Here is a 1,146,503-nt window from a genome sequence, read left to right on the forward strand (position 1 = left end):
TGCTTTCAATAGGTGAGATCTTTTTTCTCTCTCCAGATGGGAATATTGCTTACTTTTTGGAGGAATGGGCCAAATATATTTTTATCTGAGGGGAAGAAAAGAATATGCCTTTCTTAAAACTTGGTTTTAGGTGTTTCTCAACCTCCCAGCATTCTGGGAACACAAATTTGTGTTGTCCTATATTGACCTAGATTGATATATCCATGTGCAATTTTTATTGAGTACTAAACAACATAGAAGAAATGACAGTGTTTAGTGGGGGAGATTTCACACCAGATTTAGGGGCTTGAAGAAACTAAAAGCACCACCTTATCATTGTCACTCAGAGCTAACATTGATTATTGAGTCCTTACTATTTTCCAGTTAGCATAAGTTCCTTTGCAAAAATTCTCATTTGAACTGATAATCAAAATGAGAGACTGAGGCAAAAGTCTCAATCGATGGAGGTTTATTACACTAGTTTTAGGGCGCATTTGGGAAAACATTAGCCACAGGCACATCTGTGGCTGTTTTCTTGAAGAGGTTTTCAGGAGGTTTAGAATTTATATATTTCTTTAAAGGAAGACATGCATGCAGGAAGGGGGGAAGGTAAGGCGAATGGTTATATTCTCTTGAGACTTTAGTTAGTGCCCAGTAAATCTACATTTTACAGAGTTAAGATGAAGGTTTGAAGAGAAAAAAAGGAGAAAAGAATGAATCAATTATGCAATTGTCTCTGGTAGGTGAAGGAGATGACTGATGTTGTCTTGTCCTTGTTCTGCACCTGGAAGATAAGCTTGTAAGCAACATAATCAGTGTGGAATCAAACGGCTTTAGTTTTAGGAGCTAGACTTAGACGGTAGACCTAAAGTAACAATTGACATGTCCTTGTTTATAGGAGGCCAGCAAAGAGTTTACTTATGAATGATGTGTGAGGCCAGTCCTTCCCAGATGCCTGAGGCCTTTTATGTTTCTCTGAATAACATTAATAACAGCTATTCATTTGGAAGACAGTGTTGCAAGATGGTTGCTGCAAATCCAGGTGTTACAACCAGACACAGTAACATCTAAAAAATGGCTCTTACCACTGATCTAGAAGTTACACATTTGTCATTTTAAGTCAGTTCTTTCCAGTGTGGAAGAAAATACTTTTTAGAAAGAAACATTTTCTACAAGCCCTGCAGCCTCTCCCTTATATGGCATTGTCCAGAACTGAGTCATATGCCCATCCCTAAACAAGTCACGGTAACAGGAATTGAGGCCACTGGGATTACTCAGGCCAAACAGGAGTCAGCAACAGAGTTGAAACTGAGTCATGAGGGGAAGTGACAGCTATGCCCCCCTTGGTCTGCCAACAAGGAAGGTAGGTAATAACGTTGGGTAGATAACCAATAGTGTCCACTATATGTTCCCATTTTCCAGATGTGGAATCTAGGCTCACCAGTAGGTGATAAAGATTTGCAACATATTTGATGCCAAAGTTTGATCCTAGTGACTACCTCTTCTAACCTGAGAAGTCTGCTTTGTACTAACTAGATCTGAACTATTCAGTACAGGTCTCATCCAATTTTAACAGGATATTTTTCAGAACAGTGCAGCAACTCCGAAATGTTTTTAGTATAAAGTCCTCTTATTAATGATAGCAACGGCATCTACATATGTTTGAAAACAATGCCATATTGATGCTGGAGATACGTTGTTTTCATTTGTAGACAATGCATGGCCAGCAAATGAGTTCATATTCACCTTGCAGTAACTCCACGGCTTCCTTGGACTCCTGTTCAGCCACATGAGACTCTGTGCATAAGTTCCTTCCCTTCTTTCTCATCTATAGAATGAGGATAATAAGACCTAGTTTGAAAAATTGTTGGAAGGACTAAGACAAAAGTGTAGGTACAGAGCTTAATATGATAACTGATCCATTGTCATGTTTAATGAATAATCTTGAAGACCTTGCAGAGTAGATTGCGACACTGGACCACATTTTCAAAAACTTTTCCAGGAAAACTAATTGGTAGCCAACGAAATCATTGACATCTACAGGGTCATTGTGATAATACATGTATTGAGTTCACCCTGTGCTCTTACACAGATAGGATATTTCAACTTTTATTGAATAGGGTGAAATAGGGTATTTCAATTTTTATTAACCGTTTCTAGGGAAACAGTTTGTGTAAGAGCACAGGGTCAAGAAAATATAAGAAGCAGAATTTCATCCAGTGCATTCTATATACAACATGATTGATAAAATTGTGAAATGAAATGAGGAAATATTTCAGACAAGGGCTATGCCTGAACCAAAACCAAAAATAAGTTTTAAAAGTTTTGTTGATTCTACTTAATTTACTCACCAGACAACATTTTTAAGAGCACAAGATTTAATATGTTCTCAAAGTTTCCAGATTATTGCTGACCTTTGTGGAAGAAGCCAATTCATTTATCTTATTTTTGAAAATAACAAAGTTTCTATTTAATGATGTTTTACCATTTTGATTTCTAATTAATTTCCTGGTCTGGTCCTTAAGGGGAAAAGTTGTTACAATTATATCAAGAGATTTAAAAATGGCATATTTACCACTAGAAAATTTCTAAATATCTTTTTTCTTTTAAGATGAACCATTACTGGTTGAATTTTAAAATTACAAAAGATGGTTCTATAATATTACAGGCTTTCCCATTGTGTTGGTAAATTTCTAGCTGCAGCATAATCTTCATATAATGTCATATTCTATAAACCCCTGCTAAAGAGTAAGATCTATTGCTTTCTACATCCTGCTGAGAAAGCAAGTTAAACTGATTTCACATGTGGAGGAGCCTGCTGAACTCATTTTCCTGCTTAGAAGCATGGAGGGGAAGTGGAAGGAGCGGAAAAAGAAAAGGACTTTCCCCTTTAAAATAAATTCCAGCTCACCTGTAAGCCAAACCAAATAAAGACAGTATAGGGATTAAAGCCGTGGCCTCTAGCGTCACAAGAAAAAAAAATACGTATATATTTAAATGTAATGTTGGTTCTTCAGTTGTGAAAAAGTTACCATAGTGATGTAAGACATTAACAACAGAGGAATCTGGGTGAGAGGTATAGAGACTCTGTACTATCTTTGCAACTTTTTGGTAAACCTAAACCTATTCTCAAATGAAAAGCTTACTATTTTAAAAAAAAAAAAAAAAAGACTTGGGTATAACTTTTGGCTTTGCCTGGTGCAAGCTTGTATTAACCATGAACAAATTACTTATCTCCTCTAAGCCTTGATTTTAGCCAACCATAAAGTGCTTATACAGAGCCTCACTCAAAAAGCTGTTGTGAGGATTAAAGGAATTAGTGAAGTGCTTGGCACAATGCTCATCATCAAGTTAGTATCTGTAAATTAGTTGTTCTCATGACTGTGCCCACCACAGGACTGAGCACTTCAGTACTCAAGGGAGGGCATGGTCCCTTCAATCCACCCTGTCTTGATTCCCTAGTACTGTTGATAGCACAGTCATCTTCACAAACACCTAGGCTCTAAATCCCTTCTGGCACTTCTCAGTAGGTCCTGGAAGCATGGGGGTGTCATATTCTCAATCTTGTCGCCTCTTTATTTCTACCACATCTACCCTGGTTCTGGCCTTGTTCCTTGCCTGACTGTCCTTGGACACTGTCCTCCTGTTTCCTTGGCTGTTTCCTCTGTTCCTCCAAGTCCTCCTATAATATGGCTTCCCTAATCTCTCTAAATCATGTTACCAAAATTTCAACAACTCTCCATTTTCTATGAACCAAATTTTGAATTCTTTGGCTTTGACATCCAAGACCATCCATGATCTAGCCTCAATTTACCTATCTCACTATTCTTCATGTACTCTTTTTTTTTTTTTTTTAGAGGGAGTTTCGTTTTTTTCATCCAGGCTGGAGTACAATGGCACAATCTCGGCTCACTGCAACCTCTGCCCCGTGGGTTCAAGCAATTCTCCTGCCTCAGCCTCCCGAGTAGCTGGGATTATAGGCGCCCACGACCACACCTGGCTAATTTTTATATTTTTAGTAGAGACGGGGTTTCACCATATTGACTAGGCTGGTCTCAAACCCCTGACCTCAGGTGACGCGCCCACCTTAGCCTCCCAAAGTGCTGGGATTACAGGCATGAGCCACCGTGCCCGGCCTTCACATACTTTTAAATCTGGTTTACCTGAATCTTTAGGTAATCATATGCCTAAACCTTAATAATAGCAAACACTGAGGCCCAGACAGGCTACAGAAATAGCTAAGTCACAGAGCTAATGGCAAAGCAGACTTTAGGTCCTTGATGGCATTCTAAGTTTACACTTTGGAAGGACCCAACATCTACCAACATATAACAATAATGGAAAAAGTATATAGAGAAAAAAGACATTTAAAACACAAAATGTCCCTAAGGACTTGAAAAGTAAGGTACTACCTGTTCTGTATCTAAAAGTAGTAAAGGTAGGCCTGGTGCAGTGGCTCATGCCTGTAATCCTAGCACTTTGGGAAGCTGAGGTGGGTGGATCACTTGAGGTCAGGAGTTCGAGACCAGCCTGGCCAATATGGTGAAACCCCGTCTCTACTAAAAATACAAAAATTAGCTGGGAGTGGTGGTGCGTGCCTTTAGTCCCAGCTACTCAGGAGGCTGAGGCAGGAGAATCACTTGAACCCGGAGGCAGAGGTTGCAGTGAGCCAAGATTGCATCACTGCACTCCAGCCTGGGAGACAGTGAGACTTGGCTTAAAAAAAAAAAAAAAAAAAGAAAAGTAGTAAAGGTGGCCAGGAGTTTCTGCAGAATAACAAGGACTAAAAGCATCCAACTGAGGAAAGGAACAAAGGACAAGCTTGCTGTCTAAAGTAGTAGTCCAGGTAGGGGTTCCTTACCTCAGGGAGGCTGAAAAAGCTACACTCTCCACCTGAGGCCACAAGTTATATTATTAAAACTATGTATCTAGAGAGCCTAGAGCTTAAAGGCAGAGCTTTGCAGCCAGAAACTGGGCCAAGCTGCCTGCTGGCTCAGTGACTAGCTTTAGAATAGCTCCAGTAGATCAGAAATCACCTACGTAAGACCCAGTCTTGGACTGGGGACTATATGGAGCCCATATGGAGGCAACCAAAAGAATTAGAGTGGTGGGAGAGAACTCAGAAGGAGAAAAAAAACCTTCTTCACTGTTAGACTGCAAGTTAGACTGCAAGCCAAAATTCCACACACGGGGGAAACTAATTCTGTGTAAGGCAAAAACAAACAAACAAAAAGCAACAATTTGGATACGAACTCACTCCCAAGTGACATGATAAATTACTCTAGAAGTAACTTTAAGAATTTCTTAGTCTTTAAAAATATAAATAAATAGAATCTATTAGAAAACAAGATTACTAAACAGGTAGAAATTTTACAAAAACTGTAGGTGTAAAAACGCCAACTAGAAATCCCAGAAGTGAAATTTCAAAACTCAATAAATTAAATAAACAAAGACAGAATTGGCAAACTGGAAGACAGTACTTCCAGTGAAAAAAGACCTCCACAAAGTAGCACAGAAAAATAAAAGTATACAAAAGAACAATGAAGAGAAACGAGGATGGGGCTATGTCTAAGAGAAGTTCCAGAAGTAGGAAACAGAAGCAATGGTGGAGTTAGAGTGGCTTCCTTCTAATCTTTACCCAAACGTTACCATCTCAGCATGACCAACCCTCACTATTCTATTTAAATTTGTAATCACTCCCTCTTTACTCCTCTTTTTACCCTTACCCTGCCCTTATTTTCTCCATAGCACTTACCAACTTCTAACATACTACATAAGTTATGTGTATTTACTGTCTCCCCGGACTAGAGTGTGAATCATGAAGGTAGAAACTCATGTTTTGATAAGCACTATATCACCCTAGAACATTAACAATCGGTTGTTGACACCTCATAAATATTTGTTTAATGAATAGCTATTGGCTGAGCATTTTTCATAATCGAAGAAAAGTGGTAAGTCCTCAGCTTGAAGGTGAACAGCAAAGATCTAAAAAAAAGTTATAACACATTATTGTCACAATTAGGGCAACTTGAATATAGAATGTATGTATGTTGGCTGGGCACAGTGGCTCACGCCTGTAATCTCAACACTTTCGAAGGCTAAGGTGGGAGGATTGCTTGAGCCCAGGAGTTTGAGACCAGCCCAGGCAACATAGCGAGACACTGTGTCTACAAAAATATTTAAAAATTAGCCAAGTGCAGTGCTGTGTACCTGTAGTCCCAGCTATTCAAGAGGCTGAGTGGGGAGGATCATTTGAACCCAACAGTTGAAGGCTCGGTTCAGTTGCAGTGATTTGAGTAACTGCTCTTCAGCCTGGGTGACAGAGCAAGATCCCATCTCCTAAATAAAAAAAATTTTTTAAGTGTATATGTATACAAATATTTATCAATATTCAGTGTCCTAAATACGACAATTGTATTTAAGAAATAAAATGTTTTTGTTCTTAGAAAATGTATGCTGAAGTATTTAGGAAGGAATACTCAGGGTGTCTGCAAATAATCATGGTTAAGGAAAAATGTTTTTATATACATATACATACTATGTACATGCATATGTATGTATATTTACAGACAAATGTAAAACAAACGTAGAAAGTAAACAATTGGTAAATCTAAATGCAGGGTATATAGGTGTTTATTTTCTATAGATTATGAAGATTTTCAGTATAAAAAGTTGGGGAAAATAAAGAAAAAATTAGTAAATACACAGAAAAGAGATTACTCCAGTACGTAACAAATAAATAAAAATAAGGAAATTTCTGGAGATGCTGGAGTGAAGAAGCTCCCCTGCCCCCCCCCCCCAAAAAAAATAACTACAAAACTGAAAAAAGAACAAAAACAACCATTTCAGGGCTCCAAAAATCAGCTAAAGGGAAACAAGCAAAATTGAGAAGCTGCTGAACTCTGGAAGATCAGTGAGACTCTGAGGCGTTCTTACCAGGGGCTGCTCCCATTCCTCTCCCCAGCTTGATCAGTGAGGTAGTGCTAACAGTGTAGGAATGACGGTGAACATTAGCAGCTTCTCTGCTACAGTGGGCTCACTTGATTTGGAGTAGAGGGAAAGGAGCCCATGCCCAGTAGTAGGGTTAGTTAAAAACGGTAAAGTTAGAGGGACAAAAACAGGGAAGATGCATAGCTCTGCTAGTCTGAGATTGCAGTCCCATTTGGGGCAAGAGATGGGCAGACTAATTTTTAAATTAACAGGAAGAAAGTCTAGAAATGAGGGGCTAAATAAGCTCTCCACACATCTCCGCTGGAGTGGGAGGCTGTGTGCATATGTAGGGAAAACCTAAGAAGGCCCATGCCCACCACATATCCCTGAACTAATGAGGATGTGCACATGAGCAGGAAGACCTGGAAGCGCTCAGAGGGAAGCAAAGTGGAGGAAGACTGGAAAACTGCCTGAACATTGAATGCACAGACACATCAGCAGAGGATAAAGACCTACTGACTCAAGGTTTTTCAATACAACCTTTAACCAATAATTGAATAATCATTAAGCAATACAGATGCATAGAAATCCCCTAAAATTACCAGCTAAAAACTAGAAATGCAAATTAAAACAACAGTGGAGAAATCAGCAGGCACACACCATAGAGGATTTTGCAGATAAAGTCTAAGCAAATAATGAAACAACACAACAATAATAATAAACCAGCAATAACAACCCCAGGGGAACAAATACCAAATCCAGAGTTGCTACAATATGTTACATAAAATTTCCAGTTTTCAACAAATTTATAGGGTATGTAAAGAAACAGAAAGTCTGATTTATATCAAAGAAAAAAGCCATCAAGAAAAACTATGCATGTGCTTGGATGTTGAATAAAGACTAAAAGTCACAAAAGGACAAATACTGCATGATTTCACTTACATGAGATTTCTAAAACAGTCAAACTCACAGAAACAGAATAGAAGGGGGGTTGTCAGGGGAAATGGGGAGTTACTGTTCAACAGGTATAATGTTCTAGTTACTCAAGACGAAAAAGTTATAGAGATCTGATGTAAAACACTGTATGTATAGTTAACAACACTGTATTGTGCACTTAAAAATTTGTTAAGAGTATATCTTACCTTCTTGTGTTCTTACCAGATAAAAAATATTTACCAGAAAAATATATGGAAAAGAAAAAAAAATGATGAAAATATGATGACAATGACTCAACAGGGAATATTGTCTTATAGTTGCTATTTTAAAATACTCATGTTTTTCCTGACGAAAACGAGCAATGGGGAAAGGATCTCCTATTCACTAAACGGTGCTGGGAGAACTAGCTAGCCATATGCAGAAAACTGAAACTGGACCCCTTCCTTACACCTTATACAAAAATTAACTCAAGATGGATTAAAGACTTAAATATAAAACCCAAAACCATAAAAACCCTAGAAGAAAACCTAGGCAATACCATTCAGGACATAGGCATGGGCAAAGACTTCATGACAAAAACGCCAAAAGCAATTGCAGCAAAAGCCAGAATTGACAAATGGGATCTAATTAAGCTAAAGAGCTTCTGCACAGCAAAATAAACTATCATCAGAGTGAACAGGCAACCTACAGAATGGGAGAAAACTTTTGCAATCTACCCATCTGACAAAGGTCTAATATCCAGATTTACAAGGAACTTAAACATACTTACAAGAAACAAACAACCCCATCAAAAAGTGGGCAAAGGACATGAACAGACACTTCTAAAAAGGAGACATTTATGTGACCAACAAACGTATGAAAAAAGCTCAACATCACTGGTCATTAGAGAAATGCAAATCAAAACCACAATGAGATACCATCTCACGCCAGTCATCTCACGTGATTATTAAAAAGTCAGGAAACAATAGTTGCTGGCGAGGTTGAGAAGAAATAGGAATGCTTTTCCACTGTTGGTGGGAATGTAAATTAGTTCAACCATTGTGGAAGACAGTATGGCAATTCCTCAAGGATCTAGAAAGAGAAATACCATACCATCTGACCAGGCAATCCCATTACTAGGTATATAGTCAAAGGATTATGAATCAATCTGCTATAAAGACACACGCACATGTATGTTTACTGCAGCACTATTTACAATAGCAAAGACATGGAACCAACTCAAACGCCCATTAATGATAGACTAGATAAAGAAAATGTGGTACATATACACCATGGAATACTATGCAGCCGTAAAAAAGAATGAGATCATGTCCTTTGCAAGGGACATGGATGAAGCTGGAAGCCATCATCCTCAGCAAACTACCACAGGAACAGAAAACAAAACACTGCATGTTCTCACTCATAAGTGGGAGCTGAACATTGGGAACACATGGACACGGAGAGGGGAACAACACACACCAGGGCCTGTTGGGGGTTTGGGGTGAGGGGAGGGAACTTAAGAGGACGGGTCAACAGGTGCAGCAAACCACCATGGCACACATATACCTAGGTAACAAATCTGCACGTTCTGCACATGTATTTTTTTTTTTTTTTTAGAGTAAAGGAAAAAAAAAGAATACATGATCAATGATGAATCTCTGGTTAAAAAAAAAGTCGTGTTTTTAATTCTTTAAACATTTTACCTTAATTTTTAAAACATATTTGTAATAGCTGCTTTGTAGCTATTTTAAAACAAGTAACTATTAAAGAGCCAAATGTGGCCAGGTCTGGTGGCTCATGCTTATAATTTCAGCACTTTGGGAGGCCAGGAGTTTGAGATCAGCCTGGGCAACATGGTGAGATCCCTTACCTATAATTTTTTTAAAAAAATTAGCCAGGCATGGTGGCATACACCTGTAGTCCTAGCTACTTGGGAGGCTGAGCGGGGAGGATCACTTAAGCCCAGGAGTTCAAGGCTGCTATGACTGCACCACTGCACTCCAGCCTGGGAGACAGAGTGATATACTGTCTAAAAAAAAAAAATATATATATATATATATATACACACACATATATTTTATATATATACATACATATTTTATATATATACATATATATTTTTTATATATATATTTATATATATATATATATATATATATATATAAAAATAATGATGTTTTTGTATCCGTTAACCAACCACTCTAGTATAGTAGGGTAACTATAGTTAACAATAATTTGTTGTAAAGTTCAAAATTGCTGGAGGAATTGGCAGGTTCCCAATATAAAGAAGGGGTGACTGTTTGGGGTGATGGATGTCCCAGTTGCCCTGGTCGATCATTACACATTGCATGCAGGTATCAAAATATGTCTATCCCCAAAATATGTACAACTATTATGCATCAATTTAAAAAGAGCCAAATGAAAATTCTAGAGTCAGAAAGTTCAATAGCTGAAATGAAAATTCCTAGATAAGCTAAACAGCAGAATTGAGATGGCAGAAGGATCAGGAAACTTGCACATAGATTAATAAAATTATCCAATATGAAAAACAATAATGATTAAAGAAGAATGCACAGTGCCTCAAAGACCTGTGACACAATGGTAAGCATATTAATGTATATGAAAGCCCCAGAAAGAGGAAACAAGGGCAGAAAAAAATAATTGAAGAAATAATGGCCAAAAAACTGCCTAAATTTTATTAAAAGGATAAATCTAGAAATCCTAGAAGCTCAACAGACTCTAAGTAGGATAAACACAAATTCAGACCTAGACACACCATGCTCAGACTCTTGAAAGCCAAAGAGAAAATCTTAAAAACAGTATAAGAAAAACAATTCATCATATATAAAGACCAATAGGATTAACAGTTGACCTTTCATCATGAATAGTGGTGACCATAAGGCAGTGGAATGACATATTCAAAATGCTGGAGGAAAAAAGTCAACCAAGAACTCTAAATATATCACATACTGTCCTTCAAATATAAATTTGAAATATATTCCAAAATCAACAAAGACTGAGAGAATTTGTTGCTGGCATACTTGCCTTACTTGGAATACTAAAGGAAGTGGAATACAGATGAAAGGAAATGACAACAGACCTGGCAACTAGAATCCATGGGAACAAAGAAGGAGCAGCAGAAACGATTACTACGTTGGTAAATATAAAGAACTATAAATATACACTTCTTCTTCTATTAAATTCTTTAGAAGACATATTGCTTTATTGTATAAAGCAATAATTATAACACTGTAATATATACATATATATATATATACACACATACATATGTAAGACATAACAGCACAAAGGAGGGGCAAGGAAATGAAGCTAAACTGGGGCAAAGTTGCTATATTGTACCAGAAGTTAGTCAATATTCATGTGAAGTAGGCTGTAGTAAATTAAGATACCTATGATAATAAGTAGAGACACCATTTAGAAAAATAGCTAAAAAAAAAAAAAAAGGTTAAAAAAACTAAAATGGTACCCTCATAAATATTTGTTTAATGCAGAAGAAGGCAATAAAAGAGCAATTCAATAACGAAAGATACATAGTAACCAAATAGCAAAATGGAAAATGCAAACCTAACAAAATTGTAGTAAATTTTAATGCACCTAAAAACTCCAATCAAAGCTTCTCTGACAAAAAAAAAAAAAAGCAACATCCAGCACTATACTGTCTTCCAGAGACTCACTTCAAATTAAAAGATACAAATAGGTTAAAAGGAAAAAACCAGAAAGACATGCCATGCAAACAGTAATCATAAGAGAGCTGGAGTGGCTGAATTAATTATAGACACAATGGACTTTAAAACAAGAAATACAGTAGATACAAAGAGGGATATTTTAAAATAATAAAGGGCCAATTCATCTGAAAGGCATAGCAGATATAAAGGTATATATACCCAACAACAAAACTTCAAAATACATGAAGCAAGAACTGACAGAATTGAAAGAAAAAAGTTTAACAATTACAGCCAGAGATTACAATATCTCACTCTTAATAACCAGTTGAACAAATAGGAATAAAATCAGCAAGGCTATAGCAGACTTGAACAATGCTATCAACCAACTTGAACTGACATTTTTGAACACTCCATCAAAAAAGAGCAGAATATACATTCTTTTCAGGTGCATGTGAAACATTCCAGGATAGGCCATATGCCAGGCCATAAAACAAGTCTCAAGAAATTTAAAAGGATGGAAATCATTCAAAGTATATTATCTGAAAACAAGTAAATTAAAAATAAATAAGAAAGAAACTTTGAAAATCTTCAATTCTTAGAAATGAAGTAACATACTTCTAAATAATCTGTGGGTCAAAAGAAAAATCGCAAGGGAAGTTTGAAAATATTTTGAACTAAATGAAAACAACAATACAACATACCAAAACATATGAGGTGCAACTTAAACAGTGCTTAGAAATTCAGAGCTTTATACATCTATATCAATAGAGAACAGTTTCATATCAATAATCTAAACTTTCACTTTAAGAATAGATGAAGGGCCAGGCGTGGTGGCTCATGCCTGTAATCCCAGCACTTTGGGAGGCTGAGGTGGGCGGATCACTTGAGGTCAGGAGTTTAAGAACAGCCTTGCCAATATGGTGAAACCATGTCTCTGCTAAAAATACAAAAATTAGCTGGGCATGGCGGCACACACCTGTAGTCCCAGCTACTCGGGAGGCTGAGGCAGGAGAATTGCTTGAACCCGGGAGACGGAGGTTGCAATGAGCCAAGATCGTGCCACTGCGCTCCAGCCTGGTGACAGAGCAAGTCTCCATCTCAAAAATAAATAAATTTTTAAAAAAAGAACAAAGAACAGTTAATGAGACATAAAGCAAACAGAAGGAAGAGGGAAAAATCAATGAAATTGGAAATAGAAAAACAAGAGAAAAGAGAAGAACCCAAAAGTTATTTGGGGGAAAACAAATCAACAAATCTGATAAACCTTTAGATAGACTAAGAAAAAAATGAGATGACACAGAATACCAAAATCAGGAATGAAAGGGGGACATCATTATCAAGCCTACTGAAATTAAAGGATTATGAGAATACTATGGCCAACTGTGTCAACAAATTAGACAATTTAGATAAAATAGCCAAATTCCTCAAAAACCAAAAACTACCAAAACTGACTAAAGAAAAAATGGAAATGATGAATAGCTCTATAACAAGAAAATACATTACTTAAAATCCACACTTCTGCACCACCCCCACCACCAGCCCAGGCTAGATGCCTTCACCTAGTAAACTCCATCCAATATATAAAGAAGAAATAATACCAATGCTACACCAATTCTTTCAGAAAACAGAGGCAAGGGAACACTTTCCAACTCATCCTATGGGACTGGTATTACCCTTTTACCAAAGCAAGACAGAGAGCATGGGAAAACAAGAGACCAATATCTCTCATGAACATACACATGAAAATCTTTAACAAAGTATAAAATAAAATAAAAATCCAGCAACATTAAAAAAAGGACTAAATATCATGACAAAGTGAGATTTATGTGATCATGATATCTACAGGGCTCCTGCCTCCCTTTTGTTCTGCCATGACCTTTCAAACCAATGTACATCACTAGTCATAGTTTGGCTGTGTAGCCCCTTGGTTTGCACACTAATAAGTGGATACCTTCATATTTATCATAATAGAATTAGGTTACTTTGTCATACACCCTATACCACACCCTATCTCCAACCAATTGGATATAGGATGTATGACATAAAGTAACTTAATCCTATTGAGATTATGAGTATCAAAAAAGATTAAGGATACTCTAAAAGTAGCAGAAAGCAAGAGGACTTCCAATTTCAACCTTAATGTTGAAGAGTTTAAATAATTGACATGGATTTTGAACCAAGTGGAAAAGGTAGGTGAGCAATGAGCCTAGATTCTAAGTTTACTAAAAACAAGGGCTTAAAACGATCAAGCACCAACCAGATCCATAGGGAGCATAAACTTGGCTGGTTTAGAGTTTTTTTCTAGAGTGAGAGATGACAGCCTAACTGTTGGAGAAGGAGCATTGTATCTTCATAATACAAGTGAGACTTTCACAAGATGGTTTGTTCCTTACTATGGCTGTGTGTGAATTCAAGCACTGAAGTCCAGGGTCAATTTTTAGACTTATTTATCCCTGGTCAAGAGTTAAGGTGACAGAGCTTTCCAAGCCCAAAAAGTTTTCTTTCTAGGTTCTTGCTTTTAGAGATGGTTATCAGGAGGAGGATGCATCTTGCCATCTCCCCATCACCACCTAAGTTATCTGGCTCTGGGTGGAAAAATACACTAGATTAACCACCAAATACAATCCATAATATAATAGGTGTTGGAGATGTGAGAGAAAGCTATAGTTAACTGTTTTCGGAAGCACTTGCATACAGCTAAATGTTCACACCCATCGCTAGGGATCTGAAAAAGAATTCACCTAAAAACAATGATATTTAGGTAGTCATTCATTTCTGCAAGTATTCTTCAGTTTAGAATTATAACCTTTAACCTAGAGCATTAATTAGCCAGTTCTGCACTATAAATGAATGTAAAAATCTAATCGTTTTACATTTTTTGCTACATGACAAAACTTATCTCAATTTTTCAAAAGGTCGTATTTCAGATGAAAAAACAAATGTGAAGCCATAAAAAAGACAAAGTTTTTGGATGTCACAGGTGATCTGAAATTATACAAGTAAGAACTAAAAAAATTCAGACTAATATTTAAATAATAAAACTAGGATACAGCTATGTATTTTGTAGTAAACCCTGGAAAACCTCTAACTGAAAAAAAGATCAAAATTTTGAGTAGATATTTCTAGGAAAAGTATATGTAGATTAAGTTTATAGCCTCATTAAACATGACTAATTTCAAAAACTAAATCTGACTAATACATACAAATAATCAAAATTTATGTTTTTTTCTGGGTGAATTTCAAACATGATGCCAATATGACATTTCTGTATTGTGAACTACAAAATAATTCATAACAATTCTACAGACCATATGCAAGTTTATTTAAATAAGTTAACACTGCAGAGTGAGTTAATTTATAAGTATAAAAATAGATGGTTTAGAAATCAAAAATAAGCACCACACAAAAGCAGATTATACATACACCATCAGGCCTTTGGAATATTAAGGCAGCATAAATATCTCAAGCAATTTTAGAAGAATGCTTTACTTATATAACAGATGTTATTAAAACATCTCAAAAGAGGCAGGGCTCACAGTTTTTTTCAGTATGAGGTCTTCCCTTCCATTTTTGTTAATATATTAATGATTCTTCTTAAATACTGTACCATAATTAGTCTAGATTAACAAATGGGCTATCAAAGCCACTATCTTGTTGGCTAGATAGCGGAACAATTAATTTTCTTGAAGGCTGCTGACACACTGAAGATGGTAATGTACTGCTCAGTTTTTTGAAATCTGACTTTAATCTATCAGCCTTACGATGAGATGGGTGTCCACAATTCACACTGATCTTTCCTGGCTCCAAATACATGGTTTCTTCTGACAGGTATGGAGTTTGATCACGCTGACATTTCATTGTTTGACAAATCATATTACTTTTCTCTGTGTCTGAAAGATAACCAGATGGTGAAAACTGTTTGGAATTAACAGATTCACTTGGTATTTCCAAAGTTCCTTGTGGCCTACCATGTACAAATGATGCTTCACGACTGTCAAAGGATAAGGTTGCACTGCTGGAAGGCCAGCCCAAGCAATCACTAAGGTCCCCTCCATCTTTTACTGGAGGTTCCTGAACATCCAAACCTTGACTTTTCTCAGATGCAGCATTTTCACTTTCCATTAGTGGATTGCATTTATATACTTTTAAACCAAGTCTTTCATTAGAATCACGAAAGGTTATATGCATGCATCCTGATTCAGAAGGACCAGGGGTACATCTAGGTGAGGGTTTATTTCCTAAGGTTCCAAGAAAGGGGTATGCAGCTGAATGCAGAAGTGATTCAGAACCATTATCACTGAGTAAGTCTTTCTTCTTGTGCAAACCAAAGCCTCCTTCACCTTCGCAAGGAACAAACTCAGGAGAAACATTCCTTGGCAAACTGTTTAGGTGCTTGCAACTACCATCTCCAAACTGGAATTCCAAATGTGTCTCTTTGGATCCCACATGCTTTATGCTCTGATGCTCTGAGTTCTCTAACAGCCTTTTTAAGTTACAAGCTGCCCTCCTCTTGGGAGCTTGTTCACACAGACTTCTGGTGATGGTGTTTACACTATTTGATTTGCTTTCAATACAACATGGTATTTTCTGATTCACATCATTTCTTTTTGATTTTTCAACAGTAATCAGCATCTCTGAAGTTAGGGGCAGTGCTATTATGTGCAAGGAAACACGAAATTAAGAGAAAATTAATATTTAAAGGGAAGATTCATCCTTGAACAAAAAAATAAAAAAAATTAAAAATAAGAAAAAATTTATGTTTTTATACTGAATTCCCAAAGAATGCTTATATACTGTAATAATTCTTAAAGAAAATACATCAATGCTGGACATTTAAAAATATTCTTTTACATATATCCACTAGATAAAGCTTGGTAATTTTGTTACTAAAATCTGACATATAATTATTATTGCTATCCATCTGACCTATCATTTTCTGCAATAGATGTTATAGCAATTTCAAGATCCAGCCACAATGTTTTCAATCCCGCCCTGATTCTGATGTTAAGAATGGAGTTTCTGACAAGTTCGCTCAAAGAACCCCACCCACCCAATACCTACACAAACACTTCTAGAATAGCTAAATAGACTTTCTGATTTAATTACCTAAGACACTAAATCTGATCAAAGACAAAGCAGCCACATAGCATGAAATTAGAGGCATTGTATCTCAGAGTAGAAAGCCCTAGAGTCCATGAAAAGGATTTGCTTCTCTGCTGGGGACATTATTTGCACACTGTTGCCCCAGATCTAGAAAACTATTTTCTTGTTATATGTTACTGCCTTTTCATACCTAAGGTTCACATCACCATTCCAAAATTTATACAAATAATCTTTGGCTTGTACATGAGGTATGTTTACCAACATCAGACTCATGGACCCCTGAACAATCTCAGCTTCAAGTTTTCCAGAGGTTCAAGAACCCCATTTCCCCACTGATATGTTAAAAATCTCCCAGTGTGATTGGGAATTTACCAGACTTTTGCATGTATTTCTATCAGCTCTTGCTTTATATAAAGCTGTATTATCTACAGAAAGAAAACAATTATAGTTTCTTGGGAGACTATTCCATTATTATTATGAACTATCAGCTTTGTCCCTTTTAATGCTAACTCTAATGTATCTAATCTTTTATTTACCTCTATAATTTATCTAATATCAACACTGCATTTGCTTGGTATATCATTCTCCATCCCCTGATTTTTAATTTTAGATGTTCTTCTTGTAAAAATAGCAAATTTCCACATTTTAAAAAACCCTGTTTGAAAGTTGTGGTCTTTTAATAACTGAGTTTAACCTACTTATATTTAGTGTGATTGTTGATGTTTCAAACTACTATTATGTCCTACTTACCCATGCTTTCTAGGTTTTTTTCCTCTTTCCTGATTTTGTTAGATTGAAAATGTTTTTTCCAAAGCTGTTCCTTTACCAGTTTTAAAGTTATATGTTTTATGTCTTTGTTGGTTACTCTTACTTTTTTTTTTTTTTTTTTTTTTTTGAGACAGGATCTGCTCTGTTTCCCAGGCTGGAGTGCAGTGGTGCGATCACAGCTCACTGCAGCCTTGACCTCCCGGACTCAAGTGATCCTCCCATCTCAGCCTCCCAAGGCATGTCGGCTCCCAGTTCCTGCTTGATATGGCTAGCCACCTGGAGCACTGCCCTGCTCCCAGATTCTTTGTTCTTGTTGTTGTTGCCCAGCTCAATATTGAGGTTGGGGAAGGGAGGGGAGAAGAAGAAATAAAGAGAGGATTAACCCTCTTTATCTGGTTGCTGTTGGTTTAGAACACCAACTAATTACCCCATTCATATCCCCTAGGCCCTCTATTTCTCCTGGAACATATCACCCTCATATGTGGAACAGTTTTGATATTGCTCCTAATTGCAATTGTCATCTCCTGGTGGTTTTGAACTGAGGTTTCTATCTTCCATCCTATACTGTCTTCTTTCTCTCAGGGATTTCTTGTAGCTTCTGGTCTATCCACTGCAACTTTTTTTTTTTTTTTTTTCTTGAGACAGGGCCTCACTCTGTCACCCAGGCTGGAGTACAGTGGCACAATCATAGCTTATTGCAACCTCAAATTCCTGGGATCAAGGGATCCTCCCACCTCAGCCTCCCAAAGTGCTGGGATTACAGGTGTGAGCCATCATGCCTGGCCCACTGCAACTTTTTAAAACCCACTTGTAATTTCTTCTTTTTCTCATTCTTTATTTGCTGTTTAAAATCTTTTCTATCATTTCGAGGGATGGAAGCAGCAATAGGAAGCTGATGGGCCTGCTCAGTTTGCCTACTTAAATTGGAAACTGTGTACTCTTTTTGTGTAAACTTCTAGTTTAAGTAAAACATACACAACTTCACAAATTAACTCTCACTCCTTACCTTCCCTGCCTTTTTCATACTGAGAATATTAAATAGCTAAAGAAGAAGAGATAGAAAAACCATTTGGTGACTCACTTTTGACATACCTGACTGTGTAGTTTTGCTCTGGGACTTACTAGAAATAGGGGTTTCCAATAATTTTGCCATTGTAGCAAGTTTGCTAGCAGCATTCATAATCTTTTTCTCAGCCCTGTGGGGAATTCCAGAATATTAAAAATATAGTTTAAAGGAAAAAATGAGTTGCCTTAGCCCCACGGTTTCTGTTTTCCTGTTGGCTCTGCCAACATTTAGGGTAGCACAGCCATAAACCTCTCTTAACCCCCTATGGCTGATCATGTAGAAATAGTTAATTTAGTGGTTAAGGAAAATGCTTTAAAAATGACAACATGTTGTCCTGGTAATCTCAGGACACATTGTTCAGACTGAACTCACCCTTCTTTTCCATCATCCTGCAAAATCTGTTGGAGGCAAATCAAATAATATTTGCGCATCTTTCGGGCGGTTTCTTGACGTTCTCGCAGTACCTCTGCTTTTACCATTTCTGCAGCTCGTTCCTTACTCTCCTGAATATAACGAAGCATGTCACCTATAGGGAAGTGAGAAAATGCCCACAGAATGTATGTTTATTAGCACTTTTTCAGAAACAGGAGGGGCAGACTTCAGATCAATTTTCTGGTAGATGAAGTGATTTTCAGTATAGTTTAAACATTATACTTTCCACAGTCATTAAAATGGAATATTTTAGATCATCATTTTGGTAGACTCAAATGAGAAGTACTCTATAAGTTCTTTCGGAATGATGACAGCTACATATAGTAAGGAAACACGGCATATTCCCCAGCTAAATTTTGTCATATTCTAAAACACTTAGCGAAGAAAATACTGTAAATATGAGGTACAAAAACTTACTATTTCAATTGTACATTATGTCCAGTTAGGAAAAGAGAAAAATAAAATATAGAGAAAGGGTTAAGCAGAAAGAAAGGAAAAAGCAAACACAAAGACAGAAGAAAAGGAGGCAGTATGAGCTGGAGAGACTCATTCTTCTCTCGTGCTCTGAAAATTTACGTTCCATTATTTATTGAAAATTCTTTCAGCAGCACTTTTTGAGCATCTAACTAAATATAATATTACAATTCATAAGAGATATGTACAAAATGAGACTACAAGGAGGGTGATGGGACTTATAGTTGGCCTCTGAAATTTACATACAAACATAGCCCACAGCTTTCAAGTTCTTTTTTTTTTTTTTTAACTCAATATATCTTTGATTAGGACTACTATTAGCTAAGGCTAACTTTTTTTTTTTTTTTTAATAAACCCAAGACTACATCCTACATCTAGAATTTCACCATCTCTGTTATATTAAGGATACCAATTCATACAGGAATCTCCCTCTTAATGTCAGTAAGCATCTGAAAATTAGTGGTTCTATGCAAAAATACTAACTGGGAGACTATTTTTCATTATTTGAAATGGAAAATGAAATGGAGTACATGTCAACACAAAACCTCCAACCAACTTTCTAAAAAATAACTAAAACATAATATACACACATACATACAAGTTATCACGTTAGGATGAAAACATGCTTAAAATTCCACTTCCAATTAATACATTATCAACAAAAAGTTGCTTTGCTTGTAGCAATATGCCCTTTATTAGCACCAGTAACAATGGAGAAGCAAATTCCCTTATTAATACCGAATGAGCTTTGCAGAACATCTACACGTGATTCTGAATCTATCAATTATATTTGAAACTTCAGACTTTTCCTGCTCTTTTTGTTAAAAAGAAATGTAATTTTAGGAGGTTAATATACATTTTTCCTATATAAACACTGCTTATTGTTTTGGGACATATATCCCTTCTATGCATATTATAATTAAAACCAAGAAGTATTCAAAACAGGGAAAACACACATCAGGAGAATGCTCTACAGGATATGCTGGCACAACCTGGTACTGACAAGGACTTGATAAATTTATAGCTATGAGAAATAATAACCAGAAACAACAGAACAATTGCTAACTAGATCCACTTCCACAGTCCTTAAAAGTTTATGGTAGGAGGCTGGACGCAGTGGCTCACGCCCGTAATCCCAGCAGCTTGCGAGGCCGAAGCGGGTGGATCACCTGAGGTCAGGAGTTCGAGATCAGCCTGGAAAACATGGTGAAACCCTGTCTCTACTAAAAATACAAAAATTAGCTGGGTGTGGTGACGCATGTCTGTAATCCCAGCTACTCAGGAGGCTGAGGCCAGAAAATCGCTTGAATCCAGGAGGCGGAGGTTGCAGTGAGTCGAGACTGCACCACTGAATTCCAGCCTGGTTGACAGAGTGAGATTCCGTCTCAAAAAAAAAAAGTTTATGGTAAGAAGTAATAGTTAATTGCTCATTTAAAACCCATGTGACATTTTCTTTACTACAAATTTGTTAAGTTGTAAGATTGTTAACTTTTCAGTTTAATACTAGTGTCCAAAAAGAAACAAGAAAATCAACAATATAAACATAAGACTATTCTCACATCACTTCCAAAAGATATTATTTGGGCAAAATGATCAATGACTACATAATTTTGAAAAGGCATCAATAATCTCTTTTAAGATTGGAGAAAAAGATAATTTGGAAAATTCCCTAAAAGTACTACTGCTGGTAAACTCTGAGTTTACTTTAACAGTGATAATAAAAAAGGCCCAAGCCATCCTTAAAATCTTCGGAATCTCTTAGGGACTTACGTTTAATTTTTTTTACAGCTTTAATGTACTGCCCACGAAGTTCTTCCAAGGCTCCTCCACTGCATGGCAGGCAAGCATTTTCAATGGCCCCTGCTGACAATGACCTAAAAAACAAACCAAAGATTACAAAAACAGAAATGGTAAGTGAAAAATTTCATTTGAAAAATATATATGTATCCATATACTCTAATAAAGTTAACTGAGAAGTGCTAAAAATCTCATATAGAACAATCTCCACTATACAGTTATTTAAAATAGGGGAAAAATGGAAACGACATAAATATTACGGTTGCTTCAATAAATAATGGTAAATCCACATGAAAATTTATGCAGGTATTGAAAAACATATGTAGGAGAATATCTAATAACACAGAGAAATGCTTAGTAATATTAATAAAAAGTTACAAAATACCTTATACTATAGCCTCAATTTTAAAAACACATTGTGCACGTGGAGTATGTGTAGAAAGAGGCTTAAATGATATAAAACAAGAGGTCACTAGAGGGTATCTTCAGGAAATAAGGTTTTGGGGGATTTTCTTCTTTTTTATACTTTTTGCTGTGTAACAAAAAAATTGATACTTAAAAAAATTTAAAGATACTTGTACTTAGATTTCTTTAAAACAGCACTTTAAAATAGTAAAAGTATACCTTGGTGGTGTTTTACAAAGCGTTCGCAGTTCTTCCAATTTATTCTTCATGTCGTTGTTTTCTTCTATTAATTCTTCAACAACTTTATTATTCTCTTCTATAACAGAAAGTTTATAGTATATGACAGTTAAAAATTTTTTAAGCCTTCTTTTCCCTTAAGTTCCCAATACAAATGTCTATACAAGACACTGTAATTTCCAGTCGCTCTTCTGTAACGTTCATTCCCTTAGAAACCCTACTCAGACCATTCCCTTGCTCTGTTTTCTCAGCGCTTAAAATCTGTATCCCATCTTCTTCTTGCTTCGGGTTACACACTGTTCTGGAATTGGGTTTCAACTGTTTCAGATGCCTGTGTTTTGTTTTCCAACTGTGCTGAAGCTCTGTAGAAACCTACTAGGTTTTCTAACTCCATGTTAGATCCTGGTATGGATCCTGGTAGACAGTTTATGCTCATATAAATGATCATTGAACATGCACCTCAATATAAAACAAAAAGAAAATTAACCTTAAGTAGGTGTCTTTTTCAGAAATAATGTAAGATTTTCAATTCTTTGAACTGTGTGTGTGTGTGTGTGTGTGTGTGTGTGTGTGTATGTGTGCAACAAGGCTGTTTATTTCACCTGGGTGCAGGCGGGCTGAGTCCCAAAAGAGAGTCAGCAAAGGGTGATGGGATTATCATTAGTTCTTATAGGTTTTGGGATAGGCAATGGAGTTAAGAGCAATGTTTTGGGGGCAGGGGGTGGATCTCACAAAGTACATTCTCAAGGGTGGGGAGAATTACAAAGAACCTTCTTAAGGGTGGGGGAGATTATAATTCTTTGAGCTTTTGAAAAGAGGATGAGGAAACTGATAAGAGTCCATATGGTATGAAGGAAAACACATGAATTTCAGAGTCAGAGACATCAGTTTACATTCTAACTCTGCTGCTTACAAGGTGGATAAGCCTAGGAAAAATTAACCTTTCTGAACCTTTCTTCACATGTTAACTTACAGATTATAATAGAAATAAAACAACAAACGCACAACACCTACACAAGGCCTGGAAATACCAATATAAATGTGAACATGGCATCTCGTGTTTCCTATGATGCCACCCTCTCAACACACCGTAAGTTGAGGAACAAAATTACTCTATTCCCCCTGGTGATGGATGTAACTTTTTGTTTTAAACAACTCACTCCCACCCCATCTATTTTTCAATAAACGCTACCAAGAGAGTGGAAAAACAGAATTTAAGAAACAAAGAAGCAATCTCAATAACAAAGATATAATAACCTACTAAAGTTATATTAAGAAAAAATTTCAATTAAACTATTGACTTAAATTCTGACCCAGACCCTTTGTATCAAGCATTGTTTTGAGTGATATATCAACTTTCTTTGATTATTTGCAAGTCTACCAGTTCTAGAAGATATCAGCTTCAAAAAGCACTGTGTAGAATGGTATGGTGCTAAATATTTATAAATAATGTTTATTTATAAATAATAATCATATCCAACTGCCTTTGTCACCATATTCTGTAAAACAAATTGTTTTGGTTTTCATCATATTTTAACACACCTATGTTTTAAATATATCTACAGTTGGACAAATAACTAATTTACTCTCCTGGCCTCTACAAAAGAGCTAAGTAATCACAAAATGAATTGCAGTTGTTAAATTTTTAATCTCAAAATTCTTAAAACCCTTTCCGGTCTTAAAGTAATTATTATCTATCTCTTAGTAATAAGTACTAAAAGTAATAAGTGCCTTACTAATAAGCAGTCGGTGGTAGTTACATATGGCTTCTCTTAGCACTATTTCCCGAGTTGTGCTATGATGCCAGGTGTTGTGCTAAGTGCTGGAACAGGACTTGATCCATATTGCTATAAAGACTACACTCCAAAGGGAAGTACAGACAGCAAATAATTACAAGGATGGTGAATGTTATAAAAAGCCTAGGAACTATGGGGAGTGTATAACAGGAGGACTAAACAGGTCTGCAGTGGTTAGGAAAGCCTCCCTGAGGAAGTAATGTATTAGGGAAAAGATGAGAAGGAGTTAGCCAGCCAAATGAGATCAGGATGTTTTGGCGAAGGGAGAAAACAATGAAATCCATGCTATGGCTCTACTGAGAGAAATTAAGAGAGCTGGGGGAAGACAAGTTTGGAGGGGCTGGCAGGCGCTGCATCAAGATCTTTTCAAACCCCGTTAAACTAAGTGTTTTTGGTTTTATACTGAAGGCCACGGCAAGCCACTGAAGAGCTTTAAACAAGAGTGTCATGTTTCAATTCACTTTTTAAAAAGGTTGCTCCAGCTACCCTACGGAGAATGGATTAGAAGGGCTAGACTAGACGCATAAAGAGTCAGGGGATTATTGCCAGTGTCCAGGCAAGAGAAAGAAGTGGATGTACAAAATAAACTTATTAACCTGGTCTTTTCTGAATGACACCATTATTTAGGACCCTGGCATTTTGTTTTTTGTCCATTTAAACATTTATTATCTGGTATGTGGTGGGCACCATGGCTATTAGGATGAACAAGATATGGCATATTCCTTCTCCTCAGAAAATTCTTGGAGAATTTGGAGAAGGTATCCGACAAGTGACCAAACAATTACAATACAGAATGGTAATGGTGATAACAGAGGAAGAGCCAATGCTACAGGGCCGCACAAGAGCAGCCCACTTCACCCTGACTAGGGAAAATCAAGGAGAGCTTTGCAGATAAAGCATCTTCTGAATTGAATCCTAAAGGACGAAAGTAAGACTAAAAAGAATGTTGGGAAAAAGTACAAGACATAATACAAACATCATATGCAATGAAGGTCCAGCAGTAAAAGAAATAGGACCAGCTCAGGAATCGGAAGCATTTCAAACGTAAAGAGTATAGCATATAGGCTATAAGCAATAGTGAAAGGTAAGAAGAGGGAGTAGCGATCTAAGCCCCAAAACTTCCCTTCTTCAGAGGGGCACTGGGAAATGGTAGACAATATCCCTTTCCAAATACCTCATAGCATTGTGATGAATGGACTAGAAGGAGGCCAGTCCAGACCCTCACGCCCTTGTTTATGCCTTTTCCCTCTATCTCAAACGCTGTTCTCCTTGGCAAACACCTCTATTTTTCAAGGCTTAGTCAAACCTTTCTTAACTTTAATAAGAGGTAGAATTAACAATCCTCTTTCTTAGGAAAACACTGCCAACAGCATTCAACATTTAATTATTTGTTAATCTGTTTTTAGATCTCCTCACTTAACCAACAGCTTCTTGAAGGAAGGGAACACATCTCCACCAGAACTGGAATTTTGTTTGATTTATTCACTGTTGCATCCCCAGTGCTTAGAAGCCTGCTTGATGCATACTGGGCCCTCAATATCTGTTCAATCAAGAAAGGAAGACAAGAATGTGACTTTTTATCAGAGCCGAAATCTTCCTCTTTTGAGTTTTGTAATAAGAATTTGATTAGTAAAAATAAGATCCAAATTAGTTTACATTAATCCCAAAAGAGGATCAGTGCACACATTAACTAAAATGTCACATTTGAACATTTCAACAAGGATCAAAGAAATTCATATTGGTAGCAGTGCTACTTTAAATGCTAACCTCCAATTTTTTCCACTACAGCTTTGTGCTTCCTTTCTAAATGCTGAACATGCCTACAGCATTTCTCCAGTTTTCCTCTCAGATCTTGACATTCCTGCTTTGCCTTTTCAAGTTCTTGGAAGCAGTGTCCACAGCATAAATCCTTAATTTCAAGGATCTTTTTCTTATCTGCAAAAATTAAATGATAGAAAACTTTTATATCAGTTTAGACCAAGAACTATCAATTAAAAAAAAAAAAAGAAACAAAAGCAGATGACTCACGACTAAAGGCTACAGCACGACTGAAAGAGTGTGATGCTTAAGCTACAGAGACATGGGTTTACATACTGTTCCTACCGCTTACTCGCTGTGTGACTTGGAGCATATTACTTAACTTGTCTAAAGCACTACTGGATACTATTATCTACTTTAAAAATAGTCATGAAACCTATTGCTCTGCATCTTGGTATTGAATACCATTCCCTACTAAAAAGAGTCAAGGATCTTCAAGAAATGGCTGACTCCAGTACTGGGAGAGGGTATATACAAAATAAGACTGAAATATCTTCCTATGCCAGAAAGTAAGAAAGTACTCAAAAATACAGGCATGTCACAAGGACATAGGGGCCAGTTTGAAGGAGCTCCACTAGCTGCATCTGGGACAATTTGAGCACTAACGAAATATAGTAATGAATTATAAAGTATTAAAAATAGGAATTTATGACTTATACCAATAATTTTATGAATGGTAGGTAGGTAGGTGGGTTGGTAAGTAGGTAGGTAGATGGATCAATGGACAGAGAGATAAAATTAATACACAAATAAGAGGAAAGGATTCTTGATTCAACATGCTTAGTGCCAACTGGGATAAATAGAGGGAGGAAGTTGGAAGAATTATAATTTCACAACCACCATAGTAAAGACTGGATCAAGCAAGAATCATCAATGGTTGCCAAATATAAGAGAAGGTTTTTATGAGGGGAAGATATTTGCATGGTCTTAAAAAGTGTCTCCCACAGATTGCTTATCAGTTGCAAGGGTGAAAAAAAAAAAAGACAGTAATTATATAGTGAAGAAATTACACAACATTTTCACCAGGTAATGAAAAGTAACCTCACCAATAAGACACATGGACACCACAATTTTTAGATGTAACAACATATCACCCTTGCAGTGCTCCAGCTGAGAAAACACAACCTGAATCAACCATGAAGAAACACCAGACAAACCCCAAATGAGAAAAGTTCTGTTAAAAAAAAGTGAAGGTGGAAGCAGAGAATATTTCTCAAAAATGTCAATGTCATGAAAGACAAACAGAGGCTGTGGAAATGTTCTAGATTAAAGGAGGCTAAAGATACATTACAACTAAATGTAACAGCTGATCCTAGACAAACCTCTGTACCGGAGGGGAAAAAAAAATGCTATAAGACATTATTGGGTCAATTGACAAAATTAGAATACAACAGTAGATTAATACAATACTTTAATGTTAAATTTACTGTACTAAGGTTAAACAAGAAAATATTCCTGTTCCTGGAAAATACAGTCTGAAGTACTTAGCCATAAAAGTCACAACGTATATATAACTTACCCTCCAATGATTCATAAAAAAATGAAATATTCACATACACATATATACATAAGAGCATAAAATGGAGTAAAATGTTAACAATAGGTGTATCTCATTAAAGGGTACATGAATGTTCTTCGCAACTATTCTTATTTTTGCTATTTTTCTATACATTTGAAATTATTTCCAAGTTTAAAAAATGATTTAAAACTTTTAGAAGACGTAAATATATAAGAACTGTTTGGCACAGTAGCTGGCACAGAGCAAGTACACGATAAATAACAGACATTGTCATTAGTAATATATAAAATTTATAAAATTAAAATATACAAAAATGATTAAAAAGTAGACTATTAATATAAGTGATATAATAAAGCAGGAATACAAGTTAGCACAGGCTCAGGGGCCAAAATGTTACTGTAAAGTCATTGATCCAGCAAAATTATTCTTAGCTCTCTCCTGACAGTTTAGTTTAAGTGGTGCCATTTATGTTAATGAGCATTAAAGGATTAATGAAACATCACAATGGTACCATAAATCGCATTTATATTTTTCATCTAGGATACTGTTGTAAAATTGGAACTCATGCAAATACCACTAAGAGAACAGATAACTCATAGTATATTCATACATTGAAATACTATGTAGCAATGAAAATGAATGAACTAGAGCTATTGCATCAACACAGACAAATCTTAGTAGCATGCTGTTAAATGGGAAAAAAGCAAGTTACAAAGAATGTGAGTATTAAACCATTTTTATAACGTTAAAACATAAAAAGGCAACAACTTTTTGAGGGTACGTACACATAATTAAAACATTAAAAAAGACAGTAATTTTTGAAAATCAGAATATTTGTTAGCTCAGACTGGGGAGAAGCTGCAGGCATAGAACTGTGGTCAATAGCATTGGTGATGTTCTGTGCCTTAAGCTGAATAATGGGTTCCTGGTTGCTAGGCTTCATAACTTACAGATGCATACATATATTCTTTGAATGAACTAAGTATTTCATAATTAATGTTTTAAGTACTTTAAATAATAATGAGATATTAGGAGAATATAACCAAACATCGAACAGTGGTACTCTCTGGTGGTAGGATTTTAAAGGACTTTATCACTTAATACATGTTTTGTATTATTTAATCCTTTCTAATGAATTTATTAATGTGTTTGTTTTTAAGGGAAAAAAGACTAAAGAAAAATATTTTTATAGTCTGATTTGTCTTTGGCCAAAACTAATTGCTTTTATATTTATAGGACTTCCTAAAGCTAAATAACATCCAAAACTTGTTTCTACCCATTCATTTCACAGATTAAGATAGAATTCTCAGGCTATTCCAAATAGGACATAAAAAGTACGATGCAAAATACAAATTAAGGTAATATTATCATCCACTGAATTGGCAGTAAGATATTCTCAGCCACCTAGAACCTAGAAGTAGGGGAAAAGGGTTTGTGAACAATGAGAAAGGCAGAGATGGTATAGGCAGAGATTCTCTAAGATTCTGTTAACATTGCCTTCTGAATTAGAAATGTGTGGCAACTAACGTTATTTACTTAGTAGGTATGACTGGCCTTGGCAATTATTAGTTCTTTTCCAGGTTACATTGGAAACAGCAAATAAGCAGCAGAGAGAGGCTGTTGTGTATTTGTGTGGGGAGGAAAGGAGCAGGCTGAAAAGGGTCAAGAGGCTAAAAGGGATGGGAGCTAATAAAGGATTTGCAAATTTCTAGCTCAAGAATCTCCATGAATAGGCAATATAAGTCCTATACTCCTCAGTAAGCTCTGAATACAAGGGGCTGTACTACAGTACAAGAATTCTTTTGTCATGATGAAGAGTCTAAGTCATTAAGGAAAAGTTATACTATTAATTCATCACTCTGCCATACGTTGGAAAGGAAGAGATTAAAAACACTGCCCATGCCCTCAGAAAAACTCACAAATCAATTAGAAAACATTTAATACATTTCAGAAAGATTTCCATTAAAAAGTGATTGAAATTAGTTTCAGTAATTTGAATGAAAAAGTCTATTACTTGGCAATTCTCTGATGTGAAACCCTTGATTTCAGGGAATAAGAAGATGACTTCTCTGTTAAAACTCTCATGATTCTCCTTGTAACAAGAATCAGTTGTGAATGGAGGGAAAACCATAAATAGAAGAAAAGGGCCTTAATCAACTCTCTTCTCTAAATACAAAATGAAATCTAGGAAGAGGAGACATTAAGTCAGACGATTATTACACATTTGTTCACATCTATGATCTCCTTTTATCCTCAAAGCGACCCTTCAGAAGGGTGATTATGGATGCTACAAAGACTGATGGGAACAAAATCCAATTACCAGCTTCTGCTTCTGTTTCTTGTAAGGCCAAGGGCTGAGCATGGTGTCCAGCAGCAGGTCCAGGGTCTCCTCGGCCAGTGCCCCGGCAGGCAGAATCCTTAGAGAGCTCGGCCATATTTCTCTGAAATAAAGTATCTTCAAAGTTAATGCATAGTAAAAATCTTTATACAATTTTATATTTAAAGTGCTAATATTAAAAATACAAAGAGAAAACACTACCTGAAAAAAATCTTGCCTGAACTATCTATCGCCAATATTTTTCTTAGGGTGTTACATAAGTACTGTCACTGTACTAGGAACTAGCTTCCTATAAAACTTTCCAAATTAGAACACTGTCTGACAGGCGACTGGTGGGCAGCTATGAGACAGACAGAAGATATGGTTTGCACATTATATATGTGAATTTGAGATTTTTCAATAGTTTACGTGATTAAACCACATGAAAGACAATATAAAATCAGAATTGTTCTTGAAAATTTAGAACATTTTTACTACAGCAAGGAACAAGTTAATTAGCAAGTATAATGCTAACCCTCTGCCTCCCATGAATTGAAAATAACAGTTAAAAATCATTTTAAATTTATATAGTACTTCATATGATTCTAAATACTTTAACATACACAGTAATTTTGTAAGGAAGGCCAGCTGAATGCCAAAGTTAAGGACAGAAACTGAGGCTTAGCTAAATTAAACATCTTGCACAAGACCATTTCTTCACTAATATTTATTGAACGTTTTTATGTTCCAGTCCTTGTCACAGCAATACAGCTACTAAATCACTGGATTTTTCATTTTTGGTTTTTGTTTTGAGATGGAGTCTTGCTCTGTTGGCCAGGCTGAAGGGCATTGGCACGATCTCAGCTCACTGCAACCTCCACCTCCCAGTTCAAGCGATTCTCCTGCCTCAGCCCTCGTGATCCGCCCGCCTTGGCCTCCCAAAGTACTGGGATTACAGGCATGAGCCACCACACTCGGCCAAATCAATGGATTTTTATGGTAATGTTTTCAGATTTAAGATGACTACTAAATCGGAAAGGAACAGAATAGGTGGTACTGAGAAAGTAGTCTTATTGATTATTTAAAACATATTATATATACCTGATTCTAGAAGCCTTGATTTTGATTATGAGAAACCATTTAATCGACTGTCAGAAAACCTACTTACAATGTCCAACAGAAGCAGAGGTTAGCAATTATAGAGAAGAGGCAATCAAGAAGCTATGGGTTTGAGGAAAAGCTGAACCAAAATGCAGTCAGTGTTTCCAGTTTTTACTCAAAACTGGGGAAGAAAAGTCAAGATGACAGAAAAGGGAGAAAAACAACAACCTTTTTGTCTCAGTTTTAACTTGACTTTGATGGTAACACAAACAACACAACACACATCTTTAAGTTTGCTTGAAAATTTTGTTCCATTTGATATTTATCTGTTATGAACTACTGTATTAATATATTTTGATAAGGCATTCATTTTCTTGAAAGCTGTATTTTTCATTCATTGCATCCTCTCCATTTAAAAACTTTTGATTGTCTCAGTTATTTTAATGAGGACTTGGTTTTATATATTAATAAACCATTTTTTGTTTTAATTTCCATGAACAATTTTTAAAACTAGAGATTTAATAAATTATAAATTATAGTTCCTCACATTTACAGCACCTATGTAACAAATTTAAAATCACTGCTCTATAATCATAGCTTTACCTCAAGGTCCTGAGTGAAGATAGCTCGAAAACGGCAGAAGGTCAAGTATTACTTCTATGACAAATTCCAGATTAGGCATTTCAAAGCCATCCTTTTCTCAGGAATGGAATCTGACCCACCCAACAAAAGCTGTAAACATCTAAATTCTTAGCCAGATTATGTGATTCTGTCTCCATAGACGTATGAGCCTCATTAAGTCACACAGATGATCTTATACTGCTTGCACAATTATAAGCCCTGTAAAAAGACTCCAGGGTTGATTTTATATGTATATATTAATGGTAGGAGAAAGGTGTCATAGTTTCTTGATTTTTATAACAGATTTTATAACTGTTATAAAAATCGAAACATGCTTACAAACGAAAGCATGTAAACATGATTTTCCCATCATTTCTCATCTCCAAATCTGCTATAATTTTACGTTTTCTCCAAGTTATTTTAATTATTTTCTCCAAAAAATCTCAATTAAGTGTGAAGCAGTATTCATGGGAAGGGATCTTGCCCAGTAATTTTTACATTGAAGGCAACTACTCAGTAGCAACATCTTTGTGAAGTCAAGGATAAAAATATCAACTGGGGTGAAGTAGGATGGAGTGAGCTGATCTTTCAGGTCCCTTCTGGCTCTAAAATTCTATACTGTTTCAAATGCAGGACCCAGAAAGGCTAAGCTGTGCCATGCATATCCTACCCAAACCCAAGGAATTAGGCCGGGGATTTGTATTTTATTTTTCCAGTGAGCAACTATGTGATTGCCCAATATAATAATCTAGTTATCATCGAATATGGAACTGAAACTCAAGGTTATTTTTTCTAGTTTATAACTCTCCCAAGTAGGTATTAATACCAAATGCTCAAGCCTGGCCTTGAAACTCTTTAATCACAATATTTTGATGGAACTTCACTCTTAAGTCTCAACTCTATTAGACAAACTTTATAATACTGGCTTTTTTTTTCCTGCCTCTAATTCCAAATGTTGAAATTGGCTAATCAGCATGCTCAGAATATCATTCTGGATCTTTCATGCATACCTAATTGCTTTGATCATAAGGTAGCAAGACTTTGGTTTTATTGAAACTTTCATACAAATTAAAAGCTGGTCTCAGAGAGTACTTATATAACTAAGAGAATATAATTAATTCTATATGCACATATATAGTACATCCAGAAACTGGGCTTCAGAGTTTTATGCGAGTGAGTCATATTTATTTGCTTGTTTCTATATCAATACTCTTTGTACTTGGTTGGCATTTTTTTGCCTAAATGAGACATAAATTTATTGAGGGCAATAAATAGGCTTCCAAACTCTTTACAAGCTTTTAAGAAACTCTTATTATGCATATTTCATGAAGTGGTCAGGCCCAGAAAACAGAATTTTGAAAAAAAAAATTTCAGTTTCTGAAATCTCAGGCCCTTAGAAAGAACAGCATATATTCTTTATTTTATTTTAAGTTCTGGGATACATGTGCTGAACGTGAAGGTTTACTACATAGGTATACATGTGCCATGGTGGTTTGCTGCACCTATCAACCTGTCATCTAGGTTTTAGGCCCCGCATGCATTAAGGTATTTGTCCTAAATATTCTTTAGGAAAAAGATATTTAGAGGCTAAAAGCTTGTCTTGTATTTGTGACACTATGAAGTAGTAAAGTTTTTTGGCAACAAAACATGCAAACCTTTGGATTTCGCTACAGAAAGTTTTTTAAACCACTAACAAAAACATAAGACTTACATCTACTAAAATTTAAAACGAAAAAAGGAAAAAACACTATATACAACTTCTATAATCATTCTTGGTGTTCAATACCTTCTCTCACTCTCAGGAACATACCTTTTTCCATTCTGGGTCAGTGTTTTCTATAAGCAGAGGAAGTGTATCTTGAAATGCCTTCTGTATGCAGCCCTTTAGTTTTTCAAAATATTGCACAGACATCCATTTTGAAGAACAAGTCGACATGATTTCCAAAAGCTGCTTATCCTCAGAATCACTGATGTGCTCCTTTTGGGTATCACTTAAAAGAACCCCAAGTACAGTCAGGATGTCTTCCTCATACTGATAGATTTCCAGTTGGATCCGCCTGGCTTCCTGCATAGTCCATTCTCTACGACTCTGGTCTAGACAAGTTTGTAATTCTGTCTCCTTCTGAAGAAGTAGTTCAGTTTTTTGTTTCATAAAGTCTTCTTTAGCTGCCGCAAGCACCTCATTAATTTTATTTCGGTGATCATCTAAAAATTGCCGGTAATCTTGCTCATTTTGTTCTTGGATTCTGTGGATTTCTTCTTGCTTTTCTTTGTTCCATTCACTCCGAGCCTTAGCTAACTCAGCCCTGATGACCACAGGGACTTCTTCGTTCTTTAACTCGAGTTCCCGCTGAAGAGAATGAATCTTCTCCTCCAATTCCTTTCCAGGAAGTGTATTTTTCTTCATATTTTCAAGCTCACTCTTCCATTTCTCTTTAGCTTCAGAAACAGCAAATGATATCTAAAGAGCATAACAACATGCATTTTAAAAGTCTTTATGATTCTCCTCCTTCGCAAAAAAATTAAAGTAACTATTTGGGTTAACCTCTAAAGCTAGGAAATGTAAAATCAAAATTAAAAGGAAACGTGATTTTAGATAAGACATTATTCTAAAAACTATACTTACACTATACTTAAACTGGTCAAAATATATACATAAATATGTGTTTATGTGTATGTATAGACACATAAATATGTGTTTATGTGTATGTATAGACACATAAACACTCACACATATAATTTATATAATTAGCCAAAACTAATGTGAGAAAAAATTTCATATTAGTTTTTTTAATACAGATACAATCTCAAATTTTATCTGTGCCCCCAACAAATTAAGTATCTTTTACCTAAAGCAAAAGCGGACTCATAAGGATTTTTTACTATTACTTAGGAATATAGCACACACCTGCATAATTACTTGCTGATAAGTGTAACTGTATTTTAATGCACTTTTAGTGGCTAGAACAGTTCATTAAAGGACAATACCAAACAGAAAAAGTCATTTTTCATTAGTCTAATTTGTTTGTATAACAGAATAATAGAACTAGTGGATCACAGAAAAAAACAGATAGTAGTACATAACCAAAAACTAATAGTGAAATCAAAAAACCTAAGCTCCAATCCTGACACCAATTTGCAGAGGAAGCCTAGCACAGGTGCTTAACAGAACAGAATTTGGAGACAAACTGCTGGAATTAACTTACCAGCTGAGGAACTAAAGGCCCATTCCTCAACTTCTTTGAGCCTCAATTTCCTCATCTATAAAATGGGGATAATTACAATGCCAATTTGATAGCATCCTTTAGGATTAAATGACATAAGGACATAATCCATTTAAAGTACTTAGCCCAGAGCCTGGCAGATGATAAGAACTCAATAAATGTTATGTAGTTATTACTTTTGGATGCATGGCCTTGCAAAAGTCACTTAATCTCTTTGGCACTAACATCTTCACCCATATAAAGGAGTAGAGTAGATAATGGCCTTGAGTCCCTTTCACTTTTAATATTCCTGACTGAATTCCTAACTGAATTCAAAGAAGGCACAAGGACACAATAGTGTCAAAAGACAGAAATGGGCATCTCCAAAGGCTTGGCCTAGACAATGGTAGTTACCATTAATCAATACTATATATATGGCTGGGATGATGGGATAGAGTATCTACTAAATAAATTTTCTGCTAAAGGAACCCAGTATCTAAGGTGAGCTTTACAAAAGAATTCACTGCAAAATTCCTTTGCTACCAGCAGAATAATTCAGTAGTGATTTGAAACATGTTTAAATAGTGTTTTTAGAGAAAACAGGTCATGTTGCAATGGATGCCTGGAAGTCATTCCCAGGTGACTTGGATAGAGGTGATGGATTCCACGGAATTTTTATGACCTGCCCAACCTTACCAAAATGTGCATTTTCTCATGTGAAGTTTTACAAAGAGAATTTGACAGCATTCATCAACTCAGTGGTTCCCAAACTTTGCTGCACATTGGAATCACCTGAGGAGCTTTTAAAAATCCTGATGCCCAGGCCAGGGCCCATACAAAACAAAGTTTAAGGGTAGGGGGCCAGGCAACAGTATTTTTTAAAGATCCTCAAGTTATTCCAATGTGCAGCAAAGTTTGGGAACCACTGAACCAACTTAACTACTTCTGAATTCTAAAAACTGTCTTCACACTGTCACAGATCTCAACTAAGCACTCTAATCTTAAAATAACTCTATAGCCAATGCTATGGAACTGGCCCTTTCTGGACCTCTTTTGGTTTGGAGGAAGGATGCACAACATGTTGACATTATTGTTTGTGGCTGACATAATTATCTGGAATAGTGCTACTTACATCCAAGTGTAGTCCAAAGACCAGCTGGGAGCCTGTTAGAAATGCAAATTCCAGCCAGGTGTGGTGACTCCCACCTGTAATCCCAGCACTTTGGGAGGCCGAGGTGGGCAAGAACATCTGAGATCAGGAGTTCAAGACCAGCCTGGCCAACATGGTGAAACCTCATCTCTACTAAAAATACAAAAATTAGCCGGGCGAGGTAGCGGGCACCTATAATCCCAGCTACTTGGGAGGCAGAGGCAGGAGAATCACTTGAACCCAGGAGGCAGAGGTTGCAGTGAGCTGAGATTGTGCCACTGCACTCCAGCCTGGGAAACACAGCGAGACTCTATCTCGGGGAAAAAAAAAAAAAGGCAAATACCCAGGACACCCTCCAGACCTACTATATCATTATCTCTAGGAGGAAAGCCCAGATAGCTATGCTTTAACAAACCCTGCAAGTGATTCTCAGGCCTGCTGAAGTTTGAGAAGCAACAAAAACACTTTTCTCTCATTTCTATATGTCTGCATTCACAAACATACAGCCGTCTATGTTCTTATGAAAAGATCTCTTGGCCTGTTTTATTTTCTATATTGTACTCAACTTTACTATTCTACTTGACTTCTGATCTCTGAGACACATATCCTCACAATCATATTGTTTCTTCTCTCTCTCCCTCTTAAATTTCCTTTTAAAATATTTCAGACATACTAAAAAGTATAGAGAATAATTTATCATGTTTTATCCATTTTTCTTATTTTTATTATTCCCTTTACTTTTTTACTACAAAAACAAAACATATTTCAACCTATTACTTTATCTTTGCTATTGGATATGTTGCCTCGAAATTGAGTTGTTATTATGGTACAGATCTGAAATCTTCAATTTTCTTTTAATTTTTCTACACTTTTATTTAAAAATGTTTAACTCCTTCCTTAACCTAGAGTTTATTGTGATACACGTTGGGTAAACTTAATTTTTCCAAAGTGTTACCTGGCTATCATAAGACTATTATGAAATAATTCCTCATTCCTCATTAAATTTAAATTTAATAAATTTAAAACAATTTATTAAGCTTTTATTTATAGTAGGGCCTACCTCTGAAATCTGTATTGCACTGAATTAAACTGAATTCTATTTTTGTGACTCAATACAGTCTGAGTTGTTGCTTTCCAATATATTCCATTATGTGTTAGGGCTTGACTATAATTTTTCCAGAACATTAAAAAACGTCGTCCTTTTATTTTTCCAAAAACATTTTATAGAATTATTTTGTCAACTTCAAATACATTCAGTTTGTTGGCATTTTGATTAGAATTGGTTTAAACCAGTAATTAAGTTGGAAGAGTACACATGGTTATAATATCTGTATTTTCCAGTCAAGAAACATGACATTTCTGGAAAGGAGAACTGGCTATTTACCAAGAAGAATGTTACAAGACTACTAACACAACAGAGAAAACAATCTTGAAGCATGTGAAAGGATATTGTATAGCTAATAATAAACAAATATATACCTGTTCTCAATTTCATCTAAAGATAGGGCAAGATAAGAATGGGAGTTATTAAATAGTTTCTAAGTTATCCTCATAGGAAGATACATTCCTTCTCTGAGAACAACTTGATGATGACAAGAACACTTACTAGGCTTTGAGCTATTGCTTAACATGCATCAACATGTTTATCCTTCAACAATTCTATGAGTAGGTAAAAATTCCAAGGACGGAGATAAGAGAAGGGGTCAGGCAAGAGGACCTCCTGAAGTGTCTTTGCAGAAGAGCTCTTACCCTTTTGTTCACAGAGACCTCATGCTGTTCTTCCCACTTTTTCTGTTCTGCCCTCACAAGTGCTTGATACTCTGCCAGCTCTGGTAGTTCTCCCAGCCATCGCTGACGAGCATTTTGCACAGCTATTTCTACCTGTAGGACATTGCAAAAGAAAGAGGTAAAGGGGAGTATAAAACTTAAAAAAGACCCCATTTTGAAACAGCAATTATCATTTCAGTATTTTATACTGTATATCACTACATAATAAAGTCAAACTGACTTCAAGTACCCTACCTATCCCAAACAGTGGATTCTAATCCTTTTGTTGTAAACTTCCCATAGCATCCCATACAAATGCCACAGAGGAAGTGGGAATCTGTGAATGTTTGATGATCAGTACTATCTTAGAAAGTGTCATACGAGGTACCAATTACCATTTCCAACAACTCCTATTTATCCTGGGAAAAAGGAGAAGGCCTCCTGGAGGGCTGCTTGGTGCCAACTGCTGTCTAATCACTACACCCACCACCTTCCTGACTCCTCATGCTCTACCCATGTGCATGAACACATACACTGATCTAGTTTAGAGCCCTACACCTGTGAACTTTCCTACTGTCGAGAATGAGTTTATACTAAAGAATGAGGGTGATACCTCTGAAGGGAAAAAATTAAGACTTGATTAATTATGAGGGTCATCTGGTTGTAAATCTGCCACTAGTTACCAAAAGATTATGTTAAATAATTTTACCCTATTCCTTTATTTTAAAATATACACAGATATGCAGATATATGTATATATACGTACATACAACACAAAAGCAGGGTTGATATAAGAGGCTGTATTTCTCGTTAAAGTGCTAAATATGTCAATGTGTAAACTCTATCTATGTACAAATTCCAAGGAGTTAACAAATGGGGAAAAGATAAAGCTCCTGTAGAAATTTATCTACTTAAAAAGTTATTATGAAACATTTCCTTTCTGCTGTATTATGCTATTTAAGATTAATAATTTCATAAATACCAAAGCAGCACCTTTAAACTCAACTTTTTGTCTGTGGAACGTTTTCTTAACTCTTTTGAAACCCCCTTCAGTAAACATTTCGGTAAACTAACTGAAGATAACCTTGGCACCATTACATATATTTGCCTGTATTTCCAGACTTTAAGGGTGCCCTGTAAAATCACGTAGAACAATGTAACAAATAAGCAGAATTTCAAGTATTTATCAAAAGTAGAGTGTATTTTCAAAAACTTTACATTGAGTGCTATCTTGTTTAAGAGTTTATAATAAGTAATAAAATTAAAATGATAACTACATAACGGATGTATCAAAGTCCAAGGAACTCTTGAGGCTAGAAACCCTGTCAGGTAGTCTGTGAGGTCAAAACTTTTTCCAAAATAATATTAAGACACTATCTGTTTTATTGCTGTTCTCTCATGCACAGTTCTCCAAAAGCTGCATGCTGTGATCATGTCATTGTTCTGACAGCCAGTGGAATGTGTGCTTGGGTATTTTTGTTTTTTAAAAATTTCTCAGATTTTCCAATAGTGTAAATATAAACCACACAAACAGAAGCTCTTTAGAGTACCCAATTTTTAAATTTTTTAAAATTGTAAAGGAGTCCTGGGACCAAAAATTTTGAGAATCACTGTAATAGGTAAGAGAGATATAACAGATAACTCATCTTTATTCTGTCACAATAGGCTGTACTTTTCTCAGTATGACATTTCTTTCAAATCAAGTAACTGTGTCAGTTAAAAGCTAGTTTTGTGAGTGCCTCAAAGGAAAGGTATTGGCACCACTTTTGGGCAGCTGATGGGAATGATAGATAAAGTTCCATTTAAGGGCACGCCTGCAGATCCAACTGCATCAAGGCTCAACATAATGTTGTTAAATACCTTATGCGCTTAGGTTTACTCATCTATAACCACCTTAGTGGAATATTTTCTATAAAATTAGATATGAAAGATTCATAATTAAAACTGTGATTCATTCAGATGTAAAAAGCACCCTCTTTAACCTTGGGCATCTTAATGCTTAGACTAATCTCAAAGGAGCAAATATTTTGTAAACCGAAAGAATATACAGAAAAACCGAGGAGTGACAGCTTTATGACAGAAATATTATGAAGAAAAATTTAGGAACATGACAGGTTTTCTATCCTAGAAATGCACAAAATCTTAAAAGTATAAATTATGAACGAGTTCAATGATAGCATTTTATGAGTTTTCATTAAGAGACAGGCAGTTCCAATAAATTTACTAGAATAAACCTGCCTTTTACCTGTTTGGTAATATTTTCACAATGTTTGAGTTCCAATTCAATTTCGAGTTTCTTCATAGCCCCCTTGATGGCTATGTCCTTCTCTTGTTCTAAGTTTTGCTGGATTGTGCACTTCTGCTCTTCTATCATGATTGCCATCTCTTTCTTGGAAATAACATCACTGGTGGTTACTTGGTCAGTTTGGCTGCCACAATCTGAGGTCTTCTTTTTCATTGCCTTTATAGTTTGATCCAGCTTAGACTGCCACTCCTTTTCAAGCTGTTGAGTGAGTTTTTCTTTGATCTGTTTTCAGAAGAAAAATCACAGAAGAAAAATTTTCAAATAAGTAAAAACTAGAATTAAAGGCTAGCCAGAAAAACAACCACAGCTGTGTTTGAAAACCATCTAGATATTGTTGTAGTAATTATAAAAGGTTTAGAAATTTTGTCAATTAAAATACACTCTCAAGTAAAACTTGAAAGTTACTCTTTGAACTTAACTATACAACAAAAATCACATGAAAGATTTAAGTATGTTGTGTAAAGTCAGGATATCTTGCTCTTAATATGCAACCTTCTGGAATCTTTCCTATTGCCACTACAAAGACGGCAGGATTTAAAAAAAAAAAAAAATTACAGTTAATGTGTTTTGCCATCAACACCATGCTCTCCACAAAGGATGGAGGAAATCTAATTAACGAACCAAAACCTGAACAATCTAAAAAATAGTTTAACTCACTTGAACACATTAGAATCTTATTTGTTATAATGTTAAATTTTACTAAGTAGACTACATTCAAAAGGGAGGCAGTATTATTGGAAGAACATCTTAATGATTTTTCCACTTTAACAGTACAGTGAGGTGGAGCTAAACACAGTCTTAGGCAAAACTATGTAACAGCACAATTTGGTTTTCCCTTTTTCTGTTCACCACCTGGGTATCTGAAGTTCTCCAACTGTTTCCCTGGCTACCAGATCAATAGCAATTAATAGCCATTTTGTAGATAAAATAATCTAGTTGAGGCCAGGTGCAGTGGCTCATGCCTGTATTCCCAGCACTTTGGGAGGCTGAGGCAGGCGGATCACCTGAGGTCAGGAGTTCAAGATCAGCCTGGCCAACATGGCAAAACCCCATCTCTACTAAAAATATAAAAATTAGCTGGGTGTGGTGGCGCTTGCCTGTAATCCCAGCTCCTCAGGAGGCTGAGGCAGGAGAATTGCTTGAACCCGGGAGGCAGAGGTTGCAGTGAGCCGAGATCACACCACTGCACTCCAGCCTGGAGACAGAGCGAGGCTCCGTCTCAAAAAAGGAAAAAAAAAATTTAGTTTAAATAAGCTTGAGAATTTTTTTTTGTTTTCATTTCTAAATAAGCTTTTAGGATCATACTTTGTTCCCTAGCTTGCTAGGGAACTATTAGCATTTCCTAATCTCATTTGCTATTTAAGTAATAGAGGTAACAAATTATGTGCTTCTGAGACTGCCCATTACTTCTTTGTTTCTAATCCATGGTATGGCTTATTTGTTAGTTATAAATATTAGTCTAGAGTTATAATCATTCCACAATATGAAATCAGATCATGGTTTCATTTTGAGGAATCAAAGAAGTGCCCATAAAACTTGTTATATCCTGAGTTGGGTCGAAAAGTCAAGAGGTGGCTAAATTCCTAAAAATAAAACGGGTGTGGTAACTGCTAATAGCTCAATTCCGAAAGGTAAAATGGGCAATTATGTAAGTGCCTGGCAAATAAAAATTACGTATCTGGTTCAGGAAGAATTGTCTCTGAAGTTAGTACCACATTTTAAAAATGTGGTGACCAGAAAGAAATTTTAATCCACACCTCTTTCTGTTCCTTATCCCAATGTGCTTTGGCTAAGATCACTTCACTTTCAACTTGCTGTTTAATATCAGTTTCTTGATCTTTCAGCCACTTGCTCTTTTGCATCATAAGTGTATCTTGGTACTTTTTTTCAAGGTCCACCTGCAGTTTGCTTACAGCTGTCTCTTTAAACAAAATTCAAATAAATATCTCTCTACAACACTAACAGTCTCCAAGTTAAAACATATGAACTTGTTGTGCATGGCTTGGATAGCAAAAAAAATCCCTCTAACTTCTAAAATGCACATACCTGACTCATATTACAATTGTATAAATAAGCCTTAATGTGTACAGAAATGGCATCAGGAATGGGAATGTTGACCATCTTTGCCTTGTCTGCAAATTCATAGCCTTCACTGATTACTACCCAACCTGAAGGATTCTGTGTACGTGACTTTTTCCCCCTTTCTCTCAATGAGCCAGGTTAACATGTGAGGAAAGTTCTCTGTGCTACTAAAAGCTTTAAAACTTGGAATTGAGCTCCTATTTAACCTGCAACCTGACTCAGCAAGTGTTTCAGAAAACAACGCATGAAACATAAAAAAACACCCTTTAACTCTTATTGTTACCTGACTCATATATTCTGTATCCAGGTTAAGTTCCCTACCTAAAGCTAAGCTGCAGTAAAATGGCTTATGTCCTGCATGGAAGAGCTACCCCAAAAGTGCCCTCACTTGTTCTAGAGTTTAGTAAGATTCTCCCATGTATGTGAAACATCTCCTTTAAAAAAAAAAAAAAGGTGTATTTTTGCCTGCCTCTGAAGAATGTGAGAAGATTAAATAGTCTCCTAAATATAAAGATGTTTCAGTTCTGACTGGCTTATACTACTAAGAGCTTATATAATTCTATAGTAAAAAACTAATGAATTCCCAGAGAGGGAAGAAATTAAACTTCTAATGCTTTAAGTACACTGGCCCTTTAAGTGAGGGGTGGGCTTGGGGGAGGAGTGTAACCACAAAAGGATAGCAAAAGGGAGCGTTTTAGGGTGATAAAACTGTTCTGTATCCTGATAAACCTATAAATGTGTTAAAGGTTTATAGAACTATAAGCCCAGTGGTGGGAGGAAGTCAATTTTACTGTATAACAATGAAAAGTTTTTTTAAATTATACTTTAAATTTTGGGATACACGTGCAAAATTTAACCTCTAAATTTGTTTTTGAAGGATCAAATAGCAGTTTAACTTTTCTTCTTGGACTTGTGTACAAACACTCATGAGCCAAAATATCAGTCAGTAGCAGATATTAATTGTAACTGACCCATTATATGAGATCAAATTTTATAGTCAAATTGATTCTAGTAAAAGTATCAGAAAATATTCCTGAAATGATCTCTTTGAGAAAATTCCTCTTATGTTCTTGCCAATTTTTATACATATAAAAGAATCACACTAGTGATTTCCCTATTTTAATTTTTAAAACATTACTGAAAGCTAAGTCCTCAATTTCAAGGAAATATAAGATCCTGTCTCACTTTTATACTGCCATCCCTACCTAAAACAGCTCCCTTTAGAAGTTCTTTTTCCACTAGATGATATGTATACATGGCACGTTTTTCACCATATTAATCTATTCAACAATAATCAAGATATTGAATGAACTGAATTCCTTGCCTCCTCTTTACTATTCTTTTTAAGTGTGTGGTAGTAATAGCTTGCTTTAACATAACTTATTCAAAAACCTCTGTATAGAACATTTATTGAAGCATTTAAAAATATTTTCTAATCTTGAGGCAGACAGCTTTCAAACTGTGGTTTGCTGCTGGTCCAAAGTGTGAAGGACAGTCAGGCCTGTTAAGGCGCTGGGACAGGACGGGGAAGAAAAGAGGTGTGACTGTTTACATGTGATTTTACTCCTGGACACTCACCAAGGGTGACTCAGAAGAATCAGGCAGAGTTGGAGAATCTACTCTAGCCCCTCCAGCTTCCCTGAAGGAGGTCATACGAAGATGCTGACCTTGCTGTCCATATCCTCCATATCATCACTTTCCCTATCATGAGACCAACATTCAAATTCCTACTCTTCTCCCCAGAAGAATAAAATGACAATGAGGTAGTGAGAAAGAAATGGATCCAAGAAAAAGGGCTCTGAAGGAATGCTCTGTGCAGTGCTCACAGGACTACATAGGGTTTCCTGAACAGTCAACACTGAAAATGAGGATCTGTGATTTTCAGATTTAAAGTGACACTGATCCTTTTTTTTTTTTTTTCTGCCCTTTAGAATAAATCTGCAAGAAAAAAAAATTCACTTTCTCCTATCTATATGCCATTGTACACTAAGGTTTTAATAATCATTTCAGTATTTACTGTATTTTATTTGTGAGCTATATGACTGTGATACAGCCAAAAGCAAAGAGAACCTATGAATACCTTCCTTATTCACTTCTCTAGAACAAGTGTATTCGTTTAAATGATAATACTGAGGCTTAAAGAGTGAAAGGATGTCGATACAACATAAACTTGTACTGTACCTTCTCCTGAGTCTGTTGCTCCTTTTCAATGGTCTTCCTGAGAGTCGATTCTAGATTATCCTTCTCTCTGCACACTTCTAGGTAACATTCCTGCACAGCAGTCATCTCCTTATTCAACTTATCCAACTCAGACCTTGGATACACAAAACCAGCAACTAAATGATTTAACCACAAAAAAATACAAGAGCTGCATAACAAACAATTTTCCTCTAAATTACGGAATAGGGGAATGTAGTCTCTACAGCTTAAAAGGCAGCTAAACTCTTTATTCTCACCTCAGTTGCAAATGAGTTCTCTCATAAGCCTCAAAGAGCTGCTGCTTCTCCAAAGCATGCTTCGCTAATAGGCTTTCACGTATTTGAGTTTTCATGGCTTCATGGTGCTGCTGATAAGTCCTCTCACACCTGGAAACAGAGCGGAATCAAAGGCAATTCCCAGTCTCACTACAAACACCAAAATGAATCGGCTTCCTTCGTGCCTCCTCACCTCTTCCCTCTAATGCAAATTATAATTGAGGTCAGATTACTTTTCCCCAACCGAAAGTGGTAATAATTAATTAACAGCCAACAATCTTATGAGAATCTTCAAAATTTTCTTTCTTCAAATGTTTCTAGAGAACAATTAGAAACTTGGATGTGAGACTGCCCCAGTCCTTCAAACAGAGACAGTAATCTATGTTGAGGACTTCTGTTTATAAAAAATTAATGGCAATAATTGAGGGTGTGGCTCCAAAATTTCAAGTCATCTATATTAAACACAAATACTAGCAGTCCCCAACTCACAAGTAAGTTATGTTCCAGAAGTCTGTTTCCAAGTTTATGATTTGGTATTTGGAAGACATATTCCCTCTCACAGACTTTTTTATTTATAAAGAATAGTTTCCCAGACGAGTCTTTAAAAAAAAATTAAGCTATAATATTTCAGTGAACTACAGTTTCAATGATACTATAGAACCCAACCCACTACATAACACTGTCTCTATGGAAAATGTGTTCCAAATTCTAATTTGAGAAGCCAGGGACTCATCTCTGCCAATCCAAGATCTCAACAGGGTAGAATTCACTCATTTTGAATCTTTTTGTCACAGGGAAGGGCAGGGACTTAGACGGGAAGGGTACCCAGGAGACAGTCGTCAGGCATCTATGTAGACCTTACCTATCCACAGCTTCTTGTCTGTCATGGTCAAAATCTTGTACCATTTGTCTCATTTGATTACATAAGTCTTGATTTGTATTTCTCAGTTTTTCTTCAGTTTCTTTAAGTTCCTAGACACAAAAGAATATACTTAGTACTTAGAGAAAATAAACATCATTTTCACTGATTAATTTTATCTTTTTAAAAATATTTTCTATGCTTTCTCTCTCTCCTATAACAGTATTTGACATTATTTTTACAATTCTGCAAACAAAAAAGTCTCTTCACGCTTTGATAAGAACACAGATTCAGTTATTTAACAAGTAGCTTTCTGACAGGACTAAACGTTTAAATTTTGTATTTACTTTGAAATATATAAAATGAAAATATTTAACCAGAGAAGTATTGGCTAGCTGATGCCTTAAAATAAGTCTCAGAATTCAATAATCTTCAGCAACCATCTAAATAAGCAAAGTTTTACTTCTGGGTCAAGAGCTGGCTAAGGAGGAAAGAATACCTCTGTCAGCCATGCTACAATAGAGAAAGAGAACTGGAACTACACTAACTTACCTTCCAATGAAACTACTAACCAACAGTTCACTAGCAAAGGGAAGTAACTGGAACTCAGAATCACCTACTAATATACTTGTCTACTAACTCACATTGCCTCTTTATTTGCAAAAACTCTATTATATCCTTTGTATTTAATGAGGAAATAAAAATTCTCATAAAATATAAAAAATATTTTTAATCACCTGATTTTGTTGTTGTAAAACTTGAATTTCATTTTTAAGCAGCAGAATATCATCTCTGACAATATCAGAAGTAGAAGACTCAGGCCATAATTGATTCTTTGGTTTTTCTGAGGTATCTGTTTTAGTCTGAATATTAAATAGTCAAAAGTTTTTCAAGTTTTAAAAAATTCTAAGTTTCACTTTGAAATAATCCCATACTTTAAAAAAATTGCAAACGGTACAAATAATCTCCATATAGCTTTTACTCATCTTCCCCCAACATAACTGCAGCACAATGATCAAAACTAGTAAATTAACACAGATGCAATACTATCAAGTAATCTACAGACCTTATACAAATGTCTCCAATTTGCCCCAAATGTCTGTTTTCTGGTCCAAGATCAAATCCATGATTCTGAGTGGCATTTAGTTGTCATGTTTCATTAGTCTCCTCCAATCTAGGACAGCTTTTCAGTCTTTCAAACCCATGATGTTTTCTAAGAATACTAACCCGTTATTTTGTAGGAAGTTCCTCAATTTGGAGTTTTTAGGTTTATTAAAATCAGGTTATGCATCTTTGGCATGCATGTCAAGAACTGATATGTGCTCTTTGCAGGAGACACATAATATCACTATGTCTCACCACTGGTAATAATCAGTTGAAGGTGGGATCTGTCATCTCCATTGCAAACTTACTGTTTTTTGTTTTATAATAAATGATAAGTATCTTATAGGATACTTTGAGACAATGCAAATATCCTATTTCTCATCATATGTTCTCCTACTAAGATCAAGCATTTATCCTATTTCTGTATGTATTCATTTATGTCAGCATTCACTCATGGACATATATTTTATTCAATACACACAATTTTTAAGACTCATGATAGACTTTGGCGAATTGCTTTCCAGAAATGCCATCCAAATGTATACTGTCAGGTAGTACATGGGTCTGCCCATCTCTCTTTGCATCCAATGGCAGTGATTATCTTTAAATAATTATCTTTGATGGGAAAAGAATATCTAACAATCGCTTTCATGTGTGTTTCTTGTTTGTGTCCACCACCAAAGTGGAACCTCTTATATACCTTCATTGTTCATTTGTTTTTCCATCTTCCCAGATTTATCTGTTTATATAACTTTGCATATTTTCCTCTGAGTGTTTTCCTTATCTACTTTTCTTTTTATGCATTGATGGGGGTTACAAAGATTTTAAAAATACATCTACTCCATTTCACTTGTTGTGTACCTGGACTCTGAGCTCTTTGCCACAACACAGTGGCTCATCCCTGTAATCCGAGCACTTTGGGAGGTGAAGGTGGGCAGATCACTTGAGCCCACAGCTGAAGTAACTTTGAGAAAAATCAGAGTTTAGATATAGACTACCGAGAATTCACTATGGCAACAGAGTAGCTGGACAAAAAGAATACTCAAAGATGAGATAGTTATTCCTTCGATCTAGTGATCAACTAGACTACAGAGGGAAATGGAAAGGCTAAAAAACAACACAATGCGTGACCACTATCGACTGCTACACATGATAAAGTGTATCTGTATAGCAAATGCCATTAGCAACTTTAATACAGAACAAAGAAAGCACCAAGATATCTGAGCTAAGGTTCAGACTCAAAATCAGGTTTCTAGTATCCTAAATCTTAGAGCACTCCCACCAAAATGCTTAAACTAATAAACTCTAATGTCTTAATACAAATTGAGAAACAAGCTTTCATTCCCATCCTTTTAAAGAAATGTAGGGCAACGATGAAAACAGCTTGATTTAAAGATGTTAAATGTGCAGGGGGCAGGGCAGGGAGGAGTCTCTCTCATTTGTTGTTAATATTAAAATCTATGTTTTAGTCATCAAATGTAGTTACTCAGGAGAGAGAATCAGGCTGGAAACGATTTTGATAGCAAAAACACTGTTTTTCCAAAATATAAATTAGCCACAATTAAAATTCCACAATAATTAGCAAAGAACATTATACATACCTTAGCAGAACTGTTCTAATGAACACAACTCCTAGTTTAAAAGAATAGGAGATAAAACAGTACTAAAGAAGGAAGTAAACAATTATCTCCACCCAGGAGGAAAAGGAGTACACTACCCACATTCCTTTTCCCTCTTCTTTTCCTTTTCTTAGTTATTAGGTGTTTTATATATTATTTTCTATTGGGAGTATAGATGGCTGATGATTTGTGAAATATGGAAGGGTAAAAAAAAGGATCTATAAAGGAGAGCAGCCCTAAAGATCTCTGTGATAGCATGATCTTACAGAAATATCTTTGACTTACTTATTAGTCATGTGTTTAGTTTCAATTTGTCTGAAATTGGCTCTGTAAAGTCAAAAGTGTCACAAAGTGCTCCAGCTTCATTTTCCAAACTGAAGAATACAGAGGTGGATTTCAATGACTGACATAACCAGATTTTGTGCCTTTCCCATCTGTACCACCACCACTATATAATATCTGTACCATCATCACTATATAATTAACGTCCTCATATAGAATGACTTTTGTTGTAAGAACATGGGCCCGGAAAATCTCATAGAAAATACTAAAGGATTTCTATGGAGGATTTATTTTAACTAGATTTTAGAGCACTGTTGGTAAAAACCAATCTTAAAGAAATGCAGATTCCTTGTTACAGAGAACACTTCCTTGTATTTATGGTAAAGGAATTTTACCTAATTGGTATCTCATTTACTAGGTGCCAAGAGTAACCAGAAAAAACATACAGATGCTTTTCAACTTACAATGGGTTTATCGCCTAATAAAACCATTATAAGTTGAAAATATCATTAAGTCAAAAATGCATTTAATGCATCTAACCTATTAAAACCATAGCTTAGCCTGGCCTACCTTAAATGTGTTCAGAACACTTACAATAGCCGACAGTTGGGCAAAGTCATCTAATGCAAAGCTTCTTTTATAATAAACTGTTGAATATCTCATGAAATTTATTGAACACTGTACTGAAAGTGAAAAACAGAACTGTTTTACAGGTACTTGAAATATGGCTTCTACTGAATGCATATAACTTTTCCACCACTGTAAAGTCTAAAAATTGTAAGTCAAACCATCCTAAGTCAGGGACTGTCAGTATCCCTTTAAAAATGGTATTTCCTTCTTTAAACTTTACTTCTAAAAATGTCAAATAAACTCCTGAAAGCCAAAGGTTTATTAATTTAAAAAAGTGTAAAAGGGCTGGATGTGGTGATTCACACCTGTAATCCAACACCTTGAGAAGTTGAGGTGGGAGGATCGCTTGAGCCCAGGAGTTTGAGACCAGCCTGGGCAACATTGCGGGAACCTGTCTCTACAAAAAATTTAAAAATTAGCCAGGCATAGTGGCGTGTGCCTGTGGTCCCAGCTACTCAGGAGGCTGAGGTGGGAGCATTGCTTTAGCATGGGAGGTCGAGGCTACAGGGAGCCATGTTTCCACCACTGCCCTCCAGCCTGGGAGACAGAGTGAGGCTCTGTCTCAAAAAAAAAAAAAAAAAAAAAGTGTAAAAGTTTTCTTTATTGAGCCTTTTAAAAATGATTTTTTAACTCTATAGGCTTTACAGACCTCAACCTCAATGCTTTTTTCATCCTTCTTCACTTGGTGGAGATCTTCAATTTTCTTATGACAGTCTTTGAGGTCATTTTGTAACTGAGACACCAGACGACGCTTCATTGAGTTGCTACCCAGCAAACGCTGTACTTCTGCCTTTAACTTCAGAATGAACTCATCTTTTGAAAGCTCTTCATTTGGATCTTCTTGTTGTACAATGCTAATGGAGAAATTGTGATTTTTAACATTAAATCAAGTAATAAATCAGACATGGCTATTCCCTAAAAGCACTGACCACAGTGGTGAACATGTTTTGTAACCTATACAATTATATACTAGTATTTCAAAACAATTTTAAATGTTGTCATACACAAGGATTATCACCTTTGCCATGTCTCTATATACAGAAATACGTTTATTCACAGGAAGAGCCTTCTCAAGCTTAGTCCTGCTGCTCACTGTAAGTAGCTTAGAAATGGGAACTTTGACATAATTTACATTTGTGTTATTGGAAAACTGCATGCTGTATATACATGCCCTTTATGACTCTAACAGAAACAACATAAATATTAAGGAAGAAAAGAATATAAACACTAGCCATCCTAACCAACAATTTCTGTTATTTTTTTCAACTTACTAAAACACAAGTCTGGGTGACTATCTGAGTAACTAGAAAAACACAAAAATAAAACCATGCTAATTTTAAACCCAATTTTAGTTTCAATAGATTTAAAGATTGAGAGATTATCTGCTTCCTTGCCATAATGAATTAACAAGACTAACTTTATCTTCCTCCTTAAAAACTAGCAAACCAAATAAAGAAAATAAAATAATAATTTTCAATCACTAGACAACAGGCAGCACAGGCCCGGGATTCCTGAGAAAAGGAAAACAAACAAGGTGAGCTCTAAGATTACCCCAGCTTTCTGCCTGGAGAGTGTCCACGCCATAGCACAGGGAGGTGAAACCCAAACAGAGCCCAGTAATCTCACTGAGTTTCAGAGAAAGAATTCAGAGTTTGGGGAGGCCAGAGTGGCTAGAATATGAAGGGAAGAAATACTGGGGAAAAAGAAGCTGCACAGAAAAAGAGCTCTGGAGATCTGTTATGTATGTGTGGCTAGGGAAAAAAACACAGGAAATGAATAAGGCTGGGAGTATGTTGTGTTTCAATGAGCCATAATGCAAAGACTTCCTAATTTAAAAGGCATCAAATAATACCTTAGTAGTGGGGTTAAATTAGCCCCAGATTAAAGCCTTTTCTAAACCTGATGTAGTAAAGCCTATAAAGAAAGCCTTGAAAGGATCAAACTGATTCCAAGTAACTTGTGTGTCACAGAAAAAGTTAAACAGTATTTTTAAAAATATAGTAATATCCGGCATCCAAAACAAAATTCAAAATGTCTAGCATTCAATCAAAATTTATCAGGCATACAAAGAAGTAGGAAAAAAACATGAACCATACCAGGAGAAAAACCAATCAATAGAAACTAACCCATCAATGACACAGACAATAGAATTAATATATTTCATATGTTCTGGAAGGTTAAGGAAGATATGAACATGTGGAAGAAAATGGAAGATACAGAAAAGACCCAAATTAAACTTATAGAAAAAATTATAATATCTGAAATGTAAAATATACTGGATGGGGTTAATAGCATATTTAAAACTGTAGAAGAAAAGATCAGTGAACATATAGATATAGCAATAAAACTATAAAATTAAAAACAAAGAGAAAAAAGACTAAAACAGAAATACCCAGAACATATTACATTTTCCAACATGTGTAACTGAAGTCCCAGAAGAGAAGAGGGATGGAAAACATATTTTAAAAAAAAAATGGCCAAATTTTTCCTAATTTGATGAAAATGAAAACCCAACAAAACCCAGAAGTTTGGTGAATCTCAAGCAGAAGAAACACAAAGAAAACCAGCATACATTACACCAATGTCAGATTGCTGAAACCCAGTGATAAAGAGAGAGTGTAGGAAGACTCCCGGAGAGAAGAGAACCAGAGAAAGGAATCCTGAATTCTGTGTATAAATTTGTACAAGCCTCAGTCTAAGCCCTGAACTATGCATGTACAGGGCAACCCTCAAACCAGCATATCAAAGATTTTAAAAACTTAACAGAAATTTAAACCACACATTCAAGTCTCACAATGACTAACCCCCAAGGGATGCATACACAGGTTGGATTCAAAGCAATGTGGCAAAGGCTTGGAGAACCGAACTGAGATTTAAAACACTCATACAAATTCACAATGTCTAGTATATAATCTAAAATTACTTGACATGCAACTAACCAGAAAAATGTGGCCAATTCTTAAAAGAGAATCAACAAATGATCCAAATGCTGGAACTGTCACTAAAAGAGTTTTATAAGTTTAAAGTAGCTATTATATCTCTGCTTTATGAAGTAAAGATACCTTAAGTCAATGAAAAAACAGGAATTCTTAACAGAGAAAGAAAAGTGATACAAGAAGAAAATAGAAATGTTGTTAAGTAAACAAAAGTTAAAAAAAAAAAACACAAAACCTTCACTAGATAGGCTCAATAGAGTATAGAGGACAAGAAAAAAAGGAGTGAACTTGAAAATAGTCCAGTAGCAATTATGCAAAATAAAAAGGGAAAAACTATAGAAAAAAATGAACAGAGCCTCAAGAAACTGTAGTATAATATCAAAAAATCTAACATACATGTAACTGGAGACCCAAAAGGAGAGAACAAAGACACAGAGACAGAAAAGGTATTTAAGGAGATTAATGGTTGACATTTTCACAAATTTGGTGAAAGACATAATAAATTTATATATTCAAGAAGCTCAGAGAACCCAAAATGAGATAAACTAAAATAAAAACACACCTAAACATATCATAATCAAAGTACCAAAAACTAAATATAAAGAAAAAAATTCTTAAAGCAGCAAGAGAAAAAACTACACATTACTGACAGAAACACTAATTCAAATAACAATGAATTTCTTCACAGAAACCATTGAGTCCAGAAAGAGTGGACTAACATAGCTTTAATGTGCTGAAATAGAAGAACAATTGGTCAGGAATTGTATAATAAACAAATATAAGGATATTTTCATAACAGGAAACAGACTGTCAGCAGCAGACATGCTTGAGAAGAAATGGTAAAGAAAATTCACAGAAGATCATATTGTACGATTCTATTTATATGAAATGCACAGAGCAGTCAAATCCATAGAGACAGGAAGCAGATTAGTAGATTAGTTGTCTGGAGCTGTGGAGGCAGGAAGAGGTAATGGGAATGACTGGTAATAGGCATGGAGTTTCTTTGGGGGGATGTTGAAATGCTCTAAAATTAGGTGTGGTGATGACTGCACAGTTCTGTGAATATACGTAAAACCACTGAGCTGTATTCTTTAAGTGGGTGGCTTTTATGGTATGTGCAATAATATCTCAATAAAACAGTAAAAAAAAAAAAGAAAAAGAAAACCCAAACACCTAATGTATGAGTTTTGTTTATATGAAGGCAAATCTAATAATCTGTAGTGCTTAGGTGTGAATAACTGGGTATTAAAAAGCTAAGAGAAAAAAACAGAAAATGATTGCCCTAATAGATAAGATAGTAGTTAGCCTCAAGATTACAATAAGAAAGAATATGGGCAGCTCGTGGCAATATTTACTTCTTGACCTGGGTGGTGGTCCCACAAATATTCACTTTCAAAGAATTCATTAAGCTATATATTTATGTTCCATGTTCTTTATATGGTATATTTCACAATTTGAAAGATTTAAAAAGCAAAATAAAACTATAGAAAGTCCTAGAGAAATACCTTATTTTTAAATATCAAGAAACCATAAATGAAAACAGTGACAGATCTAACCATATAAAAATTATAAACAGGAAAAGTGATAACTCTCAATACTGGCTAGGTTACCAAAAAATAGGGACAGCCTCAGGACGTGGGTAATAATGTAAACTTTAGGGATGTTTAGTAATATGCATCAAAACCCTCAAATAAGTGCACACCCTTTAGCAAGACAATTATTCCACTTCTTTAGGAAGTAATCAAAGATGTAAATAAAGACTTGACTACAAGGATGCTTATAACAATGATATTGCATTATTTATAGTAAAACTTTTAAACAGCGATTTAGTAGCTAAACTGGTTCATTCATCTACATAGTCACTAAAAGTAATATATAAAAATATTCACTGATATTCAAAGATTTCAGAATATACTAGTAAAATGACATTATAAAGAAATATTATCAATATTATTTTATATTTTAGAAACATACAAAACAGGTGATGTGGAAGTTTTATACTGAAATATTATAGTGGTTTTCTTCATGGGAAGTAAGGTGAGATTATTGGTGATTTATATTTTCTTCTTTTTTAGTCCATATTTTCTAATTTTTTCATATTGGAGGATTAAGTTACTTTTGGAAAGAAATAAACAGTTGACAGTATCTGCCCTTAAGATGAGGTGATGAAAGTCTCTGTGGTCTTTCTCCACAAAACCCATGAGAAAAACAGAATCATAAGAAAAACGTCATATTCCAATAGAGAGCCTTCCTACAAAATACTTGACCAGTATTCCTTACGACTGTCAAGGTCATCAAAAACAAGTAAAGTCAAGAGAAATCTAAGGAAACATGACCCCTAAATGTAATGGGGTAGCCTGGTTGGGATCCCAGAACAGAAAAAGTATGTTAAATAAAAACCAAGGGCATGTAAATAAACCCTGGATGTTAATTAATAATAATATACCAATATTGGCTCATTAATTGTAACAAATGTACCATACTAACATAAGGTATTAGTAGGGAAAAATGGGTGCAGCATATCGTATATAGGAACTCTGCATAATATAAATTTTTCTGTAAATTAAAAACTGTTCCAAAAATATTTTTTTAAAAAACCTATATTAGAAACAAAAATAATACCTGAGTTAAAATGTTTACTGTTCTTCAGTTTTAGATGATTCCAAATAAAATCTTAGAATATTTGTGTGTGTGTGTGTGTGTGTGTGTGTGTGTGTGTGTGTGTGTGTATGGGTGTGTGAGACAGAGAAAATGAATAAACTATTAGGTAGGCTTTTTAATGTTATAAAAGGAGCTTTTGCAATACAAAATGCAACTTTTGTATATGTAATATATATATATAGTGTAAGTAGTCTGTCTATATACATAGATCTCATTTAAACCACTTCTATTTCCACTGAAGTAGAAAATATAAATTATAAGAAATATAAAATATTTTACGATATAACTTCCTGTGCTATAAGACATGGTGAACTAACCTTAAGCAGAATGATTATTTTGCTCGGTTAACAAATTATGCATCCCCAATTTCTCTTCTTACTGAATGCTGACCACTGAAATAGCACATCCTGTACTCCTAGAGGGAGCCAAGTCAGAGAGAGAGAGAAAGTGCTTGCTAAAATAATTTTCTCTTCTTTGCTCAAAGGGGAAAAAAATCAGTGGTGGTGACCAATCCTGAAAAAGGCTCACTACTGAGCCCTATGGAAGTCAGTTCTCCTAAATCCAAATAAACTGTAGTCCCTTATGAAGCCTGCTGAGAAGACCAAAGGGAAAAGGCATTCCACTTGTTAAATGTTTATTATTTGAGCTTAGCGGCCAACTATAATAAGGGAGAGAGGAAGCTGTCTGCAAGCTGCATGCAGATTTAGCTACTCAAATTCCATGAATGTAAAATAAAACACTGAGGCTAAACCCTTAAAATTTACTAGGCAGTAGCTTGAGGGAGGAGGTAGTTGGTAATAAAAGCTTGTAGCCACCAATATTTGGGTCAGTGATTTGAAAGCAGCCCAAGTCAACAAAGAACTAAAATTCCCAACACAGGAAAATTATTGCTTCCTCTTATTCTAGGAATCACAGTAGACCAGGGGAAAGAGACAAATATCTTCTCTCCTTTATCTCCTTTCAATTTGATCTGAGTATAATTGCTTTTAGTTTTCCACGAAGCCAAAATATCATCTAATAAACTGCTGGGTGGGATGTTTCTTCGCTTATCTTGTGCTTCACTGGATGTCTTTTTGCCAAGCCTCAGTGACTAATCACAATGTGCTTTATTCTTCACTTTCCCACTGAATGCATCCATCATTCCTTTTACTATAATAATGATGTGGTGTCTCCGGTTTATTATCTATAGGAATGTGCTTTAAGATGAGTACAGGAGGCCGGGCGCGGTGGCTGAAGCCTGTAATCCCAGCACTTTGGGAGGCCGAGGTGGGAGGATCACCTGAGGTCGGGAGTTCAGACCAACATGGAGAAACTCCGTCTCTACAAAAAATACAAAATTAGCCGGGCATGGTGGCGCATGCCTGTATTCCCAGCTACGCAGGAGAATTGCTTAAACCTGGGAGGCGGAGGTTGCAGTGAGCCGAGATCACGCCATTGCACTCCAGCCTGGGCAACAAAAGCAAAACTCCATCTCAAAAAAAAAAAAAAAAAGATAAGTACAGGATTTTGGCTATGAGCACTAAGTAAATAGAAAGTGTAAAGGTAGCAGAATATGTTTTAATAGACGTCATGAAGAAGTAACTATTTGAAAAGATAAACATACATAATGTATTATTTATCCAATTCCCAGACCAACTATAGCAGAAACTAAAAGTAATCACAAATTGGAGAAAAATCTTTTTTGGCATGAACTACATCTTTAATCCTCAAAAATAAAAGACATGAAGAAAGGAGTTTAAGGCAAAAAGGTTTAACTGACATGTAAATATGAACAGACAGACAACCGAGCCTTTCTTAGGAGTTTGGGTTCAAGTACTGGTTCTGCTACTAATTGTCTGCCTTACTGAGCAAAGGAGTTCACTCTGGTTTTTCCAGCTCTCACATGTTAATATTGGTTTTGATATTTTTCACAAGGTTGAGAATCAAGAACATTTTACAAGGTATGTGTTGAATTAATATAAAATTCATGTGACTTAATATAAAATCTGATCAGTGATATGTTTTAATCAACCATCTACTGAATAACAATAGTAACAGCCATCATTTATCAACTGCCTAATATATGTTACAACGTGTTACCTGAGGCCTTTTATATTCATATTTTAATCCTCAGTTTAACCTCCAAGGGATTTTAAGCTTGATAAGAAAACAGGCTCAGAAAAGCTAAGAAATTTGCCCAAGCTCACAAAGCTAGTAATAAAATGGCAAAACTATTATTCAAAACAATCTGGATCTAAAGCCCACGCTCTTTCCACTAGCCCCTTAGAATTAATCTGGCATTAGCAGGAAATGAGACATTCACAGCAGTGAATTTTCCAGGTGACTATGTTAACATTTTATGTAAATCTGTCTAAAAAAGATATAATGCACTTCGTTTTTTGCTTTAATTTACTAACCAAACTGGAAGCCTTTCTTTGACAACTTGGGATCATAACTGTGGACATTTTGATGTGGCTCAAACATATGTAAATGTGTAGAGCTATTTGCTGTGATACTCAGCAACTCCAGCCTGTTGGGTTTCCACAGTTTTCTCCTTGCTAAGGCTGAGCTGCTGGCCGAAGGATGGATACTGTCTTTCCCAACCCTTGCCCTAGCCCTCTGCAGTCAGTTAGGAAATGAGACAATTCATGGAGTACAAATAAATCTAAGTCAATATGGTCCTGGGATAAGAACTTCAAGGTGGCTCCTACTAAATACATCATATAATCCAGTTCTGATATTTTCTTCTTTGCTTCCTTCTGGATAGTAATGCTGTGATTTCTAGGGATAAGAGTCCCTGAAGACAGACCTCTAGATAAATGGAGCCTTACTAAACTAGAATAATACCATCTTCTTTCACAGTATCACCTGATCACTTTATATTTCAACTTACTGAATCTCATCTTACTGTTCTTAAAATGAGATCACAGTATCAAAATACATAACTTCTAAAACCTATCGTAGAGCAAACTTTTCAGGACATTTATATATTTGTATTTAGTTATGTAATACCTGAAATACAACATGTATTAAACACTCTCAGGAAACTATAATTCAACAATGATGACAAACTCCATCTTAAACTATAAACAAAAGGGTGGTGGTAAGGGCCAAACGCATCCAAAAATCTTTTCTTAACCTAAATACAATCTCTTCCAAACACCGTATCTCTCTTCCCTATCCAAAACCAGCACAGGAAATGTGTAAATCCCACCTCTAAACATCAAACATAACATTGAATTCATAGCACTTAGTTGTTTCCAAGAATGTTTCTTTCTCCCTGACCAGAAAACATGTAAGCTCCCTGTGGGAAGGACAGTTCCTATCTCATCTTTTGTACTCTATTCCCAGAGCCTTGTATAGCACCTTCCATGCAGCAAGTGCTTCTAAAGTCCTTTAAGTGTTTAATTCTCCTTCTACAACCACCACTATTCCCTCCCCAGTCAGTCTCTGGCAGGAGTGATAAAATACTTCCTTCTAGGAGATTGCTAAAATATCTGTATTAAGCAGTAATATAAAAGACAGAATCTCTAAAAGTAAGGTCATAGTAAGGTTTCTAGGAAAAATTAATGTATATTTTTCATATTATCACTGATAAATGCAAGGTATCTGCATTCAATATACAGTGTTAACATATGAAAATAATACACTCTCACCTTAAAACAGATACCATGCATCATCAGTATTACTAATGTTGGTTCTTCTACAGTAAACTAAAATATTCTTTCCATACCTGGGAACTTTGGATTTTTTCCAGTTGACCTTTTTAATACCCAAATCCACATATGATTCAGTGAGTTCTATATTTAATTCTCCTTCTGAGTCACTTGGATGTATTCCTAGTTTTGCAGCAGATTCATAGAGAGAAATTTCATCTTTTAGTTCTGTTAATTCTTCCTACAACACAAAATTATTAAAAATAATTTTCATTATTTTCCTATACAAAGAAATCAGTCATTCTATGTTTCAAAATTTGTTTTAATGATCAACAGAAGGCAAAAAAACTTCTTCAAATATATTATTAGTATACATTATACTTTATAAAGGTCGGCATATATCAGGTTTTCAAGTAAAGCCTAAATGAATAAATGAACGAGAAAACAAACATAAGGATTTCCTCTCACATCTCTGTCTCTTAGATTTTGTCCTCCATGGAAAGTGGTGTGTTCCTTGGGCTTAAATGCTGATGGCGGTGCTTTCTGGCTTACTAGAGTACAGGAGTACTCTAGAGTAAAGTACGCTAATTTGCCAAGAACAGGTTGTACTTTAGCCTGCCAGTGGTGAAAAGGTGGAGGTAATAATGGAACTCTTCTCCCTTATTTTCCTCCCCCTCCAGTGGAAAATGTAAACAGCACTGAAGGAGGATATGAGAGAATTGCAGCAAAATTCAACATTCCCCACCCCCGTAGATGAACTGATCTCTGGGATACACCCAAAGATGAAAGGGCATGCCACGTGGAGGAGGTGGCAGGCAGACTGGCAGGAAGTGCAGGGCCTTGGCTCTGCAATTAGACAGACCTGAGTTTGACTTGCCAACTGTGTGAAGGAGATGGTGAACAACTCCCATGGGCTGGTTTGAAGGTGGTCCAACCACCTCTATTATACAGAGAAACCCAAGATTCAAAAAGGTGATGTAACTACTGCCTAATTCAGATACCTACAGAGTCTCTTCCAAGTGGCAACACTCACTTGCAAAGCCTTGTTCATGTTTTCACTCATAGCATGTGCCTTCTGTGCTTGCTGCAGCTGGAACTGTAGCTGAGCCACCTCTTGTACTGACCCTGCAGAGGAAAGAACCACAGGATATACTGAAAAAATGTAAGGGGACAAAGTACTTATGATCTACAGAAGACCTGAATCCACTGAGGCTACAGAAAGTAAAGTTCTGCTTTATTACTATTTTCTCTTTAGAATACATAGAGCCCATGGGACCCAGAAGGCATAGGTCTGGGCCAGACATTTCCCAGATTTAGTATGGCATCCCATATGACCTTGGGCAGTTAAAGGCATGGGCTACTATGACCTTTTTATGAATCAAATCAGCCACATTTACAGACCTTAACATGCCGGAAGTCCTTTAAGAGGAGCATAACACTCCAACTCATGGAAAGTCAAAGAAAAAATTCTTTGGAACCCATTTCTCCCCTGCAATAAGAAAACTATGCCGTAGTGCCTTTAACTTCTTTGTAGATGCTTTTCTATCCAGCATCCCCACCTCCACATGTAAATGAAGTGTATTAGGGTTATAATTCTGAAACTTTAGAAACCTAATATTTTAAATGTACTGGGCAAGGTGGTGGGGGGACTATTCCCAATTTAAAAGGGACATTATTAGGTTTCAAAAGAAAATGACCATCTGGGAAATGATTAAGTGAAGCAATGATGGCATAAAGAAAATAATATTTTCAAAGCATTTAACAGCCAGGAAAAAGGCTCACCAAGTAATGCCAAATGAAAATAAAGGCTATAAAACTAAACAGGGAGGGGCCCTTAATAAAGCATAATCCAAATTTTGCCCCCTATCAAGACACATATACACATACATTTAGGCAGTCTTTGACTTTAGTATTTTCAGCTTTTGAATAGCCCACCCTTTCACATATTGTACCAACAGTCTAAATTACCTTTCATATGCCAAAGTGTGACTTTCATATATCAGTTAATGAATAACTGTTGACCTGTTTTCACAATGTGAGCTACTTACCAGCAAACAGGGAAGTTTTATCTATATAGCAGTGTTTGTACAAACGTGATCATTTCATTTTATTTTATTGTTCTTTGCTCTAATATCATTTTATAAAAATTAATAATAAAACAACTGCTGAAACTAAAATGATAGGAAGCATATGTCCCAAACTTAATACTATAAAGACCATATTAGAAATCTGAAGCATGACAAAAATGTAACTCTCTGGCCTCAACTGACTAGGTAAGTCACTATTCCATTATGACGGGAAAAATATGAGAGAAGTTATACAAAGGCTAGAACTATAGGATCAAATATTGGGCCTAAAAAAGCAAAATACAATGGGATTTTATAATCATTTTTAGTTTTCAGGGATAGAAATTACCTTATAATGTATTTTATTGTTCAATTTTTGCATGTTCAGCTTTAGTATGTTTTCAGAAATGCATTACATAAAGAAGCAGGACATTGTCTATGTGTGTACATTCATTTCATTTGAAAGAAATACATTCAAATGCTAACAATAATTATCTCAGTAGTAGAATTATGGTTATTTTTATTTGGTACTTTATACTGGTCTCCAGCTTCCAAATTATTTAGTAAAAACAAACTAAACCTTTATATATATTTTTTTTATATTTGTGTGTATATACACACATATATAAAAATATATATATATTTCTTTTTTTAAAGAAATTTATTGCTGATTGTGTTTTCTGTCCCTTCTGGATTTTTACAATTCATGGATCCTACTACATTCTTTCTGCATATTGAATCAACCTTCTGGGGAGACAGTGGCCCTACCAGACACCTACCAGACTGCAACAAGTGGGCACACTGCTTTTGACTCTCCTCTAGACTTCTTGTCAACCTATTAATGATCTCAGTCTTTTCTAACTTGATTGCTTCTTGATTCCTTTCCAGTTGTTTCACGTGATCTTTCAAACGAGAGCAAATGTCTTCCTAAATAGAAAAAAGTTCAGGAAGTCATTTTCATAAAGAGTTTTAATAAAGAGTAAACTAAAAATTATGATACATAATTAGATTTGATGTCAAACACAAGATCATCACATGGTAGCATCACCTCTTTTACAAGGTAAAGTGCACAGAACTGGGAGTCAAGAGCCTGGGTGAAGCTTCAACTCTTCAGTCTGTTTCTTCTTTTGTAATTATGCTAATAAAGGTTGAATTAGGTGGCTTCTAAAGTCTCCTTCGACTCTATATTCACAAGACAATGAGTTATTCAAAAATTAGATTTTATTCAAGCCAAAGAAAATTTATTACATTCCTATACGTATTTTATATTGTCAGTATACGTGTATGTATATATATTTAGGCAGACTACTTTGAATCTTGCAATTTGTATCCCAAAACAGTAAGGATATAGATAAACACATGAAAACTCACTGTATTCTAAGCAGCCAAAAGTTCATTCCATTAAGAGCAGCCAAAAATAATCTTTCCCTCCTCTGAAATTCTTTTAAACTTGATCTATTTCTCTCTTATCTTTCTCCACCTTTTAGATGTCTTATTTCTCTTAATAACCCCCTTGAAGGTGCTTCTGCAGTGCCTTAGACATATCAAGTGCTGTAAGAAACACTTGAAAAATAAATGACAAAGAAAAATAGGGTAAATGTGTATGTGCATGTGCGTAACTATATGGGATTACATAAAATATAGAGCGTGTATGCAATATACTCAAGTTTCTTCCAAAAGAAAATATGTTTGGGTGTAATGAATCACGGGAGTCCCGAGTCCAGGTAGAACAAATACACTGTCGAAATCATCACCTCTCTTTCAAAAAAGGCTACACAGGCTGAATTCCAGGCAAATGGCAGAGCGTGGGACAGGCAGAGGAGTGAATTAAGTTAATTAACTGAAATTACCCGAGAAAACCTAAAGAAAATAAGAAATAAGAAGAATACTGAGAAAGGGCTTTGAAGTAGGGAAAAGGCCTTAGGCTTTTGCTGCCTGATCCGTAGTATAACCTAAAGCCCAATAATACCTTAAGGACACTAACACAAGGTACATTCCATAAGAGCACTAACACAGAAGTACCTTGAAGCAAAAAGACTCTGAAGTCTCCCATTTTAGCTTAAAAATCCATGTGAATTTTGTATTCTATTTCATAATGAAGCTGTGTTTGCGTTAAAATTTTTCTACTAAATTTTTGAGCAAAATGAAGCTTCTGGAAACTAGTCCATGTTTATTCAGCACTGCAAACCTCCTGGCACACTGCTGCTAATTCCAGGCCAGCTTGAGAAACCTGGTTCTAAAGTGCCAAAGTAACGTGGCAAACACAATGAATGAGCTCATATCAATGACAGCATGACAGTAATGACAGCAAGAAGGGGTGGGGAGACAGCTAATATTTATATTCTGGGGAGGTCACAATAGTGTTAACAAGGGACTGGGAACTAGCAAACAAAGTTAAAGAAAATGTAGGTATAAAAAAATTGTAAAGAAAAGGCAGACTCTGCCAATAATTTGATTATATGTAACAATCAATTAAACTATGGTATATCCTGTTGACAAGTTCAGGGAAACAGATCATACTCATAAAACTTTAAAGTTTTAATACCAAAAATCAAAAAAGATTGAGTAGTTTAATGTTTGCCATGATTAGCTTGAGTACTTCAAGACTGATACGGGCAGACATTTTTCAAGACTGAGTGTAATGATAAAGAGATGACGGCTGAACTCCAGCCTGGGCAACAGAGCGAGACTCCATCTCCAAAAAAAAAAAAAAAAAAAAAAAGAGACAGAGATGATAGAGATGACAGCTGAATCTGTGGGAGGGAAAAGAACTGGACAGGGTTCTAGCACACAGGAAAATGAGCACTGGACCACACACAGAGAAGTCTGTGGGAGTCTCTAAGTCTGTGGGAGTCTCTAAGCCAACAGAAAGTGTTCAAAGTGGAGCCTTTAAATATAACATTAAAGAAAAGGTAGAAGGTTATGACATAGAAACCAAAGTCCATGACTTCACCAAAAGCTGAAGATTTCAAGGAGACAGAAGGAAAAAAGTAATATACCAACAAGGAGATAATCAGAGATCTTAACATGACACTTCTATGAATGGGAGGAGGTAAAAGCCAGTTTGGTGGACACAGTCCAGGAGATAGTTTACTAGGAGAGAATTATGACATTGGAGGAACACTATGAGTTCCATGAAGCCCATTTCTTTCACCTTTTCTGTCTTACTAAAAAAATTCAAGGGAAAATCAGCCAAAAAAAAAAGAACTATTATAATATGTTGTGAGTGCATACAATCTTTTCTACCCAGAAAAGCTGGTGTCTTAAGAAAAACACTAATAATTTTACAATCCATAAATTTCTCAAAATATACTAGTCACAGACATTTTGTTTTTAATTTCAGATTCAGGGGATATGTGTACAGGTGTGTTACATGGATATGTGGCATGATGCTGAGGTCTGGGCTTCTGTTAGCCTCTTTGGAATCACCACTTTGCAAAGCAGCTATGCAATTATATGCAGAGCCTAACATCAGTGCCATGCTCTGTTAAAAAAATAATAATAAAACAAAGTAAAAATAGGCAAAGAACGTAACAGTGGGAAAAGACCTTAACACCTTCAATTTATGGGTTCAGGGGTCTGAAGCCCACCCAGCGCAGAATCAAGAATTTGTTCTGACTTTACTGTAGAGTTCTTCTATTGAAGAGGGTGGGGCAGTGGACAACAGAGAATGCAGTGGGCACAGGGGTAGAAAACACTAGAAATTCCTTCCAATCCATCTCTAATGAAACTGCATTTAAGTCAAAAGAGAATGGAGACCCCCAACCCAATAAGGAAAAGCCACCAGGATCCACTCTTCTCTAGTCATCCAAGAAGGGCTACTGTCCAAGTCCAACTAACTTCAATGTTACCCTGTGTTTGGCCAAAACTAACTTTAAAATAAAATAAAATAAAAATTTATGAAGCTACATCTCAAATTCTATTTGTTTAAATATTCTATAAAGTAGACTTTTCAATAATTTGGTATAGCCTTTTTTTTTTTTTTTTTTTTTTCTGGAAAAAGAGTCTCACTCTGTTACCCAGGCTGGAGTGCAGTGGTGCAATCATGGCTCACTGCAGCCTCGACCTCCTGAGCTCAAGCGATCCTCCCACCTCAGCCTCCCAAGTAGCTGGGACTACAGGCGCATGCCACCATGCCCAGCTAATTTTTTTTTTTTTTTTGGTAAAGACAAGGATTCACTATTTTGCCCAGGCTAGTCTTGAACTCATGGGCTCAAGTGATCCACCTGCCTCAACCTGCCGAAGTGCTGGGATTACAGGCATGAGCCACCATAACTGGCCTTCATCTTTCCCTACTCCTATATATCTTCCACATTGATCAAATTCACAATTTTTTTATATAAAATAAATACATAATGAAATAGATATAATAAAAATGCATATAAATACAAGTAAAAATAAAATAAAATTATAAACAATTATTGCCAGTAATGCAGTCTTATATAGTTCTACCTAAAAGCATGGAAAAATTAGAGGCAGCTATATAGGTCAGAAATAACCCAAATCAGCATGAATTTTAAGTATGGTGAAATTTTCCATACCCTCACATCTGATTTTTCTTCTCTCCTTCCCTTAAGTTAAATCAATTTTGAAATTACATTAAGAAAAATGAATTCTGAAATGTTATTCACTCAAGTGATTACCTAGAGTTATGGAGCACAAGCAAACTCACCACCTGACTCACATTTAGCTTTCAATATTTTATTCCCCCTTGAGTGAAAATAGTAAAAATTCACTGTGCAATATGCTCAAGATTCAAATCTCATTAAGTCTAGATCAGACTGCTTTCTTATTTTATAAATTGTACTGTCCTCAAAATTTACTCTCCTCCCAAGAATCATTTCTCAACAGACTGTATTGACAGGTGAATTACCAAATGCTGGGAGACTCAAGTAAGGCTTTCTACTGGTTAAGCTTCCAAGGTAACCTCTCAAGTTCTAGCCAGCCGCCGGCAGACTCATTTGTTCTGGTCTGGATTTATTCTAGGACCATATAAACAACATACACAAATACCCCACAAATAAAGGACAAGTAATGTGAAAGTTGAAAAAGTACTAATAATCGTATAAAAAGTAGGGTTTCCAAAAGTATACCTTTAGGATGTATTCTCAGATTAAAATATCACTGCTTTTTTTTTTTTTTTGGTGAGACGGAGTCTAGCTCTGTTGCCCAGGGTGGAGTGCAGTGGTGCGATCTCAGCTCACTGCAACCTCTGCCTCCTGGGTTCAAGCGATTCTCCTGCCTCAGCCTCCCAAGTAGCTGGGATTACAGGCATGCACCACTGCGCCCAGCTAATTTTTTTTTTTTTTTTTTGTATTTTTAGTACAGACGGGGGTTTCACCAACTTGGCCAGGTTGGTCTTGAACTCCTGACCTCAGGTGATCTGCCTGCCTTGGCCTCCCAAAGTGCTGGGGTTACAGGTGTGAGCCACTGCACCCGGCCAATATCACTGGCTTTTAAGTTTCACTCACCTCACACACAATCTAACATTTACTACAAACATCCAAGACTTCTATATGATGAACCATAAAATATCGGTTACAAAACATAACCAGCTTTACTTGTTGATAACAGTTGCTCATTTGAAATCATCCCAACCTGTTCTTTAAGTGCGGTGACTGTGGCATCCAAATTCTTTTGTAAGGACAATACTTGCTCTTCGTACTTCTTTGTGAGGCCCATAACAATGCTCTCATGCTGTTCTCTAGCTCGTTGAAGTGATTCAGAATGATGAAGGTCCACCAGCTGCTGCTTCAAGCTTTCCAGAGCCATTTCAGTTGTTCTGGACTTCTTGATCATCTAGTAAATACACACAGGATATCCACGTTTAAAATATACACAGAGTATTTTAGCTCTGTGCTGTCTATAAACTTTTACCTTTACTATAAACTAAAACTCAAGCATGTTTTAATGAGAGCAGAGAAGGGGTCTCCACTCATCATGGCTCAAGCTCCTTAAAACTTCCCTAGCTGGGACCCTCCAGGCCCATAGTTGTTGGAAACAATGTTCTCTGAGAAAACACATTTGGTAGATACCTGAGGGGAGTGAAAGAGGATTTTGCGCAGCATGATGGATGTGGCTATCAGGCACGGAATCTGCTGATGCCATGATGGCCCCAGTGCTGTTTGCATTGCTCTATGACCGAAGTGTGGGGTAACCCAATTGTTAGGTCATAGAAAAATGACAACTGTTCCTTGAAAGACTGATGAAACCTGCCAATGGTCACTTACTAAAAACAAAGTTTTCAAAGCTATAACTGCACAGTTGGTATTGTAGGCAAAATCATAGCCCTCCAAAATGACCATGTCCTAATCCCCAAAACCTGTGAATAAGTTATATTACATGGCAAGGGAAAATTAAGATTGTATGTGGAATTAATATTGCTAATTAGATTGCCTTAAAATAAGGTGAGTAGCCTGGATTATCCAGGTGGGCCCAATGTAACCACAGGGTCCATAAATGAGGAAAACTAACGCAGAAAAGTCAGAACCAGAGAGACTCAATCAGCCATTCATTGCTGGCTTTGAAGATGGAAATGGGCCACAAGCTAAGGAACACAGGTGGCCTCTAGAAGTTGGAAATAGCAAGAAAATGGATTCTCCCCTAAAGCCTCCGGAAAGCAATGCAGCCTTGCTGACACCCTGATTTTAGCCTAGTGAGATCCATATCAGACTTCTGACCTCCAGAACTGTGAGATAAATTTGTGTTGTTTTAAACCACTGAATTTGTGGTCATCTGTTACAGCAGCAATAGGAAATTAATACACTTGGTGATTCTGCTGCTTACATAAAAAGATTACAAAATTATAACCTTTTACTACATAAAAGCAACTTAACTTTTTAATCTAATAACTATTGGTTTTCAAAAAGTTAAAAATAATCTACATTACATACAAAAATTAAAATTTCAAGAGAATTATTCTTCATTCTATTCCAGAGATTGCCTATTTATTCCAATACTGCTTTCATTGCTAAGAGTTCCATCCTTTGAATGACACAGATAATTTGTGCCAGGCAGGGTTCTAAGCACTAAGGACATAATGACCAAACAGAAAAGGTCTAAGCTCTTACTACTTTCTAGTGGGAAGAGACAATAAATAACAAGTAAACAAATGAGATCATTTCAGATAGTTATAGAGTAATAGAATATGGCATGATGAAGGTGAGCTGGAGGATGGAGCTATGGGCTACCTTACATATAAAGTGAATAGCAAGTCCTCTGAAAAGGTAACTGTTTTTAGCTAAGACCTGAAGGATGAGGAGGAGCCAGACATGAGACAACACTGTTTAAACTCTTTCATTAAACCATCCTCAGACTTAGCTACAAGTCTCACTCAAAATCAAGCTCATTATTTCATAGTCACTTTCATTTTTTTTTTCTTCAGACAAGTCTCGCTCTCGTCCCCCAGGCTGGAGTGCAATGGCGCGATCTCAGCTCACTGCAACCTACGCCTCCTGGGTTCAAGCGATTCTCCTGTCTCAGCCTCCTGAGTAGCTGGGATTACAGGTGTCTGCCACCATGCCCAGCTAATTTTTGTACTTTTAGTAGAGATGGGGTTTCACAATGTTGGCCAGGCTGGTCTCGAACTCCTGACCTCAGGTGATTCGACCGCCTCGGCTTCCCAAAGTGCTGGGATTACAGGCGTGAGCCACTGCGCCCGGCCATCACTTTCATTTTTAACCCTGCCCCCTGCCAAAAAATGAATCAACCACCACCAGGCTTAGCTACCAATGACTTATGACTATTTCCAAAAATCAAATGGCTATCTCATTAATCAAAGAATGTGAACGTGTCACCACTTTACACTCAAGTTTAAAGAACAGTTCTCCAAATGGAGAAGCAGCAGGAAAAATAAAAATAAAAACTTCTCGGGATACCAATTCTGAAGCAAACTATTGCAGTCAGGAAATTTAAGTTCTAATGCTTTGTCAATAACTTCAAAGTTCTTCTAAATTTAGTCCTACCCTACAAAAAGTTTTGTTAAATAACTAAACTTTTAACTTTTTTACCATACATAAGTTAAAATAGGTACCTGTTCTTCATTGACTTTTAATGCTTGTATTTGAGTCTCCAGTGCTTTTATTTGAGCTTCAAGCTGTATCTCTCTTTCTTTTCCATTCTGAAAGAGTTTCTGTGATTCTCGAAGGCTGAGAGTCAAACCATCCTTTTCATCTATGGTATTAAAAATGTTTATATAAATAATGCTCCTGTAGAGGGACCCCAATGTCACGATCCCTATCAGATATCACATCTGTATCATATATAAATGTTGTTGAATTAAATTTAATTCGGAAAAATGAGCCTTAGTTGATTTAGAGAAAACCAAATAAAGAATTTACTTACTTACTTATTTATTTATTTTGAGACAGGGTCTCACTCCATCGCCCAGGCTGGAGTACAGTGGCACAATCTTGACTCACTACAACCTCAGCCTCCAGAGTAGCTGGGATTACAGGCACCTGCCACTACTCTCAAATAATTTTTATATTTTTAGTAGAGATGGGGTTTCACTATATTGGCCAGGCTGGTCTCGAACTCCTAACCTCAAGTGATCCACCCACCTTGGCCTCCCAAAGTGCTGGGATTACAGGCGTGAGCCACCTCACCCAGCCCCAAATAAATAAATTATTTAATATTAAAAATTTAAAAAAAAAACCTGACACCAAAAAAATTTTTTTAGAGAAGCAAAACTATTTCCTTTAAAACTATTATTGCATCCCTTTCGGGGACAAACCCCTGCTAATCGAAGAAGTTATCTGAGGACTAATTATCCTACAAATACTTGCAATGAACTCTTTTTTTTGAAACAGAGTCTCGCTCTCTCGCCAAGCTGGAGGGCAGAGGTGCAATCTCGGCTCACTGCAAGCTCCGCCTCCCAGGTTCACGCCATTCTCCTGCCTCAGCCTCCCGAGTAGCTGGGACTACTGGCGCCACCACCACACCCAGCTAATTTTTTGTATTTTTAGTAGAGATGGGGTTTCACCGTGTTAGCCAGGATGATCTCGATCTCCTGACCTCGTGACCCGCCCGCCTTGACCTCCCAAAGTGGTGGGATTAAAGGCGTGAGCCACTGTGCCCGACCCACTTGGAATGAACTCTTAAATTCACCTAATGTTAAATTCTTCCCACATACTTTGCTATAACAGCTCACAAGTTCTTCTCTCAAAATAGTTATGAGCATTACACAAAGAGACATTTTTACCATCAATTAAATTTGAAATGAGCTAGAGTTCAATCACAAAATTATTCTGCAAATGAAAGTTCAATGTGGACCAAAACTAGAGAAAGCACAAGGAGTAAGCAATTATAATTTGAATCTGTATTTACTCTATGTGTTTATCCCAGACATGGCACTTCACAATCACTAACTCTTATTTGGATTAAAACGTTTATGCTAATTTGTAGCCTCAGAAAACGCTGCAGTGCAAACTAAACACAAATCACTCTGAAAGTTGGAATACTTCATCCAGAGTAATGACATAAGGAATCAGACATAAGGAATCAACAACTTTTTAGGACAGAATGCCATCAGTACAGTTAAATAATGATCAATGATTCTAAAAGCCTAAGTGAGAAAAGGGAAAATATGGGGACTCCAAAATAGATTGTCTTTTTTTTTTTTTGAGACGGAGTCTCACTCTGTCACCCAGCCTGAAGTGCAGTGGTGCTTTCTCGGCTCACTGCAACCTCCGCCTGCAGGTTCAGGTGATTCTCCTTCTCCTGCCTCAGCCTCCCAAGTAGATGGGATTACAGGTGCCTGCCACTATGCCCGGCTAATTTTTGTATTTTTAGTAGAGACAGGGTTTCACCATGTTGGCCAGGGCTGGTTTTGAACTCCTGATCTCAAGTGATCCGCCCACCTCAGCCTCCCAAAGTGCTGGGATTACGGGCGTAAGCCACCACACCTGGTCTCCAAAACAGCGTGTTCCAACGAGAAGTAATCCAAGGCCAACACTCAGAAATCCTGGGTTTTGTTTTGCTATGCCTCACTCACTATGAGCCCTCTAACCAAGTGTTTTTACTCTCTAAGCTTCGTATGTAATCTGAGGTTATTGGAAACAAGATATCTAGCTCAGTGTACCTCATAAATGACAGCATCCAGCATCTTACCTTTTATTATTACAAGCTGGTGGTTCAGATATCGAATTTGACGTTCACTTTCATTTAACTTTTCAATTAAGTTCTCCAGTTGTCTCTCTTTTGCTTTGTTAAGAACCTGAAGTTGAATAATCTTCATATTTTCTACAGAGTCTGGGAATTAAAGACAATTTATCAGATAAAAACATACCAAAATATAAATTTACAGTCATTTAAAGCAGTGTTTTTCAAACTGTGACTACAACTTTTTAGAGCATCATGAAATCAATTCAGTGAATTGTGACTAGGATTAAAAAAGAGAGAGAGAATATATCAGAGTGCATCATGTAGTAAGAAACAGTCTTATTTTGTGAAACTTGTTTCATTTATATATACCTGTTCATATAGATACATGTTGCAGACCATATCACAATGTAAAAAAATATAGTTCTTACAGTGGGTCACTGCTAGAAAAGTTTGAAAGTCACTGGTTTAAGTTATAACCCTGAATCACTAACTACCATTTTAGCCAGTTAAAAATCAGTATATAACAACTGCAATGAAATAAAGTAATATGCTGTCAGAAAATTAAAAACAAAACAAGTACATCAGCTTCTATAAAATCATTTTTAAAGAAAATTTCTAGACAGCCTCAAAATATTTTATTTTAGGCAGGAGTGGGGAAAATATTATATTTATATTGATGCTGGCACATAACTGAATTAATTAGCTAGTGAATAGATTAATCAAGAATTTTGGGGAGGGAGCAGGGGAGAAGGGTTGAAAAACTATCCATTGGGTACTATGTTCACTATTTGGGTGATGGGTTCACTAGAAGCCAAACCCCAGCATTATTTAATATATCCATATAACAAACCTGCAAATCTACTCCACAAATATATAATTAAAAAAAAAATTTTGAAGTCTTCTTTTAGAAACAATTAGTCATTTGGGGACCACTTTAAAAAGAGAGAAAAAAATGGAAAACAGGATTGGTAGGTAAGCTTCAACTACATAATGATAAATATTCTTCACTTACTACTAGAACAATGTTTCTGTTAGCTTACAATCAGAAATAAATGCATTTACTGAGTTTTAACCACTTGCTAACTAAATAATTCTGTCCTCTTTTTAAAAAGAGATCTGGTTAAATAAAGAAAATTAAAGACTGAAAAGTTTATACAAGTCAAACTCCTCATAGGTCTTATAGTAGAGCTAGCCCCATCTCCAAATTTTTTTAACTACTGTTGCTAAGAAACTGTAATCACTAAATTGGCACTACCATTAAGTTATTTAATTAACTTCCAAATGTCAAATTTAGACAAATGTGTAACTGACTCAACTTGAAGAAGTGCAGACTGTTAAGAAAGGTAAGGAAAGGTTTTTATATGCAGAAAGACCAGGAGATACAAATATAACTTTATAAGGGAACTAAAAGAGTAAACACTAAGGAGATGTCAGGCCACTGCTGTGAGGTTCATTTACTCAACCTAAAACCAGTTATGTCATATACACTGTGCACTTCCTCATTCCACAAAAAACTTAAGAACAAAGAGAGGCTATCCTCATATTTGCTGTTGACTCCCTCAGGGGAAAATGAATTCTGGGCCTCCCCCTGTAACTACCCTGCCGTCCCAGTGTACGATGGAAGCAACAATATGAAGTCACAACCCAAAAGTCCAGTTTTCTCTTTGGTATAGCCCAGGTAAGCCAGAATATCCAGTATGACTTTTCTCCTACTAATTAAAGGGAAACAAAAAGTAAAACAAAAACACTTGCTGCCACACTCTAGAATTACACTGGCTCTTCAATATGCACAATAATTAGAAGCTATTTAGTATGCCAGACAGTATGACAAGAGTAATTCAGTACAGTCACTATACGGGTTTATATTTTGGGATTTTTGTTTTTTGATACTAGCATTTCATCTCAGAATTCTCTAGTACCTATAAACACTTTTTTCATTCTGATATTTATATACATACTATACAAAAAAAACTGGCAAATGCCGCATGACTGAACCTGATATCTAAGTAATTCTGAATATAAAGTAATTTATATCAGAGTTGACTAAAAACGGTAAAATCAAAAGAAAAAAGTTGATGATAGTGCTGATGTATTAAATTACACTTCTATATAGTCAAAAATCTGAGATTGAAAACTATGTTTCACTTTCCAAATTAGGCTTCAGTCAAAAAAATATATAAAGTTCATAAAAAGTCTTTTAAAATTTTTTTAAATTTCAAATAAGTCCAGGTATCCTGTATGATAGGCAAGGATACTTAACACTATACAAATGAGGAGAAAAGGCTTAACAAACTAGAATGACTGAAATATAAAGTTGGGAAAATGTCTTTAACTTTTCATTATGAAAAATTTCAAATATATAAGAAAGTAAAGAGAATAATATGGTGAATCTCCACGAACTCATCTCCCAGATTCAACAATTATGAACTCATGGCCAATTTGGCCACATCTATATTCCCACCCAACATTACCCCTCAACAGCCTATTATTTTAAAGTAAATCCTAGACTTCATGTCAGTTTATTCATAAATACTCTAGTATATATCTCTAAAAATAAGGGCTCTTTGAAATATCAAGCACAATTCTACTGTCATACTTAAAAAATAATAATTCTTGAACGTGCTCAAATATTCACTGTGTATTCAAATTTCCCCAATTATGTGGTATTAAAAAATAAATATAAACTTGATACCTACTCTCATTAGCTCCTAAAAATTGTTGTTGCAGGCCTTCGAATGTGTCACTTCCTGCTATCTCCTGGGCTGGTGAGCCATTATTCTGGGCAGAACACTGATAAGGTTTATATGTCACTTTATTATACGGTTCCAAACCTTGACAACTGGGACCCTGTGATAACAAATGAAACTGACAATTAAGATTTGGCCTTTTCTTCCAAAATTATCTGAATTAGACACCTAAATTAACGTTATGTTACAGAACTTACTTTTGGTACAGTTCAAAGTTGTTTTTATATACACACACACACACACACACACACACACATATATATATCTGCTCAAAAGTAGCACTTATTGTTATTTAACACTATTAATTGAAAATCTGCAATACATAATTTATAGACACCTAAATTCTACTTTTGAGCACACAATGAAGGCAATTTTATAAATAAAACCCAAGAATTCCAATAAGATTATATACAAATATTTTATTACAAATGATTTAGATTATGCCAACATCTTGGGAATATAAAAATGCACATATTCAATAACATGAACACGGACTACGGTGCCTCATATCTAATAAATAGTCAGTAACTCTTATGGGATGAATAATAACATTCTACGGAGATAGAATTAAGAGAAAATAACCACTTAACAGCCCTAAAAAATCCATCCTGTCATTGCGTGACACAGACTAGCTGTTGAGGTATTTGCTGTCATCGAGAAATTCTAAGAAGCAACTAACTATATCCTGAGGTCTTACTTCATTAAACTCACCCCCAGGAAAAACAAGGTTTTTTGGTTTTTCCTTCACATTCATCCTGTCTACTGTTATATCACCATACAAAACAGCAGCTTTGACGTGTTTAACCTAAAATTTGTTATGGGTGGTGAGCAAGAAAACTGAGGAAATTAAATGTTGCCACCTACACAGAATTACTGCTTTAAAAACTACAATAAGAGACCTGAACATAGCTTCTCACTGAAGCACAGTGCAGTGGTAGAAGCAGCAGTAAACAAGGATAGTTATTCTTTGGCAGACTGAGCTTTTAATGTTTAATCAACTGTGTCCAAAGAGCCTCTATTTTAAACTTCTGACTTAAGATCATGATTGTATTAGACTGTAAACAGAAAATACCATGACTAATTCACCATGAACCTGAATAAGTGCCCTCTCAGAACTTCGTGTGGTTAAATCATCTTACCATTGTACTCACATACATTTCCTGAACATGCACAAACATCACGCAAATGCGTGTGCACACACACAAGTTCTTGAAAGTCAAGTTTTTACAATACCTGAAAATGGTTCCATTGAGGATCTGAAAATTTAATTACATTGGTTGCTTGGTTATTAAATTCCTGCTTCTGACCATTGGTATATGGCCTAAAGTTTTCAGGAAGGTGATATAAATCAGTCTGTTCACATTTACTCGGAGGGCTATAACCACTTCCACCTTCATCTCCACCTTCTTCAGGATGGTACACAGGATGTCGGTCTTCAGTTTTACTTGTATTTTCTTCCCAGATATTACCACATTTTTCTCCAGCATATAAATTCTTAATTTCATTATAGCCCTATTAGATAAGAAGAGTAAAACAAAAGCACGAAGATCCAGTCCCACCCTCATCAAAGTTATCATCACACCAGATACTTACATTTACACTTTGAGATTTGGGCAGCATTTGCTCATTCCAGCTCATCTCCAATTGCTCAGGATGATGTGGTCTTGAGAAAAAGGAATACTTTCGATTTAAAGCCTATCATTTATTTGTACATAGATAACACAAAGAACCCCAAGATTTTAACATTTTTCCTTCCAACCTTCACCCAAAATTTTAAGAATCAATTTATAATTTTATAATCATGTAATTATTAATCTTCATCAAAAGAAAAAGACTTATAGAATTGCAATATACAAGTGAAAGTGACTTCAGGTGCTTACTGTCCGTCTGTGCCATCCTCGCTGCAGTCCGAATACTGGAGCTCCGGAGAGGAGAGGTCGTCATCCAGCATGTCATGGGGAAGGTCTGTGAGTAACTGCTGCAACTGAGTCAAAAGGTCTGCATCAATATCATACCAACTTAAACACAAGACACCAAGCCAAAGCTGCCTTGGAACGAGTGGTTTTTTACTGTAGAGGTCAAAGAAGTTCATAATTCCCTCCTTTAATTAACTTCTTAAGTTCCACACAAATTATATTCATCATTTCACTTGGGGAAAGGGGAATGCATAATTTTAGGATTTATATCAGAAGGCTTTTTTTTTTCTTTTTTTTTTTTAAACGAAGATCTCAGATTTAAATACACATAGAGCAGAATTTAAAAACTTTTTTATGGAAACACAGCAAGTCACAATAATGGTACAATCAATGCATTATGTTATCACAGGGCAGGCAGACTAAGTCTCAGAATCCTGTTTTACCAGTAATCAGACCTTGGAGAATTGACAATTAGACATCCCACAGGGAATGTGAGTAGCCAGATGCACTCTGGCCAGGTGATGAGAACAGCAGCAGCAGCAGGTGGCCTAGAAGCCCTTAAATGCTCTGATAATGTAGAAACCCATGGGAGTCACTAATTAGTAGAGAGCCATCTATTTCCAAAGATGAAAAGATACACAATACTCTGCTCTCATACAACATCTGAGTAAAAGAAGAGTTGGAGGACTGTTTTCTATAGATAGCACATGCAAAAGCATGACACTACATCTGACATTAAATATTTGATTTCTCTCTCCTATTATTTTCTAGAAAAAAATCAGTTTTAGCATTCTGCTTATTACATAAACTAGATAGATAAAATTAATTCATTCAAATTTCAAACATGATAAAAAGATGAATAAATCAGCTAGTCTGCTAGACATAATTCAATAACTTTTAGGATTTCAATAACTATCTGCTATTGTCTTTCTTCAAAACCCAATATAATAATATTACCCTAATAATCCCAATATAATATATTTCTTAAATTATGTAACAATTAGAAGATCAAATATTATGTTACTAAATACTTTTTAGGGAAACTGTTTCTAATTACTTCTCTTTAAGAAACTAAGCACCAGTTTAATTAACAACTTGATTACATCCCTCCAAAGGACATAAATCAAACCCCATAACATTATGCAAGTGGATTTTAAAGACCTTAAATACTTTGTAAAACCTTTCAGGAAAAAAAAAAATGAGATGCTCCCTGGTCTATAGCATTTTTTTTTCCACTTTACCTGTCATTAGTACAAAAGAAATGGAATGTGTCCATAAAACATATCTGAGTATTATGTTAAGAATTACCAAAAAAAAAGTTTCTTAAACAAAATATGTATAGTAAAAGTTAAATAAATATATTTTATGGAAGGTCTGAAAGGAATGCCCCAAATTCTTAACTGAGCTTCGGTGAAATAAAATTTGGGAATGGGAATAGAGTATGTTGGAGGTGGGTGGGAATACTTCCTCACTCTGTATTTATTTCTCATATTCATTGGATGGACTTTTTTTTTAAGGTTTTCTCAATCCATTTGTCTTCTAAAGACGCAACAAGAGAAAGATAATTTCTTCAATGAAAAGTTATCTTCATCTTTAAATCTGTTTAACACTAACATTAACACGTAAGACCCTCATTTATTGCTCACCTCCACATGCAAGGTATTTGAAAAATCATTTTAAGAATTAGCCATATCAGAGTTGACAGAGATATAAAAAAACAAGAAATACAAAAGACACAACATGAAAAACAAAACAGAACACATCAACATATTTGTATACAACATGCCTCAAATGAAAGGTAGCAAAGCAATTCTACAAAGACACAAATGCGCTAGAGAAAAAAATCGCATCTATGAGGTCTTTTAAAAGTAGCACCACTTGTTGTCTATAATTATGCATCACTGCTTTAAGGAAAAAGACTACCCCCACATGTTACACAAGGAAAAATAAAACAAATCTTTTATACTTAACATTAAGTAAAGACTCCTGAACAGAAAGAATATTTTCTTCTAAACCTTCAGTGAGGTTCAAGTACATAGCCTTAAAATTCAGGGGCGCCTTGACAGGGACATCTGAAGAGTACATTTCTTTCCCCGCACAAAAACAAAAAACTACATAATAATTCAGCTGTTATTATAGCTTTGTGACACCACAAAATTGGCATCCACAGAGAAAAATTAATTTGAGTATAAGCAATCAGCTAATCAAAATGCTTCTGGATCCATACATAAACATCAACTAGCAAAATCATCCCTATAGTATTTAGGGTCTTGCAAGATATTTTACATATATGCTAACATTTTAAAATTTATCTTCAAAAAATGTATCCATCAAGTTCTTTGGCATAGCTGGGTCATATTCCCTGGCTTCTTCTGTAAGTTTCAGGGCAGAGAAAAGCTAAATGAAGTCCTCCTAAATAAGGCCATTCAGGAACAAAATCCCACCTCCAGTGTTTCCATTTCCCAGGATCAAAGTGTGCCCTCCTCATATACATTGTCAAATTGCCCTTTGGTCACTGAACTCTGTGCAATAAAACACAAAATTGCCATATCTAGTTATGCATGTTACCAAATAGAGAAATTTAGAAACTATAAATTTTCCTCATTAAAGATCTATCAAACTTCCAAATACAGATTCAAGAACAGAAATAACAATCCTTATAAGTGATAAGATTTAATACCACTCATTAATTTAAAATTCATCAGACTGCTTTTTGGCGGCAAGCAGCAATCTCAATAGGATATTACTGTGTATTAACCGAGTTTAAAAATTTAACAGACACCTTCCCTGTAAGAAAGATAATCTGCCACTCTAAGGCCTCAGTTTAAATAAATTCAGAATCATTCTATAAACTCCCCTCCCTTTCTACTTCACATGTTTCTTTCTTAAAAAAAAAAAAAAAGCATTTTACTCAAAGAACTTTCTTAACAAAACACTTTGCAATAACCCATGTAGAACATACAAAAGCCTACATTCAGGGGCAAATGTAAAACAGAGAACATGTAAACCTTTTGTTAGGATTTTCAACTTAAATTAACTAAACAGATCATCTTCAGAACCTATAATCCTCAATATTCATGAAGGCAAGAGGCCTCAAGTTACCAACCATACAATAATCTTCTCCCAAGAGAAAGAGTAGCAAATGGAACACCTAACGGTCATATTCCCTTTAAACAGGTGACCTCTTAGTACGCTTCTAAAAAGATTCTGATATTTTCAAATATGAATTATTAAATAATGCTTTCATGGATACACGCTAAATGTAAACAAATACTAGCTTTACAACTCCCTCTAGTGGAAACAAAACATCAAAATGCTTCCGCAATTACATCAAACAAGGCAGTTAAAAAGTGGAAGAAAGGCTATGCAATGGAAACCTTGCCTCTAAAATACATGATGCTGAGCTCAATGGAGCTTTATTATTCTGTTAGAGAAGTACTGCTATAAAAACCAAGTCAGTATTGCCAGGTGCAAGTTTCTGTCTGCCACCTGCTACCTAAACCATCTACCTTTCTAATCGAGATCATTTTCAAATATGTCATCACTAAATGACCCATCAACACTAAATGATCCATCATCAGCAAATATTATATTGATATCATAGATTACCAAGCATTTCTGCCCCAAATCACCAGCTCCAGAATATATACACACATAAACAGATAATTTTACTATCTAGAACCAACAACAATCACAGAGCTACTTCTGGTGACATTGCAGAAAGTACATGCCTACTCCAGCTGACTGTGAGAGTCCAAATGGCAATCTTCTTTAAGCTGTGGCTTTACCAACAATTAAGAGGCTTATAATAAGCATGACTATGACAAAAAGACCTTTATCTGGGGCTGGGCGCAGTGGCCAGCACTTTGGGAGGCCGAGGCAGTCGGAACACCTGAGGGCAGGAGTTCAAGACCAGCCTGGCCAACATGGCAAAACCCTGTCTCTACTAAAAATAAAAAAAAAATTAGCCAGGCATGGTGGCGCATGCCTCTAATCCCAGCTACTTGGGAGGCTGAGGCAGGAGAATCGCTTGAACCTGGGAGGCAGCATCAGCCAAGATCCCACGATTGCACTCCAGCATGGGCAACAGAGCGAGATGCCATCTCAAAAAAAAAAAAAAAAAAGAACTATATCACTGTAATATCCGACTGTGGAATCACAAGTATAGTGACTTTAGGTGAAAAGTATTTTTGCAAAGTCACATTGTTACATTATGAATGAGTTAATACAATAGCTTCTGAATTATTTTCTGGGACAGCTTTATAAAGAAAAGTTTGCTCTGGATGAGATCTCCTTCTTAGCAAGAAGGACAAGTATTATCAGCAGCTCTCAAGTGGTACAATCAGAAAGTAATGTCCCCCAGCTAGGAGAAACATAAGTAATGTGTGACAAATAATTGATATTAACTGACATGATACATATCTCTATGATGTCATCACCCTCACTGATCTGCGCCCTAATCTGCTCTGTCGACGATTTTTAAGAGATGGAGTTTCAGTTGAAACACTGTGAGAAGCTGTGGTTTATGTACCGTTCTACTATGCCTTTATGCCTTGACCCACAGTGGGCCAACTTTTACTAATGTACCATTAAGAGTTGTAGCACTTTAGAAATAGATTATAGGACTTTTCTACAAAATTCTTGTTGTTTTTGTTTTTTTTTTTTTTTTTTTTGCAAAATATGGGTATATTCGTGATGGTCTCTGGCTTGAGATCCACTGGTCTAAATATCCTCTAAATATTGAATAACATATTTACTAAATCCTTTCCTTTTTCTGAATGTTAAAGACACTTTCTCCATTTGATCTTTAATGCAAACAATGGAGAGAATAGAAATGGAAAAAGCAAAATCATAATTGTAAAGCTGCTCATTAGGATGGCATGAAGGTTGGAATGGTGTATTCATTGGGATATGGGCACATGTGGACAAAATCCCAACTGGCATCAAAACAACAAAATTAAACACAGCTTGGAAAAACATGCTGTATTAGCAACTGGCCTTTCATCCTAGACAGTGAAAATCAGGACTATCCAACCATGTACCAAGAGAGGCTCTCACAAACCGTTAGCAGGGTAGACTCTGAGTCAGATGTGGTATGCCTGGTAAGCCTTCTAGCACATCATCAGGGATAAAGGCATTCCTCCCACATCAGCAAATTGAACACAAAGTGATTCACTAAGTAGAGAAAGCAATATGCATTAGCCCACTGCTAACAGTTATAACCTAGCCGCAATCCCAAAGCCGCAGTCCCAAAGCTACCAATCAGGTAGACAGGAAGAAACAGCTTTTTTTCTTTAATCTCTTAAGGCTGTGAACCATTTGGCTATTGCTGGGTCAGGAAGACTGAGACAGTCAAAAAACCTAGATATGCATGCAAGCTTGGGTTTGACCACCCAATTTATTACTTTAACTTGTAGTGACAAAGTATACATACAGCTGAAGATTTGTGAACAGTTCCAAAGTTTGTTACTAAAATTTGAACCTCTCTAGCCTCTCATCTCACTTTTTCCCTTGCAGCAATTATTTTTTAAAGTAAAAATATTTTTATTAACATGAAGTTTTTTACAAATTTAACCATAATCATCATGTTAGAGTCAATTCAGCTATATATCCTTCCACTCTGCTAGAAATACTCATTCTTAGATACTTGATCTTTCAAGAACAACTTTTCCCCTGAAATTCCCTATCCCAGCATACAATCTATCACAGAGGTGATCCCAAATAGCTGTTTTCTATATTATCTAGAATTAATTGCCTCCTTAACTAGCATCCCCTCTAAAATTTTAACCACACAATATACTGGCAGTAAGCTCTAACACCCTACCTATCTCTCTAATATATTTCTCAATGAAAAATCACCTGTCAAAATATTTTTTCTTCTTTACAGTAGTGATTACTTAAACTGACCTTCTCAAGAATCCCAGTGGCTAAACCCCAGCCAACTATCCAAGCCCAGTCATGAAAACCTCATGCTGCAGGTTCAAAGTAACAGAAAATCCTCATTCCCATCCTTGCCACAACAATTGTTGTGAGGGGCCCTGCCAAAATCCGGAAACCCTCACCAGGGTCATAAACTCAAATGCCCTCAGGGCCCTGGCAGAGAATTTACCAGAGTGAAGCAGGCAGGTCTGAGTGCATAAGCCCATGTCTGTGTGAGAAGTGGGGACTGTGGCCAGCTGGGGAAGGAGAGCCACTCCTCAGTTCCAGCCCGCCTGCTGCCATGTGCAAATACAGGCCAGGTGTGGCCAGGGCTTTGGATGTTTTTTAGATAAGCCAGAGACTTTGCAGTGCTGCATAAAATTTTCCCATCTTCAAATACAGATTCAATTTTTTAAAAGCACTGTGCAACCAAACAATACCTGTCTGAACCAAATCCAGCAAGTTGCCAGTTTTCTATCACTGCCTTAATTCTACCACCAGCCACATAAGCAATGGTCAACTGACCCTATTCCTTGCTTCCTGTTACTACTAATGGTCCCCAACAACTATTAAAAAAGATTTCTTCACATGTTAGAAAACGGGTCATATAAAAAAATAGCGTCAGGACAAAAGAAGCCTTTTATCACAGACAATCAAGAAATTTGACTTACACTAAAAACAACCAAAACAACTACATTGACTTCCACCAATAACACTATTACTGCTGCTATTACTATTGCCACCATTTACTCAACATTTGCTATGTGCCAAGAACTCTGCTAAACACTTTATATATAAATAATATGGTCTCTCCCTTTTATTCCTTTCCTTCTATAATCTATTCACCATGCCATCTTCTGAAAGATCTTCAAAAATATGATATCACTTTTCCCTGCTTAAAATCCTCCACTGGCTTCCCATTGCTCTTAGAATAAAATACAAACACCTTATCATGGCTTTCCATGATCTGACACCCACATCCACCACCCAACACTGGCTCATATATACCCAATACCATGGCCTTCTGGCTGCTGCACATGATCTGTGGCATACACGGGGTCTCTTCCCAACTTCCCAGCTTACACTCATTGGTGTTTTGGCCTAGACTGCTCTTCCTCAGGCTTCTGCATGGCTGGTTCCTTCTCATGAGTCAAGTCTCAGCTCAAATATTGCCTCCTCCCACAGACCTTCCCTCACCACCCCATCTACAGCAATCCCCTACCAATTGCTTTCATAGCACTCCAGTTTGTTTCCCTGTCATTTATCAATGATAAATTATCACTCACTCAAATTACTTTACTCACTTGTTTACTTGTTTATTGTCTGCCTCCTCTAGGATGTAAACTACCCAAAGCAAAGAGCCTTGTCAGACTTGTTCATGGCAATGTTACAAGCACCTAGAAACTAACCTTCCACTTCCAAAGCCAACCATTACCTCCTAAATGAAAAGAAAAATTTAACCATTTATGTGACGGTATTATTCACAGTTGTGTTTTATTCTTGTCTCAAAAACAGAAGCATTCCACTTATTCACCTTTTCAGTCTAAATAGCAAGCAGATTTTAGGGTTGTTTTGTTTTTTAAAAAAAAAAAAAATCCAAATCCCTTCAAAATGACACAAGATGATATAATTTTGATCAAGAAATAAAACTTGTTAAAGATTAGGTTTAGTGTCTCTTTTTTTTTTAACAACTTACCTCTTTCTCTCTTTCATAGTCCTCTTTGTCATACTCCTCATCTTCATTTTGCACTGGTAGTGCCACACTGCCAAAGTCTAATGACATGGTCCTCCTGTGGGAAGAGAAAGATGTTTGGTTTCTGAATACCCCATAAAATCTCCCCAGAACAAACTACATAAGAGATGCCATACATACACAAAGTGAAAAGACAGAAACAGACTGGGAGAAAATATGTATAACTCAGTTATGGCCAATACAAATAACTGTGATTCATAGAAAATAGCTATATGACAGCAATTCATGGAAAAGAAAAAATGCAAATAGGTAATAAAACTATGAATAGACCTTTCTAGTGGTCTGAAAAGTATAAAACAGTAAGATTTTTGCCCACATGAAAAATAAGATGACAATAATAATAAACTAGAAATGTGCCAAATGTAAAAATCTTAAGCTCAAACAAAATTTCAAATGTGATATATTAAACATGGCACAGGCAGTACCCTATTGCCTCATTTTTTTTAATATCAGAAATCCAAATATCATGCTTTACAAGAAGAGGGCCTCTAAATCATGAGTGAATGACTGAATGACTGCTACTCTGAAACCATTTACAATTCAGTAAATGCCATAGAGCGCACAACAAAATATAAGTCTTAAATGTCCTCCTCTTAAGCTTGATAAAATCAGGTTCTGGCAATAAACTCGGGAAAAACAGAAGTGAAAGCTGTGAAGCTCCACCACTGTGGACTTCCAATTCCAAAAGCAACAGCAAGAGTTCCCTGGGGAGCAGTCACTGCTGCAGGGCAGAAGCAGCAGCAGGAAATGGGTTTTCAACTACTTACATTCAAAAAAGCTGCTGCTGATTTAAATTATACTTAGCGATCCTGACACTATACATAAACTCCTCAGAACTTCAAAGCTCTGAACAATCCCAACAAAAAAAAAGCAGACAGGTGTTATCAATTACCTGGCTTAACACTGCCCTCCATTCAGTCCACTGTTGTTCATGCCAATGAAACGCACTTGGATGTGAGCCTGAGCCACAACTCATTCACTACACCTTTCAAGCTCTAAAATGTCATTAAATTGGAAGTAAAATCAGAAGCATGGAGATCCAGCAATCCAAATGCATTTTACCATACAGAACTTAGCTCCCTCGTCTTAACAGATACGAACTATATCACAAACTTTTGTGGAAGCCAATAGCTCTAGAGCAGACAATATCCCATTTCATCAGATCTAAGATGTCTTTGATTCTATGATGCAGTTCCATTTGTAGCAGTAGGAACAAGATGTAGCCAATCAAATTATGACATAACATTAATTTTAGGAAGCAGTCTATGTTGTAGATATTAAAATGTGAAAAGAAAATATGCAAGCTAGAATAGATGAATATGGTATTAAAGATTAACACACATATGAACTTCAGTGGTGAAAATCCCCCATGAGAAGTTTTTGTTTTTTGGCCTGAGTTATGTTTCTTGGCCAACCTCTAATTTGCAGTCTACCTTCTAATTCCTTCCTCTCTGGTCCCTACACCCAACCCGTCCCTTTTAACTCATATCAACTCAGACTCTTTACCTCAACTTAAAACCCTCCAGCCTCTGCTTCTCAGACCACACCTACTCCTTTCTACCCTTGTGCCAGGGCTAAAGGGGGGAAGAGACATGCATATCGAGGAAAATAAATCTAAGTCTATCTATAAGAATCCTTTTCTATGTCAACATAAGACGAAGACATGAGTATGATAAAGAGCCTGTAACATGAAATGGTGAGGAAAAAACACACAATCTCATGTCTCTAGTTTTTTTCCACTATGCAAATAGACTTAATAGTCTACAGAACACTATATATAATGAAAATACTAGCCCAATTAAATCCCATGTCCTTAAAAGAGATGAAATTAAGCTGGACCTTAAAGAAATTCCTGAATCCTCCAGGCAGAAAAAATCCTTTCTGCTTCTGAATTCTGTCTTCTACCTTTCTTTCATTTAAATATAAATACAAGACAAAATATGGAATTTGGGTTAATTTCTCCTTCATTAAGTTAGAGAAGAGAGGTTTGTTCCAATCCTTTATTAACCTGCCATCAACTGATGTTGATTATTGAAAAAGAACATTAAGATTTATAAGAGCCTATTGCTAAAAATGTAGCTACTAATATTTTAAATAGAGAGCTACTTTTCTCAGATAGAGAATACTTACGGTTTTGTTTTTAAAGAGAATGTAAAATATCAAAGTATATATCTTTAATGTTATTTTAAATCCAAAACATGTCATTAAAGAAGACATCTAAAAATACCTGAAAAAAACAAAATCTCCCCCACTGAAGAAGGTATAAGTTTTCCTTATCAGAACTATAAACTACAAAAGACTTTAAGAAATGATTTCAGACATAAAGGGAAATCTGATCAACTTAATGTGGTTAAAAACATATATAGTAAAAAGGTAATACATATTTTAAATGAAACTTAAAATAAAAGCTAATACCTTAACTTATTAATCACCAACCATTATCACTGCTACCAGAGACTTTAGTATAATATTCAGAACAACAAAAGAGACTTCTTTTAAAAAAAAAAAAAAGCAAGATATTAAACCCAAAAGCCATAAAGAAAAATGTGATGGAAACCTAACCACAAAAAATAAAATTTTGTTTAAGGCAAAAGACATCATTAACGAGTCAAATATTATGTATGAAAAAATACATCAATAACAAAGTCAAGAAAAATAAGAATGAGAAAAATATTTGCAAAGCACCTGACGAAGTCCCAATATAAAATTATTACAAAGAAATGAGAAAAAGACAATCCAATATAAAATTGGGCGACTGACATGACAATTTACTTTAAAAAGTGTAAATCAATTAGTTTGAAAAGATGCTTAAGCTCGTGATGTTTCAAAGAAGTGTCATTTAAACAATATGCCATTTTCAACCACTAGATTGGAAAAAAAAAAAAAAAAAAACTTGTTATCACCAGTGGTGACTATTTTGTATTTTGTATGGCTCATGAGTTGCTGGTGAAAATATCAACTGCTAAACCATCTTGAAAACTATCAATATTAATATATCGAAAATTAACATTTACACTAGTAAAATTATTTTGAATTAATTTGTCAATACTATGCCACTAGTAAAAATAATGAAAATTTTCTATATCTATTGACTCAAGGCTGACCACTTAAGAAATCAAGATGCAGATTAAGTAAACAGTACGTTTTGGTTTTCTTCTTCAATAGCAGTCTGGTAGACTTTCTTCCTAGATAACTTTTTCTGAACCCTTAACAAGACTATAAAAAGTATGTCCTGTTGTTACACTCAGATGGATGCTCTGACCCAGCATTCCTTTTGTTGTCCCCCATTGTTTTCTCTGCCCTCCTTACAACAAAACCAATGGGTGTTTATTTGGACAAAAGATTACAAAGCAAAAGTAGCATTGTTTTTGCTTCATCTAATAAACTATAAGCACTCCAAAGGCAGAATTAAAATGTATCTGCCCACTTGCACATGGTAGGCACATAACAAATATTTGTTGACTGAATATGATATAGGCATGTTACCTTATACGAATTCATTATTTCAATAAAATTTTATTGAATACCCACTGTGTTCCAGATCATATCCTAGATGCATCTAAGACATGGTACCAGCCAGGAGGAACTCACTGTCTCTGCTCATCCTCTGTTAGATAGAGCCACTGATATAAACAGTTACAATAACATAGTGTAATAAATTCCGTAGTAGATGAAAGTACAAAGCACAAATTAACTTTTCCTAAGAAGAAAGGATAGTTTAGAGAAGTTTCACAGAAAAAAAGAGCCTTTAGATTAGAAATAAATCTTAAAGGACACAATATGGCTATAAGTGGCTCTAAGAATGAGGGCACTCATTCAGACAACCTGGGCTCAATTCTGGCTCTTCTATTTATCAGCAGTGCAATCTTGAGCAAACTGCTTCTGCTTCTACGTTAAAGAAATGGGGGTAAAAACAACACCTACTTCAAAGATTGATTCTGAGGATTCACAAGATAATACATGAAAAGTAATTAGCACTATGTACCAATCAATACATTCTAGTTTTTTTACTATTATGACATTATTACTGATGAACAGGAGTCTGCCAGCTACCGAAGAGGTTAAGGGAATAAAGAGGATTCCGCATATCTGAGAAAAGGTGAATGTGCAGTCTATGAGAAACGTCACTTCAAATAATGCAACCTCCTATGGAACAAAAATGCCACCCTCCTTCAAGACGCCCTACCAAGCCTGTTCCCCCATGGAGTTGGCCACTCCTTTGCACTTTCAGACTGTATTTCTTATGCTTTTCTTATGGCTTCAACTTCAGCTTCTCTTTAGTTGAGTGCATTCACATGTCTAGGGAGTGCACGTTCATTGTCACGCACTATGAAGGTATAAGGTGATAATAGGCTTAAATCAGACTCGAGTTCATGACTACGATATAGAAAGGGTTATAAATCCCCACAAAAGGGGTTTCTAAGAATTGCACTGGGAGTTGGGAAATTCTACTTACTTGCTGACATAACTCGCCTTCTAGAATGGAAACAGCCAGAGCACATAGCCCGCTTTAGACTTGCAACACCTGGTGGAAGCACCCTATTCAATCATTCGACAATTTACCAAGCACTGCTCAAGATTACAAAGTTTAACAGGACATGATGGAGGGAAAGAAAATAGACATATAAACAAATCATCACAACATCTTGTGATCAGTGCTAATGACAGCACTTTGGACAAATTGATTCAAGTTGCCCAGAGAGCGGAGCGAGTAATGCTAATACACAATCATCATCCACAGGCTGAGCGAATGACCTTGAGGAACTGTTTGGCGTCAGCTACGGCACTACAAACATGACCAAAGTCGCACGGGGCCCAGGATGCCCGGGGCTGCTGGCTTTGGGTGCCAGCGTCACTTGTACTCGGTCAACACACGTGCACAGAGCACCTACTGTGAGCCAGGCGTGACGCCAGGGTGACCAAGGCGGGGTCCGCAGAGTAGGGTCTAGGGGCGACCCCAGCAGCCTGGAAACGAGGCGGGCTTCCCATATGTCACTTCTAAGTAAGATATTGGAGGAATGAAGAGGTCTAAATGACACGTTAAAGGTAAAAGCTGAGCCCGCAACATGCGGGCAGTCCACCACCGCGGGATTTGGGGAGGGGGAAGGTCAGCCCCCCAGGAACCCTCAGCCAGCATCCCGAGGACCCCGCAACTCCTCTAATCCAAGGTCCAAGCCCACCCGTGAATCAGAACTCACCGGAACTCACCGGAGGCCACGGAGGCTGTTACCGCGAGGAAGCTCTAGTCCTGGCGGAAGACCAACTTCCAGCAAATCTCCTTACCCTGGCTCTAGTCCACTAGCGCCTTCCTAGTCACAACCGAACTCACGGGGCGGAGGCCCTTAAGGAGCAATCGCCTCCTTCAATCGCCGACTAGAAGCTCGCCCGGTGGGCGGAGCCGTGCCGGCTAGGGGCGGAGCGAGGAGGCAGAAGTCTCCGCCTTCCTCAAGCTTGGTTGAGAAGTCCGCCTGCTGTTGCAAAGTACGGCTGTTTGAAAGCGGGCGCCAGAGGTGGCGGGAAGCTCCCCCTGTGCGCCCATTGGTGAATTCGAGAGCCAATTACGAGGAAGTTACCCTGGAGGGGGCGGGCTGATCAGTTGCCTAGAGACGCCGAAGCGATTCACCCGCTACCTTCTCCCAGGGTGCAGCGGTCTTACGGGGACCCTTTGCCCGTTTGGTACCGGAGACTGCAAAGGTGACTCGTGCCTCCTGCGCTTCAGCACACAGAATCCTGCAGATTCCCCACCGAACTCTTGCCTTAGAAGTTTTTTACATTTGCCCTTCTTGTTTTCTAAGGCGCCTGCTTCCCCATTACTTAACAGCCTTAGATATTTTGCTTTGTCTTCTACCTTACTAGGTGCCGCTTTGTTTACATTTTTGCTTCTTTAATTACTGATAAGATGGCACATTTTTCCACGTGTCTATTCACTACTCTAATTTCCTCGGGTGTGAGTGTTCTTGTCACTTAGGCGTATATTATTAACCTGCCCCTAAAGACAGCGCCACCCAGTCCTCAGTAAAGCCCAGTACTGTGTCTATCTTCTCTGGCTGAAAGGGTTCCAGTGAATAATCAAGGAATTGGTGGCGGCAGGTTCACATATCCTTTCAACCCTTTCCCATGTGTACTGGCATGGAGTAAAATGCCAGTTCGAGGCTCTTCATAATGTGGCTAGTTTTCCTTTGCTACTTCACCGTCCACCCCCATGATGCCTACACTGACCCCTGTAATCCCATAAACTGTTACAGGGTTTGGCAAATAACAGGTAATTTAATCCACTGTAATAGAATGAATGAAATCACAGGCTGAGCTAACAATGGTTCCCAGAGCGCTTTTTTTCTTTCACCTGCTGTGAAAGCTGTTTCTTCCACCTGCATTGCCTCTACCTTACTTCTCCTGCTACTTAGTTTTCAAGATAGACTAGCACCTCCTTTGAAGCCTTTCATGACACACACTCCCTCACTTCGCAAAAATGATCTTTCCTACCTCTGTACACAGTGTATTCTATATATCCTATTATAGTTCTTATATCTACTGTAAGTTTTTGTGTGTCTGTTACACTCAATACAATGTGAATATCTTGAAGTACTCACTTTACTTCTTGGGTATCTAACATGACCCTGGTAGGCACTCAAAACAATTATGTTAAATTAGTAAATGAATAAATGAACAAATAGATGAAGATTTTGGCAGGGTGTGGGCAGAAAAAGCAAATAAAAGGCCTTCAAGTAAATGGCATCTGTTGAATCTGAGCCAAGGCATCTTAGTGAGAATTAAATGCACTTTTCACTTTTCACATCCCACTGAAGTCGATTGGCAAACTGTATGTTGCATTCTCTGCTGAGGGTTATGATGGAGTGCTGCAGCAAGAATGTCAGGTGATCCCCACGCACAAACAACTGTTTCTTAGAAGGAAGAAAGCATAAAAGGTGTCAGGGGAAGCACATGAGGAGGCAGTGTTTATAATCCCTTACACAGTGCTTTACAAATTGGTAAGTTCTTTCACGAGCATTGTCTCATTTGGTTCTCACTACAACACTGTGGGGGGTTAGGACAGGTATTCCTACCCCATTTTCCAGTTGAAGAAACTTACATAAAAATAAATCAAATGACTTGTCCAAGGCTACACAGCTAATACAAGGGAGACAGAATCTGAAGCCAGGTCCTTTATCTCCAAACCCAGAGCTCTTCACTACATACAAAATATTTTAGTGAGACTAGAATATACGTGACAAAGAGGGAAAATAAAGAATAAGTCAGCCTCCCATCCTGCCATGCCTCTAAAAATGGTTTTTGGTGGAGTTATGGATATATTCAACTAAATTTCTTTGACCACTTATCCTGTTTAAGTCCTGGTCTAGGTGCAGGGTAGGACCCCATGCTCAAGGTACCAACACTCTGAGTTACAAGACGCTTACATAGAAAGATAAATAATAACAAAAATTGTTTACTAAGTGTAATAAGAGTAGAATAGGCAATAATTCTAGGGAAAGTGAACACCTAAAGATGAATCTATCAAGGCAGGTTCAAGGAAGAAGAGAAGGAGAGAGCTCAACAGGTCAGTTGATTAGCATGAGTGCAATTTGAAGTCCAGACCAGCAAAAGTGCAGGAATCTTACATTTAGAGGTAAGTCTGGAGAAGAAGGCAGGAAGGAGGTAGTCCATAGAAGAGCTTTAAGCCTGGGAGAATAGGAAAGGCATTCTACAGAGGTCAGGTAATGGTGTGCACAAGGAATGAATCTAACATCCAAAGAAACACAAGCAGACAGAGGCATTCTGGGATAACAAAGGCAAGTGCGGGGGAAGAAAGTAAAACTGCCAAAGATCTCAAATGATGGACAAAAGATTATTTGTGAAACGTTGGCTCGATGTTTACCTTGCATGTTTTAAATGGGCACACCTATGAGCTGGGTGAGACATTTCAAGAGAAAATGTCATTGTTGATGAGATGGGGTCCCTCCCACTAACAAGCATTTATAAAGGTAAAGCTAAACCATCATTTCTCCTTTTTCCTCCTTTTTGGTGTCAAAGCTATCAGGTCAAAGCAATGCCACCACAGGAGTGCTATCCAAAGTGCTATCATCAAGGAGTACTATCTTCAAAGGAACACAGAACTTAGAGTAAGAAGATCTGAGTTCAAGTCCCAGTTCTCCTACCTACTAGCATTGTCCATAACAATTTAACACTCAAAAGCCTCAAAGTCCTTATCTGAAAATAGGGATGATAATACCCACTTCTCAGGATTGTAGCCAAAAAAAAAATGAGATGAGATTGTGTGAAACAGCTTTTAAATGTAAAAACATTATTTTCCATTGTGTTTCTATATACTATGGCTTATTGGATTAGAATACACACTGGGGTCTGAGGTAGTAAGGAAAAACCAGGAAGGTGTTCTGGGAGTGGATGGCAGAGAAAGACAAGGGTGAATGTGTGCCAAGGGCAACAGGAGCTTATGGGATGGGACAAAGAGTCTACACAAAGGATATGGCTTCATGAGAACAGAACAAAAATAGGAAGTGCTAGAGATGGAACAGGAGTACTTGTAAAGAACCAAGGAAGATCAGACCATTATTCAACAGTATTTTGGGAACACCTACTTTGTGCCAAACACTGTGCTGGGATCATTTAATATTGACATGTGGATCAAAATGCCCACTCTGCTCAAGTCCCTTCTCACAGAATCTGCTCCTGCTCACAGTCATTATGACCTCACCACCATCACCATCCTACCACCCACGGTCCTGGCCAGACTTGACTGAAATCAAAGGGGAACACTAGACCCAAGCTGGGCCAATCGTATTCCCTTCCCAGATAACTAAGATTCCACAAAACTGAGCAAGGTGGTAGCCATACAGAGGAGAAGCAGACTTTTATTACACTTGCCTGTATTTTATGGGAAATATGCTTCCTCCATAACTGTGTCATATACATGGTAGACCCTAGACTGAAGATCATGAACTTTTGCCACTGAAAGCCATGGATCTGTCTGGTTCCTGTACTTTGAAAAGCCAGACAGTTTAGCTTTTCCTTACATTCTGTGATAACTAAACCTTAAAAATTTTTGACTTGAGCTGGCTTGGGTCATTGTAGAGGTTGAATCCTGTTCCCTAAAATTTCATGTCCACCTAGAACTTCAAAATGTGACTTTATTTGGAAATATGGTTTCTGCTGATACAATTGTTTAATATGAGCTCATTTGGGATTAAACTTAGGTAAAGCTAAACCATCATTTTCTCCCTTTTCCTCTTTTTTGGTGTCAAAGCTATCAGGTTAAAGCAATGTCATCACAGAAGTGCTATCTGCCCTAAGTCTAATGACTGGTGTCTTTATAAGAAGAAGAGAGGACACAAAGAGACACATAGGGAGAAGACAGCCATGTGAAGGTAAAGGTGGTGATTGGGGTTAGATTGCCATAGGCCAAGGAACGTCTGGGGCCACCAGATGCTGGAAGAGACAAGAAAGGATTTTTCCCTAGAGCCTTTGGAGGGAGCATGGCCCTGCCAACATCTTGATTTCAGACTTCTAGCTTCCAGAACTGTGAGAGAATAAACTTCTGTTGTTTGTGGTACTAGTTACAGCAGCCCTAAGAAGTTAATAAAGGTAGGTCTACATTCTTGGCAACCAAACATTCATGACTAAGATATATTTTTAGTGATTATATTTGAAAAGTGTAGACCAGTGATACTCCAAATAGGGCCATGGCCCACTGGTATACCTCATTTGTGTTAAACGATACAAATGCCCAAGGTATTTCTTCAATTATCATAGGAGAATAATTTGTAGATTTTTATTTTTACATACAACTAGAAATCCACCAAGTAAGATATAGGAAGTTACTAACGTTAAGAATTTGTAAATTAAAATGAGTGCATTATTCGGGTTTATCAAGAATGATCATCATTTAGATGTGCACTATTACAAAGCTGTTGCTCATGCACAGTTGAAGGTAATTGGAATTCCCAGTTTTGGAAGGAGGATGTTAATAGCACCATTCCCCCAGGAAGTCATGGTCTTTACGAGCTGTTATTACTGCTTATTTATTAACTATGTTTGTTTGGCTTCATCAATATCAAGTAAGTTTATTGTGAGTTGTTTGGTTAAACCAACTCTATATAGTGTTAACTGCTTTAAATATTTTCACTTTTTCTATAGCGACTTTAAAATAACATACATTTGGGTGGGGCGCTGTGGCTCATGTCTGTAATCCCAGCACTTTGGGAGGCCGAGGCTGGCGGATCACCTGAGGCCAGGAGTTTGAGACCAGCCCAGGCAACATGGCAAAAATAGAAAGATTAGCCAGGCGTGGTGGCACACGCCTGTAGTCCCAGCTACTTGAGAGACTGAGGGAGGAGAATCACTTGAACCTGGGAGGCGGAGGCTGCAGTGAGCTGAGATCAGCCACTGCACTCCAGCCTGGGCAACAGAGCGAGAGTCCGTCTCAAAAAACTAAATAAATAAATTAAATAATAGACATTTAGAGGTTCAAGTTCTTATTACTAAAACAATCAACTTGTAATTCCTCTGAAATTTGCTTATACTTTATGAAAATATGCTGGCTGTGAATTTTTTCTGCTTAAATATTTATCAAGGCAAGTGTGAAAAATTACTTGTTTTTTGAAAAATAGGGCAGTATTTAGGAATATAAAATCATATGCATGAGATCATACTCCTCTCTTAAAAGTAAGTAAATAGGCCGGGCACGGTGGCTCATGCCTGTAATCCCAGCACTTTGGGAGGCCGAGGAGGGCGGATCACAAGGTCAGGAGATCAAGACTATCCTGGTATTAATGCGGTGAAACCCTGTCTCTACTAAAAATACAAAAAATAAAAATAAAAATAAATTAGCCGGGCATGGTGGCAGGCACCTGTAGTCCCAGCTACTCGGGAGGCTGAGGCAAGAGAATGGTGTGAACCTGGGAGGCGAAGCCTGCAGTGAGCCAAGATCGTGCCACTGCACTCCAGCCTGGGCGACAGAGGGAGACTCTTGTCTCAAAAAAAAAAAAAAAGTAAGTAAATAATTCCTATTGTTCCTCTCCAGTTCTCTGTTGTCACCAAGTTCTTTTCTCCCTGCCCAAGAAAGAGACGGGCTGGATGAAAGTTAGGTCTTTTGCTACTTTGATCAAAAGAGTGTAAGCCCCAATGGCTTGGATTTCATGTTTAGGCTTTTTAATCACAGGCTTTTAATCACCACAGGCTTTTAATCAGAAACCAGTAAAAGCTGTCAGAAGTGATACTGACCATTTTTAAAGATCCAAAGCTGCAATAATTATATTTGAATGTGGAATTAAGACCCACCCAAATGGCAAGAGAAGCTCAGGCCATTCCATTTTTGTTTCTTAAAACATTCAGCAGATTAAAAAAGAAAGATGTATCAAAACAAGATTATAAAATTGGTGTATATTTTAAATGCTTACATAGTGTGTTCAATCCATATTGACAAAATACAGCATAATAGAATGATGCCATTCATAAGAAAATGTATAATTTATTAGCATTTATAAATTTGTATGCATTCATATTTATTAAAAATTTTAATGCATTTGAATACTTAGACTAATCCAGTAATGGAATACATGGTGGAAGTTATTTGATCTGAGGTTGGATTCCCAGATGAAAAGTCATACAGATGATTTTTTAAGGGCTTTCAGAAGAAACCAGTAAGGAAGTGAAGAAAAGGGTAAAGCTAGGAGAAGAGGCCACGTAAGGGTATGATTTCAGAAGTACCAGCCCCCACCCTGATCCTGAACTTTGGAATGTAACAGATGCGAAGGAACTGAGCTTTCGCACTCTTGTATGAGTGATGGTGCGAGGTGTAAACTCACAGGCCGTTCTGGTTCTTGGTGACCCAAAGCAGCTTCACTAGCCTGCATCTGTTCTCAGAATGAACAGTGACACAGAAGCAAAACACACAGAAACCAGGGGAGGGGTAGACAGAAGTGGTTTGAGGGACTCCAGGGGGTCTGGACAAAGCACTGGCTATATCTCCTACAACATCCTTGTTTGCCATCCTTTGATCTTATCAGCGTATCTCTGGAAATAATATCAGATATTTACATTTGAGGCCCTTCAAGAATGTAACCTCATGCAGCTCCTCCAATTGACCCTCCTAGTCCTAGCATGATGGGACCCAGGACTACCAAGATGATCTTATCACCATGTTCTGTGGATATACTATATTCAGTGGAGCTGCCAAGTGTTAAAGTAGAAATTTGCCTAAAGTCTCTTGATATATCTAGGTTTTACCCCTAAACTTTATTAAACTTTTTCATTTTGGGAAAATTATAGACTCACATGGAAGAAATGAGATCTCCTGTAAGCTTTACCCAGTTTCCACCAATAATATCTTACAAAACTATACTACAACATCATAACCAGGATATCCATATTAATACAGTCAAGATAGAAAACAATTCTGCCACCAAAAGGATCCCTCATGTTGTCCTTTTATAATTGCACCCACTTCCCTCCCACCTACTAACTCCCTCCTTAACCCCTGTCTTAGTCCGCTGGGGCTGCTATAACAAAGTACCATAAACTGAATGGCTTATAAACAACAACAATTTATTTCTTCTAGTTCTGGAGAGTAGGAAGTTCAAGATCAAGGCACCAGCAGATTTGGTGTCTGATGGGGGCCCATTTATTGGCTCATAGAAGGCACCTTCTTACTGCGTCTTCACATGACAGAAATGCTAAGGGAGCTCTCTGAGGCCTCTTTTATAGGGGCACTAATTTAATTACTTTACAAAGGCCCCACCTTCTAATATGATCACATTGATGATTAGGTTTCAGCATATGAATCTTAGGGGGATACAAACATTCAGACCATAGCAACCCCAATCTGTTCTTTATTTCTATAATTTTATTGTTTCCAAAATGTTTATATATGTGTGTATATATATATATATATATATATACATATAGCATAGAACCTTTCGGTACTGGCATTTTTCAGTCTTCTAATTCTCTGGAGATTCATCCAAGTTGTTGCGTCTCTCAATGCTTCCTCCTTTTTAGTGATGAATAGTGTTCCATGGTATGGATATACCACAGTTTGTTTAATCATTCACCCATGGAAGGATCTGGGTTGTCTCCAGTTTTTGGTTATTATGAACAAAGCTGTTATGAACATTCCTGTACAAGTTTTAGTGTGAACATAGGGATTCATTTTTTTGTGATCAATACCCAGGAGTGCAGTTGCTGGGTTGAATGTTAGTTGCACGTGCAGTTTTTTAATAAACTGCCAGACTTTTCCAGAGTGGCTGTACTATTTCATGTCCCTACCAGGATTGTATGTGGGATCTACTTTCTCTTCTCATGGCTGGCATTTCGTGGTGTTGATATTTTCCATTTTACCCAATTCTGATAGGTGTGTGGTGATATCTCATTATGGTTTTAATTTCCTTACTGGCAAATGATATCAAACATATTTTTATGTGCTTATTTGCCACCTGTATACCTTCTTCAGTGAAATCTGTGTTCATATATTTTGCCCACTTTCTATTGTCTTTTTTCCTTTTTTTTTTTGAGACGAAGTGTTGCTCTGTTGCCCAAGCTGGAGTGCAGTGGTATGATCTCGGCTCACTGCAACCTCTGCCTCCTGGGTTCAAGAGATTCTGCTGCCTCAGCCTCCAGAGTAGCTGGAATTACAGGCATGCACCACCATGCCTGGCTAATTTTTGTATTTTTAGTAGAGACAGGGTTTCACCATGTTGGCCAGGCTGGTCTTGAACTCCTGACCTCAAATGATCCACCCACCTCAGCCTCCCAAAGTGTTGGGATTACAGGCTGAACCACTGTGCCCAGCCTCTGTTGTATTTTTTCTAACTGTTGACTTTTGAGAGTTTTTAACTACATTCTAGATTTTTGTTCTTTGTCAGATATGTGGTTTGCAAATATTGTCTCTCAGTCTATGGTTTGCCCTTCATCCTCTCAACAGAGTTTTACACAGAGCAAAAATCTGTAATTTTTTTTTTTTTTTTTTTTTTTTTTGAGACAGAGTCTTGCTCTTTTGCCAAGGCTGGAGTGCAATGGCGTGATCTTGGCTCACTGCAACCTCCGCCTCCTAGGTTCAAGTGATTCTCATGCCTCAGCCTCCCAAGTAGCTGGGATTACAGGCTCACACCACCATGCCCGGCTAATTTTTGGTATTTTTAGTAGAGATGGGGTTTCGCCATGTTGCCCAGGCTGGTCTCCAACTTCTGAGCTCAGGCAATCAGCCCACCTCGGCCTCCTAAAGTGCTAGGATTACAGGCGTGAGCCACTGCGCCCGGCCAAAAATCTGTAATTTTGAAGTCCACTGTACCAGTGTTTCCTTTTATGGATCATGTTAAGTCTAATAAGCTTTTGCATAGTTCTATATCCTGAAGATTTTCTCTTAGGTTTTTTCCTAAAAGTGTTATAGTTTTACATCTTACATTGAAGTCCACAATCTACTTAAGGTTTCTGTAAAGTGTGAGGTTCATTTTGCCGAAAGATACTCAAGTATTCCAGCACTGTGTTAGTCAGGGTTCTCTAAAGAGACAGAACTAATAGGATATATGTATATATGAAGGGGAGTTTATTAAGGAGAACTGACTCACACGATCATAAGGTGAAGTACCATGATAGGCCGTCTGCCAGCTGAAGAGCAAGGAAGCCAGTCCGCGTCCCAAAATCTCAAAAGTAGGGAAGCTGACAGTGCAGACTTCAGTCTGTGGCCAAAGGCCCACGAGCCCCTGGCAAACTACTGGTGTTAAGTCCAAAAGTCCAAAAGCTGAAGAACATGGAGTCTGGTGTTCAAGGGCAGGAAGCATCCAGCATGGGAGAAAAGATGAAGGCCAGAAAACTCAACAAGTCAAGTTCTTCCACCTTCTTCTGTCTGCTTTATTCTAGCTGCCTGGCAGTTGATTAGATGGTGCCCACCCAGATTGAGGGTGGGTCTGCCTCTCCCTGTCCACTGATTAAAATATTAATCTCCTTTGGCAACACTCTCACAGACACACCCAGGAACGATAGTTTTCATCCTTCAATCCAATCAAGTTGACACTCAGTATTAACCATCACAAGTGCCATTTGTTGAAATGACTAACCTTTATCTATTGAGTTGCTTTGCATCTTTGTCAAAAATCAGTTGGACATATTTGAGTGGTCTGTTTCTGGGTTCTCCATCTTGTTCCATTGGCCTATATATCTATTCCTCCACCAACGTCAATACAGTCTTTAAAATGATATAATAAGTCTTAAAATCAGGTAAGATGACTCCTCCCACCTTGTTCTTTTTAAAAATTGTTTTAGCTATTCTAGTTCTTCTGCCTTTCCACATACATTTTAGAATAATCTTGTCTATATCTACAAAAATCTTGCTGAAAGTTTGACAGGAATTGCATGAAGTCTGTGTACCAATTTGGGGAGAGTTGACATCTTTCTTATGTTGAAGTTTGTGATGCATGAACACAGTATGCCTCTCCATTTATTAGATCTTCTTTCATTTCCTTCATCAGCATTCTGTCATTTGCAGTGTGCATCTTGTACGTATTTTGTTAGGTTTACATGCATGTCCTTTTTAGCAGCTGTAAATAGTATTGCATTTTAAATTTTGTGTCTATATACTCATTGTTAATATATAGAAATGCAATTTAATTTTGTATGTTTATCTTGTATCCTCTAAGCTTTGCTAAACTTAGTTCTAGGAGGGATTTTTTTGGTCATTTTCTGCATTTGGGGATTTTGAGAGTTTTTGTAGATCCTTGGAATTTTGCACATAAACAATCATGTTATCTGCAAATAGGGACAGTTTTATTTCTTCTTTTCTGATCTTTAAATAAAATACCTTTTATTTCCTTTTCCTGTCTTACTGCACTATCTAGAACTTCCAGTACTATATTGACAAGAATAGTGGTAATAGATATCATTGCCTTGCTCCTGATTTTAGGGGGAAATGACTCAGGCCATGACTTTAAGTATAATGTTAGTTAGCTGTAGGTTCTTTGTAGATTTTTTTTTTTAAGACAGGGTCTCACTTTATTGTCCAGGCTGGAATGCCAGGGCACAGCTATGGCTCACTGCAGCCTTGGCCTCCCAGGCTCAGGTGATCCTCCCATGTCTGCCTCCTGAGTAGCTGGGACTACAGGTGCACATCACCACATCCAGCTAATATTTTAAAAATTTTCTGTAGAGATGGGGTTTTGCCATGCTGCCCAGGCTGGTCTCAAACTCCTGAGCTCAAGCAACTGCCTGCCTTGGCCTCCCAAACTGTTGGGATTACGGGTGTGAGCCACCAAGCATAGCCTCTGTAGGTCTTTATTTATTTTTAGTTTACTAAGAATTTTTATCATAAATCGATGTTGAATTGCATCAAATGCATTTTCTGCATCAATTGATATCATGTGGTTTTTCTTCTTTAGCTTCTTAATATAGTGGATTACAGTGATTGATTTTCAAACATTGAACCAACCTTGTATTCCTTGAATTAACCTTACTTAGTCATATTATGGTGCATAATTCTTTTTATATATTGGGGAATAATCCTTGCTAATATTTTGTTAATGATTTTTAATCATATTCACAGAGATTTCATCAGTAGTTTTCTTTTTTTGTGCTGTTTTTGTCTGGTTTTGATGTCAGAGTAATTTTACCTTCAAAATATGAATTAAGAAGTATTCCCTTCTCTTCCATTTTCTGGAAGCAATTGTATAGTATTAATGTTATTTCTTCAAATGATAGAATTCTCCAGTGAAACATCTGAGCCTGGAATTTCTTTGGGGGAGGTAATTGTGAATTCAGTTTCATAATAGTTATAAGGTTATTCCAATAATCAATTTCATATTGGCTAAATTGTGGTAGTTTGTACTTTTTGAGGAACTGGTCTATTTCATCCAAGTTGTTGTCAAATTTATATGTGTAGAACTGTGTGTTGCATTCCCCTATTATTCTTTTGATGTTTTCAGAGTCTGTAGTGATAAATTCTCTTTCATTCACAGACTAAAACAGTTTGTCCCATTAGTAAGACTATGGCAAACTACAGACAATTCATTTTTAACACTAATATGTCGATACTTAAATATTTTCCACAGATGCAGATGGTATATTTCATATATGTTTGACATAGTGATTTCATATTATAATTTTTGTCGGTCTATAATTCCAATCATAAAAGGTAACAGGGTCAGGTTCATTACTTTTCCATATATAATTACAAGTAATAAAATGGCAAAATTAGTAGAAGGAATTGCAAAAAACATGAAGGTGGGATTAAAAGTATCTCTGTAAGACTGAAATGCATTGGAGATTGGTCTTGAGCAAAATAACCAATGCTTCAAAATATAGCTTGAGTTTTAATAATAACAAGTTGCTATTTTTGCTGTAATTCATTTATGGTTACCTGAGAATCTGGACTTATTTCTCTGCAAATTAGCTTTGCCTTACTGGCTAACCCAAAGCCTCTCTAATGCTTTTAGAAGCTTGACTCTCTTCAAAGTCCTCTGTGCTAGATGTACTCCATTTATTTGCCCTTCCAGATCTTCCCCTCTAGTCTTTTCCATCCCCCTCTGTTCCCAGGAGGCTGACCTCCAGAACTGCATCAAGGAGCTCCCTTGCTCTCTGTCTTCAAGTTGCTTGGGCCAGTGGAGAATCCCAGCAGGAGACAGATAGGGGGAGCAGAAAAATGTTGGGTTATGAATGCCCCTCACTGCCTCTTAGTTGAGTCAGCAGGGCTGATTGCATTCCTCCACTACAGGCCACAGCTCCTAAAAGGCAGCCCTTGCACACAGCTCCCTCCCCAGATTCTGTTAGCTGTTCTTTCCCTTTCTCCCTTAATTGGCCCCAGGGCACTGCATTCTCCCTCCTGATTTCCCTAAACTCTGCCCACACCTTTGTAAATAGTCCCTTTATTAAACTCACCTTGAATTATGCAGTTTGATTAAGCCAATGTGTTTCCCTGATACATTTTACAAATGACAGTTTCCAAATCCCAAACATCAGACATATTCTGTCAATTGTCACAAAGCAATAATCATTTATTTTTTAAAGTCGTTTACAGGTATTTATAGGCAAATGGATTTCCACTTTAAGACAGATAAAGAATGTGAGATTAAAATAGCATGCAGACATTCCTTTTATTGTTTCCTTTTGTTTTAACTGTGTCTGTGGTATTTTTAAGTGCTGTATTTAACTACTATACTATTACAGTCAAATACTGATTATCCATGTGTACTGCTGACACCATTTACAGTCATTGCATCTATTTGTATCAGAAACTCTTGCTACCAAGTTAATACTCTGCTCAGCTAGACTGAGACCACAGCCCTGCTCTGTCTCTGATAAAAGTGGTTAGACTACCCATACATTTCTACTATCTGTACTCATGCTGATCCCCTTTTTAAGGACAAATGATCAAGACCTAAGGTATATGGAAAACTGGTGAAAAATACATTAATTCTAGTTGTATAAGAGGAAACAAATCCATCTAAAAAATTAATGGCAGTAGAAATAAAAATCATAAGCCTTTACAGTAAAATATTAGAGTTCAGTATGCTTGGTTTCTAATGATTTCTATCCAAAAGAAGTTTTATTTAAAACTTAGCAAATATATCACAATCACAAAGACTAAGTTGTATCTACATAGCCAAAATGAAATGGAGTTAAGGCAATATCCAGATAACTCAAGATTAAAAAACAAAAAACAAAAAACATTTTTCTTGCAAAGGCAAGAAAGAATTAGTTTTCTGCTACTCAAACCAAATCCACTTTTATCATCATTCCCTATATTCCAAAGTTTCAATATTTTAGACCGAATGGTTTGGAGTCTAAACTATGTGAATGTTGATCTCAGGTGTGCCATTCATTCTGTGAGTATGGACACAGACTATAGAGGAAAAGCTTAATTTTTTTACCTTAACTATACAGACTGGTTATCAATAATGACCTCTAACAAATGAAAAACTTGCTTTTTAGAGACTCATACTATAAGTTAGGACTGAAGTAGTCCTCCGAATTCACCTAGCCCATTTAGCTCATTTTATTGCCAAGGAAACTGGAACCCAAACAGATTCAGCAACTTGCTGAAGGTCACACTGATAAGACTCAGCGTAATTCTTTTCTGTACACCATGCTTAATCACTCTGTTAGTTTACCAGTTGGTCTACATGTGGAAAATCTTTCCAAGTGCTTCATTCAATATGTTTTTTTTTTCCTTCTGATTTTGTCTGATCATATCTACACAAGGTGCTAAGGATATATGTAGGTGAGAAACTATGATTCAGTGTCAGCCAATCAAGAAGAAATTTTCCTGTAATTTCAAATAGATTCTGTACTTTTTACTAAGAATGAAACCAATTTGAACAGTAAATATGAAGAATACTGGTTTTGTTTGCCCTCTTTTAAATACATGCACTCACGAGGTTTTTTTTGTTTTTTGTTTTTTGTTTTCTTAGCAGGAAGAGGGGGAGAATATAATGAAATCAGAAATGACTGATAGATTTGGCCTCTTCAGCTTGTCACATGCTGTATTTAAACAGTCTGAATAGCAAACACTGAGAAATGCTAGGCCAGAGGATTTGGGCCCCAATCCTTTTAACCAGCAAATGGGACAGTCCAATGAAACAGACAGCCATGTTAGTGGCTTTTGATTTGATTCCACTGACGTACACGCGGTTCGAATTCAATGTCATATTTATTTTAACATTGCAGTGAAAAATGCTACTAAACAGAAAATGTAATAAAGTCAATAAGGCTCAAGAAAATTGCTCATTTTTTGTAACAAGAAAAGCTTTTTTTTTTGGCAAATGGTTCTGTAGTCATAGAACATGAAGATACTTAGAATTAATCTCCCAATATGAAAATGTCCCCCAAATTATCAAGTTGAAAGGCACATACCACTGCCCCAGCAGTTCATTCAAGTTGTCGTTAGCATGTGAAATTTTAGTTGTGCTTTTAGCTTGTTATCAATGCAATATGGCCTTAAAAAGTGACATCCGTGCATACATATAATTTCTTTTAAAATGACCAACCCTCTTCCTCTTTTCTGATTTTCATTTCTGAAGACCAATTTTTGTTAGTTCTTCATTTTATAGAGGACCTGGTCCATGATGGTCTCAGAAAGATGCACTTCACAGTTTGTGCTCTATTTTATCTACAAACAAAGTTTAAATTATCTTTGTGTCCTAATACAAAATGGGTTTCTTGAAATATCAGTGTGATGGTGCTTCAATACTGTCATTTGTTGGAATGCAAAAGTGCTGGATTATTCTCTTTTCTCACTGGTTGTTTAAGGCTTACTTCGCTTCCAGAGGAGATGATTGGCAAACTGTTATCCATATGGTATCTGATAAGGTGGCCGACATTATCAAATACATGATCCTTGGTCCTCACCTTGAAAAAGAAGTACAAATATATTTAGGTTAAATTATAGTAGTTCTCCTGAAAGATATAAATAATCAGGGGGAAAATGCCAGATATAACCCTAAAGTAGATACTTTGCTGAAAAAAGAAAAGGTACTTTTTTTTTTTTTTTTTTTTTTTTTGAGACAGAGTCTCACTCTGTGGCCCAGGCTAGAGTGTAGTGGCATGATCTCGACTCACTGCAACCTCTGCCTCCTGGGTTCAAGCAATTCTAGTGCCTCAGCCCGAGTAACTGGGACTACAGGCACGTGCCACCATGCCTGGCTAATTTTTTTTATTTTAGTAGAGATGGCATTTCACCATGTTGCCCAGGCTAGTCTCGAACTCCTGAAAGCCAATGCCCACCTTGGCTTCCCAAAGGGCTAGGAGAAAAGGTGCTTTTAAACTCTGTAGTCCCTAGTCAACAATTTTCTCATTCCTCATTACCATTTTAAAGCAACCATTCCCATAAGTTAGGAAAATGGTAGGCACTTGTCACCCAATCCAAATTTGCAATCAGCCTCTTTGCAGTATTATTGTTTGGTATATTCTATGTCACTATCTCTATAACTATTTAACTGGTTTGTATACAAGCATGAATCCCAGGATTGTAATTATCTTCTGTTAACCAGAGTGCTTCCATATCACCTTGTCTTTGTCAGAAGCAGGCCTTTCTGGAGAAGTTCTACCTCCTACCTCTCTTTGGAGGCTCAGCATTCCTGTCTTCTCCAAGAAGCCTCCTCAGACCTTCCTAATAGGCATTCATGTCTCCTTCCCACAGACTTCATAGTAGCTGATTCACAGATATTTGTTGTATGGAACTTACTGTCTGCGTGCCAAAGAAATTCAATTTTCTTATGGCATGCCTTCTATGGAATTCCCTTCCTAGTACCCTATGCATAGACAGAAGCTGTACATTACTATCCATTGTGGCTCCACCAGCTTGGTGGCCTGGTTATACACGTGCTCCTGTTTGGAGAGTGGCTAGGAACCATCCAGGAAAGGGGAAGGCATGCAACAAGGCAGCACCTTGTTATGTATTTCTGCCAGCTCTCCTACAAGGGATTCCTGGAGTTCTGTCTAGATGTTGGTTTTTGCCATATTAAAATCATGCATAATTACTGCAATAATTAACACAATTTGAATATGGACTATGACTTAGATAGTATTGTACAAATGTTAAGTTTCCTGATTTTGATCTTTGTACTATGGCTATGGAAGAGAATATCTCTGTTCTTAGGAAATACACATTCAAGGATTTGCAGAAAAGGACATAATGGCACCAATTTGCTCTGAAATGGCTCCAAACCTCAAAAAGGTTTTCATCTCCCCCATCTCATTCCCATCCCACACCAAATCAGCTGACCAATCCTGCCATTCTATGTTCTTAATGCTAAGTCACTCTGCCTTCTTCTTTGTATTTCTTCTGCCTCCATTCTGCCTCAGGCTTTCACTACTTTTTACCTAGAAGCCTCTAATTACTCTCTCTGTCCCTGGTATTTCCCCTTCTCTTTAATCAATCCTGTACACAAGTGTGAAATTAATCTTTCAAGTACAGAGATTGTAAACAGGCCACTCTGGCCAAATGCCCCACATGCTTTAGTTTGCTAGGGGCTAGGATAGGGAGGAGAGGTTATGCACAGAGAGTTTCAACTATTTTGAATTAAAACTAGGGAGAGTTCCTATAAAACTCTGGTTTTATGACTTATTTGAAAAAAATAAAATCTGGTCCCACTGGGCCTCTGCTCTGCACGACAGCATTTGGTTGGAGCTGAGTGGTGACTGCCCCCTTACACAGGGTATGTGCCTTTTTTAACACAGCCCACTGTACCTTATGCTCGCTCTATCCCCTGCCCAGCTTTATTCACTGACAGTACTGGCCTAGCCCTGCAGACACTGTGTTTGTAACCTCACCCACACAAGATTTGTCACTGTGGTAAGAAACATATAACATGAGATCTGTTATATATGTGTGTGTGTGTGTGTATATATATATATATATCTGTTATGTAACAGTTAATACTGTACTAAACACTTAACAGATTTTTAAGTGTACAGTACAGTATTGTTAACTGTTAAGTACAATGTTATACAGCAGATCTCTGGAACTTTTTCATCTTGCATGACTGAAACTTTATACCCATCAAACAGCAACTACCCACTTCCTTGAGAACATTGTAGCATAGGACAGGATTTCCCTCTTTTCTATGGTTGTTCTATGGTGTTCCACTATATGGATATATCATATTTTCTTTATCCATTCATCGTTTAGTGGATCTTTGTTTTCACCTCTTGACTATTGTGAATAATGCTGCAATAAACATGGGAGTGCAAATATCTTTTCAAGATCCTGCTTTCAGTTCTTTTGGATAATTACCCAGAAGTGAGGTTGCTAGATCATATGGTAGTTTTATTTTTAATTTTTCGAGAAATCTCCAAACTGTGTTCCATAGAGGCTGTACAATTTTACACACTCACCAATAATGCACCAGGGCCCCAATTCTTCATATCCTTGCAAACACCTGTTATTTTCTTCCTCTTTTTTTTTTTAAAAATAATAGCCATCTTAACAAGTGTGAGGTATTATCTCACTGTGGTTTTGATTTGCATTTTCCTGATGATTAATGATGTTGAGCATGTTTTCATATACCCGTTGGTCATTTTTTTGTCTTTTTGGAGAAATCTCTATTCATTCAAGTCCTTTGCCTATGTTTTCATTGGTTGCTTTTATTTTTTTGCTATCGAGTTGTAGGAGTTCCTTATATATTTTGGATATTAACTCAGATATATTGTTTGCAAATAGTTTCTCTCATTCTGTAGGTTGCCTTTTCACTAAGCTGATTGTTTTCTTTGCTGTGCAGAAGCTTTTTAGTTTAATGTAATGCCACTTCTCTAGTGTCCCTTTTGTTGCCTGTGGAAATACCAGTTTTCCTTCTGCCTCTAGTTTCATTCCACTGATACTTGGTATGATGTCAGCCTCTTAAATTTGTCAAGACTTGTCTTGCTATCTAACATAATCTATTCTGAAGAATGTTTTGTGTGCACTTGAGAAGAATATGTATTCTGTTGCTGTTGGATGGAATGTTCTGTATATGTATGTTAGATCCACTTGGTCCACAGTGTTGTTCAAGTTCTTTTTTTCCTCATTGATCTGTCTGGTATTCTATCCATTATTGAAAGTGGGGCATTAAAACCCCCTACTATTATTGTTTTGCTGTCTATTTCCCCCTTTAGTTCTGTCAATGTTTGCTTCATATATTTGGGTACCCTGATGTGCATATATATTTATAATTATTATATCTTCCTGAAGAATTGATCCTTTTATCATTATATCATGTCCTTCTTTGTCTCTTTTGACATTTTGACTTAAAGTTTATTTTGTCTGATATAAGTATGACCACTCCTGCCCTCTTTTGGTTATCATTTTCATGGAATATCTTTTTCTAAACTTTCACTTTCAACCTACGTGTGTCCTTAAATCTAAAATGAGTCCTTGCCAGGCATGGTGGCTCATGCCTGTAATCCCAACACTTTGGGAGGCCAAGGCAGGTGGATCACCTGAGGTCAGGAGTTTGAGACCAGACTGGTGGACATGGTGAAACCTCGTCTCCACTAAAAATATATAAATTAGCTGGGCATGATGGCACACCCCTGTGGTCCCAGCTACTTGGGAGGCTGAGGCAGGAGAATCACTTGAACCCAGGAGGCGGAGGTTGTAGTGAGCTGAGATTGTGCCACTGCACTCCAGCCTAGGCAATAGAGCGAGACTCTCAAAAAATAAATAAACAAAATAAAGTGAGTTTCTTATAGATAGCATGTAGTTGGATCTTGTTTTTTTTAAATCAATTCAGCCACTCTATGCTTTTTGATTAGAGAATTTAATATATTTACATTTAAAGTAGTTAATACTAGAGAAGAACTATTACCATTGTATTGTTTCCTGTCTTAAAGCTTTTTTTGGTCCTGTTTCTCCTTTCTTGCTGTCTTCCTTTGTGTTTCACTGATTTTTCATAGTGAATAGGCTTTAATTCCTTTATCATTTTGTTTTGTGTATCTTCTAGAAGTATTTTCCTTGTGGTTACCATGGGGCTCACATAAAACACAGCTATAACAATCTATTTTAAACTGATAACAACTTAACCTCAATCACATACAAATACTCTACACTGTTATTTCTTCACACACAATTTTATGTTATTGATGTCACCAATTACATTTTTAAATTTTGTGTATTCATTAACATATTTTATAGTTATATAGTTACTGTAGCATAATAACATTTTGGTTAACAACAGACTGCATATACAATGGTGATCCCATAAGATTATAATGAAGCTGAAAAATTCCTGTTGCCTAATGCAATTGTCCTGAAGAATTGACTAATGAGTTGTTGGAACTGAAACAGGAAGGCATAGCTGAAGAGGAGGCAAAAGGAAAGGAAAGTGCAGGCAAAGAAAAAGAAGAAGAATCCCCCCAAAAATTAACAATAAAGAGTTTAGCAGAAGCTTTTTCAGACCTTAACAAGCTTTTTGAAAAAGACTAAAAACATGGACCCCCAACACCAAAAGGTTTTCATTAATAGAAAAGAATGCTCATGTTGCATTATCTGCGTACGAGCAAATCTATGATGAAAAAAGAAACAAAGCAAGCAAATCTCCAAGGTCATATTTCTGAAAATAGTGACACTTTCTCAAGAGACTCAAGCAGGTCCTTTAGGAGATATTTTATAATAAGGCATTGTTATCATAGGGGATGACAACTCCATGCAAGTTATTGCCCCCTAAAGACTGTGGAACAATATGTGGAGATAGAAGACAGTGATATTGATGATCCTGCCCCTGTCTAGTGCTAGCCTAATGTCTGTGTTTCTGTCTCTATTTTTAATAACAACAAAAAAGTTTAAAAGTGAAAAATATAAATAAAAAATTTTAAAATAGGAAAAACCATATAGAATAAGGATATAAAGAAAGAAGATATTTTTGTACAGCTCTATAACCTATATTTTAAGCTAAGTGTTATTACAAAAAAAGTCAAAAGAGTAAAATAATTTAAATGTTTACAAAGTAAAAAAATTACAGTAAACTCAAGTTAATTTATTATTGAAGAAAGAAAATTAAAAAAAAAAACAGTGTGGTCTAAGTGCATAGTGTTTATAAAGTATGCAGTAGTGTGCAGTAATGTCGTAGGTCTTTACATTTGCTCACCACTCACCCGCTGGCTCATCTGGAGCAATTTCCAGTCCTGCAAGCTTCATTCACAGTGAATGTTCTACATAGGTGTACCATTTCAAATCTTTTATATCCTATTTCACCGCACCTTTTCTATGTTTACACACACAAATATTTACCATTGTGTTACAGTTGTCTACAGTATTCAGTACACTAACGTGCTGTATAGGTTTGCAACCTACAAGCAATAGGCTATACCATATAGCCTAGGTGTGTAGTAGGCTATACTATCTAGGTTTGTGTACATATATTCAAAAATGTTTGCACAATGAAAAAAAATCATCTAGCAGTGTATTTCTCATAACATTTCCCCATTGTTAAGTGATATATGACTTATTTTTCATATTTTTGTCTTTTAACTTCTATAACCAGAATTAAAAGTTATTTACACACTGCCATTATAATATTACAGTATTCTGTGTTTTTCTATACATTTACCTTTACCAGCAAGCTTTGTACTTTCATATGCTTTCATGTTACTGTTTGGTATCCTTTTGTTTCAACTTGAAGGACTTTAGCATTTCTTGAAAGGCAGATCTAGTGGTAACAAACTCCTCATCTTTTGTTTATCTCAGAAAGTCTATATTTCTCTTTCATTTTTAAAGGATGGTTTTGGCCAGGAATGGTGGCTCACACCTATAATCCCAGCACTTTGGGAGGCCGAGGCAGGTGGATAACCTGAGGTATGGAGTTCAAGACCAGCCTGGCCAACATGGCAAAACCCCGTCTCTACTCAAAATACAAAAAATCAGCCAGGTGTGGTGGCGGGCACCTGTAATCCTAGCTACTTGGGAGGCTGAGGCAGGAGAATCACTTGAACCTGGGAGGCAGAGGTTGGCAGTGAACCGAGATGGTGCCATTGCACTCCAGCCTGGGCGACAAGAGTGAAATGTGGTCTCAAAAGAAGAAGATGAAAAAAAGAAAGGATGGTTTTGGCAGATAGAGTAGTCTTGGTTGGCAGTCTTTTTTCTTTTAGCATTTTGAATATATTGAACCCACTGATAGTCTTGTGGGGGTTATGATAAATGTGCTGATAGTCTTATGGAGGCTCTCAGGTACATAATGAGTCTCTTCTCTTGCTGCTTTCAAAATTCTCTATTTTTGACAATTTGATTATAATGTATCATGATGTGAATGTCTTAGGGTTCCTCATAGTTGGAGTCCATTGGTCTTCTTGAATCTGATGTTCATTTTCGTCCCTTACTTGGGAAGATTCAGACATTATTTCTTTAAATAAGCTTTCTGCCCCCTTTCCCTCTCCTTCTTCTCCTTCACTCTCTTCTCCATTTTGAACTCCAATAATGCATAAACTGGTCTGCTTGATGGTGTATCACAAATCCCTTAGGCTTTCTTCACTTTTTAAAATTATTATTTTTGTTGTTGTTCCTTTTTCTGAAGAATTTCAAATGACTTCTCTTTGAGTTTGCTGTTTTTTTTCTTCTGCTTAATCAAGTCTGCTGTTGAACACCTCTAGTGAGTTTTTCAGTTCAGTTATTGTATTCTTCAGGTCTAAAATTTCTGTATGCCTCTTTTTAATATTTTCTTTCTCTCTGTTGATATTCTGACTTTGTTCATGGATGGTATTATTGAGCTCATAGAGCATCTTTATTATACTTATTTTGAATTCTTTGTCAGTTAATTCATATGCCTCTGTTTCTTTAGGATCTGTTTCTAGAGATTTATTTTGTTTGTTTGTTTGGGCCATGTATCCCTGATTCTTTTTGAGTTTCATAACTTTGTGTTGGGATCTATGCATTTGAAAAACAGCCACCTCTCCCTTTCCTTACAAACTGGCTTCATACAAGGGAAGAATCATACCAACCAGCCCAAGTAGAGATTCTGGGGGTCTCCAAAACCTTCTGTGAGGGGATGTTACTTTTCTGGGCCTGTGTGTTCAATTTTTCAATTACAGAGGTTTGCCGTTTTTCAGGAACTTATAATCTCTTGCTCCTTCTGATGTCTGTGGAACTGCAAGTTCTCTGGTTCTATAGCAGCAAGCCACCACACTCTTCCTTGTTCTCCATGGTCACAGGCATCCAAGGTATGCCAGCTTCCTTTCAGTGCCCCAAGTGGCAGGACAGATAACTGGTTCATCAGGCATCCCTCCAAAAAGCTGGAATTCTGGACACACTTCACTCCCCTCCCTCCCTTCTGAAGGAGAACCTTCAAGTTGTGTACTTTCTCCTATTTGTACTGAGGAGTGCCAGCTGCAGCAAGCTATCCTGTGCTCTTCTTTGTTCTCAGTGGCTCCCGGCATCCAAAATATGGCAGTACCATGAGCACTCCATGTGAAGTGAGACAGAAACCAGTCCCTCAGGCAACCCACTGAAAAGCCAGACATGGCATGCAAGCTCTACTCTTCTCTTTCCCCCATTCCCCCAAGGGAGAGGTCATGAGACATGGAATTCCTTCCTGCCACTGAGCTATGCTGATTTGGGGAAGGAGATGATGCAGATAAAGTGAAATTGTTCTTCTTACCTGTTTCAATATGACTGTTTTCAGCTCTATGCTCACCTGAGGTACTGCAACTTTTGAAGTGAATTCTGTGGTTCTCATAAAGGTATTTTGGTCAATATAGGGTTGTTAATTCTGTGTTTCTGTTGGGGGAACAAGGGCTGGGACTTCCTATTCTGCCATCTTGCTGATGTCACCACTCACATGGGCTTTGATTGCATCATTTGTCTCAAAACTGCCAATGCCTCTCCACTGCCTGGCAAATTAGGCATTTCTGCCCCATATTGATGGCTCTAACTTACCTTTCCCAGGATAATTTTCTGTCTACAGGCATCCTTTGCTACTGTCATTCATCTTCTATTGGCTTAATATCATTCTATTACTCTGTCTGCACCTATGGTTCCTTCTCTATACTACAAATGTCCCCCTTTTGAAATCTTGCCTTCTTTCAAGGTCTGCTTTACATGATGGACCCTATAAGAAGCCTTCTCAGTTTGCCTCAACCAGAATGACCTCTCTGTTCTGAGAAACACCATAATGCTTTGGTTGAACCATTCTTATCTCATTCAGCTTTATATTATAATTATTTAAGCACCTGTTTTATGAAATTATCAGCACTCTGAGAGCAAGGACTATGTATGTGATACTGAACAACAAACAGCCGCAAATTCCTTTACTTCTATATAGCAGGTATTCATTTAATTCATTGAATTGAATTGAAAAGGGCAGAAAGAGGCTGTCCTCTGCTTGATACTCCAGGGTGGCCTCCTACTCTAACCCCTCCACTACCCTCTAGTTAGCATGTCCTGCTCCAGCTGGAAGGTTCCAGAAAAAGCAAATACTTAGCCTTGAGCACTATTCAATACCAGGTTTTGGAAATCATTCAGGGTATGCTTAATAGAACAACATCTTGTGAAACCTCTAATGAGAAGTCAATGATACCTTGCCTTCAGGATCCACCAGAAGAAGATGTTTTGCTTGGCCTCCCTGTAGTCCACTCAGCACATATTGGCCAGGGGATGTTGCACTCTCTCGAACCAAAAAGTCCCCATCCTTTACCAAGAGGCTCTCTGCCGCCTTCCTGCTCAGCTTGCCATGATAGCATTCTTCACTCCACAGCTGCTGCTTAATGTGTGGCAAAGAATGTGAGCTGGCAGGCTGGGCTGTGGCACCCGGCTGAACAGTTTCTGGTGCCTCTGAGGTCAGAACACAAAGAGAGACATCATCGAGTTACCTCTTCATCCGTCCATTCATTCATTCATTTATTCACTCAGCAAATATAACCTGAGGTCCTACTGTGTGCCAGGCATTGTTTAAATAATACTGCTTGGGGAACAGATGAGGTTTTTGTTTTCAGAACTCCCAACAGGCTTTAATTTAATGGTAGATCCAAACATTGCCTTTGGCTTCTGTTACCAGGGAAGCCTTGCCCAGGTGCAGGAGTTTTTCTTTCAGATGGGAAATGGAACAGACCCATGAGAACAGCTTTTATAACTGCAGAGAGAGGCTCTTTATGTCCTAGGGGTTGCATGTTAAAGAGAAAAAGGCTTATGCTGTACCTGGAATACAAATAATTTCCACAGTGTTTCCAAACCTTTGAAAATAGCCATAATAACTTCAGGCCATCCCCACTTTTTAGCATTTAGCTCTTGTCCCACCTTTTTAAAACCAAATTATTAGTGTGTGTCTAGTCATTCTTCTGACCCAAAACTTCAAAACTTTGCTAAACCTCACAGCATTCCTACTAAAGGACTACTTTGTTGTTTGTGTCATTCACCTGCCTGGACAAAAAGAGTTGATGAGGTAAAAGAAGACAAATCATCAGGGAGGAACAGCCCAAAGCAGCTCCCCAAGGCGCTGCCGAATAAGTGTTGTCCAGAGCTGAGAGCACTGGGGATGGGACAGGACCTCCAGTTAGCAGTTTATAGTACTATCCACACTCATAATAGTGATAATAGTTACTGCATAGTTCTCATTTATCAAGTGTGATAGAAACTGCTAAATGCTTTATATACATTACGTTGTTTAACTCTCAAAATTAGACAGGCAAGGAAATGAATCTTTAGAAAGGGTGGCCGGACAGGATGGCTCATGCCTGTTATCCCAGCACTTTGGGAGGCCAAGGCAGGTGGATTACCTGAGCTCAGGAGTTAAGAGACCAGCCTGGGAAACATGGTGAAATCCTCTCTCTACAAAAAATACAAACAAACAAACAAAAAAAAAAGCCAGGCATAGTGGCACGTGCCTGCAGTCCCAGCTACTTGGGGGGCCGAGACAAGAGAATCGCTTAAACCAGGGAGGCAGAGGTTGCAATGAGCCAAGATCGCGCCACTGCACTCCAGCCTGGGCGACAGTGAGACCCTGCCTCAAACAAACAAAAAGGAAGGTTAAGGGACTTAAATTTGCACTGCTAATAGTTGGTAGATCTGAAATTCGAAACAAGGTCATCTGACTCCAAAGCCTAGATTCTTAATTACTAAACTCTAAGGCCCTTGCCTTAGATGTGAAAAACTTTCTTTTAGTAGAATCTAGCCACTCTGCTGCAGTAGTACCCACAGAGGTCCCTAGCAGGTAGCAAGGCTAATCTTATTTGGGGTAGCCTTCAGCATCTCCAGAACTAATAATGTAAAATTCTTATGTCTGAAACCAGGTTCTTATGTCTGAAATTTGTATGTTTAATAAGGCAAATTTAACCAGGAAAATAACCATAGAAACTAGACTTTGTTTTTTTTTTTTTTTTTAAATACAAAGCATCTTTTAAATAGAAACCAGTCTTTATCTTTATAAATACAAAGAAGTGTTTATGTGTCCTTAGGTAAGGGTCTTGCAAATGAGAAATTATCTTGACTATGAGTTTGTATGACTACAATTTACACATGATCATTCCATGAAGTCACTGGTGTAGGCAACCAGTGTCCTGTAACTGTAATTCAATTCTACTATTAATACGTTATAGTTTTGTCCCTACTGGAGGGCTTCTTTCTGCACACAGTTATAATGCAGTATTCACAAACAGATCTTTTAAAAAATATCATTAATCTAAATCTAATGGCTGGAAACACTCTCTTCCACAATCAAATCTTTCTATTGTTGCCAGAAATAGCCTGACAAAATGTATGCAGATTTGATGAATAATACTTGTAACTGGCCTTAGTGCTGCCTGCTTTCAGGCATGATGGATAACTTCTAATGAGTAGCTATGTGTGTGTCTGTGTGTGTGGAAAAAGTGTGTGAGTGTGGGAGGAATGCATGCACGCAGTGTGTGTGGGTATACACATCTTAATGCGTGATGGCTTTTGGTCTATTCTGAGATTATGGTGAAGAGCTTTTGGACAAAGACAAAACAATAGAAAAACAGACATTATATCATCTTGAAAAGAGGCAACGGATCGTGGGCCAACCAGAGGAAATGGACAATGTTTCCCTAACAGTTTCCCAAATTAGCAGAAGGACAAGATACTCCGCTGGGAGATTTCAATCATCCAAACATTTGCTGAAAATCTGATTCTGCCAGAATAGATGATAATTTGTTTATTTTGTTTAATTTTAAAAGTTACACATACTAGCTTTTTAAAATCTAGGAAAGAGAAAAACAAATAAAATTAATCACCTATGGTCTCATCACTAAATAAAACCACTCAACACTGTGGTACATTATCCATTATCTTGCTCCTTTTCTAACGCATAAGTTGACTTTGACAATAATAATTATAATCTAAATATGGTTATTTATATATAATTTATGTATAATATTTAATAAATTGTTGAATTGATATAATCATATTTTCTCAGAAGAAGTAGTGAAGGTTAAGGAAGTAATAAGGAAGGCCAATCTAGATTTAATTGAAACCATAAAAAAGTGATAGGAATTATGGAAGAAAGTAATTATATCATCTTGGAGTTCCTATTGACACTTAAAGACATATTGTTCACAATCAGACCTTCAAGAAGGTACAGTATAGATATGGCTATCCACACCCAAGTGGATCTAATGGGCAAAACCTCTAAAAGGGAAAATACAGTTTAAGGAAGAGAAAAAAATCTAACATGCAAAATCTGGATTAAATAATTGAAAGTAATCTCAATGAGAAAGAAAGGATGAGACATTTAAAGACACCAATATGAACTGTAAAGATGGCACACTGATGAATCCCATTTTTAAAAAGCACCTGTAAAACAATTTTTATAGTATTAATTATTATTTTAGCAAAGCACTGGAAAAATTGATATGTCCATCAATAAGGGACTGATTACATAAATCATGACGCATTCATACAATAGAATACTGTAGAGCAATTTAAAATAGTGAAGATTGTGTGTTTATATAGACAAATTTCTAAAAGAGAAGAGTAAAATAAGGAAGTATATAAGGGGATTATTATAACTGAGAGCTGAAACAAGAAGTGGAGCATTGTCTTGTTTGACATCAGCTGAGAATGTGCACATTGGGTGACTGAAAATTTTTGTTGCTCCATGCATGGCCACAAATGACACAAAAGGACCATGAGTATTGATTTTGGAGTTACAACTAAATTTTAGCAAGTAAGCTAATTCTCAAATATGGAATCTCTGAATACTGACAGTTGTCTGTATACTGTTTATTAGTATGGATTATTGGGTGTATGAAAACTCTAAAAAATGCATTTGCATTGACAGGAAAAATATGTTCATTTACACGAAGTATCTAAAAATTTGTTAGAAAAACATGTTAACATGAAATATTAAGCATAAATGAGAGAGAGAGATTCAGATAGTGCCCAGAGAAAAATTATTTGTAATGTAAAGGAAGAATTAAATGTCTGTTAAACATGTTACAAATGCATAGCAATTAGTATATAGTAATTAAGATGTTGGTTGAGAAAAAGCAAGTGGCCTAATAGAAAAAACATAATAAAGATCCCAGAAACAAATTCACATATATACGAAGAGCTTGATATAATAGAAAGTAGCATCAGGGAAAAGAGGAGACTACTCAGTCAATAGTGTTTGGAAAATTGACAAACATGGATAAAATTAAGTTAGATCCCCAACCTCACATAATCTATAAAGGTCAAGGGGAATAAATATTTTATTATGAAAATAAAACTATGAAGCCAGTATTTAAAAAATATAATAGATGTTGGATAAAAAAGAGAAAATTTAATCCAAAGCAAGTAGAAGGAAAACATAATAAAAATAAAATGGAAATCAATGAAATAGAAAACAAAAAACAACAGAGAAAATTAAACCAAAACCTGGGCACATTGGAAAGATCAATAAAATTAATAAACCTAAAAGAGGACTGATCAAGTAAAAAGGAGAAAATTACCAATAACAGGTAAGAGAGAAGGGATATCACTATGGATGTTTTAGGCAATAAAAAGACAATGAAGGAATATTGTGGAAAACTTCATATGGAACTGCTTCTAAGCTAATAAAATGGAATCCTGCTAAGTTTTCAAGGAAACTACGTTGCCAAAGAAATCACAATCCCTTCTGGTCCACGGCTTTTGGACTCTGAAGCAAGGCGAAGCCCCCAAGAAAGGCACTTTCTCCAATATCTACTTTAAGTATGCACATGGAGAACAATGGTAGGAACAACCCAGATGGCGTCATCTGGATCCACAGATGACAGTGGACACCAAAAGTCCTTTCCTAAAGCTGAACCAGGATCCAAGCAAATCGCTTTCTCCACTTCCAGCTCATGTAGTCTTCACAACTCTAGCCTGGCCAGATCTGGTCATCATTGTGGACCAGTGACTGCTGTCCCATGCTGTTGCATTCCTCCCTTTTGTGAATGTGAGTTTCTACTGCAATTATCTTATTCCTTTTCCCCCACTAATTTGGGGTATGGAGGGTGGCAGACAACTTGGCAGATAATAAGAATCTTCATCTAATCTTAGATGCTGTAATCGTATAAGTACTTGCAAAGTCTTCCTTGGGGAGAGGTCAAATATGTTCTATGTGAAAAGTAAAGCTCACGAATATCTGAGTGGCAGATAGGTGTACTGTGGCAGAGACAGTTAGTCATCTACCAATATCTATCCTCCCTTTAATTACATTACAGAACTCCTAAGTTTAGCTGGGCACCCAGCTAGAGTAATTTTTCTAGCCTTCCTTGCAGCTAGGTGTGGCCACATGTCTATGGTCTGCTAATGGCAGGTGAAAAGAAATGATGTCTGCCACTTCTGGGTCATGTCCTTTAAAGAAATATATCTGTGCTCCTCTTGCTTTTCTCCTTTCCCACTAGCTGAATGCAAATGTGATGATGAGGGCCCAAGCAGCCACTTTGGACCACAGATGGAAACCAAATGTTGAGAATGAGAAAGCTACCCTACCAATCCCGTGGCACTAATCTTTGAGCTTTTAGGTAAAAGAAATAAATGTCAGCCCTTTTTACACTACAGCATTTGGCGGGGTGGCGGGGGGTGGAGGGCGGTATTTGTTATGGCAACTGAGACAGAAACTACAATAAATCAAAACAAAAATTAGTACCAGAACTCATGGAATGTTTCTGCCATGTTTGGTGAGAATGAAGATTGTGTCAGAACCTTTTTTCTGTTGGTAGTGTGACAGGATGAACTGAGGAGCCCTACGAGCATGCCTGAGAGATATTAGGTTAGTAACTCTGGATTTGTTTTTATTTGGTTTGGTTATACTGAATTATCAAAAGTTTTTTTTTTTCTGGCTAAGGGAGGCTAAGTATGCCTAAAGAAGCTAAAGACGATTTTTGAGGGAGGAAGGAAGAAAATAGAAGGATCCATTATGGTGGAAGGTTAAAGGTGCAGTTAAGACATTTTATTAAAAAGTATGTATAAAGCTATCCCCACTCCATCTCTTTATTACTAGACAGGTGCTTTAACCAGCTAAGCCACGAAGCCTCCCGCATCTCTTTATTAAATGTTCTTAAATCAACATAATTTAAGGTTTTGGAGTTGGATTTGTTTTGGAGGGAGCAATGTTGAATTTAACCTCAAGAGGGCAGCAAGGAGCCCAAGAGCACTATGGTACATTAATTCCTAATAGGAAATAAAGAGGGAGATCGTACCAAAGGCCTAAATTATTAATATGTTGCCACCAAAGCAGGGAAAGGGAGAAAGGTGGGGAAAAAAGGCTAGAGTCAGAGAAAATACATTTTGACATTACAATTTTGGACAAGGCAGACTTTATTTACTTTCAATGAATGATAGAAATTTTGTTATGTATTAATTTTGCCATTTCATATTATTGAATTGCCTATGACAAAAGGCAAAGTTCCTTTGCTTGGATTATGAATAATTTTAACTTTGAAGACTAAATTATAAAGGAACTGGAGTTGTGAATCAAAGTATATTGCAGATCACCTAATTTGGGCCACCCACTAAATAAGTTCTCTGATAATATGTGTGGCTCTGAAGAGTCCGTGAAATGAAAGGTATCAAGAATATAGTCTTATAAAATCTAAGGTCCAGAAAGGGTTTTTTCCCAAAAACTTGTAACAAACATTACCTATCCACACAGGACATTTCCCATTGCACAGCTGAGTAAGCTTAACAGCAAAAATCTGAATTTGTTTCACATCTCATCACGCGTCACATAAGATGTCCTCTGTGGTAGCCACAGAGATGCACTGCCCAGATCTCCCTTCAAGGAAGCACCATTGCCCCAGGTGTCAGCAGTCAGCCTGCAGCTGACCAGCCCTTCTGGCTCTGCCTCAGCGGCCCAGGGTTTGACCTTCCTGGTGTGGCCCACATCCCAAGACTGAGATAAATGGGGCTATATAGGCTCAGCCATTTGGGCCCAATGTAGGACAACTCCGACAGACCACATGGGCTTTTTGGTGTTGGCTGAGGCTTTGTCAGGCCTGTGTTGCAGTCCCATTTCCCACTCCGGCCAATCCTACTTCCTCTCCATTGCTTCCTGATATTGATCCTCTTACAGACCCTGCCTGCCAAGCTTCATCTTAGCATCTGCTTCCAGAGAATCCAGCTTGGTTGGATAGGGTGTCAGGAGTGATCTGAGAAAGTCAGCATAAAGAGGGATCACTTGTCACCTGGCTGACAATAAGGACCCCTGGTTCTTAATCTAGACAGTTAAGACGGTCTGCTGAGATCCAGGCTCAACAAAATCTTTTAAATTTTGTCTTGCATTGTAGCCACACTAACTGGAAAGCTGTCTTTGGCAGTTCTGGAGAAATCTCCTGGACTATTAAAAGGATTTTCTCAGTGACTGGCTCTCCATCATTGGAGCAAACCAAATTTGACACCATGCCAATCTCTGAACAAAACAAGCTTCAATATTTTATGAAAAGCATTTTTTGTTTATTTTTCAGTTGATTATAGGCTTTTGGCTTGTTTTATTTTTATTTATGTTCCTGTTTATGCATTTACCCCTGATAGTAATTTGGCAGGAAAGATGTTTGTCTTATTGTATTTTACCCACAGTACATGGGTGAAGAAAGGAGCCAACTTATTTTAGTGCTTTATAGATGACTTATTAAGGGGTTTTGAAATGAATAAAATTAATGCTATCCCTAACAGAAACAGTAGCCACTGTGACTCATGCAAATAAACAAATTCAAAATTATCTCCTGGCCTTGACAGCCCTTCTTTCAGCAAAAGTACATAGTAGAAATCAAAAGTTGGAAGTAAATTTAAAGTATTTGAAAGGATTATTCAAAATCAACATTTCTAAACCTTGAAACCTAAAACAACTCCACAAAGGTCTAATCGATATTAACTATGGTGAAGGATGGAGGTAAAGAAAGAAAACTCAATCCCTGAAAATGAGACCAAGAAAATAGCCTTCTTGAAATGTGAGATAGTACAATTAGTTAAATAGTAGCCCTCAAAAAGATAAATTCAAGGCCGGGCATGGTGGTGCCTGTAATCCCAATGCTTTGAGAGGCCGAGGCAGGCAGATGGCGCGGGCCCAGGAGTTTGAGACCAGCCTGGGCAAATATGATGATACCCTGTCTTTACAAAAAATACAAAAATTAGCTGGGCATGTTGTTGCATGCCTGTAGTCCCAGCTGCTCAGGAGGCTGAGATGAGAGGATCGCTTGAGCCTGGGAGGCAGAGGTTGCAGTGACCCGTGATCATGCCACTGTACCCCAGCCTGGGTGACAGAGTGAGACCCTGACTCAAAAAAAAAAAAAAAAAAAGAAGATAAATTCAAGCCCTAATCCCTGGTAACTGAACATGACCTAATTTGGCAAAAGGGTCTTTACAGATGTAACTAAATTAAGGATCTTGAGATGAGATTAGTCTCATCTCATCCAATCATTTCATCTCCTCCTAAATCCAGTGACTGTTGTCCTGTAAGAGGAAGGAGAGGGAGATCAAGAAATAGAGACACAGGGGCAGTCAATATGAAGACAGTTGCTGAGATTAGAGTGATGTGTCTATAAGCCAAGGGACATCAAGAATTGCCAGCAGCCACCAGAAGCTAGGAGAGATGCATAAAATGGATTCTCTTCCAGAGGTCCTAGAAGGAACCAACCCTGCTGACACTTTGATTTTGGACTTCTGGCCTCCAGACCCGTGAAAGAATAAATTTGTTTGTGGTAATTTGTTAAAACAGCCCTAAGAAATGAATACAGACAGTGAGTAGCTACTTACTTCCGCAGTGCCATGGGCTCCCCAGTGGTTGGGCTGAGCTTTGATTTCCAGCAGAGCCAAGTGTACTTTGAAGAGCCTGCGTATTAATGTAGCAGGGGTCATCGAAGAGATCCACTCGGCACGTGTGCTTCAATAATGAAGTATCTCGCTCGGACTGCACCCCTCTTGGATGGACATTACCTGTAGTGATTAGTAGTGATCAATGCATTATGTTTTTTCTTTGTAAATAGTAAACAAAATCATGTTTGAGTCTAGAATTGATAGAAATCTAAAGGCCATGCCCCACCCTGTACAATGATTGAACACTTAACTTTTAGGTTTGACCTGGAAAATCAAAATAAGCACCAGTCTCTGAGGGAAAGCCACCCTTTCACTGGGCTTCTTTCCCTTCTCAGGCCCAGCCCCCAGCTGATCAATTTCATCAACAGCAGACAGAAGACAAGCAGGAAGATCCAAAGAGGACTGACCGCTGTGGAAGAAAGAGGGCTGATAGTCTCAGCAAACAGCACAAACCCGCACTCAACACTGCTCAGAGGGGTTGCCCAGGAATCAGGAAAACACACATGTCATATTGAACTTGATTATCTATAATTAAACTCCTTTTCAAAACTGATTAATTTTAAATCCTTATTTCCTGTGAACTAAATTAATTTATAAATAAGAAATGAATGAATGAATACAATAAAATTCTTAAGAGTAGGAAGTCTGGCTTCTCTCTATGCTCAAAGTTTGCACTTGCCAACCTCAGCCTTGCACCAATTGCTGATGTTTAATTCTGTTATTCAATGAAAAGAACTCAAGCCTCAGGTTATCTCCTCCTCCTCTATTAATCTGTCCTCTCCCCTTCCATTCTATTCTACACATTGTAGCCCAAATAATCTTTTAAAAACTGCAAATCCAGTCATATTTCTCAGAGGTTTCACACCTCTTCAATTGCTTCCCATGCTCTTTAACAAGCTGTAGGCCTTGCTCTGTCTACCCAGCTACTCTTCTTCCTTTCTCCTCCCCAGCCTCTGTCTGGGGTCACACTGGCCTTCCTGCAGTATGAGCTCACATCAAAAGGCTGTCTCCTCTAATTAACATGCTCTTCCCTCCTTTTCTCCATCACTGTCATCCTTCAGATATTAACTTAAACATCTCTTTCTTTAGGAAGGCCTTCCCTGACTTTCCAGACCAGAATAGATCTCTGCTTTCCCAGCAGTTTGCACTTGACCTCTGATATGGTTTGGCTGTGTCCCCGCCCAAATCTCACCTTGAATTGTAATAATCCCCATGTGTCAAGGGCAGGGCCAGGTGGAGATAACTAAATCATGGGGGCAGTTTTCCCTATACTGTTCTCCTTGTAGTGAATGAGTCTCAGATCTGATGGTTTTATAAATGGGAGTTCCCCTGCACAGCTCTTTTGCATGCTGCCATGTAAGATGTGCCTTTGCTTCTCCTTTGCCTTCTGCCATGATTGTGAGGCCTCCCCAGCCATGTGGAAATGTGAGTCCATTAAATCTCTTTCCTTTATAAATTATCCAGTCTTGGGTATGTCTTTATTAGCAGCATGAGAACAGATGAATACAACCTCCAAAGTCCATATCATGCGAGTAATTCATTCTATTATTTATGTTCTATCTTATTATTTAGTTAAACAGAATATGTGCTAGCCACATAGCTAGCCATATGTGCTCACGGTCATCATGAGGCTGCACCTGAACTAGTGACATTCCATTGCCATAATGTAAGACAATATTAGTCCTTCTATTGCTTTAGTCATTAAACCTTTTCAGTGTGGTCCAAGGACCAACCACATACTGAATTTCACATCAGGGTGAATAATGCTATGATACTTGTAACTCATAGTATGGAAACTAAGAATACATCAAGCAGGAGAAGCCCAGTCAGAAGTCTGCAGTCTTACCACCTGCTTCTCCTTTACTCCTTGTCTGTCAGCTGTTACATGTCATCTTGTCATGTGTCATACTCTGTATGGGGGGTATCCTAAAACAGGAGTGAGGTTTCTACAGAGGGAGGAGTTGACAGGGTGCCTCATTTGTTTTGTACATTTTGCCACCTATAAGATAGTTTCCATTTGCTTAGTTAAGTGGATTTATAAGTTATATTATCTAGTTTAAACTAAACTTGCTTTTACAAATGGAAAGTGGCTAAAAGATTACTGCAAAGAAATGAAGGATTAAGGATAATTCTTTTAGTACAAGCTTCTCCTTAGCTGCATTACGAGCTTATAAACAAGAATGATCTAATCAGATCAGAGCTCTGGCCCCTCAAATGTTCAAATTATCACGAATTAAATGTAGATTTACATCTACTTTCTTTTTCAATAAATGCTCTAAATGCATACTAGACCTTGAGATATTATCTAATGATAGCATCCAGCTGTTGTAATTAGCAAGTCTTTGTAAAAAATGTTTATCATCTACTCTAACTTTAAATTTTCCTATATTTGTGTGTTTTATGATATACACATATTAATATATTAGCACATGTGTGTACAACTTATATATTACTAAATAACCATTTCTGTAGGAGTGCCTGCTCATAAAAATTTACTGAAAGTGAAATATAATCAAAAGTGCTTGAAAGTGGCTAAGTCAGTTTTTTTTTTTTAAGTTGATATCTCACCCTGTCACCCAGGCTTAAGTGCACTGATGAAAACACAGCTTACTGCAGCCTCGAACTCCTAGGTTAAAGTGATCCTCCCGCCTCAGCCTCTGGAGTCACTGGGATTACAGGTGTGAGCTACTGGGCCTGGCTAGAGGTCAGCTTTTAAATTCATATGGACCTGAGTTCAAATCCCTGGGGTATCTCTTACTATCTGAGCGGTCTGGGATGAGTTAATTAACCTCTCTAAGACTCAGTTTTCATATCTGTAAAATGTGGGTGCCTAGCATAAAATACTGTTGTGAGGACTAAGTGAAATAATGTTGGTGAGACACTGAGCATAGTGCCTGCCTTATAGCAGGTATTCGATAAATAGTTCCCACTGATGCTCAGTTATTATTTAGTCATTGATGCTGGGCCTCCATACATGATGCTTATCTCTTACTGCAATATCCTCCCCCTCCTTTACTTAATTCTTATTTGTCCTTCAAGATTCTGCTCTGAAGCCATCTTTTGCAGGAAGCCTTCCCCTGAATCCTTCCCTCCCTAAGGTCGGGAATGGTGCCCGATTCATGATATACTGCAAGAATCTGTTTACTTCTGTCTTCCCCCTTGAGACTGCAAATTCCTCGTGTCCTTGAGGAAAGACTAGAACCCATCTAATTTGTGTATCTTCTGCATCTTCAGTGCTTGGGATGAAGCAGGTGCTCAAAAGAAAAATGTTTATCAGCTGATTGGACAAATAACTGCATGTCTATCCAATCTTCCTTTGTTGGCATATTTAACCCCACCACGTTTTGAAGACTGGATCAATCCATAGCATAGGGTGCTAATGCATCTGCCCCTCACAAAGCGTTAGCCTGAGCTAACCACATCAATTTTACCATCCCGTAGGATGACACCAAAAACATAGGTGTTTATATCTAGCCTCTCTTGAAAACTGCCACCTTTAAGTGCACAACAGAGTACCGAAAAGAAAAGAAAGAAACGGCCATTCCTTTTTTTTTTCATATGGGCCATCATATTTAAGTTGGTAATGTTGCCTTAAATTAAAAAAAAAAAAAAGCCCACCCCAGACCCAAATTTAAAATCATTCTAGGCTGAAGTGTATGGTTCACGAGGGCTTAGATACACATGCCAGCTAGTATGCCTTCCAAAAGTTCTTTGTGCCAAGTATTACTCCAAGACCCTATCCAACTTTCCTAAGAGAAGATTTGTAGAGGAAAATAAATACATACACAGTATATACACTGTAAGTAACAACGTTTTAAAGTGTAAGCCCTTAGGGTTTGTGGGAACTTAATGTCTTTTTGATTAAAAATATCAACATTTCAATTTTAACTGGAAGGTCAGGGAAACATTATTCTATTTTGCTAATTATTGTTTTCCATGAGGGAATTTTTCCATAAGTATGAAGGATAGGGATCTTTTCTATGTTTAGTGATAAATACAATTAACTCTTTCAACAACCAGAGGCTACTGCAGTATTTATAATACACTGGAATTCAAGTTTGAAGTCAATATTTTAATAAATGGATGTCTTGGTAGGTTATTGAAAATATTTCTATAGGTATCTCTCAAATGCCTATATATGAATCTCTGGGAAAAGCCACAAAAACTATGTATTTGCTATTCTGGCAACTGCTATTAAATTGCTCATTGGTCAAGAATTTCAGATTACTTTAAAAACATATGCCCACGTAGGCCAGGCACGGTGGGTCACGCCTATAATCCCAGCACTTTGGGAGGCCAAGGCGGGCAGATCACCTGAGGTTGGGAGTTCGAGACCAACCTGACCAACATGGAGAAACCCCGTCTCTATTAAAAATACAAAATTAGCCGGGCATGGTGGCACATGCCTGTAATCCCAGCTACTCGGGAGGCTGAGGCAGGAGAATCGCTTGAACCCAGGAGGCAGAGATTGCTGTGAGCCAAGATGGCGCCATTGCACTCCAGCCAAGGCAACAAGAGCAAAAGTCCGTCTAAAACAAAAAACAAAAAAAAAACACAAATGCCCAAGTAATCACAGACAGGTCTCAAGATAGGATTACCTGATTTATAGGTGCCTAGGGATGAAAAGACACTAGTAGGAAACTCTCTCCTGCCACAGTAGGAGGGACCTTACTTGTCATGGCCACTGGGACATGGGTTGAGTCCTTCTGTCCCACCATGGTTTTAGTAGCTAAGGTTTGGAGAGATAGCCTCTGAGCATTCTGGTTCCTCACTGGAACTCAGAAATGGCTTTTTTATGGAAACAATATTGTAATTCAGTGATTTACGGGAGAGCAAAGTATCTAGGTGGAGGACTTTCCTTAACTGCAAACACCATCTCACCTCCTCAAGATTCTGAAGTTCCCAGTTACAATCATTACCTTAGAGCCACCATTAAGAAAGGGAGTATCCAATAGAACTTTCCATTGTTTTATCTGTCATTACAAAATATACATTTAAGCTTCAATATAGGCAAACCAGAATAGTAGAATATAGTATACTTGTCTAAGAGTTAACCATCATGGCTAGGATTAATTCTATAAAAATATACCCCAGGCTCCAAACAAACTTTTATTAAAGTCTGTTAATGTGTTTGAATCTTCTTACAGTGGCTTAGGGAAATATATATGTAAATAAGAATAAGGGGTTATATTGTTTGTTGGTTTAAAGAAGAAATAAAACTAAGATAATCTGAAACAATAAATTGAATTATATGGCAAGACTACACTTGCAAAAAAAACTTGAATAAACATTGAAATACTTTCATATCCATTAATTCCTTCATAAATTTATGTTTTTGGAGATGGGTGTTTTAAGAATTTTTTTTTTTTAATTAATCAAGTTGAGAACTCTTGGGGGAAAAAGAAGAAGGGAAACCATGTCCCCTTTTTCTAGTGGTAGTATTGTGATTTAGCCCATTCAACATAATTCTAGAAATGTCCATTTCTAGACTTTCATTCAGTGAGTTCCCTTCAGAAGCTGGGTTATTGAGGACAGGAGGGATGTGGCTATGCTGACTATTTAATGGAGAGGAGGGAAACAAGCTGGGAAGGGAGGTATTTGGGCAGGACTGAACATTTTGAAGATCCTTAGGACGCTGTTGTAGGTTCGACACTCATCTTTCTCTCTTTACTCCTGAGCTCTCTCTGCCCCAGTGATCTGGGAACAGGTCCTGGCACGCTTAGTTCTGGTGCACATTTATCTTCTCTCTCTTCTTTCCCCTGCTCTCTCTCCCTCTCTCCCTATGTCCCTTTCCTACTTCCTTCCTACCTCCCTCTCTGTGCCTGGATAATTCCCACTCATCCTTCAGGCCTTGGTTTGATTGTCACTTCCTTAGGGAGAGCCTCTACAGCTCCCCGAATTAAGTTAGGCTTCCCCATTATTTGTTCCCATAACATCTTGGGCTTTGAAGCACTCTTCATATTTGTAGGCATTTGTTCAAGGTGTGTCTTCCTGGCTAAACTGCCAACTACAAGAGTGCCAGTTGTGTCTCTAGCTCTAGCACCTAGCACAGTGCCTGACTCATGGGAAGTCTTCAATAAGTAGTCATTAAATAAAGTGTTGAATAAATGAAGAATATATGAATGAGATAAAATAGGACATGGAGGTATTTCCAAGTGAGCTTCAGTACAGGGGAGAACATGGCTGCAATACCACAAGGCACGCGTGGTACATTCCTGACTATTAAATCCTTAGGTTAAGAACCTCCAGGATGACGGAAAGGAGAGAGGAAGGAAATATGGCTGCCAGAGAGCATAACTTTTAAGAGATTCTTACTTGCCATTAATTTAATTTGTTTAGTAATATTATTAAAGATTGGTCTGGAATTTTAAATAACTTTAAAGAATATCATGGAATTTTAATTTCTGTCATAAGAAGGCATGTTTTTACAGAACTTAAAATACTGCCTTAGGCCCGGCATGGTGGTTCACGCCTGTGATCCCAGCACTTTGGAAGGCCAAGGCAGGCAGATCACTTGAGGTCAGGAGTTTGAAGCCAGCCTGACCAACATGGCAAAACCCTGTTTCTACTAAAAATACAAACATTAGCTGGGCATGGTGGTGGGTGCCTGTAGTCTCAGCTACTCAGGAGGCTGAGACAGGAGAATCGCCTGAACCCGGAAGGCTGAGGTTGCAGTGAGCTGAGATTGCGCCATTGCACTCCAGCCTGAGCCATAGAGTGAGACTCTGTCTCAAAAAAAATAAATAAATAAATAAATAAAATAAAATAAAATAAAATAAAATGCTGCCTTAGTTCACTACTCTGTTTACAAGATAGAGGAAGGTGGTAATCATACCTATACTAGAAAGAATAAATCTTCATGTATCCTTCACTATATAAAACATAATAAAATTAATATATTACATTGGTGTAATTCCATAAGAAATAAAAAGGTATCCTTGAAGTGACTACCTTGTAGATGGCAAGTTCCTGCTAATTTAATTTGAGTCCTTAAATATGGTTATCCATCTGTATTCTCCACTGCATTATTTATACAGTTCAGTCATCTCCCCCTCTAAAACGGCAAAAGTTTCCTTCCTGCAGAAATAAATATGCTCAACAACTAATAGGAATTAAAATAACTAACTCATAATATAACATGTTTTAATTAAAATATATTTCCAGTCTGATAGTTGATGTTGTGGAAAAGTTTTGTCCAACATCAATGATCACATGCAGTAATAAAACATTTAATACTCTGGCAAGTATGGGGTGGACAAGCTCCTAATTGAGATTCTCACATTTCAGACATCCTTTTGTTCCCTTTGCCAAGCCAGAATAAAGATTTTATCTTAATCCTAATGGATCTGACAGGCATCAATTTTCACATTAGCTTACTCCTGATCTTCTTTGAAGTGGAACTCCCTTGGGTTTCGAGCAGAGGAAGCACCTTTCCAGAGAGAGAGCTTTCATGATGTCAAGGCAGTAAAAGACTCCATAAAGCAAAACCATCAGCATGGCAGATCACACAAGAGCAAGGGAGAACCATGAGTCTTCCTAGTGACACATATGCAACATTCTGGGCCTCTCTGAGAAGCCTACAGCCAAAGGATTATGCGTTTAGTGGTAGATACTTGACTTTTCAATGAAGTGTTTAAGAGCAAGGGCCACATATGTCCATAGGACTTACAAGGAATAAGGAGGGTGGCAGATGGAGAAGGGCATTGTACCTACCTATTGCCCTGCTTTGTTCTAAACAGTTCTCATATACACTGCTGCACTTGGAGTTTCCAGGCTGCATGAACAACAAATTATGAAACATTTACAAACATAGTACACATTTATAAACTTAAAAGAAAAAATTAATAATACTCCCAGAAGAATATAGCAGACTTCACTTTCTGACACAGGAAATGTTTGACAGGTAAGAAAAGAAAACTGATATTTGGAGTGAACAGAGTACACTCTTCATAGTTCATCGCCTTGGAGCTGCAGAGTTGGTTCTGATTGGGCTGGGGGGTTCTAAAGGCTACGTGTCCTGTGTCCTGAGGGTTACTGCTTCTGCTTGAGAAGTCGCATTCCAGAACTCAATCTAAGTCTCAGCCAGAAAGTGATTTTCAGGACATTGCTATAAACATTGGCCATGTAGCCAACCTCTATCTAACTTTGAATTGGTAGATTGGATCTCTACCCTACTCAGGTTTATGCCAGGCTCACGTCTCACCCTTGAAAATCTCATCCAGAGAGCTTCGATCATCCCTGTACACACAACTCTTGTCAGCAATATACTCAGGGGAGGGATCCACTTGATGCCTTTGAGACGGGCAGTGTCTTTAAAAAGATTAGTTTGGCAGCACTGTGCAGGAGGGTTTGAGGGAATGAGATTGGAGTCAGGAAACAGTCTTTCAGAATCATTAGGCAAGTGAGGACCAGGACTTAGAAAGAGGCAGTAGAAGTGGAAAAGTTTGGATAGACTCAAAACATATTTTCATGGTAGAATCCTGGGTCTTGAAGACTGAACTGATATGGGGCCCAAAGTGTGAGAAAAACAGAAGATTGTAGATTAATGAAAGATTGTCAGTGCCATCAATAAACATGAGTAAATCAGTAGAGGAATCAAGTTTGGAGTCAGGGAGAAAATGCTGAGTTCAACCTTGATATAGATAAGCAATGTAGTGCAATGTGGCATTACAGCTAGAGAGATACATAAAAGCCAAAGACAGAGAAGGTAGAGGAAGTGTGTACACAGGTGGCCTTCCAGAAGCAAGATAAAGGCCAAGGGTAGAGCCTAGGAGAGTGCTAATGTGGTGGTAGGGCAGGGCTTGTGTTTTTATTGGAGGAGATGAAATAAATGATAACATAAAAAGAAAAGGTACGACTTACTTTGAAACATATCAAAAATAAGATGGATCAATGGATGATTATCAGCTACATATGTAATAAAGCAAATATAATAAAATGTTAATTGTAGAATTGAGATGGCGAGTGAGTGTTCATTGTATAATTCTTTCAAATAGTCTATGTGTTTAAAAATACTCATAATAAAATGTTGGAAAATGTGAAAAAATGAAAGGAAAGCAGCAACTAAAGATGCAGAAAGAGAATGATAAGGTGGAAATGTTTTGGAAGCTTACAGAAGAGGTCTCAAAAAATAAGAGGTAGGGCCAGGCATGGTGGCTCACGCTTGTAATCTCAGCAATTTGGGAGGCCAAGGTGGGCAGATCACCTGAGGTCAGGAGTTTGAGACCAGCCTGGCCAACATGGCGAAACCCTGTCTCTACTAAAAATAGAAAAATTAGCCAGGCATGGTGGCATGCACCTGTAATCCCAGCTACTTGGGAGCCTGAGGCAGGAGAATTGCTTGAACCTGGGAGGCGGAGGTTGCAGTGAGCCGAGATCATGCCACTGCACTCCAGCCTGGGTGACAGAGTGAGACGATGTCTCAATAAATAAATAAATAAAATAAAAATAAAAAATAAAAAAATTAAGAGGTGGAAGTCTTAGCCAGAGCAATCAGGCAAGAGAAAGAGATAAAAAATACATACAAATAGGAAAAGAATAAGTCTATTTTTCTTCACTGACTATATAATTCTATACCTAGAAAACACTAGACTCTGCCAAAAGGCTCCTGGAACTGATAAACTTCAATGAAGTTTCGCGACACAAAAGCAATGTACAAAAATCAGTAGCATTTCTATACACCAATAACATTCAAACTGAGAGCCAAATCAAGAACACAATTTCACTTACAATAGCCACCAAAATATAATAAAATAAAATACCTAGGAATACATCTAACTAAGGAGGTTAAAAATCTCTACAAGGAGAACAAGAAAACACTGCTGAAAGAAATCACAGATGACACAAATGAAAAAGCATTCCATGCTTATGGATTGGAAGAATCAATATCATAAAAATGGCCATACTAGCCAAAGCAATCTACAGATCCAGTGCTATTCCAATAAAACATCAACATCATTTTCCCCAGAATTAGAAAAAACTATCCTAAAACAGTTGGTTCATATGGAACCAAAAAATGAGCCCAAATAGCCAAAGCAATCCTAAGCAAAAAGAACAAAGCCAGAGGCATCACATTATCTGACTTCAAGCTACACTATAAGGCTACAGTAACCAAAACAGCATGGTACTGGCACAAAACCACAAACATAGACTAATGGAACAGAATAAAGAACCCAGAAATAAAGCTGCACACCTGCAGCCATTTGATCTTTGACAAAGTCAACAAAAATAAGCAATAGGGAAAATACTCCCTATTCAATAAGTGGTGCTGGGATAGCTGGCTAGCCATATGCAAAAGAATGAAACTGGGCCCTTACTTTTCACCATATACAAGATGGATTAAATATATAAATGTAAGACCTCAAATTGTAAGAATCCTAGAAGAAAACCTAGGAAATCTATTCTGGACATCAGCCTTCAGAAAGAATTTGTGACTACATCCTCAAAAGCAATTGCAACAAAAATAAAAATGGACAAGTGGGACCTAAATAAAGAGCTTCTAAGCACAGCAAAAGAAACTATCAACAGAGTAAATAGACAATCTACAGAATGGGAGAAAATGTTCACAAACACTATGCATCCAAAAAGGTCTAATATGTAGAATCTATAAGAAACTTAATTCAACAAGCAAAAAACAACCCCATTAAAAAGTGGGCAAATTTCATGAACAGACATTTCTCAAAAGAACACATACAAGCAGCCAACAAACATATGAAAAGATGCTCAACATCACTAATCATCAGAGAAGTGCAAATCAAAACCACAACGAGATACCATCTCACACCAGTCAGAATGACTATCATTAAAAAGGCAAAAATACAGACGCTGGCGAGGCTGCAGAGAAAGGGGAATGCTCATGCACTGTTGGTAGGAATGTAAACTAGTCCAGTCACCATGAAAAGCAGTTTGGAGAGTTCTCAAAGGACTTAAAACAGCACTGCCATTTGACCCAGCAATCCCAACTACTGGGTATACACCCAAAGGAAAATAAATTGTTCTATCAAAAAGACACATGCATTTGTATGTTCATCGCAGCAGTATTCACAATAGCAAAGACATGGAATCAATCTAGGTGCCCATCAATGGTGGATTGGATAAAGAAAATGTGGTACATATACACCATGGAATACTATGCAGCCACAAAAAAGAATAAAATCACGTCCTTTGCAACAACATGGATGCTGCTGGAGGCCATTATCCTAAGTGAATTGACACAGGAACAGAAAACCAAATACCACATGTTCTCACTTAGAAGTAGGAGCTAAATATTGGGTACTCATGGAATAAAGATGGCAACAATTGACACTGGGGACCACTAAAAGGAGGAGGGAAAGAAGGGGGCAAAGGCTGAAAAGCTATCTGTTACTATGCTCACTACCTGGGTGATGGGATCATTTGTATCTCAAACCTCAGCATCATGTAATATATTGATGTAAAAAACCTGCACACAGACTCCCGGAATCTAAAATAAAAATTGAATTTAGTACACATGGACGCAAAGAAGGAAACAACAGACACACTGGGGCCTATGTGAGGGTGAAGGGTGGGAGGAGGGTGAGGATTTAAAAACTACCTACGAGGTATTATGCTGATTACCTGGGTGACAAAATTATCTGTATGCCAAACCCCCATGATAAACAATTTACCCTTGTTAACAAACCTGCACATGTACCCCTTGAGCCTAAAATAAAAGGTGGAAAGAAAAAACTAAAACAAAAATAAAATAAAAGTTAAAATTATAAAAATAACAACAACAAAAAAGAAGAGGGGTCAAACATTATAAACAGACACAGAATACTGAAGAAGGAAATAGATTTAGCAATTAAACCACTGGTGACCATTGTACAAGTAACTTCCATCAGATTGTCAAGCAGAGTTCAGATCTTCCAGTATAGTGCACATGGTAATACAAAGACAGGGACAATGCTTTCTAGAAGTTTGTGGGTGAAAGGAAGATGACAAGGAGGTGGAACATTATTAGGTTGGGTTGAGGGAGTCCAGGTTTTTTGCAGGCAAAAGGAACCAGTAGAGAAAGAGTGAAGATTGAGACAGAGGTTACTGGACAGAACTAGGACACAGAGTTGGCAGGAGAGGATTGGATGAGAAGCACAGGGAAAAGATTAGCTTTGGAGATAGTTGCTAAGGAAGAGAAGCAAGGAGAACATGGGCAGACTTAGAGCTGTGGAGGGGTGAAGCTGAGGATAACATGTTGGATTGCCTCAGTCTTCCCAGTGAAGTGAGATATGAGATCATCTGCTGAGGCTACAATTGGGGGATTAGGAGTAAAAATGATCTAATGCAGCCTCTGACAGTTATTCACTCTCTGGCTCTGTATTTGAGGAATACAGGACTTTCTCTAAACTAGCATTTGGAAATCCTCAAAGTAAATGCTCTAGTGATAAGGGCAGAATTGCATTTCTGGTTCCAACAACAATAAAACATTACATACCAAATAGCACAACTTTTCACACCGTATGGGGCAGTAAGCCATTTGTTCCGTGGCTTGAACTTTGATCCGCATATCTGAAACACCACCTACTGGTGGCTGCTTCCCTGGAATTTCATTGTAATATTCATGATCTTCTCTCTCCTCAGCATGGCTATCAATATGCACCTCCTCACTGTGAAGGAAAAAAGAATCCTCAAGAGGCTGGGCGAAAATTCAAATACTGTAAGGGATGCAAGGGCATCAGAACCAAGCAAATCATCCTGAAAAACTTTGCATTCATGTTTTCAGTTTATAGCTGTGCTTAAGTGATGTTAAACATCTGGATGGAAGCAGCCAGATGGTTGAGTTGTTTAGCTTTCTGTAGACAAAATGGGGTAAGCCAATAGAAAGTGCCAAGGGTGATGCTTTTGTGTCTCCTCCAGTGATAAAAATAATGACAATAACAATATATGAACTCCCTAAATGTAAGACATTTTTGTCATAAGATCATAAAAATACAAAGTATTCTTGAGTATCTCCAGCACACTTTGATTGTTCCATTTTGGAAATGTTTTGCCCAGATAAAATTTAAATATTGTTCTTTGGGTACAGGGCCTGTCCCAGTTTATTAAACCAAGATGAAACAAAAAAAAAAAAATAAGAGAGCTATGGCCAGTTATCTTGTCTGCACAGAACTAGAGGAGTATAAGGGATTAATAAAGAAATATTAGAACCATATGTGGCAAGTGGGTAGATTTATATAAACATGGAATTGTTTTTAAAATTGAAACAGGGCAAGACAAACAAACAAACAAACAGACTTTTCTTCCAAATTGGAATCAGGGAAAGTTTCTTACTGAAAAAAAAAAAAAAAAAAAAGAATAAATCAAGTCTATTTGGATTGAACTGATTCAACTGACAACTCACACAGTTTTGTTGGGTTCATTACGTGTCAATAAAATGATAGCACTAAGACAGAAGTGCTATCCTGGGAAAAATTCAGCATCAAGGCCTCCTGGTAACACCCTCTCCTTTGCTACCCTAAACGACATCTTAAAAGGAGATCTCCAAACCTGGTATTTGTTGATACACAAAGTGACATACCAGAGGAAAATGCATTTTAAAGTACCCAAGAGTTTTGTTTCTCCAGCATGAATTGTGTGAGCCAGAGGCATCACTGCATTCCACACTTGGTGGAGTCTGACAGGCCTGAAAGGGTTCAGCTTTCATTGCAGACTTTCTGTGCCTTAGAACAACCAAATCCTTGGGTCCCGTCGTGTTCCACTCTAACCACAGTTTAGCTGGAGCCTATCTATTTACATTGCAAACCAACTGGCAGGAATTCCTACAAGAGACATTTGATTCTTATTTTGCTCTTTGTTCTTGCTGTTTTTTTTTTTAACTGATATGCAAAGGATCTGGGGTTGATACAAATCTGAGTTTATTGATGTTTATTATTTTGATTTCAATTAATTAATTCAAAGCTCTTTATAGTGCTAAAATAATAGAGATAATCTATTCTTATTTTTAGCAAAAAGGGATCTCTTTTAATCTTGTTACAAAGCAAGAGGATATAACTGGATAAATATGAATGGAAGGAAAATATTATTTTGTACTGAGACTGTCTTTTTGTAAGAAAAAAATTACTAATTTTATTAGTTCATTTTAAAATGCCACATTAATATTATATATACACACACAAATAAATAAATATATACAGATAAATGCACACATATATATATTGTCAAATTATTGTAAAACTCTTGGCTGACCTTTCACAAGAAGTATTCAAAGAAGGATTTTTCAAGTACTGTTTAAACCGGAGTTCAAAAGCCTGCCCTATGGTACTTATGACGTCTTGGGCCATTCCATTGTGGCATTCCAATATGTGACAGGCTGCAAGAGGACGTACAAAAAATAATATTATAATAAATTTTTAGAAAGAGAAGATTACATAAAATCAAAGTGCTTCAAAACCATGAACTGATAATTGAATAAAAGGGAGCAGGACTACAATACTTCACATTTCACATGAATCGAAGAGAAGAAACATTCAAATTTTACATCAAAATATATCCAACACTTACAAACTGGGGGCTCAAGGCAGGGATTTGGGGGGGCCACATTTTTATAAAAGTACACTGATTTGACTAATAATGTGACTAATGTTTAACTGCTAGCTCTTGAATTCAATATAGATGATGCTTAGGGCACTAATCTACACAGAGGGCGAAGTTTGAGGTTTCATCTTTGTCATCTTTGCATGGTATGTTACGGAAGATTGAAAAAATATGACTTTCTAAATCCCTTCCAAAAGTGGGGAATGAGCTGTTGGTAAAGATAGGGACTTTGGAATACCCCCTGGCTGTCACCCTTTTTTCCTGTCATTGCTATTACAAAGCACTGAAAAGTACAGCAATCCCCATCTTTGAAATCCCACTAAAAAACTGTCTTCAATAAGCATCAAAATCAGCATTGGGTGAAGGTGTCATTACTAGAAGATATGAGAGTTTATATTAGATACTTTTTCTGAGACACAGTTACCGGGAAGGCACCAGTTTTCACACAAAAATAAACAAGTTGGCGCGCGGGCAGGCATCCGACTATCACAAATGAGTAAGCAAATCTGCTGCTGCCACTGAAAAGAGGAGCTTGTGGTTAGGGACTGTAAATTAATCTCCCTACCATATGTAACATCATTCCTGCCTTGGTTAGAATATGGCCTTGCAATATGAAGATATAATTGATTGAAGTTTCCTAACGATGACCTAGAAAGAGTCCTAAGGATGGCTTAAAGACAGAGGCAATAAGTCTCATGACGAATTTTTACAAAGGAACATTGGGATAACCAGAAGAATTGAGAGATGAGGAAAAGCCCAATAACAGTTTAATATACACAAGAGTGTTGTAAAAACTGTCAGCTATTTTCTGAGAAAAGGAAAGCAGGGGAGAGGCAATGGGCTTAAAGGAGTGCATGGAGAATCAGATTAAATACCAGGGAAAGTATCTTGGGTCTCAGCATTTTGAAAACAAACCTGGAACACATTACTAAAAGGGATATCTGAGGAGATGAAAGACAGCCATCTTTATGGACTGGTTTAACTATGCTAACTTGGAAGCATGATTTTATGCTTTGCATTGTCTTGGAAAAAATTCATATTTATTTGAAGTAAAAGGCCATTCATTCACATCTAATAGAATTTGTAAGCTGATAACAGTAAGTTATAACAGAACCTATAACAGTGTTTCTTAGCCTTATGTTAATAACCATCTCAAGGAATCTCAGATATTCTCATTCCAAAACTAATTTGACTTTTATTTAAAAATTTTGTCTGAACACGTTTGAAAGGGGTGTGTGGGTGTGTGTGTGTGTGTGTGTGTGTGTGAGATGGTGGTATGGTGGTATTACTAAATCAAACAATGCTAAGGTGTCAAATCATTCTTATAAAGTTGCCCCTTTAAAGTACAAATTGGATCTTGAAATAGACTTAGGAGCTAATTCCAGTTTTGAAACCCACTTAAGAATATATATAAATTTATATCTTTCCTACCAAAGGAAAATATTTGGTCTATATTTAGACTGCCATTTTATATTGTTCCTATATTTTTCTCCACAGTAGCTTTACATAGTGACCAACAGATAGAAAATGCTCTAAACATATTTGTTGAATGAATAAATACTGATTTCTCTGAATCATATGAATAGTTCTACCGTATGAAATTGTCTTTGAGTTTTTTGAAGTGAGAATTGCAGTAAGTCCCTGCAATGGGACATGTTCTTATAGCTACTAGGTGACATAAATCACTTCTTTGGTCATTTGTGGAAATAGTCTCCTCCTTGCTAGTCAGGCTTCATATCCTGAGACCTAAAAAGTACCCTTGGAGATGTATCCTCCAGTTGAGCCAAGAGAAGCTGTGTTACATTATAAGAAAAGGTAATTCACTAGTCCCAGATACTTGGGAAGCTTAAAGGAGGGAGGAGGGAGGTTCACTTGAGCCCAGGGGTTGCAGACTCTAGTGTACTGTGATCACACCTGTGAATAAGCACTGCACCCCAGCCTAGGCAACATAGTAAGACCCTGTCTCTAAAAAAGAAAGAAAGGAAGAAAGAGAGAGAGAGCTTACATAATATCAAATATGGCTTAAATGATAAAATATCTCCTAACACTAACATGCTAGCAACCTAACCAAATAAATACTTTTTTTTAAAAGAAAAGGTAATCCTTTTGTTTTTAATCTCATAAATTCCCAGTCCAATTAAAAATGAAGTCAAGGCCAGGTGCAGTGGCTCACGCCTGTAATCCCAGTACTTTGGGAGGCTGAGGCAGGTGGATCACTTGAGGTCAGGAGTTCATGGCCAACATGGTGAAACCCCATCTCTACTAAAAATACAAAAAAATTGGCTGGGCATGGTGGCAGGTGCCTGTAATCTCAGTTACTTGGGAGGCTGAGACAGGAAAATCACTTGAACCCGGGAGGCGGAGGTTGCAGTGGGCCAAGATGGCACCATGGCACTGCAGTGTGGGTGACAAGAGTGAAACTCCATCTCAAAAATAAAAATAATAATAATAAAAATAAAAATGAAGTCAAAATAGAGAGTCATATCAAAATGGAAACAACAATTTTTGCAATTTTATTTTTCCTTAGGATTGAGGAGATGTTGAGAGATAAAGATGAGGAAGATAATGAAAGAAGCAGGATACTTAAGCCTAAATAAATAAATAAGAAAAGCTAAATTGTACTTCCAGTGAGGGAGATGAGAGAATAGGATGTTTAAAAGAACTCCGTGAAAAGATTCAGATCTGAGTTCAAGTTCCAATTATGCCACTACGTACGTGACCTTGAACAAGTCACTTTATGGCAAGGTCCTCGTCTGCCAAGACAATGCCCTGAGTCATCTTTGAAGTCCCTTTTTGTTTTATAGAAATCCTATTCTTCCTCTGTCACAGAAGCTCAAAGTCTCTGAGGAACAGGGCAGCATGTGGGTACACAGAAATGAATGAATCAATCAGACACATCACCCAGCCTCTAACGCTTCTGGTGTACCTCTAGAATGTTTTACTTATCTCAACTTTTCTGATTCTGATGCTTTGAGGTTTGGGTCCTGTTCATAGGCCGATGCTATCAACATAATTTTCTGCTTTTCTTTGGATTAGCCTATTACTACCATATTACTTTATTTATTATAGAGACAGGTGTCTCACTATATTGGTCAGACTGGACTTGAATTCCTGGGCTCAAGTGATCCTCCTGCTTCAGCCTCCCAAGTAGCTGGGACTACAGGCATGCCCCAACACACCCAGCTTGAGGAGACTGGACAAAAACAAAAGAACAAACAGTGGTGTCTGTCTGTCTCCAGGCAAGATGCAACAGCAGACAAACAGACTGACCCCATGCAGATGTTCTGCCCAGTCTCACCACCTTCAGGAAGCACATGTACTTTCACAGTTCCGTTGTTGCCTTTCACAGACATGCTATGTTGCTCTGTGGAAATGGTCTTTTTTAGGTTGGTCGTGGGACAGGATAGAGGTGGGCCTTGAATCACATATAAATATGCCCATTTCCCAGGATTAGAACCAATTCCAAAAGCTTGGCCAAGAATTGCCCAATTTTCAGCTAAAGGGAAAGAAGAAAGACGAGTAACTATACATAAAAAGAGCCAAGTCACAAAAAAAAGAGGGTGCCTTTTCAGGGATATGGTAACTTTGTTACCAAGGCCTGAGCTTTGCTTTCCATGTCTGGAATCAGATGAAAGTCTGGATTTTTTTCATCCCACCTGTAGCAGGATGGGCTCACACTTCCAGCCCTGGGTATCAAGTACTACACTAAGATTCAAAAGAACCTGAGATACATATTCACCTGTCTTTTTTATTTGGTTATTGAATTAGGTAGTCATAAACAAGAGGATTACAACTATTATTAAAGGATAACAGACACTTCTTTACTAGTTTTATATTTGTTTTTAATACACAGTTGTTTTGCTTTGTTTCTGTCTTTTCCTTTTATACTTAGAAAACTAGAAATTCAAAAGTTCAGCTTTTCAGGTCAACCACCAGATGGTGCTATGGGATCAAAGCAGGGAGTCCTCCATACTTAAGGAAGAAACAGCCTCAAAGAGGCAAGCCAGTATTCAGTTCATAGCTAACTAATACCACCAGGACAGTCGTACGCATAATTTATAACTATAAACATAAATAAAAATAAGTGGATTAATTTAAGTTGGTTTTACTGGTTTTGGGTTTTTTTTTTTTTTTAAACTTTCTTCAGAGACCCAGAAGCATGGCCTTCCTATATCCAGGTAGTCCAGGCAGTCCAGTCCTCTTCACAGACTAGATTCAGAGAAAATATTAAAACATTCCTGGACTGCCACACATTTGGAGTAAGACAATGTGGATTTCCTCATTCACAGCAATTACAGAAGCAGGGTGTATTAATCACTAACTAAACTCAAAACATTCTTACTGGAACTTACCCTTTCTACAGAAAAGGCCTTTGATAAAATGAAGAGTTCACTAAAGGGTCCTAGCCAAGATGGGAAAAGTGGAAACTGCCCTGATTTAAATGCACTAATGCTAAAAGCGAATCAAGCAAAAGGAAGTGTGGGAAGCTCTGGGATTGTCAGCATGAAGCCCAGCCTCCTCTGCTCATCTCCACTTCCTGTCAACTATACTCTCCTCCTCATCCCTGCAATCTGGCTCCTGCCTTTATAGGTGTACAGAAATTGAGCTTTCCAGAGTGACCAGCGGCCTGTTAATTGCTGGGCGGAATAGCATCTTCCCACCCTCATGCCCCTTAACTCCTTTTCAGTGTGTGACCATCTGAGATGTCTCCTTCAGAAGAAACTTGCTCTTCCCCTCTGTTAGGTAATACTCATTTCTGGATTTCCTCCCGTCCCCGGACTACTCCTTAGGCAAGTCACTGTCTCCTGTGGCTTCTCCCACTCCCTGACATCCTTAGCCCTCTTCTTTCTGGGTTCTGCTAAGAAGTTGCAGTTTTTTTCTGCACCCGCAAGCCTGGCCTGTCTCCCTCCCCTCCCTGCCAGCCACACCCCCAGCCCCACCCCCAGCCCCAGACCTACTCTCTGGGCTTCTCTTGTCTGCCATTTTCTCCTGGATGAACCAAACTTGCTAGTTAATTTTATAACATCATCTTTCTGATTTCATTATTTTAAAGCATTTATTCAAGGGTTTTGGATATTTTTTCTTTTTATAAATGTAATAAATATTCACTGTAAGAGTTTTAGAAAACAAAAAGGCACCAAGAAGAAATAAAATTTACAGAAAATTTCACTATCCAGTGGTTTTCTCAATAACCACTAGGAACATTTTGCCATATGTCTTTCCTATCTTTTTATAACCTGTATCTACCCAGAAAAGTCACCTGAGATTATACTATGCACAATCTTCATAATGTTTTTTGCATTAACAGCATTGTGAATATTTTTCCCATATAATTACTTATTTTTCTACAATTAGCTTTAATTGCTGACCATAGTACATTCTGAGTTTATTTAATCTGCTACTTATGAATACTAAATTAATTTTGTCTTATGATATAAATAATATACAAAAATGATCTATATTGCTTAATCTTTGTACATATCCTAATTATTTCCTCAGAAATAAAACTACTGGTTCAAAGGCATTTACATTTTTAAGATGTTTGATGCAAATGATCAAATTGCTCTTTAAAATATTTGAATCTAAACTCTTTATCAGCAGTGTTCAAGAATAACTACTACTCCAAACCACATTTTATCTTTTTTCAATGTTTGAAATTTGGAGATGAAATATGATGTCTAATTATAATTTGTGTGTCTTTGATTGCTAGTAAGGCTAAACTTTTTTATTTTCCAAATGTTTCTTGGTGCCTTGCCGTGTTCTTTTGTGTGCTCAGGACGTAGAATCTGTCCATCCACTTATTGGCTGGGTAATCTTAGGAAAACCGCCTTATTTTTCTCACCTCCAGTGTTTTCTTCTATTAAAAAAAAAGGAATGATATGTTTACATACTCCCTAGGGCTGCTGTGAGGATGAAATGAGATAATGCAGACGGAGTACTGAAAATGCCTGGCACATAGTAAGCATGCAATAAATGGTGGCCATTTTTCTTTGCCTATTTTTTTTTACTGGATTATTTGTTTGTTTGTTCTATTTATGAGAATTTCTGTTTCTTTAGTGGCAACACCACTCCACATCACACAGAATAGTAATAATAGCTACCATTTATTGCCTAGGTGCTATAAGCCAGGTATTGAAACATTTGCATTGCATATGATATCGCATTAAATCCTCAGGAACATCTGATTCCTATTTCTCCATCAATCTAAATATCTAAATAGTCATCAAGTACTATTAGTTCACAAATTTGATCCAAACTGTTCCTTCCTCCTCCAGTGCCATTTAGAACATTACACTGCTGCCTGGGACTAATGAGATGTCCTCTAAATTGAACTGTATAATTCCAGGTGGCTTTTCTGCTTTCCAATACCAATACCACTTTCTTTTTTTTTTTTTGACAGAGTCTTGCTCTGTCGCCCAGGCTGGAGTGCAGTGGCGTGATCTCGGCTCACTGCAAGCTCCGCCTCCCGGGTTCACACCATTCTCCCAGGCGTGAGCCACCGCGCCCGGCCTCCAATACCACTTTTAAAGACACAACTGCCAGAAAAATGATCATTTAGTAATTTCAGAATAGCAAAACATAATAATATTTTTAAAGCTCAAAATATTTGATGGCTCCAGTGACCTCCTGGACAGTATTCAAAGCCCCCCACGATCTGTCTCTGGTCTATCTTTTCAGCTGTGGGACCCCTACTTCCACTCTTTCCTTTCTCTGCAAACCCGCCTTTACACGCACATTCGCACACCCTGCAAACACTTGGCTGTAAGCTCTCATTACACTGCTCTTTCACCTGTGTCTTTTTTGACTTACTCCACAAATCCCAAGCATCTACTATGTTTTAGGCACTGTTCTCTAGACATCCCTCTTTCTCTATGCACATCTTATGGATTATGTTTCTCCCTCCTTCTCCCTCCTACTAAATGATAATACCATGGTGGGATTTTCCTTCCATAATCATTAATAATTATTTGTGTATTCAAAAGCTGTGTCATCACCTCTTTGCGGGTACTGTCAGTCCAAGGCTTCAGGTTGGGGGAAAAGATTTAGCGCTAGAGGAGTGTGTGCAAGCAGGAGGTATGTTGAGAACACAGTGTCTTCTCACAGAGATTTTTATAGCCAAGCTATATGAGAGAGAACGAGGAGATCAGAAAAGGAGGAAGAAGTGATAGAGACATATTAACTTTTAAAGCCAAGAAAACTACCCTATGTTACTAAGTTATCTTCTTGGACACACCCATTTTCCTATAGGAAAGAAAGATGTAATGAGGGAGGAAAGAAAACTATGCTTTCCATGTGTTATGCAGATGTTATTATTCCCACTTAAAAGACAAGGAAATCAAGGTTTGAGGTTGTGAAACAATCTGCCTGACATCATACAGTGAGATGATGAAATAATTATGATTCCAACCCAGTCTTTCTGACTCCAGCATCCATCTTATTTCCTATACACAGGCTGATGGCTAAAGAAAGAAAAAACTGAAACCTTGATTTGGACTGTTTCTATCCCTCACCTCCCAACCAGGACCTCGCTCAACAGTTCTCATGAATGCCTTCTCGAAATCCCCATGCCAGGATCCCCAGGGGTCCTCTTCAAGCAGCTCAGCTCTGACAAATGACTCAGGCACCAGAAGAGGGGCTTTCAAAGTGAATGTGCTGCATCATAATTTTCTCTGTCTCTCCTGTTTCACTTACGCAAAGGAAGAGCTTTGCAAGCATGTGGGTCCTTCTTGGCCGTTACCCTTAGCAACAACATTAATCTTTGAACTCTTCACCATCATTTACTTAAGAGCAATGACATGCCCAGAGATATTCTGTGACTGATGGCAAAGTTACTAAACATCTAGATTTCCTGATGTATTTTTTTCTTCCTTTCACCCTGTCATTTCCACGTTAAGACAAAAAGTGTTGTTGTTCAGAAGCCTTCCCAGAAATAGCAAGAAGTTATTATTTAGGGAAGTTCAGGCAGGGATTAGAAGAAGCTGCCCTTTTCTGGTATCCTTTGTTGCACCCTGTTCCTACATTTCCACTGCCCCATTCACTAGTTCCTGTCTCTCCTGCTCACTCTTTGACCATGATTCATTCTTCTTATGTAGTTTAGAGTGGGTCAGTTTTAGTGGAGTATTTCACAGTGTTTATCCTCTGTTCCTTCCTTTTCGTCTTTTTGCTGCCACATTCTTTTGGCAAACATTTGCTGAGGATCTACTACGTGCCAGGCTCTATGCCAGCAGCTGGGCTTCATCATTTCATTTCTGACAATCACAATAGCTTCCAAATGGATATCCCCGCCTTAAGTTTCTCCCTGAATCCATCTACTACATCCTGCTGCCAAACCAATCTGTCTAAACTCTTCTTTGTAAACAGTACTCTCCACCCATCTGCCCATGGGATTAAGTCCCTACTTATTAGCTCTCTCGTATCTGTCCTATAGATGCCTTTTAGACTTTTACATTGTGAGGTCCAGGGTGTTCTATTTATTTACTCCCCAGCATCCCATGTGCATTTCCACCTCGGTGTCTTATAGCTCTCTAAATTTTCAAGTCCTACTCCATGTCCACTTAATAAATGTTTGGGGGCAAACTCCATCCCTGGGACAGCGAGGATGTGGCCCAACTAATATGTTGCAGTTAAGGCAGAGAACCAACCTAACACTTCTCCCTAAGAGGAGTCTGAATGTCCCAGCATTAGGGATGAGAAGCAATACTAACCATGTGACCTTGCTAAATCCTGAAACAAGAATTCCCGTCAAATCACTCTTCCATTCACTCAGTCATTCAATAAAATAGTTTCTGAGTATCACCTATATGCTAGGCATCGTGATGAGTGCTAGGGAACAACAGCAAGTAAGAGAAACAGATTCCTGCCCTCATGAAGATTTTAGCCTAGTAGAAAGGACACATTAAACATACAAACAAGTGCAATACGTGAGTAAATAAAATATTAGGTTGGTGCAAAAGTAATCGCAGTTTTTGCCATTGAAAGTAATGGCAAACTGTGATTACTTCTGCACTAGCCTATAATAGAAATGTGGAGTGTTAATGAAAAGAGAAATAAGTGTTGTGATGCAGCAAGGTAGGAGATGCTACTGCAGACAGGACGTGCTGTCAAAGAAGGTCTCTGAAGAAGAGGCGTTTAAGCTGAAATCCATATGATGAAGTCAAGCATTCAAAGAGATACTACAGGCTCTTGAACAGCAAGTACACAGACACACAGACACACACACACACACACACACACACACACACAGACACACACACACCCCAAAGCCAATGCAGGCCAATAACCTCACTCCTCACTGGCTTTGATCTTACATGTAATTCATTTGTCCAGTGGGGATGTGACAGCCAGCCCCCTATCATAACCATAATAGCTTCTCTTTTGAGTACACAAATAGCTAAGCCTTTGGTTTGTGGATCTTTAAAATGATTTAAATTTCATCTACATAGTTTTTCTACTTTGCTCTGCTAACGGCGATTTATTTCCAACTCAAATTTGCATAATATTTCTAGAATCCTATATCACCCTAGTGATACTCATCACTCTGTACATTGAAAATAACTGTTGGTTACTTTTTAGAGTTGGTATATACCAGCTCTTTAAAAAAATCTGTAAGTTGCTTTCCATACCTCGTTGATTAACTGGATCTTTAGCTACGTAGGCAACATAGTCTGTAGTATCCTATAAAAAAGGGAAAATGACTGTATTTAAAATGGATGAACTGTACTGTTGAAAGAAACATATATTTCGGACATGATACTGAGGCAAGGACTTAAATACAAATGTTTTTTAATTAAAGAGACAAGAAAAGCATTGTAAAACGGAACACAAACAAATATACACTATATAGTTTAACAATTATGGAGTCAATGTTCTCTGTCCCTCGGGAAAAGAATCAGAAAATTAAAAATTTAGAGGCAGACTGTCATTAAGAATAAAAGAGAAAGCAGATAGGGAATATGTTAGGACATATTCTTTAAAAATGGCTAGAGACTATGATGCTGTCCTAGGTTGAAAGTTGAAATATCAGGGATTACGCAATCACAAACGTGACATAAACTAAGATAGGGTATCATGATTTCCTGTTGTCCAAACATATACCATATACATCAGAAAGTATTGGATTTTGTGGTTGTTAGCTTGCTTGTCTGCAGTGCAAGTTAACTTAAGGGATAATAAAGTGAAAATACCAGGAATTTATGTGATCAATATACAGAAAAGAAAAATCATTTATAAAAAAGACAACCCCTGAAAAACTTAAGAAGTTCAAAAAGAGATGCACTGCTGACTTCGTAAAAACAAACCAACAAAACGCCACTTGGTAATTCCAGCTTTTATTGAAAACAGTAAGCTGATGAATGATAAGGTTTTAATAATTAAAGATGCTTTTTGTTATCTAAGTTCTTGGGAAAAAAATACACACAATGCCATTTGCAGATTAGAAGTATGATTCTCTAGAGGGAAGATGCAATCAACTGGCAGGAAATAAAAGCCCATATTTGTAATACCCTCAAGGACAATCACTTAATAACCCACAATGAATCACACAGGAAGTGGATCTCAGGGTCAGCATAACTCGTCTTGGGCAATTAAAAAAAATAATAACACATACCTAAGTAAGTTTCTCTTATGCAAAAAGAAAAAAGGTTTTAAATATCCTCTAAATAAATAAGGCCATATCCTTGGGCTTTGTTTTATATGAATTTAGAAGGAAAGCCACAATTGCTGGGGACTTTGCCACTCTTATTCAAGTGAAGAGGTGGTCTGATGCCAGCCACGCTGTCTGATAGGTCCAATTATGGGAAAGAGGCTGTGAGACCTCTCCAGACCTCAGTTTCCTCATCTTCAAAACAGCCTCCAACATTGGTATGGTTCTAAAATTCTATAGCTGTAAACATTTGGGAGAATTTACAGAATGCTAAAAGTAAAGCACAAATAGCAGGGGAAAATATGTTTAAATGTATTTAATTTTTGACATACTCACAATGCATTTTTTAAGTGGAGAAAGTATATATAGTTATAGAGGCATTAACAACAACTGTTTTCAGGGCTGACAGATGGAAAACAACTGTTTTTGCAAAGAGAGTAAAAATGAGGGTGAGAAAGGCCAAGAGATGAGAAGACTATTCATTATTTTTGAAATTTTGGAGGCAATCTTGTAGAAAGATTACTATGTTGGACCACAGGGACTTTTAAGTCAACTTCCTACCCTTGTACACAGTTCGCTGTGAAGCTGTAAACGATCTCAGTTAGTATCCTAAAACAAATATGGGCATGTGTTAGCAATTGTGGTAGTAGTTACTTCTTGTGACTGTGTGCCAGGCACTGTGCTAACACTAACCACGTATCATTTCACTTAATTCCCACAACACTGTCAGACAATAGGGATTATCTTCCATTTACATATGAGGACTCTGGAGTTTAGGGAGTTTAAATAAGTCATGTCTACTTGACTCCAAAGCCTGGCAGTACATCATACTGCCTCCCTGACCTGATGGTAAAACTTCATAGAGACGATTTCTAATGCCAATGCTTAGGGTGGCTCCAGACTTCTATTTTACCAGACAGGTGCTTTAACCAACTAAGCCATGGCACCGCCGCCAGATTTCTACTTTAAATTAGAATCAACAGGCTTTCTCACCAGCTTTAGAGAGCACAGAGGTGCTCTCAATGCAGCAGGTACAAACTTTCCCATAGTGGCCACAAATTATTTAATGTTTGTTTTTGATAGGAACAGTGCTTTGGTCAATTTAAAGAACTAAAGGCACATGAAGAGAGTATGAAAAAATTAAGATTCTGGAGAACAATAACAGAAATCATTCAGGGCATGCCTTGAGTAAATGAGTGTTTGCACACCAATTCTAACATGATGACAACCCTTGAGAAATTTAGGGCAAATGCCAATGATTATTTTTCACACTACATGTATAAACACTACTTTAAATCTCTTAAGAAAAGTATTTGAGTTCCTTCATGGATGACTGAGCTAGGAAGAAGAGAAAGTGCTGGTATTTTTTCAGCCTGGATTCAGTTGACCCTCTCTGCCAGCCACCATCCTTGGTGTTGCTATTGAGGCCAGATTACAAGGCTGGATGGAAAAGAGTCCAGATAGGCTCTTGGGCTCAAATAGCAGCTGCTAAGCACCAGACACCTTGTATGTCCCTTGTTTGCTAATGGGAATTCACAATTAGGCATCTGTGGAATTTCTTGGGGAAAAGGTAGAACTCTTAACATTTGGTTTACTTTTAAAAATGGCAGCATCATGGAACTAATATATAATAGTTATTTGAAAATAACTATACCCCAGGCTAAAAGATGAGGAAGTAGTAATGCTTAAAGGGGAAATTGAATATCCATTAATTAGAAAACAAGGGTTTGAAATCCTGTAAAGGCTGCTTTTCTTCCATGTGCTTCATGAGCCAAGATCGTGCCACTGCACTCCAGCCTGAGTGACAAGAGTGAGACGCCATCTCAAAAAAAAAAAAAAAAAAAGCATGTCTTGGTTTGACATGCTTAAATACTTTGGGTCATTGGTAGCCAATGTGAAGACAAGTAATTATTGAAGTGTTTTTAAGAATTGGCTAATTTAAATAGCATTTAGCTATATATTTTATACACAGGTAAGTTACACCAACACCCAAGTGGAAGAACCTGCTTAAATACTTTAGATGCCATTAAATGAAGCAATGATTACAGAGTAACTTCAGAACTTTACTTCCTTTTAGGATATACAATTATTTCTCCCCCATTGAATATTTAGCAAAAAGTTTAAAACAAATGAAAACTACCATGGTATCAGCTGCCAGATTTAGTTTTTAGCATCCTCTATATCTTTCTTGGGTTTCTAGGTTATCGTCCTATCATTTATGACTCTACATTTTATTCCTCAATTACAGGTGAAAACTAAATGTGGTGGATAGAAAACAATCGTTAAACTGAATTTTATTGGTTCGTTCCTGAAGGATATAATCTTTTAAAACAATGCTTTGCAGAGAAGAAGGTAATACATTCTGAGTAAGAACAAGGTCTGTGTATGTTCCCCCTGTTTTCTTGACATGACTGATGTTTAACCATTATGAAAGTCATACTCCATCCTCATCTAACCTTTCATCAAAACATATGGAAGGTTAGAAGAGGAAAGAGTACAATAAAAAGACCGATAATGTCACAGAGTGGCAAAAGTATTCTTCTACTCCCTCAGTTTAAACAGATTTGCTTCTTTCTCAGTGGCAGGCTCCCTAGCTTCAAAGCCCCTCTCCTTTTGCTGTGGTCCAGAAATGGTGCAGTAGGGAGTGAAGTAATGACACTCCATTCTGCAAAGTAGGCTTGGAGAAATCCTGTACAATTTCTGGGAAATGAGTACCACACGACCCCGTCTTGGTAGAGAAGAACTACAAGTTCTCTCTCCCCAGTTCAGCATTTCTTCCATGAGTTCCTGCAAACCTGGTTGCTCATTCCAGATTAGACTTAGTTGACTTGGTTGATATATCAAGTCCGGTTGATTAGTAAAGTGTGCCAGAAACTCTGTGTTGAGAAGAATTCTAAGGAAGGATTGAGCAACACATGTATGACATACTTGCTTTTCATGACCTAGATATTATCAACAAGAAGCTTATTAGATGATAACTCCATGGCTAATAACACAATGGAGCACTACTAGCTCATCTACTAATCCAAGTATTTTAAAATTTAATAATAGGAAATTTTTGCCTAAAGCAAGTATTTTATTATCTGCTACATGTAGCTATTCACAGACTGTAATAGTATGTTAGGAAAAGACATGTAGTGGCTAATATGGTTTATGTAAAAGTTATTTTATTTTTTATCATCCAGCCCCAAATGTCAAGAAGTTATTTTAACTCATAAAAAGAACTTTTGTGAATCCATACTTACAGGATCCCCTCCAGAGGCAAATGAAATAGACTGCATATGATGATTTGCAATAATCTGAAAAACATAAACATATATGCTAATATAAATTAATCGTTATTTCTAGTTACATACAGTCTAACAGTAATAGACATACATTTGTTTGTTTTGTTTTTGCCTGATCAGCATCCCTTTGAAAACCACCCAACCTACACTCTATAATAATCTAATTTAAACCACGAGATTCTGATGATTTTGTGATGCCCATCTCACTGCCCTTGCCCACCCAGGTGGAACATTATCTAGGGCTAGCCAATCAGAAAATACCATCTCTCTGGATACAGCAGAGCCAATCAATGTCTTTTGGCAAGAACTGAAATGAATAATAGGAGAGAAAGCATCTCTCTCTGCCATTAAAAACTATGTAAGCCCAAAGCTTCTAGGGGCCATATTACGCTGCCATGTGAGAAAAGTCTGCTGGAATATGAAGCTTTTCTTCTGATGAAAAACAGAACTGAGAACTAAAAATACGAAAAAAGTCTGGTGGTAACATTTGTTTCATCACTTTAACCAATATATTTCACCCTCTCCCTTTATATTTTTGTTTCTTTTTGCAAAAGTTAGTTTGAATTTGATTTCAGTCATTCACTACTAAATGTATCCTGAGTAAGGCACTAACATTAAGACTCCTAATATGAGTGAGAATCGCCAAGTAAACTGCATTAATTAGCTAAGAAGACTGTCTTCTATTTGAGAGTCTAGGATTGCTTGTTTGCAAACCACAGTCTAATGACCATTTGCACAGACATATTTGTCATGCTATTTTGAAGGTTCATTAAAACTCCAACTATGCACCTATTGACTAATCCTGTTTTCAAAATTGTGTGACAGAATCTACAAAAGCTGATTATATAAGATGACCAAGCAATTTTATTTCTAGATGTATATCCAACACAACTGTGTAAATATGTGCAACAAAAAATATTCTCAAAGAAGACAGTAACTGCCCTGTTCATAACAGCCCTAAATTGGAAACAATTCCAATAATGACTATTGTAATATTCAAATGGCGGCATACTATATAGCAGCAACATGTTTGCTGAGCAAAAGAAGTCTAACACAAAGAATATATACTGCATGGCTTAATTTATATGAAGTTCAAAACTAGGCAAAATTATGGTATTTGAAATCAGAATAGTGGTTATTTCTGGAGCACAGGAAGAAGGGGCAAAAGATTTTCTGGGATTGCTGGAGTTTCTTGATCTGAGTATTGGTTATACAACTGTTCATTTTGTGATAATTATTATGGACTTATTATCTGTGTACTTGTCTACATTTATATTTCAGTAAAAACAAAGTCAATATACAAAGATCAATGTCATTCCCATATATCAACAACAGTCGGCCAGGCGCAGTGGCTCACGCCTGTAATCCCAGCACTTTGGGAGGCCAAGGTGGGCGGATCATGAGGTCAGGAGATCAAGACCACCCTAGCTAACACAGTGAAATCCCATCTCTACTAAAAATACAAAAAATTAGCTGGGCGTGGTGGGCACCTGTAGTCCCCGCTACTCGGGAGGCTGAGGCAGGAGAATGGTGTGAACTCAGGAGGCGGAGCTTGCAGTGAGCCGAGATCACGCCACTGCACCAGCCTGGGCTACAGAGCGAGACTCCATCTCAAAAAAAAAAAAGAAAAATAGCCAATTAGACACTGTATTTCGGGGAGAAAGGTACACTTTGTAAGAGTACTTTAGTATAAAACTAATAAGAATCATGTAATGCTTTTTGGAAAACTTCATTGAAGAGTATATAAATAAGACCTGAACAAGTAGAAAGATATATATCACTTTCATGGATGAGAAGATGGTATTACAAAGGTGTCAATCCTACCCCAGATTAATTTATAAATTCCATGCAATTCCAATAAAAATGCTTCTAAAATTCATACGGAAGAATAAATGTGCAAGAAGAGCTAAAGCAAATTTTAAAAGAACAAATGCTTAAGAATTCCCTTATCAGATAACAAGAAATATTATAATATCATATTCAAGATGCTCCTAAATTCATATGAAAGAATAAATGCACAAGAAGAGTTAGCACAGTTTTTTAAAGAACAAAGACGAAATATTCCTGATCAAACCGCAAGATATAAAACTGTAGAAATGTCGCAAGAATTCAAAGTCTAAAAATAGACTCATGTATTTAAGAACTTTTAGTCTATGATAAATCTGACACCAAGCAGCAGTCAGCCAGAAATTATGTGTCCATGGTGAGGAGAACTAGAGCAGGGGCTCCCGACTCCTCTGGCCACAGACCAGTACCAGTCCGTGGCCTGTTAGGAACCAGGCTGCACAGCAGGAGGTGAGCAGTGGATGAGCAAGAGAAGCTTCATGTGTATGTATGTACTGCTGCTCCCCGTTGCTCACATTACTGAGTTCTGCCTCCTGTCAGATCAGCGGCGACATTAGATTCTCATAGGAAAATGAACCCTATTGTGAACTACGCATACGAGGGATCTAGGTTGCATGCTCGTTATGAGAATCTAATGCTTGATGATCTGAGGTAGAGCTGAGGTGGTGACGCTAGTGCTGGGGAGTGGCTGCAAATACAGATTAACAATCGCAGAGAGCTTTGACTACACAGAGACCATAATAAATCAATTGCTTGCAGACTCATATCAAAACTCTATCAGTAAGTAGCAAGTGACACTTAAGTTGCATCTGGTGGCAGGCTACATAGTGGCAAGTGAGTTGATGTACTTCAGTTGTACAGCTGCAGCTGATGGCAGGCTTTAAGTCTGAATCCGACGATTTTAGTTTGTGCCTGGCCCACCCATTATTTTATTTACCACTTCCATCCATGTCTCTTTCCTGCACCGTGCACTTTCTCAGTCACAGTTTTGGTAAGCCCATAAGCTAACCCTAGCCAAAATGAGTAAAAAACAAACTTCACTGGAGAGGTTCTTTGAAAAGGGGGAAAGATCCAGTGATGAGACTGCAGAAGACTTTAAGACTGCCAACAAAAAGAAAGCTGCATTTGAAAATACCAAGAGTCCTACTTAAAATACCAGTTCCTTGCAACAGGTGATTCACATTATCCAAGCTTGCTTTGTATAATATGTAGCAAGCGGCTATCTAACAAAGCCATGAAGCCTTCTAAACTGCTTTGTCACATGGAGACCACGCACCCTGCATTAATACACCCTGCATTAACACTAAGCCTTTGGAGTTTTTCAAAAGAAAACAATGTGAACGCAAAGAATAGAAGCAATTATTGAAGGCCACCACTTCATCAGATGTGTTTGCACTGAGAGCATCATTCTTAGTGGCTAACCACATTGCTAAAGCTAAGAAGCCCTTTACTATTGGTGAAGAGTTGATCCTGCCTGCTGCTAAGGACATTTGTCATGAACTTTCAGGAGAGGCTGCAGTTCAAAAGGTGGCATGTGTTCCTCTTTTGGCTAACACCACAACTAGATGAACTGATGAAATATCAGAGGATAATGAGGCACAATTGTTAGAAAGGAACAATGCTTTTTTGTGTGTGATATATTTTTCAGGAGGATGTGAATGAGGATATGTTATATGTTATATGCACTTTTGTTGCCAACCAGCACCACAGCTGCAGAACTATTCAAGTCTTTGAATGATTACATATCAGGAAAGTGGAATCAGTCATTTTGCATCGGTATATGCACGGGTGGAGCAGCTGCCATGACTGGATGGCATTTTGGTTTCACTACTCAGGTCAAAGAGGTCGCTTCTGAATGTGAGTCTATGCACCGTGTCATCCATAGAGAAATGATGGCTAGTCGGAAAATGTCACCTGAACTTAACAACATTTTGCAGTATGTGACTAAAATTATCAACTATATTATACATGCCCTTAACTCACATCTGTTTGTGCAGCTCTGTGAGGAGATGGATGCAGAGCACACACGTCTTCTCTTACACACAGTAGTGAGATGGCTTTCTAAAGGTAGATCACTGGCCAGAGTTTTTGAGTTAAGAGAGCTGCTTCAGAGATTTCTTTTTAGAAAAACAGTCACCATTGGCGGCACATTTCAGTGACAGAGAATGGGTCACAAAAAAACTTGCTTACTTGTGTGACACATTCAACCTGCTCAGCGAACTCTGTCACTTCAGGGACGAACAACAACTGTGTTCAACTTGGCAGATAAGGTGGCTGCATTCAAAGCCAAACTGGAATTATGCAGGTGACAAATGAACACTGGGATTTCTGACATTTCAAACATTAGCAGAGATTTTGAAAGACACTGAGCCAGGGTCTTCTTTCTCCCAGCTGGTGCATGATCACCTATCTCAGCTTTCAATATTTTGAGCATTACTTCCTGTATTAGTCAGGGTTCTCTAGAAGGACAGAACTAATGGAATATATATATATACACACACATACGTATATACACATACACACATACATATACACATATATGTATATATATGTAAAGGGGAGTTCATTAACTCACACTATCACAAGGTCCCACAATAGGCTGTCTGCAGGCTGAGGAGAAAGGAGAGCCAGTTCGAGTTCTAAAACTGAAGAACTTGGGAGTCCAATGTTTGAGGGCAGGAAGCATCCAACACAGGAGAAAGATTTAGGCTGGGAAGCTAGGCCAGTCTCTCTTTTCACATTTTTCTGTCTGCTTATATTCTAGCCAAACTGGCAGCTGATTAGATTGTGCCCAACCAGATTAAGGGTGGGCCTGCCTTTCACAGCCCACTGACTCAAATGTTAATCTCCTTTGGCAACACCCTCACAGACACACCAAGGATCAATAGTTGTATCCTTCAATCCAATCAAGTTGACACTCAGTATTAACCATCACACTTCTCATCCACAAAAGACGGAATGGATCTGTGACCCATTTGTGAATAAGCCAGGTGAATCCACTTTGTCCACGCTAGAAGAGGATCAACTGCTTGATATTGCAAATGACGGTGGCCTTAAAAGTGTGTTTGAGACAACTTCAAATCTCCATACGTTCTCGATTAAAGTCAAGGTGGAACATCCTGAGATTGCCACAAAAGCCTCCTTCCATTTTCAACATCCTATCTTTGTGAGGCAGGATTTTCCACAGTAACAGCAACCAAAATGAGATTACAAAATAGACCGCACATAAGGAACACACCTCAGGTGTCACTGTGTCTCATCACCCCCAGATGGGACCATCTAGTTGCAGGAAAACAAGCTCAGGGCTCCCACTGATTCTACATTATGGTGAGTTGTATAATTCTACATAACTACAATGTAATAACAATAGAAACAAAGTACAGACTAAATGAAATGTGCTTGAATCCTGTGAGTATACAGTCATATAATTCATATAAGTATATACAACTTAAAAGCTGAGGCTTTTAAGTTGAAGGTAAAAACAGGTAAAACATGTTTTTAAAAAACACACAAAATAGTATTTTGCTATGAATACATAAAGACACATGTAAATGCAAATAAAAAGAATTTAAAGAATACACACCGCATTGCTAATAGTGGAAAGATAACTCCCAGACGAAAAGAAATGGGACCAAGTATTTCTTCACTATAACTAAAAAAAAAAAAAAAAGTACAATATATGTTGTTTGTGAATTTAACTTTTTAAATGACAACACTAAAAGGACACAATGGATTAGTTCTTAATATGCTGATCTGTGGTTATGGATGTTGTCTGGTTTGGAGACGTGGATTTAGAAGTCATCAGTACATCGGTAAATTGCCTAGGGGAGGAGGAAGAAGGGGGCGAAGGAGCATTAAATGTTACGAAGGCCATGTAAGGTTATTTTCCGGTTTGCAGCATTACAAACAGCAGTAAGGTTAAGTAACACAGAAACTGTTACGCTCTTGCACGCAGGGTCCCTACATACGAAGTTCGAATCGATGGAAACGTAGCTCAAAAACCGACGCCAACACCCCGGGTAAAACATTGAGCTACTCCAACCACAGTGGCGCGCCAAGCAGGAGGCGGTACCTGAGGACCACGCCTGCGCGCGGGGTTACGCAAGCGCGCAGCCTTTGGGCACGCGCACGAACGCACGGCCGCGCAGCATCTATCTTGCTGGAAGCTTTTTCCGAGAGGTTGAGCGGTTTGCACAATGTCGGAAATGGCTGAGTTGTCCGAGCTGTATGAAGAGAGCAGTGACCTGCAGATGGATGTGATGCCTGGCGAGGGTGACCTTCCGCAGATGGAGGTAGGCAGCGGGAGCCGGGAGCTATCCCTGCGTCCCTCCCGCAACGGGGCCCAGCCACAGCTCGAGGAGGAAGGCCCAATGGAGGAGGAGGAGGCCCAGCCAATGGCGGCGCCAGAGGGGAAACGGAGCCTTGCTAACGGGCCCAACGCTGGGGAGCAGCCAGGCCAGGTGGCGGGCGCAGACTTCGAGAGCGAGGACGAGGGCGAGGAATTTGATGACTGGGAGGACGACTACGACTATCCCGAAGAGGAGCAGCTTAGTGGTGCCGGCTACAGAGTATCAGCCGCTCTTGAAGAAGCCGACAAGATGTTTCTGAGAACAAGAGAACCAGCCCTGGATGGCGGGTTTCAGATGCATTATGAGAAGACCCCGTTTGATCAGTTAGCTTTTATCGAAGAGCTTTTTTCACTGATGGTTGTCAATCGTCTGACCGAAGAACTCGGCTGTGATGAGATTATTGATAGAGAGTAGTTACATGCTGTTAAAAGAGGAGGAAACTACTTGAGGAGGGACCCAACTTTCCGCTATCTTTTGGGTTCATTCCAGATAGTTTTGTGCCATTGAAAAACTTGACCTTCAAAAAAATTTGTTTTTCAGAATAGAAGACAATAGGACAGTGACTGCACAGTTGTGAAAAAGGAAGAGAATCATTAAAGAAAAAGAAAGATTTTAAGACCGTTGAAATCTGTTATCAAGAATGCCCTAAAACACCTATGGCTTTGACTTTGCTGATCCAGATTATTTTCCTTGCATTGGGGAAAATCTATTTCATATTTGTTTGCTGTAAAGATGGTTTTGCAAGAATAAGTCATGACCAAGACAAACTGTCAATACAAGAGCCGACTGATACTAATTATATAATGAGAAAAAAATGTATCCAACTAGGACACGTATCTTTTGAGTTATTTGGACTGAACGCTTAAGAAAACTTGGAAAATTCTATTTTGTGATCTAGTCAAGCCACAGTTATCAAAGGCTACATTTTCAGTGTAAGATAATTGGAGTATTCTTCATTATTCCAAAAGGATGAGTAAACTCAAATATGTATCACGTGTGCTCTGTATCTTAAGATGTGTTTCCAAGAACATCTGAAATTTTGTTTGTACATGTATCTTGATCATTTATAAAGCCACTGTGATCTATAAATCAAGAAAATCCATTGTCATAACCATTTTTAAAAGTCAAAAATTAAGACATCCTTAATTAAAAAGTTTCAAATCTAGACACTAAATGTGTGTGAATGTACAAAGAAAAACCATTGCTCATGCTGTTATATACTAGAGAAATTTTGTTTTGCTTGCTGTTTTAACTTGACAGGTGAAAGACTTTAGTTGAACTTCATATTGTAAGAACTGTTAATAAAAGTTGTCAAGTAAAAAGTCCTATATCTAAAAAGACTTTATGAACAGTTATTCTATCAACTTATAAAGGTTTTAAAACTGCCCAGAAATTACGTTGGTATCTGAAGTTTCCCTCTGTCTCCTCCTCTAATTAAGCTTGTTATTTGTTATGCACCAGCATTGGAGATAATAAAAGTTCTTGTTCTGTGTATTTTGTTTGGCTAATAGTATTGCATACATACTTTCTCTGTATACTACTTTCTATTGTATGTGTTAACCAGTATTAAGGAAAAATGATCCAGCTTCAGCTATCTAATTCACAAATTAATTTCTGGAAATTAAACTTTGTAAATTAAGTGTTTGCCTTTAAGAATTTGCTGGTCTGGGAAAACCTGCCCTATCAATGAGTATGTTGCCGTGGTTACCTTACTAAGATGCTGAAGTTCTAGGAGAGTAATGATTACATCAGAAGGCTAGGTTCAGCAAAATGAGTATATCAGCAGGTTTTATCATGATCAGTAAAAAGGTTCCAAATGCTTCTGCTCCATTATAGCAGTAAAGAACGAATATCCAATGCAACAGGACAATTCAGAGCCTTATTTATTTTATGGTCATCCTGTCTTTTGGGGAGAGAGATCTGTAAAAGATAGGACTGTGACAAGGCTGATCAGAATTGCTCAGACACTAGCTGGGTTGGGAGGGAGAGATGGTGGAAGTAAAATGTTGGTGCTTAGACTTCTTAATCCTACTGCCTCTTCCACTGCTTTCTCAATTAGCCTGTAGCTACGGTCAGATGAGTGTGGATAGATAATTAATTGCATGCATGATGTAAATTAGTGTGGGTGGGGGTATGCTAGTGCACAATAAACTGGCTGGTTTTATTTACCTCCAGATCTTTATCTTTACCAGGAAAGTTTATCTTTACTAGGAAAGATAAACTCTTGAAAAAAAAAATCTGAGGTCCACAAACTAGAAGGTTGTGATTCTGTTTCTCTCTGGGACTGAGTAGGGCACAAGAGGTGGGGGTGGGAAACACTATTGCATCTGAAGGCCCATCTTGGGGAGAAAAACCTGGGCTCTGCAATTGGCTCGGTTGTTTTTCAGTCTTAAAAATAGGGAGTAAGCTGAGAGACAATGAAAATTATAAATACTTGTATTTATTGAGGATAGAAAATTAACATTTTAACACCCCTTTTAGGGGTGTAAAATTATTTGTATTTCTTTTACATGCAGTTACCACAGACAGACTACTTGGTTAAAATTTGGGTTCTACTATTTATTAGCTCAGTAACTGGGAAATTAATCTCTCTGGCTCAGGTCCTAAACTGAAAATAGGAACAATTGGATGTACCTTACAAATTGTGAGGACTAAATGACGATGTGTGTGAGTGTGTGTGTGTGTGTGTGTGTATCTTCATTTAAGGGAGCTAGAGAAAGGAGTTCTGGGGAAATTCTAACTGATTTTGCAAGGTAGGGGATTTAAAGAAGCTTTTGAGTACACGGTGTGATTAGGGAGAGTTTTCCAAATTTATCCATACGTATTATAAATGTTCACTTAGATCAGATATCCCATGTTGGCTGTCTTCAGGCCACAGATCTATTTTGTTTGGTTCATTCTTATAATTTTAAGAGACCAACATCTCAGTACAGAGACAGCAGCTAAAAATCTAGATTCTTACCTTTTTATTATTTTTTTTTTAAAGTAAAAGATCTGGGAGCCTTTGACCTATAGACCTATGTAGCCAACAAACAAACAAAAAAAAAAGCAAAAAAAAAAAAAAAAACCATCTGATTCACCTTTAGACAAGGAAGGTATTCTGTTTGCCAAGTTCCTCAGTGTTGTCTCCCCAACGTAGAGGCCAGGTAGCACTTGACATTTATCATTGGGCCCGCACCATTGTTTTTTCTTGTGCTTGCACAGCTTGCATTACCTACTTGGCCTCTAAATATCTCAAGTTGCCTGTCCTTGTAGAGACTAAAGGATGTCTCAATTTTTGCCTGTTTTACCTTAACTCTATTACCCTTCTGAATTCAGTACCTGTTAGAGTTGTAGAAATCAGTAAAGAACTAGTGGGAGTGTGAGCAACTGAGACTCTCTGACTTTGCTTGAGGCCCTAAAATACTATATTAAAGTATGTCAATAAAGTCTGTTGCTTGAATTTTAAAACAAGGAAATACCTATAACTTACCCTTGCAAAAATATATTTTCCCATCCTGAAATATGGTAATATTTAAAAATTGCAAGCATTGCATGTTTAATATTTTCTGCCTCTGGAGGTTTGTAAAATATTTTCTGGGAATGAATTGTTATATTCTTGATGTTCTCAGTGGCCAAAGATAAATGTGAACTATCTGTTCCATAAATGCTATCATCTATGAATATATCCATAAATTTGAATCTTTGTTTTCAGTCCAAAGTATACCTTAGAAATTAAGTGGGGATGGAGAAGGCATTAGTATTTGTTTGTATTTATTTTAGAACTTCCAGTGGTAGCGTTAAGGATTTAATTAATCCTTTTCTTGTGCTGTATCCACAAGGTCTCTCATCTTTGCTGCCTTCAATTCTTAAACATTTTAGTTGCCTTTCTCATGGGACATAAAGCTTCTTGAGTTGAGGCCTCTACAGTGGCACATCTCTCCCCCATACCCCGAAGCCATTTCCCCTAGGCCTGCAGAGAAGCTCAAAATAGTTATTAAAAATCAGCCCTCAGGTCTGAGATAAATGAGATCTTAACTTTGGTCCCCACTCTAGCAGTGGGCTGAATACAACCCCATTCCATGCCACCAGTGCAGAAAAGCTATGGATTACTTTCAAAGGCACATCATTTTACTATAGTTACTGGTAATGAAAACCACCCGTTATCCTCACCTCTGTTTTGCCTGAAAGATTATGGATGGGTAGTAATACTTTGCCCTAAAGAAGGGTACTGAAGGGGAAAGAGAGGCTGAGAATAAACTCTGCCCCACCACATACACCACAATCCCATTCATAAATTCCTCATTCATTTCAGACACCCCACAGAAAGGGCCATCTTAAAAAATGATCATTAGATTCTACCCAAAAGGCTGTCATTATGATGGCTTCAGCTTTGCCTACTCTTCCTCCCTTACAAAACTCTGAGATAATCCGAGGGCTCCTCTACTTAGTGAGATCTCATAACTAAAAGCATTGAGCTTGCGTGGTACCATCCATGTGAATGAAAACTAAAAATAAATTTTGCATCTACATATGTATTGAAGTCAAAATGTCAGAATGACTGAATGAATGTTTCACCACCCACATGTGTTGTGTCTTCCAAGTGCAGCCCAAAATGTTATGCTGTCATGATACCAATGGTATCACCACTCTTGGAAGATCAATCAGGACCCAACTAGACAAGAACTTATTTGTAACTGTTTCATATTAACACTTTTCCTCTAAGGTGTTGTATAATACTGCTTAAACACTGTATTTTATTCTGTTTTTTAATTTAGAAAATAAAATAGCCCTCAAAACCTGTACTTATATGTTACTGATAATTTTATAATCTTATAATATGCTCTTCCTATGAAGTACTGAGTATATGAAAAGGTCTCTGAGAATATTTGAGTAAATAATAATAATAGGTATCATGTGACTGGCACATGCTATATAATTTACATCTATTATCTCATTTAATCCTCTAAACAGCCCTGTGAGACACTTAAAATCCATCCCCTCAGAAACCTTATAAATAAGTACCATAATCCTCATTTCACTGATAAGGAAAACTGAAGCCCAGAGTAGTAGAGTCATTTGCTAGTAAGTTGCAAAGCCAGCATTTCAACCTCATAAGTAACCTCAGACTTTTAGCATGTTATTATTGCTAAGTACATATTAAACCTTGATCAACAGCACTCCATATGGTAAAACCTTAAGTGTAAAGAAACTTGGATCACAACATATTAGACAAAGAGGAAAATCAGATCCTAACACACGTACATAACCTGATAGAAGGAATTTCGTTTAAAAAATTAAAAGCAAGCCAAACAAAATGTCCTGGTTTAGGTACATATTTAGCCCAATGCCTACGTATCTTCTACATTTGCTTCAGCAATGCTGTTCTTTGAGAAATGAGGTTCACAATGAAAACGTAGGCACACCACAGTACAATAAATTATTAAGGAAGAAAACATTATCTTTTTACAATAACATTTTAGAAAGCTTCTCAACCACAAGAATTGGAAGAAAATATTTTCTGCTTAAATTTCAGTTCGCTAGAACATTAACCCCAACCTTTCCCCTTTGTTGCTCATCTGCACCCTGGCCCAACACACAGTCTGTTAGTTGTGATAACGGAATTGCTATCCATTTGGGGAGAGTTGGTGGAGACATCAATGATCTATTCAATGATATGAGTTGCTAAATGGTATTTTCTATGTTCTTTGCATCTTAGTTCTTCATTCAAAGCCAGTTAGGTAGGGACACCTATGTAGGTGGTTACATGCCCCAGTGATGGGTTAGTAATGCTGTTGTTCTAATGATTGTGATGCATAAATCTTCAGCAGATTTTTCCCTTGTGCTGTATTAAGTTGTAGGCATACTCTGTCTAAAACTTTATTCTTTTCATTATCCCCAGGCTTCTCTGGAAAAATAGATATGTTTATCTATAAATGACATTTGTGATCTTACCTGTTGGTTGTCAAGATTCATCAATGTGAGACTGCATGTTGAGATGGTCAGTTTTATATTCATTCCTGAAAACTGAAGATTACTTTTGCCAAGAACTGTTGATAGGAACTTAACTGGAGGCTTTAAAAATTAAAGAAGAAAAACAAAACACTGTTAGGAATTTTGTTACAGAATAAATGTTAATGTTTTTTAAATGTTAAAAATGAGTCAAAGTCCAAACTCTTCCTCTTTATTTTACTTTACGTAAATCAAATGAAAGGGAATGGTTTTTATTAAATAAACTTTTTTTTTTTAAATTAGGATGCAGCAAATTCTTTATTAAGTAGTGAAATTTAGGCCCTCAGAACTTTCTCATAGTTTCTCTCCTCCCCAGGTGCTGGGAGTGGGCTCCTGCTTTAATGTAAACAAATTCCTGTGAGAGTTTAGACCAGCTGAACTCTTGAGTCCTTTTCAATACTACAAATCTAAAAAAAGAAAAATTTGACAATCCACTGAATCTAATGCCACAGAAGGCATTGATGAACTCTCCAATTACGTAACTGCTTCCTTCTCTGAAGCCATCCCTGTTCCTCCCTCACCTTTCCCTTGCCAGAGTTAAAAAGTCCTCCCTACTAGTCTAATTGTTACCTTCAAATAACCATGATGCCTGAAATTCTACCACTGGGCACTCTTTTAGGTTAAACCATTGTTTTCAGAAGGTCCCCAATTGTTAAAATGAACAAATATTACTAGGAAGGGGTTAGCCCATTCCACATTAACTCATTAATAAAGATGATTTACCAGAAATTACTAATAAAGATTTAGAGGAAGATCCTGAGGAAAGGGACATGTTTTGATAAAAGTCAAAATTCTGGACCAGGCATTTCTCAAGGAGAAGAGGTGTGGGGGTTTGGTGAAGAATCATGAGAGCAGGGGGTACCCAGCAATTATGAAGAAAAGCACTGGGGTCATATGTCAGGAAAAAGGTACCAACAAGGGGGCGAGAGGCTGGGCTGGCAGATTTCCTCAGGCAGAAATGCCACTTACCAACTGATGACCTTAGACAAATAAACTTTCTAAGCCTCAAATTCCTTTTATATAAAATGTGGGGGAAAAACAGTAGCCACCTCATAAGGGCTGTTGTGAAGATTAAATAATAACTAGAGAACATTTAGCACAGTATTTGGCTGGTTACATGAGAGCTGTTAGTTAGTATTATTATTACTTATTTTTGCCCTTCCTAACATTAAAAATTCTAAGAAATAATTTGAGAGATTTGAATGCTTTGATGGATGCTTGGATTAAGTCCTGAAATCCTCTACTGGAAAGTGGACCAGATGATGGAAATCAGTGATTCCTCAGCATATGAATCAATACTTTGAGGCAATCAATGAAAACACAATTTGTTTCTTTCCTAGTTTTGCTTTTATATTACTCTCATTTGATTCATTCTGGAGCCATACCAAACTGTTAAACACACACTGTTGAAATTTAATGTACAGTTTTATTTTTAATTCCAAGCACATTCTAAAATGTAGTGCAAACAATGTGAGGAAGGAGCCCTACACCTTACAGCTATCACCACATCATAAAGCTGACTCTTGGTCTACTTTCTTTGCTTCTTACACAGCTCTGGGCAAAGCGAGCCACACAATTCAGGGATTTTGTGTACCCCACAGTGATTTTATTTAATAGCAAGTTGCTCATTTCCTTCTCTAGAGTTTCTTTTCCATGCTAGTTTTAAAAATATTACGAGGCTGGGTGCAGTGGCTCATGCCTGTAATCCCAGCACTTTGGGAGGCCGAGGTGAGCAGATCACGAAGTCAGGAGTTCGAGACCAGCTTGACCAACATGGTGAAACCCCGTCTCTACTAAAAACACAAAAATTAGCCAGGCGTGGTGGCGCGTGCCTGTTATCCCAGCTACTCAGGAGGCTGAGGTAGGAGAATCACTCGAACCTCGGAGGCGGAGGTCACAGTGAGCCAAGATTGGGCCACTGCATTCCAGCCTGGGCGACAGAGCAAGACTGTCTCAAAAAATATATATATATATATTATTATTATGAAATACAAATTAAATTATAACACTATCTCATAGTCGAAAAGCATTTTGTTATCTGTAAGAACTTTTACGTAAATCACCTTAATTTTGTTCTCACCATAACCTTAATCTCGTGAGAAATGCCCAAAATGTATTTATTGTATAGGAGACAAAGTCTTTCATGCCATTATTAGAAGTGTCCTAATAGTTAAAAGACCCATGGAAGAGAAAGGAGTGGAAAGCACATGGGATGGGCAGTGAGGCAACTGGAATTTAAGTCCCAGGTGTGATCCTAACTTGTCAAGGGACCTTAGACAACTCCGGAACCCCTCAATGTTTTCGTTTTCAAAACAGGAGTAATAATACTATCACTTCCATTCTTCTACCTCTAGCCATGGGAGGTCTTAGGAGAATCAAATTGAGTATTAATAATAAAGTATATGGAAATGCATAGTATACAGCGAAGTGCTAACAAACTGTAGTGATTGTAATTACTACTTTTAAAATGAATTCTGGCAATTTTGCTATAGGATTTCTCCTTCAAGAAAGAGGTAGGGGAGAAACTGTAGACCCTGGCCTTGGGAGAGGTCATTATGGGAATGAGAGGGGAAGGGAACAGAAAGAGGAGGCTGAGGATGGGATACTGACCAACTATTACTAAAGAGTGGAGGCAGGCCTAGCAGAGGTGCTTATCCACATTTTACAAACGAGAAAAGTATTAAGATAGGGAAACATTAATTGACTGTATCTGGGTCAATTTATTGGTACTGACATAGCAGCCTAGCTCTTCTTACTCTATGTCGCATAGTCTCTCAGCAACCCCCAGTTCTTTCGGTTATTCATTAACTTTTAGACTTCAAAACTCATGGGAGATCACATAAATGAATAAATCATTTATCCATTAGCACTCCAAACTGCTAATGATGCAGTATCTAACAGATCTAAAGGAATCAAACAAAGATCTGACTATATTCAACTGTTCCTAAATCGTTTTTGGCTCCCTCCCCCCAGGGCAGATGCTTGGCAAGGAAGCAGATAACATCGTGATTAAGTGTGTAAATGCTGGAGCCAGACTGCTTGGGCTTGACCTAGCTCCTCCATGCACTGACTGGGTCACTAAGCAAGTTACTTAACCTCTCAGGGCCCCAGTTTCCTCACCTGTAAAATGAGGATAAATAATAACACTAGGGGCTAGGTTTTTTGTGATGATTAACAAAGTATAAAAACCACAGCATACCAAAACTTATGGGATGCAGTGAAAACAGTGAGTGCTAGGAGGAAAAACCATAGATATAAAATAAACACTTTTATTTAAAAAGCAGAAGGGTCTCAAGTCAAAAACCTAACATTGTAACTTAAGGAACTAGAAAAAAACAAAACCCAGAGCTAGCAGAAGGAAGGAAATCATAAAGATTAGAACACAGATAAAATAAATGGAAAATAGGAAAATAGATAAAATTAATTAAACCAAAAGTTGGTTCTCCCAAAAGATCAACAAAACTGACAAACCTTTAGCTAGATGAACTAAGGCAAAAAAGAGAAAAGACTCAAATTACTAAAATCAGAAATGAAAGTGAAGACATTATTACCAATTCTACAGAAATAAAAAGGATTGTAAGAGACTAATGTGAACAATTGTATGCCAACTAATTGGAGAACCTAGATGAAATGGACAAATTCCTAGAATACCTATCAAGATGAAATCATAAAGAAACTGAAAATGTGAATAGGCTTGGTGAGAATATGGAGAAATTAGAACCCTTGTGCATTATTGGTGGGAATGTAAAATGGTACAGCTGCTGTAGAAAACAGTATGGCAGTTCCTAAAAAAACTAAAAAATAGAATAACCACATGATCTAGCCATTCTACTTCTGGGTATATACCCAAAATAATTGAAAGGAAGGTCTCTAAAAGATTTTGTAACTCATGTTCATAGCAGCATTATTCATAATAGCTAAGCTGTGGAAGCAACCCGGTGTCCATCTACAGATGAATAGATAAGCAAAATGTGGTATATACATACAATGCAAAATTATTCAGCCGTAAAAAGGAAGTAAATTCTGACATCTGCTATGACATGGACGAACCTTGAGGACATTATGCTAAGTGAATTAAGCCAGTCATAAAAGGACCAATACTGTATGATTCCACTCATATGAAGTACCTAGAGTACTCAAAATCATAGACACAGAAAGAAGAACTGTGGTTGCCAGGGGCCGGGGAGATAGGGGACTGGGGAGTTCTTGTTTAATGTGTAGAGTTTCAGTTTTGCAAGATGAAAAGAGTTCTAAAGATGGATAATGGCGATGGCTGCACAAAAATACGAATGTACTTAATACCACTGAACTGTACACTTAAAAAGGGTTAAGATGAGGCTGGGAGTGGTGGCTCACACCTATAATCCCACCACTTTGGGAGGCTGAGGTGGGCAGATCACTTGAGGCCAGGGAGTTAGAGACCAGCCTGGCCAAAATGGCAAAACCTCATTTCTACTAAAAATACAAAAATCAGCCAGGCATGATGGCACATGATTGCAATCCCAATCTACTCGGGAGGCTGAGGCATTGAGAATCATTTGAACCCCCAGGAGGCAGAGGTTGCAGTGAGCCACTGCACTCCAGCCTGGGTGACAGAGTGAAACTGTCTCAAAAAAAAAAAAAAAAGTTAAGATGTTAAATTTTATGTTATGGATATTTTACCACAATAAAGTGGAGAGAAAAGAAAAGAAAAAAGCCTAAAGTGCTGGAAAGAGTCCCTGGCTCATATTAAGTACTCAATACATGCTAGCTATTGAAGGAAACTAGCTGCTTTTCTGTTTTTCTCTGCAAGTGTACTTTCCGGATAGATGATAGCCAGGTTTGCTCTGTTTTATTTTGGGATGGGGAATCCCTCTCCTTAAATGAGAATATCTTGCCTGTTAGCTGGAATCATCCAGTCTCAAAGCATCCTAATCAGAAATTATGAGAAGCAGGAAGAAGTTAGAGATTACTCTGGAACCATGGGTTCTGTGAAAGAAACTAGTCATAGGGAGTCCTTGATAGAATTTAAGAGCCATTTGTCAGAATGTTTCATACCGGGTGGGTTCTCTAGGTGACACTGGCTTCAGCCCTATGTAATATAATGAAGAATGATAACCAAAAATGGGGAAGAATGGTATAGAAATAGAGCCCTAAACTGGGAATCTGAAGACTTGGCTTCTACAGCTGGCTCTGACCTTAATCATCCTAGTGACTCAGGCAAATATCATCTCTTGTCTCAGACTCAGTTTAGTAGCTGGCAAAATGAAAAGGTTAGACCGGAAGATCTCTTAAAAAAACCCTTCTCCACCGGGTGCGGTGGCTCACGCCTGTGGCCCCAGCACTTTGGGAGGCCGAGGCGGGCGGATCATGAGGTCAGGAGATCGAGACCATCCTGGCTAACACAATGAAACCCCGTCTCTACTAAAAATACAAAAAATTAGCCGGGCGTGGTGGTGGGCTCCTGTGGTCCCAGCTACTCGGGGGGCTGAGGCAGGAGAATGGCTTGAATCCGGGAGGCAGAGCTTGCAGTGAGCCAAGATCGCACCATTGCACTCCAGCCTGGGCAACAGAGCGAGATTCCATCTCAAAAACAAAACAAAACAAAACAAAACCAAAAAACCCTTCCCTTAAACAGTCTGCAATTCTATATGATGTATATAATTATCTCAAGAGCTTTTGCATTGGCCCTTTGGACTTTTCAAACCAACAAAATATTCTAGGGCTCATAGCTTAATAGCAATAATACTAGCTACCATTAATACAGAAAGGGTAATAGATGCCAGACGCTGTGGTAGGTAGTATGTAGACATCACTTCATTTATTTCTTACATAACCCTATAAAGTAAGTGCTATTTTCTCCCATTTTACAGATGAGTAAACCAAGGATCCAAGAGGTTAAGTGACTTGTCCAAGAGTACACCATTTGTAGGTGGCTGAGGCAGGACTTCAATCCGAGTCCGTCTAACATCAAAACTTTTGCTTTCTTTCCACAGGGAAAGCTACTCTACCCATGTGCTATTACCTCACCTTTACCACTATCCATATTTATACTAGAAAATAGGCCAGGAAACCTAAAAAGTCTAAAAGTTATAATGCAGAATACACACATTATAAAATGTGGAAATTGGAAGGCACTAAACTGGCCATTTAGTGAAACTCCCTAACTCCACAGGAAATAAGAACAGAGTCTCAGCAAGATGAGCTCCCATGCTCACTGGTCAGCAAGAGCCAAGGCTGGCACCCTACATTTCTGACATAAAGCCCAGGGGCTTTCTCCCCTCTGCAGCTGGAGGTATCACCACGTCAGACAGTGTCAGGCAACTCAGAAAGATTTGAGGGACAAGAGCAGCTTTGAGTACAGCTCTGATATCATGCCACCTAATAAAGGCCAGGCTGGACCTTGGGTCATACGGTGGGATGAACTAACAGCGATTTTCATACTATCTTTGCCATAATTAGGGAAACATAAACAAGAAAAGCACATCAACATTTACCTTTCGCTTTTTAATGGCTCCATTTGCCCCGGGGACAGCTTCACACAGGCGACTTATTGCTTCCCTAAAGAACAGAAACCATATAAAGACTTAGCATACTACCTCCACACAGTAAGTGTTTAAGAAATGTTAGAAATTATCACAACCAAAAAGTATACATACATAATAGTGAGTCCGACACAAATGGTATTCTTCCAGCCCCACAGGAGGAAATGCTGTACTTACTCCTTCTGCAGGAAAACCTAGCAGCACCCTAATACTGAGCAATTGCTTTACAACAAGGAGCTCTACTATTCACTTTTTTCATCTCTGTTTTTCCTTGGGTTTTCAGATTTTGTTTTTTGTGTTGTTGATTTTTAACCAAAAAGGAGGGGCAGGGCATTGTCATCTGGAAATACTTCACAGTTTTATCTTTAGCAAAATCATCTCTGTAATGTTATGAATAAAAAGCTTCATAGTATCTCAGAACTAAAGACAATTAAATACAAAAAGAACCTGACACTAGAGGAAATTTAAAAGGATCGGGAGAACGTTGAACTTCAAGGTGGTCTCAAATGGAGTTTTATTGACTAGGTTGCTGCTGCAAGCCATTGAGCTTTCATGTAATTTCACAGAAGAAAAGAAATCAATATCAAATTTCCTCCTTTGCTTACTTTTCTGCCCTTCCTATATATTGCACTTCCTGAGAGAAAGGCACCGCTAAAATAAGTAGTTGCTCCTTAATGGAAGTGGTGAAGGAACTGGCGCCCTCCTTTCCAGAAATGCAGTTATAACTAAAAGGTTTTGTCTCTGGGACTCTGAGCATTCATAACTGCCCAAGCTTTCACTCTGTGTAATTTGAACCTTAGCCTTGTGGCTTTGAACACATATATTAAACGTCTCACAAGACAAATGGAAATCTCTTCTGGATTCCCCAGAGATCATTGTTTAAATTAATAAACTGTATTCTCTCACACACACACACACACACCCCAACACACATACACACGCAACATTGTATTATAGTTTTTATAAATATTATATTTCACAATAATATTTTCTATAGTTTAGATTCCCAAAGGAAGTGGGGAGAGGTCAGAGAGAGGAATGCAGACCCATTTTTGTTTTGTTTTGTTTTTGTTTTAAGACGGAGTCTCGCTCTGTCGCCCAGGCTGGAGTGCGGTGGCGCCATCTTGGCTCACTGCAAGCTCCGCCTCCCGGGTTCACGCCGTTCTCCTGCCTCAGCCTCCCGAGTAGGTGGGACAACAGGCGCCCACCAACACGGTCGGCTAATTTTTTTGTATTTTTAGTAGAGATGGGGTTTCACCGTGTTAGCCAGGATGGTCTCGATCTCCTGACCTCGTTATCCGCCCGCCTCGGCCTCCTAAAGTGCTGGGACTACAGGCGTGAGCCACCGCGCCCGGCCATGCAGACCGATTTTTAAAACTACAGCTATGATATTTTGTAGTGCAGAGCGATGTTCTTCTAGAAAATACTTTTGAAAGATAAGCAGAATTCCCAAAGATTCTAGGCATTATTTCGCACTTATAATGTATGTTTTAGCTCACATCATTTTTTCTATATAAATGAAACTCTTCTTCAAGGTATTATCTTGTCTGATTTTTGCATAATCATCTGCAATCAAAGGATAGAATGGATCTTTGGTTAGCATATATTCTCAGGATTTCATATTTATTGTTTCTCTAGGATTCTATCCTTTGTTCTCTGGAGTCAAATAGAAGGATAACACAGATAGTTGGGCCCTCTGGCTTGGTTGGTTGATTGACGTTTTGAGTCATCTTAATGATTACTCAATAATTGATAAGACTCATTATTAATCCAAATTGGCACTGATACTGCCAAAATAGCTAGTCGAGGCACCCCACTCTATTGACAGTATTTAATAAAGAGGCATTATAATATAGGGCAGATCCTTTACTCCATGAGAGTGATTTGGATGTTTTGGTCTAAAAATACAAAAAATTAGCCAGGCGTGGTGGCAGGCACCAGTAATCCCAGCTACTTGGGAGGCTGATGCAGGAGAATCGCTTGAAGCCGAGAGGCGGAGGTTGCAGTGAGCTGAGATCGCGCCATTGCACTCCAGCCTGGGCAAAAAGAGCAAAACTCCGTCTCAAAAAAAAAAAAAAACCAAAAAAAAGTTGACTATAAATGATGTGAACTTAAAGTAAAAACAAAGGTGGATATTGATGCTGCCAAATATAATGACAACAATAATAAAAATATAACAATAATTATATGCCAAATATAGTAACTTTTTGCTAGAAGTTGTTACTTTTATATAGCATCTGGTAATTTCACAAACTGTTTTCCCACACATTTGTTTTCTTGATTCTCACACCAATTATCAATATCTTCTACCAAAAAGTAATGCAGTGAATTTAAGTTGAAGGAATAATTTACAGCATGAATACCTCTCAAGGAGGTTTTGAAAGGATGAACCTTCCTGGCAGGGAGGGGATTGGAAATTCTAGACAGACAGAAGAACATAGGTGAAGACACCAAAACACAAAGTATCATGATATGAGAGGAATTACAGGTACTTTGATATTGCCGGAGTATAACATATGGTAGTACAAGAGTGAATATTAACTAAGCGATAAGAGTCTAAAAACTGTTTCTGTGAAGTGCCAGATGGTAAATATTTCAGGCTTTGCTCTTTTGCAAGTACTCAACTCTGCCATTGTAGCACAAAAAGCAGCCTTAGACAATATGTAGACAAGTGAGCATGGCTGTGTTCCAATAAAACTTTATTTATAGAAACTGACGGCTGGCCAGATTTGGCCCATGGGCCATAGTTTGTTGACCCCTGGATCCGATAATTCACACAAAAGGAGAGAGAAACCATTCGGCTTTTTAAGACGGGAAAATATTCACATTCATTATAATTTTAAAATTGAAAATTAAAACAAGATACTTCACTCATATTAAATTAGGAAAAAAGATACAAAACCCAGTGTTGGAAAAGATGGGAAATGTTCTGCTTTAGGCATATTTATCCATTGCCAGGGGCCTTGGTTAGTATTAATAGAATCTTTCTAGAGAGTAATTTGGTAAAAGTTGACAAATGTCAAAATTTATCAGAGCACAGGCGGGGCGTGGTGGCACACATTTGTAGTCCCAGCTACTTGGAAGGATTGCTTGAGCCCAGGAGTTCAAGGCTGCAGTGCCACTACACTCCCGCCTGGGTGACAGAGCGAGACCCTGTCTCTAAAAACAATTTGTTTAAATAATTTATTACAGCCTTTGACAAGGTGGGGAGAAGCCTGTATTGGGATAGCATTGAGTATATAAGTAAAAGAAACACTTCAAGTAAGAAACCAACCCAAAGTCTTGTGATATAGAGATAAAACATATCAAAATAAATATTGCCACTCGCACTATAGAAATATGAAGAAGTCTATATAAATTAGTGTGAAAAAGTAGAACTTGCAACAGTATGTACACATTGGTAGCAGCTATACAAAATTAATCCTGTGTCAATAGTAATATAGAAAGAGCTTATAAACTATGGCTTGGTTTTAGGTGCTTTTTTTGTGGTTTGCTATTTTGTTTCTGATTCTACTGATGTTTAGATATAAACAAGGTAAACAGTGTTATGTTTTACTTTCATTGTGCACTTGATTGGATAAGTAATCCTTTAAAATATTGAAAATAATGCAAAGTAAGTTCCTTCAGCAGGAGTTTTGCTAGTGTGAGGCAAAGGTGTTGAGATGTGAAGGCACATCAAAGATGTCCCAATGGAGAGGTGACACCCATAGAGAGATGGGACAATGTTCCTGTTATGGATACTAACAGATGTTCTTTATTTCTCTCTCTGCTCCCATTCCAGCTTAGCTTTTAACCCCTCCATCTTTGTAGCCACTAAATCCAGATTTCCTTTTTCAGTTTTTTAAGTAGAGTTACCTGTTTCTATTCCCAAAAGTTTCATAAAGACAAAAAATCTTGAGCGCGTTTAGTAATGCCTTTTAGAATGGTACACCTTGCAGTAGCGGGGAGCCCGAGTTTCAGTGAAAGAACAGCCCCTATTTATATTTATTTATTTAATTTTTGCTTTTGTAGAGATGGGGTCTCACTCTGTTGCCCAGGTTGGAGTGCAGTGGTGCGATCATAGCTCACTGCAGCCTCAACCTCCTTGGGCTCAAGCAATCCTCCCCCCTCAACCTCCCATGTGGCTGGGACCACTGCAACTGGCAAGCACCACCACAATTAGCTAATCTTTTCTTTTCCTTTTTTATTTTTTGTAGAGACAGGGTCTCCCTATGTTGCCTGGGTTGGTCTTGAACTCCTGGGCTCAAGTGAGACTCCCACCTCAGCCTCCCAAAGTGCTGGGATTAAAGGTGTGAGCCACCGCTCCTGGCCAGCCCCTATTTACTGAGCACTCTTTTATGGTCAGGCCCAGAAGTGAGCACCTTATGTACATCATTTCACTGAGTCGTAACAGTATCATTCCAAAGTATGGACTTTACCCTCATTTTACCAATGAGGATAATAAAGTTCAAATAATTTAAATAACTGTACAAATAAGGCAATTGACAGTGAGAGAGACAGAATGCAAATCCAGTTCTGACTTCAAAACCCACAAGCACTGGGGAGGAACCACGTTGCCAGATGGATGAAAAGGAGGGAGTCTTAGGCTCTAGAGACTAGGGGAAGTAGTATGTTGAGTGTCCTTCCCTTGCTCACTCCCCTAACATAGTGAGGGGTGGCTCTTCAGCCAATCGTTAACACCAGCGTGGCTGGTAAACTACCCAGGCAAAAGGACAAAGTGGTAGGGGCTGACTCTAGAAAAGGCTTACTCGGATGCCCCTGCCCTTCCCCAGCCCTCTGCTGTCTATGAGCTGGCTGCCACCTCCTGGAAGAAATGAGCATCTGGAGCCAGGCTCTGCCCACCTGGGCAAACACATATGAGTGTGCACTATGAGCGTGCACTCACGTGCTCACTGAGAACTGTATATTTGAGGCATGTGAGGCTTTACAGAGCGCCCAAAATCTCTTGATGTACAAAACTCCGCTCAAAAGAAAAAAAGGGGAAAACTTGTGCTTATGAACTTGCTTTAAAAAGTAATTATTAGCCAGGCACAGTGGCTCATGCCTGTAATCCCACCACTTAAGGAGGCTGAGGCAGGAGGATCCCTCGAGTCCAAGACTTCAAGACCAACTGAACAACACAGTGAGACCTTGTGTCCACAAAAATATATATATTTTTAAGTTGCCAGGCACAGCAGTGCACACCTGTGGCCACAGCTACCCAGGAGCCCGATGCAGGAGGATTGCTTGAGCCTAGGAGTTCAAGGCTGCAGCGAACTAGGATCACATCACTGCACTCCAGTCTGGGCGACAGAGCAAGACCCTGTCTCAAAAAAAAGTAGTTATTAATTTTTTGAATTGGAGACTCTAAGATGAGCCATGCCTCTCTCCAGTAAAAGACCTATTTGTACAAACTTTCTTTCTTTTCTTTCTTTTTTTTTTTTTATTTTTTGAGACAGAGTCTTGCTCTGTCGGCCAGGCTGGAGTTCAATGGCATGATCTCGGCTCACTGCAATCTCCGCCTCCAGGGTTCAAGCGATTCTCCTGCCTCAGCCTCCCAAGTAGCTGGAATTACAGGTGCCTGCCACCACGCCCAGCTAATTTTTGTATTTTTAGTAGAGATGGGGTTTTGCCACATTGGCCAGGCTGGTCTCAAACTCCTGACCTCAGGTGATCTGCCCGCCTGGCCTTTCAAAGTGCTGGGATTACAGACATGAGCCACCACGCCCAGCCTGTACAAACTTTTCTATTCCATTTAAGAAGGTCCACTCCTCACCCCAAAGCTCCCCAAAACATTCTGTGTACCTCTTAGAAATCACAGATCCCAGGTTAACAATTATTGCTTTAAATTAACCTCTCAAATTCCACTTGCCTTGCTGATAGCAGCGTTAACAAATCTCCTGAAATCCCAGCAACGAAAGGCAGATAGATGCCTACATTTTGTTGCTTTTGTTCACAAAGATCTTTTCTTCCCCTGCTACTGGGACCAAGACATTAACTGTAACATTTTCAAGAACAAATAGTACTTTCAGTGCTTTTCTGGAGTCTCAGCCACACGCTTGGGCCAACTTTACAAATGCCGAGGAAAAAGAAAAAGAAAACAGAGTTGAGAGCGATTTCTCCTGGGGCCCAGGGGGTCCCCGCCATTCTTGCAGCCCAAGCAGCCGCACTCTTGCAGAACCTTTTTGGAGCTGAGTGGCGGTGAGACTTTCTCCAGCTAGCAATCATTCAGCAAGTGTCTGCTCTTAGAGGAGCAGAAATTTTGGGGTTTCAATGGCTAAAGATTTCCATCTTGGGAGCCTGTATTAGAAAGAAAGAGAAACGCCCCAGAGCACCAACAGTGGCCACTTTGTTTATTGTTTCGCCACATGAGAGAGAAGGGGAGAAGTGGGCTGATGTAAGAGAATGAGAATGCCGTTGAAGATTTGCTTTTAAGCGTATAAAACCCTGCCTATGCCATAAGACCAAAAAAAAGATATTTTGTCTGTCTTAACAGAGTCCAAACTAATCATCCAAACAAAGCTACCTTTCTTCACCAACTCCTGGCCACTACAACACTTAAGTTATAATTCATCTGTGTCTTTAACCCTTAAACAGTCAAGCTCCTCTGGAAGCAATGTCGCCTCACACACACATGCACACACACACACACTTTTTTTTTTTTTTTAAGTTTGGAAGGCAATATCACAATCCAAGACAAAGGGGAGCATTTAATGGGAGGAGAGGCTGTGCGGCAGATTTTTTCTGGTGAATGTCAAGATGTAGTTCTTCAGTAAATAGGAAAGCCAGGAAATGTGCAACATGAAACCAGGCGAAGGGGCCCAGCTGGAATGATTAAAAGGCAATGATCCCCACATCCCCCACCTTCTGACACACAAACACACACACACACACACACACACACACATCTATAGTCACATATGCAGTGAAGGAGTAGTTCCAGTTTTGTCCCTGCAAATAGGAATGAGAATAAAATTTTAATCACAGCAAGAGCCTTTCCAAAATAAAAAGTCAACGATACTCAGCCAAAACAAATTCACCTGCATTTCCCAAAGGACTTTCTTTCACTTTGCATCTCCAACGTTAAGTCCTTAAAGAAATCAGTTAACAAAGTCTAAGGGACATGTTGCGCCCTAAATGTCTCGGATTGCCTTCTTATTATGAATGAAGAGACTCTGAGTAATTCAGACTGCACATCCATGTGGTATTATGCTGTTCTCATTGTTCTAGGGAAACCAGTACCATCTTTTTTTAAATCTTTGCCTCCAGGACAGCAAGGCTCAGTGATCTATGTGTTCAATTTTGTCCAGCTTAGTGAAATTAAAGACATCCAAGAATTTGTGAAAGCCCTCAGACAGGACACTTTAGAACAGGAGCCTGCCTCTGTGGCGATAAGCACACAATGAATGCAGTCAATGCCCATAGACCAGTTGAAAATGGAAAGCCTCAAACTTTGTGCTATTATCAAGGGGCATCACTCGTGCACTCTAGGAGGGTGAACTCAGCTCATAAAATACATCCTTTCACTTTAGAAACAGGCACCTCGAGTCCCAGGATGGTCAAATAAAACCTTTGAGTACTGCCCACAGCATTTATCCCCACACTGACTGAGTGTACCACTCTGTTCACCTGAATTGTACTTAAAGTCTGATTCTAAAGTACATTTGCTAGCCAATCCAGCTCAGCAACCATAGGAAATGGGTTTATCTGTCTACTTCTTGATTCTGCCCTTTGGCTCTGATGCAAATGTGAATTCATTAATCACACTGGAATGAGGTGAAAGACCCTCTTGTCTAGAGTATCACATCTCCCCTATAAATCTCACTAGTTAACGGACATTAAGTGCTGGGTTTTTCCTGTCCCCACAGAGATTTCCTGTAATACAATCATGTATCTCAAAATTCAAACATCTACACCCACAAACTGATGGCTTATAGGCTTTATAAGTGGTTAAAGAAATGACAATAAGAAATAGAGTTGGTTTCATATAAAATACATGGGAATTTATAAATTCAAAAGATTGTTCTCCTTTAGGGTAAACTGGGCTTCTTTAAAACAACTCTGTTTTTGACAAAACATTCAAAATATTATGAAGGTGTGTCTTTTGGAGTTAAAGAGTGCACTGATGCATAATGTGGTCACTTAAAAGCCAAAGCTCATTAAAAAAAAAAAAAAAAAAAAAAAACGAAAACAGGTCTTACTTAGTCACCCACTTTATTCACTCAAGCTCACTCTAAACAATGAATATCTGCTTCCAAAAATTCTTCAGAGAATACTTGGAATTTTAAAGATATTTAAAACAGTTTGGCCAGGTGTGGTGGCTCACACCTATAATCTTTGCACTTTGGGAGGCCAAGGTAGGCGGATCACTTGAGGTCAAGAGTTTGAGACCAGCCTGGCCAACATCGTGAAACCCCATCTGTAGTAAAAATACAAAAATTAGCTGGGCATGGTGGTGCACACCTGTAATACCAGCTACTAGGGAGGCTGAAGCAGGAGAATTACTTGAACCGGGAGGTAGAGGTTGCAGTGAGCCAAGATTGTGCCATTGCACTCCAGCCTGGGTGACAGAGCAACCCTCCATCTCAATAAATAAATAAATGAATAAATAAATAAATAAATAAATAAACAAACAGTAAAACAGTTTGTCATACAGGTGTCTATACTATTGAGCAAGACAGCAATTGGTGTAATGAATATATTACTTCTACCACTGTTTTTTTCTTTTAAATAACTCTCGTTCTTTTAAAGGCTATTTGGCATATATGTTGTAAATTTTATTGGGAATTCCATTTTTTTAAATGTGTGTGCACCTCTGGAAGGAATGAACAACTGGTCTAGCCAGTTAATCCACCTTGACAAATAATAGTAGGACAACTTCAGCTTCCACATCCACGGAGAGTACACCATTTAGGTAAGCGGTGATCAAACTGTAAAGTTCTTAAGAATCAACTGGGTGCTGGTTAAAATACAGATTTCAAGGACTGTTCCTAGAGGTTTTGATTCTGAGGTGAGGCCTAGGAATCTACAGTTTAACAAACCTTCCAAGTGATTCTGATACAGAGTTCATGAACCACACAGCTGATTAAAATTACTTGGACTCGTTGCATAGAGTAACAGGTTCTGTGCTCTATAGCTTAGACCAGATGGTTGTGTTAGTGCACGTTAAGGAATCAGGTCACCTATTCCTAGAGGCTAGGCTAGGGAAGGTTACACTGCCTATACGTTTGATGATATTCCGTTCTGGGGAATTTTGTTTTCAATGTAGTCACTCTATATTCTGGGATAGATATTTGGTATAATCCTCTCTTCTCCTCTCTGCCTCCCCCATCCTCATCTCCTAAAGAAGAAGGGCTTTATGGCCGAGCACAGTGGCTCACACCTGTAATCCCAGCACTTTGGAAGGGCGAGGTGGGAGGATGACCTGAAATCAGGAGTTCAAGACCAGCCTGGCCAACATGGTGAAACCCCATCTCTACAAAAAATACAAAAATAGCCGTGAGTGGTGGTGGGCACCTGTAGTCCTAGCTACTCAGGAGGCTGAGGCAGGAGAATCGCCTGAACCTGGGAGGCAGAGGTTGCAGTAAGCTGAGATCGTGCTACTGCACTCCTGCCTGGGCTACAGAGTGAGATTTCATCTCAAAAAAAAAAAAAAAAAAAAAAGAAGGGCTTTTACCAGAGGGCACATGGAGGTCCTGAACATCTTTGCTTACATCACCCCTTGCACACACAAGCAGTGAGAGAGTGGCCTGCATTCTCTCTCTTATCTGGAGGCAGCAAGGTCATTCTGGAGGCAGCAAGATCTAATCCATTTGCCCCTCAAATGCATTCAACACTCTAGGCAGTGGTTCTCAGCCTTGGCTGCACATTGGACTACACCACCAAGAATGTTACGAAGTTCTGAAGACTGGGTCTCAGCTCCAGAGATGGTGAATTAATTGGTGCAGGACAGGGCTTGGGGGTCAGAAGTTTTAAGATCTCTTCCAAATGCTTCCAACAAGGCTAAGGTTGAGAATCACTCTAGCAGCAGTTGGCAAACTTTTTCTGAAAAGGGCCAGGTAGGAAATATTTTAGGCTTTGCAGGTTATATAGTTTCTGTTACAGCTACTTAATTCTGCTGTTGTAGCTAGAAAAACAGCCATAGGCAATACATAAACAAATGGCTGTGCTTGTGTGCCAGTAACACTTATGGACACTGAAATTTGAATTCCATATGATTTTCATGTGTCACAAAATACTCTTTCGGGGTGTTTTTTCCAACCATTTAAAAAATGTCAAAACCATTCTTGGCTGACAAGGTGGCAAAATCGAAATCAGGTAGCAGATGGGATTTGGCCTGCAGGCTCCTGTTCTCTGACTCTTGCTCTAAAGCAAACCAGAAACAAATGTAAGAGGCTTTGGGGTCATGGTCAGTTATTAGCTTGTGCATGGTGCAAAGCTTATTAGAGTGCAATCTTTTGCAAGGATTGTTTATACATATTTTGAACTTTGTCTTGTTCGGTTTCTTGGTACAGGAAGTTGGGTATTATAAGAAAGGGGTCTTTCCGTATGTCAGTATAAGAATTATGGGACTCCCTTTATGCTGTAAATCATTGTTTTTCCATTCTTTTATTCTAACAGCACTCAGTAGAGGCAGATGGAAACAAATTATTTTTTCCTTTTAATTATCATCTAACCTTCATTAAGTGATACTATGTACATGAAACAGTGCAAAGTGTTTGGGCAGGCAATACAGAAATAAACAAAAGCGCAAAATTATAGTAACTGTTCAAATTTGATGGCTTTATCTATAACTCTACTTTCTTATGATAGTAGAAAGTGAGGAAAAGCTAGTTAGGTAGACTCTGCAGTTAGACAGCCAGAGTTCAAAATCTAGTTGTCTCTTACAATCTCTGTCACCCTGAACAAGTTTTTAAAGCTCTCTATGTCTCAATTCCTTAAATATAAAAAGTAAGAATAATAATAGTGCTTTGAACAATACCTCAGTAAATGCTAGCCATTATTATTGCTTTATCCTTATAATGGCTATCTACTTTAAGAACTGGGTCTAGGCCGGGTGCAGTGGCTTATGCCTGTAATCCCAGCACTTTGGGAGGCCGAGGCAGGCGGATTGCCTGAGCTCAGGAGTTTGAGAGCAGCCTGTGCAACATGGCAAAACCCTGTCTCTACAAAAAATACAAAAGTTAGCCAGGTGTGTTTGCTTGCACCTGTAGTCCCAGCTACTTGGGGAGGCTGAGGTGGGAGGATTGCTTGAGCCCGGGAGGTCAAGGCTGCAATTAACTGAGATTGTGCCACTGCACTCCAGCCTGGGCAAGGAAGTGAGACCGTGTCTCAGAAAAAAAAAAAAAAAAAGAACTGGGTCTAACCTAATTTGTACAACACCTAGTACCCAGCAAAGTATTCTGTGTGTTATAACTGAAATGCTATAGTTAATATGTTATATAGTAGGTCAAATTATGTCTATCATGTGTATAGCAATGGATAGTACAAGTTTCTATAAAGGCAGAATACATGTCTGGCTTTCTTCAGATATTGCATGGTACCTAGTAGGCTGCCTTGGAAATACAATGTATTCAATATATGAATGTTAGGTAGTGCTATGTCGTCAAAACAAAGTGTAACCCTTGTCTCCCTATATAAATCCAATCCCCCTTCAGGACAGAGGTACTCATTCCTCCAGTTGCTGGAATGCTCACTTCTCATGGATCATAGCTGAGTTCCTTCCGCAGAAATTGTGCTCTCTAGGGGAAGTTGCCTTGCCCATGTTATGTCCCCTCCCCCGCGGCAGCAGGCATCCAACGACCTGATTGGTCAATATGGGGTTCCAAGGCCTGGTCCCCGTACCTCAATACGGGGCGACTCTGAAGTGCCATCCTAGCTCCAGAACTGCCCATGGAGTCTGCTGTGACTTCATTGCTTTTCAGCCTCTCCCTCTGCCAGGCCCTGCTTCCCTCACTCCCTTGACAGTTGATTTCAAGAGCCCTCCCAGTAAACCTTTCGCATTCAACTCTCCATCTCAGAACATGTTTCAATATCCAGCCTGAGACCTGCTAACAAGCTGCTGCCAGAGTTATGCCCCCTGAAACTTGCATACACTTAACTAGATGATGTCTTTCAAGAACCTATTTTGTCACAGACAACAGTGAAAAAAATCATTTTCAGAGAATTTCTCATAAGAGACACAGATGATCTGGATCAAAAACACCCACTTTTTAATTGTTCAAACATAACACTACAGTACACATTTCCTAAAGTAAGTGCAGTTCTCAAAAACTACAACTCAATCACATATAATTAAAGGGACCAGAGCTGTGAACTTACTCTAAAAGGCATTTCTCAGCTTCCCTACTGAGAACACCAGCAGGAAATGGAATAAATCTGCCTGGCAGGTAGAGAGATGCACCAATTGTCCTGCATTTACTTTGGCCACAAAGCTCTCATTTTACCAATGAAAAGACTATCTCTGGATGAGATTAGTTTTTGATGAGTTTTGGGTACCTCCCATCTAGCTCACTCTTCCCAAAAGGAATTATATCATTATTTTTTTTCTAGCTATTTAGGATGTAGCATAGTTAAAACTCACTGCTCTCACATTCCCTGATATTCCCATTTTCCTTTCTTAAAAGCAAAAACAAAACAACAATTAAAACTTGCAGATGCTTTGGGAGATTTTCTGGGGAACCACCTGCTCAAAAATAAGGAGCCTCCATGTAGTCTGTGGTCCAAATTACGTGGAGACCTCATTTTAAAATCACTGGATAGGCTTCCCTTGCACATGCGGGCCTCAAAGTGCAGTCCTCGGACCAGCAGCATTAGCATCGTCTGGAACTCATTAGACATGCAAATTATTGAATCAAAAAACTCTGGGGCTGGGGTCCAATATTACGTGTTTGTTTGTTTGTTTGTTTCAGAGACAAGGGCTCACTATGTTGCCCAGGCTGGAGTGCAGTGGCTATTCACAAGTGTGTGATCATCACACACTACAGCCTCAAACTCCTGAGCTCAAGTAATCCTCCCATCTCAGCCTCCCAAGTAGCTGGGACTACAGGTGCATGCCACCAACCCCAGCTAACATTCTCTGTTTTAACAAGCCTTTGCATACTAAAGTTTGAGAACTACTATCTCACACATTTTTTTTCTCCTTAGAAATCACAAAAGGACATTAAAGTATCTTTTCCTACAGATTTATGAGTATCTTTATGAAGCCCTTCCAGAGAGAACTCACAAACAAGGAATCTGGCATCTTAAACCCAGGATTAAACATTTCCTTATTCTGTCCCTTCTGGCTTTCAGCACTTCCCCAAGATTTGTTCCTTAAAATTATTCCACTTTGGTTGACCCATAATGCACAAGAGGCAGGGCAGATCTGATTTCCAGTTCTACCACCTATTGACTTGCTAGATGACCTTGGTAAATTTTTTAATTTCTCTAAGTCTCAATATTCTTATGGACAAAACAGGGTTAATAGTAATATCTATTTTATAAATGTTAAATTTTGTGATGACAAAGTTGATAAGTCACTATAAATTAATAATAAACTGCTATTTCAACAGCCTGCTAATAGTTGAAACCATGTTTGATCTTTTCAACTAGAAAGAGGTTAAGGCTCATCCAGTTCACATGATTGAGAAATCCTTCCCTTCATCTGAATCAACATGTGGACCCCAAGGGTGTCTGATCCAAATGAGTATCTTCACAGAATTTATTTTTATTCCTTTGTTCAAAAATATACCTGGCTGGGCACAGTGGCTCACACCTGTAATCCCAGCACTTTGGGAGGCTAAGGTGGGAGGATTGCTTGAGGCCTGGAGTTTGAGACCAGCCTGGGCAATATAGCAAGACCCCATCTCCACAAGAAAAAAAAAATGTAATTAGCCAGATGTGGTGGTGTATGACTGTGGTCCTAGCTACTTGGGAGGCTGAAGCAGGAGGATCACTTGAGCCCAGGAGTTTGAGACTGCAAGGAGCTTTGATCATGCCACTGCACTCCAGCCTGGGTTACAGGATCTGGGTTACAGTATGAGATCCTGTCTCTAAACACAACACACACGTATACACACACACACACAGACACAACACACACACACACACACACACACGGATGGCACCCATAAGCCAAACAGTCTCCTGTTGAGCCAGGGACCTGACCTAATTGTCCAAGAGCTTCTTGTTTTGGAATTTGGCCAGGTTTAGCATGTCAAATCCTATGTTTTAGATTCTCTAGGTCTTTTCTGCTTTTCTCTAACCAGCAGTGACCATGGAAAGTTCAAGACCTCCAGGGTCATCTCAAGATCTGTGATCCAGGCCTGAGAAGCCTAGAAACTTTTCCATTATTCGATAAATAATTTTCAACCCAACTATGTTCTAGAAACTGTGGCTCTGAATCCTTCCAGCTGCAGGGACTGGGCTTCTGAGGAAAACCTTCAAGCCCAAAAATGATGGATGATGGAGCCCTTGTGGTTGCTCCACTGAAAAAAGACCTTAGGGAACCCAATTCCTTCCAGGCCAGACATCCTCCAGGGCACACTCTGAGCTTTCTCAGGAGGCTGTCATTCGACTGCAGCTTCTGTGCTTCCCAGAACAATGGTTCAAAAGGCCTATTCTTACTTGCATTGTAAAATGATTAAGACTAGAGGCTGGCCACTGTATCTATCAAAATCAAAATTAGAAATCCAGGCTTAAGGAAAGCAAAAAGGGGCCACCAAACAGAGATACTAGAATGTATTGTCATCTGACTCTGCATAATAAAGAAGGCCTGGGAAGAAATCACTGGAGAAAGCTATTTCATTCAGCAATCAGAGCTAAAAATACACATGCATAGGCTTTCACATTCATGTGTTTTAATCTCTGAATTAATTTGTTTCTCTTCAAACACTTGAAGCCATTCATTACCATGTATATTTCAACATGGACAGATATATAACTATTCTTGCTTAGGCTAGTGAATGTGTATATATTGCCTGATTGAGGAGCTGTGTTTGTGTAATAATATCTGCACATCTGTATGTTTCTATAGATTTATATGGATAAATTAGCAGGCCATGCTTTTAGCCGCAACATATTTTTAGAAACCACTTCATAATGTAGATCATATTTTCCATGGAAAAGATGCTATAATTGGGAGTTTCATTCCTGACCAAGGACTCCTCAGCAAATGAAATATAGAAACTGCCAACAGCTTGTCATGGAACGAAAACTATGACTATTTTATATACCTCTATAAATATCTAAAACACTAAAACAATGCCCTAAGTCCTAAAAAAGGGGCCTAAATATATACAGTACCTATACATGGAGTCTCAAAGTTTAGAAATGTTTAACCACCACATAAAAATACAGCTCAATTGAACTATGTTCTACAATTAACTCACTGCTATAATAACATCAAACATTTGATTAACAATTTTGCAAATATTAGATTTTAGTAGAGCATATTTAGGGATAATTTAAATAGTCCAAAGAAATTGATCTAATGTCTTCTTTTCCTTTTGAGGTGGAAATCTACTTTTTACTGTATCTACTACCTTCATTTTACAAGCTGATTTTTCTTGTCCACCTGATTTTCCACCTGATTTTTCTTGTCCTTGTCCTTCCCCCATTTCCCCCTACTCTTCCCCTCTCCTACTCCCCCATCTCATCCCCTTTTCCCTACCCACTCCCCTTCTCAATACAGGATTACCATGGAACTACCATATTGCCACAATACAGTGCTGTCCTGGTTAAAGATGTCTAGTCCAGGGTTAAGCCTCAGTCGCCATATTTACTGGAAATTATTATTTGGAACTAAGAGAACCAGAGATGGGGGCGTCCCTGCACTCCTGCTGCCAAAGCCTCAGAAGACCTGGCCCCTGTCCTTTATTAGTTTGATTGTTTACTGCTCCTCAGGTTCCATGAGCTGCCCCAATATCCTTTTAAGGAATTCCCCTTTTTGCGTAAGCTAGGCAATCATTTTCTGTTACTTAAAACCCAGAAGTAAATATGCCTAGGGCAAGCAGATGAACTGAAAATTATTCCCTCTATCTTAAGGCTCAAATCAAAGCAATTACTGCTCAGACTCAATGACCTACAAAATGTGCCCAACAAGTGGCAAAAACATGTTACAAATTAATATGCACTACAGGATCTCACTTTAGTTTTTAAACATGCAATTAGAAAAACCATACGTCAAACTGTTACTATGGGTTATCTCCAGTGATTTGCCTTTTTTAAAAGTTTATTCTACTTACCAATTTCTACAATAAGCCAGATTTACTTTTCATAATCAGAAAAGAAATGCAAAAAAAATTAAGAATTAGATGTGGCCCAGAGGATTGACCTTACCAATGATAATGGTCATGGTGATGTGTGATTTCTTTCTTTTTTTTTTTCTTTCCCTTTTTTTTTGAGACAGAGTTGTGCTCTGTCTCCCAGGCTGGAGTGCAGTGGCGCTAGCTCAGCTCACTGCAACTGCTGCCTCCTGGGTTCAAGCGATTCTCCTCTCAGCCTTCCCAGTAGCTGAGATTACAGGCATGCACCATCATGCCCGGCTAATTTTTGTATTTTTTTAAAGTCTGTGTTTTTTTTCCCATCAGTTATTGGGTACAGGTGGTATTTGGTTACATGAGTAAGGTCTTTAGTGGTGGTTTGTGAGATTTTGATGCGCCCATCACCCGAGCAGTATACACTGCACCATACTTATAGTTTTCTATCTCTCATCCCCTCCCACTCTTCCCCCCAATTCCCCAAAGTCCATTGCATCATTCTCATGCCTTTGTGTCCTCATAACTTAGCTCCCACTTAACAGTGAGAACCTACAATGTTTGGTTTTCCATTCCTGAGTTACTTCACTTAGAATAATAGTCTCCAGTCTCATCCAGGTCACTGCAAATGCTGTTAATTCATTCCTTTTTATGACTTTTTTTCAATCCATATATATATATATATATATATATATATGATGGAATACTACACAGTCATAAAAAGGAATGCATGAATATATATATATGTATATATATGGTATATATATGTGTGTGTATATATATGGTATATATATGTGTGTATATATATATGGTGTATATATATATGTATATATACCACAGTTTCTTTATCCACTTGTTGATTGATGGGCATTTGTGTTGGTTCCATGATTTTGCAGTTGTGCTGCTATAAACCTGTGTGTGCAAGCACCTTTTTCGAATAATGACTTCTTTTCCTCTGGGTAGATAGAAGGGAAAGTTGAGGCTCAGAGAGGTAAGTGGCCATTCTAAGAACACCAGTAGATACCCAGTAGTGGGATTGCTGGATCAAATGGTAGTTCTACTTTTAGTTCTTTAAGGAATCTCCACACTGTTTTCCATAGTGGCTGTACTAGTTTACATTCCCATCAGCAGTGTAGACGTGTTCCCTCTTCACCACATCCACGCCAACATCTGTTTTTTGATTTTTTGATTATGGCCATTCTTGCAGGAGTGAGGTGGTATTGCATTGTGGTTTTGATTTGCATTTCCCTGATCATTAGTGATGTTGAGCATTTTTTCATATGTTTGTTGGCCATTTGTATATCTTCTTTTGAGAAGTGTCTATTCATGTCCTTAGCCCACTTTTTGATGGGATTGTTTGTTTTCTTTCTTACTGATTTGTTTAAGTTCGTTGTAGATTCTGGATATTAGTCCTTTGTCAGATGTATAGATTGTGAAGATTTTCTCCTACTCTGTGGGTTGTCTGTTTACTCTGCTGACTGTTCCTTTTGCCATGCAAAAGCTCTTCAGTTTAATTAGGTCCCAGCTATTTATCTTTGTTTTTATTGCATTTGCTTTTGGGTTCTTGGTTATGAAATCCTTGCCTAAGCCAATGTCTAGAAGAGTTTTTCCAATGTTATCTTCTAGCATTTTTATAGTTTCAGGTCTTAGGTTTAAATCCTTAATCCATCTTGAGTGGATTTTTGTATGAGGTGAGTGATGAGGATCCAGTTTCATTCTCCTACATGTGGCTAGCCAGTTATCCCAGCACCATTTGTTGAAAAGGGTGTCCTTTCCCCACTTTATGTTTTTGTTTGCTTTGTTGAAGATCAGTTGGCTGTAAGTATTTGGATTTATTTCTGGGTTTATTCTGTTCCGTAGGTGTATGTGCCTAGTTTTGTACTAGTACCACACTGTTTTGGTGACTATGGCACTATAGTATAGTTTGAAATCAGGTAATGTGATGCCTCCAGATTTGTTCTTTTTGTTTAGTGTTGCTTTTGCTATGTGGGCTCTTTTTTCGTTCCATAGGAATTTTAGAATTGTTTTTCTAAATCTGTGAAGAATGATGGTGGTATTTTGATGGGAACTGCATTGAATTTGTAGATTGCTTTTAGCAGTATGGTCATTTTCACAATACTGATTCTGCCCATCCATGAGCATGGGATGTGTTTCCATTTGTTTGTGTCATCTATGATTTCTTTCAGCATTGTTTTGTAGTCTTCCTTGTAGAGGTCTTTTGACTCTTTTGTTAGGTATATTCCTAGGATTATTTTTTTTCACTATTGTAAAAGGGGTTGAGTTCTTGATTTAATTCTCTGCTTGGTCGCTGTTGATGTATAGAAGAGCTACTGATCTGTGTACATTAATCTTGTATCCAGAAACTTTGCTGAATTCTTTAATCAGTTCTAGGAGCTTTCTGGAGGAGTCTTTAAGGTTTTCAAGGTAAACGATCATATCTCATATCGTCAGCAAGCAGTGACAGTTTGACTTCCTCTTTACTGATTTGGATGCTGTTTCTTTCTTTCTCTTGTCTGATTGCTCCGGCTAGGACTTCTACTACTATGTTGAAGAGGAATAGTGAGAGTGGGCATCTTTGTCTTGTTCCAGTTCTCAGAGGGAATGTTTTCAACGTTTCCCTATTCAGTATTATGTTGGCTGTGGGTCTGTCATAGATGGCTTTTATTACATTAAGGTGTGTCCTTTGTATGCCTATTTTGCTGAGAGTTTTAATGATAAAGCATTGCTGGATTTTGACAAATGTCTTTTCTGCATCTACTGAAATGATCGTGTGATTTTTGTTTTTAATTTTATTTATGTGGTGTATCACATTTATTGATTTGTGTATGCTAAACTATCCCGCATCCCTGGTATGAAACCCACTTGATCATGGTGGATTATCTTTTTTGATATGTTGTCGGATTCAGTTAGCTAGTATTTTGTTAAGGAGTTTAGCATCTATGTTCATCAAGGATATTGGTCTGTAGTTTTCTTTTTTGGTTATGTCCTTTTCTGGTTTTGGTATTAGGGTGATGCTGGCTTCATAGAATGAATTAAGGAGGTATGCTTCTTTCTCTATCTCGTGGAATAATGTCAAAAGGATTGGTACCAACTCTTCTTCGAATGTCTGGTAGAATTCTGCTGTGAATCCATCTGGTCCTGGAGGTTTTTTTTGTTGTTGGCAATTTTTAAGTTACCATTTCAATCTCGCTGCTTGTTATTGGTCTGTTCAGGGTATCTAATTCTTCCTGATTTAAGCTAGGAGGGTTGTATTTTTCCAGGAATGTATCCATCTCTTCTAGGTTTTCTAGTTTATGTGCATAAAGGTGCTCATAGTAGCCTTGAATGATCTTTTGTATTTCAGTGGTGTCAGCTGTAATATCTCCTGTTTTGTTTGTTAGTGAGGTTATTTGGATTTTCTCTCTTCTTTTCTTGGTTAATCTTGCTAATCTTTTCTTGGTTAATCTTGGTTAGTCTATCAATTTTATTTATCTTTTCAAAGAACCATCTTTTTGTTTCATTTATCTTTTGTATTGGTTTTTTTGTTTCTTTGTCTCAATTTCATTTAGTTCTGCTCTGATCTTGGTTATTTCCTTTCCTCTGCTGGGTTTGGGTTTGGTTTGTTGTTGTTTCTCTAGTTCCTTGAGGTGTAACTTTAGATTGTCTGTTTGTGTGCTCTTTCAGTCTTTTTGATGTAGACATTTAGGGCTATGAACTTTCCTCTTAGCACTGCCTTAGCTGTATCCCAGAGGTTTTGATGGATTGTGTCATTATTGTTGTTCAGTTCAAAGAATTTTTAAATTTCCATCTTGATTTCGTTTTTGACCCAAATGCTCATTCAGGAGCAGGTTATTTAATTTCCATGTATTTGCAGGGTTTTGAAGGTTCCTTTTGGAGTTGATTTCCAGTTTTATTCCGCTGTGGTCTGAGAGAGTGCTTGATATAATTTCAACTTTCTTAAATTTTTTGAGGCTTGTTTTATGGTCTATCACGTGGTCTATCTTGGAGAAAATTCCATGTGCTGTTGAATAGAATGTGTATTCTGCAGTTGCTGCATGAAATGTTCTGTATATATCTGTTCAGTCCATTTGTTCCAAGATATAGTTTAAATCCATTGTTTCTTTGTTGACTCTCTGTCTTGATGATCTGTCTAGTGCTGTCAGTGCAGTATTGAAGTCTCCCACTATTATTGTGTTGCTGTTTATCTCATTTCTTAGGTCTATTAGTAATTGTTTTATAAATTTGGGAGCTCCAGTGTTAGGTTCATATATGTTTAGGATTGTGCTATTTTCCTGTTGGACAAGGCCTTTTACATTATATAATGTCCCTCGTTGTCTCTTTTACTGCTGTTGCTTTAAGGTTTATTTTGTCTGATATAAGAATAGCTACCCCTGCTCGCTGTTGGCATCCATTTGCATGAAATGCTTTTTTCCTACCCTACCTGTTACTTTATGTGAGTCCTTATGTGTTAGGTGAGTCTCCTAAAGGCAGCAGATATTTGGTTGGTGAGTTCTTATCCATTCTGCAGTTGTGTGTCTTTTAAGTGGAGCATTTAGGCCATTTACATTCAATGTTAGTATTGAAATGTGAGGTTTAGATTGAAGAGCATTCATCGTGCTCTTTGTTGCCTGTGTACTTTCGTTTTTTTTTGTTGTTGTTTTTGCTTTTTAACTTGTATTTCTGTTTTATAGGTCCTGTGTGATTTATGCTTTAAAGAAGTTCTGTTTTGATGTGTTTCCAGGATTTGTTTCAAGATTTAGAGCTCTTTTTAGCAGTCCTTGTAGTGGTGATGCGGTAATGGTGAATTCTCTCAGCATTTGTTTGTCTGAAAAAGACTGTATCTTTCCTTCATGTATGATGCTTAGTTTCACTGCATACAAAATTATTGGCTGATAATTGTTTTGTTTGAGGAGGCTGAAGATAGGGCCCCAATCCCTTCTAGCTTGTAGGGTTTCTGCTGAGAAATCTTCTGTTACTCTAATAGGTTTTCCTTTATAGGTTACCTGGTGCTTCTGTCTCACAGCTCTTAAGATTCTTTCCTTTGTCTTAACTTTGACAATGTGCCTAGGCAAAGATGTTTTTGTGATTAATTCCCCAGGTGTTCTTTGTGCTTCTTATATTTGGATGTCTACGTCTCTAGCAAGACCAGGGAAGTTTTCCTTGATTATTCCCCCAAATATGTCTTCCAAGCTTTTGGAATTCTCTTCTTCCTCAGGAACACCGATTATTCTTAGATTTGGTCATTTAACATAATCCCAGACTTCTTGGAGGCTTCACTCATATTTTCTTATTCTTTTTTCTGTGTCTTGGTTGGATTGGGTTAATTAGAAGACCTTGTCTTCGAGCTCTGAATTTCTTTCTTCTACTTGTTCAATTCTATCGTTGAGACTTTCCAGAGCATTTCACATTTCTAAAAGTGTGTCCATAGTTTCCTGAATTTTTATTGTTTCTTTTTCTTTAAGCTATCTACTTCCTTGAATATTTCTCTCTTCACTTCTTGTATCATTTTCTGGATTTCCTTGTATTGGGCTTCACTCTTCTCTGGTCCCTCCCTGATTAGCTTAATAACTAACATCCTGAATTCTTTTTCAGGTAAACCATGGATTTCTTCTTCATTTGGATCAATTGCTGGTGAACTAGTGTGATTTTTGGGTGGTGTTGAAGAGACTTGTTTTGTCATATTACCAGCGTTGGTTTTCTGGTTACTTCTTATTTGGGTAGGCTCTGTCAGAGGGAAGGTCTAGGGCTGAAGGCTGTTGTTCAGATTCTTTTGTCCCACACGGTGTTCCCTTGATGTAGTTCTCTCCCCCTTTTCCTATGGATGTGGCTTCCTGTGAGCCGAACTGCAGTGATTGTTGTCTCTTCTTCGTCTAGCCACCCAGTGGGTCTACCTGGCTCTGGGCTGGTTCTGGGGGTTGTCTACACAGAGTCCTGTGATGTGAACTGTCTACAGGTCTCTCAGCTGTGGATACCAGTGCCTGTTCCACTGGAGGGGGCAGGGGGCAGGGGCGGGTGCAGTGGACTCCATGGGGGTCCTTAGCTTTGGTGGTTTGATGCTCTATTTTTGGGCTGGTTGGCCTCCTGCCAGGAGGTGGCACTTTCCAGAGAGCATCAGCTATAGTAGTATGGAGAGGAGCCCTCAGTGTGTGGGGCCCTAGAACTCCCAAGATTATATGCCCTTTGTCTTCTGCTACCAGGGTGGGTAGGGAAGGACCATCAGGTGGGGGTGGGGCTAGGCATGTCTGAGCTCTGACTCTCCTTGGGCAGGTCTTGATGTGGCTGCTGTGGGGGATGGGGGTGGGGTTCCCAGGTCACTAGAGCTGTGTACCTAGAAGGATTATGGCTTCCTCTGCTGAGTCATGTTGGTTGTCAGGGAAGTCAGGGAAAGCTGGCAGTCACAGGCCTCATCAAGCTCCCATGCAAACCAAAGGTCCAGTTTAACTTCCACCATGCTCTCCCCAATAGCCCCCAGTCCATTTCTAGATGGAGAGCGACAGGGGCTTGAAAACCTGCCCCAGCTCCAGGCTACCTGCCTCCCAGCTGCAAAAGTAAAGGTCTTGGTTCTTTCCCTACATGTGGAGTCTGAGCACAGGATTTGTGCCCTCCCCCAAGTTCTGGCCAGGAGGCTTCTCACCCCCTTCAAATTGTCACAAAGTCCAACTAGAGAATTCCTTCTCCCTGTGGAGTTTTAACCCCTGTTCCTCTGGTCACCCTCCCGATGGATCCCTGTGGTTCCAGGCAGGAATGGCCTGCTAGGGGGCCCAGTGAGCTCCCAGGGCCTTTCTACTGCTTCCTCTACCCTAGTATTTCATTCAGCTCTCCAAACTGACTCAGCTCCAGGTAAAGTTGGAAACTTCTCCCGCAAACAGACCTTCAGCTTCTCCAGTGGGTGTGTTTGTTCAGGAGAGGAGGGTCTCCCTTTCCACTTCCGCATCTGGGGCACTCACAGTTTTGGGGGTTCTCCTGGGTCCTGCAGGAGCAATCTGCTTCCTTCAGAGGGTCTGTGGGTCCTCTCGGGATTGCTGGTTTTCAATTCTTGTAGTTTTGGTAGAGACAGGGTTTCACCATGTTGCCCAGGCTGGTCTCACACTCCTGGGCTCAAGGGAACCGTCTGCCTCGGCCTCCCAAAGTGTTGGGATTACAGGCATAAGCCACTGCACCCGGCGCGACGTTGTGCTTTTTAAAGACTTGAGCCTTTTGCTTGATTGTCTCCCACATTAGTTCATTCACAGCCCACAAGAACCGTTTCTTAGTTTCAATCCAAAGCAATCTCACTAGGAAACATTAAGTGTGGTAGGGATTTGGAGTATGAGTACATGGGTTTGAGTCCCCGCAAAACAGCTGTGTGGTCTTAGAATGGCTACTTACCTCTCTGAGCCTCAACTTTCCCTTCTTTAAAAGGGGAAATCACTCCTTTCGAGGTGATTTTGTGGTTGCAGAAGCTCTGTGCAGTGTTAACAAACATTAGCTATTATTAGCTACTCTTTCATTGTCTTGTTCTGCTGCAGCTCCTCTCTGCCAGTGTGGCTTTTGGTTGCAATTCGCTGTCAAGAAATTAGAAGAGGCCACTACACACTCCTTACCAAATTCTCTTTGCTGTATGACCTGCTAGAAACTTAAGCCCTGAAGCCTCAATTATCCTTTTCTTATTTGCTTTGCGCCCTTTTTAAAGAATAAAAGGTATACAATATTGAATACTTCAGTACTCCAGAAATATAACTCATCTGGTAACTGCAGTTTTAAATATATATAATAAATATACATAATACAAAATTTACCATTTTAATAATTTTTAAGCATACAGCTCAGTGGCATTAAGCAGATTCACATTGTTGTGCAACTATCACCGCCATCCATCTCCAGAACAGAACTTTTTCTATCTTCCCCAACTGAAACTCTATAAGCATTAAACAGTAACTCCCCCTACTGCCTGACAGCTACCATTCTACTTCCTGTCTTTGGATTTGACTGCTGTAGGTACCCCATATAAGAGGAATTATGCGTACGATTGTATATCTTCTTCAGAGAAACATCTGTTCAAGTCTTCTGCCCATTTTTTCAATAGGGTTCTTTTTTTGTTGTTGAGTAATAGGAGTTCTTTACATATTATGGATATTAATTCCTTATCCTTATCAGATATATGATTTTCAAATATTTTTCCCATTCCGTGGGTTGCCTTAGCAGCTTTATTTCTTGACTTTACACCTGTTCATTCAAACAAACAGTAACTATGTGCCTGCTATGTGAAAGACATCATGCTAATGACAGAGCAAAAAGGTACAATTGACTTTCATACCCTCTCTGTCTGCATTTGACTTTGTCATGCTATCAGAACCATTCCCAACTGATTGGAAATTATTTTTTTTTAAATGATTAGATCTTTGAAGGCTTCTAAAAGGAATTTAGTTGGCTATTTCAATTATCTCAAGTATCTGAAAAGGGAGATCTTAGATTGGGCAAAACTGGAGAGCAGTGAAACCTGAAACTAGAAGAGGTGGTCAATGTGCACACACTCACATACACAACATCAGACTTCCAGCAAAGGCTTCCTGACATCTGCACGTGTGTGAAAGGAAATCATCCTTCCACTGACACCAGTGCTCACTGAGGGGAGATCAACTTTGGATGTTATGTTTTATTGCATGGTTTATTGTTCTAATCAGCTGATAAAGGCCATGAACCTTGACCCTGGGACAGCAGACCACTGCGGGGGTCTTAACACCCTTTCCTGACCAATGAACAATGCAACCTGTTTTAACCAACCGTGGACATTCTGCCTTAGCTACAGTGCTTGTTTTCAATCCTTAGCATAATCACTATAAATTAGAACTTAAAACTCCTGATTTTTTTCTCCTTAGCACTTTTCTCAGTAAAGTTCTTCACTGGGGAGTGTTCCCTTGTCTGCTAAATTAATAGACTTGGCCTTTTATCCCCCTCTCTGGTGGTCTTTATTTCACATGACATGTGGCTGCAATCCTACTCCTAACTGCAACAAGTCAACACAGAATCCGCATACCATATGCTGTTAAACTACTCTAAGGCTTAGCAGAGATACTCTCACTTATCCATGCATTGCTGTAACTAATCCTGTTCCTACAATCCTCAGAAAATTTAGACAAATGCCAGACTGTTTTCAAACATATCTTAATTTAGCTACCTAATATACAGATATTTGACCTCTCCAGAATGCTTTTCCTTCTAGTGTTGACGTTTCTTGAAAACCACATGTACAGGACTTTATGTAATTGTTCGGATGCATCTTGAATCTGCTTTGCAGCTGATGGTTGCTCACATACACACGCACACACACACACACCCCCAAAAGTATGCATTTGTCATTAAAGGCATTTGTCACTGCCTTTAATGTCCTGCTGAAGCACAATAATCAAAATTTTCAACATAGTGAATGAAATTTGCAGAATCACTGCTCAGGAGCAATAACATTATACACAGGAAATTAATCCAATTACAATATCTTCTGAATGATGATCTCTGTTTCCTTGTTGCTTTAGCTAGTACCACATCACCCAGAGAGCCTCCTTACTGTCTATAGCATCAGTTCCAAAAAAAAGAAAAACACTACTCAGGGTTTCTTCCTTCACAGAATGGAATGGGACAGATACACCACGAGGCACAGGTAGAGATCAGCTAGAGAAAATGAATCCGAAGCCAGGACCTCAAAAGGGAGCACTCGCCACCCATTCTTTAACAGTTCCCCATTTTCCTTCACAGACCCCCAGGGTGGCAATCACACAAAGGAGGAAAACCCACTCCAAGCCACTGCTTCTTAGTTGCCCTGTAAGCCTGGCTTGGGCAGATCCTGTGCTGGGAGCCTGGCTGATTTTATTACTGAATACAAGTTACATGTGTAAGGCACTAAATATCAGAAAAGTACAGAGTAGTAAGACAGTGATCTGGAGGTCCCTCCTGCCAATGGTGTGCTCCGCCCCTTGGGGTGAATTATGTACTGTGGTGATGAACTAAATGTTCCCTTTGCAATTTCCTTAGGTATCAAAATGTATTCTGTTCTTCAGGGTTGAAAGGCAAGCCCTTTCTCACCAGCTCCACTTACTGGGTTTACCCTGATGTGTCTATTCCTCTTTCAGCGTTTGAGGCAGGTTCCCACCTAGACACAAAGAGGTAGCCATCCTTAGAGGAGAAGGAAGATTTTTTTTTCTTCTTTACTTGATGTGGATGCTTACTCAAGGGAAGGAAGCTGAGCTTTAAGTTTTAGTGACCTGATTTCTTGTGTGTGTGTGTGAGATTCCTGATTTAGGTCAGGTGTTTTTGTTGTTGTTATTGTTTTATTTTCTTTAACTGTGTTTTTAAAAACATAAGGAGAACATTTTTATAGGAGAGATTAAGTAGCAATGTCATTCTTAGCATGATCTTCATTTTCTCTCTTCTCTTGTTTCCTTTTGATACCGTTCCAGACATTTTAAAGACAACTGCGGCTAGGAATCTTTATTTTCCTAATGATCTTGTTTCTCTTCATTATCAGTAAAAACTCCTCTTTTGCCCTTTTGCATGAATATTCTATTATTAAAAATGGAGATCTGGTCCAGAATCAGTCAAGGGGATGAATGCCTGGGTAAGAATTAGTGGAGGAACAACAGTAAAAGCCATTCAATTGGCTCCCCCAGGGACTAAATCTAGAGTCAAGGTAGAGAAGCAAGATGAGAGCTTTGAAAGGGGTGACATCAGGGGAATGGCTGAGAAAGTCAATGGCCTGTTGTCCTTTTATTTTCCTCTGCTCTTATCTGAGTACTTTCTGTGTTCTAAGTCTGTGGATTCAGCCCTCAAATGGTTGGCAGAAAGGTCCCTCTAAAGGCAAGAATTCTGCTCCATCTTTCTCCTTTGTTTCAAAGGCTGACTCTTAATCATGGCTCCTCCTTTTATTATCAGGAATTTCATGTTTCTGTCTCCCTGATATTTGGAATCTAGAGATGGTGAGATATTTACAGTGGGTGAGACATCAGCCTCCAATTGTTTGTATCTGTAGCGGTAATTACTTACACCAGTTTGTCAGCATTCACACCTGAATTATTCTATGTTTGGTGGTATGTCAATGTCTAGAGATAGCTATGATCACACAAAATACAGTTTTTTCTTATGAAATCCTAACTTGGTCCATGGAAATTTTTTTTGAAAAAACACAACAAAAGATCCCATCCACCTCCCTCCCACCCAACTCCCCCATATGTTAACTGGATGGAAATATTTGATTTGAGTGTTGTATCCATAGGACATTCTCTCACCTTGACTTTAAACTGGCTCATTCAATAATGCGTGTTTCTCAAGGCCATAAGGACCACTTTCTCAACAACCTCTATTTCCCACCCAACTTCCCAAATACTGTTCTTCCTTCTAATTTTTCCTTTTTTGTCATTCTCTCTTCTTTCAACTGCAATGTATTTTTGATGTTCAACCACTATTCAGGTTGTTTTGTTACCGATTGTCTTAGATGTTATCATTAAACATTACTGTTGAATCGTTTCCATTTTTTTCTTTAAATTTTTTTATGTTTATAAAGTCTTTTCATTTAGCTCATAGTCCTATTTAGTTCAAGACCTACAATTTCAAAGAAGAGTTTCAAAGATCACCCTCTCTTTCAGCAATATGTGAGCTCCTGAGAAAAAAATGTGAAAGTAATTTATTTCCATACAAAACGTTATTTGAAACACCAAGGAATTCATCATTAAAAGGAAGTCAGAGGTGAATTCTGCAATATAATTTTTCTGTTCAGCAAATTTTGATTTTTTGCTAATTCTTTAAAGTGAGAGATAATCTATTTTATATCTTCTCTCTTTTTTTAAATTTACCCTTCTTTGACGGGGTTTTTCCTCCTCCCTTCTGGGTCAGGGAGTCCCAGGTCTGCTCTCACACCCAAGTAGCTGCAAGTCACAGCATTTCAAATTCAACAAGCCCCAGGGAAATAGTTCAAGAAGCTGGGATGGGGACAGGATTTTGAAGTAAAGGACTGATGTCTGGCCCTGGCACTTGGAAATCAGCCTCACTGCTTTCAAGACCCACCATGGATAAGGTCCCCAGTCTACTGGTGGCTGGAATCTCCAGACTTCAAGTAGGACCACTTGACACCATAGGACATTTTAAAATTTGATCCTCCCCTCCAGTCAGCCTTTCCCTCTCCTGAGCTGACCGTTGAATGTTTTTGCATCCACTCTTGGGAGAAGATGCACACCCTCTCACACTCTTAAAAATTTATTTTAATTTTTTTCTTTTTTTTTTTTTTTTTTAGAGATGGGGTCTTGCTCTGTCACCCAGGCTGGAGTTCAGTGGTGTGGTCACAATTCACTGCAGCTTTGATCTTCCAGGCTCAGGTGATCCTCCCACCTTGGCCTGTCGCATATCTGGGACTACAGGCTTGCACTACTATGCTTTATTTTTGGTAGAGATGGGATTTCACTATGTTGCTCAGGCTGCTTTCAAACTCCAAGACTCAAATGATTCTCTCACCTTGGCCTCCCAAAGTGCTGGGACTACAGGTGTGAGCCACCATGCCCGACCTCTCTCACAAACTCCCTGCCCGAATGTTGCCGCAATGGACCCATGATGTCCGTGGCCATCTTCCCTCTGCCTTCAGCTTTCTTCTCTCACATACTTTCATGGCTGGATCCCTTACCTTATTCAGGCCCTAGCTCAAATGTCCTCTCCTTAGATAGGACTTCCTGACCACCAGATCTAAAAATAAAAGACCACCACCCTCGAGCTTCCATAACTGCTTAGAACACAATCAGCCATGCCTGAATCATGTATAGACACATCTACAAGAAACAATATCCAGATGCCATACCAGACATCTTCCCCTGGGTGTGTATGTTAGATATAACTGAATCCTCGAAGCAGAGGGGGAAAAAAAACAACAGTTCACCTTTTACTATTTACAAAATAATAGGGAAATATAGACTTACGAGTTTACGGAGTTTTGTTTTCTTTTTTTCTGAGACGGAGTCTGGCTCTGTCACCCAGGCTGGAGTGCAGTGGCGCCATCTTGGCTCACTGCAAGCTCCGCCTCCCGGGTTCACGCCATTCTCTTGCCTCAGCCTCCTGAGTAGCTGGGACTACAGGCACCTGCCACCACGCCTGGCTAATTTTTTTTTTTTTTTTTTTTTTTGTATTTTTAGTAGAGATGGGGTTTCACTGTGTTAGCCAGGATGGTCTCAATCTCCTGACCTCATGATCCGCCCGCCTCGGCCTCCCAAAGTGCTGGGATTACAGGCGTGAGCCACTGCGCCCGGCATGGGAATTCCAATTACCTTCAACTGTGCATGAGCAGGAGCTTTGTAATATTGCACATCCAAATGATGAATGATCATTCTTGATAAACCCAAATAATGCACTCATTTTAATTTGCAAATTCTTAACATTAGTAACTTCCTATATCTTACTTGGTGGGTTTCTAGTTGTATGTAAAAATAAAAATCTACAAATTATTCTGCCCGCCTCGGCCTCCCAAAGTACTGGGATTACAGGCTTGAGCCACTGCGCCCAGACAGAGATTTTTTTAAGTAGATAAAAATAGATAAATGGCTGGGAAAAGGGGGTATCAATTAGTACAAATAGACTGCATAGCCATCCAGCAATACATATCAAAAGCCTTTAAAACATTTATGTTGTTTGAGCTAGTGATCCTAATTCTAGAATTTGTCCTTTGGAAATATAATCAAGATATATATATGATGTTAAACACAGCATTACTTATAATGATGAAAAATAGAAGAGACGAGGCATGGGGGATCATGCCTGTAATCCCTGCACTTTGGAAGGCTGAGGTGGGAGGATCCCATGAGCCCAGAAGTTCAAGATCAGCCTGGCCAACATATCGAGACCCTGTCTCTATATATGAAGAAGAAGAAGGAGGAGAAGGAGAAGGAGAAGGAGAAGAGGAGGAGGAGGAGCAGGAAGAGGAGGAGGAGGAGCAGGAAGAGGAGGAGGAGGAGCAGGAAGAGGAGGAGGAGAAGAGAATGTTATGCAGTCATTAAAATTTTAGAAAAACAAGCCATATGTCTATTGACTGATGGATGAATAGACAAAATGTAGTATAGACATACAATAGAGAGTAGTATTGAGCCTTAAAAAGGAATGAAATTCTGACACATGCTACAACATGAATTAATCTTGAATACATTGTGCTAAAGGAAATAAGCCAGACAGAAAAGGACAAATACTGTATGTTTCCACTTTTATGAGGTACCTAGACCAGTCAAATTAATAGACACAAAAAGTAGAACAGTGGTTGCCAGGGGTTGGGGAGGAAGAGGAAATGGGAAGTTATCGGGGTTTTTTTTTTTCCTTTGAGATGGAGTTTTGCTCTTGTTGCCCAGTCTGGAGTGCAATGGTGTGATCTCGGCTCACAGCAACCTCCGCCTCCCGGGTTCAAGCAATTCTCCTGCCTCAGCCTCCCAAGTAGCTGGGATTACAGGTATGTGCCACAATGCCTGGCTAATTTTGTATTTTTTTTAGTAGAAACAGGGTTTCACCATGTTGATCAGGTGATCTCAAACTCCTGACCTCAAGTGATCCATCTGCCTCAGCCTCCCAGTGCTGGGATTACAGGCGTGAGCCACCACACCCAGCCAGAAGTTACTGTTTAATGGGTACAGAGTTTAATGCGTACAGATTTTCCATCTTTGGGAAGATGAAAAAGTTCTGCAGATGGATGGTGACGATAGTTGCACAACAATGTGAATGTGCTGAATGCCACTGAACTATACACTTATAAATGATTAAAATAGTAAATCTCGTTATGTATATTTTACCATGATAAAACATGCTTTAGAATCTTTAGCAACAGGAAATGGCTCAATATGGGAGACTTAGTATATAATATTGTTCAGATTTTGTGTAAAATTCTTTGTAAGCTCATGTATAGAGAAAAATACTGGAAAGGGATTTCAAACACAGACTGTTAATAGACACCCTCTCTAGGTAAGATTGTGAGTAATTTTCTCTTTCATACTTTTCTGTACTTTCCAAATCGTCTAAGTAAACATGCAATATTTTATAACTAGAAAATAAAATAAAATTTAAAAACCCACCACCTAAATCTCTATCCTCATTCCCTGCTTTTTTGATGCAATAAATAAGCACTTCTTCCTATCTGAAAGTATATTGCTTATTTATCTGTTTCCTTGCCTATAGTCTGTTTCCCCAGCAACAATGTAAATTCCATGAGGGAAGAGGCTTTGTCTTATTCACTGCTTGATCCTTAATGCTTGAACAGTTTCAGGCACTTTATGAGTACTCCATAAACATTCGAGTGAAAGAGAAAGAATCAATGAATGAATGGGTGAATGAATAGAAGATTAGTCATCCTCAGTGTCTTAGTCCATTCCTGCTGCTATAACAAAATACCCCAGACTGGGTAATGAATAAATAATAGAAATGTATTTCTTACACTTCTTGAGGCTGAGAAGTCCAAGATCAAGGCACCAGTAGATCTGATGTGTGATAAAGGCTCACGCTGCTTCTTAGCCGGGTTCTTCTTGCTGCATCCTCACATGCTCCCTTGCACCTCTTTTATAAGATCACTAATCCCACTCATGAGGGCTCTGGCCAATGAGTTAATCCCCTCCTAAAGGCCCTGCCTCTTAATACTTTCACACTGGGAATTAAGTTTCAATACATAAATGTTGAGGGGACATATTCAGACCATAGCTCTCAGGTTAGGACAGTGGGAATTCCTTTGTTCTGTGCCCACCTGGGGTATCAGCCCTCTTTTTCTCATCTGTAGCTTGCTCAGGATTGGAAGAAAAATTGTCTCAAGATTAAGAATCATCAAAATGGAGTAAACCCTGAAATATGTCCATCAAAGTAGGGCTAACAGTTTGGAAAGTAGTCTAGATACCATGTCACTTGAAGAGTAATTGAAGGCACTGAAAAAGGGGAGAAGAAATGTAGCTGCTTGCAAATACTGAAGTGTAGTCAGGTGGAACCATGAATTTATTCAATAAATATCCACTGAGCCTCTGCCATGTGCCAGTGACTGACGTAGGTACCAAGAGTACAAAAAACAGGATTATATAATGTTTGACTCCAGAGGAAATACCAAGGATAGGTTGAGAGAAGTTTGGAAAGGCAGATTTGAATGCATCATAAGGCAGAGAATCCAAATCAGCATTTCCTAAGGCACATTTCATGGAACCCTAGGATGTACATTTCTGTTATATGAGAAAAGGATCCAAGGCCCAATAAGTTTAGAAAATCTTGTGGTAAGGCTGGGTGTAGTGGCTCACGCCTTAATTCCAGAACTTTGGGAGTCCAAGGCAGGTGGATCACCTGAGGTCAGGAGTTCAAGACCAGCCTGGCCAACATAGTGAAACCCCATCTCTACTAAAAATACAAAATTAGCTGGGCGTGGTGGCGGGCACCTGTAGTCTCGGCTCCTCGGGAGGCGGAGGCAGGAGAATTGCTTGAACCTGGGAGGCGGGGGTTGCAGTGAGCCGAGATTGCACCACTCCAGCCTGGGAGACAGAGTGAGACTCTGTCTCAAAAAAAAAGAAAAGAAAAAAGAAAAAGAAGATTTTGAGGGGTAGAGTTTTTTTCAACTATAGCAGCACAGGACTGCTCAGTCTTCTTTTTCTTTTTCTTTTTTTTTTTTAAGAGTCAGGGTCTTGCTGTCACCCACACAGGAGTGTATTGGCACAATCATCTCTCACTGAAGCCTTGAACTCCTGGGCTCAAGTGATCCTCCAGCCTCAGCCTCCTGAGTAGCTGGGGCTACTGGCATGTGCTCCCATGCCTGGCTATGTTCTTTTTACTTTTGTAGAGATGGAGTCTCACTATGTTGCCCTGGCTGGTCTCAAACTCCTGGCCTCAAGCAATCCTCCAACCTCAGCCTCCTGAGTTGCTGGGATTACAAGCATGAGCCACTGCACCAGGCTCAGAGTCTTCAATATACTATTGTATACTGTAGTCTCCTAAAGAGTGATGTGGCTCCTTTCGCTACATTTTCTGACCGCAGGATACTTCTTTTTCTAGGCCTAGAATTTCATGGGATGAGCATTAGGGAGAGTTATTCTCTACATGACAACATTCACCTTCAGAACAGGAGGCCTGCAAGCACAGATCTATTGTGGCATGCCCCTGAGACACACCTTGGCACCACATCCAATGGATGCCCAAGTCTTCATTCTGAACCACCCATATCGACCCAGTCCTCTCACCTCATCTCCCTCACTTCACAATTTTTCCAGTTGCCAGTCTGCACTCACTCCTTCTTTCCATCCTTGCTTTGGGCTTAGCTTTAATGAACCATGCCTTGTATTTCTGCTTCTGACTTGAGCTCCACATAACAGGGATTCTGATTTCTTCCTCTAAGCTCCCTGGGGTCACCCTGGGTAAAGCTTCCTTGGTTCCACTGTTCCATACAGCTCATTGTACATAGAGGAGGGAGACCCAGACAAGGAGTAAGCAAGTTCTCACATCAGGAAGAGCTTGGGGAAAGCTTGGGCTTTCTCATGTTGAAAGTCTTACTTGGTCTTATTTTCTGCTACCTCTTTGACAGGTCTGATCTTGTAATGGCTTCCTGCCAGGCATAATTTTAAATACTTTTGGTACCTGGGAAACCAGCTATTTCTGTAGACTGTATTATCTTATTCATCCTCACATGAAACACAGATGCACTGCCACACAGTTGAGAAATCTTTCACACGATGAGATCAAGCCACTCATTGAAGGTCACTGGGCGAGACTTCTACGCTCCAGTCACTTGAATAAAAGTGCATAATGAATTGGAATGTTTGCATAAAATTCCTGTGAGAGAAATTATTGTGACTTTAAACCATACTGCTCAAAGCCCCTCCCATTTTTGGCTTCTTACCTTGTAACTTGGGTTCTCATTCCAAAATCCAGTGATCTCATTGATTGCAGCACTTCAATACAGCCCATGTACTAGAATAAGAAGAAAAAAAAGAAGAAGTAGGACAAAAATTCCAAGAAGCTGTCTCTTAGCTTCACAGCAACTTCCCGGGAAGCATCTCAAATCAGCTTCTGCTATAAAGTTACATTTGCATCCTCTGCCTACCACTGTTATTTCTGACTATTAATGGACACATGCCTAAAGGTTCAATTCAATTACAAAACACCAGTTAAATCCAAACCATAATATAGATAACGCAAGTAACAAAGACAAATGTGGGTTCAGTGGTTAAGAGCATGGGCTCTGGGGCCAAATCATGTGAATTTGCATCCTGGCTCTGCTACTTCTTAGTTATGGAAACTGAACCTCAGCAAGTTAACTTCTGTGCCTCACAGTTTTGTCACTGGTAAAATGGGGATACAATAGGAATTGTTAGGAGAGTGAAAGTATTTCCTACATGTAAATAAAGCTTTTAGAACAACGCCTGGTACATACAAAGGCCCAAATAGTAGAGGAAGCAAAAATAAATGTGAGATAAAGAATACAGGAATGTCAAATCTTCTAAGTGGATAGAACAAGCATATAAAGGCATAGAATACCAAACTTAGTAATATAAGATCTTATCATCCTTTGCAGCTGATTTAAATATTAAGGGGGTTCTTGAAAGGACAAAAGTCATGTGCTGTATCAGTGATTAGTATGGTTAGCTTGAACACCATGTATTGCAAAAGGAATTGTGACTTATAAAGCTGAAAGATGGTTTATATTTAGTGTGGCAGCAGTGAGGATCCATAGCAGGCTGCTGGCAACAGCATGATGCGATTAGATCTGTGTTGGAGGAGGCTTAAGTCAGCGGCAGTATGAAGGTGGGTTAATGGTGAGGGAATAAGTTAGGATGATCCTGTGGAGAGGGAAGTAATGACAGCCTACACTGAAGAGGGATGGTGTCGATAGGAAGGACGGGACAGATTCAGGTGACATCATGGAAACAGATACTACAGAATTCGGCAGTTGATTTGATACGGAGAATAAGAGAGAAGGATGAGTCAAGGATGACTCACTCAGACGTTTCTAGCCAGGGTAGCAGAGGGAACAGTGATGCCATCAACAGAAACAGGAAAGCCAGGAGAAGGGAAGATGATGAATTGGTTTGGGAGCCGTTGACTTAAGGCACTGGTGGGGTATCCAGGAAATAACAGGCTGGCAGCTGAAAATTAGATTCTGGAGTCCTGAGAGGATTCAGCCTAGGGACGTGGACTTAGTAGTCTTCTGTGTAGCTTTGCCAGGTGAGGCTGTGAGAGTCAATCCTCCCAGAAGAGCTTTGGTTGAGGAGGGAGAGTGCTTCTTTGAGAATTGCCTTAGAAATATTACTAGAGCTAAGAGGTCCAATTGAAAGTGATCTGTTGTCTCCTTGGAAATGATATGCTCCCTGTTTAGCTTTCCTTTGGAGGCTTTCCAGCCGCTCTATGCTTGGGAATGGCAAAAACACTGTCAAAAGATGTCAGGAGCTGGTGGGGAGGGGCACCTACGCAGACACTTCTTGTATAATAGTATTTCTTTTTTTTTTTTTCTTTTGAGATGGAGTCTCACTCTGTCACCCAGGCTGGAGTGCAGTGGCACGATCTTGGCTCACTGCAACCGCTGCCTCCCAAATTCAAGCAATTCTCCTGCCTCAGCCTTTTGAGTAGCTGGGATTACAGGCCCATGCCACTGCACCTGGCTAATTTTTGTATTTTTAGTAGAGGTGGGGTTTCACCATGTTGGCCAGGCTGGTCTTAAACTCCTGACCTGAAAAAATCTTTCCACTTCGGCCTCCCAAATTGCTGGGATTACAGGCATGAGCCACTGCGTCCTGCTGTATAATAGTATTTCTGAGCAGATTGTGCAGACAGAACTCCTTGATGCACTGAGTGCTGCCTGGAGCCTGGTGCTGGGAAGAGCATGCTGGCCAGGACAATAACCCTGCCAGTCTCATCCAGACTCCTGTTAGTCACACTCAGTTACACTCCTCTTGGGATCTCTAGTACTGAAACATTTTGGATATTTTACTCTGTCCCCATCACACCTAACTTCCCAAGCCTTGGGTACCTTAAGGAAGTGGTGTCTAGAGATTTCTCTTCAACTGTAAGTGTTATTAAGAGAAGAAAGCGCTCTCCCTCTCCCTCTCCCTCTCCCTCTCCCTCTCCCTCTCCCTCTCCCTCTCCCTCTCCCTCTCCCTCTCCCTCTCCCTCTCCCTCTCCCTCCTCTCCCTCTCCCTCTCCCTCTCCTTTCTTCGGTCTCCCTCTCCTTTTTTCGGTCTCCCACTGTTATCGAAGCTGGACTGTACTGCCATGATCTCGGCTCGCTGCAACCTCCCTGCCTCGGGCTCCTGTGACTCTCCTGCCTCGGCCTGCCGAGTGCCTGGGATTGCAGGCGCGCGCCGCCACGCCTGAATGGTTTTTGTATTTTTGGTGGAGACGGGGTTTCGCCGTGTTGACCGGGCTGGTCTCCAGCTCCTGGCCTCGAGTGATCTGCCTGCCTCGGCCTCCCGAGGTGCTGGGATTGCAGACGGAGTCTCGCTAACTCAATGCTCAATGGTGCTCAGGCTGGAGTGCAGTGGTGTGATCTCGGCTCGCTGCAACCTCCACCTACCAGCCTCCTGCCTTGGCCTCTTAAAGTGCTAAGATTACAGCCTCTGCCCCGCCGCCACCCCGTCTAGGAAGTGAGGAGCATCTCTGCCTGGCCGCCCATCGTCTGGGATGTGAGGAGCCCCTCTGCCCGGCCGCCCTATCTGGGAAGTGAGGAGCGCCTCTGCCTGGCCACCCTGTCTAGGAGGTGAGGAGCGCCTCTGCCTGGCCGCCACCCCGTCTGGGAGGAAGTGAGGAGCGTCTCTGCCCGGCTGCCCCGTCTGGGAAATGAGGAGCACCTCTGCCCGGCCGCCCCGTCTGGGAGGTGAGGAGCGCCTCTGCCCGGCTGCCACCCCGTCAGGGAGGAAGTGAGGAGCGCCTCTGCCCGGCTGCCCCGTCTGGGAGATGAGGAGCACCTCTGCCCGGCCGCCCCGTCTGGGAGGTGAGGAGCGCCTCTGCCTGGCCGCCACCCCGTCTGGGAGGAAGTGAGGAGCACCTCTGCCCGGTTGCCCCATCTGGGAAGTGAGGAGCGCCTCTGCCTGGCCGCCCCGTCTGGGAAGTGAGGAGCGCCTCTGCCCGGCCGCCCCGTCTGGGAAGTGAGGAGCGCCTCTGCCCGGCTGCCACCCCATATGGGAAGTGAGGAGCGCCTCTGCCCAGCCGCCCCGTCTGGGAGGTGAGGAGTGCCTCTGCCCGGCCGCCCCGTCTGGGAGGTGAGGAGCGCCTCTGCCTGGCCGCCACCCCGTCTGGGAGGAAGTGAGGAGCACCTCTGCCCAGCTGCCCCATCTGGGAAGTGAGGAGCGCCTCTGCCCGGCTGCCACCCCCTATGGGAAGTGAGGAGCGCCTCTGCCCGGCCGCCCACTCTGGGAAGTGAGGAGCACCTCTGCCCAGCCGCCCACTCTGGGAGGTGAGGAGCGCCTCTGCCTGGCCACTCCGTCTGGGAAGGGAGGAGCGCCTCTGCCCGGCCGCCCCGTCTGGGAGGTGAGGAGTGCCTCTGCCCGGCCGCCACCCCGTCTGGGAGGAAGTGAGGAGCACCTCTGCCCGGCCGCCCTGTCTGGGAAGTGAGGAGCGCCTCTGCCTGGCCGCCACCCCGTCTGGGAGGAAGTGAGGAGCGCCTCTGCCCGGCCGCCACCCCATATGGGAAGTGAGGAGCACCTCTGCCTGACCACTCCGTCTGGGAGGTGAGGAGCGCCTCTGCCCGGCCGCCCCGTCTGGGAGGTGAGGAGTGCCTCTGCCCGGCCGTCACCCCGTCTGGGAGGAAGTGAGGAGCACCTCTGCCCGGCTGCCCCGTCTGGGAGATGAGGAGCACCTCTGCCCGGCCGCCCCGTCTGGGAGATGAGGAGCACCTCTGCCCGGCCTCCCCGTCTGGGAGATGAGGACCACCTCTGCCCGGCCGCCCCGTCTGGGAGGTGAGGAGCGCCTCTGCCCGGCCGTCACCCCGTCTGGGAGGAAGTGAGGAGCACCTCTGCCCAGCTGCCCCGTCTGGGAGATGAGGAGCACCTCTGCCCGGCCGCCCCGTCTGGGAGGTGAGGAGCGCCTCTGCCCGGCCGTCACCCCGTCTGGGAGGAAGTGAGGAGCACCTCTGCCCGGTTGCCCCATCTGGGAGATGAGGAGCACCTCTGCCCGGCCGCCCCGTCTGGGAGGTGAGGAGTGCCTCTGCCCGGCTGCCACCCCGTCTGGGAGGAAGTGAGGAGCACCTCTGCCCGGCCGCCCCCTCTGGGAAGTGAGGAGCGCCTCTGCCTGGCCGCCACCCCATCTGGGAGGAAGTGAGGAGCGCCTCTGCCTGGCTGCCCCATCTGGGAAGGGAGGTGCGCCTCTGCCCAGCCGCCACACCGTCTGGGAAGTGAGGAGCGCCTCTGCCTGGCCGCCACCCCGTCTGGGAGAAAGTGAGGAGCGCCTCTGCCCGGCCGCCCCCTCTGGGAAGTGAGGAGCGCCTCTGCCCGGCCGCCCCCTCTGGGAAGTGAGGAGCGCCTCTGCTCGGCCGCCCCGTCTGGGAAGTGAGGAGCGCCTCTGCCCGGCCGCCCCATCTGGGAGGTGAGGAGCGCCTCTGCCCGGCTGCCACCCGGTCTGGGAGGAAGTGAGGAGCACCTCTGCCCGGGCGGCCCCGTCTGGGAAGCGAGGAGCGCCTCTGCCCGGGCGGCCCGTCTGGGAAGCGAGGAGCGCCTCTGCCCGGGCGGCCCTGTCTGGGAAGCGAGGAGCGCCTCTGCCCGGGCGGCCCCGTCGGGGAAGTGAGGAGCGCCTCTGCCCGGCCGCCCTGTCTGGGACGTGAGAAGCGCCTCTGCCCGGCCACCCTGTCTGGGAGGTGTACCCAACAGCTCCGAAGAGACAGCGACCATCGGGAGCGGGCCATGAGGACGATGGCGGTTTTGTTGAAGAGAAGGCGGGGAAGTGTGGGGAAAGGAAGGAGAGGTCAGATTGTTGCTGTGTCTGTGTAGAAAGAGGTGGGCATAGGAGACTCCATTTTGTTCTGACTAGGAGAAATTCTTCTGCCTTGGGATGCTGTTGATCTATGGCCTTTCCCCCAGCCCCCTGCTCTCTGAAACATATGCTGTGTCAACTCAGGGTTAAATGGATTAAGGGTGGTGCAAGATTGCTTTGTTAAACAGATGCTTGAAGGCAGCATGCTCTTTAAGAGTCATCACCACTCCCTAATCTCAAGTACCCAGGGGCACAAACACTGCAGAAGGCCGCAGGGTCCTCTGCCTAGGAAAACCAGAGACCTTTGTTCATGTGTTTATCTGCTGACCTTCTCTCCACGATTATCCTATGACCCTGCCATATCCCCCTCTCCGAGAAACACCCAAGAATCATCAATAAATACTTCATAAATTAAAAAAAATAAATAAATAAAAAAAAAAATAATAATAATCTTAAAAAATTAGCTAAGCATGGTGGTGCACCCTATAGTCCCAGCTACTTAGGAGGCTGAGGTAGGAGGATTGCTAGAATCCAGGAGTTCAAGGCTGCAGTGAGCCACGATCATATCACTTCACTCCAACTTGGGTGATAGAGCGAGACCCTGCCTCTAAAACAAACAAAGAAATAGACACTAACAGGACCCAGCTTATCTTCACGTGTACAGGATGAGAGGAGGCTAGAAATCGTCCCACTGCCAACCCTGAGATGAATGCATATTTGACTTCTTCCTCTACTCTACGTTTACTTTATCTTACATAAACTGCAGATTTACTGAGCATGAGACAAATACAGAATTGGCTGTTCCTCCACTCCATCCTTTTCACATACAACATGTGGATTCAGTGAGAAATAATCAAAGCCTTAAAAGACTGTAACCACTTACCTAATTTTTTTCTACTCTCCCCTTTTGTTTTGTTTCCTCCTTCCCCATCCAGCCTGCTTTCTCCTCTTTAAAAACTGAACCCCCTCAAAACCCTTTTTGAAAAAAGTGCGAGCCACAGATTCTACTGCGGGTTGTTTTTTTTTTTCCCAGACACTTTCTCAACCTTGACAAAACAAACCTCTAAATTGATGGAGACCTATCCCAGATACTCTTTTTGGTTTATAAGACCCAGTTGGCATGATTTTGTCAAGTGCATGCATCAACTATCACGCAGCAGTTGTGCTCCTGATTATACCTTTCAAGGAATTTTCTCACAGGTCCCCATGAGGACATGTTGGAGGATGTTCATTAAAGTGTGTGAGTGAAGTCCTTGTTGTGTGAGGTGAAAAGGAATTGGAGACAATCCAAAACTGGAGTAAATATGTACTAAGTGATAGATGAACCACCCTGGAGCACTATGCAGCAATTAGAAACAACAGATTAGATATACAAAGAGCAGCTTGGACGAATATTAAAAACGTAGTGCCAAGTGAAAAAAGAAATGAAACTAATAAAACAATATCATAGACATAAATTAATAATATATACACAAAACAGTCTTTTTTTTTACAATAACGTGTTTCAAAATGTATATTAAACACATTAAAATGGTTGCCTATGAAAGAGAGGAGAATGGAATTGCTGAAAGGAGATAAAACTGAATATACAGATAAATTTCAAAAAGCAAAAGAGAGTCTTTGCATTGATGATAATGTGTCAGAAACTGAGAAAGTTGTTAACTCTCTGAATTCAAGGTGAAAGGAGAAATAAAGGAAGGAAGAAAGGAAGGAAGGAAAGAAGGAAGGGAGGAAAGAAGGAAGGAAAGAAGGAGAAAGAAAGCAGGAAGCAAACCCTGAGCTGTGCTCCTTTTAATAAAACTGTGCTTCCTTTAAAAAAAAAAAAAAAAAAGAGAAGAAAGCTAGATATAGGAAGTAGGTTAGAAAGCCCATCTCAGAATTGTCAAGACAGGAAATTCCAAGTATCCAAGCTCCACGTCCAGGTGGCATGAAAAGATTGCCCATATGTCTTCACTGACTGCTCTGGCTTTTGGTGCCTTCCAGCACCCTCTTCCACCCCAAAGCCTAGGTCTTGCGTCCCTATATCCTGCACTCCTGGCCCTGGAAAGAGTGGACTCCCCACACAGGCTGGGGAGCAGGCCTGGATCCCCTCCAATACCCCCAGGAGGCCTTGTTGGTGAGGAGGTGGGTATCATCTTTCCCTTTAGCTGTAAATCACCGATTGAAGACAAGGTGATACCACCTGGCCTATCAGTGCACACTTTTTGAAAAGGTGACCAAGCACCTACATTTTTCACACTCCACCGCGGTGGTTCTTCAAAACTGTATATCGGATCATGTTCCTCCACCACGTGAAACCCCTGGCATCTATGATCAAAACAAGCTCGTTACTATAAACCCCTAGACCCTGGGTTTCCTGGCCCCAGCTCACCCCTTCAGCTTCATCAGTGTCACTGTCCCCTTACACACTTTGCTGTCACATTGGCCTCCTTTCTACTCCTCAAATACACCCCAGCGCTTCCCTGCACTTGACATTCTGTCCGCCTGGCTCTCCTACACTGTTCTGCAGGACAAACCCCTTCTCATCTTTCAGGTTTCAGTTCAAATGACACACCTCAGAGGCCCCCTCCCACCCTTCATCTCAGCCCCTATTCATCACTGACTGATTATTGGTTTACTTGTTAATTTGCTTGTCTAGTACCTCTTTTTATTCCCTTGGCTATAACCACCATAAGAGTAAAGATCACAATCACCGCCATATTCCCTGCAACAGTGCCTAGGATCTGGTGGGCACTCAATAAACACTTGTTGAAAGAATGAATGAAGCATCTTTTGTTCAATTCTATTGTACCTTTACAATGAGTGGGGGCTGGGTGGAGCCGAGGGACGGAGGGAGGTGAAGGCTTGGCTGGTCTCTCCACCCAGGAGTACAAGAGCACCAAGGACTCAGCCTCAGGTGCTACAGGCCAGAACGATGTCTTTGCAAGGTTTCTAGATTTTTCAGCAATTACTTCATGTTTGTTATTTTTGTTGTTCTTCATTTTGGAGTGGCAACACACATCCTAGACCGAGGAGGTTTTGTAGTGAAGTGGGAAGCTGGCAAGAATGTGCCCTACTTCTCAGGCGGGCTATAAGCTATGGGTGAGAACAGCCCTGGATGATAGAATTGACAGTGGGCACTTTAAAAGGAAAGGAGAGTAGGTTGCGTGTCTGAACAGGAGGGGGACAAAGGGACAAACAGAAACAGCTGGAACAAGGACACACAAGGCTGATCAAGTTTGAGGCCCACATGAGGAGAGTGTCAAAGTGAAGGCTATTCTCAGCCCAGTTATTAAATAAGTTGCCATTCATTTTGGTTATCAATGAGGAGAGGAATTTTTAGTGTCTTGGGGGTGAGAGGAACTCCTCCAAGATTTCGTTCTTAATCACATTTCATGGTTATAACCACCTTATCTGCTTCGGACTAAGGCAAGCCCAAGCATTGCTTCGGGATCCCCTTCCCTTCGTGTGAACCTCTGTTTTGATTCATACACTTGTCTGTCAGCTATGGCACAGGTGACTCCTGCAAGCCTCAGTATGATACAACAGAAGTTTCTGGAAAAACATGAGTCATAGCCTGAGATGATTGACAATGAGGACAAGTCCCCTTCCACTGTGGGCATGTGTTGAGAAAACCACGACTGATTTTTGCCACAGTTACCCCAAAGTCAAGAATGGAGTGGGTCTTCCCATTGACTCACACAATCCATTTCACTTAAAAACAACCTCGGTGAGGAAGCGGGGAAGGGGCGGTGCATAAAAATACTCTGTCCACTTCTTTCTTTAGGTGTTTGATGACTGCATAAGCAGATAGTGGCTGAATATCAAGACCCGAGAGAGGAGAGGTTTAGTTTGTTAGCTATAAACTGGAGATGACAATACTTCTCATTCATGTATTAAATGTGGATCTGCATAAGACATGGACTCTGTTCTTAAGAAACCTGGCCCCATTCAGATAGGACAACCATGAAAAGAGATGACTTATCTTTTCTTTTTATGAGGTTAGTCATTGTTGCTAACTTTATTTAAGATATGAGGAAATTGAAGCCTATTAAAGAGAAGTGCCTGGCTCAGTTTCATTTATTCACTGGTACTGAATCAGGGTTTATTCTAGAGTCTTCAGAGCATTGCTAGGACCCTGTATAACAGAAAAAGTGAAAAGAGGAGTTATCCTGCTGGCTGCCACTATCCTCCCTTTGGTCTACCCAGGAACACGGTGACACAGTGTCGAGACGGGGGACCACAATGGTAACAGCAGATGTGAATCCAAACTGCTCTGGGAACTGCAGGAGGTGAGACAGAGGACACTCCCTAATTCCCCACCCTGCGGTGAGGAGAGGACACTGAAGACCTTTATTTGGAGCCATACAGGAATGGTGGGAAAGCAGCGGAGCTCAGTGGTGCTCAGACAACCTGCCCATTCAGCCCCCGGCATAGGTTTACCTAACTCCCAGCTCGTTTCCTCCCTTTATGCCCCAAGGCAGTCATAATATTTTTGTACTGTCTGAGCTTCAACCACTTGCTCCCAGGGAGAGGTGAACAGCCTATTTATGGCCATGTGTATCTTGGGCTTTGCTCTCCAGAGAAGAAATTACTGGGATTTTCAGAGAAAAGGAATGATAGTTACTTATGGGAAGTCTCATCCTAACTCTCTTACAGAATGATGACTACAAGCACATTACATAAAGAAAAAAAGATACATATTCTCACACTCTTAGAAATAAGGTCTGCAGGATAATAAGAAACTAACAGTGGTTGCCTTTAGAAATGGGAGAGAGGCAGGTTTTTACTTTTTACTTTATGCTTTTGTACTGTTTATACAAATAAGTGTAAACATACTTATTTTTTAAAATAAGTAATAGTATTAGTTTAGATTTGAAAAATAAAATAAGCAAAGCTCACCACTTCACCTGTAGGAACCACAGTTTTATTAACTAGGGTGAAATCTCTTTTTATACGTTGCTTATTCCTTTTCTCAGAATATACCTGCATCTTGGCTAGGAGTATGGGAGAATATTGTTCAAGAGAAGTTTAAGGCACAGGCCCTGCACTTGATAAGTTTATAATAAGAGTGCTAAGACAAGGAAGAAAATCACTTCCCAGCTACTCAGGAGGCTGAGGCAGGAGGATCACTTGAGCCCAGGAGTTTGAGGCTGCAGTCAGCTATGATCACGCTATTGCACCCAGCCTGGGGGACAGAGCGAGCCCCTGTCTCTAAATAAAAAATAAATAGTTAATGAATTAAAAACAAACACTGAAGAACAGTATATAATCAACTATGGTATAAAGAGGGTCTGACCTTCATGCAATAAATGTTCAACAATGGTAGAGGCTACCAAAATGGCAGGAAAACACAGCAGGATATTTCTGCCACCTTTAAATAATTTTTAGTCTTTCCTATTTAAAAAAAAATGGGAGAGTAAGAAACAGGGACATTACCTTCACAACCTTGAAACATTGTCTTACTTTCTTCCTTTCACTCATGCCTCAACTCACAATAGTAAAGTTTCTGGCCTCAACACTCTAGTGAAACTGCCTGAGCAAACCAACTACTTCCTCAAAGTTCCTTTAGTGAACGATTTTTGTTTTCCTACTCACCTATCGGGGTCACCTACCACTGTTGACCTTTACTCAACCTCTTCATTTTCCTCTGAACCTCTCTTCTTTAGCTTTCCTGAGAACATTTTCTCCAATTCCTCATCTTTCTTCTCAGACTATTCGTTCTCAGTCTCCTTTGCTAGTTTCTTATTTTTTAAAAACAATGGTTCCTTCTCTTCTCTCCCTATACCAGTGGTTCCTTCTCTTCTCTCCCTATACCAGTGGTTCCTTCTCTTCTCTCCCTATACCAGTGGTTCTCAACCCTGACTGCATATTAGAATCACTTGAGAAGTATTAAAAATTCTGATTCCTAGGTTCTACTCTACTCTAATAAAATCAGTCTCTAGCACGTACACTTCTTTGCTTTCAATTACTACCTCATGCTCATGCCACACACATTTTTAGCCCAGGTTTTCTCCCACCTTCAGATGTGTATTGGCACATGAATATTCTAATTGCATCTCAAATTGAATACATTCAAATTATTCCTCTATTTTCATTTCTGATCTAAACCAATAGTATCACTATCTACCTAATTACATAAATCAGAAAAGTCAACTCTTACTTTTTCTTCAAATCCATCCCTTCAATCTCCCTATCATCGTCATAACTTCCCTGTCTTCTTCCCTGAACTCTGCACACTACCCCCAGCATTTACTACCCAAGTTTAGGCACATTCTTTCTCTCAATTGCAATACTGGGGTCTCACATCATATTCATGGGCGAAGCATATGAATTCAACTGCATCCATTTGGCAGACAGAAAGCGAGATATTAGCCCCTTTGTTATCTCCTCAGTCTTTCAACCCTACCTGCCAGAGAGTAGGGTAACTATCTGCCCCAGAGAAAGAGTATCTGAATTTATGGAGAGTTAAATAATGTCTTGTGTTTCTGTTTGCAATAATAAATGTCTTGTGTTTCTGTTTGCATTTCTAGAGACATACTCTGCCCCAAAGAAAGAGTATCTCTCCATAAATGCAAACAGAAACACAAGACATTGATTCTGACAATTGATCGTCCAGATGCGCGGGTGTTGGAGATTTCAAGGATGATCCAGTGTATTCTTTATTCTGAGTTTTATTCTACTGTTGACTTTAGAATATGGTCCTCCCTAAGATGGGGTTTCTGGTGTCCCACCTTTTGAATCTGTCTTTCCCAGTGCAGCCAGCACGTTACTAAAACACACATATGGCATGTAATCATTCTGTCCTATCCCCCAATCATTCTCACTTAAAACACTCCCAAGACCCCCATCCTTAAAGCAGAGCTTCCCAAACTTGAGAGAACTTCAGAATCACCAGGGAAACTTGCAAATCAGATTTTAAAAATAAAATTCCCGGGCTCTGAGAGATTCTTCTTCAGTAAGACTGTGAAACTGCATTTTGATAAGCACTCAGTTCCTTCTACTACAGGTTGTCCAGGAATCACACTTTGGAGAAAACACCAGTCTTCAGGAAAAGATCCAGCTTTCTTAGAATGATGTACAGGGCCTCTCATGATTTGGCTCCTTCTGAACTCTTTAGCCTTTTCCTCCCCGCTTTTGCCCTCTCATTTTGCACTCTAGTCATTTGCCTGAACTCACCATGCTTCAAAATTCAGAACAAACCCTTCCTTTGCTCCTTCCTCTTGAAATGTCCTTCTTATCCATGTCCATCTGATTAACACCTACTCATCATTCACAAGGAAATGCAGTCACTTCTTTTATGAGATCTCTCCTCTTCTTCCCTATCCCTACCTGCACCCTTGATCTTCTTTGGGCCCTCTTCTATATTCTGTATGAACTTCTAGCAGATCTTTAATAAAACTTCCTTTGCTAATATGGAACTACTTCTTTGTCAATGTGTCTGTATCTCTTTTATAGCAAGAATGGTGTCTGTTTCTTCTTTGTATCCTCTGTGTAAAGCCTGGATCAACAATATTCTTGAGATGAGCAAGTAAGATAAGGCTTGAGGTAACTTTTAAGAAAGAATGGGATATGCATATAAAAACAATCACATTAAGTACTTAAATAATATTAACTGCTCTTTCAAGTTGAATCTCATCTAACTTAGATTTCCCAAAAGAATAATCATAAAGGCCAAAAACTCAATGCTTAATAATAAAGATATTAATGAGTAAAGTAAACTAGATATAAGAAAGTAGCTAGATTAGGACAAACTTGGAACCATACGGCCTGCAAAAAGAACAAGGCCCAAACCAATCATTCCAGTCCCTCGTTACCATTTGGGAAACTAGACCCTGTGATTTTTCAAAAGAGGTCAGAAATCACACTTTATTTATAAGTTTTCCTAATTTTTAATTCCAGCAAGTCACAATGAACAATCCAAAATGAAATTAGGAAAATAATTTCATTTGTAATATGTGATCAAAAAGAATAAGATACTTATGAATAAATCTGATAGGATAAGCTTACACTTTGAAAACTGAAAAACATTGTTGAAGGAAATTTAAGAAAAGTGAAATAAATGGAAAAAACATCCCATGTTCATGGATCAGAAGAGTTAATAATGTTAAGATAGTAATACTCCCAAAAGCTGATCTAAAACTTCAACAGAATCCCTATCAAAATCTCAGATGGCTTCTTTGTAGAAACTGACAAACTGATCCTAAAATTCATGTCTAACTTCAAATTCATGTGTAATTTCCTAAAATTCATGTGTAATTTCAAAATAATCAGCACAATCTTGAAAAAGAACAAAGTTAGAGAATCCACATGTCCCAATTTCAAAACTTACTGCTCAGCTACACAATCAAGATAATGTGGTACTAGCATAATGGTAGACATATAGATTAGTAGAATAGAACTGAGTCCAAAAGTAAACCCCTGCATTTACTGTTAATTGAATTTTGACAAAGGTGACAAAAGAATTCAATGGAAAAATGACATTGTTTTCAACCGATGGCACCAGAGCAATTGTATATAGAAGTTGGACCTCTATCTCATACCATAAGCAAAACATAAACTCAGAATGGTTACAAGACCTAAATATAAAAGCTAAAACTGTAAAACTCCTTAAAGGAAACAGTCATAATCACAGGACCTCAGAATAGGCAATGGTTTCTTAGATATGACACCAAAAGCATCAGCAACCAAAGGAAATAAATATATAGGTTGGACTTCATAAAAATTAAATTCTTTTGTGCTTCAAATGACACAAAGAAGAAAGTGAAAAAAACCACTCAGAGAATGGGAGAAAATATTTGCGTATGATATATCTGCTAAGAAACTCGCATCTAAAATATATTAAAAAACTCTTACAACCCAATGATAAAAAGACAACCCAATTTAAAAATGGGCAAAAGATCTGAACAGACATTTCTCCAAGAAATATATACAAATAGATAATAAGCACATGAAAAGATGTTCAATATAATTTACGATTGGGAAATGCAAATCAAAGCCACAGTGAGGTACAACTTCACACCCTCTGGAATGGCTATAATTTAAAATACAAACCAGCAAAGTGAAAATAAATGTTGGTGAACATGTGAAGAAACTGGAACCATCATCCATTGCTGGTGGGAATGCAAAATGGTAACACCACTAGGGGAAACAGCTTGGCAGTTCCTCAAGCAGTTAAACAGAGTTACCTGTATGACCAAGCAATTCCACTCCTAGAAATACACCCAATAAAATTGAAAGCATATGTCCACACAAAAACTTGCACCTAAATGTTCATAGCAGCATTATTTATAATAGCCAAAAGGTAGAAATAACCCAAATGTCCATCAACTGATGAATGGACAAATAAAAGGTAGTATATCATGCAATGGAATAGTATTTGGCAATAAAAAGCGATGAAGTATTGATACATGCTACAGCATGAATGAACTTTGAAAATATTAATTCTAAGTGAAAAAAGACAATCATAAAAGACCGATTTTATTTTATTTATGTGAAATGTCCAGAACAGACAAATTTGTAGAGCTAGAAAGTAGGGCTATGTGGTTTTGGGGAATGGAGTGTGACCTCTAACGGGTACAAGGTTTCTTTAGGGGTTGATAAAAATGTTCTATAATTGGTGATAGTTGCACAACTCTGTGAATATACTAAAAAACCATTGAATTGTATACTTTAAATGGGTGAATTATATGGTATGTGAATTACATATCAATAAAGCAATTACCAAGAAGCAACAACAACGAAAGGAATCCAAACAAGCAATATCTGCAGGCAGTGTGTGATCCTTGATATAAACTATTCAGGAAATATGTATGAATGGATGAATAACGGATAAATGAATGAGGCATCAGCAGTTACTACAGTTTTTTGAAATATTCTGTAGCCTTGAGGTGGAGTTCATTGCTCTTCCTTTGGTGTCACAGAACACCTTGGTCACGCCCCTAGGTTGCAGTCACCCTGTGGTGCTGCAATTTATCTGTTCCAGTATCTATGCCTCCTGCTGGACTATGGGCTTCTCAAGGGCAGGGAGTGAGTCTTAGTCATCATTATGCCCAGCACCTCTTACAGTGCAATTAAATTATGTATTTGAATGAACTAGCCAAGAAATGATGTTCAGGAAGTCTCAAAATAACCTGCATCCTAACTGGACCATTTGTAATGTGTTCCTTCTTAAAGGGGTATATTGTCAATTAAAATAATCCTGAAGTTAAGCTGGCCGAAGCCCTCCTTGTGCCAGGTTTGAGTTAGAATGTGGGTCGTGTAAGAAGGGAATGGAAAATCCTTCCCCTTTTAGTGTAACACCAATCAAATGAAAACCAGGGCAGGGTTTTGAAGCAGTGGGAGTAGGGGATCTCCTGCCCTGGAATAGGGAAGCAAGTTTAGAGAGAGCTCAGTGAGACGGACAGAGAGATGAGCTGCTTGGAACACACCTTGAAGGAGGAGGTGCAAGTGGTCTTGGCAAAAACTGACTTTTCTTAGGAATAATCTTATAGCACCTTTGAATGCTATAATAATAGCATTATATAATAATATGTATATTATAATCTATAGCATCAAGGAGCATAGAGCTGCTAACACTTTCCATTTCTTCACTATTCTCTGTCCTCTTATTTGCTTTTCTACAGAGCACTTACTGCTGAAATTATTATGTATTTGTTGGCTATCTGTCTCCCCTACTAGAAGATTAGTAGCAGAGAACAGGGAGTGTTGTATCCCCAACACCTGGAACATAGTAGACCCTCCAAATATATTTTGGTTGATTGAATTGAATATATATTTTTAAAATACAAACATCTATTTTTGCTGAAAGCTCCTCCTTCTGCTCCGGGTTTAAAAGCCTGAAAATCTGGATTTGTTCAGTCATTCACATTGGAGACTCAACAACCAGGAAATTTCAACCCTGTAAGTCATTAGTCACTATAACGATGGAACCTTCTAACAGTAAGTTGTGTGTTCTGTTTGCTCTTACAAAAGGCAGATCTCCTTTCTCCAGGGTTCCTGCCCAAGTCAAAAGGCAGGGTTGTGAAGTGAGCAAGGCCTTTCACTTGGCCCAATCCATCTCCTTCGATGTCTTTCCCTGCTAAAGTGGACTCCACCCCAGCAGATGGAGAGAGTCTCCATTGTCTCCATCCCCAAGATTCTATTCCCAGTCCGCCTAAAGTAAGCTGAACCAAGCTTGTACCTGCTTCCCCTTTGCCTTCTGCCATGATTGTAAGTTTCCTGAGACCTCCCCAGCCATGGCTCCTGTACAGCCTGCAGAACTGTGAGTCAATTAAACCTCTTTTCTTTATAAATGACCCAGTCTTGGGTAGTTCTTTATAACAATGTGAGAACAGACTAATACACTGGGAAATGAGCTGCCTACAATTGTCCAAAGAAATCTTTCAATTTCTCTGAAAAAAGCACTGGTCATCTGTGGGCAAGGAAAGTATGACAACCATCTGCATCCCATGAGGCAGCTATGCACTGTCTCATTCCAACAGTCCTACTCCCATTGAAAATCCCTTACACAGGGGAATTTCTTTGAACTAAGAGAGGTTTCATCTCTGCCTACAGACTTGAGCACAGACAAAGTCACCCAGCTGGAGGTCATCCCTGTGGCAAAAACTATACTGATAGCATTTGGAGAGCTATGACTTCTCCTAGGAATAACTTTGCACCAATGTGTTGGGAGACACAAATGGCTCTTTCTTCTGCTAGGCATGGCCAGAAAAGTTGTGCTATGTGATTCATCATGTGCCTTTGCACAAATAGAGATGTATATTCTGTTTAGTCTCAAAAGTATTATATCATTTGATCCTCATAATGAAACTGTGATGAGACCTGAATAGGTAGGTGATCTCCTTTTTTATTTTTATTTTTGTAGAGATGGGGTCTCATTATGTTGCCCAGGTGATCTCAAACTCCTCACTTCAAGTGAATTCTCTCACCTTGGCCTCCCAAAAACCTGGGATTACAGGTCTGAGCCACCACGCCTGGCCCTGATTTCCATTTTTACAGATGGAAAAACTGATTCTCAGAGGTTCAATGCTGTGCTCAAGAGCCACAGGGCTGATTAATGGAGAAGAACCCAGATCTTTTGATGTTTAAAGCTGCTGTTCCATGTCATCTCTCCGATCCTGACCTAAAGAAGTTTATCATCTAGGGGAGACTCATGCCTTGCATATATTATATATAGAAGATAGTACTCTATCACACAGACACATAGATAGATAGATAGATAGGTAGATAGATAGATAGATAAATGATATACATATAGATCTATCTATCCATATCATGAAGAGAAAGAGAAGTGGTAAGGCCAGACACCCCCTGTATGTAGCAAATGTTTTACATTATCTAATAACTTATAGGGACTTGACAAAAGATTGCTGATCCAATACCTAAGACTGTAAGTATTGTGCTCAGTTTTATACTGTGTCAGCCATTCTGTGCTCTCTGAAAACAGGAATTGCTTTGTACAAAGGTGAATTCTCCTTGACCAAAATATTCCCAATATATTCTTTGCAGAAATTCCTTGAGGGCTTGTATTTTATATTCAATTTTAATGTTGTTATTGAGATCTAAAAGTTGCAACCAATAGCTTTAACCCAAGTCTTTTGCGGGGAGGAGCAAGTGTTGGCACTGTAGCCAAGCCTCCTAAGAAACTTTTAAGATCTTTATCACCATGTAGGCCTAATCCTAGGAAACCAGGAATGCTTCTCTCTGTTGTTGGAGAAAGTCTTCAACCTGGTGGGACTGGTTCTCCGTAATGAAAATGAGAATTGGAATACTGGCTTGCAAAAGCTGACCCTACTCAGATTAAGATGCTTTTGTAATAGCAATTGACTACTCTCTCCTGATAGATCCAGCAAAATCCCAGGTTGTGTCAAAGTATTAATACATTCAGAAGAGAAGAAGCCTTAACAATGCAACTTACAGGAAGAACAACTGAATAATTGATCCCAGCAGCCGTTTAACTGGAGACCTATGGTTTAAAAAGGCAAGCTTTCTCCTGTTCCCTGGAAGGCCCTTATTCCTCTGAACACTTTATCCTCTATTATTTTCATTTCTCTATTTCCCTCACTCCTTTCTTTTATATTGTGGGAGTCATTAGTGCTGTTCCACAAATATTTCCAATTCTTCACCTTCCCAGCACAGAGTAGCGTTGCACTTCTCCTGCCCCTTTGAAGTTGGGTACAGCACCTGATTCGGCCAATGATATCACTGTGGGAGTGATTTGTCACATGTCCTTTCTCTTGCAATTGGGGAGGCACAGATAGACAGCCACCTTCAGCTTTTTTGCTGAGTGAGAATAACATACAGCAGATGCCCCCAGCCAATGTGCTACGGACCATGACATGAGCAAGAAGTAAACCTTTTTGTCTAAGCCACTGAGATGTTGGCATTACTTGTTAACACAGAATGACCTGCCCTATCCTGACTGATACAATAACCATGAGAGGGGAGAAAGAATATGGCATAGAGTCTAGGAGCATGGGCTTTGAGAGTCAGAAGGGCCTGGGTTTGAATCTCAGCTTTACACATACTGGCTGTGAAACCTTGGACAAATAACTTTAATTCTCGAAGCCTCAGTTTCCTCATCCATAAAACAAGAACAATAGTTTATGTGTTTCATAGGGTTATTGTGAGGATCCAATCAGGTAATGCATGTGTGGTGCTAAGCACAGTGACTGGCACATACAAAGGTCTCAGCATATGTTCATCATTACAGTGGGATGACTATACTGCTGTTCCTGATTGTCTTCAGTTCTCCCTGCCTTCGTATGGGGAGCTGATAAACAAGCCTCAATTACTGTGCAGGGACCTCAATCAATGGCGCTCCATAGGCATGTGATGAGCACTGGGATGCAAGGGGCTATGGGAGTGTGTCAGAGAGGCTCCAGACCAGCCTCAGGGAATCAGGGAAGAAGGGTCAGAGGAAGGATGCTGGGGCGAGTTATGAAGGGCAGGCAACGAGAGGTGATGGTGGAGGAATTTCCAGACAATGGGCACAGCATGTGCAAGAGGTAAGGGCAAAAATAAGGGGTGGTCCAAAAATACCAAATACTTCAATATGACTAATGTCCAGGGGTATGGCTGAGATATCAGCAGGGGCCACATTACATTAATCATCCAATTAACCATCTGCCCACACAATTCAATGAGCTCTTAGAGGGCAGCAGCTGGTTCTCATTTTCCCTTTTGTTCTTGGAGTCCAGCACAATATGTGACACACAGTAGGCTCTCAATACACTATGCTGAATGTCTGAGGACTATAACCAAGTTTCAGGCCACCCTCGCTTAGATGTGATGCCAATTTCTTCTTATTCTTTCATGAGTTTCCCAACTACACTTCCACCCAGCCCACTTCTCAGACCCAAATAAATAAAAGCTAAAAATACAGCTCAGGTCATGAATCATAAATGAGATGGAAGAGCAGTGACTCACAGAACTTAATCTGCTTCCCAGGAGAGTCTTGCTGGATGTCCTTTGCTCTGAAAGGTTAGGCAAAAAGCCAGGATCATAGCTGTGCAGACAAAGCTAATCTAAAGACTAGGCCTGCCATTGGAAGCCCGTCTGGTATTCCAAGGCTCTCAGGCAGAGATGCCAAGAGGCGGCAGCCCTGTGCACCCCATCATGGGGCAGCAGAGGGATGGGCCCAGACACAGATGCTGACAAGGTTGCTCTAGGTGTCTGCTAAGAACACCTTAAGCACAGGGCCCTGTCAATTTTCTCAGTGGCCCAACATGTCCACCATCAAGTTGGTTATGGTTACTGCTGTGGCCAAGGCAATGCCCTTGCAGGATGGTTTAGTGAATGACCTACCAATTATATTTTGTATTCTTGTCTAGTTAAGTTGAGAATATGATCTAACCTAATAGTGACACTGTGTTTATGGTCTCTCCTGCCAACACAAAATCCACTTACAATTGAACATTTTTGGGATATTGTGACCTTCATTCTCAATTATAAGTTCCTCAACAAAATTAAATAATTATATGCTACACCCTAAAATCACACAAATCTGACTCAGCTTTGAGTACCTAGGACGTCGAGTTTTGATTTAATTAAATATTTATTGGAGGAACTCTGTGTATTCACAAATGAGAGCATCTGCAAATACTGCCACAAGGTAGACAAACAGCAGCTCCATCAAACCCTTTCTTCTACTCCATTTTCCGTTTGACTCAGCAGTGTCAAAGGCCAAAATTTTTGTCATCAGTTGTCATGTCTGGTCAAAGTTGATGTTCCTAGTAGCAGCATCAGTATGATTGTGGTTTCAATCTTCCCAGCGCTCTAGGACTTTGCATGTCCAATGTGTGGTCATGTCTGGAGACCATGTGGGCAAAGAACCTCATTGATGTCACTCTCCCTCTATGTCACAGCACTGAAGTCCTAAATGAATGATCAATGTTCGTTATACTGAAACCATGACTCACATTTGTCATTCTCCCACATGGTGATAAACTGCTGAATTATGCTGTATTAGTTTTCAGCTTTTATGACTTCTTTGAAAAAGCAGCAGTCAACAATACAGCTTTGCAGAAATGCAGCTCAAATGTTAATCATTTCTCATTATACTTCTTTTTACATGAAACACAAGAGTTGTCTGTACCTCGAGCAGTGAATTCTGACTCCTGATAACATGACTAAAAGCACACCAGGGCTCGAAGGGACCTTAGAGATGATCCATTCCAACTCCTCTACCTTTTGTGGATAAAAAATTAAATGGCTTATCTGATGTCACTCAGCATTTAAAGGGAAGGCAGAGAACAGTCTACTAAAGACACAAAAGTCAGAGTTGTACAAAGTGAATCAGAAGATTATAAGACAGCAGCAGTCAAGGGTACACAGAGCTCCATGGAGGAAGAAGTTGTTGACTGAATTCAGGGCAGTGGAGAAGGTCAATAGGCTAAGGAACTGGAAAATGTTCACAGGAGTTTGGCAACTGTTGGCTTTTGTGGAACAATATCAGTGGAGTAGTCAACGTAGAAGCCAGGTAGCAAGAGATTTAAAATTTGATATGGAGATGAGGCAGTGAACCGGTAAGCATAGTGCTTTTGTTTTTGTTTTGAGAAATTGGTATTTTAACAAGAGGGGCAAGATAAGCTTAGGGGAGGGTGTTATTTTAAGGGTAGAACAGATTTGAGCATGTTTATTCATAGAAAGTTTGATAGTAACAGGAGAGAAGAGAAATAATGGCGAGATCACAGTTCCTGGGGAGGCAGGAGTGAAGACTACCCATGAAATGTGAAAGACCTGATTCAAATAAAGTATTTTAATTATGAATCAGATTCTCTCAAGCATTCAAATCAAGTAACTTTGAAAGTTGAAGATACAGTTGCCCTTTTCACATGTCTGGATACCTTTTGGGGAATCTCCTTTTGGTGTTAATTTAAGGGGTACAAGTGCAGTTTTGTTTCATGGATATACCGGGTAGTGGTGAAGTCTGGGCATTTACTGTAACTATCACTCAAATAGTTCACATTGTATTCATTAAGTAATTTTTTATCCTTCACCTCCTTCACACCCTCCCACCTTTCTGAGTCTCCAATGTCTATCAATTTCAACTCTATGCCCACGTGTACATATTATTTCATTCTCATTTATAAATGAGAACATGCAGTATTTGACTCATATTCTTATAAATAATCAGGATTGAGCCTAATTTTATGTAAATGGCAATGCCATGAAGATGGACAGCAGCAGGATCCTGTGACTTCAGTAACTGTAGGGTTGCTTCAGGATTACATCACAGGGTCATCATGATCAGAGCTAGAACAAGGTGACCTGTTAGTATTTTTTTTAAAAAAACAAAAACTCTAGATTCATAAAAACTTTGTGATGGACGACACTATTTGTCTCAACCCCTTTATTTTCAAAGCATTTAAGTGACTTGAACAAGATCACCCCGCAGCACAAAACTCTAAGCAAGCATAGAAATTTGCTAAGCTATTCGATCACAAACATCAGGTTCCCATTAAAATCGAACATAGATTTTTGAATCAAACTCAAATAACGCCGTTATAACTTAAATAACCAACACCTTCAGGATGCAATGTAAATAGGATCCTAGATTCAAGTTGCTTATTTTATAGCTTATTTTCTTTAAAAAAAAAAAAAACACACTCAGCATTTTTAGCTAAGGAGAAAAAAAGAGCACAGGGAGATCTCTATTTTCCTTTAAAGTCTGCTAGCATGAGTGGATTATTATTAATTATTGGTTATTATTATCCAATTATTTTTTACATTGCTTGAAGGTCTCATGATAATCAATTATTATTATTGGTTTTTACATTAAGTAATGACTTTCTAGAAGGATACATAGATTGATGTAAGTAATCAAAAAGTTAGGCATGCTGAAGTAAGAGTCTAGGAGCAGGGAGAGGTCAGTTGGTTACAGCTAATAAGAAGTGTAGTTCAGGCTTGAGATTTTTGTAGAAGTTAGGCAGCTTCTTTTCTTGCCCAGTCACTGACTACACACCCAACCTTCAACCATTGCCCTGAATTCCCCTGACCAATGGCATTCATGAGTACATCAATGGAAACCAAGTGTAGGTGATACCATGCTGGCTCTAAGCCAGCCATTCCCATAATACCTAAAGAGGGTCTGCTGATAGCATCACTTCCTTTAACATTCTTCTGAAATTCCATATCCTCCAGAAAGTCGCACTGAATAACTGAGATAGACAATTCAGCCATTACCAAAAACATTCCTCTCAATAATCTTTATGTATGTGGGTAAAAACACCCAACATCTACTCCTTTAGCAAATTTTCCATCTACAATCCAATGTTACTAATAGTCCTCATGCTGCACATTAGATCTCTAGACCTATTCATCCTATGTAACTGCAAGTTTGGGCCCCTTGACCTATACTTCACCATTTTCTCCTGCTCCCTGGCCCTTGTAACCCCTGTTCTACTCTCTGCCTCTATATATTCCACCTTTACAAGATTCCACATATAAGTGAAATCCTGCAGTAGTTTTCTTTCTATATCTGGCTTATTTCACTTAGAATAATGTTCTCTAGGTTCATCCATGTTGTCACAAATGACAAGATTACCTTCTTTTTTAAGGCTGAATAATATTTCATAGTATATATACCACAATTTCTTTATCCATTCATCCATCAGTGGACACTTTGGTTGTTTCCATATCTTGACTACTGTGAATAATGCTACAATGAACATGGGGGTGCAGATAGCTCTACAAAATGCTGATTTCATTTCCTTTGGGTATATACCCAGCAATAGGATTGCTGGGTCATATGACAGTTCTACTTTGAATTTTTTGAAGAACCTCCATATTGTTTTCCATTATGATTGTGCCAGTTTACATTCCCACAAAGAGTGCACAAAAGTTCCCTGTTCACACCTTCACTTATTGTCTCTTGTCTTTTTGATAATAGCCCTCTTAACAGGTGTGAGATGATATCCCATATAGTTTTGGTTTGCATTTCCCTGATGATCAGTAATAGTTTTCCTTGAAGTCCTACCCAATAACATCCTCTCACATCTCCTTGGGCCCCTGGCTTCCACTGAAGCTGACAAATGGCAGTTTTTAAGCTGCGTACATTGGGGATCTGTTAGTATGGAAGAAAGAGGGAAAGGAAAAGGAACAAAAGGTGTAGGTAGGACACCCAGAGTCTCTGCCTTGGCCGAGCACCTTTTTATATAGCTGTTGGCCATTTTTATGTCTTCTTCAGAAAAAGGTCTATTTATTTTTCAACAATCTAAGCCTACAAACTTTCAAGTGGTAAAAGGATGGGCTCTTGCAAAGCTCTGCCCAGCTCTGTGTGCAACACCATGTGGTGTCCACCTCTGTTGCATCCATCTTAAAGCATGAGAGCCTAGGCAGCCAGGGCAGAGACTCTGGGTGTCCTACCTACATCTTTTGTTCCTTGTCCTTTCCCTCTTTCTTCCTTACCAACAGATCCCCAATGTACCTAGTTTAAAAACTGCCATTTCTCAGTTTCCCTGGAAGCCAGGAGCCCAAGGAGATGTGAGAGGATGTTATTGGGTAGGACTTCAAGGAAAACTATTTAAAAGGGAGCTGACTCAGCCAGGAGGTACACCATTTGTATTTGCCATTCCTTCTTCCTGCTGCTTGGAAAATGGGTATGATGCTGGGTGCTCTAGCAGCCTTGTTGCAATCTTGAATGAGCCCAAAGATGGAAGCCATGTGTTAAGGATGGCCAAACAGAAAGCTGGAAGGATCCTGGGTTATTGATGACTGAATCCATGGCTAACCTACCTAACATGAACAAAAAGGGGAACCTCTATCTTGTTTAAACTCCAGTTATTTGAGTTTTGTAGTGATATAATCTGAAGTGATAAGGGGGTTCTTTTAAACTGTGCTTTCAGATGGCAGCTGAGGAGTCAGGGTTCCTCTGCAGCCCTCTTCCTACCAAAAAAGAGCTCTGTAAAAAGGTTTCTTACTCGAATCAGTTCAGCAGCTCTTAAACAGACTTTCCTATATGTCAGCAAAAGTAACGTTTTAATCCCCATTATCTGAAAGCAGAGTCTTTGTACAATAACACCTTACTGAAAGTATTACACCTAACAACTTCAAATGTCTTAAGCATGGCTAAGAATACAAAAATATGCACCCAAAAACATCTAAAAATACTACTAAGTCAACACTAATGTTTATGCTTATGTTTTTCTCTTAGGAGAGCAACCCAGTCTTTCATTCAGAGCCCATTTACCCTTGGTTTCGATAACAGTGGTAACAGGTTGTCCTCTCCAGAGCTCAAGAGCCCAGATTGAAATGTTGGGTCCTCCCAGAGACAGACTCACTCTGAAAAGCAAAAAGTGATAGCTGACTGAACAAAAGAAATCTGATAAAGTATAAAAATATAGACAGATAAGTTCAAAAAGCTCAACCACTTGGGAACCCAGACTTCAGGGGCAACCAACCATTGCATTCCATGACTGTTAGAATGAAGGCTCCATTTCCATCAGAAAAAAAAAAGGAGATTGAATTCCAATCAGTATCCGCTTCTGGGTGTACACCCAAGAAAGTTGAAAACACATGTCTACACAAAAACTTACCCATGAATGTTCATTATAGCACTATTCATAATAGCCCAAAAGTAGAGACAACCCGAAGGTCCAGTAACTGGTGAATGGATAACAAAATGTGGTATTGCCGTACAATGGACTATTATACTGGAATAAAAAGAAAGGAAGAACTGACACATGCTACAACATGATGAATCTTGAAAACACTTGCTCAGTGACAGGAACCAGACACAAAAGACCACATATTATATGATTCCATTTATAAGAAATAGCCAGAAAACACAAATCCACAGAGACAGGAAGTAGATTAGTCTCTGCCAGTGGTTGGAGGGGAAGAAGAGGGAGTGACTGCTAATGGTTACAGGGTTTCTTTTTGGAGTGCTAAAAATTTTTTAAAACTAGACAATGGTGATGGTTGCACAATTTTGTGGCTATATGAAAAACAATTGAATTGTACACTTAAAGAGTGAATTTTACAGTATGTGAATTATAGCTCAATAAAACTGTTATAAAAATAAACCATAGATCTAGAAAAAAACCTGACATTTACCTCCCAAAATTTTTTTTCAAACAGTATCATCTGTCTATGAAGAGAAGGAAGCATATAATCTTCATTATACAGAGGTTTCCATGTAAAATACTACATTTTTAGAAGACTGACATCTAAAGGGAGAAGCTTCAATTATCTGAAAAAGTCAATGATTGCCTAGTGATGTCAACTAAATGAGCTTTACTGTGTCAAGATTCTTACTGGTGAGCGTTGACAATGTCTGTGGGCATCTTATTCAGAAGAAATAGCTCCCTTCTCCCTCTTATCACTTAAACGGGTGATGACTCACAGAGTTTCTGCTCTTTCACTTGCTTAGAGTTGCTCAGTGTGTGTAGGAAGCATTAACTCACTAGCAGGTGAGCCACCTCAAACCTTTTTGGAAGTCAGCAGGGTATAAATCATAAATAAATATATTACCCATGACTGTGCACATTATGCTTCCTGGAGGCCTCCAGAATCAATACTCACTCCTTGCCAGGGCCCAGGGGCCTCCCACAGCAATGCCCACGTCCTTTCTCATCCTTCCTCTTCCTTCTCCCTCCTCTCTTTCTCCTCCCCCTTTCCTCTCCCTCTCCTCTTCCTCCTTCTTTTCTTAAGTGACAGCCTAGTTGTAAAATCGGATTCTTACATTTTCTGAAGAGAAATTTGGAGATTTATCACACATTCCAGGCCAGAATCTCTTTCACTTGTTTCATGTTGAGATTTTCACTGGATGGCTGTTCCCCATTCCTTGCTTATCTTTCTTGCTCTCTGGGCAATGCATTTGGAACATTCTCTCCCCAGAACATTCCTATCACTGGACTAGGCACAATGATATGGTACTTGCCTTTATTTCACAGAACTTTGCAACTTATTGCTGCTTGTTATAAAAGATAAAAAAATTCAAGATTTAGTATTGAGTAAGAGTTTCTTTGTTTGTAAGTGAACAGCAGATATCTATTTCAGATGGATTAACATTTTTTTAAACTCACCTCTGCATTTGAAAGGGTTGAGAAGAGACACTTGACATAACTTAGACAGGTCCTGAGAGTCCGGCATATGTAAATAGGCTGTGTGAGCTCCTGTGAGCTATAGATAATGCTTATGCTAGGGGGGTTTAGGGGATGAGGCTTCAGTTAGAGCTACTCTGAAAAGTTTTAGTCTTTTATTTCAAACTGTCAGTATTTCCAAGATACATATTTTTTCAAATCAAAAACTATTTCTAAGTATGTCTTCATTTGGCCAAAATGAGTATCTTTAACATTATCTCAGAAGCCAAAAGAAAATCAGCATGAAAACAGATCAGCCTCTGGCCAGGGTCCTCCAGCACCTCTGGGTCTTGTCTTTCAATAGAGGAATGGCTAGAAGTGTGACCCCTTCTCCAAGACACTCTCCTGCCACTGATGGATCAACAGGTACTGACATGCAAGGGTGCCCTGATCCACAAGAGAGAAAAAAACACACATTGCAGACCACCATGTACAGTATAATTTTCATCTGTGTCAACGATTATATTTGTGTGTATATACAAATATGCAACACTTAGGAAAAAAGTCTGAAAGAATACAAAAAAAGTTGTTAATAGTGCAATTACCCCTCAAAAAGTCATTGCTTGTCATCCCTTTTTCTTGTCCTGACTCCTCTATTTAAAAAATACAAGTGAGAGAACAATCTCATTCACCAGGATCCTGGAGGCCTTTGAGTCCCTAGAAGCATTGGGTAAATAAGAGCTAAAATATATCCACTTTGTGGGTAAAGTATCTTGGTTTTTGCCAGCGTATTTCTGATAGTTAACGTCATCACACCTGAGAAAGATATGTATTTTTTCCAAATGACGAACAAAAGCTATTGAAAAAAATTACACCTGCTTTTATAACACCCTTTATTATAATTTGTTTAATGTTTACAGAATGCTATGGAGATGCAAAGGGCCCTCTAGAAGATTGATGTTGTTATCAAGAAAAACAAAAATCAAGGCATCTTCACTTAGTCTTCAGCTGATAAAAACGTTGACAGCAGTGGGAGAAACTCAAAACTCACATGTTTTGGCTTTCTTTATAAAGGGAAAGGCCATAGATGAGTTTCTAAATTTAAACCTCCATCCCCAGAGACACCCTTCTAGTTGCTGATTCAGTTTCATCTCATGAATACACAGGGTCTTGGATAGGATTCTGCATGGGCAGCCAAGATATCTGTTGTATTCCTAGCTGTGTTTTTTATTTCTAGGTTGCCCTGGGACACTCTCTATATATCATTTTCCCTGAACAGAAACCATTTTGAGAGTAAGTACAACAATATTCGTTAAATGCTCTCTGCTCTTCAGGGGCAAGATGTTGTTGTCAAGTTTAGTAGGAAAACAATTGAATGTAAAATGGACTCATTGATTAAAGCTATACAACAAAGCATTTACATGTGAGGACAAAAATAGGAAACGCATTGTGAGACATATCAACAAATCGTGTTGCTGAATTGTTAACACAAAATTCAATACCATAAAACTCTGCTGACTGATCCCCAGTTGACAACTTGCTGCATGAAGCCAGCAGGCTACCAGTATGTCCACACTTGTGGCTGTGAGTATTTGAATTGTGGGCTTACCAAGAATTCTGCTATGTTTGTGCCATTGTAATTGCTGTATATGGTACCTGTATATCGCAATTGTAATTGCCATTGAAATCACATAATTTAAGCAGATATTAAACACACTGGGCTGGGCGAAGTGGCTCACGCCTGTAATCCCAACGCTTTGGAAGGCCGAGGCAGGAGAATTACTTGAGCCCTGGAGTTTGAGACCAGCCTGGGCAACATAGCAAGGCCCAGCCTCTACAGAAATTTTAAAAATTAGCTAAACCTGTTGGTGTTTGCCTGGAGTCCCAGCTACTTGGGAGGCTTAGGTGGGAGGATGGCTTGAGCCTGGGAGGTTGAGGCTGCAGTGAACCGTGATTGCACCACTGTATCCCAGCCTGGGTGACAGAGCGAGACCTTGTCTCAAAAAAGAAAAATCACACACCTCCCTCTCATCTAGATGACTCTGCCACCTCAAACTCAACATGTTGGGAATGGAACTTCATCCGTTCCCTCTCAACACTGCTTGTCCTTCTGTAGTCCTGTGTCTTCCACTGGCATCTCTCCCATCCCATCCTAGGCCACGTACCTCAAAACCTTAGGCACGTTGGCCATGCACGGTGGCTCATGCCCATAATCCCAGCACTTTGGGAGGCTGAGGTGGGCAGATCACGAGGTCAGGAGATCAAGACCATCCTGGCTAACACGGTGAAACCCCGTCTCTACTAAAAATACAAAAAATTAGCTGGGCGTGGTGGTGGGCGCCTGTAGTCCCAGCTACTTGGGAGGCTGAGGCAGGAGAATGGCATTAACCCGTGAGGCAGAGCTTGCAGTGAGCCTAGATCATGCCACTGCACTCCAGCCTGGGCGACAGAGCGAGACTCCATCTCAAAAAAAAAAAAAAAACCTTAGGCAGGCTGGACTGAATTCTACCCTCTCCCCTTTCCCTCTTTATCCAATTATTCTTCCACGATATCTCTATCTCTTTACGTCATTGCCTGTATCAAGACCCTGATACAAACACTTCTCACCTTGACTATTGCTGTAATCTACTCTTAATGGGCTTCCCCACCTCAAGGCACTTCGTATGCCAGCACAAATCCTCAAGCCTCTGCTCAGACACCCTAACTTAAGCTGATGCTTAAGACTTGTTATAATCTGGATCGAATCTCAGCATTATTACCCACCATTCTTTTCCAGCAGCCTTTACTCTGGCCCAACTAAAATCGGTGCCCTCCCTTGCAGATAACCTATAATTCCTTATCTATGTTCCCTCATCTACAATACCTTAAAAAAATTATGTATATGTAAAGTAATATAATTTTATATAAATGTAAATTAATAGATGTAAGTGTAAATTATGTAATATTTATATATTATAATTAGTATATTAATAATTTTATAATGTATACAAGTTATAAATTATACATATAATTTATATAATATATTAATATGCAGATTATATAGTATATAATTTTAAATATATAAAATATGAAATATGAAATGATATACAAAATAACATATTAATATTATTAAAATATTTAGTATTAATAAATAATATAAATATAATACTATAAATATATTTATTAACATACAATAAACAAAATATATTTTTATAATATAGTAAATACATAATTATATAATAATATGTGTTTATTTTATATAATTGTATATATTATTTTATATTATATAATTGTATTTATATTATTATATATAAAATTTATATATTATTGAATTTCATATATATTTTAGATAATATATAAAATTACACATATATATATTCCCTATGGTTAAACTTCTAACCGATCATTAGGGACCATCTCAGAGGCCATCTCCCTAGGAAGCTTTCCTTGACTACTCAGCTAGAAGACATCTCTACCAGATAGAAGACATATCTACTTCATCACACTGATGTATATGACTGTTTCTATAGGCATATATCATTTTCTACCTTGTATTATGATTATTGATCTCCTAGTTTCAAATGAAAGCTATAATAGCAGAGTTTCCCAACCTGTGTTTCACAGAATATTAACTCCATGAGAAGCTGATCAAATAAGTTTTAAAATGCTGCATACTAGAGCCCCCACCTTAGAAACTGCAGTGGGGATGGAGGGAAATGGGAGTGTGTGAGGAATGTCATAAAGGTGGAATTGACAGTTTGTGATAAGAGGAGGCTGCATGCAGCAAGACAGAGTGAGTGGTCTAGAATGTCCCCCAGACTTCTGACTTGGACAACAGGGAGGCACCATTCACTGAGTGGGCGGAGGTGACAGTGGAGGTGTGGGATATCCACTGGTGTGCTTGGGTCGCGATGATTGGCGTTAATATCCTGGAGGAGGGTAGGAGTAGGAAGACAAAAGACCAAGCCCTGTGGTTCTTTCTCAGTTCTCATCTTCCTTGAACCCTCCACAAGGTTTTGACATGGTTTTGACCAACCTCTCTCTCCTGGAAACTCTCTCCACCCTCTCCCTAGGTGACCTGTCCTCTCTTCATCCTGCTTCTCATATTGTCCATTCCCTTCCTCCCTTTCCATAGAACACCTAAATCCTAAATCCTGCTCTACCCTCTCCTTGTGGCAGCCTTGTCCATTCCACGGGGCTTGATGACAACAACAACAAAAATAATTTCTCCCCAGTCCTAACTATTCTATTTTTTGCTGGAGATTTCCACCTGGATGCTTTGGGGTCACCTTGAACACAGCAGGTGTACAATGGGACTCATCCCCAGCCCCATCCTTCCTGCCCCCTCACTTTCCTGCCTGTGACCCATTTCCGAAGGGGTGAGAAGCTGGTGGCTTCTTCCTCCCTTAGGTGTCCCATCTTTCCCCTCTCTTCCTAGTGCCACTGCCTTCGTTACCACTCTGTTTCTTCTGGTTGCCTTTCTCCAGGCTCCCTCCTCTTGCATCCTCTCTGAGCATTACAGCCCATGTAATCTTCCTAAAGCATATCTCTGCATTTGTCATTCCTCCATTTAAAAAAAAAACCCCAGTGGCTTTCTGTTGAAAACCCAACTTTTCAGGTACTATACAATCTTGTTGTATCAGTCCATCTTATTTTCCCTCTGATTTCCTACATATGCCTCTTGCACTGTTCAACCAAGTCAAATCACTTACTGCTCCCCAAATACATCCTCCGCTTTCCCACCTCCATGCCTTCACTTTGCCTAGGATGTTCTCTCTCCATCTCAGCCTATGGAAACTCTACCCATTTCTTAAAACTCAGGTAAGATACCTCTTCCTCCATGAAACTTTCTCTAATCATCTCAGATGGAAGGTGTGCCCTTTCTTCTCTGAACTCCCATAATCCTTCATTGGTATCACTTTGGTTTCATTTATTATAACCTAACATTTATTACAGTAACGTGTGTGGACATCTTGGCTTTACTTTCCTACTACACCTCCTCATGCAAGAATTATTTCTCATTCACATAATGTAGTGGAAAGACCACTGGCCTGGGAGTAAGGAGATGTGAAATTTAGTCTTTGCGCTGCTGACGATGAGCCCTGTGACCTTGGAGAGCTTAACTCACCATGAAACAGAACTTTGTAGTCTAATGTATCAGATGAGTTCTGAGTCCAGGGTTAAAGGAACCAAGCTGAGAGGGACGTGGGAGGGACGACGGCCTTTGAAGGAGCTAGGATTGGCATTAGGTTAAAAAAGATTAAGTTTGAATTATGCATTTTACCACTTCCCAATAAATGATTCATATATATAATAAATTATTTTCTGATGATATTAAGGGTAAAAATCCAGTTTCTGGGGTTGTCCTTAAAGCACATGGGTTTTTCAAGTCTCCTGCCTTCTGGAATGTCAACCCCTCTAACTAGAGGAAGTTTTAAACCCCAAGACAGGCTCTGCTCTTAAAATTTACTTGTAAATTAGTTGTTAAAAATCTTAATGCATTTCCCTGTGAAAATGAAGGTACTAGTAACAGTAGGACACCATGATTAAGATACAAAGCTATCTGCACAGCAAAAGAAACTATCAACAGAGTAAATAGACAACCTACAGAATGGGAGAAAAGTTTTGCAAACTATGCATCCAACAAAGGTCTAGTACTCACCATCTATAAGGAACTTAAACAAATTTACAAGAAAAAAACAAACCCATTGAAAAGTGGGCAAAGGACATGAACAGACACTTCTCAAAAGAAGTGTCCAACTATCCGTGTGACCATCTATCATATGAAAAAGGCTCAACATCACTGATCGTTAGAACAATGCAAATCAAAACCACACACCATCTCACACCAGTCAGAACGGTTATTAAAATGTCAAAAAATAACAGATGCTGGTGAGATTGTGGAGAAAAGGGAATGCTTATACACTGTTGGTGGGAGTGTAAATTAGTTCAACCATTGTGGAAGACAGTGTGGTAATTCTTTAAAGATCTAAAGACAGAAATACCATTTGACTCAGCAATCCCATTACTGGGTATATACCCAAAGGAATATAAATCGTTCTATTATAAAGACACATGCACATGTATGTTCACTGCAGCACTATTCACAATAGCAAAGACATGGAATCAACCTAAATGAAGACCAGTGATAGACTGGATAAAGAAAATGTGGTACATATATACCATGGAATACTATACAGCCATAAAAATGAATGAGATCATGTCTTTTGCAGGAACATGGATGGAGCTGGAGGCCATTATCCTTAGCAAACTAACGCATGAACAGAAAACCAAATACTGCATGTTCTCACTTACAAGTGGGAACTAAATGATGAGAACACATGGACATATAGAGGGAGAACAACACACATTGGGGTCTATCAGAGGGTGGAGGATGGGAGGAGGGAGAGGATCAGGAAAAATAACTAATGGGTACCAGGCTTAATACCTGGGTGATGAAATAATCTGTACAACAACCCCCCATGACACAAGTTTACCTATGTAACATGTACCCCTGAACTTAAAATAAAAGTTAAAAACAAAAACAAAAACAAAAAACACTGTGTAAAGCAAACTACAGTAGCGGAGTTGACATGTTGGACTCCCATTTCAATACTGATGCTTGCTACTTATAAGCACCAAGGCCAGATAATGGGCCTCTCTTGGTGTCAGTTTCCTCTCCATCTACCCACTCCACAGGGTCATTGTGAGGTAATTGATGCAAGCTTCCTGCAACATACACAGAGCTCAACAAATCATAGCTATTATGTTAATGAGAATGTGATGTTATGTTCCCACATTTCCAAATAAATGCTAATAAAATCTCATATTTCTATCCCCCTCCACAGAAAAAAGAAAGTAAGCTAGCCTGTCGATGTCATTTAGCCCAAGTGCTCCTGGGTTAAGGTAGAATCTGTCCTAATGTGGACATCCTTGATGTACGAGTGGCTCATAGCAACATATGGCTCATGTGGCCCACCCTCATCCCATGAATTGAAATCCTGATATGGAAGCCACAGGAATATTGTTTGGGTGGAAAGTGGTGTGAACTATAATTTTTAGAGAATCTGTATATTTAAAAGAGGGGAAAGAATAAAATGAGAAGATTTAGAAGTGGCTTAGATTCGATTTACAGGAATCACTGAGCAGTTGTTTATTTTTCCATTTAATATTGCCTCCTAATCTACATCCCGGGTTCATACACTTCATCCCACTGGCTCACGGTTTCTCAGCCTCAGCACTTCTGACATGTTGGACCTCACAATTCTGTGTTGTGGGAGCTGCCCTGGGCCTTGCAGGCTGTTTAGCTGCATCCTGCCCTCCAGCCACTAAAAGCCAGTAGCATTCACCTCCCCTCCCAGTTATGACAATTAAAAATGTCTCCAGACATTACCAAATGTCCCTTGAGTGGCAAAATAATCCCCCTTTGAGAACCATTGCTCTGACTGGACTCAGCAGAGGTTCCCAAATCTTCTCTGCCACAGAATCACATAAGGAGTTTGCCAAAAATGCAGGTTTCTGGGCCCCAGCCTCAGACATTCTGGTCCAGTAAGTCCAAGATGGGGACTGGGAATCTGCATTTTAACAAGCATTTTTAACTGATACAGGTGGTCCTCAGCAAACTTTGGGAAACACTACAATAAAGAGTCAATGAAGTAAATAAACATCTTTCCAAAATGCAGATGCTTTTCGCTTTGCTGCACTGGAGGAGCAGGGGACTAGCGGATAAACATTAGGCAGCTTTAGAGAAGAAGGCAGGCAGGCCCTCCCTGGTGAGCAGCACAAGGCAAGACTTAGGGAAGAAAGTTCTGCCAGGGTGGCGCTGCTGGCCAGGAGAAAGTATGCTAAAGGAATGTGGGGAAATGCCAAAACCAAGTTTAGTCTATCCTGAGTTTTTGGCCCAGAGGCACCCCTAGGCTATTGAAAATCCATTCTCTTCCCTTCACTTGGGACCTACTATAAGACAGGCTTTGTGCTAAGCTTTTTACATACAGTTTGTTATTTTATCCTCTCCCTAACTGTATGAGAAGGCTTATCAAGTTTTAGTTTTATTTCTCTGAGAAATTTCATGTCTCAAAGAACTGATGTACAAATTAACTCTTCACCCGCAATCTCTTCATGAAATGGGAACAGCCTGTACTAATCCTAGAGTTCTACTACCCTTAAAAACTCTTTGCAACATTGTTAGAATGAGAAAAAGCTCCATGAGTTGAGAAGGCAGGATCCCTCTCTTGGGTCTCATGGAGCCCCCAGTACTCTGTCCCTTTACATAAAAGAAAGACATCCCAGTATGTTTACCCAGGAAGAGGACATTCTCAGCTTCTTTCCCGCATATTCTGAAGTGGAAAATGAAAGACAAAGGGACTAGCAACGTCTTCACATTCCAAAGCCACAGGTGGGTGTGCAAACCTAGCCACCTTGAGGTGCAGACAGATGATGTAAGTGAGTGAAGCTGGGTAGGAGGGGGGTGTGGGGCAGCCTGTGTGCATCATTTAGATCACTCTCCTGGTGATGGAACTGTCATATTGGGATCCAGGCTTGGTTCGGTCCCTCCATATGATAACACCGTATTGGCTTCAGAGTAATATGAACATGGAAATGAGAGGAAGCCATAATGGGGAAATGACCCTAAGGTCATTAAGGTTGTAGCAAATGAATGAAATGGGAGCCAGTCCATGCATGTGGTAACAAGTCCTGGCCCAACATGGACACACTGCCATCCATGGGGACCTCCTTAATCAAAAGGTTGAAACTGGCCAAGCCAGTCCTCTTTGGTCTCCTTGCCACCCTTCTATGCTCCCTCTTTTCTTCTCACTGCTATTTTCAGACAATTTGCCCATTAGAAAGAAGTTTTCGTAATTATCTTTCTAAAAAGCACACCCAGCATTTTAATCATGTAGAGGCATTTGGTGTAGCACATTTATTTCAGGGAGTGGGGGAAGATGAGGCAAGGTGGAGGTAGAAAATAGAGGGCTGTACACAGAACTGGGAGCTCTTGTCTGGGCTCCACCACTGGTAGATGTGTGGCTGGGGGCAAGTCACTTCACATGTCTGAGCCTTAGTTTCCTCAGCTGCAAAATGAAGTGTGTGGACTCACTGATCTCTAAGACTTTCTTGCAGTTAAGGCTCTAGTGTCCAGGGGCAAGAAAGGACTGGACCAATCAAGGGATATGTGAAGGTCTAGAGAGAAGAACAGGGGAACGGGTCAAACCTGCCAGGCTTTCTCTAAGTTCCAGCAGAATCTACTTCCACATCTACTCGAAGAAAGAAATAGGAAGGAAAATATAATACCCTTAATGCCAAGTCATCAGTTTTAGCTGGAATTATTTCCTCCCATCCATACTACCTCCCTCTCAACCACCAATAACTTAGAAAAGAAGGAAATTTACAGAGGCAGAAAGCCATGTCCCTTTGTTGTGGGTACCTGAGTGACCCAGGTCTGGCTTCATTGTGTAAACCATGGGACTGTCTCTCCAGGAGTCTCCTGGAGTTACAAATCTCCCTCTTTCAAGGTTAGAGTTACCAGGCTATGTGTGTGGCAAGGCCTTTTTCTCTTGGCTCTTTTGTCCAGAGAAAATAGAGATGGCTTAATTTCTGTCACTCCTGCAGTCCTCCTGTTGGACACCAAGTCCAGTCAGGCCTAGCTGGCCAGACACGTAAGGAATGCCATGTTCCCACAATCCCATCCACTATCGTTCACCTCTTCCAACCCTGGCCTGCCCCCGAACTAGCCCACCCTTCACTCCTCCCTGGAATCCTACTCTTGGATGCTGTTCTAACACCCTCCATCTCTCTAAAACTTACTGCCTCCACCCATGCCAGTATAACACCCTCCTTTCTGCCTTACTGGTGAAGCCAGCTCAGTGTTAGTAAGAGGGTGCTAAAATAGAAGTGAATGCATCCCTGAAGGACATTCTTTCTCTTCTCTGCTAACATAAAGTGGATAAACATTATTTCCTCAAGGTAACTCTTTCTAACCAAAAGAGATCCTAATAGTAAGGGGTTTCAAACAGGTAGGAAAGAAGACCTGGAGTCTCAGGATTTTAAGCAGCATTTTGTTCAAACTTCTTCTTTTTTTCTTTTCCTTTTTTCTTTTCTTTTTCTTTTTCTTTTTTTTTTTTTTTTTTTGAGACAGAGTCTCGCTCTGTCGCCCAGGCTGCAGTGTAGTGGCATGATCTCAGCTCACTACAACCTCCACTTCCCAGGTTCAAGCAATCCTCCCACCTCAGCCTCCCAAGTAGCTGGGAGTACAGGTGCACACAAACATGCCCGGCTAATCTGTGTATTTCTAGTAGAGATGAGGTTTCACCATGTTGGCCAGGCTGGTCTCGAACTCCTGACCTCAAGTGATCTGCATGCCTCAGCCTCCCTAAGTGCTGGGGTTACAGGCATGAGCCACTGTGCCTGGCTGAAACTTCTTTCAAATATGAGAAAATGAGGCCCGCAGAGGTGAAGTGACCCACCCAAGATCACACAGCTTAGTGGCAGAGCCATTACTTTAATACAAGTCTCCAAACTCCTAGACCTGTACTCTCCTGTGGAAAAGCTACTTGAGGTAGACATAACACTGTGGTACTGTGGACTACATCTAGGCTACACAACAGATGATTGATGATACTAGTTTACTGAATCAGTGATAAGATACCTTAGACAGGAAAAGATGGATGGTAAGAGTATACTGTGGGATTTATAAAGGAAGAAAAGAAAATCTTCCAACACAAATTTCTATTTGCACACAAAGCTGATAAGTTTGATACCCAAGAAGGCCTATGTGAGCAAACACATTGCAATAAATGTTCTTGGGGACTGTTTTAGGTTGAATTATATCCACCAAAAAAGATATGTCCAAGTCTGAACCCTCAGAACCTGTGAGTGTGACCTTCTTTGGAAATAGAGTCTTTGCAAATGTCATCAAGTGAAGATGAGATTATATTAGATGAGAGTGAGCCCTAATCCAATGACTGATGTTCTTATAAAAAAGAGGGAAATTTGGCCATGGACACACAGAGAGAATGCACGTGAAGACAGAGGCAGAGATTGGAGTGATGCATCTACAAGCCAAGGAGCACCAAGAATTGCTGGCAACTGCCAAAAGCTGGAAGAGACAAGGAAGAGCTCTAAGATTCCTCCCCTAGAGCTTTTAGAGATAGTGTGACTTGGCTGATATCTTGATTTCAGACGTCCAGCCTCAAGAACTGTGAGAGAATTGATTTCTATAGTAGTAAGCCACGCAGTTTGTGGGATTTGTTACAGAAGCCCTAGGAAACTAATGCGATCTGGGAAACAGTTGGCTGGGCTGGGCTGAAGTGAAGAGACTGAAGTCATGCAAATGCATATCACAAGGCAAGTTCCATGGGCTGGTCCTATGATGAGGCTATCCTGCACAGTGTGGCCTTTCATCTACGCTACTCCATTCCCATACTTCAGAGACTGCCTGTCTTGCTTGGAGGCAAGTGAGAGGTTGGGAAGTGGAGGAACATTGGAGTGAGACCCACCTGGTTAGGAATCCTCAGTCTGCTACTTACTAGTTGTGAAGTATCCTGTGGATCACAGACACCTGGGCTCTCAGTGTCCTCACCTGGAGAACACGGCCTTCCTCAGGGGGTTGTGGTGAGGGCCACTGCAGTTACCTGCCAAAGCTCGTCCAGGTTGGTTTCTTTGCCTCTGCTTTATTAAGTCTTTGAGCCAGGTTGAGAGTTGGAAAGGAAACTGACATTTTAAACATCTCTCGTGTGAGAAAGGAACCCTACATTCATTAAATACTGGTGCTGCGAGGGGGCTTTCAAGCCAATTCTCTCATTTTAAAGAGGAGAACACTGTCACATTGTAGACTTTCCACATTCCCCACTATGTTGGGCACCTGGGAGACCTTTAAGTGAATGTCTGCTGATGGATGAATGGACCTGGAAAGGCCTCTAAAGAAAGGAGACTTAGTCTTATGGGGAGAATGAAGTCACATTTGACACCATTTAATGGGCTTTGCTCACCTCACTACTTTGCCCAGACTGGGATCTCACTGTCCTATTTCTGGCTCAATATCTTTCAAAGAATGGTTTGCTAGGCCCCCTTCCCTGAGAGACCTTCGGGGGGCCCAAAGTCTGAGCTTAAATTAAAGTTACTCAAAACAGGTGGTCAGGATTCATAAAGTGTTTTCAGCTGTATCATTGATTCTACACTCATAAGACCAAATGAAGAACCATTTTTTAAAAATAATATTTAACCCAAAGTCAACTCTAGCTTAGCGCAGATGGAAAATATAGTCCCTATCATAAAGAGAAAAGATGCAAGAAAACAAAATAAAGAGTAGCTATAACAATCCCACATTTTACCCAAGAGGAATATACCTTCCATTCCCACCCAAGCTACTGCCTTTTTCACTTACCCCACTTTAATGCTCTCCATAGCACTTAATGCCATCTGAAATAGTATATTTTTTCATTGATTCAGTTGAACCTATCTCCACTCACTAAAATATTTCACAATGATTCAGACCTGGTCTCTTTTGTTTACTGATGCTTAGAACTGATTCGTTTTGTTCATGGACGTCCAGTGCCTAGAACAGTTCCTGCTGCATGATTGATTCATGATACATATTTGTTGAATAAATGGATGAATGGATTAGCAAATAAGTTGGGGCAGGGAGAGGAGCAGTCACATGATATGGATAAGAAGGTAGAATATGAAGTGGCGTTTTTCCTGTAAAATTTGCCCCTAAATCCACCAGCCCTGTGTCAACTAGCCATTAAGATCATCTTTCTCTCAGTTCTCTCCTCTGAATCCATTATTACCAAGCAAGGTTTGATTTGAAATTTTTTATGTGCTTTTTCCTACAGATGGGAATACAGAGCTCACAACTTTGGTTCATTTGGTATGATATTTTTACTGTAAATTAATAGCTTAGCATTTCATTTTTCAAAATTGGTTCACATCTCAAAAGAATTCTGAGGAACAGAACAACAACCAGGATGGAAACCTGTGGTGAAGACAGATAAGAATGGCACACAGGAGATTTGGGCTCTAGATCTCACTCTGCTTTACCTCATCTGCGTGGCCTTTGAAAAACCTGGGGTTTGGTTTCACCATAAAGGAATTGACCTTGATAACTTCTGAGTCTTCCATCTTTCAAAGTTAGGATTCTATAAAACTTAATAAGTAAGTTCTTTCATGTATTTTGACTTCATAAGAGATGTCATTAGCTTGTATTGGACATCATGGATATTGGCAATCTTGTGAGGTTCATTTGGGTCATGGGGTCGGCACTTTTTCTGGAGTCAGTGATTATTGCCATGAAAAGACAGATGGTGCCCCCGTTAAAAATCTAAAACGCCAGAGGAGGCACTCCCTAGGGAAACTGGAGATCACACAGCAACTCTTTTCACATTTAAAATTGTACAGGTGTGTGGGTATGGGGAGGTTGCAGGAGGTACAAGAGGAAAGGAAAGCTGAGGCAGAGGCTAGAGGATGTGTAGGTGATCGTAAGACAGGTGCAGAGAGCCCAGGTTTGGAGAGTCACTCGTTTTCCCATGAGGGCCTGGCACACACCTAATCTTGACAAATGAGAATATGCCCATGAACTTTTAGTAGAAACATGAAAATATTTCCATTATGTGCCATGTCACTGTGGGGGAGGGCGAGAGCTGCATGTCCCATACATTTATCTGCTGTAGAGGTTTTAGTTACCCATTTGCCAGGACTGCCCAAGCCTGCTCTCTGTAACCCTTCCAGTGTTTATTATTTGAACTTCCCTGAGATCCTAATTGTCTGTAATACAGTTCTTGGGCTAGCTCTCTATACCTTCAGATCAGACATCTCACCTGAGTGCTAGTCTTATATGACTGTCTACCTACATATTAGCATTATTTAGAAATCATTACATTAAATTTAATATGTCAAAAACAAACTTAAAATGAGTCCATTTCCTAATTTACTCTGCGTCAGTCATTGGCATCACTGATGTCATTCTGAGACTTCAATTTGAAAGTTTTTTTTTTTCACCCTTTACAACCCTCCATCAATAATCATTCACAACCCCAATAAACAACAATGGTAACAAACTAATCAATCTACCCACTGCTCCATAAATGTTCACTATTCTATTAGTTATATTATGATCTGAAATGATCTGCTTAATCTCCTAGGGTTGTTGAGGCTTCTCTCATTCTTCTCTCATGGAATGCGTTACCATTCACCTCCTTTCTCTCCTCTCCAGCTTAATCAGTGTTCTCATTCCCTCATACCTAAACTCTCAGCGTATCTTTTTTACTGCCCTCCAAGTCTCTAATATTTCCCTGCTTCAATCCATGTCAAATAAATCAACTGACTGGTCTTTTAAAAATTACTTTCAGCAAGTCATGCCCTACAAACCTAGGAGGGTTCTCATTTACCAATCAGAGTATTTACAATCTCCTCATTTGGCATTTAAGAGCTTCAGTCAACTTCGGTCTCCCAAGCTACCTGTGATCTCTATTTGTCTTTATTCAACTCATACTTGTTTGAGTACTACAAGCCAGCCCCTCCCTCAGTCACCCACTATTCTCCAGCATTCCCCTTCCTCTTCCATAAGGCCCAGTGTGTGATGCTCCCCTGCAGCCACCACAGTGACTTTGCTCCTAGTCTTGGCCTACCAGGAATCTCCTGCTTTCTGCCAACCCAGATCTGACATTTTTTCCAAGATTCATCTTCTCCTGAGGGTTCCCCATGTGAATGAATCCCAGATCACATAATCTTTCCTTTTTTCTGAATTCCCTCAGCATTCTCATATTAGCTATCTATTGCTAGGTATTATTATCTTAGTATTTCGCGTGTATTCATTGATCTCATTGAAATCTGAGCTCCAAAAGGGAACAGGCCAAATCTTCATTTGCCCAAATCTTGACCAAGCAAGGACAGATACAAGGCCAGTAAGGACCTTGATTTTGCCCATAGCTCATGGACAAGGCCTACTTGCTGCAGCGTAGGCAGTAAAGGCAATAAATGTGCACCGGAGAGCTAAGACTAGCTCCTAGCACAAGGTTAGAGACTCGGACATGTTTTGAGAAGTGTTTGTTAAATGCTGAAATAAATTTTTAAAGAATAATTCAAGCCCCTTACACACCATGTGTTTCTATAGCACAGAAATCTTTACTGTATTCATCCAAAATACAATGGCCACTATAACCTACCAGGTCTCCATCACTGATCAGATTTGAAGTCCTTGACTCTTTTTGGCCAGAATACTAGGTCCAGTGGGGACAAAGTGGTGCCATCAACTGCCTCTATCAGAACTTGCCTCTACACCTGCCAAGTACCCACAAGTTCATGTCCTACAAGTTAGCACTAGTTCATGTCCTTGAACCAAAGGCTGCCTGACTCCAGTACAAGTTAGATAGTTGTAGGGACATTTGTAAACCCAGCTCCCCTCCGCCTTGGTCCAGTTGTATCATGTCCTGTCCAAACACAGAACCCAGGCAGGTAACGTTAGACCCCTTTCAGAAAGCAGAGAAGATGCCCCCTTCCACGGAAGTTCTCAGAAAGAGTGCAGAGAGGAAAATGGACTTACCCTCACACAGTAGTTCATGCCCTTCCCCAACAGGTGCTGTAGAAAGTGCCTGTCCTGCCTGCTCCTAAGGGGTGGCTCCCCAGGGCCAGGAAGCGGGCACGAATCAGCGGTTAGGGCGGTTGCCCTGTGGCCCACCAGGTCCTGCTGCGGTGGAGGTGCAGTTCCGGACCTACTTCGACTGGTTTCTGGGGAAGAGGGGCCGCTGGAACCTGGGTCCCTGCTTTCCTGGAGCTTCAGCCGAGGCACCTCTTTGGTACCCAGGCAAAAGTTTTTCAGACTCAGCAAAGTGACCGGGTTGGCCAGCTTCATGCTTGCCATGCGGGGTATCAAGGTGCACAATGGGGTGGGGCTCTCCTGCGACGGCAAGGTGGCATCTTCAGCCGGCAGGTGAGGTGCCAGGGCGGGGTGGGGAAGCTGCGGCGAGCCCTTGTTCCCGACCGAGCCTCCGGAGCTACCTTCTTCCAAGGACGTGATCGACTCGTTCCGAAAGCGGCTGTACTTGGCCCTGTGCAGCATGCCGGGGTGCCCGAAGAGTCCTACATACAGCACGAGTCCTGCCAGGCTGTCCTGGCCGCGTTCTCGCATAGCCTTGGCAGTGCTGAAACAGGATACTGTTGCATAAATCGCCTCGTCGTCTGGTAGATAAACGGTGCAGACATCAAATGCCTCAACGCCCGATGCAACTCGCAGCAGCCACCTCTCCAACTCTGCTCTCGAGCTCGCCCACCTCGGCTCCTGGCCCCTTAAGGGTGACAGCCCATGGGGGAAACGCCTCCCCTGCTCTGATTTCAGCCCCTCCCTGGCCCAGGCAGAGGCACCAGTGTTCTCGCCTTGGAATCCTTGTCGGGAGAGCCTAGACCCAGGCTCCCGGCGGCGCGGGTCGCTCACGGCCAACTCTTAGGCACAGAACCCGGGCGAGCGCCGGTCAGGGGGGGCCGCTGCATCACTAGCCTTGCAGGAGCCTAGTAGAAATATTTAGCACCCGACTCCCACCCTCACCCCAGCCTTCTGTTCTGCACACAGGAACTTTCGAACCTGCTCCCTTCGGCTCCCACAGGGCGGGGCAAATGACTGACCTATTAACCCTTTATTTGTTCCAGTGATTGTTCATTTAAAAAGGAAAAAAAAAATGTATTTATGAACCAAAGGCCCTTCTGCCTGGGTTCGTTGATTCCAAAGGCTGCCCTCTCTTGGAAGATCTTGTCTTGCATCCCGTTCTGGGCCACCAGCCAGGAGTACTACTGACGGGCGCTGCTCCGCATTGTTTCACTGACTTGTGATGGGTCCGTGTTCCTCAGATACCCTCCCAGCCTGTCTACCCTCGCTCAGAGCTTCCCTCCCTCCTGGACTCCTCTCGAAGCTTTTCTCAGAAGCCCATTTGCAGCCGAAAGCTGAGATGTGCAGGATGATACGCAGCGTGTTGAAATTTTTATGAATGAACTTTGCCGAATGAATTTCTCTCTGTGTGTGCAAGCTAATAAATCTGTGAATGAAGCTGAGAATAGCTGTAATTGACTGACGGTCTCAGAGGTGCTTGGTTTTTATCCAATCAGGAGGCAGCTTGATGACTCATACACCATAAATATACTAAACTAGTAGCCGAGAGAAATAAAGCTAGCGGGAGAGGAGGGACATATTTTATATTGTGGTATCTGATGAATGAGTTAAAAGGAAAGGCAATCTTTACTACAGATCATTAGCCGGGGAGCAGCAGGTTAAAAGATCTATTTTCATTCTTGTTGAGATGGCCGGGAGGGCAGAGCAGAAGAGCTGAAAATTAGACCCATTGTTCCAGGGATATTAGGACATATGGTTCACAACTGCTGTGGGAAGCCATGATGCATTTTTCTTAGAAACATAGTTCTTTTTTTATTGATTGTTGGTTCCATCTTCCGTCTGGTGCGACTTCCTGTACCTATCAAATGCATACTGAAGACATGATGACAACTGCAAAGGCTTAGCACACAGGAAGCCAAAACCAGAGCTGGGGAAAGGAAATGCAGGTTCTTCAGGAATGGAGAAGAGGAAACTGCTGAAACACTGGGGGTGTGGGGTGTCGGGGTGGGGTGGAAATCACACATAGGAAGAGATGAAGAACGCTCAGAAAAGATTGCATTACTCCGTGGCTCAAGGCTTTGACATCTGAAATTGTTCATTAATTAAAAAATTAAGACAAACTGGCAACCAAAGGAATCAAGGGTGCCACCTTTATCATCTTATTGACCCTAACGCTGGATTAGGCTTATGTATATTCATGACTTTGGGAGCCTGAGCTCCCTTGGGATCCAAACACAGGTTCTGACTTAAATGGTTAAGAGTGACCAGTGAAAGCGGCATCCTCCTCCCAAGCTCCCTGGTCCCCCAGGGAAATAACGCACCTATCACATCCTGTCTGCCAAGCCTGTTCAGGCATTTCCTTCCCTGGAAAGGCCTTTCTGCATCTTCATAAATCTTCCCTTCAACCCTTGTTGACCTCCTTTTCCCTCCCCTACATCTCCTCCTGGCAAAACTGAGGAAAGTAGCTAAATCAGTTGGACCCCACATCCCTGGGGCTGAGGAGACAGGCTCTGGGCAAGAATATTTACCTCTCATTCCTCCTCATTCCTCATCTGCTTTCTTCCTCTCATTTTTCTTGCCTTCCCCTGGGTCCCTGGGTCCCTGCCTTGCTTCTGCTATGCTGTGATGACCTCATCACATGCTTCCTTTAGAAAGTTACTTTACCTCTCCGTGCCTGAATGTCCTCATATGTTGGCAGCAGCCATCTAATGGGGTTGTTATGAGGGCTTATGAGGCCCAATGCTCTGTACAGTGCCCATCTCACTAAGTACATGTGGGCAGTATGAAAAAATGGCCATTGGAACCAGAGCTACCTCCCCTTGAAGCTCATATTCTTACCCCTCACACTGCAGAGTTTACATCATTCTAGGCAACTAAAAAGAAAAATTAGTACAAAGTGGGAGAAGCCAAGAAAGTCAACATTGTTCAAAGAAAACAATTTTTTAAATCAGGTGGGCCTGGAGAAGGCTGGAAAGGAGAGGGGCCTGCCTGGCTGATAGGAATCCTTACGGAGGTCTCATGACTGCAGGATGGGGTGTCCAGGGGAGCCAGCTCATCTAGGTAGGCACCATGCTGGCCAGACTCCAGGAGCTCAGACCAGCCTACATTCATCAGAAAGTGTGAGTCCTGGGAGGGTTGGGGGTTGCGAAGTGGGACTAGGTAAGGTAAGAAAGCAGTCATGGCCATTGTGGGATCCTTCTCTTCCCAAAGCCTGGAGACCTTGGCTGTCCTGGGTAGCTCTGCCACAGCATTTTATGAGGGTGAAAGAGACCAGATCTGCAACTGGAAAGTGGGAAATAGCCTCTAGGCTAAGCCTGCCCAGCTGGACCACTCTCTCAGTCCTAACAGCCCAAGAAAAGGCTCATTGATTGAATTGCTTTTCATTCTAGGTAGATAGGTGGGTAAGGCAGATAGTTTGCTTTTTCCAAGGCATTAGAACATCCTCTTCAATTTGTAATGATTAAAATAATATTAATAAGAGCTACTATTTGTGGAACACCTGACAGTTTACCTACATTCTGGTTCAATTATTATAACAAATTGTGGAGGCTTAGAGTATGTTCCTCACTGCCTTACAGATATGAAAATGAGGCTGAGAGAAAGGGCAGTGACTTGTTCAAGGTGCTCCAGCTGTTGAACAATGATCCTGGGATCCCTCTGGGCCTGACTGCAAAGCCTATGCTGGCAGCCACTGTACTCTGCTGCCTCCCAGGGGACCAGAGAGCTCAAGTCTAGTTTCCAGGCCTATGATGGCTACAGGGCATCTTACTGCTTCCTAAAGCTCTGAGAAATGACTGGACAGGAAGATGAGCTGGGGATTTTTGGAGGTTCTAGGGTTGTTGGGAAGCCTACCCCTGAGCTGGCCCTCACAGATCAATGAGATCAGGGCTGGCAGAATATTTTCCTATCTATGGTTTTCTTGTATCTACCCCTCCAAAACCCCCAGGGAAAGTGTATTTAGCCCAAAGATCATTTATCAGAAGATAATACCAGACTAGATGTCTCAGGAAACCTTTGTAACTGGGCCACTAGCTACAAGCAGTATGCACTCAGCAGCAAAATGTAATTGGATGAACATTAATCTGGGAATTCCAGAACCAGCTGTGGGATTTTGAGTAAGTTATGTAACGTCTCTGAGACTTAGGTTTTGTATGTGTAAAATGTGTGCAATAATAATAATATCTGCTGAGCACTAACTCTAGATCAGGTCCTGAACTAAGTGCTTCACATTTAAGTCCCCCAGCAAGTGTATGCAGCAGGCTATCTGTCATTTACTGACTTGCCCAAGTCACATAACCAGGGAGTGGTACTTGTGGTGTAGAACCGAGCACTGACTCACTCCAAACTATGCCCTTAACCACTGTGATATGATGCAGTGTATATGAACCTAACTCCTACTGCATGCTCGATAAATGTTAGTTCTTGCTCCTTTCTCCTCCTTGGAAAGCATACCTATAAAATTCACCCTAAATACCTCACAAGGAAAAACATGAATAATAGATAAGAAAAACCATTATTGTCATTAAAACATCTAAGAACCATGAACGCCTCATCATTGCCCTTGGAAAACAGAGTTCTGCTTAGACCCCAGTGGTATGCCTCCTTTACTTTGAGACATCCCTCCTCCAAAGGCACCTGCTAGGAAACAACCTGTCAGCTTCTCAAGAGACAACCTGTGCTGGCTGAGCTTCTTGAGTAGAACAGGCACTTTCAAGGGAGACCTGGGTCAGGCTGGGCCATGCTACAATTAGCCAGGTCCAGGAGGAGGAGAGAAGAGAACCTGGCAAAAATGCCAACCCAGCTTTTGAAGATGACCCAATATGGAATTCGGGGTAGAGGAAGGTTGTGCTAGAGGATATGGGGAAGAGGAGAGAGAACAAGGCAGAAACACAATAACCCTGGGGGGCTGTAGGCCAATTGCTACTTTGGAACAAAGTGGAGCAGGTGGCTTCTGAGTGCTACAGCACAAGGACTCTTACTCCATCCCTCCACTATAATTTCTACCATAAAGCAGACCTACTAGCGAAGGATTTTCACTGAGCAATACCCACAATGAGTCTAACAGCCCATCAGGTGGGAATGAAAACATTGCTGAAGCTCTATTTTGGGGAAAAAATTCCACAAGAAAATATTTATATAAAGTTCTTGGTAGAGACCAAAATATCATTTTCAGGATGAGGAAATGAGATGGTGAAGAAGAATTGTATCTCTGAGAGTAAGGGCCTAGCCTCACAAAAATGAAGGCAGGATCATATCCCCCAAAGTTGTCATTAACTCTGGGAATAATCACCTTTTGCTTCCTGAACCCAATGTTTTCTGTTTTTTCACAGTCTCCAGCCCTGTAGGTCAACAGTTTTCTGATGGTTGCTGTTGATCTCACACTCCTAGAACTAGGACCAGCTAAAAAAATGTACAGGAAAACGGATATTTTCCTATCTGTTGAAAAGAAAATAATGTACCTAGGAAGGCTATGTAAAGAGTTAGACAGCATGCAGATGAAAAGTGGATGAATTACTTAGGGTCAGGTTCAGTTGAAAATAAGATAAAAATTAAAAATTACAATAGATTAAATAGAAAGTTTATTACTCTGGAGGTGGGAAATCCAGAGGCAGTGTCAGCTCTTGGCCATCCCTAAAGTATAGTCCTTCTCCTCATAGCCCAAAATGGCTGATGGAGCTCCAGATATTTCATCTGTAATCCAGGCAGCAAAACGGATGAAAGGACAAAGAACGATATGCCCTCTCTCTTTAAAGAAACATTCTGGATTCCCCATACAATGTTTTAATTTATATCACATTAGCCAGAACTTAATCACATGCTGTACCTAGCTGTAAAAGAAGATAAAGTCTTCTTCATCTGAGAATGAAAAAGTCTTTTGTCTGGGTGCATGGTTGCTGCACAGAAAATCACAGTTCTGTTACTGGGGGGAAGAAGATAAAAACAGATATTATCTGCCATGGTAATATTTTTAGAAGACCTTCTACTTTATTAAACTTAAACCTAGCATAGGATTAAAATGTTCTTGGCCAATGTGGTCCAATTTCCCCCTTTTTCGTACATGCAAACACACACACTCACACACACACACACACACACACACACACACGATGCTTATAAATGACCCATGTAAAAACAGGCACTGTCAGAATAGAAGCTTACCTCTGCAGAGCCAGGGGGCTGATGGGGAGTCTCTAGGCCTCTGAAAGGTGGTCAGGTGCTTCCAGGGGCCAGCAGCTAGAAGCAACAGAAAGTGCAGCCAGGCCATGTCAGATGGCAGGCCAAGTAGTTAATTGGGGCCAGGAATATTTTATAAGGAGTAAGTGGGTGTTAAAGTGGTCCAAGTACAATCATCAGTTGGCTGATTCAGGAGCAGAATCTCCACTCTAATTGTGACTGGCAAGAGAAAAAGGCAAAGATAGAGTCCTGATAGGCTGAAACTCTGGCACTATGAACTGGCTAATCCAATCCTCATTTCCAACTTTCTTTTCCTTTGCCCACCTCCACCAGGAAAAGCTAAGTACTCTCCTTCTCAGGCTTCCTTGCAACTGCGGGGAATAGGGGCATTTGATACAGTTCTGATCTATGAGATGCAAGTGAAAATATGATGGGGACTTCTGGGAAAACATCTACTTCCTAATTAAAGGGGCAGATAAAACTGGAGCCCACTCTCTTCACCCCATGTCTTCTTGTCTTGAATGTGGATATGATAGCTACAGTTATGGTAGCCATACTGCAACCATGAAGGAAAGACCAACCAAATTATGAAGCCAATGCTTTGACATTGTTGAATCCCTGAACCAAGACCAGCAATCACCTCTAGATTTGTTATATGGGAAAAATGAACCTCAATAGTTCAAACAACTCAAGCAGCTCTTAGCCGTTAGTTATTACTTACAGTCCAACACATTGCTACCTGACACAAATACAGCGGCAAGAACAGGATCATAAGAAGAGCAGGGCCTCTAGGCATGAGACAGAAGCACAGTTACGAGAGGAGATTATAGAATCAGGTGGGGAAAGTCCAAAAGCAGTCAGATCAACCTGGGTTCAACTCTGGATGTTGACAGTATGGTAAGCAGACTAAGCACTCCCAAAGATGTCCATACCCTAATCCCGGGAACATGACAAAAGAAACTTTTCAGATGTGATTAAGATTACAGACCTTGAGATGGGGGAATTATCTGCGTGGGCCCAATCTAAACACACAAGTCCTTCAATGCAGAGAACATTTCCTTGTTGTGGTAAGAGCTAGGAAATTTGAGATATAAAAAAATGGAGGAAAAATTTGAAGCGTGAGAAGGATTCACCCTACTGTTACTGCCTTTGGAGATGGAGGAAGGTGCTATGAAGACAGGGTCCTCAGCTGACAGCCAACAAAGAAACAGGGATCTCAGACATAGAGCTGTAAATAATTTAATTCTGCTAAAAGTCTGAATAAGCAAGAAACCAGATTCTTCTCTAAAGTCTCCAGAAAGAAATGTAGCCCTGCCAATACTTTGATTTAAGCAGGTGATTGGAGAGACCTGTGTCAAACATCTACCCCAACCCTTACAGTAGCAAGATAATAAATGTGTGTTGTTTAAACTAAGCTGGTGATAATTTGTTATGGCAGCCATTGAAAACTAATACAGATTTTGGCACCACAAGTGAAGTACTACTATAACAAATATAAAATGTGAAGTGGTTTCAAAATTGGGCGATAGGCAGTGGCTGGAAAAATTTTGAGGAGCATGACCAGAAAAGGCTAAATTAAGATCAATATCACTGTAATTGCCAAACTGCCCAACACAATCTATAGATTCAATGCTATTCCTATCAAACTACTAACATCATTTTTCCCAGAATTAGAAAAAACTATTCTAAAATTCATATGAAACCAAAAAGGAGCCCAAATAGCCAAGCAACCGTAAGCAAAAAGAACAGAGTTACTCAACTTCAAACTATACTACAAGACTACAGTAACCAAAACAGCATGGTACTGGTACAGAAACACACACATAGATCAATGGAACAGAATAGAGAACCCAGAAATAAAGCCACACACCTACAGCCATCTGATCTTTAACAAAGTTGACAAAAACAAGCAATGGGGAAAGGACTCCCTGTTTAATAAATGATGCTGGGATAGCTGGCCAGCCATAAGCAGAAGAAAGAAACTAGACCCCTACCTTTCACCATATACAAAAATTAACTCAAGATAGATTAAAGATTTACATTTAACACTTCAAACCATAAGCATCCTAGGAAACACCATTCTGGACATCAACCTTGGGAAAGAATTTATAACTGAGCGCTCAAAAACAATTGCAACAAAAAGAAAGATGGACAAGTGGGACCTAGTTAAAGAGCTTCTGCACAGCAAAACAAACTATCAACAGAGTAAACAGACAACCTACAGAATGGGAGAAAATATTTGAAAACTATGCATCTGACAGAAGTCTAATATGCAGAATCTATAACTTAAGCAATTGAACAAGCAAAAAAAAAAATCCATACAACTCTATTAAAAAGTGGGCAAAGACATTAACAGACATTTCTCAAAAGAAGACATACAAGCAGCCAAAAAACATGAAAGGATGCTCAATGTCACTAATCATCAGAGAAATGCAAATCAAAACCACAATGAGATACCACTCACACCAGTCAGAATGGCTATTATTAAAAAGTCAAAAAACAACAGATGTTGGCATGACTGCAGAGAAAAGGGAATGCTTATACACTGTTGGTGGGAATGTAAATTAGTTCAACCACTGTGAAAAGCAGTTTGGAGATTTCTCAAAGAACTTTAAACAGAACTACCATTTGATCCAGCAATCTCATTACTGGGTATGTATCCAAAAGAAAATAAAACATTCTACCGAAAAGACACATGCAGTCATATCTTCATTGCAGCACTATTCACCATAGCAAACCTAGTTTTCTTTAACTAGGTCCCACTTGTCCATAGCAAAGACATTAAATCTACCTAGGTGCCCATCAATGGCAGATTAAAGAAAATGTCATATAAATACACCATGGAATATTATGCTGCCATCAAAAAAGACAAAATCATGTCCCTTGCGTTGACATAGGTGAAACTGGAGGTCGTTTTCGTAAGTGAATTGACGCAGGAACAGAAAACCAAATACTGCATGTTCTCACTTATAAGCGGTAGCTAAACATCGGGTGCTCACGGACATAAATATGGCAAAAATAGATACTGGAGACTACTGGGGGAGAAGCCAGGAGTGAGGCAAGGGTTGAAAAACTAACTACAGGACCTAGAAGTAGCTTCTCCGTTCCCTCTCGAATCTCTGCCTGGTTCAGCCTGCCTGCCTCCACTCCTGCCTCCACCATGTCCATCAGGGTGACCCAGAAGTCCTACAAGGTGTCCACCTCTGGCCCCCAGGCCTCCTAATGGGATCATTAGTACCCCAAACCTTAGCATCATGCAATATACCCTTATAACAACCCTGCACATATACCCCCTGAATATAAAGGTTACAAAAATTATTGACTAAGCTTGTTGAGCTTCTCCCGATTGGGCAGCATCAGCTTCCCAGATGTCCTGGGCACCAGTATAGGTCTGTGTGGAGGCTATGCGGGGCCAGCGTATGGGAGGCATCACAGCCGTCACAGTCAACCAGAACCTGCTGACCCCCCTTAACCTGGAAGTAGACCCCAACATGCAGGGCATGCACACCCGGGAGAAAGAGCAGATCAAGACCCTCAACAAGTCTGCCTCCTTCGTTGACAAGGTACTGTTCCTGGAGCAGCAGAACAAGATGCTGGAGACCAACTGGAGCCTCCTGCAGCAGCAGAAGAGGGCTCGAAGCAACATGGACAACATGTTGGAGAGCTACATCAACAACCTTCTGCGGCAGCTAGAGATCCTGGGCCAGGAGAAGCTGAAACTGGAGGCGGAGCTTGGCAACATGCAGGGGCTCTGCATGTCTTTCTTGAAGGAGGACCTCAAGAAAAAGTACGAGGATGAGATCAATAAGCCTACAGAGATGGAGAATGAATTTGTCCTCATCAAGAAGGATGTGGATGACGCTTACAAGGTAGAGCTAGAGTTTCGCCTGGAGGGGCTGACTGAGGAGATCAACTTCCTCAGGCAGCTGTATGAAGAGGAGATCCCAGAGCTGCAGTCCCAGATCTTGGACACATCTGTGGTGCTGTCCATGGACAACAGCCGCTCCCTGGACATGGACAGCATCATTGCGGAGGTCAAGGCGCAGTACTAGGAGATCGCCAAATGCAGCCGGCCCGAGGCTAAGATTATGTACCAGATCAAGTATGAGGAGCTACAGACACTGGCTGGGAAACACTGGGATGACCGGCGTCGTACAAAGACGAAGATTTCTGAGATGAACCGGAACATCAGCCGGCTCTAGGCTGAGATTGAGGGCCTGCCTCAAAGGCCAGAGCGGAGGGCTTCCCTGGAGTCCGCCATCGCAGATGCTGAGCAGCGCCGGGAGCTGGCCGTTAAGGATGCCAACGCTAAGCTGTCCTAGCTGGAGGCTGCCCAGCAGCGGGCCAAGCAGGACATGGCACATGGCACGGCAGCTGCCTGAGTATCAGGAGCTGATGAACGGCAAGCTGGTCCTGGACATCGAGATCGCCACCTACAGGAAGCTGCTGGAGGGCAAGGGGAGCCGGCTGGAGTCTGGGATGCAGAATATGAGTATCCATAAGAAGACCACCAGTGGCTATGCAGGTGAGCCAAGCTCGGCCTACCGGAGCGTCACAAGCCTTGACCTCAGCTAAGGCCTGGGACTCCAGCTTTGGCTCTGGCCGGGCCTCCAGCTCTTTCAGCCGCACCAGCTCCATCAGAGCCGTGGTTGTGAAGACGATCAAGACCCGCGATGGGAAGCTGGTGTCCGAGTCCTCTGATGTCCTGCCCAAGTGAATGGCCACGGCAGTCCCGCCCAGCCTACCCCTCCTGCCGCTGCCGCAGAGCCTGAGAGGGAGGCCGCTGTGCAGGGGAGCACAGGGAACAGGAGGCCCACCTGAGGCTCAGCCCGGGCCCTCAGCCCACCCGTGGGGAAGTTTCCTGCCTGGGGGACTTGTCTTGCCCATGCCTCCAATTACAAAACAATTCCATTTTTTTTTTCCAAAATAAAACCTCAGCTAGCTCTGCAAAAAAATAAAAATAAAAAAACTATGGGGTACTATGCTTAGTACCTAGGTGATGGGATCATTAGTACCCCAAACCTTAACATCGTGCAATATACTCTTATAACAAGCCTGCACATGTACCCCCGAATATAAAAGTTAAAAAAAAATTATTGACTAAGCTTGTTAAACAATGCTTCAGTATTACACTGAAAGGACATGCTGTCTACCTTTTTGCCTTATTCTTAAATTTTTAGTGATGTTTAAAAACCTATCACTAAAGGAGACCAAAATGAGGGAATTTCAGGCACCAGTCAATAGACGTATATGGATAGATACATACAAGTAGATATATTAGCATTCTAATATATAATTCTCCCCTAGAAACCACCCATATGAATGACTTTGTTGATAAAGCAAATAATGAAATTAGAGAGGAACTTTCCTGAAAGGCTAATTCCATCTGATGAGCTCAGTGGTTTTTCAATCAAAAATAAAATTTGACCAACTGGGTGTAGTCTGGTGATCCAAGTGTAGCCAAGACTTTCATTTGCTTTTCAGTTAGGTTTTCTCTTGGTAGAATCACACTGGCAATGTGGTTAGACAGAAGCAATCTGCAATAAGAAAAAGCCACTGAGAGCAGACAGACTTGAATTTGATTCTAACCATTCCATCAGCTGATAGTCTCTAAACCTTGGCTTCCTCACCTGCAAATGGGTAACTCTTAAGTATCAAAAACAATGGAGTGCTGTGCCCAAACCACTGATTATCTGTAAAAATGTTTTCTCCAGTTTATATAGAAATAGTAATAATCTTAAAATACATGGGGGAAAAGGAGGACCTTATAGTGAAGTTCTATTTAAATAGTGCTTTTTTAAAAAAAAATTGAAATTGTCCTTCCTATTTTCTGTGTGTGGTAAAATGTCTTTTCTGTTATGAAGTAATGGCAAACATGGATACTAGGCAGCTTTTTAAATGGCTCTACCTGGCAAAACATAAGTTAGCAACCCTATTTCTATCTCCAAATGATTTTGGATATGCTCTGGGAATCACTGTAAGGGAGTCTGTGGATTTACTTTGTGAACTACAAATACGTGTACGAAGTGAGCTATTATTACCGTAGTCTCCCAAAGTGCCGTTGCTTGTGTAGTGATGAAAATATCGTCCAGCTGGCCCTAAAGATGCCTAAAGAACCCACACTAAAAAAAAAATGCTTTTTCCCGGGAGACTAACCGGAACAGGCCTCTCACAGAGAGACAGGTCAGGGTCTGCCTCTGGGGTAAGCCCCAGACTTCTTTTTAAGAAGAGGAATTTTATCTTACAAGACTTTTGCTTTTAGTGGGAAAAGGGAATACCATGGTAGGATTCTTTCTTTATAGAGACTAAGGAACCTCTCTGGCTTAAGAGTAAGTGATGAGAGGGAGGAATGCAGTTTGCTGCAGGAAAGCAGGGATAAGAGAAGGGAGGATCTAGAGCAAATTTGGGAAACTGTGTGGGGCTGGTGGAGCTGGAAATGGCCAGAAGGGGCAACACAGTAGTGTTTGTGGGCTGGGAGAGCCCAGGACTTCTGTCATGATAAATAGTGCTGAAATAATCCCGCGGAGCCTGGTTAGCTTCTTGAGCTGACCACATGTTTTAAATTTCTTTTTTTCATTTTGCATAGAAGTACTTCATTGATAGATAAGTTACAAAGATAAGTCAGATATGAAAACTAAATTCATCCATATCCTAATTTAGCCACAATCCTTATTCACATTTTAGAGACAAAAACCACCTCAGGCTGCTTTTCCCCATACGTATTTTTTTTCATACAAAAACAACATAATATTGTGCATACGGTTGTCCACCTGCTTTTTTTTTTTAACAAAAAAAAATCTCCATATCGCTGAATATACGATGTTACTTTAACGCCTATATAGTACCATTGTGCAAATGTGGCATAATTTAATAAATCGGAGAGGGGGGGACTTAGATTCCTACACACACACACAATAGGACAGTGATAGCCATTGTTGCTAAATCCTTCCATACAAAATGCTAATTGCAGACGCCAGATAGCGGATATATAGGTGTCTATTGTACCATTCTTCCAACTTTTTAGCATGATTGCAATTTTTCATAGATTTGGCTGAAGAAGTTTTTTTTGACATATCCTCTCACAGATGCCAATCTAATTATCTCAGAATGAGCTCTCAGAATGAGCTCCCAGAGGTAATATTGCCGGGCCCCGGGCTGCCTGTTTTTCGTCTGAAAGGCGGGCGGCGGATGAGTTTCCCGGATGAGCTCCGGCTGTGTGGGCTCCCCGCGGGCAGGCGCAGCGCCCCCTTGGTGCGGCGGCGGGAGCTGCAGGCCGCCGGCTCCGCGGCCGCCCCGGGCTGTGCCCTTCTCGGGAAGCCCCGCCGGGCTGCGGGGAGAGCGTCTGGTCCGCGCTTTCGCACGGTCTCCCTGAAAAAGACCAGCGGAGCACCAGGCTGCCAGGCGCACAGCATCAAAGCTGCGGGCGCCCCGAGAAGAAAAGGGCCAGTGTGCATTCCGTGAAACTCCAAAGCCCTTCTCCAGGCACAGCGACTCAGGGGGAGGGGAGAGGGGGCTGGAACTGCGCTTTCACAGTGTGGGCAGTCAGGCCCCGGGTGCCCCGCCGGGACAATAGGGCCTCAGTGATGGATACTAGGCTGCCCGGGGGCCTGGTGGGAGCATAAAGGGAAGCTGTGTCTCCGCAGCACTCAAGTTCACCTTTGTCTTCGGAGTCCAAGTCAAAGAAGGCTAAAGAAGGAGCCTGCAGGCTCTCCTCGCTCGTAATGGGTCTGGTCGATAGGAAGGGCCAAGTTCTTTCCCCAAGATGCTGGGAATTCAGATGAAAATAGAAATGGGCTTGCCTGCTAGCTAGGACAGCGGTCAGTGTTTCTATCGAGAGCTGAGTCCTCTGGCCAGGACCTACGAGGAGGGGGACGCCAGTACAAATTACTGGAGCCAGCGGTCCGGAAGGCGCCTATGCACACGTGTTGTATAGCAATGCGAACTTGCCCTGGTTGGGGAGAAGTAGCGGGTGGGAGGTGGGCAAGTTTCTTCCTACCAACTATCCGCTGTCCAGACTCCTCTGCTGCCTCTTCCCAGAGAGAGAGGCCGCCCTGTATTCTGGCTGATAGCAGCAGCCCACTGATCAGTGGTGGAAGGTGATTTAGGCTACGGTCCTTACACTTGGCCTTGGCCGTTTTCTCCTGGAGTTGACACAAGGTCGGCTGGCTGGGGTCAGGTCTCTATTGCCACTTAAGGGAAAACAAAACCTGGCTCTTGGCTGAATTGCCTAAATAATGCCAATGGCTTGCACCAGACAGAGGAGTAGCTGTGATTGAAGAGCAATTCACAACCCCTGCCCCGCAACACACGCACATCCACACAACCCAGTTGTACATCAATTTCCTAATCCTTCTCTTTGTTATAGAGGGTCAAGATAGTTAACAACAACAACAAACAATCAAACCAAACAAATAAACTAACACACAAACTTTTTTTTTTTAACTTTTATTTTAGGTTCCGGAGTACATGTGCAGGTTTGTTATATAGGTAAATTGCTTGTCATGGGGTTTGCTGTACTGATTATTTCATCACCCTGGTAATAAGCATGGTACCCAGTAGGTAGTTTTTTTAAATTTTCTCCCCTTTCTCCCCCTTCCCTCCCCCCCTCCCCGGGCAGGCCCTGGTGTCTTTTCTGTTTTTGTTTTTTGGGTTTTGGTTTTTGTTTTTTTTTTTTGAGACGGAGTCTCGCTCTGTCGCCCAGGCTGGAGTGCAGTGGCGCTATCTCGGCTCACTGCAAGCTCCGCCTCCCGAGTTCACGCCATTCTCCTGCCTCAGCCTCCAGAGTAGCTGGGACTACAGGTGCCCGCCACCACGCCCGGCTAATTTTTTTGTATTTTTAGTAGAGACGGGGTTTCACCGTGTTAGCCAGGATGGTGTCGATCTCCTGACCTTGTGATGTGCCCGCCTCGGCGTCCCAAAGTGCTGGGATTACAGGCGTGAGCCACCGCGCCCGGCCTGTTTCCTTCTTTATGTCCATGTGTACTCAATGTTTAGCTCCCACTTATAAGTGAGAACATGCAGTATTTGTTATTTCTGTTCCTGCGTTGGTTCTTTTAGGATTATGGCCTTCAGCTTCGTCCATGTTGCTGCAAAGGACCTGATCTCGTTCTTTTTTATGGCTGTGTAGTATTTCATGGTGTATATATACCACATTTTCTTTATCCAGTCCACCATCGATGGGCATTTAGGTTGATTCCATGACTTTGCTATTGAACACACAGACTTTGAACTCTTGATCTGAGTTTTATCCTGACTTTACCACTTACTATGACTTTGGACAACTAACTTAACCTCATTCAATTGTGTTAGTTTGTGAAGTGAGCATATGAAATCTGCCTTATAGAGTTGCTGTGACAATCAAAAGAGAAAGCATACTGAACATTCCTAGCATGATAGTAAGCTTTCAAACAAAGGTACCTATTTATTTGTTTTTCAGATAAAGGTATTTTTTATTTGTTTTAAAAAATTTGATTATTCCTAATATTGTTCCAAATGGATTTGAGGCTACTTACACAAATACAGAGAGTATTATGACGTAATAAATGAATACTTTCAAGTTTTGTTCTGGATACTTCTGAGTTCTTTTCATTATTTACAACAAGAATGTATTATTCTTCCATTAACTTATGAAATAAATGAATGTAAGAAGCAACTGATGAGAAAAAAACAAGAAGGAAATTAAGGTGAAAGTAGTGGTGACAGTATTACTATGAAGTGTTTCACAGAAGGGCAAGTAAACTTTCTAGAAGTTTAGGCTGTCAGTTTAATTCTGAGCTCCCAAGCAAACATGTCAAACAGGGGAACATGATCAGTTTCATAATTCATGCTGTTCACTGATGAAGCCAAACCTGTTTCTCAGGGTCACAAGCTATTTCTTTGGAAATCTCTTTTGAAAGTTTTTGTGAAAATAAACACTGCAAGAGAGATTAATTTAAACAGTTAATTGAGGAGAACCCCGGAAAGAAAATCTTGGGTAAAATACCTGTGCTCAATGCCTTTAGGTGAAGGTGGAGGGTGGAGATTTAGGACATAGTAGCTATATTAGTCTGCTTAGACTTCCATGACAAAGTGACACAGGCTGGGTGGCTTTAACCACAGAAATTCATTTTCTTACTGTTCTGGAGGCTGGAGTCCAAGATCAAGGTGCCAGGGTTGGTTCCTGGTGAGGCCTTTCTTCCTGGCTTGCAGATGGCCACCTTCTGGCTGTGTCCTCACATGAACTGTCTTCTGAGCGTGCTTAGAGAGAGAGAATTCTGGTGTCTCCTCTTATAAGGACACTGGTCCTGTCATATTAGGGCTCCATCCTTATGATCTCATTTAATCTTAATTATCTCCTTGAAGGGCCTATTTCCAAATACAGTTACATTGGAGGTGGGAGCTTAAACATATGAATGGAGGCAGGGGACACAATTCAGTTCATAACAGGAGCCAAAGTGGGGAGGGAGGAGTGTCACTAGAACATAGGGAAGGAGAGCAGTCCAGACCTGCCATGAGGACCTTATTTCCTCAGGACACAGCCTAATTCTACCTGGTAAAGAATGTGGAGCTAAGAGGCTCTCTGTCACAGGGTGAAACTTGGGCAGTCTGACAAGGGACCAACATGTGGCATCGCTGCATGTCAATGTGAGGACCCTACTGACCAAATCCCTGGCTCGGAAGCAAATGACCTCTGTGAACTCGGGCCAGTCACTTAAATGCTCACAGGCTCAGTTTCCTTATCGGTAAAATGGTGCTGATAATACCTACCTAGTTTACCTCAGAAGGTAGAAAATTGAGCTACAGTGAGGAGTAGCTGTAATGAGAAGTAATTCCCAGTCTCTCCTGGCCCCCCCCCCAACTGTATATAAATATTATATATAAATGTTATGTACAACAAATGAAATGGTGGATGTCAGAAGTGCTGGGTAGACTAGAACCTGCCATGTAAATTAGATGTAAAGGATATTTTCAACAATGCCACCGATGACAGCAGTGGAAGCTATACACTCAGCATCTTGTCAGTTCCACACCCTCCTTGGCTGCGGGTGTGAGAGGCGTTGCCTGGCCAAGGTCAGCATTCATCACAGCTGTGGCAATGGGAGGCCCCCCAAGAGGACTTCCCTGTGATCTCTGGGCTGAAAAGAGACCTTCTTCCCCTCCATGCAGGCCCAACTACTTCTACCTCTGCTCATAGTCTCTTCCTCTCTACACTCCAATCTCCCTCACAAACTGAGATGTTGGGAAGGCAAGAGCAGATGGAGATGGAACCTCACATCCTCTTGAACCAGATCAGGTCCCAAGCCAGGCACATCCCTTTCTCTCTATCATGGCTGTGAATGAATAATCAGATGTGTAGTGAGACTTTGAGGTCTGTCCAGCCACGGGGATAGAAGCTCCTCGAGGACCAGAGCTGCCATCTCTGCTCTGGCCCAGGGTGTAGCACAGAGGCTCGGGCACAAGAGGGCTCAGCACACATCTGAAGAAGAGCCTGGGAAGAAGCTCACTGAGCCTTGATTTTCTCTTCTGTGAAAAGCGGGTAACACAGTTCTCAGAGGGAGTTTGAGCATTCAGTGAGAGGATGCGTGTAAAACATCAACTACAAGGCCTGGCACGTGGCCGTTCTCATGTCATTGGAAGGCTTGCCTTCTCGATGTGCCACCTGGGTGCCTTGTACATGTTTCTACAGAGGCATTCGTTCTGTACAGTTCTGAAAATCACCGTTTATTGAATGTCTATCATGTGCCAGGCACTGTTTTAAGTGCTGTGCATTATTTCACTCGATCCTCACAACTCTATATTATTATTCCTATTTTACAGATGAGGCAGCTGATGCTCACGGCAAGTTGAATAACTCATTCAAGATGAGATTGGACCCCAAGAATGTCTTACCTGCAGGTAAGAGTCTATGCTCTTACTCTGTTTGTGAACGACTTCCCAACCATTCTGCTGTAATAAATATAACATATAAAAATATTTAGTATAACATAAATATACAAATAAATAAATTTGTTTGTTTAGATCTCCTTCTCCAACCTTAAGTTGTAAACACATTTTAAGGGCCAACACCTCTTTTCTCCAGTACCCAGGACAGTATCTGGCACATAGTAGGCATACAGTAAGTAGCCACCATTTATTGGACATGCTATGTGCTAAACATGTCACAGACACTCTCTCACTTATGTATTAGGAATCATTATGTCCATTTGTCAGATGAGAAAACTAAAGCCCAGAGAGGTTTTGTCACATGTACCTGATCAATACTAAGTCTGTCCTAGATCTGCCTGACTGCAGAGTGCCTGTGCACTTAACTGTAAGATACATCGCCCACCTTCCACCCAAATGAGCATTATTGATCCTTTCGGAATGCAGCTCCACATGGGCTGAAGTGGAAAATACATATGTTTAAGAGGATAAAAGCTGTCTTTCATTTGTGTTTATGCACATGCACAAATACACACATATAGATGTATTTCCATACACATATCTACTGTTGGGACGTGCATAGATGGGCTCTGGAAGGCTGCATCTTCAGGGAGCTGCCTTTGGGGAACGAAGCAGAGAAGCAGGAAAGGGACTTGCTTTTCATTGTACATCTTTTGGTATCTTTGGAATTATGAACCATGTGTAGATATTGTCTATTCAAGAACAATAAAAAATTTTCAAAAGACTGCTATATGTTTGGTGGAAAAGATACTGGATCCAAGAGACTCGGGTTCTGATCTTGCCTCTGCCACTGGATACATTTGAAGAATAATCAGATTTATTTTCAGTTTCTTTGTCCATAAAATGGGTATAAGAATCACTTCTCTTACCTCCTTCACAGGGCCACATGAGATCATTTACACAAAAGCATTTTTCAAGGTGTGAACAGCCTTGCACATGAAATATGTTATTATACCATAGTGGTATCATTAAGGTCAATTCCTTGATCCACTCACTCTGGCAGCCTGAGGACCTCGTAAAGAGCAGCATGGCTTTGAGCAAGATGATGGGTGTTTCCAGGTTAGAAAAGAGGTTTGGAGGCTTATCAGACATCTGTGGACAGAGGGCCATGGAGCACCAGTGCTACATCTTTCGACAAAGTGTTTGCATTTCCTTTTCCATCACCATCACACACCTACAAAGAGCAGTCTCTCTCCTCTTGAGAGTTAAGAACATTCTGGTCAGATGGCCAGAGGCGGGGCAGCTCCTTTCCAACGAGTGGAGATAAACATGGTGAGGATGGGAGACATGTGCTGGTGTTTGGTGGTGCTGCCAATTGCTGATTTCTGCTTGGGAGAAGGAAGATTCCAGGTGCAGAGAAACTGCAGCATCTGCAGTTATCGTGGGGTGGCAAAGTTTGGCAATCTCTGCCTCAAGAGTTCTATGACCTCAACTCAGCAAGCACAGCTATTTTAGCCAGAAAACAAAGCTTCTCTTAGCGAATGTGTTTCGCAAAAGTAGAATTGGGCGTTGGAAGGAGCCCGAGGGGAATTCTAGTTTCTGAGTCTCAGGTTGCAGGGACAAGAGCACAGCCTGGGGATTGGTGGATCTGGAATCCCAGCCCTAATATGCCTCCACAAAGCTAAGTGGCCTTGGCCAGGTCCCTTCACTTCCCTGGGCCTCAGTTTCCCCATCTGTAAATGAGGGGCTTGGACTGAATCATCTTTACGATTCTCTCCGTATTAAAGATCCCCTAACCTGGGACCTCTGTGTTGGGGAAACATGCTGCCTGCCCTGTGTCTCTATTTGACAGACTTGCAGAGTGTGCTGTGTTTTCTTATCCCTGTCACTGCATCTGGAGGCCATAGCCAGGAGATCGTCTGTTCTGAGACATCAACACCCCAGCAGGGGAAAGTGCTGCTGACCTGCCTTTGCACCGGGAAACCTTGATCCTTGATTCTCACACTGCCCCACTGGGGGGGAGTTTGGGTAAGAGAAAGACCGTGTGTGTGTGTGTGTGTGTGTGTGTGTGTGTGTATTTATATGTGTGAGTAGGAGTGGCCACGTAATTGGAAATGTGTACTTATTTTCCTGAATTATACACTTTTCTCCTAGAAACAAGGGGAATTCAACAACAGTTTCAGTGTATGAAGCTGAAACGCATTTGCAGCAGCATAGTTTCCTATAACTGTGGGTTTTTCCTATCATTTCAGCTCCAATATGACTTATGGTTAAGGGTTTCTAGGGCTTAGCTTGGGAATATAATGAGCACTTTAATATGGCTACTCTGGGATAATGTTCCATGTTTCAAGCAATTTAAGAACTCTCAGTACACAGCCATGTGTGAGATGGGGCAGCCTGTGTGTCTGTCAACTCTGCCAGGACACTAACTCAACCGTGGCCCAGAATCAGCATCAATCAACACTGATTTGATTAAAATATAATAGAGGGTCCTCAGTTTGTGGCTTAGTAAGTCTCCCTATGTCTTTCAACAGTAATCTTAAGGGAGCTTCTTCTTTGTAGACAGGGGCTTTGTGTTCCATTCTTTCCAGAATTATAGGAGCTGCTCAGGCATTTCCAAGCCCCTGTCCAGTGATTCTCCTGAGGGACTTGGTTCCAGGGCAGCCATTCCTTGGGAGGTGGCTGGAGTATCCTGCAGAGGCTTTCTTGTGTCTGCTTCAGAGATGCTACTCAGCAGGGCAGGCAGCTGGACTCCATGTCACAGTGTCTTAGAAAACTCAGTCCCCGCCACCTTTGCTTGATTCAATTGTGTGATAGGGCCAGACCACTGAATTCCTTTGGCCTCCTGTTCGCACTTGAGTTGTGCTTTTCTTGGAGTGTTCGCTGAGCAGCCCTTGCCAGAGGTGCCTCCCTGCCCTTTTGCTCCTCACACGCCTGCCCACATGATGGGAGGAAACAAGTGGGAGACATGGGAGGAGGTACTGGCACGTGATCAGAAGCTCCAGGTCAAACTCTCTTCATTCTCTTCCCCAGGCGGTTGAAAAAAACACTTTTTTAAAATAAGGCCTATTGTATCAGGAAGACCTGGATGTCTCTGGCTAAGCCAACTCTGGAACATTAGAGAATGTATAAACATGTGCCAGAAACAGAAGTCAAGAGCATTTGATAACTCACCATATGAACACATGCCCACCTTCTTGGGGCCATGAACCTATACGGGACTAATGCAGTCTCACAGGATTGAGTTAGTGCAGGGCCTCTCAACCTCTGCACTGTTGACATTTCAAGCCAAATAGTTCTTTCTTGTGGGGTGGGGTCGCTGTCTTGTGTACCGTAAGGTGCTTAGCAGTATCTCTGGTCTTCACCTGCTAGATGACAAGTAGCCCCTTCTTCAGTTGTGACAATCAAAACTGTTTCCAGATGTTGCCAAATGTCCCCTGCGGGTGAAATTGCCGCTGGTTGAGAATCTGCGAGTTACAGCAGTCCAGGTATTCCTTGTGTGCCTCATCCTCCTGGACCTTCAGAGTTTAAGCAACATATATTTTGTTGCACATTACCTGAAAAACTAGTTCCCCAGGATGTTCATAGTTCCTGCACAGAAAAAGTGCTCTGTGACTAAATTTGGAGAACTCTGTGTGCCATGGTCCAACATGTTGAGGAAATGCAGCCTGATATATAATAAATCCTTCCTTCATGGAGAGTCAGAATACATTAGGATATTGGAGGCCATAAAATGTCTGACAGTAAGGAAACCTGTTCAACACTGCCTGACCCAGATGTTGCTTTTTCTTAGCCAAAGATGACTTTAGAGATTCCTCTTTTAAAAGCCAGACACTCCAAACCATTTGAGCCAAGCTCTCTCAGTCCCAAGTCCAAAATTCCCAAAGAAAAAACCCACTGGCCCAGCACAGATCAACTGTTTCAGGATTTCCAGACTTATCAATGGTTTCGGGGTCACTTAACTGGCTGCTCCTGTTGCAATTAAGAGATTATATCGCTGGTGGGTGTGTGAGGCATAAAGTGTTGTTCCCCAAAGAATGGATGTACTAACCAGACAAAACAACAGATGCCTAGTTAATAATACTTTAGTACTGATTTCCTTTTAAAGTTCTTTTTTTCTTTCTTTATGCTTTTTTTCTAAATGCCTGAGCAGTTTCATCATCTTGATTCGTGTTCAGATTTCTTGGAAGCTGGTGGCAACTAACCTAAATTGCTGCAAAAGTTACAAGTACATGGAAACATTTTTTAAATTCTGGAATTAAAAGAGACAGTTTGTTTTGTCAATATTTCCACAGACTGGGCTACTGTAGGGGCCACTGCAGCTGGCCAAGCTGAAGTTGGCCGTGGATACAGGTCCAGAGCTTTCACTATATTGTATTCCAGATAGTTGCCCCTGTGCTACCATTTATAGGTTTGTTACCATGAATTGGCAGGTGAAAAATAGTGTTTGAAGAGGTGAAGCAGCCCTGAACAGACCAGGGGCACCACGATCAGCTTACTTAATTTCTATTCCGAGCAAGGAATGCCATTACTTTAAATACTGTGTTCTGGTTGCTAAGGAAACCAAATAAGTGGGTTGCTAACACAATCTTAGAACTTTCTATGAAGATTAAAGCACTTTTCTCTAGCTAAAGAGCAGATGGGAGAGTCATAGATGGAACCCATATTTCTCACTACTTGGGGGAGGGTTAGGCCAGGGAAAAGATGAAGGAAGAGTTTTTCATTCGTGGGAAGAAAATAAAATCTGTAGCTCTTGGCTATTTAACAAATAGTTGTTATTTGCTAAATCAATCAAGATAGGGGTTTAAATCTGGCTTCCAGTTCCATTTCCACTACTAATACTTTTTCTGTTTGTTAATTTATTGAAGTCAGTGCAAAATCTGCGAAGTCAGTTATGGGATAGAAAATAGTTGCGTTTTAGTTGTTCCATTCCTTTTGGTTATTCTTATAAAATATTTTAAGTACATAAAAAGCTCTACACAATTAAGGAAAAGTAGTGTTGATTAAAGCACAGCATGGGCTAAAACAAATGCAAAGTGGTCAGTCTTGCTTTGTTACTTTCATAGCCTCTCTACTTTCTGCATACCTGCATACTGCACACCTGTGCCACTCTGCTTTCTCTGGCCTCCAGTTCAAATTTTAGTGGAGGGTGGTGGGGGGGGAGGGTTGGAACGGGAAGAACTAAGGTGATCAGCCTAATTGCCATGACCCATTCTGGGGACAGGACCCATCCAGGCCACTTTGAGGGTGCTGGCAGTCTTTGGCTATGGTAGCCTTAGAAAGTGCCCAGCTCACATCCAACTCATGACCATCCTTGACCAAAAAATGGCTGCACTGTTTCTCTAAGGAGCCAAGTTCTGATTCATCCAGTACATCCCCTGATAGAAGAGGAAATCAAGAACCAGAGATTCAAGGGACTTGCCCAATATTAGAGAATAGAGAAACAAGAATTCAGGCCTTCCCAAACCCCAGTACTGTCAAAAGCATCCAGGCTTGCTTCTGGTGGTGCTCCTCCTATGCATCTGCATGCCTTCTACCACTGGGCAGAGCTTAGTACGTTTTTTAATATGTAAAACCACAACAAATGTATCATCTCTGGAGATAAAAGAACTGGGGGCGGGAATCACCTGAGTGTAAAATATTGGACATCATCTCAATTTTAGAGGTTGGCCACAGAATAAATATCTCAGGCTTTGCAGGCCATATGGTCTCTCACCTCTGCATTGTAGCACTGAAGCAACCATGGACAATATGTAAATAATGTGTGGCTGTGTTCTAACAAAACTTTGTTTACAAAAAGAGGGTGCTGGGCAGCGTTGGCCCACAGGCTATAAGGCAATAGTTTGCTGATCAGTTTGCTGATCACCTTATCTAAAAGATTACATCATTTAATTGTTATACTTTATTAGGAAAAGAGAAAATTAAGGAAATAGTTTTATCTTTCTTGGTCATCATGGTGTTTGAGTATTTGTAAAATAGGAATACAGTAATTTCTTACCTTTCTAATTACAGATGTTACAGGATTTGTTAGAAGCTCACCATTTTCCTTACAATATTGGCTTCAAGAAGGGGGAAGCAAGGAAAAGGAACAATGAGAGGGATGATGACCTCTACTATTTCTGTGATTGAGAAGCCAATATTTTAAAAGTTTTCTCTCATTTCTCTTTATCCAGAACTAACAAACATTAACTGCTTTAATTTCAATTCAATACTCCATTCTTAAGCTGAGGGTTTACAAGGCAATGAAATTCTCTAACTCAGTTAAACAGAGAGAAGACTGAGAAGCAAAGGGTGAAAACAATTACCTGGAGAAATCTGCACAATGAAGTGTAGGAACCCGCCTTACTCACATCACTCATCCCCTGGTAGATAAGAATGCAACTGACACTGCCTCCCATCAGAGGCCTACCACAGGAATGCTATAGCTATTATCTGTTCCCTCTGGGTAATTCAAAGCCATGGCTACATGAAGCACTCATTCCTTCCACAGAAACCTATTACGCCAGCCTCCAAAACCATAGCACACCAGATCACAATTCCATTCTTTGGTTGGTTCCTCAGCAATTACATAAAGAACATCATGCTCAGCCAGAAGCTCCAAATTTCATGCAGCTCATTATCTTATTTGCTCCAATCATCTGCTTCCAACTGAAACCTTAGATACAGGTACAGCCGGTTTATAGTTGCACAATTATCCAACCCATTTCTGCAAGAGTAAGGGTCACCTTGCTTGCCACATGGTTGCTAAATAATTACTCAAAGTGTCAAAATGGAAGGACTGGGAAGGGAGAAATACAGAGATTGAGACTGGGTCCAGAACTGAAACATCTCCCATTTCGCAAACCATACTCTGGCTCTGCAATCCACAAGGCTGCCATTGATGCCTAATATATAAGCCAAGTGTAATCTTCCATGACAGTAACATCACAAGAACCCAAATCAAGCCAAAAGTACTGACTGAACTGCTAATCTAGAAATTTCACATGACCTATTCAACATGTCTAAATGTTCTCTCTAAAATGAAATGATACCCATAGGCATGGTTCCCAGTTCTGAGCTTAGACTCAACTAAGCACCTTTAATGGCAAGGCCCATAGTTCAGGTTACTTCTCTTTCACCGTTTCCTGCTTTAAAAAAGTATTAATATTACATGTAGCTTTTGACTGTTTTTGGGTGCGATGCACACTCTCTTCTGGTCAGTTAGGAGAAAAACTGATCACTATTGGAAAAAATTAGGCAGTTGTACATGTACTGGTTAAAAAGGAAGTATCTGATACAACCGATGAGGCATCCTCCTCTTTGTGATCACCAAAAAGTTCATTTCTTTGTTATGAAAATTAGTATCCTATTTTCTGACAGATGAATGTACTCTTTTTCAGATTCCCTACATCTCACTGTGACATAGTGAGAAGTTCTGGGGCTACTTACGGAAAGCGCGATGAGGTGAGGCCCAATAACTTTAGTCTCCAGGGCCCTCTTCAGTCCTCCTGTTCCACATTCCCGAAGACACCGGAAGGTGAAGGAAGCATGTTTGCTTTGCACACCCTGTGCACATTGTACCAAGACATAACAAAGTACAGTGATCGGGGCATGGGCTTTGGTGTGGGGCTGGGTTAACATCTCCATGACTCTCCCATCATCTGAAAAGCGAGAAATAGTAACCAAAATCTACTTCACAGGACTGTTTTAAGGATTAAGTGACTTAATACTTGGAAGACTTAGAACAGTGCCCAGCACAGAGGAACTAATATAAAAAGGTGAAGGAATCTATAGAAGCCTTCTCCTAATACCAGGATGGTCTCTGGCTAAACGCCTGGGCCCATGCCACAGATCACACCAACCATCCCAGATGGAGATTTTTATTCTTAACTCCTTTGTGCCGATTTTACAGCCTTTTTTGGCAACCCCATATGACCACCAATCAATACTCAAGCTGCACCCTTTTTTCTGTCTTCTACATGTGGGGAGTCATGAACTCTTTAAGTATCTCTTCTGAAAGGACAGATTTCATTTCAATAATCATTTTATTAGTACAGAAGAATCCCCACTAGTATTTACATAGTGCAAAAAAGCTGTTATTACCCCCCAAATGTGATATAACAATTATCCTTCATACAGCAAAAGATGAAAATCCCTTCATGTTATAACTCACACTAATTTTGCTAGTTTTTTATTAGAGCATTACAATTAAGACATTAAATTATAAACTTACGTGGTATATTTAGAAATTAAATTATAAAATAATACAAATACTTTCAAGGTGTGATGTGCCAACAAAGTTTAAATTTTTCTCATTAGGATTCAGATTTCAGATTAGGCAAACAGTTTGGTTGATTCTGTGATGTATGTAAAGGTTGGAAGGGATGAGGGAGGAGGAAGATGTCTGTAAATAAATTATTTCACAGAATTTTTTTAAATCAAAAAAAGATAAAAATTTTTAAATGGGTTGATGTTCTAACCTGTTGGCCCAACATACAGAAAATACATGACAAGGGTGTTTTTTTTTTTAAGCAAACAGCAGCTTTACAAACAGTAATACTTCTTTATACATATATTAAAGTAACAATGTGTTAAGATTGAACAGTTTCATGTTAAAGAGTTGAAAATGAGTGTAGCATTCACTACTCATTTGCACATTTCGATTCCCACCCCTCCCTCCTCCCCCAGCTTATTTAGAAATCAGACAAGTACATATTTGGATATTAATTTCTCAGTATTTAAACTATGTGAATTCCTTTTGACTAATTCTTTTCCAAATACTGGAATCATATAAAATACCATCTCTGCAAAAACGACCTCCAGTCAAAGCCAGTAAAAACTTCTCAATGTATAACACACATTACTTTTCCATGTTTAGTCAAAAGAAATATATTACATCATTTACAAACATATTTAAACCAAAAATTAAGCTAATATGAACATTTGTCTTTTGAGAAGTAATCTTCACAGCAAACAAACCTACTGAAGCAGAAATCTAACTTTGGGAGTGTAATTCATATTTTAGTTAATATACTTACAGACTGAAATAGAAATCTATTATTAATTATTGCCAGTAAAACCACCTCTACACATTAAGAAAAAAAAATCACTATGTTTTTTATTTCTTGTGATGATGAACCAACGCTTACTCTTCCCACTGGATCTCTTTATAGGTCTTCAAAGAGCCAACCATGCCCACTTCAAAAAATATATAAAAGCTTTCCTAATTTTCACAACTCCTCCAAAGCCTGTAATTCAATATTCCAAAATTCAAAGGAAACAAGTTATAAAGACATTATTAATATTTATTTAAGCATGCTCTCAAAATGGTAACATTTCCTTTAATAATTCTTGGGTTGTCCTCTAGAGGTGACCTGTCTCATAAAAAGGCTATGGTCCCTTGGTTTTGCTGGCAGAAGAGGTACTGCATATGCGAGAGCATTTACTGAACATATAAATAAACACTTCTGAAGTCTATAGCAAAACTAAAAGTTACCAGTGTTCCGAAGATTTCCTCAACTTCTCTTTTGATACAAATGTCAAAAATCCAAAATGACAATTCATGTTCAGAAGAGATATAAAATATAAGAAACCTGTGAAAAGCCATCATCTCAAGGTCAAGAGTTATCTGAATCACTGACATCGAGCAAAGGAAATTTACACCATAAAAAGTATGAACAGTTTTTAAATTCACTTTTAAGACTGTCAGTAGTTCAAAACCTCTATCATTTCTTCAAACCAATGAACACTTCCAAATGTGTAGAGACAGTAAGATCTGCCATGTATAAATCCATGAGTACTATTTCAGAGGCTTCATTCCTTACCTGCTGTGTTCCTTTAAATATTGGATATTTAGTGCCTAGGAAGTCTATCCTGGAGAACAGTTTAGACAGGACAGTATGAGAATGTCCCCTTTTAGCACAATAATAAAGTTGATTGACTAACATTTTCTACACAGCAATCCTCCTAAACTTTCACAATTCACAAATACTAAATCATCAACCAAGAATCCAATCTCTCCAGTAATTAAATGCCAGCATTATAAAACATCAAAACTAGCACAGTAGTCCCAATGAGTTCAGTAAAGAATCTGCCCAATTCTTCTGTCCTGCCTCTGTGAGGCAAAGCCCTGCCCCAGATAATCAGGGCAGGGAAAATACCCCTTCCTTCTCAGTTTTGTGCCTGCTTATGGAAGCTTGTAAGTGGAAAACTGGCACACACACACGGATGTGTGGATGTGTGCATGTGTGTGTGGGGGGTGGGGGGGGACAGTTGGGGGTGGTGGGGAGTTGGATGGAAGACAAAAAAATTACATAGTTTGTTATTCTTCCACCATTACATAAACTTGTAAAGTCACTGAAGTCCAGGTGGTGACTGACCAGCAAATAAAACATTTAGCTCATTTATTGTCTCCTAAGCAGGTATACAAACTCCTAGAGAAGGGCAGAGATAAATAATAGTGAATAGAGAATTAATACCTACATATCTGTGTACTCTAAATCATCTAATAGTTTCAGCACAATTAGAACAACTTTCTCTTATCTTCTAAAACTTCCTCATCTAAGCCTTGATTATCAGGATGCATGTCACAAGTTGTGCAAAGTTCCTTTCCTTGACCTCCTGACAGTAACTATGGTCATTGCTATGTGGAAGGTGCTCAAGGCTAGGTGCAAAATAGGTATTTTTTAAAAGCTGAAACAGTTTTGCACTCAGGACAAGTTTGGATACTCAATCAAATCCATATCTCAAATCAAGAGTCCTGAACCAGAAGCATGCAAGAGAACACACCAGTATAAGACTTTGTTTCTGCAGAGTTTACATGTAAGTGCAGCAGTCATACAATCGGTTACAGTTATTCACCTGTCAAAATGTGCCTAGCTTTTTGTAAATAAGTCTATGTACAAGAGCATTCCTGAGGTAAGTAAGAAGCAAATATGAGACAGAACCTGGAGGTCCTATCATGGGTGACTGTTCACTATTATAGACAGCATCTATCACTTTCCACAAATGAGGCTAGCTAGCTATAATCTAAGATGGTGGCTCCACTGCTAGCTGAAGTTTTGAAGGCTCTGTTTTAGCCCATCCCAACACTAATTAATTACAATAATCAGTGACTTCTGACTAAACATTTGTGGACCACATAAAAGTTGCATTGATTTTTTAACATACAACACTGGTGGACTTAGTTACCCTCAGCCTTTCATTTAGTTTTCTGACTCCACCCCCAGTTCTTTTTTAAAGAAGCCCAAACAGCTTTTTGGTCAAATTAGAGTAGAGGAGGTGGAGTCCTGAAGCAAACACTGATAACTGCTTCTATCCTTAGAACCTTGTTCTTTAACTTTCAAAATGACTTTTAAGTAAGCATTTGAAATTTATTTTCTTTAAGATCTGGTCTTCTTTTTATCATTATTTTTGATTACAAAATAAGCTGAAACAGATCTGAATTTTCCACACAGTTCTTAGAAAGACACTTAGATGCTAATTAAAAGCTAAGCTATGGATCATAACAAGTAAAAGCTACAAAAATATTTGTTGGGAATTAAATACGTATATTAAATACTGGACAGTGCAAAATGTTGAGATGAAGCATAAAAGGTAATGGCTGCAACCCTTCCACAGCTGGAGATAGAGAGCCGACATTTCCTGAGTTACGTAGTTTGAGTTGCGTAATTAGAATCAGAGTGCTCTTTGTTGAGCGAGCTGCAGTTGCTGGACTTCTGCTGCCCAGGACTGGCCTGCTGGTCAGCAGTCCATGCCTCACTGTCCATCCCTGGCTCCAGCACCTCAGGCGCCTCTGCTTCCTCTTCTCCACTTTGCTCTACATTGTCTTCCTCAGAACCATTAAGGGTTTTTCCAAGCTGAAGGGTTTCCATAGTTCTCTGGGTCTCTGAGACCCAAGACTCAATTCTACTATTGAGCTGCACTTCTACAGATATGGGTTCATGAGTATAATCTTCCTCCTCCTCCTCATCTTCTTCTTCTTCTTCTTCAAGCATGCCAGGTACAAGAGTGCTGGTGGTGCTGGTGATGGAGGAATTCAAAAGATCTCGGCAACTGCCATCCAAAGAGCCAGTCTCTGTACTCTGCTGTGAGGCCCATTCCAGGTCATCTGGCTTCACTTCCTCTTTATCACTTGCTGTGGATTTCCCAGCACTTGTAGCTGAGGTAGTACTGCCTGTAGCCACTAATGACGGCTGCTTACCAATTGGGGGTGTGTCAAATGGAAGTTTACTAGGTTTTTCAGAAGTGCTGTGCTTACAGGATACCTCTTTCTCATTTTCTGATGCTTCCAGTCCATCTGAAGTTTCCACCATGTTTCTCCAATTTGTTTCTACAAGTATCAAGCAGATTTTTTAAAAACCAGAACACTGTTTCAAAATCATGCAACTCTTTAAAAACTCCCCAAAAAGAAAGAACAACAAAATATATAAATTTGTTGGCTTAGAAACTGACTGGAAAAACTACAAAGTTAGTTTATTTAGTACTAGTTTGAGACAGAGAGAGAGAGAAAGTGTGTGTGTGTGTGTGTGTGTGTGTGTGTGTGTGTGTGTGTGTGTGTGTGTGTGTTTCAGATGGGGTCTTTCTCTGTCTTTTAGGCTGGAATGCAGTAGCATGATCTTGGCTCACTGCAGCCTTGACCTCCTGGGCTCAAGCTATCCTCCTATCTTGGGCTCCCTAAATGCTGAGATTACAGGTGTGAGCCACTGTGCCCAACCTAATTTAAATGTTATAAAGGGAAAATAATTCCCAAAAATGTACATTCAAGATAAAGAAACAGGGAGGTAAGAATAAGTATATTAATGCTTCAGAATGCAAGAGATCTTATACCAATAGGAGCTCACTGGCATTCATAAATAAAATCCATATATTCATGAAAATCAATGAACTGCCTAACTTTTTGGTAGCCTAGAGGTGTACTGGGCTCAAGGACCCACAACCCAAGAGATAGAAGAGCCAAGATGTCCAGCAATAATAATTCTGATTTCATGTGTCTGTACCATGCTCACTCAGCAAGTTATTTAAATTATCTTTTGGCCTGTAATGGGACATGTGTTTCCAATTATAAGCAAAGAATCCATCCATGCGTTTCTAACATCTGTGAAAGGTTGTTTTATAATATATATATAGCTTGGCTTACCAAGTGATTTTGGAGGACAAAAAAAGTATTATATACTACAGTGATGACAAACTAAATTATTTCTCATGATAGGAAATCAGTTGAAGGCAAAAAACGTACCAAGAATCAGTAAAGATCTCTCACCCCTGTATTTTTTCAAATTTTTTTAAAAAATAAAAATTCTATCATATTGACATTACAGCTACTATTTGCAGTTAGTAGGTATAATATTGTAATCAAGTTGTAGCAAACCTATTCACATTAGTATGTTCAATATGGTCACCATCTATGGACTATATATTGACATAGAACATGTTTTGGGCACTTCAAGTCACGATACATTGTTTGGGAAAAAATTTCTTTCCTGAAGCTACTTTAGTGTAGAATGAGTCCTTTCCACTGTCATTTCTACCTCATGGAAAAAAAAAAAAATCACCTCCTCCTATATTCTCATTCTCAGCTAATGACATTATCATTTACACAATCTCAAAGCAGAAGAAACCTTATAGTAACACTTGATCCTACTTTTCTCTCTTATTAATATTATATCCCTTTAGTCCACTGAATTAATCACTATACCATGACACCTGTAGCTCAAAAACTACTAAATCTGTTTACTACTGCCTTAGCTCAGGCCTTCTTTTTCTTGCTGTTCATTTGTTAACATCTTCCTAACCAGTTTTGTGAACTGATTATATCATTGTCTAACTGGCTTTTTATCACCCTAGGATAGAATCCAAAATCCTTGGCGTGGCACAGCAAAGCCCTTCATGATCTGGCCCTTATCTATCATTCTGGTCCTATTTCATTCTGACCCTGCGCCATGGGCTACACACTCCATGCTCAGTGTCATCTAAATTCTCACTGTTCCCTAAAGTTGGAACATAAGCTATACTCTTTCTGTAGATGTGTTTTCCTCCTTTCCCCTTCAGACTCCTATTCATCTTGATAACCACTCTTAAATGTTAGTTCCTTCATGAAGTTTTTCCTGACTCCTGACAGGCAATCGCTAACCTGAACTCCCACAGTACTTTTTACATATCCAGTCAAAAGCCTTGTTTTGTGTTGGCTGTTTCACCTTCCTCATCCCTCCTCACTTCCACTCCAGCTCATCTCTGTGTCCCTATGACTGGTATATAGTAAGTGCTGGGAAAAAAAAAAAAAAACAGTCTAGTAAGTGAAATTTTTCCCACATATATTTAATTATGAAAAAAACTCTGAAACGCATAAAATGTTTAAAAATTTTAGATGCACATTAACATTTCAACAGTTTTTTTTTCTAAAGAGAAATCCAAGACCCCGAGATTAACTGATTACACCTAAAACCTTTAGGCAGAGTATAGAAAAACCAAGGCTTCAATCTTTGAACACTTTGAATCTGGTGCTTTCTGAAAACACCTCAATCTCTGAGACTTTCGTTTTATACTACTTGTGTTTATATGTGCCCATATGAATATTATTTGTTACTCTGTCATCTGCCCAAACCCACAGCTTTATAGGTTTCTCTTATGGCTTGCCTTTGAGATGTGGCATTTCACTATATAGAGAGGATCGTGCTCATTTACAATGTTAGCACCTTCCCTTTATCTTCTTAATTTTCAACTAGTATCACTCCTGCAAAAGAAACATGTCTGCCTCTAAACCAGTATCACCCATCCCTGGCCAACAGTTTCCTAAGGGCCCACAACAACTTGTTAATTGCCTCTGCTCTGGAGCTTTACTGAAAGCATTTCAAACATCTAACTACAATCACAGACAGGGAGGCCAGGAAGGGGAATATGGGAAGAAAATGAGGACTTGGTTTTTTTACATGTTAAATTTTAGGTGGCAACAAGCTATTTGATAACCTTCCAGAGAAAAGAAAAAAAGAACGAACAAAGAACCAAATGAAAGAAGGTGGCTATACTATTTAAAATTTTAAAAAAAGAAGAAAGGAAGTTACATAGGGAAAACAAATCATAAACTAAACCAAGAAAGAGAACTAAAGAGCTCAAAGTATTATAGAAATAAGGCAAAGAAACTACTGAGATGTAGACTTCAATAAATAAAAGTTAAACATTAAATACTATTTTTTAGTCTGTATCTCTTCTTGATTACAATCAGACTTTACTTAAGGCAAATATCATGTTTAGGTTTTATAAGCTTAGAGTGAATAATATTCAGGTCTGTAGTTTACTTAGTAAATACAACATTTAAAGTTTTTTTTAATTTATTTTTTTCTTTTTAAGACTAGTGAAGTGCAGTAGTGAGAAGGGGGGAAAGAGCAGAACAAGGAGACTGATCTATAACTGACTGTGAACAAATTAGATAACTCACTACCTTCAGACCAGCCCTTAGGAAACATAAAATTTTAGTAACTGAGCATAAAGTATTGGAATAAAACTTCCTAATGTTTAGTTAGTGATAGGTCACAAGTATGGTGTGTTTTGCTTTTTAAAGCCCCTGAGGCTTTTATAAAGATTTGGAACTGTGATTAAATTCCGGGGTGTCATAAGAAGTCTCAGTCCCAAATATTCTCCTGATTTTTAATGAACATGTTTAATGCAATGTTTTAAACCAAATTTCGAGCAACATTTGAATAATCAAGAATAAAGATAAAAAAAGGTAGAATAGGAAGTCATTTAAATCATCTCATGGTTTAAGTCATTTAAAAGAGTATTCAACAACTTACCATATTCCTTTTCATTTACTTCAGAGATCGGTTCAGAAATAACACTGCAGAAAGAAATGGCACTTGCTGCAGAGGGATTCCGAGAATGTCCCATGTGGTGTGGTACCTTCTTCACATTCTTTAAGGCTTCCTCAGCCTGCTCCTGTTCCATTGCTGCAACCATATCTTTATATGCTTTCCTGGCTTCCTCAGTGAGTTCTACTAATTTATTAAACAGGCTCTGAAAAGAAAGAGTATTTTGATTAATCCATTTTTTGGTTACACTTTTTATTCCTATTATGGATAATAAATATCTCTACTGTTTGTTTCAGGGTCAGACACAATTTCAATGAGGACAAAAAATCCAAATGGTATGCAAACCACAGAACCTTATGAAATTACTCTGTAACTTACATTTACTGTTTATTTAATTCTCGCAAGTCTGAGGAAATGTCTTGATTCCAACACTAGCCACTAAATGTGATATATTAAAAGTTCCTACAATATTCAACAAGTGCACTCTTCCTTTAGTGTCTGCCACTACAGAGGGTACAAAGATGACTGAACATCAACTCTACTCTCAAGGAACCTTCTGTGTGGCTGGAAAAAGATGGTAAGAGACACCTATAATCCAAGGCATAACACCTTACATGCCTTGAGAGGTGTAAAGTGTTATGGCTTTAGATGAGGCATCAACTCTAAACTGCTGGGCATCACTGAGGAAGTCATGAAGGGAAGATGACATCAGCATTGGCCTTGAAAAAGGTACAATTTTGAGGGGTGAAATAAGGGCCTTCAAAGCCAAATATGCAAAATCATTAATAAAGCTACAGACATAAGAAAAGTATAAGGCTTGTTAGGGGAGCAGTAAAGAATTTTATCTGGGTTAGAATATAAGGGAATGAGTGTATTCTGAGTGATGTTCAGGAATGTAGAAGAAGATGGCAGTCTCCATAGGAATTAAATTTTTCTGTAATGTTTACTTTTTGGAAGAACTAGACGAAGACCAAAAGTAAGTTGGTGATAATATGGAGAGCTAGGACCTTGAAGATGATGAAAAGATAACACAAGATAGAAAAAGCATGACTACTGGGCCAAATGCAAACTAGAATATAGAGCTTGGAAGCAGAATATGGAGCTAAAAAACCAGATGTTCTTTCATTGCTGAAACAAAAATAGGAACAAAATAAACAATTTCCGTGAAGTGGTAGGTACACTGAGCATATTCACATCTAACGAGATGGCAAAATTCGGCTGGGCACAGTGGCTCATGCCTGTAATCCCAGCACTTTGGGAGGCCAAGGCAAGTGGATCACCTGAGGTCAGGAGTTCGAGACCAGCCTGACCAACATGGAGAAACACCATCTCTACTAAAAATACAAAATTAGCTGGGCGTGGTGGTGCATGCCTGTAATCCTAGCTACTCAGGAGGCTGAGGCAGGAGAATCGCTTGAAACCGGGAGGTGGAGGTTGCGGTGAGCCGAGATCATGCCATTGCACTCCAGCCTGGGCAACAAGAGTGAAACTCCGCCTCAAAAAAAAAAATAATAAGATGGCAAAATTCATATAGCATTAAAGTTGCACTTCAATAACCATGATACCTAATGATGTCCAAAGATTTAAGTTTCTACAGCCACCAGAAGGCCAATCTATATGACTTTTAGTTATGCCATAATTCTACAGCATCGCATTCCTGTTAAATGTCCAATTTAGTATCACAATGCAACATACTCACAACATTAAGAATTTCAAAGAATTAAACATAACCTGGACATTTTTGAGAATCTGTTTAATTTTATACTAAGTATAAACCTTGAGATGAAAGCATGGCAAAAGTGCTACATTGCTGTAGAATAATAAGTCTCTGAAGATTCATCTCAAGAGGGAAAAATATAAGTAGCATCCTTCATCCAGCTGCATTTTAAATTGTTTAAAATAGCAGGTATAATATAGGATGCTGCTAACTGTATTGATTTTTGAAGAGTGGTGGGTGTTACCTACTAGTAGTGTAAAAAAATATCATCAGGATTTATTATTTTTAAAAAGGAGGAAGGACAGATTCTGTTAAAAACGAAAAACAACAGCCCCTATGTGGTTACATGTAACAGGCTTGACAAATATTTGCAGTGTTTAACAAACCATGCACTGAAGTGAAAACAATAAAAAGAAAATATGCAAATGGATATGTGAGTTTAACATTGGTTTTACAATATAAAAGAAAGAAAGAAATTGTTAGGAATAAAAGAATATAAGGAAAGAGAAGAAAAACTGAAGAGAGATGCTAGGATCAAGGAATAAAAGCCTTGAATGTGAGGGTAAAGATTGGAAACTTAATTCCAAGATTAGTTGTATCAGATGGTAACAGTAACAGGTGCACTACCATTCATTGTGAATAGACATACTTGGTAATATACCAAGCTGATCTGGAACTCCTGGCCTCAAGTACTCCTCCCACCTCAGCCTCCCGAGTTACTGGGCTAACAGGCATGAGGCACCAAGAAATTCTCACATACAGTCTAGCATAGTGGGCAGATATACATCTATCTCACAATATCATTCAACAAACATATATTGCCTGCTTATACTCAAGTAATGTGAAAGGTGTCAGGAATATAAAGACAAGGGAAGGGGCCTATCACCAAGGAATTCACAGTTAAAGGGAAAGAAACATACGTAACCTACAGCAAGGCAGTGTGCTATGCTAAACGTGACAAAAGCACGGGCTATTGTGGGAGCACAAATATTATTTATATGCTCATAAAGCCGGTGGGTAGAGAATTTCATGGGTGGTGGGAAAGAAACAGAATGGACAGGAGAATGTAGGATATGCAAACATGGTGACTGGATAGACACATACACAAAAATAGTGTGGTTGGGAAAAATAGTCTGTCAATGATATCACAAAGTACTTCAGAATCAACTTTGTTAAAAAACAGTCTTAAACACTACAGTTGATGAGCATTACTCTAAATTGATAACCATTATATTATCAGCTCCTATAGATAAAGATCTATATTAGCAGATTGCCAAAGAGATAATGGTTGATAGTATCACGGGTACGATGATTGTGACAATTGGTTTAGAAATTTCATTTTCTAAAGGAAAATCCCTTCCAATTAAAGGATTCTTTTGTCTCCTGATTCCTAGTAGCACAAAATATACCAGACCAGCCCTTAGGAAATATAAAATACCCATCTAGAGACTGAAGAAATTACATTACATAATATCAGATATCTTTAACCAGCAGTAAAACAAATTACCAAGTACTATGCAGTTGAGCCCGGAAGAAAAAAACCACTTTGGCAGAAATAGGAACTAAAACCTTTTCAAAATGCTTTAGGATTAATCTACATAAATCTTTTCCACCACTAAAAGAGGAAATGTAATACTCAAAAAATTTCCACTCATTCTTTGAGGGTTGTCAACTCACTCCTTCAAATGCTTAAACATAACACTGGCATATGTCAATTGAAAAATGTGCTATCTGGGGGATGTGCTGGAGAGCAAGAGTGTGTGTCTTCTAAATTCTTACCTCAGCACCAAAGTAGTTGAAGATTCCCACTACGCTAACAGGAACCAGCTTGTTCACACAGCGTCCTAGAGCTTTCCTTCCAAGGGCAAACACAAAAGGAATTTCTTGTTCCCGTGCCATGGCTATAACATTATAGAGAGCCTCATCCAGACCACCTGTGAAAATCAACACATGCAGATGCCTTTAGTTGTTGCCTACATGGAGCTAATTGCACACCCGATAGCTAAAGCATAAAACATCGCAGCAGCAAAGAATTCTATGAACACTTGTAGCACTTAACGCTGTTACACACATTATCCTATTTGATTTTACACTATATATGGAAGTATATATGTATTTTATTTCTCCCCTATTAAATTCCAAATTCCCTCAAATCCAGTATTTTTCTTTCTCCATAGGGATTAGCACAGCAGCAATCAAACTGCAATTCAACAAATATTTATAATAAAGAAATTAATTAAAATTGTTAATAGTGGCTGACCTGCAAATGTTTCAGCTCAAGAAAAGATCTCTCACAATGCAACGAGATCGATTACACATTACTGGTCTCACTGATATTCCTCGCCATGCATATGCCTACTACTACAACCTGCTTTGTCTACTACAGTCACCTAAAGTTGCCCATCAAAAAGGACAAATAAGGATGCATGATGTAGCTCAAAGTACTTGTGTGCTGGTTTGCCTAAGTGCCTCTAAATGAAACTGCTGGTTTCTCAGAGACAAATCACCACCATAAAATTTTAAAAGCAGAATATATTTGCAGAAGAAATACATTCTGGCTAGACCTCCATCTGATCACAACAGAAGGGACAGTTGGTGGGCCAAACTGAAATCTTCCACTGGTGTTCATACATGAGGAATTTTATTTACAATCCAGTCTCAATTCTACTACTTAATTTCAGATATTGAAAGACTGCATTTTCTTTTCTCATGCTCCAATATTCTGTTTTATACCTAAACTCTGATGAGAAAGACATATGGCTTCCACTTTATATTCACTGTATATCCCACAGCTATACTATCAAAACACTTCAAAAGCAAAAAGCGCATACCTTTTGACTGGATTTTTTCACAGTTTGGAGAAATTATAACACACTTGATCTTGTTTAACTTCATATGTTTGGTAACTTCTCTTAGACCCATAACGAGTCGTCTCCTTGCTTTTGCTCTTACAGGATCTTTTTGGTAGATGCGTTCCTGGAAACTGACAAGCTCTTGGAGAAGAAGAGTCACACATTCATCAATCTCTTTACAAAGAACCTGATTACAATACCTGTAAAAAAAAAAACCAAAATGGGTAACTCCATCCTAATTTTTTTCCCTATAGTTATAAAACTACATTAAGAAAATATCTCTAAGAGAAAATATATACGGTAAGAAGTTTTCATGAAAAGTCTTTTAAAGAAGTGTTTAAAACTTCTTAAATCCTTCAGTCATTTACAAAAACAGAAGAGTGATACAGATATTCCTTGTTTCTGCATTTCAAATAGATTTTTTTAAGTATTCAACAAATGCTTGCTTTTATTATGATACTGGTTTTATTTATCACTTTATCCCCATCACCTAGAAAAAGGCACATACCAAACACTCAAAAATATCTGATAAATTAACAAATGTATTTGTTGTCTTCCACATTTTTTTTTTTTTTTAATTATCCTTTAAGTTCTGGGATACAGGTGCAGAACATGCAGGTTTGTTACATACGTATACACGTGTCATGGTGGTTTGCTGCACCCATCAACCCGTCATCTACATTAGGTATTTCTTCTAATGCTATCCCTCCCCTAGCCCCCCATCCCCTGACAGGCCCCAGTGTGTGATGTTCCCCTCCCCGTGTCCATGTGTTCTAATTGTTCAACTCCCACTTACGCATGAAAACATGCAGTGTTTGATTTTCTGTTCCTGTGTTAGTTTGCTGAGAATCATGGTTTCCAGCTTCATCCATGTCCCTGCAAAGAACATGAACTCATCCTTTTTTATGGCTAGATAGTATTCCATGGTGTGTATGTGCCACATTTTCTTTATCCAGTCTATCATTGATGAGCATTTGGGTTGGTTCCAAGTCTTTGCTATTGTGAATAGTGCTGCAATAAACACATGTGTGGCTCCCTCTCCCTCTCCCCCTCCCCCTCCCCCTCCCCCTCCCCCTCCCCCTCCCCCTCCCCCTCCCCCTCCCTCTCCCCTTTTTTCGGTCTCCCTCTGTTATCGAAGCTGGACTGTACTGCCGTGATCTCGGCTCGCTGCAACCTCCCTGCCTCGGGCTCCTGTGATTCTCCTGCCTCGGCCTGCCGAGTGCCTGGGATTGCAGGCGCGCGCCGCCACACCTGAATGGTTTTTGTATTTTTGGTGGAGACGGGGTTTCGCCGTGTTGACCGGGCTGGTCTCCAGCTCCTGGCCTCAAGTGATCTGCCCGCCTCAGCCTCCCGAGGTGCTGGGATTGCAGACGGAGTCTCGCTAACTCAACGCTCAATGGTGCTCAGGCTGGAGTGCAGTGGTGTGATCTCGGCTCGCTGCAACCTCCACCTACCAGCCTCCTGCCTTGGCCTCTTAAAGTGCTAAGATTACAGCCTCTGCCCCGCCGCCACCCCGTCTAGGAAGTGAGGAGCGTCTCTGCCTGGCCGCCCATCGTCTGGGATATGAGGAGCCCCTCTGCCCGGCCGCCCTATCTGGGAAGTGAGGAGCGCCTCTGCCCGGCCGCCCATCGTCTGGGAGGTGAGGAGCGCCTCTGCCCGGCTGCCACCCCGTCTGGGAGGAAGTGAGGAGCGCCTCTGCCCGGCTGCCCCGTCTGGGAGATGAGGAGCACCTCTGCCCGGCCGCCCCGTCTGGGAGGTGAGGAGCGCCTCTGCCCGGCCGCCACCCCGTCTGGGAGGAAGTGAGGAGCGCCTCTGCCCGGCTGCCCTGTCTGGGAGATGAGGAGCACCTCTGCCCGGCCGCCCCGTCTGGGAGGTGAGGAGCGCCTCTGCCCGGCCGCCACCCCGTCTGGGAGGAAGTGAGGAGCGCCTCTGCCCGGCCGCCCCGTCTGGGAAGTGAGGAGCGCCTCTGCCTGGCCTCCACCCCGTCTGGGAAGAAGTGAGGAGCGCCTCTGCCCGGTTGCCCCATCTGGGAAGTGAGGAGCGCCTCTGCCTGGCCGCCACCCCGTCTGGGAAGTGAGGAGCGCCTCTGCCCGGCTGCCACCCCATGTGGGAAGTGAGGAGCGCCTCTGCCCAGCCACCCCTTCTGGGAGGTGAGGAGCGCCTCTGCCCGGCCGCCCCGCCTGGGAGGTGAGGAGCGCCTCTGCCCGGCCGCCCCGCCTGGGAGGTGAGGAGCGCCTCTGCCTGGCCACCACCCCGTCTGGGAGGAAGTGAGGAGCACCTCTGCCCAGCTGCCCCATCTGGGAAGTGAGGAGCGCCTCTGCCCGGCTGCCACCCCCTATGGGAAGTGATGAGCGCCTCTGCCCGGCCGCCCACTCTGGGAAGTGAGGAGCGCCTCTGCCCGGCCGCCCACTCTGGGAGGTGAGGAGTGCCTCTGCCCGGCCGCCCCGTCAGGGAGGTGAGGAGCGCCTCTGCCTGGCCGCCACCCCATCTGGGAGGAAGTGAGGAGCATCTCTGCCCAGCTGCCCCATCTGGGAAGTGAGGAGCGCCTCTGCCCGGCTGCCACCCCCTATGGGAAGTGAGGAGCGCCTCTGCCCGGCCGCCCACTCTGGGAGGTGAGGAGTGCCTCTGCCCGGCCGCCCCGTCTGGGAGGTGAGGAGCGCCTCTGCCTGGCCGCCACCCCGTCTGGGAGGAAGTGAGGAGCGCCTCTGCCCGGCCGCCCACTCTGGGAAGTGAGGAGCGCCTCTGCCCGGCCGCCCACTCTGGGAAGTGAGGAGCGCCTCTGCCCGGCCGCCCACTCTGGGAGGTGAGGAGCGCCTCTGCCTGGCCACTCCGTCTGGGAAGGGAGGAGCGCCTCTGCCTGGCCGCCCCGTCTGGGAGGTGAGGAGCACCTCTGCCCGGCCGCCACCCCGTCTGGGAGGAAGTGAGGAGCACCTCTGCCCGGCCGCCCCGTCTGGGAAGTGAGGAGCGCCTCTGCCTGGCCTCCACCCCGTCTGGGAGGAAGTGAGGAGCACCTCTGCCCGGCCGCCCCGTCTGGGAGGTGAGGAGCGCCTCTGCCTGGCCGCCACCCCGTCTGGGAGGAAGTGAGGAGCGCCTCTGCCCGGCTGCCCCATCTGGGAAGTGAGGAGCGCCTCTGCCCGGCCGCCACCCCATATGGGAAGTGAGGAGCGCCTCTGCCTGACCACTCCGTCTGGGAGGTGAGGAGCGCCTCTGCCCGGCCGCCCCGTCTGGGAGGTGAGGAGTGCCTCTGCCCGGCCGTCACCCCGTCTGGGAGGAAGTGTGGAGCACCTCTGCCCGGCTGCCCCGTCTGGGAGATGAGGAGCACCTCTGCCCGGCCGCCCCGTCTGGGAGATGAGGAACACCTCTGCCCGGCTGCCCCGTCTGGGAGGTGAGGAGTGCCTCTGCCCGGCTGCCACCCCGTCTGGGAGGAAGTGAGGAGCACCTCTGCCCGGCCGCCCCCTCTGGGAAGTGAGGAGCGCCTCTGCCTGGCCGCCACCCCGTCTGGGAGGAAGTGGGGAGCGCCTCTGCCTGGCTGCCCCATCTGGGAAGGGAGGAGCGCCTCTGCCCAGCCGCCACACCGTCTGGGAAGTGAGGAGCGCCTCTGCCCGGCCGCCCCCTCTGGGAGGTGAGGAGTGCCTCTGCCCGGCCGCCCCGTCTGGGAGGTGAGGAGCACCTCTGCCCGGCTGCCACCCGGTCTGGGAGGAAGTGAGGAGCGCCTCTGCCCGGGCGGCCCCGTCTGGGAAGTGAGGAGCACCTCTGCCCGGGCAGCCCCGTCTGGGAAGCGAGGAGCGCCTCTGCCCGGGCGGCCCCTTCTGGGAAGCGAGGAGCGCCTCTGCCCGGGCGGCCCCGTCGGGGAAGTGAGGAGCGCCTCTGCCCGGCCGCCCCGTCTGGGATGTGAGGAGCGCCTCTACCCGGCTGCCCATCGTCTGGGATGTGAGGAGAGCCTCTGCCCGGCCGCCCCGTCTGGGAGGAGAGGAGCGCCTCTGCCCGGGCGGCCCCGTCTGGGAAGCGAGGAGCGCCTCTGCCCGGCCGCCCTGTCTGGGACGTGAGGAGCGCCTCTGCCTGGCTGCCCTGTCTGGGAGGTGTACCCAACAGCTCCAAAGAGACAGCGACCATCGGGAGCGGGCCATGAGGACGATGGCGGTTTTGTTGAAGAGAAGGGGAGGAAGTGTGGGGAAAGGAAGGAGAGATCAGATTGTTGCTGTGTCTGTGTAGAATGGGGTGGGCATAGGAGACTCCATTTTGTTCTGACTAGGAGAAATTCTTCTGCCTTGGGGTGCTGTTGATCTATGGCCTTTCCCCCAGCCCCGTGCTCTCTGAAACATGTGCTGTGTCAACTTAGGGTTAAATGGATTAAGGGCGGTGCAAGATGTGCTTTGTTAAACAGATGCTTGAAGGCAGCATGCCCTTTAAGAGTCATCACCACTCCCTAATCTCAAGTACCCAGGGGCACAAACACTGCAGAAGGCCACAGGGACCTCTGCCTAGGAAAACCAGAGACCTTTGTTCATGTGTTTATCTCCTGACCTTCTCTCCACTATTATCCTATGACCCTCCCATATCCCCCTCTCCGAGAAACACCCAAGAACGATCAATAAATACTTCATAAATTTAAAAAAAAAAAAAATAAAAAAAATAAACACATGTGTGCATGTCTCTTTATAGCAGCATGCTTTAGAATCCTTTGGGTATATACCCAGTAATGGGACTGCTGGGCCAAATGGTTCTGATTCTAGATCCTTGAGGAATCGACACACTGTCTTCCACAATGGTTGAACTAATTTACACTCACACCAACAGTGTAAAAGCATTCCTATTTCTCCGCATCCTCTCCAGCGTCTGTTGCTTCCTGACTTTTTAATGATTGCCATTCTAACTGGCATGAGATGGTATCTCATTGTGGTTTCGATTTGCATTTCTCTAATGACCAGTGATGATGAGTTTTTCATACGTTTCTTGACCGCATAAACGTCTTCTTTTGAGAAGTGTCTGTTCGTATCCTTCACCCACTTTTTGATGGGGTTGTTTTTTCTTGTAAATTTGTTTAAGTTCTTTGTAGATTCTGGATATTACCCCTTGGTCAGATGGATAGACTGCAAAAACTTTCTCCCATTGTATAGGATGCCTGTTCACTCTGATGATAAGTTTCTTCTGCTGTGCAGAAGCTCTTTAGTTTAACTAGATCCCATTTGTCAATTTTGGCTTTTGTTGCCATTGCTTTTGGTGTTTTAGTCATGAAGTCTTTGTCCATGCCTATGTCCTGAATGGTATTGCCTAGGTTTTCTTCCAGGGTTTTTATGGTTTTAGGTTTTATGTTTAAGCCATTAATTCATCTTGAGTTAATTTTTGTATAAGGTAAAAGAAAGGGGCCCCATTTCAGTTTTCTGCATATGGCTAGCCAGTTTTCCCAACACCATTTATTAAATAAGGAATCCTTTCCCCATTGCTTGTTTTTGTCAGATTTGTCAAAGATCAGATGGTTGTAGATGTGTGGAGTTATTTCTGAGGCCTCTGGTCTGTTCCATCGGTCTATGTATCTGTTTTGGTACCAGTACCATGTTGTTTTGGTTACTGTAGCCTTGTAAAGTTTGAAGTCAGGTAGTGTAATGCCTCCAGCTTTGTTCGTTTTGCTTAGGATTGTCTTGGCTATATGGGCTCTTTTTTGGTTCCATATGAAGTTTAAAGTAGTTTTTTCTAATTCTGTGAAGAAAGTCAATGGTAGCTTGATGGGGATAGCACTGAATCTATAAATTACTTTGGGCAGTATGGCCATTTTCACAATATTGATTCTTCCTATCCGTGAGCATGGAATGTTTTTCAATTTGTGTCCTCTCTTATTTCCTTCAGCAGTGGTTTGTAGTTCTCTTTGAAGAGTTCCTTCACATCCCTTGTAAGTTGGATTCCTAGGTATTTTATTCTCTTTGTGGCAATTGTGAATGGGAGGTCACTCATTATTTGGCTATTATTGGTGTATAGGAATGCTTGTGATTTTTGCACATTGATTTTGTAGCCTGAGACTTTGCTGAAGTTGCTTATCAGCTTAAGGAGATTTGGGGATGAGATGATGGAGTTTTCAAAATATACCATCATGTCATCTGCAAACAGAGACAATTTGACTTCCTCTCTATCTGAATACCCTTTATTTCTTTATCTTGCCTGATTGCCCTGGCCAGAACTTCCAACACTATGTTGAATAGGAGCGGTGAGAGAGGGCATCCTTGTCTTGTGCTGGTTTTCAAAGGGAATGCTTCCAGCTTTTGCCCATTCAGTATGATATTGGCTGTGGGTTTGTCATAAATAGCTCTTATTATTTTGAGATACATTCCATCAATACCTAGTTTATTGAGAGTTTTTAGCATGAAGGGCTGTTGAATTTTATCGAGGGCCTTTTCTGCATCTATTGAGATAATCATGTGAGTTTTATCATTGGATATGTTTATGTGATGGATTACGTTTACTGATCTGCATATGGTAAACCAGCCTTGCATCCAAGAGATGAAGCCGACTTGATCATGGTGGATAAGCTTTTTGATGTGCTGCTGGATTCGGTTTGCCAGTATTTTATTGAGGATTTCTGCATCGATGTTCATCAGGGATATTGGCCTGAAATTTTCTTTTTTTGTTGTGTCTCTGCCAGGTTTTGGTATCAGGATGATGCTGGCCTCATAAAATGAGTTAGGTAGGAGTCCCTCTTTTTCTATTGTTTGGAATAGTTTCAGAAGGAATGGTACCAGCTCCTCTGTAACTCTGGCAAAATTCGGCTGTGAATCTGACTGGTTCCAGGCTTTTTTGGTTGGTAGGCTATTAGTTACTGCCTCAATTTCAGAACTTGTTATTGGTCTATTCAGGGATTCGACTTCTTCCTGGTTTAGTCTTGGGAGGGTGTATGTGTCCAGGAATTTATCCATTTCTTCTAGATTTTCTTGTTTATTTGTATAGAGGTGTTTATAGTATTCTCTGATGGCAGTTTGTATTTCTGTGGGATCAGTTGTGATCTCCCCTTTATCATTTTTTATTGTGTCTATTTGATTCTTCTCTCTTTTCTATTAGTCTGACTAGCGGTCTATTTTGTTAATCTTTTCAAAAAACCAGCTCCTAGATTCACTGATTGTTTGAAGGGTTTTTTGTGTCTCTATCTCCTTCAGTTCTGCTCTGATCTTAGTTATTTCTTGTCTTCTGCTAGCTTTTGAATGTGTTTGCTCTTGCTTCTCTAGTTCTTTTAGTTGTGATGTAAGGGTGTTGATTTTAGATCTTTCCCACTTTCTACTGTGGGCATTTAGTGCTATAAATTTCCCTCTAAACACTGCTTTAGCTGTGTCCCAGAGATTCTAGTACGTTGTGTCTTTGTTCTCATTGGTTTCAAAGAACTTATTTATCTCTGCCTTAATTTCATTATTTACCCAGTAGTCACTCAGGAACAGGTTGTTCAGTTTGCACGTAGTTGTGCAGTTTTGAGTGAGTTTCTTAATCCTGAGTTCTAATTTGATTGCACTTTGTTTGAGAGACTGTTCCATTCTTCTGCATTTGCTGAGGAGTGTTTTATGTCCAATTATGTGGTCAATTTTAGAATAAGTGCAATGTGGTGCTGAGAATGTATATTCTGTGATTTGGGGTGGAGAGTTCTGTAGATGTCTAACAGGTCTGCTTGGTCCAGAGCTGAGTTCAAGTCCTGAATATCCTTATTAATTTTCTGTCTCGTTGATGTCTAATATTGACAGTGGGGTGTTAAAGTCTCCCACTACCGGCTGGGCGCAGTGGCTCACGCCTGTAATCCCAGCACTTTGTGAGACTAAGGCAGGTGGATCACCTGAGGTCACAACTTTGAGATCAGCCTGGCCAACATGGTGAAACCCTGTCTCTACTAAAAATACAAAAGTTAGCCAGGCATGGTGGCACAGGCCTGTAGTCCCACCTACTCAGGAGGCTGAAGCAGGAGAATCGCTTGAACTCAGGAGGTGGAGGTTGCAATAAGCCGAGATCGCGCCACTGCACTCCAGCCTGGGTGACAGAGCCAGACTCCATCTCAAAAAAAAAGTCTCCCACTATTGTTGTGTGGGAGCCTAAGTCTCTTTGTAGGTCTCTAAGGACTTGCTTTATGAATCTCGGTGCTCTTGTATTGGGTGCATATATATTTGAGATAGTTACCTCATCTTGATGCATTGATCCCTTTACCATTATGTAATGCCCTTCTTTGTCTCTTTTGATCTTCATTGGTTTAAAGTCTGTTTTGTCAGAGACTAGAATTGCAACCCCTGCTTTTTTTTTTTTTTTTTTTTGCTTTCCATTTGCTTGGTAAATATTCCTCCATCCTTTTATTTTGAGCCTATGTGTGTCTTTGCACATGAGATGGGTCTCCTGAATACAGGACACCAATGGGTCTTGACTCTTTATCCAATTTGACAGTCTGTGTCTTTTAATTGGGGCATTTAGCCCATTCACATTTACAGTTAATATTGTTATGTGTGAATCTGATCCTGTCATTATGATGCTAGCTGGTTATTTTGCCCCTTAGTTGATGCAGTTTCTTCATAGTGTTGATGGTCTTTACAATTTGGTATGTTTTTGCAGTGGCCGGTACTGGTTTTTCCTTTCCATATTTAGTGCTTCCTTCAGGAGCTCTTGTAAGGCAGGCCTGGTGGTGACAAAATCTCTCAGCATTTACTTGTCTGTATAGGATTTTATTTCTCCTTTGTTTATGAAGCTTAGTTTGGCTGAATTTGAAATTCTGGGTTGAAAATTCTTTTCTTTAAGAATGTTGAATATTGGCCCCACTCTCTTCTGGCTTGTAGGGTTTCTGCAGAGAGATCCGCTGTTAGACTGATGGACTTACCTTTCTGGGTAACCCGACCTTTCTCTCTGGCTGCCTTTAACATTTTTTCCTTCATTTCAACCTTGGTGAATCTGATGCTTTGTCTCTTGGGTTTGTTCTTCTCAAGGAGTATCTTTGTGGTGTTCTCTGTATTTCCTGAATTTGAATGTTGGCCTGTCCTGCTAGGTTGGGGAAGTTCTCCTGGATAATATCTTGAAGAGTGTTTTCCAACTTGGTTCCATTCTCCTCGTCACTTTCAGGTACACCAATCTAACGTAGGTTTGGTCTTTTCATATAGACCCATATTTCTTGGAGGCTTTGTTCGTTCCTTTTCATTATTTTTTCTCTAATCTTGTCTTCACGATTTATTTCATTAATTTGATCTTCAATCACTGATATCCTTTCTTCCGCTTGATCGATTCAGCTATTGATACTTGCGTATGCTTCACGAAGTTCTCGTGCTGTTTTTCAGCTCCATCAGGTAATTTATTATGTTCTTCTCTAAACTGGTTATTCTAGTTAGCAATTCCTCTAACCTTTTTTCAAGGTTCTTAGCTTCCCTGCATTGAATTAGAACATACTCCTTTAGCTCGGAGGAGTTTGTTATTACCCACCTTCTGAAGCCTACTTCCGTCAATTTGTCAAACTCATTCTCCGTCCAGTTTTGTTCCCTTGCTGGCAAGGAGTTGTGATCCTTTGGAGGAGAAGAGGCATTCTGGTTTTTGGAATTTTCAGCCTTTTGGCGCTGGTTTTTCCTCATCTTCGTGGATTTATCTACCTTTGGTCTTTGATATTGGTGACCCTCGGGGGGGGTTTTGCATGGACATCCTTTTTGTTGATGTTGATGCTATTCCTTTCTGCTTGTTAGTTTTCCTTCTAACAGTCAGGTCCCTCTGCTGCAGGTCTGCTGGAGTTTGCTGGAGGTCCACTCCAGATCCTTTTTGCCTGGGTATCACCAGCGGAGGCTACAGAACAGCAAAGATTCCTGCCTGTTCCTTCCTCTGGAGCTTCATCCCAGAGGGGTACCCACCAAATGCCAGTGGAGCTCTCCTGTATGAGGAGTCTGTCAACCCCTGCTGGGAGGTATCTCCTATTCAGGAGGCACAGGGGTCAGGGACCCACTTGAGGAGGCAGTCTGTCCCTTAGCAGAGCTCGAGCGCTGTGCTGGGAGATCCGCTGCTCCTTTCAGAGCCAGCAGACAGGAACATTTAACTCTGCTGAACCTGCGTCCACAGCTGCCCCTTCCCCAAGATGCTCTGTCCCAGGCAGATGGGAGTTTTATCTGTAAGCCCATGACCAGGGCTGCTGTCTTTCTTTCAGAGATGCCTGCCCAGAGAGGAGGAATCTAAAGAGGCAGTCTGGCTACAGCGGCTTTGCCGAGCTCGATTCAGATAGATTTTATGTAAAGGATAGGTTAACCTAAGGTAAGGACTATCAGAATTACTAATTATTAAATTCCTAAGGATATAAACCAAATGACAACCTGCTATTAGATAAAAACAAATATAATGATTTTGGTAAAGAGTTACTAAAGATGCTTCTAGTAGGAAATATATACAATTTCTAACTGAATGTCCTATTACCAACAATTCCTCCTCTGGGCTTGGACAGATTTCTGGGCACTGGCTTTCTCAGTCATAAAAGTAAGGAGCTAGGTAAAATGGCCTCAAGGGTCCCTAGAGCTCCGAAAATTTATGGCTATGGAGGATGAACTCAATAATTAAACTGAAGCCAAAACCAAAGAGGTCATGAGGTAAAAATCACATGCCTTTACATCAGACAAAGCAAATGAGTAGGGCTCTCTGAGATTATGTATGACTATAATGTGAGAAACAGAAAGTCAGAAGCGTGAGGCCACTACAGTACCTAATTTCTGGGATAAAGAAGTCTTCTAAGTATATACTTCTCCTGTATACTCTTTCCATCTTTTCTAGTAATCACCCCTCATGTCTACCATAAGCAGGTACTTAATAGGGAGAATTGGTGTTTCTTATCTATGAATAACCAACACAAGCAAATTTCTACTTTTATACTATATAGTGGGAAAATCTGTGCCTGTTCTTCTTTAGTGCAAAAAAATTTGCAGGGGAATTTTTTGTATTTCTGTGAAAAATAGTTAAATAAGTACAAGAATGACACTACTTCAGAAGAATATACATAAATGCAGAGACTGAGGAACATTTAACTGTCAAAAGTGTGCGAAATTGAAGAATGCAATCAAAGACTAGAACATCCCAAAATGCAATTTTCTTCATTCTTTTTTTCCCTTTTTCCTTCAAGCTGTTCATTTCATACATACGTAACATTTTATCCCCCAAGTGTTTCATTTGCTCCACATCTGTGATTTGACATTTAATTAACTTTCCAAAGCTAGGAAAGAAGTATTTGTTCAAAAACAATGGTATAAGGAAAAGGAACAGAATAAACCAATGTAATTTGGACTCACATAGATTATACTTTCACCCTGGGATTCTTTCATATGTCATTTTTAAAGGTAAAATTAATTCATCAACATAAATGTTAAAATCTTAAAATCCTTCACAGCAACAACTGTTAAAGCTATTCACAGATGGGGTATCATATTCTGAGATCCCCCAGTTATCTCAATTTAAGAACTTAGAAATATTTGCACAAATAGCTTTATGTAATAGGTTCACTTCATATAATACGGTCTTAGAAACCTATTAATTGGTTAGAATGATCTTTTGAAGGGCCAATAATATAAACAAAAAAGCAAAAGCATTTGTAGGAGGAAAACAGATAGTATTAATATATAAGATATTAAGAGTCTAGATTTCTAGAACAGAAATACTATCTGATATAAAGAGAATATACTTACTGTCAAATCACTCTCACGTGAATACTAACAGCTGACAGAAGGCAATGCTTTAAATAATAAACCCAACTGTTAAACAAAATCCAAAAGGAGTTAAAGATCTCTGGTCTTTTGTCTGCTTGACTCACTGAGTAACAATGACAATACTAAATTCAGAACTACAATCAAGATCCTTAAACTATTCAACCTCAATAATAAGTATAAAACTTACTCTCTAAATCTTTTGCTGTGGATTTTGGTTATTGTTGAAGATGCCATTGGACTGCCTATTCCAGAACTAGCAGGAGAGCCTTGTGACACAGGTGTCATACAGTATGGAGAGTTCTGACTTGCTGGAGAGAGTGAAGTATCACTGGGCATGCTTAGTCCAGTATCTGTGGAGATGTGGAGTGAAGGGAAAAAATTTAGAAACTTCAAATGCTGAAAAGCTCTACGTTGATCAATGCAATTTAGAATGGCCGTTGTCTTTTGGGTCATTTCCAAATTTTCCAGAAGCTAATAAGGTGGGCATTTTTCATATCACAAATAAACATGTTCCATACACTACAAAAATTAAATTCTCCTATTGTCTGCTGAAGTATATTTATATTCTTAGCCAGGTGAGGTGGTGCATGCCTGTGGTCCCAGCTACTCGGGAGGGTGAGGCGAGAAAATCGCTTGAATCTGGGAGTTTGAGGTCAGCCTGAGAAACACTGTGAGACTTCCATCTCTTTAAAAAAAAAAACATTCCCTCTCTCTCTCAAAAGTTAAGCATAGCCCAGAAGTCTCCACAGGGATGAAGAAGAATATACATTATCTAAAACATGTATTCCTAGAGAATTTAAATTAAAGAGAAAAAATCTGCACCTCTTAGGCCGGGCGTGGTGGCTTATGCCTGTAATCCCAGCACTTTGGGAGGCCAAGGCAGAAGATTACTTGAGGTCCAGGGTTCAAGACCAGTCTGGCCAACATGGTGAAACCCCATCTCTACTAAAAATACAAATAAATTAGCCGGGCGTGGTGGCACATGCCTGTAGTCCCAGCTACTCGGGAGGCTAAGGCAGGAGAATTGCTTGAACCCGGGAGGTGGCGGTTGCAGTGAGCCAAGATCGCGCCACTGCACTCCAGCCTGGGCAACAACAGAGACTCTGTCTCACACACACACACACACACACACACACACACACACAAATCTATACCTCTTTCCAGATCACATTACTCACTTCTTCATTTCTAGTTTTCCATCTATTTCTTAGAAATCTTTTTTTTTTTAAACAATCTAAAACTTCCCATTATTGCTGGCAATGACAAATTCTACCTCACCCTCTCCATACCACTCCTGATTCTCCAGGCACCACCCCAGTTTCTCTCTTATTTGGTCTTTGCTTCTGTGTTCAAGAAGCCACATTATTAAATGCCATTTCTTAACTCTACTGTCTCCTTCGTTTCGTTATTGCTTCTTTCCTAAACAGCTAAACTCAGGAAATTAGTTTGTATTTGTATATCTAGTCCATTAATTAGCAAAGTTACACATGTGTTTCTTTTGGGTTTTTTTGTTTGTTTGTTTCTGATACAGGGTCTCCCTTTGTCATCCAGGCTGGAGTGCAGTGGCATGATCTCCACTCATTGCAGCCTCAACCTCCTGGGCTCAACCAATCCTCCCACTTCAGTCCCCCAAGTAGCTTAGACTATAAGTATGAGCCACCATGCCCAGCTAATTCTTGTATTTTTTTGTAGAGACAGGGTTTTGCCTTGTTGCCCAGGCTGGTCTCAAACTCCTGAGCTCAAGTGATCTGCCCATCTTGGCTTCCCAAAGTGTCAGGATTATAGGCGTGAGCCACTGCGCCCAGCCCACATGTATCTTCTCACCTTCCTACTGGGCTGTAAGCGCTTCAACAGCAGGACCTGTCTACTATATATCTTTATTACATTCCCCAACCTCCTCCTGCCACTCTAGTTACTAAAATACATGGGGTAAGCATTCAGTAAACATTTGCTGAATGAATGGATGGATGATTACACCTAAAAACATGGGGAATCATTAAATTGAGAATAAAAGAGAACCCTAAACAAACATGTCCCCGGTGAACAATCCTTAGGAATCAACTCATTTTTCTAAAAACAATGAAACATTGTTGCTTAATCTATGTGTAAACCAGATTTAAATGTGTTGCAGAAAGTTGGGCAATAAAGATATACTAGCAGAAAAATCTTTCTTCTATGGTGGTATAAATATTAGAAGAAATCTGCGGTTTTGCTAAGTTACCAACTGGAATCATATGTGTTGCTACTTACTGTACGACACTGAATCTTACTGACCAACTAGATTCTGTTTTGCAATTGCATTCATTGTGACATATGTATTAATTCCATGAAAGCAAGAAAATCAACAAAAATGACTCAATGAAAAGTAGCCCTAAAAAGAAAGATAGCCGACAGTATTCTGGATGTAAAAGAAAACAAAATGAAAATACTTGTGACAATTCCAGAGATCTCATGCATTCATGACATCTTAATTTTGAGAGTTCACTACAAATTCAGGATTTAAGCCTCAAAAATGTCATAGGCCTCCTATATAACACCTGTCCCCTTCTCTTTAACCATCTCCCTACAAAAGCATCTTTAAAAGAAACCACTCTAAAAAATAAAGAGATTTATGTAAAATATGGAGCACGTTTTCCAATCAGGAGCATTAACTAGTGATAGCTTACATATCTATTAAAATATTTCAGACCATTCCATGAGAAGAGGAGAAAGGGGGAGCTTCCTTACCTTCCTGGGAAACAATCTCCTGTGGCAAATCATCAATAAAATCTAAGTGCATTTCTGTTGGTTCCTCGGATCCCAAAAGATTGTGGTCCACAGTTAAGCGCCCCTTCTTTTCCTCTCTTTCTTTTAAAATAACCTAAAAGTCATTACACTAGTCTTTAATTACTGATTACTCTTCAACTATGTACAAATGATGACAATATACATTATAACACAGGTATGGTAGTTCACTTAAACATGAACATGAGAAGTTTGGCTAACTGGCAAAAAGGCAAATGTAATTTCAGACACTATAAGTTGAAGGAAGTACTGCATACAAAATAAAGAAAAGCAATTATGTTATAGAATATACAGCTATCAAACCATATCTGATGCTTTCAATCCTAGGTGGCAAACTAGAGTTTCCAAAAAAAAAAAAGGGTAAATTAAAAAGTTTGGAACCCAGGTCATACAGTTACATTTGATTGACATTCTACAGTTTTCAGTTATTTGGACATGAATTATCTCATTTTGACCCTTTTAACAATAGTGAGTTAAATCAAATATGATCCCCAATTTATAGATGAGAAAGATGAGAGTAAAATGGTTGCCTAAAATGATATGTGTAGCAAGCACTGAAGTTAGTACTGAAATCCAGGGCTTCTGATTCCTGGAGTCTAATGTTTTGGGATACTACATATTTAACTTTTTTTTTAACCTTATAGAAATAATTCATTTTCCAGGGCCCTGTTCTACACAGAAAGATAGTCATGATACTGATGATATCCTGAGCTTCAAATTAACACATTATCGTCAAGATTCACGTGTATGAATACTTCTCACAACAATCTGTTGGCTAAGACACAACAACCTACTTTTATAAAACAGATTAAAATCCTTATTCATCCTATAAAATAAATATCCCATCAGATTTCGGTTTACCTTTTTAAGTGCTGTGGGTCGTTTTAGTTTTGCAATTTCCTTCTCTTTTCCTTTTTTTGCTTTAGAAGAAGCAATGTCCACAGAATTAAAGGATGTCAAACAGGGCTGACTTTTGGTTAAAGGTTTTCTATTAGTAGAGTCTTTAGTGTGAAAAGAAGCTGCAGTAACCACTAAAAACAAAGAGGAACATTAGTTTCACCATTAGGGTCAATCCCACATACTTTCAAAATTTCCAATAACTACAAAAACAAGAACATCCCCCTCCCATGGAAAAAACGACATCATAACAGTAGGAGCACTACACATGGATAGGCAGTGTCCCTCAGATACAGCTTTTACCTATCCTTTAGAGACTAAGCCAATGCAATTAACCAATTTAGAGGTCCATTATAGGGATAAATAGTTAGTTCTACTCTTCTGTACAACTCTCAAACATGGCAATTCCTTGCAACTGCTCTTCAGTCAGAACCATTCTACCTTTGAAACTTCACAATGCTGCACCCCTTCTTATTCCTACTGAATCTGCTATTTGTCCTTATGTAAGATATCTTATCTATCACTTCTCTCCTTATTTCAGTTGGTCAGTAAAGAATGATTTTACCCACTCAGCTGCACTCAGCCTCATTCAGTAATTATTATTTTTTATTTATTTATTTATTTTGAGATGGAGTCTACTCTGTCGCCCAGGCTGCAGTGCAGTGGCACAATCTCGGCTCACTGAAACCTCTGCCTCCTGGGTTCAAGCAATTCTCCTGCCTCAGCCTCCCGAGTAGCTGGGATTATAGGCACGTGCCACCACGCCCAGCTAATTTTGGTATTTTTAGTAGAGACAGGGTTTCACCATGTTGGCCAGGATGGTCTCGATCTCTTGACCTTGTGATCCGCCCGCACTGGCCTCCCAAAGTGCTGGGATTACAGGCGTGAGCCACTACACCCGGCCTCAGTAATTCTTTTATGTCTGGTTGATACCCTCAGTTTCCACTGGCTTCTTCCAATCCTTTACTATACCTAAATCCCCAACCTCAATCCTCCCACTCTAGCAGAGCTTTCCTGCCACTTCCCTGAGAAGATGCTATCCAATATAAACTTACAAACCACCTGAAAGGAGGTGGCAGACATCCTTACTCCTGTCCAAGGCTCACCAACTGTCTTTATTCTTAATATCCCATCTCAGTTCCTCTAAGATCTAACTCTATTCCTATACCCTTGCATCTTTCGAGTTCCTCCCTGACCCTTGACTTTTTTCTTGATCCCCTAATAAGATGCTAAAATCTTCTATCTAAAAAAAAGAAAGGGTTTTTTAAAAAGGCACACCAACTAAACCCTTCCCTTGACTGACTTCCCTTCAAGCTAAGGTGCCACCATTCCCCTTTCCTTCCCTATTAAACTTCGAAACAGTTTTTCTCTCATTATCACTTTTCAAATCATTACAATTTGACCTCTGCCCAACCCATTCTCTTGAAACGTATTGTCAAGGTCACACATAATCTTGCAATTGCCAAATACAATTCTCTGACTCTTCACTCTACTCTAGCTTTCTTCAGCATTTGGTACCAAGGACTACATCCTTTTCCTCAAAATTCTATCCTTGCCTTCTGTAACATTACACTCCTTTATTTTTCTTATTCTTTCTCAAATCTATGTTTCTTGTTCTTCCTCGTCTTATCCTTTAAATGTGAGCATTCCACAAGGCTTTGTCTGTGAACATCTTTTTCCCAATTTTTCTTTCCCGCAACAATCTGATTTCCACAACTTCAACAATCTTCTGTATTTGAAACTCACTGTCTTGTAACCTAAACTATACATTCGTAACTATATGCTAAATAGGAACCACCAGAATCTCCCATGCTAGCATTTAAAATACAACAGGCAGCATCTGCTCTTCCCTTATCACCACCACAGTCATCCAAGACAGAGTCTGGAGTCATCACTGACCTGTTTCCAGATCCATCATTTCCCTATAATTCTTTTTCATCATGATCAGTCTCATCCTTTTCTTGAACATGTGTATATATGGGTGTATATATATTAAAAAAGACATATCATTATATATAAAACAATATATAGCTATATAATTTACAGTAATTATATAATCATATTAACATTTAGCAACTGCTAAATATATACGTTTATTTATGTATATTAACAGTATATGTATAAATATATAAATGTATGTATTTAGCAGTATATACTGTATATATGTATATAATACAGACTATATATACTGTATATATGTACACATATAAACATATATATTAACAGTTGCTAAATTAATCAAAGTTGTAACAATAAGCCATCTGAAGTATCACAGGTTAACAATCTTGTCTCCATAATAATATTAAACATTTATTGAGTGATTATAACCCAGATACTCTAAGCACTTTACACATATCATCTCATCTAATTCTCAAGACAATCCTGAAGTAGGTACTCTCATATTAATGTGAGGAAACTGAAGCACAGGAAGGTTAAGTAACTTGCCAATGAAACACATTGAAGAACAGGATTCAAACAAAGGCAACTTGATTCCAGGGCCCCTGCTTTTAGCTACTAGGCCATACCGCCTCCAGAACACTGCTAACTCTCAGTTTTATTCCCTATTTTTACTCTTAAGTGAGAGATTACTGCCACTCTGCCCATCTCAACATGCAACTCTAAAGCTTTATATACATTCAGTACTATTTGTAATAATAGTTATTACAAATAACTATTGTAATAACAAAGGTTGATAGTGGATTGGTAACTAAATAGGTTTAAACATTTTGCACACAGGTTAAAATTATACACTGTAATATATCTTTCTGTCTAATAAGTAATAGTCCCTTCACATAGGATCAGAAGAAACACAAAATTCAATTTTGCCCCTCAACATCGGTGCTGGTGCCGTACATTGGTACCTTTCCTGTTCCTTTGTTCTATTCCTCACCCTCTAAAAAAAGACTATGAAAAGAAATGAGGGAACACAGAAAAGCTGAGCTCTAAATCTGACAAGGTTTGTTAAAATAGAAATTACTGTTTCAGTAGAAAGCCAGATCATTTTCTCATATACACACACACACAATCTGATCAAAACCCTTGTATGCAACTGAGTTTTAAACTGGATAATTTAAGAGAGCCAGATTACTTGTGATTTTTTTATTTCAATCTTTGAAAAAGAAAAAAATTTGGGTGAGTCAAAATGCTTGTCAACTGACACTTATGCAGAGATCTAAAGAACCTGAGGGAAGCAAACTATGCTGATACCTGGGGAAAGAGCATCCCAGGAAAAGGGAATAGCAAGCCCACAGATACTGAGCTAGGATCATGCTGGGTGTGTCTGAGGACTGCTAATGTGGCTGGAGCAGAGTGTGTTAGGAGAGAATGGTGATGAAGGCAAAAAGGTAATAGGGTCAGCTAAAAATATGGCTTTAGTTAGGAATCTGGCTTCATGCCAAGTGAAATGAAGCACTATTAGAAGATTCTGAGCAGTGAAGTGATATAATCCAGCTTACATTTTAAAAAGGTCACTCCTTTTAACACAGACGAGGGGTTGTGAAGAGGGAAAAGTAGGTAGTAGTAAGGAGGCTACTCAGTCCAGTATGATACGATAATGGGGGCTACTGTGGTGGCAGGAAATCTGGTGAGTAGTTAGAGTATGGATACGTTTTGCAGGCAGGACAGACAGGATATGTTAAAGGACTAGGTGTGGAAAGGAGCATGGACAATTTTAAGGCTTGTGGTTTAAAGCTGACTTAAAATACACACACACACACACACATACATATATATACATATATAAAATTTTAAAAATTTCGATTAACAACATCTAACATATATTACCAGAGACAAACAGCAAATTGCTCAGACTAATGATATCACCTGTATATGACAGAGGTCTGGTGTTAGTAATTTGCCGTGCTTTCATTGCTTGCTGTTGTTTTTCCAGAGCAGCTAACATGTCCCCTAAATCTAGCTGCACAGGTGTTTTATTCTTTTTTCCAGCTGCTTTTGATAAAGCTTCCTATAAAATAAATATAAAAAATTAATTTTTTTGTTACAGTATGAAACTGTAGCATTTTAAGATGACTATATTTATCACTCCTTCTATCTATTCCACCAAACCTAGCAAGTCAACTATCACATTTGTTCATAAAAATGAATATGTACCTGTAATTTTTTTTGCTCCATACTTATTTCTGAATATTCTTGAGCTGTGGCAAGGGCTGCTGCTAAAGCTTTCTTCTTCTGACTTTTTGCACGTTTAGGAACTGAGGTGGTAATGGGAATTGGAGTCTGAACTATATTGATTGGTGAGTTTTCAGGTAAATCATCCAACTATGATAACCAGAAAAAAAACATTTGTTAGTGATCCCATAAAAGTCAATCATAAGGAAAAAGGATCCAGAATGTGGGATGTTCTGCAGTACAACCGAACTAGACTCTTCAAAGAATTCAATGTCATAAAGAACAGGATTTGACAGTGGGACCATTTCAGACTGGGAAATAATAAAGGGACAAAACAGCTTAATGCAGTGGGTGATGGCTGCCTGGATCCTTCCATGAAATAAAACAAAATACATCCAAAGTAAAATTTTGCAACAGTTGGGAAAATTTCAGTACAGACTGTATGTTGTATGATGGTATTTAATTAACGGTATTTTAGTAATAGAACTGTGGATTTCATAGGGAATTATCTTTGTTCAGGCTATGCTGGAAAGAAATATTAAAGATAGGTACTAAACACCATCTCCTGCACACTCTGCTGCTCCATGTGCCTTTACACTTATCTTTAATATTTCCCTTCAACATAGCCATTGTTCAAATGATGTTATATTTTGCTTTTCTTTTTAAAGAGTTACTTACTACTTTAGAAGATAGCTTTTGTTGAATATTCTCATCCTTAGCATTTCCATTCTCATTTAGTTCTTGAAACCCATCTTCATCCTGAAATATTTCACATTTTAAGTAAAAAGAGTTCAAGGCAAACTCCTAAAAAAAACTTTTTATAATGCTTAGAAGTATTGAAAAATGAGGAAGTTATTTCTTGTATTCTACTACTGAATTATTCAAAGTCGGTCTTGAAATGTCATTTCTCACATGCTAAAACATAAACAATTTAATTATTCAAGGATGGGGGCGTATCCACACATCTCCATTTTTTGGATTTCTGCACCTACTATTTCATTTTTATTAATAATTCTACCTTCAGATGGGTGGGTAATTGAAAAGAAATTCAAACTGGGTTTTATCACATTCAGATAATTTGAAAAAGTGTTTAATAGACAGCTTCATGTAAACTTTATTAATATATTCCTTGTTCTGCATTACTCCACACGATTGTCAATAAGGTTAAAAAAAATCTTTTCCATTGAAATTAATTTATTAATATCTTCCTTTATCCTGAAAATTATATCTAATATCTTTAAATATAAGTACAGAACCAATAGTACAGTTGAGTACATGTACTACAATTGCCAGATCTGGATATACTGAAACTATTCTTGATAGAATAACTGAGATATACTCTCAAGTCCTTTGGCTCAATTACTAAACTTATCTAACATATTATTGATTTTTTTTTTTTTTGAGATGGAGTTTCCCTATTGTTGCCCAGGCTAGAGTGCAATGGCACAATCTCGGCTCACTGCAACCTCCGCCTCCTGGGTTCAAGCAATTCTCCTGCCTCAGCCTCCCAATTAGCTGGGATTACAGGGACCCGCCACCATGCCCAGTTAACTTTTTGTATTTTTAGTAGAGATGGGGTTTCACCACATTGGCCAGGCTGGTCTCGAACTCCTGACCTCAAGTGATCCGCCCGTCTCGGCCTCCCAAAGTGCTGGGATTACAGGCATTAGCCACCACGCCCAGCATATTATTGATTTCTATCCTCTGACCTCAAGCAAGTTTTCCAGTTTAATCTCCCATCTATTAACTCATTTAATAGAATTTATGATCCAACCACAATGAGTTACTCAAATGAGTTACCAGAGATGTGTGGTGAAAAACATCTTGACACATACAAATTCTACTTGTTTTTTAAATTCTTTTCAAATGTTACCTACCCTGCCACAAACCCAAAGTGACCTGTCTCTGCGCTCAACTCTAACCACACTCAACTAAGTATTAGGTGTGTATATGCCTATGTTCTCCTACTACACAGCAACTTTCCCAAAGATAGCAGGTCTATTCACCTTAATGTATCATTCAGAGCACCGTAAACTGCACACATATACTAGACCACCAGTAAGAATCTGTTAGATGAGTAACAGTGCAATTAGGATATTAACTGTCTATCAGAGAAAGTAAAACATTTTTCTTCCTTCTCTAAAATTCTCCTGGCTGGCAGCACAACTTAACTGACTGAACTACTCAAATCTGAAAAGCCTTTCAAATGGATTGAATAACAACAAAAATTAAGTGAAAAAGCTCCATACTAAATAAAGTCCACATGAAATCAAGTTCTACCTCTATACATTACCTCAAAATGATGAACACACAGGACAAAAATTTATAAAAATAAACATCAGTAAAATTAATGTTAGATTAAATATATATAACCAAGACAAAAACGAGTTAATACTTCTGAGTAACTTATAATTTAATACTAGAATCACATGTTAAGACATAAAAAGTACTCATAATGTTCACAATGTAACAAATTAATTTTTTAATGGGAACATTTCCTATAACAGCTTACAAATAGAGTTTGAAAAAAATACCTCAAAATATAAAGACTCAGAATTTGGATCGCTTCTATGGGATTGACTAGAGCTTAAATGCTTATTATCTGGTCTCTTTTGCAAATTCTGTCTTCTTTCTGAGGAAGTACTGTGTCCTCGGCATCTGAATCCAACCTAAGTAAACCCCAGAGGGGAAAAAAAATCTAATTATTTTTAAATAAATGTTTCACTCAAGTATATAACATACTGGCAGAAAAGTACACCCAAGTGTACAACTCAATAAATTTTCACCAAGTGCATCACTTATTTTAAAGATCAAGTTTCTGACAAGTAAGGTAAGTATAAGAAAAACAGAAAAATGAGACAATTAATGCACATTGCTTTTTTCCCCTTGACATGAATATTAGCATCTTTATTCACAAAAGTGAAAACAGGAAACAAACCAGATGTTCTACAGTGAGTGAACAGTTAAACTAACTGTGGCATATCCAGATCATAGTATAGAAGTCTGTATCAACCACAAAAAGGAATAAACTACAGTATTGATAAACTCAACAACCAGAAAACCACGGAAGTGAAAAAGGCCAATCCCAAAAAGACTGTATGAAGGCATACAAAATTATTGAAACAACAAAATTAGAAAGGGAGAATAGATCAGTGGATTCTAGGGGATAAGGAGCAGTTGGTGTGGCTATGAAAGCCAACAGGAGGGTCCTTGTGATGATGGATCTGTTCTGCATCTTGACTGTATCAAGGCCAATATCTGGGTGTGATATTGCACTATAGTTTTGCAAGATGTTACCACAAGGGGGAAATTGCATATTACTTACTTACTTATTTTTTTGAGAGATGTGATCTTGCTCTGATGCCCAGGCTGGAGTGCAGTGGCTTGATCATAGCTCACTACAGCCTGAACACCTAGGCTCGAGTGATTCTCTTGCCTCAGCCTCCCAAGTAGCTGGAACTACAAGCACATGCCACCACACCCAGCTAATTGTTTTATTTGTATTTTTGTAGAGACAGGGGTCTCGCTATGTTGCCCAGGCTGGTCTCGAACTGCTGACTTCAAGCAGTCTTCCCACATTGGCCTCTCAAAGTACTGAGATTAAGGCATGAGTCACATGCCTGGCCTTTTACATTACTTTTTCAGTAGGATCTTACTCTGTCACCCAGGCAGGAGTGCAGTAGTGCGATCACGGCTCACTGCAGCCTCAACCTCCTGGGCGCAAGTGATTCTTTCACCTCAGCCTCCCAAATAGCTAGGATCACAGGTGTGCACCACCACACCCAGCTAATTTTTTTTTATTTTCTGTAGAAGCAGGGTCTACCTATATTGTCCAGGCTGGTCTAGAACTCCTGGGCTCAAGGGATCCTCCTGCCTCGCCTCCCAAAGTGCTGGGATTACAGCCATGATTCACCGTGCCCAGCTACTCTTTAATTTAACTACTGTAAATCTTCTGATACTTGTAGTTTTTTTTTTATAAAATAGATAAAACAATTAGGAGAATTATTTAATACAAATCTTGTTTCCAAGATTTAAGAGAATAAGCTTTTACTCAATCACATAAATTAGTATTACTATCGTATGTTATGGACCAAAATGTTTCTGTCTCCCAAAATTCATGTATTAAAATCCCAATACTCCCTCCGCCCATGAGATGGTATTTGAAAGTGCGTCCTCTGGGAGGTGATTAAGTTATGAGGGCAGAGCCATCACAAATGGGATTAGTGACCTCATATAAGAAACCCCAGAGACCTCCTTCACCCCTTCTACCACACAAGGACAAAGCTAGAAGACAGCCACCTATGAACCAGGAAGCAGGCCCTTACCAGACATTGAATTTGCCAGTGCCTTGGACTTCCCACCCTCTAGAACTGAGAGAAATAAACTTCTGTTGTTTATAAGTCACTGAGTCTATAGCATTATCTTACAGCAGCCAAAACAGACCAAAAAATCCCATTAACAAATATGCAAAATGTTCAACTGTCATATGGGCAAGAAAAAAAAATTAAGCATTCTAAGACTCTAACACATTTCAAGTTACCTCTCTTAAGTACCAAATGCAGCTAACAGTAAATGCCTCTCTTAACCAGGACACTTAAAATATATGAAAAGTATAATCTTCAGTAACAGCTACTCCAAAATTCTAACAACTGCGAATTGGAAGCAGACCTGGAGAGAAGGTGCTGGTACACAGGCCTTGGATTCTGAAATCAAACAGATGCACACAAAGACCTGGAACCACCTGAATTCTCACGCTTGCTGTTGTAAACCAGAATTAGTATACGTGCATTAATGGTGTTACAAACAGTAAAACAATTTCCTTTAAAAACAAACGCAACCTGATTCTTACACTTCGAGACATAAAGCACCAGGATGAAATTAAAACCCCCAAACTAATGGTCCCAACAAAGTTCATGTGAGCCAATTGTGCAAGTATTCCAATAAACTCATGAACGAATCAATAACCTCATGACATTGAAATACTTTTTGTCAGTTCTTCTAAGAAAGAGTTTTGTTGATAGAAAGAGGGTATACTGAACAAAACAAAGCAGAAGCTACAGCTTTGAATATATATTAACATTCTTAAATGAGTAGCACAAAATTAATTTAAAAATTTGAAGTTTTCATACCCCATTTACAATAAAAAGGAAAAAAATATTAGGAATTGCCACTAAGAATATGTACAAACCTATTTAAAGAAAACTTTACAACACTTCCATTTATTTGATTGATTGACTAACTGCTTAACTGAGACAGGGTCTCATTCTGTCGCCCAGGCTGGAGTGCAGTGGTGCCATCATAGCTCACTGTAACCTCAAACTCCTGGGCTCAAGCGCTCCTCCCACCTCAGCCTCCCAAGTAGCTAGGACTATGGGTGCATGCCACCATGCCTGCCTTACACCACTTCTAAAGAACACAAAAAAGTGACTCAAGCCAGGTGCAGTGGCTCACACCTGTAATCCCAGCACTTTGGGAGGCCGAAGCGGGTGGATCGCTTGAGGTCAGGGGTTCGAGACCAGTCTGGCCAACATGGTGAAACCTGCTCTCTACTGAAATACAAAAATTAGCCACGTGTGGTAGCAGGCACCTGTAATCTCAGCTATTTGGGAGGAGGCTGAGGCAGGAGAATCACTTGAACCCAGGAGGAGGAGGTTGTAGTGAGCTAAGATTGTGCCACTGTACTCCAGCCTGGGCAACAGACCAAGACTCCGTCTCAAAAAAAAAAAAAAAAAAAGAATAAAAAATAGGAAGACATACTGTTTTTGCATAGAAAGATGACACATCATAAAGGTAGCTGATTCTCTCTAAGTTTACAGATTAATTTAAACACCAATGGAACAGAATAGAAAGTCCACAAATGGATTCCAATATATTTGGGAATTTAATAAGTGATAAAGGTAATTAAAGTCAGTGAAGAAGAGATCAACTTTTCAACAAATGGTGCTGGAAGATTTTAAAAAGTCACTTCAAAATTACAAAGTAGGCTCATATCTCACATCATATACCAAGAAAAACTCCAAATGGAATAAAGATTTAAATGTAAAAAGCAAGGCCATAAATACACTAGAGGAAAAAACAAGTAAAATTCCTTCACAGCTTTAGAGTAGGGGCAAAGCTTTTCCAACTATGATTTAAAACCCTTTAGAAGCCATCAAAAAAAAAGAACCAATAAATTCAATTTATAAATATAAACTTCTTAATGTTATTTAAAAAATAAACTGTGCATGGCAATAACCATGATACTAATAAGCAAAATAAAAAATAAAAAGGAAAACCTAGCAAAATATTTGCAACTTGTATTACATATTAAAGACTCCAAGTAACTTTAGGAATTTGATAAAAACTTGATCAAACTGATTTTAAAATGTACCCCCAAAAAAGAAAGAAATAGATCAAGATTCAAAAAATGAGCAAAGGATAGGACCAGGTAAGTTCACAGGAAAAGAAGTAAATACAAATGCTCCTTAAACACATCGAAGAATGATCAACTACATTAAGACATAATTTTTATCTAACTGGCATACACCCAAAATCCTGAAAACACACTATATCTGAAGCCGTATGAAACTAGGCACTTTCCACATTGTTGTTGAGGATGCGAACTGATACAATCTGGTGATATTTACCAAAACAACAGATGAATTTACCTTCTGACTCAGCAGTCCCTAACTAGAAACTGATTCTATACATACACATTTCTAAATGACACAGCAGCATGTCTATAACAGCAACAGTTTGCAAACAACTCAAGTGTCCACTGGTAAGACTACAGAAATCAACAAGATTGTATCCACACAATACTACGAGTTGTCTAAAAGGAAAAAGTGTGGAAGCCCTTTACGTAGTAATATGGAAATTATGAAAATGTCTCCAAGATACACTGTTAAGTGAGCAAAGCAGAGAACAGAGTAGATATGCTCTTTTATGTAAAGAAAGAAGAAAAATAAGATATATACTTCTATTCACTTACAATGAAATGAAAAAACTCTGGAAGACTACAAGAAATTACTCAAAGTGGGAGAGGTATGGGGGAGAGGAGAAGTCAAGGAGAAGCAGAGGTGAAATGAGACTTTTACGTTGTATATAATCTTTTTTTAAAAATCTCTTTTACTTTTCAACCTATTCCGTAAAATAAAGCCATTTTAAAAGATTTCAACTTTTTGGATTCTTTCTATCATTTAAAATTAGACCTATACCAGACTAAAGAAATGATCTATATTACCCAATGTTAAAACACTGGGAAGGATGTTTAAAACTCCTGTAATTAAACAGCATGGTATAGGTGCAAAAATATGATAAACTGAACAAAACAAGTAGCCCCAAAATAACATATAAGAAATCAGTAGGCTGGGTGCCATGGCTCACCCCTGTAATCCCAACACTTTGGGAGGCCGAGATGGGTGGATCACGAGGTCAGGAGTTCGAGACCAGCCTGGCCAACATGGTGAAACCCTGTTTCTACTAAAAATACAAAAATTACCCAGACTTGGTGGCAGGCACCTGTAATCCCAGCTACTCAGGAGGCTGAGGCAGGAGAATCACTTGAACCCGGGAGGCGGAGGTTGCAGTGAGCTAAGATCGTGCCACTGCATTCCAGCCTGGGCAACAGGAGCGAGACTCTGTCTCAAAAAAAAAAAAAAGAAAGAAAGAAATCAGCAAATCACTAAAATGGAAACACAGACCAGGGAAAGAATGTTAGGACAACTGGTTAACTACTTTGAAAATTTTGTTTTACCATGGATCAAAATAAATCTCAGATAAAAATGTCCTGAAATATTATATTATAACAAGTAGCAGAACACACAGGTCAGTATTTATTTGATTTCTAAAAGATGTTTAGAGCCTAAAAACAATCAGAAATTGCAAACAGGGAAAAACATTTTGACTTAAAAAGATTCTGCATCTCAAAAATCAAATCAAAAATCAAACACACACACAAGTAAAGTACAAGGATAACAAAGCATCAGAAGTAGAAAGCAAATACATTGTCAAACATGTGGCTCCAGTTCTTTGGTGCCATATATATTTGCAAAGTTTTCTTTTTTGTTCTTTTAACATTCTCATCAAGTTTTGAGAAAGAGATAAAATGTTTTTCATCTCAGTATTATTTCCTCTCTAGTGAGCTACTGATACCAAAACCAATAGTACTGAAACCGTAAACATGGGTAGGACTAGCAATTACAGTCTCAGCAGAAAATTTCAGCCCATATGTAAATATTAGGTAGAATTCATTTATCTAATCTACATAAATGATTCCCCTTTTAGCTCTTTTGTTTTTAATCAAATGAAGTTAGACTGCCTCACAAGCTTGCCATAAATGATTTATTTTTGCAATAACCACAGGGAAGAGTGAATTATTTTTTTTTTGACAGCCTAATTAATGTTAAGGTACATATGAAGTACAGGTTGAGTTATTCCTTATCTGAAATGCTTGGGACCAAAAGTGTTTTGAATTTCAGACTTTTTCAGATTCTGGAATATCTGCATATACATACTGAGGTATCTTGGGGATGGGATCCAAGACTAAACACGAAATTGACTTGTGTTTCACATATACCTTATACACATAGCCGGAAGGTAATTTCATACAGTATTTTAAATAACTGTGTGCATTAAACAAAGTTGTGTTAAGTACTTATGTGTAAAATTTTCTACTTGTGGCGTCATGGCACTAAAAAAGTTTCATATTTTTCAATTAAAAAATGGGCAAATGATTTGAACAGTCATTTCTCAAGAGAAGGCATACATGAAAAAATGCTCAGCATCACTAATCATCAGGGAAATGCATATCAAAACCATAATGAGGTATTTTCTCATCTCAGAATGCCTATTCTCAAAAAGACAACAACAACAAAAAAATGCTGGTATGCTGGTGAGGATGCAGAGAAAAGGAAACTCATATACACACTGATCTTGGGAATGTAAATTAGTACGACCACTACAGAAAATAGTATAGTTTCCTCAAAAACTAAAAAAGAACTACCATATGATCCAGCAATCCCACGACCAGATCCAAAGAAAAGGCCATCAGTATGTTAAAGAGATATCTGCCTGTCTTCTTTATTGCAGCATTATTCACAATAGCCAAGATATGAAATCAACTTAAGTGTCCATCAGCAGATGAATGGATGAAGAAATGTGGTATATATACACAATGGAATACTATTCAGCCATAAAAAGAACAAAATCCTGTCATTCACAGCAACATGGATGAGCCTAGAGGACAATATGTTAAGTGAAATAAGCAAGGCACAGAAAGATAAATAACCCACATTGTCACTCACATGTGGAAGCTAAAAAAGTTGATCTTACAAGTAGAGAGTAGAATAGTGGTTACCAGAGGCTGGGAAGGGTTGAGATAGAGGGACAGGGAGAGGTTGGTCAACAAATGCAAAATTACAGTTATATAGAGGGAATAAATTCTAGTGTTCTATAGCCCTGGTAGAGTGACTACAGTTAACAATAATTTAATGTTTATTTTCAAATAGGGGACAAGATTCTGAATGTTCCCAAAACAAAGAAATGATCTATATTTGAGATGATGGATATGTTAATCACCCTGATTTGATCATTACACATTATATACATATATCAATATATCACACTATACTTTATAACTATGTACAGTTATCATGTGTCGACTAAAAAGAAAAAAGTTTCAGATGCTCTACAATCCCAAACTCAAATCCAAAATGCTCTAAAATCTGAAACTTTTTTCTTGGATGCTCAACCTGTATTTCATTCCAGGGAGGCAAAGGAACAGGCAAAGAGTTAGTATATTTAACCCATTAGTAACTTGCTCCTATTTAAGTTTATTCACAGATGAACATGTCCATATAGTCATATGATAGTTTTAATTCCTTAAATAGAGTTAAGGAATCCAAGAAGGCCATTTAAAAAATGAAAAGGAAAAATAATGACCATTAAACAACTCCCTGATTTTATAGCCAACCAAAGCAGGAAGATAGAGTTATGGGTAGTTCATGGCAGTGCACAGCCTGCTCTACTGTACTGCAGTTACACCTTGTTCCTCTGGGCCTCAGGAAACTGCTCTGTCTGACTACCTCATGGCAAGCCATCACTATGGCACTGCCATTAGCACAAAAGGGTATTTACAGTCAAGTAAAGACACGTGGACAAGGCTACAATCCTTAAGATCAAAGAATCAATATTTAAAGCACAAAATGCTTTTGAATTTTTATGTGAGAAAAAGACATGGCAAATGAAACAGGATTAAAGGGCATCCTTTTTTAACATTATAAAATATTTAAATATACAGAAATGTAGAAAAATGGTACCATATATACCCACTCAACACTTTGCCATTTGTTTCATTATTTAAGTTTATTAGCTAAGCCATTTTAAAGTTACACATGATAGTTCACTTCCAAATCACTCAATGTGCATATCCACTACACCACTGTAACTAACAAATCTAAAATGACTCATCTCATACCTAATCAATTTTCTCCAACCTAATTCGAATTACCTGTGAATTATTTCTTTGTTCAGTTTGCCTTCCACCTCTAGAAAATGTCTGATTTTTTTCCATCCAAGGTTTTTTCTGAGTTGCCTGGCAAGTTACATTGGACCAATTTACACCACCTATAACAAATGAAATTTTAAATTATAATTTACTTATAAAAGATAGGAAAACCTAAATTGACCTGCCTTCACATAATGAAATTCAGTCACTAGAAATGTAATAGTGAAAATTTTTCTATAAACCTTTTTTTTTTTTTTTGAGACAGTGTTTCACTCTTCTTGCCCAGGCTGGAGTGCAGTGGCGAGATCTTGGCTCACTGCAACCTCCGCCTCCCGGGTTCAAGCAATTCTCCTGCCTCAGCCTCCCAAGTAGCTGGGATTACAGGCGCTCACCACCACCTCCAGCTAACTTTTTTGTATTTTTAGTAGAGATTGGGTTTCATCATGTTGGCCAGGCTGGTCTCGAACTCCTGACCTCAGGTGATCCACCCACCTTGGCCTCCCAAAGTTCTGGGATTAGGGGCGTGAGCCACCTCACCCGGCCCTATAAACTTCTAAGCAGTACTACAGCTCTTAGTAATGCAAGTGTCCTCTTACAGAATATCTCCAGCTGGCATTTTCTCAAGCTGATCAGCAAAACTGTACTTTCAAATTACCTTGAATCTCTGGAAGACTTCTAAGTTTTTTTTGCAGTACCAGCAAGCCTCATGCTTAAAAGGAAAACTCTGATATGGACAAAGTAGAAAGTATAGCAAAAACACAATGCAGAAAACAAGTACCTGCACACATAGATGATTCCACATGCTAAAAAAAGAAACAAAAAGACAATTATACTCTACTTGAGAACCAACATTATGTACTTTGCTAAATGTTTTATAATTTATCCTAGTGTGAAGCATGCATATCACAATATTATCATACTTCTTCATAAATGAATATTTTTATTAATAAAATACAAAATACATTTGTAACTATCCTATTACTACAGGAATTGTTAATGAAAACAGATACTTAAGCTTTAGCAGAGGACGCAAAATAATAATACTGATATCAATGACCAATAAAGAAATCAAGACGATGTCACATACATTCATGGTCCCGGAATCAGGATTTCTCAAAGCCCCTGCTGCAGGCTGGTTGTTGCTGTGTTTGGGACTGCAGTAACCACTATCACTGTCAATGTCGGCTTCACTAGCCCCCTGCTCACTAGAAGATTCAGCAGCCGGGTGGGATGCTCTTCTTCTCCTGCCCTTGGACTTCCAGAGCATTGTTGCAGTGGTCTCTGAGAGAGACTTGTTAGCGATATCTGATGGGAAATCTACAAAGGCAAGGAAAGTTTGACAATTCTTTGTGATGAACAAACTGATAAATTCTCATTAAATCATCATCAAGATTGTAAGAAAATAGATACCAAACTTCATAAATGAAGAAATAGGTGACAACTTTTTGAAAAGGTCATTAAAAGGTAAGATGTTCCTGGTAAGCTGGTTTATAATGTTTTTTGTTTCTCTTGAGGCAGGGTCTCAGTCTGTTTTCCAGGCTGGAGGGCAGTGGCGCAATCTTGGCTCACTGCAACCTTTGCCTCCCAGGCTCAAGCAATCCTTCTACCTCAGCCTCCCAAGTAGCTGGTACTACAGGCACGCACCACCACCACACCGGGGTTATTTTTTGTAGAGACAGGGTTTTGCCATGTTGCCCAGGCTGGTCTCAAACTTCTGAGCTCAAGTGATCCACCCGACTTGACCTCCCAAAATGCTGGGATTACAGGCATGAGCTACCTCGCCCATCCTATATGTTTTTATTATGAAAATAGAATAAAATATATCACTAAAATACTAAAACCATCATCAACCATTTAGGAAAGAGAATATCGTCAATCTTTTGAAGGTTGCTGCGTGCTCCCCTCCACTACTATACCGTTTTCTTACCCAGAGCTTACCATCTATTCTGAATTCTGTGCATATCATTCCCTCACTTTTCTTTATAGATTTACCATGGATTTCTGTATTTCTAAAACCCAAATCATATAATTTTCCAGTTTCTAACTTTATTTTAAAACGCCACTTTGTCCATGTGACTTTTCACCCCTCCCACACCTCAACACTGGCTTTCAGATTCTGGTGCATGTGATATAATTCATTAATGCCACTGGAATCTAGAATGCCTTTACATGAATATACCACAGTGTACGTATCCTTTGTACCACTGATGAGACACCTGAGTTGTTTTGGACTTTTGCTACTAAGAACAATAGTACTGTTGACATTGATACACACACATATGAATGTGTATATATGCATATGTAAGTTTCTCTAAGGTAAATACTGCCAGAACTTAGGGGATGCACATATCCAACTTTACCTGATGCCAAATCATTTTCAAAGGTACTTAATAGACAGTTATACTTCAACAGTAGTATATACCCCCAATGATCCATATATTCATTAAATACATTATCATCCAGACTGTACCTAATCTGTTGATTATAAAATGGTGGCTCATTGTGGGTTTTAATTTGTATGTACCTGCTTAATAATAAGGCTGATCTTTTTTTGTTTGTTTGTTTTTTGCCTTTAGCCACAAGTGTTTTCCCTTCTGAGAAATTTTTATTAATATTATTTTTGAATTATCTGACTTCTGCCATTTTTCTACTGAGTTGTATTTCTTATTTACTTCACAAATTATAATTGTAGCAAGACATTCCAAAAAAACAAAAAACAAGACTTTCTTTGAACAAACTACAAGTTTTCCTTTTTCCACATTTCTGCCCACTCATAATTTTTATACAACACTGATACAATTTTCAGTTGTGCTCTGCTTAATATGATGTCATGTTATGACAAGTCATCATAATTATAAGATGACTCCATATTATTCCACTGAGTGGGTGTCCTGTACTTAGAGTAGTATCCAAGCAGGACTTGTTACCTGCTACTAGTGGACACTATGAAAGCTTCAGTACTTTTGCTGCACTGCTGCAATATGCATCTTTAATCAAATACCCCCTCTCTTTCTAGGGGGAGGCTCCATTTGGATACATTCATAGGAATGAGATGACTGGGTCCAAAGAAAAATTCCCATATTCCCACAAAATTGTTTAGCCTGCTAGCACAGTGTTCCACGGGCCCCAAGGACAGGGTGGGATCATTCTCTTATTAATTCATATTAATTCTTCATATATCTCATACTAATCCTTTGTCAGTTATATACATGGTAAAAGTCTTTTCCAAGTTGGGGATTATTCTTTCACTTACTTTTAATAAGTAGAAATTCTTAATTTTAGAAATAGTTCCTTCCCTGCAGTCATAAAGTTATCTGCCTATATTTCTTCTACCATTGGGTTTCCCTAAGTCCTTAATCAATCTGAAATAGATCTGCATGGGGCATAAATCAGTAATGCTATCTCTGTCATCTTCCATATACATGTTTTCATACACATGTGGGGTCTGTTTCTGGGCTCTCTGTTCTGTTCCTGGGCTCTCTGTTCTGTTCAACTTTTGTATACTGCATTGACAAAATAAACCTATAGGAATTAAGATGGCTTTATAAGTTTCCATATCTAGAGGAAAAGTTCTTTTCCAGGGATGTCTTGGGTCTTCTGAGACCACTGTTCCTTTATTTTAGAATTAGTTTATCAAGTTTCCCCAAAATTACTTTGAACACGATATTTAGGTTTTTTCTTAATGTCCCATAATAAAGACTTATCATTTTCTTTTTTTTTTTTTTTTCCTTTTGAGAGTCTTTCTCGATTGCCAGGCTGGAGTGCAGTGATGGGATCTCAGCTCACTGCAACCTCCGCCTCCCAGGTTCAAGTGATTCTCCTACCTCAGCCTCCCAGATAGCTAGACTACAGGCACGTGCCACCACACAGAGCTGATTTTTATATTTTTTAGTAGAGATGGGGTTTCACCATACTGGCCAGGGTGGTCTCGAACTCCTGGCCTCAAGTGATCTGTCTGCCTCGGCCTCCCAAAATGCTGGGATTACAGGCATGAGCCACCACGCCCAGCCTAGTCTTACCATTTTCTGCCTATACATCCCATATGTCTTCTCTAAGATTTCTAGACTCTCTTTTTCAGTGTTATTGTTAATGACATCTTTTTTTTAAATTTTGTGGGTGGCAAACTGAAATGCAATTAACTTTTGTATATTATATTAGATCCAGCCATCTTATTAAACTTTTATTAAATAATGAGCTTGTGTTCAAATGTAAAAATCTGTTACAAATGGAAAGACATTCCTAATAAACTATAATATTTCATTCTATCTCTGATTGATACCAATTAATCCTCAGAAATTAAAAACTTAACTGAAGAATAAAAATACTGATAGAATTAAAATCCTCGGATTTGAAAACTAAAAACAAAAATACTAATAGGATGTATAATATATAATATTCTATTCAAATTTCACCTTCATCTTTTCATTTTCTAATTCCTATGCCTTAGAAAGAATGTCTTTGTGGTTAAAATAATAAGCAACGTAAAGAAGTAAGGATATTTTAAAGCCTTCCCAGGGTTAAAAGCACATAGAAATGGGTCACTATGACTAGAGACAACCAAACCAGAAAACCTCGTAATATACTACATTATGATTCTTTCCCATAGTCTGTTAATCTCAAAGCTTCATGCCTTTATGCTTTAACCACACAATGACTGTACCATCAGCAAGACTTTTTAAACTGATTTTCAGATCCTTTCTCTGCTCCTAATGGATCTAAGCAACCGTAAAAAGATATATAGATCTCCAAAAGAAAGGGTATAATCTAAATGAAAAAAGTATAAGCCATCTTATTCATTTCAACTCAGACTTCATTTGAATGGAGGCTGTACAGAGATAAAAAAGCTAATTGTGCCTTTGAACAGATCTTGGCCTTGGATCACAAACAAAGATTTTTTACTAGTGTCAGTGACTATCGGTGAGAGGAGATAAACATCTACTCTGCAGATAGTTTCTGTACTGAGATCAAAGATACAAACTGAAATTTCATAATATAAACTATAAAAAATAACACGTAAGAATATTAATTCTTGTCTATTACCAAGTGAAAGCTTTTTTATTTAATGCCTATACAGTCCTCTAAAAATTTTTGACAAAATGATATTTGACTAGTTCAAAATTTGTACTTGTTTAACATGATATACATGACACACATAGGTTTGGTTCAGATCTATGCTAAAATATGGCATAGAAAACTTCCTAAGTTCTTTCTACAAAGATATACAGGATATTAGGATGTTTTATAAAGGGCTTTAATCTAGTTATAAAAACATGTACAATTTTAATTTTAACCAAAATGAGTTTTTCAAATTTCTATAGTATCTGCAAAATTCCATCTCTGGTTTCTGAAATGCTCCATTATTACAAAAGGAAAGGACATCTTAAACCCGCCCAAAATTGTACATAAGGCCAGCAAGCAAATTGAAAGAACATAAAGGACATAGATTGCTTTATCCTTCCTAGAGAATTTCACAAAGTGGCAGGACAAATGAAAGGATGAAAGTCTACAATTCTGACAAGTGGTTCAGACCACAATTATAAAGTGAATGAATGAAAACAGATAAAAATCAGTGATGCACATCTAAGAACCCTTGCCTTACCAGTTTGCTGTGAAGCATCTACCAGAAGCACAATTTTTGATCGACTATCAGGACCTGCTGCATTTGTTTCTTTCTGAGTAGCTACATTTTTCACCAGCGGCCTTTTGCTTTTTATGTGCTGTTGTAAAAGCTGTTGCTGATTTAAAAACAAACAAACAAACAAAAAACACACAACTATTCAATGTACTAAACATCATAAAATACACATCTAAAATAAACATTATAAAATACACATCCTAAGTGTATATTCAAAATTCTTGGCTTCCATGAGGAAATAGTATTAGGATTTCATGAAATACCTGCAGCAAAGCATAATAGGCTAAATAATGTATTATACACATATATATACACTTTTTCAAATAACAATTAACACAAGTATGATTAATAAATGAATTCATTTTTAACTGCTACTTGTATTTTTTATTTTCTCAGTCAAAAAATAATTAATAGCAGGGGTATAATAATGTCATATAAGGGGTTGTAAATTTCTTTAAAAGGGTAGTAACTTATCCCAAAGTAAATTTTAGTTTCAGAAAAGCAATGACATGAAAAATGGTTTCTGCTTCAGCGTTCAAAAAGAAAATATAAAAAAGCTGATCCTGGCAGGGCACAGTGGTTTACACCTATAATCCCAAACTCCTGGGCTCCTAGGCTGAAAGATCACTTGAGGTCAGGAGTTCGGGACCAGCCTGGGCAACATAGAGACCCCCGATCGCTACAAAAAAAAAAACAACAAAAAACAAACAAACAAACAAAAAAAAACAACAAAGGCATCGGTAGTCTTAGCTACCCAGGAAGCTAAGGCAGGAGGATCACTTGAGCCCAGGAGTTTGAGATTGCAGTGAGCAATGATTGCTCCACTGTACTCCAGCCGGGCTGACACAGCAAGACCCTGTCAATCAATCAATCAATATTAATAAACTGATCTCTTCCTTTACTTTTCAAAATGTAAGTATTCATCACTTAATAGCAACTTACACAATAGAACTCTGAATTTATTTAACTTCTTGAACGTCCTAAATTGAAGTGCTGGGAATGTATTCTAAGAAATCATGTTCCTTAAACATCTGTAAATTATATACTACTATCTTATTTCCAACACTTTTTTTTCATTCTGAGTTCCTGAAAGGATATTTCTTGACCATGAATGTTTCCATGAACAAAAACTAAAAGCTTTTTAAAGCAATCTCTGCTGCTTGTATTTCAATTTTTAGAAATTATATGAGGAGGCAGCAAAGACTTCATTGAAGAAGTTGGGCTAATGGAATCTAGGGAAAGTATCAACTCCTTGATGATGTACTCATAAGATATGTCTAAGATGTCCCTCTTCTATCAGCTCAAAAGTGCCAACTAGAAGCACGCTCTTTCTTCCCATTAGCTTTGACAATAAGGCTTCAACTGTAAAATAGCCTTTTAAGTTAAAAAGTTAACTAAAATTAAACCTTAATTCTCTTGTGATTCAAAGCCTTCATTTTTCTTTCTTTTTTTTTTTTTAACTTAGTCAAGAGGCTGGTACTGAATAAGTGGTTTCACATATTTATCTTTCATTTTCTTCAGTCCTAGGAGACCCTTGCTCATATAAAAGTAAAGTACCTCTTAAATAACAAAGTGCTATTCCTACTAAAAATTCACAGATTAGAAACAATAAAGTTGAAGGGATCTAATGAACCACAAATGTTCTTTTCCATAATGTCTCCAGCTAACTTTTGAAGATTGAAAGTATATCTTTTGGGTTTTTGTTTTTTTTTTTTGAGACAGGGTGTCACTCTGTCACCTAGGCTGGAGTGTAGTGGTGCTATCTCAGTTCACTGCAGTCTTGATCTCCGGGACTCAAGTGATCTTCCCACCTCAGCCCCCAAGTAGCTGGAGCTACAGGCATGCACTAACATACCCAGCTAATTTTTGTATTTTTGGTAGAGATGGGGTTTCGCATGTTGCCCAGACTGGTCTCAAACTCCTGGGCTCAAGTGACTAGCCTGCCTCGGCCTCCCAAAGTTCTGGGATTATAGGTGTGCGCCACTGTACCTGGCCCATTGAAATATCTTGAAGTGCATTAGCCATTCAACACAGCTAGCACAAGATACACACTAATCACTTACGAATGTTAGTGTCACCAAGCAATTTTTATCACTAAACTTATTTGTAAATATTTCTGCCTTATGTTATGTAAAACGCTCTAAAGGAATGTGAAAATGATTGTAAATCATATCACAATTAAGAATGAGGAACAAACAACACAAAGAAAATTATTTTAAGAATTACATACCCTTTACCATTTTACAATAGTGAACAATATGTTTTACAGTAAATTCAGCATTAATGGTCAATCAACCCAAGTAGCAAATTACTTATACTAATATAAGTAATATCAAATTTAAAAGCCAATCAAGACCAGACACTTACTTTTGGGACCACTGATCCTCTGTTACTGTTTCTGCTTCGATGGCTGGACAATGGGAAGACCTGTCCAAGCTGACTTGGACGCTCAGTGCATTCTGTGGTGATAGCATTTACAGTATTTGCAGCCTGAAAGGTGTTGGAGTAAGGTGTAGGAAAAGGATGATAGAAACCCATAACCTGGGCACATGGTGCTGGCATCAGCTGATAATACGTATACTCTGTAGAAACAGGTGGCTGAGCAGATATAATGGGGTAGGCAAAGTATGGTCCAGTAGGGTTTGGATTGGGTTGTTGCCATCGTATATCATTGTTATATAAAGGAAACTGTCTGCAAAACAAAATCAAAGAAGAACAAATCTATTGACAAGTCTAAAAATACCACTAAAGCAAAATCTCTTAACTTATACTAATAAAAGACAAAACAGTACAGAACAGTGGCTTCATGATAATTTTGGGAAAGGAGAGAAAACTATCATCATCTTATAAATTTCTTTGCTATAGAGATCATTATGTACATGCAGTAACAATGTAAATGACAGTATAAATTAACCCAACCTGATGGTTTTACAGTATTCCACATACCAGCATTGTCTGTAACTCTGCCTTCAAATTCCTCAAGATATTTCTGCCTAAAAGTTAAACACCTAACTAATGTATCTACCAACAATGGCAGTCCAAAGTTCCCATTCAAGGTACACAATTGTGACAGCCTTCTGTAAAGAACAGAGTAAAGTGAACATTGTGTAAGGTGATCTTTACATAGGGTGATTTAATTCCTCATTTTCAGCTCAATCCCAGAGCCTCCTACTCCTCCTCTCATACTCCCCTAATCACTTGGCCAAGTCCAAGTGATTTTTCCTGGCTCCCCTCCCGGCAATAGAAGCAGGCTCTGGGTCCAAGGGAAGGAAAAGAGGCAAATCTGCCCACTGACATCTTCAGCAGCAGAGCTTCTTCTAATGCAGTTCATATAAAACACTAGCAGAATTCTTCCTGTCCCAGCAGCCCCTCGCCAAATCAATATGGGGTCCTAGGGACTAGGGAGTTGAAGCAGAGGGCTTTTCCTCATTACTCCCATGACAAAGCAAAACAGTAAAATGTTCACGGCCATATTCCTAAAAATATTTTTTAAATAATCTGTTGGCCGGTTTACTCATGAATGCTCAAAGATTATTTGGTAAACCAAGAAAATCAATTAAGTTTATCATACTGTATACTTGGCCATTTTTTCAAATAGAAAAAAAGTATTATTAAATTTAGTTTCATGAATCAGTTTGCACATTATCCAATATAGGCAAAGATATTTAATATCATGCTAACTTCAATTGAAAATGATTCCTTAGTTTCTACTATTTGTCTAACCCTCAAGACTCTTGATTAAGAGCCTCAGAATATTTACTTGAACACTTAATATTTGAGTAGTTTAATGGCCTTATATACCATACATCCACAATTTCTCAAAGAATGTGCACTGGCACACTAATGTGCAACAGTGGTTTATAGATGGGTGGAAATATTGATTGACTCAGCCCTCAGGAATGACAGAACCTATAGCCAGTTACCAGCTGCCTCATCCATTTATAGTCCTAGAAAAACGAAATTTTCTGTGTGACATAACTTGAAAAAGGCTGAAAGTACTTTTATACAGCAATAAAATAAACTATACCAATGAAGTGCTAATCACTCAGACAGTGTAAGCAGGGTTAGAATGGCTATCACGACTATCATAAGTAACACCCTAACCACTAGGTTACACATGACCCAACTGCGGGCAATTTTGCTAAATCATCCTGTAACTATAGCACGGACATAAATTTAAACTAAAATCTGAGTCTAGAAATACTAATATATGCTAACCATGACAGCTTCAAAGTTAAGGACTATTGCTTGGTATTTTCTTTTACACCAGAGACTGTCTTGGCAACTATGAGATTAGACGTTCAATCTCAAAAAAAAAAAGTTTTTGTTCACCTCTGAATATTTTATTTCTCCCTTTGAGCTGACTTACTTCAAATAAATTTCAATGACTTACTGAAGGAGACATAGCCTAAGAATTCAATTTTCTCTTAGAAAAAATGAGAAACTAATCCATATTAACAATTTCCAAATTTCAGTATTGTTTTATTTACTCCTCTTAATAGAGAAATGGTTAAAGTCTAAAAGTTGCAAAAGAAAAATATTAAGTGCACTTTGCCAGCTTTTATAGCCACCCCCACAAAAAAGAAAATAAAAATAAACAAATTACCTATTGGACTGGTTTTCCTGCACAAATGGGTAACAAGTAATCAGGTAGCTGGGAATTGGAGTTGGTTCTACACCAGAAACACTTCCATTATCATTTGGGAGAGCCATAGGGATCATAAATGTATCAGGACTCTTCTTCTGGGGAATAAATGGCTCTACCTCAGCTGACAGCTTGACATTCTTCAAAGAGAAAGTAGAATACATTAATAACAAATGAGCAAGCAACTTCCTACAAATTCAAAATTTAACAACAGAAGAGTCAGTCCTTATAAACGGTAATTAGGTCTCTTCTCAGCATTCATAAAACATCCAAAAGGAAGAGCAATGTCAATTTTAAAATAACTGAATAATGATCAAGTTATTTAGACAAAGCCATCAAATAAGGAAAATAAACCAAATGTTACATTTCAATGTAATTAAAGCTGTTAAAACAGTCAAGAGAACACAGAAGTTATACCCCAAGGTCTAAAAATAAAGTTGGTAGTAAGAGATGTAGCTCTTCAGACAAAACAATGTGTTTTTACCTCATTTTGTTGGGGGAAAAAATTGAACAAAATTATGAAGGATAATATTACTCTATATTTGTTTCAATAGTCTTAAAAGTTGTCTATTTCTGTTCACTTCTGGAAATTAGATCAGTATCATTAAAAGAAAAATGTCTAAGATTAAAAAATTCTTAACATTAGGAAGAAAAAATGTGCACAGTTAAACTGGGGAAAATATGAGTACTTCAGTTTCCCAGTACACATGTGAGTAAACAAAAGTAATCCAAGATATGTAATCCATTTTAGTTTGCTTTGTATCTTTTCTTACAAGAAATCTATAGAGATTTAAAAGACATAAAAAAAAACCTGTAGTATTTAGGGATGCACATATGGGCAACAAAACTATAAAGAAATGTAAATAAAATCCATAAGTCAGGATAGGAATTATTCTTAGCAAAGAGAGTTGTGATTAAGAGGAATCTGGAGAGCTTCCAGGGTGCCTGGCAAAGTTTTATATCCTAACCAGGATAAAATTTACAAGGTGTTTGTCCTGTAACAATTCATCAAGCTGTACATTGGTTTTATGCAGTTTCTATATGTTATAGTTAACAACAAATTTAACATTTTAAATTATTTTTTGAAATCGTTAAGTACATTCTGTAAAAAATCATATAAATATTATAATATCAAATGATATGAAACATGTTTTAATGAAACCAGTAAGTGAAATGCAAGCTAATGTTTCTAACTACTGTAAAAAATTACCTTAAAAGCCATGGTCCTAGCCAGAACTTTTCCCCAACAAACCCACTAGGGTGATATTTATTAGAGGCTCCCACCAAAACATAGTTGTAAGAATAAATTTCATGTTTCTCACAAAAGCAGCTAGTAAGGAATCCAAGTAAAAAATCTGAAGACGAGATATGCTCATTTGTTTCAGAAAAATTAAGTTCTCTAAAAAGTTCATTGTAAATATTCATAAATGCTTGTTAAAAGGAAAGGGGCGGGGATGGTAAAATCTGAACTGTCCAGCAGTATTAATTCAGTATCCTTCCTCCCTACCTGATTTGAGGTTTACATTTGTACTATTAACCAAATCAGAAGTAGATATACTATAATAATAATACAAATATTAGTGAACTGAAGTTGGTTTCTTAAAGATTAACATAAGAGGCAAAAATATCTTCAAACTCTAATGATACAAGCTAGTAATTTTCACTCTGTGATATTCATTAGAACCCAAACTCACTTATATAGGACACAATATATCAAAACAATAAATATTTCCCCAATTAGGAAAAAGAAAAGCCGACTTACAGCAATAATGCAAAGATAATGGAAGCTTGCTTTATACAGTTCACACATACATGCATAAGAAAAGAAACTGAAATAACGGTTTAACTGCACTAAAAATGTAATCTTTAGGATTTCTTTTTTTTTTTTTAGACAGGGTCTCGCTCTGTCACGGGGTGGAGGTGGGGGTGGGGTGCAGTGGTGTGATCATGGCTCATTGCAGCCTCAATCTCCTGGACTCAAGTGATCCTCCCACCTCAGCCTCCCAAGTAGTTAGGACTACAGGCGCACATCACCATACGCAGCAAACTTTTTAATGCAGAGATGGGGTTTTGCCACGTTTCCCAGACTGGTCTTGAACTCCTGGGCTCAAGTGATCCTCCCACCTCAGCCTCCCAAAGTGCTGGGATTACAGGCATGAGCCTGGCCAGGATTTCTTTTAAAGAAACAAAAAGTTCTTTACAACATATGAGAACTCACTGAGCAGTTTTATAAATCTGAGCTAGTAGACATTTTTTTCAGCAAGGTATATGGGTACATCAAATTATCAGTCTTAACCATACTAATATAATTATAAATAAATAATTTTAAAACAACACTTTTTCTGACCTCTCCCCCCAAAAAATATCAACTCACAAATTACTTTGATAGCAATAAGTTCAAATTCTTGCTCAGGTCAAAAGTTGCAAAAAATTTTTACACCCCACTTCATTTGTACTTTATAGAAAGTTTTATAAACTTTGGCAACCTGTTTAAAAGGTATTATGTATAATTCAAAACTAATGTCTGCACATATACACAGTATGTGCCTTTATTAAAGTTTGTATTGGTTTCTATTCTAAGTGCAATTCTAGTTATCAGAGTTCAACAATAAAACTCACAAACACTAAAATGATCCTTTGTTTTTAGCACACACAAAAAAAAGAGAGAGAGAGAAGCTGCTATAGTCAACAGCTGCACAAACAGAAGATGTCACTAGTAGGAACAGACTGGCAAACTTTCTCCTATAGCTACAACTCTGTATGGTTTCAAAAACTGTTTATTGTGACTTTGGGGCCTTCAGTAATATACATCAAAATGCAGCATCTGTTGTTCTCAGGACTGAAAAGGAGTGTTAAGATCCCAAACTATTCTTAAAAGTCCACATAATAAAGCCCATAAAATTAACATGTTAAATAAATAAATTCTGGCAGTATTTTAATTATATTAGTATAGAAATAAAAAAAAAAAAGCCTTGCACAGTGAACAACAAAATGTATGAAAAAACTAGACTAGACATATTATAGAACGTTATTCCTCAGTTTGAATTTCTGTGTTTAGTCTCTCTACTTTTGCCAAGATCTATTTTTTAGGAATAAGAACTTTCATAGCAGGGAGTTGTCTTCATAAAGGAAATAAATATGGAATAAATGTAAACTACACTTAACAAAGTCTAATCATTCTTGTATTATTTGCTTCACAAAAAAGCAGGGCTATCTACATAGCAAAACTATCTTCATCTTTCAGAAATTATTTCAGAATTTTCCAAATTAATGAAAAAAATCATAGTCCCAGAATCATCTTTGTAAAAATATTTAAGCAGTTTCATGTTCACTTTTTATTTTGTGTATATTAAGGCAAATGTCTATAAACAAAATGCCTTTGATGTAAATAATCTAGAAAGCTCAAGACTCTGTCAGAGTATGAAACAAAAATGTTATTTAAGAGTTTATTAGACAAATGTATTCAGATCATTGAGAGCCTATAAAATTCAACAAACGTGCATTTAGCATACATTCCGGAAAGAGCACTGTGCTGGACTGGGTTAGGGAAAATAGGCAAACATTACCACAAAGCACACGTCGGCAGAGAATGTACACTAAATTCCTCAGAGATGGAACCTCCAGATGAATGCAAATAATTTTCCCAGATTAAGCAATAAAAAACTGACACCCACTTAAAATCAAAACTGAAGTTGGAACATAACGAGATACTCTCCCACAGTGAAACTCCAGAGTATGTACCACACACCCACAGAAAAAACATGACCATGGAAACCCTCCATATTCTTTCTATGTTAAGGTAAAAATAGAATATCTCAAACTTTAAGATATTTTACATCTCATGGCAAAAGATAAAATAAATGTCCTCTGAAGGGAAAAATGATGAATGCTTAAGAGATAACTACTAGCTGTGCTGTTTTTTTGATTAAAATGCCAAAACAAAACACAGTACTTACATGTGTAAGTTTCACAGACTCCCGACAATAATGAGGAAGAAAAATCAAAGCATTTAACGTAGATTCTGCCCATACTGGGCAGAGTGCTTTGCTACCCATACTTTTCCTTTTTAAAAAACAGACCAAATCTAATATTTTTTAAATCTGATGGTTACTTTTTTTAAAAACCAGCTTTCTAGATTTAATATTAGTTTCTGAATTATCTACTACTTTGTTTTTAACTTATTATTTTCTCTTTTGATTTGATGGAGTTTCCCCTCTAACTTCTTGCCTTGGATGCTTAATTTTCATTCTCCTTGTAAACTGTTTAACAATGAAGGCATTTATGACTATGCATTTGCCTCAGAGTACAGCTTCAGCCACATTCCATAGGTTTTTTGTTTGTTTGTTTTAGAGATGGGGTCCCACTATGTTGTCCAGGCTGGAGTACAGTGGATATTCACAGGCGTGATCTCACTGCTGATCAGCACCAGAGTTTCTACATGCTTCATTTCTGACCTGGGCCAGTTCACCCTTCCTTAGGCAACCTGGAGTTTCCCCACTCCAGGGAGGTTATCATATTGATGCTGAACTTAGTGCAGATACCTGATCCACATAGCACACTACAGTCCAGAACACCTAGCTAGGGTCAAGCGATGCCCCTGCCTTAGCCTCCTTAGCAGCTGGGACTACAGGTGTACACCACCATGCTGGGCCCCATAGGTTTTTCATATGTGGTATTTTATTATTAACACATTTTTAATAACCTATCATATTATTTTTTATTCTTTTTTGACCTAAGAGCTTGAAAATGTCTTTTTGGCCAGGTGCAGTGGCTCATGCCTGTAATCCCAGCACTTTGGGAGGCCGATGTGGGTGGATCACCTGAGGTCAGAAGTTTGAGACCAGCCTGGCCAACATGGTGAAACCCCGTCTCTACTAAAAATACAAAAATTAGCTGAGTGTGGTGGTGCACACCTGTAATCCCAGCTTCGGGAGGCTGAGGCAGGAGAACTGCTTGAACTGGGAAGGCGAGGTTGTAGTGAGCTGAGACAGTACCATTGCACTCCAGCCTGGGCGACAGAGTGAGACTCTGTCTCAAAAAGAAAAAACAGAAAATGTCTTTTTAAATTTCCAAATGCTATTTCCCTAAATGTATATATTAATACTTTCTTTTTATTATGAACATATTATTTTTTAAATCTGGTAAGACAGGTCATTTACTTATATCTTTACGTAAGGGCCAACTATACGTATTACTGAATAATAAACATTTAAAATAACTTATTTAGAATACATTTCATTTGGAGTACTGACATTATTTAAAGTTTATAAATTACTTAAAGGAAACAATGAAAAGCTAGACAATTTTCTATCCTTATTGATAAAAAGCATGTTGCATGAAATCATATGTTTCATTAGTTTTTCCAAAAATTAAAGACATTAATAACTAGTAATTTTATAAATTCTTTTAAAAGAACTATCTAATGCTAATATACTAAAAATTAAGCCAACATTTAAATTATTTGTGATAACAGAAAAGAGACTGTTAACCTCAAGTGTTCTGTCACTTCTAAGCCCATTATTTTTAAAAATCTCAATAAATTTCCTAAAAATAGAAACAGTAAGCCTTTATAAGCAAAATGAACTCCATGATTTATTCTTCATATCTCATAATGCAATTTTTTTTTAGGGGAAAAAATGCATTATATACCAAGCAACACATATTCTTAGAACATTTAACTCTGGCAGTTAAAATTAAGCTAGCTATTTTGATTAAATACAGAGAATACTCTATAAAAAGTGCTGAAAGAGGATACTCCTGAGATTTTCTTCTAGATGTAACATTCTTTCAAATAATCATTACTGCAATTAAGATTATCCATCTAGCACTGTATTCCCAGTAACTTACTTTTTACAATCTTGATCAGCACACATACAATTTACCTTTTTTATAAAAGATTTTATATATTAAAAAAAGGTAATTCACAAGAACAAGAACATGAATGCCTTCAGGCAAAAACAAGTTTTTTTTTTTAAAGTTACACTTGTAAAGTACACAAGGATTTAATTAGGTTAAGATAAAATGCAGAAAGTCTATATTAAGTACTACTTTTTAAAAACCAAACTTCTCTGAATTGCTAACTACTACAATACTATAATGAGTAAGTTTTAATGCTGTAGGCATCTAGAGAAATTCTGAGTATGTCAACACTGGTCTAAAGGGAAAAAAACATTCTGTGAGGAAAAATGTAAATTGACACATATTACATATACTTTTCAATGACTTTAATCTACCTAAATTCACTTCAATAGTAGAAACACAGAAGTATAATCCAAATATACTGGAAAAGCCATTACATGACTCTATGGTATAAAGAATCAAGAATTCCACAAAATTGAGAAGTCTCAGTTCCCAATCTACTATTAAGTTAATGGTTCTTAGCCGTCCTTTGAGAATACGATGAAAATAATGGATTCTTGCCCTAGAAAAAGGCATATAAAGAAGCATACTCCTTCCAGGTCATTCATGGACCCCTGCATTAACTGCCTATCGCATAAACGAGGTGAAGACATCACTTTTCTATATATATTTTCTGAGTGTATAGGGGAGTGGAGGATTTTCAAATTATTCTTTCATTTAGGGTTAGGCTGGGGAAGAGTGAAGAGGTATTGGAAGAAAAAAAAGTCAACAGAAAACCTTCTTCCATGTTTTTTTCCTAGTTCTTAAATTTGTACAAGGTTTTAATAAGTCGTGGACTTTGGAAAGATGTGGGATGAAAGAGGAAAAGGCTCTCTAGTTTAAATAATTTGCTCACAGCACTTGCTGCTAGGATAATCACAAACAGCTATGCTAAAAATTACCATCTAAATAGTTAATTATATTTCCTCTAGGATAAAAGGAACTCTAAGTATACATAAGGTAGCATTACTGGTTTTAGTCCTGGCATCCTAGTGAAGGAACAAAATGTTGAACCCTTTCATTAGTAACACACATACAAGGAAATGATTCAAGGAAAATTCGTATTCATTTGTCAGGCTTTGAAATCTCAGGTATTTATGATAGATACCTTCAAAAATGTTTTTAAATTAAACTAGATATAGGCTGTATACAGAATACTTCTGGGTCACATAAATGCCTACGTGTATTTGCCAAGAGACTCCATATCAATTTCTCTTTGGTAATTCCATGTATTGTTTTATAAAACTCATTTGTGTCTTCAGAGTTATATTCACATAAAGCTTTTTTTTAAAAAAAATAAGTCTTTTGTAAAAACAAGTATACACAACTACGAAGCTGTGCTTTGCCTGCTAAGAGTCTGATTTCAAAATACAAACCGGCTTCAACTACATATAGACACATACAGGAATTTGGGAAATCTTATCACATTAATTCAGGTGCTAGTTATCCAACTGTAAAATTAATAGGCAGAAATTACTAGCCTCTCTTCTTCCGTCATCTAGTCATCAATGGGCAAGGCCTTCGAAGAAGGGAATAGAGAGTGAATAAACTTGGACTTCAAATTAAGTCGTTTCGCAGAGATCTTAAGAGTGGAAAATACTGGAGGGGAAACTATTGTTTTCGATTACTTTTAACACTGTTATTATCCCTGCCTGCTACCACCTACTAGCATGGATAATCAGGAATCTGATGCAAATAAAAACAAAACAGAACACTAATAGGACTACTTTGTGAATATGAAAACGGGTTCGAAAATAAGCTTATGCTTTACACCCTTAAAACAGAAGCTGGCTTTAAAAAAAAAAACCCCCACGAATTACAATTCTTTGCAAAATAACTGGATAAAAGGACAAGGGGAAATCGTAGTATCGTTTCTTAAAAGAAACACCTCCGTAAAACCACTGCAAAAACAATGCTTCGCTCCATTGAACACAGATCTAAAAGGCCCGTGACTCCCCTTCATCTGTAGTTACCACACATTCTCTTAGTCTTTCTGGGTGAGAAGCCTTCAAACGCCTTTCCACCTTGAAAACACATTCCAGAGCTGAAGGGAATGGGGGAAGCGGGGAGACTGCTGGAAGTTATAAGCCCTCCTCCCAGGAGAGCAGGGACAACTTGGAGCCTTCTGACCCCTTCACCAAGCCGGGGAGAAGCGGCAACGGCGAGCCCTCCGCCTGGGAAGTAATCAGGGTTGGAAAAGCCCCCAAGTCCCAGGCAGCAGCTGGAACAATGAAGGAGAGCCGGGAGCTGCCAGGCTCCCAGGTGAAGGGGTCTGCGATCGCAGGACCGGCCCCCGGTCCCCACGTTCGGAGACCTGGGCCTGGCCTGTGAGGAAGCGGCGACCCCAACCCCCGGCTCGGCGGGCCCAGCCCAAACCCGCGTACCTGCTCTGTGGGGGCTCGGTCCATGATGCCTGCAGCCGCAAGGGGCCCGCGCTAGTCGGTGTAAACAGCGCCTCGGGCCGCTTTCTCCATGGCCCCCCGCTCGGGTCCAGACTGGGTTCCGGACCTCCGCCCCTATCTGGCTGGCCGCGACACCGATTCGGCTACGCCACTGGTTGAGGAGGCGGCTCCAGCTCCGGGAGATGGAGGAGGCGGTGGCAGCTTCGGGGAGGGATCATCTGGGACGGAAGCCGAGGAGGGCCCGAATGGGCTGGAGGCGTAGTTAGAAATGGAGGCGCACGGAAGGAAAAGGAGTGGGGGAGGAGGCAGAGAGGGGCAGTGGGCGGAGTGACAGCAAATGGCCTCAGCAAGGATAGGAGGAACCCGGCCTGGCCTGGAGGCTAAGGCCAGGTGGAGGCGCCCAGGAGCAGGTGCCCCGAACCACAAGCCACCCCTGCGACTGTTAAACGAGAAGTGTCAGACCACTTGGGACCCAGGTCTCCCGGGACCTCAAAGACCTCTTCAGGATCTGAAACCACCTCTTAGTGATGTTGGAAAAGCTTTCATCTGCCCACCGTACATCTGCTCCTTCCTTATGTTACGCAAATAAAGGGAGTCATGACTAGAAAGGAATGAGAATATTCTGAAAATAATGGAGTCTTGCCCTAGAAAAATGCATATGTAAAACGCATACACAGAATGACTGGAAGAGGCCCGCTAGGAAGCTCTCCACAAATATTTATTGATGAGTTAATTCATTATCCAGGTTCATGCCCACCTCTAGGCTCACATCCAGGCTGACCTCGCCCATCTCAGAACTCCTAATTTTATGCAGGATCTGTATAACACCACCCAACGGGTAATTATTTTATCTTCAGATCCTTAGCTCCTTAAGGGCAGAGATTGTCTTGAAACTGGGCACTACCGTTAGCATGGCAAATTTCTTCTGGGCATCTCCTTAGACACACCCTCCAACACCCACACCCTCCGTGAAGATTCAACCAACCGCGGATAGAAATATTTTGGGGAAAAAAGAAATAACAAGTATAACAATAAAATACAAGTAATACAGTTTAACAACTGCTTATACAGCATTTACATTGTATTAGGTATTATAAGTAATCTAGAGATGAGATTTAAAGTATATGGGAGGATGTGCATGGATTATATGCAAATACTACACCATTTTATATAAGGATCTTTAGCACTCATGGATTTTGGTATCAGCAGGGATCCCGGAGCCAATATCCCCCTGGGATACTTAGGGACAACTGTATAAGCTAAATTACACTTAAGTGAAGGAAGAGTTGAGGTGGCTGCTGTTTGGGGCACTTGTGTGGAGATTCACAGCCAGGAATGGGAAAGAGATTTTAAGAAATTTGCTTTGTCATGCTTCAGGAGATATCAGTAAAGACTAATTGCCTTTTTAATTAGTCTAGGTTATTAGTCTTGTTATTAGACTCCAATATGAGGCTTGTTATGTGAAGGCCCCTTGCTGTACTTATGTTGATACAGGTTGGGTATCTCTAATTGGAAACTATGAAATCCCAAACCCTCCTGAATCCCAAATGTTCCAAAATTAGAAACTTTCTGAGCACAAACATGACATTTAAGGATAATTTTCATTGGAACATTTCAGATTTTGGACTTTCAGATTAGAGATGCCCAACCAGTAAGTATAATGCAAATCTTCCAAAATCCAAAATCTGAAACACTTATGGTTTCAAGTATGTCAGATAAGGGACATTCAACCTGTATTATATATTGGCCTGCTGAAAGGAGCTATATTGTGTCAGTGAGACTTATATCAAGGCTGGCAATAGAAACATCTTGAAAGGAGAAACATTTATATTTACACATTTATATTTACATTTAAATATATTTATTTAATTTTAGTAAATTTTCTGCCTCCTCAAATTTAATATAAATGCATGTGTATTTGAACTGCAAATGTATGTAACATTTGTACATATATGTGCAATTAACGTAATGTTAGGTCCCTAGTGCCTATCACACACCTAACTGTGATTCAATGAATGCTGAATGAATTTAGGGTTGGTTGCTCAGAAAAACTAAGTTATTTATAAGGAGTAGTTATGTAAACTAACAGATGACCGTCCTCCTTCACGACTGAAAGATAAAATAACTCTGAATTTTCAGATTGTCTTCCTACTGGTGGTCTATAGCCATAATATACCCTCATCCGAGTAAAAAGATAATAGCAATGCACTCATAAAAATACTATAGTACTTTTGCTTTTCTTCCTTCTTCTGAGGAATGATCTGAGGAAATTTAAATATAGGATTCCCAAGGATCTTTCCACATTATAGAATTTTTATGACTGTAAAATTGTTTTCATTAAGAATCTTCTATGTACAAGACATTCATTAAAATTATAAGAACAGAATCATAAGAATTATGAGAACAGAAATGTCACAATGCCCTTCTCATTTAATGTAATCTTTAAAAAGATGGCAATAGCTAGTAGATAAAAAATTAAAATCTATGAAAAAAAGTAAGGCATTTTAAAAATACTACATTTTACAGATGATATAAATGAATGCAAATTATTTTATTCACCAATAAATATTTAATGTGCAGGGTACTATGCTAAATACTAGAGGTACAGCAGTTTATGAGACACCTTGAGGGCTGAGACCATGTTTGTCTTGTGGGCAAGACATGCATAGAAGAAGTCTTTATGAGATGAGTGTAATGAAAAAGTAAGTACAATAGGTGCTACCATGGTAAGGGATGGAAGGTCAGGGAAGGCGTATTTGAGTAAATAGCATCTACAAAAAGACCTGAAGGGTGAGTAGGAGTTATGATCAGTAAAGGAGAAGAAGTAGGAAAATTGTTTCAAGAAGAGGAAATGGCACATGTTAGCATTCTGAGGAAAGAGAAAATTCAGCCTTTAGTACTCACACAAGCTCATCCCTTGGGATGAGGGTTCAGAATGTGAGGGATAATCCAATAGATGAAGGCCTCTGAGAAGCTCGGAGGGGATAGGATACAAATACCAGGGGCAAGAAATAGGCCTTTGATGGGAGTAGGGGCATGTTATCTACTGTAACAGAAGAAAGGAAGAAAAGATCAATATGGCTACAGATTATATACATTTATAAGTTGGGTGCCAAAAGTTGAGGGAATGCCTAATGGCTTCTGTTTTCTCAGTGATGTAGGAGGCAAGGTTACCTGCTGACAATAAAGAGAGGTGGAGTTGTGGTGACTAGGCACTTGTCAAAATTCAGCAAACATATAGTTAAGTTATGTACATGTCATTATATGTACATTTTTATCTCAAAAGAAAAAACTATAACCAAATATTGAATTCTAGCTTTAACAAACGCATACACCTATGTAATTCAAATCTCTATCAAAACATAGAATGTCACCATTACCTCCAGTGACATTGAAAACTTCTCTACTTATATCAAATGCTTGTCTTATACATTGTTGTTATTCTTACTACCTATACCAAAGCCTAGCATGCAGCAGGTGCTCCACAAATATTTATTGAATAAATGAACTGTAATATTATATTAAATCAGGATTCTTTCATCCGGGGTTGGGGTTTTGTTAGGCATGTGCATTTTATTGAAGGAGCAGGATTCACTAGGGTGCAAGTAGAATTATTATTTATTGTCCTGTACCTTCAAATTCTCTGAAGACTATTTCTTTTTCTGCCTTGGATGAAATCTCATGAAGGTCACACAAACTTTATTCCACGTCAAAACTTCTCCTTTTCCCCAGCTCAGTCCTGCTTCAAGCTGGAAGCCTGCAGTGAAGGACGCGGCTTGGTCCACTTCAGTTTTGTTTTCTACATTTTATATCTCCACCTCCTCTACCTTAAACACTCTGATTAGGCTTTTAGATTTCTCCAGGTTTGGACTGTGAGGGGGAGGATGGCAGAGCTTCTCAGATGTTTAATTACTACTTTCCTGCATGTTTACATGCAGCAAAGTCATCTCAGAGCAATCACTTATGACCCTAGCCCTCAGCCCTTGGGCTTCTGAGGGTTTAAATATCAGCTTGATCAATTTGGGGAACAGCAAGCCAGCCTTATTTGCTGGATTCCCTTTTAAAATGGCTTTAGGCAGAATTCCTGGGATCCCATCAATCCCTGGGATCATTTTGCTACACTTGATTTATCATGTAACTATCCATCCCTCCATCCCTTTATCCAGCTATTAATTTGTCTTATGTTGGGGGCATGTCAAAGTAGATTACAGACTTCAGTACACTTTGCCCTGGGAAAAATTTATATAGATACACTAGGCAAAAATGCAGCTTGTTCCCACTGTTTCTCTCAGGTCCTTGTATTCTACCACACTCCAGGCAACATGTATCAAGTTCTCCAAGTGTTTCCCAGAAAGCTTTTCTCACATAGCTTGAGGTAAGGGGAAGCATCTCCTTTTGCCCATGGGAGGTGTGGATATGTATAAGGTATACAAAACAGTACCCTTCATGAGTCATTGTATTAGTCTGTTTTCACGCTGCTAATAAAGACATACCTGAGACTGGGCAATCTACAAAAGGAAGAGGTTTAATGGACTTGCAGTTCCACCAGGCTGTGGAGGCCTCACAATCACAGTGGAAGGTGAAAGGCACATCTCACATGGTGGCAGACAAGAGAACAGAATGAGACCCAAGTGAAAGGGGTTTCCCCTTATAAAACCATCAGATCTCATGAGACTTATTCACTACCATGAGAACGGTATGAGGGAAACTGCCCCATAATTTAATTATCTCCCACTTTGTCCCTCCCACAACACAAGGGAATTATGGGAGCTACAATTCAAGATGAGATTTGGGTGGGAACACAGCAAACCATATCATTCTGCCCCAGCCTTTCCGAAATCTCATGTCCTCACATTTCAAAACCAATTGTGCCTTCCCAACAGTCCCCCAAAGTCTTAACTCATTTCAGCATTAACTCAAAAGTCCACAGTCCAAAGTCTCATTTGAGACAAGGCAAGTCCCTTCTGCCTATGATCCTGTAAAATCAAAAGCAAGTTAGTTACTTCCTAGATATAATGGGGGTACAGTCATTGGGTAAATATACCCATTCCAAGTGGGAGAAATTGGCCAAAACAAAGGGGCTACATGTCTCATGGAAGTCTGAAATCCGGCAGGGTAGTCAAATCTTGAAGCTCCAAAATGATCTCCTTTGACTCCATGTCTCACATCTAGGTCATGCTGATGGAAGAAGTGGGTTTCCATGGTCTTGGGCAACTCTTCCCCTGTGGCTTTGCAGGGTACAGCCTCCCTCTCAGCTGCTTTCATGGGCTGGTGTTGTGTCTGCGGCTTTTCCAGGAGCAGAGTGCAAGCTGTCAGTGGATCTACCATTCGGGGGTCTGGAGGAAGGTGGCACTCTTCTCATAGCTCCACTAGGCAGTGCCCCAGTGGGGACTCTGTGTGGGGTCGCCCACCCCACATTTCCCTTCCACACTGTCCTAGCAGAGGTTCTCCATGAATGCCCTGCCCTTGCAGCAAACTTCTGCCTGGACATCCAGGCATTTCCATACATCCTCTGAAATCTAGGCAGAGGTTCCCAAACCTCAATTCTTGACTCCTGTGCACCCACAGGCTCAATACCACATGGAAGCTGCCAAATCTTGGGGCTTACACCCTCTGAAGCCACGGCTTGAGCTGTACCTTGGTCCCTTTTAGCCATGGCTGGAGCGGCTGGGATGCAGGGCACAAAGTCCCTAGGAGGAAGAAATGGATTACCTTAGATGGTTGACCACTGAAGAGGTGATATCTGATGTGAGATTAGAGAAATACAAAAAGATAGGGGAAAGACAAGCAAAGGCCTCAGGAGGGGAAACTCTTAAATTGTGGAAACAGAAAGGAGAGACCAGTGTGAACAGTGAATGGTAGGAGGGGGAGAGTAGTATGGACAATAGATAGAATGGAAGACTAGACCAGGCCAGATTTTGTACTAATTTGCAAGCCATGGTAAATAATTTGGATTTAACTTTAAGTCAAAAAGCCATTTGGAGAATTTTAAAGAAGTGCACTGAATTCACATTTTGTCTGAATGCTGAATAGCGAAATGTTAAAATTAATACTTCTGGGATATAACAACACATCTAAATGACTATTGAAAAACTGGATTATTATTACAATTTTATTATTAAAAGGTTTAGTAGTGTTCAAAGAGAAACTTTAGGCAAATTAAATTTAAGAATTTAATTAAGCAAAGAATGATTTGCCAATTGAGCAGATCCCCACAACCAGAATAGACTCAGAGAGACTCTGGGGTTCCCACATGATCCAATCATACTTATAGAAATTGAGGTACAGAAAATGGAAGTGGGGTACAGAAACAGCTGGATTGGTTACAGCTTGGTACTTGTCTTATTTGAATATGGTTTGAACAGTTGGCCACCTATGATTGGCTGAAACTGCGTGATTAGTACAAGAGTAAGTTATAGCCTGTTTACACATCCAGTTAGGTGACAGTTTACTATATGTGTAAGGAGGCAGCTTTAACTTAATTTACAATTCATCCTTTTGGTCACCCTCTCAGTATAGACAAAACTGATCTGTTTTGGGATTGATCTGCTTCCATAATGTTTCAGTTTGATTATGTAGCATTTAGCATGAGTGACTCCATGTTGGTTTGGTCTGGTCTGTTGGGGCCTACTGCAGGAGCTCTGTCTAGAACACTGGCTTCCCATAATTTTGATTAATAATTTCCCCCTTTTGCTCAAGTTCTCATCTAAGTGAGTGTAACCAAAATTTAGGGTTTAGCACTACTCCCCGTTGCCACCATTTTGGATTTCTAGTCACAGCACATCATTCATAGGTTACAGTGTCTTCATGATCATTCATTTCTTTGAGTTTTTGTCATTCCAATAAAAGGGAGATCATTTGACATTCTACAGATGGCAATATGCAAGCATTTAAAATTTTGGAGAAAATACAGTGCACCAGGGATACAACTCTTATGGTTATCAGAAGGATAATATCAAGAGTTAGGAGTATGCTCCCTAGCCAGAGTCCTCATGAACTAAGCCAACTAAAATCAAATAGATCTGCAAATGAGCCTGATAAAGAATCTTGTTTTAACCAACCAGGCTGTTTGTTAATCCCCTGCAAGTGAGTCTTTATAAAACCTGATGTATTCATACAACAAGAAGTGTCAGTAATTGCACAGATCCTTCCCTGTTCAGTCAAAAATAATCTAGAGTAATTCAGTCATCTAGCACAACTTTAGCAAGATAATTTTTAAGTTTGTCGTGCAACCATAGCCTTTGCAGTAAAATCTTCTATAAAGTCTACTACAAGGAACACATTTCTAATCATTGTCTGATTTATATTTACGGCATGCCACAGAAAAGAAAACCTAACAATGATGCCCATCCAGAAAGGTGAAGTCCTCCTGGCAATGTTCTCTTTAACCTATGATGTATGCTAAGAAGAGTGGACCAAGGTTCTGTTTTTGACTGTTAGTGGAGCAACAAAGGTACCATTAAAATTCCTAGTCCAGCTGGCCACAGTGGCTCATGCCTGTAATCCCAGCACTTGGGGAGGCCAAGGCATGAGGATCGCTTGAGCCAAGTAGTTCAAGATCAACCTGGGCAACATAGTGAGACCTCACCTCTACAAAAAAATAAATAAATGAAAAAAATTAAAAAAAAATAGCCAGATGTACTTAATGCGTGCCTGTAGTCCCAGGTACTCAGGAGGCTGAGGTGGGAAGATTGTTTGAGCCTGGGAGGTCAAGGCTGCAGTAAGCTATGATTACATCACTCCACTCCAGCATGGATGACAGAGTGAGATCCTGTCTCTAAAAAAAAAATCCCTAGCCACATTGGCCCCTCATCTTCCATTTCTTAAGGCAGGGGTTCCCAACCCCTGGACCATGAACTTGTACCAACTAGGGGCCTGTTAGAAACTGGGTCGCACAGCAGGAAGTGAGCAGTGGGTGAGCAAGCATTACTGCCTGAGCTCCGCCTCCTTTCAGGTCAGTGGCAGCATTAGATTCTCATAGGAATGAGAACTGCACTGTGAACTGCACATGCGAAGGATCTAGGTTGCACACTCCTTATGAGAACTGAATGCCCAATAATCTGGGGTGGAACAGTTTCATTCCAAAACCATCACCACTACCACTCAACACCCCCAGTCCATGGAAAAATTGTCTTCCACGAAACCAGTCCCTGGTGCCAAAAAGGTTCGGGACCACTGCATTAAAGCATAAGGTTTCCCCTGTATAAAGTTAGCTGTAAAATCCTCCACACATAAAAGTATACCCTATGGGTACACCCAAAGCACCTTTTCCAGTTCTATTGTTCATAGAGGCATAAGCAAGAAGATGTAAGCACCACAGGATGGCAGGTCCTTGATCCATGATCTTGAGAAAGTTCTTCATGTCTAGGATTCTGTCTGCTTCTGGGGAGAAAATTCCCAGTTAACTTTACCTTAAGGTCTCCAATAGGTATACAGTAGCAGTCCCCAACCTTTTTGGCACCAGGGGCTGGTTTTGTGGAAGACAATTTTTCCATGAACCTAGGGGTGGGGAATGATTTTGGGATGATTCAAGCGCATTACATTTATTGTGTACTTTATTTCTGTTATTATTACATTGTAATATATAATGAAATAATTATACAACTCACCATAACATAGAATCAGTGGGAGCCTTGAGCTTGTTTTCCTGCAACTAAACCAGGGGTCCCCAACCCCAGGCTGTGGACAGGTACAGTCTGTGGCCTGTTAGGAACCAGGCTGCACAGCAGGAGGTGAGCAGCAGACAAGCAAGCTCAGATTAGTAACAGCATTAGATTCTCATAGCAGAGTGAACCTTATTGTGAACTGCCCATGGGAGGGATCTAGGTTGTATGCTCCTTATGAGAATCTAATGCCTGGTGATCTGAGGTGGAACAGTTTCATCTCAAAACCATCCGCCCCTTCCTCTCCTCCCCCATCCATGGAAAAATTGTCTTCCATGAAACCAGTCCCTGATGCCCAAAAGGTGGGGACCATTGAATTAGACAGTTCTATCTGGGGGTGATGGGGGACAGTAACAGATCATCAGGCATTAGATTCTCATAAGGAGCATGCAACCTAGATCCCTCATGTGCACAGTTCACAATAGGCTTCTCGCTCCTATGAGAATCTAATGCTGCTGCTGATCTGACAGGAGGTGGAGCTCAAGTGGTAATGCCAGAGATGGGGAGCAGCTGTAAATACAGATGAAGCTTCACTTGCTTGCCCACTGCTCACCTCCTGTTGTACAGCCTGGTTCCTAACAGGCCATGGACCAGTACCTGTTAGGGGGACCCCTGGTATACAGTCCTGAGTCTGGAAGGGCTGTTTAGAGTTATGAGACTATGGATACAAGGTTTGTGGTCCCAAAGTTTTGCTGCAGTGTGTGTGGCAAGGGCAGTCTTTCTCTTCACTTCCAGAAGACCCAATATCTCGGTTCTATATCATCAATGTTTTAATTATCCTGAGTCAATGGGTCATTAAAATTTCCTTTGCCTGACTAAAATACACTTTGGCATAATGCATTAAAGCCTTGCGGCAATTAGTCATATCAGAGTATAGGAATGGAAGAGATATAATGTTCTATTATTAGGGGGATAGGCCTTCCAGTGACTGTTTCATAAGGGGTCAACTTATGTTTTCCTCTGGAAGTGGATCTGATTGCCATCAATCTTCAATACTTTGGATCAAGGCAATCCAGTCGATTCATTTAGCTTTGCCTAATGCTATCATACTTTATTTAACTGTTCTACAACCTGTCCAGTGAAACAAGTACCTCCATCACTGGAGATTTCTTCAGAATTCCCAATGAGGGAAACACATTTTAAAATAACCTTTTAGCTACTGTTATAGCATTGGCCTTCTTGCATGGGAAAGCTTCTATACAATCAGAAAATGTGCATAGAAAATGGCAATTGAATGAAATGCCCTCATAAATGTTTAAAAGGCTCATCATGTAGCAGAAATGTACCTCAAATTTTGATATTTTCCCTTAATTATGAATTTGACAAACTAAACATTGATCATAAGCCATTTTAGCAGTTTAGAATAGTCACCACAGACACACACACACACACACACACACATATAATTTGAATCATTTTACCTCTTTTCCTAATGAGTCATAGGGTAAACAGCTTTTAATAATGGAAGCTATAAGGACTCAGGAAGGGCCAGGCAGCCATCCAGGCTCTCCATGAGTCCACACTTAACATTGAATTTTTATCATTCTTAAATAGCAATTTTGTTGCACAGCACTGTTTGTTAAATCTGTTATCATAGGTAATTTGCCTTGGGCCGTGGAGTTCATTTAAGTTGAATTTCTTAACAATTTCAGTACTGGCTCATTTTGCATAACATTTGGCAAAATTTTTTCTTGATATTCAATCAATTCTTGTCCTGCTTGGGTTAGCAGTTTTATGAATCAGTCAGTCTCTTCATGAGAGTTCTAGGAATTCCTACCCAGTCCAAATTATATGATCCTAAAGTTATCAGAACCCTGTATTCAAGAGTGCTTCTCAGGGTCCTTTCCATCCTTTCCATGAGCCTCCTTGAAGGCGCAATACTCTAGGATTTTAGTTGCTTTTAAATAGCTTTCAGAAAATGCACCAGAATTAAGCAATTAACTGGAAGCAAGACTTAAAATGGTCATGGTTAAAGATACAATTGACAAGGAAATTTGGCTATTTCTGTGACCTACAATAATTAAACATACTAACTATAACTACGACTGATAACATATACCAAGACATATCAGAATTTTAGGAGTCTCATACAATTTTAGAACATATATTAATAACATATCCTTAAAAATATAACATGAGAAGGTTAAACATCATTTCTTATTTGGCAGTAGTCAAACTTCAGAAGCTTAAATAATGCAGGAACAATTTCTTAGCATTACTAGTGTTCCTACAGTCATGATACTGCACATTGCAATTATAAATATTAAAGTCCACTATTAACCAAAGTCAGAGGAGGAACAAGATTATTTTTGGCTAGCTCTGCTAGTATAGGATACTTCTGATAGTGATGTCATCGTCTGTTATTAAGCTTCCCTTCCTTTCTAATAGAAACTAAGTTTTATCTGCTTTTCTGCTGCTGGACTTGAAGATTTGGCCAATGGACATGATTCCATTTCATTGAAGCCCCCTAGAAACTGAAGTTTGTGCTGTGCTTGAAGAAGATGCTTTGTGGATATTTTCAGATGCACACCTAAGATTGTTACTCTCATTTAAAATTTTAATTTCTAATATGTGTTTATTTCTGCATGCCTTTTATTATTAATTAAATTGTATGAATATTAGTGGTTCAAAAGGATGTAATTTTCTTTCTAAATTTATGTAGCCCATCTTTTGCATAATTGTATTAATTTTCAATTATTTTCTTACCTAACTACTTGAAAGTTCTACATTTTTGCATAAAATTAAAAATTTTCACAATTACCTTTATTACTGAAGTTTATATTAAACAATTAATAGAATTTCAACAGAGGAAATACATCCAAAATGCTTACCTATATTTGAAAGTGCGTATTCATATATTAACACTAACTCTGACTAACATACTTTGTTCTTATAATTTACATAGTTATGCTGATTAGATATAATGGTTACCCAGTAAGATCACCTGATGGGGAGGCCATACCCAGTTTAGACTTGCCAGAAGGTGAAATAGAAATTTGACAATATGACCTTCCAAAGGCCAATGCTGAAGGTGAAACTGAAAAGCAAATTTTGGCCAAATGCTGAGGCCAGGGCACAGCTGAACTGGAGTATGTATCTCTCATTATTTGCAGGAGAGTAACATGATCGAATGGCAAGAGGGTGGTTAGGGTGACAGAACAGACCATAGAATCAAACCTGAGTAAAGATAGTATGAATCAAAATTACTAGAGATAATATCTTTATGTTTTCAGCATATAAGATGAATTCACCAAAATTCCTATAAACTAGTGGCAAACTGATAAGAAAAAAGATTCCATTGATAATATAAGTGTTATGATGGAAAGAATACTACTAGACTAAGACTTGATAACTTGGGTTTAAATTTTATCTATACCCATTTCAGGCCATGTGCCCTCAAAAGTCGCTTAAGCTTCCCTGGGCCTCAGTTTCCTCATCTGCACAATGCACGGGGTTGTTGAGGGGTTCGAGTTGAGGTAATGAATGCAAGAACACATTGCAAGCCCTAGAGGAGTGGTTCTCAATCTGTGGCACTTTTAAAGCTAGAATATTCAGTCCCCTCTTAGACCGATTAAGTCTGAATCTCTAGAGCAGATAATCTCCCAATCAGCCATAGTCAGCCATAAAATTTTAAGTCAGATCATGTCACTCCTCTCTTCCAAGGAGCTCCAGTGGAGCTTCTCGTCTCAGAGTAAAAGCCCAAGTCCTTAGAGTGGCCATTGAAGTCCCTATGATCAAGCCCCTACCGTGCCTCTGGCCTTAATTCCTATTCCTCACTCACTTGCTATTCACTTGCTCACTCCTTGCTGTTCCCTTGTCATTCTAAGCACACTCTCATCTTGAGATCCCTTGGCCTTGCTGCTTCCACTGGCAGGAACACTCTTCCACCAGTTAACCCACATGGCTCAAGCCCTCACTTCAGGCCTTTTCTTAAATGTGACCTTGGAGTGAGGCCTTTTCTTACCACCTTCTTTAAAGCAGCATGCAATACAGAGTGATATAATGGACTATGGAGACTCAGAAGGAGGAAGGTAGAAGAGGGGGTGAGGGATTTAAAAAACTACATACTGGGTATAATGTACACTACTTGGGTGATGTGTGCACTGAAATCTCAGGCTTCACCACTATATAATTCATCCATGTAACCAAAAACCACTTGTACCCCTCAAAGCTATTGAAATTTTTAAAACAGAAAAAAGAAAAAAAAAACAGCATGCAAACACGCACACTCCCTCTCCTTTCCAGCTTTTTCTCCATAGCACTTATCATCATCTAAAATGCTGTATATTTGTCTGTTTTGTTTATTGACTGTCATTTTTATCTCAAATATAAACTCCAGGAAGGCAGGGATTTTGTTTGTTTGTTGTGCCCACTGCTCAATGTTTCCAGTGCTTGGAACACTGCCTAGCACAGAGCAAGCCCTCAGAACACATTTATTATTGCTATTCCAAATGGAAGCTCTGAGCATGCACCTTATTCAATCTACAAACTTCATTGGTGGCTCACTGCCTATCCCAAATGTATTCTGTGCTTTCCCACCTCCCTGACTTTGTTCACACATTTTTTTTTTCTACTTAGTGTGTCTTTTTTATATTGAAAATCATTTCCTCCATTTCCTGGGTGAAACAGATCCTCCTCAAAATTCCTCTAGCTTGTTGTGCCATATCCTGCCTGAAATTATTTGTGTACTGTGTATAATTATTTATGTAATTATTTCCTTTCTAAGAGCATACACTCCTTGAGAAATTACTCAACAGTGTTTTTTGAATGAACAAATGAGCTTGCCTTTAGAGCTGAGTCAGACGTTTACCAGAAAAAGGAAGACAGGTAATTAAATGGTGGATTTAAATGGAAAACTCCCTAGCTCCTTTGAGAATATTAGACGCAGGTAAGTAAAATGAAAACAGAAGACAATAACATCAAAAAATGATTTTTGGATGGTAAGATCAACTACATAATTAGCTGTTTTGTAACAATCTAGTTTAGGTAAGAGCGAGTTGAAAAAGAATGAATAAATGCATAAATGGACTTGGAGAACTAGATAAAAATTGGACATGACATTCATTTTTATGGCAGTGAGGTCTTCAGACCATTCCAACTAAAAATAGGAAATAACTTCCCAGATTTATTATGATGTCCTTGAGATTGTTTTCTTTTTTATTTTTGAGACAGTGTCTCATTCTGTCACCCAGGCTGGAGTGCAGTGGCACAATCTTAGCTCAAGACTGTGAGCCAAGATTGGCTCACTGCAACCTCGTAGGCCCGAGGGATTCTCCTGCCTCAGCTTCCCAGTAGCTGGAACTACAGGCTCATACCACCACACTGGGTTAAATTTTGTATTTTGGTAAAGACAGGGTTTTGTAATGTTGCCCAGGCGTTCTCAAACTTCTGAGCTCAAGTGATCCACCAGCCTCGGCCCCTCAAAGTGCTGGGATTAGAGGCATGAGCCACTGTGCCTGGCCTATCATATTATTTTCATGAACTATTCCAGATCTCAGTCTTTCTCTAGAGGATGCTGTCTTATGATAGTGAAAGCTATGAATCTTTGATAGTCCCCCTTCATTTAGAAGTACTATAAAATCTGAAATTGAAAAATATCCTTCAAAACTCAATGTTTTCTGGCCAGGCATGGTGGCTCATGCCTGTAATCCCAGCACTTTGGGTGGCCTAGGCTGGCAGATCACTTGAGGCCAGGAGTTCTAGACCAGCCTGGCCAACATGGTGAAACCCCGTCTCTATTTTTAATATTTAAAAAAAAAACGCAATTTTTTTTACTCTGTCTTTAGAAACCTTTGCAAACAAGCTATCTAGATTTTTCATGTCAGTGACTCATATCCACAGCTCCCCAAACCTAACATTCTTTCTGGAATGTCCTTTCTGAACCAGTAGGCGCTTTCTTCATCAGCAGGCCCTGATTCTTAGAATCAAAATGTATGAAGCTCAACCTGTGAATGTGTAATTCTTGTTAACCTTGATGTGTCATCAAGTTTCCTTAAGGCTTCCAATGATAAGCAAGATATTGCCAGTCTCAGAGGGAAAATAACAAGTGCTAAATAACTAAAACTAGCAGAGATACCATCTCTGAAAACATTCCTGCTTCAAAGAATGCCGTGACAGGAGGTATACATTATAGATGACAGAATTTGTTTTTTTTTAATTAAAGAAAGAGTTTTAAACGTTTTTGCATAAATAACATCAGAGCAAAAATAGCACAATAAAAAGAAAGAAAATCCACCAACTTTCTAACATAAGAAAAATATTTCTTGGTTTCTCGTCATCTATGTGCGTGTGACATGATTTTTAATCTGTGTGACCAGGAGGTTCTCAGGCCTGTTGTGCAATGGAGTGTCTGCCCATTCTCTAGAAATAGGGTAGGAAGAAATCACTGCCCCCTGCTCTGGGGCCTGTATAAATGAGGTGTGGAAGCTTACGAAGAGCCTAAAATAGTCAAGGGGAATATGAGAGATGAGGCCCAGAACTAACCTGAAGGTATGTATCACTTGGCTTGATGCATGATGTGGGAGCTCCAGAAATCCATCACTGACTCTAAAACAGAACAGGGTATATCCACGAGAATATCATTTCCGTCCATTTAAAGGATAGCTGGAATCTTCATGTTGACAATTATTATCAACTCAATCCTCCCTTGCCAAACTATCTAGGCCCTGTGTTATCTGGGTCCTGTGGGTAGAAGGTAGTATAAGATAAACATTGAGGGAAATAAGAAATTATTTATAATAATATAAAACCCTAAAATTGTTTTGGAGATAGAGAGAAGGGCACCAATACTATCCTGTGGGGTTTTAATCTCAAAAGACCCGTCAATACAAAAGTCAATCAGAAACTATACCTACTTATAAAACCCCGGCCTCTTCTCCAGTCCATCCTTAATCAGAGTTGGCAGAACTCTTAAGGAAGACAACTGTTGCAATCCCGGTCTTGTTGCTTCTGGCTGATCTGCCCTGCTTCTTCACATTGACTTGTAACAGGCAGGCCATTCACTTGCCAGCTGACTGTGGGGTCTCCAGATTCCCAGTTGTGCCAAACTCTAACAGGTTATAATTCACAGTCTTTGAACTGGTCAAGTTCTCTAAAAGAAATAATAGGAACTACAGCCCCTGGCCATCAAGAACAATGAATGATAAGAGGCTGTTCACAATGACCTCTTACCAAGTAGTAATAATAGCTTACACTGATTGTTCCAGAAACAGTGCTGAGCCCTTTACAGAAAACATTTCATTCAACCTTCACAAGCACCCTTGGGGTAAAAGGTACTGTCTTTTTTTTCTCCAGAAGGAGAAACTGAGACTTATATATGTTATATACATGATATAATTACCACGTATATATGGTAATTAGCTTACACAAAATTCCTGTATAGATAGAAGCGGCAGAGCTGGAATTTGAATACAGCAAGCAAAAGAACTTGTACATAAGGAAACAACTCCTTCCTGTTGGTGAGACTAATACAGGAGACACTTCATAGTTCAGCTTGGAGCTCACAGGCTATTAGGTCCTGGGCAAGGCCTCCTAAATGGTGCATCTCATCACATGTGCCCTGAGTTATACTGTTTGCTCCTCACACCAGCCAGAAATGCCCTGGCGTAGAAAATAACCACAAACCTAGTGAAGGTGAAATGGGAAAATTTCCCTTGTCCCCCTTGCAGGGCATGCGATGGGAGTGTGGCCCGCTTCTTCAGTGGCCCCCTGCTCAAATCTCTAGGGGAGCATACAGACGGCCAGGCTGGGGGGCTACAACCCTACGGCAGTGTATAGGGGTGAATGTTTAAAGCCGAAGCCCCAGTGGGTGTGTGTTACCATGTGCTCTTCTAGTTTAGCTGTCCATAGACAGCTTGTGTTAGTCAGCTCAATGAGACCCCTGCCTTATGGCAAGAACAGAGGGCTTTCTGTATCCCAGCGTTCTTGCTTTGGTGTACCGGAAGAATTGGATCATGTGTGGGCTTGGAGAATTAGTGCAAGGTTTTATTGAGTAGAAGTAGCTCTCAGCAAATTGGGGAGCCAAAAGGGAGATGGTTTTCCCCTGGATTTGGGCCACGCGGCAGCCCCCGCTCTCCTCGGACTGCCCCAGCCAAACTCCTCTCCGTTCTGCCAGTCCATAGCCCGCCCATGTGCCGTCTGTCATGTGCTCTTCCACCAGCATGCTCCCCTCCACGTCCTCTTGCAGTCCACCTGCTTGTGTCTTCTTCAAACAACGTGTTCCTCTCGACGTCCAGCGGCTTGTGTGACTGCCTGCTATGGTCTTGTCCTGGGCCTCATCTTTCACATTCCCCTTGACTATTTTAGGGCTCTTCCTAAGCTTCCCACCTCATTTTTACAGGCCCCAGAGCAGGGGAGAGTGACTTCTTCCTACTCCATTTCTAGAGAATGGGCAGACACTCCATTGCACAATAAGCCTGAGAACCTCCAGGTCACACAGATTATAGGCACAGGATGGGGGCATGGTGGGCCAGCGTGGTCTTGGGAAATGCAACATTTGGGCACGAAGGCAGGAGTGCCTGTCCTCACCAAGGTTCGTGACCACCGGCAGGTAGGCAGAGCCCTAGCCGGGGACCTGCCCTTCCCTTCCCAGCACTTCCCCACCCCGCTTCCATATCAAAGTGATCCGTCTGGGACAGAAAAGGGAACTAAGCCTCCAGGGGAAAGGTCCTTGTGGCAAGTTCGCAACCCGATTACTGTATGGGGAAATGATTTTGGATGTCCCAATCAGCTGGGATTAGAGAAGAGCAGCTGCTGCTTCAGCAAAGCTGCTTCACAGATACAGATGTCCCTATGTCTGTTCATATATTTTCCCAGGGCCCAAGAAAATCTAGTGTCTCCTTTGCAGGCAATAAATGTGTCCATTGCAAATGATGGTAAGACAGGGTGTTTGTCAGGAGGAAAGCACAGGGACAAGGAATATGCAGAGGAAATAAAGAAAGGAGAGGAGAAATAAGAGCGATAAGGGAGAGGAAACAAAAGAGAGACCACATAGGGCAAAGCCCTGTGTGTGAAGCTCTTCGTTTCTCAACATACCCGTTACCAACCAAAGCCTGACTGCAGCACCAGCACCAGGGAGGTGTTCTGATAGAATCACTCACATGCTGACCCTTCTCTGCTGCTCTGTCCCGGCCCATCAAGTTTCTCCTTCTTTCTCTCCTGCTCTTCCTTCCCATTTTGCCACTCTCTTTCCCTTTTCCATCTCCCAATCATTTACTTTTTTCTTCTCTATTTTCTCACTCTGTAAATGCTCAACTCAGAAATAGGCAGCACTGAAAAAGCTGCTAGCCCTGGCTGTGGCGTGTGGCTCATTACTATGTTGTTGTACTAGGAAATGGACTGAGTGAAATAAAGCAAGTCCGAAGCATTCAGCCCCCTTATTCTCATTGAGGTCAGGTCCTAGGTCAGAATTTGAAAACATCCTAACACTTTCAATTGTATAACTCAGTCCTGAAGTCCTTGCCTACTCCATCCAGTTCCCTGTGACAGCCTTTGATCTTTATCACATGTAACATTTTGCAATCCCACCGCTGCAGGGGAAATATGTTTGCATGCAATGGGATTCAGTGCTGTTACACTGATTTCTTTTGAGATCTTTGCTGGTGTTTGGGCACTTTCATGTTCTCGAAATTGTATATATTGGTGTGATTAGTTTGGACTCTGTTTCAAGATCATTAAGATAATCTCTTTACTGCTGGAGGAAAGTATGTTTTGAGGGAGTATATTCAGAGGGAAAAGATGCAATGCCTTTATAAATAAAATTGCACAGCATTAGGTGGTGAAAATTCACTTTCTAGCATTATTAGGAAGTCATTCATTCATTGGACACATACTTAAATATATCAGAAGTTATATATGCTATGAATAAAAATAAAACATGGTAAAGGGATAGAAAATGGAGGGGAGGCTAGTTTAGATAAGGTGGACAGGGATGGCCTTCCTGAAAAAGAAACATTTAAATAGAGCCCTGAAAAAAGTAAGGTAGTGAGCCATGAAAACATCTGCGGAAGAGTGATGTTCCAGGTGGAAAGAACAGCAGATGTGCTGACCCTGAGATGGAAATGAGCTAGATGAGTTTGAAGAATAGCAAGAGGGCCAGTCAAGTTAAAATAGACTCAGGAAAAAAGCAATACTTGTGAGGTCACAAAGGTATGCAGAGCCTTATAGGCTATATTTCATAGTTGTGAATGTCTTGTAAATGTGATGAGAAATCGCTGGAGGATTTGAGCAGGAGAATGACATGATCTGTTTTATGTTTTATAAAGATTACTCTGGCCTCTGATTAAATAATAGACATAAGAGTGCAGGGAGAGAAGCAGGAAAGCAGGGAGAGAAGCAGGAAGGCTGTTAAAGTAGCCAAAGTAAGAGAGGATAAGAACTGTCAGGGTTGGGATATATTTTATAAATAGAAACAAGAGACTCACTCTGACTTCGTTTCCTTTAATTGGGTCAAATCTTGTGGCATCTCCTTCACCAAGGTTGCTGTTCACCAGCAAGACCTCATCACTGCACTCATTCACTTTAAAACTAGACAGGTATATTTCTGCATTAGAAAAATATGATGATGCTTTGGGTGTGAGGGAAAGAGAAGATTCAAAGTCACCCCCAGGTTTTTAGCCTGAGCAATAGGTGAACGATGGAGCCATTTACTGAGATTGGAAAAGTTTGGGAGGAAGGTAGTAAATCCAGTGCTCAGTGTTGAACATATTAAGTTTGAGATGGCCTAAGACATCCAAGTGGAGATACCAAGTAGGCAGTTGTAAAGCAATTCTGAAGCTCGTTGAGAGGTGCTATTTACTAACTAAAACACAAAATAAATTCAGCCCCTGGCGAGGGCACTGCACTCTATCTGGCAGAGCCCTGTTCTCTGTTTCAATTCTACAGGTCAGGGACTGTTAGATGAGATGTCGAGGGATCACCTGGTTTATGGAGTTCATAATCATATCCTCTGATACTGCCTCTTGAGCAATTAAAATCTGACATTTAAGAAGTGCTCCTTGACAGGCATGGTGGCTTACATTTGTAATCCTAGCAGTTTTGTAGGCTGAGGCGGGTGGATGGCTTGAGACCAAGAGTTTTGAGACCAGCCAGGGTAATGTGGTGAAACCTCATCTCTACAAAAAATACCAAAAAAATTAGCCAGGCATGGTGATGAGCACCTGTAGTCCCAGCTACTTGGGAGGCTGAGGTGGGAGGATCATATGAGACAAGGAGGTTGAGGCTGCAGTGAGCTGTGTTCATGCCACTGCACTCCAGACTGTGTAGCAGAGTAGGACCCTGTCTCAACAACAACAACAACAAAAAGAAGGGCCTGAACTAGTGAGGTTATGTGCTCCTTAAATATTGTCCCTAACCTAGGCAGAAACTCTGGACAACAGAGGCAGCTGAACACAAGGAACGCATGTTCCATAATATCTGCAGATCAGTTTCAGGCATCTTAACCTTTTTCAGAGGATGTGGTGAGTCACAGGTTTAAAGATATGGAGTGTTGATTCTGAATGAGGAAAGGCCACCTTGAAAGAGCATGCTATTCAAATGCTGATGGATGGAAGCCCAGAACTTATGTGGTAGGGTCACATCATCTGACATGATGATCTGGATTCTTGACAGCGCACTGAGATCCAAGAGTTGCATCATACTCAGAAAAACTGAGGATATATGCCTTAGGATACTTTAGAATATAAAACAGGATAAGTGAACAAATGAAGCATAGCATGACATTTCAATAATCAATACAAGCTTTGCTCACAATATTTTTTCATGAGATGTTTTGCCAGAATTACCAAATTAGCCAAAACTCCTTTAACATTATAATGCTCACATAGCTGATCTTGCAAGGACTCCTTTGTGAAGAGAGTACCACCTATCCTTTCTAGAGATAACACCTTTTGAGAAGGAACAAGAGACCTGGGTACACAGCATCTGTACCATGAAAAAGTCTGATTGAAGAAGGTGTCAGTAGATTTCTCATGGTATTTCTCCAGACATTGAAAGCTTATAAGGCTCACTCTGAGTCTGACTTTGTCTCCTTTAACTTGGTCAAGTCTGTTTGGCATCTCCTCCACCAAGGTTGCTGTTCACCAGCAAGACCCTGTCATTGCGCTCATTCACTTGAAAACTAGACAGGTATATCTCTGCAATTAGAAAAATATGCAAAAATCTTGCTTATCTTATCAAACAAGGTCTCTTTAAATCAGTTGCATGTACTACCATGAACTGTGTCATTTGTGTCCTTGGCATTATTAACAAGAGGCATAGGCTTTCAATCAGTGAGATTAGAGTTTTGAATTCAGCCTGCCACTTATTGCTCTGGTGGGTAAAGTTGGGTTACTGTAAGATTAGAATGATAATAGTACCAACCTCATAATGTTGTTATAAGAATTAATTGAGTTAATACCTTCAGAAAGATTAGTAGAGTATCTAGAATATAGTAAACACAATAAATGTTAGCTATTATTATGACAATGATGAACATTGTTAATTTAAAGCCCATTGGAAAAGAGACTGTTGGAACTATAGACCCGATACAAATAAGATACTTAAGCAGACCCTTCATCAAGTTTCTGCAGTCAGTTAACACTATACTATTTGTAATTTTAGAGAATGAAGTTTGGTATAAATCTTGGCCCAGTTCAAGGTTGTCAGTGACTTTTTTTTTATTGAGGTGAAATTCACATAACACAATATTAACTTTTTTTTCGAGACAGGGTCTTGCTCTGTCACCCAGGCTGGAGTGTGGTGGTGCAATCATGGTTCACCGCAGCCTCAACCTCCCGGGCTCAAGTGATCCCCCTGCTTCAGCCTCCCAAATAGCTGGGACTACAGGTATTCACCACTGTGCATGGCTAATAGAATTAACCATTTTGAAGTGTACAATTCAGTAGCATTTAGCACATTCACAATGTTTTGCAACCATCATCACTATCTAGTTCCTGACCAATTTCATCACCCCTGAGGAAGACCCCCTATCCTTTAAGCAGTCACTCTCCATTCCTCTCTCTTCCAAGCCCCTGGCAACCACCAAACTGCTTTCTGTCTCCATGGATTTACCTATTCTGGATATTTCATGTAAATGGAATAATACCATATGCAACGTTTCGTTTCTAGCTTCTTTCATGTAGAATGATTTATTATCAAAGATGAAGCTGCAGACTCCCAAAAGAATCTCCATCCCTTCATCTCTGATAGGCTTGGAATTTTCCAGTGCTTCTAGTGGAGACTCTGATCTCCAGGATCTCAGATTCTGTCCTCTGTTAATAAAGTACTTGAATCAACAGTGGATGGATTCTGGGAAAGCTTCAGGCAGTTCTAAATTATTTGAATATATCAAGTATCTGAGACAAATGATGCCCTTTAGATCTATAGATCTTGGCAATCATGCAGTTCAACCCTGTCATTTTATAGAGAAGGACTTTGAGGCATAATATTATTTTCTTTGTCTACTGTAAGACACATACAACCATTGATGCACTTATTTTAAAAAGTTCCTCTTATGAGGTTGTATAATGTCCTAGTGCCTAATGAAAGACACAGTCCCCAACTTCAAGCTGCCTATAGTCCACTGGAGGAAAAAAGACAAATGATCAGATATTAAAATGCAATATAGGGAGGTCACTTCCAAGATGGCTGAATAGGAACAGCTCTGATCTACAGCTCCCAGCGAAATCAATGCAGAAGACGGGTGATTTCTGCATTTCCAACTGAGGTACCTGGTCCATCTTATTGGAACTGGCTGGACGGTGGGTGCAGCCCATGGAGGGTGAGCCAAAGCAGGGCGGGGCATCACCTCACCCAGGAAGGGCAAGGGGTTGGGGGATTTCCCTTTCCTAGCCAAGGGAAGCCATAAGTGACTGTACCTGGAGAGGCGGTACACTCCTCCCCAAATACTGCAATTTTCCCATGGTCTTCGCAACCACCAGACCAGGAGATCCCCTCCTGTGCCTGGCATGGCAGGTCCCATGCCCACGGAGCCTTGCTCACTGCTAGCGCAGCAGTCTGAGATCAACCTGGGATGTGGGAACTTGGTGGTGGGAGGGGTGTCCACCATTGCTGAGGCTTGAGTAGGCGGCTCTATGCTCACAGTGTAAACAAAGTGGCAGGGAAGCTCAAACTGGGCAGAGCTCACTGCAGATCAGCAAGGCCTACTGCCTCTCTAGATTCCATCTCTGGGAGCAGGGCATATCTGAACAAAAGGCAGCAGACAGCTTCTCCACTTAAACATCCCTGCCTGACAGCTCTGAGGAGAGCAGTGGTTCTCCCAGCATGATGTTTGAGCTCCGATAATGGACAGATTGCTTCCTCAAGTGGTTCCCTTACCCCCATGTAGCCTGACAGGGAGACACTTCCCAGTAGGGGTGGACAGACACCTCATACAAGCAGGTGCCCCTCTGGGACAAAACTTCCAGAGGAAGGGTCAGGCAGCAATATTTGCTGTTCTGCAGCTTCTGCTGGTGATACCCAGACAAACAGGGTCTGGAGTGGACCTCCAGCAAACTCCAGCAGACCTGCAGCTGTGGGGCCTGTCTGTTAGAAGGAAAACTAACAAACAGAAAGGAATAGCATCAACATCAACAATAAGCACATCCACACCAAAACCCCATTTGTAGGTCACCAACATCGAAGACTAAAGGTAGATAAAATGACAAAGATGGGGAGAAACCAGAGCAGAAAGGCTGAAAATTCCAAAAATCAGAATGTCTCTTCTCCTTCAAAAGAACACAACTCCTTGCCAGCAAGGGAACAAAACTGGATGGAAAATGAGTTTGATAAGTTGACAGAAGTAGGCTTCAGAAGGTCGGTAATAACAAACCTCTGAGCTAAAGGAGCATGTTCTAACCCATTGCAAGGAAGCTAAAAACCTTGAAAAAAGGTTAGAGGAATAGCTACCTAGAATAACCAGTGTAGAGAAGAGCTTAAATGACCTGATGGAGCTGAACGCTACAGTACAAGAACTTTGGGAAGCACATATAAGCTTCAATAGCCGATTCAATCTAGTGAAAGAAAGGATATCAGTGATTGAAGATCAAATTAGTGAAATAAAGTGAGAAGACAAGATTAGAGGAAAAAGAGTGAAAACAAACAATCAAAGCCCCCAAGAAATATGGGACTATGTGAAAAGACCAAATCTACATTTGATTGGTGTACCTGAAAGTGATGGGGAGAGTGGAACCAAGTTGGAAAACACTCTTCAGGATATTGTCCAGAAATTCCCCAATGTAGCAGGACAGGCCGACATTCAACTTCAGAAAATATAGAGAAAACCACAAAGATACTCCTTGAGAAGAGCAACCCCAAGACACATAATCATCAGATTCACCAAGGTTGAAATGAAGGAAAAAATGTTAAAGGCACCTAGAGAGAAAGGTTGGGTTACCCACAAAGGGAAGCCCATCAGACTAACAGTGGATCTCTCTGCAGACTAACAGTAGATCTCTCTACAAGCAAGAAGAGAGTGGGGGCCAATATTCAACATCCTTAAAGAAAAGAATTTTCAACCCAGAATTTCATATCCAGCCAAACTAAGCTTCATAAGTGAAGGAGAAATAAAATCCTTTACAGAGAAGCAAATGCTGAGAGATTTTGTCTCCACCAGGCCTGCCTTATAAGAGCTCCTGAAGGAAGCACTAAATATGGATAGGAAGAACCGGTACCAGCCACTATGAAAACATGCCATATTGTAAAGACCATCAACGCTATGAAGAAACTGCATTAATTAACCAGCTAGCATCATAATGACAGGATCAAATTCACACATAACAATATTAACCTTAAATGTAAATGGGCTAAATGCCCAAATTAAAAGACACAGACTGGCAAATTGGATAAAGAGTCAAGACCCATCAGTGTGCTGTATTCAGGAGACCCATCTCACATGCAAAGACACACATAGGCTCAAACTAAAGGGATGGAGGAAGATCTACCAAGGAAATGGAAAACAAAAAAAAGCAGGGGTTGCAGTCCTGGTCTCTGATAAAACAGACTTTAAACCAACAAAGATCAAAAGAGACAAAGAAGGCCATTACATAATGGTAAAGGAATCAATGCAACAAGAGCTAACTATCCTAAATATATATGCACCCAATACAGGAGCACCCAGATTCATAAAGCAAGTTCTTAGAGATCTACAAAAAGACTTAGACTCCCACAAAATAATAATGGGAGACTTTAACACCCCACTGTCAATATTAGACAGATCAACAAGACAGAAAATTAACAAGGATATTCAGGACTTGAACTCAGCTCTGGACCAAGTGGACCTAATAGACATCTACAGAACTCTCCATCTGAAATCAACAGAATATACATTCTTCTCAGTACCACATTGCACTCATTCTGAAATTGACCACATAATTGGAAGTAAAGTAATCCTCAGCAAATGTAAAAGAACAGAAATCACAACAAACTGTCTCTCAGACCACAGTGCAATCAAACTAGAACTCAGGATTGAGAAATTCCCTCAAAACCGCACAACTACATGGAAACTGAACAACCTGCTCCTGAATGACTACTGGGTAAATAACGAAATGAAGGCACAAATGAAGACGTTCTTTGAAACCAATGAGAACAAACACACAACATACCAGAATCTCTGGGACACATTTAAAGTAGTGTGTAGAGGGAAATTTATAGCACTAAATGCCCACAAGAGAAAGCAGGAGAGATCTAAAATCAACACCCTAACATCACAATTAAAAGAACTAGAGAAGCAAGAGGAAACACATTCAAAAGCTAGCAGAAGGCAAGAAATAACTAAGACCAGAGCAGAGCTAAAGGAGATAGAGACACAAAAAACCCTTCAAAAAATTAATGAATCCAGGAGCTGGTTTTTTGAAAAGATCAACAAAATAGATAGACTGCTAGCAAGACTAATAAAGAAGAAAAGAGAGAAGAATTAGATGCAATAAAAAATGATAAAGGGGATATCACCACCAATCCCACAGAAATACAAACTACCATCAGAGAATATTAGAAACACTTCTACACAAATAAACTAGAAAATCTAGAAGAAATGGATAAATTCCTGGACACATACACTCTCCCAAGACTAAACCAGGATGAAGTTGAATCTCTGAATAGACTAATAATGGGTTTTGAAATTGAGGGAATAATTAAAGCCTACCAACAAAAAAAGTCCAGGACCAGATGGATTCACAGCTGAATTCTACCAGACGTACAAAGAGGAGCTGGTACCATTCCTTCTGAAACTATTCCAATCAATAGAAAAAGAGGGAATCCTCCCTAACTCATTTTACGAGGCCAGCATCATTCTGATGACAAAACCTGGCAGAGGCACAACAAAAAGAAAATTTCGGGCCAATATCCCTGATGAACATCGATGCAAAAATCCTCAATAAAGCACTGGCAAACTGAATCCAGCAGTACATCGAAAAGCTTATCCACCAAGACGAAGTTGGCTTCATCCCTGGGATGCAAGGCTGGTTCAACATACACAAATCAATAAATGTAATCCATCATATAAACAGAACAAACAACAAAAACCACGATTATCTCAATAGATGCAGAAGAGGCCTTCAACAAAATTCAACATAAAAACTCTCAATAAACTAGGTATCGATGGAACGTATCTCAACACAATAAGAGCTATTTATGACAAACCCACAGCTAATATCATACTGAATGGGCAAAAACTGGAAGCATTCCCTTTAAAAACCGGCACAAGGCAAGGATGCCCCCTCTCACCACTCCTATTCAACATAGTATGGGAAGTTGTAGCCAGGGCAATCAGGCAAGAGAAAGAAATAAAGGATATTCAAATAGGAAGAGAGGAAGTCAAATTGTCTCTGTTTGCAGATGACATGATTGTATATTTAGAAAACCCCATAGTCTCAGTCCCAAATCTCCTTAAGCTGATAAGCAACTTCAATAAAGTCTCAGGATACAAAATCAATGTGCAAAAATCACAAGCATTCCTATACACCAATAGTCTCTGACAAACAGAGAGCCAAATGATGAGTGAACTCCCATTCACAATTGCTACAAAGAGAATAAAATACCTAGGTATACAAGTTACCAAGGATATGAAGGACCTCTTCAAGGAGAACTACAAACCACTGCTCAAGGAAATAAGAGAGGACACAAACAAATGGAAAAACATTCCATGCTCATAGATAGGAAGAATCAGTATCATGAAAATGGCCTTACTACCCAAAGTAATTTATAGATTCAATGCTATCCCTATCAAGCTACCACTGACTTTCTTCACAGAATTGGAAAAAACTACTTTACACTTCTTATGGAACCAAAAAAGAGCCCCCATAGCCAAGACAATTCTGGGCAAGAAGAGCAAAGCTCGAGGCATCACGCTGCCTGACTTCGAACTTTACTACAAGGCTACAGTAACTAAAACAGCATGGCACTGGTACCAAAACAGATATATAGACTAATGGAACAGAACGGAGGCCTCAGAAATAACACCACACACCTACAACCATCTGATCTTTGACAAACCTGACACACACAAGCAATGGGGAGAAGATTCCCTATTTAATAAATGGTGTTGGGAAATCAGGCAAGAGAAAGAAATAAAGAGTATTCAAATAGGAAGAGAGGAAGTCAAATTGTCTCTGCAGAGACAGATTGTCTCTGTTTGCAGGCTAGCCATACACAGAAAACTGAAACTGAACCCCTTCCTTACGCCTTATAAAAAAATCAACTCAAGATGGATCAAAGACTTAAACGTAAGACCTAGGACCATAAAAATCCTAGAAGAAGGCCGGGCACGGTGGCTCACACCTGTAATCCCAGCACTTTGGGAGGCCAAGGTGGGAGGATTACAAGGTCAAGAGATTGAGACCATCCTGGCTAACATGGTGAAACCCTGTCTCTACTAAACATACAAAAAAATTAGCTGGGCGTGGTGGTGGGTGCCTGTAGTCCAGCTACTTGGGAGACTGAGGCAGGAGAATGGTGTGAACCCGGGAGGCAGAGCTTGCAGTGAGCAGAGATCGCGCCACTGCACTCCAGCCTGGGTGACAGAGCGAGACTCTGTCTTAAAAAAAAAAAAAAAAAATCCAAGAAGAAAACCTGGGCAATACCATTCAGGACACAGACATGGGCAAAGACTTCATGTGTAAAACACCAAAAGCAATGGCAACAAAAGCCAAAATAGACAAATGGGATCTAATTAAACTAAAGAACTTCTGCACAGCAAAAGATACTATCATCAGAGTGAACATGCAATCTACAGAATGGGAGAAAATTTTTGCAATCTATTCATCTGACAAAGGGCTAATATCCAGAATCTACAAGGAACTTAAACAAATGTACAAGAAAAAAGCAAACAACCCCATCAAAAAAATTGGCAAAGGATATGAACAGACACTTCTCAAAAGAAAACATTTATGTAGCCAATAGACATATGAAAAAATGCTCATCATTACTGGTCATTAGAGAAATGCAAATCAAAACCACAATGAAATACCATCTCATGCCAGTTCGAATGGTGATCATTAAAAAGTCAGGAAACAACAGATGCTGGAAAGGTTGTAGAAAAATAGGAACGCTTTTACACTGTTTGTGGGAGTGTAAATTAGTTCAACCATTGTGGAAGACAGTGTGGCAATTCTGCAAGAATCTAGAACTAGAAATACCATTTGACCCAGCAATCCCATTACTGGGCATATACCCAAAGGATTATAAATCATTCTACGATAAAGACACATGCACACGTATGTTTATTGCGGCACTATTCACAATAGCAAAGACTTGGAACCAACCCAAATGTCCATCAATGATAGACTGAATTAAGAAAATGTGGCACATACACACCGTGGAATACTATGCAGCCATAAAAAGGATGAGCTCATGTCCTTTGCAGGGACATGGATGAAGCTGGAAACCATCATTCTCAGCAAACTATCACAAGATCAGAAAACCAAACACTGCATGTTCTCACTCGTAAGTGGGTGTTGAACAATCAGAACACATGGACACAGGGAGGGGAACATCACACATCGGGGCCTGTGGGAGGTGGGGGGGTAGGGGAGGGATAACATTAGGAGAAATACCTAATGTAGGTGATTGGTTGATGGGTGCAGCAAACCACCATGGCACATGTATACCTATGCAACAAAACTGCATGTTTTGCACATGTAACCAAGAACTTAAGTATAATAATAATAATTTTAAAAATGTGATATAATAGGTGCTGTGACTGAATGACGCACAGGGTGCCATGAGAGCACATGTAAGCTATCCAGCCCCGTGGGACGCATTGTAGGGACAGTCCTCATACAGATGGTCCCAACACATGATGGTTTTTATGATAGCACAAAAGCAATAGGGATTCAGCAGAAATTATACTTTGAATTTTAATTTTTGATCTTTTCCTGGGCTAGCGATAATCAGTATTATACTCTTACATGGGATATTCAACACTTTATTACAAAATAGGCTTTGTGTTAGATGATTATGCTCAGCTGTAGGCTAATGTAAGTGTTCTGAGCACATTTAAGGCAGGCTGGGCTAAACTATGATGTTCGGGAGGTTAGGTATATGAAATGCATTTTTGACTTAGAATATTCTCTACTCATGATGGATAGATTAGGATGTACTCTAAGTGAAAGAGCATCTGTGCTCTATCTGCCTTCCACAAAATAACAAGTTATTGCATTGCTAGTGGAAAAGCAAATTTTATGCGTCACAAAGCAATATTGTTTAGAATGTGAAACAGTTGCTGGCTTCAGAGACTGTGCTAATTTATTATCAGAAAAAGAAAGCACTGTTACCTTAGGTGTTACATTGCTTGTTTCTGTTTGGACACCAATGCCATGTGGCATTAAGGTACAGATTGTTCCTAAAGATAATGTTTCCTGTTGAATGGAACTACACAGACACTGACCAGGAAATCCTTGCTGGTATTGTGGGAGTTATTCTTTCTGACTAAACTCTAACAGCTTAAACTCACCACGTACTCTGGGGGTATTCTATTCTAAGAGTAAACATGGTCTCTTAATTACATTCTGTCTCAATTCTTTGCCACAACCATGACTGTACCCCCATTGTTTGCAACACACAAGTGTTGTCACACTTGACCTTGTCATCTATGCTCAATATCAGTCCCTAGCTGGATATCAGCTGATAGTACTACAAGTCCTCCAGCTTTATGGGCACACCCATTTTCATAATAGCAAGTAAAAATGGCTCTGAGCACCATCTCTCATCTCTCTTCTTCCTCAGGGACTCCTGGGGCTTTCATTTCTCCTAGTCCCTTCTTCTGACATCCTGCTTTTGCTGAATTATTGATTCTTGCTCTTGGTCTCACCTTCTGTATGTGTTTCTCCTTTTCTGTACCACATCACCACATGTTGGACACTTCTGATCTCCACTTCGCAAAATACTATTGACTAAGCAATATCAGAATACTTGGAGACGATTCAATGGTTTCTATTGCAGAAAAGGAAAGCAAATAATTTAAAATTGAATATTTCAGTGAGCTCCAAAGTCCTTTTGTCCACTTATCTCTAGTCATTTTTCTTCCCCATTTCTATTTTTTTCTCCCCTAATTTTCCCCAGAACTCAAGTGTCCTCCCACTTTATTATTATGCAGAGCTCAGTACCTTTTGATTCTACCTCAAACTCTGCTAACTTTTGTACTCACCAAAATGGCCTCGTAAATAAATAGCCATTTGCTTTGGAACACTACACTTGAACAGCACAAAGCACCTGTAGAGTCTTTACAACTTGTCCTTGCTTTAGCAAGATTCAATGATCAGGCAGTGGTTCTTACAGTCCCCCAACCAACAGCATTGGCATCCCCTGGGAACTCGGTAGAATTTCAAGGTCTCAGGTCCCACCATAGACCTACTGATTGCAAAGCCATCCACAAGCCCTTCAGGTGATCCTGATGCATGCTAAAGCTTGAGAATCCCTGACTTAGGCAAACTTTGAGTTTATATATTTGTAATATGCACATGTATAGAGATCCACTTCATTTTTAATGGTTGTATGAATTTAATGATTCCATACTCATGGACATTTAGGTTGCTTCCAATTTTTTTTTTTTTTTTGAGATGGAGTCTCGCTCTATCACCCAGGTGGGAGTGCAGTGGTGTGTTCTTGGCTCACTGCAACCTCTGCCTCCCAGGTTCAAGTGATTCTCCCACCTCAGCCTCCCAAGTAGCTGGGACTACAGGATCCTGCCACCACACCCGGCTAATTTTAACCAGGCTGGTCTCAAACTCCTGATCTCAAATGATCCACCTACCTCGGCCTCCCAAAGCGTTGAGATTACAGCCAACTTCCAATTTTAATACATGAACAAATACTAGAAGGGTACGTGGAAAAATAAAAACAATTATGAAAAGATCTAGCTATTTTTTAGATAATTTTTTTTCTTAAAAAATTCCTCCAATGTTACAATATTGTTTTAACAACAAATACAAATTGGAAGAGAGAACAATGTTAGGTGAACTAAAGAAGGGAGGGAGGGATGGATTCTCCGTAAAGGGTAAAGGGAGCCCACTGCAGTAGGCTGGAATAGCCATGAGGCCAGAGACCATGTCCAATGTGCTTACTTCTATATGCCCAGTGTCTTCAATGGTGCCTGACACAGAATAGGTACTTAGAAAATATTAAATGAATAAATGGATGAATCAAATGCTGCTAAGACTTCAGCTCCTATGTCTGGATTTGCCACAGTTCATGCTCTAGGACTTGAGCTTTTTGACTACCCAGGGCTATAACTGGGGCTCTACTTTGTGCCCACATCTCAATTGGGAAGACACTCATGATAGTAGTGCAGTAAGGAGCTGGGTATGCATTTCAGCACAAACCTTTATTAGTTTCTTTCTCCCAAAAGACCCTACCTATGACAAATCAGTAGGCAGGGTCAATAATCTGGTTCTACAGCAACTGAATAATGGAAGATATTAAGGAATTAATTTTTATTTAGTTTGAACAATGGCATAGTAATTATATGTCTATTTTAAAAGAGTCTAGGATTTGCTTCAAAATCATCTGGATCGGGGAGTTGATGAGTTGGCGTAGAGATGAAATAAGATAGGCCATCAGTTGATAATTGCTGAGGCTGGGAAAATGAAAACATTTTCAAGTACATGGGGGCTTATAATGAATATATTGAATATATACATATATTTATTTATAAGGAATAGAATAATGATTGTATTATTATTTAAAAAAAAACTTCAAGTCAGCAGCAGGTGCTCTCCCAATGAGCACAGCACAGCTGTCACACCTGCCACCAACTCCTGGGTACATGTCTCTTGTTCCTTTTGGTTACAGTAGAAGAACACTCTGGATCCCAATCTTTCTTACATTTTGACGCACTTAGTGACATCAGTTATCTCTTTCTCTCCTGCATCAATGTCTACCTCTCCTCTGGAGTTTTATACTCAGACTTTAAATGTAACTCAATTATCTTCCATATTAAAAATCAAATAAACATCCCGTCCCCTCAGCTCAGACACTTCCTCCAGCGATTGCTTGATTTTTCTTTTATCCAGAACAGCCAAACTTATCAAAAGAGTTACCTATTTTTCTCTCTACATTTCTTTGCTCCTGCCTCAATCTACTGGAGTCTGGCTCTGTCCTCACCATTCAACCTTAATGGCTGTTGTCATAAAATTTCATGTGCATATTTCAGGTGTAAAATAGCAGCTCTAGCCCAAATACTTCTCCTTAAAGAGACTCTAGTATTCAAAACTCACTGACTTCTCTATTTGGATATTCTATGGTTCTATTCAGACTCAGCACTGTATTTCCAAACAGATCTGTTTGTCTTCCTCCCAACCTGTGGTCCTTTCAGTGAACCACCAATTGCCCAAATAAAAAACACCCTGGCAATATTTTGCTTTGTTTTGTTGTAAACAGCTTTACTGAGGTATAAATTATAGACCACAATAAACTGCACATATTTACTGATTTGCTTTTCTGTCAGTATAGATTAATTTGCAGTTTTCAGAATTTCGTATAAATGGAGTCATGTAGCATGTATTTTTTTGTCTGGTTTCTTTCACTACGCGTAATTATTTTGAGATTCATCCATGTTGATGTGTGTATTAATAGTTCATTCCTTTTTATTAGCATGTAGCATACCATTATATGGATATACCACAATTTGTTTATTCATTTGCCTGTTGATGGCCATTTGAGTCATTTCTAGGTTTTGTCTATTGCAATTAAAACTACTATTTCACGTACAAGCCTTGGTATGTACATATGATTTCATTTCTCTTGGTTAAATTTGCAGGAGCCAAATGTCTAGGTCACATGGTAGGTATGATTTTGTGTTAACTTTTAAAGAAACTTCTGGGTGTTACTCTTGACTTTTTGTGGCGGTCCTAGTTGGCTGCCTTCCCAACAACCATCTCATATTCCATCCCCTACTTTGCACTGTCTCTTCCACTGCGGAAGTGGAAAAGGTGACATTTGCTTTCCCAGAACCCTTTGCATCTGTGGCCAGGGCATGTGGCTCCACTTGGCTGCGGAGACTTGAAGAAAACTCCGCTGGGTGTGAGGGGTCGGGAGGGAGGTTCTGGGAAGCCACGAGGGAATGTAGCAGAAGGACTCCCTAGCACTCCTCTAACGGCGCCCTTCCCTGTAAAGGGTGGTGTCTTGGAACCAAGGGGACATTCCCACGCGGAGCTTGTGGCCCCCATCCACACCACTCTCCTTGTACCCAGGACGCAGAACTCCTTAGGCTCATCGCCCCGACCCCTGCCAGGGGCTCAGAGGGCCTCTTCCAGTCCTTTTCCCAACCGACGGCACGCCCCGCCGCTAGCGTGCTTATCCCTGGACACAGACGGTGGCCAATTGCAGGAGGAGATGCGCTAGGGTGGCCACACGCATGCGTGTAAGGTCCCGAATGGCGCAGGTTGCTGCACCGTGTGGAGAAAGTTTTGGGAGAGCTCTGCTTATACCCTTAGGAGCAGAAAGTCTGCTTCTGACACCAGAAAGTGAAACATATTCTGAGGCTACGAGGGGCACAGCACTGCCGGCATGCTGAGAATTGTCCTTAGAAACACCTTGGAATCCCCCAAACCTTCCCTTCCAACAGCTTTGCCTCTGGTTTATATCATTTTTGTTTTGTTTTTAGAGTCAGAGTCTCCCTCTGTCACCCAGGCTGGAGTGCAGTGACACGATCATAGCTCACTGCAGCCTCAAACTCCTGAGATCAAGCGATCCTCCCACCTCAGCCTCCCGTGTAGCTTAAACCACAGGCCCTCTCCCCCATGCCAGGCTAATTTTCTTTTTAAATTTTTCTGTAGAGACAGGGTCTTGCTCGGTTGTCCAGGCTGGTCTTGAGCTTCTGTTCCTTGCACTGCAAAGCGTCCTGACTAATACTCCCTCCCTCCCTTCCTCCCTTCCTCCCTTCCTCCCTTCCTCCCTTCCTCCCTTCTTCCCTTCCTCCCTTCCTCCCTTCCTCTCTTCCTCCCTTTCTCCTTTTCTTTCTCTTTCTCTCTCTTTCTTTCTTTCTTTCTTTTCTTTCTTTCTTTCTTCTCACTTCTTTTAGCCAATCACCAAGTCCTTTCATTCCTATCTCCTTAATAGTCGTCAAATCTGTCCACTGTTCTCAACCCCTCTGCCCTTATCTCAGGGCAGACCACTGTTATCTTCGCCTGAATTACCACCGATTCTGAAGGTTACTCTCACAGCGCAGACCTAGAGTCACTGGGTTCAAATGCCAACTTGCTCCTTATGAGCTTAGTGACTTCTCTGTGCCTAAGTTAAAAGTGCTTTTCTGCCAAGATTATTGTGAAGACAAAATGCAATAAAATACATGGAGCATTTAGCACAGTTCTGGTTTTTAAAAATGTTTTTTTTTTCTTTTTTCTAACTTCCATATAATCATGTGCATTGATTTTTTTGTTTAGAAAACCTTTACTTCTACTTACAAAAAAAAAAAAAAAAAATTAAGTGTAAAACAGCCTTAGGCAGGTCCTCCAGGAGATATTCTGTAAGGCATTGCTATCACAGGAGATGACAGCTTCATGCGTCATCTGCCCTTGAAGACCATCCAGTGGGACAAGACGTGGAAGTGGAAGATGGTGATATTGATAATTCTGACCCTGTGTAGGCCTAAGCTAACGTGTATGTTTGTGTCTTTGTTTGTAATGAAAAAGCTTAAAAACTTAAAAAAATTAAAAAATGTAAAAGTAGAAAAAAGCCTACAGAATAAAGATATAAAGAAAGAAAATACTTTTGTACAGCCATACAATGTTTGTGTTTTAAGATAAGTGTTATTACACAAGAGTCAAAAAGTTGAAAAAAGTTTAGTTTTTATATAAAATAAAAAAATTTACATTGAGCTGAGGTTAATTTATTACTGAAGAAAGAAAAAATTTTGCGTAAATTTAATGTAGCCTAAGTGTACGGTAGTTTATAAAATCTATAATTTCCTAGGCCTTCTCATTTACTTACTACTCACTTACTGACTCACCCTCCTAGATCCAATCATAATAAGTGTCCTATACAGGTGTATCATTTTTTATCTTCTATACCATATTTTTACTGTACTTTCCTATGTTTAGACACACAAATACTTATTATTGTGTTACAATTGCCTATGGTATTCAGAACAGTAACATGTTGTATAGGTTTGTAGCTGAAGAGCAATAGGCTATACCGTATAGTCCTGGAGTGTAGTAGCTATACCATCTAGGTTTGTGTAAGTACACACCATGCTGTTTGCACAGTAAAAAAATTACCTAATAATGCATTTCTCAGAACATATCCCTACTATTAAGAGGTCCATGACCATATACATATTTTGTATATCTAATATATGTATAAACATTAGGAACCTAAGCACAACCCACTGAAATGAGTCAATTTGACACTCATTTGCTTCCTATGTGCTACGGTGGTGGGAATGTGGCTGTGGAGAAATCATCCCTGCCTTTGTAGAGGCAGACATTAAACAAATAATTATACAATACTAATAATAATTATTATTATTTATATACCACTGATGAAGTGCTATGGAGCTCAGGATCTTCCATAAGAAAGTAAAATTTAAGGTGATGCCTGAAGACCAAGGAGGAGTTAACTCAATAAAAAGGCTCTTCAAAGAGCCTAGGGCCCAGAGGGAACAGTGTTCCAAGACCCTAAGGCAGAAAGGAGAGGAGGTGCAGGCAGACCAGGCTAGTTGGAATACAGTGAGTAAAGGTGATAAGATTCAGGGGGGAGAGAGTGAGCAGAGGGACAACCATACAGGGTTGGAAGCCACAATTATGGTTGGAGGCTGCGTCCTAAGAACAGTGGGAAACCATTGAAAGATATTAAGTAGGCAACTGATGTGGTCAGGTTTGAATTGAAAAAAAAAAAACAACTCTCTCTGGCTGTCATGTAAGTGAATGGATCAGAAGGGACAATCTGAAAGTGGCTTGACCAGGGAGGAGAGTATTGCTATATTCCAGGTAAGGTAAATAGAAAATGCAAAATACTTAGCTCTTTGTAGACATACTCCACGTGGCTATGGGCAATGCGGAAGTGGCAAAAGAAAGAGGAAAAGCATCTGGAAATGGCAGGAAATATGAGCAGACAGTTTATGGCATGATAAAGCTGAATAAATTGATATAGATTTTGATACTAATGCTTTTTTAATAATACCACTTTTGTAACAATGATAAGTAATAATAAAACAATAACCATAGTAGCTTAATATTTATTGAGTACTTACCATGTGCTAGATAACTGTTCTATGCTCTTTATATAAATTAATTCATTTCATCCTTGTTCCAGTTATTTGTTGCTTCTTAACAAACCACCTTGCAATTTAGTGCTTAAAACAACCACAATATATATTTTGCTCCCAAATCTGCAGCTTGGGCAAAGCTTAGGGGTTGAGGGGAGTTCACTGCTACTCCACTTGGTGTCAAAGTATAACAAAGTCTGACTTCCAGCTTAAAGTCTGAGAGCTGGAATCTCTGAATCTTGCTCACACACATGCCTGTGATTGATACCAACTGTGTGCATTCTTCTACTATTACACTCAACACACTATATTGCAATGTTTTGTTTAAATGTCTGGTTCTCTGCTAGACCTTAAGCTCCTCCAAAACATGAAATAAGTCTTATTTATCTTTGTATCACCACTGTTTGGGGCACCATCCACACAGTGGGTGCTACACAAATGTTTATAGAGTAATGAACAAATGAATAATTCTGATCTTCACTAATAGAATATTTTCCTTCCCCAAACGCTTACAGGAAATTCTCCATCTTCTATTTGAACACTCATAGTGACTGGATTTTTATAACTTTGCAAAGCTACTATTTCATTAGGAAGTTTTCCTTGATCCTCAGCCAAAATCTGCTTTTGCATAACTTTTACTCAGTTGTTGTAGTTAGGATTCATAGAACCGCACAGCATGAGTCTAAGTTAACTTCCGTAAGACATCCACTCCCTCTAAGCTAAATACCCTAGTTCCCATTTCTGGGCCTCATGGATATGGTTTCCATGATTACCTCACTCTAGATGCATTCTCAGATTGTCATTGTGGTTCACAGAGGTCCAGAACAAAATGCCTGGGGAAATATTAATGGTGAGCCTGTGGACAAAGGAACAAAGTGGGAGAGAAAACCATTCTGAAACCATCATAAGCAAGTGAGCTAAAAAAGGAAGTGCAGGATGGGAGTGTGGATCGAGGACAGGATGAGTGGGAGACCAAATTCTGTCATGGACCTTCTCTGGATAGGCTGCCTCTCTGTTGAGAAGTGGAAGGAGAATGTCTAAGAAAGTAATCTGAGGCACTGACTGAGTGGAAGTGGAGAAGGAAAAACAGCAAAAGTGGGGAGGTCATTGAAACCCAGTTGCCCACTTCTATCTGAAAATAACCTTTTCCAAAGCACAGTTTATACTGATCATGTACGTAAGAATCTCATAACCCGCGGGTTAACATGCAATGCCGGAGCTCAGCTCCGTAACTATGGAATGTGCATTCTTCACAAACTCTAAGGTAATTCTTAAGTGTGTTGAAAATCTTGTTTTAAAGAATGAGGTAAGGTGGGAACTACTCATATGCAGGTTTAGAAGACTGTTTTTGAAATTTTATGTTTTGGAAAGCAAAAGACTCTCATGTTCTTTAGAAATGTCCTGGAAATATAAAAAGCCCCAGCTTAAATGTTCCGTAAGTTCCAGCACATAGGTCCTTATCCCAACCCATAAGGGCCTGAAAAACAATTTAAAAAGAGCTGCCTTTGTCAAAAGATCCTATCACAATAACTCTTAGAGTAAGGCCTCCCATCCGTAACCCCTCCGGCCCTCCCCCAGAAAAATAAGCAGTTGAAGAATTCAAACTCATGATACATTTTTTCCATTCCAAGTCCACAGTTTTATAGAAGTATTAAATCCTTTCTCCTTTTCTACTGATGGATTTGAAGACAGATTTTACGATAAATTTTTAGTTAAATAATGAGCAAAAAATGTGATGTATAGTTGTAGCAAATACTCTTTTTGCTTAGAATTAGAAAGAAGCTAAAATAAAATTTAGGCAAAAAATATGGTTTGTGCTCTTTTAGGAAAATGTTTTAAGTACACTTACGGAGTGTCCTGGGTAGATATCAGTGCATATTTTTTTAATGAAGTTGCAACAAGTGAAAATCTAACACTATTACACAAAAATATAAGGACAAACTTTTCATATGTGAAAAGATTTTGCCTTAATAAAATAATTCAGCAGTAGCATTTCTTTAAATTTCTTCTCTGACCCTTAGCCTATCTCCCCAAAGCATTTATTTACAGAGCAGAAGGAAGATCAATGAGAAACAGATTCTTTTAATGAGATAATGTCAAGTGAAGAGCAGGCTGAAATGGGGAGAAGGCATTGGTGATAATTTTACCACAAGTTATTGGGGGGGAAAAATGGATTTAAAGTGGATTCACCTACAGCCTTTCAGAAGCACTGCTTTAAACAGAAACACAGACTACTGCACTCACTCACTGACTCTTCAAATGTTTATTAAGATCACCTATTGTATTTCAACTGGAGATATAGAAGTTGCCAAGACAGACACAGTTCTTCCCTTCAAGATAGAGTTCATAATACCAGGGATCAAGGCATTTAGTTATAATTGTGATAAATATTATAAAGGAAAAGTGCAAAATGCTTTGAGAATAATTTATCATCATTACAATATTGAGCTAGAGGTTAATCTTAAATGAGGGGACAAATTTAAACAATTTTTCCCAGGCTTCAATGTGGGCTTTCTTCTTTAAGTTTTTGAAAATGATTTGGGAGAGTGATTTTTCAAAACATGTATTGTGGGCTAAAGGTAAAACAGGGAGTGAGTCCTGTCAATTGTTTGCAGTCAGCTACAACTCGAACTCCTTGTTCTGCTCTTTCCCCACCTCTCACTGCTGCACTTGACTAGTAAAAAACAACCACCACCACCACCACCACCATCTATTGTGTGTCAAAGCCTGGATGTAAAACTCAGATGAAGAGATGACTTACTGCTTTCCAGTGACTTTGCTTTGCTGGTGTAATTTCCTACAAGATCCTTCTCTGAGGGCAAGGACATTCACATTTACTGAGTGCTGATTCTTTTGGAGGAATTGGATCAATTTTGCTCAGCAATCCTAAGATGGGTATATTTGCAAATGAGAAAACGGAGGCTCAGAAAGACAAAATAATACATTTCAAGTCAGCTGCGCCTGTTCCTGTCACTACACTAAGCTAGAAAATGGAGGAGGGGAGAGGGTGACAAATAAAACACAAGTTTCACCAACAATTAGTTTATTGTTAGCAAAGCTAATGGGTTGAGCCAAACTTAATTAGAGCCAACAAAATGCCGCCTTTTTATCAAAAGTAAACGCAGGGTCTATAGATGAAAGAATAACTGGAGTTTCTTGAGCGAGAAATAGTAGTTGAGATTTTGTGTGAAAAATAGCTTCTAATAAAATTAGATTGTACCAAAATGCATGAGGAGACTGAGCATTGCACTCAAGCACTTTTTAAGATGTTTATTTTACCTTCAGCAAAGTTTGTAATAGATAACGAGGTAAGACTGTAGAGAATTTATTTTGTGAAATAGAAGAAATTGTGCAATGTCAGTTTACACAACCAAGTTAAAGTTTTTAATTCTAAGCAAGGAATGAGGGGAAAAGCTAAAGTAATTAGACCAGAGAAATTCTAGAAAACTAGAGATAAGCTGAATATATAGTGTTAGTTAACAAACAGTAATGTGAAAGATCAAGATTTGCTTCCTCCTGGATAATCAATCAAGAACAGAAAGCAACTACCAAGATTGGTAAATTCTAGTCTTAGCTCTGCTACATCTACCCAATGAAGACCAGATACATGTCAGTTAATCAAAAAAGTTTGAAGATTGTATAAACATTCAAAACAATTGGTGAGAGTCAATTCATTTTAAATTCAAACCCACCAGGGCCTCATTATTCAAGGTGACCCACAGGTAGGTAGGCTGTGGTGGAAACAGACTGAGATTCACCTTGAAATTTTATTCTCCACCAAACTGTCACCGTTTTTATTTAACTTATTGTGCCTTTATCAATAGAAGTGAGGAAATGCTAAGTACATATTTGTATACATAGAAGTATATATTATATATTATTAATATGTTGTAGAAAAATATATATATTTGCACAACATTATAACAAAGGTTCACTTCTATATACAAAAGAATACAGTTTTAGAGAGTCTTCAACAATACTATTCTGTTGAACTGGCTACAAGAAATTCTTTTCAATGATAATTTTGCTAGCAAATTATCTTACAAAAGACTGATTTTTCTGTATAAACATGCCTGATGATGATGAGCTCATCACCATTCTTTTATTCTACTACCAAGTAGCAATGACCTGTTACTCTTCCTCCTTTCTCCACTAAACATCTCAGTCACTTCCTAATCAAAAGCAGATCTAAACTCTTAAGCCATTCACCAAACAAAATAATATTGTAAAAGGCTTAGACAATTAAAAGAGAAAATAATTTAAGATTAAATTTCATATAGGACATAACCTACTTTCTTCTGTATAATTTAATATCTTTAATTTATTTACTAGATATCATATCACGTCTGCTGAGCCTCTAGTTCCTATCAACTTGTGTAAGAATTCTAGTAATTCACCCAGAACAATAGAATCCTAGTTCAGTAAAACAATGTGTATATTATTTTAAATATACACGACATATTTCTGAAAACATTTAAATGAATTTGAGTTCGTGTGCCTCATGTAGTCTTTTCTTTCCTTTTGACATGGACTCTCCTGATTGCCTTTTCAATTCTCCTTCAACAAAAAGTAAGAAATGAATAGCAGAAGGAGGTAATTGATGATGGACTTTTAAATATCCCAGAAAGCAGCAGTCTACATAATTTCTTTTTCTTTTTTTTTTTTTTTTTTTGAGATGGAGTCTTACTCTGTCGCCCAGACTAGAGGGCAGTGGTGTGGTCTCGACTCACTGCAAACTCTGCCTCCTGGGCTCAAGCGATTCTCCTGTGTCAGCCTTCCAAGTAGCTGGGATCACAAGTGCACGCCCACGCCCGGCTAATTTTTGTATTTTTAGTAGAGACAGAGTTTCGCCATGTTGGCCATGCTGGTCTCGAACCCTTGACCCCAGGTGATCCATCCACCTCGGCCTCCCAAAGTGCTGAGATTGCAGGGATGGGCCACCGCGCCAGCCCAGTCTACGTAACTTTTAAACAGATGCCCATGAATAAGAATGGCTCTTCAATGTGACAACACTCAATCAGAACACTTTCTGTTCAGTACGGAATGATAAATTAATTGATTTAAAATGATCAGATTACTAATAAGTATAATAATGATTAAATTATTGACTTACACCAGAATTTTAGGTGGTTTGCAAAAATACATAAAATACCCATGACAGAGTTGTAACAAATAAATATAGTGAAAAAAATAATAAAGCCCGCCGTGAGATTAGTACATGTGCCTTAAGGTCCTACATACTTGCCAGAGCTGGGTCACAAACGTGAGTCTGATCTTTCTTACGACTGAGGGGCCAGAGTCAGTTACCCGATTCACAGGATCTGTGAGACAGAAACTGGTGAAACACAGCCACTCAGATCTGCCTGGGAGGCTGACACTTCGCTTGAATCAGATGTGATAGGTTGACTGAATGACCCTCAGTCAACATTGGGAAATGTCAGTGATCCAAGACCAAATGTTCTATGCCATGGCAGCACAGCTGAGATAACACTGGTGGGGAGCATTTTTTTTTTCTTTTTTGTGAAACGAAGTCTTGCTTTTTCGCCCAGGCTAGAATGCAATGGTACAATCTCAACTTGCTGCAACCTCCCCATACCAGGTTCAAGGGAGGATATCATTTGGGTGACAAGGATTCTCCTGCCTTAGCCTCCTGAGTAGCTGGGATTACAGGTGCCCGCCACCACGCACAGCTAATTTTGTTTTGTATTTTTAGTAGAGACGGGGTTTCGCCGTGTTGGCCAGGTTGGTCTCAAACTCCTGACCTCAGGTGATCCGCCCGCCTTGGCCTCCCAAAGTGCTGGGATTACAGGCGTGAGCCACTGCGCCCAGCTGGGAGCATTTTTAAAGCAAGTTTTATCAAATTACAAAAGTGAACACATAAGAAAATTCTCCATAAACATCCATAGAAAACCTAACCATCAGCAATAGATTTGTTGGTGAGGCTTTTAAATTGTTTGTCAAAGGTATCCCTGGGTAGGTATCTGAATGAAATCCTTGCTGAATGCAGTCATTAAGTTTCAGCCAGTGGTATTTTGAGAGATAGCTACCAAAATGGACCACTTTGGCCTTGGAATAATTAGCAGTGCTATGCAAGCATAGCCCTGCCTAGCATCTCATGACAGAACCAGTTCATAGGCAACCAAAGAAAATGTTATCTCCTGTCTTCCATAGCTGGATACCCATGCTGAAGGAACAACAGCCTACCACTTTGAGGTGGGTGCAAGAAGCTGTGTGTGGTTGCTGGGTATGTTAGTGTTAAGCCCGCATTCAGAAGAGATAACATGTACAAGTTACAGCCCTGAGGAGTGGAGAGACAAGAAGCTGAGGAGGGGAGTTACAATCACAGGCATTGTGTTGAGCTCAATGCTATGTGTGACTTCTTATGGTGCTTGGTATAACAGATTTTGTGGGGGTGCTATGAAAAAGCTTTTCATCCTTCGAAATAATTAAATAAAAAGGAGGATGGTCTGGCACGCTGTATAACTCTGGGGAATTTGTCTGCTCTGGAAAAAAGCAGGCAATGTCCTGAAAATAGGACATTGACTACGATATGACTTATGAAATGTTAAGGATTTTCTTAAATTCCACTTTAAGGAATTTGCAAATCCTCAGTTTATAATTTTAAACAATGACATTGAAGTAGGATGGACAAATGCCTTCAAATTTTTAATTTAAAGAGGTGGCATGGGAGATGAAGTAAGGAAGACCCTAATAATGTAGGACAAAGAACTAAAGGAAGAGGAAAGAATGCTTCTTTTTACCATGTCTAAGGCCTAACCAAGAATACAGTTTAAAAAGATGCAAGACTCAGAACTGAATATTTTGTTTGCTTGTTTTGAATATGCTTTGGGTGGAAGAATTCTAGAACTTAACTTGCTATTTTTTTCTTATTTTAGTTAATGGTTCCAATACTTATTTAAGTATGTATGTATTGGTGAACCTGAGTTACTTTCCCTCCTCTATGGTCAGGAAGGAAAGGATTGCTTTAAAAAAATTCAAACAGGGCTGACTATTGGGAGGTCACACCTGTAATCCCAACACTTTGGGAGGTCGAGGCAGAAGGGTCGCTTGAGCCCAGGAGTTCGAGACCAGCCTGGGCAACAAACTGAGACACCCCCCACCACATCTGTACATTAAAAAAAAAAAGAAAATAGCCAGGCTTGGTGGTGTACACCTGTGGCCTCAGCTGCAAGGGAGACTGAGGCAGGAGGATCACTTGAACCTGGGGGGTCAAGGTTGCAGTGAGCCATGTTTGCACCACTGCACTCCAGCCTGGGCAACGGAGGGAGACACTGTCTAAAAAAAAAAATACAAATCAAACAGATGATGTCCATGGTTATGTTTTTCCAGTAGTAAAAATACCATCCCTAGCTACAGCGTATCTTAAACTGTGTCATGTGATGCTCTGGGTTGATTGATTTCTTAGCTGGGCTAAAACTAAATATGGCTTTGTTGTAAAACAGATTCTTTCACAGTCCAGCAGGCATTTGCTGTAAGACTTTTATTTAATAATCTGCACACAACCTTAAGTTCAAAGTAACGTGGATAAATAAAAGTCAAAAAAATTTTCAACATTGGCCGGGCGCGGTGGCTCATGCCTGTAGTCCCAGAACTTTGGGAGGCCAAGGCAGGTGGATCACCTGAGGTCAGGAGTTTGAGACCAGCCTGGCCAGTATGGTGAAACACCGTTTCCACTAAAAATACAAAAAATTAGCCAGGCTTGATAGTGGGAGCCTATAATCTCAGCTACTTGAGAGGCTGAGGCAGAAAATCACTTGAACCCGGGAGGCAGAGGTTGCAGTGAGCCAAGATCGTGCCACTGCACTCCAGCCTGGGCAACAAGAGTGAAACCCTGTCTCAAAAAAAAAAAAAAAAAAAATTGTTTTCAACATTAAAAGAAATGCTTAAGTTAAAAAGATTATAAATGTTTCATCCTTTTTTTTTTTTTTTTTTTTTTGAGGTGGGGTCTCACTCTGTCACCTAGGCTGGAGTTCAGTGGCAAGATCTCGGCTCACTGCAACTTCCACCTCCTGGTCTCAAGCGATTCTCCTGCCTCAGCCTCCCGAGTAGCTGGGATTACAAGTGCGTGCCACCACACCCGGCTAATTTTTGTATTTTTAGCAGAGATGAGGTTTTGCCCTTTTGTCTAGGCTGGCCTCAAACACCTGACCTCAAGTGGTCTGCCTGCCTCAGCCTCCCAAAGTGCTGGGATTACAAGTGTGAGCCCCCTCTCCCGGCCTTCATTAGTTTTTTAAATGTCTTTTATCAGATTAACTACATACTTTGATTTTAATTTGTTATATTTCCATAATTTTACTGATATGTAGCAATAATTAGGCCATAATCAGTTCACTTACTCAAAAATATTTGTGGAGGGTCTATTATATATAAGCCACCATGCTGGCCTTGAAAAGCAGGGTTGGGTGCTGGGGTAATGGTTAGCTTATTTTCCTTAAATCATAAGGAGTTAGATAGTAACACAACTGCTACAAAAAAAATCTCTTATGCAAAGGTTGCCATTTACAGAGCAGCCCATTCCTCTGCCTATAGCAGTAATTAAAATAAGTTATTTCTCATTATAGCCCAATATCTACTTCCCACTGGGCTCCTAATTTTAACTTTTAAAGCAACACCTTGCAAAGCCAATTTCTCTTTCTCTGAATACATTTTAAATACTTGAAAACAGCTATTTTCTCCCCGCTAAGTCTTCTCTCATCTACACTAAAAATTCCAAGTGATGCAAAATTTTTTGGAACCCAATATAAAATTTTATATCAATTACTGCTAAATTTTACTTTATTGCTTTCATCAGCTAGCCCACTTTATGGAAATATTTAAATATTTATTCTAGATTCAGTGTATTAGACACCTAAGTTTATCTGCCTGCCTTTGAAATATACTGAGAAAACATTTAAGAATTTTAACAGTAGGAGTCATCTTTCTTTTCCAGTTTAAAATAATAAAAAAAAATAGGATAGTGAAGATAAAATTATTTAATCTATTTAAAAAATGTCTCAGCTGGGCATGGTGGCTCATGGCTGAAATCCCAGCACTTTGGAAGGCCAAGGCCAGAGAATCACTTGAGGCCAGGGGTTTGAGACCAGCCTGGTCAACATAGTGAGACCCCATCTCTACAAAACATTAAAACAATTAGCTGGACTTGGTGTTGCATACCTGTAGTCCCAGCTACTTGGGAGGTTGAGACTGAAGGATGGCTTAAGCCCAGGAGCTCAAGGCTGCAGTGAGCCATGATTGGTCCACTGTACTCCATCCCGATGGACAGAGTGAGATCCTGTCTTAAATAAATAAATAAACATTTCTCATGTGAACTCATCTGAAGTATTTAACTTTTATTTTTAAATGACACATAAAAGTCATATATACGCACACGTGTTTTGTTTTTTAAGTATCTGAAACACATGTTTTTTATTCTAATAAGATAATGTAAGTAGTGACAGATATTTTACTGTCTAAAAATATTTCCAGAATAATCAGATTAAGCTCATGAATTAGAGATGATTTCTTGTAACTTCATAAACATTAGTTTGGTTTGTCAAATAATAAAATAAGTTCAATTTTTCAGTGATACAAACTTGAAATATGCTATATTATGGCTTTAAATAAAACCTCCAAATATATATATAATATATATTATATATTTTATATATTTATATATTATTTTATACATATATATATACACACACACACACATTTTTTTTTGAGTCATGGTCTTGCTCTGTCACCGAGGCTGGAGTGCGGTAGCATGATCATAGGTTGCTACAGCCTTGAACTCCTGAGGCACGAGCCTCTAGCTTTTCCCCCCCCTTCCCCTCCCCTCTCCTTCCCTTCCCTCCCCTTCCCTTCCCTTCCTTCCTAGAGACAAGGCCTCACTAGTTGACCAGGCTGGTCTCAAACACCCGGCCTCAAGTGATCCTCCTGCCTCCACCTCCCAAAGTGTTAGGATTGCAGGAGTGAGCCACTATGCTCAGTCCATCTATCTTTAGGTTGTGAAGAGTATGCTTTAGGATTTTTCCAAACAATACTAATACACTTTTTTTTTTTTTTTTTTGAGACACGGTCTCACTCTGTCACCCAGGCTGGAATGCAGTGGTGTGATCTCGGCTCACTGCAGCCTCGACCTCCCAGGCTCACATGATACTCCCACCTCAGCCTCCTGAGTAGCTGGGACTACAGGCACTCACCACCATGACCAGTTAGTTTTTGTATTTTTTGCAGAGACGGGGTTTCACCATGTTGGCCAGGCTGGTCTTGAACTCCTGAGCTCAAGCTATCCATCTGCCTTGGTCTTCCAAAGTGCTGGGATTACAGGTGTGAGCCACTGTGCCTGGCCAGAAGCACTTTTAAAATAAGCAGATTAGGTTACATAATCTCCAAGGTCACTTCTAGTTAAAAAAAATAAACAACAGAGAAATATTTTCTTATCAATTGAGCTACACTTTCATTGGAGAGTTGGTGTACTCTATTTTAAAAAATGCTTTTAAATGATGATTCTGGAATTTTCATATGAAAACAATTCTGTTACAACATGAATAACTGTTATCTATGAATACTTGGTTAAACCTTATCAAAATATCAGAAGAATCTGCTAAAACTCTCAATGTAATATACGAGCTGCTGCTCTTCAGAAAGACAACAGATAAAGACATTTTGATATTTGTCGTTATTTGATTTTGATTTTGTACTGTAAGACACACTTCAAATGTGCTAGAAAAAACATTGCTGAAGTTATAGAACATTTTGCAGCTCTCAGCTTGATAAATAGCAGGAAGTAGAAAGAAGTTAGCACTCACCTTCTCTTTCCAAGACTCTGTCACCAAGCACTCCTCCTCCCTACACTCTTCCAGCCTGCCTCTCAAGAGAAGCCATCCAGAGCTTCCTTAGGTACAATGCTACTTTCTTCCAGTTCTACCTTCCACACAGGCCCCCTTTGTGTTCCCTGAATGAATGCTTCCTTCTTGGGATCATACCCAGACACAAAGCTGTCATCAGAGAGTAGACCAGGATCTTCCCCAGTTTTGTCTCTCAAATGACCAGTACGCTGGTATTTAATGAATGTGACAATGATTTGGGACCACTAGTGTTATACCTGTGCCTTAGCTATTCATGTTTGCTACTTTTGAGGGGAGTTGGTGCTGTTGCTCCTGAAAACTGAAATGTGGAAGGATCCAGAGACTACTTAACTAGATCTGCCCAAGTACTGAACCCCTCAGGCCCTCCCAAACTGCTGCTCAGCTTTGGCCTGGCTCCAGAGGGGCAGGCCAGACCTGGTTCTCCTCTAAATCCAGGCATCTCTGGGAAAAGAAATCCAGATTAGGATCCAGTTTGTTTCAAAGGAATCTTGAGGAGAGATGAGAACCAGGTCTTCTCTAGAGTCAGGTTTGGGTTTGCTTCTGAAAAGCCTGGTGCTGGACTACAAGGCTAAGACGTGGTGTGTGATTCTGGCTCTGCCACTGATGTGCCCTTGGATAAGTCACTGCTTCTCTGGGATTTAGTTTTTTCATTTGCAAAATGATAGTTCAGTTTTCATGACTCCTTCCATTGCACCATCTGCTCATTTCAAGCAGATCAAAATCTACCTGCTGAGCCAGAACTGAATAAACCACCCCATACCAGACCCTACCTCCTTTCCCAATGCTGGAGGACAAGGTAACATTTGTCCTTCATGTTAAGCTGGTTATGTCCACATAAATGTTTTTATTTGTGTCTGTATTATTTGCATTTGTATTATTTTGCTACTCTCCTTGCAGATAAGATACTGTTGAATTCACTCCAGCTCACTTGGTACAAGATATTCCTTTAAGAGGGAGAGAATAGCAGCTGTATTTGGTATTTTCACAAAGAAAATATTTTCCAGTAGAAGAGGCCAAGATGTGAGAAGATAAGTCAGGTTGTCCTACATAGCTATCATCTCCAATTGACTTTTTTAAATATATAATTGAAAAAACAGACAAAAACTCTGAACAAGAACAACAAAAGGTAACTTTATTTGATCCCTTATGCCCCTGCTATTTTTTCTCTTCTTTTAGCTCTTACAAGCACCCTAAGTTTTCATATTTCCCTGGATTCCTTTTGTCACAGGAAACAAGCACGTCTCACAGAGCAAGTTCTCTGAGCTGAGCTGAATGTGTTGTCTCTCCAGAATAATTCATCATTAAAAACCACAGAATGGCATCTCTTGACAGGCAAAGAAACATTAGAATATAAATTGTTAGAAAAAAATCATTCTCCCCTTTCTCTTACACTGCTGTTAGCATTTTAATTGCTGCTAAACATTTTTTCTTTGCTTAGGCTTTTTCTATGTGTATAATGTATGGATTCCACAACTTGGTTTTCCACAGACTTTTTTTTTTTTTTTTTTTTTTGAGATGAAGTCTCACTCTGTAACCCAGGCTGGAGTGCAGTGGTGCGATCTCAGCTCACTGCAACCTCTGCCTCCTGGGTTCACATGATTCTTGTGCCTCAGCCTCCTGATTAGCCACCATGCCTGGCTAATTTTTATATTTTTAGTAGAGACGAGGTTTTACCATGTTGGCCAGGCTGGTTTTGAACTTCTAGACCTCAGGTGATCCACCCACCTCAGCTTCCAAAAGTGTTGGGATTACAGGTGTGAGCCACCGCGCCCGACCATTCCACAGCCTTTAATGCCTATGCCCTAAACCCTCCAGCGACAAGTAGCACGTTTTCTTAACCACCATTTCTCTTTCTTAACCCTGGGAGTTGGGTATCTCAGGGTAGCTTGACGGTTAGATGAAGCAATAGAATGATACGGAGGAATCAGTTCTCACTGTTGAAACCTTATGTTCACTGGGAGGCAGATACGGTAGAGATTTTGAACATGGGGAGAAGTTCATAGGCCCCCATCCTCTAGATATTAAAGAGTAGCCAATCATGGTCAGTTTCTCTTTTCTTTCTTTTTAAAAACTAAAAATAGCTTTATTGAGATATAATTCACATATAATACAATTTACCTATTGAAAGGGTACAATTCAGTGATATCTAGTATAGTCACTGAGTTTGTGCAGCCATCACCATAGTCAATTTTACAACATTCATGGTCAATTTCTACGAGTGATGAGAAAGCGAATACCTTTATTTCACATGGCATTTGAAATCAGTACCCACTCATTACCTTTATACAATTGTTTATTTAAAATGACGTTTCTCACACCAAGACTGATGGGTTAACACCCTCTAACTCCAGTCCTACCTCTGGATAGGTAGGAAGGTTAACTAGAGTTCCTATATACCAACACACACAGTTCCTTAGGGTCAACATGTGACAGAGCATTTAGCAAACAGTCTTTGTCCTAGGGCTGGGTTCACTTCTGGTTCCTGGTGCTGTGTTTCGATCTACCTTTGTTTCTGCCAGGAGTTGGGAGAGCTGATGACTTCTTTCTGCTTCAGACCCTTTGGCTTCCAGACTCCAGCCCGCTCTTGACTACAGGTGACCCACTGACACCCTGGAGCGTGCTCTATTGCTTTGGCCACCTTTTCTAGGGCTCTTGGCCTTGTTCCTGACCTCTTGCTGCACTGGAGTCCTCACCCTCTGTTGCAGATCCCAGTCCCTGACACTGGCGTGGCCTTCTCACCAGAGCAAGCAGGCCCAGCCAATCAGTTTCATTCTATTGTAACCCTTGCTCTATTTTGAAATCATGAGTGATTCTCAGCACTTCAGCAGGGCTCACTTCACCAACTGAAGATAAGGAAGCCCCTATTACCAAGGTCATGTTTCTAAATTCAAGACTTGCAAGATAGACTGAGAACCAGAAATAAACTAGATTGGAAAATCTAGTTTAGCCTTAGTGATTTTTTTTGTACAAATATATTCAGCATGTGTTATTTATAAAATTGAAATGTCCAGCAATAGAGGGTAGTTGAATGAATTATAATACATCCCCATGATGAAATATTACTCAGCAATTGATATTTATCAAAAGGCTTAGATGAAGAAGGTAAACGCTTATCATATAATAGTCAGAAAATCAGGATATAAAATTGCACACAGAGAATGATATCGACTATGTAAAACACACACATTTTTAAAAAAAAGACCAGAAAGAAATAGCTAATTTTTAATCTCTGGATAGGTATTATTTTCTTTTTTATGCTTTCCTGTACTTTCTGAGTATGCATTCCTTTTACAAGCAGAAAAAAGGTAATATTAACTTTTTTAAAAAACTATTTTAGGCTAAGTGTTATGACTCACACCTGTAATTCCAGTGCTTTGGGAGGCCAAGTTGGGAGGACTGCTTGAGCCCAGGTGTTTGGAAACCAGCCTAGGCAATATAGCAAGACTCCTGTCTATAGAAAAAAAAGTTTTTTTCAAATTAGCCAGGCACACACCTATAGCTACTGGGGAGGCTGAAGCGGGAGGCTCGCTTGAGCCCAGGAGATCAGGGATACAGTGAGCTATGATCACTCCATTGCACTCCAGCCTGGGCAACAGAGTGAGGCTCTATCATAAAATTCACTCATTTCAAGTGTACAAATCAATGTTGTTGGTTTTTTTTTTTTTCTTTTGGAGACAGAATCTTGCTCTGTCACCCAGGCTGGAGTGCAGTGGTGTCATCTCAGCTCACTGCACCCTTCGCCTCCTGGGTTCAAGCGATTCTTATGCCTCAGCCTCCTAAGTAGCTAGGATTACAGGTGCACACCACCACCTTTGGCTAATTTTTTTGTATTTTTAGTAAAGACAGGGTTCACCATGTTAGCCAGGCTGGTCTCGAATTTTTGACCTCAAGTGATCCGCCCGCCTTGGCTTCCCAAAGTGCTGGGATTACAGGCGTGAGCCACTGCACCTGGCCAAATCAATGGTTTTTAATAACTCTACCAAGAGGCACAGCCATCATCATAAATCAGTTTTATAACATTCTCTTCACCCCAGTAAGAATCCTCATGTTCATTTATAGTTAATGCTCCTCCCCCTCAGCCACAGCACCAAGCAACCACTAATCTACTTTCTGTCTCTATTACTTTTCTGAACATTTTATGTAATAGAGTCATACAACACGTGGTTATTTGTGTCTGGCTTATTTCACTTAACATAGTGTTTTTGAGGTTCATCCAGGTAGCATGTATCAATTTATTTTCTTTTATCTCTCTGTATTCTATCATATAAACAAACTACATTTTATCTATTCATTCCTCCATTGATGGACATTTGGGTTGTTTCTATTTGGTGGCCATTATGAATAATACTGTTATGAACATTTGTGTACAAGTTTCTGCGTGTACATATGTTTCCATTTCTCGTTTGTAGATACTCAGGTGTGAAACATTGGGTCATACAGCAACTTTGTGTTTAACTTTTTGAGAAACTGCCAAACTGTTTTCCGAAGTGGCTACATTAACATTTTTTTCTGGCCCTTTTCTGTAAGTATATATTAGCTTCTAGAACTCCACCCTAGAACTTAAAGTACGCCTCTTGGCCTTTAGATAGACAGCTGGATCTGGCTTTTTCATCCTTTTCTCAGCAGATTTAGCTGGTGACCGAGGAGACAGACTATTACAAAAGTTATAACCATACTTGTATTGGCCCAAGACATCACCTGACAAATTATTGATGATTCTTGTGCATCCTTCATATTTCCTTAAGCTCCCAATAAACAACAGACCCTTTGCTTGGCTTTTCCGGGCTATGAAAATTTCTATCATAAAGAATTTGAGTGTTCAAGAAGGAAGTATACCTTTAGCCTAGTTGTCTGCCCCTTTGGAAATTTTTTATAGTTATCCAATAGGCAGCCTCACCTTGAAAGACTCTAGTTTACTGTAGATAGAATCTAATCATCAACAATCTAATGAATGTTGACTACATGCCCAGCACTCTGCTAGGAGCTGTGGATTGCAGAAAATTAATCCTATGTTGTCTTTGCCCTCAAGAAAGTTACAATTTGGCTGGGAAGATTAAAAAAAAAACAAGCACATGTTAAACAGAACAATTGATGTCTGATCAGATACTATGGCTTGGGATAGTAAACCAGAAAAATTAAATCAGACAGGAAAAGGAAGGCAGAGGCCCTGGGATTCATTTAATTTGTTTTTCTTGAACAGTCAGGCACTGTTCTAGTCACTGGAGACATAGCAATGAACAAAGTTGACAAAATCTCTACCCTCAGAGAGCTTACATTCTAAGGACATGAAAATAAGAAAAAATAAAGTAAAATAAATAGTATGACAGATGGTGGCCATGGAAAAATAAAGCAGAAAGTGGGATGTGTGTGTGCAAATTAAAATAGGTTGGTCAGGGACCATGTCTCTTAGAAGGTGATATATATGAGCAAATGGCTGAAGAAATGAAGGAAGCAGTCATGTGGCTGTCCAGGGGAAACAGTATTCCAGACCCAGAAAACAGCAAGTGCAACAGCCTGAGGAGGGATGTGCCTGGCAGGCTGGAGAAACTGCAAGAAGACGAATATGGCAGGGGCGAAATGAACAAGAAAGTAAGTAGTAGGTGATCAAGTCAGAAAGACGATGGGAGAACTTTTTGGGCAGGGCCTTGGGGGCCATTTTAAGAATATGATCTTCTACTCTGAGTGACATGGGAATCCAGTGGGAGGTTTTGGACAGGGGAGTAAGATATTTGGACATGCTTTAATAGAATCACTTGGCAGCTGTGCTAGGAGTAGACTGAAGATAAACGGAAGGGGAAAGGCACAGAGACCAACTGGGAGGCTGTTGAAATAATCTATTGGCATGGTCTTATTTTGAAGCAGGAACCACCACGAACAAAAGGTAGTATTCAGGAAACACTGAAGAGCCATACTTGACTGCAGAGAATGCCAAGTTGGAGATGAGGGGTAACTATGGTAGGATTGGATTTGGTAGGGGGTATAAAGCGGTCTAGAGTCAGAAAAATAGGGAGTTACCCTAGTATATTAGTCTGGTAGGGTTGCCACAAGAAAATAACGTAGACTGGATGCTTTAAACAACAGAAACTTATTTTTTCACAGTCCTGGAGGCTAGAAGTTCCATATCAAGGTGCCAACTAATTTAGTCCCTGGTGAAGGCTCTCTTCTTGGCTTATAGATAATTGCTTCTTGCTGTGTCTTCACAAGGCCTTTCCTCTGTGCTGGCATAAAGAGAAAAAACTCTGGTCTGTCTTTCTTTTCTTACAAGGGCACCGATACTATTGGATTGGGAACCTACTCTTACTACCTCATTTAATCTTAATTACCTTCTTAGAGACCCTATCTCCAAATACATTCCCATTAAGGGTTAGGGCTTCAACATATGAATTTGGTGGGGGTAGGGGGAGCAACATAATTCAGCTCATAATATGTAGGTTATCAATTAGAGAATTTTGGGGAGACAAATCTGATATTGGCTACTAGGATGAATTGAAAGAGAAAAGCTTAGGGGACTAATCTGGAAGCTCTATGTAAGGATCAAGATAAGAGATGTTGCAGGCCTTGACTAGGGCACAGGTTAGCTAGTGAGGGACAGAGAGAGCCTTAGAGAAATTCCCTAGCTCTACTACCACATTTCTGTTATAGAAAAGGAATTTTGTATCTTTATTAGCAGTTATTTATCACATTTATTGAACATATACCAGAGCATATATCAGAGAGTGAATTGGGCACACAAATATACCATTTGCTCATCCATACACATACACACCAAGACACTCCGCTATATGTACTTTCACTCACCCTTCCCCACTTGCACATGCCTGTGAGCATCTATGAAACAGTATTTCAAGGATGCAAATGCAGAAGAAAAAGAACATGCTTACAACATAAGTTTGTGAGAGAAAAGACTGGGTAGATAGGAAGGAGAATCGGAAGTATGACAGTTAAGAGAGAGAATTGAGATTCAGATTGCTGAAGCCCAGGAGAAGACTCATGACCAGGTAAGGTGAGTTTCTCTGTAACATATTCTACTACCGAGTTATACTAATTTTCCACTATTTTGTGGATGTAGGTCATACTAAAAGCCAGTGTTTTGTAAACAGGCATATGTGGCATACAGAGTTGATATTCATTTGATGGTTATCTTTGTTCCAGTTTAAGAAAGAGACCACCTGGCCGACGTGAACTCCCTGCTTTCAGTTTAATAGGCAGTGTCTGCTGACCCTTCTTGTACTAGGGTGGTCTGAGCTGAATGAGGACAGGGCTTTCTAGAAGTGAGATTCAAAAGAAACAAAAGGTAAAGGCAATATGCTGTTTAAGCTAACGCTGCAGATGTGCTGAGTAGGGTGCACCAACAGTGCAAGGGCAATAGGTGGAAAGAGAAGGGACAAAATACTGCACAGGAGAAGCTAGGTAGCACAGAGGTTAGCATATGGCCTCTGGAGTTACACTAATCTTGGTCTCAAGCTCAGCTTCTCCACTTAGTGATGTGGTCTTGAACACATTATTTAACCTTTGTGTGCCTTTGTTTTGTTAACAGAAAGGAAATCAGAAAAGAACAGTTATTTACCTCATAGGTTGCAGTGAAGATTAAATGACATACCAAAAGCATTCATCATAGCTTGGCACACAGTAGGCCTGAAAATTAACTGGTGGAAGTTGTTTTTCTAAAAGCCAAAAGTGGAAACATTTGCAGTGCTAAAAATAATAAGCATTAAGCTTTCCGTTTATAAATCTAACTAGATTATAGGTCTTGAGAATGGTGGGAGTATCTTGGTCAAAAAAGTTTTTGTGAAACATCCCACTGGTAAAATGAGTTTTCTCACAATCCCAGTCTTTGTGAGACTGAATATGGAATGCCACAGAACTAGACAGGAATCTCACTCCAAGTTTGCTGACCACCAGATGCACGATGACATTTTCCCAAGATATTTACTAGGTTTTTTTTCCTCCAAATAATGAGTCATTATTGTAAGATATTGTTTATTGTAAAACTCTTGTGTTCCTTCCATACACACTAAAACAAAAGGTCACTTTAAACGCACATTATGTTGTAGTCAAGAATAAAAGAATACAATGTTGTGAAATGTCATACTGTATGATGGACCCTGACTTGCTGTGCCTTCTTTATATCAATTTAAAATATACACATTAGACACAAAGCAAGTGGCAGAACATTTAGTTGGACCCCACTTATGTAAAAATTGTATTTTTTTATATGCAGAGAGTTTCTGGAAGGACAGAAAATAATCTACTGATAATGATTATATCTAAGGTCAAGATTCTTTTACTTTCTCTTTTTTTTTGAGACAGAGTTTCACTGTTGTTGCCCTGGCTGGAGTTCGATGGCGCAATCTCGGCTCACCGCAACCTCTGCCTCCCGGGTTCAAGCGATTCTCCTGCCTCAGCCTCCCAAGTAGCTGGGATTACAGGCATACACACCTGGCTAATTTTGTATTTTTAGCAGAGACAGGGTTTCTCCATGTCGGTCAGGTGGGTCTCGAACTCCCGACCTCAGGTGATCCACCTGCCTCAGCCTCCCAAAGTGCTGGGATTACAGGCATGAGCCACCGCGCCTGGCCTGATTCTTTTGCTTTTCATGATATATCCTGTGTACCTTGAGTTTTTTAACAATGGACATGTATTATTTGCAGAATAATTTTCTAAGCCATATGAAAATGCATACAGAAAAAAAAATTACACTGCCAGATTAATAGTAGGCCTCAAAACTACAGAAATAATTTAAGGAGAAGGCATAAGAAATGTCATCTGAGATTGTCTTTCAAGATAAAAGACAAACATGACAGATAAAAAATAAATATATGTGTGTGCACGTAACTATTAAAACATTATGACACGCCGGGTTTAGTGGCTCACGCCTGTAATCCCAGCACTTTGGGAGGCTGAGGTGGGCGGATCACCTGAGGTCAGGAGTTCGAGACCAGCTTGATCAACATGGGGAAACCCCGTCTCTACTGAAAATACAAAATTAGCCGGGCATGGTGGCACATGCCTGTAATCCCAGCTACTCGGGAGGCTGAGGAAGGAGAATCGCTTGAACCCGGGAAGCAGAGGTTGCAGTGAGCCAAAATCATGCCATTGCACTCCAGCCTGGGCAACAAGAGCGAAACTCTGTCTCTAAAACAAAAAAACAAAAAAACAAAAAACAAAACAAAAAAAACCACATTATGACACCTACAGGCTAATTCATGTAGAGAACCAGGATCTCTTCATGGGTAATACCATGAAGAATTACCTCCAAGTATTCCCAGGGTTATTCCATAAATGTGGGGGTTTGACCTACAGCATTTTCACTAAAATGAAGGAACCCAGTGGAGCTCAATCCAGAAGAAACTTCTGACTCAGAGATTCTAGCCACATTTAGTATCTGGATGTATCTACGCTGCTACACCCAATTCTGCTCAGTGTTTTTCCTTCACTGAGTCAGAATAATGACTCTAGGGCTGTAGCTGTATCATAGTAGTAATGGAACCCCCATCCCTATATTGACTGAAAGCACATTTCTAAGTACTTTGCTTTTTGTCCTGTGCCCTCATTCCGACTCTTGGATATTACAACAGAAAACCCAAATAACTTGCTCATAATTAAATGTCATGCACTCTTACACAAAAATGGACATTTAACTAGTGAAAAATTAAAATATCTTGGTAAGAAGTCTCTTGATACGGGGTTATAGTCATAAGTGACCTAAACCAGAGAATGAAGTCACTAAGAGACCTCCCAAAAGCTTCAAACTAAGGTAAGAAAAGCATTCTAAAAATTAAGGAAAAACCTTCCAAAAATAGGAGTCTTGATGAAGACAAGACAAAATGCCATTTTATTGACAGAGTCCTCTCTAAGTTATGGAGATTGTTATAACCTCCCCTGCAGGTGTCTTCAGTAAATATTTTGCTCTACAAAATGAAATAATCCAAAAACTTGTAGCTTCTCTGCCCAAAAAACGATCATTTTTAACTGCTCTATGGACAGTGAGTGAACCTATATATATGGGTAGCATGAGAAGAGTTTATGGAGTGTGAAGCTTTACTTTGTTCAGGCTTACAGAAAGAAATCACTGGCCAACATAAATTTCCTGCTTTCAACTAACATGACAGTGTCTGTTATATCCTTTCTTATGGTCTGGGCTAAATGAGGAAAGGACTCTTTGCAAAGGAGATTCAAAAGGAAGTTGCAAAAATATGTCTTCTGTCACTGTGAATCTGTAGGTCTCATCTGGGTTTCTTTGTATTTTTCAAAACCATCTTATAATCTATTCCTCTATGCCTGATTTCCCAGATAGAAGCACTATAAAAAACCAAATGCTTGCACTGGGCACGGTGGCCCAAGCATATAGTCTCAGCACTTTGAAAGGCTGAGGTGGGAGGATTGCTTGAGGCTAGGAGTTTGAGACCAGCCTGGGCAACATAGTGAGATCCCATCTCTAAAAAAAAAAAAAAGAAAAAAAAAATACAAACACTAGCCAGGTGTGGTGGTGTGCACCTATAGTTTCAGCTACTTGGGAAACTGAGTTGGGAGGATTTCTTGAGGCTGGGAGGCCGAGGTCACAGTGAGCCATGATCATGCCACTGCACTCCAGCCTGGGCAACAGAGTGAGACCTTGTCTCAAAGGAAAAAAAAAAAAAAAAAGAATAAGAAGTAAAAAAACCAAACCCTTAAATATATTGATTCAAAGTCACAGGAAAGAGGAAACTGGCTGGATTCTGTCCCTGGCACAAGTATAAAATACACATTATTGACAAGTACCTGGAGAAAAAACAGGATAGAAGACTCATGGTAAGATTATTGAATTGTTTGGATTAGTTTTAGCTTTTGACTATTATAACAAATGTTCCAGAGTTCATCTAAGCCAAGCTATCTGCCCAGCCTTCACCCCCTTTTTTTTTTCTGCATTATAAGCAAATAAGGCATAATGGTGGTGGTGATGGCAGACCCCAAACCTGTGTCACTGGAGACAAGGAGAGAGAGCTGGGACTCTGTTAAAGAAAAGTGTGTAACAGGGCAAGGGAATAGCCTACCAGGGAAAGGTGAGAAACAAGTAAGGAAAGAAGGGAGGTGTCCTTTTACTTGGGTTAAGATAGCATAATGTAGGCTGGGCATGGGGGCTCACGCCTATAATCCCAGCACTATGGGAGGCTGAGGCGGGTGGATCACCTGAGGTTGGGAGTTCGAGACCAGCCCGACCAACATGGAGAAACCCCATCTCTACTAAAAAAAAAATAAATACAAAATTAGATGGGCATGGTGGTGCATGTCTGTAATCCCAGCTATTCGGGAGGCTGAGGCAGGAGAATCACTTGAATCCAGGAGGCGGAGGTTGCGGTGAGCTGAGATCAAGCCATTGCACTCCAGCCTAGGCAACAAGAGTGAAACTCCGTCTTAAAAAAAACAAAAACAAACAAACAAAAAACCAGATAGCACAATATAGAAGACGCATTAAAGTGGGGGCTTTAGGCAGCTAGCTGTGAGAAACCACGGAACGTCACTTTGTTGAAAATGTTAGATCATTTTCTGCAACGAATGGCATTCAAACTCCATATAGTACCACACCTTCAAATCTGACATTATATAAAATCTGACTTTCAGCTCCCAGCTGGAAGTTTAATGCATACCTGGATTAGTTGTACACTTGACTCTCATTGTTTGCAGATTTCATATTTGAGAATTCACCTACTCATTAAAATGTATTTGTAACCAGAAAATCAATATTTCTGGTGCTTTCACAGTCATTCATGAACATACATTTGCAAGGACTAATGAAAAATGTGAGTAACCCAAAGTGCACATGCTGAGCTGGGACTGATTCTCTGTCTTCTAGTTTCAGCTCTCAGAATATACACAACTGTTCTTCTTGCAACCTATTTAGTGCCAGTTTTTCCATTTTTGGGCTTTGTGTTGGTGACTTTGCTGTTTAATGGCCCTCAAAACATAGTGCTGAAGTGCTGTGTAGTGTTCCTAAGGGCAGGAAGGCTGTATCTTATGGAGAAAATATGTGTGTTAGGTAAGCTATGTTCAGGCATGAGTTATAGTGCTGTTGGCCATGAGGTCAACCTTAATGAATCAATAATATACATTAAATAAGTTGTTTTTAAACAGAAACACACACAAAAGTATGTATGACTGATTGACAAATTGGCTCAAAGGAATTTCCCGTAAATGTTGGAAAATAACTTCATGGATAGGGATATTTGTTTCCTAGGACTGCTAGAACAAACTACCACAAACCTGGTAGCTTAAAACAACAGAAATTTATTCTCTCACAGTTCTGGAGCCAGAAGTCTAAAATCAAGGTGCTGGCAAGGTTATATTTTCTTTGAAGGCTTTAGAGGGGAAGTTCTTCCTTGCCTTTCTCCTACCTTCTGGTGTTTCTTGGCTCTTGGTTTCTTGGCTTATGGCAGCAAAACTCCAATCTCTGGTTCTGTCTTCACTTTGACCTCTTCTCTGTGTGTCTGTGTCCAAATCTTCCTCTCCTTTCTCTTATAAAGAAATCAATCATTGAATTTAGAGCCCATCCTAAATCCAGGATGCTTTCATCTTAAGATCTTTAATTACATCTGCAAAGACGCTGCTTCCAAATGAGGTCACATTCTGAGGTCTTAGTATACATGAATTTTGGGGTGACATTATTCAACTCACTACAATGGGCTTAATAATGGATTACACATAGCTAAGTGACAATACAAAACCAATATAAATTTAATAATGGATTACACATAGCTAAGTGACAATATTAAAAAAAGGCAAATGAAAATCCAAAATAAAGCACATAAAGGCAAAAAAAAAAACAAAACCCCAAAAAAATAAAAATTAAGGTTAGAGACACGGATATAATGAAAAGGTCTAATATATGCTTATTTGGAGTTTCAGAAAAAAAGAAGAGAGAAAATGTGGCAGAAGCAATACCCAAGGAGACAATATCTGATATTCTGCTATAACTGGTGAGAGATATCAATCTGTAGATTCAAGAGACCCAAAGGATGCCAAGAGGATGCATTTTTAAAAGTCCACATCTAGGTACATCACAGTAAAATTGTGGGAAACCAAAGACAAAGAGAACATCTTCAAAGCAGCTAAAGATAAAAAGACAGTTAATTTTCAAAGGCAAAACAATTATATTGACAGTTGACTCCTCAAAAGAAACAATAAAAACCACAAGATAGTAAAATATTTTCGATGTGCTGAAGGAAATAATAGCACACTTAGATTTATATACCCAGTGAAAATATTCTTCAAAAATGAAGATGAAATAAAGACATTTTCAGACCAATAAGTACCAGAAGAATTTATTATCAGCAGATCTATATAAGGAAAATACCAAAGAGGATTTTCATATAGTTTTGAGCAAATTTACTATAATTTAATTTAAAAATGATTCAATTCAAGAAACTAGAAAAGGAGCCACAGAATATATATTTAAAGAAATGAGAATAAAGGAAGTCATACAGATCAGGGCAAAAATCAGTAAGAGAACAAAAAACATAATAAAGATGAGCCCCAAACTGGAAATTTAGAAAGACTAATAAGATAGACATAATAAACAAATACAGAACAAAAAAGGGGAATAATCATAAATATAATGGATATTAAAAATAAAAAGAATATCACAAACTATATTCTAATAAATTTGAAGACTGATATAAATTAGGTATATTTCTGAAAACAAATAAAATGCCAAAACAGCACAAGATAAGTTTTTGAAAGGATGAATAATCATTAAAGAAACTGCAAGATTAATTTAAAAATCTTACTATCTCTGAAATGTCTTAGTCCAAACAGCATTACAAGTGAGTTCTTTCAAGAACATATTATACATATTATATGTATACATATTATACATATATATACATATATTATACATATAATACAATGTATGTGTACGCTACATATTATATGTATTATAACAATGTATATTATATATTGTTATAATAAACAGAAAGAATGAAAGCTGCCTATTCATTTTATGATGTAAAATAACCTCGATAACTAAACCAATTAAAGATGGTCCAAGAAGAGAAAATTATAGCCCAATTTTACTTAAAATCATAGGTGGCAAACCTCTAAATAAAATGTTGGCTATTAAATGCAAAATTGTATTCAAAAGGAAGATATAATCATCAGTCTGAGTTTGTCCCAGAATATTGGGATGATTTAACATCATGTAACTCACTATGTGAACACACATGTTCATCTTATTAGGTCTAGGAATATTTTATATAGCTCATAAAACCTATTTATGATTTTTAAAGAGATTTTAGAAGACAAAAAACAGAAGAGAATTTTTGTAATTTAAAGAATGGTAACTCCTCAAAACTGAAAACGAACTTCTCGCCTACTGGAGAAACTTGAGATGCTTATAAATAAATAAATGTGTGTGTTTGTATTTTTGACATGATTATCCACATTAAAAACACAGGTGATTGGGAGGCTGAGGTGGGCGGATCATGAGGTCAGGAGATCGAGACCATCCTGGCTAACATGGTAAAACCCCGTCTCTACTAAAAATACAAAAAATTAGCTGGGCGTGGTGGCATGTACCTGTAATCCAAGATACTTGGGAGGCTGAGGCAGGAGAATCGCTTGAACCCAGGGGGCGGAGGTTGCAGTGAGCCAAGATCACACTGCTGCACTCCAGCCCGGGCGACAGAGTGAGACTCCGTCTCAAACACACACATACACACGTGAATCAAAGACCAACTATTGATAAATAAGGTTCAGCAAGGTGGGTAAACATAAAAACCAGTATGCAAATTATCAATATCATTCTTCTATTTCAATAATAGCCAACTAGAAAATATTTTAGAAAATAACAGATCACAAGCTATAAAGATTTTGAAATTAATACAACAAAGAATGCTCAAAATCTTTATAGTGAAAAAAACTAAAAACAAGAGTCACATAAAAGTCACATAAAAGGAAACAAATCTATCTCTGAATTTAATGTAATTCCAATTAAAACTCCACAGTACCTTAAAGAAACTTGACAAACCGATGGCAAAATTGATACAGAAAAATAAAGATAAAGATACATGAATACTAAAATAAATTTCAAAATGAGCAGAAAATTGGGTGGGGAGATTCTCCTGTAATGAAGACATCACTCAGCTCAGTAATAAAAACACAATGTGGCACTGGTGAGGAAACAAATAGAACTAGACTAGAGAACACAGAAATATACCCCTTGTCTTTGTAGAAATGGTAGTTAAAAAAGGTAGCATCACAAATCAGTGGGGAATAATAATTTAGTAGATGAAATTGAGAAAATGTGCTTCATTACAAAGAAATGAAAAGCTTGATGCTTACCTTAAATCATACACCATAATAAACTCCAAATAAAGATCTAAATATACAAGGGAAACTACAAAACAACACTTCTGTGTTGGAAAAGATTTCTTAAATGAGTTCTTAAAAAGTATGGGTGATGAGGAGGAAAAAGGATAGACTTATCATTAGAATGAAAGTTTTATGTTCAATAAGGACATAAGAGACAATGCTTCAGAGAATAGTTGCAAATCTAAAATAAGACAGATAGGAGTTTAATATCTAGAATACACAAATGACCTGACATAGATCAGTAAAAATAAGCCGATAACAGATTGTGAAGAGTAGACAGTCCATAGAAGGGGACAACTAAATGGCTAATAAATGTACAAAGAGAGTACAAGCTCATCAGTAATAAAAATGTGCATTTAAAATAACAATAAGATACCAAAGTTAGATATTATCAAGGGCTGTCAAGGATAAAAGAAAACTGGAACCCTTATGCACTACTGGTGGGAACATAAATGATACAGCCATTTTGATGAGTTATCTGGCAGTACTTGTTGAAATTAAGTACTATGCCCTAAGACCCAGTATTTCCAGATACACATGCCAGAATAAGTTTTGCACAGGTACATAAGGAGATAAGGATAAAGTGTTCATCACAGAATTATTTATGTAGTAAGGATTTGGAAGGAACCTCCATAGATGTCTATTACAGGATAAATACGTAAATTGTGGCATGCATATGAGATATAAGTGACAAAATAACAGTCAGAAGTAATAAACCAGATTTAAAAATCACATGGATAAAAGCATAGTCTAAAAAGGTACTGAGAGTGTTAAAGGGACGGGTTCAAGAGGACTGAGTAGAGGCATTTGATACTTATCTCCTCCACAAAGAAGAACCAAAATAGCAAGTAGATAATCACACTTTGAATGGATAATCTAAGAAAGAAAACTAGAATTCAACAGAGAAGTAACAGGAAACACCTAAGGCAAAGGAGAGGGAATCAAGGCAGCCTGCTCAGCTAGGATTGGCTGGTAGCCTAAAGAGGCTGCTCAATGTGGAGAAAGGGTAAGTGAGAGACAGAGAGACGACCCGTGGTCCACATTCCTATGGAGGACTCCCACAGTCCTAGACAAAGGAAGAGTCCCTTACCTTCGCAGGCCCTGAGACTAACATAGGGAACTGCCTGGAGACCATACCACACAACACCCTTGCTCCAAAGAGGAAACTCATGCTAGGTCCCACGCATCCCTATGAGTCCTAAGTAGCTACAACATGGCAGGATACTGAGAGCTCAGTCTCCACCAGGCTGCATCCTGCCACGGGGCCCAACAGTCTCTGCATCTCCACATTCCTGGAGTCCCAGTGACATGCCCTGCCTACAGCCACTGCCACTGCCACTGCTGGCTACTGCTGCCAGGGCTGAAGTGGGAGCCATTGGCAATAATCCTGTTGTCCCCAGAAGCAGGGCTGTGGCATATTTATGAGTGCCATGAGGACAGGCTATCCTATCCACAGCCACACTCTAAGGCCAAATCATGTGCTACCCAGCCACCTGCTTTCTGCTGGCTACCAATAAAAGCAACCCTGCCATCCCCACAGGAGCCTGGGGATCACTCTGCCTCGGCCAACAATAGCCAATGCCCACATGTACCACTGAGGGACCTGAGGACAGGTCTGCCCAGCCTAGCTCCACCCTCTGGCCAGTGCCTGAGAATGTCATCTGGGGCCTGGGATCACCCTGCCTCATCCATCATCATTGGCACCTGAGCACTCTCCCCAGGGTCCTAAGGATGGGACCACCCAACCTGCCACTACCACCACAGCTGGCACCCACCTGAATGCATCACCTGAGGGCCTGAGTACCTGCTGCAGCCACCTCCAACACCAGTGTGAACCACTTGGGAGCCAGGGAGCTGTTCTGTCACTACCACTGCCATTGTTCACATACCACCCACTGCCTAGGAGCTCAACAACCTGCCCACACACCAGGCCACCAATGCCACTGCTGGCACCCAAGCAAGGTGGTGGAAGGCCCAAGAAGTGACCCACCTGAAGCAACTAACACAAGTGCCAGTGCATGCTGTCCTGGGGCCCAAGGACAGGCAGGTCCAGCCTTCCATGGTCACCAATGGGGCCAGTGGAGTAGTCTACCTGGTGTCTCTGTTCCCAGTAAAATTTCACCAGAGCCTCCACTAACAACCACACCCTAAGCCACTGAGGAAATCACATACATACACCACAGATGGTGTTTATAGCCAAATAAATCATACAGACCCTATAGTACTGCTCACACTCATAATCAAAGCCAAAGTGTCCTACCCAACAAACATTATAGATACATCATCAGGAAAAAGTCCTCCTCTAAGAGGAAGAAGTGACTATTATGCCAGATGCACAGATATCAATGTAAGGACACAGAAACACGAAAAAGCAAAGACATATGACACCTGCAAAGGAACATAATAATTCCCCAACAACAGATCCCAATGAAAAAGAAATTTATGAAATCCCAGAAAGAGAATTCAAAATGATGATATTAAAAGTATCAGTGAGATACAGAGGGACACAGATAAGCAATATAAAGAATAAGAAAAACAATTCAGGATATGAATGAGAAATTTAGCCAAGAGATAGGTATCATAAAAAAGAACTAAACAAAAATTATTGAAGAATTCATTGAATGAAATAAAAAATACAATTAAAAGCTTCCACAATAGACTAGAACAAGCAGAAGAAAGAATTTCAGAACTTGAAGACAAGTCTTTTGAAATAACCCAATTTATTTTTTTAAGGAATAAAAAAGAATGAACAAAGCATACATGACACATGGGACTCCACAAAGCAATCAAATATTCAAAATTTCAGTGTCCCAGAAGGTGAAGAGTCAGCCAAAGGGATACAAAACCTATTTCACAAGATAATAGCTAAAAACTTCCCATCTAGCAAGAGATTTACACATACAGATTCAGAAAGCTTAGAGATCCCCAAACAGATACAATTCAAAAAATCTCCACACATTATAGTCAAACTGTCAAAGTGAAAAACAATGAGATAATTCTAACAGCAGCAAGAGAAAGCATCTGGTCACGTATAAGGGAATCTCCATCAGACTAACAGTAGATTCTCAGCAGTAACCAGGAGAAAATTCGATGATATATAAGTGCTGCAAGAAAAATAACCATCAGCCAAGGATACTATACCCAGCAAAGTTATCCTTCATAAATGAAGGAAAAATAAAGTCTTACCCAGACAAGCAAAAGCTGAGGGAATCCATCACCACTAGATTGGTCCTACAAGATGTGCTCTGAAGGTCATTATGTTGACAAAGGGATCAATTCAGCAATAGGATAGGACAATTCTAAACATATATGTACCCAACACCTAAGCACTCATATATATAAAGCAAATATTATTAGATCTAAAAGGAGAGATGAGATAGACTCTAATATAATAATAGTTGAGGACATCAACACATCACTCTCAGCATTACCCAGATCATATAGACAGAAAATTAACAAAGAAACATTGGATTTAAAGTGCACTATAGACCAAATGGACATAACAGACCTACACAGAACAATTCATCCAACAGCTCCAGAATACACATTCTTCTCATCAGCACATGGAACATTTTTCAGGATAGACCATATGCTAGGACACAAAGCAAGTCTTAACAATTTTTTAAAAGTAGAAATCGTATCAAGTATTTTCTCAGACCACAGTGAAATAAAACCAGGTATCAATAACAAAAGGAATTTTAAAAATTGTACAAATATATAAAAAGTAAACAACATGCTCCTCAATGACCACTGGGTCAAGAAAGAAATTAAGGAGAAAAATTTAAAAAGCTCTTGAAACAGATGAAAATCGAACACAACATACCAAAAGCTATGGGATACAGCAAAAGCACTGCCAAGAGGAAATTTTGTAGCAATAAATGTGTACATCAAAGAAGAAAGATTTCAATAAACAATCCAATGATGTACCTCAAAGAACTGTAAAAGCAAGAACAAGCAAACCCAAAAGTTAATAGGAGAGAAATAATAAAGATTAGAGAACTAAACAAAATAGAGCATAAAAATATATAGAATCAATAAAACAAAAATTTTACTTTTTGAAAAGACAAAATCAATACACTATTAGCTAGACTAATCAAGAAAAAAAAAGAAGACAGAAGACTCAAACAAAATTAGAAAAGAAAATGAAGACATTACAACTGATATCCACAAAAACACAGAAGATTGTCAGAGATTATCATGAACAAACTGGGAAACATAGAGGAAATGGATAAATTCCTGGACATACACAATCTACCAAGATTGAATCAGGAAAAAATAGAAAACCTGAATAGACTGATAATGAGTAATAAATCAGTAATAAAAAGTCTCCCAACAACAACAAAAAAAACCCATGACTGAATGGCTTCATTGCTGAATTCTACCAAATTTCCAAAAAAAGAACACCAATTTTTTTTCAAACTATTCCAAAAAATTGAGGAGGGTATGGTATTCTTATTTATTTATTTATTTTTTTGAGACCAAATCTCATTCTGTTCCCCAGGCTGGAGTGCAGTGGCATGATTTTATATATATATATATATATTTTTTTTTTTTTAGCCCGAGTCTCGCTCTGTCACCAAGGCTGGAGTGAAATGGTGTGATCTCAGCTCACTGCAGCCTCCGCCTGCTGGGTTCAAGCAATCCTCCTGCCTCAGCCTCTCATGTGGCTAGGATTACTGGCGCATGCCGCCACGCTCAGCTAATTTGAATTTTTAGTAGAGATGGGGTTTCACCATGTTGGCCAGGCTGGTCTCTAACTCCTAACCTCAGGTGATCCACCCGCCTCGGCCTCCCAAAGTGTTGGGATTACAGGCGTGAGCCACCATGCCTGGCTGAGGAGGGTATTCTTTTTAACTCATTCTATGAGGCTAGCATCATCCTGATATTACAACCAGAAGAGGATACAACAAAACAAGAAAACTACAGGCCAATATCCCTGATAAACACAGACACAAAAGTCCTCAAGAAAATACTAGCAAACCAAATCCAACAGCACATCCAAAAGATAATACACGATTAGCAAATGGGGTTTATCCCAGGGATGAAAGGATGGTATAACATATGCAGATCCATAAGAGTGAAACATCACATCAACAGAATGAACGATAAAACCATATGATCATCTCAAAAGACACAGAAAAAGCATTTGATAATATTTCACATCCCTTTATGACAAAAGTTCTGAAGAAATTGGGTACAGAAGGAAAGTATCTCAACATAATAAAGACCATATATGACAAACCCACAGCTTACATCATACTGAATGGGGAAAAATGGAAAGCTTTTTATTTAAAAACTGGAACACGATAAGCATGCCTACTTTCACCACTGTCATTCAACATAGTACTAGAAGTTTTACCACAGCAGTTAGGCAAGAGAAAAAAATAAAAGATATCCAAACTCAAAGAGAGGAAGTCAACTTGTCCTTGTTTGCAGACAGCATGATACTATACATAGAAAAACTTAAGACTCCACCAGAAAACTCTTAGAACTGATAAATGAATTTAGTAAAGTTGCAAGATACAAAATGAACTTTAAAAATCACTAGTGTATCTATACACCAGTAACAAACTCTGAAAAAGAAATCAACCAAGCAATCCTATTTACAATAGGTATAAAAATAAAATAAAATAAAATACATACGGATAAATTTCACCAAGTAGGCGAAAGACCTTTTCAAGGAAAACTACAAAACACTGATGAAAGAAATTGAGAGAACTTATTGAAAGACATCCATTCTTATGGATTAAAGAATATTGTTAAAATGACCATACTACACAAAGCACCTACAGATTCAATGCAGTCCTTATCAAAATGCCACTGTCATTTTCACAGAAATAGAAAAAACAATCCTAACATTCACTTGAAACCAAAGAGCTCAAATAGCCAAAGCAATCCTGAGCAAAAACAAAAACCACCAAAGCTAGAGGCATTATACTACCTGACCTCAAAAATATTACAAGGCTATAGCAACCAAAGCAGCATGGCATTGGTAAAAAACAGACACAATGACCAATGAAACAAAATAAGGAACTCAGAAATAAATCCACATGTTGGGAAAAGAATACTCTGTTAAGTAAGTGGTGCTGGGAAAATTGGATATCCATACGCAGAAGAATGACACTGGACCTCTATCTCTCACCATACACAAAAATCTACTCAACGTGGATTAAAGACTTAAAACATACCACATGCAATTATAAAAGTACTAGAGGAAAACATAGGGGAAATGATTCAGGGGATTGGCATAGGTAAAGATTTTATGGTTAAGGCTTTGAAAGCATAGGCAACAAAAACAAAAATACACAAATGGGATTATATTAAACTAGGAAGCTTCTGCATGACAAGGAAACCATCAACAGAGTGAAAAGACAACTGTTGAATGGGAGAAAATATATGCAAACTATTCATCCAACAAGGGACTAATATCCAGAATACATAAGGAACTCAACTAAACAGTACAAAAAAAAAATAATCCCATTAAAAAGTAGTCAAAGGATATGAATAGACATTTCTTAAAAGACATTCAAATGGCCAACAGGTACATGAAATAATGCACAACATCACTAAACACCAAAGAAATGCAAATCAAAACCACAATGACATATCATCTTACACCAGTTAAAATGGTTATTATCAAAAAGACAAAAATAACAGATGCTGGGAAGGATGGAGAAAAAGGAACTCTTATACACTGTTGATAGGAATGTGAGTCAGTACAGCCATTATGGAAAACAGTATGGTGATTTCTCAAAGAACTAAAAAGAGAACTATCATATGTTCCAGCAATCCCACTACTGAATATTTATCAAAAGGAAAAAAAAATCAGTATATCAAAGGGATACTTGCACCCTGTGTTTATTGTAGGATGATTCACAACAGCAAAGATATGAAAAGAACCCATGTCTATCAACAGATGAACGAATAAAGAAAATGTGGTGTGTACACACACACACGAATACTATTCAGCCATAGAAAATAATGAAATCCTTGTCAATTTGCCACAACATGGATGGAACCAGAGGTCATTATGTTAAGTGAAATAAGCCAGGCACAGAAAGACAAATATCATATGTTCTTACTCACATGTGAGGGCTAAAAAAGTTGATGTAATGGAGATAGAGACAAGAATGATAGATACCAGAGGCTGAGAAGGGTGTGTATGTGGGGTGGTTGAAGAAAGGTTGGTTAATGGGTATAAATACATAGTTAGAAGGAATAAATTCTAATGTTCGATAGCGGAGTAGTGTGACTATGTATTGTATATTTTAAAATAGCTAGAAGATAGGACTGAAAATGTTCCCAACACATAGAAATGATAAATTCTCAAGGTGAAGGATACCCTACACAGCCAGATTTGATAATTACACATCCTACGCATGTAAAAAATATTACACATGCCCCATAAATATGTACAAGTATTATTTATCAATAAAATTTGTCATTTATAAAAATTAAAGGCCAGGCACGGTGGCTCACGCCTGTAATCCCAGCACTTTGGGAGGCCGAGGAAGGTGGATCACCTGAGGTCAGGAGTTCGAGACCAGCCTGGCCAACATGGTGAAACCCCGTCTCTACTAAAAATGCAAAAATTAGCCTAGTGTGGTGGCCGATGCCTGTAATTCCAGCTACTCAGGAGGCTGAGGTAGAAGAATCACTTGAACCCAGGAGGAGGAGGTTGCAGTGAGCCAAGATTGCGCCACTGCACTCCAGCCTGTGTGACAGAGCGAGACTCCTTCTCAAAAAAAAGTTAAAAATAGGCATATGTATATTATTTTTTCAAAATATACACATAACTAAATACATGGAAAGTAAACTGAAAAGACATGCTATTATGCCAGGTGACAAGGATTATGAGTTTCTCTGTTCTATATACCTGAGGTTAAAAAGAATCACTCAAGTAAAAAAAAATGAAGCCCAGAGAGATTAAGTGGCAAGATCTCAATTCTTAGTCAACCATATAATGCAGGTCGCCTGTTTCCTAGGTCTTTCTACTCTACCACACTCCTCTTTCCTGGGAAGCTGAAAGTGGCATCTATTAAGATAGCAACCTTGGGCACAGTGGCTCATGACTGTAACCCCAGCACTTTGGGAGGCCGAGGCGGGTGGATCACCTGAGGTCAGGAGTTCGAGACCAGCCTGACCAATATGGTGAAACCCCATCTCTACTAAAAATACAAAAATTAGCCAGGTGTGATGACAGATGCCTATAATCCTAGCTACTTGGGAGGCTGAGACAGGAGACTTGCTTGAATCCAGGAGGCGGAGGTTGCAGTGAGCAGAGATTGTGTCACTGCACTCCAGCCTGGGTGACGGAGTAAGACTCTTTAAAAAAAAAAAAAAAAAAGATAGCAACCTATTGCTAGAATTCATTATTTTTTCCACAGAAGCACAATCTCACTCAATTGTTCCCTGATTGTCTATTGAGGAGAAATGGCCATTACTTCTGAGATATGATTGCCTGTAAATTTAATTATTCTTGCTTCATGAGCATTCAAATATGTAAAGCCAAGTATGTACTTTCAGATATTAAGTTGGCACAAAAGTAACTGCAGTTTTTTCCATTACCTTCAATGGCAAAACCTGCAATTACATTTGCACCAACCTAATAAAACATGGTAATTTTAGATGTATTGTTATTCCACTGTGAATTTGACATTACTCAAAATATAATCTTTCAATGTTGTTTATATTTGAACTGGTTTGTTTCTTCTAGACAAACCCAAACTTTTCTATAATTCATGATTTTTATATTAACATCTAGCTATAATGATATTCTGAGATATCACAAAAATTGATAAACCAAAAGGGCTTTGTTTACACATAAAAAATTCATTCTTCATCAAGGAAAAATCGACTGCTTTTGTGGGGACATACAAATATTAGGTAAAGCCACGGATTTCAACAATTTTATAGTTAATAGGCATCAAAGAAAAACTTTAAAGTTAAATGCTTATAAATATACAGTGTTGGGCCAGGCACAGTGGCTCACTCCTGTAATCCCAGCACTTTGAGAGGCTGAGCCAGGCAGATAACCTGAGGCTAGGAGTTCAAGACAAGCCTGGCCAACATGGTGAAACCCCGTCTCTACTAAAAATTGAAAAATTAGCTGGGCATGGTGGCACACACCTGTAATCCCAGCCACTTGGGAGGCTGAGGCAGGAGAATCGCTTGAACCAGGGAGGTGGAGGCTGCAGTGAGCCGAGATCGCGCCACTGCACTTCAGCCTAGGCAACAAGAGCGAGACTCCATCTGAAAAATAATAATAATAATAAAATATATATAAATACACACACACACAGTGTTGGAAAGGAAACAAACTGGTTTTAAAATACTTTATAGGAAGAGACATTTTATAGAAAGCTGTTTGTTATTAATGTCTGGAGTTATAGTTGGCTTTATTTCAAAATTTCCTAAGTTATTCTACTTAACATTCAGAAGATGGAAAAAAGAACCAACTTTCAGGTAAGGACAAATACTGCATAATCATTTATGTGAGGTATCTAAAATAGTCAAACTCACTGAAGCAAAGAATAAAATGGTTACCAGGGGCTGGGGGTTGGTGAAATGGGGAGATGCTAATTAATTAGTATAAAGTCAGTTACGCAAGATGAAAACGTTCTAGAGGTCTGCTGCGTAACATTGTGCCTGTAGTTAACAATACTCTATTGTACACTTAAAAATCTCATGTTTAGTGTTCCTACTACCACCACAACCACCAAAAAAAGGACTTTAAAAAAAACCTTTAGGCTGGGCGCAGCAGCTCACGCCTATAATCCCAGCACTTTGGGAGGCAGAGGCAGGCAGATCACGAGGTCAGGAGAGTAATTTCATTTAAATAGTCATCCTTAATTTCTCACTATAAATTAAAGGTTTTTTTGTTTGTTTTGTTTTGTTTTTTGAGACAGTTTTGCTATTGTTGCCCAGTCTGGAGTGCAGCAGCACGATCTTGGCTCACTGCAACCTCTGCCTCCCGGATTCAAATGATTCTCCTGCCTCAGCCTCCCAAGTAGCCGAGACTACAGGTGTGCACCACCACGCCCAGCTAATTTTTGTATTTTTAGTAGAGATGGGGTTTCTCCATGTTGGCCAGAACCTGCTTATAAATATACAGTGCTTACATATAAATGCTTATACATATATAGATATATAAATGCTTATAAATATATGCATGTATATTTATATACATATATGCAGAACCTGGCCAACATGGAGAAACCCTGTCTCTACTAAAAATAAAAAAATTAGCTGGGAGTGGTGGTGCACACCTGTAGTCTTGGCTACTTGGGAGGCTGAGGCAGGAGAATCGTTTGAATCCGGGAGGCAGAGGTTGCAGTGAGCCAAGATTGTGCTACTACACTCCAGACTGGGCAACAATAGCGAAACTGTCTCAAAAAACAAAACAAAACAAACAAAAAAATCTTTAATTTATAGTGAGAAATTAAGGATGACTATTTAAATTAAATTACTCATAGTTAAATAGAAGAGCTGGAACATCTCCATCATTCCACTGAAAATGCTTATTAACATTACCAAAGACTTGCATCTTGCTAAAGCCTAGGGCCCTTCTCTGCCCTTATTTAACCTCTCAGCAGCATTCAGTTAATACTTACTGTTTGAAATGCCCGTTTCTGTGACACCACTCTCATTTATTTCCAAGCTCCTTGTCCACTGTTTCTTTTACCAAAAAATACTTTCTTAGTCTTCTCATTTCATTTAATCATACCACTGTCTACCAGTTACTCAGTAACAAATCCAAGAGCCATCCTTGATGTTTCTCTCCTTCATGACCCCCAATTTCAACTCATAAGCAAATCCTTGTCAGCTTTATCCTGATCTTACCCACTTCTCCTGTCCTAGTCCAAAAATCTCCATCATCTTTCATCCAGACTTCTGCAATGGACTCCCACTGTCTCCCAGCCCACATCCTTTTCCCATACCGTAATTTTTCCACATAATAGCCAGTACCATCTTTTAAATTTCCAGTCTTCCCAGTGTATTTAGAATAAAATCTCAGCTAATTACCTCTAAGACTACACATAATCTGGTCCCCGCCCACTTCTAAAGTCTTAACATCATACCCTGCCTCGTTTGAATCTGAGATACCCATCCCTACGAAGATGCACTTAACCTCTGCCTGAACTGCTCTTCCTCTAGATCTGCATGTCCAGCTTCTTTCCTCATTTAAGTGTGAAATAAACTTTAATTGATAAAATTTTTCTCTAAAATTAACTTGTGTATCTGCCTCTCCCCACACAGCTAAGCTCTTTGAGCACAAGGATAATTTATTCCATATGGTATTCTTTAACTTTAGAATGGTCCCTAGCACATGGTAGGCACAATAAATACCTGTCTCAACAGATTAAGGGGTTAGAGAAAGGATATAATCCTTTTAGTATTCTAGCATGTTTGAATTCCTTTCTTTACCTGTTGGTGGTAAAGATGGTAATAATGACAGTGACTTAAGTTTTAACAACCAACCCTACCTTACCCGATTAGTACATTAGTTTATTATCTATATTTAGTCCCAAAACTTTTTGAGACAAGGTCTCACTGTCACCCAGGCTGGACTATAGTGGCATGATCATGGCTCACTACAGCCTCAACCTCCGTGGGCTCAGGTGATCCTCCCACAATAGCTCTGGAGAAGCTGGGACTACGACCCATACCATCATGCTGGCCAATTTTTATATTTTTTTGTAGAGATGGGGTTTCGCCATGTTGCCCAGGCTGGTTTCAAACTCCTGGGCTCAAGTGATTTGCCCACCTTGGTCTCCCAAAGTGCTGGGATTACAGAAGTGAGCCACCTTGCCTGGCCACAAAACTTATTTTTTGAGTTAGGTAACTCTTCTTCAGTTGAAGACCACTAACCTACAGTGGTTCATAATCCGAAGCTTAAAATAGGTTTCTGCAAAGAAAGAAAAAAAATTTCATTCATTACTCTAAAAATTGAGAGTTGGGAATATAAAACTATTAAGTACCACAAATAAAATAACTCAAATGTCAGATGTATATTGCTTATGTAGTTTCTTGCTAGGCTAATGCTATCAACATAATACCACCTACCACTGCTGTGTGAAATGCAGCTGAAATAGAAGTAGCTAATCTGTTTCACTCCTCTTCTACTCCCACAACTTGGAAGGCCAAAGGATTTGCAATGACAATTTGCAGTGACATTAGTTTTAGACACTTACATTGGAACCCTGGTTATATGGCTATTACTCTGAAAGTTCTTTTGACTTTCAAAAGCTGTCTGATTGCGTTATCACTGTACTTTGAGATTAGGGTGGTCCATTCCACAAGGTGAATGTTACATCTGAGAACATTATTTTTGGATATATAATAAATTCACAAGTGGTTTCTTAGACGTTGCAGTCCTTAAATAGTTCATTTTAAAGCACCATAACAAGGCTTACAAAGCTTGGGAGAGAATATTTCTTACCCCATGTCTTTCCTTGGCTTAATTTCCTGCTTTAAAGTGTTTAATTTTATACTGAAGGAATAATTCCTAAGAGACATTTGTTTGCAACATGAATTGTTCCAGGTCAGATAATTAAACAGCTCAGGAGAGACCAGCTCCTCCATGAATGCTTCAAAGCATATAAAAAGGTAATCTTAAACATGGAAAATACTAAAATCCTTTCAAACCAAATGAACAAGATTTTCAGTACTTTAGAGAAGCATTCTTAAAACATTCAACAGATATTTCACAGAAGTATACATTTTTGAAGTACTAGATCAAGCATATATATTATAAAGTTACTGTGCTGATCTTGAGCATTGTAACTAATGTAACACAGTAAATACTTAAGAAGTAGATTATGTACTTTTTTTTACCAATAAGGAATGTGCACTTCCAGATAAGTAAAAAAAACCCTTGAGTATTTAAGCCTTACAGCATCTTATGACACATCCTGTACATATAATCAGTTCTCAATTACTAATTGGTGGAACTGACCATTTCAGGCAGACATCCTGTTACATTCCTAATCACCTACTACTTCCTTCCCACCTAGTGTTAGATCAAGGAATTTGTTACCTTTTATATTAGCTTATGATAAAATGGAGAAAGTTTATAATGCAACCAATTACGTAACACATTGCAAAACCAAACAACTTTCTATTTTCCATGTCATTGCTCCATTTCTTGAAATATATTTTAATTTTCTTCAGTGTTATTTAAAATAGATGCATAAAAATTTATTACTGTCATAAACAGTAAGGGATAGGCAAACATTTGAACAGAAATTAGGTACTCAACACTTGGCATTAACATGTTGCTAATAAGCATGCCAAAACTTTTGACAACTTCATGGGATGACGCTAGAGATTACTTTTTCTACTCTCTAAACTCCCATAAAATGGATGTACAATAAAACAACCTTTAGCAATTAATTTTAAAATGCCCTTACTTCAGAATTAAAAAATTACTCTGTATTATGTAAATTTGGACAGTCTTCCACATGAAACCTAGTCATAACACGCAAGTTACTGGTACACTGGTAATTCTTTTCATGGCATATGACATTTGCCTGTGTCAGAAATAAGTGATATTAAGTAAAATAGAAAACTGGAAAATTACTGTGATAAACTGGTGATGAATTTTGTACTCCCACAAGTATGTTTCACTTATTACATATGTATACATATGCACACAAAAAAGTTTTGGCCAGCTATTCATGTGGAAATTCTCAGCAAAGTTTGTAACTTTGCCAACATGGAACAAAGTTGCCCCTGAATAGTAAGTATTTAAGAAATAATTTTTTCTTTTTTCCTGTCACAGGGTTTTAAGGTAGACTTGGCATATACCTTTGATGCCATAATATTTTTAACTACTACAGGTAGTTTAGATATTATTATATGTGACACTAAAAAAGTAAAATTTTAGAGAACCACACAGTGGTTTCTTCTGAGACATTACCTAAGACAAATCTCCTTAAAATTCAAAAGCAAGTAAGTGATGCTAAATTTCAGCATTTTGAGAAACATGTAGAATCACTAGTTGACAGTTTAAATTTGTGATGCTTAATATAACACAAATCCTCCAAACGGCATTTAAACTCACATCTTAATGGCCCAAGAAGTTACTATAAATTTAATAATCTCGAGTTAAAGAGAACCTCCAATTTGTCTTCGTTACGAAATTTCTGCCAAATTCCTGCTTAAAACTGTATCAGGCCGGGCGCGGTAGCTCATGCCTGTAATCCCAGCACTATGAGAGGCCAAGGCGGTGGATCACCTGAGGTCAGGAGTTTGAGACCAGCCTGGCCAACATGGTGAAATCTCATCTCTACTAAAAATACAAAAATTAGCTGGGCTTGGTGGCAGGTGTCTGTAATCCCAGCTACTAGGGAGGTTGAGGCAGGAGAATCACTTGAACCCGGGAGGTGGAGGTGGCAGTGAACTGAGATTGCGCCACTGCACTCCAGCCTGGGTGACAAGAGCGAAACTGTTTCCAAAAAAAGCAAAAACAAAAACAAAAAAACCGTATCAAACAAATATAAATAGGATGCTGATTTGGGGGGGGAAAAAAAACCTAAACAATGAAAACAAAAAGAAAACCTCCAGAAAAAGAAAAAAAGAGGAAAATTTTAATTTTGATCACATAAATGAAGACCAAATGCCTTTTGTGTCACGTTCTGAAACCCGATACTCCATCTCTTGTTCTGGATAGTGTTCTTAAACACTTTGAAACAAAATAGTTAAATGTCAAATTCCTTTTTTTGTTATATACTTCAGTTCAAAATGTTTATCTTCTTCAAAATGCTAGAAATATTTAGTCATAAATCCCATACGAAGAATGAAACTCCCAGCTTTACTTGTGTATGTTCAAGCCTCACTTCAAAAATCTAAATCAAAAGAGAAATTTTCAGGTTTAAAAGTGACTAAAATAATATTTTTTAAAATCCTTAGTAAATTAATGATTACAGATCTCTGAGCTTCTTAAAAAGAGGTAAAGGGAATCCACTAGGCAAATAATTTTTTGTCTTATGGACTAACTGCCTCACCCATAGATTTAGACTGACACTGACAACACAAAAGTATACATACCTGTGTTTACTGAAGAATTATAACTATTGATTAAAAAAGAAAATTTCCCACAAAATTTCTACCATCATGGATATTTTAAATATTAAGAATAAGTTTTTCAGTCTAAGACAAACCTAAGTCTTACATAAGGTAACAAACAGTACCACCCACAGTATAGCTCATTTAAAATAGGCCTCACTTAAATATTAGGTTCTCAGTTTTCTTGAAAGATGTATCAGCCTGTAGTTAGAAGGGACTCATGTAATGAGAGCATTACTTAGTACATATATACTTATCTTTAAAAAGAAATCTTATGTTACATTAAGATGTAGAGAAAAGTATTTAATCAACTTTAATGTAAGAGCAAGAGTGAGTAATGGAAATCCAGCTCTTGTAGTAGACAGCATCTACTTGTGGCAGCCAAAGATTTCTTTGCAGTAACTTTTAGCTACGTTTAGGGATAAAAAGAAAAATGAGATGAACACATTACAATATGACGTAAACCACTGGTATGGCTTTCACAAAAGTGGAAAATATTTAATCAGTGAATAAATGCTACAAATTTGCCAATCGATTTTTAACTTCCCCTAAATTTATATTTTGATAAGAAATCTCTAAGATTTCGACTCTACAATATTTGATGCACAAAAACACAGAAAAATGTTTTAAGGGAAGAATAAATTATTTTAAGTTAGTCAGACTGTTAAGATATATTTAAAAACCTGTATTCCAGAACAAAAGTCACAGATGACTAACAGAAAAAAAAGAACGCACCTATATCTGGGTAAACAAAGCTATGTAATACACAATTACAATAAATTATTATGGTATAACTTTGGATACTGTTATATATTTAGCCCAGTTTTCCAAATAAGTGCATGCTTTCTCTCTAGAAAGTGGAAGATGCACTATTGTACAAAGCAAAGATAGCACAGGAGAACTGGGCACTGTAAGAATTGGAGGATAAAGGTTAAATCATTTCATTCAAATCTCTGAATTCTAATTCCATCAACTCAAAGTTAAGAAGGGCTTTAGCTTTCAAGGGTTATCACATGCATACATATTTGAATACAGGCACAAAAACTCATCATTTTTATTTGGATAACAAAGGGTCTCCAAATTATATTGAAAAATAAATCCTAATTAATATCACTCTTGTAAAAAAAGTTTAGCACACTTTTCACAAATGATTTATGTAAAAGAGAAGAAAATACACATAATTTTATAATATCTTAAACTCTTTTATTCCCTACCATAGACATTTTGTCTTTTGTTTTCTTTCCATTTTCTACAATTTCCAACTTGTACCTGTGTTTAATACTGCTTTAGTCTGCTAAAGACATTAACTGATTGCTTTTCTAAATCTAAGGATTATATATTTTTAGTATAAATATATATCACATATTTTCGTAAAATTTTGACAAAACCGAATAAGCATGCCTTGTTTTAAGTCCATGCTCCTTCCACTGTTTATAAAATCTGATTTAATGATCAAAAAATTCTTGGTTGTCACTCTTCTGTAACCACAATCTTCCTTCTGAACTGCCACCCAGTTTTTACATAATAATAACAAGCAATAGAAAAACCAAAGAAATTATGTTAATCTTAGTTCTTCCTTTCGACACTATAAAATAATGCGAACTTTTTAAAAAATGAAACAAATACATCCAAAACTCAATACATTCAAATGAGCTGAGTTCCTTTAAGGTAGTTACCTTGGAAGGCCACAGTTCATTCTCCTAAGTATACTGCCACTGCTCAAAAAACCTTTAAAACTCTTTTGGGATTGCTTTCAAAGCCAGTTATATACTTTCTGCATTACCTCAAAGTTAGGTGGAAGTTTTGGAAACTTTCATTTGGTGCCAAATAATGGTAACTAAAAATAATCAAGCTTCCTAATACTATATTTTTTAAAACAATGTATAATCATAAAATTTAGTGTGTGTGACAAATTAACTTTGAATGCAATTCTAAAAGAGTAAACTCAGCAGGTTTTGGGCAATGGTAGATTGCTGGCATTAGGAAATAACCTTCCAGCATGATCACTATGCAGAGTAACATTCATTTAGCTGTCTATGTTCTGGCATATTCGTTTAAAGTGAACATTCTGAGAGTTAGTATTCTTTTGAAAAGGAATATCACTCTTTAAAAAAAAAGAATGTTATTCCTTTAAAACATCACTGTCATAACTATGCACGTGTTTTGTTAGAAAGTAGTTCTCCTTACTCTATCAATAAAGACTACTTTTAAAAACTTGAAAGCAAATAACCAACTTATTTGCCCCCAGGCTTTTTAAAATCATTAACTGAAGATAAAATAATTTGAAATTTCAAAGGTACTAAAAAACAAAACAACTCCAAATGTAATAAAAACACATCAAGAACCAAACTACAATTTCTGAGCTGCACTGTTTATTTTGCTGCTTGAAACCTAAGTGACAGTATGCCACTATAATTATGGGGTTTCGTCTAAACCTTTACTACACTGCAGGTACAGAAATATACGGACACATTTTTAGAGAATTGACATTTTGCAAAATGCAGCAAACATTTTAATTTATACATGAGAAAAGGAAGTGTTCAAAAGGGTATGCATTTCAAGTTATTGCAGGTTATTTGTGAATTTCTGCAGGTAAAACATGTTTAAATTTAACCAACAGTAGCGTGTCAGTGTATTTAAAATCATGACAAAAATCTTCTCTCTGGTCATGTTGCCCATGACAAATTACTATGATGTTGTATGTATAGGGCAAGATGTCAATACAGCATAAATCCCATGGTATTTTGGTTTTCTTCTGGAGATTAAAGCTGTTTTTCTTGGGATAAATGCAGCAGCAAAACACAAACCAGTTGATCAAAAAAGCACTTCTGCCATAACTCCAATAATTTTCAGGACACATCAACCGACAGTAGTTTTGCCATTCCCAGTTCTTTTAAGGATTACATCTCTGCACTGTTGCCTTAAGGACGTCTGTAAAAGCTTGTTCTCTGTTAAGCCAGTTTACTGACTACGGCCTGGTTGAGAGAATTTAGTTGGTTGGTCCATTTATCTAGTGCAGTATATCGTGCACCACCCCTCTTCTGATGATCCAGTTCAAGGAGTTGGTTGACTTGATCAATTCGGCCATGAATAGTGCTAGAAATAAATAAATAAGATGTGTCTACAAAAGACTTTCATCAAGCACAGTTTCTGGACTAATGTTTCATAAAATACAGTATCAACAAATGCCAAAAAAAAAAAAGCAGCTGCCTACATTAAATGAGTTCAGTGTTAGTTCTAACTTCACTGTGTTATTCAAACTCTAGATAGAAACCAGATTTCAGATACTTTTCATCAGTTTCACTGAAAGAACCATAAGGCAAAGATTTATCCGATTAATCAAAGGCAAATATCACCTGTGAAGCTTTAAACAATGTACTGTTTTTAAGTAAGATATAATTTCAAAAATGTTATGTACCACATACCCTATACTTAAAAACATACATAAATACTATTCATTAAATAATTCTTTGGCTGTATATAATAAGAAATCCTTCTGAAAAATCATTTAGAACTTTTTCTGAGATGTGTTCAATATGCTCATTCATCAAAAACCATCACACATACATATATATCTCTTCTAATAGAAAACCATACCCGAGGGTGCTTTTTATGAATAATCAAGAATCCAATGGTTACCTTTGTCACTATTATTCAAAACTTATGGTACCAAATATTTTGTGATAAAAAATAGTAAAGTACTTACTTATCCAATATGCACTGCACCAGCAAGCTCTCCACATCAGCTACATCTATGTTTAACTCCTAAGACAAAAGACTTGTTATATACTAATTAACATTTTAAAGACTTCATAATTTTACATGATCATTCTAATTTTAATTCATTTCTATCACTTAAAGGAAAATTAGTGAAGAGAAGATAAGATTTTTAAACATATTTCATTATCACTTCAAAATATATCCGAGAACACAGGTGTGATAAAGACTTAAATTTTTAACTTCTGAAGCACATTCCTACAATTTTATTGTGGTTGAAGTTAACCCTTCATCAATTACATATTTTGGCCACTACTCTCCCCTACAATTTTCTCTGAGGCTGAAAGAATCTTTAAAAACAAATATAGTGATTCCTAATTTCTTTGTTACAATGTTAAGGTTCTTTTCTGTTAACTCAATTTATGCCAAGAAAACAGAAAAATTCACATTAAAAGTAAAGCCCAGTCCCAGCTACTCAGGAGGCTGAGGTAGGAGGACTGCCTGAGGTCAGTAGTTCAAGACTACAGTGTGCCACACTGTGCCTGTGAATAGCCACTGTACTCCAGTCTGGGCTATACAGCAAGACCCTGTCTCTTAAAAACATAAATAAAAAATTAAAAGTAAAGCCCTTAAGTTATGTTTAATTTAAAAAATATATTATTATAATAAAATGTTACCAAGTTAGAGTGACTCTTAAATGGAAGACTGGTATACTGCATTTATAACTATAAATTATAAACATCATTAAAATCTATGATTTTAATCTTTATAAGAAGCATTTGTTTGTAATATAAGAATGTAAGAATTTTTTTGTAATATAAGAAGCATTTGTTTGACAGTGGCAAAGAAAGTAATAGAATCCAGTTGGCAGAAAGAAACAGATATAAGTACCTTAGAAATAAAAGGAATATGTATTCTTGTGTAAGGCTTAATTAATTTTATAAGCACTTGTGTTCTGATGTTTCGCAAAAGCTCTGAAAGACAAAAAATTAAAATAACATTTAACAGTTTGTATGATATCTTTATGGATCATTATGTACTCCTAATTATCTTTTCAAAATATATCTTCCTGCTTGGCAAGGATATAAAGTGTTTAGATTTTAAAATACCTGGGTCAATGGATGTACAGTATGATCAGTTGCTGCCTATCCCATAATCTCTTGTTCCCACCTACTTGATTTTGTTGACGTTGAGACTCTACTAAAATATTATTTTGCCTTCTCAATATTACACTACTTATCATTTCCTCAACAGTTAATATCTTTAAAGAAGCTCTGATTTATACCTGCCAGCCAAGTTCCTTGTTTTAGACTCTCTCAAAACCTAGAGTACTATATTTTATATAATGCTTTTACAACTTCCTCCAGTTTTGTCTGTACAATAGTTCTTAAAATTTTTTAAAACCAGGTTGAAATTCATGTACAAAGATTCTACATTTTTCTATATCTATAAACTGCAGTATCATTCCAGGTTCATGTACGAACTTTTAAAATGTCTGTTGATTAAAAGAGAAAGGAAGATGGGGAACAGAACATTACTTCTGATGCATCTGAAATTTAGTTCCAAATGGTCATTTAAAAACCTTCAAATAGCTCCATAATAGGTGGGAAAATTGGAGCTATAAAAGATGTCCAAGAACAAAGAGATGATTGTAGTCTTTGGTAATTCAATATAACTTGCTAAAAATCTCATTCACTTACTGGTATGAAACCTTCACAATGTTACCTTATCTTTCATAGTACATACATCTTAGCATTATCTATAGCAGGATATTTTCATAGCTTTTGTTATTTGTCAAAAATAAACCCTAAAAATTAACTTTGAACCTAAGCATCAATAATAAACATGCAACAGCATCTATATTAGATTTTTTAAAAAAGGGACAGTTACCTTAAAATGGACATTATATATAAACTTGACTATATTAATATGAAATTGGCCAATTTCTTTAAAAGAGCTTCATAATTTTAAGGAATATCCCATCCAATGAGAGCATTTAGAAACATATCTAAACTTTGCAACAGACAGAAAGAAAACAGCTTAATGCCATGCAGCTTCATTAAGAAGCATTTGTTTGACAGTGGCAAAGAAAGTAATAGAATCCAGTTGGCAGAAAGAACATACCTTCAATGTGTTCTCTTATGAAAGGATCATCCATGATGTTGCTGTGATTTGTTTTTAGAATCTTTTCAAATTCAGTGATGTCATTATTCTGATAGGCACTAATAGAAAAATAAAAAGTGTAAATTATGTCAAACATGAAGAAGTTATGTATTAAATCACATAATCCAAAGATCCTGTTTCTCAATTTTCATATGCAAAAATCTAAATAATATTATACTTTCTGTCATGGAAATCACAGTTAAACAAGCACACATAACCTTCCGCCAAAAAAATATAAATTTCCTTTTCATGCTTTTGGTTTTTTAAAAGAAAGATTAAATAAATCTTCTTTTGGGGTTATATATTTATACATAGTTAATTAAAATCACCTCAATATCTTCTGTTAAAAGTTGGCAATAAAACATTTAACAACTATTTAATGTTTGATGTTTTCATATGAAATTGTGCATTTAACTCCTAATTGTTCATAATGAAAGGAACCAGGTTTCATGTACACTACATGAAGAAGTGTAGCCTTGTCCTTCAAATAAGAAAGTATATCCTCTGTGTAGGTTATTCAGAAAATGCAGCTTCCTAATTTTTATCTTCTAGAAAGCTACCAGCAACTGTCAAAATTTTCAAAAGGAACATTTCTCAATCCCCTGTTGCCGAAGGCCAAAGACTGATTTATATTCATAATTCTCTGAGGTATCTAGTATCTCCTCTTGAAATAATTCTGTAAAGCTCTATGGGAATTGCCAAAGGTGCTGAAAAGGAAGAATCCAACCTTCTGGATATGGCACCACTGTCTGCTTTATATATAAGACATTATCATCAGCTATACTGCACGCCCTCTGCTAGTGCTTCCATCTGTTGGGTCCCAGTGTAACTTCATGTTAGGGGCATGTGATTCAAGTGCTTCAACAGGAATTATTTTCCTCTAGTCTCCTGGCAACTGACTAGGAAGATAAAATTAGGAAGCATTACTTTCTTACCTACCCCAAATACATTGCTGTAATATACTATAGGAGGACATATTCAAGCATTGAAAACACTTGCACAAACATTTGTTTTATATTTGTATACATACATATTTTAATTGTAAGACATTCTTCTATTTCTTAAGTGGGGTTTCAAAAAAAACAACTTATACAAAATTGTGGGACACCATGCCTCACATCATATGGGTCAAAATTTACCATTAAAATAAGTTTTGAGTTCTAATACAGTGGCTTCGCTGGAGTAGTTGGATACAATAAATTTATAAATATCATTATATATTCTGATATAGGTCAGATAAAGGTCTGACAAATCAGTCCTTTAACCAATTTTAATGTACTTGGCCAATTTAATTTATATAAAATATCAATGTCTAGGGTAAAGCTTTTCCTCAATATTTCTTAGAGTTTTAAAAGTGTAAACTGCTGCTTAGCAATTTAACATTATAAACAACTTTGGTTCTTAGTTAATGTGACCAAATGTGAATGAAATAAACTATCTGAAATAAAGATGACATTTCCTTTAATAATGAAAAGCAACCTAATTCAAAAAACAAAATGAAGAAGTAAACAATAAAGAAACTGATTTAATGTGGTAACTTAAGGTTTTTAATTCCAAACTGTTCTTAGTCCCCCTAAAAAAAAAAAGTTTTTATTATTTTTATAGCCAAAATTAAGGTTAAGGTTTCTTTAAAAAAAGTTAAATGAGGACATTTTACACAGGAACTTTAGTATCACAAAATAAGCTATCTTCTCCAAGTATATACAATTTATATGTAGGTGACCCATAGTGTGCAGTCTAATAGTATTTTCTGTTAAATGAAAAAGTACTATAAATAGAACTTCTGGTCACCTATTTACATATATCTGCAAAAAAAAAAAAAAAAGTCCTGCTTCATGTCCCTAACTACATTTTTCCAGCTGTGGTAAAACTTAGCTGTACAACTTAAAATAAAAGACTTGAAGAAACTTAGTAAATTTCTTATACTTTTTTAATGAATAAAATCCACAAAAACCCTGGGTTCCATTTATTCTATGCCTGGAGGAAAGTTTCTCTTACTCACTAATTCCTTTTGCAAAAATGGGCCTTTTCTTCTAGGTTTTTTGTTTGGTCTTATCTTCCATAATTTTGTCAAATATTAATCGACTATGGTAGGTTCTTCAGTGGTTAACCATCATCACATCTTTCTCCACAGAATCATTCAATAAATCTTGGGTTTCTTACCAGTACGACCCTTCTGTCACCCCACACTCCACCTCAGAAAATTATCCATTGTAAACTTTTTTTTTTTTTTGAGACGGAGTCTTGCTCTATCACCTAGGCTGGAGTTCAGTGGCGCAATCTCGGCTCACTGCAAGTTCTGCCTCCCGGGTTCACGCCATTCTCCTGCCTCAGCCTCCCGAGTAGCTGGGACTACAGGTGCTCGCCACCACGCCCGGCTAATTTTTTGTATTTTTAGTAGAGACGGGGTTTCACCGTGTTAGCCAGGATGGTCTCGATCTCCTGATCTCGTGATCCACCTGCCTCGGCCTCCCAAAGTGCTGGGATTACAGGCGTGAGCCACCACGCCCAGCCTATCCATTGTAAACATTTTTAAAAACATTTTCATCTTGTCACTGAGAAAATATATGAGTAAAAAAATATGCTTATGCCGTCTTGTCTTACTGAAAATTCTTGACTCATCTTGGACTAGTTCGTAATTTCATTCTGGATTAAGAGAGGTATAGGCAGTATCATTGTGAAATAATGTTTTAAGACATCCACAATCAGTTTTCCACTGAAAGACACAGGAGTGTGCGTGCGTGCACAGACAGACAGACACACACACGGATAATAGGAAAACTAAGTAGTAGATACTTTATAAAATCTTGTGGCTACAGAAAACAGTGTAATAAATAACTTCAGAAGATAAAAATTCTACAAACTTTTCTAAGAAAATACAAAAGGGCAAATGTTGAATATTAACTGAGTTCTGAAAAGTTTTATCTCTCTCTCCTTTATGAACTGCTTTCAGGAAATTTACCTTAACTGAAATACAAAATCTTACCTTACTAAATTCGTCATTGCTAAAATTTCTGGATCATTTTTGTACGGCTTGGCCTAAATCCGGTAAAGAAAAAAATTAACTAAGTATATGTACAAAGAAACAACATTTTAAAAAAAGAAATAACATTTATTTCCAGATAGCTGATAAGAGAAATTAACAATTAAAACACACGTACCTCCTGTGAGTCAAATGGATTTATTCCCGATTTCATAAGCATATTTGCTAAGACCAAATATTTTAAGCAAGTGGTTCGTCTTGGACTTCCAGATTCATCATAATTCTTGAAGGCTTCAAAAAAGTCAGTGTGTGCCTTTTCAAATTCACCTTCCCTCAAGTGCATTTTACCACCACATTCTGTGAAGAATAAGACATGAGAAAGTAGGACATTTTCAGTTCTGTAATAACAAAACTGACCACCTCATAAATGCCAAATGAAAACTATTTTAGTGCCTTTCAGTTTTTAAATTCTATAACTTGAATAGTACTGGCCTCAAGGTATACACTGAAGTTCTAAAAAGCAAAAGTTTAATTAAAAACTTTGATATCTCCCCATGCCACTACCCACCCTCTCCAAACCAAACTTGCCTCTGATAACTCCCATAATCAGTGGATGAGGGATGGCAGACTTGATGTGAAGTGACTGTTCATAGAGTGCTTTAAGTTTTTTGTTATTTTTCTGTGCTGTGTACATTTGAATTTCCAAAGCATATATTTCTAATAACTGTGTACCTTTTTTCAGATCATCTTCTCCATCATCAGTCTAGGAAAGCAAATATTTAACTTTAGACAAGATAGAATTCAGACAGTAATTCTTATTTGCATTAGCCTGGAAATCTTACATTTATAATACTATTTCCATGTGACAACACAATACAAATTTTAACTGGGAGCTACAGTACTAAGAATACCACTTGTAATGGCCAAAAAGAAACTAATACATCCTTTCTACTTTTTAGTTATGAGATAAGGAAAAAGTAGCCAAAGGTTTTTTGTATAGTAGTCCTTCCTTATCCACAGGGAATATATTCCAAGACCTCCAGTGGATGCCTGAAACTATGTATAGTAGTATGTTTTTTCCTATATAGTAAGTCCTCATTTAACATTGTCGATAGGTTCTTGGAAACCATGACCTTAAGCAAAACAATGTACAATGAAATCATTTTTTCCCCTCATCAATGTGGTGTTGAACAAAACAACATTAAATCACAGTTTCTAAGAACCTATTAACAATGTTAAATGAAAACTTACTGTACATACATACCTATGATTAAGTTTAATTTATAAATCAGGTACAGTGAGACATTAACAATAACTGATCATAAAATAGAACACATAACAATATACTATAATAAAAGTTATGTGAATGTGATCTCTCTCTCTCAAAATATCTTATTTTCAGACCACAGGAAATAAGCTGACCACAGGAAACTGAAATTGAAGAAAGCAATCTGTGCATAAGGGTTGGGAGGACTGCTGTACGTATGAAATGTTTTAATGTTTATGTTTTTATCTAAGAGATCTATTATTGTCTTCCCCAAATGTTCACAACTGCTTTAGAACCACTTATTCAATTAAAAAGCCCTTCCTAAGTCCCTTCCACATGCCAGGCACTGGGTCTATCATGGGAAAATACAAAGTTAAAAAAGCCAAGGTTCTTGGTCTCAAAAAGTTCACACTCTAGTAGATTAATCTGTCAGTAGATAAATTACAATATAAGTGACAATGACTAGGTGAAGCATAAATCAAGTGCCTAGGAGAATTAAATAGGGACTAACTTTCCTAGAGGACGTCACAGGAATCACAAAAACGTGCTGACATTTGAGCATGACTTTAAAGTTGACCAACAGCCCACGAAATGTGGGCCATGAAAAATAGCAATATGATCAACAGGAAGATATTCATAAATATCTCACACTGACATACACTAAGCCAAAATTTATTGGGTCTTCAAACTTAAAATTCTGTTTAATTATTCACTAATCAATCATAACCAGAGTAAAACATACAATATACAAAACAATTTATACATCTAGAGTATCCTGCATCTTTCCCTGAACATACTTCCATCAAAGTACTAAGTAATATAATGCTGATAGCATTTACCATCCTGATAGCATTTTTATGTTCTTATAGCAAAACTTCTTCAAAGGGTTTTCTCAAATTCCTTATATACATACTAAAAGACCCTCCACCATTCAGAGATGGCTGCTCCAGCATTTCCATTTCATAGGGAACTGAACCTCCAGTTGATAATGCATCAGACTAAAGCATCCTAACAATGTGTAGATAAGAAATAATTCCTAAGTGACTAATCCGCTCTACAAAACAAAACTATTGAATATCTGCAGGTGATTCATTTAGAACAGTTTCTTGATCGTTTCTCCCATTCACAGAAATGACACATATATCATTAAAACAATACTACATGGTGGCAAGCGTGGGGAGGGGTTGAAAAAAAATAGTACGTGGCATTGGAAGAGTTTAAAAATATTTAAAGCAGTATTCCCACATTCAATTTAAACTAGTATTAAGTGATGCATTTGGTTAAGACAAAAAAGGGAATATAAAATGAAAGCCTGGTTAAAAAGTTATAGAGCCATTCTGTCCTGACCACATGGCTTTTCAAATTTAAAGTAATTAATTACAGAAAATAAAGAACTCAGTACCTCTGTCACAATAGCCATACTTCAAATGCTTGATAGCTACACATAGCTGGTGCTACCATATTTGATAACAGATATAGAACATTCCCAGTATCACTTAAAGTTCTGTTGGACAATGCTGCTAGGATTCATATAAATTGGAATATAAAAATATCTTTATTACACGTTTATAATATCCTGGCTCTGTTTTCATAGGGTATATAACTAAATATCAATATAATGGTAAGTATTACAATAGACCTGTTTGTTTATTGATACTGGTACCTCATTAGACAAAGAATAAAGATTGAGGGGCCAGGCATGGTGGCCCACACCTGTAATCCCAGCACTTTGGGTGGCTGAGGCGGGTGATCGCTTGAGCTCAGGAGTTCAAGACTAGCCTGGGCAAGATGGCAAAACCCCACCTCTACAAAAAAATACAAAAAATTAGCTGGGCACGGTGGTGTGCACTTGTAGTTCCAGCTACTTAGGAGGCTGAGGTGGGAAGACTGCTTCAGCCCAGGAGGCAGAGGTTGCAGTGAGCCAAGATCGCACCACTGCACTCTCCAACCCAGGTGACAGAGCCATACCCTCTCTCTCAAAAAAAAAGGTAATTTTATAACTTATTTTCTAAATTTTATTTTTTGGATAATGCTTAAACATCCCTAAACAATATTTTGAATATAATTATTGCTTATACTTTTTTTATTATGAAGAAATATTCAGAAAAAAATAAGGGAAAGCTACCTGGCACGACTGATGTAACTGGCGTAAAATTTTTTGAAGCTTTCCATATTCCTCTCGTTCTAAATATAATTTTCCAAGCTGCAAGAAAGCAAACTTATTAAAATCAAGATTTCAACAGAAGATGTGTATCTTTAGGAGACTTTATTAAAAACACCCACCCACTTTTCAAAAGAAAAGTGTAAGTATTATAATTGTTACCTTTGTGTTTGTCTTAAACCACAGTCTATCATTCTTAGCATCTTTCAAAGCTTCCAGTGTTGTTTCATAGAATTCCTGCAGTAAATCCATCTGACATAAAAAATCAGAATTCTATAATTGTAAACAGCAAATTTGTACCTGTTAATAAAGTTAATTTGAACAAACTAAAAGTGCATCTTTGAACTTTAATACACATAAGATACACTATCTGTATCTTACTGAATGTCTTCTACAGTCCAAAAAATTAACAAACTGAAGCAAAATACAGACCAAATTTATAAGTGCCATGATCTGTTGTTTTATAGAACCCAGAAAATATTTCCCCATATAAACATAGTGCTGTAAGTTTTCATGCTGTAATAGTAAAAACGTTTGGCCTTCCCAATCTAATAATTCATTCTGTATTTTACTTTTTAAAAAGCTAGTCAAGTAAAGCAGTGGGAGTGGAGAAGGAACACAGTAATCTGTAACTGGTTGTGCTCAATTAGCTGTAAATACCACTCCACTCAGATCAGCCACTCATTTTGTATTAACAGCAGTAAATGAAATGTACATAGAACTAGTTGTATTATTACTAACAGTGTATATCTTATTCACTCAACTCTTATTTGGAGCCTACAATGTGGCAAACACTAAGCATGCTGGTGAAGAAACAAAGAATAAGCTCCTTCCCTCAAAATTCTTCTATAAATGTGACTAAGTAACTCAACTGCATAGCTTTTAAGTCACTGGTAAACCATGGAGGTGGGTGGAGAGAAAAGTCTAGTATAATTTTAGCTATGTCTAATCACCACCAAATCACCAATCTGTGTGGCATTTTTTCATGGAAATCATTATTTGTTTTACATCTTGTTAAGTTCCCCTGCCCACCCTCTTCCCCCTGCTTCTGGCTTTGCCTTTGTTTGAATATCTAATTCTCTGCTTAACAGGATCAAGAAGAGGACTGTACGCGCAGGAAAATTTCACATTTTCAGAAAACACTATTTATGCATGACTGCTGATGGCATATTGAATAGAACAGAGTACCACCCACCCAATATCTGTTGTTACTTTCAAAAGACAAAAACCTTACATATAACCACACACAGAGCATGCAGTCCTGAAGTTTCAAAATCACTCGATTCCCTCTCCCTGCTCCAATTACTGGCATAATATTTACAAACAGCATACAAAATATGTTTTGATGACACTCGTTTTTAAGAGTTGGAAAACATTTTCCCACTTTAGGAAAGCTCCATGATATATAGCTTAACTCTAGAATTAGTGTCGTTAAGTGTTAATATTCTAACAAAACATGTAAGTTTACCTTCCTCTATTGGCATTACATAAAATTTAAATGTAAAGAGTACAAACTGCCTGAAAAAAATGACATCTAGTAGAAAAGACATTAAATGAGGCTGATTCTGATGTGAACATTCTTTGATTATGAGTACAAAAAGTATCAAATATTCTAAGAAATACTAAATGATATAGAGACTATATCTTGTACTCAAATATCACAGAGTAAGAGGACGAAAAACTAAAACTGAGGACTATACTGCTTACACGGATAAGGACAAATGATCCAATTAAAAATTATCTTAGCAAAAAAATATATAAAATAATCATTGGTTTTCTTAACAACCAAAATCTAGACTCATAATGAAAGCACTATCACTCCCAATACCTTCTTTAGTTTCTTTCATCAGTAGCTCTTCTTTCATTATCCACCCATCCTTTGCAGAAGCATTTACTGAGCACCTGTTGAGTAATGCCAAACACTAACTGATAAGAGCACAGGCACTTCTCAAAGATTTTAATATAACCAAATCCACACAAATAACCTGTGATTCTGTGTATTTAACACCTCAGAATGGCTAGCTAAAGTGCTAATGGAGTTTATTAGAGGGACCTGTGGTAGCAACTGTATAGGAGTCTAACATAAGCCTGAAAAGTTGTTTACAGATTTTAGTATCTGAAGGTATTATTTAAAGAGATCAAGCTGGAGTTATTACCTTTTACTATTATATGATCAGTAATATAACCAGGAAAATAGTACTTATCATTTTTAAAGCATACTAATAACTAGCGTTAACTACTTAAATAGAAGCTCTAGGCCTTTCCATCTATAAAGAACAAAGCCCTTACTATAAATAATAAACACATTGATCGTCCCAAGAGGGGAAAATTGAGTCTAACCTGTTTAGAAGTAGAGATATAATCAAGAATAGAATTAATGGATTTTTCAGAATAATTTCTTGTGACTGCACTCCGAATATAGGTCAATAGCTGTTTATATCTATTCATCATTTCTGGAAAGTTTGTCTGTGAGAAAAGAAAAATGAATTATCAGATGCAAATTTAGGTACTAAAATATGTACACATGATTAAGGTTATAGAATACACTACTACATAATGAAATGTAGTTCATATAGTTCCTAATATAGTTTTGTAAAAGAGGAACTATGTATGACAGGAACATTATAATTATCTTAAATTTGAAATGACTAGATTACTCAAACCAAATGTATAAAGTTAGCTTATGAAACAAGTACAACTGCTAAATTTTCCAAATTTCAGAAATTGTCATTGCACAACATATTTAAATCATAAAACCTACTAAAATATTCATAAGCCAAAACATACAAATAAAATCCAAGTTTTTTCTTTTTTTTGAGACAGAGTTTCGCTCTTGTTGCCCAGGCTGGAGTGCATGGCGCGATCTCGGCTCACCGTAACCTCCGCCTCCCAGGTTCAAGCGATTCTCCTGCCTCAGCCTCCCAAGTAGCTGGGATTACAGGCATGTGCCACCACACCCGGCTAATTTTGTATTTTTTTTTTTTTTTAGTAGGGTCAGGGTTTCTCCATGTTGGTCAGGCTGGTCTTAAACTCCCGATCGCAGGTGATCTGCCCGCCTTGGCCTCCCAAAGCGCTGGAATTACAGGTGTGAGCCACTGCACTCGGCCAAAATCCAAGCTTTCAAATGCCTTGGGTACCTGCTATGCAGGATATTAGCTATATTCTCCCCTGTAATTTTATCCCTTCCTCAGGAAGCTCTGCAATAAGAGTTACCTGTTTCTTTTCTCCCTACAACTGGCTGGTTATATATAAAATGTGAAATTAAACAATTTTTTCAAGCCTCAATACTCGTTTCAAGTCAAGAAAAGACCCCCCATCTAAGGTTCTACTCAATAGTAGATATAGTTAATGTTGTTATTCCTTGTATTTGTACTATTGAGGTTGTTCCAGGAAACAGGAAAGGTCTAAAAAATAAAGGAGTACTGAGACTTATTCTGGGAGAGGTTTACCATTCCTAAGTATATCCTGTAAGTCAATTTATGTCTAACCTTATAACCTGCATCCACAATCCTCATAATCTGCAATTGCTGTTAACCTCTCTTTTTACTGAGTTCTATTTTCTTTTTTTTTTTTTTAATCAAAGACATGAAGCATTGGTAGATACAAATGCTTCTTTCCTTGACTAATTGAACATATGTATTTATTAGGGTGAGGAATAAACTAATAATGCTGTAATTATCTTGCTTATGACAATACATTCTGCCCTGAGGCACAGCACGAAGAACAAGAAAACTTGAGAACAATCCCTGAAACCTTCTAACCAAGAATTGAATTACAATAAAGAAAACTGCAGAGGTGGATGGGACAAAAAAAAAAGGATAGAACTATGGGAAAAAAAAAAAAAAATATATATATATATATATATATACATATTAAAAAAACACTTCTGTTTCCAAGTTTCATGTGGGGGTAAATGATAGGTAACATCCTGTCAATGAGCTGCTAAATCCACATTACAGTACATATCTTGCAGCAAAAGGGAAATCAGAGAAATACGACTATCCTAACTTTGAAGCTGTATCTTGGCACTGAAATAGGAGTTTTGCAAAAAGTTACAGTTTTTGGCTGGGCTTGGTGGCTTGCTCCTGTAATCCCAGACCTTTGAGAGGCCATGAGCATTGCTTAAGTCCAGGAGTTTGAGACCAGCCTGAGCAACATGGTGAAACCCCGTCTTTACAAAAAACACAAAAATTAGTCAGGTGTGGTGACATGCGCCTGTAGTCCCACCTACTTGGAGGCTGAGGCAGGAGGATAGCTTGAGCCCGGGAGGCAGAGGTTGCAGTGATGCAGTGAATCAAGACTGCGCCACTGCACTCCAGCCTGGGCAACAGAGCAAGACTTCATCTCAAAAGAAAAAAAAAAAATTAGTTTTGAATTTATCTCATGTTATAATAATTTATAGCTCATTTAAAAAACAATTACATTCTAATTAAAGACTGAAGGAAGAGTAGGTAAATTGGTCCCAGAGCAGTTGATAGTGAACCCTTCCACCTTTTTACTATCTAAAATCACTACACATAACATAGGTCCTACTCTGAGTCCAATCAGAAAACGAGAGGGGCAGGTACAGAAGCTGAAATCACTCTTGTGAACCATACCTTATTCACAGATGCTGCTACAGCAAACAAAAGGTAGACAAGGTAGACAAAATAACATAAAATGCAAAAAACCCTCTCCGTTCCTTTCCACTCTGCTCAAGGTAAAATGGCAAAACCAAGTCTTAAGGGTAGCACAGTGTTCAAATGGACTCGAAACCACTGCTAGTACGTTAAAATAGCAGATTTCTATAGGGACTCTTGGTATTATCTCAAATCACAGAACCTACAAGTTAAACATTCAGCTCCTAATGGCACTATAATTGTTTAATCACAAATTTCTGTCCCTTGAAACACTTGGTGCTTCTTCCACAGCCTTCTAAGTTACTAATCCGAATACAGTAAATGTTTGTGTTTAATATTCTTGCAAACAGAAAATGGAAAGAAAGCACGGGGCTCTGGGCAACATAGAAATGTTTTGAGAGTATCAGAGCAGTAGGAGTAGAAAGGGTAAATATATATAATGTAGATAATTTTCATTCTTTAACTAGATTTAAGTGCAACATACAATATACTTAATAACATTTAACATGTTTTGAATTGTTCTGATATATTTTGGGGAAGAAATGAACAAAACCATTTTGTCAACAGCTTCTGTAGGAGATGCTATGGAGTGCCCCTCCTATTAAAGGTGAGATAAACAATACCAGAATGACAGTACCTCAAAAAGAAGAGGTACAAGATTAGTAGAAGTTAACCTGGATACAAGTAATAGTTAGATGGGATAGAGAAGCTAATGGGGAGGTGGAGGAAACATATCATATGGGAAAAACAAAAATAGGGGAAAAAGAAAGTGGTAACATATCAGCTATTCTTCAATTTGCCATAGTTCCTGAACCTTCCAACTGCTTCACTCCCTGCTCATCTGAGCTTCAACTTTATCTTTCTCTCAAAAGTTCTTCTCCTTTAGTGATCTAAGATTCATGTTTGTACCTAGTCCTATCATCTCCTGATCCTTTTTCCCTCCACTTCTACCCTGTATTCTTTACCAGTTTAAAGAAACCGAGGAATGACATTTTGAGTATAATGTCATAATTCCAGTTTCTCTAGAATAAGTTATGAGTTCATTCAATAAAATATTTGAGCACCAACCAAATGACAGCCACCATTATAGGTTCTAAGATTATAATAACGAATAAAACAAAGTCCTGCTCTCATGGAGCTTACAATTTACTTGGGGGGAGGGGTGGTGTGAAGAGGGGCAATAAATAATAGATCACATGGTGACATATGCAAAGAAAAAGAGCAAAGAAGAAATTTAAGTGACGATGGGAAGAATGCTATTTTATATCAGGTGGTCATGGGAAGGCCATCCTGATAAGTGGTGCCATTGAGCAGAGACCTGAATCAAATGAAGAAAAAACCCATATGGTTATATCAGAGAAGAGCTTCTGAGGCAGAGGAAACAGCAGGTGCAAGCCTTTACACAGGACTGTGCTTGGGATGACTTGAGGAACAGCAAGAAGGCCAGTGATGGAGCAAATAAAAACAGCAGCAAAGGATGAGCTTACATAGGGACTTGTAGGTCATGGTAAGAATTTTGGATTTTACTGAGGGGGATGGGGACCACTAGAAGATATGGAGCAAAAGAATGGCATAATCTGACTTACATTTTAAAAGGATCACTCTGCTACTGTGGAGAACTGTAGCAGGGTAAGGATGAAAGTAAGGAGACCAGTGAAGAGGCTATCGCAATAATCCAGGTAAGAAATCGTGGTGCCTTGGACCAGAGTAGCAGAGGTAGAAATGGTAAACGCAGTCATACTGGATATAAAGCCATGTGGATTTGCCAATGGATTTGTGGGGTAACAGACAATGAGAAGAGTTAAGCATAATGCTAATATTTTGGCCCTAGTCAATGGAAGAGTAACTCTTTATAATAAACAGGAGAATTTTAAAACTCCAAAGTAAACACTAATCCTTTGTGGAAAAGCCAGTCTATTAATAATGCAGCCCTGGCTGGGCGCAGTGGCTCACGCCTGTAATCCCAGCACTTTGGGAGGCCGAGGCAGGCAGACCACGAGGTCAAGAGATCGAGACCATCCTGGCTAACATGGTGAAAGCCTGTTTCTTCTAAAAACACAAAAACTTAGCTGGGCATGGTGGCACGTGCCTGTAGTTCCAGCTACTCAGGAGGCTGAGGCAGGAGAATCGCTTGAACCCAGGAGGCAGAGGTTGCAGTGAACCAAGATTGCACCACTGCACTCCAGCCTGGGTGACAGAGCAGGACAAAAAAAAAAAAAAAAAAAGCCAAATACTGTAAATGCATCTAAAAGAATAAGTTTTCTTAAATAGAAAACTTCTGTATCCTATGAAGAATCTTTTTTTTTACTTAGTATTACTATAGTCTCAACTGCAAAGCAGACTAAATATAAAAACACATCCAAAGAAGTACTTTAGAAAAGTAGATATAATAGTACTTTGTCGTGAGGAGGTTTTTACCTACAAAATTTATTAGCTTAATTCCCCTCAAAACAAATCTTACCAACTTGAAGTTAATCTTAATCATTTGTTTCAGTGCTTTAAATCCCCATTCTCCTTTTTCACCTTCAAGTTCCAAAACCTAAAAAGAGGAAGAAATTTTTAGTTTATCTTAATATTAACACATTATTTTCTAATGATGTCCAATGTGTAAGTATTGAATTAATTTTACACTATATGCATAAAAAACATTTCCCCAAGGATACCACCATTTCTTAATGTCATTTTTCAGTCTTTAAAAAAAAACAAGTTGTAAGATGCCTACATAAGGATAAGCAAGCTTAAAGTTCCTTCATCAGAAAAATTAAGAGCCACTTCTTGATTATTATACAGTTTCTGAAATATTTTTTCCCCTGAATAACCAACCTATGGTAAAAATAATCTGTAAGTGTATCAGTAAGTCAAGAAATCAAGCTATTCATAATAATGAAACCACAACTGTGTGATTTACCCCTAAAAGAAACAAGATTGCAGTGATAATACCTACTGACCATCATGTTGGTGGTTCTTCTGCCAGAACCATCCCAGTTTTTCAGGACAATGGCCCTGCTCCATAGACAGCTTGATTGGAAAAAACATCTGGATAACCCTTTTGAAACACTTGCTTGTGCTGCCCAATGCTAACTGATAGGATAATTAAGTATTCAAAACACATTTCTGAGATAAAATCACCTGGGACTTATTTGTTCTAGCATATCATTAAAAAAAATTAACACATACAATCAAATGGAAAAGAATATAAACCTTTTGGAAACTGCTTAATGCGGCTTTTGGGTCATCTTCTTTTAATGCTTTGGAATTATAGTACTGATTTTCCAAATCCACATTTGGCTCGGAGTTACTATCTTCAGAGTATTCCTGTGTTGGAAAGAAAGAAATATTAAAAGAAAAAAAAAAAAGAAACCCACACATAGCAATGTAAAAAGTGAATGCTGTTAGGACAGAAAAACCACATATTTTTACAAAACAAAACAACCTTGAATACATACGTAAAATGCCACTGATATTCAACTGTTATATAAAACCAGGGGTTGAAGAGAGGAGGAGGGAGGAGTCAAAATCAAGTGTATAGCAGAGTATAATCATTTCTTTCTTTCAGATGAAAGCTAAAATTTCTATAGAATCAACATAAAAGAAGAATGCAAAGACCTAATATTGGTTAATGACCCCAATTCTGTAGTGGTTAAGCTTTCGTCAGTCATGAAATCTGAGGGAAACCTAATGTAGATGTGTTCTAATTATTAATCTTTGGTTCTGTAATCTAATTTTTCTATTCCCCAAGTCTAAATTTCATTATTGTAACATGGTTTAAAACTAGCTAGGATGGTAATCTACACATGGCAAAGTCATCTAGCACTAAATATAATTATGTTAATAAGAATACTTGCCTTATTTGCACTATACAACAGCTGTTTATACTAATGTTAACTTAATCAGCTTTATAACAAATCAAAATAAATAAAACAAAATGGATTTATATAATTTTATGAGACTTTCCATTACATGAGTTCAATTCTTAGTGGAAAAAAACAAGGCAGAAGGGAAAACTGGAATAAAACAACTATTTTGTGGAGCAGTATAAACAAGAGTGTTACACAGTTCCAGGACATTCAATCTAATAATGAGGATTACAAAATACACATGGACTGGTATAATGGAAATTATTTTCTTATGAGTCATAAGATAATTTCCTTCTCAGCTTTAAGTCATTACAAAGGGCAAGTTTATATCAAATTAAGAATAGTACCTGGAAACAAACACAAAAGGACAAGAATAGTTTTATAGTTATTTCTAAATCCAAATACAGATAACAAATTTCTTTATGAGATATTTATGAAAAATTCTGTTACAGTCTCATAAAAGCACAGGAGTGAAGAAAGGTATGCTGTGTATAATAAGTTACTCGAAAGCTCAAAAATACATTAACACAAGATGAATTTTTTCAGTAATCAAGAGTGGCTTTGTAATGTGCGCCCTCTGGAGGATAATTCCTTCCTCGCGTGAAGACCTGAGTCTGTCAGTCTTACAGATTTAAGACCTGGAATTCCATTATGTTTAACATATGAAAATCACTTGGAACACTTCTTTTAAGGACAAGATGAAACTAGGTGGTAAATAAGTTTCATAATTATTCATTTACTTCTTAACCCTTGTAATCTAGGCTTGACTACAAAGAAACTGATCAAGCTAAAAAAAGAAAAATTAGTAAAGAATGAATAAGCCAACCATACACGGAATGATGCTGTGACAGTGATAGCTTCAAATCTGGGTTTTGAAAGATAAATGGAAGTTTGCCCGCTAGACAAAACAGGAGAGGGTAAACAGAATAGTACACGTAGTAACAGCATAAACAATGGAAGGTAACTATTTGCTGGAACATAAAAATCCTTATTGACTCTACCTTCAAAATAAATCTCTAATCTATCTACTCCCAAACCCCCTGCCTATCACCCTACCCTACCCAACTACTTTCATCTCTCCACAAACTTTAACAGCCTTCTCATTCTCCTTTTTTAAGTTCTAATATCCTCATGGTTAAGCAGGTGAAATAATTTTCACAAAACGTAAATTTTCTTATTCCTCTCCTCAAAAATGGTTCCTATTCCTCTTAAAATCAAGAGCAAAATCAGCAAAACTTGACTCCTGTGTCCAACCTTATCTCCTATCAAGTTCTCCCTCATTCACTTTGCCATCCTGGCCTTAACTCAATGGCCTTAACTCAACAAGTGCCAAATTCTTCCACTTTTATGTGCTATTTCTATATCTTTCCACCTCTACCTCTACCTCTCTTCAACTAGTTAACTACTGCGTATCATTTCAGATCTCAGTCTAAGGGTATTCTTTAGGGAAGACTTGGAGTAAAGAATCACAGCTATAAAACCTACTCTATGCCTTTGGAAATCAGCTCTTTTCTAATTGTCTTATTAAGTTGGAACAAATATAAACAGATTTACCATATATGATTTATCATACAATAACTAAAATAAAAACTTCACTTAACACTGTTAAATAAGATAGAGGAACAGCTCGCTGAACCAGAAAATTACTTTTTTTTGCAACCCAAACCTTCAGAATGCAGCCTTGAACCTGGAAGTAAAATGAAAAGTACTTCTGATTTACATTGATCTCAAAGTAAAAATTCAGAGTCCATTTATTTTTGGTTTCTTGGCTCAAAACAAATTAGAAAAAACAATTAGGTCAGGTTTTGAGAAGAGGAAAGTAGAAGCTGAAAGGTATACATGACAACAGTAGGACTAGTGTTTTGGAGCTTCCTAGCAAATGAGAAACAGTATTTTAGAAAGGGAAGAGATTAACTTCAATTATCTGGAAATTACTGAACCAATTATAACATTGTTAAAAACAGGATCCTTGACATTTCCTATCATATGTCACACAGTGTCTTGTCATTCAGTCATGGAATACTTATAATAAGAGTAGTTACTTGTAACTTCTGGGACCTGATAGATTTCAGATAGAGATTTCTAAACTTCAGATGTTACAACTCCAAAAAAAAAAAAATCACAATGACTGAGAAAAGATTTGATTCAGCCCTCTACATTTTGTGACTACATTCTTTTGGTTTTTCATATCATACGGATTAAGAAATGACATGTATAATGTTTTTGCATAACTGCAATTCAACTCTTAAACAAATGTTATTGCTAAAATATATAAATACATGAGAATTGGCAGAACTGATGTTCTACTGATTGACTATAAATAGACAGTTCCTTGTTATGATCTGCAACGCCATGTTCGTAGGCTTGAACCAGCCATCATGACATCACTAACCCATCATTTGCACCCCACTGAATCAATTATCACAAGCTGTGCACTACTGCAAATTATTCTTCAGTTATTACACAGGCATAATTTTTCAAACTAATGTTTTGAAGTCTTTGGAAGAATAATTCTATTGTTTAGGTGCTTCTACTATTTATACTCAAAAATCATGATCTTTAATATATGCCAGCAATTAATTATTGCTCACACAAATCCAAACTAACAACCCTTCCCCTCAAGGTATTCATGGTCTATTAAGGAACAGATATGCAAACAAAACCGTAATATAATATAATATAATATAATATAAGCAATAATAGACACGCATACTAAGTCCACTGGCATTTCAAAAAGGAGTAATCAACTACTTCTGAGTTAGAGGAAGGAAAGATACCCAAGTCAGGTATAAAAGTATGAATAGGAATCGCCAGCAATGAGGAAGGGCAGCTGAAATAAAGCAATTAACATGCAAATGCAAGGAAGCTTGAAACAGTATGAATAAGTTTGGGCTGAAGCACAGGATGTTATGTAAAGGGCTGATGAAAGATGAACTGGTATTAAACAGAGGAACAGGACAACAGAAGACTTGCAAGGAGATTAGATCCAATAAAGAGCCTCTAAAGGATTTTACAAGGAAATAGTCAGATTTGTGTTTCTGGAAGAGTACTCTGGTAGCAATGAGGAGCCCATTGGATAATCTTAAAAGTCTGGCCAGGAGCTGTGAAGGCCTGATCCCAAGAAGCAGAATAAGGAGAAAAGGTAGGGGACACAATAAATGATGGAATAAACACAGAAGATGTTAAACAATGTTAAGGATGTAAAATAAAAGTGCCCATATGGGCACAAGATAAAGGAAAATAAAGTTATCCATAATGACTATCAAAGGCTTAGTAACACATGATGCCATTACTCAGAATAGGAAATCTAGAAGTATTGAGTAAGTATTGCTAAACTGAATTAGTTACGTCAAATGAAAAAGAGATAATAATTTGTAAAAGTGTAAATGTTTTTTAACAGAAGAGAAAGTGAAATTTTAATTATGAAAAACAAGCACTTGTTTTACAAGAACAGTTGTAAAAGGGATTAAAAATAAAAAAAACCCCTAAAGTTCAATAATAGTTCCAACCTACTCATGTCCTGTTATTTCCCCCAAGCAATTTGTGATCCATCCACACAACCAAAATCTACTCTTTCTCAAACATGCCACACAATTTTAAATCTCTGCCTTGGCATAAACTGCTCTTTTTGCTAGAATTCTAAACCACTTTCCCTCCTAACAAACTTTCTGCTTTTCTCCTAAGATACTCCCCTGCCCTAATACTGCTGCAAAATGTGTTCATCAACTCATCTTAGCATCACTCTTCTTAGCAAACTAAATTTTTTTTCTCAGTCATGCTTCCATATGACATGCATCTCTCTAACATAGAGCTTTGTATGTTAAAACAGCCCAAATTGTGAACTTCTCAGGAGCAGGAACTTTCTTACTCATCTGTGTATTCCGAGAGCCTGGGATATTACAAAATGCTTATAAGTGTTTGGTGAGTTAAAATAAAAGGTGGGTAAACATTCCAAAATAACACAACACAGAGCAGCCAGGGTCAATTTTGACTATATCTGGAATATAGCTACTGCTGAACAGGATCAGTTCCATAGCTCATTTACTTACTCTTGTATCTATTGCCAATAGAAGTCCTAAGAAATAGAAGTCCTTTAGGAAAACATTATTAGGAAAATCTATTGCCAATAGAAGTCCTTTAGGAAAACAATACTCACCATTAACAATGCTTTCTGAGCCTTGTCTAACAGCTGTACCATATGTTGGCACACTAAAAGGTACAGGGCAGTGTTTCATTATCCTTAAAAACCAGACACGATTCAAATCCTAGGTAGCCATTTATGGTTTAGCTACTGATAAAGTTATCCATTTAAAAAAATTCACACAAGTTAATGGGTGCTGATTTGTTAACTATGGAGTAAATTAGAATTAAAAAACAAAATAAAACAAAAAAAGCTGTCTGCTGGGCACGGTGGCTCACGCCTGTAATCCCAGCACTTTGGGAGGCGGAGGCAGGTGGATCACCTGAGGTCAGGAGTTCGAGACCAGCCTGACCAACATGGAGAAACCCTGTCTCTACTAAAAATACAAAAAATTAGCTGGGCATGGTGGCGCATGCCTGTAATCCCAGCCACTTGGGAGGCTGAGGCATGAGAATCACGCCACTGCACTCCAGCCTGGGCAACAGAGTACGACTGTCTCCAAAAAAAAAAAAAAAAAAAAAAAAAATTAAAACCATTGATAATTTATTTGCAGACATTTTTCTATATTTTTCTCACCTAACAAAATTGGGATAATATGGATTATACCATCTTTGATATTTTTTGAACTTAACATTTATACTGAATACATGTTCACTATGTACATAGCACTGGCAATCAACCATCATCTTTCTACTGATCTTTTTATTAAAAGGATGACAAATACGAGAGTCTGTAAGAGATCCTGTAGCTAAGACTCATTTTCCTCCCCAATGCACACAAAAAATAGACAAATAAGTAAAAATGTAGAGCATTAAAACTGCTATACCATAAAAAATAATGGGAAGATGGGTGGAGCTGGAGGCCATTTTTCCTACCCAACTAATGCAGGAACAGAAAACCAAATACTGCATGTTCTCTGTTATAAGTGGGAACTAAATGATGAGAACTCATTAACACAAAGAAGGGAACAGACACTAGGACCTACTTGAGAGAGAAGGGTGGGAGGAGGGAGAGGAGCAGAAAAAATAACTATTGGGTACTTGGCTTAGTACCTGGGTGATGAAATAATCTGTATAATAAACCCTTGTAATACGAACTTATCTATATAACTAAACTGCACATGTACCCTTGAACCTAAAAGTTAAAAAAATAAATAAAACTGCTATATATTAAGACAAGAAAAACAATACTAGTAAACATTTATTCCCCAATCCCAACTATGAGCTTGACTAGAGGAATACAATGAGGCTCACAGCTGGTCATATGGTCATATATTTAACCAAGTGGAATTATTCTAACTTTTAGACAATGTTTTCCTTGTAATACATTTAAATAATTATATCCAAATATAGGCCGGGCGTGGTGGCTCACGCCTGTAATCTCAGCACTTTGGGAGGGCGAAGAAGGCCAATCACCTAAGGTCAGGAGTTTGAGACCAGCCTGGCCAACATGGTGAAACCCTGTCTCTACTAAAATATAAAAATTAGCCGGGCACGGTGGTGGGTGCCTGTGGTCCCAGCTATTCAGGAGGCTGAGGCAGGAGAATTGCTTGAACACAGGAGGTGGAGGTTGCAGTGAGCCAAGATCACGCCACTGCACTCCAGCATGGGCGAAAGAGCACAACTCTGCCTCAAAAAAAAAAAATTATATTCAAATATATAATATCCTACATGTAACAGGACTTACTAAAGACTAATTTTTGGAATAAAGTCAATTTGTCTTAAATTCTTTCTAAAAAGATTATTAGAAGTTTCACGGTAAAACGACTGGACTGCGGAATTAAAACAGCTTATCAATGGCCTTACCAACTTAATGAATGGCACTATGGTTATTATTTCGTATTACTGGATCAGCAAATAATCTATAAACCTGTAAAATTAGCATTGCATTTAATGTCATTTACTACCACCATTGCCTACCACAGATTACTATGTTTAGAAATGCCTGCTTCTGCTTCTAATGAAAATCAAACAGATCTTAGAACATACATGACCATACGTGTATGTTGAATTTCTTTTACATTTCTTTTTTTAAAAAAAAAAAACAACAAGTTTGTTTTCTTTTATTTTAGATCCTTCTTGGGCAGAAATCATTATTTACTTTCTTGGGTAAAAACAGTACAGTTTTAGAAACAGACTTAATTTTTCAGGTGGTATCCTACCTACCTATTTCTACCAGATTGGGGAAGAACAAAGTGATTTAGGGTGTTAAAATATATCAATGGACAACCAATAAAGATATGCTGAGTATCACTGTGGTCAGCAATACTCATTGCTCTTAGTTAACACTTTAAAACGAGGTGATGACCAATTTTCCAAAAAACAATACATTTTTAATAAAAATAAATCTTGAGAAAGCAAGTCAATTCTGCACATTTTTTAAATACTAAGAAACAGAAAAAAAAAAAAAAAGAAAATCCCAGACAAAATAACTATTTTAAAAAAAGAAAAACTCTTTTGGCAAAAGGTAAGCATAAAATGGTAACCTGCTTCATTAATCTTTTTTTTTTTAAATATATGATTTAAGGAAATGAAAAACAAATTACTAAATAAGTTTTATGCCACCAAAAGTTTTAACTGTTAGTAAATTGATCATAAATAATTTTACAATTAGACACCTGATGAGAGACAGATGAGGGGAGAAAGCTATTTAATAGAATGCTAGGGGAAGAAAAACAAAAAACCCAACAGAAAACTCCAACATTTCATTTCATTATGTAGTAGTGCAAAATCTTACTTTAAGAAATAAAAAAGTTAAAACAAGGCTGGTTGTGGTGACTAACACCGGTAATCCCAGCACTTTGGAAGGCTGAGGACGGGCAGATCACTTGAGGTCAGGAGTTCAAGACCAGTCTGACCAACATGGTGAAACCCCGCCTCTAAACACAAAAAATTAGCCAGGTGTGGTGGCAGGCACCTGTAATCTCAGCTACTAAGGAGGCTGAGGCAGGAGAATCACTCAAATCCGGGAGGCAGAGGTTGCAGTGAGCTGAGATTGTGCCACTGCACTCCAGCCTGGGCAACAGAGTGAGACTCCGTTTCAAAAAAAAAAGTTAAAGCAATTATATATTCAATTTTATTATACTGCTCATGTAGCGTAGGCCCTAAAAGGCTGGGAAAACATGACCAAGTTAAAACACTGTATGTTTAATAAAAAAATCTTGCAAAAGTTAATCAAGTACTTCATGGGATAAAACGATTCTCACTGCTATTACTACATTACATTCTCAAAGATGATCTTCAGCTTAATCACAGTGCTAATAAGTTATGTATCCAACAGACTACTGCTTAGGAAAGAGATAAGCAGAAACACTTACAAACACAAACTAATAATACAAATGCAATTTCTCAAGAGATGACATACAGCTGGGCACAGTGGCACGTGCCAGTAGTCTCAGCTACTTAAGAGGCTGAGGCGGGATGATTGGTTGGGCCCAGGAGTTTGGGCCCAGCCTGAGTAACACAGCAAAATCCCATCTCTAAAAATATATACATGCATAAATAAATAAAGAAGACATACAAATGGCCAACACATACATGAAAAAAAAGCTCAATATCACTACCAAAGAAATGCAAATCAAAACCACAATTAGAATGGTTATTAATCAAAAAGACAAAAAATAATAGAATGCTGGCAAGAAAGTGGAGAAAACAGAACTCTTCTACACTTTTGATGGAGATGTAAATTAGTATAGCCATTATGGAGATTTCTCAAAAACTAGAAGTAGAACTACCATAAGATCCTGCAATCCATTCCTGGGTTTATCCAAAGGAAAGAAAATCGGTCTATTAAAGGAATACCTGCACTCCATGTTCATTGCAGCATTATTCATAACAGCAAAGACAGGGAATCAACCTAAGTGTCCATCAATGGATAAACGGATGAAGAAAATGTGGTGTATATATATATAATGGAATATTATTTGACTATAAAAAAGAATGAAATTCTGTCAATTTGCAGCAACATGGACCTGGAGATTTAGGTTAAGTGAAATAAGCCAGGCACAGAAAGACAAATATCACATGTTCTCACTCAGATGTGGGAGCAAAAGAAGTTGATTTCATGGTGGTAGAGAGTAGAATGATAGGAAGGGTGTTGGCGGGGAAAGAGGAGTGGGGAAGTAAGAGAAGTTGGTTAATGGTATGTACAAACCAACAGTTAGATAGAAGGAATAAGTTCTAATGTTTGACAGCGGAGTAGGGTGACTATGGTTAAAACGTATTTTATATTTCAAAATATCTAGAAGAGATGACTTTAAATATTCCCTAGACACAGAAATGATAAAAACACAAGGTGATGGATATCCTAAATATCGACTTGATCATTACATATCCTGTGCATGTAACAAAACCCCCCATAAATATGTACAAAATACTATGAATCAATTAAAAAAATACAAGCACATATAAAAGAAACATTTTGATACAAAACACCTGTAATATGAATAAACAGGTAATAAGTAAAAATGGACAGATACATATTCTTAATGAACTGAAGTCACTGCCTACAACTGGCTTGCACAAACTAAAATGTAAGGTAGACACCATAACTATTAGCGAAACTACATTTAACTTTAAAAATTATAAAAATCTCTACTATGACTTTCAAATAATAGCGAGAATTTCCGTTCTCCCTTTTGCAAAGTGTGCTTTATTTTAAAATGCAAAAAATTGAAAATATATACGAAGAAGTTATAGACTAATTCAAAACAATGTATTAATATTTTGACAATCTCTGGCACTTAAAATGAGTCAGACGCCCCAAAACATCTATTTCGTAACTTTATGACAATGCAGCATCACCACAAAAGAACCATATGAAACACCCCCAAAATAAAGAAACACAGCAAAATTGACGTTAATTCTGGGTCAAGATAATCTTCTGAGTTTCCACACGATGTTTTTGAATAGCAAACATTATTCAAACTTGCAAATCCATTAATAAATGAAGCTTCGAATCTTTAAAAATCTCCATTCAGTCAGAAAAATTCGTTTATTTCTATGCCGTTGCTGTTTTAAACTTTGTATACTGGGAAATTTCTAAGGGAAAAGCCATGGGTTCAATTATCTTTCACCAGTCCTCCAAAAACACCACAAGCAAAACCTCCTCCCCAGCTTTTCTTTATAAAGAACTGAAAAAGTGGTTCGACTACCTTTTTTTCAGTTATCTTTGCTCTGAACTCTCCCCTACACACTTACCTCGGACCAAAACTGGCCCTGGCAAGATTATTTAAGCTGTGTCTCCAGGAGACTCACAAGCTGCGTTTCGCGGTCAGGCCTGGGAGCAGTAAGGACACCCCAGTTTTCAGACTCTCCTAGCATTTCGCACCCGCTCAGTTCAAGTGTGAAGAAGTGGGGGCTCAGAACGCTGGGCCCGAAAGGGCAAAGCCAGGGCCTACACCGCAGCATGGTCACCGAGGCGGCTACCGCGGTGGGGAGGCAGAAGACACAGAGAACCGAACGCCTGGGGCCAGGGGCATCCGTGTAAACCCAAGAGGCGCTCAGACTCGGATGGCAAGGCCCGGGGCCCCCTTCGCTGCCTCTTTTGCCCTCCCTTCCCCCATGCTGGAGAAGCAGGGCCCGGGCCCGGTGCGGGAACGGGGAGGAGGTAAACCAGTCCTGTCACCGCACTGAGAGAGGCTGGAAACGGCACATGCTCTACGGGGAGAGGCCGCGGGCGCCCCGGCCCGGACCCCGAAAACTAGACATCTCCACCCCCAGAGTTCCATTCCCTGCGCCTCACCAGGTCGTAGTCCTCCTCATCATCGCACATGAAATCATCCTCCATGTCAGACATCTTGGCCGGGAGGGGGAGGAGAAATTGGAGACAACCTCCTCCCACAATCCTCCGCGGCTCAGAGGCGTCACTCTCAGCTTCTTTCCGCCTTCCAGTCCCTCTTAGAGGAGCTGTTTCCTGCCGGAACTAATTGTCTCGACATGTAGATGATTCGCTACGACTCCAAAAGAGACTGCACCGCCCCCTTTTCCTCCGAAGCGGTTGGTGCCTTACCAACTAAACCTGGCAACTGGGACATCGTCAGGTGCTGCAGGTCTCAGCCGAAGGGCGTCAGAAACTGCGCTCGCATCGAGCAGTTCCCAGCCTCCTGGGTAAGGGAGCAGTATCCTCCCTTGCTTGGGACTCTGGAAGCATCTCATTCCGGTGAAAGTAAGGGACAGCTTAGGACCAGAAGCCTTTCGCGGAGAAAAGGCTGACATGCCCGTTCTATATGACAGGTATTATTTCTGCTATCATTGTACGTGTGCATTTAGCCCACACATTGCGGTGGGTGTTCCTAAGATACTTGGAGTACTTTTCAGCAACACAGTTTACACTTAATGCTTGTTATATTTGTAGTTGACAAAACAATTCTATGGATATCCTAAATTAGGTATGCAGCTATCAGTTGAGTTGCCTTAAATCTTACTCAGTTGTTCAACGAATTGTAAACTGACCTTTACAGCCCTTGGGACCAAATTAAGGTAACAACGACTGGTTTTTAAAAAATACATTACTGGGAACCTGAGGGCATCATGTTGTGAGGAGATGGGGGCTGCGGTGACTCACGGGATCAGGAATTTCAAGAGAACCGAGCGGAACGGGAAATCGGCAACATGAAGCCCTCTCTCGCTCCCAGGCACCCCTCTACCAACAGCCTCCTGCCAGAGCAGATTAATCTCTATCCAGAAATTAAGGGAGAGATTGCTCGTAAAGATGACAAGCTACTGTCATTTCTAAAATATGTGTATGTTGATTCCAAAGATCCTGTGTCTTCCGTGCAGGTGAAAGCTGCTGAAACACGTCAGGAGCCAAAGAAATTCAGATTGCCGAAAGGCCGTCACTTTGATATGATAAATATTAAGAGCATTCCCAAAGGCAAAATTTCCACTGTAGAAGCATTGACACTTTTCAGTAATCATAAACTTTATCCAGAAACATGAACTGCTGAGAAAATAGCGCAAGAATATCATTTAGAACAGAAAGATATGAATTCCCTTCTTAAATATTTTGTTACTTTTGAAGTCAAAATCTTCCCTCCTGAAGACAAGAAAGCAATACAATCAAAATGAAGAAAATCACAAAAATTTCCTATGTGTACTCCTCATCCCTCATCCTGTATATTTTCTCACTTTTGCATATTAAATTATGTTAATTACCAAGTGTTTAATGCTCTAATTGTGAGAGCATCCTCTTAATATTTATTGAGATCCCTGAATTTTCAAGATTGCCATAGACTGTATTTTGTTTTCTTTTAATTTGGCATATTTCATATGTACATGTTAGCATGACTAATCAGCACATCTGTACTTTTATTATAAGTAAAAGAGTTAATTTGTTATTTTAGACACATCATACCAACTTTTAAATTGGTCATATGACCCCTTGGGAAGTGTCCTGAATCCCTCATTTAAGTTTTCCTTTCCAAGTTAGGTGTTTAGTTCATTCTTCATATGTGATAGTGAAAGTAAAAACTTTCCTGACTCTTAAGACTGACATTTTCTTGTTAGGGGAAGAGACTAGGTAGTAAGGTAGACTAACAGTATTTGCCAAATAAAGGCACATAGGAGAAAATAAAGAATCAATAAAATCTAATTAAAATTACTACCCCAGGGAATAAGAAGTATTGAGGATTTATTTTGAATTGGTTTTAAGTATGGAATAATTGTCTTTACAGTTATAAAAAGTAATTAGTGGTGTTTACGAAATGTTGGGAATTTCTGCTTTGACAAATAGGTAAGTCCCATGGCCTTCAGAGAGCGAGGCAGTAGTAGAAACTTTCGAAAAAGTAACATTTCTCTGGATTTAACATGGAACTAGAAAAATTTAAAGAATAATTAAAAAACCATGGTAAATGAAATTTGGTGATTATATGTAGTTTTGGATGTTAATGCTAGTTGAGAGAAGAGAGAAAAAATAGCAAGTAGAAGCAGAGAACAGGATCATTGGAAGATACCTGAGAAATTGCTGCTTCATCCATTTTAGCAAACTTATTAGCACGGCATGTACCAGTACTAGGATCTTGAGTAAGAGTGTGTGAGTTTAGCTGTGCCTAATATATTACTACTTGTGGGATCTTTGGGAGACTATGTCCTCTTTGAGACTGAATTTCTTCTATAAAATGAACATAATGCTACCTTACTTAAATTTAAGGGTTATCATGAAGATAAATGAAATAGTAAAGGACTACAAAAGACCAAGGAAATAATGAAATTTTTTTTTTTTTTTTTGTAGTGGAGAAACGCCTGGGGAGAATATATGACCTAAGGTTTCTGTAGTTTATGACCTAACAAGGCCCAGAACTTAGTTTTTCAAATCCTAGTAGTGTGTTTTTTCTGATGTGCCAAGAAGCAGCACACCTCAGAGAAGGGAATAAGTGTGAATTGTGGGTATATTGAGGTTATCAGTGTGCTTCTGAGGGAAGATAGGCATCACTGCTTCCCAAAGATGCCCCTGGAAATGATATAGAAGGTGCTGAAGAATTCAACATGATGACGGAATGAGGCATTTGTAGTAATGCTGAGAACAGAAAAATGAACTAAGTGGAAAATTTGTAAGCATGTCTTTGAATGTAGATTGGTTAGGTGAACAAACTACCTAGTTTATTTTTAGTTCAGTACAATAATTGTTTTAAGAAAACATGAAATAACTACTCAATATAAAATGCATTTTAAAACTCTTGTAAATCAGTCAAAACTTTATTCCATTTGTCATAATGGTCACTAGTTGAGTCACTGATACTAGTACACTCTTATTTCCGAGCCATCTTTATTCATATCTACATTGTGTGGTTAGGCAGCTGTTATGTGGTGTCACATGATAAAAGATTTCTTCCCATACCATTTAAAAAAATACTATTACACAAAATCATTGGCAGAATTCAAAATAAAGAAAAAAATGAAATAAAGGGGAAAAACTGCTTTTCAAATAGGTAGCATTTTCCACGTAAATGTCCAGATCTGTCCACGTGACTCCACAAATGGTTATGTAGTTAAGCATAGATATAGATTTGGCTTATTTTTGCATCTGTAGCAGCATAGGTCAATGTTTGGTTATTTGTTTATATTTAGAGACAAGATCTTGCTCTGTCACCCAGGCTGGAGTGCAGTGGCACCATCATAGCTTACTGCAGCCTCGAACTCCTTGGTTTAAGTGATCTTCCCATCTCAGCCTCCTCAGTGGCTGGGACTTCAGGTACATGCCACCATTCCTGACGAATTTAAAATATTTTTTTGTAGAGACAGGGGTCTCACTATGTTGCCCAGGCTGGTCTTGCAATCCTCCCACCTCAACCTTCCAAAGCACTGGTATTACAGGTGTGAACCACGTTGCCCAGTCTTAAAATATATTCCTAATAATAATTATTTTAGTGGCTGTGTAATAATCCCTCGTTGAATGTACCAGTGCACCATAATTCATGCCATTATTGTTATACATTCAGAGTATTGCAGAAATAACACTAAGCAATTCTGCAGTGAATATCTTTGAAATTTTATTCTTTAAAAAATAATTCCGGCTGGCGCGGTGGCTCACGCCTGTAATCCCAGCACTTTGGGAAGCTGAGGCTGACGGACCACCTGAGATCAGGAGTTTGAGACCAGCCTGGCCAGCGTGGCAAAACCTTGTCTCTGCTAAAAATACAAAAAAAAAATTAGCCAGGCATGGTGGCGGGTGCCTGTAATCCCAGCTACTCAGGAGGCTGAGGCAGGAGAATCTTTTGAACCAGGGAAGTGGAGGTTGCAGTGAGCGGAGATTGCACCATTGCACTCCAGCCTGGGCGACAGAGCAAGACTCTGTCTCAAAAAAAAAAAAAAAAAAGAAAGAAGGAATTCTAAGAAGAGAAATTACAGGCTTGATTCTTTTTTAGTAATTACTTGAATTGACACCTTTTTGGTCATAGTTCTTTTAAGTTGTATTTGCGACAATAATGTGTTCTCACCTATACATACAAATGTTTTTCCCTAACAGTCTTTTCTTCTCAATGTTTTATTATGATAAATTTCAAGAATACATAAAATTGAAAGAATAGTACAGTGGACATGTATATGCCCACTGTCAGCTTTGATTGTATGTATGTGTGTGTTCCCTGTATCCGTTGAAAGGAGGATTCTGATATCATGACACATCACCCCTAAATGCAGCTATGTGTATTTCCTAAAACTAAGAACATTCTCCTATGTAATCACATCATTATTACATATAAGATTAATAATACTGGCCAGGCACGGTGGCTCGTGCCTGTAAACCCAGCACTTTGGGAGGCTGAGGCAGGTGGATTACCTGAGGTTAGGAGTTTGAGACCAGCCTGGCCAACATGGAGAAATCCTGTCTCTACTAAAAATACAAAAATTATCCAGGCATGGTGGCCCATGCCTCTAATCTCAGATACTCAGGAACCTTAGGCAGCAGAATCGCTTGCATCTGGGAGGTGGAGGTTGCAGTGAGCCAAGATTGCGCCACTGCACTCCAGCCTAGGCGACAGAGTGAGAGTTTGTCTCAAAAAAGAAAAAAAAAGATTAATAATAATTCCCTATCATTCAATATCCAGTCTATATTCAAAATTACCATATTAAATGTATAACTTAGAATTGGAAGAGCCTTTAATGATATCACTTTACAGTATAAGGCTTCCCAAATGCCACAGTAGAGATTCTGATTCAGTAGTTCTGAGTGGCGTTCAGAAACCTATACTTGTAACTTTACAACAAAACAAAACTCCCTGTACCTGGGATGACTATACATCCCAGTTTTCCTGGGACTGATCTCGTTTACTACTGTTGACCCATCATAATAGTAATAGCACCCAGGCCGGGTGCGGTCCTCACACCTCGAATCCTAGCACTTTGGGAGGCCGAGGTGGGTGGAATCACGAGGTCAAGAGATCAAGACCATCCTGGCCAACATGGTGAAACCCCATCTCTACTAAAAACACAAAATACAAAAATTAGCTGGGCGTGGTGGTGTGCACCTGTAGTCCCAGCTACCTGAGGCTGAGGCAGGAGAATCGCTTGAACCGGGGAGGCGGAGGTGGAGGTTGCAGGGAGCTGAGATCGTGCCACTGCACTCTAGCCTGGTGATAGAGCGAGACTCCATCTCAAAAAAAAAAAAAAAAAAAAAAAAAAAATTAATAGCACCCATCACCTTCAGAAGTTAGACAGTAAATCACATGGTTACTCTACTTTTAATTGTTCAAAAGAGAAAATAGGATCCTGAGGTAGTTAAGAGGTTATTTGCTCAGAGTAATCAAAGTTTCATAGTTTTACTTTGTACTCAAGATAGCAGTTGCAAAATGGATAATATGCTTAACAAATGCATACTGATCACATACATGAAATTGCATGCTGATTTACATTTAAATATATTACATAATTTGCTGCTTTTAAATGTAATGCCTTATTCCTACAATGGGAAAATAAGTATGCAAATAAGCTGGTAAGTAGGAAGACTGGGTGAACGGCAGCTAAATTTTGAGTATAATTTCCTTGGCCATGACCAAATTTATTAAGTCTAGTCTGGAAATTTACTAACAGCAGTTGAAAAGGTCTTCATTGTGCTGAGCATGCTGCTTGAGTACACAGGTGCTAATAAGTGCTTGTTGGATAAATAAAAATGTTAATAGATTAATCTTTCTGTATCACACATCAAAATATTTTTCTGTCCTTAAAAATCCATGTAAATGTGACCTTATTCACATAGCCTATCCTGAATACTTTATACCGTTAAGATATTCTCTTTTATTTTTTCTTGACATTAATTTTATTCAATGGTAAATAATAGAAAATTGTAATTTTAACAGAGTGTATTTGTGTGACATGCTGCCCTTGTTGAAAGTGGATCCTATGTTTTTAAAACATATTTTCATAAAATGGCATTATTGAGGTATTATTCAGTAGCTTGATTTACCTCAATAAGGTAAATTAAGCTGCACATAAAGTATAAAATTTATTTATTTATTTTATTTTATTTTTTGAAATGGAGTCTTGCTTTGTTGCCCAGTCTAGGGTGCAGTGGCATGATCTCAGCTCACTACAACCTCCGCCTCCTGGGTTCAAGCGATTCTCCTGCCTCAGCCTCCCTAGAAGCTGGAATTACAGGCACCCACCACCACGCCCAGCTAATTTTTGTATTTTTAGTAGTGATGAGGTTTCGCCATGTTGGCCAGGCTGGTCTCCAACTTCTGACCTCTGGTGATCCACTCGCCTTGGCTTCCCAAACTGCTTGGACTACAGGCATGAGCCACCACTCCCAGCCTTAAAGTATAAAATCTAATGAACTTTGACATATGTATACACCTGTGAAACTATCACGACACAAGATAATGAACATATTATCACTGCAAAAGTTTCCTCACAGATTCCTTGCAGAAATTTCTCTCCTCCCCCCTTAACTTTTCCCAGGTAACTCCGATCTACTTTTTGTCACTATAGATTAGTTTACATTTTCAGGAATTTTATGTAAATGGAATCATGCAATATGTACCTCATTTCTTTCACTTAGTATAATTATGTTGAGATTTGTCCAGGTTGTTGCATGTATCAGTTGGTTGTTTCTTTTTATTGCTGAGTATTCGTTACATGGATATATTGCAATTCATCTTACCCATTTATCTGTTGATAGATATTTTAAGTTTTTTTCAGTTTGTGGCTAATATAAATGAAGCTGCTAAGAACATTTGTGCACAAGTTTTTGTGTAAACATATGTTTTGTTTCTGTTGGGTAATTTATGGTAGACAGACTCTGGTGGCTACCCATTATCTATTTCCTTGAATAATTCTTTGCTTTTTGAGCGTGAGTGGGATCTGTGACTTGCTTCTAACTAAGATAAAGCAAAGGTGATATACATGATTATATATACATGATTACATTATACAAGATTGTTAAGTCAATCCTGACAGGAAAGATGATCTCCTTTGCTGGCTTTGAGGAAGGCAAGTGCCCATGTTGGGAAGGACAACACAACAGGGAGCTGATCGTGGCATCTGGCTAGCAGCCAGCCAAAAAAAAAATATATATATATGGTCTTAGTCTGACAGCCCTCAAGGAACTGAATGCTGCTAACAGCCATTGTTAGCAGCTCTTGGAAGTGAATCCTTCCCCAGTTGAGCCTCAAATAAGCCTTTGTGAGACCTTAAAACAGGACAGAAAATTGTGACATAATAAATGTGTATTTATTTATACTACTACATTTGTAGTAATATTGTTATGCAGAATAGATGTGAATGCAGTTAGTAAATATCTTGTAGTGAAATGGTTGGGTCATATGGTAGGTATATATTTAACTTTTTAAGAAACTCTCAAATTGTTTTCCTAAGTGGTTTTACCATTCTGCATATCCAACAGCAGTGCATAAGAGTTCTAGCTGCTCCACATTCTTGCCAACATTTAGTGTGATCAATCTTTTTAACTTTAGCTACTCTAGCAGGAATATAGCAGTATACTATTGTAGTTTTAATTTGCATTTACTTAACGACTAATGTTGAACATTTTTTGTGTGCTTATTTGTCATCCATGTATCTCCTTTGGTGAAATGTTTTTAAATATATTTTGCCTATTTTTTAAACTGGGTTGTTTATCTTATTACTGTTGAGTTGTAAGAGTTCTTTATGCTTTTTGTGTTGTATTCATCTTTGTCATACCTAAGGGCACTGAGATTTTCACTTATGTTTTTTCTGGAAGTTTTATATACTTTTACCTCTTACATTTAGGTCTGCAATCCATTTCAAATTTAATTTTCATGTATAGTGTGAATGAATGTGGAGGTTCGTTAGTTTGCATATGGATATCAAATTGTTCCAGCGTCATTTGTTGAAAAGATACGCTTTTTCTATTGAGTTGTCTTGGCACCTTTGTCAAAAATCCAATGACAGTTTAATTGTCAGCATAATTTGATCCTTTTAAAATATATTTTTCATAATTGTGTGCTACCTTGTATTACAATTATTCCCATTTATTCATTATTAAACAGAAAGCTCCTTGAGGACACAACTGTCTTTCTTACTTCTGAATTCTCTGAAATGCAGCATATGCCTTGCTTATAGATTCTCAATGAAAATGTGATATGTTTAAGTAAACTTTAGCATTCATGACTCTTCACAGGCCTTGGCTGAGTCATACCAAACAGGTTTATGATTTGGCATCCTTTCAGACCAATCATCTTTAAAATTTTTTTTTACTATATTAATTTGGGGAGACTGAACACTGTGTTAGAAGAGCAGAAAAAGAGGACTCCTTTTGTATTAGTAAAGTTCTGGAAAGAAAACTCGTGGCATACTCAGGGGAGTTAACTGAAAATTTAATTAAGGGACTATTTATAGAGATGGGGTCAGGGTTAAGGGAATCAACAACTACTTATACTAAGCCTTCAGAATGCTCCAGACTGTAATTATATCTTTCATCTCTATAGCTGACATAGGAGGAATATGCTAATACAGTATGATTAAGCATTGAAGGGGTTCAGAATATGCCACCCCAAAATATGCTACTTTGGCCTAAGTATTATTTTGAGCCAAAGCCAATTGACAACCAGTAGATGCAGTTATGTCAGTCACCGGAGAGCGTTAGCAAATGTATTCCAAAAAAAAAAAAAAAAAAACAGAAAAAATTGCTTAAGATAATAACCACAATCAGCTCCTCATTGAGGTGGGCAACATTGGATGGTTATGACAAGGTGAGGAAAGAATTGTCTAGTTTGAAGATTCTTGGTACTATATTTAGTTTCTAGGTTAAGAAATAAAAAGGAAGGCTGGGCATGGTGGCTCACGCCTGTAATCCCAGCACTTTGGGAGGCCAAGGCAGGTGGATCACCTGAGGTCAGGAGTTCAAGATCAGCCTGGCCAACATGGTAAAACCCCATCTCTACTAATCATACAAAAATTAGCCCGGCGTAGTGGCGCATGCCTGTAATCCCAGATGCTCCGGAGGCTGAGGCAGGAGAATCGCTTGAACCCAGCGGGCGGAAGTTGCAGTGAGCGGAGATCATGCCATTGCACTCAGCCTGGACAACAAGAGCGAAACTCCGTCTCAAAAAAAAAAAAAAAAAAGAAATAAAAAAGAAAAAACAAAATGTAGTTTTAAATTGGGGCAATTTATCTGTAATTTGGTCAGGCTAATGTACACTAAGCTTGAAATGCAAACTTCTAATTTCAGAATCTAAATTTTTGTTTATCAGATTTCATTTTGATGATGGAATGTATACTAGATGCAGAGTCTGCATCAATTTTTGTAATATATTCATTTATTTACTTAACTAATTTTAATTTGCCATAATAGCAGGAGCTTTTTGTTTATGTTTATTGTTGTATCCCCAGTGCGTAGAATAGTGCTTAGAACATAGTAGCACAGAGAAACATTTGTCAAATGAATGAATGAATGATAGAATAATGGATGAAACATGGAATATGAATTTTAGTGGAGGTGACAGGTAATAATTATAAAAATCAATAAATAATGTAATTTCAGATGGCCTTAAAGACAGCAAACCAGATTTAGGTGATAGAGAATAACTGGAGAGAATGTTGGGATGGTTTTTAAGATCTTCATAATAACCCTATGAAGTAGGTATTTTTATCTCCCTTTTTTAGAAGAGGAATTTCAGACTTGCCTAGGGTCACAAAGTAGTGGAACCACGCTAATCCAGTTTCATTAATTTATTCCTTCATTAAACATTCCTTGAGTGCCTGCTCAACACTAAGCCAGAGTCTATAAAATCAGAGTAAAACAGTCTTTGCCTTCAGGGAGCCTATAATCTAGCTCTGTGCTGTCTAATATAGCAGCCACTTGTTTCTCATCATAATTGAGATATGCTGTAATTGAGATAGGCTAGATTTTGGAGACTTATTTAAAAAAGTAAAATGTTAATAATTTAAAATATTATATTTAAAATGATATTTTCGTGTATTAGATAAAATATATTATTAAATTTAACATTTCTTTCTCCTGTTTTGAAAGTGGCTTCTAGAAAATTTAAAATGACATGTTTGACTTGCATTATAGATTCTGATTCAGTAGGTCTGGGCCCAGGATAATGTATTTCTTTTTTTTTTTTTTTTATTGAGAGAGAGTCTTGCTCTGTCACCCAGGCTGGAGTGCAGTGGCGCCATCTCCGCTCACTGCAAGCTCCGCCTTCCAGGTTCACGCCATTCTCCTGCCTCAGCCTCCTGAGTAGCTGGGACTACAGGCGCCCGCCACCACGCCCAGCTAATTTTTTGTATTTTTAGTAGAGATGGGGTTTCACCGTGTTAGCCAGGATGGTCTCGATCTCCTGACCTTGTGATCTGCCCGCCTCAGCCTCCCAAAGTGCTGGAATTACAGGGGTGAGCCACCGCGCCCGGCCCAAGATAATGTATTTCTAAAAACTTTCAAGTGATGCTGATGCTGCTGTTCTGAGGACCACACTTTGAGTAAAAAATTTAGACTAGACAGAAAACACAAGTAATTAGAGTACTGATGTGATGCTGTGTATGACTGGGCAAGCAGAAGGTGCTTAGAGGCTTCGTTTTGTTTTGCTTTGTTTTTTACACTGCAAAACAATCTATGTTTGGTTAAAGCATTTTTGCACAATTTTTATTTCCTCCATAACTACATAAATATAGATTTCTTTGATTCATGAGTTTATTTTTGCCATTTAATGATTATATACACTAGAGAGCAGTATCTATTCTATAAACAGAAGAATAAGGGGCCGGGTGCAGTAGCTCACGCCTGTAATCTCAGCACTTTGGGAGGCTAAGGTAGGTGGATGGCCTCAGTTCAGGAGTTTGAGACCAGCCTGGCCAACATGTTGAAACCCCATCTCTACTAAAAATACAAAAATTAGGTGGCAGGCACCTGTAATCCCAGCTACTTGGGAGGCTGAGGCAGGAGAATCACTTGAACCCGGAAGGCAGAGGTTGCAGTGAGCCGAGATCTCGCCATTGCACTCCAGCCTGGGCAACAAGAGCGAGACTTGGTCTCAACAACAACAACAACAAAAAGAAGGAATGTAACATCATTATAAAGAAGACATAAACCCGTGTTACATATTATTTACTATAATGAGAAAATATCCAAAATAGGTCACTAAAGTAGATTCTCCCAATTGTGAACACTAGTTTTTATTGTATGTCAAAATAGGAAATATTTTCTAGAAGTTGCACAAACAGATTAAACCACACAAATAACATTATTTCAGATAAATGGTCAATCTCTCTATGGTCTTAGACACTTAGTTTTGGGTAGAGAACATGGAAAACTTCCTGAAGGAAGTGATTACTAAGCTGAGAAACATCAATAGGCATTAGCCAGGTCTGTGAGTCTCTAACACCCGTGCTTTAAGTCATATTTTGGATCAAGTTTTTGTTTTATTTCATTTTAGTGTTTGTTTTGTTTTTGTTTAGTTTGCTATAATATTTTATCTGAATGGAGACTAATATCCTTTGAGGAGAAACAATTTCAAGTTTATTAATTAGGTTTCTGTTTAAGACTCCATCATAATATACCATTTATTAGTTTATAATTCAGATTCTAAACCTATTGTAAGAGTGCCTACTTGCAAAAAGCAAAGAACCAAGAGGTTCAGTATTTGTGAAAATAAAAATACTGTAAAATATAAATGTTTAAATATTTTATTTTCTTTTTTTTTTGAGATGGAGTTTTGCTCTTGGTTGCCCAGGCTGGAGTGCAATGGCGTGATCTTGGCTTACTCGATCTCCATTTCCTGGGTTCAAGCGATTCTCCCACCTCAGCCTCCCAAGTTGCTGGGATTACAGGCACCCGCCACCACACCTGTCTATATTTTTGTATCTTTAGTAGTGATGGGGTTTCACCATGTTGGCCAGGCCATTCTCAAACTCCTGACCTCAGGTGATCTGCCTACCTCGGCCTCCCAAAGTGCTGGGATTATAGGCATGAGCCACTGCGCCCAGCCAAATGTTTAAATATTTTCACTATTAGATATGTCTAATAAGAACTAAAGGAATATCTTGTTGAAATTGAAAAGGAAATAATATTTTTCTATCCCATAAGGATTGTTGGAAAGGTTTAAAGAGACAATAATATACGCAAAGTGCTTACTTAGCAAGATGCCTAATATAAGGAAGGTAGTATAAGAAAGTAATGTTAGTTTTGTTTTTGGTGTCTATTTGGGGTTCTCTAGTAGTTTGGACAGGTTATTTTAAGAGTAATGCTTTATGAAAATTATAATGTACACATTTTAATTTGGGACAAGGATTCTAATTATTTCAATAATTTATTTTTAAGCACAGTTTACTGGGGTCTCAACAAAGGTCACGTATTCAGAAGTAAGATGGCCTCTAGGCTAGGAGTCTAGAGACCTAGGTTTTAATTCTAGCTCTGTTAATCCTGTTTTACTTTGCGCCAATCATTTCAAAAAAGGATGCTTTACTAATTGCTCTGTAAGGTGCTTTCTAGTCTACATCAGTTTTGTTGAGACTGCAATAGCAATGTATGCAAGGTCCAGACTAATGATTTGCCATTTGGTTTCATTTAGCAAAGTTAATGTTCGGTCATCAAGTACACATTCAGTAGGAAGTATTCTTTTTTGAAACAGTTTTTACAGTCATTTTTTTTAACCCTGTATAAAATGAGTTTATTTTGGACTATTAAAAAAATTCAAAACTTTAAAATTTGTTATTTTTCAACTAATGCAAAAGAATATATTAGAAACATCTGAATAAAAAATGATTCTGGGCTGGGCACGGTGGCTCATGCCTTTAATCCCAGAATTTTGGAAGGCCGAGGTGGGCTGATCACCTGAGGTCAGGAGCTCGAGACCAGCCTGCCCAACATGGTGAAACCCCGTCTTTACTAAAAATACAAAAATTAGCCGGTGTGGTGGCGGGCGTCTGTATTCCCAGCTACTTGGGAGGCTGAGACAGGAGAATCGTTTGAACCTGGGAGGTGGAGGTTGTAGTGAACAGAGATCATGCCATTGCACTGCAGCCTGGGCAACAAAGAGCGAAACTCCATCTAAAAAAAAAAAGATTCTGTTTTTTTCTGTATTTACTGATGTCCCTAAACATTTTACATTTTTTTTAAAATTTAGGTTATCTCCCTATTAAAACTATTTACAAGTGACAGTGATGACTCCTGTTACTCAAAATTAAACCAAAATGAACACCAAACTGGGATTTATTGGGGCCCAGAAACAAGAAGATATAATTCATTCATTTGAAAATGATAAAGAGGGACTGAAATAATAGTGAGAAAGCTGCCCTGAGACCAGAGTAACTTTGTTTCTTTGATGTATCATTTACAGTAATAACCCAAAGGGGTGCCAAGGGGCTGCCACTCTTTGGCTATGCTTATTGTCCATTCACACTTTGTGAAGGAATTGTCCATTCCTTCCCCTAAGGGGGAAGGAAACATGGAGACAAAGTATGCATATACGTATAGAAATTCTGGAGCAGCAACTTACTGATGTATACAACTTATCGAATCTCTCTGAGTTATGCTACTACCCCAGTGTGTTGGGCATGTTGGCTCAAACTTCCTTAATCAGGAAACTTTGGAATGGGTTTTTTGCTAGCTGTCTTCACTTGGGTTTAATCTCAATATTTCTGAGGTGCAAAGTGCACTAGATTGAGAGTTAATAGATCTGAATTTTAATTCCAGTTTTGCTCCCAATGATCACTGTGACCTCAGGCACATCATTTCACCTTTTGTCATTCATTCAGTTTATCTTACCTATTCATTAAAAACCAATCTGCCTGCCCCCAGTTGCTTTCTAGTGGTAATGATGATGGAAGTGGTGAGAGACACAATAAATACATAAGCAAATAGGAGAACTATGAAGGAAGGAAAAGTAAGTGATGTACTGGGGATAGTGTACTTTTTAAGATAGGGCATCTAGGATTTCTCTAGGTAAGTGGAAAATGAAGAGGTTTAACTGGATGCTAAGGGGTCTTGCACATTAAAAGGCATGTGTTTCCGTCTTTTCACTACTGAGTTCTAGGAAGGCCCACCAATGTCTCTAACGTGTAAATAAATGCAAATCTATTTAAATCAAGTGATACATCAATTTTATGTTGCTTGATTTGGAAGTAATCCTCAAAGAAGCAATAGCTAAACATTTTAGTGTTGTTCGGGGAGTAGCTGCTGAACAATCAAGACCAAAACTATAACTTAAAAAAAAAAAACGCAGCCCGAGACAGATCAGAAACTAGGTGTATGTAGGGCGCCAGGTTATGACACTGTTCTCTGACATCCACAGGGTGCAAAAAGAAAACCTCACTAGTCAGCTTCGCACGTGCTCTGCGCAGGGGCTCCTGCGAGGCGCTAGTCCCTCCCTGGGAGCTAAGAGCAGGACGGAGGCTGTACCTGACTGCTGCTTGGAGGGAACGCTGGTTGAGTCCAGGGAGGAGGAGCCAGAGGCGGGGCCGATTGGAAGCAGCCACCTCAGCGAAGCTGCAGGATTTCCGCAGGGCGGGAGCTGTTTATCTCCCGGAAGAAAACGGCTCCTGTCACAGAAGTCTCGTGATTGCTCTGGGAGCTTTGCTTAGACCCTTGAAACTACAGAAGAAAGAAGGATCTAACGAAATATGGCTACAGAGAGCCCTGCTACGCGTCGGGTCCAGGTGGCAGAACATCCCAGGTGGGGGAGAGGAGACGCCGGGCTTTGGGATTTCCTGGGTTGGCTACGTGTAGATCGGGTCCACAGCACTTGGCTGCTCACTTGGGGCGCTGCTTTTGGTCCCGGGGAGCAAGTGGAACCCTTGGGATTCTATAAGGACACGTGGCTGGGCTTGCAAAAAAGATCATGCCGCAAACACATTCCACCTTGACTACTACGAAGGGTTGTAAGTTTTTTGCTTCATCCATGCAGATTCTTCTTTTCCTTTTCTTGTAATTAGTGTACTGTTTCTACTGGGCTTCAGCAGAAATGCCCATATCCACACTGAACTCCTCTCTTTGTCTTGCATGCCAGTTGATACTGCTTTTTAAAAGTCTTCTTTCTAAATATTCATTGAAAACAAACACAAAAACCCTCTTGGTGTCTGCATCCTCTTTAAAACAAAACAAAACAAAAAACACGAGAATCTCTGAACTGTCACTTGGGGAATTAATTTGCTGGCAGTCCCTAGCTACAGAGTAACTAATAGTTTAGTGATGTCTCGGGGAGGATCTTTTCAGTTACAGGTACTTTGTAGAAATACTTCGTTCTGACTAATGGGGCTGAGGTCTCATAAAATGAAGTCTTTCACCTGCTACATTAGCCAAGGGCTTTCCTGACTCTCTGCCTTTGCTGTTTTTCTCTTTTCTTTCTTTCTTTCTTTCTTTCTTTCTTTCTTTCTTTCTTTCTTTCTTTCTTTCTTTCTTTCTTTCTTTCTTTCTTTCTTTCTTTTCTTTCTTTCTTTCTTTTCTTTTCTTTTCTTTCCTTCCTTCCTTCCTTCCTTCCTTCCTTCTCTTTCTTTTCTTTCTTTTCTTTTTTGAGATGGAGTTTTGCTCTTGTTGCCCAGGCTGGAGTGCAATGGCGCGATCTTGGCTCACCGCAACCTCCGCCTCCCGGGTTCAAGCGATTCTCCTGTCTCAGCCTCCTGAGTAGCTGGGATTACAGGCAGGCGCCACCACACCCGGCTAATTTTGTATTTTTAGCAGAGACGGGGTTTCTCTATGTTGGTCAGGCTGGTCTCGAACTCCTGAGCTCAAGTGATCCGGCAACCCTGGCCTCCCAAAGTGCTGGGATTACAGACGTGAGCCATCGCGCCCGGCCTTCTGCCTTTGCTGTTTTTAGTTTTTTTCTGTTAACTTTTTTCTCTGACATCAAGTCCTTAAGCTCTTCCTACTTGGTGGTTTATTACCACCATGTGTCAGTTGATGATATTATACTTTACTACAACTTGAAAATGTTCTTTCATCCTTAAACCAGCAAACAGTGTGTCTTTAGTTACCAGAAAGAAACATGATTTCTTATTATAGAGTCCAGCACAGCTTTGGACTACTTCTCAATGTCTTTGAATGTTTTAATATACTCTAGAGGTTCTTGTATAGCACTGTTGCCCTTATATATTTGAATGAATTAAGACACACTGTTAAAGGCATGCTTCCAATAAGATTAATGAGAAATTTGTTACATGAAAATAGCCTGATCTCTTGTAGTTTAGTCTTTTTTTTTTTTTGAGACAGTCTTGTTCTGTTGCCCAGGCTGGAGTATAGTGGCGCAGTCTCCGCTCACTGCAACCTCCACCTCCCAGGTTCAAGCCATTCTCCTGCCTCGGCCTCCAGAGTAGCTGGGATTACAGGTGCCCGCCACCACGCCCGGTTATTTTTTTGTGTTTTTGGTAGAGACGGGGTGTTTTTGGTAGAGAAGGGGTTTCACCATGTTGGCCAGGCTGGTCTCCAACTTCTGACCTCAGGTAATCCGCCCATCTCAGCCTCCCAAAGTGCCGGGATTACAGGCGTGAGCCACCGTGCCAGGCCTATAGTTTAGTCTTCTACATAGAACATATCCATGTGTAAATTCCTAATGTGTTTCCATTTTATGTGATTGTAATAATAAAGATCAACATTTCTATCTATATTTACCCTGTTTGGGGGAGGGTGGTGGTAACAAGTATAGGTACATGTACTAAAAGTGAATAATTGTTTACTGAATTTCCTTAGCGTTCCTTCTTGCTTTTCATGATTTTTATATTATTCATTCATGTAACAAATATTTATTGTTAATATTTAATCTGTGTTATCCACAGAAAAGATCATAATAGATAAGCTCTGCCATTTTCTTGTTTTTCATTTGTGCACAAAATGCAATTATTAGCTTCAAGCAATGTTTTATTTGCAGGAATCTTTTGCAGCCACTTACTCATTCTAGGAGGGATGTATTTTATTAAATCTAAATAGTATAATCTATAAATTCACCTAACCGGTCAAGTATTGCAATATACTGAGAAGGAAAAAAAAATGAATGAATGGTCAGCCTGCTTTCTTGTGGAACTCTTATTCTTTTTCCAGGATGCCTCTTCAACCTCACAAGGCACGTGATCCTTTGAGTAAAGGCACTAGTCAACCATATCATACATTTTAGTAAAACTTAATTTTATTTTTATTATTTTTATGTAAAAATCAAATAGAAATTGAAGTTCTAATATTTTCTTTCTGTGTCCCACTCTTGCATGGTACCGGTACCGTAAGACTCTAAATTTCACTGTTCTGGCTTTCTTTGCATTCTTAGCAGTTGTATCTCTTATCTTTACTTTCTCTTTTGGATTAAGTTTTAAAACTTGTTGGATTATTGTTATTTTTGTAGCAGTTTTATTGACATTCACGTATCATATAACTAATTCATTTAAAGTTTGCGATTAAATGGGTTTAGTGTATTCATAGAGCTATGCAACCATCGCCATAATCAAATTTAGAATGTTTTCTTCTCACAAAGAACCCAGCCATCCCTTAGATTATCACGCCCCAGAACTCCATTCCCTTTCCCCTCACCTAGCCTTAAACAACTACTGCTCTGTTTTCTGTATTTATAGATTTAGTCACTTTGGGCATTTCAAATGAAGGGAATCATATAAAATGTGTGTTTTTTGGTGACTGGCTTCTTCCATGTGGCATAATGTTCTGAAGGTTCATGTATCAGTACATCATTTAACATGTATCAGTACATCATTCCTTTTTATGGTCAAATAATATTCTAGTTTATGGATATACATTTTGTTTATACATTCAACAATTGATGGACATTTGGGTTGCTTCCATCTTCTGGCTCTTATGAATAATGCTGCTGTATGAACACATTCTTGAGTCTCTATTCTACCAGTTGAGCTAGCAGGGTGACACTGAATACATTCTTAATATTAAAAATTTGGATTATTTAAAAGTATATTCAGTAAAGCCTGAAAATCCCACAGTTTCTTTCCTGATTGTCTCTGATTTCTACCCTGGGCTGCCGATTTCTACTTCTCTTCTTAGAAGTTATTCATTTAGTTTGTATCCTTGTAATATTATTGTGTCCTTATATCATTGTTACTATATTTTATAAAAATGATATATTCACAAAAGTCCAATAATTATAATATATTTATTGTTTTTTACTTACTTTTTTCACTTAATCTTTCTCAGATATCTGGTATATCAGTTCATACAGATATATTTCACTATTTTTACTTATTTCATTTCATTTTTTGAGACAGAGTCTCGCTCTGTTGGCTGGAGTGCAGTGGCGCTCTCTTGGCTCACTGCAGCCTCCGCTCTTGGGTTCAAGAGATTCTCCTGTCTCAGCCTTCCAAATAGTTGGGATCACAGGAAAGTGCCACCATGCCTGGCTAATTTTTGTATTTTTAGTAGAGACAGGATTTCACCATATTGGCCAGGCTGGTCTTGAACTCCTGACCTCAAGTGATCCACCCGCCTTGGTCTCCCTGGGATTACAGGCTGAGCCGCTGTGCCCCGGACTATTTCACTGTTTTTAAGGGCTGAGAGTATTTTGTAGTATGAATTCCATTATTTATTTAACCACTCAACATTTAGTACTCTTAGATTTCTAATTTTTCTCTCTTGTAAACAATGCTGCAACAAACATCCTTGTGTATGTGTGTGTATATATATATAAAATATATATACACACAAAAATATATATATACATACGTGTATATATATTCTCTGAGCATTTGTGTGAATTTTTTAAAGCTCATTCATGAAAATGGAAGCAGAGCCAAAGGTAATAAACATTTAAAATATTCATAGCTCCTGTCAAATGGCCCTGCAAAAAATATGTTATTGGATTGCCTATTTCTTGCTTTTTTGTTTGTTTTGATTTTAAGAGAGAGTCTCACTCTGTTGCCCAGGCTGGAGTGCAGTGGCGTGAACTCGGCTCACCACAACTGCCGCTTGCCAGGTTCAAGCAGTTTTCCTGCCTCAGCCTCCCAAGTAGCTGGGACTACAGGTGCGCACCACCATGCCTGGCTAATTTTTGTATTTTTAGTACAGACAGGGTTTCACTATGTTGGCCAGGCTAGTTTCGAACTCCTGACCTCGTGATCTGCCTGCCTTGGCCTCCCAAAGTGCTGGGATTACAGGCATGAGCCACAGCATTTGGTCTATTTCTTGTTATTTTTAGAAACTCTTTTTATATGTGTGTATTTTTGTATTTATATGTATTTTTAATAGAAACCATTTATATATATTATAAATATAGTTTCTAGTTTAACTTTATGACATCTTTTGTTATGTAGACATTTTATAATTTATGCAATGTAGTATGTTGAATAATAATGATGATAGCATCTTTGTCTTCACCCTTATTTTAATATGTCATCCAAATGACCACCAGAATGGTGAATAGTAGAAAGGAGAGCTTTATTGGCAATATCAGTTTGTAGACCAGGAAGAGAGAGTCTGCAGTGTGGACTGAAGGTGCTCTAACTTTGAGTAGGGAAGAGGAAGTTTGGGTTTGAGGCCCCACAGAGTCTGTCTTATACAATAGAGTCATACATATTCAGCAGGTTTGGGGGAAAAGCTATACATATTTATGAGGGGAGCCAAGCACATGCGCAGTGGGTAAACATATTTGTAACATACATCCCATGTTCACTTTGTGGCAGGTTTTAGCATTAAAATGAGGTGGAATTTGGTTCTTTACATAACAAGGTGAACTATAGGACACAAAGACAATTAGTGCACAGTCTTTATAGGCTGGCTGAAACTAGCTTAAGGTCTGCAGTTGTTTATCAGAAAAGAATGTTTGTAAGGCTGGTCCTCTGTCCAATCAGAGTTGTAGTGGTCTGGATCGTAAGTCAGAGTTAGGAGGTGTCCAATAGCTCCTATTGCTAGGGGGTTTAGCAAGAGTGTGGTTTTACTTGTAGCCATGAGAATTTAGGAAGTTGTCACACCTCGACCTGTAACTTTTGTTACCTTAACTTTAGAGTCCCCCTTACTTGATAAAGGGACATCTACTTTAGTTTCTCAGATCACAAATGGGAATGCTTCTAATATTTTGCCATCAAATATGATGTTTGCTGTTTCTGGTAAACATCCTTTATTAAATTAGGGACATGCCCTTTTCTAGTAGGTGAGAAAAGAAAAATAGCTCCGAGCCATCTGAGCTATGTTAAGGGAGGAGACCACCTCTCATATTGTCTTATGCCCAATTTCTGCCTCCAAAAAAAGAAGCAAAAACTAAAAGGCAGAAATGAAATCCACAAGCAGGCAGCCCAGTGCCACACCCTGGGCCTGGTAGTTAAAGATCAACCCATGACCTAATCAGTTATTTGCATAGAAAAGCACTGTGAAGATCCCTGTCCTGTTCTGTTCTGTTCTGTTCTAATTACCAGTGTATGCATCCCCCCGTCACGTACCCGCTGCTTGCTCAATCGATCATGACCCTCTCATGTGGACCCCCTTAGAGTTGTGATCCCTTAAAAGGGACAGGAATTGCTCACTTGGGGAGCTCGGCTCTTGAGACAGGAGTCTTGCCGATGCTCCCGGCGGAATAAACCCCTTCCTTCTTTAACTTGGTGTCTGAGAGGTTTTGTCTGCGGCTTGTCCTGCTACAATGTGAGATATGCAAAAATTTATCAGGCCCAGAGAGACATGAATATGGCACTTTAGTCACATCCCTCGCCCTCCTTGCACCCGTGTGCCAGGGGGCAATCATTTAAAGGCCTTTTGTTCCTGACTTCCCCTGTTCCTGCTTCCCCTGTTATCTTGATGTTCCTGTAATCTGTGATACAAAGAACAAAGTACAGCCCATCAATAGATTATGCTATTTTAATGTAAATTCTTGGTAAACAAGTTAGGAACCACCCCATTTTTTTCCTTTAAAAACCACTAGTAACTACTGCTAATCAGAGGGTATATTCATGTTAACTTGAATCTATGTTCCTGGGTTGCAATCTTCAAACTTGGCCCAAATAAACTCTGTAGTAAGTTTGCCTCACTTTTTTTGTCTTTAGATCAAAGCATGACAGAGATTTAAAAAATTTTATATTTTATTTTAAAAAATAAGGAATGGCTATGAAAATACATTTGTTTCTTATTTGGATTTTTTGAGAGGATCATGAAGTCATAGAATATTCCTCTTTTTATTCTGTTAGCATAGTTCATTTAATCAACAGATTTCTGGTGCTGATTACCTTCATATTCCTGGAATGAACTCTGCTTGGTCACATAGGTTATTTTAGGTAATTACTGCATTAAATTTACCAACATTTTATTTAGAGTTTTTCTATTTTCACAAGTGAGATTAGCCTATAGTTTGCTTTTGAGGGCCATTCTTGTCAAATGTAAGCATCTGGGTTAGACTAGCCTCCTAAAATGAGATGGGAAACTTTCCACAGCTTCTATTATTTAGAACCATTTATAAAAAGAAAATGCCACTTTTTCCTCGAAGGTCCAACTAACTTGTTGTAACACTTTTTGGGCTTTGTTTCTGACAACTTTTCTGTTTCTTTATTTTTAACCTCTTGTGTCAATTTTAGAAATTTGTATTTTTTCTAGAAAAATCAGCCATTTAAAAATTTTTAAATCTTTTAAAAATTTATATTTGTCTATTATTTCTAGTATTGATTATGTTTAATGACACTCAAAGTTTTTTTCTATATATTTTTTTAAATTGAAGAACCACCTTGTAATTTTTTTATCCAATCTGCTATTTTCCCCTGGTTCAATAAATTTTGCTTTTATCTGCTAATTTGCTTCTTCTAATTTATTTAATTACTTTTTGCTAGGTTCCTGTGTTATATGCATACTTTATTTATTTTCATTATTTATTTTCTTTTTTCTTTTAAATAATTTATGTTAAACCTATTATACCACACAGTATGTTTTAAACACTGCCATATAACTCCCTAATCAGATAAAGCAAAGACAAAAAAGTTTATCTTATTAGAAACAAGATACATCATCACTTATAGTTTTCAAACATTATTGCACTTTAACTTTCATAATTTGACCAAAAATTCATGAAATAATCTACAGACTAGTTTTAACAGACAAAGCAGACATGACTGTCCTAAATTGTTTTTTTAGGTATCAACTTTACAAACATTACTTACATTAGTGGTAACGGTGGAGTTGGAGAGTATTGTGCCTTTTCCAAGATGCACAGTGAGAATCACCAGGAGTGTGTGGAACTTATGACCCTACCAAGGCCACGGATCTTTTGGCCTGCAGATATCAGCCCATGCATCACCCTTTGCTTGTGGACTGGTTTGGTGATCCACTGGGTGGCAGGATTTTTTCTGACAGCTTTATGGAGTGGATGAATGAGGATAACTTCAAACATTTTGTATGTTGAATCTTCACCAAAGTGAGAACTCAGGACTCTTAGCTGGGCATGGTGGCTCACACCTGTAATGCCAGCACTTTGGGAGGCCAAGTTGTGTGGATCACTTGAGGCCAGCCTGGCCAACATGGTGAAACCCCGTTTCTACTAAACATACAAAAATTAGCTGGGTGTGGTGGCACATGCCTATAATCCCAGCTACTCGGGAGGCTGAGGCATAAGAATTGGTTGAACCCAGGAGGCAGAGGTTGCAGTGAGTGGAGATTGTGCCACTGCACTCCAGCCTGGGTGACAGAGCAAGACTCTGTCTCAAAAAAAAAAAAAAAAAAGAAATATATATATATATAGAGAGAGAGAGAGAGAGAGAGAGAAATAAAATGTATAAATATGTCTGTGTATATGTATAAATAAAAATATATGTACATGTATATCGTGTGTGTGTATGTGTATATATATATATATATATATATATATATATGTATATGTGAATTCAGGACTCTTAGAACCCCACAGTGGAATCCAGCTTTCTCGTCTTCAATGGACTTCGAGCATACTTTAGCTGGTTAACACCACAGTGGACAGGCTTGCCATAAGCTGCACCCTTAGGAACTGGGCATTTTCGGCCACCATGGTGCACACGAATCCTATATATAACATAAACTTGCTTGGCCTTGTAGCCCTGTGGGTGCACTTTTTTGGGCTGGGTGGGATGTGGAGCCCTGTGGTAGAGCAGAGAGCTGTCAGTACTGCTAGCAGGGACTCTCCGAAGAAAGTGCATGGTAGACTGCTGCTTCCTCCATAGCTCCTGAATGTACTTGTATGCTGTTATCTTGGCTTACCTGAGGGCTGTTGCCAGACGGAAAGGAAAGAGCCTTTCTCTGCCATTATTTATTTTCTTATATGAATAGAAGGCTAGAAAATTTTCTGAGTGCTATTACGGATGTGTCTCATGGGTTTTGATATGTAGACCTCTCATTATTATTTTCAAAATAGCTATAGCTGTGGCCTTAATTTCCACTTTCCTTCAGCTTCTTGCTCATTAATTTGCTCTTTAACTCTTTTCATTCTTCTATTCAACCTATATACTATTTTTATTTTCACCATCATAACCTTGTTTTCTAAGATCTCTAATATAATTATAGTTTTATTTTTATGTTTAATTTTTGATCTTGGAGAAATTTATTGTGATGAAAAGAACAAAACAGAGATTCAAATTCACCCTCCTTTCCCAATGATAATTACCATACTTTGAAATTCCATCTCTAACATATATTAAATTCTCAAATATAGCAGTAATAATAGTAATAACTAATAATTATTTTATACTTATAAAACCCTCAAACAAACCTTTGCAGTGAGTTCTAGTATTAGCCTCAGTTTGTAGATGAGGAAACTTGAGGCATGGAGCAACTCATACAAATTAACATAAAAATTCGTGTTATAACCAATTGTTCTTAAATTAGTATTAAAAATTAACATTTTCTGTAAGGCCATGCCTCGATATCCTGATATTGAAGAGAAAACAAGCACAGACAGGATGGGGGACTTGCCCAAGGTCACAATGGAAGACTGAAAATACATGTCATAGCTCCTGAAATTTTAATTCATTCATTTCTGCAGTTAGCCACACGGTCTGAGAGAATCAGTCCTTTTATTAAAGTCCATTTCATTCACGACAGTCATAGCTTTGTTTCTCAAGTTCTGTTACTAATACTGCTATTCTTTTTTCTGTTTTTTTTTTTTTTTTTTTTTTTTTTTAAGATTTTAAGTCAAAAGAGCATTCAGAGCACCAGAGTCAGCAATTTGTGCTGCAATACTTTGGCCAATTCCCCCTTTAACGTATGATCTTTGTAGGAGCTCTTATTTTCATATTGAAATGCTCATTGTATTTTTTTGGGGGCATACTTTCAGTGACTGCATTAAGACACAAGGTCTTGTTGGTAGCTCACCTAGAGGTAAAATACAGCTACTTCCCCCAATTACAGCCCTACCATTCATTATTAGAGGGTTAGGTATGAAGTTTAGAAAAACACTGTACACTTCAGTTCTTTCTGTTCTTAGAGAAAAATGCTTTCCTTGTTTCCTTTTATAGCCTCCATGCATTTGAATTTCTAAGGCAGGAATGTTGTATAGTAAGCCTCTTGGTGGTGAAGCAGTTATAAGCCATGAACAGACTGCCTTCCCAAGGAAGTCTAGGAAAATGACAAAGTTTTATAATTCAAAATAATTTCATTAAGGCACATTTTAGGAGACTTATTCTAACTCTGCTGTTAGCACTTCATGTTATTTGTGTTTGCAGTCCTTATAAAAACAAATTAATAAGGATTCAAGTTCAGGAGAACTTGAATTTTATCTGTATATGATTTTCACAGGCAGAAACATTAACCCCTATTAAGGCTAACAGGATTATCTAAACCAGCAAAGTGGGAGTTATACTTATTGCTCTCTTTCCCACATTTAATTGTACCAATTCCTTTGGATTTGACATTTTAAGTATCACCTTAATTTCACCCTTCTCTACCTATAGCTTTAAAGTACTTTCAGCATTTCTCTCTAGATATATTACAATGAACTGCTATTAGATCTCTATTTCTACAATCCAAATTCCACACACTACCCAGTGAGCTTTTTCAAATGCAAAATTGATGGTTTACTTCATTTTTAAACATCTGTTCACACCCATTGCCTGTATGTTAAAAACCAGGTTTCTCAATATGGCATTATAAGGCCCTTTAAGATCTGAGACTTGATAGCCTCCAACCTCCTCCCCTCCTTTTCTCTTCTGATGTTTTTAGAAACCTAATTGTAGTTTTCTGAATGCTGTATGCTTGGGCCTTTTCATGTCAATTGCCTAGAATGCTTCACCCTACCCCACCTGTCTGACATCATCCTTTAAAATTTATTTCAAACATTACCTCTTTGGGGATCCTTTAATGTACCTTCCCTCTTTTTGATTTATCTTACTGCTCATATCATATTCTGTCATAGCAGGGACTAAATGATGTTTCTCTGTGCTCCCAAAGGACTGTATTTGGCCGACTTATCACTCTGTATTGTCCCTCTGTATTGTGAATTTTGGCTTACCTATTTTCCTGTTTTGCTAGACCCATCCTTCCTTCCTTCCTTCCTTCCTTCCTTCCTTCCCTCCCTTTCCTTCCTTTTCTTTCCTTCCTCTTCCCTCCCTGCTCCCCTCATCTCCTCTTCTTTCTTTTGAGACAGGGTCTCACTCTGTTGCCCAGATTGAAGTGCAGTGGCACAATTATGGCTCACTGCAGCCTTGACTTCCTGGTGATTCTCCCACCTCAGCCTCCTGAGTAGCTAGGACTACAGGCATACATGTGCCATGGTGCCCAGCTAATTTTTTGTATTTTTTGTAGAAATGGGGTTTTGCCTTGTTGCCCAGGCTGGTCTGGAATTCCTGAGCTTAAGTGATCTGCCTTGGCCTCCCAAAGTGCTGGGATTACATACATGAGCCACTGCACCTGGCCAAGTTTTAAATTTCTTAAGGCCAAGGATTCTTATTCATCTCCTTTCAAAGAGTAATTAGTAAAGCATCAGTAAATGTTTCTTTTTTAAAAAAAGACTTTTTTTTTTTTTTTTTTTTTGAAACAGAGTCTCACTCTGTTGCCCAGGCTGGAGTGCAGTGGTGCCGTGGCACGATCTCGGCTCACTGCAGCCTCCACCTCCTGGGTTCAAGTGATTCTTGTGCCTCAGCCTCCCGAGTAGCTGGGATTATAGGAGCCTGCCACCATGCCTGGCTAATTTTTGTATTTTAAAAAAAATAGTTTTTTATTTTGAAACATTTTCAGACTTATAGAAAAATCAAATAATAGTTGAAAAAATTACTGTATATTCCTCTCCCAAATTCCTCAAACTTAACATTTGACCACATTTGCTTTATCATTCTCTATCTCTGTTTTAATTTTTTTAATTTTTAATTTTTATGGGTACATAATATAGATGTATATATTTATGGGGTACATGAGATATTTTGATACAAGCATACAATGTATAATAATCCCATCAGGGTAAATAGGGTATGCATCACCTCAAGCATTTATCATTTTTTTGTGTTATAAACATTCCAATTATAATCTTTTAGTTATTATAAAATGTAAAATAAATTTTTGTTGACTATAATAACTATTATGCTACCAAATACTAGATCTTACTCATTCTATCTAACTATATTTTTGTACCTATTAACCATCCCCACTCCCTCATCTCTGCTATCCTTCACAACCTCTGGTAACCATCATTCTACTCTCTTTCTCCATGAGTTCAATTGTTTTAATTTTTAGCTCCTGCAGATGAGTGAGAATGTATGAAGTTTGTATTTCTGTGCATGACTTGTTTCACTTAACATAATGTCCCCCAGATCCATCCATGTTGTTGCAAATGACAGGATCTCATTCTTTTTTATAGCTGAGTAGTACTCCATTGTGTGTATATGCCACATTTCTTTATCCATTTATCTGTTGCTGGACACTTAGGTTGCCTCCAAATCTTGGCTATCGTAAATGGTACTGCAATAAACATAGAGTGCGGGTATCTTTTCAATACACCGATTTCCTTTTGGATATATACCTAGCAGTGGGATTGCTGGATCATAAGGTAGTTCTATTTTTAATTTTTTGAAGAACCTCTCAACTGTTCTCGATAGTGGTTGTACTAATTCACATTTCCACCAACAGTGTATGAGGGTTCTCTTTTCTCCACATCCTTACCAGCATTTGTTATTACCTGTTTTTTGGATGAAAGCCATTGTAGCTTGGGTGAGATAATATCTTATTGCAGTTTTAATTTGCATTTCTCTGATGATCAGTGATGTTAATCACTTTTTCATATACCTGTTTGCCATTTTTATGTCTTTTGAAAAATGTTTATTCAGATCTTTTGCCCATTTTTGAATTGAATTATTACATTTTTTCCTATTACATTGTTTAAGCTCATTACATTTTCTGGTTTTTAATCCCTGTCAGATAGTTTGCAAATATTTTTTCTCATTCTGTAGGTTGTCTCTTCACTGCATTGATTTTTTTCCTTTGCTGTGCAGAAGCTTGTTAACCTGATGTGATCTGATTTGTCCATTTTTGCTTTGGTAGCCTTTACTTTTAGGACATTAGACAAAAAAAATCTTTGCTCAAACCAATGTCCTGGATGTTTCCCCAATGTTTTTTGTCTGTCTTTTCAAAATACTAACTTCTCCTTTTGTTTATCTTTTGTATTTTTTGCTTTAATTTCATTTATTTTTGCTCTCATCTTTATTATTTCTTTTCTTATACTAATTTCGGGTTTGGCTTTCTCTTGTTTTTCCATGCTAAGATGCGTCATTAGATCATTTATTTGGTGTTTTTCTACTTTTTTGATGTGGGCATTTATTTCTATAAAGTTTCCTCTTAGCATTCCATCACTGTAACCCAAAGGTTTTGCTGTGTTGTATTTCCATTTTTATTTGTTTCAAGAAATTTTTAAATTTTCTTCTTAACTTCTTCATTGACCTACTGGTCATTCAGGAACATATCGTTTAATTGTGTTTATATAGTTTCTAAAGTTCCTCTTATTGATTTCTAGTTTTATTCCATTGTTGTCAGAAAAGATACATGATATGATTTCATTTTTTTGAATTTTTAAAGACTAGTTTTGGCTGGGCATGGTGGCTCACGCCTGTAATCCCAACACTTTGGGAGGCCAAGGCGGGTGGATCACTTGAGGTCGGGAGTTTGAGACCAGCCTGACCAACATGGAGAAACCCTGACTTCACTAAAAATACAAAATTAGCCGGGCGTGGTGGCGCATGCCTGTAATCCCAGCTACTTGTGAGGCTGAGGCAGGAGAATGGCTTGAACCCGGGAGGCGGAGGTTGCGGTGAGCCAAGATCATGCCATTGCACTCCAGCCTGGGCAACAAGAGTGAAACTTTGTCTCAAAAAAAAAAAAAAAAAAAAAAAGACTAGTTTTGTGGCCTAACATATGGTCTGTTTTTGAGAATGAACCATGTGCTGAGGAGAGGAATGTGTATTCTGCCACCGTTGGATGAAATGTTCTGTAAATAACTATTAGGTCCATTTGGTATAGTGCAGATTATGTCTCATGTTTCTTTGTTGATTTTCCGTCTGGATGATCTGTCCAGTGCTGAAAGTGGAGTGTTGAAGTCTCCAGCTATTATTGTTTTGGGGCCTATCTCTCTTTTTAGCTCTGATAATATTTGTTTTATATATTTGGATGCTCCAGTATAAGGTACATATATATTTACAATTGTTACATTCTCTTGCTGAATTGACCCCTTTATCATTATATAATGACCTTCTTTTTCTCTTCTTATAGTTTTTTTTTTGAAATCTATTTTGTGTGATATAAGTATAGCTACACCTGCTCTTTTTTGGTTTCCATTGGCATGGAATATCTTTTTTCATCCCTTTTCTTTTTCAGTCTATGTGTGTCTTTAGAGGTGAAGTTTGTTTCTTGTAGGCAACAGATCATTGGATTTTGTTTTGTTTTTAATCCATTCAGCCATTCTATGTCCTTTGACTGGAGAGCTGAGTCCATTTACGTTCAATGTTATTGTTGATAAGTAAGGACTTTTCTGCCATTTTATTATTGTGTTCTTGTTGTTTTGTAGTCTTCTCTTCCTTCCTGTCTCGCTTTTTGTGAAGGTGATTTTCTCTGGTTTCTAATTTCTAGCTTTTTATTTTTTGTGTATCTGTTTTGTGTTCTTTATTTGAGGTTACCATGAGGCTCGCAAATAACATCGTATCACCCATTTTTTAAAACTGATATTAACACCGATTACAAAAAGAAACAAACAAGAAAAGAGAAAACTAATAACACTTCAACTTCATCTACCTTCTTTTTTAACTTTTTGTTGTTTTTATTCATATCTTATTGTCTATGTCTTGAGAAGTTATTGTAGTTATTATTTTTGATGGGTTCATGTTTTAGTCTTTCTACTCAAGATATAAGTAGTATACCTACCACAATTGTAGTGTTACAATGTTCTGTGTTTGTGTCCTTCTTATTACCAGTGAATTTTCTATCTTCAGATGATTTCTTTTTTAAAAAAATTAACTTTTACTGTTGATATGTGGGTATATGTGCACATTTGTTATATGGGAATATTGTGTGATGCTGGGTTTTGGGGCCTGTATTCTGTCATTCAGGTAATAAGCATAGTACCTGATAGTTTTTCAACCCATACCCCACTCCTCCTCTCCTCCCTCTAGTAGTCTGGAGTGTCTTTTGTTTCCATGTTTATGTCCATGTGTGCTCAATGTTTAGCTCTTACTTATAAATAAGAACATGTGATATTTTGTTTTCTGTTTGTGTGTTTATTTGCTTAGGATAATGGCTTTCCCCTACATCCATTTTACTGCAAAGAATATGGTATTACTCTTTTTTATGACTGTGTAGTATTACAGGGTGTTTATGTGCCACATTTTCTTTATCCAGTCTACCATTGATAGGCACCTGGGTTTGATTCCATGTCTTTCTTACTGTGAATAGCACAGCAATGAACACATGAGTACATTTGTCTTTTTGGTAGAATGATTTATTTTCCTTTGGATGTATACCCAGTAATGGGATCGCTGGGTTAAATGGTAGGTCTGTTTTAAGTTCTTTGAAGAAACTCCAGACACTGGCTAATTTACATTTCCGTCAACAGTGTATAAATGTCCCCTTTTTCTCTGCAGCCTCATCAGCATCTGTTAGTTTTTGACACATTTTGTTAACAGCCATTCTGACTAGTGTGAGATGGGTATCTCATTGTGGTTTTGGTTTTGATTTGCATTTCTTCAGATGATTTCTTATTGCTTATTAACAACCTTTTCTCTCAGTTTGAAGTTTCTTCAGCATTTCTTGTAGGATATGTCTGCTGTCAGTGATGGCAGTTTTTGTCTGTCTCAGAAAGTCTTTGTTTCTTTTTCATGTTTGAAGGATATTTTTGCTGGATATACTATTCTAGGATAAACATTTTTTTCTTTGAGCACTTTAAGTATGTCTTGCCATTCTCTCCTAGCCTGTAAGGTTTCCACTGAGAAGTGTGCTGACAGTTGTAATGGAGCTCCTTTATATGTTACTGGTTTCTCTTCTCTTCCTGCTTTTAGGATCCTTTCTTTATCCTTGACCTTTGGGAGTTTGATTATTAAATGTCTTGAGGTAGTCTTATTTGGGTTAAATCTGCTTGGTGTTCCATAACCTTCTTGTGCTTGAATATTGATATATTTCTCTAGGTTTAGAAAGTTCTCTTTTATTATCCCTTTGAATAAACATCCTATCCCAGTCTCTCTCACTCTCTATGCTTTTTCAGGCCAATAAATCTTAGACTTGCCCTTTAGAGGCTATGTTCTGTAACTTGTCGGCATGTTATATTCTTTTTTATTCTTTTTTCTTTTGTGTCCTTTCACTGTGTATTTTCAAATACCCTGTCTTCAAGCTCACTAATTCTTTCTTCTACTTGATCAATTCTGCTATTGAGTGACTCTGATGCATTCTTCAGTATTTCAATTGAGTGTTTCACTCTAGAATTTCTGTTTGATTCTTTTAAATTATTTTAATCTATTTGTTAAATTTATCTGATAGGATTCTGAATTTTTTCTCTGTATTATCCTGAATTTTTTTTCTTTTTTTTTTTGAGACGGAGTCTCACTCTGTCGCCAGGCTGGAGTGCAGTGGTGCAATCTCAGCTCACTGCAACCTCCGCCTCCCGGGTTCAAATGATTCTCCTGCCTCAGCCTCCGAGTAGCTGGGACTACAGGTGTGCGCCACCACACCCAGCTAATTTTTGTATTTTTAGTAGAGACGGGGTTTCACCATGTTGGCCAGGATGGTCTCCATCTCTTGACCTCATGATCCGCCCGCCTTGACCTCCCAAAGTGCTGGGATTACAGGTGTGAGCCACTGCGCCTGATCTATTATCCTGAATTTTGTTGAGCTTCCTCAAAACAGCTATTTTGAATTCTCTGTATGAAAGGTCACTTGTCCCTGCCACTCTGGGAATGGCCACTGGTGCCTCATTTAGTTCATTTGGCGATGTCATATTTTCCTTGATGGTCTTGATGCTTGTGGATGTTCACTGATGTCTGGACATTGAAGACTCAAGTATTTATGGTAGTCTTTGCAGTCTGGATTTATTTGTATCCTTTTTGGGCAGGCTTTCTAGGTATTTGAAGGGAACTGAGTATTATGATCCAAGTCTTTGGTCACTGCAGCTATACCAAGTAACACTGTCTCTTGCCTTCTTGTAAAGGTACTGCCTTGGTGGTGGGTAAGATCTGGGAGAATTCCCTGGATTACCAGGCAGAGTCTGTTATTCTTTACCATCATTTTCCCCCAAAGAGAATTTCTTTCTCCATGCTGAGTTTCCTGGAGTTGGGGGATGGGAGACAGAAGTACACTTGTGACCACTGTCACTGGGACTGCACTGGGTCAGACCCAAAGTTCACACAGCACTGGGTCTTGCCTGAGGCCTGCAGAAACCATGTCATGGTTACCACTGATGCTTCCTCAAGGCCCAAGCAGGTGGCAAACCCAGCCAGACTTGTGGCCTTCTCTTTAGGGTGATGAGCTCCCTCTCAGCCCAGGATCGGTCCAGAAATGCTGTCTAGGAGTCAGGGCATAGAGTAAGGAACCTTAGGAATCTACGTGGTGCTCTATTCCACTGTGGCTGAGCTGGCACCCAAGCTGCAAGCCAAAGTCCTTCCCACTCTTCCCTCCTCTTTCCTTAAGCAGAAGTATTTCCCTGTGGCCACCTCCCCCAGCCTGTAGCAAGTAATGCCTGGTTATTGCTGATGTTTACTGCCCGGCTACCACTGTTTACCCAAGGGCTCTTCTGTCAGCTTGTAGTACATGCTGCTGGGCCTGGGATGCTCCCTTCAGGGTAGTGAGCTCTTCTCTGGTCCAGCACGGGTCCAAAAATGCCATCCAGGAGCCAAGTCCTAGAATTGTGGACCCCAGGAGTCCTTGGGTGGTCTGCATCACAGTAACCAGGCTGATACCCATGCTTCAGGTTAATCTTCCTTCTTTCCTCAAGCAGAACGAGTCTCTTCCCATGGCCATCACACTGGGAATGCACACGGTCACCCAAGGCCTATGACAAGTACTACCTGGCAACCACTGATGATTATTCAAGGTCTGACAGCTCTTTAGTCAGCAGGTGATGAATTCTCCCAGGACTAGTTCTTTCTCTTCAAGGCAGTAGATTCCCCTCTGACCCAGGATGTGTAGAAATGTTGTCAGGGTTTACAGCCTTATAAAGGCTTAGAGTGCCTTTCAGATTTGTTAAGGAACCTGTTGTGCTTTAGCCCATGGTGGTTGGGCTAGCCAGAACTTACTTTCAGGCTGCTGGGATGGGCAATTTCCCTCTAGCTAGGGCTGGTCTAAATGCTCCTTCCATGGGCACTGGCTGATTTCTGCACTGTTACTTTCTACTGTTACAGGACAGCACTGAATTCCAAAGCAAAGCCCCATAATCACTGTACTCCTCCATGTGCACAGATTCTCTCTCCATGCTACATGGCCACCACCATTGCTGGGGGATAAGAGAGCGGTGGTGTCAATGATTCAAGACTATCTTTCCAGCCGTCTTCAGTGTCTCTTTCCTTGACATGATTTTAAAACCAGATGTTGTGATTACTCAGCTGATTTTGGGTTCTTAAGAAGGTGCTTTCTTCTGTGGCTAGATAGTTGTTCAACTTGGTATTTCTGCAGGAGGATGATCCCTAGAGGGTTCTATTTGGTTATCTTGCTCCTATCCCCTTATAATTTTTTTCCTGAACAGTTTGAGATTAAGTTGAGGACCTGATTCCTGTTAGAAGACAAAATCTCAACTAATTTAATTAAATGCTCTGATTAGCTTTTATTATTATTTTCAATTCCTGAATTGGGTAGCATCTAAAAATAGAGAGGTGCTAGGCTAGGCATGGCAGAACAGTTGGTTTTTACAAAATAGCTTGAAGAAGAACAAGGAAACAGCATAATAAAAAGCAGATTGGTTAACATCAGGTTACTTCAGGTTCTTTTTCTTGTAAGGGTTAAAACAGAGGGGACTTCCTTACCATGCAGGCTAAAACTGGCCTGTTTAGGAATTTGGCTACCATGTATCCCCTGCTTTTTTATAGATCAGATAAACAATTTAGTTTTGGTTTGGTGATGTGGAACTTTAGCATGAATGACTCTATTTTGGTTTGGTTTACTGGGGCCTAGTGAAGGAACTCAGCCCAAAACAATGGTCTTCCATAAATTTTATTTAACATGCTCTTTTAACCTTAAATACTGGAATGCGTATTTCCTAAACACAAGGACATTCTTTTATATAATCGGAGCATAATGATTAAAATTAGGAAATTAACATTGATAGAACAGTATTATCTAATTGACAGACCTGAAGTGTCTGTCAGTTATCCTACTAATGTTCTTTATAGCAAAATACAGCATACGTTGGTGGATACATTCCAAGACCCCTCAGTAGATGCCTGAAACCACAGATAGTACTGAATCCTATATATATTTGCTCTTTTCCTATATATAAATACCTATGATAAAGTTTAATTTATAAATTAGGCATAGCAAGAGATTAACAATAATAACTAAAAATAAAATAGAACAATTTTAACAGTATGCCAACATCACTACTCATAGGCTTTGGGGTCATTATTAAGTAAAATTATGGTTACTTGAACACAAGCACTGCAAGATAGAGACAATACAGAGTCAAGCTGATAATGAGATGACTACCAAGTGACTAGTGGGTGGGTAGCATATATAGTGTGGATATGCTGGACAAAGGGAAGACTCATGTCCTGGGTAGGACAAAATGGGACAGTGTGAGATTTTATTATGCTACTCAGAATGTTGTGCAATTTAAAACTTAGGAGTTATTTATTTCTGTATTTTTCCATTTAATATTTTCAGACCATGGTTGACAGCAGATAACTGAAGCCACAGAAAACAAAACCACAAATAAGGGTGGACTGCTATAGTTTTTCGTGTTTCAAGATCCAATCTAGGATGTATACTATACTTACTTGTTGCCTCTTTAATCTTTTTTATTGTGGAATACTTCCTCAGCCTTTCTATGTGTTTTATGAGCAGCTATTTTACAGAATATTCCTCAGCTTGAGTTTTAGGGAAAATTGTGAAAAACTTCGAAATGGACTGAAAGATTATCAGGTATCTTCAAAGGAAAACTAGAAGTTGTCTAGTATACCCTTTCAAATTATCTGATTTCTATGTGAGTTCTGAGGCTTTCATTGTATTCATGCATTCATGGTATTTTACACCTCTATAGGTCATATAAAACTGATAGCAATGCAAATGATTTTTTTTTTCCATAGAAATTGCAAATTGCATCTGGTGGAATGCAACTGATTGCCCCCTGGCTGTTAATGTTTTCAATTTTTTTTGTATATATTTCTAAATGCATATTGGCCATTCCTTATTTTACTGTATATGGGTGAGACTTTGGATTCTTTTTTCTGATTGGTTATAACATCTTACCAGTTCTGTCATTAATTACTGAGATAAATAAAATCTTTAACATATGTTCATTTTATATGTCATGATGATATTTGTCAAAAGACAAAAGCACAACAAATTTAGTTTTGTTAAAGCAAATTAAATATGGCCTGAGAAGACCTCTCTAATTCTAAGTTTGAGTCCTTGTGGATGAACTGCAACCTAACTTAAAAGGTAGACAAGATTGAAAACCTAACTTAAGAGTATGCTCCTGTAACAATAGTTGATTCTTGGCCAATCCCAGCAGCCGTACTTCAACCAGTCATACACTGCTGTGTTCAAACTGTGTTCGAATAAGGCAAATGTGAAACTGTAGGGAATTCGGTTGTTTCTGTATCTCACTTCTGATTTCTGTGTTACTTCCCTTTTTTTATCTATAAATTTGTTCTAACCATGAGGCATCCCTGGAGTATCTCTGAATCTACTGTGATTCTGGGGGCTGTCCAATTCATGAATTATTCATTGCTCAGTTAAACTCCTTTAAATTTAATTTGACTGAAGTTTTTCTTTTAACAGTTTAAAGACCTTACTTGGTGTTATTTGCAATTCTAGAATTGGGCAGCACTTCATTCTATAAAATAGAATAAGTGTTCCAATGGGCTAAACAGAGGAGGTTGGTTTTATAGACAAAGGGTTGAAAAAAGCAGAAACAAAGAACAAAAAGTGGATTGGTCATTTTAATGTTAATTTCCCATTAAGGGAGGAATAGGGAAAAAAATAATACAAAAATAACTGGTTGGTCAACATCAGGCTTCTTAGGTTACTTTTTGTTGTTAAAGGCAAAGGGAACTTTATTATTGTGCTGACTGAGACTGGTCTGTTTGGGAAATTTGGCTATTCTCTCTCTCTCTCTCCTGATTTCTTGGAAAGTCAGATAACAACTTAGTTTTGGTTTCCTGATGTGGAAATTTAGCACCAGTACTACATTTTGGTTTGGTCTGTTGGATCTAGTGCAACAGCTTAGTCTAAAACAATGGCCTCCTATAATTTTCATTTAACATACTCTAAAGTAATTTCTCCCTTAATGAGTTTGTCTAATATTTCTTCATGGTTAGATTCAGCTTATGTATTTTTAGGAGGAATACAACAAAAGTGATTTTGTTTCTTTAGTACATCATATCAAAAGGCACATGATGTATATGTCCCATTACCAATTCTGTTAACCTAAATCACTTAAGGAGGTGTCTGCTGGTTTTTCCACTGTACAGTTACTGTTTTCTCTTCTGTAATTTATAAGTATCTTTTGGTGAAAGACTTTGAGAATATGTTGGTATCCTATTTCTTACCAAATTTTCATTTACTGATTTTAGCATCCATTGTTGATTCTTGCCTGAATCACTTATTACCACAATGATCTCTAAGTGGTGATTTTCTGTGTTTTTTTTTCCCATACTTTTTCATTTATTAATTGGCATTCTACTGTAAGGAAATGCTTTTCCTTTTCTTCGTTTTATATCACTATGGACTCGGGTTTTAATTTTATTCTATGGATTCTAATGTTTCCATTATTTTTGTATTTATTTTGATGCTCAATTGTTTCAGGGTCAGATTTGGGCAATGGGAACCTCTTCAGGTGGGTTTCTGTGTCATTGCGACATGTCATTATCATTGAGCACTTCCTTACTTTCTGGCACAGAAAGATGTTTCAGGTTTATATTGTATTGTCTCTCTCCAGTTCTGGAATCAGCCGTTTCTTTAAGGAACTGTAATTTCTTTTGAAATAAAGATCTGGGCATTAGAGATGCTCATTGCTAATATGATAGTAATTATCCCAGGCCATCTCAGCAGATAAAGCACTTTGCTTTTTTCTTTTAACATAGTATTTCTGGAAATCGCTAGATCAACATTTCTAGAAATGATGTTCTTTTTAACAGTTTCATTGCACTTCATTTTGGAAACAAGTCAGAATTTATTCAAACATTGTCCTATGTAAGAGTGTTTAGATTGTTTCCAGTATTTTGCGATTATAAACTATTCTGCAATGAATATTATATATATATATGTGTATATATATACACATATATATATTTATATTGTTGGAGGTGTATCTTCAGGGCAAATTCTTAGACCTTTACCTTTGCTAGGTAAAAATTAATCCCTATGTATTTTTGTTAGACAATGCCCAGTTCCCCTCTGAAAGCATTGTACCAAATTTGTATTCCCAAAACAGTATATAATAGAAGAGTGCCTGTTTACCCAGAACCTCAACATCAGAATGCATTGTTACTTTTTAATTTTCACCATCTGATAGTATCTCAGTGTAGTTTTAATTTGTATTTCTATCTCAAAGTTAAGGCTGAACATCTTTTCATATGTTTAAGGGCCTTTTTAAAATTTTTTCTTTTAGAGACAGGTCACCCTATGTGGCTTAAGCTAGTCTCTAACTCCTGGCCTCAAGCAATCCTTCTGCCTTGGCATCCCCAAGTACTGGGATTACAGGTGTGGGCCACTGTGACTGGCCTAGGGTCATTATGAAACTATCTTTTTTATGAATTTTCTGTTTATATCTTTTTTTTTTGACAGAATCTCGCTCTGTTGCCCAGGCTGGAGTGCAGTGGTGCAATCTTGGCTCACTGTAACCTCCAGCTCCTGGGTTCAAGCAATTCTGCTTCAGCCTCCCAAGTAGCTGGGACTGCAGGCATGTGCCACCACTCCTGGCTAATTTTTGTATTTTTAGTAGAGGCAGGGTTTCTCCATGTTAGCCAGGCTGGTCTCGAACTCCTGACCTCAGGCAATCCACTTGCCTTGGCCTCCCAAAGTGCTGGGATTACAGGCGTGAGCCACCATGCCCGACCTGTTTATACCTTTTACACATTTTTCTATCAAGGCTTTGGTCTTTTTTCCCATGGTTTTTAAGAGGCTTTTTTTTTTTTTTTGATGTAAGGGATATTATCTCTTTATCTACAATATATGTTATTTTCTGTTCGTTGTTTTTTAAATTTTGTAGTGTTTTTGCCATAAACGTTTTAAAACATTTTTATATAGTCAACTCTATCAAATTTAAAAAATTTGCCTCTATTTTGAGTCATATTAGAAAACCTTTCCCTTAAGCCTGCGTTATATTGAAATTCACTTGTGTTTTCTTCTAGTTTTCTGTAGTTTCTTTTTTACATTTAGACTCCTGATCCATTTGGAGATTATTATTGTGTATGGTGTAAGATATGGATCTAATTTTACCTTTTCCCAGAAGTCTAACCAATTGTACTAGCACTCTATTTTTTTATTTTTTTTTGAGATGGAGTCTCACTCTGTTGCCCAGGCTGGAGTGCAGTGGTGCAATCTCAGCTCATGGCAACCTGTGCCTTCTGGGTTCAAGTGACTCTTCTGCCTTAGCATCCCAAGCAGCTGGGATTACAGGCACGTGCCAACACGCCCAGCTAATTTTTTGTATTTTTAGTAGAGATGGGGTTTCACCGTGTTAGCCAGGATGGTCTTCATCTCTTGACCTCGTGATCCACCCACCTCAGCCTCCAAATGTGCTGGGATTACAGGTGTGATGTACTAGAATTCTTTATTAAAAATTTACCTTTGTGGGCTGAGTGCAGAGGCTCATGCCTGTAATCCCAGCACTTTGGGAGGCCAAGAGGGGGAGATCACGTGGTCAGGAGTTCAAGACCAGCCTGGCCAATATGGTGAAACCCCATCTCTACTAAAAATACAAAAATTATCCAGGCGTGGTGGCACACACCTGTAGTTGCAGCTACTCGGGAGGCTGAGGCAGAAGAATCGCTTGAATCAGGGAGGCAGAGGTTGGAGTGAGTCGAGATCCGCCACTGCACTCCAGCCTAGGTGACAGAGTGAGACTACGTCTCAAAAAAAAAAAATTTACCTTTGTGTCATGATTTGAGATGCCACCATCATCATATATTAAATTTTTATTTGAATCTGTTTCTGGACATGGTATTATTCCACTGAAGTCTGCTAGTCTATTTATGTGCTGATATCTCACTGTTTTCATTACGGAGGCCTTATAGTATGTTTTAATGTTTGGTAAGGTTTCTCCTCTCTCAAAGCAGGGTTTTTTTGTTTTTGTTTTTTCTTTTTTTAGTGTTTTGCCCACTATTGTTACATATTTGTTTTTCTTTTCTTTTTTTTTTTTGAGATGGAGTTTCACTGTTATTGCCTGGGCTGGAGTGCAATGGCGCAATCTTGGCTCACCGCAACCTCTGCTTCCCAGGTTTAAGCGATTCTCCTGTCTCCCGAGTAGCTAGGATTACAAGCATGTGCCACCATGCCCAGCTAATTTTGTATTTATACTAGATATGGGGTTTCTCCATGTTGGTCAGGCTGGTCTTGAACTCCCGCCCTCAGGTGATCCCCCTGCCTTGGCTTCCCAAAATGCTTGGATTACAGGTGTGAGCCACCATGCCTGGCCACATATTTGTTTTTCGTATGATCTTTTTAGCTAACTTGTCTATCTCCATAAGAAAAGCTTATTGGTATTTTTTGGGAGATTTAGTTGAATTTGTAAATTAACTTTGGGAGAACTACATCTTTATGATGTTGTATCATCTTATCCAAAACAGGGATATCTTTTCATTTCTTCTTTTTTTTTTTTTATTTGAGATGGAGTCACTCTGTCACCTGTGCTGGAGGCTAGCGTGCAAGTGGCACAATCTTGGCTCACTGCAACCTCCGCCTCCTGGGTTGAAGTGATTCTCCTGCCTCAGCCTCTGGAGTAGCTGGGATTACAGGTGCGTGCCACCATGCCTGGCTAAGTTTTTGTATTTTTAGTAGAGATGGTGTTTCACTATGTTGGCAAGGCTGGTCTGGAACTCCTGACCTCGTGATCCACCCGCCTTGGCCTCCCAAAGTGCTGGGATTACAGGCATGAGCCACAGTGCCAGCCCATTTCTTTAAGTCTATTTGTCTTTTAAGAATGTTTAAAAACTTTTCTTAAATAGATTTTGCACGTTTATTAAGTTTGTTTGTAAGCATTTAGTGTTTGTTGGTGCTAACATTAATTATATTTTCTTTACCATTCTAGTCTCTAATTGGTTTTTGTTTTTGCATATGAAGTCTACTGATTTCTGTATATTAATCTTACATCCTGTTACCTTAGTGAATTCTTTTATTATCCAAGTTGGTTTTATCATTAATTCTCTGTGGTTTTCCAGAAATTTATTACTGACATTATAAGGCTTTCTGGGGGAGCATGTCAGGTTGCCTAAGCTGGTCCAAAACTGGTTTGAAAGAGCAGGGAAAGGAGACTGACTTGGGGTTTTTATGATGGTTAGAGGGTAGAGCCAAGGAGAGGATTTCTACATGTGGTTTGGCTGGTGGCAAAAGAGGGGCTTTTTTTTTTTTTTTTTTTTTTTAATCCCTTTGCTTAATGTGAGGTAGAAAGGGGAAAGAGGGAGAGTTAAGGTCTAAAAGCTGACAGTAGTCAAACATCAAAAATGGAATCAGACTATTATAGTTTCTGATATATTTGGATAGAGGTCTGCAAAGTCATTTCTTTTTTTTTTTTTTTTTTTTTTTTTTAAATTTATGAAGTATTTATTGATCGTTCTTGGGTGTTTCTCGGAGAGGGGGATATGGGAGGGTCATAGGATAATAGTGGAGAGAAGGTCAGGAGATAAACACATGAACAAAGGTCTCTGGTTTTCCTAGGCAGAGGTCCCTGCGGCCTTCTGCAGTGTTTGTGCCCCTGGGTACTTCAGATTAGGGAGTGGTGATGACTCTTAAAGGGCATGCTGCCTTCAAGCATCTGTTTAACAAAGCACATCTTGCACCGCCCTTAATCCATTTAACCCTAAGTTGACACAGCATATGTTTCAGAGAGCATGGGGCTGGGGGAAAGGCCATAGATCAACAGCACCCCAAGGCAGAAGAATTTCTCCTAGTCAGAACAAAATGGAGTCTCCTATGCCCACCCCATTCTACACAGACACAGCAACAATCTGATCTCTCCTTCCTTTCCCCACACTTCCTCCCCTTCTCTTCAACAAAACCGCCATCGTCCTCATGGCCCGCTCCCGATGGTCGCTGTCTCTTTGGAGCTGTTGGGTACACCTCCCAGACAGGGCAGCCGGGCAGAGGCGCTCCTCACGTCCCAGACAGGGCGGCCGGGCAGAGGCGCTCCTCGCTTCCCAGACGGGGCCGCCCGGGCAGAGGCGCTCCTCTCCTCCCAGACGGGGCGGCCGGGCAGAGGCGCTCCTCACTTACCCGATGGGGCCGCCCGGGCAGAGGCGCTCCTCGTTTCCCAGAAGGGGCCGCCCGGGCAGAGGCGCTCCTCGCTTCCCAGACGGGGCTGCCCGGGCAGAGGTGCTCCTCACTTCCCAGACGGGGCCGCCCGGGCAGAGGCGCTCCTCACTTCCTCCCAGACCGGGTGGCAGCCGGGCAGAGGTGCTCCTCACCTCCCAGACGGGGCGGCCGGGCAGAGGCGCTCCTCACCTCCCAGAGGGGGCGGCCGGGCAGAGGCGCTCCTCACCTCCCAGAGGGGGCGGCCGGGCAGAGGCGCTCCTCACTTCCCAGACGGTGTGGCGGCTGGGCAGAGGCGCTCCTCCCTTCCCAGATGGGGCAGCCAGGCAGAGGCGCTCCCCACTTCCTCCCAGACGGGGTGGCGGCCCGGCAGAGGCGCTCCTCACTTCCCAGAGGGGGCGGCCGGGCAGAGGTGCTCCTCATCTCCCAGACGGGGCAGCCGGGCAGAGGTGCTCCACACTTCCTCCCAGACGGGGTGACGGCCGGGCAGAGGCACTCCTCACCTCCCAGACGGGGCGGCCGGGCAGAGGCGCTCCTCACCTCCCAGACGGAGTGGTCAGGCAGAGGCGCTCCTCACTTCCCATATGGGGTGGCGGCCGGGCAGAGGCGCTCCTCACTTCCCAGATGGGGCAGCCGGGCAGAGGCGCTCCTCACTTCCTCCCAGATGGGGTGGCGGCCAGGCAGAGGCACTCCTCACCTCCCAGACGGGGCGGCCGGGCAGAGGTGCTCCTCATCTCCCAGACGGGGCAGCCGGGCAGAGGTGCTCCTCACTTCCTCCCAGACGGGGTGGCAGCCGGGCAGAGGCGCTCCTCACTTCCCAGATGGGGCAGCCGGGCAGAGGCGCTCCTCACTTCCTCCCAGACGGGGTGGCGGCCGGGCAGAGGTGCTCCTCACCTCCCAGACGGGGCGGCCGGGCAGAGGCGCTCCTCCCTTCCCAGACGGAGTGGCCAGGCAGAGGCGCTCCTCACCTCCCAGAGTGGGCGGCCGGGCAGAGGCGCTCCTCACTTCCCAGAGTGGGCGGCCGGGCAGAGGCGCTCCTCACTTCCTCCCAGACGGGGTCGCGGCCAGGCAGAGGCGCTCCTCACCTCCCAGACGGGGCGGCCGGGCAGAGGCACTCCTCACCTCCCAGAGTGGGCGGCCGGGCAGAGGCGCTCCTCACTTCCCATAGGGGGTGGCAGCCGGGCAGAGGCGCTCCTCACTTCCCAGATGGGGCAGCTGGGCAGAGATGCTCCTCACTTCCTCCCAGATGGGGTGGCGGCCAGGCAGAGGCGCTCCTCACCTCCCTGACGGGGCGGCCGGGCAGAGGCACTCCTCACCTTCCAGAGTGGGCGGCCGGGCAGAGGCGCTCCTCACTTCCCAGAGTGGGCGGCCGGGCAGAGGCGCTCCTCACTTCCCATAGGGGGTGGCAGCCGGGCAGAGGCGCTCCTCACTTCCCAGATGGGGCAGCTGGGCAGAGGTGCTCCTCACTTCCTCCCAGACCGGGTGGCGGCCAGGCAGAGGTGCTCCTCACCTCCCAGGCGGGGCGGCCGGGCAGAGGCACTCCTCACCTCCCAGACGGGGCGGCTGGGCAGAGGCGCTCCTCACCTCCCAGAAGGGGTGGCTGGGCAGAGGCGCTCCTCACTTCCCACATGGGGTGGTAGCCGGGCAGAGGCGCTCCTCACTTCCCAGACGGGGTGGCGGCCAGGCAGAGGCGCTCCTTACTTCCCAGATGGGGCAACCGGGCAGAGGCGCTCCTCACTTCCTCCCAGACGGGGTGGCGGCCAGGCAGAGGCGCTCCTCACCTCCCAGACGGGGCGGCCGGGCAGAGGCGCTCCTCACTTCCTCCCAGACGGGGTGGCAGCCGGGCAGAGGTGCTCCTCACATCCCAGACGATGGGCGGCCGGGCAGAGGCGCTCCTCACTTCCCAGATAGGGCGGCCGGGCAGACGGGCTCCTCACATCCCAGACGATGGGCGGCCAGGCAGAGACGCTCCTCACTTCCTAGACGGGGTGGCGGCGGGGCAGAGGCTGTAATCTTAGCACTTTAAGAGGCCAAGGCAGGAGGCTGGTAGGTGGAGGTTGCAGCGAGCCGAGATCACACCACTTCACTCCAGCCTGAGCACCATTGAGCGTTGAGTTAGCGAGACTCCGTCTGCAATCCCAGCACCTCGGGAGGCCGAGGCAGGCAGATCACTAGAGGCCAGGAGCTGGAGACCAGCCCGGTCAACACGGCGAAACCCCGTCTCCACCAAAAATACAAAAAGCATTCAGGCGTGGCGGCGCGCGCCTGCAATCCCAGGCACTCGGCAGGCCAAGGCAGGAGAATCACAGGAGCCCGAGGCAGGGAGGTTGCAGCGAGCCGAGATCATGGCAGTACAGTCCAGCTTGGGCAACAGAGGGAGACCGAAAAAAGTGGGAGAGGGAGACCGAGAGGGAGAGGGAGAGGGAGAGGGAGAGGGAGAGGGAGAGGGAGAGGGAGAGGGAGAGGGAGAGGGAGAGGGAGAGGGAGAGGGAGAGGGAGAGGGAGAGGGAGAGGGAGAGGGAGAGGGAGAGGAGAGAGGGAGAGGGAGAGGGAGAGGGAGAGGGAGAGGGAGAGGGAGAGGGAGAGGGAGAGGGAGAGGGAGAGGGAGAGGGAGAGGGAGAGGGAGAGGGAGAGGGAGAGGGAGAGGGAGAGGGAGAGGGAGAGGGAGAGGGAGAGGGAGAGGGAGAGGGAGAGGGAGAGGGAGAGGGACTAGTCATTTCTTATTTTAAAAAAAGTCTTCTGTTTAGTAGTATTTTCCCTTTGTTATTTTTTTATTTTGTACATTTGTGCTTTATCCCCCATATTATTAATTCATTAGCTAATGGCTTATCTTGTTAACATTTTTTCTAAAACCGCAGGCTTTGAATTTATTAATTTAGGTCTGCTGTTTTCTACTCCCCATATCATTACTTTCTGTTCTTATCTTTTTTGTGTCATTCTTTTTGTTTATTTTCTAGCTTATGGAGCTGAGAATTTAGTTTTCTATTATCATTTTTCATTTTTACCGCTAAAGCGTTTAGAGCTATGGAGTTTTCTGACTGCTTTAAATGTATCCCATATATTTTTTATGAGTAGAGCTTTTAATGTTATCATTATTTTTAGATTCTATCTTTCACTTCATTTCCCCTTTCACCGAAGAGTTGTTTAAAAGACACTTAAGAAATTTGCAGGTAGGAAGACCTTTTTGTTATTTTTCTTGTTAATAATTTCTAGTTCTATTGCATTGAGTGTTGTTTGTATTATTTCTACTTTATGGAATTTACTAATGTTTCATTGTAACCAAATATATGATCAGTATTTGTGAATGTTCCATGTACTCTTGAGAAGTTATATTGCCTATTATCAGGGTAAAATGTCTGATACATGTATACATCCATAAAATTTACTTTATCAAGTTTATTGAGTCTTTTCTCTGTGCTTTTGGACTCCTTGATATACTAAGGTGTCTTATAATCTCTTATTGTTAATGTATTTCTACCTGTATTTCCTTACATTGCCTTGTAGTTTTGCCTTATACAAGTAATTACTGTTTCATTTGGGATATTTCTTAACTGCCGTATCTTCATTTTGATTTGTGGCTCTCAGCATTAAGAAATATCCTTCTGGTAGGCTGAGGCAGGAGGATCACTTGAAACCAGAAGTTTGAGACCAGCCTAGGCAACATAGTGAGACTATGCCTCTACAAAAAATTAAAAAATATTTTAGCTAGGCATGGCAGCATGCCTCTGTAGTTCTCCTGAGGCTGAGATCGCAGGATTGCCTGAGCCCAGGAGTTCTAGGCTGCAGTGAGCCATGATCATGCCACTGCCCATTGAATTTTAGCCTGGGCAACAGAGCAAGTCCCTATCTCTCTCTCTCTAAAGAACAGTATCCTTCTATGCACATTTAATGTGTAAGTTTAAATTCTACAATTTTGATCAGGATTACTACTTGTTTTCTTATTGTTTTCATTTGCCTATAATACCTTTGCCGATTTCTTGATATTTAGTCTTTCGGAATCACCTTGTTTTAGTTATGTGTCTAGTATACAGCATAATACATTCAGTCCTATTTTAGGAGCAAAATTGCAAATCTTTATGTTTTAATAGTTGAGGCTCATTCACATCTATTAATGTGACTAATATGTTTGATTTCAGTTCTGTCATATTATTTTATACAGGTTGAGTATCCCTTATCCAAAATGCTTGAGACTAGAAGTTTTTCAGATTTCAGATTTATTGGATTTTGGAATATTTACATATACATAATGAGATATATTGGGGACAGCACCCAAATCTAAACATGAAATTTATTTGTTTCATATACACTTTATTCACATAGCATGAAGGTAGTTTTATACAATATTTTTAATAATTTTATTTATGAAAGTTTGTGTTAAATACTTAAATGTGGAATTTTCCACTTATGACATCATGTCTGTGCTTAAAAAGCTTCAAATTTTGGAATGATTTGGATTTTGAAATTTTGAATTAGGGATGCTCAACCTGTAATTATATACTATGGTACATTTTATGTTTTTCTTTATCTAACAGATATTTTTCTTTTCTCCTTTAGTTTTGAAATTTCTGTGGTATTTAAGAGGATTTTTATTTTTGTTTTATTGGTTACCTTTGTACTTATATTTTTTAAACACCCTTAGAAAATACGGGAATATTTTCTTATTTAACTTCTACTATCTGCTTTGTCAGTTTTTTTTTTTTTTCCAGTGGTGGTTGTTGAAAAGCACTAATATTTTATGTCATTTTTTCTCAAATCCAGACAAATAACCTCAGTTGTTTCAACAAACTTCTCTATAAAATAGAAGAAGCTGGGCAGAGAGCAGCAAGATTTATCAACAGCATCATTAAAATTACCCAGTGCCCTAACATTACTTCCTGTCCTGACACAAGCTAAACACTTAATTACCTACCATCTCTCATTGCTTGTGATGTATTCTTTTTTTTTTTTTTTTTTTTTTTGAGATGGAGTTTCACTCTTGTTGCCCAGGCTGGATGGAGTGCAATGGCACGGCCTCTGCTCACTGCAACCTCTACCTGGGCCTGTAATCCCAGCTTGTGATGTATTCTTATTCACCTGCTACAGACTGGAAATGATATTGAACCTAGGAACTAAGATATAATCATAACTACCATTTATTAAACACATACTTCATGCCAATGCTGGGCTGGACACTGTTCCAAATGACCTTATTAATCTTCCCAACAAATCTATGGGATATATGTTTCTATCCCATTTAAAGGTGAATGAAATTAATGAATTTCATCATGTGTAGAGAAGAGTTTTAAGCCCAAGTCTACCTGACTGCACAGGCCCTGTTCTTTGTTTTTGTTTGTTTGTTTAATAATATCCTTGTATATGCCTGTACTATAACTTAAAAAAAATTATTGCTTTGTCAGTTTTTTTGGTATCTTTTAACTTTTACCTCTTGCCTATTTAGTAATCAATGAGCTTATTCTACTCTCCTCTTTTTCTTTCATACACTTCCCGTTTTTTAATAGGTGGACTTCTTCTTTCTGGTAGTAGTTTTAGATTAATCGTAGTTTTGGTGGCTCCCTTCTTTTTTCTTTATTTTACTCAATTTTCTCTTCCTCCCCCTCTTCCCCTCCCCTCCCCCTCCCTCCCTCCCTCCCTCCTTCCTCTATCATTCTTTACTTTTTTTTCAAAGACAAGGTCTCATGTTGCCCAGGCTAGAGTGCAGTGGCTACTCGCAGGCAGGATCTTGCCGTTGATCAGTGTGGCAGTTTTGACCTGCTCCATTTCCCTCCTAGGTTGGTTTACTCCTCCTTAGGCAACGTGGTAATCCCTTGGCGTCCACAGGTCACCATATTGAAGCCCAACTTAGTGCAGACACCTGGACAGTGTAGCGCACTGCAGCCCAGAACTTCTAGGCTCAAGCGATCCTTCTGCCTTAGCCTCCAGAGTAGCTGGAACTACAGGCACACCCAGGGCGCCTGGCTTTTTTGCTTAATTTTTGTTTCACTATGTTTTGTAGTTCACTAATGTTTTGTAGTTCACTATGGTCTTCTTTTCTCCCTTCTTCTTTTTTCCCCCTATTATAGATAACTTAAAGTTTGGCATTTTGTCTTCTAGTTATACTGAAGACAAAGTTTTTGTATACTTTTATTTGTTCTTGTTTTGTTTTTTGAGGATATATAGAGAAAGATTTAGGCAGCCGCATCTACCAGGTAGTCCAGTAGATGTATTTTGAGTGATATGCTAGCGATATCAGTTATTGTCTCCCTTCTGCAATCTTTTGTTCTCATCCACAGCCTCTGCTAAAGGAGTAAACACAAGTGATCATATTTGTAACTAAAACAAGTGACCTTATTTGTACTAAATGACCTCACCCTTTGGCCACAGATGTTTAGACCTTTATGGATACAGGACCTAAACTCTGCCAAGCTGATTATATCTTTTGAGAATTTGAACGAAAGGACATAGAAACGTAATCAGTTAGTATAGGATGCTGGAGCTGTTAAGTCTTGTAGAGTCAAGGCCACAGTGTCATGAAAACTGAAGGTATGGAGGAGCAGAAACTAAGAGGTTCACAGAGGCAGGTGGAATGCAAACAGTACTGAGCAGAGAGAAGTTTATAATGGTGTCTTTGGAGCAACAAGAGAATGAGGCAGGAAGAGAGCCAAAGAAACTGATATAAACAGTTTCTGATGACTATTCAATTCCCAAGAGACGAGCTTGAATAACTTCCAACAATATTCAACATATTTTTCTATTATTATATTACATTTTCTTGAGTTTTTTTGGGTGTGGGTCTCTGTTTCTTAATTAATTAATTTCCTGAATATATTAGGCTTTAAAAAATGTTTATCATCCTGGTGTTATTACCCAGATACAATATGATATGGGACTACAAATAATGAGGGCTATTCACAGAATTGACTTGAGATAATTTGAGAGTATCAAGTTATTAAATATATTACCAGAATTTTGGATCTGGAAGGGACCTATGAGGAATATCTGGTTCAAATTCTCAAATTTTAGAGAAGAGAGGCCAAGAGAAAATGATTTGCCAAACCGTTGACATTGAATTAGAGGTCTCATTAGAATTAGAACTGTGGTTTCGTGATACCAGTCTAGTTTTCGTTTGACTACGTGTTCTGAGTTAGACAGTATAACCCCCCAAATTCGTGTCTACTTGAAACTGCAGAATGTGACCTTATTTGGACTAGCATCTTCGCAAATGTAATGAATTAAGATGAGGTCATACTCAATTAGAGTGGATGGACTTTAATCCAATATGACTGGTGTCCTTACAAGAAGGAAAAACAGACAGAATGCCATGTGATGACACGGCAGAGATTAGAGTGATAAAGCTGTAAGCCAAGGAACACCAAGGATTGACAGCCGCTACCAGAAGGTAGAAAGAGGCAGGGAAGAAATGATTCTCCTCTACAGCTTTCAGAGGTACTCCTGACCTCTTTTTAGACTTCTGGCTGCAGAATTGTGATTATAAATTGCTGTTGTGTTAAGCCATCCAGTTTATAGTTCTTCGTCATGACAGCCTTAGGAAACCAAATATACTACCACATGGTACACTTTTAATGTAAAGAGATTCTTCCCTGAATGTCACCAAAAAAGTATACAGAAACTACATTCTTCAAAAGGGAAGGAAATAGCTTTTTCTGTTGGGTATATCAATCTTAACTTTTAAATTCTTCAGTGTGCTTAGCTGTACTTTTGTGCCATTTAGAGATTACAGTATTGTTCATCTTGGGATTTTCAAGGAGGTATGTCACTAGGAAATTTTGCTTTTATTCTTTTAAGGAATAATTAATGGTGGCAGGCATATGGAGTGTGTGTGTATGTGTGTGTGTGTGTGTCTATGTGATCTTATGGATTTTCTGTTACATGATATTCTGAAATATTGTACTTTTATTTTCAGGTTACTGAAGCTAAAGGAGATGTTTAACTCCAAGTTTGGATCTATTCCCAAGTTTTATGTTCGAGCACCAGGAAGAGTCAACATAATAGGTATTTCAAAAGTTCCTTCTCTTAATTTTTTTCTTCATCCTTTGGTAAGATCTAAATTTTTAAAAATATGTTTCTTTCTTAATTTTTCCCAAAATAGAATATTTCACGTATATCTACTAATAGTATGATGTGCCTTTGCATAAGGAACACACTTTACTTTTATCTTTCCCAATCCATGTTATTAGTATTGTTCATTTGTTTTTTAAATGTATTAATTTGTTGAAACCAAGTTGTTAATATTGTTTTCATAAAAAATGAAAATATTTTTCTAGGCCACAGGTTAAAATTTTAGACTGTGGTAAGTAGTTTTGATGGTTTTATATTTACTCACTGGGTTAGAGGAGCACAGGGAAACCTTACAATTCCTTGCTACTAAAAGTGTGGTCCAGATTTTGCAGGCCTTCTAGATGAATTTATCTTTCCTTTTGTTTATCCTGTGAAGTACTTTGAATTTTACTACCTTTTAGTGGTAAATAACACAACCTTTCAACATTTTGTTTACTATCATTTTATCAATGTCCCTATATATAATAATTGACATAGTTGTACTTAGACTACATACCATTTTTATCTTTTTTTCATTTAATATATCATAAATATTTCCATGTGTCTATTTCCATTTTCTGCTGGTATAACAGAATTCTACAGATGGGGTAATTTATCAACAATAGAAGTTTATTTGGCTCGTGATTCTGGAGGCAGAGAGGTTCAAGATCATGGTACTCGCATCTGGTGATGGCCTTCTTATTGTGTTATTCTCTTTTTTTTCTGAGATGGAGTTTTGCTCTTATTACCCAGGCTGGTGTTCAATGGTGCAATCTCGGCTCACCGCAACCTCTGCCTCCCGGGTTCAAGTGATTCTCCTGCCTCAGCCTCCCGAGTAGCTGGGATTACAGGCATGTGCCACCATGCCTAGCTAATTTTTTGTATTTTTAGTAGAGACAGGGTTTCTCCATGTTGGTCAGGCTGGTCTCAAACTCCCGAGCTCAGGTGATCCGCCCGCCTCAGCCTCCCAAAGTGCTGGGATTACAGGCGTGAGCCACCATGCCTGGTCTTCTTATTGAGTTATTCTATGGTGGAAGGGCAGGAGGGCAAGAGATCATGCAAGACATAGAAAGGATGTGTGCTGAACTTCATCCTTTGATCAGGAACCCACTCCCGAGGTAACTAACCCACTCTAGAGATAGTGGCATTAATCTGTTCCTGAGGGGAGAGCTCTCATGATCTAATCACTTCTTAAAGGTCCCACCTCTTAATTGTCACAATGGCAATTAAATTTCAGTATGAGTTTTGGAGGAGACATTCAAACCACAGCACTGTGGTTCTGTATAGTGCTCATAATTATTTTAATGACTTCATGATAGCTTACTAAATTAATATAATTTATTTAACAGCTTTCTCTCATTGTAACTAAAGCTATTTCCAGGTTTTGATGTTGTTTTTACTATTATAGCAGGTAATTTCATAAAGAGGATACCTTAGTTTCATTTTATCATTTTATTATTTCCAATGAGTATTACTTTTTTGGTTTATTTGTTTTCAAGGATGGAAACTAGAAGTTGTAGAATAGAGGATGTACTCCCTTTCATAAGATTTAGTAAGTTGCTCATTTTCCACAAAAAGATACTGAACTTACAAGTACAGGCTTGTAAAGGTCCCTGACTTAATGATGTCTCAACTTATGATTGTTTTGACTTTTTTTTTTTTTTGAGATGGAGTTTTGCTCTGTCACCCAGGCTGCAGTACAGTGGCTCCATCTTGGCTCACTGCAACCTCTGCCTCCCGGGTTCAAGTGGTTCTCCTGCCTCAGCCTCCCAAGTAGCTGGGACTATAGGTGTGCACCACCACACCTGATTAATTTTTGTGTTTTTAGTAGAGACGGGATCTCATCATGTTGGCCCGACTGGTCTCGAACTCCTGACCTCAAGTGATCCACCTGCCTTGGCCTCCCAAAGTGCTGAGATTACAGGCGTGAGCCTCCACACCTGGCCTCTTGTGTCTATTAACTGACCTCTCCCTACCTGCCCTTCCTGCCCTCACTACGTGTTATCCTTCCCAGCCTCTAGTAACGATTAATTTATCCTCTATTTTTATGAGATCAACTCTTTTAGCTTCCATATATGAGTGAGAACATGAGGTATGTATCTTTCTGTGCCTGACTTATTTCACTTAACATAATGTCCTCTAAGCTCATCCATGTTGCTGTGAATAACAGGATTTCACTCTTTTAGGTGGCTGAATAGTATTCCATTGCACACATACACCACATTTTAAAAATCCATTCATCTGTGAATGGACATTTATGTTGATTCTATATCTTGACTATTGTGAATAGTGTTGAATTAAACAAGAGAGACACATATCTCTTTGACATACTGATGTCCTTTTCTTTGGATATATACCTAGTAATGGGATTGCTGGATCATATGGTGATTCTATTTTTAGTTTTTTGAGGAGCCTTCATACTGTTTTCCATATGGCTATACTAATTTACTTTCCCACCAACAGTGTAGAATAATTCTTATTTCTCTGCATTCTCTCTAACACTTATTATTTTTTGTCTTTTTGATAATAGTCATCCTAACTGAAGTGAGATAATATCTCCTGGTGGTTTTGATTTGCATTTTCCTGATTATTAGTGATGTTGAGCATTTTTCTATGATTGTAAGTCATTTGTATGTCTGCTTTTTAGAAATGTCTATTTAGATCATTTGCCAATTTTTATTTTATTTTATTTAATTCATTAATTAATTTATTTTGAGACAGAGTCGCTCTCTGTTGCCCAGGCTGGAGTGCAGTGGCACGATCTGGGCTCACTGCAACCTCCACCTCCTGGGTTCGAGCAATTCTCCTGCCTCGACCTCCCGAGTAGCTGGGACTACAGGCACGTGCCACCATGCCCAGCTAATTTTTGTATTGTTAGTAGAGATGGGGTTTCACCATGTTGGCCAGGATGGTCTTGAACTCCTGACCTCAGATGATCTGCCCACCTTGGCCTCCCAAAGTGCTGGGATTACAGGTGTGAGCCATCACACCCAGACCATTTGCCAATTTTTTAATTGGAATATTTGTTTTACTACTGTTAAGTTTTTTATATATTCTGAGATTAATTCCTTGTTCAGTGAATAGTTTACAAATATTTTATCCCTTTCAACAGATTGTCTCTTCACTCTATTGGAAGGTTTCCTTTGCTGTGAAGAAGCTTTTTAGTTTGATATAATTTCATTTGTCTATTTTTGTTTCTTTGCCTGTGCTTTTATAGTCTTATTCATAAAATCTTTGCCTAGACCAATGTCTTGAAGTGTTTCCTTTATGTTTTCTTCTAGTAGTTTCATAGTTTCAGTTCTGATGTTTAAGTCTTTAATCCATTTTAAATTCATTTTTATAAATGGTGAGATATTTGGGCCTATTTTTATTCTTTTGCATATGGATATCTAGTTTTTCCATCACCATTTATTAAACAGATTGTCCTTTTCCCTATGAATGAAAGTAACTTTACTGAAAATCATTTGGCCTTGGCCAGGCATGGTGGCTCACACTTGTAATCCCAGCACTTTAGGAAGCCAAAGAGGGTGGATCAATTGAGGTCAGGAGTTTGAAAGCAGCCTGGCCAACCTGATGAAACCTCGTCTCTGCTAAAAATACAAAAATTAGCTGGGTGTGGTGGCACACACCTGTAATCCCAGCTACGCAGGGGGCTGAGGCACGAGAATCTCTTGAATCTGGGAGGCGGAGGCTGCAGTGAGCCGAGATCAAACCACTACTGCACTCCAGCAGGATTCTGTCTCAAAAAAAAAAAAAGAAAATCAGTTGGCTGTAAATACATGGATTTAACTCTGGGTTCTCTATTCTGTTCTATTGGTCTGTATGTCTGTTTTTATGCCAAAACCATAGTATTACTGTAGCTTTGTAGTATATTTGAAGTCAGATAGTGTGATGCCTCCAGCTTTTCTTTTCTTCTTCTTCTTTTTTTTTGGCTCAGGATTGCTTTGGTTATTTGGGGTCTTTTGTGGTTCCATACAAATTTTAGAGTTTTTTTTTTTAATTTCTGTGAAGAATGTCATTGGTATTATACGAGGAATTGCATTGAATCTGTAGTAGTATGGTCATTTTAACAATATTAATTTTTCCAGTCCAAGAATGTGGGATGTCTTTCCATCTTTTTGTATCCTCTTCAATTTCTTTCATCAGTGTTTTATTGTTTTCATTGTACAGGTCTTTTATCACCTTGGTTAAATTTATTCCTAGATATTCATTTTTTATAGCTATTTCAAATGGGATTGCTTGATTGATTTCTTTTTCAGGTAGTCTGTTATTGGTGTATAGAAACACCAGTGATTTTTAAAATTTTTTCAAAGTACTTTTATTTGTTATTTTAAAATTTTATTTTTCCATAAGTTATTGGGGTACAGGTGGTATTTGGTTACATGAATGTTTTTTAGTGGTGATTTGTGAGATTTTGGTGTACCCATCACCCAAGCAGCATACACTGCACTGTATTTGTAGTCTTCTATCCCGCGCTCCCCTCCCACTCTTCCTCGCAAGTCCCCAGTGTCTGTTATCTAATTCTTATGCCTTTGCATCCTCATAGCTTAGCCCCCACGTATCAGTGAGAACATACGATGTTTGGTTTTCCATTTCTGAGTTATTTAACTTAGAATAATAGTCTCCAGTCTCATCCAGGTCACTGCAAATACTGTTAATTCATTCCTTTTTATGGCTGCATAGTATTCCATTGTCTATATACCACAGTTTCTTTATCCACTTGTTGATTGATGGGCATTTGGTTTGGTTCCACGATTGGGTTGGTTCCATAATACCAATGACATATAGTGGCAATTGTGGATTGTGCCACTATGAACATGCGTGTGCACGTATCTTTTTCAATAATGACTTCTTTTCCTCTGAGTAGATACCCATTAGTGGGATTGCTGGATCAAATGGTAGTTCTACTTTTAGTTCTTTAAGGAATCTCCACACTGTTTTCCATAGCAGCTGTACTAGTTTACATTCCCAACAGCAGTGTAGAAGTGTTTCCTGTTCACCACATCCACACCAACATCTACTCTTTTTTGATTATGGCCATTCTTGCAGGAGTGAGGTGGTATCACATTGTGGTTTTGATTTGCATTTCCCTGATCATTAGTGATGTTGAGCATTTTTTCATGTTTGTTGGCCATTTTTATATCTTCCTTTGAGAATTGTCTATTCGTGTCCTTAGCCCACTCTTTGATGGGATGGTTTGTTTTTTTCTTACTGATTTGTTTGAGTTCATTGTAGATTCTGGACATTAGTCCTTTGTCACATGTATAGATTGTGAAGATTTTCTCCAACTCTGTAGGTTGTCTTTTTACTCTGCTGACTGTTCCTTTTGTCCTGCAAAAGCTCTTTAGTTTAATTAGGTCCCAGCTATTTATCTTTGCTTTTATTGCATTTGCTTTTGGGTTCTTGGTCATGAAATCCTTGCCTAAGCCAATGTCTAGAAGGGTTTTTCCAGTGTTATCTGCTAGAATTTTTTTAGTTTCATATCTTAGGTTTAAGTCCTTAATCCATTTTGAGTTGATTTTTGTATAAGGTGAGAGATGGGGATCCAGTTTCATTCTCCCACCTGTGGCTAGCCAATGATCCCAGCACAATTTGTTGAAAAGGGTGTCCTTTCCCCACTTTTTGATTTTGTTTGCTTTGTTGAAGATCAGTTGGCTATAAGTATTTGGGTTTATTTGTGGGTTCTCTATTTTGTTCCGTTGGTCTACATGCCTATTTTTATACTAGTACCATGCTGTTTTGGTTGACTATGGCCTAATGGTATAGTTTGAAATCAGGTAATGTGATGCCTCCAGATTTGTTTCTTTTTGCTTAGTCTTGTTTTTGCTATGCAGGCTCTTTTTTGGTTCCATATGAATTTTATAATTGTTTTTTCTAAGTCTGTGAAGAATGATGGTGGTATTTTGATGGGGATTGCATTGAATTTGTAGATTGCTTTTGGCAGTATGGTCATTTTCACAATATTGATTCTACCCATCCATGAGCATGGGATGTGTTTCCATTTGTTTGTGTTGTCTATGATTTCTTTCAGCAGTGTTTTGTAGTTTTCCTTGTAGAGGTCTTTTGACTCCTTTGTTAGGTATATTCCTAAGTATTTTATTTTATTTTATTTTATTTTTTATTTATTTATTTATTTTTGCAGCTATTGTAAAAGGGGTTGAGTTCTTGATTTGATTCTCTGGTTGCTGTTCGTATATAGAAGAGCTGTATTTGTGTACATTAATCTTGTATCTGGAAACTTTGCTGAATTCTTTTATCAGTTCCAGGAGCTTTCTGAAGGAGTCCATAGGGTTTTCAAGGTCAATGATCGTATCATCAGCAAACAGTGACAATTTGACTTCCTCTTTACCAATTTGGATGCCCTATATTTCTTTCTCTTGTCTGATTGCTCTGGCTAGGACTTCCAGTACCATGTTGAAAAGGAGTGGTGAGAGTGGGCATCTTAGTCTTGTCCCAGTTCTCAGAGGGAATGCTTTCAACTTTACCTCATTCAATATTATGTTGGCTGTGGGTCTGTCATGGATGGTTTTTATTACTTAAGGTATGTCCCTTTTATGCCAATTTTGATGAGAGTTTTAATCATAAAGCTTGCTGAATTTTGTCGAATGCTTTTTCTGCATCTATTGAGATGATCATGTGATTTTTGTTTTCAATTCTGTTTATGTGGTGTATCACATTTATAGACTTGCGTATGTTAAACCGTCCCTGCATCCCTGGTATGAAACCTACTTGATCATGGTAGATTAACTTTTTGATATGTTGCTGGATTTGGTTAACTGGGATTTTGTTAAGGATTTTAGCATCTATGTTCATCAAGGATATTGAACTGTAGTTTTCTTTCTTGGTTATGTCCTTTCCTGGTTTTGATATTAGGGTGATGCTGGCTTCATAAAATGAATTAGGAAAGGTTCCTTCTTTCTCTATCTTGTGGAATACTGTGAAAAGGATTGCTTCCAATTCTTTGAATGTCTGATAGAGTTCTGCTGTGAATCTGTCTGGTCCTGTAGTTTTTTTTGTTGGTAATTTTTAAATTACCATTTCAATCTCGCTGCTTGTGATTGGTCTGTTCAGGGTATCTAATTCTTCCTGATTTAAGCTAGGAGGGTTGTATTTTTCCAGGAATTTATCCATCTATTCTAGGTTTTCTAGTTTACTCACGTAAAGGTGTTCATAGTAGCCTTGAATGATCTTTTGTATTTCAGTGGTATCAGTTGTAATATCTCCTCTTTGTTTCTTAGTGAGGTTATTTGGATTTTCTCTCTTCTTTTCTTGGGTTAATCTTGCGAATGGTCTATCAATTTTCTTTTCTTTTTTTTTTTTTTTTTTGAGTCTCGCTTTTGTCACCCAGGCTGGAGTGCAGTGGTGCGATCTCAGCTCACTGCAATGTCCGCCACCAGGGTTCAAGCTTCTCCTGCCTCAGCCTCCTGAGTAGCTAGGATTACAGGCACCCACCACCATGCCCAGCTAATTTTTGTACTTTTAGTAGAGACAAGGTTTCGCCATGTTGGTCAGGCTGGTCTTGAACTCCTGACCTCAGGTGATCCACCCGCCTCAGCCTCCCAAAGTGCTGGGATTACAGGCGTGAGCCACTGCACCAGCCCAATTTTATCTTTTCAAAGAACCACCTTTTTGTTTCATTTACCTTTTGTATTTTATTTGTTTGTTTGTTTCAATTTCATTTAGTTCTGCTCTGATCTTGGTTATTTCCTTTCTTCTGCTGTGTTTGGGTTTGGTTTGTTCTTGTTTCTTTAGTTCGTTGAGGTGTGACCTTAGATTGTCTGTTTGTGCTCTTTCAGACTTTTTGATGTAGGTGTTTAGGGCTATGAACTTTCCTCTTAGCACTGCCTTAGCTGTATCCCAGAGGTTTTGATAGGTTGTATCATTATTGTCATTCAGTTTGAAGAATTTTTAAATTTCCATCTTGATCTCATTTTTGACCCAATGCTCATTTAGGAGCAGGTTATTTAATTTCCATGTATTTGCATGGTTTTGAAGGTTCCTTTTATAGTTGGTTTCCAGTTTTATTTCATTGTAGTCTGAGAGAGTGCTTGATATAATTTCAATTTCCTTAAATTTATTAAGGCTTGTTTTGTGGCCTATCACGTGGTCTATCTTGGAGAAAGTTCCATGCCCTGTTGAAAAGGATGTGTTTTCTGTGGTTTTTGGATGAAATGTTCTATTATATGTCAAGTCCATTTGTTCCAAGGCATGGTTTAAATCCATTGTTTCTTTGTTGACTTTCTGTCCTGATGACCTGTCTAGTGCTGTCAGTGGAGTATTGAAGTCCCCCACTATTATTGTGTTGCGTCTATCTCATTTCTTAGGTCTATTAGTAATTATTTTATAAATTTGGGAGCTCTAGTGTTAGGTGCATATATCTTTAGGATTGTGATATTTTCCTGCTGGACAAAGCCTTTTTACCATTATATAATATCCCTCTTTGTCTCTTTTAACCACTCTGGCTTTGAAGTTTGTTTTGTCTGATATAAGAATAGGTACCCCTGCTCGCTTTGGTGTCCATTTGCGTGAAATGCCTTTTTCCACCCCTTTACTTTAAGTTTATGTGAGTCCTTAGGTATTAGGTGAGTCTCCTGAAGGCAGCAGATAGTTGGTTGGTTAGTCCTTATCCTTTTTGCGGTTCTCTATCTTTTAAGTGGAGCATTTGGGCCATTTACATTCAATGAAACACTAGCTATTTTTAATACTGATTTTGTATCTTGCGACTTTACTGAATTTATCAGCTCTAAAAGCTTTTTGTGATCTTTAGGTTTTTCTACATATAAGATCATGTCGTGTACAAGTAGAGACCATCTGACTTCCTCCTTTCCAATTTGTATGCTCTTTACATTTTTCTCTTGCCTGATTGCTCTGGCTCAGACTTCCAGTACTATTTTGAATAAGAGTGGTGAAATTGGGTATGCTTGTCTTGTTCTAGTGCTTAGACAAAAAGTTTTCCATTTTTCCTCATTTGGTATGACGTTAGCTATGGGTTTGTCATATATGGCCTTTATTGTGTATTGAGATATGTTCCTTCTGTACCTAGTATGTTAAGAGTTTTTATCATGAAGGAATGTTGAATTTTATCAAATGCTTTTTCTGAATTGATTGTAAAGATTATATGGGTTTTGTCCTTCATTCTGTTGATGTGATATATCGTATTTTTGGATTTGTGTATGTTGAACCCCTTCCTTGCATTTCTAGGATTAATCCCACTTGATCATGGTATATAATCTTTTTATGGGCTCTTGGGTTCATTTGCCAACATTTTATTGAGGATTTATGATTATATGTTCAACTGAGGTATTGTCCTGTAGTTTTCTTTTTCTGTTGTGTCCTTGTTCAGTTTTGGTATCAGAATAATGCTGGCCTCATAGAATAGTTTCAAAGAATTCCCTGCCTTTCAATTTTTTTGCAAGTCTGAAAAGAATTGGTGTTAGTTCTTCTTTAAAGGTTTGGTAGAATTCATGGGTGAAGCCCTCTGGTCCTGAGCATTTCTTCGTTGGGAGACTTTTTACTGTTGCTTCAATCTTGTTACTTGTTATTGGTGCGTTCAGATTTTCTATTTCTACCTGGTTCAATCTTCACAGGTTTTATGTGTCCAGGAACTTATGCATGTCCTTTAGGTTTTGCAATTTGTTGGCATAATAGTTGTTCACAATAGGCTTTAATGATCCTTTGTATTTTGTGGTGTTACTTGTAATGTCTCCTTTTCTGTTTTTTTAAATTTTATTTATTTGTGTGTTCTCTTTTTCTCAGTCTAGCTAAAGATTTGCTATTATGTTTACCTTTTCGTTTCATTAATTTTTGTCTCAAATTTACTTCTGCTCTGATCTTTATTATTTCTTTCCTTCTACTAATTTTGGATTTGGATTGTTTTTGCTAGAGATGTACCATTAGGTTGTTTATATGCAAAATTTCTACCTTTTTTTAGTGGCTGAGGATTTATTTTATTTTATTTTATTTTTTTTTGAGATGGAGTTTTGCTCTTGTTGCCCAAGATGGAGTGCAATGGTGCGATCTCAGCTCACTGCAACATCTGCCTCCCAGATTCAAGCAATTTTCCTGCCTTAGCCTCCCAAGTAGCTGGGATTACAGGCACCCACCACCATGGTTGGCTAATTTTTTGTATTTTTAGTAGAGACGGGGTTTCACCACGAAGGCCAGGCTGGTCGCGAACTCCTGACCTCAGGCGATCCACCCACCCCCCAGAGTGTTAGGCTTACAGGCGTGAGCCACCATGCCTGGCCTATTTTATTTTATTTTTAACTTTTGAGATGTAATCTCGCCCTGTTGCCCAGGCTGGAGTGTAGTGGCACGATCTTGGCTCACTGCAACCTGCACCTCCTGGACTCAAGTGATTCTTGTGCCTCAGCGTCCTGAGTAGCTGGGATTACAGGCATGTGCCACCATACCTGGCTAATTTTTGTATTTTTACTAGAGATGGGGTTTCCCAATGTTGGCCATCACACACACACACACACACACACACACACACAAAAGGCATTTTCATTTCTACCACATGGCTGGGCTTCAAATTTTTCAAACTTGTTCACTCTGCTTCCCTTTTAAATATAAATTCCAGTTTCAGGTCATTTCTTTGCTTATGCATAAGAGCATAGGTTGTTAGAAGCAGCCAGATTACATCCTGAATGCTTTGCTGCTTAGAAATTTTTTTCACCAGATATCATCACTCTCAAGTTCAAAGTTCCACAGGTCCCCAGAGCAGTGGCACAATGCCTCCAGACTCTTTGCTAAAGCATAACAAAAGTGACCTTTACTCTAGTTCTCAAAAAGTTTTGTATTTTCATCTGAGACCTCTTTAGCTGGGACTTCATTGTTCATATTATTATCAGCATTTTGGACACAACCATTCAACAAGTTTCTTGGAAGTTCCAAACTTTCCCTCATCTTCCTATCTTTTTTCTGAGCCCTCCAAACTGTTCCAACCTCTGCCACTTACCTAGTTCCAACGGTGCTTTCACATTTTCAATTATCTTTATAGCAATGCCCCACTTCTGATACCAATTTTCTGTATTAATCTGCTCTTGCACTGCTATAAAGAAGTATCTGAGACTGGATAATTTATAAAAAAAAAAAAGAGGTTTAATTGGCTCACAATTTTGCAGGCTGTACAGGAAGCATGGCTGGGAAAGCCTCAGGAAACTTACAAGCATGGTGGAAGACAAAGGGGAAGGAGGCACGCCTTACATGGCTAGAGCAGGAGGACGAGAGGGAGGGGAAGTGCTATACTCTTTTAAACGATCAGATCTCGTGAGAACTCTATCATGAGAACCACACTCAGGAGATTGTGTTAAGCCATTAGAAACCACCTCCATGATTCAATCAGCACTCACCAGGCTTCACTTCCAGCATTAGGTATTACATTTCAACATGAGATTTGGGTGGGGACACAGATCCAAGCCATATCATATGGGTCTAGACATTGATCCCTTTTTTCTTGGTTTTCTAATTTGTTGGTATATAGTTGCTCATAATAGTCTCTAATGATGCCTTGACTCTCTGCTATCAGTTATAATATCTTTAAAAAATTCTCTGACTTTATTTATTTGAATCTTCATTATTTTTTACTTTTTCTTTTTTGTTTGAAATGGAGTCTCGCTCTGTTGCCCAGGCTGGGGTGCAGTGGCGCTATCTCAACTCACTGCAACCTCCGCCTCTTGGGTTCAAGTGATTGTCCTGCCTCAGCCTCCCGAGTAGCTGGGATTACAGGTGTCGCCACCATGCCTGGATAATTTTTGTATTTTTAGTAGAGATGGGGTTTCACCCTGTTGGCCAGGCTGGTCTTGAACGCCTGGCCTTGTGATCTGCCCACCTTGGCCTCCCCTCCCAAAGTGCTGGGATTACAGGTGTGAGCCAGTGTGCCCGGCCTCTTTTTCACTTAGTGTGGCTAAAGGTTTTTTGATATAGTTTATGTTTGCAAAACACCAACTTTTAATTTCATTGATTTTTTTTGTAGTTTTAAATTTCAATTTTACTTATTTTTGCTCTGATCCGAATTCTTTCTTTTCCTCTACTAATTCTGCATTTCATTTGCTTTTGCCTTTCTCATTTGTTAAGATGCATCTTTAGGTTGCTTATTTGACATATTTCTACCTTTTTGATGTAGGTGTTTATTGTTTTAAATGTCCTTTTTTGTACTGCTCTTTCTGTATCATGGAGATTTTGATCTGTTGTCTTTTCACTTCCACATGTTTCATGAAATTTAAAAATTTCTTAATTTTTTCATTGGCCCACTGGTCATTCAGGAGCATATTTTTTACTTTCCATATGTTTGCTTAGTTTCCAAAGTTTTTCTTCATGTTTATTTCTAATTTTATTTCATTATGATCAGAGAAGATACTTGATATTATTTTAACTTTTTTGAACTTTTTGAGACTTGTTTTGTGGTCTAACTTAAGATCTATCCTGGAGAATATTCTGGGCACTGATAAGAAGAATGTGTATTCTGGGGCTGTTGGATGGAATGTTTTTATAAATATCCATTTGTTCTATAGTGCAGATTAAGTCTGATGTTTCTTTGTTGATTTTCTCCCTGGATGAATACCCCAGGGCTAAAAGTGAGGTTTTGAAGTCCCCAGCTATTATTCTATAGGCATCTATCCTTTTTAGTTTTAATAATGTTTGTTTTACATATCTGAGTGCTCCAGCATTGGGTGCATATATATTTACAATTGTTATATCCTGTTGCTGAACTGACTCCTTTGACATTATATAATGACCTTCGTCTCTTTTTATAGTTTTTATCTTGAATCCTGTTTATTTATGCATAACTACTCTTGCTCTCGTTTGGTTTTCATTTGTATGGAATATCTTTTTCTTTTTTTAAAAATTTTACTTTAAGTTCTGGGATATAAATGCAGAATGTGTAGGTTTGGTACATAGGTATACGTGTGCCATGGTGGTTTGCTGCACCTGTCAACCCATCATCTAGGTTTTAAGCCGTGCATGCATTAGCTATTTGTCCTAATGCTCTTCCTCCCTTTCCCCTCCACCCCACAATTGGCCCTGGTGTGTGTTCCGGAATATCTTTTTCTATTTTATTTTATTTTTTTTGGTCTGCATATCTTTATGGATGAGGTTAGCTTATTGTTTTTGTTTTTTTAATCCATTCATCCACTTTGTCTTTTATTGGGAATTTAGTCCATTTATATTCAGTGTTATAGTTATAAGGTACAGACTTACTACTGCCATTTTGTTATTTATTTCTGGTTGTTTTGTTGGTCCTCTCTTTCTTCCTTCCTTCTTGTCTTCCTTTGTGTAAAAGTGACTTTTTCTGACAATGTTTTAATTTATTATTTAAAACTTTTTTTGGGCTGGGCGCGGTGCCCCACGCCTGTAATCCCAGCACATTGGCAGGCAGAGGGGGGCAGATCATGAGGTCAGGAGATCGAGACCATCCTGGCTAACACGGTGAAACCCCATCTCTACTAAAAAATACAAAAAAATTTAGCTGGGCATGGCAGTGGGTGCCTGTAGTCCCAGCTACTCGGGGGCTGAGGCAGGAGAATGGCATGAACCCGGGAGGCAGAGCGTGCAGTGAGCTGAGATCATGCCACTGCACTCCAGCCTGGGCGACCGAGCAAGACTCTGTCTCAAAAACAAACAAACAAACAAAAAAACCCAACTTTTTTTGTATCTGTTACAGGTTTTTGTTTTGTGGTTACTGTGAGGCTTGCAAATAACATAACCAATTATTTTAAGTAGATGACAGCTTAACTCTGATTACAATGAAAATAAAAAAGAAATCAGCAAAAAGAAAACAAAAAAACCCCCAAAACTACACCTTAACCCCATTTCTTCACTTTGTCACTTTTTTTTTTTTTTTTTTTTTGAGATGGAGTCTCACTCTGTCACCCTGGCTGGAGTACAGGGGCGTGATCTCGGCTCACTGCAACCTCTGCCTCCCAGGTTCAAGTGATTCTCCTGCCTCAGCCTCTCAAGTAGCTGGGACTACAGGCACATGCCACCACACCCGGCAATTTTTTTTTTTTGTATTTTTAGTAGAGATGGGGTTTCACCATGTTAGCCAGGATAGTCTCGATCTCCTGACCTCGTGATCTTCCTGCCTTGTCCTCCCAAAGTGCTAGGATTACAGGCTTGAGCCACCATGCCCGGCTGCTTTGTCACTTTTGATTGTCTCTGTTTATATCTTTTTATGCTCAGAAAGTTGTTTCAGTTACTATTTTTGATAGGTTTGACTTTTAATCTTCCTACTAAGATATGAGTGTTTTAACACTATAGTTACAGTGTTAGAGTATTCTGTATTCATCTGTTCATTTACCACTACCAGTGAGTTCTGTACTACCAAGTGATACATATTTTTTACATTAATGTGCTTTTCTTTCAGATTGAAGAACTCTCTTTAGCATTTTTTGCAAGACAAGTCTGGTGTTGATGAAACCCCTCAGCTGTGTTTGTCTGGGAAAGTATTTCTCTTTCATGTTTGAAGGATAATTTTACTGGAAATAATATTCTAGTTCAAAAGTTGTTTTTCTTCAACACTTTGAATATGTCATCCCCCTCTTTCTTGGCCTCTAAGTTTCCTGCGGAGTTGTCTCCTGCCAGACATATTGGAGTCCCTTTGTATGTTCTTTGCTTCTTTTCTTTTTCTGCTTTCAGAATACTTTCTTTATCCTTGACCTTCGAGAGTTTGATTAATATATTAATTGAGTTAATCTTATTTGGGTTGAATCCTTTTGGTGTTGTGTGATCTTCTTATACCTTAATATTTGTATCTTTTCTTAGGTTTGGAAAGTTTTCTATCAGTATTTCACTGAATAAACTTTCTACCCTGATCTCTCTATCTCTACATCCTCTTTAAAGCCAATAACTCTTAGATTTGCCCCTTTTAGGCTATTTTCTAGATCTTGTAGAGAGGCTTCATTCTTTTTAAATTATTTTTCTTTTCTCTCCTCTGACTGTGTATTTTTATATAGCCTGTCTTCAGGTTCACTATTTATTTTTCTTGATCGATTCTGCTGTTGAGAGACTCTGAGACATTTTTGAGTTTGTCAGTTGAATTTTTCATCTGCAGAATTTCTGTTTGAAATTTCAAAAGCTATTTTAATCTCTGTTAAATTTCTCTGATAGAATAATGAATTTCTTCTCTGTGTTATCTTTAAGTTTGTTGAGCTTCCTCAAGACAGCTCTTTTGAATTCTCTGTCTGAAAGGACATACATCTCTATCTTTCTGGGATTGGTCACTGGTATCTTCTGTAGTTCATTTAATGAGGTCATGTTTTCCTGGATACTCTTGATGCTTGTGGACATTCATCACTTATGGGCATTGACAAATTAGATATTTATTTGTCTGTGTAGTCTGGGCTTGTTTGTACCCTTCATTCTTGAGAAGGCTTTTCATGTATTCAAATCGCGTTGAGTGTGTTGTGCTCTAAGCCTGTGGGCCTTATGGGCATATTGGCACAAGGAGGTGCTCTAAGCCCAGGAATGCTGCAATTCTTCCTGACATCTAGAGGCACTGCCTTGACAAGTTTGGGTAAGGTAAAGGAGAATTCCCTGGGTTGTCAGGCAAAGTCCTCTTGATGTCTTCCCTTTACTCCTCCCAGTCAGAAGTAGTCTCTCTCCATACTGGGCTGCCTAGAGCACTTCCATGGCTTCCACAGCTGGCACTGTGCTGGATCACACCTGAAGCCTGTATAATACTGGATCTTGCCTGGTTACTGCTGATGTTTATTCAAGGCCCAAGGGATCTTTAGTGAGCAGGTGAATCCTGCCAAGACTGGGTTCTTCTCTTCAGGGCAGTGGATTCCCTCTGAATGAGGGTGGGTCCAGGAACTAAGTCCTGGAATTGACAGCTTCAGGAATCTCCTTGGTGCTTTACTTTGGCTGAGCTGGTACCCAAATTGCAAGACAGTCTTCTGTACTCTTCCCCCTTCTTTCCTTAAGCTAAAGGAATCTCTCCCCAAGTTGCACTTCCTGGAATTGGGTGCAATGTGATCAGGCACTCCCCTGGCTGCCACAGCTGGTGTCACACTTGTTCACACATCCCAAGTCTACTGCCTCCAAGGACGGTGCAGTACCAGGGCTTGACCGAGGACTGCGGTACTTGTGGCCTGACAGCCACTTAAGCTTATTCTGGGCACCAGGCCACTTTAATTAGCCAGAGGTGAGGTTGGTTGGGACTCAGGTTCCTCCTGCTGAGATTGAGAATTCTGTCTTGCCCAGGGCTGATCTAAATGCTCCCTCCTTGGGTGCTAGCAGAATTCTGCTCTGTTTTGTGTTTTGCTGTAACATGGCTGCACTGAGTTCCAGTGCGAAGACCCACACTCACTGCACCCTCCCTCCCCCAAACACAGTTTCTCTGTCCATGCTGGGAGGGATCCTGTAGGCAATGCAAGACTGTCTTTCCTGTCCTCTTCAATTCCTCTATCCCCGATGTTATGTTAAAACCAGGTACTGTGATTTTCAGGTACTCACCTGAATTTTCTGGGTTCTTATGAAGGTGTTTATTGCATAGATAGTTGCTCAATTTGGTGTAAGATCATGGAAGGGTTCTATTTGACCATCTTGCTCTGCTTCCCTTTATTTTTATTTACTGTTAAAACCTGGCTCATGGTCAGTTTTTTCCTGTATGTAAACTTTCTTGAGGTGCTTTTGTTTTATATATTAGCAATGATTAAAAAAGCTTTCTCTTTTTTCTAGGAGAGCATATAGATTATTGTGGATATTCTGTTCTTCCTATGGCTGTAGAACAAGATGTGCTAATAGCTGTAGAACCTGTGAAAACGTACACTCTCCAACTGGCCAATACGAATCCCTTGTATCCGTGAGTATTTAAAATTGCTAGTGTGTGTGTGTATGTATGGTTCTGTTTGTACCCAAATGAACTCTTTAGGAGACATCAAATTTATAACAAGTCATTTAATGTATTGATATTTTGTACCTGACATTAAAAGAATTCTAAGGCCATTATTTATTGTTTGTTCATTTTGTTCATTTGTCAATTCATTTAAGGAATATTTACCAAAGACCTACCATGTGCTAGACATAGTCTTAGATACCAGGTGATACAAAGATAAATAACTCTGTCCTTGTCCGATAGGTACTTATCATCTATTGATCTAATTATCTCCAGCAAAGTAAGGTCTGATGTTTTCCTATGTTACTATGGCACCTTCTAAGTATCTTGTCATAGCATCTTATTATGCTGTATTATTATTATCTGTTTATTTACCTGTGTCACCCAGTAGACTGTAAACTCTGTGACTTCAGGCCCTGTTGCCTCTCTTCTTCAATGCCCTAGCATATAAAACAGAGTCTGGTGCCTAATAGAGGTAAGTTTCTAGTACATATGCTTTATCAAGTTAACAAAGTCTTTAAAAAAAATCTTAGTTTGCTAAGATTAAAAAAGTTTACTAACAGGTATTGAATTTAATTAAATGTCTATTTAGAATTGAAGATCAGTTTTTTTAAAATATGGTGAATTAGTCTGATGAATTTTCTAATGTTGAGCCCTTTTTGCATTTCTGGGTTAAACTCTACTTGCTTCTAATGTATTAGAATGGATTTGACTTGTTAATTACAGAAAAAGATTTTGGCTTATATTTGGCATATTATATGTTTGGCTTGTTCATTTGTTAGTTTATCTGCAATAACATTCATGTATTCGGAAAATATTTTTGATAAGACTCTATACCAGTTTGTGCAAGACATAGAAGTTTTTTACTTTTATATGGAACTTACTGTAGAAGATCTTTTTTCTCCTTTTCATTTCGCATGTCTGATAGTATATCTTGTGTGCATTTTGGACCCTTGAAAAGCTCACATTATCTCAAACATATTTTCGTGTCATTGTTTATGAACAGTTAAAAATCGGTGCATAATATTTTGTCATCTTGATTTAGTAAAATTTACTTAATCATTCCCACAATAATGACTATGTGGTTTCAGTTTTGTTTTTCACAAAAGTAGATCCTGAGACAGACCTGGATGAAGGTAGTATATTTGAGAAATGGTCCCAGGAGCAGTAGGAAAGAGCATGAAGAATGAGTTGGGCAATTAGAGGTGAATTATCAAGACATTTAGTCCCTGCTAGAGGCAGGAGGCTTGATTCTACCAGGACCCCTAGGAAGCATGCAGTATGTCTCCTAGAATTGTCCATTTGTTTTAGCATTCATTGTGTAGGTATATCTTAATTTGTTTATCTGTTTACCAATAATGACATTTAGATCATTCCCAGTTTTTGCCTGTATGAATAATACTGCTACAAATATCTATGTACAAATATATGTGTGGACATATGTTTCATTTCTCTTGGGTAAATACCTATGATTGGAGTGTCTGGTTTGCCATTTATTTATTGAGACAGGGTCTCACCCTGTTGCTCAGCCTGGAGTGTAGTGGGGCAATCTCGGCTCAACTCAACCTCTGCCTCCCGGCTTCAAGAGATTCTCCCACTTCAGTCTCTGGAGTAGCTGGGACTGCAGGCACATGCCATCACACCTGGCTAATTTTTGTATTTTTTAGTAGAGATGGGATTTCACCATGTTGACCAGGCTGGTCTTGAACTACTGACCTCAAGTGATCCACCTGCATCAACCTCCTAAAGTGCTGGGATTACAGGTTTGAGCTACTGCATCCATCCTAGTTTGCCTTTGATATGGTTTGGTGGTGTCCCCACCCAAATCTCATCTTGAATTGTAACTCCCACAATTCCCATGTGTCCTGGGAGGAACCTGGTGGGAGGTAATTGAATCATGGGGACGGGTCTTTCCCATGCTGTTCTTGTGATAATGAATCAGTCTCATGAGATCTGATGGTTTTAAAAATGGGAGTTTCCCTGCACAAGCTCTCTTTTTGCTCGCCACCATCCATATAAGATGTGACTTGCTCCTCCTTGCCTTCTGCCATGATTGTGAGGCTCCTGCAGCCATGTGGAACTGTAAGTCCATTAAACCTCTTGCTTTTGTAAATTGCTCAGTCTCAAGTATGTCTTTATCAGCAGCATGAAAATGAACTAATATAGCCTTTTAAAGAAATTTTCTGGCTGGGCATGGTGGTTCATGCTTGTAATCCCAGCATTTTGGGAGGCTGAGGTGGATGGTTTGCTTGAGCCTGGGAGTTCGAGACCAGCCTGGGCAGCATGGAAAAAGCTTGTCTCCACTAAGAATACAAAACAATTAGTTGGGCATTGTGGCATGCACCTGTAATCCCAGCTACTCAGGAGGCTGACACAGGAGAATCGCTTGAACCTGGGAGGTGGAGGTTGCAGTGAGCCAAGATTGTGCCACTGCACTCCACACTCCAGCCAGGGTGACAGAGCGAGACTGTCTCAAAAAAAAAAAGAAAAAAAAAAAGAAAGATATTTTCTGCTTGCCAAAGTTGTATAATTTTACATTCTCACCAGTGGTGTTACTAACATGTCTTAAAATTTTAGCTATTCTCATAAATGTGTAGTAGCATATTTCAAGTTTTTAAATTTCTCTGATTAATGATGTTGAACATCTTTTCATCTACTTATTTGCTACCTAGATGTATTCTTTGTTGAAGGGTCTTCTCAAATCATTTCCCTATTTTTGAGTTTCTTATAGATACAAGTCTTTTTTTTTTTTTTTTTTTTTGAGACAGAGTCTTGCTCTGTCATTTATGTGTTGGGACATTACAGGTCCTTTCTTCTAGCTATTTTGAAATATAGAATACATGGTTGTTAACTATAGTCCCCCTACTCTGCTATAGACCATTAAAACTTATTCCTTCTATCTAACTGTATGTTTTTACCTATTTGCCAACCTCTTTTTATCCCCCATTCACTGACCATTCCTCACCTCTATTATCTATCATTCTACCCTGTACCTTCATGAGATCAATTTTTTAAGTTCCCACATATGAGTGAGAATATCTGATGTTTGTTTTTCTGTACCTGGCTTATTCCATCCACATTGCTGCAAATGACATGATTTTTTTTTTTATGGCTGAATAGTATTCCATTGTGTATATATATATTTTCTTTATTTATTCACCTGTTGGTGGGCACTTAGGTTGATTCCCTATCTTTGCTATTGTGAATGGTACTGGAATAAACATGGAGTGCTGGTATTCCCTTGGTATACTGATATACTGCGTATACTGATATTATACGAAGTATTAGGGTTGCTGGATCATATGGTAGTTGTGTTTTTAGTGGTCTGAGAAATCTCCCTACTGTTTTCTATAATGGCTGCACTAATTTACACTCCCACCAACAGTGTATAAGTGTTTCCTTTTTTCTGTGTCCTTACCAGCATCTGTTATCTTTTGTCTTATTAGTAATAGCCATTCTAACTTGGGTAAGATGATGTCTCATTGTGGTTTTGATTTCCATTTTGCTGATGATTAGTGATGGTAAGCAGTTTTCATATACCTATCTGCCATATGTATGTATGTCTTTGGAAAAATGTCTCTTCATGTTATTTGTCCACTTTTAAATGGGATTATTACTAGTTTTTACTATTGAGTGTTTTGAGTTCCTTGTATATTTTGGATATTAGTTCCTTGCTGGATGAATAGTTTGCAAATATTTTCTCCCATTCAACATGTTGTCTCCCCACTCTGTTGATTGCTTCCTACATGGGCAGAAGCTTTTTAGTTTAAAATAGTTTTATTTATCTATTTTTGTTTTGTTTTTCTGTACTTTTGAGATCTTAGCCATAAAATCTTTGGCTATATCCTAAAGTGTTTCCCCTATATTTCTTTCTAGTAGTTTTATAGTTGTAGGTGTTATGTTTAAGTCTTTAACCTATCTTGGATTGAATTTTGTATATGGTGAGAAATAAGGGTTCAATTCATTCTTCTGCACATGGGTATTGAGTTTTCCCAGCACCATTTATTCAAGAGGGTGTTCTTTCCTGAATGTATTTTCTTGGTACCTTTGTTGAAAATGAGTTTGCTGGCCGGGCGCGGTGGCTCATGCCTACAATCCCTGCACTTTGGGAGGCTGAGGCAGGCAGATCACCTGAGGTCAGGAGTTTGAGACCATCCTGGCCAACATGATGAAGCCCTGTCTCTATTAAAAATACAAAAAATTAGCTGGGCATGGTGGTGCGTGCCTATAATCTCAGCTACTCAGGAGGCTGAGGCAGGAGAATTGCTTGAACCCAGGAGGCGGAGGTTGCAGTGAGCCAAGATCATGCCACTGCACTCCAGCCTGGGCAACAAGAGCAAAAAACTCTGTCTCGAAAAAAATAAAAAAATTAAAAAAAAAAAAGAAAATGAGTTTGCTGTACATACATGGATGTATTTCTGGGTTCTCTCTTCTGTCCCATTAGTACTTGTATCTGTTTTGATACCAATACCTTGCTGTTTGGGTTTTTATAGCCTTGTAATATATTTTGAGGTCATGTAGTGTGATGCCTCTTGCTTTGTTCTTTTTCCTCAGGAGTGCTTTGGCTATTTGGGCTCTTTTTTTTGGTTTTATACATATTTTAGGATTTTTTTCTATTTTTGTGAAAATGACAGTAGTATTTTCATAGGGATTGCATTGAATTTGTAGACTGCTTTGGGGAGTATGTTCATTTTAACAATATTAATTTTTTCAATCCATGAACATGGGATGTCTTTTCATTTGTTTGTGTCCTCTTCAATTTCATTCATCAATGTTTTCTAGTTTTCCTTAGAGATCTTTCATCTCCTTGGTTAAATTTATTCTTAGGTTTTTTTTTTGTAGCTATTATAAACAGCATTTCTGGCTTAATTTCTTTCTCAGCTAGTTCATTATTGGTGTATTGAAATGCAAATTTTTGTATGTTGGTTTTTTTATACTGCAACTTTACTGAATTTATTTATCAGGTGTAAGAGTTTTTTTTGGAGTCTAGGTTTTTCTGGATATAAAATCATGTCACCTGTGAAACAGGACAATTTAACTTCCTCCATTTCAACTTGGATCCTTCTATTTTTATTCTTGCCTGATTATTCTGGCTAAGATTTCCAGTATTATGTTGACTAGGAGTAGGGATATTGGTCATCTTTGTTGGGTTCCAGGTTTTACAGGAAAGGCTTCAACTTTTCTTTATTTGATATGATGTTAGCTGTGGGTTTGTCATATGAGACTTTTATTGTGTTGTGGTGTATTTACTCTATGCCTGATAATTGAGAGTTTTTATCATGAAAGGATGTTGAATTTTATTACATGCTTTCTCTATGCCTATTGAGATGATTATATGGTTTCTGTCCTTTAGTCTACTGATGTGATGTGTCACATTTAGTGATTTGTGTTTCTTGAACACTCCTTGCATCCCTGGGATAAATCCCACTTGATCATGGTGTTTTATCTTTTTGATGTGCTGTTGGATTCAGTTTGCTGCAATTTTGTTGAAGATTTTTACATATATGTAAATAGGGATCTTGGCCTGCAGTTTTGGTTTTTGTTACACCTTTGTCTAATTTTAGCATCAGAGTGATGCTTGCCTTTTGGGACTAGGTTAATTCCCTTCTCTTCAATTTATTGGAATTGTTTGAAGAGGATTGGTATTTGTTCTTTGTAAGTTTGGTAGAATTTTTCAGTGAAGCTGTCCAGTCTTGGGCTTTTCTTTGTTGGAAGCCTTTTCATTTTACTGTTTCAATCTTGGTACTTGTTACTAGTCTGTTTATGTTTTTTGTTTCTTCCTGATTTAATCTTGGTATGTTGTGTGTTTAGGAATTTATCAATTTCCTTTAGGTTTTCTGGTTTGTTTGTGTATAGTATAGTTGTTTATAACAGTGTCTGATAAGCTTTTGTATTTCCATGGTATCAGTTGTAATGTTCCTTTTTTTATTCTGATTTTGTTTATTTGGGTCTTCTCACTTTTTTTCGTGGTTAATCTGGCTAGCGGTTTATCAATTTTGTTCTTCTTTTCAAATAATCAACTTTCCATTTTCTTGATTCTTTGTATTTTTTCAATAAAATAATTTCAACTTTTATTTTATATTCAGGGGTTACATGTGCAGGTTTGTTACTTGGATACATTTTGTAATGGTGATGTTTGGGGTAAAGATGATCCCATCACCCAGGTGGTTAACATAGCAGCCAATAGGCAGTTTTTCAGCCCACACTTCCTGCCTCCCTGCTGCCCCCGCCATTGCTTACTAGTCCTCAGTGTCTATTGTTCCCATCTTTATGTCCCTATGTACTCATATTTAGCTCCCACTTGTAAGTGAGAACATGCAGCAGTACTTGATTTTCTGTTCCTGTGTTAATTTGCTTAGGACTATAGCCTCCAGCTGCATCCATGCTGTTGCAAAGGATATGATTTCATCCTTTTTATGGCTGCATAGTATTCCCTGGTGTATGTATACCACAGTTTCTTTATCCAGCCCACCATTGATGGGCACCTGGGTTGATTCCATGTGTTTGCTATGGTAAATAGTGCTTCAATGAACATATGAGTGCATGTGTCTTTTTTTTTTAGAATAATTTATTTTCCTATGGGTATATACCCAGTAATGGGATTGCTGGGTTAAATGATAGTTCTGTTTTAAGTTCTGTGAGGAAACTCCAAACTGCTTTCCACAGTGGCTGAACTAATTTACACTCCCACCAAGAGTGTATAAGCATTCCTTTTTCTACACAGCCTTGCCAGCATCTGTTTCTTGTTGACGTTTACATAATAGCCATTCTGACCGGAGTGAGATGGTATCTCCTTGTGGTTTTGATTTGCATTTGTATGTCTTCCTTTGAGAAGTGTTTGTTCGTATACTTTGCCCATTTTTAAATGGGATTATTTGTTTTTTGCTTGTTGATTTGTTTACAGTTTTTACAGATTATGATATTAGATCTTTGTCGGATGCATAGTTTGTGAATATTTTCTCTCATTTTGTGAGTTATCTGTTTATTCTGTTGATAGTTTCTTTCGCTGTGCAGAAGCTCTTTAATTAGGTCTCATTTGTCAATTTTTGTTTTTATCACAGTTGCTTTTGGAGATTTAGCCATAAAATCTTTGCCAAATTCTAAGCATTTCCTAGGTTTTCTTCTAGGATTCATACAGCTTGAGGTCTTATATTTAAATCTTTCATCCATCTTGAATAAATTTTTGTATATGCTGAAAGATAGGGGTCCAGTTTCATTCTACTGCATGTGGCTAACCAGTTATACCAGCACCAATTATTGAATAGGGAGCCCTTCCTTCATTGCTTGTTTTTGTTGACTTTGTGGAAGATCAGATGGATGTAGGTGTTCAGCTTTATTTCTGGGTTTTCTATTCTGTTCTATAAGTCTATGTCTATGTATCTGTTTTTGTACCAATACTATGCTGTTTTGGTTACTATAGCCTTGTAGTATAATTTGAAGTTGGGTAATCTGACAACTCCATTTTTCCTTTTACTTTAGTTTTTTCACTGATTCTCCTCTGAGAGAACTGGTGTTCTTTTAACTGTGGTTTAAATGGAGGATAGTCAATTGGCTTCATTTCTGGTTGCTTTCAGAGGGCCAAGGCTCTGTACAGGATCTTTATTTGTGGCTAGATTCTTGCCCCTGGTTTCACAAGTGATGTATATTGGCAGATTATTTTTGGTGTTTTAATTTGGGCTGTGATCCAGTAAATGGTGCTTAAGAGTGGTGGCCAGCAGATAGGCTCTTAATCAGCTTCACAGCTTTTTTTGTATTTCAGTGCATTTGCAGTAGTGCTCTATAGTGGGGTAGGGGGAGACAGATGACCCTCTCAGCAGGTCTGTTCCTGAGCTTTGAGGAAGCCCCCTCTGATCACTGGCACTGATCCTGTCTTTTTTTTTAAATTAGGTCTTCTGGGCTGCAGGGCTCCCTCAGGCAGAGGCTATGACCTGCAGATAGGCCACACCATTCTTAGACTGGTCCTGTAGAGCAGGGTTCCCCAATCCCTGTTACTGCTTCATGGCCTGTTCAGAAGTGGGCCACACAGCAGGAGGTGAGCAGTGGGTGAGTGAGCATTATTACCACCTGAGCTCGGTCTCCCATCAGATCAGCAGTGGCATTAGACTGTCATAGAAGCATGAACCCTATTGTGGACTGCATGTGGGAGGGATCTAGGTTGCATGCTCCTTATGATAATCCAATGCCTGATGATCTGAGGTAGAACAGTTTCAACCTGAAACCATCCCCTCTTCCCCAACATACACCATCCATGGAAAAACTGTCTTCCACAAAACTGGTCCCTGTGCTAAAAAGGTTGGGGACTGCTGCTGTAGAGGGAGAGATGCCCTTCTCTGGTGCTGGCTTACAAGCCTGTGTGTTTCACTCCTCTCTGTCTTCTGAGGGTGTGAGCTCCTTCCCTGCTGTAGCACTGGCTACAGATCTTGGCTCAAGATTCCCAAGCTGCATGCTGCAGCCCTGAGCTGTTGGGACTGGCCCACAGCTCCATCTTTTGGCTCCCTTTGGCACAGCACCAACTGTGCTGGGGGATTCCAACTGCTTCCAGACCTCTGAGAAAGTACTCAGGCTGGCCTTTTGGTAAAGCACCCATACTGGGCAGTGGGGGCTGCACTGTACTCATGCTCCTGTTAGAGCAGCTGGGCAGAGGCCTTGGAAGGGGCTGGTGAGCAGGAGTGCCTGCAGAACAGACATGCCCCATTCCCACTGGAAAATCAGCCCTGTTCTCTTGACCCAGTGGTCAACTGGGGTTAGAGTTACTCAGAGGAAGAAGGGGAGCCTTGGGGGATGGACACCTATGGCTGTATTCTGCTGCGGCTGCCATGTGTGCCAAACCTCCATTCCATATAGGCTGGAGTACTTTTACTGCCTACTCTCCAGGCAGATCCCCTTGCCAGTTTAAATGTTTATGGGCGTCATAGGATCTCTTGTACCTAGGATTGGAAATCTGCAGCAAGAGTGGGTTGCCCCACTATCCCTTCACTAACCCCTCCCTCAGGAGGCTTTCAGGGCTGAGCATGAGCCCTAGCATTCAGCAACCCCACACAAGGTTCCCAGCTTCTTCTCTTTTCAGCCTCAGTGTCTGTGTTGCTTCTCTATCTACTCTTGGTGTTTTCTCTCTAAGATTTGCTCAAAGTTTGTTAGTTTACTTGATATTTAGTCTCGTTCAGTGGGAGTGGTGCTTCCTGGCTGTGTCTAGTCAGCCACCTTATCTGCTATCCCTCCAAAAGCTTTAACCCTTTATGTTTTTTTAGTGGCTACTTTATTTAGTTCTATTCTGATCTTCATTATTTCTTTCCTTCTACTATTTTTGGGTTTCGTTTTTTATTGCTTTTCTAATTCCCTGAGATGCATAATTAGGTTGCTTATTTGAACTCTTTCTTTTTAGATGTAGGCATTCATTGCTATGATCTTCTCTGTTGGCAGTGTTTTTAGTATATTCCATAGATTTTGGTATGTTGTGTTTCAGTTCTCATTTATTTGAATAAATTTTTTGATTTCTATGTTAATTTCTTCCTTGAGCTAGTGGTCATTCAGAATCATGCTGTTAAATTTCCTTGTATTTATACAGTATCACAAGTTCCTCTTTTTATTACTATCTAATTTTAATCCATTGTATCTAAGAAGATATTTGATACACACTGTCTAGTTTTATTCTGTTGTATCTAAGAAGATATTTGACATGATTTCCATTTAAAAAAATTTGTTGAGGCTTGTTATGTGTCCTAACATATGGTCTATCCTGGAGAATGTTTCATCTGCTGATGAGAAGAATGTATATTCTGTAGCTGCTGGATGAAATGTTTTGTAAATTTCTGTTAGGTCTATTTGGTCAGTAGTGCAGTCTAAATCCGGTGTTTCTTTTTAAATTTTCTGTTGTGATGATCTCTGTAATGTTGAGAGTGGGCTGTTGAAGTCCCCAAGTATTATTGTATTGTGCTCTCTTTCTCCCTTTAGTCATAATAATATTTGCTTTATATATCTGGGTGCTCTGTTGTTGAGTGCATATGTATTTAGAATTGTCATATCCTTTGCTAATTTGATCCCTTTGTCATTATATAATACCCCCTCTTTGTCTATTTTTACTTTTTTTGACTTAAAGTCTATTTTATCTGATATAAGCATGCTATTCCTGCTTGCTTTTGGTTTCTGTTTGCATGGAATATATTTTTTTCATTCCCTTACTTTCAATATATATGTATTTTTTTCAGATGAAAAGAGGTTTTATTTTTGTAGGGGGCTTATTATAGGGTCATGTTTTTAAATCAGTTATCCTAGTTTATATCTTTTAATTGGAAAATTTAATTGGTTTACATTCAATGTTATTATTGATATGGGAGGGCTTATTCATGTCATTTTGTTAATTGACTTCTGGTTGTTTTATGTATCTTTTTTTCTTTTTTTTATTTCTCTCTTGTTTGTTGTGGTTTGGTGGTGTTCTGTATTGGTAACATTTGAGTCCTTTCTCTTTCTTATTTATGAGTTTGCTCTACCAGTGGGCTTTATACTTTTATGTGTTTTCCTGTTGGTTTATATATTATCCCTTTGCTTCCAGGTATAGTACTCCCTTAAGCATTGCTTGTAGGTTCGGCCCATCCATGATAAATGTGCTCAGCTTTTGTTTTTCTGGGAAAGACTTCAGTTCTCCTTCATTTATGAAGGATGATTTTGTTGAGTATAGTATCCTTGGCTGCCAGTCTTTTTCTATCTACACTTTGAATATATCATCCCATTTTCTCAGGGCCTGTATGGTTTCTGCTGAGAAATCCACTGTTGTTTTTGTGGGGCTCCTTTATAAGTGTCTAGATGCTTTTCTTTTGCTGCTTTAAGAATTCTCTTGTTGTCTTTGACTTTTGACCACTTTGCTATAATGTGCCATGGAGAAGACCTTTTAAAGTCATATTTGTTTGGGGATCTCTGAGCTTCCTGTATCAGAATATGTAAATCTGTTACTGGACTGGGGAAGTTTTCAGCTATTATTTTGTTAAGTAGGTTTTCTATCCTTTTGGTTTTCTCTGCTTTCTTGAACACCAAAAATTCAAATATTTGGTTGCTTTATGATGCTTCATAAGTTACATAAGGTTTTTTCATTCTCTCTTATCCTTTTTTCCTTATATTTGTCTGACTGTGTTATTTCAAAAGAGCTATCTTCAGATACTGAAATTCTTTCTTCTGCTTGATCTAGTTTATTGTTGAAGCTTTCAAATGCATGTTTTATTTCATTTGGTGAATTGTTCTGTTCCAATATTTTTGTTTATTTTATGATATCCATTTGTTAAATTTCTTTTTCATATTCTAGAATTTTTTTCCGATTTCTTTGTATCTGTGTTCTCTTGTCTTTCACTGATTTTTTTTTTTTTTTTTGAGATGGAGTCTCAACCTGTTGCCCAGGCTGGAGTGCAGTGGCATCATGTTGGTTCACTACAGCCTCTGCATCCTGGGTTCAAGTGATTCTCATGCCTCAGCCTCCTGAGTAGTTGGGATTACAGGCACCCACCACCACACCTGGCTGATTTTTGTATTTTTAGTAGAGATGGTGTTTCACCATGTTGGCTGGGCTGGTCTAAAACTCCTGACCTCAAGTGATCTGCCTGCTTCAGCCTTCCAAAGTGCTGGGATTACAGGTGTGAACCACCACGCCGGGCTTCACTGAGCTTTTTAAATGTCATTACTTTGAATTCTATTTCTGGAATTTAATAAATTTCTTTGTCATTAGAATCTGTTGCTGGTGAATTGTTTTGCTTCTTCCAAGTTTTTGAATTTGCTTTTATAGACAATGACTTTTTCTCAAAGATGTACCTATGATATTGGTTGGGTTGGCATGTTGGCATTGATTCTTGGCACTTGTAGTCTCTGTATAATTCCTTTGGCCATAAACGGTATCACTGGTCTCTGATTTCCTCAGTGACTTAGGATATGGTTGTTGTTGGAGACTGTGGATCCTGGCAGTTGTAGCAGTGAGCTGGGTGAGTGGCTGGGTCCTTGGACCCCTGGGTATTTAGTGTCACCTGTATGATGGCAGTAGCAGTAGTAGAACAACACTCTGGCTCCTAAGCATTCTGCATTGTTGTTGGTGGCTGTTAGGCTGGGTGAGTTGGTCCCCCATGCCACAGGTGTTGCATGCAGGTGGAAGCTAGCTGTGGTAGTAGTAGTAGGTTGGGTGGGCTCATCTTTAGGTCCCTGGGAGAATGTTCAGGTGCCAATGGTGGTAGATTGGACACAGCCATTCTTAGTACCCTGGATGGTATGTTTAGGCATAGGGGTGGAGTCTGGCAGGGCGGGCCTATCTTTAGGCCTCCTGGTGGTGTATGCAAGTGGTAGGCAGTAGTAGAGTGAACCAAGCCACCTAGTGGAATGCCCAGGTGGTGGTAGCAGTGGCTGTGCTGTGGCCCAGCTGCGGGGGAGAGTGGGGTTGCTTTCACTGGCAGCAGTCATAGACAATTGGCTGGGGAGCATGCACTTTGGCTCCAGGTGGTGGCTGCAGGTGGGGTAGCCTTTCCTCGGGGCACTTGAAAATGTATGGTGGCTCTGCTGCTACGAATACCAGGGTTCTGCCAGTGGCTCATGGTTTGGCCCCAGCAGTGCAATGGAAGTTGCTATGAGTGAGGGAGTCTGTATTTAGGGCTCCTGAAAATACACAGCAGCCCCACTGCTGGGAGTATTGTAGTTATTGCCAGTGGCTTACATTTTGGCTCTGACAACAGCAGTTAGCACTCGTGGTGTCTGTGGGTAGGGGATATCAGAGAGATTGCAAGGATGTGGAGACAGGAGCTGTTGATCCCCATGGCAGGATGCGGTCTAGTAGAGTCTGGGATCTCAGGATAGTGATGTGCAAGTTGTTTAGGACTTGGGGGTGTGTGGAACCCAGCATGAATTTCCTCTTTGGAGCAATGCCATCATGTGATCTCCAAGTAGTTCCTCTGTCAGTTGCATGGTCCTGAAGGGTTGAGGGGCTCTCCTATGGCTAGGATTGCAGGAGTCCTTGATAGTAATGTGGACCACTTGGGGTGTTTCTCTTGCCCTTTACCCACACTGAAGAGCCTCTCCAGGCTCCCAGCTGATTCTGGCTGCCCTGATTTCCTCTCCTTCCTTGCCTTAGGTGTTTCTTGTCACTTCTTGTTGAATTCAGTGTTCTCTGTTACATGATTTATTCTAACTATGATTGTCAACTTGTTATTTTGGTTCTTCTTTATGGAGGAGGCAAGTACCAGATGCCTACAGGCATTCTTCTGTGCCTCCGACTTCATATTTTTTTTGATGCTACTCTTATTATAAATGGTCTACCCCAGATCCAGACACACACAGGTGTCTTATAATGGTCTACCTACCCCAGGTCCAGATACACACAGAGTAGACACTGGGCAGATGTTTCTTTGAAGAACAAGTAAATGAATAAAATATGTAAGTGGAAAGTATTAATGTAATAATAGGTCATGTCTGCTCATTTTCAGGATTCTTTTCTCAGAATTCTACAAACATGGAAGTGGGGGTAGAGAAAGCAAATGGATAATGTAATGCAGGGTTGAGAATTGGTGGGAAAATGAGTGTCTGGTTTTGAACCTCAGGAAAAGGCTAGGTAGAGAGGTGAGGTAGGGATGCGGGAAACAGCAAAGATCAGTAACTAATCAAAAAGCAGTTTTTTTTTGTTTTTTCTGACAAACTTAAGCTATACTTCTAATTCTGTGGGAGCTGGCACTTTTCAGTTTGTATTAGTCCATTCTTACACTGCTATAAAGAAATACCTGGGACTGGGTAATTTATAAATAAAAGAGATATAATTGGCTCATGATTCTCTACAGGATGTACAGGAAGCATGGCTGGGGAGGCCTCAGGCAAATTACAAACATGGTGGAAAGCAAAGGAGAAGCAGGCATGTCTTACATGAGTGGAGCAGGAGGAAGAGGGCTGGGGGCAGCTACACACTTTTTACACAACCAAGTCAAGTGAGAACTGTATCACGAGAAGAGTACCAAAGGGGGAAATCCACCTCTGTGATCCAATCACTTTCCACCAGGCCCCACTTCCAAAACTGGGGATTATAATTTGACATGAGATTTGGGCAGGGACACAAATCCAAACCATATTATTCTGCCCCTGGCCCCTCCCAAGTCTCATGTGCTCACATTCCAAAATTCAGTCATCCCTTCTTAACAGTCCTCAGAGTCTTAACTCATTCCAGCATTAACTTACAAGTCCACAGTCCAAAATCTCATGAGACAAGGCAAGTTCCTTCTGCCTATAAGCCTGTAAACTAAAAAATGGATTAGTTATTACTTCAAACATACAATGAGGGTACAGGCACTGGTTAAATACTTCTTTTCCAAAAGGGAGAAATCAGCCAAAAGAAAGTGGCTACAGGCCCCATGTAAGTTTGAAACCCAGCAAGGGAGTCATTAAATCTTAAAGTTTCAAATAATCTCCTTTGACTCCACATCTCACTTCCAGGGCCCACTGGGGCAAGGGGTGGGCTCCAAAGGTTGGGAAGCTCCACCCCTGAGGCTTTGCAAAGTAAAGCCCCTGAGGCTGCTTTCATGAGCTAATATTCATGCACCTGTGGCTTTTACATGTGCATGGTGCAAGCTCCTGGTTGATCTACCATTCTGCAGTCTCAAAGACAATGGCCCTCTTCTCACAGCTCCACTAGGTAGTGCCCCAGTGGGGGCTCTGTGTGGGGGGATACTGCCCTAGTAGAGTTTCTCCATGAGGGCTCTGCTCCTGCAGCAGGCTTCTGCCTGGACATTTAGGCTTTTCTACACATCCTCTGAAATCTAGGCAGAGGCTCCTGAAGCCTTAACTCTTGCACTCTGAACATTGGCAGGCTTAACACTTCATAGAAACACCAAGTTTTATGGCTTGCACATTCTGAAGCAGCAGCCTGAGCTGTATCTGGAGTCCTTTTAGCCACTCCTGGAGGCAGAGGGGCCAGGATATGGGGAGCAGTGTCTTGAGGCTATGCAGAGCAGTGGGACCCTGGTCCCTGTTCATGAAACCATTCTTCCTTCTTAGACCTACATGCCTGTGATGGAAGGAAGTGCTGCAAAGGTTTCTGAAATGCTTTGGAGGTCTTTTCCCCTTTGTCTTGGCCATCAGCATTTGACTGTTCTTTACTTATGCAAATTTCTGTAGCTGGCTTGAACTCCTCCTCCAAAAAGGCCTTTTCTTTTCTACCACATGGCCAGGTTTCAAATTTTTCAAACTCGTACACTTTGCTTCCCTTTTAAATATAAGTTTCAGTTTCAGGTCATTTCTTTGCTCATGCATATGAACATAGATTGTTAGAAGCAGCAGGCTATATCTTGACTGCTTTGCTGCTTAGAAATTTCTCCTGTCAGATACCTAAACCATCACTCTCAAGTTCAAAGTTCCACATATCCCTAGAGCAGGGGCACAATGCCTCCAGGCTCTTTGTTAATGCATAACAAAAATGACCTTTGCACTAGTTCCCAAGAAGTTCCTCATTTTCATCTGACACCTCCTTAGCTGGGATTTCATTGTCCATATCACTATCAGCATTTTCGAAACAACCATTCAACAAATCTCTAGGAAGTTACAATTTTCCACATCTTCCTGTCTTTTTCTCAGCCCTCCAAATTGGTCCAACCTCTACCTGTTACCCTGTTCCAAACCCAAATTCACATTTTCAGTTATCTTTATACCAATTCCCCTCTCCTTGTTAGCAATTTTCCATATTAGTTCATTCTTGCACTGCTATAAAGAAATACCTGAGACTGAATAATTTATAAAGAAAAGAGGTTTAATTGGCTCACAATTCTACAGGCTGTACAGGAAGCATGGCTAGGGAGGCCTCAGGAAACTTACAAGCATGGTGGAAGGCAAAGGGGAAGCAGGGATGTCTACATGGCCAGAGCCAGGAGGAAGAGAGAGAGGTGGGAAGTGCCACATACTTTTTAAACAACCAGATCTAGGGAGAGCTCTATCATGAAAACAATACCAAAGGGGGAAATCCACCCCCATGATCCAATCACCTCCCACCAGGTCCCACCTCCAACACTGAGGAATCACAAGTTGGCATGAGATTTGTTTCATGCGTGTCTGTGTGAAGAGACCACCAAACAGGCTTTGTGTGAGCAACATGGCTGTTTATTTCACCTGGGTGCAGGCGGGCTGAGTCCGAAAAGAGAGTCAGTGAAGGGAGATAGGGGTGGGGCCGTTTTATAGGATTTGGGAAGGTAATGGAAAATTACAGTCAAAGGGGGTTGTTCTCTGGTGGGCAGGGGTGGATCTCACAAAGTACATTCTCAAGGGTGGGGAGAATTACAAAGAACCTTCTTAAGGGTGGGGGAGACTACAAAGTACATTGATCAGTGAGGGTGGGGCAGGAACAAATCACAATGGTGGAATGTCATCAGTTAAGGCTGTTTTTACTTCTTTCGTGGATCTTCAGTTACTTTAGGCCATCTGGATGTATACGTGCAAGTCACAGGGGATGCAATGGCCTGGCCTGGGCTCAGAGGCCTGACATTCCTGCCTTCTTATATTAATAAGACAAATAAAACAAAATAGTGTTGAAGTGTTGGGGCGGCGAAAATTTTTGGGGGATGGTATGGAGAGAGAATGGGCGATGTTTCTCAGGGCTGCTTCAAGCGGGATTAGGGGCGGTGTGGGAACCTAGAGTGGGAGAGATTAAGCTGAAGGGAGGTCTTGTGGTAAGGGGTGATATTGTGGGGATGTAAGAAGAAACATTTGTCGTATAGAATGATGGGTGATGGCCTGGATATGGTTTTGGATGAATTGAGAAACGAAATGGAATAAGAGAAGGAAAAAAACAGGTATAAAAGGTCTAAGAATTGGGAGGACCTAGGACATCTGATTAGAGAGTGCCTAAGGAGATTCAGCATAGTCCTGCCAGCAAAGATTATTTATTTACTTCAAGAGTTTAGAGTGGCAGTTTGGGGATAGCAGGAGGAGATATCAGCTGTGATGGCTTGGAGAAACAGAGTAAACTGGCAGTGTAAACAAGAGCAGGGCATGTATGAGTAGTTGAGAACGGTGAATAGGAGTATGACTAGACAAAAGATAGTAGGGATGACAAGTTTTTTGGGGGCACAGTCTAAGTTGGTCTGGTGTTGAATGAGACTGGGGCCTAATAAAAAGGAGCGTCTATACAGGAGCTTAAATGGGCTGTACCCTGTAGCATTCCGAGGACAGGCCTGAATTCTGAGAAGTGAAAGTGGTAAAAGTATTGTCCAGTCCTTTTTAAGTTGGTGGCTGAGCTTGGTGAGATGTGTTTTTAAAAGACCTTTAGTCCGTTCTACTTTTCTTGAAGACGGAGGACCGTAAGGGATATAAAGGTTTCACTGAATACTAAGAGCCTGAAAAACTTCTTGGCTGATTTGACTAATAAAGGCCGGTCTGTTATCAGACTGTATAGAGGTGGGAAGGCTAAACTGAGGAATTATGTCTGACAGAAGGGAAGAAATGACTGTGGTGGCCTTCTCAGACCCTGTAGGAAAGGCCTTTACTTATTCAGTGAAAGTGTCTATTTTAGACTGAGAGGTATTTTAGTTTCCTGACTCGGGGCATGTTGATTAAAGCTAATTTGCCAGCCCTGGGTGGGGGCAAATCCTCGAGCTTGATGTGTAGGGAAGGGAGGGGGCCTGAATAATCCCTGAGGAGTAGTAGACTAGCAGTTGGAACGCGGAGAAGTTATTTCCTTGAGGATAGATTTCCACGATGGAAAGGAAATGAGAGGTTCTGAGAGGTGGGCTAGTGGCTTGTACTATAGCATAGCCTGCCTTTGCTGGTGTGTGGTGATTAGGCCTGGTGGAACTGCCATCAATAAATCAAGCGTGATCAGGGTGAGGAACAGGAAAGAAGGAAATATGGGGAAATGGGGTGAATATCAGGTGGATCAGAGAGATACAGTCATGGGGGTCAGGTGTGGTATCAGGAATAATGTGGGAGGCCAGATTGAAGTCCGGGCCAGGAACAATGGTAATTGTGGGACTTAACGAAGAGTGAGTACAGCTGAAGGAGCCAGGGAGCAGAAAGTATATGCGTCAGGTATGAGGAAGAAAATAGATTTTGGAAGTTATGAGAAATGTAGAGAGTGAGTTGAGCATAGTTTGTGATTTTGAGGGCCTCTAAAAGTATTAAAGCAGTGGCAGCTGCTGCACGCAGACAACAGGGCTAGGCTAAAACAGTAAGGTCAAGTTGTTTGGACAGAAAGGCTACAGGGTGCAGTCCTGGCTCTTGTGTAAGAATTCTGACTGTGCTAACCATGCCTAGGAAAGAAAGAAGTTGTTGTTTTGTAAGGGATTGAGGTTTGGGAGATTAATCGGACACAATCAGCAGGGAAAGCACGTGTGTTTTTATGAGAATTATGCCAAGATAGGTAACAGATGAGGATGAAATTTGGGCTTGACTGAAGTAATGGGGGCTGTCTGTGAAGCCTTGCGGCAGTACAGCCTAGGTAATTTGCTGAGCCTAATGGGTGTCAGGGTCAGTCTAAGGGAAGGCAAAGAGAGGCTGGGATTAAGGGTGCAAAGGAATAGTAAAGAAAGCATGTTTGAGATCTAGAACAGAATAATGGGTTGTAGAGGCAGGTATTGAGGATAAGAGAGTATATGTGTTTGGCACCACGGGGTGGATAGGCAAAATGATTTGGTTGATAAGGCGCAGATCCTGAACTAACTTGTAAGGCTTGTCTGGTTTTAGGACAGGTAAAATGGGGGAATTGTAAGGAGAGTTTATAGGCTTTAAAAGGCCATGCTCTAGCAGGCGAGTGATAACAGGCTTTAATCCTTTTAAAGCATGCTGCGGGATGGGATATTGGCGTTGAGTGGGGCAAGGGTGATTAGATTTTAATGAGATGGTAAGGGGTGCATGATGGGTCGCTAAGGAGGGAGTAGAGGTATCTTATACTTGTGGGTTAAGGTGGGGGGATACAAGAGGAGGACGCAAAGGAGGCTTCAGATTTGGAAGAAGGGCGGCAATGAGATGTAGCTGTAGTCCAGGAATAGTCAGGGAAGATAATTTAGTTAAAGTGTCTCAGCCTAATAAGGGAACTGGGCAGGTGGGGATAACTAAAAGGAGTGCTTAGAAGAGTATTGTTTAAGTTGGCACCAGAGTTGGGGAGTTTTAAGAGGTTTAGAAGCCTGGCCGTCAATACCCACAATAGTTATGGAGGCAGGGGAAAAAGGCCCTTGAAAAGAAGGTAATGTGGAGTGGGTAGCCTCCGTATTGATTAAGAAGGGGATGGACTTACCCTCCACTGTGAGAGTTACCTGAAGCTTGGCATCTGTGATGGTCTAGGGGGCTTCTGAGGCGATCGGGCAGCATCAGTCTTCAGCCGCTAAGCCAAGAAGGAGTCAGTCAGAGAGCCTTGGGCCAGAGTTCCAGGGGCTCTGGGAGTGGCTGCCAGGTGAGTTGAACAGTCTGATTTTCAGTGGGGTCCCACACAGATGGAACGTGGCTTAGGAGGAATCCCGGGCTGCGGGCATTCCTTGGCCTAGTGGCCAGATTTCCGGCACGTGTAGCAAGCTCCTGGGGGAGGAGGTTCCGGAGGAAAGCCTGGCTGCTACCGTTCAGGCGTTTGGAAGTTCTTGTGTGCTGGAGATGTGGCTGGGGTTTGTCTTACAGTGGAGGCAAGGGATTGCAACTTTTTTCTGTTATTGTACACCTTGAAGGTGAGGTTAATTAAGTCCTGTTCTGGGGTTTGAGGGCTAGATTCTAATTTTTGGAGTTTTATTTAATGTCGGGAGCAGATTGGGTAATAAAATGTATGTTGAGAATAAGACGGCCTTTTGACCTTTTAGGGTCTAGGGCTGTAAAGCGTCTCAGGGTTGCTGCCAAACGAGCCATGAACTGGGCTGGATTTTTATATTTGACGAAAAAGAGCCTAAACGCTATCTGATTTGGGATAAAGAAAAAGGAGCATTAACCTTGACTATGCCTTTAGCTCTAGCCACCTTTTTAAGAGTAAGTTGCTGGGCAGGTGGGGAAGAGCTAGTCGAGAAACTAAACTGTAAGCCGGACCGGGTGTGAGGAGGGGAGGTGATAAAAGGATTATAGGGTGGAGGAGCGGAGGCTGAGGAATAATTGGGACCTAGCTCGGCCTGGCGAGGAGGGGAGAGTTCAGATGGGTCTGTAGAAAAGGAAGATTAGAAAGACTCAGCGACGCTTGGGGTTGGGACTGAGGGGACAGGCGGGAGGGAAAGAAGGAAGATTTGGGACGAGTTGCACTGGGCACAGAGAATAGGAAGGGACTGATGTGTAAAAGAATGCCTGGACATCAGGCACCTCAGACCATTTGCCCATTTTACGACAAGAATTATTTAGATCTTGTAGGATGGAAAAATTGAAAGTGCTGTTTTCCGGCTATTTGGAACTACTATCGAGTTTGTACTGGGGTCAAGCGGCATTGCAGAAGAAAATAAGGCATTTAGGTTTTAGGTCACGTGTGAGTTGAAGAGGTTTTAAGTTTTTGAGAACACAGGCTAAGGGAGAAGGAGGAGGAATGGAAGGTGGAAGCTTACCCATAGTGAAGGAGGCAAGCCTAGAGAAAAGAGTAGAGACACGGAGAATGGGTGGGGGGTTCTTGCCCTCCAGAAAAGCAGAGAAGGGGTTGGGGCACGGAAATAAGGGATTGGGCCACAGAGATAAGAGGTCAGGGTGCAGAAATAAGGGATTGGGGCATAGAGATAAGAGGTTGGGGTGCGGAAATAAGCGACTGGGGGGTTCTTGCCCCCTAGGAAAGTGGGACTTGCCGCTAAGGGTGAAGGAGAAGGGGTTGAGGGGTACTTGCCCCTGCCCCAGGAAAGCGGGACTTGCCGCTAAGGGTGAAGGAGAAGGGGTTGAGGGGTACTTGCCCCTGCCCCAGGAAAGCGGGACTTGCCGCTAAGGGTGAAGGAGAAGGGGTTGAGGGGTACTTGCCCCTGCCCCAGGAAAGCGGAGAAGCGGTAGAGACAAGGAGAGAAGGGGTTGGGGTACTTGCCCCTTCCCCAGAAAAGCGGGACTTGCCGCTAAGGGTGAAGGAGAAGGGGTTGAGGGGTACTTGCCCCTGCCCCAGGAAAGCGGGACTTGCCGCTAAGGGTGAAGGAGAAGGGGTTGAGGGGTACTTGCCCCTCTCCCAGAAAAGCAGAGAAGGGGTAGAGACAAGGAGAGAAGGGGTTGGGGTACTTGCCCCTTCCCCAGAAAAGCGGGACTTGCCGCTAAGGGTGAAGGACCAAGGCAGGCGTCCCTGCGTGGTCTGACACCCTTGAAATGTGGGTGTACAATCAGAGAGGTGTCCCTGCAATGATTAAACACCAAGGGAAGGCTGCCTTCCCAGTCCATGACCGGCGCCGGAGTTTTGGGTCCACGGATAAAACGTGTCTCCTTTGTCTCTCCTGGAAAATGAAAGGAATTGAAATTAAGAGATGGGAGAGATTGAAGAGTGGAAAGGAGAAAGTGGTTGAGGGACAGTGAGAGAGGTTGGAGAAGTGAGTAAGAAGAGGCTGCTTACCAGATTTAAAATAGGTGAGATGTTCCTTGGGCTGGTGGGTCTGAGGACCTGAGGTCGTAGGTGGATCTTTTTCACGGAGTAAAGAGCAGGAGGACAGGGGATTGATCTCCCAAGGGAGGTCCCCCAATCCAAGTCACGGCACCAAATTTCATGCGCGTCCGTGTGAAGAGACCACCAAACAGGCTTTGTGTGAGCAACATGGCTGTTTATTTCACCTGGGTGCAGGCGGGCTGAGTCCGAAAAGACAGTCAGTGAAGGGAGATAGGGGTGGGGCCGTTTTATAGGATTTGGGAAGGTAATGGAAAATTACAGTCAAAGGGGGTTGTTCTCTGGTGGGCAGGGGTGGATCTCACAAAGTACATTCTCAGGGGTGGGGAGAATTACAAAGAACCTTCTTAAGGGTGGGGGAGACTACAAAGTACATTGATCGGTGAGGGTGGGGCAGGAACAAATCACAATGGTGGAATGTCATCAGTTAAGGCTGTTTTTACTTCTTTCGTGGATCTTCAGTTACTTTAGGCCATCTGGATGTATACGTGCAAGTCACAGGGGATGCGATGGCCTGGCCTGGGCTCAGAGGCCTGACAATTTGGGCAGGGATGCAAATCCAAATTATATCACAGTTCTTTCTGGAACGTTGCTCATGTAGCTTCCTACATATGTGCAACTATCCTCCTCTTTTTCTCGTCATATCTGCCTATCCCCTCTGTTCATATTCCCCTCTCAAAATCTCTTTCTGGTTTTCTTTTCTTAGTGACTTTCAAGATGTCCTCTTAACTAGGAATAGAACCTATCACATATGCTAACATAACTGTATCTGCTTTCAAATTCTGTGACCTCTTGTTGACTGTGAGCAACATATTTTCAACTTCTGTGAGTGACAGTAGAGTAAAATTCTGATGAGCTGAAGTCAGACTATGCATTTTTGGAAAGCAGCTAAACCTCTCTGAGCCTCCAGGAAGACGTCCTCTCTCTATCAAATGTGGACTTTTAGAAATAATACTCTCTCAGCCACATATGCCACCCAGTATTATTATCACATGCCATTACTGTTTGGTAGTTATTTATGTTCATGTCATCTTGGCTAGATTGTGAACTTTTAAAAGGCAAGCCTTCTGCCTTTTACCTTTATATTCCCATGCATGCTTTGTATGCTTAAGTGGTTAGCCACTTAATATATTTTGAAAGAGATAATGTATCCATGTTATTGAGTTAAAATAATCCATGGAAGGCATCTATTACAATGACTGGCATATAGTAGATATTTAGTCAGTTATATTAGAGCACTCAGTCAATATGGAATTTTGCCTCATTTCCTCCTCTTTAATTGATTCTCCCATTTCACATACATTGTCCTTTGGCTGATTTTAGGAGCGTATTTATTTATCTACCTATTTTTCATTTTGAAGTATTTTTTTTTGACTTACAAAGAAGACACAAGAATAGCATAAGGATATCCCACATTCCATGGATGTATGCTTAGTATATTGTATCAAGGAGGCACAAAACATCCCTTTACTGATGGTGTTAATTTTGATCATTTGATTAAGGTGGCATCTGCCAGATCTTTCTACCATAAAGATACTATATTAGTCCATTTTCATGCTGTTAATAAAGAAAAACCCTAGACTGGGTAATTATAAAGGAAAGAGGTTTAATTGACTCACAGTTCCATATGGCGGGGGAAGCCTCACAATCATGGCAGAAAGCAAATGAGGAGCAAAGTCACATCTTACGTGGCAGCAGGCAAAGAGAGCGTGTGCAGGGGAACTCCCCTTTGTAAAACCAGCAGATCCCATGAGACTTATTCACTATCATGACAAAAGCACAAGAAAGATCCACCCCCATAATTCAGTTACCTACCATCGGGTCCTTCCCACAACGTGTGAGAATTATGGGAGCTACAATTCAAGATGAGATTTGAGTGGGGACACAGCCAAACCATATCAGATACTTTTTTTTTTTTTTTTTTTTGAGACAGAATCTCGCTCTGTCACCCAGGCTGGGGTGCAGTGGCACGATCTCAGCTCACTGCAACCCCACCTCCCGGGTTCAAGCGATTCTTCTGCCTCAGCCTCCCAAGTAGCTGGGACTACAGGCACCCACCACCACACCCAGCTAATTTTTGTATTTTTAGTAGAGACAGGGTTTCACCATATTGGCCAGGCTTGTCTCGAACTCCTGAACTTGTGATCTGCCTGCCTTGGCCTCCCAAAGTGCTGAGATTAGAGGTGTGAGCCACTGCGCCTGGCCCAGATACTATGTTTTTCCATTGTAGTTCATAAGTGTCTGGTGGGGAAATACTGTAAATATCTTGCTTCTCATCAGGTTTTTACTAAGTTTAGCCCAGTTTAGCCAGTTTATTAAGTTTAACAATCCATTGATGATTGTTTCCTGAAACAAATTATCATAAAGTTTACCATGTAGTGACTTTTCTATTCACATAATCCCTTCTATATCTATTAGTTAGATTTTACCATAATAAAGAGTTTTTCCTTCCTCTTCATTTAGCTTTGTATTCATTTGTTAACTTACATTACTATAGGCTCATGGAATCTTATTTTGTTAAATTGATTATGCATCAAAATCATTATTTTGTTCTTTTTTTTTTTCTTAAATTGTGCAGATGGTTAAATTGGATGAATGGCAGAGATGGCTTTGAGTACTTCTGTTTCAGTTTGGGGGTGTACCAAACAGCAGGCCCAGAGGATAAGCATTCATGTGGTTTACACCAGTTTAACAAGGACCAACATAAAAGAGAAAATAGTTGTAGATTACTCTGAAATATATTGTTTCCTCTCTGTTTCAGGAAATAAAAAGGGTCAGTTGGAGGTAGTTTAGTCATTAAGGCCACTACAACGTCCTCTCTTAACTCTTAGCAGCTGGAGATGTTTTGCTGTAGACACACAGTTTGAACATGAAAGGAGAGTCAGTATCACTGTGTTGGCACAAGATGGCAGCAGTCAGCCATTGATTTTGCAGCTCAAGGCCTACAGATTTTAAATTAATGGTGTCTTTTGTCTTCGCAGGGACTTAAGTACTAGTGCTAATAACATCCAGATTGATAAAACCAAGCCTTTGTGGCACAACTATTTCTTATGTGGACTTAAAGGAATTCAGGTAAATTGGTTTATAAGGCACTTACTACCAGTTGAGATTATCATGTGTATTCTGTCAGATTTATTTTATTTACTACATCTTTTTCATTTCCTTACAGTACTAACCGATGCTTCTGTTCTATTTTGCTAGTTTGTGTTTCAGAGAGTGGGGAAGATATGACTGTTTTGGGGTAGTGTTCACAGGGGGCAGTAGTGGTTTTTATATAGCTGGCTGTTCATAAATAGGTGCATCTGACAAACATCTGTCTGGTTTTAAAATCTTTGTTTAAACATACTTTTGAGGATATGTTTTAATACTATTATTTACGTTTATACTTGGGAGGTATAGGGGTATACTGTAATAGGATTTAGAGTCAGCCCAGGTTTGAATCTGGGCTCTTCTTAGCTGTGGTAATTTAACCTCTTAAGTCTCAGATTTATCCGTAAAATGATGTCATTGCTATCCTGACAAAGAGTTGTTTAAAGAATTACATAAGCCTTGATGGTAGCCATTTAATAAATGGTAGCTAGTATTGTTATTGCTACTTCAGATGGGATTAAAAAAAGACATAATGAAATGTATTAGTATAAGTATTTTCCAAGAAACATTGAATAATCACTTTGAAAATCTCTAATGTTACATACAAGAACAAGAAAATGTTTTCACTCTCATAATTGAAACAGTATCAAGGACCAAAAGAAAATTGATATTTGCTGTTTTTAGAGCCACTTTTATATTGCAATAATTATTTTAGATATAGTGACTTGTATAGAATCATAGTAGGACAATAAGAAGTAAATTTTGCCTTTGTGAGCTAAAAGTAAACAAACAAACTCACCCATGTTTTAGAGAGCTTGTGTTCCTTACTGCCTGGCAGTCCTATCTGAAACTTTGTAATGAGCAGCTAGGACTTAGTGGCACATCCATTACAGAAATACATCAAATTTATTTCTAATGTGTAGTCCTATACCGTAACAGTGGTGGTTTTTGTTCTTAAAGTTAATGAATTCATTTCTTTCTTTCTTTTGTGTTTTCCTTTCTCTCAGACACATGGTAATAACTTACAGGAAAAGTTATTGGCAGGTTTTAAATCTTCAAATCATCTGGCTTATCATATGCATTAGTGGGAATTACAGTATTTGGAAGCATTTGCCTGGCAAATGCAATTTTAATCTTCCTTGTAACAACATGCCTTTTTGCAGCATATGGGTAAAGTGGCCTAAATAATGCATGTTGCTTTGTGTTATTTTTGAGCATTTCAGGTTTTAAAGCCTTCCTGTTTGGTTTGACAATTTATGTGCAAAAGCAAACTTATACAATGAACTTTTGGCAGAAAGGTAATTTAAATGCTAGCCTGTTCAGAAACTTTCAAATTCAAATACTAGAAAGTTTCAGAGGATAATTCGCTTATGTTAAATTGAACATGTTATCCTTTTGGGATAGAGCTGTTACAGAATGTGGCATATTATACCCATTTGCATTTTGAATTTGTTATACATTTTCATTTAAACATTGCATAGTAAATTTTTTTTTTTTTTTTTTTTTTTGAGATGGAGTCTTGCTCTGTCGCCCAGGCTGGAGTGTAGTGGCGTGATCTCGGCTCACTGCAACCTCTGCCCCTGGGGTTCAAGCGATTCTCCTGCCTCACCCTCCCGAGTAGCTGGGATTACAGGCGCCTGCCACCATGCCTGGCTAATTTTTGTATTTTTAGTAGAGACGGGGTTTCACTATATTGTCCAGGCTGGTCTTGAACTCCTGACTTCGTGGCCCACCCGCCTCGGCCTCCCAAAGTGCTGGGATTGCAGGCGTGAGCCACCGCGCCTGGCTGATAAGTTCTTAAGTATGATTCCCACTCAAGACACCTGTGTTTGATCAGTTTATATTAAATATATTGTATTCTTCAATTTTTTTTTTTTAAACAAGCTGTCTGATATTCTGTATGAAAGGGCATTGGCAACAGTAGAGTTTCAGTTTATAGTTTGTTTGTATTTCTGGAAGGAAATTTTTAGATGACTTGAAATCAGGAAGAGAAGTACACCCAGCTAAATTTCTTCTTATTGTGGTGCGAGAGTTTTGCTAGCTACGACAGACAAACAAAAAATTAAAGAAAAAAGTCTTTTATTTGCAGAATTTTGTTGTTATTTTAGTTATTCTAGCTAGCTTATTGAGATTCTCCCTTGTATAATATAAATATGAAATGCATAATTAGGTAATAGTATTTCATACGTTAATCTTCAGTCATTTGAGTAATTTGCAAAGACTATGGTACTTTTTCTTGAGAAGGAGGTAGACTTGAATTTACTTGTAAACTTAAGCCACAAAAGTTATGATATGATATCATCCAAAGTGTCCTAGTGTTAGAAAGTAATGTAAGTATACTAGAGCTTTACGTATTTAAATCAGAATCTGATTATTTCTTTGGGCTTTCCTATTTGTAGAAATAGAGTTTCCTCGACTTGTTTAGGGTCTGTATTCTCGTTTGTGGCTGAATTCTAATTTGACTATCTTTAAAGCTATCATATGGCTAAACTGTATCTATAAACTATAGTAAGCATCTGGATTTTCTCATATAGCTGGCATATTAAATCACAATGACAGTTTGCTGGCTCAGGTTTCTAACTGCAGTGGAGAAGTTTTCAAACAGGATTCAGAGACCTGGGCCCTACTTTCGTCTCCCTGTGTGTCATCTTGGGAAAGTTTCTTCATCTCTTGGTGCCTAGGTTTTTTCTTAAGTAAAACAGAACTGAGAATGTTTGGAACTCTTTTTTTTCAGAGAACCTTCTGAAGTAAGGCACTCCTTAGAAACAAGTCACTGCTTAGGGGCTGGACTTTTATAATAACAGAATGCTGGAGTTGTGCTGCATGGAGATTTAAATTACCTCACAGATAATTGTATATTTCTTGTCTTGCTACTTGACAAATTGGATTATAATTGTTTTATATTTTTTCCATATTTGTTCAAATCAATTAATTCTCAAGAAAAAGAACATTCAAGGCAATTTTATATTTTTTCCATATTCAAATCAATTAATATTCAAGAAAAAGAACATTCAAGGCAAGAAAATTAAAGGCATTTAAGGGAATTACCCTGTGGCCAAGAGTCATTAAATAAAATGTCACATATAGTCTCAACTAAATTGAATTGCATAAGTAGTTTCTATAACTATTATAAGTCTATTGATAGACTTTTGTTCTCTGGGGAATGAAAGAAGCTTTCACTACTCCTTGAATTCAGTACTGAATTACTGTTGCTGTTTTTCCTTATATTCTTAGGAACACTTTGGTGTTAGTAACCTGACTGGAATGAACTGCCTGGTAGATGGAAATATCCCACCAAGTTCTGGCCTCTCCAGCTCCAGTGCTTTGGTCTGTTGTGCTGGCTTGGTGACGCTCACAGTGCTGGGAAGGAATCTATCCAAGGTAACTACCTTTGATAGGAAAACTCATAGAACCCTCTCCTTCTAATATCATTAGCATCCAAATCTCAAATCAGAATGCCTTCGTTGATTGAAAAACTGTCTTCTCTAAAAGGACTGCACATGTGGGCAAGCATTGTAACTTAACAAGTGATAAATCACTATAAAGTAGCTTATACCCTCCAAACAGTGAGTGAATAGATCTGTGAATAACTGTTTAAAAATACATTGTATTAAATATGGGATTTGAATGTATGGATATCATTTTAGATCACCTCATTAACAAGTTAAATTTAGGGCAAGAAATTCTTCCTCTCATGGTTGAGCCTGCTTATTTTCACTCAAAACCTTAAATTAAAAATTTGACAAGTAGTGGGTTACAAGGGTAAAGACTAGGTAATAAAATAACTGAATATGCCAGCAGATTAGTCACAGAAATAAACTTTAAAATATTGCATTACAAGAGGAAATGCTTATTTAAAGGAAATATAAATTGTATAAGAGGTCAGAAAGCCTCAAGTTTATAAGTTCACATAAATCTCTGACTCTGCAGTTTAGAGCAGGTGTGCTCAGCTTTAATTAATGCTTTAGCATTCTGGTTCAAATAAAATGTTATCATAGGTTCTTTTTACCCCATGTACATATACTACCAGGTTTACAGATGGTTTGGGCAGATCAAGAGAAAGGCAGCCACATGCTTAGTCTCTATTAAGCATGTTTAAACTTTCAGTTTGAAAATTTTATATGTAGGAGGAAAGGCAGAAATGAAGGAGAATGCAAAGGTTCAGACAGAATCCGTCTTTTTAGCTGTCCTGTGTAAGTGTACATTAATTAGCCCTTAGTGAGCAATGGCTGGTTGGGAGGGAAAGGGGGCTTACATATTATTATTATTTTTTGAGAAGAGAAGAAGCAAGGGACAGGAAGTCCATATGTAAAATGTGTTTCCCCTGGTACAACTTTTAATCTGATTTATTTATTTATTCATTTGTTTGTTCATCATTCAACCATTATTTATTTAATGGCTATTTTGTGCCAGATAATGTTCAAGGCATTGGAGATATAATAGGTATAGTCTCAACTGTCACTATGCTTATAGTCTAAAAGGGAAAAGAGACAAGTAAATAGGCAACTGCAATAGAATATAGTGAGTGGATAAGTAGTTTTCTATGGGAGCAGATATAACCCAGATTTAGAGAGCATAGGACATCTAAATGGAGACACCAAAGATTAAAGTAGTTGTAGATAGTGATGGCATGATAACACTGATGACATCAGATAAGCATGTATTGGGTGGAGAGAACATCATGTGGAAATGTCCAGAGGAAAAGCAATCATGGCTTGTTGGAGTAACAAAAAAAAATGTCTCAGTATGGCTGAAGCATACAGCAATTTGGATAACAGAGCAGGAGATCAGTTGCTGGGCCTTGTAAACTTTGTTAAGGAATTTAGGCATCATCTTCATAGCAGTGGGAAACCATTGCAGGATTTTAGGAAGAGGGTAAGGTGATCATATCTGTATTTTAGAAAGATCTCCCTGGCTATATTACAAAGTCTACATTTCAGGGTTTTAGCAGTAGGGAGATGATTTGATTTAGAGAAGTGGCAATGAGAATGGTTAGAATTAGATAGATTCAAGATCTCAGAATCAGTAGGACTTGGTCATTGATTGGGCATGGGAATGGGGAACAGCAAAGACTCAAAGATTATATCGGTGTCTGGCTGGTATGATTCATTGGAATAAGAGATATGGTGGAAAAATAGGTTTGAGTGGAAGCTGAAATGTTGAGTATGAGGAATCTGTGGGCATACTGATGGAGTTATTTAGTATTTAGTTATGAAAAAAATATGAAGGTCAGGAGGAGATCTGGACTTGAGATGGTACATTTGAGAATCATTAGTTTATCATTGTTTTTGAAGCCATAGGAGTGGATCAAGATACCTGGTGGTGGAATATAGGTGGAAAGATAAGGAAAACTAGGACAGAGCCCCAAGAAGCATGAACATTTGAGGAATGGGCATAGGAAGGGATGTCCACTGAAGGGATTGAGGAGTAGTCCAGTAAGTATGAGAAAAACCAGAAAGGTGAGGCAACAGCAAAGACAAGGAAGATAATGTTTCATGAAAGGAGTGGTAGTGTTGTCATATGCTTCTGAGAGGTTACCACAAGTTCTGAGAAGTATCCATTGAATATCACAACAACGAAGTTGTACAAAACTTTGGCAAGAGCAGTTTTAGATGGAAGTGGGTTGAAGGGTCTATAAGGGGTAAGAAAGTGGTAAAGTTCAGTGGATACAAAAAGTCTGGTGATGCATGGAAAAAGATAATTTGGTGTTTGGAGGAGGGTGTGAAGTCAAGGAATTCATTTCACTTTTAATGGGAGGATTGGTGAAACTTAGTTTTTCTATTTTTCTGGTGTTTTGATAATATACATATCTAAGAAATAGGAAGAAAAGAAGATAAACACTTGAACCCTTGGAATTAATTCTGATTGTCTGTTTTCAAAGTCAGAAATAGCAAATACACTTTTTATCAGAACTATCTTACTGCAGTGCCTAAGCAAAAAGGGAACAATATGTATATCCTGGCTTTCTCAGCTAGTCTAAATTGTACTAACAATATTTATATTTTCTAAGGACTGAGCATAATTATTTGGAGAGTTTTTTTTTCTGGAGTGAGACAGAATCTTGAATGAAAGGAAGTCTGTAATTTGTTCAGAGTCTTTAATTTAAACGCCATGTGATTTTACTCTTGTAAAAATCATAGAATATAAGAATTCAAGGGACTTTAGAGATGAGCTAGTTCAAAATGCTCCTTTTACTGATGTATTTGTGTTAGCATAGGAAACAAATGACATGTTAGGTATAACTGAAGAGAGTTTAATAAAGAGACTTTTACAGAGGTGTGGGTAAGGTCAAGGGAACTAACTAGGAAGGGTTCTCTTGTGAAGCTGGAAGCCATTATACTTTAGGAGCTGTGGATATAGAGTAATGTTGCCAGAAATGCAGCAAGGCAGAGAAAGAATGACACAGGTGAAAATGGCAATGAGTGGGAATAGTTGAGGGGAATTGTCCATAGAGGTCAGCCTTTTGGGGTAGGGGAAGTGTGAGAATAGAGGGACAGAGGGACAACCGAAAATAACCAGCCTATTTGATAAGGACACTAAGTCCCACAACAGATTGGTGACTAAAGCCTTTCCTATTATTTTATATCCAGTAAACCCCATTCAGTTGCAGACAACAATTACTGCAGATGGGATGTGATAAGTAGATGTGGAACTTGTTAATTCATTGATACACTAAATGTTGCATATCTGAAACCAGAAAACAATATGGCTAATCACCCAGAGAATCTGGAAGCCAGAAATTATGAATCAGAATGTTACTGGTACAAGAGAGTATGATGTGGTAAAAGATCTATGAAAAAGGAAAATCTAGAGACTTCTGATTTCAACATGTCAGAATAAGACTTACCTACTCTTTTTCTGTGTCCCTAAATTAATCTTCTTTTCTCAAAAATCATTTCCAAACAACAGGGAAAATAAGAAAAGGAAGCACAAGCTTTATCTTTGGTAAGCCAAGGAGACATAAATAACCATAAACCACAAAATACAAAGATGGAAAGTGGATAGAGGAATGTTACATGACTTAGGAGAATGGAGAAAGGTCAGAGCCAAGTGCCTGCGGAGGGAGTTGCAGATGGAAAGGCAGCTGACTCATCCCACAGCTCTCTGGCAAGGCTTAGGAAGAAAGCAGGGTAATATAGTGGGTGGGGATTTATCTGAAAGCCTTTGTGAGGACTATTTAGACCCTAAAAGGCCTCTCTTCACCTGGACCATTTCCCCCTACCTTTGCAGGAGTCTCTGGAGAAACAACCAGAGATCATTTGTACTTGGGGACACTGAGCACTGAGAAAGGCAGGACGAGAAAGACTTGAAAACTGGGAGATTAGAGGACATTCTGCATCTGAAAAATGAAATTCTTAGCTCCATTCTTCTAGTCATTACTGGCACACTGGCAACCTCACCACCCTACACTCCAGCAGGAATGTTGGAGGATCCTTCTCAAAGGAAACTTAACCATCCCAGAGATGGTTCATAAAGATACTGACATTTGGTGACCCCCTTCTCCAGCTCCTCTATGACCTTGTTAGAAGCCCATTTACAAAGCTTCTAATAAGCTTTTTAGTGACTCACTCTTAAATATGATAGGGCATCAAAGTATAGTAAGATTTTGGAAGAAAACCTACAAAATGAACCAAGCAAACAAAAAAACAGAGAAAACAGGAACCTAGATGAAACAGAGACAATGCTGAGAGCAGAAGAATCAAAGACATGATGTCCTCAGAGAGATAAAAGAAAATGTTAAGTCCTTGAAAAATAATAGTGTTACTTTTTAAAAAAAAGAACCAACGATAAGATAGAGCTTTTGCATATTAAAAATATGACAACAAGACAAAATTTAGCAAAAAGATAGGAAATAGCTGGGCATGGTGGCTCATGCCTGCAATCTCAGCACTTTGGGAGGCTAAGGCAGGAGGATCGCTTGAGCCCAGGAGTTCAAGACCAGCCTGGGCAACACAGTGAGACCTTGTATCAAAAAAAGAGAACAGACTGGAAGAACTCTCTGATATAGTAGGGAGTAAAAGAGCTGGACAATAAGAGAGAAAAACAGGAAAATTTATGGATCAATTCCAGAAATCCATCCAACTAGTAAGGAAAAACAGAAAAAACAGTTATTAGAAATTATTCTTATTATTAAAAATAGAGTTGGGGCCTCTCTGTGTTGCCCAGGCTGGTCTCAAACTCCTGATCTCAAGTGATCCTCCCTCATCGGCCTCTCAAAGCTCTGGGATTATAGGTGTGAGCCACTGTGTCTGTCCAGAAGATTATTTTTTTTAAAATAATATTTCTCCAAAGTGAAAATGTGAATTCGAATTGGAAGGGCTCCCTGGGTGTTTGGTATAATAAATGTAAAAGGCCAAACCAAAGAATATCATCTGGAAATTTTGAAACTTGAGTGTTTATAGAAAAGACACTAAAAGCTAGTTGACAGAGCAAGAGAAAAGAAGGGAAAGAAATCATAATCAAAGGATCAGGAATGTAAACTAATTTCTCAAAAACAGTATTGGAAGATAAAGGCAGTTGATAAATGTCTCTAAAATACTAATAAATTTTAGTTTAGGCTATCTGTTTAAATGAATTAATAAAATGTGAGAGTATAGTAAAACATTTTCAACATGTAAAGTGTAAAAGTCTAGAGGATGTAATCCACCAAAACTAGGGAGTAAACCAAGAAAGAAGATCGCATGGGAACTAGGAAATGAGAAATCCAATACATGAGAGAGGAGTTGGGTATTTATAGAACATTGGTATTTATAGAACATGAGGGGAATTCCAACATAACACCCATAATATCCAGCAGCTTAGAAAGCAGTGCAGATTAAAATGAGGAGAGGGAAAAATGGAACTTATAAATCTTATCAGTAAAACAAGAAAAAGCCAAAAAAACTGGTAAATCTGATATGTTTAACCATGTGGAAAATGGATTCAGAGTAATTTCACAGAGCTGTTGTAGGATATGACAAAGCTCAGCTAGATATATAAATCTAAGCAAATGAAGAAATGGGGCAATTATTAAATATAGGAAAAACAAAAAAGTTTGTAACAGAAATGAAATCAACCATTTTTTTTTGCTCGTAAGGGAACAATAATCTCAGTAATTAACACACCAAATATGAATTTAAGCAAAATTTTGGGCATAACTTTATTGAGAAAGGTGGAGGAGGGTAAAGGAAAGGTGGATGTAAGAAAGCTAAAATCCTCACTCACCATAATAGGAAAGCAATAAATAATGTTTAAAATGAAACAACAGGCAATAACATTTACCAATGTTATTTGGAATTGGAAGCAAAAGCAAAGAGCCAAAAGTATTTGCCACTGTACACATTGCATTGGGGATAGGGATGACAGAGTGAGCTAGGGGCTGCCTTTGTTGTTGTTAGAAGCCTTTTACCTCTATTTAATCTTTTAGATTATACACAAATATCACTTTGGTGAAAGTAAAATAAAGGATAGAGAGAAGAACTGAATAGAATGAAAAATAAGAATGGAAATAGAATGAAAAGTAAGATGACCTGTATGACCATACCTGGGGGAACCTGGAAGATGAAGAGATGAGAAGGGATTCAATGAGTCAAGGCTAGAGATTGAGAACAGATGGGCTATTGGAATGTGACCAAATCAACGGCCTAGGGTGAGGTCTGTTGATGGGTTTTGGGTGGAAGAATCCAAGAAAATACAGGCATCTTCCATTTACTGGCAGTAGTCCATTCCAACAAATCAGATGTTCTGCACAAAATTATTCAGCAAGGGCCTATTTTTTTTTAAATAGGAAAAAGTATAATGCATTATTCCTCAACTCAAAACCTCTAACTAATTTCCTACAATGTTACAAAAATACAGTAAAACTTTCTTTATATAAGTCACACAGATGTAGCATGAAAAATGCTTAAACCAATTTTCTTGAACATTAAACAATTAATATGGTTGTTAACAAGCAGTTACTTTATATAGTAATACCGGTATGTCTTCTGTATTGACACCTGGTGTTTCAGTACTCTGCATACTATTTTGTTAACAATGTTGTGTTTAGGTTTTAGGGTATAAATATGTACGTTCTCCTACATAAACACCTTTCAGAAAGTGTTGTTTTGAGAGATATGAACATTCTATGAAGTTTGGGTATCAAAAATCAAGAAATCTTTCACCAAGAAAATGTTAGTTGCTGAGGTGTTCTACAAGGTATTCCTGTATTTTTTAAGAATGGGATTTGGGTTGCTCTGGTGTCCAGTTTCTGTCTGTTCTTGGAGTTGTCCTTGGAGGCCAAGAAGAAAGGACCAAGTGCCTCTTAGGAATCTTAGAATAGAAATAGCTGGTCTACTTGGGAAACAGGTTTTAACTCTAAAAGCTAGTCTTGGGTAGTAAGGTGTGTTAGACTAGCATCTATCCACAAATTCCTCCCTCTGCTGGTGTGGGGTTGGGAGTAGATTTTGAATTCATGAGGTTGTAGACTGAGCAGGTGATATTCAGAAAACCCACTTTGGAGGATCTGGGAGGTACAGTAGAGAAGTATAGGGTTGAGCTGCATCCCCCATACTGAAGTCTAAGGAAGAGAAAACCCATATTATCTTGGTTGATGAAGACTGAAAGAGCCAGCCAGGAATAGTGGGGTAAGGGAGAATTCTTGTACGTGGATATCTCTGGCATTTTGTCAAAAACACAATTTACATGATTCTGAGTTACCCAGAATATGAATTGGACATAAAACCTTCCTTTGAGAGTTATAGTTCACTGAGGAAGCTGGGGAATCTCTTAGATGGCATCAAGAATCCTGTACTGGGAAGCCCAGAATAACATGTATAATACTAGATTTGTGAGGAGTGCTTTCAAGAGAAGAAGACAGTATAAACCTCCTAACCTACCACTTAAAAGCAGTGATTCAGTGGCGCTTGTTGAATACCTACTATATGCCATGCATTGTTCTAGGCACTGGAAATACAACTGTGAATAAAACCAGTGAAGTGCCCCTGCTTTTATGGAGTTTCCATATTGGCAGAAGTGATGGTATGAGATAGATAATGAAAAGCTATACAAATAAATATATAATATCAGCTAGGCCGTAGTTAAGGGAAATCGTATATTTTATCTAGGGAGTTAGGAGAAGTTCTCTCCGAGAAGAGGACATTTGAACAGAGACCTTAGGGAGTGAGCAGCTGAGAAAGAGTGTCAGAGGGAACAGCAAGTGCAAAAGCCCTAAGGTGAAAGAGAGTTTGTCATGTCTCAGGAATAAGAGGTCCCTGTGGTTGGGGTGTGGTGAGAGAGAAGCGGGGAGAGGTGGGAGGTGAATTGAGAGAGTTGGTCAAGGGCCATGGTGTGTAGCATCTTCTTTGGCTTTCATTCTAAGTGTAATGGAAAACTTTTGGAGGGCTGTGAGCTGGGGATGGCAAGATGTGATTTACATGGATTAAGTTCTTTTACCTGGGAGTATTATACCATACCCCTGACAGTGGCAAGAGAGGAAACAAGAAAGAAAAGAGAAGAGAAGAGAAAAAAGAAAAGAAGGAAGGAAGACAAATGGTCAATGCCCTTATGGAACTTAAATGCATGTAGTGGAATAGTAACAGAAGATTTATTAACTGACCATCAATCTCATACAAAGTGTAAGGTATTTTATATGTAAATGAATAAAGAGGTTGAAATAATGTCTCCTTGGTGAAGTTAAACAGGGACAATTTCAAGTAATTGGTGAGTTCTAAGAAAATGTTAAAGGAAGGAAAGGCTGGGAAGCAAAGCACTGGGAGGGGCCCAAGGGCATTTCAGGCAGAGTGAACCCATAAGTGTATTTTAACAGTTCTCTGAGCCAGACTTATAAATATGTGTCAGCCAAGGCCTAGAAATTCTCATGCAGCCTCATGAAATTCCTTTTAAAAACTTTTTGACTACAGGGATGCTTTCTAGTTGCTTAAGTCCCTGAGCAGATTTACTTAACTTCATTTCAGGGGCAAATTAGTTATATAGACATGGGTTGATACTCTTTTCAGGGGAGTGTTTTTGAAGTTTGAAATCCGTACTGTACTGGAGACCTCTAAGGTTCATAAACAGAGTAAGTGGAATGTTCAAAGTTCTGTGCCAAATATGTCCACATTTTCACTTTTCTGAGTTTATAAGTGCTGTTTCCTTGAGAAAGTACAAGACTATATTTTTCTTCACATATAGCTGCATTTCAGTGAAATATTTCTTGGCCTTCAGAATAAGACCTTGTGCCTAAAGAATAAAGGCATGTCTATGTTATAAAATGAAAAGGATCTCACAATTATATAAACTATGATTTGAATGTTTTAATAGTTTGTTACATGGTATAAGAAAAATCAGAAACCAATTTGCACTGTCACTAATTATTATGCTTAGAAGTCCGCATAAGGACATTGTTTCAGTTTGCTTAGCATAATGAAACCTCATCCATATAATGGTTAAGGAAAATAGTAGTTTAAAACATTCCAGCCAGATGTTGAGTGCTAATGAACTGCAGCAGTATGGCCTCTGAAAAGATGGTAAATCCAGAATACAATCTTTGAAAAGAATCTCTTAATTAAGTGTTGAACGTGGACTGAAGCCATGTGCTCACTGGTACAAAAACCAGGAAGCTATAGTGTTAGCTGTGGGTGGCCTGTGTTTAAATGTGTTCTAAGTTTTAGGTTAATAATGTAAATACAAAACCATTCACATAGTTTTGTCAATTAAAAGAGATCCTCTGGTTGTATCCTTTTTTAGGAGTAGGATTGGAGACTGAATCATTTATTTAATGATTTTGAGTAGTTTGGATTCACTTGGGTGATGTGACACTAAGCTATTTGTCTTTGCAGACATTGGGTCACTTCTGAGTTTTTTTTCTGTTTTCTTTTCTAGGCTAAATACTTGTTTACCTTTAGCATAAACGAAGGCAAACAAGCATAATTAGGGAACAGCAGATTTGAGGAGTGTGGGTCACTGTTTGCAAGTGGTTTCAAATGAAACCACTGTTGCTACAAATTCATATGTATGCCTGGTTGTGTTTTGAACTTTTGTTGTGATCCTTAAATCGTTATTACTCAGTGACTGTGTTTCAAGGCCTCCAGATTTTGACTTGCACCCTACAATAAGTTAAGTCTTATACAGTATTTAAATAATTAACTGGAACAATGCAAGTGATATTAAGTACTACACATATGTGCATAGCCTTTACCTACTACATCAGTTGTCTGCATTGAAAATAACTTAAAGATGAAAATACAAGGATAGATAACCCCCCTACCAAATTCAGAAGTGTTTTTCATTTATTTTCATGCATTTCTGTTTCACAGAAGTTATGGTAGCCATCTTGGTCAAGAGTTACCTATGCTGACTCCCAGACTAATATTTGATAGAGTAAGGAAGACAATGAAAGGCTGACTTAACTTTGTCCCCTCTGTGTCCAATTTGCTCTGTAACTTGTGATAACTTCCCTATGCCTCAGTTTCTGTTTCTGAAATGAGGGTGAGAATAGTTCTTCCTTTAACTTCACAAGCATGACTCAGTTAAACTGGCTTAATACCTACAGTTCTCTGACCTTCCTGATAGGAGATTTTGATGAAGTTCAGGGAAAGAGTTCAGCAAGAAAATAGGTAAGGTAGGAAAATAAATTAGTAGTCAGGGAAGTTTTTGTAATTGTATGAAGTTTTATTGACTGTATTGGTGGTATAAAAAGTAAAGTAGAGGTTCCTTTTCAAAGAGACTCTCCTCCCTGTCTAATTAGGAATAAATAGTACTTCTCTTAGAAGCAAAATTTATTCAAAGAGCTGTGCTAACATTCTTAAATATCTGCTAGCTCTAATAAAGAAATCAATGTACTTTATGTTCTTAGCTCCCACAATTTAGCCTAAATATTTGCCCTGGCATGATTATACTGGTCCAAGCGGGCATTAGGTCATAGCCTGTTCCTATTCCTTATTTGGAGGTGTTTTTACCTTTCTCAGCATTCCACAAGTTACTTCCTCCTTCCTTTGTTCTCGTCTGCCTGTGCCTCTTTCAAAAAGTTCTAAGTTGCTAGCCAATCGGGACAAATACAGAATGTGAGGTCCCATTCTAGCCAATGGAAACCGGACATAGCAGTAGGGTGGACGCGTCAAATTATAAATGACTCTGTCTCCTTTGTTCGGTGTACTCTTGTGGTAAAACTGCTGGCGAGTGTACGCTTTCTGCAGAAAGTAAAAATGGCCTTGCTGAGGAAATTAAATTTATGTTCGAGTGCTATTTCTTTATGGCACCGGGGAACAAACATTTCTAACAGTGGTCATGGGAAGAGTAAGGAGCCAAATCATATTGTGTGGAGAAGAAAGTGATTCAAAGAGAAAAGGTTAATAAATGAGACTGGTTAAAGCATGCACTGCAGTATTAGAGACACAAAGATTTGGAGCTTATTACTGCAAAATATGAATTTAAAGTTTTATGTTAGAATTTTCATGAGAGTAAAAGATGTCTTTTTAAAAAAATTACTGTTAAGCACCTAGATGTTTTATGCACATCACCTCTAACTTTGTGGTAGTCTTGTAAATAAGTTTTACTACTATTTCAATTTTGCAGAGGAAAATATGAGGCTCAGAGAATTTATATAATGTCACCAAAGACAAATCACATGTAAGTAGAGTTGTCTGGATTCCAGCTCACATATTTTTGATCCAAAATAGATACTTTTCTACTCAGCCATGCTGCTACCTGTGGTATAATGTAATTATACCATATTGTCTGATATAATCAGTATCATAGACATCGGGAACACCCTGGAGATGAGGCCCAGCCCTAACATTCTGTGATCCTTCTGATGTCCTAAAAGACAGGGAAGTAAATTGTATACATTTTCATGTATATAATTAATGTGAATTGGATTTTTTAAATAGGTTGACAGATTTTATACTCTTTGTCAAGGTTATAAAGATATTTTTTTGAAATCCTACTATATCCAAAGCAAAGGGTTGGATTCTCAGGGTATAGGAAACCTTAGATACAGTCTTTGGGCCTTAGAAGTTTATAATTTCAGTAGGGAGATTAGATTAACATAAAAATGGAAATGTCATGCAAAAGTAGCATATACAAATTCTTCCAAAGAATATGAAAACAAAGAACACTTCCCAACTTGTATTATGAGGCCAGTAAAACCTTTCTGCCAAACCAAATGTGATACCTTGATACCAAACCTGACAAGGACATCACAAGAAAAGAGAATTACAGGTCAATCTCTCTGATGACATTGGATGCAAAAAATTCTGAACAAAATGTTCACAAATTTAATCTGGTAATATGATAGGCTAATACGTTGTGGCCAAGATGAGTTTATTCTAAGAATTTAAGGTTGGTTTATCATTTAAAAATCAATCAGTGTTATTTACCATATTAACAATAAAACATGTCATCTTGATATATAAAGGAAAGAGTTTGATAAGATTTATCATGCATTCATGGTAAAAACTCTTAGCAAATTAGTAGAATTCAGTATAATGACTGCCTTTGGGAATTAGGGAAGAGAAATGATTAGGTAGAGACATGAAGGGACCTTCTAGAGTGCTGGCAGAGGTTCATTCCTTTTTCTTTTCTTTTATTGTGGCAAGACCACTTAACATGAGATCTACCCTCTTAACAAATTTTTAAATGTATAATACATTATCATTGACTATAGGGGCAATGTTGTAGAGCAAATCTCTAGAGCTTGTCCAGCTTGTTTGACTGAAGCTTTATGCCAGTTTATTAGTAACTCCCCATCCACCTCACCCTGCACCAGCAACCATCATTCCACTCTGATTCTAAGTGCTTCATTTCTTAACCTTGATGGTAGTTACAAGGATGTTTCCTTTGTGACAAATTATTGAGCTTTATTTTTATGCTTTATATATTTTTCTCTATGTCCTATACTTCCTAAACATAAAAAATAGCAAGACTTTCTTCAGCCGTAGGATCAACCACTGTTAAAGATTTTTAATGAATCCTTCCGGAAATACTCTATCCAATGTAATATATACATATGTTTCCCCTTTTTGTAAAACACCCAGGAAAATTTTATATATAAATATATGTATATATTGGCCAGGTACGGTGCCTCATGCCTGTAATCCCAGCACTTTGGGAGGCAAAGGTGGGTGGATCACTTGAGGTCAGGAGTTTGAGACCAGCCTGGCCAACATGGTGAAACTCTGTCTCTCCTAAAAATACAAAAAATTAGCTGGGTATGATGGTGAGCACCTGTAATCCCAGCTATCAGGAGGCTGAGGCAGGAGAATTGCTTGAACCTGGGAGGCAGAGGTTGCAGTGAGCTGAGATCACACCATTGCACTCCAATCTGGGCGACAGAGTAAGACTTCGTCTTAAAAAAAAAAAATTATACACACACACACATACACACACGTCTTTCCCCTTGCTTTGCTTTTTCACTTAAAACCATAAATTGGGAATCATTCCATGTCAGCACATCTACATATACTGCATTCTCTTTAACGGCTGCCTTGTTTTCTAATATATGGTCATACTATAATGCCCAATTGTAGATTTTGGTGTGATGGCAATGTTCTAAAATTGGCCTGACTATTGGACATTTCAGTTGTTTCCAGGGTTTTGTATAATATCAGTTTTAATACTTAATAATATTTCTTTATAAGGATATGCTATAATTTATTTAACTAGACCTCTATGATGGAAATGTAGGTTGTTTACAAGTTTCCACTATTATAAAGAAGGCTCTGATGAATATTCTTGTAGACAATTATTTTCATACTTATTCACTTTTTTCTTTAGCGTAAATCCCAGAACATAAAGTTACTGGGTTAAAAGATATGATAATTTTAACTTTTGAAATACACTGCCCAATCCGGAAAGATTTTACCAGCAATGCAGCAACATTGCATGAGAGGATCTGTTTCCCTACTACTAAAGTTCTATCAATCTTTTTAATCTTTCCTAATCTGAAAGATGTTGTCATGGCCATTTCTTTAATTATTAAATAGTTTAATTAGATAGTTTAAATGTTTAATCTTTTCCATGTCTTTTATTGATCACTTGCATTTTTTGTTTTGGCTGTATATCAACTCAGCTCATTTTCTCCTGGAGTATTTATCAATCATCTTATTACTTTATAAGAACTCTTCATATGCTAACCATTCATCTATTATATGTTGCAAATATTTATCCCTGCTCAAACTAATTTTCTGTTTGACTTCTTTTAAACTAACAATTGTGAAGCAAAAGTCACTTTAGTCATATTTAATCACATATAGCTTAGGATCATTATATGTGCATTCAATTTTATCTTCCTTGAGTTAAAAATACTCTATAATCTCTCATTTTGTTTTGAAGTACTTGGACACAGGGAGCCTCATAGACTCAGGGATTTTACTTAGCATCTCTCAGGAGTAAGCCACATTCTCCACTAAATGGATCCCAGGGTTCTCTTGTCTACTACAGGTGTGACCTTTTATCTTTAGAAGCTTACTCAGAAGAACCAAAACTGTGACTGATTTGTATTGTAAGCAGGAATATTTTTTTCTTTTTTTTAATAGTGAAAGCAAATTTATTAAGAAACTAAAGGAATAAAAGAATCACTACTCCATAGGCAGAGCAGCCAGCAGGAATATTTTTTCCAATAGCATTTGTGCAGTAAGACATACACTTTTGAATCATGAATAATGTAACTTAGCATTTGTTTAGCACTTGGAAAGTTTCAAAGAACTATACCATGATCCATATGATAGGCCATTTAACTCTGTTAAGTAACGTACAACTGCCAACTTCTTAGACCAGAGCCCTGCCTCTCAGAGACTTCCTGGAGCCTAGCTATAGGAGTGTTTACTTAGGACTCTAGATTTTATGTTATATCAAAAAGATATGGAAGATTTCACTTTTATAGTATATTAATGTTGTCCCCATTTCATCTTTGGACCTTAGAACACCAAGCATCATCATCATCATCATCATCAACAACAACTACACAAAACTGTTGAGGGGCACAGTCATTGGGTGGATAGGCTTACGTTCCATTCAGCCCTTCTGGATCTTGGGTCAGCCACTGGTATTGACAATAGGGATGAATTTTCAATCTTGAAGGACATATAAATTTGTTAAGAATAAAAGAAGTGCAGTTAGTCTGGCAAATTGTAAATAACCTTAAAACTTTTCTCCGTAAAGAGAGATGATTGTATCACTTTCTTATGAGCATCTTTACAGTGTCTGACATAAAGGAGGCAAGTAATTGGATTGGGTTGAATTAGTGAACTACCTTCATCTGTAAAGCAGCCATTTTCCCCTAGTGTTAGTACTATATTTGGATGAATTAACAACTGGTTGTTAATTTTGACTGTATTTATGTAAATTAAAGGGAAACAAGACCCTGTGGAATTTATTTATGACCATCAAAGACCATAAATCTCTTATATTTTAAGTAAGTTACAGGGAAAGTAAAATTGGTGATGAGTCCTGTGGTTACAAAGGCATTCAGAGATTATCTGATTATTTCTTCTTCTGATAAAATTATGTTATTGCTTTGTAAAATATAAGCAAAAATCTAAGCAATCAGGACTCTTTATGCTGTCAAGACCTTTTCATTGTAATGAAAGTGCTACTTTTTATTTTTATAATTTAATTTGTATTTATATTTATTTTCATGACAAAATATTTTAATTCTCATCAGGTTTTATAAATAATTCTTCAAATAATGTCACTATGGTTTAAATTTGGTGATAAAGCAGAAAATTTGGATAAAAGAAAATTTGGTGATAAAGGAAGAAATTTATTGGAAAAATTTAAAAGATGTAGATTTTTTAGGGATAGTTCACAGAAACCTATGTGTTAATGCAGGGTGCTTTTATATTTAGAAGTTTTCATTGATTTTCTTCAATTATTTGGGATAATATTGTTATCTATTGACAGCAGTGTTACATCTCTCTCACACACATGATTAGATGCATTGTTAATGTACCACTTAAAATTTTTTTTCCAACTTTTAATTATGAGAAAATTTCAAAAGTATAGAAGAGGCAAGAAGAGGCAATGAACATGTATGTCTTTCACATAGATCCTTGGAAACATTTTGCCACATTTGCTTTATCTTTCTCTCTACTTTTTTTTCTGAGCCATTTGGGAATTAATTGCGAACATCACCTCTGAGTACATCAATATTCATCCCCTCAAAGCAAGGCATTCTTTAGCATGCCACACTATATCATTGGAACATTTAACATTGATACAATATTATTATATAATATGCAGTTCATATTCAAATTTCCCAGTTGTCTCAATAGTAATGTCCTTTAGAACTTTTTCTTGTTCTTTTTCTTTCTTTTAATTTTTTCTGATTGAGAATTTACTTATTCAAGATAATTGAATACATTCTGGATCTGAAAAATTAGAAAGGAATTAAATACTACTCACAATAATACTCAGTTTTACCAATAATTGGATTTAATTAGTATCATCATTGCATTTGTTTTTTTTTTCATTTTTTTTAGTTTACTTTATTTTAGAACAGTTCCCCAACATTTTTTTGTCTTTTATGACACTGACAATTTTGAAGAGTCCAGGCCAAATTTTTTTGTTGAAATTTCCTGAATTTGGATTTGTCAGACGGTTGCCTTATTATTAGATTGAGACAAAGGTTTTTTCCCCCAAGAATACTGTATAGGTGATGGATGTCCTTCTTGGTGAATTGCATCACATGGTTTCTGTTTCTCCAATTATACTTAACATTATTTAATACACAGAGATAAGTAGAGATCTGCTGCCTATCAAACTAATGCCATAGTTTAGGTATGTCATATGAATTCCCTTTTATAAAGGTGGAGTTTTTGTTAATAAAAGTTCTTTAAAAGTGTATTAAAAGTGACGATAGAGACTATAACATAGTCTTCTATTACATGTTTTAATAAATATAATAATGCATGTTTGTCAAATGAGTGAAAAATACTGATGACTTAAAAATCACAAATTCTCAACTTTGTCAAGGAATTTCAATTCTTCATTATTGCACTGCTATTTAAGTCTATTCACTTTCTTCATTGTTTTGTTTAGGAAACAAAATGTACTAAGCTTGGAATAAACTGTTTGAGATGTCTAACATAAAAATAACCAAAGCAGATGTAATTTTAAACTGCCACTGTGTATATAGGGTTACATTATTTCACTTGCAGTCACTTAGGGTTTGTATATATCACATTTCAGTATAATGACATGGGCAGGCTCCAAAGAAAATACCAGGCAACGTGAATTTGGTTTGACTAACAAATATTTACATGTCTTTGTGTCTGTAATTATTGTAATCTTTTAAGGGGTTTATGCTACACAGGCTTAATTCTCTAGAGCTCTGTGTTAGATTAAAAGAGGCTGATGAGTAGTATATATAACTGTAAAAATGATACTGTAGCCCGTCTAGATAAATTGGTATAAGCCAGAGCTTCTGCAGGGAACAGGTGGGCTTAAGAGAGCCCTGACATGGGCAGATAGCTGCCTTTCATGTGCATGCTTTCTTATGTGTTTTGGCCTTTCTTTCCAGATGGGTGGTGTTGATGGAACCATCATTTGATTGTTATTTGATCTTTTCAGGTTTCTCTAGTCATGTAGTTAGCACATTGGAAGAAAGAAAAGATAAACAGTACAGTCCTTTCCTTATCTACAGGAGGCAGACAGATAGTTGTATTGCTGGTACTGAACCATTCACGTATATTTGCTTACTCAGTACCATCCGTGTCAATTTGCAAGCTTTAGCCAGATGTAATTGGTTAAATAGATTCTCCCCTGTTGCCCCCTTGATTAAAGCTCCTTGGCCTGTAAGATGTCAATATCCTATTAACTTTTAACTTCACTATAGCGCTTCTCAGTTTGTATTGTAAAGATGTTTCCCTCTAGACCATCATGGGGTTTTCAAGCATAGAGACTATTTATTTTTTAAATGTTTGGATCCCCATAGACTCAAATCACAACTGATTTAGATCAGGCAGTATGGTGCCTAACTGAATTAATTAAAAAAAGTGTAATCTCATTTGCAACACGATAATTTCCTGGTGATGACATAAATAATTATTTGAGTTTTAACTTGAGATTCTATCAATTTTACAATTTGGTTTAATCCAGAGGATTTATTCATTTATCCACATTTACTGAGGAGTTACTATGTTCCAGGCAGGGTTGATCCACTGGTCTCTCTCCTGTCTCTCTTATGGCTGATGTCTATTCTGAGTTGTTGGTGTCTTTGCCACACTGGCTGGTGACTATCATTATTAGTTTTAGGCATTTGTGCTAGTTGCTGGGTTCCTCCTAGTTGCTAATAGGCTTTGTCTGTTATATACAGACATAAATCCCATACATTTAAGCACGTGAATTAGTAAAGTTGTCATAGTAACAGTTCTAGTAAAGACTGTTCCTCTTGGATGTCACATTTGAACTTGCTGAATTTTGTCACCTGCCTCTTACATTCTCAGATGAAGGAGTTATTACACAGGGAGGTGGTAAAGGAGCAACAGAGGCAAGGAAATGGGATGCACTCCTATAATATAATTGGCTACCCAAAATGGAGATGTTTCTAAAGGCATAAATATCTCTGGATGCATGTGGAAACCTCTCTTTTATCCCTGATTGTATTCTCCTTTAGTGTAAAGAATAGGCATTACATAGCTATTATAACTAGTAAAGTTAGAGTTTTTGTTTATCAGAAATTTAAGATCAATTAAATATATTCTAATTAAAGTGTTGTAGTTAAAAATTATAAATATTGACTGAATGCAATGGCAGTGAGAATACAGTTTTCAAGTGTGAGTTTTAGCACTGAGGGCTAGTTCATGAGCTGGGTGTTCCCAAAGCCATGGGTAGAAGTGGGAAATACGGCACATCTTAAATGGGTGAAACTATATTTCTTAATAACCCTAGGTTTTTCCTGATCTCATTAGAAATGATTATATGTTCCTTAAAAATTTTTTAACTGTAAAAGCAGTATATTCTATTTTATAAGATTATGGATTATTTTATTTAATTTTAATTTTAATTATAATTAAATAAAATAAAATTTTATTCAATTAGAAATTAAAGAAAATAAAATTTTATTCAATTAGAAATTAAAGAAAATTATCCATAATCTTATACAACCAAATATTGGACTCACGGTCACCTTAAGTATTGTGAGGAAAATAAAATCTTTGTATCTTTAAATATTACAACTCAGACTACATTTAGCTCATATGTTGATTCAGTTAACAATTTTTAATAACATATCTATTTTGTGTCAGGCACTATTCTTGGCACTGGGGTAGAGGAATTACTAAAATGCAGTGCCTGCTCTCATGGAGCTTACAATTAAGTGGGGAAAGAAGGGTGATAGAAAAGAAATAAGTGAAAAGATAACCTAAAGTGGTAAAAGCCTTGAAGAAAAAGCAGGGTTTGAGATGGAGAGTGGCAGGGGGTATTAGTATATTTTAAGGAAGTGAGGGAAGGTCTGTCTGATGAGGTAACATTTGAGCAGAGATTTTGGGATAAGGGCATTCCAGGCTGAAGGAATGGTAGATATAAAGATCCTGAGGTGGTGGGATATTGATGCACTAACTATATGCTAGGCTTTTAAAATCCTAACAGTGACACAATGAAGTAGGTAATTATTATAATTTATATTTTGCAGAGAAGGAAACTCACATGTTTTAACCACTGTGCTATACACCCACATGATGTAATAGAGCAGAGTTAAAGTATGTAACTCAGATCCCAGGAGGCCAGGAAAAGTTCCCCAGAGGAGTTGCTCCTTGAATTTAGTTGTAGTGAAAGAGCAAGTAGAAAATGAGAAGGGTTTAGAATTCTGGTCTGTTTTCTCCTGTTACTATATCCCCAGAAGCACATTTATTTGGAAGCATATATATATATATACTAAAAATTGATAAGCTATGGAGAAGATGATCATAGACCTCAGGGAAGGATAAAGTGAGTAGTTCCATTTTTTTTAACTGAATGGAACAAAATGTTTAAAATTGTTTGAATGTTTGAATATTCTTTGGGCTTCTGTGAAGATAAAATATTCCAAAAGCACATGTGAGTTTTTAAGATTCTTGCTAGCAAGGAAAAATAGCCCACTCAAGCCAGCCTCATTAAAAAAGGACTGTTTGCTTTAAGTATGTGTCCTAAAATGCAAAGGAGGGTATGTCAGTTAGCTTTTGCTGTGTAACAAATTTTTTCAAAATATAGTGGCTTAAGACAACCACCACTTGGACTGGGTTCAGCTTGACAATAATTCTGTCTATTTTGGCTGGACTCGTTAAGACATCTGATCTCAGCTGCTGGTCAGGTTGGCAGTTCTGCTTCTGGATTGGCTGGCTGTCAGCCGACATGATAGGAGGACTTGGGCCACATGTTTATCATCCTCCAGGCTAGTCCAGGCTTGTCCAAGTGGAGATCTCCAGCTTCCAAGAACAGGTAGAGGGCGAGCTCCAATGTATAAGTGCTTTTCTTTTTTTTTTTTTTTTTTTTTTAAAGGTTTCACAGACTTTTAATAAATAATTAGGTACATTCAGATCTTTTTGTTATGAAATATTTTAATTTTTCTTTCTTATTTACCATACTTGGTAGCTTTGTGAAGGCATTCAGCACATTATGAATTGATTGCATCTTTATTGCCATCTCTGGACATTGTTTTTCTTTTCTATAGCAATGATAGCCAACCCCAGTATACTAATAATGCCAATCATCAAGACTTAATTAGCTTGTTGTTTGTTTAGGATTGGATGTTGTATTCATCATTGAGGTAGAGAATCTGATGGCAGCTGGTGGAATAGCAGATTTGGGCCAACAGTTCTGTTTATTCTTTTTTCTTTTTTTTTTTTTTTTTTAATTTATTTTTTATTTTTTTTTTTCTTTTATTATTATTATTATTATTATTATACTTTAGGTTTTATGGTACATGTGCACAATGTGCAGGTAAGTTACATATGTATACATGTGCCATGCTGGTGCACTGCACCCACCAACTCGTCATCTAGCATTAGGTATATCTCCCAATGCTATCCCTCCCCCCTCCCCCCACCCCACAACAGTCCCCAGAGTGTAATGTTCCCCTTCCTGTGTCCATGTGTTCTCATTGTTCAATTCCCACCTATGAGTGAGAATATGCGGTGTTTGGTTTTCTGTTCTTGCGATAGTTTACTGAGAATGATGATTTCCAATTTCATCCATGTCCCCACAAAGGACGTGAACTCATCATTTTTTATGGCTGCATAGTATTCCATGGTGTATATGTGCCACATTTTCTTAATCCAGTCTATCATTGTTGGACATTTGGGTTGGTTCCAAGTCTTTGCTATTGTGAATAATGCCGCAATAAACATACGTGTGCATGTGTCTTTATAGCAGCATGATTTATAGTCCTTTGGGTATATACCCAGTAATGGGATGGCTGGGTCGAATGGAATTTCTAGTTCTAGATCCCTGAGGAATCGCCACACTGACTTCCACAAGGGTTGAACTAGTTTACAGTCCCACCAACAGTGTAAAAGTGTTCCTATTTCTCCACATCCTCTCCAGCACCTGTTGTTTCCTGACTTTTTAATGATTGCCATTCTAACTGGTGTGAGATGGTATCTCATTGTGGTTTTGATTTGCATTTCTCTGATGGCCAGTGATGGTGAGCATTTTTTCATGTGTTTTTTGGCTGCATAAATGTCTTCTTTTGAGAAGTGTCTGTTCATGTCCTTCGCCCACTTTTTGATGGGGTTGTTTGTTTTTTTCTTGTAAATTTGTTGGAGTTCATTGTAGATTCTGGATATTAGCCCTTTGTCAGATGAGTAGGTTGCGAAAATTTTCTCCCATTTTGTAGGTTGCCTGTTCACTCTGATGGTGGTTTCTTTTGCTGTGCAGAAGCTCTTGAGTTTAATTAGATCCCATTTGTCAATTTTGGCTTTTGTTGCCATTGCTTTTGGTGTTTTAGACATGAAGTCCTTGCCCATGCCTATGTCCTGAATGGTAATGCCTAGGTTTTCTTCTAGGGTTTTTATGGTTTTAGGTCTAACATTTAAGTCTTTAATCCATCTTGAATTGATTTTTGTATAAGGTGTAAGGAAGGGATCCAGTTTCAGCTTTCTACATATGGCTAGCCAGTTTTCCCAGCACCATTTATTAAATAGGGAATCCTTTCCCCATTTCTTGTTTTTGTCAGGTTTGTCAAAGATCAGATACTTGTAGATATGTGGCATTATTTCTGACGGCTCTGTTCTGTTCCATTGATCTATATCTCTGTTTTGGTACCAGTACCATGCTGTTTTGGTTACTGTAGCCTTGTAGTATAGTTTGAAGTCAGGTAGCGTGATGCCTCCAGCTTTGTTCTTTTGGCTTAGGACTGACTTGGCGATGCGGGCTCTTTTTTGGTTCCATATGAACTTTAAAGTAGTTTTTTCCAATTCTGAGAAGAAAGTCATTGGTAGCTTGATGGGGATGGCATTGAATCTGTAAATTACCTTGGGAAGGATGGCCATTTTCATGATATTGATTCTTCCTACCCATGAGCATGGAATGTTCTTCCATTTGTTTGTATCCTCTTTTATTTCCTTGAGCAGTGGTTTGTAGTTCTCCTTGAAGAGGTCTTTCACATCCCTTGTAAGTTGGATTCCTAGGTATTTTATTCTCTTTGAAGCAATTGTGAATGGGAGTTCACTCATGATTTGGCTCTCTGTTTGTCTGTTATTGATGTATAAGAATGCTTGTGATTTTTGCACGTTGATTTTGTATCCTGAGACTTTGCTGAAGTTGCTTATCAGCTTAAGGAGATTTTGGGCTGAGACAATGGGGTTTTCTAGATATACTATCATGTCATCTGCAAACAGGGACAATTTGATTTCCTCTTTTCCTAATTGAATACCCTTGATTTCCTTCTCCTGCCTAATTGCCCTGGCCAGAACTTCCAACACTATGTTGAATAGAAGTGGTGAGAGAGGGCATCCCTGTCTTGTGCCAGTTTTCAAAGGGAATGCTTCCAGTTTTTGCCCATTCAGTATGATATTGGCTGTGGGTTTGTCATAAATAGCTCTTATTATTTTGAGATACGTCCCATCAATTCCTAATTTATTGAGAGTTTTTAGCATGAAGGGTTGTTGAATTTTGTCAAAGGCCTTTTCTGCATCTATTGAGATAATCATGTGGTTTTTGTCTTTCGTTCTGTTTATATGCTGGATTACATTTATTGATTTGCGTATATTGAACCAGCCTTGCATCCCAGGGATGAAGCCCACTTGATCATGGTGGATAAGCTTTTTGATGTGCTGCTGGATTCTGTTTGCCAGTATTTTATTGAGGATTTTTGCATCAATGTTCATCAAGGATATTGGTCTAAAATTCTCTTTTTTTGTTGTGTCTCTGCCAGGCTTTGGTATCAGGATGATGCTGGCCTCATAAAATGAGTTAGGGAGGATTCCCTCTTTTTCTATTGATTGGAATAGTTTCAGACGGAATGGTACCAGCTCCTCCTTGTACCTCTGGTAGAATTCGGCTGTGAATCCATCTGGACCTGGACTTTTTTTGGTTGGTAAGCTATTGATTATTGCCACAATTTCAGCTCCTGTTATTGGTCTATTCAGAGATTCAACTTCTTCCTGGTTTAGTCTTGGGAGGGTGTATGTGTCGAGGAATTTATCCATTTCTTCTAGATTTTCTAGTTTATTTGCATAGAGGTGTTTGTAATATTCTCTGATGGTAGTTTGTATTTCTGTGGGATCGGTGGTGATATCCCCTTTATCATTTTTTATTGCATCTATTTGATTCTTCTCTCTTTTTTTCTTTATTAATCTTGCTAGCGGTCTATCAATTTTGTTGATCCTTTCAAAAAACCAGCTCCTGGATTCATTTATTTTTTGAAGGGTTTTTTGTGTCTCTATTTCCTTCAGTTCTGCTCTGATTTTAGTTATTTCTTGCCTTCTGCTAGCTTTTGAATGTGTTTGCTCTTGCTTTTCTAGTTCTTTTAATTGTGATGTTAGGGTGTCAATTTTGGATCTTTCCTGCTTTCTCTTGTGGGCATTTAGTGCTATAAATTTCCCTCTACACACTGCTTTGAATGCATCCCAGAGATTCTGGTATGTTGTGTCTTGGTTCTCGTTGGTTTCAAAGAACATCTTATTTCTGCCTTCATTTCGTTATGTACCCAGTAGTCATTCAGGAGCAGGTTGTTCAGTTTCCACGTAGTTGAGCGGTTTTGAGTGAGATTCTTAATCCTGAGTTCTAGCTTGATTGCACTGTGATCTGAGAGACAGTTTGTTACAATTTCTGTTCTTTTACATTTATTGAGGAGAGCTTTACTTCCAAGTATATGGTCAATTTTGGAATAGGTGTGGTGTGGTGCTGAAAAAAATGTATAGTCTGTTGATTTGGGGTGGAGAGTTCTGTAGATGTCTATTAGGTCCGCTTGGTGCAGAGCTGAGTTCAATTCCTGGGTATCCTTGTTGACTTTCTGTCTCGTTGATCTGTCTAATGTTGATAGTGGGGTGTTAAAGTCTCCCATTATTAATGTGTGGGAGTCTAAGTCTCTTTGTAGGTCACTCAGGACTTGCTTTATGAATCTGGGTGCTCCTGTATTGGGTGCATATATATTTAGGATAGTTAGCTCTTCTTGTTGAATTAATCCCTTTACCATTATGTAATGGCCTTCTTTGTCTCTTTTGATCTTTGTTGGTTTAAAGTCTGTTTTATCAGAGACTAGGATTGCAACCCCTGCCTTTTTTTGTTTTCCATTTGCTTGGTAGATCTTCCTCCATCCTTTTATTTTGAGCCTATGTGTGTCTCTGCACGTGAGATGGGTTTCCTGAATGCAGCACACTGATGGGTCTTGAGTCTTTATCCAGTTTGCCAGTCTGTGTCTTTTAATTGGAGCATTTAGTCCATTTACATTTAAAGTTAATATTGTTATGTGTGAATTTGATCCTGTCATTATGATGTTAGCTGGATATTTTGCTCATTAGTTGATGCAGTCTCTTCCTAGTCTCGATGTTCTTTACATTTCGGTATGATTTTGCAGTGGCTGGTACCGGTTGTGCCTTTCCATGTTTAGCGCTTCCTTCAGGAGCTCTTTTAGGGCAGGCCTGGTGGTGACAAAATCTCTCAGCATTTGCTTGTCTGTAAAGTATTTTATTTCTCCTTCACTTATGAAGCTTAGTTTGGCAGGATATGAAATTCTGGGTTGAAAATTCTTTTCTTTAAGAATGTTGAATATTGGCCCCCACTCTCTTCTGGCTTGTAGGGTTTCTGCCGAGAGATCCGCTGTTAGTCTGATGGGCTTCCCTTTGATGGTAACCCGACCTTTCTCTCTGGCTGCCCTTAACATTTTTTCCTTCATTTCAACTTTGGTGAATCTGACAATTATGTGTCTTGGAGTTGCTCTTCTCGAGGAGTATCTTTGTGGCGTTCTCTGTATTTCCTGAATCTGAATGTTGGCCTGCCTTGCTAGATTGGGGAAGTTCTCCTGGATAATATCCTGCAGAGTGTTTTCCAACTTGTTTCCATTCTCTCCGTCACTTTCAGGTACACCAATCAGACGTAGATTTGGTCTTTTCACATAGTCCCACATTTCTTGGAGGCTTTGCTCGTTTCTTTTTATTCTTTTTTCTCTAAACTTCCCTTCTCGCTTCATTTCATTCATTTCATCTTCCAGGGCTGATACCCTTTCTTCCATTTGATCGCATCGGCTCCTGAGGCTTCTGCATTCTTCACGTAGTTCTCGAGCCTTGGTTTTCAGCTCCATCAGCTCCTTTAAGCACTTCTCTGTATTGGTTATTCTAGTTATACATTCTTCTAAATTTTTTTCAAAGTTTTCAACTTCTTTGCCTTTGGTTTGAATATCCTCCCGTAGCTCGGAGTAATTTGATCGTCTGAAGCCTTCTTCTCTCAGCTCGTCAAAGTCATTCTCTGTCCAGCTTTGTTCTGTTGCTGGTGAGGAACTGCGTTCCTTTGGAGGAGGAGAAGTACTCTGGTTTTTAGAGTTTCCAGTTTTTCTGCTCTGTTTTTTCCCCATCTTTGTGGTTTTATCTACTTTTGGTCTTTGATGATGGTGATGTACAGATGGGTTTTTGGTGTGGATGTCCTTTCTGTTAGTTTTCCTTCTAACAGACAGAACCCTCAGCTGCAGGTCTGTTGGAGTACCTGGCCGGCCGTGTGAGGTGTCAGTCTGCCCCTGCTGGGGGGTGCCTCCCAGTTAGGCTGCTCGGGGGTCAGGGGTCAGGGACCCACTTGAGGAGGCTGTCAGCCCGTTCTCAGATCTCCAGCTGCGTGCTGGGAGAACCACTGCTCTCCTCACAGCTGTCAGACAGGGACATTTAAGTCTGCAGAGGTTACTGCTGTCTTTTTGTTTGTCTGTGTCCTGCCCCCAGAGGTGGAGCCTACAGAGGCAGGCAGGCCTCCTTGAGCTGTGGTGGGCTCCACCCAGTTCAAGCTTCCAGGCTGCTTTGTTTACCTAAGCGAGCCCGGGCAATGGCGGGCGCCCCTCCCCCAGCCTCGCTGCCGCCTTGCTGTTTGATCTCAGACTGCTGTGCTAGCAATCAGCGAGACTCCGTGGGCGTAGGACCCTCTGAGCCAGGTGCGGGCTATACTCTCCTGGGGCACCGTTTCCTAAGCCCGTCGGAAAAGCACAGTATTCGGGTGGGAGTGGCCCGATTTTCCAGGTGCCGTCTGTCACCCCTGGAAGGGGAACTCCCTGACCCCTTGCGCTTCCCGAGTGAGGCAATGCCTCGCCCCTGCTTCGGCTGGCGCACGGTGCGCTCACCCACTGACCTGCGCCCACTGTCTGGCACTCCCTAGTGAGATGAACACGGTACCTCAGATGGAAATGCAGAAATCACCCGTCTTCTGCGTCGCTCGCGCTGGGAGCTGTAGACCGGAGCTGTTCCTATTCGGCCATCTTGGCTCCTCCCCCTCGTATAAGTGCTTTTCAAGTTTCTGTTTATATCTCATATGCCTCTATCCAAATTGAGCAAAGCAAGTTTTATCCCAGATTTAATGAGTGGAGAAACACATTTCATCTTTTGATGGGAGGAGCTGCAAAGTCACATTGCAAGGGAACGGAAACAGAGAGGGGAAGAATTTGTGGTCATTTTGCAGTCTAATATAATGGAGCTGGGTTTCAGGAATGCACAGAAACGAGAAACCTAAGTGTTGTTAAGACTGCCTCTCTCACTTGTCTTGCTCTCTGTTTTGCTTGTCTGTTTCATTCTTCTTAATCTTCAGACCAGCTTCCTCTATTTCTCTGGTCTCCATTTTAGAAAATATGGCTGCTGACAGCTTCTATGATCATATGAGATAGACATAGATCGCTTAAAACTGACTCTTTCCCCATTGGGAAGATTTTTCTGAAGAAGGAACTCTAGAAGGGAATCTGGTTAGTGTCTTCAGCCAGCTACCCACTCCTGGATCTATGAATGGTGATAAAGCATTTTGTTGGGTGGATGGGAGATTGGGTGTATGTGTGTGAATCTGGCAATTATGAGTTATATTGTTATAACCTTGTGGTATTAATAGTTGGAGGTAGAGTGCTAAGAAGGAGGAAAAAGAGTTCAGCGTCCCCAGGAAAGTGTAGAGATGGGAAGAGGGTGGCTAGACATCTCATGTGGGTCCATTACGGTGAGTTTTATAACTACTGTATTAATTTCAGGGGATTGAGAGTAGTGACTGGGACCTGGGAGGAACAAGAGATGATGAACTAAAAACCAGTATGGAAGGGAGGTACTTGAGCCAAGTAAAGGGGTTAAAGGGTGTTAAAGAAAAAAATATTCAATGATATTTGTTAAAACATGGCAAAGCAGGCTTTCTTAAGGACCATTGTGATGAGATTTTGCAATGGGAGAGAGAAATTGGGCTCAACTCTGAATACAGCATGGCCAGATGGGAAGTTGTAGCGAAGGAGCAGGGTAGGAGCCAGTGAATGGGAAATTAAACATCAGGAGTAATGAGGATTCCAGCTAACCTGACCTAAAAGGATTCTTGCTGAATGCAGGCCAAGGTGATCAGTCATTACCTGGGGGATGGTGGAAGATGAGGAACCTTATCATATATCAAGGGTGATCAGATATTGAGGGTGGGGTGTTCTCACTAAACTGATTTAGCAAGGTGAACAGATGGGCCTAGTAGCTGGTTCAGGAGCATGACTAAAGTTTGGGCAAGCAAAGAATCTTTGTCAAGGTCTTCTGTCTCCAGAGTCTCAGTCCAATGGGGAATACCAATCCCTTCAATAATGGCAGCAGTGTTTCTAGTAACAGACTGGGAAATCTGTTTGGGTATGTCTTGGATGGTTTTATCACATAAACCCTTTTTCTTCTACACATAATGCCATTTCTGTGATAACATGTTATTTCTATTTTAGTGGAATTTTCTAGTTCTTTATTTCCTCCTTTTCATGTTGGTCATATTATAGATGTTTTGATAGTTATTGGCACATTTTCCTTGAATAAATCAGAAAAATGGAAAGAAGTAAAATCCTTACTTCTTTCATATTTTTATCAAAGAAGGAAGTTGGAAAATATTGACTATAATGAATTTTCTGGATTTTTTTTCTGTATCTCAGCACATAAACATATAAAGAAGAATGAGATAGGTTTTTCTATTATAAAACTCTGAATGAAGCAAAAGAAAGTGACATTTCACTCTCCAAGATTTGCCAGTGTCATATAATGACTGCATAGTTCCAGGATTTTAATTTGGTACATATTCATTTATTAGGGGAAGATTTTTGTCTCTGAATATGGTGGGTTAGCAGGGAAATGGGGAGTTGACATTGTATATTCATTTGTTCATTCATTTATTCAGCATTCATTTATCAACAAATAGTTTAGGTGTTAGAGATACAAGGTGAACAGAATGACTCCTCCTCTCATGGAGCTTAGACTAATGGAGGAAGACTAATATTAAACAACCATACACAAATATCTGTACACAGATCGTGATAAATGTTATGAAGGAAACAGATTATGAGAGAGAACAGGGAGAACCCAATTTAAATGGGGAAGGGTAGTTTTGGGAAAGGCTTTGTGGTGTCAGTTGAGATGTAAAAGCTGAGTTGGAGGTGCAAGCCAAAAATTACTCATTTTTTAAAGTCACTATGTCATATGTCAATGTAAAATGCAGAGTGTTCTAGAGTGCTTTGCAGAGCTAAAACTTCAGCTATAGAAATAAGTAATATATCCTCTGAAAGATGTGGATAGAAAGAATCATGAAGTGAAGAGAGAAAGCGAGCAGAGCTGCAGTCTGAGGCACAGGTGGTGTAATGTAAGGACAGTGGCTGATGTTGCAGGCTGCTGTTTGGTCCAGTAGCAGGGAGCCCATTATCCACCTTGCAAAGCAGCCAGCCAGGGTTCTATCCTTACTGATATACCTTAGAAATGATCATCTTCTTTTTCTCCCCTTCTTCTACTGTCTCTCTTTAGACAATGTTAGCATCTTTTGCTCCATGGATTAGCAGTGTGTAAAATGGATTTATTTTCTAGCAAATTACCTTACCAGTTGGGTACATCTCCTGGTCTAGGTTAGTTGTTGTTCCATTAGGAATTACTTCCCTCTCCTTTGAGCTCTTCTACCAGTAGTGTGCTAAACTAAATGACATTTTTATATTTACATCTAAGATAGTGATTATGCAACATCATCTGCAATATTGTTTGTATTTTTATCTAAGTTTTGTTAAGCATAGTATTTATAACATTTATAATTTGGGGAAGTGTTAGGAGTAACTATACATAGGTACTCAAGGAATGAAAATCTGGAGAAAGAGATTACAATCATTTATTTTTCAAAGGATAGGTTTTCTAGGTCAGCTTTTTGCCTTATGGATTAGAGTGTACTTGGGCTGTGATTTGTAATTAGATTGTTCATGAAAGTTATTGGTTGTCAGCACTTCTTTTGGTTCTCCCATGGTGTGTAGCATAGACCTGCAAATATATATTTTAAAAGTGCTATACAAGAGATCAAATGAATCTGCCCCTGAGGTACTTCTTCCATAGGGTATATTGTGCAGTGCAAGGTCAGGGGCCTGGTAGATTGCATGGCAGGTGAAGGTGAGCTCTTGTGGTAGCCTCAACTCAGCATAGGCCTCATAAACATCATGGGGAGTAGAGTTGTGCCGAAGAATCCACATTTTGGAAGACAGGACAAAATGGAAATTCTCTACTGTTCCATGAAGTTTTCCTTTTACTTCCCTCTCCTATTTTGCAAAGAGCGAGGAATTTAACCCTTTTGTTTCAGCATTTCTACATACATTTTCATCTTTTGTAGAACAGAATATTTATAAATTTTTAAAATTTGGAGGAGGACAAGGAAGTGTAGTTTCCCTAGGAATTGAAGTTAAGAGGCTGCTGTCTCTGAACCCCAGAACTCAGAGGCCCTCTCCCTATGTGCATTTTTATTCCAGTCACCTCCCAACTTGAGATATTAATAGGAGATCATTTTCTAGCCTCTGTTACCATAGTGATCTCACTGCTTCACAAATTAGCCCTTTTCATTCTTGGACTACTCTAATCATTGGAAAGATTTTCCTTCTATTTAATCAAACTCTGCCCTTTCTACCTATGTATCCCCAATTGTCTCCTCCTTTTGATATTAGAATCCTTTGAAGTTTGAAGGAACTGCTTGTGCGTCCTCTTATTCTTTCTCTAAGCCACACATCCACTGTTGTTTCAACTGTTCCTTATGGAATATGGCTACTGGACCTCCTCACCATTCTTGCTCCCCCTTCTTAGAATGTACTCTTGTTTATCATCGCTCCCTTAATGTAACTATTCCTCCCATCTGCTATGTCTCAGTTTTTTATTCTACTTGTACCAAGTGCCTATTTTCTTTATGTTTAAAGTGTCTAGGAATTATACAATCCAAAATATTCAGTAAGGTTAATAAATTAGAAGTAGAAAACTAGGACAAAAGAAAGAAGAATAAAAACATGCCAACTCTTAATTACTTAATGTAATTGTTTTGTTTAATCTTACTAAGATTCCTGGAGGCCAAGGTGAAAAGGGCAATAGTAAGTTATAGAGGTCTCATGATCAGAATAGAGGAATCATTCCAGTTCTTCAGAAGAGGCAGTATTTTCCCTGGGGTGCTAAATTCTGAAATGCATTTCTCACATGGATTCTTTAGAGCACATAAAATATAATGAAAATCACCTCTGCAATGTCTGAAAACAAACGCAAAAGTGGTGTTCACATGACTGTTTCTTATAATGACCTTCAGTAGATGCTCTGAGCATAACATTTGAGCACAGTGCAGTAAAATCAATTTATTTCATGTAACAACTCTTGGAACACCCTCAGCATTTCCTGACCCTAAAGATGCTTCCCACTACATGTCAAAGTGTTTGCGAATTAGCTGTTGTATACATAAAACCCTTTCCCCAAGGCAAATATGTACACTGAGATATGTATTTGGTTGACTCAGATGATGATTCATAGAGGTTCTTTCTTTCTCTTTGGTTTGCATCTATATCTGTATGATCAGATCCATGTTAGGAAAATTAGCAAGTATTCTCATAGTTATTATTATGCTAGGGAAAGAAATAATAACTAGTCATCGAATGCCCCTCTCTTCTTGTCATTCTCTAGGAGAGTCCAGATTGGTTTACCACTAGAAATCCTGCAGTTAGGACCTCAGGAGTGGGACAGGACTGTTCTGCTCAAAACACAGTATAAGGAACCCTTCCTCCAGGGAATAGGAGGGTTCCTCTATCCATGGGAAGGAACATGCAATTCCAGGACACACTTGCCAAACCACAGAGATTGTAAGCCTGCCGCCCATCCATTATTATCATTATTTAGCATTTTTAGAAGGTCAGAGCCAAAATAAGTATTCTGCCAGCCAAAGGAGTGACACCAGCCTTTACCACAGGCATTGGAGGCCCCGCTGGTATTTAGTAGCAGTGACTTGGGTCATATTATTGTCTGATTCCATCAGGCCGGCCAGGCTCCTGCCTCCTGTTGGCTTTCCCCAACAACTTTTTTTTAGGCAGTTTTTTCTCCCCTCTTCTCCTCTTCCCAGTAGTAGTTACTTTGGTATGTGTTTGCTGACTATTCCCTCCAACTCCTACCCTGTGTTTTTTAAGAATTTAATCAATGAAAGGGATTCAGTCAATTGTGCTAGTGAGAGATAAGTATGCAGGGAAGGCTTTGGGGGCTCCTGAATTTTCCTGGTCTACTCCTGAAACCTTTCCCTGAGAGATAAAGTATAGTATTATGCTTAAAAGCATAGAACCAAGACTGTCAGCTCAAATTCTGGCATTGCCACTTACTAGCTGAATGATCTTGGGCAGTTTATTTAACCTCTCTATGCTTCAGTTTCTTCATTATAAAATGGATTTGAAACTCCCTCCCTCATGGATTTGAAACTAGATAGAACACAAAAAGTACTTAGAACAGTGTCTGAGGCATTGTGTTAGCTGGCATTACAATTATCGGGCTATAGAAATCATACCAAGATATTAGCCCTATATTGAGATCACTCTGGGTTGCGAAACAATTAAGAACATTGGGATCTTTGGGAGGAAACTATTTGGGAATTGTGTTTGGAAATGGATAATGGCAAAGCCCTCCAAGCCTCAGACCATCCAGCAAGGTACATGTTTTTTAACTTGAAGAGAAAATGGAGGAACATTGTGATGAATCAGAAATGTCTGCTTCCTAGAACTTATGGTCAACTTCATTGTTCATTCTAATGAAAAGGAGTTTCAGTTCAGATATGCATAAATTGTGCTCCATTGGCTCACCAGGGCCCAATTTTGGGCACAGCCTCTGTTTCTTGAAGCAGAATGACAAAGTAGCTTGGTGGACTTTGGAGTCAGGCCTTTCTGGCTTTGAATCTTATTTTAGGTCAGCTTATTAACCTTTTTGAGGCTCAATTTCCTTCTCTATGATAGAGAAGTTACAATTCTATAAAAAATTATAATTCTTTTTCTGGGTTGTTTTGTAGATTAAATAAGATGTACAAAATACCCTGCACAGTGTCTAGCCCTAGAAGACATTTGGTATTTGTCAGCTTTCTTCACTTTTTTATTAATATTCTTTCCCAATTTGTTTAATTTATCAAGAAAGCTTTGTCATGTAGGAAATCATTTAAAGAGCTGTTTCAGATTTAATGTGCATGCAGATTACCTGGGGATCTTGTTAAGCTGCAGATTCTGATTCAGTAGGTCTGGGATGGAGCATGAGGTTGTGCACATTTAACCAGTTCCCGGGTGACACCAATGCTGCGTGTGAAGACCGCACTTGGAGTAGCAGAGTATACTGCACTCTTTTCTCCCTTTGCATCTCATTATTACCTTTTAGATTCATGTTAATATTTTAACAGTTTTACCACACACATTTGTACATCCAGAATCATCATCTGGAGAAATATCCAAGGTTGTACATTGTTAGGTACTAATAAGATTCCTCCTCATCCAGTACAGGCCGTGATGGTTGAGATCTAGAAGAAACCTATCATAGACATTTCCCCAGGATTCCCATGGGCCTAGGATCCCAAAGTGTTTGAATAAAATACTTTGCTCCAGCCTAATTGTTGAAGGCCCCTTCTCAGAATCTGGGTCCCTCTGTGACTTGGATTGCAGATCAGTTAAGTTAAGGAAGTGGTCTTTGTCTTTCTCTTGTCGACAAGTCTGGAGGGAGCCACTGGAAGACTGTGCTTCTGCCCTCACTGAGCACCTGAGATATTTTTTAGAGCCACATGTCCCAACTACTAGCTTTCTCCAGGTTCATTAGATCATGTTCTCTCCACTGTACACAGATAGAAGAGTGTACTTTTGTTCTTTTGTGATGTACACTTTCTGAGCCCATTGAGCTTTTATAGGAACATACGAATATCCAGTCCTAAGAACTAAAAACAAGCTATGTGTGAAAAAAGCAGGAGTGCTTAATGCAAACTCTGAGTGCTTAATGCAAACTCTATGGTGTTTCTACATTTTTGCGGATTTCTTAGATTGACTTTAGAGAAACCTCCTCACTGTTGTTGTTTTTTTCTAGTTTCTGCTTGTTTTGATATTTAAACTCCTTCCTTTCTTTCTTGTATTATTTACAGGAACTTTTCAGCCTGAACCATCAGGGTCATTTGCATCTGCTGTGCCGGGTTTGGGAATTGGCTGTCTTTGTCCTCAGGCAACTTTTCTTGAAGTAAAAAATGCAAAAGTTACTAATTCCTTTGCATTACATCTCTTTAAGTTAGAGATGTGAAGAAGAAATAATAGCCCCCTTCTTGAAAAAAAAAAATGTTAGAACAGGCTTTTTTTTTTTTTTTTTTTTTCCTTACAAAGTATCTATAAATTAGAGCTTGGTCATCAGCCATGTTTCAAAACAAAGCAAGCCTGCTTCAGTCTCTTTTAGAGTTATCTTGGTGCTATTTCATGGAGAACTCTGTCCTGGATGGGCTCTACCTAATATGTTTGCAACTTGGGGAAGAATTTGAAAATAGCCCCAGGTAAGAACCTAGAAATTTTGAAAGTTAGGGTGGAGAAGGATTATAGAGGGAGAAAATAGAGAAAATATTTGAGGTAAAGTCGGAGGAGCCATTAATGTTTTTACCTTATCTAGATGAAACAGTCAGGGTTGTAACAGAAAACAGATGGCACAGTCAATACTAAAGGACTGTTTACAAAGATGTGGGTTTAGGTGACACCCAGGAGTAGTTGTAGCTGTGCTGTTGCTGCCCTTGGGCCTGAAGGTACCCTCGACAGGGAGAGACATCACTTCCCTCTCCCTCCCTTCCCCATTTCCTGCCAGAGTCCTCTGTTAGAAGAACCTAATGGGAAGCAGAGAGCACCGGAGCCTGTTGATGCACAATTATGCATTGCTTAACAATGGGGTTATGGACTGAGAAATGTGCTGTTAGGTGATTTTGTCATTGTGTCAACATCATAGAGTGTACTAACACAAACCTAGATGGTGTAGCCTACTACACACCTAGTCTAGATGGTACAGCCTATTACTTCTAGGCTATAGAACCAGAACCAGTACAGCATATTACTGTACTGAATACTATAGGCAGTTATAACACAATGGTAAGTATTTGTATATCTAAACATAAAAAAGGTAAAGTAAAAATATGGTTTAAAAGAAAAAAATCATACAGTTATATTGGGCATTTATCATGAATGGACCTTGCAGGACTGGCAGTTGCTCTGGGTGAGTCTGTGAGTGGTGAGTGAATGTGGAGGCCCAGGACATGACTGTACACTACTGTAGACTTTATCAACACTGTACACATAGGCTACACTAAATTTATATAAAAATGTTTTCCTTCAGTAATAAACTAAACTTAGCTTGCTGTAACTTTCTTACTTTATAAACTTAAAGAAAAAGCTTTTTGACTCTTGTAATAACACTTAGCTTGAAACACAAACACATTGTATAGCTGTACAAAGTGTTTCTTTATATCCTTATTCTATGAGCTCTTTTCTATTTTAAAAATTTTTTATTTTTTTAACTTTTTAAACTTGTAGTTTTTTTGTTAAAAACTAAAACAGAGTCAGGATCATCAATATCACTGTGTTCCACCTCCACCTCTTGTCCTACTGGAAGGTCTTCAGGGGCAATAACATGCATGGAGCTGTCATCTCCTATGATAACAGTGCCTTCTTCTGGCATACCTCCCGAAGACCTGTCTTGAGACTGTTTTACAGTTAACTTTTTTTTTTAATAAGTAGAAGACATATGCTCTAAAATAATGATAAAAAGTATAATAAATATGTACACCAGTAGCATAGTCATTTATTATCATTATCAAGTATTATGTACTGTGCATAATCATATGTACTACACTTTTATATGACTGGCAGTGAAGTAGGTTTGTTTACATCAACATCACCACAAATGTAATGTGATGTTACAACAGCTCTGAGCCATGGTGTCACTAGGTGATAGGAATTGTTCAGTTCCGTTTTACTCTTATGAGACCACTCCAAAATGTTTTTGTGCAGCACATGACTATGGTTCATCCTGGGCAGCCTTCTGGGGCAAATAGCAGGATGAAGGCAAGTGGACAGATCTGGAGAGGCAAACAGAAGCTGTCTGGCACTCCAGGTTTACATTTTCTTTTGGAAGATTTGTTCACCTAAAGACACTATCAATATTGTGAACTCCTTGAGGGCAGACACTGGCCTATTCACTAATCTGTTAGGTCACTATTTAAATGATTGTTGAATGAATGAATGGGTCTGTTTATTTCCTTCCTTTCTCTCGACTTGCACTTATGGCAGCTGACTATAACAGTATAATTTTGTCTTGGTTAGAGCCTTGTGTTCTGAATAGTTAGGCTTCCCGTAGGCATGGTTAACTAACTCAGCGAAACATTCCTTCCAGTATAATTCAGCTTTTAACAATCTCATTATTAAAACTGCTAAACAAAAACAGGTCACTGTATTAATATCTTGAGTCTTTTGTGTTATTATTATTGTTTTTTTGTGGATATCCAGGTTTAGCGAGGCATAACATTCATGAATCTTTTGCCCTTCTCAGTGCTAATCAGTTAGATTTAATTAGATTCTCTATTAAGTTCAACCCTGTTATTTCATTTCTCCTCTTACCTGGAGTTCCACTGGCGTGCAGATGGATAAACTGTTTAATTTAGGAACCCCACAAGCCTTTTGTTTCCTTCCCAGGCTGCTTCAAGAGAACCACACAAAGGGCTAAAGTAGCTTCATTAACTATCTTTAGTAGCTTTAAAAGAAGCTCTGTAAATATGTCAGGTTTCTCCTAACTGTCTAGAGGGAGGAAGTCTGAATAGACACCAGCTTATTGGTTACACACTTTGGCAAAGTTTCCCATGCAGTCAAATTGTCTTCCCTAATGATTCTCAGTCATTAGGGTTTTGAAAGAAGGGATAGAGAGCAAAATGTCACAAGTGACTAGTTTGGAAGTCCCTGGGGTTCTTGTGGTGCTCAAGTGTAAGAGCAAAAGAAAATACATGGTAGAGAGGGGAGTGAACCTCCCCTCTTTAGAGCTTTGCTGATCTTCTTCTTCATTAGAGCTTTGCTGATCTAGCTTGAGGGTTTTCGGGTTGTGTGTTTGTGCTTGTGGGGTACAGTGGAAAAGCCTTAGAATCACTTAGCCATCAGGTAGAAATATGCCTTTGTCCTTTGCTAAAGAGAATGGGGTTCCTGAATTCATTTTGATCTATCCATGAAGTTAGCTTCCAATATGCTTCTTTTCTGTATGCTTTTGATAATGTGCTTTTGACAGCTACTCCTTATTCTCGTGAAATCTATTGAGATTTTACATAATTTAAGTAGGTATGGAGTATTGATTCAGTGTCTTTGCAAGTCACTCTGTCTGGTTATAATCCTTGGAGGACATTTTATGGTTCTATTTTCAGTGTCCCAAAGGACAGAAAAAGCATGAATAGACTCACTCACATGTCTCCCTCACATCATCCATAATGACAGCATTCTCTGCTTCCTTTTACATTGTAGTGCTGTTAAGGCACCAGATCCCTTCATTAATGGTTCTCTGAGATCAGGTCATGCTATCTCTGGCTTAGGCCATGGGCCTAACTAATTTATTTATTAATTATTTATTATTTCTTTGATTTCTGTGGGCCTAATTTTTGTTTACCATGAGAAGAATGCAAGCTTTTTTCTTAATAGAATCTGAGGTGTTTTTTTTTTTTTTTGGTTTTTGTTTTTTTAACCTTTTGTTTCTAGTTTCCTTTTTTCATTTTCTTTTTCTTTTTTTTTTTTTTTTGAGACGGAGTCTCGCTCTGTCCCGCCCGCAGGCTGGAGTGCAGTGGGGCAATCTCGGCTCACTGCAAGCTCCGCCTCCCGGGTTCACGCCGTTCTCCTGCCTCAGCCACCCGAGTAGCTCTGGGACTACAGGCGCCCGCCAACATGCCCGGCTAATTTTTGTATTTTTAGTAGAGACGGGGTTTCACCGTGTTAGCCAGGATGGTCTCAATCTCCTGACCTCGTGATCCGCCCGCCTCGGCCTCCCAAAATGCTGGGATTACAGGCGTGAGCCACCGCACCCGGCAGTTTCTAGTTTCTTTATATCTCATAACCATTTAGGATTTGACCTTTCTGGCAGGGCGTGGTGGCTCACGCCTGTCATCCCAGCACTTTGGGAGGCCGAGGCGGGCAGATCACAAGGTCAGGAGATCAAGACCATCCTGGCTAACATGGTGAAACCCCGTCTCTACTAAAAATACAAAAATTAGCCTGGCATGGTGGCGGGCACCTGTAGTCCCAGCTACTGGGGAGGCTGAGGCAGGAGAATGGCGTGAACCCGGGAGGCGGAGCTTGCAGTGAGCCAAGATCGCACCACTGCACTCCAGCCCGGGCGAGAGCTAGACTCCGTCTCAAAAAAAAAAAAAAAAAAATCGGGCATATATTTTCCTCTTTGCCTCAGGCTTCATTACTCCTTAATGTTGAATTGGCTGTTTTAGAGGAATCCAGATTCTTTAAATTCTCTTTCCCTGAGCACTTAAAAAATGGTCTTGTATTCTATAGTAATTATAATTTGCCTTGGGACTTAGCTGCTTTTTTGTGTAAATCAGATGATTCCTTATTCATTATGTAAAGATAACAACAACTGTGTAGTACTTTAGAGCACTATGAGGTGCTTTTATTTGAAGTTTCAAACTTTCGTTTCTTGGATCATTACAATAATCCTGTGGCTAGGGAGGTGGGTATTTTTCTCCTTATTATGGATAGGAGGTAATATATGGTGGTAGTTAAGATTATGGGTGGTGGAGTCAGATCATTTGAGTTTCAATTATATCTTTAATAATTACTAGCCTAGTCCCAGCTAATAAACCCGCTCAGTTTCCTAATCTGTAAGCCGCAGAGACCTATTTTATAGGTGTATTAGTCCGTTATCACACTGCTATGAAGAAATACTTGATAGTGGGTAATTTTTAAAGGAAAGAGATGTAATTGACTCACAGTTCCACATTGGTGGGGTGGCCTCAGGAAACTTACAATCATGGCAGAAGGCAAAGGAGAAGCAGGTACTTTCTTCACAGGGCGGCAGGGCGGAGTGAGTGCAGGCAGGGGAAATGCCAGACACTTATAAAATAATCAGATCTCCCGAGACTCACTCACTATCATGAGAACAGCATGGGGGAAACCAACCCTGTGATCCAATTACCTCCACCTGGTCCTGCCCTTGACACGTAGGGATTATGGGGATTACAATATTCAAGATGAGCTTTTGGGTGGGGACACAGCCAAACCATATCAATAGGGTTGTGTGAGAAATAAATAATTCAGGCAAAGCAATTAGAACACTACCTAGCACATAATAAATGCTCAATAAACTTTAACTACTAAAACTATTAGCATTGTTAATAGAATAGGAATACATGGAAAAAATAATTAATAAGCATAAATTTCTCAAACTTCTCAATGTTCTGGTTTTTTCCTCTTAAGAGGGAGGATACTTAAATTTTGGTGAATCTCATTTGTCTTTTCATATCCCTTTGAGGTAGTGAAAAATAGATTACATCATCTCCATTTTGCAGGGAGTAGTTGAAGTCCAGTGAGAAAAGAATACAGGCTTTGGAGTCAGGTGAGGTTCAAATCCTGGCTCTTCCACTTCTGGTTATATATCTCTAAGCCTCATTTTTCTCATGTCTATAATGGGGATAAGCAGAACTTTGTTTGGAGGTTTGAAGGAGATAATGCTTACAAAAGAAATAATGCAAGGTACTTAGTATACTTACCACATACTGTGACTCAGTAAATGTGGCTGTTATTGCTGTTGAGGGGAGGGGACTTTTTACACTGGCCCGGGGTCACAGTTAGTTGGGTACCCAGGTTCCATCATCTCTTACATAATGATGAATGTACTGCTTCATCTGGGTATGTTGTTTCTCTACATTTTAAATCCAAGTGTTTTGATCTTTTGGTTACTAATTTATTTTTAATGTACATATTATGGACACTGGCTCTGTGTGTCAGCAGACTATGAACAATGCTTATTGCATCAAAATCCTAAGTTTACCTCATGTCACAAGACAAAAGTTAATGTTAGTGAATCCACATGACCAACAAGGAATATGACACTTGCAGAATCTGTCAGATGGTATTTGGGCAGCTATTCTCAGAAATTGAAAGCAGCAGGTGTTTATTAATATTTACTATGTGTTCGGCATTATGTGAAGTAGGGGACACAAAACAAACACCATACTTTATTCATCTCTCACAAGAAACAGATGTGATAGAAACATGAAACAATTAACAATTAAGGAGCAAATAATAACACTGTGATTCACAGACATGTAGACAAAAAGACAAGTAGACCGACACTTAAAGCATATTCAATACATGATAATAGAGTTATTAACAGGGAGTGCTGAGGAGGAGTTATGTGGTATGTGTGCATATGGGTAGTGGTGCAGGTTCCACGGCAAGGTGCTGCTTGAATTGTTGACAAGTTGGGAATGCGGTGGGGAGTATTGAGTGAAGAGAATGGAAAATCATATTTGTAAAGACAATGAGATGTGAAAGAGCCTGGGGTAGTAAAGAACAGCATTTGTTTAGTATCCCTCATGGCTGGAGCTTAGGATTTACAGGAGGAGTGGTGGGAGAGCAGGCTGGAGACTTAACCCTAGTGCATTAAAGGTTAAGTCATTAAAGACCTTGTGTACCATGCTGAAGAGTATGAGCATTAAGGTGTTGTCAACCAAGCAGGCAAGAGATGATTATATCAGTGTTTCAGAATAATTATTCTAGAAACATCATATAGTAAAACAGAAATAAGGGCCTGAATAAAGTCTGACAATAAATTAAACTGAATAGATGAATGAATGAATAGTAGTGTGAGTATTAGATGATACTAACTATAAATGTTTTAGGAGTTTAGAAAAAAGGGGACACCATGATGGGAATAATATTCGAAGAAGACTCCATGATGAAGAAAGATTTTTTATTTTTTTATTTTCTTTTTGAGAAGGGATCTCACTCTGTCACCAGGCTGGAGTGCAGTGGTGCAATCTTGGCTCATTGCAACCTCCGCCGCCCAGGTTCAAGAGACTCTTCTGCCTCAGCCTCCTGAGTAGCTGGGACTACAGCATGCGCCACAATGCCCAGCTAATTTTTGTATTTTTAGTAGAGATGGGGTTTCACCATGTTGGCCAGGATGGTCTTGATCTCTTGACCTCGTGATCCGCCCGCCTCGGCCTCCCAAAGTGCTGGGATTACAGGCGTAAGCCACAGTGCCCGGCCATGAAGAAAGATTTGAGTGGTCAGCCCAGGGATTTATCTATAGTAGCTAGCCAATAAACTGGATATTGGACAAAAGTACAATTTATACAGGAGAGAAGACAGGAAGTAATACCAAGTTGCATAAACATGTGTGAAATGGTCAAAGAGACAAATCTAACTGGATAAGAGTGGTAAATGATACAATTTCGTATGCATAATGGTCCCAGATTTTGGAAGCCTTCGAAATGCCTGCTTGAGGAGTTTAGATTTATTTCTTAATCAATATGAAGCCATTAAAGATTCTTAAACAGATATTTCAAGATTTTCAGTTTGGGTTAGAACATCTTGGTTGGAGGAAGACGAGCCTGATGAGATGACACCAGTTCTGATTCTTAAATTTAATGGAAATGCCAGGGAGACTTCATTACTTTTGGACAGGAAAATAAAGTTAAATGACCCCACTTTGGTTATGAGTAGACTGTGGAATAGTAGTTCACTGTTGGGAGACAAAGGAAGCTGAGGCAAAAATGAATGATTGCCCATATGAGATTTTCAGTGATACCAGTCTAGGGAAGGATAGAGTAAATAGAAAGATGGTAGAAACTGCTTGCTCTGTGGAGACTTTTAGGGATGGCAAAAACATAGCGTGCACAGTGAATATCTTATTCCATACCCATAGCAGACATTGTTAATTGATTTTGGTATATTTTCCTATAATCTGGAGCCCTTTTTAATGCAGTGCTCCAGGCAGGCTACTATTAGTTGATCAGAGGTGGCGCTGGAATTCAAACCTGTTTGTCATGCCTGTAGTAAGAAATGAATGAGAAATGGGTTATGACTACTCACAGTACAAATCAGTTTTTACCTTTCCAGGTGGAACTTGCAGAAATCTGTGCCAAGAGTGAGCGTTACATTGGCACTGAAGGAGGAGGCATGGACCAGTCTATATCATTTCTTGCAGAAGAAGGAACTGTAGGTAGCATTCCAAATAGGAGCCATTTGGAAATTCCTAGTGGGAAAATTTACATGGAGAAGAAGGCCCTGAGAGCCCCAGGATGCTTGGTTATGGACAGCCTACTATATTAGGCTCTATTGTAGGATATTATTTCCCAACTGCTTGTAACTCAAGGCTGCCACTAGTTAATCTACTCTACTTCATGTTGATTGCCTTTCTCTTATGCTTCCAGAATGATATCTCAGGTCTGTTTTTCTTATGTGTCTAGCTTTTTCCCCTCTTCTATTTTTCTTCATTGTTAAGATGAGCTTTCTCAGTTCCCTAGTTATTGGAGCCTCATTTCCCGCTCCTATCCTAAAACACTTCATCTCATGCATTTTTATAATCTCATGTTGGTTTTAAACCCAAATCATAGTTCTCTTACCACATATATTCACAGTACCTCTTTTTATAATTTACTCTTTGGTATCATTTTTCCTGTCAACATTTTTCGGGCTTCAGTGGTGGGAAAAAGAATGTTGACAGTAAGCCAGGAATGAATTCCTTAGCTGGATACCACTTCCCCTTGGCTACCAACTCCTTTAGGAGAGCAGAGGTTTTAGTTGTTGCTCATATGCTGCTCATTTCCCAAATAGAGCAAACATTTCTTTAAAACATTTTCTTAGTTTTTCATCAGATTCCTACAGGCTTGGCTATTTTCCAAGAACACCTGGATTCCTTCTTATTAAGAATATTTGTTATTGATTCCCCTAAGCCAAAGACATGAGGCATGAGGAAATTTGTTTTAATACTAAGAAAATACTTTGGGTGTTTTGGATGAGACTCAACAGGCAGACCTGAGGGCCAGAGTCCTGATGTTAATGTAAGTTAGCTATAGAGTCTGAACACAGTCCAAGTTCTTTGGGCTTACAAAACACTTCACCATCTGACCCCTGCTTTACCCCTCTATCCTAACCTCTCACCACTTCTCACCCCTCAAACTGTAAGCTCTAACCAAATTTCCATGCCCGTAGCTCCATTAACATTCCATGTTGTTTTTTGCCCCTGGACTTGCCGAAGTTCTTCCCTCTTCTTGACATGCTTTTTGAGGAAAGAAACTCTCTGTCTGCCCTACTTTTGCTCATCTTTTAGGACTCAGTTTAGATTTCTCTTTTTCAACTGAGTGGAGCCTACAGTAGGCTGTACTGATCAGATGCTTCAGCTATGTATCCATATAGCATCTGTGCTTTGCTACCATTGTAACACAACTTGGAAAGGTATTTGTCTGTCTACTAGACTGTCTTTCCCACTTGATTGCGGGCTCTATGAGAGGAGTGACAGTGTCTTTCCTGTTCACTGTTGTATTTTCAGTGCCTAGTACAGCGCCTGGAGGTGAATAAGTAATATTTGAATGAATGAATGCATTTTTGACAAAACACTTTAAGATAAATAAACACTTGAACATTTTCTGCAGTCTAATAAATTATATTTCTCCTTTCATTTTTCTTCTAACAGGCCAAGTTGATAGAATTTAGTCCTCTGAGGGCAACCGATGTAAAACTCCCAAGTGGAGCAGTGTTTGTGATTGCCAACAGTTGTGTGGAGATGAACAAAGCAGCAACTTCCCATTTCAATATCAGGGTGATGGAGTGTCGGCTGGCTGCAAAGGTATGAACTTGGAAAGCTAGTGAAACTTGAAGTAGGGTTTTTCTTGTCTTTATTTTCATTGTTCTCTATTACTTTATTTCTTTCCCCAAATTTTAGGGCAACATTCTGACTGCAGCAGCATTCCAACTGAAGGTCTTTGGGTACAGAGAAATCTGATTTCTAACTCAGAAGACAGATGAACCAGTTGAGTCTTCTGGGATGGCACTGGGAAGAAAAGGGCAGCTTATATATGTGAAGCAGAGTTATGGGTTAGGTCTATGGGTGGAGAAAGATAGTTGGGGACAATTGATGGAAATGACCACAGCTGGTCTTGTTTCCTCAACAAAAGTGATGGCAGCCTCACCCCTCCTGGTCGTCTAAGATGCAGTTTTTGTATTGGGTTATCATTCGTTACTCCAAAAATACAGGATTGGTGCAGTCCCCCCAGACCCCGTACCCAGAAAGAAGATTTTTACATGTCTACTAGGGAAACACAAACCAGCAGGGAGTCTTGGAAGTCTGTCTTTAGAAAACCACCACAGTTAAACCTTAAATCTATTTAGGTAGTAGTCACTGAGTAGCTATTGTAGTTCTAGCAGCATGAAGATATACAAAGGGGCATAGGACATGGGAATAGAGAGAGTGGACAGTAGAGTTAAGAGTTCAAGTTAAGGGATTATGAAACAGGAAATGGTTAATATGTGATCAGATAGTAAGTAATCCAGTGATCCAAAAAGTGACATAGTAATTAAATATTATAAATAATCCAGAATAGCTCATAATATGACTAGAAAGTTGGAGAGAGGACTGAGGCTGGAGGCTAGGAAGTGGATTCTGGGTCAGGAGCTCCACTGTGCTTTCTTCCACTCTTGTTTTGATCTCCTGATGGATACTGATGGATGTCACCTAAGACTTATGATCACCAACCTTTACCAGGTCCTAAATACAGCCTGAAATCTATTTTCTCAGTAGTAATAATTTCAGACCTTCTTTACTTCTCTCAAACACGCATTACTTGATTCAGCCTAACTTCCAAAAGTGATCTTCTCCCATATTTCATGTTGGAAATAGATGTGGTTACATAGACTTTGGCTTCCTGCCATCATATCTGCATGTCTCTCTATATCTGCATCTCCTGTCAAAGCCAGCCCTTCCATGTGTGGCTGCAGGGAACTCACTCCATCTTTAACCTGTTCCTCACCTCTATTTCTCTACTAAATCCTTTCTATCAGACTCTACCTATTCTAGTATTTTGTATTAGAAAAGTCTACCCTAAGCCTCACAACTCTCTCCATCTACTATTTCTATTTCTACTTTTTCATTCTCTTCACAGCTAAACTTCTCAAAAATTGCTTTATATATGTTATCTTTACTCCTCTACCTCCCTCTTATTCCTTAATTTACTAAAATCTCACTTCTGCGTTCTCCACAATATTGAATTTGCTCTTTCTTAGGCCACCAAAGGTTTTTTCATTGGTAAATCCAGTGGACCCTTTTCAGTCTTAATCTTATTTCTCATTGTTATTTCTTATCTTTCAACAGAGTTAACCAGTCTTTCCCTCTCTAAACATTCTCTTCCTTAGGTTTCCAGTATACCTCACTTGCTGGTTTTTTTTTCCTCCTTATGTTTTTGTTGCTATTTCTTTTTAGTTTTAGCCATTCCCTCCACCGACCCACCCTGAGCAGGGATGAAGGGATGGCAGGAATTCACTCCTCCTCCCACAGATGTTTAAATGTTGGTGTTCTTCAAGGCCTTGGCCTTGGTCGTCTTCTTCTTTCTAGTGGTCTTTCTTCTGTTGGTCTCATGCCCTCAGCTTCAACTTCCATCTCTATGATGATGACTTCCTAATAAATATCTTCAACTAAGGCTTTCTTGGCTGAGCTCCAAACCTCTATATCCAATGCCTTATTGACCATCTTTACTTGAATGAATCATAGACCTCTCAAACTGAGCATGTTGAAATTGAACTCAATCTTTCACAGACCTTATATTTTTCCATTGGTCCCATCATCACTTATTGACTATCACATTAGCCTTTTCACTGTTCCTTAAATTCATGCTCATCTGTTTCCCAATCATTCTTTAAATAACAGCACGATGGCTTAGAAATTTAAATCTGAGCAATTTAAATTCCCCTGCTTAATACCTTTCAAAAGCTTCCTATTTCGTTGGAATAAAGTAGAAAGTCCATATCACCACCTGGAGAGCCACCATATCTGAGACCTGTGCACCTCATCCTCTTCTTCTCTTAGCATCACCTGCTTTCCTTACACTCCAGCCATGAGACTCATTCTCATCTCAGAGACTTTGCACTTGCCCAGGACATTCTTCCTTCAGCCCTCTTTGAAGTCTTAGTCTAAATGTCCCTCAAGGAAGCCTTCCCTGACTTCCTTACTCCTAGACTAAGTTAGAGCCCCCTTTATATTTTGAAGCACTTCATTTTTCAGTTATGGCACTTCTCACAATCATTTATTTAATGTCTGTCTCTTCTTTCAGATTCAGTTTTACCTGAGAGCTGAGGCTGTGTTTGTCTTGTTAACTCTTATGTCCCTAATGCTTGATGTGATGCTTAAGCTGAAGAGACACAGGATAAACATTTGTTGAATAGATGAATGACAACTCCCTGTATCACCTGCTCTGTACCTTATTTTGCACAATTTCACAGTTTTTTACAAGTACCTATTGTATGCTCAGCACTGGCCTAGATCCTGTCTGTGGAGGTGTGTAAAGTGTAGTTTTCCTTTGTTACTGACTTAGCACTTCTCCTCTTACTTCTATCCTCTGAGGTTGGGAAATCCAGGAAATTAGAGATATACTGAGTGAGGAAAATAAAAGCTTTTTGTTTCTGGAATATTTGGAGGCATACATTTTTTGAAAAATTATGATTTAAATGTTTTGAATTTTTAATTTACCTATTAAGATAATGTCTAAAAATAATGTGATAGAATTACTTTAACATTGGACTCTTCATAGTATTTGATCGGTGCATATGTGCAGAGAAACAGTGCTGTAAACTTTTTAATATCAAGGGTTCAATGAACTTTTTTTCTTTTACGACACACTTCCTTTTTCAGGAGATGGAAGAAATTAGTGTCTTATTTGTTTGAGGGCTTAGTCTTGTTGACCTTTTATCTTGAGGTTGATGAGTAAGTGTTGCCTTCCTAAGGAGACCTCAAACATACACAACATTGTTTTCAAAGTTTTATCACGAAATTAGATATCCTCTACCAGATCCATAGGTGAGCTGAAACAACTATTAGACATGTAAAATCAGTTCATGTTGTGACTACTCTCCCAAAGATACAAGAAGAAAATGATGGATAAAATTGTAGTGCTGAGTCTCTGTAGTAAAAGTTATTGGGATGTGGAAATGTTTTTTGAGAGTTAACTAGAAAAAGGGCATCTCCTTTGGAAGCAGTAGCTGAAGATCTTAATCCACTGCAGAACCTCCTGTTCTTGAGGATGTTTTCTCAGTTTAACTGCATAACCCCATATGCATTTTAGAGGTACTTTGGTCAGCAAAATTGGCATCTGAGTTTGGCTTTTTGCTACACACTCCTCCCAATTGACGTAGATAAACACACTGTTTTAAATACTCTGAATTTTTCTCTTTTAAAATGTGGAAGAAAGAAAAATGAAAGACTTTATCAAGATGGAAAATGTTTTCCAAATCATGTTGCTGCAAATCACTAAAATCCCAGGTTTTATACAAAAGGGAAATGAAGACATAACTGCTAATGTGCACTTTACTCAGAGATATTGATATTAGGAATATGCTTTTGCTTAGGAATATAGGCTGGAATTCTACTAAGCATATTTTCTTTGCAATATGGTTCTATTCTTCCATTTTTGGCAACATGTGAATGAATATAATTATTGTTTGAAGATGGTCTCATTAAATAAATAAATAAACTCTCATGTAAAAAGGTTAAAAAAAAGCTTATCTCAATCTGAGCAAACTTTCTGTTTTCCAACAACAATAATGAAGTGTCAGTTGAAGAATGGCTAATCAAGATAGTTTTGAAAATGAGACTGAGACTAATCAGCTAGGGCTCCACATGGCAAAGTTGTAATGAATAACATTTATTTTTCCTTTCTTCCTATTTTTCTCAGATCCATTTTTGAAAATGAGTACCTTTTTTTAATCAGGTTAACACAGAGAAGTACACTAAACCAATAAAGACAATTTTTCTTTGTTTTGCATTAATGCTAGCAATTTATTCTATTCTCAATTTCTTTCTCATCTTGTTTCTCTGTCTCTGTCTCTTTCTCTCTCTCCATCAGCTTTCAAAAGCTAATTGATGCAAATTCATAAAAAGAGCCTTGTAGAGCGTTTGACTAAAATTAAAAATTTTTCAAAGCAAACTCAATAGAGATTTATAATTACTACTTGTATAAATGATATCTTAATGAAGCACATTTTTATGATAAAGTAGCCAGGGATCTTTAGTAGGTACAACATTTTTCATATTTTACACACATTTGGGGCTTAAATGTTTCCAGAAGTGCTTTTCTTATACAGTATCCCTTAGTTATGTTGAAGAATAAAATGTGTGATGCCCATGATAAGTATTACGGGAAGTCAGGTAGGGAAGAGAAATTATACTGTTGCTTTTTGCATACCCTGAGCTCCTTGTGGCAACATGAGAAGCAGTGAAGGAGAGAGTTTCATATGATCCTTTGACACTTCAAGGAAAATTTACAGTGATTCTTTACAGGGCCTGTCTGGTCAGGGGCCATCAGTCACCCAGTTTTTCAGCTCCTGTCATTTAGTAGTCGGTATGAAACTTATTCTTTGTCTGGTGATAGAATGGGAGGAGAAGTTGGCATAATATTCTCAGGGTTTTGGCAGTTTCCTTGAATTTGAGCAGAGAAAAACCAAATACTCAAGAATGTAGCCAATTTCACACAGCCAGTTGATTCACTAGTGCATACTCTGCCAAGACTCTGGCATGGAGTATTCAGGCAATGGTGAGTCCGAGCTGCATGGCAGAGGACATACATACTGGGGAATAGGGGTAATGTGTTTAGTGGAACCAGATCGTGGCAGGACCTTCAGTGCTATGCTCAGCCTTACCTAGGCTTGGCTTTGAAAGCAGTGGTTGTTAGCAAGGTATTTTAGAAATATTAATATGACAGCAGGAGCTTTTGCCTTGGTTGAAGAGAAGTAGGTACTAGAGTATCAGTGAGGATGGGATAAAAAGGGAGAGATGTGAGAGAAGCTCTGACTGGACCTAGTAAGGGTTGGGTACAGGCTCTCTATGATTGGATTTTTGTTTTCCTTCTGGCATATACTTCATTACTTTGAGGAAGTTTTCCTTGACTACCTCCTGACCTCAATTAGGTGAAACACTCTTTTATGTGCTCTTACCATGTCCTGTATTTTTCTATTACAGTAGTTTATCATAATTGGATTAAGTTCTTAATGTTAAACGTAGTTTTAATTTAACCTCTGTCTTTTCTGGTGGACTGTGAGCTGCACGTGGTCAGGAGCCATGTGTGCCTTACTCACTGCTGTCTGCCTGGAGCCTAGGAAGTAATAGGCACTCAGTAGACACTCACTGTGAGCAGATGCACATGAAGGAAGGAAATGAAGAAAAAGTGTTGAGTCAATAAGGGCCGCAGCTTCAAGGTGCAACGGTTGGTGAAAAGCATAGTGCTGCCATTGATAGGTTTTGAGAAGGCAGGATGGACTAGAAGTTGACTAAAAAGTAGGAGATGATGAGAATTCTTCATGAATATCTTAACACTTTCTCTACCATACCCTCTTACCAGAAGACCCAGGGAGTCTCAGACCAAGAGCAGAGGACTTAGTATTTTTGTTTGTGTCTGGGACAACCTGAAAGTGCTAGGGAGTTAATATCCTTGAGAGCCACCTCAATCAGTGATAACTGGGAGTTATTGGGTAAATACTTTGGCTTTCTTGTCCATGGTAGGACATGACTGAGCTTTACACATACAGGTTCCTGAGAACCTGTGATTTGAAGCTCAGCGGGCCCAGACTCACCTGCCAACATCAGTACACCTCAAATTGGCTTCTCTTCCTGTCTCACTTTCCATTCCTCTATTAATGCTTCTTAGGATCACCTTCCCCTCAAATTCTTACCCTCAAATTTTTGTCACAGGGCCTGCATCTGAGAGAAATCAACCTAAAACAGAGTTTTAGCACCATTTATCAGTGCCTCTTTCCATAACTGTGGACAAAGCACTTGTTGCCTGCTTTCTTGTCCACAGAGCATGGAACAGAGCTCAGGAACCTCTCAGAAGTGGTATCTGATATGAATACTTAATGTTCGCCATGGTGAAAAGAAAATGGTTAATGTGGACAAAGAACTGCCTTCTCTTATTTCCCCACCCTACTACTGAGTGAGAAAGTTGTGACAAAATAACCCATAGCCCTGACTCCTAGTCCTGCTTCACAAATGTGAAGGAGGCCAGTCACCTGGGCCACAAGTGCCTTCATGAAGCTCTGTCTTTGAGCAACGGTGATCTTATCCACCCATTTCCTTCATCTGAAAGTCATCTTTCTGTTTTTCAAGCCAAATTTCAAAGGGCTTAAGAGGCTTTTCTGTTTGACTCCCTCAATGTAGTGTAATTCAACAGCTCACGGGCTGTGCAGCTGTCATTGAGGGCATATGGTAGATTTCATCCTTAATTGAAATACACACCAAATTGGCTGTGTGGATTCTCCAGCTGAGGGCTCACTGGACAACTGGTGTCACAGTAAAGTGGGATATTGCTGGAGTGAATGTGAACTCTATGTTAGTGCCTCAGTCTGCAGAAGAGCACATCAGGAGGCTGCCTTTGAAAACTGAATCTTGTGGGCTGTAGCCATCGCTTACAGACTTTCTCCCCACACATCACTGGCTCAGTTTTCTTGGATCAAGTGCCTGGGGCAATGTGACTGGTTCAAGAGAGAATGGGAATGGGAACTTGGAGATCACTGTGGACTGAAAGCTTGTTAGAAAGAGCCCACTGTCATCTCTTGGGGGCAGTTCTGTGATGTTTTTCTTTTTTTGTTTGGAAGGAACCCATTTATCAAAGTGTTTTTAAATTACTGGAATGTTCACTTCTAGCACAGATCTAGGTTTGTGTTTTGAAATGCGTTTCTAAGACTTGATCGGTGATTTGAATTCATATGGGTAACATGATATAGTTATCATGCATACCTCATTGAGAACGTGGCCTAGGAGAAGCAAGAAAGAGTTATAAGACCTGGATTCAGTTTCCAACTCTGTTATTAACTAGTTTACTTACTTTGTTTTTTTGTTTTGGTTTGTTTTTTTGAGACCGAGTCTCACTTCATCACCCAGGCCGGAGCATAGTGGCGCGACCTCCGCTCACTGCAACCTCTGCCTCCTGGGTTCAAGCAATTTTCATTCCTCAGCCTCCTGAGTAGCTGGGATGACAGGCACATGCCACCATGCCCAGCTAATTTTTGTATTTTTAGTAGAGACGAGGTTTCGCTATGTTTTTTCTTTTTTTTGCTTTTTGTTTTTTGTTTTAAATGACACCATGTTCCATGAAATAATTGAACCGAAAATCGTAGTTCTATTGTTTTGTTTCCCAGTTTGGCCTTAAAATCATTAACTCATTTCAAATATATGAGCCAGGGTTTTAAAAAGAGGATTAAATTAATATAAGAACTTCTGTTATTAACATTCTTCAAGAAGTCAGTGGCCGTAACCAGAGTACAATAGTCTTTTGGTAAACCCCACTTCCTGTCAAAAAGAAAGAAAATCATCAACATAATGGAAGAGTAAATCAGATGCACATTTTCTTGAAGACTGATTTCCCCTTCTCTTGTTTCTTTTTGCTGTTTAAAATGCCCCTCTGTCTTCACACCCAGGCAATGAATATTGTAGACCTCAGGATGAGAGAAATCCTCACGGTTTTGATTGCCACCTACTCTGATATTGCTTGGGGAGAATGACAGAAATATATTCTGGATTGGGGTTCCCATGGGTGGTTACAGATTTGGTTTGTACTTAACCCTCACTGTCAGATTGAGGAGGTACCTCGGGATGCAGTTAGAAGCCAAACTCTTTTTCTTGAGGGTAGAGGAACATACAGCTCTACTACCACCAGTGACCTAATGAAGTGCTTCACATAAAGTCACCAATGAGGTTTTCATTTCAAATTTAGGACTTTACCCGAAATGCCCATATAATGCCATTTTCAAAGAGACATATAGTAAACAGGAAGTACCCTAATTGGACATACAGTATCCTCTCAGGACCCAGAGGAACATACAGCTCTACTACCACCAGTGACCTAATGAAGTGCTTCACATAAAGTCACCAATGAGGTTTTCATTTCAAATTTAGGACTTTACCCCAAATGCCCATATAATGCCATTTTCAAAGAGACATATAGTAAACAGGAAGTACCCTAATTGGACATACAGTATCCTCTCAGGACCCAGGTCACATGAGATTTAAGTAGTTTTCTCTTGACTTCCTAGGGAGGAATGCAGTAGGCATGAACTGAATAAGGATAAAAGAGTAAAATTATTCAAAGAAACAGCCCTGAGGGAAAGTGGTGACAGGCCAAAAAAAAATCAGTGAGGGATTAGTTGTGTGTGTGTGCGTGTGCGTGTGTGTTTCAGGACAAATACTTACCTAGTCTGTGAGTGTAATACAGACATGTTTAATTCCAGGCATCTGAAGCCAGTATGCATTTCCAAGTAATGGTGGGAAAGTTGGATAGGTTGAATGGAAAACAACAATAACAACAAAAAACAGCTTAAAGTTGAATCTGGCTAATTAAAATAGTACACATCAAATTCTGAATCAAAACTGACCATTATCTTGATTTGAATTTGCAGCTCCTGGCTAAATACAAAAGCTTGCAATGGGACAAAGTACTGAGGCTGGAGGAGGTGCAGGCTAAACTAGGGATTAGTCTAGAAGAAATGCTGTTGGTCACAGAAGATGCCCTTCATCCTGAACCCTATAACCCTGAGGAGATCTGCAGGTGTCTGGGAATTAGCCTGGAGGAACTCCGAACCCAAATCCTGAGTCCAAACACTCAAGATGGTGAGTTGGCTGGAGAAAGTAAGATATAGGTTATTCCCTCACTCACAGCTGGAAGGTTTCAATTTTTCCACTGGTTTTAAAGAATACTTGAGGGAATTTGGAGACTATGTTTTGGCAAGCTTAATTATTTAGAATCTTAGCTTCATAAATGTATTCATTCATTCTTTCATTCATCACTATGCTGGGTAGGCAAGGGTGAATGAGACATGATTCCTGTCTTTCAGGGGCTTATAATTCAGTAAGCTTCTCTTTTTTATCTTTTTTTTCCCTTATCCATTTTTTTTCTGGTTATTATGCCACTTGTATAAAAAATGGACTAAGAGAACTGCTCTAACTCTGTGAAACAATACTCAGAACACTATAAAGTGTTCACTTCTTAGGTTGAAACTTGTGGCCCACTTTAGTGTGGAAGCTTGTTCCTATTTGTGGTCTGCTTTCAATTAACTTTATTTTTATACCAATAACATCAGAAACTGAGATGAAGGCCAGGTAAATGTTGCAGGCACAGGATGGAGTCTTGGGCTGGCTTGTTCCTCTTAGACTAGCGGTTATCTATTTGTGAGAAATCAGTACTGGGGGCAAGGACATCTAGTTAAGATCCAGTTGCCCTTAGTGGATGGTTATGGGGGATGAGTAGGAGATTAATACAGACATCAGCCTCAGGGACCCATTTCTGTCTCATTCAGTTCAGTTCTACAACTGGTTGTTGAGTTGCTACTGTGGATTTACCCACAAAGTAATGTCTTAAAGGCTGCAAGTACTGAAAACTTTGGGATGAGATAAGGGAATCATTTGGAAGCAGGGATTGGGTTTTAGTTTCTAACACTGTCGATCCAATTTAATTTGATGAAGCTTGATTGAGTCTTTAGAACCAGAATAAGCAAACTATGGCCTACTGGCCAAATCAGGCCTGCCATCTGTTTTTATAAAGTAAACTTTTACTACAACATGGCCATGTATTAGCTATGGCTGCCTTTGCACTATAAGATTTGAGTAGTTGTGATAGAGATTAAATAGTCCACAAAACCTAAAATATTTACTATCTGGTTCTTTGCAGAAAATGTTTGCTGGCTCTCGTTCCAGAAAGGCAGTAGACTAAAGTTTACCTCAGTTTTGCCATGAAAATAGGCGTAACAGGAATGCTTCTAAGAATAATCTGTATAATGTGCTAAGAATAATGCTTGGTAGCGGAGGTACTAATAGAGTGATGAGTGTGGTGATGGAGTTGTACTTGGGTCTAGGGAGACCAGAAAACAAAGAAGTCAAAGCTAGCTTCAGGCCGGGTGCAGGGGCTCATGCCTGTAATTCCAGCACTTTGGGAAGCCGAGGTGGGTGGATCACTTGAGGCCAGGAGTTCGAGACCAGCCTGGCCAACATAGTAAAACCCTGTCTCTACCAGAAACACAAAAATAAGCCAGGCATGGTGGCAAGCACCTATAATCCCAGCTACTCAGGTAGCTGAGGCATGAGAATTTTTTGAATCCAGGAGACAGAGGTTGCAGTAAACTGACATTGTGCCACTGCACTCCAGGGCGAGACCCTGTCTCAAATAAATAAATAAATAAATAAATAGATAAATAAATAAGCAAGCTAGCCAGCTTAACTAAGGAGTTAGCAAGCAGCCAAAAGTTAAATAATAAATAGGTATTTCCTAGGTAGGCAAACAGTCGGAAAGAATTCCAGTCTGACAAAACAGTAGATACAGAGGCAGAAAGAAGTGAGAGAAGATTATATGTCCAGGGAACTACAGATAGTTGAGTGTTTCTTGAAAATAATGTACATAGTAGAGAATGATACAGTATCAGGCCAAGGTTGTAGACAGACCCAGATCCCCAAAGGCCTTATTAAATAATTTGTGTGTGTGTGTTGTATAGGTAATGCGGGAGGTAATCAATATTTATTGAATGAAGAAGTTGGGTAAGGTATTGGATAGGGAGAGGTTCAGGGGAATTGCCTTTCTCCTTTGACCTAAGATATTGATTTCTTTAACAATCGTATTGACTTCTGTGGACTGGAAATTGTGCTAGATGCTGGGATGCAAAGATAATCAGGACACGGTCTCTACTTTATAGTGACTAATTGGGGGAGAGTGCCATATAACAATCACAATAAATAATACCTGCTATAATAAAGGTATTTATCAAGAACCCTAAGAGTATGGAGGGAAAAGTGGCTCAGGTCCTGTAGATGGTGGTTCAATTTTGAGCTGGATCCTTAGAGAAAGTTATGAATTTCCTAGACTTAGAGAGATTACCAGCCTTTCCAGGCGGAGAGTAGAGCTTGAATGAAGACAAAGTAGCACAAGGAGTGGAGTACTGGAGAACATGCACCAAGAGGTATTGTGTGCAGTATGAGTTGGAGGACAAAAAGACTGCCTAAAAGGATGCCAATTAGGAAACTATTGCTCTATACTCTATACTGAATGAGAAGAGCCTGAAGTAGGATAGATGGCTCAACTGGTAGATTCTCAAGACTGTAAAATAGAATTCAGTTGCAATTGGCAATTGCTGGTATCTAGGAGTGAAAGAAAGAAGAAAGGGAAGAAGGAGGGGAAGGAGGGAGAGGAAGAAGGAAGAAAGGAAGGGAAGAAGAAAAGAAATATAAGGTAAATAAGTCCAAGGTATGGATAACTGGGAAAGTTAGGAAATTACAGTATTGAAGTGATTTTCGCAGTAAGATGACAAGCTCATTTCTCTGTCTATAGATAGATAGATAGATAGATAGATAGATAGATAGATAGATAGATAGATAGATTCATCTGTCTATCATTGAATTTGTCTGGTGTGATAGCAAGATATCTAAATAGAGATGTAAAACAGGTAAAGATCCAAATGATATAATAATTAGATTTGGGGGTTATTGTTGAAAAGGTGAGAAAGTCTTAACAGACATTGAAAATGTTGACTGTCAAATGATCTTAAAAGAGTCATTTCGTGGTGTCACTTAGTTCAGAAGCCTTCAGAGGCTTACCATTACCTAATTGCCTGAGCTCTTCTAGTCCTGTCTTAACTAAGTTCTGTCCTATGTCCCTTTTGAGCCCATACTTGCCCGTGTGGACAGCGTTACCTTGGTTGGACTATTCGACTTACTAATTGGAAGCTTGGTCTTCCCTCTGGGCTTTTAATCCTAAACACCACTGTGCTTTTATAAATGAATTTTCTCCCTTTTCTGAAATGCAGTTTCTACCTGTCTTAAAAGCTTAATATAATTCTTATCTTCTGCTTATGCTTCTTAATCCACAACCTATTCTCTTGCTCTGTATCCATCTTCCTTTCTTTCTGCATCTGCCTGTCTTCCTTTCTTTTAGATTTTTTTGAATAAGTAAATTTCCCATAATGCTTTGTAAAATACAAAGAGCAATTTGCTTATCAAACAACATGTATTGCTCTCTCTCTGCCTCTCTTTCTATGTATATATTCATAAGCTTTTCCCCCTGAAGAATAATGACTTAACGGTTTTTGTAAAAATGAGGTATGCTTCATCTTATTTCTTTTTTTCCAGAACTTTTATTTATTTTCTTTTTCAACTTAATTTTAGGTTCAGGGCATACACATGTAGTTTTCTTACATGTGTAAATTGCATGTTTCTGGGGTTTGGTGTACACATGATTTTATCACCCAGGTGGTGAGCATAGTATCCAAAGGGTAGTTTTTTGACTCTCACTCTCCTCCCACTGGCCATCCTCAAGTAGGCCCTGGTGTGTACTTTTCCTTTTTTTGTCATCATATGTACTCAGTGTTTACCTCCCACTTACAATTGAGAACATATGGTATTTTGTTTTCTGTTCCTGCATTAATTTGTTTAGGATAATGTCCCTCAGCTGCATCCATGTTGCTACATAGGACATTATTTCATTCCTTTTTGTGTCAGCATAGTATTCCATAGTGTATTTGCACCATGTTTTCTTTATCCAGTCAACCACTGGGCATCTAGTTTGATTCCATATCTTTGCTATTGTGAATAGTGCTGCAGTGAATATATAAGTGCATGTGACTTTATGTGTCTTTTTTTTTTTTTTTTTTTTTTCAGACAGAGTCTCACTCTGTAGCCTGGGCTGGAGTGCAGTGGTGCGATCTTGGCTCACTGAAACCTCTGCCTCCCTGGTTCAAGAGATTCTTCTGCCACAGCCTCCCGAGTAGCTGGGATTACAGGCACCCGCCACTACGCCCAGCTAATTTTTTGTATTTTTAATAGAGAGAGGGTTTCACCATGTTGGCCAGGCTTGTCTCGAACTCCTGACCTCGTGATTCACCCGCCTAGGCCTCTCAAAGTGTTGGGATTACAGGCATGAGCCACCGCACCCATCCACATGTGTCTTTTTGGTAGAATGATTTATATTCATTTGGGTATATACCCAGTAATGGGATTGCTGAGTTGAATGGTAGTTCTGTTTTAAGTCCTTTGAGAAATCTCCAAACTGTTTTCCACAATGGCTGAATTAATTTACATTCTCACCAGCAGTGTATAAACATTCCCTTTTCTTGGCAAACTTGGCAACATCTGTTGTTTTATGACTTTTTAGTAATAGCCATTCTGACTGGTGTGAGATGATATCTCATTATGGTTTTAATTTGCATTTTTGTAATGATTAGTGATATTGAGCATTTTTTTATATGCTTGTTGGCTGTGTGTATGTCTTCTTTTGAGAAGTATCTGTCCATGTCCTTTGCCCATTTTTAAATGGAGTTATATGTTTCTTGCTTGTTGATTTGTTTACATTTTTTATAGATTCTGGATATTAGATATTTGTAAGATGCATAGTTTGCAAAAATTTTATCCTATCTCTGTAGGTTGTCTGTTTGTTGACAGTTTCTTTTGCTGTACAGGAGCTCTTTAGTTTATGTCTCACTTGTCAATTTTTGTTTTTGTTGCAATTGCTTTTGGAGATTTCATCATGAAATCTTTGTCAAGTTCTATGTTCAGAACTGCATATACTGGCTTTTCTAGAATTTTTATAGTCTTAAGTCTCACATTTAAGTTTTTAATCTACCTTGAGTTGATTTTTCTATATGGTAAAAGGAAGGGGTCCAGTTTCCATTTTCTGTGTATGAATAGCCAGCTATCCCAGTACCATTTATTGAATAGGGAGTAATTCCTCCATTGGTTATTTTTGTTGACTTTGTCAAAGATCAGATGGCTGTAGGTGTATGGATTTATTTCTGAGTTTTCTATTCTATTGCATCAGTCTATGTGTCTGTTGTTTTATGCTGTTTTGGTTACTGTAGCCTTGTAGTATAGTTTAAAGTTGGGTGGTATAATGGCTCCAGCTCTGTTCTTTTTCCTTAGGATTGCTTTGGCTATTTGGGCCCATTTTTTATTTGAATTTTTGAATTTTTTTTTCTAATTCTGTGAGAAACGACATTGGTAGTTTGATAGGAAAAGCATTGAATCTGTAAATTGCCTTGGGCAGTATGGCCATTTTGATAATATTGATTCTTCCAACCCATGAGCATGGAATGTTTTCCCATTTGTTTGTGTTGTCTCTGATTTCTTTCAGCCATGTTTTGTAATTCTTATTGTAGAGATCTTTCACCTCCTTGGTTAACTATATTCCTAAGTATTTCATTCTTTTTGTGGCTATTGTGAATGGTATTGTGTTATTGATTTGGCTCTTAGCTTGGACATTACTGGTGTATAAAAATACTACTGATTTTTGTCCATGGATTTTGTATTCTGAAACTTTACTGAAGTTATTTGTCAGTTCCATGAGCCTTTGGGCAGAGACTATGGGGTTTTCTAGGTATAGTATCATATTGTCAGTGTAGAGAGATAGTTTGACTTCCTATTTTCCTACTTGGATGCCTTTTATTTCTTTCTCTTGCCTGATTACTGTGGCTAGGACCTCCAATACTATGTTGAGTAGGTGAGAATGGGAATCCTTGTTTTGTTCTGGTTCTCAGGGGAATGCCTCTAGCTTTTGCCTGTTCAGTATGATGTTGACTGTGGGTTTGTTATAGATGGCTCTTATTATTTTGAGGTATGTTCCGTTGATGCCCAGTTTGTTGGTAGTTTTTAACATAAGGGGTTCTTGAATTTTATTGAAAGTCTTTATTTCTATTGAGATGATCCTATGGTTTTTGTTTAATTCTGTTTATGTTGTGAATCACACTTATTGATTTGCCTATGTTGAACTAACCTTGCATCCCAGGAATGAAGGCTGCTTGATAGTGGTGGACTAGCTTTGTGATGTGCTGCTGGATTCAGTTTCCTAGTTTTTGCTGAATAGTTTTGCATCTATATTCATCAGGGATATTGGCCTGAAGTTTTCTTTTTTTTGTTGTGTCTTTGCCAGGTTTTGGTATCGGAATTATGCTGGCCTCATAGAATGAGTTAGGCAGGTGTCCCTCTTCTTCAATTTTCGGAATAATTCTAGTAGAATTGCTAACAGGTCTTCTTTATATGTTTGGTAGAATTTGGCTGTGAATCCATCTGCTCCAGGGCTTTTTCTGGTTGGTAGATTTTTTACTACTGATTCAATTTTAGAACTTTTTATTTGTCTGTTCAGGAATTCAGTTTCTTCCTGGTTCAGTTCCTGGAGTTTATCCATTTCTTTTAGGTTTTCTAGTTTGAGTGCACAGAGGTGTCCGCAATAGTGTCTGAGGGTTTTTTGTATTTCTCTGAGGTCAGTGGTAATATCACCTTTGTCATTTCTGATTATGTTTATTTGGATCTTCTCCCTTTTTTCTTTATTAACTAGGCAGCAATCTGTCAATTTTATTTATTCATTCAAAGAACTAGTTTTGGTTTCGTTGATCTTTTGTATGGATTTTTATGTCTCAATTTCATTTGGCTCAGCTCTGATTTTGGTTGTTTCCTTTCTTCTGCTAGCTTTGTGGTTGGTTTGCTATTGTTTTCCTAGTTCCTTTAGGTGTGATGTTTGGTTATTAATTTGAGATCTTTCTAATGTTTTGATATAGGTGTTCAGTGCTATAAATTTCCTCTTAACACTACTTTAGCTGCATCCTACAAATTCTGATATATCTTTGTTTTCATTAGTTTTACAGAATTAATTTCATTGCCTTAATATCCTTCTTTACCTAAAAGTTATTCAGGAGCAAGTTGTTTAGTTTTCATGGGATTGTATGGTTTTGAGAGATCTTCTTGGTATTGCTTTCTTTCTTTCTTTCTTTTTCTTTCTTTTTTCTTTCTTTCTTTCTTTCTTTCTTTCTTTCTTTCTTTCTTTCTTTCTTTCTCTCATGCTGTAGTCTGAAAGCGTGATTGGTATGATTTTTTTTTTAATTTGTTGAGAATTACTTTATGGCTGGGCATGTGGTCAGTCTTATAATACGTGCCATGTGCAGATGAGAAGAATGTATATTCTGTTTTTGTTGGGTGGAGTATTCTATAGATATCTGTTAGGTCCATTTGGTCAAGTGCTGAGTTTAAGTCCCTAATATCTTTGTTAGTTTTCTGCCTGGATGATCTGTCAGTAGGGTGTTAATGTCTCCCACTATTATTGTTTGCTTATCTAAGTCTCTTTGTGGGTCTCTAAGAACTTGGTTTTATAAATCTGGGTGCTCTAATGTTGGGTGAATATATATTTAGGACAATTAAGTCATCTTGCTGAATTGAACCCTTTATCGTTATGTAATGCCCATTTTTGACCTTTTTGATCATTGTTAGCTTAAAGTCTGTTTTGTCTGAAATAAGAATAGCAATCCCTGCTCTTTTTGTCTTCTGTTTGCTTGATAAATCTTTCTCCACCCCTTTACTTCGAGCCTACATGTGTCACTGTGTGTGAGATGAGTCTCTTGAAGACAGCATGCAGTTGATTCTTGCTTCTTTATCCAACTCATCATTCTGTGTCTTTTAAGTGGGGCATTTAACCTGTTTAAATTCCAAGCTAATATTGACATTTGAGGGTTTGATCTTGTCATCGCTTTGTTAGCTGGTTGTTTTGTAGCATTGATTATATAATTGCTTTATAGTTGATATGGTTTGGCTGGGTCCCCACCCAAATCTTATCTTGAATTGTAGTTCCCATAATCCCGACATGTCATGGGAGAGATCCTGGGAGGTAACTGAATCACGGTGCCAGTTATCTCCATGCTGCTGTTTTCATGATTGTGAGTGAGTTCTCTTGAGAACTGATGGTTTTATAAGGGGCTTTTCCAACCTTCACTTGGCACTTCTCCTTGCTGCCACCATGTGAAGAAGGACATGTTTGCTTCTCATTCCGCCATGATTATAAGTTCCTGAGGCCTCCCCAGCCATGCTGAACTATGTCAATTAAACCTCTTTCCTTTATAAATTACTCAGTCTCAGGTATGTCCTTATTGGCAGCATGAGAACGGACTAATACAATAGTGTTGGTGGGCCATGTACTTAAGTGTGTTTTGTGGTGCAGGTACCAGTTTTTTGTTTCCATGTTTAACACTTCCTTAAGGATCTTTTGTAAGGCAGGTCTGATGGTAATGAATTCCCTTAGGCTTTGCTTGTCTGAAAAGGATTTTATTTCCTCTTCACTTACAAAACTTGTTTGTCTGGATATGAAACTCTTGGTTGGAATTTCTTTTTTTTAAGGATGTTGACCTTGAGGTGACAGTGTAGGGAGAGATGTTCAAATCAAGCAGTGGCTTGAAGCTTCTGTTAAACCAGCCAGACTTCCAAAGGCCCATGTGCAGTTCTTATTTTCTGTTTCCAAATTTCTAATAATTAGATTTAGAAATGCTCAGTGGCCATTCAAATTAAACACACACAAAGCAAAATCCTTCAATCCTTTAGATGTTGTTTAGTTCTAGGAATAGTTTCAGGCTTATTTGCAAGGCCTTACCCACAGGTAGGAATTGTCTAAGGGTATGGTAGAGTGGTCTGGAGTCTTGGAGCCTCAGGGGCCAGACTTAATTGGGAGGGATGTTTCCCATGGTGTGACCCAAGAAGAAAATTTGAAGCTATGGTCAGGGTAAGGAGAGACAGGCACATGTATCAAGCGTATAACTCAAGAACACACATTGGAGGACAGAAGAATTTCTGAGGAAGTAAATGGGCAGTAAAGTAGAGAGAATGGGTCAGTTGGTTTAGATTCTAGCTTAAAAAAAAAGGAATTTGTTGGGAGCATTTCTTTTGGCAGTGTTCAAACTGCTCTGGGTTGGGGTGGCCCAGCTGCTTAGCCACACTGTGCTGGGGTAGGCCCAAATTTCATTACTTCAATTATCAACTTTACCTGTGACCACATGCTGACAAAGTGCTGGTCAGTTCCTGAGTCATTTGTTTGCCTTGTACGATCTCCAGAGTCATGGGTGATAATCATGGCTTTTAATAAAGAACAAAGCCCTGACGTAGATTGCTTTTTAGGAAGACACCTAGAATCAATGGTAAAGAAAAAAAGAACAAAACAACTTGTTATACACTTTATAGTTCCCACATGACCCTTTACACACACCATCTAATTTGAATCTCACAACAACCCTGGGGCACAGGGTTATCTGCATTTCACAGATGAAGAAACTGAGGTGAGAGAATTTAGTGATTTGTCAAGACCACATAGGTGGTACGAGCTGGAGCCAGACTCCAAATCCTAGTCTTCTAACTTAATCCAGTACTTTTTCTGCCATCACTTTTTAAATCTTGGCACACTTATAAGCTGCCCTTAGCAATCCTGCACCAATTATGGGAGGTGATATCAATATTTTGACTTTGCTTGGCTCTAATTTTTTCTTAAGACTAAGGAGTAATGATAAAGATAGGTAGCTTTATGTCCAAAGAGTTTCCTTTATGGCTATTTTCCATTCTAGTGTTTTGGCCTTAGAAGAGATAAGACTGTGGCATCTAGAAGCTTGCTTTATTTAAGGAACAACTCAACTTGGTAATAATATGCATAAGCTGTTGTGTTCTAGAAGAGCTGTGAGAAGTGCTATGGAATTTCCACATTTAATAAAAATGCAGTTCTCATAGATTATCTTGGCTAAGTCTAAGAAGAGTAGTTTGTTTTTATCTAATAAAATGTATAAAGGTGCTTTACAATGTAAAAAGGGTTAGTTGTTTAGTAATTTAAATGTCCAGTTGAGGGTTCTCAATTATGAAGGAAATTGATTTAAATGTAGCTTATAAGATATCAAGCACTAAACTCTGTGATCTCAACAGATTCCATTGTTCTTCTTGTAAATGTTTTGGAAGAAAAATTTTCAATAAAAAGCTAGACGAAACTCCAAAGGAAGTTTTAGACCCTTCTAGAGTTTACAGATGTTGGTTGAACAGAAATCCTCAGAGTCTGTGAGATGGACTTCTAATGAGAAAGCCAATAAAATGGGTCCTTTGGTTTTGTCTATTGTTTTTGTTTTTATGAGAAAGATAATAGACTGTTGTAAAACAAAGTATAAAAGAATAAATCAAATAATAATGATTTTTCTTTCACACAAAAGATATTATTCTTTAAGTTGTTTTGGAAGTCAAGTTTGCAGAAAATTTGCTTTCATTAGTCCTTTTTTCTTTCTCTCTCTGCCTGGTCACTTCCTTTTGCCCATCAGCTTCTATTGACTTCTCAGTTGTCTGGCTGTGGAGGACAGGTTCATGCCAGGAATAAAGGTTCCTACCTTGTTTCCTAGGGAAAAAAAATGGGCTTACCTGACATCGCAGATAACCAGGAAATTCCACTTCCTCTTTCAGATGTGTGCATGATATGTCCCTATTCATTGGTTCACCGTCCCCCTTCAAAACTATAAATGAATGCGAACCTACCTTATTAAGTAGGATTTTTAAAGGCACGGCATCATAAAACTTGCAACTTCTGTAGGAAGAGCCTAGGACATGTGTTGGAATCACACCAGTGATTTGTGTTGTGTGTTGGTCAGCTTCTCAGCGGCTGGTAGGTAGGTCAGTACTCACAGTGTGCCTCTTGTCCCACAAGGCTAATGGTAACCATGGTTCTGGCTTTTGAGGCCAGCAGAGAACTAACAATGTGCATGAACTGCCGTGGCACCAACTGCTCCTATGTAGACCTTTGAAGCATGAAAAATACATGTCTCTCATCATTCTTAGTATATTTACTTATTTGCTCATTCTCCTGTATGTATCTGGTTTCCTGACTCTGCCAACTATCTTCTTCACCCCAGCTGCCTCCTTGGCCTTGACATCACTGGCGTCCTTGGTCTCCTCTGCTCTGACCACCACCTTGGTCCAGCCTTGCGGGCCTCTGTTTCTGACCCTGTAGTTCCTGTACATCTCCTCAGCCCCAGCTGCTTCTTTGGCTCTAGCCTTGCTGGTCTTCTCATTTGTGGCTGCCTCAAGGGGAAGGAAGGGAAGAAAAGTAAAGGAAAATGTATAATTTCTAAACTTGTAAATATATGTATTTAAGTCTAAGGAAATATTACTCAGTATTCCCTTTGCTTAAATTTATCATGGATGTATCTCTGTCTTTCAGGAGTGAAATTATCAAAGGATCAGCTGTGAAGTTATTAGATATTATGTTTTGAGTAGAATGAGGCTTCTGCAGATATAAGGACATCTCATTGTCTCCTCTGTCACTCCTCTGCTGGTTTGGAAACATCTATAGGAAAGCATCTTCTATAGTCATCATCAACCTAAGAGGCCAACATCTTGCCACCCTATTTTCCTTTTTGCTACTTATGCTTTCATTTTTACATTTTGTAGGTTTCCACATAAGTTAAGTGTTCTCTTTATATATAAAGCAGCTTTTCTTATGGTGAAATTCATTTATTTTGGTCAAAGTGATTGTCCTGTACTGGTAAGCTCAAACCGATTGTGCTTCAGTAACAAACAATTTCAAAGTCTCAGTGGCTTGACCAAGCAAAAGTTTATTTCTTACTCACTCTTTATATCTAACATAAGTCAGCAAAAGAGTTTGTTCATCTAAGACACTTATGGAGCTAGGCTCAGAGGGCTCCATCTCAACACGTTTGTCCACAATCGTGGCAGGAGGAAGGTAATGTTGTTAATTGCTCTCTGGCTCTTAACATCTGCCAGAGTGACCGGCATCACCCCTATGCTCATTCGATTGGCCAAAGCCAGTCAGATGGATGTGATGAACTTCAGTGAGGGTGAGGTAGTACAGCCTTAATATGTGTGAGGAGAGCTGGAATATTTGGAAGCAGCCTAATGACAACTGTACTTTCCCATGTTGAGTGGCTATGAGTCTCATCCCATCAAATCTTGGTGATACCAGTGAGAACCAATTTACTTTCTCACATACAAATATGAAGTTGACATTTTTTCCAAACATCTGAGACAATGAATATTGCTCTTGATCAAATTTCAAGTTATTTTCATTTAAGAATTAGACAGACATACTGTGATCTCTTCTTATGTTGCACATTTCTCTCATACTGGCATTTTATCTGCACGTGATCTGGTGAAAGCTTACTTGGTAATGATGGCTTGTCACTTTCTTCCCTGTCTTGCAGAGTTCATGGTCTCTTTTCAGGAGCCAGTCATTCTAATATCCTAGTTCAAGAAAACATCTCCTGTTTATTAGTTGTTCAATTTCTGTAGTCCTCTTCAAAGTACTTAGCTTCAGGTGGAAGAAAGTTTCTTCAGGTGGAAGAAAATTTCTAAATTGGAAATTGTATGCTACTTTCTACCTACTGTTCCATTTGTTTCCAGGAGAGTCAGCTGAGGCCAGTAACTGTGGATGGATCTAGTGGCTTTTTGCAGGTTATTGCCAAATATTAATAGTAATGACAACAAAAATAATGACCTATTGTATGTGTATAGACACTAACAGTTTAACCATATGACATCTCATTTGATCATCATTCATGCTGCAGGTTTCAGATGAAAATATGACAGGCCACCACTCTATATTCAGGGTAGAGATGCTCCATAGTTTTTTAGAAAATGTTTGAGGAAGATGGTTTCTTGTTTTGTCTTTAGAAAGGATTAGAATGGGAGAGACCACAAAGATTAACACCCTTAGTCCATTAGGACTTCTCTAATATTGGGAAACCCTTATTCTGTCAAGGGCCACTGATGGAACAGTAAAAAAGACCAGAGACCACCTACATAGGAAAGCAATATAATTTAGTCTTTTAATGAGAAGTTATAAAATGTTCCAAGAAGAAGCAATATAAAAGTCTACTTAATTAACACAAGAAATAGCAAGATACATGCTTCATTTCTATATTTTAGCCTAAAAAGGGAAGGGGGACAGAGAGGATGAAGATCACAAGGGAAAGAGTCATATGAATAAAGAAAACAGGAAAGAGAATCTGATAAAGGGGGGAAGGTTGCTTATGGAAAAGCACATAAACACAAATGCAGAGAAACCGCAAACAAACACACCTGTGTGCATTCACTTCCCAACTGGCTTCCGGAGAGCTACATAAGCACATTTGTAATCATGGAGTGCTGTGAAATAGCAGCATCTTGATTTATTCTTTCAGGGTATTTCCAGTTATAGTGTAAACACCTTGAGAATAGGGACATCTCTAGATGTTTGTGAAAGTGAAAGATTTTTATCTTCTTAATGCTGCACTGCATTTTGGAAAGTTCAGGTATAGTGTCGGTGTATTGTCCTTCAAAAGGAAATTCGGAGAAGGGCCACATTTTGGCACATGATTCAGAGCTCCCTCACTTTCAGTCACCCCAGGTCACTCTTCCTGTTCTGCTCCAGTGCCTACCTTCCAAAAGCAAACTCCGGACAACAGTCTATGTAATCTAGTAGGGTCATTTTACATGCCAGATAGCATAGTTTCATACTTGCTTAAACTGTTGACGTAATCTGTTCACCGACTACTTTTTCATCATTTTGGGAAATAAGTAAATAGAGGTAGATTTTTATTCCTTTATCAACAAATGTTTGATTGAGAACCAACTATTTAAGCACTGTGCTAGGTACTGTGTATTAGAAATCAGTAAGGCTAGCATAATCCTTATTCTTATTTAATTTTGTGGGAAGACAACAATAAAATAATAACTAAAGTGTTCTAACAAATATGCTTATTTCACAGGTAAGCACTAATTTTTCTTTCGCCTTTCTGTCATCCCTTTTTATTCCCTTATATATTTTTCCTGTAATTCAATTAATAGAAGAAATCTAGGACAAGAGCTTATTCCCTTTCATGTAAAAATACCAGGCCAGGCCAGCCCTAGGCAAGCATGACCATGCTTCTCATAGTCCTTCTTGCAGCTCTGCATTGACCACGATTCCTTCTTAACTCTCTAGGCTCCTTTTTAAATGGCTTGAAATTGTTTCCTCTTTTCATATTTTCTGAGAATGAAGTTTTAGGGAAGTTCTGGAAAATTAATGGGAAAGTAATTCCCTCAAGACAGTGAGACACAAAAATGTGGCTCATCCAGGGAGCAGCTTCAGATTCTTCCCTTGCTAATAGGATGAGAGCAAGATGATGTGTATTGAGAACCTGCCATATTCAAGACACTCTATTAGGTTCCAAGGGGGCTATAAAGATAAAGAGGGCACAGTCCCTGCCCTCCAGAAGCAGTATATGGTAACTATAATTAGAAAGGAACACAAAGTAATTAAAGAAGTGTGCCGAGATGGGAGGTTTGGATGCCTCTGACTGTTATGTTTCTGGAGAGTTTTGTGAAAGAGGTGGCATCCAGGCTGATTCTGAAAGAGATGTGGGGATTGCAGAATCGGATGGGTAGGATGCTGATGCAGCGTCTTCATTCTGGGACTCTGCATGCTGCCAGTGGACAGGCAATGATGGTGCAGGGCAGGCATCTCAAGTCAACGGGGAGAGGATAGTGTCACAACCATACCATTTGGGGGACTGTTGATGTGTCTTGATGAATTGAAATACGGGGGCTTTCATTTGTTGGGCAATGGAAAAATATGCTAGATTTTGATGCAATGAAATATTCACAAATGCCACAATCAAAATGGCAATTTGGGAAGTTTGTTGTGGTATGTATGAGCAGGTTGATTAGAGGAGAGAGGGATACCAGTTAGAAGGTAGTGCCACGGTACAGACATAGGATGATAAGAATCCAAACTACACAGGTAGAGGGTAGAATGGAAAGAAGAGAGTGATGGGCTCTGTCTTGTAATGTGTATGACCCTGGAGTTATTTGCAGGAGCTTAGTATATGCGTGTAAAATGCAGGTGAGGGTGACTACAGTGGAGTGAGGCAAAGGTTTTGATCAGCGGAGTAAAATGTACTATGGAACAGACCTTGAAGGCTCTTGCTACTTTGGAAATCTGAGAAAGGGAAGCCATAAACATGAGGAGCACTGTTACTCTCCATAAAACAGCATTATGCTGTTGATTTTCAAATATTCACAAATGCTTCTTGGAATGTACTTTTCCATGGATTAGTGTGTTTTATGTTGAAAGTGCATTTTTTTTTCATCAGCGAGTTTGCTTTTAAAATGAGGTAAAGATATTTTCCCTTTAAATGTAAAATGCTAATTTAATTTAGTCTTTGCAGCATGGGAATGGGATACTAATGTGGCTGAAAACAGCAGTTTATTTTTTGTGGGTTTGACCATTTCAGAAGTTTAACATTAAAAAAAAAATATTATTACTAGGAAAATAAATTTGAAACCACATTCCAGCTTCAATGAGGGTTATTCAAGTGTTTTTCAATTATATTGCTTAAATGCTCCAAAGAGTCTTTGTCTCAGAGCACAGACTTTTTATTATGACTTTGCTGCAAAGGAAAACAGAGGACTCTTCTGGGTTCTGAAATGGTTTTCCTCATCCACCTCTGGATTGCTCTTCTTGGAGACCAACTCTTGGTTTAGCCTAGTGGAGCTTTCTATTTGTTAGAGAAGTTGACCAGTAATGTGTAGTTATATGATTGTGCACAGCCAGCTACAGCCACAACTACTTTTAGCCCCTCACTCAGACAGTGGGAAAATATTCTGGGGTATGAAAGTCTCAGAAAGATTAATTATACACTTACTTACGTGAAAAAGATTTCCAATTATCTCAGACCAGCATATTTATTCTTTATGATTAATTATCCCGAGATAGTCTTCATTCAAGGTAATAAAATATTCTTAAAATACTTATTACTTTTTAGCTTGATAGCTGAAAACCAATGCTCTGCATTCTTCTGTATTTATAAACCTTCATGCAGTTTGGTGATATGAGGCTACGTGGAGAAACTCGCTGCATAAAGAATGAGGGAGATAATGGTCCAGCTCTCCCTTGCAGTCATCGGCTGACGTCCAGAACTGCATTCAGGCCTGGGAACCACCCTTCAGGAAGGGCATACACAGACTAAAATGTATTTGGAAGAATAAACAGGTGAAGGAGACTGGAAATTCGATCACGTTGGAACTTGGAAGGTTGCTCTGGAGAGAAGACTCAAATAGTTATGGTATTTCACTGCTGCAGTGGGCAGGTGGCAGCAGCCATAGTTTTGGCTACCTAGCATCTGGGCCCGTTTTCCATCTCAGGGAAGTCTGCTGTGTGTATGTTGGTGATGGGGAAGGTCTTGCATTCTATGGTAGAAGCTGAAGGGTCAGATTTGTCTCTTTTGAGTCACTTGACATCTGCATGTGGACAAGGGTACTAGGCTTCTTCTGGTGTCCGGGCACTTGTTTATGGCCAGGGCTTTGAGTCTAACAGGCATAGGTCAGTTGATAAAGTGTCTAGATTCCAATGTCATATCCAGACTGCTCTTGTGGAATGATTTTGGCAGTGTTCTTCACTGGCTGCTTCCCTTAGCTTCTATCCACTTCCCACCTGGTTTCGCGTTCTAGTAGAGAATGGAAATATATAATCCTGAAAGATTTTGTGAACTTCTTAATATCTTCAAAACAAGTTTCTTTTTTGCTTAAGGTAGTTGGTGTAGGTTTCTATTGTTTACAAACAAGAATGCTGACTGATATAATTACTAAAAACTTATAATGATTTCTTATTTCTAAATGGAATTATTTTATTTTTTACTATTTAGTGAATTTTTTCTTTAATTTTTAGTTAACATATGATAATTGTACATATTTATAGGGTACAGAGTGATATTTCAATACAGGTATACAAATGTGTAATGATCAAATCAAGATAATTAGGCTATACATGACCTCAAACATTTAGCATGTCTTTGTGTTGGGAACATTCAGAATCCTCTTTTCTAGTTGCTCGTTTTTTTGTTTTTGTTTTTTTTTTTTGAGGTGGAGTTTCCTTCTTGTTGCCCAGGCTGCAGGCTGGAGTGCAATGGCATGATCTCAGCTCCCCGCAACCTCTGCTTCCCGAGTTCAAGCAATTCTCATGCCTCGGCCTTCTGAGTAGCTGGGATTACAGGCATGCCCCACGATGCCCGGCTAATTTTGTATTTTTAGTAGAGACAGGTTTCTCCATGTTGGTCGGCTGGTCTCGAACTCCCGACCTCAGGTGATCCACCCAAAGTGCTGGGATTACAGGCATGAGCCACTGTGCCAGACCTCTTCTAGTTTTTTTGAACATGTATAATAAATTCTTGTTAACTGTAGTTACTCTACAGTGCTATAGGACACTAGAACTTATTCCTCCTATCTAGCTACAATTTTGTAATCATTCTCTTCCTACCTGCCTTCCCGCACTACCCTTCCTAGCCTCTAGTAACAATAATTCTATTCTCTACTTCCATGAGCTCAGTTATTTTTAGCTCCTGCAGATGGGTAAGATCATGTGGTTTTTAATCTCTCTGTGCCTGATTTATCTCACATAGCATAATGCCTTCTAGGTTTATCCATATTTCTGCCAATGACAGGATTTCATTCTTTTTTATTGTTCAATAGTACTCTATTATGTGTACTTGCCACATTTTCTTTATTCATTCATCTGTTGGTGAACATTTAGGTTGATCCTATATCTTGGCTATTGTGAATAGTGCTGCAATAAACATGGGGTACAGATAGCCCTTTGATATACTGATTTTCTTTCTTTTGGATAAATACCCAGTAATGAGATTGATGAATCATATGGTAGTTCTATTTTTAGTTTTTTTAGAAACTTCTATACTGTTTTCCATAATGGCGGTACTAATTTACATTCGCACCAACAGTGTAGAAGAGTACCCTTTTCTCTGCATCCTCACCATCACTTGTTATTTTTTTGTCTTTTTGATAGTAGCCATTCTAACTGGGTGAGACGATACCTCATGGTGGTTTTGATTTGCATTTCCCTGATGGTTAGTGATGTTAAGCATTTTTTCATATTCCTGTTGGCCATTTATATGTCTTCTTTTGAGAAATCTCTATTCAGACCCTTTGCCTATTTTTTAATTGGATTTTTGTTGTTGTTGTTGTTGTTGTTGAGTTGTTTGAGTTCTTTGTATATTCTGGATATTAGTTCCTTGTTAGATGAGTAGTTTGCAGGTATTCTCTCCCATTCTGCAAGTTGTCTCTTCACTCTGTTGATAGGTTTCCTTTGCTGTGTAGAATCTTTTTAGTTTCATGTTGTCCTATTTGTCTATTTTTGTTGTTGTCACTGGTGATTTTTGTTGTCTTACCCATAAGTTCTTTGCCTATACCAGTGTCCTGAAGCATTTCCCCTGTGTTCTCTTCTAGTAGTTTTATGGTTTTGGGTTTTACATTTAAGTCTTTAATCCATCTTAAGTTGATTTTTTTATATGGTGAGAGATAGGAGTCTATTTGTCTTCTTCTGCATATAAATATCCAGTTTTCTCAGCACCATTTATTGACAAGCATATCCTTTCCTCAATCTAACTGGAATTTTTAACCAGGATTCAACAATAGCTTTATTTATTCAACAATAGCTCCTCATGGGGGAGAGGGTCCATTGTTTTATTTACTTCTCAAAAGGTTCTGTAATCCTTAAAGGGCCAAGAACCACTTATCTGCAGGATACAATTTAAACATCTTAGCGTGACATACAAAGTCCTCATTATCTGGCTGGCCTCAGCCCATTGCTTTGATTTTCTCTTCTGTTACATTCTCTGTTGCTTCTATTTCTTTATCCTCTTTTCATGCTCCAGTAGTCAAAATACTTTGTTTCTCTAAAAGCACCTAATGGTTTATAATCTCTACGTCTTTGCTCTTAATGTTCTTTCTGCCCAGCCCTTTTCTTTGCTTCTTATCCCACCATTTCATTGGTTTGCTGAACACCTACTCATCTATTTAGAACTTCACTGGTTTAATTCCTATGTGGATGTAATGATTACTGTGCGATATCCTCTTGGCCCACCTGATTTCAGCATTGCTGGCAGCCCATGTTAAGCTAGCAGCTTGTATGAGTGCCTCTTCTTTGTAGCCATTGTGCGTTCTCCAAAGTCACTGAAGGCAGATGTGTTACCCAGGCACATCTTTGTGGAGAAGTTAACCCTTCTAGGGGGAAACACTCAAACAATAAGAATGTGAATGGGTCAATGCCCCAGCCTTCCCATTGCCTGTGGGCCAATGGTAGGCACATTCGACATGACTCTTCAGAGAGATCCCTGAGAGATTGGGCCGGGGGCTGTCCACACAGTTAATCTGCTCATTAAGCCCCCTTTATTGGCTTGCTTTCTTTCCTGAATCACTTTCCTTCCTCTTTCACCCTTGCTTCCTAGATTACTGCTCCCTGCATCCAAGTCTTTATCTCAAGCTCTACTCTCAGGTGCATCTAGATCCAGACACCCTCTTGACTATGTGCCTCTATTTTAGCTGTGAGATGCTGCTTTAGCATCTCTTGCCCTTTGTTGATCTCATTTAATGATTTCTTTCTAGTAGACTATTACGTGTGGAGAGTAAACAGCTTATCTTATTGTGATGTGAGTGGGCACCATCCAACTGGCTGCCAGTATGGGTAGAACAAAGCAGGTAGAAGAAGGGAGATAGGTTTGTTGAGTCTTCTTGCTCTCTTTCTCTTCCTGTGTCAGATGCTTGTTTCCTCTCCTCCTGCCCTTGGACATCAGATTCTAGGTTCTTCAGCCTTGGATTCTGGGACTTACACCAGCAGCCTTCTGGTGGCCCTAGGGCCTTTGGCTTCAGACTGAGGGCTGCACTGTTGGCTTCTCTGGTTTTGAGGTTTTCAGACTTGGACTGAGTCATACTACTGTCCTCTCTCCCTCCCCAGCTTGGAGACAGCCTATCAAGGAGACTTCTCCTTGTGATTATATCAGCCAATTCTCCCTCTTTTATATACCTATATGTCCTGTTGTTTCTGTCCCACTGGAGAACCCTGATTAATACACTTATTCATTATTGGTCCCTAAGCAGGTACATAGTGGACCCTCAACAATGTGTAAAAGGCACAGTGCATGAGAGCTGTCTTCAGATATCTGAAGGGTTACCTTGTGTTTACATATGTCTGGGGAACAGAACCAAGACCAAAGAGTAGAAGTTACAGGAAGACAGATTATAATTCAATACATTGTTTTTCAGTGCACCTATGGGAGGCGATATTTGATAGCAACAGTAACAGTGGCTCATTATGGCATGATGACCCACTCAGGGAAGATATTGGCCCACTCTTCTGCTGAGAAGTCCTATTATAGAAAGTTTTATAGAACAAGGACCACAAGCACATACCTGCAAGGACCAGGCTGGCATATAAACTAGTGAGGCAGGCTAAGTGTCACAGAGTTGGGAATGGTGAGAACTGTGTGGAATAAAGTGTGTGTACCCTGTCTCAAAGGGGTAGGTACTCCTTAGCTCCAGCCAACAGTTGCTAGACAGTAATACAGATCCAGCACTGTCAAACCTTCCAGTTTTCCAAAAGTAAGTAGAAATCCAGATTCTTAGGTAAATCTTCCAATATAAAGACATTTGAGTCAAGAAGGCATCACCATGGCTGGCTATGGCACATGGGTTGTTAGTTTGTAATCTTTGTGTAGTGGATGTAGCTGAGGATGTTAAAGCCTCAGATGTGAGGATAGCTGTCTAGAGAGCCAGATTCTGGTCAGCTTGCTCTCTTCAGGCCCATGAACACACTCTGCCTGTTCCCACCTTGGGCCTTTGGCCATCCTCTCTTCACAGCAGGGACACTGTGTGGCTCAGGCCCCTCTCCTGTGACATCTCCCACTACTGGTCCTTCCCCAGCAAGCCCTGTCTTCTTAGTGCACCTTCAGCATTTCCAGCACTCAGATGTCTGCTGCAATTGCTCACTGTCTAGTAGTGTCGTAGTTTGTCTTATCTGTGTAGCTAAGTTATAAGTTCCCTTAATGCAGAGGTTCTACTTCATGTGGCTTTCCTGTCATTTGGAGCATGGTATTGGGTGCATGGCAGGTGCTCAATAAGAATTGTTGGTTAACTTTTGCCAGATGACTATCATACTCAGTGCTTATGGCATCCCTCTTAGTAGAAGATGAGATAATAAAAAAGAGGCCACCAGCTCTTGCATGGATAACTTAAAATTAAATCAGTGAAGCTCTTTCAGATGACTCAGTGCTTTTGGCATTGCTCTTAGGAGAAAATGAGGTAATAAAGAAGAGGCCACTAGCCCTTGCATGCAGAGGTTAAATTTAAATCAGTGGGACTCTTTCAGAGATGAAATAGACATGTCCTCTATCTACTGTTGACCTGCTGTCCTCAGAGCTTAAAATGGCGCTCAGTGTGCCTCACCTGTCAAAGGCTTTCCCTCACCATTTCCCACCAGAGATCCAATAAAATAACTAATTATGTGTGCCCTGACTTAGATTCCTTGATTAGAGATGGGTTGTGATCATAAACTATGTAACCATCTTTTAAAGGAAAACGTTAATAAGCAATCTTTACAAAGATTGCCTAAAAGAAAAAAAAAACTAATTTTAACTGTTTACAATTATCTATTTTTGTATTCTTTCTCTTTCCTTTAAACAGATTTTGTTTTAGAAATCTCTTTTCTCTCACATCTGTAAAGCAAAATACAATATAAACAATTCTCAGTCATCTGTGATAATGAATATTAGGGTATACTTTGGGCACTGAAGTTTACTAATTGTTTCCAAACTTTATTTTAGCAAACTTTCCCCACTTTCTGGTGAGGATGCTAGTGAATATAAATTGTCAAAATAGTATGTCTCCTTTATATTCCGTGTTGTACTTGTCTCGCTACTGTTTATTTAGCCTAGTTTCAGTGCAGTTTTGTTACAAGGAGAAGGATTTGAATCATGCATTCAACAAACATTTATTGAACCCCTACTAAGTGCCAGATCCTATTTTAGCTGCTAGAGATAGTTATGAAGAAACTAGACAAGGCCTTTGCTTTCTTGGAGCTGAGCTTCCATTGGTGGGAGACAACCACAAACCAATGAACAAATGAACACACAGGAAAATATTGGATGGTGATAGGTGTTGGGAGCATAAAATAGAATGGAGAAAATATGTATGTGTGTGGTCTACTCCAGATTGGAGTTGAGTCTCTTCAAAGCTGTGACATCTGAGTGTTGAACCTCAAGAAGGAACCAGCCATGTGAAGATCTTGGGGAAGAGCATTTCAGGACAACAAAACAGCTACTGCCACGGGCCTATCGCAGGAGCCACATGGTGTGCTGGAAGCACAGCTAGGAGGCTAGTCAGAAGGAATTTAGCCAATATAATTTATTATACAAGCCAAAATTATTAGCACAAAATGAAATATTTATTTTGCAGTTTAAGTATATATGGCCATGAACATTTAGATTTCAGAATTTGTGCCATGATTTCATGACTAGATTCAGTAATTATGTAAGATTCACATTGGAGAAAATCAGTGTTCTGAAGACTATGCCGTATATCCCGCTTTGAAGTTTTGGATTTCTCTTGAATAGGATAGGCCATTAACAATATTGGAGGAAAATATCATCTAGTGTTATATTCTTAAATTGAATTTGCCTTGGAAGTAATCATGCATGCAATGAACATAGTAAGAAACAGCTTCCTTCATCCTTTAATAATTGCTCCCAAGGATTACAAGAGCTTATAGACAGCTGGAACATCCGGCTACAATGTTAGCTGGACAGGGAAGAAAGTTGTTATGGATAAAGCTTCAGATTTTCTTGGATTTTTTGATATCTGTATAACAGAGACTTGATGAGTTGCCAGCACATAACAAGCCAGAACCCTGGATCCAGAGAGCATTTGTGACATTCAGCCAACACAGAACTGCTTTCCCACCCAAAGGGTGGTCTCCAAATCTGTTGTAGCTCTTGGCAAGATTTTTATATCACAATTGAAAACAGATGCCCTTTCTGCCCTTTCCCTTGTTGTCTGAGTTACTACCGTTCAGGAGATTGCAAGCCATGGCAATCTCTCATGCACCTTCAGAATGCCCAGCAAGAGTCCTCGTTAGACATTCCTGTTCAGAAGTCCTGCTGTGACACACTTCCTCTGCAAGAAGAGAACAGATTCAGGAAGGTGCCAGGATTGTGAGGTTCTGGTAGTCTGCAGGGTGTACTGTGAATGCTTTTTGTCAAAATCAAAGCACCAGTCCTGGATTTAATAGAAAACATCTCTCTAGATAGTTTCTATTTTAAAATATTTAATCCTAAAAGAAAATATTTAATCCTAAAGAAATATGTAATCCTAAAGGAAAACCAAAGTGTACCCTCCCTGATGGACTATATTGAGTTTTATTATAGGATATGGCCCTAAAATGTGCTTGGATGGGATATTGAAAATCCAGAGTATCAAAAATCACTAAACTACTAAATTATTGATTGACTAAAATAGACTTATTAGACATAACAACTGAATATAATGTGTGGAATTTGTTTGGATGTTGGTGTAAACCAGTTGAAATTTAAGCTGGTGGACAATTGGGAAAATTTAAATATGGACTGAATATCAGGCAATATTAAGGAACCACTGGTAATTTTGTTAGGTGTGATAATGATATAGTGGTTATCTAAGAAAGTAATTGTTATAAGGACAGTGCTGTGGAGGGGAAAAAATGAAACCTGAAACTTTGATAAGATTTATTGGTTCAAACACCGCATGTTCTCACTCATAGCTGGGAATTAAACAATGAGAACACATGGACACAGGGAGGGGAACATCACACATGGGGGCCTGTCGTGGGGTGTGGGGATGGGGGAAGGATAGCATTAGGAGATATACCTAATGTAAATGATGAGTTAATGGGTGCAGCACACCAACATGGCACATGTATACATATGTAACAAACCTCCACGTTGTGCACATGTACCCTAGAGCTTAAAGTATAATAAAAATAAATAAATAAACAAGAAAAATCAAGGGCAAAAAAAAATTATTGGTTCATTAGTAGAAATGTAAAAGTGCTTCAGAAAAAGTAATCATAGTTTAGGGGAGAGGAACCTGGAGGCAGACCCAGGAGGAGAGAAAGTCATGTAGAAAAGGAGATTTTGAAGGATGTTCAGTGTCCTTCAGTGGAGAGACAGTGCCAGCTCTAAATGGCTCTGCAAGGGAGGAGCCGGGGAATAAATCCTCTGACCTCACTCTCTTCCCTCCCATCTATTGCTGATCTTTTCCTGCTCTCAAATCTAGATGGCAAGGGACTCAATGGTGTAGTCTATACAGGTCGGCCTTTGGGGCTGATAGTAGGGTGGAAAAGGGCAGAGAGTAGAACTGGGGGTGTAAACAAAAGCTACCAGTAACAGCATCTTCTTTACAAAGTATAACAATATGGGGGAATATTGAAGGACAGATACTTTTGGAAGAAGCCCTTCATAGAATTATAAAATGTTAGGGCTGGAAGGATCCTGAGAAGTGATTCTCAATTTCATTTTAGAGGTGAGGAAATAAGAGAGCATTATAAAGGTAGCAATTTGTGTACAGCTAGTTGTCACAGATCTGTTAAGAAATTACAGACTTTTTGATATGAACAAACACTTCTCAGAAGAAGACATTTATGTGGCCAACAAACATGTGAAAAAAAGTGCATCATCACTGGTCATTAGAGAAATGCAAATCAAAACCACAATGAGATACCATCTGACACCAGTTAGAAAGGCGATTATTAAAAAGTCAGGAAGCAATAGATGCTAGAGAGGATGTGGAGAAATAGGAATGCTTTTACACTGTTGTTGGGAATGTAAATTAGTTCAACCATTGTGGAAGACAGTGTGGCGATTCCTCAAGGATCTTGAACTAGAAAGACCATTTGACCCAGCAATCCCATTACTGGGTATATATCCAAAGGACTATAAATCATTCTACTATAAAGACACATGCACACGTATGTTGATTGCAGCACTATTCACAATAGCAAAGACTTGGAACCAACCCAAATGCCCATCAATGATAGATTGGATAAAGAAAATATGGCACATATACACCATGGAATACTATGCAGCCATAAAAAAGGATGAGTTCATGTCCTTTACAGGGACATGGATGAAGCTGGAAACTATCATTCTCAGCAAACTAACACAGGAGCAGAAAACCAAACACCACATGTTCTCACTCATAAGTGGGAGTTGAACAATGGACACATGGACACAGGGAAAGGGGAACAACACATACTGGGGCCTGTCAGTGGGTGGGGAACTAGGGGAGGGATAGCATTAGGAGAAATACCTAATAGAGATGACAGGTTGATGGATGCAGCAAACCACCATGGCATGGTATATCTATGTAACAAACCTGCACGTTCTGCACATGTATCCCAGAATTTAAAGTAAAAATTAAAAAAAAAATTATAGACTTTTTGATTTTCAGCCCTGTCTCTTTCCCCTTGGTCTGGGAATTTTCATAAATTTTCCAAAATTTTCCCAGACCCACCACACCAGCTCAGCCACTGTTCAGCATGGGTGAAAATAGTAAGGAAGTCTCAGTTGTTATTCACAGGAATGTGTAAGCATTATAGACATAGCTATTGCAATAGACCATGTTTCTGTAGCTGAAATTCAGTGTCACTGTGGGTAATCTGGAAAATACATGTATGTGTCAAAAGGAAAATAAAATCACCCATAATGGACCACAGAGATAACTACTATTAACATTTTCGTGCTTTCCTGTCAGTTTTTTAAATTAAAATGTACATAAATATGTGTATGCAAAATTAGTATCAGTTGTACATGTAGTTTTGTAGGTTGCTTTTTCACTTAATAATGAATAATTTCCTATATATCAAATTGCCTTAGAATCTGAGTTTTGATAGCAGTAATATTTCAAAAATGAATATAGCATAATTTTTTTAAAATCCTCTGTTATTAGATATTTGTTTCTTATTTTCTTCTATGATAAATAATGCTGCAGTATATATATATAGGTACATATATAAACATTATATATCCGATATAAATAATTGTGTTTATCTGGGACATATAATATTTTTATTTAAAAAATTGCCACCATAAGAATTTCCAGTGGTCCTTTCTGTTGGGGCAGAGTGGAAAGAACATGGCTCTAGGGCCAGGCATCCCTGATCTGTTTGGCTTCCGCCCCATTCTGGATGTGTGTCCTTAAGCATGTCACTTCACTCTATTGAGCCTCCTTCTCTTTTCTGTTAACAGGGATCATAGTGCACATCCCTCAGTGCTGTGATGAGAACTTTACGAGGTAGTACTTTTTTTTCTTTTTTTTTTTTTTTTTGAGACGGAGTCTTGCTCTATCGCCCAGACTGGAGTGCAATGGCATGATCTCGCTCACTGCAACCTCTGCCTCCCAGGTTCAAGCAATTCTCCTGCTTCAGCCTCTCAAATAGCTGGGATTACATGCACCCACCATCATCATGCCCAGGTAATTTTTGTATTTTTAGTAGAGACAGGTTTTCACCATGTTGGTCCGGCTGGTCTTGAACTCCTGACCTCAGATGATCCACCTGCCTCGGCCTCCCAAAGTGCTGGGATTACAGATGTGAGCTACCGTGCCTGGCCTACACAAAGTAGTATTTTAAAGTGTTTGGCATGTAGGGTGTACTCAGTACATGTTAGGTCTGTCTTCATTTGGGATGGATTAGATTGCACACAAGTATATGCACATGTGTGTTGAGTGAAGTGAAGGAAATATAGTTACAAGATTTTATTCAGTATCAAGAAAAAAGTAAACCTGACTTGCAGATAGACACATTTCAATTGAAAGAATCCTTTCAGCAAAAGAGAGACCTATTAAAGTTTAAGATGCTGATAATGAAAACAGAAATGAAAGTCTTCAGAAGTGTATTTTTCTTTATACTGGGTTGTCCAGTAACTCTTCCTAACCTCCTTCCCCATCCCCTTCCTTCCTCAGTGCTCATCTTCAAACTCTATCAGCGGGCAAAGCATGTGTACAGTGAGGCTGCGCGAGTGCTCCAGTTTAAGAAGATATGTGAAGAAGCACCTGAAAACATGGTCCAGCTGCTGGGAGAGTTGATGAACCAGAGCCACATGAGCTGCCGGGACATGTATGAGTGCAGCTGCCCTGAGCTGGACCAGCTGGTAGACATCTGTCGGTGAGGCAGCCTGGTGGGGGCCAAGGGATGCCATCAAATAATATTGTTTAAATTAATGGAAAAAAATGCAACATTTCATAATCTACGGGAATGAAGATCATTCCCCACTTCCTATATGAGGGGTCTCCGATGATATAGAGCTACAGTTGTTCCCTTCTAAATACCTGTAGGATGAAAGATTTTCTACCTGGCTCCATGAATTTTATGAGGCTCTGGGTTTGGAGTCAGTTTGGAGTCAGCTCTTTACATCATGAGAAAGACCTTTCCATCTTTGGATGATTAGGCCTTTCAGGATGGTAACTTTGCTCAGAGCTGGGCCCTGTTGACTTCCTCATGATATGTTTATTATACTGCTGCTCTGCCAGAAACTCCTGTCCAGTGTCCTAATTAAGTTTAGTAGTTCTACTCAGAAGAAGGGAGAAAACTGACAGAGGATCTCAAGCTTGATGGGAGCGTGTGGGGAGACTGCTAAAGGAATCACCCAGAAAGCCAGCATTTCCTGCCTTCCAGGTTTAGTTTAGGCAGTTTGAGGAAATAAAGGCTGAAGAAAGCCCAGGTGATACATGGTTAATGGAGGCAGAAATGTAAAGAGGACAACTCTTTCACAAAGCCTAAAATCAACTTCCCTAAAATTGTGAAAGAATGGAGATAACAGAGTTAGTCTTCTTACCCAGGAAGGAGCTCAGTGACCCTGGGAGAACTGAAACTGGGAAAGCTCTCAAATGCTAGATGTTACTTCACTGTGAGAACACAATGCTACACTACAATTAGTAATGGAAATGTAATTAACCACTTGGCACTTGTGGCTTACCTCAGTCATTGCCACACTCCCAGCCTGAAAAGTTTAAACCAAGTAACTCCAGTGATCACAAATGGCCTGGGTAACCCAGCTTGTCAAAAGACTTGAACACAGCATTGATGAAGATCACTCTGCTGACATGTTTGCTCACTCATTGCCAAAAGCCTTCCCCAGCTTGTTTCATTTTAAGTACTCTTTTCTGAAAATATCAAGGGCCTAGTATATGGAAGGGACAAATATTGTTCAGTTCTGGAGATAAGAGGAAGTGGAATTATTTCTGCAGAGATCAGGAAGAAATGTCTTTGCCTGGAAGGAAGTGGGATGGTTGGAATCCCACCTGAAAAGCTGCGGAAGGGCATTTGCCAGCTTCCTGGAATTCTCTAATGAACTTTCTCTTCCTAGAGTGGTCGATCTGTACTTGTTCTCATGGAGCTTACATTCTCGTGGGGAAAGAGAGAAATGACAATTAAAAATAATTTGAATGGTAGTGATAAGTGCTATGGAAAAAAGTAAGAAGGAATAGAGACTACAGGTTTGGGTGGGTACACTTTCTATGGAGTGGTTGAAGACGGTCACTCTGAGGAAGAGATATTTGAGCAGAGACCTGAAGGAGGTGAATAAATGAGAACAGCAAATGCATAGGCCCTGAGGTGGATACTTGGCTGTCAGGTGTGAGGCTCAGCAAGATCAGCATGGCAGAGGGCCAGGAAGGAAGGCGAGGTAGTAGATGAAGTAAGGAAGGAAGTGGGGAGCCACACCATATAGGCCGTGTAGGCCATCGGAAGGCTTCTGGCTTTGAGCAGTCCATCGCCTTAACCACTCGGCCACCTCGTCTACAGACAGGCTTCTGGCTTTGAGAAGAGAAAGGGGGCAATGGAAATGCTAGGCAATTCTATGCCAAATATGCCTGGAAGGAAGACTTAGATAATTGCTGTGTGGGTAAAAAAGAGAAATCAAGACGACTCCTGGATTTTTGTCCTGAGAAACTTTCCTTGTGCCTCTAAAAGCCACATTTTTGAAAAGCACACTTCACCATTGTAGGTAAGAGTTATCTTAGAGTACCATAAAATATTAGATCAGGAAGGGGGGTCTTAGAGATCCAAGAAGGCACTAAGAGATGAAATAATTTGAGTAAGTTTCACATATGAGTTCATTGGAAAGCCTGGCTCCCAATCCAATGATTTTGCCACACCTGCCTCTCCCCTTGGGTTATACTGAGATGTGATTACACTCAAATGTGGGTCATACATACGTGTGTGTTTGTAACCTATTTTCATCTCCTAGCTTTGAAGCTTTATGATGGAGGCCTTTGTTGTCATAGTTTCCAGCATTTGAACATTAAGCAAAGTCATGTTGAGCAGGAATGTAATGTGTAGAGTAGGATGAAAAGTGGGCTGGAAGTGAGGAAGCTTGGATTCCGACTCTCTTTTCATTCTGAGCTCTGTGAGCTGGAACTGTTGCTTTGCTTTGTGATCTCCATTGGCTTTTTCTGTTCTAGCAGTCTACAGATCTATACATTTAAAAAATATGGTTCTAGTGAAAAAGTTTATGGCTATGTCTTAAATGGGTTTGGAAGAGTACCTTTTATTTATCTTTTCATTTTATTTGTTTTTGGAAAATCCTTTCTTAATGGCAGCTAAAGTGTTTCATTTTCACTTGCTGTATTTATTTTCTGAGAAAAATTCAGTTCTGTGAAAAATTCAGGAGCTCCATCACTTTTTCATGACTGTTTTGTTTGGAAAGCCAATTGCTAAGTATCAAAGTTATTTTCTACTTATTCCATAACCATATAGGGTCCAAGTTTTCCATATTGAAAGATTATCTTCTGGCTTGTTGGCCAGAATAGTTGTCTGGTCCTTAAAGCTTCTTATATAATTAATTTTTTCTTTGCTGTCACTGTGACCAGCAGATAATATTCTTCAAATGTTTCAGTTGGTTGCAAGTTACTGAAAGGTCCTAAGTGGCAGAGCAACCTCAGAGGAGGATAGCCCCAGGGGAATTAAGTTGATGCAGGCATTATGTCCTTCTCTTCTTCAATCAATATATATTTTCACATGGGTATCTGTGTACCATCTGAAATTACAGTCTGCTCTCCACTTTCAAAAGCTGTGACTTTCTCTTGCCGGGCCCAATGGCTCACACCTGTAATCTCAGCACTTTGGGAGGCCGAGGCAGGCAGATCATGAGGTCAGGAGATCGAGATCATCCTGGCTAACACGGTGAAACCCCATCTCTATTAAAAATACAAAAAATTAGCCAGGCGTGGCGGCATGCGCCTGTAGTCCCAGCTACTCGGGAGGCTGAGGCAGGAGAATGGCGTAAACCCGGGAGGCGGAGCTTGCAGTGAGCCGAGATCACAACACTGCCCTCCAGCCTGCGCGACAGAGCAAGACTCCGTCTCAGGTAAAAAAAAAAAAAAAAAAAAAAAAAAAAAAAAAAAAAAAAAAAGGATGTCTGAAAAATAATGAGGGAAGAAGGAGGGGTTCAGAAGAATGCAGAAATTAGTGGGAATAAGATAAAGGATGGATAAAGGATGGTTAAAAAGGAGGGGAAGACAGATGGTACAAGAGTAGCAGGTAGTAACATGGGGAAAAGTTCAAATGAACAGTGGAGCTACTTGTAAGCCCTAGTTCCTTCTGAAGCCTTGTGACTGTCTCACTGGGTCAGGCAGAGAAGGTGTTGGACATACTGGAACGGGTCCTGGCAAGGCCTGGTGTGAGCCACTGGTGCCACAGACCCAACCTCTGACAAAGTATTGCTTTGTTTAAAAACCACCACCACCTCCACAATTACCCTGCCACCATTAAAAATGTTAACGTCAGTAGGGAAGGTGTGACTAAGACTGGGCAGCCTGAGCAGATTGCTTGTTTTCCCCAAAAGAGGGAGGAGGAGGGAAGCTGAAATGGGTTCAAGGAGGAGCACTGCCAAAAATAATCTTTACATCACCCTCCCTGGTCCACTTATGGCACTTCAAAATTCCTTTAGTGTTTCTGAAGGGCTTCTTGGAAACTATTTGTATGAAAAGACAACTAATTGAGTGAGTAAATTAACGGCTTCAATACCTAGAATACCTAAGTTGCTATACACAAGCTTACAGTGATCTGAGCTAGACTGAATTAAAAAGGCATCTCCTACTTAGCATATAGGACAATGTATAGAACAACTTTGTGACCCAAGTGGAGAGAAGGGGAGTTGGGAAAGAGCACCATTGCTAGCTCTCTTTTTCAGTTCAACCTTTTCCTGCTCTTCAAGAGAAAATCAGTTTAGAATCTAAAGAAAGGAGCAGGCAGGAGGAAGGAAACTATACTTACAGAATGAGGCTTTTTAAAAAAATTAAATTAATGTTAGAACTTAAATTATATGAAACAAAGTAAATAATGAAGGAAAAAGATAATGTTTGCTGAATTATAAAGTATCTTTTGTAACCAAACAAAAAGTAAACAGAAAGAAATGACTAAATTTTAAGTAAAATTTACTGGAGAACACAAAACAATTTTGAAACCAAGTCAGTTATATGTGAGACAGCTCATTCACTATTGGTTCCCTCGTTTTACTTAAGACAAAATGGTTAATGCCTTTTGTTTTTGTTTTGACATTTGTTGAAATTAGAGAGGATTAATTGCTGCATTATCGCCCAAGCTATTAAGGGAGATGAATGACAAATTTTAGTGGATCAACTATGATTACAAAAGTTAATTTACTTTGTCTTCCTCAGAAGTCTTTCTGCAATGTATTCCATGGTGAGGCTGCTCAGCCTCTTGCACCCATTCTTTAACAAGGTCATAATGGGGAAGAATGAAGTGCAAATCCATTGTTGCATGCTCTTTCCCCATGACCTTAAGTGCTAATATGCATACCCTGTCAAAAAAAAAAAAAAAAAAACAAAAGAGGGAGAGAGCCGTTTCACCTCCCCTTAGGGGTTCACTTCTCTTTGGGCCTCTTTGACTTATGAATATAGATGCCATTTGCAGGACCCAAACCCACGGCTCTTCAGTGGCCTTTAAGTGGCTTACATTTCTAAAGTAGACATGTTGGCATATTTTCTTATCCTTTCTCATTTGAACACTGAAGGCTGTGGTTTCTTGACTGTAAGGCGATTTGAAGGCACAGTGTCTAACCTGGCTGTAAAAATCATAGAAACTTCTAGAAGGTCCCTTACCTGTGACTCTTGCCATTTCCCAGAGAGCAGAAGCTAGAAGTCTTCCCAAGTAAAACAATACACTGCTGACTGCTTATATTATATAAAATTTTTAAAATATTTTAAGGGAAATATCGCAGTCCAGCAGCCATTTATTAGAACCTATTAAATTCCTAGAATTGTGCTGGGCTGGGGTCAGAGAGATGGATGTGACCTGTTCCTAAATTCTAGATTTCCTGAAATAATTTATTTCATATCCATTTGTACAATATATATTTACTTATTTAGAAAGAAATGACACAGAATTTAAATACAAGGCATAATTTCTTACCTTCCCTCTTTTTCAAGTGTGTAGTACAGTTGGGTCTCCTAGGTCTCCTCCCTACCCTCTCCATTGCTCTGTATCTTGCAACTTAACTTAGTAAGTGCTTTATGGTCGAATTAGTTCACTTAAAAGTAGGAAATTTGACTTTGGCTATATTGGGTGCCTGGACAGTTAATTCTGTGAATACACAAGGATCAAAGAGAACATTCCTCATAATCTCCATCTCTTGTCTGCCCTAGCCTTTGCCATCATGCTTTATAAAGTAGAGGCTGCCTTTGTTGCTTTAACAAACCCTTCTACATTATTCCCAATCCAGTCATCACAATCATCAAAGTGGGATCCAAGGGATTTTAGGGTTTTGGTTTTTGTAATTCTTGTATTGCCTCTCTGATGTGCAATAGCTCAGGAGATATATTTTTAATGTTTTATTGTTCTTCCAGAAAAAGGCGCAAACATGAAAAGTTCACTAAACACCCTTGGTTCACTTACTTTTCTTTCTAATTTAAAGTGTATATTGGTCTCCTAACTTTTGGTCTTCTCAGAATTTCTATGGCATATGCCAAAGGGCCTATTAAGTACCAGCAGGGAACACTGCAGACAGACCTTTCTGCCTTTATAAGTGTATATAGCTGGGCAGGCTGCTGACCAGCTGCTGGGGCAGTCCTGACTTGTGATCAGATGTGCCACTGACTTGGGGGCAGAAGGCTATTTATAATAGCACTTATCATTCTTTATTTGGGAAATTTGAGCCCTGATGATTTCAGACCATGTGATTGATGCAATTCAGTCCATTTTCATCTGTGGCAGGCAGGGTGGTGACAGAGCAGCTCTGGAGACTCAGTAGTGAATATCTTTACCTACAAAGACTTCCAGCTTCTGCTCCCTCGAAACTAGTAAAAGTCTCAGGAAAATAGACCTCTGGCCCAGTTCCTATAGGTTTTACAGCCAGATTAAAAATAATACTCTGTTTGCTTTAGGTTCAATTTTGAAAAACCACAGCTTTCAAAAACTGTTCAAATGAGAAAGTATAATAAAATATGCCTTTTAGAAGTTGGATTGAGGACCCTTAAAGACTTGATAACTTGAGTCCAGCAAAATGGCATATTTTGGATCTTAGAAAATCAAGTAAGAAGGCACAGTATTCTTCTCTAGACCATGTCATGGCTGGCTTTAATGCCCATATTTTAGGGTCTTTCAGAGACACTTCAGTGACACCTCAGTTTTCCCTGGCATCTTCCACAGTAAGAGTTTGATGTGACTGCATATGACAACCCTTTTTTTTTTTTTTTTTTTTTTTTTTTTTTTTTTGTTTGAGACGGAGTCTCACTGTGTCACCCAGGCTGGAGTGCAGCGGTGCAATCTCGGCTCACTGCAACCTCCACCTCCTGGGTTCAAGCAGTTCTCCTGCTTCAGCCTCCTGAGTAGCTGGGATTACAGGTGTGCACCCGGCTAATTTTTGTATTTTTAGTAGAGACGGGGTTTCACCATGTTGGTCAGGCTGGTCTGAAACTGCTGACTTCATGATCCGCCCGCCTTGGCCTCCCAAAGTGCTGGGATTACAGGCGTGAGCCACTGCACCCGGCATGACAACCATTTTTTAAATCCAACAAACTGCAAACAGGCCCTTTGCCAACCTAGAAATTTAGAATAATCCAAGGATCCCAAGGTCAGAGAAATTTTTTAGCCTGGATGATGGGATTTCAGGCTTAGTCACTGGGCCATAAATTGAATGTTTAAGGGATAGGAGGAGATCAGTGATGTTTATTTGTTTGTAAGCATTTTTTTTCTTTCTTAAATACCTATTTTCATTTGAAAAGCGTATTTTAATATATATAATAAAGCAGATGATAAAAATAAATCAACTGAGAAGAATCATTGACAGGAAAATCAATTACTGACATGCAGTAATTCTGATGTTCTAGAGTAGAGGTAGTATTCTATTGATATGTCCAGAAAGTAAAATATCTCATTTAGATTGAAAAAAAGAGAAAAAATTGTGCTAAATTAATCATAGAGCCTTTAATCCACTAGTAATTTGGAGTGAATTTTATTAAGAAGAATTAATTGTAAGTACATGTTAATTTCATATCAGGATAAATTGCATCTTTTAAAGCTAAGTGATCTGTGTACATTGTGATAGGGCCTTTCACTTTGGTTAAAATCTTAGGTTTGAAACTGTGCCTGGTTTACAGTAACTAAAATTAACTCTTGCTGTGTGGTCCTTTATATAGTTGTTGCCATCCCAATCAGATACATCTCATCTGATGTCAACTTCTGAGTCCAGTAATCAGACTAGCTCCAGAAGGCACAGGGAAGGTGGTGTGGACCTCAAGGGACTGCCATCCCCTTTGTGGAAAGGCTTTGTTAATTTTCCATTAGAGACTCAACCAACCACCCATCCAACCTGGAGTTTAATAACAAGCTTTTTGTTGATAAGTTTGTTCAGTGAACTAGGCTATCTGTTCTAGGGGACTGATTCTTCTTTGTGAAACAGCCCGGCCTTAAGAATGCAGCTGAAATAGCCATTGGGGAAAACTTGTATAAGACTGTACGTTTTAAATTTTGATTTGTCCTCATTTGGAGTGACCTTCTGATTCAGGGTTGCCTACATTTCTTTTCCCATTGCCTGTTTTATTTTAACGTCTCCTTCCTGATTTACCTGTAAGCTTGCTATCCAACTCTTCAAGTGGCTACTTTATGGAATCGATATTACAGTGGGTTATTGCCAGTCATGAAAGAGGAGCAGTACTGTTGACTTACCACTTGGAGTCAAAACCAGGGACTAGATTTAGATACAATGAAAAAATTCCAAATCACTCTCTGAAACAGTATAAATGTCTTAATGTCCTAAAATGTTTGATGACACCTAAAAACCCCGCATGTATTTTCTTCTTAGAACTTAGATCGGCTATGTGTTCTACAAACACCAAGCAAATCACCTGTATTTTCATTTATAGGTTCTAATATTTTTTTTCCTCATTGTTTTAGGAAGTTTGGGGCTCAAGGGTCACGACTTACTGGAGCAGGATGGGGAGGCTGCACAGTATCAATAGTACCTGCGGACAAGCTGCCCAGCTTTCTAGAAAATGTGCACAAAGCTTATTACCATAGGAGTGATGGAAGCTTAGCACCGGAGAAGCAAAGTTTGTTTGCTACCAAACCTGGAGGTGGGGCTTTGGTTTTGCTTGAGGCCTGAAAAAATGTAAAAAATCTGAGAGAAACTATTTAGGGCACTTAGGAATTGGCAGGACTTTCTGTGCCACAGTAAATTAATCTTCCTTCTGTTTTGTATTATGATGAACGGTTACTATTATATCAAGATATATTTTCAAAGAAATGGTTGAAAGCTCTCTATGCTTCATAATGATTATTTTTCCATCTTAAAATATGGTTTTACTATTAAGAGCCAAGATCATGCTTGGACAGATCTTTTAAGAATAATTTACTGAGATTTATTGATTTGAAGATTTTAAAGATGAATGGTGAAACACACTCTTAATACTGATTACATGGATTGGACTTGAATTAAATATATTGTTACAATTAAACTGATACCACTGAATTGTATGCATTATTCTTGAATAGAGTTCATTTCTGGTTTCTCTTAGTATTCTTCTTCCTCAAAGTTGTGGTTGTCTGTTGATGATGATGATGATGACGATAGTGATGCCACACATTCTCTCTCAATTTCAGCTTCAGAACGCTATGAAAATAATACATGATTAAAGTTTCACAGATCTTCTTGGACATTGTATAATTGAATTTGAATGTGAGATTTCTCCAGTTATCAAGAGACTAAGGATTTTTTTTTTTTTTTTTTTTGACAAAAGGAGGATACAGGAAGAAAATTCAGACTCATTTGAATATTTTTAAACCATGTAATATCATATAAATAACCACTTTCAATTCTTTTGGCCCTGAGCTATCTCCATTACTTAATAGAAAAACAGATAAAAACCACTTTAAGACTCTTCTATTCACATTGAAATAAAGAATTATCTAGATGATAATTCAGATAATTCAGTTTGTTCATACAATTACTTTCTTATCACTCTTTTTCTACTACTTTTTCTCAAATACCTCTCTAATCCAAGAGGCACTTCCAAGAAATCCCACACATTCCTTATATCCCTTTTTTGCTTGTCTAGCAAAGCTTGTTTGTATATATGCACCCCAGTGTAAAGCAGGTATGCAGGTATGTGGGTGAAAGTGACTATGAAAAGACTTAATGAATTCTGGGATTTGTAATGGTATTGATGGGTATCTCTGTATGTATATCAAGAGTGGGCAGAAATGTTTGGCTGGTGATGGCAAATGACTGGCTTTCTCTTGTGGATGGACTATAGGAAGCGCTTTCTGAATTACATAATGATTTGGACCAAAAAGTATTTTGCTGAAATACTCAGGTAATTGAGATAGCAATGGTTTTATGGCATGAATTATCCAGAAAAATATCACAATTACTTATTATTCTGTGATTTCATTAGCTCATTAATGTTTAACTCACAAATTGGGCATCACCATCTAGAATTTCAGTTTAAGGCAGGCCTGCGCAAAGCTGGTTTTATTTCTTAAAGGATAACAGTCATACATAGAATACTAGGAAAGCCAATATTCTATTTTAAAATAAACTTCTGATGCATTTTCATTCTTAGCAGAAAGGTAAATGCTTGAGAAAGCTTGAGTCAAATTTGTTAAAAGAATTTTGAGTTCTATAAATCCAAAAATCTGAAACCTGAATTTATTTAAATTTATAATCCTTTATTTTTTAATACCGTGCCATTTTCCACAAAGGATTTGTGGTTGGTATATAATTCTTTAAAGCTACCTGAATCAGTGTAAAAAAAAAAAAAAAGGCACTTGTCATTGCTTTGCTGTTCCATTTACAATTTTCACCAGGTGATTTCTTCTTCACAAAAGGTGAGTAAAAATTTTCAATGTGCACTCTTCTTTGGGGGACACACATGGTCATTCTAAGCGAGGGATCTATTCTATATTTGTTTTGATTTCTCTCTTGATAAAAAGAACTATGTTTCAGTCTTACTATCACTATGTGGTATTCTAGACATTATGACAGATGCTAAACTTACCTGGAAGGGATAGGGCCGGGGCCATTAGAAAAAAGATCATGCAGTAAATGGACTTTGAGCATGGCCCTAAAGGATGAGTAGAGTTTAAAAGCTGTGGAGTGCACACTGCAGATGAGCAAAGCCTATGAGTATAGGAAAACATGGTGTGTGTAGAAGGCTCAGTGAGAGTGAAGGGTTTGCTTTGGTATGTAGTGAAGAACAAGATTGACTACAATGGCTGGAGCTAGCTTTTGAAGAGTCAAATCCAGGCAGCATTTAGATCAGGGGTTATAGCCCAGCAGCCCACGGGCCACATCTGGTCTGCAGATGTATATAGTTTGGCCCATAGAATGACTAAAAACTTGGGCTCCAAATCAGGAGATTGTACAAGCAGTATCAGATATTCTGGATTACTCAGAATCTGGATTACTGAGTGGTGGAATATCTGATACTACTTGTCCTACATTTCTACAGGGCATCAATGAACTAGGGCTGAGATAGTAGCTGCCTTGTTAGATGAGGCATGGCTATCCAGTGCGCTACAGTTTCCACAACTGCTTGTATAATAGTTTCCCTGCCAGTCAAATCATTTACCACTTACCAGCTGAGGTCACTTGCCCTTTATCAGGACACTTGCACTGTTGTTTTCCTATTCTAATTAGGTATTTCTCTGTGCCCGTGTCCCTATCAATAGTAGGAAGATAGACCAAAAAAAAAAAAAAAAGAGAGAGAGAGGGAATGAATATTTTTGTGTGTGGATGTAAAAAATAGTCCTTAGCTGGGAGTGGTGGCATGTGCCTGCCGTCCCAGCTACTCGGGAGGCTGAGGCAGGAGGATCACTTGAGCTGAGGACTTCAAGGCTACAGTGAGCCATGACTGCAGCACTGCACTCCAGCCTGGGCGACAGGTGACAGAGTGAGACCCTGTTTCAACAACAAAAAAAGAAAAAGAATAGTCCTGTTTGCTTATTATACTGTCCTGTTTGTATATTATACAACACCTAGGTGTTTCACTCTTTCTATCACTTTTCTGGCCGATGTAGGAATTTGATTTGATCCATTTTTGACATTATACTAGCAGCCAATGGGATTGCTCTGGATTTTTGAATGGAAGCCTTGACATGCTGAAAATAAAAGGCTCTCCTCTATCCCTGACCTCCAATTGTCCAGCGTTCAGACATATTGTACACTAGTCTTTACATGTTCTTGTCTGTTGGGAGAGAAGAAGCTCTTCAGACTTAACAAGAATGCCCATAAGTAAAGAGAAGCAAAAGAGAAGATGACAAGGAAAATCAGAAAGATGGAACAGGCTCCTTTCTTTTCTTTCTTTCTCATACTTGAGTCCTGTTTAGAACCTTATTATATTCTGCCTTGTGTTTCCATGAATTGAGGGCAGGGACCATTCATCTAACACAGCTGTTGGTACCCAATATGATTTTGTTGAATTATTAATGAAAAACAAAATACAACTTCAAACATCAGTGATTATTAGTTTGTAATTCTAACTGCATTTGGAGCTTTTCAGTTACATAAACTGTTCCTGGTCAGAAGCTGGAAATGGGGAACGTGAACGTGAGTTGTCACTAAATATGTAAAACAGATTTTCTTACATGTGCATGTGGATGATTAAGTAACAAGAATGTATCCTCTCCTGCCACTGTAATTTGGGTGTGCCACCATACATTGCTTATGAAATATTGTCCAGTCTATATAAAAAAAGCCAGAGAGAGAATTCTCAATTATTTTCAGAAAGAAAACCTACCAGTTTATGTAGGAACTTCTCAAAGTCTTGTTTCACTTCATGAGGTTTCTTGGTAGCCTTTGCTTGGAGTCTAATCATGGAATAAAGAAAATCAGTAACCAAACTAATTGTCCTTATATTGACACCATCTAATAGCCAACATTTATTAAGAATTTAATATGCTGGGCATTCGTCAAGCACTTTACATATATTAATTCAATTACCCTTAAAGCTTCTGAAGTAGGTACTCCTATTATCCTATTTTATAAATGAGGAAACAGGCTGAGATAGGTTCAGACACCCACCCCTGCTGCATGTGCACACGTGCCCCACACACACACACACAGACACACACATCCACAACAGTCATACACTTAGCAAGGAGACAGTCTGAACCCAAGCACTGTGACTCAAGCCTTCAGTTCCACCCACTGTGTGGTTCTCGTCCCAGCAGTGGCACATCCTCTTCAGTTAGATCGTTCACACAGTATTGCTTTAACTGATTCCACTCATAAGGCTCTAGCCCAGACTTTAAGGAGTGACAGTGGGGAGAGAAGAGTAAAAGAGACTGGCAAGGGAGAGATACAGGAAAGAAAGAGGGAGATGGAAAAGGCCAGTGGGTGACAGCGCTTACTAGACTGTAAGCTCATTGTGAGCAGGGATCCAGGAATCTCATGATATCTGTCACCAAGTATTCATTCAAGAAATATTTATGAAGGACTTGAATGGTTGAATTCAGGAAGCAGCAGGAACGTTTCCAGAGATCTAACAATGAAGGCAGAAGCAATGGTAGCTAGGCAAGGAAGGATAGAAACTTGAGACAAGGAGAAACATTAGTAAAAGTAACACAGATGAGGAAGAGAAACGGAATAAACGAAATAAGAATATTAATTTCACTGGCAATTTTCAAGTGAAATATTTAAAAACTATTTTTCCATGAAATTGGCAGGAAGTAAAATTTTCTGCAAATCTCAAATACACATTGCTGAAGCAGCAAGTTTAGATGAGCTATTTAACCCCTTGCCAGGCCTATCTGAGGTTTCTTCAGCAGTTAGACTAGTGCACCCCTGAAGGCAGAGTGGGATTACTTAGTCGTAGGTTCTCTTGCATTCGTGCTCTGTGACTGGTACATACCCCCTCACTCATTCTCTCTCTGCTTGTTTTGCCTTCTCAAGCTGGGTTTCCTCCTCGCTGATTGCTCTTTAGGCTTCACATTTTTTCTTCTATGCTTGTCTCAAATCTGGCTCTTAGTTTCTCAGTAACACCTTCTTAGAATCTCCTTGAACTGCACAGTATCCTTAGAATCTGTCTCATCTCACTAAGTTAAAATCACTCCCTCTTCCAAGTCACTCTTTTAGTTTACAATCTCCCCTCTTTAAAAGAAAATAACAGTTTTATTGAGATATATGTTACATACCATAAAAGTGACCCATTGAAGTATACAGTTCAGTGGTTTTAGTACATTCATGAAGTTTTATAACATTACTAATCCTCCCTCTTTCTGATTGCCTTTCCTCTCATGAATATCTCTTTTGAAGATTACAAATGGAAGCTCAAACATTGTGCCTATAACTTTAACAACCACGTGGGATTTATATATCCAAATACATATGTTTCAACAATGTGCCATTGCATTAAACATATTTGAATACTTCTTGTGAGTTACTCTGACAATTGTCCTACATTCTTCTGCATATTCTCAGTGGTGAAAACTCTTGTCCTATGTGGATTTGATTTTTGGAAACTTGTAAGAGTCACCCGGAATGGAACCTTGTAACAGGTGTTGTGAAGCAGAAAGCTGGGTGATAAAGTTTTTGGTGAAAAGTGAGATAAGATCCTAAAGTAGTGGGTTGAATTTTCTCATGTGACTGGAAAACTAGCTTTATAAGTTCTAAAATAGTATTTAGAAGTGTGAAGTGTGACTGGCACAAAGTTATAGTCTCCCTAGGGGGCTTGTCTGAAGGGCTGGACTTGTCTGATACTTCTTATTCTGCACGTGCTTGCGGGTGTGTTGGAAGAAGTAGGTTAATCTCAATACTTTATAGTTTTTCTTCCTATAGTTTAATTTATAAAACAAACAAATGAGCCCAATTTTTCTTGCTTCATTGAGGAAAAATGTTTATATGCATAGAGGAGGAAGGGAAATAAAAAACTAGCCCAAGAGAGACCAGCTAAATCGGTTGTTTTTCTAGTTTACAACTTCCATAGGATGGGGCAGGCTTGTAGCTTTATTTTGAAAAGGGCTTGAGCTTAAGTCCTATGGCTGGAGAGTAAAAATAGATGATGATAATGTTTAGCAATTAATTAGCAGAGTAGACGATTTTGTGATTAAAGAAAGTTAAAATGTTACTCCAGATTAACTGTTAACTAGAAAACTTTTTTGCAGTTTTGTGGTTTTATGTAACATCTCTTCAATTAAAGATGATCTTAAGCACTACCAAGTTGAATAAGAGACAAACCTATCAACCTCCTTGTCAATTCTTTCCTGCTGCTGTTTTAGAAGTTTTATTTCTTCATTAATTCTGAGCTTTTCCCTATAAAGTTAAAGTTTGAAGTTAAATTTTAAAATAATGCAGGCATTACTAATTGGGAAAGAATAAATCAACAATTTACTGATATACACGTTAGTAAAAGCCCTCTACAAACCAATACATTCCCTCCCTATGCACTATTTAGTGTAAAGAATCCCTCAGCACATTCTCTGTTACAAACATATGCCGAAGGTATCACCCACCACACCTGAGTACAGCTGGACTCCAGCTTCTGCTACCACAGGGGCCCTCTAGAAAGGTGTCCATCCGTTTTTCCCACTAAGCACAGGAAGTCTAAGGGATATATGTGTGTGGATGTACACATGCGTCTGTGGGTGGGTGGGCAGGAGAGAGGGGAATGGGGACCCTTGGAAAGCAGGGGCGTAGGCTTTTAGATCTGCCCGCTGGATAGGACATAACTGGTGGTCCTCCATTTACCTCTCTTGGAGGTGCTCCTTGGACAGCAGGAGGCACCCAAAAGGAAGGATCATCCTTTCTCCCCCTAAAGGCAATGACATCTCAAGACAGTAACCTTGACAGCATGGATAGAAGAACTGGACCCTGCCAATTTGTTCTTGTAAAAATTGATGGATACTCTCTCATTAACCCATTCCTAGCTTCCTAGCACATAAGATTACCATGACTGACCACAGGCAATTATTTTACAAATTATTATGAATAACTGAAAATGTTCCCCCAAGAAAACATTTCAGGAAGGACTTTGCTGTCTTGATTTCCTTGCTTGACACCAGCCCAGCTGCCACCCCAGCTCTAGGGAATTCCTTCCACTGCAGGGAATTTTTCTGCTAGTCTTCCAGGGCTTATCTTTGTAAATGGACGATACTCCAGTCTCCATTCCCTGGAGCTCTTGCCACTTCCTGTTGGGGTGCACCCCTCCAGTCACACCAAGCAAAGCTTCCTTCCTTTCTTCTGTCCCTCTCACTTGCCATGGCTCCATGGTTACAACATACACCCTTGACACTTACCTGAAAAGAATCTCTGAGTCTATAAGATGCTCAGACATGACTCCTCATCATTAACATAAGGAACTTAGTTTAGATGATTTCTCTGATTGTTTCCAGCCCTAAAAAAGTATTATTTTATATTTAACAATAGTATAGCATCAACTTACATCCTAAAATCCTTTTGGTTCCTTGCAAATTGTCTTTTTGCCTCGTTTATAACATCACGGTATGTTGGAGCAGGTAGTGTGCTAGGCTTATTATTAAGGAATGATTTTCAATTAGGAACATTTGTGAAGTAAATAGTACCCTTCACAGAGGAACCAAGGGGACCGTGTGACCTTCACTTTTCAGTAATGAAGAGTGTCACGTATAAACATGAATATTATGTCTGGAGTTACACTCAGAGGACTGAAAGAAGACAACATCACTTTAAACTTGTGTCCCATTATCTCAACCACAGCAACCATAGGGCACTATGATTTAATAGTTTCATAAATCCTGTAATTACCTTTTGTATGTGTTTGTTTTAAAAGCAGCAACTTGTTAAATGTAAATATTAAAAATTACCAAAATATTAACAATGTACCAAAATTCATTTTTTTCTTATTTATTCATTTTTGAGATAGGGTCTTGCTTTATCACCCAGGCTGGAGTGTGGTAGCATGATCATAGTTCACTGTGACCTCAAACTCCTGGGCTCAAAGGAATCCTGCCTCAGCTTCCTGAGTAGTAGACAGTTTCTCGCTATCTTGCCCAGACTGGTCTTGAACTTCAAACTCCTGGGCTCTAGCAATCCTCCTGCCTTGGCCTCCCAAAGTATTGGGATTACAGGCGTGAGCCACCACACCCAGCTTTCATTTTTACATATACTGAGAACCTTAAAGACTCTTTACTTGTAAGAGGCTTTGGGGGTAACTGGCAGCATGCGTGGCTGCCTCAGTTAGCCTGGCTTCTGCTATCTTCCCAGAAGAAAGGTGGTAATCAGAATGTCCAAGTATGCTGCTAATGAAGCTGGATTCCTCTGTCCTGTCTGTTTCTGGTACATATCTGTGGATATGTCCTAACCTTGGCCTTAACCCATGCCTGATCTGGCAAAGCAGACACTTCCCTTTGAAGTGGCAGTTGGCCGGTATTGGCCAATATTAGCAAGGAGACAGCTCCTCAGCTTGTGTTAAATGAAGACCTTAGCCTCAGTGTTACACTAGGAGCTCTTAAACCTCTGCCATCACTAAGATATAGGGGATGAACTGTCCTCTTACAGCCCCACTCCCATTGTGAAACAAACTTCAGTATTACCTCTTTCTCTGAATATAGTTTGCCCATTTTTAGAAAACTTTATTTTCCATTTCAAGGCTGTTCCTGATGCTCATTTATTTATTTTTCACTAAGCATTTTATTCATTTATTTAAATAATTTATTTATTTTTCCCTTGGTAAGTACTTTCTAAAAAATAATTTCAACTTTTATTTTAGATCCAGGGGTTACATGGGCAGGTTTGATACATGGGTATATTTCACGATATTGAGGTTTGGGGTCTGAATGATCCTGTCATCCAGGTAGTGAGCACAGAACATGATAGTTTTTCAACACTTGCTCCCCTCCCTTCCCTTCTCTTACAGTATGCAGTGTCTATTGTTGACACCTTTATGTCCATGAGTACCCAATATTTAGCTCCCACTTACAGTGAGAACATGTGGTATTTGGTTTTCTGCTCCTGTGTTATTTACTTAGGATAATGGCCTCCATCTGCATTCATGTTGCTGCAAAGGACATAAGTTTGTCCTTTATTTATGACTATGTAGAATTCCATGGTGTATATGTACCACATTTTCTTTATCCAGTCTGCTGTTGATGGGGATCTACGTTGATTCCATGTCTTTGCTATTGTGAATAGTGCTGCAATGAACATATGAGTACATATGTCTTTTTGGTGGAATAATTTATTTTTCTTTTGAGTATATACCCAGTAATGGGACTGCTGGGTTGAATGGTAGTTCCGTTTTAAGTTCTTTGAGAAATCTCAACTACTTTTGACAGTGGCTGAACTAATTTACGTTCCCACCAACAATGTATAAGCTTTCCTTTTCTCTGCAGCCCCATCAGCATCTATTGTTTTTTGACTTTTTAATAATAGTCATCCTGACTGGAGTGAGATGATATCTCATTGTGGATTTCATTTGCATTTCTCTGCTGATGGGTGATGCTAAGCATTTTTGCGTATGTTTGTTGGACACTTGCATGTCTTCGTTTGAAAAATGTCTGTTCATATCATTTACCCACTTTTTTTTTTTTTTTTAGTATTATACTTTAAGTTCTGGGATACATGTGCAGAATGTGCAGGTTTGTTACATAGGTATACACGTGCCATGGTGGTTTGCTGCACCCATCAACCTGTCATCTACATTAGGTATTTCTCCTAATGCTATCCCTCCCACAGCCCCACCCCCTCAACAGGCCCCCTGATGTTCCCGTCCCTGAATCCACGTGTTCTCATTGTTCAGCTCCCACTTATGAGTGAGAATATGCAGTGTTTGGTTTTCTGTTCTTGTGTTAGTTTGCTGAGAATGATGGTTTCCAGCTTCATCCATGTCCCTGCAATCTTTTTTATGGCTGCATAGTATTCCGTGGTGTATATGTGCCACATTTTCTTTATCCAGTCTATCACTGATGGACATTTGGATTGGTTCCAAGTCTTTGCTATTGTGAACAGTGCCACAATAAACATACGTGTGCATGTGTCTTTATAGTAGAATTATTTATAATCCTTTACGTATATACCCAGTAATGGGATTGCTGGGTCAAATGGTATTTCTCATTCTAGAGCCTTGAGGAATTGCCACATTGTCTTCCATTGTTGTGTCTTTTAATTGGGGGCATTTAGCCCATTTACATTTAAGGGTAATATTGTTATGTGTGAATTGGATCCTGCCATTATGATGCTATCTGGTTGTTTTGCCTGTTAATTATGTAGTTTCTTTATAGCGTTGATGGTCTTTACAATTTGGTATGTTTTTGCAGTGCCTGGTACGGTTGGTTATTCCTTTCCATGTTTAGTGCTTCTTTCAGGAGCTCTTGTAGGGCAGGCCTGGTGGTGACAAAATCTCTCAGCATTTCCTTTGTAAAGATTTTATTTCTCCTTCACTTATGAAGCTTAGTTTGATTGGATATGAAATTCTGGGTTGAAAATTCTTTTCTTTAAGAATGTTGAATATTGGCTCCCAATCTCTTCTGGGTTGTAGGGTTTCTGCAGAGAGATCCGCTGTTAGTCTGGTGGGCTTCCCTTTGTGGGTAACCCAACCTTTCTCTCTGGCTGCCCTTAACATTTTTTCCTTCATTTCAACCTTGGTGAATCTGACAATTATGTGTCTTGGGGTTGCTCTTCTTGAGGAGTATCTTTGTGGTGTTCTCTGTATTTCCTGAATTTGAATGTTGGCCTGCCTTGCTAGGTTGGAGTTCTCCTGGATAATATCCTGAAGAGTGTTTTCCAACTTGGTTCCATTCTCTCCATCACTTTCAGGTACACCAATCAAATGTAGATTTGGTCTTTTCACATAGTCCCATATTTGTTGGAGGCTTTGTTCATTTCTTTTCATTCTTTTTTCTCTAATCTTGTCTTCTTGCTTTACTTCATTGAGTTGATTTTCAGTCTCTGATATCCTTTCTACCGCTTGATCAATTCGGCTATTGATACTTGTGTATGCTTCACGAAATTCTCATGCTGTGTTTTTCAGCTCCGTCAGGTCACTTATGTTCTTCTCTAAACTGGTTATTCTAGTTAGCAATTCATCTAACCTTTTTTCAAGGTTCTTAGCTTGCTTGCATTGGGTCAGAACATACTCCTTTAGCTCGCAAGAGTTTGTTATTACCCACCTTCTGAAGCCTACTTCTGTCAGTTTGTCAAACTTACTCTCCATCCAGTTTTGTTCCCTTGCTGGCAAGGAGTTGTGATTCTTTGGTGGAGAAGAGGCGTTCTGGTTTTTGGAATTTTCAGTCTTTTTGCGCTGGTTTCTCCCCATCTTCATGGATTTATGTACCTTTGGCCTTTGAAGTTGGTGACCTTTGGATGGGGTCTCTGAGTGGACATCCTTTTTGTTGATGTTGATATTATTCCTTTCTGTTTGTTAGTTTTCCTTCTAACAGTCAGGCCCCTCTGCTGCAGGTCTGCTGGAGTTTGCTGTAGGTCCGCCCCAGACCCTGTTTGCCTGGGTATCACTGGCAGAGGCTGCACAACAGTAAAGATTGCTGCCTGTTCCTTCCTCTGGAAGCTTCGTCCCAGAGGGGCACCCGCCAGATGCCAGCCAGAGCTCTCCTGTAGGAGGTGTCTGTTGGCCCCTACTGGGAGGTGCCTCCCAGTCAGGATACACAGGGGTCAGGGACCCACTTGAGAAGGCAGGCTGTCCCTTATCAGAGCTCTAATGCTGTGCTGGGAGATCCGCTGCTGTCTTCAGAGCTGCCAAGTATGGACGTTTAAGTTTGCTGAAGCTGTGCCCACAACCGCCCCTTGCCCCAGGTGCTCTGTCCCAGGTAGGTGGGGGTTTTATCTATAAGTCCCTGATTGGGGCTGGTGCCTTTTTTTCAGAGATGCCCTACCCGTAGAGGAAGGAATCTAGAGAGGCAGCAGCGGCCTTGCTGAGCTGCAGTGGGCTCCACCCAGTTCGAACTTCCTGGAGGCTTTGTTTACACTGTGAGGGTAAAACTGCCTACTCAAGCCTCAGCAATGGTGGACACCCCTCCCCCCACCAAGCTTGAGGGTCCCAGGTCGAGCTCAGACTGCTGTGCTGGCATGAGAATTTCAAGCCAGTGGATCTTAACTTGCTGGGCTCTATGGGGGTGGGACCTGCTGAGCCAGACCACTTGGCTCCCTGGCTTCGGCCCACTTTCCAGGGGAGTGAACTGTTCTGCCCCACTGGTGTTCCAGGTGCCACTGGGGTATGAAAGAAAACTCCTGTGGCTAGCTTGGTGTCTACCCAAACAGCCGCCCAGTTTTGTGCTGGAAACCCAGGGCCCTGGTGGTACAGGCTCCAGAGGGGATTCCTGGTCTGCAGGTTGCGAAGACCATGGGAAAAGCACAGTATCTGGGCTGGAGTATACGGTACAGTCCCTAATGGCTTCCCTTGGATGGGAGAGGGAGTTCCCTGACCCCTTGCACTTCCTGGGTGAGGCAATGCCCCACCCTGCTTTGCCTCGCCCTCCTTGGGCTGCACCCACTGTCCAACCAGTCCCAATGAGATGAACCAGGTACCTCAGTTGGAAATGCAGAAGTCACCTGTCTTCTGTGTCGATCTTGCTGGAAGCTGCAGACCGGAGCTTTTCCTGTTCGGCCATCTCGCCAGCAAAGTCCTTGCCCACTTTTTAATGGGGCTATTTATTATTTGCTTGTTCAGTTCTTTAAGTTCCTTACAGATTCTGGATATAAGACCTTTGTTGGATGCATAGTTTGTGAATATTTTCTCCCATTCTGTAGATTGTTTATTGACTATGTTGATGTTTTATCTTGCTGTGCAGAAGCTCTTTAGTTTAATTAGGTCCCACTTGTCAATTTTTGTTTTTGTTGCATTTGTTTTTGGGGACTTAGTCACAGATTATTTCTCAATGCCAATGAACAGAGTGGTGTTTTCTAGGTTTTCTTCTAGGATTCTTATAGTGTGAAGTCTTACATTTAAATATTTAATCCATTTTGAGTTAATTTTTGTATATGATGAAAGGAAAGGGTCCAGTTCCAATCTTTGGCATATGGCTGGCCAGCTATCCCAGTACCATTTATTGAGCAGGAAGTCCTTTCCCTATTGCTTGTTTTTGTTGACTTTTTTGGAGATCACATAGTTATAGGTGTGTGGCTTTATTTCTGAGTTCTCTATTCTGTTCCATTAGTCTATGTGTCTGTTGTTGTACCAGTACCATGCTGTTTGGGTTACTGTAGCCTTTGTAGTATAGTTTGAAGTTGGGTAATATGATGCCTTCAGCTTTGTTCTTTTTGCTTAGGATTTTTTTTGGCTATTTGGGCTTTTTTGGTTTTATGTGAATTTTGAATAGTTTTTTTCTAATTCTGTGAAAAATTACATTGGTAATTGGATAGAAATAGCATTGAGTCTGTAAATTGCTTTGGGTAGTATGGCAAGTTTAACAATATTGATTCTTCCAACCCATAAGCATAGGATGTTTTTTCATTTGTTTGTGTCACCTATGATTTCTTTCCACAGAGTTTTCTAGTTTTCCTTGTAGAGATCTTGCACCTCCTGGGTTAGATGTACCTGTGATTACAGGTGTGTGCCACCATGCGTAATTTTTGTATTTTTAGTAGAGATGAGGTTTCACCATGTTGCCCAGGCTGGTCTCAAACTCTTGAGCTCAAGTGATTTGCTTACTTCAACCTCCCAAAGTACTGGGATTACAGGCTTGAGCCACTGTGTCTGGCTGAGATCTTTCTAACTTTTTGAGGTAAGCATTAATGCTATAAACTTTTGTCTTAACATGGTTTTTGCTGCATCCCAGAGATTTTGGTATGTTGTGGTTCTGTTTTCATTTCTTTTAAATATTTTTTTCCTTTCTGCCTTAATTTCATTGTTTACCCCAAAGTCATGCAGGGGCAATTTGTTTGATTTTCATTCAATTGTGTGGTTTTGGGAAATCTTTTTGGTATTGATACCTATTTTTATTCCAAGAGTATGGTTGGTAAGAGTTTGGCTTTTTTGAATTTATCAAAACTTGCTTTATGGCTGAGCATGTGATTGATATTAGAGTATGTTCTGTGTGCAGATGATAGCAATGTATATTCTGTGGTTGATGGGTGAAGTATTTTGTAGGTATCTCTTATGTCCTATTGGTTAAGTGTCTAAATCAAGTCCTGAGTTTTTTTGTTGGGTTCTGCCTCGATGATCTGCATTATGTTGTCAGTAGGGTGTTGAAGTTCCCCGTCCCATTATTGTGTGCCTGTTTCTTTTTGTATGTCTAAAAGTAGTTGTTTTATGAATCTGGGTGAGCCAATGTTGGGTGCATATATATTTAGGATAGTTAAGTCTCCTGGTTGAACTGAACTCTTTATCATTATGTAATACCTTTGTCTTTTTTTAACTGTTGTTGGTTTAAAGTCTGTTTTATCTGGTATAAGAATAGTGACTCCTGCTCTTTTTTGTTTTCCATTTATGTGATAGAACTTTCTCCAGTCCTTTAATTTGAGCCTAGGGGTGGGTGTTGTTACTTGTAAAAAGGGTCTCTTGAAGACAGCAGATGGACTGATCTTGTTCTTTTATCCAACTTGCAACTCTGTGCCTTTTCAATGGAGCATTTAGACTGTTTACATTAATGGTTATAATTAATATGTGAGGCTTTGGTGCTATCGTGAAGTTGTTAGCTGGTTGCTTTGTAGTTTCTATTGTGTCATTGGTTTATAGTATTTGGCTATATATTTAAGGGTGTTTTTGTGGTAGAAGGTATCCTTTGTCTTTCCTTTTAGAACTCCCTTAAAGATCTCTTATGAGACAGGTCTAGTGGCAATGAATTCCCTTAGTGCTTGCGTGTCTGGAAAAGATTTTATTTCTCCTTGCTTATGAAGCTTAGTTTGGTGGGATATGAAATTCTTGGTTAGAATTTCTTTTCTTTAAGAATGCTGAAAATAGGACCCTAATCTCTCCTGGCTTATAAGGTTTTTGCTGAGAAGTCTGCTGTAGCCTGAAGGTGTTCCCTTTATCTGACCTTTTTCTTTAGCTGCTTTTAAGATTTTTTCTTTAGCACTGACCTTGGAAAGTCTGGTGAGTATATGCCTTGGTGATGTTCATTTTGTATAGTATCTCACAGGTGTTCTCTGAATTTCTTGAATCTGGTTGTCTACCTCTCTAACAAGATAACAAGATTAGGGACACTTTTTGAATTATGCCTTCAAATATGTTTTCTGTGTTGTATGCTTTTTCTCCTCTCTCAGGAATGCCAATAATTTATAGGTTTGGTCATTTTACATAATCCCATATTTCTCAAAGGTTTTGTTTATTTTTCTTAATTCTTTTTTTTATTTTTTGTCAGACTTGGTTATTTTGAAAGACTGGTCTTCAAGCTCTGAGGTTTTTTCTTCTGCTTGGAACAGTCTATTGATGACACTTTCAACTGTGTTTTGAAAATTTCAATTGAGTTTTTGAATTCCAGAAGCTCTGATTGATTTCCTAAGATGTGTATCTCTTACTTCATTTCCTGAATTGATTTAGGAGTTTCTTTGTGTTGACTTTCAACACACTCTAGGGCCTGTGTTTAAGGCTGTTGAGCAAGATGGAAGAGTGACTGTATTCTCACTTACATGAAAATAGCTCTACCCAATACAATTTTATTTGTTGCCTGGCAGAGGCCATCCCAGGAAGTTTCCTCCCAGTTAAGGCCTCATTTTGGGATGAGCTTTGTTTCCATTGTGTTCCTGAGGGCAACTCATTTTACTCCAGGAGAGAAATGTAATAGTGATGTAGGTTGTATTCAAACAGTAACTAACTGAATGGCCAATTTATCCACTGGAATTTCCTGCTTTCAACTTATTGTTCTGGCAACCTATAGTCTGAAAGACAGCATTGTCTTCAGGCATCACATGATATCCATGAGATCTGATCATACTACACAAATTACCCTGCATTCAGGAATCTCCTACATGATATTGCTGGAATAAGTGTCCATATGAACTACAGTTTTGCTGATATGAATTAATTCTGCATGGTATTATTTAAAAATAAAACATCCTTAGGTTGAATCCAGGTTACTTTCAAATTTTGGCTTTGAGATTTCATTCTGCATAGTAATATTTTTTTTATCATTTAATAAACATTCAACATTAACACATTAGTCCTCAAATCTAAAAGGAAAGTAGTGGAAGCCTCATTTTAAATAATTGAAGCAGCGAAAACTAAACCTTATGAAATCTCATATTGATGAATGTTTCAGCATGACTGAAAAATATGATTGTACAAAGAATATTATAGAAGCATTAATGTAATCGAAAGAAAATTATCATAATCCCATTCTCCAAAAAATAAAAATTATTTTCATTTTTCTGTGTCTTTTCATCTGTTACATACAAATATGTATTTTACAATATTGTTATAATGGTATGGTTGCTTTCTTTACCCAATACTATCATAATTTCTTTATGCATTCAAGTTTTATAATAATTTTTTTAATGTTTGCAAAAGGTTACACTGAGTGTACATACCTAAGGTGCTCTATTTCTCTGGTAATATAGCATGGTACAAACTTCGTTGTGTTTCTTTATGTGAAATCACCAGTTTCTCCTCTCATCCCCAATTGTGTGTTCCAATATGACACTTTCCCCACAAGAGCCTAGCGAGGGAGGACTAATTCTTTTATCTGAAATCCCTCTGAATTCGAAGGAAAGATAGCCCTGGTCTTGCTTAGCTTGGACTTGGAGTGATACACATGATTGAAAATAGAGGTGGTGGTCCTGCTCATTACATAAACAAGAAGTCTGCAATCTCAGTTATGCCAGGTTTCCATCTTTAGCTTTTTTCCCCACTTTGGCTGTCACAGACTGTGAAGGAGTCTGGCAGCCTTCAAATAAAAGGTTCAGCAATCTTCCTGAAATGACTGAAACTTGAATATATCAAGTTCCTTTTAATGCCCATCTTACTCCCTCCTGCTACATCAAGTGACTGAACAACTAAAATCTTTTCTGAGTAAAAGTTGCAGAAAATTGAATATTATTCTTCTTGTAGAATGATTAATACAACCAATGATATACTTTTTCTAAAATATAAATGGTGTTGAGCTGCTTAAACTTTATTTGCATACAGCTATTACCTGCTACTATTTAATTTCTTCCTCAGAGTGCCTGTTAGAACTTCAAATATTTTATTCTTCTACAAAGTTATTGTGCTCTCTTGAGTATCGTTTCCATGATTATTTGTGAGGGAGGTGACGTATTTGTCACTTTGAACAAATTTTGGTTTTTCTTTGACTTGTACATTTATTATATACTATTGGTATTGAAATCAAGAATTATGTTTTATTTCTTATAAATTATTAATTTTGAACATATGACTATTGAAATGAACTGGGTAGACATATGTTCTTTATAAAGTCATTCTAATTGTAAAATTTGGTCATGGTTGTACGTTTGTGCTGTATAATGAAGTTCTGGGCTGCATGATGTTGGTGTTGACTGAAATCTTAGCATTTTCTTGTACAACTCGGTGATGGTTTTCAGTAGATTTCTGTTGAAGTGTGTTAATGAATATCTTAACTTTTATTCTTTTTAGACACTTAAAACTATAAATTTTTTTCCCAGTTAGAAAAAACGGAATACTTAGACCCTATACATTATGAACAATGGTTATATTCTACTCCTTGGGGATGAATGTGGCAACATGTTTTCCAATTCCACCATCTGAATTGGCCTCATACTTTATATTCCCATGCACTACTACATGGTAAGCCACTGAATGGAAGATTCATTTGGGGACAAATAAAATAGTCCTTTTCTGGGACTTCACAACAGTGGCTGGGATGTAACAAACTAAGACCTTCTCAACTCAGGACTCTGGGGTCTTTCATCTCCCTTTATAATCACAGAATATTAGAGAAATAAAGGGTTTTAGAAATTGTAGGATCCAATTTAATTAGATTAGAAATGAAGAAACTGAAGCTTCTAGAAGTGAAGTACCTTGCCTTTGAGAGACTGAGTGTGTGTGAGAGACTCAGGAAAAGAATGGCCCAGGGGCAAATTTCATACTTATCTGCCAAAAGTATTGTCCTAGAATTGAAACCAAGATGTTAATTTGATCAGGTCTGCCTGCCCTGCTTGCTTTTGGTCACTTGCTTTTTGTTATTTTTTTTTTTTTTCCTTTTTCCATGAAGCTGAAAGCCATGCTGCTGAACGTGAAACTTAACCTTTACTGGCTACTTGATAGATAACATTCATAGTTCACCAAAACAACACTTCCGTTGTTTTTCAGAAACTTGGGCCAGCTCCTGTCCAATTCAAACTGGTTGAGGTCACCAGCCCTTGAGCTGGGCCTGCGCAAGTGCACAACAAGTGGCCTTTTGACCATGGAGGGCCAAAAACTCTACCCTCAGGTTGTGCTAACACGATTTTCTATACATATGTCCTACAAAATGCTATGAAGCCTGACTATGCTTGCACAGAATGAACCTGTTACTTCATTTTCCCAATTGCCAATCACCTTTCCCCACACCTTAGGCCACCCCCATTTCCCTAACCCAGAAATATCCCTAAGCCTTATTTTCGGGGAAGTAGATGTGAGAGCTGTTCTCCTGCCTCCTTGCTTGGCAGCTTTGCCAATAAATCTTTTCTCTTTTGCAAAACCTGTGTCACAGTGATTGATTCACTGTGCATTGGCAGAACAGACCTGGACCTCGGTGATAACAGAATGAAGCTTCAGGAGGCTTTGCTGTCTATCTTGTATCCCTTAGAGATAGTCTTTGGATTATCCTCAGAGTTGTTTCTGAGCACCTCAGGCTTAAGGCGAAAGTGCCCATTATACACATAATGCTAATTGTATAACAAGTAAAAGGAAGCTAGGCGGCAAGCTGTGGCCAGAATCTCCTACTTTTTATACACTAGAGTTCACTTAGTTCTTAATCCTAAAAACTAAATTCTTGAAATAAGCTTATTAGCATGTGGCCTAAACCGATCTTAGAGCAGTTATATTCTAATATTTACCTTTGCCTATAAGTAAAATATTTTAATGTTAGATTGGTAGTTTACCCAACATCCATGTATCAAAAACATTTTTTAAAAGGTTATAAGCACGTGTGACTTACTATATAGAAAATAACATCATTGTTGGAATCTTACCCAGATTCTAAATGGCCTAGAATTATATGTAAAATAGGATTGCAGTTCTAGTAAGTTTCACTATTTAATACATCATTAGCAGCAGTTTTGTAGTATACTCAGGAAATTGAGGGAAGGGCTATTGAAAACATTAACACTTATTCAAGTAAAATAATTCAACAAAATTGCCAGGACTTGTATTAGGCATCGAGACACAAAAATAAGTAGAGACATGGTGTTTTGCCCTTAAGAAATTAGTAAGACTAAGAAGTGACATTTTTGAAGTAGGAGACAGAAGAACTATAAAATTTAGGAATAAAGACTGTAACAGCTTAGTGATCTGTGCTTTTAGTGCAGGGTTGTTTAAAAGTAGATGAAGGTGCTTCTCCTTTCTACTATAGCATTCTATGTATAGGACAGATTGCTGATGACCCTATTTCCTGTCTTTGCTATTGGATTGCTTAGCACCCTCATACTAGTACCAGTGCTGGTATGTAACAGGTATTTGGTAAAACAAACAGTAAGTGTTTACTGTTGTTTGCCTACTGAACAAGTATTCTTATTGGTATCTAGGTGCAGTTGAGTTATAGATTTCATCCTGAGAAACTCAGTTATTATCATAAAGTTAATTAGTTTTTGCTACTTTGTTTAAGAAGTCAGAGAAGTATTGATAACCTTCAATGAAAACTTCCATTAAAATGGATAACATTGGCCAGGCATGGTGGCTCATGCCAGTAATCGCAACACTTTGGGAGGCTGAGGTGGGTGGATCACTTGAGGTCAGGAGTTCAAGACCAGCCTGGCCAACATGGTGAAACCCCGTCTCTACTAAAAATATACAAATTAGCTGGGCGTGGTGGCCGATGCCTGTAGTCCCAGCTACTTGGGAGGCTGAGGCAGGAGAATTGTTTGATCTTGGGAGGTGGAGGCTGCAGTGAGCTGAGATTGCACCATTGCACTCCAGCCTCGGTGACAAGAGCGAAACTCTGTCTCAAAAAAAAAAAAAAAAAGTTAACATAAAAAGTGTTAGTGCTTCAAACGATCAGCTTTAGCTATCTGAAAAATTTAATTATGGGCCACAGTTCACTCCCTGATAAGGCTGGATAAACAAGTTGTTGATTTACAGAAATTCCAGCATTTTTATAATTTATGTCCTTTAACAGAGACAGCTCCAAGGGTTGCTTTGAAGGACTTTGGCTATTCCCATTATTTTCATTCACCCCTCTACCCTCCACAAAGCTATTCCAAATAAATATACAAACTTCGGGTTTGCTTTGCAAATACATGTTCAAGACAAGTTCCCTAGCTCTCTGCTTAAAACTTAATTGAATATCTAAGTCCTTCATATAAAGATAGAACTTCTGGAACTCCCACTTTGAAATTTGATATATCACTAAAAAAACAGAAAACAGATACATGTGAGGCAACCACCAAAAGGAGCCAATTTCGTTTTTCCTTCAATAAACAGGACTTTAGCTCTAAACTAGAATGTAGGTTTCTACTTTCTGAAATTTTGGAGCACCTCACAGAATCACTCGGAGCCAGAGGCTGGAAGTGATTTTTGTGGGGCAAATGCATGGTAATAGAGTAGGTTCTGTTTACTTTCTCCTTTGCCTGCCCACCTCCTAAGAGAGAAGTAGGTTGGGTGAACACAAAATTATTATCTGATCAATATTTACTTGAGGTATTGCTTTTGAGTCCTAAATTCCAAGCATTCAAAAGGTTTGGCTTTTCCACCTGATTTTATTGACCAACAATATTTATAGCAAGAAGGCTTTTACCCCAGCCTTTGATATTCACTTAAACTATTTGAAAATGAAGTTTTCTTCTCTTATTTGATACAAATGTGGCTTTACCACATTTCTCCTAAATTGAACAAACCAACCTATTACTAACTCTCCAGAATGAGAATTCATATTTCCCCCCTTATTTTTCCGTTGAGTCATGTTTATAATCTAAAGCCCAAATTGTGCTTTAAAAAATGATGTAACTCACTCCCTGGAACCTGATTACCTAAAGCAACTGAAGTCTTTTATTTAATTCACTAGTTAGTGTTAATAACAAGTTGGTGAATTGTAGTCTGTATCTTGTATATTTTATTAAAAGAAAATCCCTAACTAGAACTTAAACTGAGTTTGTAAGAAAAAATAGCCAGATATTACAATTTTTTAATTGTCTCTGGCTCAAGGTGGCTGACAATACTTACAATACTCATACTCATTCATGTGAAACAAAACCCCTTTGTTCATCAAGTTCTTATAAAAATTATTATTTTCATTTTAAAACTCATCCTCCCCCTCTTAACTGGCAGAGTTTATAAAAGGAATAAACTAGCAATTTACTCATCAAAGTTTAGAATAGTTTCAAGTGTAAGCCATCTAAAAATAAAATGTCTTTCTCTTTTCTAAGAGCAAAATTTAAATACTTGATATATCCTTTATTTTACTATGCCTTGCCAATATTTTTATGCTTATTCTCTATTATATAAGTTTTAAATGTATTTTTAAAAATCTGAAATTGGTTCCTTTATGGAATCCCTGGGAGCCAAGTAGGGGAGTTATTAGGTTATTTTAGGTATTTGATATATGGTAGCATCAAAGGGAATTAAGCAGAGATTCACTGATCAGAAATATTCTAACTGTAAAAAGGCAATCGCAGACTTTTATACAGAGGTAGGTTACTAATAGTCATTGACCTCTATTGACTTCTGGGCTTATACAGAGAGTGACTAGCTTTTTTCTATGGGTTGAAGTCATGCGTATGGACCAAAACTCTGCATGATGCTGAAAGTGTTTTTCTGTAAGCAAAAATGATAAAAAACAAAACAAAACACAAAATAACCCGAAACTAGAATGAAAGGGGAAAAAAATCCAACCAAAACAAAATGAGAGGGAGAATTTAAGAATTTAGATGGGAAATTAACTTTTTTGGTAACTTTGTTGCATGGATGAATAAGGTAATATGTAAACTCTTAAGCCCCTAAACTTCTAAAATTAGAAGGCTGCACGTGACAAAGTAAAATACAGTTCTGTATGTGTTGGCTTTCAGATATCCCTAGGTGGCATATCAAGTTCTATAAAATAAATTAAACTTTTCTTCTTACTCAAGGCAGTGTTGTTCATAGTACTTTCTGTGACAATGGAAATGTTTGACATTTGCATTGTCCAATAGTCACATATGGTTAATGAGCACTTAAAATGTGGCGAGTGTATCGGATTAACTGAATTTCTACTTATACTTAATTTCATTAATTTAAATGACCACACATGGCTAGTGGCTACCATACTGGACAGTGCAGGTCTAGAATGATGACAAACATCATAAATACCTGTGTGCACATACTTATATTTCTTTAAATTTTGCTCTAAATAATCTATATTGCATTTTGGGTAATGTTGTAAAAGTATCATTGACTGGATCACATACTAATTCTCGATCTGTTAAACACTGTTAAGTTTTTACTTGGAGATGCTACCAAGGTTATAAGAATAGTGGGGGAAAGCAAATAGTTTAAACTGTCTTTTATGGGCTAGTTCCACAAAACTGGGCTTAAAAGTAAGAACAAATGGTTCATTTCTTAAAACAACAGATTCAGAACCCCTATGAGGGTACTGTGATTTGCCTTTTCCCGTAATCTAATTTTTTACCTTGGTGGGTCTTCCTGCACCATTTGCCTTTTATAATCCCTAACACACAGGAAGCTTCTTTCTTATTTGCTCCAGGGTGAATATGACTTTTCCTTTCCTAACAGCACTCTCTGAGGTATGCAAGCCAAAGACAAAGTGAGCTGGGCCAACGGTAGGGATAAATGGGAAAGAATAAGTATAAAGGAGAGACTGCTGATAGGCTCATCCTAATCCACTGCATGGAACAGCTTTCTCCATGTGCATCACATTCCCCCTTAAAAGCATGTTGTTAAGGCCACCATGTACCGCTGAGCACATATATGCTACACAGTTCTTAGAGGGACCACACTGGCCAGTGCATAACCTACTCAACCATATGCTGTGGTTTGATCTCTATAATTAATAAATTTTTCTCATTCTTTCCTATATAAACTATCCATTGTGTAGATCATTTATTTTTGTTAGCCTTGTTTGCAATTATTTGAATTCATGTAGTAGAGAAATAAGAACTGCATAGGCACAGTGTGTGATTATACACTGTGGTTCTATACAAATAAAATATTTTCAGTTTCAAATGTCTTCCACACAATGCAAAAATGACTACTAGCTATGGAATTGTTAGTTTAATTCAGTACTTAGCCACTCCTTTTAGATCATATTAAAGTCTTTCCTGGAAGATATGGAAAGAAGATATGGCCAATTCCACCCAAACTCTGGAGCATGCAACTCCAAGTCATGACAGCAAATGAGATCTTACCATAGGACAATGTTGATTTTTTTCTAAAATATGTAATTCCCATATAGTTTTAAAAAATTTGCTTCCATCTAATCGACTATTGGAGATCTACAAGAAAAGTAGTGAGCAATCAATGGATTGTTTTCTCTGTAATGGTGAGAACTGAAACTAACATATACCTGTCCCAAGTCGGGTTTTCCGGAAAGCGGACCTAAAGACAAAGATCAGCGTGTAGGAGGCTTATTTGAGTGCTCTTGGAATCAACACCTGTGGTTTCAAGGGAATAAAGTAACATTGGCCAGACAGAAAAGTTGAACTGTGATAACAGTCCCAATGGATGTCTCAGCTGACCCTATAGGGAGGTCTGAAGCTCAGATGACCCTTCAGAATTGTTCTGAATTGGGGCTAAGGGGCCAGATCTTTATATATCACCTTAGTCAGTGGATGTGGGCTAGCTTGGGAAGGGAATATGGTTTAGTTGTCTATTGCTATATAACAAACAACCTCAAACTTAGGGGCATAAAACAACTCTAATTTATATTATTACCTCTGTAGTTCTAGGTGTTGACTGAGCTCAGCTAGGCTGTTCTAAGATGGAGTCTATCATGTAGTTGAGGTCAGTTGTTGGCTGGGACTGGAGCCATCTCAAAGATTTCCTCATTTATGTGTCTGCGGCTGATACTTGCTGTGGCTCATCCTCAGCTGTGACTGCTAACTGGAACACGGACTCTCCATATGGTCTGAACTTCTTACTAGTATAGCAGCTAGTTCCAAGAGCAAGCATCCCAAAAGCAAGAGTGAAACAGGCAGAAGCTGTAAAGCCATTTATTACCTTGTCTCGAAGTCACAAAGTCAAACTCTAATGGTTGAGGAAATTACAAAAGACTGTCCAAACTCAAGGGCAGTGAACACTGATGCTATCTCTTGATGGAAGAATTGGTGAGGTCACATTGTAACAGGAACATGTGGGAAGGGCAATATTGTTATGGCCTCTTGAAAAATATAATCTGCCATAGGACTTATGTTAAGTAAGTTCACTATCATCAGCTGAGGAAATCCTTCTAGGGTATTGGTAGCCAAGGGCCTTCTGCCTTCAGTATCATCCCACCCCAGCAGCTGAAGGATGTCTTTTATTTTTCTTTATCTAGGCTTCAGAGTGCCTATCATATGTATTTTCCTATTCTGTGTTATGCATAATTTTTTTGTCCCTATGTTTAACAATATTGAGAGTAAGCAAAAATAACTTAGTTACTTGCTCCAGAACATCCTATTCCCTGAAGATAAGACAGTGAACAAATTAAAATAGCTTGCTCATCACAGCTCACTTCAAGACCCTTGGTCCACTGGTCCCTCCAGTCCAAAATTATAATATCAAAACCTCTACCCAATCCCAAGAAGTTCCCTATCTTGCAAAGCCTGCCTCAAAATCACCTACCTCAGGCCTTAAAACCCCATAAATATCCTCCTGGAATTTCTCGGTTTTGAGACATTCCTAAAGCTCTGTTATATTGGTGTTCTGTCTTACTCCAATCAGTGTATTAAACTTAGCTTTGCTTGGTCAACAGGTTATTCTGGTAGTCTTTTAGGGGACTATGCAGCAGACGATGGCAAAAACAGTGTCTAAGCATTCTTTCTCTTAGTGTAGCTTCAGAAGAACTTGGTTTTATGGTGAATTGATGAAATGAGAATGTCATCATTTCAGGGAAAAATGGAAATAGTTGCCAATTCCGCCACTGATAGTGTGGAAAGTCAAATTCCTCCAACAAAATCATAGGGACTTGAAATTTATTTAGTCCAATTCATCTGCTTAATATGAATGGAGAAGAGGCTCAAATTTGGGCTCAAATTAGAGTAAAATTTTTTCCTATACTGCTGAAGAGTCCTCTTCAGTGCAATCAAGGGTTTTATGTTTCCTTTCTGATCCTCATCTTCCTCTTCCCTTCTCCTGTTTGGGATCACACTGTGTCTCCGTTTTTCCTCTTTTCAGACAGTTAGAGGAAATATAAATTCTCCATCATATTTTGGCAGAGGAAGTCTTTTATCTCTACGTTGCCACAGGATTTTTAGGCCTGTATGTTTTGAACAAAAACATATTTTAAAAATATCTCATATTTTATCAAGTTAACATGTGCTTTCCATTATCTGAAAAATCTCATTAACAGATAATTTTATGACACTGACACCCAATTTTTGAAGTTGAAGGAAAATAAGGGTTATTTTTTTTTTGGTAAAATCTCATAAATAATGGAACAAACTTTCTTGCAGTATAGGCTTTCCTATTCACTTCACCCAGAGTATTTTAGAAGGACTGAGGGAAAAAAAGATATTTTACCTTGTATATATTGGAAAAATAACTAGATGGGAGGGTTCTGGATTAGTTGTTTTTTTTCAGATATTTGTATTTCAGCTAATTTATCCTTTTAAAAATGTGATTGCATTACTAGGTTCTTACCATATGTTAATTAAGTAGTCAATGACTTGAAATGAAAAATACAATTGACAGTCGCTTTAGTAATAACTTACAAGTTGTTATTCACATATTGGTTAACGGGAAAAATATGTGTGTTCATGTGATGAAGATTATTGGAAATCATTATATAAATCATAGTAAAAAGAATACAGAGCTGGTGACACTTCTGGAATCTCAGAGTTCTTTTTTTCACTGTTGACAATTTTCTTCTCCCACATCACAGATAATTCACAACAGATTATTTCTTTGTATAGCTTTTATTTTTATGCTAGGATAAATGCTGATATAGCCCACATTATTTTCAATTGTTGAGTTTAAACAAGTCATTCCTGGACACTATTTACGTGTTTAAAAAGTCTGTGTATGCATGTGTGATAGTGGGAGCATGTGTTTATAGTAACAATGTACTCATTATGACACTGCATTGAGTTCAGATTTTTCTAAACTGCAACAAAATGTGAATGTTTAAAACTCATATTAGAAATACAGATATGGCTTATACACTTTTCTTTTTAACAAGACCCATACAGACTACACCGACATTTTGGCTCTGAGTTTTCAATTTTTTAAATAATTTGCATTTTGCATGTTAAAAAAATTATTAAATTTTTGGGTATTCTTTGGTTAGCTTAGTCTCAACACATAAAGGGCTTGAGGTGGCTTATAAAAACATAGACAAAGTATGAAGGGAGAATTAGGAGCTCTAAATGTATTTTATTCAAGATTCTGCAGTTTAAAGATATACCATGCATTCAGTTCTAAATCCTAAACATCAAAGTTTTTCTCCTGTTTTACTCATAATTCAAATATCAAGTGATCAAGTTTTTAAATAAAACTCCAAAGATCATCCAAAATTATATTTAAATGTTCTGCTAATGAATTAGTGTACATTAACTAGTAAACAAGTTTATTATCCTTATAAATAAATATACATTTAAAATCATGTCAGAAGACATAAGCACTCCTGTGATGTGAAATTTCATTGACTCCCTCCAGTCCTCTCCATACATACCTCCAATCTACTCAGTGTTTACATGTGAATCCTTACACATAGACAATAATGTCATCCTCCCTCTTGTGATTTGGGCAAATCACTCCTTATCAATAGAAATATTACCTGTGGGGTTGCAGAATGGGGAGGTTTTGGTTAAAGAGGACAAAGTTTCAGTTAGAAGGGATAAGTGATAAGTATTTAAGGTGATGAGTATGTTAATTAGCTTGATTCAGTCATTCCACAGTGTATACATATATCATAACATCACTTTTTACCCCATAAATATATACAATTATAATTTGTCAATTAAAAAATTAATTAAAAAAACTTAAAGTAAAAAATATTACCTATGATGTAAATTTTTTTTAAACTTTCATTTTAGGTTCAGGGGTACATGTGGAAGTTTGTTATATAGGTAAATTGATGTTACAGGGATTTGTTGTACTGATTATTTCACCACTCAGGTAATAAGCATAATACCCAGTAGGCAGTTTTTTTATCCTCACCCTCCTCCTTCCCTCCTCCCTCAAGTAGGTCCTGGTGTCTGTTGTTCCCTTCTTTGTGTCCACATGTACTCAATGTTTAGCTCCCACTTATTAGTGAGAACATGTGGTTTTAGTTTTCTGTCTCTGCATTAGTTCACTTAGGTTAATGGCCTCCAGCTTCATTCATATTGCTGCAAAGGACATGATCTTGTTAGTTTTTATGGCTGCACAGTATTCCTTGGTGTATATGTACCACGTTTTCTTTACCTAGTCCTGTTGATGGGCATCTAGGTTGATTCCTTGTCTTTGCTATTGTGAATAGTGTTGCAATGAGCATACGCGTGAATGTATCTTTCTGGTAGAAAGATTTATATTCCTTTGGGTATATACTCAGTAATAGTATTGCTGAGTTGAATGGTAATTCTGCTTTGAGTTCTTTGAGAAATTGCCAAACTGCTTTCCACAATGGTTGAATTAATTTACATTCCCACCAGCAGTGTATAAGCATTCCTTTTCTCTGCAACCTCTCCAGGATCTGTTATTTTTTGACTTTTCCATAGTAGCCATTCTAACTGGTCTGAGATGGTATCTCATCGTGGCTTTGATTTGCATTTCTCTTATGATTAGTGATGTTGAGCATTTTTTCATATGCTTGTGGGTTACATGTATGTCTTCTTTTGAAATGTGTTCATTCATGTCTTTTGCCCACTTCTTAATGGGGTTGTTTGTTCTGTGCTTGTTGATTTAAGTTCCTTATTAACATAGTTTGGCTCTGTGTCCCCACCCAAATCTCACGTTGAATTGTAATCCCCATGTGTTGGGGGAGGGTCCTGGTGGGAGGTGATTGGATCATGGGGGTGGATTTCCCTCCTGCTGTTTTCATGATAGTGAAAGTTCTCATGAGATACACTGGCTTAAAAGTGTATGGCACTTCCCCCTTCACTCTCCTACCACCACGTGAAGAAGGTTCTTGCTTCCCCTTCACCTGCCGTGATTGTAAGTTTCCTGAGGCTCCCCAGTCATGCTTCCTGTTAAATCTGCAGAACTGTGAGTCAGTTAAACCTCTTTTCTTCATAAATTACCCAGTTTCAGGTAGTTCTTTATAGCAGCATGAAAACAGACTAATACACTTATAGATTCCGGACATTGGATCTTTGTCACATGCATAGTTTGCAAATATTTCTACCCATTCTGTAGGTTGTCTGTTTACTCTGTTGATAGGTCTTTTGCTGTGCAGAAGGTCTTTAGTTTAATTAGGTTTCATCTGTCAATTTTTGTTTTTCTTGCAATTGCTTTTGACATCTTTATCATGAAATCTTTGCCATTTCCTACGTTCAGAATGGTATGGCCTAGGTTATCTTCCAGAGTTTTTTAAATAGGTTTAGGTTTTATACTTAAGTCTTTCATCCATCTTAAGTTGATTTTTATATGTGGTGTATGGAAGGGGTCCAGTTTCAATCTTCTGCATATAGCTAGCCAGTTTCCCAGCACCATTTATTGAATAGGGAGTCCTTTCCCCCTTACTTGTTTTGTCAACTTTGTCGAAGGTTAGATGGTTGTAGGTGTGCAGCATTATTTCTGAGCTCTCTCTTCTGTTCCATAAGTCTTTCTGTCTGCTTTCATATCAGTGCCATGCTGTTTTGGTTACTGTAGCCTTGTAGTGGAGTTTGAATTTGGGTAACATGATTCCTCCAGCTTTGTCCTTTTTGCTTAAGATTGTCTTGGCTATTCAAGCTCTTTTTTGGTTCAACATAAATTTTAATATAGTTTTTCCTAATTATGTGAAGAATGTCATTGGTAATTTGATAGGAATAGCATTGAATCTGTAAATTGCTTTGGGCAGTATGGCCATTTAAATGGTATTGATTCTTCCTATCCACAATCACTGAATGTTTTTCCACTTGTTTGTGTCATCTCTGATTTCTTTGAGCAATGTTTTGTAATTCTTGTTGTAGAGAACTTTTGCTTACATGGTTAGCTGTATTCCTAGGTATTTTATTCTTTTTGTGGCTATTGGCATTGGGATTGCCGACTTGATTTGATTCTCAGCTTGAATGTTGTTGGTATATGGGAATGCTATTGATTTTTGTACATTGATTTTGTATCCTGAAACTTTGCTGAAGTTGTTTATCAGCTTAAGGAGCTTTTGGGCAGAGACTATTGGTTTTGCTACATATAGGATCATATTGTCCATAAATAGGGATAGTTTAACTTCCTCTCTTCTTATTTGAATGCCTTTTACTTCGTTCTCTTGTCTGATTGCTCTGGCCAGGACTTCCAATACTATGTTGAATAGGAGTGTTGAGAGTGGGTATCCTTGTCTTGTTCTGGTTTTCAAGGTGAATACTTCCAGCTTTTGATGATGTTTGCTGTGGGTTTGTCACAGATGGCTCTTATTATTTTGAAGTATGTTCCTTCAATGTCTAGTTTGTTGAGGGTTTTTTATTATGAAGCGATGTTGAATTGTATCAAAAGCCTTTTCTGCATGTATTGAGATAATCTTATGGGTCTGTTTTTAGTTCTGTTTAACGTGATGAATCACATTTATTGATTTGCACATGTTGCATGAACCTTGCAAAGAGGTAAAGCCTACTTTGTCATGGTGGATTTGCTTTTTGACATGCTGCTGGATTCAGTTTGCTAGTATTTTGTTGAGAATTTTTGCATCTATGTTCATCACCAATATTGGCCAGATGTTTTCTTTTTATTGTGTCTATGCCAGGTTTTGATATTAGGATGACGCTGGCCCCAGAATGAGTTAGGAAAGAGTCCCTCCTCCTCAATGTTTTGGAATAGTTTCAGTAGGAGTGGTACCAGCTCTTCTTTATATATCTGGTGGAATTCAGCTGCGAATCCATCTAGTCCTGGGCTTTTTCTGGTTGGTAGGCTTTTTATTTCTGATACAATTTCAGAACTTGTTATTGGTCTGTTCAGGGATTCAGTTTATTCCCAGTTCAATCTTAGTAGGTTGTATGTTCTAGGAATTTATCCATTTCTTGTAGGTTTTCTAGCTTGTGTGCATAGAGATGTTTGTAGTAGTCTTTGAGGTTGTTTTGTATGTTGGTGGCAATGTCTTCTTTGTCATTTCTGATTGTGTTTATTTCTACATATTATGTTTCTCTACACCTGAAAAAATGTTCTTAATATAATACACACGCAGTCTGAAGTAATTTCAGTTCTCAAGTTTATGAAAGGATTGGGTTTTAAAAAAAATCCTACAAAAATATGCACTTACATTTATTCCAAAATTTTATGTTTCTAACCTCTGCAGTGACATAAGGTCCAAATTTTCACTGTTGAACTGCCTTCTTGCATGGTCTTAAACAGTTATTTCTATAAAGCAGATAAAATTTGCATAATTATTTACAGTAAAACCCATTCAGAAACTCACTTTGATAGTAATACTTTTATCTACCATTAGATTTGGAAGAAACATTTCAGTAAAAAAGTATAGGGATGGGTCAAGGCATTTTTTTTTTTTTTTTAGAAAAATATACTCTATGTAATACATCTTGGAAACTACACAGACCATATCCTTTTATTTAATGTGAAGGCACAACTTTAACATTAAAAGCAAAGCATTTTAATTATTTATGATGTAACTGTCAGTACCAGCTCATAAAAATATATATTTGCAAACATATCATTGAAGACTTTCAGATTGTCGATTCAAAAATCAATTTAAAATGTCAAAGTCTATTTGTAGAAAATCAATGACACATTATAGCAGTTCCACATAATATTATTGCTGGACAATCTGTTCAGCAGACATCACAGGGTTTTCTTCATTTTTTGGATAATACAGATGGTCCATCATCTGATAGCTGTTACCTTTCCAGAACTTTTTCATTTCCTTAGATTTCCAGGCAACAACTGAGGCAATAATAAGTGTGCAAGTTACTAAATAAGAGGAGAGCAGGTTGCCCCTTTTTCATCAGCACCAGAACAACAAATGTAAGTGTCATGCCAATAGCATAGGCAACTGTAGAGGAAACATAGTATATATATGAAGAACCAGTCTAAACATCAACTCTTCTACAGTACGCAATCAACAGGGCTGTACAATAATGTCTCCAAAGCCCAATATTGAAACAGGCATGATGCACACACTCATTACTGAGAAATAGATCAGCTTTGGTACTCTGATGACTACTGGCAATGTTTCAGTATTTTCAAAAGGTCCAGCTGCAATTTCAACCATGATACTCTCACCATTCTTTGTGATGAATGGTGTTATGAAAACAAAAAGTACATCATAGAGGAGGAGAAGGCCTAGAAGTATCACACATGACTTGAAGCTGGGCAACTTCAGTGTTTTAATTAAATTCAAATAGAAAGCAATCCCCAAGATATCTTGTAAAATCCAAGCCCACCTGTCATCATTTCGAAACACAGCCCAAACAATAGCTATTGCTATGCACAGACCAGAGAGAAAAATAAGTCTCACTTCCATGCTTTTGCCACGATACTCAATTGTGCATTGTCCATATGGTATCTTATGAATTAGTGCAGCAAGAGAGTTGTACAGACTCATTGCTGATACTATGCAGAAAATTGCTATCATAACATAAACTAACCATTTGTAGAAGAAATAAAGTAAGACCATCATAGCACAGTAGATGACCACAAATATTACAACTGTAAGAGGACTAAAAGTTAGATATTCTTCCTTTTTTTCCCCTCATTTATCTATCTTCAGTTGTCACTGCTTTCAAGTTTTCCAATTCAACTAGTCCGCTCCAGTATCCACCTAATGCCACAGTGAACACAGCAATTACAAAAATAACCACCATAGTATAATCAAAGTTAGGCCACGATGGAGAATACATTTTCACAGTAATGTTATCTCCTAGAGTCTGCTTCATATCTTTAAAGTCTTTGTGGCCTATAAATGCAATCAGTATTTTCACATCAGGAAATTTAGATCTGTTACCTGATGTAGGAAATAGGATACTGTTATTGACAACCAACATTGCTTCAGCACCTCTTTTCTGTGCAATTCTGGTGTTTTCAAGAAAATGGCAGCTTCCCTATTGCACCACAACTGCTTTGTTCTTTATGTCAACAGGAGGAACATCAGAAAGGTTGCATAGTGGTGCGGAAGTCCGATTCATCAAACTAATGGAAGTTGCATTTTCTAGGGTATTTGGAAGAGCTGACCAATGGGGGTTATAAAGCATGCAGTAGTCCTTGGATGTGCCATTTCCAGACGCATGCAAGATTGCTTCCTGAGCGGCTGTCAGCTGGAGCAGGAAGCCCCAGAGCAGGGCGGCCGTGACAGGGGACAGCCGCCGCTGCGGCCCCATCGGACTGGTGGGTGCTGGGTGGGGTGGCACAGCGCGGCTCACTAGGCGGGGTAGGCTCGGATTCCCGCCACTGCGCTGCCTCTGTGGCCGGACCGGACCGGACAGGCGCGGGCGGCCGGGCTAGGCTGGGATCGCCGCTGCTGCAGGTGCTGCCACTGCAGCCTACACTCCAATTTAGTGGCTAGTGTTCTAATTCCTTTGGGATTAATCTGAGTCCTTAATGAGGACTGGGCCAAGAAAAGTTATACTGAAGATAGGACTGTAAAAAACAGAACTCTGGGCCCTACCCCTGCTTCAACCAAAGAGCTCCGATTTTCATTTATTTTTTATTTTATACATAAAAATAAATTTTTTATGTGTAAAAAATGTTCCGATAAATTTTCATTTGAACAAAGAATTCCACAGCTAAAACATGCCTAAAACTCTCTTTGGAGAAGGCTAGAAGCCCATGCCTCATAATTCTGACAAATGTTTGAAACCAGTCACTGAACAGTAAAGTTGCAAAGATAGCATTTTATCAGAGAACCAAGTATACCAGTTTTAAAAGTTCTTTGGGTTAATGTTTGTTTTATTTTTCTTACATGCAAAATCATAGCATTAGATCTAACAAAGAAAAGCCAAACATACTACCAAAGTTTTAAGCATAAGTAAATATTAATACTAAAGAGAAGCATTGATAAAACATGCATTCAATTTTTTTCTCAATTGAGACATTCAGTGAAACGTTTTGAATATTATTTTTGAAAGAAATTATATTAAAGCAAAGCTTTAAAAAGGATATGGTTCCTGGAATATCTTAGTGAGTTTAATCTTGGTTTTCTTAGGTGCTTTGGAAATACCAGCCAGCTCATGCATCTTAAGATAATATAAAATCAATGGACTCTGACCACCAAAATTGAAGAGAACACGATTAAACTCTGGACCAGTACTACTATAGTGCGACTGTAAGAGGAAGAAAAGAATCAAGACAATGATTACGTTTGTGTTTCTAAAAAACTGTGAATAAAATATAACTTCATATTTAGCATAAATAAAGTTACCATTTGATATATTAATATAAAGGAAATTCCAGAAAGCATCTTCTTAATTAGAGGAATTTACCAAAGTATGAGTCTATAAGTATGTGCAGTAAGGCTCTTCTACCCTTTTGATTTATCATCAGGCTTGCATATAGGCAATAGACATTATTCAGTCTTAAGAACAGAAAAAAAAAAAAAAATGAAGAAAATGAACAAAACCAGGAAAAGGCATAGGAAAAATATCTGAACAAATGATGGTCTCAGTTTTCAAAATTTATGAAAAACACATTCAAGAAGTTCAGCAATCTCTAAGTAGAATAAATTCACACCTAGCACATCCTAGACAAAGTTTTTTAAAATAAAGACAAGGAGAAAAACCTCAAAAGCAGCAAGAGAAAGCAACTCATATATAGGGGAACTTTAAAAGGATTAATAACTAACTTCTTATCATAACAAAACAGGCCAGAAGATAGTGGGATAGCATCGAGGTGCTGATGGAAAAAAAAAACCTGTTGACCAAAAATTCTATGTCAAGAATACAATAACCATAAATATAATTACTCCAAGATTTTATTATTCCCTTCTTATGGGAGAAATGTCAGTATAGCAACTACTAATATTTTAAGTTTTCCTCAATCTTTGTAATACCATTATGAAAGATTTTTTATTGATTCCACTTACTGTGGGGAAATAAAATTTTGTTTTCATTTGCTTTTATTGATACATAAAGTTCTCTTGAATTTCTTTTGCTTATGGTCACTTTTTTCTATAGGTTTTTGCAAAAAATATGTTTCAGAATTCCTAGCAGCTACAGAATCATTTCAAATAATGGGACTATCATAATCAATAGCAATTCTTTGCTAGTAAAAAGTTAATGTCAATATCAGACATGTTTTCTATGATGTAAATCACTCCTTCATTTTAAGCTCCCATGATAATTCACATTGGGTTATATATAGCTCAATATTCAAAATGTATGCAAAACTAGCCCAAGCTCAGTTTAGATTTTTTAAAAATTTGCCTGTCTAGATAGATGTTTTACAACACTCTTCCTGTTTCTTTCTTGGGTACTATAAGATAAACATTCTATCTTACTAAAATTCTAGAAATAGACATTTCTGTTATTTTTCTGCAGTTATCAGTTATTAACTTAAGAAAATCACAGTTTGCAGCCCTTTTTCCTCTATAAGAATTCATGATTTTTAAGAGTACTTCAGCCAGGTAAGAGGCAAATAGGTATTAAATGCAAATCCTGTGTTGTTGTTTTTGTTTTGTTTTTTTGTTTGTTTTTATTTTTTTGAGATGGAGTCTCCCTCTGTCGCCCAGGCTGGAGTGCAGTGGTGCGATCTTGGCTCACTTGCAAGCTCTGCCTCCCAGGTTCACGCCATTCTCCTGCCTCAGCCTTCCAAGTAGCTGGGCCTACAGGCGCTCACCACCACGCCTGGCTAATTTTTTTTTTATTTTTAGTAGAGACGGGGTTTCACCGTGTTAGCCAGGACGGTTTTGATCTCCTGACCTCATGATCCGCCCGCCTCGGCCTCCCAAAGTGCTGGGATTACAGGCGTGAGCCACCACGCCCGGCCTGGTGTTTTGGTTTTTAAAGCAGAATGTCGCAAGTTGACCAAAAACCTCTTGCTAGAGACATTCCAAATAGCCAAACCAATGAGCAGAAACCCTAATGTTTCCATTCATCCCATGAAAGATAATAGCAGAAATTTGTCAGAGCACTTTAAGATTCCATGAAACAAGACTTTTATTGTCAAGTCAACCTAGCCTAAATTCAAAGAATCAAGCAACTGCATAAACTTAAGAATGATCATAAAGGATGAAATAGAAAGTGCAAGGGGTGATTTGGGTGCCCAATTTCTCAGTTAATTTATTAAAGGATAATTGCTACAATGAGTAGAAAGTTAAACACTGGTTTTTGAGGCTTGAATATGTGTTCTGCCAATGCTCATACCCAGTGTCACTTTCAGGGACTAGAAACCCACAGGCACCCATTTAGCATTTGGACAACTTTGGTGCCTGGAAAATTTTTCATCTTGAGCTGAAATCTATATCCCTGTATCTTTCACTTATTTATTGGCAAAAGTTATACTTTTTTGGAGCCATACAGAAAAATTCTAATTCTGCTTTCCTACAGTAGCTCTCTACATATTTGAAAACAGTTATTATGGCCTTCAGAGTCTTTTCCTTCCAGAAGAAATACTTACAAATAGTTTGGCCATTGCTGAAGCAACATGATTTCAGAGCTCTTTGTAATTAGGTTTAGATGAGGTTGTCAATGACGGAATTGGAGTCTTTATAAGAAGAAGAAGAGACCAGAGCTCACTCTCTCTGCCATATGAGGACACAACAAGGAAGAGGCCATCTGCAAGGCAGGAAGAGAGCCTTCACCAGAAAACCAAATTGGCTGGCTCCTTGATCTTGGATTTCCCATCCTCCAGAACTATGAGAAATGAGTTTCTGTTGTTTAAGCTACCCAGTCCATGGTATTTTGTTATGGCAGTCCAAGCTGACTAGTACAACGGGACAGGGCAAAAAATGCAGCAATGTGCTATACTACTAAAGATGTATTTCCAATTTCTATCTGTTAACAGCATCCTCTGAAAAAGGTTGTTTAATCTGTTACAAACCCATGTGTTAGCTACTAAACAAAGTACGAGAGACCAGTTTTAGTGTTTGCTGAAGACCAGATATACAATTTCTATTACTTATCTCTGATTTCTAAGTCTGGCAATATTGCCCCAAAGGAAATGGTGTGACATTGTCATTGATTCAAAATTGACTTCTATACATCACCTGTTAATATCTGAAGTGCCTGCAAACCATCCTTAGCCTCACTGTGAAGGTCAGAATAAAGCAGGAAGATATTTTATTAAACTTGGGTTATTAAATACCGGGAAAAACATAAATACTGACTTTCAGAAAGTGGTTTTTATATAGGCATAATTTTTAATTTTAAATAAATTATCAGACTTGATAAGATGATGTAGACAAAATTTTAGCAATAAAGACTGTAACCAACTTAAAACCTAATTGTCTAACAAATTAAGATATCAAATTCAGAATTTCAGGTCAATAATCTCATCAAATTTTGGCTAAGGCAACACATGGTGGTGAGTACACGAAATCTCTGCTTGCAAGGCACCTTCAAGAACGTCGAGAAACTAAGCATTCAAGACTCAAGAGTAACAGTATCTACATGTGGTCAATTATTCTAGGACCATGACTTAAGACGTAAGGACAGGTCAACTGTTGTTGATACTCCTTTGAAGTTCTGCCTGCAACTTTGCTGCTTATTAAGATCATATTCAGCAGGAGGAGCCAAGATGGCCAAATAGGAACAGCTCCGGTCTACAGCTCCCAGCGTGAGCGACGCAGAAGATGGGTGATTTCTGCATTTCCATCTGAGGTACCATGTTCATCTCACTAGGGAGTGCCAGACAGTGGGCGCAGGTCAGTGGGTGAGCGCACCGTGCCCCAGCTGAAGCAGGGGCGAGGCATTGCCTCACTGGGGAAGTGCAAGAGGTCAGGGAGTTCCCTTTTCAGGGGTGACAGACGGCACCTGGAAAATCGGGCCACTCCCACCCGAATACTATGCTTTTCCAACAGGCTTAGGAAACGGTGCACCAGGAGATTATAGCCCGCACCTGGCTCAGAGGGTCCTACGCCCACAGAGTCTCGCTGATTGCTAGCACAGCAGTCTGAGATCAAACAGCAAGGCGGCAGCGAGGCTGGGGGAGGGGCGCCCGCCATTGCCCAGGCTCGCTTAGGTAAACAAAGCAGCCAGGAAGCTCGAACTGGGTGGAGCCCACCACAGCTCAAGGAGGCCTGCCTGACTCTGTAGGCTCCACCTCTGGGGGCAGGGCACAGACAAACAAAAAGACAGCAGTAACCTCTACAGACTTAAATGTCCCTGTCTGACAGCTTTGAGGATAGCAGTGGTTCTCCCAGCATGCAGCTGGAGATCTGAGAACGGGCAGACTGCCTCCTCAAGTGGGTCCCTGACCCCTGACCCCCGAGCAGCCTAACTGGGAGGCACCCCCCAGCAGGGGCAGACTGACACTCCACACGCCGGCCGGGTACTCCAACAGACCTGCAGCTGAGGGTCCTGTCTGTTAGAGGGAAAACTAACAGCAAGGACATCCACACCAAAAACCCATCTGTACAACACCATCATCAAAGACCAAAAGTAGATAAAACCACAAAGATGGGGAAAAAACAGAGCAGAAAAACTGGAAACTCTAAAAAGCAGAGTGCCTCTCCTCTTCCAAAGGAACGCAGTTCCTCACCAGCAACGGAACAAAGCTGGACGGAGAATGACTTTGACGAGCTGAGAGAAGAAGGCTTCAGAAGATCAAATTACTCCGAGCTATGGGAGGATATTCAAACCAAAGGCAAAGAAGTTGAAAACTTTGAAAAAAATTTAGAAGAATGTATAACTAGAATAACCAATACAGAGAAGTGCTTAAAGGAGCTGATGGAGCTGAAAACCAAGGCTCAAGAACTACGTGAAGAGTGCAGAAGCCTCAGGAACCGATGCGATCAAATGGAAGAAAGGGTATCAGCCATGGAAGACGAAATGAATGAAATGAAGCGAGAAGGGAAGTTCAGAGAAAAAAGAATAAAAAGAAACGAGCAAAGCCTCCAAGAAATGTGGGACTATGTGAAAAGACCAAATCTACGTCTGATTGGTGTACCTGAAAGTGACGGGGAGAATGGAACCAAGCTGGAAAACACTCTGCAGGATATTATCCAGGAGAACTTCCCCAATCTAGCAAGGCAGGCCAACATTCAGATTCAGGAAATACAGAGAACACCACAAAGATATTCCTCGAGAAGAGCAACTCCAAGACACATAATTGTCAGATTCACCAAAGTTGAAATGAAGGAAAAAATGTTAAGGGCAGCCAGAGAGAAAGGTCGGGTTACCCTCAAAGGGAAGCCCATCAGAGTAACAGCAGATCTCTCGGCAGAAACCCTACAAGCCAGAAGAGAGTGGGGGCCAATATTCAACATTCTGAAAGAAAAGAATTTTCAACCCAGAATTTCATATCCAGCCAAACTAAGCTTCATAAGTGAAGGAGAAATAAAATACTTTACAGACAAGCAAATGCTGAGAGATTTTGTCACCACCAGGCCTGCCCTAAAAGAGCTCCTGAAGGAAGCGCTAAACATGGAAAGGCACAACCGGTACCAGCCACTGCAAAATCATGCCAAAATGTAAAGACCATCGAGACTAGGAAGAGACTGCATCAACTAACGAGCAAAATAACCAGCTAATATCATAATGACAGGATCAAATTCACACATAACAATATTAACTTTAAATGTAAATGGACTAAATGCTCCAATTAAAAGACACAGACTGGCAAATTGGATAAAGAGTCAAGACCCATCAGTGTGCTGTATTCAGGAAACCCATCTCATGTGCAGAGACACACATAGGCTCAAAATAAAAGGATGGAGGAAGATCTACCAAGCAAATGGAAAACAAAAAAAGGCAGGGGTTGCAATCCTAGTCTCTGATAAAACAGACTTTAAACCAACAAAGATCAAAAGAGACAAAGAAGGCCATTACATAATGGTAAAGGGATCAATTCAACAAGAAGAGCTAACTATCCTAAATATATATGCACCCAATACAGGAGCACCCAGATTCATAAAGCAAGTCCTGAGTGACCTACAAAGAGACTTAGACTCCCACACATTAATAATGGGAGATTTTAACACCCCACTGTCAACATTAGACAGATCAACGAGACAGAAAGTCAACAAGGATACCCAGGAATTGAACTCAGCTCTGCACCAAGCAGACCTAACAGACATCTACAGAACTCTCCACCCCAAATCAACAGAATATACATTTTTTTCAGCACCACACCACACCTATTCCAAAATTGACCACATACTTGGAAGTAAAGCTCTCCTCAGTAAATGTAAAAGAACAGAAATTATAACAAACTATCTCTCAGATCACAGTGCAATCAAGCTAGAACTCAGGATTAAGAATCTCACTCAAAACCGCTCAACTACATGGAAACTGAACAACCTGCTCCTGAATGACTACTGGGTACATAACGAAATGAAGGCAGAAATAAAGATGTTCTTTGAAATCAACGAGAACCAAGACACAACATACCAGAATCTCTGGGATGCATTCAAAGCAGTGTGTAGAGGGAAATTTATAGCACTAAATGCCCATAAGAGAAAGCAGGAAAGATCCAAAATTGACACCCTAACATCACAATTAAAAGAACGAGAAAAGCAAGAGCAAACACATTCAAAAGCTAGCAGAAGGCAAGAAATAACTAAAATCAGAGCAGAACTGAAGGAAACAGAGACACAAAAAACCCTTCAAAAAATTAATGAATCCAGGAGCTGGTTTTTTGAAAGGATCAACAAAATTGATAGACCGCTAGCAAGATTAATAAAGAAAAAAAGAGAGAAGAATCAAATAGATGCAATAAAAAATGATAAAGGGGATATCACCACCGATCCCACAGAAATACAAACTACCATCAGAGAATACTACAAACACCTCTATGCAAATAAACTAGAAAATCTAGAAGAAATGGATAAATTCCTCAACACATACACCCTCCCAAGACTAAACCAGGAAGAAGTTGAATCTCTGAATAGACCAATAACAGGAGCTGAAATTGTGGCAATAATCAATAGCTTACCAACCAAAAAGAGTCCAGGACCAGATGGATTCACAGCCGAATTCTACCAGAGGTATAAGGAGGAACTGGTACCATTCCTTCTGAAACTATTCCAATCAATAGAAAAAGAGGGAATCCTCCCTAACTCATTTTATGAGGCCAGCATCATCCTGATACCAAAGCCTGGCAGAGACACAACCAAAAAAGAGAATTTTAGACCAATATCCTTGATGAACATTGATGCAAAAGTCCTCAATAAAATACTGGCAAACCGAATCCAGCAGCACATCAAAAAGCTTATCCACCATGATCAAGTGGGCTTCATCCCTGGGATGCAAGGCTGGTTCAATATACGCAAATCAATAAATGTAATCCAGCATATAAACAGAACCAAAGACAAAAGCCACATGATTATCTCAATAGATGCAGAAAAAGCCTTTGACAAAATTCAACAACGCTTCATGCTAAAAACTCTCAAGAAATTAGGTATTGATGGGACGTATCTCAAAACAATAAGAGCTACCTATGACAAACCCACAGCCAATATCATACTGAATGGGCAAAAACTGGAAGCATTCCCTTTGAAAACTGGCACAAGACAGGGATGCCCTCTCTCACCACTTCTATTCAACATAGTGTTGGAAGTTCTGGCCAGGGCAATTAGGCAGGAGAAGGAAATAAAGGGTTTTCAATTAGGAAAAGAGGAAGTCAAATTGTCCGTGTTTGCAGATGACATGATTGTATATCTAGAAAACCCCATTGTCTCAGCCCAAAATCTCCTTAAGCTGATAAGCAACTTCAGCAAAGTCTCAGAATACAAAATCAATGTACAAAAATCACAAGCATTCTTATACACCAATAACAGACAAACAGAGAGCCAAATCATGAGTGAACTCCCATTCACAATTGCTTCGAAGAGAATAAAATACCTAGGAATCCAACTTACAAGGGATGTGAAGGACCTCTTCAAGGAGAACTACAAACCACTGCTCAAGGAAATAAAAGAGGATACAAACAAATGGAAGAACATTCCATGCTCATGGGTAGGAAGAATCAATATCGTGAAAATGGCCATACTGCCCAAGGTAATTTACAGATTCAATGCCATCCCCCATCAAGCTACCAATGACTTTCTTCACAGAATTGGAAAAAACTACTTTAAAGTTCATATGGAACCAAAAAAGAGCCTGCATCGCCAAGTCAATCCTAAGCCAAAAGAACAAAGCTGGAGGCATCACACTACCTGACTTCAAACTATACTGCAAGGCTACAGTAACCAAAACAGCATGGTACTGGTACCAAAACAGAGATATAGATCAATGGGACAGAACAGAGCCCTCAGAAATAACACCACATATCTACAACTATCTGATCTTTGACAAACCTGACAAAAACAAGCAATGGGGAAAGGATTCCCTATTTAATAAATGGTGCTGGGAAAACTGGCTAGCCATATGGAGAAAGCTGAAACTGGATCCCTTCTTTACACCTTATACAAAAATCAATTCAAGATGGATTAAAGACTTAAACGTTAGACCTAAAACCATAAAAACCCTAGAAGAAAACCTAGGCATTACCATTCAGGACATAGGCATGGGCAAGGACTTCATGTCTAAAACACCAAAAGCAATGGCAACAAAAGCCAAAATTGACCAATGGGATCTCATTAAACTAAAGAGCTTCTGCACAGCAAAAGAAACTACCATCAGAGTGAACAGGCAACCTACAAAATGGGAGAAAATTTTCGCAACCTACTCATCTGACAGAGGGCTAATATCCAGAATCTACAATGAACTCCAACAAATTTACAAGAAAAAAACAAACAACCCCATCAAAAAAGTGGGCCAAGGACATGAACAGACACTTCTCAAAAGAAGACATTTATGAAGCCAAAAAACACATGAAAAAATGCTCACCATCACTGGCCATCAGAGAAATGCAAATCAAAACCACAATGAGATACCATCTCACACCAGTTAGAATGGCGATCATTAAAAAGTCAGGAAACAACAGGTGCTGGAGAGGATGTGGAGAAATAGGAACACTTTTACACTGTTGGTGGGACTGTAAACTAGTTCAACCATTGTGGAAGTCAGTGTGGCGATTCCTCAGGGATCTAGAACTAGAAATTCCATTTGACCCAGCCATCCCATTACTGGGTATATACCCAAAGGACTATAAATCATGCTGCTATAAAGACACATGCACACGTATGTTTATTGCGGCATTATTCACAATAGCAAAGACGTGGAACCAACCCAAATGTCCGACAATGATAGACTGGATTAAGAAAATGTGGCACATATACACCATGGAATACTATGCAGCCATAAAAAATGATGAGTTCATGTCCTTTGTAGGGACATGGATGAAATTGGAAATCATCATTCTCAGTAAACTATCGCAAGAACAAAAAACCAAACACCGCATATTCTCACTCATAGGTGGGAATTGAACAATGAGAACACATGGACACAGGAAGGGGAACATCACACTTTGGGGACTGTTGTGAGGTGGGGGGAGGGGGGAGGGATCGCATTGGGAGATATACCTAATGCTAGATGACGAGTTAGTGGGTGCAACGCACCAGCATGGCACATGTATACATATGTAACTAACCTGCACATTGCGCACATGTACCATAAAACCTAAAGTATAAAAAAAAAAAAAAAAGATCATATTCATGTGCAAACACCAGATGGAGCCTTTGTATGTCAACCAAAAGAGAAACAGTGACAAGACATGTTGTGAGGAAAAAAGGTAAATATTGTGATATTTTTCATTAGAGATGGGGATATTTTCAGAAGAATATAAAACTTTTTAATATTAAGATTAAACCTCAAACAAATCTCTTTTGACCATTAAATTCTTTTCCAAAATATATGGTAAGAATGTAATAACCAGCATTGCCTACGTACAGCACAGTCAATTGCAATTATATTGCAAATTAAACAAGTAAGAAATTTTTTCATAATTATACTCCAAACCTTTGTTGCTAGTCTTGATAATCTTGATTCTTCCTTGGATATGGGCAACATATATGCTTTTGGGTTGTTTAGAATCTTTATAATATTGAAGTCGATAGCTAAAACAGAAAATAAAATACTTTTTAAAATTCTGGTATTTTTTTTCCTTCACAGAAAAAGCATGATACCTCTTTCGCCTTTTAACGATGCACCCTAAACATGGAGAAGGGCAAACATGGATAAAGAGTGTTAAGACATTGTTATAACTTGTCCCAAAGAGGAAATAAATATTACATTTAATATTTTTACTCAATAGGGCTTTATTATTATTATAAATATTCATTTATAAATAAATGAAATAAAATTCATTTATAAATAAATGAAATAAAATTCATTTATAAATAAATGAAATAAAATTCATTTATAAATAAATGAAATAAAATTCATTTATAAATAAATGAAATAAAATTCATTTATAAATAAATGAAATAAAATTCATTTATAAATAAATGAAATAAAATTCATTTATTTACATCATGTCATCCTCGCAAACCATTCGGTGAGCTAAGAAACATTTTCCATAATTTACAGTTGAGAAGACTGAAGTGCAAGTTCTATGACTTGTTTAAGCTACTGTTTACTAAGTAGTAGAAGGAGAGGACACAAATCTAGGTCTTTTGCTTCTAAGTCCAGAGCAATGACCCTCTAATTAAATGCAATAAGCAACTTGGGCCTCTGCCTGTGGGAGTCCTGTTTTTCCATATTCTGACAATACACCCAGATAAGAAGAGACTTGGTGACCTTTCCTTTCAATCGGCATGAATATGCATGAGGGTACAGAGGGATTCATGCCACTTCTTAAAGGAAAAGAGAACCATGTGATTTAATCAGGTATGTCATGTCAATCAGCCTAAAAGCACAAGCTAGGTATTAAGTGTATCTTAACATCCGAGAAAAAAGGTGATCTGAGAGGTCTGTTCTAGACTCTGGCACTAATTATCAGTTACCGGGTAGACTAATCAGATCTAGGGATTGTAATGTTGATGACAAACCTCTTAAGAGTTAAAGAAAGTTACTTGGGTTGATTTTTGACATTAGACATTAGGAAATATTAGGCATTAACTTGAAATACTAAAGGCAGGTAAGCATTTATGTCCACCAGGGATTAAAGAATTGGTTAGCAAGGAACTTACATTTAAACATTTTGAGTAGAAAGAATATTAGATTTAGAATTAGAATGGGCAAGAAAAGTAATAAACCATATTTTTTCTTCAAAATTTGCTCAATTTTGAAAATTCTTAAATACATATATAATATTTAATATATATGATATTACTTACTTTCTAGTCTTCTATGAACCAGTATAATTAAAAAAATAAAAGAACCTCTCCTTGTTCACTGTACACACAATAAAAAGTTTACTTTTCAGATCACCTGAGCTTAATTGTGGAATTGCTATTTAACAGATAGTAGTATACATTAATATGAGGCAAAATATCTAAGCTGGGAGTAAGGCAATGGCAAAATAGTAAAGCAAAACAATTTAAGGAGAAAAAGAGTCAAATAAAAATTGCAAAGAAACTCATCTAGATATGATGACTAATCAATAAAATTAAAATGCCTATATTTATTAGCTTTTTTTCCTCTAACCCACTGATTAGTTTTAGGGAAAAATGTTAATATTCCCCCGAATTATAGTTTTAGTGCCTCTTCTGTTCTCAGCATCTTTGAAAGCTTGGGAATATTACCTGAAAATCCAAAAATGACTCTATCTGATAAAACTATAATAAAATATGTCTTAACTGTTCTTACTAACTCTCCAGAAATTTCACTAGTGAAAAAATGTTCCAGTCTTCCTCCACTTGCATTGGGAAAATTTCATTTCCATAATTATGCCCTATTTATTTTTGAGATGTTATCCCCTCTAAAAGGGAGACATGTAAGTAAGTATGGTTATCGCTATCCACTTTTGCAGTTTTTATTCTAACAGTCTTCCTGAAATGCAAATAACTCCTCTATGGTGGAAAAATTAAAGGTCAAGTGTAGGCCACAAATATTAATACAATAATTCACTAAACTATAGAAACAGAAAAAGTATTGCTGACAGATACACTTTAGAATATACGTAATTAAAATCAGAACTACTCTCAGAAAGAGACTTTTAATCTAGCATTGAAATGCAAGATAATTCAAGAAAAGACCTCATACCTGCATTAAAAGACAGATAAATGATGCAATATTTAACTTGTTTTAAGTTAAAATGCTAAAAGATACAAGTATCATTTTCCATGATTCCCTGATTTGGGTTACTGGTTTTTCCATTAACCAACCACACCAGATAAAAGCTCTACTTTATAAAGATAGTTGGTATCAAAGCAAGAATTTTTGAGGCTAGACTACTTCAAGATCAGATCTTTCAGAGTCATTTACAAAGAGAATACCTGAGACCCAAGCCTGATATAATTTTACAGTCGACTTTTAAATCCTGTAAATGGTCAGAATTCCGGAGGTTTTTAGTTGTTCTAATGAAGTCTAGGAAGGAATCCAATAAGCCTCATAAATAAAAACTATAGAATGCACCAAAATAGCACAGTAATAATAATTTTAGAAGCTCAAGAGTTGGAATGTACCTTGGATAGAGGGGTAGAAAAGAAATGCCAGGAGAAATAAAGAGAAAATATAGGTATCCATTAGGCAAAATGTATGTGATCTGAGCAAATAAAAAATAAAATCTGAATGCAATTTTGTCCAATAATATAGGAAAATGATGAGTATTTCAAATAAAGTATTGCATATTCATGAGTTTTTGAGACCGAGTCTCGCTCTGTTGCCCAGGCTGGAGTGCAGTGGCGCCATCTAGGCTCCGCCTCTCAGGTTCAAGCGATTCTCCTGCCTCAGCCTCCTGAGTACTGAGATTACAGGCGTTCACCACCATGGCCAGCTGATTTTTACTATTTTTAGTAGAGACTGGGTTTGACCATGTTGGTCAGGCTGGTCTTGAACTCCTGACCTCAAAAGATCCTCCTACCTTGGCTTCCCAAAGTAGTAGGATTACAGGCGTGAGCCACCGTGCCTGGCCTCATGAGTATATTCTTAATGTCTTATTGTGTATATTTTCTGATCATGCTTCTCTGACTGTTTCAGATCTTTATATGCATACTTCCAAGTCCTTTCAATCTGATCATCTGCAGGCCCAGTCATTGGTTTGTATATATATTAAACCTCAAATGAGTTATATCTCTCTACATACCTACTTACAGATCCATCCTCCCACCTTTCTGTGTGAAATTCATGGTTCAAATTGGCAAAGTGAAAGATTAAGGACCTTCACAATGCTCTAAATTAGAATTGCTTCTCCTAGTAATGTTATGTTAACATAATATACTTAATTATAAATAACTTCACAGAGAGATTATACAGTCTGAGTGTTTATACATATACTTTGTTAACTATGAAGTGTATGCTTATGTAGATCACTAGCATCCTTAGGTTTCACTAACTCTGCACCAAATTTAGTATATCCAAGAACATGAAGATTTTTATGTTATAATAAATTAGTGATTCATATCACATTTGGTTCCCAAGGAAAGTGCCATCTTATTATTATTTTATTTTGGCATTTTTGGGAGTTACTTTTATCTATTATTTCTTACTATGAATTATATTTGTATCTCTAAGGACCAAATCATTGCTCAGGCAAGTTATAGATGCAAGACACAAGTTATTATTTTTAAAGTATTTCTATTTTTTTTATAAGAACCAAAGTGACAAGTATCTGAATAAGAAACTGATGTATTTATGAACTAAGGCTCTGTGGAGCCAAACATTACATATGTTTTATAAAAGCTTAAGATTTGATCAAAGGTGCTGGTGAAGAAACTTATTGACCCATTTAAAAATCTTTCCTACAGAATGAAAAACATTTTTTAAAAATCCACCACTAAACGGGTTCAGAGGCAAAACTTAGAGCATACCATCTGATAAATTACTTTTCCCATGATATGTAAATTTATCTACACAAGAACTTTAAGGATGATATAAAATTGAGACTAATTTAATTGTATGTGGAGTACAAACTATGCTTATTGAGAATAATAAAATTAGAAGGAATTGAGACTATATTTTATAACCAAACCTTGACAGTCTTGACTGGTACTGTCATAAAAATTCTTAACCATCTTTGTATTAGTGATTGTTTGAACTTATTGATGTGTTCCTCCTTTGTATTAGTGATTGTGTGAACTTATTATTGATGTGTTCCTCATTGAAACCATGTTTCCACAGTTCCATATCTAAAAATGTCCCGTAAAAGAGAAGGCCAGGAAAATTTGCAATACTTTGTGTGCAAGGCAAATATTCAACTTCTTTTTCCCGTGTAATTTCTATCATGTACCACATTTTTCTTTTAAACTTGTCCACAATCCTCATGGTTTCATATGCTACTCTTCACATTATGACTGTTCTCTATTATTTCTTTTGATCTCATTTAATGAGGAAAATCTAAATTATTAGCAATAGCATTCATGGGGTGTTTACATATTATTTGATATGCTCAGCACATTCTGTGCTTCAGTGTGGGAAAGAATAATTAAAATTGCAATAAAAGCTAAATTATTATAGAAAAACTAGAATAATTAGACAACTAGTATGAAAGACAACATATATGATATAAAAAATAATAACATTGGTAATTTGATAGGAATAGTGTTTTATCTGTAAATTGCTTTGGGAAGTATGGCCATTTTAACGTTATCGATTCTTCCAATACATGAGCATGGGATGTTTTTCCACTTGTTTGTGTCAAATATGATTTCTTTCAGCAGTGTTTTGTAGTTCTCTTTCTAGAGATCTTGCCTGTCTTTTGGAATTAAACCATTTTATGCCAGTACCATGCTGTTTTGGTTACTGTAGCTCTGTAGTATAATTTGAAGTCAGGTAATCTCATTCCTCCAGTTTTGCTTTTTTTGCTTAGGATAGCTTTGGTTTTTCTTGGTATTCTTTTAGGATTTTTTTTTCTATTTCTGTAAAGAATATCATTGGTATTTTGATAGGGATAGCATTGAATCTGTAGATTGCTTTGGTTAGTATGAACATGTTGAGTATTCCAATCTGTGAACATTGAATATTTTTCCAATATTTCTATTTTTTGGTGTCCTCTTCAATTTATTTCATCAGTGTTTTATAGTTTTCATTATAGAGTTCTTTCACTTCTTTGATAATTCATAGGTATTTAATTTTATGTGTGGCTATTGTAAATGGGTTACTTTTAAGATTTCTTATTCAGATTGTTCACTGTTGGCATATAGATGTGCTACTGATTTTTGTATGTTGATTTTGTATCCTGAAGCTTTACTGAATTTATCAGTTCTAATAGCTTTCTTGTGGAGTCTTTAGGTTTTTCCAAATATAAGATCAACTCATCTGCAAATAACAGTCATTTGACTTCTTCCTTTCCAATTTGGATGCCCTTTATTTCTTTCTCTTGTCTGATTGCTCTAGCTAGGACTTCCAGTACTATGTTGAATAACAGAGGTGAAAGTGGGCATCCTTGTCATGCTCTAGATCTTAAGAGCTTTTAGTTTTTCCTCACTCAGTATAATACTAGATGTGGGTCTGTTGTATATGGCTTTATGTTTGAGGTATGTTCCTGCTATTCCTAGTTTTTTGAGGGTTTTTATCATGAAGGGATGTTAAACTTTATCAAACGCTTTTTCAGCATCAATTGAAAGGATCATATCGTTTTTATCTTTCATTTTGTTGATATGATATATTACATTGATCGATTTGCATATGTCGAACTATCCTTGCATCCCTGGAATAAATCCCACTTGGATCTGATGAATAATCTTTCTAATGTATTATTTAATTTCTAATGTATTATTTGCTAGTGTTTTCTTCAGGGTTTTCACATCAATATTAATCAGAGATATTGGTCTGTAGTTTTCTTTTTTTGATGTGTCTTTATCTGGTTTTGGTATCAGGGTAATACTGGCCTTGTAGAGTAAATTTGGAAGTATTCCCTCCTTCTCTAGTTTTTGATTTTGAGTAGGATTGGTGTTAGTTCTTCTTTAAATGTTTGCTTGAATTCAGCTATGAGATCCTGGGCTTTTCTTTACCAGGAGACTTTTTGTTAGGACTTTGATCTCAATATTTGTTATTCATCTGTTGAGGTTTTGGATTTATTTATGGTTCAATCTTGGTAGGTTGTATGTGTCTAGAAATTTGTCCATTTATTCTAGATTTTCCAGTGTATTGCCATATATTTGCTCACAGTAGCCACTAATGATCCTTTCAATTTCTGTGGTATCAGTTGTATTGCTTCCTTTTTCATTTCTAATTTTATTTATTTGTGTTTTGATGGTTTTGGACATAATCCAGCAGAATCCTCTGGTTTACAAGGTAGAGACTCTTTTCTCACCCCTTACTTTTCCCAAACAAACAGGGTTTCTTTCTCCATTCTGAGCCACCTGAAGCTGGAGCTGGAGTGACACATGCACCACTGTGGCCACCACCACTGTGATTGTACTGGGTCAGACCTGAAGCCGGCACAGCACTGGGTCTTGCTCAAGGCCGGCTGTAACCACTCCCTGGCTACTGCCTATGTTTGCTCAAGACCCCAGGGCTTTACAATCAGTTGGTGGCAAAGCCATCCTGGCCTATTTCCTTCCCTTCAGGGTGTTGAGGTACCCCAGGCCCTGGGTGGGTCCACAGGTGCCATCCAGGAGTCAGGAACTAGTGTCAAAAACCTTGGAAGTCTATCTGGTATTCTACTGTATTGCAGCTGAGCTGGCACTCAAACCACAGGACCTCTCTTTCTTCCCCTTTCCAAAGGCAGAGGAGCCTCACCCCACAGCCACTGACACCCCAGGCCATGGGGAGTACTGCCAGACTACTACCTAAGTTTCCTTAAGGCCCACAGGCTCTTCAGTCAGCTTGTGGTGAATGCTGCCTGGCCTGGGCCTCACCCTTCAGGGCGGCGCGCTCCCCTCTGTCCAAGGGCAGGTCCAGAAATGCTCTCCAAGAGTCAAATCCTGGAATCGGGGACCCAAAGAGCCCACGTGGTGCTCTGCCCTGCCATGGCTTTGCTGGTACCTAAGGTGAAGACAAAGTCCTCTTTACCTTTCCCTCCACTTTTCTCAAGCAGGAGTTTTGCATTGATTAAAAAATATATATTTAAGAAAATGTAATATTCATTCCAAATGAAACACTAAGTAAACCCATAAAAGAAGGTTATGACTCTAACTTGCTAAAGAAATCATCTTGAAATAAAAATTCAAAATATTACTTAAATGCAGAATAATTTGACGCATGCCATTAAAGTCAGGGACAAAGTTTGGATTCTTTCTATGGTAGTTATGTAAATTGGCTCATTTAACATCCACTTCAAAGTCCTTTATTTTTTTTCTACTTTATTTTTTTTCTGCCCTTTATTTTTTTCTAGTCAAGCTAAACATGTGAGTTACTTAGCTCCTCTGAATTTGATTTGATTTGATTTAATTGGCCCTTTGTGACACAGTTGTGGCCAATGAAATATAGGCAGAAGCCCCTTGTGTTAGTCCATTCTTGCATTGCTGTAAAAAAATACCTGAGGCTGGGTAACTAATAAAGAAAATAGGTTTAATTGGATTATGGTTCTGCGGGATGTACAAGAAACATAGTGCCAGCATCTGCTTCTGGTGCACGCCTCAGGGAGCTTACAATCATGGTAGAAGGCAAAGGAGGAGCCCATGTGTCATCTGGTGAGAAATGAAGCAAGAGCGAGGGGGAGGGGAGGTGTCATCCATTTTTAAACAACTGAACAACTGATCTCACACAAACTCAGAGCAAGAGCTCACTCATCACCAAAGGGATGGTGGTAAGCCATTCATGAAGGATCTGCCCCTGCCTCCTGGTCCAAGTATCTCCCTCTAGGCCCATCTCCAACACTGGGGATTATATCTCAACAAGAGATTTGGAGGGCACACACATCCAAATCATATCACCCCTGGGGAAGGTTTTATTTCCTAAATAAAAAGGCAAAACCTGATAAAGAAAAGGCTTACTATATGCCTGGTGTCCTTTCTCTCTTTTCCTGTGTGGCTGGAATGCCAGGAGATACAGCAATTATCTTGTGACAATATAAAAGTAACATGCTAAGGATGCTGAAGCAGGAGGACATAAGAAACATGGTTCCTTGGTGACATCCATGAGAAGTAATAGCTACCTTCATATTTCTTCTCATGTAAAAATTATTTTTTGTTATGTAAAATATTAACTCTTTACTTGCTTCAGTGATATTTATAAGGTACTTTGTATTTGCCAATAGCTGAAATTTTAGTAGATATTCCCACCATCACAACTGTTATTTAACACTGCTCTGTAAATCCTAACCAATTCAGTAAGCCAATAAAAATAAATAGGAGGTGTAAATATTAGAATGAGGAAGACAACACTAATTGTTTTTTGTTTTTACAGGTGATATTATGGTCTTCCAAGCAAACACAAGATAATCATTTTAATAAGCATTGTTAAGTAGGAGAGTTTAGTTGCAAATTACAAATACATAAAAATTTATGGCTGTTATAAATGTCAGCAGTTGACCAGTTAGACAATAAAATATTTTAAAATCTCATTCCTAATTTTAAAATATGTGAAATATGTAGGAAGAAGTTATTTAAGAAATGTTTAGGACCTAGATACAGAACATTACAAACTAAAGACACACATGATATTTCTGAATGTATAGAATAAAAATTATGAAGGTATAATTTCTCCCCCAAATAATTTATAAATATTAAATACAATTCTAAACAATCTATATATAATTGTTTGGTGGGGAGGGGAACAGGGCAAACTTATTCTAAAGTGCAAATCAAAAATTTTAGTATAGGTACAATATGCAGGAAGTAGTGGAAAAAGTCATGATAGAAGAATTATCCTGTCAGATATTAAAATGTATAAAACAATAATGATTGAAATAATATGGTGTAGACATAAAATTAGGTATTGCAATCATTAGGGAAGAGTAACATAATTTATAGTTTCAAGCAAATATTAATGAGTTTACTATTTAGCAAATGTGACATTCCTAATCATTAAGAAAAGATGAATCATTGACTAAAAAGATATAAGGCAAATGTTAACTCTTTAGGAAAAAATAAATTTGATCTCTACCACATCACATACTGAAATGAAATTTCTTTCCCTTTTTTTCTTATTCTCCCCATATTCATGTAGAAATGACTTGTCCACTTACAAAGGTACCTAAATACTGCAAACATAGCATGCAATTAAAGTGTAATGAAAGGACAGAGAAAGGCAGAAGTGGCAACAAAATGGGCCAGGAATCATTCTCAAAATGCATATTGTTTTTAACAGCTAACTTAATAAACAAGGACATTTTATTCATTACACTCTTCACAGTGTCTATGAGATAAAAAGGAACAATCACTGTGAAGATCCCCAGCTAGCTATTCTTGCTACTAGGGTAAGATGGAGCTGTCTTTTTTTATGGAGGCCTTATAAAGAAAACACTCTATGGGTAGCTGATAAAGGTTTTGAGAATATCTTTATCATAACGAGAATGAAATTCACAACCTTTTAAAAAGCAACAATCATAGGTAGATGCTGAGTACAATTTTAAAAAGCACAATTTTAAAAAGCCATTAAACTCAGAAGCAAGGTTTGAATTCTCATTGTGGTAGAAATGTAAATTGGTTCATTTAACATTTACTTCAACCTCCTTCTTCTCTTGTCTTTTTTTCCTACTTTGTGCTATTATGCAGAATCATTTTGAGGTGTTTCATTCTTGTGTAATCTTAGCTCCCTAACAAAGAATAAACACTTGATGGATTGGAAAATTAAATCTGGATTAAAAAAAGCAGAACAATGTATAAACTAGAAAAAATATATATATAGGTGGTGGAGAAGTCTACAAAAGATGAGATTATAGAGTAAAACATTAATATACAGGCATATCTTGTTTAACTGCACTTTATTGTACTTCACAGATATTGCTTTTTTACAAATGGAATGTTCATGGGACTCTGTGTAGAGCAAGTCTGTTGCCATTTTTCCAACACCTGTGTTCACTTCCTGTCTCTGTGTCAGCATTTTTTAGCAGTAAAGTATTTTTAAATTAAGGTATGTACTTTTTATTAGACAAAATGCTATCATACCTTTAAGAGACTACAATATAGTATAAACATAACTTTTATATACACTGGGAAACCAAAACATTTGTGTGACTCACTTTGTTGCAATATTTGCTTTATTGCAATGGTCTTACACAAAGCCTGCAATATCTCTGAGGTATGCCTATATTTTATTATGTAAAAATTCAAAAGTCCTGCTAGGCAAAAAGTACAGTACCACAAAAGGAAAACTGACAAACAATATTTCTAACAGAATGACAGATGAAACAAAAACCTCAGTAGATAACAGATGACGGACATAAGAAGTAAGTTATAAAAAAGGAATACGACTGGCAAATAATTTTTTAATTTCACCAGAAACTAAAGCAATCAAAGAAATGCTGATATACTATTTAAAGACAAACAAACAAAAAGATAATGTGCCAGGTTGTTGAGACTTATAATCTCACGTGCTAATGATGGGCCATAGTTTTCTCTACCATTTGTCATACTCTCCCCAAATACAGGAGACACCTGGCTTTGAATGAGGAGGCAGCAGCTTCTGTTTCTTGGTTTCTTTAACATCCCAATGTGTTCCTCACTGGGACTGAGGGAAAAAGTATTCCAAAGGTACTTCTGTCCTCCTAAGGAATTCTCTTGATTCCTCAACACTCCTCTTTGCCATGTTTTATAGGTTCAAGGTGGGTTAATATCCTGCAAGGTAGGACTTCTCTTTAGGATGTACCTATTAATGCCATCAGCCTTTAAGAATTCAGAAGAAACTAGAACAGAAACAGCCTCATTTTAACATCCATTACACAGTTCAAGTGGATTTGTGTTACAACCAAAAAAACTTCGACTAAGAAACTTATATGAACTCCTCAATTTCTCAAGGGTATTTTACTCTTTGAGCACTAGTAGCAAAAACTGCTATATATTATCACTCATTCTACCCATAATCATTCATTACAAAAGTGCCTACTGAGTATTAATTATGCTCAATGCCTGGGATACAAGGATGAAGATAGGGCTCACTGTCTGTGGGGATGGGGTGGGGACGAGTCTCAGATGTATTCTTAGGTAGTTGCAATGCAACATAATAGCTCTATAGCAGAAAAAAATATGGAAGTGCCAAAGGAACACAGTGATCCTCTTAGTTGATCACTTGGGAATTTCAAGGAATTGGAAAACATTCTTGTGTGTGTGACTTTCCTACCAACAGAACTAAACAGTCATATTATACCAGACTCGCATTGTTTTCATTCTGCCACTCAAAGTATAAATAAGCTGTGGTATAAAAATGCCTTATAAACTGTTCTGCTGTGACTAGTAATAGTTAAGATGATAGATCCAAGATTTAAAATGACAACAATATGTATTAAAGTATTAATAATTCCCTTAAATATTTCTCCTTATCTTATTTTCTTGCTGTGTTTTATACGTTCTTCATAATTACTTTGACAAGATTTTTTAATTGATTGGGACATTTATTGGAACAATATTTTATATGTATGATTCTATACATACTCTTCTATTTTTCAGACCACGGCTCCAGTTTTTTTTCCGTGAAAAACATTTCAGATATACTCAAAGTGAATGGCTCACCAATGGCAGAGAATTTCAGGACCTTGCTCTTCCTGTAAAACGTGCTCTAATAGCATTTGAGTCTTCTCTGAAGGTATCTCCTAAGACAATGTCACTCAAGAGTTTTGGAGGTTTGGAGAAAGGTTTGGCAAGGTTTCTTATCAGGCCAGGTTTTCTCCTCTCCTATTTATTAGGAGAGTGGATCTAACTCCCTCTTGACCAATTGTTTAACGTACATTGATGTAACCTTAACCTGCATTTCTGATGCAGAGTAGTATATTAGTTAAGCACATAGGCTTTGGAGTCAGACAGACACAAATTTAAATGCCAGCTTTGCCATTTGTTGATTAAGTGACCTTAGGCAAATTAATTTCTTTAAGCCTGTTTCTTCAAACATAATTTGGAGATAATAATTACCTTATAAACTTGGTAAGTGCATAAAATGAGAATATATAGCAAAAACACAGTATCTGGCATATTGTAAAGGTTGTATAAATGGTAATCAATATTGTTATTAATAAAAGGGGTTCTAAACCTAAAAACAAAAGCCCAATATGCACCAAAATAGAACCTCTTGAAAGCTTAAAACTCACTGGGCCTAAAAAACAGTAACACAATGAAAAAAAATAGGTAACAACATGATGAAGAGAACAGCACCTTACATCTCAATATTAATGTTGACTGTAAAAGGCCTAAATGCTCCACTTAAAAGATACAGAATGGCAGAATGGATTAAAAAAAAAATCACAATAGAAATATCTACTTCAAGAGACTCACCTAACATGGAAAGAATCAAATAAACTCAAGGTAAAAGTGTGTAAAAAGGTATTCCATACAAATGGAAACCAAAAGTGAGCAGGAGTAGCTATTCTTTTAGCAGACAAAACAGACTTCAAAGCAACAACACTAAAAAAAGAAAGATGGTCCCTACTATATTGATAAAAGGATCAATTCAACAAGAAGAGATTACAATCCTAAATTTATATGTACCAAACACTGAAGCATCTACATTTATAAAACAATCACTATCAGACCTAAGAAACAAGATTGACAGCAAAACAGTAACAGTGGGAGACTTCAGTGTGCCACTGACAGCGCTAGCAGATCTTCAAGACAGAAAGTCAACAGAGGAACAGTAGACTTAAATGACATGCTAGAACAAACGAACTTAAAGATATTTACAGATCGTGCTACCCAAGATTTCCAGAATATACATTCTTCTCATGAGCATGTGTAACATTCTCCAAGATAGACCATATAATAGGCCATAAAACAAATCTCAATAAATTTTAAAAAATCAAAATTATATCAAGTATCTTCTCAGGCCACAGTGGAATAAAGCTAGAAATCAACTCCAAAAGGAACCCTCAAAACTATACAAATACACGGAAATTAAATAAGCTGCTTCTGACTGATATCTGGGTTAACAATGAAATCAAGATGGAAATTTAAAAATTATTTGAATTGAATGATGATAATGACCCAAGTTATCAAAACTTCTGGAATACAGCAAAAGCAGTGCTTAGAGGAAGGTTTATAGTGCTAAATGCCTACATCAAGAAGTCTGAAAGTACACAAATTGATGACCTAATGTCGCACCTCAAGGAACTAGAGAAACCAGAACAGACTAAACCTGAAGCTAGAAGAAAAGAAATAACACAGATCAGAGCAGAACTAAATACAATTCAAACAAACAAAATAATACAAAAGATCAATGAAACAAAAAGCTGGTTCTTTGAAAAAAATAAACAAAATTGATAGGCCATTAGCTAGATTAACCAAGAAGAGGGAAGATCCAAATAAGCTCAATTAGAAATGAAACTGGAGACATTACAACCAACACCACAGAATTACAGAAACAATCATTCAAGACTATTATGAACACCTTTATGCACACAAACTAGAAAACCTAGAGGAAATGGATGAATTCCTGGAAACACACAATCCTCCTAGATTAAATCAGGAATAGAAACCTTGAAAAGACCAATAAGAAGCAGTGAGATTGAATCAGTAATTTAAAAACTGTCAACAAAATAAAGGCCAGGACCAGATGGATTCACACCTGAATTCTACCAGACATTCAAAGAATTGGTACTAATCCTACTGAAACTATTCCAAAAGATTGAGAAGGAAGGAATCCTCCCTAAATCATTCTATGAAGCTGGTATCATCCTGACACCAAATCCAGGAAAAGACACAACAAAAAAAGAAAACTACAGATCAATTTTCCTTATGAACATAGATTCAAAAATCCCCCCAAAAATACCAGCTAAACAAATCCTACAGGATGTCAAAAATGTAATTCATCATGGTCAAGTGGGTTTCACCCCAGGGATGCTGGGATGGTTTAATATACACAAGTCAATAAGTGTGATACATCACATAAACAGAATTAAAAACAAAAACCATATTATTATCCCAATAGATGCAGAAAAAGCATTTGATAAAATACAGCATCCCTTTATAATAAGAACCAGGCATAGAAGGCACCTATCTCAAAATAATAAAATCCATATATGACAAACCCATAGCCAACATCTTATTGAATGGGGAAAAGTTGTAAGCATTTCCCCTGAGAACAGAAACAAGACAAGGATGATCACTTTCACCACTTCTATTCAACATAGTTCTGGAAGTGCTATCCAGACCAATCAGGCAAGAGAAAGAAATAAAGGACACTGAAACTGGAAAAGAGGAAGTCCAACTATCACTGTTTGCAGATGATTTGACTGTGTACCTAGAAAATCCTTAGTACTCCTCCAAAAGACTCTTAGATTTAATAAACAAATTCAGTAAGGTCTCAGGTTTCAAAGTCAATGTACAACAATATCATTGTTGATGTATAGCATCAAGCTGAGAATCAGATCAAGAATGTGATCTCTTTTATAAGAGCTGCAAAAAAGAAAACATAAATAAAATACCTAGGAATATATTTAACTATGGAGGTGAAAGATCTCTACAAGGAGGACTACAAAACACTGCTGAAAGAAATTATAGATGACAGAAACAAATGAAAACACATTTCATGCTCATGGATTGGAAGAATCAATATTGTGCAAATGATCATACTGCCCAAAGGAATCTACAGATTTAATACAATTCCCATCAAAATACCAACATTGTTTTTCACAAAATTAGAAAGAACAATCCTAAAATTCATATGGAACCAAAAAAGAGCCCAAATAGCCACAGAAATCCTAAGTAAAAATAACAAATTTGGAGGCATCACATTATCGGACTTCAAATTATACTATAAGCCTGTAGTTACTAAAACAGCATGATACTGACATAAAAGTGGGCAGCTAGACCAAAGGAACAGAATAGAGAACCCATAAATCAAGCCAAATACTTACAGCCAACTGATCTTCAACAAAGTACACAAAAACATAAGTTAGGGAATTGACATCATTTATTACATTAAATGGTGCTAGGAAAACTGGCAAGCCACACGTAGAAGAATGAAACTGGATTCCTATCCCTCACCTTATACAAAAATCAACTCAAGATGAATCAATGACTCAAATATAGGACCTGAAACTATACAAATTCTAGAAGACAACATTGGTAAAACTCTTCTAGACATTGACCTAGGCAAAGAATTTACAACAAAGATCCCAAAAGCAAATATAACAAAAACAAAAATAAACAAATGAGACCTAATTAAACTAAAAACCTTCTCTACAACAAAAGAAATAATCGACAGAGTAAACAGAAAACCCACAGAATGGGGGAAAATATTTGCAAACTACACATCCGAAAAACGACTAGTATCCAGAATGTACAAGGAACTCAAACAAATTACCAAGAAAAAATATAAATAATTCCATTAAAAAGTGGGCAAAGGACATGAATAGACATTTCTTAAAAGAAGATATACAAATGGTCAATAAATATATGAAAAAATGCTCAGCATCAGTAATCATCAGGGAAATGCAAATTAAAACCACAATGAGATATCACAATGAATTCTGAAAGAATGGCCATTATTATTAATAAAAAGTCAAAAAACAATAGAGGTTGGCATGGATGTAGGTAAAAGGGAACACTATTATTCACTATTGGTGGGAATATAAATTAGTACAACCTCTATGGAAAACAGTAATGAAGGGCCCTTGAGGAGTTAAATAAAGAACTACCATTTGATCCAGCAATCCCACTACGGGGTATCTACCCAAAGGAAAGAAGTCATTATATGAAAAAGACACTTGCCCATGTATGTTTATAGCAGCACAATTCACAATTGCAAAGATGTAAAACCAACCTAAGTGCCCATTAACTAATGAGTGGATAAAGAAAATGTGGCACATACACACCATGGACTACTCAGCCATTCAAAGAATGAAATTACCTCTTTTGCAGCAACTTAGATGGAGCTGGAGGCCATTATTCTAAGTGAAGTAACAGGAGTGGAAAACTGAAAACCATATGTTCTCACTTTTAAGTGGGAGCTAAGCTATGAGTATGCAAAGGAATACAGAGTGATATAATAGATTTTAGAGACTCAGAGCGGGGAGGGTGAGAGGAGGGCTAGGGATACAAAACTACACATTAGGTAAAATGTACACTACTTGGGTGATGGGTGCACTAAAATCTCAGAATTCAGCACTATGTAATTCATCCATCCATGTAAAAAAAAACTGTTGTACCTCAAAAGCTATTGAATTTTAAAAAAAGAAGAAAAAAGTATTGTTACTAATATTATTTCTTAAGGGATATAAATGCAAACTCACTATTAGTTCATACATATAAAAGCTTTGTTGAGAAAAGAAATATATATTTAGGAGTAACTTTTATCCCTTTCTTTAGGAAAGCTGAAACACATTCCTGAATTAAGGTAGACCAGTAAAGAGCTATGTATCAGAACTGATTTTTCCTAGCCACTGGTAGAACCATTTTTACCAGCTTTTGCCTTGTCTTTATGCCCTTGGTCAACATCGTGCAATGTCATAGACTCAGTTCTGGCCGTATTTTCTATGTCAACATAACTCATTACTTTACGCAGTGCTTCTCTATGGAGAGTGTGGTAATCAGTTGGGCTGTTCAGAAATATTCACCTTTTCATCCTTCCAAGGCACAAGGTTGGACTGCAAACTATCTTTAAGTTCATTGAAGATAAGTATGAACACGGGGCTTGCTCTGGGAAATGAAATGAAGAAATTTGAGCTCAAATGAAATGTGTCTTTTCCGAGTGGAAGCTTTAAGAACCACCATACGGGCCACCCATTTCTCTTCCTCCTGCTGCACTGATTATAAATGAGATGAAGTCTCCTTTGGCTTATATGTATGAGTTACTGTGGTAGACAGAGACCCCATCTTATATGGAATGCACACACAGTGTGAGTGAAAAATAAGCCGTTGTCAGCATAAGCCACTAAGATTTTACTAATGTTTGTTACTATAGCATAATTCTGTCTATCCTGTTTGATATAGGGATCCACAAGAAAAAAAATACTATTTTTTCTTAGTATAAGGAATAGGTGTACTTGATGTGCACATTGTTTTGTTTTTGGATACTTCCCAATTATCCAAAGTGGCATTGTCATTTCCTCTGCCTTGACAGAATCCTCAGAGCCAATCTAATTCATGGGCCAAGTCTAGCAAAAGTAAAAGATTTTTCAATAGAATTTCACATTCTAACCTCATTTCAGGCTTTTATCTTCCCTCCTATCTCACTTTTTAAATCCTTTTTTCCTTATCTGCTTTTTTAAAATGTTATTTTATGCTGTTGTATTCAACATGTTTATGTACAGCTATGTAAAATAAACCTTATGTGAAAAAATGGGCATATACATAATTAAATATATATACAAATATATTGCCCATTGTTTTAATACTAACAAAAACTTTAAACATGTGACAACCAATATGAACTAACCTATGTGCTTTGCCATACCTTTCAGTTATCCCTTCCTTGAAACAGCCTAACAACCAAGACACTGCTATTAACCTGGTATTTCCATTGGAAAGAACTGCCCTTAGGAAGACCATGGGATGAAGATTCAGGACTAGTTCTAGTTTAAATTTTTCAGACTATATATGTAGTTTCCAGCAACTCACTTTCCAATTGGGTCTCAACTTCTTCATTTGTAAAAGTGAGGCCTTTCAAAAAATTTAATTTATATTCAAATTATGTCCTTTATTTTAGATTATATGAATTAAGATATGAGGAGGTAGATCAAATTAATCTACCTCTATTAAGCAGGAAAAAAACCAAATATTATTTCTCCAGCCTAAATCAGTTATTTGCCATTTATTCATTTATTCACACATTTCTTTAAGAAATATCTCTTGTAACAAGACAGAACAGAGACCCCTCTTAGGGGCCTGCTGGGACATCCCAAGCATGAAAACAAGGGAAAAGGCTTGAGTCCCTTCAAGAGAAATTCCAGGCATATAGCTAGCCTTGAGAAGTAAATCAGCAACTCAATAAGCAAGAAGGACAAGATGTTTGGTTCCCTATAGAAACTAAAGATGACACATGTCCCTAAGTTGTTTTTCAGAAACCCAGACCCCCATCAGATGGAAAAGGCCAACCACAGTCACACAGACTTCAGATAAAGGGAATATGAAATCTGATTGCTGCTCTTTGTTCTAAATTTTTTCCTGAAGGGCCTGGAGAGAGTAATGCCCACAGGTCAAACCTCAACATTCCCGTCTGATGACCCCAAGTTTTTAAACAAAGCCTTGACTTCCTTAAGCAATTGCAAATCAAAGAATCTCTGAATCCACCTATGACCTGTAAGCCCCCACTTCAAGACAGCCTGCCATTTTGGGCCAAACCAATGTATTAATATAACCTCCAGGTAATGATTTACAATTTTGACTGTAACTTCTGCTTTCCTAAAAAGAGGTGTCTCTGCTTTTAAGAGCCCTTGCTTATAGGCCATTGGGGAGGCCAGCTCTTAAGGATTAGCTGCCCAATTCTCCTTGCTTGGCACCCTGCAAATAAACGCCCTCCTTACTCTTACTGCAAACGTTGGTGTGGGTGTTTGGCTTTACTGTGCCAGGCAAGCAGACCCACATTTGGTTTAGTAACAGTAGACAATGTGAAAAACACTGCAAGTTTCAAGACAAGTAAAGAATACAGCCTTTAACAGTCAACTATGACCAAATGAGTTGATAAAACATATTACAGGTCATACTTGTGGAAAAATTCAACATCTATTATAAAGTTAATATGAGATAAAGGGGCAAATATATTGCATCAGAAATGAAACTTCTAGGATGCAAAAGAGACTGTGAACTGAACACCATCAGAAACTTCATTTGCAAGAAACTAATAGAATTTATGGAGGGCTTGAATTAGTTAGTACCTTGGAGAAGGATTGAGTTCTAGTAAAACATAATCTAAGAACAAATTTTACTTTTTAAATAATTGGTGCCACTATACTATAGTGGAATGTGCATGGGGAAGGACATGCTAAAGATGTCTGTGCGATGAGGATGCAAAAGAGACTGTGTGATGAGGTAGTCAGTGAGGTCTTACTTAAAAACTGATTAGATTTGCAGGGGTTCAAACATGGAAAATGAATTCAGGCAGTGGAGTGTATATAAAAGTGAGGTTGAGTAACAAGGCAAGACAATGAACAGACCACCCTGAGTGTCCTTACTTTAAGAACGTGAAGAAGACAAAGAGCAAAGGACATTAAGATGGAATGGTTATCCAAGTGTAAGAAGCTTTTAAAAATGCATCTGTCAGGAAATAATGCATTGAACTCAAATCTTTGAGGATGATTGAAATAACTGGTGGGTAATTATATGTTCATTTAAATATTGTAGTTGCTTAATGAACGACGTGAGTGATGTGGCTTTACCCCTTAAGTCATAAGCTCTTAATGAGCCTAATTATTTCAAATGGTCATAGACTTAATTTCCCCACAGATTATTTGTAATGGAGAAAGGTAACAAGATAGTCTATTGGAAGATTTTGAATTGGAAGAGAGAATTTTGAAATGTTTGCCAAGGGCTTGCTTGAAACTTTTTGTTAGCTGAGTGTAGTTTTTTGTAATAGCAACAGGAATGGACCAATCCTACCACTATGAAAATCATGAAGAAAAGAGGAGCAAAGGAGTACATAGTTACCTGTTACTGTAGAAGTATAAAGTGGAGTATTTTTAATTTAAACATTTAAAACCTTGAAATAATGCAATCAAAGTGATAACAAAATTTATGTTTTGGTGAGGTCAGTGTATGTATACTTTATTTGAAATGCAGGTTTCTTCCAAAATGTGGGGAGAGGGCTCAAATGTAAAAGAGAGAAAACTTTCATGAGAGTTCAATGTGTTTTCCTCTTAGTGTAAATGGAGGGTGCTGTGGTTCACCCATATCATTTCCTCTTTGTTTGGAGCCATTGTGCTCTAATGGGAAAAATGCTAGCAGAAGTCTTAATGATGTAGTGTCAGTTCCCTACCCTTTCACTAAAATATTTCCATCAGAATGTTTACTGTAAGTCAGACTTCTGCACTGAACAAAAAACTAAAATTTAATTCCATTATTTTAAAAAATAAATTATAGGCTCTCAAATTTTTTCCATAGGTGGGTTCCCAATCTTCACCACTAACAATATGCCTTAAAATAAGTCCATATACCAAGATCAAATCTGCAAAATTTTGTTCTGTTGTTAATTAAACCAAGTCCTTTCTCAGTGAATGAGAAATTAACAGTTAAAATGAATGAATACAATAAGGATTGGCTCTTACAAGGCTGGTAATTCCAAATTCTTTAATCCGGCTACCACCAAGCTCCTACCCTGACTACTGCGACTAATTGACTCCAAACTTAATCAAATCAATCACACCAAAAGAAGGAACACCATCAGAAACTTCATTTGCAAGAAACTAATAGAATTTATGGAGGGCTTGAATTAGTACCTTGGAGAAGGATTGAGTTCTAGTAAAACATAATCTAAGAACCAATTTTCTTTTTTAAATAATTGGTGCCACTATACTATAGTGGAATGTGCATGGGGAAGGACAGACTGGTATACAGGAGTGTTCTTTAAATATCAAACAGCATAAGAAACACTAGAGAATCTTTTAAAAATGCATCCCTTTTTTGGATTAATTAGGTCTGGGGCCCAATAACATCACAGGTGTTGGTGATGATACTGATCTGTAGAATCACCTTTGAGTAACAAGGGGATAGAGAACACAGAGCTAGAACAGTCCTTCTCTAATGATTTGACTTTGAAGCTTTCCCCCCAGCTGTAAAATGATACCATCAACACCAGTTCATGGGATAATTGGAGGAGTAAATGAAGCTATATTTGTGAAATGCTAGGAAAAGTTGACCTTACGTAGGAGCAAAGAAGGGAAAGCAGAGAATATGGTACATAATGCTGGTAATTGGGTAGATGTGGTGGTGGGAATTTGTGGAGGTTCTCATTGCTTTAAATTTCTAACCGAAGTAGAAAGCAAAGTCACCATCTGAGATTGAAGATGGGGAGGTGGTGCTGGAGAGTTGAAGAGAAATAAAGGTGGAAGTAGTTGTCTAGGTGAATGGGAGAAATAAAGTAATAGGGAATGCAGTAGGATTGTCTGACAGAATTAAGGCCAATTTGAGTTACATAATTATGAATTTAAAATGAGACTATTCAGCATGGTTGTATAATTTCTATATACATTTAGCTGCACAAATTCAGGTGTGGAGAGTTATCTTTAATTAGGTTTGTGGCTTTTTCAGTGAACTGAAAAGGAAGAATTGCAAAAGAGTTGAAGGTGAGTGCAAATAAATAACTATAATGATTAGCCATGTTTAATTTAGGTAAGGAAGAAAGGACTTCAGTGGGTGAGGAGCAGTAGGAAGGTAACAAAGTCTATATATTGCTGAGATTTCGTTTATGACAGTATGTGGAAAATGTTTGTAATTGTTCCATTTGTACCTTCACTTGAAAAGAATGTATAGTCTTGACTGTTGAATGCAGTGTCTAATACACATACACAAACACACACACGCATGCCAAACTTACAAATGTTCTCCTAATAAATATTCTTTAACAATTCTTTGTCAGAGTTAACTACTGTTATTTAAGAGAGGAGGATTAAAAATTGTTGTAACGGATTTGTCAGTTAATCCATGAGAGTCTGAACATTTTTGCTTTATATATTTCTAGGCAATATTTTTGGTACGTACATATTAATACTTACCAATGTCTTCTTCCTTAAATTTTAATTTATTCTATAGGAATAGTACTATGTTAGCTTTATTTTGGTAAATAGTTACATGGTATTTTCTTTTTCTATTGCTTTGTTTTCAACTTTTCTAGGGGGTTTTAAGTTTTGTTTTTGAAAGAAAATAAAGACGGCTTAAAAAAATCACTTTTGTTTCTCAGTAGGATATAGTAGTTCTTGTAGGCAATGTTTCCACTTCAATAATAAGAAAAAAGTAGAGATATTACAAAAATGCTATTTTAAGGACACTGGAAACAATGAGCAAGGGAGAGGTTAAAATTCTAGAGGGAAGAGTCTTTCCTATGTGAGCTGTCACTCTCAGTTATTTTCATCCCTTGAAAGCATCTACAGATTCTGAGTACTGCTGAGAATCAGGGTTAGCATAGGCAGAAGTGCATTACTATGGAAGAGATGAACCATCAGAACTTTGGACAATTATGCAGGCAGTTATAAAAATTTAAAGCAGCATCACATACATGGCAGCTAATTTTTACCACAGGATATTTGCTGAGTTATGTGGTGCTTTGAAAGGCTGAGGCAGGGCTGGGTCAGAAACTTCTGAAGTCTCTATGGAGTCTTTTACAGTTCTTACAGCGACTACGAGGCAGTCTTGCAAATACCTGGTTGGTCTTCTCATCAAGACATATATTAAGTTTTGAAGATGTGTGGTATTGAAGGTTAAAGAGTGAAGCTCAACACATTCAAAGGATAGAATTGAATCTCTCTAAATTTTCATGGCTGAGGATTCAGAAACTTCCAGGTTCTTAATTTAAGGCCCATGAATGCCATGTCCAAAGAACAGAGGAGAACAAAATGTGGGTTAATCTTACCAAAACTGCATTCCAGCTCCGATCTAGCTCAACCACTGATTAAATCATAGTCTCAGTCCCTCATCCTAAATGAGAAAAGGAAGAACCACCTCTGGTGACAAATAACATCATCTTCAGACTCTATAGTTCTTCTATGTACAAGCTTGGTGTACAATAAAATATTGCAAGACAAGCAAAGGGCATGATAGAAAGACACAGAGATGATGTGTATATTGGCTCTTTGTTTTTGCAGAGAAAGGGCTATTTGGGCTCTTTTTGGATTCCATATAAATTGTAAAAGTTTTTCCTAATTCTGTGAAGAATGTCAATGTCATTGGATCTATAAATTACTTTGGGCCAAATGGCCATTTTCACAATATTGATTCTGTATATCCATGAGCATGGAAGGTTTTTCCATTTGTTTGTGTCCTCTAATTTCTTTGAGCAGTCTTTTGTAGTTCTCCTTGAAAAGGTCCTTCACTTCCCTTGTTAGCTGTAATTCCTAGGCATTTTTTTTTTTTTTTTTTGTAGCAATTGTGAGTGGTAATTCATTCACAATTCATGATTTGGTTCTCTGTACCTATTGTTTGTGTATAGGAATGATAACAATTTTTGCACATTGATTTTGTATCCTGGGACTTTGCTGAAGTTGTTTATCAGCTTAAGAAGCTTTTTGACTGAGACAATGGGGTTTTCTAGATATAGGATCATGTCATCTGCACAGAAAGATAATTTGACTTCCTCTCTTCCTATTTGAATACGCTGTATTTCTTTCTCTTGCCTGACTTCCCTGGCCAGAGCTTCCAATGCTATGTTGAATAGGAGTGGTGAGAGTGGATATCCTTGTGTTGTGCTGATTTTCAATAGGAATGCTTCCAGCTTTTGTCCATTCAGTATGATATTGGCTGTGGGTTTGTCATATGTGGCTCTTATTATTTCGAGGTATGTTCCTTCAATACCTAGTTTATTGAGAGTTTTTAACTTGAAAGCGTGTTGAATTTTATTGAAGGCCTTTTTTCTGCATCTATTGAGATAATCATGTGGTTTTTGTCTTTAGTTCTGTTTATGTGACGAATCACATTTACTGATTTGTGTATGTTGAACCAACCTTGCATCTCAGGGATGAAGCCAACTTGATCATGGTGGATAAACTTTTGGATGTGCTGCTAGATTTAGTTTGCCAGTATTTGGTTGAGGATTTTTACATCTATGTTCATCAAGGGTATTGGCCTGAAGTTGTATCTCTGCCAGGTCTTGGTATCAGGATGATGCTGGCCTCATAGAACGAGCTAGGGAGGGGTCCCTCCTTTGCAATTTTTTGGAATAGTTTCAGTAGAAATGGTCCAGCTTTTCTTTGTACCTTTTGGTAGAATTCAGCTATGAATCTGGTTCTGCATTTTTATTGGTTGGTAGGCTATTTATTACTGCCTCCATTTCAGAACTTGTTATTGGTCTATTCAGGGATTCAATTTCTTCCTGGTTCAGTCTTGGGAGTGTGTATGTGTCCAGGAATTTATCCATTCCTTCTAGATTTTCTAGTTTATGTGCACAGAGGTGTTTATAGTATTCTCTGATGGTTGTTGGTATTTCTGTGAGCTAGGGGTAATATCCCCTTCGTCTTTTGTGATTGTGTTTGTTTGGATCTTCTCTCTTTTCTTTATTGGTCTAGCTAGCAGTCTATCTAGTTTATTAATTTTTTTCAAAAAAAACTGCTAGATTCATTGATCTTTTGAATGTTTTTTCGTGTCTTAATCTCCTTCAGTTTAGCTCTGATTTTGATTATTTCTTGTTTTCTCCTAGCTTTGGGGTTGGTTTTCTCTTGGTTCTCTAGTTCTTTTAGTTGTGATGTTAGGTTGTTAACTTGAGATCTTTTTATCTCTTTTATGTGGGCATTTAGTCCTATACATTTCTCTCTTAACACTGCCTTAGCTGTGTCCCAGAGATTCTGGTATGTTGCATCTTTGTTCTCATTAATTTCAAAGAACTTCTTAATTCCTTCCTTAATTTCATTGTTTACCCAAAAGTTATTTGGGAGCAGGTTATTCAATTTCCATGTAATTGTATGATTTTGAATGCATTTCTTATTCTTGATTTCTAATTGTATTGTGCTGTGGTCCAAGAGATTGGTTGTTATGATTTCAGTTCTGCATTTGCTGAGGAATGTTCTATATTCAATTATATGATCAATTTTAGAGTATATACCATGTGGCAATGAAAAGAATGTGTATTCTGTTGTTTTGGGTGGAGAGTTCTGTAGGTATCTATCAGGTCCATTTGATCCAGTGCTGAGTTCAGGTCTTGAGTATCTTTGTTAATTTTCTGCCTCAATGATCTGTATTAATACTGTCAGCAGGGTGTTAAAGTCCCCCACTATTATTGTATGAGAGTCTAAGTCTCTTTGAAGGTCTCTAAGAAGTTGCTTTATGAATCTGGGTACTCCTGTGTTAAGTGCATATATATTTAGGATAGTTAGGTCTTCTTACTGAATTGAACCCTTTATCATTATGTAACACCCTTCCTTGTCTTTTTTTTATGTTTGTTGGTTTAAAGTCTGTTTTGTCTGACATTAGGATTGCAACTCCTATTTTTTTCACTTTTCCATTTTCTTGGTAGTTTTTTCTCCATCCCTTTACTTTGAGACTGTGGGTGTCATTGCATGTGAGATGCATCTCTTGAAGACAGTATACCAATGGGTCTTGGTTCTTTATCCAGCTTGCCACTCTGTGTCTTTTAACCGGGGCATTTATCCCATTTACATTCACGGTTAGTATTGTTGTGTGTGGATTTGATCCTGTCATCATGATGTTAGCTGGTTCGTATGGGCGCTTGTTTATGTGGTTGTTTTATAGTGTCACTGGTCTGTGTGTTTTTGTAGTGGCTGGCAATGGTTTTTCCTTTCCATATTTAGTGTTTCCTTCAGGAGCTCTTGTAAGGCAGGTCTGGTGGTAACTAATTCCCACAGCATTTGCTTGTCTGAAAAGGATATTATTTCTCCTTCACTTATGGAGCTAGTTCGGTAAGAAATGAAATTCTGGGTTGGAATTCACTTTCTTTAATAATGTTGAATATTGGCCCCCAATCTCTTCTGGCTTGTAGGGTTTCTGCTGAGAAGCCCTCTGTTAGTCTTATGGGCTTTCCTTTGTAGGTGACCTGACCTTTCTCTCTAGCTGCCTTTAACATTTTTTCTTTCATTTCAACCTTAGAGAATCTGATGATTATGTGTCTTGGGATGATCTTGTGTGAAATATCTTACTGGGGTTCTCTGCCTTCCTGAATTTGAATGTTGACCTCTTTAGCTAAGTTGAGGAAGTTCTTATGAATGATATCCTGAAATATGTTTTCCAAGTTGCTTGTACTCACCCCGTCTCTTTTGGGGACACCAATGAGTCACAGAGTTGGTTTCTTTAAATAATCCCATATTTCTCAGAGATTTTGTTTGTTGCTTTTTATTCTTTTTTCTCTATTCTTGTCCGACTGTCGTATTTCAGAAAGCCAGTCTTCAAGCTCTGAGATTCTTTCTTCCATGTGGTCTATTCTGCTATTAACACTTGTGATCACATTGTAAAATTATTGTAGCATGTTTTTCAGCTCTATCAGGTTGATTATGTTCCTTTCTATAGTGGCTATTTTGTCTGTCAGCTTTTACATCATTTTATTTTAGCTTCCTTAGATTGGGTTTCAATGTACTCCTGCATCTCAATGATCTTCATTTCTATCCATATTCTGAATTCTATTTCTGTCATTTCAGCCATCTCAGCCTGGTTCTGAACTCTTGCTGGAGAAGTGGTGCAGTCATTTGGAGCAAAGAAGGCACTCTGTCTTTTTGAGTTGTCAGGGTTCTTGAGCTGGTTCTTTCTCATTTTTGTGGGCTTATGTTCCTTCAGTCTTTGAAGTGCTGACCTTTGAATGGTTATTTCTTTTATCCTATTTGATGTCCCTGAAGGTTTGATTGTGGTATAAGGTAGATTTAACCAACTGGCTTCATTTCTGGAAGATTCTAGGGGGCCAACGCTCAGCTTCCAACTCCTGGACTGCGAGCTCTAACTCTGAGGGACTTGTATTGGGCCTGACTTTGTTCTCTGGCCCCTCAAGGTTAGAAATCCACTGTCCTAGGGGAGCTGAGTTGCTCCCAGACCACTGGTCACTACATTCTGATGGGTAGTGTCGGTCAAAGCTTTTCATAGTGCAGTGACAGCAGGATCCATCTTCGTTCACACATGCCAGCAGCAACAGCAGCAGCAGCAGCAATAGCAATGTGGTGGGGTGCACACTCGTTGGCTGAAGCAGGGTGATAGTGGATGCCAGGGTTCCTGTTTTCATATGGGCATTCATCACAGTGGCAGAGGCAATAAGGTTCCAGGACTGATGGGTTGGGGGGGTCCCTGCTGGTGACTGCAGGCGGTTGCACTGTTGGTAGTGTTGGCACGGTGTTGGGGCGGTGGAGGGCACAGGACTGTGTGTGATTTATGCACTGCAGGCAGGGGTGATCACTCAGGGTGGGGGAGGGTCTGCTGTTCTCCATGCTTAACTTCACTCCCACAGCAGCAGCTTTGGCCAGAGGGTGGGGTGCTGGCCGGGGTGGGGCTGGCTAGCTGGCTAAGTACTGGCCAAGGCTCCAACTGCAATGATGGTTAGTGGTGGGGAGTGCCGTGGGGGAGTGGAGTGCACTTCTGACCCAGCAGTGGCAGGGCAGGGTGCATACACAGAGACACACACACACACACTGGCAGGGCAAGGAAAGCAAAACCCACCCATAAACACGTGTGCCGGTAACATGATTGGGGTTTGCTGTGGGCCTGAGGGAAGACGCAGTGTGGAGAGGGAGCAGGCAGAGCGGCCAGGCTGGCAACTGCCCCACTGGCACTCTCCACCAGTCAAGCATGATCCACCAGCACAGGAGGTATGAGGCAGGACCCCAGAACACCCAAGGATGCCCTGCAAGCAGATGTGGCAAGGCTGGGGGCCCAGGAGAAGCCAGCAGACTAAGAAGTGCTCAGGTTGGACTGGCCCCGTCTGATGGGCAAGACTGACCTGCAGAGTTCAGGTCCGACAGTTCTCCTGGGGCTAATGTCTCCTATGGGAGCAAGCCAAGCCTAGGAGGATGGCTGTCCCTGGCCGTGTTCTGCTACAGACGCTCTCATGCCAAACCCTCTGGGCTCCACATCAGCTGGCTTGCTGTCCCTACCACTTTTCTAAGCAGCTCTCCCTGTCAACTTGAGTGTCTGTGGTGGTTTAGGAGTCTCCTCCTGCACTGAGGCCCATGGTGAGAGCCGGTTGCTCCTTGCCAGTTCAACTGGCCCATTCTCCTTGAGTCGCTGGGAACCAGGAACAAGTCCTGGTGCACCATAGCCCCGGGCAGGGTTCCTGGCTTTTTCCCACTTCAGCCCAGCTTCTGTGTTTTCCCTGTGACCACACTTGGTGCCTTCCCTCTGAAGATCTGTTAGGAGTACACCAGTCACCTCAGTCCCTCGGTGGCAGCTGTTCCACCTGGCTTTGTCTAGTCCGCCATCTTGCCCTCTCTCCTATTTTTAAAATTTTAACACTGAGATTCAAATATATATTTAACTAGTTTCTTTACTCTCCACTGTTTTGTCCCTCATTAGTAGTACTAATATATATATATATGTATTTATATATGAGGTATCATTTATATGCTGTAATTTTCACCTTTAGTTTTGTGAGTTCTGCCAAAAGCACATGATTGTGTAACTACCCCCACAATCAAGATATAGAACTGTTCCATCACCCAAATAATCCTTTCATGCCCCATTGTTGTCAATCTCTCATCCCCACTCCACATCCTCTGACAATCTGTTTCTGTACCTATAGTTTTTGCCTTTCTAGAACGTAAAATGGAACCATACAGCATGTAGCCTTTTGGGTCTGGCTTCTTTTACTTAGCATAATGCATTTGAGATTCATGCACACGTTCTACATACCAGTAAATAGTTTATTTTTATTGTTGAGTAGTATTTCATCCTTTTTGTTTTGTATCCCACACTTCCTCTTGGAAACATTTTTTATTTTGCCACAGTAATTATTTCAGGGAGGGTCTAAAGTTGGGAAACATTTGGAGTTCTTATTTGCATGAAAATGTTTTTATTTATACTTGCATCTGAATAATATCTTAACTGGTATATATTTTAGCTTAATATGTTTTTGCTCAAATCTTTGTAGGTATTCTGTACTTTCTTCTAGCATCAAGTGCTGCCTAATGATATAATCTGATGCCAATCTGATTCTAGTTCCTTTGTAAGCAACTTGTGCAAATTTTATTTTTAGAAACTTTCAATATTTTCTACTTATTGTTTGAGTTCAGAGGTTTCACCATGACATGGGTCTTCACTCATTATGCTTAGCCATTGGTGGGTCATTTCAATTGATCACTTGAGTTCTTATTCAATTTTGTGAAGTATTCTTTGCTCTCTCGCTTTTCCTTCATATTTTCTTCCTGGAATTCGTTTTGAAGTGAAGATAAACTATCTAAATTGATCTTCCATATCCTTCAACATTTCTCTATTTTCTGCCTCTCTGTTTTTTGTTCTAATTTTGAATGCTGGACATTACAAATCATTTATTTGTTTTTTAGCCGTATTCAGTCTATTACTTAACCATTCTGCCAAATTATTTGTTCTGCTATCATAGTCTTGATACCTAATCCTGTTTTTTTCTGCTTCATTTTCTGTCAGATTATGCTTTTAAAATTATGCAATATAATTTCAAATAAGCTCCATGGGAGCAAGTAATGTGTGGTTGTGGTGTTTTTTTCTGGGGGTGGAGGGGTGGGGTTATATCACCATGGCATTTACTACCACAATTCGGAGTCTGATACATAGTAGGAGGTATATAGTGAATATTTTAAAAATGAATGAGTATATAAATTCTAGTAAGAATTTGAAATACATATTTTATATTTCTTGGATTGCCTTTATGAAGGATCAGTTTTCTTGGTGCCTTCACTTTGATCTTTCTTCTTTTCTCCAAATGTTTGTCATCTTTGGTTCATATGTATGATTAAAGATTGAGTTTAGTATTATGGATGGATGGCATGAGAGTCCTCTGGAGATGAGTATGTTTTTTTTCTTAGCAAGTTTCATGTCAGTACTGGAGGGCTTCTTATTTGGGTTCTTTACATGTGAACTGACCATGTCAACTAGCTTATTCCACTTTAAGATGTGGCACACTTGAAAAAGTGAAGCATGTTAGGGACGCCCTCCCCACCCCCTTTATGAAAATAAATCGTATGTTGAAAGTTATAGTGACTAAAGGCTCAGGCTTCAGATTAGCCCTTCTGTATCAATATTCCAATTTATTTCAAACTTTATTAACTTGTGAAAGTTACTTAAACTCTCTTGTGCCTTGTTTCTTTATCTGGAAAATGAGGATAAAGGAGTACTTGTACTCTTTTATTACTGTTCCTTCTCTCTCTCTCTCTTTCTATATATATATATTTATACATATTTTTATATATGTATATATAAATAGGAATATATATATATGCCAAAAGAGATATATATATATATAAACTTAAAACAGTGGCTGGCACTTAATAAAGGCTCAATAAATGCTGTTGTTGTAATTATTATTGTTATTACTATTTTCTTCCTGGACAGAACTATCTCTCCTTTAACTTTCTAGCAATGTTTGCTGGAGAACTGAAGTCACCTCAAATTTTATTCTTTCCCTGTTCTGGCAAACTATACCTAAGACTAGTTTCATCACTTGCAAAATGAGGATAAAAATAATGCCAACTTAATATGACTGCATTATTTAATTTTATAAAACGCTTAGAAAACTGCCTGGCATGCAGTAAGTGCTATGTAAGGCTTTAATATATAAAATAGAGATATATGCCAGATTAGTCTCTTTCTGTTTTCTACTGTATTCATCTCTGCTTTTACTGTTTATTAGGATCATTCAGGCTCTAGTATTTCCCTTGTTCTCATTTCTTTTCAGGCTCACCTTCCCACGCGAGGTTTCTGCTCAATGTCACCTATAATGCTGGCACTAGAATTGTCTAATTATCTTCTTTCACAACTGTACTCTCACTTCGGATCTTCTAAAGCACCCTATTTATTTTTTGCATCCACTCTCCAGCCCTTTAGGCTTCTTCAAGTGGAAATTTGTCCTCTATTATTCTTGTAACACGTGATGGACTCAGAGAGGTTAAATAACTTACCTATGTCACACAATTATTAAGAACAATAATTCAAATGCAGAATGTCTGATTGCAAATCGTTTGAACCCTGACAGCTCCCCATAGGCCACGTTGTTCCATGCTACCTCTGAATACTATATCCTCTCATAATGCACATAGCTTTATGTTTTGTAAGTAGTTTTCAATAATTTCTCACTTAACATCTATTTGCTCTTTCTTAGTAGTTCTAATGTTTTTGTCTTCCTTTTTCAATTCATAGGCTTCACTATCACCTCATTTCCATAGCACATAAGTTGTATGTGTCATTTCAATTGTGAACTCTCAGAAATGAATTGCTACTGAAAATAGCGAATCATTTTCCATGTTTAGTTTAAAAAATTTGTCATTTTGAAAAAGGTTTCCAAATATTGTTTCTTTAAATGATTACCCATACAAACCCCATCTCCATAAACTTTTATCTTAAAAAAAAGGCTGCCAAGTTAGACTACATGAATAGCTCTTTTAAAGTTACTGGATAAAAGTTTAAATTACGAGATGTTGCATCATTATGAGTTATTATTTGAGAATTCTTTGACTTCTATAACATGATGCTACTCTCAGAGGAATACTGATTAGAATGGAAACCAGATGTGTTTTTCAAGACTAGATTGAAAAAATGATAAACAAGTAGAAAATTAATATAAGAATGACCTAATGAGTTTTCTAGAAACCTGAAGCATGGGAATGACCGAAAAAGCATTTGAGAGTGTGTGTGTGTGTGTGTGTGTGTGTGTGTGGTGTGTGTGTGTGTGTGTGTGTGTATCTGTGTGTTGGGGGGGTGGGCAGGGAGAGAGGGAGTGAAAGTAAACAAATGAGAGAGGGAGCTAGGAAAAAAATATAACAAAGTGGATAATAAAAATGCAGAGAAAGGGAAGGAGGATGGATAGGATAAAAAACAGTTGCAGAATTGAAAATAGAACCCCCCAAAAAATGCCCAAATCTTTGTAAATATTTGGTATCACCAGGGTAATAGCATAATATAATTTTATCTGTAAACCAAGGAAGTGAAAAACAGAAAAAAAGATGATTTCTCATTCTAAAAGGGATAAATTAAGTACTAACGAGATGAGGAACACTGTTGAAAGAAAAAAAGTCCCCTTTTAAATCAAAATATATTCTAGGTATGCTAAAATAATCAAAAAATTTTATATATTTCATTCTTTCTTGTCCACCTTTTTGAGAGATAAAATGAACAATGATATTTTTGATACTTCTGAGTTTGCATTCTGGTTTTATATTTGATGACATTGGAAATAAAGTATATTTATTGTCACAATATGTCGCCATGCTGAGTGGCATAAAATGGAATGGAAGGCATAAAGAAGGGAATCAAGGTAAAGGATGAGTACATATAAAAAATTTCATTACCATTTTTGAAGTAGACTTTTACCTAATCCTTTAGTTGTACTAAGAACTAGAATTATCCCCTTTAATTTTATTTATTCAAGGCAAAAATAATAAATATTATCCTAATAAACCATGTATTCTTAGCATAACTTCAAATATGGCAAAAGTTCTTATATTTGGAATCTCTCAATTCAGAATTTGTTACCATTCAAATTGGGCTTTGAATTCAAACTTGTCTTTTTTGCTTCGTAGATACTTCCAAAATTGTGCACAAATAATAGGATATATCAATTGTTATGGGGAATTTTAAATATTTTAGAGAGAAATCAATTTTCAAACATCTTTCAGTACTTTTACATCCTCATTTGCAGATAAGCTAATAAGCTATTTCCATATTCTTTTATTGATTCAATTAAACCAGGTGACAGTTTGATTTATTACACATACAGCACTTGGCATTAAGAAGCAATATTTCTTCTAAAACATGCTATAATTTTGTATTTCTACTTATTCGGCAGCTTTCTAAGCTCACGCTACAATGTTTCCAACTTCCAAACTACTTAGGCTAAGAAATCAAAGCTATAATCATGTGTAGTCAAAAAATTATATTAGAAAAAGATCAGTCTTATTTTGTTGTTCTTCTGGGCACTATAAAATGATTAATATAATTTTTGCCAAATTAGCCATTTTTTCTTGGCATTAGACAATATTTTAGTTTTAACATATTCTTTTTGTTGTGCAATACAGGGTGGTGGTATAATCTGATATGAGCAACTCTACTACTATGTTTCTCTGCTAACATCCTTCTATGGAAAGAAGTATAGCTTTCAGGAATATGAAAGCAATTTTCTTTCGGGTAAAATAACCAGAGAGGGTACTAAGGATTATTTTTTTTTCAAAATATCAACACTGTTATTCTTAAAAATTTTTTTTTTCTCAGTGTCACAAGAATTGATTTGAACACTAAGTACACTGACTTATTTTTTGGCAACTTTGAAACCCATTTATAGCTGAAATCAAAGAATAAATCAGTTTTAGGTTTTCACAATAAGGTCCCATAATATAGTTTGACTTCCAATATCATGTATTATATTACTGGGGCCTATGATATGCTGGTTGTCAGAGACATCCTTAATTAGAAAAATGAGGGAGGATGGCCCTTATTATTTTCATTAAAATGCATAGTTAATACTGCACAAGAAAAACTTTCCTTTTGCACCAGATATCCTTAAAAAGAGATTTTGTTTCTACTTCCACACTTGTGTGGAAATTGAATTTCAAGATGCTTCTTGGTTCTCATTCAAAGGAGTAAAAAGGTCCAGATCTCTCTGATCCAGAATGAATTGGCCCTTGGGTGATAGCATTTCTCTCAGCCAAACTTTCCAGTTGTCTGATTTTCCCCTCTAATCCTGGTCTTCTCCCAGTCTCTCTTAGCTCAGCAAATGACATCACCATTTATCCAGTTACAAATATTGGACATCTGGAACTTAACCTTGACTCCTCTTTGTCTCTTACATTGAATAAGGCTTTGTTTCTGATATGGTTTGGCTCTGTGTCCTCACCCAAATCTCATCTTGAATTGTACTCCCATAATTCCCACATGTTGTGGGAGGGACCTGGTGGGAGATAATTGAATCATGGGGGCAGTTTCCCCCATACCATTCTCATAGTAGTGAATAAGTCTTACGAGATCTGATGGTTTTGTAAGGGGTTTCAGCTTTTGCTTCTCTCTCATTCTCTCTCTTTACCTGCTACCATCTGTGTAAGACCTGACATGCTCCTCCTTGCCTTCCACCATGATCGTGAGGCCTCCCCAACCATGTGGAACTGTGGGTCGATTAAATGTCTTTCTTTTGTAAATTGCCCAGTCTCGGGTATGACTTTATCAGCAGCATTAAGAACAGACTAATACAGTCTCCAACATACATCTACCTACTCCTTTCCATCTCCCCTACCATAATTAGTCTAAGATATCATCTCTGACCTGTATTTCAATTACGGCCTCCTAACCAGTCTCCTCATTTCAACTTTTGCCATCTCCTAAAGATTCTCCAAAAAGTTTTCAGAATGATTATACTTGCTAATTAAAACCTATTATACTTAGGATCAAATCCAAAGTCTTTAATGTTGGTATCAAGGCCTTATGTACATTGGTCTCATATTGCCCAACTTTCCCTTTGTTCAGTATGCTATCTTTTGGTTTCTAGAACACAACAAGCTCATTTTCACCTCAGAACTTTTGCTCTTGCTACCTTTATCTAGAATGCTCTGCCTCCACTTTTGATTTCTTCTCATGTATCAGATCTGAGCTTAAATGGCAATTCTACAGAAAGACATTTTGTAATGAGATTTGAAACATCCTTCTCCTTTCTGTGTTAAATGATACCATAGTAACCTATTTATTTCCTCCTGAAATAGCCATCAGAGTTATTTTTAATGTCTGTTATCTGCCCCCTCCTCCAATAATTTAAGCTCTAAGTCAGGGACCTTGCTTATCTTATTGAACAGTATGTCATAATGCACACTATCTGAATACAGAGTAAGTGTTGATTTAAAATAATTAGCTGAGTTATCAGTTAAATAGGACCAAGGACTTTATTGCATCATTAAAAACTCAATAGGTAAAATTTCAAAGGAAATATCTGATAATTGGTTACATGACTCTTGGGTCCCTCATGCAGACTGAATATATAAGAGAGAGAAAGAGATGGGGAGATAGTGAGGGAGAGAAGGTAGAGAGGGAGAGAATTTGTGAGGGGGATTTCTTCTTTTTTAGTCCACTTCTCTACCAAGAGGAGAAGTGTGTGTGGGGGGAGGGAGGGGGGAAATCTCCCTACACCCCAAACCAAGTGAGAGAGCCTAGTGTTTGGGGGATGTTGAGGATCATAGAGGGCAGTGGAAACAGTAGTCTGCATATTGGAAAAAGAAGAGTAGAGTTTTATTTAGGAAAAGTGGGGATGTTACTGATGACTTGGGGCAGAGAAATAACATGGTTGCAGTTATATTTTAGAAAGATTAATCTCACAACAACATTTACAATGGATTGGAGATTGGGGAGAGAAGATACAAAGAGGTGGATTAGGAATAGAATTAATGTGAACTATAACAATAACTTGATCTAGGATGTGAAAGTGATCATTGATAGGAAGAAACAGGTGTAGAAGAAGTTGAGGTAGAATTGACATTTTTTGGAATTAATTAGAGGAATAAGGAGGACTCACTATGTTTGAATTAATATTAAAAACTATTGAAGGAAAATGTAAGCTGTAGCTGAGGATAGAAAGAACATTTAGCTTGAAGAGGAGCTTAAGCAGAAGTATAAACTTCCTTTCTCATGCATAAGTTATTGTGATAGCCACCAGTTTTACACAAATACAAATTTTTACTGAATACTTGGCTTTTCATGGATGTAGCTCTATAATTAAGGTGGTGCACTCCCTAACTTTCTTTTTCTTCTTTACTATCATAATTACTTTTACTCTGCCTCTTTTTCTCTTTTGAACATGCTTTGAAAGCTAATGAATTAAAAATTAAGCCAGTTTTGCTACTAACACATTGATATCCATGAAACATTTTAAAAAGAAAAATTGCTGTTGCTAGTTTTACCCCTCATTTTGCTGCCTTGCTACATAGACAATTCATGTAGAACCAAACAATGACAATTTAGAGCTAACAATGTAATAACCTCAATTGCACAAGGTCTTTGTGTTTGTCATGATGTTCTTCTAGGGATGAAGCAAAACTCTCACTGTTAGAACATTTTTCAACATTTAGAATGCATGAAGCTGTCAAAACTAGGCACCAATGTAAAGCACTTACTCAAGGAAATTGATTGTTTCCTAAAGTTAAGCAGTAACTTAAGGGGAATCAAGACAATCAAGAATGAATTACATAATATGCTTTCATTATATAGAAATGTACAAGTGGAAAAAAAAACCCAAACTAGTAGCTCCAACTAGAGATTTTGCTCTAGGTCTAAAGTTGTATCACAATTCAGTAAATTCATAATATAATTTTAAGAACTTTAAATTTAGATGAGCATTTCAGATAACTTCTTATAAATATAAAATTAAAGCATAAATTTTTATAGACTCAGAGATACAAGAGTCAAGTAACTTTTGTAAACTGAGATATTTATATATTTGAGTCACCAGCACACCACAATTTTGAACATATGACTCATACTTTGTATCTTATATACAGTTAGTTTTAAAATGTTAGGGCATTATGCCAAGGGTAAGCACAAGTTTACATAATTGAGGATTTATAGGGACCTCAGGCTTGCTCAATTACTTTTGGGATTTTATGCCAGAGTTTAAACTACTGTCTTTGACCAGGCCCATCAGGTTTGGGTTGACGTGTCCATACTACAGCCTCCTTTTATATTAATACTTGGAATAAACCCAAACTCCTATTATCGTGACCTACAAAATTTATTATGATCTGGTCCCTGCCTACCTCTTCAGGTTCATTCATCTCTCACTACTTTTTCCATTTTTCATTCATATTAGCCTTCATTCAGTTCTTGGAACACACCAAGATCCACCCCCACCCCCCACCCCCCACCAATCTACTTGTTTATGTTTGTTCTCTCACTGGAATGCATGCTCTGTTAGGGCAGAGGTCACTTCCAGAATATTCACCATTGTATCTCCAAAAGGCCAGCACGACATCTGGCACCAAGTATCTATTTGATAAATATTTGTTAGATGGATGAATCAAGGAAATAAGTAAGATTGGTTATATGGCATGACCCAGGGTTCAAGCTGATTTACGGAATGGGGTGGACAGAAGAAAAGAGGAAGATAAATTCATAGTGTAAGGACATCTCTGAGAATGTAGTAGAAATATGTCTTGGACAAAGATGCCCTCTCTCACCACTTCTATTCTACATCGTATTTGAAGTCCGGGTCAGAACTATCAGGCAAGAGAAAGAAATAAAAGGCATCCAAATAGGAAGAGAAGAAGTCAAACTATCCCTGTTCAGAGATGACATGATTTTCTATGTAGAAAACCCCATAATCTCTGTCCAAAAGCTCTTTGAATTGATAAATAACTTTAGCAAAGTTTCAGGACACAAAATCATTGTACAAAAATCACTAGCATTCTTACACACCAATAGTCAAGCTGAAAGCCAAATCAGGAACACAATCCCATCCACAATTGCCCCCACCCCACCCGCCACACACACACACAAATACCTAGGAATACAGCTAACCAGGGAGGTGAAAGATCTCCAAAATGAAAATCATAAAACATTGCTCAAAGAAATCAGAGATGACACAAATGCATGGAAAAACATTCCATGTTCATGGATAGGAAGAATCAAGATCATTAAAATGGCCATACTGCCCAAAGCAATTTATAGATTCAATGCTATTCCTATCAAACTACCAATGACATTCTTCACAGAACTAAAGAAAACTAGTTTAAAATTCATATGGAACCATAAAAGAGCCTGAAGATCCAAGGCAATCCTAGGCCAAAAGAACATAGCTGGTTGGGTGCAGTTGCTCACACCTGCAATCCCAGCATGTTGGGAAGCCCAGGTAGGCAGACTGCTTCAGGCCAGGAGTTTGAGACCAGCCTGGGCAACATGGAAAAGTCCTGTCTTTGCAAAAAATACAAAAAAATAGCCTGGTATGGTGATGCATGCCTGTAGTCCCAGCTACTCAGGAGGCGAGAGGATCACCTGAGCCCAGAAACTTGAGGCTGCAGTAAGCCATGATTATGCCACTGCACTTCAGCCTGGGTGACTCTCTTAAAAAAAAAATAACAAAGCTGGAGGCATCATGCTACCCGACTTCAAACTATACTATAAGGCTACAGTACTAAAACAGTATGGTACTGGTACAGAAAGACACACATAGAGCAATGGAACAGAATGAGCCCAGAAATAAGGCTGCATACCCACAACTATCTGATCTTTGACAAATCTCACGAAAACAAGCAATGAAGAAATAACTCCCTATTCAATAAACATTGCTGGGATAACTGGCTAGCCATATGAAGCAGATTGAAGTTGGACCCCTTCCCTTACACCACGTACAAAAATAAACTAAAGATGGATTAAAGACTTAAATATAAAACTTAAAACTATAAAAACCCTGGAAGATAACCTAGTAAATACCATTCTGGACATAGGAACTAGCAAAGATTTCATGACAAACATGCCAAAAGCAATTGCAACAAAAGCAAAAATTGACAAATGGGATCTAATTAAGCTAAAGAGCTCCTGTACAGCAAAGGAAATTATCAATAAACAGACAACCTACAGAATAGGAGAAAATTTTTGCAAACAATGCATCTCACAAAGATTTAACCTCCAGCATCTATAAGGAGCTTAAACAAATTTATAAACAAAACCAAATAGCCCCATTAAAAAGTGGGCAAAGGACATGAACAATTTTGAAAAGACATACATGTGTCTAAAAAACATGAAAAAAATGCTCAATACTGCTAATCATTAGAGAAATGCAAATAAAAAACACAGTGAGATCCTATCTCAGATCAGTCAGAATGGCTATTACTAAAAAGTCAAAAAATAAACGCTGGCAAACTTGCAGAGAAAAAGGAACACTTATACACTGCTGATAGGAGTGTAAATTAGTTCAACCATTATGGAAAGAAGTGTGGCAATTCCTCAAAGAACTAAAAACACAATTACCATTTGACCCAGCAATCCTATTACTGGGTATGTACCCAAAGGAATATAAATCATTCTACCATAAAGACACATGCATGTGTATGTTCATTGCAGCACTATTCACAATAGCAAAGATATGGAATCAATCTAAATGCCCTCAATGGTAGACTGGATAAAGAAAATGTGGTACATATAGACTATGGAATACTTTGCAGCCATCATGTCCTTTGCAGGAACATGGATGGAGCTGGAGGCCATTATCCTTAGCAAATTAACACAGGAACAGCAAATCAAATACCATATTCTCTCACTTATAAATGGAGCTAAATAGTGAGAACAAATGGACAAAAATAGAGGAACAACAGATACTGGGGTCCACTTGAGAGTGGAGGGAGGGAAGAGAAAATATAACTATCAGGTACTATGCTAGTGCTTCAGTGATAATCTGTACACCAAACCCTTGTGACATGAGTTTACCTGTATAACAAATCTGCACATGTACCCCTCAACCTAAAAGATAAAAAAAAAGAAAAAAAAAAAGAAACATGTGTTGGACCACAATTTCAGATATGCAAAAAATAACATATAACTTTATATTTATAAATATAAATCAACCTAGCTTTAATTTTGAGAATTCTGCTCTTTCAGTTTGGTAAAAAACTTAACTTCAGTTATTCTTGGGTTTCCCTCTTCTGTTTCAAGATGGGATAGATTTCAAGAGTTTTATGCACGGCCACAGCTAGGGCATCTGGGTGTTGAGTCATTTGTCTATCCTGATTCCTCTTCTGGGGTATTCACTCACTCTGTTCACATAGTTTCTACAGGTCTGAACCCCCTGCTACTTCCAGAATTATTTTAAAATATGGGAAATATTTATGAGGGGTCCTTATGGACCTATTTGTTCAGACACATGAAGCAGCCCTGATTCTCTGGAGTATTGCTGCCTCTGCTATGTGCTGTGGTGCTGTGGTACAGATATATATACAAGCATGGCTCCCCAAATATGGGGGCCATAAACTTTTCTCTATGCTCCCAGGTCCATGGGACTCTATGATAGTTTCCCTGGGCTGCTTCTCAAATGCACTCTAGTGCTTCCTTTATTTTCAGTGCACTTGGCATGACCTTTTGAAAGGGATTCATGTTTTACCCTAGTCAGGAACCATTTATGACTTTTTTCCCTCAACCTTTCCTTTCCAATATCTTTTTGAAAATATGAAGAACAGAAAAAAATGGGATAAATGAACACAATTTAATATTTCATAAGCCCATTCTGCCAATAAGAATTAAGTTTTGACCAGAACAGAGGCAGAGTAAAATTCTGATCATGTCACTCTTCTGCTTACCATATTATAATGGCTTCCTATTGCTCCTGGAATACAGATCATATGCCTTAATAAAGCACATGGAGATCCTGCTTGCCTCTCCAACCTCTTCATGCACCACAGTCCCTTCTCATTCTCTCTACTGGGACCAAACCTGTGTTTCACTGTGAAAAGGACAGGTTTTTTTTTGTATAGTACCTCTTCACCTGGTTAACTCCCATTCATGCTGTAAAGTTGCAGCTTTAGTGGAATTTTTGCAGGGAAAGCTTACATATTGCCACTTATCATAGATACTCATGGCACTAGGTATCTTTTCTTTGTAGCACTTGTCCATGATGGTTACCTTGTCTCATAAGAAGAGAAATGCAAAGGATAACTACAATTTAATGGCATTTTCACTTGTCAGATTAACAAAACTCTAAATGTTTTCACAATAAATTTTTTGAAATAAATGAGCACTCTTACCTACTGCTGGTGGGATTATAAAACTAGTACAACCTCTGTGGAGGATAAGTTGGCAATACCTTTTTTTAATACCTTTTGTCCCAGGCAGTCTACTTCTGGAAGTTGATCCTACAGATTTATTTTCATAGTAAAAAATGACATATTTTATGTCTTTATTCATTACAGCATTTCTTGGTAATAGAAAAGTACTGAAAAAAATTAAATGTTCCTCAATAGGAGGCTGCTCAAATACATTGTGATATACCCATTCAGCGGAATACCCTGTAGCTATAACAACAAAAATGTGAGAAGCTTCCTAAATAATGAGATAGAAAGATTTTTCTGTTAAAAAAAAACATACAAAACAATGCATATGGTGTGCTACCTTTTGTATAAAAAGGGTAAAAGTAAAAAATAATATGTATGTGTATATATATATATACACACAAACATATGTATCCAGTTTGCCTGTATAAACATAGCGAAACTCTGAAAAGATACACAAGAAACTAATAAAAAGAATTATCTATGTTTTGGGGAAGAATGAAAACTGAGAGGATATGGAACAGAATAAGATGTAAGAATGCAAAGTAATGAAAATAATTATGTTCCCTTCTACCGATTATATTATACATGATTATGAATAAGGTAAAGTTTTTTTTTTTTGGTTTTTTTTTTTTGAGATGGAGTCTCGCTTTGTCGCCTAGGCTGGAGTGCAGTGGCGCGATCTCTGCTCACTGCAAGCTCCGCTTCCCGGGTTCACACCATTCTCCTGCCTCAGCTTCCCGAGTAGCTGGGACTACAGGCGCCCGCTACCACGCCCGGCTAATTTTTTTTGTATTTTTAGTAGAGACGGGGTTTCACTATATTAGCCAGGATGGTCTCGATCTCCTGACTTTGTAATCCATCCGCCTCGGCCTCCCAAAGTGCTGGGATTACAGGCGTGAGCCACCATGCCAGGCCAGTTAATTCTTTGAAGCCAGAAATGGTGTGTTAAAAAAGAAAATTCAATCTACAAATAACAAAAAAAGACAATGGTTCGAAGTATTCCTGTGCTTAATCTATCACTATAGGTCTATTAAAACAAGAGCAACAAATGGTTGCCAACGTATAACTTAAAACATCCAGAGGGTTACCCCATCTAGAGTTGCCTTAAGTTATTCTTAGTTCCTGGAGAATTCATTTAGAAGCATAAGCATAATAAGGGCACAGTGAAATCTAAGTTTGGTTCTCCATTATAGCTGTGGTCCTAATGAATTGTGTTGGCCCATCCTGAATTAATAATTCTCCAATAAAAAAAGATAATCAAAGAATTTAAACCATTGATATAGTTCCCTTGTTGAGATTAATCTGTTCATTAATATTACTGGGATCATATTTCCAAATTACAGAGTGTAATAGCATCTAATGCACTTTAAGTGCACAGATCACAATTTTATTCTTTTGTTTCCCATTTTACAGTTAATCCTATACAGCAGATATTAAGGAGGCACTAAGCACTCTTGGCTAACAAACTATCCATTTCTTTTATTTAAGTATTTAGCACTTGGTTAGCAAATGTGGACTTCTAACTTACTGATTTCTTGGTTTAAAATCCGTGGATTCAGTATGGAACAAATGGATTTAGTAGCTCTTGAATATCTTTACACTGTAAACTTACTATTGATAACTTTTATTTCTTTAGAAGCAATATCTAAGTCCTAGGAATTCTGAGCCTGCTCATTATTGTTACCTCCCAAACTAGCGGAGTGTGATTCAGAACACAATAACATTATATTTTCTTTCCTCCTTCTCTTCCTCCTTTTAGGGAATACATGATACGATGTTTTCAGCTTTCTAGCTTTCAACAGATGCAATTATCAAAGAGTCTGTCCTCCTCTGCTTTAATAAATGTGGAACATTCAACATTTGGCATATAAAGAGTAACTGGGTACATGTGAACTATTCTGTGCTCTTCATTCTGTTCCCTAAAGGGACAGATACAAAGAGAAATCACATAAACTATAATCCAGTTGAGTAGATTTAATTTCCTTTTCCTATTTGGTCTACATGCACCACCTGGTGGTAAAGTAGTGCATTTCACATTGTGTGTGTGTGTGTGTGGTGTTTCGTGTGTGTGTGTGTGTTTTGAGGAGTATATAACATGAAAAAGATAATTTTAATATACTTTCTTAATACTGATTTAGTTAGACAACACAATTATTCTACACCAAGAATCTAATACAACACTTGAGCACTACTTCATGTATACCAGAACAGGAAGTAAAGGAGAGAACTCATGCTGGAAAGTAAAATAGCTTTCTCTTATTTACCTTAGCAATACATCTCATAATTCCATCTCTAAATTAACATTTATTGTTCCAATATTCTTACTGAGGCAAAAATAAAACACTGATAATCAATGTGAAACCATTTCCTCCTTTTTAATTTTTAAGAATAACAGCTTTTAAAAGTAGGTGCCCTGTTCCTTATATTAGTAGTGAATATAAGTCACAGATCACAGAATTGTAAAGCACCATAGAGGCATTAGACCAATACACCAATTTTACAAATGTAACAGCTGAGACTCTGGAACAGCAGGTAACTTGCCCAAAGTCATACTGGTCATTAGTGGTCTAACTCAAATAAGAATATAGATCTTCTCACTTTCAGCCTAGGAATATAATACATAAAAATTGTACTTATATTCATATTCAATGAATTGTCTCTGTATGATGTGATAATATTCAACTTATCTACACAGTGCTTTAAGGCACTCATATGTTAGTTAACACATATTAGTTTTGTTCTAACATTCTGAGCACAAAGAAGTAATTGAAGAAATGCATGTATTATAAAGCTATGGAAAAGATTTTCTAAGTATTAAAAAACCCTATATATATGTTCAAATGAATAATTTTCCAAGTATAATACAACTGCTATATTGCAAAGAAGGTTTAAAAAATTCCCTTTCCCCTTCTAACTGCTTCAGAACCAGAGATCTGTTTCTACAAAGTAGGTACCCACTTGTAGATTTAAGCATAAAACATGTTCATAGCTCCCTCTCATGACCATTGAATACTATACAAGCCTCCTTTTATTCTCGCTGTTGTATTCAACTAACAGCTCACTGGCTAAGTTTTAATTGCTTCCAATGAGGTCAGCAAAGGTATTTATCGAAAAGCCCTGAATAAAAGGCTCACACATACACACACAAGCACACACGCGCTCACACACAGAGAGAAAATCCTCCTGCCTGTTGATTTATGGAAACAATTATGATTCTGCTGGAGAACTTTTCAGCTGAGAAGTAGTTTGTAGCTACAGTAGAAAGGCTCAAGTTGCACAAGGCAGACAACAGACATGGAATTCTTATATATCCAGCTGTTATCAACAAAACAAGTAAGTTACTGTTATTTGTCTTTAAAAACAATGCTGAATGTTTTCTAAAAGTTTATCTCTTTTTCTGATTTTAGTACTGAGCAGGAAAGTAAAGTTACAAGATTTTTGAGCCATGTAACTATCTATAGTAATTATGCTGTAGAACATAAAGATAAGGTTGAAGTTCTCCAGAGCAATCCTGACATTTAACTTAAAAAACCTGAGCAGTTCAGGAGAAAATAATTGATTAACCACAAACGTAAAAGCATATAATAAAGAAGTCTAGGGAGAAAGCAGTTACACTTTGTTAGTAGTAATTGTAAAAAATTTAAATCAATAGTTCTGAGTGCAGTATGGTTCTCACAAAATAGCAATTAGAATGAATGGTACAGTCATATTCTGTTTTTTCTCTACTCGTGCATAAATTTTATAAATCTACACATAAAGTGGTAAAGATTTTGACATCCTCTGTGAAGGCTGTTTTAAATGTATCTTCAAAGAATAACCTATACTGTATATTAGTACTACTACTTACCCACTAAAATTTATACATACAATTTTTTATCTTCCTCTCTCCTCCCCTCCCTATTCTTAATCTCTCATTGCAAACAGAAGTCAAATAGCAAACAGCGTCACAGCAACTGAACTTACTACGAACTGTTTTTATGAGGATTTATCAACAGAGTTATTTAAGGAGGAATCCTGTGTTGTTATCAGGAACTAAAAGGATAAGGCTAACAATTTGGAAAGAGCAACTACTCTTTCTTAAATCAATCTACAATTCACAGATAGAAAGAGGTCAATGACCTAGACGTAACAATCAACTCAAGATTCAATTTTCATTATGTTATTCATGAACACCCGGAGCACTACACTATAATGCACAAATGGATACTGACATGGATCCTGCCAACTTTGCTCTACAGATCGTGCTTTCACATTATCTGTCTAGTGGGTACTATATCTTTAGCTTGCAATGACATGACTCCAGAGCAAATGGCTACAAATGTGAACTGTTCCAGCCCTGAGCGACACACAAGAAGTTATGATTACATGGAAGGAGGGGATATAAGAGTGAGAAGACTCTTCTGTCGAACACAGTGGTACCTGAGGATTGATAAAAGAGGCAAAGTAAAAGGGACCCAAGAGATGAAGAATAATTACAGTAAGTAATTTTATTTTAAGTACTGCTTATGAACCTTAGCAATCTGTTAATGGATCAATTTTCAGGTGACAAGTTTTCTCAGCTTCCTTTTGCTTCTTGGAAAAAAAATTAAATAAAATGTCACCTAATTTCTCTAAATTGAACTACGTTGAACTATGCCCCTAAAAATATCTCTTGGAACAGGGCAAATCTACTTACATTATAGTTGGAACTGATAATCCCAGCCAATTTGAAAATATATACTCCTTGTCCTGAAAATGCTCATAAGTTAAGCAAAATGTAAATAATATTATTCACACCAAAATGTGACTTAATATTGTCTAGCAAAATTCATTAAGATATCTAATTTAGAACTTCATAAATTATCACTAAAAGCTATTTATCACTAGTTTAAAGAATAGGGAAATTATTTATATTAATTTGATTTTCTTTGAAATAATATTTTCATGATGTAAATTAAAATACTTAATCTGTGCTAAGATATGCATTCCTTTGCAATTGTGTATAATGATAAAATAGAAGGGAATCTGTGGTATCTTTATTCATTTGAGTCATAATGAGCTTGTATTAGGTTGATTAATTATCAACTTAGGCAGAAAAACAGATCTCTCCTAACATTTTCCTTAACTAAATCTTTTATGTCATAAAAGTTCTGTGCTACCTTAAGAAAAACGTAAAGTGAGGGAAAAAAAGTGAGCCGGAAAAGATGGTAATTTCATGTTTTTCAATTTAAAGCCTTACATTTTTCCCAATAATCAGTTATTCTTCTTATGTTAAAATATCAGGGTTGTGTTTTGCATTTAATGGTTATGATGAATAACCAACTTCAACAGTATTAAATGTAATGGAATAAGATACACACCTCAACATATACACTAAGGATTTAAAATACTTAGTAAAAATAAATTTTGTTTACATTACTAGCACTCAGACAACATTGTTATTAATATATAATTTCATATTAATTGTTTTAAAGTCATTTGAAAAAGAATGCATGGGGAGACTGGTGTAAACATCTGCAAATCACAGTGCCAGGCTTGCAGCAATTACTTAAACTTTTGTTGCCTGTTTACTGAATGACTTTTAGGGTTCTGAACTAATCAACCAATAAATGGGAATTTCAGAGAATTATGTTTCCAATATGAAAATGAGAGGACCTTCTTTTTAACCATAATTGATATAGAATGTTAAAGCCATTTTAATGACTGGACATTTATGGTTTTATTATTATTTATTATTATTACTGAGATTAATAAAAGTATCATGTTAGTCCCAGAAGATCATTCTTATTATACTAAAATTTATCTAAGGAAATGACTATTTGGAGAAAATTTTTTTGATATCTACTTCTATATGAGCAACAGAATTTGGCTTACAATTAATGTATTTAAAAGTTGCTCAGATTTATCATGGATAATATCATGGATATAATAACAATATTATATAATATTATCATGGATAATACTATATATCAATAATAATATCATGGATAATAAAACCTGGTGGAGAGGACAGAGCCCAGGTAAAAATTATGACACATGGGTCAACTCCCTGTCTATGAACGATCTGGGGACAATTTCTTAGTTTTCTGACCCTCAATTTTTCATCTATAAAATGTGGGATAGCTACAGATGATTTCCAAGATACTTTCCAGTTCTTATAGTCTATTCTATTTTAAACCACAGAATATATTTCATAAATATAAAGAAACCTAAATACCCATTTTATAATTATCTCACACAATGAATGAGATGAAAGTAATAGGATGAGCTGTCAGAACTAATTTCAAATTATAGTAACAAGGTTACCAAACCTTAACTGTGGAATTCTATATGCTGACTACTCCTTTTGAATCCTTTTACCGAGTAATGAAAAAGTAAAAAAGTAGATGTAAAATCCAGTGAAAATGAATAGTATGCATAATTATTTAGGATCAACAGTATCTTCAATTGAAATACATTCACATATGTAAATTTTATTTTGTTTGTGTTAAAATTTCTTGAAACGATGAAACTCAGGTAGTACACATGCATAAAATGCTAAAATTATTTGATAGTTTGAAACACAATTTAGTGCTAACTTTGAGTAACCCCAAAGCCAATTTTGTAAACCATTTCCTCTAACACCAATCCTATAGCACAAAAGAAAAAAAAAGGAAGTCGCCCTATATTGTTATAAATTAGAATGTCACAATACCAGTGTACTAAAAAGACAAGATACACATCATGTAAATAATGTTTACTTCTATAAACTTTTTAATAGGCTGTATATATGGTATACTTTCTTGGTACCGTTAATTATCCTGAAAGGGAAACTTTCATCAGAATCCTTTAAGTAAACCCTAAAACTGTTGTCAGGTTATGTGGCTATCTTATTGGAGAAGGAGTCAGTAAGATTCTCCAAAGTTAAAAAGAGGATAAGGAACCCTTTTTTTTTCTATAGGAAGTCCTTAGGTACAGAGGGAAATGCTACAATGAAGAATATATGGAGAATAACATGTTAGAAGAAAATTCTGATAGCCATTTCCTATTATTTGAAGGGTAGCCTTACTATAATAATCTTAAGAGTGAATGTCCAATTGTGCTAATTGACACATGTGAAGTTGAAGCCGCTATATTAGGAAATCCAGGTTCAAAAAATGCTCAGAATTTGTTTAAAATAACAAGAATGGAAACTTGAAATTATGACATTTGAAGATTGTTTACATTCCTCAATCATTAATTGAATGGACAAATAAATGAATGAAAGAATGTTTCCTTCCTATTTTCATTAACATGAGAGAAAAAGGTAATTAGATTGTCTACTAGAATGAAATGCAGCAGGATTCTGATTAAGATCAGAATCAAACTCAGAATTTCATTTTCAATGTTTTGATGTCTTAAATTTTTTCAACAGGTTGTCAATCACCTTTCTTTGGAGGTCTTTTAAGTTGGTATAGATTTTAGTGTCTTGGAAGATAAAATTTTACATGAAAAGTAATATGCCAGCTATGCAAAATATAATTATTCTTTTGGTTACCAAAAGAAAGTCCCCAATCTTTTCTCATGACTTTTCTTTGAATGACTGACCTGAGAATGTCAATAGGCTTCAGAGGACTACTCACTTCACCAGCAGAAGCAACGCTTCCACACAGGAATGTGGTTTTTTAAGATACTAGTAAATATGGATTGGAGCCAGCAGGAGAAGTAAAATATCTAGATGTATAATTCTGCTTCCAGAATGTTTTGGGCTGGGGTAGATGGATGGAGGGCATGGAAAAAGAAAAGGGAGTGGTGGGCAATTGGATGTGACTGCTCATGTCTCATAGCTTAAGGGAATTTTTAAAAATTACTTAAGCTATCCTGGATTGTGAGGTTGTCACTTACTTTAGTCTTACCTTAATTACTGTGCTGTTTTGTGAAATATTTTAAGTTTAGATTAGAATGAATATATTACACAAAGAGTGCACCAAGGAATCCAACGGAAATAAGACTTGTATTAGTAGACATATAAATAAGAACTATGAAGATGGGGGAATTCATGAGAGGCCAAGAGATATTGGACCACATTTCTGACTCTTGAGGGGACAGAAGCTGCTACTAGAGAACTGGTCATAAGGATTGTGTACTACTGTTACCCAGGAGGCAGAAAGTCTCTCCTCTTTACTTATCTCTCCGGTGGCTTCACATTTAGCCTAACAGTGAGTTTCCAGGTGATGAAACTGGTACCTAACCTTAACTAATCATAAGAATACTAAAAGCACAAAATGTCCCTCCAAAGTACACATTCAAATGAAGTAAATATTCATTTTCTCTGCAGAAGAAGAAGAAGAGCATTGAGAACATCATGAAAGGGTGAAATGAATGGTCAATACTTCCACTTTTGTTGTCAGTACTCTCCCCATGGGGACAAGATCAGAGGGTGAATTTAGATAACTGCTGCACCACGCAATCCAACAGCAGACAGAGGCTATCATTCTGCACCTGACAGAAATAACACTGCTCTTTAAGCTGAGTATTGAGGTGCCGAATGAGAGACAGCAGCAGTGCACTGCGCACTCAGTGACCGCCTTGACAGACAGATGTGGAAGACAGAATCCAATCCCTCAGGATAATTTTCTTGCTTTTGGTATCCAATTACTAAAAAGTTGTGCTCTTCCCAATAATAGCCAATAACATCTACTCCTTTTAAGAATTTCTTGTCATAAATTGCCAAGAATGATTATAATGAAGCATTGTTAGTTCCATAGCAAGAAAAGGGTTAGCCATTTTGAAAACTGGCCAATGATTTGGCAATATTCTCTTTTGGACTGTTAGACTGTGATGGGATATGGCCTAACAATTGGCAAAAGGCAAATAAACACAGCGTTGCTGAATTTGACTTTGGCTACAAAACCTTCAGCGACTCATTTGTCAACAATTCTTTGGATAGGCTCCTACTTAACAATAATGTCTGTTGGAAGCCAGCAAATACACATATCGCCTCTGAATATGGAGATGGTAAATTTGCTTATATTCTAAACAGTTCTTAGCAAGTTATCTAAAAGAACAATAATTCACATTATCAGAATCAAAAATAGCAATGTAAGGACAACCCCTGCCTTTAAAAAAATAGATAATAAGTAACATATCTATGCAGTCAAACCAAAATCCTAGCAATTATAGACAAGGTAGAATCTTGTAGAGATGGTGACCCGCATTCCCTTAAGTAACTTGTTAGGGCTTTAAATTATGGAGAATGGATAAATTGCTGGGGAGCAGATTTGAAAATATTAGCTATTCTTTGATTAGTTTTTAATTTCATAATCTTTTCTTTTTGGCTATCACATGTGCCTGGCACTTATGAAGTGCTAATAAGTTCATTCATTGCCACGAGTGCATCTCTTATCATCTCTTTTCTCTTTTGTAAATCCTCATCTAGACTGACCCTTATGACTCAGCTGTACAATAACTCTTTAGCCTACAGTTTTAGAGCATTCAGAGGCCCAAGTGAATTACAGAGAATGGAAGAAGTCAGCTCTTAGATATATTGAAAGGGTTGCCTTTTCTAGATTTTTCTATTTCTCAACCTTGTCTAAATATTACAATCAGCTGGGGAACTTTAAAAAAATACTGATGCCAGCTTCCACTGACAAAAAATGTTTCATTACATTGATCTGAGGTACAGTCTGGGCATCAGGAATTTTAAAAGCTCCCCAGATAATTCTGACATGCTGCCAGGGATGAGAACCACTGGACTAAGGGGATCACATTAGATTACTGGGGAATTAAGTCAGAATCTCATAAAGGCGGGAAAGACCAGGCATTAGTATTTGTTAAAGTTCTCCAATGACTTTAAAGTGCAGCTAAGGTTGCAAACCACTGCTTATGGAGACCAACAATTCTAATTCAGTCTGGACCACCTCAGGTGTCTTGGGAATGTTTCAGACCCTGTAGAGGGATTCAAAGTTAACTTGAACCCTAGAAGATTTTGAAATAGGCTTGATTAGGCATAAATCTCTGAATTATGCACCGAGAGGGTTCTTCTGGGCTCATTTGACCTCTCTGACAAATCTTAGTGGCTCCAACATTTGGTGAACTGGCCTGGAAATGCATGTGATGATAGCTCTGTAGCTACTATGTTAAGAAGACTGCTTTGGTGAATGAGTTAGCTGCAGGGAAGAATAGGTTCTGTGCCACAGTCTCACAATGACAGGCAGGTCTGCATCTCTTCTGACACTTTAAAGTGGTGTTGCAGTAGGGTACTTGGAGTACAGGCCTCAGTGTCTGCTTATTCTGCACTTAAATGAGCCACCTTATGACTATGAACTCAGATGCCCCCAGATTAGGATCTCACCTCTCATGGCCACACCACCAAGTTCACAGGCAGAGGTTTAAGGAGACAAGCTCCAGCCTAGGAAACCCAGGGGGAGGGAACCACAGTTCTAGAGGGTTGGCTTAAGTCTGCTTTGTGTTGATATAAGAGAATAATGCAGACTGGATAATTTATAAGAAAAGAAATTTATTCTTCACAGCTCTGGAGGCTGGGAAGTCCAATATCAAGGTAATGGCATCTAGCAAGGGCCTGCTTGCTGTGTCATTCCACGGTGGAAGGTAGAAGGGCAAGAATGTATGAGAGTAAGAGAGTATGAGACAGACATGGCTGAAATCATTTTTTGTAACAACCCACTCTCTTGATAACCCACTTCTGAGAAAATGACATTAATCTATTCAGGATGTTGAAGCCTTCATGGCCTAATCACCTCTAATGGTCCCATCTCTTAATACCATCACAATGGCAGTTAAATTTCAACATGAGTTTTGGAGGGGACATTCAAACCATAGCAAGGGTCTATCCAGATCAGAGAAAAGACATAAAGCTAGAGGACTGTTCTCTTTTTAAGACTGGAATGATGCACAACATTAAGGCAAAGCTTTTTTTATTTTCTAAGGATCATAGCTTTCTTCCTTTGTATCACACAATTTTTGGTAGCACAATAACTTATCTAACATCACTATTGGAATATAATACTTTTCCATTTTTAAATTTTATATATCTCACATACAATAAAATTATGTATACTTCAGTAATATGGAGAAAAATGACTCTTGTTCAGTGAAATAGACTTCAATATAAACTCCTTTACTAAACAATATCTAACATTTTTACCCCTCAAATAGGTTGTAAATGAAAATCCTCTGCCTTTCACATGATTTGGAAAATTATGTCAAAGAGTTCCTGAATGTTTAACCGCTTTTGGACCAAGTTTTATATCTGCATTTGAGATTATATCTGGACATATCTTTAGTAGAGAAGTCGTGTCAAATTCACTAACAAAAATGTCATTAAAGTTCCTTAACTATGTGTATGAAAGGGTTTGTGTAGTAATATATAAAGACAAAGTGATTAAGATGGAGAGTGAGAGAGGAGAATTATCCAGTACCCATGCCCAGGTAAAACCTTGTCTTTAGGCAGGCAACATCATTCTCAGAGGAAAAAAATTTGATGTATACTGGGGAGAACTGGCTCTAGAGATCCTCCAGTTGCTTAACTTCCCTCCAGAAGAAAGTAATCTCTTCTACTGGAGTGGTCATGAGTACTTGATAGAGTCATTAGCTAGTGTCCCTCTAAAAATAAAGAGGAAGAAAATATCTTTGTGAACAGGAGGAAAAAGAGCAAAAGAGAAAAGGAAAAAGACTTTACATAAAAATTAATGGATTTTAAATCTTCTGTAAACTTAAAATGAAGCCAAGTTTCTCATAAAATATAGCTCCACTAGCTTTCTTGATGCAGTTAAAAATGAGACAATGGAATGAGAAGATAGTAGAGGGAAGAAACAAAACCACTAAAATGCTGGGGGTTGGATTTAACTAGAAATTGAAATAATAATTTCAGATAATAATACAGAGGGGTTGAAATGATAATAGATTATTACAGGTATTACTCATATAGGTTTGAATCTCTTGGTTGATTTTGTGCTGAAAACTGTAATAATCTTTGCTTATATATCAGAATTATTCTGAAACTGAATTTATTTTTAAGATTAATGTAAGAGAAATAAGACATGTTTCAATATCCTCAAATACCACATTTGTTATATTCTATTGTAATACTTCCCATTTTATCTGGCTATTTGAACTTTAGATGTAACTGTAAGTAATGCTAAGAAAATGGTTTGAGACCAAATTCAGAATGAACTCAGCTTGCGGAATTTTCTTAAGGTAATATTTCCAAACTGTGTTTCTTTATAACACTAGTGCCCCCTGAGATATTAAGGCTGTTTCCTGCAGCACAGCTTCTCTAACTAACCCGCTGAGAAATATTAGGTTAAATAAAACTGAGCAATTTTTTTCAGAATAATTTCTCTGAGTCTATACTATACTAATGTGAATTTTAAAAACTCTAGGAAAAGAGTATACATGATTTCTTAAACTTATTTGACAACATAACACTCCTCCTCTCCCTCACCTCCATTCTTAGTCCCTGGTTTGGGTGGAATATTTAAATTTTATTAAATTTCAACTTGAGAACTATTGTCTAAGGATCTATCCTTGGTGTCGTCGAGAACTAAACGAAGTTGCCACTAAATTGTTTGAACCAAATAAAAAAACTATACAATTGACCTGAACCAACATTTTAATAATGACCAACTAAGCATGTATGCCGAAGTCAGAAGATTATATATGATTTCGGACTATTAGAGTAATATTTTGTGCATGAATACTGGACAGAAATCCAGGGATTTGCAGTGGGATTTAAGCCTAATTTAAAATTCTTTCTGAGTTCTGAGCAGATTTATAGGACCACCCTCCTGTAACAAGAAATGATGCCCAACAGCTATTATTTGGGCCACCGATAAACTAACCAAAAACATTTCCTATGCTGTAACCTAAAAATGCTTTAGGATCCTAATATGATTGAAAAATTCTTACTGTATATATCTAAAACAATAAATTTTTACTTTTCAAAAAAGTAGTTGGAGCAAAAGTTGTTGCTATTTCAATTATTTCAATAAAGAAATGTTTCATTTACTGGCTAAAAATTATTTAGAAATTTAACATAACTTGATGAAAGGACTACAAATTTAATGAATGAATCTTCACATTCTTTGAAGAAATCAATTATTTGAGATTTTAAATACAGAGCCAATAATGGTCTTATTCTCTTTCTGTGCCCCAATTGCTTTTCTACCTGTGCACAGCACATCTGCCTTGTCTTATAATTCTTTCTGTTTGCATTTGGCACTGTCACTAGAATGTCAGTTCTGGGAAAATAAGTACCAAATCTTACTTTTTATTTTTTTTAATCTTCCAGTGGTAGAAGCAGCAGCACTTAGCCCAATATAAGAGGTGAAAGGGTGAAAGAGGGGAGAAAGATTGGTGATCACTCAATATATTTATCCTTTAATTTATTACACATTTAAAATTAGTTGTAAATAAGAAATAGATTACTAAATTATCATGAAAATTTAAAGTGGGCAAGAATTAAACGCCTTGCTGAAATAAAAGAGAAATACACCTCACTTCCCTCTCATTCTCTATCATTAAAAAAAAAGGCCTCCAGAAGCAATTTGATTTAATGTCTTTCTAGGTGATTTCAAGGAACTGGTGGAAAATTTGGTTTATTGTAGAGGCCAACTATATAAGCAGACACAGTTACCACTGGTGACACTGGAAGGTTGATTGGCAGGGCATAGTGAAGACCAATTCTAGAGGAGCTGTGGCCCTCCATGACACCCATTCTTGTTCCCACATGACTGCCAGCTAATCCATGCATGCCAAAAACTATAAACAGAAAAAAATAGTAATTCATAGTTGATACTGGTTTAAGGAATATCTGCATTAGAGACAAAAAGAGAAAAAGTCTTTAATAATTAAATGAGCTATACTAGAAAACAAGAAGTGGACTGATAATTTTGGGGCAGGGGTCTGCCTACTAATATTGATCCTGGAGTTGGTGATCAGCACTGAAGGGAGGAGAGGGCATATGTATAGGAAGAGAGAACTGGGGAGAAGTCGAGAAAGTTGGTGAATCCACTCTCATTTCATTTTAGTGTCAGTAGCCTGATCTTCAGGAGTCTTTTGGTATCTTACGGGGTCTCTAACTGTACTTCTGACCATAGGCCTAGTTTATCTGGTTCATATTGAGGCAGCTCTCATAGGAAGGTCACTTGTAGGTGCTACATAGTTTCCTCCTTTGTTTGCATGAATAATGAAGATATGGAAAATTTTAAAGGCTAATGACTTTTATTTTTTTAAATTAATTCAAACAAGTTATTTATACCTCCTTTTGCTAGACTAAGAATACAATAGTAAGCAAATATACAGTCCATGCTTTTACAGAATTAACAGTTGGGAGTCAAGAGAGAACTCCAAGTCAGAGTGAGTAAGTTTAGAGCACATCGCAGGTTGTCTAACCCAACACAAGGAGAAGGGCATGGAAATCTTTCCTGAGAGGAAATGGCCTGAAGGATGAAAGGACAAAAGATAGAGGACAGATGTATTATCCTCAGAGGAAATGCCTTTTGTAGATGTTTGGTCGTAACAGTACTGCAAGATTGGGAAATGAAAAGTGATTTAACATCTTTCCAAGTATCAATGTTAAACTCACCAAGGTAAAAGTTTTTTTTTCTATTAAAAATATAAGAACATTTACTCTTTATTAATTTGCATGCTTCGAATGATTGCCATGTTTATTAAAAATATAACTACCAGCAACTTAATTTATCTAAAAACATAGACTGTGAATTTGTTCACTGTGTATGCTCAATCTGGCAAGGGAAAACATCAATGATTATTTGTTGAATTAATAAAAAGAGAGAACCAATTTCTCAAAGTTCATACAATGTTTTTCCTTTAAAGGGAAATTTTAAAGGCATAATTCAATTGGAATAATATATTTTTTCTGAATAACTACATATTTTTCACTTTTTTATGATGAACAGTATGTTGTGTGTATTTTACAACAATAAAAATACATTCATACAAAACAGTAATGTCCATTTCGAACACATACAAAATGGTATACATTAAAATCATTGTGTATGAAGTGAGAGGGGGGTACATGGGGAAAAGGAATAAATGTGAAAAAAAATGAATGAAATATTTTTCACTTTTTAGTGCCTTTTCAATCTTTGATCATAAGTGTAACTTGCCTATGTCAGCTGTTGACAAATAATCACTGTAAAATCGAAGTTATCTTTATGGAGTCCTTTTTCCTAACAGTTTCTAAAATGTGAGAAAAATAATAATTTTGAGTCATATGTTTGGCATGTAAGGACAAAATTATGAAGGTTATCTACCACATTCTTTAAGATAAGACATACTTTTACTACCATGAGCACTGGATCACCTGTTTCAACTATGTAATCAAGACACTCAGTAGTCAAGCAGCTGTGCATAGTTTTATGCCCTCTAATTCATGAAGTATGCTGCTTTTATAAAACTACTGATATGTCTTTGTTTCTGCAAAATTAGGCTCACCTCCCTTCTTGTATAAATAATGTGTTATAAAATAATGTTGGATGTTTAACAGGCACACAGAAGTGCTTTCAGCTTTGAAAAGATTCTGGCCAAATTTGGTCTTCAAATTTTCTCTTAACTGGCTGGAAGATGGCCAGATATTGAATAATAATAGATACCCCAAAGAAGATGAGCATAAATCTATATCATAGTTGCTGTGTTGTAATTTAAAATTTATGATGTTTTGAAGTACTATTTAGTAGTTTATTAGATATTCAAATTAATATTACCACTAAAATTACTGCACTGTATAGAAGTAAATTTGTTACTGTTGCCATAAATCTTTTAATTTAGTCTGCTAAATCTTACAATGTACAACTGGGAACATTTTTATTGAGTGAATAAATGTAAGTATATAATTAATGTTAATTCTTTAAAAATACATATGCCAATATTGAAATTGGTACAGAGTACTTTATTCCATTCTGATTAATTCTCAAAATATCTCCATGCTGTAAGCTTGCAATTACACTGTTACTTCATTTCATGGAAGAAAAAAAAGACCCTCAGGAAATTGGCCAGCTTAATAAGTTTGCTGGTATATAAATTCTAACTGTTTTAAAATTATACATGGGCCTGTTTTACTTCCTATTTAGATGTTGTTCATTTTAATGAAGAAAGATTGGTGTTCAAAATTAGCCAGTGTTTCAGATGATCCTATCAAAAACCTTTGCATACAGTGTTGATTGTTTTCTGAAAATATTTGAGTAGTCAGTTAACTTACAAAGATTAGATATTGCATAGTAGTTCTGATGAGTACATTGTGCGATTAACATCATTGTATATTAAGGAGCAAGAAGTTCATATATAGAATCCTGCTTTAAACCTTCCAGCTTTCCTATAATCAACACAAGTTGGTTACTAAGAGACTGTGAAGAGGAAAAATGAGGCATTTTTAAGTAAATTTTTTCCCTCAATGAAAACATGGGCCATTAGTATTAAGATAACAAAATGACTACTACAATAAAAATTAAATGTGTGAGTGGTTTCTATGTGCCTGGCACTGTGTTAAACACTTTATATACATTATTTAATTTAATCCTCACAGGGCTCTTATTAGGTGGGCAGACTTATCCTCATTTGCAGATGTGGGAGATTTGGCTGACAGAATTAAGTAACTTGCTCTAGGTTACATAGCTAGTAACTGTCAAAGTTGGGATGTGAATCCAAGTAGGTTTAACTCCAAAGCACGGTTTTAGTATCACCACAGGCATCATTATACTGTCACTGGTGTTATCAAAACATCGCATATTAATTTGTGTCAAGCAGTGGGATAATTTGCATCTGAAGAAATACAAACAACTGAAATTTTCTTCTCTGTAATATGACCTAATGAATACTTGGCATTATCTTCATCTTATTAAATAAAAACTTACTCCAACTTTCCTTGTACAAAACATATCCATCTGTCTTCCCCTGAGAAGGCGTAGCAACCTTCAGTTTATTTTGCTTACACATTGCTAAAGATGCTACAAAATTTAACTTGGTTGTATTTTAAACACATTTCTGACATTTATTAAAACTATTTATACTTCTTTAGTGTCTGGAAAATTATTATAGAATGCATAATAATAATTATCCAGACACTACATATATTATATATTAAACTGCATATATACAGTTTAATTTCAGATAATCTCAGATAACTTAGTCATATTTAGGAATGCCTAAAGATAATTTCCTTCCCTAAAGCCACTAAATCCAAATACAAAGCAACACAAAAACAAATAAAAGAAACAGCAGAGAGTTTGTTTTAACAAGCATGTCTGAAGGACGGTGAAAAAGAAACAGTTTACTGGCAAATAGGTTCTTTCTTTTGTCCATGTCCTTAGTTTATTTTTAATCCTTTTAGGACTGTGCTCCACAAAAAGTAAGAGGCAAAAGAAAGGGAATAAAAATGATGAATTAATGCAAAGATAGTATATCTGGAATTCTATTTTAAGGATTTTTTTGGGGGTGTGATTCTGGGTAAATCATATCTCTGTTTCTCAATATTTTTCTGAAAACTAGACATGCATTATTTCTGACTTGATTAACTTTAGGTTCTTTCAGTGTCTTAAGAATATCTTAGAAGGTTTGTATTCTGAAAGTTGCAGTGGCTCTTTCCAGCAATTAGAATACTATTTATTGCAATATTTATGAGCATATATTACGTATTATGTACTGTGTATGCACAGATACACAATGCAAGGACCCAGTATTGAAAAAATTCAGCATATGTGTGGATACCAATGCCACAGAGTCAATTTCAGTAGAATATAGTAAGTACTGTGATAAAGATATGTTCAGGGAATTAGAGGACTCTAGTGCAGGCCAGCTAACAGAACCTGGGAGAGAAAGGGCAAGACTCTCAAAAAACATATTTTCACCACATCTCAAAGAGCCAGTGGGAGTGAATCAGGCTAGAGAAGAGGGTAGGAAATGGGGAAGGGAGTCAGAAGAAAGGGTATCCCTTCCTGGAAAATAGTACATGAAGAAAAAGCTGAGTTGTGTGTCAGTAGGTTTGTATGGGAATTAGTGTTTCAGGAGCACCAAGTTTAAGATAGGAAGTAGGAAGAGATAAGACTGCAGGGAAGTCTCATATCTTGGAAAGCTGTTTTAGGGAATATGAAGCTTTACCCATAGGCTATAAGGAGCCATCGAGGAATAGTACAAGCAGTAACTAATCAAAAATAGTCATTTACATTATTCACAAAAATGACCTGGATAGTTAATATCAATTAATAACTCAAATATTACTTTGTTAAAAATTTAACCTTTCTTACCAAATCCTCTTACCAGAACTACCCACAAAGCAATGAAATTAACTCATGATAATGAATATCCATTGCTTTGTTCCACCCAGTCTTTGATACAGGGATTTATAAATGGACCAGATTGTCAATTGCAGAAGAGAAAGGGGAGAAAAGTAGGCTAGAAAATTCACCAATGATTCATCAGTCTTAGCTTATCACACCAATAGTGTTATTTTGTATAAATATTAATACACATTATATATAGCATAGGAGTAGACTGAGTTGATAAGAAAGTGAGAGGGAGCATGAGGACAAGGAAATAATACTGTATCATATATTATGGAACCTAGGTGTTAATCCTTTTTCTTCCAATAATTAACTGAATGACCTTGGGCAAATACTTGACTATCCTGGGCCTCAGTTTTTGTTTTTGTATTTGTTTTATAAATAAAAATTGAAGAGAGGTAGGCCAGATTTCTTGAATAGATTTCAGTTGTTAAATGTTACCAATAGTGCTAAGCAACTGAGAGAGAGAGAGAGAGAGAGAGAGAGTGGGTGGTGAGGTGAGAGAAGGAGAGAAAGAGAAGACAGAGAAAAAAGAGAGAGAGAGAGAAAGAGAGAGAGAGAAAATTAGTTATCTATTGTTGCATAACAAGTTACCTAAAATTTACCAGCTTAAAACAGTATTTATTATCTTGCAGTTTCAGAGGGTCAGGAATTTGGGAGTAGCTTAGCTGAGCGGGTTGGTCTTAGGGACTCTTATGAGGTTGCAATCAAACTGTCAGCTAGGGCTGAAGTCTTCTCAAGTCTTGACTGGGGCTGAAGGATCTATATAAAGCATTCTCACATGGTTGTTGGCAGGCCTCTGTTTCTATCAGGCTGTTGGCCAGAAACTTCCTCTTTGCTATGTGGGCCTCTCCACAGGCTTCCTGAGTGTCCTTATAACATGGCAACTGGCCTCCTTCAGACTGAGCAATGAGAGGGGTAGGAGAGAGAGAGAGAGAGAGGGAGGGAGAAAGAGAGAGAGAAAGGGAGGCAAAGAGAGAGAGAATCTTTAAGATGGAAATTGCAGTGTGACATACTATCATTTCTGCCTTATTTTATTGGTTACACAGACCAACCCTAGTAAAATAGTAAAACGTGGCGGGAGGGAACTACCCAAGGGTGTGAATAGTGAATACTAAGTGTTAGGGACCATTGGGGCCAAACCAGGGACTAACTACCATGCATGGTTTTTTGCATCTGAAGAATTTTTAGTCAAGTTGAAATTCTAAGTACACATAAAATTAAGTTAAAGCAACAATAGAAGAGAAACAGAGCAATAAGTTTGTGGAATAAGCTTGTTTCTGAACAAGCCTCAGAAGTAGGTTTCCTTATTGGAACTGCTAATTTGGGTTAGGGTCTCCTTAGGAGGAATGTGGCTCTCTTCTCTTACTGCAGACAGAGGGAGAAAACCTTATACCATGTGTTAATACCCCACTTCGTAGCAGTGAGAAAGAAACTGGATGATTTGCTTGCTTAAAATCACACTAATGGTTATATGAAACAAAGACAACTCCATTCTGGAGTTCCAGGTCTGGAAGGAAGCCATGAGATCACAGAGTCCAGAGATTTTGACATGAAGTTTGCAGATAGCCCTCAGGGAAACTGGAATGGAAAATATATGCACAAATATTGGGGACAGGATTCAAAGCGTTTATCACATTCTCAAAAGTATCTGTGTTTCCAATAAAAGTTTAAGAAGCACTGATCTAGTCTATCATGCTTATTTTATTTGATGAGGGAACTGAGTCACGAGAAGATAACTTTTCAAAATGATGTCATGAATTAGTGGCAGTGGTGGCTTGGACTGGAATTGAAGTCTTCTGGTTTTTAGTCCAGCATACTTTTAGTTAAACCCACTGTGTAAACAATATGCATTATTACTGTGGTTTGTAACACCAAAAGCTTAGCTGATTTCCTTCTGTTTATACACTCTTACAATTTGGATCATTTCCCCTTTTGTTCCCCCACCAAATGTCAAAAAGTTGATATATTTCTTCTAAGTAAAAGAGTCATCATAGAGGGGCAGAATATTGCTCCAAAGTATCTATAGTGAAAAGCCAATGTTTATATATATAGGAAAAAGAGATCAGCAAATTGATTATAGTTGGCCATCTATAATAGAAAACCAAATACTTAATTGAAACTGAAATTGAAACTAATGTCCTACTATTTACATAAAATTATCTAAAATGAACATACTGTTGTACAGTCATATAGCTAAAATAAAATTAACCAAATTAATGCATTAATATTTATTAAATAAATAGATGGGGGAATAAGAACTTCTCTTTATTGGGTATTAACTATTTGTCAGGCACAGTGCTTGGTGCTTTACATGATTTCTCTCATCTAATTCCATTTTATAAATGAGGAAAATGAGGTTCAGTTTGACAGTCAGAGAGTGGTTTGGTTCTACTAAACACGAGAGTCAGGACCTGAACTCAGGGCTCTAAAGATATGAAAAGCCAATGCTCTTTCCACCCATTGAGCTGTTTTGTTATATAACATTCTGAAGTTGATTACTGAGGTATTATTAAACATTCTAATATTTTAACATTTTAAGTTTTCTATCAAGATGATACCGGTTATAAGTTGGTTTAGACTCAAAAAACTGTAACAAGAAAACTCAACCTGCTTACTGCTTAGAGATTCATTCTTTTTGGCTTAATGTTTTATCTTTCAAAGTGTAAATTACCCCCAAAACATAACACTTAAATACTTATGAATAGCTTACACCTTTAAAATGAATGAGTAAATAAGATAATTTCCTGAATGTGGGTTTTGATTGGGTAGAACACAGAGAACATGAGATCACCTTGAAAGGAGAAGAGAATACAGAAGTGGAAGAGACTGCAGAAGGAGGTCAGAGGCCTCACCAAACAATACTGCCAATGTTGCCTGGGTGCCCACGACTTAGATTTTCAAATTAAACACTCAATTCATACTTATTTAGCATCAATTTAAGTCTGCAGTGTTATAGGCTCATTAGGGGATACAACGATTAGGAAGCATAACATATGTCTTGGATTCAGCCTCTAAGAATCCAATTTTAGAAATAAAACTAATATCAACACAAGATGAAGTAAAATAAAAATAAAATTAGAGAGACATTAAATGCTAAATCATATGCTATTGGCCACAGTTCCAACAGGAGCTCCAGAGGATTGAAGTAGACCAGGAATCATTACAGACAAAGTGGGACATAAAGATTAGTTAGGATTTCCATATACAGAGAGAAAAGGAGAGTGCATTTCATGACATGATATAATTTTCTTCTGATTCACCACAGCAGTACTTCTCAGGGGCTCCACATCATTTCATATGTTCAGCCTCTCAAATAACAATGCTAATGATTATAATACTATTTTATTTTATTCATAATTCTTCTTTATTTTATTACACATTTTTCATAATTCTTATTCTTAATAGCAGTATTGTGTAAAGTTTTTAAAGAAAATGTATTATCTCATTGAATTCCTATCAGTCACATGACTAATCACATACAGTGTTTCTCAGTGGTCAGTAGGAGGAGGGAGCAACCTTCTCATTGTACTTATGCATTTATTTTTATCATTTTGTGTAGTGCTCAAGTATTATAATTATTTGTATATGTCTGTCTGGCTAGAGCTCTTTGAGGGCAGGGAACTTTTCTTTTTCATCTTTTTATCAAAAGATCCATTATAGTGTCCAGTACATCAGGAAATAATGTGTTCAAGTAATTGAATTAAGTAAGAAGCAATAAAAACTTCAGTGAATAAAGGTATTGTAAGGCTTCTCTCAGCTCATCATTAAGAAACTCTATCATTTGGCTCGTTTTTTTCTTTTACCTTATTTTCTACTGTTTGCTAATGGAAAGTTTCTATTCTAGCCAGCCAATCTATTCACTATTTTTCCTAGACTATAAACATCCATACTTTTTCACTCTGCATGACAATACTGACCAGAATTTTTCTTTTCAGTATCTACCCATTCTTCAGGGCCCAGATTAAATCTCAACTCTCCATGAAGCTCCCCTTGGCCATTTCAGTCCACCCCTGCACATTGCTGAGTACCTTGTGAGGGTAAAATGTGAGAACTGTAAAACAGTATACAAATATAAGGCATTACTGTTATGATTTTCTCCTTAGATTATTGTATTCTCCTAGACTTTAGAACGAGGAGTTGGAAGTATTATAGGTCTTTCCATCTATTATATCAACTCTTTTCCAATTCCCTTATTACTCTCTCTCCTTTCCTTATCCCTCACCTCCCATCTCAGCATTAGACTAGTGTTTTGCATAGAGTAGTTACTCACTAATTACATGAATGCAGTGTCTTTTATTGTTGCCTGCCATTATAAAGCTGCAGGTAAACGAAATCTACTAGCATGGTTATTTAAACATTTGACAGAAAAAGCTCAGTTCTAATTTGTTACTATTTACACTAGACACTTCAAATACCCAACCATTGGCTTTTCTTCTTTTTAATTCCCTGTTTGTGCTTCCACACGACACCTACATCCCTACTAAGTCACTACAATCCACCAAATATGTGCTGCTCACACCACTAATGATTAGGTTGATTAGGAAAAAGAGATTGGAAATGGGAGAGTCAAAGGCTGTTGGAAATCGTGTGAAGGCAGAAATAGTTTCTATCTTGAACTCTGCTGTATTGCATCTCACAAACTAGCACAATTCCTGGCACATATTAAGTGTTTGAAAATATGTAGCCAATGAATGTTTCAATATATGGGATTAGTTATAAGTAGGGTGACCATATTCGTTGGTCTGCTGAAGCCACTTGTACTGGTCCATGAGAGCCAATTGTTAAATTTTCAAAAATTTTGTAAACTTGTTAAATACAGCCATTATTAAACATTTAATTACATAAACTTAGAATGAAATAAATTACATTAAAAGAAAAGTAATAAATACTCAAAACTCTTTACTACTGAATTTCTTTACTATTATATATGTTTTTGAGGTTATTTCTAATGTATTTATATGATGGAAATACTAGATAATGGTATGTGTCTGTATATTTCTTCCCAACTCTGTTCAGTGATGTTTTGTTGGTAGCTTGGACCCAACTATGACAAGAGCACCTATACCACATAAACTGGCCAATGCTACAAATCAGGGCTTGATTCACTATTTTGCTGATGGTCTACATTTAAGCGAATGATACAAAAAATATTAATAATGTAGATTAAACTTTAAGGTTTTGCGTCTATAACTGTTTCACTGTGAATAGAACAAAAATGAGAAAATAGTTTTCTAGTATCTCTAAAAACTATGATCTAATTCAGCAAAGAAGTCACTTATATCATTGAGAAGTGAGTGAAGTTCTAATATACATCTTCATTCGCCTTCTTCTTACTTATTAACATAAATGAAAATATCAACAAATATTATTGTCAGAACTATAGTTGTTCCTCTATTACAACCACAGTTTGGCTTCACAGAAAAACAGAAATAGTGAAAGCATTTTGTGAGTATTATATTTTATTATTTATATGCTTGTGTGCTATGCTTCCTTTATATCAGTAGAATTTGTAATGAACTATGTGTGCATATATATGTACACTTTTTTTCCCCTGAGAGTCAGTTGTTAAACATTTACGTCATGCTTCTACATATAATCTATCATCCAAACTGGAACACTTTTGAGAGTAAAAGATTGTGCTGTAAATAAACACATCAGGATACCAGGTGTAAACTGAGATTGTGCTGGGCAAACAAGGATGCAAGGTCACCTTTCTTATAAGGATCTTAGGGAAGTGTTGGAAGCAACGCCGGGGTAGGCAGTGGCATTGCTGGGATAGCAGAAAACTCATCAATGAGAACCATATGTACTATTTAATTTTTCATTATAGTATCCATTCTCCCTCATCAGGATTTATGATTGCTCTCAAGACAATGAAAAAACGGAGAATGGAAGGCCACAATCCAGCTATTTAGCCCAGTGTTTATTCTTTTTAACATTTTAACATTTCAGTAAAACATGCTACTACGAAAAGACTTGAAAATGCAGGGAACCAAAGTTGGTTTAAACAGTAACAGATTCTGTTTTATAGTATGAAAAAGTAAAAAATAAAGAATATAGATGATCACATATTTGTCTTTAAAAACTTTTTTAGGATAAAAAGTAAGTAGACAAAGAAATAACATTGAAATTATCTGCTTCAAAACATCAATAGGTTGTAGTACGTGGGTCTAATTACATTCAGTTAAAACGCTATGTGTGTGAGAGAACATAAGGTTTATCTCAAGCTGAAATAACTTGGTATCTAATGAAGCCTAATGAAGCAGATCTAAGTTGAATCAGGAATCTTCTTAGCCTAATATTCTGTTGCTGACTGCAGACCAAAGACCCTTTGTGCATATCTTCCGTGGTCTGTCTCAAAGGCTAGAAATAAACTGCAAATATCTCCAGCTTTTTAAATACTCTGCATGAATTTATCATTCAAGAATAAATTTAAGCCATCTTGAATCAATGTTTTTGTGATATACTTTGAGCTAAAAAAAATAAATTTACAACCTAATGCATAAAGTTTGGCCTCTCTTTTTTTGTTTTTATCACATCTCAGAATACTGGTAATTAGAAGCTTTCTGTGCAAATTTAAATAAAATACTTTAGAACAAATATTCATGTATTCATATTCATTCTGATTCATATTCATATATTCATATATGAATTCATATTCATTTGGTTAAAGTCCTAATTATTATATAGATTTCAGACATATCCTCTGTAATCCTTTTCTTTCCAGACTAAAATTTCATAATTTAAAATAGTTGTTGTTTTTTCAACTTTTATTTTAGATTCAGGGAGTACATGTGTAGGTTTGTTACTTGGGTATATTGTGTGATGCTAAGGTTTGGTGTATGAATGATCCCATTACCCAGGTACTGAGCATAGTACCCAATAGTTAAGTTTTCAACCCTTGCCTACCTCTCGACCTCCTGCTAGTAGTTCCCAGTTTGTATTGTTGCCATTTTTATGTCCATAAGTAGTCAATGTTTAGCTCTCACTTATAAGTGAAAACATGCAGTATTTGGTTTTCTGTTCCTGTGGCAAACTTATTTTTACCATGCTAAATTTTCCTCTCTAGACATTTTTCCCACTTGAAATGTAAGTTTTCTATTGTTTTTTCTTTAGAACATTTTTATCCAAAACAAATGGACCTTTTGCTTAAGCTGTTTTATATTCTGTTAATTTTCTACTAGTTTGGTTCAGATAAATGTCTAGATCATGGACATACTAATTACCCAGCTCTGATCACTATACACTGTATATATGAAAACATCACTGTGTACACCATAAATATGTACAATTATTATGTCAATTGAAAGAATAAAATAAAATATAGAAAAGTATATGATCCATCAAGTTCAGATGATAATAGCTGTCCAGTTTTTAAAAACTGCAGGTATCTGTTTAAAGTCCTGCTCATGTTAGCCAAGAAATAATAGTAAAAGAGTGTATTTGAAACTCTCTTATCACCAGATTCTAATTATCAGATAATTTCAAATTAAAATTTAGTATGATCATTTGAAATTAGATAGAAAGTTTACTAGACAAATGTATCTATACTATCATTAATAATTTCTTGTTAAAAATGCTCAAGTATCAGACTTCCCCATCTACATTATAATTTTATATAAATTCATGAATTTTTTCCTTACTGGAATAGACATATTTACAATGTTAGTTTTCTTGTACATTAAAACTATGGTGTATTTCTAAATAACAATGTTTTATTAAATAATTCACTACCTTTTAAGTAAAGATAAAGTAATTAGTGTATTATAATTGGGAGTAGGCTGACAACAATTTTCATTGAGGAAGGCTTCACCCATTGATAAATATGGGAACACTTTTTTCTTTTTAAGCTAAGAGCCACTCATCTTAGAAAATCTTAACTGAATGTTACATGGAATCAAAGGGCAATTAGATCTAGTTCATTAAGATTTAAATTAGTGCAGGTCAATTCAGTACTCATGGAGCACCTTCGATGTACAGGTGACATTGTGTAATAATGGATACAAAGATAAACAACGTGACTTTTACCCTTAATGTACTGCCATAGGAAATAATTTGGTAAGTTACGATAGTTGCTAGTAAGTTTCATATGAACAAAGGAGTGATAAGGAGACTGAAAGAGAATATTTCTGGGTGCACCTAAGGAGGTAAAGAGGACAGAATGGAAGAACTGGGAAACGAAAATTTCCTGGTAAAGGTGCATTTGCTTGAAGGAAGGATTGGTTGGAGGATTTCATAGAGGGTAAAGAGCTTTTTTAAAGAAGAGAACAAAATGTGAAAAAAAGGTGCAGATACATTAGGACAACAGTGAGGAATGGGGATCTCTGTCCTGTCTAGCTGGAGAATATAGTGCAAAGAAAGTGGTAACACAGAGCTACTGAACAGATAAAATGCTTCAAAACATATTTTAACTTCATATTATAAAAAGAGAAGATAGCACAAAACAAGGATAAATGGGAGAGACAGAATTAAAGGAAGGATGTTGGGAAGTAAATGGAGAAAGATACAAGCAGGGGGAGAAGTGAGGAAGGAGTGCTCACTAAAGAGAAGGAAAAGCAATACACAGATATATCAAGAAAGCAGGAGAGATAAAAGGCAGAGAGATACTCCGGAAGTTCTGAAGTTTCTAGAGATTTTGACAGGTATAACCAGAACACTCACTGGAATATGGGGGTGCGGGAACTCATCCTGAATAAATGGACTGTGATTCTACTAACGTTACCCTAAACACTGAATAAAATCATGTTAAAGGTCAAATATGCAAGCCTGTGGTTTCCTACACTGATATAAGGCTTTCAAAAAGTGTTCCTTGTAATAATAATTTAGGTGGACAAAGTGTTATTATATAATCCACCAGGCCCATTGTAAATAATCTTGCACTATATTGTTATTTCTTTTGACACTTGTAAGAGCTTGAGAATATTAACTAAGAAACTCTGTAACATGGCTGGCAAAATACTCTCTTATCACTTTGAACTTTACTTAGAGGTAAATACATTTTGAGCTTCTATGAGGTTAAAAAGTAAGCAAAGATCACAGAACTAGTTAGTGATAGAGTCAGATTTGGAACATACATTTCTAGATACCCAGATGTGCATTAAAAGAGTCAAATATGGCAGCTAGTATAGAAATCATGCTAGAATAAGAGCTTCTCAATCTTAATGTGATTTAATTACTAAGTCTTGGTAGCATATGCATTGATGTATTGTTTGTCAGGTTTAAAATACATGTTCACCATCAGTGGTGTATTTGCGTGAGGTGAATTTTCTGGTAAATTTATGCAAATTGATAGATTTCAAAGCTATCTCCTTCATTTTTGAAGAAGATGATTTGGGTAAAACATGCAATCTATTCATGGATAATTGTTAATGCTTAAGGAAATTTTTATGTGGAATGACTTTGTCCTCATTACTGCTTGCTCCAAACTAATTCAACTAACTGGTCACCAACATGATGGAGAAAACATAAAAACATAAAATCCAAGGTTCACAGAATGAGAACGAATTGAATAAACAATAGGTTTGCCTTTTGTTTTTCATGCCAATTAATATAAGGTAGAAGTAGAATCCTCAGGCTCTTGTCCTTTAAAGATCTAGCTTTTACTTCTGCAACCAGAGAACTTCATCATTCAAAAGCTGCTCCAGATATCTTATTGATTTGAGAGTTTGAAATTACTTTAATGTCCGAGAGCATATACAGATTTATAATCAGTAAATAACAAACTTACCAGAACTTCAAAAGACAGAAATATGAAGCAACATACTATGCTCCTATTTACAGCTAACATATTTGAGGGCCAGAAGAATGAGGGTTATCTCATGATCTCTATCATAAATTACTAGAACTTTCTTTTCAACCTTCTCCCTAACATTTCAGTATTGTTGTCCCCCCAACTCTTCTGTTTTTTCTACATCTCCTTCCAACTTTGTCTTCTTTCCTGTTACCTTTTCTCCTTCTTTTCTTTTCCTTATTCTTTTTTCTCTTCCCTTCTCTCCTTTCTTTCCATTTAACTCTTTTAATTCCTTTTCTCCATTTCTTTGCTTTAACTAACCACAATATGGAACTGAAGTGCATATTAACTGTTCATTAAAGTGACTGGGTAAATTCCTTGTGCTTAAATTTAAAAAGCAATTTTAAAAGAGTATATTTATTGTTTTAAAAAACTCCTAAGTTAACCAAAATTCACAGAAAAACGATTAAAAATAAATATACTAGATTACAATAGTGATATTTCTGGTTATTCTCTTTACTTTTTTTCAGTGATTTCCAAATATTCTTTGATGAGCATATACTATTTTTTGATGAACATCCACATATGTACATATATATATATATATATATAATAAACTATGTTGCTTTTAATACATGTGGCTGTCAATTTCCTCTCAGTCACACTCTGATAAGATAAGGAAGGCTCCCCCAAATACCCAGTAGTCTAAGCAACCCAAGACAGGTAACTGGCAAAACTTTTCTTGAAGCTCTCCAAGAATGAACCCTCTACAATTTTCCTTAGCAGTCGATTCTAATATTATATTACCCTAACAGTTGGATATTTTCTCATATGTAGGGAAATTACTCCTATTTCAGTTTAAGCCCCTTTCCTCATGCTCTTTTTTTGCATATGAATAATATGGATATGCCACTAAAAAAACCACTTTCATAGGAGAAATAACATTCTTTTCTGTCTGCACTCATCCCCTTGATAAGTAATTTTTGGCTATTTCAAATGCTGGTCTGGCTAACAGATAGGAATTCGAACAGAGACTTGAATGATACCTTCAGTCTGTAGAGAACTGCTCACTCTAGCACTATCTCAGACTACATTACTAAGTCTAAGTTTTTCTTGTTATCTAATTTCCACCTGCATAGGCTCATATTGGGCTCCTAGTATTTATTGCTAGTTATTTCTATATGGAATAAAACAATCATGAAATCAATCTAAAATAAGACCATAAATCGGTAAATGTTTTTTACTTCTATACCTACAAATTGTCCTCTATAGGACAGTGATTTTAGTAAAGACAGTTATATTTCTATTTAATCTTATCTTTTCTAGGCTAAGCAATGTAAATTCACTCAACCATTACACTTAAACATGATTTCTCAGATTTTCACCACCCACCAGTCCTCTAAGAATACCACCTAAAATAGGATACCCAGAATGCAATGCTCCAAATTGCACAGGGTGGGGCCAGAATCAGCAAGATTACTGCCTCCTTGGCAACCTTACACTTCTATTAAGGCAGCCAAGGTTGCCTTCCCATTAATATAGTTTAAGGCAAATGTGCCATACTGTCAGCTCATCTTAAGCTTGTCCAGGTCCCTTTCAGATGAATTGCTGCCAAGTTAGGTCTCCTTTACTTCTATACTTGTGCAATTGCTTTTTGTATTTACAGTGCCTTGCTTTTCCCTTTCTTAAATTTTGTTAGTTTCATCCCAATATCACAGTCAATTATAAATAAAGATACATGTAAACGAGATCAGATATCCATTGAGATTACTTAACTTTAGAGATACTGTCATCCTGTGAATTCTAATGTTATAATTTCTGAGTCGGAAAACAGGTTTTTAGAAATGTATAGAGGGAACACTCCACAGACATATGCAAAGAAAATGTCATGCTCAATCACAAACTAGACTGTGATGCTGCCATTCATACAAATGTGGTTGCATGAGCCCATAAGGAATGGATCAGCAATGCATGTGCCAAAGTTGTATAAATCCATAAGACTGAGAAGAAACAAATTAAAACAGAGTTGTGGAATAAACATGCCTTCTTACAGGGAAATTCACTGTAAAGAAATTCACAATAATGGAATTACAATGGCAGAAGAGTGAATTTAGTTTCTATGTCAAGACTAAAGTGACAGAAGAAGAACAATTGAACAACTGATGAAGTGTGTGTTCCTTTCCCTCCTCATGATCTTTTAGCAGTTTCCTGTCAATATAAGCTATCTCTTTCTTCCAAATCTTGGAATTTTTATTGTGTTCCTGACTGTCTAGAGTTCATTTCTCTGGGCCTATGTCACTGATTATGTTGCTACAGATAATTTTTTTTCCCTTACACTGACCCTTCAAAACTATCCTGAATACCATTTTTTTAAGCCCCTCCTCTTAGCCAGCCACACCATTAGAGAGCCATTTTATAAACTGACATTATAAACTGATATTACGTATCACAGGGGCTAAGGTTATTACATACCATAGAGGCTAAGGTTTTGTGAGAGAAGAAATTATAAAAGCTAAAAAAGTTTTATTAGGCACAAAATTAGTATCATAATGATAAAGTATTTTTTCTTCTGTAAAGTGTTGAATAGTATATATTTTTAAGCAACATTCAAAATTACAGAGAAGTCTATGCATTGCTGACAGACATATATGTATATATGTTTGCTTAAATCTATATGTATATATAGATTATAATATCAACAATGAGATTAAATTCTGAAATCTCAACTTTACTAAAATTTTAGTCTTTACATTTTTTTCTAAATCTTGTTACAATTCCTCTTCAATTCACCTTTAAATGTACTGACTACACATTCATTGACCTTGATAATTTCAGTAAACATGAACTGAAACACAGCACAAGCCAAACTTAACTCTAATTTTTATGTATGTCTCAAATCATGAAACATGTCTTCTAAATTTGAACCCTTTATTGGGGATTAATACTCCTAAGTTTTATTTAGAATCATTTGTTAAGTAAGTTTTAAAAGTAATACTTATATAGCAATCAAGAGAGGTCAAGTAAATCTTTTGCCTAGGAGGAAAAAACTAAGACCCACTTTGCAATCTCTTAGGAATTATTTTACATGTGGTTCTTCCAGTAAGTCCAGGATCCAGGATGCTCTCAGAATTTGAGAGACTGTGTTTAATAACTAGTGAAAAAATGCTATTCGAGAAACTTTCTCTCAATATGATATCCTATATCACTACTTGACATAGATTCAAAATTTGATTTAATACCAACCAGATTTTTTTTTTTTTTTTTTTGGAGACAGAGTCTTGCTCTGTTGCCCAGGCTGGAGTGCAGTGGCATGGTCTTGGCTCACTGCAGCCTCTGCCTTTTAGGTTCAAGCAATTCTCCTGCCTCAGCTTCTGAGTATCTGGCACTACAGGCACATACCACCACGCCCAGCTAATTTTTGTATTTTTAGTACAAATATTACTGGACTGGGGTTTCACCGTGTTGGCCAGGATGGTCTCGAACTACTGACCTCAAGTGATCTGCCTGCCTTGGCTTCCCACTGTTCTGGGATTACAGGTGTGAGCCACCGCACCCGGCCCCAACCAGAATTTTAAACTCCAGTTACCTTACTATTTCATATCTGTGAAAATTAAAATGAACCCTTGTTAACATATATTTCTATACTTGCTCTGGGAAAAAATGTTTGGTAAACAAATTAATAAGTAAAAAGCTGCCAGAGAAACTGGATGTTATTTTCTGGTTCTTCATAAAAAGATCTATGCAGATTTTTTTATGCAGCTACAAGTTATTATTTTTTTTTAACTTAAGCAACTACCTTAAAGAAAGCTCTTTTGGATGCAGTCTTTAGGAAATATAATAAAGAGACCTTAGTTTGGGTTCAAATCTGAGATTTGAGAGAAATCCTATTATTTCTGGGAAAATGAGTTAATCTCTCTGAATCTTGGTTTCTTTATTGGGTGACTGACATAGTATCTAATTTATGTGCTTACAAGATTATTAAAATAATGAATACTGTATATGTGAATCACAGCACAGGTTGCAGGATAATATAAGCACTCAGTAAATGTTAGCTGTTATATGCCTTGCTTACTATGGTATAAACAAAAAGATGATAAAACTAAATTTCTTTATATTTTAAATATTTCAAAGTCAGGATTTTATCACTTTAAATTTTTATCACTTTAAAAGGTTTTCCTTCCATAGGGCCCAAATTCACAAAATTACTCTAGTTAAAAATTGTACTGCTAATATAAATCACTTTTCTCCTTTCTCTTACCACTGTGGAAATGTAGTGTTTATAAATAATCTTAGTTAATCATCCTAAAGTATTGCACTGAGGTCAACAAAAAGTGGTAGTAGCATGTTTGGTTCCCATTTTATATTCTCTGTAATAACAACTGTATTTTTCTTTTTTTAAAATTTGAATACGTTCTGTTGAATCTAATATATCATTTCAACACACAATCAGTATAACAATATATACATATTTTCATTATTATTATTTTTCATTTTAAGATGGGATTTCACCATGTTACCTAGGCTGGTCTCAAATGCCTGAGCTCAAGCCACTTGCCCACCTCCACCTCCCGAAGTGCTGAGATTACAGGCATGCGCCACCGTGCCTGGCCCAGTATAAAAATATTAATGAAATATTTTACATTCTTTCTTTTTGTACAGGTCCTTCAAAATCCAATGCATGTTTTTCCTTTACAGCACACCTCAATTCCAACTATTCACATTGCAAGGGTTCAGTAGCCACATGTGGCATGTGGCTCTTATGCAGGACAGTTCAGTGTAGACAACATGACCGTTAGGGACCATGTGTTACTCTGCTCATAACAACCATATTTTTCTACTCATACATTCTAAGGTAATTGTATCTAGATTCATGACTTCAATTATGACCCATATGCTGTTTAATCTGAAATCTGAAATTTCATGTCTCTTCTTTTTCTTGAGCTCTTGTTACACGTATCTAATAGTCACTAGATAGCTCTCCTGATGACCTCCAGGAAATTCAATTTCAGCACGTTCCCAATTGAACTCAGGATCTTCCCCCTCAATCCTGCTCTTATCTTATACACTTTACATAAGAGTTCTGACATCACTCAGTTGACCAAAGTGGAAGCCTTGCATTCCTCCATCTCTTCTAGCTCCCATTTTTAATCACCAAGTCCTACTATTCTATCACTTGAAATGTGATAGAACATTTTAATATTCTCTTAAACTGAATCCTTAAATCTCCTAGGAAGTTTATATGGCTGGGGAGGCAGTGTGGTGTAACAGAAAAGATGTGTCAGACAGGCGTAGGTTTGAAACTCTGCTTTACCTCTAGTTAATGTACAACATAGATGGGGCATACTTTTATAAAAGAAATACAGAGTGAATGACATATTGAAGATTATATAGTTAGCATTTTGTCATCAGAAATACAGACTAAATAAATTGTATTGGAATCCCTGAAATATACCATGGATTTCCAGAAGTTTCATAGGGGGCAGGGCACTTGCTGGGTCTCTCTTGTGCATTTTCTTCTCTTTTCCCCCTTTCCAGTTTCATTCCAGAAACACATCATTTATAAAGTAAAGGAAAAAACACTAATATCATCCTAGGTAAAAATCCTGGTAATAATAAAAGCCAATATTTATTGAATGCCTGCTCTGTTTATAGAAAATATTTACCTATCAGCATATACTCAAGTAAATTCAGTTCTGCTGTGGAACTCCCTACTAATGAGAAAACATTGGTTCCACTTAACTTATCTGTACTTTAAGACTAGAAGAGGTCTCCAAGATCTAGATATTCCCCATAATTATACTCTTTATTTATTTTATTTTTTATATTATTTTATTTTTTTGAGATGAAGTCTCGCTCTGTCACCCAGACTGGAGTGCAGTGGAGCGATCTCAGCTCGCTGCAACCTCTGCCTCCCGAGTTCAAGCGATTCTCCTGCCTCAGTCTCCCAAGTAGCTGGGATTATAGGTGTGTGCCACCATGCCCAGCTAAATTTTTGTATTTTTAGTAGAGACAGGGTTTCACTTTGTTAGCCAGGATGGTCTCAATCTCCTGACCTTGTGATCCACCCGCCTCGGCCTCCCAAAGTGCTGGGATTACAGGTGTGAGCCACTGGACCCAGCCATAATATATTCTTAAAGCACTCTGCAGGCCTTCAGTCTCACCATGTTCCATTAGCCAATTCCAGGGATTTTAGTGAGGTGGGATGGAAAACAGGTACCTTGCCCCTAAACAGCAGTATGATTTAAAGTGCAGTTGGGGGATCACCTGTATTAGGATCACCTATTTTACTTGTTTTAAAGCATATTCCCTAAGCCTCAACCCTCACCTATTGAGTCAAAATCTCTGTTGTTAATTGGCGTCTCAGGTGATTTGTATGCATGCAATGTGACAGGCACCTCAAGTCTGGTGATATTCCTGTTCATCTATGTGTCAGGCATTCTGCTAGGTGGTGAACACACAGTGTTAACAAAGTGGCCATGGTATCCCTAATGTATAGCGCTTATATTTGTCATGAATTCATCTAGCATGAAAATCAAGGTCAATCTGTATTTATACACAGCTTTCATTTTAAGAATATCTACTTCATGATGAATACTGTGTGCAGAAAAATTGCATAAAACCCCAGCATTTTTCAAACAGATTGTATGTTTTCTTAAGTAATAAAATTGTAGTAAGGCAATGTTAAAAATAATGGGCATGATACCATATGGGTGCTCAATTGCACTACTCTGAAAAAGATAAGACAAATATTCTTTACTGAATTTCTGGGTAGGTCCATCGTCAGTTATAAAAAAGTTTTTGGATTTAGATAAAAGTCTTTAAAGAAATATTTTTAACAATTTTTAATCTAACATCCTATATTTCTAAACAGACATATTTTTAAATGGCAGCACTTAAAACAAATAAGTGATTTTGATGTTTTAAACATCAAATGTATGCTATTTTCTTGCTTAAAGTGGAGAAAATAAAATGTGCTCCACTTTGGTTATGGTCAATAGAAGAAATTTTTCAGTTTGTCTCAAGTAGCTTATCTTATCACTATTGGGTATTATCGAACCATGGCTTTATTCTTTTTTTTCTTTTTGTACCCAGAAATATGCTCCTCTTAATTTTTCACTCTAGAGCTCAAAATGTGTTGGAAATTACTACAGAATGGGAACTATGTTGTTTAGGGGAGTATCAGACACTCTAGAAGAGCTTTCTATTGACATAAATAAGAACTAGCTCAACATGCTGTTACATGCTTTAATGTGACCACATATTGATGCCACTTCTGCCTTTCACTAACTTATAAGACATTCTAAAATGTTAAAAGTAAGTCTAGACTCTGTATTATAATTTTGTTAAACACATTTGATTGAGATTTTTTTCAGTTTTTTCCAGATATGCTATATTTCAGAATTAATTCTTTAGAATTTCATTTTTTACCCTATTTCCCTCTGAGACTTGAATTATTACCCCAGTTCCCAAAATGTGTTTGATGATCATAATAGAATGCTTTGTGAAAGAAGTACAAAGTGCAGAGTTCTATTTAGAAGCTGAAAGAAATAATGGAAAGGGAAAGCAGCTGGACAGTGTCTTATATGACAAGTCATTTCTGCCAATTAAAATTTCTTGACAGGGTTAAGAAAGGTTAATGTACAATGTAATGCTATGTGGGTAACATACTTGAAGTAAAATTTCTCAACCGTTATATTTCCATTTATTCAATAAATTCAGCGTTTCTACTATATGCAAGCATTCAACTGGATATATATAAAAATAAGACTATTCAAAAATTACTTTTTTTTCCTTTGCTTTTCTCTCCTCAAGGAATAAATGTTTGAGAAGGAGAGATAACTAACATAAGTAACTACAAAATAAGGCAGGATAAGTGTTCTTTCTAAAAAGAGTGATAGATACTATATTTTGTGAATTTCTGAAAAGAAAAAAGGGGAAAGGATCAGGGAAGGAATTTGAGTCTCACTTTGAAAGCTGAACAGGGTATTCACATGTGATGGGAAGTCACAAATAAACAAAAGATGCAGAGTTGTGAGAATCAGTGGCAGTCCAACTTTGTTGATGAAAAATAAGACCAGAAAAAGACAGGCAACTGTTTTTACTGTGTTAAGTGCATTACAATTCAATCCAATTTAATTTTTAAAAAGATATCTTCATATTACAGAGAAGAGAACTCAGAATTGAAAAAGTTAGTCACTTTGCTCAAAATCACAGAGCTAGTGAGTGGATGAATCTAGATTTAAAGCCATGTCTCAAAGCCAGTATCATTTTTACTACTACACCACCATGCCTGTCAAAATAGGAAGACTCCATAATTTACAGCAAGACATTTGGGTTTCATTTCATGAACAGTAGAGAACTACTAAAACTTTTAGCAGTGCTTTTTCTTTGGGAAAGCAGGAAGCAGTTTATTGCATTGATTGGAATGAGGAGAAAGTAGGCAAAGAGAGAAACAGTTAGTTTAATACTATAATATTCCAAATGCGGTAACAATGGTGTTAGTAATAGAAATGGAAAAGAATCAAATCAGTGTGTAAACTACCCTGTAGGTGGAATCCATAGAAAGTGGTAATTAGATATGGGTTATGAGAGATAACATTTTTTTTAAAAGCATTCAAATTTCAAAGCTGAATGGTTTGGAAAATTATGATGCCATTAACTAAAACAGGAAAATCAAGAGGGCTGAACTTTTCAGTAAAATATAAATACTTGAGTCACTTTTTCTTAAAAATCTATAACTTTTTATGAGTGAATATATTATCAAATTCCTTAGACAACAGAAACTTTTCTACTTCCATTTCTCAGGAGGAGAGAAAACTTGAGTACAGACTTGAAAAATGAGTCCATAAAATGAGTATGGACTCATTTTTCTCTGCTCTAAGATCTTAGAGCAGAATCTCTGAAGTGGTCCCAGGTCCCAGTGACAATAGATTTCCAATGTCTATTACTTCAGTATTTAGAAAATAGATGGCAAGTCTTGAGGCTTTATTTAGTATATTTAAAATTAAGAGAATTAATTAATACATTATATTAGAGAACAGGAGTTTTTATAGTCATCAGTTAAATGGTATACTTTTGGAAAGCGTTCATAATGATATAAAAAACTTACAATTAAATGAGTCTAATCATTTTTGTGCTAATTTTAGCACAAGTTAAACATTTAATTAATGTTAGAAAAATTAAGCCTTTACTGATGTTATTTATCTTTCATTAGGCATCACTTTCTTGATTGATAATATTTTTTCCCCAAAAGCACAATATTCACTTTATAGCAAGATTGTTGTTGGGGAGATCAAATGAGATAAAACATGTAAAAATTCTCTGAAAACTTACTGAAAGGTGCTGAGGTAGGGCTTCAGCTTGATAAGATGGATAAGTGAAGGTATTTATAATCACTAACATAAATTATTGATATGAGTATGATCTTAGAGCAGGATTTCTGAAGTGGTCCTCAGGTCCCAATGACAAGAGATTTCCAATGTATATTAATTCATTTATACTGAATTAATATACTCTGGAGAAAAAGAACCCCCCCACCTGCCAAATAGTACGTTTAAATAGTCATAATCCACAAATAAGCTATTATTTGGCTTTGAGTCATCTTTAAAGGTCACTTAAACTCATAAACATGCACTTCCAGTATAGTTAACTTGTGTTTCTAATTAATTCTCATTTAAAGGTTTTGGTTTTATTTGGATTATTTTTCATCCAAGATTTTCCTGTTCCCTCTTTACCAATTTAAGATTCAACACACTTTATGCATTTTAAGATAATACTCACTAGAAGAAACTCTTTAAGAACAGGATGACTTAAAATTGCTTTTTACCACTGCCAAGCTCTTGTCTTTATAGAAATCAGAGGGAACTTTATGTTCCCATATTTTCTGACTTTCATGCAAATGAGAATCTAATACATCAGAAAACAAAACTCAAAATCAACTTCATAATAATGTTACCTAAAAGCAATAGGATTAGTTACAGTTGTGGATATTTCTGAAGTTCCTAAAATCCTGTCTTTTAGAAATTTATTCTATAAATTCAATTTGTAAACAAAAAATAAGTCTTGCAGATGAATTCAAAGTATTTCTCCCCTGCACCAGTATTTTGTCTATTTTTTCTAGACTGACCAACATCTACTACTCTATTTAGTAATAATTATTTTTTATGAGACTAGTTGATAAAAATTACCACTGTCTATAAAAATATTGATCTGCTATCCAGAACAATAAAGCAATTCATTTGATTGTCTTTCATTTCTATTAAAAAACACACAAAATCTACTGTCATATAACTAATACTCCACTAATATATCTTCCTTCTCTGGTGATATAAATACAAACGTTACTGAATATTTTCTGAGTTTCCCAGAAAGTTTCAAAATGCTTTGAATCTTTGTCCAGGAGAAAGAGTGTGCGTGTATGTTTCTCACACCACATTGTAATTGGTGTGCAGATGTTAGCTGTCCTGGCCAGAGGAGGAGAAATTTGTACATTTGGCTACTTTCAAACATGGAGGAGTAGGCTCCCAATAGGTTCTCCGCATTAGGTGCTTTCTAGGGGAGCAACACACCATGTGAGGTCTGCAACAAATTCAAAAACTCTCTTAGAATCAGAACACCTGTAATTAGTATATTTATTCCATGAATTTTCTGAACCTCCTAGTCCATGTGTTGTACATTCTTGCAGTGCTGTTTTCTTTCTTTTCTTTTTTTTGAGATAGAAGAGTGAAAAGAGATTTTTAAAACGAACCTGCATTTCAGCATTGTGTTAAGTGCTTTTCTTTTCTCATCCTCTATCTTTATCTTAATTAATATATTTTAAAGTCCTCTTGTTTTATCTCTTCTATATTTTGCAAATATTGCTTTTATGTAAATTTATAGAGTTTGAGGAATAATTACAACTAGTATTTCTATAGTGCTCTACACTATTATTTTATGCTTTCAAAAATGATTTTACACATTTTCAGGGGCCAAAACCAGGCTATAGTTCATGACATAAACTGTGCTTGAGATTTGTAGCTGGTGGTGTGCTGGAGATGGCTCATCCTGGTTCCTGTGTGCATCTCTTTCAACTCCACATTCATCTCTTCCCAACACCATGTTGGTATCTTGACATGGGCATAAAACTGGCCATGGTGGAGGTATTTACACAATGTAAATGGGCAAATGCCACACATTAGAGACTTTTCTTTTCTTCTGGAGAGTCTGTTCTTAAATATTTATCCACCCACACACTGTCTGTAGACGAAATTTCCACAGCTATCACTTTCTTCCCTTGACACCACACCTCACCACTGCCTAGTTTGTCTCTACCAACAACAAACTTTATGTTTTTGTTAGCACTGTGACAACCTGTGCAAGGAATGTCAAGCCAGAGCATCAGGTATCATGGAAGAGGCAAGCCCCAAGAGAGGAAGAAAAGTGATACTATTTTTCCTAGTACCTGCCAAAGTTACTTCTGAAGCCTTAAAAATAAATTCCAAAAAACTTAGTGCCCCTAGAAGTAGGTAAGCTGCACAATTACTTACATACTACATAACTACTGATCCACCCACAGATAACAATATGTTTAGACAAACATATAGTCATGCTTATGGAAGGTGAAGTTTGATTTTAGTGGAATGACATATAATTTACTTAAGTGTTTTAGTTGTGTAGTGGGTGTCCATATATGATCTCTGATTCCACTGCAAAGTCTGAATGCATGTGCTCAAATTAGCTCAAATTCTAAATCCGTGGTACCAGGATTACTTTTGAAGGACTATGTTTTTACTACTTATATTTTGACATTTCTTCACAGTTCAGGCGATCATTACCAAATATTCGAGGTAGGAGTACTGGCCAATCCCAAAAATGTTCTAGCAACAGCCAAGTCATAAAACAAATATTTTAACCCACACACATTGTATTCATTATAGTCTGAAAAAAATAGGACTCTTGATACCAGTCATGTATATAATAATTAAACAATCTAAAACCCCTCTGGCACTTGTAAAAACTGTGCAGCTTCTTTGTTTTGGCAATATGATTTTCTGTCCTTAGCAGAGACATATTAGAGGGCAAAGCTTTGTGTGTGAGGCAGATATCAAAGAACATTGTTTGTTTGATTATGTTTTGTTTTGTCTTTTTCAGAATGCATTTGGTTTGTTTTTAATTTTTCTTTCTTAAAGGAATACTGTCCAAGCCAAATTCCACTATGTCAAAGCTCAGTGTTGATAGCTGGCATCCATATAGACCATAAAGAATGAGTGATATTCATCTTGTGGGGCCAGCCTTCCCCTGAAAATACTACCCTTCATCCCACCCCTGCCATTTTTCTTAGTCTATTTCCTTCTAGTATGTTTCTCCCTGACTTAAATATCTCTTCCATCCTGATGAACTTCTTCTTCCTATCTGTCGAAGTTCTCTTCGACTGGACTAGTGGCAGATCTTTTCTCTTCCTTACTACTTTGCCACTTAAGAGTCTTCCTTGTTATTTGGGCTAATTGCAGGTCTCATTATCTCAAAAGGCAATTAGTTCCTCAAAGATAGAGAGCTAACAATTTATTTTTTGTATTCCCTGTACAAATCCATGCACAATGTTAGATACTGAGTAGGTATACGGTCAATAACTTGGATTCATTTTATGCAGATTTGAAAAACATTAAATACACATTCCTTGGTCATCATCCAAGCTACAAAAAGAGGAGTGGCTTATCTGACATCATGTCTATTTTTCAATGCAGACTTTAGCTAATCTGAGAAACTGCATATTTCATACTCTATACTTCTCCTACTTACTGCTAGATGTCTTGTCTATCTCTTTGAAAGAGCCACGTACTTCTGTTTAATTTAGGCATATGAAGTTAATCCCTGCAGCTACTGGCTAGAATAAGTTGTACACTATGTATTCAGATAGTGCGGGTACAACATATACATTCTCAAAGCATCAAAAAGAACAAGAGCAATCCTTATTTTTTTGAGGAAAAATTTTTATACTCCATTAAAACTTAAAGAGATACCAGGTGAAATTCAAGTTGAATTTTCTTATGCTAATTATAGTATTGATTTAATTTCAAATTAAACAACTGCGAGCTCACTATCTACATATGGTTACTAGGGTATCCTCATTTATCTAATACACGTAGCTTTAAGATTGATTATTGCCCAGGGGCAGTTGCTCTGTAATCCTAGCACTTTGGGAGGCTGAAGCAGGCAGATTACTTGAGGTAAGGAGTTCGAGACCAGCCTGGTCAACATGGCAAAACCCCATCTCTACTAAAAATACAAAAATTAGGCAGAAATTGCTTGAACCTGGGAGGTGGCAGTTGCAGTGAGCTGAGATCGTGCCACTGTACTCCAGCCTGGGTGACAGAGTGAGACTCCATCTCAAAAAAAATAGTTGTATTTAAAGGTAGTATGAGAGCATGGTGAAAGGAGAAATGTGTGAGGATCTGGGATGACTTAGGAGGATCTGGGATGAAAAAAAGATTGATTATTGCTTTTTTGTACTTTATTCATATATGAGTGCACTGAAAATGGTCTCATTATTTAAAATATCTTGCAGAAAATAATTTCTAAACATGTATTTTGCAAGATAAACAGTAAGCTCCTAACATATATTTACTAAATTTAGATGTTTTCAGATGATATTTCTTAATCGCAACCCTTTTTCCCCTTGTACTCACTAGAGAGCCAGCCTTAGTCCAGAAATATTTTTAGTCCAGTCTCATAGTTCTCTTTTCCAGCATGGGCAAATATAATTTCTAATATAATTTGTTAAAAAGTCTCTACTGATTCTATTTTAACTTTATATCTTTTGATTCATTGTGCATGATCCACTTTCTTTGGCACACAACTGGAAAGTATACAGTAGGGAGGTAAGGGTAGGCTACAGTGACTCTTACCAAGAAGAGGAAAGCTAACTCACTGTTGCTCACAGATTCTATGACCGCTCTTCCTTCCTCTTTCTCTCATTCAATTTATTTTACTTCCAATTAAGTTAAAATAGAACTTTGAAAGATAAGATATGATATATCAGATTATGAAAGCAGCTAGACTAGTGAAGACTTTGGCATGTATAGAAAGGATGACTGTATTCTGAAAGATTATTGATAAATTACAAATGATACTATATTCAAAATAAATAAATACATTTTATTCTCTAGGTCCTAACTTAGGCAGTTTATACATTCAATTTTGGCAGAATGGAACTGTGTCATGAAAAATATAGCATTATTGGATTCTCTAAATATCAACAATACTTTAAGGTCTTTAAAGAGTGTGTCTTAAATCACTCAAAATAGATTCAGGATCTATATGAACCATTTATGGAAATATAACCTGTTTGAAGAAACAAGTTCACTCTCTCCCAATCCTGACGATTCTTGCTCTGGAGTAGGCCTCCATCAGCTCCTGCTTAGATCAGTACCACAGTCTCTTCACTGGTCTTGCCTCTTGCCAATTTATCTCCCACACTGCTGCTAGAAGTATTTTTCTAAACTTTTCAGTGGCTTACCATCCCCTACAGAATAAAAATTCAAATTCGGCCAGGCGCGGTGGCTCACACCTGTAATCCCAGCACTTTGGGAGGCTGAGGTGGGTGGATCACCTGAAGTCAGGGGTTCAAGACCAGCCTGGCCAACATAGTGAAACCCCACCTCTATTAAAAATACAAAAATTACCTGGGTGTGGTGATGGGCGCCTGTAATCCCAGCTACTTGGGAGGCCGCAGGAGAATCACTGGAACCCAGAAGGCAGAGGTTTCAGTGAGCCGAGATTGTGCCACTGCACTCCAGCCTAGGCAACACAGTGAGATTCCATCTCAAAAAAAAAAAAAAAAAAAATCCAAACTCAACTAGCTGCATAAGTTCTTAATGATCTAGCCCTGCCTATATTTCTTATTTCTTTTCCTGGAAGTTCACTGTGTATAAGTTGCAAGTACACCAAGTTAACCCCCAAATGCCATAGTGTTTTATGCTTCTGTGCCTTTCTCACACAGTTCCTTCTGTCTGATTTTCTGTTTCACTACTATGCTGCTACAAAGTACTTATAATGTTTATGGAATAGATTCTGAGGAAAGGCAAAGCAGCTTCTGTAAGGGGAAAATTGTAAGTATTTGCTAACACCCTTATAAGCACATAAATATCGTTTTTTAGACTACTTCAAACTGATTTGATGTGGCTCAACAAACAAGGTTTTTGTTTGTTTTTTGTCTGTTTGTTTTAGAGTTACTATTTTTATCCTAGGATAAAGCTGATCTTTTTCATTGGCGGAGGTGAGACACTTTTTAAAACCTGGTTTTGAATAAGTTGTGATTTTTTTTCCATCCCCAAACACCTGCTGTATGGACAATAATTCTATTAGTTTCATTGGCTAACTACTGTGATAAGCCTCATGAAGGATGGGTTAGGCAGGGGATGGATTTTCTAAATGAGGGTGTAGGGAGGGTAGGTAATCAGAATCTCCACAGAGTAGGTGTAGATTTAAAAAGCAGTGATTCTGACACTTTATTTCCCAAAGGATATTTTTTGCCCAACAATTTCTGCCCCCACCTCTAGTCTATCATGTTGAGAATCAATGGTTCTTAAAAGAGAAACAGAAAAGTAATTAGTTTGAATTAATATTTTAAATAAAAATGTGTTAACAGTGAGATTCCTCTAAAATGATTCAACTTAGTTGACATTTTTATAAGTGATCTAAAAGTATGTACATGTAGTGAAAATTCCAAGTTTGTAGGTTAGGCTAACATCTCTAAATTCATGAACTAAGCTAATGATGGTAAAATGTTGGAAGACAGAACATTTATATATAGGTAGGCAAAAAACTGGCAGATGACTTTTAATGTATTAAATTTTGTAATAAAATTTAAATTATATTTACAAGATAAAAGTCACTGAATAATGATTTCCTTGCAACAATGACAACAATAAATCATTTCAGATGTTCCCATAAAAATGTTATCTTAATGTGCAGTGGTCCCAAATGACCAATAAAGTAATGGACACTATCAGGAAGAATGTAAGACACAAAACAGAACACATGGTATCTCCGTGTAAACAGTGTGGTGTATCTACATCTGGAAGACAGATGCCATTCTCCTTGCTTAGCATTAATAAAAACTATATAGTACAATGGAAGCATCCTGCAATTAGAATGAATAAATGAATAACGTAAGACATATATGACATACCTAAAAAACATTTTGGCTATCATCTAGAATAATAAATGTTTATTAAGGTGATAACAAACACCTTAACTAGTTTCTAATTAAGAAACTATAATGTTATAAACGTCTAGTTAAGAAACTATAGTGGACTGTATTCAACGTATATAAAATCATAATATGGATAAGAACAGAGGTTTGGATAACTCATGAAATATTGGAACTAGAATGTACTTCTTAATTTTATTTTAATTTTATTTTTTGAGACGGAGTCTCGCACTGTTGCCCAGGGCTGGAGTGCAGTGACACAATCTCAACTCACTGCAACCTCTGCCTCCTGGGTTAAAGTGATTCTCCTGCCTCAGCCTCCCAAGTAGGTGGGATTACAGGCACCTGCCACCATGTCTGGCTTTTTTTTTTTTTTTTTTTTTTTTTTTGGTAGAGATAGGTTTCACCATGTTGGCCAGGCTGCTCGAACTCCTGAGCTCAAGTGATCTGCCCACCTTGGCCTCCTAAAGTGCTGGGATTACAGGCGTGAGCCACCATGCCCGGCCTACTTCTTAAAGTGTTAATGTGTTAGGAGCAAGACAGATAAATAGATATGCTATCCTACAGAGTACATAGAAAACATATGTAAGTTGTTACCCATAATATGAGTGTTGCATGTTGAAAATACAAATAGATTCAAGAGAGATTTAGCCAAAACCAAAAAAGAGAGACCTATAGTTGATTGAAAAACCAGAGATATTTGGGGTTCTCTCAACTTTTTTGAGTTGGCATCATAAAATACAATCTGAGATAAAGTATTATTTCAATTAACCAAGGAATTTTGTGCTTATTTAAACTCCAAAATGTAATGAAAATTGGAAGGAAATTTAGCAAATACTTTTGTTATTCAATCTAACCTTAGTTTTTCAACATTTAGTATGATTAGAAAACTTGTTAATTCTTTAATCTCGGAATAATAACATTCATATGCCAACTTATAATTTGACACACTACTTAATATGGTGTTTTTGTCATTTATTGAGGGTGTGTCAAATACAAATCCCTGTACCAAGTACTGGGGGTTGGCAGAAGCATAAGATAGTCTCTTCAAATAGTTTACAACCTAGATTTAAAAATAGGCAAAATTTATAAACAACAAGAGAACAATAGAGGTGGGTGCTAATTAATAGTACAGCAGTATGTTCTTAAAGTAAAATAGATGACAACAGATTAGAAAACTACTAATCAGTATCGAGAAACTGGAATTTCAATTTGGGTACTCGGGTATGTGGAAGCTGTTAAAATACTAATTATCAAGCTTCACCTCAGACCTATTGGATCAGACTTTCTGAGGAATGGGAACTGGAAACCTGAAAATCTTTTAGAGTTCATCTTGTGATTCCATGCAATCAGTCCATGAGGCAATATTTGGGAAGTACTTGAGTAGAGCATTCTATGTAATTCTAGGAACTGGTAGGCAGAGCAGGTAGAGACTCTGACATTTTGCATGGGAGAGGAAGACAATTAGTAAACCTGTTTGAAGTCAAAGGATCTTCTAAGTTGTAGAAGAAAAGTGGGAGAAAATTATGTAGGCTGGAGTCAGATTTTGGAGAGCTTTGGATGATAGTAAATAAAAGAGGTTTTTGTTTGCTTTTGTTTTTAATAGAGTATACCACTGAAACTTTTGGAGCAGAAGAGTAACCTTTATAACATATATCTTATGAATACATAAAGGGTTAAAGTCAGAAGGGCTGCAGGCAAAGGTCTAGCTAAGAAACTATAATAATAGTTGAGGCACAAGAAAATGAAGGCCTGGACTAATGTGATGGCAATGGAAACAGAAGAGAATGGCTGGATATACATTGGTAATATAGAGAGGAAACATAATTGTTTCTGGTAAAAGCTTGGGGGTCTTTAACCCTTTTTAAATCTTTTAATTATCTTTTTAAGTAAACTCAGATGTTTTTATTTCTGCCTCTTTTTCCTTTCACTTTCATTTCTGTGAAAAAATATTAACTACTCCACATAAGAATTCCTTGTTTAGACTGCTAGCAAAGAACATATGCTTTAAAAGTCCTAAGAAAGCCAGTGACCAAAATGACTTTAAATCGTGCTTTAATTTTTCCATGCTGATGACCAGCATGATTTGAAACCAAAATGTTTAGAATTATCTTATGCCTGGGTAGCAGAACATTTAAACACAAGTTAAAGAGGGAGGGAAGAAAGATTACATTATATATCTACTGGATGTTAAATTTCACGGAGTATATTAGTATTTAAAGTAAAGGGAGAAAGTGGATGTGTAGTTTATCATCTAAGCTGCTGTCTCTGAATTAGATAAAGTGTAGCATAACATGCTTTGTGACTCCTAGAGGTAGCTATGAACAAAACGTTAATGAAAGTTTCTATAACTTCTTTTTCTGACCATTTTCCCCCTTCAATTTCACTCTTAGTGCCCTTGTGATCACTTCCTTCTAGCCCAATCAAATTCTGTTCTCAGAGAAGGTATAGTCACTTATACACAGTATAAATTTATGCATAGGTGTTAACTCCTCCCTGGTACATTTGTATTTTGAAACTTACCTCTCATCCTGTGTAATGAAAATCTGGTTTCCTGTTGAAGATATTTTAGACTTTAGGAAAATCCAGAAAATGGAAGAATTTTCTAGATGGTGGGAAGAGATTGCTTCGAGTATTTCCATTTCACATAAAAATCTGATACTTTCTCACATGTTCTGGGACTATAATATCCACAACTATTCTGATAATTTTGGAGCCATTTTTTAAAAAACACAGTGAAGTGTTGTATTTAGCAGATGTAAATAGTCTACATTGTCAGACAAATAATTCTTTCTGTATAAAAGTTTAGAATCTTTAGCGATTAGAGAGTAAACAAAGAGTATTTCCTCCTGTCTGATTCAGGGAACATACCTTCTCGGCCCAAAGGAGAAAGGTGGGTCCCTTGCATTCCTGAGAGGCCATAAATGATAAGGAAAACGATCAGTAAATTGGTATAGAAATATAAGTCTGTGCAATACAGTTCAATGATGTTCCCATGACATCTTTCAGTAATATGCTACTGGATAAATATCACACTGTATATTGCACAACCGAATAGTTTGCTTCAAATTCTGATATAGTTCTAACCCTGCTGAAACAAGCTGCTGCAACTTAAATTCTTTCAAAAGAAAGTATTGCTATAATTGTACCACATGCTGATGTACTTTCTAAAGATTTTCTAATGTTTTATTTTCTTAATAAATCCCTGAATGAATGACATAATTATTTTTGGTTAACCAGACATGTCATTTAAATGGTTTCTGACATCATTATAAAATATATATGGGATTAATAAGAAGTATATTTGATTTATTCCCTAATAATGAGGATGATGTGGGATCAGTTCTCTTGTTGCAGGACATTTCAGTTACACTTGATACCAGCAATTATGCAATCCTGTGGAACTGTTTTGAATTTCATGCTGATTTGAGGGAAATTATACTTTCTGGGTTTCAGTAATAATTTATCTACTTGTGTTTCTTTCTTGCAGGCTTCGATTAGTTTTCTAATTTCTTTTAGTGTATTCCAAGGTTCTGACTTAAATCTGTTATTTAACAGCTACAGGGCATGCTTTCTTAGGGTAAAGTGATCCAACGACAAGATTAGTTTTATCAACCATATGTATCATTGTGTTTTTTTACTGGACTCCAGGGTTCATGGGAAAAGAGAAGAACCTGGAAGCAGGTTCTGTATCCAGCCTGCTGGAGGTCACTACTTCCACAGAGTCCTTTGTGTCGCCCCTTCAAAGTGAAAGTCAATAAAGAAATGTGGAGAAAGTGAACTCAATTCTCTCCTAACTCAAACATTGAATCATTCCCTCCAGGCAGCAAAGCCAACATGTGCACGGCATATCCAGTTAATGGTCCTATCCCAACACTAGCACTGACAAAAGAGGTTTGTCTTCCGTGTTAAGCAATCACTCTGCTTAATTGATGGAACAAGTTTATTTCAACTTAAGTGCTCATAATTTGGGCTTTTTCTATTTCACTGTCACTTTTGAAAAAGTCAATCTTGAATAACATGCATATATTACTAAAGGTCATTAGCTTATGTTTCAGGTTGACACCTTAAAAAAATACAGCTACAAGTTTTATGTATATGTATATATCTTACATGATTTTGACTTGGTTCATGACGGAGGTAACTTATACAAGTTGTTTACAAGAAAATAAATGACTCATAAAACATCTGTAAAATAAATGTAAGACCGAATGAAATAAATGTAAAATGGTACTTGAGTCATTTATTTTCTTATAAGACAGTTGTCTATAACAGTTGATATAAAACTTATATTACTCTGCTTTCAAACATATTTTCTTTTAGAGAAACATTTCTTGGTTACAGACAATTATACCACTTATCTCATTGAATACTGTCTATACAGAAAACTGCTGTTTACTCCAGGATACTCTTAAAATTAAATTAAATTTAATTCTATTTCTATTTGAAGGATATGGAGCATTACAATTATATTTAATTTTAATACATTATATGTGATTTATAAGCACTATCTTTACTTCATTCTGAAATCTCAGACCAACAAATCACTTGGCTTTTCATAGCACAATTTTCACTCCCTTTCTTAGAGTCAGAACAAGAAAAATTTATTTCTGTAGTCAAGGCCAAAACAGTGGCTTATGGATTAAATTATTAGGTGTTGCTTCAATAAAGTTTTGAATTGAAATAATTCAATAAAGTATTTACTTAAATTCCTTGATTTTACTATAAGGCAGATAAAAAGTAGCCAAGGACTTCATTTGCAAGAACTAATTAGTAGCTGGCAGAGAATGAAATAATCTTCATTATCAAGACACTGGTTACAACTAAGTTATGCCTTTAAAAGTGATTGATAATAGCAGTAATATGATTGAGAAGCTACTGGCTGAAACATATTGTCATTATCTTTCAATTTTTTACGACTCTAAGAAGTCATAATGATAAGCAAACTCAAAATGAGAAATGGTGATAAAGAGAATGGAGAAAATGTAAATCCACATCAAACCAAAGAAATCTCACATTCACAGTACAATTAAGAGTTTAATGATTCCACCTTTTCATTAGAGGATAACATTAAACAGAAATGGTAGCTATGCTTTAAAATATTTCTTAATTCTCTGGTAAAATTTAAGCCCTGCATAAAACCATAATCAAAATGGGACATTCTAATGTTGCTCCATCTTTTGAAGACCACGGTATTATGATCAGAGGGTGGAAAATGATGGAATTCTAAAATGTTACTGTAGATTGTAAATTAAAGAGGAAGACAGGGATAGAAAAACCACATGTGAGAATACTTTAAGTGACACCTTATAATTCTTTAACACTGGTAACACTGGGAGCTCTGAGTACATATTAAATATTTTTAAAATTAAAACACTATCATTATCACTATATTTTAAAAAGTCAGATATGAAATTTTTTGGTGCTGAGCAAATTTCTTGTTTATTACCAATAAGCAATTCTGTTGATCCTACATATCTAGTACAGCTACAATTTCACTGTGGATCTAGATCACAAAGTGATTTTCTTATGCCAAATTTAGGACAAGTATATACAAAACCACTATGACTTCAAACTTAATGTCTTCATAAAAACTCCAACACATTATCACTCCCACCTAGTAAAAATAGCATCCCCTTAACTTTTATCATACCTTAATTCTCAAAATGACCTGTGTTTGAAATGATATTTGACTTCTCTAACTCCTTTTGCTTTAGCCTCAACATCCATTGGGCCTGGAAGTTGAAAAAATGGGCATAGCAAGAGGAATGTGTAAATGTGATAGAAATAATTTGGATCATTGCTGTTAAGTATAAATGAGTATTCGTGATCTATCATATTTGCTAAAGTTTGACATTAAGGTGGTACATTCCAGTATTATATATCACTTTCTAGAAGATCAACGAAGTAGAAATGCAGTGACAAGGGTGTCATCTAGAAAGAATAAAAAGAAATACATCCAAGAACTCAAACAGCTTGCTGGGAGAAATTCCAGGATGTAAGGACACCAAGGGAACTACTGCAGCCCACCTGGAACATATTTGTTGTGTTTGTTCCACATCTTGTGCCTGAGATGGTTACCAATTCATGTATAATATAAACTGTTTTTCTTGACTAGATGTGAAAGTGAAAAGTCTTGTTGATACTCTTTTCTATGCTACAGCTTATTAGAAAAGATAAGTACTTTTAAAAGGAGTAGAAAAACTAATTCAGAAAGGAAGCCAAGAAGAAAAAATCTGAAGAGGCTAGGGAATCCAAACCATCATTAAGAATATGGCAAATGTGAGGCCCGATACAGTGACTCGTGCCTGTAATCTCAGCACTTTGGGAGGCCGAGGTGGGTGGATCATCTGAGGTCAGGAGTTCGAGACTAGCCTGGCTAACATGGCAAAACCCCTTCTCTACTAAAAATACAAAAATTAGCTGGTGTGGTGGCACACACCTGTAATTACAGCTACTCGGGAGGCTGAGGGAGGAGAATTGCTTGAACCTGAGAGGTGGAGGTTGTAGCGCACCCAGATGGTGCCACTGCACTATAGCCTGAGCTACAGAGTGAGACTCTATCTCTATCTCAAAAAAAAAAAAAAAATAATATGGCAAATGTAATGAATTTTTATACAGAAGATGACAGATATGTAGAGTACTGAACATAGTTAAGTAATCAATAACTTGTTTTATTCAAAAATGAAAAGTTATGATTTTCTAATCAAGAATGGTGAATCTGGTCTTTTTGAGAGTGACAACAGCATCTCATGCTTTATGTAACAATAATAAGCATCCAGAAAAGCTAGCTGACATTAGGTAATTTCTTGGCTAGGAAGCAGTTGAACACAGGTTTGACAGTTTACTGAGGGGGGAGCTGTGGTCTTCCTGACACGTGTATCAAGATGTAAAGGGCAGCCAGAAAAGATTTATCAAGCTAACTAAATGCTGACACATGTAGGAATAAATGACAGCACCAGAAGAAACTTGGAATCCCTCGTGACAGTGAAGTTCTGGATAAGAAAGTGAAAGACATGACAGCACAGGTGTTGTTTTCATTTTTTCTTCTAGTTTTATCTCATGACTTTAGAAGTGAAAAAAAAAAAAAGAAAGCTGTGAAAGTAAACACCTGGCCATTAACAACAGTGTTGAAAATAAGACTTGTCTTTCTGGCTGTTAGCTTAGAATAACTGAAAAAATAGGCTGCTGGAGTTTTATGTACATTTTATGAAGAATGCATTTGAAGTAAAATGAAATTGGGGTGCATTAGTTAAGATTCAGTTTGGCTTAAAAAATTGTTTATTTCTCCATGCAATACACGTCTGGAGGAGTGACAACTCTGCTCCACAAAAACGTCTGGAAGCTTCCAGGGTCCATTTAGCTCACCGTTCCATAATCTCTTTGTTCTCATAACCCAAGGTAGAATCCAAATTCCAGCAGGAAGGTGGAATAAAGGGATTAAAAGTGAGCACAAAGGGCTTCTGCTGGCTACCTTTTATGGAAGACTTTTGGAAGTTGCCATAGGACAATTCAGTTAAATCACATCAGCTAAAACTTGGTCACATGGCCACATTAAGCTGCAAAAAAGACTGGGAAATGGACAGTTTATTTTGTGCGGTCAGCTAAAAATTCTATTGCTACGGAAAAAGGAGAGAATAAAAGTTGGGAACAATTAAAAGTCTTTGCTCAGAAAGTTGGGGAGAAAAATGCTTACATATGATTGAAAGAATGAACATCATAATGAATGACATTATACCGTCATAAGCTTGAAGACTTAAGGGGCAAAGATATGACAAGAAGAGAATAGAAAGCTTATTATGCCTCATAAGAAAAGGGCCAGAATCAAAACGTGTAACTTCAAATGGGTAGAAAAAAAAGCACAGATGCAATGATAAATAGTAGATGGAAAAGTTACATGACATTATAGATGAAGACATTTCCCAAATTTGCCAATGACAAACAAGAGAAAGGAGTATCTAATTTTTTGGGTACCATAAATTTTAATATACTCATGTATTAGTTATTTGTGATTTATTCCATGCCAAATTATAAACAGAATTAAAGTGGCTGAATTAAAACTCACCATTTCTTAAGCAATTGTATGTGGACCACTCAAATGTTTCCAAAGGTACTTGAGGGATTAATTTAACTAAAGGCATACTGTAATATTTTTTCAACTTAATATTTAAAAAAATATATTTGTATTTTTTCAATTTAGAAAAGAATGGTTTGAGTGCCTCCACAAACATATCAAATATGAATGCCTGGAATTTAGAAAGATTAGATAGATTTACTCACAATTTAGTTAACTCATCCTTTCGTCATTTAATGAAGTCATGATGATGTTCGCTATTATATAAATAAGTTCATTCATTGTCATATGCTGCTAAATTTATAACGTTAACAAACCATTGATTAACAAGAGAAAGTATAAAGAACATTCAGTTAAATATAAGTTATTAGAAGCACAAAATAACTCCAAAATTCGCTTTTATTTTTTAAATTGATGTATATTTGACAATTTACAGTTAACTTTTAGACAATTTTCTTCAGATCACTACAGCCCTAGTGCCAAGAATGGGTCTGGCAATAAACACTCCATAAATACTTGTTAAATAACTTTGTATGTTACAGAAAATATTGTGACAATCATACTGGAGTTGGTCTCACGTTTTGGAGGGGTATAATGACTCTCTACCCCGGCAATATTTTATTTATGGAGCACTATTTGCAAATAGAAGAATAAAACTATTTCTCTTATTTAAAACATTTAGAAACCAAAGAAATTGTAAAAATAAGTGAACTAATTTTTTTAAAGCATAGAAAGAATTTTAATGATTAGATCCCAAAACTAGATTTTGTCATCTTTGATGTTATAACATTTATATTCCAACATATATTTATTTAACTCACTTTTAATTCTACACATGCTATATGAGGTCATTTTAAAATTTATTTTTTCAAAAATCATGAGGTTTTTAAAAACATAATTAATTTAAAGAAAATGAAGAACATTCATCATTTGTTGAAGGGGAACAGTTGACATTTGCCTTTATATATAAAACATATTTAAACAAACTTTATAATATAACCTTGAAAAACATACTAACCTAAAACAAAATTTATTTTTGATAGGCAAACTTTTTATTTTATTCAAACTCTAAAATAATGACAGGATTAAAAATATTTTTAAGGAGATGGTGAGATTTTATTACTGTAAAATACGTTTATGGTCTATATCAAGGAAAATAATGAACAATATTCTGTCTTAGGCTATCTATATCAGCCCAGTTCTTGCTGAGATACTCATTTTAAGTAAATAATGTAGCTGATAAAGAGTCTGGAATTCATACCGTATGAGAAAGGGCCAAAGAAACTAAGGATAATGGGAAGCATGATCAATGTCTTCACCTCTTTCAAGGGCTGTTATGTGGAAATGGTATTGATTTATTCTGCATAGCTTCAGAGGATATATTCATGTATAATTGGTAACACAATCAGAGCTACTTGTAATGAATCAACTGAAAACTGGTAACCTACAATAAATTAATGAGATTATATAGCTGACAGACAGGTAAATCAATGGGACAAAACAGTCAATAAAAGGTAAAAGAGAGGCATCAGTAAAAAAAGGAGTAGAAAGTTTAATAAATAATGTTGAAAAAACTAGATAGCTATTTGAAGGAATAAAATATCAGTTTGCGGCAGGAGCCCCCAACCCCTGGGCTGGGGACTGGTACTGGTCCGTGACCTCTTAGGAACTAGGCCGCACAGCAGGAGGTGAGTGGCGGGTGAGCAAGCATTCCACCTCGTCAGATTAGCTGTGGCATTAGAATCTCATAGGAGCGTGAGCCATATTGTGAACTGCATATGCCAGGGATCTAGGTTGTGTGCTCCTTATGAAAATCTCACTAATGCCTGACGATTTGAAGTGGAACAGTTTCATCCTGAACCTTCCCCCGGCCCCCATCCCCTGACTGCTGGTTTAGAGTATCATCTCACACCATACCCCAGAATTAATTCCAGATGAATTTAAGATAATTTGAATTTATATTTAAAATTCAAACTATAAAAGTTAAAATCAACTATATTTCAGACAATGGTATGGAAAACATACTTTTAAGCATAGATACAATATAATAAATTATCACAAAAGATCTATAGAATTGGTTACACAAAAATTGATCACCTTGATTAATTTTTTCACCCTGCACGCTGGTAGTGCACGATTACTGAAACATGAGAATTAGGAATAGAACAAGGAGTGTGAAGCAAGCTAAATAGTGCATAAAATAAAGCGTTACTGAAAGAACTCTTGGATTTGGCAATTAGGAGTTCATTCATGAGCTTGAAGAGAGAACGCCAATAAAGAGATTAGAAGTTAGGATGCAAAAGTTAAATTGAAGAAAAATGAGCAGATTCTGGCTACGTGTTCAAGAAAGTTGGTGCTAGTGAAAAGGAACCAGAGTAGTCCTTTGAAAAGATTTCAGAGTTAAGGGCAGGGACATTTTATTCATTTGACCTATAGGCCCAGAGATGGGAGCCTGTGAAAATTTCAAAGGCTTGCAAATGTATTTAAACTTTAATATTAAGATGGTGACAGTAAAATTTGAAAATAAAATATACAGATTAGCAGATATTTAACAAATAAAATATTATGCTAACTTTATTATTTATTAAATTTATTATTTTTTTCATAACATCTAAAAACAATTTGATATTTTTTTACTTTGTAACAATTCCCAAGAATGTACACGATTTGCAGAAAATTTACAGCTAGGGGTGGGCGTGGTGGCTTATACCTGTAATCCCAACACTTTAGGAGGCTGAGGCAGGTGAATCACCTGAGGTCAGGAGTTTGAGACCAGCCTGGCCAACATCGCAAAACTGGGTCTCTACTAAAATTTACAAAAATTAGGCGGGCATGGTGGCACATGCCTGTAATTGCAGCTACAAGGGAGGTTAAGGAACAAGAATTGCTTGAACCTGGGAGGTTCAAGACCCTTGACAATTTGGCCCTAACTCTTTTTCCACTCTCTCACTATTTTGTTACACTTCCTGTTCCAGACATACAGCTCTAGTTTCAATCTTCTGAACATGACTTTTGAATCTTTGCTTCCATGGCCTTGCGCATAGTACTTTTATCTCTCAATTAGCATGTTTCCATCTTTTCTACCTATGTCAACTCTACTCATCCATCAAGATATAATTCAAGCTCTATCTATTCCTCAAATCCTCCCTTGACCACTTCTTTCTTCTGAATTCCTATTTATTTTCCTGTTTTTTTTTTTTGCAATTGGCATATACTGCTAGGTATCACTCATTTTATTTTTTCTGTGGAAAGAGAAAATACTAACTGAATTTTTGTATATATTTATTAATATCCAGTTAGGATATCATAATTAAAGTAATCAGATCAAGTTTCTAAAATATTACTGGCTCTTGTTTTCCATTCCCAAACACCTGAGAGATACTGTACACTTAACAAGTGAAACAGTGGTCTGTATATCCAGTATTTGTATCCTACAATTTCCAAAGTGTGTTTTTATTATGACCTTACTCCTCCTTACTGTCCATATTTCACAAAAAGAAGTTATCCATTGGGTAAGAAGATCTTAATCCATTACCAAAGACATTTTTAATAGTAATTAATAACAAATCCCATATGTTCTATATATTTTGGACATAATAATGTAAAATGTTGGTACAAATAGTTTCTCTACACTCAACGATATTATATTATTAAAGTCAGCTGTATTTAAAAATTAGTAGACTTTGTATTTTAGAACACTTAGATTTACAAAAAAAAGTTGAGCAGATAGGCTGGGCGTAGTGGCTCACGCCTGTAATCCCAGCACTTTGGGAGGCCAAGGTGGGCAGATCACAAGGTCAGGAGATCAAGACCATCCTGGCTAACATGGCGAAACCTCGTCTCTACTAAAAATATAAAAAAATTAGCCGGGCGTGCTGGTGGGTGCCTGTAGTCTCAGCTACTTAGGAGGCTGAGGCAGGGAAATAGCACAAACCTGGGAGGCAGAGCTTGCAGTGAGCCGAGATTGCGCCACTGCACTCCAGCCTGGGCGACAGAGCGAGACGGTCTCAAAAAAAAAAAAAAAAAAAAAAAAATTGAGCAGATAATAGAGTTCCCATAAGCAATCTCCATTTCCCCCCACAGTTCCTCCATTATAAATATCTTGCATTAATGTGGCACATTTATTACAATAGATGAGCCAATATTTATTTATACTATCAGTTTATACTAAGGTCCACGCTTTGCTTTGTATAGTTCTATGAGTTCTGACAAATGTATATCATGTATCCACTATTACAGTATTACGCAGAATAGTTTCACTGATTTAAAAATCCCCTGTGATTCAGCTTTTCATCCTTTTTCTGCTAGCCTCAAGGCCCTTGCAACCACTGATCTTACTGTCTCTAAAGTTTTGCCTTTGCCAGAATGTCATATGGCTGGAATCATACAGTATGTGGCTTTTTCAGACTGGTTTCTTTCACTTAGCAGTATGTACTTAAGGTTCCCCTTTTCTTTTTGTGGCTTCACAGCTCAATACCTTTTTATTGCTAAATAATCCTCCAATGTATACGTGTACCATAGTTTGTTTATCCATTTACCTACTGGATATGTTGGTTGAGTCTGGTTTTTGATGATACGAATAAAGCTTCCATAAATAGTCATGTTCAGGTTTTTGTGTGGACATAAGTTGTCAATTCAATTGGGCAAAAACCTGGGGGCATGACTGCTGGATTATATAGTAAGAGTATGTTTAGTTTTTAAGAAACTGCCAAACTGTCTTCCCATGTGACTGCACCCTTTTGCATTCCCACTAGTAATGAAAGAGTTTTGGTTGCTTTGCATCCTTGCCAGCATACAGCACTGTCAGTTTTTTGGAGTTTAGTCATGCTAATAGTTGTATAGAGGTATCTCATTGTTGTTTTAATTTGCAATTCGTTTTTAAATAATTTCAACTTTTATTTTAGATTCAGGGGGTACATGTGCAGGTCTGCTACCTGGGTATATTGTGTGATACTGAGGTTTGAGGTATGATTGCTCCCATCACCCAGGTACTGAGCATAGTACCTAATGGTTTTTGAACCCTTCCCTCATCTACTCCCCGCCAGTAGTCCCCAGTGTCAGTTGTTCCCATCTCTATGTCCCTAAGTACCCAGGGTTTAGCTCCTACTTATAAGTGAAAACATGCAGTATTTAGTTTTCTGTTCCTGTGTTAATTTGCTTAGGATAATGGCCTCCAGCTGCATCCATGTTGCAATTCCTTAATGATCTATGATATTGAGCATCTTTCCATATGCTTATTTGCCCTTTGTGTATCTTTAGTGAGGTGTCCAGATTTTGCCCACTTTTTAACTAGGTTTTTTTTTCTTATTGTTGTTTTCAGTGTTTTTTGTATATGTTGGATATATTAATATATTTTTTGCATATATGTATATGTCAGTGTATTTTAGTGATGTAAAATGAATGGAATCTATAGGCTTAAACATAATATAAATATATAATGGTTAAGATTTCCCACTCAACAATCCAGGCTTGACAGAAAATCATAAAATGTATTTAAATTTAAATGTTTTTTTCTTTGTTGATACTAGTTCTTAGTTTTAACATGCCGAAGAGGGTATATTTGATCAAGGACAAGATTAAATGTTCTGATTGGCTAACCATCAAACTGCTGCCTCCACTTTTTTTTCCAACTTGAAAGTAATATTTAGTTATCATGCTAGCACAGCCATATTAATATATACCCCTTCAAAACTTTAAATATAAAGCTTTAAAGGTTTCAGGAAAAAGAAATATTAATGATGCTGAGATTGGTGGGCATGGATTCTGTGTAGTGAGACACTAAAAAGTAATTTTTCAAACAGAAAAGTTAAAGCACTTTAAAATCACAAAGCTATTGGTAATTAAAAAAAGAATTAGTATCAATTTCTGAAATACAAGATTAGAGGGACACCTAAAATTCTGAAAGATTTTAGAGAATTTTTTTAAAAAGTAATTGCAATTTAGATCAAAGTTCCCCACTTTTCATTCCAAGTGTGATACGGGTTTAAATAATAAACAGACAGAAAGGTTTAGATAAATTCATGAATTATTGAACCAGAGGATAAAAAATAGGGAAGCTATTTAGGGCATAGTCTCTAGTGTGTAAGGGTGACATCCTAAATAATAAATTTATGCTATTGTTGACAATATTGCTGACAAGGCTAAATGGTCAATGTGCTTGACATATTGCCTGGTTTTTCATGTTCTATTACGTGAGCTGATTCTCTCTCTCTCTTTTATTTATATTTTTGAACTCTACCATTATGCTATCATGGACATTATGTCAACAATTTGATGCATCTATGTAATACGCTTTAAATCTTTGGGAATGAATTTACTGAGTGCTACTTATGTGAACAAACTTCTCTTAAGCACTAATGGAAATCCACAAAGAAAGACAGCCTCTTCTATTTGTTTTATGTGAGGCAACGAATACACTGTAGACAAAAAGACCAAGTATAATTAACTTATATTGGTAACTAACTTAATATCTGCATATTACATATTTTTCTATTATGTTTTCTGAGCAACTTTGTGGCTTCTGATTTGGAGGGTAGGATTTCATAGTTAATACCTCTTCTTTTTTTTTTTTTTTTTTTTTTTTTTTTTTTTTTGTGAGATGGAGTCTAGCTCTTGTTGTCCAGGCTGGAGTGCAATGGTGAAATCTCGGCTCACTGCAACCTCCGCCTCCCAGGTTCAAATGATTCTCCTGACTCAGCCTCCCGAGTAACTGGGATTACACACACCCACCCTCATGCCTGGCTAATTTTTGTATTTTTAGTAGAGATGGGGTTTCACCATATTTGCCAGGCTGGTCTTGAACTCCTGACTTCAGGTGATACTCCCGCGTTGGCCTCCCAAAGTGCTGGGATTACAGGCGTGAGCCACTGCGCCCGGCCCATAGTTAACACTTCTATAAATATTTGTGCATATTGAAAGGAACATCACTCCCCACACTGCAACTGAACAAAAGAGTGATAATGTTAATTTCTTTATTCTTGAGCTTTTCTTGAATAAAAGAGGGTCATAGGACATGGAACAAAATAGACTAGAAAATAGGGTTGATAAGGTACTGATTCTGCCAACACTGCTTAATGCTCTCCCCAAGCAATTGTCTTTTAGATATGTTGATTTCCCAGTGTGAATGGTATTTTTAAAATATGTCGAGCAATTAAGAATATAAGTCTATTCTCATCTCAGTTAAACGCAGAATCTTTACAAAGAATTTTTGGTATCCTTAACCCTAATATGTGGAGGGATAAGATTTAAAATGTTCATCACCTTATTTTTATTTATTTATTTATCTATTATTTTGAGACAGAGCCTCACTCCACCCAGACTGGAGTGCTGTGGTGTGACCTCGGCTCATTGCAACCTCTGCCTCCCAAGTTCAAGTGATTCTCCTGCCTCAGCCTCTCAAGTAGCTAGAATTATAGGAATGCACCACCACGCCCAACTAATTTTTTTTTTTTTTTTTTTTTGGTGAGATGGAGTCTCACTCTGTTGCTTAGGCTAGAGGGCAGTGGCGCCGTTTTGGCTCACTGCAGCCTCCGCCTTCTGGGTTCAAGCAATTCTCCTGCCTCAGCCTCCTGAGTAGCTGAGATTACAGGCATCCGCCACCACACCCGGATAATTTTTTGTATTTTTAGTAGAAATGGGGTTTCGTCATGTTGGCCAGGTTAGTATTGAACTCCTGACCTCAAGAGATCTGCCTGACTCGGCCTCCCAAAGTGCTGGGATTACAGGTGTGAGCTACCACATCCAGCCATCACCTCTTGTAAAGTGCAGTAAAGAAATAGTGGGCAATAGACAGGCAGGGGATAGAGGAAAATGTTTTGGGAGTGGGGCAATATGAACCTACTGTCGTGACTGGAGTGAAAAGGGAAGATGTCTGCCTATCATAATTAATAATAACTCTATCAGTCAACATTTATGTTTTACAATTGTTCTGTAAAAGAAAAGCCAGCAAACATTACAGATTCCAGTCCCTAATAATGGATCATGAAAGACACTCTAAGCTTGCGCATCCGCATTCTCTTTTTATCTAAAAGAAAATATATTAAATAAAGGGAGGAATGGCCGAGTAAAGAGACTTGAAGGAAAATATTGACTTCTTAATGATATTTTACAATGCTACGATCTTTAGAAACCAACTATTCCATATGTCTTTCAAATATTAGGTTGGTGCAAAGGTAATTACAGTTTTTGTCCTAAAAGTAATGGCAAAAGCCACAATTACTTTTGCACCAACCTAACTGATACATTTATTCCATTTTGGAGGTATTGCAAATATGTTGAATCAATGAATTTCTTCAGTATTTTTCATTGTATTAGTACAAAGTTAACCTAATAGTATTCTTCTGCATGTTATTTCTCTTTGTGCTTCCTTTAATGCAATGAAGTTGTAGTTACCAAATAGAGTGCTCTAAAAGGGCAAGGCTTGTCTGTGAATTGAGCCTAGCATAGAATTGGCTCTCAGTGAAGATCTGTTGAACATTACATGAATGCATCAACATCATAATCCTTCATGTGCTTGTAAGCAATTATTAAAATGTCTCTAGCCTATTCAGGCCTGTGTTCTTCAAAATTCTTCAAAATATACGGACGTGTTTGCTGTTTCTATTAGGTTTTAACTTCTGGTGTCAGAAACCAGGGCTGTTTTTCTTAATTTGTGTCCTAAAACCACAGTAGGGTTGTATGCATTGTGATAATGCTTAATAAATATATAAAAAGATTAATATGCATTCATTTGCATTTTCTTAATAAAACCCAATTTCTAGATGAGTAGCTATGAAACTCTCAACTGGACAAACTCTGACTAGTGTTAAGTATAGTATATTGGGAAAAGGGCTTCTATATGCAACATATATGTGAGGCAAATGACAAATATTAGCTGGGCTACATTAAATCCCAATGACATGAATAGAAATTTTATTATCCAGGTAGCAAAAATTAAGTCAAAAAAGTAAGAGAATGAAGTGAAGGTATGGGGCAAAACAATTAATTTTTTCTTTAAGTCAATATTTTAGAAAATAGCTTTTGAAGGCCTAATCACACAGATAATTGACACTTCGACTTTCCTTTGCACTGTGTTAGACATAGGTAAAAGAATGTCTCCGGACTGTACCTTCATGTAGAAAATGTAATTAATAGCAAATTGCATAAAAGTACACTAAAATTTTAATTCTTACATCATTTTAATAAATTTCTTGAGATTTTACTTTATTTAGCGTGTCATTAAAACACAGGATTTAAGGAAGATATATATAATAAACGAAAATAGTAAGTTACCATTCTTGTGTAAACACGTTTTGTAAATACTATTTCAACAAAGATTTAAAAGTTAATTACAAAGGTATAAAGTTATGAAGTATTATATAAACAGGATTCATAATTTTGTTTTAAATGGTCTTTTCATGTATCAAAATACTATCAGTTTAAAACAATCTTTTTTTTTTAAGGCAGTAGGCTCTGTTTACCATCATTTACAATTGCTTTAATTAGAATTTTCTTCACTTTCAGTATATTCAAGAGATATTCTGTTGGCAATAATTTTTAAGATAAAGTTTATCCAAATAGAAAAGTAATTATATAATAATTAAGAGCCAGAATGTCTGGGTTCAAATTCCAGTTCTGCTACTTATCAGGTATAAGAATTTGGGCAAATTTCTTAGTTTCTCTGTGCTTCAGTTTCCTGATCTGTAAAACTGGGATAACAAGACTACCTGCCTCAATCTGTGGTTATAAGTAAATGAATTAATACATAAGAGCAATGCAATAATCCTTGTCATGTGGTATGAGTTCAATAAACATTAGCTATTATTATTATAGTAAATTAGAAATTTAATTCTAGAGAATAAAAAGCTGAACTCAAATATGTAACTATTTACTTGATACAGACACATTTTCTACAAAATAAAAAACTGTCAGTTTGCACTTCCCTTATATAATGACTATTCTGGTGTTTGTGTGTATCTGTTGTGGGTCAGAGGTCTTGGGCTGAGTAAATAATCACATTAAAATTTTAAAAACTTCTGATTAAAACAGAAATAAGAACAAATGGCCATTCGTGGATCATTTGCAAAGCTGAACGAATACTTGACATGTCTTTCTGTGATTCCTTGCAGATATCATGGAAATCAGGACAGTGGCAGTTGGGATTGTGGCAATCAAAGGGGTGGAAAGTGAATTCTATCTTGCAATGAACAAGGAAGGAAAACTCTATGCAAAGGTATTGATAATTGATAGCTTAGGCTTAATTTTTAAAACTCATTTTTGTCAAAATATCTCACCTTTCTGAAAAGTAAAAATGGAATTAATTTATCTCCAACTGCATAATTTAATGATTTTATTAAAACACTTTATACTCAAACGTTAAGAAAAAATGTTTTCTGTGTGACTTTGGACAAATGGCTTGTTCTTTGGATTTTGGTTTCTTCATCTGTAAAATGAGTTGAACTAACTGACCTCTAAGGATCCTTCCAGCTCTAAAATTCCATGTGCATTTTAGATATTTAAAATCCAAAATTTCCATTTGCCAGTATTAAAGCTCTTTTTGTTAAAGTTCACCCAATTTGCACATTGCTGACATGAAAATTCTTGGGAAAAAATCTTGAAATGTTTAGTTCATTCATCAACATCAATCTCACAATCATGGGCTTTGAACTGTAATTATTCACATTGTTCCCACTTCACTACAATGCAAAATATGTAACAGTTCATCCCACCATAATAAAATATAATTGGCTTTCCTTTGTATTCCCACAGCTCAGCATAATGCCTGGAACAGGCTAATTATATAATGATACAGGTTTAATTGAATGAACAAATGGTTGCATGGATGAACAAACAAATTAACCTTTTATCTTCCATTACCATTGAAGACAATGTAGAAGTAAATAAAGAAAAGTTGTGAAACAAGTCTCTCACCTGAGGGAGGCAGAGGTTCTGCTAATTATACTAAATTTCCAGTGGTTAAAGAATGAGTGATGTGAGAATAGTAATATGAGGCCTGTTACTTAGGGGGAAATAGGTCCTAATTTAAAGAATAGTTGACATGAACTTCCAAAAAGCTACACATATTTCATAGCTAGCTGTGTATTATGTGGTGTTTTATTTCAAATTTAAGATACCTTTTTATGCAAATATACTACATAAGTATAGCTCATAGCTAATAAACCACATTAGGCCTGCTCAATCTGAGGGTTAAAAAAAGTTGTGTATATTTCAATTCTACCAAATATTACCTGCTTACTCTTCGTTTAATTGAGCCTCTTTAAAAATCATTTGGATAATGTTTGTTTGTTTGTTTGTTTTAACAGAAAGAATGCAATGAAGATTGTAACTTCAAAGAACTAATTCTGGAAAACCATTACAATACATATGCATCAGCTAAATGGACACACAATGGAGGGGAAATGTTTGTTGCCTTAAATCAAAAGGGGATTCCTGTAAGAGGAAAAAAAACAAAGAAAGAACAAAAAACAGCCCACTTTCTTCCTATGGCAATAACTTAATTGCCTATGGTATATAAAGAACCAGTTCCAGCAGGGAGATTTCCTTAAGTGGACTGTTTTCTTTCTTCTCAAAATTTTCTTCCCTTTTATTTTTTAGTAATCAAGAAAGGCTGGAAAACTACTGAAAAACTGATCAAGCTGGACTTGTGCATTTATGTTTGTTTTAAGACACTGCATTAAAGAAAGATTTGAAAAGTATACACAAAAATCAGATTTAGTAACTAAAGGTTGTAAAAAATTGTAAAACTGGTTGTACAATCGTGATGTTAGTAATAGTAATTTTTTTCTTAAATTAATTTACGCTTAAGAGTATGTTAGATTTGATTATCTGATAATGATTATTTAAATATTCCTATCTGCTTATAAAATGGCTGCTATAATAATAATAATGCAGATGATGTTATATAAGGTATATCAGACCTACAGGCTGCTGGCAGGATTTGTCAGATAATCAAGCCACACTAACTATGGAAAATGAGCAGCATTTTAAGTGCTTTCTAGTGAAAAATTATAATCTACTTAAACTCGAATCAGAAAAAAAGAATATTCTCAAAAAAATCTATTATGAAAGTCAATAAAATAGATAATTTAACAAAAGTACAGGATTAGAACATGCTTATACCTATTAACAAGAACAAAATTTCGAGTGCTGCTCAAGTGGAAAGGGTATTGCTAAAAGGATGTTTCCAAAAATCTTGTATATAAGATAGCAACAGTGATTGATGATGACACTGTACTTCATCTTTCTTGCCACAAAATAACATTTTATAATTCCTCAAAGTAAAATTGAAAAATCTTTAAGTTTTTTTCAAGTAACATAATCTATCTTTGTATAATTCATATTTGGGAATATGGCTTTTAATAATGTTCTTCCCACAAATAATCATGCTTTTTTCCTGTGGTTACAGCATTAAACTCTATTTTAAGTTGTTTTTGAACTTTATTGTTTTGTTATTTAAGTTTATGTTATTTATAAAAAAAAAACCTTAATAAGCTGTATCTGTTTCATATGCTTTTAATTTTAAAGGAATAACAAAACTGTCTGGCTCAACTGCAAGTTTCCCTCCCCTTTGTGACTGACACTAAGTCTAGCACACAGCACTTGGGCCAGCAAATCCTGGAAGGCAGACAAAAATGAGAGCCTGAAGCAATGCTTACAATAGATGTCTCACACAGAACAATACAAATATGTAAAAAATCTTTCACCACATATTCTTGCCAATTAATTGGATCATGTAAGTAAAATAATTACAAATATAAGTATTTACAGGATTTTAAAGTTAGAATATATTTGAATGCATGGGTAGAAAAGTATCATATTTTAAAACTATGTGTATTTAAATTTAGTAATTTTCTAATCTCTAGAAATCTCTGCTGTTCAAAAGGTGGCAGCACTGAAAGTTGTTTTCCTGTTAGATGGCAAGAGCACAATGCCCAAAATAGAAGATACAGTTAGGAATAAGGGGCCCTGAATGTCGTCATGAAGGCTTGAGGTCAGCCTACAGATAACAGGATTATTACAAAGACGAATTTCCACTTCAAAAGTCTTTCATTGGCAGATCTTGGTAGTACTTTATATGTTCACCAATGGAAGGTCAACATTTATCTAATTTAAAAGGTATGCTAACCATTGTGGTTTTAATTTCAAAATATTTGTCATTCAAGTCCCTTTACATAAATAGTATTTGGTAATACATTTATAGATGAGAGTTATATGAAAAGGCTAGGTCAACAAAAACAATAGATTCATTTAATTTTCCTGTGGTTTACCTATACGACCAGGATGTAGAAAACTAGAAAGAACTGCCGTTCCTCAGATATACTCTTGGGAGACAGCATAAATGGTATTCTGAACTATCACCTGATTCAAGGACTTTGCTAGCTAGATTTTGAGGTCAGGCTTCAGTAACCGTAGTCTTGTGAGCATATTGAGGGCAGAGGAGGACTTAGTTTTTCATATGTGTTTCCTTAGTGCCTAGCAGACTATCTGTTCATAATCAGTTTTCAGTGTGAATTCATTGAATGTTTATAGATGAAAGAAAATACATAATAAAACTAATCTTCATTTTAAAAGGGTAAAACATGACTATACAGAAATTTAAATAGAAATAGTGTATATACATATAAAATACAAGCTATGTTAGGACCAAATGCTCTTTGTCTATGGAGTTATACTTCCATCAAATTACATAGCAATGCTGAATTAGGCAAAACCACTATTTAGTGGTAAATCCATTCCTGGTAGTATAAGTCACCTAAAAAAGACTTCTAGAAACATGTACTTTAATTATTTGTTTTTCTCCTATTTTTAAATTTATTATGCAAATTTTAGAAAATAAAATTTGTTCCAGTTACACACACTTAGAATTCTAGAATCTTAAAACTGTAAGGGGTCTCCATCCCTCTTACTCATTTGTAGTCTAGGAAATTGAGATTTTGATACACCTAATGTCATGCAGCTGGGTAGATACACAACTGTCACAAGAGTCTAGATCAGTTAGCACATGCTTTCTACTCTTAGATTATTAGTATTATTAGCTAATGGTCTTCTGCATTTTTTTGTTTTTTATTTCTATTGAGATATAGCCTTTACATTTGTACACAAATGTGACTATGTCTTGGCAATGCACTTCATACACAATGACTAATCTATACTGTGATGATTTGACTCAAAAGGAGAAAAGAAATTATGTAGTTTTCAATTCTGATTCCTATTCACCTTTTGTTTATGAATGGAAAGCTTTGTGCAAAATATACATATAAGCAGAGTAAGCCTTTTAAAAATGTTCTTTGAAAGATAAAATTAAATACATGAGTTTCTAACAATTAGAAAGGAAAAAATTAAAATATGAAATAACAAAAGTTAACAAAAGATACTTTCAAAGCAGTGAACAAAACATTTTGACATAAGCCATAATATAAATTATAATATAAAAATATAAAAATCATAGTATAAATTGTCAGCCTTTGAGTTGGCTACAAATTCAATTTAATGACACAAGAGAAAGGATGATGGAGGTAAATTCTTTGGGTTTCTGTCTCATAGAGTTTGCTCTTCTGGTTCTCTAGACTGCCAAAGAACATAAAGATGTATGAGGGGACCTAGCTGTAGTAAAAGCAATCCTATAACAACAAAAACTCTAAAACAGTGCCCCTCATGAGATTTTCTACTGAAATTTCTCTAATAGTAGAGGTATAAAATAAGTTAGAGAATAATGCAAAGGGGGCCCACCACAGACAGAACATTTCTTTTCTCTTAAGACTCATGTAATTTTTGCATCTTACTCCATAATATATTTGTGGTTGCGTTAATATGACAATGTCTGCAATTAAACACCAGTAAGCAAAATTGATACATCAGAATGACTTGCAGGGCTTATCATGCAGTTTCATTTACATCCCTACCCCACTGCCATTTACCTGAGTGTGAATGAGACACAAGAGATTCTTTGCCTCCCATAATCCAACTTTACACATAAATAACACAAGGCTAAAGAAAACCAAAACTCAAATTCACCATGCATAGGAGTGATAACAAAAATATTTAACAGTCAGTATGGGTGATTACTGGCCAATCAGAATACATCACTGATATATCGAAATGGATGCAGGCCACTATGACTAACTTGTGGGTATCATTTCTATGATCACTCTAAAACAGAATTGGGAAAATATCTATTAACTGGTCTCTCTGGTTTGAATTCTCAATATGTACCTTAATATGAAATAGCTCATTAAAACTTCATGTGTAACTATTTCAGCATTGTTGTCAGCTACTCTTTATTCCACTTCTGTACAGTATTTATTCAACCAAGCTGCTGCTTTCAATGAAGGTCACTTGTTCCTTCAGGGACACATATACTCCCACCTATCCTTTAATTTTGAATGGTTTGTCAAGAAAATTTACTTTCTCTTGAGTTGAAAAGACTTGACAGGAAGCAAGAAATAATATAGTCCTAGCCTCTTTCTAGTAACATCTGATTTTTCCATTCTCAAACTACACATCTCAGGGAACCAGATATTTACTCTCATCTGGGAAAATGCCTTTTCTGTTTTCCTTTTACTTCCTGGTTATCATGTGGTTGCATTTTCCAAATTCTTATCATTGAATTTATGAGAGCCTATCCAAATTTATTTTCTTTCATTTATATTCTAATAATTGAAATGTGAGATGAAAATAACATTTCACTTATGAAAAACCCTTCTCTTGATGAATCCTTCCATGTGTTAGTTATCTATTGCTGTGTAACAAATTAAAACTTAATGGCTTGAAACAAATATTTGTTTTCTCATAGTTTATGTGGCTCAGGAGCCTGGGCATGGTTCAGCACAGTGTTTTTGGTCAGAATTCCTCATGAGGCTGCAATCAAGGTGTAGACCAGGGCTGTAGTCATCTATCTCAATATTCAACTCAGAAAGGGATCCACCTTAGATCCTCACTGGCTGTTATCAGGACCTATCACTTCCTTACCACATGGACCTCTCCATAGCACTGCTTACAACATTACAGTCTGTTTCCCACAGAGCAAGAAATCAGAGAGGGTAAGATAAAGTACCCAAAATGGAAGCCACAGGTTTGTTTGTTTGTTTTAATATATATAACCTAGTTTCAAAAGTGATGTTACCTCCGCCTACACTCATAAGGAGGGTATTATACAAGGGCATACATACCAGAAAGCAGCGATCACTGGAAGCCATTTTACAGGCTGCCTAATCCAAGTCATCAACTAGATGTTTTTAATGTCACTGCCATAAACTGGGATTCTACAGGGTCTAATAAGACTAATTCATGGCTTTCAGTGGGCATCCATTCAGCAGAGAAAGAGATGAAATATGTATATTCCCTGTGGAAACATTCTTGATTCTTTCTTGAGGGATACTGCGTGGTCCATTCCTACACAGGATAATTAAGAAAAGGTTTGAACCAATCTGGACTTCCTATTAGCCTGAGATGTGGCTACTTAGAACTCCCAATGTAGCTGGAAAACTAACAATATCCCTTTGCCTCCACATGAAGCAAATTACCCTGCCATCAGACTCAATGTGAAGATAATCCTCCCTGTAGCTGCCCTACCTCAAGAGAATAAGATCATAGAGGCCAGCTGGAATTCCTCTGGGCCATAGAGTGTTTTGTTCTAGATGCTGAAGGCAATCAGCCACCATTTACCCAAGACCATCTGAGAATAAGACCTAAAAAGACTTGAAAACAATTGATTTCAATGGTAGGTACACACTGGTATCCCCTGTTCTCTATATATCTATAGATATATAGATATTTATAGAACAGGAGATACATATATATATATATAGAGAGAGAGAGAGAGAGACAGAGACAGAGAGAGAGAAAGAGAGAGAGAGACAGAGACAGAGACAGAGAGAGAGAGAGAGACCTAGGCCCCAACGCAGGCCAATTACATCAGTGTATATGACAGGTGGCCCATGCAGTGGTATTTTAAAAATTCCCCAGAAGATTCTAATGTGCCTCTGCAGTTGAGAACTAATTAGGTAAATGCAAACAACAACAAAAACCAAAAAACCTCTTCAGAAACTATGCCTGCTTCTTCATTTTTGTCTCTTCTTTAAACATCTTGAAAGGCCTTATTCCCTCCCAGCCCCTCCTGCCCCTAGGTTTTCCTAGATGCCTCCATATTTTCTGCTATTCATAACTGGGGCTCACAGGAAATGTAGACACTAGAAAGAGAGTTACAACTGTTTTTGCATCAGAATGATTATGGAATACAAAGTGCACAAGTTCTCCCTCCCCCACCACAGTCCAAACAGAGCAGCCAGAGTGATTCTGTTAAAATATATTTCAGATCATGCATCCTCTGTTTAAAATTGCAATTGTTTTCCATATTCTTCAGAATAGGAGCCTGTCCTTCTAGTGGCTAAGGAGTGGCAATGGAAGAAGGTGAGTAATTAAAATCTTTGTTGCTTAATTAGGTGGGCAAAACAACAAGAAAAAGTAATAAAAATCTAGAGAAATTATGCACTTAAGTTGTTTGGCAGATATCACTGAATTCTCAGTTCATTTTAAAGAAATGGATACTGGATACTATAGACAATATTTAATGGGTATAATCATTATTAGAATCATACTCAGAGGAAAAGGCATAGCTCTACATCGAAAAATGACGAATGTACCTTTTTATGTTTGAAGTAAATATATTTAGGGCATGTACATATCACCTTAATGATTCTCCACTTGACTGAAATTTTTCCATTAATCAACCAACTAATAGATACAACCAGGCTAGATGAGAGGGCTTCTACTTTACTATCGCTTCTTTATTATATATCTCCTATTGTTGATTATTTTTGGTTATTTCAATTTTTTTACTAAGATAAATATGAACAATTTATATATGCTTCTTTATATTTCTGATTTTCTTAGGATGATTACAGGAAATAAAATTGAAAAACTGATTTTCTGAAAGTTTTTTCCAGAATACATTCTAATCAGCAGTGCCGGGAGTAAATATTCTTATTTTTATACTCAAAATTTAGTCAGCTCTTATTCTTGTCTCTCCTTCCCTTTGACTCTGTGAATATGGTAAATCACCAACACTCAGCTAACTTCTTTCTCAACATCCATTCGGATTCATCTCTTTCTTCATCCTCCTACAGCTTTATTACTTCATGCCTAGAATTTAGCAGTAGCTCCTTAATCTTTCTTGTTTCAAATTCCTTCCATCTCATATGCTGCCTAATTCTTTAATCTTCCTATAATACTACTTTGACTATTTCAGTCGCCAATTGAAGACCCATATTGGCTCTTTTTTGCCTATTGGGTTTAGTTTAAATCTCTTAAACTAGCATCCAAAGCTGTCAAACAATTGGCTCTAACTTGACTGTCCAATCTTCTCACTGTTCAATATAAACCTCACAGTTTCTTTAGTCCATTGTATTTATCATGATTTACACAAGTTTTAAATTGATTCTGCCTCTGAGTTTTGTCTATACTGTCCCCACTGCTTAGAATATCTCTACTTCCTACTATCAATCAATCCATACCCTGCTCTGCTCTTAAGGACAAAGCTCAAGTTTAATGAGCTATTCCCAAACTTGCCCCTGCCTTATAACAATTTTTTTCCTTCTCTGAATCCTATTGCACTCTAATATAGTAATTGATTGCACGCACACACACATATGCACACAGACACACACACATATATATGCAATGTTTTTGTATATGTGTCTTCATCTACTTCAGTTAAACAAGCATATATTGACAATTCTACCATGTTTGTATCAGGCACTGTATGATAAATATACGTTGAGTGTGATAAAAGTAAAAATAACTATTGCCTTTTTAAAATTTACCATGGAATCTGGTAAGGAAACAGAACCTCAAAAAGTACTTAATACTATTAATACTTGCTTATTAACTGATCCATATTAATAATCTATTGATAAAATATATAATAAATTTTACATACAAAGATCTTTCCAGTCTTGTCATCATGCCTACATAATCTTATCTATTGCTATACAAAGGTCTGCGTTATATATTGGCAAGGTCCTTTAGAATCTGTTTTTAAAAATATCTTATTTAACAAATGCAGCAATCACTATGTGAGGTAAAAACACATCTATACTTTTAAAAAATTCTGTCAGTCACAGGTTTGAAAGCACAAGATATTTGATAGCATTGATAGTGATCCTAGTCCTGTATACAATTTAAATAGAATCCATCAGGAAAAGCAAGAGATCAAAACTTTTTGCTTTTGAGGTACTTCATCTCTTATCCTTGAAAGCTTAGTGTGTTTAGCAATTCATGCTCATAGGCCTTCTTAGAATGAATCATGTAACATTTTTCAGCTTTTCTCCCTTTTCTTTATTCCTGTCTGTCATTGTTTTCTAGATGACAGTGCTTATCTGAATTCAACTTTAAGTTTCTATAGTTAACAGCATTGTTAATTTTTCATATTTATCATTTATTGTACATGTCACTCAACTAGCTACTCATTTGTCCAACTCTTATGATATTGTTCTATAATGAAAAAAGAAAAATGTTACTTTTTGCTAATAAATCTTCCTAATTAGCTTCATTCACTGTTTCAAAAATAATATTGGAATTTTTATTCCCTTTCAGAAGAGAAATATTTACCATGCCTTAATGTTATTAAGGTTAAATCACAGGTGATATTTTATTGTCTTCTAAATACTTCATTTTCAAATTTTCTACATTAATATATACGATCTTTATTATCAGAATAACAATAGCAAATGTGGTTTAAAAAATAATCTTCACATTCAGTTTTTATGGAGCTGGAAGAGTGGGATGTTGGTGCCGCACTGATGTAATAAATAGCATGGTCTTCTACATGAATGATCAAACATGGCACCCACATTGCTCATCTCATTCAATTAACTAAACTTACTGAAACTCCATAATTTCATAATAATGTAGTCATTGTTACCATATTTTAGTGGTGACTGTGTCCTGAATCTTCTTCTTGAATCTGTTCCTTTATCCAGTAATCACCAAGATTGCTCAACTCTTCTTACCTAATGTCCCTCAGTCTCATCTCTTCCTCACTACTTTCATGACCTCATTAAATTGTACCTAAAGCTTAGCAATAGCCTCCTATCTGTTTTTCTGTTCCAAGTCCTCATTGTCTCAATTCCTGTTTAGTTACCTAATATTCCTAAAATATCATTTAAACTACGTCAATTACCAATTGTAGAACCCATGTTGTCTCTCTAGGGCTCACTGAATTTGGGTAAAATTCTTTAGACTAGAAATCAAAACCATCAACAAACTGGTTCCATCCATCTGGTCCAATCTCCTCACTGTTCACAAACTTCATAGTCTCCTTAGGCCATTATTCTCATGTCATTTTGTACACACACCATACTTCCTTGTGTCTCTGGGATTTGTCTATATTGTCTCTATCATCCAGAATGTCTCAGCTTTTCACTATCAATCCATACCCTGCTCTGCCATCAAGAACAAAATCAAGATTCTCCTCTTTAATGAATTATTACCAGACTTGGTCCTGCCTTACAATGATTTTTCTCTTCTATAAATTCCCACTGCATATCAATCTATGCCATTAATCTAGCATTTAGAGAATTTTTATCTCTATCTCAATAGAGGATGGATAGGCATACCTGTATGTCTATCTATCCATCCATCTACGCTTATCTACTTAAGCAACTAGGCATACCTGTGTGTCTATCTATCCATCCATCTACACTCATCTACTTATGCAACACAAATACACACACACTTATGTTATATATGTCCACATATATTTCATACACAAATATATTTCAGTTACACAAATATATAAAGGGGTCTGTATATGTATGTAGGTGTATATATATGTGTGTGTGTCTATGTGTGTAGTCAATAGTACAGTGTCAGGCACCATAATAGTGTTAATAAAATCCATGCTTCAAAATTTAAAACAATTACATACCTATAGATATATAACCAATTTTATGAGGATCAGATTTGGAACACATGAGCCTTTGGAACCACTAAGAACCATAAGTGATAGCTGACAGACTGTCAGGAAAAAAACTTCCTAAGTCTTTAGCATGTCAGTTGTAGAGCACATGTATAAGTTACCATTGTGCTTTGACCCTAACAGCAATTTTAATGCTTGAGTCTTAAATATAAATATGCATATATTAAACAACTGCCAAACCAGTATCATCTCTATTGCCTTAGTGGGACACACACACACACACACACACACACACACACACACACACACACGCACCCTAAACATACAGTCAGCAATAAATTCAAAAAATTCAGTTGAACAAAGAAATGTATATTGTCAAGAACTGCAATTTCAGTTTTGTTTTTGTTGCAAACCTTCTGGTTGACTTCATTCTGTGTTTAACAAGGTCCAGTATTGTCCTGGAAGTCCATGTTACAAGATGGACTTTATGAGTGAAAACTTTTCCTAACATTTTGCTAGATTTATACATTGCACTGATTTACTCTAATGAAAACTTAGCTGTCCTCTTAGGATACTGCTTCCCCTGCAATCCTCTCAGTTGGAGGCTCTTTTATTTTTCCTTACACAGTATTCATACCACAGTCTAGAGGTGTGTGGTAGGTATATGTATGCCTACTACACATTCTATATAACTTATTTAATCACACTTGTTGGTTATGGTCTGTCTCTCCTTACTAGCCCATAAGTTCCATAAGGAAACGGATACTGTCTGTTTTGTTCCCTTATGTATCCAAAGCTCCTTTAAGAGTATCTGTTAAGCACTCAGTAAATATATTTAATACTCAGGAAATATAAGGACTCAGTAAATGTTCATTGCACTCAGCAAATATTTATTAAACTAATGGACAAACCAATTCCAATTCAGTGACAGAATAATAAGCACACCTCACTGCAAAGAGTCATTCTAATACCTAAGCATGATACAAATGTCATTGTTGCAAGTGAATAGAAATATATCACATTGTTTTGTGCAAACTGATGACTAAATCTCTCAGGTATTCAAACTCTTATCGTTCACTTCTCCATAACACAGCATTTTAATGTCATTTAGTATAATATGCTAACAATTCATTTCATAATATAATGGAAACCCGCTGTTTCAAAATTAAACCCAGCCCCTCTGATACTGCTACCAACCAACAGACCAATATATCTGGGGGAGGTATTTGCAGGTGATCTTATGGTAGACATGGAAAATTATCTTGGAAGTTAAATAACTTGAAATTGCTTGGTGAACATGGCATCAAACCAAAAGAAGAGAAAATGGGTTTGAAATATACATATTCTCCAAATTATGATGAAATCTAACTCAAAATAATCTGAATAGTTCTGTTAAATTTCTACCAAATTTCCAGTTCTTTGGGCTACTCTGTTCCTTATGTTATTCACTCTGCTTCTGTTCATATAGTCTTTCTCTACACAGTATAAAATACAACTAACAACAACACAACTTAACAAATTGCTACCACATTGGGAGTTTGTATGTCTGACCATCTTAATAGCATATTTCTGGGGTTTCCTCACTCCTTAGCTGTGCAAATTTCTTGGTTTTCTTTTAATGATGTATAATGAAAAACATAACGTGGAAATTTTACTGGCTTAGTTCTCAAAGTGCTATTTTATATCCTGCTTTTAATGGTTTCTTTTTTATTATCCCTGAGCATTGCTAATAGTGAAGAGGTAGCAAAATTAGAGGCGCAAACTAAAATCCGGGCTGGGCATGGTGGCTCATGCTGTAATCCCAGCACTTTGGGAGGCAAAGGTGGACAGATCACTTGGGGTCAGGAGTTTGAGACCAGTCTGGCCCACATGGAGAATCCCTGTCTCTACTAAAAATACAAAAATTTGCTGAATGTGGTGGTACATGCCTGTAGTCCCAGCTACTTGGGAGACTGAGGCAGAAGAACTGCTTGAACCCGGGAGGCAGAGGTTGCAGTGAGCCAAGATCCCACCACTGCACTTCAGCCTGGGTGACACAGCGAGACTCTGTCTTGAAAAATAAAATAAATAAAATAAATAAATAATAAAATCCAAGTAGCTCTTCATAACATATGGAATCCTAAAGCATCTGGCTATTACTTTAAATATTTCTGTAACATGTCATTTGCTAAATATCACCTAGTACTTGTGTATGAGTAACTACTGGGTTTCTTTTTATCTTTTATCTCCTTACAGTGCCAAGTACAGTAATGTGTACTAGGTACATAAAAGTACATGTTAGTTGAATATAAGGATTTTTCTTATTGCTTGTGGTTTAAGCTATAGTTTATAAAAATAATAAGACTTGTTATTGTTTTAACCTTAAAATCTGACAAAGAGAAAAAATTGAATTTAGAAATTGGGGGAGAGGTATAAAAGTAGTTTTTAAAAATGATCTTTGAGTTCAAAAGCTTAAATGGTATTGTACCACAATAAAGAAATTAACATTAAAACTTTAGTCTTGTAAATAATCTAACAATACACTGTTTAAGAGGAGCTGGCTTATAAATTATGAGTCATTCCAGATACTGAAATTCTATAACTGCTTACATTCCAGTCCTAAAAAGGGAGATATCATGACATTTTGTTTGGAAGGCAAATTTTAACTATCCACTGTGTGTTTATTTCATTAAAAACAAAACAGAAAGTCCTCTTTGTAAAATTCTGGAAAAAAGTTAACTCCACATTACAATAAGCATCTCAAATGTCGAAAAAAAATATGTTTTAAATATGTTTTAGATTAGAAGAAGCAATCCTAAGACAGCAGTATATATGGAACACAGAATATTTCTTTTAAGTCATATATATGTATATGCATGCATATGTAAATATACTAATGTTTTACCCTAGTTCTGCTCTTTATCTGCCTTAGCCTTCTTCCAGCACACAGAATAAGGTTTTAGTATACACAAAGTCTCACACACACACACACACACACACACAAACACAGCTATAGAGAAGGAGGAGTTCTCAAATCATGAATCCTAAACCACCAGTCTCTATTACTAATTACACCTGAACAATCAGCAATCACTTTGGAAGATTATTCAGCACCTATGGATAGAAGTCATTAAAGAACAAAACGCTGGAAAAGGGGAATATAGAAATATTCTACTCACCTCATTTTTCAGTTGTAAAAATAAAGCTCAGAGGGGTTGCTCAAAGACATTCAAGTTATTTATGTGCAAGTTGGATACATTAGAGCACATGAAACATTAGGGACTATAGTATAGGAAAGCCTCCAAACTAAAACATACTTATGGCACCAGTAAATACATGATCTGAATCTTATGTTCAGAGAATTCTCCACAATGATGACTGTGTCCAGACTGGGGGTAAGGAACACAGAAACTGTAAAGCAACAAGCAGGATATGGAAGCTCTCAGATACCATGAGCCAAGCCCCTTTGCAATGATTTCCTATAGGATACGAATGTTTCAGTTTCTCACTGTCAATCCATACCCTGCTCTGCCATCAATGACAAAATCCATGAGTGGCGGGGAGGCACTCACTGACCACTAACTGATATAAAAACACAGAAGGTAGTTTTAAAAGCAGATTAAAGCTCTGGAGAAATATGAGATGTTTCTCATATTCTCAAAGTTCAAAAAAGAAACTCATAAATTTGAACAAACTTCTTTCTTAAGTAGATTTCCTAGTAGTCACAATCTAAGCAGAAGATTATAGAAAAAATACCTCTTTAATGATCTTTACCTCTTTGAAATGGTACAAAAACTTCTCTTTTAATTCCACCATCAAAAACAGTGGTGTGTGGTAGACATGTAATTCTCAATGGAGGCTGTGTTTCTCTTAAAGGTTTAGAAATTCTGGCCCATTGTTGCCATTGTGCCTCTGCACCACTTTGGTCCCAAAGTGTGAATTTTCCAAGTCCCCTAACCATTGCTTGCTATTTCTAGAGAAATTCATACACAAAACTGGAAAACAAGTAAATTTTTGTCCAGTCTTCTGCTACCTTTCTGGCCTTTCTACTAGCATCTTTCCTCATTCACCCTCATCTATTAAAATTTAATCCAGGAAAAGACCTAAAAACTCATTCACATTTGCCATAAATGAAGTATTAAGGCTATGGTAACTCTCATAAGTTACAACACTTATTCTACGATGATAATTTTAAGCCTTAATATAATTACAAGCTTGTAAAATCAAATGACTGATAGGCAGTATGTGAAGTGGTTATGAGTTCAGACTCTATGGCCAAAATTTCTTGAATTTCAATTTATATTCTAGCACTGATCAGTTATGTGGCTTTAGGAAAATGACTTAATCAACTTATATTTTGGTTTTGTCACTTATAAAAATGAAGATGATAATAAAAGTCACCTGTCACATAAAAAGATTACTCATTTATGAGAGTAAGGCAGTTAATAGAGCCTTAGCTCTATTAAGTTAACACACTTTATCAAGTACATATTTCAAACTGAAGATTTTCCCAGGTTGAACATGAACTATTAAATTAAAATTTGAGCAATAAATTAAAAGAAACAGCCACTATAACTTGGCCCTTGCTCCCACAGCTTAGACCATCTCATCCAGAAACAAAAAAATCTTGTCACGTTTTAGCATCAGATATAAAAAGCATATTTCAAATATTTAGAGATAAATAAAATATCTAATACACTTTCAAGCTTTTTAAAAGGCATAGAGTGCCAAGTTGAAAAAAGAATCAAGACCCAATAGTCTGCTATCTTCAAGAGACCCATCTCACGTGAAATGACACCCATAGACTCAAAATAAAGGGATGGAAAAGGATCTGTCAGCCGAATGGAAAACAAAAAGAGCAAGGGTTACTATTCTTATATCAGACGAAACAGACTTTAAAACAACAATAATCAAAAAGGACAAAGAAGGGCATTACATAATGATAAAGTATTCAATGCAACAAAAAGACTTAACTATCCTAAATATACATGCACCCAATAAAAATGCAAAATAAAAATAGTTTTTTCCTATATAGTAGCATGAATAATCAAAATTGAAAATTTAAAATGCCATGTATAATTGGAAAAAGATGTGTCTGTACAGTAAAAACCAGAAAACATTGCTGAGAGAAATTAAAGAAGTATTATATAAATATAGGCATATTCTATGTTTGTGAACTGAAAAACTCACTTTGTTAAGATACCAATTCTCCCCAAATTGATCAATACAATGTATTTAAAATAAAGATGCCCGAGTATATATTTTAGAAACTGACTAGCAGTTTTTCAAATTTATATGGAAATGAAAAGAATCTAGAATAACCAAAATAATTGTGTAAAAGAAGCGCAAAGTTGGAGGACTTATAGTACCTAACTTCAAGATATATTATAAAACTACTGTTTTAAACGTAGCTGGTTATTGGCATCAGTGGAATAGAATACAGAGAACAGACATAAACCAATATGTATGGTCAACTGATTTCCAAGATAATTCGATGAGGAGAGGATAATCTTTTCAACAAATGGTGCTGAAGCAATATGCAAAGAAGTGATTCTTAATGTTTATACATATAATTAAGAAAGATTACTCAAAATGAATTAGAGACCTAAAAGTAAGAGCTACAACTCTAAACTATAAAGCTACATACTATAAAATTTCTAGAAGAAAATATAGAATATAATCTTAGTGAAATTGGGTTCACAAATTATTATTAAATAGAATGTAAAAAGCACAAACTATATTAAAAAATTGATAAATGGGTTTCTTCTAACTATAAACTTTTGTTTTTTAAAAGATGTTATTAAGAAATGAAAAGGCAAGCCACATACTGGGAGAAAATATTTGTAAAATATATATCTGAAAAAGGACCTGTTTCTAAATATATGAATAACTTTTTTCTAGGCTGCAGTGAGTTATGATCATGGCACTGTACTCCAGCCTGGGTGACAGAACAAGATCCTGTCTTTAAAAACGAACTAACTAAATAAATCAGCATAAAATATATAAAGAACTCTTATAACTCAATAAGAAGACAAAAAACTCAAATAAAAATGGCCAAGATATTTGAACAGACACTTCAGCAGGCACTCAATAACCTGTGAGAGCAGCTGTGGGGGCAGAACCCCACAAAGCCACAGGGGTGAAGCTGCCCAAGGCCTTTGGTGCCCATCCTTTGCACCAGTGTGCCCTAGATGTGGGACATAAAGTTAAAGGAGGTTATTTTGGAGCTTTAAGATACATGGATGGCAAATAAGCACATGAAAAGAAGCTTGTCATGATTGATCATCAGAGAAATTGAAATAAAACCTAACTAAATACCAGTATATAACACACAAGAATAGCTAAAATTAAAAAGACCATAACAAGTGCTAGTAAGGAAGTAAATATAACTTGTATACTGGTAGAAATGTAAAATTTTGGATAAGAGATTGGCAATTTCTTAAAATGTTATACATACATGATATAGTTTGGATATCTACCCCCAACCAAATCTCATGTTGAAATGTAATCCCCAATGTTGGATGTGGGGCCTGGTGGGAGGTGGCTGGATCATGGTGGCAGATCCCTCAAGAATGGCTGGGGCCATTCCCTTGGTGATAAGTGAGCTCTTGCTCTGAGTTCACATGAGGTCTGGTTGTTTAAAATTGTGTGGCACCTCTGCCCCCCTCTTGCTTGATCCTGCTTTTGCCATGTGACACGCCTGCTCTCCCTTCACCTTCTGCCATGATTGTAAGCTTCCTAAGGCCTCTCTAGAAGCTGAGCAGATGCCAGCACCGTGCTTCCTGTAGAGCATCCAGAACCATGAGCCAATTAAACCTCTTTTTCTTGTAAATTACCTGGTCACAGGTATTCTTTTATAGCAATACAAGAATGAACTAATACAGAAAGTTGGTACCGGGAGTAGGGCATTGCTATAAAGATACCTGAAAATGCAGAAGCAGATTTGGAACTGCATAATGGGCAGAGGCTGGAAGAGTTTGGAAGACTCAGAATAAGACAGGAAGATGAGGGAAAGTTCAGAACTTCTTGGAAACCAGTTAAATGGTTGTGGTCAAAATGCTGATAGTGATACGGGCAGTGAAGCCCAGGCTGATGAGGTCTCAGATGGAAATAATAAACTTATTGGGAACCGGAGCAAAGGTCATCTGTGTTGTGCCTTAGCAAAGAACTTGGCTGCATTGTTTCCCTACCCTAGGGATCTGTGAAAGCTTGAACTTCAGAGTGATAATTTAGGGTATCTGGTGGAAGAAAATTTCTAGGCAACAGGGTATTCAAGATGTAACCCTGGCTGCTTGTAACAGATGACACTCAGATGCAGGAGCAAAGAAATGATAAATGTGGAACTTATATTTAAACAGGAAGCATAAGATAAAAGTTTAGAAAATTGGCAGCCTAGCCATGTGGCAGAGAAATAAAAGGCTCTTTTGGAAGAATAATTCAAGTAGGCTTTGTAGCAATCACTTGCTAGAGAAATTTGCATAACAAAAGGGAGCCAAGTGCTAATAGCCACGACAACGGGAAAAAGGCCTTGAAGGCATCCCACAAATCTAAGACACAGGTCCTCTAGTTACAGGCCCTGAGGCCTAGGAAGACTAAATGGTTTTATGGGTCAGGCCCAGGGACCTGCTGCCCTGCACAGTCTTGGGCCACTGCTCTCTGCATCCCAGCTGCTTCAGTTCTAGCTGGGGCTTTAAAAGGTCCAGGTACAGCTTGAGCTGCCACTTTGGAGAATGCAAGCTATAAAACTTGGCAGCTTCCTCATGGTGTTAAGCCTGTAGGTGCACAGAATGCAAGAGTGAAGAACGTTTTGCAGCCTCTGCTTAGATTTGAGGATGTATGAAAAAGCCTGGTTGCCCAAGCAGAAGCCTGCTGCAGGGGCAGAGCCCTCATAGATAACCTTTATTAGAGCAGTAAAGAGGGAAAATGTAGGGTAAGAGCCCCCACACAGAGTACCCACTGGGACACTGCCTAGTCAAGCTGTGAGAAGGGGGCCACTGCCCTCCAGACCCGAGAATGGTAGATCTACTGGCAGCTTGCACCCTGAACCTGAAAAAGCCACAGACACTCAATAACCTGTGAGAGCAGCTGTGGAGGCAGAACCCCACAAAGGCACCGGGGTGAAGCTGCCCAAGGCGTTTGGTGCCCATCCTTTGCACCAGTGTGCCCTAGATGTGGGACATAAAGTCAGAGGTTATTTTGGAGCTTTAAGATTTAATGACTGCTCTGCAAGGTTTGAACTTGCATTGGGCCTTCAGTTCTTTTCTTTTGGCTGATTTCTCCCTTTTGGAATGGCAATGTTTACCCAATGCCTATACTCCCATTGTATTTTGGAAGTAAGTAACTTGTTTTTGACCTTACAGGCTCATACGTGGAAGAGACTTGCCTTGTTTTAGATGAGACTTTGGACTTTTGAGTTAATGCTGGAATGAGTTAAGATTTTTGGGGACTGTTGGGAAGGCATGATTGTATTTTGCAATGTGAGAAGGACAAGATTTGGGAGGGGTCAGTGGTGAAATGATATAGTTTGGATATTTGTCCCTGTCCAAATCTCATGTTGAAATGTAATCCCCAGTGTTGGAGGTGTGGCCTGGTGGGAAGTGGTTGGATCATGAAGGCAGAGCCCTCATGAATGACTTGGGACATCCCCTTGGTGATAAGTAAGCTCTCACTCTGAGTTAACACAAAATCTGGTTGTTTAGAAGTGTGTGGCACCCCGCATTGCCAAGTCAATCCTAAGCCAAAAGAACAAAGCTGGAGGCATCACGCTACCTGACTTCAAACTATACTACAAGGCTACAGTAACCAAAACAGCATGGTACTGGTACCAAAACAGAGATATAGACCAATGGAACAGAACAGAGCCCTCAGAAATAATGCCACATATCTACAACTATCTGATCTTTGACAAACCTGACAAAAACAAGAAATGGGGAAAGGATTCCCTGTTTAATAAATGGTGCTGGGAAAACTGGCTAGCCATATGTAGAAAGCTGAAACTGGATCCCTTCCTTACACCTTATACAAAAATTAATTCAAGATGTATTAAAGACTTACATGTTAGACCTAAAACCATAAAAACCCTAGAAGAAAACCTAGGCAATACCATTCAGGACATAGGCATGGGCAAGGACTTCATGTCTAAAACACCAAAAGCAATGGCAACAAAAGCCAAAATTGACAAATGGGATCTAATTAAACTAAAGAGCTTCTGCACAGCAAAAGAAACTACCATCAGAGTGAACAGGCAACCTACAGAATGGGAGAAAATTTTTGCAATCTACTCATCTGACAAAGGGCTAATATCCAGAATCTACAAAGAACTCAAACAAATTTACAAGAAAAAAACAAACAACCCCATCAACAAGTGGGTGAAGGATATGAACAGACAATTCTCAAAAGAAGACATTTATGCAGCCAAAAGACACATGAAAAAATGCTCATCATCACTGGCCATCAGAGAAATGCAAATCAAAACCACAATGAGATACCATCTTACACCAGTTAGAATGGCGATCATTAAAAAGTCAGAAAACAACAGGTGCTGGAGAGGATGTGGAGAAATAGGAACACTTTTACACTGTTGGTGGGACTGTAAACTAGTTCAACCACTGTGGAAGTCAGTGTGGTGATTCCTCAGGGATCTAGAACTAGAAATACCATTTGACCCAGCCATCCCATTACTAGATATATACCCAAAGGATTATAAATCATGCTGCTATAAAGACACTTGCACACGTATGTTTATTGCAGCACTATTCACAATAGCAAAGACTTGGAACCAACCTAAATGTCCAACAATGATAGACTGGATTAAGAAAATGTGGCACATATACACCATGGAATACTATGCAGCCATAAAAAATGATGAGTTCATGTCCTTTGTAGGAACATGGATGAAGCTAGAAACCATCATTCTCAGCAAACTATCGCAAGGACAAAAAACCAAACACCGCATGTTCTCACTCATAGATGGGAACTGAATAATGAGAACACTTGGACACAGGAAGGGGAACATCACACCCCGAGGCCTGTTGTGGGGTGGGGGGAGGGGGGAGGGATAGCATTAGGAGACATACCTAATGTAAATGACGAGTCAATGGGTGCAGCACACCAACATGGCACATGTGTACATATGTAACTAACCTGCATGTTGTGCACATGTACCCTAAAACTTAAAGTATAATTAAAAAAAAAGAAAAGATCGGATATATATTGTTTATAACTTTGTTACTCAAAGTGTGTGGAACTAGCAACACTCGCATTCCCTGACACCTGCTAGAAATGCAAAATCCCAGGTCCCACCCCAGACCCACTGAACAGAAACTTTTAATAAAATAAAGGTCATTCATGTGCATGTTAAAGTTTAAAAAAAAAAAAGTGTGTGGCACCTCCCTTCTACTTTCTCTTACTTGCTTCTTCTTTCACCATGTGATGTGCCTGCTCCCCCTTTGCTTTCTGCCATGATTGTAAACTTCCTGAGGCCTTCCTAGAAGCTGAGCAGATACCAACACCATGCTTTCTGTAAAGCCTGCAGAACCATGAGCCAATTAAGCCTCTTTTTTCCTAAGTTAACCGAGTTGAGATATTTATTTACAGCAATGCAAGAATGACCTAATACATTACATAACCATGCTGCTCTGCCATCCCACTACTAGAAGTTTATCAAAGAGAAATAAAATCCTATATCCAAACAAATACTTGTATATAAATGTTCATAGCAGCTGTATTTACAATAGCCAAATACTGAGAACAATACAAATAGCCACCAAGAGACGAATGGATAAACAAATCGTATTATATTCCTACTATGGAGGACTACTATTCAGCAATACAAAGGAAGAGATTATTAATACATGTAACAACATGAATGAATCTCAGAATAATTATGTGGAATAAAAAATGTTAGTTGAAAAACAGCATGCACTCTATATAATTTATGTAAAATTCTAGAAAATTGCATTCTAACCTATAGTGACAAAAATTACATAGATGATTGCCTGTGGGTTGGTGGCAAGAAGGAATTACAAAAAAAGCATAAGGAACTTTTGAGAGAGATAGATATGTTTTTTAGCTCGAGTTGTAATGGTTTTACAGATTTATACATATGTCAAAACTCATCAAATTTTACACTTTAAATATATGCAATTTATTGTACACCAATTAGATCTCAAAAAAGCTGAAAAACATGTAATTATTTGAAACAAAAGTCATGACACTATATAATGTGAGGCTATTATTTATGTAGATATATTTGACAATAGCAAAAAAGACAAGGGGGTGTATATGTAACTATACTGCTCCAAGGTCCTACATTTTAAGTGAAGTAGGACAATATTAACTTTAGATAGTATTTTGATAATTTAAGAATGCATTTTGCAAGCATTAAAGCAGCCTCAAAAAATACAAAAGTGGTATAGGTAAATAGCCAATAGAGGAATTAAAATAGAATGACAAAAGTATTCAATTAACCAAAAGAAGACAGGAAAGTATAACTGAAAAACAAAGAATAGATGGGATAAATTTCAAAACAAATAGAAACTAGTACAAATAAGGTTAATCATATCAATAATTACATTAAATGTAAATGAAGTAACACTCCAAATTAAAGTGAAGAGATTGTCATCCTGAATAAAAAAACAAGACTCAACCACAGATTGTTTACAAAAAGTATATAAGAACATGAACTAGTTATATGTAAAATGATGAGAAAAGATATGATGTGAACCATAAGCATAGGAAATCTGAAGCGTCTATATTAAGATTAGACAAAATGAACTCAAAAAAAGGAGAATTATCATAGCTACAAAAGAACATTTTATAATGATTAAAGGAAAAACAATAAAAGTATAGTTGCTCAATAATTTAAAAATGGATACAGCAAAAATCAATAACATTAAAGGGAGAAATAGATAATTCTAAAATTATATTTTAATATCCCCTCAGTAATTAATAGAACTAAATAAAATATCAATAAAAACATAGAACTAGGGTGAGCAAAATTTTTCTATAAAAGGCAAGTCAGTATTGTAGGATTTTCAGGCCAATGTAGTCTCTGCCGCATATTCTTTATTTTGTTTTATGTTTTTGTTTTTTACAACCCTTAAAAATGCAAAAACCATTCTAAGTTCATAGAATGTATAAAAACATGCTACACACCAGATTTAATCCACGGGCTACAGTTAGCTGACTCGATACAGAAGATCTGAATAATACTATTAGCCACCTTGATCTAATTGAGATTTTTTTAAACTGCAGATATACATTCTTCTCAAGTGTACATGGAATGTTCACGAAGACAGACCACATTCTGGACCATAAAACAAGTCTCAACAATTGCAAAAGATCATACAGAGTATGCCCTCAGACCACAGTAGTTTTTTTTTGTTTTTTTTTTTTTTAGAAATCAGTAATTTTCAGATATCTAGAAAGGTCCCAAACATTTGGAAATTAAACAATACTTTTCTAAATAACCCTACTATGACCTACTAATGGGTCAAAGTAGGAATTATAGTAAATGTTAGAAAATTTTTAATTAAGTGATAAAATACAGCATATCTAAATACAACACACTTATAGCAGTGCTTAGGGAAATTTAATCTTTAATTGCTTATGTGAAAAAAGAAGAAAGAGAATGATTTAAAGAACAAGCAAAATATAAATAACTGGTAGGTAAAGGATATATGGGAGTTGTTTATGCTATTCTTACCACTTTTCTGTTACTTAAAAAGAAAATGGAAAGTTCACAAAATACTCCCAATTTAGTTATTCACATGTGAGGGTGAGAAGTCAAAACAGATAAACAAAATTGGCTCAAGACAGTAGCCTATTACTCTTTCTATTAGAAATCCCTAGAAATAGCTCCCCACCCCCCATAACAATATGTACGAAGTTTTGGTAAAACACTGAGGGTGACAGCAAACAAGAAAATTTCCTGTAACTAATAAAAGATAGAAATCATATTGGATGATATATACTGCGATAAGAATACAGAAAACCAGTTAAAACAGTGATGCTCTAAATTCAAAAATCTCAGATCTGAAGAAGAATAATTAACTAATTAAATAATTCCAGAATCAGAGATTAACTAAAGAATAACTTCCCAAAGAGTAGGCTGGGTAGGTTAATTCCTCCTCTTCTTTGGCCTATATCAAGGTATAGGTTAGAAAGGTATTTCCCTCTGCATTAGTGGTTTGTAACATTGCCTGCACATGAAATCATCTGAAGCACTGAGGAGCTTTAAAGATTATTAAGCCTAGATTCTGATTTAACTGGTCAGACATAAGACCTGAGCATTAGACTTATGTTTGGTATTAAAGAAATAGCATAAACAGGAGAGAAATAAACTCGCCTTACGAAGCTTATTAATGTAGAGTAACTGAGGACTTTGGTCCTGGCACAAGAATTTGGCACGTGGCTCAAAGGAACAGAAAAGAATATTAATATGTAAATGAATTGGTATTTCAAGTAGGCTGTAAGTGGACTATTTAATAAACGGATCATTTGGAAAAAAAAAACCCCATCATACTGTAATACAACTATGCTGTTTATAACAAAGAGTTAAATTTATATGGAAATTTAAAAATACTAGAAAAATATAGGTAGGTATTTTTTATAATCCTAGTTAAGTCTTGACAAACACACCACAAAACTGAAACCCTAAAGAAAACATAATTTAAATGAACAAAATAAAAAATGTAAATTTATCTATTGAGACAACACATGATTAACCAGTTAGCAATACAAGTAAAAGTGAGAATATCTGTAGTATACATAAAGACAAAAAGGATAAAAATTTTTAAAAATAATTATTTTGTAACAGGCAAATGGAAAAAGGACTTGAGTGTGTACCACTTATAACATCAATCTATAAATCAAATGTTATTTTAAGGCCCTCACCAAAAACATAAATCATTAGAAAATTCTGCCTAATAAATAAATTAATTGATTTTTGCTACCTATTCCATTTTGCAGTATACAAAAACTTTACTTACTAGTTGATATACGTTCTTCACTGTCTGCAATTCTTTCCTTTACTGATTTTGCAGGTGCTTTTTTGCTGCCATGAATGGTGGTTGTGGAGAGTTCTTTCAGTTTCCAGTGCATCCAAAAGCCTTTTTGAGGTTTTAAACCTGTTAATATAAAATACATATTTAGCCAAATAAATTTGGATTTTGAAAATACCTTTTAATTTGTCAAAGCATTTTTATGATAATTATACATTTCATCCTCACAACAAAAAAGTTCCTTTTTTGTTCCTTTTAAGCTGCGTAGGATTAGATAAGTCATCTAACTACTCTAAACATCTGTATCCTCAGCAATAAAAATGAGAATAACATAAATTATTTTGAAATATATGTTACAGTGTTGGTAAATGGGAAAGTATGACACAAATATGAACTAATATTATTATTAATATTATATGCTAACAGTAATTATGACTATAAACTAACATGCTCATAAATGTAGCCAATATTTTCTCAGTGGTGAGTGTTCAATGAGGGTTATTCACTAGACTGAGCCATCAAATTGTAATTTTCTAAATGTTTTTAGATACAGTTATCACTTATTTAGCAGACTTCAGTTTGATTCACTTGAGTGCTTCTAGATAGATTGCCTATGTTTTCAAATATTGTGCATTAATAGAAAAATAGAAGTATAGTAAGGCCAACAGATCAGCAGATTGCGTTTGTAAGGATGGTTTGTTACTCACAGTTCCCAAGAGTAGGGGGATGTCATGCCACAGAGGGCCACATGGGCAAGCCCTGGGGCCAGTCAGGAGGCAGAGAAAGAGGGGAGAACTGTGGGGGAGAGTCTTTATTGTGCTTTCCTTAGGAAGGAAGAGGCAAGGCAAGAAGGCCTATGATTGACTAGTTTAAATAATTTCAGCAGGCTTTAGTGCATAGGAGCTATCCCTAGTCTGGTACCTAGTCCTGGGATGATTAGGGCAGGTGGATAGTGACCCAGAGTGTAAGAGCCAAATAAAGGAAATGGTTGTGTATGACCTCTGAATTGGTTGGTTTGTTTAAAAATCAAAAAGCATTTTAAAAACATGCTCATGGGCAAGTTGCCTCTAGGAATTAACTAACCCTAGGAAGTGCAGTCCTTCTAGGGTCATCAAGGTCCCAGATGTCAAAGTATCAGAATATAGAAAATAAAATACATGGTTAATACTGTCCAGTATTGCCTAAACCCTACTTGGTCCTGATATATAAAGAGAGAGAGGGATTACTACGTACCAAACTATGTGCTTGACACAAGGGGCACAAAAGTCATTTCAATCTAGTCCCTGTCTGCCATCAAGGCAGACGTGAAATTATTTAACATGGTGCCTGATCCCTAGTAAGCACTTAATATAAGTTAGTTTCACTGTTACTTTTTTTTTGCAAATTAGCCACTGGTTGATATCTGACTACATTCCAACATTATTTACAAGTTTTAATTCAAACTGGTCACAAAACATGAATTTTTCCAAAGAATGACATTAATATAAAGCCACAACACTCGAAATTTATCTTTTCACATTGCCAATTTTAAAAAACTAAACTCTAGTAGGATCTATTCAAGTATTTCCTAGGAAATTGTTATCCTACAGGATTTAGAAACAAATGGCACATAAAATAAAGGAGCTAAAAACCTAAAATGTCTTTGCAATTATTTGGTAACTTACATATATTCTAATTTTCATTTTTAATTTTATAAAATTTATACAGACATATAATTTAAAGAGCGAAACTATATGTCAAACTATTTGTTTAATTTCCAAAGTCTCATAGTTCCTCACACATCCCCAAGAGCATATCTTGCTTCCCAGAAACAACTATCTTTATTTGGGACCCATAACCATAGCACACAAAAAAAGGGCTATATTGTTACATTTTGTTGTATTAATTTTAGGCATTATCTATTGACATCCAACTAGGGAACATAAAGATTTAACGATCTTTCACCATCCTATCCCATTATCACCACATACAAGCTAACTTTCTATTCTTTACGTAATATCAACTGTTATAATTTTCATTATGTGAATATCAGCATTTACATTATTATAACCATGTAAAATCTTGTTGACAGCTGAACCAGTTTTCTCTTTTTGAATATAGAGAATAATGTGGAGAATTGAGACTTTAAAAATGAATCTGCTATACTTATTTTCTTAAGAAAATTTCTTTATCTGAAGTTAATAATTGTTGGATGTTTTTGTTTTCTTATGTTCTATGTACTTACAATTAACTTAGCTCCAAACTGCTCCCCCTACTATTGTCTAAATTGCCTTTGAATACATTCAGATGCATTAGAGATGCTTTCAGTTTAATATTCTTGGAGACATCTCTCCCAAAGCTTGCCAATGTGCTCGAATCTGAACAAATTTTTTCATTAGGCCTGCGCAGCTATCACTTAGGGAGCTCCCTTCACCAATATTTTGGAGATTCAATTTACATGTCTCATGTGTTAAAGCCTCCATTTCTTGACTCTCATCTTAACCTCTTCATTAATTTACGCCTTATTTTGGTGGTTTTTTTCTCCAATAACTTGATGAGAAAAGATGTATATAAGTTAACAATGTCTTTAGTTCATCTTTACACTTACTTGACAAATTGGTTGGGTCTAGGGTCCTAGGTTATAAATAATTTTCCCTTAGAATTTGTAAGACATTGTTCCATTCTCTTCCATCTTTCAAAGTTGCTGTTAAGAGGGATGATACAATTCTGTTTCTTAATCTTTCTGTTCTCTGGAAGTTTTTTTTTTAGCATTTTCTTTTTGTTCTCTGGGTTCTGAGGACTCACAATTTACTGTGGCATACAGCAATTTTTATCCATTGTCCTAAGTACTAGATAATCTCTTTCAAATTAGAAACTCAAGTTTTTCAAGCATGGAAAACTTTTTGAAGTAATTCTTTGATTATTTCTTACTTTGCTTTCTCTCTGTTTTCTCTTTTTGAATATAATACAGAGAATTGAGATGTCAAAAACAAAAAGGCTTCTGAAGGGTTAGTTTCGTCCCATTTGAGATGGATGCTTAAACAGATCACTGTTCTTCAGTCCTCATTCTTTTTTGAAAATACACATTAAAGGCCATAAATTACCTTCCAAGAACCTTAGCCATCATCTTATATATTTTGAGACATAGTATTTATTCTTGTCAACTTGTTCAAAACTAGTTTCCATTTCTCTAATTTCCATTATGATATCTTCTTTGAAGATTGAGTTAGTAGGCACATATTTCTTATTTTATTTTTTCATTAACTTTTAAGTTCCAGGGAACATGTGTGGATGTGCAGGTTTGTTACATAGATAAACGTGTACTATGATGATTTGCTGCACAGATCCCCATCACCTAGGTACTAAGCCCAGCATCCATTAGCTATTCTTCCTGATGCTCTCCCTCCCTCTGCATCCCCAATAGGCCCTAGTGTGTGTTGTTCCCCTGCATATGTCCGTGTGTTCTCATCGTTCAGCTCCCACTTATAAATGAGAACATGTAGTGTTTGGTTTTCTGTTCCTGGGTTAGTTTGCTCAGGAAAATAGCTTCCAGATGCATCCATATCCTTGCAAAGGACATGATCTCGTTCCTTTCTGTGGTTGCATAGTATTCCATGGTGTATATGTACCACATATTCTTTATCCAGCCCATCATTGATGGGCATTTGGGTTGATTCTATGTCTTTGCTATTGTTAACAGTACTGCAATGAACATACATGTACATGTCTTTATAATAGAATGATTTATATTTCTTTGGGTATATACCCAGTGATCACAATGCCTCTCCAGCAAGGGAACAGAACTGGGTGGAGGCTCAGATAGATGATCATGTTATTAGGCACATATCTCTTTTTATTATTATTATACTCTCCATTCTGGGGTACATATGCAGAATGTGCAGGTTTGTTACATAGTTACACACATAGGCACATATTTTTAATTTTCAACTTACATAAAGACTTCCTATTTTTTGGTCATAGTTTCTAATGTATTGCACTGCATTCAATGAATGATTCCATATGATTTAAATCTCTTGAAAGCTGGAAGTATTTGATTTTTGGCTGAATATAAAAAGAATTTTTATAAATATTTTGTTTGAAAGTAATGTATATTTTTCAGTTGTAGTGTTCTATATGTATACATTACTTCATGTTTGTTAATCATGTTATTTAAATCGTTTATACCTGTCCTAGGTTTCATTTTTTTGCTTGCTGCTTCTATTAATTACTGAGTTATACATTTCTTTCTGAATTATTTTTTGTCCCTTATCATTACCCACAATCTTCCAGAATTATTATGGCTATGCCAATAATTGAGATGATGTTCTTAGGTTCATACGAATTCTTCAATGAGGTGCCTATTCAAATATTTATTTTTTTAATTATTTATTTATTTAACTTTACATTCTGGGATACATGTGCAGAATGTGCAGGTTTGTTACATAGGTATACATGTGCCATGGTGGTTTGCCGCACCTATGAACCTGTCACCTAGGTTTTAAGCCCTGCATGCATTAGCTATTTGTCCTGATACTCTCCCTTCTCTTGCCTCACCCTCTCCCCCTTTGACAGGCCCTAGTGTGTGTTTTTCTCCTCCTTGTGTCCACGTGTTCTCGTTGTTCAACTCCCACTTATGAATGAGAACATGAGGTGCTTGGTTTTCTATTCCTGTGTTAGTTTGCTGAGGATAATGGCTACTAGCTTCAAACATGTCCCTGCAGAGAGGATGATCTGATTCTTTTTTGTGGCTGCATAGTATTCCATGGTGTATATGTAACACATTTTCTTTATCCAGTCTATCATTGATGGACATTTGGGTTGGTTTCATGTCTTTGATATTGTGCTGCAATAAACATACATGTGCATGTATCTTTATAATAGAATGATTTATATTCCTTTGGGTATATATCCAGCAATGGAATTGCTGGATAAAATGGTATTTCTGATTCTAGATCCTTGAGGAATAGCCACACTGTCTTCCACAATGGTTGAACTAATTTCCATTCCCACCAACAATGCAAAAGTGTTCCTATTTCTCCACAGCCTCACCAACATCTGTTGTTTCTTGACATTCTAATAACCACCATTCTGACTGGTGTGAGATAGTATCTTACTGTGGCTTTGATTTGCATTTCTCTAATGATCAGTGATGTTGAGCTTTTTTTGATACATTTGTTGGCCACACAAATATCTTCTTTTGAGAAGTGTCTGTTCATATCCTTTGCCCACTTTTTGATGGGGTTTTATTTCTTGTAAATTTGTTTAAGTTCCTTGTACATTCTGGATATTAAACCTTTGTCAGATGGGTAGCTTGCAAAAATTTTCTCCCATTCTGTAGGTTGCCTGTTTGCTCTGATGATCTCTTGCTGTGCAGAAGTTCTTTAGTTTAATTAGATCCCATTTGTCAATTTCAGCTTTTGTTGCAATTGCTTTTTACAATTTCATCATTAAATCTTCGCCCATACCTATGTCCTGAATGGTATTACCTAGGTTTTCTTCTAGAGTTTTTATGGTTTTTGGTTTTACATTTAAGTCTTTAATCCATCTTGAGTTATATTTTTATATAAGGTATAAAAAAGGGGTCCAGTTTTAGTTTTCTGCATATGGCTAGCCAGTTTCCCCAGCACCTTATTAAATAGGGAATCCTTTCCCCATTGCTTGTTTTTGTCAGGTTTGCCAAAGATCAGACAGTTGTAGATGTGTGGTCTTATTTCTGAGGTCTCTATTCTGTTCCACTGGTCTATATGTCTGTTTTGGTACCAGTACCTTGCTGTTTTGGTTACTGTAACCTTATAGGATAGTTTGAAGTCAGGTAGTGTGATGCTTCCAGCTTTGTTCTTTTTGCTTAGGAAGGTCTTGGCTATGTGGGCTCTTTTTTTGGTTCCATCTGAATTTTAAAGTAGTTTTTGCTAATTCTGTGAAGAATGTCAATGGTAGTTTGATGGAAATAGAATTAAATTTATAAATTACTTTGGGCAGTATGGCCATTTTCACAATATTGATTTTTCCTATCCATGAGGATAGAATGTTTTTCCATTTGTTTGTGTCCTCTCTTATTTCCTTGAGCAGTGGTTTGTCGTTCTCCTTGAAAAGGTCTTTCATGTCCCTTGTTAGCTGTATTCCTAGGTATTTTATTCTCTTTGTAGCAATTGTGAATGGGAGTTTATTCATGATTTGGCTCTTTGCTTGTCTGTTGTTAATGTATAGGAATGCTTGTGATGTCTGTACATTGATTTTGTATTCTAAGACTTTGCTGAAGTTACTTATCAGCTTAAGGAGTTTTGGGGCTGAGACTATGCGGTTTTCTAAATATAGGGTCATGTCATCTGCAAACAGACATAATATGACTTCCTCTCTTCCTATTCCATTTAAATATTTCACCCATTTTTAAATTGAGATGTTTGATTTCTTTTCAGTGAAATTTGAGCTCTTCATATGTCTCGATACAAATCTTTTATTATAAATATGATATGCCAGTGTTTTCTTCCAGGCTGTGAATTTTCTTTTCATTTCTATTAACAGTGCCTTCTGAGTAACAGAAGTTCTTAATTTTGATTAAATCCAATTTGTCAAGATTTTTATTTTATACACTATGCTTTTGGTGTCTCAGCTAAGAAACTGTACCTAACCTAATGTCACAAAAATTTATTTCATGCTTTCTTCCAAAAGTTTTATAGTTTTAGGTTTTACACTTAGGGCTATAATCCATTTCAGTTAATTTTTGCATAGGTTAGAAGATTTGAATCAAAGTTTATTTTTCAACTTATGAATATCCATGAGCTCCAGGACAATTTTTTGAAAAGACCACTCTTTTCCATTTAGGAATATCTCAGCCATTACCTTCTCAAATATTTCTTTTATAATATATTCTCTCTTTTCTCCTTTAGGGATTCCAATTACATACATGCCTGACAGTTTGGGGTTGTCTTACAGCTCTTGGATGCTCTGTTCTGTATTTTTCATTCTTTTTTCTCTCTGTGTTTCAGTTTGGGTAATTTCTCTGATCTATGTTCAGGTTAATGGATTCTTTCCTTGGGTGTGACAAGTTTATGTGATAAGTTTGTCAATGACATTCTTCATCTCTGTTCATGTGTTTTTCATTTGATCCTTTCTTAGAGTTTTCAATGTCTCTGCTGAAATTACACATCTAAAGTATGCATGCTGTGCACCTTTTCCACTAAAGCCTTTCACATATTAATTATGGTTATTTCAAATTTCCTGTCTGATATTCCAATCTATGAGCCTTACCTGAAACTGATTCTGTTGATTGCTTTTTCGCTTGACAGTGTTTTCTTTATCTATGGCTTTTTTCATACCTTATAATTTTTGTTGAAGACCAAATATATTATGCAGTGTAGTAAAGATGAGGTAAGTAGTTTTCATGCCTGAAAATGGGCTTCTTCTTTTGCTCAAATTTAGTGTGAGAAACTGACCAAATCTAGTCTAGAATGAACTGTGTTTATGTTTTCTTGTTGCTATTATTACTTTTAGTACTGCATATGCTTCAAATTCCTCTTAGGATGGGAACTATTATTCCAGAAGTGTTCTATTGTATTTGTCTGTTTGTCTATCAACTTTAGATCTTCTCTTTGTGCCTTCTTCTCAAAAACAGTATTTTTATACACTACTTTCCCCTCTCTCAGAAATAAACTGCTGATATTTGTTAGTTGATGTTTGTTAGATGGGTGGCAATGGGATATCCTCCGTTGCCCTGAATCAGCTCAGTGATGGGCTATGTTCCTGTGTCTTGGAATGGGGTCTTCTCAATGATCCAGACTTGCTCCAGCTGTAGCACACCTCTAATATTTTGGACCTAGTATGCAGTCCTGGCCTCACAAGTAGAAGGTTTTTTCTCTGCTTCTTTCTTGTAGGTAAATCAGATCTTCACCAGTTCTTTAAGGACAACAGGGTTTGCTGTCCCCATGCCAAGACTTAAAAAAAAATTTTTATTGTTATTTTTTACATAGAGTAGGGGCTTTATCCCTTTCCTTCAGTGACTGCTCTTCCATTCTCCCAGACATTCTCAGGATTGTCACACTACCCCTAAGCTTTCTTATGAGGTCCATGGTGTAAAACATAAATGTAGGGCAACTTCTCTTTTATCCACACACTAACCTATGCTGAGCTTTTAGCAATTCACTACAAATTTCTGCTAAATTGTTCTTACTTGATTTTATGGCAAAGTACTGCATCTCCTCCAGGTAAACAAGGCTTGCATCCCCTCTCTGCTTGGTGGCTACTTTTTAAAAATAGATTTTGGTGCCTACAACGTCTGATGGGTTCAGGAAAGGTTTTGAAATTGCAGATAGTTCAGTGTTTTTTGGTAGAAGGGAGGGAGCAATATATTTTTAGCTATCTAAATCCTAGGCAGAAGCCATAAATAATGGCACATGTTTTAATTTTGCTTTTTGTAAGGCTGGGATGTGGAATTCAGTCATAAAGCTTGTGACATAGTCTAGCCAGTTATACAAAACCTTAATGTGTCTCTGTGGTGGGCAGAGGTAGCCTTCAAAATCACCCATGTTCTAATCCCCCAAAACTATGAATATGTCTTGTTATATGGTGAAGGGGACTTCAGGGAGAAGACAGAATTAAGTCTGCTAATTGGCTGACCATAAAATAGGGTGATTATATTGTTCAGGCAGGCTCAATGAATTCACAGGAATCCTTAAATGTGGAAGAGAGAGGCAAAGCAGTCAGTGTCAAAGTGATGTGATATGAGATCAGACACTTATGGCTTTGAAAATGTTAAAGGGCTATAAGGCGAATACAGAGAGCTTTTAGAAGCTACAAAGAAACAGATTCTCCCAAAAAGCCTCTAAAGGAACACATCTCTGTCAATATCTTGATTTTACTCCAGTTGGACTTCTAACTTCCAGAACTGTAAGATATACATTTGTGTTGTTATAAATCACTAAATGGCAACTTGTTACAGCAGCAATAGAAAACTAATACAGCCTCTTGTGATCCTTTTTTTCTTTTATTGTGTATAAGTCACCTAGGCAATTAAAATTTTAGTTGTGAAAAAATGAATCAAAACTAAAGCCAGTTGTTAATGAAATTAATGGAACTCAGTATACTGTAAAGAGCCTAAGAAAGTGATTACTTCATACTGAAGAAGAATATATGATACATTAAAGAGAACATTGAATCTAGTATTTTAGATCTATAATACAAACATTTCCTCAACAAAGAAATAAAAATGTTTTATAAAATTCTTTCAACAAGTGCTTTTGCCAGCGCAAAATAGTCACAAATGAAAGATAAAAATCTATTTGAGTCCCAAATATAAGTTGAGAAAATCATTTATGAGAATTGGACTCAGAAAACATATGATTCTTGATGGATATAAACTGTAAGAGAAAGCAGTGTAAGAGAAATCTATACAAACATATTAATGATTAAATAAATCATATTTAATCATTATTGTTTTCAACTTAACTTTTCGTTAATTCATATAAATATTCAAAAAATGAACAAATCATAAATGTATAGCTCAATTAATTTTTTACAAATTTAATACATAGTGCTCACATAACCAGCACCTAGGAGTCCTCTGTTCTAGTTACTACCCATTCCAAGGGTAACTATTAGTCTCACTACTAACACAATAGATTAGTTTTATAGATGTTGACCTTTATATAAATAGACTCATACAGCATCTACTCACTTGTGTCTGGCTTTTTCTTTTTAAGTTTGTGTGATTTAACCACATTGTTGTATATAGATATAATTTGTTCACTCTTATTTCTGGTAATATTTCATTGTATGAATATTCTGCAATTTACGTAAACTTCATATTACTGATGGGCATTTTTACAGTTTCTGTCTTGATGATTATAGATAGGCCTGATATGAACATTTTGCACTTTTTTTGGTGTACAGAAATGTGCACATTTCTATAGGGCATGTACCTGGAAGTCATACATATTCTGTGACAAAAGTATGCATATGCTCAGCTTTAGTAGATATTGGCAGTTGTCCAAAATTATTGTATTAACCTACACTCTCACAAGTATGGTTATCTTTTATCTTGAAAAGTACAGGTTTGTTTTTTTTATAGGATTTTAAGATGGCTGCCTATGGATGTTGAATGCCAGTACTCCTCAGAAAGATTAAAGTTACAGGTTGATGGTCATGACCCGAGTGAAAAGCTAAGGGAACTATGCTCAAAACTGTTGGGAGAACACTGTATTAGTTCATTTTCATACTGCTATGAAGAAAACACCCCAGACTGGGTAATTTATAAAGAAAAAAGAGGTTTAATGGACTCACAGTTTCACATGGCTGGGGAGGCCTCACAATCATGGCAGAAGGCAAAGGAGGAGCAAAACTAGGTCTTACATGGCAGCAGGCAAGAATGATCATGTTCAGGGGAACAGCCCTTTATAAAACCTTCAGATCTCAGGAGACTTATTCACTATCATGACAACAGCATGGAAAAAAAAACACCCCCATGATTCAATTACTTTCCATTGGGTCCCTCCCATGACACATGGGGATTATGTGCTACAATTCAAGATGAGATTTGGGTGGGGGACACAGCCAAACCGTATCATTTCCATGCGTGGCCCCTCCCAAAAGTCATGTCCTGACATTTCAAAATACAATCATGCCCTTGCAACAGTCCCCCAAAGTCTCAACTCATTCCACCATTAACTCAAAAGTCTACAGTCCAAAATCTCATTTGAGACAAAGCAAGTCCCTTCTGACTATGAGCCTATAACATCAAAAGCAACTAACTTCCTAGATAAAATGCGGGTATGGGCATTTGGTAAATACACCTGTTCCAAATGGGAGAAATTGGCCAAAGTGAAGGGGCTACAGGCCCCATGCAAGTCTGAAATCCAGCAGGGCAGTCAAATCTTAAAGCTTCAAAATGATCTCCTACAACTCCATGTCTCACATCTGCGTCATGCTGATGCAAGAGATGGGCTCCCGTGGCCTTGGGCAGCTCCACCTCTGTGGCTTTGCAGGGTACAGCTTCCCTCTCGGCTGCTTTCACAGGCTGGCATTGAGTGTCTGTGGCTTTTATAGGCACATGGGGCAAGCTGTCAGTGGAGCTACAATTCTGGGGTCTAGAGGACAGTGGCCCTCTTCTCACAGCTCCACTAGGCAGTACCCCAGTGGAGACTCTATATGGGGACTCTCACCCCACATTTCCCTTTCACACTGCCCTTGCAGAGGTTCTCCATGAGGGTTCCACCCCTGCAGCACACCTCTGCCTGGATATCCAGGCATTTCCATACATCCTCTAATTTCTAGGCAGAAGGTACCAAACCCCAATGCTTAACTTCTGTGCACCCTCAGGCCCAACACCATGTGTAAGCCACCAAGGCTTGCACCCTCTGAAGCAATGTCCTGATCTTTACACTGTATGTTGGCCCCATTTCATCCATGGCTGGGACACAGGGCATCAAGTCCCAAGACTGCACAAAGCAGCAAGGCCCTGGACCCAGCCCACAAAACCACTTTTTCTTCCTAGGCCTCCCAGCTTGTGATGAGAGGGGCTGCTGTGAAGACCTCTGACATGACCTGGAGATATTTTCCCCATTGTTTTGGCAATTAACACTTGGCTCCTCATTACTTATGCAAATTTCTGCAGCTGGCTTGAATTTCTCCTAAGAAAATGGGCTTTTCTTTTCTGTCGCATTATTGGGCTGCAAATTTTCTGAACTTTTATGCTTGGCTTCCCTTTTAAACATAAGTTCTAATTCCAAACCATATATTTGTGAATACATAAAGCTGAATGCTTTTAAGAGCATCCAAGTCATATCTTGAATGCTTCGCTGCTTAGAAATTTCTTCTGCCAGATATTCTAAATCATCTCTCTCAAGTTCAAAGTTCCACAGATCTCTAAGGTAGGGGGAAAATGCCATTAGTCTCTTTGCTAAAGCGTAGCAAGAAACACTTTTGCTACAGTTTCCAATAAATTCCTCATCTCTGTCTGAGACCACCTCATCCTGGACTTTATTGTCCATATCACTATCAGCATCAAAATGCTGATAGTTAAAGCCATTCAACAAATCTCTAGGAAGTTCCAAACTTTCCCACATCTTCCTGTCTTCTGAGCCCTTCAAGTCTCTAGAAGTTCCAAACTTTTCCACGTTTATGTTTTCTTCTGAGCCCTCCAAACTGTTCCAACCTCTCTGCCTGTTATCCTGTTTCAAAGTTGCTTCCACACTTTTGGGTATCTTAATAGTACCCTGCTCTCCTGGTGCCAATTTACTGTATTAGTCTGTTGTCATACTGCTGTGAAGAAATACCTAAGACTGGGTAAATTATAAAGAAAAAGGAGGTTTAATAAACTCACAGTTTCACATGGCCAGGGAGACCTCACAATCATGGTGGAAAGCAAAGGAGGAGCAAAGGCACATCTTAAATGGTGGCTGGCAAGAGAGAGCATGTGCAGGGGGAGCTGCCCTTTATAAAACCATCAGATCTTGTGAGACTTATTTACTATCATGAGAACAGCGTGGGAAAAACTCATCCCCATGATTCAATTACCTCCCACCAAGTCCCTTCCATGACACATGGGAGCTACAATTCAAGATGAGATTTGCGTGGCGACACAGCCAAACCATATCAAACCCCCAGGAAGAAGCTGGGCTGCAGGAAAGGAAGACAGCAAGAGTCTGGTAGAGATTGATGCCTGGAGAACTTGAAGTCCCAATGAAAGGATAGGTGGAAATATTTCTTTGCTCCCCTCACCCCAAGACAGACTACTGACCACTGAATTGTCAGAGTCCCTCTTCCCTTGTGAGCACAAGCAATGCTGTTGGAGGTGATATGGGAACTTCCTGGGGGTGCAGCACAGGGCAGCCAGATTGTGCATGTGTGTTCACGCTCCCCTCAAACCTGAATTGAGGTGGTGGGTGCCATACTGCTTGTACACTTGTTATGGGACACTGTCTCATCCAGGGAATCTTAGCCCTGTGTTGTTGCATCACCAGATCATCTGGAAACATGCTCTAGAACACACTCTGACTTTGGCAATCACACGGGACCAGCTAGACCCTAGGGAGCTGTGGGATTCCTGGAGACCTAGCCCTTAGCATGGGCTGCCCCAAGGAAAAGGGGGAGTGCAGCCCATTAAAGTGCCCTTTGAAACAAAGGAAACATGGGTGTGTGGTGATCTCTGAAAGGGGCAATGTTGTTCTGCCTAGCAAAAGGGCAGCAAGCAGTGGCTGACAATGGACATGGAGAGGGGTTCATCGCTTACTCCCCTTGTCTACAGCTGTGGACATAGCCAAGGCTTTCCCCACTGGGAACTAAAGCAAACGAACTTGGAGACAGCCTTTCCTATGCTATTTTTGTCAGTTACACCTCCCTGAAAGTATGCCTGCTGCCACTGAGCTTGCACAAAGGGAGGGCTTATCTCCCCTTCCTGCAAAAGAGTGCAGACCAGCTACAGAGCTGTTTGGAGCTGGGGAGAGAGTTTCTTCCCCAGGCCATTTTGGTAGCTACCAGATGGGTGTTTTCTGTGGACCTAGTCACATTGTGGTCTCCAGATAAAGAACAGAATCTATTTTAACTGAAGCTTGCAAGCCCTATGACAGGGGCATAATAGGAAAGCAAATTATATTTCTACTTGCCAAAGATAAGGAGATGGTGCAGCCCCCACACCATTTCTCCACCCCAGACCTCAGCACATTCAACCATGAACTCCCTCCACCACCCCATCAGGGTGGCATTTCCACTCATTATCAAGATACTGGAGGGTGATCTGGCTTCCAGTCTTAAGCACCACCTACTGTACTGGGGACTGAACTGCACCACCAAATAACCTGCTGAAGCACACCATGCTAGGGCAGGAGATAAGCTTCCTAAGACATCCACACTCTCAGCCCCACAGAAGACAGTGAGTCAGCTCATACACCCAATACACAGCTACAACAAGAGCCATTTGAGAAAATCATGTCCAAAAGCTATCTATAAGCAAGGAACCCGTAACAGTGTCTTAGCCCCTGGAGATCACCCAGGAACAAACCAAAATGATCACACACAACATACACTACAGTCAGACCCACAAAGGAGAAAAGAATAAAAAATGTAAAAGTCCTATCTAAATGATAGCAAATTTAAAAATAAGAAGTGATAGCTTCTTCAGTTGAGAAGGATTCTGTGCAAAAACTCTGGAAGCAAATAAGACAGAGTGTTTTGACATCCCCAAAGGAATCACACTCATTTCTCTAGCAATGGATATGAACCAAATGAAAATTCTAAAATGACACATAAAGAATTCAAAATATGGATTGTAAGGAAGCTCAATAAGACCCAAGACAAAGTTGAAAAACAACACAGATAAAAAATTCAGAATATGAAAGATGAAATCGATATATTTTAAGGAACCAACAGAATTTCTAAAAATAAAAATCTCTCTGAAAGAATTTCAAAATACAGTTTAAAGCTTTAACAATAGACTAGACCAAGTAGAAGAAAAAAATTTCAGAGCTTGAAAACTAGTCTTTCAAATTAACCCAGTCATACAAAAATTAAAAAAAGAAAGAATTTTTTAAAATGAAAGAAGTCTTTAAGAGATATGGTATCATGTAAAGCAACCAAACCTATGACTTATGAACATTTCTGAGGGAGAAGAAGAAAAAGGAATTTGAAAACATATTTGAGGGAATAATTCAGGAAAATTTCCCTGATCTTGCTAGAGATGAACACATCCAAATACAAGAAATTCAAGGACACCTGGAAGATACTATACAAAACAAGCTTCAGTAAAGCATACAGTAATCAGACTGTCTATCTCTACTCTCCATACAGTACTCAGACCCTCTTTCTTTTACTCTCTTCAATGTGAAAGAAAAAATCTTAAGAGCAGATGTAGAGAAGCAGCAAATCAACTATAAAGAAAATCTCATCAGACTAACAGCAGACTTCTAAGCAGAAACCTTGAAGCTAGAAGAGATGCTAGAAGAGTGAGCCTAGGGTTAGTCTTCTTAAAGAAAACAAAAAGCCAGCTGATATGGTTTGGCTGTGTCCCCACCCAAATCTCATCTTCAATGCCCACATGTTGTGGGAGGGTTGCAGTGGGAAGTAATTGAATCATGATGGCAGGTTTTTCCCTGCTGTTCTCAGGATGGTGAATAAGCCTCACAAGATCTGATAGTTTTAAAAATGGGAGTTTCCCCACACAAGCTCTCTCTTTGCCTGCTGCCATCCATGTAAGAAATGACTTGCTTCTCCCTGCCTTCCACCATGATTGTGAGGCCTCCCCAGCCATGTGGAATTCTAAGTCCATTAAATCTTCTTCCTGTATAAATTACCCAGTCTCATGTATGTCTTTATTAGCAGCACAAAAACAAACTAATTCAGTAAATTGGTACTGGTATAGTGGGGTGCTGCTAAAAAGATACCAAAAAATGTGGAAGAGACTTTGGAACTGGGTAACAGGCAGAGGTTGGAACAATTTGGAGGGCCCAGAAGACAGGAAGATGTGAGGAAGTTTGGAACTTCCTAGAAATTTGTTGAATGGCTTTCACTATCAGCATTTTTATGCTAATAGTGATATGGACAATGAAATCTAGTCTGAAGTGGTCTCAGATGGAGATGAGGAACTTGTTGGAAACTGGAGCAAAGGTGACTCTTGTTATATCTTAGCAAAGAGACTGGTGGCATTTTGGCCCTGCCCTAGAGATCTGTGGAACTTTGAACTTGAGAGAGATGAATTAGGTTACTTGGCAGAAGAAATTTCTAAGCAGCAAAGCATTCAAGATGTGACTTGGATGCTGTTAAAAGCATTCAGTTTTAAAGGGAAACAGAGCACAAAAGATAAAAAAATTGCAGCCTGATGATGCGATAGAAACGAAAATCCCATTTTCTGAGGAGAAATTCAAGGCAGCTGCAAAATTTGCACAAGTAATGAAGAGCTGAATGTTAATCCCCAAGACAATGGGGAAAATGTCATCAGGGCATGTCAGAGGTCTTCATGGTAGCCCCTCCCATCACAGGCTTGGAGGCCTAGAAGGGAAAGATGGTTTTGTCAGCTGGGCCTAGGGCTCCTTGCTCTGTGGAGCCTAGGGACTTGGTTTCCTGTGTTCCAGCCACTCCAGTCATAGCTAAAAGGGGCTCGGGTGGTTTGTTCAGGGGCTGGAAGCCCCAAGCCTTGGCAGCCTCCATGTGGTGTTGAGCCTGCAGGTGCACAGAAGTCAAGAATTGAGGTTTGGGAACCTCCACCTAGATTTCATAGGATGTATGGAAATGCCTGGATTCCCAGGCAGAAGTTTGCTGCACAGGAGGGACCCTCATGGAGAACTTCTGCTAGGGCAGTGCAGAAGGAAAATGTGGGGTCAGAGCCCCCACAGAGTCCCTACTGGGGCACTGCCTAGTGGAGCTGTGAGAAGACGGCCACTGCCCTCCAGTCCCCAGAATGGTAGATCCACTGACAGCCTCACTGTGCACCTGGAAAAGCCACAGACACTAAATGCCAGCTGGTGAAAGCAGCCTGGAGGAGGGATACACCCCGTAAAGCCACAGGTATGGAACTGCCCAAGGCCATGGAAGTCCTCCTCTTGCATCAGTGTGACCTGGATGTGAGACATGGAGTCAATGGAGATCATTTTGGAGCTTTAAGATTTGACTCCCCCACCAGATTTCAGACTTGCATGGGGTCCGTAGCCCCTTTGTTTTGGCCAATTTCTCCCATTTGGAATGGCAATTTGTCCCATTTACCCAACACCTGTACTCTCATTGTATCTAGGAAGTAACTAATCTGCTTTTGACTTCACAGGCTCATAGGCAGAAGGGACTTGCCTTGTCTCGGATGAGACTTTGGATTGTGGACTTTTGAGTTAATGCTGAAATGAGTTAAGACTTTGAGGGACTGTTGGGAAGGCATTATCGGTTTTGAAATGTGAGGACATGAGATTTGGGAGGGAATTGGGGTAAAATGATATAGCTTGGCTGTGTCCCCACCCAAATCTCATCTTGAATTCCCACATGTTGTGGGAGGGACCCAGTGGGAGGTAATTGAATCATGGGGGCAGGTTTTTCCCTTATGTTCTTGTGATAGTGAATAAGTCTCATGAGATCTGATGGTTTTAAAAATGGGAGTTTCCCTGCAAAGTTCTCTCTTTGCCTGCTGCCATCCATGTAAGACATGACTTGCTCCTCTTTGCCTTCTGCCATGATTGTGAGGCCTCCACAGCCATGTAGAACTGTAAGTCCATTAAACTTAAGTCCATTAAACCTTTTTCCTGTATGAATTACCCAATCTTGGATATGTCTTTATTAGCAGCATGAAAACAGACTAATAAACCAGCCAATCATTTTATATGCTGCCAAATTGAGCTTCCTAAATGAAGGAGAAATAAAACACTAAAGTAATTTGTCACCATTAGAGCAGTTCTACAGGACTTGCCTATAACAGACCCATCAAATGTGTACAGATACCTAGAGACTCAAAGTTAAAGGGTGGAGAAATATATATATATACACATCTCACAAACAGAATACAAAAATGAACAGGAGTAGTACTCTTATGTCAAATAAAGCAGACTTTAAAACAACAGTGGTTAAAAAAAAAAAAAGACAAAGAAGGACATTATATGATATTGAAGGGTTCAATTCAACAAGATTTAACAATCTTAAATATATATGAAGCCAACACTGGAGCTCAAAGATTCATAAAACAAAGAATAATAAACCTCAGTAAAGAGATAGACAGCAATACAATAATAGTGGAGGACTTCAACACCCCACTGACAGACCTAGATACCATCAAGGTAGAAAATGAAGAAAGGAACTCTGGACTTAAACTGGACTCTAGACCAAATGAACCTAATAGACATTTAAAGAAGGTTCTACCCAACAATTGCAAAAGAAACATTTTTCTCATCAGCATATGGAACATTCTCCAAAACTGACCAGATGCTTAGCAATAAAGCAAGTCTCAATAAATTTCAAAAACTGAAATTGTATCAAGTATCTTATCAGACCACAGTGGAATAAAATTAAAAATCAATCTTACATTGATTTTGTATCCTGAGACTTTGCTGAAGTTGCTTATCAGCTTAAGGAGATTTTGGGCTGAGACAACGGGGTTTTCTAGATATACAATCATGTCGTCTGCAAACACGGACAATTTGACTTCCTCTTTTCCTAATTGAATACCCTTTATTTCCTTTTCCTGACTAATTGCCCTGGCCAGAACTTCCAACACTATGTTGAATAGGAGTGGTGAGAGAGGGCATCCCTGTCTTGTGCCAGTTTTCAAAGGGAATGCTTCCAGTTTTTGCCCATTCAGTATGATATTGGCTGTGGGTTTGTCATAGATAGCTCTTATTATTTTGAGATATGTCCCATCAATACCTAATTTCTTGAGAGTTTTTAGCATGAAGGGTTGCTGAATTTTGTCAAAGGCCTTTTCTGCACCTATTGAGATAATCATGTGGTTTTTGTCTTTGGTTCTGTTTATATGCTGTATTACATTTATTGATTTGCGTATATTGAACCAGCCTTGCATCCCAGGGATGAAGCCCACTTGATCATGGTGGATAAGCTTTTTGATGTGCTGCAAAAATCACAAGCATTCTTATACACCAACAACAGACAAACAGAGAGCCAAATCATGAGTGAACTCCCATTCACAATTGCTTCAAAGAGAATAAAATACCTAGGAATCCAACTTACAAGGGACGTGAAGGACCTCTTCAAGGAGAACTACAAACCACTGCTCAAGGAAATAAAAGAGGATACAAACAAATGGAAGAACATTCCATGCTCATGGGTAGGAAGAATCAATATCGTGAAAATGGCCATACTGCCCAAGGTAATTTACAGATTCAATGCCATCCCCATCAAGCTACCAATGACTTTCCTCACAGAATTGGAAAAAAATACTTTAAAGTTCATATGGAACGAAAAAAGAGCCCGCATCGCCAAGTCAATCCTAAGCCAAAAGAACAACACTGGAGGCATCACACTACCTGACTTCAAACTATACTACAAGGCTACAGTAACCAAAACAGCATGGTACTGGTACCAAAACAGAGATATAGATCAATGGAACAGAACAGAGCCCTCAGAAATAATGCCACATATCTACAACTATCTGATCTTTGACAAACCTGAGAAAAACAAGCAATGGGGAAAGGATTCCCTATTTAATAAATGGTGCTGGGAAAACTGGCTAGCCATATGTAGAAAGCTGAAACTGGATCCCTTCCTTACACCTTATAAAAAAATCAGTTCAAGATGGATTAAAGACTTAAACGTTAGACCTAAAACCATAAAAACACTAGAAGAAAACATAGGCATTACCATTCAGGACATAGGCATGGGCAAGGACTTCATGTCTAAAACACCAAAAGCATGGCAACAAAAGCCAAAATTGACAAATGGGATCTAATTAAACTAAAGAGCTTCTGCACAGCAAAAGAAACTACCATCAGAGTGAACAGGCAACCTACAAATTGGGAGAAAATTTTTGCAATCTACTCATCTGACAAAGGGCTAATATCCAGAATCTACAATGAACTCCAACAAATTTACAAGAAAAAAACAAACAACCCCATCAACAAGTGGGCCAAGGACATGAACAGACACTTCTCAAAAGAGGACATTTATGCAGCCAAAAAACACATGAAAAAATTCTCACCATCACTGGCCATCAGAGAAATGCAAATCAAAACCACAATGAGATACCATCTCACACCAGTTAGAATGGCGATCATTAAAAAGTCAGGAAACAACAGGTGCTGGAGAAGATGTGGAGAAATAGAAACACTTTTACACTGTTGGTGGGACTGTAAACTAGTTCAACCATTGTGGAAGTCAGTGTGGTGATTCCTCAGGGATCTAGAACTAGAAATTCCATTTGACCCAGCCATCTCATTACTGGGTATATACCCAAAGGACTATAAATCATGCTGCTATAAAGACACATGCACACGTATGTTTATTGTGGCATTATTCACAATAGCAAAGACTTGGAACCAACCCAAATGTCCAACAATGATAGATTGGATTAAGAAAATGTGTCACATATACACCATGGAATACTATGCAGCCATAAAAAATGATGAGTTCACATCCTTTGTAGGGACATGGATGAAATTGGAAATCATCATTCTCAGTAAACTATCGCAAGAACAAAAAACCAAACACCACATATTCTCACTCATAGGTGGGAATTGAACAATGAGAACACATGGACACAGGAAGGGGAACATCACACTCTGGGGACTGTTGTGGGGTGGGGGGAGGGGGGAGGGATAGCACTGGGAGATATACCTAATGCTAGATGACGAGTTAGTGGGCGCAGCGCACCAGCATGGCACATGTATACATATGTAACTAACCTGCACATTGCGCACATGTACCCTAAAACCTAAAGTATAATAATAATAAACAAATAAATAAATTAAAAAAAAATCAATCCTAGAATGAACTCTCAAAGTTACACAAGTACAGGGAAATGAAACAACTTGTTCCTGAAGGACTTCTGGGTAAAAAATGAAATTTGGAAAGCAATAAAAAAATTTTGAAATCAATGAGGCAGACACATAATATACCAAAACATCGAAGATATGGTAAAATCTGTGCTGAGAGTAAAGTTTACAGTGTTAAATGCCAACATCAAAAATATCAAGATCTCAAATTAACAACCTAACATTTACCCCAAGGAACTAGAAAAACAAGAACAAACTAAACCCAAAGCTACAAGAAGAAAATAAATAACAAAGATCAGAGCAGAAGTAAATGTAATTGAGATTAAGAAAGTGATACGAAATACTAATGAAATGAAAAGTTGGTTATTTGAAAGGAGAAACAAGACGATAGACCACTAGGTAGATTTGCCAAGCAAAAAAGAAAGAAGATTCAAATAAGCACAGTCAGAAATGATAAAACTGACTTACCACCGATATCAGAGAAACACAAAGGATCATCAGAGACTATTTTGAACATCTCTATGTGTACAAACTAGAAAACCTAGAAGAAATGGATAAATTTTGTGGAATATACAACCTCCCATGATTGAATGAGAAAGAAATAGAAATTCTGAACAGATCAAGTAGGAGTAATAAAATTGAATCAATAAAAAAAACAACAAAAAAGTCCAGGACCAGACAAATTCACAGTCAAATGTTACCAGATGTTCAAAGAAGAGCTAGTTTCAATCTTATTGAAACTACTCCAAAACATCAAGGAGGGAGGGAATCTCGTCTAACTGATTCTACAAAACCAGTATCACCCAGTACCAAAATCAGGTAAGGACACCATAAAAAAGAAAACTACAGTCCAATATCTCTGATGAACATGGATGTAAAAATTTTCAAAAAAACAACCAGCAAACTGATTCCAACAGCACATCCAAAAAGATAATGCATCACAGTCAAGTGGGTTTTATTCCAGGGATGTAAGGATGGCTCAAGATATGAAAATCAATAATGTGATATACTGTATAAACAGAATTAAAAACAAAAACCATCCAATCATCTCAATATATGCAGAATAAGGATTCAACAAAATCCAACATCCCTTCAGTCATCAAAGGAACCATACCTCAAAATAGTAAGAACCATCAAACACACAGCCAACATCATACTAAATGGGAAAAAGCTGGAAACATTCCCCATGAAAACCAAAATAAGACATGGATGCATGCTCTCACCACTCCTATTCAGCACTGTACTGTAAGTTTGTCCAGAAAACTCAGGCAAGAGAGAAATAATAGAAGACACCCAAATTGGAAAAAAGGTCAAATTATTTGTTTGCTATGACACGATCTCTTACCTAGAAAACCTTAAGTATTCCTCCAAAGGACTCACAGATTTAATAAATTATCTCAGTAAAGTTTCAGGAAATAAAACAGTGTACAGAAATCTGTAGCATTTCTATACACTGATAATGTTCAAGCTAAAACCAAACCAAAATTCAGTCCCATTTACAATAGACATATACACAAAAATTAAATACCTAGGAATACATTTAACTAAGAAAGTGAAAGATCTCTACAAAGAGAACTACATAACACTGATGAAAGAAATCACAGAAGACACAAATGAATCAAAAAAGATCCCATGTTTATGGATTATAAGAATCAATATCATTAAAATGACCAAGATGCCCAAAACAATCTACTGATTCAATGCAATTCCTGTCAAATTACTAATGTCTTTTTTTGACAGGATTAGAAAAAACAACCCTAAAATTAATATGGAATCAAAAAATGCCTGTGTAGCCAAAGCAATTCAGCAAAAACAACAAAGCTGGAAGTATCACATCACGTGACTTCAAGTTAAACTACAAAGCTATAGTAACCCAAATAACATAGTGCTGGTACAATAGACACATAGATCAATTAAACAAAATAGAGAACCTATAAATAAACCCACATATCTGCAACCAATTGATCTTTGACTAAGTCAACAAAAATAAACAATAGAGAAAGAACACCTATTCAATAAATGGTGCTGGGAAAACTGGATAGCCATATGCAGAAAATGAAACTGGACCCCTATCTCTCATCGCATGCAAAAATTAACCTAAGATAGATGAAAGACTGAAATATAAGAACTGAAACTATAAAATAATTCCAGAAAAAAAAACTAGGAAGAATTCTTCTTGACATTATCTTGGGCAAAGAGTTTATGACTAAGACTTCAAAGGCAAATGCAATGAAAACAAAACAGACCAGTGAGACGTAAACTAAAAACCGTCTGCACAGCAAAAGAAATAATAAACAGAGTAAACAGACAATCTACAGAATGAGGAAAAGTATTTGCAAATTGTGCCTCTGACAAAGGACTAATTTTCACAATCTACAAACAACTCAACAAGAGAAAAACACTCCATTAAAAAGTGGGCAAAGGACATGAACAGACATTTTTCAAAAGAAAACATAAAAGCAACCAACAAACATAAGAAAAAATGCTCAACATCACTGATTATCAGAGAAGCACATTAAAACCACAATGAGATACCATCTCAAACCAATCAGAATGGCTATTATCAAAAAGTCAAAAATAACAGATATTGGTGAGGATGTGGAGAAAAGGTAACTTACACACCATTTATGGGAATGTATAACACAGTAACTCCTGTGGGAAAAAGCATGGAGATTTCTCAAAGAATTAAAAATAAAACTACCATTGAACCCAGTAGTCCTACCACTGGGTATAAACCCAAAGGAAAGCAAATCACTATACAAAAAAGACACTTGCACTCATATGTTTATCACAACACTATTCACAATAGCAAAGTCTTGGAATAAACCTAAGTGTCTATCAATGGATGATCAGATAAAGAAAATATGGAATATATACACCACGGAATACTATGCAGCCATAAAAGGGAATACAATCATGTTTCTGCAGCAATATGGATGGAGCTGGATGTTATTATTCTATGTGAGATAACTCAGAAGCTGAAAACCAAATACCATATATTCTCATTTATAAGTGGGAACTAAACAATGGGTACACATGGATATAAAGATTAAAAAAAGACACTGATGACTCCAAAAGAGGGGAGAGGTTGAGAGGAGGGTCAGAGTTGAAAAATGAACTATTGGGTACTGTGTTTACTATTTGGGTGATGGGTTTACTAGAAGCCCAGATATCACCATTACACAATATATCTATGTAACAAACCTGCACATGTACCTGCATCAAAAATAATCTAAAATAATCTAAAAAACAACATACACACAAAAGAAAATGTAGGTTTGATTTTTTAAATTAAACTTCTTATTTGAGATAATTGCAGATGTACGTGGAGTTGCAAGAAATAATACAAGGAGATACTCTGTACTTCTCAGTCGGTTTACCACAATGGTAACACCTTGTAAAACTATAGTGCAATATCACACTAGGATACAGACATTGATAGAGTCAAGATACAGAACAGATCCAGCACAAGTATCTCTCAAATTGCTCACTTATAGCCACATCTACTCTTTTTCCTTCCCAGTTTCTTCTCTCATCTCTAAATCTAGGATAGTACTAATCTTTTCCCAATTACTATAATTTTGTAACTTGAAGATTGTTATATAAATGAAATCAAATAGTGTATGAACTTTTGGGATTGACTTTATTCCCTCAGCATAATTCTTTAGAGACTTATCCAAGTTATTTCATATATCCATAATCTATTCCCTTTTTATTGCTGAGTAGTTTTCCGTGGCACAGATGCACCATAGTTTGTTTAATCATTTGCCCTTAAGTTTTTATATGTGGCTATCTCTGAAACCCTTTTGTTCAAATTAGTTTTACTATTGACTGTCTAGAGTTTTCCATGGATATATCATGTCATCTACAAATACAATTTTAATACTTTTTTGCAATTATTATGCTTTCAATTGACTTCTATTATGTATTTAGAAAACAATATATGTAACAGATGAAGATGAGGCAATATCAATTATCCAGGAGATTCACACAGAATGGTTTTGAAATCCTGTGGTAAATTCAGTTTGGAATGTTTACTTTAGGCCACTCCTATGGGTCTTCAAAGCATACTTCAAAGCACCAATAAAATCATTCCACACACAAACCGCCTAGCAAGAACACTAATATAAATGCTCTATACTACTTAAATATCAGAATAGGTAGTTCTAACTAAAGTAAACAAAAACTGATCTTGTTTCAGGAAGTTTTATAAGGTTATGACTGGTAGAATTAATCTGAAGATATCAAAATAGTTATGGAAAGCGACTAAGAGATTCTTTCTGCAAGAAAAAAAAGTTAACATTTTTTGAGATACCATTGGGTAAAAGTGAAATCAATTTCTTTGCCTCTGTTGTAATAGAACTATAATGAAAGGCTAGAAAAAATTGAATTGTATGTATCTCTAAAATTGCTCCAATGTTAAATTATTAGTAGCTAAAATACCAAAAACTTATTTATTGTAAAAAGAAGAGTAACAAATGTATCTAAACTGTTCAAGTAAGATATATGTTAGACAAAAAAGAGAATATTTCTCTCATTTGTATACTCATTTGAGTTTTAACAGAATATATTTTATTAATTAAAAGTGCAACACATATTAAAACTACTGAAAATATAAAGAAATATAAATATAAAGAAAACCCTACAGAAGCGCAAGTGTACAGCATTCTATAGAATCACAAATATAATACATAGAATTCTATTTCCAACAGAGAATATTCTTTTGTTTTCAAGTCATTAGATTCCATTTATAATGTTTTACTATGCATTATTACATGACAAGAACAACTCAATACATTCTAAAATACAAGGATAATATGCAGGCCACAGTGTTTAAGATAATATAAAAAAGTTTAAACTAATAATTAAATTATAAACATGAAATTCTTTGCCACTAACAAGCACTATTTTGAAAGATTCTTAGGTAAAAATACAAACCAAAATTGCAACTACATGCTGGAAATGTTCTGTACCTTGATGTGTATGTTGATTTCATGTATATATGTCTGTGTATATATATTATGTATTGTGTATGCTTATATACATTATATACTATGTATCAAGGTGCACCCTACAGACTTGTGTAATGTACTGGATGTATATTAGATTTCAATAAAATAATGTTAAAAACAAATAATCATAGAAAAATTTAAAAATCAGTAATAAAATGTTTAAAGTGTAGGGAAATAAGATATCTCTATCAGAATTCTTCAAGATTTGAATATTCTCTATAACAACTTGCAAATATTTAAAATCAAAATTCCATTTCTGAATATAAAAACACAAAATATCTCATTCATTGTGAAAATGTTTAGATTTCTTGGGAGCCTAGGTGAGAAGATACAGCTAATGCTGCACTTGTACATCAGCTATTTTCCAGAAAGGATCATGTCTCATGCTTTTGTTTAAAAGCATTGTGCATTACTCCCATCATCTTCCCTGTCTTTGGACTGTGGGTTTAGTCCTCCAAGAGGCCTAATGTTTCTCTTTGCCAAACGCCTGAGAGAATATGCAACCCTGGCACAATTTAGATAATATATTCAATATGTTTACTACATATTTCATTGTTCATTTACATTTCAACACTATTCATTGCCTTAAGAAGGCAAATATAATTTGTGGCCATTATTGTACATTGTTGTTGAATATTGCCAAAAAACATATCCATTAATAAGTTTGTTACTGGATAAACAGGTAGTTACTTTGTCTATTAAATGACTTATGAAGAAATCCTTGGTGGGTTATTATATAGCTATTTAAGGGAATATCTATATATGATATACATAATATTATATACATTTTTAAGGGAATATCTATATATAAAATATACATGATATTATATAGATATTTAAGGGATTATCTATATATAATAGATAAATGATAACAGATATTTAGGGAAGCTGGTTGGGGTTTTTGAATGGCTTGGGAGCACACTGATATTCCTCTCAATTAAATTATCAAATGTCAGTTGCCACTATTTGAAAATTTGCTATTTGACACATTTTTAGGGATTAGAGTCATATAATGAAGAAAGCCTGTGGTGAAAAATTATAGTTAAACAGCATGAGATATAAATAAAGGTTTACTCAGGGGTAAGCTCATAGCCTTGAATCTTTTATTACTAAGCAATAAATATGAAAATAATGTATAAAACTTTCAGTTCTGTAAGTTAAAAAAGAACAGCAAACAATCATTTAAAAAGACTGAGAGAAAGTAATGACAATAAAAGCAAAATTAATGACAAATATTTTTGTCAAGTAAAAATTGCAAATAAAATGATTGTTTCTTTGGTGGAAAATTAGACAAAATAGTCTAGAGAAAACAGGAATGAAAATTGTTCCAGAATAATGCAAAAAGCATCAAGTATCCCATATCTTCTTAAAAAAGAGCATTTACAGAATTTTTCCAATTGTAATCATAATTAATATTCAACGTTATTAAAATATTAGAATTCTCAAAAAACCATTTTATTGTTTAATCAAAACAACTTTACAAAGTAAACAGATCAAGAAAATGATGTGATTTTTCTAAGATCACAGAGTCACACAGCTCTAACTACAAAGTTAAATAAGAAGAAAAAACTACTTATGCTCATTCACTAAAATATTTACATTTATCTTTACAAATCTTCGTAGGTACAAACCATACAATCTTTTTCATATTTTAATTGGCTAGCATATGGCCACTTATAATTCCTTAAGAAAGGCTCATGTGACCAAAACTCCCTAAATTTTTTATCTTGAAAACAATTTGTGGTGCACATTTTTGTGTGCCCCCCCCGCACTGCTCCATCAATGGCACATCCTCCAATTGCTTTTGTTGCATCCCATAAGTTTTGATATGTTGCTTCCATTTTCATTTTTTCCTCAAGATATTTTGATTTTCCTTTTGATTTCTTCCTTGACCCAATGGGTGTTCAGTTTCTATATATTTATAAATTTTCCTCTTCCTATTACTGATTTTTAATTTCATGTCATCGTGGTCAGAAGAGATGCTTGATACGATTTCAGTCTTCTTAAAGTGGTTAAGACTTGCTTTGTGGCCCAACATATGATCTATCCTGGAAAATGTTTTGTGTGCACGTGAGAAAAATGTGCATTCTGCTGCTTTGGATGGAATGTTCTGTATATGTCTGTTAGGTCCATTTTGTCTACAGTGTTGTCAAATCCTTTGTTTCTCTACTAGTTTTCTCTGTAGAAATCTATCAATTTTTGAAAATAGGGTCTTATAGTCTCCTATTATTATTGCATTGTAGTCTACTTCTTCCCTCAGTTCTGTTAATATTTGCTTTATATATTTAGGTGCTCCAACATCTAGTGCATATATATTTACTATTGTTATATCCTCTTTATGAATTGACTGCTTTATTATTATATGAATAACCTCTTTGTCTCTTTTATAAAGTTTTTGTTTTAATGTCCATTTTATCTGATAGAAGTAAAGCTTTTCTCACTCTCTTTTATTATCATTTGCATGGATTATCTGTTTTCCTCTTGTAACTTTCTGTCTAAGTGCATCCTCAAAGCTGAAATAAGTCTCTTGTAGGCAGCATATAGTTGGGTGTTGTTTTTCAATCCATTCAGCCCCTCTCTATCTTTTGATTGGAGATTGTAATCCATTTAAATTCAATGTAATTGAAATGTAAGGACTTACTCCTACCATTTTGTTTTTCGTTTTCTGGTTGTTTTGTAGATCCTTTGCTCATTTATTACTTTCTTGCTGTCTTCCTTTGTGATTTATTTTCTCTGGCTGTGTAATTTGCTTCCTTTCTGTCTGTCTTTTGTGGGTCTACTGTAGGTTTTTACTTTGTAGTTACCATGTGACTTACATAAATCCTATTATAATTACAACAGCCTATTTTGATATCATAACACACTCACAGGAAGTAATCATTTCCCATGAGAACCATTTCAGGTTCACGAGAGCAAGAACTCACTACCTCAACACCAACAGCAAGTCACCTCTGCAGGTAGAGCCCAAATGATTCAGACACTTCCCAATAAACTCTACTTAAAGTTTCACCTCTCAATATTACCATGCTGAGAAATAAGGTTCCACATGAATTTGGCAAGAACACTCATATGATAGCAAAACAAAGTAGACTTTAAGTCAAAAACTGTCACAAGGGACAAATAACATTATTTTTTAATGATAAATGGATCAATTTATCAAGAGGATGTAACAATGTAACAATTAAAAGTATATATGCACCCAACATCAGAGTGCCTTAATAAACCAAATATTATTTGACATGAGATGAGAAATGGATAGCAATACAATAATATCAAGAGACTTTAATACTCTGCTTTCAACATTGGATAAATTAAGAAGACAGAAGATTAATAATGAAGTTACTGGATTGCACTGTGATAACAGACATATACAGACCATTCCATCCAACAGCAGTAGATTACACATTTCTGTCTTATGCAAATGGGACATTCTCTAGGATAGACCATATGTTAGGCCACAAAAAAATTTTTAACAAATTCAAGAAGTTTGAAATCATATCTAGTATTGTTTTCAACCACAATGGCCAGAAACTACAAGTTAATAATGAGGAATGTGGGAAGATTAAAAAATATCTGGAAATCAATGTAATCCTGGCCAATAGGTCAAAGAAGAAATCAAAAGAGAAGTTAAAGAAAACCTTGGAACAAAGGAAAATGGAAACATGACATACTAAAACCTGTGGGATGCAGCAAATGGAGTTCTGAGCTGGAAATGTATAGCAATGAATGCCTATATGAAAAAAAATCCCAAATAAATAACCTAACATTATGCCTTAAGGAACTAGAATAACAAGAGCAAATTAAAATCAAAGGTAGCAGAAGGAAGGAAATAACAAAAAACAGAACAGAAACAAAGCAAATAGAAAATAGAAAAATCTTTTAAAAATCAATGAAACTAAGAGTTCATTTTTTGAGGAAATAAAATGGACAAACCTTTAGCTAGACTAAAAAAAGGGAGAATATTCAAATAAATACAATAAAAAGCAAAGTGGAGACATTACAAGAGATACCTCTGAAATAAAAAGAATTATGAGACTATTATGAATAATTATATGCCAGCAAATTGAAAAAACCTAAATGGAATGGACAAATACCTAGAAAAATGCAACGTATTAATATTAATCAGGAAGAAATAGGAAGCTGGAACATACTAACAACAAATAAAGACATTGAAGAGGTAATTAAAAACCTCCCAACAATGAAGAGTGCAACACCAGATGGCTTTATGGGTGAATTCTACCAAACATGTAAAGAAGAATTAATATCAATACTCTTTAAACTCTAAAAATAAAACTAGAGAGAATACTCTCAAACACACTTAGTGAGATCAGCATCACCTTGGTACTCAAACCAGACAGAGATATCACAAGAACACTACAGGTCAATTTCTCTGATGAACAATGATGTAAAAATCCTTAATAAGATATTAGCAAATCAAATTTAAAAGCACACGAAAAAGATTATACATCATCACTAAATAGGCTTTATCCCTAGCATGCAAGGCTGGTTTAATAAATGCAATTCAATCAATGTGACACATCATACCAACAGAATCAGTTATGATAGCCTCATGATCATATTAATTGATGCAAAAAAAAGCATTTGATAAGTTTCAACATTCTTTTGATAAAAACTCTCAACAGTTTAGACGTAGAAATAAAGTTCCTAAACATAATGAAGGCCATTTACGCAAAACCCATGGCTAACATTATAATCAACTGGAAAAACCAGAACACTTTTCCACTAAGATCCAGTACAAGACAAGGATACTCTCTCTTAGCATTTCTCTTTAACACAGTGCTGGAAAGTACTAGCAAGGGCAATCAGACAAAAAAAAAAAAAAAAAAAAAAAAAGAAAAAACATGAAAATGGGAAAGGAAATACATAAAATTATCTGTATTTACAGATGACATAATAGTATCTGTAGAAAATCCTAAAGCATTGACAAAAAAGTTAGAACTGATAAGTGATTTCTGCAAAGTTACAGGATACTAAGTCAATATACAAGAATCAATTACATTTATTTTCTTTCCACTTATTTTCTTTTTTTAAATTTTTATTTTATTATTATTATTTTTTTTTATTATTATTATTATTATACTTTAAGTTTTAGGGTACATGTGCACAATGTGCAGGTTAGTTACATATGTATACATGTGCCATGCTGGTGTGCTGCACCCATTAACTTGCCATTTAGCATTAGGTATATCTCCTAATGCTATCCCTCCCCCTTGCCCCCACCCCCAACAGTCCCCAGAATGTGATGTTCCCCTTCCTGTGTCCATGTGTTCTCATTGTTCAATTCCCATCTATGAGTGAGAACATGCGGTGTTTGGTTTTTTGTCCTTGCGATAGTTTACTGAGAATGATGATTTCCAATTTCATCCATGTCCCTACAAAGGACATGAACTCATCATTTTTTATGGCTGCATAGTATTCCATGGTGTATATGTGCCATATTTTCTTAATCCAGTCTATCATTGTTGGACATTTGGGTTGGTTCCAAGTCTTTGCTATTGTGAATAGTGCCGCAGTAAACATACGTGTGCATGTGTCTTTATAGCAGCATGATTTATAGTCCTTTGGGTATATACCCAGTAATGGGATGGCTGGGTCAAATGGTATTTCTAGTTCTAGATCCCTGAGGAATCGCCACACTGACTTCCACAATGTAAAAACCCTAGAAGAAAACATAGGCATTACCATTCAGGACATAGGCATGGGCAAGGACTTCATGTCTAAAACACCAAAAGCAATGGCAACAAAAGCCAAAATTGACAAATGTGATCTAATTAAACTCAAGAGCTTCTGCACAGCAAAAGAAACTACCATCAGAGTGAACAGGCAACCTACAAAATGGGAGAAAATTTTCACAACCTACTCATCTGACAAAGGGCTAATATCCAGAATCTACAATGAACTCAAACAAATTTACAAGAAGAAAACAAACAACCCCATCAAAAAGTGGGTGAAAGACATGAACAGACACTTCTCAAAAGAAGACATTTATGCAGCCAAAAAACAAATGACAAAATGCTCACCATCACTGGCCATCAGAGAAATGCAAATCAAAACCACAATGAGATACCATCTCACACCAGTTAGAATGGCAATCATTAAAAAGTCAGGAAACAACAGGTGCTGGGGAGGATGTGGAGAAATAGGAACACTTTTACACTGTTGGTGGGACTGTAAACTAGTTCAACCATTGTGGAATCAATTACATTTCTATATATTAACAACAAACTATCCAAAAAAGATATTCAAAAATTCCATTTAATAAGAGTGTCAAAAATAACTATTTAAGAATAAATTTAACTAAAGAAGTAAAAAGTCTGCAGACTGAACACTGTAAAACACTGAAGAAAGACATTGAAGAAGACAACAATAAAGATATCCCACGCTATGTATCAGAAGAATCAATATGGTTAATATGTCCATACTACCCAAACCTATATACAATGTCAACACAATATCTAACAAAATCTTAATGACATTCTTCACAGAAACAGAATAAACAATTCTAAAATTTGTATAGAACCAGAAAAGATCCTGAGAGGGCAAAGCAATTATGAGGAAAAAAAAGTTGTAGGCATTAAACCTCTTGATTTAAAATTATATTAAAAAGCTATAGAAACAATAATTTTAAAAAACTATGGTATTGGCATGAACACCGACATAGAGATCAGGTATAGAATATAGGGCCCAGAAATAAATGACAAACATATGTGGTGAATTAAGTTTTGACAAGGGCACCAAAAGAACACAATGAGGAAAAGATAGTTTTTTCAATAAATGGTGCTGGGAAAACTGAATTTCCACATGCAAAAGAATGAAATGGACCCTTATTTTATGCCACTCAGAAACTCCACAAAAAATTGGATAGGCTACCTAAATGTAAGACATAAAACCATAAAACTTCTAAATGAGAACATAGGGCAATAGCTTCTTGACACTGACATATGTGATGAATATTTGGATATCATACCAATAGCTTGGGCTACAATAGCAAAAATAAACAAATGGGATGACATCAAACTAAACGTCTTCTGCACATCAAAGAAAATAATCAACAAAATGAAATGGCAACCTATGAATTAGGAAAATATAATGACAGATAATATAACTACTACTACCTATTAATTGTAATATCTATAATTTATAAAGAATTCATACAACTCAAAGTAGAAAACAACCCAATTAATAAATAAGCCAATGACTTGAATAGACATTCCTTCAAAGAAGACATACAAATATATGAAAAGACATACAGGTATATGAAAAGGTGCTCAAAATCATTAATTTTTAGGAAAATGCAAATTAAAACCACTATGAATATCACCTCACATAGAATGGCTATTAAAAAGTCAAGGGATAAAAAAAATTGGTAAGGGTGTGCATAAATGGGAACCCTTGTACACTACTGGTAAGAATGTAGACTGGTGCAGCTATTGAGGAAAACAGTATGAGATTTCCTAAAGAAATTTAAAATATGACTACCATGTGACCCAGCAATCTCACTTTTGGGTATATTACCCAAAGGAAATGAAATCACCACATCATAAGGGTATCTGCATTCCCATGTTCATTGCAGCACTCCTCACAATAGCCAAGGTATAGAAACAGCCTAAGTGCTTATTGATTGATGAATGGATAAAAATATTTTGGTGTATATGTAAAACAGAATATTATTCAGCATTTTAAAAAAGGAGATACTGCCATTTGCCCTACAACGTAGAACCTGGAAGGAATAATCCAGTGAAATAAGTCAGACGCATAAATAAAAATATTTCATGATCTCACTGATATTTGGAAAATAAGAAAAATCAAAGATACAGAAATAAAGAATAAAACATTGGTTACTGGGACCAGGCAAGGTGGGTGGGGTACAGCACGAATGGGAAGATAAAGGTTAGAGGTTATGAAGGAGCAGATATGTAGGATGAACTAGTCTAAAGATCTAATGTACAACATGAAGGTACTAGTTAATAAGACTGTAATGTTAAAAAAAGAATCACGGACGGAAAATTTTTAAAGCAATAAGGTAAAGAAAGTTCCTCACATACAAGGGAATGTGGTGGCTTTCAGTGGATTTTTCAACAAAAACTTTGCAAGCCAGGAGAGAGTCTGATTATGCGGTTGACACTTGAAGAATATAAATTGAAGTACTTGGGTTCACTTACATATGGATTTTCATCTGCCTCTACCACCGCCAAGACCAATCCCTCTTTTTCCTCCTTTTCCTCAGCCTACTCAACATGAAGATGACAAGGACAGCTCAGCCAAGCTTCTGATTCCCTGGAACATGGAGCACTTCATCAGTTTGGCCCCAGAAGGCACAACTGCTCTGGGGGACCTAAGCTTAGGGTCCCTGGAAGGTGAAGCATTGCCTCAGCTTTGGCACTGGAGAAGCAGGATGCTCTGGTAGGCTGAGACTTTGGGTCCCCAAGGGGTGAGGTGCTACTTCACTTTGGGTACCAGGGGGTGCAAATGCTCCAGTGGGTCAAGGCTTCAGGTCCTGCCCTTTCTCTCTCTTCACCTGAAAAGGCTGCAATGTAAAATTTAACTCTTTTAATGGTTTCCTATAAACTCTGTAGACTTTCTTCATTCTTTTTTCCTTTTGCTCCTGACTGGATACTTTCAATTGACCTGTCTTACAGTTCACAGATTCTTTCTTCTGCTTGATCAAGTCTGCTGTTGACACTGTCTATTGCATTTTTCATTTCATTCACTGTATTCTTAAGCTCCAGAGTTCTGGTTTTTTAAATTCCTATTTCTTCATTGATCTCAATGTGTTCAAGTATCTTTTTCTATTGTTTAGTTGTCTATCTGTGTTCTCTTTTTAGTTAACTTAGTTTCCTTAATTATTTTGAATCCTTTATCAGGAAATTATTGAGTATCCATTTATTTTGGGTCAGTTACTAGAAAATTATTGCATTCTGTTGGCAGTATCATGTTTCTTTGTTCTCCTTGCTTCTTTTTTGCCTTGCATTCATGTCTGCACATTTGATGGTGCAGTCACCTCTTCCAGAATTTACAGGCTGGTTTTGGTGGGGAAAGAGCTTCAACTATGGGTGGGTGTGAAGGCATTGGCTAGGTTAGGTGTAGTGTTTCCGGCTTGGTGAGCATGCAACAGCTTACATTCCCCATGCAGCTCTGTCAGATGAGGTCAGCATCACTGAAAATTGCAGCATCCTCAGTCGCCAAGGCTAGTGGTGTCTGCAATGGCTGTGAGGGTTGTTAGGGTCTTCAGCTACAAAGGCTGCTGGGATCTTACTAATCTCTTTTTCTCCCATAGTGGAATTCATGCCCACAGATATCCCTAAAAATGCCAGGTTCAGTTTGTGGGCATCCTCGTGGTGGTAGCAGTGGTGGCATCAGTGTCTGATGTCCAGTGCCCACAAAGTGGCCATGGTGCCAGGATTTGGAGTCTGAGTACACATGAAGAGTCAGTGGCTCCAGGGTCTGGGGCAGTAGGGACATTGGTGCCTGTGGTGCAGGTCCCTCTGCAGCAGCATTAATAATGGTTTGTGGGACGTGGGAACTTTTGGAGAAACAAGAAAATGAGGTATGGAGAGTAAATTCAGGCAGAGCTCAGGAATCTGAGGTGGTGATGCAGTGGGTCCAGTGTCATGGGTGCAGGTGTTTGCCCTAGGATCTGGGGTCCAGAACATGGGCATGTGCAAATTCACTGTTGCTCTAGAGTCCACAATGCAGATGCACATGCAGATGCTGCAGCAGTGGCTCTGGTGTCCATAGGAGGTGTTTATGGAGTGGCTGTAGAGCTAGAATTTAAAGTGCAGACATGTGTGGAGTAAAAGTGGTTCCATGGTCCCAGGTGCAGGCTAGCTTGTTGTGAAAATGACTTTGGAATATGAAACATGGACATGCATGCTCCTGCAACAAAGCTGAGGCCTAGAATGTGGGTATGCAAAGAGTGTCTGTAGCTCTGGAGTCTGTGGCATGCATGGTTTTGGATGTGAGTAGGTCCTGGCCCTGGGTAGCACAACAGTGGCTTCCTATTGAGGCTGGAGCACAGCAGTGTCTCTCTCTCTCTCCAGGAGGTCAAAACAGCAATGGCTGTTGGTTAACCATCTCAGTGGCAAGAGCCAGCAGTGTCCTCTGTGTCCTGACGACAGAAAGGATGAACACTAAGGGGACATCTGATGTGAAAGCTACAGGGAGTGTGTGGCTGCCTCAGGAACTGTTGAAGTCCTTAGTAGAAAAGGCTGCTAGGATCCTTTGCAGAGCAGGCCATTGGAGACCACAGTGGTACCTGCCTCATGACTGATTCTGATATTCCCCATCTTTCTTTGTTCCTAGCTGTATCCAGATGTCTCACATATGCCAATCTCCCCAGAAATCCTTTCTGTGCAATTATTGGTTTTTGCTGTACTATGTTGCTGTAGGTTTTAAATTTGACTCTTAAGCCCTTCTAGGACTATTTTTGTTCATGGGTAGCTGTCTAATTATTTCGTGTGTGTGTGAGAGAGATAAAAGCTGGTATAACCTAATCCACCGTGTTGCTCATATCATTTATCTCTCCCACCTCTTATAAGGACACCAATCATATTGGATTAGAGCCCACCCATGTAATGCCATTTAACCTTAATTACTTCTTTAAAGATCACATCTCCAAATACAGTCACATTGTGAGGTGTAGTAGAGATGAATTTACTTCAACATATGAATTTTGGGGAAGATACAATTCAGTTCATAATAGGTCTGTAGAAAATTCTTCTGCCCTTCATCATGTTTTCTTATAGTATCTTTGTTTGAATGCTGTGGTCGTTTCGTTTTTGTTTCTTATGTTTGAACTAATTTGATTTTTTATATAACTAGGAGGAGATTCTTACCCGTGTGTATTCATAGGTGGTTTTTCAGGGTTGTTTTCAAGTCTTTACCTCTCAAAGGCTCCCTCCATAAAGTATAAAACATTTTCTTATAAAAGTGATTTGGTTAGTAAAAACTGACATTATGCAGTTTTAAAAATCAGATAACATTTAGATTGAAATATTTACAAGAACTATGTGAAAACAGTTAATAGCTTCTGGTGGTTAATAATAATAATCTTATAAAAAAATGCTGGGAGGTCATTCTAGGAACATGAAATTATATTTCTATACCTTAGTTTTAAACCCTAGTACTTAAATCTCTTGATAAATGTTCTAGGATAGAGTTTTGCTTTCCTTTAGCTTTTCAATCCTACCATTTTCACCTATACACACACAGTGACTCACAAACAGGTTTTCCTTGATTAATGTTCTCTGAGAAATTAAATTATTTCTAGATTTTATCCTAAATAATATTATTTGCTAATTAAATGTAAGTAGTATTCTAAAAGCTGTTTAAAACATGTATGGTCCAAATATAGTACATACATGGTATGACTTTATTTCTGTGACATTTCAGTTTTCCATGATAATTCCATTGATTATAAGATATTTGGCTCTAAATTTAATAAGTAATTAATTATGGTATAATGAAATTTTCAGAAGAAAATAACATTTATTTTAACACATGGGTACTGCTATGGCATGCTTTGTAAGAAAAAGAACTACCAATATTTTTGGATGGAATAAATAAAATACTGCAACCCCAAAATTTTAGAAACCAAAACAATGATCAATATTTAAATGATATATTCATACCTGAACACCAAAGGAAAATGTTATTCCCTAGGTCTTCTTTAAATTCATCATTAAAGAGGTAACTGGATTCTGGAAATGCTTCATGGAATGTTGCATATATGGCTTGTGCCAAACAATCAGGATATATCTACCAAAATAAAATCATATTAGATTAATTTTATATTTTTAAATTTTAATATATGACAGCTGCCAAAGAAGTTATTATTTTTTAAATTTGCCTTGCAATTTATTAACCAAATAAAAATTTGCCATTTTTTAAATTCTAAAATCACATTTATATAAATTAATGTACATCACTATGCCTGAAAGCTAAATTTGAACTGGAATATGTTTCAGTAAGGAGCAATGCCACCCTCTCCACTCCCCGCAACCACCTGGAAATTAAATTTCTTTGGTTTCCTTATGATTTTAAATTTTAGTTTTTAAAACCAGTTTTACATTTATTTAATATTTTTAACTTTTATTTTATATTCAAGGGTACATGTGCAGGTTTCTTATATAGGTAAATTACATGTTAAGGAGGTTTTGTGAAAAGATTATTTCTTTTTATAATCATTTCTGTCAGGCCTCTGAGCCCAAGCCAAGCCATCGCATCCCGTGACTTGCACGTATACACCCAGATGGCCTGAAGTAACTGAAGAATCACAAAAAAAGTGAATATGCCCTGCCCCACCTTAACTGATGACATTCCACCACAGAAGTGTAAATGGCTGGTCCTTGCCTTAAGTGATGACATTACCTTGTGAAAGTCCTTTTCCTGGCTCATCCTGGCTCAAAAGCACCCCCACTGAGCACCTTGCGACCCCTACTCCTGCCTGCCAGAGAACAAACCCCCTTTGACTGTAATTTTCCTTTACTTACCCAAATCCTATAAAACGGCCCCACCCTTATCTCCCATCGCTGACTCTCTTTTCAGACTCAGCCAGCCTGCACCCAGGTGAAATAAACAGCAATGTTGCTCACACAAAGCCTGTTTGGTGGTCTCTTCACATGGACGCGCATGAAATTTGGTGCCGTGACTTGGATCGGGGGACCTCCCTTGGGAGATCAATTCCCTGTCCTCCTGTTCTTTGCTCCGTGAGAAAGATCCACCTATGACCTCAGGTCCTCAGACCGGCCAGCCCAAGGAACATCTCACCAATTTTAAATCAGGTAAGCGGCCTCTTCTTACTCTCTTCTCCAACCTCTCTCACTGTCCCTCAACCACCTTCTTCTTTCCACTCTTCAATCTCTCCCTTCTCTTAATTTCAATTCCTTTCATTTTCTGGTAGAGACAAAGGAGACACGTTTTATCCGTGGACCCAAAACTCCGGCACCGGTCACGGACTGGGAAGGCAGCCTTCCCTTGGTGTTTAATCATTGCAGGGACGCCTCTCTGATTATTCACCCACGTTTCAAAGGTGTCAGACCACGCAGGGACGCCTGCCTTGGTCCTTCACCCTTAGCGGCAAGTCCTGCTTTTCTGGGGAAGGGGCAAGTACCCCAACCCCTTCTCTCCTTGTCTCTACCCCTTCTCTGCTTTTCTGGGGGAGGGGCAAGTACCCCTCAACCCCTTCTCCTTCACTCTTAGCGGCAAGTCCCACTTTTCTAGAGGAGGGGCAAGTACCCCAACTTCGTATCTCTGCACCCCAATCCCTTATTTCCATGCCTCAACCTCATATCTCTGTGCCCCAACCCCTTATTTCCATGCCCTGACCCCTTATTTCTGTGCCCCATCCCTTATTTCCATGCCCCGACCTCTTATCTTTGTGCCCCAACCCCTTTTCCCACTTTTCTGGAAGGTAAGAACCCCCAAACCCCTTCCCTCCGTTTCTCTACTCTCTTTTTTCTCTAGGCTTGCTTCCCTCACTATGGGAACCTTCCACCCTCCATTCCTTCTTCTACTCCCTTGGCCTGTGTTCTCAAAAACTTAAAACCTCTTCAACTCACACATGACCTCAAACCTAAATGCCTTATTTTCTTCTGCAATGCTGCTTGATCTCAATACAAACTCGACAGTAGTTCCAAATAGCCAGAAAATGGCACTTTGAATTTTTCCATCCTGCAAGATCTAAATAATTCTTGTCGTAAAATAGGCAAATGGTCTGAGATGCCCGACGTCCAGGCATTCTTTTACACATCAGTCCCTTCCTAGTCTCTGTGCCCAGTGCAACTCGTCTCAAATCTTCCTTCTTTCCCTCCCACCTGTCCCCTGAGTCCCAACCCCAAGCGTCACTGAGTCTTTCTAATCTTCCTTTTCTACAGACCCATCTGAACTCTCCCTTCCTCCCCAGGCTGCTCCTTGCCAGGCCGAGCTAGGTCCCAATTCTTCCTCAGCCTCTGCTCCTCCACCCTATAATCTTTTTATCACCTCCCCTCCTCACACCTGGTCCGGCTTACAGTTTCATTCCGTGACTAGCCTTCCCTCTCCTGCCCAGCAATTTACTCTTAAAAAAGTGGCTGGAGCTAAAGGCATAGTCAAGGCTAATGCTCCTTTTTCTTTATCCCAAATCAGATAGCGTTTAGGCTCTTTTTCATCAAATATAAAAATCCAGCCCAGTTCATGACTTGTTTGGCAGCAACCCTGAGATACTTTACAGCCCTAGACCCTAAAAGGTCAAAAGGCCGTCTTATTTTCAAAATACATTTTATTGCACAATCTGCTCCTGACATTAAATAAAACTCCAAAAATTAAATTCCGGCCCTCAAACCCCACAACAGGATCTAATTAACCTCGCCTTCAAGGTGTACAATAATAGAAAAAAGTTGCAATTCCTTGCCTGCCCTGTGAGACAAACCCCAGCCACATCTCCAGCACACAAGAACTTCCAAACGCCTGAACCGCAGCGGCCAGGCGTTCCTCCAGAACCTCCTCCCACAGGAGCTTGCTACACGTGCCGGAAATCTGGCCACTGGGCCAAGGAATGCCCGCAGCCTGGGATTCCTCCTAAGCTGCGTCCCATCTGTATGGGACCCCACTGAAAATTGGACTGTTCAACTCACCTGGCAGCCACTCCGGGAGCCCCTGGAACTCTGGCCCAAGGCTCTCTGACTGACTCCTTCCCAGATCTTCTTGGCTTAGCGGCTGAAGATTGACACTACCCGATCGCCTCAGAAGCCCCCTAGACCATCATGGACGCTGAGTTTCGGGTAACTCTCACAGTGGAAGTTAAGCCCGTCCCCTTCTTAATCAATACGGAGGCTACCCACTCCACATTACCTTCTTTTCAAGGGCCTATTTCCCTTGCCTCTATAACTGTTGTAGGTATTGACAGCCAGGCTTCTAAACCTCTTGAAACTCCCCAACTCTGGTGCCAACTTAGACAATACTCTTTTAAACACTCCTTTTTAGTTATCCCCACCTGCCCAGTTCCCTTATTAGGCTGAGATACTTTAACTAAATTATCTGCTTCCATGACTATTCCTGGACTACAGCTATATCTCATTGCCGCCCTTCTTCCCAATCCAAAGTCTCCTTTGCGTCCTCCTCTTATATCCTCCCACCTTAACCCACAAGTATAAGATACCTCTACTCCCTCCTTGGCGACCGATCATGCACCCCTTACCATCTCATTAAAACCTAATCACCCTTAACCCACTCAACGCCAATATCCCATCCTGCAGCACGCTTTAAAAAGATTAAAGCCTGTTATCACTTGCCTGCTACAGCATGGCCTTTTAAAGCCTATAAACTCTCCTTACAATTCCCCCGTTTTACCTGTCCTAAAACCAGACAAGCCTTACAAGTTAATTCAGGATCTGCGCCTTATCAACCAAATTGTTTTGCCTATCCACCCTGTGGTGTCAAACCCATATACTCTCTTATCCTCAATACCTGCCTCTACAACCCATTATTCTGTTCTAGATCTCAAACACACTTTCTTTACTATTCCTTTGCACCCTTAATCCCAGCCTCTCTTTGGTTTCACTTCGAATGACCCTGACACCCATCAAGCTCAGCAAATTACCTAGGCTGTACTGCCGCAAAGCTTCACAGACAGCCCCCATTACTTCAATCAAGCCCAAATTTCTTCCTCATCTGTTACTTATCTCGGCATAATTATCATAAAAACACACGTGCTCTCCCTGCCAATTGTGTCCGACCGATCTCTCAAACCCCAGCACCTTCTACAAAACAACAACTCCTTTCCTTCCTAGGCATGGTTAGCACGGTCAGAATTCTTACATAAGAGCCAGGACCACACCCTGTAGCCTTTCTGTCCAAACAACTTGACCTTACTGTTTTAGCCTAGCCCTCATGTCTGTGTGCAGCGGCTGCCGCTGCTTTAATACTTTTAGAGGCCCTCAAAATCACAAACTATGCTCAACTCACTCTCTACAGTTCTCATAACTTCCAAAATCTATTTTCTTCCTCATACCTGACGCATATACTTTCTGCTTCCCGGCTCCTTCAGCTATACTAACTCTTTGTTGAGTCTCCTACAATTACCGTCGTTCCTGGCCCAGACTTCAGTCCGGCTTCCCATATTATTCCTGATACCACACCTCACCCCCATGACTGTATCTCTCTGATCCAACTGACATTCACCCCATTTCCCCAAATTTCCTTCTTTCCTGTTCCTCACCCTGATCACGCTTGATTTATTGATGGCGGTTCCACCAGGCCTAATCACCACACACCAGCAAAGGCAGGTTATGCTATAGTACAAGCCACTAGCCCACCTCTCAGAACCTCTCATTTCCTTTCCATTGTGGAAATCTATCCTCAAGGAAATAACTTCTCAGTGTTCCAACTGCTATTCTACTACTCCTCAGGGATTATTCAGGCCCCTTCCCTTCCCTACACATCAAGCTCGAGGATTTGCCCCACCCAGGACCAGCAAATTAGCTTTACTCAACATGCCCTGAGTCAGATAACTAAAATATCTCTTAGTCTAGGTAGATACTTTCACTGGATAGGTAGAGGCCTTTCCTACAGGGTCTGAGAAGGCCACCGCAGTCATTTCTTCCCTTCTGTCAGACATAATTCTTCAGTTTAGCCTTCCCACCTCAATACAGTCTGATAACAGACGAGCCTTTATTAGTCAAATCAGCCAAGCAGTTTTTCAGGCTCTTAGTATTCAATGAAACCTTTATATCCCTTATGGTCCTCCGTCTTCAAGAAAAGTAGAATGGACTAAAGATCTTTTAAAAACACACCTCACCAAGCTCAGCCACCAACTTAAAAAGGACTGGACAATACTTTTACCACTTTCCCTTCTCAGAATTCAGGCCTGTCCTTGGAATGCTACAGGGTACAGCCCATTTAAGCTCCTGTATAGACGCTCCTTTTTATTAGGCCCCAGTCTCATTCCAGACACCAGACCAACTTAGACTGTGCCCCCAAAAAACTTGTCATCCCTACTATCTTTTGTCTAGTCATACTCTTATTCACCGTTCTCAACTACTCATACATGCCCTGCTCTTGTTTACACTGCCAGTTTACACAGTTTTTCCAAGCCATCACAGCTGATATCTCCTGGTGCTATCCCCAAACTGCCACTCTTAACTCTTGAAGTAAATAAATAATCTTTGCTGGCAGGACTATGCTGAATCTCCTTAGGCACTCTCTAATCAGATATCCTGAGTCGTCCCAATTCTTAGACCTTTTATACCTGTTTTTCTCCTTCTCTTCTTCCATTCAGTTTCTCAATTCATCCAAAACCGTATCCAGGCCATCACCAATCATTCTATACGACAAATGTTTCTTCTAACATCCCCACAATATCACCCCTTACCACAAGACCACCCTTCAGCTTAATCTCTCCCACTCTAGGTTCCCACGCCGCCCCTAATCCCGCTTGAAGCAGCCCTGAGAAACATCGCCCATTCTCTCTCCGTACCACCCCCCAAAAATTTTTGCCGCCCCAACACTTCAACACTATTTTATTTTTCTTATTAATATAAGAAGGCAGGAATGTCAGGCCTCTGAGCCCAAGCCAAGCCATCGCATCCCCTGTGACTTGCATGTATATGCCCAGATGGCCTGAAGTAACTGAAGAATCACAAAAAAAGTGAATATGCCCTGCCCCACCTTAACTGACGACATTCCACCACAAAAGAAGTGTAAATGGCCGGTCCTTGCCTTAAGTGATGACATTACTTTGTGAAAGTCCTTTTCCTGGCTCATCCTGGCTCAAAAAGCACCCCCACTGTGCACCTTGTGACCCCCACTCCTGCCTGCCAGAGAACAAACCCCCTTTGACTGTAATTTTCCTTTACCTACCCAAATCCTATAAAACGGCCCCACCCTTATCTCCCATCGCTGACTCTCTTTTCGGACTCAGCCCGCCTGCACCCAGGTGAAATAAACAGCCATGTTGCTCACACAAAGCCTGTTTGGTGGTCTCTTCACATGGACGCACATGAAAATTTCTTTCATAAACATTTCTTTTTACAAACATTTCTTTATATATATATATATATATACCACTTTCTTTATCCACTTGTTGGTTGATAGGCATTTAGGCTGGTTTCATATTTTTGCAATTGCAAATTGTGCTGCTATAAACATGCGTGTGCAAGTGACTTTTTCATATAATGTCTTCTTTTCCTCTGGGTAGATACCCAGTAGTGGGATTGCTGGATCAAACGGTAGTTCTACTTTTAGTTCTTTGAATAATCCCCATACTGTTTTCCATAGTTGTTTTATTTGTTTACGTTACCACCAGCAGTGTAAAAGTGTTCCCTTTTCACCACACCCATGCCAACATATATTATTTTTGGATTTTTTACTTATGGTAATTCTTGCAGGAGTAAAATGGTATCATATTGTGGTTTTGATTTGTATTTCCCTAATAATCAGCGATGTAGTGCATTTTTTCATATGTTTGTTGGCCATTTGTATATCTTCTTTTGAGAATTGTCTATTCATGTCCTTTGTCCACTTTTTAATGGAATTATTTGTTTTTTTCTTGCTGATTCATTTGAGTTTCTTGTAGATTCTGGATATTAGTCCTTTGTCAGATTCGTAGTTTGCAAACATTTGCACCCACTCAGGATGCTGTTTACTTTGCAGATTATTCCTTTTGTTGTGCAGAAGCTTTTTAGTTTAATTAAGTCCCACCTATTTGTTTCTGTTTTTGTTAAGTTTGCTTTTGGTTTTTTGGTCATGAACTCTGCCTAAACCAATGTCTAGAAGAGTTTTTCCAATGTTATCTTCTAGAATTTTTATGGTTTCAGGTCTTAGATTTAAGTCTTTGAGCCATCTTGAGTTGACTTTTGTATAAGAGACAAGTATCCAGCTTTATTCTTCTACATGTGGTTTGCCAATTATCCCAGAACCATTTGTTAAATAGGGTCTCCTTTCCCCACTTTATGTTTTTGTTTGCTTTGTCAAAGATCAGTTGGCTGTAAGTATTTCGCTTTATTTCAGTGTTTTCTATGCTCTTTGATTTGTCTACTTGCCTATTTTTATACTAGTACCATGGTGTTTTGGTAACACAGCCTTCTAGTATAGTTTGAAGTTGGGTAATGTGATGCCTCTAAATTTGTTCTTTTTGTTTAGTCTTACTTTGGCTTTGTGGGCTTTTTGTTTCCATATGAATTTTAGAATTTTTTCTAGTTCTGTGCAGAAAGATGATGTTATTTTTATGGGAATTGCATTGAATTTGTAGGTTGTTTTTGGCAGTATGATCATTTTCACAATATTGATTATACCCATCTGTGAGCATGGGATGTGTTTTTATTTGTCTCATCTGTGATTTGTTTCAGCAGTGTTTTATAGTTTTCCTTGCAGAGGTCTTTCACCTCCTTCGTTAGGTATATTCCCAAGTTATTTATTTATTTGTTTTATTTATTTATATTTGCAGCTGTTGTAAAAGGGACTGAGTTCTTCATTTGATTCTCAGCTTGGTTGTTGTTGGTGTATAGCAGTGCTATTTATTTGTGTACACTGATTTCATATCCTGAAACTTTAGTGAATTAATTTGTCAGATATAGGAGCTTTTTTGATGAGTCTTTAGGGTTTTCTAGGTATACAATCATATCAACAGAAAACAGTGACAGTATGACTTCCTTTTTACTCATTTGGATGCCCTTTATTTCATTCTCTTGTTTGATTGCTCTGGCTAGGACTGCCAGTATGTTAAATAGAAGTGGTGAAAGTGGGCATCCTTGTCTTGTTCCAGTTCTCAGGGGGCAATGCTTTCAACTTCTCCCCATTCAGTATAATGTTGGCTGTGTATTTGTCATAGATGGCTTTATTACCCTGAGGTATGTCTCCTCTATGCCAATTTTGCTGAGGGTTTTAACCATAAAGTGATGCTGGATTTTGTCAAATAATTTTTCTGCATCTATTGAGATAATCATATGCTTTTTAGTTTTGTTTTTGTGATGTATCACATTTATTGACATATTGATGGTATGTTAAACCATCTCTGCATCCCTGTTATGAAACATACTTGATCGTGGTGTATTATATTTTTGATATGCTGTTGGAATCTGTTAGCTAGTATTTCGTTGAGGATTTCTGCATCTATGTTCATCAAGAATATTGGTCTGTAGTTTTCTTTTTTTGTTATGTTCTTTCCTGGTTTTGGTATTAGGGTGATCCTGGCTTCATAGAATGAATTAGGGAGGAGTCCCTCTTTCACCATCTTTTGGAATAGTTTCAGTAAAATTGGTACCAATTCTTCTTTAAATGTCTGATAGAATTCAGCTGTGAATCCATCTCATCCTCAAATTTTTTTTTATTACTGTTTCAATCTCACTACTTGTTATTGCTCCATTCAGAGTTTCTATTTCTTCCTGATATAATCTGGGAGAGTTGTATATTTCCTGGAATTTATCCATCTCCTCTAGATTTTGTAATTTGTGTGCATAAAGGTGTTCATAGTAGCCTTAAACGATCTTTTGTATTTCTGTGGTATCAGTTGTAATGTCTCCCATTATGTTTGTAATTGAGCTTACTTGGATCTTCTATTTTCTTGCTTAATCTTGCTAATGGTCTGTCAAATTTGTTAATCTTTTCAAAGAATCAACTTTTTGTTTTGTCTTTTATAGTTTTTTGTTTCAATTTCATTTAGTTCTTCTCTGATTTTTGTTGTTGATTTTCTTCAGCTGGGTTTGCGATTGGTTTGTTCTTGTTTCTCTGGTTCCTTGAGATGTGCCCTTAGATTGTCTATTTGTGCTTTTTTAGGCTTTTTGATATAGACATTTAATACTATGAACTTTCCTCTTAGCATGGCTTTTGCTGTGTCCCAGAGGTTTAGATAGGTCATGTCAGTATTATTGTTCAGTTCAAAGAATTTTAAAATTTTCATCTTAATTTCATTGTTAACCCAAAGATCATTAAGGAGCAGATTATTTAACTTCCATGTATCGGTATCATTTTGAGGGTTCCTTTTGGACTAATTTCTAATTTTATTCTACTGTGGTCTGAAAGAGTACTTCATATAATTTTGATTTTCTTAAATTTATTGAGACTTATTTTGTGGCCTATCATATGATCCCACCAGAAGGGAGCAGGAGTAGCTATTCTTTTTTTTTTTTTTAATTTTATTATTATTATACTTTAAGTTTTACGGTACATGTGCACAACGTGCAGGTTTGTTACATATGTATACATGTGTCATGTTGGTGTGCCGCACCCATTAACTCATCATTTAGCATTAGGTATATCTCCTAATGCTATCCCTCCCCCCACAACAGTCCTCAGTGTGTGATGTTCCCCTTCCTGTGTCCATGTGTTCTCATTGTTCAATCCTACCTATGAGTGAGAACATGCGGTGTTTGGTTTTTGTCCTTGCGATAGTTTGCTGAGAATGATGGTTTCCAGTTTCATCCATGTCCCTACAAAGGACATGAACTCATCCTTTTTTATGGCTGCATAGTATTCCGTGGTGTATATGTGTTACATTTTCTTAATCCAGTCTATCGTTGTTGGACATTTGGGTTGGTTCCCAGTCTTTGCTATTGTGAATAGTGCCGCTATAAACATACATGTGCATGTGTCTTTATAGCAGCATGATTTATAATCCTTTGGGTATATACCCAGTAATGGGATGGCTGGGTCAAATGGTATTTCTAGTTCTAGATCCCTGAGGAATTGCCACACTGACTTCCACAATGGTTGAACTAGTTTACAGTCCCACCAACAGTGTAAAAGTGTTCCTATTTCTCCACATCTTCTCCAGCACCTGTTGTTCCTGACTTTTTAATGATCACCATTCTAACTGGTGTGAGATGGTATCTCATTGTGGTTTTGATTTGCATTTCTCCGATGGCCAGTGATGATGAGCAGAGAAGTTTAGAGGAAAAAGAATAAAAAGAAACGAACAAAGCCTCCAAGAAATATGGGACTATGTGAAAAGACCAAATCTACATCTGATTGGTGTACCTGAAAGTGATGGGGATAATGGATCCAAGTTGGAAAACACTCTGCAGGATATTATCCAGGAGAACTTCCCCAATCTAGCAAGGCAGGCCAACATTCAAATTCAGGAAATACAGAGAATGCCACAAAGATACTCCTCGAGAAGAGCAACTCCAAGACACATAATTGTCAGATTCACCAAAGTTGAAATGAAGGAAAAAATGTTAAGGGCAGCCAGAGAGAAAGGTCGGGTTACCCACAAAGGGAAGCCCATCAGACTAACAGCGGATCTCTCAGCAGAAACTCTACAAGCCAGAATAGAGTGGGGGCCAATATTCAACATTCTTAAAGAAAAGAATTTTCAACCCAGAATCTCATATCCAGCCAAACTAAGCTTCGTAAGTGAAGGAGAAATAAAATACTTTACAGACAAGCAAATGCTGAGAGATTTTGTCACCACCAGGCCTGCCCTAAAAGAGCTCCTGAAGGAAGCACTAAACATGGAAAGGAATAACCAGTACCAGCCACTGCAAAAACATGCCAAATTGTAAAGACCATCAAGGCTAGGAAGAAACTGCATCAACTAACAAGCAAAATAACCAGCTAACATCATAATGACAGGATCAAATTCACACATAACAATATTAACTTTAAATGTAAATGGGCTAAATGCTCTAATTAAAAGACACAGACTGGCAAATTGCATAAAGAGTCAAGACCCATCAGTGTACTGTATTCAGGAAACCCATCTCATGTGCAGAGACACACATAGGCTCAAAATAAAGGGATGGAGGAAGATCTACCAAGCAAATGGAAAACAAAAAAAGGCAGGGGTTGCAATTCTAGTCTCTGATAAAACAGACTTTAAACCAACAAGGAGTAGCTATTCTTATATCAGACAAAATAGACTTTAAAGCACAGCAGTTAAAAAAGACAAAAAGAGACATTTATATAATGATAAAGCAATCAGTCCAACAGGAAAATGTCACAATCCTAAATTTATATGCATCTAACACAGGAACTCACAGATTTCTAAAACAATTATTACTAGGCACAAGAAATTAGATATACAGCCACACAATAATAGTGGAGGACTTCAATACTCCACTGACGACACCAAACAGGTCATCAAGATGGAAAGTCAACAAAGAAATAATGGACATAAATTATGCCCTAGAACAAATGGACTTAACAGATATTTACAGAATAGTCTACCAACAACTTCAGAATATACATTCTCTTCATCAGCAGATGGAATTCCAGTACTATGTTGAACAACTGGTGACAGTGTGTATCCTTGTCATGTTCCAGATCTTACAGGAAAAACTTTCAGTTTTTCCCCATTCAGCATGATACTAGCTCTGAGTCTGTCATATATGGTTTTTACTATGCTGAGGTATATTCCTTATATCACCAATTTTTTGATAATTTTTATCATGAAGGGATATGGAATTTTATCAAATGCTTTTTTTCAGCATCAATTGAAATGGTCATATGGTTTTTATCCTTCATTTTGTTAATATGATGTATCACATTGATTGATTTGCATATGTTGAACCATCATTCCACTTCAGGAATAAATGCCATTTGGTATTGATGAATGACCTTTCTCATGTATTGTTGAATTTGGTTTGTGGTATCTTGTTGAGGATTTTTGCATCAATATCCATCAGTGATACTGGTCTGTAGTTTTCTTTTCTTTTCTTGATGTGCCTTTGTCTAGTTTTGGTATCCAAATAATACTGCCTTGTAGAATGAGTTTGGGAGTATTCCCTCCTCTCTTTTTCTGAACTAGTTTGAGTAGAATTGGTATTAGTTCTTCTTTGAATGTTTGGTAGAATTCAGCAGTGAAGCCAGCAAGTCTTGGGCTTTTCCTTATTGGGGTACTTTTTATTATGGCTTTGATCTCATTACTTGGTTTGTTCAGGATTTGAATTTGTTCCTGGTTCAATCTTGGGAGGTGGTAGTATTTAGAAATCTGTCAATTTCCTCTAGATTTTCTAATTTATTGGCATACAGTTGCTCATGATAGCAACTAATAATCCTTTGACTTTCTGCAGTATCAGTTGCAATGTCTCCTTTTTCATTTCTGATTTGTATCTTGTCTTTTTTACTTAGTCTGGCTAATGATTTGTCAATTTTTTCTAACTTTTCAAAAAACAAACTTGTTTTATTAATCTTTCTTATCATTTGTTTTCATTTCAATTTCATTTACTTCTGCTCTGATCTTTATTATTTATTTTCTTCTCCTAATTTTGGGTTTGGTTTGCTCTTGCTTTTCTAATTCTTTAAGACACATTGTTAGACTGTTTCTTTGAAGTTGTTCTTTATTGATGTAGGCACTTACAGCTATAAATATGCCTCTTAGTACTGCTTTCACTCTATTCCATAGATTTTGGCATGTTGTGTTTCCATAGTCATTTGTTTAAAGAGATTTTTCAAATTCTTTCTTAATTTCTTCATTGACCCACTGGTCATGCGGAGCATATTGTTTAATTTCCACGTTTACTTTCAAAATTTCTTCTCGTTATTGATTTGCATATGTATTTTTAAATTGTTATATCCTCTTGCTGAATTGACCCCCTTATTATTATGTAATAACCTTCTTTGTTTCTTCTTATAGTTTCTGTATTTAAGTCTATTTTGTCTGATACAAATATAGCAATTCCTCTTTTTTTGGTTTCCATTGGCATATGAAGTGTGTTTTTTGTCAGCAACAGAACAACGAGTCTTGTTTTTCCATCCATTCAGCCAGTTTTTTAATTAGAGTTTAGTCCACTTATGCTCAATATTATTATTGGTAAGTAAGGGCTTACTTCTGTGATTTTGTTATTTGTTTTCTTGTTCTGTGGTCTTCTCTTCCTTCTTTCTTTGCTCCTGTCTTCCTGTAGTGAACGTGATTTTCTCTGGTGACATGCTTTAGTTTCTTGCTTTGTATTTTTTGTGTATCTACTGTATGTTTTTTGGTTTGAGGTTACCATGAGGCTTGCAAACACTATTTTAAAACCCATATTTTAACCTGGTAACAACATAATACCATTTCCATAAACAAACTAATAAAAAGTCAATGTTTTAAATTTGTCCCCCCACTTTTTAACTTTTTGTTGTTTCTATTTATATCTTACTGTATTATGTCTTAAACAGTTGTTGAAATTATAATTTTTGAGTGGTTCCTCCTTTATTTAGTCTTTCTACTTAGGATAAGAGTAGTTTACACACAACAGTTGCAGTGTTTTAATATTCTGTGTTTTTTCTGTGTACTTACTATTACCAGTGAGTTTTGTAAATATAAGTGATTACTTATTGCTCATTAATGTTTTTTCTTTCTGATTGAAGTCCTCCCTTTAGCATTTCTTGTAGGATAGGTCTGGTATTGCTGAAATCCCTCAGCTTTTGTGTGGGAATATCTTTATCTCTCCTTCATGTTTGAAAGATATTTTTGCCAGATATACTACTTTGGGTAAATGTTTTTGTTCCTTCAGCACTTTAAATATATCATTCCATTCTCTTCTGGCCCATAAGGTTTCCACTGAAAAGCCTGCTGCCAGATGTATTACAGCATTATTGCATGTTGTTTCTTTCTTTTATCTTGCTGATTTCAGGATCCTTTCTTTATCCTTGACCTTTGGGAGTCTGATTATTAAACATCTTAAGTAATCTTTGGGTTAAACCTGCTTAGTGTTCTACAACCTTATTGTATTTGGATATTGATATTTTTCCTTTAGGTTTAAGGAAATTGTCTATCATCCCTTTCAATAACCTATCTACCCCATCTCTTTCTCTACCTCCTTTTTAAGGCCAATAACTCAGATTTGCCCTTTTGAGGCTATTTTCTAGATCCTGTAGGCATGTTTTATTGTTTTTTATTCTATTTTCTTTTGATTTCCTTGTGTGTTTTCAAATAGCCTATCTTCAAGCTCACTAATTCTTTCTTCTGCTTGATCCATTCTGCTATTTAAGGACTCTGATGCATTCTGCAGTGTGCCAATTGCATTTTCAGCTCCAGAATTTCTGCTTCTTTTTATTTCTATCTCTTTGTTAAATTTATCTGATATAATTCAGATTCCTTCTCTGGGTTATCCTGAATTTATTTGAGTTTCCTCAACACAGCTATTTTAAAATTTCGTCTCAAAGGTCACATATCTCTGTTTCTCCAAGACTGGTCCCTGGTGCCTTATTTAGTTAATTGCTGAAGTCTTTTCCTGGATGTGTTGATGCCAGTTGATGTTCTTTGGGGTCTGGGCATTAAAGAGTTAGGTATTTATTGTAATATTCACTGTTTGCACTTATTTGTAGCTGTCCTACTTGGGAAGGCTTTCCAGATACTTGAAAGAGCTTGGGTGTTGTGATATAAGCTGTATCTACTTTAAGGGACACCCCAAGCCCAGTAACACTGTGGTTCTTGCAGACTTGTGGAGGTAATTCTCTGAATTGCCAGGCAGAGACTTTTGTTCTCCTCCCTTACTTTATCCCAAACATACAGAATCTCTCTGTTCTGACACCTAAAAATGTAGGTGGAGTGACACAAGCACTCCTGTGGCTATCACCATTATGACTGCTTTGGGTAAGACCTGAAGCCAGAACAATGCTGGGTCTCACTGAAGGCCTGCAGCAATCACTCCCTAACTACTGTATATGTTTGCTCAAGGCCCTGGTGCTCTACAATCAGCAAGTGGCAAAGCCAGCCAGGCCTGTGTCCTTCCCTTCAGGGTGGTGAGGTTCCTCAGGCCCCTGGTAGGTCCAGGTGTGCTGCCTGGGAGCCAGAGACTAAAGAAAAAAAAACCTCAGAGCTGGCACTCAAACCACAAGATGCAGTCCTTCCTACTCTTCCCTCCCCTTTCCAAAGGCAGAGTCATCTCACTCTGTAGCCACTGCCACACCATGCCATGAGGAATATTGCCAGACTATCAGCCAATGTTCCCTTAAGGGCCACAGGCTCTTAAATCAGCTCTTGTTGAACGCTGCCTGGCCTGGTACACAACCTTCAGGGAAGTGGGCTCCTCTCTGCCCCAGGGCAGGTCCAGAAATGCTGCCCAAGAGTCAACTCCTGGAACTGGGGACCCCAAGAGCCCAGCTGGTGTTCTCCCCACCTGTGGCCATGCTGGTACCTGAAGCCAGCAAGTCTCAGAGTATCACCTAGGGCCCTCAATGTAGTACTTGGGTATTGCTGCTAGTTATTCAGTGCTCAACGGCTCTTCAGTTAGCAGGTGATAATGCTGCCAGGATTGGGCTCTTTCCTTCAAGGCAGTGTATTCCATTTTTGCCCAGGGTGTGTCTAGAAATGTCATCTGGAAACTAGGTCCTGGAATAAAGGACTCACATCTCTGTCTGATGCCCTATCCTGCTGGTGCTGAGCTGGTATCCAAGATGCAAGTCAAAGTCCTCCCCACTCTTCCCTCTCCTTTCCTCTAATAGAAGGAAGGGGTCTCTTTTGGAGCTGTGAGCTGTGCAGCCTGGGGTTATGAGAGAGGTGATGCCAGTACTCCCTTGGCTGCCCCTACTGATGTGTCACTTTGTTGTGTGCACACTCCAGTCCATTATCTCTGGACCTCGTTCAGTAATAGGTCTTGCTTAAGAGTCGCAGTCCTTATGGCCTAGACTTTCAGATTTACTTGGAGACACAGAACGTGTAGCCCTCTGTGGCAAGGTTTGCAGGTTCTCAAGTTCTGACCACTGGGATCCACAATTCCCCTCTGTCTAGGGCTGGTTTAAATGCTCCCTCTGTGGGCCGGTATCAGCTGAGTTTGGTTTGGTTTTCTTTCAGTTAACTGCCTCACAATGTTGTGTTCTTCCCCCAGCACTCAGAAATGCTCTCTGCACTACACTGCCACTGCTGGGGGTTGGGGAGGGGTGGTGTTGGTGATTCCAGACTGCTTTTCCTATCTCTTCAGTGCCTCTTTCAGTGATATGAAGCTAAAACTAGGCACTATAAGTACTTGCCTGATTTTTGTTTTTTATGAAGGTGTTTTTTTCTGTGTAGATAGTTGTTAACTTGGTGTCCTTGTGGGGGGACAATCAGTGAGGTTCTTATTCTGCCATTGTGCTCTGCCTCTGCCTGTTTTATCTTAAATTAGAATAGCAACTTCTGCTTCTTTTCTGTTTGCTAGGTGGATTTTTCTCCATCCCTTTACTTTGAGCCTATGGGTATCACTGTATGTGAGATTGGTCTCTTGAAGACAGCATGCAGTTGGGTCGTCTTTATTCAACTTGCCACTCTGTCCCTTTTAACTGAGGCATTTAGCCCATTTACATTCAAGGTTATTATTGATATATGCAGACTTAATCCAGTCATTGTGTTTTTAGCTGGTTATTATGCAGACTTCTTTATGTGATTGCTTTATAATGTTGTTGGTTTAGTGGCCAGTAAAAATCTTTCCTTTCCATATTTAGCACTCTCTTCAGGACCTCTTATAAAGCAGATTTGTTGGTAGTGAATTCCCTTAACATTTTCTTATCTGAAAAGGATCTTATTTCTCTTTCACTTATGAAGTTTAATTTGGTTGGATATTAATTCTTGTTTGGAAATTCTTTTAAGAATGCTGAATATAGGCTGCCAGTCTCTTCTGGGTTGTAGGGCTTTTGCTGGAAGGTCTGCTGGTAAGTTGGTGAGGTTTCCTTTGTAGGTGAGTGCCTCTTCTCTCTAGCTGCCATTAATGTTTTTCTTTCATGTCAACCTTGGAGAATCTGATGACTGTGACTTGGAGATGGTCTTCTTGTATAGTATTTTGTAGTTCTTCACAGTTCCTGAATTTGAATGTTGGCCTCTCTAGTGAGGTTGGGTAATTTTTCATAAACAATATTCTGAAATGTTTTCCATGCTGCTTGCTTTCTCTCCCTCTTTCAGGGATGTCAATGAGTCATAGATTTGGTCTCTTTACATAATCCCATATTTCTAGAAGGTTTTGTTCATTCTTGTTCATTGTTTTTTCTTTGTATTTGTCTGACTGGTTGATTTTGGAGAATCAGTCTGAGCTGTGAAGAGTCTTTCCTCAGCTTGGTCTATTCTGCGTTAATACTTGCAACTGTATTCTGAAATTCTTGAAGTGAGTTTTTCAGCTGTATCAATGCTTCTTCTTTTTAAAAACAGCCATTTTGTCTTCTACCACCTGTATCATTTTATTGTATTCCTTAAAATCCTTGGATTGAGTTTCAATGAATTCTTTTTAATCCGTATTCTAAATTCTATATCTAGAATTAGGTTATTATTGATGCAGATTTGACCTGCTCATCGAGTCTGACAAGTGACCTGGGAACCATTTCATCCTGATTAAGAACCATTGTTGGGGAACTAGTACAGTTATTTGGAGGTAAGCAGTTTATCTTTTTGAGTTCCCAGAGTTCTTGCACTTGTTCCTTCTCATCTTTGTGAGTTGATGTTTCTTCAATCTTTAAAGTTGCTTTCTTTGGATTTTTTTTCTTTTATCTTATTTGATATTGTCAGGGGTTTAATTGTGGTGTAAGGTGGCTTCTGTTACTGACTTTGTTTCTGAAAAAAATTAGAAGGCTATACAGCTCAGCTCAGCACTCCTGGGCAGGGTGCTCTAATTCTGGAGAGCTGGTATCCTGCCCCTGCTTTGTTCCCTGGCCCCTTGAGGTTAGAAATCTGCTGCGCTGGTGGGCTAAAGTGTTCTTGGGCCACAGGCCACAACATTCTGATGTGTGGTGCCAGCAAAAGCACTTCATCAGACAGGGGCCATTCTGCTGGAAGTCTTGATGGCCAGGCACTGTTTGCCACTGCAAGAGCTTTAATGTAGGCCCCTGAGAGGCAGCCCATTTGGGCATCCAATGCCATACTGCAAGCAACCATGGGCAGGCTGGACCCAAGGAGAGGCTGACAGACAGGGGGGCACTCAGATCAGACTGGCCCATCTCCCAGGCAAGGATACTCTGCTCTGTTCAGGTCTGACAGTTCCCCTAAAACGAAAGTCTCCTAGGGTAGCATGGCAAGCCTTCAGGTATGGGCATTCCTGGTTGTGCTCCATCACAGACATTCCTGCACTAATCCCTCTGGCCTCTGCACAGGCTACAGTCCTGCCCCAACATATCTCCAACCAGCTCTCCCTGCTAGCTCAAGTGTCCATAGGGGTCATGGGTCCTTTGATGCCAGGATTCCAGAGGTCCCTGGTGAGAGTGGGTTGCCCCTTGCCTGCTCATCTCACCTCTTCCCCAGGAGTCACTGGGGCCAGGAAGAAGTCCTTGTGCATGGTAGCCCCATGCAGAGTTCCCATATTCCTCCCCCTCCATCCCAGTATGTGTGTTCTCCCTCCATCCACTCTCAGTGCCTTCCCTCTGATGATATGCTCAGAGTGCACCAGTCTTCCCAGTGTCCCAGTCCCTTGGTAGCAGATATTCCTCCTGGCTGCATCTAGTCAGCCACCTTAGAAATTATTATTTTATGAAATATACATGTCTTTTTTTTTCTTATAACTTGCTTTTGGCCATTTTATTACTTCTTTGTACCTTTAATTGAGGGACATAAACAAGTAAGAGTTGAAAATCCGTCAATCTGACAATGTTTTGGGAAAAAAACTTAATTCAGATAGAGAATAAAATGAACAATTAAGGCTTCATAATTATTCATTTCACTTAACTTTGCTGTTGCTATCCTCTTTTAGAAACTCATGTACAGAGGAGTTTAAGATGACAGACGGGAAGCAGCTAGTATACACTGCTCTTATGGAGATGAAACAAAGTGGTGAGTAAATACTAGTTCCTCAAGTGGATTGTCAAGGAGATCCCATGAAGATTCACCAAGGAAGCAACAGGACCAACAGAGAACAAAGAGGAGTGAAGCCAGGCAGCTGCCCACCCAGAACTGATGTAGAGTGGGGGAAGCTCCCTAATGCAGGGAAAGGTGGGTACGTGAGAGTCCTGAGGGGATCTATACTTCTGTGATAGACCTTTGCAATCCTGGACATGAGAGATATTCCTGATCCCCAGGAGCCTCCAGATTGAGACAGAGAGCCACCTAGAGTCTTTGCAGAAGAACCATTCAAGCCCACATGGAGCCCTATAGGCCTTGAATACCCGAGTAGTCCAGTGCCATCTGCTGTAGCCCCAACAGAGGCTGCAGCCATGGTGCTAAGAAGCAGCCAGACTGCCCCACTGCTCCTCAGTAGGCAAGGCTTGCCAGCATGGGTTTCCGGCACAGTGGCCCCACCCCAACCTGAACCTGGGTGGTCATGGCTCTGAGTTTCTCCAGGAAGCACACAGGCTGCAGACTATGTGACCTCCTTTCCCCACTGCTCCTCACCTGGCAGGGCTTGCTGACTTAGGCTCCTAATGCAGCAGCCACAACTTTGCCTGAATACTGTGGGTGGTCACAACTCTGCATTTCTCCAGTAAGCACCCAGACTGAAGACCGTGTGACCCCTACCCACACTGCTCTTTGCGAGGCAGGGCTTGCCAACCTGGACTCCCAGTGCAGCAGCGCTGGATCCACCTAAACACCTGTTGTCAGTCACAGCTCTGCATTTCTCTGGGACAAAACTCCAAAAGGTAACAAACAAGGCTTGGCACCTTTGCATTGTTCTGACAGTGAAGTCTAGCACTGCTTGGGTAAGAGTGAAGTGCAAGGGTGCCGTGTGCCCCACAGCTGCCAGTCTCCATTGCTCCAGCTGAGGGATCTTCCCCTCCTCAGTGAAAGGCCCACTGCATAGCTACCCTTACCCTACTTGAACATTTCATCTGCAGTCCACAGCCATTCTGAAAACCCAACTACCACAGGTTTGTGATATTCCTTTTGGTTCCCCCCACCTAAGTGTTCTGCCTGCCCTTGGTTTCTACCATCTAAAGCATTTTACCTGCCGCCACCTAAGAGTCTGGCCAGTGACCCAGGGACCAACCTGCCACTCTTCATCATAACCAGCACTTGAATTCTGGGTTAGCCTGATTCTGGCACAGCCCTTTCAGGACTCATACCCATTGCTCTGCAAGCCATCTAGGAGCCTGGAAATTACCTACGTACCCTACCCCTACCCTGTTCCAACTCTATAGTCACTGGACCACTTCCCCAGGGCCTGAAGTCAGGCTGACCTAACCAGCCACCACCACCAGAACCAAAACTCACTCATGTGGGCCCAGAGGTGGAGACCCCCCCACCCACCCACCATTTACAAGCAGCAGCAGTACTGTCACACTGGCAAAGAGGTGAGCCATAAAACTGTCTGTATCAGGTTCAGAGATTAAATTATGCCCTGAAACCACTCCCACAGAGAGTCATAAAACAGGCATTTATTGTGGCTCTCAACCTCATTGTAGTCCGGAGATAGACTAGAATATGAATCTAAACTAGGAGTCATGAGCGCTGGAACAATGGTGTAATAGGAAAACAGATCAAGTTCCTGCCTATGTAGGACAGGAAGCTGGTGCAACCATCTCAACTACCTGCAAAGTCTTTAGTGCACTTCATAAGGAACTCCTCCCATTAACCCTCATCAGGGCAGGTGCCTGTGCTTGCCATTTGGGTATTTGTGGGAAAGCAAGGGGCTCCAGCTTGAAGCAGCTGTGTCTCTCCAACCCCACAGAACAGGAAACTTACGGCACCAGGTACTCCAATGTCCAGTCCTTCACTTGAAACAACAGAGAGCACCTCAATAAACAAAGATCAGGTACCTACCTACCTGCTTATGTTGCAACTGGCTCTCACCTGAAAGCACCACTGACCAACTTGTAGGTCAAACTGCACAGCTCAATATAAAACCAGCCCACAGAAGTGCATAAGGCAATAGAAGCAAAGCCAAAACACCATAAGGCAATAGAGGCAATGCCAAAAGACCCACCCACTCCTCTCCAGACGAGCAGGAACTAGCGTAAGAATTCTGACACTATAGGTTGGGTGCAGTGGCTCACACCTGTAATCCCAGCACTTGGGGAGGCTGAGGCAGGCAGATCACGAGGTCAGGGGTTTGAGACTAGCCTGACTAACATGGTGAAACCCCATCTCTACTAAAAATACAAGAATTAGCAGGGCGTGGTGGCATGTGCCTGTAATCCCAGATACTCAGGAGGCTGAGGCAGGAGAATCACTTGAACCTGAAAGGTGGAGGCTGCAGTGAGCTGAGATTGCACCACTACACTCCAGCCTGGGCGACACAGTGAAACTCCAAGACTGTCTCAAAAAAAAAAAAAACAAAAAAAAAATTCTGACACCAAAAATATCTGAATGTTGCAACACCATCAAAAGATCACTCTAGTTCCTCTGCAATGGTTCCTGACCAAAAAAGAAACTCAGGAATGACAAGTAAGAATTTAAAGCATGGATTGCAAGGAAGCTCAATGAGATTCAAGAAAAGATTAAAAATCAACACAAAGAAACTTCTAAAGGAATCCAGGAAATGAAGGAAGTGCTAAACATCATGAAAAGAAATCAATTAGAGCACTGGAAATAAAAAACTCAACAAAGAAATTTCAAAATACCACTGAAAGTTTTATCAATAGTCTAGACTAAGCAGAAGAAAAATTTTCAGAGCTTGAAGATCAGTATTTTGAACTAACCCAGTCAGACAAAAATAAATAAAAAATAATTAAGAAAAATGAACAAAGTATCAAAAAATGGGATTATGTAAAGCAACCAAACCTATGAATTACTGGTATTGCTGAAAGAGAAGGAGAACAAGTTCACAACCTGGAAAACGTATTTGAAAAAATAATTCAAGAAAAATTTCCTAATTTTGCTAGAGAGGTAGACATCCAGATTTTAAAAATCAAGAGAACACCTGCCAGATACCATACAGAATGAATATCATGAAGGCATATAGTCAACAGAGTGTCTAAGGTCAATGCTAATAAAAGTATCTTACAGCCACCTAGAGAAAATGGTCAGATTATGTATGAAGGGGATCTCATCAGGCTTACAGCAGACTCCTCAGCAGAAACCTTTCAAACCAGAATAGATTGGAGGTCTATTTTCAGTGCTGTCAAAGAAAATAAATTCCCACCAAGAATTTTCATATCCCACTGAACTAAGCTTCATAAGTAAGGGAGAAATAGCATATTTTTCAGACAAGCAATCACTAAGGTAATTTATTACCACTATACCAGCCTTATAAGAGATCATTAAGGGAGTTCTAAATGTAGAAACAAAAAAAGACACCTACTAACACAAAATTAAACTTAAGTATATAACCCACATACCCAATAAAGCAACTACATAATAGAAGATAGAAAACAATAAGCTAAGAACTTCACAATAGAATCAAAATCTCACATATCAATACTTACTTTGAATGTATATGGTCTTAATGCCCCATTTAAAAGGAACAGAGTGGGAAGTTGACTTGAAAGACAAGACTTATCTATCTACTTTCCTCAAGAGACCCATCTCACATATAATGACACCTAAAGCCTCAGGGTTGGAGAAAGATCTACCACGCAAAGGGAAAACAAGAAAAGAGCAACAGTAGCTATTCTTATAAGATAAAACGGACATTTAACTGATAACAGTAAAAAAGGACAAAGAAGGCCCTACATAATGATAAAGGGTTCAATTCAACAAGAAGCCTTAACTTTCCTAAATATATACACATCCAATATTGAAGCACCCAGATTAATAAAACAAGTACTTATGGACCTATGAAAAGACTTAGCCACACAATATTAGTAGGAAACTTCAACGCCCCACTGACAGCATTAGACAGATCATCAAGGCAGAAAACTGACACAGAAGTCCTGAACTTAAATTCAACACTTGATCAGTTGGACCTAATAAATATCTACAGAGCACTCTACCCATCAACTAGAAATTTGCATTATTCTCATCTTCACATAGAACATACTCTAAGATCAACCCATGCTCAGCCATAAAGCAGGTCTCAATAAATTCAAAAAAAGTTAAATAATACCACAGTGGAATAACAACACAAATCAATATCAAGAAGATCTCTCAAAACCAGAAAATTACATGAAAATTACACAACTTGCTCCTAAATAATTTTTGGGTAAACAACTAAGTTAGACACAAATAAACAAAATATTTGGAATAAATGAAAATAGAGACACAACATACCCAAATTTCTGGTATGCAGCCAAAGCAATGTTAAGAGCAAAGTTTATAGCACTAAACACCTACATAGAGAAGTTACAAGGATCTCAAATTAACAATATAATATTACACCTAAAGGAACTAGAAAAATAAAAACAATGTAACCCCAAAGCTAGTAGAAGACAAAAAGTAACTAAAATCAGAGCAGTTCTTAATGAAGTTGAGACCCAGAAATCCATAAAAAGGATCATCCAAGCCAAAAGCTGACTCTTTGAGAGGATAAACAATGTCAATAGACCACTAGCTAGACTAATAAAGAGAAAAAAAGAGAAGATCCAAATAAACACGGTCAGAAATGACAAAGGAGATATTATAAACAATCCCACAAAAATACAATAGATTCTCAGAGACTATTAAGAACAACACTACACACACAAATTAGAAAATCTAGAATAAATAATAAATTCCTAGAAATATAAAACTTCCAATGCTGAAGCAGGAAGAAATTGAAACCCTGAACAGACCAATATCAAATTCTGAAGTTGAATCAGTAATAATAATAATAAAAACCTATGTACCAAAAAGAACCCTGTACCAGATGGATTTATAGTAAAATCTACCAGTTGAACAAAGAAGAGCTGGTACCAACCCTAGTTAAACTATTCAAAGAAACTGAGGAACCTTAGCAGGGCTTCTCCTCACATATTCTACCAAACCAACATCACTCTGATACCAAAATCTGGAAAAGACAAAAGGAAAAAAAAAACTATAGGCCAATATCCCTGATGAACACAGAGGCAAAAATTCTCAACAAAATTCTAGCAAACAAAATCCAGCAGTACATCAAAATGTGAATTAACCATGATCAAATAAGCTTTATGCCTGTGATGCAGGGTTGGTTCAGTGTACACGAATCGACAAATGTGGTTCACCACATAAATATAATTTTTTAAAAAAATATGATCATCTCAATAGATGCAGAAAAAGCATTTGATAAAATTCAACATCCCTTCATGATAAAAATCCTCAAGAAAGTAGGCACTGAAGAAACATACCTCAAAATAATAAGAGCCATCTATGACAAACCCACAGCCAACACTATACTAAAAGGGCAAAAGCTGGGAGCATTCCCCGTAAGAACCAAAAAAAGGCAAGGATGCCCACACTCACCATTCCTATTTAACTAGTACTGGAAGTCCTAGCCAGAGCAATCAGGCAAGAAAAAGAAATAAAAGGCATACAAATAGTAAAAGAAGTCAAATTATCTCTCTTCACTAATGATATAATTCTATACCTAGAACATCCTAAAGACTGCCAAAAGGTCTGTAAGACTGATAAACAACTCCAGTAGAGTTTCAGAATACAAAATCAATGTACAAAACTCAGTAGCATTTCTATACGCCCATAATGTTAAAGCTGAGAGCCAAATTAAGAATGCAATCATATTACAAAAGCCAAAAATAAAATACCCAGGAATGCAGCTAACCAGGGGGGTGAAAGATCTCTACAAGGAAAACTACAAACACTGCTCAAAGAAATCATAGATGACATGAACAAGTGAAAAAACATTCCACACTCATGGAATGGAAGAATCAACATTGTTAAAAATGGCCATACTGCCCAAAGCAATCTACAAATTTAATGCTATTCCTATCAAACTACCAATGCTATTTTTCACAGAAGTAGAAAAATCTATTCTAAAATTCATACGGAAACAAAAAAGAGCCCAAATAGCCAAAGCAATCCCAAGCAAAAAGAACAAATTCCAAGACATCACATCACCTGACTTCTGACTATACTATAAGGTTACAGTAACCAAAACAGCATGGTACTGGTTCAACAGCAGACACACAGACAAACAGAACAGGACAGAGAAGCCAAAAATAAAGCTGCACACTTATAAACATTTGATCTTCAACAAGTAGACAAAACAAGCAATCAGGAAAGGACTCTCTATTCAATAAATGGTGCTGGGGTAACTGGCTAGCCATATGCTGAAGAACAAAACTGGACTTCTACCTATCACCATATACAAAGATTGACTCAAGATGGATTAAAGACAAATATAAGATATAATACTATAAAAATCCTAGAAGAAAACCTCGGAAGTACCTTTCTGGACATTGGCCTTGGCAGAGAATTTACGACTAAGTCTGCAAAAGCGACTACGACAAAAACAGAAATTGACAAGCAGGATCTAATTAAACTAAAAAGCTTCTGTACAACATAGGAAACTATCAACAGCATAAACAGGCAACCTACAGAATAGGAGAAAATATTCACAAACCGTTCATCCAACAAAGGCCCTATATCCAAAATCTATAAACTTAAGATTTAAGCAATTCAACAAAGAAGAAATAATCCCGTTAAAACGTGGATAAACGAAAAGAACAGCCAATTCTCAAAAGAAGACATACGAACAGCAAACAAACATGTGAAAAAATGCTCAACATCACCAATCATTAGAGAAATGCAAATCAAAACCACAAAGACATACTATCTCACATCAATCTGAGTGTGCATTATTAAAGATTCAAAAACAATGGATGCTGGCAAGGCTGCAGAGAAAAAGGAATGCTTATGCACTGTTGGTGGAAATGTTTATTAGTTCAGCCACTGTGGAAAACAGTTTAGAGATTTCTCAAATAACTTAAAAAACAGAACTACCATTACACCCAGGAACCCCATAACAAGTCGTGTTTACTCAAAGGAAAATAAGTTGTTCTATCAAAAAGACACATGCACTTGTATGTTCATCACAGCACTGTTCACAATAGCAAAGACATGGAATCAACCTAACTATCCATCAATGGTGGACTGGATGAAGAAAATGTGGTACATATACAACATGGAATACTATACAGCTATAAAAAGGAACAAAACCATGTCCTTTGCAGCAATGTGGTTGCAGCTGGAGGCCATTAATCTAAGCTAATTAACACAGAAACAGAAAACCAAATACCACATGTTCTCACTTATAAGTGGTAGCTAAACATTGAATACATATAGATATAAAGATGAGAACAATAGACACTGGGGACTACTAGATAGAAGAGGGAGGTGTTGGGGGTGAGGAGTGAAAAACTCACTATACTATACTTACTACCTGGATGACAGGATCTTTCGTACAATATACCCATGTAACGAACCTGCATGTGCACTCCCTGAACCTAAAGTAAATGTTGCAATTTTTGTAAATGATGCATATGAGCCATAGCAATAAAAAGTATATTTTTAAGTAACTGTAGGTTGTTTGCATGAGTTTATATAGTGCAATCAGTATTATTTCAATATTAAAACCATAATCAGAGGCTGGGCACGGTAGTTCACGCCTGTAATCCCAGCACTTTGGGAGGCTGAGGTGGGCGGATCACAAGGTCAGGAGTTCGAGAACAGTGTGGCCAATATGGTGAAACCCCGTCTCTAATAAAAATACAAAAATTAGCCAGGGATGGTGATGGGCACCTGTAGTCCCAGCTACTTGGGAGGCTGAGGCAGAAGAATCGCTTGAACCTGGGAGGTGGAGGTTGCAGTGAGCCGTGATTGCGCCACTGAACTCCAGCCTGGGTGACAAGAGTGAGACTCCATCTCAAAAAAAAAAAAAAAAAAAAAAAAAAAAATCACAAATCAACAAATATAAGGAACTACCAGTATCCTGTTAGCTTTCAAATCCCTGAACTATTAAATTCCTCTCAGGCAGTGACTCAACATAGAAAAACACAATATTTTTATATTAAAGACAAATTGATACAACTATTTACATACTCTGCATTCAGATAAGTATTTATAATCACACATTAAGCTCATCACTGTAAAATTTTAGAATTAGAAAGTCTCTTACAAGTCATTGTGATAGACTGAATATTGGTGCGAAATATATACATGTTCTAATCCCTGGAACCTGTAAATGTTACCTTATAAGGCAAAAGCATATTGCAAATGTGATAGTTAAAGATCTTCAGTGGGGGTTAAGATTAAAGATCTTAACTTAATCCCCACTTAAAATAAGGAGATTATCCCATGGGCTCTAAATGTAATCACAAGTGTCCTTGTAAGAGGGCAGCTGAGGGAAATTTGACTATAGAAAATGAGAAAGCAATTCAAAAACAGAAGCAGAGATTGGAGTGATACAACCATAAGCTAAGGAATACTGGCAACCTCCAGAAGATAGAAGAGGCAAGGAATAGATTCTCCTCTGGGCTCTCCTAAAGACATTGGTCCTGCTGACACCTTGATTTTAGCCCTGTAAGACTCATTTGGGGCCTCTGGCCTCCACAGCTAAGAAAACAAATTTCTATTGCTTTAAACCACTAAATATATAATTTTTACAACAGTAGTAGGAGACTAATACAGTCACTTAACCTATTAGTGCTCAAATTTGCTGGTAAGTGATGGTATTCTTTTAAGATCTCCATTATTTTTCTTGGGAAGGGAAGGGAAAAGGGAAAAACTCTATAATATGTTGACATATTTAATTTTATTAAATGAGCCATGAGCATTTTTTTTCTACCAGAAATGATCACATATTCTATTTGTGGTACACAAATTATACCAATGGTTAAAATTAAAATGTTGAATAAGGTGAATAAAGGGAACTTCTAAACATTTTCTTTGAATAGCCTGCCTTCAGGAGATGAAGGAGATTAAATATCAAACTATTTGGAAAATTTCTGAGAGAATATCATTGTGTGACGTTGGAAGAAAGGAAAATAAAAGCCATACAAAATATATTTAGGTTCAGATTAATTTGTGCTAAATAGTGGACTGGAAAATAATTTTTTTCTTTCTTAAATATTAATACATTTATCTTCCTTAGGAAATATAAATCAGATGAGTTAATAGTAATAAAACCCTCACTTATTTGAATTAGTTAAAAATAATTGAAATTATGGTCAGTAAGAGATGAGATCCCGAAGGCAGATGGCTCTCACATATAAATGAATGGACAGGGAGTTTTAAAGGAAGACTTAGTGCAAGTCCAGGAGTCTAATCATTAAGTACATCTTGTCTGTTCTCAAATGAGGCTTTGCAACTTAATTAAACAACTTCTAATTTCTTCTTAGAAAAAGTTACCAAAAATCAGAACCCAGAAAAAATCAAATCATGGTTTGAGAGAAGTTGTAAGTATAAGATTTATCAAAAGACATATCCATCACAAGTGAGAACATTTGGATCATAAAAATAGAAACAGAAACTAAAGAATGGGGGATACACAATGTTACCACCATTTTATTCTTTGTCCATATTTAAAAGCCTCTAATCTTTTTCTTAAGGGGCCTGTACTAAAACATGCTTGATTTCATAAAATCATGTAGGTGGACTAGGCACTCTCAGTAAATAGTTAAAATAAAAGCCATAGAAGAATAGGCTAACTGAAAGAATATGGGTAGCAGAAACAGCTGTTTTTGTGATCTTTAGACAATTTAATTGCAACACGCCTAATCATTAACTTTTTGCTGCAAATAGAAAAAAGCTGTCATCACTGTTTGATAACAATTTAAGAATCACTGTCTTAAAATAATCAAGATCTAATCAACCTCTTCATGTGATATACAACCCAGCTGTCAACCCGAGAGGCTGAGTGGCTTGCTGAGATCACCCAGGTAATCAGTAGCATATTCTGGACATGAAGTCAAGTATCCTTATTCCCAGTCTACTAGTGGTAGTTTCTTTCTATCAAACTTTACAAATGTGTTTGTGAGTAAGATAGGTCAAGATTAAATATAAACATTTGGCAAATGTGTGAATTTAGGCTTGTTTATATTTTCATCATGAAAGACACTTACCTTTTTATTTTGGGCATGGCTTTCTCATGAAAACATTTACAAACTCCAAAGTATTTACTATGATTTCTGATTTACAAATTGCTAATGCAACAAAGTATTTGAATATGGCTTGTGTTTTGAAATGCTAAATATTAAACTTAAAAATACCCAATGAGATTCCTACCATCTTCATTTCACACTACCCAGGGACATTACTTATTTGAATCAATCCTATCCATCACTTAGTTCAATAACAGAAAAGCATAGCAAGCATTTGATTCGTAATTTTATGTATTGTACTTTACTATAACAGGTGCTTAGTCCTCGGGCATAAAATAAACTTGTAAAGTCCGCTTAAATGGATCAAGATTCATTATAAAGTAAAAGAAAAGTCATAAATAATTTTGTAGGTAAACAGAAAAAAAAACAGGAACATACATAGAATGACTCAGTAGTTTTAAAATTATTAATATGCAAACAAAGTACCTGTAGTCACTAAGGAGATTATGTAAGACCTCGATGCCAGGGAATACAATATTTTGAGGGGTTAATAAGAGCATAACTTTTAAAATATTACTAATACTCTACACCAACTTTGCTTTCAAAAGTAACAAAATATATTCTCATATAGGTTTAAATAAAATAACGATTTTTTCTATTTCATTCACTTTAAAAATAATTAGCATAACTGTTAATTTCAATGCTTACCTGAAAAAATGCATCCTTTCGACTTAGAGGTATGCTCATGAAAAGTGTCACATAACTTTCTGAAATTCTATCGAATAAGCAGTCTTGGTTTTCTCTGTCAGGCTTAAAAAAATGTGTGAAATTAAAGTCAATATTACAATTTAAAACTGGAATTTGTTTACATGATGACAGCAATTTTATTTATTCTCATGAGCAGATCAATTGGTATAGGACAATCAGCATGGGTTTTTGCATAATGCAGACCCAAATTTTAACACTGGCTGTTATACATTAGCTGTATTACCCTGGGCAAGTTAATTAAGTCCCAGGTTTCTCATCTGTCAAATGTAGGTAATATATACTTATCTTAAAGGCGTGTGGTAAAATTAAATAAGGACAGGGATCATATCTTTGTAACTTTGTATTTCAAGGCCTTAGCACAGTACCTGGCAACAAAAAGCATGCAAACATTTCATTGAGTTAATTATCCTTACATTCCAGGAATAAATCCCATTGGTTATGGTGTATAATCCTTTTAATATGCTGTTGCTTTTGATTTGCTAGTATTTTGTTGAGGATTTTTGTGTCAAAATTCACCATAAAAGATATTGGTAGTTTCTTTTTATTGCAGTGTCTTTTTGGGCTTTAGTATCAGAGTAATACCTTCTAACTCACAGGTTGAGTTAGAAAGTGTTTCCTCTTCAACTTTTTGAAAGAGTTTCAGAAGGACTGGTGTTTATTCTTCTTTAAATTTTGGTAGAATTCCCCAGTGACGCCATCTGGTACAGGGCTTTTCTTTGAAGGGAGGTTTTTGATTACTGATTTAATCTCCTTAATAGTTACAATCTATTTAGATTTTCTATTTCTTTGTGATTCCATCTTGTTAGATTGTATGTTTCTAAGAATTTGTCTATTTCAACTACATTATTCCAATTTGTTGGCATATATTCATTTACAGCACTCTTATAATCCTTTTAACCTCCATAAAATTGAAAATATTGTCCCTTTTTTATAATTTTAGTAATTATAGTCTTCCCTATTTTTTAATAGTCATTCTAGCTAAAGATTTGTCCATTTTGTTCTTCTCAGAGACAGAACTTCTAGTTTTGTTATTTTTTTCTATTCTTTATCTCTGCTGCAATATTTATTATTTCCTTCCTTCTGTTAACTTAGGATTTAATTTGTTCTGTTTCCGGTTACTTAATGTGTGAGACGGTGTGGTTGATTTCAGATCTTTCTTCTTTGATTTTTAATGTTTTATTATTTTTAATTTATAAATCATAATTGTATTTATTTATAGGGTACAATGTATCATTTTGATATATGTATACAATATGAAATGATTGAATCAAGCTACTTAATATATTCATTATCTCAGTTACTTATAATTTGTTGAGGTGAGACATTTAAAATTTACTTTCTTAGCAATTTTGAAGTATACAATATAGTACTATTAACTGTAGTGACCATGTTGTGCAATGGATCTCAAAAAGTTATTCCTCCTGTCTTACTGAAACTCTTTACCCTTTGAACATGTGCCCATTGCCAGCCTTCAGCCCAGCCTCTGAAACTACCGCTCTGCTTTCTACTTCTGTGAGTTCAACTTTTTTAGGTTCCACATATAAGTGAGATCATGTGATGTTTGTCTTTATGAGCCTGGCTTATTCCCCTTAGCAAAATGTTCTCCAGGTTCATTCAGGTTGCCACAAATGTTAGGATTTCCTTTTTTTAAGGCCCAAGAATATTCTGTTGTGTACTTACACCACATTAACCATTCATTCGTTGACAGATAATTAGGTTGATTTCCATGATGGACACTTAGGTTGATTTCCTGTCTTAGCTATTGTGCTGCAATGAATGTGGACATAGAGATATCTATTTGACATATTGATTTCAATTCCTTTGGACGTATATCCAGAAGTGGGATTACTGGAGCATGTGGTAGTTCTATTTTTAGTTTTTGAGAAATCCATACTGTTTTCCACATTAGCTGCAGTAATTCATATTTCCAATCGTATACAAGCATTTCCTTTTCTCCATAACCTCACCAAAACTTGTTATCTTTCACCTTTTTGATAACAGCCATGTGAGATAAAATCTCACACACCAAACAGTTGTGTGAGGTGACATCCCATTGTGGTTTTGGTTTGTATTCCCCTAATGATTAGTGATGTTGAGCATTTTTTCAAATACTGTTCACATAGCTATTTGTATGTCTTCCTTTGAGAAGTGTTTAGAGCCTTTGCCCATTTTAAAAATTTTATCAAATTATTTTATCAAATTTGAAATGTATTATTTATTGTGGTCACCATGCAGTATAATAGATCATTAAAACTTATTTCTCTGCTGTAAGTGAAACTTTGTACCTTTTGATCATCTCAGCTTTCCCCATTTCTCCCCACCCTTGGCCTCTGATAACTACCTTTCTGCTGTTTCTATGAGATTGACTTTTTTAGATTCCACACGTAAGTGAAATCATACAGTATTTGTCTTTCTGTGACTGGCTTATTTCAGTTAGCAAAACATCCATTTCCATCTAGGTTGTTGGAAATTACACAATATCCTTCTTTTTAAAGGCTATATATTTTTATATTATATATAATATATAATATATAAATATATTTAAACATATATTTTATATTACATATTAATTATGAATTTATTGATATAATTTATTATTATGAATATATTTAATATTACATATTAAATATATATTATATATATTTATATACCAAATCTTCTTTATCCATTCATCCATTGATGGACATTCAGGTTTCTTTCATATCTTGGTTATTGCAATTAATGCTAAAATGAACATGAAAGTGCAAATCTTTTCAACACAGCAGTTTAAACTCCTTTGGATATAAACAGAAATGGGATTGCTGGATCTTACGGTGATTCTACTTTCAGTTTTTTTGTGGAAACTTCATACTATTTTCCAAAATGACTGTACTAATTTACTTTGTTCCTTTTAAAATCAGGTTTTCCTGCTATTAAATTGTTTAAATTGCTTATATATTTTGGACATTAACCCCTTATCAGATGTATGGTTTTCAAATATTTTCTCCCATTCTACAGGTTCTCTCTTCAATCTATTGACTGTTTGCTTTGCTCTGCTGAAGCTTTTTAGTTTGATGCAATTCCATGTCTATTTTTTGCTTTTGTTGCCTGTACATTTGGCTTCATACTCAAAAAATCATTGTACAAACCAACGTCATGGAGCTTTTCCTCTGTTTTCTTCTAGTAGTTTTACAGTTTCAGATCTTATATTTAAGTCTTTAATTCATGCTGACTTTTGTATATGATGTGAAATAAGGGTTCAATTTCCATCTTCTGCATGTGGATACTCAGTTATCCCAACAACAGTTATTGAAGACTGTCCATTCTCTGTTTTGTGTTCTTGGCATCTTTGTTGAAAACCAATTAGTTGTAAATGTGTAGATTCATTTGGGGGCTCTCTTTTCTGTTCTATGCGTATATGTGTCTGTTTTTATGCCAATACTCTGCTTTTTTTGGTTACTACAGCATTGTAGTTTATTTTGAAGTTAGGTAGGGTGATACTTCAAGCTTTGTTCTTTTTGCTCAAGATTGCTCAGACTATTCAGGATCTTCCGTAGTTCCACATAAATTTTAGGACTGTTTTTTTCTATCTCTGTTTAAACATCACTGGAATTTTGTTAGGGATTGCATTGATTCTGCAGGTTGCTTTGGGTAGTACAGACATTTTAATAATACTAATTCTTTCAATCTATAAACACAGGATATCTTTCCATTTATTTGTGTCATCTTCAATTTCTTTCATCAGTATTTTATATTTCTAGTATACAGATCTCTCACCTCCTTGGTTAAGTTTAAATCTAAGTATTTTACTTTTTGTTATTACTATTGTAAACAGAATTGTTTTCTTGATTTCTTTTTTGTATAATTCATTGTTAGTGTACAGAAATGCTACTAATTTTTGAATGTTGATTTTGTATCCTGCAACTTAATTCATACAATATTTCTAAGTTTTTTGGTGGAATCTTTAGGATTTTCTGTATATAAGATGTTGTTACAAATAGAGATATTTCACTTCTTCCTTTTCTATTAGGATACTTTTATTTCTTTCTCTGGCCTAATTGCTATGGCTTTCTTCTATTTTAATGTAAGAATTTATAGCTATAAATTTCCCTCTTTGCATTGCTTGTGCTGCATCTCATACGTTTTGGTATGTTGTGTTTTTTTCATTTGTCTCAAGGTATTTTCTGATTTCCTTTTTGATTTGTTCTTTGACCCAGTGGTTGTTCAGGAACAATGGGAACTCAATATACTAACAATGGGAGTATAAAATTGTACATTCACCTGGAAAAACAATGTGACATTTTCTCATTAAGCTGATCATTTTCATACCAAACAACCCCACAATTCCTTTCCTTCTTTGTATGTCTCATACCTTCTGTTTGAGAGCAGGGCACTTTCATAGGCCTGTAGAAACTGGTATATAATATTTATGCTTGGGGATAGGCATTCCTCTTCTTTTGCTAAGCCTTTAGGAGCTGGACTCAAGTCAAGTAATGAGCTGTATTTGGGTTTTGTTTCTTCTATGGTCACTCTCAGTGAAACACAGGCTTCAATTTGCTCCTGTGCTACCTCATTTTTAGATTTCTCAAATAACCAACTTTTGGCCTAATTGAGTTTCTTTCTTTATTTTCTCTTTTTAATGTTATTAATTTTCTCTCTGATCTTTATTATTTTATTTTCTTCTGCTTTCCATAGGTTTGGCTTTTTTTTTTTTCTTTTTCCACTTTCTTAAGGTAGAAGCTGAACTTTCTCTTTCTGGAGAACTTTCTCTTTTTTCTAATGTAGGCATTTTAATTCTATGATTTTCTCTCTAAATACTGCTTTAGTTATATCTCACACATTTTAATCTGTTTTCATTTTCATTTAGTTCAAAATAATTTTTGATTTCCTTATTGATTCCTGATTTGATCCATGGTTACTGAGAATTGTGTTGATTTCCAAATATTTGGGGATTTTCTAGATATGTTATTATTTTATAATATAATTTCATGTTGGTCTGAAAACACTGTTTGACTTGAATTCTTATAAACTTATTAGGATATTTTCATAGCTCAGAATATAGTTAATCATAGCAAATGTTTAATGTGGACTTGAGAAAAATGTGTATTCTGCTGTTACTGGGAGGGGCTATGATTTGAATGTGTCCCCCAAAGTTCATGTATTGAAAACTTGATCCCCATTGCAGTGGTGTTGGGAGATGAGACCTAATGGGAGGTGTTTGGGTCTTGGGGACATTACCCTCATGAACAGATTATGCCATTATCACAGAAGTGGGTTTGTTATCATAGGAGGGGCCCTCTTGCTTGTTCCCTCTCTCACTCTTCTACTTGCTGCCAAGGGATGATGCAGCAAAAAGGCCCTCACCACATGCCGGTCCGTCTATCTTGGACTTCCCAGCCTACTGTGAGCCAATTCATTCTGTTCATTATAAATCACCATTCTGTTATCGTAGCACAAAACCAACTAATAGAAGAGAGATGTTTAATAAATGTCAATTATGTCAAGTTGCTTGACAGTGTTGTTCAAGCCTTCTATATCATAATGTATCTTTACTGATTTTCTGTATATTCCACCAACTATTCAAAGAAGGAGCTGAAGTCTCTATACGTACTGATTTGTGTATTTCTCTTTGAAGTATTACAAGTTTTTATTAAATGTGTTTTGAAGCATTTTTATTAGGTGCATAAATATTTGGAATTGTTATGTTAGGTTGATGAATTGACCACTTCAACATTACAAAATTACTTTCTTTATCCCTGGCAACATTGCTTTGAAATCTACTTTGTATGATGGATTAAAAAAAACTGACTTTGTAAGTTAAATGCCTTTCTTTTGTTGCTGTTTAGAGGGGAATGATGCACTTTTCAGGTATTTGTCTTTTTTGAAGTAAAGGTCCCAAGAGCAATTTTTTTTAAACATTAAGGGTATTATAACATTATCACTGAAATTCTTCTAGTAAAACATTTTCAGGTGCTGTTTATTTCTTCTCTTATTGATTCCCAGATACCCCCTCTGATATGGTTTGGCTGTGTCTCCCCAAACAAATCCCATCTTGAATTGTAATCCCCACATGTCGAGGGAGGGACCTGGAGGGAGGTGACTGAATCATGGGAATGGTTTCCCCCATGATGTTCTTGTAATAGTCAATGAGTTCTCATGAGATCGGTGGTTTAAAAAGTGTGGCACTTCCCCTTCCCTTTCTGTCTTTCCTGCCTTCCTGTGAAGAAGGTGCCTGCTTCCCTTTTGCCTTCCACCATGATTGTAAGTTTCCTGAGGCTTCCACAACCATGCGGAAATGTGAGTCAATTATATCTCTTTCCTTCATAAATTGCTCAGTCTTAGGTGGTTCCTTATAAGAGTGTGAAAACAGACTAATACACCTTCTTTATCTGTTCAATCCTAATCAGAATTCTCACCTTTCTAATTCTGGATCTTCTGATTAAAAATCTGACTTAGACTCTAATTATATAATATGTGATATATATTATGATAGATATAATATATGAAGTCTAATTTCAAAGATCCAGAATCTTTTGAAATCTATATTAAAGTTTTAACTCCTCTGAAAGAACTCTAGACATCAAATAGGATTTCTAATGTGTGGAATGCTCAAAAACTAATCTCTGTAGTTGCATCCAGAAAAGCATTTTTGTACTAGACTTATCTCTACTGAAAAATTAATTATGCCAAAAATCAACTTAAAAAATAAATTTTTAAAAATCACTATACCCTAAATTTATGGAGAAACCACCACCAAAAGGAGTCATGCAAAACAGCAATGGAGGCTTCTGAGAGAAAATGAGTCTTCCAGATTTTAAAAACTCTTTCCTATGGAAAAAAACAAAAGAGAGATGCATGGAGATTAAAATATATTACAAAACATGTTAATGTAGATCAGCACTTTCCAACAGAAATTTAACATGAGCCACATACATAATGTTAAATTTTCTTGTAGCCACATTAAAAAAGTAAAAAGTGAAATTAATTTTAGTGATATTTTATTTAACCAAATATATTTAAAATATCATTTCAACATAATTTTTATAAAAATTATTAAAATATTTTGCATTCTATTTTTAGTACTAAGCATTTGAAATATGGTATATATTTTTGATAGCAAATCTCAACTTGAACACTACATTTTCATCAGAAGTGCTAGATTAATATTTAGACTTCATAGAATACATGTTTGTAATTTTCTTCCAAACATAATTAAAAGCTTTTTAATAACTAAATCAAATTCAGTTTTTAGATTTATATATAAAGTAGTTAAAAGAAATACAATAAAAAATTCAGCTCCTCAGTCATACTAGTCATATTTCATATGCTCAATAACCATATTTGGCTAGTAGATATGGAAAGGACACCAAGAACAGCAAAAATGTAAGATTCATGCCATTATTTCCCCCTTTTCTACTGAGGACAAATATCAACAATCAATCATGGACTTATATTCCAATAAGCCCCTATCCTAAGCCTGTCTAGTATTCTTCCTAAGCAAACAATTAATCAAAATTGGAATAAACGGCTAAATTTGTCTACTGTAACTACTAGAAAATATAAGTTTTAGTTTAAATAGGCAGATTCAGTAGATTATTTTATCTTCTTATTCACAAAATGTTTTAATGCCAGATTGAGTAACATTCAAGATTTCTTTTAAGTGCATCCAGAGGTAAGAATTCCTCTTCAAGTACAGGTCTATAAAAAGGACATCATATAAACTTTCATGGCAAGAAAATTATTATGTATTCTGTGGGGACACATCTTTTTCATAGGCCACTAAGTATAGTATGATGTACACTGGTAACAGCTTCAACTTGGATTTAATACATTTTAATGAAAAAGAACATATGTAATGTACAAAAACACAAAGAGCAGAAAATTGAAATAGAGGGCAAAATGACCAGTTTTACCAGGTAACCACCCCACCCTTATTTTTAGCCCTCATGCTCACTGGCTATTGATCTAATTACCTCCCAACACCTGCAGTTTTTCATTGTTTGGTTACCCTATAGGGATACTACCCAAAAATTCCCACAGACACTTGAAGACTCAGAAGAAACACCCAGAAGGGTTGTGAAGAAGGGCACTCACAACTTATTTCAGGATCAAAAATGAGCAGGCTAAAACATCCTGAGCTGACAGAGCAGGAACAGACAAGAAGGAAAAAACACGTGTTACGGTTACATGCCAAGCCAGTGTACGCTAGCAACCTCAGGGTCCCAAAGCAGTAACATAGAGTTTAACACATTCTTTTCTGGTAATCAGTGGGTTAGACACATCACTGGTCTTTCCTGCCAAATTTAATGCCCAAAGGATCAAATCTTGTTGAATACCTAATTTATCATAGCTTTAAGTAAAGGTATGATTCATTAAATCATACTGTCAAAATGTATCCTACAATAAAATGAAATATTTACATACATCAAAATTATGGGCTTTTAAAATAAAAAGATAAATTTGTTCGGCATCCAAATGTCTGGGTAGCTGAGTAAGTTCATTTGCTTTGAATCCTGTGAAGCTGCAACCCTAGAAAGAGGAAAATATAACAGGAGAGTAAATATTTCACTCTTCTCACTATAGTAGACTCATATAACTACAAAAGACCAACATTTAACTATCACTCACTAACATAATTACTTTACTTCTTTTTACTAAATTAACTAAAAGGTATATAATCCATCTAAGAAAAACCTTCGGCCACACACGGTGGCTCACGCCTGTAATCCCAGCACATTGGGAGGCTGAAGTGGGTGGATCACTTGAGGTCGGGAGTTCGAGACCAGCCTGGACAACATGGTGAAACCCTGTTTCTATTAAAAATACAAAAATTAGCTGGGCGTCATGGCACACGCCTGTAATCACAGCTACTTGGGAGGCTGAGGCAGGAGAATCACTTGAATCTGGGAGGCAGGGGTTGCAGTGAGCCGAGGTTGCGCCACTGCACTCCAGCCTGGGCCACAGAGTGAGGCTCCATTCCCCACACCCCCTGCAAAAAAAGAAAAACTTTCATATTTTCTGCTTCTTTGAAATTAAGAACCCTAGCACATTCATATGCCATATCTAAAATAAAAACAAAATCATATTTCAGAACTAATTTTGATATAAACTCAAATGATCAAGAATTTTAGCTAGACTACACATAAGTAAATAAAGACTAGGCAGAAAGAGAAAGCTTCTATACCTGTTTCCAACTCTCTCCTCTGGTACCTCTCTCTATATTTAGAGCTATGTTTATATTGTTGTAAACATTATTTTAGTCCTACATAACACACTTGATATACAATCTGGCAGAACAGAAATTTTAAGTACCTCTATATTCTTCTCTGTTTCCATTTCATCTGAAAGCTGGAAAACATTTTAAATAAAATCTTTAAAACTCTAAATTAAAGAAATTTTACATTTAGTAAATTTGTTCAGTTAACTAGTATGCATAGATAAATATAGATACATGTATATATATCCTACAGAGGCCTAAAATACTATTGCTGTGTTTGATACTGGAAATTCAAAGATGGCCTTTGCCCTCAAACTAGTTATGGTTCAAAAACGGAATCAGATACATATACAAGCAAAACAAATAGATATAAGGGCTATAATAAATAAACTACTTATTACAGTTAGGTTCCCTGGGAAATAGACTCTCTGGGGAAGTTTAGTGTTCAGAATGTTTATTGCGAGTGCTTTTGGAATCAATGCCTTTTGGAATCAATGCCTTTGGCAGTCAAGGGAAGAGGCAGGATTGGGCAGATGGAGAAGTTAGCTATGATGGAGACCTAATAGCCACAACTGGCTCGAAGAAGAGTTCTAGAGCTGAAAGTATCGATCAGAGCTGTCCTGCATTGGACTGAAATAGCCAAGCCTTTCTGCTCCAACTTGAGCAGTCATTGGATGGTTCCTGGAAAGATGTTTCCTCAGAAGAGGAAGTTCTCTGGAGGTAAGTAAACCAATGAAGGGGCTGACAGTTGAAGGGTGTCCCTTAACAGCACTCTTAGGCCCTAAAGCACAGATCCTTCTTTGAAAGGGAATTGGGTGGCAAATTTTAATGTCTACTACACTGCTTTATACACATAGATTAGTTTTTGATCATCTAGTCATGTTTACATACATATATATAAAACATACATTATATATATATACTAAGACAGACATAGATGGATAGATAGATGATAGATAGATAGATAGATAGATAGCAGGTTAATTTCCACATTCCTAATTACTCCAACAATAACTAAGCTTACAAGTAAGTTTTACACACACAATACCACACATACACACATATTACACACATATTACACACACATATATTAGAAAGGAGATGACATATGACATATAAAACAAATTGGAAAGAAAGATGTATTGCTTCCAGAAAGAGGATCATATTATTCTCACTTTTTAAAGTGTACACAGGAATAAGAAAGAGAGACTTTTTAGGAAAAATGAGATCAAATATGATTGGAAAGAAGGCTATGTGCTTGAAAGCTATAGATCAATAAAGATGGGGTCAGAAATGGGACTATATTAAAATAGGAGGCTGCCATACAGCAAAGGAAACAATTAACAGAGTGATGACACAACCTTTGTAATGGGAGAAAATATTTGCAAACCATTTATTTAACAAGAGACAAATATCCAGAATATATTAGTATTTAAGGCACTGGAACAACTCAACAGCAAAAATAAACAACAAATAATACCATGAAAAAGTAGGCAAAGGATCTGAATATACATTTCCCAAAAGAAGACATACAAATGGCCTAAGAAAAACGTTCAACATCACAAATCATTAGAGAAATGCAAGTCAAACCCACAATGAAATATCATCTTATCCAAGTCAGAATGGCTATTATCAAAAGACAACAAATGCTAGTAAGGATGAAGAGAAAAGAGAATTCTTATAATATTATTGGTGGGAATGTAAATTAGTACAGCTATCATGGAAAACAGTACAGAGGTTTCTCAAAAAACTAAAAATAGAACCGTCATACAATTAGTCCAGCAATCCCACTACTCAGTATCTCTCCAAAAGAAAGGAAATCAAAGGGATACCTGCACTCTCAGGTTTACTGGAACACTATTCACAGTAGCTAAGGTATAGAACCAACCTAAGTTTCCATCAAAGGATAAATAGATAAAATGTGGTGTACATACACAATGGAATACTACTTAGCCATTAAACGAATGAAATCCTGTCATTTGCAGCAATATGGATAAAACTGGAGGTTGTTTGTTAAGGGAAATAAGGCACAGAAAGACTTATGTGTTCTTACTCATAAGTGGGAACTTAAAAAGTTTATTTTGTGGAGGTATAGAGTAGAATGGTGGTTACCAGAGGCTGTGAGAAGGGTGTTTGGGGAGTGGAGGAGATTAAGAGAGGTTGGTTAATGTGTACAAACATATAGTTATTTAGAATGATTAAGTTCTACTGTTTGATAGCATAGTAGGGCAACTATAGTTAGCAACAATGTATTGTATATTTCAAAATAGCTATAAAAGAATATTTGAAATGTTCCTGACACAAAAAATGATAGCTATTCTAAATAACCTGATTTGATCATTACACATTGCATGCATGCATCAAAATATCACATGTACCCTGTAAATGGGTACAATGATTATGTATCAATAAAAAAGATGAAGTCAGATTTAATTAAATGTTAAGGTTAATCTCCAAGTCCTGGCTTTATTCTGCAGGAGGAAAAGAAACAGTGGAAGTTTTCAAGCAGCAGAGTTGCAGTAACAAAAAACATAGTTTTTGGTCATATAACCTGAAAACGAGACCACAAAAATATAAATACATGTTAAAATTCTGATTGATACATCCAATAAAACTTTTATATTTAACAAAAAGAATAAGTATTAAAACTTTTGTTAGTATAATTTACCTAAAGCCCATTTCAATAGATTTTGAAAAGTCATTTGATAAAATTAAGCAGCCAGAATTTTAAAACTTCTTTGAAAGGAGCATGCCTTGTAAATGTGAGGAAATACAGAAAAGCCACTTGGCTGAGCAAGTGCCCAGCTACTAACCAGTATGCTTAAGCACCATCTACTACTGAACCACATCCCAAACTTCAACACTAAAAATACTTTGCAAATACATGCCCCGATAAAACCAAGGACAATAATTCAGCTACAAAAAAAGACCCAACACAAAGTCTCAGCCCTCTGAAAACATCCAGAAACAAAGCCAATTGACTACACTCAAACTACACCACAGTTAAAGGAACATCAGCCCATACAGATGAGAAAGAATCAGCACAAGAACTCTGGCATATCAAAAAGCCAAAGTGTCTTTTTCCTCCAAATGACACACTAGTTCCAGTAATAGTGCTTAACCAGGTTGAAATGGCTGAAATGACAGGCAAAGAATTCAGAACATGGATAGAAATAAAGATCATGAAAATTCAGGAGAAACTGAAACCAACTCCAAAGAATCTAAGGATTACAATAAAACAATACAGGAGCTGAAAGTTGAAATGATAATTTTAAGAAAGAACCAAACTGAACTTACAGAGCTGAAAAACACACTACAAGTATTTAATAACACAATCACAAGTATTAACAGCAGAATAGACCACGCTGAGGAATGAATCTCAGACTTCAAAGATTGCTTCTCAGAAATAACTCAGTCACACAAAAATAAATAAAAAATAATGAACAAAACCTCTGAGAAATATGAGATCATGTAAAGAGATCAAATCTATACTCACTAGAGTTCCTGAAAAAGGGGGAGAGAAAAGGAACTTGGAAAACATATTTCAGGACATCATCCATGATAATTTCCCAAATCTCGTTAGAGAGGCCAAAATTCAAATTCAGGAAACGCAGACAGAACCCTTGTGAGATACTATACAAGATGACCATCCACAAGACACATAGTTATCAGATTCTCCAAGGTTGACATGAAAGAAAAAATATTAAATGCGGCTAGAGAGAAGGGCAGGTAAACCTACAAAGGGAACCTCACCAGGCTAACAGCAGACCTTTCAGCAAAAATCCTACAAGCCAGAAGAGATTGGGGGCCTATATTCAGTATTCTTTTTTTTTTTTTTTGAGACAGAGCTTCGCTCTTGTTGCCCAGGCTGGAGTGCAGTGGCACAATCTTGGCTCACTGCAACTTCCCCCTCTCAGGTTCAAGTTCTCCTGCCTCAGCCTCCCAAGTAGCTGGAATTATGCACCACTGCGCCTGGCTAATTTTGTATTTTTAGCAGAGACAGGGTTTCACCATGTTGGTCAGGATGGTCTCAAATTCTTGACCTTATGTGATCTACCTGCTTCGGCCTCCCAAAGTGCTGGATTACAGGCGTGAGCCACTGTACCCAGCTGTATTCAGTATTCTTAAAGAAAAGAAATTCCAACTAAGAATTTCGTATCTAGCCAAACTAAGCTTCATAAGTGAAGGAGAAATAAGATCTTTTTCAGACAAGCAAATGTTAAAGGAATTCATTACCAACAGACCTGCTTTGCAAGAGGTCCTTCAGGGAGTACTAAATATGGAAATCAAAGACCGTTACTAGCCACCAGAGAAACGTATTTAAGTACATACACCAGTGACACTAAAAAGTACCCACACAATCAAGTCTGCATAATAACGAACTAACAACAAGATGACAGCCCTAGGGGAACTATCAGACCTGAACTATGCAAGGCCATCTTGCCCAAAAGATGGGGCCAGTCCATCTTGGGCACCCCTTGGTCTGCTGGCCTCTCACAGAGCCCCAGCCTGGCTGTACCTGCTTGCAGTACACATACCAGTGACACTATAAAGCAACCACATAAACAAATCTGCATAATAACCAGCTAACATCATGATGACAGGATCAAATCAACACATATCAATACTAACTTTGAATGTAAATGGGGGCTAAATGCCCCCATTAAAAGGCAGAGTGGAAAGCTGGATAAAGAACCAAGATCCATTAGTATGCTATCTTCAAGAGACCCATCTCGCATGCAATGACGCACACAGGCTGAAAGTAAAGAAATGGAAAAAAATTTACCAAGAAACTGAGAAACAGAAAAAAGCAGGAGTTGCAATCCTAATTTCAGACAAAACAGACTTTAAACCAACAAAAATCAAAAAAGACAAGGGAATTACATAATGGTAAAAGACTCAATTAAACAAGAAGACCTAACTATCCTAAGTATATATGCACCCAACACAGGAGCACCCAGATTCATAAAGCAAGTTCTTAGAGACCTTCAAAGAGACTTAGATTCCCACAAAGTAATACTGGAAGACTTTTAACACCCCACTGACAATATTAGGACAGATCATTGAGGCAGAAAATTAACAAAGCTATTCAGGACCTAAACCCAGCGCTGGGTCAAATGGACCTGGTGGACATCTACAGAACTCACCACTCCAAAATAACAGAATACACATTCTCATTGCCCACATGGGATATACTCTAAAATCGATCACATAATCAGAAGTAAAACACTCCTCAGCAAATGCAAAAGAAATGAATTCATGACAGTCTTTTGGACCACGCAGCAATCAAATTAGAAATCAAGACTAAGAAATTCACTCAAAACCATACAATTACATGGAAATTGAATAACCTGCTACTGAATGACTTTTAGGGAAAAAAACCTGGAATTAAGGCAGAAATCAAGAAGTCCTTTGGAACTGATGAGAACAAACATATAACATACCAGAATCTCTGGGACACAGCTAAGGCAGTGTTAAGAGGGAAATTTATAGCACTAAATGCCAACATCAAAAAGTTAAAAAGATCTGAAGTTAACAACCTAACATCACAACTAAAAGAACCAGGGAACCAAAAGAAAACCAACCCCAAAGCTAGCAGAAGACAAAAAATAACCAAAATCAGAGCTGAACTGAAGGAGACTGAGACACAAAAAAACATTCAGAAGATCAATAAATCCAGGACAACTCCTGTTTTGTTTTTTTTTAATTAACAAAATAGACTGCTAGTTAGACTAACAAAGAGGAAAACAGAGAAGAATCAAATAAACACAATCAGAAATGATAAGGGAATAGGAGGTCAGCATAAAAATTTACAGATCATAAAGACCTTGCTGATAAAATAGGTTGCAGTAAAGGAAGCGGCCAAAACCCACCAAAACCAAAATGGCAACAAGAGTGACAGATCTCAAGTCATCCTCACTGCTACACTCCCACCAGCACCATGACAGTTTACAAATGACATGACAATGTCAGGAAGTTACTCTTTTTGGTCTAAAAAGGGGAGGCATGAATAATCCACCTCTTGTTTAGCACATCATCAAAAATAACCATAAAAATGGGCAACCAGCAGCCCTTGGGGGTCCTCTGTCTATGGAGTAGCCATTTTTTCATTCCTTTACTTTCTTAATAAACTTGCTTTCACTTTGCAAAAAAAAAAAAAAAAAAAAAATTATAAGGGGGATATCACCTCTGACCCCACAGAAATACAACCATCGGAGAATACTATAAGCACCTCCGTGCACATAAACTAGAAAATCTGGAAGAAACTGATAAATTCCTGGACACATATACCCTCCCAAGACTGAGCCAAAAAGAAATTGAATCCCTGAACAGACCAATAATGAGGTCTGAAATTGAATCAGTAATAAATAGCCAGCCTATCAACCTATTAAAGCCCAGGACCAGATAAATTCACAACTGAATTCTACCAGATGTACAAAGAAGGGCTGGTACCATACCTGCTGAAACTATTCCAAAAAATTAAGGAAGAAGGACTCCTCCCTAACTCATTCTATGAGGCCAGCATCATCCTGTTACTAAAACCGGGCAGAGATACAACAAAAAAAAGAGAACTACAGGCCAATACTCTTGATGAACATTGACGCAAAAATCCTCAACAAAATACTGGCAAACTGAATCCAGCAGTACATCAAAAAGCTTATCCACACAATCAAGTAGGCTTTATCCCTGGGATGCAAAATTGGATCAATATATGCAAATCAATAAGTGTGATTCATCACATAAACAAAACTAAAATAAAAAAGCCACATGATTATCTCAATAGATGCAGAAAAGGCTTTCGATAAAATTCAACATCCTTTCATGTGAAAAACTCTCATTAAACTACATATTGAAGGTACATACCTCAAAATAATAACAGCCAACTATGACAAACTTAACAGCCAATGTTATAATAAATGGGCAAAAGCTGGAAGCATTCCCCTTGAAAACTGGCACAAGAAAAGGATGCCCTCTCTCACCACTTCCATTGAACATAGTATTGGAAGCCCTAGTCAGAGCTATCAGGCAGGAGAAAGAAATAAAGGGCATCCAAATAGAAAGAAAAGAAGTCATACTACCCTGTTTTCAGATGGCATTATCCTATGCCTAGAAAACCCCATAGTCTCAAAAGCTCCTTAAGCTGATAAACGACTTCAGTGAAGTCTCAGGATACAAAATTAATGTATAAAAATCATTAGTACTCCTATATACCAACAACACTCAAGCCAAGAGCCAAATCAGAAACACAATCCCATTAACGATTGCCAGAGACACACAAAAATATCTAGGAATACTGCTTACCAGGGAGGTGAAAGATCTCCCTTTCAAAACACTTCTCGGATCTAATTAAACTAAAGAGCTTCTGCACAGCAAAAGAAACTACCAACAGAGTGAACAGGCAACCTACAGAATGGGAGAAAATTATTGCAACCTACTCATCTGACAAAGGGCTAATATCCAGAATCTACAAAGAACTCAAACAAATTTACAAGAAAAAAACAAACCCATCAAAAAGTGGGCGAAGGATATGAACAGACACTTCTCAAAAGAAGACATTTATGCAGCCAAAAAACACATGAAAAAATGCTCATCATCACTGGCCATCAGAGAAATGCAAATCAAAACCACAATGAGATACCATCTCACACCAGTTAGAATGGCGATCATTAAAAAGTCAGGAAACAACAGGTGCTAGAGAGGATGTGGAGAAATAGGAACACTTTTACACTGTTGGTGGGACTGTAAACTAGTTCAACCACTGTGGAAGTCAGTGTGGCGACTCCTCAGGGATCTAGAACTGGAAATACCATTTGACCCAGCCATCCCATTACTGGGTATATACCCAAAGGATTATAAATCATGCTTCTATAAAGACACATGCACACGTATGTTTACTGTGGCACTATTCACAATAGCAAAGACTTGGGACCAACCCAAATGTCCAACAATGATAGACTGGATTAAGAAAATGTGGCACATATACACCATGGAATACTATGCAGCCATAAAAAATGATGAGTTCATGTCCTTTGTAGGGACATGGATGAAACTGGAAACCATCATTCTCAGCAAACTATCGCAAGGACAAAAAACCAAACACTGCATGTTCTCACTCATAGGTGGGAACTGAACAATGAGAACACATGGACACAGGAAGGGGAATATCACACTCTGGGGACTGTTGTGGGGTGGGGGGAGGGGGAGGGATAGCATTAGGAGATATACCTAATGCGAAATGACGAGTTAATGGGTGCAGCACACCAACATGGCACATGTATACATATGTAACAAACCTGCACATTGTGCAAATGTACCCTAAAACTTAAAGTATAATAATAAAATAAAATAAAATTAAAAAAAAGAAATCGGAGATGACACAAACAAATGGAAAAACATTCCATGCTCGTGAACAGGAAGAATCAATATTATTAAAATGACCATAACTGCCCAAAGCAATTTGTAGATTCAATGCTATTCCTATTAAACTACCAATCACATTATTCACAGAACTAGAAAAGACTATTTTTAAATTCACATGGAACCAAAAAAAGAGCTAAAATACCCAAGACAATCCTAAGCAAAAACAACAAAGCTGGGGGATGCTACTTAACTTCAAACTATTATAAACTACAGGGCTACAGCCACCCAAACAGCATGGAACTGGTACAAAAACAGACACATAGACCAATGGAACAGAATAAAGAACCCATAAATAAGGCCACATATCTACAACTATCTGATCTTTGATAAAGCTGACAAAAACCAGCAATAGGAAAAGGACTCCCTATTCAATAAATAGTGCTGGGATAACTGGCTAGCCATATGCAGAAGATTGAAACTGGACCTTTTCCTTGCACCTTATACAAAAGTTAACTCAAGATAGATTAAAGACCAAAATGTAAAACCCAAAACTATGAAAACCCTGGAAGACAACCTAGGTAATACCATTCTGGACATAGGTATGGGCAAAGATTTCATGACAAAAATGCCAAATGCAACTGCAACAAAAGCAAAAAATGACAAATAGGATCCAATTGAACTAAAGAGCTTCTGCACAGCAAAATAAACTACCAACAGAGTAAACAACCAACCTACAGAATGGGAGAAAATATTTGCAAACCACGCATCTTACAAAGGTCTAATATCCAAAACTCACATGGAACTTAATAAGAAAAAAGCACATAATCCCATTAAAAAGTGGGCAAAAGGCATGAACAAACACTTTTCAAAAGAAAACATACATGCAGCCAACAAACATGAAAAAAGCTCAACATCACTGATCATTAGAGAAGTGCAAGTCAAAACCACAATGAGATACCATCTCACACCAGTCAGAATAACTGTTATTAAAAAGTCAAAAAATAACAGAAGCTGACAAGGTTGCTGAGAAAAGGGAATGCTTATAATACTCAGCTGGTGGGAATATAAATTAGTTCAGCCACTGTGGGAAGCAGTTTGATAATTTCTGAAAGAACTCAAAAGGAATATATATCATTCTACCATAAAGACACATGCAAATATATGTTCACTGCAGCACTATTCACATAGCAAAGGCATGGAATCAACCTAAATGCCCATCAATGGTTGACTGCATAAAGAAAATGTGGTATATATACACCATGGAATACTATGCAGCCCTAAGAAACAACAAGATCATGTCCTTTGCAGGTATATGGATGCAGCTGGAGGCCATTATCCTTAGCAAACTAATGCAGGAACAGAAAAACAAATACTGCATGTTCTCACTTTTAAGTGGGAGCTAAATTATGAGAATACATGAACTCATAGAGGGGAACAACAGACACTGGGGCCTATTGAAGGGTGGATGGTAGGAGGAGGGAGAAAATCAGGAATAATAACTAATGGGCACTAAGTTTAATACCTGGGTGACAAAACAATCTGTACAACAAACCTGCATGTCACAAGTTTATTTATATAACAAACCTGCACATGTAACCCTGAACTGAAAATAAAAGTTAAATTTTTAAAAATAAAGTATTAAAATGAGGTGGCTAAACTAATGGTGATACAAAGTTTTTCTAGCTCTAACATTATATAATTTTAGAACATATTTTTAAAAAGACTAAGTATCTGAAAGTAATTCAAAAGACTTGCCATTTTTATCAAAATCTCAAAAAGATTTTTTAAAATTGGCAAAGTAAAGGTCATCAAAAAGAATTATTAATTTTCTAAAATAAGAGGGCTGATATAGGACCAGCACTACTAAGTATGTTATAAATTATTAAATAACCAAAAAACGTAATAGTATACCTTGAAATAAGTCTTCAAATAACTTGCAGTTATGTGAAGATGCCAATACTCAGTAATATTGAGTATGAAAAGAAGGTAAGTGCAGCTATCTTTAAAACATAGAGATAGACTGCTAACAGTAGACTAAAAGGACATTTACAAAAATGTTATTAGTGCTCATCTGTGGAAATGTAGTGTTTATATTTTCTGTGAAAATCCAACTTTCAAAGATGATAAAAACATAGATACCATACCATTATCTTTTTTTTCTTATGGTACTTCTTTAGAAATTCCCCATATCGTTCCAATTTTCTGTAAGAACCTTTAAGAAAATACGAATTCACAGTACATATATTAAACATATGTACCTCCTCTAAAAATAAACAAAATTTTAAATACTTTAAACAAATTATACACAAAATTATTCAATGAAATCAACTAGCAATTTTGATAAGTATATGTTAATACACACTGTTAGCTGAATGAATAATTGGAATTATTATATAAAGTATATCTTCTGTTTCCTTTTTCTGAAATATCACGTTCCAACTAACATGTCTGTGGCACTTACCCCTATGTCTAAAGTTTTATGTCAATCCCTTCTCCTAAAAAAGTCCACATTTTTCAAATAGCTCAGCCACTTACATTTGGTTGTTTCATGGTCACCTTAATTTCAATAAAGTGCAGTACTGTGGAGCATGGCCCAGTGAGACAATATGGGGGGCTCTGAAGTCAGATAACCCAGATAGACTTGAATCCAAGTCCTGATATCTACATATTGAGGACAATATATATATATATATATATAAATTACCTTTTTTAAAAAACGGAAGATATGAAAGGATATGTTCATACTTTGTTTACTTGTGGGTATTTTATTTCATTACAAGATGAATTTATATGCACACACGGGTGTCTGTGTGTATGTGTGTATACAAGCTATATATATGTGTGTGTATTTATATATACATACACAGAAGCTATATATAACTTTTATACATTAAAAAATATATAAAATTTAAAAAATTTACAATTTAAATATGAAAATTTTAAAAAAGTTAATTTAATAGAAGTGTATTTAAACACATCTTCAGAATTACACAAATCTAAGTTCAAAAAAGAATATTAAATACCAAAATAACATATGAATCTAATACCTAAAAATACTTTAAAAGTACAACTAGTATCATTTTCAAGACTTATATATATGACAAATTTGCCCATTAAATCAAGAATAAGACAAGAATAATTATAAGTATTTAAAACTATTCTGGAAATGTTAATACAATTAGATAAGAAAAATGTTATACAAATATTGAAAAGAAGTAAAAATTATCATTACTTGCTGTATGCTTTGTCATTCATTCAGCTATTCCATAGTGAATACCAGCTACTCCTACAAACTAGCCTGAGAGCCCATATAGGTTAACTATCACCCCTTTTACTTTCAGTTTTAGATATTTCTGTTCTATCCTGACCCTTACTGGTATGTTTGTTTCTAGTAAGAATATTAGTTGATGCAATCTTGCTCCCCTGTTTTCCTAATACTCTGTACCTCCACTCCAATTTAACAAAAGCTTAACAGTTTAACAACTGTTTTAAGGCTTTGTTTTAGTAATACTTCCTTTGAAACCACATATTTATGTTCAACTAAAAAAAATCTGTATTGAACCATTTTGAAATGAAGAGGTTTTAAAATAAAATATTTTTAAAATTTATACCTTATAATTTCATTCTTTATGAGATTACACACACACACACACACACACACACACACACACACACACAGAGACAACTGACCATTGCTTTACTAACACAAAAAATAAGGACTGGCCAGGTGCACTGGCTTATGCCTGTAATTCCAACACTTTTGGAGGGTGACGCAGGAGGATCACTTGAGGCCAAGATTTGGAGACCAGCCTGGGAAACATAGTGAGACTCCATTTCTATAAAAGATAAAAATAAATAAGGCTCACTTGTCTCAGAAATCATGCTTTTCCACTTAAATATTTTAGAGGTGTGGTTTTGCAAAATAAGTGAATATTCCTTTAATTTTGATTCCATGATCAAAAGTGCTTCAAATATTCGAGGAACACTTTCCCATAGGTGTGTATAAATTGAAACAAATGAACTATCTTCTTTTATTTTTTTCAGAGTGCATGACCATTTATCACCATCTCTAAAATGGATTTCCCTTGGCCAATAATCCTGCAAAAAATGTGAAAGAGAGAATATAGCTTAAGTCATTTTTAATGAATTTAAATAATAGAGTTCAAAACCAATGAGCTATAATTGAGATTTTATTCCACAGCATTTTTTTTTATCACTTTTTAAAAATCTGAAACAATCACAAATGTCAGAAAAGTTACAAGTGCTTTACTAAAACTATTTTCCTGAATCATTTGAGAATAATTTGCTTATATGATAGCCCATCATCCTTTAAAACCTCAGTGTATATTTCCAAAAACCAAAAACATTCTCCTACGTAATAAATGCAACCATTAGAATCAGGAAATTGGCACTGATACATTATTTACATTTAATACAAAGACTCTATTCAAGTTTCAGTGGAACCAATTATGCCCTTTATAGCAAAAGAATCTAGTTCAGAATAAAAATGTTAAGTTTTGGCTTCATGTCTCTTTGGTCCCTTTCAGTCTATGACAGTTCCATAATATCTGTGGGGAAGGGAAGGGGGAAGATTAGAAGAGATAATTTTAACTTATTTTCATTTTTTTCTAGTTTTATTAAAGTATAATTGACAAATTAAAATTGTAAATATTTATGGTGTGCAATGTGAAGCTTCGATAAATGTATACACTGTGCAATGATTGCCAAAAAGGTAATTAACATACCCATCACCTCACAGAGTTTACGTGTTGAGAACATTTAAGATCTACTCTTTTAGCAATTTTCAAGTACACCATACATTATTACTAACTGTAATCATCATGCTGACCAATTGATCCCCAAATTTATCTGTCCTGTCTGAAACTTTGCACCCTTTAATCCATTTCTCCCTTTCTTTCACAAGCCCCAGTAAGACTCCATTCTACTTTCTGCTCCTATGAGTTCCATTTTTATACATTCCACTTATAAGTGAGATCATGCCACAGTTGCCTTTTTGTGCCTGGCTTATTTTACATAGCATCATGTCCCCCAAGATCATCCACATTGTCAAAAATAGAGAGATCTCTCTTTTCTTTTCTTTCTCTTTCTCTCTCTCTTTTTTTTTTTTTTTTTTTTTTTGAGACAGAGTCTCGCTCTGTCACCCAGATGGAGTGCAGTGGTGTGATCTTGGCTCACTGCAAGCTCCGCCTCCTGGGTTCACGCCATTCTCCTGCCTCAGCCTCCCGAGTAGTTGGGACTACAGGCGCAGCCTCCAGAGTAGTTGGGACTACAGGCGCCCCCCACCATGCCTGGCTAATTTTTTATATTTTTAGTAGAGATGGGGTTTGTGTTATCCAGGATGGTCTCAATCTCCTGACCTCATAATCCGCCCGCCTCAGCCTCCCAAAGTGCTGGGATTACAGGTGTGAGCCACCACGCCCTCCCTCCCTCCCTCCTTCCTTCCTTCCTTCCTTCCTTTCTTCTGTCCTTCCTTAGCCTCCCAAAGTGCTGAGATTATAGGCGTGAGCCACCGCACCTGGCCCTTCCTTCCTTTTTTTTTTTTTTTTTTTTTTTGGAGTCTTGCTCTGTTGCCCAGGCTGGAGTGCAGTGGCACGATCTTGGCTCACCACAACCTCTGCCTCCCAGGTTCAAGCGATTCTCCTGCCTCAGCCTCCCAAGTAGCTGGGATTACAGGCACGTGCCACCATGCCCAACTAATTTTTGTATTTTTTAATAGAGATGGGGTTTCACTATGTTGGTCAGGCTGGTCTCCAACTCCTGACCTCATGATCTGCTCGCCTAGGCCTCCCAAAATGCTGAGATTACAGGCATGAGCCACCGCGCCCAGCCTCTTTCTTAAGGCTGAATAATATTCTATTTTGTGTGTGTGTGCGTGTACAAAGAAAATGTGTTCTATGTATATACAGCCACACACACACACATCACATTTTCTTCTTCCATTCTTATGTTGAAAAGCACTTAGGTTGATTCCATATCTTTCTTCCACTTGATCGAATTGGCTATTGAAGCTTGTGCACATGTCATGAAGTTCTCGTGGCATGGTTTTCTGCTCCATCAGGTCATTTAAGCCCTTCTCTCCGCTATTTATTCTAGTTAGCTATTTGTCTTTTTTTTTTTCAAGGTTTTTAGCTTCCTTGCGATGGGTTAGAACATGTTCCTTTAGCTCAGAGAAGTTTGTTATTACTGACCTCCTAGAGCCTACTTCTGTCAACTCATCAAAGTCATTCTCCCTCCAGCTTTGTTCCATTGCTGGCAAGGGGCTGTGATCCTTTGGAGAAGAGGTGCTCTGGTTTTTAGAATTTTCAGATTTTCTGCTCTGGTTTCTCCCCATCTTTGTGGTTTTATCTAACTTTGGTGACCTACAGAAGAGGTTTTGGTGTGGATGTCCTTTTTGTGGATGTTGATGCTATTCCTTTCTGTTTGATAGTTTTTCTTCTAACAATCAGGTCCCTCAACTGCAGGTCTGTTGGAGTTTGCTGGTGGTCCACTCCAGACCCTGTTTGCCTGGGTATCACCAGCGGAGGCTGCAGAACAGCAAATATTGAAGAACAGAAAATATAGTTGCCTGATCCTTACTCTGGAAGCTTCGTCCCAGAGTTGCACTTGCCTGTATAAGGTGTCTGTTGGCCCCTACTGGTAGGTGTCTCCCAGTTAGGCTACACGGCGGTCAGGGATCCATTTGAGGAGGCAGTCTGTCCATTCTCAGAGAACAAACGCCATGCTGGGAGAACCACTGCTCTCTTCAGAGCTGTCAGATAGGGATGTTTAAGTCTGCAGAAGTTGTCTGCTGCCTTTTGTTCAGCTATGCCCTGCCCACAGAGGTGGAGTCTATAGAGGCAGTAGGCCTTGCTGAGCTGCAGTGGGCTCCACCCAGTTCAAGCTTCCTGCCCACTTTGTTTACCTACTCAAGCCTCAGCAACGGCGGACACCCCTCCCCCCACCAGGCTTCAGCCTCGCAGATTGATCTCAGACTGCTGCATCAGCAGTGAGCAAAGTTCCGTGCTTTGGGGACCCACTGAGCCAGGCACAGGAGAGAATCTCCTGGTCTGCCAGTTGCTAACACCGTGGGAAAGGCACAGTATTTGGGCAGGAGTGTACTGATTTTCCAGGTACAGTCTGTCATGGCTTCCCTTGACCAGGAAAGGGAAATGCCCCAACCCCTTGTGCTTCCTGGGTGAGGTGATGCCCCGCCCTGCTTTGGCTCACCTCCGAGGGCTGCACCCTCTGTCCAACCAGTCCCAATGAGATGAAGCAGGTACCTCAGTTGGAAATGCAGAAATCACCCGTCTTCTGTATCGATCACGCTAGGAGCTGTAGACTGGAGCTGTTCCCATTCAGCCTTTTCAGTATATAGATCATTTACCTCCTTATTTTTAAAAATTTTTTTGCTGTCAGAATCTGCATTTTATTTATTTTATTTTTGTTATTTTTTAATTTCAATAGTTTTGGGGGAACAGGTGGTTTTCATTACATGAATAGGTTCTTCAGTGGTGATTTCTGAGATTTTGGTGCACCTATCACCGAAGCAGTATACGCTGTGCCCAATGTGTAGTCTTTTGTACCTCACCCCCCGAACCCTTCCCCCAAGTCCCCAAAGTCCATTGTATTGTTCTTATGCTTTTGTGTCCTCATAGCTTAGCTGCCACTTGTAAGTGAGAACATACGATATTTGATTTTCCATTCTTAAGTTACTTCACTTAGAATAATGGCTCCAACTCCATCCAGGTTGCTTCAAATGCCATTATTTGGTTCCTTTTTATGGCTGAGTAGTATTCTATGGTATATGTACACCACATTTTCTTTATCAACTTGTTGATTGGGCATTTGGGCTGGTTCCATATTTTTGCAAATGCAAATTGTGCAGCTATAAACATGTGAGTGCAAGTGTCTTTTTTATGTAATGACTTCTTTTCCTCTGGGTACATATCTAATAGTGGGATTACTGGATCAAATGGTAGATCTACTTTTAGTTCTTTAGGGAATCTCCATACTGTTTTCCATAGCGATTGTACTACTTTACACTCACACCAACGGAGTAAAAGTGTTCCCTTTCTGCCATATCCACATCTATCTATCTATCTATCTATCTATCTATCTATCTATCTATCTATATATATAAAATTTTTTAATTTTGGCAATTCTTGCAGGAGTAAGGTGGTATTGCATTGTGGTTTTTGTATTTCCCTGATAATTAATGATGTTGAGCATTTTTTCATAGGTTTTTTGGCCATTTGTATGTCTTCTTTTGAGAATTGTCTATTCATATCCTTAGCCCACTTTTTGATGGAATTATTTCCTTTTTTTCTTGCTGATTTGAGTTTCTTGTAGATTCTGGATATTAGTCCTTTGTCCAATGCACAGTTTACAAAGACTTTTTTGCAACTCTATGGGTTGTCTGTTTATTCTGCTGATTATTTATTTTGCTGTGCAGAAGACTTTTACTTTAATTAAGTCCCATCTATTTATCTTGGTTTTTGTTGCATTTGTTTTGGGGTTCTTGGTCATGAAGTCTTTGCCTCTGCCGACGTCTAGAAGGGTTTTTCCAATATTATCTTCAGATCTTTATGGTTTCAGGTCTTAGACTTAAGTCTTTGATCCATCTTGATTTGGTTATTGTATATGGTGAGACATGAGGATCCAGTTTCATCCTTCTACATGTGGCTTGCCAATTATCCCACCAACATTTGTTGAACAGGGTTTCCTTCCCCCACTTGATGTTTTTGTTTGCTTTGTTGAAGATCAGTTGGCTGTCAATATTTGACTTTATTTAAAGGTTCTCTGTTCTGTCCATTGGTTTATATGCCCATTTTTATACCAGTACCATGCTGTTTTGGTGACTACAGCCTTATAGTGCAGTTTGAAGTTGGGTATTATAATGCCTCCAGATTTGTTCTTTTTGCTTAGTCTTGCTTTGGGCATGAAGGCATTTTTTTGGTTACATATAAATTTTAGGATTGTTTTTTCTAGTTCTCTGAAGAATGATTATGTTATTTTGATGGGAATTGCACTGAATTTGTAGGTTGCTTTTGGCAGTACAGTCATTTTCACGATATTGATTCTACCCACTCATGAACATGAGATGTGTTTCCATTTGTTTGTGTCATCTATGATTTCTTTCAGTAGTGTTTTATAGTTTATCTTGTAGAGGTCTTTCATCTCCTTGGTTAGACATACTCCTAAGTATTTTTAATTTTATTTTATATTTTATTAATTTAATTTAATTAATTGCAAAAGAGGTGGAGTTCCTGATTTGATTCTCAGCTTGGTTGTTATTTGTATATAGCAGTGCTACTGATTTATATACATTGATATTGTATCCTGAGACTTTACCGAAATCATTTATCAGATCTAGGAGCTTTTCAAATTAGTCTTTATCATCTTCTAGGTATATAATCATATCAACAGTGAACAGTGACAGTTTGATGTATTCTTTACCTATTTGGATGACCTTATTTCTTTCTCTTATCTGATTGTTCTAGCTAGGACTTCAGTTCTGGGTTGAATAGAAGTGGCGAAAGTGGGCATACTTGTCTTGTTCAAGTTCTCAGAAGGAATGTTTTAAACGTTTTCCTGTTCAGTATAATGTTGGCTGTGGGTTTGACATAGCTTTTATTACCTTAAGGTATGTCCCTTCTACGTTGATTTTGCTGAGGGTTTTAATCATGAAGGGATGCTGAATTTTGTACTCAAGAAAGCACCAGAGAAAGGTGAAAACAAACATGAAGGAATTAAAAATAAATACAGAATATGGACCAAAAAACTCCAGAGAAATACATATCATAAATAAAAATCACAAATTCTGGAATGAAAGACACACTTAGAAAAACGCAAAACACACTGAAAAGTTTCAGCAATAGAATCAAACAAGTAGAAGAAAGAATTTCAGAGCTCAAAGTCAAGAAGGCTTTTGAATTGACCCAGTCCAACAAAGACAAAGGAAAAATAATTTTTTAAAAAATGAACAAAGCCTCCAAGGAGTTTGAGATTATGTTACATGACCAAACCTAAAAATAACTGGTATTCCTGAGGAGGAAATCTGAAAGTTTCAAAAACTTACTTGAGGGAATAATCAAGAAAGACTTCCCTGCCTTGCTAGAAATCTAGACATGCAAACAGAGGAAGCTCAATGGATATCCAGGAAATTCATTGCAATATAATCATCACCTAGGCACACAGTCATTAGGTTATCTGAAGTCAAAACAAAGTAAAGAATTTTAAGAGCTGTGAGGCAAAAGCATCAGGTAACCTATAGAGGAAAACCTATCAGATTAACAACAGATTTTTCAGCAGAAACATTATAAGCCAGAAGAGACTGGGGTCCTATCTTTAGCCTCCTTAAACAAAATTATTATCAGTTAAGAATTTTATATCCAGCAAAACTAAGATTCATAAATGAAGACAAGATAAAGTCTTCTTCAGACAAACAAACAATGAGAGAATTTGCCACTACCAAGCCATCACTAAAAGTACTGCTAAAAGGAGTTCTAAATCTTGAAACAAATCTTGAAAACAAAACAAAACAAAATAGAACATCCTTAAGGCATAAATCTCACAGGGCCTATAAAACAATAACACAAAGAAAAAAAAAACCATGGTATTCAAGTAACAACTGGCATGATGAATAGAATAGTACCTCATATCTCAATACATTGGATGTAAATGGCCTAAATGCTCCACTTAGAAGATACAGAATGGCAGAATGGATAAGAATTCATCAACCCAGTATCTGCTATCTTCAAGAGACTCAGCTAACACATAAAGACTCACATAAACCTAAGGTGAAGGGGTGGAAAATGATATTCCATGCAAATTCACACCAAAAGTGCAGGAGTAGCTATTCTTATATCAGACAAAATAAACTTTAAAGCAACAAGAGTTAAAAAAGACAAAGAGGGACATTATATAATGATGAAAGGACTAGTCCAACAGGAAAATATCACAATCCTAAATATATATGCACCTAAAACTGGAGCTCCCAAATTTATAAAACAATTACTACTAGACCTAAGAAATGAGATAGATGGGAACACAATAATAGTGGGGGACTTCAATACTCCACTGACAGCACCAAACAAGTCATCAAAACAGAAAGTCAACAAAGAAATTATGGACTTAAACTATACCCTACAACAAATGGACTTAACAGATATTTACAGAACATACTGGCCAACAAATGCAGAATATACATTCTATTCATCAGCTCATGAAACATTCTCCAAGATAGACCATGTGACAGGCCACAAAACAAGTCTCAATAAATTCAAGAAAATCAAAATTACATGAAGTACTCTTTCAGACCACAATAGAATAAAATTGGAAATCAACCCCAGAAAGAACACTCAAAACCATGCAAATACCTGGAAATAAAATAACCTGCTCCTGAATGGTCGGTGGGTCAACAATGAAATCAAGATGGAAAGTTAAAAATTGAACTGAACAATAATACTGACACAACCTATCAAAACCTCTGAGGTACAGCAAAACCAGTACTAAGAGGAATGTTCACAGCATTAAATACCTACATCAAAAAGCCTGAAAGAGCACAAGAAGACAATCTAAGGTGACACCTCAAGGAACTAGAGAAACAGAAACCAAACCAAACCCAAACCCAGCTGAAGAAATAAGATCACAGCAGAACTAAATGAAATTGAAACAACAAAGACAAAGATAAACTAAACAAAAAGCTGGTTAAATTCTTTGAAAAGATTAACAAAACTGACAGACCATTAGCGAGATTAAGCAAGAAAAGAAGAGAGACGATCCAAATAAGCTCAATTAGGAAAGAAAGGGGAGATATTACAACTGATAACACAGAGATACAAAAGTTTATTCAAGGCTACTGTGAACATCTTCACACACACAAACTAGAAAACCTAGAGGAGATGGATAAATTCCTGGAAATATACAACACTCATAGATTAAACCAGGAAAAAAATAGAAACTCTGAACAGACAAATAATGAGCAGTAATATTGAAATGGTAATAAATAATTACCAACAAAAAAAAAAGTCCAGGACATGGTGAATTCACAGCTGAATTATATTAGACATTCAAAGAAGAATTGGTACCAATCCTACCGAAACTATTCCAAAAGACAGAGAAGGAGGGAATCCTCCCTAAATCATTCTATGAAGCCAGTATCACCTTAATACCAAAACTAGGAAAAGACAACAAAAAAAAGCTACATGCCAATACCTCCTTCTTTAAATTTATCCATAAGTATTTTTTCATGTTATTGTTAAAGAGATTGTTTTCTTGATTTCTTTTTTAAATAGTTAATTGCTAGTACCTAGAAATACTACTCATTTTTGAATGTTGGTTCCATGTTGTGCAAATTTACTGAATTCATTCAGTATTTCTAACAGTTTCTCGAGTCTTTAGAGTTTTGTATATACAAGATTATGTTATCTGCAGAGACAATTTCACTTCTTCCTTTCCTATTTGGATGCTTTGTTTCTTTTTTTTTCTAACTGCTCTAGGAGAACTTTCAATACCATAATGAATAGGAGTGCTGAGTGGGAATACTTGTGTTGTTTCTGTTCTTAGAGGAAAACCTTTCCATTTTTCACTATTGCTTATGATGTTAGATGTGGGCTTTCATATACGGTCCTTATAATCTCAAAGTACATTCTTTCTGTACCTAATTTGCTGAGAGTTTTTAAAATCATGAAGCAATGCTAAATTTTGTTACATGCTTTTTCTTCATCTGTTGAGCTGATAATGATTTTATTCTTTATTCTGCTAATGTGGTTTATCACATTTATTGATTTGTATATGTTGAATCGTCCTTGAATCCCATGAATAAAATCCTACTTGATCATGGTATATGATCCTTTTAATGTACTGTTGAATTGGGTTCGCTTGTTTTTGTTGAGGATTTTGCCATTAGTATTCATCATAAGAGATAACGGTCCACAGTTTTCTTCTCTTTTAGTGTCCTTGTAGTATCAGGGTAACCCTAGCCTCATAAAATAAATTTGAAAGTATTCTTTCCTCTTCTATTTTTCAGAAGCATCTGAGAAAGATTGATATTAATTTTTCTTTCAATGTTTGGTAGTATTCATGAGTAAAGTTAAAGGGTCCTGGGCTTTTGTTTATTGGGAGGTTTTCAATTACTGATTCAATCTCTTTACTCATTATTGGTCTGTTCAGATTTTCTATTTTTTCATGATCCAGTCAAGGTAGGCTGTATGTTTCAAGGAATTTATTCATTTATTTTAGGTTATTCAATTTATTTGTATATAATTTCTCATGGTAGCCTACTATAATTATTTATATTTCTGTGGTGTCAACTTCAATGTCTCCTCTTTCATTTCTGATTCTATTTATTTGAATCTTTAAAGCTTCTTTTTTTCCCTTAGTTTAGCTAGAGATTTGACAGTTTTGTTAATCTTTTCAAAAAACACAATTCAGTTTTGTTGATCATCTCTATTGTTTTTCCAGTCTCTCCATTTATTTCTGCTCCGATCTTTGTTATTTCCTTCCTTCTACCGACTTTGGGCTTAGTTAGTTCTGCTTGTTCTAATTACTTGAGATATAAGTTAGATTGTTTATTTGAGACTTTTTTCTTAATGTAGGCATTTATTGCTATAAACTTGCCTCTTAGAAATCCTTTGTTGCATTCCATAAGTTTTGGTACATTATTTCCATTTTCATTTATCTCAAGATAATTTGATTTCCCTTTTGATTTCTTCCTTGATCTACTGGCTATTCAAGAGCATTTTGTTCGATTTCCAGTTCTCCTCCTATTACTGATTTCTAGTTTAATATTATTGTGGTCAGAAGAGATACTTGATAAGACTTCAGTCTTATAAAATTTGTTAAGACTTGTTTTGTGGCCCAATATGTAATCCATCCTGGAGAATTTTCTTTGTGTACTTGAGAAAAATTTGCATTCTGTTGCTTTTGGATAGATGATCTGTATATGTCTGTTAGGACCATTTTGTCTAGAGAGTTGTTCAAGTCCTCTATTTCCCTATTAATTTTCTTTCCAGATGATCTATCCATTTTTGAAAATATGGCCTTAAAGTCTCCTATTGTTAATGTATTGCTGTTATTTCTCCCTTCAATTCTGTTAATATTTGCTTCATATATTTAGGTGTTCTGACACTGGGTGCATATATATTTACAATTGTTAGACACTCTTTGCAAATTGACCCTTTTATTATTATATGAATACCCTCTGTCTCTCTTAAAAGATTTTGACTTTAAAGCTTACTTAATCTGATAGAAGTAGAGCTATCCTAGTTCTCTTTTATTACCATTGCATAAATTTATTTTAATCATCTCTTCACCTTCAGTCTATGTGTGTCCTTAAAGCTAAAGTGAGTCTTTTGTATTCAGCATATAGCTGTTTCTTTCTTTCTTTTTTTTTTTAAAATCCGGCCAGGCATGGTGGCTCATGCCTGTAATCTCAGCACTTTGGGAGGCCAAGGCAGGTGGGTCACCCGAGGTTAGGAGTTTGAGACCAGCCTGACCAATATGGTGAAACCCCATTTCTACTAAAAATACAAAAATTACCCAGGTGTGGTGGTATGTGCCTGTAGTCCCAGCTACTCAGGAGGCTGAGGCAGGGAGAATCTCTTGAACCCAGGAGGGAGAGGTTGCAGTGAGCTGAGATCACACCACTGCACTCCAGCCTGGGAGACAGAGCAAGACTCCATCTCCAAAAAAAAAATCCATCCAGCCACTTATATCTGTTGATTAAAGAATTTAACCCATTTACATTTAAAGCAATTATTGACATGGAATACTTTACTACTGCCAGGCCGGGCGTGGTGGCTCACACTTGTAATCCCAGCACTTTGGGAGGCTGAGGCGGGCGAATTACCAGGTCAGGAGTTCAAGACCAGTCTGGCCAACATGGTGAAACCCCATCTCTACTAAAAATACCAAAAATTAGCTGGGTGTGGTGGTGTGCACCTGTAATCCCAGCTACACAGGAGGCTGAAGCAGAACAATCACTTGAATCCAGGAGGCAGAGGTTGCAGTGAGCGGAGATTGTGCCATTGCACTCCAGCCTGGGTGACAGAGCAAGACTCTGTCTCAGAAAAAAAAAAAAAAAAAAGAATTTAACACTGCCACTTTGTTCACTGTTTTCTGATTGTTTTGTATTAGGTTGGAGCAAAAGTAATTGCGGTTTTTGCCATCACTTTTAATGCCACTTTTAATGGCAAAAACCACAATTACTTTTGCTCCAACCTAATAGTAACTTCATTCTCTTCTTCCTCTATTCCTCTCTTCCTTTGTGATTTGATGATTTTTTTTAATAGTGGTACACTTTGATTCCTTTCTCTTTATCTCTTGTGTATGTACACAAGGTTTTTCCTTGTAGTTATATAAGGCTTACATAAAACATCTTACAGTTATTATGTTATATTTTGGGATGATAACAACTTCATATGTACCACATACAAAAACTCTACACTTTAACTCCCACCCTCACATTTTATGCTACTGATTTCACTATTTACATTTTATATATATTCTGTATCCATTATCAAATTATTGTAATAATTTAATTTTAATTTTTGTGGATGCATAGTAGGTATATATATTTATGGGGTATATGAGAGGTTTTGATATAGGCATGCAATGCATAATAATCACATCATGAAAAATGGGGAATCCATCCCCTCAAGCATTTATCCTATGTGTCACAAATAATCCAATTATACTCTTTTAGTTATTTTAAATGTACAATTAAATCATTATTGACTATACTCACCTTATTGTGCTATCAATACTTGGTCTAACTCATTTTTTCTAACTAATATTTTTGTACCTATTAACCACCCCCATCTCCCCACCATCCTCCCACTCCTTTTCCCATTTTCTGGTAACCCTCCTTCTGCTCTCTATTTCCATGAGTTCAATTGTCTTGATTTTTAGAACCCACAAATAAGTGAGAAATACAATGTTTGTCTTTCTGTGCCTGGCTTATTTCACTCAACATAATAATTTTCAGTTCCATCTATGTTGTGTGGATAACAGGATCTCCCACTTTTTTATGGCTGAATAGTACTCCATGTGTAAAGGTACCACATTCTCTTTATACATTCATCAGCTCATGGACGCTTAAGATTGCTTCCTAATCTTAGCTATTGTGAACAGTGCTGCAACAAACCTGGGAGTGCAGATATCTCTTTGACACACTGATTTTTTTTCTCTGGGGTATACACTCAGCAGTGGGACTGCTAGATGGTATGGTAGCTCTATCTTTAGATTTTTGAGGAACCTTCAAATTGTTCACCATAGTGGTTGTACTAACTTACATCCCCACCAACAGTGTACGAGCGTTCCCTTTTCTCCACATCCTCACTAGCATTTGTTATTGCCTGTCTTTTGGATATAAGCCATTTTAACTGGGGTGAAATTGTATGGCATTATAGTTTTGCTTTGCATTTCTCTGATGATCAGTGATGTTGAGCACTTTTTCATATGACTGTTTGCCATTTGTATGTCTCCTTTTGAGAAATGTCTATGCAAATATTTTGCCCATTTGTTAATCAGATTATTAGTTTTCCTATAGAGTTGCTTAAGTTCCTTATATATTCTGGTTATTAATCATCCCTTATCAGATGAGTGATTTGCAAATATTTCCTCCCATTCTATGGGCTGTCTCTTCACTTTACTGGTAGTCTCCTTTGCTGGTCAGAAGCTTTTTAGCTTGACGTGATCCCATTTGTCCATGTTTGCTTTGGTTGCCTGTGCTTGAGGCATATTGCTCAAGAAATCTTTGCCCAGACCAATGTGCTGGAGAGTTTTCCCAATGTTTTCTTGTAGTAGTTTCATAGTTTGAGATCCTAAATTTAAGTCTTTAATCCCTTTTGATTTGACTTTTGTATATGGCAAGAGATAGGGGTCTAGTTTCATTCTTCTGCATATGGATATCCAGTTTTCCCAGCACCATTTATTGAAGAAACTGTCCTTTATTCAATGTATGTACTTAGCACCTTTGTTGAAAATGAGTTCACTGCAGGTGCGTGGATTTGTTTCTGGGTTCTCTTATTTTGTTCCATGGGTGTATATGTGTTTTTATGCCAGTACCATGCTGTTTTGGTTAACGCAGCTTGCAGTATAATTTGAAGTCAGGTAATGTGATTCCTCTGGTTTTACTCTTTTTGCTTAGAATAGCTTTGGCTATTCTGGGTCTTTTGCAGTTTCATATAAATTTTAGGATTTTCTTTTCTATTTCTGTGAAGAATGTCATTGGTATTTTGGTAGGGATTGCATTACATCTGTAAATTGCTTTGGGTAGTTTGGACATTTTAACAATATTGATTATTCCAATCCATAAACATGGAATATCTTTCCATGTTTTGGTGTCCTCTTAAATTTCTTTCATGACAGTTTTCATTGCAGAGATCTCTCACTTCTTTGGTTAATTTAATTCCTAGGTATTTCATTTATTTTTGGCTACTATACGTAGGATTACTTTTTAATTTCTTTTTCAGATTTTTCTCTCTTGGCATATAGAAGTGCTGATTTTTGTATGTTGTTTTGTATCCTGCAAGCTTCCTGAATTTTTTTTACCAGTTCTAGAGGGTTTTTCAATGAAGTCTTTAGGTTTTTCCAAATATAAGATCATATCATCTGCAAACGAGGAGAATTTGACTTCTTCCTTTCCAATTTAGATGCCATTTATGTCTTTCTTTTGTCTGATTGCTCTACTTAGGACTTCCAGTACTATGGTTGAATAATAGCGGTGAAAGTTAGAATAATAGTGGCGAAAGTGGGTATCCTTGTTGTGTTCCTGATCTTACAGGAAAGGCATTCAGCTCTTCTCCATTCAGTATGTTACTAGCTGTGGGTCTGTCATATATAGCTTTTATTATGTTAAAGTACATTCCTTCTATATCCAGTTTTTTGAGGATTTTTATCTTGAAGGAATGTTGGATTTTATCAAACGCTTTTTCAGCATCAGTGGAAATCATATGGGTTTTGTCCTTCATTCTGTTGATATGACATATCACGTTGACTGATTTGTGTATGTTGAACCATCCCTGCATCCCTGGAATAAATCCCACTTGGCCATGATGAATGATACTTTTAATGTTTTGTTGAATTCAGTTTGATGTATAGCTATTTTTAATATTTTTGCCTTTTAACTCTTATAATAGAGTTAAAAGTAATTTACATACTACCAATACACTATTACAGTATTCTGATTTTGACTATATTCTTACATTTATAGTAAGTTTTATACTTTAATGTTTTTATAGTTAGTGTTCTTCATTTGAACTTGAAGAACTCCCTTTAGCATCTAGAGGTGATAAACTCCCAACACTTTTTCCATGTGTGCAAAACTTGTTATCTTGACTTCCATTTTTGAAGGAGAGCCTTGCCAGGTTATCAAATTCTTTGTTGGCAGTTTTCTTTTTTTTCAGCACTTCGTATCATCCCACTCTCTCCTGGATTTCAAGGTATCTGCTGATAAATCTGCTTATAATCTTATACCTGTATATAATAAACAACTTTCTTCTTGCTGCTTTCAAAATTATCTCATCTTTGACTTTTGAGAATTTCATTATAATGTATCTTGGGGAAGATTTCTTCTTTGTCTTAATCTATCTGGTGTCTTTTGGGCTTCATGGATCCTGCTGTTTATTTTGCTCTCTCAGTTTAGGAATATTTCTATCATTCTTTCTTTAAATAAGCTTTCTACCCTTTTCTCTTTCTCTTCTCCTTCTGGAATTCCTATTATGTAGTATGTTTCACTTGACAATGTCCCATGTCTTATAGGCTTTATTCACTATTTTTCATTCTATGTTTTTGTTCCTCTGACAGCAGTTTCAAATGATCTGTTTTTGAGTACCCCTATTCTTTCTTCTGCTTGATCACATCTGCTGTTGAAGCTTTCTATGGAATTTTTTTGGTTTAATCTTTATGTTCTTCAGCTCCCAGAATTTCTGTGTGTGGATTTTTCATGATTTTTTATCTCTTTTATAAGACTCTACTTTTGTTCCTTTATTGTTTTCCTTATTTTCTTTGTGTTCTCTTGTTTACTAAGCTTCTTGAAGATGATATTTTAAAGTCTTCATCAGGCAGTTTGTAGATCTCTATTTTTTTAGGTAACTGATGCTTCATTTTGTTACTTTGGTGATGTCATGTTTCCCTGACTATTTGTGACCTCTGTGGCCTTGTTTTGATGTCTGCACATTTGAAGAACAGGCGCCTCTTCTGGGGGCTGGCTTCAGCACAAAAGCCCTTCACCTGTCAGCCCACCCAGAAAATGTAGGCAGGCTAGCCTGGTGGAGTCCATGGACTTCCTGCTGGAATTGTCAGGTAAGCTGACTTGGTATCTGGTTCAGTTACCTGAGCCCACAGTGGCTAGCCTTGTGCTTTGGTTTATGGGGTTGGGCCTCTGGGTTCCCTTAGGTGGTATTACCTCTTGGGTCCACCGGAGTGGTCCTGAGTCCTAGGCTTAAGGGATGTTGACCTGGCACAGCAGTCCACTGGGTGCAGCCTGTACACTTAATCTGTGGAGGCAGGACTGAAGCCTGGGTCCACAGGGGCCAACCTGACACTGAAGTGGGGGTTGGTCTGGTGCTAGGGTGGGCCTGGAATCTGTTTTGGGGGATATCCTGGTTCCTGGACTTGTGGGGTTTGGCCTTAAGCCTAGGTCTCAGGAGCAGTCCTGGAGCCTGGGGCCATGGGCTGGCCTGGTGCTGGGGTCTACTTGTGCAGACCTGGTCCTGAGTACACTGGAGTGGACCTGAAGTCTGACTGCCCTGGAGCCTGCAGCAGCCTGGTGCTGGAGTGGGCCTGGAGCCTGGGTCCTCATGTGGTAGCCTAAAATCAAAAATCCAAGGGGCTGGCATGGAGCTGGAGTTTGAGTCTGAGAGGGATAGCCTGGGGCTGTGGGAGCTATCCTGCCACTGGAGTGGACCTGGAGACTGGGTCTACAGGTGCTGGCCTGGAGCTTTGGGCTGTGGAGGGTGGGGTTGCACAGTACTCTTGCTGCGGTCCATGGCAAAGTGATGTGCTCACTTCATTCTCCTTTCCCTTTCCCACATGAAAGGTATCTCTCTCTACACTGTTCTGCCCTTGCTTGGTAACTTGAAAATGTCCTTCCTAACCTCTTCAAGGTATCTTTTCTTATTTCTGTGCTACGCCTAGGACTCCCATATAGTGAAGGCTAGTAATATCTCACCTGGATTCCTTAGCTCTTGTAAAGGTATTTTTCTTGCAAGGATAGCTGTTCAAATTGATATTTCTGCAAAGGGATAAAGGCTATTTTGCCATCTTGCTGGAGTCATTCCTCTTAAGTATTTTTTTTTTTTTACTTTTATATATTCAAAGTCATGAGTTCACACTGATGCTTCTAATTCCAATTCTAACCATTCTAGTTTTCTCTCTTTCCATATTATAATTGCCATCCCTAATAATTGAAAATGTAGCTACCATTATCTTTAATATATTTACTTATTTGATCAATCCTTTTATGTAACCAATCTCTCATATTTGCTCCCAGACTCTTCCCTACGTGGATATCCTTTTCATACTACTTGGGCTCTAATATCCCATGTTAGGTTGCCAATTCTGTGAGGACATCCTCCTTACCCCCACTTGACCTCTGACCTCCCACATCAGAGTGAGGCTACCTTCCTCTTCTCCCTTTATGTGTGAATATCATCATCATTCCCTTGGATTCTGATACCTGTGATGTCACATGGACATCCTCCTCACCATTGTTGGGCTCAGAAATCTTACTCTGGGCCACCAAGCAAACCCTTCTTTCTCAATGTGGAAGCCTGCCTTGTTTTGGCCACCAAATGGCTTTAATACTAAATTGTTTAGGAAAGGAAGCAGATGGAATGAAAGGGAAACAAGGGAAATGAAGAGAAGGAGAAGGGAAGTGGAACCACAACATTAATATTTGCAAATCTAAATACAAGATCTTTTAATATAATCAAATAATAGCAAAACAAAGAAAGTTTGTCAACATAATTAAAAGTTTATGAATAAGAGAATACTTTTCGGAATGGTGGGAGACTTGTGTAGGATGGAACTCCGCAATGGAGTTTGGGTAAAATATACTGGGGCCTTAGCTTAAGGGGAAGAAATCTGAGGTCTGCAGATCAGAAATTTCAAACCCACCTTGGTCTGTTCCATCTCCTTTTTTCTTCCTTTAAAAGCAATCCTAAACTCATCATACATGTGTTCATTTATTAACTGTGTTAATAGTAAGATATGAAAATAATACCTAGTGCTTAACACTGCAAAACTTTTCCAAAAAGGTCCCCCTGTCATTTTGAAAAAAAGAGTGCTATATAAATACCTAAGTGCCCTCTTCCAAATCCTGTAAATGTGTATCTTAAATAAGATGCATAGCCACTTGGGAAAGTCTTCCAGCATTTAAATCTGGAAAACTGTGTCAAAAATTTAAAAGATTTTGAAGAATAAGAGAAGCTCACAGGGTAAAATCCCTGAAGACCAACACTGTCAATTTAGAATGGCAGCCACATTTGAAAACACAGTCCTTATGAGTCATGTGTTGCTGTTGTTAAGGGAGTTGAGGGAGAAGGAAGAGTCTAAAAGGAATTTGAAAAGATGTTATAATATGTACAAATCTTTATGAAAATGTATTCTTTATGTCAGACTTGTGATATCACAATCCTTTTCCCCAAGATACTGAAATATTATGAGCTGAATAAAGTTTCCAAAAATTCCACAAGGCTGATGAGACTCTGTCTTCTCTACATTACCAAGGTAATCAAGGGATAGACTTGTGTCCCAAAGCCATTAATATAAAGAAGGTGATTTTTAAATTCTTTTAATTCTTTGTGGCTGTATTATTAAATGGATACCAGACGATTATCTTGGAGTAGATCATATCTTGCAGCAGATCATAATCTATTTTCCCCATCTCATTTCTCTATTACTTTCCTTCCTTATTCCTTTATATTTTGCCTTCAATAAGATACCTCTTGAATAGAGTGTTATCTAAAAAATAAATTTTGTGGCCAGACCTAAAAAGGCAAATCGAGTCAACTAGCAGCTAACAGGCAGATTAGCTGTCAGGCAGCTCATACTGCCAGAAAGAAAATCAACACTACTACTAGAGTATGAGCATCCAGAGTCTATGGTGATTATATTAATTAAAAGTAAATAAATGTATTCAAATCCCAAAAGAACAAAAGAATTGGACTAGAAGTTTTTGTTCCCTAAGGAGTTAAATTCTACATTATAGCACTGTGGTCCTTAGTGATAAGTAAGAAGAACATTTATCTTATTTAAAACAGGGTCAGTGAAGCAAGAATTGGCTATGTATTTGTTATGTTTATTTTAATTATAGCAATTAACTTTGGCAGTGGCAGAAGCACAAATTATTATATGCTAATACAAAACTAGAGATGGAGAAGGGAGAGTAGACAGACAAAAGGGCTCTCGTGGAGTTTAGAGAGGAATTTTTTTTATTGAATGTATGGGTAAGTCTTCACCCACATCCCAAAGCCCAAGAGACAATGCTGAAGTATCAAACAAAAGGTAAGGAATAATAAGCATGACTAGAATTAGTAGGAAAAGTGATTATTATTTAGCTCTTTTTCCTTTATATTAAGCTTTGATATAAGGATTTAAATGGATTAATGAATAAATAAATGAATAAACAAATAAGCAAATAAATCAGGCTATTCCCTCAAAAAAGAGAATGGGATTGAAATAATCATTTTCTCTATCATAAAATAATTTTGATTCTCTAAGAAAAATCATAGCATGGAGTACTCTCCAGACATAGATTACAAATCTAACAGGCCTGTTAACAAAAATTAACATTGATGAACTAAGAGAAGACGAATTAAAGTTCTACCAGATAAAAGTTGCATGGACACAGAAAAAAGGTAATAAGAAATAAATAACATGAAAAATCAAAAGTATAATATATAAATATGGAAGAAATTGGAATCAACACTTTAGTACTTGAAGAACCAAAAAGAATTTTTTAAAGTGTGACAGTAAAGAGAAATGAGACAAAAAGGGGGAAGATAATGTAGAGTCCTTAAGAGTAGAATCTTTTGTCTTTGTTCATTGCTGTAACTCCAGTGCCCAGAAAAATATTTGGCAAATAGTGGGTAGTGAACAGAAATAACTAAATGAGTGAATGAATAGGATAAGTAAGAGAGCTGACACTGATACAACAATAGTGGAAAAAGAAGATGTTATAAAAATAAAACATAAAAATATTTTTATAAAAATAAAACTAGAAATAGAATTGTGATGGAGTGAAGGGAATGTGGGAAATGATCAATAGAGAAATTAGAGGATAAAAACAATTGAAGATAAAAAGATACACAGAAGTACAACAGGAGATAGGAAGAGGTGAAAGAGAGGAGTAGATGATATAAAATATTAAAATTACCAAAAAAGATAGAAATGGTAGGAACTGGCAAAAAAGAGAGGACTTTAGATGATATGATAAAAGATTAAGTAGAAGACAAGAGAAACAAGTAGCTAACATGTAGGTTGCAAGTACTATTATAATGCTAGTTAACAGCAGAGCTTGGATTAACAATATGATTCAATTCTAAAAGAATAATAGCTCCATGAGGGCAGGCATCTTTGCTTGTTTTTATTCACTGATATATCCTAAGCATCTATGTGCCTGGCACATAGCAGGTGTTCAAAAATATTTCTTAAATGAATTCATGGCAGTCACTACTTTTCTACCATTGTCTATTAGACAAATACTTTGTATAGCAAACAAAAAATTAAACATCTAGTCATTTTATTCCTGAATATTTTCAAATATCCAATAGTTTGGCAATGTATAAACATAGTCAAACCATAAAAAATAACTACAGAATATGAGTATTTGGTTGGGAAATTCAGACAATAAGAAAAGATTTACAGAGAAACCTATAAATGACAAAATGATACAAATGGATATGTTGTTTTATCAAATGCTACCTGATAAAACTTGAAGGCTATAAATATAGCCTTTGAATACAAATATAAGTATATCCTTTGCATACAAAGATGATACTACTGACATACTATTAATAAGACATGGTTTGATTTGATTTTTACCCTGTATTTAGTGAAGAGCTGGCATAAACCCATTATCTTGATTTGATTGGTATCATTCTCAATTTAAGCAAAGGGGTAACATATTTACTACTTCAAATAATTAGAATTTTTTATTTAAAATCATAGGTCCTCAAACATGTATAATAATACAGTCTCCATTATTTGCTGAATTTAGCTTAATTTTAACTTAAAACATTAAAAAGTCCTTAAACATTGTCATTAGGCTGCAGCACATTTGTATCATTATTTAAATCAAAATAGTTACAAAAAGTTTGTTCCAAAAGTATTTCAACATACTTAGATACACCATATGACTGAAGTAAACTTTTATAACTAGGAATGTTTTCATCTGAGCGCAATCCTTTCCCAAAACATTGAAAGTAAAAAAAAAAAAACTTATCTAAACAAATATAAAAACAGAAGATAGATATTTAAAAGTAGATATTTCTGAAACTACTTTGTTAGCAGTTTAATCATAGCGAATACTATTTACATTTAAGCATAAATAAATGTAAATTATTTATATTCCAATCCACTCAAAATACAAACATATCTCATTAAAAAGCCACCTTTTCTGTTTTCTATACTGACATCTTTATTCTGGCCCTTACTTGACATTCCTCAATGCAAAACAAATATGACCTTCACACTTGCAGGTGCATGGATCCAAGGGAAGACTTAGCAAGTCCAATAACCCCAGGCGAAGTCAGTAATTATACATAACAATGGAAACTGAACTTTCAACATGAAAACACATTTTGAATTTTTCACTCTGATTCAATAATCAAGGAATATTGATGTAACACCTCTACAAATTACCTGTCTCAGGTGTGATGCATAAATAAATGAGGTAAGTAAGCATAACTGTTGGATATTCTTTAAGGTGTAAATACATAAGACAAAAATCTTACATTAACAAAAGTATATAGAAATGTCTGTATAGGGCTAGAATTTTTTTAATGTGAAAAAGAATAGAATGTTGACAAGAGGGAAAGACTACAACATAGAGCCTACTCAAAGGACATAATTATTTATATACACACTTTCCTCATTGAAACATATTTCTGAAATTTCTAGTCTTAAAGTTTATTCTAAGCCTTCTAAATCTCCATAACTGATATTTTAAAATGATGTACTGGCACATAAAATAAGATGCTCTACTCACCCAATTTTGAAACTTTAAGAATTCTTCAATGCTCTTTGGAGGTTCTTGCATTTTCTAATAAAGTAATATTAACATTGTTCATTGGCATAAACTCACTAGACTGTTCATAATATTTACAAATAATTTACTTAAATAAAATGATACTCTATTTAAATTATCATTTTCAGAGCAGTAAGATATCATAAAATGCTCACTTTGTACCATCCCTCCACTTTGAAAAGGGACACACATAAATGTTTAAGTTCTTAGCCTCCAAACCAAATTTTGTAATAGACTTCCCTCTTATACACTAGCCCTAGAGAAAAACTCCACATGAATCTTGCTTTAGGTCCTCATTTCAGATTCCTAAAAGAGTTCCAAGATATTTTGGGCTATCATGGATAGCCTCTATAATAAATCCAGAGCCAAAAATATAATATGTTCTTGCTGATAAAGTATTTTAAAAAGTTAACTAGTTATATAGTTAAAATAAATTTAAATGTTTGGATGTTTCTAATAGATAAAAATCACATTTTTTAGTAGTTTCTTTGTGATTTCAAAATGTATTCAACATTAGACAAACTAATTTTAATCCAGACCACACCTTTCTCCTTTTCGCCTTAGAGACTTTGCCTACATTCTTCCTTCTGCCTAGAAGTCTCCCTTTCCCAAACCCTCTTCTTCCAATCCTTTCTTGGCCTATTTAACTCTTACTTCAAATAACAAATTAAAAGTCACTTTGTCCATCAAGCCTTTCTTATCCCCCAAAGTTTTCTCCATGGTAACATACAGCAGGTTATCTCTATGAGGACAGAAACTATGGTGCAATCACGGCTGAATTTTCTTTTTTTTTTTTTTTTTTATTTGGTATGTTTATTTTGTAGCCTGCCAATTCCTTGGAAAGGCTATTTTTTTAAATTATACTTTAAGTTTTAGGGTACATGTGCACAACATGCAGGTTTGTTACATATGTATACATGTGCCATGTTGGTGTGCTGCACCCATTAACTCGTCATTTAACATTAGGTATATCTCCTAATGCTATCCCTCCCACCTCTCCCCACCCCACAACAGGCCCCAGTGTGTGATGTTCCCCTTCCTGTGTCCATGTGTTCTCATTGTTCAATTCCCACCTATAAGTGAGAACATGCGGTGTTTGGTTTTTTGTCCTTGCGATAGTTTGCTGAGAATGATGGTTTCCAGCTTCATCCATGTCCTTACAACGGACATGAACTCATCATTTTTCTGTATATGTGAATCATGGCTGAATTTTCTAAATTTCACACAGTGGCTGGTTCATAGTCAACGCATAATAAGTACTCACAGTGTGTAAAAATTAAAGCATAAATGAGTAGATGAATGTCAGAAATGTATAGATACTTGAAAAATAATAAAAATACTTCTAGACAATGAAAATCCAGTGAGAAGGCAAAAATAAGAGGAATTCAGAAGTCTAATACCCTAATATCCATGATGATATCACTGAAAAGATTATATTACATTTTTATTTATTAAAACACATATTTCATATCAATATGTAAAGTGGTCAAGATTACAGAATCACAAGTTCATGTTTTAGAAAAAATTTTCTAAAAAATAATTACATATTTGAGTTGGGGGATATTTCATTCATCTAAATATATGATGAATATAAGAAAATATATAACTGATAATACAAGAAGAAGATAAAGAGTGTATGTGACAACCATTATAGAAAATGAGTATTTAGTGAGAGTTAAAAAATTAAACAATTGAACTCATGGAGATAGAGATAGAATGATGGTTGCCAGAGGCCGGGAAGGTTAGTGGGAAGTGAGGGGAAAGTGGGTATAGTCAATGGGTACAAAAATATAGGTTAAGGTCAAGCACAGTGGCTCATGCCTGTAATACCAGCACACTTTGGGAGGCCAAGACAGGAGGACTGCTTGAGCCCAGGAGTTTGAGACCAGGTTGGGCAACACAGCAAGAGCCAATCTCCATAAAATATTTTTAAAAAAGTAAAACAAAACAAAACAAAACAGAGTGGCCAGGCATGGTGGCTCACGCCTGTAATCCCAGCACTTTGGGAGGCCAAGGCAGGTGGATTGCTTGAGGTCAACAGTACGAGAGACCAGCCTGGCCAACATGGTAAAACCCCCGTCTCTTACTAAAAATACAAAAAAAATTAGCCAGGTGTCCCAGCTACTCAAGAGGCTGAGGTGAGAGAATTGCTTGAACCCCAGAGGCAGAGGTTGCAGTGAGCCAAGATTATGCCACTACACTCCAGCCTGGGTGACAGAGCAAGACTCTCTCTAAAAAACAAACGGACAAATAAAGACAGCTAGAGAGAATGAATAAGATCTAATATTTGATAGCACAACTGGCTAACTATAGTCAACAATAATTTACTGTACATTTTAAAATAAATAAAAGAGTATAATTGGAATGTCTACAACATAAATAAATGATAAATGCTTGAAATGATGGATACCCCACTTACTCTGATATAATTATTATATATTTTATGTATCAAAAATTATCTCATGTATGCCATAAATATATATATACTTATGTACCCTTAAAAATTAAAAATAAAAATTTAAAAAAGGAAAACAAATGTTTAGACAGAAGCAAAGATGCATAGAGATGTGAAGAACATGTTATGGGAAACGGAACTGTAGAGCTAGTCAAATTGAAAAGAATGAGCGATATGAGAGACGGTGCATGCAAAAGGCTTACAAACAGAAAAATACTCATGATATAATATCTTCAGGGATAATGGGTATAGCAATTTGGCTAGAAGGAACTCACAATACATTTACAAATATACAGGATTAAACTTAATGAAAACAATTTAAGTATTGACTTTTTTTTCCTTGTAATGGCTGTCAAACCACTCCAAGTATGAAGCACCAAAAATAATATGCACATTTAAATTAAAGGGAATTAGAAAAGTGAAGAAAGTGAAACTTGCATAGTGAAGTTCTAACTAATTTCAAAAATTCCATGTTTCTCTTGGGGTAAAATTAAAATAAGGTAAGGTATAAATTAAACAGATTTCTACTTTTGGTAGGATGTAGAAGGATATAAAACACCTATACTTCCATGATAATAATAAGATAAACTTGGACAAAAAAAATCATACTTTTCTATGGGGTTAGTGAAAAGTGGTGAATGCCAGGAGGCAGGACCAGTTAAATAACTTGTAAACATTCAGAGTTCCTTGTTCAAAATTATTAAGAGTTTGAATATAATAACATCAGAGCATTAAACCAAATGCATGTACTTCTCAGCATAAGGGCCTGTGCAACTGCAGAAGCTGTAAACCCATGAAGCTGAAAACAAGCCTAATTGTCCATAGAACTAATGTTTATGGTTTCTTTAAATAAATATAGAAATTAATCCTCCTAGTCTTAAAACTTGAGAAAGTTACATTGGTCTTATCTGAGTTCCTTTCCCAGAAAACTAACCATCAGGCCTCCCAGATAGTGTCAAGGAACTAAAACATACCACATCACTATATCTTGACAATTAGCCTCTAGACTCCTCACCATTACCCACCATGATTGCCTAACTGACCACCTGTTTCCTGCTAACCAACTCCTCCTTACCACCACTCCCTAATTTCCGTTTTCCCACACATGGTTACATTTCTTCCTTGCTATATAAAACCCCAATTTTAGTCAGTCAGGGAGATGGATTTGAGACTGATCTCCCATCTCCTCGGCTGCAGCACCCTATTAAAGCTTTCTTCCTTGGCAATACTCATCTCCGTGATTGGCTATCTGTGCAGCGAGCATTAAGACCTAGACCAAACCCTTGGTGTTTCAGTGACAAAGCCAGCTCTACCTGGGAGCCCTGATTACCTGAAATTCCAAGAGAAATATAACCTTTGTAAGTGAACATAAAGCTGTGAAAGCTTCCTTACCCTGGGGACAGCTCTGCTGCTCCTCCTTTGACATGTTCGTTGGCCTGCCATGGTACAGTAACTTTAATCAGCTGGGTCTTAGGCATCAGTGTGAGTTGGGCGACCAAACTGCTGTATGAAAGACACCCAAATGCAAAAATAAATGACTCAGCCAAACAATCCCTTTCCCCTCACCCCCAAACCTCACTTCTGACTTTTACCAAGTCAGATAGTTTGGCTCTGTATCTCCACTCGAATCTCACGTTGAACTGTTGGAATCCCCAGTTTTGGAGGTGGGGCCTGGTGGGAGGTGATTGGATCATTGGGGGGAGGTTTCTAATGATTTTGCAACATCCCCCTAGTGCTGTTTTGTGATAGACTTCTCATGAGATCTGGTTGTTTAAAAGTGTGTAGCACCTCCCCCTTCACCCTTTTCCTCCTGCTCCAGCCATGTAGGACGCATCTGCTTCCCCTTCACCTTCTGCCATGATTGCAAGTTTCCTGAGGCCTCCCCAGCCATGCTTCCTGTACAGCCTGTGGAACTGTGAGTCAATTAAACTTCTTTTCTTTAAAATTACCCAGTCTCTGGTAGTTCTTTATAGCAATGTGAGAACGGAATAACGCACCAAGAAAGCAGCAGGGGAGGAGGGGCTGGAAAATATATTCTGCTCATGAAGCTGGAGGTTCTACTATGGCATATGACAAACGACACGCATATAACAAGAAATGGACAAGGGAAGGCTAATAATATAAGCTATTATAACGTTTATAAGAAAGATTGGTCTGAATTTTTCTATCTTATAATGTGAAGATTTGGAATGAAGGCTATTATGGTCTCAAAAAAATGAGTTGGGAAAAGCCTCTGTTTTTTTCTATTATCTGAAAGAATTAAAAATCTGAAAGATCAGTACTATTTCTTCCTTTCTTCCTTAAATGTTTGGTGGACACTGCTAGTTATGTTCCCTGAACCTGAACCTGAAATTGTGGGGGAGTTTTAAATTAAGGATACTGTTATGGACCTAATCATGCCCCCACCCCAAATTGATATGTTGAAGCCCTAACACTTATAACAAGATGTGACTTTATTTGGAGATGGAGCCTTTGAGGAGACAATTAAGGTTAAAAGAGGCTAAAAGAGTGGGGCTCTAATATGATTGGTGTCATTATAAGAACAGACACCAGTGAGCTTGCTTGCTTATACTCTCTCTCCATATACACACAAGTATTTTATCTGTGAAAATATCTAGAACTGTGAAATTATAAACTTTGTGTTGTTTTTAAGCCACTTTGCTTGTTTGCTGTTTGTTACAGCAGCAATAAGAAACTAATATGAGGAGAAAGAGTGATTTTTTTTTTTTTAGCATTTTGCAGATGTGAAAAATGTCACACACTTAACTGGTGCTCTGTCTATATAAGAGAAGAGGCTTTGTAAGGACATGATGAGAAGGCAGTGGTCTACAAGCCAGGAAGAGAGGCCTCACTAGAAACTCACACTGATGGCACCTTGGTCTTGGACTTTTGGCCTTTAAAACTGTGAGAAAATAAACTACTGTTGCTTAAGTCATCTACTCTGTGGTATTCTATTACAGCATCCTAGGTAGACTAATACAGATATAAGCTATCAAAATTAATACAGGATCATTCAGCTATTCTATTACTTCTTAATTTTGGTAAATTATCTTTCAAGAAAAATTGAAATGTCAAGTATTTTGATATAAATATTTATTCTTAATATCCTCTTATAATCTTTACAATCTGTAGTGTCTGTGGTGATGTTTCATTTTTCATTTCTGAAATTTGTACTCTTCTTTATCTTGGTCAGTCTATCTAAAGGCTTATCAATTTTATTAATCTTTGCAAAGAACCAGTTTTGGCCTTGTTGCTTTTCTTTAGTGCACATTTGTTTTTAATTTCATTGATTTATTCTTATCTTTATTGGTCCCTTTTCTTCTTTAAATGTTTGAGAAACTTCCAATGATAAACCTTGCTCTACTATGAAGCTGAATGCTTGACAATTCCTCTTCAGACACCATGAGACTTTCTATCACCATTTTAATCCTTGTATTTCAAAATGAATAGAAGGCTAAAGATTATTATTTATGGACTAATTGTGAAATAAAAAATATAAAAACAAAAAAATAGAAATCCAAACAAGTGACTAAAAATAAAATCTAGGCATATACAGACAATGTGGGGAACAGAAGGAAACTTCAAAAGTCTTTAAGACGCTTAGAGAGCTATAATAAGATAGTGCATCCCTGAAACCAAAACTGCATTTTATAAATGAACACAGAATAAGAAAAAATGCAAAGTACAAATATAATGATATAAATTATTCAACAACAGTCTAGTGAAAAATAGCTGAAGAAATCTTCTAGAAACTAGAAAATGTTAAAGTAAACAAGAATCAAAGGATAAAAAAAATAATTTAGAGGATTATGCCAGGAAAATGACTTTCAATCTGTAAATTTAAATATAAACAGAGCATCAATTAAATGTGTGGCATTTTTCAGATTTGCAAGATACTAAAAAAAAAAAAATTCTCCTCATATTAGTTTCTTATTGCTGCCGTAACAAACAGCCAACAAGGTGGCTTAAAAAATCACAAAGTTTATTATTTCACAGGTCTAGAGGTCAGGAATCTGAAATGGGTCTGCAGGGCTATGCTCTTTTCATGTTTGTGTGTGTGTGTGTGTGTGTGTGTGTGTGACAGAGTTTCACTCTTGTCGCCCAGCATAGTAAATTTACTTGTGTAACAAAAAAACGCAAAATATCAATGGTTTAATACACATAATTTTTTCTCCCAGAAGATCTTTTTGTGAGAAAGGGGGCTTCTAGCAGTCACCTGCTATCCTTTGCTCAGACCTCCTCCCTCTATCTTCAAAGCCAGCAGTGTAGAGTCTTCTCCCCTTTCTTGACATCTTGTCTTCCTCTCATAAGAACTCTTTGATTATGTCCAGCCACCGAGACAATCCAGGGTAATTTAGCCCATCTCCTTAATCACATATGCAGTTCCTTTTGCCATATAAGATAAAATATCAACAGGTTCTGGAGATTAGGATATAGACACCTTTGGGGGCCATTATTCTATCTACTACACTCCTATTTAACTTTTTTCAGGAATGTATTAGAGAATGTAGTTCATTTTTAAAAAGGGATTAAACAAAGAAAAAGGAAACAAGTGATCTAACACACAGGAGAGCAGTATTATGTTGGAGAAACCAGCAATTCTGAATAAACTAAAGGTTGTAACGCTGTAGGAAGAGTATCTGTAAGGAAAAAAAATCTACTGGATTAACTGATGTATTTCACTGTGATGCTTTAGCAGTTTGCCAAAGTGTTTGAACAGATAAATAATACATTAAAAATGGCAGTTATTAAGAGAAAGGAAAGTAAAAGGTTGTATTAAAAGTTAATGCAATCTTAGTATACTATGTGCCTTGGGGTTGAATGACATTTACCTAGACAGTAGTGATAACACTAAATGTTGATGTAGCCAAAGCCTATGATATCACTATATTGACAGGTGAAGGGACAAGAAGAGTGTATGAGGTAGAGAGGGAATGTTCACACACTTGGAGGTGGTGTTATTATAAAAGACCTGTATCACTGCCTTCCATAGGAGAAAGTCAATGGGTAATGTCTGAAATTGGAAAATCAAGAAACTGCAATGTAAGTATATTTAGACATGGGGGTAACAGATGAAATATTTAAAAGACTTGAATTTTCCTTTGGTGAGAAGAATTGAGAATAGAGTAGAAGGGTTGGGTACTACAGGGTTTTCTTTAACCTAGAATGTGGCAGACTGTTAGTGCTCACCAATACGTGTGTGTTTCTCTACATTTCCCAGGATCCCCTGCAGTTAAAGTGGGGGCCTTGGGACTAAATTCTGGCCAATAGAATGTGGCCAAATTGATATATGTCATTTTTAGGGTTGACCTTGGGTAATTTGCCATAGTTTCTTTCTTGTCAAATACGCTAGTCCTAGAAGGCAGCAGAACCATTAAAAATAAAAACATCTGGCCTTGAATTTAACATTTCGTCTGACTAGAAATAGTCACAATGGATCTTTTGTGAGGAAAAAAAAAAAAAACTTGTATTAAACCATCGATATTTTGAGGTTTTCTGTTACAGAAGTAAATTCACTATGCTGGTTTTAAAACATGGACAAGAATTCTTTGCCAATCCTTTGAGAAGAGGGATCTATGTCTCCTTTCCTAAAATGGAACAGGACTTTGATGCATTTGTAAGCAAAAGAAAGTGAGGGAAGTAGCACCCTGTTACTTTTTGAGGCAAGGTCAGAAAAGGTCAGGCAATTTTTGCCTTGTTCATTGCAACACTCCCTTTGGAGCTCTGAGTTTAAGCTAAGAAGTCTGACTACCTTGCTGCCATACTGTGAGGAAGCCCCGGCCATATAGTTACAGAAGCTCTGCTAGCATGCCTACTCTAGTCTTTCTAATTGAGTTACCAAAGAAAAGCTGATGACTGTGCCCTATTGACAACACCACCTGTGAACGTAATAAAATGGCTATTTTAAGCCACCATATTTTGGAGTAATTTATTACATATGATAGCAACCCAATGCTCAATCTAACAAGTAGTATTATTTGCTTTTTAATCTGTGCAATTTAACTACTTTGATAAAATTTAGAGTTAAGCTAAAAAGGAAAATGGTTGTGAATTACTTATTCTTGGCTTATAGACTTTGCTATTCTACTTTCCCTACCCAGAAAGTTCACCTTTCTCCCTAAATCACTGGCTTTCAAACTTTTTAGGGTTTGAAATACACTAAGAAATACATTTTACAAACAAGCCCTAGTGCACACATACATGCATATATACAATTAAAAGCTCCATAAAGCAGTACTTTACTAAGTAACACTAAATTTACTTACATGCGCTGATATTTCCAATCTATATTGTTTCTTTTTTTTTTTTTTTTAAGTGTAAAGAGATTTCCTTGCTTACAAATGGGTCAAGACTTCCACTAATGGGTCCCACATAATCCCCTTTCCGGTTGAAAAACACTGTCCTAAACCTAAATCATTCTTCAAGGCCTTACCCAAGTCCGAAAAAGAAGCCTTTATTGACCACTCCATTCTCAGCTTTCTTGAAATTCCTGTAATTTATTAAATTCCATTTTTTATCTCAGTAGTAAGAATGTTGCATTTTCTGTACTTGAATTTAACATGCTTTACTTGATATCGTGAGCACTTCTAGGGCATTGTAATGTCCCTTATCTACCACTTGATAAATTCAGAGTACTCAATAAAACATTGCTCAACATTTGACTATTGTGTTTTAAAATCTTAGTTGTTAGAGTGCACTTCAGTTTGGGCATTCTTTGGGGAGAGGCACGGACAAATGTTCTAATAACTTACCCACTTATTATACTTCAAAGTGAAAAAACACAAAGTACTCTTAACTCTATATGCGTGTTTTTATGCAAACTAAATCATAAAGATACAAATGATTTTTCTAATAGCTTTGATTACCATACAGCACACGAAATAATGATATAGCCACGAAAGAGTAATATAACCAAGTTCTCACAACCAAAATATCTTTGGGGTGGGCAAAAATGCAAACTTTTCTCTGGGATCAACATTTCTTCACAACTCACTGCAACTACGCCTTGAGAGTATGTTTCGAGAACCGCTTCCCAATTATGTTGTCCCAGCAAGAATCGGGAGGAAACTGGGTGAAAGCCTGCGAGGCTTGAGGCGGGTCCCGGACGACCGCGGCCCTGCCCCTCGCCGGAGCCTCTCAGGAGAAGTGCGACACCGCCGCTGAGTGAGAGGCTGAGACGGAACTTCCCGTCTAACCCCGCCCCGCTGTCCTCCCAGCCTGTTGTTAAGCCGCGTGGTGTGCGGTGAGCGCGGCCCCGGCCTTAGCAACGACGCTAGTAACTGTCTGGCTCCTCCCTCTGGTGTCGCCGGGAAAGCGCTCCGTCTGGTCCGTGCGCGATCACTGCCCGGCGCGTGGCTCAGGCTCGGGCGGAGCTGGAGACGCGTGGAGCTGTTCGAGGACTCGCGGGTGTGCAGGTCTGAGTACTACTCCGATCCGTGGCGGAGGTCCCCGCGCCTCTCTGGAGACCAGTGGTCTGGCCCCAGAGGTGCGGCCGCGGGAAGTGGACATTCTTTGTCAGGACCCTAGCGGAGGTCGCGCTGGGTGTCGCCTGTGAGGGGGATCCTCGGTCCCTGCGCGGTCTCTTGCTTTTTTTAGGATCTTGCGGGCCCTTTGGGAAAAAGGTTTCCAAATTTTTCCTCAAAAAAAAAAAAAAAAATTATTTTTCCTACTAATGATTTTCGGTGCATTCCGCCCCAACGAAAAGTATGTCCTGGCAAAGTCAGTTCCCTAAGAATCCCATACTTTATTTTATTTTATTTTATTTTTAGTATTTGGAGTGGTTTGTGGGGGGTTGGTTATCACGGAAGGGGAAGCGTAGTACAGACGTAGAATTAGTGATGCCATGCATTGTATTTAAAATATTGAGGTTGTGGTTACATAATAAGCAAAAGAGCCTGTTTCTTACGTCTAAATTATTTATTGGGAATGTAGGACAAATAAGGAAGTATATTAACATTTTCAGTCGCCAGGCCCGCAAAGTTGGATGGTAAAATCAATACTTTAGATCGCAGCATTTAAGGACTAACCCAATGCACCATGAAAACGAAGGCAAGACAGCCTGCTACCATATAGCGGGTGGTGTGGGAAGGGCCATTGATCCTATATAAAAAAGGGTACTACCTTGGATTATGAAAAATGAATGTTGGACCTGTAGGTCCTATGTGACCAAGTTCTTAAAAATACTCTAAAGAAAATTTGAAGTGGTTTTTTTCTAATACTGAATTGGTCCACGATATAGGACAGGGGAGTCTGTATAATGTTCCATTGGGAGGTCAGTCAGCTTACAATAATGGAAGAGGTAGAAGCTTTTTCTGTTATTATTTTGGAGAAAAAAAAAATTGCCAGCCTGCCACTCGTGCTAGGCTGCAGATGGCCCATAAAGGTAGTTTGTCAGATACTTCAGTAGCGAGATGCTTACTGGATGTGTTTTGCAGAATGGTTTTGATTTAGTTAACAAGTGTTTGTTGAGTTCCTGCTGTTGCATAAGAATCAGGAATAGGTGAGCTCAGGGAAGAAATCTGCTCTTACAGAGTTGAATGCTGGAGGGGATAGATTAACTAAAGTACCTCCACAGTAAATGCATTTTTCCATGTCAAATATGTGGAACCAATAATAAGTACTCAAAGATAAAGAGGTTTAAGACATTGCTGTGGCCCATCTATGAGTTAATAAGGAACTGAATTAGAGTCCTGACTTTGAGAGTGAAGATAGAGGATTATCTACAAGGTAGAATTGATGCAACTTGGTGAGTATAATTAATTTGGGGTGGAAATTGGGTAGAAGCAGGAATAAAAAATTAATGTATTTTTAGCCATAAGTTCCAGAATGATGGACGCACCATCACGGTGTTAAAACTGTTAGTTCCTTAGGAACAGTCTTTATGTTTTCTAAGTCTTTTTAGCCCCCATGACTCAAATTGTACTTCCTTGCACATATTTGATGTTAAAAAGTATGTTTTAAATATTTTAAATAACCCCATTTGCAACAAATGATTTTCTCACAGTCGAGGCAGGCTGTTGGCTAGGTTAGGACAGATGCCCTGATCATGTAGTTTCAGAGACCGTTGGAGGGAGCTGCCCATGATTTACAATTGCTGGCCTCTTCTACGTGGCCACCTCAGCCATAAGTGAGAGTATATAGGTGAACTAAGAGGTGGAGCCATAAACATTTCTCTTTTACTGTCTTACAGGTATTCGTGGTGGTTGATTTTTGTAGAGGAAGGTTATTTATATAAGGCTTCACTAATATCCATTTAGTTATGTGGATAGTAGGTCCGTGAACTGCAAAGTGATATTTCTGAGGTATCTCTAGGAGCAATGCACTTTGAGGGCCCTAGGATAACTCCAAAAACTCACCAGTAGTTTTTTGTTAAATGTCAGGCAACCACAGTAACTTTCATGACATCCACAGGAACTGCATTTTTCAGTCCCACTATGCCTGGGCCTTTGAGTGGCACATGCAGTCCCACTAAATAGCTACTGGAATACCCAGGGAAATGAAGTCAGGTTGAGCTACTCCAATCAAATTTCATTTTTTTAGGATGAATCCCATCATCTGAATAACTCAGGACTATTAAAGCCTCAAAGTGTTTCTCTGTGAACCTCAGGCAACACCAGGACAAACCCAAAGAGAGTTTAAGTGAAACTTAGCTTCGTATGTGCAGCAAAGAGATGCCAACAGAGCATTTGCAACTCTAATTTCTGGGGACTATTAGGATCTCTTCCCAAACTTTTTTTTTTCTCTGTTTTAGAGATGGGATCTCACTTTATTGTCCAGACTGTTCTCAAACTCTTGTGCTCAAGTAATCCTCCCATCTTAACCTCCCAAATGCTAGTATTATAGGCATGAGCCACCATGCCCAGCCCTTCCCAAGCTTGGAACTTCCTTAGCTGGGTGGTAGATGGACTCTAGGAGATCTCCAAACCTCCTGAAATTGTGTGCAAAGTATTGTATCTGTATATGCATTTTCTAGGGATGAGGTTTAAGATTTTTATGTGATTCCTAAAAGAATCTGAGGCTCAAGAAAAGAGGGCATCTTAATATCCTGCACTTTTAGTCATTGAGGGCATGGTCACAAAGATCAAAGCCATTTTTAGGCAGGTGAGTTGGAGCGGCAGTCAGGAGTAGGTAAGATTTTCTATTTGTGAGGCAGGAACAAGGGATTGGACCATTGTTCTTAAATACTGCTTTCTTACCCAAAATGCAAATCTGTGCCTAATCAGTACACAGCAAAAATATTTACTGTATTTTGGTTTTCCCCTTGGGTACATTTGGCAAGTACCATTTTCTACTATAACGGGCGTCTTCGTATCTCTTTATTTGGGTCTCAAACTCACTGGGACTTACAATCTTAAAAAAAAAAAAAGAAAGAAAAATTCATTTGATGAGTAATTAAATTAGTGCCACTAACTTCTCAGCAAATTATGTTGTATTTTCTGTTTCTCTGGACGTTTTGTTCACTTTCTATTTGGGAGACCACAAAATGTTTCCTGCTGGAGTCACAGCATTTCTCTTGTCACTGTTTCTACTTAAAGTGCCTGGAGCTTCGTAGTTAAACCACAACGCCAGTAGGCTTTATAATAAGAGAATTATTTTACAGCTGTGGAATGCATATCGAATCAATAGGGCACCAGTGTTGTTTCTCGCTTGAAAGATACCTTCCTTACAGGGTATGCAGATAACAATTTTGGCAGCCATCACCCTTCTTTGAAGAAAATATTAAGTGGGAAAGTTATTTTACCATTTTTCTCTAGTACTAAATCTGAATGATGTATGTTTTTAAAAAGCATAAATTCTTAGAGTAAGTGGACATTAATGTTACTCTGTAAATTTTTAAAATTTATAGGATAATATATTTTACCTTATGGGATATTTTACAAATTGTAATGAGTAGTAGATGCCTCTTATTTTTTATTGGATATTAAGTTTTATATGTATATGCACACATGTACACACACACACACATACGTAGTGTGTGTTTTAAGTTGGAGAGGGTTATATCTTTTAGAACATAACCAACTAAATTTTGCCAATTCCACTAGAATCTTCTATTTTTCATTAATGTCAATTCAAAGTCAGAGCCAACAGGGTTGAATATATCCCTGTCTGATACTAACGTGAAACCATTGCATTCCTAATATCTGGAAAACAAAATTGCCATCTCTGGAACAAAAAAGGGTTCTTGAAAAATGGATTCTCAGTACCTGAACTTTATATTTGAAATAGCTTTGAGTTTATTGCTTTTAATCTTAAGTTTTAAAGTATGCCAATTTAGTGGTTTAAAACATGTTTAATAAGTACTAAAACAGCACACAATTGTGACTTAAATTGAGTAATTTTCTTTGTAGACTGTTTTTATTTTGTCTACAAAATAAAAATTTTATTTTTATTTCTGTTTTTATTTTGCCTTCTCTTGACACTTTTTTTTACAGTGCACCTATGATATGTGTTTTAGAAATAGCTGTTAAACTTTGGTTTGAATGAAGAATGTCTCTCAATCCACCTATATTTCTCAAACGAAGTGAAGAAAATAATTCAAAATTTGTGGAAACAAAACAGTCACAAACTACTTCCATAGCTTCAGAAGATCCCCTTCAAAACTTATGTTTAGCATCTCAAGAAGTTCTTCAAAAAGCTCAGCAAAGTGGAAGATCAAAATGTCTCAAATGTGGTGGTTCCAGAATGTTCTACTGCTATACATGTTATGTTCCAGTTGAAAATGTACCCATTGAACAGATTCCACTTGTGAAGGTTAGTAAGAAATTTAATTGTTTGAAAGTATGAAAATAGATTTTTTAAAAACATCTCATGTATACCTACTCTAATTGATAAACTTAATAAATAATGTTATTATTGTTAGAAACAAGTGCTTGCTGCTGCAAAGAAAAACTAGCACTTAGACAGAAAATTTCTCAGCAGGGCACATTTACTTCTGCAGAAGGGTGCTGCCTGCATCTGCCTGATCGCAAGAGCACATGGAACAAAGGAAGGAAGGGATTTTTAACCCTAATGCAGTTCCTGTCCCTGTGTCCTTCCCTTATTGGCTAGGGTTGGACCACACAATCAAAACTGATTCCAGTTGGCTAAGACTTAAACTTTTCCAAATAGGGTAAATGCACGATTTGTAAAAGGAGGGGTTAGGAGTGGTCTGTCCACTATAGTATAAGGCATGTCTGGACATGTTTGGCCATGTCAGGGCACAACAAGAGTGGGAGGGTTGTTTGCAGGCTGGAAACGAGAGTACAAGGAGCTTGGGCTTCTGAACAAAGAACAAGAACGTCACACAATTAAACCTTTTGAAGAGGAATTTATCATTCCTAGCATTATGAAAATGAAGTGTATTTATGGAAAATTTAGTCCTACAGACTACTAAACCTCTTTGTTTTTCTTGTCTCTGGGTCTGAAATGGTGTTTTTAATGAAACCAATTAATTTTTCATTAATGATTTTAATTTATTTACAACATGGGAAAAGTGTGATATAAACATATGAATACTAAAAAAAAAGTTTATAGACACCCTGAAGGAGCTCCAAACACTCATGTCTTTGGACTGCTCCTTGAGAAAACACTATTCTAGTAGAATTAGAGTTGATTTTCACCTAGGATTTTGTGACTTATCCTATACATGGGGATGGAGCACATTTCATTGACCAAAATGAAAATAAAGTAAAATTTAAAAACTAAGACCAATTCCCTGGGCTGTGTTATCATTAGAGTGATTTTAAGCCCGATTTGATTGCTTACCTTTATACTTTTTGGTGCTTACCAAGACTACTTTTGTATAGGTAAAAGGTCTGTAGAACATCATGTCTACATAATCAAAGAATTTATTATATATATGTTAACTTGTCTAACATTATCCCAAACTTTAGGAATAAATTAATTAATGTATAAAATTTGACTGTGTAAGACTTTAGAGAGACTAAATTCTACACATGGACTCATTAGAACTTGCCAGTAAAAAAAAAAATAAGTTGTAGCTATATTTTAAAATATTTGTTTTGATGATTTTAAAGTTCATTTGAATTTGAAGTAAGAAGAGTACTTTGCAAATGTCCAACAATGATAGACTGGATTAAGCAAATGTGGCACATATACACCCTGGAATACTATGCAGCCATAAAAAATGATGAGTTCATGTCCTTTGTAGGGACATGGATGAAATTGGAAATCATCATTCTCAGTAAACTATCGCAAGAACAAAAAACCAAACACCGCATATTCTCACTCATAGGTGGGAATTGAACAATGAGAACACATGGACACAGGAAGGGGAACATCACACTCTGGGGACTGTTGTGGGGTGGGGGGAGGGGAGAGGGATAGCATTAGGAGATATACCTAATACTAAATGACGAGTTAATGGGTGCAGCACACCAGCATGGCACATGTATACATATGTAACTAACCTGTACATTGTGCACATGTACCCTAAGACTTAAAGTATAATAATAATAAAATTAAATTAAATTAAAAAAAAAAGAGTACTTTGACACTCATATTTTATTTGAATTTCAGTTTAGCCTATATCATCTTGGCCCGTCCATGGTCTCCTCAGCATCTAAAATCACATGTATAGGCTAATGGAAAGTTTACTAGCCAAGAATAAGTAAGTGTGGAATTTAATATGAGCTTCACAGTTTGCTCAGAAAAAACAAGAACTTGAGGGTAATAATTATTTTCAAGTTTCCCATTATCTTACATGAATGTTACATTTTGAAGTATGGTTTTTGAAGTATATGTAGAATTATTCTATTTTACATTTCTCTCATAGCCACATAAAGAAGGGATTCCATTAAAAGATTTATCCTAAGGTGTATTGTATTAAAAAATGGATTACGTATTATAATAATAATAATCAGTAATATAGTTACAGGGCTGATATTTTCATAGATATTTAATAATAGAGGGTATTTTCCAAATCAGTGGTCTAATATACACCATTTAATAGAAATGACTCAAGACATTAGTGTTTGATCATCTCTCAATGGTCTGGACTGTGCAGAGTTTTCTAAAATGTTTATATTTTAATGGCCTTGTATAAAATTTGATACTTTAATATACATTAATGGTAATAACAACTCTACAAAATGTTCTTTCCAATTTTTACTTTATTTTTATTTTAACAAATCATTCAGCATTTGCTTTTAGATATCCTACTTGTGAAGGGAGGATGACAATATAATGAGTAATTCCCTCCCAATTTTAGTCTAGGGTATGCATTCATAAATATAGTCATATGTCTCCTAATGACAGGGGTACATTCTGAGAAATGTGTCCTGAGAAATGAGTCGTTAGGCAAATTCACTGTTGTGCAAACATCATAGAATGTACTTACACAACCTTCATAGTATAGCCTACTATACACCTGGACAATACCTATTGCTCCTAGCCTACAAAATCTGTACAGCATGTTACTGTACTGCATACTGTACATAGTTGTACACACAATGGTATTAGTGTATCTAAACAAATATAAGCGTAGAAAAGTACAGTAGAAGTACAGTATAAAAATAGTAATCCTTTATGGGCACTTAGCATGAATGGAGTTTGCAGGACTGGAAGTTGTTCTTGGTGAGTCAGTGGTGAGTTGTGAGTGAATGTGAAGGCCTGTAATGTTACTGTACACTATTGTAGTTTTTATAAACACTGTGTACTTAGGGTACACTACATTTATGAAAAATATTTTTCTTCAATAATAAATTAGCTTACTGTGACTTTTTTACTTTATAAACTTTTTTAAAAACTTGTGATAACACTTAGATTTATACACAAACACATTGCACAGCTGAACAAAAATATTTTATTTCTTTATAGTCTTATTCTATAACCCTTTTCCTATTTTTCTTATTTATTTATTTTTACTTTTTAAACTGTTTTGTTGAAAACCAAGACATAAACACATTACCCTAGGCTTACGCAGTGTCAGGATCATCAGTATCACTGTCTTCTTCCACCTGCACATTTTGTCCCACTGGAAGCTCTTCAGGGGCAATGTATGGAGCTGTCACCTCCTATGATAGCAATGCCTTCTTCTGGAATACCTCCTTAAGGACCTGCCTGAGGCTATTTTACAGTTAACATTTCTTTTTTCTAATTAGGATGAGTGTACTCTAAAACTAAAAAAATTAAGTGTAGTATAGTAAGTATATAAACCAGTAACAGATTTATATTACCATTATTAAACATTATTTTATATCTTGCTTTTATATGACTGGCAGTGCAGTAGGTTTGTTTACATCAGCATCATCACAAGCATATGAGTACTGCACTATGGTGCAATGTTACAATGGTTATACTTCGCAAGGCCATAGGAATTTAGAGCCTAGAATTTAAAAGGCTCTCTTGGGGAAAGTTGATAATCCCATGGGAAAATGCTTAGGTCTCCTTGTCAGTAGCATTTTGATAAACTTGGGCAGAAGGATTTGTGGTAAGTCTCTTTTATAAAACATAGGTGTTCGAGAGCAGATTGATATTCTTTACTTGTTTGAAAACAATGTCTCTACTCAGACTGCCCTCTGGTCAACACTATTTTTTTTTTTTTAAACACAGTTAAGCTTTAATGTCCATACGAAGCCTCAGAGCAAATGTTTTTGTAGCTTGTAAAAAAGCAAATTTTTTTCTTTCTTTCTTTTTTAATTATACTTTAAGTTCTTGGATACATGTGCAGAACTTGCAGGTTTGTTACATAGATACACAAGTGCCATGGTGGTTTGCTTGCTGCACCCATCATCTACATTAGGTATTGCTCCTAATGCTATCCCTCCCCTAGCCCCCCCACCCCAGACAGGCTCCAGTGTGTGATGTTCCCCTCCCTGTGTCCATGTGTTCTCATTGTTCAACTCCTACTTATGAGTGAGAACATGCGTTGTTTGGTTTTCTGTTCCTGTGTGGTCAACACTATTATTGTTACTCTGTACTCTTGTCATTATTTAAGAAATAATCTTCTTTTAACATGTGTGAACTAGAACACAAACATGGATTTCCATGATTTGATCTGTTTCTGTGCTTTGGTTTTATGATGCGAGAGATCTCATGCTCATGGAAAACTAACAATACCTGGATTGTGTACAGGTTTTGCATAATTATGCTTGCAGACTTTAGTTCATAAAGCTTTCTCTTTTATCATATAATTAAAAAAATAGGCTAGGCACATGATTTATAAAATTTGTCAATAACACGCCTGTGTTCTTGATATAAATGATACCCTCCAAGATAGCTAGCTGGTCAGAAATATTGATAGCTTTTGGAATTTTCAGCTTTACTCATCAGCCATATAAGAAGGTCACTTTTATGATCTGCTTTCTTTTTCTTTTCTTGTCATGATCTGCTTTTTTTTCTTTTCTTACTTCCCACCTTCCCTGGGCTAAGATAATACTGATGTGGTGCTCAGAGACCCTAGGGAGAGGGAAGGTAGTTTCAACTGAGACCCAGCGTCATGAGGAAATTCTGATGTAGTGTTCAGCCAGAAGTAGACTGATGTAAAATCATTTGTGAACTGCCTACTTAAATGGTAAATTTTCCGTAACTAGAAGTTGGTTTGATGATTAGAAGCAATTGGGCCTAACTTATAAAAGATCATTGGGCCTAACTTATAAATGATTGCTAGGCCTAAGCGGGGAGGGTGGGAGATACAATGTTTGAAACCCTAATTGAAAACTATTTGGGGAATTTATTTGTAGGCCAAGGTCCTCCTGGGGTGTATTATTTATACTGTTCTGTCCCCAACATAATTGTCCAGGAAGAAAAAAATTTGAAATTGAAATTATTTAGTAGCTGCTCCATTCAAAAATAGTTTTGGAACTAATGACACACACACAGAACATGGAAGAACCTCAAAATAATTATTCTTAGCTAAAGTCAAATGAAGAGTGTATATTGTATAATTTCATTTATATAAAATTCTAGAAAGTACAAACTATAGTGGCAGTGGATTACTGATTGCCTGAAGAGGGCAGTGGTTGATGGTGAGAGGAGAAGGAGGAAGGGCATGAGAAGACTTTTGATAGTGGCAAATCATTATTTTGACTGTAGCAATGGATTCAAGAATTTAACATATGTTAAAACTTATTAGATTGTACACTTTAAATATGTACAGTTTAAGACATAAGAAAAATAGTTTTGTCCTCCAGGGTAAAATAGTGTGCCCAGGGTAAATTCCTAGAATCCTACTTATTTAGCATGGGATGGGAACTTGGAGATGGTGGGAACTACCAAATAAAACAAAAGGTCATTTAAAAGCTGAAGTCAACACATCTCCAGAGGGTTTCTTATATATAGTAAGGGAGATATGATTTGGCATTTTTTTCATAATCATGGCTGAATGCAGTACTTGTATAAGCATTACAAAGAGAGCTAAACCAAAAAAGCCGAAGCGAAATAAGAAAAATATAATTTACAAAATCCAAGAGAATATTATTTTTGCATAGATACATGTTACAGACAACATCTATAACAAATAATGGAACTTCAAGGGAAATACTTAGGCAACAGGGGTCCCCAATCCCCAGACCACAGACCAGTACTGGTCCTAAGGAACAAGGCCGCACACCAAGAGGTGAGCTGCCGGAGAGCAAGCAAAGCTTCCGTCTGTATTTACAGCCGCTCCCCATCACTCGCATTACCACCTGAGCTCTGCCTCCTGTCAGATCAGCGGCAGCATTAGATTCTCATAGGAGCATGAACCCTGTTGTGAACTGTGCATACAAGGGACCTAGATTGCATGCTCCTTATGAGAATCTAATGCCTGAAGATCTGTCACTGTCTCCCATGTCCTAGATGGGACCATCAAGTTGCAGGAAAACAAGCTCAGGGCTCCTGCTGATTTTACATTATGGTGAGTTGTATAATTATTTCATTATATATTATAATGTAATAATAGAAATAAAGTGCACAATAAGTGTAATGTGCTTGAATCATCCCCAAACCCTCTCCCCCAACCCTGGTCTGTGGAAAAATTGTCTTCCACGAAACCAGTCCTTCTTGGTGCCAGAAAGATTGGGGACTATTTAGGCAAGATGATTTTGAAGAGAGTTTTGTAATATAAAGATTATACCTCTTAGATCTATTATTACTATTTTTTAATTGATAATTATTTAATTTGTGCTGTTGAAAATGTGATGCCGAAAATCATGATGTTTCCTGCAAAGGATAACTGTTTTGACTTGAAAGTATGTCTAAGGAACAGAATTTCAACTTGAATTTTAGATCTGAAGCTTTTTGCCCAAACTTATATTTCCTTTTAAAATAGCGTAAGAGGCCGGGTGTGGTGGCTCACTCGTAATCTCAGCACTTTGGGAGGCTGAGGCAGGCAGATCGCTTGAGGTCAGGAGTTCAAGACCAACCTGGCCAACATGGTGAAAACCCATCTCTACTAAAAAAATACAACAATTAGCTGGGCATGGTGGCAGGTGCCTGTAATGCCAGCTACTTGGGAGGCTGAGGCAGAATTGCTTAACCCAGGAGATGGAGGTTGCAGCACCACTGCATTCCAGCCTGGGTGGCAGAGTGAGAGTCCATCTCAAGATAAATAAATAAAAATAAAATAAAATGGCATAAAATAGGCAAACCTAAAGTTTATAGGATTTACTAAAATGTCTTTGGCACACATGGTGAAATGCAGAGAATTGGAGTTAATATAACTTAAATGAAAATGACATTGGAGCTTTGCTTTAAGAGAAGATTCTCTGTTAAATGAGTTGAAAATAGTTGTCCTAATACATGAATAACAATGCCAAGGAAGAAATTTGGCTTGGTTTTGTAACAATCACCATTCTTAATATTCTGGTATATCTTTTAAACCATACCCATATTTACAGGAATTTATTGTGAGCTTCCTATTTAGCTTTAAAGACCCTTTTTATTAACATAAAAATTAAAATGTTTATATTTGTTTTTTTATTTGTCCTTTTTTTACCTTTAGCTTCCATTGAAGATTGACATCATTAAACATCCAAATGAAACAGATGGCAAAAGTACTGCTATACATGCAAAACTCTTAGCACCTGAATTTGTAAACATTTACACGTATCCTTGTATTCCAGAATATGAAGAAAAGGACCATGAAGTAGGCAACTTAGTTTTTATAACTCTTCACATTGGATATAAAAATGAATTTTAACCTCCATTGCCTTTCTGAACTTACTGAAACATAATTTAATATTTTTCTTAATAAAGTATTATGCTCAGGTAGTGTTAGACAATATACAGTTTATTTCATTGATATCTTCAAAGATCAGATGATTCTAGACTGCTATGCGTTTTTGAGTCTTTCTGCATTTCATAGCTCTTCTGCCTTGTTTCTTCAGGTTTTTACTCCTTGCCAATACTATTGTGCCTGCTTTTACTTTTTCTCCTCTCTTTCTGTTTGTGCTAAATATAGATGATCTAATTTGATGCAAACTGGGAAACCAGATTACAAATATTGTTGGAATTTCTCTAAAAGAAGAAAGACTGAGTTAGGATATTCAGGAATCCTCCTAAATTAAGAGCTTTAGTGCATAGCCTTCATAACATTTCTTTTGGTTGTTCAGAGGCCTTCCTTGCTCATTTTTAGATTCTTAATTGGTTTTCACCCAGTTGCAATTGTCACATTGGTGAGATATTATGGGTCTTCTTGCTGAAAAGTAATTTTACAATGTGTCTCAAAAAATTAAGGCCTTGGGTACTGAAAGAAGCATGTAAAAAAAGCCTTTTGGTCTCTTGGAGGCCATTTGTTGGTGTGGCTAATACAGAAACAAAATTAAAAATTAGTGCATTCATTTGTTCCAGGAAGAACTTGGTAAATTTTTACTTTTATATATATATATATATATATGTGTGTATTTTTTTGGTTGAGTTTATATAAAAAATTATGTTTGTAAATAATATTTGAGTTTTGGATCTAGGAAAATGTTTCTTTCTCTGGTCAGCTAGACTCCATTTATGTTGATTAAATAGAATGTAGTGCTATGTTCTGTAAGGAGATGTGATATGCTTATAATTTAAGAAAATTCAGAAGCCCTGGACTTTGCTAACTGGATATAGGGGGAAATATAGACATGTGTTAAGAATATTTAAAAACTTTTACAACTTTGAAAAGTATAAAATTCAAGGTTTTTGCTTTTTAAGAGTCTTGCTCTGTTGCCCAGGTTGGAATGCAGTGGCATGATCACAGCTTGCTGCAGCCTTAAATTTCTGGGCCCAAGCAATCCCCGTACCTCAGGCTCCCAAGTAGCTGAGGCCATGGGTGTGCGCCACTACTCCCAGCTGATATTTTTATTCCTTGTAGAGACAGGTCTCACTGTGTTGCCCAGGCTGGTCTCGAACTCCTAGGGCTCAAGTGATCCTCTCACCTTGGCCTCCCAAAGTGCTGGGATTACAGATATGAGCCACTGTGCTCGGCCAAGATTTTTTGTTTTGTAATTTTATTTTACTGTGATTTTGTTTTTATCTTTTTATTTTAAAAATTTGTGTGCTCATTGAAGATAATTTGGGAAATAGAGAAACATATGGGGATAAAATTCCCTTGATTCGCCGTCATTTATTCATTTAACAAATATTTACTTGGTGCCTGCTTTGTGCCAGGAGCTGTTCAGACATTGGAAACTCTAACAATATAAATCTCAGTAAAAATGTGCAGAAAGAAAAGCGGTATCATATTTATGTAATTTTTCCTGGAAGGTTAGATTTTTTCATTTTAATTTTTCACTGTAATAAATATACTTAGATAGTGTAAGTGTCTGTGTTTAGGATTATTTTATTATATTCCCATAATGAGATCGTTGAACCAAAGGGTATGAATATTTTAACACTCTTGATTTAAATTGTCAAATTGCTTCCATGAAGAGTTATGCTATTTAATCCTGCCCTCAAACCACCATTTCCTCACCAGCATTCACTATATCATTTGTTTTATCTTTGGCTTATGATATAGATGAAGATGGCATTTAATCATTGAACAGTTTTCAGTGGTTCTTTTACGAAGTATCATGTACTTTGCTTTTTATCTTATGAAAAATTATATAATTTAGTCTTTTTATTTCAAATATGATTAACTTGGCATCTAGCAATCAGTGAATAACTTATTTTGAAATAATAGTTTTAATTAGTATATTATGATTATAAATTACTAGGGGAGAGCCAAAAACTTTACCATACATATTAAAGAACCATATACAATAGAACCTAATGCTTGTTTCTCAGATATTCAAGATGTCTTTCTTAAAATTTTAAGTCAATCAAAATTTATATATTTTGAGGATCATAGTAGCACACTGCTAACCCAATTTTCTTTGCTTTAGGTTGCACTCGTTTTTCCTGGACCTCAGTCTATCTCAATAAAAGATATTTCTTTTCATCTGCAAAAAAGGATTCAAAATAATGTTAGAGGCAAAAATGATGACCCTGACAAGCCATCTTTTAAACGCAAAAGAGCTGAAGAACAAGAGTTCTGTGATTTGAATGACAGCAAGTGCAAAGGCACAACACTGAAAAAAATTATATTTATAGATAGCACCTGGAACCAAACAAACAAAATATTCACTGATGAGCGACTTCAAGGTAAAAAAAAAAAAAAAAAAAAAAAGTTTTTTTGGACTGCTCTTCCCTCAGACTTATTTTGAAAAAACTTCAAACTTACAGATAATTTGAAAGAAGAGTTACATTGACTACCTATACATTTTGCCATATTTACTTTATTTCTCTATGTCTTTTTATTATATATGTGAGTGTGTATTTATATATTATATATATTTTTGGGTAATCAATTGAAAGTAAGTTTCAGGCTTTGTAACACTTCACCCTTAAATATTAAGTGTACATTTTCCTTTTTTTTTTTTTGAGACAGTCCCACTCTGTTGCCCAGGCTGGAGTGCAATGGCGCAATCTTGGCTCGCTGCAACCTCCTCCTCCTGGGTTCAAGTGATCCTCCCACCTCAGCCTCCCAGGTAGCTGGGATTACAGGTGCCCACCACCACACCTGCCTAAATTTTGTATTTTTAGTAGAGACAGGGATTTGCCATGTTGGCCAGGCTGGTCTCAAACTCCTGACCTCAGGTGATCCTCCTGCCTTGGCCTCCCAAAGTGCTGGGATTATAGGCATGAGCTACCATGTCCGGCCTAAGTGTACATTTTCTAAGAATAAGAATATTCTCCTATATTAATAAAGAATGACATCTCTTTTATAAACACCCTAGTGGTGAACACATTTACTAAGAAGTTAGATCTTCTCTTTTGTTTTTTGTTTTTTGCCTTACAGGTTTTTTGTTGTTGTTGTGGTTGTTTGTTTGTTTGTTTTTGAGAGGGAGTCTTGCTCTGTTGCCCAGGCTGGCAGTGGTGCAATCTCGGCTCACTGCAACCTCTGCCTCCTGGGGTCAGGCGATTGTCCTGCCTCAGCCTTGCTAGGATTACAGGCACGCCATCACCATGCCTGGCTAATTTTTTTGTATTTTCATAGAGACGGGTTTCACCCTGTTGGCCAGGCTGGTCTCAAACTCCTGACCTCAGGTGATCCGCCTGCCCCGGCCTCCCAAAGTGCTGGGATTACAGGTGTGAACCACCGCACCCAGCCTTCCTTCCACTTTTTAAAAATAACTTTTTTGAGGAAGAATTAACATGTAATAAACTACATATGTTTCAAGAGTATTAAAGTTTTCTCATATGTGTACAGCTGTGAGACCATCACTACAAGTTAGAAAATGAACCTATCCATCCCCTGCCAAAGTTTCTGCCTGACCTTTTATGATCTTTCTCATACAACTTTCCCCACAGCACACTTCCACACTCTCCAACCCCATCTCTAATCAATGATCTATATCTAATCATTATAGATTAGATGCATTTTCTGGAATATTACATAAATTGAATCATATAGTATGTACTCTTTTCCTTTTTTAGATTTGGCTTTCTCACACAAAATAAATAACTCATTTTTGTTGTAGCATGTATCAATAGGTCATACATTTATTGCCAAGTAGTATTTCGTTGTATGGATATGCTACAATTAGTGTTATCTATTTATCTTTTGATGGACATTTACACTGGTTGTTTCCCAGTTTCTACTATTTCAAATAAAGTTGCTATGACACTTGTGTAAAAAAAAAAAAAAAGATGTTCTCCTGTATAATAAATACAGTACCATTATCACTCCTAAGAAAATTAATGAAAATTACAGAATATCATTAGTATACTGTCCATATTCAAATTTCCCTAATTGACCCAAAAATACCTTTTGTAGCTTCCCCCCATATAGCATTTAAACTCGTCACAGTTTATTTGGTTATTATGTATCTCTAGTCTCTTTTAATCTAGAGTAGTCCTGTTTTTGTTTTTCATGACTTCGACTTTTGTGAAGAGGACAGGTCAATTGTCTGAATGTTTCATTGTGATTAGTTTCAGTCTAAATATATTGGCTAGGACACTTACAGGTAAGGATAAATCCAGGGTTGTCTATGTCTAGTTTATATCTATCGTTTGGGTATAATTATTAATAACATGTAATTTTACTCTCAGAAATGAACCTTTTAGCTGATAAATTGTATGGCTAACCAATTCATAGGTGAATTCATACTTTATTGTTGCATCAAATTAGGATGCACATAATGCAAATTGTTCTATTGTTTGTGATAACTTTCATTACTTGATTAAAGTGGTGATTGCCCAATCTCTCCATTATAAAGGTTTATTTTTTCTCTTTGTAAGTAGTAGTAATCTATGGGGTGATGTTTTCAGACTATGGACTGTTTCCCAAAAACTTTTCACCAGTGATTTTAGTATTCATTGATGATCCCTGCATAAGTTGAATAATTACATTGAGAATTGAAAAATAGTAAAATTTTAATTACATGATTTCTTCCTACATTAGTTAGCCAGTATTCTTATCTAAAGAAGAGCTTTTCCTTTTTCCCCTGTTCTTTATTTCTTTCTCTTTCCACCCCTTTTTGAGATCACTATGATCTTATGGATTTTCTTTTTAATTCAATGTGCTATAATTTATTATAGCATATTGATGCTAATCTTTTTGATAATAATCTTTTTGATGCTCTAGTTCTCTCAAATTTTGCCAGTGGAAACCTTTCAAGTACTTCATGGCATGGCCTCATTTTTGGTACAACAGGCAAGTTTACTTGCACTTTTTTTCTGTCTCAGACCTGGAATCAATTGTTTTTCTAAGAAGCTATAGTTTCTTTTAGTAGGAAATGGTATTAGAAACTAAGATCTGGTAAATTCATTACTTTTGGGATGTCATTGCTTCAATGGATAGAGCCAGGAAAAATACATAGTTATGTATCATGAGTTCACACAGATAGTTCCAATTCATATTTAACATCATAAGGATTTTTGTTTCTTTTAGAGTGAAAAACTTGGTTCCTAATAATAGTGATTTAAAACAGTTACTTTACTTGTCCATGTATCATTAGAAGGCAAGAAAGCTGTTCAGTTGATATTAGGCAGTTGCTAAAACAGTTTGTTTCAAACTGGGAGAGCTTCTCTCAGGCTAGTGTTAAAAATGTGCATTATCTAGAAAAGAACATTTTGACACTTTTTGGAGACTGATTGGTGTTCATTAATTCCAAGCTGAAGTGAGTGACAACACTAGATTTAACTAGCTTAATTTATATAGTTTATGCATCTGAGATCTTCATACACATTAGTAAAGTTGCTTTGAAAGTCTAATTGTGTGCGCTTTGTGTCTTATGTGTGTGGGAGAGAGTGAAGGACAGGTACTACGGAGCGGAGCGTAAGATCTTTAAGAAATTTTGTTGCCGATGTTTGATAGAAAGACAAATGCCTAAGCCCTAAGGCTGTGCTCTTTGAAAGAGAGAAAGGGAACACTGCCTGCCACATTCCTGTGGATGTTTACAGCAGCAGGTTACTTGCCAGTTTGAAGATTTTTCTGAGCCATTTTTCTTATAGTTAACCTTATATGGTAATGGAAAAGATCAAATGAAAAAACATAAGTAAAAACCCTTGACAAAACTATAAAACGAATTATTGTGGTATTACTCAAAGTCTCTTTTCAGAGTGTCCGAATTTGGCTTGCCTAAAATCAGATTTGTACAAAAGATTTTTGTTATTCCTTCCCAATTCACATGGAAAGTATCATATATTTCAGTTCTGTGCTAGATCAAAAATTTTTAAAGGGGCTTCTTAATCTCTTTAAAATCATAAAAGGAACAGATTTCTAGAGGCAAGTTTTCTGCATGACCTACTTCAACCCCTGTCCTTTGTGGCTCCTCATTGCACCACAGGAAACAGTTAGGGCTCTATACATGTCTATAACCTCTGTATATGTGAAATACTAATTTCTGAATAAACCAAGTTACTTCCATAAGAAACAATCCATGGTTTTTATGAATTGTTGGCTTTAGGCTTTAAAACTTTTTGTCATTTCATGGGATTAATCTGAACAAACTGAGTCTATACCTCAATTAAACCCTCAGGTGTATTGGAAATTATGTTTCCATTATCTTACTATGAATGCTGAGGTTAAGAATCCCCTTAACAATGTAAAACCTTACTGTTTTGCCAAATTTTTACAGAAAAATAGCTCTGTGTGTTCTACCAATGTCAAAATAAAACACTTGAAGGTAGAGTGCCTAATTTAATCATAAAAGGTAAACCTAAACCTACAGGTGAAGAATGATATAACATTCTTAAAGATTTATCATAGGAAGCCTTGGCAGAATGTAGGGGGAGACATTGTTTCTTTTTGTTGGGTGTGAGTCCAAATTATATTTAAACGGCATTATACTGTAATTTGTTATAAAAATTAGCCAGCTCTTTCTCTTCAGTTTGACTGTATTGATACAACTTTTAAAGTGATAACTTTGTTCACATTATAAGCGTTGCCTAAACTGCACTCTCTGTCAGTGAGTGCTGTGTGCTATACTACCTTATTCAATCCTCACATCAAATATATGAGGTAAAGGATGTCACCCTCACTTTGCAATTGAAGAAACTGAGGCAGCACTTCTGGAAGGAAAAGCCATTTGTAATTATCTACTTTAAGTTTCTACTGCTAAAAGATTGTACTAGTTTTGAGCCAGGTGTAGTGGCATATTCCTATAATCCCAGCACTTTGGGAGATGAAGGTGGGAGTATCACTTGAACACAGGAGTTCTAGACTAGCATAGGCAACATAGAAAGGCCTATATCTCAACAAAAAATAAAGTAATTAGCAAAGTGTGGTAGTGTGCACCTGTAGTCTTAGGTACTTGGGAGACTGAGGCAAGAGGATTGCTTGAGCCCAGGAGTTCAAGGATGCGGTGAGCTATGCTCATGCCACTGAACTCCAGCCTGGACAACAGAGCAAAATCCCACCTCAAGAAAAAATGTTTATGATTTTTACTATAATTTTATTATAAAGTTACTGATTGTTAGAAATACTAGGGTATAAAAATATTTTGCATTCAAGAAACTGAAATATTTAATGTTGTCTAGAATGCATACATGTATGAGAATGGTAAAAGAGACTGGAGAAATTCAAATTATGAATGTCTTATTTTATTCAGCATGCCTGGGCATTTGTTCTTTTATCCATAGTGCTGTGGCATCATTAAAAAATTTTTAAGCTTGTCACTGACATGATTAGATTGTTATTTTAAGTCTAATGGAAAGAATTGGGCTGGGACATGACTTCAAGCTCCAGTTCCTTCACTAAATAAGCAAAGAGGTTTTGTTTGTTGTTTTTAACTGTTTTATATTTTTAAATAAATTGTGATGCATATGAAATAATATATACACACACACACACGTATGTAACATTAAATTATAAAGCATAATGATATAATGAACAATTAAGAACTCAAGCACCAGTATTTCTAACTTCCATTTACCTATGTTTTCTCTTGTGCCATTCCCCTTCTTCCCCTGACAGTTATTTTCCTGAATTATGCTTTTTTAGATTATAGTGTTATATATATATTTTCATAAACTATATATAATTTAGTTTTGCTTTATTTTGACCTGCGTGTTGTTTTCTTGGGACTTGCTTTCTAAAGTCATATTTTGTTTCTAGGGTTTATCTATATTGTCATATCACTGTAGCTATAGTTTATTCTATTTCACTGCTGAATAATATCTGTGAATATACTACGGTTTATCTGGTTTCCTGCTAATGAAACACTTTGGTTATTTCTAGTTTTTCCTATTGCAAATAATGCTACTACACACATTCCTGTGCAAGTACAAGCTCCTCTAGGAAACATCCCTAGGAGTCACATTGCTGAGTTGTTGAGTATGAGAATATTCACCTTTATAGGATAATGCCAAATTGTTTTTCAAAGTGGACATACAAACGAATATTTCCATCATTAATGTATAAGCGCTCCATTGATCCATAATCTCTCCTACCTTGGTATTATCAAATGTCTGATTTTTGCCAATCTAGTATTTTAAAATGGTGTCTCATTGTCATCTTCATTTACTTTTCTCTAATTACTAATAGGATTGATAATTACATTGTTTATTTGGCCATATACATGTCCTATTCTGTGAAATATCTGTGCCCATTTTTCTAGTGTTTTATCTTAATTGATTTGTAGAAATTCTTTGTATATTCTAGAATATAGATAATGTTGCAAAATATCTTCTTGCAGTTTGTGGTTCATCTTTTTAATTTCTTTTCTTTTGAGGAAAAAAAATTTTTAGTGTGGAATTTATCACTATGTTTGTGTCTTGTTTGAATCCTTTTCTTCTGCAAGATACTATATGGCTAATGATTTGCCTGAGGTTTTTTGTATTTTCTGTGTAAGTAATGCCAATTGCATTTCTTTCCAGTTCTTATCCATCTAATTAATTTATTGTTCTTTATTACTATGTTAAATAAGACCTCTAATGCAATATTTAATTGAAGCCCAATTATTTAATTGTAGGGGTCATCCTTCTGATGTTTCAATCTGATAACCTATGTCTTTTAAATAGTAAGTTTAGTTTATTTACAATTGCTGTGAGTATTGAAATAATTGGATCTACTTTCTACCATCTTAATTTTTATTTCTATTTGTCCTTTTTTATAATTTTTGTTTCTTTTTTTGATTGAGGTTTTTTCTTATTCTATTTTTATTCCCATTTCAGTTATTTTAGAGAATTGCCCATATGACTTAAAAAGTTCAAAGCCAAACAATGTTTAACCTCTTCTTTTTTACATTGTATGGACTTTGTATGCTGAAGCTTCATTAAGCCTCTTCCTGGTTCACATTGTTATTGTTAATATCATTATTTTTGTCTGTCCTTTATTGTCAGTCTACAAATTAGATATTATTATTGTTTTTGTTTTATATGGGCAACATTTATCTGGATTTGCATAGATGTTTACCATTTTCTTTACTCAGTGTTTTATCAAATACATCCTTTAGGAATTCCTTTAATTTGGTCTGTTGTTGGCATATGTTCAGTTTTCATTTGTCTATTAAATGTTTGTCACTTTTTTCTTGATAGGTTGTTCTGGTGGGTTCATAATTTTAGGTTGCCAGTTCTGTTTTTTTGTTTGTTTGTTTGTTTGACACTTGTAAGATATTATTCTAGTGTCTTCAATATGCTGTCTTTGGTCTTTGGTCATTCGAATTACCTTTTCTTTGTATATGATCTGTCCCTTCCCCATGGCTTCTTTTAAAATCTTCTCTTTATCTTTGGTGTTTTTCAGTTACATAAATATGTAATAGAACTAGGCACTGATTTGTTTGTATTTATCCTGCTTGAGACACATGATGTTTCATGTATCTATGGCTTTTTATAGTTTAAAATAATTTCTGGAAAAGTCATAGGCATTATCTCTTTAACCGCTCCCTCTCTTCCATTCTCTTTGTTCTCTCTTCCTCGAACTCCTGTTAGTCATTTGATCCTCCATATCTCTGAATATTTTTGTATTTCTTTTATTATTTATTTCGTGTCTCTGCTACGTTTTACATTGAGTAAAAGTGGGATGTGACAGTGGGAAATCATTAGTGACTTAGAAATTCCAGTTGATTATTGGGCCAATTTTGATGCTACCTTCTCTCTTTTATTTCTCACTTTAAAATAAAATTTGCAAAAACAAAAAAATAAATATAGTATGAGTCCAATTACTGCCCTAAGGAGCTAAAAGCATTCTGGGTTTGTATGATGACAGCTGAGTTATAACAAATGAGAGTACTGTTCTGTGACTGCATTAATTAGTCCCTCTTAAATGTACAAGAGCAAGGCATTCTACCTGACTGTGTTATTGAGCTCTGCAGCATACATGTGACAGAGCTAAAACAAACAAGCAAACAAAAGAAACCACAGCTTTAGGATACTCTGTTCATGAATATAGCCTGAAAGAGATAATCAAGAAGTAAACTTTTACCAGTATTAAGGAACATTAAGCTGCCTATCTCTGAGTGAATTTCAGAATGATATTTTAAAAGTTAGTTTAGGCTGGGCACTGTAGCTCATGCCTATAATCCCAGCACTTTGAGAGGCCAAGGCAGGAGGATCACTTGAGCCCAGAATTTTGAGACCAGCCTGGGCAACACAGCAAGACACTATCTCTAAAAAAAAAATAAAAATAAAAAATCTTAGCTGGATATGGTGGTGTGCGCATATAGTCCCAGCTATTTGGGAGGCTGAGATGGGAGGATCACTGAGTCCAGAGTTTGAGGTAACTGTGAGCTATGATCACACTGCTGCAGTCTAGCCTGGGTGACAGAGCGAGACCTCATCTCTAAATAAACAAAAAAGTCAGTTTGTCAAGGAAATGAAACCCTTCTGAAAATTGGTGAATGCAGTCCTGTCAGAGATTCAGATTTTTGAAGATGCTGATACACAGAAGATTGGAAGACATGAATATCTTAAATGTTAACTGCTTTTAATTCATTGGTCTAAGACTCAGTGTTAACTGTCATGTATAAGATTTTATTATTTGTTCTATGTTGCTTCTGTATATACCTTGAGGTGTTTAAGAAAATATCTTGTTTCAGACTGGGATTGAAGGAAGTTATCTGCAGTCTTTAAAAAAAATTTTTAGAATAATTAAGAGAAATCATTATTATTGTACCAAGCCTGTGGTTAAGAAGAAATATTTATATTTTTTCTTTCTTTCTTTCCTTTTTTTTTTTTTTTTGACAGGGTTGTTACAAGTTGAGTTGAAAACAAGAAAAACTTGCTTTTGGCGCCATCAAAAAGGAAAGCCAGATACTTTCCTTTCTACAATTGAAGCCATTTACTACTTTCTGGTAGACTACCATACTGATATATTAAAAGAGAAATACAGAGGGCAATATGACAATCTTTTATTTTTCTATTCTTTTATGTACCAGTTGATAAAGAATGCCAAATGCTCTGGAGATAAGGAAACAGGAAAACTTACACATTAGTTTTTAACAAGCCACTTATGTCTTTTTATTTTGCTAACATTAATAAACTTATATTTGTGCTTTGTTTTTTCTTAAGAAATAATCATATATAATGCCTGTAAGACCATTTGAAAAAATTCCAGTTTCATATTTCTTAAAAGGAAGGAAATTGTATCTAGGGGAATTTTTCAGAGATACTGTTGATTGAAAAACTTACTTCAGAAGTTATTTGCTCAGTGAAACCTCAGTTTCATTACTACATTTTAATTTAGTGTTATGTCTCTGTGATTAGATATAACATATTCAATTAGATCTAATTAGCTATTTATTTTAACATCTTTATATCTTTTCACCTGTACTCATGACCACCTTTAGAAGTAAATGGGGTTGCAATCTGCTGGCTGAAAAATAGGTCATAAGTGATTTTTCTTGAGGTTAGTAGCAAACATAGGCAGAACTAGAATTAGAGTTCCAGTATCTAGGGCTGTTTGTTTAAGTCCTAAGGTTGTTAAAAGCAGAGACTCTGGAGCTAGACTACCTGAATCTAAATCTCAGCCTTTCTGCTTATCAGCCATGTCATTTTCTTCCATTTGTACAAAGCAGGCAATACTGAGCAACTACCTTATAGGAATAACTGAGTTAATATCTAAGGGGCTTTCAGCAGTACCTGAAATATAGTAAGTGTTATATATATGTTTACTCTTTTTATTTTATTTGGAATTGTGAACTAATAATAATTGAAGCCTAGCTGCTAGTGGCCATCTCTGCTGCCAGGTGAAAAGAGCCTGACTTAGAATGAAGTCAGCAAAGGAAAGCAGAGTGGAGAGAAAAAGAGAGACTGAGTCCTGATTACATCATTTATTTACCTAGACCTAGCTGCTTGTGAATAGAGCCCTACTGTGCTGAATAGCTTCTGTCTGCTCTTTTCTATTCTGCTCCCTGCTCTGTGAGGTAGGTTCCTTTGCTCTCTTGCTTTTGGTTGGGTTCAACAAATGGGAAGCACCAGTGGGAGATGAGAAGTTGAGAGGAAAATGAAATGATGTTATTGATTTCCCTGGCTCCTTTCCTGCCATGTCATCATCAGTTGGCTGTGTTCCTCTACTAAATAGTACCTTATCAGGAATCCTATCCCATCTGTTCCCAAGCAGTTATCCCAGTTACCTCACTAGGTTTAGTTCCTGCTCCCTCCCTTTACCCCTTTTCACTTAGGGCTGGTAATAGCTTACAGTTATTACTAGCCCCAGGATAGTTCACTACCACTTGTTGCTTTACCTAAACCCTGCTCATACATTTGTAAATACTGTAGTTGTTTTATTACACTCTTCTCAAATGTCCCCATTTGAAATAGCCTTCTATTTCTTTTGGGGACTCTGATAAATTCACCTGTTTGGGTGAAATAATAGCGCATTTCCTGAAGTATATACAGTGGGACACATGATGTTTTATGGGGGAAAGAGTTCTTGGTGAAATTAGTTTGCTGTACATTATGTTGTTTCCCTCCCAGGGATTCAGAAGGCAAAACATATTAAAGGTTCTGAAAAGTCCTGAAATAAACATTTTGAACTTTATTTAAGCTGATATATCTTAAACTTACTTGAATATGTAGCACCTATTAACATCCCATGGAAATAGGACATTTGGAGTATTGTAATTAAGAGCAATTCCTATTAATATACATGGGGCAACTGAGAATTAAAGAGGTAAGTGAATTATTGATAGATCATACACCTAGTTAGTAGCAGAGCCCGTTCTAGTATCTGGAACTTCTGATTTGGTTTGGTTCAGTAAGGTCACCATTATATTATGCTATTCATAAAAAGGAATGTGGATTATATAAGGCTTGAACATTATTAGTCTTACAGTCTTAGCCAAATAAACTAACTGGCTTGCTTATTTTAGCAGTTATTCTACAAGAATGGAATTAAAATAGATTTTTTTTTCATGTTTAGAACTTGGCCCTGGGAATAGAGGAAGGCTTGACTTGATTTAAGCAGGGCCAAAGTTGGATTTCTCTAGGCTAAATTTGGACTTCCCTGAGCCAAAATCTATTGCATTTAACTGGCTTTACAAACCAACTAAACGTAACAGTTCAGAGGGAAAAGAAAAAAAAAGCGAGAGACAGAGAACAATTCTATCACTCATTTGCCTCCATCTCTCAGCTGTCATAAGAAAGATGACCCATGTACTTCATAAGAGCCTAATTTACAGCTAAGGCCAGATAAAATCTCAGGTTCTTTTCTAAAGAAGTTAGTAATACCTGTTAGAACAATGAATTGACTATACTTGTCTTGTTTTTTTGTTTTGTTTTGTTTTTTTGTTTTTTTTGTGTGATAGATGTAACAGTGGCCCTAATTCTTTATTCTTGCTTGTATTCATGGTCATTTTTCAGGTTCCTTTGAAGTACTCCCCCCACTGTGATTCTGGGTCATCTGCATTCAGAGAGTTAGTGCATTTTTACTTACACTTGTGCTTCTGCTGTTGACATAAGAATATGCATGGCTGAGTTAGCCTGCTGGAGCATGAGACTCCATGGAACAGAGCCAGGTTGCCCTGGTCACCCTCACTGAATCTTGTCTAGATTGGCTGATGGCCAGCCAAACCCAAGATATGTGAATGATTCCAGCCAAGATCAGCAGAGTCATCTAACTGACACCTACCTGATTCCAAATATGTGAGCAAGGAATGTCTATTATGCCACCAATGTCTTATAGCTATTTATTGTGGCTATAGATACCTCATCTTTGGATGCATTATCAGATCATCTTCTTCAAGTACCTTAGAAGATTCTCAGTCTCATGTTTCTTGGGCTCTTGACCACTTGCTTTGCCTTAGCTACCACCTCATATAGTAACAGATTACCAGCAGGTTTGTATTATTCCTCTGCTTGAGATCAGTTAGCCATATGTTCAGAATCCCTGGCCTATAACAACACTTCTGGGCTTTAAAAACCCCATGCCACAATGACTGTTAAAAGGGCTAGGTGATGTAGTCTGGTAGGTTTGTGAAGTTAACTGTCTGAAAAACTTGGATCAGTGGACTAGAAGAAGCTGCTGGGTAAATTGCTCTTCTTCTGATGGACTGTATAGAGACACTGTTTTTCATCTTGCCTGTCCAGAAGTGTACTCTGTGGCCAAGGAAATGTACTTGCCACATGATTGGCAGTGTCTCTTCATGGCTTTTCATGAAACAGCAGCAAGTGCTACACAGTAATTTTTCAGTTTGCATTTGCCTCCCATTGTTGCCAGCCTGACTTCCTTTCTTCCTCGCTCTTACCAGCCTGGATTGTACCTTTAATAAAGTAGTGGATATATTTCCTTTAGGGTCTCTTTTTCTAGGGAAGTCGGGTGTTTTAGTCTGGATTTATTAGAAAAGCAGCATTGTTACAAGTATTACATGAAAAAAGAAGTTTAATAAAGAAATTAAGGTTTACCCCAATGTGAGAATTACTGGGGTAATAAAGGTCTGGAAGGCCGCAGCAGGAGAGATTTAGAGAAGCAGTGACTAACTAGGTCAGCCGGAGATTCTCAAAGTACTCATGACTTCATTTGTAGAAACATGTATATCTTAAGCATATCAAGCGTCTCATTCCTCTAATCTTTCTAGGAGCCCTTTGGTTCATCCTGAAGGTCCCCCTAAATCTCTTCAGAGTCTTAAAAAGGAGTAAGTGGCCACACCTTTTATTTGTTCTTTTCTTTGAGGCCATGTTAATGGCAATCCCTTGATTTGGTCTTTGTACTGGGCTGTTTTTAATGGTCACATTTTATTTGATGAGAAACAATTTTATTTTCCAGTTCTGCGTATCCTAGGTTATGTATTTCATTTCAGTTTCATTTCCATACCCATTGCCTTAATTTTGAGCTTGTCTGTTTCTTACGTTTCTCATTTTGAAAGAATAAGCTGACTGTTATTAAGTACAATAGATAAGGTACCTAAGAGCCTTGAAATATCACCAAATACCATGAATGCATTAGGTATATTTTTTGTCTTCCATGTTACTGGAAGCATTAATTATAGCAACTTTTTATCTCCAAATACTGACAATTAAAAGACCCTAGTGAAAACTTTAGCCAAACACTTACTGACCCTACATTGAAGGCCACTAGCCAAAAATCACCACCCATACATAAGAGCCAAACATCACTAGACACTTGGTGAAATCCTTCAAATAAAAAAGGGGAAAAGGAGGGGAGAAAATCCAAAGGAAATAGACAAATGGAGAATAATAGCAACAAAAAAAAAAACTGTCTTCAGAATAAGAGTATATTGTATTCACAAAACAAGAATAGGAGAGTGTGAAAAAGAATAAGCAATAAAAAAAGATCTCAGAAATTTAAAAAGTGATTGCTGAAATAAAAAATATAAGAGTTGAAGATAAAATATAGCATAAGAATAGAAAATTCTGAATTCCAAATACCTAAGGCCAATCTTAGTTAAAAGTTGTAAATGCAACCATAGGCTACGTGTTACATTGTATTTAATTAAAAACCTTAAGGGAAAAGGCAATAGAGCTTGTAACAGCTATTACCCTTGGTTGTAAAGGAGAAGGTTGGAGATTATTTGTATACTAACTACCTAAGTTTACAAAAAATAATGAGCATTAGGTAGATGGAATGAAAGTCTATTCATACACTGTATATTAAGCTCTATATACACTGCATATCATCATCATGATATTGAGTTTCTAGCTGGATTGCAGAGATGAGCCAAAGCACTTCTCCCCAAATTATTATTTATTTATTTTTGAGATAGAGTCTCACTCTTGTCTCCCAGGCTGGAGTGCAGTGGTGCGGTCTCAGCTCACTACAACCTCCACCTCCCAAGTTCAAGCAATTCTCATGCCTCAGCCCCCCGAGTAGCTGGGATCACAGGCGTGTGCCACCACACCCAGCTAATTTTTGTATTTTTAGTAGAAATGGAGTTTTGCCATGTTTGGCCAGCCTCATCTCGAACTGACCTCAAGTGATCCTGCCTTTGCTTCCCAAAGTGCTGGGATTAACAGGCCTAAGCCACAACGCCCAGCCTGAATTATTTTTAATTATGACATTTTTTGTATTCCCTTGAGGCACTGACAACTATAGTCTTATTTTATATGTTATAGTGAATCATATTTATCTCATTATATATTACAGAATATTTTGTTTGATGGAGAAAATTCAGTGACCTGTGCTGTAATGTTTATACCAGCACTTAGCTGATTAATTTACTATGACCTCACTCTTTATTCAGCAGTTCTGCCACTATTACTAGCTAATCCAACAACGAGGCCTTATTTTGGCTTTCTTTCGAAAGGTCATTTCTGACCCCAGCTTGAAGTTTGTTTATTTTCACTTGAAGAGATCTCCCAGAAAGTCAAAGAAAATAGGAGGAAAAAAACTTAAGATTAAGGGCCAATCTAAGAGGTCCTTCCTTTGAATTATAGGAGTAACAGAATGGGAAAGGCGTGCAAAAAAATTTGTGATTTCTAAAATTGAGGACATTAAGTCATTAGAGTAAAAAAAAGATGTACATTAAGGCTTATCGTCAAGGAATTTCAGAACACTATGGATAGAAAATACTAAAAGATTTCAAACAGAAGAAATAGGTCATATATCGACCAATAATCAGGATATTAAAGGACTTCTTAACAACATTGGAAACTAGAAGACATGGGGTGATGCCTATAGAACTTTAAGTGAAAATAGTTTTCTATTTGGATTCTATTTTTAGTCATACAATCAATCAAGTATGAATATAGTATAAAGACAAGGTCTCAAAGGTATTACCTCCCATATATTCTTGAGATAAAGATGCTTAGGAGAATACTGAAGATGTTTTCCAGTAAAATGGAGAAGGAAACCAAAAGCCAAAAAAGAGAGCATTAAGAAGTCAGCAGGCCAGGCGCGGTGGCTCACGTCTGTAATCCCAGCACTTTGGGAGGCCAAGGCAGGTGGATCGCCTGAGGTCTGGAGTTTAAGACCAGCCTGGCTAACATGGCGAAACTCTGTCTCTACTAAAAATACAAAAATTAGCTGGGTGTGATGGCATGTGCCTGCAATCCCAGCTACTCGGGAGGCTGAAGCAGGAGCATCACTTAGAACCTGGGAGGCAGAAGTTGTAGTGAGCCGAGATGGTGCCATTGCACTCCAGCCTGGGCGACAGAGCGAGACTCCGTCTCAAAAAAAATAAAATAAATAAAAAAATTAAAAGTCAGCAAAGGGAAGTTTCAGGGTTTCAGGATTCATTCATTCATCCATTCTAAAAAATTTTGAGTGCATACTATGTGTCAGATTATTGTCTAGGTGATGGCTATAGCATGCCAAGGTAGTAAGTGCTAAGAAGAAAATAAAGCAGAGTAAGGAACTGATAGTGACTGGTGCAGGAAAGGGGTGCCAGTTTAAATAGCATGGTCAGATGGAAAAGCCTGTGATAAGGTAAAATTGAGCAGAGACCTAAATGAAAGGAGAGAGAGTGAGCCATGCAAATAATTAAGTGAATAGTGTTTTAATTCTAGGGAACAATATGTGTGTGTGTATATATATACACACAAAGGTACTGAGGCAGCAGTATACTTGGCATGTTTGAGGAATAACAAGGACACTAGTTTGGAACAGTGTGTGGGAGGGAAAAAATGATAGAAGATGAGATCATAGGGAGTAATAGTGGTGTGGAGCCATGGTAAGATGTTAAGGTTTTACGCTGAGTGATGAGATAGGAAGCCATCAGAGAATTTAAGCAAATGAGTGACAAGATTTGACTTACATTTTTAAAGGATTATTTGGCTTCTTTATGAAAAATAGACTGCAAGAGAGTAAGAAATAAAATAGGAAGATCAATTAGAATGCTATTTCAGTAGTCCATTTGAGAGATGATATTTGCCTGGACAAGGGTTGTGATCATGGGCGAGTGGTACAGAATGACAAGATCCTGCATGTATTTTTAAGGTAGAGCCAGTATTTGCAGATAGTTTAGACATGGTGGTAGATATGAAAATGTGCTGCCTATATCCCCCTTTTAGGAAGGACTTGCTAATTAGCTGCAGGGAGTGTGAACAGAAATCCACCAGTATCAGCACTTCATCTGCAACAGCTATAGAAAAAGCTTCACCCGAGGTTACCCTCGTCTTAGATCTCAGGGCAGCCCTCAGTGGAAATGTAAGGCCTTGCTACTTCAGCCTCATTTATTACACTGTCAGGCAAAACCTTCCCCAGAGCTCCCTCTACTGCAACTTAATTTCTTCTGCCCAATCCTGCTTCCTCCCCTTCCCCTGAAAGGTGACACTTTCTAATAAACATCTTACACCCTAAACTCCATCTCAGCGTTCCTCTTTAGAGGACTCAACCTGTGGTAATTGTTAGGAAGAGTGATCTGAGCTGCCAATAAGAATCCCATCACATATGGCACATGGAACAAAAGCCCATGGCTCAAGGTGGTAACTTTTATTAGTGGTAAAATGAGATTTACCCATGGAAGAGAATGTGCCAGCGAGTGCAGTATATCAGGTATTTGAGACTCGTGAAGGAAATAGTAAATTTAAGAATAACAGAATTGAATGGCCACGTGCCACTAATCCTCTATAGAAAGAAGGCTTCTTTGGTTGCATACAAATCTCATCTAGAATTTAATAGTCCAAGTAGCCAAACTGGTATTTGTCCTTAAGAATAAATACTGGAAGATCAAGCACAGAAAGCCTAGAATAGAGGCATGTGAATGGACATACTTGTGTCAAGTATGTACATGAACTGTGAAGGTCTCTGTATTATGTGCAGTGCTCACCAGAGAGCATTCAGTACTGAAGGGCCACTAAACAATAAAGCAAACTAAACACATTGCCTAGTGGACGTCATCCATCCTGCTTCAGTTATTCACCACCCAGTGCTAGCACAGTGGGCACATGAATGGAGTGTCCACTGTGGAAAGGATGAAGACTAAGCATAGGTTCAGTAGCTTGAGTTTCAACTTGGCTTAGCTGCTGCTGCTGTTGAATGTCCAACCTACAAGCAACACAGACAATACTGCACCCCTGATATAATACCATTCTTCAAGATCAAGTTGGTTACATTGGGCCCCTTCTATCCTGGAAGGACCAGCATTTCCTTGTCATAGAAATAGACACAATTTCCAGATAGGAGTTTGCTTTTCCTGTTTGCAGAGCCTCAGTCAGTATCACCATTTGAGTTTACTTTGTATTGACCAGCATGCGATCTCACATTATATCATATCAGATGAGGAAACCTATTTTATGGAAAAGCAAGCGCAGGAGTGGACGCATATCCACAGGATCCACTAATAATACCACATTTTTCACCACTTGGAATCTGTCAGCTTGATAGAACATTGGAACAACCTGCTGAAGGTACAGCTGAACACCAGTTCATAGGCAAATTCTACAAGGATAGGATGCCGTACTCCAAGATACAGAGTATATATTGGATCAATTATCCTTATATAGCATGTGCCCCAATATGAAGAATAGATGGGTCTTGGAACCCATTTATTCCTAGGGGTAGATGCAAAGAGAGTGGAAGAAGAGGTGCCTCCCCTCCGTGCCATCATTTTTAATGATCCATATGGTACTTTGCACTTCTTCATAACTGAACTCTGCAGTGAGAGGTCTTGGTCCCGCAAGGGGACACACTTTTGCCGGGAGATATATAAAAAGTCTCACAGAAAAACATAAGCTGCAGCAGCTACCTGGATACTTTGGGTTCCTTGTGTCCAGGGAGCAGCGCCAATAAAAGGAGTCAAGATCAGTTGACCCTAATCAAGAGGAGATTGGAATCCTGGTTACACAATCTGGGCAGAAGTAATAAATGTGGTGCCCAAGTGATAAACCTACAAATTGAGACTGTAATGTGTAGGTGTGGCAACCCATCCTCAAAAGGGCATGATGGCCTGGAACTCAGGCCTCTCAAGGAATGTGGGTCTGAGTTATACCAGATAAACCACCAGGAGCAGCAGAGGTAGTAGCAGAGGCTGAGGGAAATCTAGAATTGATAGTGGAGGTTGAGGGGATGTGACAACTATTGATGGCATTCCTGAGCCTGACTGAAGCAGCAGGCACTGTAGTTGGGTCTGTTTACTTCCATCTTCTATTGCATTCCCAAGCCCCACTGCAGCAGCAAGCACTGTAATTTGTCCCACTAATCTCCATCTTCTAAATTTCTGATGGGTCAAGAAAAGAGGTCTCTTGACTCCTTTAGGAACTGCTCCCTAAACATACAGGGAGACATAGATCTATGTGGAGCAAACGGTGGGTTGTAATAAGCAAAGAGATACACTGCCTGATTCACTTTAAGAAAGGACTGACCTCCCAGTTGCAAGGAATGAGGTCAGCAGCCTCCAACTGTCAGCTCCTTCAGAGTCTGCTTCAACTGCAGAAGGACACTGTGCTTGAGGTCATACCCTTCCCATGTCTGGTGACTGAAGTTCAGCTGAATGTAGCTGCCAAAGTTACCTTAATGCACATGGGAAGCAAAAAATCGAAGAGTTTAAACAGAATTTTGAGAAATCCCAAATCAGTTTTTTTTTTCAGCATATGACATTTTGGAGTAGTTTGTTATTCAGCAATAGATAACAGAAATTGGTATCAGGAGTGAGGTGTTACCATAACAAAAGGTTAAACCTTACATGGTAAAAAGGACTTTGCCTCTGTCATTAAGTCAAACACTTTGAAATGTAGAGATTATCCTGAATTATCTAGGTAGGCTCAATATAAGCATGAGTCCTTAAAAGTGGAAGACGGATACATGAGAGGATGTCAGAATGATGTGAAATGAGAAGGACTCAACCTGCTATTGATGGCTTTACAGGTGAGTGATAGGAACCACAAGCCCCAAGCAGCCTCTGGAAGCTGGAAAAAGCAAAGAAACAGATTCTTTCCAGAGTGTCCAGAAAGGAATGCAGTTCATCTTGATTTTAGATCAGTGAGATTTTTGTGTTGGACTTCTACAGAACTATATAAGAATAAATTGTGTTGCTTAAGTACACTATAATACATGTGGCAAGAAGCTGCCAGCTAAGCCTTGAAGAATAATGAACAAACTCTTACTGGAGGATGTGAAGGCAGTAAATAAATTTTTGATTTATTGAAAGAAATGGAGGATTGGGTTATGCATTGAAAGAATGCTTAGCAATAATTTTGCTTGTCTTAATGTGGAACAGAAAATGAAACTTAATAGCTTGTAGATGTCTTAAGGAGATTTCCAGGTGAATGTTGAAAGTACTGATTAACTTATTATGGCTGCTTCTCATAACGTACAGGAAGACATTTACTGAGTGAACTAAAGAAGGAACTGTTCAATTTGAAAGCAGAATTTAGAGGAAATTTTCCAACCTAGTACTTGTCATTTTTTTATAGAAAAGGAAAAATAAATGGAAGATGGAGCCAAAATCCCAGAGGGAGGAGCCAAGAAGCAAGGAGAGCAACGGATTAGGAAACCACTACCAGAGGAATGAACTGAACCACAATCAAGGAATAGCCTCTTCCTTTGGTGTAGGGGGACCCTGAAAACAATTTAGTTTTATGCTTCCTGTTTCCTTGTCTCCTTTTTTGAATGATAGTCTCTGTGTGGTGTTCCTATCCTAGAAAACCTTAACTGGGACAAGCTACTCTCAAGCATCTTCACTTGAGAAACTAAGGAAGTTTATTATATCTGGACATGGTTTAGATGATAAGATTCTGAACTTAAGCCATAATGGAATGAGACTCTTAGGGTACAGAGTAAGTATATTTTTGCATGTTAGTGAGACAAGAACTGTGGCCAGGGGGCAGACTGTGATAGTTTTTGAAGATGTCCCTCAAACAATTCCTTCCCTTCCTTGGACTCTTCTCTTCAGAGGGTTAGAGTCCATTTCCTTTTCCTTTTAATCTGGATTGGCCTACTAACTCACTTTGACCAATAAAATGTGGTAAAAGTAAGGTCTGGCAGTTTTCACTTTCACTCTCCTGAACCTTCATATTAGAATTCCAGGATATCCTTCTAGAGATATTCATATCTCTAGGGACATGGTGAGTCCCTAGAGACACCACATGGAAAGGCCACCTAGGGAAGAACTGAGATGCCCCAGTCAATAGCACTGCCTTAGTCAGTTTGGGCTACTATAACAGAAATATCATAGATTGAGTGACTTTTTTTTCTTTAAAAAAATGAGATTGTGGAACCTGAAAATACAGTGTAGTAAGAGTGCAGAGAAAGGCCACCTAAGGAAGAACTGAGACGTCCCAGTCAATAGCACTGCCTTAGTCAGTTGGAGCTACTGTAACAAAAAATATCATAGATTGAGTGACTTAAACAACAGAAATTTTTATCTTACATTTCTGGAGACTGAAAATATGGAAATCCAAGATCAGAGTGTCAGCATGGTTGGGTGTTTAGTGGGCGCTCCCTTCCTGGTTTGCAGACAGCCATCTTCCTGCTATATTCTCAAATGATGGAGAGAGAGAGAACTCTGGTATCTTTGTCCCCTTATAAGGGCACCAATCTCATCATGGAGGGTCTTCAACCTCATGGCTTCTTGGAACCAAATTACTTCCCAAAGTCCTCACCTCCAAATCTAGCACATTGAGGTTTAGGGCTTCAACATATGAATTTCAGTGCATAGAAAGCACCAAGGCCTCAGACAAGTTAAAGAGATCTTGAACCTTCTAACTCAGCTTAGCCACTGTCTGCATGCAACCACATAAGTGACCCCGGGTAACACCATTTGGAGCTGAAGAACCACCAGCCAGTACACAGAAATGAGAAATTTTAAAATGGTCGATTTAGGTACTTAAGTTTTGGGGTGGTTTATTACATAGCAATTGATAACTGATACAACAGTCTTTTTGTTTGTAGAAGAGGGGGTAAGAAAAAAAGACTTATGAAAAAAAGACCTGTTGAAAATCAGGGGCCTACGTACCTCTATTATTTTTCATACTGCTGTGTTTCTTTTAATCCATGCTGGTGGTATCTTCATCAATGCAATTTTCTTTAAAACTCTGTGAGCCTTTATATCAGATTAGTCCACCCCATTAGAACAAAAGCAACTTCTATAAATATTGAGACATTCCCTTTCTACCTTTGGCTAAGGATCGGGGTGCTATAGATAATTCCCATAAGATTAGCCTACAGGGCTGATGAGGTATAGCTTGAAGTCATTCTAAAGTCTTCACAAAGGATCTTACAGCCTTTGATTTTATTATCACTCTGGGAACACGTTTTACTGTTGGCGCGTTCGGCTTTTCCCATCTTTCCCCTGAGATCATTTATGATGTGGAAAATACTTTGCTGGCTGAAGTTGGGAATAGAAAACAGTAGAGAATACTTCAAGAGTATTCTAGATATGCACTAAGTTTATGGGAAGATATGCCATCTACATGTTTTACCTTCCTCTCTAGGCCCATCATAAAAATCTTTGAAAAATTAATACTACATTTTAGTATGAATATAAGTTAAACTTAGAGGTGATATCTATTTTGTGATTAAATGTGTTATAAACATTTAGTGAAATACAGTACAATTACAACAAGCATCAATGAATATTTAATGAGCAGCTGTTAATTTCTGAAGCAGAAAGAAAGATGAATAAAAGTTCTGGTTTTACTTTTAAAAGTGAAGGCTAACTGTGAGCTCAAGAAATACTTTATGTTTGTCCTATGTGAAAGTGTTGATTGCACCTGGTTCTTTGCTGTAAATTAAATAAAAATTCAAACATTTGTATAAGAATATTTCTTTATTTAACCTTGAACACTAAGACCTTAATGTTTATAATTTTATTATCAATGTCAAATTTTAAAAACAAATATACATATTTGGCAATGCTGCAAATAGAATCTAAATTATTGAATCAATTTTTCTAATTGTTGATGATGATTATTTTTTAATTGATCATATATTTTGAAATTTTATAACCACCCTGATTCCGAAAAATTGTTTGTTGCCTTCAAGGATTCTTAGTTCCAAGTAAAATGGATTCTAAAACCAAAATTAAAGGAAATCTAGATTGATTATATTCTCAGAGATTACCTAATATTCTTATCATTTATTATAGAGGATTTTTTCACAGTCACAGTGATATATATACCTGTTTCTTTTTGTATTATTAAATATTTGCTATTGTAACATTTTTTCCCTTCCAGTTTCTCAAGCAAATATTTCACAAATATTTTAGGCAACTCTAGAGAAATTTTTAATACTTCAATGCACAATACATTCTGATTTTCATGCACTTTGTCCAGAGGGAAGGGAAGAAGGGAAGAGAAAAAGAAGGGAGGGAGGAAGGAAGGGAGGGAAATGGAAGGGAAGGAGAAGGCAAGAAGGGAAGGAAGCAGGGAGGGAGATAAAAGGGAATGAAAGAAGGGAGGGAGGGAGTGATAAATGGAGGAAGGGAGGAAAGAATGGATGAAGGAAGGGAGGGAAAGGAGGGAGGGAAGGAAAGAGGAAGCAAATACCCTGGCTGAACCAAGTGGCCTAATGTTTTGTAATCTTAGGGAAAATAATTTCTTTTTTTTCTTCCAAGACACATTTCCCTGAAAACATGTTGTTTGTATTTAAAAAATAGAAGTCTTTGTTATTTTTGGAAACTATTTTTGAAAGTTAAAAATGTTTTCCAAATTTAAGCTTGGACACCTCAGTTTATTTGAACAATGGGAATTAAGAAGCTATTCTAAAAGTAAATTAAGATAAAATCAATGCACAGAGATATTTAAAGCTGGAAGATGGCATCTTCAGAAATCTAGGCTATCCTGCTGGAGAGAAGGACCATGTGGCAAGTCTCTGGAGACACTACAAGGAAAGAAAGGCCACATAGGAAAGAGAAGGAATAATTGAAGTACTCCAGTCATTAACACCAAGGAAAGAAGGGAAATAACTGAAGTACCCCAGTCAACACCAAGGCCCCAGCCAGGTAAGAGAAGCCTTCATGAACTTGCTCGTTCAGCTTAGCCAACAGGTGGACTCAGCCATAAGAGCAACCCTAGCTAACATCACTTGAAGCAACTATTGAAAATAGTTAATCTGAATAACACATAAACACCATATCAAGAAATCAGGTAGTTGATTGATTTTTTTCATTATCTAGTCATTAATTCTATTATACACTGTCAGTTTGTTGCATATGGCCTTTATTATATTGAGGTTCACTTCTATACCTTAATTTGTTGAGAGCTTTGTTATGAAAGGATGTTGAATTTTGTCAAATGCATTTTCTATATCTGTTGAGATGATCATGTTTTTTGTCTTTCATTTTGCTAATGTGGTGTATCACATTTACAGATTTGCATTTGTTGAATGATCCTTGTATCCCTCGGATAAATCCCACTTGGTCATGGTGAATGACCCTTTTAGTTGAATTTGGTTTGCTAGTATTTCATTGAGGATTTTTGCATCTGTGTTCATCAGGGATATCAGCCTGTAGTTTCTTTTTTCTTGTAGTGCTCTTGCCTGGCTTTGGAAGTATTCACTGTTCTTCAAATTTTTGAGGAGTTTGAGAAGGACTGGTATTAGTTCTTCTTTTAATATTTGGTAGAATTCAGCAGTGAAGCCAACAGGTCCTCAGCTTTTCCTTGATGGGTGACTTTTTATTATTGATTCAATCTCCTAATGTGTTACTGGTCTATTTGGATTTCCTATTTCTTCATGATTCAGTCTTGGAAGGTTGTATGTGTCCAGGAATTTATCCATTTCTTGTAGGTAATTCAAATCATTGGCATATAATTGTTCACAGTAGTCTTCTTGTATGATACTTTGTTTCTGTAGAATCAGTTGTAATGTCTCTTCTTTTGTTTGTGATTTTTCTTATTTGAGTCTTCTTTTTTTCTTAGTTGAGCTAAAGATATGTCCATTTTGTTTATCTTTATAAAAACCAACTTTTGGTTTCATTGATCATCTTTGTTGTTTTTATAATCTATATTTCATTTATTTCTGCTCTGATTTTTATCATTTCCTGCTTTCTGCTAACCTTGGGCTTTGTTCTTATTTCTCTAGTACTTGAAGTGTAACTTTAGGTTGTTTGTTTCAGATCTAGCTTCTTTTTGATGTAAATGTTTATTGATTTAAACTTCCATCTTAGAAACACTTCTGCTGCATCCATATTTGTAGTCTAATTTTCCAGTCCATGATAGAATAATGACAAACTCCATTTTCTTTCGATCTAGGAATATAGTGCAATCAATCTTTTTTTTTTCAATAAATCTTTTGTATCCATATCAGTCTTCTGATTTTAGGTCATTGGCCAAATAAGTATTTTGGTAGTTATAAAAATTTTTGCTTTGACTACAATTTTAATACATAAAGTAATGGTTCTTTCTATGTCAAGAGATGAGCCAGTCATATATTTAGAAGTTTTTTAAAGCTCTTAGCTTACTTTTTAAAAATTTATATATTTAGGGTTAGGCACAATGGTTCACACCTGTAATTCCAGCACTGTGGGAAGCCAAAGTGGGCAGATCACTTGAGGCCAGGAGTTCGAGACCAGCCTGGCCAACATAGAGAAACCCTCTACTAAAAATACAAAAATTAGCTAGGCATGGTGGTGCATGCCTGTAATCCCAGCTACTCAGCAGTCTGAGGCATGAGAATTGCTTGAACTTGGGAGGTGGAGGTTTCAGTGAGCCAAGATCACACCACTGCACTCCAGCCTAGGCAACAGAACGAGACTCTGTCTAAAAAGAAAAGGAAAGGGGAGGGGAGGGGAGAAAGAAATGAGTAAAGCAAAGCAAAGACAACAAATTTATATATTTAGAGCCCATTTGACTGTTTGAATAGTTAGATAAAAATAGTTTCATTACTGAATGCTTTAAAATGAAGGCTATGTTTCCCTTTTGGTGTCTCAAATAAACTTTTCCACTTCACCCACTAACATAGAACATTGCTCCAGCTATTAAAAAACTACAGTTTAGGAATGTAATAATGCAACAAACTAAAATTAATCGCAAATAACCAGTATGTATTGACTTCACCAAAGAGGTATCTTGTCTGACTAGACACCTCTTGTCTGACTAGATACCACTTGTCTGTTTTTTTCATTCTAAAATTAGGGTTGGAAATATGTGTATAATACGAATTTGGGGGGACCTGGTTACTAATTTGGAGACTGCCATTTTCAGAAATGTTAGTCTTGAGATTTGTCCCTCTTCATTTGCATTGAAAGGTGAATAAGTTCAGTGTAATTAAGGTCACTAAGATTATGCAGATATAATTTTTAATTTTTAACGATAAATGTTAATTAACCCAAGTGTACAGAGCATGTAACATATGACAGAGGTACATGAAGCTAACATTTCCGTAGACGTTTATCTTACAAGAATGATACAATACCAATTTCAATACCACAGGTAAAGGGAATTCAATCAAAATTAAGATAGATTATTCAATATAATGTTTTAAGCCTGTTTGGCTGCTTCTAGCTATGCAGCTTATTCTACACTGCTATTGTCCATGAATAATTGTTATACTGTCAAGGATATCAGACCATGTTAATAATACCTAGAAGAACATATCTTGAAATGTAAGTGTATTGAAAAACAAAAGTAGAATACATTTGAAAGTCCAATTGCATACTTAGTCGTTCAATAAGTATTTATTGAGCATCCACTACATGCCAGATATATCTACCATGCTTGTGACTGTTTTTAAAATTTTTTTATTTCCAAATGTTCATTGCTAGTACATATGCTCCTCCACTTAACTATAGTTAATTCCTGATGAACGCACTGTAAATTGAAAGAATCTTAAGTCGAAAGTGCACATAATACACATAACCTACCAAACATCATAGCTTAGTCTAGCCTACCTTAAACGTGCTCAGAACACTTACATTAGCCTATAGTTGGACAAAATCATCTAGCAACACAATACACTGTAGAGTATAGGATGTTTACCCCCAGATCTCCTGGCTGACTGGGAGCTGCGGCTTGCTGCCACTGTCTAGCCTCATGAGTGAGCATCTTACAGCATATCTAGCCTGGAAAAAGATCAAAATTCAAAGTACAGTTCCTACTGAATGCTATCACTTTTTCACTATTGTAAAGTAGAAAAATTACAAGTCAAACTATTGTAAGCTGGGGACCATCTCTTTATAAAATGTGATTTATTTTATAAAGTGACCTTGTATCCTGTGAATTTGCTAAACTCACTTATCAGTTCTGTGAACATTTTGCTAGATTCCTTGGGATTTTCTATATAGGCAATCACAACATCCCTGAATAGACAACGTTTTATTTCTTCCTTTTCAGTAAGTATGCTTTTTATTTCTTTTTCTTGATCATTTGAATTGGCCAGGACTTGAATATTGGATAGATGTGTAAGAACAGACATCCTTTCCTTGTTCTAATCATGGAGGGAGGGAATTTAAACCTTCACCATTAAGTATGCTAGGTTTAAGTTGTGTGTGCATGTTCATGTGCATGTGTGCATGGTATTAAGAAAGTTCCCTTATGTCCCTAGTTTGCTGAGAGTCTGTTGAAAAATATACAATGAATGGAATTTGAACTTTTTCATTTTTTCTGCATATATGTGGTTTTTCTTCTTTAGTATGTTTAGATGGTAAATCTCAAATTGTGTTTTCTAATTTGGGACCAATCTTACATTCCTGGGATAGACTTTGCTTGGTTATTTATTATCATTTTTATGTTTTTGCATTTGATTTGCTAATACTTTGTTAAGAATTTTTGCATTTCTGTTTGTGAGGTATATTGGGCCATAGTTTTCCTGTGCTGTGTTTCTGTAGTTGTAGTATCAGGGTAATGCTACCCTCCTAAAATGAGTTGGGAAGTATTATCTCCGGTTTTCTTGAAGACTTGCAATTTTTGTATTTACAGATTTTTATTCTTTCTTTCCTAAATGTTTGGTAGAATTAATCAGGGAAACCATCAGAGCCTGGACTTTTTTATTTTTGGAAACTTTATACTTAAAATTCATTTTTTAAAACAGATATAGAAACATTTAGGTTAACTTTTTTCTTGAGTGAGTTTGGCAGTTTGTCTCTTTCAAGAATTGGTTCGGTTCATCTAACCTCTGGAATCTATAAGCAGTGATTGTAGGATTCCCTTCTTCTACCTTTAATGCCTGTAAGGTCTATAGTTTTCTATTTTTTCTTGATAAATCTAAGTAGAGATTTATCAATTTTATTGATCATTTCAAAGAACAAGATTTTTTTCCCTTTTGTTTCCTTTACTTGTTATCAATTGTATTGATTTATTCTATTTATCCTTTCCTTTTTTGCTTGATTTGAGTTTAATTAGCTTTTTTTCCTACTGTTTTAAGTTTGAAACTTAGATTATTGATTTGAGGTTTTTCTGCTTTTTCAATATAAACATTTAATACTATAAATTTCCTTCTAAGCACTGCTGAGAAGGACTTAGCTGTAGCTGCATCCCACAAATTTTGACATGTTGTATCTTCATTTTCAATCGGTTCAAAATAATTTCCAATTTCATTTGAAACTTCCCCTTTGACCCGTGGGTTATTTGGAAGTGTGCCACTTAACTTCCAAGTATTTGGGGATTTTCCAGAATTTTTGTTATTGATTCCTAATTTAATACCTATTTGATTAGAGAATACACTTTGTATGATTTCAATTATTTTTAATTTTTTAGGATTTGTGTTATAGTCCAGGATATTATCTATATTCATGAATATCCATTTTCAATTGAAAAAAAAAGTTTCGAGTCTGCTTTACAGTTAGGTCAGGTTGGTTGACAGGGTTAGTCAAGTGTTCTAGAATCAATGGGAAAGATAGGTTGTAGTGGGATTACTCTTGGCCAGCAGTAGAAGTTTAAGTTGGATTTTGAACTCAGATTTTTCTGACTGTACAGTTGATATTCTTTCCATTATGCCACAATGAAACATGAAAAGCTCCTAAAAGGTCTAAAAATGTGCTAGGTATTATGTAGCAAACATAATTCTTGATCCTAAATTTACCCTTATGCTGCAAGTAAATTCTATTTTTTGCTTAAAGAGGAAATGTCAAAACCTACTTAGGAAATGTACAAGTTTTCTTGTTCTTTACAAACAGACATTAAATATTTTATTTCATTTCTCATTGGAAACAGGCTTTAAATATGTTTTCTAGTATACCCAATTTTCAAAGACATGTCCTTCTATCTCTTTTAAAAGTTAATAACTTTGGAGTCAGAGGGCCACTTCCCTTTTACTATAGAGGGAAAGACTGAGGCATAATGAGGAAAAAAATATCTTAAACCACTGCATTAGGCATCAAATTTTAGCTTTTCTTCACTTTTCACTCACACTCCTCCCTGCTTCCTTCTATTCCATGAGTTAGAGGGGTAGATTAGAGAAGTATTTTCCAGTCTTAAAGAAAAAAAAAAACCCACATTCTCTGTTCACAAATATAAGTATCCCACACTCTCCTTCTGTTACATTTAAATTTTATAAGTAAATGAAACATTTTTTACTTCAAAGTTTTAAATAGTCATTTTATTTTATTTTTTTCAAATTTCTCCTGTCCCCCTCTCCTGAATTTCATGTGTACTCCCTAAGGATGACATCCCATGTTGGAAGTGCAAATCATTTCTCCTTCCAGATTCATCTAGAGCTGCCCATCTGGGGATCCTTTGGCAGTCTTCTTGTTCTCCTCAAAGTCTTTTTCACCTTAACTTGTCACACTGTGGCTCATGTGTATGCTCTGAAATGGATCCATCATCATAGATGACCTTCTCCTTTTCCCCTGTAAACCCATGCCTTCCATAAGGGAGCAGGCCACAAAGCTAGCTAACCCATGCAGAAGTGTGCAAAGGAATCTTCTATGTCACAACTCATGAGGACACTAGTGACAGGTCAGGGTTGATTTGTCAAGGGCTAAGGCCAAGCAAGTTCTCCAGGGAAGGTTAGGCATCACCAGCCGGTCACTAGTAATGAAAAACTTTCTTTGCTGTTTATTATGGCAGTGAAAACATATTTGGCTCTGCTACCAATTCTGCCATTATTTAATCAGAGCCAGCAGAGAGGCTACCAGACACATCTATTCTTTAACAGGTGCCTTCTCCAAAATACATAATAATAATGGAAAATGAAGTAGTATTTCTATGGATCATATTAACCTCTCACTTTTTCATAAGTTGGTTTTGGAGCTTAGGCATATTGGCTATGGGATGATGCATGATGTTTTAAAGGATTTGTCCTAAAATTTCTATAGTATTACATAAAATATAAGAAAGGGTTAGAGAGGTATGGAAGAAAGGCAGTAATTGAAATAGAAGAGAGAGAGGTGATCAAGAGAATGGGTGAGGGTGAGAATGAGTGTGTGCATGAAACTAAAGACTTGGTATATTTTAAGCCTGAAAACAACATTGTTTTTTAATCCATCCTCTTGCCTTCTTTACCACCCTCCTTAAGTTGAGCTTCTGCTCCTATGCTAGTGTCAATCCTTAAGCTGCAAATGTAACTGTATTGGTCCTTTACTTAAAACATTTTAGGGGATGAAGTCTCTCCATGAACTGATTCCAAACTTCTGCTTTAGCCTCACCAGCTGCCAACCTTAACCTTTTGTTTAGACAATTTTCATTTCTTTTGAGTTTCTGAAGAACACTAGGCTATGTCATTCCTCTATTCCTCTGTATTTTTTATTCCTTCTGCCTGTCACGTGTGATTCTCTTCTCTGCTGGCCAATTATTCTACAGCACCTCCTCTGTGATCTCTTCCCTGGCCATGCATTCAGTGAGAATTAATAACTTGTTCTTCCAAGAAACATTGTATATAGTATTTTCATTATAATAAGCAATTGTTATATGGTTATCATTGGTTTTGCTTTTGTTTTCTCACTGGTCTGTGAACTCCTTGTGGGCTGGGTCAGTGTCTTTTTGTCATTCTGTCATGTGTATCTAACATTGTGCCTGGTACAGTGTAGGCTCTTAGAGAATATTGTTTGATCTAAATCAAACAGCTTATATAACAAGAAGTCACCAGTCTTTCACGATGTAGATTCTTATGTCAAATACACTGCTGTGTTGTCACTAATATGGTATATAATGTATCTGCTCTAGGGGAGAAAAAAGATTTTTAGGCAGAGCAAACTAGATCAAGCAATCATCTTTTTTCATTTGAATAAGGATACCCCAAAGGAAAATGTAATAAACAGAATATTTTTACATCAATCTTTTATATTTAGGGGAGAAGAGGATTTGTAAATTTTTTTCACGAGCTAGTTAGAAAAACTAAACCCCTATGCAATGTTGTACTTCTCAAAATAATATCCAAAGGAACAGCAGTTCTAGACTAAATACTAAATCCAAACGTGGCTAGATTCCATCTTCATTTTTGAAACAGCCACAGCTGTGGCCAGCCCAGCAGTTGATGGAATGCAGTTGAGGGTTTGACATGGAGGAAAGGAAAGGTTTTCTGCACAAAGGCAGTTGGTGCATAGACCCTGCCCTTCCCTGCCCCTGCATCCTGTTCCCAACGCCCCATCACTACCCAGGAAATATATTGGTGATCTTGCCAAGATCTGGCAATTGGATTCTGTACTGTTGGGAATATCATGGTAAAGGGCCTCAAAATAAAATCTAAGATGACAATATTATATTGTACGTCTCAAACTCTCACCAAGTATGGACAATTATCGAGTTAAGCCACAGAGAATGCTTAAAAAATTTCTATAAATTGTATTTTGCAATTTATCCGAGGCAAAAGAAACATAATAGTTCCAATGTAATTAAGCCTCTCCTTTTCCAAAAATATTACAGTACAAGATCATATGCCTGCTGGAAATGACACACTAGTCTTAACCAGCAAATTATGGAGAAGATAATTTCCAGTCCTTTCTTCTGCGTCTGCCCCTGTACTCTACCCACTTTTTCACCATTCTTTATTAATTCATTGGGAAGCACATTTGATAAAAAATGAGTGTCTGATCTATAACAGTTTAAGAGGTATTAGCATCTCCATGGATGTAGCATATCTATCCTGTTAAAGGGCTACTAGGAAAACTAATTATGGCTGTGGAAATCAGGATAGTGGTAACCTTTAAGTGGAAGCATTGGAAAGAGGCACAAGGCGGGTTTCTGGGGTGTTGTTTATGCTCTGTTTCTTGATCTGGGTGCTGGTTACATGAATGTGCTCAAACTGTGAAAAAAAAATTGAGCTATACCCTTATTATTTATACACTTTTCTGTATGTATGATTACTTCAATAAAAATAAACAATAATTATAACGATTGTGATAAAGTATCAGCCTTGTGTTGGTTCAAAACATGAGTTTATGTCTTCAGCTAGATATCAGTTTATAGTCTTCACAAAGACTATAAAGACCAGTAAGTCTATGTCTAGACTATAAAGTCAGTATAGGTATGTGGAATATACCTTTTAGTAAGAGGTCATTTGTTTACTTTGGGAACAGGAGGCCCAGAAACCAGCTGAAGAGGCCTGTTTCTCAGTGAGTAGAAAGGCTGGAAAGGTTCTTTCCAGCTCTTGTTGCCCACTGCCCAGTTCTTCTTCAGTCATCTTCATGTTGTTACTGAACAACCCTTTGGGAAAGACAGAGCAGATATAATCAACCTAACTTTTAAAAAGAGGAGACTGAGGCACATAGTTTTTTTTAACTTTTAAGTTCAGGGGTACAAGTGCAGGTTTGTTACATAGGTAAACTTGTTTCATGGGGGTGTGTCGTACAGATTATTTCATCACCCAGGTATTAAGCCTAGTTCCCATTAGTTATTTTTTCTGATCCTCTCCCTCCTCCTACCCTCCCCCACTGATGGGCCCCAGTGTATGTTGTTCCCCTCTATGTGTCTATGTGTTCTCATCATTTAGCTCCCACTTGTAAGTGAGAACATACAGTATTTGGTTTTCTGTTCCTACATTAGTTTGCTAAGGATAATAGCCTCCAGCTCCTTCCATGTCCCTGCAAAGGACATGCTCTCATTCTTTTTTATGGCTGTGTAATATTCCATGTTGTATATGTACCACATTTTCTTTATCCAGTCTATCATTGATGGGCATTTAGGTTGCTATTGTGAATAGTGCTGCAATGAACATACATATGCATGTGTCTTTATGGTAGAATGATTTATATTCCTTTGGGTATACACAGAGTAATGGGATTGCTGAGTCAAATGGTAGTTCTGCTTTAGGTCTTTGAGGAATTGCCACACTGTCTTCCACAATGGCTGAAGTAATTTGTACTCCCACCAACAGTGTATAAGTGTTCCTCTTTCCCCACAAGCTTGAGGCATATAATTATTAATAATCTGTTCAAACTAATAAAGTGGGTGGTGATGCTAGGATTAGGACCCAGATCTGCTGGTTCCTAATGTAGAATTTCTATTTTATACAAGTCAGTGTGATGCATCCAAGTCAACAATCACTGTGTCCAGTTCCCTCTTTTTGACATTAAATCAAGAAAATACTATGATTATTGACATAGCATTTGTACTTTATTGACCTTGATCAAAGTCTTCATGCTTAAACTCTTTTCCCTGATGAATCCTGCCTAACCTCCTACCAAGGAAACAATACCCCTCCCTCTCCTGTGATCTCCTGCAGGCAGAAAACCATTATATTTCTCAGCTTTCCTCAAGCAGCAGACAAAATTAGCAGGTCTGTGAGAGGAATTTTTGGTGAAAGAGGATGGTGGAGTTTTCTGGGGTACCCCCATTATGAGAATCCAGCAGTGGCTTCCCAAGGGAGGCTATAGGGTGGGAGGATCTGTGGGAGCAGTCTGCAATGGGTACAGGCAATTAGAGGGTACATTTTCTGCAGAGAATTTGAAAACAGTAATAAAGCCAACTAAAAGTTGTTGGTCAGCTTTTTATTATCACCATGTGCCTAAAAATCCTGAGCAGCCCTTCCTCCAGATATTCCTACAGACTGGACCTGAAAGTAGTGGTGAGGAGTACAACTGACCATTTCCCTACCTCCACCCCTTTGCCACATTTTGACATTAAAACTCTTGTAGTTGTAGGACATGACATTGCCAATGCACTGAGAGGCATGAACTGTTTGTCTCTAGGGCCAGAGGGATAAGACACTTGTTTGAGGAAGGTGTTATAAGTAGACATTCTAGTTGGTTCTAGGTCTGCATCTTTCTCATGAACATATTTCCAGCATCTATTCATAGAACTGCAGCCCACAGACCTTGAGCAGATAATTGAGAACACAGAGACTTCAGATGTAGAGTTTGGCTCAGAGGCCTTCATGGAGCTGGCACTTTCACTTGGCTCACCTTTCAAGACCACAGTCTTTCCAAAGTGCTGCCTACCTGCCTGGGTTAGTTGAATAACTTCACCTTTTCTCCTCTGATATTGGTCCTCTGTGACTTTAACTAAACTTTAGTTTCTGAAGTGCTTCCTTTTAAAAGGAAGAGAATTTTGTTATTCTTAACTTTTCTTTCATAATAGCTTCATACCTCCTTGATCCCACCCCAGAACACAATAGCTGATTACAAAGATATTTTCTGCAAGAGCCTCATTTGGATTTACCTACACCAAGCTGAAATGCCTGAGTACCATCCAAAAGGGAAGAAAAAAAATGTGTCCTGTAGTATCAAAAATGCTGGAATGGAGATATAAAGTAGTGTACAGTCAGTGAGAGCATGTTTTATATCTATGACAGAATATTCTGACATTAGAAGCTCAGACTAAAATCAAACAAAATGAAATAACAGTATGTCCAGCCCTCAGCTTTGTAAAAATCCCAGGCTGTAAGCGCATTTAATTTATTTTTCAGGATGACACAGCAGCTAAAACAATTTAGTCCACAAGAAGATCCCACAAACAATGCATCAACAGTCTCCCAAAATATACATATTTACTTTTAATTCCTCAGTCGAGGCCATGGAAATAAAAATGGAGGTAAGTGAGAAAATTATTGTGGACCCTGATAATCACTGAACTATTGATAATGGGGATAAAATAAACATTTGGGGAACTTTACTGGCTACTCAGTGTTATACCCATTCACATTAGAGGTTGAATTCTTAAGGAATGATTTATGAAAAAATAAAGGGATTCTACTTGAACTTCTTGAGACATACAAACCCTGAGAGAGGCTTAGTATTTAAAAAAAAACCTATAGAAAAATTTGCACTTGGATAATCCTGTAGTACCCCAATTAATTAGAAGAAATATGTTCCAGGGAAGCATTTCATTTCTGAAATCCTGCAACACTCCCCGTAAGACAATGAACAGGATTTACTGTGGCTACCAAGTCGTCAGTGACCCTGAAGATTGGTTCCACTCACTCTTTGTGGTTCAAAAAAACCACACCCAGCTTACCATTTGGTTTTAGCTTCTTGCTCACATAGTGTTTGAGGGGTTTTGTTGTTTCTTTTTGACATACCATGTGATTTTATTCTAAGGAGGTCAAGAACAGGCAAAAATATAGGGAAAAATTTGAACAGTGGTTGCCTCAGAAAGTAGAGATCAGGGATTGATTACCAAGGGGCATAAGGAGACTTTTGTTTTATATCTTCATTGGAGTAGCTGGTTACACAGGCATACACTGTCAAAACATTTAACTGTTTACGTGACATCTGTGTATTACATTATATGCAAATTTTATCTGAAAATGTAAGCTAAATATGACTGTGCTCAGAATTAATGGAAAAGCGTAGACCTTCCTAAACTCCTTTCAACCCCTGGGGGTGATACTTTAAAGCCAGCGAGGTTTCATCTTATCCAGACAGAGAATGTGAATCCCAGCATGTAACAAAGCATGAAGTGGAGGCTAGGCTGGGGCTGAGTATGATGACATGAGGCAGTGTCAGTCATACTAAGAAGACAACCTGGGACAGGGATGTGGGCTGCAGGAAGATGCCCCTTAGGACCGAAACTGCATCAGGTAAGTGCCTGCCAAGAGCTAACTTCTGAAAATGGGCATCTGAGCTTATTAAGAAAGGTTGGTTGGGTTGGCTATTGAAGGCCTCTAGCCAGCTCTTGTACATGGCTGAATTATCTGATGGAACCAGGACGAGCTTAATGTTTCTGAGAAGCTTCACAGTATGGCGCTTCTCTTCCCCAGCCTCACTCTACCCCATTCTGAGTAAACAGAGCTGGTCTATTTACTCACTAATTGGTCTATAATTGTCAATGCTTCTTCACAGGGACAAAGGAGTTGAAATCTTACAGGGAGTTTAAAATATTCACTAGTAGACTGTCAAAGGCAACTGAGAAAAAATCCTAGAATGTTAAATGCCATAAAACATTTCTCTAACCTTTCCTTTTACTCTACACAAAGAAATAAAGATCCCAAGAAATGGTTAAAACATAAAAAGGCATATAAAGATTAAAAGCCATTTTTCTTAGTTTTTAAAAAATACATAGACTCGTTTTGACTTTATAGATTTTAAAATAAAATAAAGTGCAAATGCAAAGGCCATATTTATATGGGGATCTCACAAATAAGCATAATTTGTCTTGTGGCTCAAATGACTACTGATAAAGCTACAAATAATGTTTACTAGGGGAAAAACTGTGATCTTCAACTATTTACCACTTAGTCAAGAAATATTTGTTAAACAAGGAACTTCTCACTAAAGAAGATTCACAAGGTAAAAAATGAGGAGTACATGATGAGAATGAATTACTCAGAGAGAAAAAGGGAAAATACGAACACACACAAACATGAGAGAAAACACCTGCTTGTCTATGAACATTTGACTTAATACAGTTCCCAGAAATGTTACAATGAAATAGCTGTTAACAAAAAAATCAGATTCAATTAAATGACGTTAAAATTTCAAAGGTCAGGAGATAAAAATGCCTTTCTTCTCTTTTTACTTCTGAGATTTCTCTTTTCCAGAATTCCCTGGTGATGAAACCAACAGATGGAGTTATTTCTTTTTAAGCTTAAAGAAAGGTCACCAATAGCTTTTAACAGATTACAAATGATTTGACACATGATTTCAGAAGTGGGGAAAATTCTATGGAGGCAAGAACACTTCAAGAATTGATGAAAAAAGATTTCATAACAGCGCAGGCCAAAATTAACATTGCTAAAGTGGTTCTATTTTAATTAACTAGGTGCAGACCATCTTATAGTCCTCTGAATCAATTGTGACTGTTGTATTAGACAATTTTGAAAATTCTTTGATATTTAAATTTGATATTATCGCTTGACAATGAAAGGCCTTTTGTTACCTTAAGGTAAAACCTCCACTTTCATACCCAGGCCCAGTCTGTGGTGTAATTACAAAGGCATTTGCCTGTCCAACATTATTTTCATTAGACTCAACCAAAACAATATTCCCATTCTATGCTCCCTATCTGTGATAGAGACCATTTTTGTTGCTGTGAATGTCAGGGCTTTCCTTCATAAAGATGGAGTGATCCTTAGAAATGACTGGTCCCCAGTTTTCCTGAAAAGTTTCTTATGTTGGGAGAAGCTCTAGGATACCAAAGCTGTACTTAAAAGAGGGAGGTTAGAGGTTAAAAAAGAAGGTATTTTACTGCTTAAAGGAGAGCAACTTTGAGATCCGTTTAACCTTGCCATGTGAATCCTCAAAAGAATACAGTATTTTTATTTTTAATTTTAATTTTATATCTTTTCTAAGTGATTTCAAAGAGGTTGAAAGGGCTTGTTGGAACTATCAGAAGTCTTAAGCTCTCTTTAGTTATTAATCAATGGAGGTCAGTGAATTACAGCAATATGTAGTAAATACATTTATTTCAGGATCATTATTAATAAGCCAGTGCCCTGTACTAGTAGTGGTTAGGAAGAATTGCTTTAATAGGGATACAGTTATGCTTATCTTCTTTCTCACCTCTGCCCATGCTTAACCTGGTAGCTTAGGGTGTCACAAGCTTCCTCTCAAAGTTAAAAAAGAATTTGTTAAATTATTTTTCTGAATAGTCTTATATATGTTTCATAAATGTGTAACCTTAACAAGAGTTACTTCACCTATATCAGTCTTGATTTCCTCATTGGTGAAATGATGGGTAGTTTAAAAAATTTCTTCCAACTCTAAAAACTTTTGATCAGTGCAGATTTTTTTGTTGAATGATGTAATTCCATGATACTCAGGAGTCTGTGTTCACCACCCATGCATCCTTCCTCCCAAAATTCTAAAAAAAAATGCTTCACCAATATAAGGAATTAATTAAAGAAAGAGGAATACAGAGGATCTAGGATCTTGATAAGTCAATACAGGAAACATTAGGAAAGTCCAAAAGAGAACATTGAACAAAAATCATAGAACAATGTCTGTGTAGCAGGCCTGCAGAGTAGCTAGTCCAGATCAAAATAAGAGGACAGAGGCCTTCAGAAAGGCTACTTTTAATGAAAAGATGAATGGAACTTCTAACTTTTCTGTTGACTTTGACCATGAAAACAGTTTTAGAATTCTTTAGGAGAATTTAGGGGTGAATTAGAGTTAGTACATAGAAGAATAAGCTTTGAAAAATTAAGCTGTTATTAACTCCGGGGAAAACATAAGATGTACGTGGAAGATAATATATACTATGTGATTCTGCTATAAACCATATTTATATCTTAATAATGATGTTACTTTTTATTCAATCAAAGATTGTTATATTAAGAGAATGGGTACGAGTTCAAAGAAGGAGTTTAGAATGTGTGTATGCTGGGGGAAGGCATTGGTGTGTATAAGGAGCTATATCCTAATTTTTATAGACAAAAATAAACAGATATTGTCTAAAATAGTAATAACATTTTAATGTGTGCAACCTAGAAATATGGAAATAAACTCCAGGAGAAACCAAACAAATTAGAAGTGGGTTGCCTCTGGGAAGTGGGGCTCCACAGTAGGGGAGGGCAGTAGGGACAGTGTCCCTACTCTGAGTAGAGAAGGTAATCCCCTGTATTACTGTAGGCAGAGTAGGGATGGCAATCCCATGTATTACTCTACTGCTATTTGATTTCTCAAACTATGTAAAACAAACACTTGAATAAAAATTAAAATGTTGTTTAAAGAATTGTCCTGTATATGTTCAGAGGGAAAGGCACCATAATTTCAACTATTTCTACTGAGACAAAATGATTCACTTTTTTTCAGAGTGGTGCTTATTTTTTTGTTGTTCTTTACATTTGTACAAATGAGATTGTCTATACACTGATAAATAATAGGTATTATACATTTATCTCAACATGGATAGGAAATCAGTCACCAAGATTTGAGTATTGAAGATGGTACATGGGCTGATTTTCAGCAGTCACACCGACACAGTCCCCTCTTTGCCACTTCCAACATGTTCTGCCTGCCGCTTGCTAAGATTGCCAGATAAAATACAAGATGCCTTGATAAATTTGAATTTCAGATAAATAACATTTTTTTAAGTATTTAAGTGTATCCTAAATATTGCATGGGATAAACAATTTAGTATGGTATTTTGTTCTCCAACTCAGTATATTAGAATAAAAAATTTTGAAGGATTTAACAAATATTGATTGGTTCTGGACATGGTTTGTTAAGTCAGTTTCATCAACTGATATTTATCTGGATAGAGCACATTTCTTTTTTTTTCTAAGATGCCAATAAAGGACTTTTACTGCAGGTTTAATGCAAATTACACAATGTGAGGGGTAAAGTGTACAACACATAAAGCCCCCAGCATCAAACAAACAAGCAAGACAAAACACCAGCATGACACATTTGCTCTAAATTCACAGTAAAAAAGCAAATTATGGAAATGATGCAGAAGGGAATAAACACTGGCATATTTTCTTCTTCCTTAAAGAAAGTCACATCAGTCATTAATATTTATTCCCCTTTGAAGTTCTTTGTTCTAATTTCCATTACCCAAAAGGGAAGTTCTGTCCTTGAGGACACCTAAAATGATGCTATAACACGGCGGCATCAGCAGCATTCTCAGCATTGGAGGCCAAGCAAGTCATTCTCTGTACAAAGTTGTTGCTCCATAAATAGTGTAACAATAGGATCACTTCACCATTACCAGGGCTCCTGCAAGGGTCCCCACATGCCTTGCTCAGTGAGTTCCTGAGGTCAGTAGAGTCACAGCTGAAGAGGGCACGGACACTTGTAAGTAGTAAGGCAAAACAGTATGGGAGAAGTTTCCAGCAGTGGAATCTTTCTGTAGTTCACACAACACTTCAGATGAACTAGATATAGTTTCCCAGAAGAAATCAAAGTTCAATTCTGATAGCTTTATCTTACTTAAGCAGTACTTTTCAGGGCTGCTTCAACTCTTAAACTCCAAAAAGCGAAGGAGGAGAAAAATGACTCTCATTTCTAGGATTTGAGATTCTAACCTCTATTCACTTGGCGGATGGATACTGAAACCTGCTAGGTGTCAGTCTTTGCATGCTTCCTGTCTCTGAGTTGGCCTGATGGCTTTAGTAAGAGTAAGTTGGGAGCTGTAGCACATACATTTGCTTAACTTTAACATTTTCCTTTTTTAAATTGTAGATTCTACACATTGCCTCTTTTAACTACTTTTACTTTAGAAAACCAAAATACCTGAGGCTTTAAGGAGTTTCAAATGCCTGATAAAGACATAGTGGGGTAATCTACAAAATAATCAAAATGAATAAATAGCATTAGGTACTAAAATCAAATAATCTAGTGACTCAAACTTCTGTGACTAATCTTGTGTCCAAACAGTTAATGAAAGAAATAACCTCCCATAGAGCTTTTTGAATCTGTAATTCAGTGGTACTCCTAGTTCTAATAAGAAGCAGAGGTTTAGTAATGTATAGATAATCTTTATCAGAAGCTATGTTGATACTTGAAATGGAGATTGACTATTGATGGACTTTTCAGTTGATCCGGCATCAATCATTCTTGGAAAAATAGCCACACATCTTACTTGGATAGAAGCAAGAAAATTTCCAACCCTGAATGCTTTCGTAGGCTAAAAATAAAATATAGATCCAGAATCGCAAAAACAAATAAATCAACAAACAATTAACCCCAAACTCCATTTCAGGTAGAATTCGAAACCACAGACTTAATGTAGATGACCTTGTCTCACAGTAACTGACATTCCAGAGCACTCTATAGTGCTACTTTTGGTTGAGCAGTTTGCTCAGGCAAGGCTTTCTGGCAATTTGCACAGGAAAACTGTACTAAAAATTTCTCTGAACTGTAAAATATTTGTTTTATGCAAATGTTGAAAGAATCCTGAGACCAAAAGAAAAGGAGGGGGAGTAGAGAGAAGAAGAAAACAAATGTAGATGTCTTAAGTTCTGACCATCAGACAGATTTCCCAATGGCTTCTTATATCTTTTACTGCTGTATTTTTAAAATCTACAAGGAAAGAAAAAGAAAATTGTTGAGCATCTGAATATTATTAAAACAGACCACACAGACATTTAAATGATCCCTAAATGGCATTGTCTCCTTCAATTCATCATTCTTTGGCATGTTTTTGACCCCTTTGTTTTTATTGTTGGAGAAAAACAGGAGGAAAAACTTTTTTTTTTTTTTTAAGGAGGAAAAATAAAGTTTTCAGTGTCAGGCCTATAATCACCTTCTACAGTTACCCTGGCATCTTTGCTTAACATTTTAAGACCATGTACATTTGTAGTGCTAAATCTATTAATGTGCATAATTTAAAGCCTTATTTCATGGAACTTTGGGATTCTGGAAAGAACTTGCTTCTTTCTACCTCCTTTCTGTAGACTTTCTCTGAGCTTCCTATCTTCTTGTAACCCCAACAACTGGCTTGACTAATTTTCTATGTTGAGATCAGAAAATAGTTTGCAGTTGAGTAAACACAGTCTGAATCATCTCATGGGTGAGGTTTAAAGAATGGGATGAGAAGGTTCAGCCAATTGTGAGTTTTATTTACACATCTGATATTCATGGGCCTAAGGAGCAGCAGAAGAACTGAACACTCACCTCTACCAGCAGGGGCAACAAAGGAGTTTCTGTTCTTACAGTAGCTTTGTAGGGTATTGTTAGGCATCATGAAGAAAATGATGAGAGAGTTTGACGGTTTTAGCAAGTATGGATCCAAGGGAAATTATTATTTTAAATTTTTGTAAAACTGAACCTTTGAGATCTTTGTATTAGAAAACCTTGATTTATAAATTGGCATTGGTTAAAGATCTTGGAACCCAAAAAGCTATTCCTTAAGAATGAGACCTAGTAAACCAAGAATTCCTAACTGATAAAAAAAATTGACAGCAAAAAAGAAAAAAAAAAAAGGGAATGTGTAAAAACATACTATTCTAAACCTAAAAGCACAAAATTCTGTGCCTTATTTCTTCTAATTTTCATTTTCCCTTTAAAGAAGAAAAAGCCAGATATATTTTCTTTAAACATGTTTTTACAACTATTTATTAGGTTGAATATTCTTCTACATAAGCTTAACCCTGTTGCTGATAGAAATTTCAAAAAGTAAACTAAAAGTTATGAAAAATGCATCCTCTAATCTTGTCTGCCTTCTATGTGACCAGAGGGAAAAAATGTACTTCCAATGTTTCTTTAACTTTTGTTCATTAATCAAATGTCTGTATGACTGAAACATGAAGCATCACTACCAGAGATAGGAGAATCTATTCTTGAGATGGTTGCAATTATTGGCTTTGGATACAGAGTATTGAGTTTAAAGTAATGGTGTTGGCATATCTTTGTGGAAATATCCAGCAGAGAGAAAGAAATTCCAAACTGGGTCTTGGGATATTCAGGACTGAAGATACTGATTTGGTATCATCCACCCATCCAAGTGTAGAGGAGAGGATAGAGAGAAGGAAAAGCAGAAGCTCAAGATATAAAGGAAGTAAAGCACCCACAGTCATAGGCAGAAGAAATAAAAAATCAGAAGAGGCATGATTTGAAAAAGAGAATTGAGAATTGTAGAAGCCAAGAGGAAAATATTTTAATAAGGTGGGTTTCAAGAATGACAAATAGTGTAAAGAGGGCAAGAAGAACAAAGACTGAGAAAAAGATGAGGAGAGTGTCATTGGTGACCGTTCAATGGATGCTGAATGATCTAATAAGGGTTGAAAACCTATTTTTGAATCTGTTCCATTTAGAGAATAGAATTATTCTTAGGGCTGTCCTCATGTGATTCCCTGATACTTGAGTTACATAGGAGGCCCTGATGTAAGGGTGTAGTTGTGCAAAGGCATGCTATCTATAAATCATGAATATAAGCTCTTCAGTTTACCATAGGAGGAGAGATGAGAGATGAGAGACCACTTCACCAAACAAGGGAAACTCATAAGTTAATTTTAGGAGACCAGTGTGTGAATAAATACTTCATTACTGCTTATGATATATAAAGATAATCCGTGTCAACAAACAATAACATTCTTTGTCTAATTTTATTTAAGTTCACTAAGGCATTTTGTGAAATTGAGGACCCATTTATGCCCATTTCCAATGGGCCACAATTTTTCAGGGCCACAATTATTTAAATATGGATAAGTGAAACTCACAATTATGGAAATGCTATTTCTGATCTCTAAAATAGCCATGGAGTGTACATGGTTTTCTATTCCTAGTTAGAGGCATTTTTTTCTACCAGCTCTTAGTACACACTTACTATCTACAATATGATAGCAACAGTGAGAGTTTATCCTATTTTTACAGAACCAGGCACAGCAAACTTAAAAGTATTGCCCAAGATCACCCAATAAAGAGGAATAAATGACATACAAATATGTACAAGGAATATAGCTGCAGATAAACAGGGATGACTATCTTAATCCAGACAAGAACAGCTTCTCAGAGTTGGTGACATTTTAGCTGATATTTGTTTGTTTGTTTGTTTGAGATAGGATCTAGCCCTTTCCTGGAGTGCAGTGGTATGACCACAGCTCACTGTAGCCTTGACTTCCCAGACTCAAGTGATCCTCCCATCTCAGCCTCTCAAGTAGCTGGAACTACAGGCACATGCCACTATGCCTAGATAGTTTATTTTTATTTTAATTTTTGTAGAGATGAGGTCTCACTGTGTTGCCCAAGCTGGTCTTGAACTCCTGGACCCAAGCAATCTCCCACCTTGGACTCCCAAAGTGTTGGAATTACAGACATGAACCACCATGCCTGGCTTGAGCTGGGTTTTGAAGGACAATGAAGGGCATCTGTAATTAATAGAGGATGGAGATGGCATTGTTGTACAAAGGCAGAAACTCATTCCACCACCAAGAGGGACTCTTGTTGGGATCTAACATGAGGAACTTGGTATAGGATGTAGGGATCGAGTATCACTTGCCTGAGGGCTTTCCTGCTTGGAACCAGATGTGAGAAAACAAGAGGAAAGCTTTAAAGAGAAACTAGGTAAAAAGCTAAGTAGGTCATGGAACTCTACTGAGAACCAAAGGAACTTGACAGAGAAGGAAAATATAGGTATAACATGATGACAGTTATGGAACCTAGATAAGAGACACTCCTGGACAATTCCCTGAATAACACCCAAAGCATCAATAAAGACCCCATACAGCTATTTAGGATGTGCTGCATGGGGTCCTTATAGATGCTTTGGGTGTTACTCAAATAGTAGCTGTGAAGGCACTGACTCAGTCTGAATAGGAACAGAGGCATGAAACGCCTTGGAAAGTTCAGGACACCTCACTATTGGAGGATAAAGAAAAACTAGAACACAGTTTCAAAGGGCTAGATCATAAAGGGCCTTAGGTACCATGCTGAGGAGCTTGAAGTTTCATATGTAAGAATTTAAATGCCACTGGGAGATGCGGTTAAGAAAGGGAATTATAAGATTGTGACTTAGAAATTTTGTTTTTATGGCTTGGTGAAGGAAGAATAGATAGGATGGGTAGAGACTAGAAGTGATTGAGACTAGTTTTAAGGTAATTGCAATTGTCCAGAGGATAGGTAATATGGGCCTGAAATAAGGCAATGGTTGTGGCAATGGTGATAGAGCAGAGAGATTGTATTTGAGAGATATTTAGAAGATCATACATAAGGCCAAGGCTGGTTGATAGGTATGGAGAATCAGAAATGTAGGAGTTGGAAAGTCCTCTTGGCTTCCTGGTTTAGGTATGTGATGATGCCACTAACTGAAGTAGAAACTCTATGAGGAAGAATTTGTCTTGAAGAGAAGATACTAGGTATGTTGAGGTTGAAGTATCTATGACATCCTAGTAAAGATGACTTATGTGCAGTCTGATGTATAAGTCCTGAGTCCCTAAAAGAAAAAGTCACTAACTCTCTCCAAGTATAATCATATAGTATCTTAATATAAAGCCATGTGTTGGTATTACAAGCACTGTTTTGAATAGCTTCACATGCTTATCATTCTGTATGGGTACAGCTCGTACTTGGAGAGAGATGCCCCTAATATAATCTACAAACTCTGCCAAACACTTAGAAGTGTTTGTCTGCTGCGGTTTTCTGACTTCCTGACTTGTGAACTTCTGGGAGAAATTAAGGGAGAATTCACTATGCTCTAGGACAATGGGAAAACTATTGAATGAGTGTTACATCATGGAAACTTAGAAAACTGTATGCACATTGAAGAGTTAAGAGTCAGAGAATGAATTCAGAGACATTCCCAGAGGAACTATTGCACATGAAACAACACTTATTCGAATATAAAACAATTTGCCTTTCCCTGTCCCATCCCCTAGTTTCATGACAGGACAAAATGTCAAGACTTACTTTACCTATTTGTTAAGAAATTGTTTTATTTCTTTCCTCTCCTGAGACAAGAATATTAAGGAATGGAATTCAACAACCACCAAAGTTTTGAAACCTGCTTCAAAAATTTGTTTTATCTTGTAACCTATTCCAAACCTTGGCAAGTGAGAAAAAATAAAACTAACAATAAGCAACAGACAAAAAGCACTTGCAAAATCATACATCATAGACTGAGTTGCCTCTTTTAAATATTTCTGAATAATTCCAACTGACAGCAATGAAAGTTGAATCTGAGGGTTTGGGCAGAAGTTTGGCTGAGTTTAGTTCTCTTAAGTAGATATTACTTTCATTGCTTTGTCTTAAATGAATTAAAGTGAAATCTTCTAGATGCTTACTTATTTGACATTTTTGTCACAATGATCCTAACTCAGTGACCTCTGGATTATGACTATTGTTCAAAACATGCTCAACAAAATGCAAAAGGTCTTTTACCTTTGCAGTGGATTTGAGGGACAAAAAGGAGAAAAGAACTGCAGATTTCCGAACTTATATAAAAAACTCAGGGTAGTACAGGTCTCGGTGATTTGCCCCATGTTGGGGTCTGACTTAAGGGAATTTGGGTAGTAGGCAGAAGGACTGCGAGTACACATGTCCTGCCTCCTTCTGTGGTGTGCCACTGCTTTCAGCTTACACTGCCAGTATCCCAAGAAGCTTTAGACTAGCATTGACACTCACACTTAGCCCACTTTCTAGAGCTCTAGAAATAATCAGCTACAGTCAACAATTATCTTTTGTGATTCAGGTCTAGGCAAAGTAATGAGCAGAAGGATCTGAAACTCAACATACCTAAAACTGAACTCATTAGCTCCACACTTGTCTAAAAGACATCTGTTGCTCCTTCTGTGTTCCCAGTCTCCATAAATGGGATGCCATTCACCTATTTACCCAAGTCAAAGGATGAACTCCTACTCTGGAATACAAAAAGGCAGTGTGGTATAGTGGTTAAGAGGAAGGAGGCTAGAGCCAAACTGCCTAGGTTCAAATTTTAGCCTTATCATTCATGAGCTTTGTTAACTTAAGCAAAAGTCTTGGCATTTGTTACTTGGTCTCCTCATCCATAAAGTGAGGATGATTATAATACTACTTACCCTCATAGCGATGTTATAAGTTATACGGGATGAGTTAATATTTATAAAGTGCTTAGATCATGGCTTGACACATTAGCACTATGTAAATTCTCATTAAATAAATTCAATTGTGTGTCATCCTCAGATCCTTAGCAATCACTTGGACTCTTTGTATAACAGGCTTCCAAATGGTTCCTATTTGAAGCTGCCTAACCTATTCAGTTTCCAATACCAAGTTCAAGCATTCATTGATCCACTGGACCATTCTCCTTATCTAATACAGGCACAGTTAGATATTCCCTTCTCTGTGCTCTCACAGCACTTGGCACATCATCTATCAGCACATTGTATTACAAATATCTGTCTGTGCTTATCTCCTCTACCAGGCTGGAGTTTCCATGGATATCCCCAGTACCAAATTCAGAGCATGTCATATATTTGGAGATAAAACATAAATAAAGCACAAAAAATTTACCTTTGTCTCTCTAAAGAGTAAGAATGTAGTATTGTGTATTTCGGAAATGTATGGTGAACACATGCAGAAATTTATTTCATATGTTAAAGCTGAAGTCAAAACTCTTTATGAGGTTAAAGTGAGCTGGTTAAATAAGATTTAACTAATGATCAACTAATAGTTTGTTTATAATTAGTGTTTTCCCTTCTGAGTAGCAGATAAAGACCTTAACACTTATTTTTATGAAATATTTGAACTGTGGCTTGCCAATGCTTATTCTTGCACTGTACCTGGCATGTACTTCACTTGATTCTACATGCAGAGTCATGTAGAAGTTTCTATCATATATAATAATTATAACAATATTAGTTATAAAGAGTTAATTCAAGCCTAAAGCTCCTCAGAGGAATGCTTTCACTATTATGAAAGAGCAGTGAAAGTATTAAAATGGAACAGAATAGAGAACTCAGAAATAACTCCACATATTTACAGTCAACTGATTTTTTTACAAAGGTGCCAAGAACATACAATGGGGAAAGGATACCTTCATTAAATGGTTCTGGGAAAATAAAATATCTGTATTCAGAATAATGAAACTAATTCCCGTCTCCCACCATTAAAAAAATAAACTCAAAATGGATTAAAGCCTTAAATGTATAGACCTGAAGCCATAAAACTGCTAGAAGAAAACATAAGGGAAACACTCCAGGACATTGATCTAGGCAAAGATTTTATGGCTAAGACTACAGAAGCACAAGCAACAATAACAACAAAATAGACAAATGGGACTATATTAAATTGAAAAGCTCTGCACAGCAAAGAAAACAACAAACATAGTGAAGAGACAATCTGTAAAATGAGAGAAAATATTTGCAAACTATCCAACAAGGGACTAATATCCAGAATCTACAAGGTATGCAAACAACTCAACAGCAAAAAACAAATAATCCTATTAAAAAGCGGGCAAAGAAAATGAATAGACATTTCTCAAAAGAAGACATATAAATGGCCAACAAGTATATGACAAAATGCTCAACCTCACTAATCATCAGGGTAATGCAAATCAAAACCACAATGAGTTACCATTTTACTGCAGTTAGAATGGCTGTTATTAAAAAGACAAAAAATAACAGACGCTGGTAAGGATACGAAGAAAAGAGAACTTTTCTATGCTTTTAGTGGAATGCAAATTAGTTCAAGCATTAGGCAAAACAGTATAACAATTACTCAGAAAACTAACCATGGAACTGCCATGCGATCCAGCAATCCCACTCCTGGATATTTATCCAAGAGAAAGAAAATCAGTATATCAAAGGCATACCTGCACACCATATTTATTACATCACTGTTCACAATTCCAAAAATAAGGAATCAAATTTAATGTCCATCAACAGATGAATGAATAAAGAAAATGTGGTATATATAATATACATGAGAGAATACTATTCAGCCATAAAAACGAATGAAATCCTGTCATTTGCAGCAACATGGATGGAACTGGAAGTCATTATGTTAAGTGAATAAGTCAGACACAGAAACAAATATCACGTGTTCTCACTCATATAGGAGCTTAAAAAGGCGATCTCATGGTGGTGGAGAGTAGAATGATACATACCATAGGCTTGGAAGGGTGCCTGTAGGGTGAGGGGAATAAAGAGAGGTAGGTTAATGGGTACAACCATGCAGTCATGTAGAAGAAATAAGTTCTAATGTTTGGTCACACAGTAAGGTAACTATAGTTAACAACAATGTATTGCATATTTCACAATAACTAGAAGAGAGGATTTAAAGTGTTCCCAACCCAAAGAAATGATAAATGCTCAAGGTGATGGATATCCTAAATACTCTGACTTGATCGTTACACATTCTATGCACTTATCAAAATTCACATGTGCCCCATAAAAACGTACAAGTATTACGTATCGATTTAAAATTTTTTAAAATAGGAATAAGGGTACCAAATATTTTTAAAACTAGATTTGTTATTCCTTGGTTAAAGGCATTCTTTTCCAAGGACTCAGAATGGCCTGTCCCTCTATCTTCAAGGAGAGAATTAGGATGGATAATTCATAAGTAACCTATCAATCCTGCCATGTGACGTTGCTAAGCAAAAAGCCATAACTAACACTAGTGCATATGTATAAAGTGATAATGTATACTTAGAAACATATGTATAATGTGAATGTATAACATTCACAGAGTACTGTATAAGCTAAATTTTTAATGTTTCCTTAAAAAGTCCCCTGTCCCTCTGTTGCAACTCCAGCTCTCTGGTATTCAGTAATCAATTGCAACTTCATATTTTCCCTAACCCACCTGTGTTTGGACAAAATCTTCCTGCCATCCTTACAAAGTCCCTTAGATAATTAGGCTTTTCAGGAAAGACTGTTCTTTATGAAAGATATTCATGAGGAATTGGAAAATTTCTAGTTTTCTTTTACAGGTGAAAGCATACAATTTTTAATATGCCTACTTCACGTTTTTTTTCCCAGTGTTTTGCTCATTCATCCATTCGTTGGCATCTAAATTCACATGTCTTCCATGTGAGTAGTTAGGAAATCTGTAACCAAAGTATCTCTTTTCTTGCATATTAGTATTATTGAAGCATACCTATTCCTCAGTCAATTAAGCTGGGATGTTTTTATTTCTTTGGAATTTATTTCAGCTCCAACAGTTATCTATTCCCTGGAATGAATAAACTATTTCAAAATAGCCAACATACTCTTTCTCCTCCCCAACTCCTCAAAACTAGTACTTCTTTTTTTATCTGTTGATACTTTCTTAAATTGTCCCAGAATATTGCTAGTTGTACTTAAATTGAACATTTCTTCCTTTTCTGTCAACCACAAACTGAAAATAAAGCATAGAGTGCCCAGTCTTAACAAATGAATCTCCCAATTTTTATTGTCTATTAATGTATTCAGATTTTTCTTGAATATTAAAATCCAATGGATAAAAAGGTGACATCTCCATCTTTAAGTCATAAATTGGCTATTTGGTTCAGTCAAACCTAAATAATTCCATTCAGTATTCATGTTGTAACTGACAAGATAAACACAACTATCATTTCATTCTCACTTTCCATATCATTGTTTCTCTGATGATTCCAACAAATCCCTTATTAAAACTCATCCTTTGGCTTAAGGTAAAAATAATCATTGCATGGAGAAAGAGTTTTTAATCAATTCAAGATGTAACTGTAATAAATGCTACTGGCCTGAGTAGCCATTGTTCTTGGCAAATCCCTCTAAGCAATAAACATGAACACCACACACTTTTGAGAAAGTAGGAGAGGGATGGGGATAGTCATTGTTTCATTGTCATACTCCTAAATGCTCTTATGGTCCATTTACATGTAGTCGGAACTGACATGTAATATATTTGATGAATACAGAACAATCAGCAAAGAAACAACGCTGAGCTGCTGGAGACAAGTATTCCAAGTGCTTAGTTTTATAAGCTTTGCATTCAGTCATGAAACTAATGCTTGTTGCGGAATCTATTAAAAAACACTATCAATAAGCCAATAGCAGATGATTTTGGAAGCTGTTCAAGGATTGAGCTATAGATCCACTTGGTGGAGAGAAAGAAGCAAAATATTGGAAGCTTTGAAAGCATTCATTGCTTTTCCCATACAACTTACATATTAGCAGTGAGTACCTTGTCAGTTGTGTTCTCATTCAATCATTAAATAAGATTTTAATAAGGGATAGCCTTTATAATTATGTATTTTTGATATTCCTAAAACAGAATGTTATATTCTCTATCATGTTAAAATTGATATTTGTGGTTCAATGAGGGTGGGAAATCCAATTCCACAGCTCCAAACACTTCATGGATTTGAACTTTGGAGCCCTTACCTTACATTGAGAAGAATTTCTTATAGCATTGATCACCCTTTCTATTAAAGAATTCAGACCTAAATATCTGGGCTGAACATCTTGCCAACTCATGGATAGTCAGTGTTTTAAGCTATACAGGTTAAGTGAAAAGAGAGAATGCTATGATTGACAGTATAAGTCAGCTCTAGATTATACTTACCAAAAAAGTGATGCTTTGGAAATACAGACCATCCCTTGACCTCTACCAGAAAAGGAAGCAATTATGAAGTCAAGAAAAGCTCATGGGATGCACCATATTTAGGGAGGCAATTCAGCATAATGGCTAAGAACATAGGCTTTGGATTCAGAGACCCCAAGACAGAAGTTTTGGCTCTACTCCTTTCAAATTTGGGGAAAGTTACTCAACCTCAATTTGCACATTGTCATAAAACTAGTACCTATCTCATGGAGTTACTCCAAGGATTAAATAGGGCAATACACATAAAGTGCTTGGCACAGAACCTGAATATCACATTATACACACATACCTACTTACACACACACACACACACACACAGTCTTCTTTCATGGATTCTGTATTTGTAACTTTGCCTACTTACTAAAATTTATTTGTAATCACAAAATCAATATTGGGTGATCTAAGGTAATAATCTAGTATAAAGAGCACTGCAGCAGAAAACATGGGTCATAATCTCCATTCTGCTACTAACTTGCTGCATGACCTTGAGCAATTTTTTTAATCCCCATGGGTCTCGCTTTCCCCATTTGTAAAACTTATGAGTTTGGACCAGCTGACAAGAAGTCCTTCCAGCTCTCTATGATCATACAACGGTGAATAGAATTCATTTCTTCTTCTTTCACAGAGGGAGAGCTGATGGAGGCCCAAAAACAGAGTTAAGGCCTGCCAGATCAGGTCTCTGACTGAAAGCAATATAGGAAATTCCTGCCAGGATCTGCCATGTGCAGCAAGATACTAAAGAGTGGAGACACCTTTATGCAAGTGTTGGATAAAGTCCCAAAGAGACCAAGTTTTTTAATCTGCATAGCTAAGGCTTTCTTATCTGGTAGACAGACCTGCATGAGAAGCCAAATTGTAATGAGGATTACATAGTATGCATAGAATTACAGCAATGGAGCAAGGGAATAAAAGGAGGAAGAGCTGAATGTCAAGTGTTTGCAAATAGAGTTTCAGACCCCCTTTTTCAGCATGACCAGTAATATTATTCTTGTAATTGTAAAAGTCTGATTGCTGACAATCACTCCCTTCTAACAGTGCTTTGGTGTTTGCTGCTAAAGTTAGCTTTTGTGACCTTCCTTTTCTATCTTCCTAGGGCACACCCTCTGATTTTCCTTCTGTATGTATTCTTTCTTTGGTTCATACTTTTGTTTTAGCCATATTCTGATCTAAAAAAAACAAAAAACAAAAAAAAACAGAAACTGCCTCAAATATTTACAACAGTGAAGTTTTTATTTGGGGAATTGGTTACCACAAGTGATTTAGTATATAAGAAGCAAAACAAGGGATGATGGTGAAGCAACCCAAAGATTAGCAGTTGTAGGAAACAACTCTCACCAGTAGGCTAGAACTATGCTGTCCAGTATGGTAGCAAGTAGCCATACCTGGCTATCAGCACTTGAAATGTGGCTAGCCTGAACTGAATTGTGTTCTTAGTGTAAAATGCACACCAGATTTTGAAGACTTACCGTGAAAAGAAGAAAATGTAAACTAGGTCATTTACACATCAATTATATTCAATATGAGTTTCGTATTGAATATACAGATAGGTGATACGTTGAATTTATTGGGTTAGATAAAATATAGTAGTTTAATTAATTTCACTTTTTAATTTTGACTTTTTTTTTTTTTTTTTTGAGACAGAGTCTTGCTCTGTTGCCCAGGCTGGAATGCAGTGGCGCAATCTCAACTCACTGCAAACTCTGCCACCTGGGTTCAGGTGATTCTCATGCCTTAGCCTCCTGAGTAGCTGGGATTACAGGCGGGTGCCATCACGTCCAGCTAATTTTTGTATTTTTTGTAGAGATGAGGTTTTGCATATTGGCCAGGCTGGTCTTGAACTCCTGACCTCAAGTGATCTTCCTGCCTCAGCCTCCCAAAGTGCTGGGATTACAGGCAAGAGCCACAGCGCCCGGCCTAATTTTGACTTTTTAATGTGACCATAGTAAATTAAAACTGATATAAGTGACTCACATTATGTTTCTGTTAGACAGTGCTGGACTAGAGAGACAAATATAGGAGGACATTTACTCTAGGTGCCCTGTAGAGTTATTGCCCCGAATTGTCTGGGGTTCCTGGCCCTTAATGTTGAGATTGCTTGATTTGTTTCCAGATTCCCTCACTGCCTAGACTGTGATCTGGATACTTAACAACTTCCCTGGACATTAATCAAATGAGTCACCCTGTTCTTTGTTACGTTTTGACATTTGTCAGTATTTGAATCCATTGTCTTATCTTGTTCTCCTAATTCTTAGTAGTCTATCTGGGATTTTCATCCAATTTCTTATTCTATGTTATTTATAGTGCCTATATAATTAATGGTGCCAAACATAGTGCTGCTTCCCTAAGAGTATCAGCTACTATAGCAGTCTTGGAAACCACAAGCCTTCTTTCTTGCTTTCTGCTTGCTTTCCATAATACGCCACCATGTTTGGGACTAATTACAAAGAAAGTTTGCCTTGTAATCCATGCAGAAACCTAAAAGAAAACTGCAGACCCTAAGTCTAAGGGTAAATTTCTCTGGCCAAAAACTAATTGTCACAAAGTGTTTACCTGGGAAAAGTTTATTCTTTAGGCCTGATAATCATCAAGTTAATAGAGAAATATGTGTTATCATTAAGAAACATTTTCAGGGTAGCCATGATGTGCTACACGCTTTTCTAAACAACAGGATGCAAAGATGAAAAAGTCAAAAACTCCTGGAGGGTAGATATGAGAAGAAACAAATAATCCAAGGAGTCATGACAATAAGATAATGAATGTCCTGGGAATTTTTAGGCAAAAAACTCCCTTGTGCCAGAGAAAGTTTCAAAGAATATGGGAACCTGAGCTGGGATTTGAAGGAAGGCAAGAATTAGATAAACAAAGTAGAAAGAAAAAGTTTTCTAGGAAGGGCAAATTGTACACACAGCAAGAATATACAGAAGCAGGAATAAATTTACTCCATATTTGAAGTGGAATATATTATGGTCAGGAAGCTCAAGTCTTTTAAGAACTGTCTTCATCTAAGTGAAACCCAAGAAGAGTTTCAACTTGAGTCAAAAACTCTATAGCATTTTTATTAAGATTTAAAAATATGTCTAGAAAGTGAAGCTTGTTGGGAAGTGGTGTGGGACTCTTTCATGGATAATATCTGATTACACTAAAATGTGGTTTCTGCTTTTGGACTATAAGCTTCCCAAAGGACAATGCCTGTCCTGTTCACTGTCAAATCTCAAAGTATGGCCCAGAGTAGATGCTTAGTGATTCTATGTTGAATGAATGAATGCCAGCAAATGGTGTGATAGTGCATGAGTCCCTGTGATGAGAGACACAAAGCAAGTATTGATTCAATATCTATGTATTCCAGAGTAGAGTTTAGGGAATTAGAAATGGAGTTAGGCAGCATATTCCAATTATCAGGAGAACTCCCTTCAGGGATTTGGGCAGTGTGTCCCCTGGCCCATAGTTATTGGAGAATCAGAAATCCCAGTGAAGAATTGGATCAGCCTGACATGTTGTTAGGTGATGATAAAATTTAAAATATAATTGTCACCACTTATGCCTTTGTAAGAATTTTCTTTATGATAATACCTATTTAAGGCTACCTCCATTAGGCACATCTGGATTGGATCAAAAAGAATATGAGATCCATCTCAAGCTAGTAATTCAGAGACCAGATCCTGCAGGCCATTGCTAATTCATTAAATTTTGAGATGTGAAAACACATAAATTAACATCATTGAACCCAGAGAATCATAAGGATCTTTGGAAATCTCAGGGAAAGTTTTGAGGAGGTCCCATTCCATTCACTTAGACACTGAGGAGTATTGCTGTATATCAAATGCAGGCTGCGTTAGTCCAACATTCTACCATATGGAGGCCATATGGCTGTTCCGAGTGGGTGTTGTCTCTAGAAACAGCCACAGCTGCATTCACAGCCTGAATTCAACATTTATTACTCTGAGAGCTTTAACAAGTGATGGAGATAAACACAGTATTTGCATCATAATGTTGTTGCAATAATTCAATAAGATAATGCAAGCAAAGCTCTTAGCACAGTGCCTATCACCAAAAAAGTGCTTAGTAGATGTTAGTTCTCTCTTCGAGAACAATGGAAGTGAAGCTCTGCCCCCAAGAGTCTTTACTTTCCCAAAGAGAATCATCCCCAATGGCACTCCCCACTTCCCCATTCCCTGTCCTGACAAGGCTGGGAATTTATCCAGACCAACTGCATATATGCCCTATTTCTTAAACCTTACTAAAAAACAGAATACATTCAACCCTTTCCCCACATTGGGACTGGATTCATTTTTTGATCTTAGAATAATTTTTTTGTATGCCATTTCCTCAAATGATTACCTCTTGCTCTGACTCCAGTACAATCCATGCCCTGGTTTTGTTTCACTGACAAAGTTTTGTCCAGTGGGTCTTGATTTCCCCAGTGCCTGAATAAGTTTGCCCCAACTTGACTTCAATCTTCCTGACAGCTGTGAGCTGTGAGCGATCTTCACCCTGCTGCAGAGCTGAAACATATTTCACAGAGACAAAACAAAGCAAGCAGCCTTGTATTTGAGGAATAAATGATTTATATCAGATTATTTTCTGAAAGAAGCTTTTGACTAGGGAGGGGAATGACGACTGAAATGCATAGACCACAAGATGACTGTCCTTTGGTTGGAAATGGAAGGGCAGGGAAAGAGGGCTCCCAGAAGGGAGGGATACACAAAACACACTTACTTCTCTTACTTTGTGATCCTCTCTGGGGATTTTGACAGTTAATATTGGCCTGGGTGGCAGTTAGTAGGGCTTAGTCACTTAATTTCTCTTTATCCTTAAAAATGCCATCTATTTTTCCACTTTTAAAAATGGAAAGAAGCTATTTCTGTGATTTCTCAAATCCCTGAAATTGCAGTCTGGGTGCACATTTTCAAGGTGGTCTTTGCCAGAGTGTTGCTTTTATAACCCTAGAACCAGACATGTACAGACATGTAGTTTTAGGGAAGCCAGGGATTTGGAGGTGAGCGGTGGTAGGCCTTGCACCAGCTCCTGGACTGATGTCTTATGGCATTAACAACTCACCCACTGTCTATTGATACCATTACCTTAAAAGAAAGGAATAAGAAGGCCGGTCCCGGTGGCTCATGCCTGTAATCCCAGCACTTTGGGAGGCCGAAGTGGGTGGATCACGAGGTCAGGAGATCGAGACCATCCTGGCTAACACAGTGAAATCCCATCACTACTAAAAATACAAAAAATTAGCCTGGCGTGGTGGCAGGCGCCTGTAGTCCCAGCTACTCTGGAGGCTGAGGCAGGAGAATGGCATGAACCCGGGAGGCGGACCTTGCAGTGAGCCGAGATCGTGCCGCTGCACTCCAGCCTGGGCGACAAAGCAAGACTCCAACTCAAAAAAATAAAAAATAAAAAATAAAAAAATAAAGAAAGGAATAAGAAATATGACCATGTGAAGAGTCATCCTTATCAGGGAATTGACCAAGATAATTGGGATACCTGCTGTATTACGGGAAACCTTGTGGTTGGAGCATGAATATACTTCAACATGGCAAAGACTGGAGGAAACTGATGCTAACAATGGTGACATTTCCACCTCTAATATCTCACATACAAACAATGTATGCCTGCAATCTCTATCTTTCCACTAATCTCTCCTAGGATCATTAAGACAATATGGAATCCATGAGAGATGATTGCACAGCAGCATCAACCCTGCCCACAGAAAAAAAGCTCTTTCTACAAACCACAGTCTCTTTCCTCAGTGCCTCTGCCCAGTCCTTCTTACTTCTTTTAGTCTGCTACCTCCTGACTGTCATAATATCCTGGGAGATTCTCTCCATACCCACTAACACGGGATAGGCATTCCCTTCTAACAAAAAATATAGTATGTGAGGTAGTTTTAACATGCATTGGAGGAAAATTAACCAGGATTAGGGAGACAGAAAGTTGCTACTTTATGTTAATGTTGTCAGAGAAGTTATCTCTAATAAAGTGACAATTGAGCATATAATTGAATAAAATAAGGGGTGAGACTTGGAAGTATCAGAGAAAAATTATTCTAATCAAGGGAACAGCCAGTGCAAAGGCCCTGAGATGGCAGAGTGCTAGGAATTCAAAGAAAAGCAAAAAAGCTAGTAAGACTAAAGCACAATGAATAAGGAAAAGAATGACAGAAGAGAGGACAAGAGCTATTGGGGGATAAAGTCATTTAAGGCTTTATAGACTTTTTACTTTGAAAAAGATAGGAAACCTTTGGAGATTTCTAGCAGAAGAAGGACATGACCTGACTCAAGTTTTAAAAGGCTCACTCTGGCTATTGAGAATAGACTATAGGGAAGTCAAAAAGAAAGAGAGAAAAAAACAGAAAGTTATTGCAATAATCAAGGTAAGAGATGATATCTTTTTTTTTTTTTTGAGACAGTCTTGCTCTGTCACCCAGGCTGGAGTGCAGTGGTGTGATCTAGCTCACTGTAGCCTCCACCTGCCAGGTTCAAGCAATCCTCCTGTCTCACCTTCCCAAGTAGCTGGGACCACAGGTACACGTCACTATGCCTGGCTAATTTTTGTATTTTTAGTAGAGATGGGGTTTCACCATGTTGGCCAGGCTGGTCTCGAACTCCTGACTTCAGGTGATCCACCCACCTCAGCCTCCCAAAGCGTTAGGATTACAGGTGTGAGCCACTGTGCCCAGCCTAAGAGATGATATCTCAACAAAAGTCATAGCAGTGGATGTGGGTAAATAAATTGGAACAGAAAGAGATGATGATAATTAGAAGTATTATGGATATATTTTTAAGGTGGAGCCAACAAGATTTCCTGAAAGATTGGTGGAGGGGTATAAGAAAAAGAGAAGAATCAAAGAAAAGTACAGGGGTTTTGGCCCAAGCAACTGGATAGATGAATTGCTGTTGGTAGAGATGAAGCTGAAGGCAGGAGAATTAGAGTTGAGGGAAAAATTAGGAGTTCTGTTTTAAACATGTTGAGTTTAAACTAATATTAAACATCCTTATGGAGATTTTGAATAGACAGAAAGGACTTCAGGTGACAGGTCCAGGCTTTGAGCATCAGTGGTAGATGCTTTTAAAAGATAGCATAGTTTTTAAAAGCCATGAGACCACAGGAAATTGTAGACATATAAAAATGTGCAAAGATGGACCCCTGAGGTGGGACAAGGTCTAGAGGTCAAGTGTATGTGAAGGAGCCACCAAAGGAGACGAGAGAGAACAGCCAGTGATGTAAAGGGAACACTAAGAGAGAGTGGTACACTAAGGCCAAGTAAAGAAAATATTCAAGAAAGGAAGTGTTCAATTTTATTGAAAGCTGCTGTTAGATCAAGAAAGATGAGGACTGAGAAATGACCAAAGTAAAGTGGAAAGTTAAAAAATAGAAGTATACTTACAGTTGAACATTTCATGTATTTTCTCTTACATAATATTTTTTAAAACCCTAATGAAAATATATGAGATACAAACATTTATCATTTTCTACCATAAGTTTGGTGGCCATATTTCCCAAATGCCAAAATTGATACAAGTGGTATCAAAATGGAGCAATATATTTGAAAATAGGATTGATCTCTAAAACTCGAGCCATATTTACAGCAGATCAAGAAAAAACCCTCAGAAGAGGGATTCGCTTACTTCATTCTGGGTCACTTTTCACCCCACTGAGAATCAGTGACTCATTCCTCCATTTATTCCTTTATGTTATAAATCATTGATGTGTATAGCTCTCTGTCCCTTTATCCACCTATCTAACCATTCTCTACCTACCTATTCACAAAAGAAATGCTGCTTCTAAAAGAAGATAGTCCTAACACACCGGTAGAATTTTTGCCAACAAGATCGGAAGAGTTGGTAACATTTTATTCATTAATATCTATAGCAGTTATAGAAGATTATACTATTCTTTCTGCAAGAACAAAACCCACTGTGAGAAACACAGACTAAAACTATCATTGGCAATTTATGTCTCTTAGTGCAAGGAGATTTTGAGTCTTTATGGGGAAAGTCAAGGATGAGCTGTTTCCAAATGCAGCAGTAATTGTGACACTTCTCAAAGGGACCACAAATTACAGTGAAGATGATGAAGATATGTTCAGTGGATTTGAAGTTCCTGAAGGGTGTTCAGGAGTAAATATCAAATAGGAAGGGATATATAGATGTATGGGTTTGTAGAACAAGAGAGAACTCTATTCTGGATTTATCAAGTTAACAATTTGAGCTATTGTATGGTGTAAAAACGTTGACATAGATGGAGTCACACAGATTGTTGAGGATTGAAAGAGCTGAATGACTACCCTGTTAAATTTTTCAGGGAACCTCCCTCTCTTTCAGAACAATGCTTTATCAACATTACAGTAGTGTTTTTCTGATAAAATGCTATTTCTCATCAAATAATTGTAAAAATAAATCATGGGAGAAAATAGTAAAAGCAATCCATCATCAGTCTTCGTATCTCATCAAGGAACACACTGAGAGGTCTTTTCTACTTTCCACTGTCTCCTGCCCTGCTATTTTAGGATTGCAGTTGTTCCTCTATTTTGTTCAAGGCTACGGTATTTTCTTGGGGACATTTCTGAATAGGGATATTCAGAACATAATAATCTTCATAAAAACAACAGATCATTAAGCCTTCTGAGATGGAATATGTCATGATAGTATTTTGTTTGCTGTTTCACTTCTTCTGAACCATAATGTGCTTCATTCTCATGCGTAAGCACTGTGTGAACAGACATGAAATGGCTCTGAAAAAAACACTGCTACTTCTCTTCTCTGATGTTTATTACTTTTCTCTTGATTCAAACAGCAATGGCATTATTATGACTTTCTCTGATAAAACTATTTCTTTCTTAAAAAGTCAGATTTGATTCTACAGACATTTTAAATTCAACACACTGCATCTTGCACTAGCATCTAATTCAAGTTCCTAATTACAGAACTTCTTTCCTTGCTTTCATTGCCTTTTTGTGACTAGGACTGTTGACTTTTTTTCTTGTGACATCCATAACCCAGCATCTTGGAAACCAGATACATTTGCATAACTCACTGACCTAGAAAAAATGTTAAAAATCCATGTCTTAGTCTTGAATTACTAGAAAAATTTAAAGTTGTATGGCTATGTTAATACTTCAGAGACTTGTCAGTTAACAGAACTGGAGATGTACTTTGCCATTAAGTTTCCTCTTAGCACTTCAATTCAAAATATTTCCCTATTACTTTCCCTGAGAAATTTAACTTGAAACTTTCATTATAATTGAAGCAGGGGTTGGTTTTTACCCAAGAAAAAAATCATGAACAAAGTTCACAACATGAATAATGTATATGGGAGAATATTAAAAAGATGTATGTGCTTGTATTCATGTGCAGAGATAGAAGGTGTTCAACAACTAGGAACCCAGATTACCAAACTGAGTACCAGAAGTTGCTTTGGCATGAAGCTTTGAGGCAAAATAGAGGTTGACAGGATGGTGGGAGTTAGGCAGAATAAGGATGTGGGGGATAAAGGCAGTCTGAAGTTGCTCTTTTAAGGCAGTCAATTTCATGTATGGACTTTTTCACACAACTCCCAAACAAACTGTATTACAATTTCAACTTTTTAATTTTAATTTTTTTATTTTTAAAGTTGAGGTCTCACTATGTTGCCCAGGCTGGACTTTAACTCCTTGGCTCAAGTCATCCTCCAGCCTCATCAACTGTTTTTAGTATTAAGAAATGTGTGATATAATCATCCCCACCTTATTGCTGTTGGCATAGGGCTGAGCAAGGCATGAGCTGAGGATCAGGGAAGAGTAAGAATGAGGGGACACCTAGACACAATCTGAAAGACAAACTACAGATAACCAAGAGGTCTGTATTTACCAAGCTCGCTCATTTCACACAAGACCATCAGTCATTCTTAACTTAAGCATCTGCCCATTCTCTAGGAATTTACATGAATGAATGCTCTGAGTGTCATGATTTCTCTTTTAAAGTTATAATAGCCATATTCATTTACTTTAAATGAATACATAGAATTTCTGCTTAATAACGATAGCTGTTTTTTTAATTTGAAAATTTTGGGGTTCCTAATATGTTTACATACACACATACACACACAAACATATATATATATGGAATTTGGGAAAGGGGGGATATTTAAGTAATAGTAATTTGATCTACTAATTTAGCATCAATCTCCATGGGGAATTCTTAATTATATATTTAATGATTCCCTCAGCACTCAAAAAACATATGCCAATATCCTTAAAATGAAAGTCTCCTAAGATTGCCTGGGGTTAATGTGTTGTAAATATTTCCTGGTAATAAAAAAGGGGGGAAACTTGCACATTTCAAGCCACTTTAATGCATTTTGACTCAGCTGTGACAAATAGCTGCCCCAAGTAAATGCGTCAAAATGACTTTCTAGTAAATAGCCTTGCAAAATTGACTCCAAGTTTCCTTGTTACAAGTAACAACTTAGGGATAGAAATTACTTTAGACTTATAGAATGTAGAGAAATTTGCTCTTTTCATGATGAGAATGATGGATGGAAAGCCTTCTTTCCCTTATTGCTTTGAAGGATGTATGATTGTGCCTTTTGGAAACCTCAGAACCAACCTTTATTTTCTACTGCAACAAATGTCAGATACTCAGAATATTTGAGAAATGGTGAAATCTCGTTGGCTTGCTATTTTGTTTTTCTGATGTTTAAGAACTTTTTTTTCTTTGCATGTTTGTTTCAACAATCACTTTAGAAGAAAAGGTGGGTACAAGGAGAACATTATAAAATATATTAGTCCTTTCTCCTGCCTTAGTTGAGTATGTATTAATGTATTAATTCAATAAATACTTAGTGATCATCTTTGTGCTAGTTAATGTGAATTAAGAACTATATGTTTTTGCCCCCCAAAAAGCTCACTGTTTAGCAATAAGAGATAGGCATATAAATGCAATTATGTAGTATATTAGTCAGAATAGGCTAAATGCTATAACAGAGTTATTTTCAGTGTTTTAACACAACAAAAATTTATTATTTGGTTACATCACCAACCACTGGGGATAGAGAGAGAGGATATGGTGGGGTTTCTGCTTCACATAGTCATCCAGGTACCCAGACTTCTTCCAGAGTGGCTCTGCCATCTTTTGGGGTCTCAGAGAGCTCCACCAGATTTTCTTTTTCTGTTTAGCAGGCAAGGGAGGTTTCATGGACTAGGCCTGGAAGAGCCATTCTTACATGTCCTATTGGTCAAAACTCAGACATGTGACTATATAAAACTTCTGACAGGCTGGAAAATATAGTTTAGAATTTTCAATTTATCTTTTGCCAGTGAAATATAGACTACTAGGCATTTCAAGTTCCTCTACATTCTAGCTTCATTATATCTTTCCAATTATATATCCCATTTCTTCCTTCACATGATCTGGTCAAATAATTATTCCTTGTTCCCTGAGCTAGTTTTCTACGTCCCATGCTCAGTTTGTTTTTAAGAAAGGCTCTTCCCTATCAACTTTTCTTCCAGATTTTCTTATCTTTAGGGCCAGTTTTAAAATTCACCTCTTCTATGAAACCTCCATTATAGGACTGGTACAAATTAGCTTACTCATCACTCAAACATGAAAATAAAATTTTTTTTTTTTAATAATTGATCAATACTTCCTCACAAGCTCTGTACTTCCCTACATAAAAGTATAAAGAAAAAAAATACTAAGCACAACTTCCACCATAAGAGTAGGAAAAAAACTAGTTTCTATAAGTTTCAAAATGTAGCTCAATTTAATACATTAAACATCTTTAAAGCCCTTTGAACTGGATCGGAACATCTTTAGAAGTGTTGTTTAATGTGTAATATACAGTCTTGTATTTAAGATTTCAGTCAATGACTGCGTATATGATGGTGGTCCCATAGGATTATAATGAGCTGGAAAATTCCTATCACTGAGTGGTGTTGTAGCCATTATAAGTCATTGCACAACGCATTACTCACATGGTTGTGGTGATGTTGGTGTGAACAAACCTACTGCACTGCTATTTGTATAAAAGTCTAGCACATACAGTTTTGTACAGTACATAATACTTGGTAATAAGAAACACCTATGTTACTGGTTTATTATTTACTGTACTATAAATATCATTATTTTAGAATATATGCCTTCTATTTAGAAAAGAAAAAAGCTAACTGTAAAACAGCCTTAGACTAGTCCTTCAGGAGGTATTCCAGAAGAAGGCATTGTTATCATAGAAGAGGACAGCATCATGCATTGCCCCTGAAGACCTTCCAGTGGGACAAGATGTAGAGGTGGAAGATAGTGATATTGATGATCCTGACCTTGTATAGGCCTAGGCTAATATGTGTTTGTCTTCATTTTTAACAAAAAAGTTTATAAAGTAAAAAAACTTAAAAACAGAAAAAAGTTATAGAATACAGATATAAAGAAAAAAAATATTTTCACAGACTTGTACATTTTTGTGTTTAAAGTTGTGTCATTACAAGATTCAAAAAGTTTTAAAAATTAAAAAGTTTATAAAGTGAAAAAGTTACAGGAAGCTAAAGTTAATTTATTATTGAAGGAAAATATTTTTTATAAATGTAGTGTGGCCTAAGTGTACAATGTGTATAAAAACTACAATAGTGTACAGTAATGTCACAGGCCTTCACATTCACTCACCACTTACTCACGGACTCACCCAGAACAACTTCCAGTTCTGCAAGCTCCATTCATGTTAAGTGCCCTATGGAGGTTTTTATCCTTTATACTGTATTTTTACTGTGCCTTTTCTATGTTTAGATACACAAATACTTACCACTGTGTTATAATCACCTACAATATATAGTACAGTAACCCGCTATATACATTTGTAGCCTAGGAGCAATAGGCTATATCATATAGCTTGGGCATGTAGTAAATTATACCATCTAGGTTTGTGTAAGTGTTACTTTTTACTGTACTATAAATATCATTATTTTAGAGTATGTGCCTTCTATTTAGAAAAGAAAAAAGTTAACTGTAAAACAGCCTCAGACTCGTCCTTGGGGAGGTATTCCAGAAGAAGGCATTGTTATCATAGGAGAGAACAGCAGGTTTGTGTAAGTATGCCCTATGATGTTCGCACAACAAAATTGCCTAATGATGCATTTCTCAGAATGTATTCCCATTGTGATGTGACACATGATTGTATACCTGTATCTATATTTTATCTATTTATCTATCTATCTGAAAGGTATAAATAGAACAAACAGCTATGAACCTAATACTCAGCTTAAGCAATAAAACATTATTAATGCAGCTGAATCCTCTAATACCTCCCAGTCACATCTCCCTTTATATTGAGTATTTTATACCTAACCTTTCAGATTCTCTCTCCCTCACATGTCTCCTGACCCTTGGCTCTTCCATGTGAGCTGCCAGTGCCACTGCAGTACACTCAGGGCAGAGGTGCCACTGCGTGAGTTCCAGCAGGCAAACACTAGAAATCCCTAGATCTTCTTACTACTTCCAGATTTGAATGAAGCTATCATGCCACAGAGCACTGGAGATGCCTTCCACAGCAGTTGTGTAAAGGTCCGGTGAGAGAACCTGGAAGCGTGGAAAAATTAGTTTCCTGACAGTAAATTATGACCGATGAGAGCAAGAAGACGGAAGAACCCAAAATAATCATTTCTTCTCCCTTCCTTTCTCTAATGGACTGTTCCGAGGATGGTTCTTTGTGCTGCCTGTGCAGTTACATTGCTGTACTTCTCTTCTTTATCCTTTCCTGTCTCATTTTGCCTTTCCTTCACTCTTGCTGCCCTGAGATCACTTCTCCCAATATTTATCCCTGTATTAGGCTCTGTTTTGGGGCCTGACCTAAGATGCCCCCTTTCACTTGCATCTGTGTGAAGAGAACACCAAGCAGGCTTTGTGTGAGCAATAAAGCTTTTTAATCACCTGGGTGCAGGCGGGCTGAGTCCGAAAAGAGAGTCAGCGAAGGGAGATAAGGGTAGGGCCATTTTATAAGATTTGGATAGGTAAAGGAAAATTACAAAGAGGGGTTGTTCTCTGGTGGGCAGGAGTGGGGGTCACAAGGTGCTCAGTAGGGGAGGTTTTGAGCCAGGATGAGCCAGGAGAAGTAATTTCACAAGATAATGTCATCACTTAAGGCAAGGCCCGGCCATTTTCACTTCTTTTGTGGTGCAATGTCATCAGTTAAGGCAAGGAACAAGCCATCTGGATGTTTACATGCAGGTCACAGGGGATATAATGGCTTAGCTTGGGCTCAGAGGCCTGACATTCCTGTCTTCTTATATTAATAAGAAAAATAAAACAAAATAGTGTTGAAGTGTTGGGGTGGTGAAAATTTTGGGGGTGGTATGGAGAGATAATGGGCGATGTTTCTCAGGGCTGCTTCAAGCGGGATTAGGGGCAGCATGGGAACCTAGAGTGGGAGAGATTAAGCTGAAGGAAGATTTTGTGGTAAGGGGTGATATTGTGGGGTTGTTAGAAGAAACATTTGTCGTGTAGAATTATTGGTGATGGCCTGGATATGGTTTTGTATGAATCAAAAAACTAAACAGAATAAGAGAAGGAGAAAAACAGGTATTAAAGGACTAAGAATTGGGAGGATCTAGGACATCTAATTAGAGAGTGTCCAAGGGGGTTCAGCATAATTACTTGCTTGGTTGGCAAGTTTTTAGGCTCTATCCTTGAGTTTTTATGTTGGCATACACCAGGCCAGATTGATTTAGGTAAAAACAACACCTTCATTAAAAAATATACAGAGTCATCCTTTTTCAGCAGTAAGTCAAGGCCACGGCAGTTTTGGAGGACAACTGCAGCTAAAGAGTCAACTTGAAGTTCACGATATGCCCATGATGCTAGCAGAAAAGTCATTACAGAGGCTACGGAAGGTCGTGACAGAGGTTGAAATGCCTGCTATTCCACTACCGAGAGCAATAGTGGAGGCAAACAGTCTTAAACCGACAAGCAAGGGAATTAGTGGGATAACTCTTTTTTGTCATGTTGGTGTCATGAGGGGAATGGGGAGCTCTTCGGTCCTATTTGCAAATTGAATTTTGGGAGTAAGGAAAACTAGTGTGCACGTGCCTGTCCAATTAGCAGGTAGACACATGTAGGTAGAGGATCCACAGAGGAAGAAGAGACCTTGTGCGAGGCAAAACTAGAGATGAAAGTAAAAAGATGAGAAGGAATGCTGAAAGGGGTGTCTTGTACCTAGAGTCCTAGTGATCCAGCTAGGGCGGCAGCTGTCAGAGGTTTTAATGGGGACTGATGAGGTAACTGCATAGAGGGGGAGGTTCGATTTTCATGGTGTATGAGAAAATGTTGAGTGTCTACGAGCAACCTTTCACTGTTATTTTTGGGGCTGGGTATAAGTAAACAAGAAGAGGGCTTTGGAGATGAAGAGTAAAGGAACATCGAGAAGGTGAAAGGTTACCTAGGGGAATTCCAGTGGGTCTTTGCCGAGAGATACATAAAAGAGCAACCACGGGAATAGTAGTTTGTGTTGTGAGAGGTCTAAATATGGGGGGAGTAGAGTTGATATAAGGAGAAAGGTTTTTTAAGTAAGTGCAGAGGAGGGCGGCAGCTTGCTGATGTGAAATGTCTGGGGAAGTCTTGCTGGACCTGTCTAGAAATTAAATGAGTTCTTCAAGAGGGTAAAGGTGAGGGCTGTTAAAGGAAGTTTGGAGGTGTAGGGAGACAGGAGATGTTGCCTAGTCTGCATGTAAGGTGGGGACAGCTGTGTAGGCACTGGAAGAAAGGGAAATGCAAAGCCAGAGGTTGTTCGCTAAGGAGGGATTAGAAACGGCTAGGAGAGAATGAGTAAGATTGATAGTGTGGTGGAGACAGCTGGGAGGCAGAGGGTGGCATAAGAATGGCATAAGAATGGGAATGAGAATAAGAGTGAGTATAAAAGTAAAGAATAGAACTTCATCAGGGTGAAACTATTGGAGGGTCCCCTGCCAGCAAAGATCATCTATCCACTCTAAGAGGGAGTTAAGAGTTGCTAGTCCTGGGCGAGGGAAAATCCTCAAGCTTGATGTGTAGGGAAGGGAGGGGGCCTGAATAATCCCTGAGGAGTAGTAGAATAGCAGATGGAACATTGAGAAGTTATTTCCTTGAGGATAGATTTCCACAATGGAAAGGAAATGAGAAGTTCTAAGAGGCGGGCTGTTGGCTTGTACTATAGCATAGCCTGCCTTTGCTGGTGTGGGGCGATTAGGCCTGGTGGAACTACTATCAATAAACCAAGTGTGTTCAGGGTGAGGAACAGAAAAGAAGGAAATATGGGGAAATGGGGTGAATGTCAGGTGGATCAGAGAGATACAGTCATGGGGGTCAGGTGTGGTATCCGGAATACTGTGGGAGGCTGGATTGAAGTCCGGGCCAGGAACAATGGTAATTGTGGAAGACTCAACAAAGAGTGAGTACAGCTGAAGGAGCCAGGGAGCAGAAAGTATATGTGTCAGGTGTGAAGAAGAAAATAGATTTTGGAAGTTATGAGAACTGTAGAGAGTGAGTTGAGCAGTTTGTGATTTTTAGGGCCTTTAAAAGTATTAAGGCAGCGGCAGCCACTGCATGCAGACATGAGGGCTAGGCTAAAACAGTAAGGTCAAGTTGTTTGGACAGAAAGGCTGCAGGGCGCGGTCCTGGCTCTTGTGTAAGAATTCTGACTTTACTAACCATGCCTAGGAAAGAAAGGAGTTGTTATTTTGTAGAAGGGATTGGGGTTTGGGAGATTAGCCAGACACGATCAGCAGGGAGAGCACCTGTGTTTTTATGAGAATTATGCCGAGATAGGTAACAGATGAGGAAGAAATTTGGGCTTGACTGAAGTAATGTGAAGCCTTGCGGCAGTACAGCCTAGGTAATTTACTGAGCCTGATGGGTGTCAGGGTCAGTCTAAGTGAAAGCGAAGAAAGGCTGGGATGAAAGGTGCAAAGGAATAGTAAAGAAAGTGTGTTTGAGATCTAGAACAGAATAATGGGTTGTGGAGGGAGGTATTGAGGATAGGAGAGTATATGGGTTTGGCACCACAGGGAAGACAGGCAAAACAATTTGGTTGATAAGGCGCAGATCCTGAACTAACCTGTAAGCCTTGTCTGGTTTTAGGACAGGTATAACTGGGGGAATTGTAAAGGGAGTTTATAGGCTTTAAAAGGCCATGCTGTAGCAGGCAGTGATAACAGACTTTAATCCTTTTTAAAGCGTGCTGTGGGATGGGATATTGGCATTGAGCGGGGTAAGAGTGATTAGGTTTTAATGGGATGGTAAGGGGTGCATGATCGGTCGCTAAGGAGGGAGTAGAGGGGTCTTATACTTGTGGGTTAAGGTGGGGAGATACAAGGGGAGGATGTGAAGAAGGCTTTGAACTGGGGGAAAAGGCAGCAATAAGGTGTGGCTAGAGCCCAGGAATAGTCAGGGAAGCAGATAATTTAGTTAAAGTGTCTCGGCCTAATAAGGGAACTGGGCAGGTGGGGATAACTAAAAGGAGTGCTTAAAAGAGTATTGTCTAAGTTGGCACCAGAGTTGGGGAGTTTTAAGAGGTTTAGAAGCCTGGCCGTCAATACCTACAACAGTTATGGAGGCAAGGGAAACAGGCCCTTGAGAAGAAGGTAATGTGGAGTGGGTAGCCTCCGTATTGATTAAGAAGGGGACGGACTTACCTTCCACTGTGAGAGTTACCTGAAGCTCAGCGTCCCTGATGGTTTAGCGGGCTTCTGAGGTGTTCGGGCAGTGTCAGCCTTCAGCCGCTAAGCCGAGAAGATCTGGGAAGGAGTCAGAGAGCCTTGGGCCAGAGTTCCAGGGGCTCTGGGAATGGCTGCCAGGTGAGTTGAACAGTCTGAATTTCAGTGGGGTCCCGCACAGATGGGATGTGGCTTAGGAGGAATTCTGGGCTGCGGGCATTCCTTGGCCCGGTGGCCAGATTTCTGGCACTTGTAGCAAGCTCCTGGGGGAGAAGATTCTGGAGGAACGCCTGGCCGCTGCGGTTCAGGCATTTGGAAGTTCTTGTGTGTTGGAGATGTGGCTGGGGTTTGTCTCACAGTGGAGGCAAGGAATTGCAACTTTTTTCTATTATTGTACACCTTGAAGGCGAGGTTAATTAAGTCCTCTGGTGGGGTTTGAGGGCCGGAATTTAATTTTTGGAGCTTTATTTAAAGTTGGGAGTGGATTGGGTAATGTATATTGAGAATAAGACGGCCTTTTGACCTTTTAGGGTCTAGGGCTGTAAAGCATCTCAGAATTGCTGCCAAATAAGCCATGAACTGGGCTTGGTTTTTCATATTTGATGAAAAAGAGCCTAAACGCTAACTGATTTGGGAGAGGTCGGATAAAGAAAAAGGAGCATTAACCTTGACTATGCCTTTAGCTCCAGCCACTTTTTTTAAGAGGAAATTGCTGGGCAGGTGGGAGAGGGCTAGTCACGGAACGAAACTGTAAGCCAGACCGGGTGTGAGGAGGGGAGGTGATAGAAGGATTATAGGGTGGAGGAGCGGAGGCTAAGGAAGAATTGGGACCTAGCTCGGCCTGGCGAGGAGCAGCCTGGGGAGGAGGGGAGAGGTCAGATGGGTCTGTAGAAAAGGAAGATTAGAAAGACTCAGTGACACTTGGGGTTGGGACTGAGGGGACAGGCGAGAGGGAAAGGAGGATTTGGGACGAGTCACATTGCAAACAGAGACTAGGGAGGGAACAACGTGTAAAAGAATGCCTGGACATCAGGCACCTCAGACTGCTTGCCTATTTTACGACAAGAATTATTTAGATCTTGTAGGATGGAAAAATCGAAAGTGCCGTTTTCTGGCTATTTGGAACCACTGTCAAGTTTGTACTGGGGTCAAGTGGCATTCCAGAAGAAAATAAGGCATTTAGGTTTAGGTCAGGTGTGAGTTGAAGAGGTTTTAAGTTCTTGAGAACACAGGCTAAGGCAGAAGAGAGTGGAATGGAGGGTGGAAGGTTGCCCATAGTGAAGGAGGCAAGCCCAGAAAAAAGAGAGAGTAGAGACACGGAGAGAAGGGGTTGGGGGCTTCTTGCCCTCCAGAAAAGCAGAAAAGGGGTAGAGACACGGAGAGAAGGGGTTGGGGGGTTCTTACCCCTTAGAAAAGCAGTACTTGCCACTAAGGGTGAAGGAGAAGGGGTTAGGGGGTTCTTGTCCCCCAGAAAAGCAGAGAAGGGGTAGAGACACAGAGAGAAGGGGTTGGGGGATTCTTGACCCCTAGAAAAGCGGTACTTGCCGCTAAGGGTGAAGGACCAAGGCAGGCGTCCCCACGTGGTCAGACACCTCTGAAATGTGGGTGAATAATCAGGCAGGCGTCCCCACATGATTAAATACCAAGGGAAGACTGTCTTCCTGAGTCCAGGACCGGCACCGGAGTTTTGGGTCCACGGATGAAATACGTCTCCTTCGTGTCTACCAGAAAAGGAAAGGAACTGAAATTAAGAGAAGGGAGAGATTGAAGTGTGGCACCAAGATTGAAAGGAGAAAGAGGTTGAGGGATAGTGAGAGAGGTTGGAGAAGAGAGTAAAAAGAGGCCGCTTACCGGATTTAAAATTGGTGAGATGTTCCTTGGGCTGCTTGGTCTGAGGACCCGAGGTTGTAGGTGGATCTTTCTCATGAAGCAAAGAGCAGGAGGACAGGGGATTGATCTCCTAAGGCAGGTCCCCCGATCCGAGTCACGGCACCAAATTTCACTCACGTCCATGTGAAGAGACCACCAAACAGGCTTTGTGTGAGCAATAAAGCTTTTTAATCACCTGGGTGCAGGCGGGCTGAGTCCAAAAAGAGAGTCAGTGAAGGGAGATAAGGGTAGGGCCATTTTATAAGATTTCGGTAGGTAAAGGAAAATTACAGTCAAAGAGGGGTTGTTCTCTGGTGGGCAGGAGTGGGGGTCACAAGGTGCTCAGTAGGGGAGCTTTTGAGCCAGGATGAGCTAGGAGAAGGAATTTCACGAGATAATATCATCACTTAGGGCAAGGACTGGCCATTTTCACTTCTTTTGTGGTGGAATGTCATCAGTTAAGACATGGAATAGGCCATCTGGATGTATACGTGCAGGTCACAGGGGATATGATGGCTTAGCTTGGGCTCAGAGGCCTGACACCCCCCACCACCCAGAGGTAATAATTATCATAAATTTTAGGTATAATATTTCATTTAATTTTGTATGCTTTTATATGTATATGCATAAATCCATAACAACATATAGTGTTCTTACATGCTCTCAAAATTTATATACATTTAAAACATAAGGAGACTCTATGTGTCTTTATCAAACTTGCATTTAAAACCTAATGTTATATTCGTGAAAATTACTCATATCGAAAGACACCATTCTAGTCCATTTTCACTCCTGTAGTGTATTTCATAATTTATCTATTTTCTTGTTGATGTACTTTTGAATTGTTTCCAATCTGCTGCTCCTATAAGTAATGCTATAAGGAATACTGTTACACATGTTTTCTTGTCCAAATGTGACAGAATTTCTCATGGAATTGCTAGGCCACAGGGCACGTGCATATTCAACTTTATTAGGTATTCCTGCATTGCTCTGCAGTCTGTATAATCCCCACCTGCAATACATGAAAGTTTTCATTGTATCCTTGCTAACATTTTATATTGTCAGGTTTAAGCATTTATCATTCTGATAGTCATGATATAATGTGTCACTTTGTTTAATCTGCCATTGTTGAAGTTCAATATCTTTTCAAGAGCTTACTGGCTATTTGGATTTCCTCTTCCTTCATCCATTTTCAATGGGATTGTTTTCTTATTGATCGGCCGGAGTTCTTTCTGTGTTCCACGTACCTATTAGTCCCAGTTTGAGGCTTGTAGTTTCTGTCTGTTTATGGTGTCTTTTCATTCAGAAAATTTCTAATTTAGCCAGATTTTATTGTAAGCAATTGATGAATGTATTTAATGAATTTTACTATTGTATTTCTTAAGAAATTCTAACAATACAAAGACAGTGTCCTGTATTAACTATTTTCTACATGTTTTACAGATTTTCTTTTCACGTTTAGGCCTTTAATTCACCTGAAATTCGTTTTTGTGGAGGGTGTGAAATAGGAATTTTATTTGATTCTTTTCATATAGATAAATAATTGCTCTAGTATCATGTATTGAATAGCCTGTTTTTTCCTTGCTGACCTATATACTGCCTTTGCTTTCACATATGTTCCATATATATATATGTCTGTTTCTGGTTTTCCTATCATGATCCATTGGACTACTTATTTTTCCTTGTATTAATACAAACTGTCTGTATTATAAGTCTGGTATCTTATAGATAGAAATGTCTTACATTTTTCTCTTTTTGCAAAATAATCCTGGAAATTTTTGGCCTTTTGCTTTTTCATCAAAATTTTAAGTAAACTTATAAAAGTTCCATGAAAAAAATATTTTTCCATGAAATGTTTTTATTTGAATCGCATTTGTTTATCATTTTATTAGAATTAAATTTCTATTTGATTCATCCCAGACTTTATTACAAAGTAGTTGCTCAGTAAATACTCATTAACTAAATGAAAGAAGGATAACAATTCTAAGTTTCAGGACAGTGTGCCCACCATAAGCTTTATGCTTAGAATTGCAAACTAATTTTTAAATTAAGCAAAATAAAATTCAAAAATTAACTTTTGCAAACCCTTCATCATGTAATGAAATCAGAAGATCTTAATTTTTTCTAAGGGTATTGAACTTAATCATTCATATATTTAAATATGACATGTAAAGTCCCTAGCACATCTGTTATTATTGTTATACATGGTTAACAATTCATGGCATGGTTGACTACATCCTAATTCCCTTTTGATATACCATTGTTCTATTTTAATAGCCAAGATCATTAAATGCCTATGTGTGATTTTTTAAATAGGCTAGGGAAACAAAAATAACTTTTTATTGCTTTAAAAATACTATACATTTTTTTAAAAATGTATTACTACCTTTTTAATCCATTGATTTGAAATGCTAGTAGCCTCTCATCAAACTATAGCTACTAGTCATGTATGGCTATTTGCTTGCTGAAGTTTAACAGTAGCAGACATAAATCTGAAAGTTACTCTTGTGAAACATAAGATAATCTTTTAAATACCTAAAAAAATTAATACAGATTTCTGTTTCTGTGCTTTTTCTATGAGACAAATGGACTACCAGTGTGAGCTAATGTGACATGACGGATTTTCTAAGGCAAGAAAGCAAATACTGACTAGTATCTTTATCTATATAAGCATATCCTAACTGAATGACATAATCCAGGGTTGGAAGTTGCCTTGGTAAGATTTATTACTATTTCCTTCCTCTCTCTCCATTTCACTTCCCCAATAATGTCTCTGTTCCTCATTATGAAAAATAAAGTTCGTGTCTGAAAGGCAGTTTTCAAATCCACATGGGTATGCTTTACAGACTGACATGCAGAAATTGACATGGTCTGTTAAATTTATGGGTTCATAAATATCCCATTCTTTCCCTGAACCTGTAGACAGAAGTGAAAGATAAAGGGATTCAGATAGCTCAGTGTGTTATAGTCACATTACAAGTGATGAGACAAATGTAAGTCAACCTCAAGCTCTTGCCAGGAGATGGTAAATCTAGTGAAGGGGGTTGGGGGGGTTGGGGGAAACAACCCTCACTTCAGCTTCTAACCTTATTTTACTTTCATTGACTGAAGCTGCCACAGATCTTGTGCCCAAAGGACATGTAGAGCTCCTAGACTCTGAAGCAAGCAGTTTGGGATTGTAGTAAACTGGCAGAATATATCTCTGAAGTGAATATCACTCATGAAACTGTCTTGAACACTGGAAACAAATGTAATTAATAATTTGAGTTCTCTCCTGCCAGGATTCAGCTTAGAAATAACTGAAAATTGTCAAATCTAGGGAGCAAGCTCATTCTTAGTGTCTTCATAGCCCAGAAATTAATTGCACACCCTTCTCCTCCACCAGCGTGAAGGGAAGAGTGTTTCTTCTTTGTTTTCTTCTTTGTGCTCATAAATTCTCATCATTTAGCTCCCATTTGTGAGAACATGTGGTATTTGGTTTTCTCTTCCTGTGTTAGTTTGCTGAGGATAATAGCCTCTAACTCCATCCATGTTCCCACAAAAGACATAATCTCATTTTTTCATGGCTGCATAGTATTCCATGGTGTCCGTGTACCAAAATTTCTTTGTCTAATCTGTCATTAATAGGCATTTAGGTTGATTCCATGTCTTTGCTATTGTGAATAGGGCTACAATGAATATTCACATGCATGTGTCTTTATGGTAGAATGGTTTATATTCCTCTGGGTACACACCCAGTAATGGGATTACTGGGTTGAATGGTAGTTCTGCTTTTAGCTCATTGAGTAATCATCATACTGCTTTCTACAATGGTTGAACTAATTAACACTCCCATCAGCAGTGTATAAGGGCTCCCTTTTCTCTGCAACCTCACCAGCATCTGTTATTTTTGACTTTTTAATAATAGCCATTCTGACTGGAGCGAGATGATATCTCATGGTTTTGATTTGCATTGTTCTAATAATCACTGATATTGAGCTTCTTTTTCATATGCTTCTTGGCCACATATATGTCTTCTTTTGAAAAGTGTCTGTTCATTTCCTCTGCCCACTTTAATGGGGTTGGTTATTTTCTCTTATAAATTTGTTTAAGTTCCTTATAGACGCTGGATATTAGACCTTATACACCTGAATATTAGATGCATAGTTTGCAAATATTTTCTTTCATTCTGTAGGTTGTATGTTTACTCTGTTCACAGTTTCTTTTGCTGTGCAGAAGCTCTTAAGTTTAATTAGATCCCACTTGTCAATTTTTGCTTTTGTTGCAATTGCTTTTGGTGTCTTTGTCATGAAATCTTTGCCTGTTCCTATGTCCAGGATGGTATTGTTGAGGTTGTCTTCCAGGGTTTTTATAGTTTGGGGATTTACATTTAAGTCTTTAATTCATCTTGAGTTGATTTTTGTATATGGTGTAAGGAAGGGGTACAGCTTCTTCTGCATGTGGCTAGCCAGTTATATCAGCATCATTTATTGAATAGTGAGTCTTTTCCCATTGCTTGTTTTTGTCAGCTTTGTCAAAGATCAGGTGGTCATAGGTGTGCAGCCTTATTTCTGGGCTTTCTATTCTGTTCCATTAATCTATGTGCCTGTTTTTGTACCAGTACCATGCTGTTTTGGTGACTGCAGCCCTGTAGTATAGTTTGAAATCAGGTAATGTGATGCCTCCAGCTTTGTTCTTTTTGCTTAGGATTGCCTTGGCTATTTGGGCTCTTTTCTTTATTCCTCTCTTCCTCTCTTCTTTTGTGATTTGATTTTTTTTTTTTTTTTTTTTTTTTTGGCAGTGGTATGCTTTGACTTCTATCATTTCCTTTTGGGTATCTGCTACAGGTTTTTTTCTTTGTGGTTATAATGAGACTTACATAAATTATCTTATAACAGGCTATTTTAGGCTATAAGCAACTTAACATACAAAAACTCTGTATTTTAAGTTCTTCTTCCCTTACATATTACTGATATTACATATTACATCTTTCTATAGTGTGTATTCCTTGACACATTATTGTAGCTATAGTTATTTTTAATAATTTTTTCTTTTTAACTTTATGCTAGAGTTAAAAGTGATTTTCACACAATTGTTACAGTATTAGAGTATTGTGAATTTGACTATCTCTCACCTTTCCAATGAGTTTTGTACTGTTACATGTTGTTAGCATTTTTCATTACGACTTGAATTTACGAAGCATTTCTTGTAAGGCAGATCTAGTGGTGATAACTCCCTCAACTTTTGTTTGTCTGGGACAGTCTCTATCTCTATTTCATTTCTGAAGGACAGTTTTGCTGAGTATAGTATTGTTGGTTGCCAGGATATTTTCTTTCAGCACTTGATTATCCTGTTATCTCCTGGCATGCAAGATTTCTTCTGAGATATCTACCTATAGTTTTGTAGTGGTTCTGTTGTAAGTGATGAGTTGCTTTTCTCTTACTGCTTTCAAAATTCTTTATTTTTTTAAGAATTGTATAACAATGTGTTTCAATCAAGATCTCATTATGTTTAATCTATTGGGATTCATTGAGCTTCTTGGATACAGATGTTCATTTCCTTCTCTAGATTTGAAAATGCTTCTGTCATTGTTTCTTCACATAAGCTTTCTGCTTCTTTCTCTTTCTCTTCTCCTTTTGGTACTGCAAAAAATGCATATATTCATTTGTTTGATGGTGTCCCAAGTTCCATAGGCTTTCTTCACTTTTTTCTTTTTATTCTTCTGCCTGGCTAATTTTCAAAAACACATCTTTGTGTGCCTTGATTCTTCTGTCTGAAGAAGTCTGCTGCTGAAGGTCTCTATGGAATTTTTCAGTACAGTCATTATGTTCTTCAGCTCCAAATTTCTATTTGGTTTTTGTTTTGTTTTTCTTTATTGAACTTGTCATTGTGTTTATGTATTGTTTTTCTGATATCGTTTAGTTGTCTATGTTCTCTTGTAGCTTACTAAACTTCTTTAAGATAATTATTTTGAAGTCTTTGTCAGGAAGTTTATAGGTCTCCATTTCTGAGGGTCAGTTATTGGTACTTTATTTTTTTTCCTTTGGTGGTGTCATGTTTCCCTGATTATTTGTGATCCTTGTGGATTTGCAGTAGTGTCTGCATTTTGAACAAGTGGACACCTTTTCCAGTCTTTATAGACTGACATCTCCAGTGAAAGGCCTTCACCAGTGAGCTTGTCCAGAGACTCTGAGCAGAGTAGCCAGCAGGGTCTGCAGGCAGGCTTGCTGTGAAAGTCTCCAGGTCAGCTGGCATAGTGCCTGGGTCAGTGGGTAGGTGATCCCAATGCCTGGGTCCACAGGGACTGGCCTGGTACCTGGATCCATAGAGCTTAGGACCCTAGGGGCCAGCCTGGAAGCTGTCCGTGAGATCAGCCTGGTGATGGGGCAGGTCTGGAGGCTGGGTCCACTGATGACAACCTGGATCCCTGAACCATGAGGGCTGGCCTGGAGCCTGGGGCTTCAGGGGGTAAACTGTCTCTGGAAGAAACCCAGAGCCTGAGTTCACTGGGGTGGGACTGATGCTGGTGTCCGCAGTGGGCCAGCCTGGTACTAGATGGACCTAGAGCCTGTGGCCATAAGAGTTGTCCTGGTGCTGAGGTAGTCCTAGAAGCTAGGTCTTCAGGGACTGGTCTAGAGCCTATGGCTACAGGAGCCAGCCTGATGTTGGGGTGGACCTGGAACCTGAGGCCATGATGGCTGGCCTGGCACTGTAGTGGGCTTGGAAGCTGGGTCCATGGGGGCTAGCCTTGGTCAGAGTGAGCCTTGTAACACACAATGTTAGATTATATCACCCCTTGCTTAGAACTCTCTAATAACTTCCCATCTCTCCCTTTCTCTCTCTCACTCTTTCTCTTTTCACACACACACACACAAATAACAATCCCAAGTCCTTCCCTCAGTCTGCTTACCTGGCCCACAGGATCTAGCCCTTTGACCTTTCCTCTGTTCACTGTGTCCAGTTGCACTTGTCTTCTTCCTATAACTTGAACATTATCCACCCTCGGTATGTTTGTACAGTTTCTTCTTTTTCTCTAGAATTTTCTACTTCCAGAAATCTATAATTCATTCCCTTACTTTATTCTAGTTTGAATGCAAATATCACCTTCTCACGGAGGCCTTTCTGAACTTCTCTGTCTAAATAGGACCATGCACCCCATCATCCTCTATGCTCTGATACTGATCCTGTACTTGACCACTTTGTCCAATGACAGGATTCTGGATTTGCACAGAGTCATAAAACAACCTCACAGAAACATGAGCTGCTGTGCATGGAATCTGAAGCCCTTTCTTTGGACCTTACCCTAATCTACCCTCAGAGCCATAAACTGGGTTTCATGGCCTTCAGAAGACCCTTCTCTGAAATCTATCCAGCAAAGCAGGATGCCAGGGGCATGGCCAGTTGTGAGAGCCTGGATAGCACACAAGCGACCAAGGACACATATCTTTTGCAATTTGTCTATTTCACCCTCACAGAAACTATTTGCCAGGAGGCCTAACAGAGAACACCCTGAAAGTGCTTACTTTAGTATACTGTTAAACAATCTCAGAAAAAAAAATTAAAATACATTTATCTTTTTGAGCCAAATTTCCCCATGGAAAATAGCAAGATGATTTTCTCTTTATAGCTGTGGTATCAGCTGCAGAGAAATCCCTATGGCAAGTGAGTCTCAATGATGGCTGGTTGCCATTGAGTCAGCCAGAATATCTATAAGCATAGTGAATTCTGGAGTATGCCACACTTATTCCCCTGAAGAATAGATGCACTTATTCCTCTAGTGCTAGGGGATGTCTATCTAGTTCACTGCTGTATCCACAGTGGCTGGGACAGTACTAGACACATGGTAGGTGTTCAGTAAATGCACTGGATGAAAAATGAATATCCTGTTCATTTATTAGTCTTCTCTACACAATACCAGAAGCTATATGAGACAGCTATTGATGCACAAGTACAAAAGCTCTTCAAGGAACTGGCCAAGGCCCAAACTACAAGATCTGGGGAAAGGCTTGTTTCCACTGTTTGTGTTTATAATGCTGGCTGTGAGGGTTGGTAGAGATTGTGGGGTGTATAATTTGTGAATAGAAAATAGCATGGGTGGGGTGGGAGTTTTTATTTGATGCCACACACAGTTGAAATGCAGCGTCTCCCTGAAACAGTAAAACTGACTTCCCTGATACAGTTCACGTAAAGAGAATGGAACTTACATATCTCAGCCTTTCTAGCTGGGACTTAGAGTAGAGCAGTCTTTGGAGCACTACAGAAAGTTCTGGCTGACACTGACTGCTGCAAGCCTAATAGAAGAATGGCTAAAAGCAAGATGGCTGTGTCTGTTCTTGATGTATACATTGGAAGCCCTGCAGGAGTAGAGGGTGTATGCTCTTGTATTGGCTCCTCTTCTCACCAGTATTACCACACTTGCAGGACCTTATGATAGTTGCAGGGTGCTTAAACCTGCATGCATCCTCCCAGTTCATATCCCAGGCAGTCTCTGCTGGAGAACCACCACATCATCAGAAGATCTTAAAGTCAGAAGGGACTTTAGGGCTTCCCCTGCAGTTGTGTTTATGCTGGTTCCCTTGCTTTAGCTAGAACAGCTCTGCTTTTCATCTGTTTTCTTCATTTCACTTGAGAAAGGCAACATATTTCTGAATAAATTACAAACCAGCAAACGTACAAGCTCTTTATATTAGAGTCCAGGAAACCCAAGGCCAAAGATGTGTTGAGATGGACTTAAGTCCCAAGGCAGTGAGTGGCAGAATCAAACTATGACTATGGGTATTGTGTCATCAAGCCTACCTCTGTTTCTCCACTCCATGCATTACTGCCTGGGCCGATCATTTGATATGGCCATCTTTATTACTTAACTTTCTCCATATGTTAATGTTGTTCTACCCACAGTTTTTACAGGCCTTAAAGAGCAGAGCATGTCACACCTGTCTTTATACAAACCCCAACCCCACAGAGCCACAGACTAGGGATTTACACCTCCTAGGTACTCAGGTGCTTTAGTGCTTGAGTGGTCACAGCTGACTGTTCCTGGCTGCCTACAGCCTGAGAAGCAGAGCCAGCTCCACCCTCTTTGCTTGGCACAGCTCTTACTTCCTTGAGTTCCAGAAATAAGCAGAACTGTGGGGAAAGTGGAAGAAGAAGAGTGTCTTTTTGTCCAATCCCATCACTCCTCTGCCACACTTCTCTAGGGTATTTTATCTGGTTCCTCAGAGCAGCACTACTGAAGCCATTCTGCCTGTCCAGGGTTGGGGATAAGTAAAGATGTGTTGCTCCCAAACCAGCTCGGCCCAGTACATATTGTGCTCTTTGGTCCCTGCCTTCCTTCTACCACCTTCCCTTTTTTGGCGGGTGTGAGGAGGATTGTTGGTGGTGAAATACAGGAAGAAGGGATGTGTTAGTTAACCATTGCTGCATTAAAAAATGAATGCTTTTTTTCATATGTTTTTTGGCTGCATAAATGTCTTCTTTTGAAAAGTGTCTGTTCATATGCTTCACCCACTTTTTGATAGGGTTGTTTGCTTTTTTCTTGCAAATTTGTTTAAGTTCCTTGTAGATTCTGGATATTAGCCCTTTGTCAGATGGATAGATTGCAAAAATTTTTTCCCATTCTGTAGGTTGCCTGTTCACTCTGATGATAGTTTCCTTTGCTGTGCAGAAGCTCTTTAAATTAATTAGATCCCATTTGTCAATTTTGGCTTTTGTTGCAATTGCTTTCGATGTTTTATGAAGTCTTTGCCCATGCCTTGTCATCATCACTGGTCATCATCACTGGTCATTAGAGAAATGCAAATCAAAATCGCAGTGATATACCAACTCACGCCAGTTAGAATGGCAGTCATTAAAAAGTCAGGAAACAACAGATGCTGGAGAGGATGTAGAGAAATAGGAATGCTTTTACACTGTTTGTGGGAGTATAAATTAGTTCACACAGGAACAGAAAACCAAACACCGCATGTTCTCACTCATAAGTGGGAGTTGAACAATGAGAACACATGGACACTGGGAGGGGAACATCGCACACCAGGGCCTGTTGAGGGCTGGGGGGCAACGGGAGGGATAGCATTAGGAGAAATACCTAATGTAGATGACGGGTTGATGGGTGCAGCAAACCACCGTGGCACATGTATACCTATGTAACAAACCTGCACGTTCTGCACATGTATCCTAGAACTTAAAGAGTAATAAAAAATAAATAAATAAATAATGCAAACTCAGCAGCTTAAAACAACATGCACTTATTATTTCAGTTTCCATGGATCAGGAGTCTGGGCAAAACTTATCTGACTCCTCTGCTTAGGGTCTCACAAGACTATGTACAAGAGGCTGCAGTCTTATCTGGGACTCGGGGTCCTCTTGCAAGTCCATGTGGATTCTGGCAAAATTTATTTCTGTACATCTGTAAAATTAATAATGGCTTACTTCTTTAGGGCTGACAGAAGAGGGAGTCTGCTATCAGGAATCTCTAAGCTCAGGGAAGGAATAAGCCCCGTTTTAAAGGACTACGTGATTAGGGGAGATTAGAACAGAAGTTCTACAGAGGTTCTGAGGTTCTGCACATTAGAACCTTAACTTAATTTCACTTGCAAAATCCCTTCACTTATAACACAGTATAATCATGGGAGTGATATCCCGTCACCTTGGTCACATCCTATTAGCAAGTCACAGGTCCTGCTCACACTCAAGAGGAGATTGTTCCACAAAGGCATGAATACATGGAGTCAGAAGTTGCAGGGGTTATTTTAGGTTGCTATTATCACAAGGGAATTATTAGAAGGATAAGTTACTTACTCATGGTTACCTCATGGCAGAATCAGGTTTCCAATCAAGAGTGCCTGAAGTCAGGGTTTCTGTTCTTAACTTCTACTGCCTAAATCATATATTTGAAAAACAAACCGACTGTTGTGATGTTCAATGGCAAGCAACCTGTACAGGCACATTTATCTAACTAGCTTGGTATAACCTTAGGTAGCTCCTTCATGCTGTGTCTCATTCCTTCCCCCTGTAACACCACCTGATTTTTGTGAGGATTGGTGAAAAAGCAGAAAGCATTGCAAATAGCAGGTACCTATAAATGCTATTAAACTGAAATGAAAGGTAACAGTTTTGAGTAGAGGAAGTTGTCCAATTTAACCTCTTCCTCCTTCTGCCAAGGTTGGTCTAGAATGCTATGAGTATTGGTGTGATTGGAGGAAGGAAGCCGATGACTGAAAGTGAAAATTAATGTCTCTGAGACCTCACCTCCCTTCTTCCTCTCTGCTGAAGGCCAAGGGGGTACACTGGAGAAATTCTGAGCAGCACAGTTTTAGGATCACATTTCTTTTTCAGGAAACTTTCTGTGATAGTGGAATGAAAATGAGTTGAAGGATGGTAAGAAAAGAATACCAAATATAGAAAGCTCTTGCAAAATTGTGAGTGAGAGATAATTGTTACCTGAATCAAGAGATGAGAAGAGGGCTGGAGAGGAAGAGCCTCTGCAGATATTTAGGATACAGAACCTATAGAATTTTGTAGTCATTTATGTGTGAGGGATAAAATAAATGAGCCTAAAAAGAGGTGTAAAATAATCATTAAAGAGGTTGGAATAAAACCAGCAAGGTTCCTAAAGAAGATGAAATGCATCATTTTCATCATCTTCTCCTTACATGGGATATAGCCTTTTGCTGAGTCAGGGAAAAGAGAGGGCTTATCAGAGTGTGTGGTAGCATGTAAGGCGATTAGCATCATATCTGTGACTGGGTCCTAAGGAGCCATTGCTTTTAGCCCTGAACCCTGGGACTAGCCATAAATATCACTTGGAAACTTGTTAGCATTTGTTTCATCCTAGATCTACTGAATTAGAAGGTAGGGATGGGGCTCAGCAGTCTGTATTTTAACAAGCTTTTCATTCAGAATAAAATTTGATTTTCATTCAGAATAAAATTTGAGGATTGCTGTAGAGAATTCATTTTGGTTCTGAAAATAGATCCACTCACAAAATCCCTGGGCAGTTAGGCAAAATGAATATACACACAGGGTCTTCTACAATGGGCCATTATTCAAGCTGAAGTACAACGGGCTGGACATGTAGGAACTCAGTGAGGGTAAGGTTCACTTTTCTCCCACACCTGAAGATGCCAAATGATAGCTTCCAAATTCTCAAAGAAGATGCCTCTGGTTCATATTTTGTTTGCTATTGAGTATTGCTCATAATAAAACATTTTCAAAAGGAAAGAAAAATGAAGGATAGGAGATGGGGGAGGAAAAGGCCATATTATTTGGTTTTGCCCTTGAGAATTCCAGGCCCTGACTCCTCGCCTTGCATTTTCAGTTACCATCTTCACAGCTTGCTCAAAGGCCTGTACCCAGTAGCCTCTGGCAGTTTAGAATCTATAGGGCAGAGGTGTGGATGGAAGGGGGTGTCCATAAGGACCCCCTAACTCTTTCTGTCACACTCGGTCACTCAGATAAGGAATCCAAGACCAGTGCAGACATTCACAGTTCCCTGATCACTGTAGCAAGAGGAAGGACAAGGCCTTGGGTGAGGCCTATGTCTGAGGCCTGATTCACATTACTTTCAGAAGTGGTCTCAGGATAAGTTCCAGTGTGTACCTCTCTCTCTCTCAACCTCAGCTACCTTATTTTCAAAATGGAAGAGTTAATGGTATACCCAATATTTTTGTTTTTACCTGTTTGTTCATGTCCCACAATTCCTAACCCTAGAGATGATATCAGTATAGTTCTGGAGGCAAGGGAGAGTGCTACTCACTGTATTTATTATTTGAGGGAAAGGTCTTTAAGATTTTCAGTATTGGGTTAACTTTAAAGCAAGACAAAACGAGCCAAACTCGTAACTCTGAAAAGTTCTGTGAATATTTTTGTCTGTGTGTATATGAAGCTAGTATTTTTGTGGGGAGAGTATTAAATTTGCATTGACAGAGAGATTTGAAGTAAGCAGAAGAAGGCAGTTTCTCTGACCTTAGAAATTGTTCTGGAGGAAGGTTTTGTGATCTTTCAAATGTCTCTGAGGCACAGAGAAAGAGCTCTTTCTAAAGGAACGACTCAGTCCAACCATTCTTTCATCTTCAAATTAGAGGACATTAAATAAGTTGAATTTTTTTTTCAAATTTTTGAACCCAGAGATTCCACGGTTTTGTTTTTCTTCTGCACAAAATTAATTCCTTTACTTTTAGCCTGTTTCCTTCATCCTTCCTTTTTTCATTTGAAAAAATATATTTTGAGCAAGACTCAAAGGCAAACAGAATGTGAGCCAGAGGCATTTTGTTTCTCTAAAATATTTGGAAAGTTTCATTTGACAACTTCTGGTAGAGTAGAAAGGCGAGACTTTTCCTCACTGTACTCTTAAATATCCAGCCAACTGTGCTTCAGTTTGAGTCCTGCCCATTTCAGAGAGCTATACATCTGTTTTGTCTGACTTCCCAGAGGTTATATAAATGGGTGCATTTTCAGAAACAAACACAATAACAAAAATTTAAAAATTCACACAAAACTTTTTGAAAAAAATACCATAAATTGTTTTCCTGATTTCAAATAATTATGGTACCCTTTTATCACAACGTGAACCAAAATGTTCATTCTCTCACTGAAATGCACTTCCTTGTGTATTCCCTTACATAAGACATAATTTTGTCTCGAATGTAATCCTCCTCCGCAATTTATTTTAGTAACTGAAAGCAATTTTCAGATTTATTTTGAAAGTCAAATGATTCCTCATAACAGTCCTACTAATTATATTTGTGGAGGATTTGGAATAATTGTTTTTCTATCAGAAAGTAAGGCAAAGAAGGATGAGGTGATGGATTAAGACTACACAGGGAATCCCTGTTTATGCTAGATGATAATTTAGTTCATTCATTCAATAAATATTCCATAATGTTCCCATTACTAATCTAATTCTTTATATACTGGAATATATTTCTTGTGTTTTACCTTATACTCTGCGTGACTTTTAAAGGGAGAATTTTATCCCAATATTTTCCTGATTCTCCCAACACGCATCCCAAACTCATACAATCACACCATCAGGAGGGAACCTTATACTACTTTGTATCCAAAGGCAAAGAAGAAAGAAAAGCAAAGGAAAGTAGAAAAGCTAACAGGAGTCTAGAAAAAGCATACTAGAATGATTTTTATCCTTCAGCTATAATAGAGGAAAATGAAAGGTTTCCCAAAATAGAACTAACATTTTGCCTTGCTTCCGATTAAGCAATGACTCTTACACAAGACTTTCTGTGTAATTTCTCTTTATGTAAGTTCTGATTCACAAAACCCTTGGCATTAAAAACTGAGTAACTTCAGAAGCTCAAGACCTTATTATAACTGAAATATCTATTGTAAAGATGGTAAAATGCTTTCCTATTTAAAGTAACAGGATAAAAGAGTATTAGAGCTAGAAGAGACTCTAGAGATCATCTACTTCAGGGAGCCAGAGAGGTTTTATTTCATACTGTTTAATACAGGTTTTATTACTATTAGGTATGGTAAGGCCAACAGATTAGGAGATGACTTCCATTGGAAAGATAGTTATATTCACAGATCCCAAGAGAAGGGGGCATGCCACAAGCACACATGGGGAAGCACCAGGGCCACTTAGGAGACAGACGGAGAGGGGAGAACTGTAGGAAAGAACATTATTGTTTCTGTGGGAAGGAACAAGTGACATAGTGGAAACAGATTTAGGATTAGCTAGTTTGAATAATTTCAGCAGATTCTGGGACATAGGTACTATCCCTGCTTGTTTGGTACCTAGCCTTGGAGTGCTTAGAGCAAGTGGATAGAGGCTCAGAATATGAGAGCTCTAATAAAGGAAGTGCTTGGGGTGTGGGCTCTTGATTGGTTGGTTTGCATTTGAATTGATTCGTTTGGTTGCCGGTGTGCTCCTGGGCAATTTCTTTACTGTCTCTAGGAATTGATTAACCCTGGGAAGGGGAGTCTCTCCAGAGTCATTAAGGCAGTAGTCTAACATTTCTGAATTTCCAAGGTTGGGCATTCCAAGGATTTTAACAGGAGATTTCCCTTAGCTTGTATGGATGTGACATGACACAAACTCGCAGCTCTCTAGGCTCATTGTTTCTCTTTCTTTTTTTCTTTTTTTTGGACGGAGTCTCACTGTGTCGCCCAGGCTGGAGTGCAGTGGCGCCATCTGGGCTCACAGCAAGCCCCACCTCCCAGGTTCACGCCATTCTCCTGCCTCAGCCTCCCAAGTAGCTGGGTCTACAGGCGCCCGCCACCACGCCCGGCTAATTTTTTGTATTTTTAGTAGATACAGGGTTTGCCCGTGTTAGCCAGGATGGTTTCAATCTCCTAACATCGTGATCCACCTGCCTCGGCCTCCCAAAGTGCTGGGATTACAGGCGTGAGCCAACGCGCCCAGCTGTTTCTCCCTCTTGAACTCTCCAACGAAACTGGGAGTTCAAAGGAAATTGCCCAAGTACTTATGATTCCTAGAATAGAGCAGAAATTATTTAGACACATGGCTGACTCTGACTGTTTCCTCAGTGCAATTGCTGGACACTAAAAAGCCCACACAAATCACAGACCAGAAGCAAAGGCAAACTTGTGAAGTAGATATAATTTCCCTTTCATGTGCTTAAATTTCCCCTAAAAACTGTCTACTCTCCTTACACCTATTTTCTGGAGCCATAGTACATGCATTCTCCCGGTTGGATGCCAGGAGCTCGCAAGTTTAGCTCTTTTCCCTGGCCTTCCAATTTTCGGATGTCATTATCCACTTCACATCTTAATCACTAAACCTGCTCAAATTTCTAACTAAAATACTATGGTGGAGTGTGGGTGTGTAGGCTATGATGTTACTGAAAGAGAACCTAGCATTCTCACAAAACAATCCATTAGGTTACATCTGTCTATAATTAGCTGGATAATACCTTGGGTCCAAAAGGTGGAATACAGTTTACAGAAATGTCAATGGATTAGGAATAGTAGAATACAGAATTCTAAGTTCTGTCCATGACCATTTGCGGTAGGTTCCAGAGAAAAGGGCTGTGATTACTTCCTTAGGAGAAGAAAATCTTGCAAAATAAAAGTGAGAAGGTGTTAGGGAAAATGCTGTCTGTTCTGTTTAAGAATGGTTCTGACTTTATAACATTTTTTCCCTGAGAAAACATGTAGTGAGCTACACACACCCAAGAGAATTGAATAGATGATATGCTTTGCACAATGCAAGTTGCAAATGCCAAAGTTCATTCTTCTGCTGTAATATTCATCAATAGTTAAGAATGCCCTGGGTAAGTTATTTGCCTGACTAAAAAAACAGCATCCTGTTTTTTATAAATCTGTTTAGGGGTAAAAATAATTGCTTTTGTCATTTTGTCTCATTTTTATAAAATAGTTGATTCTGTTTGAGGCTAGCTTATGAATTTGGGTTTGTTCTGATTTATAAGCGACCTTTGGATGAATCTACAGTTGTTCCTGGAATTTATACCACAGGGATTCCCTTTCTGTCCTCCTTACTTAATTACCAAACATATCACACATAAATGTGATGGGAGGGCAGACAAACATTTAAATTACTTTCAAAAGGAAGCTTATGTTGGAAAATATTTGAGCTACATCCATCTTGTGGGTTTTTTAAAATCAAATTCAAGCATTCTTTTATAATTTAGCCATCCTGATAAATTAATACTCAAAATCACTTAAGCTTATTGTTCTCCAGAGTGTACTGGTGGTAACCCAACAAACAGTCATTTAAATGTTGCCTCTCACTGCAATATTTGGTAACCCAACCACACTCTTTAATGAAATGCTTCATGTGAAAGGTCACCCTTGAAATCCCAGTGCCTGAGAGGGGAAAATTTCTTACCATGCTGAAATGTTAGTTTCTAGGATCTAGTATGGCAAGTCTGCGCCCTTTCTATTCATGTAATATTTTAGAGATAGGAAATGAAGCAAAGAAGCTGCTTCCAGAAGCATGGATATTTGTCCCCTTGGTGACCTGAATGACAAATGTGGGCAGGATGGCAATGAGAAAGTGATAAGCCTACCAGAATATCAGCAGATGTCCTTCTGGATGCATCATCTGCATTGTACTAAAAACACATGGAAGCTGTTTTCCACAGAGGCAGAGCTCTGCTCTAAGCTTGGTGCCAGATCAGTTCATACTAGGTAATTATTGTAGAATGTTTTCTCAATACCACTGTTATTGTGCCACTTTCTTGCTAAAAACTATCCCATGGTGTGGTAAACAGAATAATGGACCCTAAAAGATGTCCATGTTCCAATACCCAGAACCTGTGAATATGTTACCCTACATGGAAATGGGCCTTTGTTGATGTGATTAAGGTAAAGGACCTTGAGTTGGGAAGATTAGGGCCTATTACCCAGGTGGACCCAATATAATCACATGTTCTCCAAAGCAGGGAGCCTTTTCTAGACATGGAGATAGAAACAGAAAGGGAGTGCAAAGAGGGAGAGAAAAGGTGATAATGGAAGAAGGGTCAGAGAGGTGAAGTGGAAGAAGAGATTTTGAGCATGAGAGGCACTCTCACTGCTTGATTCACTACTGATTGACTCAGAGAATTCAAATCTACCATGACTGTTCTTACTACTATGCCTTTCTCATACTGTTCCTTCTCTGGTTCCTTCGTCTAAATCTTAGCAGTCTGTGGTCTCATCCCACTCTGGAGCAAAGCCAATTCTAACCCATACTGTTTCTTCTACTTTTGTACTCCCATACCATTTACTTCACTATGTTGCACACATAGCACAAAGATCTTCAAATTTATTGTTCTAAGGATTTGTTTATACTCTTAAAAATTATTGAGGACCCCAAAGATCTTTTCCTAGTATAAGTTATAGCTATACTGCTTACTGTAGTGGAAATTAAAAACAAAAGTATTTTTAATAATAATTTATTAATTTATTTTAAAATAACCCCATTTCATGTTAACATAAACAAATTTTAATAAAGATAGTTATTATATTTTCCAAAACAAGAAAAGATAATGAGAAGTGTTGTGTTATATTTTTGCAAATCTCTTTTATGTCTGGCTTAATAGAAGACAGCTGGAATTTCAGTCTATGTTCCTTCTATTGTTATATATTGTTTTGATTAAAGTATTTGAAGAAAATCTGGCCTCAAACAATTTGCAGTTGTAACAGGCAAATTATTTTAAAAGCTTTCCAGATAACTCTCTATATATTTTTTGATCAATAAGTGCTAGTTTATTAAAGGTAATACTCTGTTACTTTAAAATCCAGTCACTTCCCCTGCATTTTGAAGGAAATTTTTAACCCATACATGATTTTGTAGTATGCCTGATTGTTCATTTGGAAAATATTGGTTTATTGAGTTGTACAAATCTTGTAAGTATTGACGCAATTTATTAGGCCATATAAAAAAAATCAGGCTTGTTAAAATCAACACCAGTATTATCAGATAAGTATTTACGTGTTAACAGGGTGTCAAGTCATAGTGGTGGACATAAGATTTCAAAAGTTCTAATTTTCACTTGAAAGCTTAAATTTGATTGCTGTCAACAGATATTCTCAGTCATATTTTTTTTATGGGGCAGGCTCATTTCATTCATTTTTAAAATATGCTATCAAAAACCCAAGCCTGAACACCCAAACTGACTCAGTGTGTCAATCATTATTTTATGAAAAAAGTGGCTACTTCAACTTGCAACTCAAATCGCAGTGAGGAAAGGCATTGACATATGATGTCTTCACTTCTGACTTCCAGCAGGACACAGATTTCCATTAAAGTGAGCATCAAAGTTCCAAAGGGACTGTGCAACATTCTTTGGATTAGAAAAATTATATCCACATGCATGCAACAGCCCCAGAAGTGGATGATATTGCCTTAGAGACCCTGCTTGGCACAAGATAGCAGGGAGGCAGAGCTGAAGACAAAATCACACTGACCTTGAAACTTTTTCTCTCTCTCACCTCCTAAGTGATGGATATTAGGAAGTGAGGGCAGGCAAAGGAGGAAGGGAATTTTATAGTGTATATGTTTTATAAAATGATAACATAATTATGATTTAGAAAAGGGGCACAGTAATAGCTATGTTACAGGATTTTTTTGAGAATTAAATGATTTGATATGCATTAGGAGCTTAGAATAATGTTTGGTTTGTAGTAAGGACTAAATAAAGATTGTTATTCTTACTATCACTAGAAAGAAAATAGAAAGAGGAAAGGGAGGAGGAAGTCCATTTGTAGCCAAACTGATCTGATCCTATGTAGCATTGGACTGTTTAGAGTGTAGCAATTTATCCATGGTGAATCTGGGATTTCGGGTGGTTTTCCTTATGACCACTGGAGATGGCCACGAATCCATCATTTGATGTTAACTCTGTGTAGAATGATTTTCTTGATGAGGAGAGTGACTGTGGCATAATCACTACTATGAATAAAGGCTTAGTCCTTCTATTTAATTAATAAAGTCTCCATCTATTTGGTATATTTCCTTCAAAGAAGGAATCTAATTGCTTTCTTGTGGATACTATCAACCAATCTATTGACCAATAGTGTCTTTAGAGGCAGGAGATAAGTCACCATCACATCTCTAAAGTTACACACACACACACACACACCCACACACACACAAATCCTGATGAATAGAGGGCATAGTTGAGCTTCACCAGGGGAGAAGGACCTATTCGAAAGAAAATTCTTGGTTAATAGGATTTTAATATTTTCTTCATCTAAGAAAGGATGTATGTAGATTAAGAAAATATTTCATCTTCTTTTTATGATTATTGGATTATAAAAGAGCTGTCAGCAAAATGCTTGAAAAAATGTTCTTCCTGATTTTGTTTATGGTTTTACAAAGACTAATCATATTGACTAGGCTAACTTTACCATTGGTGGTCATTTTTTCCTATCTAGCAGTGTTATAATTGGATACATGAGAGTGATTCATATGATCCTGCTTATATGACAGCAAAAGCAGAAAAATAGTACATGAGTACATGTGGTATAACTTGGCTAGAGAAATGTATAAATACGGATATAAAATTACAATGGGAGATGAAATTTCCAGTGAGTAAACAATTCTGCATAATATCTACAAGGCCAAGAATGCCATACCCTGCTGCATAGATACCTCAGGGGAAGCAGAAATAGACAAACGGACTTGGATGCTTGGTTAGATCTCATTTCAGAAATGTAACAGATCTCAAAGAACATGGGCATTGGTATCAAATAAACCTAATTCTAAAACCTAGCACTGCCTCTTTGTTTTATTAAGTTTTAACAAATTAGGCACTTAAAATCTACTAAAGTGATAGTTTTTCTCATTTATAAAAAAAAAGTAACAATATCACCTACTATATGATTGTTGTGAAAACTGATGTAATAACATATATGACAAACTTAGCATGATGCATAGTAAGATAAGTTCTCAATAAATGGCAGTTAGATATGGCCAATTAAGAAAAACACAATGTCAGCAAGATAACTGACTAAACGCACCTAACACTTGTCTACCCCACCCCCCAACTGCCCACACACACACACACAGGAACACAACAACAAACACCTACATTTCAAGGAGAGTATCTGAAGGTGGGCAGTCAAGTACAACAGAGGAGGGGCAGAGAACCTGTGGAGCATAGAGACTCAGGATGGCCACATAAAGATGAGAATGAAATGCCCTGACTTTACCACCCTATCTCCCCAGTCAGAATCAGCTTGGAACAGGAGGGATTCTCTCTGCAGAGAAAAGGTAAGCAGGAGACCCCCAGCATCCCCCACTAAAACTATGAACACCTATAGTCTTTTTGTTGGAGAACCCTGAAGTCCTTCTGGTACCTGAGACCAGTCTAGGGAGCTGCCTGGAGTTCACATAGCTGCATGACTCCAAAGAAGGAGCACATGTTGTGCCCCTTCCCTCACCATGATCTAAGCTGCTACTATACAGCACCATCTTGAGACTAGAGTCTCAAGGACTACTAAAGTGTGTCCTGCTCTGGGGGCTAGTAGCCACTGCATCTGCTCATCTCTGAAGTTCTGCCACCACTACATTTCACCAACACAAGGTAGTGTACCACTCCACCACGGAGCAGCTATACATCCCTACACCCTGGGAGTAGACTGCCTAAGAAGCTCTCCATCTTCTCCATCCCAGTGGCTGCAGCACCCCAACTTGGCTACTTGGAAACTAGGCCCAATGAAACACCCATAACTCCAGTGCCTGAGACCATGTGGCACCCTACCTCCCAAGGAACAGACACCGATGGTGCACAAAACAGCTCAGTATCCCCTCCCCCAGAAAGAAGCCACATCCAACCATGGTAGAGCAGCCCCTATGTATCTACAGTGCATGGAGCAGCTCAGTGCCCCTGCCTGCAGCTGAGAGCTTGCACCCAACCCTTGCAGAACATCCCCCATGCACCCGTAACATGTGGACCAGCCTGGTACCCCTGACCCAGTGGGGAGGATGCACCCAACCCAGCAGAGCAGTTGCACAGACTCCTGAGCCTCAGCCACTGAAGTATTCATAGGCATTGCTGACAGTGACTATAGCTGAAGAAACAGCACAGAGACCATACTACTGAACCCAGCCAGAACCAAAGCCTACACACCCTACCCAACTGACACTCTAGGACACATCTGCAAGCAAAATATCTTTCTCTATAATAGCTATTCTGTGAAACTGGAAGAGGTGATTATTTCACCAAATGCACAGATGTCAATGCAGGTACACAATGAAAAAGCAAAGATAATGACACTATGAAAGAAGCACAGTAACTCTCCAGTAATTGACCTCAAAGACACAGAAATTTACAGATTGCCTAGAAAATAACTCAAAATAATTACCTTAAGAAACTCAATGAGATACAAGAGAATATAGATAAAAACTCAATGAAATTAGGAAAACAATTCATGATCTGAATGAAAAATTCAAGAGATAGATATCATTAAACAGAAATCTTGGGGCTGAAGACATCAAAGACAATGAAAAAATACAGTTGAGAGCTTCAATAGCAGACTAGATGAAGCAGAAGAAAAAAAATCTGAACTTGAAAACAGGTCTTTTGAAATAACCCAGCCAGAGGAAAAGAAAAAAAAAAAAGAATGAAAAAGAGCAAGGAAAACCTACAAGGCCTATGAGATACCATTAATAAAAAAAAATTCACATAATGGTAATTATACATGGAGAAGAGGTGAAAAGGGGCACAGAAAACTTATTTAACAAAATCATAGCTGAAAACTTCCCAAGACTTGATAGAGATATGCACATCCAGATCCATGAAGCTCAAGAACCTCAACTAGATTTAAACCAAAGAGGTCCTCTCTAAGGAACATGGCAATCAGACTGTCAAAAATCAAAGACAAAGAGAATTCTAAAAGCAGCAAGAGAAAAGTGTCAAGTCACATATAAGAGAATCTCCATTAGACAATCAATAGATTTATCAGCAGAAACTTTGCAGGCCAGGAGAGATTGGGTTCAGATATTCAAAGTGCTGAAAGTGGGGGCGGTGCGGGGGAATCTTTTAGCCAAGAATACTATACCCAGAAAATCTATCCTTCAGAAATGAAGAAAAAATAAAGTCTTTTCCAGACAAACAAAACCTGAGGAACTTCGGCACTAGAGCAGCCTTATAAGAAATGCCTCAGGGAGTGCCTCAATCAGAAGTGAAAGGTCATTAATTACTACCATGAAATCGTATAAAAGTATAACTCATTGGTAGAGGTAAACTCATAATAAAATTCAGAATACTCCATTACTATAATTTAGGTGGTATACAGTTTTTCAAACCTTTAGTATGAAGGCTAAAATTTTAAATGTTTGTATGTTCATTGCAGCACTTTTTACAATAGCAAAGACATGGAATCAACCCAAATGCTCATCAGTGATAGAGTGGATACAGATAATGTGGTACACAGACACCATGGAATACTATACAGCCATAAAAGGAACGAGATCATGTCCTTTGTAGGGACATAGATGGAGGTGGCTGCTGTTATCCTCAGCAGACTAACACAGGAACAGAAAACCAAACACCACATACTCTCACTTATAAGTGGGAGCTGAACGACGAGAACACATGGACACATGGTGTGGAACTATACACACTGGGGCTTGTGGGGGTGTGGAGGGAGAGCATCAGAAAAAAATAGCTAATGGATGCTGGAGTTTATACCTAGGTGATGGGTTGATCTGTGCAGAAAACCACTGTAGGTTTGGGTGTGTCCTCACCCAAATCTCGTCGTGAATTGTAGTTCTCACAATTCCCACATGTTGTGGGAGGGACCCGGTGGAAGTTAATTGAATCATGGTGGTGGTTTCCCCCATATTGTTCTCGTGGTGGTAAATAAGTCTCAAGAGATCTGGTGGTTTTATAAGAAGTTTCCCCTTTCGCTTGGCTCTCATTCTCTCATCTGCCACCAGGTAAGATGCACCTTTCGCCTTCTGCCACAATTGTGAGGCCTCCCCAGCCACGTGGAACTGTGAGTTCATGAAACTTCTTTTTCCTCATAAATTACCCAGTCTTGGGTATGTCTTTATCAACAGCATGAAAATGGACTAATACAACCACCATGGCACACTTTTACCTATGTAACAAACCTGCACATTCTGTATATGTACCCTGGAACTTAAAAGTTGAAGGGGAAAGAAAAGGACTCCCCATTAGAGAACATCAGAATCTGTATTTGAAGCCAGGCTCCTCTAATTTCAGAGTGCCCACTAATTATTGCTGGATATTTTCTCTTTGTTCCATCAGCCCTTTGAAAATAATTCTCTAGTAGGACAAAATATATAGTTTCAAAGTAATTATTCTGTTTTCTTAATGTCTCTTCCAAGAAATTGTGAGCTCTTTAAGGGCAAGGCCAATGTTCAATGTTGATTTAATAAATTAATTATGACTTGTTACTGAAGCCCTTAAAATGATTCAGGGTTTAGGAACTGGGTCCACAAGTTAGCATTAACTGAAGTATGGACTGGGAATGAGTTGCGGGGCTGGAGGTGGGGTGCGGGATTTGTAAGTGGGCAGATAAGCTTCAGGGAGCCAAGAAAACAAGGAAATAAGGCTATCATCTGCAGGCTGTCTCCAAGCCAAATTGTGCAGGAATCAATCTTATCTTTGAATTTTTGCCTATATTTCATTTCTGTGCTCCCATCTTACTGTTCTCAAGTGGGCAAGTTCTTTAAAAGGAAAACGTTATTAATGGGAACAAAAAAATTAAAAATGTTCAACAATAATTATACCTACAAAAAGTTGTTAAGACATATACTATATAAAAAGATAAATAAAGGCAAAAAAATTACAAATTGTAGAGGGGAGTGTAAAAGTTTAGAATATTTGTATGCAACCAATGTAAAGTTATCAGCTTAAAATAGTCTTTCATAACTATAAGGTTTTGTTTTTTGAAATCCCCACGGTACCAACAAAGAAAAAAAAAAAAATAGAGCAGAGACACAAATTAGAAAGGGAAGAGAATCAAAGCTTATCATTACAGAAAACCACCAAGCCACAAAGGTAAACAAGAGAGGAAAAAATCAACAAGAGATCTACAAAATAACCAGAAAACAATTAGCAGAATGGTGGGAATAAATCCTTACCTATGAAAAACAACTTTGAATATTTTTGATTAAGTTATTCAATAAAAAATAAGATCAAACTATGTGCTGCAAACAAGACATTCACTCTATCTGTAACAATATACATAGACTGAAAATAAAAGGATGGAAAATGATGTCCCATGTAAATGGAAATAAAAAAAAAGCAGGAGTAGCTATACCTATGTCAGATAAATATAGGCATTAAGTAAAAAACTGTAAAAAGAATCAAAGATGGTCATTATATGATGATAAAGGAGTCATTTTAGCAAGAGGATATAATAATTGTAAATACATATGCACTCAACACCAGAGCACCTAAATATGTACATCAAATAATATTCTATCTAAAAGGAGTGATAGACTGCCACACAAGAATTGTAGGGGACTTAGTATTCCACTTTCAACAATGGACAGATCATCCAGACAGATCCATCAAAGAAACATGAGATTTAAAATGCACTCTAGATCAAATGAATCTGAGATTTGCAGAACATTTCCACTCAACAGCTGCAGAATACACACCCTTTTCATCAGCACATGGAACTTTCTCCAGGACAGATAATATTTTAGCTCACAAAACAAGTCTCAACAAATTTTTTAACATTGAAATTATATCAAGTATTTTTTTTTACCGCAATGAAATAAAACTAGAAAACAATAACAGGAGGAACTCTGGAAACTATACAAAGACATAGAAATTAAACAACATGCTCCTAAACAACAAATGGGTCAATAAATAATTTTAAAATAAATTTTAAATATTCTTGAGATAAATGAAAATGGGAATGCAACATACCAAAATCAATGAGATACAGGAAAAGCAATTCTAAAATGAAGTTTATAGCAATAAAAACTTACATTAAAAAATTAGGAAGATCCTAAATAAACAACCTAATATTGTACCTCAAGAAATTAGATAAACATGAACAGGCCAGGCAGAATGGTTTATGCCTGTAATCCCCATGCTGCAGGAGGCCAAGGCAGAAGTATCACTTGAAGCCAGAAGTTTCAAACCAGCTTAGGCAAAAGGTGAGACCATGTCTCTACAAAAAAAAAAATATATATTAACCAGGTGTGGGGGTATGCACCTGCAGTCTTAGCTACTCAGCTAAGGTAGGAGACTGAGGTAGGAGGATCACTTGAACCCAGGAGTTTGAGGCTGCAGTGAGCTATTATTGCCACACTGCACTCCAGCCTGTGTGACAGAGCAGAACTGTGTTTGTTTCAAAACCAAAAAAAAAAAAAAAAGAAATAATAAAGATCAGAACAGAAATACAAATATAGACATAAAAAATGCAAAGATCAGCCAAACAAGGGTTGGTTTTTCTAAAATATAAACAAAATTGACAAATCTTTAAGCCAGACTAAGCAAAAACAGACAAAATTTAAATACATAAAATCACAGATGAAAAAGGAGACATTACAACTGACACAACAGAAATATTTAAAATAACAGACTATTATAAATAACTATAGGCCAACAAATCAAAAAACCTAGAAAAATGGTTAAATTCCTGGACACATACAATCTTACAAATTGAATTATAAGAAATAGAAAATCTGAACAGACCAATACTGAGTAATGAGATTAAATCAATAATAAAATATCTCCCAAAAAAGAAAAGCCTAGGACTGGAAGGAGTCACTGATGAATTCTACCAAACATTTAAAGAACTAATAACAGTCATTCTAAAACTCCCCAAAATTAAAGAGGGAACTCTTCCAAATTCATTCTATAAGGCTCTACAACAAAAAAATAGAAACTATAAGCTAATGATCCTGATGAACATAGATGCAAAAATCAACAAAATACTTGCAAGCTGAATTTAACAGCTCATTTAAAAAATTATTTGGGGAGGGGAGGTCAAGATAGCAGACTAGAAGCAGCTCATGTGTACGGCTCTCACGGAGAGAAAACAAAAGGGCTAGTAGTCATTGACCCTATAAGCCAATCATTTGAGAAACCATATCAGGATCCATCGAGGCAGCAGAAGGACACAGAGAACAGAGAGGAGCAAAGCTGACACTGGCCTGTTTGGGCTCAGCATGGAGCCAGGAGAACATCTCCAAAAGCAAAAGGGAGGGTGAGTGAGTGAGTGAGTGAGAGCCCATTTGGGGGATTCACACTCTCCACAGGAAGCTATGCACACCAGGAACAGGAAAATGCCCCTGGCCTCACTGCATACCCTCACCACACTTCTAGATTGAGGCAGAGAGCCATGCAGACATTTTCCAAGGGCAACTCTTGAATCCAATGGGATCTCTACAAGCCTTGGGCCCTGAAGTAGACCAGCACAGATACCATAGCCCCAATAGAGGCCACAGTTGCAGTGCCTGGGAGCAGTAAGATTGCTCCACACCCCCTCACCAGGTGGTGCTCAGTACCAGGTTCTGGCTCAGCAGTCCCACTTCTGTGTAAACTCAGCCAGAAGGTGCAGCCTCTTGTCCCAGGAAACACCTAGATAGCAGGGTGGGTGATCCCACCCTCACCCACCCTCACCCACCACTGGTAGCCAGGCAGTCAACACCTGCTAGAGCTTCTGGCCCAGTGGTCCTGCTTCTGTGTGAATTTAGCCAGAGGGTGCAACCTCTTGTTGTCCTGGGAAGCACCCAGATGGAAGGGTGAGTGGCCCAACCCCTTCCCATCACTGGTAGCCAGGCAGGCAATGCCTGCTAGAGTTTCCAGCCCAGCAGTCTTGTTTCTCTGGGGCCTCAGCTTATGTGTATAGCCTCCTGTTTTCCCAGTAAGCATCTAGATTGCAGGGCAGGCTACCTCACTCCCCCAGCCCTGCATTGGTAGGCAGGCAACTCCTATTTAAGCTTCCAGCCCAGCAGTCCCACTTCTGCCTGAACTCAGCCAGCAGGAGCAGCCTACTGTTGTCCTGGGAAATACCCAGCAGGGCAGGTAACCCCACTGTATTGGTCTGTTCTCACAGTGCAATGAAGAAATACCCAAGACTGGGTAATTTATAAAGGAAAGAGGTTTAATTGACTCACAGTTTTGCATTGTTGGGGAGGCCTCAGGAAATTTATAATCATAGCAGAAGGCAAAGGAGAAGCAGGCACCTACTTTACAGGGTGGCAGGATGAAGTCAGTGCAAGCAGGGGAAATGCCAGACACTTATAAAACCATCAGATCTCATGAGACTCATTCACTATCATAGGAACAGCACTGGGGAAACCACCTGCATGATCCAATTACCTCCACCTGGTCACACCCTTGACGTGTGGGGATTATGGTGTAGCAGGACGAACCGCAGACAAAACTCCTCAGACACCAAGTTAAAGAAGGAAGGGGTTTATTCGGCCAGAAGCATCAGCAAGCCTCCTGTCTTAAGAGCTGAGCTCCCTGAGTGAGCAATTCCTGTCCCTTTTAAGGGCCCACACCTCTAAGGGGGTCCACGTGAAAGGGTTGTGATCGATTGAGCAAGCAGGGGGTACGTGACTGGGGGCTGCATGCACTGGTAATCAGAACAAAACAGAACAGGACAGGGATTTTCACAGTGCTTTCCCATACAATGTCTGGTTATACAATATAACCAGTTAGGTCAGGGGTCGGTCTTTAACTACCAGGCCCAGGGCGCGGCCCTGGGCTGTCTGCCTGTGGATTTCATTTCTGCCTTTTAGTTTTTATGACTACTTTCTTTGGAGGCAGAAATTGGGCATAAGACAATATAACGGGTGGTCTCCTCCCTTAATGGGGATTACAATTCGAGGTGAGATTTGGCTGGGGACACAGAGCCAAACCCTATCATTCTGTCCCAGCCTCTCTTAACTCTCATATCTTTTCACATTTCAAAACCAATCATGCCTTCCCCAAAGTCCCCCAAAGTCCCCCAAAGTCTTAACCATTTCAGCATTAATAAAAAGTCCACAGTCTAAAGTCTCATCTGAGACAAGGCAAGTCCATTCAGCCTATGAGCCTGTGAAATCAAAAGCAAGTTAGTTACTTCATAGATACAATGGGGGTACAGGCATTGGGTAAATAAAGCTGTTCAAATGGGAGAAATTGGCCAAAACCAAGGGGCTACAGGCCCCATACAAGTCCAAAACCGAATAGGGCAGTCATTAAATCTTAAAGTTCCAAAATGATTTCCTTTGACTCCATATTTCAAATCCAGATCACGCTGATGTAAGAGGGGTGTTCCCATGGCCTTGGGCAGCTCTGCCTCTGGCTTTGCAGGGTATAGCCCCCCTCCTGGCTGCTTTCATGAGCTGGTGTTGAGTGTCTGTGGCTTTTCCAGGCACACAGTGAAAGCTGTTGGTGGATCTAACATTCTGGGATCTGGAGGATCTACTAGGCAGTGCCCCAATGGAGACTTGGTGTGGAGGCTCTGACCCACATTTAGCTTACACACTGCCCTAGCAGAGGTTCTCCATGATGGCTCTGCTCCTGCAGCAAACTTTTGCCAGGCATTTCCATACACCCTCTGAAATCTAGGTGGAGGTTCCCAACCTCAATTCTTGACTTCTGTGTACTGCAGGCCCAACACCATGTGTAAGCTGCCAAGGCTTGAGGCTTGAACCCTCTGAAGCAACAGCATGAGCTGTACCTTGGCCCCTTTTAGCCATTACTGGAGGGGCTGGGACACAGGGTGCCAAGTCTTTAGGCTGCACACAGCACGGGAGCACTGGGCCAGACCCAGAAAACCATTTTTTCCCTCTTAGGCCTCAGGGTCTATGATGGGAGGGGCTGCCACAAGGTCTCTGACATGCCCCGGAGACATTTTCCCCATTGTCTGGGTGATTAACATTTGGCTCCTCATTACTTATGCAAATTTCTTCAGCTGGCTTGAATTTCTCCCCCCAAAATTGGTTTTTCTTTTCTACTGTTTCATCAGGCTGCAAATTTTACGAACTTTTATGCTCTGTCAGCTCTTGAATGCTTTGCTGCTTATAAATTTCTTAGAAATTTCTCCCAGATACCTTAAATCAACTCTTTCAAGTTCAAAGTTCCACAGATCTCTAGGGTAGGGGCTGTCGTGTGCTTCCCTGTGAAGAGACCACCAAACAGGCTTTGTGTGAGCAACAAGGCTGTTTATTTCACCTGGGTGCAGGCAGGCTGAGTCCGAAAAGATAGTCAGCAAAGAGTGGTGGGATTATCATTAGTTGTTATAGGTTTGGGGATAGGCAGTGGAGTTAGGAGCAATGTTTTGTGGGCAGGGGGTGGATCTCACAAAGTACATTATCGGGTGGGGAGAATTACAAAGAACCTTCTTAAAGGTGGGGGAGATTACAAAGAACTTTCTTAAGGGTGGGGGAGATTACAAAGAACCTTCTTAAGGGTGGGGGAGATTACAAAGTACATTGATCAGTTAGGGTGGGGCAGAAACAAATCACAATTGTGGAATGTCATCAGCTAAAGCTATTTTCACTTGTTTTGTGGATGTTCAGTTGCTTCAGGTCATCTGGATGTATACCTGCAGGCTTGGGCTCAGAGGCCTGACAGTGGCAAAATGCCATCAGTCTGTTTGCTAAAGCACAGTAAGAGTCACCTTTGCTCCAGTTCCCAATAACTTTCTCATGCCCATCTAAAACCGCCTCAGCCTGGACTTCATTGTCCGTACCACTATCAGCATTTTGGTCAAAACCATTCAATAAGTCTCTAGGAAGTTCCAAATTTTCCCAGATCTTCCTGTCTTCTTCTGAGCTCTCCAAACTGTTCCAACCTCTGCCTGTTACCCAGTTCCAAAGTCGTTTCTACATTTTCAGGTATCTTTATATCGGCACCTTACTACTTTGGTATCAATTTACTGTATTAGTACATTCGCACCCTGCTATGAAGAAATACCCGAGACTAGGTAATTTATAAAGGAAAGAGGTTTAATTGACTCACATTTCCACATTGCTGGGGAGGCCTCAGGAAACTTACAATCATTGTGGAAGGCAAAGGAGAAGTGGGTGCGCCTTCTTTACAGGGTTACAGGAAGGAGTGAGTGCAAGCAGGAGAAATGCCAGACACTGATACAACCGTCAGATCTCATGAGACTCACTCACTATCGTGAGAACAGCATCAGGGAAATTGCCTCCATGATCCAATTACCTCCACCTGGTCCCATGCTTGATACATGGGGATTATGGGAATTACAATTTGAGGTGAGATTTTGGTGGCAACACAAAGCCAAACCATATCACCCCCTCACCCTCATTGCTGGTCACCAGGGAAGAAATGGCAGCTAGAGCTTCTAGCCCGGTGTTCCTGCTTCTATGTGAACTCGGCCAGTGGGTACAGCCTCCTGTTGTTCTGAGAAACACCCACATGGCAGAGTGGGTGACTCCACCCACCCCCAACTGTCACAAGCAGGTGAACAATACTTGCTAGAACTTCCAAACCAGCAGTCCTCCTTCTGTCTAAATTTGCTGAGGGGCATAGCCTCTTGTTGCCCAGGAAACACCTGGAAGACAGGATGGGAAACTCCGTCAACCCCTGCTTCTCAAATCCAGACAGGCCACACTGGCTAGAACTTCCACCCAGCAGTCCTGCTCCTGCCCGAAGTCTGCAAGCAAGTGCAACAACATGTTGCTATGGAAAGCACACAGACAACAGATTAGGGCAGACCTGGCAAAGATATGGTCTGTCTGCCATCTTCAGCCCCTGTTTGAGGGAGGCCCACGGACCAGAACCCCATGCATAAAAGTAATGTGGGCATAGAAACAGTAATCAGAGGGACTCCTTCAAGACCCAGGAGCAGACTAGAATTGAAGCCGGTGGACTCAACCCACCTCACACCACAATCAAACCTCAAAGGACATCAAAGAAGATAAAAGCAAAAACAGCCACCCAAAAAACAGCAGCTTCAAAGATTAAAGGAACATCAGCCAACACAGATGAGAAAGAACCCGCACAAGAATTCTGGCAGCTCAAAAAGCTAGAGTGACTTTTTACCTCCAAATGACTGCATTAGCTCCCTATCAATGATTCTTAACCAGGCTGAAATAGCAGAAATGTCAGAAATAAAATACAGATTATGGATAGAATGAAGATCATTGACATGCAGAAGAAAGTTTAAACTCAATCCAAGGAATCTAAAGAATATAATAAAATGATACAGGAGATAAAAGACAAAATGGTCATTTTAAGAAAGAACCAAACCAAACTGACAGAGCTGAAAAACTTGCTTCAAGAATTTCATAATACAATTGAAAGTGTTAATAGTAGAATTGACCAAGCTAATGAAAAAAATCTCAGAGGTCAAAGACCAGTTCTGCAGACTGTGACTCTTGTCACAGTCAGACAAAAATAAATTTAAAAAAAATGAAGAATGAACAAAATCTCCAAGAAATATGGGATAATGTAAAGAGACCAAATCTATGACTCATTGGTGTCCCTGAAAGAGAGGGAGAAAAAGCAAGCAACTTGGAAAACACATTTGAGAATATCATCCATGAAAATTTATTCAACCAAGCTAAAGAGTCCAACATTCAAATCAAGTAAATGCAGAGAATGCCTGTGACATACTATACAAGACAACCACAACCAAGGCAAAAAGTTATCAAATTTTCCAAGGCTGAAATGAAAGAAAAAATGATAAAGGCAGCTAGAAAGAAGGGGCATATCACCTACAGGGGGTATAAGCCCATCAGGCTTACAGCAGACACTGCAGTAGAAACCTTACAATCCAAGAGAAATTGAGGGCCTATATCCAGCATTCTTAGAGAAAAGAAATCCCAACAGAGAATTTTATATCCAGCCAAATGAAGCTTCATAAGGGAAGAAGAAATAAGATCCTTTTCAGATGAGAAAATGCTAAGGAAATTCCTTACCGCTAGATCTACCTTAAAAGAGATCCTTAAGGGAATGCTAAATATGGACAGGAAAGACCATTATTGGTCACCACAGTAACACACTTAACTACATAGACTATTCACACTATGAAACAGTCACATGATCAAGTCTACATAATAACCAGCAAGAAACATGATGACAGAATCAAACCTGCACATATCAATATTAACCTTGAATATAAGAGAGCTAAATGCCCCAAATTAAAAGGGACAGAGTGGCAAGATGAATAAGAAGCAAGAGCCAACTATATTGAGGGCCTATATCCAGCTATCCACGAGAGAACCATCTCACACGCAATGACATGTGTAAGCTCAAAGGAAAATAATGGAGAAAAATGTACCAAGCAAATGGAAAACAGAAAAAAGCAGGGGTTGCTAATCTAATTTCAGTCAAAGCAGACTTTAAACCAACAACAATCAAAAAAGACAATAAAGAGCATTACATAATCGTAATGGGTTGAGTTCAATGAGACCTAACAGTCCTAAATTTACCTGTACCCTATACAGGAGCACCCAGATTCATAAAGCAAGTTATTAGACCTCTGAAGATACTTAGATAACCACAAAATAATAGTGGGAGACTACAACACCCTCACTGACAGTATTAAACAGATCACTGCAGCAGAAAACTAACAAAGATATTCAGGACATGAATTTGACATTGGACTAAATGGTCCTAACAGATATCTACAGAAATCTCCACCCTACACCAACAGAATGTACATTCTTCTCATCTGCACATGCCACATACTCTAAAACTGACCACACAATCATTCATAAAAGAATCCTCAACACATTTGAACAAACCAAAATTATACAAAATACATTCTTAGACCACAGCAAAATAAAAATAGAAATCAATACTAAGAAAATTGCTCAAAACCTTACTATTGCATGGAAATTAAACCACCTGCTCCTGAATGACTTTTGGGTAAATAATAAAATTAAGGAAAAAATTGAGAATTTATTTGAAGCTGATGGCAACAAAGATACAACATACCAAAATCTCTGGGCCACAGCTAAAGCAGTTTTGGATGGAAGTTTATAGTGCTAATGCCCGCATCACAAAGTTAGAAAGATCTCAAATTAACAACCTAACATCACACCTAACATCACATCTAGAGGAAGTACAGAAACAAGAGCAAACCAACCCCAAAGCTAGCAGAAGAGAAGAAATAACCAAAATCAGAGCTAAACTGGAGGAAACTGAGACATGAAAAGCCATACAAAAGATCAGCAAATATACAGGTTGGTTCTTTGAAATAATATAATAAGATTGATAGACTACTAGCTAAACTAATAAAGCAAAAAAAGAGAAGATCCAAATAAACAAGTAGAAATGACAAATTGGGACATTACCATAGACCTCACTGAAATACAAAAAAACGAAACAAAACAAAAACCCCTCAGAGACTGCTATGAACACCTCTATGCACAAAAACTAGAAAAGCCAGAAGAAATAGATACATTCTTGGAAACATACAACCTCTCAAGATTGAACCAGGAAGAAATCAAATTCCTGAATGACCAATAATGAATTCCAAAACTGAATCAGTAATAAAAAGCCTACTAACCAGAAAAAGCCCAGGACCAGAGAAATTCACAGCCAGATTCTACCAGACATATATAAAGAATAGCTGATACCATTCCTACTGAAACTAGTCCAACAAATGAAGAAGGAGGGACTCCTCCCTAACATATTCCATGAGGCCAGCATCATCCTAAACTAAACCCTGGCAAAACACAATGAAAAAAGAAAACTACAGGCAAATATCCTTGATAAATATAGACACAAAAATCCTCAACAAAATAGTAGCAAACCAAATCGAGCAGCACATCAAAGTGCTAATCCACCGTGATCAGTAGGCTTTAATCCTGAGATGTAAGGTTGGTTCAGCATATGCAAATCAACAAATGTGAGTCACCACGTGGACAGAACTATAAACAAAAACCACGTGATCATCTCAATAGATGCAGAAAAAGCTTTCAATAAAATTCAACATCCGTGCATATTAAAAGCCTTCACCAAATGAAGCATCAAAGGAACATACCTAAACCTAGTAAGAGAGATCTGTGACAAACACAGCCAATATCATAGTGCATAAGCAAAAGCTGGAAACATTCCCAATGAGAAGCAGAATAAGACAAGAATGCCCACTTTCACCACTCTTAGTGAACATAGTAGTAGAAGTTTTAGCCACAACAATTAGTTAAGAGAAAGAAATAAAAAAACATGCAAATAGAGAGATGGGCAAACTATCTCTATTTGCAGACAATATGATTATATGCCTAGAAAACCCCATAGTCGCTACCCCAGAGCTCCTAGCTCTAATAAACAACATCAGCAAATTTTCAGGTTACAGAATCATAGTACAAAAATCAGTAGCATTTCTATACACCAATAAATTTCAAGCTGAGTGCCAAACCAAGAATGCAACCCCACTGGCAATAGCCACATACAAAAAAACCCTAAGAACAAACCTAACCAGGGAGATGAAATATCTCTATGAAGAAAACTACAAACACTGCTGATAGAAATAGAGATGTCATAACAAATAGAGGAACATTTCCTGCTCATGGATTGGAAGAATCAATATCATTAAGATGGCCATACCTCCCAAAGCAATCTGCAGATTCAGTGCTATTCCAATCAAACTACCAACTTCATTTATCACAGAAGTGGAAAAAAAACTATTCTAAAATTCATATGGAACAAAAAGGAAGCCTGAATAACCAAAGCAATTGTAAGAAAATGAACAAAGCTAAAGGTATCACATAACCTGACTTCAAACCACTGTAAGGTTACAGTAACCCAAACAGCGTGACACTGGAACAAAAACAGACATATAGACCAATGAAACAGAATAGGGAACCCAGAGGTAAAGCCAGATACCTATAGTCGTGTGATCTTTAACAAAATTGACACAAATAAGCAATGGGTAAAGGATGGTGCTGAGATAGCTGGCTGGCCGTATGCGGAAGAATGAAACTGGGCTCTTATCTTTCACCATATACAAAAATTACCTCAAGATGGATTACAGATTTAAATGTAAGACCTTAAACTATAAGAATCCTGGAAGAAAACCTAGGAAACACCACTCTGGACATCAGCCTTGGGAAAGAATTTATGACTAAGTTCATAAAAGCAATTACAACAAAAACAAAAATTGACAAGTGGATCTGATTAAACTGAAGAGCTTCTGTACAGCAAAGAAAGCTATCAAAAGAGTAAACAGACAACCTACAAAATGATAGAAAATATTCTCTAACTGTGCATCTGACAAAGGTCTAATATCCAGAATCCATAAGGAACTCAAACAATTGAACAAGTAAAATACAAATAACCCCATTAAAAAGTATACAAAAGACCTTAACAGACACATCTCAAAAGAATACAGACAAACAGCCAATAACATGAAAAAATGCTCAACATCAGTAATCATCAGAGAAATGCAAATCAAAACCACAATGAGATACCATCTCACACCAGTTAGAATAGCTATTACAAAAAAAGTCAAAAAACAACAGATGATGGTGAGGCTTCAAAGAAAAGGTAATGCTTATACACTGTTGGTGAGAATGTAAATTAGCTTGGCCACTGTGTAAAGTAGCTTGGAGATGTCCCAAAGAACTTAAAACAGCTACCATTTGACCTAGCAATCCCATTACTGGGTATATGTCCAATATAAAATAAGTTGTCCTGCCAAAAAGATATATGCATTTCTATGTTTATCACAGCAGTATTCACAATAGTAAAGGTATGGAATCAACCTAGGTGCCCATCATTGGTAGATTGAATAAAGAAAATGTAGTAAATATATGCCGTGGAGCCATAAAAAATGAAGTCACTGCCTTTGCAGCAACATGGATGCAGCTGGAGGTCATTATCCTAAATGTATTAATTCAGTAACAGACAACCAAATGTTGCATGTTCTCACTTGTAAGTGGGAGCTAAAGATTGGGTACTTACACCCATAGAGATGGCAACCATAGACACTGGGGACTACAAGAGATGGAAGTGGGGAAAGGGGACAAAGGTTGAAAAACTAACTGTTGGGTAGTATGCTCCCTACCTGGGTGATGGGATCATTTGTATCCAAACCTCCACATCATGCAATATATACTCATGTAACAAACCTGCATATATACCCCCGAACCTACAATAAAAGTAAATTATAAAAAAAAAGAAAATGTGGTATGTAAACAGAGTAGAATACTATTCAATCATAAAACAGAATGAAATCTTTTCATTTGAAGTAACATGGATGCACCTAAAGGACATTATGTTAAGCGACATAAGCCCAGCACAGAAATGCAAATACTGCATGAACTCAGCTATTTGTAAAACCAAACAAAAGGTGATCTCACAGAAGTACAGAGTACAATAGTGGTTACCAGAAGCTGGGGAGGGTAGGAGGAAAGGACAATGAAGAGAAGTTGGTAAACGGGTAGAAAATTACAGTTAGTTAGGAGTAGTAAGTTATGGTGTTTTATTGCACAGTAAGGTGGTTATAGTTAACAATATCATATATTTCAAAATAAGAGGGTTTCCAATGTACTTAGCAAAAGAAAATGTCAAATGTTTGAAATGATGCATATGGTAAATACCCTGAGTTTATCATTACACAATGTATACATGATTTGAAACATCACACAGTAACCCATAAATATGTACAACTATTATGTATCAAAAATAATATAGAACTTTAAAAAAATACAAAAAGCAACATCCTTAGATACAGAAGGCAGAAGAGGGATGGAGTAAATGGCTGAATAAAAGATTACACCATTCACTCTCCCCTCCCACCTGGAACACCAAATTTAACTATCTATGCAAAAAAGCACCCTCATAAGAACCAAAAATTAGTAGAGCAGTCAGAAAATCTGGTTTTAGCTTCATATCACTGAAACAGCTATTGAAGAGAATAGGAAAGACAGTCTTGAATTGCTGATGCCTCCCTTCTCTCATGCCCCAGCAGTGGCCATCTGGCACAGAGAGAAAATCTGTGTTCTTGAGGGAGAGAGGGTGTGGGAATTGCGAGACTTTGCATTGAACTCAGTTATGCCCTGTCACAGTGGAAAGCAAATCCAGGCTGAACTCAGTGGACACCCACCTATGGAGGGAGTATTTAGTCCAGGCCTTGTCAGAGGGGAATTGTCCATCCCACTGGACAGAAATTGAGTTCCAGCAAGCATCACCGTTGTGGGCAAAAGTGCTCTGAGGCACTAAATACACTTGAAAGGCAGTCTAGGCCACAAGGACTGCAATTCCTAGGTGTGTCCTAATGCTGAGCTGGGCTCAGAGCCAGTGGATGTGGGGAACACGTGACCTACTGAGACACCAGCTGGGACAGCTAAGGGTGTTCTTGTGCCACCTCTCCCCCATCCCCAGGCAGTGCAGCTTGTAGCTCTAAAAGAGACCTCTTCCTTCTGCTTGAGGAGAGGAGGGGGAAGAGTAAACAGGACTTTGTCTTGCATCTTGCATACCAGCTCAGCTACAGAAGAATAAGTCAGAGTCATGAGACCCCCATTGCAGGCTCTAGCTTCTGGATGACATTTCTAGACATAAACAGGGCTAGAATAGAACCCACTGCCTTTCAGGGATAGACCCAGTCCAGGAAGTACCCATCACCTGCTGACTAAAGGGGCCTTGGTCCTTGAATATCCAGCAGTGATACTCAGGTACTACACTGTGGGCCTTGGGTAAGACTGAGACATGCTGGCTTCAGATGAGACCCAGCACATTCCCAGCTGTGGTGGTTACAGTGAGAAACTGTTTTTGCCTGAGAAAGGCAAAGGGAAAAGTAAAAGGGGACTTTGACTTGCACCTTAGGTTCCAGCTCAGACACAGGGAAGTAGAGCACCAAGCAGGCTCTTAGAGTTACTGATTCCAAGTGTTGACTCAGATGGCATTTCTGGATCTGTCCTGGGCCAGACAGAAGTCCACTGTCCAGAAGGGTGAGTCCCAGGCCTGGCAGACTTCACCACAAGCTGCACTTGGGCCATAAGTGAAAATTGGCTGTAGCCTGGCAATGATCCCTATGGGCCTGTGGTGGTGGCCAAAGGGTGAGGCTCCTCTGTGTGTGGAAAGGGGAGGGAAGAGTGGAAAGGGCTGTGTCTCATGGTTTAAGTGCCAGCCAAGCTGAACTTTAATAGAATACCAGGTAGTTTTCTATGGTTTATGACTCCAGTTCCTGGCTCCCAGATGGCATCAGTGGATCCACTCGGAGCCTGGGGAAGCTTGCTGCTCTAAAAAGAAGGACATAAGCCTAGCTGGCTTCACCACCTGCTGATTGTAGAGCACTAGAGCCTTGAGCCAACATAGGCAGTAGTCAGATAGTAGTTACAGTGGGCCTTTGATGAGACCCAGTGCTATCTTGGCTTCAAGTCTAACCTAACTCAGTCCCAGCAGTGGTGGCCACAGTGGGGCTTGTGTCATGGTAAACTCAAATAAAAAATCATACAACAGATACACAAAAAACAAACAAAAACAAGAAATTAAATCATATGACCAGAGAAAATCACCTTCACTAAAAAATAGACAGGAAGGAAAGAAAGAGTGAAGAGAAGACCACATAATAACCAGAAAACAAATTAAAAAATGGCAGGAGTAAGTCCTTACTTATCCATAATAACATTGAATGTTGTCAGAATTAATCTGCGCTGTGGAATAAATGGCCCTAATAGACATTTACAGAACATTTCATCCAAAGCTGCAGAATACACATTTTTTTCCTCAGTACAGTGATCATTCTTAAGGATAGAACATATGTTAGGTCATAAAACAAGTCTTAAAACATTAAAAAAATTGAAATATCAAGCATTTTCTCTGACCACAATAGAATAAAACTAAAATTATTAATAAGGGGAATTTTGAAAACTATACATGCATCTGGAAATTAAGCAATGTGCTCCTAAGTGACTAGTGGGTCAATGAAGAAATTTAAAAGGAAACTGAAAAATTTCTTGAAACAAATGATAATAGAAACACAACATATCAAAACCTATGGGATACAGCAAAAGCAATACTAAGAGGAAAGTTTATAGCCATATACATCAAAAAGAAGAAAAAAATCCAAATAAGCAACCTAATGGTGCTTTTTAAGGAATTAAAAAAAGCAAGAGCAAACCAGACCCCAAATTAGTAAAAGAAAATAAATAATAAAAATGACAGCAGAAATGAATGAAATTGAAATAAAACAATACCAAAGATTAATGAAACAAAAAGTTATTTTTTTGAAAATGTAAACAAAATTGACAAACCTTAAGCCAGACTAAGAAAAAAAAGAGAGAAGACACGAATAAATAAAATCAGAGATTAAAAAGAAGACATTATAACTGATACCACAGAAATTCAAAGGATCATTAGTGCTTCTGTGAGCAATTATATGCCAATAAATTGGAGAATGCAGAAGAAATGGGTAAATTCCTAGACATATACAATCTACCAACATTGAACCATGAAGAAATCCAAATCCTGAACAGACTAATAACACGTAACAATATTGAAGCTGTAATAAATAGTCTTCCAGCAAAGACAAGCCTGGAACTCGATGACTTCACAGCTGAATTCTACCAAACATTGAAAGAAGAACTACTATCAATCCTACTCCAGCTATTCCAAAAAATAGAGGAGGAGGGACTACTTCCAAACTCATTCGATGAGGCCAAAAGCAGACAAAGACACATCAAAAAAAGAAAACTGCAGGTCAATAACCCTGATGAACATTGATGTAAAAATCCTCAACAAAATACCAGCAAACCAAATTCAACAATACATTAAAAAGATCATTCATCATGACCAAGGGGGATTTATCCCAAGGATGCAAGCATTGTTCAACATATGTAAATCAATCACTGCAATACATCGTATCAACAGAATGAAGGACAGAAACCATATGACTATTTCAACTGATACTGAAAAATAATTTGATAGAATTTAACATCCTTTCATGACAAAAAAAATTTTGAAGTCTGGGTATAGAAGGAATATATCTCAACATAATAAAAGATGTATATGAAAGACCCATAGCTAGTATCATACTGAATGGGGAAAAACCAAATGCCTTTCCTCTAAGATTTGGACTATGACAAGAATGCCCAATTTTATAATTGGCATAGTTCAACATAGTATAATTGGCATAATTGGCATAATTCAACATAGTACTGGAAGTCCTAGCTAGAGCAATTAGGCAAGAGAAAGAAATAAAGGGCATCTAAATTGGAAAGAAAGTCAAATTATCCTTGTTCGCAGATGATATGATCTTATATTTGGGAAAACCTAAAGATGCCACAAAAAAACTATCAGAACTGATAAACAAATTCAGTCAAGTTGCAGGATACAAAATTACATACTAAAATCAGTAGCATTTCTTATAAGCCAGCAGCAAAAAATCGGAAAAAGAAATCAAGAAAGGAATCTTATTTACCATAACTACAAATAAAATTAAATACCTAGGAATTAGCTAAAGAAGCGAAAGATCCCTACAATGAAAACTAGAAAACACTGATTGAAGAAATTGAAGAGGACACAAAATATGTAACAGCATTCTATGGTCATGGGTTGGAAGAATCAATATTGTTAAAATGTCCTCTCTACCCAAAGCAATCTACAGACTTAATTAAATCCATATCAAAATACCAATAACATTTTTTTACAGAAATAGAAAAAAAATCCTAAAATTTATATGAAACCACAAAAGACCCAGAATAGCCAAGGCTATCCTAAGCAAAAAGAACAAAACTGGAGGAATCACATCACCTGACTTCAGATTATACTACAGATCTATAGTAACCAAAACAGCATGGTACTGGCATAAAAACAGACACCTAGACCATTGGAACAGAATACAGAATGCAGAAATAAGTATGGACATCTATAGTGAACTAATTTTTGACAAAGGTGACAAGAACATACATTGAAGAAAGGACAGTCTACAACAAATGGTGCAGGGAAAACTGGATATCCATATGCAGAAGAATGAAACTAGACTTCTATCTCTCACCACATACAAAAATCAAATGAAAATGGATTAAAGATTTAAATCTAAGATCTCAAACCATGAAACTACTACAAGAAAACATTGGGGAAACTTTCCAGGATATTGTATTGGGAAAAGATGTCTGAGTAATACCTCACAAGCACAGGCAACCAAAGCAAACCTGGACAAGTGGGATCACGTGAAGTTAAAAAGCTTTTTACCAGCAAAGGAAACTGTCAAGAAAGTCAACAACCCACAGAATGGGAGAAAATATTTGCAAACTACCCCTCTCACAAAGGATTAATAACCAGAATGTATAAAAAGCTCAAACAACTCTATAAGAAAAAAAAATCTAATAATCCTTTTTTTTTTTTTTTTTGAGACAGAGTCTTGCTCTTGTCACCCAGGCTGGAGTGCAGTGACGTGATCTCCACTCACTGCAACCTCCATCTCCCGGGTTCAAGCAGTTCTTCTGCCTCAGCCTCCCAAGTAGTTGGGATTACAGGCACCTGCCATCACAACCAGCTGATTTTTGTATTTTTAGTAGAGATGGGGTTTCACCATGTTGGCCAGGCTGGTTTCAAACTCCTGACCTCCAGTGATCCACCTGCCTCAGCCTCCCAAAGTGCTGAGATTATAGGCGTGAGCCACCAAGCCTGGCCTAATCCAATTTTTAAATGGGCAAAAGGTCTGAATAGACATTTCTCAAAAGAAGATATACAAATGGCAAACAGGTATATGAATAGGTGCCCAGTATCATTGATCATCAGATAAATGCAAATCAAAGCTACAATGACATATCATCTCACTCCAGTACAGGCGATAAGAAATGGTGGCAAGGATATGGAGAAAAGGGAACCCTTGTATACTGTTGGTGGAGATGTTCATTAGTACAACCACTATGGAGAACAGTTTGGAGATTCTTCAAAAAAACTAAAAATGGGCTACCATATGATCCAGCAATCTCCCTGCTGGGCATATACCCAAAAGAAAGGAGATCAGTATATCTAAGAGATATCTGCACTCCTATGTTTGCTGCAGCATTGTTTATAATAGCCAAGATTTGAAAGCAACCTACATCATCAACAAATGAATGGATAAAGAAAATGTGGCATATATATATATGAAATGGAGTACTATTTGGCCACAAAAAAGAATGAGATCCAGTCATTTGCAACAACATGAATGGAACTGGAGGTCATTACATTAAGTGAAACAAGCCAGGCATAGAAAAACAAACTTCACATGTTCTCACTTATTTGTGGGAGCTAAAATTTAAAACAATTGAACTTATGAGGACAGAGCTGACTCCTCTGTCATCTTGTCTGTGTTCTCATACTATGTTGTCTCTTTTGGAGCTCTTAACCACATTGTTTGATGGTTAGTTCTTTAAATATCTATTTCACCTACTAGCATATGAGCTCCTTGTAGCTGAGACATTTTGTATCGCCATCATCCAGCAGAGTGAGTTGCTTGTAGTAGGAGTTCAACAGACTCCTTGAGAAAGGAGAGAAGAAAGCTAGAAGTGGAGAGGAAATGACCAGTTACTAAATATCTAATAAGTGTCAGCCATGTACCAAACCCTTCACATGCATTATTTCACTTATTGTATCACTCATATCTATTCATGTGTCTATTTATGTAACAAATATTAGCCCTATACTACCTGTCAGCCACTGTTCTGTATGTTAAGGATAGAGCTACTCTTACATGCTTAATTTCAAGTGAGAGGAGACAGACAACAAACAAAATATAACAAATAAATATATAATTATGTCGTGGTAATACATTTTATGAAGAAAAATAAAAGTGGGTAAGAACATAAAGAGTTATGGAAGTTGGGAGTGTTCCATTTTAGATAAAGGACCAAGGAGGCACTTTGTGATAAGGTAGTTTTTTGAACAAAAAAAGTAAACAGAGTAACCTGATGAATTGTAGATATGTGGAAGGAGAGAATTCCTGGAAGAGGGCTAGGCAGTACAAAGGCTCTGAGGCAGGAGCTCATGTGCATGTTTGAGGCCCAACATGGAGGCCACTGTGTCTGGAAAGGAGTGATCAAGATGCTGAGTGATTTATGAAAATTAGAGGGATAATAAAGGAGAAGCATGTCATATAAACCCTCATGGGAAGGCTTTGGAAAGACCTTGTGATTTAATTCTCAGTGAGGGGCAAAGGCATGTGAGGATTTTGACCAGAGACATGACCTCTTTGGATAGCATGTGGAATACAGACTATGATGGAGCAAGATGTATTGAGGGAACCAGTTACTCCTTTATTGCAATAGCTCAGAGAGACAGAGGATTGGAACAGAATAACAGTAGTGGAGGCCACATTTGGATATAGTTTAAGGTAGAGCCAATAGATTTACTAATCAATTGGAAGTGTGAAGTGAGATAATGAGGGTTTAGTCATGAGAAATGAGACAAATGGGGATGTTACTCATTTAGGTAGGGAAGATTGTGGAAAGGACAAATTTGGGGAGGAAAATGAGATTGCTTTGGACATATTAAGTTTGAAATGCCTATTACATATGCAAGTAGAATTATTGAGTAGGCAATTTGATATGAGTTAGAATTCAGAGAAAGTTTAGGGCTAGAGATACACATTTGAAGGTCATCAGCATAAAAATGGTATTTAAAGTTATAGAACTGGATGGGTTATTATTATTTTAGTTTTACCTCAAAGTCTTTTATCCTGAAAACTTTTTGAGCCTTCAGAAATACCAGTCCCTCTGATAACGTGTATGTTTTTATTTAATTAGAAAGGAGCCTCACCGTCTTGGCCAGGCTGGTCTTGAACTCCTGTCTTCAGGCAATCCTCCTACCTCAGCCTCCCAAAGAGCTGGGATTACAAGCATGAGCCACCATTCCCAGTCTGGTCATTATTATTTTATATGTTAAATTGTTTTTGTTTGTTTCAAAACTGTATCAATAAAATGTACTTCATCTGAAACAAATAAATAAGTTATAGGATTGGATGAGGTTCCCTAGGAAGTAATTGTAAACAGGTGACAGAAGATCTGCTGACTGAGTCTTTGGCACTCCAATCATTAGAAATTGAGAAGGCACAAAGAATTCAGCAAAAGTGGCTGGTAAAAATATAGCCACAGGGGCAAGGAAAAGTAAGTCTAAAGTAATGTCCCAGAAGCTAAACAGAGGCAATGGCTCAAGAAGATGGAAATGATCAAACATGGCAAATGCTGCACATAGGTCAAATGAAGCCTGATAATTGTTTTGGTAGATTGACTAGTGCCATTGAGTTTGGTCATTTGAGTAAGCATCTTTATCCCTCTTTGACATACAATCAAATTGAGGTTCAAATGGATTAAGTAATTTGCCCAAGTAGAGACAGCTAGAAAGTGGAGTTGAGACTGAAACACAGATCTGCTGTGTCCAAAGCCCATATTCTTTTTCCTCCTTTGGTTACAGCATGCAAGCTGTGCCATCCACAAAGCACCCAGGCAATGGGACAATTAGGAAATTAATTCTAGCCTGTGCTCTGCTTGTCAAACTGTGTTCCCTGAAGCAGGGAGGATTCAGACTTGGGTAAAGGGTGCCTTTTCCCACAAAGGCAGGGAAGAACTTCAGCGGTGGGAGAGAGAGCGGTAAGAAATTGGACAAGTTAAAATAAAACATAAAAACTAACTTAATTAAGTAAATCTGAGCATTAGCTGTGTATCATATCACCTGTGGATATTAAAAAATATGCATGTCTGGGCACCACTCCAGATCTATTAAATCAGACTCTCCAAGAGTGATCACATGTGTACCCTAGCACTTATAGGTGGATTGTACATTCCATCATTAAAAAAACTTAAGATCTTACCTCATTTACACAGTATCCAGAAGATTATACAAAAAGCTCTCTGAATTTGAGTGGGACATTCTAATACATGCAACAACAGAGAGCAGTGGAGAGTCTGGAATGGCTTTTCTCACTCTATTTTGGATATCCCTACTTCGATCTTCTTCAATAATAGATGCAGGGGCTTAATTCTGGTGTCCCTCCCACCACCACCCCTTACTCCCCCATGTAGCCATCCCCCTTGTGATCAGCAATGAAACCTCTTTTCTTTGGGCACTCTTTTTTTCATGTCCCCTCTCCCAAGACCCTTCAGTTTATATGTTTTGCCAACCCTCCTTTTACTTCCTATCCAAATTCAATCATTTATCTCTGTCTGGTTGAGCTGGGAGGGCTCTGGATACTGTGAGAGGAGGAGAGACAGATAAGAAGCTCTGAAGAAGCATTCACTCTCTAGCATCAGGGTGATTATTTAAAAGGCTAGTAGACCTTTTACACTGTCAAAATTAATGTCTGCAAGAAAGTTTTCCATATATTATTATGCTAAAAGGCATCTATCTCCTTCTGTCATCCTAGCTTCAGAATGTGTGAAACCTCAGAAAGGATTTGTGGGATGATAGAGGCTGGAGGAGGATGCAATGAAGTGAAACGAATTTGGATGACTAGATCCAAATTATACAAAATTTCCACAAGCAAACATATTGGGGAATTAGATTTGATAAACAGTGATATGGTTTATGCCCAACACCCATCCACTCTCACCTCCTTACAGATAAAAACTTGAAGCCCATGAGAATCCAGTGACTTAGGGCAAGGTCATGCAGAAAATTTAGAAGCCAATCAAGGATTAGAAGCTAGGAGACCCAATTCTCAGTCTCAAACAAGAAAGAGATGAATTGTGTCATGACTAGTCTAGTGGGAGTGCACTAGGAGTATTATGTCATAATCTCCTAGGATACTGAAAGCAACCCTGATACCTGGTCTACCACAAAGATTCTGCTATAGTAGTACAAAGTGAGACCTAGGAATTATAAAACATTTCTGATGCCAAGCCAGGGTCAGGAGCCTTAGACATAAAGCAACAAGCTCTGGTCAGTCCTAGGAGATTTGAAGCCTGCAGATGACCTTTCTTAGAAGAAATCACCATAACCTGAAGGCAAAACGAATGCAAATAGAGATTGAGAGATATGAAGGGACAATGTGCAGGGTATTGTATGGGATGAGAATACCAGATTTAGGTCAACATTCTCCAACTCAGTCTCACCTTAAAGTCTAGCTGAAGACTTCAGGTTCTATGTGCTATCTCTGTCTGGAAACCATCAAGGGAAACTGCACAGCAGAAAGAAGATGACTCCAGAGGACAGTGGAAGGAATATGGAATCCTTGGCTTCTTGAGTCTGACTTGCATCTAATTCAGGTTGGCAGGCACTACAAGTCATTAGCATGAGTTGAATTTCCTGTAGTCATGGTGAGCTCAGCCCTGGACTCTCTCCAGTTCCTAGGAGACCAGTATCTAAACTAGCACTAAGTACCTTGGAAGACTTAGTTGAAAGGGCAAGTCAAGAGAGAACAGGACTGGACTTCTTCCTATACCTGATTTAAAAGACAAGTATCTCTGGAAGCACCTAAGATCAAAGATACCTCAACCAGGGTCTCTGCTTTGCCTTTCACTTTCCAAGACTATGCAGCTGTTTTTGTTTTGTTTTGTTTTGTTTTGTTTTCTATTATGTTACAAAAAGCAAGAAAGGATTTAGCATGGCCAATAATAGAAATACACTCTGTTTTCAGGATTCCAAGGAACACGTAACTTTCCTTTCATTTGAATAAATTATGTGTCCCCCCCGCCACAGATCCTTACATAGTGACCAAGAAAAAAAAAGTTTGGGTGCATAACCTTTTTGTGCTGGCATAACTGAGACTTGAAACTTGCACAAACCAGTGAGATCCTAAACTATGAAGTTGGAGTGCAGTCAGGGACAGCTAGCAAAGCAGGAATGATAAGTCTGTCCTTTGGGATACCATCCCAGCAGTGGCATCATCCCAGCTCGGTATGCCACAGCCACTGGCCAGGGAACCATGAAGCAGCCTTAGCAGATAGAGTTCTCTCCCAGTGCTGTCTGGAACAAACTAGGAGCAGTAGCACAGCTGTCTCTGCAATTTCCATGTTGCTGCAGAGAGCTAGTTCTGGCTTTTCTGAATGTGAGTGGAGCCCATCTTGTCTGTTTGGAAGGTGAGAGTCGGTGCTGCAAAGAGATAGAGAGTAAGCATTCTCTTCAGTGTGAATAGGTCTTAAAGAAAGCTGCCCTTGCCAACAATAAAAATGCAAATGCTAGAACTTCTTCCAAGGATACTACCTACAGCTCAGTGAGCCAATGTGCCAAACAAGTTTGAGGGCCACTGCCCTTAAGCGCCTTTCATCTTCCTCACAATTTTATCACAGGGTCGGTGATCAGAAGAACTTATCCTTATAAACACTTTTCACTTGGAGGGCTAACTTGGTCTGCCTTATTAGTCTCCTAAGCCAAGAATGGAATACAGCAGAAAAAGCAGATTAAAATGAAAAAGGCCTTCCAAATGTGGGATAAATGAGACAGTTCCTTTCCCAAGCATATACCTCGGGGGAGAGCAGGGCTTTTTGGAGTGGCTCAGTTTCCAGTGGCTGAGACCATGACTTTTCTTCGCCTCTCAAGTCCTTTAAGCCTTGGAATTCTTTCAGCCTCTGAAAATGCACAAACAAGAGCCAAGGAAAGACAAATTGGAATCTGGTGCCTTCCAGTAAGAGATGCTTGTGAAAGCCAATAACTAATGGGGGTTCCTTTGTGCCTTGTTGATGGCTGGGTGGGGCTGGTATTCAGGGGGATAGGTCAGATCAGCCAAAAAACCCAGCTTCAGAGTGTCCTTGAGATAACATAGCCGTGTGTTGAAAGCCTGTGAGAGATAGGCATGGGAGTGGGATCAAGGAGAAGATCGGTAAAGGATACCTCTTGTTATTCCCCAAATACTTTGATGATATTTTATATTTTAAATGAGTTAAATCTGTTCAGAGTCTGAAGCGATTCAAACCTGAAAACATATTAGCATGTAGCTTGTATCAGACTATAATTGGTGCAATATGAACCAGCATAGATGATTTTCATTTCATGAGTACCTTATCCAAATGACTCTGGAATCATTTCCAAATTTGAATTGATTCAAATTGTGACTATGAATGATGATGGGTTAGGTGGATGTTTCATGGAGCCCTGTAGACATATGCAGGAGGGCCAGGAGAGGAGCAGCAGTAGGATCCTTGCACACCCAGCATTCAGCAGATGAAGGCTTTGGTAACTGGACAATCTAATGGTCCCAGGCCAGCGAGCACAGAGCTGTCACTCATCCCCTGAGTGGAGCCTGTCCCTGCTTGTGACTCATAGTAAAATATAATCCTGAGTCTCCAATGGAGAAAGTGAGACTGGTTTGTCTCCAGCTCTGCTTATACTTTTCATTCGTAGAGGGAAAGCAAGTCCAGGCCTGGGTTTGTATCTGTATGAGACAGAATCAAAAAATAGCTGGGTTCTACATTCAGCAGGGCTCAGTACAAGTAGGGTGCCACAGTCTTGTGATAATCAGTGCTATCATAAAAAATTGAAGCAACAAAGTTGGCCCTGTGTAAAACAGGTTGTCTTCTATAGCAATAACAAACTCTTAATGACATAAACAACTTTGGAGGAGATACATGATTAGTTGGATTCCAGAGATTATAGGCAAGTTAGACATATACCAGATATTTAGTACTTGGTCTGAAGAGTAGTTTCTGTATTAGAAGAAACCTCTATTTTATGACTAAGGTGTGAACTATTTAATGTCTCAATAAGTCATTAAAATGTAGAAAGAATAATTGCCATTTTTAGTTTCTATAAATATCAAAGTGAGTTGTATGAACTACTTAAGCCGAGACAATCAAATGGATATCATGCATTACTCTGTACTTCTATATGTTGCAAGCATGGCTGAAAAGAGATTTATATCACATATTTGATAGGATTCTAATTAAAGCCATAAGATCACGATCAAATAATCTTGCATTTTATCAACCTGTGGTTCTGGGTGAAGGTCAAAGGTGAAACACCAATGCTGTCTTAAAATGCATAGCCAACATATAACAATATTTACTTCTCCTTGTTGAGTTCATTTCCAATTAAAAAAGACAGATGTATACAGATTTAATAATCTGTATAAGTACATTTCCCCTAATGACTATCTTATTTTGTTACACAATTAAATTCTATAGACTCTCGCTGGCATTGTTTGAAAACTTCTGGGAGTACTGGTCACATTACATTACAAACTCATAATTTTTTTTGTTAATAAACTATCTGAACCAAGGAAGAAGCTATTATGATTTGTTTATATTCTTTAGATGATATGTCTCAAACATGGTGGGTATTATTGCTGGTGTGGACATCTTCACAAAAATTGAAGGCCAATTGCTGGCATATTTTCTTCATTCTCTAGAAAAATGCAAATACAAACCTCAGATGTCAAGGAGGTACTACCCAGTATATAGGTCTGCCTTTATAAGACATATATAAAAAGCAAGAGATATGAATTCTGATATCTGTACATCATGTTCCAATTCATTTTGAGAGCCTTAGAGAATGACTTTGCTGGAACAGTTTTCATGTTCTTATTGCAATTAGAAACGTCCAAACTGAACAGGTTTCAATACCTGTGGTAGCACCTTTGGCTTTTAAATCCTTATTAAACCACTAGAGACCTGAGAGAGACTTGACATTTATTCAATTTGGCCGATAATACTCAACAAATAAGAACCACAATGGATAAAATGCACTAATATTCCAAAAGTCACTTTTCTGCCCACCACCCATGGCAACAAGTTTATTTGTTTGGAGGAAGACTGAAACTTGAATTCCTACCAACAGTATGAACTGTAGCAAATCTTAAGTTGAATTTGTGTGAGAACTTTGGGGAAGACACATAGGCAGGATGTTTGTCTCATCTTTTCCATTTTTCCTGCTGAATTGATCTTGTAAAGAATGAGACTGGTCCCAATTTCTGTATGCCCCAGTATCGACATCTGGAAAGCATGGGTTATTTATCCCCTAAGGTTACTGAGGCTGATTACATAGGATTTAAAAAAAGAGGGAATCACTCATTTATGAACAGCATGGGGAATCTTCACTACAGGGCAATCTGCTGTATACTTCATTTATTTAGCGTAGTTTGGACTATATACAAATGTAGTATACAAAGGCAATAATTTCTTATTAGATTTTGTCTAGGTCTTGTAGTCTTATCTTTTTGGCTGAAATCAAAATAAATCCTTAGAGAAACAGAACTGGGGTCACAGTATCTCTTTTAAAGCCATTTTTGCAATAAGTATTTATAAACAATTGCCAGAACAAATAATCTGTACTAAATTGAAGTGAATTCAGGTAATGACTTTTAAAACAAAAGCAAGAATAGTTTCCTCAGAAAAAAGGTAGCAGTGTTTTTGACTATTAGACATTCAGTAATGAATGTTTGAGTCAAATTTTATAAGGCATTTCTGTATAGCTATCCACCCTTTCACCTAAAATTCATAACGGAGTTCACAATCGAAAATAATATTGCCTATCTAGCTATTTCAATATCAAATCCCATAAAGAAAAAATGAAGGGAATGTAAGGTAAGAATTAAATATGTGATAGAGAAACAAGTAGATAATCTATGTGAATTCTTAATGTGACCATGAAGATTATGCAGATAGTTTTCCATTAGGCATTTGATCACACAGGTGAATTAAATGCCATAGACTATGTTTATTCATGCTTTAATAGCTATTGAAAAGCAAAGTAATTATTCAATTAAAGGAAAAACTTTCAAAGAAACAGTTTTATTTAACTAAATTGAATACTTTTTTTTGGTTGGACAGTGAAGCTAAGAGAAGGTTGGAGAAAAAAGAAGAAGAAAGTACACACTCTTAGCTAACACACACAAAAAAAACAAGGACAGAAAGTATTTTCAAGGATCTTCAAGTGGGGTTCTTTTGTGATTTTAAAATATATGCATATCTTTTCTTTCTCTATGGGAACCTATCTCCAGAATTAGAATATATTTTATTGGGCAAATATAGTCTGATATACAAATACTTGCTTTATAAACATCATCTTAAAATGTACTCATTCAGTGTGGCTAGGAAGAGATAACGTATCTCCAAAGGGCTATTCACATAATCTTCTATGGATTAACTGAAAGGATTTAATTTGGTCTATTTAAGATATAAAATCACATCTAATTAAAGATATAAAATTTAGAGATTTTATATCTTGCTAAGGGGGTGTCATTGCAGAGTGCGCTGGTGAACAAAGATCACTAGGAATAAGGTGTGAAGCTTAGCTTCATATACAGGGCAAAAATACAGGGTAGTGGTCAAGCAAAAGAACAGATAAATGTACCTAACGGTGGCTGGTCAAGAAGGATCAGAAAGACTTTAACAAGGTGATTTCAACCTCAAAATTCATTAATATATTTGCATCAGAAAAACTCAGTGAGTACCAAAAGTAAAATAATTAACAAACAAAGGGGTTCAGAGCCTCTAAATTCAAGGCAAGATGATTGCTAAAATTAAGCAAAAAAGTAAGAACCAAAAGTATATGATTCCAAACACAAGACCAGAGACCATAATTGAAAGCTGGTAGGAAGACAGGAAGTAATTACACTACAAGAAACACAATAGGTGGTGCCATCCATCCTTGGGCAAAAAATCTAGACAGCCAATATGCAGCACTTCAATACTGAGAGCAACTTTCATCTCATTTCACTTCCTGCTATAACAGTCCATTCTAGGACTGTTAACTCAGAGTCTGCAGGTTGTAGCAGTAAATCAACTCAAAAAATGAATATCCTGACTTAACTGGGGAGTATGAAGGTACTTTAGTGAGCATACATATTTCCAATTAATTCATTTATTAACTTGCTCCTTCAAAAACGTACTGAGGATGAAAGGTAACATGGTGAAGTAGGACCGCCAAAAATCCTCTCTTTCCTAAAAGCAATGAGAACAGCAGCAAAAAACATATTGTCAGAATCAACTATTTTAGAATTCCAAAAAAATGAATCAAAAGCTTACATCAACCTGAGGATAATTTATCCAAGAAAAATGGACAAATCCCAATAAGAAAAGTGAGCCTGGTGGTGATTTAACTTACACTATTCCCAGCCCCCAGTACCCCAGCCCTGTGGTGGCCTTAAAAACCAACAGCCTACAATTATGGTGAAAGCCAGCAGTCCAGCAGCCACTGGAGGAAACAGAATGGGATTGGAGTTTCTATAAAGTCACCTTCCCAGATAAGTGTCATTATTTGTCCTGTCTGGTGGTTCCATGGAAGCCCTACTTCAAGGGTGCCTGACCTGACACAGATCCAACACAGAGCTTATCCAGTGAAAAAATTCTTTTCCTGAGGACATTTGTCAAAAACAATTACAGTCAAGCATGGCTGACTGAGGTGATGTATAGCATTTGGGACAAATAACAGGCTAACCACAGCTTGAAAGGAAAATCTGGAGAATAAGATATCCATAGGGGGCTTTGAAAAGCTCTGAGACATTCCTGGAACTGTAGAAAGCCATGTGCATATGTAGGACAGTGAGCATGACCAGGGCTGTGTGCATACTCATGAAAGACGTGAAAAGGTCCTATGCGCTCACATCTGGCTAAACTTGAGGCTCTGTACAAGCAGGAAATGAAATTTCAAAACTTTCTGCAAAACTGTAGTAAACAAGATTGTGTGGAACTGTCATTAGAATAGACACATATCAATATAATGAAATTGAAAGTCCAAAAATGAATCCATATATTTATGATTAATTGATTTTGGAAAGGGATGTCAAAACAGTTCATTAGGGGAGAGAATAGTCTTCAATAAATAGTGCAGAGACATCTTCATAGCCACATATAAAACATGAAGTTATAGTCTTATCACACATCATATACAGAAATTTACTCAAAATGAATCAAAGACTGAAGTGTAAAAGCTAAAATTATACAATTCTTGGAAGAAAATATAGGTGTAAATCTTCATGACCTTGGATTAGGCAAGGATTTCTCAAGCATGACATCAAAAACACAAGAAAACAAAAGAAAAAATAAATAAATTCAATTTCATCAAAATTAAAAACTTATGTGCATCAAACCATCAAGAAAGTGAAAAGACAACCCGCATAATGGAGAACATATTGACAAAATCACATATCTGATAAGAGTCTAGTATCCACAATACATCAAGAACTTTCACACTCAATAAAAAGAAAAATTAATTTAAAAATGGGCAACTAATAATCATATGAAAAGGTGCTCAATATCATTACTCATTAGAGAAATGCAAATCAAATCCATAATGAGATTCCACTCATATCCACATCGATGGCTATAATCAATAAAACAGACAAGAACAAGTGTTGGCAAGGATTCTGAGAAAATGGAACCCGCATACACTGCAGGTAGGAGTGTAAAATGATGCAGAAACCTTGAAAAACAGTTTGCCAGTTTCACAAAAAGTTAAATATAGAGTTACAAGAAATTCCACTTCTACACATATAATCCAAGGGAACTGAGAACATATATTCATGCAAAAACTTGTATACAAATGTTCATAGCAGTATTATTACTGATAGCCAAAAAGTGGAAACAATCAAAGTGCTCATCAGCATCTGTCTGAATAAACAAAATATGGTATATCTGTAGAATGGAATATTATTCACCCATGAAAAGCAATAAAATATTTATGCTAAAACATGGAAGAGCCTTGAAATTTTTATGCTAAGTAAAAGAAGTCAGACACAAAAGGCCGCACATTGTGTTATTTTGTTTATTTGAAATTTCCAGAATAGGTAAGCCCATAAATATAGAAAACAGATTAGTGGTTGCCAGGGACTAAGAAGGGTAGAAAATGAGGAGAGTCTGATAATAGGTATGGGGTTTCTGTTTAGGGCAATGAAACTATCAGGGGATTATGTAGTGGTAATTGTTGCACAACTTTATTAATAAACTACTGAATTGTACACTTTAAATGGGTGAATTTTGATGTTTGAATTTTATATTTGAAAAAAATGTACTGAGGATCTAACAAGTATTAGTTGCTATATTGGGCACTGAAGATAGTGAGAAGAGTGAGGTCATGCTTGTGCCCTTGTGAGAGTCTGGTAAGGAAGAGAGACACGAATAATTCACTGCAATGACAAGCACTATAGAAGAATATCAGAAAACAAAGAGAAGCCAGAAGAGAAAGCATGTGATGTTGTTGAGATATTAGGTAAAACTTTACAAAGGGGAACATTTTGAGCACTGAAGTGTATAGTTCACTAGATAAGAAAAAAGGAGGACATTGAAAGCATCAGAAAAAAAATGTTCAAAGACTGAGAAATCAGACAGAGCAGACCCTGCCAGAAATTCAGTACATAACATAGTGACTTCCCATTTCTAAGTTTACTCTAAGAGAGACCCTTTTAAAAATGAGACAAGGCAATGAACAATCAGTCTAGCTATGTCTCACCAGCTGTATCTCCAAATAGCAATCACATGGCAAGAACTGTTTATACCAGTAAAGATTAGTCAAGTACATGCAGCCAAGATTTTTGTCAAAAATCACTTCTGGGTGACCACCTACATGACAAGCAAATTAATGATTCAGAACAAATGGATGAACGTATTGACATACCTTTGTATGAATTAAAATCTGTAAAATTCAGTCCCTTGTATCTCATAAAATTTTGACCCTTAGAAGTAGCCTCAAGTTATTATAAACTTTATTTTCATTAAAATAAGGGGTGGAATAACAATAAAAGTGAAGAATCAAAAAACTTTCTCAACCAGTTTTTACAGGATGAAGAAATTTCATTTGCTTATTCATTTATTCAGCCATTCATCAACATTTATTTTGTGTCAATTTTGTGCCGAATATGGGGCTAATTGTTTTTCAGTTGTCTCAAGCTAGAAAAGGAGTAAGGATGAAGGGAAGAGTGACAGCAATACACTTATTTATTTATATTATTATTTAATAATACACTTAATATAATACACTTATATTAATAAGTAATATACTTATTAATATATATTAATTATATGTAGAAGGATGGAACCATAAGCACCTTTAAAGGAACTATAGGGTTGTGATTCAAAGGATTAAGTATATATTTCTCAGATACAGTTAGTACAAAAACCTTTCTCAAAGCTTCAAAGATAAAAAGAATCCATTTGGAGCTTTAGATAAAGAGTAATTCTAGAATTTGTTTCTATTGCCATTCAGGGAAAGTCAAAACCAGACATCAGGGCCAGGTTTTGTATAAAAATAATTTGGCATTTTCTCTAAACAAAATCCTAAAATTCTAAATCAGTACTTCCAGGCAGAATATGCATTTCCACTTCTGACTATCATAGAATAATTGAGAACAATTATAAAAGTCAGGCAAACTATCATAAGACAGTAGTTTGTACACAAGAGGGCAAGCAAGGCAACCAGAATTTGAGGGGCCAAGATCCCAGAGAGCAGGGGCATGCCTTGAGAGAGTCCCATATTTGTCACTGTTTTTTCCCCCCACCCAGGGCATTTTCAAATCAAATCATGGGGCAGGGAAATCATGAAGAAAATGGTGGCCTAGTGCTTATAGTAGTCTCACTGACATGGAAAGACAAAAGCTACAGAACTTGATTGAGGGGCCAAGTTCCTGGATAAAAGGTGAACCAAATAAAAGTGTGGCTGACTTTCTGCGGGCAATTTTTGTTTTGATGTGTTTTTAACTCCTAAGCTGTGCATCTGTGAGATAAGAAACCAAGAATCAAAGCAAAAAGCAGCTGCCAACAGGCTAAAATGCTAAACTGAGATTTTGGTAATCCATGGTGCTAGGGATATAAAAGTTGGAGTTCAAGACCCTTCAAGTAGAAAAGGTAGATGGATCACCTCAGGTTTTTAACAGAGATCTCTAAAAGGACTATAATGTAATAATAAGAGCAGATCAAATTACACCAGCCTTGACTAGATCAAGGTGATCTGCACATATATTAACTGCCTGCCAGAAGAAAATTAAATCCTCTTATTTAAGATAATGATATTATTCAGAGAACCCTTATAACATTTCAGATATTAGGTCAAGCATTCAATTAAACTTTACTTGGCATATCATAAAACAAACAAAACAACACAACACAGCAAAAGCCCAAGTGACTGAACAATAAGAGAAGAGATAGATAATAGAAACAGACCAACAGGTGGTTTAGATATGGGTATTATCAAATATAGACCTTAAAATCATTATGATTAATATGTTTGACAAGTGCATAAAAATATGGGGAATTTTACTAAAATAGAATACGTGAAAAAGAATCAAAGGGAAATTTTAGAAAAAGTTTGAATTAAGAATTTAAAGAATGGACTTCACATATTAGACACAGCAGAAGAGAGGATTAGTGAACTGGAAGATAGGTCAGCAGAAAGTGTCCAGAATACAGTCCAGAGAGGGAAAAAATACAAAGAATATTTTTAAAAGAAATCACAAGAGACATATGAGAACCCATGTAAAAGTCTAACATAAATGTAATTGGAGGTGAGATTGGAAAAGAAGCAATTTTGAAGAACTACTACCTGAGAATTTTCCAAAACTGACCCCAAAAACCCCACACATTGAGTCATAGATTCAAACAAAATAAACTCAAAGAAAGCCAAACATAGGCACATCGTAGTAAAACTGCTGAAAACCAAGGAAGACAGGAAAAATTGTTAAAGCAGGAGGGAAAAACACACATTACCTTCAAATAAGCAGTAATGACAGCCAACTTTTCAACAGAACCAACAGAAGCCATTAAAAAATGGAATCACATCTTTGAAATAGTGAAAGATACGTGTTAATCGAGAATTCTATACTCAAAATATCAGTGAAAAACAAAGACAAAATAAATACTTTTCAAAGACAAAAACAAACTCCTGATAATTTACCTCTATCAGATTTACATTAAAAGAAATACAAAAGGGGATTCTTTTGGCAGAAGAAAAATGATTCTAGACACAAGTGTAATAATGCAAGAAGGAACAAAAACAGAAGAAAGAGTGACTATAGTGGAAAATATAAATAAATATTATTTAAAACCAATACAAATGCCTGTTGGTTTTAAAGTATATGTAGAATTGAAATACATAATAGCCAAATCACAACGAGTAGACAGTTAAATGAAGTTAAAGTGTTACAAGGTCTTTGCATGATATGGAAAGTTTGTAAAATTATTAATTGACATTAAATTCTTATAAGTCAAAGATGCCTGTTGCAATAATTGGGGTATACAACAAAAGGAAAGTTTTAAAAATTACAAACAAACTAATAGAGGGAGAAATGCAATAATTAAAAATTATTTAGTATGTAGTATTACTAGATACAAAGTATATTTTTGTGTATCATAATTTAGAGATAAAGAAAAAAATCATTGTGAAAAATTCAAAAGGAAGGTTTAAATACTTTGAAATATTTCTATATTTATCTTACATGACAAGAACTCTAGTCCCATTGAACAGCAACTCCTTATTTCACCCTCTCCTGTAGCCCCAAGCAAACACCATTCAACGTTCTTTACTTGTCAATTTGACTACTTTAGATACCTCATGTAAGTAAAATCATGTAGTATTTGTCCTATCACCTTCAGCACAATGTCCCCCAGGTTCATCTGTGTTGTAGCAAATGACAGAATTTCTTTCTGATGGCTGGATAAGCACATCCGGGGTGTATGTGTGTGTGTGTGTATGTGTGTGTGTGTGTGTGTGTACATGTGCATATATATATATTTATGTATATATATGCACCACAATTGTATTTTCTTTATGCATTTATCCATTGATGGGTATTTACATTGTTTTCAGCTCCTGGCTGTTGCAAATAATGCTGCAATGAGTATGAGAATGCAACCATCTCTTCAAGATCCTGATTTCTTTTAGATAAACACCCAGAAGTGGAATTGCTGGATCATATTGCTGTACTAGTTTTCATTTTGGGGGGAACCCCATACTGTTTTACATAGCAATTTTACTTTGCCATCGGTGGTCTACAAGGGTTCCAATTTGTCCACATATTCACAATACTTGTTATTTTCTGTGTTTTTTTTTTTTTTAAAGAAAATCCTAACAGGTGTCAGGTGATACCTCATTGTGGTTTTTATTTGCATTTCCCTGATGATTAGTGATGTTGAGCATCTTTTTTTATACCTGTTGATTGTGTGTTTTCTTTTGAGAAATTTCTATTCAAGTCCTTTGCTCATTTTAAAATCAAGTTACTGTTTTTAAACTTTTGAGCTATAGGAGTTTCTTATATATTAACGTCTCATCAAATATATGGCTTTCAAATATTTTCTTTCATTTTATAGACTGTCTTTTCACTCTCTGGATGGTTTCCTTTGCTGTGCAGAAGGTTTTTAGTTTGATGTAATTTCAGTTGTCTACTTTTGCTTTTGTTCCCTGTGCTGTTGATGTCAGATCCAAGAAATTATTGCCAAGACCAATGTTATGAGGATTTTCTCCTATAAGTTCTTCTAGGAGTTTTATTATTTCTGGTCTTGCATTTAATTCTTTCATTCATTTTTAGTTGATTTTTGTATATGGCATAAGGTCGGTGTTCAGTTTCATTCTTTTGCATGGGGATATCCAGTTTTCTCAGTGCCATTTGTTGAAGAGACTATCCTTTCCCCATTTTGTAGTCTTAACACCATTATTGAAGATTATTTGACTTTTGTGATGGTTACTTTTAATCTGTCAACTTGACTGGGCTAAGGGATGCCCACAAAACTGGTAAAACATAATTTCTGAGTGTGTGTGTGCATGTGTATTTTCAGGAGAGTTTAGCACTTGCCTTAGTAAAATGAGTAAAAATCACTCTTCCAATATGGGTATCATCTAATCCTTTTAGCTCCTGAATAGAACAGAAAGGTGAAGAAAGGGCAAATTTGCTGTTTGATCTGGAACATCCATCTTCTCCTGCCCTGGGATGCCAACACTGCTGGTTTTTGAGCCTTAGGACTTGGACTGGAAATTACCACATTGGCTCTCCTGGTTCTCAGGCCTTTGGGTTTGAACTGGCACTATACCACTGGCTTTCATGGACCTCCAGCTTGCAGATGGCAGATTATGGGATTTCTCAACCCCCATAATCAAGTGAGCCCATCCCTCATAATAAATATCTGTCTGGTACTATTTTTCTGGAGAACCATGGCTTATAAAACCATATATATGTAAGCTATTTCTGATCTCCATATTCTGATCTATAATTGGTCTGTCACTAATGACAGTATCATATCGTTTGATTACTGCAGGTTTGTAATATATTTTAAAATTAGGAAGTGTGGGGCTTCCATCTTTGTTCTTCTTTCTCCAGGTTGTTTTGGCTATTTGGAATCCTTGTGGTTCCATATAAACTTTAGAATTGTTTTCATATTTTAAAAAAATATTTTAACTTTTATTTTAGGTTTATGGGTACATGCGCAAGTTGGTTATATAGGTAAACTCATAACTCAGGGGTTTTTCTGTACAGATTATTTTGTCACCCAGGGACTAAGCATAGTACCTGATAGGTTTTTTTTCCCCAAACCTCTCCCTCTTCCCACCTCTTAGTCTCAAATAGGCCACAGTGTCTGTTGTTCCCTTCTTTCTGTCCATGTGTTCTCATTATTTAGCTCCCACTGTTAAGTGAGAACATGTATTATTTGGTTTTCTGATCGTTCATTAGTTTGCTGAAAATAATGGCGTTTGGTTTCATCCATGTTTCAACAATGGACGTGATCTCGTTCTTTTTTATGGCTGCATAGAATTCCATGGTGTATATGTACCACATTTTCTTTATCCAGTCTACTGTTGATGGGCATTTAGATTGCTTCCGTGTCTTTGCTATTGTGAAGTGCTGCAATAAACATACAAATGCATATGTCTTTATGGTTTTTATATTTCTGTAAAAAATGCCACTGGGATTTTGATAGAGAACGTATTGAATCTTTAGATTGCTTTGGATAGTATGGCCATTTTAATAATATTAATCTTTCCAATCCAAGAACATGGGATATATTTCCATTTATTTTATTTTTGTCTTTAAATTTAACAATATTACATCTTCAAATCCATGAGCACTAGATGTCTTCCATTTATTTGTATCTTCTCTAATTTATTTCAGAGATGTTTTGCAATTTTCAATGTATAAGCCTTTTGTCTCCTTGGTTAAGTTTTTTCCTAAATATTTTGTTCTTATTGATGCTATTTTAAATGGGATTGTTTTCTTAATTTCCCTTTGATTGTTCATTGTTGGTATATAAAAATACAACTGATCTTTGTATGTTGATTTTGTATCCTGTTACTCATAAATTTGTTATTAGTTCTAAGAAGTTTATTCTTGTTTTTGTTTTTCATTTTTGTGAAATCCTTATGATTTTCTACATATAAGATGTCATTTGTGAACAGAGACAATTTTACTTCCCTTCCAACTTGGGTGCATTTTATTTCTTCTTATTGCCTAATTGCCCCCGATAGTACTTCCAATACTATGGTGATTAGAAGTGGTGAGGGTGAGTATCCTTGTCTTATTCCTGATCTTAGAGGAAAAGCTCTCCATTTTTCAGCATTGAATATGAAGCTAACTATGAGTTTTTCATACATAAACTTTATGAGGTCAATATAATTTCTTTCTACAGGTAGTTACTTAAGTGGGTTTTAAATCATTAATGAGTGTTTAATTTTGTCAAGTGCCTCTTACACACCTATTGAGATGGTCATGTGGTTTTTATATTTCATTCTGTTAACATGCTATATTACAGATTGATTTTCTTATGCTGAACTATCCTTGAATTCCACAAATAAATCCCAATTGACATAGTGTATGATACTTTTAATGTGCTGTTGAATTTGGTTTTCTTGTATTTTGTTGAAGATATTTGCATCTATATTCATCAGGAATACTGGCCTTTAGTTTTCTTTTCTTCGTCATCAGGATAATTCTGACCTCAAAATTAGTTTGGAAGTATTCTTTCCTCTTAAATTTTTTAGAAGAAATTTGAGAAAAACTGCAATTCTTCTTTAAGCATTTGCAGTAATTCACCAGTGAAACCATCTGGTCTTGGGCTTTTTTGTTGTTGTGAGGTTCTTTGATTACAGATTTAATCTTTTTGCTAGTTATAGGTCTGTTCATATTTTCTATTTATTCATAATCCTGTCTTGGTAAGGTGATAAGGTAGGGGAATAAATTCCTAGGAATTTATTCATTTCTGTTGGTTATACAATTTGTTGGCAATATAATTGTTCTTAGTACTCTCTTATAATCCTTTAATTTCTGTAGCATCAGTTGTAATGGGCCCTATTTCATTTCTGATTTTATTTATTTGAGTGTTTTATCTTTTTTCTTAGCTGGTCTAGCTAAAGACTTGTCAATTTTGTTTATCTTTCAAAAAACCAAAAATCAGCCTTTAGTTGAATTTTTTTTTAATTTTTCTAATCTGTTTTATTTATTTATGCTCTGGTATTTATTATATTCTTCTACTAAATTTAAACTTAGTTTGCTCTTTTTGTAGTTCCTTGAGGTGTAAAGTTAGGTTGTATCTGAGGTCCTTCTTTTTCTTAATGTAGGCATTTATCACTACAAATTGCCTTGTTAGACTTGCTTTTGCTGCATCGCATAATATTGGTATGCTATGCTTCCATTTTCACTTGTCTCAAGATTTTCTTTTCTAATTTCAGGAGACTGTTAGCTAATTTTCACATATTTATGAATTTTCCAATTTTTATGCTGTTATTGACTTTTAGTTTTATACTACTATGGTTTGAAAAGATACTTGACATGATAACAATCTTTTAAAATTTGTTAGTGCTTGTTTTATGGCCTAACATATGATCTATCCCAGACAATGTTCCATGTGCATTTGAGAAAAATGTGTTTTTTGCTATTGTTACATGAAATAGTCTGTATATGTCTGTTACGTCATATTGTTCAAGTATTGTTCAAGTTCACTATTTCATTATTGATATTTGGTCTGGATGGTCTACTCATTGTCAAAAGTAGGGTATTGATGTGCTCTACTATTACTGTATTGCTATCTATTTCTCCTTTTATTTCTCTTAATATTTGCTTTATATATCCAGATGCTCAAATGATGGTTGCATATATATTTTCAACTGTTATATCCTCTTAACGAATCGACAATTTTCTTAATAAAGTGACCCTGAATATGAATATCCATTTTCTTCCCATTTGGGAAGTTTCCAGCCATTATTTATTTAAATAAACTTTCTTCTCATTTTTTCCCTCCTCTGAAATTCCCATAATATATAAATGTGTATATTGATCTGCTTGATGATATCTCATAAGTCCCTTAAGCTTTCTTCACTCTTTCCCAGTTTTTAAAAAATTTTAGATTTCCGACTGTGTAATTTCAAATAACTTCTCTTCAAACTTATTGTTTCTTCTGCTTGATCAAGTCTGCTATTGATCCCCTCTAGAGAATTTTTCTGTTTAGTTATTGTATTCTTCATGTTCACAGTTTCTGTTTGGTTTGTTCTTTTTTTATATTTCCAATTCTGTTGATATTCTTATTTTGTTCATATATTTTTTAGCTCATAAAGCATTTTTATAACAGTTATTTTTAATTCTTTTTGAGTAATTCATGTACCTCAGTTTCTTTACAATCAGTTATGTATGTATTTTGTTCCCTTCTTTGGGCCATGTTTCCCTGTTTCTTCATGTGTCTCATAGCTGCCTCCAGGCATTCAAACTATACCTGTTTCATTAGCACTTTGAATGAAGGCAGACAGAAAAGTCCCCCAGGTATCCCCGCCTTCAAGAAAGAAGTTGTGAGACAGGACTTTCTCTCCATGGGAAAGGGGGTAGGTAAAGGGAAATTGCCCTATTAACCTGTTTCAATGTGGCTATTCTTTGCTTTGTGCTTGCCTTGAGTACTGAAATGTCTTAACTAGATTTCAACATTCTTATAAAGGTATTTTGGTCCATGTATCATTAAATTGGTGTTTCTGTGGAAGAACAAGAGCTATGAATTCCTACTCCACCACCTTGTTGACGTTACTCCTCCTCGCTTGATTTTTAAGACAATAAGTAAACAATGAAATCCTCTGAATTGTAAATGTATAATCTTACTAATAAAAGCAGAGAGACAAGGTTATTAAAACCTATGTTTGCTTACAGAGATGTTCAGGAGGAACAACAATGCCAAACACAAAGGCAAAAGGAATGGCCATGAAACTTCAGCACTGAACAGCAAACCATGAGTGGAAAGTCTGGTTGTTTTAATAGTGCAGACTACATTCCCCCATAAGAAAACACTTTGAGTAAAGCCCAGCCTTAGACTGCTACAAAAACTCACCATTCTTCTTATCCCCAGTGCCATTTATTCTGACATATAAAATGACTCTATGAATTCTTTAGAAATGTAAATCCAGGGGTGCCCCAGCAGCCCACAAACACATGTTCCCCATTAAGCTAACCACCACCGAATCTCTGGGAGATTCACGTTATCACTGAGAGGAACTGCTGGTACTCTTTACAGTCAGTTCTGGATTTGGCCAATAGTCCTATTTTTTGAGGATTTATACTCTTTGGGGTTATTAGTTGTTTTGTTTTACAGTCTTAGAAGCCTGGCCAATGACAATATTTTGCCTGAGATACAGGTGCAGTGCCACTTTTCTGTCTGTATAAAAAGGAATCACAGCAAGTTCCAACAGATCCTGTCAAGAAAGAGGTCAGCATCATAAGTGGGAAAGCTGTCTCAGATTGACTACTTAGTTCCACTGTTACATGGGCCCATTTGTGAAGGGTGGGAATAACAAGAACAGCATTTTGTGATATTTGGGTGACTATGGAGACTAATTTTAGGCCTACACATGGAGTACAAGGACAGGGCTGTCTTCCCCAGACAAGTGTTGCCCTTAGAGCCTGACAAAATATAGGCAGAGGAATTTCAAAGGCACTACTGTTAAATTTTATTTTTTCTTGCCTTGTCATTATTTTTTATTTTAACTTAAGAAAAAATGGTGCATTTGCGTCATTTCCCAGAAAGTACATGATTCTTCTCTCTGCAATACCCATCCCTTGGTAAAAGAGAGAATTATCACAGACACATTAAGGTAAAGCAAAATTTTTTTTTAACCGCACTTAAAACCCATTCCTTAATCTAGGTTAAAGAACTTAAGAGTGAAAAAATTATGAACTTATTCCCTTCCATTTTTATTTTACTCTCCTTTTTATGTGCACATTTTATCTCTGCATCAATAATCAAGGACTCAGAACTGTGCTTAGAGGATTATCCTCCCTGCCTCTGCCATTAATTCACTAGCTCCCTTTCCTTAGGGACTGTGTTCTGCAATCTCATCATAGACAACATTATTCTCTTGCTAACTCCTACTCATCATGTGTCTGCGATATTATGCAGATCCAGGCCTTTAGTAGAACCTGGAATAGTGAAAAAACCCCAAATACATTGTTGAAAGCCATACCAACAATACAATAGGAAGGGTATTACAGTGAAGTGCTGGTTTAAGGCCAAGGGAGTGGCTGGGTCCCCCCAGCAACAGGTGCATTCACTTCCAGACCTGTTTTGGCCTGTCCTAATTAGCATGTCATTTCAATTGTCAAAGCCCCCAGTGATGACTATACCTCAGCTTCCCATGAACAGGAATTAAAGAAAAATTAACTCAAAGATATCTTCCTCTCCTTCTGTTATGGAGTTACTAGAGTTTATTAAGTGTCTAGAGTCTGTTGGACAATCCTCTGGCTTAAGCTGCCTTCACAATCTGATTCATCCTTCCCCTGACCCATTCCTTGCCCCACACCCATCTCCCATCGTATTTTGAAAGGTTAATGGCTGGCTCCAATCACTGGCAGTCCTCCTTGCTGTTAAGCATGGTTTTCATTTCCTTATTTTTATAAACTGGTAACCATCCAAGTTTCCTCCTAGGACTGCAACATGCAGGGCAAAAACAAGCCAGTTAAAGCATTGCTTCTTTGGGTCATAAACCATTCCTGAACACCAACTGGGTGGAACCAGGAGTTGGCAAAAGAGATCCAACCCAAATTTGGCATGACTGGTGGGAGAAACTGAAGGAAACAATGTCCTTACAAAAGATAAGAGTCATCTGATTGGCTGTATCATTATCTGGTGGATTCTATATAAAATATGTTCCCTCCACTGGCCCTAAATGTTGTCGCATTACATGAGTTAGCAAAGGAAAATAAGAAAGTCTTTAAAAGTTGGGGGTTGCTAAAGGAGAGAGGAAGAATATGGGTGATGTACTTTGTAGTCTAGTCGTCAGTTTGAAAGTATGGGCAACTCCATCATTCTTATTTCCATCTCTGACCCAAGCAAGTTCCTTAACCTTTTTCTGCCTCAGTTTTATGATCACTGAAATGGGAATCCCAATACAACCTTCCTCATAGGAAATAATGCATTGTAAAACATATAAAGTACTTAGTCTAGGGAAAAATACATAATGAGGTCTCAGCAAATGGTAAATGTAAGATAAAATTGTATTTTTATTAACAAAATTCACCTGGCTTACCCATACCTGTTCATGTGCTCAGATACAGAAAGAAGTACATGTACTCAGACAGTGATGACTCTGGGACTCTGGGGTTCTTTGTTCCAATTGCAGCCTGTTGAGGCTTCAGTAAGTAAGACAATGGCTGCAGAGAGAATCTCTGAATCTATAAAAACACAAGGCATGTCTGAGTGGGTGAATCGACTGCCTCCCCTCAAAGGTATGAAGATATGATGTTTTTACAGCCTAAGCCCCATTGCACATTCACATTAGCCTTGGGACTAGTCCCATCCAAGCTTTGAATTTACCTAGAAGGGGCCAGGTATACCTTTTATTCTGAGGTCAGAGTAATGGAGGTATATGAGCCAACACACACACCTACACACATATGCATGGTGCACACACACATATCCAAATTTAACATAAATCCAAACAATCACTCTTAGGGAGTCTTCCATGGAGACTTGGTTGGATATTGGCTCTGCATTTATCAAATTCTTTGAGTTTGATTAACAGTCTTACCTCTTCCTAACTCCTCCTTAGCAACTTACTAAACCTCTCTATGCTTCATTTTTCTCCTTGTAAAATGGGAATTACAATAGTTCTTACTATTCGTTTAAATTATATGATGATGCATGTAACATGCCTGGCATGCACGGTACATCTTTTTTTTTTTTTTTTTTTTTTGAGACGGAGTCTCGCTCTGTCGCCCAGGCTGGAGTGCAGTGGCGCAATCTTGGCTCACTGCAAGCTCCGCTTCCCAGGTTCACGCCATTCTCCTGCCTCAGCCTCCTGGCATGGCACATCTTTTAGTAAATATTAGCTATTGACTTTATTTTTGTTTTAATTTTTTTTTAAAAAAAAGAAAGACATAAGCCCAATCTGGAGCCCCAAGGCAAAGCTTCTTTTCACCAAAGACAAAACAATTATATTTCATTCAGGGGTTTGTTTCAAAATATCTGTTAGATATTAGCAAAAGGAAAAATACAAATACTCAGAGACTGAAAGAAAATAACCCAAAATATCCAGTGACTTTCTCTTAGTGATGGGCTTATAGAAAATTATTTTTTGCTTTATGTTTTTCAAAAATTCTAAAACACTATGATGAGCACAAATTACTTTTATGGTCACAAAAAGTCATTATTTTTACAAATATTCACACACATAATTGTCTTATGACAGTGCATGTACCTTAGCCTCTCTACTCAGTTCCTCATACTTACCTGCATATCTCCAAGGTGGTCTTTGCTGAATTCTCTGGTGGATGATGGTGCCTAATGACAGGGAGATTTGTAAATCTCTCTCTCTCTCTCGCTCTCTCTCTCTCTCTCCCGTGCTCTCTCTCCCTTTCTCTCTCTTTCTTTCTCACTCTCTCTGTGTCTGTGTGTGTATGTAAAGTTATTAGTCTAATTTGAACTTTTTTGCTATGTCTCATTTTTGAAATGTTAAAATAAAATACCAAAATCTACAAAGAACCCACTCTCAAGGATGGTCACACGTTATTATTTAGTCATTTTGCTTCAGATATTTTGTTTAAATGTGTGAAACAGAATATTATAAATGAAATCAAGTTTCTATTGTTTCTTCAAGTTCCAACCCCTTATCTCTTTCTTTATGAGAAGCTATTATTATAAATTTGAAGGGTACCATTTCAGTCCACACTTTTGTATTTGAATTGCATGTGTGTGTCTTCATAAACATGCTTTGCATGCCTTGAAGTATTTACAGATTCTTTCATGCTGTATCATTTTAAGGTTGCTTATTTTCATTCAAATTATATTTTATAGATCAGTGTGATCTGATAAAAATATAATATGAGCCATACCTGTAATTTTAAATTTTCTAGTAGCTGCATCATAAAAAGTAAAAAGAAGCAGGTAAAATCAAATTTATTGTATATTTTATTTAACCAAATATATTGAAAATACTATTTTAATGTATGGCCTTAGCCACATTTCAAGTGCTGAATAGCTTTATGTGGCTAGTGGCTACCATCTTGGATCATACAATTCTAGTTCTATTCATATTGATATACATTCACTTAATTGTTAAATATATATAATAATATCTATCATATATTTATATATAATTACATATATAGAATGAATAAATATATAAAATTTACCATAACAGATTTACCCATTCACTTATTGATGGACCATTCACATAATAATGCAAAGTTAGATTTTTCCCTGTTGCAAATAATGTTTTGTTGGACATTTCTGTCTTGTCTTCTGCTGTGCATATACAAGAATTTCTCTTGATGACTATCTGTGAGTGGAGTGCCAGGTTCATAGGAGTGAGCCTCTAGTTGTACAACTGTTACCAAATTGTTAACCATTAGTGATATCAATTTGGTAAAACTGTTATCTAAATTGTTATCCATTAGTAAATTAGTGATTGTATTAATTTACATTATCTACAGTAGGGGTTGAGAGAGTTTGATTCCAAACATCTTTACTGCAGACTGCCAGGATGAAATCCCACTTCTACTTCTTATTAACTGAGAGATGTAGGCAAAACAACCTCTGTTTACTTTTATGTGGAGTTGGAATAATAAAAAATGTACCCATCTCGTTGTTGTATTAGATGAGCTAATACATGTAAAGAAAATGTTTAGATCCATCCTGTAAAATAGTAATCCTTCAATAAATGTAACCACTTGTTATTGTTGTTATTATCCTCTTATTTGTTCTTCATAGCTGCTTTGTGTAGTAAGCTGGACAGGTGTTATTATTACCAAGATAAAGGGACTGAATAAGACTCAATCCAAGTCTAGGATTCACTGAATGATATAATGTCACAGCTACAATAAGATTTTTTTACCCCATCTTCCTCTTGCTTTAAAGAAGAAAAAATTGGGGTTTCCTGGGATATTAATTAACTTTTCCAAATTTGATAAGTATCAGAATCTAGAACTAAGTCTTATTACTCTTAGATATTACTAGTTGGGGAAATCCATCTCTTTCTCAAGAAACACTGGAAGAAACATAATTTCAGCTATGATCAAATGACAGAGTTCATGGGAAATACCACAGATGTATAATTTCATTTAATTAGAACAAAAATCTAGAATACTTTCCTCCTACATTCTGATATTTGGTTAGAATTTCAGTTCTGTCTATCACCACTACAACAACATCATTAATACCACCACACCACCAGTACTACCATGCACACTCTTCCCAGCTGCAATTATACCTACTTAAACTAGAATATGTGGTGCTTCTCAGTATTCATTATGGCTCCATAATACTGAGTGAAAGTAAATTAGAACCCAATGCTTGGCTTAGAAGAGATATCAAGGCCTAAGCAGGTAAGGATTCTAAGACTTAAATTCTGCTGAAATTCTCCCCTTCTTTTCATTCATTGTGTGTATATTTCTCTTTGAGTCTTTGGACATATTTATTATGGCTGTTTTAAAGTCCTTGTCTGGAATTTCCATTACCTGGATTCTCCTCAGGGTCAGTTTCTATTGAATGCCTTTTTTCTCTAGATTATTTTTTGTTGTCTTTGTGTATCAGTGATCTTTGATGGCAACTGGACATTATGCATTATACATTGCAGAGTCTCTGGATTCTACCATGTTCTTTTGAAGAGTAATTTATTTATGTATTTATTTATTTATTATTATTATTTTTTTTGAGACAGAGTCTTGCTCTGTCACCCAGGCTGGGGTGCAATGGCGCAATCTCAGCTCACTGCAACCTCCGCCTCCTGGGTTCAAGCAATTCTCCCTCAGCCTCCTGAGTAGCTGGGATTACAGGCATGCACCACCATGCCTGGCTAATTTTTGTAATTTTAGTAGAGACAAGTTTCATCATGTTGGCCAGGCTGGTCTCAAACTCCTGACCTCAAGTGATCCACCCACCTTGACCTCTCAAAGTGCTGGAATTACAGGTGTGAGCCACTGTGCCTGGCCTCAAGATATGCTTTGAAGGAAGATCTGATAAACTGCTTAATTTTCTGTGCCTTAATTTTATCATTTATAAAATGGGAATAATAATAATACCTACCTTATAGTAGGTTATATTAAGGATTAAATGATAGATGATATGTAAAATTCTCAGCACATTCAATAAATATTAGCTCCTCTTATTGTGAAAAGAGTACTGGGTAAAAGAGAGTAGATCTATGCTTTATTTCAATTCTACCATAAGCTCAAGATATGGCCTCAGTTTCTTACCAGTATAATGTTGGGATGGGGTGGTGATTATAGGGTCATGGAATAGTAGAGCTGTATGGGGCCTTTGGGATTTTTTTTTTTTTTTTTTTGGATTGGGTCTCACTCTGTTGCCTAGGCTGGGGTGCACTGGCATGATCTGGGCTCACTGCAACCTCTGCCTCCTGGGCTCAAGTGATCCTCCCACCTCAGCCTTATGAGTACCTGGGACCATAGGCATGTGCCACCACAGCTGGCTAATTTTTGTAGTTTTTGTAGAGACAGGGTTTTGCCATGTTGCCCAGGCTGGTCTCAAACTCCTGAGCTTAAGATTAGCCTCCCAAAGTGTTAGGATTACAGGTGTGGGCCACCGCACGGATGACCTTTGAGATTATTGATCTCATCCTATCAGTGAGGGAAGAATAGACAGCCCAGGAAGGTAAAACCGTAGTGTTGAACTTTGTGGCATTATGAGGCTCTGAGAAACTTCGGTTATTCTCAGTATTCCATGATGTTACTGAGCATTCTTTTATAACGGCTCTTTTAGACCTCTGTCATACCTTCTCCTCATACTTAAGTTATCATATTCCTTTTCTGATCTTCCCTGAGTTCACAGATTTCTCAGGAGCAGGGCAGAGAATATGTCAAATCAATATTTAATTATCTTTCCTGCTTCTCCACATCTGTGTATTCAATGACTCATACTATTAGGAGTACTACCTATCTCTACTAAAAATACAAAAATCTGCTGGGCATGGTGGTGCACGGCTGTAGTCCCAGTTACTCGGGAGGCTGAGGCAGAATTGCTTGAACCTGGGAGACAGAGGTTACAGTGAGCCAAGATCATACCACTGCACTCTATCCTGGGCAACAGAGAGAGATTCCATCACACACACACACACACACACACACACACACACACACACACACGAAGCATATCTTGAATCCATCATTAATTTTTCTCACCAGCATCCTCACTACCATAGTCCAAGCCTATGCCATCTCTCTCCTAGATACCTATATTCTAACTGCTCTACCTGTTTCCACTCTTGCCCCCTCCCAGTCCATCATCTCTCAGAAGCCAACGTCATCTTTCAAAAATATAAATCAAATTATGTTATACTTCTGCTTACACTCTCCAATAATTTCTCATTGCACTTAGAATAAAATATAGACTCCTTTCCATGACCAGGCCTTTATCTGTCTTTCTGACCTCACCTGCTGCCATATTCTTCTGGCGGATTGTTATTGAAATCCCTGTCTTCACGTTCTTCAAACACGCAGCTTCTGCTGGGCTCCAGCCCTTCACATTGCACAGACTGCTCTTTCCCAGCATCTTTAAACCTCATCATTCAGCTTTCAACTAGAACGTCACCTTCTCAGAGAAATCTTCCCTGCCCATTCAAGCTAAAGAACAATGTGCCTCGTCCCCATTCACCACCCATGGCCATCGCTCTATTCCACTATACTACTTTTTTTTTTTTCACCTTAAGTAATTATCACACTCTGAAATTACCTTATTATTTACTTGTTATGTTTTCTCTCCTCCACTAGAATGTACTCCATATGTCAGTCTTAGATTCTCTAAGAAGCAAACAATAAAATGGGATTAAATGTGCCAGGATTTTTGTCGGGTGAAATGCCTGAGAGAGAAAACGGGGAGGGAGCATAAGTTTAAGAGAGCCCTGAAAAAGTACTAGAAGCTGGATCCTGAGTGAGGGACAGAGGGGAGGAAAATTAGGTTGAAGTGAACTAGACTGCTGTGCAGTCTAAAGAATGTTCAACAAGACCATCACTGAGTTTTCCAGCTGTGTTTGCCAGGAATGAACTTGCCTTAGTATCCCTACTGTGGTCAGTCACTCTTGGGGAGCAGCCCATGGGAAGCATAGCTTGGTGCAAATGTTACATTGGATTTCAGAGCACAGAATCTGAGGCCCTCAATCAATTTTGCTCCTGTAGTTGGAGATCTCTGAGGTACGCTGTCATACCTGCCACACTTTATAAGACCAAGGGCTGTGTTACTCTTCCATTGTCAGTGATTTCCACAATATCTGACATATAGAAAATATTCAAGACATATTTGTGGGATTTATGAATGAATTAACACAAGAATAAAGAATGTTGCCCAAGATCACATAGATGTAAGAGCAGAATTTAGAAAACAGCCTCTCTAATTTTAGACAGTTAGTGCTCTTGCTTCTTCTTGACTATACTCACTATATTATACTGCTCCTTACATCGTAAACCAGAGAAAACAAAAAAAAATTATGTACCCTTGATTAGACCTTTCAGATATATTTGTGTCCCTTCTGCAACATATTGTCTATAACACAGATTTATTTCTTGGATCTGATCAAAAGGAACAGAAAGGCTTACCTACCATCATGCAAAAGAAATAGTGCTAACCATCTCCCATCCAGCCAAATATATTAGATACACAAAGTGTAATATGTTTTCTTTAAGTGCAGTTACAAAGGAGAGAGGAAAACCAAAAGCCCATGCCCTTCCAGAAGGATTGGGAGTGAGCATTAACTGAACTTTTTTTTTTTTTTTTGAGACTGAGTTTAGTTCTTTTGCCCAGGCTGGAGTGCAGTGGCACAATCTTAGCTCACTGCAACCTCCGCCTTCCAGTTTCAAGTGATTCTCCTGCCTGCCTCAGCCTCCCAAGTAGCTGGGATTATAGGCACCCACTACCATGCCCGGCTAATTTTTGTATTTTTAGTAGAGATGAGGTTTCACCATGTTGGCCAGGCTGGTTTTGAACTCCTGACCTTGTGATCCACCCACCTTGGCCTCCCAAAGTGCTGGGATTACAGGCATGAGCCACCGCGCCTGGCCAACTGAACTTTTATTAAATGTCATACATAGGAGAGCCATGCATTCATGTTACCTCTGTCTGATACAATAATCAATAAAGTCTGGGATATTTATATAAAGGAGTTGATTTTTATCACAAAGGACAAACATCTAACTTGATCATCTTACAAAAATGCTCAAAACCAGAAAAGACATCTTAAAATAATCCTCAGTTCATGCAAAACAGGCAAAATAATAGAAACCACATACAATTATTTTTAAATGTTATACTTTGAAGCTGATAGTTTGAGATCAAAGACAGTGGTGAATTGCTTATCTAAAACATCTCCTCAGAAACTTGGATGACAAAAAATAAACAACTTTGTTCTTAGCCTTAATTTTTCTTAAAACCAAAATTGGATAGCACTAGTTGTCCATAGACAGAGTCAAATATAGTGAGTAAGTAAAGAAAAACTGTTGGCACGTAAGAGAATCTGATACAGTAACTTGTGTGATCCAGAATAGCTCATTTGCTGTAAATAAATCTTTATTTTGAAACCCTTTTCATTCTATGTAGTGAAGCGGTTTCCTTCCTTGACCTGGAGCAAGAGAAGAGTATTATGTATTAGCCTGGGATCTTCAAGTTATTTTGACTCAGGGATTGGAAAGGCTACAGTGGTTGAAGACAGATGAGAAGAAATGAAGTAGGAAGAGATGGTTCTAAATGGGTTCTAAAATATCACCATTATTTGCTTAGGTGGAAATTAGGCAAATAAGAGAGGAGCTAACATGGCATGAGAGGAAGAGAGGGCAGCAGCCTGATGATGGAGGGCTCTGTTGGAGGCAAGTGTAAAATACTTGCTTGCATGCTAATTTTGCCTAATGCAGTTGTTTCTAATCATGGGTTATATACAGATCCTTGAGTTCCACCTTAGACTTACTAAATAAAAATCTCTGCTAGAGCCACTGCTAGCAGGACATGCCCCTACACATGCATAGCTTCCCCCATTACCAACATCTCCCCACAAAGTGGTACATTTGTTACAATTGAGGAACCTCCTTTAGCACATCATAATCACTGAAAGTCCATAGTTTATTAGAGTTAACTCTAAGTGTTATACATTCTATGGGCTTGGACAAATGTATAATAGCAAGTATCTACCATTATACTATAATACGGAGTATTTTCACTGCATTAAACATCCTCTCTGCTCTGCCTATTCATCTCTGTATCCCCCACCCCAAACCCCTGGGAACCAGTGATCTTTTATTGTCATCTTAGTTTTGCTTTTTCCAGAATATCACAGTTAAAATTTTACAGTATGTGGCTTTTTCAGATTGCCTTCTTTCGCTTAATAATATGTGTTTAAGATTTCTCCATGTTTGTTCACAGAGGAATGAAGATTTGATAGCTTATTTCTTTTTATCACTGAATAATATTCCATTGTCTAGTTGTACCAGTTTAGTTATCCACTCACCTGCTGAAAGATATCTTAGTTGCTTCCATGTTTTAACAATTATCAATAAAGCTGCTATAAACATCTATGCAGAATTTTGTGTGGATATCAAGTTTTCACCTCCTTTGAGTAGGTATCAAGGAGTGCAATTGCTGGATCATATGATAAGACTATGTTTAGTTTTGTAAGAAACTGTCAAACTGTCTTCCAAAGTGGCATTCCAATTAGCAGTAAGTGTGAGTTCTTCCTGTTGTTCCACATCTTCACCGACATTTGGTGTTGTCATGGTTACAGATTTTAGCCATTCTAATAGGTGTATAGTGGTATCTTGTTTTGGCCTGAATTTGCATTTTTCCCTGTGGGCATCTTTTTATATGCTTATTTGCCATCTGTATATCTTCTTTGGTGAGATGTTTGTTAAGGGCTTTGGCCCACTTAATTGGGTTGTTTGTTTTTTAATTGTTTAGTTTTAAGAGTTCTTTGTATATTTTTAATAACAATCCTTTATCAGATGTGTCTTTTGCAAATATGTGGCTTGCGTTTTTATTCTTTTGACATTATCTTTTGCAAAACAGAAGTTTTAAATTTTAATGAAGCCCAACTTATCAATTATTTCTTTCGTGGATCATGACTTTAGTGTTGTATCTAAAAGTCATCACCATATCCAAGATCATCTAGGTTTTCTCCTATGTTATCTTCCAGGAGTTTTTTAGTTTTGTGTTTTGCATTAGGTCTATGATTCATTTTGAGTTAAATTTTATGAAGGGTCTTTATGATAAGATCTGTGTCTAGATTAAATTTTTTTCATGTGGATGTCCAGTTGTTTCAAACTCATTTGTTGAAAGACTATCTTTACTTCATTGTTTGCCTTTTCTGCTTTGTCAAAGATCAGTTGACTATATGTGGGTCTATCTCTAGGCTTTCTGTTTAGTTCCATTGATCTATTTGTCTAGTCTTTTATCAATACCACATTGCCTTGATTAGTGTAGCAAGTATTGAAGTTGGGTAGCGTCCGTCCTCGAACTTTGTTCTTCTCTTTCAACATTGTGTTGGCTATTCTGGGACTTTTTGCCTTTCCATATAAACTTTAAATTTAATTTGTTGATATCTAAAAAAGTAACTTGCTGGGATTGTAATTGTCACTGCATTTAATCTATAGATAAAGTTGGGAAGAACTGACATCTTAACAATATTGAGTCTTGCCATCCATGAACATGGACGACCTCTTCATTTACATAATTTTTAAAAATTTTCTTCATGAGAATTTTGTGCTTTTCCTCACGTAAATCTTGTACATATTTTGTTAAATTTAAACTCACATATTGCATTTTGTGGGTACTATTGTAAATAGTGTTGTATTTTTAATTTTCAATTCCATTTGTTTATTGCTGGTATACATGAAAACAATGAACTTTTGTTTATTAACTTTATATCCTGCAACCTTGATTAGTTCCTAGATTTTTGTTGTTTATGTTTTCAGGTTTTCTACATAGAGGATCATGTCATCTGCAAACAAAGACAGTTTTATTTCTTTCTTCCCAATCTGTATATTTCTTATTTCCTTTTTCTTTTCTGTCTTATTTAATTAGTTAAGACTTCCAGTACAGTATTGTAAAGGAGTGGTGAAAGGAGACATCCTTACCTTGTTTCTGATCTTAGTGAGAAAGCTACTAGTTTTTCACCATTAAATATGATGTTAACTATAGATGCTTTTGCAGATATTCTTTATCAGATTAAGGAAGTCCCCCCCTATTCCTAGTTTATTGAGCGTTTTTAATCATAAATGGGTACTGGATTTTGTCAAATGCTTTTTCCTTTTCTATTAATATGATCATGTGATTTTTCTTTTTCAGCCTGTTGATATAATGAATTACATTAATTGATGTTCAAATGTTGAACCAGTCTTGCGCACCTGGGTCAAATCCCACTTGGTCATGTTGTATAACTCCTTTAATATACTGTTGGATTTAACTGGTAATATTTTGTTGAGGCTTTTTGAGAAATAGATATTAATCTGTAGTGACCCACTTTTTTTAATTTTATTATTATTATACTTTAAGTTTTAGGGTACATGTGCACAATGTGCAGGTTAGTTACATATGTATACCTGTGCCATGTTAGTATGCTGCACCCATTAACTCATCATTTAGCATTAGGTATATCTCCTAAAGCTATCCCTCCCCCATCCCCCCACCCCACAACAGTCCCCAGAGTCTGATGTTCCCCTTCCTGTGTCCATGTGTTCTCATTGTTCAGTTCCCACCTATAAGTGAGAATATGCGGTGTTTAGTTTTTTGTTCTTGCGATAGTTTACTGAGAATGATGATTTCCAATTTCATCCATGTCCCTACAAAGGACATGAACTCATCATTTTTTATGGCTGCATAGTATTCCATGGTGTATATGTGCCACATTTTCTTAATCCAGTCTATCATTGTTGGACATTTGGGTTGGTTCCAAGTCTTTGCTATTGTGAATAGTGCCACAATAAACATACGTGTGCATGTGTCTTTATAGCAGCATGATTTATAGTCCTTTGGGTATATACCCAGTAATGGGATGGCTGGGTCAAATGGTATTTCTAGTTCTAGATCCCTGAGGAATCGCCACACTGACTTACACAATGGTTGAACTAGTTTACAGTGCCACCAACAGTGTAAAAGTGTTCCTATTTCTCCACATCCTCTGCAGCACCTGTTGTTTCCTGACTTTTTAATGATTGCCATTCTAACTGGTGTGAGATGATATCTCATTGTGGTTTTGATTTACATTTCTCTGATGGCCAGTGATGGTGAGCATTTTTTCATGTGTTTTTTGGCTGCATAAATGTTTTAGTGAGATAAGATTGACATACAATTGAGTGTATATATTTAAGTGTACAGTTTGTTTACACCTGTAAAATCATCACCACAATTGAGATGATGCACACATCTATTAGTCCAAATTTTCCTTGAGCCTTTTTGGAATTTCTCCTTCCCATCTTTCCCTGTTTCTCTTTTTTTTAATCCCCAGGCAGTAACCAAACTGCTTTCTATCAGTTTAGTTTGCATTTTCTAGAATTTTATGTAATGGGAATAAAAATGTATATTCTTTCTTTTGTCTGGCATCTTTCACTAAGCATAATTAATTTTAGATTCATCTATATTCTTGTTGTATTGGTAGTTTATTCCTTTTATTTGCTAAGTGGCATTCCATTGTGTGGGCATTCCACTTTGTTTATCCATTCACCAGGTGATGAACATTTAGGTTGTTTCAAATTTTGGCTGTTACAAATAAAGCTTCTATACACATTCATGATATGTCTTTGTAGGGATAGATGCCTTCATTTGTCTGGGGCAAATATCTGGAACTGGAATTGATGGATTATATGATAGATGTGTGCATTAGTTTTAAAGAAACTATCAAGCAGTGTTCCACAGTGATTATACCACTTTACATTCATACCAGCAATGTATGAGGGTTCTAGTTCTTCCACAAACCAAATAATACTTGATTATAATATATTATCATTTTTGTGTGTTGCCAGATTTAATTTGTTAAAATTTTGTTTCAAATTGTTGTATCTATGTTTATGAAGGATATTGATCTGTAGTTTTCTTGTTGTGTCTGTGTGGTTTTGGCATCAAGTTAATGCTGGCCTCATAGAATAAATTGGGAAATACTTTCTCTTAATTCAATTTTCTGCAACAGTTTGTGTAGATTTGGTATTATTTCTCCAGTAAATATTTGAAAGTTCCACCAGTAAAGCTATTTTGGAGCTGGTTTTTTTCTTTGTCAGAAGTTTTTAAACTACAAATTTAATTTATTTAATAAAACTATTAATGTTACCTGTTTCTTCTTAGATAAACTTTAATAGTTTGTGTCTTTTAAGAAATTTGTTCATCTATGTTGATGAATTTATAGTTGTTCAAAATGCTCCCTTATTACCCTTTTAATCCCTGTAGAATCTGCGGTGATGTCACCTCTATTGTTCTTGGTATTGATAATTTGTGTATATTATCTTTTTTATTTTCCTGATTAGTTTGGCTAGATGTTTTATAATTTTTTGATCTTCTCAAAGAACCAGTGTTTACTATTTTCTTTTTTCTATTTTCCTTTCTATTCTATTATTTCCTTTCTTCTGCTTACTATATTTTCTTTCTATTTAATTCTTTTTTCTATTTAGGTGAAATTTTCTCTTCTTTTTTTAGTTTCTTAACGTGGAAACAGATCTTTGATAAAGTTATTCTTCTTCTCTAATATATGTGTTTAGTGCTATAAATGTCTCCATAATTACTTTTTTGTAGCATCTCATTTTAGTAGCATCAAATTTGATATATTGAATTTGTATTTTAATTTTATCCAAAATACTTTCTTAGTGCCCTTTGGATTTATTCTTTAACCCTTGGACTACTTAGAAGAGTATTAAGCTGATCAAATTTATTTAATAATTTCTCAATATTTGGGGACTTTTCAGAGATCATTGTTATTGATTTATAATTTAATTACATGGTTTTCAGAGAACATACTTCAAATGGCTTGAATCCTTGCAAATCTATTGAGACTTGTTTTATGATCTAAATATGGTCTATCATATGATTTATCTTGATAAATGTTTTTTGTGCACTTAAAAAGAATACACACTTTGAGACTTTTAAGTGGACCGTTCTATAAATGTCAATTAGGTCAAGTTGACTGATGATACTATTTAAGTGTTCTATATCTTTAATGATATTCTGTCTACTTGTCCTATCAATTATCACGAGAAGAGTATTAAAGTCTCCTGCATTAACTAGGGATTTGTCTACTTATCTTTATAGTTCTGTCTTTGCTTTATGTGTTTTAAAGTTTTGTTTTTTTATATACAAACTTTTAGGATTGCTTTGATGAGTTAACCTCTTTATTTTTATGAAATGACCTTATTTATCCTGGTAACATTTTTTGCTTTGCAATCTACTTAATCTGATATTAATATAGCCATCCTAGCTGTCTTTTGACTCATGTTAGAATGGTGTATATTTTTACATTCTTTTACTTTTAACCTTTTTGTGCCTTTATATTTAGAGGGCATTCTTGTAGGTAGCATATAGTTGGGTCTTCCTTTGTAACCACTCTGACAATCTCTGCCTTTTATGGTGTTTAGACAATTTACTTTTTTTTATGATTACCAATATGGTTAAGTTTACAACTATTATCTTGCCATTTGTTTTCTATTTGCTCCATCATTCTTTTACCTTTTTTCTTTTTCTGCATTATAAAATCATTTTTTCTTATTCCATTTATCTCCTTTGTTGGTGTGCTTATTTTCTTGTCTTTTACTGGTTGCTTTAGGGTTTATGGTATATATCTTTAAGTTATCACAGTCTATCTCCAAATGATATTATACCACTTTAGGTATAGATGTATAGTATAAGAGCTTTGCAACAATATATTCCATTTTGCCCTTCCTGGACTTTATCCTATTGTTGCCACATATTTTACTTTTATATATGTTATTAATACCATACTACATTGTCATTATTTTTATTTAAACAGTTAAGTATATTTTTTAAATATTTAAATAATAAGATTATTATTTACTCAGGTAGTATCATTTCCTGTGCTTTTCATGCCTTTGTATAGATTCATATTTCCATCAGGTAGCATTTTCCTTCTGACTGAAGTACTTCTTTCGATACTTACCATAGTGTGGGTCTGTTAGTGATTAATTCTTTCAGCTTTTGTATGTTTGAAATAATCTTTATTTTACTTTTAATTTTCAAAGATATTGTTGCTAGGTATACAGAATTCCACATTTACAGGGTTTTTTTTTTGTCTCTTTAGTACTTTATACTTTGTGATATTGTTCTATTGTCTTCTTACCTGCATTGTTTTTCATGAGAAATCTGCTGTCATTCTTTATAATTATCCCTCTACTTTTTCTGTGGCTGTTTTTAAGATTTTATCTTTATCAGTTGTTTTGAGCAATTTGATTATGATGTTCCTTGGTGTTGTTTTCTTCATTTTTATGTGCTTGGGGTTAATTTAGCTTCTTAGGTCCATAGATTTTAGTTTTATCAAATTTGGAAAATTTTTGGTCATTATTTCTGCAAATATTTTGCCCTCCCTTTATGAAACTACTCCAATTGCAAATATATTAGACCATTTGAATTATCCCACAGCTGAGTTATTCTCTGTTCATTTTATTTTATTTTATTTTTTCTTTTAATTTTTTTTATTATTATTATACTTTAAGTTTTAGGATACATACGCACAATGTGAAGGTTTGTTACATATGTATACATGTGCCATGTTGGTGTGCTGCACCCATTAACTCGTCATTTAGCATTACGTATATCTCCTAATGCTATCCCTCCCCCATCCCCCCACCCCACAACAGTCCAGGGTGTGTGATGTTGCCTTTCCTGTGTCCATGTGTTCTCATTGTTCAATTCCCACCTATGAATGAGAACATGCGGTGTTTGGTTTTTTGTCTTTGCAACAGTTTGCTGAGAATGATGGTTTCCAGCTTCATCCATGTCCCTACAAAGGACATGAACTCATCATTTTTTATGGCTGCATAGTATTCCATGGTGTATATGTGCCACATTTTCTTAATCCAGTCTATCATTGTTGGACATTTGTCTTGGTTCCAAGTCTTTGCTATTGTGAATAGTGCCGCAATAAATCTTTTATGTTTTATTTTGGATAGTTTTCTATTAAACTGTCTTTGAGTCCATTTACCTTTTCTTTTTAAGTTTCCAATCTGTAGTGAATTCCATTCAGTGTACCATTTATCTCAGATATTGTTCTTTTTATTTCTGGAAATTTTGAGTCTTTTTTATATCTTTCATATCTATACTTCACTTTTTGAATATATGAAATGTAGTTATAAAAACTGTTTTTAATGTCCTTGTCTTTTAATTTGAATATTTGTGTCAGTTCTTGGCTGGTTGAAACTGATTTTTTTTCTCCTTATAAAAGGTTATAGTTTTCTGCTTCTTTTTCATGCCTAGTAGTTTTTTATTGTATTCTAGACATGGGGAAATTTTCTTTCTTGGATTCTGAATATTTTTGTATTCCTATAATTATTGAGCTTTATTCTAGGATGCATTTAAGTCACTTGGAAACTATTTAATCCTTTTGGGTCTTGCTTTTATGATTCACAAGGTGGGACCAGAGCTGTGCATATCACAGGGCTAATTATTCCCCACTAATAATCTGGTTGATGGAACCAGGAACTAGTCCTATACCTGTGTGAGCAGCACTCAATATTCTTTCCTTTAATTCTTTTGGTGGTTACATTCCTAGCCTTAGGTAGTTTTCTCACATGCATGTGCTGATGAGTACATGAGAAGATAACCATAACCATCACCACACACTGGCTTCACACTAAACTTCTCTTATTTTCTAAAAATAAAATTATAAATCAGGCACAATATCATTGTGATTAAGTACTTTACTGTGATTCTCAATTTACTGACAGGTTTCATCAGTATGACTTTTAATAATAGTTCAATTATTTTTGGTAGGGAAAAATTTATTCCATTCTGTTTTTTTTGTTTTTGTTTGTTTGTTTGTTTGCTCTGCATCTCAAGTAAAAACCTATTGTTTGGCTGGTGAGTGTGGTCTGCAAGCTGGGGTTAAGACTTGGAACTGAAATGTTCACACAATAGGCTTGGGTAAGGAATTGTAAATTGAGAAAAAGAAGAGACATGAGAGAGCTGTCTGTACAGGAGGAAATTTGTAGAAACTGATATGTGTAATGGCAAAATGTGTGAGGCATCTGTGATGTGAATCATCTTACTTGTCAAACCTCAAAACCTTCAGTTTAAACTCTGTTACTCACCAAATTTCCATTTTGGAAATTAATTTTTGTTTCAGCAACGTGATATAATAATTAAACTGGCCTATTGATGGCACAGGTTGAAAACAGGATCCCTAGGCCAAAGATAGCTATTCATATACTTATTAATATTATGGTTGCATACTTACTTAAAATAATGATTACGTGGAGGCTCAGGCAGGAGGATTGCTTGAACCCATGAGTTCAAGTCCAGCCTAGGCAACATAATAATAATAATTATTATTATGTGCAGTCAAATGAGTGATTCTCTTCTAAATTGCAGAAAATGAAGACTTATTTTCTACAGAAATCGATAGGGGTGTTCTGCATACTGAGACAACAAGGGCAGTGTTAGAATGTAAAATGAGTAATTAAGCAAAAATCTGACTATTCAATAAATGGAACTCTGCAGCGCTTTCCTCTACTGTGCTCCCAGAATACTCTAGACAATTGTATCTGCTTTTTGCAGCAGATTTAAGGATTCTTCTCTGAAAAGACTGGAAATTACAGAGAAAAGTCCCGCAGATACCAATGTTTTAGGGTTCCTGAACCAAAAAGTTAGTCACTTTCTGATTACCCTGCTATAAGGCCCACAAGTTAACAAGTCTTGCACAGACACAAAGAATATGCAACCAGCTTTCTAGATCTCATTCTGAAATATGAATGGACAATCGAAAATCATCAGATGAGCCTCAACATGAAAAATAAAGATCAAAATCAAAACAAGGAAAAAACTTGAAAAAATAGATGCAGAGTAAAGAAACTATAATTAATATCTTCAGAGAGAGATAAGTGAAGATATTATATCCATGGAACAATAATTTGAAAATCATACCCCATTCAGATGAACAGTAAAAGCCAATGTACTGGAATTATCTTCGTTCTGCCTGGCATTTGGGGATATCCAAGGACCTGTGCTTTTAACAAAGATGACTTTATGACTGTCTAAAGATTGAACAGATTCCTGTATAGGATATCTGGTTTCAAGTTATATTCTCTTAGTATAAGCTCTCTTTTCTGAATGTAAACCTATTTGCATTGTTATTTCTAAAACTACAGTAGGTTTCTGGATATTGTAAAGATACTGAGTACAGATACAATTGTGTAAATTTTATAGTGTTTAATTTTAAGGTAAGTGTTTTGTTACAGATTATAAAAGATATTTTCCTATTCAGACCTCAGGGCTATTTTGGGACCTACAAATAAATGTGATTCCCAGCATCTTCAATTTTTGATATTCAAAAAGTTAATAATCTTTAAGTTAAATATGTGACATTATTTAGCAAAAAGAATGTGATTTCCTTTTAAATTTCTAACAAATTATGTATCTAATGTTTAAAAATATGAAAAAAATGTGATAATGCAAAAATGTGGGAGAACTGTGGCTAAAGAACAAAAAATCACTTGCTAAATAAAAAAAGAAGAAAACAAGGATAAATCAGAGTACATAAGAGAATTTTTAGGAAAAATAAAGTTTGAACAAAAAGGAAAACTCAATAAAGTATTGGAATGTAAAGTTGAGGATATTTTCTAGAAAGCAGGATTTTAAAAAGCTGAGATAGAAAACAGAAAAGAAAAAGTTTTAAAAAAATTAAAGAATCACCTGGGAGTTCCAACGTAAGACTAATAGGAATTTTAGAAAGAGAAAATGACAATGTAGAATTTTTATTTATTTATTTTTTTTAGACACATGGCCTCATTCTGTCACCCAAGCTAGAGTGCAGTGGTACAATCACAACTCACTGCAGCCTCGAACTCCTGGGCTTAAGTGATCTTCCTGTCTCAGCCTCTAAGTAACGAGGACTACAGGTGCATGCCACCATACCCAGCTATGTTCCTTTCTATTTTTCATAGAGACAGAGTCTCATTATGTTGCCCAGGCTGGTCTTGAACTCCTGGGCTCAAGCAATCCTCCTGCCTCAGCCTCTTGAAGTGCCAGGATTACAGATGTGAGCCACTGCACCAGGTCAAATTTTTATTTTTAGTCCATAGACAGACACAAATTTCCAGAATGAAAGAGTCTATTGTGTTACCTACAATTTTGAATGAAAATGGGAAAAAGGATTCATGAAGGAACATAGTGAAATTTTCAATGCTTAAATTTCAAAAATAAATTAAACAAATGAACAATAGCAACAACCAAAACAGGCAACAACCAAAGACTGTGAATAAGAAAGGCACAAAACTTTAAAAGGCAGAAAACAGTGAAGCAATGCATTAGAAATTCTGAGGGAAAGTTATCTTCTATTCATGACTATGAAGCTTGAAGTAGATACTATAGAATAAAGGTGTTTTAGCCACATAATACTGGAGGATATTCTTCATCATAATAAGGGGTTACACCAAGACAGAGGAAGGTGTGAGAATGGTTCCAGCACAGGAAATCCTAGAGAAAATACTCAGAGACATAGAAAACGCCTATTCATGGGAAATGCCTACAGAAAACCAGTCAAGAGTTTTCCTGTCGCTGCTTGGTAACAACGGGGAAGATAATGGCTGCCTGAGCAACATCTCTGAGCAGGCGCTGGGCTAGAGGCGCGTCTCAACCAGCTACTTACTGCAGACGGGCTTGAGCGCTGCGGCCAGGGAGGCGTGAAACAGCTTCGGAGGCGGCGGCCGAACCAACCGAGTCGGATCCTGACCCTAAAACCTAGTAATTTTCCACTTGTTCATTAATATGGAAAACTCAGATTCTAACGACAAAGGAAGTGGTGATCAGTCTGCAGCACAGCGCAGAAGTCAGATGGACCGATTGGATCGGGAAGAAGCTTTCTATCCATTTGTAAATAACCTGAGTGAAGAAGATTATAGGCTTATGAGAGATAATAATTTGCTAGGCACCCCAGGTGAAAGTACTGAGGAAGAGTTGCTGAGAAGACTACAGCAAATTAAAGAAGGCCCACCACCGCAAAACTCAGGTGAAAATAGAGGAGGAGACTCTTCAGATGATGTGTCTAATGGTGACTCTATAATAGACTGGCTTAACTCTGTCAGACAAACTGGAAATACAACAAGTGGGCAAAGAGGTAACCAATCTTGGAGAGCAGTGAGCCGGACTAATCCAAACAGTGGTGATTTCGGATTCAGTTTAGAGATAAATGTTAACAGTAATAATGGGAGCCAAAATTCAGAGAATGAAAATGAGCCATCTGCAAGACGTTCTAGTGGAGAAAATGTGGAAAACAACAGCCAAAGGCAAGTGGAAAACCCATGATCTGAATCAACATCTTCAAGGCCATCTAGATCAGAACGAAATTCAACTGAAGCATTAACAGAAGTCCCACCTACCAGAGGTCAGAGGAGGGCAAGAAGCAGGAGCCCAGACCGTGGGAGAACCAGAGCAAGAGCTGAGAGAAGTAGTTCACCTCTGCATCCAATGAGTGAAATTCCACGAAGATCTCATCATAGTATCTCATCTCAGACTTTTGAACATCCTTTGGTAAATGAGATGGAGGGAAGTTCTAGAACCCGGCCCTGTGTGACATTGAGACAGCAAATATCTGGGCCTGAGTTGCTAAGTAGAGGTCTTTTTGCAGCTTCTGGAACAAGAAATGCCTCTCAAGGAGCAGGTTCTTCAGACACAGCTGCCAATGGTAAATCTACAGGATCAGCACAGAGACCTCCAACCATAGTCCTTGATCTTCAAGTAAAAAGAGTTCGTCCTGCAGAATATCGGCAGAGAGATAGCACAGCCAGCAGAACTCGGTCTAGGTCTCAGAGGCCAAACAACACTGTCACCTATGAAAGTGAACGAGGAGGTTTTAGGCGTACGTTTTCACGTTCTGAGTGGGCAGGTGTGAGAACGTATGTCAGTACCATCAGAATTCCCATTCGTAGAATCTTAAATACTGGTTTATGTGAGACTACATCTGTTGCAACTCAGACCGTGTTAAGGCGGATAATGACAGGTTTTGGTGAGTTAAGCTATTTTATGTACAGTGATAGCAACTCAGAGCCTACTGGCTCAGTCCCAAATCAAAATATGGAAAGGGCAGAGTCACGGAGTGGAAGGGGGGTTCTGGTGGTGGTAGTAGTTCTGGTTCCAGTTCCAGTTCCAGTCCTAGTTCCAGTTCCGGTGGTGAAAGTTCAGAAACTAGCTCAGATTTATTTGAAGGCAGTAATGAAGGAAGCTCATCATCAGGCTCATCAGGTGTCAGGCGAGAGGGTCGACATAGGGCCCCAGTCATATTTGATGAAAGTGGCTCTTTGCCCTTCCTTAGCCTGGCTCAGTTTTCCTCTTAAATGAGGATGATGATGACCAACCTAGAGGACTCACTAAAGAACAGATTGACAACTTGGCAATGAGAAGTTTTGGTGAAAATGATGCATTAAAAACCTGTAGTGTTTGCATTACAGAATATACAGAAAGCAACAAACTTCGTAAACTACCTCGTTCCCATGAGTACCATGTCCACTGCATCGATCGCTGGTTATCTGAGAATTCTACCTGTCCTATTTGTCGCAGAGCAGTCTTAGCTTCTGGTAACAGAGAAAGTGTTGTGTAATTAAGATCTGAACTCTCAGCTATGTAGCTGATATAGTGATGGGCAAACAGGAATCATTTGCTTTTACGTCCACTTTTTGAGTGGCACTTAAATGTAAAGTAACAACCTGAATTGAGTCATTGCTTTCTGAGGGAATCATTGTCCTTTCTCCAGTTTTTGTTCCAGAATAAAAGGAAATATTTTAAAAGCCACGTTTTAGGACCTAAAAATCTGATTTCCGTACCAGTTAAATTGGTAGCATCACTGTTACTGACAGTTTATCATATACACTTGTCAATTTTTCCTTTGCTATCTTAAGAGATCTTCCTTAGCAATGGCTCCTTCATGTTGATCTTTAAATTTCCTTAGCAATGGCTTCTTTCATGTTGATCTTTAAATTTTCCCACACCATAAGAGAGAGGGGCGAAGGAAATTACCAGTTTAGACTAAGTTACAGTATGTGTTTCATAAGTGATTAAAGCTATACCATTCCCAGTTATTAGTTGACACAAATTCAGCCACATTCTGAATATTGTTTGTTCACCTTTCAGACTTGGTAATACTGGACATGTCATTGTAAATAACACTAAGGTTAGGATCTTCTAAGTATATAACTGTCTCCTAAGCCCATCACTGTGGCACACTGTAGAGTGAGCTTATAGTTTAGTTGAGGTATTTATCTTGTGGAAATATTAAAAAGCCTATGCTTGTGTAAGTGAAAAAAATCACATTCATTTGTTTAAAAATGTAAAGCTATTTTGTAGAGGCTCAGTACTTTTCCAATGCATTGTTGTATGAATGCATTAAAACTTGTAAAGTACCATGCTTAGAACTGAGAAAACTGCTTTTTGTGAGCCAACACAGTAACAAACACACCAAACAAAGTACAAAGCTGCTTTTGTAAGTTTGTAGATGTCAAGAGTAGAACATATCTATAATATTTAATGTATATGAACAGCTACTGTGACATGCAAAGGAAAGGACAGTGCAGAATCAAACTGTTGAAGACCAGTGGAAACTGTATGATTTAACTTGGATTTAGGCAGGAAGTGAAAGATGTGAGGAGTAAAGAAAACTGCTCTGAAGAATTTAAAGTTTTCCTGAAGACAGTAATAATGCAGACACAAACTGGTTTCATATGGTGAGAGCAGCCACAGCAGCAGCTTGACCTGGTTTTCTACCTGAGTAGATGAAGCGAAGATCGGCAAGTTTGGCAGAGTTTTGGTTTAAGAAAAACAAACCACTACCACCTAGCACAAGTTAAATTGATGGTTTTACAAGTCTGCTCCTCAAAAATGAAAAGATGGATGAAAGAGACCATAAAACCACTTTTAGCATATGAATTGCAGTTGGTACACATGTGTGTGTTAATAGGAAAGTCTCGAATTTGTGTTGTTTTTGAGATTTGACATTTAAGGTACCAGTGCACACTTGATAATATTTCGTTGCTATCTCTAACACAGACCTAACATCTCGAATTTAAAGACCAGTTGAAGATTAAGGGATTTTTATCCTTTGTTGAAAGTGAGTCGTGTTGGGTTATTTGAAATTCAAATTTTAATTGTGCTGCCTATATATGAAAATGAGACCTGCTGACTCACTATCTATGGACATGCACTTTATGTTGGTTTGTTAGTAGTAAGAGTAATTTCATGATAACCCCGGTCCTCTTGCCTAATTTCTTTTTTGAGGCTAGTTGGGGTTGGGATTAGAATGACTATGCAGCAGATATTTGTTCTTCTGGGAAAAGCTTTAACAGGCCAAAATAGGGATTGAACTTGTCCTTGGCCTTTATCAAAGCAAGCTAGTTACCCAGACATAGTCAAATACTCTACAAAATAAGCAAGTCTGCTTTAGGAATTGTCTGGCTACCCCCACTGTTATCAGCTTAGCTGTAAAGCTTATTTCAAAGCTCACTCTTTCATGATTTCTCCTGGCTTTCAATCCTACCTAAGTATCAAGGAAATTAACTTGTAAATATGGTAGTTATTTACTAAGGATATGTACTGCTCTTGCAAGGGAATACTGTCCAAACAAAGCTTCACTTATTTTTTTTTTTAAATATAAGCAGATTTCACTGTTATGGCACTAATGTAACACATTTTACCTTTTTTTAAAAAAAATAAGATTAAAGAAAACCAGTCAAGATTAAAACAAAAGAACTCCTGGATGGAGACCTGTGTAAACAAACAAACAAACTAATGCATCTGGCTATGTGAAAAATAGAATGAAAATGAGGGTTTTTTTTCATATCTATCATTATATTTGGAGAAAATTATGCATCTATTTTATACTGGTACATGGAAAACTAAGCAAATAAAAGAATGAAGTAATAATAAAGAAAAAATTTGTATAAAAAGAAACTATTTTAGTACTCTACCTGCCTAATAGTGAAGAATATTTACATAGACATTATAATACAAATATAAAATATTTATTTAACAAACATGGTGCTATTAAATTGATAATATCAATTATTACATGGATAAATTGGAATAAAAGGGTGTAAGGTATGGAAGAGAAGTAGGGAGAACAGAAAAATTCTCATCTGCAATAACACGATGGCAAGAGATTATATCTAAAATAGGTAAATATAAAGATGAGTGTAGACATAATAGTTACAAATATGAAGATAGATTTCAGAAGAGAAAGCTAAGAAACAATACTGAGACATGAGTAAGGGTATAGCTTGGGACTACATTTTTCCTTGATAAGCCTCATAGTACTGTTTAACCTTTTAAACTACGCATTTATTGTTTTTATAAAAATAAAAATGAATTTTAGATAGACTAAAATTATCACTAATCTCCACTACTATAATGTTGATAGGAAACTTCCTAATGTACCTTCTTTGTTGGGTCACAATACCTACTAATAACTCTTTCATTACTTATAAGATAGAGATCCCTAGACACTTGTATCAGTTAGCTATTGCTACGTAACAAACTTCCCCCAAAATTTAGTGGCATAAAGCAATGAGCATCTATTATTGCTCACAAGTTGATGGGTTAGCTGGATACTATTCATTTCCTTAGGGCTCACTCATCTATCTGATATTAGCTGTGGGTCAGTTAGGCATCTCTGCTGCTATAGGCAAGGTTCTCTCACATGTTTGGGGATTGCAGGTTCTTCACTGCTCTAGGATGGAATTGGCTAGAACAACCATGTGGCTCTCTGCCATATGGTCTCTTATCCTCCAACATGTTAGCTGGACTTGTTCATCTGGCAGCTTTCCAGGGTTCCAAGATAGTGAAAAAGGGGTTCAAAGACTCTTGAGTCTAGGCTCAAGATTGGCAGTCCGTTACTTCTGCCTCATTCTGTCAGTCAGTGCAATTGGTAGGCAAACCCAGATTCAAAGAGTAAGGAAGTAGATTCCATCTGTTCGTGAGAGGAGCTGTAGTCATATTGAAATGGGTATAGATATGGGAAAGGACAGATAATTGTAACCATGTTTGCACTTAGTCTCCTTTACCACTCAAAGAAAGTCCCACTTCCCTTCCTACAAGAGTTTTCCCAAGTTCATACACATACATGCCTCTATGTCCTTGCTTTACCCAAAAGGCTTTTCCTGCCTTCTACATGACATTCAAAACTCCTTCCATCCATTCAGACTATAGGTCAAGTTTCTTTTCTCCTTTTAAGCCTTTCCTGGCCTTTCTAAGCCTTTTGTGATCTCCTATATTGTCAGTATCATTCATTTGCCATTTGATAATTTATTGCTACCATGGAGATATCTTAACCTTGAACTAGGCCATACCTTCCTTAATGACAGGAATTCTGTCTTATGATGTTTTGACAAATACTACCATCTGCCCAGAAGACTGTCCATAAAGAAGGAATGAATGAGTGGACAATCAGACTACCTCCTCTAACTTGAAACAAACTATCTGCCTACATAAAACTGGAAGAGCAGAGAATTGGAGGCTATAAAGAGATAATTCAAGGGAGTTTTGGGGGAGAAGAAACTGATCTGTATCCTGATTATGGTCATGGTAACACAAATCAACATGTTAAGATTCATAGAACTGCATACCAAAAGGAAAAAAAAAGTAAATTTTACTCTATGATGATGAAGAAAAAGCCTCTTAACTCTGTAAAATCATGACTCCAGCGTGTGTAAATTGAGCAATTTCCTGGAATCCAAAAAATAAATAAGTAAACAGAAGACAGAAAGAAGAAAGGAAGCAAGCTACTTCCTATTTTAGCATCAACAAGTACAAATCACTACATACAGAGTCACTGAATCTCCTTGTGAACTAAAATTATGGATGCTGCTCAGTCCTCTTCTGCTGAAATTGTCCTACCTGTATCTATTATGTTGGAAAATGCCCTTGCCCTGGCTGGACTCACCTCTGTTTGGGCTACGTGGAAAGAGGGCTGACTGGGAAGTGTACTGAGAGACACTGCTTCTCCCCAGCATTAGGGCAGAGATGTCAAGAGGCATTCCCACCCCTCTTATATTCCTTTCCTGCTGCATGAGTATCTTGGCCTAAGGCACATATCAGGAGCCAGATATTAGGCATCCAACATTCCTTTTATTGATTATTATGAGGAGTTGAGTGCCAGTATTCAGAGAAATTGGCCCTCTCACCCTCCACTGGCTTCCCTTCAGGACAGAGAGAACCTATTACCATGTCTCCCAAACACCCTTGCCGATCTGCTTTTAAAACCTCCTCTCTCGCCCATCTGTATTTGATCTGCAGTGTATTTTGTTATTTGTTTTCTGGTAAAATATTTTAAAGCTTAGATATTTGTTGTTTAGGTGCTCCTTTGTGAGTTTCATTAATTCTTCCTATAAAGATATCATATTTTCTATAATGAGAAATTTGTTCCTGGATTGTGTGGTCACCATAAAATCTTCTGACAACTTTTCTTTTCCAATGTAAATGCAGTCTGTCAGCTGCGGAATGGTTTAAGATTCTCATGACTAGTAACAAGACCATCCAAATCATCTGCACTCCATAAAATTAGGATTCTCCACAGCTCTGGTCAGTCTGGAGAATTGGGACTATCTCAGGCCTTCTTTTTCTCTATTGCCCCAGAATTTAAAAGAGACATCATCAGTTTAGTTTAACCCTACATTTTGAGGTATCTAAAAATAGTCGTAAAAATCTAATGATAGTTCAAATGTTTTCAAAGTTTAAAATGTTTTACATGTCTTACGTCTTTTGATTCCTGTGTTGAGATAAATTATTATTTTGACAGCAAAAAAATCAATCCATATTGTTAGGGAAAAAAAAAGAAGAAAGGAGGTGGATAGCAAATGAACTGTGTTGGTTGTTTGAGTTGCCCATGCTGAAGATACATATTAAACAAAACAAAATTAGTAGAAACCAGAAGAGAAAACAAACAGTAATTTCAGCTGTGAAGCTGTTGATTCTTATCTCTCCTGTCAAATTCTGGGCAAGAAAACCACATAGATAGTCCATGTAGCCCTGGGGACCTCTGTTCTTTCTTAAAGACAACCCTGGTGTGTAAAAATTGTGTACACATATGACTTTCTCTCTGAATATTGCACAACACCACCTGGTAAACTCCCTGTAATTCCTCAGCATTTTATTGACCTCTTTGTGTCCTCCTCTTTTCATCTCTCTCCCTGACCCTTCAGTAGTCTATCAGTTCAGAATATCTCAGTATGGTGTGTCTGTGTTCCCAGCTGGATGGAGAAAATTTATCTCAACCATACAAGGATTTTTAAACAAAGTGAATAAAGCATCATCTCAAGATTTTTCACTTGCATGAGCTTATTCCAAGGCTCTATTTCTAATTTTGTATTTGTATTATTTTTCTTGAGATTCCTCCCCTAAATTGTACAGGATCCAGATCCCACAAAGCCCACATATGCCCTTGGTCTCCACTCACCCCTGGACCCTTCCTTACCCAATACTCCATTAAAAATTGAAATATGATTAAAGAAGTACCAAGCTTGCTTGTCTTTGAGTCTATCAAATGGACAATTCATCAAAACAGTTTTTAAAGGCGTCTGTATTATTCTCTTTTCATGCTGCTGATAAACACATACCCAAGACTGGGCAATTTACAAAAGAAGTTTATTGGACTTACAGTTCCACGTGGATGGGAAGGCCTCACAATCATGGCAGAAGGTGAAAGGCACATCTCACATGGCAGCAGACAAGACAAAAGAGAGTTTGTGCAGGGAAACTCCCATTTTTAAAACCATCAGATCTTGTGAGACTCATTTGCTATCACAAGAATAGCACAGGAAAGACCCACCCCAGTAATTCAATCACCTTTCACCCGGTTCTTCCCATGACATGTGGGAATTGTGGGAGTTACAATTCAAGATGAAATTTGGGTGGGAACACAGCCAAACCATATCATTCTACCACTGGCCCCTCCCAAATCTCATGTCCTCACATTTCAAAACCAATCATGCCTTCCCAACAGTCCCCGAAAATCTTAACTCATTTCAGCATTAACTCAAATATCCACAGTCCAAAGTTTCATCTGAGACTAGGCAAGTCTTCCATCTATGATCCTGTAAAATCAAAAGCAAGTTAGTTACTTCCTAGATGCAATGGAGGTACAGGCATTGGGTAAATACAGCTGTTCCAAATGGGATAAATTGGCCAAAATAAGGGACTACAGCCCCTATGCAAGGCCAAAATCCAGCAGGGCAGTTAAATCTGAAAGTTCCAAAATGATCTCTTTTTAACTCCATGTCTCATGCTGATGCAAGAGGTGGGTTCCCAGGGTCTTGGGCAACTCCACCCTCATGGCTTTGCAGGGTACAGCCCCCTTCCTGGCTGCTTTAATGGACTGGCATTGAGTGTCTGTGGCTTTTCCAGGTGCACGGTCCAAGCTGTCAGTGGATCTACCATTCTGGGGTCTGGAGAACAGTGGTCCTCTTCTCACAGCTTCACTAGGTGGTGCCCCAGTAGGGACTCTGTGTAGGAGCTCCAACCCCACATTTCCCTTCTGTACTGCCCTAGCAGAGGTTCTCCATGAGGGTCCCACCTCTGCAGCAAATTTCTGCCTGGCCATCCAGGCATTTTCATATATCCTCTGAAATTTAAGCAGAGGTTCCCAAACCTCAATTCTTGACTTCTGTGCACTTGCAGGCTTAACACCACATGGAAACTACCAAGGCTTGAGGCTTGCACCCTCTGAAGCTATGGCCCAGGTCTCTGGGCCTGTGATGGGAGAGGCTGCTGTGAAGACCTCTGACGTGCCCTGGAAACATTTTCCTCATTGTCTTGGGGATTAACATTTGGGTCTTTGCTACTTATGCAAATTTTTGTAGCCATCTTCAATTTCTTGTCAGAAAATGGGATTTTCTTTTCTATTGTGTTGTCTGGCTGCAAATTTTCCAAACTTTTATATTCTGTTTCTCTTATAAAACTGAATGCCTTTAACAGCACCCAAGTCACTTCTTGAATGCTTTGCTGCTTAGAAATTTCTTCCACCAGATACCCTAAATTATCTCTCTCAAGTTCAAAGTTCCATAAATCTCTAGAGCAGGGACAAAATGCTGCCAGTCTCTTTGCTAGAACATGACAAAAGTCACCATCGCTCCAGTTCCCAACAAGTTCCTCATCTCCATGTGAAACCACTTCAGCCTGGATTTCACTGTCCGTATCATTATCAGCATTTTGGTCAAAGCCATTCAACAAGTCTCTGGGCAATTCCAACCTTTCCCACATTTTCCTATCTTCTTCTGAGCCCTCCAAACTGTTCCAACCTCTGCCTGTTACCCAGTTCCAAAGTCACTTCAACATTTTTGGGTATCTTTTCAGCAGCACCCCACTCTACTGGTACCAATTTACTATGTTAGTCCATTTTCACACTGCTAATAAAGACAATACCTGAGACTGGGCAATTTACCAAAGAGGTTTACTGGACTTACAGTTCCACATGGCTGGGGAGGCCTCACAATCATGGCAAAAGGTGAAAGGCACATCTCACATGGCAGCAGACAAGAGAAGAGAGAGCTTGTGCAGGGAAACTCCTGTTTTTAAAACCATCAGCTCTCATGAGATTCATTCACCATCAGAAGAACAGGTCAGGAAAGACCTGTTCCCATAATTAAATCACCGCCCAACAGGTTCCTCCCATGATACATGGGAATTGTGAGAGTTACAATTCAAGATGAATGAGAATGCAGCCAAACCATATCAGCATATTTTCTTTCTTCCTGAGTTCTTCTTTCATATTTATATGTGCCATCATGTTTTCTTATCAATTGAAAAAAATTTATCCCTCTGCTTTTCCCTGTCACTTCATCATCTTCAATGTAGAGTTAAGTCATGCCAGTGAACAGTTGTTAGCCTTCCTCCATGAAGCGAAAGACCTTCAGTCTCCAAATGGAAGACTAAAAATGCAGGGAGGCTGAATTTAAGATAAATGCTTTTGCAGCCCCAAAATAGCTGGATACTTTCTGCGATGTCTCATGTCTTCTTTATTTTCTTAGGACTAAGGTTCCAAAGTCATTGGTAATGAACATAAAGCAATCATCTTAAGATTAGTCTTTCTGCTCAGTAGAGAAGGCACTATATAACTAGTTTTGTGATGATTTTTTTGAGATAGTCTCACTCTATTGCCCAGGTTGGAGTGCAGTGGCATGATCTCTGCTCACTGCAACCTCCATCTCTCAGGTTCAAGTGATTTTCATGCCTCAGCCCCCTGACTAGCAGGGACTACAGGTGCACACCATCATGTCCACCTAATTTTTGTATTTCTGGTAGAGACTGGGTTTCACCATGTTGGCCAGGCTTGTCTCGAACTCCTGGCCTCAAGTGATCTGCCCACCTCAGCCTCCTAAAGTGCTGGGATTACAGGCATGAGCCATCATGCCCAGCCTAGTTTTGTGATGACTTTTGCCAGTGTTTAATTAAAAGGTGAGGTTTCTTCCTCCAGATGAGTTTGGTGATCCTCAAAGTCTAGAGAGGGCAGCAGAGAAAAATGTCAGCAGAGAAAACTGGAGTTTCAAGCAAAAATTCTTCTTCCTATTGGCAGAAGAGTTCTGCTTAACTAGTCAAGTTAGATATAAATCCACTTATTCAAACTAGCAGGCTTATGACATTTTAAAAGTAGAGATTATTAGTCTATTTCATAAAAGAAAAATTGTGAAGCTTCTTATTAAATGCAATATAAGTACTACAAGCTCTTAAGGCTAGAAAGCAATTTAAACACCATTCAGTTCAATCCCAATGTCAGATGATATAACTCAAGTTCAGAAAGGCCAAATGACTTGTTCATGGTCACATTGCAAGTTTGACCAGATAGCAAATATAAAATCAGCTGGGATAGACAAACAATTGGCTTGGCTTTTAACTTACTATCCCAAAGCTCATCAGTCAAATTGGTTTATAAACGTACATATAGGTTAAGAAATGCCCATATGAAAATGGAAAAAAAAATAAAAAGATTTGGTTTATATTTACACTGCTTTTTCTTCTTTAAAAGATACTGTTTATAAAGATTTGTTGACTCACAAGCCACAAACTTTAAGAGAAGGTAGTTTCACTTGTATACTTTTTCCTCCTCAAATTTTTTTATTTGAAAATAAAAATAATGGTCAAATTAAAAAAATGGGAAAATAAAAAAGTGGGCAAATAATGTGATAGAATAAAGATTATTAATATCTTACTATTCTCAGACCTCAGTTCCCCCTTCCCTGTCCATCAAAGGGTAGCCCATCTCTCCCCACCAAACCTGCAGTCAGATCATAAATAGGACTCTTTCCTACTAGGAGATTTAGTCAATATAATAAAACAAACAAACAAACAAAAAACACTGGGATAATTAGAGGAGGAAGAAGACATGGGAGAGAAAACCTTAGTGGGTTGGGTGGAAGAGGATGAATATTATCAGAACGTTTGGGAAATGTGTTTTAAGCTATGTGTTTCAATCTCCTTCAATAGCCTCCAATAGAATTCCTTTCCAATTCCTTTTTTGCTCTTAAATTACGCTTCTTACAAAATACACTGCCATAAAATGAACCTCCTCTAGAAACTCTTCTCCTGAGCATTTAGGTTTATAAGGGTTACAAGCAGTGGTATACTAGAGACAGCTTGTACTGGCTTAGAGAACAAATTCTGTGCATCTCTTCCCAATACTATTCAGTGATCTCATACCGGTAGTTTGAAATTGGCAATGGTGGGAGTATTTACACCATAGAAATTGGCAAACATTACAAATCAGAGCTTGTTTTTTTTTCCCCCTCCCAGAGAGCTGGTTTACCAGCACACCACTGGATAAAAAAACACAATGGTAAAATAGTCCTCCTCCCAGTTTTCATATTCTGATAGTGTTGTTTTTGAAACATGATAGCTGTGTTTTCCTTTAGACTCTCTCTACTTTATAAAATACTTCTAAAAACTTCCAAAGTCACACTCCACACACTAGAACCCTGCCAGCTGTTTCATGAACACATGCACAAGTGAAGTCAGGGAGTGGTTGAGGGAATGTTTATTGTTTTATTCAAATCCATCCCCCACTGTTAAAATAACAATGTGTGCTATAATAATAGATGAATATCACTATTGTAGTATTTGAAAGATAATACATTTTTATTCCTTAAACATTTAAATTTATTATTAACAAAATAGCCCTCTCCTAGGAGCCTTGGCACCTATAAAATATTTTAAAACAGTATTCTTACCCTCTTTTTGTCATTTGTTTATCCCTTTGAAAATATTAAGAAAGCTACAGACCCTCTAAACCAGAAAAGTTGTAAGGCGAAAGTCTAGCTAACTCCAGGTTAAGAACGCCTGCTTGTAGATAAGGTCCCAATTCTCAAGGCATTTGCAGTCTCCCGGGTAGAACTTTTTGGGAACTGCTGTTCTGAAATTCCCTTAAGAATCCATCACACTTTTTGTACATATTCTTAGTATTGGCATCTTTATCCTCTTGGGGTAGATTGAAGTTAAAAGGAAAAAAAGAAGCCAAAGGTCATTTGGCACCAAAGCTGATGAATACAATGTGCAATGAAACTGAGTATTAACTTTTTTAGTTAAAACAAATAGGGAGTACAGTAATAGGGCCCTTTTTCTTTCTGACACATAAACTGGCTCTGTAAGCAATTCCAAAAGAGGATTTCTGGAAAAGATCTAGGCAATACAGTATCATCACAATAAGTGGGTATCTTCCATTTCTCTGCCCAATATCTATGGGGCAGATGATAAGGGGAAATTTGGATGCATAAATTCTAATTTCTACCACTTTAATTAAATGAAATCAGTCTCATTACCATATATATCCTGTTTCCAGTAGTTTACATGTATCAAACTTTTACCATGTAGCAGGTACTGTGTTGAATGCTCTCCATGCTTCAGATAAGCTCTATGAAATATGCAACACTGTTATCTTTAACTTATAAATGAGAAAACTGAGGCTTAGAGTAGGTAAGTAGTGGCAGCTTGGAATTTGAAACACCAATCTTCCCAACTCTGAATCCTGTGCTCTTAACAGTGGTTAAGAGCTTCCTGTCTACACATGAAAATCACATACCGCCTTTCATCGCTAAATGAAAAGCCACTAGAATGATGCAGGTGGGAATTCAAATAGGTGTTTAGAAGCAGCAACCAGCTGTGTGGGCAGTGATGAGAGAGAGTTGCATGGAGAAGGCGAAACTTTGGTTCAACAAGATTCCAATAGAAAAAAGAGGAGTGATTACAAGCAGCCACAATAGCAAGGACAAAGATTTGAAGGTAAGATCAGCAATGCGCTTTTGCTAAGAGAGGACACAGAGGAACAGAACAGAACAGAACAGGCAGAATGATAGCAGGGCAGATAGGTAAACCACTGCAAGTGGAGGTGGCAGCCAAGGGAGGCAGGGGAGCTATTACTAACAAAACAAACAAAAACAAAGGCATGTTGCTCAATAAACCCAGGAGGAAGATAAGAATGGCGTCTAAGGTAGAGATTCTCATCCCAAAGTTCTGCGGAACTTCAAAAAAAATCCCGGAAGCAAGCTCATACACACTATACCCCGTATCAATTAAATTCACACTTCTGGGAATGAAATCCAGGCTCCAGTGTGTTTGGTTCCTTGGTTTTAAGCTCCCCAGTGATTCTGGCATGTATACAGGATTAAGAATCACTGGTCTAACATCTTGGTTAAGGTAGATGAAGCAGATAGGGAAGAAGTCTGACTACGTGAAACAAGCTGGCCAGCTGAGAACTAGGCCAAGAAGAGGAGCACAGGCAGAAAGGTAGTAAGGACACAGACATGGGCTGGTACCAAGTGACCAGATGGGGTAGGAAAGCCATGACAGATAGAGACTCTGTAAGTAATCAAGAAGTATTTGGGTTCAAATCAACTCCGTTCATACCAAATTGATGGAGAACCATACCAGATATGGAGAGAGTAGAGACACAATCAAAAGTATAGGCTCTGCTACTCCTTAGCTATGGCACCCTGGGCAAGTTACTTGACCTCTGTGAGCCTCAGTGCTTTCCTCTGTAAAAATGGAAATGTTAATCATATCTATCTTCCAGGGATATACATACACGAGGCATAAGAGAAAGACTATGAAGTGAAGGTCCTCTAGGAGATTCCAGTTCTAACACAGGTTGAAAACTGAAGTGAAAAGTACACATTCCTGAGAACCAGGAGATGGCAATAGAAAAGCAGGTTGGTGCCAGGTAGTAGGAGAGCTTTTTTTTTTTTTTTTAAACTTTGTAGTAATGATAGGGAAGGAAAAGCATAACACTTTTGGAAAGCAGTGTGGAAAAATATAACAAGAGCCAGAAAGATGTTTGTACCATTTTATCCAGTAATCCTACTCTTGGAATTTATCCTAGAAAAATAAATCAACAGAAGAAAAAGAAACTTCAGTATATAAAAATCTATAATATTAAAAAATGGAAACAACCAGAACTGTCAAATATAGGTCAATGACTAAGTAAATTGTTACATATCCACCATATAGAATATTAACTTTGGAATTCAGGAACCTTGTCTTATTCGTCTTTTAATTTTTTAAAGTTCAACCTTAATTATGCAAAGAACACTTTTAAAAATTGTCATTATAAAACAATTAACACAATAAAAAGCTAAAATTCTCCTTAACCAATTTTAGTTTTCCATCGAAAAATTGCCACTGTTAACAGTTTGGTGTGCACTCTGAGACATTTTTCAAGACACTTACACAAACACTCACAGATACATTTACACATATATATGTACACTTACATACACATATCTATAGAGGTATCTATTTTGTTTACTGTATGTTACAAAAATGCTATCTTGGCTATACTTGTTTTTTTGCAATTTGGTTTTTTTTGTTCTTTTTTTTCACTTAGCGACGTGCCTTGGAAGATTTTCATGTCAGTATTGATAGATATATCTCATTGTTTTTAATTTAAGGATGAATATATCACAGCTTATTTAACCATTCCAAGTATTGGTAGGTATTGATGTAGCTTTCAGTTTTCATAATTACAAACATTGTTTAGATGAACAAACACTCTTGCTTCTGTCTCCTGATGCACTTTAACGACTGTTTCTTGAGGGCATGTAAAGAAGAGTTAAATGGTTGGATATAGAGGGTCTGGTCTATGCGTTTCAATGTTAGTAGTTAAATGGCTGCACCAGCTTACAGTCTGCCAGCAGAGGAGGGGGAGTACCCAATGTCCCAGGCCCTAATCTAAAGTGGATATTATCAAATTTTGTTTCCAATCTGCTAGGTGAAAATAGTAACTATTGCTTTAATTCACATTTACCAACCTCTTATTAGAGTAAGCCTCTCCTTTGGCCATATATATTTCTTTTTGGTGTTTTAACTATTTGTCACCTTTGCTAATTTTTCCAATTTATTATCATTTTAGTATCTCTGTCATATAGCATAATCAGTTTTGAGTTAAGTGCTGAAATATTTAGTGAGTTAAATTATTCTAACTTTTAAAAATGATCATAAAAACATACAAAATATGTATGACATAATGCAGTTAGATTAAAATGAGAATAAATTATCATGTGCAACATGAGAAGATATTCATACAATTGGACATATGCTAGAAAGGAATACTTTAAATAAGAATGATAAAACTAGAAGCAGAAGCTAATATTTACATAGTACTTTACATATACTTAACCACTAATCAAAATGTTTTACATGTGTTAATATCTTTATTCTTCATACCAATACTATTAGATTTTTTTTGAACTTGCTAAAAATCATCATATAAATGGCAAAGCCAGAATCTGATAAGCCTGGGCAGTCTGATTCCATAGCCTTTACACTCTTCACTATTACATTATACTAATATAGCTGCTACTGCTGTTGCTTCTCCTCCTTCTCCTCCCTCTCCTCCCTCTCCTCCCCCTGCTCTTCCTTCTTTTTCTCCTTCTTCTTCTTCTTTTCTTCTCCTTCTTCCTTCTCCTCCTCCTCTTAATCTTCCTGTGAACCTAAAAGGTTTTTTTTTTTTTTTAATTAAGTCTTTTCTTTCTTAAGTTGCTCAATGAAAGCAGAGTTAAGACCAATGGGAATTGGAAGAGCTTAGAAAACATCATAGCAGAATAGTTAGAATGAATATTCTAACTATCTAAAATATCATCACAGAATAGTTAGAATGAATCCCAGTGCACAAACAGTATACAAGAAAAATTATTCATTGTGATTTAATTTTTATTTCTAATATTTTTTCCTGCCAGTCTATTAGAAAACATAGCTTCAGTCATTTTCTTGCTTCCCTCTCCTCCATCCTGTGCAAAGCTAGGCATGTCAGAGTGGGAGTGGGGAGAGCCCATTGCATATCATGTGGTCCTTGATCCTCCATTACCAGGCTATCTAATTTGCCAGTGGGATATCCTCTATCCCTTTCCTGTATGCTGCGTGCCGCTTCTGTGCTCTCAGGCCCTACCTGGGGCCAAGGGTACCTGTTATTCTACCTGCCTAGTTGCCTATACAGCTATTCTCTCTGTAGGGCTAGGACTACCTCCCAGATGGTTCTGTCTGGGATGTGGGGTATATATCCTCTTGCTTAGAGACACATTGGCCTTCTTACTCTCCCTTCCAAGACCAGGAAAATTATTCTTCTAGACAGGGGAAAATTCTGATTTCATGGTTCTGGCCAAGACAAGTTCTATGCCCCAAATTCACTCTTATCTCTGGGACCTAGGCTTGTGGACCTATATCCAAGATGACTATTAGGATACTTTCTTCTTTTTATGCTGGCAGGTCTCTCCCTTGAGATAATGTGTACAGAGCCAACCATTAGCTCAGGGGTAGGGTGGAAAGCTAGAAATACAAAAAAATTAATAGATTTTTGCAGATCCAGATAGATTGATTGATAGAGATACATGAGAAATATCTCATGATACACTGCCACATAATCTCATCTAGGTATGAGAATACCCAAGGTACTACTCTCTCCCTTGAACATTATTGGCATTCAGGTGGATCTTCTATAGTCACCTCTTCTTTTTCTGAGTTCCCTGACAGCTGTACCAAAACTTTGTCCTTCCACTGTTACTTCTGACAGACATACTTACTTCACTCTTCATCATATTTTCCTTCTGTTGCTTTCCCTGCAAATGTCCCATGGACAGCTGGAGCCATCTGCCTACACAACAATTGGCAGCAAACAACAAAGTGTCAGTTGCTTCCAATGACTCAGTAGATGGGTAGCTGGAATACATAGCACTATTGGGGTCTTGCTGCCCTGAGGACAGGGCTGTCTAGCTACATGAATGTGCAATCTACGCAGTCACACAGGGCCATGAGCTTGATTTAATGCTCTGTTGTCACCATAATGGAATTTTTAATAGTCTATTTAAACAAAAGGCCCTGTGCCTTCATGTTGCACTGTGTCTCATAAATTATCTAGTTGGTCCTGCCTAAAGGTCATCATTTCAACAGATTTGCAAACTCTGTACTTGAAGACCCATCTCCAGAGTTTCTGAGACTGAGAAACTGTAAAGACAAATCATATTTCAATTGCATTTAAGGATACCATTAATGGATAATTTTGATAGGATTTGTTAAGGGATACCCTTTAGGGTCTTTTTTTTTTCAAGTTCAAAACTCTTGGGCTTTCAGGATGATATTAGTAATTCTTATAATTCCATTTGTGAGGTTAATGTGCACACTATCTTCTTCATTTATGGTGGTGCCCACACATATAAAAATGCTAGAATACGAGAATAGTTGCAAACTGTATGTTGGAATTAATTCAAACAACTGTTTTCAGAATGATCAGTGGTTTGATTGGATGGTGTCTTTATGCAGTACAAATGATTGTGGAAGCCTAACTGGACCAACCCCACGAGCAACACTATGCTAATTAATGTGCTGTCCCATGCTCACTCATGGATCAATAGGTACCCTTTGACCATCACCTTCCCATTTGCTGTGGCATCAGCCTTGAGTCAGAACCATGACACCTGAACTCTAGGCTCCTTCATAAGGTTCAAAGAGATTGCTGAGAATCCATTTTATCAGCCAATCTTTACCCATTCCATCCTGGTGAGGTTAATAATATATGAAAGAAGTTGTAGATAATATGGTAACTTCATGTCCTCAAGAGTTAATATAGTTTTTAAAAAATTTGTATTTTTCCTGTGACATGAAAAATACCTCAGGGATGGAGGCTTCACATCAGTGTACTATCACACCAGCTTGAGAAATATGTCATCCTTCTATCTAATCTCTCTATTTATGAGAATCAACAGATGATTCTGTCTTCAAGCAAGGATCTGCTCAGCCTTTCAGAGAACTCAGAATGTCTTTCACTACAGAAGGATGTGGTCTGTTTTCTGAGATGATTTATGGCTCTTAGAGATGAGCTTTGAGTATCCAGCCTTTGGCCAGGATACATCAAATTCTTTAATAAGTAGCATCATGCACTGAATGTCTGTTGACACATAACACTGTATTTGTCAAGTGTCACCAAACCAGGAAGGACCCATCTTCTCATTATCACTGCCCTTCTTTTCTTATGAATATTACTTAAATCTGCCAATACAGAAATCAGAGAATTTTTTTAAAGTTCACACAATCTAGAGTAGGATGTATTATGGTCCAATGAATGGTTTTTCAATGATAGACTGAATTGAGGCAGTTACAAAGTAGTAGAAGAAATAGTGGAACCAGGATCCATGAGTTCAAAGATTATTTCTGCCTTTACCAGCAGTCTGTTGCAGAGCAAGTTACTTAACCTCTCAGAGACCCACTTTTCTGTATACAAATTGAGGCTAACACACAAATATACAAATTCTGACTAACTGCTTTATGGGGTTGTTTTTGAGGCTAAAATAGATTGTTTCTGTGAAAAGGTTTTGTAATGGGTAGTCTTGAAAATAGTGATTAAAAATTGAGTCAATATGCAAAAATTATGTGTAGACACTATTAATTTCTAAGACAATGTTCCTCAGTCTTGGCTGCTTTTAAAACTCTCAGTCTCCAAGCTGCATCCCAGATCAATTAACTCAGAATTTCTGGGGTTTGGGTGCAGGCATCAGTATGTTTTTAAAGCTCCCTAAGGTGATTACAATATGCAGCCAGAGCTGCATAAAGGAAACTGTCCTAAAGGAAAAAGAAAACCACTTTCATTATTTGCTTCCTATAGCTTGGCCAAGTGACTTAACAAATAATTTGATTATATATCCCTCAAGCACCTGGGATGGTGCTGAGCACACTGAAATTGCTAACCAAATATTTGTAGATAACCTTTACAAATGACTATGAAAATAGTTGAAAATTCTTCACATTAAGTTCATACTATTGCAACTCATTTCTTATTTAGTGAACTATTTAGGGGGGAAAGGAAAGACAGTAATGCCTGGCAAAAAAAAAAAAAAAAAAAACTAAAAGAACTTGGCATGAAAAGTTGGGTGGTATGTTGACCACAACCACATATAAATGAGTAATGAAAGCAGACAGGAAAGAAAAATGAAACTTTACTTGAGGGCCCCGGCCAGCACGTGTGCATGCAGCTTTCCTTCCTGGCATGTGGTTGCCTTTGGTGTATGGCTAATCCAGGAGGATGCCAGAAAAGTGTGAAAAGCCTTATAAATGTGTTCAGTGAACATCGTTGACAAGCGACTGGACTCCAGTTCTCCCATCTGTCTCTGGCAGGGTTGCTGCCAGCCTTCCAAGTCTGGGAGAGCAACTGTGTGGTAAATCACTCTGTAGCCTGGGAAAATCAAGTGTTTTATTTTCTTATGGTGGAGAGTCTGTTGCCCTCCAGATGGTGATGTCTGTGGGAGAGGCGTAGGTCCCAATAAGTAGTCCTCCTCAGGGAATTAAGTAGTAGCTTTGGAAAGGTCCCCAGAAAAGCTACGGGGACTGATATTGCACGGGGCTGGGAATTTTATATATGAGATTACATTTAATGCTCACAGCAACTCTATGAGGTGGATATTTTATTGTCTCTGTTTTGCTGATTCAGAACTTAAGGCTCTAAAAGTTTAACTCACACTCTGCAGATCACAGGGCTAGGAAGAAGTGGCAGACTGGGGGACTTAATGAAGTCTGCTGTCTCCAAATGTGTGTCTTCTCTATAATAATGGTCTAAGTCACCCAAAGGTAATCAATCAGCTAAGTCTTCACTCAAGCCAAGCAAATATTTTGGGTCACTATCCATGTGTATGCCCTTCTCCCTTATCCATGTGTATGGACCCTCAAGCCATTGCCTAGATTATTTTCATCCCAAAAAGTAAGTCAACCTACTGTGTGACCATGTAGTATCACATAAAGCAGCAGCGGCACCTAGGAGCTTAGTAGTAACGCAGATTATCAAACCCCATTGCAAGCCAACTGAATCAGAAACTACATTTTAATGACATTTCCAAGGAATTCATTGAAGTTTAAAAAGCACTGGCCTACACCATAGAATTCTTTTTTTAAAAAATCTTTTTATTCTTCTTCTTCTTCTTCTTCTTCTTCTTATTATTATTATACTTTAAGTTTTAGGGTACACATGCACAATGTGCAGGTTAGTTACATATGTATACATGTGCCATGCTGGTGCGCTGCACCCATTAACTCACCATTTAGCATTAGGTATATCTCCTAATGCTATCCCTCCCCCCACCCCACAACAGTTCCCAGAGTGTGATGTTCCCCTTTCTGTGTCCATGTGTTCTCATTGTTCAGTTCCCATCTATCAGTGAGAACATGCGGTGTTTGGTTTTTTGTCCTTGCAATAGTCTACTGAGAATGATGATTTCCAATTTCATCCATGTCCCTACAAAGGACATGAACTCATCATTTTTTATGGCTGCATAGTATTCCATGGTATATATGTGCCACATTTTCTTAATCCAGTCTATCATTGTTGGACATTTGGGTTGGTTCCAAGTCTTTGCTATTGTGAATAGTGCCACAATAAACATACGTGTGCATGTGTCTTTATAGCAGCGTGATTTATAGTCCTTTGGGTATATACCCAGTAATGGGATGGCTGGGTCAAATGGTATTTCTAGTTCTAGATCCCTGAGGAATCGCCACACTGACTTACACAATGGTTGAACTAGTTTACAGTGCCACCAACAGTGTAAAAGTGTTCCTATTTCTCCACATCCTCTCCAGCACCTGTTGTTTCCTGACTTTTTAATGATTGCCATTCTAACTGGTGTGAGATGGTATCTCATTCTGGTTTTGATTTGCATTTCTCTGATGGCCAGTGATGATGAGCATTTTTTCATGTGTCTTTTGGCTGCATAAATGTCTTCTTTTGAGAAGTGTCTGTTCATATCCTTTGCCCACTTTTTGATGGGGTTGTTTGTTTTTTTCTTGTAAATTTGTTGGAGTTCTTTGTAGATTCTGGATATTAGCCCTTTGTCAGATGAGTAGGTTGTGAAAATTTTCTCCCATTTTGTAGGTTGCCTGTTCACTCTGATGGTAGTTTCTTTTGCTGTGCAAAAGCTCTTTAGTTTAATTAGATCCCATTTGTCAATTTTGGCTTTTGTTGCCATTGCTTTTGGTGTTTTAGACATGAAGTCCTTGCCCATGCCTATGTCCTGAATGGTAATGCCTAGGTTTTCTTCTAGGGTTTTTATGGTTTTAGGTCTAACGTATAAATCTTTAATCCATCTTGAATAAATTTTTGTATAAGGTGTAAGGAAAGGATCCAGTTTCAGCGTTCTCCATATGGCTAGCCAGTTTTCCCAGCACCATTTATTAAATAGGGAATCCTTTCCCCATTGCTTGTTTTTCTCAGGTTTGTCAAAGATCAGATAGTTGTAGATATGTGGCATTATTTCTGAGGGCTCTGTTCTGTTCCATTGATCTGTATCTCTGTTTTGGTACCAGTACCATGCTGTTTTGGTTACTGTAGCCTTGTAGTATAGTTTGAAGTCAGGAAGCATGATGCCTCTGGCTTTGTTCTTTTGGCTTAGGATTGACTTGGCAATGCGGGCTTTTTTTTTGTTCCATATGAACTTTAAAGTAGCTTTTTCCAATTCTGTGAAGAAAGTCATTGGTAGCTTGATGGGGATAACATTGAATCTATAAATCTATAAATTACCTTGGGCAGTATAGCCATTTTCACGATATTGATTCTTCCTACCCATGAGCATGGAATGTTCTTCCATTTGTTTGTATCCTCTTTTATTTCATTGAGCAGTGGTTTATAGTTCTCCTTGAAGAGGTCCTTCACGTCCCTTGTAAGTTGGATTCCCAAGTATTTTATTCTCTTTGAAGCAATTGTGAATGGGAGTTCACTCATGATTTGGCTCTCTGTTTGTCTGTTATTGGTGTATAAGAATGCTTGTGATTTTTGTACATTGATTTTGTATCCTGAGACTTTGCTGAAGTTGCTTATCAGCTTAAGGAGATTTTGGGCTGAGACAATGGGGTTTTCTAGATATACAATCATGTCATCTGCAAACAGGGACAATTTGATTTCCTCTCTTCCTAATTGAATACCCTTTATTTCCTTCTCCTGCCTAATTGCCCTGGCCAGAACTTCCAACACTATGTTGAATAGGAGTGGTGAGAGAGGGCATCCCTGTCTTGTGCCAGTTTTCAAAGGGAATGCTTCCAGTTTTTGCCCATTCAGTATGATATTGGCTGTGGCTTTGTCATAGATAGCTCTTATTATTTTGAGGTACATCCCATCAATACCTAATTTCTTGAGAGTCTTTAGCATGAAGGGTTGTTGAATTTTGTCAAAGGCCTTTTCTGCATCTATTGAGATAATCATGTGGTTTTTGTCTTTGGTTCTGTTTATATGCTGGATTACATTTATTGATTTGCATATATTGAACCAGCCTTGCATCCCAGACTCCCACACAATAATAATGGGAGACTTTAACACCTCACTGTCAACATTAGACAGATCAACGAGACAGAAAGTTAAGAAGGATACGCAGGAAATGAACTCAGCTCTGCACAAGTGGACCTAATAGACATCTACAGAACTCTCCACCCCAAATCAACAGAATATACATTTTTTCAGCACCACACCACACCTATTCCAAAATTGACCACATACTTGGAAGTAAAGCTCTCCTCAGCAAATGTAAAAGAACAGAAATTATAACAAACTGTCTCTCAGACCACAGTGCAATCAAACTAGAACTCAGGATTAAGAAACTCACTCAAAACCACTCAACTACATGGAAACTGAACATCCTGCTCCTGAATGACTACTGGGTACACAACGAAATGAAGGCAGAAATAAAGATGTTCTTTGAAACCAACGAGAACAAAGACACAATGTACCAGAATCTCTGGGACACATTCAAAGCAGTGTGTAGAGGGAAATTTATAGCACTAAATGCCCACAAGAGAAACAGGAAAGATCCAAAATTGACACCCTAACATGACAATTAAAAGAACTAGAAAAGCAAGAGCAAACACATTCAAAAGCTAGCAGAAGGCAAGAAATAACTAAGATCAGAGCAGAACTGAAGGAAATAGAGACACAAAAAACCCTTCAAAAAATTAATGAATCCAGGAGCTGGTTTTTTGAAAGGATCAACAAAATTGATAGACCACTAGCAAGACTACTAAAGAAAAAAAGAGAGAAGAATCAAATAGACGCAATAAAAAATGATAAAGAGGATATCACCACCGATCCCACAGAAATACAAACTACCATCAGAGAATACTACAAACACCTCTACGCAAATAAACTAGAAAATCTAGAAGAAATGGATAAATTCCTCGACACATACACTCTCCCAAGACTAAACCAGGAAGAAGTTGAATCTCTGAATAGACCAATAACAGGCTCTGAAATTGTGGCAATAATCAATAACTTACCAACCAAAAAGAGTCCAGGACCAGATGGATTCACAGCCGAATTCTACCAGAGGTACAAGGAGGAGCTGGTACCATTCCTTCTGAAACTATTCCAATCAATAGAAAAAGAGGGAATCCTCCCTAACTCATTTTATGAGGCCAGCATCATCCTGATACCAAAGCCGGGCAGAGACATAACCAAAAAAGAGAATTTTAGACCAATATCCTTGATGAACATTGATGCAAAAATCCTCAATAAAATACTGGCAAACCAATCCAGCAGCACCTCAAAAAGCTTATCCAGAATGATCAAGTGGGCTTCACCATAGAATTCTTTATCTGAAAGGGAATTTAGGTTAGTGATTCTCAAATTTGTGTGCATTAGAATTACTTGGGGGAAAGGAGTTAAAATGCAGATTCCCAGGTCCTTTGCCCAAGCGTTCTAATTAGGGATCTGTGAGTGGGATCTGGGCAATCTGCACCTTTTAAGAAGTAGCCCAGCTGATTCAGCTATAGGCAACTTAAAAGCAATACTATGATGAACATCGACTTAGGAATTTCAGCACCTACCACTCATTTTGATGAATCTGAGGTCAAGGAAGGGAGAGGGATGACTTAGGTCATGCGGTGGTTAGTGACAGGAACAAGATGAAGACTGTGTCCTTGAAGCAGACTAAACATACCAGGTTTGGCATTGTAGGCCTTACAGAAAATGACTACCAAGTCTCTACCACATTCATTCTTTGTGCTACTTTAGAATCATTGATCCAATTGCAGTTCATTTACTCCTAATGAGAAAGGAATACTCTGGACATGGCGGACATGGCGATGGAGGAAGGAGTGGGAGTCAATGAATCTCACTGGTCTTTTTCTTCATAGACCTGGTTTTTAAAGTTTGTTTTGTTTTTAATAAGCCAAGGGATTTATTTGGCAGAGGAGAGTTGAGGAGCACAGAGACACAAGTGAAATAGTACTTACACCTACATCTGTATGTGCTTACATGTACACCATCTCATTTAATCCTAAAATAGTCCTGTGAGGTACCATTTTACAGCTAGTAAACTCCAGAGTCAGGGATGGAATACAGTCTTCTGGCTTCAGGGATCTCTCTGTTGTATGATTACTACTTTCTGGGGAAAGTTAGAAATTCCACCTTGAGACTGTAAGCAGTTGGTGGACCATGGTTTGTAAACTGAAAAGAACCAATTAAAATCATGATTAGATCATAGTTTTAATTTTATCATCTTGACTATGGAAATCCAATATCATCTCCAGCCCTTTACTATATCCCTTAGGAAGAAAGGGGAACAAGAAAAAAAAATCTGTGGGGTGCTTTTATTCAGGAATTATACTTTTCTTTTGGAAGGTGGAATGACATAGTGGGAAAAGCATAATTTGTGGTTCAAATAATGCCTCCTCCATTTATTAGCTGTATGAAACTGGTAAAATTTTCCAACAACTCTGAGCAGTGTTTTTCTCATCTATAAAATGTGTCATGATGGGAATCACGGAGATAATGTCAGTATATAGTTTGTCACAATGCTTGGGACCTAGTAAGTATTCAATGCCTACAAATCATGGCTGAAATAGAGTGAGGAACACATTTATTTTGGTAAGTATTTTTGACCCCAGATAATAAGAGTGAAAGTTTTCTTTCTTTAGCTCTACTCTTTCTTCAAAATTCTCTATCTCAAGGAACTAGAAAACAAGAACAAACTAAACCCAAAGCTAGCGGGAAAAAATAGCTAAAATCAGAATTGAATAAGCAAAAATCAACCCCATTAAAAAGCAGGCAAAAGATATGAACAGACACTTCTCAAAAGAAGACAGACAAGTGGCCAATAAACATGAAAAAATTCTCAACATCAGTGATCACAAGAAAAAGGGAAATCAAAACCATAATGAGATACCATCTTACACCAGTCAGAATGGCTATTATGAAAGTCGGAAAACAACAAATGCTGACAAGGCTGTGGAAAAAAGAGAACACTTATACACTGTTGGTGGGAATGTAAATTAGTTCAGCCACTGTGGAAAGCAATTTAGAGGTTCCTTAAAGAACTTAAAACAGAACTATCATTCAACTCAGCAACCCCATTATTGGGTATATACAGACACATGCAGTTGTATGTTTATCACAGCACTATTCATGATAGCAAAGACATGGAATTAATCTACGTGCCCCTCAATGGTAGACTGGATAAAGAAAATACAGTACACAGACACTGTGGAATACAATGAAGCCATAAAAATAAAAACAAAATCATGTCCTTTGCAGCAACACAGATACAGCAAAGAGGCCATTATCCTAAGAGAATTAACACAGGATCACAAAACCAAAGACTGCATGTTCTCACTTATAAGTGGGGGCTAAACAGTGGGTATTCATGGACATAAAGATGGCAACAATAGACACTGGGGACTACTAGAGTGGGGAGGTAGGAAGAGCGGCAAGTGCGGAGCAACTTACTATTGGGAATCATGCTCAGTATCTGGGTGACAGAATTCAGTCGTACCCGAAACCTCAGCATCACACAACATACCCAGGTAACAAACTCATACATCTACCCCCGTGAATCTAAAATAAAAGTTGAAATTATTGTTTTAAAAGATTCTTTATCTCAATAAATGGCCTCACTATCTATCTACGTTAAGCCAAACTAATAACCTTGTGCTTATTTTTACTTTTCCCCATCCTTTGCCACCTAATTGAATAGGTGTTCAAGCTGAGATGGCTATACCTTTGAAACTCCTCCTAAATCTGAAGATTAATTTTCACACCTACATTCCTGTCTAATGTGTTCCTCATAATTTCTCTCATGTGCTGTCAAAGTAGTTACAAAGCTGATCTTTTCTGGGTGAAACTTCTCCCATTCCTCCATGCAGCCATTGAAGTTCTCCATGTAAAATGCAAATCTCACTACACTAAACAAAAAATAACTTTCTTTTTAAAATAGAGTGTGTTTTGTGTTTCCTTGAGATTAGATTCAGGTTATGTATTCTCAGCTGCGATACTGGATGGGTGATGCTTCCTCAAGTTATCAGCTCTGGAGGCATGATGTTCATCTTTCCCTTACTGGCAATGTTAACTTTGATCACCTGGTAATTGAAAATACTTTCAAATTTACAGAAATGTTGCAATTATGAAACAGCACAACAAATACCCACATGCCTTTGACCCAGAGTCACCTGTAGTTAACATTTTATCCCATTTGCTTTATCACTTGTTCTATCTATATAATATTTTTCTTAACTTTTATGGTAAGCTGCATAAATCATAGAGCTTTAAATACTTCAGTGTGTATTTCTCGAGTATGTAGTGTATATAGATATAGTCTTATACCTAATCACAGTATAGTCATCAGTACCAATAAATTTAAATTTGATATAATATTTTATCTAATCTGTCATTTGTATTTCAGTTTTCTCAGGTGACTTATTAATGTCCTTATGGCATTTTCCCCTCTAGTATAGGATCCAGTCTAGGGACACATATTGCATTTAGTTGGCAGGTCTCTGTAATCTCCTTTAACCTAAAATATTTCCACAGCCTTTCTTTGTCATTTAAAAAAAAAATACACTCACTCTCCTTTTTGCTAGTAGAGTGTTTCTTATTCTGGGTTTTCTGATGCATGTTTATGGCTATATTCAAGTCCTGTATTCTCAGCCCAAATACTGAGTAGATGATGGTGTGTTCTCATTAGGACATAATGTGGAGGAACACCATGTCCATCTATTTCGATGAATTTTGGTTATCCTGTCAAGTTATTGTTCAATTTCTCCACCATGGAATTACTATTTTTTTCTTCTTCACAGAAGATACTTTAAGGCAATGTGGATATTTTTCTCTTCATCAGAACTTTCAGATTTAGCAATTATTGATGATTCTTGCCTGATGCAATCTTTACTGTAATATTTGCCAAATAATAATTTTTCAACTCCCATAATTTCTCAACATTTACAAGTTGTCTATCAGCATTCTACTGTATGCAAGAGCCCTCCATCCTCCCTCATTGATTCATTTATTTATCTTTTTATTATCAGTATGGACTCATGATTTTTTATTTTTTCAATTGTTTATAGTTTATCACTGTATTTAAGAATTTTGGTCCTCAAATTGTCCCAGATTTAGCCAATGAGAACTCTTTCCAGCTGGCACTTTGGTAATTGTGACATGACTCCATAATTTTTTAAAAGTGCTTTCTTACTTTCCAGCATAACAAGATGTTCCAGGCTTATCTTTTACCTACCCTATCTCATCCCTTGAATCAGCCATATCAAAGACCCTTGATTCCTTTTAGTGGAGAATGGTATTAGAGAGCAAGATTTAGGTTTTAGGTGGGATCATTGCTACTGGAGTGTCTTTGATTCTTGACCCTTACAACAGGCCTAGGAAATACATATATGTATACCTGTACATATACATATATAATACATATATACACATACATTGAACATGCATACAAACACAAACATACATATGCATGTTTGCTTAATGTGTACATCACATGCATTTACATAATTTAGAAATCATCAGTTCACACTGATACCTACAATTCCAATGCATGCCCATGGGGTTCTTTCTTGCCTTCTCTCATGCTATATATGTTTTGTGTGTGTGTGTGTGGTTTTTGTTGTTGTTGTTGTTTAGTATGTGATAGCACAACAGTGTGACTACCGTCAATAATCATTTATAATTTTTTTAAATTTTATTTCCATTGGTTATTGGGGAATACGTGGGGTTTGGTTACATGAGTAAGTTCTTTAGTGGTGATTTGTGAGATTTCAGTGCACCCATCACTCGAGCAGTATACACTGCACCTAGTTTGTAGTCTTTTATCCCTCACTCGCTTCTCACCCTTTCCCCCTGAGTCCCCAAAGTATACTGTGTCATTCTTATGCCTTTGTATGCTCATAGCTTAGCTCCATCTTATGAGTGAGAACATATGATGTTCAGTTTTCCATTCCTGAGTTACTTCACTTAATAGTCTCAAATTTCAGTCAGGTTGCTGTGAATGCCATTAATTCATTCTTTTTTATGGCTGAGTGGTATTCCGTCATATATATGTATATATCACAGTTTCTTTATTCACTCATTGATTGATGGGCATTTGGGTTGGTTCTACATTTTTGTAATTGTGAATTGTGCTACTACAAACATGCATGTGCAAGCATCTTTTTTGTATAATGGGTATGAATCCCAGTAGTGGCATTTCTCATGCTGTATTTGTATGTTCCTTCTTCCATAGAGAGAACTTTGACTCCCTTCCACATCATTTACTCACTTAATCCTATAATTTATCTAAAATAGTTTCAGAATTGCTTTGCCCATATTTATATAATTGAAAAAAAGTACTAAGAGTTCAGGATTTGTTTGCTATCCTTCTCCCCTCACCCCTCATGCCCAACCTTGGCCAAAATTGAGGGTATATGGTCAAAAATTGTGTTTGTAAGTTACTTAGATTTATTTATTCTTCCCTCCCTCCCTCCCTCCTTCCTTTATTTTCTTTCACTATGGTTACCATCTTTACTGAAATATGATTAGGTTTATTCTTTTCTTTCTGCTTTTATGTTTTTCCTTCTTCCTTTTCTTATCGATTTAATTTTAATTGTTGAATATGTAGAATATTTGCATGCTTTTCTAAGTAAAAACTATTTTTCCTGCTTTAGCACACAAAAAGTAACATACTATATGCTCTTTGCTTTATTCACTTAATATTATCTCCTGGAAATTATCCTTATCCAGTTAACAGAGATCTCCTCATTCTTTTTTATAGCTGTATATTACTCCATTGTGTGAATGGAGCTTTTAACTAGGCCTCTATGCTTAGATAGTTAGGTAGCGCCTATACTTTGCAATTATAAGCAGTGCTGCATGGAATAACCTTGTGCATATGTTTTTTTATATTGTTGGAAGTATATATTCAGAGTAAATTCCTAGAATTAGCATCATTATGTTGAAGGGTGAATGCACAATGTAATTTTAGTATGTGTTTTGAAATTCTCCTCCATAGGAACATATGCCATTTTACATTCCACCAGCAATGTATGAGAGAACCTATTTCCCTGCAGCCTTGCCAACAGTGAATTGTCAAGCTTTTAAATATTTGCCAATCTGACAGGTAAAAATGTCAGTGTAGTTTTAATTTGCATTTTACTTATTATGAGTGAAACTGAACATTTTCTTACATGTGTAAGAGCCATTTTTAAATTTCTCTTATGAATCATCTATGTATTTTGCCCTTTTTACTATAGTATTTTGTGTTTTCCCTCAATTTTTAAAAGTTCTTTATGAACTAGATCTATCATCTATGATATGTTTTACAGTATTTTCTCCTAGTCTGTCATTTGTCTTTTGACTTGATTTATGGTGTTTGTTTTGTTTTTTTTTTTGCCACTTAAAAGGCTTTTACTTTTATGTAGTCAAATTAATCAATATTTTCTTATATTGCATCAAGTTTTTTAAGTCATAGTTAGAAAACCTAAGTCTTACTATGTGATTTTTAAGGGCTTTGGAAATATGCAAAAAACTAGCAATAGTGCAAAGAACACCAAGCACTGCAATAGCAGAAAAGGCAAAATGCTTTGGAGCACTAAGTAGAGTTGCCAGATTCAACACAGACTGCCTAGTTAAAAGTTGAGTTTCAAATAAGTATTGAATAATTTTTTAATATATTATATCCCAAATATTGTATGGAATATACTCATATTAAATATTATTTGTTGTTTTATCTCAAATTTAAATTTAACTGGATAACTTGTATTTTTATAAATCTAATAACCTTAGCAGGGAAAATAAACAAATCCCAGTTTGGGCATATCCTCTGTTGTCCATTTACCTTCCTAAAAACAGATCAGTCCTCTTCACCTAGAACTCTTGCAACCCAAGTTGTCTCAGGGTCATTGATTCATCTGTGTAGCCACTGTTCCCACACCTGTCATGTGATTTCTTGTCCATCACAAAAATAACAATTTTAGAGGTAAGGCTATAGACAGAATGTAGTGCACAGAGCAGACTTTAGAATCTGACACACCTGGCTTTTAATTCTGGCTGCATAATCTTGGGAAGTTTGTTTATTGTACTTAAGCTTCAAATAATATCTACTGTGCAGGACTTATATAATTAGGTGAATTAAATTGTGTTCACATATTATAAATGTTCCATGATTGTTTATCTCTGATTACTTACTAAACTCACATTTTCAGCAAATATAGTTAAGGTAGGTCTTTTCATCAGCAAAAAGTGGGTATAAAGTCATAGGATCATAATCTGTTAGTGAGTATACTCATTTCTCAGACAAGGAAGCTGATGCACAACTCATCATCATGACATTGGGACAGGGCTCTTCAGTGATGCTTCCTAGTACAAGAATCAGCCTCTGGCCTACTTGGGATGGGCTATGGCATTGGGAAGGAGTGAGATGGACGCAGGACAGAGTAAGGGAATTGAGGGCAGGAATTAACCAAGACATCAGAACAGACGATGGGAGAGGCTGAGTGATAAAGAGGACGAAGAGTTCATTCATAAAGAAAATACATAAGGAAGAGTGAAAACACAAAAGCAAATATGAATGTGAGAGAAGGAAGTAGTAAAATGCTTTTTAAAATGCCAGTTAGAGGAATAGCAGAGCAAGTGACATAATATAAATAAATGGTTAGACAAATAAATGAATGACTAAGAAACCAGAGAAGTGAAGATGACTATGGGGATAAGGGGAAGTATTGCTTACATACTATAATTTATAAAGTAGTTTTTACCTATAATGTTGATATTTAATCTTTATAGTAATTCTGTGAGGTGAGCAGAGTAGATATTATTTTTCCCATTTTACAGAATGAGGAATTACTTAAAGTGGATAAATCATTTGCCCATGATTGCAATGTAAATAGGTGTAGAGCTAAAATGAGATCTCAGAGCTCCTAGCCACTTCCCCTATACTACAGTCTTGTCCTTAAGAGCCTCAGGGACTGTGGTGAGAAGAACGAAGGGCAAAGGGTCTAGACAAATCGAGGGCTTCTAAAAAATCCAGGTGTTTGGTATGTTCTATACTGAGAGAGACATACAGGCCCGCTCCGTGGTGAGGACCGGAATTCAGTATATGAATTGTTCCAATTCCTTGTAAAAACAAACAAACAAACAAACAAAAAACAAATGGAATTCCTTCAAGCTATAAAACTAGGAGGCATGGTCTTCCAGACTGTTGATTTCTCTTTGATCTGGCTGAGCCTCCACAATTTGTGACGTGAACCATAAATTTGGTCTTAGTTCACTTCTCAAAACCTGCAGGCTGCCCACTCATCACAGAAGCCAGAGTGCAGTCTCTCATCCCCAAGCTCATCTTCCACAGTTGAATCCATGTCCTTTGGATAGGGCCAATGTATTAGTTGGCAGACAAATGGAGGAAACCCAGTTTTCCTATAACCGTTGTGAATTCCTTCTTTGATGTTCGTTTACAGCTGCAGTGCATACAGTTTCATCTGAATCAGATTAAGCTCTGATAACCCTGGGAAGCCACAACACTGCTACAGGAGAAAGATTTATACACACAATTCCTTTCCACAGCAAGAATAAATCAAGGTAGAAAAAAATCACCACCAAATCAACAGTGCTTTCTTCCAAGAGTTTTCTGATGTCTTTTTGAGGTGGTTCCTTTTAGTCTCGGCCACAATGTTGTGTTCCTAATCACATATGTTTAGTAGAGAGTTTGTGTGCCCCCAAAACTTACATGTTGAAATCCTAACCCCCAAGGAGATTATGTTAAGGAGGTGAGGTGGGACATTTGGGTGCTCATGGGGTGGGCAGCATGGTGGGCAAAGCCCTCATGAATGGAATTAGTGGTCCCCCTCATAAAAGAGAACCCCCGAGAGCTAGCTAGTCCCTTCCACCATGTGAGAACACAGTGAGAAGGCTCTATGAACTAGAGTGGGCCATCACCAGACGCCAATTCTGCCAATGCTTGATCTTGAACTTCCAAGCTTCCAAGCTGAGAAATAAATTTCTGTTGTTTACAAGCTACCCGATTTGTGGTATTTTATTATAGCAGATCAAATGGACTAAGACAGTCCTTGATGATAATGGAAATACAGACATACGTCAGAAATATTGCAGGCTCAGTTTGAAGCCACCACAATAAAATAAATTTCTCAACAAAGTAAGTCACATGAACACTTTTTGGTTTCCCAGTGCATATAAAAGTTATGTTTACACTATATTGTAGTCTATTAAGTGTGCAATAGCGTTGTGTCTAAAAAATGTACACACTTTAATTTTAAAATACTTTATTGCTTAAAAATGCTAACAATTATCTGACCCTTCGGAGAGCTGTCATCTTTTTTGCTGATACAGGATCTTACCTTGATGTTGATGGCTGCTGATAGATCAGGGTGGTGGTCGCTGAAGGTTGGGGTGGCTGTGGCAATTTCTTTTTTTATTATTATTATTATACTCTAAGTTCTAGGGTACATGTGCACAACGTGCAGGTACATGTGTACTTAGGTATACATGTGCCATGTTGGTTTGCTGCACCCATCAAGTCGTCATTTACATTAGGTATTTCTCCTAATGCTATCCTTCCCCCAGCCCCCCACTCCTCGACAGGCCCCAGTGTGTGATGTTCCCCACCCTGTATCCAAGTGTTCTCATTGTTCAATCCCCACCTATGAGTGAGAATATGCTGTGTTTGGTTTTCTGTCTTTGTGATAGTTTGCTGAGGATGATGGTTTCCAGCTTCATCCATGTCCATTTCTTAAAATAAAACAGCAATTAAGTTTGCCATATTGATTGACTCTTCCTTTCAGAAAGATTTATCTGTAGCATGAAATGCTGTTGGATAACATTTTACCCACAGTAGAACATCTTTCTAAATTGGAGGCAATCCTCTCAAATTCTGCAATTGCTTTATCAACTAAGTTCATGGAATATTCTAAATCTTTTGTTGCCATATCAACAATGTTCACAGCCTCTTAACCAGGAATAGATCCCATCTCAAGAAACCACTTTCTTTGCTCATTCATAAGAAGTAACTCTTCCTCTGTTCTAGTTTTATCATGAGATTGCAGCAATTCAGTCACATCTTCAGACTCCGCTAGTTCTTTTGCTATTTCTACTACATCAGCAATTACTGCCTCCACTGAAATCTTGAACCACTTAAATTCATCATGAGTGTTGGAATCCACTCTTCCAAACTCCTGTTAATATTAGTATTCTGACCTCCTCCCATGAATCATGAATGTTCTTAATGTCATTGAGAATGTTTAATCCTTTCCAGAAGGTTTTAAATTTACTTTGCTCAGATCCATCAGAAGAATCACTATCTGTGGCAGCTATAACTTTCAAATGTATCTCTTAAATAAGAAGACTTGAAAGTCAAAATTGCCCCCTGATCCATGGGCTGAGGAGTGCATATTGTGTTAGCAGGCATGAAAACGACATTCATTTTCTTGTTCATCCCCATAAGAGCTCTTGAGTGACTAGGCGCATTGTCAATGAGCAATAACATTCACCATAACAGATATAATAATAATGAAAAAGCTTGAAATCTTACAAGAATTATAAAAATGTGATACATAGACACAAAATGAGCCCATGCTGTTGGAAAAATCACTCCAATAGACTTGCTCAACACAGGATTACCACAAACCTTTAATTTGTGAAGAAGAAGAAGAAGAAAAAAGCAATATCTGTGAAGTGCAATAAACCACAGCATAATAAAATGAGGTATGTCTTACAGTCTTTGGGAAACAACAAATACCCAAATGAACATTAATGTGACACAGTTCTTGACTTCCAGGTGAGGCTGGAAAAGGGCCAAGGAGTTGGTGAGTGTTGGAGTGTGGGAGGAATCTTGTGAGGGCTGGGAACAAGGAACTTTTTAACTTTGTCCTAACATCTTACCCCTGGTCTCAGAACATGAGTTATAGGTAAAATCCTGCCTTTCTTCTCTAAATTTCCATCTTTATCATGATTTACTCTCCTGTCTGAGAGAGACTTCCTAAGCCAAGATTCAAGCAGAAAGTAGTGTTTTATCACAGCAGTTTTCTTTCCACAATATATAAGAGTGTGAGCCATACTCTCAATTTACCTTGTCCCTTTTGCCTGCTACTTAAAAATAACACAATTCATAACCCTTGAAATATAAAAATGTTGCTCTTCTTTCCAATTCTAACTGGCAATAGCAATCATAGACTGTGGTGGGCAGAATCTGAAATGACCCCCAGCGATCTCTGTCTTCCGTATAATCTTCTCACCTTGAGTGTGGTTTGCATCTAGTGAGTTGCTTCTAACTAACAGAATATGGCAAAAAATGATAGGATGTCACTTCCAAGATTAGGGTTAAAAGCTGTGACTTCTGTCTTGCTCTCACTCCCTCACTTGCACTGTCCTTTGCCCTATCACTTGCTCATTCTGTTGAAGCCAGCTACCATGTTGTGAACTACCCTATGAAGAGGCCCACACAGCAAGAAACTGAAAGAAACATCTGGCCATCAGCCAGTAGGCAACCAAAGCCTTCAATCCAAAGCTCAGGAGAACTAAATCCTGCCAACCATGTGAGCGTAGAAATGGATAATTCTCCAGTCAAGTCTTCAGATGAGATTATAAGCCCAGCAGCTTAGTCCATTCAGGCTACTATAACAAATACCACAAATTGGGTAGCCTGCAAACAACACAAATTTATTTCTCATAGTTCTAGAGGCTGAGAAGTTCAAGAGCAAGGTGATGGCAGATTCAGTGTCTGATAAGGGCCTGCTCTCTGGTTCACAGACAGAGCCTTTTTGCAGTGTCCTCACATGGTGAAAGGCACTGCTAGCTCTCTAGGTTCTCTCTTATAAGGGCACAAATCCCATTCATGAGGGCTTTGCACTCATGAACTAATCACCTCCCAAAGTCTGCATCTCCAAATACCATTACCTTGGGGGTTAGAATATCAACATGTGAATTTTGGTGAGACATAAGTATTCAGTAAATTGCACTCAACCTTGTGAGAGACCCAGAGCAAAGAACCCAGTGAATCCATGCTCACTGAAATTATAAGGTAATAACTATTTTAGGAAACTATGTTTAAAAGTGATTTGTTATATATCAATAGATAATTAATGGACTCTTACTAAACTATGCCACAAATTTGACATTGCAACAGATCAATTCATCTTATCAGCCCCACCTGCATTCCTTCACCCTCGTTAGTGAAGCCAATTCTATCCTGTGTGCATTGTTTTATGACATCAATCAATGTCCATATTCTCTTGGCCTGCTCCTTAGTCTACTCTGCAATCCTCACCCCACAACCTCATTTATGTTATTGGCACCTTTTTGACTCCTAGTATTTTCCTTTCTTCTTGTTCTCCATAAGCCTCACACATTTTCCCCATAGTAGATGCTCAGTAAATTATTGTGAATGTATTTAAATGTCCACATTAATTTCAAATTATTCACTCAAAATATTTACTGAGTACATATTAAGTGGTAGGCACTAAGGATGCAGTGGTGAATAGAAATAGACACAAGCCCTGCCTTCATGGAGCTTATCATCTAGAGGGAGGGTGACAGTGATACCAGTCAATTACATGAGCAAATGTGTTAAGTATTAAGTTTCCTGAAGGGGAGGTAAAGGTGCTATAAGAATACTAGAAATAAAAGAATGTTATCACATGAAGGAGATTAGAGGAGACTCCCTGAGAAAGTGGTAACTGAAGTAAGCTCTCAAAGGTGCATAAAGGGAGTTAATTTGGTAAAAGTGAGCTGGGGGGTTGATGAGGATGGAACCACCCAAGACAGAGGGACCATCATGTGCAAAGTGGAATGTTTGCAGCTCTTTTTAAGAGAGCCAGTGAGTCTTGATGATAAAGGGCTAGGGACATATGATGTGAGATGAGTGGATAAGTGGGTGAGGGCCAGACCTGAGCCTGTCTTATTCTAGGCCAACTTTGAATAATGGAAATTCAGGACTATCCAGAAATTTCTCCATTCCAACAACAACCTCTTTGTAGCACTCCAGCCACGTAGGTCTCAAATATTCATTGGCCCCCTGTTAGGAAGTTGCTTTTTGAAACTTCTTTTGATGACACCGTTAAAAGAAATCATGACCATGAAAATATGAAAAGACCCAGCCCTTGACCACAAAGGGTGTGTGTTCTAGTAGGGGGCTAACCTTGGAAAAAACTTAACAGTCTCTGAATCACAACACGGCTGCACACAAAGTCATAAACTAAATGCCATAAGAGAACTCTAATTTAAATAACCCTAGGGGGAAAAAGGAGCTGAGTAAGGGGTATATCCCACTTGATCTTGGCTTCATCCAAGCCATTTTCAAGCCTCTCCTTGGCTAGCCAGTCTCAGGCCTCTCAAAGATGTCTTGTGGCACAGTCTGGATCATGCAAAGAGAGAAAGAGATCTCAAAAAATAGAAATAGAAACAAAGACCCATGAAACTGGTGGAAGACAGAAAGGGCAGAAGGAACCAAGGATACTTCTATAGAACTCTGTGCTGAATAGCTCAAAGTTACTGTTCTCTTTGGGATGCTGCAGCCATTTTGTTCATGTTACATGGGAATGATAGAGGATGGCAAGCACATATGACTTCTGTGCCCGGCACAAATTGATGATCATAATAGACACATTTTGAACCATTTGGGGAAGGGTCATGTATTGTACAGGATGTCTTAATCTATAGGGGTGATAGAGGTTTTCACAGAAGGAATTGCATAGTTTGTGAACTCAAGGTGACTTAGAGCTCTGTTTCTCTCTCCTCTTTCCCCTAACTTTGGAATGCAGCCAGCCAGTAAGAATGGCCTCACAAGACTTCCTGTGTCAGGCTAGGAGGTATGTGCAGAAGAGGCAGTGTGTGAGCCCCTCAGGGAAAGCTCTCTACTCTTTAACTCTATTTGGCCCTAACTGTGCAGGCGTCCCCCTCTTGAACTCAGCCTTTAACACTCAGAATTTCAATAGATCTTAAGCAGCCATGACAGTCTTCAGCAGCACTGACTGCAGGATTTTAGGCTCAAACACAACCACCCATGGAATGAAAACTTGAATAGTAAATTCCAAATATGCCATAATATTGGGAAACTGTCCACATGGAATTTTTAGACGTGTACAGATTTTCTCTAATAAAAATAGCCACCATTTGTTAATTGTGTTCCTGGCACACCATTCTATATGTATTATCTCACTCAACCCACATACAGAGCCCTTTAAAAAGGTACTATTATCTTTATTTTACAGATGGAGAAGCCAAAGCTCAGAAAGTTTAAGAAACCTTCTCCAAGATACAGAGTAAGTAGCAGGGGCAGAATTTTAACTCAGGTGAGTCTATTTGTGGGAACCAACAGCTTAACCCTAATGTTATTTTATCTGTAAAGCCTTGCATGATATACCCATTCACTATGCCCACACTGGACTTTGAACCCATTTTTATTAATATGCAAAATATTATATAATATTAATTATCATTTAGGATTTTGTGAAATCCTCTTTGAAGGTATTCCCTAGCACTGTGCCTGGCATAGGGTGACCCCTCCAATATTTATAGAAAAAATGAGTGTGCATCAAGGTAATCTCCAGAGAAATTACTTTCTCAGGAAATTTTCTCTGGAAATTACCTTGATGCACAGATAATTTGTCCATTCCAGGAATATGGTATGGACTAATTTTAGAGAAATTAATAGCAATTATGCCAAAGAGCCAACCAGAAACTGCTTAGTCGCCCCTGCTTCTGACCCCTGAAGAGGACATTCATCTCTGAGATAGGTACTCATCCTCTTCAGTGATTACCACAGGGACTTGGAGGCCCCTTCAAAGCTAAAACCTCCTCTCACCATGGCCCAGGCAATATCATCAAAACATCTTGTCTGAGCTCAGAGCCTGGGACCCTAGCCACACACTCCTGTCTTCTGAAGAAACATCTTTCTTCAGAGGGCAGGACCTAGGAAGCATGATTTATCATGAATCAGGGAAAACCCAGGGAAAGTGAGGGCTGCTGTGGTTTCTCCTCTTCCTGTGGAAAGGTCAGTTGATCCTGGGCCTGAGCGCTCCCATGGAGCCTAGGATGCTCGCCTGATGTCACTGATCTGTTCACTTGGCTTCACAGCCTCTCCTTCTCCTCCCCCCAGGGCCAGGATGACATCTCAGGGGACTCACATCTGATTCATACCAGACGTCGAGAGGAAGGAAATGAAAAGTGAGGACAGACATTCCTTCCCTCGGCTGAGTGGAAGTCCCAGTAGTCATAATAACTAGCAGTCACTGAACATGTGTGGTATGCCAGCCACTGTGCTAAGGACTATAATGCACAGTAAATGTTAACTCTTCCATTTACTGAGTGCTTAATCTGTACCAGCCACCATTCCAGGAGCTTTACAAGTATTATTTCATTTAATCCTTATGACAACCCCATGAGGTGAATCCTATTATTATCACCATTTTACAGATAGGAAAACTGAAGTAGGGAGAGAATAATTAACTTTCCCAGGGCCACAGAGCTGAAATGTGATAGAAGAAGGTTTGAACTCAGACAGACTAGCTTGAGAATCCATTCATTTAACTGTTAAAATATATGAACAAATTCTTACAAGTCCTCTGTGGTGATTACCACCTTCCCATTTTGCAGATGAGGAAGCTGAGATTCTGCTAATGTTAAATGACTGGGGTGAGATGTGGAAGCAATTAACTGGGGTAGGAAGAATGTGATTTCATTCTGGTCCCAGGTCCTGAGCTCCTTCCATAGCATCATGTTGTGTAGGAGATCCGTCAGGGTGGTGGGAGAAGCTATAAGAAAAGATGCAAGCCTTTTTGAAAGGTCGGAAGGTCTTGCAAAAGCTTCAGGAGAGAATAAAGCTGAAGCCAGCTAATTCTGTCACCCTGAGGCTAAGGGCAAGGACTCGATAACAAGGGAGTGTAAAGAAATCTATCTAGATAAGCTTATTTACTTATGTCATCCAGAGACCGAACTTGATCATCCGCACACAAGACTGCTCCCTGCAAAACGGGACAACAATGTCAATTACTCACAGATTGTGTTGGTTCCAGGCCTTTGACATTATACCAGTACTGAATAAATACACGCAGCTCTGGCTTTTCAGGGCCGCTGACTCTTCGGCCACCTAGTGCCAGGCAGTCCCCTAGCCGCTCTCATGGGATACCTGTGTCTGACTACTCCTTTCATCGGTCGCTCGGCCAGAGTCTCTGGGACAAACCCTGCAGCTGGTGCTCCATGTGAGGAATGCTGCAACAGATCACAATGGAACCTTCGAAAATGAAGGTGAAGAGACTGTGCAGTCAGTAAGTCATTGGTGCCCACTCAGGATTTCCAAGTTTGAGGGAATTTTCAGGTTAGAATTTCAACATGAGACAACAGTTATCAGCTCAACAGAAACAGTATTTAAAACTATTGAAATAGCTGCTTGAAGCTAGCAGAGCCTCAGTTTCACAGGCTCAATTAAGGGACCTAACGCAAACTGTTGTTTCCCATAACCCATAGTTCTGGAAGAAGGCACACTAGACATAGAGGTCTGGGAACAAGTGGGGAGAAATCTTTTTTTTTTTATTATACTTTAAGTTTTAGGGTACATGTGCACAACGTGCAGGTTAGTTACATATGTATACATGTGCCATGTTGGTATGCTGAACCCAGTAACTCGTCATTTAACATTAGGTATATCTCCAAATGCTATCCCTCCCCCCTCCCCCCACCCCACAACAGGCCCCGGTGTGTGATGTTCCCCTTCCTGTGTCCATGTGTTCTCATTGTTCAATTCCCACCTATGAGTGAGAACATGTGGTGTTTGGTTTTTTTGTCCTTGTGATAGTTTGCTGAGAATGATGGTTTCCAGCTTCATCCATGTCCCTACAAAGGACATGAACTCATCATTTTTTATGGCTGCATAGTATTCCATGGTGTATATGTGCCACATTTTCTTAATCCAGTCTATCATTGTTGGACATTTGGGTTGGTTCCAAGTCTTTGCTTTTGTGAATAGTGCTGCATAAACATACGTGTGCATGTGTCTTTATGGCAGCATGATTTATAATCCTTTGGGTATATACCCAGTAATGGGTTTGCTGGGTCATATGGTATTTCTAGTTCTAGATCCCTGAGGAATCGCCACACTGACTTCCACAATGGTTGAACTAGTTTACAGTCCCACCAACAGTGTAAGAGTGTTCCTATTTCTCCACATCCTCTCCAGCACCTGTTGTTTCCTGACTTTTTAATGATCGCCATTCTAACTGGTGTGAGATGGTATCTCATTGTGGTTTTGATTTGCATTTCTCTGATGGCCAGTGATGGTGAGCATTTTTTCATGTGTCTTTTGGCTGCATAAATGTCTTCTTTTGAGAAATGTCTGTTCATATCCTTCGCCCACTTTTTGATGGGGTTGTTTGTTTTTTTCTTGTAAATCTGTTGGAGTTCTTTGTAGATTCTGGATATTAGGCCTTTGTCAGATGAGTAGGTTGTGAAAATTTTCTCCCATTCTGTAGGTTGCCTGTTCACTCTGATGGTAGTTTCTTTTGCTGTGCAAAAGCTCTTTAGTTTAATTAGATCCCATTTGTCAATTTTGGCTTTTGTTGCCATTGCTTTTGGTGTTTTAGACACGAAGTCCTTGCCCATGCCTATGTCCTGAATGGTAATGCCTAGGTTTTCTTCTAGGGTTTTTATGGTTTTAGGTCTAACATTTAAGTCTTTAATCCATCTTGAATAAATTTTTGTATAAGGTGTAAGGAAGGGATCCAGTTTCAGCGTTCTCCATATGGCTAGCCAGTTTTCCCAGCACCATTTATTAAATAGGGAATCCTTTCCCCATTGCTTGTTTTTCTCAGGTTTGTCAAAGATCAGATAGTTGTAGATATGTGGCATTATTTCTGAGGGCTCTGTTCTGTTCCATTGGTCTATATCTCTGTTTTGGTACCAGTACCATGCTGTTTTGGTTACTCTAGACTTGTAGTATAGTTTGAAGTCAGGTAGCGTGATGCCTCCGGCTTTGTTCTTTTGGCTTAGGATTGGCTTGGCGATGAGGGCTCTTTTTTTGTTCCATATGAACTTTAAAGTAGCTTTTTCCAATTCTGTGAAGAAAGTCATTGGCAGCTTGATGGGGATGGCATTGAATCTATAAATTACCTTGGGCATTATAGCCATTTTCACGATATTGATTCTTCCTACCCATGAGCATGGAATGTTCTTCCATTTGTTTGTATCCTCTTTATTTCATTGAGCAGTGTTCTGTAGTTCTCCTTGAAGAGGTCCTCCTTCACGTCCCTTGTAAGTTGGATTCCTAGGTATTTTATTCTCTTTGAAGCAATTGTGAATGGGAGTTCACCATGATTTGGCTCTCTGTTTGTCTGTTATTGGTGTATAAGAATGCTTGTGACTTTTGCACATTGATTTTGTATCCTGAGACTTTGCTGAAGCTGCCTGTCAGCCTAAGGAGATTTTGGGCTGACACAATGGGCTTTTCTAGATATACAGTCATGTCATCTGCAAACAGGGACAATTTGACTTCCTCTTTTCTTAATTGAATACCCTTTATTTCCTTCTCCTGCCTGATTGCCCTGGCCAGAACTTCCAACACTATGTTAAATAGGAGTGGTGAGAGAGGGCATCCCTGTCTTGTGCCAGTTTTCAAAGGGAATGCTTCTAGTTATTGCCCATTCAGTATGATATGGGCTGTGGGTTTGTCATAGATAGCGCTTATTATTTTGAGATACATCCCATCAATACCTAATTTCTTGAGAGTTTTTAGCATGAAGAGTTCTTGAATTTTATCAAAGGCCTTTTCTGCATCTATTGAGATAATCATATGGTTTTTGTCGTTGGTTCTGTTTATATGCTGGATTACATTTATTGATTTGTATATGTCGAACCAGCCCTGCATCCCAGGGATGAAGCCCACTTGATCACGGTGGATAAGCTTTTTAATGTGCTGCTGGATTCGGTTTGCCAGTATTTTATTGAGGATTTTTGCATCAATATTCATCAGGGATATTGGTCTAAAATTCTCTTTTTTTGTTGTGTCTCTGCCAGGCTTTGGTATCAGGATGATGCTGGCCTCATAAAATGAGTTAGGGAGGATTCCCTCTTTTTCTATTGATTGGAATAGTTTCAGAAGGAATGGTAGCAGCACCTCCTTGTACCTCTGGTAGAATTCAGCTGTGAATCCATCTGGTCCTGGACTCTTTTTGGTTGGTAAGCTATTAATTATTGCCTCAATTTCAGAGCCTGTTACTGGCCTATTCAGAGATTCAACTTCTTCCTGGTTTAGTCTTGGGAGGGTGTATGTGTCGAGGAATTTATCTATTTCTTCTAGATTTTCTAGTTTATTTGTGTAGAGGTGTTTATAGTATTATCTTATGGTAGTTTGTATTTCTGTGGGATCGGTGGTGATATCCCCTTTATCATTTTTTATTGCGTCTATTGGATTCTTCTTTTTTTCTTTATTAGTCTTCCTAGCAGTCTATCAGTTTTGTTGATCTTTCCAAAAAACCAGCTCCTGGATTCATTGATTTTTTGAAGGGCTTTTTGTGTCTCTATTTCCTTCAGTTCTGCTCTGATCTTAGTTATTTCTTGCCTTCTGCTAGCTTTTGAATGTGTTTGCTCTTGCTTCTCTAGTTCTTTTAATTGTGATGTTAGGGTGTCAATTTTAGACCTTTCCTGCTTTCTCTTGTGGGCATTTAGTGCTATAAATTTCCCTCTACACACTGCTTTGAATGTGTCCCAGAGATTCTGGTATGTTGTGTCTTTGTTCTCAAACATCTTTATTTCTGCCTTCATTTCATTATGTACCCAGTAGTCATTCAGGAGCAAGTTGTTCAGTTTCCATGTAGTTGAGCAGTTTTGAGTGAGTTTCTTAATCCTGAGTCCTAGTTTGACTTCACTGAGGTCTGACAGACAGTTTGTTATAATTTCTGTTCTTTTACATTTGCTGAGGAGTGCTTTACTTCCAACTATGTGGTCAGTTTTGGAATAAGTGCAGTGTGGTGCTGAGAAGAATGTATATTCTGTTGATTTGGGGTGGAGAGTTCTGTAGATATCTATTAGGTCCCCTTGGTGCAGAGCTGAGTTCAATTCCTGGATATCCTTATTAACTTTCTGTCTCGTTGATCTGTCTAATGTTGACAGTGAGGTGTTAAAGTCTCCCATTATTATTGTGTGGGAGTCTAAGTCTCTTTGTAGGTCACTCAGGACTTGCTTTATGAATCTGGGTGCTCCTGTATTGGGTGTATATATATTTAGGAGAGTTAGCTCTTCTTGTTGAATTGATCCCTTTACCATTATGTAATGGCCTTGTCTCTTTTGATCTTGGTTGGTTTAAAGTCTGTTTTATCAGAGACTAGGATTGCACCCCCTGCCTTTTTTTGTTTTCCATTTGCTTGGTAGATCTTCCTCCATCCTTTTATTTTGAGCCTATGTGTGTCTATGCACGTGAGATGGGTTTTCTGAATACAGCACACTGATGGGTCTTGACTCTTTATTCAGTTTGCCAGTCTGTGTCTTTTAATTGGAGCATTTAGTCCATTTACATTTAAGGTTAATATTGTTATGTGTGAATTTGATCCTGCCATTATGATGTTAGCTGGTTATTTTGCTCGTTAGTTGATGCAGTGTCTTCCTGGTCTGGATGGTCTTTACAATTTGGCATGTTTTTGCAGTGGCTGGTACCGGTTGTTCCTTTCCATGTTTAGTGCTTCCTTCAGGAGCTCTTTTAGGGCAGGCCTGGTGGTGACAAAATCTCTCAGCATTTGCTTCTCTGTAAAAGATTTTATTTCTCCTTCACTTATGAAGCTTAGTTTGGCTGGATATGAAATTCTGGGTTGAAAATTCTTTTCTTTAAGAATGTTGAATATTGGCCCCCACTCTCTTCTGGCTTGTAGAGTTTCTGCCGAGAGATCCGCTGTTAGTCTGATGGGCTTCCCTTTGTGGGTAACCCGACCTTTCTCTCTGGCTGCCCTTAACATTTTTTCCTTCATTTCAACTTTGGTGAATCTGACAATTATGTGTCTTGGAGTTGCTCTTCTTGAGGAGTATCTTTGTGGCATTCTCTGTATTTCCTGAATCTGAATGTTGGCCTGCCTTGCTAGATCGGGGAAGTTCTCCTGGATAATATCCTGCAGAGTGCTTTCCAACTTGGTTCCATTCTCCCCGTCACTTTCAGGTACACCAATCAGACGTAGGTTTGGTCTTTTCACATAGTCCCATATTTCTTGGAGGCTTTGTTCATTTGCTTTTATTCTTTTTTGTCTAAACTTCTCTTCTCGCTTCATTTCATTCATTTGATCTTCCATCACTGATACCCTTTCTTCCAGTTGATCAAATCGGCTACTGAGGCTTGTGCATTCATCACGTAGTTCTCGTGCCTTGGTTTTCAGCTCCCTCAGGTCCTTTAAGGACTTCCCTGCATTGATTGTTCTAGTTCGCCATTCATCTAATTTTTTTTCCAGGTTTTTAACTTCTTTGCCATGGGTCTGAACTTCCTCCTTTAGCTCAGAGTAGTTTGATCGTCTGAAGCCTTCTTCTCTCAACTCGTCAAAGTCATTCTCCATCCAGCTTTGTTTCATTGCTGGTGAGGAGCTGCGTTCCTTTGGAGGAAGAGAGGCGCTCTGCTTTTTAGAGTTTCCAGTTTTTCTGCTCTGTTTTTTCCCCATCTTTGTGGTTTTATCTACCTTTGGTCTTTGATGATGGTGACATACAGATGGGGTTTTGGTGTGGATGTCTTTTCTGTTTGTTAGTTTTCCTTCTAACAGTCAGGACCCTCAGCTGCAGGTCTGTTGGAGGTTGCTGGAGGTCCACTCCAGACCCTGTTTGCCTGGGTATCAGCAGTGGAGGCTGCAGAACAGCAGATATTGGTGAACAGCAAATGTTGCTGCCTGATCATTCCTCTGGAAGTTTTGTCTCAGAGTAGTACCCAGCTGTGTGAGGTGTCAGTCTGCCCCTACTGGGGGGTGCCTCCCAGTTAGGCTACTCGGGGGTCAGGGACCCACTTGAGGAGGCAGTCTGTCTGTTCTCAGATCTCTAGCTGCATGCTGGGAGAACCACTACTCTCTTCAAAGCTGTCAGACAGGGACATTTAAGTCTGCAGAGGATTCTGCTGCCTTTTCTTTGGCAGTACCCTGCCCCCAGGGGTGGAGTCTACAGAGGCAGGCAGGCCTCCTTGAGCTGCAGTGGGCTCCACCCAGTTCGAGCTTCCTGGCCTCTTTGTTTACCTACTCAAGCCTCGGCAATGGCGGGCGCCCCTCCCCCAGCCTCGCTGCTGCCTTGCGGTTTGATCTCAGACTGCTGTGCTAGCAATGAGCGAGGCTCTGTGGGCGTAGGACCCTCCGAGCCAGGAGCAGGATATAATCTCCTGGTGTGCCGTTTGCTAAGACCGTTGGAAAAGTGCAGTATTGGGGTGGGAGTGACCTGATTTCCCAGGTGCCATCTGTCACCCCTTTCTTTGACTAGGAAAGGGAATTCCCTGACCCCTTGTGCTTCCCAGGTGAGGCAACGCCTCACCCTGCTTCGGCTCACACTCAGTGTGCTTCACCCACTGTCCTGCACCCACTTTCCGACACTCCCCAGTGAGATGAACCCAGTACCTCAATTGAAAATGCAGAAATCACCCGTCTTCTGCGTCACTCATGCTGGGAGCTGTAGACTGGAGCTGTTCCTATTTGGCCATCTTGGCTCCATCCCCTGAGAAATCTTAAACGCAATTATGCGCAAGGGCAACAGGTCCCCGTAACATCTTTAACATTATGGGCCTCAGTCAGTGCTGCTTTGGACCCACTCTACGTGGAAGAGCCTAAAAAGGGAAGGGAGGAGGAACTATCCCCTACCTTACCACCTCCTCCTCCTCCCTCAGCCCCACCATTACCAGATAAAAGTACAAAAGAGAAAACGGAGATTTTTCCTGAGTCCCCTCCTCGAACATATTAATTGGAAAAAAGACAAGGTCCCAAACTACAGCTATGGGACCCTGTCTTAGGCAGGCAGCATTAGAAGGGGAGCTCTTGGCCTGCCTGGTAATGCAAGATTGACAAGGCAATCAGGTATATGAGCCCATTTCTTTTGATGCTTATAAAGATATAAGAAAAAGCATTACAGAAAATGGAGCCACTAGCCCATTTACGAAAGGATTAACTGAAACCATAGCAGACAACTTCCATATGACCCCACGGGACTGGTTAGTGCTAGCTAAAACAACTTTAGGGCCCAGTCGTTAACTCCTCTGGAAGGCAGAATATGATGAGTTGTGCGAACAAGCCAACAAGAGTCAATTGGCTGGGCAAGACATAACAGCTGCTTTTCTCCAGGGGAGGCGTCCCTATGCCAATGTACAACAACAATTAAGTTTTGTTCCCCAAGCCTACGCCCAAGTGTTTTTGTGTGCTTTTGGAGCTTGGGGCCGAATTCCCAAAAGTGGAGTTCAACAGGGATCTTTTATAAATGTTCGACAAGAGCCTCAGGAGCCATTTGTTGAATTTGTCAATCTGTTAACCCAGGCAATTAAAAGACAAATTAGTCATGTCCAGGCCACTGATATCTTATTGTTGCAATTGGCTTATGAAAACACTAATGTGGATTGCCAACAGGCAATGCAGGCAATCAGAGGAAAAGCAGCTACAGTTGGGGAATTTATATGAACGTGTCAACTGGTAGGGACTGAAACACACAAAGCCAAAATATTGCCTATGGCATTAAAAACCTCCTAAAGAGAAAAGGGAGAAAAACCCAAATTGTGTTCTATGCAGAGAGCCAGGTCATATGAAGCGGGAAAGCCCCAATAGTAGAGACCAAGTTAACTCAGAAAAGAACCCCCTTCTGTATGTCGCCAATGTAAAAAGGGGAAACATTGGGAAAATCAATGCGAGTCCAAATTTGATAAAAACAGCAAGCCCCTAGGTGAGAAACTTCATAAGGGGCCAGCCCCAGACCCTGCTCCAAACTGGGGCAATGCCAATGGCTTTCCTTGGTCAGATGGAAAGCCCACAGTCCTCTCTCTCAGAGCAGCCACCTCTGGGAGCACAGGCCTGGACTTACTGTGCCCCAATGAATTAGTGCTAAAAGAAAGAGAAGATCCTAAAAGGGTTGCAACAGGGATCTGGGGCCCACTGCCTCTGGGAACAGTGGGATTAGTCCCAAGGTGATCAAGCCTATCCAGTAGAGGAATCAGTGTATGCACCGGGGTAATTGATAATGATTACCAAGGTGAGATATTAGTTATGATGGAATGTAAAGGTCTGCATATTCTTCCCCCTGAATCAAAGATAGCTCAGTTACTACTCTTACCATACTGGGTCCCCAACACTCAGGGAAAGAAAAAGGGAAAGGGAAATTTTGGAAGCATAGGAGCCACAGGAATATATTGGAACCAATTAATCACTGATCAGAGACCCATGATTACCTTAATAATTGGAAATAAAAATTTTACTGGCTTATTGTACACAGGGGCAGACATTTCAATCATTAGTGATCAAAACTGGCCAGAAACTTGGCCTTGGGTCACTCAGAAACAAAAAATTGTTAGCATCAGGGACATGCACACAGCCAAGCAGAGCACACATCCCCTGACATGTTGCGATTTGGAAGGGAGAAAAGCAGTTATACAACCTCTAGTCATGCCCATCCCTGTTAATCTTTGGGAACGAGACCTATTAGCGCAATGGGGGGTCACTCTGCGGAGCCCTTTTTAATAATGGCCACTGTTGTAATTCCTCCCCTACCCATGATGTGGCTCTCTCAAGATCCAATTTGGGTAGAACAGTGGCCTTTAAAGGGAGATAAATTACAAAGGGACCATGAATTAGGTGAGGAACAATTAAAAGCTGGCCATATAGAGCCATCAAACAGCCCTTGGAATTCGTCCATTTTTGTCATTCCCAAAAAGTCTGGTAAATGGAGACTTTTGCATGACTTATGTACTATCAATGCTAATTTGCAACCTATGGGGCCCCTTCAACAAGGGGCTCCCTTCCCCTGTGGCGATTCTTTGAGATTGGCCTGTAGTCATTATTGACTTAAAAGACTGTTTTTATACTATTCCCCTTGCAAAACAGGACAGGGAAAAATTTGTGTTTACAATACCAGCTATCAATAATGAAAGGTCAGTTTGCAAATTTCATTGGAAAGTACTTCCTCAAGGAATGCTGAACAGTCCTACCATGTGTCAGTATCATGTAAATCAGGCTTTGCTCCCCAGTAGAAAAGAATTTCCTAATTGCAAGATTATTCATTTTATGGACGATATATTACTGGCAGCCCCACCAGAGCCAATACTTGTAAGTTTATATGCCTCTGTCAAAAAGAATACACAATTAAGAGGTTTAATCATAGCACCTGAAAAAGGACAGATGTCGTCTCCTTGGAAATATCCTGGATAGATACTAACTTCCCAGTCAGTAAGACCCCAGAAGGTTAAATTAAATACTAACAACTTACACACCTTAAATGATTATCAAAAAATACTAGGTAATATTAACTGGCTTTGCCCCACCTTAGGCATAACTATTGATAGGTTATAAGCCTGTTTTCTATCCTAAAAGGTAATGCAGCCCTAGACTCCCCCAGGTATTTAACCCCCACAGCACAAAGGGAAATTGAGGAAATAGAGCAAGCTATTTCTCAGAGGCAACTAGATAGCATAGACCCATGATATTCAGTCCAATTATTTGTTTTTACTACTAAACATTCCTCAACAGGATTAATAGGACAGATAGCCCCTGGGCTGCATTTTCTAGAACAGGTTTTTTGCTCACATATTGGTACTAAAACACTATCTCCCTATATCCAGCTAGTTAGTAAAGTTATCTATACAGGCTGCAGACGATGCAATCAATTGCTAGGTTATGACCCTGATGTCATAAAAATTCCCTTGAGTAAAAAACAATTCAAAGCAGTTTTGCACTTATCTCTAGAGCTGCAGATAGCAGCAGGCCATATAGAAGATGCCCTTCCTGCTGACAAGCTACTTCAGATAGATAAGAGTACAAGTTCTTATCTTGTACTCCTGTAGTTATACCTACAAAAGTAGTTCACTTCCCCATACCTAATGCTTTAACTCTTTTTACTGATGGCTCTGGTAAAAATGGAAAAGCAGTTATCTGGTGGGAACCACATAACTCCCTCACTCAATCTGGATTTACTAGCACTCAGACAGCTGAGGTTGGAGCCCTAATATTGGCCCTAGAAACCTTTTCTGCTCAATCTATCAATATTGTTAGTGACTCTGCTTAGTCCATTTATTTATTGCAGAACCTTGAGACAGCCCTCATTAAGTGCACTCTTGAGCCCACCCTGTGTACACATTTTCTTTGACTTCAGCAATTGCTAGATCAATGTACACATCCTATTTTTATTACACACATTCGGGCCCACACCTCACTCCCCAGGCCACCAGCTTATGACAATAATCAAGCAGACCTGCAGGTTATGACATCATTGCTTGACCAAGCCACCCAATCACATCAATTTTTCCACCAAAATTGGAGAAATTTATCTAAACAATTTCAAGTTACCCAAAGACTAGCTAAACAAATTATTTTACAATGCCCAGATTGCCAGCTCACAGTCACATCCCCTCCTTCAACAGGTGTTAACCCTAGAGGACTAGAACCTAATCAGTTATGGCAAACAGATGTTACACACATCCCTGAATTTGGAAAACTAAGATATGTACATGTATCTGTTGATACCGATTCCCACTTAATAAGTGCTCATGCTCTTCCTGGAGAGTCTCCCCAATATATCATTAAACACCTTCTCTTAACTTTTGCATTTATGGAGTGGCCCACAAAAATTAAAACTGTTAATGGTCCAGCTTATATCAGCTCACAATTTCAACAATTTTGTCATATGTGGAACATCCAACATTCCACAGGCATCCCTTAAGACCCCTAAGGACAGTCCATAGTAGAACATGTCCACTCCACCCTTAAAAATATGCTCAAAAAACAGAAAAGGAGGAATATGAGTAAGGACCCTGCAACACTATTGGCAAAAGCCTTATTTACCCTTAATTTTTTAAATGTAGATGATAAATTTCAATCAGCCATAGAAAAGCATTTTGCAAAATGCTCTCAAAACATAAAACCTGCGGTTTTATGGAAAGATGTAAATAGTAATGTGTGGTGTGGTCCAAATGATTTGCTAACATGGGGAAGAGGATATGCTTGTGTTCACACACCCTCAAGCCCTCTTTGGATTCCAGCACGACTCATCAAACCATACCATGGCATGGCTAGGATCCAACCCAGTACCAGAAATGAAGGAAATGACCCTGCAGGACCCGCAGCCCAAGTTGATGCAGCTTCCTTGGATAACACAGGCCCCGGACATTACCTGGGGAATGCTGAAGAAGACAACTCAGGAGGCTGAGCAAATCCTGCTCCAGACACAGACACCATTCACTCCAGATAATCTGTTCCTTGCTATGCTTTCTGTTATACATTGCAAGTCTCATAGAGTATTAACCTTTCTTATTCTCTCACTCTGCCTGCAACCTGCACCTGCTACACTCTATTGGGCTCATCTCTTAGATCCATCTTTCTTCTGCCCTGTTACCTTGGCAGACACCCCCTTCCCAGTCTCTAATAACATAACTGCTTGGCTGGGAGGGATTGAGTTGCCCCCGGTAGGGTCCCTCATTAATGACACACATTGGACTAAGGTGCCAGGTAACACTACATATCACTCCACAATCCTCCCACTGTGCGTAAGTTATAAAAGTTCTAACCCTTACTGTGTACCTGCCCAAACACAATTATGGCTACATTATGGAAAAGGAAATACCTTAACATTTTCAGTTGCAGGTAGCCTATCTAGATAAGCTTATTTACTTATGTCATCCAGAGACCGACCTTTGATCATCTGCATGCAAGACTGCTCCCTGCAAGGGGGAATGACAATGTTAATTACCCATAGATTGTGTTGGCTCCAGGCCTTTGACATTATACCAGTACTGAATAAATACAAGCAGCTCCGGCTTATCGGGGCTGCTGACTCTTCGGCCACCTAGTGCCAGGCAGTCCCCTAGTCACTCTTTCACGGGATACCTGTGTCTGAGTATTCCTTTCATCTGTTGCTCAGCCAGGGTCTGCAGGACAGACCTGGCAATGTTGAGTTGAAGCTCAGTTGAGGTCTAACAGGAAATACTGTTTACAAATCAACCAGAAGGGCAGCATCACAGAGGACTGTTTTCTATAGGATTCTAAAGATGCTGATTTTCTTCTTGCAAGATGCGTTTTTCTGAGAATGGCTACTGCCACCACACACTCACAGGCCAAGGGCCCCTCCTCAAAACTCTGACAAACATGGGGCAACCCAGCCTAGGTTGAAGAGATGAAGAAAGAACTTGAGGACCAGGCACAAGAGCTTTGTCTGCTCCACCTCCTGGCTGTAGGCTCAGACAGAGAAGCTGGGGTGCCAAAAGAAATTCCTCACATGTTTACTACCTTCCTTCTAATTTCTTGTCCCCTCTGTTGTTTATTCAGTGAAAAAGATGGCTGGCTTATAAGGAACATCAGATAGCCTACTTCAAGTCCACAGTGATTTTCAGGACTGACATTTGCTATTACTTTATAGGTCTGGCCAATGCCTGGTCCACGAGAGAGGTGTTCATGACCAAGGTGAGAAGGTACCACTTGCTTACATTTTTTGCCTCTAGTGCAAGTACATTCACCTTGATTCCTCTCCAGGCATGTGGTTTGAGTTCCTTTGGCCAGAAGCAGCAACTGAGGCCCAATCTGTGCTGTGCCCACAGGAAACTTCACAAAGGTTTACGTATGGAAAGCATTTGGGGCCATGTCTGTCTTGGCTATGGGGACAGGTGGGGCTAAGCCGGCATCTCTGCTGTCAATTGCCAGACTGCAGAGAGAGGCCCTTGCTTCCTTCCACAAGGTGTTTCCAATAAAGGGGGCATATTTCCTTCATTAGAAATAAACACAGATTGACAATATCATAGCATTTCTTGGGAAAAGAAGAAAACAGTCTTCAAATGTCCTCTGTAAGCTCCTCTGATGTGCATCTAGGTGGGGCTGGCATGGTGAGGAGAGAAGTGTATTATGAGGAAAGCAAGAAAAGTACCCACACCATTCCATCACTAGATTTGACTTCCCAAACTAAAGAGGGTAGGATGACATCTGCTTAGCTACATCATAGGCCACCAAGGCTTGAAGAGACATGGGGTGCAACCTCCCTATAATGCTGATGAGGACACAGAGCCCAGGGAGGCTGAAGAATCTGACCACCTTACACAGCAGTCAGGGCAGAGCTGAAGCTACAACCCACAACTCCTAATTTCAGTCCAGTGTATTTTCTGAAGTACTCCATTTCATCCAACCATCTCAACAATTGAACAAATCTGCTCATGTGTGGTTGGTGCTATAAGGCAATGGTTTTCAACCTACAGTCATGTTGTGAACCTCTGGGATATTTGAAAAATTACCAACACTTGGGCCTCATACCCTGAGATTTCAATTTCATAGGTTTAGTGTGAGGCCCAGCATAGACATTCTTAAGAGCTCTCCACTTGATAGTCACAGAGTTGAGAGCCATTACTTTAAGGGATATATATGGGAAATACTGGCACTTTCCTCTCCATTTTGCTGTGAACTTCACACTGCTCTAAAAAGATAATGTTTTGCCTGGGCGCGGTGGCTCACGCCTCTAACCCCAGCACTTTGGGAGGTCAAGGTGGGTGGATCACAAGGTAAGGAGTTCAAGACCAGCCTGGCCAACATAGTGAAACCCTGTCTCTACTAAAAATACAAAAAATTAGCCGGGCGTGGTGGCGGGTGCCTGTAATCCCAGCTACTTGGGAGGCTGAGGCAGAAGAATCGCTTGATCCCGGGAGGCAGAGGTTGCAGTGAGCCAAAATTGCACCACTGCACTCTAGCCTGGGCGAACAGTGTGAGACTCCATCCAAAAAAAAAAAAAAAAAGATAAAGTCTTAAGAAATAAAATAGGAATATAAAGATAAAAATGATATGTTTCTAGGATCTCATGAGGAGGCAAACAAATACATAAATAACTTCCAAGCTAGGTGCTATAGAAGGTCCAAGAATAATATGAATATAAGTGTGATCCTGACTGAACGATGCTATCTATGGCCAGAGGACTAATTTGTGTAAACTCTACTGTTTGTTCCATCAAGGCAAAGCTTACTTACCTTCCAGGCCTATCTCAAATCACACCTCTTCTATGGGCCTTTTTAACAAGACTCCAAAAACAGCTGGCATGCCTCTTCTCTAAACTTCTACACTACCCACAGGCCATAGGCAAACAATTTAGCACCAAATTATATATTATTTTCATTGTTACACTATAGTAATAGTGAAATGAAAGCTTCTGCTTGTTCAGTGCATACCATGTGCCAGCCACTCTTTACATTTTCTACACAGTGCCACCAATGCTCCCAGGAGCTCTATGATGCTGGTATTAATATCACCATTATACACATTAGGAAACTGAAACTCAGAGATGTCAAGTGCCTTGCCCCCAACCAGACAGCTGGCAAAGACATGAATTCAGGTATGCATGTCTCTAGACATGTTGCTTTGTATCAAATACAAATAATACTTCTTTATTATAGCATGTACTCCTGACATATTATTTTGCAAACTGTAAACTTCTTTGCTGTTCATTCACTTGTTTAATTCTTACTACAGCCCCACTATCAATTCTATTTGTGAGGGAATTAAGTCTAGAAAAATTAGATAAAATGCTCAAGATTTCATAGCCTGGCCAGGAACCCAGGTGTTCTATTCCAAGTGCAGGGCCATTTCGCTGCCCTCATATCCATGTGCCGGGCTCTGTTTCATGATAACCTGAAGTCCCCTGAAAGAAAGCCTGTGTTTGATGCTGCTTTTGTATTTCCCACTGATGCCAGATATGCAGTCTGTTGCTTCATTAATTGATTTGCCAAGAAGTAGCAAGAATGTCCCCAAGACACGGCCAGACCCTAAGGACTTGAAGAATGAAACCGTAGCAATTCTTTGGGGGCTGAAAATAACTGCTGAGAACACATGACTGTGGGTTACTTTTAGTGCCATGAATAAGTTATATTCTAGAAAAAACAAACAAAACTCCAACCTTTCAGTTGCCATTTTTGAATGAATGATTCTCAACTATCTATATCAACAGAAGCAAACAGCAAAAGTGAAAGAAGTGACCTGCCCATGACCAAAGGATGGATCAGTGGAAGAGAGAAAGTCAACTTCCTTTCTCCTTCTCCCCCAAAAGTTTCCAATTTAAATCCCAAAAATCTCCAATTTAAATCCCAGTTATCTGTCTATGACACAACAATGTCTCTCTAGTCATATCCCATCTCGTTTCGTAAAGGATTCAAAGTAGCTTGCAACATGAATAGATATAATAAGCAATGATAAAATATAAACAAGTAAAGACTACCAAGGCTGAGGAAAATGTAAATATAAGAAGTCAAGTCCAAGAAAAAATGCCTTATTAGTCAGAGAGGAAACTGTCTAAAGCTCAAAAGACTGCACTGCATTTAAAATAGATCTTCCACGCATGAGGTTTAGTTGATGAGGTATTTTTAGGGGCTCAGTCGCTATTGTGGGTTTTACTCCATGCCGGATATTGACCCAGAAGAATAATTAAAGCAATGAAACTATAGAATTTACCTCCAGGATGTGGTCAGCACACAATATTCATGCCTCCTTGGTTAAATAAGAGATGTGTTTTCCAAGTCTAATGTTGCCAAAAAGACCACGTCAGTGCTTTCTGCGGAATGGAACTCTTATTTCAACAGTAAGTCTGAATCATGACCATTTATTTATTTAACAGATATTGTGACAATAAATTATCTGCCAGGAACTGTGCAATGCATTGCTAATTCAAAGACAAGACATAGGCCCTCTCTAACAGGACTTCTCTCTCGGGAGGAGCAGAGAGGCTTGTAAATACACAATAAGTAAAAACATAACAAGTATGATTAGAGAGGAATGCATAAGGAGTTGTAGAAGCAGGGATAGAGACAACCATGTCACTGAGGTTAGCAAGCACATCTTAACTTCTAATCTAACATCTTGTAACACATCTAGTCATAAGGATGCAGAACTTCTGGGTTGGCAGGGGTGGGGGTGAGCATTCTTAATTGAGTGGAACTGATAGAATCATAGAAGAAAGACCTTCCTTTTGTGACTTGTTAAACATCTCCATATTTCTGATTTGATTTCGTGGAGAAGTAAGGCAGACAAATGCAGCAGCGCCATCTCAAAAAGTGGCGGCCAGCAGGAATAGGACAGAGGAGTGTGAAGAAATGCTGTGGCAAGTATTTTGTCATATCCAGGTTAGTGAGACGAATTTCTTGGCAGTATAGGCATATTGTTCTTGGCAATTCTGTATATGGTAAAGGGAACTTCAGGATCCAAATCAACTTTCTGGCTGACTATGCATCCATTCAAACCACCTATGATCATGTTTAAAACAAAAATCTAGCATCTCAAGAGAGATTTAAAATGGAAGGTTTGTTTGCCAGTGATATGCACCAAAAACTGGAAGCTAGCAATCAAAAGTGAACAAGTGTTTCAAACTTTCAGGCCTCTGATGCCTGACTCAAAAATCTGAAGCATCCCCTTCCTGCTGACCCAGCTAAAGAATACTTTGGTGATCATACAAAAATATAACATCAATATACTATATTCATACTACAGTTATATATTATATATAACATATTCAGATTATATATATTTATATGTATAAATATATATTTACATTTATATAGTATAGTATGAATGCTGAATAATTTATAAAATTATTATAGGCAAAAAGCAACTTGCTTAGAATTTACAGTGATTGATTCCAGCATATGTATCTGAAGAAGCACCAAAGCAGAGGTCCATGGAAAATGGACACTTGCCTAGTGTTAGCTCAAGTCAGGTTCTGACTTTCTCCTGTAGAAACAAAAGCAGATAAGGTAACTTTCAAAGAAAATTCTTTTTTTTTCCTTAACCTGACTCATAGCTTAGAAGTTGAGAAAATAAAGAAACAGCTAAGAAATACTGAAGGGTGTTGAATGTCTAAGGGAATCAGATAAAAAAGAAGAGCCTTAATAGGAAGTGTGCACATTTGTGACCAAAAATTAAGCTACCAGAAACTATAAAGAATCAATCCAGAAGTCTTAGCTAGAGAAATCATGCAAGAGAAAGAGATAAAAGGCATCCAAATAGGAAAAGAAGAAGTGAAATGATCTCTCTTTGCTGATGATATGATTCCATAGACAGAAAATCCTAAAGACTCAGCCAAAAGGCTGGAACTGATAAACAACTTCAATAAACTTTTAGGATAAAAATCAACACACAAAAATCAGTAGCATTTCTATATACCAAAAATGTTCAAGCTTTGAGAATCAAGTCAAGAACACAATCCAATTTACAATAGCCCCCCAAAAATAAAATATCTAGGAATACATGGAATACATCTAACCAAGGAGGTGAAAGATCTCTACAAGGAAAACTACAAACACTGCTGAGAGAAATCATAGATAACACAAATAAATGGAAAAACGTTCCATGCTCATGGATTGGAAGAATCAATTTCATTAAAATGGCCATACTGCCCAAAGCAATCTACAGATTCAATACTATTTCTATCAAGGTACCAATGTCATTTTCCACAGAACTGGAAAAAAACTATTCTAAAATTCATATGGAACCAAAGAACAACCTAGATAGCCAAAGCAATCCTAACCAACATGAACAAAGCCAGAGGTATCACGTTATCTTACTTCAAACTATACTATAAGGCTACAGTAATCAAAACAGCATGGTTCAGCTACAGAAACAGACACATAGACCAATGGAAGAGAATAGAGAACCCAGAAATAAAGCTACACACTTGTAGCCATATGATCTTTGACAAAGACAACAAAAATATGCAATGGGAAAAGGACCCCCTATTCAATCAACAGTGCTGAGATAGAAGCTTTTGCTGTGCAGAAGCTCTTTAGTTTAATTAGGTCCCACTTGTCAATTTTTATTTTTAATTTTTGTTTATGGTGGATTTAATTTTTGTTTATATGGCTAGCCATATGCAGAAGAATGAAACTGGACCCCTACCTTTCACCATAAACAAAAATAAACTCAAGATTGATTAAGGATTTAAAAGTAAAACCTCAAACTATAAGAATCCTAGAAGAAAACCTAGAAAACACCATTCTGGACATTGGCCTTGGGAAAGAACTCACAACTAGGTCCTCAAAAGCAATTGCAACAAAACCAAAATTGACAAGTATGACCTAATTAAACTAAAGAGCTTCTGCGCAGCAAAAGAAACTATCAACAGAGTAAACAGACAGCCTACAGAATGGGAGAAAATATTTGCCAACTATGCATCTGACAAAGGTCTAATATCCAGAATCTATAAGGAGCTTAAACAGCAGAACAAGCAAAAAACAAATAACTTCACTAAAAAGTAGGCAAAAGACATGAACAGACACTTCGCAAAAGAAGACAGACAAGTGACCAACAAACATGAAAAAATTCTCAACATCAGTATTTATAAGAGAAATGCAAATCAAAACCACAATGAGATACCATCACACACCAGTCAGAACAGCTATTATTAAAAAGTCAAAAAACAAATGCTGGCAGGGCTGTGGAGAAAAGGGAAGACTTATACCCTGTTGGTAGGAATATAAATTAGTTCGGCTACTGTGGACACACTTTGGAGGTTTCTCAAATAACTTAAAACAGAATTATCATTCAACTCAGCAACCCCATTATTGGTTATATACACAAAACAAATCATTCTACGAAAAAGATACATGCATTTGTATGTTAATCACAGCACTATTCACAGAAGCAAAGACATGGAATCAACCTACATGCCAATCAAGGGTGGATTAGATGAAGAAAATGTGGTACATATACACCATGGAATATTACATAGCCATAAAAAAGAAGAAAATCATGTCCTTTGCAGCAACATGGATACAGATGGAGGCCATTATCCTAAGCAAATTAATGCAGGAACAGAAAACCAAATTCCTCATGTTCTCCTTTATATGTGGGAGCTAGACACTGGGTATTCATGGATATAAAAATGGCCAAGAATAGACACTGGGGACTACTAGGGGAAGGGAGCAAGTGTTGAAAAACTATTGGGTACTATGCTCACTTCCTGGGTGACAGGATCATTCATATCCCAAACCTCAGCATTGCGCAATGTACCCATGTAACTAACCTGCACATCTACCCCCGAATCTAAAATAAAAGTTGAAATTAAAAAAAAAAAAGACCAAATCTATGACCTAAGTGTCAACTAGAGATAGCATTGGGTTAAGAGCACAAGCCACTCCTGGGGTTTGAATCCCAGCTCTTCCATTATACGTCTCTGAGAAAGTTACTTAACCTCTCTGGGGTTTGAGTCTTTCACTTTAAAATGGGGAAAATAATGGTGCCTACCTCACTGGGTTGCTGTGAAGATTGCATTGAATGAGCTAATTATTATGAGGCTTAGCACAATACCCAGCACTTAGTAATCCTCACAGTCCTTCAAGGAACATCTCATGGTCCCCATTTTCCAGGTGGGGAAATGCACTTAGAGAAGGCATCTTTGCTAACAGTCCCACAGGTAACCGATGGACTTTCTAAAGTGTCAGCCATGCCCCGCCTTCTCCTTCCCCTCCTTCTCCTAGGAGGTCAAACTATACAGAGTATAAATGCTCTTTCACTTTTTTCCTACAACTCAATCTGTCCCATGACTTTCTCTCAAATGTTCCCCTTTCCTAGCTCCCCATGATGCTCAAGTCCTTTCTTTTACTATAAAAACATTTTTTGTTTTGTTGCTGGATTTTGTTCTCATCAGTTCTTTTATGCCGAAGACATTCAGGACTATCCCACACTAAGAAGTGGTGTTAGAGAAATCCCCTTGACTATTTGGGTATCAGTTTGCCATTCTTTGGAAACTATTCTCCCACCACCACCTTTTCCTCAGTTTTTATTTTTTCATATTTTTTCAGCCTCAAGGTACTCCTTCCCAGATCTAGACAAGGTCCCCAAGGAAGATCAAAACATTTTTGAGGTCAGGAACTATTCCAACTCACACTATCTAGACTACAGACTAATTTAAAGACTATAGACAATCAACAAAAGCTTCTATTTAACTCAAAGAAAGGATAGAACAACTATTTTCAAATATTTGAGGAGCTGTCACATGAGAGACACTTATTCAGTCTCTTTTGCAAGGGCAGAGGCAAACAGTGCAGGGTGATGATGGGGAAACAGACCTCAGGTCAAAAGAAGAAGGAGATTCCTCACCAATGGAGCTGTTCGAAGGAAGCTGGCTTCCTTGAGCTCATGAGCACTGCATCATTGGGAACATCTGAGCAGGGACTGAATGCCATCTGCAGGCTTATTCTGAAGTAAGTTCCTGCATCAAGTTGAAAGTATGTATATAGTCTCCTGTGCGAATGGAAGAGAATCACCTGGAACACTTTTAAAGGGGTTACAGCAGGTAACTGAGGCAGACTTAGAAGAGTAACCTAGATGGGGAAGGGCATGTTAGGTGGTAAGATTAGATTAGAGTGAAGGATGCTACACAAGACATCACCCGCCTTACAATGCTATTTCAATCATCAATGATATTCAGACAAGCATAGTTCCTCTTTGAGCCATCCAGGGTGAGATGTATAGAAGGTACTCTACTCATCTCCTTCTTCATTTTGTGGTGATACCACCCCAGCTCTGGCTGATTTATGATGTTATTTTAGAGAAGGTCCCAGGCCACTTACCAGAGGGTCGGAGAAAAAGCCCACGGTAAAGGGAGTTGATAAGAATGTGTATCCAGTCTACAATAGCCATTAGGTGCCTGGGCCTGATATCCTGCATTTCAGCCTAATGGGTGGATGAATTAAGAACACCACCACAGTGTGGGGAACAGGAGGAAGAACTGGGGGTGAGGATGATGGGGGGATAGAGGGTGGAGTGCATAAGAGTTGTATGAGGCAGCCTGGATTTGACACACATCCTTCATTAGCACTCCTACTCAGAATGAGCTGATGACCATGACTATTATACCAAATATCAAGTGAAAGAATTACACAGTGGCTATGAGTTTGTTCTACAGAACTGAGATGTAAGAAGTATCAAATTCTTTCACCTTTTCATATCAAATTAGACTGGCTCTGAACCTCCAGTCTCTCCATTCCAACTCCTTGGAGCCTATAAGAATTTCAGGTCTTACCTAGTCCCAAGAAACAGAGAAGGGCTTGGTCCTTAGTCCTGATACAGTTTGGATATTTGTCCCTGCCAAAATCTCATGTTGAAATGTGATCCCCAATGTTGGAGGTGGGGCCTGGTGGGAGATGTTTGGATCATGGAGGTGGATCTCTCATGAAAGGCTTGGGCCATCCCCTTGGTGATAAATTCACAGGAGATCTGGTTGTTCAAAGTGTGTGGCATCTTCCCCACTCCCTTTTCGTTACTCCTGCTTTCATCATGTGATGTGCCTGCTCCCCCTTCACCTCTGCCATGATTGGAAGCTTCCTGAGTCCTCCCCAGAAGCAGATGCTGACATGCTTCCTGTACAGCCTGCAGAGCCAGAGGCCAATTAAATCTATTTTCTTATAAATGACCCAGTCTCAGGTATTTCTTTATAGGAGTGCAAGAATGGCCTAATACAGTCTCTAATATGTGTCATTATTTTCAGGACCCCTATGTTGCCACTGTTGACATCTGGGTTTCCATATCAGGACACAGTCACCCTTCCCACTCTGCTAGCCAGAGGGTAAGCTACTGGGGCCAGAAGCTGATATGGTTTGGCTCTGTGTCCCCACCAAAATCTCATGTTGCATTGTAATTCTCAGTGTTGGGGGAGGGACCTGGTGAGAGGACACTGGATCGTGGGGGCAGATATCCTCCATGCTGTTCTCATGATAGTGAGTGAGTTCTCACGAGATCTGATGGTTTAAAAGTGGACACTTCCGCCTTCACTTGCTCGCTCTCTCCTGCCACCACGTGAAAGAGGTGGTTGTTTCCCCTTTGCCTTCTGCCATGTTTGTAAGTTTCATGAGACCTCCCAGTGACGCTTCCTGTACAGCCTGTGGAACTGTGAGCTAATTAAACCTCTTTCTTCATAAATCACCCAGTTTCAGGTAGTTCTTTACAGCAGTGTGAGAATAGACTAATACAGCAGCCATTGCTTTGAAGGCCTTGGTACTTACTGATCACACCCCAGGCATCTAGATGTCCAACCACCTCTTAGGGTACTGGGGATGGGGTTTTGGGGGCAAGTGGAATTAGGATCTCTGGTGTTCAGTAGAATGTACCACCCTTTATCCCTCAGGTCTGCGAAATTCAGATCTTTCCAGCATTCAATCACTGAGGCTTCTCTTTAACACCCAGAATCCTTCTTGTTTCTTTCTAAGTATGCAGCTCTATCTAGGGAGCTATCTAGCCTCCCTACGCCAACATTTTCAAAACAAAGACCTGTTTAATCTCCCTGGGGCAAGTGAAATATAACCCTCTGGGGTACAAACCTGTGGTTGCTCTTCTGGTAAAAACAGCTTCTATTTATTCATCTTTTTTTATGAGCCAGGCATATGGCAGTGTTTTGCAACAAACATCTCATGTGATCATCACAGGAGCCACGCCTGGTAGGGAAGATTATTATTTCTGTCTGATAGCTGAGCTCAGGCTGAACCCCAGAGCCCAGACTCGAAATCACCATACTGCATTGCCTTGCTCTATAAAATAAGTTGATCAATCAATTAGTAACTTTCTCATTCTTTTTTGTGAGGATGCTGCAGCAGAATATAAGATACAAGTAAACGAATCAGATTAACTTGCCAGAATGATACCAATTAAATCCCAGGAACACCATAGGCTGGGTTCTAAGAAGGAAGTGATGCTCTCTCAACATTGGGCAAGCCCCGTGAGGTCCTGGGGAGCTGTCCCGGACATTATTTATCCTCTCTGTGGGCCTCTCAGAGAACGCATCTGCCCAGGCTAAAAGTAACAGCATCCTCATTGTCTTGCCATTATGAATGCTCTGTGAAGAGGCCCTCTGAAACATCTCCCTGAGAGAGTTTGGAGAGGGGCTGAAAGATTTGGAGAGGGGCTGGGGCCACATCACACAGGATCTCGTAGGCCTTTTCCTGCCTCTCCAGGCTCTGCTTTCCCTTGGTGTGCAAAAAGAGCTCATTGTGTTCCCTTTTCTTTTCCTAAAAAAATAAAAATATATATTCCCCATCCCCTTGTAACTATTGAAACTATTATTCCCTTCAAGCATCTTTAAAAAGTAATTGCCATGCAGTACATTTCCTGTCTCAGCTCTGGAAGACTATGCACCCAAGCACCAAACTTCCAACCAGAGAGTGAGACGTCCTCCGATAACGAAAATCCTTGCTTCCTCTGTCTGTGACTTTACACACAGTTGTTCAAAGTTGTTACACATCAAGACCAATCACATCCCTAGGACATACCTCCCAACTCTCCTGACTCTTATGTTATTGAAACAAACAAACAAACAAAAAAACTCCTTTATGATGATATTCAACTTGAGTGGGGTTTTTTTTTCCACTTTGGTTCTGGATATAATGAAATGATACATATGATGACAAATTTTCAGTGTGTGTAGTAGCAATATGAACACACATGCCAATGTATCTTAACATATCTACTTGGTTACATTTTGGGTTACAATAATTAACCTTGATTCATGTATTGGGAAGCTACAGGGACTATGTAATGCCTGCCTATCCATAGGAAAATTATGTCCATGATTCTGAGCTCCCTTCTTCAAAAGCTTCCTCTCGGGTTTTCTAAGTTCTCTCTTTATCCTGAAATACATTTATTAGGTTGTGAGGTATATTTATGGAGTAGAAGCCAGGGGTATGCTTTCGGCATTTATTGCAATCAAAAGTTAACCCCATCACAGTTAACGAGCATCTTTGGTCTCTTGTGGAATTTGAACTAAATCTATGAGCCTTATTCAACATCTATAATTCTATGATTTTTTTAAATGATGGGAAATTAATGAAAGACATTTACATGAATAATGTTTGCCCTCACTGTGTTATGAATGAGTTTTTTGTAGTGTGTCTGGGTGCATGATGCAAGAGAGTAGGAAAAATGTTTCTGAAACAAAACTTGACAAATATTTGTAATGAAAGTAAATTTAAAGATTGCTATAATTGCGCTATAGAAACAACGCAAGTATTAAACAAAATATACAATAAAAAAGTAGTCGCCATGAACTATATTTTTTCATCAGCTTTCAACCTCCTGCAATCCATTACTTACCAGATTTCATAATTTAACATCTCTGAAATTAGAAGTAAATCTTACATCCAATGACATCTTTACAACTCTAAGTGGCAATATTCTTCTTGTTTTCCCATGGTATGTAAATTAATGGTGCATCATTTACAAGGGGGCATTTTAGATTCCATCAACTGTGGTATGTATAATGCATGGTTGAAAGATACTGGGTTAGAACCTCTCCGAGGGCAAGAAAAGGAAACCGTTTCTTATTTATCTTGTACCATGGCCTCTCCACGCTCAGTGTTCTATTAAGTGATTGATTCACTTATTAATTTTAAATTTAGTCCAGTAGAACTAAATTTGTTAGCACATTTCATCTGAGAGGTCTACTAGATGTAAGCTATGTGTGAACCATACATGAGAACTTTGAGGATGAAATGGAACCATAAAACAAAGTCTTGCCTGTCAATCAAAAAGATAATTCTGGTAATCTTGTCTACCCCTAAGTATTTAACTAAGCTCCCAAACTATGAACCACAATTATTTATATTATATTTGTAAAATATATTTTTTTAAAAATAATTAAAAATGTTAGTATTCATTCAGACAAAAAACCATACACAATACCTATTATGCAGTTAGAAACTATTCCTGTTGTTCAACGCACATCATCTTGTAGCTTCAGAAAACTATTAGCTACCATGCAAAATGATACCAGGAAAATATTTTGACCTGCCCTATAGTGTCTTTGGGGTTATTTGGTTTAAAAAAAAAAAATCTTACTGTTTTTATCTGGTTTCGACCAAATAGGCACCTCATAAAGAAAAATAGGTCTAGTTTCAAATGTGACTTATCACGTGGTCCAAATAGGTCAGAGTGCCAGCTGCCATTAGCAGTGGGGCAAGACTAGCCATTGATGGCCCATGTTCGTTCTTATTGGTCAGTGTCCCTGTCCAACTGATTGTTAAATAAGCTTAATATCTCCCCCAGTCACTAATCATAATCCCAAATTAATTTATTCTTTTTCAGTAGTCACTTAATGAAAGTGACATTATCTCGAGAAATTCAGTAACAGGAATTTTATTCAAAAGCTTTTCTGAGGATGTTTTGGGGTCAGTATTATTATTTCTGTCCAATCTTGGTGCATTATCTCGTACTTCCCTATATCTCTATAGTGTCACATCCTGAGCAGAGACAGAAAGGGAATGAGAAGGAAAATCATCAGCTGTCAAAGAAGCATCCTAATCATTGCTCACATTTACCTAGAAGAAGGCAGGGAGTATAGAAACATTTATTACAAGGGGTGAAACAACTAGATTTCTACTTGATTATTACTTTATTTCCAAGTTAACTATCATCTCTCCACGCATCCTGCTCCAGTAAGAATTTTCTGTGTAAGTCTATGGCTGCAATTTATTAAGAATTTTAACTTGCCCTTATAAACCTTATGGGAATCTGAATTGAGATAGCCAGAGATATCTGGCCAACTAATCATTATTATTTCTTGAAATCTGGATGTTTATGTATGCAGCTCCAAGCTGATTTGCATTCCGCACCAGTTACAGGAATAGATCTGCCAGGAAGTTTTGAAATTCAAGGACAGATAGGGTTAAGTCATAGCCCCAAACTACAGATTAGCCCAGCAAGGTCCTCCAAATCTTTTGCAATACACATTTGGTAATACGTGGGTCATTTAGTTCTGGCTTCCAGGCAGTTCAGCTAAAGGCTTAGGCTAGAGAATTGCAAAAGCTTGTGATTTCTCACCAAGGAATGAAATGTGACGCAGTAGAGCAAACTGCAGACATTTAATACCAGATGTTAATGTAAAAATTGGAAAATTGTCACCCCCCACATGGTTATCTGACCCATGGCCTGCAGAATTCCAACACAAAGTCTGTAAGTCATCATTATTCCTGGATTCCTACACCATTAACTTTGTGCCTACTCTTTGTAGTGTAAAATAATAATTCTGAGTCATATAACTGAGATAATTAGATTATATCAAACTTGAGGCATTTTGTGCACACACTAACAGAGTAATTCAATTTCTTACCATAAAAATCAGAAGTAGAGCTTTTCTCATTAGTTGGATTTCCTAGTGACTTTTTAGAAATAGTTTGAGACATTTTTATTTCCTTTGCCTTCCACACCTACCTAACGTCACCAAATGCTGTAGGAAAGGAAGGAAGGGAGGAGATTTTTCTTACTTGCACTGAAAGGTAAAAGAACATTTGAAACATATATTTCTGAACATTTTTACATTTATTTAGACTTTTCCCTAAATCTGCCCACTTTAAATGTACACAGACACAATACGGTTTATATAAGAATGATACACAAACTCCAAAGTGCTCTATAACTATGAAGAAAATTGTTCAAGCTCTGTTGCTTCAACTTCGGTCCCAAGGGAACAAAGGCTCAAAGAATCTCCTCTAAGCCCAGATTCAAGGTAGGGAGGACTTTTAAATGAGCTCTTCTTAACTGGACATGAGTATCTTACCTTCACATCTGGATACTTTTGTTACTCAAAATGATGAGAGAGGAAAGGAGGGTGTGGACATATCTTCCTGAATCATTAACAAGAACCTGAGCATTCAACTGACCCAGGTAAAATGCCACCACAGGGTTTAGCAGCTCTGTGGTGAGCTGAGAGAAAAGCCAGAGATAGCAGTGCATCAGGGGCTAGTCTAGAGAAATACAAACCAGTACAAGAGCCTGAAGAGCCAGGCCCTGCCCTCAAGAGAACATCCAATTCAGTTTCTTCTCTCTCTCTCTCTCTCTCTCTCTCTATATATATATATATATAAAATCTGTCTCTCTAACAAAGGCAATTGCAAATACACAACAGACAACACTGACAAGAACAGCTCACAGATTGGGTAAATGAGAAAAGGTCTTTAAGACCATCCTGTCCCAATTTCTCTATCAATGGACAAGGACACCAAGGCCTGGAGAAGTCAGGTGGCATGCCCCAGCTCACACAAATCAGCACCATTACTGTGACAAGAAGCCAGGGCTTCTGGCCCCCATTCTGGTAAGATTTTCTTGTTCTCACACAAGATGTTAAGAAAATTTTACTATTCAAGAGTCAAATGTAATCCACTTTTTTTTCTTTGAGGGATTACATTTATTTTTCAGAGAGTCAGATTATCTCAAAAAAACATAGAACTGGAAAACTCTTTTCTCCCTCCCACCATCCTTTCCTCCATTACTTTTTCCTCTCTCTTGCTTTATCTGTCTTTCTTCCTCCCTCTCTTTCTTTCCTTCATAGGTATATACATCTGGAGGCAGAGGAGAGAGCCAAACATAGCAGAGCTAAGTCAGGGAAACACAATTTGTAATTGCCTATAATAGCTCAAAACTTGGGCTGAGATTTTAAAAACACAAGATTATCAGCTTAAATCTAGAAAAAAAAAGTTTTTCTTTC

At 38.0% G+C, this 1,146,503-nt stretch overlaps 9 protein-coding genes and 4 pseudogenes across 51 annotated transcripts; 7 read left to right on the forward strand and 6 right to left on the reverse strand.

Annotated features, from left to right (window-relative positions):
- Positions 1-339: 339 nt before the first annotated feature.
- CEP152 (centrosomal protein 152) lies at positions 340-88,897 on the reverse strand. 8 transcript variants are annotated; one of them, XM_054451192.2, is made up of 30 exons: positions 86,633-87,359; positions 86,363-86,503; positions 82,120-82,213; positions 74,469-74,572; positions 74,182-74,251; positions 73,822-74,100; positions 72,538-72,688; positions 69,848-69,988; positions 67,770-67,909; positions 65,336-65,536; positions 60,517-60,664; positions 58,705-58,796; positions 57,749-57,912; positions 49,089-49,293; positions 45,542-45,667; positions 44,808-44,917; positions 43,928-44,056; positions 43,653-43,785; positions 39,330-39,611; positions 37,067-37,198; positions 32,775-33,425; positions 29,246-29,366; positions 25,356-25,523; positions 21,775-21,871; positions 21,124-21,227; positions 18,820-18,973; positions 18,474-18,577; positions 15,272-16,162; positions 1,726-1,807; positions 340-775 (listed from the first exon to the last, which is right to left on the reverse strand). In XM_054451192.2, the coding sequence occupies exons 2-29, from the start codon at positions 86,377-86,379 to the stop codon at positions 1,761-1,763; spliced, it is 5,055 nt and encodes a 1,684-aa protein (XP_054307167.1). In that variant the 5' UTR covers positions 86,380-86,503; positions 86,633-87,359; the 3' UTR covers positions 340-775; positions 1,726-1,760. The 8 variants fall into 8 exon arrangements, with proteins under 8 accessions (XP_054307167.1, XP_054307164.1, XP_054307165.1 ...); XM_054451189.2 differs by lacking the exons at positions 340-775; positions 1,726-1,807; positions 86,363-86,503; positions 86,633-87,359 and adding exons at positions 83,069-83,171; positions 87,385-88,897 and having other exon boundaries at positions 14,812-16,162; XM_054451190.2 differs by lacking the exons at positions 340-775; positions 1,726-1,807; positions 86,363-86,503; positions 86,633-87,359 and adding exons at positions 83,069-83,171; positions 87,375-88,897 and having other exon boundaries at positions 14,812-16,162.
- EID1 (EP300 interacting inhibitor of differentiation 1) lies at positions 87,089-160,650 on the forward strand. Of its 5 annotated transcripts, XR_008494150.2 has the most exons (5): positions 87,112-87,222; positions 91,436-91,556; positions 116,440-116,559; positions 116,758-116,807; positions 120,184-120,401. XR_008494150.2 is itself a non-coding variant. In XM_054451194.1 (4 exons), the coding sequence occupies exon 4, from the start codon at positions 154,366-154,368 to the stop codon at positions 154,930-154,932; it is 567 nt and encodes a 188-aa protein (XP_054307169.1). In that variant the 5' UTR covers positions 87,112-87,222; positions 91,436-91,556; positions 147,286-147,389; positions 154,125-154,365; the 3' UTR covers positions 154,933-156,012. The 5 variants fall into 5 exon arrangements, 1 of the variants encoding a protein (XP_054307169.1); XR_008494151.1 differs by lacking the exons at positions 116,440-116,559; positions 116,758-116,807; positions 120,184-120,401 and adding exons at positions 147,286-147,389; positions 160,400-160,650; XR_008494149.2 differs by lacking the exon at positions 116,758-116,807.
- Positions 100,146-244,645, reverse strand: SHC4 (SHC adaptor protein 4). Its single transcript, XM_054451193.1, has 12 exons — positions 243,155-244,645; positions 201,072-201,142; positions 166,986-167,049; positions 160,453-160,572; positions 148,283-148,336; positions 144,019-144,070; positions 134,048-134,171; positions 132,297-132,468; positions 127,562-127,622; positions 119,789-119,968; positions 111,153-111,406; positions 100,146-102,519 (listed from the first exon to the last, which is right to left on the reverse strand). Exons 1-12 carry the CDS (start codon positions 243,737-243,739, stop codon positions 102,364-102,366), a joined length of 1,893 nt encoding a protein of 630 aa, XP_054307168.1. The 5' UTR covers positions 243,740-244,645; the 3' UTR covers positions 100,146-102,363.
- Positions 244,646-252,522: 7,877 nt separating this feature from the next.
- LOC129014143 (keratin, type II cytoskeletal 8-like) lies at positions 252,523-254,102 on the forward strand (annotated as a pseudogene).
- A 15,150-nt stretch (positions 254,103-269,252) lies between these two features.
- On the reverse strand, positions 269,253-330,749 carry SECISBP2L (SECIS binding protein 2 like). Of its 2 annotated transcripts, XM_054451196.1 has the most exons (18): positions 330,122-330,749; positions 321,801-321,979; positions 319,562-319,886; positions 317,159-317,294; positions 312,647-312,876; positions 312,338-312,362; positions 311,563-311,678; positions 303,608-303,742; positions 301,752-301,832; positions 301,056-301,223; positions 300,768-300,909; positions 296,910-297,079; positions 295,992-296,124; positions 293,452-293,614; positions 281,578-281,798; positions 280,526-280,680; positions 277,015-277,234; positions 269,253-273,557 (listed from the first exon to the last, which is right to left on the reverse strand). In XM_054451196.1, the coding sequence occupies exons 1-18, from the start codon at positions 330,143-330,145 to the stop codon at positions 272,875-272,877; spliced, it is 3,306 nt and encodes a 1,101-aa protein (XP_054307171.1). In that variant the 5' UTR covers positions 330,146-330,749; the 3' UTR covers positions 269,253-272,874. The 2 variants fall into 2 exon arrangements, with proteins under 2 accessions (XP_054307171.1, XP_054307172.1); XM_054451197.2 differs by lacking the exon at positions 303,608-303,742 and having other exon boundaries at positions 330,122-330,361.
- Positions 330,750-410,110: 79,361 nt separating this feature from the next.
- On the reverse strand, positions 410,111-438,750 carry COPS2 (COP9 signalosome subunit 2). 3 transcript variants are annotated; one of them, XM_054451221.2, is made up of 13 exons: positions 438,411-438,750; positions 427,872-427,985; positions 427,132-427,209; positions 422,392-422,517; positions 420,214-420,324; positions 420,016-420,093; positions 417,212-417,386; positions 416,802-416,980; positions 416,627-416,679; positions 413,602-413,699; positions 412,369-412,451; positions 411,467-411,525; positions 410,111-410,856 (listed from the first exon to the last, which is right to left on the reverse strand). In XM_054451221.2, the coding sequence occupies exons 1-13, from the start codon at positions 438,462-438,464 to the stop codon at positions 410,712-410,714; spliced, it is 1,353 nt and encodes a 450-aa protein (XP_054307196.1). In that variant the 5' UTR covers positions 438,465-438,750; the 3' UTR covers positions 410,111-410,711. The 3 variants fall into 3 exon arrangements, with proteins under 3 accessions (XP_054307196.1, XP_054307198.1, XP_054307199.1); XM_054451223.2 differs by having other exon boundaries at positions 420,214-420,303; positions 438,411-438,555; XM_054451224.2 differs by lacking the exon at positions 422,392-422,517 and having other exon boundaries at positions 420,214-420,303; positions 438,411-438,525.
- Positions 438,593-620,758, forward strand: GALK2 (galactokinase 2). 6 transcript variants are annotated; one of them, XM_054451214.2, is made up of 13 exons: positions 438,676-438,775; positions 452,872-453,252; positions 487,498-487,586; positions 504,315-504,438; positions 528,961-529,051; positions 532,304-532,450; positions 574,026-574,124; positions 575,602-575,754; positions 584,562-584,772; positions 611,013-611,058; positions 611,168-611,238; positions 611,728-611,929; positions 620,180-620,758. In XM_054451214.2, the coding sequence occupies exons 2-13, from the start codon at positions 453,200-453,202 to the stop codon at positions 620,385-620,387; spliced, it is 1,494 nt and encodes a 497-aa protein (XP_054307189.1). In that variant the 5' UTR covers positions 438,676-438,775; positions 452,872-453,199; the 3' UTR covers positions 620,388-620,758. The 6 variants fall into 6 exon arrangements, with proteins under 6 accessions (XP_054307193.1, XP_054307190.1, XP_063508284.1 ...); XM_054451215.2 differs by lacking the exon at positions 452,872-453,252 and having other exon boundaries at positions 438,635-438,901; XM_063652214.1 differs by lacking the exons at positions 611,013-611,058; positions 611,168-611,238 and having other exon boundaries at positions 438,650-438,775.
- On the forward strand, positions 438,932-439,795 carry LOC129014151 (NADH dehydrogenase [ubiquinone] 1 alpha subcomplex assembly factor 4-like; annotated as a pseudogene).
- Positions 620,625-910,854, reverse strand: FAM227B (family with sequence similarity 227 member B). Of its 13 annotated transcripts, XM_054451200.1 has the most exons (18): positions 910,490-910,854; positions 907,712-907,881; positions 904,888-904,998; positions 901,002-901,055; positions 879,652-879,883; positions 877,930-877,997; positions 867,520-867,555; positions 866,632-866,736; positions 864,937-865,035; positions 858,169-858,270; positions 828,420-828,546; positions 791,364-791,501; positions 663,570-663,667; positions 653,676-653,837; positions 627,664-627,740; positions 626,460-626,534; positions 624,022-624,091; positions 620,625-620,894 (listed from the first exon to the last, which is right to left on the reverse strand). In XM_054451200.1, exons 3-18 carry the CDS (start codon positions 904,936-904,938, stop codon positions 620,796-620,798), a joined length of 1,593 nt encoding a protein of 530 aa, XP_054307175.1. In that variant the 5' UTR covers positions 904,939-904,998; positions 907,712-907,881; positions 910,490-910,854; the 3' UTR covers positions 620,625-620,795. The 13 variants fall into 13 exon arrangements, 12 of the variants coding, with proteins under 12 accessions (XP_054307175.1, XP_054307174.1, XP_054307173.1 ...); XM_054451199.1 differs by lacking the exon at positions 907,712-907,881 and having other exon boundaries at positions 904,888-904,995; positions 910,490-910,807; XM_054451198.1 differs by lacking the exon at positions 907,712-907,881 and having other exon boundaries at positions 910,490-910,807.
- LOC134738200 (signal peptide peptidase-like 2A) lies at positions 651,249-652,895 on the reverse strand (annotated as a pseudogene).
- FGF7 (fibroblast growth factor 7) lies at positions 707,232-768,912 on the forward strand. Its single transcript, XM_054451233.2, has 4 exons — positions 707,232-707,559; positions 708,151-708,703; positions 766,586-766,689; positions 767,780-768,912. The coding sequence occupies exons 2-4, from the start codon at positions 708,418-708,420 to the stop codon at positions 767,972-767,974; spliced, it is 585 nt and encodes a 194-aa protein (XP_054307208.1). The 5' UTR covers positions 707,232-707,559; positions 708,151-708,417; the 3' UTR covers positions 767,975-768,912.
- DTWD1 (DTW domain containing 1) lies at positions 910,636-946,465 on the forward strand. Of its 12 annotated transcripts, none has more exons than XM_054451225.2 (5): positions 910,636-910,910; positions 914,928-915,246; positions 922,418-922,561; positions 924,777-925,035; positions 933,562-935,356. In XM_054451225.2, the coding sequence occupies exons 2-5, from the start codon at positions 914,983-914,985 to the stop codon at positions 933,807-933,809; spliced, it is 915 nt and encodes a 304-aa protein (XP_054307200.1). In that variant the 5' UTR covers positions 910,636-910,910; positions 914,928-914,982; the 3' UTR covers positions 933,810-935,356. The 12 variants fall into 12 exon arrangements, with proteins under 12 accessions (XP_054307200.1, XP_054307205.1, XP_054307206.1 ...); XM_054451230.2 differs by having other exon boundaries at positions 910,714-910,910; positions 914,951-915,246; XM_054451232.2 differs by lacking the exon at positions 933,562-935,356 and adding an exon at positions 944,125-946,465 and having other exon boundaries at positions 910,724-910,910.
- A 132,389-nt stretch (positions 946,466-1,078,854) lies between these two features.
- LOC129014331 (E3 ubiquitin-protein ligase RLIM-like) lies at positions 1,078,855-1,080,799 on the forward strand (annotated as a pseudogene).
- The last annotated feature ends 65,704 nt before the right edge of the window (positions 1,080,800-1,146,503 follow it).

This window comes from Pongo pygmaeus, chromosome 16 (assembly GCF_028885625.2).
Source record: "Pongo pygmaeus isolate AG05252 chromosome 16, NHGRI_mPonPyg2-v2.0_pri, whole genome shotgun sequence".
Taxonomy (NCBI): Eukaryota; Metazoa; Chordata; class Mammalia; order Primates; family Hominidae; genus Pongo; species Pongo pygmaeus.

Bases quoted from the DNA above. Each gene is read 5' to 3' on its own strand.
- COPS2 (XM_054451221.2), bottom strand. From the start codon at position 438,464: ATGTCTGACATGGAGGATGATTTCATGTGCGATGATGAGGAGGACTAC. The intron at 422,518-427,131 runs GTAAGATTTGTT...CTTTTCTCACAG, and splicing joins TTAAGATTAACTTCAAGTTG to ACAAACTTTCCAGAAATGAT. The intron at 410,857-411,466 runs GTAAGTACTTTA...ATTTATTTCTAG, and splicing joins GTGCAGTGCATATTGGATAA to CACTATTCATGGCCGAATTG.
- FGF7 (XM_054451233.2), top strand. From the start codon at position 708,418: ATGCACAAATGGATACTGACATGGATCCTGCCAACTTTGCTCTACAGA. The intron at 708,704-766,585 runs GTAAGTAATTTT...GATTCCTTGCAG, and splicing joins AGAGATGAAGAATAATTACA to ATATCATGGAAATCAGGACA. The intron at 766,690-767,779 runs GTATTGATAATT...TTGTTTTAACAG, and splicing joins AAGGAAAACTCTATGCAAAG to AAAGAATGCAATGAAGATTG.
- SECISBP2L (XM_054451196.1), bottom strand. From the start codon at position 330,145: ATGGACCGAGCCCCCACAGAGCAG. The intron at 297,080-300,767 runs GTGATATCATTA...CTTTGTTTTTAG, and splicing joins CAGACCTCTGTCATATACAG to TGGTTACTGCAGCTTCTTTT. The intron at 280,681-281,577 runs GTATGCGCTTTT...TGATTTTCACAG, and splicing joins TGAAAAAATCCAGTCAAAAG to GTGGTCTGGATGAGGCTCTC.
- GALK2 (XM_054451214.2), top strand. From the start codon at position 453,200: ATGGCTACAGAGAGCCCTGCTACGCGTCGGGTCCAGGTGGCAGAACAT. The intron at 529,052-532,303 runs GTAAATTGGTTT...TTATATTCTTAG, and splicing joins GTGGACTTAAAGGAATTCAG to GAACACTTTGGTGTTAGTAA. The intron at 611,930-620,179 runs GTGAGGCAGCCT...TCATTGTTTTAG, and splicing joins CAGCTGGTAGACATCTGTCG to GAAGTTTGGGGCTCAAGGGT.
- SHC4 (XM_054451193.1), bottom strand. From the start codon at position 243,739: ATGCGAGAACGCGGCCAGGACAGCCTGGCAGGACTCGTGCTGTATGTA. The intron at 201,143-243,154 runs GTAAGTCCATTT...TTCTTATTCTAG, and splicing joins GCATGAACTACTGTGTGAGG to TACATGGGCTGTATTGAAGT. The intron at 144,071-148,282 runs GTAAGTATGGAT...CCTTTTTTATAG, and splicing joins TTGCCTCTGGAGGGGATCCT to GATACTACAGACTATGTTGC.
- FAM227B (XM_054451200.1), bottom strand. From the start codon at position 904,938: ATGGCAGGCCAACGAACATGTCAAAGGAGGAGCAGCAGAGCTGTCCCC. The intron at 879,884-901,001 runs GTGAGTAGAGCA...CATTTTTTGCAG, and splicing joins TCTTAAAGTTTCAAAATTGG to GATTATTGGCCAAGGGAAAT. The intron at 624,092-626,459 runs GTTTGTCTCTTA...TTCCATGATTAG, and splicing joins ATTGACAAGGAGGTTGATAG to ACTCCAAGCAAAGGCTACCA.
- EID1 (XM_054451194.1), top strand. From the start codon at position 154,366: ATGTCGGAAATGGCTGAGTTGTCCGAGCTGTATGAAGAGAGCAGTGAC.
- DTWD1 (XM_054451225.2), top strand. From the start codon at position 914,983: ATGTCTCTCAATCCACCTATATTTCTCAAACGAAGTGAAGAAAATAAT. The intron at 915,247-922,417 runs GTTAGTAAGAAA...TTTTACCTTTAG, and splicing joins AACAGATTCCACTTGTGAAG to CTTCCATTGAAGATTGACAT. The intron at 925,036-933,561 runs GTAAAAAAAAAA...TTTTTTTGACAG, and splicing joins CACTGATGAGCGACTTCAAG to GGTTGTTACAAGTTGAGTTG.
- CEP152 (XM_054451187.2), bottom strand. From the start codon at position 82,206: ATGTCATTAGACTTTGGCAGTGTGGCACTACCAGTGCAAAATGAAGAT. The intron at 74,101-74,181 runs GTAAGTATCTGG...CTTATCTAATAG, and splicing joins CCAAATCTCAAAGTGTAAAT to GGCTATAATGAAATTAAGAA. The intron at 43,786-43,927 runs GTGAGAATAAAG...TGTGTATCCAAG, and splicing joins AGAACTCATTTGCAACTGAG to GTCTGAGTTGGATAAGTTGA.